Raw genomic sequence first — 872,061 nt, forward strand, 5'->3', positions numbered from 1 at the left:
TGTAGTTCCAGTTCTTGATAATAGAGGACACATCAATCACTAAAATTAGTATAGTTTCAATTTTTTGTATACAAATGTGATTAATTTATTGCAAATGTTACTACTGATTCATAATTTAATAAAAAATTGTTTTGTTGTAGAACCATCTATAATACTCGGTATTATACTTTTATTCATTTTTTAATATTTTTTATGTACTTAATTGGGCAATATAATGCATGACTATATAACACGTAGGAATGTGACGATATATTAAAGTGTAACAATATGTGGCGACATAAAATGATAATATATTAAGGTTCAAGTACTCATAATAACCATCTACGCTATGATATACATGAAAATAATAAGTGAATCACTTTGATATATCCCACAATATTTATTTAACATAGTAGCCTATAAGAGTATGATCCTACGAAGAATAAGATCATCAAAACGATGAGTGGTCGCAAATCCGTGCACGCTTGCGACAAGTTAATGTAACTTGATGTTTCTCCTTCTCTTCGTTCTTCTCCGGGCTGACTCTCCAGAGAATCCAGCAGCACAATACTAAACGCTACACCTATGAATATGAATTAGCGTCTCGTCGAGGGGGTTGGATGCGAACCATTTACCGTTTCCGTCAGCTTAACCGCGTACCGCAGTGGCTCTCAATGCGCCACCCATTTAAGCCGCAAATGTGCAAATCGTGTTATCACGTAATTTATACGAATCGCTATATCAAATATACGTTGATCAAATTTGATACAAATCTCTACAATAACCATGCTAAACAGCAATCACAACCGTTTCTTTCAATCTCATCTGACTGTTCAATACAAATTTGAACCTAATAATGATAATACCAACATCACAACGAATATAAATGGAAGTCGTACAAATATTGTAATATTTGAAAAGTGATCAAGTCAGCAAAATAACAAGGAAAATAAAATTATGGACGCTTGCAAAAATTGTCACATAAAGCATAAACTCACATAGGTGTTAATATTAACCCCGAAGATTTTAAAAAATTTAATCAAGAATTTAACTGAAAAATTACTATCCTGGAAGATTGATATTCCTTCAGGGAACAAATGTTCGGGCGATATCTTTCTGAAGATAGGTTACATAAAAGGGAGACACGGTTAAAAGCCGCGAGTGCCGCTTTATTTTAATGATCGCTGCTCGCAACCCCCTTCAACGCAACTCTTGTCGCGGAAAGTGGTGACCCGAGAGAGCTGTCATATTTTGACGTCCGCAGCGGGCGTTCTGGCCGGGAAGGGGAGACGAGAAGAAAAGAGATTATTTTTCGTCGCGCTGGGAGAAGTCAGAAATCAGTACGAAAGCGAACAACGATAGGGGGAAGCCCCTAATGGCTGGCAACCATCAATTCCACTTTTTCTTATCCGTGATCATCAACAAATTTTTACCACGTGATTTGGCTGCAATTTTGAAACTTTGGGATTTTAGAATTTTGCGATTGTTTTGGGACTTACGATTAGAGATATTGAAAGGGGAACATAGGTATTAAGGGGTGTAGAGAATGAGGATGTAGGAATATGAGGATATGGAAATAAGGGGATGTAAAGGGATTTGGGCATATAATAATTTAGGGACATGAAGATTTAGGCATATAATAATTTAGGGACATAGGAATTTGGGCATATAATAATTTAGGGACATAGGAATTTGGGCATGTAATAATTTTGAGGCATAGGAATTTGGGCATGTAATAATTTATAGACATTGAAATTTGGATACTTGACAATTTCAGAGATATAGAGATTTTAATGTGTAACAATTTGAAAATATAGGGATTTGAGAAAATATTAATTTGGGGATGTAGAGATTTGAGCATATTTCGATTTCAAAATGTAGGGATTTGGCCATATACCAATTTGGGCATATGACAATTTGGGGATATAGGAATTAGGTACATGACGATTTGGACTCTTAGATTTTGAATACCTGAGTATTTCATAATCTAAGATATCAAGGGTTTGAGAACTTTAATAGCAATTTAGAAATTTAGAAATTTGAGAATTTAGAAATCTTGAAACCTAGAATTTTGAGATCTTAGAGTACCAAAGTTTAAAACTGAATTGACTGAATTTAAAAATTCGATTACACCATAATTAACATTAAATTTGTCACAATATAAAAACAGGCCAATATCATTCATACAATATTATTCATACAAATATTATTCATGTCCACAAGTACTCCACAGTCAGCTACCTATCTCGAAAATAAAACCAGACGAGTAAATCCACTTCATTTCCCAATTTTCGTTAGTTTCGAAAGTCACAAATAGCGACGGCGGAAAATGCGGATCAAATTAAATCGCGCGATTACGTGCACGTCAGAGATCTCGAAACGGTTATAGTTTAACGATCGTCGGTCTCCGGGGGTTGGTATCTCGATGATCGGCCGTCCATCAACGACGTAAACGCGATCGTCAACAGTTGCGTTGAGTAACACTCTCCCTCGCTTTTAGAATCGCGACTCAAATTGACGTCCGCAGACACGGGCACCGCTTTGTCGAGTGGCAAACGAGAGTGACGAGCGTTGCGAATCTCGCTTAACGTTTCCATTGTGAACCAAGGCGAGGGAGAAAAATGTCATATACGTCGGCGGGACCCTGCGTTGAATTAATTCGATATCGCCGCGGTCTGACAGAGATTTGGTAATTACTGGAGAAACACTGATTTCCGGCGAATTATCGCGATATGCAGAATTCTCGTGGATTGTGAACGGCTTCAACACGTTTATGGAACTCTCTGCTCCGTTATCTGGCGACGAATAATTAAATGGAGGGTTCCGCCATTTTGTGCGCAGCTAATGATACAGTCAATTGGAGGTTTTTAGCAGCACTGAACTCTTTGGGAGTTCTGAGAGTTCTGAACTCTTGGTAGATATTTAAATATATGTAGAACGTGTGGAAATATTGGTGGTACGTATATTTAGCAAGATATGAGTTTAACTTTTTGGAAATTTTCAATATTATTTTTTGGAGTAATGAAACTTGTATGTTTTTAAAGTAAATATTTTTACTTTTGACAACTGAAGATGCTGAAGACAGAAGCTTATATTTCTAGTAGCTCAAGGTTTCTTTAGAAGTTTAGATTCTAAACTTGCTTCCAAAAGCAACAAGTCCTCAAATGCTCACAAATTTCAAGAAGGTCAAATTGTCAAATCCTCAAACTCCCATATTTCCAAATTCTCAAATTCTCAAAGTGCTCAGATAAGAACATTCCTAAACTCCCAAAACCTCAAATCACCATAACCCAAAATATTCAAAAGGTCAAATTTTCACAATCCCAACATAAAGCCACCAAATCCTAAAAATTCCAAACCACCAAAATCCTAAATATTCCAAACCACCAAATTCCCAAATCCTAAAAAGTCCAAACCACCAAATTCCCAAATCTTCAAAGTGCTCAAATAAAAACATACCCAAACTCTCAAAACCTCGAATCAGCATAACCCAAAATACTTAAAAGACCAAATTTTCACAATCCCAACTTGAAGTCACTGAATCTCAAAAAGTCCAAACCACAAAATTCCCAAATTGTCAAATAAACAAATATTCTTAAATATTCAGATCTCCAAATCCTCAGGAGCTGAAATTCTCAAATATCCAATACATAACATGTCACTGCACATGTATACTTGTATAACCTATACAAGTGTATGATCACAAAAGACCTGAGATGGCCGATTATCGAGTAACCAGCGATTTATCTCGAGTTAGCGAGATGCTTGTCAATCTTGCGTATACAGTGTCATCGAGGAGGATCTCTGGCCATGAGAATAGCGATAGAGATAAACGATTCAATACGCGACAATGAATAATACTGGAGCAACGGTTAAACGTAGCAACGGATCGGGTCCGCCCACGAGGCTGTCCGAAGGGAAACCACCCGTAAAATCCAAAAGGGGTGCAGTGAAGCGGGAGCGGCGCAGGGGGCGCCAGGCGACTCTGTGACGCGATTATGCTAACGAAGTTATTCCATTGTAACGCTGTTTACAACGGCGCGCATTAAGGCTACACCGGAACAATGGCACCCCCTCTGGACCCCCACACCCCCCTGCGTACACAAGTCGGTGAATCCTCGAGGATCGCGCGGCCATTGTATGCTCTTTTCCGAAAGGAAATACACGCTTGACGATGGTGAACCGGAAAAATCTACCGAACGATATTAATGGAGAAATATACAGGATGTGTTTACTTGTTTGCGACTTCTGAAGATTTTCTTTTGTTAGGCCTTTAGGCGTGGAGAGGCTTTGAGGTTTGTTTGTAAAGTGGGTTGTGAGGAAATAGAGATTTCATGAGAAAAATGAATGGTGCACTTGAAAATCATTAAATATGTGTGTTCTTGAATTTTTTAATTAAAATATTTCTTGTATTATGTCTTTGAGTGTTCGAACTTGTGAATTATGAAATATTCAAATTTCTGAATTATTGGTTTTCCAATTCTTTAGGTTTGAGTTTGGAAATTTCCGAATTTGATGTCGCTAAAATTACACATTTTTGAATTTCTAAATTTCAGACTTGAAAATTGTGAAATTCTCAAATCTTGAAATTTATGATTTCTATGAGTATAATTTCGCGAATTTTCAAATTTCCAGATTCCTAATTAGGCAAATTTTTAAATTTTCAGATTCCTAACTTCCCACAACCCTAAATTCTCAAATCCCTAAGTTCCTAAAGCCCTAAATTCTAAAATCCCTAATTTTCTCAAACTCTAAATTCTTAAATCCTTAATTTCCCAAACCCTTGAATTCCTAAATCTCTAAATTACGAAATCACTAAATTTTGAAATCAATAAATATCCAAATTCCTAAATTACAAAATCCCTAAATTGTCAAACCCCTAAATTTCCAAATCCCTAAATTACCAAATCTCTAAATTCTTAAATTCCTAAATTCCCAGATCCCTAAATTGCCAAACCTCTAAATTTCCAGATCTCTAAATTGCCAAATCTGTAAATTCTGAAATCCCTAAAGTGCAAAATCTCTAAATTGCCAAATTCCTAAAGTGCAAAATCCCTAAACGCCAAATCCCTAAATTCTCAAACCCCTATATTCCCAAGTCCCTAAGTTCCCAAATCCTTAAATTCCCAAATTCCCTAAATACCGCAAATTCTCCAAATTCCCCTAATTTCCCAAATTCCCCAAATTTCCCACATTCTTAAATTCCTCAAATTCCCAAATTCTCAAATCAATATACCTCAACACAATTTTACAGAAAAGTTAAATTAATATAGTTGTTAAATCAATTTTAATGTTACCAGAGATCATTTATCCAATTGTTCATGATAAATTTATTACCCTAAATATCAATAAGGCGTTTCTGTCACCAAAACCATCTAAACACAACGAATACAAGAAGGGTGGAAGGAGCCCCGACTACTTCGCGTCTGGTTACACCCCACCGGGGCGCCACTTGACTCGTATTTAACTTTCAAATATATTTTATGCCCTTCGCATCTTAATACTTTCATGGATTCGCGATTTCTACTCCCTTCTTTGGATTCGCCTGACGCGCGTGTATTTTCGTTCCACTGAAACGTGCATGATTTTATATTACTCTGCCACCCTTGCGAACCATTTCTATAAAACACCAGTAACAGTATCGCAACCTTACTTCGCGTTTAACTTTATCGCAGAACAAATGTATTTAATAATCTCTATATTTATTTCGAATATTAACAAATTTCGAAGAGCCTTCAACTTTAACTATTGTTATTTGAACTCTTAATAATTTTCTAATATTTAGTATTAACAGATAATATTTAGTATTAATGAATATTTAGAGTAATCAAATGCAAATTTTCTTCGAAGCAATGTTTCAGTCGGTTACACTTTTTCGTTTATCAATTTTCTTCGTAAGATGTAACGACTCGTAGTTCCTCGACGACATCCTTCTGTCAAATTTCGTCAAAATTCGATTTCTTTCTGATAACAACGAGATCAACGTGGGCGATTCGAGACACAAGAAACTCATGCTCGAACGATCGCAGCATTTTACGTGTTCATCGAAGCGTGGCAGCGCTTCGACGGGATTATTTGTAGGATTCAGTCGTATACTCGACATTTCCGCCGAATCCTTTGTACCATTCGCCCGTTACCACATCGAATATTTTCGAGACGTATTTAGGCTCGTTTTGGACAGCCGGATATTCGTCGTAATATTTTCACTCTTTGCTTCTCGAAGGAAAGTAGACAAAAATTTAGTGGGCAAATAAAACTATTACAACACTGAAATTATAAAGCAGCACTGTATTATATATAATAAAACAAGATAATGTTATAACAAGACAAAGGATTTGGACTATTATAATCGAGTATATACGTGAACAATTTTATGCAATCATCTGTTCACACTGAATGTCACTTGGAGCTACCTCCGAAGATGTTATCTGGTAGCTACAGAGTTTGTCTCCTCATCAATCTTGACGTTTAGCTCCTCGAGTTGTCTTCTGCATCCGAATGTGGCTACTGATCGCTTTGAAGTACGCCGACGACAGTGTTCACGTAGTTTCTTGTTAATGTGATAACCTTTGATGGGTGAAAAGTTAATTAGCCGACTAGAACAGCTGTGGATGTAAACACTGTTATCAACAATGCCTCTGTAATTTCCGTTTCTCGATTTATTAACATGTAGAGAGTCGTTGGTTTAAAGGTACCAACGTCCTCTCCTTATATTGCCAGACACTTCTAAATCCCTTTCAGATTTTTATAACCAGAGATCATGTATGGATGTTATCACTGTTTCCGTACATTTTATATTCAGGATTTATTTATATCACCGATGCAAATTTAAAATAAAATTGCAATAAAGCATGAAATTAGAAAGGACATTCTTGATGAAGTTATTCCTCAAGGTATTATACAATTATCATATTTGCGAATGGAACAATAGCAGTAACAATTCATTATCTGTCCACGTCTATTCGTTAAAGCGAACATTAAAGCCCAGTTTCTTCTCTGTCGACGCGTCAAGCACGTTAATTTCGCCGGACAGTTACATAAAGCAAAAAAAGAGAAACGAGAAGAAATAGAACTTTCACAAATGTTCTTTCCTGCAAAACGTTGTCACGCATCACGGCAGACAGAGGAACGCCTACGTGGACGAAGAAGACGTCACCGTACATACACACGTGGAATCAGATAATCTTGCCACTTGGTCGATGAACAGAAGCGGGTATGCATATGTGGTTTGACGATGGGGGAGCCAAGTAGGAACGTATATGGCATTCCTCTAATTTGTCGGCTCGACTTTGTCGGCTAATCAATCGGTTTCGTGATTACCATGCGTCGTGAGCGTTAACCATCACGAGGTTCCATGATTTTCATGCCGTCTATCATTTCTTGCGGGGAGGTGTATGTGTGTCGTCCACACACGTGTGCTCGTTAGAGCGGCACCATCAATCGGTTTGTGGCTAATTTCATTCCGTGGACATTTATCGAGCAGCGAACCTTCATTTTTAAAGATTAATCACCGGGTGGGAATAATCGCAATTGCGAAATCGCAGAGAATAAATTGGCCGGCTACAAAGTACCGCGACAATTAAGGATAGATTAAATTCATTTTGACGGCTATTCGGAGCGAAGCGTTTTAAGTGTTGTAGCACACGTACAAACGATGTGTTGTACGTGCATTCACGCGGTCTGTCGGCAAGCAGATGCACGCATCGCCGCCTTCATTTCACGCATAATTGAAAACACGTCCCATTTAGCGCCGAGGACGTTCGCCACTTCACCATCGCGGGCTTCCTCCCAAGATAGCACCCGTTTAAGTCGTGTCCCGTACGATTAACGTGATTTAGAAGTTGGCCGCCCGTTTAACGTCTCAACGACGACGACACTGCCTACAATAATTTAAGCGACATATTTTCGCGCATTCTGCAGCTTGCTTTACTGGTATGCTTACGATCTTCAGTCATATTTGTGCAAAGCGCTATTCGACCAATGTTGATTTTCGAATGTGGACAGGCGGGTGTTCAATGTCATGTAATGAATATCATACATTGAACATCAAACATTGAACATCAAACATTGAGCATCAAACATTGCACATCAAACATTGCACATCAAACATTGCACATCAAACATTGCACATCAAACATTGCACATCAAACATTGCGCATCAAACATTGAACATCAAACATTGCGCATCAAACATTGAACATCAAACATTCAACATCAAACATTGAACATCAGACGTTGAATATCAAACATTAAATATTAGACATTGAACATCAGACACTGAATAGCAAACGTTGAACATCAAACATTGAACATCAGACATTGAACGTCAGACATTGAATATCAGACGTTGAATATCAAACATTAAATATTAGACATTGAACATCAGACAATGAACATCAGACATTGAATATCAGACGTTGAATATCAAACATTAAATATTAGACATTGAACATCAGACATTGAACATCAAACATTGAACATCAAACATTGAACATCAGACGTTGAACATCAAACATTGAACATCAGACGTTGAATATCAAACATTAAATATTAGACACTGAACATCAGACACTGAATAGCAGACGTTGAACATCAAAGACTGAACATCAGACAATGAACGTCAGACATTGAACGTCAGACATTGAATATCAGACGTTGAATATCAAACATTAAATATTAGACATTGAACATCAGATATTGAATAGCAGACGTTGAACATCAGATATTGAATAGCAGACGTTGAACATCAAACATTGAACATCAGACAATGAACGTCAGACATTGAACATCAGACAGTGAACCGCAGACATTGAACATAAGACAGGAAACAACAAACACTGAGTAGCAAACATTGAACATTAGACTTTCCATATCAGATGTTGAACATCAAATACCAGATATATCAAAATATGAGATACTGAACATCAAATATTCAACATCAGATGTTGAACATCAGATATTGAGAGGATATATGAATTACTACGAATTGACTATCATATCTTGAGTCCTAAAAATCAAATGCCTAATGTCAAGTTTATAAAAATCTAACTCTCGAACTGCGCACCTCTGTCCTAAAATGTGTCATACGTGGCAGTAGCCTGCTAATGTACCGTGTCGTGATGCACGCCACGAAAACCCCAACGATTACGAGACTACCAGTTCGGCGTGTACATAATTCCTAATGTCCGTCTCTGGTAGGCACACGAAGGTGGGATTAAGTTTGGCGACAGGTAACGTCTCCCTATATTCACCATGAACAATTTGTCCTCCCGGAGGGCAACGCGCACAGCCCCGTGGTTAATCCATTACAGAGGGCACGGATGTGCGCCGCCGTCTACGGGTTTCACGACGCCCACCAATTTGCTAACCATCGATTTCTTCCTGTACACCCTTTCGCACGCAACCCTACTCGCTTCCGTGGCGGACGCAAATAATACTATACCGCCAATCGCGAATTCTAGACCCTTTCCATCCGCGTTTTTCCCCCATTTACGAGCTACCGCTATCTTTAGAAACGCACGCGCACCACCGTGTCCCTTTTGACGGGAGCACAAACTCGTCCGCTAGCGTTTCGCTTCTACCTTTGATGGATTCGAGTGTCTCGTGCTTGCCCGCGATGAAAAAAGCTCCTCTTCGTGGAACTGGGTTTGAAGGGATTATGGATCCGAGGACGCCGCAAGCTGAGATGGGAATATGAATGGGATGAAATTGTGTATGACGGAGCGGGTCGGATGTTAATTTTGGTTTCTTTTAGATATTTCATGTGGGTATTCCTTTTTGCACGTTTTGAAGTTTTGTAGGCAAAAGTGTAGAAAATCAAATCGAATCTTTTGAAGTTCTTAATTTCTAACTTCAAAAATTTTCAAATCTTCAAATCTTCAAACTTTGACATCACCACATCTCCATATTTCCACGTCTTCAAACCTCTAATTCACTAAATTTTCAAGTCCCGAAATCTCCAAATTACCAAATCTACAAATCCCCAAATCTCCAAATCTTCAAATCTTCAAATCTTCAAATCTTCAAATCTTCAAATCTTCAAATCTTCAAATCTTCAAATCTTCAAATCTTCAAATCTTCAAATCTTCAAATCTTCAAATCTTCAAATCTTCAAATCTTCAAATCTCCAAATCTCCAAATCTCCAAATCTTCAAATCTTCATATCTCCATATCTCCATATCTCCAAATCTCCAAATCTCCAAATCTCCATATCTCCATATCTCCAAATCTCCATATCTCCAAACCTTTAAACTTCCAAATCTCCAAATTCTCAAATCTTCAAACCTGAAAATTCCTAAATTCCTAAACTACCAAATCACTAAATCGCTAAATTCCTAAATCTCCAAATCCATAATTTCCTAAATCTCCAAACCCTTAAATCCACAATTTCCCAAACTCTCGAATCACCATATTTTTTTCCTAAGTCTTTTAGACCTGATACAACGCTTCCCTTGTAAATCATCGCAAACAGCAATCACCCAGTTCGATCGTAAATCAAAAGAACGAGCCCTATAATGGAGACCTACAAACGCAAGAAGGGAAAGAAGTGCAAGAAAACAGGGAGGCGGAAGAGGAACGCAAGGAAGGACAAATTGTCCGGAGAAAGTAAAAAGAAGAAGTCGTGGAGAAAATAAATCGTCGAACACACACAGTTTCATTCATAATTATTACATCTGATCTTTAACCTAAAAATACATGAAAACATGTACAATTATATAAATATTTAATATTAACAATTCTCATTGATTACCTTAATAATTGTTATCATATATATGTTAGAAAACGTCACATTAAATTTTTCAATAATCGATGTTTTCAATGATTCCTTTTTTGGAATTATATCATAATAATCTCTTAAATAATTCTCATAAAAATATGTCAAATAAATGTCTCTCATAATTTATTTAATTTATTAAATAATTTCGTATTAATATCCTTATTGACATTGATTAAAATATACTACACTAGTTATCTTAATAATTCTGATTAATTTAAATCATATTAGCATTCTTAATAATTTTTATTAAAATATATCATATCAATACTCTCAACAGCTTGCAATATTTTTATAAGTTTCATGATGTACTCGTGACCCACAACTGTGATCAATTTTACTCGAATTTTTAATAATCTTCAATTTGGAGTTCAAGCCCAATTATTAGCATTGTCAAACTTTCTTTATTTCTTTCGACCCCTTACAGTATGATTAATTTGTCAGGTGCCTCAGTATGAAGTAACTATTACAATAGTATTAAAATCTTTAAAGAAAGTCAAAATGTGACTATTTTGTATCCATCAGTCTTTGACTAAACAAATTTTAATTAGACTTGAACTTCAAATTGAAATGTATTAAATATCCAAGCAAGATATGTGCCATTTAAACAACAAGTGCGTCATGGGTCTACCTCGTTAAAATACTGCAAGAGTTTAATATTATAGCTGTGAGTTAATTTTGACAGAACCTGACAAATAAATTATAGTGCAAGTCTTAATAATCCGTATTAATAATCCCTTAATAATCCATCACATCAATATTCTTCCACAAGACAAATTGAGTCAACCTTGCAGACCACCCTTAGCATACAAAGAATAAGTCGATTGTGAAGGAACGAGAACGATTCTTGTGTAAGAACAAATCGCGAAAGCAACGATTGTTCTTGTCAAGAGAGTTTCTTCGACCGAAATTCACGGAACGTTCGTTCTCGTTTTCCCCCCATTTCGCGCGTCGACTTTACAAGGTGCGGATTTTCTCGAGCAGAATATCGCTGCTCTGTACAGAGATAGTGGAAGACGCGCAAGGAGATTCAGACACGAATGCTCAGACGGCCCTAAATCTTGTCTCGCGAACCGAACCGTTCTTCTCTTTATTTTGCTGCGTGAAGGCGTCGTTCCGCAACCCGCAAGCTTTCGTTACGCACGTGTGAACGGAATCGTCGACTCTTAAACGCTTCGCTTCTTAAGCGTGCTTCGAAGCACTTCCTTCACAACTTTTAATTACTGGTTCGTGGGTGAACGAGAACAATGAGTATCTGTTATACATATTATCTAACGAATACTAAATGAAAGAGAATTATTGGGTAGTTGAAAATGGAGAATTAGGTGATAGTTGTAGATAAGAGTAGATAGATGAGGATGGTACTTTTAATTTAGTATATTTGAGTAAATTGTTAAATTTATAAGGTTTAAGTTTTGGAATTTTTTAAATGGCAAATTTTAATAGCGAATTTTGAATTGGCGAATTTTTTAGTTGGAAAAGTGAATTTTTTAATATTCAAGCTTCCCTGTTGATGAAACTAAATTTGTGAATTAAAAGATTTTTGAAATTTTAAATTGCAAAATTTATTTTATTTATTTTCCAAACTTTAGAAGTTTGAAAATTTAAAAGTTCCTAATTATCGAACTCTCAAATTCCCTAATTTTTCAAATTTCCACATTTCCACATTTCAAAGATTCCAACCCCTCAAATTCTCAACTCTCAATTTTCCAAATTGTCCAAATCCTCAAATTTCTATATTTCCACGTTTCTATAATTCGAAATTTTCAAATTCCCAGTTCCCCAGCTTCTCGAATCCTCAAATCCCCAAATTCCCACGTTTCTACTCTTCCAAGATTCCAACCCCTCAAATTTCTAAATTGTCCAAATCCCCAAATTTCCATATGTCCACGTTTCTATAATTCCAAATTCTCAAATTCTCAGTTCCCCAACTTCTCAAATCCTCAAATCCCCAAATATCCACATTTCTGCACTTCAAAGACTCCAACCCCTTAAATTTTCAACTCTCAAATTTCCAAATTGTCCAAATCCCCAAATTTCCATATTTCCACATTTCTATAATTCCAAATCCTCAAATTCCCAGCTCTGCATCTTCCTAAATCCTCAAACCTCCAAATTTTCACATTTCCACATTTCAAACCTTCCAACCCCTCAAATTCTCAACTCTCAAATTGTCCACTTGCCCAAATTCCCAAATTTCCATAATTCCACCTTTCCGTAATTCCAAATCCTCAAATTTCCATCTCTCCATCACTCCACCTTCTCAAATTCCCATCACCACATCTCCACGTCTCCAAACCTCTAAGTCTCCAAATTTTCATATTTCCAAATCTTCAAATCTCCACGTCTCCATATCCCTAAATCTCCAAATCTTCAAACTTTCAAATCTCCAAATGTCCAAATCCTCAAATCTTCAAATCTTCAAATCCCTAAATCCCAAACTCCCATCTTTCCATCTCTCCATTCCTCCACCTCCCCAAATTCCCAAACTTGCAACTCCATCTCCAAACCCAAACTTTCCTAACATACCTCCAAGCTCAACCACTAAATTTAAAATTTGAAAGCACTGAACCTTAATTACGTTTTCCACTGAAAGATCATTTCGCAATTTTTGTAGTGCTCCGCTTTCATGTATCTTTACAACCCGTTAAGTGGCACTTTGTCAGCCTCCGTGTGCTTCGGTACTTCCGGTCGATACTCGTTTTCGTTTCGTCGTTACACTCGCAACTTTTGTCAAGGCTGTTTCCTCGCACGATAAACTTCTGCTGACAACCGCTCATAAAGAAGCTCGTTCGCGGTGTTTGAAAGCTATTAGAATATCCTAGTATAAAATGGTAGCTTTCGTACATTGTTGCACGAAAAAGACGGGAAACTTCGCGATAGAATGTCCTGTTTTATTTTTTGAACTTTGTTAAAGGGTTTTGCTTGCAACGAGCTCGAAGATATATGGCCTTGCGCTTTATATAACGACCAGCCGTTTAACTTTAGATCCTGTAAGGCTCAATTAGACCCGTGTCGCGTTAACGAGTGCCGAAATAGCGTCACTATTAGCGTGATGTACCGATTAGCCAACTTGGAAACGCCTACAAAGAGAAGACACTGGTTAATCTGCTGCGAGGTTCTTTATGATGAAAGAGAAATTATAGTTGTATTAATTCTTCCTCTTTCTGGTATTAAACACTAATGGTATAGGTAGTATTATTATTTCTTCTTTGGACATTGACTTATTTGTACTCATTAAATTGTCATAATAGTTTGAAAAGGCAGACTGCAATATTATGTTTAAATTCCGAGTATATTCAAGTTTCATACATCCATCTTTCGTATCACAAATTTACCATAAATCTAATAAGTAAATTCTAGGAAAATTTAGAGAAGACCTAAGGATTTTTATGCTGGCACGAGAATTTTTCAATTTTATTAAGATTTACCTAGGATCTGTTTAGATTCTTCCTAGGATCTTTCTAAAATCGCTTTCTGGGTTCTTAGAATTTCTCTAGAACTTCCATAGGATTTCTAGTATTTCTCCCAGGAATCCTAGGTTCTTCCTAGAATTTCAGAATTATCCAATTTTTATTTAGAATCCTAGAATCTTTATGTAGAATCCTGAAACCTCTTCCTGGAATCTCTGTAAATTCTATTTATGATTTCTTGAAATTCTACTCAAAACCTTATATTCTTAATTTCCCTAGAATCTCCTTAAGTTCTATCTTAAATCCCTTAGGATTCCTTCAAGTTTTATCTTAAGTCCGTAGGATTCCTTTACGATTTGTTTCAAATTCCCTAGGACTCCCTTAAGTTTTATTTCAAATCCCCTAGGACTTCCTTAAGTTTTATTTTAAATCTTCTAGGACTCCCTTTAAGTTATAACTTAAATCCCTTAGGACTCTCCTAAGTTTCACCTTAAATCCCTAGGACTCCCCTAAATTTTATTTTACATCCCTAGGACTCCCTTAAGTTTTACTTTAAATGCCCTAGGACTCCCATAAATTTTAACTTAAATCCCCTAGGACTCCCCTAAGTTTTACCTTAAATCCCCTAGAACCACCCTAAGTTCTATCTTAAATCTCCTAGAACTCTCTAAATTTTTATTTTACATTCTTAGATCTCCCCTAAGTTTTATGTTAAATCCCTAGAACCCCTCTAAATTTCATCTTAAATCTCCTAGGATCCACCTTACAATCTTCTCAGAATTTATTAAAACTCCCTCCAGAATTTCCTTAGACTCTCCCCATCCAACCCTTTCTCAAGTTCTCCCTAAAATCGTCCAAGAACTTGACAAACTTCCCTCAACCTATAACCTATCTAACCTATTCCTAACCTAACCAGTATATCCTATTCGTAATCTAAACAAACACTATTATTCGCCATAAAACTATCCAGTCCTAATATCAATTTATTTAGCATCAATTTTAACATATAAGCACCGAAATAACCCTATCGCCCATCAAGTAGCTGATCGACGCCGAAGAAAGGCGAAGAAAAGGTTCGAAAGTGCGCGACGGATGTAGCTTGTTAAGCGAGCGCAATCTCGATGACGCCGAGCGGATTGACACCGAGAAGGATACATCATTATCCTGCAAGTGGATTGGCTCGCGCCAAGATCGAGCGGATAAACGCGCTCGTTAAAGAACCGTGATGCGGGGGTGTCGCACGGCGAGGCTACCTAATGGGAAACACGTTCATCGCCGGCGTTCGCGAGCAGAGAACGATAAAAATACACGGGACACGGTTGGTGGGCTTATGGTAAACGTACGCAGCGCGATGAAAGCGAGCTGGCTCGTTAACGCCGATCGCTTTGCATACTCGTTATGACGTAAATACACCCACGTGACCGATGCTGCACACCGGTCTAATAACGACGTCGATTATAAGCACAGGTTAATGCTCGATGGGGATCTTATTGGACGGAACTTTTCCAGGAACAACGATTTCGAAGTTTATAAATAGTCGCTGGTAAAATTACTGCTGTTGAATATTCAAGACGGGCTTCTGGAAAATCGGAGTGATGATTAGTTAGTTGATTGTGTAATTTTGTTTCAAGAATTCCTCGTGTGAAATTAAGTAATGATATTTTCATCGAAAGCAAGTTTTCTTATTGTAAGTTTTATGGAAGAAGTCAAGGAAAGTGAGGAAGGATTACATTTTAATAGAGCTTTGAATTGGTGTGTATGCACGGCTAACCGATTCAATTGTTTGGATTGTATGAAATCTTCACATTGTCAATTTATCATCGAGTTATAAAGTTGGAGCAGTACAACTTGAATCATCATCCTGAATCCGTATATCTGTATATTTACACTTGAATGATCAGGTGTGTCCATTAGTGACTCGCTATTTTTGTTAACAAGTTAACAATGCAATGAGTTATCATTTTTAAAAGAATTGTAAGTTCAAAATCTTCTATTATTCACTCTTTTATAAAATATGTATAAGTGTCGTAGAATAATACTCATGTTTAAGGCATGATAGAAATTTGATTTGGTTAAAAGTAAATGGTTAATTTAACCAAAGGAGGTGCATTAATTAAGACATTTAATAAAGAAAATTGAAATTATAGGTCACGCGTTCTGTGAATTTACTGTACCCAGTGTTGGAACGTTGTCTGACCACCTGAGAGTTATCCTTATCTACTTCGTCTTTACCTACATAAGGATACTGTTTAAATTTATTTTACTCACAGTTTTATCGTTCAATTATCAATCAAAACTATGATATTTTTTTCCACTTAATAACATTAACTTAACCCAGTTTTTATTTTATATACGACTATAGTCTTCCAGAAACCATCATCAACCGCAAAACACAATAATCAACGTCTTATCAATTAAAGTTATACAGCAATTAACGCAATATAGCCATTATTTTATCTCCACCTATAACCCATTCTTTAAAAACTACCCCATTACCAACCACCTAATTCAACAATAGTGTTCTCATCAATTGAAACTTTGCAACAATGTCAACCTAGTCAAAATTTTACTTTACCTCTAACTGTAAATCATCCTTTAGGAATCCCATAATCAACCACCAAATTCAGCATCCGCATCTCTTTCACTAATCGAAAACCTGCAATCGACAGTTTTTATCAAGTTATGATCTACCCTCTGAGTCCGCTACACCATCAACCACCAAACTTAGCCTTCACATCCGCTCTCCAATTGACTCGCAATACCCTTGCGCAATCGTCACTTTATCTCGAATTATAACCTATTCTATAAAAACCACCCTGTAGTGAACCATCAAACTCAGCACAAATATCTCTTTCTCACTAATTGAAATTTCGCAATAATCCTAGGGTAACCGTCACCTCATCTCAACTTAATCGTCACCTAGAATACACCCTCTAAAAATCACCCCAAAGTCAACCAAGCTCAGCACAAATATGTTTTTCCCGGTAACTGAAAATCCGTAAGAGTTCTAGCACAAGCGTCACCTCATCTCAAACTAGAACCCACCCTCTAAAAACCACCCTATAGTCAACCAAACTCAGCACAAATATCTCCTTCTCACCAACTGAAACTCTGCAATAGTCCTAGGATAGCCATCACCTCATCTCAAACTAGAACCCACCGTCTAAAAACCATCCCACAGTGAACCATCAACTCAGCACAAATATCTCTTTCTTATTAACTGAAATTCCGCAATAGTTTTAGCACAACCATCACTTAATCTCAAACTAAAATCCCACCCTTTAGAAACCACCCCATAATCAACCAAGTTCAGCACAAGTATCTCTCTCTCACCAACTGAAACTCCGCAATAGTCCTAGCGCAACCATCCTCCCAAACTAGACCTCTAAAACCCCATAGTCAACCAAACTCCGCAACCCACCCAAAACCCGTTAACCCATCGCAACAATCCGGCATCCGACAAAAACCGCACAGTGGGACTAAAACAGAAGGGGTAGTAAAAAGTAGTACGGTTAGCGATACAATTGCAGCAGGCCAGCTATAGAACGAGTAATTAACCGGAGATCGACGCCATGGGGACTGGACATGTATGTAAGCCCTGAAATTTGACCCTTGGTCCGAGGTGGATTGTGGCTGGCGGTGGATCGCGAACACGGAAGGACAAAAGCGGCCAAAGCAGCAAGATGGCGGTCCATGGATCGGTAGGCGCGTCCGACCACGCAGTTGGCTCTCGCGACGACCAATCATCGGTGCGGTATAACCGCGTCTGTGCGGTTATGCGACCACGCCAGCTGCCACACCGCAGCGAGTCGGCGCGGCCCAGCAATTGAAATGCGGCTCGCCGACCGCCGACAGTTTCCCGTCGACTCGTGCCAGCTACGGTCCTCTCCACGTGCTTTTTTCTCGTGCATCTCGCATCGTGTCTCTCTCTAGCCAACCCGCGTGTTGCAACACGCAGTTTGTCGGCATGGCAACGATCGGGTCTGATGTCACGCGTGTGGTGCTTCGTTCCGCGATTTGAACCTGAGGATTTCTGATCAGCCGAGCTGATCGACACGACCAATTCCACATTTAACGTTGCTGGATATTTGCATCGGATGGAAAACTATTTAGAAGAGACATATCGGACTCTGCTGTTTGGAGCTGGGTGAATGTGACTTCTGAAGGAAGCTGAAGAGTGGATTTCAAAAAAGTTTGCAAGTGTGAGATTCAATCGAAGTTGTTGGTGGACTGTGTTAAGCCGGCAACATCTATCTGAAAGAGAAATACGAGTTTGGACTATTTGGAGCTGGAAGAAGAATGTGACTTATGAAGGAAGTTGGAACTAGACTTCAGAATAATTCATAGTTGATTGTATGTTATATATACGTAAAAGATATAAGTTTGAACTAGTTGGAGCTGGAAGAAAAATGTGACTTCAGACAAGTTCTGAAAAGTTGGGAAGTTTGAGATTTGGTACGTGAAGTCAATAACCGTCTACCTGAGAAATACAGATCCAGATTATGTGCAGCTGTGAAGAAAATTGTGATTTTTAATTGAATCTACAGATTGAAGTTCAGAAAAATTCGAAATTGAATGAAAAGTAGATTGCGATCTCTGCATTGAAAGTACTATGATTAATAAGAAATTGTAACTCCAAGCTGTTTGAAACTGTGAGACTTCAGATTAAAAATGGAGATTAGCTAAAAAAGCGATGCTTGGTGGTTTGATGCTTTTCTTGGTGTTCGAAGAAATTTCAGACTGGGGTAGTTTGTTGTGAGTTATGTTACATTGAAGAAGCTACAATTGAGGGAACTTTGGGATTGTAGAGTATGGAAGTTCGGACTGTGCTCAAGAAATAAGTAGTTTGGAACATTGATTAATGTTGAAGTTTGAAACCTGGATAATTGATTTACTGTGGACTATACTGAATTAAAACGACTCTTTGAAGGAAATGTGATCTTGTGTTGGAGAAGAGAATTGTGACATTTAGATTAGAATTAAGTTTGCACAAGCTGCATTGAGTTGCAGTAAAGCTGCGTTTGAGGACTATGAAAGATATCTTACATTGGGAAGAAATGACTTCTAGGGATTTCTCTTAGACGTAACGTGATCTACTAAAATTAAAAACTGTTATCGTAAACTAAGTTTGAGCAATACTAGTATTATAAAAAATAGTTAAAGTAAATGGAACATATATTCTCGGTAAAAATCGTACATTGCTAAAACTAGTGTTTTTGTATCTTACCCTCACAGTTCGCAAGACTTCACATCAAACTACATAGTCATAAAATCACCCCAAATCAATCACCGTGGTTAAATAATAATTGCAAAGCATTGTACTTTCTAAAACAACAATTAAACTGAAGATTTAAAAAGAACAGGCTTTTTTTTGAAGACCGAAGGATCTTTGCGCAAAAATCTCTTACGAATCATGGTGAAGATTATACTTCATTGAAGATATCAATCATCGTTTAAGAATCGACAAAAATGGATTCTAACGTAGAGGAAACGGAACTTGATGTTGGATCAGCGAGCGACGAACTCGAGTCATCGATAGCGGAATCGAAATTGACACGTCGACCAACTCCAAAACCGTTTACCATCGAAAGTTTGATAGGAAATTGCGGTGCACAGAAAGGAAATTGTGATGCAACGTCTCAAGGAGAAAGAACGAATGAAAACGAAGAGGATTCCGATAGAGATAGAGAATATCTATATCAGAGACACTACCTGGCGACTGCGGCGGCAAGCGCTCTACCACCTGGTTGGTTTATGTTTAAAAATGCATGAAATGTTTTCTTACTTTCCATTTTGTACTCTCTTTCCATTCCTACTGTTTCTTTTCTCTGGTTCTTTCTGTTTCACGATTTTAATAACACTTGCGATTTTTTAAATTTTAAATTAAATTTAAGATTAACTTTTATATTTTTATAATTGAGTTTTGGTACATTTTTGTTAATTAAGGTATATTTTTATATTTGATACATTTTGGTATATTTTATGTTTAGTACATTTTTATATTTTGGTATATTTCCACGATCAAGTTTATTGTTAATTTTTACAACTTTGCAGTTGGATTTAAAATTCATTTTCATAACTTTTCATAACGAAATTTAATATTAATTGTATAATAAAGTGTGATCATAATTACAGTTTTATCCTGAAGTTTACAATTTTTACAATTAGTTTGCTACTAATTAAATTACTTTATATCTCCATTTGATAATTGCAAGTGAAATATGTCAGTGATAGTCATATTTCAACCCCTCGAAAAAATGAACAAAAGTCCAGCTTTGTCGAAATTTTATCTACAAATATAATAACAGAACTAACATGTAATTACAAAAAATTTAAAACAATCTATTGGCAATTGTACCTAAATAAACTCTAAATTATTTCAATTAAATTTAAAGGGATAATTTTACCCTTAGGACTCGAAGACTTTATTTTACCACCCAAAGTGTTTCCTCGGAGGAAATAAATACAAATAATACTTAATTCTAATAATTTTTATATGAACAAAATTACAACTAAAAATCAGCTGAAAAACATTACAATCCACTTATCAATTCCCACGATTTAAAAATCATAATTCGTGTCTCAATTCTATATCCGCAGACTGCAATATGTCGCATCAATCTCGTTAATGTCAAAAAGCGACTGACTGCACTTTTTCAATAGTTAATCTCAGTTACATATTTTACAATCGTCTTTTCGTTCTCGGATATTGCAGGTGCCGGATGTACCTTGCATAATTTAATTCCTACACGTCCTACTTTCGTCGCGGGATGAAATCTTCTTCTTAAAATAAGTCTCGTTCTAAACGTCATCCTAAAAGTTACATCATCTTACGATCATCCGAATTCGTGTTAATCTAATTGAAATATTATATATACTTAATTTGATCATTCATTCATTTACAATATCCAGTTTATATTATATGTACAGTCGTTTCGATTTAGCACCGGAAGATTATGAGAAACTTGAATGAAACTCTTGATCGAAATAGTAGTCGTTTCATTCACAGAAATAGAGGGATATTTGAATCGTAGACAGGAAGTGTTTCCCGATTTATTCGATAAAATATCGCTATAGTGATATTTCTAGCGCAGGATCAAAGGATAGTAAGATGAATTAAATATCGATTACCTTGGTTATTAATAGTCTTTTCATTTGTACTAACTTTTCATTTGTACTATCAAATATTTCATTTTTACTGTTAGTCAATTTTTTAAACTTTATGATGACTGTTGGACAAGATTTTTTAAACCGCCTACTGGTTGCTGTTACTAAACACTTATTATTTGTAAATTAATTTCAGTATATGTATTATATCGTTTACTCGCACATCTGCGCTTTCACGTAAATTTTAACACCTTGATACTGTTACCTAATCTTGATTTACCTAATTATTAATACAATTGCGGCATAAAGCATAACACATTGATTATCATGTACTGTTATCTAATCTTGAGATGTATAATTTTTATCGCCATCTCCTAACGTATTGAACAAATACTGTCAGCTAATCTTGATATCATTTAATTTTTAATACCCTCGTCATATTTTTAACAAGTCTATTTTTATCCATTCTATAACACAATCACTATTTACTAATTTGAAAATTAATCTCCGTTAAGTACGAAAGAAGATAAGCTTGCAAGGGTCATAGATTCCTCGAATATCAAAATGTTAAATGTTATTTTAACAAGTCACATTCCCAAATGCAATTATAATTAATTCCCACTGTCAAGTTAAAATTACGAGCGAACAACGTAAACCAATTTACGAAACATTAATTAACGCTCGATTCTCCAGGTTTTGGTATGCCACTCGGTTTATACGGTGCATGGCTACCAATGCGGATGTACGGTAGCGGCGGGACTTCCGGTGTTCCGATGTTACCAGCGCATACCTCTGCCAGTTATCCGTCGCACCAGGATCTCTACCAAAGTCGATTATCGCAGCATCTGGGTACGGGAACTAATCATCTTCAGGGTGCAGCTTATCCGGTTGCTTGTCAGCGTGCTACGAACCATCGTGGTTCAACCAGCTTCACGGATAGCGAAGATGATGGCAGCATCGATTCTCCAGCATCTCCTGCTCATGATCTCTCCAAGTCCAGACAAGGTGACATTCTTCTTCTTATCTTCTTTATTTCTTTCTGTTTTATTTGAACAAATTTTTATTTTAGTTTTCAAGAAAAATATTCTTGTGATTAGGTTGTAATTTGCTGGATTTTGTGAGTCAAACTTGGTGTACATTTTAGTTTTATTTTTTGAGTAAATTACTCTTGTAATTAGATAGTAATTTGCTGGATTTTGTGAATCAAACTTGGTGTACATTTTAGTTTTATTTTTTGAGTAAATTACTCTTGTGAATAGATAGTAATTTGCTGGATTTTGTGAATCAAACTTGGTGTACATTTTTCTTTTATTTTTTGAGTAAATTATTCTTGTGATTAGGTCTTTGTGAGTCAAACACTTGATGTATCTTAGTTGTATTTAAATACAACTTGCAACAGGAGACCTAATTTATAACTAACAGATACATGTATACACATTCTGAATAAATTCCTGATTAAATACATACATACATTTTTGATTAAATACGTACATACATACATGCATTTTTCATTGAATACATACATACATATATTTTTTATTAAATACACACGTACATACATTCTTAATTAAGTATATACATATATTCTTTAATAAATACACACGTACATACATTCTTAATTAAGTACATACATATATTCTTTAATAAATACATACATACATACATTTTTTATTAAATACCAACATACATGCATTTTTGATTAAATACATACATGTACACATTTTTTTTTTAATACATACGTACAGACATTCTTAATTAGGTACATACATATATACACTTTTTATTAAATACATACATAGACACATTTTTTACTAAATACATGCATATATGCATTTTTTATTAAATGCATACATACATTCTTAACTAGACACATAGATGCGAGTACTACCTTGTGCGGGCGCAGCATCCGCTGTTCCTATTTTAAATTCACAATGACACTACCTCACGAAAAAAAAGCTCATTAGAAAAATTTCTCCGTTCGTCCTATCGAGCATCGATTCACCGGAAAAGTATAATCGACGAATTATCAGGGAGATCGAAGAAATTTCCCGTGCGACGTTCCTGCGTTCGAGGAACAAGGGTTCTTCGTCGAATGGTCCGTTCGTCGAGCGTTTGAAATTCGGCCAGGAATCGACGTGTACCGTATCCACGCACGTAAACCGTGCGTGTGCTCACGGAATGTCACAGGTGTGCGTGGACGCGTGTGTGCGACCGTGCGAGATTCGACTTTGGGGCGACTCTAATTTATGCACGCTACTGTGTATCTCTCGGGTCCTTTGCCGGCTTCGTTCGTGGCTTCTGCGACCGTAGCGGAGGATACGCTCCTGGAATCTTTAAGTGTCCATTGCGATTTTTTTCGATTCGCGTACCTTGGATAGCACAGCTGTAGATTGCTCCTTTATTTTCTTTTCTTACCCTTATGGGGAAAGCGTGAAAAAGGTTTGAATTTAGTCATCTCTTTGAAGGCGATAAAAATTCGCTTCGAATTTTCAACTCGAAGTGGTGAGGCTTTTTGGTAAGGTTTTTCAAGTGGTGAGGCTTTTATGATATCACATGTTGTTTCAGCTATATTAGGTGAACTACTATGATGGTTGAATTAACTGTGATAGTTGAACTAGATCACGTGGTTTATGTTCATTATGTAAGGTATAATCACATTTTTTAATTATTTCGTGATGAAAAGATACCCTAATATAGGTATTGAACGTAAAAATCTTGCATAATGAAGTATTTATGCTACCAAATATTTGTTTGGTAATTAATGTAGTTGGGTGTAGTTAGGTTATGTAGTCAGGTTATGTGGTTAGGTTATGTAGTCAGATCATGTAGTTAGGTTATGTAGCCAGGTTATGTAGTTGGGTTATGTAGTTAGGTTATGTAGTCAGGTTATGTAGTCAAATTATGTAGTTAGGTTATGTAGTCAGGTTATGTAGTTAGGTTATGTAGTCAGGTTATGTGGTTAGGTTATGTAGTCAGATCATGTAGTTAGGTTATGTAGTCAGGTTATGTAGTCAGGTTATGAAGTTAGGTTATGTAGTCAGGTTATGTAGTTATGTTATGTAGTCAGGTTATGTAGTTATGTTATGTAGTCAGGTTATGTGGTTAGGTTATGTAGTCAGATCATGTAGTTAAGTTATGTAGTCAGGTTATGTAGTTAGGTTATGTAGTTAGGTTATGTAGTCAGGTTATATAGTTAGGTTATATAGTCAGGTTATGTAATTAGGTTATGTAGTCAGGTTATATAGTCAGGTTGTGTAGTTAGGTTATGTAGTTAGGTTATGCAGTCAGGTTATGTAGTTAAGTTATGTAGTTAGGTTATGTAGTTAGGTTATGTAAAGTCATGTAGTTCAAGTAAACCAAATAAATTTAACATACTCAATTTGATATATCATTTTATATTGATTATCTGAAACACAAATAATTATCTTCTGCAAGTACTCTCAATCATATTCTCCCACCATGTTATAACGAAATGATATTGCAAGTATGAGAAAGTTTTCCAAAAGTTCCGCGTTTGGAACCGATGAGATAAAACAGAGAACATGACGAGGCTTGTAAATTTTGTATTATCTGTCGCTGAAAATTATAATTATAATTGCTCGCAACAATATTCAACTTAATGAACGCTGATCACGAATCTACCAAGTCACGCGATACGCTGCTTGCTTACTAATCATTTTTCGTTCTCATTTCGTACAATTTATTGTTCCTCTCTTCTTCGAAAGTATACCACACAGTAATTGACGATTGGTTCGTACTAATAATGTTGTTCATCAAACGTGATTATAGAGTCAAGTTTATTCTTGTGCGAATATTTATTTCTTGTGCTTTTGAAAAATTTATGAATACTACTATTAAAATACAGAGTTAAAATACACATTTTGCATTAAAAAAACATTTTAATATACAAAATATACAATTTAATATACAATTTAATATACAAAACACAGTGAGGATGATTTCACATTATTTTGCATATTCAGTATATTTACATATCAACAGTAAAGTTACTTAATATTTTTGCCTGGTTTTTTTTTTGTTAATATTGATGTATAAGTTTATTGGCACATTCTGTATATTTCGTTACATTCAATATTTTGTGCAGATTTTGAATCATTGCATTTTCAAGTCTACTCTTATGCGACGCACCTAGTGCGTCCTACAGTACAGTAGGTGATCATATTATTGGAGCCACCTAATTAAAGATTTTCTTTTGAAACAATTTCTGCTAAACAACAGTGTACGTTGAACTTCCACAACAACACCACCAACATTACATTTTCTATGAAATATGATAATAATGATGTTTGCAAAATATTAGGAAATATAGACATCATCACGATACAACACCCATACATGTAGATCTAAATAAAATATACTCTAATCTAAATAAATATAAAAATATAGATCTAATCCAAACTGTATATTAGAGCAGAATGAAAATAATCTACAGAGAATTGTCTCGTGAGAACAGAATGATTTCCATGTTTCACCCCTCGTTCCGACCCCAGATGACGAGCCTGGTTATTGACCCCTAATTGTGTTGTGTAATATAAATAGAGGCAATGATAGTTATGATGGAAATATCGAGAATGGTAGGAGGTGGTCTATCGAAGATGGAAAGTCGAAACTCGCCGATCACGTATTTCCGAAGGCGGCGGGGGCGAACGGACGATCGACGAAGTCGCGCGCATTTATTCGTAGCCGATCACTTTTTATTGATGTACCGCCGACCGAGGCGATTTCGTATGCGCAACGAAATGGCTTCGAGGAATCTGTCATCGGTCATTTATGACGCACCATGCCGAACCGGTGTGCCGATCGTTACGACGAATCACACCGATCGAGACCCCTGCCCTCTCTATTCTTGGCCCACGATTGTCAAAACGTTCCATCCAAATCTGATCCTAGTAGCTTATGCTTCGGAAGTTCTTCAGTGTTTTATGTTCATAATTAGGTGAACGTGATGGACTCATTGCAAGACAACCATCCCTGTTGTTGCATAGGAAATAATAAAAATACAAGAACTCTGAAATATCTTACATGAAACATATTCTTGATCTGCAATCTGATCTTGAGATCTGAAATTTTAGAAAAAATATTGAGCACAATTTTAAGAGTTTCCTTGATTTAAGAAGACAATTGCCTTGTTATTAAAATTATGAACAATTGATTCTTTGAGTGAAGCTAGCTTTGATCTTTCTGAAATAAAAATTCTACAATAATCCTATTTTACTGTAGTAAACAGTATAGGGCTTACAGAGAAATATAGTAACCTTTTAATTAATAAAGGTAACCTGAAATATTTTCCTCCAGTTTGTATTAGATTAGAAAGTCTTTTGAGCCGAATACAGAAACATTTTTCATTTATCTTGAGTTGCGAGTTTTTAATGGGTAAAACCACCCCCTTAAGAATTAACAGTCAATGAAAAAGATAAATAAATCATTTTAAATACGACTAATAAATGAACACGTTTATTTGTAACCCATGATCTTAAGAATTAACAAGTTTGAGAAATTAACAAGATTAAAAATCTACTAACTAACAATTTCGTTCATGAATCAAATAAAATACCGTTTGACATTTTAATTAATGTATGTCCTCGATTATAGTTACTCATAAAATTGACCACTCCCAATCTTCAAACCATTATTATTAATTATGTTGTTATTATTATAACATGATTTTTGCGAATTTATTATAAAGAAACTCTTAAAATATTCATTATGAATTTTCGTTCTAAATAGCGGTACCTGATCTTGAATAAAAGAAATACTTGTTTGAAGCTATAAAAATTTGATATGAAGTATTGAACACATAATGATTTATTTAATAATAGTTTGTAATAAATTCATGAAGATCACCTTTATTTTCAGAATTCTAAATTTGATTCCATTAGTTAAGTAAATGTATTGATTTCATAATAATCCATTGAGGAAATTGCCGTGTGAATCTTAAAACGAACTCTATCCCGCTAATGAAATTCTAATCGTGATTCTTCGTTTACGGAAAAGTGAATTCATGAATGAATCACGTTAAATTGATGGTTTTACTTGATAGAAGCTCGCAGATAATGTTTCAGATGTCAGACAAACAGCATAGTAATTAACTCTGGAAGACTGTCATGAATGAAATTTCATGGAATGAAATTTTCCTTTTAATATGGCTGATGAATGCATTAACTGATCGAAATTTTCGTGTTCTTTATCTGTTGCATTTTTGAGCTTCTATTTTTTACAATTTCTAACTTTTCTGTTCTTAAACTTACAAATTTCTAACTTTTCTGTTCTTAAACTTACAAATTTCTAATTTTTCTGTTCTTAAATTTTCAAATTTTTAACTTTTAGGTTTCTTCAATAAGTTTAAATATCTAAATTGATAAATCTACGAATTTGCAAAGTTTCTACGTTTTCAAATTTTCAAAATTTCCTATGATTTTAGATATCAAATTTCTACGTTTCTGCTTAGGTTTCCAAATTTCGAATTTCTAAACTTTTAACGTTTAGCATTCCGAAAACCCTAATTTTCGAATTTTCGAATTTCCCAAACACTCAATTTCTCAATTTGTCAATTTGTCAATTTCCCAATTTCCCAATTTCCCAATATCCTAATTTCCCAAATTTCGAAATTCCAAAATTTCCAATTTCTCAAATTCCCAAATTCCCAATTTCCAGAAATTTACAAATTCTCCAATTCCCAAATCCTCAAATCCCTATATCCCCAAATTTCCAAATCCCCAAATCCCCAAATCCCCAAATCCCCAAATCCCCAAATCCCCAAATCCCCAAATCCCCAAATCCCCAAATCCCCAAGTCCCTAAATCTCCAAATCTCCAACCCTTCAAATCTTCAAATCTCCAAACCCTTCAAATCTTCAAATCTCCAAACCCACAAATTTCCAAATTCCCAAATTCTTAAGTTCCTAAATTCCCAAAACCCCAAATCCCCAAATCCCCAAATCTCCAAATTTTCACACTCCAAATCCCCAAATCCCCAAATCCCTAAATCTCCAAATTCTTAAAACCCCAAAACCCCAACCTTCCTAATCTCAATCGCACAACTCCACCACGCTATTATTACAATCCCTTAATTCAATTTTTTTCCACCAATATGAAATTACCCATTAACGAATTTAAGAATGAAGAGTTTCCTTTCATTAAGACCCGGCAGCCACAGCTGATGAATTAGTTAATGACGCTAATCAAATGTTAAACGGGTCGAATCTTACGAATATAAATAAAATTGAACATGACGAATCGATCGCGGGTTAAATGAAATTATTCAGTGAAAAGGTTTTCGCGGAGCACTCAATGAGAACTTCGTCACAGACGTCGTTCCAATTGTCGTCCAGAGAATTTATAGCACCTCGAAGAACTCCGTGCACATTGGCGTGTTTAAAGGAAACCACGTAATGATACGTTGACGGTGATTGATGTATGATTTAAATACAACGTCACGTTTGATAAAGATCGAAAATCAATTGAAAACCTGCCATCTCTTATATGGAGTTCAATTGACAAATGTATTATGCTTCTTTCCACCTACTTTCTTCTTTTTGACGATTTAAAGTATTTTTATAAATAATTGTTTGGTATTCTAATGTTGCATACGTCGCCATATTGTATAGGATCTTCTTTGAGGTTAAGTAGAAAGATCGTTTTCTGTGTGTGAAACGTTATACAGTTTTTATTTATTTTTATTTATATGAAGTTGGCATTTAATAATACAGTACTGTTTAATAATAGGAAAACCAAAATCGTTATCGATATTAATATATACATGAGTACTGATACCTATTCCAATATTAATGTCAGAATGTTTGAAAATTGATAATGCAAATATTTGTATTAATACAAGTATCAATTTCAATAGTAATACTAGTGTTTTGTAATATATTAGTACTAATACTAGTAATATACTAGTACTACTAAATAATAGTATTAAATACTAGTACTAGTACTAAATCATACTAATACTAAAAATACAAATAATACTAGTACTAATACTAAGTACTAGTACTAATATCGATACTAATATTAAGTACCAGTACTAGTATCAATACTAATACTAAATGCTAGTACTAATACAAAATACAACATCAGTACTTAATACTAGTACCAATATCAATCTCAATATTAGTACCAATTCCAATATCAATATGAATAATATTAAATACTAGGACTAATACAAAGTACCAGCATCAGCACTCAGTACCAGTACCAACCTCAATCTCAATACTAGTACCAATATCAATATCAATGCCAATACCAATTCTAATATCAGCATCAATACGAATACTAATATAACACCAATACCAATGTCAATACCAATATTTAGTACTATTACCACCTCCAATAATATTTCGAAAAAGATCGTCGATAAGGGTTAATACCCTCCCGACGATAAACTATAAAAGATAATTCGATTCCGTATTTTTTTCGCAATTTCAGCAGATTTTTTCTCATTCATTGCCCATCGAACCCTGTGGCGATCGACACGACAAGGGAGGATCTCTTCGAGTTGTTATACCTAAAGAGATCCGAAATTCTGTAAAAAAAAACTGTCCCCTCGCAACAACATGACCAGAAGCGGACCCTTCTTAATCGATACGGTTAATAGACTACTAAAAAATACCCTTGCAATAAATAAAATGCATTAATTCATTTAACAAATTTTTGGTGGTAAGATAGTACAACTGACAGCGTCATTAATTTCACCACTTTAACAGTTTATGGACTACTAAAAAAATACCCTTGCTTTAACAAATAAGTTGTTCTAATTCATTTACCCAATTTTTTATGGTAAGATAATACAACTGACAGCGTTATTAATTTTACCACTTTAACAGTTTGCGGACCACTAAAAAATACCCTTGCAACAAATAAATTGCACTAATTCATGTACCAAATTTTTGATACCAATATTAAAAATAACATCGTCATTAATTTCACCACTTTAACGATTAATAAACTACTAAAGAGAATATCCTTGCTTTAACAAATAAGTTACTCTAATTCATTTACCAAATTTTTGATATGCACATTGAAACTGACATCTTCATCTAATTTGATCACTTCATCTGTAAATATTTAGTTACAGTTCAACGGTTAACTGTTTTCCCAAAATGAAAAGATCATAAATAAAAAGATTCGAAACAGTTTTCGGGGGTGACTTTTCTTGGCTTATATTGATTTACTGCCGGTTTAAGAGTTCATCTAATTTCTATCGAAGACCGACTTAATCGGATTCTTAAAATTAGATCACCGATAGTTGACTGATGAATAACTGATCCGCATTAAATATGTCGTCCTACATAAAATTGGTTATAGTTCGGTGACAACATTATCGATAACAGGTGAAATGAGATTTCCTGACGAATTATTGATTCAATTTTTAACGAGTGGCCTACATACAGAAATATTTTCCATTTTGAGTTATTTTAGCGGTGTATAGCTCTTGTGTCTTAAAATCTTGATGTTCTACTCGTGTTTCCCTCTAAACGTATGAAATAGTAATTCATTAAATAATTTTATAAGAATAAATATTTATCTCACAAACCATAAGAAGAAAATTTCTTTTACAAAGAAAAAATATGAACAAATGAGTGAATCAATATATGAAAAGAAAACGAAAATATTTATACTTTCATTCACGTGGCAATTTTTTAATTTTTATTTTAACATTTTTTTCAAGTTTTCTCGATTAAATTTTGTCCAGAAGATTTCAACTTACAATATAAATTTTAATAATAAATTATAAAATTTTGTTGAATAGATTGAAAATTCTTTTATTTGGACTTTTTGTCTGTCATTAAAATTCATACGACTTTTAGTTGAGCCGATATAAAGTAGAAGAAATTTCTCATACAGGACGGTTAACTATGACAAACTATTTCCACGTAGGGTCGTAAAAAGACCAACTTGCCAAGGAAGTGCATCTGTTTCTATTTTTCAAGACGTCCGTCGGACAGGGATATATCATGAAGATGTATAGTTTCGCCTGCATCGCGGTCGTTCCGACGGTTGCAGAAACCGTATCGAACCTCGATTTGGCAAATGGCCAACATCTTACTGAACAGTAGCCTGGAAATTGTATCGACAATCCCGCATATTTTTGTAATAATTGTGAAAACAATGCATTTCAAGGTTTAGGCATTTGGAGAGGTATTTTTGAGATTTAGAGATTTGGAGAATTCAGAATTATGGAACGTTGAAAAAGAGTGTAGGTATTTGGGGATTTAGGTGTATGGAAATATTGGTAGATGGAGATTAGAGGTTAGGGGTTTAAATAGATAGGTATTTGGGGATTCAGGTATTTGGCAATCTTGGTATTTGGGAAGTTAGGTATTTGGAGATATTGGTATACAGGAATATGCGAATTTGGGGGTTTAGAGATTTGGAGAGCTAGGTATTTAATGTCTTAGGTATTTACCAATCCTGCTATTTAAAGATTTAGCTATTCGACAATGTAGGTATTTGATGATTTATATAACCGTAGACCTAGGTTCAGATTTGAAGATCTAGGAATTCAGGAACATAGAAATTTAAGAATCTAGGTATTTGGAGATCTATTGATTTTAGGTTTCAAGAATTTGGAGATCTAGAAATTACGAAAGACAACATAAATTTAGGAAATAAGAAATGAAATACTTGTCATAACATACTTGTGTATAACAACCACTTGTCCATTTAAAAATGACCAAATACGTATCCTCATCCAAAAGAAGCCTACATCATACCCGAGTACTCGACACCCTTTTAAACAGCGATATCAAACAATTTCGATGACTACCTTAAATAACAGAGCAGAATAGAGATGTAACGATTCACGGAATCGATCAGTTGGTTTTCTTGCAGAAAGTGTAAAGACTAAGAGGGGACAACGCCCGAACGTTTGTCCGTGGGATTCTCGTGGAACGTCGCGAAGTCCATTTCGCTCGCGGAAACGTTATGGACGATTTGATCGAAACTCCCTGAATTAATAAACACACGAGTGCATCAAACTCCCTCGTGGTAACTTCGTCGTGGAATTCTAACGTGCCTTCGCTACACTCGAACAGCCGGGAGGAATACAGAGCTTCTGTAATTTCCGGGAAGTTAGATGCGATTGTTAAGAGGGAGTTACGTTTACGGTGAATCGTTTTATTTATCGTGATATTACCGCAAGGTGAACTATCACCTTGCTGTTTCAACGGTATCGATACTGTTGATCATTTTACAATTACCCGGACTCTACAGTAATCTAGGTTCTGAAGAAGGAAATTTTCGATTAAAATTGCTCTATGCTGCTTTCGATTGATCGTCCAGCTTCGTTTTCTATATTTGGCCTCTTCGCGTCATGTTCTTTTTGCAATATTCATTTATTGCTTCTTTAACATTTAACTGTCGAAGGAATGAAAATAACTTCACTGCCTTCGATGTCCTAAATTTCAGCTTTTTGAGGTTATGTTATAGAAATATGTATCGATTTTTGCTGGGACAGTACTATTTTATGTTTCACTCTTTATTCATTATTTTTGTTTTATTTATGGACACTGCTAGTTTTGGTGTCAACGCATGAATAATTAATTCTTGCTGTGAGATCATGGGTGGAAGATGTACTATAATTGCAATTATTCGTTATTAATTCTGCATGATATAATGATGTACAATTATGTAGAAATACTATATAAATAATATTAAAATAATACACAAATAATGTACACATATTATATGCATAATAAATAACATGCAAATAATGCACAAATAATATATAAATAATATACAGACAATATACAAATAATGTACAAATACTATATACATAATAAATAACATGCAAATAATGCACAAATAATAATAATATTATGCAGATAAAATTTGACAATGACATTAATAATGTCTTTAATACGATAAAGTATCAGAAATACTTTCTCAACATCACGAAAGAAGAGAAAATAAAAGAAATTTTCGGAAAACTACGTAAATACCGCAACGTGTAAATAAACCACTCATTCTCGAAACAGCAGGGTACGTTCCAAAGGGGTTGAGTTCTTTTTATATCTCTGTCAAGCAGTATAATCAATATTTTCTTTCATAAACAATGCCAGCAACTGACGTGATCTTACAGTGCTGAATTATCAATAATATTCAGTCGCAGTTACATTCTGTTACCGTATTCCTTGTAGAAAGTTTTCATTTCCCTGTAACTGGACGCCATTTCGTTGAAATTCCTGTAATATTTCATCCGGCCGGTAGTTAAAATATACAACAAACGACGAAGTTGGAGTATGGTGTAAGTAAACGTACGATGAATAGGTAGATCGTAAATAAGGAAAAGAAAAGCACGGAACACCTGGAAAATTGTAGATCGTGAAGTTTCGAACTTAAAGCATACGTTTTATGATTGAGTCATTCCACTTGGCATATTAAATGGTTTCATTCTTTAACTGTAATCGTTAATTGATTTTTGTAGCATGTAAGTTTTTAAGAAGACCACAGACATCACTCGAATATAAATCTGAATGCTTTCGTAATTTAGCTGATATTGTATTTAAAAAAGTAATGATACTTTTATTATTTACTCTTCTAATTATACAGAACGGTAGTTGTGCCAGTAAATCTCAATAAATCTCGGGTATACTTGACTTAGTTTTCCTCTTTAATTTCAAGACTTCCACTCTCGTATTCCCTTTGATAGTTTCTTTCTGAATAGAGTCGACAGGTGTTCTGAAACTCTCGCGTTACCAACATTAACGTAACAAAATCCATAAAGAAACGTTTACCAAACACGTGAGATGCTTCGAGTAAAAATTTTTTGAATGAATTAACGTATTGATAAGATTTTTCAAGATAGCAATTTTTTGGAGGAACCAATTTTTTTGAGAAAAATTTCAAACTGGATTATGAATAAAGAAATAATTTTTATCTAACGAAGATATTCATTTTTCTGTGAATATTTAATTTCTTAAAAAGAGGTTAATTTTATTGAAAAATGGAAAACTTTCCACAAAGGAAAATTGGATATTAAAAACTAGGGTATTGTAATTATAGTTTTGTAATTATTGTAATTATTGTAATTATATATTATAAATATAATTAACCTAGTGAATCTTCAATTGACAACCCTACATGCTGAACAATACAATTTTTGTATTTTTATACAATTCTATATGAAAAAGATTAAAAATTTGATTTCTGAAACTTTCAAATATACATCTGGTGAACTATTCTGATTGAAATTAACACAAATACAAATATTAATAATTCTATAAAAAATTATAGGTACGCAAATGACACGACAGTCAACCTGTTAAATTTAACAAACTTTGCATGCAAGTGTATATTGTAATTCTATTCTGAAGATCTCATTTCAATTCATCCACTTTGCATATTTCACGAAATCTGAATAACGTATTTCCTCATACATGCCACAGAGTTTACATATTTTCTCTATAAATTTTCATGATATAATTCTACACGCTTCCACAATAAATAAAAACTTGACAATTCTTCGAAGTCGACGTTCGATTGAAGGTATGAATTACCTAAAGAATTATCTGAAAATAATTCGTATCGACCAGACTAAACCCAACAGTCTAAAAATTCCGCAAAATCGAATTCTTCACGTGCATTTTTGGCCAATGATCATAGCAGTCGAGGCCCTTATAAAATCAATCAATCAATTAATCACGTGCATTTCTTTTTAGGTTCCGAAAATGGCCGCGCCTCCGCGGACAGCGAGGACGAGGGTGGAGGACTGAGCGCGGTAGGGGACGGTCACGACCCCACGGACACCATGTCCAGCAACGCATCCAGCAACGTGAGTCCCGGAGGATCTCTCGAGAACGGTCAAGGCACGTCCACAAGTGGATCGAACAACAAAGCTCGACGCAGACGGACCGCCTTCACCTCAGAGCAATTATTAGAACTCGAACGCGAATTCCACGCAAAAAAGTATCTCAGTTTGACCGAAAGATCGCACATCGCGCACGCGTTGAAGCTATCGGAGGTCCAGGTGAAAATCTGGTTCCAAAACCGGAGGGCCAAATGGAAGAGGGTGAAGGCAGGTTTGAGCGGAGGAGGTGTCGGTACCGGTGCAACCAGCATGGCGGCAGCTGGTGCTTCCAGCAGACACAACGGAACTGCCGGACAACATTCCGGAAGTGGAACCAGAATCGTGGTCCCTATTCCAGTGCACGTCAGTCGACTCGCCGTGAGATCTCATCATCACCATCTGGAGAAGTGTGCCAGGCCACCGAGAGTCAGGCCAAATAGCGAGAGTCCGGCGTCCAGCACGTCATCCTCGGTTCTGGGCGATGCTCTGGGACTGGTCAACTCGTCGATCAACCTAAGTGGACAGGTGCAAAGCCCTCTGAACAGCGGGGTCGGAATTGGAGTCGGAGTTGGCCTAAGGGCCTTTACCGTGCCCTCTCATCGAGGTGGACTCAGCTCTTCCGGCAGGTAGTGAACGGTATATGGTGAACCGTGGACTCGAACTTGAAGGATCATGATGATTCGTGATTCTTTGAACGGTTTCGGAGACTAGTGTGGGTAGACATGGTGTATCTTTGATTAGGGTGAGGGAAGCGATCATGTTGGGTGAAGATTGGTAGGTGATTCGAGCAATTAGTGTTTTGTTACTCGAGTGCTCTTGCGAATGTTTAAATATTTGTGAAGTGATATTGCGGGTTCGGAAACAAAATTGGAGCACAAGTTTAAATTACAGATATATGAAAATTGCAGCTAGCGTTTAAATTGTAGATAAGTGAAAATTGGAGCAAAGGTTCACAGTTAAATGGAAATTGGAGCAGTAAATTGCAGTTAAATAAAATTTGGGGCAAATATTCAAATTGGGTTTACATAAAAATTGGATGAAGATCCAAATTCATGTTAAACCATTTCGCATTTTGATTCGTGTACAAGGTTGGCATTCGTGTACAATCGAGTTAGGCAAACTTAAAATCGGAATTCAATTTTAATTCTGTCTTGTAACATTGATATATAGGTCGCATTTGTCGAACTTGAATGACATGTCCAATACAATTAAATTTCAAGTCTGACGACACAAATGTAAGGCCACAATCTAACTAAATGTTCGATCAGAAAAATTTAGTTATGGAAAGATAAAATTATTTCAATCAAACCATGTGTAGTTGCATGGACAATTATATGAAAAACAGACTTCTGTTGAAGCTTGTCATCCAACATAAAACTTGTCGTCCAATAGTATCATAAGCTGCAAATGATCATAATGCAAGGAAACCCAAACTAGTTTTTAAATCATAAAATTAATTACTGAGACTGATTCTTAAAGATGGGATAACTCAGATAGAGCCTGAAACTATAAAGCAAATATTTAAACATTCAGATATGACCTTAAGTGATTAATTGTCCCTTAAGTCCAAGGTCTTAAAAGATGTAATTGTAACTAATGATCGGATCACCCACCAACCCCTCTCTACTCATTCCGATCAAGTAATTCCGGAATCGCCTGATTTTCTATCGCAATCGAGATCAATCGATGTAAATAAGCGTCTCGATCGTAGGTAGAACTCTGTAAATAGCTTTCGCATACAGCGTACCTAGACAGTTTCGTTCGTCATAGGTCGTGTACTTGTAGATAATTTGCCTGCGTTAAGCGAGACTCCGCTCTATCCAACGAGTGCTATGTTACGGCGATATATTCTATCGATCGAGCGTGCGATTATTGCAGCTGCATCAAAGCAGCGATGAAGCGGAAGACCGGCTGAAGTGTATATCGAGAGGGCAATAAAACGTGCGAGTATCATGTGGAATACAGTGAGTGTATCTGAATTACACACCATGCCATATAGACTCCTAGCCCTATTTCCCGCGACTTCGATATTACAAAGCAGAAAACGTTCGCAATTCCCGGAGTTGAGAGTTATGGATCAAACGACTCGAGGCTCTCAGCTTCATTATTCATCCGCGGGTTAAGGCGAATTAAACGCGTTCTCTATGTCCTATGCTTGTCGACGTCTATTTCAGGTCGTCACTCTGCCAGGAGTGTGCTTTAATTCCCAGCGGTTCGAAGGTAAGTGATCCGACTTTGAGGTTACGTTGATTTATTGGACGATTGAGTTGATACCTATTCTTTTCTGGAATGTTGACATTATTAAATACTAGAACGGGCTCGGACAGAAGAGGGTGGATTGCACTTATTGGGGTGCGTTAATAGAAAGATAGTAGAAGAGGCATATTTAAATTTTCAAGTTTTCGAGAGCTAACTAAACAAAACTCTGAAATTTCTACATTTCCGATTTTCTCCGAATTTCTACATTACCACTTATGATTTCTACAAATCATTGAATTTCTAAATTTCTAAGATCTGTTTCTGAATTAAGATCATAAATTTCGATCCCCTAATTCTGTATTCACCCAATTTCTAAATTTTTGAATATCTAAATTCCTGAAACCCTAAATCTCCAAATCTCTACAATACACAATTGCTAAATCTGTAAACCCTTAAACGTATTAACTCCTAAATCACTGAATCTCTAAATCACCGAATCCCTAAACCTTCAAACACCTAAATTACAGAATCCCTAAATCCTCAAACACCTAAATTACAGAATCCCTAAATCTCCAAATTTCCCAATTTCCCAATATCCTAATTTCCCAAATTTCCCAATTTCCCAATGTCCTAATTTCCCAAATTTCTAAATTCCAAAATTCCTAATTTCCAGAAATTTACAAATTCTCCAATCCCCAAATCCCTAAATCCCTAAATCCCCAAATACCCAAATCCTCAAATCTCCAAATCCCCAAATCTCCAAATCCCCAACCCTTCAAACACCTAAATTACAGAATCCCTAAATCTCCAAATCTCCAAATTTCCCAATTTCCCAATGTCCTAATTTCCCAAATTTCGAAATTCCAAAATTCCCAATTTCCAGAAATTTACAAATTCTCCAATCCCCAAATCCCTAAATCCCTAAATCCCCAACAAATCCCCAAATCCCCAAATCTCCAAATCCCCAACCTTTCAAACACCTAAATTACAGAATCTCAAAATCTCAAAATTTCCAACTCTCCAAATTCCCAAATTCTCCAACCACCAATTCCCCAAAAACTCGACGTTCACATATCAAAATTAAAACCTATTCTTCAAAATGCTAAAAAAATATTGATAAAAAAGTGCAACCTGCTAATCGATTTTCAAGTTGTTTTGACAATTACGAGCGAGTGACTTCGAAGGGTAGCTTTTGTCAATCAGGGTTTGGACTCCCGCGATCATGGTCTCCCATGGGATCACCTTGACGCGGAAAATTGCACTCTGCACACCACGGGCGTGGCTGGACGCGCGTATTTTCGCAGGCTGCGGCGCGTGCTGGCCCCGTCTTTCAAGGGGACCCATAGAAAAAGCAGACCCCGTGTTCACCTCCCTTGAACGCCTCCGTAGGCGTGACCCCATATGCCACTTTCGACTATGCAACCTAACCGCCTCGTAGATATGCATTTGTGCATTTTGTACAGTCGGCTAATTTGTCTGCTGAATGCAACAAAACCTAGAATTTTTGGGATTTCTTGAAAAGAATCTTATTGAGGGTTTGACAGATGCTCTGGGTAGACGCTCTTTTATTGGTCCTTTTATTGGTGAATGGTAACGTGACTTTGTATATTGTTTTTGGATGTTATTGAAAGTTTATGTTTATGTTGAATGAATGCAGGTTTACAGGAGTAGTTTATGTTGAGGAGAAATTCAGGTAAGATGAGGGTGTTTAGAAAATCAAAGAAAATTTAATTATTTTTTTGTTACTCTATTTAGTATATTAAATAATAAGTTTATTGAAAGTATATTATGATTATGTAATTATAAGTTTGAGATAATTAAGGATTTGATTGAGATAGAATCAGATTTGTGGAACAAGTCAATTTTCAAAATTCTTACAGTAACAATTTAAAGGTTTCAGTATGAATATTGGAATACTGTATAATACTAGTTACAATATAGTGTCACATTATTCAGTATTACTCTAATAATAACCTACTGAAATTATTTACAGTAATTGCAGTGTTTACTGTACTGCATAATTTATGCAATAATTTAATACAACAGAATCTTGTGAAAACTATTTCCTTAATTATCATTAAATTTCAATTCAAATACAACATAGCTTTCCTTAGAGCAAGGAAATAATTTTTATTTGACGTCTACCTGTATGAATAAATCTTTGTATTGATTCACTTTCACCTACTTAAAGAGTGCGTTTGGAATTTAATTTTGAAATTAATTTGCGGTAACATTACTACTTTGCCAAATTAAAGCATCCCTTAGTTCTCAAATCGATTAACTTCAACGTTCATTTTGTCACAAGCTAACGAGACACAATTTACACGACGCCTAATCGATCAAAATTTACGACTACACGAATATCAATACGTTGATGCATCTCACGCGCATTAAAGCAGGAAGTGGATCGGGTAGAATCATACAGTGACTTCGACCCGGGGCGTTGCAACAGGGGAAGGAAATTATGGGGGCACAATAGAACGGGGTTCACAAAGTGCACGAGGCATTTAGTTTGGTGTATCATCGGTGTAATTTTCTGTACCCGTATTTGCATGATGACAATTTCAATTTCAATATTTAAGCGACTATTATCTAGCGATGAAAGGAAGCTTCATACACAAGTAAACTGTAACATTGATTTGCAAAATTAAGTTACAAAAATGGTATGTTGGAAAATAATTAAAATTTAGTTGCATGTAAGACAACCATTTATTTTTACTTCAGAATAATTATGGCAAAGGGGTTTTAGGTTATAAGACTAACTAAATGTTTGACGTACAACCATTTAATGGGGTTGCAAATAAAAACAACAATTCGAAGATGTGTTACTGATATTTTATGACAAAATATTTTAAATTATGATGAGAGTCATTTTAAACAAAAACGACTAACAATTCTTACAAAATAAATTATGAAATTGTGCATATATCTTAATTTTCGAATATTCCAAGTTCTAACAATTAAATTTAACAAATTTCTAAATACCAAATTCTCTCAGAGAATTTCCAAAAATATCAATGTATTGAATAAGCAAATAAAATGCCTATTTAACCTATTTCAAAGTAGGTGAATAATTCTTCATCATGACACTATGGTGAATAATTCTTGAAAAAAAATAATGCTTGATCAACATACCCTCTTTAATTCCTAACAATTTCATTGACAAACTATGAATAAACTATATCGAGTTGAATCTCTAACAAGTCTGAAGATTCGTGCAAAGCTGAAACGTGATCGAGGAACTAACGAACGAAGAAGCCAGAGAGACGCGAGGGGTTGCAAAAGCGAAGAGGGTAGGTATAGTTATATACAGTGGGCACAATGGCAACGGCAGAGTGCATTACGGTTAATACACGAAGGACCGCGGTCGTTTAGCCGAGGATCTCGGCAGTTACCGCTTCGCAAAGGATAAATCATCTCGTGATTTCAACCACGCCTACCGGAGGACAGAAGCGGCTCCCCCAGAGCGTAACGTACGGCCTAGACGGTACTGTTGTCGCTCGATGAAAACCCCGGAGCCGTTCTGAAAGCGGAAAACTAATAATCCTGGCCGCGGATATCCGTTCTGGAACAGTCACTGGCACAGAACCGGAATTGTATATTGATAGCCCAATCGCGAATCGTTCTCGATGGAGACCGCAGTTATTGCGACACGTTTATCCAGTAATTTCGACTTCTTCGATCAGGAACGATACCAATGCGATTTTGGAATAATGATTTATGGTTTCTGTTTGTATTAGGAAGCTTCTGGCAAATTAGCTTCACTGCGAGAATATGATAATCTCTGAATGGAAGAACGAGAATAATGCTACTATTCTGAGTAACATTAACATTCTGAGTAATACGCTAGAAATGAACGTTTTAGGTCTAAAAGAAGGTGATTCAATTTTGATATATTATTTGTTATGAACAATAGAGTAATACAAGTTTTTTGTAAAAATTTGCAAAGATATTTGACTGCATTTTTTTCCATCCCTTTGAGGATGAAGCAAATTTTTAATTACATGTTATATTATGTTATTATTGTGAAAATTTTACATTAGTCTTGTGTTTTGTAATTATTATAAATTTTCTTAATAAATGCTAACTATGGTCGAACATCCACTAGGTTATTTTATTAAATGTCGCGCTGTGACAGAGAGTTGCAATACATATTTGCACCATTAGTTCTGAGATGTCCTACAGAAATGATCGAACAAATTATGTATACATTGTAATCGTGTATCATGCATACAACACCAGTGAGACATAAAATTTGAAATATCATTGCTATTCATGCATAGAAGATAAAAAGATTTAGAAAAGCATCCATTAACGTTACCGATAATAACAGTATAAATTTATAACTCTGTAAGAATTATTTATTAATGAACAGAGTGGGTATAAAATAAAAATAGATTGTACATAAAACTTGCAGTTAAAACTTCAAATCGACTTTGCTCATATGTCATGTGTCATGACATATTCAACCAGCTATAATTTAAAGTTGAAATAAATAATTTTGTAATTCGTGAATCTCAAGGAACTGAAATAACTTTTCATATTATATAATGTATTAATATGAGGATTAAAAATTACAGGGTATGTTATTCACTTTTTGTGTTCATTGAATGATAAGGGATGAAAGCTTATTCGAAAGGATAATTGGAGATTCTCACAGCCACGTGTAAGAGCAACTATAAACGGTGGACTAACGCAGTCTATTTCCCACAGTCGGTACTGCGTTCGAGAGCCGGGAGATTTTCCCATTTTCCCCAAAAGGCCGTGAAATTGGGCAGACAAATCGCAGCTCGAGAGACCGAGACGAATTTCACCAGACCGTGCCCTCTGCTACTGCATCCAACGTCTGTCACCTTCTATCTGCAGTTTTCCCCCTTTTTTCTCACTATTACAACATATTAATCTGTTGAAAAATTTTACGTATATATTTTATGGAGAATAGTTTGCAAGATTGCATTATCGAACATTTTGATAAATTAAAATGGCTCTTCTGATGAAGAAACTTTTGATAAATAAAGTATTTTGATGAAGGAGTTTTTGATAACTAAAGCTTTCTTTCATGAAGCAATTATTAATAAATAAAAAGTCTTTTTTCAAGACGAAATTTTATTTTGGAACAATAATTTTTGACAACCTTATATTCTTTCTGAACATAGGTAAAAATGTAGTTTCAAACAAAATAACTTTACAAGATTTAATTAGAGCAAATTAAAATATTCAATAATACCAAATATGCACTTAATATATTTTGTAACTACATTTTAAGTGTGAAATCTTATTTTTAAGTTTTAAGCTAAAACTAATTTTTGATAAAAGTTATTGCAATCCCGATGCATATGCTGCACCTCTCCGATTCTCCCAACTACGCACTCCTCACCGAAAATAAAATATAATTGTCCCCATCATCAAAATCTTAATTTTCTGTTCAGTCATCCAGCATTCAATACAACTCCAAATCCACCCCAAACGAGACAACAAATCTCAAAACAGCGAACAGACCGTCAAAGCAGAGGTGTTCCATGAAACACAGTTTCTATCCGGTTAATTGCTCTCATTACCACGGTAGCTCGTAAAGCGTCGAATCGGCCAAGGGTGGTTTTGTTGGAATAGGGTGGAAAAAAGGAGCACGATGGAGGATCGTTTCGCGACGGACTCGTAGTCGAGCGTGCAAGCTGTCTGCCTCGGGCCAGAGGAGGAGAAACGTGGTCGTGGAACGAGCGAATGAAACCCGTAGAGACGGTGTCCAGGAGGGGGAGGGAAACGGAGTTTAATGTTCCCCTCCAGTGGGTGACTCGAGGGTGTAATTGCCGTTGTGGGCGGAACGGAGCGAGTATAGCGGTGATGGGCGTGGTTCGCTGATTACACCGCGTTGATACTGATATCTCGGCTACCACCGACGAGTTTCCACCCCTCCCGCAACCCTAACCGCTCACCCAGCTCCTGGCTTTTCCAATCCACATTCCTGAAAATCCCGGGATCCATCGACGCCGGATCCAGTTCGAGTCGAATTGCCTTAACGGTTCCTCGTTTCCTCCATGGATCTCGGTTACGCGGATCGTTTGCTACTGTGCTCTAACCTTACGAGCGGGAGTGACATACTTTCAACTTGAAGACTTGATTAGGCTAGCTGAGTTTCGAAATGGAAGTGCTGCAGGAAGGTTGCGAAGATTTTGACTTTGACGGTGCCGGATGGGTTTGGTAAAAGATTCTGGAAGAGAACTTTTACGGTTGAGATAATTGGTAGAGGAGTAATTAAGTAGTTTTAGCTTGGGGTACATTTTTGAATCGGTTGGAAGAAGTAAATGAAGATAATTGATCTATCTTATTCCCAGATCTTTATATGTCTAAACCTCACATTTTTAGATCATCAGATTACTAGGACCTGTAGATCCTTATATTCGTACACTCCTTTATTCCTAAACAAATCCCTATATCCTTAGATTTCTGCAGTCTGAGATTTCTGTGCTTGTAAATCCCTATATCATAGGATCTCTATGCCTCGAATCCTCTCCATCTTTAGATACAGATCTAATCTGTATACTTATTTCCTTGTACTACCATATTTCTATATCTCTACATCCTTAGATCTCTAGAATCCTATATTGACACATCTCCACATCCCTATGATATATGTAGAAACCTCGTATTACTAATTTAGTTTAACACGTCAATCGTGACAATAGCTGTAGAAACCTTATATTACTAATTTAGTTTAACACGACAATCGTCACAATAACTATTAAACATCAATGCTACAAATCGAATAAATTTAAAATAACTAAAAACTAATTAACACACCAATAGTTTGAAATAGTAAATTATATATTAATAATTTTGATTATCTCTCATATCTGACATTATTGTATCCCACATATGGCAATGTACTGTTGAATTTTTCAACAGTCACATTATGTCAACTAATGTAACCTAAACAAGATAATTCATGTATGTTCATAACACGAAGCTAACGTCCACATAAAAGATCGAAAATAGTTTAATGCAGTTTTCGTTTCCTCATTCTATTCCGTTTACCTTTGTGCGATTTCTGACTTTACAATTCTTCGTCGAACTTTGAATAAGAATTTACGATATCGAGGACATGGAAACACCGAATCAAAGCTCGCCAGGGAACCTCCTCTTTCTGATATCGCGTGGACAACTGCCAGGAGTGCAGGAATTTGAAATTCATCGCCTCGATTTCCTTTCTGGCGCAATATTATTAAAACTATATCGATTTTGTCTGGTGCAACCGAGCGTTCGGTGATTCCCGAGTATGCTTTATAAGCGTGCTATGATTCCGGAAACTGTCGATACGATTTCTACTTCACTTTGTCTGTTCTTCGTATACATACACCTCTTCCGATTTATCTCGTGAAATAAATATTCTTGCATTCGATTTGATGTATGAATCATGCTCATTGGTTTGAAAATGTAACGCGTCAACAGTTCAGTTAATTGACAAGTACTTATGTCATATATAGGGTAATCAAACTTATTTAGTAATCAAAGTTTATTGATTAATTACAATTTTAACTAAAGACTTATCCATGTAAGATCTATATTTTCAGAGCTCTATGTTTCTAAATTTCTATACAGATGCTTATATTATCAAGGTAGTACTGTTCCTGTTTGTTGGATCCCAAAGATCCTTATATTCCCTGGTTCCCTACATATACAGTAGGGAATATATACCTACATGTACAGTAGGTATACATATACACCATACATATATAGATTTGCATGTGCATCAATCCACATATCTCCGCATACCAGATTCTTAGATTGCCAGATCCCTACATCACTATCTTCTTATATCTACATGTCTCTGCACCTTTACATCTCCAGGTTCCTTCATCTCCAGGTACATCTCCTGATTACTATATCACCAGATCATGATGTCCTCAGATCCCTATATTCGGTGGTCTTCATATCTTCAGATTCTCACATCAACACCTATCTGCATCCTCAACTTCCTACCTTTCCAAGTCCTTGCATCTCAAAATCTTTGTACCACAAGATTCCTATATCTCCAGCTTCCTGCACCCTCAACTTCCTACATCCTCCGTCCTTCACATCTCAAAATCTCTATGTCTTCCTCTATCATCCCTGCACCCTCAAATCTCTACCCACGTCTACATCCCAAAATCTCCCCATCTCCCCAAAGTATCCCCAGCCCCCTACACCTCCGACTTAATTAAAAAAGCGCTAGACGTTGGATTAAAACTCCCTAGAACAGCAGGAAAACGCGAGGATCGTGAAAGGGGGACGCGCAAAGTGATTGGCAACAAAATGAACGAAACCCGCGGTGAAACCGGTGCCGTGCCATCGGCGATCCACGCCCCGCTGACTGGACTGTTTTTTATTGCCACCGCGCCCGAAAGATCGACCCGAGCCAGAGGACGATTCTCCGTCTTCCTAGCAGAGGACACGTGGAACGAGCGACGGGAAAAAGGAAGCGGTCGTTGAGAAAAAGCGGGGCAACACGGGGCCGAGGGAGGATCGGGAAAAATCGAGAGTCCAGTACGCCCGCAGCTGTAAGCAGGGACAAAGTGGGTGGAGACACTGGCTACGAGCAAACGACAGAGTCAGCGTAGCGGATTTTTGTAAACGTATGGGGGTATACTTTTATCTGGTTGTCCTCGATTTCGTACGATTTTTAAAATACGGACTCGCGGTGAATACGCGAGCAACCGGATTACGATGAAATCGGTGACTTTGAATCGTGACCGGCGTTCGCAAATTTTTACCCCTTATGATATTTGAAAATGTACCTGCGTTCTTAATGTACATAAGAAAATATTTTTGCTGTATTATTACTTATTTTTTGGTGTGTCATTTATTATCTAATGTATAATACGATGTGTAATACATTCAGTGTTGGTTTTCTGTTTATGCACATAAGTGGTGATCAATTATGAAAGACAGCAGAGTGTACATTCAATTTGCCGTACATTTATTATTTATAATAACAAATGTATGAGTGTCTTAAGTACTCAATTTAGAAGTGTCCAAAAGTCTCAATTTAGAATTCTTTATGAAAATATAAGTGTAAAATGTCAATAGAGTTTCATTTGAAAATTCGATACGTCACAGTCAATATATAATTAATATATCTTGCTTTTTTATGGATGCACAAAGTGACTAATTAAATTATCAGATCCACCCGCATACAGTGTTGTGATGTGTACAACTCATAATTTGCAAACATCAATTCTTCACGAAAGAAATAACAGTTAGACATAATTGAGTATTCATGCAAGTGGTTCTAATAATTTGGTCAGCCACTATTATCAAATTATTATGTCAAGTAAAATAGAATCAGTTGAGGGTACTTTAGCTATAATATCATTTGTAATAGTAAACGCTAATAATTGTAACAATTTCAACAATCACAATCACATTAAAAATTGTAATAATGGCAAGAGCTTTTCAACATCAAGATACTCGTCAAAGAAATACCAGACCATCAGAACCCGCTAGAATCGACGGAACACTTTTAAACAAAACACTTGGTAATGAAGTATTCAAGAACGGGAACAAGTGAAGAGAAATCGTGTATTCATTTCACACCAACTTGCGAGTACCGCTAGCAAGAAAACAGCGAATCAGATCGATTCGACTTCGGGGATTTGTTCGTCGATCAGATCGCGGTATCGAGTGGGCGTACCGCACGAGGGTCAACCAGTCGAGATCTTGGTTTTGCCGTTTAACGAGGATCGGCCCTTCTGTAAATGAGACTCGATGACCTGGCAGAAAATCGAGGAACGAGTCCGCCTTGGTTCTTGCATAGAGGAATGATATCGTAAGAAAACGAGCCGGGCTATCTCGCTATGCGAACGAAAGTGCAGTCGCAGCACTCGTTCTTTTCAACGGGGTGTCGTCGATGACTTTCTTTACGTTGCGCAAGGATACCGATTGTTGCGTGGAAATCAAATCTTTTTATATTTTCTGCGTGGGAATCGTTGACTGTTTAGCGGTGGAACGGTGGAATGTTAATAATTTCGGACGTAGGAAGTTTGGAATATTGGGAAATGTGGGACACTGAAAAATTTGGTACATAGAGAATTTTGGGACGCAGAATAATTTGGGACGTGGAGAAATTTGGGACATTAAAACTTTAGTACATGTGGATAACACACATGTGCATACATATACACATATACACATATACACATACACACATGTACACATATACACATATGCATATACACATATACACATACACACATGTACACATATACACATATGCATATACACATATACACATACACACATGTACACATATACACATATGCATATACACATATACACATACATACATGTACACATATACACATATGCACATATACACATATGCACATATACACATATACACATATGCACATATACACATATGCACATATACACATATACACATATGCACATATACACATGTAGATATCATATACTACATATAGCACCATATAGAAATATATATGATGGTACCATACAATATTACTGTAAATTATCAGTTATTAATACAATTATTATAATACAACTTCTTTAGACCACCTGAACCTATAATTTAGATTTAGCTAATTTCGTATAGATACCATCTTCGCCTAAATCTCAAGTGTAAAACAGTAATTATCAGAGATTCAAAGTAAAACAAAGAAGCTCTCCAACTATCAAGCAGCTCCAAAAATTCCAATAATTCAAACGATAGAATCGATAGTTCTAGCTAGAAACAGTCAAAGGGCACCGCTACCTCCAAGCTTAGTGAAGCACGATCGTAAAGATTGAAAAAGCAATCGGTAAGAGACGGGCTACTGGTATTCCTCTATCCGATCCCGTATTTCGAGAATCGTTTCGTAACCGAAGTCCGATGGTCTTTGCTCGGCAATGCCGCCGCGACGTACGCCGTCTGCATATCAAGGCGTCCCCGGTAGCGCCGTGCCTTCTCTCTCCTCGCGGCACGTACGTCGTTCATTGTCAGTCTGTTACCTTTTTGTACTTATTTAATACCGTCCTCTGCCGTTTTCCACGTACAGTGAATGCGTAAATGCTCAGGGTGGACGTGGATCGCGCGAAATCCAAGGGAGAAATCGCGCGCGACTCGTCGCTTTTAATTGCATCCTCGTTCGCCGTGCCTTTTCTTCCAGGAAAATCATCGCAATCCGTATCTTGATACGTAGATGACCGATGATCGACTCCCTGTCCGAACATTTTACGGAATGTACAATTGAAGCGCTTAAGGATTTATCGGAACGACGTTTCAAGGAATTCTTGTGTGATCTTTTATAGACAGTTTCACGAGGGACACTAAATCATTTAAGATTAATTATGAAGAATAATTTATTCAAATCAACTTGCAGCTTCAAAGTATACTTTCCAAGTATATATTGGTCCATTGGTCCACCTCAAAGTACATCAATTTGTCCATTTAATCTTGCGTGATCTCTTATAGACAGTTTCACAAGGAACGTGGAACACCAAATTGTTTATGATTAGTTATGAAGAATAATTTATTAAAATAGGCTTGCAAGCTTCAAAGTATACTTTCCAAGTATATCAATTGATCCATTGGTTCATATCAAAGAATCAATTTGTCCATTTAATTTTGAGAAGCTGTTACCATCAAACAGTTACTATCTGTTACTATCATCATGCTGCTGAAAATGAGCAACCTGTCGAGGAAGATTCGTGACCATACAACGAACTCCAATATCCCTAGTATAACTCCAGTATCCCATAATCGCAAAACTGATCGGTAGGCTTCGAGTTGAATTAGCGTGCAGAAAATAATACATAAATTATCGAGTGAACGCTACACAACAATGATTACGATTACACAGCAGTGGTCGTCAGGCACGCCGACTCGGTTAAGAGCCAAATAAGGGTGTCGAGAACTCGCATTGCCGGCTCTTTTATTATTCATATGCGAGAGAGTAAGGCGCGTGTAATGCTCGCCATGTAAGCGCACGAGACATTTCATTTCGACGCGTGCACGCGCGACCGAGGGACCTACCCCTCTGCCAGGGGGTGGTTTCTCAACACGCGTGCGTTGCTTTAGTCGCAAATTGTACCTCTAATTCCCTCTGCATTCGAGATATGGTTAAATTACGATCTTTAACGGCAGAATTACCGGGGAGGTCAAAACGACTTGCTTTGGCTCTCACATTTTAAACTATGGAACTTGGGTTCTTCTTATCGAAATACATAGACTTTGTAAAGATAGGTACACGATACGTGTTTCACCTATTTAATCAATTTTCTACTTTATTTGAGATTTAAATTTATAGTGACGGTTCTGGTGTTATAGATCTAAATGCATATACATAATTAGGACTTCTTACATCCAACCTACATCTGTCAATTAAAGGCTTCTTCCTAAGCCTTACCTAGTTACACCAATGTCTAATATATCTATACGTATGATATCTATTAAAACATATGATATCTGTAAAAAGTATGATTAAACATTTACAGTTTATCAAATGAAGGTTACAGTCGAAGGAAGAATTGCTCATTGTCTCTAATTCAATAGAATGTACTTACTTGCATAACCTTAGCAATTTAAGATTTATACAATTGAAATCTCCTGAATGTGACACAAAATCGATTTACCTAATTTAACCTTGCAGTCTCAATTCGAATGCTAAACTAACTGAATCGCACCTATTAGTCGTAATCGGTTTTTCATTATTTTAAATATACCTTACATAAATATTTCATATTTAACCCATTAAACTTTTCTGTTTAATGCAGCATTCATTAAACTTTTCTGGGCTGCGACATTGGAAAGACGTCTCTTTAATTATTCAAGTTTGGAAGTATCGAAATATTATTTACAAATTGCCCATTATTTGATAACGAATTTGCAATGCTCGATATTGGTGATCTTGTCAGATAAAAAGGGGAAGTGAATTTTGTTTTGTACCAGATCTCTAGTCTCGAAAATACCTTACTGCCTGTCTCGCTAAGATGGGTGTGACCACAGTCCGCGATCGTATCGTACAGGTTTGTTTAAATAATCGGACGTTTCGGGAACGTGGCGCGTATCTCCGTGTCGGCATCTGGCCAGCCAATATGTATGATAATTTTGACATGCCTACACCTCATAATGGATCCTGAGTATGTACACTCGGGTGCAATGTAGGCTTCCTTTGGTTAGGGACTAGTGTGGGGAAGAGCCCTTCACTTTCCTTAAATTTTAACTCGAAATTTTCAAGTCTCTGTATTTAAAAATTTTTAGATCTTCAAATTCTAAATCTTCAAGAGCTCAAATTTCCAAATTTTTAACTTTCTACTTTTTTAAATTATTAAATGTACTTTTTAAGTTTCTGAGTCTCACACAATTTATACAGAAAGGTGATTTTTCTAAGCTACAATTACTTTAAAAATATTGCAGCAATTAGCGAAGGGAATTATAAAAACAGTTTACTGTAAAGAAGTTGACTTAATTTTGAGAGCTCCTTAGATATTTTTTAAAACACATATCTGCGCGCTCTCTCTAAAAATGGCACCACTAGCATCATCTAATGGTGAACAGTGGTAATATTCAAACAGAAAATAGAATTTTTCCTGAAAATCTGCGACTTTTACATTTTTTCCAGATGAATCAACTATTTGTTAATTTCCATGAAACTAAATGCATGCAATAATAATTCTTCAAAACAGTTAAAAATAAAAATGAGAAATATTTCATTTTATGGCCACCAAAATGTTCAGCCATCTAACGGTACAGAAAGGAAACTAATTTAAGTTAGAATAAGAGTACAACGCTAAAAGACAGGAAAGTTATGTATATCGATAAAAACGAAAGGACGCTTCAACGGCAATAAATTTGCAAGGCGCTCCATGTCGAAGGTAGAAGCAGTGCTTTCAGGTAGTAACAACGGAAAGCTGTCAGAGTGATTTTGGGATTTTATTAAACGTGGTTATAATAACAATAATATAGTTTGTGATGTGTTTATGAGATCACTGAAAACAGTTGTGATTGCAAACAGTATTATTATTAAGAGCAAGGAAAGAAACTTGTTAATATTAACATGTCTTCCCTCCAAAAGTCGATTTTAAAATCAAAATTACCACCATCAGGTGTGAACTTTGGAGTCAGCTCTGGGTTGGTTTTTTGTGCATTATTCTTGGATGTTGAATGAAACTTTGCAACATTTAAGCTATTTATAAGTGTGATTTAACAATGACTATATTTTTAATATATGTTTAACACTAAATATTTTAGTAGGGTTACTAAGTCTAAAGGGTTTCAACGTAAGAGAGATTATGATCCAGTGCAGTGGATGCCATATTTTGATCAGTCTGAGGATGTAGAAATAGGAAATAATACATTTCATATTTATACTAAAGGTTCTGAAGAACCGACATTAGTATTACTACATGGAGGTGGATATAGTGCGTTGACATGGGCAGAATTCACTGTAGGTATTGGTTTTTTAATGTAGCAAATGTATTGCAACTGACATATTTTGTATGTTTTAGAAATCTATCATGACTATGATAATCTGTAAAGTTATGGCAATTGATCTTAGAGGACATGGAGATACACATACAACAAACGAGGAAGACCTATCTGGAGATACTCTAGCAGAGTACGTGAAGCTTTCATGGCTTAACAAAACCATATGTATATTATATTATTATATTCTAATGTTACTGTTTGATCTAGGGATGTTGCAGCAGTTGTACAAGCAACATTAGGCAACAGTCCTGTAATTCTAGTAGGACATAGTATGGGTGGTGCAGTAGCTGTTAGGGCTGCACCTTTAATCTCAAACTTATCTGGATTAGGTGTTATTGATGTTGTTGAAGGAACTGCAATGGATGCTTTAGCATCTATGCAAAGCTTCCTCAGATCTCGGCCATCTAGTTTTAGTTCTATTTCACAGGCAATAGAATGGTGGTTAGTACCCTTATTCCCTGTACAATATAAGGATACTGCTTCTTCTTTATCATTTTCATCTAGTTTTTATTGATTAACAAGCTTTGCTATTCTAAGCACATTTTTCAGAAGGAAGGCATATTTTTGGCTGATCCTGTACAAACTAAAATGCTCTTTATGTTCTTAGTATCTTACATATTTGTGTTATATTATCAAAACAAGATTACAGAAGAATTTCTAATTATCCACATTTTAGTGTACGAAGTGGCCAAATCCGTAATGTACAATCAGCTAAGGTGTCAGTTCCTGGACAAATCAAAAAGTTAGTATACTAATGCAGTGCATGAATTTCATACATTATTTTTATATCATTTTCATATGCTATAATTTTACTGTAGCATCGAAACAAACAAATTAGCGACTCACGATATCGATTCTCTGTCACAATCAACGTGTCAGTGTAATTCTGAAACTTCGATTCCGCGAGAGGATATTATCCAAGAAGAAGAACCTGTCAATATGCCACCGCCACCTCCACCTAGCACTGCCACTACTACCAGAAAATATGTTTGGAGAATAGATTTATCCAAAACTGAGCAGCATTGGTTTGGGTGGTTTAAGGGTTTGTCAACAGCGTTCTTGAATGTACCCGTTCCGAAGGTACTATTACTAGCCGGAGTCGATAGATTAGATCGAGAACTTACCGTTGGTCAGATGCAAGGTAATAATAATGTCATATACATACATTAAAATTAGTGATAAATATTTATGAGCTGCATCAAAGTTATATTTTTGTATTAGGTAAATTTCAGATGCAAGTATTACCAGCATGTGGACACGCGGTGCACGAGGATGTTCCAGATAAAGTAGCAGAGGCAATTGCTACTTTTATGGTTAGACATAAATTTGCCGAGCCAGCATCGGACTTTCCACGGTAAATTTAAATTACAAAAATTTTGATATATATATTTTAACATATATTAACTTGTATCTCTGGATATATTACAGAACTTTTCCTGCATGTTAGGTTGATATGGAAGGATATTATAAGCAATTTTATTAACAATATAATTATGAAAAATTTAATGAATTAGTTAAAATGAGCATTTTATTTATTTAAAAAAGATATATTCGCAAAATATATATAGGAATACATATGTAAATAAAAACATTATTTCGACAAGAAAAATAAACTTGTTCTTACATACATCGGTTTTTTTTATCATCTCCATGCACACACATTGTTATGTTTGTGTAATTGTATATTTATAATGACATATTGCTATGTGTACAAAAATATTAATAAAAAGTGTAATAAAAAAGATTCTATTAAAAAATTCTTATGTTTGTTATACTATTCTAGTTATTCCGCTTCCAATTTTATAATACTTCAATACGTTTATACAAAAAAATTGTAGATATAAATATATACAAATTCACGATAATGCACAAACATATACCAAATTATAATACAGACATAACCATGTCCATATTAAAATTAGCGAAGTTTATGAACATATGTTTACAGTTGAAAATAATGTTCCTTCCGTAATACCGTGATATCGATAAATGCATCTTTCGATTTAAGACACTGAATTAAAACATTTGATTTTATGTTTGAAATTCTATGCTTGAGCATGTGCAGATTGCACCGTTAATTGTCAAATCCGAAATCTGTTAAATTTTTTATAACAACACATGGAGATCCCGCTCGACCAGCTTTCAAAGGGGCAACCTTAAAATATATTACCTCATAATTTATTTATAAAATTTATTTCTGAACAGTTGAAGACACTCATTCTTACCGGTTCCCATTCATTCAGATGAGGATCGTATGCTTCGACTAGCGTAAGGTATTGCTGGCCATCGTAGCCACCTACTGCCATAAGTCTATCACCGAGCACACAGACACCAACAACATCCCGTGGGGCACTCATCGGGGCAACCATTGTCCACGTATCTGTTTTAGGGTCGTACCTTAAAATTTTTAAGCATGAAACATATTAATTCAGTATCGTGACTTACATATTTTTGAACATGTATACCTTTCAACACAATCGAATCTGCTGGCGTTGGGATTAGTAGAAGGTGCATCATGACCACCTAATGCATAAAGGCATCCATTTACTACACCTACACCTACTCCACCTCGTCGTTTTGACATGGGTGCACATGGAGTCCATTTATTAGTATGTGGATCATAACACTCCACTGTATTTAAACATGAACTTATATCCCTTCCACCTACAGCATATAATCTAGAAATACGCGCACATGATACACATAACTATACAACTGAGCATTGATCAGCCTATTTGAAAACTTACTTATCATTTAATACAGCAACACCAACTGTAGATCTTTGTATTGACATAGGAGAAACTGAACTCCATTGACGCGTTGCCGGATCCCATCTTTCTACCGTATCAAGAAAACTCCAACCATCATGACCTCCAACAGCATACAAAGGTCCACCTAACACAGCTACACCTAATCCATGACGATGCACATTCATGGGAGATAATGTACTCCAATTAAAAGTTGTGAAATCAAAACATTCTACAGTATTCAATGTCTTTAATCCATCTCTTCCACCAGCAACTATTAATTTTTTGTCAACAATAGCAGCACCAAACTGAAGTCTTCTACCACTCATAGTGGCTATTGGTTTCCAAATATTATCTCTAAGAGAGAATGCATCTATAGAAGTAGCACCTAACAAAACAGTATCAAATAATTAAATATCCATTTTGTCATTCATTTTCAATTGAATTACCCTTATTGGCATCCATTCCTCCAACAGCTAACATATGACCCACGGTAGCTTTTCTGGGTTTTGTACGTCCTGACTGTAGCAATGGCCTACGTTCAGGTAGAAGGTGATATTTTAATGCTTCCATAACTAACTCCTGTGCCATTCTTTGATCTTTGAACATTTCATTGCTTTCGATATTATCCGCTATAAACTGTATGAATTCAATAAACTCTATTCGAATCAGTTGAAACTTTCATAAATATAGAAAAGTATATGACTCACCGCAGGAGATAATAGAGGTAATTTTACTAGACTTAATAGCCTGCTTGCATCTTTTCGTCTATTTTCTGGATCATACTCCAGCCAAGTCATAAGTGCCTATAGTTAATAGTAACAGTAATAGTTCTTCTATCACTTCAAGCCTTGAGTTTAATCAGACATAATTATTGAACTTGAGAATGAAATTATCTAGACAATTTTTTGTTCAATCTTTCAACATTAAAATAATGTAACTTCTTACATGAAAAATAGTTTCTTCTGAAGGTACATTAAGATCTTCAGATTCTAACAGTTTGGCAACTTCGCTAGCAGACAGTAGTAAAAATTCTTGATTTTTTGTAACTTCCATAAAATGCTTTGTTGTATATGCGTGAGCATGATCTAATAAATCTGTACAACCCTGTGTATCCGCAAACATTCTTATCCCTAAACAATTGCTCGGATGGAGTTGTTTCCTAAGAAATTGGCAACAAGCTTTAACGACTGGATTCAACTGCAGCAACCGTGCTGTTGCTAAAAGAGTTTCTACGCTGTCCTCCCTCAACTCTATACAACCTGATGCAGAAAAATTTTATGAATTCCTATTTTCACAATGTCTATCACAACATATCTTTGTTTCCAGTTATACCTGTATAACAATAACAGACTAAAGCCCACAATGCATCCCCATCTATCTCTTTTAATTCAACTTCATTTTGTGCAGATTCCCTTAAAGAACTAGTAAACATGGCAGCAAAATATTCTGAACCTGCGCTAAGTACTAGACGATGTGCTGGAAAACGTCTGTTTCCTGATCAAGTGATAAAATATTAAATATATATTTTACAACAATCAAATAGCTATAAATTTCACCTTATATTAATGTAAATTAAGATGATGTATCATCAAGCCATATATATAACTACAAGACAAAGGAACTTATTCATAACTCTACTTACCAGCAATTAATATAACATCTGTCAATTGTTGCTTATGAAGATACTTCTCCATAACTCTAAGACTATTCTCTGCATGCTTTAACACGCGAAAATTTTCATCCTGAGATGTAGATATGCTAGAAACCATTCTTAAAATATTATGTTCACTGCCAGACGCTTCTTTGTTCGAGAACAAAAATTCTTGCTCGCCTTTGTTCATTCCTGTTCCGGTATGGCTTACTTTCGACATTTTCGCGCGATCAAAAATTTTGACAGTTACACACGCAATAATGCTATGTTTGATTTCTCCAATGCACTTTACTACGTGAAAGTACTTTATTTTCACACGGCCAACAGTCTGTGGTGCACTGAAGCTTAACGGCGATGGAGTGTTGATGCCGTGCTTCACCTTGACAGTTCGAGATGTAAAACTGGATGTAAACAGTGAATCGCGCTTAGGTACGGTCAGTGACCATCTCTTTTCATTTCTTGGGTCAGTGCACTCTGCTAACTGCATTCACTCATCAATCGAATATAAACAGAAGAACTAATGTTATGTTCAATATTAAAGTAAATGGCATACTGATGTTTAAAATTACAACAAACAGTGGTTTTATGCAATTTACAGAAAAATACGATCCCAATTCCCGTCTTTCTTTGTTAAAGCCATCAGAGAACTATATAGCTACATTCTTTTCGTACCAAACAAAGGTATGTAAACGAATTCAAATATTTTGTTAGTAAAAACTTAATTCATTTCCAAATTTACTGTTAATATTAGACAATAAATAGATTACAGTTAGATTAGGTGAATGACAACGAAAAGTAAATTCTAGGTTATACTATTTGTCTTTGTATAGAGTGATACATGTATTGTGTACAACAGGGATTCTCAAATATTGGGTTGGGACCTATTTTCTGAAACTGGTCATAATTTGTGATTCATTACTTTTTCAAATATCAGAGTACCAATGTTTTTAAGTTCTACAATTTCAAAATACCAAAGTCTTGTTTTTGAATGACTCATCCAAAATCAATTCCCGATTTAGGATCCTCACTTTGGGAACCTCTGGTGTACAGAATTTGAAAGTGCATGTTTCATAGGTATGACTCACCGAGAGTTGTAAAAACCTCACAAAATAACAATTACAAATAAAGAATCTTACTCCGGGGAAACTGCACAAAGAAAAGATATTGATTATGAGTTGAAAAAATCACAATTTTATTGTACTCCACTGTAAATATATTATAAATATACTTCTTTGGATAACACGCGAATTTTACTGTGTTCATTTATATTAATTAAAACATGTTAAATAATGTACATGGTTTATCATATACAATTTATATTCATTAAAATGACAAGATACATAAAGTATTCTGTATGTTAAACTGTATGACTCACATTAATACCTAACAATTTAGTAATTACTCCTATAAGTCACTATTCTACATTTCAAATTAATTTCGTCCAAATTTTTATGGAAAATAACAATTAATATTTATATAAATTCGTGTATATACAAAACTGTGCATGATACATTTTTTTCAACGACTTTGGCATAATACAGTTTTGCTTATACATGTAAATATTCCCTGACGAGAAAAGATACATATTTTTTTTACATACATTTTGCATCATTAAATCTTTTCGGCAGAAAGATTCAGTTTTTTACGTCTATTTTTATTACATTAATACTTTATAAATGATACTGTATACGAACGACATTACAGCCGTTATCATTACGTACACTCGTACACTTTCTGCAGAAATATTTTCAGCAAGATTCCGTTTGACGCTAAGTAAAGTAAACGGAATCGTCTATTATAATATTTATATAAAATATAAAAATGGCAGCCAACCGCAGCATTCAAAACAAAAGAAATGCAACATAACAATTTCATTAAAAAAATACTTTATATGACAAAATTGTCATTGTAATACCCAATATCTGCCATTGAACCATAAGATTTATCTAATACATTATTGTCGATCAACGAACTATATACAGATTGCCCCCTCGCACCTGTGTTCCGTTTTCGTTGAGAATTCTGTATTTGACTCTGTGAATGACCCGTAAAAGGGTCTTTTCCGACAACAACATAGTCGATCGAACAGTTCGGATAAATCGCTCCTTTCAGAATCATCTCTATAAAGACCACTGGATGCTTCGTCTGTACAAGCTGCGATAAAAGTTTGCAAATCATTTTTCGGGAAACCGTCTCGATAATAAAGTTTAATCGTATCGTAAGCATCCATTATCACAGAAATGAATAAACTTAAGACCACGTATATGTACAATGAAATGAACGTGTATAAATAGATCCTAGAGTACCACCATAGCATAGGCGATTTAAAAGATGTTATAGAAAACGTGGCGTACATGTCGTCACCATTTATCAACGCGAACAGGCATTCAGATGTCGTAGCGAGCGACCTGAATTTCATATGATATGGACCTAATATTAACCAGCCGCAGAAAGTAAAACCAGCGTAAATAAGAATAGCGCATATTAAAAATCGTGCCACCTTCGGGGCAGCTTTTTTCAGTGTTAAAATAACAACGTTGTACGTCTTGAAGAAGCCGAGGTATCGTAGCACGCCGAACCAAACCAGCAGGTTTCCAGTGCCAAGGAATATACTACACACGTTCCAGTGATCGCTACCAAACTGTTTCCGTTCAATTTGCTCCTTCACAGCCGAGCCAATAATAATTAAGAGATCATTTACAATAATCATCACATACCACAAATTCAAGAATTCTAATCTTCCCTCGAAACTTAAAGTTTTGCCATAAGTTTTCTTGAAGAAATTCATAGTTTCGAATTTTAGCAATTGTGCCCTGTATATAGCTCTTGAACATAAACCAAGAGATACAGTACAAATTAGGATTACGAGTAAGTTTAATAATGTTCTTAAAGCAGATTCAATGCGGTTATCGACAATGTAACGTGTGTCGCCTTTACATTGCAATCGTTTCGGTTCAGCGTCTAACGAAAGTAACATTTGTCCATCGAAATCACGGTTATCGAAAAGAATTTTTATGTTAAATTGGTAACAATCGGGTGGTGCCATAGGTCCGGCAGCTTTTAAGTTAACTGTCTTTAAGGCAAATTTTAAATCGGCTCTAACGAGAGCCGAGAAATTTACGTTAATGTTTTGTGTGTACAGTAAGTTCTTGGAGGTGGTAAATTGCTGGTAAAATTGATGAGTTATATTTATACAAGTTTTTACGATTTCTTTATCGAAAACGTAACTTTCATTAAAACCGAATATGATACCTTCCTTGTATTGATACAAGCATAAGACAACTGGACCTATCGCATTATTTTCCGCGGTATATGAATATGAGCCAATAGCATTACTGAGATTATAATACCCATCTAAAGCATAATCGATTGTCATAAAGAAATCGTCTCGTTTATAAATTGCCAAAGGACCAGTTGCTGGAGGATACATTGGTACCTGCAAATAAAAAGTTATAACATTTTTATGTTAATCATTATATTGTAATATCAATTTAAATAAGTGATTAAATAATACATTACCTCTTGAGTAGCATCCCAGCCTCTAAGAAATAGATGCGAAAAAGCTATTCGATTATCCCAAGCATAATTTACATGCATGTAGTTGTTATGAGCAAATAGGCACAATTGTATGGTGACTAACACAATTTTGACAACTTGTACAGTGAATTTATAAGGGAAACGACGTTTTGCTTGCCATTTTTCAATTGGATTCATAAAGAAGAATTTCAACTTTCTACGCATTTTTTCCTCTGCAAACAGTGTCATATCGCAGATAGGTTGGTCTGTTAAAGTTGACTGATGATGACTATAAAAAAAAAATTTCCAATAACAATTATGTGTGCAGCTTACTTAGCCAAAATATTCTATGAGTATTTTAGTGTTGATATCTACTTTCAACAATTGTAAACTGAATTCTAACAATGCTTGAACATTGCACGGAAATACATTTATAACTTTAGCGATACTAAACATTTTGATATCATGTGTAATATAGATACGCTGTTAATTACAAACTTTTAATTTACATTTATCTAAAGTAATTTTAAGAATTTTTTTATATCGTGACAATGAACAGCCTTGAAAGAAAATGCAGATTTAGTTACAAATATTAAGATTAACATTTTGAAAAATATTTACTATGATTTACATATGGGAGCGTAACAACAAGTGTAATATCCTACTGTGAATAGTACAACAGTTAACAAAAAAAGCTAACTAGATAAAAATTGTAACACCTGTTATTGACCAAAGATCATACGTGACAATATACTAAAATCACATAACTAATAATATCACAGATTAATCAAGGACGGATTTACAAGTAATGCGATAAACTTACGAACCTTGGACTTATATTTTCGTTGAGCAGTCCATTCTCTCCAGCTATTTCGTCTTCGCTATCAGGTCCATTACTCCACGAATGGTTCTTGAGGATATTACCTCTGGATTCTTCTCCCTTTCTTCGTGATGCTGACATTTTGTACGAATTGTAATCTCAAAAAACGATAGAATAAACTGAAATTGATGACCGAAGATGTTTTATCCCGCGGAATTGTCCCAATTTCCGACGGACGATAGGAGTCCCAGTTGTTCACATGCGTTGATCTGCTGAGCAACACAATAAAGATTATTCGATGACATCAGTCACTGCCGCGTGATCGTGTATTGTTTCGTGGAGGAAAAATAGCGTTTGCAACCTACTGGATTGTAATACGCAATGAAAGGCGATCGCAATGATTTCACGTTGTTAGCACCGGCCATCGCAGGCCACCCAATTCACATACGTAGTTCGACTGATCGGCGCGCTCCTTCGGCCGTTCTGTGAAACCAGCTGATCAGAATAGTGGGGGTGAGTGGTAGGGACGGAGTTAATTGTTGATCGAACAGATGATCAAATAAAGCCGAAAATAATCTAGGCTTTTATCAAAGAAAATAGCTGTACGTGAATGACACAACGAATTATCGAATACGGTAAACGTTTTTTAAGAAAATGGCGAGAAGGATTACCGCTCCTACAAATTAAGTTCTGGAAATTTCTTAACTCCCACATCTTGAAATTTCCAAATGTCAAACATCCAAAGGTATAAAGCTTCAAAGTACCACATTCAAAGTACCAAATCCTCAAATATTCAAATTTCTAAATTTCTGAATTTTTAAGTCTTTAAATACTCAAATCAGCAAATAATCAAATATTCCAATTTTCGAACTATAGGTGGGAAGAGCACTCGTGTAAAGTTTTGGCGCGAAGCCTACCGTACTTGGTTCTGTACATAACCAATTATTATCACAAGCATTTGACGTCATGTTTCTAGATATGTTTTTCGCAAGTTGTGATTGTTATCGTGAGCAAGTTAAGTACCGTTTGAAAGCAATAAATAAGTGCGAAGCCGTAAAACACTTGAGGTTAGTAAACTTTTATTGATAATTTCATATAATCCTAGCAAAACATCAAATCCTTATGTACATTACCATCCTAAAGTATGACTCGTGTAGATTTTAGATAATCAAACATCAAGATTTATCATTATTTTTTAATCATTAATTCTCATATAATTAAATATCGATATAGTAATAATGTATCTATAATTCTGACATACATTGAATTCAGATTTATGAGAGAAAAATTGAAAATGCAATTTCCCGCACATTTGACGACTACTGCAAGTGGCGCTGCCTTTAAAACTTCGCGGGAAGGAATGAAGTGACCGATTATAAAAGGTTGATTATACGAAGTGAAAAATTAGTCAAGGTGCTCAAAGGTAAGTAAACAAAAGTATTTTCGTACGTATTATGCCGCTTGTTTGCTCGTTAGCAAACAAAAAGCATAATATTCGTTGAAAAAAATTCGAAAGCACTGAAACATGGTCGCGAAGTGGGATCTTGAGCGAATTCGATGAAATTAACTGCTGAGAGGTCGAATTGAAAAGGCGATATGTATATTAATTGAATCTGTATATTAATCGAATTTTTATATCAAATTTGTAAAATTTTGTATCTACATTTTTTTACATTTTTTAAGTTCTTGCCATATTTCTATATTGATAGATTTCTACATTATCAAATTTTTATGTTCACAAATTTCTACATTTTAAAATTTCTAAATCTCTACTTTTCTACATTTCAACATCTCACATTCCTATATTTGCATATCTCTACATTCCCAACTTCTCTTATTAATAAATCACTAACTCCACAAATTTAGTTCCTACATCCCCAAATCCCTGAATCTCAAAACTTCTAAATTTGTAAATCGCTACATTCATAAATTTCTGTACTTCAAAATTCCTGTATCTCCAAATCCCTCAATTTCCAAACTTCTACATCCTCAAATTTAAAAATCCCAAAATTTCCAAATTAAAAAATTTTCAAATTCTTCTATTACAAAATTTGAAAACTTTTAACCTCACGAATTAAAGTGAACAAACGATAGAGCCTCTTTCTGCCGTAGTTTATTGCTTACAATAATTCTTGCAATAATGTCTAATTTAATGCAATTAACCCATCTCAGATTTTGTTAGTATTTACATATCGCTGTTACCCTTCAGTCTAATTTCAAAAAAGTTTCGTGTTGAAGTGTCCTTGTGATACAACCACCTCAGGAAAGAAAATAATGCCAAAAACCGACATTCACAAGAATGTCACGACAGAAAGTTAAAATCTGAAGATCAGAATGAATATAGAACGTGACAGAATCCTATACCTTACATAGTATTTTAGAGTACCTAGTCGTTAAAAAAAGTTGCTTTCCTCCGCACGATATTTTACTTACCCATCACTGATGACAAGAGGGTGGGTGCGCGCGTTTCGTCATTTGAGGATCGGCGCGCGTTGTCGATGCACCTTCTGCGCCAGCGTATCGGGCTTCGCAACACACACGAACGGTGTGTCCTGCCGCGCGCGCCAAGTGCCTAGGAGAGGAAGCGCAGCGACGGAGCCGAGCTAAGCTCGGCCTTCCTCGACCGACCGTAGGCGCAGTCTCTCATCGTCAGTCTATCTCGTTCCCAGCCCCGTGAGAGCACGCTTTCGGGGTCAGATCTATCCTCCGAGTGTGTCCACCTCGACGCAATCCTCAGCTGTCCGCGGTCACCGACCTGACGGCCCGTCGGTTCTGTTCACGCGATATTCCCCACGGTGTGCAGTGTCTCCGAGTGTCGATCTGCGGTGTGCAGTCATCGGTATCGTCACCAGTAAACAGAGCAGCATCGCGCGTTCTCTCGTCCTTTTTCCCCTACACATTCTCCCATACGTTTGTACACAAAATCGTTGTTTCCCCCGATCCCTTCGAGTGGCACCGCGCGGAGTTCACGGAACGAGCCTCCAGGAAGCATGGTGGATCAACAGCAGTCGGAGCAGCAACAGGAAGCTGTGCCGAGCGTGGTGGAGCTGAACGTGGGCGGTGTGTTCTACACGACCGCTCTAACCACCCTCACCCGGGAGAGCGATTCTCATCTGGCCGCTTTGTTTTCGGGGAAAACGCCGGTCGAGAAGGACGCCAAGGGAAAGTATTTCCTGGACCGGGACGGGGTACTTTTCCGTTACGTGCTCGATTTCCTGCGCAATCAGGCGCTCGTTCTGCCCGAGGGCTTCCGGGAGAAGGAACGGTTGAAGCAGGAGGCGAACTTTTACGGTTTACCCGGGCTGGAACGTGCCATTCTGGAGAACAAGACTTCCGGTTCCTTGACCTCGTCGGGGAAGAGACCGCCCGGTCACATAACCGTCGGTTATCGCGGCAGTTTCGCGTTCGGTCGCGAAGGTCTGGCGGATGTTAAGTTCCGGAAATTGTCCAGGATCCTCGTATGTGGTCGCGTCACTCTCTGCAGGGACGTCTTCGGGGAGACGCTGAACGAGAGCCGTGATCCGGATCATGGCGCTTCCGATCGCTACACCTCTAGGTTCTTCCTGAAGCACAGCTCCATCGAGCAGGCTTTCGATATGCTTCAAGAACAGGGATTCAAGCTGGCAGGTAGCTGCGGTTCCGGCACAGCTGGCAGCAACACGGAACAGCTGAAGCCCGGAGTGGACTCCGAGGAGAATCGTTGGAATCATTACAACGAGTTCGTCTTTGTCCGCGATTAAGCAGCATTTCTTGTTCCTCCTTGGTTCGAATTAGCTGAACGAGCCGGTCGCTGGGAATAGTCGGTGTCTTTTATTTCGACCGGCCCGGCGGGATTCAATTCCAACCTCAACATTTGGAATTCTCGGATTACCTCGTCCGTCGAAGACGATACGGAGCTGCGATTGGCTACCCCGAAGACTTTCCTTCTCGAACTGATCGTAACCGGTAGGGTAAACACAGTAGCGATGAACATTGTGCATGTAACTATTGAAACTCATCGAGCTACTAAAACGACGATGACATGTATTCCTCTTTCAAATATTCCTTGTTCGTCTCTTCCACGCGGCCGGACTCGAAAGGATCGTAACGTTGTTGTATTTGGATGAAGTTAGCGAACGAGTCTTTGTTAAAATTAGCAGACTCGTCTCGTACACGTGCACTTCGGCGCGGTGTTGAATAACGAAGGTCGAAGCACTCTCGTTGATGGAACAAAGCCGGGTTCATCTTGCTTGATTCCGCGGTAATTGGCGGCGTTGAGAAGACCCAGAGACAACGGGAAGTTTGAAGAAGAAGAAAACGATACTGGGATCCTCTCCGAGCAGTTGTTTTAACGTTCAACTAGTCGACGAATCACGCGTGAAAAATTGTACTCTATAAAATAGAAACGCTTTAAGGAGAACGAGAGATTGGATAACGAGGAAAATCAATGTTTGATCGTCCGATTTCGAGAAAGTTTAAACGAAAGATCATCATTCCCTTTTTTCAATTCAAATGTATTCATTGCGCACCTACGTTGTTCGTGTTTAACCGTTCGCTCGCTGAATATCGTATCACTCCAGTTTGAACCGAGAAAGTTTCTCCGCGTAAATATGATCCGAAAGTTCGGCATCGAGAATCAAAGACTCGTTAGGAATACTGTCTGCATTATTCGAATCGACTGGCGCGTCGTCTTGAAAGGATATAAATTCGAACGAAGCCCATCGACAGGCACTTTTCAATTTTTCACCGGTAGCCGTAAATACAAGGAAGAACCATTAGAGGGCAAAACGAGACCAAGTAGCGTTAAATCAATCGACGGTTCAACGTTTGACCCAGAGGTCATTTTAACAAAAAACATATTTAAAAAACGGGTATAAAAGACGATCAAAGGATTTAGAATCGAAGAACAGGCTGTCTACCTGACGTTTCCGATTCGTCTCTATCAATACTATCGTAACGACCAGCTGCAAGGAACGAGAGAAGGACAGATTCAAGATTCAGCTTCAAACAACGCTGGCCGACTGTACGAGGTTGAACTTGATATTGGACAGTTTGATCGTGTGCCACTGAAACGAGCCTCCTATGTGTACGTATCGTGTAACGAGCTGCTTGTGCATACGTACAAGCCAACACCGTGTTAAACACATGTCGAATAACGCGTATACGTCGAACGCCTCTCGTAACACGATTCTTTGATTCCGAGACGTAATGCCCTTTGTTTTCGCGCGCTTTCGATTTTTCGCTTTGCCGTGTCACGAGTCAGCGCGTTTTTCGCGTTTGCCGGAAATAATTGCATTTTGAACGCACACACGCTTTGATTCTTTTCGATTGAACATCGATGGATGCTCTGAAATGATAGACTGTTGCGAACTTTTTCGTATAAAACATTTTAACGTGTTGAATTTGTAAATTTTAGGTATTTGAGTTTCATACTGTTAGTGAGGTGTTTTGTTTCATTTTATTTGGGTCGGTGTTCACTGCGGAGGCTGCACATTTGTCCCACATAATTTTTTTCATTATTACTTTTGAATATTTGTAGTATTAATATTAGTATTGATATTGATATTACCAATATTTGTAATCTTGTATTTTGTATCGCTAAATAATTTGGATTTTTATATTTTAACTTTGCAAGATCCTACATACCTTTCCTATATCTTCAAGTACCTATATCTCTAAATTCTTAAATTCTCAAATCTTTAAACCCTCGGATCTCATCCCCAAACCCCAAATCCCAAAATTCTTATATCTTCTATATCCTTATGTTTCTATATTCTGAAACGTCTATCTGTAAATTTCCATCACTACATTCCCCAATCTCTACACCCTGAAATCTCTATGTCTCCAAATCCCTTATTAGATCCCCACATCCCTAAATTCCTATATTCCCAGATTCTTATATCTGCAGCTTCCAGTATCAGATCCTTATATTTTCAAATCTCGTTACCGCCATATCTCTGCACCCCTAGGTCTCTATATCATAACTCGTATCTATATTCCGGTATCCTATTATCCCTACATCCGTACATTTCAATGTCCTTACATCCCCGTATCTGTATATCTCCATATCTCTATACCCTGAGATTCTGATACATTAATTGAATGCAACGTGAATGCACGTCCTAGTGAACAGCCAGTAATTTCCTCCCTAATTATTATTAACGTCAATACTATATAAATTATTAAATAATAATTTTACTTTTCTATAATTCTTCAACACGAGTACAAAGGATCAAAAATAGAAGGCGTTCGATTAACCGTTTATCGCGAAACGATTATCACGTTGTTAAGGTTTGAAAAGATGCGTACGATATAGATTTCCTATTAAGTAGAAACATATCGTTGTTCGAAGGAGTAAGATTGTATGTTCGAGTGTTCCAAGTTCCGACGATAAAGATAATTGCAGATAAACGGCGTTATACAATAAGCGAGTCTGAAGAGCAGCAGACAGAACGATCTACTAAATCGTAGAGATAGTATCTATTCAAATTGTTCTGAAATGCTGACAATTTCTCCAGGATGAGTGAGCACGATTGCGTGAAAACCAGACGTATGGTTCCTTTCAAGAAACATTCGTGTTTGCGCGAAAACCTTCGTATAAATTTCATTCGAAAACCCCTTGGCCTGTTTTTTATTCGCTGATATAAACTTATGGCTCGCACGGTCCAATTGATAAAGTTTCCACGTGACTGTTTTCCTCGCAATGCGAAACAACCTTGTCGGTGTCTTATCCGAACGTAAAATTCTTTTTTCCGGCACACTAGTTTTTATTAGATCCGGACGGAATTATTTATCGGGCGACGCTATGGCTCTTGGAATGTAATTTCTGAGGCGGGGAAATTCGGAGTAAATAAATTTTTCGATTGACAGATTTTCGAAATTGGGATTATTATTTTCATTCATTTTCAAATTTTTAAGTACTCAAATTTCCAGATACCTAAATTTCTGAATTTAAATAAAATTTATGCGTTTTCAGACTCCTTCAAGTTCCAATAGTCAGAGTTTCTAAATCGTTAATTTCTACATTTGCAAATCTGTGAACTCACAACTTTCCAAATCGCCAAATATCTGCTTTCACACACACCTAATATTTTTTATTTTGCTAACAAAAATCAACTTGTAAAATATTTGAGCAGTAAATCACAGAAGCGAAACCGTGATGCAACCAACGCAGCAAGATATTGAAAATTTTTCAATTTGAGATTCCATTTTTCGTCCATCCCTCTGCGCTAGATTCCTGCAGATAGTGTCCTTTTTTTGGAGGGAATATTTCCGCCTCCTGGACGCGCATGCATAAAACAAGGGGACGGAAGCGAGCCTGTATAATCTCTGTTCGGTTCAAGGCGAGATCTTTTCGTCCGGAACAGTTGAAATTTGGCAAGAGGAAAACCGACCTTTCGTGCTCTGACGGTTGTACGGTTCATTGATAACATGCCCGACGTGTCAAAGGACCCAGAGGTATGGGCAATCGAGCCAGGAATCGCTGGAATTCGCTGACAAAGCCGCGATACGAGGACACGCCTCGTTATACTGTGAAGGTCATTCGCGTCAATTCGCATATATGCAAAATACCAGTTACACCCATGGTACAGGCCATGAATGTTTTCGAGATCGATCGAACGATACGTGTGCATCGAAGGTTACGTAGGTGTCCCGGGAATCGTTTCCTTAAGACGACCTCCTGGAATCGCGAATTCCTGTTTTGCGACACGGCAACGTCCAGGTACACCGATATAACCGATTATTACTTATTTAAAATCTTCTTTAACTTGCTTCTTCATCGATGGTAATTTATATTTAACTCTTTCGTTGTGAATTATCAATCTGCATATACACGTATGTAGACTACACATATGTAGCTACATATCGTATGTAGACTATGTATTTTATGTGACTAGCTACATATATTATGTGTTGACTAGTTTTCTATATCATATGTAGACTAGTCACTTGTATGTCATATGTAGATTATCCACATATGTCAAATGTAGACTAGCTATGTATATCATATGTGTACTAGCTACATATGTTATATATTGACTAGTTTTCTATATCATATGTAGACTAGCCACCTGTATATCATACGTAGATTATCCACATATGTTATATGTAGACTAGCTATGTATATCATATGTGAACTAGCTACACATGTTATACGTCGACTAGTTTTCTACATCATATGTAGACTAACCAACTGTATATCATATGAAAATTATCCACATATGTCATATGTAGCCTAGCTACCTGTATACCATATGTAGACTATCCACACATGTCATACGTAGACTAGTTACATATGTTACATGTAGATTAGCTACGTATATCATATGACCTGCTATATCATATGTAGACTATCTGCATATAACACATGTAGACCAGCCATGTATATCAGCTATATCATATGTGAACTATGGTTTATGCGTTTAGGAAATGTCGAGGTTTGCGAGGTATGTGTAAAGATATATAAACATACATGTGTAGACATAAATACAAAGAAAATATAAAATGTGTACATAAATATAATGAAAATGTACACGTTATCTATGAAATTTGCAGTCTAAAGATTATACGAGTTATATTTATTTTGCAGACTTTGATATGATAGATCTAATCGCAAGAAATTCTTGTAATTTGTGATGTACATCTGACCACTGATATAGAACCACGTACAGTTGCTTCGATTAACTAGTTATTGCAACTATAACGCTTGACATGGCAAATTGTCCTTGACTGATCAGATTATTAATGAATACATAGGTGACCATGTGTACATACCAATTGGTTTATTATAATGATATCTTATTATTCATCTATTGATTTGCTACGCGAGCAATAGAGGTTATTCTAGAGCTAACTAGATTGAAAATATCTGGAGTCTATTCAAACTATTTGTCAGAAAAACTGTAGATATTTGATAAAATAAGGAAGACACAAGGGATACACGCATTTTCAATCAGTGCAAAAGAAACATAAATTATGTACTGTGTGCGTCTGGTGAGTTGGCAGGTGAATCAAGATCCTCCGACTACCAACTTATTAGACATGCGTAGTATAAAACACTTTCATAGTTAATAAACTTCATTATCAAAGGTTGACTATAAAAGATTTAAGAATTTATTATAAAGAATTTATTATAAAGGATTTATGATAAAGAGTTTATTATAAAGGGACATTTTATCGCAATTTGATAAAAGTAGTAACTTCTAGAGTCCGCAAATGAGTTCTCTTTTACATAAGATTTTTAAAACTGAAGAGATAGTCTTATGCAAGTGAACCTTATACAAAAGACGATATACCACAATATCACTTCAATTTTTCCTTGAAAAAAGCTCCATTCTATATATCACTCTGTACCTGAGAATCAAAATAATTCAATTTCTCTTTTCCATTCCATCGATTTTTCTATGAAAGTACCATTCTCCTTTTTAAAAGAAACATCTCATAGATTTCTATTCGATACAAAATCTATATTTTAGTTGACAATTTTTTAAAATCTGTTATCTCTTCTAAATCTGTAATTACAAGATAATCTCTAACTACAAGATATAGTTTTGACCTATTCTGAAAGAAGGTCTATGCTGCGGATAATCCATTCTGAAGTAGAGACACTTCGACAGATGCAAATCCTTTGGTTCTGTTCAGTGTAAATTGTCAGGAATAGAGATCAATGTATTGCACAATTAGCATGACGAACAGAGTTCGACAATGCACCGGGTGGAATTCAAACAGGTTGATGGCCAAGTTACTTGCCACGAAATTCCACGAATCATGCAAATCCACTTGGCCACATTCCTAAGCTCGGTGTACCTGGCGTCTCGAGCCGGATCAGACTCGGAAGGATCTTCGGTTTCTGAAGTGGCCCCGATATTGTCGGCTACTCCGGATGTCTTGTGCGAACACAACCCCTCCATTCCAGAAGTCGTTGCGATCGGAAACGAACGATCCAGGATATCGAGACGCGATCCTTGGGTCGATCAGGGGCTCACGATAATTCGCGGGATAGAGCGGTCCTAATTCGTAGATTAGGTACATCGCGATTACATTTGCCATAAAAGGAAACGAGTTTCGCACTTTTCGAACAATTTCGGGCAATGATTTTTGTGGGGTATTTGATGAAAATCGGTTTTGACGTAATGGGGATAATGAGGTGTATACTTTTCAAAAGTAAAAACTAGAAAATGGGAAAATTGGAAAATGAAAAATTGGTAATTTGGAAGAATTAAAAAATGGAAACTAGAGAACTAAAAAATTAGGAAACTGGAAAGTGAAAAATTTCAATGGGGATGATGAGGTAAACACTCTTTAGAAAACTGGAAAATGGAAAAATTGGAAAGTGAAAAATTGGTAATTTGGAAGAATTAAAAAATGGAAACTAGAGAACTAAAAAATTAGGAAACTGGAAAGTGAAAAATTCCAATGGGGATGATGAGGTATACACTCTTAAAAAATAAAAACTAGAAAATGGGAAAATTGGGAAATGAAAAATTGGTAATTTTGAAGAATTAAAAAATAGAAGGTGAAAGTGAAAAATTTTAATATACCTAAGTTTCTACCTTTTCTCACCCCCACAAAAATGTGCAAATTCAGGTCATTTTCGAGCTAAAAGTTAATGATAGCAACCTTGACTAAAGGGATGAACAATGTAGCAAGAGTGATTGTTCGAGATGCTCTTTTCCTTCTTTGTCGAAATGGGATAGCGAGTAGAAAAGCGACAAGTTGCGTGCACGTTCGGCGAGCGCGTTAAAACGCTAACCCTTGTGCCGGGCACATTGCCAAGATTTCATTCGAGCCCTTCAAGCGTAACCTAAGCGAATCGGTTTTTCGCGTAGATTTTCCTGCTGTGAAATCTACCGAGTAAACTTCGTGCGGGGAATCTATTTGGTAAGCTATCAAATCGGAAAGCTATTTGTTACTTCGCCTCGTGTGTTTTTTCATGAGTTAAAAGATCGGGAATTTGAAAATTGAACAACGACCTCGTACAGTTTCATCAGCGAGACACTGTTCATCGATCTTCTGTTTCCATTTTCTCGGGACGTTTACACGAAATGAATTGAAATACTGACAAAAGGGCTCCCTGCCAGTTTATTCTTGCTGCCGCGTTTCATTCGGCGAACGTGCACGCGACTTTTTAAAAAAGTGTTAGATAGTGTGTAAGGTAAGACGCTACATCATGGCGATACTGAATCATTGTACATGTATATACATAAATCGAGAGAGGAAAATAAAAGGATGATACAAGAGGCTAGAATTATTTTTCCTTCGGGTTTGCCCTCCTTTTACCCCTTTTTTCTTTCTTTGTTACTCGGATTGAATGTAAGCTGCTTCGTAAAATGGAATGGCATCGTGTGTTATTCCTTTTTCTACTGAAAAGTAATTTTAAGAGAGCTCGTGGTTTATTTTTATTAATAAACGGATAATCAATTTTATAATCGTTTTTACGTGGCAAGTGAAGCTTCTTTTGCGATATTCTGTATGAAAATATTCGTTAAAATGAATAATTTATTTATTGATTGAACGCGGATTGATTTCAACTCCAATTTAATTTAATCCTCGGTTACAGTAGGAATATAAATATAAATGACAAATGTTTTAACTTCGAATATGTGCTTTATTTCGATCAAATGAGTTTATAAAATTTGTATAAAAAACTTTTGTTCTTTTAAATTTTTCCGATAGGTTTGAAATGTTTTATTTCGGCGAATCGTTTATTTCGGAGAAATTTCTGGTATACTCTAAAGCGTAAAAATGCGCTGTGCAACAAAAACAGGTATTTGTTCTTCGATATTCGATTTGCAAATTGGGAGCAGTACATTTTTATTTTGATCCGTGTTTAAGAACCGATACATGAAAATATTGGCTATTATCGCCATTGAGAGGCGCTGATATATCTCTCCGATGCAATATTTACACCGATAAAACGGTGGACGGAAAATAGAAAATTATCTCTCCGCTGAACGCGAAATATTTATAAATTGTTATGTAATCACCAAAGGTTCAACAGCGTTTTATCTAGGTGTAAAAGCAACGATAAAGTCCAGTGTGTCACAAAATTATTTACATAGTCGAGAATTTGATAAAAATCTGTACTGTTAACAGATTTTATTTCGAAAACATCACTTCGGATTTAAATATTGACTAGTTTTATTAGAACAGTGGTCAGAAATACAGAACAACGCAGAAACGGTTATTGTACATACACTTGTATTGAAATGAATACTTTTCAATCATCGGTTTTAAATCCGCGAAACGAAATATGCCTGTTAAAATACGTTTGACATTCTACCACCAATAAAACTGATTTTCAACGTCGATTAAAAGAGAAATGGCGGAATTATTCGGAAACCGTAATAGAATCTATGGAAACAATTCGAGTTTGTGGCATTAATCTGAGGATATCATAAAAGTTGTCAGTTATATAGCAATTTAAAATTTATCATTAATCATGTTACTTAAAAATCATTTAACATAAGGATCACCTTGACAAAAAATGAAGATGGTAAGACAATATTGCTTCTATAAATCAGTATAAAGTATATTATGTACATTATACTGAGCCAATAATAAAAAATAATTTTTATTAAAAAAGAAGGTTAAAAAGTATTAAAAAGTTTATTATTTGAGCTGATGGAATTCTGTGACATTGTCATTTGAGTATATTATATAAATTACCCTGAGTCAATAACAAAAAATAATATTTAACAAAAATATAATAAAAAGTATTAGAAAGTTTATTATTTCAGCTGATAGAATTCTGTAACATAGTCACTTGACTATATTATATACATTACCTTGAGCCAATAATAAAAAAAATTTAACAAAAAAATAATAAAGTATTAGAAAGTTTATTATCTTAGCTGATGGAATTCTCTGACATAGTCACTTGAGTAAATAATCTTGTGACCCATTTAAAATGCAGTCATCAGCAACCGTTCGCGGCGTTCGTTTCTAGCTCTCGAAGAATCGATGAATTTTCCATCAAGTAGGACTGTTATCGCGGACAGACAGTCGAAAACGATAATTTGTCTTGGGAGCGGTGGATACGACAGCGGGATAATGATGATACGTATCCTCGTGTTCCACCGGTGGGTCAGGGGGTGTAGAATGTTTCCCCATGGCGGAGCAGCATCCTCTCGAAAGAGGAGATTGCACGTTAACGAACGTCACCCGAAGATGTCGGATGCAAACTCGATTGGCCGCTTGAATGAAACGCGCCAAGCCACGGATAGATTTTCTGAAACCGTTGCTTCGAATTACGGGAAGCAATCTGTTGCTTAGTCCTCCATTCACGTCTCTGCCAATCGGGAAATAAATATTATCGACACAAATCACACGGAAGCTACGATCCTTTACAACGATCATTAACAGCGCATTGTTACTCCCCGTGCTATCATTTCCGTTTTACAGTCGGAACGCTGGATAGGTTAAACAAAAGCTCCTTCACGTGCTCAATGAACTAGATAATAAGATGGCGCTTCGAGAAGTACTCTTACTAGGAACTTCATTTGCAAAACTTTGTCAGGAGCAAAATCTTCTTATCTGTACATGTTTCAGAAAATCTTGAAGATAAATATAATAAAACTCATACTGTATATTAAATTCATTTTTATAGGACTGGTATAATAAAAATGATACGTACTAAAACCGTAGACTTAATGCAAATTGAAATTGTCTGTACATTGAAAATTGTGAGAGACCCAGCTGATTTTAAGCGGCACCATCAGCGATTCAGTCACGATCGCCATGAACCATCTGCCTATCAGATTTATGGCTATAATATCCCAAACTCGTTTCAAGGTAGATTTTATGCTGATACAACACGTCTCCAAAATTAAGAACTTAGTAAAGTTCTATGGTATAAGTATAAACTGTAGTGAACTTAAGCGTCAAACTTTGAAGCGTTGAAAGACATGAAGTACATAGAAAATTTGATCCAGTTGTAGAAAAATAGAGATCCAAGAAATGCACGGAGGTTGAACAAAAATGACAGTACAGTCGGTTAATAAAGTGCCACTCCTAAGCGCCACTCCTCCGGGAGAAATAAAACTACGTACCCATGTAAAAGAAAGAAAATCAATTGTTCTGGCCTGTCGATTGCAGTTCCTGTATCGTGAATGTTTACTGTACAAAATGGTCCGTAAATATTTTATTAACCATTAATTGGCCGAGATCTTATCGATGATTCGCTGCACATTCGTTTTCGCAATTACGCAAATCGTCGAACGGCGCCACCCCCGCCACCCCCTCTCGGTGGAAGTGGAATATTCAGAATTCCATTTCTGCCGGCATCCCACGATTCATTACCTCGAATTTCCTTGGTCGACTCGATATTATCCCCCGGCATCTCCAATGCCATCCTCGCTGTTTCTCCAGCTGCGCTCATCGATCGAATCGGATAATTATAACGGCGTGGTTACCGGTTGCGGTTCAGGCGACGATTACACGAACGAGAATTTCTATGGGGTGTATACGACTGTACCTATGGTTGCCTGTAACACCCCGACCATTGTCCTTCGAGCAGGCGCACGTGCGTCAAGTACGTGTATTATACAGCCTTCGATGCTCGAATCAGTCAATCAAACGGTATACACCGTTAATTACTTGCTTGTGGCGCCAAACACTAAGTTCAACAGTTTTGTATACTTGATTGCGATTTAAACGTCTATTCATCTGTGAGATCCTCCTCTCGTTGACACACATTTTGGAATAAATTCATGGTCGCTCTTGAAATGATTTTAAATGGGATGAACAATTGTATTCTAATACCGCATTCAGGTTGGAGTACCTTTTTTGTAGAATAATAAACTTGTACGTTCTACTATTTTTTAGAGAACAGTGAAATATCTCGGTCAGTTGCATTTTAGGTTCCGCCTGAAACATTGCAAATGTTCGTTTGCATAAAAATGGTGCTCAAGTTTATGGTAATAAGTTTAGTAATCCCTATTCTGTGAGGAATTATGTTTTACATGTTGTACTATCAGGTATAACATTTTTAATATATCTATCGAGTTACATAAAAAAATGTTGTATTTCCTGTTACATTTATTCTGTTCCTGTTACATTAATTTAATATTGGCTGACTTTAAAAAAATGTTACACATATTACATATATAAATGTTACACTTTGATATTTATTACTGCATATGAATGTCATATTCATTGCTCTCAACAATTTCACATTTATTTTGTTTCACGAAAATATTACATTCATAAATTTTGTATTAGCTACAACCTTACATTAACGAATGCAATAAAAATATCCTGATTTTGGGAATATTTTCTCACCGAAAATTTGTAAATAAGACTCAAAATTGAACAGTTTGTAAAATATGCCACGTGCCCTTGCAATAAAAAAATTCAATAAACCTTGTTTCTCAATTAAGCATCTCCAACAATCAGTCAGTTCAAATAATATCACGAACAAATTGGCTCTCCACCGGCGAGTGCCCGCCGGTAAATTACTCTCGTGATAATTGCTCGCACTCCGGACTACCACTCGAGGCATCGTTAACAAGGTGGAAATAAAAAAATCAGTTCCATACAGTTAGCTTTTCGAGAGATCGTTCGTCGAAAGTTCAGATTATCTTCGAGGAAAACAGAGTACGAATCTAAAAGAGAACAGTGGTTTGACGCGTATTGTCGCCAAGGTAATTGTATTTCGGTTTGCTGGATCCGTCTGGTTCGATGGTTCGAATCAGACTGAATGTTCGTTCAGTTTGATCAATAAAAGTAACGCGCAGGCGTCCTCGACGACTGGTACAAGCCTCCTAGTCCTTGCCCCTGTATCTGCGTCTGATCAGGAGCGGATGGATGATAAAAGATAGGGTGAATCACGAAGGATGATATGTATCCACTGACATTCCCGAAATGCTGAAGAAAGTGCGAACTGTCTTGCAACTTCGAATGGCTCCAGATAAGAAATGCTGTTCGATTTTCTGGATACACACGGCAAATTGTTCTCGTTTCTTTTTCTTCCACTTTCTTTGCGTTTTTCTTCTGGAACCTTGTACCAGAAACAATTTGTTCCGGATCAAAAACATCATACTTCTTTTCCTTGCCTCCTGTGGTTTATGGCTTGGACTATTTTGGCGAACCCATCTTGATTTCTTTTTACTATCGACTTGCTAATTTACGGAATAGAAGAAATGGCTCAGGCAATGTACGACAAGGAGTATGTGACAAATATATTTATCTTTTATAAATGATAATATACATATTCAATTACTTTGTTTATTTGAATTATTTATAAGGTTCAAGGAAAGTGTGATGTCAAGTATATAGGAGACAGGTGAAAGGTTAAATGATGGGTAGCTGATTTTGGGTGAGGTTGGTTAGGATTATAAGGGTTAATTTTAAAGTTCTAAAGTCACACTCACAAATTCTCAAATGTCAAACCACTTGATGTCTAAATTACTATATATCCAAATTTCAACATGTGTTAATTCATATCTCCTAATTCTCTGCTCTTTAAATTCTTGGATCCTCGAGTTCCTGAAGATCTAAAATTCTACGCTTCTTATAGTTAGTTCTCACATTTCTAAATCTTCCTCTCCAACTTCAAGTTTCTACATTTCAGATCCTCAAATTCTCAGATCCTTAAATTCTTAGATCCCCGAGTGCTCAATTCCCCAAATTCCCAAAAGTTCAAAATTGCATAGCTTCGAAACTCAAATTCCCAAATTCACAAGTTCTCAAGATCTTAAATCCCGAAACTCACACCCCCAATTTCTCAGATACCCAAAGTCCTAAATATTCTTCTAACCTTTCAAAGTTCCCAAAACCTCGAAAACTTCTAAAAGTTCCAAATCTCATAGAATCGTAACGACCAATCACCGAAATTTAAAAAAATGACAAAATCCCGCAAGAATTTAAAAATGGAAGTATTTAGATCTCCACGAGTGTCTTAATGCCTATTGTGATACGCCTTTCTGACTTTTCATTAATTTCCGTAATGGGAATTCAATTTTCTCGGTTTCCTCGTTACCCGCGGGAAGGGTTATCGTGCTTTTTGTTTTCTACCAACGAGGATATCGTTCCGTGATTGCCAGACATTTCCGTTCCCCTTAACGACTCCTAAGGATTCGTTTTATTACCGCTGGCATTCTGGTCGTGAAAATTCTCGGAAAAATATTCGAGCTGTAACGCAGCCACCTTAAGGTTACTTTGTCACTGTAAATACTTCCTGGTTTCGACTATTTTCTTCTCTTCCTGTATTTCATCTAACCGACACGTTTCGTGAAATTTGTAACGGTAATCGTTAAACGGAGAACTTTCGACCGTTTTGTCAAGGGGGATGCGATAAATTCCGTTCCGGTTTAATGGTATTTAGAGCATCAAATCCTGCCGCAAGATAGCAATTTTCCTTCTCGACCGTCCTTCCAGCCGATTTCAATTTTACCCCGTCCTATTTTCTCTTCCCCTGACTCGTGTAAATATTTCATTCCCTTACTGTTGGATAGCGGAATCATTAAAACCGTATCTATCTTTTCGTATGGAAAGATCTGCAATTTTCTACAATCACGTACTCTTACGTTACTAAAAGAGGTAATAAAAGTTTCTTGTCTCGCAAGATGAAAATGGACGGTCTCGCTATATGGCACTGAACGGTGCTACAAGAGCAACTCTATAATGGAACCACATAAAAACGACTTTCACGCAAAGTTTAATTAGTGAAGCTGTATTGGTCTTCTGTAAAATGTTTGAAATTTTTTAATTCATTTTTTAATTAATTTATTTGAAATTTCTGTATTGCTAAATTTGAAAATATGGCAATTTGGAATTTTATTGTATGAATTTATCTGGTACACAAGTATAATGTATAATAATTATATATTCATGTATAATTGTATATATGAGTATATTTATAATATATTATTATAACATTACATATTTATTATTACATATTACAGTACTTTATAATATAACGATAGATATTTATACATAATAATTTATAATGCAACATCTACGTATGTGTATAATAATTTATAATGTAGTGTTACTATTTATTCGTATATTATAATTTATGGCATCTGTATATGTATATTTATACCTTATAAATTCTTGTAAAATAATTTACAAGAGATACATCTACAACTTAAAAAGTTAGAAGTCGATAAATAAAAACTTGGAAGTCTCTAAGCTCCAAAAATGATCAAAGTGAAAAATTCGAAAATTGAAAAAGCAAAAGCCAGAAAGTCTTAAAGCATCATTTTCTAACGTAAACTTTTAATTAAGGTTACCGTACCTCGAATGACAAATTCTTTTTCGATAATCCCCTAATTACTTCTAACAGCGTCCTACAAATTAATTAATTTCCGCGGTCGATATCGAAGGCGCCAAGTTGCACGTAAACGGAATTTGTATTAAGGATGTCGAAGAAAGGCGTAGCAAGCGCATCCTGGACAATGGGTGTAATTTATTTTATAGCGGTTACCTAACGTTTTATGGCGGCCACGAGATACGATCAGTTGGGGAAGGTTGTGTCGTGATAGGGGTAATGGCGACGCAACAGTGGCACGCTAACACAATGGAACAACAAAACGTGTGATCTATCTCCACACGTTTCGAATAAACATATTTAACCGTTTAAAAGCGTCGAGCCCTTCGGCACGATCGAGTATGCGGCTCAATCTCCTGTTATTTACCCTGTTCCCGGAATGTTGACTTTTTCCGTGACCCCTGCGCTCCGGTGAACCGCGATTGAAACCAGCCTTTTCGATCGGCATCCGAGTTCCACGGGATTTCCTGACCCGGAAAAAGCGTCGTCTTCACGAATATCCAAGTTTTATTAAAAATTCTAACTCTACGATCCACGCGAATAATTTGAATCCACGTGCAGCTTTATGCGTTTGTAACAGTGGAACTTTGTGTGGGAAGAACAATTGTTGCAGATTTTTTTATTGTTGCTTTCGTTGCGAATTTTATGTTGATGATTTTTGTTAGTTATATTGTACTTTGTTTTCACATTTTTCACTTTTTAAGGGATATGAAATTTTGAGGTCTCACATTTACAAATCCTTGAGTTTTCAATTTTGTATATTTTTAAATTTTTGGAAATTCTATATTCTGAAGTTTTAATATCTTACCTTTCTAAATTTTCAAGTTTCTGATTTTGAACATTCTCAAATTTTTGTAATAATTAAAAATTTCCAAATAATTCTATCAATACCAGCCTATTAATTTCTCACCAACAATGCACCGAATTAAATCTACATTATAAAAATAACCTGTATCTATTAACATAAGACATGCATACTTCTGCAAATCATCGCATGTTATGCATAGGAACGAGATATTCCGAGAGGTTAAATATGTGTTCCGCATCGGTTTCACTAGAACGCTCCTCTATTTATTACCCTAAAGGCGCAGGTAAGATGCCACGGAAAAGGAAGAAAATGTTTTATGCAAGGAACTCGTGTAGCTGCGAGGCAATGGCGGGTTCAGCGCGTTAAAACGATGAAGTCTGGTAGGTTAGAAAATTTATTTCTCTCTCGCAAAGCTTTTTTAAATTAATCCTCCGGTGGATATCGGGAAACGTGAAGAATAATTCCCACTAAAAACATTCGTCTCGTAATCAGTACAAGTATTGCAGTTCGACTTTATCTCACAGCATTCGTTCAAATCGGGCTTCAAATTTCTTTCTCTCATCGGTTCATCTTGATCAAATTTAATTAATCCTTGCCAAGATAGATGTGGAAAACGTGGACGAACAGAAGTTCTTTTATCTTCGAAGAATTTCTTATCGATCGAACGTTATCGTGTAAAAACAGGAAGAACGCGATTGAACGAGATTGTATTATTAAGAAGTTACGGACGTGCATTATTTTAATTAAAACTTCCCGTTTCAATGTTGCTAGAAAGGTAGAAGGACACCATTAAATATAGCTCGATGTTCTATGCATGACGGGATAGAAAAAGGTTAGAAATTTTAACAAAATGGTGGATGTTTAGAATCAATCGATCATATACAGTTTGTTCTTTTAGATGCACTTCGGATATGTCGGAAACGTGGCTGTGTAAATTAATTTCGGTAAACATTTTCGACGATAAAACGTTTATGATTCATTTCAGAGAACATAGCCATTTACGCGAAACTATCTCACTTCGGGGGTAAACCAAACACCTAACTTTCCCTGATCAGGGTGATTCGACGCGGTTCGTTTAATTCGACGCAAAATTCGGGCCACAGTTTCCAAAGTTACACCCTGATAGGTGTTAATGTGCGGGTTGCGAGCATACATAGATACAGGGTATTATTTTACGAAATTATTTAAAGGGTTGGTTAGCTTGTTGTTTGAGAAGAGAGTTAGTTTCAGAAAATTTGACAATTTGGAAATTTTTGAAATTTGGAATACATGGATATCATTTTAGGAACTTTTGAATTGCAAAGTTTGAAAACATGGGGATCTGAAGATATTTAAATTTGAAAATTTAGAAAGGATTTTAAAATTTGTAATTGTAGAATGTGACTCTCTGAGGTTAAGAACTGAATATTTAGAAATATGAGGAATTTATGAATTTTGTAATTTGAGGTTTGTAATTTTGAAACTTGGGAATATGGGATTTTGAAAATAATTTTCAAGTTCACATATTTAATTCTCTAAAATGAAATATCAGTAAGAGTAGGATTTGTAAATAAAAGTTCTAATAATTCGATCATCTTTCTATTTCAATTTCCTCAACAACCCTTGTACAAATATTTTATTTTATATTTTCCACCTATTTATTCACATAAAACCTCTAACTGAACTACCAGATATCAAACGCTCAGAACGTCTTCCAAGAACAGCGCAAATTATCGGCAACTTTAAAAGGCGCCATTTTCTCCCTCAATACTTCCTCGAATAATAAAATCCTAAGCAGCAAAGACTACTCGGCATAAAGGCTCGCTTTCATTCACAGTTAAACTCGGTTAAAAAAAGATGACGCTTGACCCCTTTTTTTATCGACCCCCGCGTTTGTTAAATATAGGGGTGACATTCACCATGAAATATCCTCATGCAATAACCACCCAGCTGGTCGTTTATTTACATTGTCGCGCGTCTACCAAGAAACTGCGTGCGTCGCATGGTTCACCGTCAACAGCTGAATTAATTTTCTTGATTATAGTCGACAAAATATCACGATGTGCAGCTTCGTCGGGGAATCTCGTTGCCGGGTCGTGTCGCGTTAACTGATGTTCGAATAATTAAACGGGCGGATACGTAGTCGGGCTTAATCGTGTGCATCATTGAAACGTAATCAGTTATAACGCGAAATCGTAACGGAAAGAGGGGCTCTGTTGCTTGTTAATTTTGTGGAACTTGTGATAAGAGGCTGGGAGAGACACTCTTAATCCGTCGTGATTAAAATCGCACTGGAATTTAATTAGAAATGTATTTAAAAGATGGAAGTAATACTTGAGGGTATAGCAAATTTTTGTGGAGTAAAGATCTAACTTGGAAAGGGTTCATTTTTATATATTTTGAAGTGCATCATTTCGAGAACTTTTAATTCTTTGATATTCTTCAGATGCTGCATAGGTGGAAAGTTTCAAATTTTTCAAATATCCGATTCTGAAATTTAATTTAACTAAGTTCCTGAAAATCCCTCAAACTCTCCTTGAAAATTATTTTTAAAATTATTTAGGGACTTAAGTTCTTAAGTTCCAATATTCCCAAAAAATCTTAAATCTGAAAATTCTAAACAAGCATCCCTAAAAATCCCGACTTCAAAAAATTCATCTCCATCATGCGACCAAATGCCGGCGCGGAATGAAACTGTCGAGTAACTTCCCCTTGCGAGGGTTAATGAAATTCTGCAGTAAAGTCATAAAAAAATAAGTCTTCTTTAACGACGCCGAGTAAAGCATCGTTGACAAAGTAAAAGTTGCAACTTTCTCGACAATGACGTTCGTCTCGTTAAATAGGGGTTGCAAAATTGTTGCACGAAATCGACGAATAACGGGTCATAACCTTGTATTATTCGTTGTTGTCATGTGTCCCCGAGAAAATGGAGAAAGAGAGAAACAAGATAATGGCGGGGGAGGGTGCTTTTATACACCGGTAGCAAAGATTTACAGTTTTTACGCGTTCGACGAATAAAATCGAAACAGCATACAATTTTACGGCTATCGGAGTGTCGTACACATTAAGGTGACCCATATTGTACGATTCGAGGGGGATCGTAAATGTGACGCAATTTTCGATGGTCATTTGGGACGTATTCTTCGAGTGGCTAAATGGCCATTTCTAATGAATATTATCGGAAACGAATCGCCGTTAAAAATGTTTCGTTCGATTTCGTAGATTTTATCTGACATTCCTGAATCGACTGATTTAAGATAGCTTGATAAGTTTCTGGCGCGTCTGGAAAGTTCTTTGACTGTGTAGAGCGATGCTTGCGATTCGGTTGATTAAAAAATATTAAGTCATGGTTGATGGATCGGGAAAAAAATGAAGATATTATATATAGGGTGTCGTGTTTCAAGTGGACTTTTGAATTATTTTTTATGGGGAAATTGTATTTAGGGTTTGAGATTTATGGGGTGTGGTAGATTCAAAGTTTCAGAATTTTGAAAGCTGGGAAATTGGGGAGATGGGAGTATTTGAAGATTTGGGACTTTAGAATTTTGGATCTTTGAAAATTTGAGGATTTCAAAATTTGATAATCTAGAAACTAGAAAATGTGAGAGTTTGAGGAATCTGGGGATTTGAGAGTTTGGATATGTAAGAGTTTGAGACTTTGGAATCTTGAAAATTTCGGGATTTTGAAATTTGAGAATCTGGAAATTGAAAAACGTAGGATATTGGGAACGTTGGAATTTGAGAATGTTGGAATTCGAGTCCATGAAAATTTGGGGATCTGACAATTTGCTCATGTCAAAATTTGAATTAGAATTGTTGATCTCTCTAAATAAGTTTAGAATTCAGAGATTAGAAAATTACAAAATTTTCAATCTGAAAATTTGAAGATCTAGCAAATTTAAAAATTAAAAAATTTGATAACTTAAGAATTTAGAAATGGTATATTTTCCTTGCTCCTCTAGCATCCATTAAGTTTTGTATAAGCTATAATCTTAATTAATGCGACACTTGACCTGAATTTTTTAAATACCTGCAAGGACCTTCTGTTTACGTGTTGCTACAATATAACACCTTCGGTAATTACCATAAAGTGCTCCAACCAACATAAAATTATAAATGGCTGAACTACTCGTTGTTGAAATGCTCGCTGTTGAGAACATTTTAGACTCACCATTAAAAGTAAGGGTGACATTAGGAAAGGGTTTAACCCTATTGAATTCAACCCCCGTCGTTTATCTTAAATTTAACTGCAACAGAAATCCAATATTTAATTGTAATCTCTTTTATCCTTTAATAACACATGAAGAATGAATCAAGTAAGACTCCTTGTATATTCCTTTTTATTTTTATTAAAATATCACCGAACAGATTCCTCCCTACATTTCACATTTAAGCTTGCAATAAAATACATGGAAAAACTTTCTACATATTAAACCATGCATGAATTTTTTCTCTTTATTCTTATTCGTGCATGAATTTTTTCACTGTGTACTCACTCGTGCATTAATTTTTTGGTCGCTTTACATCCGTCGTTTAAAATCATTTTTCAGTAGATCTCTCGGACATCGCTGCTCTCTGACTGTTAAATTTTAATTTCATGCTTTTATACTCGGATGTCACGAATGAGAGTTACATTTAATAAATAACGATTGATAAATGTCGTTTTACGTAAATGTCGCCGAACATTGTAACCTTATCGTTGACATTATATATTTACAGTGTTATTCGTGTTACATGTCGATATACGGTCATTTATGAAAGGGTTAAAAGTTTTTTCAAGGTTAAATAAAAATTCAATATTTACAGGGTAAATTGTCGTTCAAGCAAAAATTGTTTCGGGTCGTTTAAAAATGATAGAGTTTCACTTTAAAAATGATAAAGTTTCATTTTAAATATAATAAACTTTTATTTCAAAAATGATAAAGTTTCACTTTAAAAATGATAAAGTTTCATTTAAAAAATTATAAAGTTCCACTTTAAAAATGATAAAGTTTCATTTTAAAAATTATGAAGTTTTACTTTAAAACATATAAAGTTATATTTCAATTTCAAAATGGCTGACTCGTATTGACAAGTTGCACTCAGCGAAGAGACATTTCACGCGTCACAAAATGGATGATCGCAGCATTATAAACCCAACGAATATTAGTCGCATTCTCCTTTGAGTTCAGCGACCACGCGTCGGTTCGATGATGAACACGATTTAAAGAGTGTTCGATTAACAGTATCAGTTAATATTGTGACCAGTGGCCGACAGATATACAGAGTTCATTAATCTTGATACGAAGCTGTCACGTGCGGATAAAAAGGGGGTGGAGAACACGTGGGAGATCTTTTGTAAACATGTAGGTAAGAACACGATACTATAAATTTGCTTCTTCGTACAAACAGCCATATTTATGTCCACGTATGAAACGACTAATCCGACGACATACGTTTACCATATATTTTTTTGTTTATTTAACGAACGCTATTTATACTGCGAATTTTAACGCGTATGTTTTAATCTTTTGGATAGAGAAATTTTATATAATTTTTTGCAGACTTCTTTCTATGTAATTTTTAACCTACAAGTGTGTGTGTTGTGAGACACCCTGTAAGTATCTTATAAGATATAATAATATAATCTTACATTGTTAATAATATTATAATCTTACAATGTATATTTTATAATCGGTATATATGTTGCTTATAATGTTTGTTATAATTCAAAATTTATGTGTACGTATGTAACTTATTTATGTATGTATGTTATGACCTATGTATACAAATCCATTTATCTAGTTTATAAAATCCATTTACAATCTACATGCAATTCTTTTATAAATCATGTCCATATAAATTAATATATCTAAACGACGTTTTAATTAGGCGATGAATATTATACCGAGATAAGAAAGAATGATCGAAGTGAATCGCAAAATTTTGCCTTTTAAAAAGAAAAGAAAGATATCCGTTGAAATGTGGTCAAATGAAAAATGATACTTCTGAGTTTCATTGTTAACTGTAATTGAGAAAGACCATTAAGCGGCCATACTTGCAAGAAGTGCACCGTTAAAAGTTTCGCGTGCCTAAAAACGCTTGAACTTCCAGCGCGTCTGGCCTCAACGTTCTGAAAACATTTGTCTTTCATTAATCAAGATCCCGTCGCATGCTAAACGCTCAAACAATTTAAATAATTTTCAAACAAACTCCGTCGGAATGAGTACTCGTTCAAGATTAAAATTGAAACGGTCTAGTTCATTCTCTTATTCGCTGCTCGACGAGATGAAGTCTTTGACTTCTATTTGCTTTTCGAAGGGTTTTGTTGATTTTGGCCCTCGTTGTTATTTTGCATGCACTGAGTGCTGTGCGGAATTTGGATCAGTGGGAACATCCGACGTTGCGCAACAAACTTTCAAATTTTCAGGAGTTAAATTCTGAAATTTTTCGACATCTTTCAACCCATAATTTTTCACATTTCATAAGTTCAAAATTAAGTTCTTCAGATTTTAAGATTCTTCAGTTTTTCAAATTTTTACCCCTGTACATTAAATTTCCAAATTTTTAAATTCTCTGATCTTGAAATTGTCCTTTTTCAAATTTCTGAAAAAACTTTTCAAACGAACGGTAGAATCCTATTTCGATATCAAGTCAAAAGCTCCTCGGAAAGGCAGTAAAAGACTTTTGCATATCCAATACGAAAAAGACAGAAGAAGTTAGATCGAATCGGAAAAAGACAGGGATGAAACTTGCGGCCCAGTTATCCGATTGCCCTTACCTTTTACGATCGTCAAAGGCGGCCAATAATTTCCCATATCCATGGACCCAATCGATCTTCGAGGATCGGAAATCGATGAGAGCTCGTTTACTCGTTCCATCTACTTCAACTTCAAGGTATGCACGCATTCGGATACTTTCATCGATGCGTTTCACGGGAAATTGGCTCACGTCAGAGACTACCGCAGCCTCGTCGAAGGAATTATGACGCGTTATTGGAAATAATGGATGGAGAGTAATCCATCATCGTATTACGTATCCGAAATAGCATAGGCTCGTTGATAGCCAACGAATCATTGCTGAGCGTTCGATTTTACATTCGAAAGAGCCCGATTTACGACGTAGAAGCGGCCATCGATTTCAGGATTTTAAAACGGTAATGGCGTGTTAACTGATTGTTAGTTAATTACGGGAGATTTGAGAGGAATAATGCGTTGAGAATTTGAGATGTCCGAGTTATATCAGTTGGGGTAATTTTAGATATTTTGGGAATTTTTTATTTAGGATTTTTGGAGGAATTTGTGGATTCAGATTTGTGGATTTGAAGATTCAGGGGTTTGTGAATTCCAGGAGTTTTCTGCCACTTGGAAGTGAAATTTGGATATCTACAAATTTAATTTGGGGATGTTTCAGTATTTAGATTTGAGTGTTTCGACACTATGGGAATTCTAAGCTTGAAAATTTAGAAATTAACGAAAGCTATTTGAGCCCATTTCCTTACCAACAGATACTTCTGAATATCCCAAACTTCAAAGAGTGTTATCACTTGAAACAACAAATCCGAATATTCATAAGCTAAAATTGATAATGTCTTATCACACGAAAATGATAGAACGTTTCAATCTTAATCTGCATCAGGCTCTCAATCAAAAGAGTGTAATACTCATACGTGGTTGGAAAAGAACCATTTACTTTCGTTTTAATACATTTTACCGATTTCGCCAAGTATCATTAAACATTTATCCGGAACATATTTGATTTTACCGGTCTATCGTAATTTTCCGGCAGCGAATTATTAATTGAATCGAAACGTACGGTGCTTCGCTCGCATCCGGCTGCTGAAGTTTATTGGAAGCACGTGCTGAGAAATGTATGAAATTTTCAGTAATTTGGATCACGGCGTAACTCGATGAAATTTCACGTGGCTAATTGGTTTCCGAGCACCGTGATCGATATTTCTCTTTTTCTCGCGTTTCCTTCATTAACACGGCAGATTTCAATCGTATAGATTCTGCGTAGCGAGGATTTCTAATAAAAGAGACAGACGGGACCAAGATAAAGCTTGAAAAGCGCGGGAACGAACAATTGGATTGTCGGATCCCTTTCATGAATTTTCAGCTTCATTATTATAGCAAAATCCTGTACATAACGAGAGATTTTACCCTCTATTTTTGCACGAGTTCGTTAAATATTAAAGGTGGTCTGCTCTCAAAGCGATTCGTTTCATTCCCGGCTGAGTCTTACGCTCGATTGCGTATTTATTGCTTATTCCTTTTGTTGCAGTTTTTTCCATTTCGCTCTTTTTCATCCGTGAACCGAAGAAAGATTTGTGCTTTTGAGCCACGGCTCGATTCGCCATGAGCCATTTATAGAATCTTTCACGATTAATGTTTGTCGATCGTTGCACGGGCCACCGGGATTCGTTTGTTATCGCGATGAAAAAGTTCGAACTTGTTCGGAATTTCAAATTGAATAATGCAGCATCCGAATTTCTGCCGGACACGCAGCTTCCCATGACGTTTCCGTTAAACGTATCGGCCAGTTATACGACTACATAAATTCCTCCGAATTTATGGAAGCTGACCGTACTCGACTAAACATTCCAACGTTTACGGAAATTCCGGGAGACCTAAGATAGAAGATTCACCGTTTCGCGCCGTGTATCTGAATATCTGAATAGTTTCATCGGTCGTACAAATGTTGTCGACTACCATGATGCAGTTAGCTTTCGGTTGTGTACTAACTGAACCGTTTGCTATTTGGTTCGATGAATTCTGTAAATTTGCAGGTTGTTGATAAGTTGAGCTATCTGGAGTTGTATGACACCAAACATATAGGTAGATCGAATAGATTCATATGCATATAACTAGGTGACTGTATACTTGGAAACGTAAAGTTGTAGATATTTGCATTAGCAAATAGCTGGAATCATAGATATCGAGATACTCTGGTGTATTAGTAATTAGATCCATAGATACTTGGATCAGTAGGATATGCAGATTCATAGGTACCTAGATCTATAGATATCTGGATGCGTAAGATATGTGGAGCTCGGACACCACATGATCACATGACAGCTAGATCTATAGGTACCCAGAAACATAGATACTCAGGTCCATAGATAATTAGATTCATAGAGTCGTAGATTCATATGATACATGGATCCATTGATACCTAGGTTCACAGATATTTGGATCCATATGATACCTAGGTTCACAGATATTTGGATCCATATGCTACCTAGAACCGTAGATACTCATGTGCGTATAATACCTCATAGACACCTACAACCATAGATACTCAGGTCCATAGATAACTAGATGCATAGTGCCCTAGATTCATATGATATATGAATCCATATATACCTAGGTTCATAGATATTTAAATCCATATGATACCTAGAACCGTAGATATTCATGTGCATATGATACCTAATAGACACCTAGAACCATAGATACTCAGGTCCATTGATAACTAGGTACATGGATTCTAAAATCCAATCGATTAATAGCTGAATACCCAATTTATAAATACCTACATTCATAAACCTAAGTCTCTACATCCACATCCACACATGTAGATATCGACTGCAGATATGTTTCTAGATCCTCTCATCCTCTAAACTCAAATCCCAAGTTCGTGTAGTAGTAAACTCAAACTACTTCTTCATCTTCCTTATTGTTCGACGACATAAAACCTTGCTATACTCAAACAATTTCTCCATTTTCCTTTTGCTTATTGTAAGACGACATAAAACCTTGCTATATTCAAACTACTTCTACATCTTTCTCTTCCTTATTGTTCAACGACATAAAACCTTGCTATACTCAAACAATTTCTCCATCCTTTACTTATTATTCGTCCCTATAAAACTTTACTATAACAAATAAAGTGTTAATCAGATATAACACTAAATAGAAAGTTGCAATACGAAATGTATATATATTATCTAAAATATTAATTTAAGCGTAATAATGCAATCACGTGTCTTACCACATATGACCGTTTTCACTTCTGCCAATCACTATATTAAAGAATATGAGAAATTCGCAACGCGAATAGACTACCTTTCATCAATCATTTTCGAGAAACTATGCTTACAACATTGAGTATGAGTAACTGTTACATTACGATGAAGAATTCGCGAGTCTTCAAGTAAACATAATACAGTACGTTTGATATAATGTCCGAAGGTATTTTTCACTAGTATTATCTGGACAACAAAAGCCTTGAAAGAAAAGAGTGGGCGTGGTTAGGGCTTGATTGATCGTTCGAATTTGAAGCCCTGAGATGAGGTTAGGTCACTGTTGGATTGGATACCATTTGTGTCCTTTTAACGATCATTCGGTCAAGGATTTCGGACATGCTTAGCCTTACAGGGACTTTTTATCGTGCTGGACTGTGCTTCTGATCTTTTTAGTTGAATCAGACACTGGTTCTTTAAATTAGAGCTTTCGAGTTTACTGATTTGTACATTTATTGATTTACTGATTTACTGATTTACTGATTTACTGATTTACTGATTTACTGATTTACTGATTTACTGATTCACTGATTCACTGATTCACTGATTCACTGATTCACTGATTCACTGATTCACTGATTCACTGATTCATTGATTCACTGATTCACTGATTCACTGATTCACTGATTCACTGATTCACTGATTCACTGATTCATTGATTCATTGATTCATTGATTCATTGATTCATTGATTCACTGATTCACTGATTCACTGATTCACTGATTCACTGATTCACTGATTCACTGATTCACTGATTCACTGATTCACTGATTCACTGATTCACTGATTCACTGATTCACTGATTCACTGATTCACTGATTCACTGATTCACTGATTCACTGATTCACTGATTCACTGATTCACTGATTCACTGATTCATTGATTCATTGATTCATTGATTCATTGATTCATTGATTCATTGATTCATTGATTCATTGATTCATTAATTCATTGATTCATTGATTTACTCATTTACTGATTTACTCATTTACTGATTCACTCATTTACTGAGTTACTCATTTACTGATTCACTCATTTACTGAGTTACTCATTTACTCATTTACTCATTTACACATTTCTTCATTTGCAAATTTACAAATCTTCAAATTCATAAAATTGGATCACAAATTCCTTAATTCAGTAATTTAAAAATTTCGGACGCAATTCAAAAATTCGTAAACTTTCATGAACTTCTTTTTGCGTTACCAACTGATATAATCTCGTGGACAGAGACGTTCAATTCGGACTTTCTGTTTTATTCATCCACGAACCACCTTACCAATTGGTCACGAAGACTCTCCATACGTCCCAGGGTTATTGATGCAATTTAACTCGTGGTCAGTCCGTTTAGCCACAGAACCACGATGGAATAAGTATTTCATCGTGTATACCGTGTGTTACACTGCTGAATACAGTGCAATATAGAGGGCAAACACGGTATGGTACAGTCAAGATAAAATCTGTCTTCCCCAGGGAAAATACAATATTCTAAATTTTCGTATGTGACGCGATGTCATATGAATTTTAAGATCTGGGAATTCGGGAATTCACTGAAATAGTATTATAGAAATTTGGTAACATAGGTGTTTGGGAGTCGTGGGATTCGGGGATTTACGGATTTATGGGCTGTGGAATTTGGGAACATGGGTATTTTAGGATGATGGATCTCGAGATTTTAAGAATTTAGGATTCTGGGGATTTGGGGATTTACGGATTTATGAACTGAGAAATTTGGGGAGGTGGGTATTTTAGGATGATAAATTTTGGGATTTTAGGATTTTTAGGATTTGGAGAGTTTGGGATGTAGAGAAGAATCTGGAGAGTTAGAGACATTGGTGTTTAGGGATCTATTGATTTATGAGTTAAAAAGTTTGTGGATTTCAAAATTTAAGAATTTTCAAAAATTTAGGAATCTCGAGGTATTTTCAAAATTTGGAGATACAGAGAGAAGTTCAAGAACTTGAAAATATAACAATTTCCTGTCAAAATTAGAAAACTTGCAAATGTACGAAAATACCTGGAAACCTGAGTACTTACAAATTCCCAGACATGAAAATCGAAAAATTAACAAATGAAAAAATTTCTCAATTAAAAAATCTCAAAGTTTTCGTACGTGTCCTAATCGGCCTATGCCTCCGAGTGTACCAGAACACAGAAACGTGGTTTTGGTGCAGAGACTCGAGGGACCAAGAGTTACGCGAAATAATGCAAAACACGACTTTCTTTACATTTTACATAGGCGAACAGAACCACCTGCATGCTCGTGCATCGTGTGCACTTGCACCCAAGAGGCCACAAAATGAATGGCGGCGTGACAGAGGTCACAAAGCGTGGTAGCACATTTTTCTAACCGTGGATCGATAGAATTCGGACGAGTTAACGAGAGGTACGATAAAGGAAAGGCGGGACGATAGCTACGAATCGCGAATACATTTACTGTGTAACAAAGAACCCTATTGGGGAGTTGACCACATAATTTATCAGACGCAAAGCGTATTTTTCCTTTCGGGATTTTGCGGTTAAGGCAGGCTGGAGAGTTTGAGTAATTATACTGTTTCGTCGTGTACCCTGTTAAGAATGTATCGTGTTTGTTTTTATGCTGCACCCTAACGTTTTTGAGATACTTATTGCTGGATTAACCTCGGGGATAATAATGGTGTGTATTCTTTCGGTGGAACTTTTTATTCGAACTTCTTTTGTTCGAGTATGTAAGAGAGGAGAAGATGGTGTATAAAAGAGTTATATGTAAATAATTAATTGCTATGATACTTTGAGTTGAGTTCGAGAAAATTATTAATCTAATAGGAGTAGATTTGTTTGAACATTTAATTTAATTAATGAATTTAATATTTTACTCTATGTACAATTCAAACTAATCATAATCTGATTAGTTGTTAACATATACCTAGATTACCTACCTAAATTAGCCTAACCTAGTTTACTCTAAGGTAACCTGATTTAATCATAATGTAACCTAACCTCTTTAATCATAATCCATCTAATGTTATAAATCTTAATCATATCTCAACTGAAACTAACCTAGACTATTATTATCTACATGAATTAGCCTAATCTAATTTACTCTGAAGTAATTTTATTTAATCATAATTTAATCTAACCTCTCTTAATCGTAATTTAACCTACCCTCTCTTGATCATAATTCAACCCACCTAATGTTACAAGTCCTATTCATATTCCAACTGAAACTAACCTAGACTATTATTATTTACCTAAATTAACCTAATCTAATTTACTCTGAAGTAATTTTATTTAATCATAATTTAATCTAACCTCTCTTAATCGTAATTTAACCTACCCTCTCTTGATCATAATTCAACCCACCTGATGTTACAAGTCCTATTCATATCCCAACTGAAACTAACCTAGACTATTATTATTTACCTAAATTAACCTAAGCTAATTTACTCTAAGGTAATTTAATTCAATCATAATTTAACCTAACCACTTTTATTCGTAATTTAACCTAACTTCTCTTGATCATAATTCAAACCATCTAATGTTATAAGTCTAATTATTATTTACCTGAATTAGCTTAATATAATTTACTCTAAGGTAATTTAATTTAATCATAATTTAACCTAACCAGTTTTAATCGTAATTTAACCTAACCTCTCTAATCATAATTCATCTAATGTTATAAGCCTTAATCATATCCCAACTGAAACTAACCTAGTCTAATTATTCACAATTTACTCCAGTTGTGTTCAATGTAAATTGTATTACTACAAATCCTACTCTAGTCATAATTCAAGCTTAGCTCCAAAGTCATTAGTCCTAATCTACCCTAACCAAACTCAGATTTACTCATAATATAGCCAAATATAGTTCGACTATTATCTCTGCACAAACTCCTCTCAGATAAGATTGCATCCATACAAATCTGAATCACTATATATTTTCTCCTTTGACCTATGCCGAAATAAACTCAAGGATGATAATCGCGTGAACATCAGCGTTAAAACGTTAACGCGTACCAGAACACCCTTTCCGTTGATTATCTGCCACGTTTCCGCTTTAAGCAACGAGAGTATAGCCAGCCTCGTATCACGCGGTCTCGTATCCTTGAACTTTGCTTGTTCCGAGTGTTTCAGGTGAGCTTCAGCAAGGGCCATTTGCGTGCCTCGCGCTAATTGCCGGAGCAAGGTGACGTATTTTAAGGAACGTAAACGTACAGGGTAGCTGGAAACCCGGCCATACAGTCTCGAGGACTCGAGGGCCCCGTTACGAGGACGAGTTCCTCGCGTTCCACGCGTTCCTCGCTTTTCCTTCGACCCTCCGCTCCACACCCTGCTTTCATGTCCCTGGAGCAGTCGCTTCCGGCATCCCTTGTCCTCCTTTTCTCACCGTCCTCGCACCCGGGGTATCTCCTTTCTTTCCAGTTCCATTATCGTCAGCCGTCTACACGCCGGCGAGAAGGAGCTTCGTTTTCGAACTTGTCACGGAATTATTGGCAAGATGAGACGGACGTGAAATTTTAGCTGACCCCCTTTAGAATATCCTTTAGCGTTTCCCTTCTATTTCTTACGACCCTTCTAGTTCTCTTTCTACCGATGCTATTAGACTTCCGTGATTCGTCGCCGTTACGGTGTTTGCTTTTAATCGAAGATCCATTGGCGTAGCTTGATGTTTCTTCTGATAATAGTGCTCTGTTTCGGAGATGGAACGAGTACGTATTTGGGGATTTTGGATTTAGGGATTTAGGTATTTTGGAATTTAGGAGAAGGGAGTTGGGATATGGAGATTTGGAACTGTAGAGAGTTGATGAGTTAGGGATTTTGAAGTTTTGTGATTTGGGATTTGAGGATTTGGTTATTTAGGGAGTTGGGCATATACCAATTTGGAAATTTGGAAATTTGGGAATTTGCAAGTGTGGAGAATTTGGAATACATATAAGGATTTGGGAGTGTAGGGATTGGGGTAAGTAGAGGTTTGGAACTATAGTGATTTGGGACTGTAGGGGTTTTGGAAATTGGGGATTTGGGAATATGTGGATTTGGGCATATGTGGATTTGGAAATATGTGGATTTGGGCATATGTGGATTCGGGCATATGTGGATTTGGGCATATGTGGATTTGGGCATATGTGGATTTGGGCATATGTGGATTTGGGCATATGTGGATTTGGAAATATGTGGATTTGGGCATATGTGGATTCGGGCATATGTGGATTTGGGCATATGTGGATTTGGGCATATGTGGATTTGGGCATATGTGGATTTGGGCATATGTGGATTTGGGCATATGTGGATTTGGGCATATGTGGATTTGGGCATATGTGGATTTGGAAATATGTGAATTTGGGCATATGTGGATTTAGGAGTGTAGGGATTTGGGAATGTGTAAATTTGAAAATATGTAGACTTGGGAATGTAGGAATTTATTGATGTAACAATTTGAGAAAGTATAATTTTGGGAATTTATGAATTCAGAAATTTCATATTCAAGAACTTGAGAACTTTTAACCTGAAAACTTGGAACCATACTTCACTAACTAAAGAACTTAACTATTTAAGAACTTTTTAACATTTTGTCAAAACTTCAAATCTCAACGATCTATAACTCAAAACTTCGGTGCTCCTAAAACTACAAAATTTCAAAGCTTGTCCCAAGAAATATTCTAAATCCACCATACCATAAATATCAAACCTACAAAATAATTTTTCAGACTCACTCCCCGCGCATTACGCCAATGCGAAGTTCATCTTGAACAAAATCCTTGGCTAATCAACCCGATCGATAAAAGCAATGTTAAACGTAATTAGACTCGATTTTCTTACCTGTTCTATTATCGTAATTAGATGGTCGATTGGAGCCGGACTAATACTATAATGGATCCGAACAAATTGATCCCCTCTTTAACAATTACATAATTAAGTATCATTAAAGGATCGAAGGATAAGTTTGAAGTATTCCTATTCATTCGCGTTCGATGTTAATATTTTTTTTTTGATGGGTAAAACTTTGTTGGATAGTTTTCTAGCAGCTTTGTCAAAGTTTCATGAGAGCGGTGGGCCAGCAACTTGTGAACATTGTTCAGCGAACGTCAGCGATCAAACTAGCGAACGATTTTAGCTGCGTTTCGTGCACGAGCATAAAGTAGGCTCGAAAATATACGTCGTAAACACTTAAGCTTCTTCGTGGATGAATGCAGAGGTACTTCGTCTTAGCTACTTTCAATTTTTCAGGCAAGAAATTGCATAGTTGTTTACAGAACATTACACAAAAATGAATAACATTTATTTGACAACTTGTAATTTTGATTAAATCTGTAGTTAATCTGTCTTCTATTAATAGGAGTTTTTAATTAGTGAAGAGTTAAAATATATAATTCAATGTCCCTATGGATAATTGTGTAATCTGCAATGCAATAAGGGGTGGATTTTGTAGTTGAATATGTGAAGGGAATGAATTTTGCCTATTAATATGATGTATTAATAATAATTCGAGAATTTGTAGTATCTTGTAATTTACTCGCACATTCTAATAATTTATAAACATTTTTTTTATGTAAAATACCATCGACTAATCTTTGTATCTTGAACACTCATATTTCAGAAAAAAATTAAGTATATATAAAGTTAAAACAATCAATAAATCTCAATTCCTTCAAGCAATAAATGTTATCTCAAATTGAACATATAAAAACTATGACATCGATTACGACAAGAATGAAACGAGCTCCAATAGAAATCCACATTTCAACCGAAGCTGAATGAACTATTTAATAACCTCCATAAAGATTCAATTAATGCATGTAGAGCTTGATTGGCCGCGAATCGAATGAGATATAAATGAATCAGAAATATCGAATCAGCGTGAACCATGAAACAGCGATGACCTAAATCGAAGAACATTATCGTGTCGATGTGTGACGTAAAAATCATCAATTATCACGTAGACGTATCACTTGTCGATGCACCATACGTTCGCATAGAACACTGCGCACGTGTTGTATCGACATGTTTGCGAAATGACAACGAGGTAGAGAATATGAAGCTTGTCCCCCGAGTAATTTCATACAGATACCATCATGTGAAACGACAATCTCGAAGGCATCGTGCAAAGGCGCCCGATAAAAGACCATTGCACATTTATTCGCCGTTTCAAAACACGAAAGCTTTTATCGGAGCTGGTAACGAAAGGTACGACATCTTAACGAGCATCTTGTTTCAAGTATTACACGCGTCTGCTAACTTTTACTAGAAAATGTTTCCTGTACTTCCACTAACACGCAATCTACTTGCTTCTCGTTCCAGCAACTTTTTCCTTACTTATGTAAGTGGCACAATTTGTTTCTTTTTACGTTGATTCTTCGTTTCATTGAATTGCAAATGTGCTGAGATATGGTTAGAATTTCTTTGTTACTAATTGTGCAATCAGTACGTTGCAGTAATTTGCATTCTTTATATATTAATTTGTCGTTGCTTTGAGTTGCAAATTTTGAGCCCTTTGGCGACGTAACGCGTGGGGATCCTATGTGCAGCAATATAATGCGTTGTGATTTAATGTGAGGCCATATAACGCGTGGCAATACAAAACGTGACGGTTGAATGCGTGGTGATTTAACGCGTGACGTTATAACGTGTGGCGATATAACTCATGACGATATAACACGTGGCGATATAACGCGTGGCGATGCAAAACATGACGGTCGAATGGTGATTTAACGCCTGGCGATATAATGTGTGGCAATCCACCGCGTGGCTATCGATTGCGTGGCGATATAACGTGTGGTGATATAACGCGTGGCGATTCAAAACGTGACGGTCGAATACGTGGTGATTTAACGCGTGGCGATATAACGCGTGGCGATATAATGCGTGGCTATCGATTGTGTGGCGATATAACAACGAGTGGTGATATAACGCGTGGCTGTATAATGCGTGACGATATAACGCGTGGCAATGTAACGCGTGGCGATATAACGCGTGGCAATGTAACACATGGCGATATAACGCGTGGCGATATAACGCGTGGCAATATAACACGTGGCGATTCAAAACGTGACGGTCGAATACGTGGTGATTTAACGCGTGGCGATATAACGCGTGGCAATATAACACGTGGCGATTCAAAACGTGACGGTCGAATACGTGGTGATTTAACGCGTGGCGATATAACGCGTGGTGATATAATGCGTGGCTATCGATTGCGTGGCGATATAACAACGAGTGGTCATATAACGCGTGGCGATATAATGCGTGACGATATAACGCGTGGCAATATAACGCGTGATAATGTAACGCGTGACAATGTAACACATGGCGATATAACGCGTGGTGATATAATGCGTGGCTATCGATTGCGTGGCGATATAACAACGAGTGGTCATATAACGCGTGGCGATATAATGCGTGACGATATAACGCGTGGCAATATAACGCGTGATAATGTAACGCGTGACAATGTAACACATGGCGATATAACGTGTGGCGATATAACGCGTGGCAATATAACACGTAGCACTATAACGTGCAACAATCCACCGCGTGACTATCGAATGCGTGGTGACATAACGCGTGGCAATATAACCCAGGATGCAATATAACGCATGATTGAAACAATATAACGCATGTCAATTTAAAATATGACCACGAAGCTATTTGTCACGACAAAAACCAATACAAAATAACAGAGATATAATCGAAAATTTAGTGTCGTACGAGTATGTACCCTGAATAATTGATAATATGTAAAACGTTATAAATTGCCTTTAAAGGAATAAAATTTGATCTCGTCATCGTACCGCATATAGATAATTCAGTACGCTTCGATAGCTGTATCGCATTATACCCATATCGACACGACAGCGTCACGTGAAAAGAGCTCGGAACATTATTCAAAAGATTTCGAAGCTCTTTCCCTATGGGCCATTTTTAAATTAGTTTTCCGTCAATGGCGTCGCAGATTTCGACGCAGAAATGCGTCTCTGTCGAGAGGAGATAAAACGAAAAATAGTCGATAAATGTATAGAAAGCGTTATACAAAAGAGATAACCTGTTCCCCGGTTTTATTTAATGAAATTTCCTGATATCGTCTGTGCGCGTTTTTTTCGCTCGCGCGGCATCGTTCCGGGAACATTTCTATGCAAAATGTCGACGATAGTTTGTATCGATTTCATTCTAGGCGGTAACGAAAACTTTTGGTCGGTTTTTTGTCATTAGCCGTGCTATTAAAGCGACGGTTTTCACGTGCTACGGGGAGAAATATGAACGAAAAGCTTGGGCAAAAAAGAGCCAGCTCGAAGGAAGATGATGAAAAGCTGGAAACTGGGATGCAAGATGAAAGGTTTTAATTATTTTAAGATCCTTGTCTTGTAATTCCGTACACAAGATGTTCTTTGTAGCGATTAACGCTTCTTCAACAAATTGCTATTCTGAGGAACGGACAATATTATTTCTACATTAAAATATCATAGTCACTTTTATTTCTTGAAACTTAAAATATCACTTTCATTCTTCAAATACTATATCAATTACTTGCATTTTTAATATGTCACTCGCTTTAAATTTTAAAATAATTATTGCAGCATAGTCAATTTTTTAGTACTATGTGAATTTAACTAAATATGAAAAATTTGATAAATAAACGAAGGAACAAATACCAGATATTTCGATGCAGTTAGTGTTTAACACGTTAATCTGTTGCTTAACATTAATTTTCTGCGTTTGCCAGTACAAAATTACAGTTCGGAACGATGAGAAATAATATGCTATTCATAACACAACATTTCTACCAAGAAGTAGTGTCATACAAGTGGCTCTGGCAGAATCCAATTTTCAACTATAGCAGCCACATCTGGCGTTACAATATATGCTTTCAGAAGCACTATTCACGTATAATCAGCACGCGTACTTCCACAAACAATGCATGAACAAATATCTGGCTATATTTTATTTCACTTCAACGTATTAGAACAACGATGAGCTACATTTCAGCATCAAAACTGTAAATTCAACTGCGAAAGTACAGAAGGAGGTTAGTGATCGTTCAAACAGTAATTGTAGTAATATGAAAATCTTTTATAAGCATGAACTTTTGAATAATATGATGGGTATTTTTGTATTTATTTTTTTATTTGGAGAAGTTAGAAATTGGCTATTTGGTGGTTTGAAGATTTGAGGATTTAGGGGCTTGAGGTTTCAAGGGTCTGCAAATTGGAGAGTTCGGGGATTTGTGGGGTTGAGGTTTTAAGGGTTTGGCAATTGGGGAATTTGGGAATTTGCTGATTCAAGGATTTGGGGATTGGGGGATTTGAGGAGCAAGAATTTGGGGCTTTGGAAAGTTAAAAAGTTGTAATTGTGGGATTTGGAGATTTTGGGGTTTGAAGACTTGAGGATTTGAAGATTTGAGAATATTAGGATTTACGAATTTGAAAATTTGGGAATTTTGGGGCGTGAGAATTTAGGTATGTGATAATTAGGAGATTTGAAAATTTGGGAGTGTGCAAAATTAGGGATTTGAGGACTTCGGGACATGGGAATTTAGAAATTTGAGAATTCAGCTACGTGAGAATTTGGAGATTTGAGAATTTTGGGACATGGAAATTTAGGAATTTGAGAATTTTATGTTTTAACAATTTAGGGGTTTGAGAATTCAGGTACATGAGAATTTGGATATTTGAAAATTTTGGAACATTGAAATTTAGAAACTTGAGAATTTTGGGGGTCGAGAATTTAGGCACATGAGAATTTGTGGATTTGAAAATTTTAAGACATTGAAATTTAGAAATTTGAGAATTCAGGTACGTGAGAATTTGGATATTTGAAAATTTTAAGACATGGGAATTTTGAAATTTGAGAATTTTGAGGCTTGAGAATTTAGGTACATGAGAATTTGTGGATTTGAGAATTTTAAGACATTGAAATTTAGAAATTTGAGAATTCAGGTACGTGAGAATTTGGATATTTGAAAATTTTAAGACATGGGAATTTTGAAATTTGAGAATTTTGAGGCTTGAGAATTTAGGTACATGAGAATTTGGGGATTTGAGAATTTTGGGACTTGACAATTTAGGGATTTGAGAATTCAGGTATGTGAGAATTAGTGGATTTTAAAAATTTGAAGGCGTCACACACTTCATGAATTTGCAAATCATGAATTTATTGTGAACTTGATGATTTAAGGGAATTTTGGATCTTTAGAGGTTTGACTATCTAATGGAAGGGCTATGAAAAATGAAAGGGAGAGAGAGTGCACTTCGTCCGGGACCTACTAGACTCGTCAAGTAAGGCATCTTAGCAGGTTCTTGCTTTAGACGCGGGAATGTATGGAAGGGATGGATAGGAAGTATTTGTATGAATAGAAAGGCTCGTTGAGTACTAGCGAGAAAGTCAAGTCTCTTATGCGCCGTCTAGTGGCAATGAACGTAGAAATAAAACCGTCGCAGATCATAGAAATTCATGAATTTGAGGAACCCGTTGATTTAGAAAATCATTGATTTAAAAATTGGGGATCCGCAAACTTGCAGATTAGATAACTTCAAAGATTTGTAAATTTTTGAACTCAAAGGTACCGTCACAACGATAACAATATCCAAGAATAGAACACAGATTTCTAACTGCAAATATTGAAAGAACGAAGTGTACATCGATAGAGTATCAAACACTATTAAACGATGTAAGCGTGAACGCTCTAACTGTGGTCGTACAGTGACTGTTCATTCATCGAAGAAAACAGTGGCTTGCAACGATAATGCAAGCTCGTCGGCGTGGCTTTAATTCCGCAAGATTTTCAGCTAGCTGAGTGCACGTTGGACGTGTACGTCGCGGCACAAAGCGACGTTGGCTGCATGCAGGAATAGTTACATTCCTCTTTGCAAAATATTTCTGACGGATGCTGGAGTATGCTCGTTATTTTGTTCGTTTTCTCGTGACACGGGAAACAACTGGACAACGAGGTGAAAATCACGGTTTAGCCGGCAAGCGACTCGAAATTGGGACGAGACACAATTCTGGATTTTAAAAAGGAAATATCATATACTGGTAGAAATCCTCTGAGAACTAGGTTAGGTTATTTTCATCTGGTTACTTCGACTGAAAGTGTTATTATATTATTATAATTTTTTAATTTAGGTTTGGTTATTTTTTAGGTTATTTTCAACTGGTTACTTCAACTGAAATTATTGTTATATTATTATTATAATGTTTTGATGTAGGTCAAGTTATTTTTTAGGTTGGAAGTAGGTTAGGTTATTTTCTAGGTTAGAACTAGGTTTGGTTATTTTCAACTGGTTATTTCAACTAAAATTGTTAGTATATTATTATAATTATTATTTGATTTAGGTTAGGTTATTTTCTAGGTTAAAACTAGATTTGGTCATTTTCAATTGGTTACTTCAATTGAAATTGTTATTCTATTATTATTATAATTTTTTATTTAAGTTTTGTTATTTTCTAGGTTAAAACTAGGTTAGGTTATTTTCAACTGGTTACTTCAACTGATCACTTGAAATTGTTATTATACTATTATTATAATTTTTTATTTAGGTTAGGTTATTTTCTAGGTTAAAACTAGGTTGGGTTATTTTCAACTGGTTACTTGAAATTGTTATTATATTATTATTATAATTTTTTATTTAGGTTAGGTCAGTTTCTAGGTTAAAACTAGGTTAGGTTACTTTCAACTGGTTACTTCAACTGATTACTTGAAATTGTTATTATATTTTTGTTATAATCTTTTTATTTTTTATCTTGGTGACCATGAGGTTAGATGGAATTATGTAAGAACACTAGTATTTTTTATTATAGTCACTTTACTGTACAATTATATTAATACATATATTCTTTGCTATTTTACTGTACCTTTTTTCTGTCATCATTTTACTGCCACTTTACTGTACAATTATATTAATATATTTTTTTACTATTTTACTATTTTGATGTTGTATTATATGCACATTTTTTTCATTTTCTTTATTTTTCCATTATATAATACTTTTTTTACTATACTTGATATGTAAATAATTTTTATGTCTCGATAAGTTAAAAGCACCATGAAACGAATCTGCCGCCAAAAGTCCGACAACGAAAGCAACTTATTAAATTCCCTGCAATGCCGCGTTATAGCGAACTTTGGTAGATTAGTTAATGCCACGTAATGCACGAGATTCCCCTTTCATTTCCTGGTGGTTTCAGGCACATTAACAACACCCTATAGTTCGCAGTCCATAAATTTTGCCGGCATAATTGAGCAGGAGTCTTGGAATGTACACTCGTTGATACAGAAATTCGAGTAACAACGCCGTGGATAGATAATTACTTTTGGGGTCCGAGTACAAAAGCGATTTTCGCTATATAATTAAAATGCAAATGTTGTTGTTGCGGTTAGAAAGTTAGTTTTTCCTCCGCCACGGGTGGAAATTAGCATTGCAAAAGAGGCCATTACGAAACGAATTGAAGAAGATGTTTATTTCAACGTCTGACGGAAGTTTAATCAAACAACAGCCGGGAAAAATTTTGCTGCCCTTAGAAATGCCAACGAGCCTCTATCCGCTCGTATATTTTATTTACAAGTCGAAACTTCTCTCGTGCAGAAGTACGAGCCGTTGCTTTCGGAAACGGAAGGAAATAGTTGAGGATACTTAGACTTGGTAATTTCCTGCTTAAAACGTACGGCGCCATGAAACTGCTAAATTTAATATGCATCAAAATATCCAAGCTGCTGAACTTTCCAACGAAAAACGATAAAATTCTACATACTCCGTCAACTTTGTTTCAATTACCGTCCAACGGAAGCATATTCGCTCAATTAAAAACTACTTAAACTTCACAGAGTCTGGCTACGTTCATTCCTACCATAGTTTTATTAAATGTAATCTGATTTTATGGCCTCTTCTTGCGCTACTTGTCACGTGGACTATGAAACAGTGCTTTGGGCAAAATTGAAATTTTCAAGTTTCACGTCATTTTCTAAAGAAATTTCACTTATGTTCATTTTTCACATTTTTTTATAGAAAATTATGTCATTTTAAAATATGTCATTTTTTAAATTATTGTTATATTGAATCATGTCGGTCAGCATATTTATAATATCGAAAGTTCAATATTCGATTTTAGGTTCCTTAGCTTACACGATTTTGTAGAGTTGTAGACATTGCAATGTATAAATTTAATTAGTAAACCAAGGTATATGTTACGTACATATGTAGGTTATCGAACTAGCAATTAGTATCAGAGCACATGATTGCCACAGTGGAAATGGTCGTATATAGTAAGACATTCCTTGATGCATCTCTTAGGGTAAACTTTGGAAATGAAGTAAAATTACATTTCATGTATTTTCTATGGTAATCATACTTACTTAAATTTTTAGATACATAAACAATCAAAATGTTCTTAAATTTTCAAATTCTCAAACTCCCTAAATTCTGAATTTCTCAAATTATTAAACTCTGAAATTCTCGAAGCTCTCTTAAAAGATCGTTAAGTCATCCCCAAAAGAAGCTTACGTTACTTCGAAATGTACTTGTAAAATTCTTCCATTAAGGTTTCCTAAAGAACTCTATTTTCTTGTTTCCCACGGACATATGTTCCGGCGGACTTTCGGCTGCTGGCAGAAACTATTACTCTCGCGGAACACAACTCGGAACCAGCCTCCGTTCGTTCCTGTGTGCATGCGGCAGAGTTTACTGTCGAGTTCTCGCACATATTGCTCGCGTTACGAGTTACTTGAGTGTCGTTGAAATTTCCTAAGCACCCGGAGTAAAGAACTTCAATGAAAGCGTCGAATTACTCTCACGAATTCACCAGTTGCAACTGTGATAAAATGAAGCGGGTCCATCTATCCAAGAACATTCAATCGACGTGTTTTTCCTTCAGAAACTTTTTATCCTTCTTTCAACGCTCGTTCAACGTTTGTTTTGGGATTAACAACTTTTATGAATGCGTTGAATGAGTTCACTTGAATTCTGTTCGAGCTTAATTGTTTATTACGTTTCTGAGTGTGTCATTGAAATTATTTATATTTGTATTTTTTATATTACTTGTCATTTACAATTGTCAAATATTCAGTTGTCAAATCGTTGACTCATCAAATATTTCCACGCGCCGAAATTTATACGCGCCATAATACCACACACCATAATTTTTACGCGCTATAATTCCACGCTCCGTAATTTTCACGCGTCATAATTCCACGCTCTGTAATTTCCACGCGCTGTATTTCCACGCGCCGTAATTCCTACGCGCCGAAATTTCTACGCGCCATAATTCCACACGCCATAATACCACACACCGTAATTTTCACGCGCCATAATTCCACGCTCTGCAACTTCCACGCGCCGAAATTTCTACACGCCATAATTCCACACGCCATAATACCACACACCGTAATTTTCACGCGCCATAATTCCACGCTCTGTAATTTTCACGCGTCATAATTCCACGTTCTGTAATTTCCACGCGCTGTATTTCCACGCGCCGTAATTCCTACGCGCCGAAATTTCTACGCGCCATAATTCCACACGCCATAATACCACACACCGTAATTTTCACGCGCCATAATTCCACGCTCTGCAACTTCCACGCGCCGAAATTTCTACACGCCATAATTTCACACGCCATAATACCACACACCGTAATTTTCACGCGCCATAATTCCACGCTCTGTAATTTTCACGCGTCATAATTCCACGTTCTGTAATTTCCACGCGCTGTATTTCCACGCGCCGTAATTCCTACGCGCCGAAATTTCTACGCGCCATAACTCCACACGCCATAACACCACACACCGTAATTTTCACGCGCCATAATTCCACGCTCTGCAACTTTCACGCGCCGAAATTTCTACACGCCATAATTTCACACGCCATAATACCACACACCGTAATTTTCACGCGCCATAATTCCACGCTCTGTAATTTTCACGCGTCATAATTCCACGTTCTGTAATTTCCACGCGCTGTATTTCCACGCGCCGTAATTCCTACGCGCCGAAATTTCTACGCGCCATAACTCCACACGCCATAACACCACACACCGTAATTTTCACGCGCCATAATTTCACGCTCTGCAACTTCCACGCGCCGAAATTTCTACACGCCATAATACCACACACCGTAATTTTCACGCGCCATAATTCCACGCTCTGTAATTTCCACGCGCTGTATTTCCACGCGCCGTAATTCCCACGCGCCGAAATTTCTACGCGCTATAATTTCACACGCCATAATACCTCACACCGTAATTTTCACGCGCCATAATTCCACGCTCCGTAATTACCACGCGCTGTATTTCCACGCGCCAATTGTGACATCGTCAAATCATCGACCCATCAAATTATTAAATTGTGACATTTTCAAATCGTCAAACCATAAAATTATCAAATTGTTCCATCGTGAAATCCTCAAACCATCAAATTATAAAATTGTGACATCAACTCGTCAAATCATGAAATTTTCGTCAAACCATAACATTATCATTATCCAATTTTCAAATTGCTTCTCCCCATATCAACGAGTGCCCGTCACATGCCCGTCCGCGGGCAAAATGAGCTATTATTGCTGCAAAGCTAAAGAGTAAGCTCCAGCACGTTTTACGCGCAACTTCCCTGTAAACGAGAAACAAAACATGGTTGCTCGATTAAACGGCAACCGCATCAAACATCAAAGTGTTCGCTTCAAATATTTCCCCACCGTCAATTTCCCTTGTTGATCAAGTCGAAAAGCCGGGCGTGCTCGTTTTCCTCTTCAAACGTGATTCCTGGGGGAAATAACTGCTCGCACTTCGCTCTTCGATTTCGAATAATGCAACGAGCAAACGGACAGACGTGTTCCCGTTGCAAACATCGTGCAAATGGGAAAATTACTAGTCTGTCGCCATCGCGTAGGTGAATTTTAAACAGGAAAGTATGGTCGTTTAGAGACAGAGATTTCTCACTTGTTGATTTTTTAGGATTCTTTTAATATTTAGGGTGGGTTGAGAATTTGGGGATAGGTCAGGATTTTGTGATTTGGGGACTTTGGATTTAGGGATGTATGGATATTGGAATTTAGGGATTCAGGGATTTAATGGTTTATGGATTTGGAAATTTAGGGACTTGAGGAATTGAGAATTTTAGGATACAAATATAGGAATTTGGAGACACGAACTTTGGGAAAATGGAATTTAGGGACTTTGGGATTTGGGGATCTAGGGATTTGAGATTTAGAAGTGAGAAGACCTAGAGATTTTTTTATTTGGGGATTTCTATATTTAGGAATTTTGGGATAATCTAAATGTCACAATTTTTTAATTTTTAAATTTCATGCTTCTAAATTTACTAATTTTCTAATTATCAAATTTCCATATTTCTAAATTTAAAATTTGAAAATATTGAAAATTAGATAATTTGTGGCTCAAATTTTTACTTTTCTACGTGCTATAAATTTGCAACTCCCGAATATCCAAATTAGAAAATTTAAAAATTTCTAAATTCTTAAATTCCTCAGTTTCTAGATTCCTAAATTTCCAAGTGTGAATATATAGGTTTAAAAATGTAAAAATTTGATATTTTACATCACTGAATTTTTGTACATTTGAATCTCTAATTTCCTAATTTAAAGTCTAATAGCAATATCAACCTAAATAATATTTCGTCAAAGTACTGTTTCATATAAAAATAAGAAAACATTTCCAGAAATGACAGGAATTTTCCAGAGAAAAGTGTGATGTACTCTGGGAACATCACGTGTTCTGGTATACTCCAAAAAATCGATATTCCCGAAGCTGCGGATTTAAAAACTTTTCGTGACGTGTGCAGAAAAGTCCGATAAACTATGATCACATTCGATAGAAAAATAAGTTACTCTGCATATTAATTGCCTTCCATAAAAGCATACTCCATTCATAATATTTTGCGTACTCCATGATTCTTTCTCTAGTAAACATTACACCTAGGATGAAAAATGACTAAAAAAAATGTACGATACAAAATTGTTAAACTTGATATGAAAAGAATAGAAATCTATACCATTTTATTATGTGTCTAATAATAATTTGATAGACGAAGATATATCTAATAGAAAAATAAACAAATTTCTTAATGAAATGAACAAATAATAAGCTAATGAAATTTAGTGAAATTGACATGATGTTCAGAAAATGTTTTATTGGAGGAATAAATAGAACACCAACAAAGCTAATAAATAAACTAATAAAATTTAATAAAATGAATATGAAGATCAGAAAATAATTTGCTGCAGGAATAAACAGATAAACCAACAAAGTCAAAGAATAACAAACTAATAAATCTGTGAAACTAACACGAAGATCAGAAAATAATTTGCTGGAGAAATAAACAGATAACCCAACAAAGCCAAAGAATAACAAACTAATAAAATTTAGTAAAGCTAACATGAAGATCAGGAAATAATTTACTGGAGAAATAAACAGATAACCCAACAAAGCCAAAGAATAACAAACTAATAAAATTTAGTAAAGCTAACATGAAGATCAGGAAATAATTTGCTGGAGAAATAAACAGATAACCCAACAAAGCCAAAGAATAACAAACTAATAAATCTGTGAAACTAACACGAAGATCAGAAAATAATTTGCTGGAGGAATAAACAGATAACCCAATAAAGCCAAAGAATAACAAACTAATAAAATTTAGTAAAGCTAACATGAAGATCAGAAAATAATTTATTGGAAGAATAAACAGCATAATGAATAATAAACTAAAATTAAACGAAACCAATAAGAAGATCAGAATTAAAGAGTTTCATTTCGCCGGCAGGAAAAAGTGATGTAAAAGTAAGGGTCTTGAAACGAGACAATTTGCAGTCCCGATGTCTATCATCAAAGGCAGAGAAAACACGAAGAGCCGCTTTCGCGAGCAAAGTTGCCTGTCTTTCATTCTCTGTCGTTTGGTCCCGTTTACAAATAAACAAAAGAGTCGTTGAAAGCTTTTCGCGAATCGTCACGTCTTTGAGGCGGAAAGGATCTTGACGTCGATCTCGGCAAAAGTGAGACTCGTACCGTGTAATCCTAAAACCAGATACCACGTAGCGAAAGATATTATTTGCCAAAGGCTTCCTTGGTCAGCACAAAGAAATAAAACCGTGGCTCTTGACACGATTCAAACGGCAACGAGGTGAAGTTTAGTAGGCCACGAAGCATTGTTGCGGGAAATAATCATAAATTCACAAAGGTGTTTAGAACAGGTCGTTTATGAAAGACTGTATCGTTCACAAAGGGAACGTTCATGTTTTTAATTAGGCAAAGAAACGTCCCCGTGGAATATTTATTCAAACGTTATCTGGAAACTGTGACGAGGTAACCATGTACCACCGAGATATTTCAACTTTGATATGACGAGGATGAAAATACGGTTTTTTGTTAGTAAGGGTTTGATGACAAACTCGGGACTTTTTATTGCTTAGGTCATGTTTGCGTTCCAATTATGTTCAAAATTCGATTTCGCAATTCTAATTTGAAGTCAAAGCTTTATTTTGTCATACTTTTTTTCTTTTATTTATTTATACTTTTATTCTTTAGAATTGTGAGAATTGCAGCTGGTTACAAAATAACGTAAGTAATTTTTCTCCCGAGTTTGTTATCAGATTTCACTTTTTTGATATTATTTTAACTTCAACCCCTTGCATTATGTTTTGCCAGAACTAATAACAGAATATTAAAAAAAGAAGGTTGAAATGTCATATTAATTCGGTATTATTCGTTCACTATGCAAATTATAATTGAACTTGGATTCCAAGGTTGAAGCGTATTAAAATTGATCACAGCTGAAGGAGTCACTAGAAGTCAAGGTAGTGCAAGAGGTTAAGGTGCTCATTGACATAGTCAATAGGATAAATTGGCAAAAGGTAGCTACCGAGTATATTAGACCTTTCCACAAGTTATTTACATATTGCGTATAAAATATTTGATACTGATGCGTGGGTTACCATAACTACCTCATTACAGAGTGTCTCACAACTGGTGTAGGTCCCCGAAATGGGAGGTAGCTGACGTGATTCTGAATAAGATTTCCCTTTGCAAAAATGGGGTTTGAAGCTTCGTTTTTGAATTATTAAGAAATATATATTTTTGCTCCGTAATTTTCACGCACCGTATTTCCAAGCATTGTATTTCTACGCATCGAAATTTCTACGCGCCATAATACCACACACTGTAATTTTCACGCTCCGTAATTTCCACGCACTGTATTTCCACGCGTCGTTATTCTCACGCGCCGAAATTTCAACGCGCCATAATTCCACGCGTTGAAATGTCTACGCACCATAATTCCACGCGCCATAATACCACATACTGTAATTTTCACGCGCCATAATTCCACGCTTCGTAATTTCCACGCGCTGTATTTCCATGCGTCGTAATTTCCAAGCGCCAAAATTTCTACGCGCCATAATACCACACATCGTAATTTTCAAGCGTCATAATTCCACGCTCTGTAATTTCCACGCGCTGTATTTCTACGCCCCGTAATTCCCACGCCCCGTAATTCCCACGCCCCGTAATTCCCACGCGCCGAAATTTCTACGCGCCATAATATCACACATCGTAATTTTCACGCGTGAAATTTCGGCGCGTGGGAATTTCGGCGCGTGGGAATTACGACGCGTGGAAATACAGCGCATGGAAATTACGGAACGTGGAATTATGACGCGTGAAAATTACGGTATGTGGTATTATGGCGCATAGAAATTTCGACGCGTAGAAATACAATGCTTGGAAATACGGCGTGTGGAAATTACGGAGCGTGGAAATACAGCGCGTGGAAATTACGGAGCATAAAATTATATTTATTAATAATTCAAAAACGAAGCTTCAAACCCCATTTTTGCAAAAGGAAATCTTATTCTGAATCACGTCAGCTACCTCCCATTTCGGGGACCTACATTAATTGTGAAACACCCTGTGTACTAAACCTCATACAATAACTGCCTCAATCACATTCTTATTTCTTCCTTACCTCTGAAATTTCGTCTAACCCAATCAATGCAAAATAAATTTTCCCATTTTCTTCTACAACCAACGAAACACTCTACAAGAGATGAAAATCACATTTGCAATGCTTCCTATAATTTAAATAAAAATTGTAAAAATGCAAAAAATTGAAAGACTACAAAATATGACCTTCACACAAGTCCTGCAAAAAATGACCAAATTATTCGATCCCTCTGGAAATTTTGTTCTTTTATTACCTCGAAGGTTGGAAGTTAACCGACGAGCGTCGAAAATGGGGTTGCAGCAGAAACACTCGAGCACTCTAAATCGCGGATCCTCGAGTTCGAGAAATGCCTTCTGGCGATTTCGCCGTCGTGATTTATCAAAAAGGCACCGATTCGGTTTTACTCTCGCCGTGGGTATATTTCAGAATTACACGGATAATGGTTGGTGACCGGTCTCCGTCGTAAAGACGGGTTCTTAGGCGACGGCTACGTAAAAATGAAGCGAACGGTTCGATTTAAACGATTGATATTCCACGGGGACACCAGCCGAAAGAGTATTATCTGTTCTGATATAGCGGCGCGCAATAAATAGCCGACTAGATGGCAATATCGTCGGGTTATGGATGACCCCAGCCGTTGCTAGGACCAATATCCACCGCGAAATGAAGCGACTCGCGACGTGAACTTCGTAAACCGCTCGAAAGCGTCGTAAAGCTTCGAAACGGAAAGCTTCGTTCGCGGTGCCGATTCTCTTGAATATATTCAGAGTGTGTTACTGGGAGAAGCGTTGAAAATTTCAACGTGGCTGCGACGAATATCGCAAACCTTCGAAATGATGTTTCAAATTTTCATAATTTCGGGCATCTGAATTTTTCAAGTCTAGAACTTCGGGGATTTATAAAGGGCTGGATATTTGGGATGTTTAGGAAGTTTAGAAATTTGGAGATGTGCGAATCTAGGAATTTAGGAATTAGGGGTTTTGAAGGGATATTGAAATTTGGGAATTTGTGAAGTGCAGATTTGGGTATTTAGGAATTTATTGGTTGCAGATTTGGGAATTTGATAATTTAGAAATATTGTAATTTGGAGAGTTGGAAATTTGTGAAATTTGGGAATTTGGTGTACTTGGAAATCTGTAAATTTGGAAATCTGAAAATTTGAAAATCTGGAAATTAAAAAATTTGAAAAATCTGAAAATTTGGAAATCTGAAAACTTGGAAATCTGGAAATTTGAAAAATATGGAAATTTGAAAAATCTAAAAATTTGGAAATTTGGAAATCAGGAAGTTTAAAAATCTGAAATTTGAAAAATCTGTAAGTTTGAAAATTTGAAAAACTTTAAAATTAAACAAAAATTTTAAACTTGTACAATTGAGTGACACGAAAATCCGAATATTTGGAACTCGAGCAAAATGGGTATTTGATAAGTTGAAAATTAGGGATACGTTTTCATTTCGCTTTTTGCATATTGAAAGTGTGTTCCATCTGCGGATCATTGAAAATTCCAACGTGGACTGACCCGTCATGAATATGAAACGTTTTCATCTGCGAACAAGTCGAACGTGATCGAATAAAACTTTTCAGTTGCGCTCGAAACTTTGATCTTCCGTTGGTTGGTCATGGGGTTTTGATTAAACTCTCGTATCAGTTAAATCCACTCGTCGAGAAAATCGATTGGTCCTGATACAAGCTAAATGCACCTAACAATGTCTACCACATTTCAGATAACTCTCATTCGGTAGTTAAAAGGAAAAAACATTTTTATGTCGAATTTACCTTGGTCGATAGAAACATTATCCTATTTATTTCTGCATAGTGTGTTGAAACGATTAAAGTGTAAAAATTTGTAGTGTTGGTTAAGAAAATAAGGTTTGAACAAACATCGACTTCTTTTTACATAATTGGGTTTGATTCTATTGATTTGATTAATTTGGTTAATTTGATGAATTTGATGAATTTGATGAATTTGATGAATTTGATGAATTTGATGAATTTGATGAATTTGATGAATTTGATGAATTTGATGAATTTGATGAATTTGATGAATTTGATGAATTTGATGAATTTGATGAATTTGATGAATTTGATGAATTTGATGAATTTGATGAATTTGATGAATTTGATGAATTTGATGAATTTGATGAATTTGATGAATTTGATGAATTTGATGAATTTGATGAATTTGATGAATTTGATGAATTTGATGAATTTGATGAATTTGATGAATTTGATGAATTTGATGAATTTGATGAATTTGATGAATTTGATGAATTTGATGAATTTGATGAATTTGATGAATTTGATGAATTTGATGAATTTGAAGAATTTGAAGAATTTTATGAATTTTATGAATTTTATGAATTTTATGAATTTTATGAATTTTATGAATTTTATGAATTTTATGAATTTTATGAATTTTATGAATTTTATGAATTTTATGAATTTTATGAATTTTTGTGAATTTTGTTAATTTTGTTAATTTTATTAACTAGATTAATTGGATTAAATAGATCAACAGTATCAACTTGATCAATTTAATTAATTTGACGATCTCGATTAATCTAATTAACTTGATTATCATGATTAATACATAAATATCCATATTTTCATTAAACAATCACTAGTACTATATTTCAAAAATACTTTCATCTAGAAACTCAGCGAAATGTAACAATTTTATTTTTCCAATCGATTTTGCTTGAATTTTGGTCAAATAAAATTCATCTCCATATCTGCATGAATTTTATATCTGCACCCGGTATCAGATGCTGCATTGAAACTTGAAACTACCACTCTTCAATTCCTCTCTTTTTGACAGCTTTTACCGCCTACACCATTTTTCTGTACCATTTTTTTTATTTTCATTTATTTCCATCTATGAATTTCATAGATTGATTGATTGTATCAATACTAAAACCAGAGCATCATATCCTTGAATTCTGATTAAATAACAAGGAGCAAGTCTAGGTGACATTTTGTTCACTAAATGATTGATAAATGACGTTTACTTCGTATCTGTCATATATCATGATTTCTGATGATGAGACCATTAATGAAGACTGTAAAATTAAATTATTCGTATATGTTACTTATAATATAATACGTTGAATGTTACATATTGACTGAAACAGTTCATTCAATAGAACATCTAATTCAACAATACCCAAGGTGATATTTTCATTAAAAGAAAATCTTCCAAAATATTTTCACAATACTCTATTGCTCTTAAAGTTTCAAATAGTCAATACTAATATTTCTGATTAGGTTACCGAACAACATTTTAATAATACAGGTAATAAATTTGAGTGGAATTTTCTTACCTCTGCGTATGTGACGTGAAAAAGTGTTAACAACGTTACGAATTACATTCAGTAAATATCCCTGAATTACTTACCTTCTCTAATCTAAAATTTGTCTCACTCTACAGAATCACCTACTCTATTTCCCTGCTCCAAATTTATTGCAATATGTCTCCTAGGTTAAATCCCGCTAAAGCACCGCTATCAATAAAATCCGCCCCTCTGCATACACTTTAAGCCCAAACCATAGTCCGTCGATTTTTGCCAACATTTTCATCAAATGTTTCTTGCAGGCGATATTACATGCCGGCGATATTACGGACACTTACTTTATTTACAACGTTAGCCTTGTTCTCGTTAACTCGGGAGCATCGTTGATTATTCGAGGTGGATTATCTGTCAGGTGTTGGCGAAAATTAATGATCTCGAGGATAACGGATGCGAGTTACGAAGCGGCGTGATGTTATACGAAGACACGGATCGATGGTGCTCTAGGAATCCGAGGAATGTGTATATACGCGAAAACGTTCGGAACCTAGAGCCGTGCTCCATTATCTCGTGCGATAAGCGTAAACCATCGATCGATACTGCTCTCTCTCACCCTCTATGCGTCCGGATTGCCATATGCCAATTGCGTATTGTACTTTTACTTCCTCAGATAATTCTACTGGTTTTAGGTTATTTTTCGATTTTTCTTTTCTTCAAATTATGACACTTTGGTTCGAAATAGTTAGGTATAGAGTTTTGTAGGAGCGAATGGACTATAGTCGAAATTGGTTTAGGGTCACCATTAAGGAGTCTCTCAGAGCGTTTCAGGACGATGATAGAATTGGCGAACATAGAAATTTTGCAATTCAGGTATGAATTTGTAAATTTAAAATTATATTTGATGACTTTTGAATGTAAAGATTGGAATTTTGAAGAAATGAATTCAGGAAAATACCTTGAAAATAGTACTTAAAATTCATGTATAATAAGTACTTGAAATTCATCTATCTATAAATACAAACTGTGTCAAACCTAACAAAACTCCAAAAACTTCTAAATGTCAAAAGCATGTTTGTAAAAAAATTCCTCAATTCAGAAGCACGAGTCCGCCAAAACTTCTTAATCTCAATTAAAAAGTACCCTGAAAAAACTTGAGAATTTACATAATGCGAGCCGTAACAAACGAGGTTTTCGAACAGAATTCGAAAAGTTGGCGCGTTCGGTAACGAAGTTTATCGAAACGAATTCAAGAGCTGCGCCAAGAAGTTGTCTCTGATAATTTGTACGCGAGTGAAATTAATTGACCGAATTTGTGCTGACAGAGGATACAGGAAGGGATGAAGTGATAAGCATAATCAATTCCAACGTGTTTCTAAGCGTTTCCCACCACTTCGTTTTTCTTTATTATCTATTTCTTTTTTTTTTGTCATTTCTTCATGTTCTCGTCACCCAGCAACTGTTACACTTTGAAAAAAGAGGCTTACGATAGATAAGACATGAGTAGCGTTAAATCGTTAGTTTAAAGTTTAATCAATTAGACAAATATGTTCTGCATCCCGCGTACTATCGACACGCGACGAGTTTAGGCACTTTTGAACGTACGCACGCGATGCTGTACCACCGTGCATGATTAGCCCGTACTTTGTTCCATCGATAATATATCTCACACATTCTTCTTCCTATTTATCGTGCACTATCAGTTTCACACACCGTGTGTCATCGTTTCTGGCAATATGTATCCGTCTAGCGATCCGTAAACACCTTTTGGAAGCTCAGGTTTCAAACTTCTGTTCGATTTCCTCCGCAGCGCGAACTTTCCTCCCCTATAACGCGAATTGTAATGTAGCACCTTTTAATAGAATCCCTTCGACAAGAGTCTCTTACTATATTAATCACTCGAGCGTAACGACCGTTGTAACCGAATGCTCTCCTTTAAACGTTAATCCTCTTTAACCATTTCGTATTGGAAGCGTACACTGTAGAAACGTAATTGTGGACATTGGCGTAACTGGACTTTTTATCTGGGTTGAGCTTGGCGCCTGCTTTATTCCTGTTAGTTTTTAACGGACTTTTTAGAAGAGGTGTTTTGAAGATTTCGGGACTTTAGATATTGAAGAATCGGCGAGTATTACAATTTGGGAATTTTGAAGGTGGATGCTTGTAAATTTTTGGGTTTTCAAATTTGGGAGGCTGAGGATTTGAAAATTTAGAGCTTGGGACGTTTGAAATTGAGGAGTTCGCAGAATGGGAAATTAAGGGGGTGGGCGACTAGGGAATTTGGGGATTAGAGAGTTTGGGCAGTAGGAACTTTCGAAATTGGGATATTGGACATTAGGGAATTGGGTGAATAAAGAATTACGGAATTTGGGGTCCAGGGAATTTGGGAATTGGCCAAATTCGGGGTCTAGGGACTTTTGGAATTGGGGAGGTCGGAGAATACAGAATTGAGGAATTTGGAGTCTAGGGAATTTTCTAAATTCAGGGTCTAGGGACTTTTGAAACTACGGAATTTGGTGAATAGAGAATTAAGGAATTTGGGAATTGGCCAAATTCGGGGTCTAGGGACTTTTGAAACTAGGGAATTTGGTGAATAGGAAATTGAGGAATTTGGGGGCTAGAGAATTTGGGAATTAGTCAAGTTTGGGATCTAGGGACTTTTGAAATTGGGGAGTTTGGGAATAGGAGATTGAGGAGTTTTAAAACTAGGGGAAATTAGAAGGTGGTACCAGACAAATAAAGGATTTGGGAACTTGAGATTAGAAAAATAGGGAAATTGGGAACTTGGAGCTAGGCAAATGGGAAATTTGGGAAATTGAGAATTGAAACCTTTGGAATTAAAGAAATATGGAATTTCGGAACTTGAAACTAGGGAAATAGGAAATTGGGAACTTGGAACTAAGAACATAGGAAATTTAAGAACTTGGAACTAGGAAACTTGAAAATAGAAAAATAAAAATTTGGGAAATTTCAGAACCAGAAAACATAAGTTTAGGGAATTTTGGCATTTGGAATGTGATCAATTGGAAAATTGAGAAATTTAAGAACAGTGAAATCGGGAAAATAGAAAACTTCGAAATTTTCTATTTGAAAAAAATACTAAAGTACATCTTAATTTCCCTCGCGTAGAAATCATGCCAAATATTTGTCCACCAAGAAAATACAAAAACTTCTAAATTCCAAATTTCTAACCTCAATAATTTCAAAACAGTTAACGTCAGACATTCTACAGTGTAGAATCTACAGAAATAATCCTCATAATTACGTAACGGATCTTAAACGTCTTTCGTACAACGCGGAAAAAGAATATCAATCCATATTACAGCGTGGGACCAGTCTCACCCTACTTTCCGTCTAATTACGCCAATAATTATGGATCGTAAGCATAGCATTTATCACAGACATCAGCTGCAGCTTCTGGACGTTTATGTTTGCAAATGATAAGTTTCATCATAGTCGGAATTAGTCTGAATTAGGATGGTCTTTTACACACGCGATTCCCGTTATCAGGTTAACAGATGTTCCATAAAGGCGACCTCGTCAAACGCGAATCCAACGACGCATCTCAGTACTTAATCGTTAATTAGAAGAAAACTGTACACGAAACACCTATGGTAGAAGTTTAGAAGTTTCGGGTGAACATCATAGGTGACATGGATTACGTTTAACACGCATTACGAGTAATTTGAACGATTGATGATAAAGTTGAACAACGTTCTCTAACTCTTTGTACGATGTCCTAGATATACTAGCATCTACTATGATCTCAGTCAACTCAGATTTACTGCAACGTTAATCACATTCAAGACTGTGGGTCTAAGTTTCTAACATCGACAAGGTTCGTTGGCTTATCGTCGAATCGAACGTGGTCACCTTGATGGACAATTTAGACCCGTTTTATGTAATCGACGAAGACTTGTTTAAGCTGTTCATTTTCAGAAGCTAACGGTTGTCCTCATATTTTCAAACCGAGCTTGCAACTTCGGACATTAATGAATTTTATAAAATTTTGATCTGATGTTCTAATTCATGAACTTCCAAATCTTCAAATTTAGAAGTTTGTTGGAAATGAGATGGAAGTATGAAGATTTGAAAATGTGGGAATTAGCGAATACTTGTGCTTATGGAAAACGTAAGAATTCAGGGATCATAAGTAGGAACTTGTGAGTTTGAAATTTGAAAATTTGGAAATACAGGTATCAATATTCCACAATTTCGAATCCTCAGAACAATTTGAAAATTTGAGGATCCACGAAATCCCAAGTCACCGTATCAAAAGTGGATACAAATATCCAACATTCTTAAAGAAGTCCTCAATCATATCAAACGTGTCCAAAAATCCTGGCCCTAACAGGAAGTATCAACGAAGTCATACAAACAGGAATAGGACGAAAAATAATTATATTTAGTGCCATCTAACTTAGTCATTCATACGCGATATTTTGTCGTGGACGCTACTGAATTTCCATGGGACGCCCCCATGGTGTTTTATTGCAATAGGCCGCTCCTGTCGTAGCTGACAGACCTGAATGCGTCTTCCACCAGGTCTGTCAGACACCTGACAGCTTGCAATAAAGCCGCGAGGAGAAGGGACAGCGACAGGGAGATCAGTTTGCTAGGCACTAACGCGTTCTCAGAAGAGCTTTGACTTCGACTCGATATCTTCTTCCTCTTCCTTTTGTCGAAACTCTTGCCTCCGGACTCCTTGTCCTTATCCTGTAGCTTGTCCGTCGAACCTGTACCGCGTGATTTCTCACGAGGACGCGTCACATTCGTCGTCACCTCTTTCGAAAGTTTCGTCCTCTTTTGTTCGTTGGCTGCTGACACGGCGAAACATCGATTCGAAGAAATGGACTCGAGTTTCCTTCGAAAGTCCTCCGTTTTTGCCTCCATGATGGTCCATTGTTTCTGTCTCGTACCTTTCTTGTTCGTTTTCGACCTGTTCTGCAACATCTCCTCGGACCTAGCTTTCCCGGTAAAGTCTAGAAAGTTGTTGTTCGTGGATTCGAACAGCAAGTTCTGCAAGGAGCTCTTGCCAGTCTCCCGTTTATCCGAAGAGTCCAGATTGGAAAACTTGGAGTTCTCGTCCAGGGAGTTTGTTCTACTGTGACATTTGTCGCGCCAGAACGGTTTCTTGTCTGCGCAGCTGGTGTTCAAGTTGTAATCGATGATCATCGGCTCCTCGGGTTCCGAAGAACAGAGTCTGATGTTCTCCTTGGCTCCGTCCAGAACGATCCTCCTAGGCAGCGTTTTGTTTAGACTGTTCGGTATGAAGTTCATGGGTTTCTCCGTGTAATTCGAGTCGGTGGTTGTTTCCCGGAAAACCGTCGACCCGTTCACACAGTCCGTGTTTGATCGATCATCCATCGATCCCGATTGGTTGTTCTCTTCAGCGTTAGCAGTGTCGGAGGACTCCTCGTTGGACGCGTCGAAAGCACCAGCGCCAGCATCGTCATCCTCGTTGTCGTTGTCCTTCACGGTGATATTACGATCCGTCCAAACTTCTTCTTCTTCTTCTTCCTCCTCTTCGTCCTCGTCCTCATCGTCTTCGTCTTCGGACTCGAGGGTCGACGACTTCCTCTTAGTTATTACAGGAACAATACCGTCGGCGTAGAGAAGGTCCTGCACCTCGTACAAGCTCTTCTCGATGCTCGGACTTTTGTACAAAAGATTCCTCAACTCCGGAATGTCAAGGTCTTGTACGTGAAGTAGGTTTTGTTCGATGTTCAAGAGGCTCTCCTCGATCTGCACCAGACACTGCTCGATGTCGCAGGTCGGCTCGATAGGATCGCTTTTCGCCTCCGATTTGGTTCTCGTTTCGTCACCCACGCTTTCAACGTTTTCCGACTTCTGCAGCTTCTCTTCCGTTACGCAAGTATTCCCGAAGAGCTGCTCCCGCCACGACTCTATCGGCCAGACAGTCGTTTGCAGCAAGTCCCTCTGCTGCGTCTGGCTGTCGTAGAAAACCCTGTAGTTGCTATGGCTGTTGGCTACTTCGTAATTGGTGTGCTGTCTGGTGTCCCAAGTCAGCTGATCAGTCTCCGCGTTCTCTCTGAAGCTCCGTTCCCTGTTTTCCGACGATATACTATGATCGCCGTGGCTGTTCGCCACGGAGTAATTCGCCACATCGTCTCGATTGGTCTCCAGGTAGTTCCTGACAGCTAGCTCCGAGTACAATTCGCTGTACCTAGCGTGACTACTCGACTCAAGATAAGCGTTGCCGTGACTATTAGCTAGTGGATAGGTGGTAGACAGATCGAAGTCTTCTCTGGTTCTTCTCGAAGCTGCCCTCTTCGTTCTACTGTAGATGGAACACTCTTTACCGTGACTGTCAGCGTCGTCTTCGTCATCGTCCATAGGTCCCTCAGGGTAGGGAATCTCCTGCGTTTCATCGGGTACCACACCACGTTCCAGACACGTGTCGTCTATGAGGATATAACCATCCAGAACGTTCTCGTCCAGATCTATCCACCTTTTCGAATGATCCTCGCACCATTTACGATCGTACTCAACGTCTTCCTGTTCGCCGGTCAGTCGTCGTCGTTCGCGTATCGCCGGGTCTTGCACGTGTATTTGCACCGGGCAGAGGACGTCGGTTCTCCCCTCAAGGTCGCAGATGGCTGGCGGTGTCGATGCCACCAAAGGTTCGATTTCGTCCAATAAAGCTTCGCGGGACTCACGGTACCTGTAACCGGGACACGGGGTGTTCACTGGAGAGTGTGAGAGGAGGTTCACGTAACCACCGGCGCCTCTGCCTATGAGCGATCAGGTGATCCTGGCCGTGTGATCGTGAGCCATCACGGAGTTTTGGCTCTCGTTCAACGCCTCGTTGCTGAGCCTTGTACGATTACGGGTGCACACGACCTGAAGACGGAGAAATAGCTTGTAGTTGGGAGAGAATAGAGACTTGGCGATAATAGTAGAAATTTGGAGATTTGAAGATTCTGAATTTGGGGTCTAAGATGACTTAGGGTTTAGGATCTGAGGATTTAGGATTTGTGGAGGTTTCGGGATATGTGCATCTGTAGATCTGTGTATTTGGAACTTGCAGATATGGGACTAGAAGCTCTGAAATTTTGAGACTCACTGATGTGGATTTGGTGGTTTGAGATTTATGGATTTGGTACTTAGGCATTTGAGAGTTAGTAATTTAGCAATTTGCAAATTTGATAATTTTAGAATGTCGCAATTTGGATTACTAAATTTGAAACCCCTCTAAAGTGACCTATATCCAATTAACCCATAAACGCCTCATAATTTTCCAAATCCATATCCCAAAAGAATTCTCATAAAAAGCTTCCATCTACCTTCGGATGCGTGACCTTGACATTCTTAAATTCATCACTGAACGTCAGAATATAGATGCAGAACGCGATAGCGCACAGCCATTCCGTTATCGTGCTAGCGACATGCAATTCCCAACCACCGTCCTCCTTGTACCACTTCTTCGGATTCGTACCTACAAAAAAGTACCAAAACACTTGATTAAATCACCAGCAAGAGACATATAACGATAATGAAAGGAAACACAACGAACCAACCCTTATAAGCCGCATACGCCAGCGGACCTGTAATGATGGTGATGATGAAACACACAGTGCAAAAAGTAGACAGTGCTGTACGAAGATGCGCTAATCTCAAGGAACTTCCTATTGGATGCAGGTAGAACGTACACACAGCCTGAAAACAGAATACGTCCATCAAAACGACAGTCTCTTGTTTTATAACATGTATGCAATCTAGTGCCGTGGGTGAATCAGCTTTCCAGGAAATTACGCAAACCTACAGAAACAAATCAGACTTCGTTTGGCTTGATCCAATTAGACGGCATTGATGTTTCATCCACGGCTTTTCATTCAATTTTAATTCCCGTTCCTTTGTTCGGACGAATGAAAGTTTCATCGGGAACTTTTTTACGAGTTAAGTGGGCGTTTTTATGATCGAGTTTTGGGAACTCGGAATTTAGGTGCAAATTAATGACCCAGATTACTGAATTTGGCGGAGAGGTACGATATAAAATTGACTGATGATACGACACATGGCGATGCAACGCGTGGTGATCCAACGTATAGAGAATTGGTGAATTGTGATATAACGCGAGGCAATTTAACACATAATAATATAATACGTAGCGATTCGTGGTGATATAATTCGTAATAATATGGCGCATGCTGATCTGACGAATAGTAATACAACGCGTTGCAATATAATGCGAGGCAACATAACGCGTGGCAATCTAACCCGTTGAAATACAGCTCGCCGTGATTCAATTCGTTTTAATGTAATGTGTGGCAATCTAACGCATAGAAATATAATATGTGGCAATATAACGCGTGGCAATATAGCACGAGGCAATGTAACGCGTAAAAATACAACCCGCAGTGATTCAATTCGTTGTGACATAACGTGTGGCAATCTAACGCGTAGAAATATAATATGTGACAATATAACGCGTGGCAATATAGCACGAGGCAATGTAATGCGTAGAAATAGAACCCGCAGTGATGCAATTCGTTGTGACATAATGTGTGGCAGTCTAACGCATAGAAATATAATATGTGACAATATAACGTGTGGCAATATAGCATGAGGCAATGTAACGCGTAGAAATACAACCCGCAGTGATTCAATTCATTGTGACATAACGTGTGGCAATCTAACGCGTAGAAATATAATATGTGGCAATATAGCGCAAGGCAATATAACGCGTGGCAATATAATGCGTAGAATTATAACGTATAGTGATTCAATACGTTGTAATATAACGTGTGGTAATCTAACGCGTAGAAATATAATATATGGCAATATAACGCGAGGCAATATAATGCATGGCAATATAGTGCGAGGGAATATAACGCGTGGAAATACTGCCCGCAGTGATTCAATTCGTTGTAAAATAACGTGTGATAATCCAACGCGTAGAAATATAATACGTGGCAATATAACGCGAGACAATATAACACGTGGTAATATAATGCGTAGAAATTCAGCGTATAGTGATTTAATACGTGGTAACATAACGCGTGGTGATTAATTGCGTTGAAATACAACGCATGGCAATATAGCGCGTGGCGATGTAACTCGTGATAGTCAAACACATAGCAATCTATCGCGTAAAAATATATGCGTGGCAAATTTATGCGTAGGAAGCTACAGCATAGACTACAACATTTCTAAAATATTTACAAAAGCTACATCTGAAAATCCTACCTGTGTCCAAAAATACGCAGTGCTGAAACCGAAACAAAGAAAAGCACCGATGAAGTGCACGATCTTGACGGACGATTCTTGAAAATTAGCTACAATGGAGAGGCCAAGTGTGCCCACCAGGCCAAAAATTAAAGACCAGTAATTCCATTTCGACAGAGATTCTTGCAGGCTGAACGTACTCGAGCATTCTTTCACCTGCGAATACCTAATATAGACGAGGAACGACACTGAAACAGACAAAGAATAAATCAACGATAGCGGGGTTGTTTCGTATTTTCTGGGATCTGAAGTTTTATATCGGATTGTCCTTTGCGAACGAGAATCGAGGTTACTGTACCGCGTGCAAAGGGTCAATCGATTTTCTCGCCTCGTCAGCGTCGAAAATTTAAATGTCGACACGCTATACTCACTGAGCATCGCTAACATGTTGATAAACTGTGCGAATATGCAGCTTTCGGGTGCATACGAAGCTGCATCCGAGATGTAAGGGAATCCAGCTTCCACGTGACCCAATACGACCGCTATTATGTAACTGGAAAACACAAACAGATACATATGTATTCGAAAGCTCGCGATAGAGTTCGCAAAGGAATAACTTAACTCTGATGTATGTAACCTTTTCGCAGTAAATGTACGGATTGAAATATTCGTGATAAAGTGAAATTCTTTGTCACATGATTTTTTTCAGTTTGACAATATTTTTAGATACTCACAAATATATGTATTGTAATATTAATTTAGTGTAAATATAGTGTGATGAAGTATTAATACCTAACAATAATGAAATATTATCTATTACTAAACTTTACGTAATTTATATTTTACTACTTGAAAATTAATAGTTTTGCGAGCTACATTGAAACCTCCAAAAATAATATCAACAATGATCTCATATTAGAAAAAAAGCATCTTAAATGTAAACAAATAAGAAATGAAAAATGAGGCACTAAAGCGTATATCTAAAAGAATGCAAATTAAGCGGATACAGATTATGCACGAGCAAATTTCAATTCATCGTCTTATTTGCAAAGGGGATTTTAATAACGTTGAATATTAATTAATGAAAAATAAAGCAGCTATATTTTAGCGAAATCAAACTTGTAACAGCTTTTGACGTGGATTACTGACAACATCGCACGTTTAAATCTAGCTTTGACGTTCATTATGCAAAATTACTGAAAATTTGCATTTCAAATTTTCAATGAAGAATGTTTTAAGCAGCGTTCTGCATATAATTATGCATTGTGCATTTTTGCGAGCTTAGCCGGTAGCATATCTAATCATAGGTGTCCATACTCAAAGACTTAAGCGATTTAAAGAAAAATTACTAAATATACATGTTGATTATCATGTGGGTTATCGATGATTAATGACGTGAACAAAATACTGAACAGTTGGAAAAAATTCTAAAGCAAACTTTATAAAGCACTTAATTAATCAAATTTGCTTTACTTAATACATAAAGTTGATAAAATCTTCAATTATACAATTTCTTAGTAATACAGATTTTTGTTAGTTTAATTTGATCATACAAAACTTGATAAAATCTTCAATTAATTATACAATTTTTTGATAGCACATTAATTCAAGTTTTTCTGAAAATAAAGAATTAAAAAATAAAGAATAGTTTCAGAATAAAGAATGGCTTTGTTTACGTTCCATTTCTTTACTTCATCTTCAACCTGCCTGAATCTACCTTTTAAATTATAAATCAAATACGAAGCAGGAAAATAAAAAATACCTCTGCCCTGCGCAGTTAAATGGTCGACACAAAAAATACGGAATAACTGATGAAGGTGCATAAAGAAGTAAATTCGATATCAGAATGCTACTCACGTCAGAATAAAAACGGAAGGCAACGAAACAAACAATATAATCGGAAGATAGTGTAGGTTGACTAGGTAATCCCCTTTGTCCATGTTTCGGCTGTGCGTATTTGGTTACGTTTAGCTTTCCCGCCGGAACCGATGACGTCACACGACGACGTCCGGGAACGACGTCGCTATCGAGGAGACGTCCGCGTCGATGCACGCGTCGACGAGCCACGAACACTCATGCTCGTCTCTTTCTCTCGTTTCCCAAACCTTTTATTCCCCTGGGAATCAATCGCTGCAACGCGTACGAGCGCACTGCGGCTCTACTCTCATCCGACCTCTCTTCTACACACCTTCGAACAGAAAACACATTGTCACGTGGCGAGGACGTACCTCTATTGTCACGGGCTAACTGTAATTACTATTGCACTCCCACCGAGAGAAAGTACGCCTTTTATCTCGTGACCACTTAATCTTATCTCCCTTGCGAAAGCTCGCAAGAATGTTTCTCGAATACCTTGTAATGCCGTAATCGAGCCAGGTCCACGAACTCGCGCCAGAAATGTATGCAATACTGTAATCCACGATGATTCACTGAATTCGTCGACGATCGACGCGTGCGAGTTCTCACGCGGGCGTTGTCTAGAGGGATGGGTCCCTTGGCACGCGAGCTTCGACAAACCCGGTTGTCGAAAGCACTAAAATTCGGAACAAGATCTGCCTGTACCTTCGTAATTTCCACACTGACGTACACGTACGGTCACGTTACACCGAAACTGCAAACTCTCTCCGAAAGGGGTTGCACACAGTTGAAGGTCTTCCGGAGCGAACAACACCCTGTTTGTTTTAGAATGACAGCACCCAGAATGTAATTAATTGTCGACGTTGTTTCCGGTGATTCGTTGCTTTTTATCGCAAGCTTCGGGGTTTTTATCGAAGAGGCCAGGGTGAAGACAGTGGAAATTGCAGAGGTTATGGCCGACAGTGCGCGATCGATGGGCCAACGAGAACGGCGCTCTCGGCAGCTGCGCCACGAGACTGACGCCGACGTCGTCGCTAACCGACGTTCACCAAGGAACGTACGTCGCGACGCTGCTCGTGTCACGATACGTGCGTACGATACGCTTATCGACGCTGCCGCACCTGACAGCTTCGATGCAGGGGTTTGAAAAATTCGCTGGCAAACGAAAGTAGCGCTCGCACAGGTACTGCGACCTATATTCAATTCGGTAAATCAGGGTTTTCTGAGCTGAATGTGCAGCAGGAGAGTGGATGTTTGGTAAAAGTATATTAGGGTGTTACGCAGATAGAGACAATGTCCGTCACCAATTCCTAGATTTTCATATTTGTACATTTTCAAATTTCAAGATATCCAAATATGTCTTTAAATTTCTAGGTTCTTTTCCAAATTCTTATTTTTCGAAATTCTTAACTTCCCAAATTGCTAGATTTCCATATTCATTTGTATCCAAATCTCAAGATTTCCAAACACTTACGTCCCTAAATTCCTTAGCCCTCAAATTTCTAAATTTTCCTTCAAATCCATATTTTCTCTAAATCTCCAAATCTCAGTAAATTTTGTAACTTCTAAACTTCCATATCTCCAAATTACTACATCTTAAAATTCCTAAATTCCTACATCCCAAATCCTAAAGTTTCCAAGTTCAAAATCCAACCAAATATCCCTAAGAGTTAGAGTAGCGAGTCATTCCCTTTTTTGGTTCCCTAGGGAAGATTTGCAGTTGACTGTACCTTATCAAAAATACCGCATCTGAACTGGTTGCAAGATAATAACACGCTGCAACATCTGCAATGGACTTCCACGAAGGTGTTCATCTGCGGATTATTCTTATTTTTTAGCTGCAATAATTTTATGCAATGTAAAATGAATTGCAGCGCCAGTTCTTGGACACGTTTGCCAAGCGTGACTGAACAACGGGCTTCGTTTCTCGATAAACTTGAAGCACGTTTCGTTTTATTTTGTTGGCTGCGGACTTCTTCAAGGACCATTCGAATTTGGTTAAAGACGGCGTTGTTAATTGACATTTGCCAACGTTGGTATCGTTTTAATCGTTCTGAACGGGGAATGGCTTCAGGGTATTCTTTAGATGAGAGTTTTGAGATCAGGGAGTGATAGGACACGTTTGTAGAAGTTATTCAGGTACATTCCTGTTCATAAATTATTTGATAACTTTTGTTTGATTGAATTATGTGGAGTATTTAGAATTAAGGAGTTCCAGTAATTAGGAGTTGGGAGACTCGAAAAATGTGGATTGATTTTAATCGAGGATTGGTTCTCACATTTTCAAATTTTCTATATTTCAAAATTGTCAAACTTTTGCGGGTCAAAATCTCCAAATTCTCAAATTTCTAAATTCTCAGTTCATCAAATTATCAAATTACAAAATCCCTTAACCTTCAAATTTCCAAATTTTGAATTTTTTAAATTGTCAAACAATCAAATCCCTAAACCCTCAAATTTTTATAATCTGCAATACCCATGTTCTGTGTTCAAAAATCCCCAAATCGAATGTGTTGGAAAAATGAAATAAACAATATGTACAATCGATTCCAATAATCTCTTAAAGAAATATAATTTATCATAAATCTTAGTTTTGATGTAGCTTAATAGATTCATCATTCCTGGGCCTGTAAATCTAATTTGTGGGTTATTTTGATTCCTGGTTCCTTATCCAAGTATATGAGCTGAAATCAGAAAATACAGATATGTCTGAAATTTCAACCAATAATTTCTCCGGTCAAATTCAACTTGTACTTCTAGTTTATGAAACAAAATAAAAACTGCTGTTAATTTAAGAAATACAGAAAGCTTGAACTCCGTCCAATTAATTTTATAAATAAAGTTATAAGCACAAAGAAAAATGCAGCTTCAAATTGCATTTCAATTTGTACTCTTAATTAAAAATTTTCTTAAACATAAATATTGTAAATAACCAGAGTTACAAAAAAAATGTATACCGTGACCACAGGATCCTCGAAATTAATTAATCGAAACTCAGGAACAAACGTGAGAAGAAAAGCACAGTATACAATCGCTAAAACCCATTCGGAAACTGCGCTAGTAACGTGCCAACCCCAGCCACCGTCCGTTGGCAGCCATTTTTTGTAGTCGTTGCCTGCAAATCGTCGTCATCAAATAACCGGTGTCCGTGCATCTGGACTTCAAACAAGAAAATGAGAAACTGTTACCTTGAAATTGCAGCATTGAAATGTAGCCAGGCACGATCGTGATAATTGTTAAAATTAAGGTTAAAATTGATAGGCTTACACGAACGTACACGACAATTCTGCCGTTCACTGCCGGCACCATTTTGTGACTTATGTATGTCTGGAGAAATGAAATAATTATAATTTGAGAGGACGTACACAGGACGCATAGGACGTATAATATCTTAGAATTTCTTAATTCTTAGTTGGGAAGTTTGTAGCTAATTTAAGCTATTTTAATCTAAATTTAATTGCAGACTTCTTGCACTTTTATTTGGAGGTTGAACTGTTCTTTCAGGTATTGATTTTTAATATCTGTTATATTAATTTTTTGAGACAGATTGAAGAAAAGAAAAATAACATTTGATGCAATGATCTAATCATGAAAGAAAGAAATGTAGATGTGTCCAAAATTGAAATCTCTGTGTCTCAATGTACTAATTGTTTTCCAAATGTCCAACCTAAAATTTACGGTGTCATGTTCAAAGATTAATTTGACGTTACTTGAAGACAGAAGTAAAAAGTTCCAGCAGTAAAGCAGGTCATAGCTCCGATCATGTGAGCCGCGACAACCCGAGCTTCTTGAAAATTGGCCAGAATATCGAGTCCGAAACAAGCTAGGGCACCACACCAGGCCGCCACAACAACGATTTTCTTGCTAACGAGATTTTTGCCCCTTTCCAATCGCCATTGAGAAACTTGTCGGTGTCTGATATACACGCAACAGGCGACTGAAATGCACAAATTATAGCGTTCTCCGTCGTTACGATAGAAATGGCCATAGTCGATGAGTTAACTGTAGCGAAAACTTAGTGAAATTTACGGAGCAACGCTGCTATATTCAGAAATTGAGCGAATATACATGATTCCGGTGACAGGGTGCCTGTTTCCGATATGTAGGGGAATCCTGGTAGCACATGGTCCCAATGCACCGATATGGTGTACCTGAAATATTCGTTTTCAAACTGTATCGTTTATTCTGATATTTTAATATTATTTTTTAATATTCACCTTTTTTAAATTAAAATTTCTGATTATCGATATATATCATATATAGTAATACTTTTAGATAAATAACAAATAATGACATTACGTGTTTTCATATTTTATCACGTTTCACTATTTAATGATTAGTGACATTGATTAATTTTTTAAACGATGAACAATGTTTCGTCTAAGTACAAATAATTAATAACAAATTCTACAAAGAATCTTTTAAAGACATACAATCTCAATTAACAACAGAATTTCTGAAAGAAAAGTTATAAAAAATGCAGTGAATTCAATGCTGCATCCACTATGGAGGCAGCCATATTTACAGAACAATATTCCTCGCGAAGTGTATACAACAAAGTGTAATGAATCGAACTGATCACGATGTACATTGCAGTGTCGGAAATAAAACGCATGACTGTTGTTTCCAATACTGCGACCTTGATCGACTATAAACCAGCTGGTGAACATCGATGTCGATGTTCCGATTACGGTTTCATTTTCATCGCATCGTGAAACAGTGGTCATTGTTTCGGTAAATGCTTCCAGTTATTTATCAAACCAATTAATCGACATCGTTCGAATTTTGATGAAAATTTAATCAACTAAAAGGTGACGTGTGTCATTTATATTCGAGCTGTAACATTTAATCAATCTCTAATTATTGCTGAATAATCAAGTTAATTTGAGTAAAGTATTTAGTCAAAATTGTGATATACAATATGTATGTATGCACATACTGAAACAGCTGAACCATAGTGTGAAATAATAATAAATTATGAAGGTAAACGTTGAAAATCTGCAGTATGAGATGTATCGCACACGAAGTTAACCACGAATGATGTTACGAGTCCAAGTTTTATTTGAAATCCATCTACGTATGAACGGACTTACGTAATCAAAAATGTCACCGGGATCAGAATAAATAGGCTCAGTGGTAGGACATGCAACTTTCCATAGGGCATCCTCCACTCGTATATTTCGGAGTGCTGAAACAAGCGTTTCCCTTATCACAAGTTATTATCGCGTTGTCGACTAAGCTTCCATTGTTGGTTACAGTTCGCAGTATTTTACGGACAAAGCGAAATGGAAGAAGGATTAAATTATATTCAAAGTTAGATAACTGGAGAAGCTTTATACCGAAGGAATGTCGCGTTGCACATTGATAGACATCTCAATTTGCTTACTGCGACTTTTGATATTACTTTAAGAATATGTAATCAGTCACACCGTAATAAGTTTCGGATATTAATCGAATTTTTAATTATTCGGGGCTTTAATAATTATTTGGACTATTTTACTGATTTGTGACTGATTCTACAATGAATTTCAGATATGTTAAATAATGGAACTTTCTATTACAGCAATAATAATTTGAATGAAGCAAATTTTAGTACATGACAATACAGTCTAAATATTTATTTATTCAGAGTATGTAACATACATAAAAGTATTCTTAAATGTAAAAAGTATGCAGTCCTATGTCATCAAGCTTTCAAAACCACTACTTTAAATTAAACCTACCAATTTAATAAAGTAGTAAATCGTTAACCTAATGTGCCCAAAAAAATCCACAGAAAATCAAATAAAATTGCAACAAAAATAAAAAGAAGATTGCAGACAGTAAATAATAAAGCAGACAAATATCCTCAACCTTGTCGAACAAACAGAAGAAATTAATTTATGAGTCTCTGTTCTGGAACAGTCCAAGGTTATTCCAAGAAGCAACGAACGATCAAAAGCCCGGTGTTCCACGAACGTAAATCATCTTGGTTGTTAGCCTTTTCAAAGAAACCTGACATCTTACCTGGAGGATTCGATCGGATGACTGCAATCGTTTTTTTATCAAATAACGTGATAGAGGCTACACCAGGGGGGCACTTCTTCATGGGGCGTCTTCAAGCAACTGTCGGTCAGAGCTCTTAACATACTTGTTGTCCTACGTAATATGTCGATCACTGATTAACGCGCACAATCGTGCCGCCTGGTAATTAACGAACTATCTGATTGCGTTCTGAAAGGGGTTTATTTCTTTAGGGTATGAAGGGAGATTTTTTGTTTTAATTTGGTGATAATGATTGGTGGCATTGGTGATATGTTACGAATATGTTACTGTAAATGGGGAACGTATGTGAATTAGTGGATTTTGGAATTTCGAGATTTGTGGACTGCTGTATTTTGGGATTTGTAGATTTCTGGATTTTTCGAGTTCTAAATTTAAAGATTCTAAAATTGCAAAATTCCCGAATTCTTAGATTACTGAATTACTAGATTACTAGATTACTAGATTACTAGATTACTAGATTACTAGATTAGTAGGTTACTAGATTACTAGATTACTAGATTACTAGATTACTAGATTACTAGATTACTAGATTACTAGATTACTAGAGTAATAGATTACTAGATTACTAGAGTAATAGATTACTAGATTAGTAGATTACTAGATTACTAGATTAGTAGATTACTAGATTACTAGATTATTAGATTATTAGATTACTAGATTACTAGATTACTAGATTACTAGATTACTAGATTACTAGATTACTAGATTACTAGAGTAATAGATTACTAGATTACTAGAGTAATAGATTACTAGATTAGTAGATTACTAGATTACTAAATTACTAGATTACTAGATTACTAGATTACTTGATTACTTGATTACTTGATTACTTGATTACTTGATTACTTGATTACTAGATTACTAGATTACTGCATTACTAGATTTCCGAATTTCTAGACACTTAAATTCCTAGGTTCCAAAATTCCCAAATTCCAGAAATTTAAAAAATTCCAAAACTTAAAAAATTCTGTAATTCCAAAATCCCAAATTCCAAAATGCCAAAATGCCAAAATGCCTGAATTCCAGAATTCCAGAATTTCAGAATTCCAGAATTCCAAAATTGCGAAATTCAAAAATTCAAAAAAATTCCAGAAATTCAAAAAATTCCAAACTTCCAAACCCCCAAAATTCTAAAATTCCCGAATTCCAAAAATTCCAAATAAAATTATCTCAAAACTTCCACATCCCTATACATATAAAAAAGTCCTTAAAAATTGCAATTCTCTACATTTGAGTAAACTTGTCAATACGTATCTGACGTTTCGCAATACTACACGATATCAAAATGATCCACTCGAACGTTACAGCATTCGGAACGTAAATTATTCATTTTATCGTCGATCGTATTTTGGGATTTCAATTACGAATATGTTTGTTGAACATGAGAACTTATGGTCGGCCAGAGAACAGTATCCGCTCAAATGCAAATCGCAGAATTGGAGAACGTGTGGTTTACGCCTGCGGTACAAATAGATCGCGACCAAAGCAAATTAGAATTTATCGATAAAGTGTTACTGGTGTACAACGAACCGCGTTCGATAATTCTCGCATACCAACGCGCGTAACAAACGTTCGACCACCAGTTACCAAGAATTCGTAATTAACGTCGAATTATCGGTACGTACATGTATCGATGGCGTAATGGAACATTCGGTAAATCTATGTTTTGTTCTAGTAACAGTTTTAACACAACGTTATTCTAGTAACAGTTCTAACACAACGTTGTTCGTTACTGGAGAAGTGAAAAAGAGGTAGAAACAACGAGCTGGTTGGTAAAATCACATTTTTGTATTAACAACGTTACAATATTACAATATAGGCAGTTTTGTTCGGTGTTGCTGTGTTGTACAATAATAAACGGTAGTTCGCAACTTATTGTTCTTTGCGTTGTATATGCAACACGATCGACTAGCAGCTTTACGTTATCGCTAACAGTAACGATAATACGAATACCATGATATAAAAATGCTCAACAAAATCACTGTCGCTGAATTTTTCTTGTCCTATTTTTATATTTAATCGAAGAAAGATTTTTTATCCAATCGCATCGAATATTTTCGAGTATAAAACCGAAGTTATGATCAGTTGATAGCATCTTAAATAATCTATCTCGGAGTACACGCTTATTATCGCGTACATGAGTATGTGTGTATATATACGTGTCCGTGCGTGTATGTACATGACATGCGTATGGTATAATCCTAATATAAATAGTTTGATAAATAAATAGTATCGTAATCTCTTTGCGTTTTGTACCGTTCGCGACTCGCTCGATCACAAAAAGAGAAACGATTGCTCGACGAAAAATTCTCAAAATGTCTCGAACGACGGTACAAAGATATACTCTCGTTTTTGACTACGCACAGTTTCTATCGTTACAGTATCGTTTGCTTAATCGCTGCGTACGAGTTTTTGGACTAGTTTCAATACCTTTAGCTAGCATTGCCTACGTGGAAGCATCGGCCCATAAACAAATCCCGTTCGGAGAAGACTAGCTATCGACATGAATTAAACGATCCTGTTTTTTAAATTATTACTAGACAAATTTGGAGATTTTTTGGTTACTGTAATCACTAGTGTATGTTTTTAGGAAGGAAAATTTTTGAATGGGGGATTAGGGTATTTGGGAATTTAGTTATTTGGGGATTTGAGGATTGGAGATTTGAGAATTTGGAAATTTTGGAAAATAGGCATCTAAAGATTTTGAGATTTGGATGTTTGGGAATTTGGGGATTTAAGAATTTTGGAAAATAGGAATCTAGGGATTTTGAGATTTGGATGTTTGAAAATTTGGGGATTTTGGAATTATGGAATTTTGGAATATAGGAAACTAGGGATTTTGGAATTTGGAAGTTTGAGAATTTAGGGATTTTGGAATTTTGAAATTTTGGAATATAGGAATCTAGGGATTTTGGGATTTGGAAGTTTGAGAATTTGGGGATTTAAGAATTTTGGAAAATAGGAATCTAGGGACTTTGAGATTTGGAAGTTTGAGAATTTGGGGGTTTAGGAATTTTGGAAAATAGGAATCTAGGGACTTTGAGATTTGGAAGTTTGAGAATTTGGGGATTTAAGAATTTTGGGAAATAAGGACCTAGGGACTTTGAAATTTGGAAGTTTGAGAATTTGGGGGTTTAGGAATTTTGGAATGCAGGAATTTAGGGATTTTGAGATTTGGAAATTTGAGAATTTGGGGATTTAGGAATTTTGGAAAATAAGAATCGAGGAATTTTTAGATTTGGAAGTTTGGGAATTCGGGAATTTGAAGATTTGGAGATTTCAGATTTGGGGGATTTAGGTATTTTGGAATGTAGGAATCTAGGGATTTTGAATTTGAAAATGTGAGATTTTTGGGATTTAGGGATTTGGAATTTAGGAATTATGAAATATAGAAATCTGGAGATTTTGGGATTTGGCAGTTTCACAATTTATGAATTTAGGAATTATGAAATATAGGAATTTGCTAGTTTGTGAATTTTGGAATTCTGAAAATTAAATATTTTTTAACATTAAAAAATATCAAAAAACAATATTGAAACTTTCATGTTTCACTCTTAAAATATGAAAATTTGAAAAATTACGAACTCCACATTCCAAAACTTCAAATTTGGAAATATACCAACCAATTCCAAGATTAAAAACAAAATTTGCACATAATCCTACTAACTTTCTCTCTTCCCAATTTTTTCAATAATTAATCAGAGCCATAGCACGAGTAACCATTATTCAGAATGCAATCATCATCCTACAGTCATATAGAATTGTCAATTTCATTTTATAAAATTGTCAATTATAAATTGTGTTCAATTTCCTAATAAAATGAATACAAATCTAGGATCGTTTAATTCGTGCATCTACGCGTGGCAGTGAACTAGCACGAAGCTTAAACAAATACGTCGACGCGAGTCGAGGTTATCTCCATTGTGGACGGAACGTTTCCGTGGTTCCTCTCGTCGAAAGCCGACGTTATTGTCCTTAATTGCACCGCGAGCAATTGCACCGCTGCTTCAAACCAGCAGCGTGTCACTGTTCGCTAAAACTATAGTTAATACGATTCTTAATTTTACGTACTTATTTTTAATCAAAACAGAGGAACAAACCAGACAAACGATCGAAGGCAGCGCGATAGTTGGAACTTAATTAGTCCCTTAGATTCTTTCATTCTCTTTAATTTAAATTTGGGATTCAAGTTTTAGTTACTATTGTTATATGTGGTATAATTAGTTGGGAGTTTGGGGAATTTGGGGATTTGAGAATTTGGAAATTTGAGGATTTGATCATTTGGAAATTTTAGGATTTGAGGATTTGAGAATTTGGGGATTTGGGGATTTGGGGATTTGGGGATTTGGGGATTTGGGGATTTGGGGATTTGAATATTTGATAATTTACGAGTTGAATGATTTGTTAATTTGGAAATTTAGGGATCTAGAGATTCATAGACTGTTGGCAATTTAGATTTTTAAGAATCTGAGACTTCGGAGATTAATAGATTTGAAGATTTGAGGATTTTAAGAGTTAGAAGTTTAATGTTTCAAGGATTTGAGAATTCAAAGATCGATAGATTTGAAGATTCGACGACTTGAAAACTTAAGCAGACTTGGGTATTTAAGAATCTGGAACTTTAAGAATTTGGGGATTTAAAATTTATGTATATGAAAGAGAATTCAAGAATTAGAAAATGTGTAGATCAAGTTTTACACCATTCAGTTTTGTACTATTGCAATCATTCCAAAATTCCGAACACTCCAAATGTACACAATACAATTACAAGATAATTACCAAACTTCGACTGTAAATTTTGCGAAATTAAAATATAAGAAAGATCACATCTCGTATATACACAGTCGGTGCAGAAAGAAAGGCGCGCTGATAGCACAATCTCAGAGTGTCTTTCCTTCTGAGTTCGCACCAAATTGCACCATAACGAATCGTTATGCAAAAGGGTCCATCGAGCTACGCGCTAGCTTCGTCGATTACTGTGATCACCCTATTATTAGGAGGCACATTAGTCACATGCCACTTCGTCTTCGAATCGGTTTCCTCGTTTGCCGATTGAAGAGTAGCAGGTCGTTCGATAGCTGGTTGACCACCTTTCGATCGCGCGATGGACCACCTTCGACCTCGGCGATCCATGATGATCGGCATCTCGGCGATCAAGTTATTCTCGAACTCCGACAGCATCAAATAGTTCTCGACTTTGTTGCACGAGGTTATGCAGTCGCCGATATAATCGAGATCCTCGAGCATGTTGTCAGGCAGATCCATATCTGCGATACCCTCTTCGGAGATGCATGTTAGCTCGGGCTTCTCTGGCGCTAGAGCGTCGATCATCTCACCTGAAATTAAATCAGATGAGTATTTAGGTATGTCTTAACATTACTGTTACGTATCTTGTGCGTTCGTAGCTTTACTTATACAGTTTGTGTAACTTTGTTTCAAGGACACAGAAAGATAACTTTTGATCTTGCTATTCTACGTAACTTTCAGTTAGGGTAACTTTGTTTTAAGGTGTGAAGATATCTTACTGTTCTATTTATACATCTTACTATTCCATTCGAGATGACTTTGGTTTAGTTAGTTTAACTCTCTTTCAAGACCAGAAGATCATTATTGTCGATCTTGCTGGTCTATTTGAAATAACTTTGGTTCAGTTAGTATAATACTGTTTTAGGACCAAAAGATCATCATTGGCTATTTTACTGTTCGATTGGAAATAACTTTGCTTCAGTTAATATAACTCTATTTCAAGACCATCAAAAGATCATCATTGTCCATCATACTGTTTTATTTAAGATAACTTTGCTTCAGTTAGTGTAACTTTGTTTCAAAACTAAAAGATCACCATTGTCCATCTGGCTGATCTGTTCAGAACAATTTTGATTGAGTCAATGCAAAAGTAGGGTTAACATAGTTTAATGTTGTTCAAAAGATGATCATTATTCATCCAGTACTACTTAAACTAATTTTAATTCAGTTAGCGTAACATTGTCTGTAAGTCAGAAAAAGATCATTGTCCATCATACTGTTCTATTTGGAATAATTTTAGTTCAGTTACTATAATTTGCAAATCAGATATTTTTTATTTGTCCACCCTGTTATTTGTTTACCCTGTTCATATGTCCATTCCATGACGTTTGTTTTAGTTACCTTTGTAGCATCTTTAGTGTGCGTTTATATTTTGTACCTGGAGTTGGAGATATTTCAGTGCCCAGAACAAGTGCAGCTGCAGCAGCCCCAGCAGTAGCCACATGTGGACCATCGTTTTCCGGTTCCTGACTGAACGATAGTTTCCGGCGTTGTGGACAATTGTCCGAGACGCAGAGGTGCTTGGTCCCGTTAGACCTGGTGTGTTTGTGTCTAGACAAATTTCTTCTGTGGAGGTCTATGAAGAAGAGTGTGAAGCCACCCACTAGAACGCAGGTTGAGCTGAAATAATAACCAGCCTTTCCTCCGCAACTTACGTTCATGTAACCTAAAACAATCGTGGTTGAGTTGTTCAATAATTTGCATACATTTTTATCGTACTCGTATCGTGATTTATTCCATCAAGTATGATACTTTATGAACATTCTTCATCAAATATGATGTCACTTTATGAACACTCTTCATTAATGTCACTTTATGAACATTCATCATCAATGTCAACATCTTAGACAAATCATAATACAACTTTGCAAAAATTCTATATCAGATACGATATAACTTTATAAAGATTCGATATCAAATATGATGTAGCTTTGTGACCATTCTTCACCCAATATGATATTTTATGAATTTTCTATACAAATCATAAGTTTATAATTCTACATTAAATATAATGTAACTTTATGAAAATTCTATATCAACTATGATGTAGCATTATGAACATCAGACATGATGTAATTGTAAGGAAATTCTTAATTACCTGAAATTGGGACTCCAATAGCTATGGGTATGGCTTGAGAACATTGCACGAAGCCCCACGTTCTGGCAAAGTTCCTAGCTCTGACTCTTTCGTAGGTGTACATTTTGAGACTGTAGTGGTAACCACCGCAAAAGATACCTATAGAACCGACCAAATAAACCACAAGAAACTTACAGTTTATAAATAACTTAATGTTTGAATATGTAATGAACCATTGTGATCAAGAAATGTTACTTCACTTGGTCTATCTTTGCATTTCTAGTGACTCAACTTTATCAGCAAGAATTTTAATCTCTTATTAACTCTTTCGATGTTAAATACCTGTTGCAAGTAAATCATTTACATAAGTAGACCTGAATATCAGTCATTTTTGATATGTTCGAAAATTGTAGTGATTGAAAATTGCATACCATCATTTGTTTAAAAAATATATTAAATACATCAAAAATGTATCTTCTGCAAATTGTTAGCACTTCCTTAATTTTTGCTCAACTTCGACAAATGAATGTGCCAAAACAATAAATTGTTAACACAATTTACACATATGTATCACAACAATTTCCAGGTTAACAACTTATGTTACAATAATGTTCACATTGAACGAAGTATAAAGTGCAAATAAGGACCGCTAGTGCAAGAGAAGAGGCGTTTTTTACGAGAAAAAATGTCGTACCGTAAATCCAGGCGAACATGACGTATCCATGATAATTTCCTTGCACGGCAGTGAGGGCCAGAATACACAGTCCGCATACAAATATCGCAGCTTGCGTAAGATACTGACGTGCGATCCTGCATTCGACGCTGCGATGCACGACTAACAAACCAAAGGCCACGCAACCGAGGGTCCAGGCCAAGCCGAGATAAGCTTGAAGTAGAACTACGGTGTCACCGAGTCCTTCTTCCTCGGCCTGATGTGCCTAACACCAAATAAAAGAGTCAGGACAATGTACCTACGTCATAAATTGAACTCTTCACATTTTTCGGTTTCATTGATAGATGTGGATAGACATTGATAGAAGGTGACAAACGGAGATTTAGTATTGGAGGTCCAATTGGATAGTTGGGAACATGGGTTTGTGTGGACATATTTGTGAATTTGGAGAGTGGTGCATTTGGGAATTTGGGGATTTGGGGATTTGGAAATTTGTGGATTTGGAAATTGGTGAATTTGGGGATTTGGAAACTGGTGAATTTGGGGATTTGCAAGCTTGTGAATTTGGGGATTTGGAAATTGGTGAATTTGGGGATTTGGAAACTGGTGAATTTGGGGATTTGCAAGCTTGTGAATTTGGGGATTTGGAAATTGGTGAATTTGGGAATTCGGGGATTTGGGGATTTGGAAATTTGTGGATTTGGAAATTGGTGAATTTGGGGATTTGGAAACTGGCGAATTTGGGGATTTGCAAGCTTGTGAATTTGGGGATTTAGAAATTGGTGAATTTGGGAATTTGGGGATTTGGTAGCTTGTGAATTTGGGGATTTGGAAATTTGGGAATTTGGAAATTGGCGAATTTGGGGATTTGGAAGCTTGCGAATTTAGGGATTTGGAAACTAGTGAATTTGGAGATTTCGGGGTTTGGAAACTGGCGAATTTGGGGATTTGCAAGCTTGTGAATTTGGGGATTTAGAAATTGGTGAATTTGGGAATTTGGGGATTTGGAAATTGGTGAATTTGGGAATTCGGGGATTTGGGGATTTGGAAATTTGTGGATTTGGAAATTGGTGAATTTGGGGATTTGGAAACTGGCGAATTTGGGGATTTGCAAGCTTGTGAATTTGGGGATTTAGAAATTGGTGAATTTGGGAATTTGGGGATTTGGTAGCTTGTGAATTTGGGGATTTGGAAATTTGGGAATTTGGAAATTGGCGAATTTGGGGATTTGGAAGCTTGCGAATTTAGGGATTTGGAAACTAGTGAATTTGGAGATTTCGGGGTTTGGAAACTGGCGAATTTGGGGATTTGCAAGCTTGTGAATTTGGGGATTTAGAAATTGGTGAATTTGGGAATTTGGGGATTTGGAAATTGGTGAATTTGGAAATTGGCGAATTTGGGGATTTGGAAGCTTGCGAATTTAGGGATTTGGAAACTAGTGAATTTGGAGATTTGGGGGTTTGGAAACTGGTGATTTTGGGAATTTGGGAGCTTGTGAATTTGGGGATTTGGAAACTGGTGCATTTGGGTATTTGGGGATTTGGGGATTTGGAAATTGGTGAATTTGGGAATTTGGGGATTTGGTAGCTTGCGAATTTAGGGATTTGGAAACTGGTGCATTTGGGTATTTGGGGATTTGGGGATTTGGAAATTGGTGAATTTGGAGATTTGGGAGCTTGTGAATTTGGGGATTTGGAAACTAGTTAATTTGGGGATTTGGGGATTTGGGGTTTGGAAACTGGTGAATTTCGAGATTTGGAGATTGGTGAATTTGGAGATTTGGGAGCTTGTGAATTTGGGGATTTGGAAACTAGTTAATTTGGGGATTTGGAAACTGCTGAATTTGGAGATTTGAAAATTGGTGAATTTGGAGATTTGGGGGTTTGGAAACTGGTGAATTTGGGGATTTGGGGATTTGGGGATTTGGGAATTTGGATATTTGGAAACTGGTGAATTTGGGGATTTGGAAATTGGTGAATTTGGGGATTTGGAAACTGGTGAGTTTGGGGATTTGGCTTATGAATTTAAGGATTTTTATATTTGAAGGTTTGGGAGATTGGGGTTTCGAAAATTTGGATTTTTGTTGGTGTGGGAATTTGAGATTTGGGGTTCTGAGAATTTGGGGTTCGTGAACTTGAGGATTTGACAAATTCTCAAATTTGAGGATTTTAGAAGTTAAAAGATGTGTATAGATTTTAAGATTCTTGTGGAGTTTAGATTTGAAGTTTGAGAATTTAGAAATTTAGGGGTTTGAAAGTTCAACCACTTGCAAACTTAAGCATTCTGGAATTTGGATTTTTGCAAATATTTGTGACTTAGTGTCTGAAGATTTTGGAACGTAGAAGTTGATTTGTAACTTTAGGAATTTAATGAATCAGAAGTTTGAGAGATTAACTTGACACAATTATCATATCTGTGAATCTACGAGTTCGAGAACTTATAATTTACATGAAACTGTTTACCAAGTAAAATATTGGTGTATTGATCCCAAAGGCAGATATCCCAGTCGATACTAGAAGTATCCTTACGGTTTTGCTCTTCAAGGTACTAAAATCGAAGAAGGGAGGTCTGTCGTCCGTCTTGTTCTTGTCTTTAATCTTGCGTTTATGGTTCTTCAGATGCAAAATCGCTCGACGTTGTGGATGATAGAGAGACGCGCTTCGATAAAAGGTACCTAAGATGAAAGTTAGAAAAACTACACCGGTCACTGCTTGAAGACCCAAACGCCATCCAATTTTGCTGAAATTAAAGCAATAATTTTTTCATTTTTATGTGATTTTTTATCGATAATGTATTTTACTTCATAATTGAATTTATCTTACAATTTAATTAATTTTGTTGATTGCAAAGTTAATTAAATTTAAAATTGCATTTCTGTGCTAGATATTTTATTCATGTTATATTTGATTATGACAATATTTCATTAATTTTGGATATTATACAATTTAATTAACGTTAATGATTTATTTCTAAATGTTTAAATTTAAATTGAATTTAAATGTTAAATCTAATATTTAATCTTGGGTGTTATAATTTAATTGTTGCGAACAATTATTATATAAAATTACCTGATCATTCCTTTTATAAAAGCAGACATAACAGCAATACCAAGGCCACTTCCGGATACGATGAAAATCTCGACAAGTTCTCTTCTTCTCTTAAAATATTGCGCCACCATAAGAGTGCTGCAGTCCCTCGTCATGCCAACCCCTATGCCTACGTAAAATAATTAATGTCACAAGATAAACTTCTCGTTACCCTAATCTTTGTTATCCTCCTAAAGTAATTGTTTACTATAGAAATCGCCCGGAAGGATCTTTTAAAGCTCTTAGGGGTGAAAATAATGGGGAAGGAATTTGCAAAAGTTCTACTGTAATTATTCAGAAAGACACATATTACAATTTTATTGTTAATATTTTAATTCCGAAAATCTGAACAATAAATGTATTCATTAATACATGTAAATAATTCTACAGATATAATACATAAAATTAGACAAGTGCATTGTGAATAAAATATATGAAATTAGACAGGTGTATTGTAAATAAAATACATCAAATCAGATAAGTATATTGTGAATAAAATACACGAAGTCAGACAAATGTATTGTATTATAAATTAAATACACAAAGTCAGACAAGTGTATCATAAATAAAATACACGAAGTCAGACAAATGTATTATATTATAAATTAAATACACAAAGTCAGACAAGTGTATCATAAATAAAGTAGATGAAGTCAGATAGATATATTATAAATAAAATATACAAAGTCAGACAAATGCATTATAAATAAAATAGATAAAATCAGCATGTATAATAAATAAGATACATAAAATCAGATAAATGTACCCCAAACAAAATACACTAAATCAGATAATTGTATCTCACACAAAATATATTAAGTCAGATAAATGTCCCCCAAACAAAATCAGATAAAAATATTGTAAATAAACTACATAAAACACATTGTATAAAAAACACATAAAATCAGAAATAAATATATATATATACCAAATAAAGTACATAAAATAATCACATCATGTAAAAAATACGTAAAATCAAAAACAAATATATTCCAAATAAAGTACATAAAATACATTGTGTAAACAATACATAAAGCCAAAAATAAATATTTGACAAATAAAATACATAAACTTCATTTAGGTTTCCCTCACAAACCAGTAAAAAAAGAATCGATAGCCCAAAATAATTTGAACTACCAAATTTCCAAATTTCCAAATTCCTAAATTTCCAAATACCTAAATTCTCAAACCTCCAAATCTCAAAATTCCCAAATTCCTAAACTTCGAAATACTTAGTTTACCAAATCTCTAATTTTCAAAATCCCAAATTTTCCAAATCCTAAAACTCCCAAATTCTAAATCTTCTAAATCCCAAAATTCCCTAATTTCGCAAACTTCCCAAATCCCAAAATTCCCAAATCCTCCAATCCCCAAATTCCCAAATTCTCAAATCCAACATCCCTCGATTCCTACATTCTAAAATTTCTAAAACCCCAAATTCTCAAACCTTCAAATCTCAAAATTCCCAGATTCCTATATTTCGCGATTCCAAAATTCGCAAATCCTCTAATCCCTAAATTCTCAAATTTACAAATCTCAAAATCCCTAGATTCCTACATTCCAAAATCCCCAAAATTCACAAAATAATTTAAATCCAAAAGGGCTAGAAAGAGTTAGGGGTAACTTTCACTTACTAGATTAACTATTTTGCAAAGTGAAAGTACACGAAATTTTATGTTATTTTTTCAATGACTCACCCACAACGGTGCCATAGCTGAAGAACAACTGGTGGAATTGCGAGGCGAAAGAAGTGAAGAGGCAACCGAGTGCTGTAACGAGGCCACCCAACACCGCGGTAAGCCTTGTGCTTTTTCGTCGACAAAATGCTATTGTCACGGGCGAAACTAGCAAAGCCACTCCCGTCGACATTGCTCCTAGCCATCCTGCAACAAAGTTAATAAAGGTTTCAAAATTGATTCGAATAAATTGCGCATGAAGAACAGCGTATAAAAGTTTGCGAACTACGACCCCCGATTCAACTGGCGCCTCTCATTCGCCATATTTTCTTCAATTTTATTGTCTATTCGTTTTCTTATGTATAGATGCCTTATCTGATTTATCACGTCTCCATTTTAAAGTTTCACTGCTATCTCGATGCATTCGTAATCTGAGAAGATATTCCTGCTGCGTCTGCGAAACCTTTGCACGGCAAAAATCTGTCTTCTTTATCGGTCGACTTCATCTTGGAAATTAATTGATGGAAGCAAGTGGTTTTTATTACAGATACTTCGAGATTCACGGGTGTTTTATATTTAGGTTATGAAAGTTAGGTTAGAATTCTTATAGGTTATTTTAATGAGTGTTCTTGTTTGAATAACGACTCTCTTAAATACTTAAGTTAGTAAATCCCAAAATTCTCAAACTTCCAAATTCACAAATTACCAAATTCCTAAATTTTCAAATCTCCAAATTCTCAAACTTCCAAATTCACAAATTACCAAATTCCCAAATTTTCAAATCTCCAAGTTCTCAAACTTCCAAATCCCAAAATCCCCAAATTTCTATATGTCATAATTCCAAAATTCCCAAATCCTCCAATCTCCAAATCTTCAAATCCCCAAATTTTCAAATCTCCAAATTCTCAAACTTTCAAATCCCAAAATCCCCAAATTTCTATATGTCATAATTCCAAAATTCCCAAATCCTCCAATCCCCAAATTTTCAAATCCCCAAATTCTCAAATCCCCGAATTCTCAAACTTCCAAATTCAAAAATCCCCAAATTTCTATATGTCATAATTCCAAAATTCCCAAATCCTCCAATCCCCAAATCTTCAAATCCCCAAATTCTCAAATCCCCGAATTCTCAAACTTCCAAATCCCAAAATCCCCAAATTTCTATATGTCATAATTCCAAAATTCTCAAATCCTCCAATCCCCAAATCTTCAAATCCCCAAATTCTCAAATCCCCGAATTCTCAAACTTCCAAATCCCAAAATCCCCAAATTTCTATATGTCATAATTCCAAAATTCCCAAATCCTCCAATCCCCAAATCTTCAAATCCCCAAATTCTCAAATCCCCGAATTCTCAAACTTCCAAATCCCAAAATCCCCAAATTTCTATATGTCATAATTCCAAAATTCCCAAATCCTCCAATCCCCAAATCTTCAAATCCCCAAATTCTCAAATCCCCGAATTCTCAAACTTCCAAATTCAAAAATCCCCAAATTTCTATATGTCGTAATTCCAAAATTCCCAAATCCTCCAATCCCCAAATCTTCAAATCCCCAAATTCTCAAATCCCCGTATTCTCAAACTTCCAAATAATTAATGGTACAATATACTTCATACGCCCACAATTTCCTCTCAACAAAAAATAGAATAAATTTCGATAAAAAAAGATCTTTCCAAGGAAAGCACAAGATGATTTATTTAACTGGTGCTTTCACACAGATTGCTTTCCTAGAAATGGCAGATGAACCTCCAGATATAAGAATCAGAAATAAAAATGAAATAAAGTAGAAATAGGAAGTTGAAAGAATCAGCATATTCGTGAAATAAATTCTACCCGATTTCGGTTCCAAAATATTGGTCAAAGCATTCTGGGATTTCATGACCACATTCGAGGACTCTCGAGGTTCGTTCTCATCGGTTCGATATACGATTAATGCGTTTCATGCGCCGTTCATTCCAAAGCAGTCATATTTCAGACTAGCGGTTTGCAATCATAATAAACGCTACACGTTCCCGAGGTACTCTTCAATTAGGACCGAATCGCGGCATGAGCGATATATCAAAGCTAATTCATGCTAGTCGCCGTTTCCATGACGATCTTCTCGATTCGTTTCAACGTCGTTCAAGCGAATCACTGTTAAGAAATCCGAATGATAAATCGATTCCATTTCGAGATAGCAACCGTGTTGCTTTTACTTTCGAAGCTGTTTGCGAACGATCTATTAGGTCACCGTAAAAATCGATGCGTTTTTCGCTGGAGGTTTAATTAATCTTTTAATGGGGAACATGACGATTGACACGTTCAATGTTGCGGAGGCTGATTGTGACTTTGTGTGATACAAATTGACTGCAATCTATGTTGATTGTACTTTCAATCGACTATGTGTATGATTTGATGCAATCAGTTATATTAATTACACATTTAATATTAGCAACTATATTAGATCTATTTTTAATGCAACAACTATGTGTAGGACTTAACACTGCAGCTAGTAACCAGTCAAAATGACTGATTTCAAGTTTCATATTTTATACTGCAAAATTTTGTTGGCGTGTTTTTGTTGAAATGTCTGTCATATGTTGACAAAAATTTGTACATGTTGTTTGATGTCTCAATACTTATTTAATTTTTCACTTCATTTTTAATTTAGAAGTGTACACTTAACACTAGTAGTTCTAATGTTAATATAGTCAAGTTACAAGAACTTTTAGTGAGGTTGCAATATAATGAATTAAAGAATTTGAAAATATGCTTTTTCATAAATTTTTCAATTTCAAAATATAAACATCTGAACACCTGAACATTTGAAAATTTATAAATGAAAAAATTCAGAAGTAAATATGAAAATTTGAATATTTAAACCTTCAAACACTTGAAAATTTGAAAATTCAAAAATTCCAAAATTTAAACCTTTATAAAATTTAAAAATTGTTTAATCTCAACTTTGAAATGTCAAGATATGAAAACTTGAATATTGAAAGTAAATGTAATTTTAATTTTAAAATAAAAAATTTGGAAACCAGAAAAGTAGCAACTTGTAACAAAGTTGTTTTACCGTTGTAAGAGTAACGACATCGGTTGAAGACGAAACCATCAAGACTTTTGCAATCATTCCGTACCTAATCCGGAGTTTTCTACGACAACCACGAATGATCAGTCTTCCTAAGACGCCTATTAATATAGGCAGACTAACTAAATAGAAGTTGACTCTCGATCCAGGTTAAAACCGTTTTAATTACAACCGCGACGTGTAGGCTAAGCGATTAACGACTCTCGACTTGTTCCAGTCATTCAATTAATTTTCATCGTTTCTTTGCAATCTGAATCGTGGATGTCGAGTGGATTATCGATCAGCGAGTAATTCTTTCCTTTTCTAATTTACCAATTACGATTGAGTTTTGTCGTTAGACAGCATTTGTACAATAAAAGGGAAGATTATTTATTTTGAAAAGAATTTTAGGTGATTGGGAGGCTTTTGGAATATTTAGGGACTTTTGTGTGTTTTCAAGTTTTTAAATTTTTTATTTGCGTTTTGTAATTGCAAATTACAAAATATTGGAATAGTGAAATTTTGTGAGTTTCAGATGAGTAAGGTTATAAATTTTCAAGTAACTAAAGTTCCAAATTTCTAAATTTCTGAATTTCTGCATTTCTAAATTTCTAAATTTCTAAATTTCTAAATTTCTAAATTTCTAAACTTCTAAATTTCTAAATTTCTAAATTTCTAAATTTCTAAATCTCTAAATTTTTAAATTTCTAAGTTTCTAAATTACTAAATTATTAAATTATCAAATTACCAAATTACCAAATTACCAAATTACCAAATTACCAAATTACCAAATTACCAAATTACCAAATTACCAAATTACCAAATTACCAAATTACCAAATTACCAAATTACCAAATTACCAAATTACCAAATTACTAAATTACCAAATTACCGAATTTCCAAATTTCCAAATTTCCAAATTTCTAAATTTCCAAATCCCTAAATTCTCAAACCTCCAAATCTCAACATTCCCAAATTCCTAAACTTCGAAATCCTTAGTTTACCGAATCCCTTATTTTCCAAATCCCAAAACTTCCAAATCCTAAAACTCCCAAATTCTAAATCTTCTAAATCCTAAAATTCTCTAAATTCGCAAACTTCCCAAATCCCAAAATTCCCAAATTCTCCAATCCCCAAATTCCCAAATTCTCAAATCCAAAATCCGTCGATTCCTACATTCCAAAATTTCTAAAACCCCAAATTCTCAAACCTCCAAATCTCAAAATTCCCAGATTCCTATATTTGACGATTCCAAAATTCGCAAATCCTCCAATCCCCAAATTCTCAAATTTCCAAATCTCAAAATCCCTAGACTCCTACATTCCAAAATTCCCGAAATTCCCTAAGTTCCCAAAATTCCCAAATTCCCAAATTCCCAAATTCTCAAACTATCACAAAAATAAATATCTTAAAACAATTTTCACCTACTCACAGATGCCTCCTCGAATTTCCCTTAATCCCCGAATTACAAATCACTGTTCACCACCAAGATTTATCACGCCTCAGGGAAAATAGAATCTGTCACAGGAAGAATCGGTTTTTCGATTGATAGATACGTGCGACAGAAACTAATCAACGTTTCACAAGAAACAACCGTTGGATAAGAATTTATCGATCACCTGTCCATGTGATTTTCCATGCGACTGTTAGTCACACATACACTATATTATCCGGGTGACAAAAAGGGACGGTTATTAATCTCACAGGAACAGTTGAAACATGATAGAGCCACGTGCTAAATGTTCCACGTTCGTCGGAAATAACTTATTCTTCAGGCATGCTCGCTCTCATTTAACCTCATACTCTTTTTTTGCTCTTGCGAGCACAATTTTGTTGCTGATAAATCTTTGGATGGAATAAGCTACCATTTTGTTACTGATAAATTTTCGGACGAAGCGAGAAAGAACCTTGTTACTGATTAATCTTCAGGTGAAATGGGATACAACCTTGTTGTTGATTAATCTTCAGGTGAAATGAGATACAACCTTGTTGTTGATTAATCTTCAGGTGAAATGAAATACAACTTTGTTATTGACTAATTTTTGGGTGAAATAAGATACAATTTTGTTACTAATAAATCTTCAGGTGAAATGAGATATAATTTTGTTTTTTATAAATTTTCAGGTGAAATGAGATACAATTTTGTTATTGATAAACCTTCAGGTTAGGTAAAATACAATTTAGTTATTGATAAACCTTCAGATGAAAGAAAATACAATTTTGTTATCGATAAATCTTCAGATAAAATAGAATTTTTGTTACTGATAAATATTCATGTGAAACAGGTTACAATTTTGGTACTGATAAATTTTCAGGTGAAATGAGACATAATTTTGTTCTTCATAAATTTTCAGGTGAAACGAGATATAATTTTGTTACTGATAAATCTTCAGGTGTGGTAAAATACAATTTTGTCATTGATAAATCTTCAGATACAATAAAAAACATTTTTGTTACTGATAAATATTCAGATACAATAAAATACATTTTTGTTACTGATAAATGTTCATATGACACAAGTTATAATTTTATTGCTGATAAATCTTTAGATGAAATGAGCTACAATTTTGTTCTTCATAAATTTTCAGGTGAAACGAGATATAATTTTGTTTCTAATAAACCTTCAGGTGAGGTTAAATAGAATTTTGTTATTGATAAACCCTCAGATGAAATAAAATACAATTTTGTCATTGATAAATCTTCAGATACAATAAAATACATTTTTGTTACTGATAAATATTCATATGACACAAGTTATAATTTTATTGCTGATAAATCTTTAGATGAAATGAGCTACAATTTTGTTCTTCATAAATTTTCAGGTGAAACGAGATATAATTTTGTTTCTAATAAACCTTCAGGTGAGGTTAAATAGAATTTTGTTATTGATAAACCCTCAGATGAAATAAACTACAATTTTGTCATTGATAAATCTTTAGATACAATAAAATACATTTTTGTTACTGATAAATGTTCATATGACACAAGTTACAATTTTATTACTGATAAATCTTCAGGTGAGGTAAAATACAATATTGTTATTGATAAATTTTCACACAAAATGAGCTACAATCTTGTATCTAATAATAATCTTCACACAAAATAAGCCTCCACTATATCACTGATAAATGTTCCCTGAAAATAAGCTACAATCCTGTCACCACTAAATCTTCGCACAAAATAACATTCAGTACTATTATTAATAAATCTTTAAACAAAATAAGGTAGGATTTTTCATAAAAATAGACTTTGACAATCTACGTATCAAATATAGATTCATCCAAGATAAGATTCATCTAAGTGATGTAACTTTAAGGAAAACACAGCGGCCATTTTGTATCGATCCTAAGGCTCCATGGCTTGTCATCGGTCAAGATGAGACTTCGTGATCAAAAATCTCGGGGGTTGATAGCGTTACCATCCTTAAATCTTGATCTCCGAAGCTGAAAAGCGAACGAGAGGGAAAGTGAATTGATGAGGGACAAGTTCAATGACCCTCAGGATCGTAATCTCATTTTCATGGTAATTTTATCCTGCCTTTCAGAATCTCCGAAGTCCAAGTATAATCGAACGCCCACCAAGGAGCTATTTATTCTGCGAAACTTTGCACTTTTCTTGAGGGACAGGTTTCGATAATGTTTTTATGAAGTCACTCAACTGTTATGGCGTTTCTCACAAATTGGGTGTGACAAAGTTACTGCTGAATAATTAAGAAGTATGCAAATTGTGAAAATTCATAACACCAACAAAATTATTTAAATAAAATACTTCAAATAATTTATATGAAACGAAATTTGATGTTAAAAATACTATATACCATACGATGTTAAATATAATCGTAAATAACTAAGGTCTCAATTTTTAAAAGGTTCAACATCTGCAATCAGCCATATAATGTTTTATTACATGCCTGTTTTTACCCCATCGAAACGTCAACAAGCTTTCCATTTTTACGTCCATTTTATCTTTATTACCACCATTTAGCCTGTTCCCTTTATTTTATTATGAAGCATTAAACGAAACGAGTGTTCAGAAGCTACTTTTCATCCTCTTATACCATTTTAAGGAACCTCTCAATTCTTCACAAGTAAATTCACCGCACTGTTTTCAAACGACCACAAACAAGTGGAGCTCGTTAAGAAATGAGCACAGGATCTCCGAGGATAAAGAATTCTTCGAGGTGGGAAATGAAGAGAAAACGGAAACGAGTGAAACTGGACAAAATCGTTTTCATCCATTTCGACGACAATAACGCTGTTGCGCTACCAGTTTTAGCGATCGCTCTTCGTGAATAATAATAATGAGTCGGCCGAGCACTTAACCTAATAGCTTCTGATTCCGCGAAACGTTTCAGAAACGGTTATAGTTATCGTCTTGAGCGCTCAGACCGTGGCCGATTGTTTCTTTCCTTTTTGCGGCATGAAATATTCAAACGTTATATTACTCGGGAGCTTCTTTCTGTTCCTTAGGTCTGGATTTCGAGAATTTCTTGTCATTTCTTGTTTATACCGTGAGGGAATTATTCAGGAGTCTCCGGTACGTGGGTTGTAGGAAAACTTCGTTTGTGACAGTGGAATTGTCTTTCTTTTGATGAAGGTTTGTAGGTCTTACAATATTGTTTTTTATAGGAAATTTTGTATTAAAATATTCTTTTTTATAGAAAGCTGTGTATGTTTTACATTATTTTTTTTATAAAAAGTTTTGTATTAAAATATTCTCTTTTATAAGAAGCTATGTATGTCTTCCAATATTTTTTTTATAAAAAGTTCTGCATTAAAATATTCTTTTTCATATGTTCACATTGATGAATAAGTTGACACAATGACACAAAAATTTCAAACTAAAAAATTTACAAATATAGTCACTTGAAGTTTAAAAAATTTCCAGTTCCAAATTTATAAAATTCATAAATCAATAAATTTATGAAGCTGAACATGTACAAACTTGAAAATCCAGTAAGTTAGAAGAACTCTGCAAACTTTAAAAAAATTTACAAATGAAGAACCTATTTTCACAATAAAAATTCAGGAACAAAAATATAAAAATGTAATAACATAACAATTTCCCTTCAAATAATCTCCACAACATAAAATTACAAGTTTCCAATAAGAAATTACAAATTCCAATCAGAAATTACTATTTGCCTACAAACGTTACCTACAGACGCAACATAAAATTTCAAGAATTTATTAATAAATGTAAATGAAGTTACTAATTATTAATTATTAAATAGAGTAGTTCATCTGTCGTACCTACGTTGCAAATAGATTGTCGATATCGTTTAGTTCCTTCCAACAGCAGCCATGCTCCCGCAGCCCCGTGAATTCCAGTGGAAAGAATTTGCACCATAACGCCTGTTACTACGACCACCCACCCCCAACCACTTTCCGGGTAATAATGTTGTCTTATGGTGCATCGTGCGACGTATCTACAGCACGTAAAAAACAGCTACAATACAAAAACCGACGACAGACTTCATTTTATGATCGTTGTTCACTGTGCCGTAACGTTTCCTGCGTTTCGTTAAACTTTACGTTTATTTGAGTGTCGCGTTGTGAATACGGGTCGTGACTCACAAAAGTAAGGTTAGAATTAAAATAGAGGTAAATGGAGGTTTAAAATTATATTTCTTGGCAAATTTAATATTTTGGCGATTATTGAAAACACAATAACATATAATATGTATAATAATATGAGATGTTCGGATTGGATATGTATTTTCAAATTAAATATTCAAATAATAATTGAATTTGTAGCAGAAATATTTTTATGTGTTCTATAATTTGTAGTAAGAAAATTGAAATTCTTTAAACTAATGCTAATAAGAATGAAGAGAACTTAAAATCACGTTATAAAATGAAGATAAAAAATTTAACTCCTTGAGATTAAAAAATGTAGATGTTAATTTAATTTTTGGTAAGTCAGGCAAAACGAAAATTTTAAAGTACAATATAGTGGTCACAGCAAATTAAGCTTGCCTCAAATTTATATTACAGTAAATTAAACTTGTCTCAAATTTATATTGCAACAAATTAAACTTGCACAAAATTTATATTACAGCAAATTAAACTTGCCTCAAATTTATATTACAGCAAATTAAACTTCCCTCAAATTTATTTTACAGCAAATTAAACTTGCCTCAAATTTATATTACAGTAAATTAAACTTGCCTCAAATTTATTTTACAGCAAATTAAACTTGCCTCAAATTTATTTTACAGCAAATTAAACTTGCCTCAAATTTATATTACAGTAAATTAAACTTGCTTCAAATTTATATTACAGCAAATTAAACTTGCCTCAAATTTAAACTTGTATAAAAATACATCAAATTACAACCTGCTCTCAAATTTATATTATACCAAATTACAAGTAGCTATTGCCTATTAAAATAAATTACAAAAAGGGTGTGAAATTTGCAGAGGTATAATAAGAAAGAAAATATAGATCGCCAGTTTTCGATTGGGAGCTGTTTTAAACGAGCCGTCAGATCTGACCTAGCATCCTTTTCTTCCTCTTCGATTTCCTTCGGTCTTGGTTTCCCAAGACAAACAATTCCTTCACACTCGCCAGAAAACGAGTGTTCGCCTAATTCGCCGGAAGTTGCAACCCCACTGTCGTAAGCGGGACTGTGAATGGCATCCCTTTCGCTGCAGTCTCGAGTCTTCATCCCTCGATCATGCACCGTTCATACTTATCGTTTATTTCTTATTACGAACATCTTTCGAGTGTCTTTAGTGGCACTGTCGCTGTCATTTATTTCTATTTTAATGTTTCTATGTTTTGCATTTTGATGATCGATATTTTTCAAGATGTCTAATTTTAAATATTAAGTTGGGACAATTATAGAAAATTTTTTAAAAGTTTGGAGAATTAATGGGAGATTTAAAAGTTGGGACAATTATAGAAAATTTTAAAAGTAATTTTATAAAATAATAAGTCATTTACTGATAATAATTAATGATGGGATGTACCTCTCTCAAATAATATATATTGACTATAACATATAAGTAACGTGTAAATAATAATAAATGTTGCTTAATAGTACTTAATTAATAAGAGAGAAAACGTGATGCCAGGGTTTGAATATTTATGAAACATCAAGGTATAAAATTTGATAAAATTTCAGATTTGCAAATAGATCTATTTCTAACAAATTTTGCTTTTTAACAATTATAATATTATAATTAAACCCGAAATAAAAATTCTGTAGTCTTACAAAAAAAAATAGAAAAATATAATAAAAAGAATAAAAATAACATTGCCATAAGCATTGCCATTATAATTTACTAAAAAATTCGTATATGTCTGACTTTAGGGTAAATTCGTGCAGCATCGCGAGTGTACTCATATTAGCAAGAAACTACGTCGAAAATTTTATTCCAGTCACGTTGAAAATTACATTTCATACTTTCTGGCAGATGGAAGCCACACGAATAAAGTTGGCAAACCAACTCTCTTTTCTATTCTCTTATCCGAAGTTTCTTGGAAGGAGTTTCTTTAAACCAAGTTGCAGTTTCAAACAAGACAGAATTTCAGACTAATGCCTAGCTCGCTTCGTACCTCGTTTCTTCCTGACTTCTTCTAGTTCATCAGACGAAGCAACATAATTTTGAGAAAATAAGATAAAAGGTCAAAGAAATAGGTGCTAATATATAGCAATGCTGTATCTTGCTCGTTAGAGCAAGAACCGTGCGTATCGAGGTCAACTAAAGCACTGTTCCGGGTTGTATTAAAGTAAAAGCTCGGCAAACAAAGAGCAAAGAACAGGGGCTGCGTTAAGTAAAGCACAATGTGTAAACATATTCGTCCGCTGAAATTGACTCGAAAGGAATGTGCTATTGGACGAAAGTAAAAGTTTGAGAATTTATCAGAGAAAAAGGTTTCTCAGCAATTTTCCAGAGGAAATGATCTGTGATAATCAAATTACTCGAATAGTTTGAAACTATCGGTGACTTTGTTTGCGTTTTGTTTTCAATTTAAATAAGTATTGCAATTGTACTGAATGGAAGAATTTTAGAATTTGGGAATTTTGGGAGATTTGGGATTTGGGAGATTTGGGATTTGGGAGATTTGGGATTTGGGAGATTTGGGATTTGGGAGATTTGGGATTTGGGAGATTTGGGATTTGGGAGATTTGGGATTTGGGAGATTTGGGATTTGGGAGATTTGGGATTTGGGAGATTTGGGATTTGGGAGATTTGGGATTTGGGAGATTTGGGATTTGGGAGATTTGGGATTTGGGAGATTTGGGATTTGGGAGATTTGGGATTTGGGAGATTTGGGATTTGGGAGATTTGGGATTTGGGAGATTTGGGATTTGGGAGATTTGGGATTTGGGAGATTTGGGATTTGGGAGATTTGGGATTTGGGAGATTTGGGATTTGGGAGATTTGGGATTTGGGAGATTTGGGATTTGGGAGATTTGGGATTTGGGAGATTTGGGATTTGGGAGATTTGGGATTTGGGAGATTTGGGATTTGGGAGATTTGGGATTTGGGAGATTTGGGATTTGGGAGATTTGGGATTTGGGAGATTTGGGATTTGGGAGATTTGGGATTTGGGAGATTTGGGATTTGGGAGATTTGGGATTTGGGAGATTTGGGATTTGGGAGATTTGGGATTTGGGAGATTTGGGATTTGGGAGATTTGGGATTTGGGAGATTTGGGATTTGGGAGATTTGGGATTTGGGAGATTTGGGATTTGGGAGATTTGGGATTTGGGAGATTTGGGATTTGGGAGATTTGGGATTTGGGAGATTTGGGATTTGGGAGATTTGGGATTTGGGAGATTTGGGATTTGGGAGATTTGGGATTTGGGAGATTTGGGATTTGGGAGATTTGGGATTTGGGAGATTTGGGATTTGGGAGATTTGGGATTTGGGAGATTTGGGATTTGGGAGATTTGGGATTTGGGAGATTTGGGATTTGGGAGATTTGGGATTTGGGAGATTTGGGATTTGGGAGATTTGGGATTTGGGAGATTTGGGATCTGGGAGATTTGGGATCTGGGAGATTTGGGATCTGGGAGATTTGGGATCTGGGAGATTTGGGATCTGGGAGATTTGGGATCTGGGAGATTTGGGATCTGGAAGATTTGATATTTGGGAGATTTGGGATTTGGGAGATTTGGGATTTGGGAGATTTGGGATTTGGGAGATTTGGGATTTGGGAGATTTGGGATTTGGGAGATTTGGGATTTGGGAGATTTGGGATTTGGGAGATTTGGGATCTGGGAGATTTGGGATCTGGGAGATTTGGGATCTGGGAGATTTGGGATCTGGGAGATTTGGGATCTGGGAGATTTGGGATCTGGGAGATTTGGGATCTGGAAGATTTGATATTTGGGAGATTTGGGATTTGGGAGATTTGGGATTTGGGAGATTTGGGATTTGGGAGATTTGGGATTTGGGAGATTTGGGATTTGGGAGATTTGGGATCTGGAAGATTTGATATTTGGGAGATTTGGGATTTGGGAGATTTGGGATTTGGGAGATTTGGGATTTGGGAGATTTGGGATTTGGGAGATTTGGGATTTGGGAGATTTGGGATTTGGGAGATTTGGGATTTGGGAGATTTGGGATTTGGGAGATTTGGGATTTGGGAGATTTGGGATTTGGGAGATTTGGGATTTGGGAGATTTGGGATTTGGGAGATTTGGGATTTGGGAGATTTGGGAGATTTGGAATTCTGGAGATTTGGGATTTGGGAGATTTGGAAATTTTGAGAATTTTGGAATTTGGGAATTTTAGATTAGATTTGGAAATTGTGGCCTTTGAGAATTTTGGGATTTGGAAAATTGGTGATTCGGTACATTAAAAATTAGGGAGTTTAGAAATTTGGGAATTTTTGTATTTGCTAATTTTTGTATTTAGAAATTTTGAGTATCAGACAACTAAGTAGACGGAAATTTACACATTTGAAAATATATCAAAGTCAAAAGTAAAAGTACAAAATTTTTATTTTATCTCTCGAATCTCCACTTTATTTGTATAAAAGCTAGTCAGTTAACTCTCTTCATTAATTGTTAAAGAAAAATCTCATTCACCAAGATATTCTTTGCCACAACTGCAACTTTACTTATGAAACAATGAAGTTATATTGAATAATAATTAATCAAGTTATATTTCATTTAAATATGTTTCTAAAATGTAAAACTGTATATGAGACGATTAAACAAAATAATTTTTATACCATATATTGTATATTTTCTTTATATATAGTTTTTTTTTAGTGTATATTAGGGTTGGAAATGAAATCAGAATACAAAGAGTCAAGAACTACTGTATTTCAATTCACTACAACTTTTAACTCAAAAGTTTTCTAAATTCGACGAAGAAGATCTATGCGAACATATTTTTGTTCTAGAAGTTCAATAAAAGTTTTCGTAGAGATGTATCTCGATTGCAGGACAAAAACGCTACGAAGTAGTCAATTTCGAAACGAAAGAGGTCAGCTACGTGTTATTCAACCGAAATAAGAATACCCGAAACGATATTCTGTACTGAACTGTCACATCATGCTCTCTTTTTCTTCTTTCATTTTGTTGTTCCATATGCTTCCGGCATTTTACCGCGCTTCGAATGTTCACGATTTCCATTCCATTATTCATAATTCTACCTTTCATTAATAAAAATTTCTCGCTCACATTTTATCACATTTTATAGATATTTTACAGGACAGAAATTTCAAAAATATTTTACAGAAATTACAATTCATAATTATTGTTAATGAACGTATGCAACTTCTGATTTTCACGATTATATAATAATTAAAATTGTCACAAGTTATGCATTAGGGGGTGCATTTATTTTATGTGTCACTATAGGATTATCTAATGAATTAAACAATGAAAACCTATTTCAGAATTTCTGTTTTCGTTAGAACTTTCAAGGTTCACAGATATTTTAGGCGACGGGGTTCCATAAGCCTCGAAACCGTTTTAGCAACTAGTGTTGAGCCAAAGAGATTAACCCCTCGTTGCATAATTCAGCGAAAGAAAATACATTTCAAATCACGATGATTCCACAAATCATAGTATGCAATAACTCATAACTCATATGTTCTGTATATTCCAAATTTATCCTAATCAATACCATGTAACACTACAACTTTTCTACCTCCAACAATATACCATTTTGCCAACTACTTCAACAAACAATAAAATCCAAATCATATAAGAGTACAAACACTTCCAATAATTTTTTCAAAAACAAAATATACTTATGTTCATCAAAATGCAAAAATTAGTACATTTGCAAAAGAACGAAGAATCAACTCACAGTGTATCAAATTTTGTGTAATAACTTAGAGAAATAACGACAGCAACAGTTTTTCAACCCCTATAGCGTTGCGCCACCACAGTTACCACGTGCACAGTTCAGCTGGAGTAATTTGTTTTAATTCCACGATATCGATCGTCGTTCAACTCCAAAGCTTGTTGGAGATTTTTAGAGGAGGATCTTTGACGTTCCGTGAGAAGAATCAGTGAATTCGGGTTGAAAGGGTCGCGACACGGTGGACGAGGGGCGCGATGTCGAACGCGAACTGGACCCGGTTAGGTTCACAGAAGAAGACTGTCGCAAGCTGAGCTTGCGTAGGGGAATCCACTGGGCCAATCCCCCTCGTTCTCCGATCTCGCCACGTGCTTTCGTGATCATACATTTTTTATGGGAAGCGTCAATTGTTAACGCGGAGAAATTGTAAGGGTTTGTGTTGTGAGAGTTGAATTGAAAAATTGAGAGTGTGGAAATTTGGGAATTCAAGATGGGGAATTTGGGGAATTAAATATTTGGGTGGGTGAGAAGTCAAGGGAAGTGGAAAGTTAGACTTTTAGGAGGATGGAAGTTTGAGAAAATTGGAAATTTCGGGATTTTTGGAATTTGGGGAATTTGGAATTTAGAGAATTAGAATTTTAGGGATTTAGGGATTTGGGGATTTAGGGATTTAGGAATTTTGGGATTTAGAGATTTTGGGATTTAGAGATTTAGGGATTTAGAGATTTAGGGATTTAGGGATTTAGGGATTTATGGATTTAGGGATTTAGGGATTCAGGGATTTAAGGATCTAGGGATTTACTAATTTAAGGATTTTGGAATTTAGGAATTTAGAAATCTAAGAAATTAGGAAATTAGGAAATTAGGAAATTAGGAAATTAGGGAATTAGGAAATTAGGGAATTAGGAAATTAGGAAATTAGGGAATTAGGAAATTAGGAAATTAAGAAATTAGGAAAATAGGAAATTAGGAAATTAGAAAATTAGAAATTTAGGAAATTTGGGAATTAGGTAGTTAGAAAATTAGGGAATTAGGGAATTAGGGAATTAGGGTATTGGGGAATTAAAGAATTAGGAAATTAGGAAGTTAGGAAATTAGGGAATTGGGAAATTAGAAAATTAGAAATTTAGGAAATTTGGGAATTAGGTAGTTAGAAAATTAGGGAATTAGGGAATTAGGGAATTAGGGTATTGGGGAATTAAGGAATTAGGAAATTAGGAAGTTAGGAAATTAGGGAATTGGGAAATTAGGAAATTAGGAAGTTTGGAAATTTGGAAGTTAGGAAATCAGGAAATTAAGAATTTAGGAATTTACAAATTTGAAAACTTGAGAAAATGAAAACTTGAACTTTTTTATTAATTTGAAAATAAAGAATTTGCAAATTTGAGAGTTTGAAAAATGTACAAATTTTAATTTGAATATTTAGGAATTGAAGAATTTGGGAATTTGAGGATTTGTAGAATTCAGATTTGTAAATTCGTGAATATATAAAATTAAATATTTCAATATTTGCGAATTTGCAAATTTACAAATTCTGAAATTAAGTAATTTTGATACCTACAAACGTAGAAAATTATGAATTGTAGAATTCATAAATTATAACATCTCCTGATCTAGAAATTTCGACAAAAATTAAGAATATATAAATTTGAAAATTTCAAAAATTACAGCATTAAAAATTTTTTAATTTAATTTAGTAGTTCTGCAATTTTGAAATAAAAAATACCAATTTATAAACTTTGTAAAATTAAAAATTAATGGGAATACAATGATAGAAATTTAGAAATTAATTATCTTGTATGAAGTACCAATTTCGAAATTTTCACAATAATTATTAACGAAATATATTGTATCAGTCAAAGTGTTGATTGCTAATTGCCCCTCGATTAATTGTACACACTTTTTGCACTCCGTCGTTTCGCTCCACCGAACCGATCGATAACGCGTTCCGATTGATTTCTCGCCCGACAATCAATCAGCGTCGAGCCCAGACCATTCACCATTGTAACACTCAATCGATCGAAACAAAATCAAACAAACCTCCGGTATGAAGCTTAAAATCTCGAAAGGGTATTAATAATTACTCCATTATGAACTCGAGTGCATTCCACGTTTCTGTCCAAATAAATCATTATCGTTAAAGACGGCTCGGTAATTTCGCTCTTCATTTAATTGCTTTCTAATAATTTGCATATTCGATTGCGTGTTACGAACGATACGTTATCTCCCGCGTGATTAATATTCACGGTAAATTAATCTCGGCGAAAAGAATCGGTATTAAAAAATCGAAACGATGCAACAGAAGTCATAATTACATTTTTGACGCGACAGCTGGTTTACGATAGAAGATTAACAAAAAGATGGGAGGAGGAAGAGGATGAGTTTACGATCAATAATTAGAACCTGTTTCATGAGAACGAATAAAAATAACACAGTTTTACAGACGAACGATCGATAGCGCAATTAATCGGTTACTGAGCTTCGATTTTGCTCTAGGCAATTAATTCGAGTTGATCGCTGAAAAAATACTTTCCCTTGGTTTGCTATTAATTGAGCCATACATTCTTCAATGATAGCTTTACAAATAACTTGGTACTTTGCTAAGTCTCAATTAACTTAACTTTTAATATGATATTTTTAAATGAAGCGTTTTTTGCGCCATTTTTCTTATTGAGCAATGGGTACAAATTGTTAGGTTAGTTTACATGCGAAATGGAAAGAGAAAATGTCGAGAATAATTCAGAGAAAGAAAATAAGTTGATGTGGTATAAAAGTAACGTAGTATTTATGCTACATCAATTTAAAGTTTTATGAAAAAGATTATACAGATACATTAATATTTATGGTATAAAATTGATGATTGTCAATACAGAACACCATGATGAGGCTATACAATATTTTAATTAAACTTGCTAAAATTAGAAATAATGATGATAATATTATGAGTGATATTAAAACCTATAATATTTAAAAGTCAAAGTCAAGAAATAATGTACTACGTATCTAATGTAAAATTTAATGTAAGTGAAAAATTAAAAAGTGTACTATTTAAGAGTATCATTTGATGAAATCTAAGAACATAATTGAACGAAGTTTCAGGTTTTATACCAAACTGGAAATAGAAGGTAAGACGTTGTTCGAGTCATAAACATTTTATGATGCAGTCATGAATTCACCCAAAATACGAGAAAGGTTTAAGAATACCGAAATTCTTTCGTGAATTATGGAAACAGGGAGTTTAAGGCGACCTAAAGCTTCGCGAGGGAACGGCGTGCGAACTGCTTTCAAATCGTCGACTGAATGCATAAGTAGACATTCGAAATAAATTCCACAAACAAAGTAGACTCCATGAACAAAGTGTTGCCAGCAAATATTCTTCCCTCTTGATCTTGCACGAAATTCTCAATTCGTATAAGAAGAATAGATATCTTTGAAATCAAATTTAATTGAAAATGAAAAACTATTTTAAAATGAGAAGATTTTAGGTGTTTTTCAATTTGAGACTTTGCAAAGTTGATGTTTTAGCAATTTTCTCGTCCAAATATAAATTCTTAACTTGACTTATCGAACTCGTGGCGCACAGTTCAAGTACATAATAAAAATAAATTTTATTCAGAGTTCAATACCGATTACAATTTGTACAATTAAAGATTGTTAAATTCAAAACATATTCAACATTTCACTTTGTGTTATTTCTTTTTAATATTAAAACAGTGATTCGTCAGCTCTGACATCTGTCAAATAAATCATAATTTAAGGGGTTAACTTAACAAAATTCTTACTGTTACAGAAATTACACAAACCACATCTAACCATCGTCTGATAAAATATTTTAAACAGAATTAAATTTTCCAATTTCATAATAATTATACTTACATTAACTACTAAATTGTAATAATTTCTACATAGCTAATTCTAGATTTCTAGATTTCTAAATGCTGTTAAAATGTGGAACAATGATTGAAATCATTCGTAAGTTTGACGTCAAAGTTTGAAAATAACAGAATACAATGTCGAGCAAAATGGGTTGAAAGTATTTTTAAAACACTTATGGGATTAATCACATCCGTGTGCGCAAATATCCCCGTGAATTTCGCAGAACACACGACGTATCGTTAATTTAACACTCCTGTTGGCGTCTATTTTTATCATGGACCCCACGTTGCAGCTGTCGAATCTTCAGATGATATAAATCTTCTACGCCACATCCACCATCTTTATGGGGACGCTTCTTTAAATTCTCTTTGATCGGATTGGTCCGTGATCAATTGCTACACCGTTGTTTTGTGTTTACTACTTTGTGAACACGGAGAACATGGTTACAAAACTTAGAGATTATTAAGAAAATAGAGTTTCGTCGATAAATTTTATTTAGAACACAAGACATTTTGTAATAAAACTATATTTTTGCGATAGAACGTATTGAGGTTAGGTTTTACAGAAAGGTCAAGGCTTTTAGGTTAGGTTAGGATTTTTGCAGAATCTATTGCGATTAAATTTTACAGCAAAATATGTTATATTTTCAATTTGCAATGGATTGTATTTAAATCGTGTAAAAACTATTTAAATTTTATAGTAATATAAGTTGTATTTAAATTTTAAAATATGACATACTATATTAAAATTTTTAAATAGAACGTATTGTGTTAAAATTTTACATTAAAATGTAACACATATTATATTTTATAAAACACATTATATTTTCAATCTTGCAATAGCACATACAGTATTCAAATTTTACAGAAATATTTTATAGAACATATTGCAAATTTCACAAAAAATATTGTACTTAAATTTTATAGACCACATTTAAATAGTCCAAAACAACAGATTTCATCAAAGTGTTGCAATAAAAATAACTCAAATATTTAACAGTAAATTGAATATACGTATTTAACCCCATTTCTCTCCCGACATTTGAATCGCATTTAATCGACAGAAAATAATGAATCTGAATGAAATGCTGTAGTAGGTCGTAGACGACGCCAGGAATGAGATATATAAATGGCGGATGGGTTGTCAGTGAAATTGCCCGAAGACGCTGGCCCTTCCGGCAAACGACCTTAGTTATTGGCCGTTCTTCTATTTCGTCTAACCAATCTCGTCGAATTCTTGAAGTAGCCGGTACTAACGGTGATCTACGACGAAGAACACCAGTCGACAATTGGTGTAACGGTAAATCGGAAAAGTCGCAATGTCAAGGTCCTACATCGTGGTAGACGATAGATTCATCAGTCTGCCCTGTTCTCAGACTATGATGAACGGAAACTACGGGACAATCTAGTTTCTACGTTCACAAGGTGAACTAGGAAGGGGTTTGAACAACTTTCGATCTTTGATGTTTTGTTCAAATCTTTGAAAATTGATCTTTGACGACGATTTGTGAGGTTAAGTTTCAGAATTAAGTATTTATTTTAATTATATTATGGCTGTGATATTCATTATTATTTATTAATATTGAAAATTGTAATGTTTATTGTAATAATTAGTGAGATAAGGTTTATTTCAATTATGTTATATGAGGAAATTGTTACAATTATTAACAAAGTTGTAGAACAGAAAAAATAGTTGCAATAGCAAGTAACATGAACATAACAGTGAAAAATTGAATAAATAATTTTGTTGTAATGTGTGAGAAAATTATAGCAATATAAATTGTATCAATAGGAAAGGAAAATAGGAAAGAAAAAACATAGGAAAATTGTATCAAAGGAAATTAACGGTATTGAGTTTAAAAAATTTGTTAAATAATATAATTTTGACATGTAAATACTTGAAGTAGATGTACCATGCGTAGATATTTGAATGGTCTTCTACATCATCAAACAGTGAGCTTGCAAGTTTTCAGAGCCGGTAAGGAAGGTTCCTTGCATTTCACTCCTGATCAAATTATCTCAACCAGATAAGCTTACTGTTAGAGTACTAGTACTTTGCCACAAGCTGGCACTTTGTTCTCTTCGAAATATTTCTACGTTTGCAATTTTAAATATTCCCAAATTACAATATTTCTAAATACAAATTCTCAAATTTCCAAATTATAATATTTCCACATTTCTCAATTTTCATATCTTCGAATTGCCAAATTTTAACATTCCAAAATTTCGATATAACCAAATTGTCAAACTTCCAGATTTTTAAATTTGCACATTCTTACATTCTCGAATTGCAACCCTCCAAATTAATTTTGGAAGTTGTAAGAATTTCCAATTCTTAAACTTCTACGTTTAATTACTTTCTAAATTTTGGTGATCGAAATCCTCAAATTTTTGTATTTTCAAATTTCACACTTCCAAAGTCTCATACTACAAATCATCAAATTTCCAAACCACCAAATTCCCAAATTCCAAAATTCAACAATCCTCACCTTTGCACCCCAAAAAAATGTGTTCGGTAGATTCCCTGCAGCTCGTAAAATCCAATGCACCTCGATGGAAACTCGACTGATTCGAACCGCTATTTCCATGAAGCAATCGATTTTCCCAGAAGGGAAGTTCCAAAGATGAAACCCGTCCATTCCATGCCTGGAAGATCGCGTTCGAATCTTTCTCGAAAGCGAAACGGCTCGAAAACAGTTCTCTTTCGTGTGTACACACAAGGTGGTCAGCCTGATTGAGCGTTTCTTGTAGATAAGAACAGTTACGATCCCTGTCAGTGACAGCCATGGAAAGGATCTTTGCCCGTTTTTACGTCGAATATCTTTCCGGCCAGCAGGTTAGTCCTTTTTTTGCCCGGGGTTACTCTGACCCTTCGCGAAGGGATGCGTTGCTTTTGACAGAAGGCGTCGGTTATGTACATTCGATGACGAAGTGGACGAAGGGAGCTTTTGCGAGATACCAGCATCCCCTTCGATCTGTTCTCGAAGGATGGTATTCGATATCTCGATGTTAACGGAAAAAGTTTCTCTAGAATTGTTACATTTGTCACAGATGACACCATGTGTTTGCTACTTTCATATGTAGCTTCTACTTTTTTATTGCATACGAAATTTTGTTCGACTGGTAATAATAATAATAATATTAATTTACAAACTATTATTTAGATATATTCTATTTAGTATTTGGTTTGAACATGTGTTTATTTCAAACTAATAGCTCTTATAACAAAAGTGAACTGAGTTGTGAGACTCTGTATATTTTTTTAAATGTGTATGGTGACAGTAAAGACAATAGATGTACTCTTTTGAAAAAGTCATCCTTCTAAGTTGACTAACTTAATAAATATCTAAAAATAATTAATAAAGTATCTTTGAAATTAAACTAAAATTTTATTTAACCTTAACCTCTTTCCAATACTTTACTTTCAAAGGACGTGTAAATTAAATTAAACCTTGAATCTCAAAATATTATTTCTGTGACTTACTACATACATGTATGTTTACAAATGCTACAACAAATGAAGTAAAGGTTTTCTAAAAATATAAAACAGAAAGTGTTATAGTAACACAAGTATCATCGTTAAAACTTTCAGATCAATTGAATTTAATACAAAGAGTTTGACGTTGATGGATGGACGCCGTGAGTCCGAGCACAAAATAGTTCGCCATCAACTATTTCTTCCTTTATACGCCATTGTTCGAAACGAAACTCGCGTTCACTTTCGTTGATTCGAGGATACGATACAACGAAACACGGAGACAGTCGTACCGTTCAGATTTGGATCAGCTGTACGAGTAGCTATTAACTTGTAAGAGTATCGTCCGACACAGGATTGCTTCTTAACGCTGACACTAAATCTTTTTTTAAGAGAGCACTGGATACTCTCGGTGGAATTAATCCCGTTGCACGAACTACTAGTCTGAGATTGTTCGGTGGATCGAAATGTCAGTAGAGGCAATTTCATGATTGGAATTTCAGTGTCGGTTTTATTTTTGAAGCGAGGTTTTCAGAATTTTGGGATTTTTTATTTATATTATTAAATTTGTAAATTTCTGAATTTCTGAATTTCTGAATTTCTGAATTTCTGAATTTCTTTTTCTGTATTCTACAAATTGCAAGCAGTGTCGGCAAACTACACGATATAAGTGGAAGCACCGCTTACATCAAAATTTTGTTGTGTTTTCACGAACTTAACAAATTAAAATTCAATTCGTAAATTTACTATGATATTTTATAACATTCTAATAATATTTAAAGAGCATGTCAATTACACAGAAATTTTCAATTTATATTATCAAATTTGTAAATTTATAAATTTGTGAATTTGTGAATTTGTAGATTTCTGAAATTCTGTAATTTCTTTTCCTATAGGTATTCCATAAACTACAATCAACATCAGCAAACTACACGATATAAGTGAAAGTACCGCTCAAAACAACAATTTACATTTTCTTCACAAACTTAACAAATGAAAATTGAATTCCTAAATTTACTACAACATTTTGTAACATTCAAATAATATTGAAAGAGTCCATGATCAAAAAATCATACTTCTCTTAAAATAATAAAATGTTACGGGAGACTCGTATGAGAGCATAAAGTTTGAGAATATCACGGCACATCCTGTCCAGATGCGTTCAGTTTTAAGGCGCATTCGTAAATCCTTCGGATTTCGACGAATGGAACTGCTTGCAGGTTGCTAAAGAAATTTATTTCTTTTTTCCTCGGGCACCATATTCATTCGCGAAATTTCTTAGCGGTTCGTTCGTCAAAACGTCGCTTCCTTTTTCACTTTCTCCTTCATTATTTAAAAAATTACGTAAAACCAGGAACGTGTGTTTAGTAACAACCACGTTTAACCGCGTTCTAATTTGATAATAGAAATGCACCTGCTAATTGCGATTGTGCTTCCACTTTTCGTGGTACTTCTGAGTAAATGACTAGAATATTGTGTTACTATTTAATTACTAGAATTAATAACTAGAACATGGCGCTACTATATGTAGAATTACTATTTGAGGATATTAAAATGTATAGCTTGTGAGAGGTACAAGACTAAAATTTTTTAAAATTACACCATTGTAAATTTCCGCATTTAAATCTTCGCTAACATACAAGCGTAAAATCTTTGAAAAGATGGTTCCTCCCTGATTCCCGAAATCGAAGCAATGGCACGTTCGAGCACTTGGTGATGTTCTGCCGGCTTAAAAAGCGGAACATCGCCGTTCTTTATTTCCCGCCGAACGACACGCTTACGGTCGTTGATTTACATCGAACAAGAATAAAACTGGACCAAAAATCTGGCAGAAATACAAAACGAAAAACGGACGTGACGTTGCAGTGGTACTGATGTCAACCCACGAGCTGTAGCTTCCACTTCCACTGGAAGTAGAAGAAGCTCTATCCCCACCATGAGCACTTCCAGCGTGATATTTCGGCAAATAATAATAATAATAATAATAATAATAATAACAACTACATTACGTAATTCGTATTATCTCACTTTGGGGATGTTTGACGACTGTCATTGTTTTTAACTTAATTGATGTGCGTGACTGCTCGAGTCAATTGTTCCCGCCAAAAATATTAAAAATGCTAGGTACATATAACTACATTTGTATTAATGCGAAAATACATTTGTTTACTCTAACCAATTTAAGCCGTAGCTTTTCTGAATACCTGTCAACTTCTTAATACGTTGATTGCCACACAGAAGCAGTTGAAAATTATATCAGATAGTATTTTTGTTTCTAACAAATCTTACCAAATATTCTCACAATATTTAATTATATTTATTATTCATAGTTTCAAATAGTTAATACGAACATTTCCAATTAAGTTAGTTGACACATTTTTAATAATATAGATGATACATTCGTATGGAAGGTTAAGCGTGATCCATATGTGGGTGACATGGCAGTCAAAATGTTAATGTGAAAATACATTTGTCTACTCTGATCAATTAAAGCCGTATCTCTTATAAACACCTCTTAGCTTCTTCACGCGCCAACTCGTGGGTTGACACCGGTACGTGTCTACACCAGCACTACACATAACATCGCGACTGCTACTCGTTTTTAAACGTCATAAAAATGATCGTCAACACTCGTGATAAAACGATCCGTTCTCGTGACAGTTATATTTTTTAGCCGTAGTCCTGGCCAATTTACTTTCGTTGATTATACCGGTTTACGTGGGTCGTAAATAATTTTTAATATAGTTTCCCTCGGTATGTATATTATATCTGTCCTCTTGGGCGCAGTTAAGTTCATTCCGGTGAAATACTGAAATTTCCCTCTCGATGCGCCCAGGTGCTCGTATCTTTAAATAAATTGAAATGCATTACGAAGATTACGCCACCTTCATCTATTATTTCCGGTTACCTTACTCTATTTACTTCTGTGTTGAGAATGCTCGTTTGGATACGTTGAAACTTAAGGTAATATGTGTGAAGTAATTCTACGGTGATATTCTGTACGTGAAAATTTATTTGTTGATTTATTGACTTTTGGGGGATTCTGAGTTTGGGGTTGTGGGATCAGTGCGTTTGAGGATTTAGGAATTTAAGAATTTGGAGATTTGGGAATTTTAGAGTTTGAGGAAATGGAGATTGTAGAGTTGGGCAATTTGAGGAATTGGGAATTTTGGGATTTGGGGATTTGGGGATTTGGGGATTTGGGGATTTGGGGATTTGGGGATTTGGGGATTTGGGGATTTGGGGATTTGGGGATTTGGGGATTTGGGGATTTGGGGATTTGGGGATTTGGGGATTTGAAGATTTCAGGATTCCAGGGTTTGGATATTGTGAGATTGGTCCGTTAGAGAATTTGGGATCTTAGGAATTTGGGGAGTTGATAATTTGGAGATTTGAAAATTTGGGAATTCGAGGATTTGGGGATTTAAGGACTTAGGAATTTGAAGATTTGCAGATTATGGGATCAGCGCATTTGAGGATTTGGGAACTCGATAATTTGGGGATTTGTGCAAGTAGGGTAGTTTAACCTGAGAATTTGAAACTTTGAAGAACTACAAATTAGATTTGAGAATGAAGAATGTAAAACTTATAAATTCATAAATTCACAAATTCAAGTATTTGTGAAATGTGGAAACTCAAAAACATACAACTTTGTAAGTTGAAGATAGTTTTCATCAATTTAATATTTTGAAAACTTGATAATGTGCATATTTTAAAAAACGAATGCAAAAGAAAGTATCCAATTTCCAGACCAATTTGCATTAACTGCACAAGAACTTGAAAATCAGTACACAGTATCAATTTAAACAGAAATTTCTCCCGCCTCCTGCCATCTCAACTATCCTCACAAATGCCAAATTCCCATTTTCCAGACAAATTCAAATAATCGCGCGGTCGTCTCTTGTTTCATGCGGTTTCCTCGTCCTAGCAACTTTCTCGCAATCTTCACGCCCGTTACCCGATAAATCTGCCTTCCGTTTCTTTTCCTCCTCTCCTCTCGCGGCTCTGTTGCACGCTTCCTCACCCTCGAGTATTTTTGCACCAGTCGTATCTCTCGTTACTTTATTGCGGGCAATTTGCGGCGCGAAGAAAAAAAATGGCGGTGCATCGCCGCCTTTTAAACCGCCTGGCTGTTTAGCGACGCGTGTAACGACTGACTTGCGAACCGCGAGTCTAACAAAAGCGAATTCGAGCGACCATTTTCGTCACCGTCGATATTTACGGTTGACAGTAACGTGGCTATTGTACACCGTACATGGCAGCCCGCCGTTGTCGGGCAAATGGGGATAAAATGGGGCAATCATTTCGACCGTGAAAGTAGCTCGGAATGAAAATAAGTTCAACCGGTCGAGGAGACTCGTTTGACGTTTACTATGCTGTTGTTCAACGTTTGTGGGAGTTGGTCGTCGTGTTTCGTTGTTCTTTTAAGTCTTTGATGCTTTCTTTTAGATTCGCTGTATTGTGGAGTTGAAATTTTTTATTTGCTTAGGATTTGTTGGGATTTTTTAAATTTAGGGACTTTGAGACAAAAGACAAGTATTTATTCTTCTACAGTTTCTTTCATTTACTTTAACTAACTTGTTCAATTTTGCTAAAATTTATATTCACTCCAATTTAACAAAATAGAAGAGTCTTCGAAAAATTCACTGATCGAACGGAAATATAGCGGCGTCCGCGGCGAACAAAATGGCGGTACGCGTTAGAAGACGAATCGCGATAAACATTTTGTCCCCCCAGTCGTGAGAACTATATTTTTTCCTACCCTGTTCTTTTTCGGCGTCAAAATCTGCGCTTGTTAAGGAGGCGAGTCGTTTCGTCGTCCAGACGCCTCTTGGGGAAGTTTCTGTTCGGAGCGAGGATTATTGTAACAATGTAGATAAAGAAAGGTGGGCCTTCGCAGGAGAAAAGAGAATCCTGGGTAACAGGATTCTGGTATCAGCAACGATGGAAGCAAGCTCGTTCCACGAACGTTAACAATCAGACGGGAATACGTTGGATCCCACGGAATCCATCCCCCTCCGTTATTTGCCAATTTTTTCCCTTTTTTCAAAGGGAATTCGCTCCACGATACGGTTCCGATACTGCACCTTGTTACTGCGCCATCTTGCTCGCTGATAATTATGTTTTCCTTTGTTTCGAATGAATTGGACTTTTGTTACGGTTTACTGTTGGACTTTATTATACTATCTTGAGTTTAAATGGTATGATTACTAAATTATATAATTGTTTAATTATTATTAGTTGTTGTTTCACGTAACTTTGGAATATTTTCGATATTTATTTAAGATAAGTTTCTTTTTATTATAATAGGTTGACTAGTAGATTAGGTTGGTCATTTAGTGAATTTATAATAGAAGTATACATTTATTGTAAGAAACATTTAATTAATATTTGCATAACTAGGTCTTTAATTGAAAAGCTATGCTATATCAAGTTTACAATATTTATATCTTACTGAAAATAATTATTGATGAAAATAAGGAAAAATCAAGTCAATTTAAATAGACAGAACTAATGTTAGAAATCATTAAAAATAAAAATAAAAATAAAAGCTAAAAGTTTAACACCTGATGTTAGTGCATTCTTTGAACATTTTTATGTATTTCAAACTATTATTTTACATTTTATTTTAACAATTTATTGCATTTTAAATGTACAACATTTTGTACAAGTACAAGGTTAATGATAAAAACTACATTAGTATCGTTTACAATATTGTGCACAATTATTTTTCTTTTTCTAAACGAATGACTTCAAATAAATTTCAATGCAACAACCTGACTTGTTTCTAAATTCCAGCTGTAAACTCTTCGAGATACGTCGTCGATCGTTTCTTTAGAAGTTTCGTTTAATTGACCATTTTCTCGAAAACTTCCCTCTATTCTTGGTTAAGAACACTCAACCCCCACGCGTACAAATACAAACCCACATATACTTCTAGTTGCGAATGAACTCCTCTGACGCACGTTTTCCTCGAATACTAACTTTCTAAATAACGTAATCGCATTTATTTCTTGAAAAAATAACTCTCTCGAGAACAATCCTGTTCTGTTTGTTAATTTAAATACAAAATCGCCATATTGTTTTTAGGTAAACCCCTTCTGTGTTTCTTTAATACTTTTTGACAAAATTATTCTTGTTTCTTTCTTCTTTGACAGAATTATAAAAACTCTTTCTTTCTAATAAAATTACAGAAACTTTTCTTCTGACAAAATTATACAAATTTTTGTTTTTAATGAAATTGCAGAAACTCTTCTTCTGACAAAATTGTAAAAACTTTTGTTTTTAATAAAATTACAGAAACTCTTCTTCTGACAAAATTATACAAATTTTTGTTTTTAATGAAATTACAGAAACTCTTCTTCTGACAAAATTGTAAAAACTTTTGTTTTTAATAAAATTACAAAAACTCTTCTTCTGAGAAAATTGTAAAAATTTTTGTTTTTAACAAAATTAAATCAAGATTTTAATTTTCACACCATTTTTCAACATTCCCCAATTTTCGTGGCATAAAGCAGAAATGACGCGGGTGTTCACACATTCCTATTCATAACCAAATTAATTCGGCAGAATAATTCTCCCATACTGATGCTGTCGAGAACTTTCACGTGAGAAGACAGATCGCCACCCACGCTTCGTCCACGGTGCAAAACCATCTATCAAATTACGGCGAAGCTGAAAGTCGACGCTCTGATTCTATAATCGGTGCTCCTATGGATTCCAGTTAACAAGAACTTCCATAGAAAAAGAACATGGAACAAATGTGTGCAGATTTAAAGCAGTAGTCAGACTTTAACGAGGTTGTCGCATTCCTAATCATGTTGTTAGCGGTACACAGACGGAGTAAGCAAGTTTGATTCGCTTCAGGTGGGCCAGACGATCGGCACAAGAACTTTAATCGAGAATTCGATTAATTAGTGATACGCGAAAATGTTAATCGTCGATTCGAGATCGGATAATTAAAAACTTGGGTATTAAATAATTTATGGCAGTGCTTAATATTTTCTTTGTATTTAGACGATACGAGTTTATAAATTATTTTAAGATATAATGATTATTTGTAAGATGTAGTATTTAAAAATTAATTGTGACAAGAATTTTTTAGGAATTAGTCCTAGGGGAGATTACACGTTAACCTAACCTAACGTATGGAATATGCAATGTATGAAATATACAATGTATAAAAGATGCAATACGTCACTGTTACCACCCGTATCAGATGCAACACATAAAAGGTGTCAACATGTAATGATACAACGCATAAGAAATGCAACACATAAGAGATACAATCTATACGTGATGCAACGTTGAAGATGCAACACGCGTGCCAAGACACCAAAGCAAATATTCAATAATAAAATATGATTCTCCTATCAATGTAAAAGTGATCCAAGTGTGTTTGGTATCGTCGTAAGATTTAAAAGTCCGCTTTATGATAATTGAATAGTCGTCCGCTTTCCAATTCGATTTAGCTGTCCGTGTTCCGATAAGGAAACGCGTGTTTCCGTTTCGAGAGATAACTGGGCCACGTGTGAGAAACATCAGGGGACAACACACCATCTCCTTAGAATTGCGAATATTTCCTTGGGAATATTAGACCGGGCAAAACACCATCGTAAACCTGAATAGATTTTCCCAACGATTTCATTCAAATGCCTCTTATGTCCATGAAAGTGTGCTCGGAAATTTCTTAAAGACGGTCTACAATTGCTTTCAATTTGTATATTTTCACGATTTCAAATGAAATTTTGGGAATTAGGGATTTGGGGATTTGTGGTTTTAGGAATTTGGGGTTTGAGATTTGGTGGTTTAGGGATTTAGGAGTTGGGGGCTTAGGTGTTGGGCATTTAAAAGTTTGGAGGATTTAGGAGTTTGGAGGATTTAGGTGTTGGAGATTTAGAAGTTTGGAGGATTTAGGAGTTGGGGATTTAGGTGTTGGGGATTTAGAAGTTTGGAGGATTTAGGAGTTGGGAATTTAAGAGTTGGGGATTTAGGTGTCGGGGATTTAGGAGTTAGGGATTTAGGTGTCGGGGATTTAGGAGTTGGGGATTTAGGTGTTGGGGATTCAGAAGTTTGGAGGATTTAGGAGTTGGGGATTTAGGTGTTAGTAATTTCGGATTTGGTGATTTAGAATTTAGGGATTTAGGTATTGGGAATTTAGGATTTAGTGATTTAGAATTTGGAAATTTAGGAGTTGGAGATTTAGGAGATGGGGACTTAAGAGATGGGGATTTACGATTTGAGGATTTAGGAGATTCAGATTTAGTGTTTGGGAAATTTCATAATTTGAAAATTTGGTACTTCAATAATTTCAGAATGTTTCAATTTGATAATTTACAAATTAGGAATTTTACTCATTTGAAATTTACATATCCAAAACATAAATTTGAAGATTCTTAAACATAAAAATTTAAAAATCTAAAAAATTGCAAAATTAAATTTGAAAAAATCAAATTAATATATAAATTGTACTTTCCGTATCAGAGAATGACTAAATTATAAAACCTTGATATGTAATAATTTTAGAAGAACCGAGCTCGTTGGTCAAACTAATCGTGCAGAATGTTCTCCCACAAAGAGGAACTGTTCTCTCACTTTTACGTCACACTCCAAGAGGGTCTGCTCGTTCGATTCTCGATATGTCGGTGAAACGATTCGAGGATTTAGTGGCTATGACTGACGTCACGATAGAGCGCCGATCCTGTTCCCATTCGAGAAAGCGTCGTTTAATCTGAACCAGTGCGTACACACATGAGATCAGGTGGTCATTTAAAGGACGTAAATCGATTCTCTCTTCAGTTAATCCGACTTCTGATTTCGGTTGATTAGATTGCTCCAAATCAAGGTCTAAAAATGACGGTCAGTTAGCTAGTTCAGTTTTCTGCATGAAACTTTTAAAAATATCCACTTATTACACAGAAAATAAATTGTGGGATGTCAAATTATATCAACGAAGAGGTAATTCAAAATTAATTTCTTTTTCAAATTTTAAATTGTTCAATTTTATTTTAGTAAGAAGCAATTATAAAGCAATTATGTAATAATATAATATATTTCACCTAATTTCCATGGGATTCTTAACTTATTTTTCTCTTGTTATTTTTTTCGGTTGTCGAAAATCTGATCGAAATTTTAATAAATTAAGTGAGTTATTTTAAAGGTGACACATACAGTATTATATTCAAATATTTATATATTTATAAGCATTATAATATGTATTATTTATTATAATATTTATAAGCTATGTTTTATAACATCATAAGGTTTCATGGAAGTTTTTTTTGTTATTAGATTACTATAGTTGTTAGATGTCGTACTGTACATGGTACAAAGAATAAATACTTCTATATGTAACATATGTTCCCAACCTTATTTGTTGACTTTCAGTGTAAAGTCACGAAATACCACGAAAAACCGTCATATCGATTCAGTAAGCCATATGGAGGTCTAAAAAGTACAAACTTTACGACAAGAGCGGGAACACTTGCCAAAGGGTGTAATCGAGCGAGTCCTTTTCTTCACGCGTTCTCGCGAAGCGAAATGGATGGGCGGTGAGAAAGTGTCGCGTATAATTAGCGCGATTCATATCCCGTTTATTGGTCGGCAGATGCAGGAATACTTGGCGACACTCGGCTGCTTGGCCCGCGCCCAAATCGCGATGTACATGAGGGCAAACCCGTAGAAATCGGGGAAAGTGATGGAAAACGAAATGGAAGGTGCATCCTACAAGATTTCAACATTGTTTTCAAATTTTTTTCACAACTTTAAATTCTAAAAATTCCGAATTTAGAAATTTAACAATTTTTGGAATTTTTGGAACTTTTGGAATTTTTGGAATTTTTGGAATTTTCGGAATTTTTAGAATTTTTGGAATTTTTGGAATTTTTGGAATTTTTGGAATTTTTGGAATTTTTGGAATTTTTGGAATTTTGGGAATTTTGGAAATTTTTGGGAAATTTCAAATTTTCAAAATTCAAAGTATCGTAGGTCAAAAATTTCCAAATTCTCACATTCCCAAATTCCTAAGTTCCCAAATTCCCACATTCCCAAATTCCCAAGTTCCCAAATTCTAAATTTTCCAAATTCTGAAAGTCGCAAATTCTCAAGTTTCCAAAGTTCAAATTTTCCAAATTCTCAAAATCCCAAATTCTCAAGTTTCCATCTTACAAATTTCCCAAATTTTCAAAGTCTCAAATTTCAAATTTTCCAAATTCTCAAAGTCCCAAATTCCCAAATTCCAAATTTCCCAAATTTTCAAAGTCCAAAATTTCGAAATTCCCCACTTCTCAAAACCCCAAATTCTCAAGTTCTCTAAGTCCCAAAGTCCCAAAGTCCCAAAATCCCAAAAGCCCAAAACTTCAAACCTCCAAATAGCAAAGCCTCAAAATTCCTATATTTCAAACCCTAAAATTTCCAAATTCTCATCCTTCCAAACTTCCAAGTTCGCATAATCCCAAAATATCAAACTATCAAAACCTTAAAATCCCAAAATTCTAAGGTCTCAACCTTCCTATCCCAACCTTCCCAAAATTCCAATATCCCAAATCTTGAATCCCACATCCAACAATATTAAACATGGAAACGAATATAAATTCTCCTCAACGCTCCTCAAACAAGTAATATCACAGGTCGATATCGTCTCGAGGAAGGTCAAACGTGCACGTGGCTCAATTTTCTGTAGAACCGTCTGGAAATTGTTTCCCGCATGGGTGATTATGCACGCTTAGCACGCCCAAGGTAAATTGAGAGCCGTGAAAAATCGACGTTGTTGTTGTCGCTTCATCAATCGATTCGTTACGCAAACGCGTTGCTGATCAAACTTGAAGAGGACACGGATGCGACGTGCACACGAATGGATTTATTCGAGGGGTATCCATTCGGGAGTCGACGCGAAACGCTAATGCGTGTCGTGTTTGTGTCGCGAAGGGACGTTCCGCTTTTAGAACTATGTCCGGAATGCAAGAGGTGCGTGTTACATTCATGTAATTTGTGAATACGAGCGTTTCACTGACGTTGGCCTGTCAACTGATTCTTGTTTTAGCGGGGGACGTGTGATCACTTGGTTAGAAGTTAGGAGAGTAGCGGTAGGCTTAATGGATCTAGTGGTGTTGCTAGTTTGTTGGGTTCTTGTAACCTCGTTCGAACTTTTTCTGAGTCACTGATGCCTTTTAACGTCATTTATCTTTTGATATTGGTAATTGTTTATAATAGAAATAGTGATGTTAGTAATATTGCATAACAGTATGATGGTGTGCAGTAATAATAATACCACTATTATTATAGACCACTTATGAAGATGCATCTTTCTTGAACACATGTCTCAATAGTTGTCTAACTATTTTGATAATAGCATATGACAGTAAACACCATATGCAATCTAATCATCGAACATCATTTGATTGACCTGATTAACATTATCAAAGTATACTGATCATGTCATCATTTGACTAATTCGCTCATCTCATACCATTTGCCTGACTTGTTCATCTTATATCATCTGACTAACCTGACCATCTTAATATCGCTTGATTAACCTGATCATCCTGACATCAGTTGGTTAACTCGATTATCTGACATCATTTTACTAATCTCATCTAGCATCATGTTGACTTGATCATTTTAACGTTGTTTGGCTAAATTGATCATGTTAGCAGCATTCGATTAATCCGATCACCTGATATCGTCTGAGAAACCTGATCATATAACATCACATCTTGATCAGCTTAACATCACCTGTCTGATCTGATCAATTTCACATTATGTGTCTGACCTGATTCAACATCTGACTGACCTAATCATCTTAACCTCTAATTAAGGTTCGAATATTATCTGACTTGATGAAATGAATATCATATGACCTCATCACTTGATTAACCTGATCATTCAGCATCTAACAATCATTCAATAACAATCCGACTAACCTGATTCTAAGTACACATGGTTGCCAAATTTGTAAGCCACCTGCTGCAGGATGATCCCGTTAGATCCATGTATCCCATGGGACAGCACCTGGACCAGAACCCCCGTGAACACCACGATCCATCCCCAGCCTCCTTCAGGGTAGTAATGTTGTTTCAATGTATGTAACTGCTTCAGATCGGCTACCAGTTGTTTGGCGTGCGGTGCAGCGGCCGCGTGAACCTGTTCGTTTCCACTGCACGCGACACCGCTGTCGTGCATCGACAATCGCGGCAGAGACTTGCTGCGATACAGCAAGGACGCAACCGGAGTCTCCTGTCTGAATTCTATCCCCTTCTCGCCATCCTTAACGCCATATTCTAGCGCATCGCCGTCCAAATAGCTGGGGTATTTATGCAGATAAGGACGTTCGGTGTAAATAGGATGCGGTTCTCCACAATTCTCGCATTTTGTCTGTTTACGAACCGGCGTTGAGGATCTCGGGCCGCCCTGGCTGGCGGTCTCGTCCTTTATGGCCGTCGGAGAATCGGCCGGTTTACGAGGCACTTCCGTTCCGGACGTTGCACCCTCAGGCGAATCGTCCCTATCGACGATCAAATTCGCGTGAATCTGTGGCGAGGCTTCGCATTGATCCCCTCTCACCGTGTCTTCAGGGTGCTTGCCGGCTTCGACTAATTTATAGATAACCCTGGTGGAAATTGCTGTTTCGTTGCTCCCTCTCTTCGATTCCGTATTCTTAATCTGTATCGCTTTGACCCCAGGCTGCACGCGATCGATCGATTGAAAGTTGCGTGCTTCGTTTTGGGAACTTTTGGGATCTTTGATCTCCCTTGGAGAAGTTTCTCGTCGGTCAGCGAATTCCTCTTTATCTGGATCAAATAGCGACTTCTTTTGGTCGGAACAATCGTGAACCATACATTTGTAACGTCCTTCGTTATCTTCATCGGTCAGATAATTTGCTTCGTTCTCTTTGCTAATCGTTGCTTCCTCATCAGATGATCCTCGAAACTCTAGCTCCCTGGATCTATGATTACCCGGGATCGATAATCTGGTATCGCCGATTCGCGAATCGACGCGAGAGGCAGCCATTCTCCGAATCTCTCAGGCCTCGAAGTGATCCTCAACGTCGCGTCCTCGTCTGCGTCGTCTTCGCCGTCTTCGACCTCGGTTGTCTGCCTCCTCTGCCTCTTCCATTTCCTTTCCACCGGAAGATTCCTGCTTTCTTGCTGCTCTCCAAACGGAAACGAGGGATTAAGTCAGGTCGATCGTGTTACAAGTCGAGTGTCTCATAAGTCCTCAGACTTTGTAATCTTAAAAACTTTTCATCTTCCATGGCGTGTCATCTTTAACACCTTCATTGGATGTTTTAACACCTTGATTGGACTTCAAATAATACAATTTTATGCAACACTATGTTTTTAGGCATTTGAACATCAAACGTGCGTATTTTTGGTGTGTTTGAAAGTGAACAGAGTTAGTTTCGATTGATCAAGTCAATTTTTTTGAAATGTAGTAAACACTGGACCACTGTGTTTTTGGGGGCAAGACTACCTTTGGAGAAGGTTTAGAAAGGGGTTTCGCAAGGTTGAAACTTTAGTAGGAATTTAGTAGGGGATTTTGCAGTTTGGAGATTTAGGGATTTGGGAATTTGGGAGTGTGGAAATTTGGGAATTTGAATATTTTGGGTTTTGGGAATTTAGAGTTTGGTAATGTGGAGATGGTAAAGGTTTAAGGGTCTGCGAATGTGGGGTTTTGGAAATTTAGAAATTTATATATGTGGGATTCGGGGATGTAGAAATTTAGATTGGTGAGAATTTGGACATGTGTGAATTTGGACATGTGTGTATTTAGACATGTGTGAATTTTGGAATATTAAAAGTTTAACAATTTTACAATTTGAGGACGTGAGGATTTGGACATGTGTGAATTTGGACATGTGTGAATTTGGACATGTGTAAATTTGGACATGTGTGAATTTGAACATGTGTGTATTTGGACATGTGTGCAATTTGGAATATTAAAAGTTTGACAATTTTACAATTTGAGGACGTGAAGATTTGGAAGTTTGGAAATTGATGAGTTCGAGATTTGGGCATATGAGCATCAAGGCATATGGGAATTTGAGAGTGTTAGATTTTGGACATGTGGAGATTTTACAAACCGATTTGAGAATATGTGGATTTGCATATTTAGAAATTTGTGTAAGTGAGATTTAGACAAATAATTTTGAAATGCAGGAATTTAGGCATGTAAGGATTTGAAGATGGAACTTTGTGAATATAGGAATCCAAACACGTGAGTACATTCGAAGATATTCGATCATGTGGTTGGAAACACTCCAAAACTTTTCCAATTTACATCCATATTAAAATGTGAAGGTTCCGAAATACGAGGATGAGGAATATATAAAACCATCAAAAAGTTCCGTAATGATATTAAAAACAGAAGCTTACAGCTCTCCCCAAACGAAAAAGGGAGGCCCCTCTCTAAGCCGCTTATCCAAAGGAAAACGTTGCAACCGAGTGTATCCTGCAGGTGTTTGTGTGAAAGGACACTAGTCGCAGAAGGATGCGACCGATCGCGGCACGCTCAGCACGCAAACTGGCCGAGAGAAGCCGCGTCGAGCAAGAATCGTGCGGCTGTCTGCGGCTACGGTCGACAGCTGCGCTTCTGGAGTCGGATCAACCGTGGTCGAAGAAATCCCTCTCTCTTTTTCTAAACCCCCTCCCGCTATAAGTGTTGTTCCAACCACTTTGTGTGTTCACGGAATGTTCAGGTAGCTGTTGTGTTCCGACGTAACAACGAATGCGATCGCGTTCGAGTCTGTACTTTACGATTGTTGCGCAAGTACCGCGGCTCCGACGGTTGTTGCTCTCGAGGACTCCGTAATCTAATTGTTTCTCGGAAGACTTAACTGTACTGGGCTGTGAGGAGAATGCAAAAATCCTAACGGATTATTGTTTTTGTCGGCTACGTAATTGCCAGATTGCTCCGTTCTTAATTTGGATAATTTGGAGAGGTTATTTATAGTCTCGTTGATGGCCTGATATACGGTTGTTTGAACGTGAACATTATCAAGCTAATTTAAGGATGGTTTATTTAGACGAAGGTGTTTGTTTTAAATTTTTGGATATTTTTAGAGAAAATTTTTTGACAAAGTGTTTGATTAAAATACATCATATTATATGATTTATGTTTTGGGTAAATATTTAAAAATACTTAGAGTTGTTTGAAAAATTATTTATTACATTGAATTCAAAATTGAAAGGTATTTGATGAGTTTATTGCAATCATATTATTATTGATTTACTGTAAAAGTTTTTGAGAATATTCATTTATCTCCAATTATAAACATCATCATTTTTATATTTAATAAAATCTGGTTTCAATGAACAAAAACCTTGATGACTCAACTTTTAGCATGGAATACGTTTTCTTAGGAAACAGCATATAAAAATATGCATAAAGCTTGATTAAGGTATGGAAGTAAATTAGTTGGCCAACTTGGTACATTCATTTGACGTAATCCTTTTTATCCGATGAAACGAGTTACGTTTTAGTCGTGATTCGTGCAATTTCCAACAGTTCTTAAAAGATAAAGAAGTTTGCAAACATGTTTCGTTTCAGTCCGTTGTTCTTACCCAGTAACCTGAATTCTCTTTGATGTACAAATACTTCGAAAGCTTGTATTCAACATTGGTATACTAATTATTAGAATAAAGTTAATTTACCATTAATTTATACAGTTTCTTCGAGCATGTAACGAAATCTAGAAACAAACGAAATTCTAAACAGAAACTGTTTCGAAGTCTCGCAAAATGTTTCAAGTTTAATCTACCCTCGCCGTGTTTCATCCCTGTGCAGCTTTCCGCAGTGTCATATGGTATTATGCTTGTATTTCACGGGCATGCCGAGTAATTTTATCAGGCTGAAAATAAAAGGCTAAATCGCGGTGATGATACTAACTTTTTCATTTGTGTCGAAAAGCCTTCACGGTTCACGGAACGTTTTCACGCGACCCTTACACCCTAAATCCCGGCCTATTGTGGCCCTTCGTCTTCTTTTTGCCTTATTTTTTTTTCCTCCTTTCGTTCTTATGGAATTCGCGAATACTGTATACCGTATAAAAGTTAGTAAGCTGCTTATGATAATACGATCATACTTTTCTTCACTAGTGCTTTATATTCTGGAATTTGATACAGTGAAATTCGACTCAAAGTATTTGTGTAGTCACCGTTTGCAGTATATAAAAATATTCATTTTCTTTTTTCAAATTTTTCAAGTTCTCAATTGTTCGAGTTTTCAATTTTTCAATTTCTCAATTTCTCAATTTCTCAATTTCTCAATTTCTCAATTTTTTCAATTTCTCAATTTTTCGATTTCTCAATTTTTCAATTTTTCAATTTCTCAATTTCTCAATTTTTCAATTTCTCAATTTCTCAATTTCTCAATTTCTCAATTTCTCAATTTCTCAATTTCTCAATTTCTCAATTTCTCAATTTTTCAATTTCTCAATTTTTCGATTTCTCAATTTTTCGATTTCTCAATTTTTCAATTTCTCAATTTTTCAATTTCTCAATTTCTCAATTTCTCAATTTCTCAATTTCTCAATTTCTCAATTTCTCAATTTCTCAATTTCTCAATTTCTCAATTTCTCAATTTCTCGGTTTTTCAATTTCTCAATTTCTCAATTTCTCAATTTCTTAATTTCTCAATTTTTCAATTTTTCAATTTTTCAATTTTTCAAGTTTCCAATTTTTCAATTTTCCAGTTTCTCAATTCTTCGATTTTATAATTCTTCAGTTTTCCACTGTCTCACTTTTCAACTTTCCAATTCGACAAATTATCCAATTTTTCTTCAATTCCTCAATTTCCCAAATTTTCAGACACATAATTTTCAAGAAACCTAATTACTCAATTTCTCAATGTTTTAATTTTTCAATTATTTAATACTTAAATCTGAAAATTGATTTCTCAACGCAGCACACATTGTTTCTATAGAAATATGTGCAATGTACAGTTATTCCGAATGAAAATACAGTAATGCTTATCGTCGATCAAATATTAACGTAATATCAAGGTCAGGTAGGACCGAATCTTTCGATCAATGATGACCGATACCCTCTTGGAGGAGAAAAGAACTGGCTGACAGCTATTACACACCAACATGACGTGCCATGGTTCAAGAATCTAATAATGTCTGCAAGAAGTCACCTGGATTTCTACTTAGGGTTATATTACATTTGCCATAGAATGTAATTTTGCTCTGTTTCTTGTACATACCTTCGTTTAATGGTCGTCATAAAATGATAAATTCCTTAAAACGTATTAATATCAGATTTATAAATTAATTCATAGAGGAATATCAAATTTACAAATTAACTTGCAAAGGAATACTAAACTTTGGGATTTATGAAGTAAAAATTTATACATTCATTCATGGAAGGACAAAAAATTTGTAAATAATTTTACAAAGGAAAATGAAATTTATGAGTTAATATACAAATTCGTTTATAGTTTTGTAAATTTTTATAATTTGTAAATTCGTGACAATTTTATAATTTGCAATTTGTAAATTCATTTAGAGAGTAATATCAAATTTATAAGCGTCTTTATGAAGTAATATCAAATGCATGGATTAATATATAAAGACCACAAAAAGAATTAATTTGCTAAGAAATATCAAACTTATAAATTCGTTTATAAAGTAATATAAAATTTATAATTTATTTTGTAAAGGAATAAACTTCTCCTCTTAATTTATAAAGTAATATCAAATTTATAAAGCGTTGTATATTAACTTCATTCGTTTCGTTACAATTGGCGTTTGAATTAGCTACGTTGATGAGACACGTGCGTCACTGCAGCCAGGTTACAATTCATGAAAACGTTTTCTATTGAAGCGTTTTTCCAGCATTTTCCCTCGGTGATTCCCAGAGCTATCGTTATGTAACACTTCGAGATAATTGAATCGAGCATTCGTCGAGAGGCTTGAAATTCTTTTCTTTATTGCAACCGCTCTCCTGTCGACCTAGACGATGAGAGTTCATTTGAATTATTTAGGACATGTTCCCTGTCAGATGTTATCTAGATGCTCTAGATATCAAAAGATAGAACCAGAATCGAAAGAACTCACTTTATCGAATTTCTTCAATTTAAAAAGTGTCGGTCAACCTGTTAAACTTATGGAGATTTCTGCGAGAAATCATTTCTTCTTCGATTCATCGACCAATAATGAAACGTTGTGACAGGAGGAAGAAAGTTAGGTGCCTTAGGAACGGTATAATTTACTTATCGAATATAAATCATTTTCTTAATCTCTGACTAGAAAAAGTTTTTACGTTCTTTCTGCTTCTTGCAAACGCTGCAATAACAATTTTTCTTTGGAGCAAAGATAACTGCTGTTGAAGAAACAATTTTCGAATTTTGGAATTTTCAAAGTTTCAAAGATGAAAAATTTCAAAGTTCTGAAATTTCAAAGCCCTTATTTTCAGTATCAAGTTCCCAAATTTCCAAGCTTAAATTTTCTAAATTCTCAAACTCTCAGATTCCGAAGTTTGCAAAGTTTAAATTTTCCAAATTCTCAAAGTCCTACATTCCCAAATTTCCACGCTTCAAATTTTCCAAATTCTCAAAGCCCCAAATTCCCAACTTTCCAAGCTTCAAATTTCCCAAATTCTCAAAGTCCCAAAATCCCAAATTTCCAAGCTTCAAATTTCCCAAATTCTCAAAGTCCCAAAATCCCAAATTTCCCAAATTCTCAAAGTCCCAAAATCCCAAATTTCCAAGCTTCAAATTTTCCCAAATTCTCAAAGTCTCAAAATTCCAGGTTTCCAAGCTTCAAGTTTTCCAAATTCTCAAAGTCCCAAATTCCTAAATTCCCAAAGTTCAAATTTTCCAAATTCTCAATATCCCAAATTTCCAAGCTTTAAATTTTCCAAATTTTCAAAGTCCCAAATTCCTAAATTTCCAAGCTTCAAACTTCCCAAATTCGAAAATTTCCAAGCTTCAAATTTTCCAAATTCTCAAAGCCCCAAATTCCCAAATTTCCCAAATTCTCAAAGTCTCAAATTCCCAAGTTTGCAAAGTTCAAATTCTCAAAGTTTCAAATTTCCCAAGTTCTCGAAGTCCCAAATACCCAAATACTCTAAATCCCAAAGTCCCAAAGTCCTAAAACTTCAAACCGTCAAAGTACCTAAATTTCAAACCCTCAAACTCAAAAACCCAAGAAATTCATTTAAAACAAAAAGTTATTAAAAGTAGAAAACACTGATTAAATTATGCTGAGAATTGCAGTGTAATTTTCAAAATGAGTTTGATCAACCCTTAAACAGGTGGTGCAAGGACGTAAACGTAACCTAACATTAAATTCTTTTTTAATCCTATCAAAGTCATTTTTACTGAATACTGCTATTTTATAAATTTTTCTAGTACACAACAACAGTGATTTCAGTAATGTCTTCTATGTATATAATAATATACGATAATAATAAATAAAATATTATAACAATAAATCAGTGGAGCTACACTGTTGTGCACCTGAAATATTTGTACACCTGAAATTAAAAACTACACCACTTGTTACATATTTCTAATAAATGTCACCGTTCTCTATGGGGTCTTTGAGTACCCCTTACCTAAAAGTTATTCGATAAAAAAGAAAAAGAAAGTATCGACTGTTTCGGAACAAAGTTCTACTCGATTCAAAGGTAGAGCGCGCTATGATGTTAGCTCCGTTAGTCGGTAATTCAGATCGAAACCTGAAAAAATTCCCTAGAATTAGAACCTTTGGTTTGAAAGATGTCACTATGATATGCTCGGAAAGAGATCGGAGTAAATGTAACAGGATACGATCATCACCCCAGGCTACGAAACTTTGTATGAATACTCAGCGTTTATTTTTAGAGACAACAAACTAGTCTTTACTTTTATGATGCTTTAACGTTACACGTGTTTTGATTTGTTTTACTACTGGCAAGATTAACTGATGCTGTTTTAATCAAGTACTCATCGTAATTGAATCTTTATTCTTACGTTTCACAATCAATTTTGTAGTCGTTTCACAATTTATATTCATTTCTTTAGTTGTTTGTGTGTAATTTTATTTTAAAAAACAAATTGGAAGTTGCTGAACTGAATTTTCAGATTAAGTTTAGTCCATTAAAATATGAATGAATCAAGCAATAATTTGCTGTTCAACAGTTTATGTTTTAATAAGTTTTTCTGGCTTTAATTTTTAGGGTTCAATTTGAAAAGGAAATTTTCAAAACTTAAATTAGGAGTAAGTTTAAATTCTGAAAGTTCAAAGTTGTTACACCATGTAATAATTAGCTTTTGACAAACATGATCTATGTTTGTATTATACAATTGATAGAATTGTAGTTTTGTTATTTCAAACGAGGGTGTGTTTCGACGAGTATACCGATTGATATCGTGCTAATAAGAGCGATCGAATTCGAAAGCCATGATAAATGCTGTTCGCAACAGCCATCTCAACTTTTCCCATAAAGACTCTTGTTTCAGATGTTGTTTTTGGTATGGTGAAACACGAAGATAAAAGATAAATTAAATTAGAAATAGGGGGTTGAACACGGTCATCATATGTGATACATTTGAAATTTCTATACTTGGAAGCAGATTACTGAATGTGACTGCACATACGAAATAAATTACTGAACACATTACAATTTTCGAAATAAAATAATTTGTATATCAATCGCATAAAATATCAAAAGTTTAAGAATTGTAGTCAAGTTTCAATGTTTAATGTTTTTTAATGTTTATTTCTGCAATACATGGTTCAATTATTACGTAACTTCTGATCGATACAAATTATGAAATTATATCGAATCTCCAGATTTAAATTGCTCGCAATGATCAGTGTTGCAACCGCTAATTCTCCGTTTCACAATTTCGATACTCAATTTCTCAATGTTATCCAACGCGGTTTTAATACAACACTTGAATTTACTACATTTTCCGGTTGTCTATTAAATTCTAACGAAACTGAAACGTGTGCTTCGAGTTTGCCAATTAAAAGGCCGATTCGATAGGAAACAGTACTCGAAACTTGCTCCAACTTCCATTCTGTTGCATAACCAAACCATCTGCTTCTCGTAAATTTTAGGGTACACTATTAACACGAAACCGAACGCCTTCAAAAAGTTATCGCTTCCTTTTATCTTTTCTCATGAAACACTTCTTATGCTCGTATCGGATCAAGGTATATTTTTAATTAAATGTGTTGTGTTCAAATTTTGGTATTAATTTTTTTACTTGACAAGTTTATAATTTTTACATTGCAAATTTTTGAGTTATTAATTTTTACATTTTTTAATTTCTTGATGTTCGTGTTTTCAAACTTCTAACTTTCGAAGGTTCCAAATTTGCAATTTCAAATTTCAAATTTCAAATTTTTACATTGCAAATTTCTGGGTTATTAATTTCTAAATTTTTTAATTTCTCGATGTCCATGTTTTCAAGTTTCTAACTTTCGAAAGTCTCAAATGTGGAATTTTAAAATCTCTAAATTCCATCTTTTTTACAAAGGAATTTAATTCCAAATTTTTGAAGTTTGAAGTCTCTAAATCTTCAAAATCCAAATTTCATCTTCAAACTTCCAAATCTCTATAGTTACAATCCCAACTGATGTCCTAATTCTCAAATTTCTAAATGCTCACCCTTCAAAATTTCCCAATGACCAAATCCGCAATCTGTTAATTTTGGAACTTCCTCATCCCCAATGAAACTCTCAAATTTCCAAAATCTCAAGTAAATCTGCAAATCATCAAATCTCCAAAGTGTCTTAAATTTAAAATCGTCTAACCAAAGGTCCCCTGCTTATAAATCACCCTCTCCGAAGAGTCACCCTATCTCTTAAAAAGATCTACTAAACTCACACACTGAGAAACTCACCAGCCGTGTGCAGGGGATGATGATAAAACTTGACGGTGGCTGGAAGAGTGAGTGTGGCCGGCGCAGACAATTGCAAACCAGGTCCCAGAAGGTTAACCAAGGTGCTGACTACGGTGACGACCCATCCCCAACCTCCTTCGGGGTAATAATGTCTGGACAGAAATCGTCTGGCTTGTATCCTAGAACTGCCATTATTGGCACGGCAATTTTTCTCTTCCACTTTCTTCTCTCCTTTCTCCTCTTTCTTCTCGTTCTCGCAAGCGGGACTCGCTCGCGAATCCAAAAGCGGCCAGGACCGCGCTCGCGATATCGACATCACACTTCCGTTCACCTTCGGGCAAACTACGTGCCCGTGTCGTGCACGCTCGCTCGCGCAACCCTTGGAGCGTGCATTCGAGCTGTCTTTCGACACTCGTCTCGCTTCGTCAGAAGCATGCTGTCGATCGTTTTGAAGGCAGCGTACGTTGTTGTCGAGCGTTTCTTCCTGCCGACAACCGCAACAGCTTCACTCCTCCTCGAACACCCCTTTGCCCCACGCCGGGAATTCTATGCAGTACTTCGTCGAGATATCCCCACCCCACAAAAACGAGAAAAATCCCGGGAACTCGGCCGATTTATCTGCAGGGGGATTTAACGCCTCTTAAAAATCCTCCTCGCGGCTCTGCGACGCGTGCCCGCGAGATGATCCTCGCGCTGATTTAATGAATCACCTTTCAACGTGTACTGACTTTTTATTCGATTCTACTTACTTTATGGACAATTCGGTTCTATTTATTTTCATGATTTTTGAGGGATTTTTTTTGGGACATTTTTGAGGTGTACAATTTAAATGTTATTAATTGATTTAGGTAAATTTGGATATTTGGGAGACGAGATCGAATAGTCTCAAGTTTGAAATAGTACATTAATAGTATCAATAGTATCAAGTTTGAAATTTGGTGAGTTCAGTCACATTTTACATACGTCAAATACTTTAATGTATAGTAGTTTATAATAAGTACACTGTATAATTGCAGTGTATAAATTTTAATGTGTAATAATATTATATTCTGTTACTGTATTTTTGGAAATAGATGTTACTGTAAAATAAATTACATCTTTCAGCTTTCATGAACAATATTAATTTAAAAGCTAACTTCTTTATTTCAAAGCTAGATATCAGAATATTTATTTATTATTCTTTAGTGTATCAATTTTCACAAATGCATAATCAATAAAATTTTAATTTATAACGAGAGGCAGAAGAACACTCCATGGTATATCAAAATGGCGCTGAATTTAAAAATGTTAATAAAGCAATTTATAAATTACCTTATACTCAGAAAACATTATGTACTAAATACACAAATAATTAATAATAAATAAATGATTATTAATTGATTTAAATAATTGATATTTTATTTTATTCTTTACAATGTGTATGTATGACTTTGTTATATATATGCACTCTTTGTACAAAATTGATTTCCAATAATGATTCTAATCTTCATATTTAATATGTGTATATCAGTTGATAATTAAGGTATATTTATTTAATGATGTTTCAAGTATATAAGGTATAAATTAAATCATTAATGTATCCAATGTCAGTTCGACTTTGTCTTCCTCAGAATTTTATTACAAATTAAGACATCATTGTAATTTGTACATATGTTCAAATATTTTTATCAATAGATCCTACCATAAAATGAAATTACGAAATTGTTTCTTAAAATATGTTTATATCGGTCGAAGAATTTTGGCAAGATTTACGTAACGTTTCCGAGGAAATTTTTTGGGAAAGTCGCAAAGATGAATTAAGCGTGTGGTGGGCGTCCTCGCGAAATGAACCGTTATAAATTACACCACGGTGCGGCAAACCTTTTGTGTTGCGACATCGATTCACCGTCGTCGTTGCTATGCAAGCCGTGTAATGCACTGGAACATACCGGCCTAATGTTCAATTTTAATAAATTTTCGTCTCATTGTACCGCCCCACGATTTATCACCGTCGCAAACATTGACAACGAAACGTCGGTTTCAACGAAACGCAGGTGGTGTTTAGTTACACGCGCTAACAGATGGAACCGCTTCAAATTCGAATAATTTTCTTTCGATATTTTCGTGAGTGTAGGCGAGGTAATTGGGTTAAGTCTGTAACGAGTCCTTCTTTAGTCACTCGTTGTTTATGTGGAAAGGCGGTAATTGAATTTGAAGATTGGTTTCGGGCTCTGATTAAAGTCCGAGTTTCTCGGTTTCAAGTTCCTTTTGTATTAATTATATTGGAGGTCTTGAAATTGAGATTTCAGAACATAGTTGCTGTTAAACCTATATTAAAGCACTCATGATTGCCATTTTCCTTTTGAAATTGCAGCTATCTAATTTGATCATTGATCACAAATCGTACTTTGTCTAAATATGATGGATGATTTTGTCTATCTATGATCAATTCAAATTTGTATAACCTTGATTCAATTCTGAAGGATGAGTGCTTAGATTTTGGGAAACACCTGTATTTGAATTTGTATTGTATTTATATTGTACTTGAAGTTCATAGTATTTACGTGAAAGGTATTCAAGATCACGAGGATCGTCGTAATTATGTAAATAAATTCATTTAATCTCAGTTTAAAAATAATACGTTTAAGTTCTAACTGAAGTGCTTTCCAAATAATTCATTCTTTTAACCCCTTGCACTATTTTGACGAGTCTGACTCGTAACGCACTCATAGATGTGATTTTACCTAAATTCTTAATATGCTTCAATTTGGAGTTCAAATGCAATTATAATTTATGCCAAAGATAATACCGAATGAATATTGTAAATTAGTTCTGACTGACGCACCCGACACACCTCATAGTACAAGTGGTTAATCAAAGCTCCAATGTTACTAAATACTATCAACCCTAAAGCATAACAAACATCTAACTTCCCCAAAAAAGAACCCAAACCCTATCTGAAACCCTCACAAATGTCGACCCTATCAACCGAAAGTGTCTAACGATTAGCTGAACGGTTACTGTCTGCAACTTGTTGCTACAATACCTCGACTACGATTCGCGCTCCTTCGATTCCGCGAGACAAACCGCAAGCGTCGCAGAGCGCAAAGTCGGCCGAGAACCGCGGGTCAAAGTCGCATGTGTTCGGTGTTTGTGGTCGCAAAACGATCGTTCGATGAGAACAAAGCAAAAGACTGGTAGATCTCGAAAGCGTAGGGTATGGCGCGGAACCGACGACTGATGCTGCAGCGACGAAAGCCGTCCTCTCCTCCCTCTCTGTTTCCGCTTTGCCCCCTTCTTGTCTCGGCGTTGCTCGGGCATCGCCACCTCCACCCGCTCGTTGTCTCCGACAAGAGTGTATCCTTGCTTGCTCATAGGTACACTCGGTTGCAATGTATGCTACATTTCGATAAGGATGTTACTTGAACACATTTTCTGAAACTCCATGTTTTCAAGTTTTCTTCATTTTTGTTTTTCTGCTTAAATTCGCAAATTCGAATTTTTTCATTCTTTCAGGGTTCAAATTTTGGGGTTGTTGATCTCTTATATTCTTAAATTTCTACATCCCCTAATTTTACATTCTTAAATTTCTAAATGTTTAAGTCTCTATTGATTCTGGAATTTTTAGGTTCTCAAATTCTTGAACTACTAAACTACATTTATACGTCTTCATTTCATCTTCATATGTGCTCGTATCATCATTCATATTCACATATCTCATCTTAAAGTTTTCCATCTAAATCCTAAAGTCCACAAATTTTTTGACTCCTAAATGCGTTAGTCTCAAAGTTCTTTGTTCTTAATGTTCGTTCTTCAAACGTTGAAATTGTCAAAGATCTCCAAAAGTGAGTATGAAGCGAGTATGAGTGAGTATGAATCATCTTTATGATTGACTGTCATGGTTTAGAGAAGGCAGATTTGCTGTTGACTGTACGGGTTTGCCGGGTTTGCACCTGTGCTCGTGTCTCCAAGACGTATGGCCAACTATCAACCCACTGCTCGGTGCTTTTTGTGGGCGATTAATGGTTCGCGGGTACGCAGGTGTCCCACTGAGCTGCGTTTACACGCTACTTTTACGCCAGTTAACGTTCACTTATCGAGACGGATATGTGTTATGGTTTTATGTCTTAATAGGAACTGCAAGTTAGGGAATACACGTATGATGGTTATTTTGATTTGATGTATCTCTGAACTGAGTTTTATTTCTATTAACGATGGGTCACTTTGGCCATTTAAAAAACGTGAAAGATCATAGGATATGTATGAAATTTTCATGACTTCACGTGATGTCACATATATAGACATACATATGTGTAATACTAAGGTATATTACTTAGTTCCATAAAATGTGGTGCTAGGTTCTAGATAATCTCATGATATGTTATCTCATCGTAACATATGTGTACGACGAAAATATATACATGTGTACACATACACATACATATATACATATGTATATGCGCATATGTGTATAGTGTAGTGTATTAAACGTTGTTTTTATTAGGTAAGTGTGTGTACATATTGTCCATATTTTAAAGTTCTCAAGATTAATGTACCTGTTCAGAAACTCAAAAGATTGATACATGTACACTGTCACATATGGTATCGTCATTAAATATTGAACATATCTGAAAAATGCAGCTTATCAGTAAATATTGGCAACATATATTAATTAATCTTGACAAGCACATTGTGGAGACTTGTGAGAACTTCTGGACACAGAGGACTCTTTGAAAAGCACAACAATGTCTCCTACTCTGAAATATTTTTATCGATAACACTATTTCGCCAAAAAATATTAATCACCGAAATCAGTAAATTTTAATCTTGAAATACTGACACCGTGATCCATAACCACGATCCGAGTTTCCAAGAATCATCTTCTACAATAATTTACAGAAGAATTTCCGGCGGAATTTGGAATAATTCACAAGTAACAAGTAATAGAAAATTCCGTGACAGTAACACGAAAGCTTATATCGCCCTTCAATCTGAAAATACCTCGCATTCCCACCCGTGCGTTTCGCAACCGATACCGTACACATATTTCGGATTCTCAATAAAATTTCCTGTTGAATCCAAAATCACTTTCCGGCGTCCCAGTTTCGGTCGCGTCGGTGCAACGCGGTTCTGCGCCGTTTCAAAAAACACGAATCCATCATCAACAAAGTGAATTCCAGCGGCACGATTAATTGATCTCCGCGGTTGAGGTGAACGTACAAGCGGCCTGATTCCATTTTCTTTCTTTTCTCTTCTTTCTTCGTTTTGTTCACGGGCGTTGCGTGAATTCGAAAAATATCCTGGTGTAATCCTATTGGAGGACAGAAAACGCGTGTCGTCGAAAGAGCCGTGAGCAACGCGGCCGTATATTATATCTTTGGCGCCTTTCATCGCGAGGAATCGCGACGGGAAAAAACGGGGAAAACGAGCGGAATACATGCGAGTCGCTTTGCACAGTCAGAAACAAATCTGGTTTCTTTAGGGATATTTGCTAATTTGGAAATGGAGAAATTTTAAAGGTTGGGAGTTTGGAATGTTGGGAAATTTGTAGAATTCATGGAATCTAGGGAATTTGGGAGATGTGGAGAATTTGGGAGATTGGAAAATTTTTGGAGAGTTGAGGAATTTAGGGAATTTGGAAGATTTGAAGAGTTTAGAGAATTTAGGGCATTTGGGGAATTTGGGAGATGTGGAGATTGTAAGGGATTTGAGAAATTTAGGGATTTAAGGTATTTGTGGAATTTGGAAGATTTTGACAATTGATAAGAAAATGAATAGAAAATTTGAGGAATTAATAGAACTTATAGAATTTCTGTAATTTATGGAATTTGTAGAATTGATAGAATTGATAGAATTGGCGGAATTGATAGAATTGGCGGAATTGATAGAATTGGCAGAATTGATAGAATTGATTGAATTGATAGAATTGTTAGAATTTATAGAATTCATAGAATTCGCAGACTTGACAGAATTCATAGAATTGATAGAATTGAAAAAATTGAAAAAAATTGATAAAATTAATAAAATTTATAAAATTGATAAAATTGATAAAATTGATAAAATTAATAAAATTTATAGAATTGATGGAATTAATGGAATTGATGCAAATTCTAGATTTTGTAGAATTTATTGAAATTTGTCTAATTTCAAAAATAAAAAATTTCTAACTATAAAAACTTTTAACATTATGATCGAAATATGCCTACATGAAAGTTTCAGAACTTAAAAATATATAAATTTGTAAATTCTAAAAATTTATAAATCCTGAAATTCGAAGATTTACGAAGAAACGAGTGTACTGGTCAGTGACTTTAAGATTGTCCGATGCACTGATATCAGCATGGACTTAGATCTCGATCTTTATGGAACCGGCATCGATGAAACGCGTCGATTCCAGATAGTCAGACAGGTTTCATGATTTAACGCGTGTCGCGTGCTCTCCTTTCGACGGGTGTTTCCTTTTCGTCGCTTCAAACACGATCGGCGAGCGTGAGGCCCGTTAACTGCTCCTAAAATGGTCCACGCCGAGAAACAGGTTGCTCGATGCTGAAATAGTCCGGAAATTGTGTATCTGTTTGCTTCTGAAGTGAAAATGTACATATCAATCATTTTTAATTTGTAAATTTATACGGTAGATTTTTAAAGTTGGGATTTTTAGAATGTAGTTTTTTTGAGGTATATATTTTATAGCGATACATTTTAGGAATTATGTTTTTTAAACACAAAGAAAATATACTGTTAAGAAATTTTTGGGAAATTCGTTGATATGTGTTTTGCCTTTAGGAACTTATATGTTTATGTGTCTATAGTTTTACATTTTTAGATTTTTAGAGATCTATCATTTTTTATCTTAAAAATCCTATATTTTCGGATTTTTAGATTTATTAATTTTTAGATTTCTAATTTTCTGTATCTTTTGATCTTTAAGAGCACATATTGCTAGGTCCACATATGTCCATATCTCCGCACATATGAATGTCCATATCCCTACAAGTCCAAACTCGCCAAGTGATTCCTCAAGTCCCTATATTATATTCCAGATCATATCCCGAAGTCCCCTTATCCCTAGATCTCCTAAAAAATAGAATCCTCGAAGGTAGAAAATTTATTGCACACTTTGATTTATTTACGATGGCTACGATCCGAGATAATCGCATTTGTAAATTTGATAGCGTCATTATTTAATCACCTAGTGAAATACGAAGCGCAATTTTAAGTGTCCCTAGTAAATCACTTTTACATCCGGCGACGTCTTTATTTATCAAAGATCATCGCGTTCGTTTCGTTTCCCGAAAATATGTCCATAAATATTCCGCTACCGTTTTTAAGGTGTCCTTTATAAATTAAACGACGGAATTTACGTCATTTATCGCCCGCAGTAAAAGTAAACGCGGCTGTTTTAAAATGCCATCGGGGCGCTTGGCTAACTTCGTTGCTCTGAATCATGCGCTGACGAAATCGTACGTGCAATCGCGTTTTCTCTGGATTAGGTAGACAACAGTGTTCTCTAGGTGAGAAAAGATGCCCGAACTTGTCTTCAGCTCGACGTAAACGAAGCGTCACGCTGAGAGGCGTGATTAAACGCAACGTTCGCTCGCAATCGCGTTGATTAAATTTTCCCGATGGTTCGTTTCTTACGTTATATTTTGGGAATATCTAATTTAAACATTTCTTTAACTCTTGCATTCTTCGAAGTATTTCTACTTTGTTTGCTCGAATAATATTCTGTGAATGTTACATCTGTTTCTTTGGTTAATATAAGTGTCAAACATGATTTACAACTTTGAAGGTGTTTGATGTTATGAACAACAAATAGTGACTTCGCTGATTTATTGACGCGGGTTCGTGTTTTAAACAGATCCACTTTCGTGAAACTGGGGTTTGATGAAGTCGTTTGTGAAACAGGGAATTTTTTATTAATTTTATCTGTACTGAATATTCCCTATTTTTAAATGTTTATTAAGTTGAATATTATAACGAGTAAAGTGTGTAGAGTATCAAGATATCTAAAATGTCATAAATCATGTTATTTTTTCATTTTTATGATGAGGTTCTGAAACACCCTTGTACGTCTTAGCACTAAATTATAAATAACATCAACAATAACCATCTTAGTACTTTTTTTATTAAATTTAGATTTACAATATACCAATCGACAATAGTCTATGAAAGCCAAAAAAAAAATAAGTTAATATTTCTCCACTCGTCGAAAGTCTACATTTACGAAGCTCTTGTTTATTTTTAGAATTTTGTGATTAGTCCGAACTATAATTAAAGACTAGATACACTTTCGAATACACTTCACAAATGTTACAAACTGTAACCCGTGTTTTTCTTAGTCATTCTAGACGTCGTTAGAACACCTGTTTCCCTCAAAATAGACCTTCATATTCTCAACAGTCCGACTCTTCTGCACTTCCGTTTCCGGTTCATATTTCTACTTCAAATTCATACGATTCTCTTTAACGACACAAAAGCGCCATACAACTTCAAAGGCGCGATGGCCACCCACGGAACTGTAAAAACAGTGTGAGTCAGTCTATCCATCGGGGGTTAATATTGTCCTCGAGAGCTTTGTAATTCAATCCTTTCGGAATCAAATCGATCAATAATTATACGTTCACCATAGAAAATGTCCGCCTTCTAATCAGACCTCATAAACATCACCCACGCAGAATCAGAGGAAAAGATTTTATTCAATCAAGTTTCTCGCACAACGAGCGAACATAAACTGTGAACCCACCGTGAAACTTTTTTCCAAGTTAGCGATAGTAAGTGACGTGTGTGGGCGAAGTGGAAGGCAGTTAGACGGTACGAAGTTCTCTTCTCGAGGGAATTCGTCGAGCTAGCTCCATCTAAAATCAAATGAGCCTCGGATTAAGCCCGGTGTTGCGTTGTACGCGTCGGTTTACGTTCCTTACTCGCTCGTAGCGGTTCCAGAGGCTTCTTCTTAGCAGAATTGGTCCTGATTAGGCGAGTGGAAAGCTTTCGTTTATTGAGTGCACGATTAAGATTAAGTGGTCCTTGCTGTGTGCGAAATTTAGGCATTTGATCGTAGGTTTCGGATTTTAGGGTATTATGATATACTTGTATTGCGAAGTTCGTTCAGATATTCGATGTTTTAAATTCTGGGTGCTGTGAAATTATCGCAATTTTTAGTCATTTTATTTTCAATATTTATTGTAAACAATTATACTTAAGTGCCACTTTTTACATAAACTTTCATGTACTTCATCAAATGATTTGTAGTTATATTAATAGACATGGTTGTATTAGGTTAGGTTATGTTAAGTCGACACTCTGTCTAGGTGACATCCACAGGCTATTAAAGTACAAGAAATATTTGGTTAACTTAACGTTGCTTGACAAAATGGCTGAATGTATAAAAGTTGACAAAAAATTACATATACAAGTAGCACTATTTGTAAAAATATTGAGGATATTAAGAATGTTGACATTTAATTTTTGAATTCCATTTTTTAATTTCTTACTCAACATTACTCAGAAGTGTATACATTTAAAATGTTCAATTTAATTGTCAGTTTATGTCAGCTGCACAGTTAATGTCATTTTTCAATTACTACAATCAAACTCTCCAGTGTCGAAAATGATGGACCAAACAATTCTTCCAATATTTTTCCAGACCCACTCCAAAAACCGTTTCCGCATAGCAATCTCGCATCACGGTTTCTCAACATTTGCCCAACGTCGATTTTCGCCAATACCATTCCATATTAACAATCCCCTAAGGATTGTCCGTTCCCGTATTGAAACGAGTAAACCAGTTTGCAGTTCCGTTAATTCGTTCCTCGTTTTCCTCTTTCCGGCCATACCAATTTTCTTGGAGCCACGGTGGTTGGTTCGATGGGACCAATTTAACCCCCAATCGCGACCTAATCCCCCGTTAACGTTCGAACTCGAAGCTCGCAGCGTTTACGACGCTCGTGGTACACGCATGAATTTATACACGCGTTGCTTGATAACGAACGCGATAAAAAGTCAAGTTTTATTACGCGCGCATCCTCTGGCCAGTTGATAAACAGGCCGGTTCACTCGTAAACCGGGGTTGGGGAAAACGAAGAACCGGGAAGAAGAAAAAGAAAACGGGAATTCTACTGCGTGCAGTCTGCTTGGTCGGTGAACCAATAAGGAAACGCGGGAGGGGGAGGAAGAGACGAATCTCGAGCATTGGCGTAACTAGGAATTTTGTGCAGGGACAGGTAGGGTTGTAGGGGGTAGAAGGGGATTTGGGGGGAGGAAGTCATGGAAACTATGAAATATTGTGGTTGTTGTTTCGAAACATAATGTAACAAAAGGGGTTATTCCTAGGGCAAATTAGAACGCTATATAGAGATTAAAACTCATGTTGAAAAGACTAGCTTACATTTTGGAGGGATCATTCATGTTGGAGGCATCATTTATTTTGGAAGGATCATTCATTTTCGAGGGATCATTCATTTCCAAGGGATCATTCATTTTGCAGAGATCATTCATTTTGGAAGGATCATTCATTTTGAAGAGATCTCTCCACATATTGCAAGGATCAGTTCACATTTTGAAGGGATTAATCCACTTGCTGGGGTTAGTTTACATTTTGGAGGTGCCATACACATTTTGCAGAGGTTAATTTGTACTTTGGAGACGTCAGTTCATATCTTGCATAGATACACACATTTGGAAGTGATCAGTACACATGTTGAAGGAACTACTCCACATTCTGAAGTGACCAATCCACGTCAGTCTACATTTTGGAGGGCCTAGTCCATATTTTCAAATGATCAATTCATATGTTGGAGGGACTAGCCCATATTGTGAAGTGATCAATCTACATGTCGAAGGAATTAGTCCACATTTTCAAGCCATGAATCCACATATTAGAGAGTCAGCCTACATTTTAGAGATGTCATCAACATTTTCAAGTTAATTTATAACTTCAATATATCAGTTCACATTTTGCAGAGATCAATCCACATCTTGGAGGAGCTAATCCACATTTTGAAATGATCAATTCACATCTTAAAGAGTCTAGTCTACATCTGGAAGGACCTAGTCCATATTTTGATGGTATCAGCTTACGTCTTACAGATATTAATCCATATTTTGAAGACGTCAATCCACATTTCAGAGGTACTAGTCCAGATCTTGGAGCAATTAGACTTAATCTTGAAGAACCTAGTCCACATTCTGGTGATATCAGCTCACATCTTACAGAGATTAGTCCACATTTCGCAGGGACCAGTCCACATTTTAATGGTGCCAGCTCACATGTTACAGATATAAATTCGCATTTTGAAGACGTTAATCCACATTTCAAAGGGACTAGTTCCCATTCTGGAACAATCAATCTACCTATTAGGGGGTCAGTTCACATCTTGGATAACCTAGTCCACATTTTAATGGCGTCAGCTCATATTTTACAGATATCAATTCACATTTTGAAGACGTTAATGTAAATGTGAAAAGGACCAGTCCACATTTCGATGGGTGCAGTACCCCAGGCTCCAGGAAGTTACGCCAATGTTTTCAAGACAAGAGTTCTTCCCAACAGAACGAAACTGTTCAGTGGAAACGACGTCGTCGTGGAAAGGGGGTCGAATAAGAATAAGAAAAACGGCGTACGTCTGATAAGCTTGGTACGGCGGCGTCGTCGGGCGGCGTCCAGGGAGAGAACCGGGGCCACCACTTTCACCGAATGAAAGTAAAACTCGATTCGGAGTGCAAGTCCGCCGGCGTGCAACGTAAACTCTCTCGCGAGCGCGGCGCGTGCCCCAGGAATGTCATTAACCGACCTCGCCTCCTCCGCTTCCATTTCATCTTCCGAGCCCGCTCGCAATAAACCTTTTTCGCTTTGCCTAACGTACGACCCACCATGCTCCTCCCCATACTCTTTGCCCAGCTTGCTCCTCTCTCCTAATAAAGTTTTACGATTCGCGGATTCGACGAACTCGATGCGTCGCGAATTCAGGACTGTTTCCACTGCGTTGGACGATTGATGCGGCGGGAAATTACCGGGATAATTAATTTATTGGGGATGCAGCTAGGACTTTTCACTCATTTGTCAGGTTTTATGAGTTTGAAGATGTCGGAAATTTTCTTGAGGAGAATCATTCTAATTAATCATTGGTACCTTGGATTGTGAATGTGTTTGTGATTATTGCTTTTCTTTAGTTATGTATAATCTTGTGTACTTTTAACTTAATTTATATGGTTAATGCAATATTATGTGTTTGCTCTTTTTAGTTATGTATCTTGTGTACTCTTGTATATTTATTTGAAAGATATGACACGTAAAGATGGTGGTTCATTAATGAGAATGACCTTCGTTTGAAGGTCAAACATTCTTATTTCAGATTAGAAGAAATTCTTATTAGAGAAACTATATCTGCTCTCAAATCTCAGTCAGATGAATAAACAAACGAGGTAGATATTCGACAGTGCAAAGGAAAGGAACGTTTGGACCACACAAGCACACTGTATACTAACAATCGGCGGATGCATGTTATTTCCAGTCGTATCGTTTCCGAGGGTTTGGGAAATTTACGAGAAGTCTTGCCATGAGATCTCCTAACCACGGAAGTTGCCCATTTCGCGTAGGTCGATCGCCTTACAGCCTTATCCTGTATCGATTTCCTTAGAAATATTTTGCATAATAGCGTAAATTGACTGAGAGGCGGTACGTTTGAATTTTAGGTGCAGTTTGAAATTGTCATGTTAAGGTCTTTTGTTGTTCTGAGGAATCATTGTCACTTGTCGTCAACAATTTAATTCACAACCTTCAAATTAAAGTTAATTTAAAACTTGAACATTGATCATGCATCTTGAGTGTTCATCTGCAAAATTTATGATCAATGATGTCATATTGAAATAACCGTACAATTGTGAAGCACTGGAGTTTGAATTATAATAAACATTTAATGACATAAAAATTGATATCCTCAGGGAAGATATTTTTAAAAAATCCTTGATTTTTACAGTAAACTCCAACAGTAAATTCCAAAAGAATTTCACATTAATGAAGACAGAATTTACTTAAGGAAGTAAGAATACACTCAATTTAATTGTAAGCACTAAAATACCCCATTAATGTATCACTATATAAATATCCTAAGAAACGATAACAGTCCGTAAAGAAGTATTTTAAAATCCTAGAAAAAATGTGGAAACAATTCATAACGTAACCTTGAAGAAAACTGACCAAGTGCTGACAAGGCGAGGGTTAATCTAAATTTAACATGGAACAAATTTTTTTACCGAAAGGTTTGAAACTAGTTCAAGGAGAGGCTCGATGCCACGTGAACAGAACTCTTTTACGCTGTGCATCCAAGGTGTAAACCATAAAAAAAGATTTTACGGTCCTCGCGCGACCGTGCATCATGGGACATCTGAGACATCAGCACATGTCCTCGTGCGAGTTAGAAGCTGCAACTTGAATCGTGTAGTTATTTTGCAGCGGTAGTCAGAAGGTTGGAAAATAATTTGATGGTAGCTGGAGGTGAGGACCATAACCGAGGTGCAGCTATAACCCTCGAGAGGGTAGTTCTATTTTTTATAGGGTCTATAGAGGAGTAATATACAGCACACGTGTGTGGAGAACTAGACTTTCAATTTCGGAATCTTGAAACTTTCAATTTTTAAGATTTAGTCATTGTTATATCTTTTAGGATCGAGTTACAACCTTCTCGTAAAATAAATATTTTATTTATACCGAGTAATGTCTACGAACTGCAATGCAGTTGTACGAAGACAAACAAGATAACAATAGCTACTCGGAAAAGTTCAGCTTGCAGCAGAATTTACAGGGATCTTATTGCACACGTGACTAATGTCCCCGCGTGTAAAACATTTGTTGAACAGATCGATAGGTCGTTCGACTTCACCGAATCACGGGTCTGAGAAATGTCTTCTGGCCGCCTTGAATGCAAAGCAGCGACGCTGAAGAAATAAACCTAGTTTACTATAGTCGGTGAAACGCCTCCTCGCAATCATGGCGACTACAGAACTAGCATGAAAAGTCGATGAAAACGGTAAACGAGATCTCATTGGTGTTTTGCACCAGCAAAATGTGCGGGGCTGAGATGGAGTTCTAGCTCGAAAATGAAAATTGTACAGCTGGAGATAAAATTTAGTTTCGAGACTTCCGATAAAAAATCTTTCATGTTAGTATTTGACAAAGTCATTTTAACTTTTTGATAAAAGAGTTTTTAAGGAGACTTTTGATAGAACACTTTGAGATTTTTAATGGAACTTTACGAAATTTGTTTTAGTTGAAGAAAAGTTTTTTAGGAAATTTGAAACTTGATTGTTGAGTAAAAATTTTTGGCAAAATTTGATGAAGATTTTTTATGAAGTTTCATGTTGATTGATTTCTGAATTAAGATTCTTGATAAAATTTGATGAAATTTCATATTGATTGACTCTGAATTAAGATTCTTGATAAAATTTGATGAAATTTCATGTTGATTGATCTTTAAATCAAGGTTTCCCCACAAAATTGATATTTTATTACTCACTGTTGAGTAAAAATTTCTAACAAAAATTTGATGCAGATTTTTAACAAAATTTCATGTTGACTAACCTTTGAATCAAGATTCTTGATAAAATTTGATGAAATTTCATGTTGATTGATCTTTGAATCAAAGTTCCTCCCAAAACTTGAAATTTGATTACTCATTGTTAAATAAAAATTTCTGCCAAAATTTGAAAAAAAATTTCTGACAAAATTTCATGTTGATTGACCTTTGAATCAAAATTCTTAACAAAGTTTCACAAAATTACATGTTGATAACTTTTGAGACAATATTGTTGACAAAATTTGATATAATTTCATGCAGACTAATCTCTGATTCGATTTTTGACAAAATTTCATGAAATATTATAACAGTCAGAGAACTGCAGCTCAGTTGGGTAGCTTCAAGTACCAGCACAATGTAACGGCCCGAAAAAGATAGAAGAAAAACATTTCGGTGGCCTGAGGATTTTATTTCTGCCTGGAATTAACCTTTTCTCTGATATAACAGCGGTCTCTTGTCCCTGCTCGAAATCACTTCTTACGAATTTCGTCGCAGGCAGCATTGCACCGAAATAATTCGTATTTTTCTGTCTGATGGGAGTTGCGGCTGTGATGTCGCTGAGATAAAAATCCCCATTTCAATAATTTCTCCCTTGGACTTTTGATGGAGAACTTTGTTTTTGTACCATCGATATTGTTTGGAGAGATCGGTACGATAGTTCTAAATAATTTTTGTGTTTGTGCGTTGATTCAGGTAATGTGTGAACGCGAAAGTCTGAAGTTTGTTTGATATTTCCTTGGTGGTAGTTTTTGGAGAATTTTGACATTTTTTTGGGATTATTTTATTAAATTTTGGAATTTTTAAAACGATTTGTTTCTGGATTACTGGATTTGTAAGTTAGTAACTTATTAGATTTATAGGTTCTAGGTTTCTAAAATTCTGGATGACTGGATTTCTGAATTTCTGAATGGCTGAATTGCTGAGTTTCTGAGTTTCTGTGTTTCTGAGTTTCTGAATTTCTGAATTTCTGAATTTCTGAATTTCTAAATTTCTAAATTTCTGAATTTCTGAGTTTCTGAGTTTCTGAGTTTCTGAGTTTCTGAGTTTCTGAGTTTCTGAGTTTCTGAGTTTCTGAGTTTTTGAGTTTCTGAATTTCTGAATTTTTAGATTTTTGGATTTTTAGATTTTGAGATTTTTAGATTTTTAGATTTTTAGATTTTTAGATTTTTAGATTTTTAGATTTTTAGATTTTTAGATTTTTAGATTTTTAGATTTTTAGATTTTTAGATTTTTAGATTTTTAGATTTTTAGATTTTTAGATTTTTAGATTTTTAGATTCTTAGATTTCTAGATTTTAGACTTTAATTTGACCATAAAACATGAAGTGAATTAATACAAGATACCATCTTTACACAAACACTCAAATGAACGTTCAATTATTATTACATTCCATTACTACTATCATCCCTTTCAGTAGGTGATAACCATACAACAATGCTATAAGAGTTCTTCCTCTCTACAATCTTATTTAATCGAATACATTTTGGCAATCCTTTCAAGCTATTGTCAAAGATCCTGTATAATTAAATGGAAGGAATGTAGAAAGAAGGGAAGATCTTCTCCCAGTATTCACCTCATTAGCCATATTATTGTGCGGAGGATTTCATTAAATCTTTGAGAAAGGAGTGTTTTATATTAAGATTATATTGTCCGAAAATATTCTGATATTGTAAGCAATGAAAATTTAATGAATGCAGAAATCTTTTCTTAGGGGTTAGTTTCTGATAATCTCAACGTAGAAATGAAATCGTGAAATAATGCTTGATTATTCGACTCATAAATCTTGTTATATAAAAATATTTTTCAGGTATTTATTTTCTTGTATTTTAACATTATTGTAACATTTTTACAGTATATATTATTGTAACATTGTTACACTATATATTATTGTAACATTATTACACTATATATTATTGTAACCTTGTTACAGTAATTTGACTACGTATTGTACGAAATGAAAAATAAGGGATGATAAATGAATTGTGTCATTCCAATTTACCAAAAAACTAAAAATCAAAAGGATAAACTTACTCTTACATTCTTCACGAAAATTATACCTAATTATTAGTTATTTCGTGTAAGAATAATGTTACAAAATTATAAGCATAACACTTACAATGATACTTGCAAGAGGACATGTATAATAACTTCTACTAAAAATACTCTCACATTTTTAAGAAAGTTCTTTCTAATTATTAGCTACTTCGTTCAAGAATAATTTAAAAAAAAAATATATGCATAACACTTGCAATGATGCGTTATTTAAAACAAGGAATTCGTAGACCTCTAGGAATTTCAAGTATTGCAGTTGCTTGACAGAATCGATAACACACCGATGGTGGGTAAAGTAGAAAAGTTACGAGTCCTTAAAAGAACGTGCAACTGAATTTATTATTAACTACAAAAAAGCTTGTGAAGCAAATACCATCTTAAACATACAATATAAATGAATTTTTTAAAAGTTTTTCTGTTAAATATACACAAACGAATCTTTTAACAAGGCTCTTCTTACTTGCGTTCTCCTTTCTTTCTCGACCGTAATATCTTTATTACTAGTTAATCGATGTTCGCTGTTCTAAATTTCATACTTTCTCGCAGTAATAAAAGAAACTCGTTAATTCCTTTCGGGGAATGTCCTCATTTGCAAGGTAGAGTGCGCTATGTTACAAACACAATATTGTTCGTGTCGGTATTTCAGTCTGAACGCGGTTAATTGAGTTCGGTTTTATGCAAAACATTTAGAACGCATTACCCTGCGAATTTTCCCTGGAACGTATCGGAAAGTCCTCCGCAAAATTCCTTTTGAATTAACAGAAAGAAATTAGAGAAGATTTTATATACACAAGATATGCCTTCATTTTTACCTAATTTAAATTTAGATTGCGGTTTCTTTAATTCCTTTCTTAAATTCAGCAAAAACCGATGTGTTGTTTTCAGAAAATCTGGAACGTATCATTCTAGGTTCTGGAGAATATTAAGTTTCTTTATGTCAATTTAGTTTTTTTGATTCAGTTATTTCAGGTAAGAAGATTTTATGAAATTTGAAAAAAAAAAGAATTGGAATTTTATAGATATTTTTCTTGATTTTTAATAAATGAAGCAAATTTATATTTTACAGTTGATATAAGTTAGATGAATTTTCCAACATTTACTATGTCACAAAACACTCTTCAATTCAAGTCATCTATCAAACTAATTATTATCTAAAAAGATTACATGGAAAGATTGCATACGAAATTCTCATACGAACTATCTAAATCAAAACCAGTATAACATATCCTTCAAAACAATTTACTAATCAACTAAGTCATCCCACAGCACATTTCAATTAATTTTATCTATCAAACTGCGGTCGGAATGCAAAAATCGTTAGATAACTCAACAGAGATCATTAACGAGTAAAATAACTGAATATATATAGAACGATCGTAAATACCCGCTAATGTTCTCCGCCCGAAGAAAAGTTTCTTCCAATCCAAAAAGAAAGAAGCTCAATAATTATCCAGTTAGGTAAGTTCGCTCTCGTTGATCCACAACAAGCTTTTCTGCAGCTCGCGGTAATCGATAGAACGATCCAAGCGAGACCGTAGTTCTCTCGTTCGTGATTGCACGTGTATCTCGTCTGCCGCAGACCCATGTAGGTTAAGAGTGCACAGTCGTGTGCAATATAGAACAGAACTCGTACAAGTCGCGGGTGCAAGTTACGGTAGGTAAGTACCGTTTGCCGGGACGACAGTTGCCGTGCAGGTGTATGGAATCGCTTACACGTTGCGCGTATCTCGCCTCTGAACATCTTTGCTCCCGTGAAAAGTTTCCTTTCTTATCGGGGTACGGCTCGAACATTGGCACAATGTGAAACCCCCGGCGATTTTCAGGTTTTAAGTAATTCTTCTTCGAATTCTTCTCATGGAAAACACTGTTTGGCAATATAACGCGTGGGCGATGTAGCGTGTAGCGATGTGCGAGTATGATTATGCGTTGATGCGTGGGTATGTAATGTGAAGATACGGGCAGTGTAATATGTTGAAGGTACAAGGGGTAGGTATGTTGACGATATAATATGTGAGTACAGAATAGGGGATACGTATGGGTAGACAATATGTGTGAGATGCAACATGTGTACATGGATGTATAATACGTTTGTAACGAGTTACAGTAGCGATGTAACATGTAAGTACAATAGATTGCTGATATAAGGAACGTGTAGGTATGTAATACGCTGGGGAATATGTGTGGTGAAGCAAGATATAGTGACGATTCAATGTGTGATAATATAACGCGTGGAAATACAACGTATAACGAAATTAACACATGGCGGTTAATATGTGTGGTGATCCAAACATGTGATAATTTAATGTGCAGTAATCTAATACGTGGTGATCCAACGCGTGGTAATCTAATACGTGGCGATCCAACGCGTGGTAATTTGATATATGGTCATCCAACGCGTGATAATCTAATACGTGGTAATCCAACGCGTGGTAATCTAATGCGTTGTAGTCCAACGCGTGGTAATATAATACGTGGCGATCCAACGCGTGGTAACCTAATACGTGACGATCCAGCGTGTGATAATCTAATACGTGGTAATCCAACGCGTGGTAATCTAATACGTGGTAATCCAACGCGTGGTAACCTAATCCGTGACGATCCAGCGCGTGATAATCTAATACGTGGTAATCCAACGCGTGATAATCTAATACGTGGTAATCCAACGCGTGGTAATCTAATACGTGGTAATCCAACGCGTGGTAATCTAATACATGGTGATCCAACGCGTGGTAATCTAATACGTGGTAGTCCAACGCATGGTAATCTAATATGTGGCGATCCAACGCATGGTAATCTAATACATGATGATTGCGTATGGTAACTTAATAACCAAATATGATGACCCAAAACATGAGAATACTACGCATGGCGATATATCGCGTAATAATCTATCGCATCTACATAGCAACACTTCCAGCAACACACGACATTATAACATCCGACATTCACGAAGATACTACTAGAACTCTATTTATATATTAAAATCTCAACGACCAACATAACCAACAGCAATATAACAAGATGCATATCTCAACAAATTGAATCAATTCATATCCAACAAAATTTCTATTAACCTCCTAAACCATTTAATCAAATGATTTATATCTTCAATTATAGAATTATAAAAATGTGTGTAGCAATAAAGTTATGTTGCAAACTTGAAAGATACATAAGAATGTAATACATACAACTGCAACACGTGAAGGTAACATATGAATCAATTTACGAAAACCGGTATTGTAGGAACACGTAAACAGATTTCGGTCTGGAATGTTTCAACTCGTTTTCAAGCATCTCATCGTGGTGTACGTGATATACAACACGATCCCAAGTTCCCTGCAATAAAGAAGAAATTGCTAACTATAGCGGGAAACATCACACGCGTCTTGCTACCTGTAAGAACCTGCTCCTTGTAAGCTTATTAGACACTGATGACCATGATTGCAAACTAAAAAGACATAATCCGATAGATCGAGGTAACGGATGCATCAACAGAAGTACATGTCTTTTATAAATGTTAATACTGTACGTGTTTCAATCCATAATGAAAGTATTCAGATAACGATGTCTGATTTGCAAACGCTCGTGTCATCATCGTTCTTCGTTCGCGTTTCTTAAAACCCGGTTGACAGTAAATCAATTAATTAAATCGTGAAAGAGAATGTTGTCTTTGCGCGAGGGAACCCGTCAGGAACCTGTTCAAAATATTTTTACTTTTAATTCGTATAATTGTTGCAGTTAATGTATTAATTATATTAATGTATGCGGATGCTATTATTTAATTCATTCATTTTTTAATCTACTTTAAGGATTTTATTAAGGTACTTTTACTTTAGTATATTTTGTTGCTAAAATTATTTAAAATTCCAACTCTTCAAAAATCAAAAGTCTTTCTGTTTAGATCATCAAATGCAATTTTATAGCTCAAATGCAATTTTATATTTTCCTACTCTATGCACACATTGACATTTTTATGTGACACATCACATATTAAGTTTTGAAATATTACGTACAGTTATTACTTAAATGACCCGGTTATGACTTCTTCATCAATTCAAAATTCATCCAGATATAATATGACATAACTAATACCACAAGTCATCAATTATGACCTGATTTAATATGACATAACTGACATAGACTACAACAACCAAAATCTTCTATCATCGTCAGAAGTTCCATTTCTTTACAATACGCCCAAATGTGCATACCTGCATGTTCGATCCTCCAATGAAACGTCTGCACCGCCGGAACGAGGAGGACTCCCGCGCCAAGTTGTAGTCCATGACAGATTACTTGCACGAGAACCGCGACCAATACGATCACATGTCCCCATCCGCCCTCGGGATAATAATGCTTTTTGAGGGTAATCCTCTTACGGGCATTTATCGCGGTGAGAGACTCTTCTTCCGCGCCTTCTTCAGGTTCCTCTACGAGGTCCTCGCAATCGTTAACGCTGCCTAAGCCACCTTCGAGGATCAGCTGCTCCGAGAATCGTCTCCTCATCATCTTGGGCGTGATGGTCGTACTGCTCCTTCGTCGTTCGCTCAAACAATCCTCCTCTTTCCTCGCCTTTTTCTGCCTCTGAGTGAGACGTTTGTCCATCAGGGGTTCCTTCGACGGGTCCGTCTCGTGACTTTCGTTATGCGAAGCCCACTGTTCCTTCGGTCTGATCATCTTCTCGGGCGACACACGGGGACTTCTCGCGACCACTGTTTTCGCATCGTTGCTGCTTCTTCTAGGATCGTTTGCTTCCCCAACGAGCGTTTGTTCGGAGAATCGCCGGTTATCTTGCTGGCCGATCTTGCAACCGCGTGGCGACTGCGTTTGATCCGAGTGCCGACGTTGGATCACCTGGACGATCGACTCCGGACCGTCCACGCGATCCTCCTTGATCTCGTGGAACAGGCTGGCGACCGAGTTCCTGCCGGAAGACGGTGGCAGGATACTCTGGCAGGTTGACACCGAGTAGCTCGAGTCCTTCCTCTTGAAACCGAATAGGAACGCGTGATCTCTGCTCGAGCAGGTCGAGATCTTGCGACGATAATACTGACACTGACTGCAACGACACTGACACAGACACTGACACTCGCTCGAGGCCGACCATTTTGCGGCTAAAAAGCAACGACACTTGGCCAATCTGGTCAACAGTTCCGGATGTGACAGGAACATCTCCGGTATTTCGCTTTCGGTCCAGGACCGACTGGTATCCGTGGACGGAGTTCTGGTCAGGTCACGTTTCGCCGAACTCTCCGTGGACCAACTTTCCGATTCCAGGCTCGAATTGTCCGGCAGCTTGGACTTCTTCTGGACCACCAGCTGCTGGGATTTTATTGGAACTTCCTGATGAACGTATTCTGACCCGTCCGTTATCACAGGCTCGTTAATCATCGCCGCGCTGTATGAATTGCGACGTTTTCGGTATGCGTCTCCGTTTCCTGCGTTTGATGAGTCGCGTGCGGAGTCCATTTTGAGGGCGAATTTTTTATTACAAAATAGCTGGTCAAATTTTTTTTCTGTAATAATAGTAGACTTTTTTGATTGCTTGAACACTTTGAAATTTGTCTTAAAGGCTTGGCATTTTGAAATTTTAAGTATGTAAGTTTTTAAATTTTGATCGACTTTTTGTGATCAAAAGTCACCATCACTGTCAGTTACATCCCAAACAAATTGCACGAAAATTAACAAATAACGAACACAGAGCGCACTGTCACTGAAAAGCTTGAATGAAAGAATTAGATTTGGGCTCGTAGGAAAGAAAGCGAGAGTGACTCGACCGCGTACTATTCCGAACTGACCCACGTGCATCAAAAGTCGCGGTCTAACTGTGGACAAACAAATTAATGGTCGACCCTCGTAAGAAGGTTTACCGGTCCTTCGTAGATGCATCACGATGCCTTGCACGCGTGTAATCGTACGTGATCTTCAGCGGACGACGCGTACGGACTGTCGAACACAATGTCCCGATTTTTCTCGCCACGCACTTTCATGCGAGTTTCAATGAAATAATTCGTGCTTGCGAAACGTGGTAATCGAGACACCCACTTGGTTCCCGCTGCTCTTTTACAAGTGTTCGATAACGACCACGCGTTGTTTTTATTCCCCAGAAAACGCAACAGTTCACATTTTTTGCTCGCTTTTCTTCGAGCCGTTTCAACAGCTCGGAGACGCATAATTTCTCCGTCTAAAATATTCCCGTTACCGTCGTTAACGAAGCGAAACGTTTCATTTGCATGCCACGAGGATTCTCTTTGGAAGAAACCTGAACTCGGGCTTACCATATTTTTTCACGCGATACGAGGATCACCTTGATACCGTGTCTCGTATCTTCGGTTTCGCTCGCAGATAAGTTGATTACCTTTCGAAATATTGACCATTTGCGGCAATTCGTATTAACGGGACGAGCAACGCTGAGTCAGCGAGATATTTAAACGAAGCGAGAATGCACGAAAACGAGCGTCTGTTGGGGCGAACTAATGGATTTTGCAACGATAAGTGTCCACCACTGGATATTACGTTCTTGTTTGTGTAAACACCTTCATCTCGGTGCAGTTATTATCGCGATATCAAACGGTTTTTTACGTACTTCTGAAGATCTGACAGAAAATGTTATTATCTTAAATTTATCCGTGCTCGATTGACAACAAATGGTGACAGCTGAAATTGCCGAAATATTTTTTCTTCGAGAAATATGGAGTGTTATATGTTTTAAACGGTACATTTGCATTCTTAAATGTTGATATACAGGTTTCTTCGCTGCGTATTACGAATGAAGTCATTTAAAAATAAAAAATTCTCATTGGTATTAAATATGCAAATTATGAAGAAATAGTTATATTTCCTTTTTCCTTGTTTTATTTTTATATAATCTTTTTTTTATAAAAACTACAAACCTGTTATATGCCCCATTATATTTTGAATGGAACTAAATCTTGAAACATTCTAATTAAGCTAAAATTTTACAACACTTTCCAATACCTTGAATGTATTATAATTTATTTTATCTGAAATGAATTAAACGGGCAATGTATATACTGTATGAATATTTGTTTCTACCTATGATTCAAAAAATGAATTATTATAATGGATAAAAGGTACCATCATGTAGTAACGTAGTAAGGTTAAATAATGAAATAAAATAGTAGAACAGTAGAAAATAAAATGGCAACAGAATAACACAAAACTATACAAAATGTATAAAAATGAACAAATAAGCGATAAAACCTAAATTAATATCCACATCAATTCTTTATTTCCCAAGAAAAATCACCACAGATTTCAAGAAAAGCGGCATAATAAATTATCTTCATTTTCCAGAAGAAACTTGTGAACCGGTTGTTTAACCGGTTCAGTAGCTTCTTAGTTAGACATACAAAAAAAATTGTGGCAGAGTTCCCCATAATCCCCGGTAATCATCTCCATCGCCAGAAACAAATCCGTCAGCTCCGAAAATCGATTACCTTCCTCAAACTTACAACCCTCATTGATAACCAGCATATCCGATGAAGCGTGGTCAACGTCGACTTCTTATCGTTAAGCTTACCCGGGTAATTTCGTATTCATACTCCATCCTACCCGCGTAACGATCAAGCGGAAAGAGAGGCAAGGAAAAAAAGCATACGCGTAAAAACCGTCTGATTTATGAACGCCGTTCGATCCTATCTGCGGACAAGGTTTTCACTTAGCGCCAATCAGTCGATTGCACGGTTCCGAAATTCTCTTCGGTCCAGAAATCGCGTGGACGGGGGGACTAAAGATAGTCCCCGATCGATTCGACACCACACCGAGTAACTGTACTTCCGATTAAGATAAACGACGACGTCTGGCCGGGCCAATTAGGCGTCAAGGACGTTCTTACCTGCACTGTGAAGAGCAGGCTGATGGAACTTCAATTCGGCGGTCAGATGCCAGCTGCCTGGCGCCGCTAACTGCAAACCGATCCCGAGGAGATGAACGAGCGCCGAACAGGTGACAATCACGTATCCCCATCCTCCTTCCGGATAGTAGTGCCTCCTCAGGGTGGCCTCTTTCCTCGCATCGTTCATCGGCCGGCACAGCGGGCTACCGTTCCTCTTCCGACCATATTTTTCCCTCTCCTTGCTTCTGGCACCTCCAATTAGACTGCTCGCTCCTATTCTGCGCCAGCTGCTCCTCATTTTAGCCTCCGTCGCGGAATATTTACGGAACGTTTCCGGCTTACCCTGACACCGGCCTCCCCTAACCACGTTGCTCTTCTTGCTAGACACCGGTGATCGAAAAGGGTCCACCCGTTGCCGAAGAAGACCCTCGGACGTGCACTTAGGACACGCGTGTTGCATGTTCTCCGCCGCTGTTATGTAATCGTAATCCACTATTTGGATGTACGGGGTGCCTCTCTTCGGGGTCAACGTTCCTGCCGCGTCCTTTTCTGTCTCTTCGCCCGCATTCCGACATTCGATCTTCACGATGGTTTCTAAGGGAAGAGGATCTTCTTGTACCTCGACATTAGTCTTCGGAGGATCTTGTACCTCGACATTAGTCTTCGGATGATCTTGTTCAATGTTTATCTCCGGTGCAGCTTCTTCGGGTAAGTTCTTTTCCACCGATTTCGAATCCGTGATTTGGTGTTCATCGACCCTGAAGTTCGACTCCGACAAATCGATCTGATCTTTCTCGTCCTTCCTGTTCTCGTGATTATCGTTCCTGCTAAAATGCTGGTTCATAACGTCGGGTACTAAAGGTCGCAGTTCAAAAGTTTCCCCTAGCTCGGCGGTTTGTTGTGTAAACCTGGTCTCGTCGGCAAATCGTCGCTTGGTTCCGAGCGACGTTGGATCGCCATGATCTAGGAGGACGATCTCGTTGATCCAATCGGTGTTTGAAGCGAGTAGCGGATGGAGGGTTTCCCGAATGGTCGGGATGATAGTGAAGGCGCGCGACAACGGGTCCACGCGCACTTTCACCGTCTGGGGCGCCCGGTCCGGCCAGGAGCTGCTGTGTCTCATGCTCTTCCGGTCTTCCTGTCGCACTGTCATCTCTCGATCGCTTCATCGGGATCCAGTGCTCGAGATCAGTCGTTGAACGCGCGTGCGAAACCCTGCGACCGCGAAATATCGAACTATCCTTCGAACGACTTTGATCCACTGGCCGGATGAGAGGATTTGCTCGATGAGTATAAATTTTGCCCGCGAGCCGCTATTATCTTCCCGGCCGAATGAACACTGCTGGCTCTCGCGGGACGACTGCATTTTTCAGCGACTCGCCGCGACTTTATGGCTCACTGGAAACTCGCGCGATGACGTTCGAGTCGGGGTCGTCAAGCTCGCATTTCGAAGATGCTTTAATCGAAACGGAGGATTACAGAAGAACGATTGTTTGAAAAAGAGGAAGCGGTCCTGGCGAGTGCGCCAGGATGACTGCTACGCACGTGCTGCTCACTCGCGAGCAACCCTCTCCTCTCTCTCCCTCTCCTTTTGCTCGCTGTCTCCCTCTTCCCAATGGCGGGCGCATGCCTGTGATACTCGACGAATCGCGAAGCCACCGTCCCGAGGGTTCTTTCCCGTGCATTCGACGAATTTCCAGCGATCGCGTGCTAATGAAAATCGACGAAAAAGTTCACATCCGCGGGCTCTGATAACAGAAAGTTCTTCCAGGGTGAAATGTGTCACCGTGGAGAACGCGGTGAACCGAGTCGGAAAACGATCTTTTCTCGCCAGCGAATATATTCTTCGGATATTCAAACGAGCGAAATCGCGATCGTAAAATGACCGTGTCCATAAAATTTGTTTCCTCCAATGGGGCCTTGTTGCACGCGACGACGTTTGTCAGACTTTCGGTGATCGTTATCCCGAATCTTTATATCCCACTATGGAAACCGTTGCTACCTTCCGTCTTTGATAAACTTCGGTAGAAGTCTTTGCGAATATCGAACGTGTTCGGTGATTGCCTGATTTTTACGATTCGAAAGGTACTTGAAGAAACTTGTTTGAAGAGGATTGATCGGGTGGGATTTACAGAGGGGAAAGTTTGGAAGTTTCTGAAGAACGGTGTAAGAATTAATTTATAGCCTTTTTTAGGATGCTATGTTTAGATTAAGGATTATTTTTCATTTTAAATAACTTTTCATCTTGTAAATCTTGTGTCATGCGAGCTATACAGCGAAACGAGCAGGGAATGTTCTAAAATCAATCTAAAGGCTGGGACGAACAATCAATCTTGCGGTCCAAGCGGTACACTCGGATGCAACATACGGTCCTTTGAATAAGGATACATATATGAACTAGAAAATTTCTAAATTCCCATATTTTTACATTTGTTTATTTCTTAATATCTGTACAAATTTTTGTTCTTCCAAATTCCCAAATATTGAAATGTCAAAACTCGGTCCCCAAATCATCTTGTATCAACATTTGCAGGTTTTACACATTTTTGCACCTAGATAGTCATGTAGATCGTCAAATTTGATGGTCACCAAATAGCAATTTCGTAAAATTCTAAGTTCCTGGATCCCCAAATTCGAAAGTTCTTAAATTCTTAACTCCTCAACCTCTTAGGCCCCAAATTCTCAAGTGTCCACATCTCTACATCCCCCTAAGTGCATCTATTAATTTCTAAGTAGTCAAATTCCTGAATACCCAAATTCGTAGGTCTCCAAATTTCTAAACCCTCAAGTCTCAACATTCCTGAGTAACTATGTCCTAAAATCTCTATGTCTTCAAATCTCCAGGTCGCCAAATCTCTATGTTTCCAAATCTATAGGTCTCCAAGTCTCTATGTCTCCAAATCTCTATGTCTCAAATTCCTTTATCTCCAAATTCACAACCCTCAAAATGTTCAAATCCATAAAAATCCTTAAAACTCAAGAAGTGGCTTTAGCTCCTTGTCTATACTTTTCGTGCGAGATTTGTTCGTGACTGTACATCACTGACCCATCCCAAAGAACGTAGTCCGTTCAAGGTGGCCGTTTCGCATCAATTGGTGGTGGACGTAGCGCAACGAGGACAATGAATTATGAGGAAAGGGCGTACGTTGGGTAAATGAGGCGAAAGAGGGTGAAGGCGTCGGGAAGACACACTGCTCCACCTCCGTCGACATCGAGCGACCTGGATTTTAGGAAAGGGAAAAGAGGGTCGTAAAAATGCGCTCGCCCGAGAAGATTGGCCGCGATGATGTTATCGGCGACGGAGTCAGCTGTACAGTTATTCAACGCTTCGCGTACCGATATGTGTCCCTTGTGTTTTCGATTCCGACGAAACGACTGATCCAAGGCGGTTATCGTAAAATCCAGCGACATCAAGGTGCGTGGGTTACGAGAGTCCGGTTTGAGTGCTCCTTTTCTTACTCAGGTCATGAACGATCATTATTCATCGTTGTACGTTTCATTGTTCGCGATCTATGTTGCCTTTGCTTTGTTGCTTTCAGTCGTCAAGAGTGCTCTTCTATTAAAGTTTTACGACAGGAACGTTCTGATTTCAGTTCGTGTTATGGTTCTATAGCTACTGGAAGTTTAAGCATGTTGAGGTACTTGAAGTGATTAAAACTTTCGACAGTTTTGACTTTGCCATGTGACAGGGTGACATCTGATAGACTCCAGCAATTTTTAGTTTCTTGAAAGCGCGATACCATCTACTTGATTCTTATTTTTAAATTTTTAAATATTTTTTAATATCTAGCAGAATGTTTAACGTATCAATTATAGATTATTGCAGAAGGTTTCATGTGATAGTTACATTTAAAAGTTATTGTTATTGCTATGAAATAGTACTACAAGATATCAGTAGAAAAGATAGAACAAGACAGAGAGTGGAAGACTGTCAAAACAATTCTCATCCTCTTACTTATAGTTCGTACGCCATGAGTGTAACTTCTTCTGGCAGGATTATTTCTTCAAAAAGGGATTTCATCCATTGTACATGGAAAAATAAAGAAATTTTCCGCTTCTTTTATAGATTTTTGATTAAGACTTTCGTATAAGTGAACAGGAGTAAAGCATCAAATCAAAATGTGTCACTTAAGAATTCTTTTTTGATGCTCTTAATACCAATTATATTACTTTGTTATAATTATATGCCTTAGAGATGCGTCACAAGTGCATCATGGCTGCATCATGGATGCGTCATAACTGCATGGGGTGCGTCATGGTTGCGTCATGAATGCATTATTAATGCGTCACAATTATGTTTCAAACATGTCGTTTATGCATCATGAGTATGTTATAAGGGTTTTGGGGTGCGTCATGACTGTGTCATGCATCATTGTTGCATCACAATTATGTTTCAAGTGTGTCACTGATGCGTCATGGATGTATTACAAGTGTTTGGTAGTGCGTCATGGATGCATGAGCGATGCATAACGTTCATACGTGCATCACAACACAGGACATATCACAAATATGTCATACGTGCGTCAAAATGATCACACACGTTTTAATACGTCATAGATGCATCAGTAATACGTCATAACTATATTTCTAATTCGTCAGTGGTGCGTCATAGGTGTGTCACATATGCGTCACAAGTGTTTCTGAATGTGTCATGACTGCGTAATGAGTGTACCGGTGGTGCATAACGTCAGGATTGTCACACACGTTGTAATACGTCACGGATGCAACAGTGATACGTCACAAATGTATTTCTAATACGACACTACTGCGTCATAGGTGTGTCACATATGCGTCACAAGTGTCTCTGTATGTGTCATGACTACCTCATGAATGCATCGGTGGTGCATTACTGCTGCTGTGCATACGTCACAAATATTCTGAAGTGCGTCATAGATGCACCAGTTGTTCTCACAGCTACATTTCGTGTGTCATGCCTTATAGATGCATCAAAAATGTACCCGAACGCATCACCGAGTTAGGGGATGCGTTACGATATTAAAAGTCAAGGGGTTAATTCGTAAAAGAAAAAAATGGCATGATGCATGCGAATTCCTTGCGGACGGTTACGAGCGAGGAAATGAAGAGGCCTGGAATCGTTGCGACGCTTCGCAGGAGGAAGTAGAACAGAGACGCATCTGTCGTCGATGTTGCTCGTCGTAAATTCTATCACGAGACGTCCTCTAAATGCTCGTAACTAACGCGTTTCCCGCTTTCCTTTTTCCGCGAGCCGATGATTTATCCGCGTTATTAATTTAAGACGGTCCGCGACGAAAACGCGTATCTCAAAGGAATTCCGGTTAAATTGAAAGTGATTCATCGCGCGCGTTGCCCTCTCGTTCTTTCGCCGGTTAAATGGCTCCGTTTGAAGCGGGACGCACGAAACAGAGAGTTCGCGCTTATCTGGCGGCGAGCAAAAATTAAGAAGGAGATTTAAGAGGGCACCAAATCGCGTGCAACGACGTAGTATTTGGCCGCGTGTTATACGCGCAACGTAGGTATCGGTCGTTGTTTTTACGAGGACCTCGTTTCACCGATACGTTATCCAACCGATCCGTTCCACTTGCCGCGACTTATTATTATCCGCATCTGGGTCGATCTTGATGCGTACCGTTCGCTTAGACACGATTACTTCGTTAACCTTTTCAGGCTCACTGGTTTCTCTACGGCTAGTCGAGAAAAAGCACGCGCGCGTGTATGTTGTTTGACGAGCGTGAAATCAACCAGACGCTAAGTAGGTTCGAATTGTAGGCTGTCCGCTTGTCCAAATTTATTTTACTCGAATTAGTAGAAAGTGGTTTGCCCACATTGCGTTCTTTTTTTATACCCATGCGATAGAAATAAATTGGACCGAATGTCGAAACATTTCCGTCGAACAACTCCTGAATTTACAAAATCGCTCAACAGATTAACATAATTAGAGCCATGTATCACCGCACAAATAACATGGTAAAAATATAAATTTGAACATCGATTTAGAATCTGCCCCTGGCCTAATTTTTTCTTTCAGTAAACACGCCTAAATAGATTCACTATTTCCCGAAAGTATGTATATGTGAACATGTGGTAGACGTAGGCTGGATTAAAGCATCAAAGTTTAGTCAAGTAGCATGACGGATCGTATGCATCTTCCTCGTAGCTCATACTAACACACTGTACATAAAATTGAAGCACCGATATAACGTATAGTTAAACTGTAATGCAATGCGTGAGATGCTATTTGCTTCGACGATCAGTTATGGACGTTGCAGAGATCATATATTCAGTATCGGCCGATACATTTTTCATAGCAAGTTTCTGTAACACTCGTAACGTGTGGTCACGATAAATTTCTCGTTAGAATATGTATGAAGTTCCTCCTATTTTCCAAGAGACATCTAGACCTTAAATTGTGTCATGATACTTGTTACGTTCCGTGTTACGGATTATTTATGAAACCGGTGTTATTTATGATCGAGACAAATAAACTGGATGTTCACCCTGCGCACACACTGTTCGAGGTAATTAGTGTATAATCTGTTCTAGTGATCTTGTTTTCTGATACTTTAAGCAGTTGATTAATGAGTGTATTATTATGTTAATAATTTTCGTATCTGGTTAGAGAGTAGTTACGTCCATCACCCCTTTCCTTGCGATATAATGATATAAAGCAATCTAACCTGTGACCATGTTTATACATTACACTGTCGTTTATTTATGACACTATATTTTGAGATATGTAACGAGCTCGAAACTATCGTTATTATAAGCTCATGGTCGTCGCTTATGCGTGGTGGCTGTTTCTTGTAATAAATCAGGCAAGGAATGTCTTAATATCCCATCTGGGAGATTTTCTTCCTACCTTTTCTTGCACTTTGCTCGATATTTCTGATTACGACATCAACCACTTCATAATTAAACTGCAATTAAAATTGCGATTAAATTGTAATTAAAATTACAAGCAAATTTTAATTAAAATTATAGATCAATTATAATTAAAACTGCAATTACAATTAAATGATAACTGAACAATGTTTGAGAGTCAGAATGCAATCATTAATCGAATTATTTTACAAAATTTATTTTGGAAATTTTTATGTAATTTTTTATACATATGTTTGCTGAATCGAAGGTTTAATATTATAAGAGAACTTTTTCGATTAACGAATTAATATTATTAATCAACATATTTTAATTAACAAGTGAAGTGTATTTTGAAGAAAAGATTTTCGCAGTAGCGATTATCTATCTCGCTCTTGGACAGAAGCGAAATTCAAGAGAGCAAAAATATACCCAATCTAACCGAAACAGAGTCACGTTGGAAATTAATCTTCCCCCCGAGTCGTTTCGATTTCCAATTGCTTCGAATCCGCTGAATCAACAGCGATTCCGCTTGTGTTGAGAGCCAATCCATTTACCCGTCACAAAGCTTAATTTCACCCGAAAAGCTTTAAAAGCGGCTATAATCACTGCTCTTATAGTATCATTTCTTCTGACGTGTTGACAGCCAACGAAACTTCTGCACAGTTACTTACTGACCCTGAAAACGTCAAAGGATCATCATCCTCGAATGTGTGTCTGAGGAGTGAAATAATCTGCAGGAAGTTACTTATCTCTTGTCAAAATAACATTTCTCCTTATCCTGTCGTCGTACGACAACCTCGGGACATGCTTTACTTACGAGCTATTAAACCCTGTTATGACCTTGGCGGTAGTTCCACGTCGTTTTATGGTGGTCGTAAAATTTATCTAGGACCGTAGCTTATGTGGATTTCGAATTGCGGCCGATTCGACCCTTGTTTACCGCTGCAAACGCTATCTGAGCGTCGTGAGAAGCACCTCGTTCCGTTTCCACGGGTCCAGTTTCCGTTATTTTCTTTGTTGCAACTCGTTCGGTGCTCCATCGGTGTCTTAGGAAAATGGAATCATAAAAGGAGGACGATCAGAGAGGGACTTCCGTCTAGTCTCGATAAGGACTTTAGCCCGAACGCAGATATACAATATTGTCAGCTACTCTCGGACATACGGCGATAAAACGCATCGGGAATTAGTAAGATGTACACTTTGTAGAGGGACCGGCGTATCGTAAACGAGAATACGAGGCAATAAAGTGAGATTAGCAAGGTGAACGGTTTACCGAAGTGTCTCTCCGAGTTTCAAATGGTTCTTTATACGTGCAAACGAAGTGAGAATAAATTTGCTCGTTTTGGTAGCGAGAGAGTCGTTGTAATTGAAGAGCATCGTGCCCGTAGGAGAAACAATGTAACGAGCAGAGAATATTCCCACCAGTACGACTCGCATTATCATATCGTTTCAGACGTAAAAGTCGCTGCAGACAACTCGACGCACGTTTTTATTCTAATTGAGATCCAGGTGCATATCAAAGGGCGGTCGTGCCCGCTGCCTTAGTCATCACAAGAAACTTCAAAGATCTTTGAATATTTTATGAAGCACGAATGTCGGCACTCCTCGACTCAACACGCTACATTGTCTCGAATGTTATCTTATTTCCCACAGGTAAAATCGGAATTTATCTAGGGATTTTTACATAAACAAAGGTATTTGTTCCCTTCCTCGATCGCTAAATATGCCATAACTTTCAATTTTGATCGCTCACTGTGTTAATGTTCTTAGAATACATCATGTTCTTTCGTGGAGAACTAGAAGGATTTTTGAAGAAGATTACCTAATTTTAGACTTACAAATTCTTTATGGCACAACAGTAGATAATTATATAACATGATACGAATCTACTTTCATAAATGTATGGTAACGAGCAGACCTAATCTAACCTAATCTTAACCCGCCCTTACATAACTTTGCTTAATCTTAATCCAACCTGATCTACCCCAATTTAACATTAGTTTGCCTAATCTACCTAAATCTTACCCAGTCTAACCTCTAATTTTCCAGTAGTATGCGTTGGCAGGAGAACCACATGCAAACTTGCATACTCAGTTCAAATCATTGAATCTAAAAAATGGTATCAGTGTGGATCTTAATGCCCGTAATCCAGCCCAGGATACTTGGTCAGATAGGAATAAGAATGAACCAAAGCATAATCAATTATCTGAACGTTTATTATTTACAAAATCGACTGTTGCGCTAGGAGAATGCCTTGAGGTCTCCGAAGAACAGCCTCATTCTCTCCTTGAGTTCATCCGCGTACCTAAGCGCGGACTCGTCGACAGTGACGTCCTCCATGAGTAGTTCGCAGTCCAAGTGTCTATCATCGCATGCCCTATGGTGATGCTTAAGGACGTCTTCCGGGTCGAAGTGATGGGCTCTCCTGGTGGACGGATTCAACGTGGCTAGCGCGTAATGATTATGCACCGTTAAAGCTCGTCTCGTCGATACGAAGCTTTTCACGGAATCACCTTCCGGCGAGATACACGCGGTCCTCAGCGTGTCCAGATAATCTAGATCGTCTAGGGAATTCGGTGAATCCGTGTCAGGCGTCGGGTGGTCGCTCTGATTCTTAGCCTGCAGTTCCGGAAAGAAATAAGCGTTCCTGACTGCGTACGAGGCGAAGTCCTTGAAGCTTCGGCCGAGTTTGATCCTCTCGTCCAGCAGAAGCTCGTACCAGTTCCTCCTCCTGGCAGGGACAATCGTCTCGTCGATGTCGATGGGCAGCACGAACTCGGATCGATGGAGGTTGTCGTAAAAGCAATGGTTGTACGGTATCAGCTCCATTCGCCTCTTGATCCAAATGTTCTCGGCCAGGAACCGCCTCCTGGCGTGCTTCTCGTTCGGCAGGTCACCAGGTAGCGTCAGATTGAACCATCTGATCACGTTCGACTGCTCGTACAGCCTCAACACCTCCAGCACGTTCTCGTGCACGCTGAACACGTAGAAGTAGAAGAGCTGAGCACCCAGGATACGATGGAGCTCCACGAACGCGACCAGCTTCGACGAGATGTCCTCGTCGAAGTCCAACCCTTTGATGCACACGGTGAACTGCCGTCGACGTTCGTCCACCTCGTTCCTCTCCCTCCCGTTTATCGCTAAACTATGACTAGCATTCTGCTGGCAGGGTTCAGGGCCCACGTACACCTTGGACGGCTCCAGAGCCCCGTCTACGGGCAATTGACAACCGACCAGAATACCCGCGTAGCTGTCCAACGTCTCGCCCCACTCGTCCAACCAAATTGTGGAGACCAACGCCTCCACGCTTATGGCTCTACCTCGATCCTCTTCTTCGTACCTGACGAACAAAGCAAACATCTGAATCCGCGTTCAACCGGGTCAAGTGGGATTTTGTAACGGGATCTTGGACTTGATTTGCATAATCGCTCGAATTATGAAACAGACGCTCCTGCTGTATGGGGAAAGTTTGCCTTCGAAGTTAGATTAGAATGGCTGTTCGTGAACGATTTTAGGATGTTCTTTAGAAACGGTGTGATTAACCTGTTAACCAAGGGCGATGTGTTAGCTCGGTATTGGACAATTTTTTTATGATGCACGTATCAATTTCTCATATAATCTTAAGCATCAGAACATCAACCATATTAATTATTATTTATTATCATATAGATGTAGTGCAATTGTAGCTATGACTATATATTTCCTAACTGTAAATCTTAGAAAATTTTCATGAAAACTTGAGAGTGGTTTTATAGTTTGAGGACATGGAAATTTGAACAGTTATGTATCGAAAATTGAGACGGAAAGAAGACGAGGAATCGAAGAAAGTGTCTCACCAAACGGTGCAGAAAAGGTTGGAGGTCGGCAGAGGTCCACGTTTAACGCCAATCACCCTGAGGCTCGGATACCCGGCCACTCTCAGGTCCAAGTGGGCGCTGTACAGGAAGAGCTGTCCAGGGATTGTCTCGAGCCACTTCGCGTCGGCTAACTTGAACGTATTTAACGTCGTTCCGTACGTTCCATTACCGTCGCACTCCTTGGAGGGTCTGTAATCGAGTGCCAATCTCCTCGCCCACGAGTAAGCCACGATGCTTCTTGTGCCTGGAGGTTCACCACCTGGAAAATGTGTCAAGGAGATTGAGACCGTGATAGTTGCGTGACGCACGGTATATGCCTCGCTCATTAACGCGGAAGTGGCCGCGTGTGCTTTCGGGGTAATTAATTCGAAACGATCATCACGCGATGCGGTGTTATTAAATGAAAAGCTCAGTCGCGTGAAAGGTGAACTTTAATTCTTCGTTTTTTGTAACTATTATGGGAACTTGGGATGACTAAGGGAATCATGCTTGTTTCATGACGTTTATTTCAAGGAAGTTGCCTGATATGTTGTTCAAGATCTGCCTGTTTTTTAATAAGCTTTGTGTCACTTTTTCTGTTCTAGTTGTTTGGAATTTAATGTGAGAATTTTTGTTGTGACGAGTGTTTATAATGATATAAGTGATGTACGAGGAGATATGTGGATGATGGACAATGTATTAATACAGTAAATTCTGTGGGGTTAATAGATCACGTGCAGTTACATGTTCTATTGAATACCTGTATCTCTATGTGTAAACCTAGATTTCTAGATCTTTGCATATCTACTTTCCTACTTGTCTGTATTTCCAAATAAATTTAACTGAATAATTAATTTTTGATGGTAAACACATAAAATTTCCCGCAGTGGATGAGTACTAAAAACTGGAGTAAATCGAAATTTACATTTGTACATTACATCACACAATGCATGTACATCGTAGCCAACTACTGCAATTCAACTTGTAATTCGTAACGAGGCACTAACTATCTGGCAATCTCCGCGGAGGATTCACAAGCGGAATCATCAATTTGACCAATACCTCCCACACAGCCAGTTTCAAGGAACTAGCATGCAACATTAACGTCGCCAGTTTATAGTCTCATACAAATTCGTTTCTCGCTCCCGATGTCGCTACGACTGGCGACGCATCCCACGACTAGAAAAGCTAGACATCCATCTAGAAGAGACGTCCAGGATGTCGAAGTGAGCGGAAACGTTGCGTCACCGTCTCGAAACCGGACGTAGCGTATCGTGAATACGTTTGCGTGCCAGCGGACGATCAATGTCGTATCGAAATTGTCCTCCGCCATAATTCTATCGGCGATATCCTCTAATTCCTGTCTCGAGCCACGTCGATCCGCGTCACTGACCTCGGACGAGCGCCGATCGGTTATATACACAGAATTTCAATTGCACCGTTCGTTAATTGGCCTCTAATAGCGAATACGCTTGGTCTGCGTAGCCGAGGGAAAACTTGTTTCGCGCGGAGTCACGAACGGCCGCGAGTCACGACCACTTGCCGTAGCCTGGCCATATTTTAATTTCTTTTACCGGCCATCGATTCGTTTAATGAATTCAACGGTGAAATACGCGATTTATGCACGCACGATAATACGCAGACGGAATCGCGGGAGCTGACAATCAACCGCGCTATATGGCGCTAGGTTTCAGCTGCACTGTTTCAGAAATTAGAAATCTTTTAATTTTGAATTTTGGGACTTGCGGATTTTTGGATACTTTCTCGTGTTATGGCAATTTGAGAATTCATGGACTTGGAAATAAAAGATTTACCAAAATAATTTAATTCAAGTTTGGAACTTTAGTGAGGCTTTAAGTGACGAGTGTACATTATCTGAAAAATGAACATAAAACTATTTCAAATTTGTTCACATTTGTTAATAATATTGAAAACATTCTGAGCGCTGAAACGTAGAGAACCGTGAAACGATCGTGTGTGGTTTCCTTAACATAACTCGATATAAGGCAGCTCCGCGCAACCCAATTAAATCTCACGGTTGAGTTGCGTATACAAGCTTTGATCGCATCGATCCCGCGCTCCGGCGTGTTAAACAATTTGTTCCGAACGAACGGAACGTCGATCCCGAACGATTCGTTCGTTGTAGATACGGTTGTAGCGTCGTTAAAAGTTGTGTCTACGTTTGACCCAACAACCGCGTATTACGCTGATGCGTACTATCTGTAAGCCTCTCTCGGTGCCCTTTACCGGCGCCGCTTCCTCCTTTCCCTCTTAGGCTGCACGGTTCGCCAGCTTTACGAGAAAGTAAATGCTCTTACGAGATCCACGTTCGAGTGGGGGCCCGATAGAAATACGCGGATAAACGCATGCAGGCAGAAAAATTTATAGAACGTTCAACGTTTCTGGGCCAGCCACCCATTATTGCAATCTGTAGATCTGGAGTTTTAACTCTTCAAATAGCTCTTTTGTGAAGATTATTATATAGAATATACTCCTCGTCGAATATAAGGAAATACACGGAGCAAGTTGAAATTTGTGGGGCATGTTCTTATAATTTATATTTTTATTTTCTGATACTTTATATTTTCACGTATTATATTTTTATATATTTTATATATTATATGTATTTCGTGTATTTTTAATTTTTATATTTTTATGTTTTTGTGTTTTTATATTTTTATGTTCTAATATTTTATATTTCCACGTATTGTATTTTTACATATTTTATATATTTTATGTATTTCATGTATTTTAATTTTTATATTTTTATATTTTTGTGTTCTGATATCTTTATATTCTAATATTTTATATTTTTGTATCTTGTATTTTTATACTTGATACTTGTGTATTTGATATATTTGATATACTTGATATACTTGATATACTTGATATACTTGATATACTTGATATACTTGATGTATTTGATATACTTGATATACTTGATGTATTTGATATACTTGATATATTTGATATACTTGATATACTTGATATACTTGATATACTTGATATACTTGATGTACTTGATATACTTGATATAGTTGATATATTTGATGTATTTGATATATTTGATATATTTGATATATTTGATATATTTGATATATTTGATATATTTGATATATTTGATATATTTAATATGCATGATATACATGATATACTTGATATACATGATATACTTGATATACATGATATACTTGATATACTTGATATATTTGACATATTTGATATATATTTAACATATTTGATATATTTGATATATTTAACATATTTGATATATTTGATAGATTTAATAGATTTGATAGATTTGATATACTTTGTATATTTTGTACATTTGATATACTTCGTGTTATATTCTAATATCTTCCAAGAAAACATTTCCTGTTTTTTATTCCAACGTCGTACTTTCCAGTATTACAGACTTAAGATATATATCCACAAATAAATTTTTTACACCATAAAACATCTATTCACCGTTACATCCCATAAAAGTTCATAAACGCAGTTTTTTCGTGCCCGAAGCAATCATGCACTGCAGGGTTGAATCCCAGTCTTAACTCGATCTCTGACAACTTCCTTCTCCACCTGCTCTAATCCCTAATCCCTCGATTCTGCCCATAAGAACTTATAAATACCTATGACCATACATCACACGTGCAGCACAAACAGTAATCATTAAGCAACGACCGGTCGAACATTGAGGCAGCATCAAAAAGTTGTACAATGATTACCGAGCCCGTGACGCAGAGAATGGAGACAATGAAGTTCCAGCAAAAGCGAAAGATAATCGACCACAGTCGTCGATTTACAACTTAACTCCTTTGAAGCGAGACGAAATGACGCGTACAATAATCGCGTTCATCGGTCACGTTAATGCGAGCGGGGCAAACGCAAACGTATTTGTTCGCTGGGTTTTTATCATCGCTGAACGTACGTACTCGTGTCCTTACGTGGAAATCGAGTGGCCGCGGTCGATCGTCGGTTCAATCGGGCTGTAAATTACGTCACCTAATGAAGTTGCTACCGCCAAGGAACCGTGTAAAGATTTGTATCCACGATAAGCCGGTGTCACTGCGTCGCGGTTGATTTACGGTGTACGAGGCGCGCTTTTTGCACGCGATTCGATTTGCACGATTTTCTGGCCGAACTCTTTCGATCCCGATTATCCCCCCACCTCGATAACGGGATTTATTGCGGTTTAAATCGCAGGACGATTCGTGGGCGAAATGTGTTTATGCTAATGGTGGATTGTTATCGATTAACTAGGTACACGGTTATCGAGGGGAAAGAAAATCGTCGGAAGAGCCTCGGATCTACACGATCATCGTTGTTCGCCGAGTTTATGACTTGCAAGTCCTCGCGCGGGCTTCGTGCCGGCCAAGAAACAACGGTGTTCTAAGTTGTTCAACGGTTGATTGGCATTTTAACCCGCTGCAGTCGGATTTAATCGATCGGACCGATATAGTGTGCATCATCGTTTAACTTCATTTTCAATTACAATATGAGGTACATTCTAATTACTCTCCTATAGAAGTTGATAAGATTGAGTGACTTGCAAGGAGTAAGAGAATGAATAATTATCCATGCTGAATCTAATCGGGAATAAATCATCTCCTCGATAATGAAGTAACACGTTTAAAAAGTTTGCGAAGAATTTCACTGAAAGGCGGTTGTTTTCCTCTTGGATATTAAGTTAAAATGTAAGATGTTCATTAATTTTAAGTTTATGTTCATCATGTTTTATGAGATTTCAAGGCAGATCATTTTAATTTCCCTTTACTTTTATTTTATGAACATGCAGTTTAAGGTAATACAGAACAAATTTTGCAAGTAGTTAAATAATTAAATGAATCTTGTTGTACAAGAAGTTTGTAACTGTTTGCAATTAGTAGTTTAATTTTCTACTAATAAAAAATATATCTTATAAATAAGAGTACCTACTTGTAAACTTAAAGAATTATATAAATAAATAATAATCTATTACAAGAAGTTTTCAATGTATCTTATATGTAACAATACTTACATGTAGTATTAAATAGATATTAAATTAAATGAATAATAAATATTAATTTTTATTACAAAAAGCTTCAAATGTATTTCAAAAATGAAAATACCTTCACAAGTTATTTAAATAAATAATTTGCTACATGCATTCTACATACAAAAATGTCTGCTAGTAAGTTCACAGCAGCAGTACATAATTTTCTACAACAAAAAGCTTTAAACATATCCCAGGAATTCCTCCCTTTTTGCAGGTATTTCCATGGAAGCTGAATGTACCATAAGTCCCTAATAACCACTAGAATGTAACTGCAAGAAGTTGCAAGTGAAAAATAATGAAAATGAACAACCAGAAATTTAATAACACTTTCGTAGTGCATAATGATCTGCATTGATAGTCGGTTTTAAAGTAGAGGAAGTTCGAGTATACATCGTTTAGGTAATTATTTGTTTAAGTACTTGTTTAAAGAGAAGCTCATTTGCCAATTAGAATCAAAAGCGGTATTAAGCGTAATCGCTCGAACTGTGAATTAATGGCGGGTTAAAAAGTTGCGGGGAATTTTCCTTTTCTTTGGCGGCCAGGCTTAATGCTGGGAAAGTATTCGTTGGTAGGAAATAGTACGAGTAGTACGGCACAAATCTCTAGTAGCCTCGGAACAGAGCTATGGTTCTACGTGGGAATTACCGGTCGTGTAACTACAGACCTGCGTGTCGTATATCAATCGCTTTGTCAGCGAAAATGTTTTAACTATCTCATCACTTTTACTCTCCTTGCAGACTCTTTTTCTGGGGGACCCTCTGCCGGTTTCGTTTTCCGTCGAACTTGCGATTTCGACGAAGATTTTATATTCTTATAAGTATTTAGTATATGAAAATAGAGACACCTGAAATAGAAGCTGATAACAGCGTTGTTTCGATATTTGATTTAGGGATTTAGGAGATATAGGAGATTTAGGGATTTGGGAATTTAGATGGTTGGAAGTTTAGAGATTTTAAGTTTTAGATATTTTTGGTTGTAGAGATTTGGGGGTCTGGGAATTTAGGGATGTGTAAATTTGGAATTATAGGAATTTGCAACGTTAGGGAGCTGGGAATATAGGGATTTTTAACTTTACTAATTTTGGGATATAGTGATTCACAACTTTAGATATTTAACACTAGAAAGACTGAAACTTTGATTCATTTTGACTGCTTTGGGGCAATATAGGTAAAACACATATATATATACCGGAAATGAAGGAGGGGGGAGGTAACTACAATTATTAATAAACGCATTTATATGTTATACAAAAAGTCACAAAATTCTAAGAAGCTGTGTCATTCTATACACAATTGTTTTTCTAATTGAAATTGAAAAGCAGTCAAAATGACTGCCTTAGGCAATCTAGTGTTAAAAATTTGTGAATTCAAGGATCTTGGAATTTCAGGTATTTTGAAATCTAGGGATTTGGGGTCTAGAAGTTTGGAACCCTAGGGATTTTATGATTTAGAGATATGGGAATCTAGGGATTTTTAATTTTACGAGTTTTGGGATATAGCGATTTTTAACTTTAGATATTTAGAAATCTGTGAATGGGATTTGGAGTTTTAGGTATTTTGAAATTTAGAGATTTGAAGGTCTACGATTTTGGAACCCTAGGGATTTTATACTTTATAAATACGGGAATCTAGGGATTTTTAATTTAACGAATTTTGAGATATAGTGATTTTTAACTTTAGATATTTAAAAATCTATGAATTTAAGGATCCTGGGATTTAGAATTTTAGGTATTTTGAAATCTAGACATTTGAAGGTCTAGGACTTTGGAACCTTAGGGATTTTATATTTTAGAGATCTTGAAGAAATCTGGGGATTTTTTACTTTACGAATTTTGGGACATAGTGATTCATAACTTTAAATATTTAGTAATTTGTGAATTTCGAAATCTTGGCATTTTATAGATATATTTAATATGGAACTACAGATATTGAGAAATGGTTTAGAGATGTAAAGATTTCATACTTTATGTATATAGAATTCTAGATATTTCAGAATCTAGAGAATTTTAAACTATATTTGAAAATCTACGGATTCAGTGATCTAAAAATTGTGAACTTCAAAAATTTCGAATTTCAGATATTTCGCAATCCAGAGATTCGATACCACAGATATTTAAAACTTCATCGAAAGTCTTGAAATTTTACTATGCAGGAATTTGCGGTTCAAAACATCCAGGTATATAAATACACCTTGCCATACCTCTCGAACACCATTTTGTTTTATAACGTAAATTGAATTCAAACGAATTATGCTATAAAAGATTTAGTGCCTCTAAATGAAATTTTGAAATTGAATTATTTCATTCACGTTATAAAATTCGTAATATTCCCTGAAAATCCTGAATGATTTACGTAATTCGAAACTTGTCCATAAATTCCACATTCACGATGCCAAATCGTGATATCGGGATCGCTCTGAGCTGATTTTATATGCAAATATAAATTTGCATGTTTAAAGCTGTGACTATCGATGACCCATGATGCTTCAGGCTTTTATATAGGAATAGTGAAGTTAAGACTCAGCCGGGGAAATCTAACAGGTGGTAGGAAAACATTATTCACGCGTTAACCCTTTGCGAACGATTAACCCATATATGGATTCTTGCAGAATTATTCTTTCACAGGAACAAAAACCATGCATATACACACGATAGAGATTTATTATACACGCTTCGCGGAAGTGAATTATTGCTTATTTTATTTCTAACATTTGTCCATCGGAGATTAAGAAAACTTATTTCGAGTAATTTATGTTCTGATTCTTCGATCAAATCTTTTTTAAATTGTACTTGTTCGTGGTCGTTGATCATCGAGTCACAATTCCATTATCTGAACGTTTATCATTAATTATGAATATTATATCGAACAGACGGTGAATAATTTTGCAGTTATAGGTAAATTATGATATTAATTATTTTTATTCCAGTGGAGTTAATATTGAAGGTGAAGAGAGTTTCTGGAAAATTTTTGTAGGTTTTGTTTAACGATTTTTGTCATAAAAATGAAGGTCAGCCAGATGCTTGCAGATGTTATTTGAGATACGATGATACATTATTCATTATACGATGATGTTATTTATGTTACTTATTATATGATGATGATGGTATTTGAAGGTACTGATTTTCAACCTTGAAGATATAATTAGAAATAAACTTATGGATAGTTTTAGGTCAGACTAACTCAGTCTCGTTGACTAAATAGATCAACAAAAATTTCACTTCAAATTGACCTGTCTGATGGTTCCAACGTTATACTTCTTTCTAAATATATGCTACAAATACTCATGTTAAAGGTTACGTATCATCATTGTTTTTTAATTGACATCAAGTCATCTAACATTAGATCAGTTTGGTCAAGTTAGATCAGGTGTCAACTACTTTAAAAAACATCTCCAACTCTAAATTCACAAAATCCGCACCAAAAATACACCACTTTAAAAAATATATTAAACGATGATCGTGAATCAGCTGTCGGGTGCAAAGGGTTAATAGCAGAGCTCCGAACGAAGGGGGGAGTTCTTAGATACAGAATCGGTTGGTCGAAAACGAAGAGGGCATTGTTAGGTGGCATAGGCGCGTCGGCTAGTGGCGTCGTACTGTTCGGCGATAACGAAAGGGCAAAGGTTACGCGCTGCTGGAGGCAAAGGAGCGTGTCTACGAAGAAAATTGCTTACCCGGCGTGGGAGGAGGATCCGCTGGAGGATCCGGGAGTTGTGGCGGCGAATCCAGCAGGGTCAACACGCACAACGCGGTGACCAACACGGCGACCAGACCCACTCTGCATAGCCTCCTGGTGCCGGCGACCGACATATTTGTCCTCGTGCCTTCGTCCCCGATCACCGTGCGATCCTCGATATCCTTTCGGCTGTATCCATGTTCCCACGCGATTTGCAATTCAATTTTTACCGACTCCAAATCGGATGATTTCTACCAAACTTGATTCGCACACCAACACTAACAATCGGCGAAAATCATTGTCTGCTTTTAATGGAGACCCGATGCGATTCAGATACAATTTCTGTTTTCTCGAAACGAGGAGAATCGTATCAAGTCTTTGAGTTTTGCAGAATACAGGAACCACATTTTGGGACTTTGAAATATTTTTTCAAGGTTGATATTCAAGGTCATCGTATTTTTTCAAGGTTATCATACACTTTTGTATGCAGTGATGAGACTCTTAGTTCCTTAGATGTTCGCAATAAATATATCTTTAAATTTTTTAAATTATGTAATTCCTAAATTTCCATTACTGTAACCTTTAGATGTATTGGGGATGGACTACATACACTACCGTCCATAAGTATCCGGACACTTGGTTTCGTTACATAAAACATAGTTGAACTTTGTACGAAAATTAGGATTATCATACTATTTGTAATAATTATTATTATTTTTTTTGAGGTGTCATAACGTAATAGAATTAATTTTTAAGTACAAATTATACAATGAAAGTGTGAAAGTAAAATTCATGTCCAGAAGTACAAAGTCCAAATTTGTGAATCTAATGAAACGCTTTCGATTCTAAAAAGAATTTTAATTTCTACTGTGTCTCATTTCTATGGTGCAGAATGTATTCAGAGGGTTCTTCGATATGTTTCAAGTGTTTGTAAACTGTTGGTAGATGTTTAGGTTCCCTCAATGGAGATAAAAATGGAGGTAACGCTACGCATTCGACAGTTTCGGTTTAGTTCGTCTGTAGCTTCTTTTCCATCGAGACATGAGTTCCAAACGAGAATTATCAATGGAAAAACGTTCCAGTATTCTGACCTTCGCAGAAAAAAAATCGATTTTAGTTACTGCTGTAGATACTTGAATAACTTTCATGCAACGCGAATACATATTTCGCTGATGTTCGGATATTTATGGACGGTAGTGTACATATGTCATGTGGCTCCTTTATTCTGTATACTTATCAAGTTTTTAAAAGTGTAACACTACTGCTCGAATGTATCTGATCAGTTATTGCAAGTTGTGTCATTATTTCAATATTTCATTATAAATTTTTAATTTACACATATGTAATGTGAAATTATCAGCAGTTAAAATTTTACAACTACATAGGAAGCTAAAATCTTCAGTTCAAAAAATGCAGCAAGGACCTTATTTTGTATCAAACTATAGTTGACTAATGAAATGTACTTTACTTCTGAAACAGCTAAAAAATGTGTAGCAGTTATAATTATATTAAAGGAACGAAACAACTGAAAATTAGTACTAGAATAATTCTACGACCCAGAAGTGTGTGCCTTTTTAGAACATTTCCACAGCAGAATTCCACCATTAAGAAATATTATACTCTGCACAAAAACCAGATCAGAAATGACTAACATACGTTGTCGACGGTTTAATTGATCCAAGGAAGTCTAACATATTTATTCCACACGACGTATGATCAGATACTTTCGAGCAGCACATAACCCCCCATTGGAATGTACCTTCAATTACTCAAGTTCGATCAACGTTTGGCGCCGAAGCAGGAAGATCCGGTCAATCGAAAGCGATCGACTGGTCGCGCGTATCGAATCGACCCGTGAATGACGCACTGTGAACGATCAAGCTCGAATTGGCGACGGTGCAATGTGGATCGATCAGACGATCAGGCTTTTCTGGTTCTCCCGTCACGCTGCTTTGCATAACACGCTCCGCTACACTTTCATCGTTCTTAACGCTTCGGCCCGCGGAGTTGTACCAGCGATCTGTTATATGCCTCGTTCGACATATATACGCGGTCAGCCGCGGACTGGTTCAGTGAAATCGCGGAAATCTGGATTTATAGGATGCCGGTGCGGCTATAAACGCGATCCTGGCGTGCTCGCTGTGCATTCAGCCACGAGACTGAAAGTTGGCACGCGATTCCGCGTTAATGATGCCTGGGCCCGTTGATAGACGTTCTCGTATCGAAATCGAGTTTGTTTCGAAATCGTTCGATATCGGGCCGAGCGCCTGCGATCATTCAAGCTTCTTCTTTTTCGCGAAAATTGAGAGCCTATAACGAAGTCGCCACCGAATCTGTCTTCTGCCGCGTAAAAAGCAGCGTGGAAGCTGCGCGACCTCCCACGCGACGATCCGCTTCCTCCGGCTCCGTAGGCAGCTGGACCATGTATGGTCGTCCTGCGAGCCTTCGACAACTCTCGAGACCGTCGATAATCTAATTAACCCGGTATCTCTGTCCCTTTCAAAGTTTTTTCTCTACGTCCCGTCAATCCTGTTAACCAACTCTGTTTTTCCCCCCTTTCGTTCCGCCGATTGTTCCACGGATTGGTGATTGACCCCCGACGAAAAGTTCAGCAACGGTATCGATTTGGTGCCGTTTCTAATTCATTCGTCACCCGTTTTTGGTCTCGCCTCGCTATCGAACGAACATGAGAGCCTGTTCACGGCCAGATCGCGTTTCTTTGTCACGCTGTCCGTTCAATTCGAGCCGTGAGAACCGAACGATCGACTCTATTTACGAACAACGAATCGAACGTTTGCATTCACAACGCGATGCACGGCCGTGCTCGTATCTGGAGCGGCTCTCGCTAGTTAGCCGAGCATTAGGCTCTTAAGAGGCTCGTAATATTCGCGTTTCTTTTTGCTCGCTGAACGAGAATGGTCTCTCTTCTTGTTTTTGTTAATCTTCTCCTTTCTGGATTGCTACTGGCTACGGGTGCGTAACCAGTGTCTCCTTTGCTCCTCGTTGCTTAACGACCTAGCCAGATGGATGCGCGACACGTTCCCGCGATGGAACTGCTCGGACATTATGGAAATTTCTCTTGGTGCTCTATGGAACTCTTTTTCGTTCATATTATTGATGCTTTACTCGTTCGCTCGTTATAAACTCATGAGTGCTATTCATTTCATCAAGTATGTCTGTCAACGATTTTAGATCTAGTCCTTAGCAATCACATTGGTACCATTAGCATTCCAGTCTCCAAATTTATCACCTAGTTTCAGACCTACTTGTGTAAATTGTACAAAGATTTGTTGTACAAACTTGTGCAAAATTGTACACACTTGAATTTGGATACAAGTTTGAACACTTAATGGTCAAATCGCGAATTCATCTCCTTGAAGTCTGAATTCGATTACCGAGCGATACACATTCCTCTAGTAATAATACGTGATTCTATCACATTTTCCTAGAACATTTTCCTGGTAATACCACATGCTCCCAGTAATACCACAGCCTGAAATCTCGTCTTCTAGCAATGCCACATCCCTACATCGATAGCATCAACGTATCAATTTAACGTCATAGACCTTGACATCTAAAGTCTGAGTATTCAACAATCAAAGGGAAATCACCGGTAAAGTCTCAGTTCGATTACATCGATTCACATTCCTGCGCATCCACCTAAGTATAGCACATGGTCCTACCACATCCACCTAACAATAGCACGTCTCTATCGATACACATTCCTCCATACCGCATCCACCTAAGTATAGCACATGGTCCTACCACATCCACCTAAGTATAGCACATGGTCTACCACATCCAGCTAACAATAGCACATCGATACACATCCTTCCATACCACATCTGACTGTATCACATGCTACCACAAGCTAGCAGCACATCCAGTAATCTGTGTGTCGATCACATTGCTGTGAAGGTGTGAAGGAAAGAGGTACCTGGTCGGACACCGGAACAGCGTGTTCACAGCAGGACGCTTCCGTCCGGTTCGTAAGTCACCGAAAACACGTGGTCGGATCCCGTGGCCGAAACAGCCGGATCCCGAAGAACGTTGCGCACGTGGTCGCCGGATCGACCGAGCGGATTGGTGCAATCTCGCCTGCGCGAGAGTCCGAAGCGTACTGCGTTCGGCGGGAGGTGAACGCGCCAGCAGAGCCTCGCTGAGTCTCGACAACTTTGGACCCGTTGCTTCAGCGTGGCTCGCCAATGCGCTTTGCCTTGCCTCATCCCTGCTCTGCTCGCTTTTACTCGCCTCGTCTCGCCTCCTCTCGCCGGCCAACTAGCGACTCCTTCCTCCGCGACTTGCCTTGCTTAGCTACTCTGTTCTGCTCCTCCGGATAGTTAGTTTACCTTGTCGCAACCTTGCGAACCACACCGCGTTTACCTCGCTTCTGTTTTCTTCTCTTATCCTCACGATGCACTGCTACCCCCTTTCTATCTGCTACTCGAGGTGTTTTCAGGAGACTTCAGGGTGGTCAAACTGTTTGTTTTGGAGATGTCGGAGGATACATGTTGCGGAGACCTTTTCTGGACGGGTGGATGGCATCTGCGGCTCGAGTTTTGCAACATTTGATTTTGGGATAGCTAAGAAGTTGAGTCACCTGGGATTTGAGGATTCCTGAATTTTTGAATCAGTAAATCTGAATATTTGAATTTTAAGGTGTCTGAACATAAAATTTCTCAAACCTTGAAATCTTAATGGCTAAACTTCTAAATTCTTAAATTTCTGAATTTCTAAATTCCTAAATCCCTAAACTTCTAGATCACTAAAATTCTGAATCCTTAAACTTTTATGTCCCCTACCTCTTAAATTCCTAAATTCTTAAATGTCAGAATTTCTAACTCCCTATGTCCTTAAATCGCTAAACTGCTAAATCCTTAAGCTTTTAGCTTCCTAAGCTTCTGAACCCCTAAAGTTGCAAACTTCCAAACTCCTAAATCCCCAAACTCTTAAATCCCTAAATTCTTAAACCTCCAAAGTCCTAAGTCAAATTTTTAACTCCCCAAACCCTAAAGTTCTAAATCCTTAAATTCCTAAATATTAGAATCCTTAAATTCCCATACCGCAAAGTCCTTAAACCCTCAAATACCCTAATTGCCGGATTTCTAAAACTCCAAATCTGGAGTGACGATCATTAGCACGCCGGATGAACAAACAGTCTGTGAAAGAGCTCTAAAATGAAGTTATTCATTACCCAAGGCCTAGAGAGGTTCAAAATAAATTACTATGATGAATAACTACGATTCTCAACGCTCAAAATGCCTGGTGGCGTCTGTATGCCGCTTTAATAGACACCCTTAAGGTTCTCCTCGTATAACTTTATTATTTGAAGCGTCCAAACACTACATTAACATTATTAATAACTTATTATAATTACAGTGTTATTTTAGTACGATAATTTGAAAAAGAATCTGAAATTTTATTCGTTTTTACGAATTGATTAACATTGAATTACCAAATTATTTTAAATTATTATAATTGACCCATAATTTCTATTGTCCATATTAAAAAAAGAAATACAACGATTAAGAACATAGAATAAACGTTACGGAACAAACGTAATACATGAGCGTGATGGCATAAGTTGCATGACCGTACGCGATATGTTCCGCGGATTTTATTACCCCTTGTACATACGTACACGTGTACACCTTTTGATTGAACATTGCCGTTGTAATGAACGGATTAAAGTGCTCGATATTTCCTATAATTATGATTATAATTATTATAGCGTCACATAAAAACGAGTATTGGCTACGCAAGGTGGAAATGCTAATGAAGGCAGAGTATATTAATAAAATTGTGGAACTAATTAATCAGGATACTGGAGGCGATATATGTTGCATTTGCATAAGTTTAATGGTCTTGGGGGAAGAATTGGTTATCACGGAGAGTTATGGCTGCGATACGCCCGGAGAATGTGATTATGTACCATATTTAGAAATTTAGAATTTCCGGATATCAGACATACGGAAATTTAAAAATTTGTAGATAAATTTTGTGAATTTACGATTTGGAGAATTTTGGATATAGGAATTTAGTAGGTGGACATGTGGAATTGGGGAATTTAGAAATTGGGGATTTTAGGGATTGGAAGTACAGGTTGTAGGAAATTTGCAATTTGGGGAATTTGGAAGATGAGAAATGTGGGAGTGGGGAAATTTGGAAGTTGGGAAATTTAGAATTTGGGGAATTTAGAATTTGGGAAATTTAGAAGTTGGGAAATTTAAAATTTGGGAAATTTAGAATTCGGGGAATTTAGAATTTGGGAAAGTTAGAATTTGGAAAATTTAGGATTTGGGAAATTTAGAATTTGGGAAAGTTAGAAATTGGGAAATTTAGGATTTGTGAAATTTAGAATTTAGGAAATTTAGAATTTAGGGAATTTGGAAATTGGGAAATTTAGAAATTGGAAAATTTAGGGTTCAAAAATATAAGTACTTGGAAATTTGAAATTTGTGAAATATAGGAATCGGACATTTAGAAATTAGGAAATGTAAAATCTGGGGAATTCAGAGTTATCTTTAGAAATTCGGATATTTTTGAATTTTTAACTCTGGATACCAAGAAATGCCATAAACCAAAAAATCAAAGAATTTCAAAATCTGTAACTTCTAAAATCTAGCAACTTTCAAACTTAGAATTATAGAAACTTGAAAATTTGCTTTCGTAACTCAACAATAAACCCTAAATCAACCATTTGAAAATTGCTTCATTAATTAGAATCTATCTAAAAATAATTCTTATCTACACCGCGGCCGAAGGTCACATAACCTTAAGAAATGCATCCGAGTCGACAGTGTACCGATCACATCGATTCAATGTTTCCCTTTTTCACGTGTTTTCTAATTCAGAATGTGGTTGGAAATTTCACGACACCCTTCTGAACTCGCCGTGTACGTCTAATCGTTTCAACTTTTTCCCATGGACGTAGGGAACTTGCAGCTTTTTCCCGAGGCGTTCCCCGTGATCGACGATACCTTTCAGATTGCGGCACGTTCTTTCCCCTCCTCGACTCGATGGCTTAACGTCTCTTTTTTCCCCTGGCTCGTCGACCACCGTGAAGCATCTACCACTTGTTGTACTTGTCAAAGCGTATTGCGCGTTGACCGATGGCGACGAGAAATGCGGCGAGTTCATTTAAAGCATCCTGACGCGACTCGTTCGGGTGATAGCGGCACGCAACTTCCTCTGCAAATTGCTTTCAACTGTATCTCACAAAGATGGAGGGTAGAACGGTTTACTTTAGTCCAATAACGGGATGGATAACAGATATCAACCCATAGTCACTTCCACCACTTGAGTGAAATATATTTACTTTACTCACTCAAAATACAAATCCATTATTGGAGAGTTCTTTAAAAATTTTGTATAAATATTCATTTTCTTTAGAAATATATTTACTTTGCTCCAAATACAACTCCATTATTGTAAAATTCTTGAAAAATCCAATATTTATTTTCGTATAAATTGTTCATTTTTTTTCTTTTAAATATCTTTACTCCAAATACAACTTCATTATTGAAGACTTCTTGAAAAATCCAATATTTATTTTCGTATAAATTGTTCATTTTTTTTCTTTTAAATATCTTTACTCCAAATACAACTTCATTATTGAAGACTTCTTGAAAAATCCAATATTTATTTTCGTATAAATTGTTCATTTTTTTTCTTTTAAATATCTTTACTGCAAATACAACTTCATTATTGAAGACTTCTTGAAAAATCCAATATTTATTTTCATACAAATATTCATTTTTTTTATATTCGTCAGGACTTTAAGGGTTGTAAAGTTTTACGAGGTTTATTAGAACCCTTAATAAAATTTAAAGGTCAATGGAAATTATAGATAAGTGAAGTGTTATAGAAATGATTTGACGTACATTTAGTACGAGATTATTCTACGGCTGAATTGGTGCAAAAAATACGTTGGTATTTTATAGTTTTTCATATGTAGCATGGACATTAAGTTTTTGTCGAGTTGTAGGACTTTATGTACATTACTTAGAGGATCTAGCTTGATGTGGTATCATTAAAAGCATCTAGTTCGTAGTATTATCATTGGTTATTGCAGGCGGAAGAAAGGATCTATCATAATTAAATGGTTGAATGATCGCGAGAATTATCAGTAGGGCGATTAATTTTATAGTTTCATGTGTCATTATGTGCATTCTTTATTTTTCGCTGACACCTGCAGTCATTTTTTCTTGTAACTTCGTTATTTCCTTGTGGAATTTTTCAGATATTTTTGATAGCAAAATTATGCTCGTATGTGGAAAATGTAATTTTGTTATTCGATTTCAAATTGACAGAACGATAATTTAATATAATTCTGATAAAATTGTGCCAATTATAGGTAATGTCGAATTATAGGTTATGTTAGATCGAACTATAATTATTTGCAGCTACTCAATTTAGTATAATTGCATCACCAAAATAAAATAATTAAAGCAGATTTTAAATACCACTAGCATTATATTTAATTAATATTGAACTTACATTACACTTTTAATATCAGCTTTAATATTTAATTATTAGTATTATTAAACATAGTAGTATTAAGTTACAATTTTTAAACGAAAAATTTTTAAGTGAAAGATTAGATGAAAAGGAGAATTTTTTAGTGGAAAATAAACTTCAATATGACAGTGTAAATTTTATAGAAGAAAATATAAATTCTCATTGTCTCAGTGAATATAACCTAACCTCACCACACTTGGTAATCGTATTCACCACAATTCAAGTTAACTCAGTGCCAACAAAATTAAGATTAATTTCCCGCTTACAAAGGAAAAAAATGGGTAATTTCTCCTTTTGCAGTACATACCTGAGCTCGTCCATAATCATGATTCGCACGGCTGGAGATTATAGGGCTGGCGTTGCAGGAAACAGACCAGGAATTACATTCCGGAAACTCGTATCGGAAAATGAGCGTGCACGATGCATAACTCAGTGAAAATGCGAACGAGTAAAATCAATCAGTAGCACAGAATCGATTTCCCTGTCCGCAATTACACGTTTGCCAGTAGATAACGCCTGCAAAGGTCAGACGGTGTCAGGCACGATCGAATCGCGACCTAAGTTAGATGAAAGCTTATACCTTCGATTACTTTACCTGTAAAGGTTCACGACACTGTATTTTTCCGTCGTCGAATTTATTCCCCGCTATTAGTACGTGCTTAGTCACTGTTGCTTTTACGAAATATAACACTTCGTTACTGTCCTACTCGGTAGCACGAAATAAACTGCTATAAATTCAGTGATTCCCAGGAATCATAGAAATTAGCGGTAATGTAGTCAGGGAACTGGTCTCGGAAGAAAACTCCGTGCTGCTTTTAACCCTTCAATGGATAGTGCTGTCGATTAGCAACATTTCTTGATTTTTTTCATTCCGCGGACGTATGCTTATGGTCTGAAGCTTACGTAATGGCGAGGATGGTATCGATGAAAGGTGAATAGGTGAGGTTTTCGTTCGTAAATAGATACTAATTCATGTGCGTGGTAAATGAGGTGTAAACTTTACAGGTACCTTCATGCATATCAAGTGGAGTCTGAAGAAAATTAATAACTGCCTCGTAAAATTTATTGATGAATTATCTGTGTGACAGTTTATGATTGTCTAGGTATAAGTACTTTGGAAAAATGTGTTCCAGACGTGAAATACCTGTCTGAGTAATTGACTGTCTACTGGGAATTTTTAATTCCACAAAATTATTTACAAAAGATTTATACCATCATTATATTATATTAACTTAAATATTATTACAGTAAAAATTGTGCAGAAGAAATGTCTTTCATTGACGTCCAAATCAAAAATAATATAATTGTCCCAATTTCACATATGTTATAGTTGTTTCAATTCTGGGTACATTATATTATTATGTAAGATATAATGTCATAATTACATGTGATATTAATAACAATATTAAATAGAATATTTACACAGACTATTCTGTCATTAAGCTTCAAATTGATATACTGCTACTTTGTGGTACTCAAGTCGAACATAACCTATTTTGCATGTCCGACATTTCGTACGGTTTAACCTCTCAGCAAAATATATAATAAAGTACAATATATAGAACAATTTTATGTTAACATAACTTCATGTCGAAATCTAATTAGAAATATTTGGCTAAAAATATTTTTTGATTCCTCTTTTAGTTTTGAAGTACCATGAAACTTTTGAACTTAAAGCATCTTCCTGAAACGATGGTCTTTCGTGAACGGTTGAAACTTTGTTGCAAATAATCTTGAAATAATTTTGTTGCAAATCGATGACTATACACCGTAACGAATTAATAGAAAAAGTGAATAATCCAGTCATCCTCCCTTTTGTAATAAAGTTACAACTTCTGAAAAGAAATGTATCAAAATGTGATGAAGTTGAAGAGTATATAATATAGTGAAAATTAAAAGTGGAAGCGATGACTAGCACGTCCTGCGAAGACGTGCGAAGAAGAATCGGTGGCGGGACACTTCTTTTTGTCCATCAGCGATGCATCGAGAAAAGAAACCGCTTGGTCCGCGTCGCGTAAGAAATTGTCCGCGAGCATTGGCAGAATACAAACGGCAATCACTCGAAACTTATTATCGCGTGTAAGAAACTCATAAATGCTTATGACTCGGCTGCTACTTTTTATCGTAACCTTCGAGCGATCCAGTTAAAGGACCGTTCTCTCGAACTGACCACAGCTGGAGCAGCTGAGTCAAGAATAAGAAGAGAGATGTGATCACGTACGAAGTCGAAGGGAGATGGAAGTACGAGGGAAAGCGTAGAAAAATACGCAAAAAGGAACGGATGAATCGGACGAAGAAAGAGGAACATTCGAAACGAGGTAGAAAACGTACGAAGATGGCAGGTGAAGCAGAAAGATAGTGGGTTTACATGCTCCTGCGATTTATACAAGTTGAAATAATTGAACACGGTTTTTTAATTTGGTGGTCAGTTTTGTTGGACTATTAATGTGATTTATGGGGGGAAAAAGGGATTGTGGTATTATTGATAGCGGAACTTTTGTTCTGGATATAATTGGGGAAGTTTACTTCAAGGATGTTGTTTTATATTTTTTGTTTAATAAGTGCAATGTAGTAGAGTCACAGAAATTACAAAGATTCAAAGTTCGAGGTCCCATAATTCTCTGTTTCCAAGGTCCTACAATATTAAATTTCTGTCACCAATTCTTCAAAGTATCAAAATTCTTATTTTATAGGGCATCAAGATTCCAAATTTCCAAGGTCCTACTATCTCAAATTTCCAAAATCACATAATCCGAAATTTCCAGGGTCCCACCACCTCAAATCTCCAAAGTCACAAAATCCCATATTTCCAAGATCCCATTACCTCAAATTTCCAAAGTCACAAAATCCCATATTTCCAAGGTCCCATTACCTCAAATTTCCAAAGTCGCAAAATTCCAAATTTCTAAGGTCCCATTACCTCAAATTTCCAAAGTCACAAAATCCCAAATTTCCAAGGTCCCATTATCTCAAATTTCCAAAGTCACAAAATCCCAAATTTCTAAGGTCCCATTACCTCAAATTTCCAAAGTCACAAAATCCCATATTTCCAAGATCCCATTACCTCAAATTTCCAAAGTCACAAAATTCCATATTTCCAAGGTCCCATTACCTCAAATTTCCAAAGTCGCAAAATTCCAAATTTCTAAGGTCCCATTACCTCAAATTTCCAAAGTCACAAAATCCCAAATTTCCAAGGTCCCATTATCTCAAATTTCCAAAGTCGCAAAATCCCAAATTTGCAAGGTCTCATTACCACAAATTTTCAAAGTCACAAATCTCGAAAATCCCCAAAGTCTCACTGTTCCAATTTTCAAAGTCATCAAATCCAATTTTTCAAAATATCAAAATCCCAAATTTCCGGGGTCCCATTACCTCAAATTTCCAAAGACACATATCTCCAAAATTCCAAAAGTCGTACCGTTTCAAATTTCCAAAGTCACCAAATCCATTTTTCCAAAATATCAAAATCTCAAATTTCCAAAGTTCTAATCTCTGAATTATCCAAAATCCCATCATCCTTAAAAACCAAAGCCCCAACGATGCACTCCAAAATGGCGATAAACGAAGAGACAAAAGAAACAGTAGCACACGTGGTCTCGTCATTCGTAACAGCAAATGGCGTAACGATGGTCGCGCGTATAAAAATCTTGCTATTGCCAAGATTCACCGTCGTTTCATAGAAGTTCGCAACAGTCGACCCTACAAGCTCGTTCGAACTGGCTCGATTATTATTAAGAATCCACTCTCGCGAAATACTTTCCGGCACGTAATGGTGATTTGCTCGATCGCAGAAATTGAACCACTTTTGCGACCCCGTCCAAGTGATTTTTCTATCCGGTGAATGCTAGTTATTACCGTGGGGAAATCGTGGTCGAGGGACAATCTCGCTGTAATATCATTTGTTCGAGCACTCGATGGTTTTTTAACGCGACGAACGGAATGTCATCTCGCAGCAACCACAGACAACCGTGTTTGCTTGCCGTCCGAACTTTTTTGTTCGCCTCTTTTCTTCTCCTCTGAAATTACCTCTGAGTATGGTAATTTGGCAGCATGGACTCTTCACTGATAATTTCGCTGATTTTAACAATTGCTCAATTATGCCGCCTTCGTTCGGCTTATATCATTATTTTGTGATTTGGTCAAATGGGAAGTTTTTTTCAATTTTTTTAGGGGACAATTTTGAGTTAATGCCTTTTGTATGTTGGTTTTAGTTAATTAGGTATTGGATAATTAATTCTTTTCTGTAAATTGAGGATTAAATATTTAGGGTAAATTGAGGATTAAATATTTTCTAGTAAATGCAGTTGCAATAGTTGATATGTGCGATACTAATTTATGATGTGAGTAATAGAAAAAGTTTGATCACTTGAAAGACTAGATGTATTATGTTAAAAATATTAATGGAACTCTTGTGTAGTTATGTGTTCTATGTTACTGTATCATATATAATTAATTTTTATATTTTGTGCCTTTTTAATATTCTGTATCTTGAATTTTATATTTGATATGATGTATGTATTACATACTTTGTATATTGTATAGTGTACACATAATGTACAATATTTTTGTATTTCTCACTGTGAATTTTGCATGTATATAAACATTGCAAGGATTCAATTAATATTTGCCAATTAAATTAATTTTTGTGTTTTGTATTTTTTTAAATATTTTGTATCTTGAATTTTATATTTTATATGATGTATGTATTACATACTTCATATTTTATATAGTGCATATATTGTGTACAACATTTTTGTATTTCTCACTGTGAATTTTGTATGTATATAAACATTGCAAGTATTCAATTAACATTTGCCAATTAAATTAATTTTTGTGTTTTGTATTTTTTTTTAATATTTTGTATCTTGAATTTTATATTTTATATAATGTATGTATTACATACTTCATATTTTATATAATGCATATATTGTGTACAACATTTTTGTATATCTCACTGTGAATTTTGCTTGTATATAAACATTGCAAGTATTCAATTAATATTTACCAATTCAATTAATTTTTGTATCCTGTATTTTTTAAAATATTTTTTATCTTGAATTTTATATTCTGCATGATGTATGTATTACATAATTTGTATTTTATATAGTGTATACATTATGTACAACATTTTTGTATATCTCACTGTGAATTTTGCTTGTATATAAACATTGCAAGTATTCAATTAATATTTACCAATTCAATTAATTTTTGTATCCTGTATTTTTTAAAATATTTTTTATCTTGAATTTTATATTCTGCATGATGTATGTATTACATACTTCATGTTTCATATAGTGTATACATTATGTACAACATTTTTGTATATCTCACTGTGAATTTTGCTTGTATATAAACCTTGCAAGGATTCAATTAATATTACCCTTAATATTTACAAACTATTTCCCAAAATATTAATTAGACTAATGTTAACACGCATACCACAAAATACCCCATTAATAACAGTAAGTAAGCCCCGCATTAATCAGTGTAAACAACGTTCACCGCTTATCGATGCATCAGGATTACCCGTCGGGAAAACAGAGAAAGAAGAAGGTGCATACGAGCGTGTAAAGTCATGGCGATTTCAAGCACCGAAACCCAACGTTACAATGGCGTTCAAGGTGCCCCATGAATCACGTGGCGAGTACCGATTAAGAATTTCAATTCGCGCGACACGGCGGGAGATCTGTGTCGCGTAAATCTCAGGCAAACTACTCGGCGAGTAGAAAAAGGACGAGATCGTGGATAGAGGGACATTACTCACGTGTAATCGGGCCTCCGCGCTTTAAAACGCAAGGATTTATTTCTACAAGAGTCCGCGTGTCAAAGAAAAGAAAAGAGGTTGCCCACACAGGTAGTATCGAAAGATACGGGTGCTCGGAGAGGGAGACTTTGCCCGGTATGTTTTACCGTGTCACAGCGTGAAATTATACGGGCTTCAAAGAGAAGGCATCATCGGTGCGTTCCCAATCGGCGACGTCCCGTAAAAAACACCCCCCGTACCAAATGTGGAACGAATCCATGGGATATATTTTTCTCTGGTGTTAAAGTTTAGTTTACACTGAATAGTAGAAAATTGTACGTGCGTTACGAAGTTTCGAGTTTTTTCTATTTATCTAATATTGTTCTTTACCTTCGATTTTCAGGAAAAAACATCCTTTGTCATCCAGTAGTAACTGACAGTGGCTGTCTGCTTCTACTGTGACTTTTAATTCTGTTGTTACTGTCAAAGTCCACTTTTTAAAGCTAAACAAGCAAATCTGGTATTAAGATTTACACTTCAGCTCTGCTATAGAGTTCTATTTACTTGACAAAGTTACAAGTCTTTTTCATTTATTTAGTATTGTTCTTCACTTTCGATTTTCACCAAAAAACGTACAAGGCCTCAGGCATCCAGTAGTAACTCACATTATTAGTGTCTGTCTGCTCAGCTACTGTGACTTGCTTTTAATTCTGACGTCATTGTCAATGTCCACATTTTAATGCTAAACAAGCAATTCTGGTGTTAAGATTTACACTTCAGCTTTACTGTAAAATTGCACATATGTTACGAAGTTACAAGTGTTTTCTATTTATTTAATATTGTTCTTCACTTTCATTTTTATCAAAAAATGTACAAGTCCTTAGACATATAGTGATAACTGACATTATTAGTGTCTGTTTGCTTCAGCTACTGTGACTTGTTTTTAATTCTGTCGTTACTCTGAATGTTCACTTTTTAATTCTAAACAAGTAAGTATAGTGTTAAGATTTACACTTCAGCTCTGCTACAAATTTGCACTTACCTTACGAAGTTTCAAGTGTTTTATTTAATATCATCCTTTAGAGTTCCAACAGATTTTTATAAGAAAATATACAAGTCCTTAATTATTAGCAGGTAATGACATTACTAGTTACTGTCTAGTAACAAGCTTATCACCCAGTTGTCGTTTACGTTCTAACACTAAACGTACATTATGAAAAACGTATAGTACGTTTAACAGAAAATTAAAAGCAAAAGTGAAAGCTAAATAAGCAACCAATAATTTCAAGTAAAATACAAGGTAATTTTCGTGTTAATCTCTCTCTCCATAAAAGTCGACTTCAAGAATAGCGTCCTTTGTAATTTAAGATAAGAAACTCGCGGACATTTCGACCGGTTTGATATTTGTGTTCAGACCGGTGCGTCGGACGTTTACGCCCAAAAGGCCAGCCATTAGTTCAACGATTTTACTCCACGAAAGTGTAGAGAAATCCGATAAGAATTCCGTCCGCAGCGAGGCGCATACCTTCCCATCCTATTTCACGATCTTCGAACATTACTAAACGCTAACTGCTAAAAGCATTAAGACTCGCAGCTGTAAAGCATCCTGGCAATTGAATTCTGTAACCGGCCATCATCCCTCATCGCGTGGCGGCGAAAAACCGAGGAACCCCAGCGACGGCTAATAAGTTACGATGACTCGGACGTTTTAGCAAATGCGGCGCTGGCGACAAGCCGTAAATTAGACCGGAAGAGCGATTTAAATGCGACCATGCGATCGTCCATTCATCAGCGGTTGTCCTGTGGAGACCCACCCCTCGCGACCACCCGTTGATTTACTATTTCGTCGACTCGTCGATAGATCGGACAAGATCTATGCCATCGGCGCGATGTATCCAGCCGCCGGAGCATATTACCGCTGTTAGAATCGTGGCTGGTTACGTGCTCGCGACTGTGAGTAATGCGTTCCATCTAGCCGAGGACGAGCACCGGGAGAAACGAAGAAAAGAGGAAGGAGCGAAGGTCGTTGCGATTTTCTTTACAGACGCTAGCGAACGCCTACGTATCGATCCATCGCGAGAACGCTCGCGAGTAGACGCTCGATCAACGCGGCCCGTGAAATTGCGCCGACGAACGAGAAGATCGATCGCGTGCCGTTCTTTATTCTCGCGGGTCCTTGTAATGGCCGGGCGGTATTGCGGTGGCCAGGTTCAGGGTCTGGGAGCATTGGGGTAGGTTCAGAACGAGGCTTGGAAGATCTCAGGAGTTTGGAAATTTTTTTTTCTTTTTTCTTTTGTTTACAGTTTAAAGTCGCATCAACATCAAGATCATTAGCGACTATCGACTATTTTAGATACTTATTGTCTTTAATTGATTAATTTAGGAGAAGGTTGCATGTTCTATAGGGTTTTATATCATGTTAAGAACTCCGATCGTCTTGCAGAATGTAATTAGGGAATCTTGATATGATGTAGAGGTGATTGCTTCTGAGAGGTCGTCCTTGATGTTAAATTTTCTATGTTCTTCGTTATATTTCCTGCAATCTAGTATAATATGGTTGATACTTATGAGTTCATTACATGATTCGTATAGAATGGGGGGACTGTTGTTTAGGATATACGAATGTGTCAGTTTAGTATGACCAATTCTGATTCTAATTATTGCTGTTTGCTGTCTTCTGTTGAAATTGGAGTTTGTTTTGAGGTTGTAGAAACTGGTTGTTGATTTGTGTGGAAATTTTAGAATGTGGACATTTGGGAATTAATTTGTACTGATTGTGTAAAAATTTGAAAATTTATGTATATTCTGTCGAATATTTCTAATGGGTCTTATGGTACCCTCGTAAATAGATGAAAATGTAAGAAATTGGTTACGGAATTAGTATTAACAATATACATTTTAAAAAACAATTGTATACCGTGTTTTTGTTCGAAGTTATACATGAACTGACTTTCCTACGTTTTTTTTGTTCAGCCTTCTTGCTGTTGATCGTACATTGTTGTAATTTTGATCTGTGTCACATATATCGCTCACTTCATACTCCACATTTATGTACTTGAGAGTGTAGAAGTTGGGAACATGAGAATTTGGAGAATTAGAAATTTGAAAAATTTGAATACGCAAATGAGAATTTGAGGATTTAGAAATTTGAAAAGTTTGAATTTGCAAATGTGATAATTTGGAAATTTGAGAATTTGGAGAATTAGAAATTTGAAAATTTTGAATATGCAAATGAGAATTTGGCAATTTGAAAATTTGGGAATTTAGAAATTTGAAAAGTTTGAATTTGCAAATGTGATAATTTGGAAATTTGAGAATTTGGAGAATTAGAAATTTGAAAAATTTGAATATGCAAGTGAGAATTTGGCAATTTGAAAATTTGGGGATTTAGAAATTTGAAAAGTTTGAATTTGCAAATGTGATAATTTGGAAATTAAAAAATTTGGAAATTTTTGAATTTGGGAAATTAGACATTTGAAGACATTGAATTTGCCAATATAAAAATTTGAAACTTCACAATTTGCAGATCTTAGAATTTTTGAACATGGAAATTTGAGAACTTCAGACTTTGTGTGCATAAAAATTTGAGAGCATTGAATTTGTAAATAAATGAATTAAAAAAGTTCAAAACACGAGAGCTCAACTCATTCAAAAAAAAATTCCCAATAACCAAATTACAGAAATCCATATTTAATACTATTAAATTTCTAAATATCTCAAAATTTGTAACTCTACAATTTAAAAAATAATCAATCACATCCAATAACCAATAATTATACTGAGCTTTCATAAATCGTTAATTATAAATAACTTTTACAAAACCACTTCAAGTTCTCCCTAATCCGCCTCGATTTTTATCAAATTCTAAAAAAGAAAAATGACGGAACATAACGATCATCTTATCGATAGGATATATTTAGATCTCCTTGCATCCTTTTAAGATTTTGATTAGGCTGAGATTGATCGTCGTGAAAGTTTATGGACCGTGAAGAGGAAGCCGAATATAAATCATTCTTGATTGATCGAATATTGGCGGATAGTTATTGTTGATTTATGTTAAATCCTGATTATACGATAGGGAGTGCCATTAAATGATGCTAGAGATTTAAAGCCATTTAATTGCACCTCTGTATTTAGATATTTTATGTTCTTGACGTGCTTTATTGCCGAATGTGAGATGATCGTAATTCAAGTGTACCCTTTCACTTTGCCCATAAAACAGATCGTGTTTGTAGAATTTATGGTTATTCAAGATTCCTTGTATGAGTTATTGCCTATAGAAAATCAACTGACAATAATAGACTGAGAGGATATTGTCTTTCATGTTTATTTTCAATTTTTCTCGACGTTACTGCACTAACTCGTTTCTTGTGATTTTTAATTATTGATGTGTTTGTTTGTACTTTTCACGTATATTATACTCATCCATGATTAATATTTTCTATTGAAAGAAAAATATAAGTTCATATCTTATTACTTTTTATCACACTTATAACAGTTCTTTGTTTCAACTCATTCTTTACTGTAATGTAAATTATACTAAAGCTATTATGCTGTCACTTCATTAGCACACTGTGTACTATTATCTTTTAAATTGTTCAAATTGGCTTGTCAAATTTATTTTACGATCTAAGACATTCGTATACATATGTGTATATGTTATGTGTATATGTCATGTGTATAACATATGTATATATGTTATGTGTATATGTTATGTGTATAGCATATGTGTATAGCATATGTGTATAGCATATGTGTATATGTTATGTGTATAGCATATGTGTATATGTTATGTGAATATGTTATGTGAATATATTATATGTGTAACATATGTGTATATGTTATGTGAATATGTTACGTGTATAACATATGTGTATACGTTATGTGTATATGTTATGTGTATATGTTATGTTTATATGTTATGTGAATATGTTACGTGTATAACATATGTGAATATGTTACGTGTATAACATATGTGTATACGTTATGCGTATATGTTATGTGTATAACATATGTAGACACATAACTATTTCATACCTACGTATAATATAAAATATATACTTCACAATACCACATTAAATAAAAAAAATACTAAATAAGAGAAGACAAGCGATTTAAAGACTTCAAAGCTTCAAGACTCTTAACTCGACTTGAAGCTCAATAAAATCCCAAGATTTACAGTGACATTCAAAAATAAAAGACAAGTCCATTTTTAAACCGAGTACAATAACACAGCAGAAAGTGCATGGTCGAAAGGTGGACGGTTAAAAAAAAAATTCAGTTCCCCTGTCGACGAAGATTTAACACCGACAGAAGACACGAGTCGACCCAGCTCGACGAGAACACCATATCCGTCGTCCACGTGTGCACAACCGTTAATCCTCCCCACCTGGATCAAGCACGATGTAAGTGCCTTATAAAGCGTGTGCTCGTTCTCGAACCGTTCGATATCACGGTTTATATTGCTAATTAAGTAATTGAAGTTTAAGCGGGGAGGAGACGTCCGAGGATAACCGCTTGTCGAGTAACATCGCGATAATCCCTCGAACGTTTCCTGGTTCCGCGATCAATGTCAGATGCGCGAAATGTCTGGTACACTCGGGTGCAATATTGGCTTCCGTTTGCGTGTGGAATATTTGATGATTTTAATATTTTCGGTAATTTTGTTAAGTGAACACTTTTACCGAATTTTTGTTATTTCGATGTTCGAAATTTTGAAGTTATAGAATTTTTCTTAGTTATTGAATTTTCAAGTTTTCTAATTATTCAATTTTAGAATTTTCAAGTAATTGAATTTTCAAGTTATCTAATTCTCAAGTAATTGAATTTTCAAGTTATCGAATTTTCAAGTCATCGAATTTTCAAGTTATTTAATTTTTAAAGTTTCAAATTATTAAAATTTTCAACTTCGACATATTCGAATATCTTAAATTCCCAAATTTCTAAATTTCTAAATTTCTAGATTTTTAAATTTCTAATCATGAGGTCCGAAATTCCCTAGATTCTCAAACTCCAAAGTGTTCGAATATCAAGATTCTGAAACACCTGCATTTTTAAATTTCTAGTCATTCAATTTCCTAGATTGCAAAATTCCTATGATCTAAGATTTCTATTCCCTAAATCCCTAGATTTCCATATCACTAGATATCGAAATCTCTGGATTTCTATATTACTAAATACCGAAATCCCTAGACTCCCATTTCATTAGATACCCGTTTCTAGATTTCTACATTACTAATTGCCAAAATTCCTAGACTCCCATATCGCTAGATACCCAACTCTCTAGATTCCTATATAATTAAATACCGAAATCCCTAGACTCCCATATCGCTAGATACCCGTCTCTAGATTTCTACATGATTAAATACCAAAATCTCTAGATTCCTATATCGTTAAATACCCAAATCTCTAGATTCCTATATTACCAAGTATCGAAATCCCTATATTCCCATATCGCTATGTATAAAAATTCCTAGATTCCAATATCCACTCTCTGAAATCTCTAAATTTCGACAATTTCCCTTAATTTCCACATCTATCCCAAAATTTGAATAATAAAAAATTCAAGTGTTTCCGAATATCTGTATTCACATATTCCTACTTCCCAATTTCCCTAGACTCCTTCATCTACATATCTCGAAATGAATCCTCCAAAAATCTTACAAGTCAATTAGCACCAATTTCCCTAGACTCCATCTACATATCTCAAAACGAATCCTCGAGAAACCTTACAAGTCAATTAGCAGCCTCTTCGTCCGGTCATCGCGCATTCCCTAGGGAACGCAATTTTGCGTCCGACTGTACACGAAGAGAGGGCACGATCGTAACAGGCATCGCTGTTACGAAACACTCGAGCCAGATACGTGACATCGACTTACGCTTCGCGAGTTACGAGCGGAATTCTTGATGTCAGCCACTCCGTGGCGCGGCAAAATGCTCTCCACTCGGTGGATTTATGCATCGGTAATTACTTTCCTATCACAGCCCGGCTAATAGACGAGCGCACGGATGAAGAACGAACGATCGTCCCGTATCGAACTCGTTTTGGATGGCAGCTGTTCAATGTCGATCAACCGGCCAGAGACCGCCCGTGGCGTGAATCTATCCGTGTATTGAATGATAAAATGATCGGCGCACCTGATAATCATGGCCACGATTAATCGACCAAGATATCTGCAGCTTCTCGGTATCGAACAACTATTTCGATACTCGAGGGATGCCGCGGATGTAATCAGTCCGATCGTGTCCTCGATACACGGACCCCCTGCAACCCCCTCTCACCGCCCTTGCTACGATGATAGCAACATTAATAAGACAGATGCCTCTGTTCATCGTCATTAATCGAACGGATTATTCTTTTTTAACGTGTCATCGTTCGCTGTTGTAAAAGGTAGATGCGAGATTTATGGCATTTCTGCGAGTCGTCTTTTTTAGAATTCCAGACAACTGTGGAGAGGAAGGGTAGATGGTGGAGATAGGGGTAGAAGTCTGGATAGAACAGGTACCTGTTTATCTGTGCAATAGCATCAAGTATAATATTATTATACAACGGATACAGTACAATTTTTCACTATAATAGACTACCTATAATAGATTTCAAAACTTGTAGACAATTTCTAATCCAAATACACGAAGTTCTTTCTACAAGCCATTAAATTCATATGAATAAATAAAAGAACACTTAAAAATCCATCGTGAGAAATTAACTATATTGAGATACACAGAAGTGAATTTACCTAATATGTATTTAATTGCACCATCAAGCTTTAAGGTTCACCTCATTAACGTGTCATATGTTAAGCATGAATCATACCTGGAGATTAATCATGTATCACACATGGACTAATGTGTGCATACATGTAACTAAAAGATTATTCTACCAGAAAAATGATTTACTTAACAAGTTAAAAGTTGTAAATATCGATCATAAGATAACTTCTTATAGCGTATTAATTTTAGTTAAACGATCGTATACCTCTGTATTCTAACCGATCATGATTTCACCCGATTCGATGTTACTTTTATCTCGATCGAAAGCTTGTTGCGGCGAGCAAATTGATTTTAAAGGACTCGATTGCTTAATAACTTTCTCCCGGCGAACAAAGAAGAGGCGGAGAAGAAAAACGACGCGCGCGAATAACGTAGCCGGCTAACAAAAAGCTATTTCGCTTTAATGCCGTGGCGAGATTTTTACCGTGCTGTCCCCGACACATTAAAACACGGGGAAAAAGGTAGCAGGTTCAGAAACAGCTCTCCCCGGTCTGTTTATGCACACCTGTTTTCAATTAACTGAACCTTCGCGAGGACTCGTTCGTTATCAGCGGGCCCTTGCAAAAAACGATGTGCATACGCGATGAAATTGAATAAAAAGCGTGTCGCTCGATGAAGGTTAAAGCTAACCGGTGATTTCGCGTGAAAAACTGAATGGAGTTCTCTGGTCGATATAAATTTCAAGTGCAGAAACCTAACTTAAATGTTACGAAGTCAGGTTATTGCGCGGTTTATCCTTTCAAGCAATTTGTGTAGGCGTTCCAGAGATTTACTTCTTTTTATATTTTGTTTACCTCTTTATTTCGTATTCTAACATGATAAAGTGAAGTATTAAAAAATCATCTGTATCTATATTTACCAGTATATTCTTGAACGCATGTATGTTTAATACATCAGATTATTAGGTTAGTAGCCATTTCCTTTCAAGCAACTCGTGTTCCATTTACCTCTTTTTATATAGACACCCTTTTATATTTTGTTTACCTCTTCATTTCGTATTCTAACATGATAATGTGAAGTATTAAAAAATCATCTGTATCTATATTTACCAGTATATTCTTGAACGCATGTATGCTTAATACATCAGATTATTAGGTTAGTAGCCATTTCCTTTCAAGCAACTCGTGTTCCATTTACCTCTTTTTATATAGACGTCCTTTTATTTCGTATCTGAACATGTTAAAGTGAAGTATTAAAAAATTATATGTATCTACATTTACCATTATATTTTTCAACACACAGCATGTATACTTAATACGTCACATTATTGAACTATTAGTAGTCATTTCCTTTCAAGCAACTCGTGTTCCATTTACCTCTTTTTATATGGACGCCCTTTTATTTCGTATCTAAACATGTTAAAGTGAAGTATTACAAAATTATATATATCTACATTTACCATTATATTTTTCAACACACAACATGTGTACTTAATACGTCACATTATTGGGCGGTTAGTAGCCATTTTCTTTCAAGCAACATATATTCCAGAGATTTACCTCTTTGTACATACACGCTCTTTATTTTGTAACTTAACATATGTGATTAAAAAGATATCTGCAATACTCGTATATGCTCTGTATACACCGCGTGAAGATTTACGCAAACATTTCATTATATCACTCTCTTCCTTTTTCTGTCTTTTTATTTCACTATTTTCTTTGCCACCAAATGAATCAAGAAACGATAATTTTTGAATCCGATAATGAGCCATACTCATTAAAATATTCTCAATCCTTATTAACGCGTAGATAACGATCTGGAATAATATACGGTTTAATTACGTGAAAAACGAACATGCGAGACGACGTGCAATAAAACATAAAAGAAAAGTTACCTCGTTTATGAGATGGCCAACGGCAAAATTAAATTGATAGAGTTTGAAAAGTGTAAAGGTTGAACACGTTATTATTCTAAGCCATAAACGGTACTCGTTCCATCGCGTTAAGTCGGATGAAATATGGATATCGCGTGGGAGACGCGTGGGACAGGACGCAAACACGGAAGGAACAATACGCGTAACACTTACGAGAGACAAGATCGAACCGTGAGGACGACTAACGGTGCCGTTTACAATTTTTTTCAGCAAATTCAGCTCTTGGCGAAGTAACTGTCTAGAGCTAATGTACGCGCTATCTGCAGCCCGGATGATGCTGATAATTATTCTAACGTCAGGTGCAAGTATCTAAGGGAACCAGTCTTGCTACTTATCAACCCGTGTAAATGTACCATTAGCTTCAATAATATCTGCATTTATTTCATCATTCTTGGACGTGTATGTGATTCAACTTTGTTGACGGGGAAAGTGGTAATTGTTGTTTGGAGAGGAATTAGTAGAGACTTGAAGATGTGGAGATGGTAGAAATTTATGGATTTGGAGATTTTGGGATTTGGGGATTGGAGGATTTTGGGTTTTAGGGATTGGAGCATTTTGGGATTTGGTAATATAGGAATTTGGAGATTTGGGGATTTGGGGAATTGGGGATTTGGGGATTTGGGGATTTGGGGATTTAGGGATTGAGAGATTTAGGGTTTAGTGATTTGGGGTTTGGAGATTTGAGGTTTAAGGATTTGAGGTTTAGGGAGTTGGGGTTTAGGGATTTGGGGTTTAGGGATTTGGGGTTTAGGGACTTGGGGTTTAGGGATTTGGGGTTTAGGGATTTGGCGATCTAGGGATTTGGAGACTTAGGAATTTGGAGATTCCAAAATTTGGAGATTTAGGAATTGGAGGACTTATTGATTTGGAAGCATCAGAATTTGGGAAAGTAAGGATTTGGCGATCTATGGATTTGGAGACTTAGGAATTTGGGAATATATGGATTTGGCAATTTAGGGATTTGGAGACTTAGGAATTTGGAGATTCCAGAATTTGGAGATTTAGGAATTAGAGGATTTATTGATTTAGAAGCATCAGAATTTGGGAAAGTAGAGATTTGGCGATCTATGGATTTAGAGACTTAGGGATTTGGGAATATATGGATTGTGCCATTTGGGGATTGGGACACTTAGAAATTTGAGCATACAGGAATTTGGGGATTTTGGAATTTGTACAGTTTAGAATTTGGAAAATTATGAGAAACTGGGAGTTTAGAAAATTGGAAATTAAAGGATTCGGGAATTCGGAGATTTAGGGATGTAGAAATCTGTAGAATTGAAAAATTATGGACATGATAATTTCAGAACTTGAAAATCAAAAATGTATACAAGTTGTGAAATTGAGAGGTTTTTGGGACAATGTAATCTGATAATATCGTAATTTAGCAATCTATAAACTTTCAGAATTACATATTTGAAACTTCAGTACTTCAGTACTTTTGTAATTGTGAATTTCAGAATTTCACAAGCAAATTTAAAAAACCGTATATTACAATTATGAAATTAGGACATTTCCGTGTCGAATCACACCCGAAACTCCCATTTTGTTTCTAAAAGAACGCAAGTGTGTGAAACAATCTCTATCCTTGCAACAGTAAAATCTCAACGTAGCTCCGTTACTTGTATTCTGTACTCTTCCACGATGACGCGAGATCATTGGGCATTGTGTGTTTAAAGCAACACTGCACGTTCAATATCCGGATCGTTCGACAACCGAGACAAATCGCCCGAAAAGCAGAACGAAGCGGAATATCATGTTCCCTGATTTCTCGTATCGTTTATTTTCTCCCGGTATCCATTAAGGTTTACGTTAATGCACGACTCGCGAAGGAAACACGCTTTCTTTCTCGTTTCAGCATCAATTTCACACGTCACGTACAAGCGTCAAAGTTGCAATTCTAATCGAGCTGCAATAATACCAGCGTTGCTTAGCCGTTACTTAATATTCGTTGATTTAACATCGAATAAAATACACGTCGTCGTTCGCGGTAACTCGTCGTTCCATTCAACAAACTCAGCAAAAAATGGAGGATGATAATGGTCTATTGAAATTAAAAACATATTGCTTACACGTTCATCGTCGTTAGCTGTCGGTACGTTCGCATGAAATAAACGACTGCTACACGACTAGCATTAATTCGCGGTAACACGATCATCAGGCAAGTACAAATCTGCGTATGGTCGTTAGAATGCTTCAACCTATCGACGATAGTTTCCAGTTTTTAATTAATAATCACCGTATGAAATGTTTATTACGATGCTGAATCGTTGCTTGAACGCTCTTCGTTCATATGTGGTCATTAGTTTCAAGGCTGGACAAGACTTTATTATACAAAGATAATTTTAGACAAGATTATGCTGTACTGTTTTTGAATTTATTATATATGCACTCTGATTTTAAACAAGACTTTATTTTACAACCACTCTGATTTTAGATAACACTTTACATGAACATGGATTTTAGACAAGACTTTATTATATTAGAATACTGATTTTAGTCAAGACTTTATTACAGAATGCTGATTGCAGACAAGGCCTTATACATATTTTAAAATGTGGTACTACTTGATAAGATTTTTGGTAGAAGTTGCTTATTTACGTGAAGGTCCAATTCATAGATTATAAACATAAAAATTTATATTCTTCGACTTCACATTCGTCAAAGTGCAAAATTATCATTGATTCTGAATGTTTAATTTACTAAAACTTATAAATACTTCTTCTTCCATAAACAGATGTAAAAAGATCATTATAACAATATATAATAAGAGCTTCCACAATAAAATTATTAACAGCCATTACAAAATTGCACGAACCATGTCCTGAGATTTCTGCAGACAATTGAGCAGTCACAATCGTCGGTACCGGCATAAATAACTAGCATCGTGTGCTTAATTACTCCATCCATAAATGTCACCGCAGTGCATCTCCATTGTTCCGGAATAAAAGCTCAGGACGCGGTTAAAAATGTTCCCACCGCGTCAGAAGTACCTGATTCGAACGGTCCAGTTGAAATCACGAAGCAGTTCGTATACTGCTTTGAAAAGTGGCGTCGTTTAAGCGTCGTGTCGCGCTTCCGGTGCAAAAAGCGACGCGCTTGATTTATTGCCGCGTCGTCGACGAGGCGGAGCACGTCGAGGCGCATCTGCATCGCGTGGCACCGTGCACCTTTTTATCCCGTGACTCGAATTGGCCAAGGTCGCGTCGGTCGTAACCTTTGTGGTTGAAAATTTATGGCCAGGAATGGCCTTGTCAGCTGGTAATCATCCTGAACAGCGAGGCTCGCTCGTAACGTTCGACGGTTCCTCGAGGAACGAGCAGAAACTCACCACACGGCCGGCGATCGCGGCATCCTTCGAATCAATTTCGCTCACCCTTTGTTCCGTGGAACGAACCAGCCCTCTCTCTTGCTCCCGTTTCTCATTTCCCTCGTTTCTGCCCCCCTTTTTTCCTTCTTTTACTCGACAGACTGAACGCAACGCACATAAAACGGGACCGGGAGCAACGCTAACGAGCGCAATGGCGTACATCGTTTGGCTCTGTTGATCGTAAACCTTCAACCTCGGCCTCTCGTAACTCGATCCTGTTCTGTTTGCAAAGTTTGAGTAGACTGCTGTCTCGTCCTTGCTAATTGATTCCCACAATCGGTCGTTAATTATACCGGGGATGTGTCATGGTCGACGTCAGACATCGCGGTCTGATCACTAACTATCAAACTATTTGTACGATGACACAGTGGCTTTAGACTGAAGCACGCTCATTTGGATTTCAATAGGTTAATTGATGTATGAGGTCAGTACGTTTTTTGTGCCATGTCCTTTTTTTGTGATGCTAAGGTACACATCTACCACAGCTAACTAAGGTAGTTTAGCTAAGGCGAATTTAATTATGGAGGTGGAAAAAACATATTAATAATAAATATTTAGTTACTTTCGTAAGTAGCTTGTTACAGCTGTTAACTATGGCTCTAAGTACTCAGTGCTGATACTATAAAAATACATGTCACAGTATGAGACTTCTCATACAAATTTAAGTAAAATTTATAAAAAATTCATATTTCTTCCTGATCATTCCCATGTCAAACTCTTTGAATAAAATGATTCATTCATTGAAACACAGTTGTATGAAAAACACACCCTTCAAGTAAATACAGAAATTAGTTACATAGTTTCATCTTACCACATATTTTGATTAGTCAAAAGTCTTCGATGTTCAAATATTTTAACACGAACATTATACTTATACATATTGTATTTAAAGAAATCTGAGGAGTCATTTAGACTAATCTGATCATTGCTTAAATGTTTCATATTTCTTCCACCGTTTTTCAATTATCTCAACATGACGAACATATGAAAAAACATTACTATGCTAATGTTATTATGGAAAGAAATGAGAACAGTAGGTTGTCGATCGTGTGATAGGAATTCGCTAGGTCCCAGTTGTTAGAGAGCAATTTCCCAGGTTACCTAAGCAAAGTGTATCTACCGCATGTTTCAGTGCACGTTTCGACCGGCATTCTCTACGATCTAAAATCACGATAACGATTCAGCAGGGCAGGCCGTTCGCGGTTCACGATCCGCGATTCATCGTCGTCCTCCTTTCTTTGAGCGATCTACCGATGCAACGGTATTCGCCTATGGCGCCCCATTCGCGCTGCAAACGATCAAACGATACTGAGTTTCCGTTCCGCTTTTTCCGCTGTACCGCATCCACGGAATCTCTTTCGTCTTTCGTTTGATCTTGGCGAAAATCGGTACGTTGCACGATTTCAATCGATCTCCGCTAGTTATATCGACGGTTATTTATCGCATGTGATCGGGAGATTTTGTACGAGATCTGTTGATGTTAATGGTCTCGAAGCGTGTTTCGAGCAAAAAGCACGATTACGAAGGTTAGATGTTATAACGTTGAATTAATGCAGGACTTTTTTTAATTATGCACGATGAAAACAGGTAGTTCTACTAGGTTTACTTTTTTAGTTTTAGTTAGATAGCTAACAATTTGCATATACTAAATTATCTACGGCTTCTACTAAGTCATATACCATGGCTTCTACGATGACTTCATTAAATTATGTAGACTTATACAGTTATTTAGTAAAATAATAGTGAATGGTTGTGTGGGAATCGCATAAGGGTAAACACAATAATTAAGTCTATGTTGCGTTCCACACAGATTTATTAAAATGCATACGAGCAGTGAAAACGATGATAACTATAAGAATGACTCTGACGGACTGTCCCGTCGCTGGTTAAAACCTCTCCTCGAAAACTCACCAGTAAAAGAAGAAAGAAACAGTTTAGAAAGAGAGAAAATATAGAAAGTGGGAAAATCCAGAAAAACCGTTGCAAGTTCGGAAAAGGAGAGGTACAGCGGAAGAGAATCATAAAACAGAAAGCGAAGAGGTTCGCAAGGGCCTGAGCGTTGACACTGACCAGGCCCCGGCGAGACCCTATAGAAAGTGAAAACAATTAGAGAACGTAAAGCTAAAGAAGATAGAAAACAGGAAACAGAATTTTAGAAAACAGAAAGAATATAGAAAACAGAAAAGGCAATGGCGTATGTGGTGCCAAGGGCGCCACAGTACCCCCCTACCAGTAATTGGAACAATTACGAAATACAAATGTTACATCAAAACACAATAAGAAACTCGCAATACAATAACGTATGTCCGTACCTGATTAAAAATACACCATAAAGATATTAACAAATTACAATAAGAATATCAAAGTGCTCACGCTAAAATATACATGAGCTTACAAGACACAAAGTCAGTCTAATGGAACGCAGAAAAAAAAAACGTATAAAATGCAATACAACACACAATATATAATAAGAAAAACACACCATAATAATATACAATATATAATAATAAAACGCTATATAATAGAAGAAAACACATACATACTAATGCATTATTTGTAAACGATCGGGAAATCGAACTCGACGACCCGAACGTGTGACGCGCGTTTGCACATTTGGTGCATTATTACAATTATTTTTCTGAATGGCCGGTTCATCGTGCGGTGTTACTAACGAATGAGGTCTTTCCTCTGCCAACAAATACGCAGGTTTTAACCTCTCAATGGACACCACTACTTCTTTACCCTTAATATTTAGAGTAAAAGTTTTATCACCCCGGCGCACTACGGCAAACGGTCCTTCATAGGCTGGTTGTAAAATGGTCTTTGCAGCGTCGGTTCGAACAAAAACATGTGTTGTGGTATTTAGATCTTTAAAAATGAAAGGACGGTTAACGGAATGATGCGCTGCGTTAATTGGATTTAATTTGGAAAAATGACTGCGTAAATTATTAACAAAATCGGAAACATCTTCTCTGGCTTCAGCACCGTGTGATATTAAAAATTCACCGGGTAATCTTAATGATTCCCCGTAAACTAATTCGGCTGATGTTGCGCCGAGATCCTCTTTCCAAGCAGAGCGTATGCCGAGCAAAACCGATGGTAAAATTTCGGTCCATCTAGCTGATTCGTAACATCTTATAGCAGCCTTAAGCTGACGGTGAAAACGCTCCACCATACCGTTAGCTGCAGGGTGATATGCCGTAGTGCGCAGGTGTTTACAACCAATTAAACAATTAAGTGCGTAAAACAATTTGGATTCAAACTGCCTTCCCTGATCGGTAGTAATGCGCAAAGGGGTCCCAAACCGCGCTACCCAACCGTCATAAAAGGTTCGAGCCACGGTTTGGGCCTCTTGATCGACCATAGGGAAAGCTTCCGGCCACCGAGTGTACCTGTCTACGCAAGTTAAACAATATCTATAACCTTCCGACACCGGCATAATCACTATATCTAAATGAACATGCTCAAAACGAGCGGAAGGTTTAACAAAAGTAGTTAAAGGCGCGGTTACATGCCGAGAAATTTTCGCCTTTTGACACGGTATACAACTACGTGTCCATTCACGGACATCCTTTTTAATCGACGGCCATACATATCGCTGCGATATGAGCTTGACCGTCGCGTTAATACCTGGATGCGATAATCCGTGTAACAAATTAAAAATAGGTCGCCGGAAAGAAACGGTCAGGAATGGTCTCACCGTGTTAGTAGAGACGTCACAAAACACATCGGAAGACGTGCCAGGCAATATGATCTTACGAAGTCGTAAATTAGATTCGCCCTTCAACGACTGTTGAAGTTCCTCATCCTGAGCCTGCGATTCCGCTAATTCTTCGAAATTAATCGGGTGGTCGATCGACTCCACCCGAGACAGCGCATCGGCAACAACATTATCCTTGCCCGAAACATGCTTAATATCGGTAGAAAATTGTGAAATAAAATCGAGATATCTGAATTGACGTGGTGAACATTTATCTAATTTCTGTTTGAATGCAAAAGTTATTGGTTTGTGGTCGGTAAAAATAGTAAAGTGCCTGCCTTCTATCATGTGCTTAAAATGTTTGATGGACAAATAAATGGAAAGTAATTCCCGGTCATAAGCGGAGTACTTTCTCTCGGCAGACCCTAACTTTTTCGAGAAGAATGCAAGGGGTTGCCAATCATTACCGATGCGCTGCTGCAAAACAGCCCCCACAGTAAAATCGGAGGCATCGCAGGTAACCGCTAACGGAGCATTGACCTCAGGATGGGCGAGCAAGGTTGATTTGGCTAAGCTATTCTTACAATTTTCAAATGCCTGACCCGCTTCCGACGTCCAAGTTATCGGTGCTTTGCCTTTTAAATTACCTGCTAATAGCTCGTTTAAAGGGGCTTGAAAATCCGCGGCATTGGGAATAAAACGGCGATAAAAATTTAACATCCCCAAAAATTGTCTCAAATCTTTTGCTGTTTTGGGAAGGGGGTACGATTTAATAACCTCTACCTTCTCAGGTAGTGGCTGAGTACCATTCCTGTCCACACGGTAACCCAGAAATTTTACCGATTCTTTCCCGAAATTGCACTTACGCGGATTAATTACTATACCGTAGTCTCTTAACCGATTAAACAAAATTTCTAAATGGCGACGATGTTCTTCCTGAGACTCTGAGGCGACTAGAATATCGTCGATATATGCATAACAAAAATCGAGGCCGCGCAAAACCTCGTCGATAAAGCGTTGGAATGTTTGCGCAGCATTCCTCAATCCAAACGACATAAAATTAAATTCAAACAGACCGAAAGGGGTTGTAATAGCAGTTTTGTCTATGTCTTCTGGCGCTACCGGAATCTGATTATACGCGCGAACTAAGTCTATTGTCGAGAATACCTTTTTTCCACTTAACTGTTGCGCAAAATCTTCGATGTGACGTACTGGATATCGGTCGGGGATCGTTCGTGCGTTCAACGCCCTATAATCGCCACAGGGTCTCCAAGCTTCGTTGTCCTTCTTCTGGACCATATGAAGGGGCGATGACCACGAGCTCTTCGAGGGACGCGCAATTCCCATCTTCAAGAGGGTGTCGAACTCGTCCTTAGCCGCCTTGAGCCGATCCGGTGCAAGCCTCCGTGGCTTACTTGAAACGGGTGGTCCAGGGGTCGTTTTGATGTAATGCACCGTTTGGTGCTTCGTCGTAGTCGGTGTTCCGCTGGGTCGCGTTAATTCCGGCATCTGGGACAGGAGCTGATGATAGGTGGATTCTCCTACCACAGTCTTCACCGACGGCATATCATCGTCGGCCTGGCTCCCGCGGACAGTTAACGTGGTCGTCCGATCGACAAGGCGACGGTTACGGATGTCTACCATAAGATCGAAGTGTTCCAAAAAATCCACCCCGATTATGGGCTTCGATACATCCGCAACCACAAACCGCCAGACAAAATCCCGTCGGAGACCAATGTTTAAATTTAGTGTCACCGAGCCATACGTGTTGATAACGCTCCCATTTGCCGCCGTCAATTGATAATCTGACTTATCTCGTGGTCCACGCAGCAATTGACGTGGAAAAACACACAAGTCAGCACCAGTGTCCACAAGAAACTGCATCTTAGACACTTTATCTGTAATGAATAGACGGCGGGATGCAAGATTATGGTCGTTGGCCGTCATCAACGACTCCCTTGCTCGTTTCCCTGAGCCGGAGTCCAATTGCAGGGCGATACACACCTATGTGCATTCGACCCATATCGCCAATGATACCAGCATTTCCCTTGGTAATCTGGCTGTTCTCCGCGATCCCGCGAGCGCGATGCAGATCGTCCACGATACCGCGAATTCGACCGACGACGTTGCAACCATCTACCACGTCGGAAAGATGCCCCCTCATTATACAAGGAATCGCGCACCGCGGAGATCTCCTGTCTTAAAGACAGGGCTAATTGTGCCATCTTTACATTCAGCAACGACTCCAAACTTTGATCGACGGTGGGCGCTGGTCGGGGCGAATGGATTACGGCTGCGGCTTCCGCTACCTGCACACACGGCGTCATTGTCTCCGCTATGGCATCGGCTAGTTCTGCCACTTTTTCCAAGTCCGTATCTCTTTGCGTGGCTAAAATCACCTGCATATTTGCCGGCAATCGACCCATCCACAGGGTCCGCAATACCCCGTCGGACATAGACGTACCTGCCAACATACGCAGGTGTCTCAAAAACTGGGACGGCTTTCTGTCCCCAATCTCTTCCTGCTCCAGCAATCGACGGGTCTTTTGCTCCTGCGAGGCACTGAGACGACGAATAAACTCTGTCTTTAACACCTTATATGGTTCGGTTGCTGGCGGATTCATAATTATATCGCGCACTTCCGCGGCGTATCGGGCACTCAACGCACCGAGTACATATCCGAACTTTGTGGTTTCAACTGTCACTCCGGCCGCGTCAAAACTTCTTTCGACCATCGAGAACCACATCTCTGGGTCGCTCGGACAAAACTCAGGTATACGAACCGCGACGCGATCAACAGCCGCCGATGCACTAATTGAGGCACTTGCATTTACGTTGCTGTCCGTCATATTTTAGCCGATTATTCGTTTATAAAAATGAAACTAAAGTTTGCTAACTCGCGATAATGTCCTAAATACTACACCTATTTCTATCACAATAACTTACACTACCTGCACACCAACAATGTCAAAAGTTTGCTTATTAATAAGTACACACACCGAACCGATCACGTCGGGGTCACCAATTGTGGGAATCGCATAAGGGTAAACACAATAATTAAGTCTATGTTGCGTTCCACACAGATTTATTAAAATGCATACGAGCAGTGAAAACGATGATAACTATAAGAATGACTCTGACGGACTGTCCCGTCGCTGGTTAAAACCTCTCCTCGAAAACTCACCAGTAAAAGAAGAAAGAAACAGTTTAGAAAGAGAGAAAATATAGAAAGTGGGAAAATCCAGAAAAACCGTTGCAAGTTCGGAAAAGGAGAGGTACAGCGGAAGAGAATCATAAAACAGAAAGCGAAGAGGTTCGCAAGGGCCTGAGCGTTGACACTGACCAGGCCCCGGCGAGACCCTATAGAAAGTGAAAACAATTAGAGAACGTAAAGCTAAAGAAGATAGAAAACAGGAAACAGAATTTTAGAAAACAGAAAGAATATAGAAAACAGAAAAGGCAATGGCGTATGTGGTGCCAAGGGCGCCACAGTTGATTTAATAGAACATATGTATTCTGGCATTTTGTCACTGTGCCAATATACTGCTATTTTAGTAATTTTACAAGTACATATTGTCTGTATTTGCTAGAATTTTGTTATGTTAATTTTATAAAAATAAATTTGTTAAAATTTTATTCTACATTTTAAAGTAATTATATATCCTTAATTTTAATTTTAAGTTAATTTTAATCATTTTATTATTATATTATTTCCCAATTTCGTTGAGGCTGAAGATGATGTTACCTAAGAATTTTTAACACATGCAATTGGGGAGCCCTCTCTAAGTTTATACGATCAACCAAATATAAATATGCAGATGCAATTGCAAAAGTTAACTGTTGTTAAAGTTTCCTACTCGGTACCAAGTAATTAAGGTCCAAGTTAGCAAAACTTTGAAGCCAGCCTATAAATATATCCTCTAAAATTCAAGAAAAATTTTCCACTGTTATCAGCAACCATAGTGTCAATTGATAGATCAAATGTCATCTATATGATTTTGAAAAATGTTGCTTCACAATTAAATTTTCGTTAAAGAACTCGTGCATATTGCACTAACAAGACTTACCCTCACAAACACTAATATACTAAAACCAAGTAAATAATAAAAATAAAGCAAAATGAACACGCTTCTTCTCAAATAATTTTGCATACATATACGCAACATAATGTACAAAAATGTCCACGTCAGTGCGCATCATTTGAATGAAATGACGTGAGGAAAGGGTTAAAAAAGAAACGTCATGGACATCTCAGCACAGGAAACTCTCACGAGCCTATTTTCGTTCAACGAGACCTCCCACGCGGTAGGTACGCGTTCCGTACCCAAGCAACTCTTTTTCCGCCCCGGGGCAAGAGAATCTCGAAGATATACGGGTGCCGTAGAGAAAGGGCTAACTAATAATTAACCCGATCGTGCCGTGGCGCGGTAGTATGCTTCTTGCGCCTGTTCTTCGTTCCAGTTCTTCGTCCGTGGCTCGAAAGGCCAGGCTACCGATCCTCGACGATCTCTCTTTGGACGGTTGCATAGGCGATCGAGCGGAGACCAACACCGCCATTGGCCTCGCTCTTGTACACTCGAGTGCAATGTAGACTTTCTATCGAGAACTGGATATATCTGAAAACTTCTTCTCCCTTGAATTTCTGTGTTCCCGAATTTTTAGATTATCGAACTCTAAATCTTCCATATTTTTAAAACCCTAAATTCCTATATCTGTGGATCACATAATCTTCAAATTCTCAAACCTGACGCTTATCAGACACCTATGTCTCCAAACTTCTGGAAATGTAGTCATCTCTAGATTTTTAAAATATTCGATTCCCAAATCTCAAAGACTACAAATATGCAAGTCCTCAAATCGCAAGGTCCAGAAATCTCAAAGCTTACAAATTTGCAAGTCCCCAAATCACAAAGTCCTCAAATCTCAAAGTTCACAAATCTGAAAGTCCCCAAATCCCAAAACCTTCAGGTCTTAAAATTCACAAATCTCAAAAATCCATAATATCAAAAGTACGCAAATCCCCAATTTTAAATTCCTCAAATCGCCAAATCCTAAATCCATAAAGCCTTCAAACACTCAAGTCCTTAAATCCCAAATCCCTAAGTCCTAAGTCGCCAAATTCCTTAATTTTCAGATTCATGAATATTCAAGTCCCAAAGTGTCCAACTCCCAAATTGTCCAAATTAAAAATTTCCAAATACCCACGTCCTTAAATTACTAGTTCCTTAAATCCCTATGTCCCTAAACAATAATGTTCCTAAATATCAAAATTCTACTTAAGCCGTCAAATCCTTAAATTTGCAAGTCCATAGCCTTTCAAATCGCATCCTTCCTCGATTTCCATCTCTGTAAAGTCCAATTTTTAAAAATCCCTAAAAATCTTGTATCGAGTAGTGTCGTTTCCCTAGGTAGTCCAGATTTGCACTAGACTGTACATTATACAAAGAAACACGCCTTCGGCTCGGGTAATCGTCGTGCTTTCGGTCGAACTCGTAAATCGCGGTTCGTTGAATACCGCTCGCGAGGGCAGCACGGTTGAATAATACTCGAGAGACGGTTCAAAGAAGCGTAGAAATCGAAACTACGTTCTAGCTGAATCCGCTCTACGGCCACGAAGATTGCGGTGCCCACGATCGAAGCGTTACACCACGAGAAACCGAGATACAAAGATGGCGAACGTTGAAAAAGGACGGGCCGATAAAACTGGTGGATCGTTGCGCACAGTGGCTTTGATTTTACACGCTGGTACAATTTGCGGAAACTGACTTGCACATTCGAATTTGTACGAGTAAATTGTTATTTGATATTTAAGATTTCTAGGTTGTTTTGGGTTAAAAGTTTGTTCTCAGTGAAATTTGGATTATTTGTATGGAGTTGATGGTAGTGAGGATAGCGAGAGTTGCGGTATATGGTCAAGTACTCGATTGCTATGTGTTGTTATACTACGGGTGGAATTTTCACGCGTTGTACTACTATGCATTGAGTTGCCACGCGTTATATTGCCACATATCGAATTTTCGTCGCGTTTTATCGCCATGCGCCGAATTTCCATGCGTTATATCACCACGTGTCAAATTTCCACGCGTTGTGTCGCCACGTGTCGATTTCCCACGCGTTATATCGCCGCATACCGAATTTCCACGCGTTGTATCACCACGCGTCGACTTCCCACGCGTTATATCGCCACATATCGAATTTCCACGCGTTGTATCGCCACGCGTCGATTTCCCACGCGCCGATTTCCTAAGCGTTATATCGCCACATACGGAATTTCCACGCATTGCATCGCCACGCGTCGATTTCCCACGCGTTATATCGCCACATACGGAATTTCCATGCATTGTATCGCCACGCGTCGATTTCCCACGCGTTATATCCCCACGTACCAAATTTCCACGCGTTGTATCGCCACGCGTCGACTTCCCACGCGTTATATCGCCACATATCGAATTTCTACGCGTTGTATCGCCACGCGTCGAATTCCCCACGCGTTATATTGCCACGAATCGAATTGCCACGCATTGTATCACCACGCGTTGCGTTACTACGCGTCGAATTTTAACGTACCAAGTTACCACGCGTTATATCACCATGCATCGAATTCCTTTGCGTTGTATCTACATGCGCCAATTTTTGACACGTCTATTACTTGTCAAATTTGCATACATTGAGTTACCTCACGTTATATCGCCACTTGCGGAATACTCATGCGGTGTATCCTCTTGTATCGAATTTCCTCGCATTATAGCATCACACAACAAATTTTCAGATACAATATCCCTACGCATCGAATTTCCTCGTCTCATATTGCCGTCTATAGAATATCCGCCATTATATAAACTTGCGATATTAGTTCCAAGAATTTGCACCCTCTAGTCCCTATCCACGTCAACATAACGAGACACCCCTGCAATTACCATAATTCCGTACACTGTCAAAAGTATTTTTCTTACAATACGAAGTCCATCTAGTGTTTACGGTCCCCATACATTGAACGCGTTAAAACGCAAAGCACTTTACGTCAAGTGTGATACAGCAACAAGCAGGTAACAAAGCAGCAAAATTATCGGTTTGTCCTGTTTCCTCCATAAGCAACGGTGCCAAGGGCTATCCGGCCGCTTCGAGAACGGAATATGGATAAGACAAAGTTGCCTTAACAATGTCGGAGTTTCCAGATATCCTGTAATTACTGAACATGGCAGGGGAACGAAGAAGGTTTCATAGGGTGGCAAACGAGAGATATGTTCAATTGCTTTCAACAAGTTTCTCTATTACCTGTCGTTGCTTCGAGCAACGTTTCTTTAAACCGAAATTACACGTTTCGTGATAGTGGACGTGACGCAGAGAGATTGCGAACGGTTGATCGTGTTTTGTAGATTGATTTGTTTGCTGAAGATCGAGCCTGGTGTTATCCTTCGTATTGTTGTAATTACAATCGCCCTGCTCTGCCGCCTCGCTGTTTCTTGTTCGTTGGATGATTGCTTCGCTGCTTGCGGTTCTTTTTATTCCTCCTCCAACATGGTACATGTTATGTTCAATTCCGATTATTGCCCGAAGAATTCTTGTTTAACGTATTTGATAGTTAAATACGTGATGCGATTAAATAGTGTGTATGTCCAGGTCTGGTGTAGATTCTGGGTTTGTAAATTGCAGGATGATGATGTGGGGATGTGGAGATTTGGAGATGTGGAGATTTGGGGATGTGAGGATTTGGGGATGTGGGAATTTGGGGATGTGGAGATTTGGATATGTAGAGATTTCGGGATATGAGGATTTGGGGATGTGAAGATTTGGAAGTGTGGAGATTTGGAGATGTGAAGATTTGGAAGTGTGGAGATTTGGGGATGTGAGGATTTGGGGATGTGGTGATTTGGATATGTAGAGATTTCGGGATGTGAGGATTTGGGGATGTGGGAATTTGGGGATGTGGAGATTTGGAGGTGTGGAGATTTGGGGATGTGAGGATTTGGGGATGTGGGAATTTGGGGATATGTGGATTTCAGGATGTGAGGATTTGGAGATGTGGAGTTTTGGGTATGTGAAGATTTGGAGATGTGAGGATTTAGGGATATGTGGTATTGCAGGACGTGGGGATTTGTGGAAATTTGATGATATCAAGAATTGAAGATATAGAGACATAGATCTCTAGAAATTTACAATTGTATTGAACTTGAAATTTTGAAATTCAGAAGCTACAGAAATCTATAAACATAGGAACCCAGAAGTGATATAGCGATATTCACAATTACGAACATGAGAATCTAAGAATACATACACCTTACAAACCAGTTGCAATGACCATTAAAGTTTCAAACTGTGCATGCAATATCCCCATAATTGATAAAAAAATCCCCTCCCAAATTTATTACAGTGTTAATCAACCTTTTAATACCTATATACGTCCCATAAATGTCTTCGAGTAATTTTAGCACATAGTATCTAACGCAGCTGCCTTTAATCAGTAAAATTCGTCGTTTGACGAGTGAAATAGGACTCGTCTCACGCTGCGCGCGATTACGACAGATCGTTTTACTCCAACTGGCTGAACATCCACCGTGATATCGGCCATCTACGAAAGCACGGTCATTTATAGAAGCGTGTAACTGCGAGCTACGATGCCGATGCTTCTTGCCGGTATATCCGAGCTACAGCGTATCGTCAAACGTGTCCGACAATTTTCAACCGTGGCTCCCTATTGCGTTTCATCGTAAGTCGGAACGTGCGACCCTGCAGTCCCAGTAATTCTCAAGGGAGTGCTTAAGTAGGCGCATCCATGACGGGGTTCGCGAAGAATCGTGATGCTCGTCGCGTGAGCTTCAACCGAGTCACGACGTAATCTTTGATTCCTTAGGGACGTGACTTCTGACCGAGGTGACGCTGGAGACATCGCATCCGATCGAAAACAACGCTGTTTCCGCATTGCATGCCTTTGACAGACTGTTTTATGGCTCCTTAGACGTACGGCCATAATTGTGCAGATTGCGGTTATGGAGGTTAAGAGAGATGGTGCTTATGGAGGTTAAGAGGACTCTGAGGGAGGTTTCGGTAATTTGTGTTTCAATGATAGGTATTTTGTATAATTGCAATGTCATAATGGCATAATAATCTAATATTGAGATCATCAGCTGGGAGTGGCCGTTGGTGATGTCAGAACGGTTGACGTCATAGCTAGAGAGATAATCTATCACTCCTTTTTTGTCTCTGTTTCTAAAGATGTGATTATTTAGGATCAGTTCATGGGCACATGCTGTGTCAGATTTATTTTGGTAAAGTTTTTGAGACTTTTGAAGATTTGGAGTACAAGAAGTTTGTTACAAACTGTGCACAAAAGATGCACAGATATGATAATGTAGGAATTTGATGGCCTAGGAGGACCTGGAAAATAGGAGTATGAATGTACACCTAGTAATTACGAATCTAGACCTAAGCATAAAGAGTCATATGAATGTACACCTAGTAATTACGAATCTAGACCTAAGCATAAAGAGTCATATGAATGTATACACCTACAATTAGTTGTCAAATGAACATGTAGACCTTGAAACTAGAAATGAATATGTAGACCTAATAATTACGAATGTAGACCTAAAAATTAAGAGCCAGGTGAATATGTAGACCCACAATTATGTGTCATATGAATATGTAGATCTAGAAATGAAGAATAATATAAATATGTAGACCTTGATATTAGGAGTCATATGAACATGCAGACCTTGAAATTAGGAGACATGTGAACATGTAGACCTAGACATTAGAAGTTATATGAATTAGACCTTGAAATTAGTGATTAAGTTTACAGATTCAAGGGTTGGTTGTCATAGGAATTTGAAAATCAACAAACTAAGGGCCAGGGAACTCTAAAATTATTTTTGATTTTGATTGAATGCTTAAGATCACATGCACCCTCTTACATCATTCATGACCAAAGGAGCTATTTCATAAACCTGTAGGTACATTTGAAAATAGAGAGCAATATCTTTTAGGAACGATAGAATTAACTTTCACGAATTTTGTAGTGTACTTATTACCTTTGAAGGTAACAATGGAGGTAATTTTGAAAGTATGTTGTAATATTTGGGACAATTAATATGTGATCAGCAGAGTTGTCTAACATTCAAAATATCTCAAAATCTCAGGTATTGAGAATGAAAGAATCCGTACCGTTATATAAATCGTCAAGGTGTAAATTGACACCGTAAGCAGGAGCTAAAGAATCTAATTGTGCAACGATGCAAATGACATTGACCGCCATGAAGGAGGTTATCCTCCAATTAATCGAGTGCCGCCGTGTTGCCCGTCAGCCCGTGCCCTTCGTCGCACGTACAGGCGCGAGATATTCCGAGAGCATCCTCGTTCGTCGGTTATTAACGTGAAACTCGTATGCGTGTACACTCAAGGCACGACCTTCTTGCTCTAATTATATTCATTTCGAGGAACCTTGAGATCGAACGATCGCTCAAGCGGTCAAAAGAAATCGTAGCGGACGATGCGAGACGGTTTGTCTTTCTCTTTGCAAATCCATTTATTTCTCGCCTCTGCCCGTGGGATAGAACTCTTGAAACCTTTCAGCGAGTAAATTCTGTTTCTGACGTTGCTTGAATATCGCCTCGAGATGCAAAGAAACATAATTGGGGTGTGCGTTTCGCAATTAGGTACACTTCGATGCAATGCGGGATTTTGCGTAGATGAAATGAATAGAAATTTGGATTTTTGTAATTTTTCGGGGGAGAAAGTTCAAATTTGCAAAGGAATTGGAATTGGAATTTTTAAAGTGATATTTGATAGTTTTTACCATGATGGTTGGTAATTTTCAAGTTTTTCATTTTTCATGTATTTGCAAATTTTAATATGTGTAATACTTCATATGAAATTGGCAAATTCTGCCTTTAAATTCTAAACTAGCATATGTTCAAATTGAAAACTACCCTAAGCTCAAGTTCTTAAATTACCAAATTCTCAAATTCACATGTTTCTCAATTCTGAAATTTCCACATTTCCAAATTCACTAATCTCCAAATCTCCAAATCGTCAAATTTCCTAACCCTCAAATTTCCAAATCCCCAAATTCCCTAACCTCCAAATCTCTAAATTCCCAAATCTCCAAACCCCAAAATTTTCTAGCCCTCAAATTTCCAAATTCCCAAATTCCCTAACCCCCAAATCTCTAAATCCCCAAATTCCCCAACCTCCAAATCTCTAAATCCCCAAATCTCCAAATCCCAAAAATTTCTAGCCCTCAAATTTCCAAATTCCCAAATTCCCTAACCCTCAAATCTCTAAATCCCCAAATTCCTTAACCATCAAATCTCCAAATCCTCAAATTCTGTAACCCTCAAATTTCCAAATCCCCAAATTCCCTAACCTCCAAATCTCTAAATCCCCAAATTCCTTAACCTTCAAATCCCCAAATCCCCAAATTCTGTAACCCTCAAATTTCCAAATCCCCAAATTCCCTAACCTCCAAATCTCTAAATCCCCAAATTCCCTAATCCTCAAATTTCCAAATCCCAAAATTTCCTAACCCTCAAATTTCCAAATTCCCTAAGATCTCAAATTCCTAAACTCATAAATTTTTAAATCCACAAATTTTGCAATTCTAAATCTCCAAATCTAAACCTACAAGTCCCCATGTTTTTAAACCCTCTACCCCTAAAATCACTAAATTTCCAAACTATCAAATCTCTAAATCCTCAAACACCCATTCCTCATTCCTCAAATGCCTAACCCTCTATTCCCCAAGTTCCCAAATCTTGAAATTTTCAAAAACACCACAACTCAAAAATTAACAAATAGAAAAATTTTAATATTTCAAATTTAAAAAATGGAAAAGTCGATGATAGTAAAAGTTTTCGTCACAACCTAATAATTCAAATAAAATTAATGGAATCAATATATGGGATAATTGTTCGTTAAATATTTAGTAGCTATAATTTCATTACATACAACTGTGTCTGGTGCGACGCGCGACGTCTTAATTATGTAAAGGAATTCGATGAAACCAAAAAGTAATGAAAAACAAAGAATATCGCACAAAGAAATCCCATAACCTTCTCCGTTTCTCGCTTTCTCCGACGCAGCAGTAATTCATTGCTGGCGAATTATAATGGTGTACATCGGTATAAATTGATCCGATAAAGTCAGAAACTTAATTGAATTTAACCTGGCCAGTTTCGTACTACCGAGTCACTGGTTAATGATGATTACTATTCTTGTTTAATGGCACTGTTCTAAGGGGTTACATTTATTAACTCATAAAAAGCCTTGCCTTATAAAAGTTTTAACGCATTTCTATCGGTACATAATTGCTTGGTTGGACCTTGTTATTTCATGAAATATTCGTACGTCGATTAAAGTTATCGTAGATTTCTTTTTAACAACACCCTTCCGAACTGTCTCATCATCGTTTTATACGTCAGATTGTTTCGAGAAAATATTATTCTTGTACCAGTAATGAAGCAGTCATTTCTGCTTCCTATGCTCGCGTTACACCCCATAATATAAGTTTCAATCGCATTCCATACTTGTTTTTCAGACACATTCTTCTTCCACGAAGAACAATTTCTACATGGAATGTAGATCGTACGATTTGTATAAGAACGCTCGTTCTGACAACTGTCGCTTTGCATTCCGCTCGAACTCGAAGCATTCTGTCTATGCAAATCGGCAATAAAACAAGTCCCGTTCAAAAAACCTGGTCATTCTTCAGTTTTGCATTTAACGACCCTGGAACGCCTATGCAAAGACGACCTTGCCTTGCAATTGTTCGTAGAACAATGTTCGCCGACCTTGTTCTGCACCGCATCTTTTTATACCGCCATTGTAACCCGGAGAACTACATTGTGAACCGTCCTGTATGCAAGTGCGCTGTCGATTGCAATGGAAATATCAGATCAGATGTATAGATTGGGGAAATTTCAAGGTTTTAGGCATTCAGTGATAGTGAGGGTTGGTGGGAAATTGGGGGGCTGGGGATTTTAGGGGACGGACATTTAGAGAATTTGGGGATTTGGGGAATTTGGGATATGGGGAATTTTGGATTTGGGGAACTTGGAATTTGGGGAATTTGGTTGAATTTGGGGAATTTGAGGAACTTGGAATTGGGGGAATTTGGGAAATTTTGGAAATTTGGAAAATGTGGAAAATTCGTAGAAATTGGGGAATTCTGGAATTAGTGGAATCTGAGGATATGGAGAATTTGGGATCTGGGGAATTTTGGATTTGGGGAACTTGGAATCTGGGAATTTGGGATTTGGGGAATTTGGGGAATTTGGGGAATTGGGGGAATTTGGAAAATTTGGAGATTTGTGAATTTGTGAATTTGTGGACTTGTGGATTTGAGTATTCGAGTATTTGAGTATTTGGGGAGTTGAAGATTTGAAACTTAGGAATTTAGGAAATTATGAATTTGGAGACTTAAAAATTTTGAGATTTAGGGATCTAGAGATTCAACTCTAGAGATTCTCTAGAGATTCTAGAGAACTTAAAAATTTGATAATTTGGTAATTTAGAAAGTTGATTATTTAAGAATTTAGAAATCTGAAAACTTGGGAATTTAAAAATTGCACAATTATAAAATTCGAAAATGTAAAAATTTTAATGTCAGACTATTAGTAAATTTGAGAGTTTAGAGATTTGTAGATTACTGAATTTGAGGACCAATATGAAATTTTGACAAATCCAAACCTAATACTAAACTTTGAACCTTGTTCATGAAAAATTTGATTGTTGCACCAATTCGATACATACATATAAGTTCGATACATATAAATGATTCACATGTACCTGTACTACACATGAATACACATGACCAAAGCCGAGAAACATAACGAACAGATATCCCGATGTCTTAAGATCTCATTTAAGATGGACATTCACGCCACTTTGTTCGGCATTTCTCGCGCGGGAACGCCACGAAACGAAGCTCGTCGGCCCCGAGACGACTGGCGATTTTTATTTCCTGTCGAAGGACGCTTCGTAAGAAAGTCCTGAAGATCGTTCGACAAGAAACGAAGGAATCGCGTCCGCAGCAGAAAATACGCGGAATCGACGCGCAACCAGACGCATCGCGCCACGATCGATCGATTCCATTGATCGACTCTTTCATTCGAGCATAACGGGCCCGAATGCACGTCGACGCGACGGACCACGACGCGACGCGACGCGACGCGACGCGACGCGACGCGACGTCTTGAAAACCGTTCCGTTCCTCGACTCGACTGACTTTGAGTGACATTTTGCGATCGCTCGATCGGTCGGCTGGCCTGTTTGCATACAGGGAGCGGCGTAATAACGACAAGATTAATTAAACTCGTTAAGGGAATATCGAAAGGATACATGCGCGCAGATAGCATGATCGAGAGTGCTGCCTTTAACGGGCTGCAAACGTAAAAGTTGCATGAACGGGACTGACATGATTTCGACTGCAATTCACAGGAATTTATTCTGCAATTTTTTTATGATGTGAATATGTTACTGTCGGTATGTGAGTGGTCAGATTATCTGATACTAATTTTTGTAGTTTGAGATTTCAGATGATTATATGCTGATTTGTACAGTTTGGTTAATTTGTATAATTTCGGCATATTCGTACAATTTTATATGATATGTGCAAGTTGACTAATTTAGACTATTTCATCTAATTCATAGAATTTTATCTAAATTGTAGAATTTCACTAATTCGTACAATTCGATCTAATTTGTACTACTTGATGTAATCCATACAATTTGACTCGTACAACTTGATCTAATTGTTACAATTTCATCTGGTTTGTACAACTTGGCTACCTCAGACAGTTCAGTCCAACTCACACAATTTTAATAATTCTAATGATCTAATTATTACAATTTGATCTGACTTGTATTTGACTACTTCAGACAGTTTGATCTAATTCACACAATTTTAATAATTCATACAATTTGATCTCACTCATGCAACTTAATCTAATTATTACAGTTTGATCTTATATAACTTGACTACGTCAGATAGCTTGATCTAACACACATAATTTTACTAATTTATACAATTTGATATAACTTATACAACTTGATCTAACTATTACAATTTGACCTGACTCGTACTTGACTACTTCAGACAGTTTGACCTAACTCACACAATTTTACTAATTCATACAATTTGACACAATTCGAACAGGTTTGTATTTCATACAATTACTGAGAAGATACAGCAATAAATTGTAATTATAAAATTGAAGAAATATTTTCGAAAAAAATAGAGTCATAAGTTTGTAAGTCACGTGGTACATATTATAAAATAGCACCTTAAGTAGATTGTATCTTCATAGTCATGTACACAACGATGGTCCTAATCACTGCATGAAAATGGCGGTCCTCGTGTCAAATAAAATTTCAAAACCAAATATACAAAGTGTGTTCGCAAGTTCACAAGTTTCTCATCTGTCATTGTCAAGATGCCTTTATTCAAACAAAACTATCTATTTAATAATATGTATGCATATATTAGTATTGGTCTGAATGTATGTATCAACAATAGGTATTGATAGTATGTATCGAATTGAATGTATGTATTCAGTGACATGTATGTACTGATAGTTGGTATACTGAATATAAGTGTTCAGTAACATCTATATGAAATAGAAAAGTTTGTATCAATCTTGATCAAGTCATTTGATCAACGAGCAAGATTCATTCTTCGTCGACTATTTAACCTCCCCTTAATTTGAAGTTTAAGAATGAGTATGCATAATATTTGGTATATTCAGTGCGAAAAAAGAAGCGAACATCGTGGCAGGTAGAAAAATTGTCGCGGACACAGTAGCCGCTGGTCGAAAGACATCCACCAGGTTGTTCTTGTACATGTTCGATCCCATAACACGGTTAGACGTTGAAATATCGATACACGCGTGTTGGCCGACCCCCTGTTCGGTACTGAAAATAACTCGGCTGGCCAGACACAAAGGCGGCGCAAGAATTTCCACGGCGGCGCCGGTGCCCGTAGAAATTCTGTACGCGAGCCACACCACCTTGAAATTACTCGGCCGGTACGGCAAATTGATTTATCAAAACGGCTAATAGGTATAAATCGCGGGCTGATTAATGCGTCCGCGCGAGGAACGCGGCGTAACCGTGTAAACTCGCGATGCACACCGGCTCCACTCCATATCTTAGGTCGAAACCGAGCATTTATTTATCCCACCGCGAAGATACGAATCTGTACTCGACGGAACGACAAGAATGATCCGCATAATTGACGAACGCGGCCTAATAGCGAGACCAGCCTAGAAAACTCGGCTGTATCGTAACATAAATCCCGACAATAATGAGATGGGTAAATATCGGTTGCCACGCACGTTTAACCGGAATACCTTGGAACTCTCCCTGGTTCGAGCGCAAACTCGATCGGAGAGTTATTGAATCCGTCCGGTTGCGTTTAAATCGATCCTGAGTCATTTTTTTCTCTACATTCTCCTTTACCTACACTGTCTGCCTTCTTTCCTGTTCTCTGCTCGTTTCCGCTCGATTTGCTCCTTTTCATTTTGCTACTTCGTCTCTTTTTTTCCCTTTCTTCGGGTAATGCTAGTTATGAATGATCCGTTTTTGCGCTATCTCCTGTGATTATTTGCGTGTTTCGCAAAGTACGTGGATCTCACTCGATGGGTTTATAGCTTCTTTTCCATACTCTATGTTGATTGTCTGAGATGCAAGGTTGGTGGATGTTGGTGGTGGTTTGGCAGATGATGTTGGGTTGGTAGTATATAATGTTGGTGGTTGGAAATTCTGATGTTAAAGGATTGCAAATTCTAGGTATTTCAGGGTTTGGAAATTTTGATATTTTAGAATTTGGAAATTTTTTAATTTTGACCTCTGAGAAGGTTAGAAATTGGGAACTTGAGAATTTTGGGATTTGGAAGTTTGAAGATTTAGTTATTTAGCAAGGTAAGAATTTGGGGGTTCGGTTATTTGACAAGTTGAGAATTTAAGGATTTAGTTAGTTGATACGTTCAGAATTGTAAGATTTGGATATTTGATTACTTGGGAATTGAGGTACTTAATTTCACTTAATAAACACGATTATTTCGTAACTTGGTAGTTTAAGTACTTGGTTATTTCATAAACTAGAAATTTTAAGATTTGATTATTTCATAACTTGACAGTTTAGAAAGATGTTGAATTTGACAATTTAATAATACAACCTTAGCAACATAGAAATCACACAGGAATAGGTGCACAAATATAGGTATAAGTCTAGAAATAAATATAGAAATATAGGAAGTTACACCTTCTATAATAATCTAAATTTCTATCTCCCGCAATATATGACCATGAATTTTATCTACCTTCCTCATGTGCCTTTCTCTATTTCCAAATAAACGCATGATAGTTGAAACTGGACGATCTAGCCCACATTCCGTAAACGGTTACATCATACACGTAGGCGTTTCATTACTCAATTAACGGCCCACGCGTACGCTATAGCGAATCGTATAGCACACCGTGATGTCGTCGTTCGTACTGATCAGGCAAATCGAACACGAGTGTCGAACATGGTACTTCGTAAATATGGACGATCCTGTCCAGAGATCGGGTGTGCACGGCCGGCAATCGACGAGCTACACGTGCATCAGATTGTGTACAGTCAACGACAAATATAGGTAAAGAACATGTGTCAAGTTGGTTCAGAATTTAGGGATTTGAAGATTCGGAGATGTCGAAATTGGAGAATTTTGGGATTTAGGGACGTGAAATTTGGTTGATTTAATAATTTGGAGAATTCGGTGTTTTGGCAAAGATTGGAACTTGCGTATTTGGATACGTGGATGTTTGAGAATTTAGCAGTTTTGGAATTTAGGTATTGGGAAATCTTGCTATTTGGGGACATAATTTATTTGTGGGCGTAATGATTTGGGGATATAGAAATTTGGAGACCTTGGAATTTGCGGACCTAGAGGTTTACAGACTTATGGATACGGAATGAAGAGAAAATTGGGGGTTCAGGGATATGGAGGTTTGGGAATTTGGGAGAGTAGCAATTTAGAAACGTAGAAATTTGGAGGAATAGCAATTTAGGAACATAGGAATTTAGGAATATAGGAATTTAGGAACATAGGAATTTGGGAATATAAGAATTAAGGAACATAGGAATGTGAGGAAACATGGGATTTGGGGATTGACATATATGGGATTATAAGAATTTGGTCATTCTAGAATTTGGGAATTTAGAAATACAGGAATATAAAGATTTGGTGTCGTAGGATTTGGAGACATTAAAATACTAGACTAAGGGGATTTGGCGATTTAGAAATTTAGGAACTTAGAAATCTGAAATGTAGAAAATTAGAGAACTAAAAACTTGAAAACTTTGAAACTATGATAACTCGGTACTTGAAACTTGAAACTTGAAACCTGACACTTGAACTTGAAACTTGAAACCTGACACTTGATACTTGAAATTTGACACTTGACACTGATAGTTGACACTTGAAACTTGATACTTGATACTTGAAACTTGAAACCTGACACTTGACCCTTGACCCTTGAACCTTGAAACCTGAGACTTGAAACTTGAAACCTGACACTTGATACTTGAAATTTGACACTTGACACTGATAGTTGACACTTGAAACTTGATACTTGATACTTGAAACTTGAAACTTGAAACTTGAAACTTGAAATTTAGAACTTGAAACTCAAAAACTTGAAAAACCCTAAAATAAAATATTTAGAAAATTCTCAACTTTCCATACGAGTCATGCGAAGGAATCCGCTGCACCCGAGTGTACGCGTCGATGCTCGGATGACGAGTTGGTAAAAGACCCGAGGCTCCTCCCGATCGTAAAGGGGACGATTTCTTGTTGCTGCAGCTCTTATTGTTCGCTGCCATTACGAGCACATCGATCTCGGCGATGATCTAGATTCTACGAGGTTCTTTCATCGACAGCGATCTGCATTCCGATACAACAGATTTTTGACAAGAGAGACATTATCGTGGTTCAAACGTAGCCGTGGGCGTCTGATTATGGCTACACCGATATCTTGCAACGTTCATACAGGAAAAATTCGACGAGTTTGCGTTGCCTGATGTTGCCTCGATGATACGGACTTTATATATGTTCTTGTTTAAGAACTTCTATTCCGTTTGCGTGCACACTTTGTTGTACGTTGATAATCTATGGTGGTCGAGCTAATCTCTGTGAAAGTTCGCTTGAAATGGGGTTAAAGACTGTTTCATGTGGGAAACAAAATTACTTTCTGAACGAGTTCGTGTGGCTCATTTTGAAACTGATCTGCGAGAAACTGCTATGTTGAACAATGGACTTCGGATTGATTGAACGAGATGTTACAAATTAATTGTCATGCAATTTTTTATTTTTTTTTCTGGGAAATCAACTTTATTCTTTATTAATCTATGTGCTACAGAGACAAGGAGTTAATAGTTTTACTTCTTATAAATATAACTTATAGTTAAAAATTTGCTGTGTCAAGAATGAACTTCCTTAATCGATCTCGAACGATCTCATCGATCATCGTTTGATTTGAATCATTTCTTACATGTGTTAAACGTTCAGCTCTCTATCCACGATTTTGCGATTTCTAGTTAATTAACGCGTTCGAGGGAACACTTTTTCCCGTAAGCGTCTGTTTAATTTCCCCAAGTGAAACCAGTTCCCTGTCACGAGCCGCGCTGCGACTTCATTCGAGACGATTACTCTGCAAAATAGACACCGACCTCGTTACCCGACTCGTTAACTCGCCTCATGTAAATCACGATTATTATTTACAGGTGGACGTCTATCCGCCGCGACCGATTTTATTTCGGACAGGTGTATCATTAAACGAAACGCATCCTTGCATGTCTGTCTCGCGGAATGCCTCGATTTCAACGTGACACCGGTGATTAAATGTAATGAAGGCTGGTGATATTAAACGCGATCCGGCTTTGAATTGCTATCGAACGTGTTGCAAACTGGTTTCGAACTGGCGGCAGAATTGGAGGAGCGTTTAAGAGCATTCTAGATATCGTCTACGCGAGCTGGCCATGAAAATACAGTCCCACGTAAAATATTTTACAGTCGCGTTCGGATTTCTCGGCTTGATGTGAAATTCTCGTAACACCTTTTGATGGCTTCGTTGAAAATTTATTGGCTTTTCGAAATGTCCGATCAGTGCTTTCCTGCTTTCTGTTATGGTACAGACAACTGTTTTATGCTTTTCAGAAAACGTCTCAAGTATTTAAATCAATATCTTATACCATTGAGGTGTAGAATCTTCTTAACTGATTTTTTGATGGTCTCAAATAAAAATTTTATTAACGTACTGATGTACAAAATGATATACAGAGATCAATAGGATTTTAGATGAATTTGAATATTAAGAACTTTATGTTGCTTACAAAAATTGTATACAAAAAGGAAAATTTAAAATGAAACTTGCAAATTTGTCGTAGAAAGTTTGAGATTTTAGAAACGTCTTTTAACATCACAATTTTTAACATCATAATTTTGAATATGATTTCATAATGAAAAGAATCGTCTTTATCTAAAGAATTTCTATCCTTATGATCGATCGTGACGAGGAAATTTCCATAAGTGAATATATGATTACTTCGTGTGAAATTACGTGACGTCATAATTGACCTGCATGATCCAAGAATATACCCGATAATTTTCCATGATAATCGAGCCACCGAGAAGACCGTTAACCCTGAAGTTGTGTCGCCCGTCCTCTGCAACTTAACGCGGTCATGACTCTCCTCCAGCGTGAAAGTCATTCCGTGAATTTGCTCGTCGGATCTCTTCCGTTCGTGACGATAAACGAGAATGGTCTGCAATCTCTCGACGTGACCACTTCCGCCGGTTCGAACCGTTAATTGTCGTTTGGTGGCTACCGCGGATACACGGGGATAACTCGCTGTCCCATCACCCGTGGAGTTTACGGGGAGAAATGATTACTGCGCCTTGCGTGATAAATTAGTTTTCATTTGCAAACTTATGTATTAAATTATTTAGTATTGTTATTAAATTTACGAAATGGCAGATTGGCAAATTTGCAAAATATGGCGGAAATTTTTACATTTGTGAAAATGCAGGATTTCTGAATCTTGAAGTTTTGAAAGTTATAGGTTGTATAACAGATTGTTGTGTTTATAAATTTAGAGACATTGAATTCTAGGCTTTATTAGTTTGCAGAGTTTGAATTTTTTAATTTACACATTTTTATAGGGAGAAATTTGTCAATTTTTATATTTTTACACTCTGAATTCTCAAATTGCCACGCCCTGACTTCTAAAATTCATAAAATTCCACATCTGGAATTCTCAAGGTTGTACATTGACAAATTTGCAAATTGAAAAATAGCCAAATTCTCAAATTTACAAAGCAACACTTCAAATTCTCAAATTTTCTAATATCCACCCCCCAAATTGTAAACTTACCCAACTTCCACTTTCCAAATTCTCAAATTTACAAGGCAACAGTTTCCATAACATCAAACTTCCACATGTCGACCCTACAAATCCTCAGGTTTCCAAATATCCACCTTCCAAATTCTAAAATTTCTTAATTTTCACATTTGAAATTTTTTAATTTATAAATAGTCTTATCCCAAATACCCAAATATCTAAATTAAAATATTTCCAAATACAAAAATTCCTAAATTCTCAAATTTACAAGACAACAGTTTCCATAACCTCAAACTTTCACATATCCACCCTACAAATCCTCAAGTTTCCAAATATCTACCTTCAAAATTCTAAAATTTCTTAATTTTCACATTTGAAATTTTTTAATTTATAAATAGCCTTATCCCAAATACCCAAATATCTAAATTAAAATATTTTCAAATACAAAAATTCCTAAATTCTCAAATTTACAAGGCAACAGTTTCCATAACATCAAACTTCCACATATCTACCCTAAAAATCCTCAAGTTTCCAAATATCCACCTTGCAAATTCTCAAATTTTCCAATTTTCCGCAAATAATTATTTCCCTCCGCAAATAAAAAAGTTCCACACCCAAACCCTGAAATTGTTTCAATTCCCAGTAAAGCAGCCACCATCCATTTTCCCATTGCGCTAAGAAAACCAAATGATTTGCAATTTCCGTATGTGACCACTTCCACCTATCTGAACGGTTAATTGTCGCTCGGTGGCTGACGCGGGATAACTCGCTGTCCCATCAAGGATGGACAGTAATTTACGGCTAGAAACGATTACCACGAGTCGCGTGAAAGGTAAATTAGACTGGCTGACCTAAGGGAAACGAAGCGAAACGTCTTGATTACGGGCGATCTTAGCCGTGGTACGCTCCTCTAGGAAGCCCTGGTGTTTTTCGACAAAAAATCTCAGCCGCGGGCTGTTTCCGTTCATTCGTGCATCCGCGTGTGACGTAATTTGCGATTGGTTCTTCGGCTTCTTGCGTGGCTGTGTTTTTAAACACAGTTAGGTCGAGAGTTTAACGCGCGCGAAGGAGTGGATAAAATGGCGGTCGCGGTTAATGCAGGGGATCAGAATTAATACGTTAGTGGAATTAATCCGCTAATTATTATGCGGTCGCTGAAGTAAGGTAATGAACGTAAGGAGATAATTCTGTACTCGAGAAGTAGACCAATCAACGTTCATTTTCACTATTTTTCGAAGAAGACGGAATAGTTTGAACACTTGCGCGTTTCTTGTGTGGAAACCGATTAAGTGGAGAGAACAAATGGTCTGTAGTTTCACTTCCAGCTATGAAATTAAATGGTGAAGAAAAAGAGAATTTGTACCTGGGATATTAATTTGATAGGCGACGATGAAATAATAAAAATGTCTGATGCACGAGTGTTTTTAGTATTGCAAACTACCCTACTCGTTTGCAATAATGAAAGAAGCAGAACATTATAGAACAGCAATATGAATGATACAAAATTTTTAACTGTTCTTTACAAGCTTTGCTATTTTCTTTGTGAAAAATACAGGACAATGATTTGATTTATTTATCAGCTGATATTCTAACATAATTATAGATATAAGTTTGTCTTATTTATCCACAGTTGAAGTCTTCGTTTCATACTATACATATACATAAACATACTTACTGAAAATATTCTATACTCAATACACTACATAAAAATCAATATGATATAAAAATGAATTTCAGTTTAATCTAAACTTTTCATTATCACATACTCAATGTTTAAATGGACAAATAAATCATAAAATAATATAGTCAATCAATATGTGAAATTCAGTTATAACTGAAGAATTGTTTCGTATATATTTAACGAACGTTTTAGGAGATGTACTCAAAGATGTGACTGTATTTCACTGTTTTGTAATGAAGAAGCTTCATTCCATTCTCGCAAACACGATCATCCATTCAAACAAATAGATCGTTTGTTCTCCCATCGTGCTTGCCTCTAAGCCAAGAATCTCCATGGTACCCTTGCTAACGAGCACACTGGTAAACGAAACGCCCTGCTACCATTTCTCATCCTTTCTTTCCTTCATTTCTCTAGCTCTAGTAACTACACCTTAATATCTAAATCCAATATGGCCGATGGAGCTGGAGGTTTTATTCAGTTCGTATCTCGTTTCATCGAACAGGTTCTGACAGAGGAGACGAAGGACTTTGGGATTTTTGCTCGATAAAATGTACAAATTTTGAAATTCTGGAATTTTGGGATTTTCGGATGATGGGATTTTGGAATTTTGGAAATTTTGGATTTTGCGATTTTAGCATCGTGGGACTTGGAATTTTCGAACTTTGGAGTTTTGGAATTTTGGGATCGTGGGATTTGAAATTTTGGAACTTTGGGGTTGTGGAGTTTTGGAGTTTTGGAATTCTAGAATTTTGGAATTTTCGGATCGTGGGATTTGGAATTTTGGAATTTTAGGATCGTGGGATTTGGAATTTTGGAATTTTAGGATCGTGGGATTTGGAATTTTGGGGTTTTGGGGTTTTGGAGTTTTGGAGTTTTGGTGTTTTGGAGTTTTGGAATTCTGGAATTTTGGAATTTTAGGATCGTGGGAATTTGAAATTTTGGAACTTTGGAGTTGTAGAGTTTTGGAGTTTTGGAATACTGGAATTTTGGAATTTTCGGATCGTGGGATATAGAATTTTGGAACTTTGGGGTTTTGGAGTTTTGGAGTTTTGGAGTTTTGGAATTTTGGAGTTTTGGAATTCTGGAATTTTAGGATCGTGGGATTTGAAATTTTGGAACTTTGGGGTTGTAGAGTTTTGGAGTTTTGGAATACTGGAATTTTGGAATTTTCGGATCGTGGGATATAGAATTTTGGAACTTTGGGGTTTTGGAGTTTTGGAATTTTCGGATCGTAGGATTTTTGAATCTTGGAGTTTTGCAATTTTGGAATTTTGAGAAATTGGAAGAATTATGAAACTTTCTGAAATTGCTCTTTTCATACTTTATGACTCTAAAATCTTTCATTCTACAATTTTAGAAAGAAACTTTAATACTCCACAAAGTAAATCAAAGGAATGAATAACTTTCTAAAAAACATATCCAAAACATCTTGAAACTCATATACGTTAAAAACAAACAAAAAATATTGAAACTCATATCCCCAAGCTAATTATAACCGCAGCTACCGTAAACCCAAACAGACTAATAAATCAGCAAAAACCAGGGCCATAAAATAATCAAAATAAAAACAAAACGACACGAAGGACAAAGGAACATGCATGGTTCGCTAGCCACACGTTGAGTAACCGTCGACGATTATGTCGGCTCGACAACAAAAGGAAGATCGTAAATAGGTAATAGCTGTGTACCCAGAGCAGAATAGCGGCAAGAAGACAGTGACATGCCTAATGTCGTTGTCCATGTTCATCAGACATAATGCTCGGAAAGAGGTTAGCTTGCGGTTGTGCGTCTATCTTGAACACCTAACAGCTTTCGTCATCACGCGAAGTTACATTTCTGTCCAACATTTTTCAACTTTTGTTTCTCTGATGGTTACGGAAATATGACCGTGTTGAATCTGCGGGATGCTTGAACGTTTTGTGGTAAATAGGTGTCACTTAAGGGATCTTAGGTTTTTGCACGTTGCTTTCGAGAAGTTTTTGTGGCGAGGTTATTGAGGATATTGAAATCAAGCTTTAAAGATTTTGAACTCTTCTAATATATTAATTTTGACTTTTTAAGATACAATATTGAAGTACACTTTATGATTGAAGACTATTGGATGACAGTAAAATGGCGGTGAATTTGTGACTCAACTTTTGGATCAAAACTGTGATAAAATGTGACTCAACTTTTCAAAAATATGCTGCAATATCTATGTTAAAAATATGATAGTACTTCAAATTTAAACATCATGTATAGAAAATTAATATATTAATTTTGATCTTTAGCAATAAAATACAATATTGAAGAGCACTTTGTGATTGAAGACTATTGAATGCCAATAAAATGGCGGTGAATTTATGACTCAACTTTCTGGTCAAAACTGTGTTAAAATATGTATTAAAATATCTACGTTAAAAATATCCATGTTTAAATTTAAAAATTATATGTATAGAAAATTTGTAAGAAATCGTCCTCAATATTTATGAAAATTTCCATTTGTCCTTGCAGAGTTAGAATACAAATTAATTCACAAAACTGACAAGCTTCATTATACAAAATTCCTTCAAGTCAGTTTTAAACAAAATATAGTAAAAATGTATAAATGTACTAAATGGGTTATATAAATCTTCTGAACTAAAGTTTGACGTAACGATGAAGACAAAAAACCAAGACGTGAAAGTGCAACTGACCATCCCATATATTTTCACGACTCCTCCACGTACAGACAAGAATACCAAAATTTACAATGCCATGAATTCAAAGAAACAAGATACATGTTGGAATACCGAAAAGCTTCTGACCAATACTCGACCAAAGTTAATGCGTTTCCGATGTACATCCGTTTTCTAATCGACACGCGGAACTTCCATTTGGCCGAGATTCTGGTGAAACTGATCACTGTGTTCCTACCAGCAAAATCTTCTCGCCAAAGAGCTACTCTCCCTGGAGCCGTGTAACTTACGGTAACGGTATCGATTTTGAGGGCAGACTTACGTGCAACTTTAAATGAATTGGAATTTGAAAAATACATTGATACATTTCTAATTTTTTGAACTTCTGATTTGGAGATTTTCAAATTAGCTAACTTGTAAATTTTTTAATTTTAGTGTTAAAAAAATTGTTTATTGATTGCCAAATTTCGAAGTTGAAATTAGTAAAAATTTTTTTTTTATGTTCCTAATTTTCTAGATTTTTAAATTTTCAAATTTTTGTATACACGAATTCTTAAATTTCCAAATTTTCACAAACCAAGTTTACAAATTTTTGAATTAGTAAGGTAATAAAATTTCTAAATGTGTAAATTATTAAATTTCCAAACTAGTATATCGTCAAAGTCTCCAATTTTTAAAATTTCGCAATTCAGTTCTTAAATTTTTTATATCTCAAGTTTTCAAATTTCTAAATCATCAAATTCTCCAGTTCTCAAATTTTCACGCCCCAAATTCACATATTAAACTTCCACGCCACAAATTCTCAAAATTCCAAATTTTTATATCATAAATACTTAAATTTCCTAATGTTCACACCCCTAATTCACAAGTTTCCAAATTTTCACACTCCCAATTCATAAATGTTCAAATTTCCACATACCATCCCCTACTTCACAAATTCTCAAATTCTTACATTCTAAACTTTTGAATTCTCAAATTTCCATGCCCAAATGTTCCCAATTTCTTCATCCTCTTTCCAATTTTCCCAAATTATTCTTGAATATGTTTAACTTTCTAAAATACCACTATCAAACATTCCAAAACCTCACACTCTTTACAGAAAAACCTATAAACTTGAAATCCCCATCAAGAACCAACAACACATCTGTTTCCATAATCAACAAATAACGTCCCCCATAAATACCCCCCTATAACATTTCCCATGCACACCACTATACTTAAAAATCACCTTACATATGATTATCCTTAATTTTATCAAACTCTCATTCAATTACCGATAACACAAAACTGCACAACTAATCAAGGGTGACGTCGCCGCATAAGTTCAACGATAACAAAATGAAGGCGGGGAGGAAAGATCAAACGAAGGCGGAACTAGCACGTTACCCAGGTGTATCGCGAAACGAGCTGGCAAGAAGAATAGAAAACACGGTATTCCACTTATTCGAGGTGTTATCGGCCGCACTTTCCTCCGAGAAATAATAAAGATAAGAGAAACCAACCCGCGAATTTTTTGTCACATTCGGTAAACACGAAGATTCCTGGGGAAAAAGGGAGGGTTAAGGGAAGGAAGATAGGAGGAAGAGATGCACGTACCTCGATGCACCCATGACACGATGGTCCCGTGGTTATGGTGGTGGTTAGCGAAGCAGAAGGGAAGAAAAATAAGGAACACGATATTCCACTTGGCAGCGAGATTCGTGGCGCGGCGAGTTAAGAAATTGGAATCGATTTAGTGGATCTCGGGGGCTGATCGGTGCCGCGGTTGCAGACCGATTTGCCGCTAATTGAGATTAATGCAACCTTCCTGGATCCTCAAGGTAAACTGAAAGTTTCGCGTGGACGGAATAATTACGGAGATAGAAATCGGATACAACGAGCCACGTTGTAGTCGCTGTGTACAGTGGAGTGGAATGTGGGATTCGATTGCCTTTGCGTGAGAACGGGACAGTCATCATTTATTAACCATTTTGGGGACTACATATTTATACTCCAATTTTATCATTTAAACATTTTTTAACTCCCAAAGTACATTTATAAATTTCACCATTCATAATATTTGTAATTTAGGGATTTTTAAGGTTATGAATTTTGGGAGTTTTGATCTTTAGAATTTTTCAGATTTGGAACTTTGGGAATTTTGAGAGGTTTGATCAAATACCCAAACTAAAATTTCTAAATTGTTCCGTCAATTCGTAAATTTGCATTATAAATTGTATACATTAGAAAGTTGAATTGTACACCATTTTCTCTACCCTATGGTTTTTGCTAGTAACTCTCCGAGACGAGACGAGTAACTGATAACCGCCTTGAACTCGTATTTGCCCACTGTGTATCTGCCTACTTGCATTTTCAACGGAGTCTCTGCTGGAATCTCGTATCCTTCTTCTGATCCCTTCACGAAGGAACAGTCGCCTTTTGTTGTCCACGAACCATCCTCCCTTGATGCTATTTTCGTCTTTCTCCTCTGGTCGAGGCCGGTGCAGGTCATCTAGACATCAGGACTTTTGATAGACTGCTTTAAAAAGGACACCATTGCGAGATTAGCAAAGGGTACTTGGCTGCTGTATGAATCACGATAATCTCTTTTCAGATAAGTGGATGCTCGTCTTCGATTGATTTGCTGATTATGGACTTGGAACATGAAACCGCATTTTTAGCTTCAAAGCGGTTTCAGCGTTTACGGCTATCTTATATGCATCGTCGAGGATTAACGTTGTAAACGGATGTTAATAAATGGTTTTCGTATAAGTCGTTCGTTCTTGTCGACTTTATTGTGGAATTTATTAAATGTACGTGATGTGAAAGTAAAGGATCTTTTCATTTTTATAACTGATATTTGCGTTTTAAGACTTGTGAGTCTTGTATTACAGAAATTTTTGCAGAACGTTCAAGCTTTGAATTAACATGTTTTCAAATTTGTCTTCAAGTCTCCAAATATGTTCAGGCGGTAATTACAGCGAAAAATATAGCATTAATTCTGAATCGTATAGGAGGTTCATTTAACAATTTGTCACACCATAATGTCAAATTGCCAGTGCATGTCTGATAGAAAAATAAGCAATTCTACATGATCTGTCTTCCTGATCTATCTTTTTATTTTAGTGAAGGTGAAAATTTTCACTTAACAACGAATAAGTCAAGCAAAACTTGGTATATTCCTAATTTCACCAACAGGACCAACAGGAATGTACAATGCTCGCCTACGGCCATATAACGAGACTCCATCAAATATCAAACTTACCAGTTATCAGCCCAGTATATTCTCCCTTCAGGATATCCGTTAAAACACGTTATTGGGCGCTGAATTTCTGCGTCTTCGATCAGCATAAGATGACTATGCCATAGATGTTTGCGCACGTGCGACCAACAAAATGAACATAAATCATGTGATCCGTGGATCTCGCAGATTACACGTTTTATTTCTACCCAGATATATCGTAAACACATAAACATCCAGTATCCAAAGACATTTCATACCAACAATTCCGTCATTTTCTCGGTCGCCCAAGGTGACGGTTGAATTCCTCTCGAGTTAGATTTGGTTAGGTCAATCGTGACTGAAAACCGTGCCTCATGGTGCGCTCGTTTTTAAAGCTAGCGTGTCTTTCTCGCGGGGCAAAAACTCGCTAAGTCGAGGCGATTACTATTAATCACAGCGATTAAACTATTTTCCCGCGGTGCACCGGGGCGGACGCGTTGCTCGCAGCTGGGAAGCTGCCAGAAGAAGGAGGAGCTCGGTTAAAGGCTGACCGGAGAATCGTGACCTAAGGCTGGCTTTCCTAGCCTGGCTGCGATTACCGATTAAATCGCGGACGCGCTGGATCTCCTTCGTTCGTGTGCAAACATACGAGAAACCGGCGAGGGGTCGTGGCGGGTGTAGCTACACGATGTTGCCGGCGCAACGGTAAATTCTTTGGGAACGACTGCTCATGTTCAGTCAAGACCGACTGGTTATTTATGAGCAGGATAACGCCGGGTCACGGATCATCAGTGACCGTTTTCGACTGGTGAGAATGGCGGATTGATAGTACTTCGTTCGACCAACATCCCTCTAGGATGCAATGTAGGCCTCCTATAACTATGGAGAGACGCTGACTTTAAAATCTCTAAATTCATGAATTTTTGTATTTTATAATGTCCGCTTCATACATTCAATTTGTTGGAATCATTCATATATTGGAATTTTCATGTATTTAATTTTCGGGGTGATTTTTCGAGTGTTCAAGAGGATAACAATGCGTAGTGATATGTGATGGTTTAACGCGTAGCAATATGACCGCATAGTAATTGCATACGTGGCGATTTAACGCGTAGCTGCATCAACGTATGGTATTTTAATGCTCAGTGATTTAATGCGTAGTTATGTCAACGTATGGTAATCTAATGCGTGGTGATTCAACTAGTAGTTATATCAATGCATGGCGATGTAACGTGTGGTAATTTAACGCGCAGCTAACTCAACGCGTGGTAATCTAATGCGTGATAATGTAACGCGTGGTAATCTAATGCGTGATGATTTAACGCGTAGCAATATCAACGCGTAATAATTTAATGCGTGGTGATTTATCGGATAGTTAAATCAACGCGTCGTGATTTAATGCACGGTCGTCGCTACACCCACTCATGGCAATATACCGCGTGTAGCACATGTGACTATACATGCACACGTGTGTGACGTATAGAAAGTGCTGCATACCTACACTGCGACTAAATTATCATACAATGATCTAATAATTAGCAACTAAATCAACATTCAGTGACCTAATTAGGTTTGTCATAATTATTACAAATTGTACCCCTAACTGATCAGCCAAAAAGATACAAAAAATTCTTTCTAGGCAATATAACGTCTGTTGCATACATCAATTCCACTCAGTTAATTAAAGCGAACTCCGAGTGCACAAGTTGAAATACCTGAAATTCCTGCAGCAGTCGATTTCATGAAGAATGTTACAGTGATCGGTATTTGAACGTTCATTAAAGTATTGTAGGCGCGTGTCGTTCGTTAACGAAGCTGATCTGACAGTCGAAGTTCTGCGAGCGGATTTGAATATCGCATGTGGGAGTGCGGTAATACGGAACTGGGTAAATTGTTCGCGTGTCTGGAGTTTATTACGGGAATCGACCTATTGGTTGTCTTGATTAATTCGCAATGCATTGAATCGATCGGGAGATCTTGTTTTATGGAGATTGGTTCGCTAGAGAAAAACGTTTCGTCGTGTATTATAACGAGATCGACGGTTTAAACTTGTTGATTTCCCTTTTTGCAAATTGCCTCGATTTTATATTTAGGAAACGATAATCGTATTCTGTACGATATGATTAATCTCGTTTTCAATTACTTCTGCATTTTTGCTCGAATTATTTAAGAAGAGTTTATTTAGATTAAATAGGAAAATGGTTACTGCTCGTTTTAATTAACCAGTACCTGTAATTTTCTGTCATTTCACAAAATGTCTCATTTATTTCAACTAATATTTGTAAACTTTTCTATACTTGTTTATACAAAAGTGTCTTAATTAAACAGTATCTGTAATTTTCTATTATTTCACAAAATGTCTCATTTATTTCAACAAATGTTTTTAAACTGTTCTACCTGTTTATAGAAAGGTATCTTAGCTTGTTTATAAAAAGTACATCATTGGAATATACTCTAGAAACTTTTTATCATATTAAACCACATGTGCATCAAATTTCCTTACAGGTTTTATTCGCTTGTGGAATAAGGACTTTGTTCAAATTTTCCAAGTTTGGTTGCAATATCGCGTTACTATTTACACCGCAACGTCACCAATCGCGATCGCCGGTTTCACGCGCGTACCGATCACCGAGGCATTAGTAGATAATACGTGTTCCATCACTGATAAGAATCTTAAAAGCTAGCCAAGAGAGAGACTCGTAAATGTAAGCAGCTTACGAGACGATGTTATCGCGACCGGATATCAAAAGCGGAGGAAATGCGACCGCTTTCCAAACAAACTTGTTCCGTCTTTACCCGGGGGACTATCTCGAACAACTTATTCTCCTAATCGCGTGCAACGTCGTATTAACGAGCCTGAAACCGATTACATGCTGTCCTCGGTTTCCGCCGCGGATTACGCGGCAATTAATCATCGTTGAAGAAACAGCTGCGAAAAATAACGATTTATATTCATTAGCAACAGAAACGCAACAGGCGATGTGTGGTAATACTGATCATTCTAAAAAGAATTGCAAATTTGAATAATCTATATTTACTTTATGGTATCATTGTACAGGGTGGTTCAGTTGATACGTACTTTATTTTATATAACTTAAGAGTATACTTTTGTGATTAATATTATTTTATGAAGTGGTGCGAGGGTCATTTAGAGGTTCATATTCTGGCTGGTTTAGACACATGTGTGTGAAATGATTGGCTGTTCATATCAGTGATGTTTAATATTTTTATTGTCACCTTTGTTGAATATTACAAACTTATTAATTTCAAAATTTTCAATTGGAAATTTGGAGGCCTAAAAATATCAAATTTTCCACATTTCTAATCTGGAAGTTTGTAAACCTTGAATTTTCAGTCTGAAACTTCAGAAATTCTCAAGCATAAATTTCCAAATTTTCCACCCAGAAATTTAGCAATCGAGGAACATACAAATTTTCAAACCTAAAAATTCGTAAATTCTGCAAAAAAATTTATAAATCGAAAAGTGTGGAAATTTTCAAATTTTCATCCTCAGAATCCTTCGTCCAATAATTCCTAAATCGACGCATCAAATTTCTAAAAATCGAAAACGATTTCGAAAGTAGCTTTGTCGCGCATTTTCCATTTCATCAGCAACGAACTGAAAGAGTTCTCACGCCAATAATCGGTTTAACAGCGAAGCGTGAACCAGCGAGAATCCGAATCGTTTTCCAACGAGCGAACCTCCTCTTTTTTGCCATCTGAAACAGCGTTAAGGCGAAACTGGCATTCACCGCGATCGCATTCTTGGATTTCTTCGAAGAAAAGGAGCGGCACACACGAGCGAAGAAACATCTATGCGAGTCGCATTTTACGCGAATCCATGAACTCTGAGATATCTGCAAACCTAATTCGTTTACGCACAAATCCGTGCACCCTGTGTGATTCTCTTTTTCGTTCGCAATTGTGCTGGTCACGTTCCACTACTCGTACGAATCCAAACGTTCTTGCACGGATTTTCTTCTTTCCATCGTAATTGGTGATTGATGGTCTTCGATGGAGGATTTCAATCGTGAAAGTGGATCATCGCTTAAATCGTATAGTTGATCATCGCTTCAATCTGCAATTTTTCGGTTACTTTTTCTGTATTTTTAATTTAATCAATAGTAGTATTCTGTAGGGTTTATATTTTTGTGGAATTCATATAGAGGGCAAAAAATAAAATTTTGAGTGTTGTTAACATGTTAAATATTTTGTTAGCAAATTCTTTATTAATCGTCAGATTCTTTTTGTGCGAATTCATCAGGTCGTACATTTTGGGGAAATAAGCACTCATGTAATTTTATGTGTGTTACTCTTGACATATATGTATATACAAAAATAAGTAAAATATTTTAGGATGACGAATAATAACAAATATTATGGACAGGGCAAAGTTATTAGACTATCTTGCCTGTTTTATTAGTTTCAACCCTTATTTGGTTAAGGTGAGTTCCTTGCCATAGATAATTTTTATTAATGTTTAGTTATAATAATGATATAATGTTTATTTATACATATAACATAATAGATAATTTGTCAAATAATACTACAAATAAATAGAGTGCCCTACATAAATTTGTTTCAAAAAATAAATTATATTTATCCTACATCAAAAATACATATTACAATTATTTCAATTACGTATCTGTGTTAAATGTTAATCCATTCAGATTGAGATAAAAATCGCAGAAAATCAATCTGTACTTCAAGATCCCCCAGTAATTTAATCTCAGATGCCCGCTAAAAAAGCCGCGGGAACGCAATAAAATCATTAATCAGCGTTCACACGATACCCTTGATTACGTTTCAGGAAGCGTGCACGTTATATCGCGTACGTCGAAATATGCGATGGTTTCGTGTCCGTGATAGTTTTTAATCAGCGTATCTCTGAACAGTTATTCCAAGTTTGCAGGAAATTGCGGTTCTATACCCCGCTATGAGTCACAACCTCGTCGATGCTTCTTCGTTTCAGAAACGCGAGGATAATCTCGAACATCAAACATTGTGTTCGTTAATTATACCGTGCGTGATTATCGTCTCGCACGAAGCCACTTTAAAACCGTTCTCTTTTTCGTCGTGTACCTGTCGATCGTTTCCTTTTCGATCGCCGTGGAAATTTCGCGAATTAAATGATCAGTTACTTAATCACTCCTCCCCTCGCAACTTTTTACACGGATTCCGTCGATCGAGGTACGAATTAAACACACCTTCCTGTTCGTGATCGGCTCACACCCGATAAGATCGGCACACCGCAATCTTCCAAGCAAAAAAATGTGATGAGTGACGGGTGGAATCACGGAGCAGCGGGTGGTCTATCGGCCGTTATAATCTTTAGATATTCAAGCTGAAATATTCTTATCGGCACGAATGCACGTGCATCGGAAACGCTTTATTGCCCGACGCCAACTGCCTTTTCTGACCCTAATGAAACTAACTTCAAGCGCTGCCAGGATGATGTTCTCGAACGTGACTTACATCCGCAGATCGGTGCGCGGGATTTCGAGCCTGCGGCCAGACAATATTGCGAAACTATCAGATTTTATTGCTTTCGTATCCGATGCAATTGCTGCAAACCGTGGGTGTTGTGCGTGGTTCGTCTGAAAATGATGGGGCACATGGACATCGTAATTCATTAGCTCTTCTTTAACATTCATATGTCTCGTTCCTTTTGTGAAACAGATTCGATGGTTGCCTATTACAGTAATAAGCAACTCGTTCGGGTCTGGTCAATTGCTTGTTACGAATCTATACTGTACAAACCCTTTATATTTAATACAAGTTTTAGTTTCGAAGAATTTCAAGGTGAACTTCAAATATCTTCAGGGTCCACAATTTCAAGGTTCCGTTCGAAAGTCTACAAATTCAGAAGTTTTGAAACACAAAGTTCCAGTGTTCTGAAGTTCTACAGAATAGTGAAATATCTTCATTACATTATTTCAATTTTAACATACAGATCTAAGTTTAACATATCATTGAAAATATTTCAATTAAACGTACCAAATTAACAAATTAAGATCACATACACGGTTTCAATATTCCGAAAGCCAAGACACGTTTGATTTACCCGCAGAATGTCTCAAACTTACGACGCAACGAACACGTGCGTCCACTCGCATAAGTTATAGCGCAGACGACTCAATTCAGGACACAGCCACAACTCGTTCAAATGTCCCCGCTATTTCCCGTGGTCGGACACCCATTGGCGATTCCCTGGGGGAAAATCTGGCCAGTTTACGCGAGCAGAATTTACGTCGTCCGCGAGGCAGGACAGACGGGATCGCGTAAATCATTCTAGGAAACTGCGTTGAGTATTTTACGCAGAACCTAAGCCGCACGCTCAAATTTACGATTCTACTCTGGCTAAGATAACTGAAGATATAGTGTACCGGCGCGAAAGAAGCTTCGAACGTATATTACAGCTGCATACACTGGGAATATCTTAGCTTGCGTTCATATGGTGCGTAGTGAGATGTTCAGGTTATAATTATGTAACGATGTATGCTTCTCAATGTGCAGAGCTGGGTCGAGATCCTAAAATTAGTGCCTTTATCTCTAACCCTAGAAAGTTATATTTTAGAGGGGTACATTTTAGAATATACAGTGTGCATATGGAGAAATGTGCAAATGTTAGGAATATTTTGGATGTGGCAGCCATTGATGGATCGATTGGCATTAAAGTTAAACTCGAACTTTGGACGTGGTGAAAATATGAAGATTTGTCATATTTCAAGAATTACATATGTGCATCACACATGGAACATGATATAATATGACAAGAGGTTAATTCAACGAAATTGAACAAGCAAGTTCAACAGTAAGTTAGAGTAACACTTATTGTCAATTAGCATAATCTGTTCCAAACTCATGAATTAATCATCTTGCTACTCTAAAGATCATTTCCTCCTGTTCTTCACCTGATCATGTCAACCCATCTACGTATTCACTTTTTCAAAATTAGCAACAAAATCCAAATTGACCCATTTCTTCATAACAAACCTACTCTAAAATTACCCTAAGATATCTTGCTTTCTTATCAAACGCCAAAACAAAAAACCTGAACCAAACGCAAGAACAGTTACAAAGTCAATCCCAACGTAAACAACCGTGTCACAGTCGTTAAGTTTATGTATCCATAGCAAAGATTGCTAGTAAAACCAAAGTTTCGCGAAGGATAATATAGACAGTGATAAAGTAGTAGCTGTCGATCGATCGTCGAATGCAGATTTCCGTATTGGCGTGTATGATTGTAAGTTCGTGCGGACGATGATTCGTTGCATGCTGCATTCTTGTGAGTCAGATCGAGTCGAAAGGTCGTCAACGTTTAACGTACAGAGGATAGTTGCCTTTCGAATTACATGTTCCGTGCTCGACTCTCTTCCGTGTACATTTGCTTCTTTATGTCTTAATACGTTCTGCACCGTGATCATTGGTTGCAAGCTACTGAGCAAGAATGCACTTTCGCTTCTCTTGTATGTTTACTTGTTTATGTCTCAATAGCTTATCTAGTCTTTGTCCACTACATAATACGCCTCTTATATATTATTATAAACCATTACGGAGAAATACGCTTTAATTGAACCTTCAGCTTTAACCGTCACGTATGTGAACGTGCCAGTGGTCTTTCAGAACCATTATGGTGTATCATAACTTATTGATGTCGATATACATCATACGGTATGTATACTGTAATTCTTCAGTGTTATTCTTGAAATTATATATTCAATAACATCGTTGGATTAATAGTAATGTCTAATGCGAAATTTAGTGTTTCATTTTATTATGCAGACACTTTAAAATGACTGAAATATAGTGTTAGAGTGTATGCTAAACTTATAATAAATTATATTGATTTACACTGTAATAATGATGCTATACCTGTTGCAATGTAACTTCTCAAAAACTTGGTACTATAAGTCTACTTACTAGATAAACACCATGAATTAAAATATGATACTAAAGTATAATATACTATAATATATTATAAAGTATGCATTATAATTTACTATTTATTATACGACAGTATAAACCTCTCCAAAATTTAATCTCTCTAAAATCCTCCTGATCCTCTCTAAAATTTAACCTTTCCAGAAACCTCCTGATGCCTCTCCAACCTAACCTAACCTCTCCAAAATTTGATATGATTAATCTACGTATCATGCAAGCTTAAAGTATTTCTCTAATCGCAGAGAAAGAGTATTTCAAAAATGAGGTATGAAGAGAAAATGGCGTAAACTTCCCTCACATAAATAACGAATTTTTGTCAGCAGCCACAATGTACAAGCGTTTTGCGTTGGCCGGTAAACAGTTGGTCGTAAATAAATTTCTAATTGGAGGCATGTAAGATGATATCTAATCTTACTTGTTCCATGTTGCCACGTTATTGCAACGATCTGTTCCTGTTGCAAGAAGGTTCACCATTGCTGGAATTCGAATCGTGACCATTCTTCATCGTAGACGAGCCAACCACCAGTCCACCAGAGGTTGTCGACCTGTCCTACAATTTTTTGTGCCGTTTCTTTTATGTGAACTTGTGGCTTTCCCTGCAGGACGCGCCTTCCACGTCGCGGTGTTCCATTTACACGCGACGACGTTCGTGTTGCCCGACCTGACAGGTTAGTCTTTTCTGTAATTTCATTTTCGTTTATTCTATCACTCTGCAATCATTAAATCTTGTGAGTAAAGTATGAGAAAAATTGTTCAAGGTTTGAAAATTTTAAATGGGAGAAAAGTGCTTGAAGTAATATTCAAGATCTCAAGATGTCGAGTACGAGAAAAATTCCTTGAGGTAGTATTTAAGATTTCAACATTTCATGTACGAGGAAAATTTATTGAAATACTATTCAAGACTTCAAGATTTCAAACACGAAAAAAGTCATTGAAATATTATTTAAGTTTTTGAATATTTCAAATGTTTTTCTAGTATGGAAATGTTTTGAATCTAAAGTTATTTTAGAATTATTTATTTACAGAAGGAATTAATTTTGTGAATGTTTGTTTTGTCATTCTGAAAAATGAGAAATATGTATTAATATAAATATTTCTGTAAGAAGTACAAATATGTCTAAAAAGTATAAATATCTTATTATTGAATTATTTCTGAATTAAGTTGAATAGAAACGTATTCACGCTTTACGAGCCTTACATTACAAGTACAATTCGATACTTCTACGGTACGAATGGAACATTTAATATTCCAGTGATACAATCAATATTTCAAACTCCGTTGTACAGTTATTTCATCTGTCGAAACGAAAGTAACAAATATTGATCTCACGATCTGTGTGGTAATTGATATCGTTACGCGATTAGAGTAAATGACACGGTAGATTATTGGGTAAAGCAATGGGCCGTGAGGAATTCCTGCGAACCGGCATTCATGCATTATTGCCATCTCTCTATCGTATCGTATTGAATCCGAGTAATAGAGAGCCTTCTATAGACTCACTCAGGATCACGACTTACGAATAATAGCTGAGCACTGCTCATCTATCCGTGGAGATGTATCGATCCTGTATGTATACAGGTTGCATCATAACGTTTGGCCGTGAACGATGCAAAAAATTGTTGAGAAACTTTTGAACTTATACAGGGTTAATCAATTTTTATATTTCTTTCTACTTTTTATAGGAACTTTACAGTAACTTTCTGTTGAAACGAAAATCAGATGTGTCTGATATCACCTGACAATTAAATTAACTTCGATATTCAAAGTAACTTAATGCTTTACAAGTTCTTCAATATAATTTATTGGTAACCTTTAATATTCGATTTGTTGTCAAAGTATATCATGTTTATTATTATATCATGTTATCAACGTTTATTATTATGTCAAGTATACCATGTTACATCTTGTAAACAAGACATAACCTCAAAAATGAAAGTGCAACTTATGAATCAAGTTACATGATCACAGGTAACTACAGTAACTAAATGATCGAGGTAACCTTCTTCAATCAGTTTATTCAGACTGTACGATAAAATGTGACTCACAGAGACAGTTAATATCAGTTTACATATCTTCTACTTCCATTATATTTTGAGGTGATAATTACATTTTGAGGATGCAGCAAATTTCGGGATCAAACGAAGAAAAGAATATCAAAACAGAAATCAACAGAGACACAAAAATAAACAGAACTCAGAAACAAACTCAGATAAAGCATTTTATCTGATCTTCCATATTTGTCACGTGACCTTCCACATTCGTTACATGGTCTTGTATGAACACGTGATCGCGTGTTTATTTATGTATTAAAAATGAAACAATTATGAAAGTTTTGGCCATACACTATGATATGTCCTGTATACATACATATATACATATACATATATGCAAGTCCCTGACTGATCGGTGAATCCTTATAAGTCGCGTACAACATCCTGCGGTTCAGGAACTCATTATCCTCCGCCTAACTTAAATCGCCAACATTCGATACGTGTTACATGGTGCGAGAAGGTCGAAGGTCGGCAACAAAGTTACTATCAACGTCCAGCAATTGACTCCTTTTCCACGTCTCAGTGTTTTGTTCCACACCTTCTTTTGCACATACGCACGATTTTCTGTACTCTATGTCTAACGGTTCTCCGCGTTCGTGGCACATGTTTAAGAGAATTTCGCGGAATTTTGTAAGTCTATACTAGAATTTTCGTATTACTACGAGTCGTTGCTTAGCGGAAGTGCGAGTTTCTGTGAAATCGTGTTTATCGTCGCGAAGGTTTGATTGGTAGCCGCTGTAGAGGAGATTAGGTTGGGTTCGAAAATAGTTGAAAGATGGTAGGGTCTTTGGATTTTGGTAATTTGGATTTTTTAATTTTTTTGGGTATTCTGTGGATTTATAGAAGTTTGGCACTTGGGGAATTTTTGGATTTTAGGATGTTAGAGTTTGGGGATTTTGGAAGTTGAGAATTTGGGGGTTTAGGAAATTTCCTATTAGGGGATTTGGGGATTTAGGAAGTTGGGAATTGGGGAATTTGGGGATTTAAGAAGTTGAGAAGGGGGATTAGGAAATTAAGGATTTGGGGATTTAGGAAGCTGGAAATTAGAGAATTGGGGAATTAGCGAATTTAGGAATTTGAGGATTAGGGATTTGGCAAATTTTGGGGAATTAAGAAATGGAGAATTTGGGATTTAGGAAATTAGGCATTTGGGGATTTAGGAAGCTGGGAATTGGAGAATTGGGGAATTTAGAAATCAGGGAATTGGGGAATCGGGGAATTGGGGAATTGGGGAATTGGGGAATTGGGGAATTGGGGAATTTGGGAATTTGGGAATTTGGAATTTTGGGGTTAAGGAAGGTGGAAATGGGAGAATTGGAGAATTGGAAAATTGGGGAATTAGGAAATGTGGGGATTTAGAAAGTTAAGAATTTAGGGATTAAGAAAAAGTGAATAACCTTCAAATTTAAACAATTTAAACAACTTAAATGAAATTTATTAAAATTTATTCTCCAATTCACAACTCCTAAATCTACATAAAAAGTTATTCTTCTCGTCTTCTCTTTCAAACTGCATTCTCCGCGTTCTTGAAGAATTTACGACCATATCTGAATTGGCTATAAAAGGCGATACTAGATGACCCATATCGAAGTTAAGAATAGAAAATCACAGGTTGAAATTGAAATGCAGCATTCAGTGATATGTAACAGTGATCTGATTGAAGATTGCATTACGAAGAAATCATCAGATGGAAAGAAGATATATAGAATTACTACAGTTTCAGCAGACTAACGTTGGATTTTAACTCTCAATCGTACCATTTTCATTCAATTTCACGATTCGACCACGCCGTTGCATTCCAACACGAAACGCCTTCTGATTTCTTATTCTTGTATTGAAATTGCTATCAATTCATGATGTGTGTCTTAAGGATATGTTGTTCAGTCGGTAAATTGAATCATTTCTGATCTTTACATTCAATTTCAGTCGTCGTTGATATCCATTGATTGATACAAAAAGGTAATTATGTAAACAGATGTACAGAATAAGGTACTTATTTGTTTTTATGAAACAATAGTGGTAAAACATAGTAACTGCTTTTTAAACAAGTGGTATGAAATAATCATTTTTTCTTCTTTGGGTTAAATTGTTAAATGGTTGTTGCACTGGTAGGGAGCATACTGTACAAACACTTTATTATTGATTTAAATATAAAGCATATGTCTGATAGAAAATCATTTAGTACAGTTGGTAAAATAATTTATAAAGATGGAATAAGTAATAATGATTAGTTAATATAACTGGAAGGTAGCCATTTTCTATTGAGACCATTAACAATTTGTATTTGATAACTTGGGTAACTTATTATTTAGTACAACATGCATTAAGTAACCATTAGTAAAATAATTTATCCAAATAGAATAAGTTATAATCATTTTTTTGAATTACCTAGAAGGTAGCCATTTTGAAACCATTGACAACTTCTATATTTATACTTAAATATTTTAATCAAACTTAAAGTCTGAACTTGATATGAATATTTTGTGTCGTCAATTGTTTCATACTAATTTTTAATGCAAACATATCTTTAATATAACTTCTCAGCAATTTTATATTCAGAATTATAAAATATGTATACAGTAATTTTTGATAGTGTCATGTCATCAAACTGTGTCAGTCTATAGAAGCTCTGAAATGGATCATATCTGCTATAACTGTCAAACAGCCATTTTATATTCGAACAGCTAATAAAATATTTATACAGCCACTTGTATCGAAATGTAGCTTCTAATTGACGTAATACAAGTATTTCATAATAATCTTAAGACATCATCAAATTGTGTCACATTTTAGAGATACTGAAATGGGTCATAGTCAGCCATAACTGTCAATCAGCCATTTTTAATTCGAACAACTAATAAAATATTTATGCAGTCATTTATATCGAAATGTAGCTTAAAATTGACGTAATACAAGTACTTCGTAATCTTAAATCATCATCAAACTATGTCACATTTTAAAGATACCGAAATGGATCATAGTCACCCATAACCGCTAATCAGCCATTTTGTATTCAAACATTTAATAAAACGTGAAAGCAGGCATTCTTATCGAACCTTAAGCTTCTCACTGATTTAACGCACCCGTCACTTTACGACAGCACGTCGTTAAGAAAGTATCTCAGATGAATGCCAGTTCCAAAAACATCCATTCCAGAAACAGGTTAGTTTCAATAAAACTGGACGATAGTCGAGCGAATCGAAATTTCACGAGCGTTTCCACTCACGATATTGCAAACAAAGCAGCCGTTCGATGAAACTGAAAAATCGATCGGAGCTCGTTAGAGGCAATGGAAGAAACTTCGTTTCCGTGTCAAGGAGAGCGTACAGTCAACAGCAAATCTGGACATCGATTCTTTCGTTTCTTGGGATTTTTCAGAACTACAAAATCTACGAATTGCTTGACGATTTCGGAATTTTTTAATTTTGGTAGTAAGTTATATTGAAGTCTAAGGATTTAGGGTCTGTGCATTTGGGTGTTTGCATTAGGGGTTATACTTTGAGGACTTACAAGCTTGAGGATCTAGAGATTTAGGGATTTTGAGGATCTAGAATTTTGGGGATATAGAAATTAGTAGTTGTAAGAGGTTAAGAATTTAGAAGATTGGAAGATAAACATAGACATCTTTGGATCTGAGAGGAATAGAGATCTGGAGGTTTAGAAATTTATAGAGATTTGGGGGTTCAGAGATTTAGGGACTACAGAATTTACAGGCGTAGGTATTTGGAGATCTTGAGATTTGGGAATGTAGGAAATTAAGAGTCTAGAAATGTGGGTATTGAGAATTTGGGGACATAGGTATTTGAGGATCTTGGGATTTGGAAATTTTAGAATTGGGAGATCTTTGGATTTGGAGATCTTGGAATTGGAGGCTCTAGACTTTGGACATCTTGAAATTTGGGAATTTTAGTACTTGGGGTCTCAATATTTAGAAATATTGGAATTTAAGAATCTTAGAATTTGGGGTTCTTGAGAATTGAGGATCTTGGGACTTGGGAATCTTGGAATTAGGTGGTCTTGGTATTAAGGAACCTTGGTATTTGGGGATTTTATGATTTCAGCAATCTAAGGATTTGAAGATTTTGAGGTTTGATAATCATGGAATTTTGCAGTCTCAAAATTTAAAAATGTTAGGACTTGATAATCTTAGAATCTATGATCCTTAAGATTTCAAGATCTCAGTATTTGCAAATCTTGGTATTTAGACATCTTAGTACTTGATAAATTAACAACATAGGAATCCAGCAATTTGATATTCACAAATATACAGCCTATAATATTCAGAAGCATCGAAAGTCTAATCTAAAAAGCTTGTTACTCTTCAAAATCAAAAAACACAAAATATTACAATATCTCGAACCCAAAAAATTTGAAGATCAAAAAGTTTTGAAATGTACGTGTGCTGTGGCCATGTTGCAGCCGAGTGTACACACAACGGGCGCATCTGCAGCGATCGGTAGAAAGACGAGTGTAAGTACGATAACTGGATATATTTCATCTCTGTTCTCGACATTCATTGCACGTAACTATGCTCCTTTATTCGGCATGGCCGGTAACCGTACCGAGAACGATACCAGCCCGTGGATATTATTCAGACTTGGACGCGTAACGACCACGATTCCGCAACGGAGCGTAAAATCGTGAAATTCCATTCGACCGCATAACACTGCTCACCGTCTTTCCACGAAGGTGACGATCAATTTGTGGATTGGTGATCGGATCTGAATCGTTGCGACCGCAAAATAAGTCGGGGCAGGCGTTGCTCTTCGATAATCAGCCTTATGAAACCTCTTTTGTTAGCGGAATGCCACCTTTACGTCCCGTGGCCGTTCGATTGCGTAACTAAAGAAACCACCGAAATTATTCGGAATACCGTTCGAGTTGACGTAACAAGATCATTCATTGTAGTAGAAAATTAATTTTTAATATGTTCATTCATGTTAAATGATTGGGTATGACTGTTTTTATTGTGACGGTCAAAGTAGTGAGATGTTAGATCATTAGGTATAGATATTTATTTTATTAATTGCTAGATATAATTGTTACTAATGTGACAGTCAAAATGTTATTATTATATTATTTTATTTTCTTATATTATATTATTAAGATTTGCAATCATCAAGTATAGAAATTAATTTGATATGTTTCGAAATCGATCAACAGTTGCTTGTAACTTTCGGCCATTTTGTAGTAACTCTACTAGTGTTGAATACACTTAGCTTTCGTACTGAAGGTAGAATAAAGAAAATAAGTAATTAATGAAATAGGCAAAGTAAATAAGTGAAGAATATTTAACTGAACAAAGTAAATGAGTAAAGATTTAATAAAACAAGTAAAATAAACGAAGGATATCTAATAAAACTGGTAAAGTAAATAAGTGAAAAATGTCTAACAAAGTAAGTAAAGTAAATGAGTGAAAAATGTCTAACAAAGTAAGTAAAGTAAATAAGTGAAAAATGTCTAACGAAACTAAAGAAAGAATACACACCAAAATAAATAAAAATCATCAGCTAAAAGTTCACCAATATTCCTCCCACACAAATTCGGCATTAACTTTCATGGCAATCACGTTCCGTTGAAACATGGCGACTTAGAATGCGTGTGGACAAAATAATTTACGAGTTAGGCGAACAGTTCAGGCAATACTGACAGTCTAACTCCTCTGAACTTTACAGTAGGATTTCGTACGTGTTCAGCGAGCTGAAATCTCGTTGTTGAAATGGAACACCATGTAGCTTCGTGTATGACCTTCGCCATCCAGCAATCGCGCTAGTGCTTCCTGGACTCTTTTCAACGCTAGGACAACTTTTGCCTTGTGAATCTATCTTAACACGTCTTAAGGCACGTGTTCCTTCGAGGGAGATGCGACTGAATCGTAAATGATGTGCTTGAATAAATTTTCCATCCAGGAAGGCTTCGAATAGCGAACGGAAATTCGGCGAGTTTACTCAGCCGAGGGGACGATGTTCTTTCTTAGTTTTCTTTTTTCGTGTGACGTGGTTTTTGAGACGCGGGGAAGTTTTATGATCGATTGGAGAAGTTTTGGATGAATAGTTTGTATGACTGGAATTGGGGGATATGGAGTGATGTGAAATGTGAGAAATAAACTTTTTTTGAAGGGGACAATTTTAAGTTTCAAATTTACGAAGTATTATGAGTTTTTTGAAATTAATCAAATTTGCAAATTTTAAGATTCTTCAGTGTTTAAGTTTTCAAATCTACAGATATACAAATGCTCACATGCTTAGAGTTTGAAATCTTCAAATTCCTAAATTACGAATCTGTAAATCCTCAAATTCTTGAACCTCAAATTCCCAGAGTCCTAAATTTGGAAATAGCTAAATCGCAAAACCTCAAATATCCAAATCCCTATATCCTTAAATACCAAAATACCAAAATACCAAAATAACAAAGTCCCAAAATCTCTAAACCTTCAAATTTCTAAATTCTTAAATTCCTAAATCTCTAATACCCCAAATTTCAAAACCCCAGAATCTCCAAATCCCTAAATCCTTAAATGCCCAAAATACTAAAACAACAAAATCCCTTTTCCAAATCTCTAAATCCTTAAATGCCAAAATACCAAAACAACAAAATCTCTAAATCTCCAGATCTCCAAATTTGAAAATCTCCAAATTCCTAAATCCCCAAATTCCCAAATCCCTAATTCCCCAAATCTTAAAATCCACAAATACTTAAACACCAAAATACCAAAATAAAAAAATCCCAAAATCTCCAAATTCCTAAATCCCTAATTCCCCAAATCTCAAAATCTTAAAATTCCAAAATCTCCAAATCTCTAAATTTGCAAATCTCCAAGTTCCTAAATCCCTAAATTCCCAAATCCCTAATTCCCCAAATCTCAAAATCCCAAAATCTCCAAATCTCCAAATCCCTAAATTCCTCAATCCCTAATTCCCTAATTCCCTAATTCCCTATTTCCCTAATTCTCCAAATCTCCAAATCTCTAAACCTGAAAATTCCCAAATCCATAATTTCCCAAATCTCAAAATCCCAAAATCTCCAAATCTCCAAATCCCTAAATTCCTCAATCCCTAATTCCCTAATTCCCTAATTCCCTAATTCCCTAATTCTCCAAATCTCCAAATCTCTAAACCTGAAAATTCCCAAATCCATAATTTCCCAAATCTCAAAATCCCAAAATCTCCAAATCTCCAAATCCTCAAATGCCAAAATCCCAAAATCTCTACCTCTCCAAATTCCCAAATCCCTAAAATTCCACCTAAAACCACAAGCAAATAAATTTAAAATAAATTCTGCATCAACCAAAGTATTGTCACATGCATGCATCCATACACAGTTCTCGCATTCGCAAGAAGCATTTCAATGCTCCTTTAATTCTCGAAACAATCCCGGTAGCTGACAAAATAACCACGCTCGATAAGAAATCTTCGAAGCGATCGGATTTACAGAGAGCAGGAAAACTTATTGCCGACGTTCATGAGTTACAACAGCCAGCTTACACAGATTACACACGGGTTACACGTTCGTGGAAGCTCAGAGGCTTGATTCCTGCAAACTTTATCCTCTTCTTAAAGTCGACCCACACTTTCATGCTCGATAGACTTATCGTCACTCGAAAACTTTTCATATTATCGTCATACATCTTCCGGTCGTCGAAATCAAATCTACATTTTCTAACATTTTAGCCGTTTTCTTGTCTTCAAACGCAGATGCGTATTATTAAACGTCTCAGATAGAAAATTTATGCAAGTGTTATTTTGGGATTGAACATGTTACTTCAATTGTTACTTAAATGTTACTTTAATTTATTTTTTAATTGTCAAAATTCTTATCTTACAACTACTAATCACTATTGTGAATTTGTTTCTATTATAAAGACTATAATCTTGAAAAATTAAGATTTTCAATTCAAGGTTCGAAAATTATAAATTTATTTATTACACATTAATATAATTTGTGCAAGTTTGAAATCTAAGTACGTCGACACTTAATCGACACACCCTCGAATGGTTACAATTTTAGACAAATAGGTTGATCATAAAATCGAAAGTTAGATCAAACTGTTGTTCAACACTTACAAGGAAACATATCGAACCGCGACACACCGATTTTAATGAAACTTATGTGAATAAAGTTTATTGAAATTTTTTACGCACAAAAATTCCGTATTTAAAGACCAACAATTTACAAAAAAAAGAATTCAATTATCTTCTTTAATTCCGAAGATATTCCCAAAAATATGATTTCAACCCCCAACTTCCAGGGCTATTTTCACCCCTTCAAAGTGAACGGTGGCCGATAGAAAAAAATACGTGTCAAATATTTTCTTGAGAACTATCTTTCACATAAGTTTCATTAAAATCGGTGTGTCGCGGTTCGATATGGTTCCTTGTTAGTAATGGGGATATACTTGTTCAATAAACGCAATGTTATCATGATAAAAAGACGAATTTTTGTTACACCCGTATCGTCGACAGTTTCGTTATCTGGTAATGACCAGACGTGGCGATAATCACGTCGTCGTTAGTCTAGTTTTCATTGAGTCGATATCGCCGCTCGATAATTTTGTTCGGCCGTGTGGAAAATTTGCATCGCTAATCCGCTCGCCGGGAATCCGTGTCAGTGATGGCTCCGATTAGCAAGCAGACGTCTTGCATCCGTAACTCGAAGGTTGGATTAAAACTCGAAAGAATTATGAGGATTCGGGAAATTGAAGAGTAAGAAATTTTGGTGACTCGAGTTTGGGAAGTTAAAAAGTAAGATATTTGATAATTAGAAATTAAAAAAATTTTTAATTTATGGAATTGAAAATGTTGAAACTTGAGAATTTAAGAAATCAAAAATATAAAAGCGTAAAAATTTGCAAACTTGAAATTTTCGAAATTTGGTACCCAGTGCCTTAGGATCTCCGAGAGTTGATAATATGTTCATTTGAATACTCAGAAATTTCGCAAGCATATCAATCTTTCTCACCATAACAGCTAAACAACCTACATTAACTAACATTTCTACTAAAAATCTGTTAACATTTCAACCCTATAAAGTCCCTCTCACAACTTTCAATGTCAAAACGCTTCTCAAAGAAAGACAAAAGCAGATGTTTCTTCTCCATCCCCTAGTAATCGTACTAATCCAAAACACCGGTACAAAAAGTTTGCGACATCCTCATAAATAAGTCGCCGGTGTCCCTTCCATCGTGAGCAACCGAACACACGCCATAAATTTACGGCAACAATGGCGGAACGACTGGCAAGGTCCCCGTAAATTGGCATCAAGTTCTCAACTCTTAATTCAACGTAACATTCTTACGGTGTTCCACCCTGGCAATCGTATGGTGTGCGCTCGGAGCACAGGGTGTCCTTGAGACGAGTCGCCGTCGCTCGAGACGCCATTTAACAAAATTGAAACGTGAGCAAAATGGTCGAAGGTGTCACCGACAGCACGCTAAATCACTGGAACAGGTAGTCGGTTGACCACCTACAAGACACCATCTATTTGTCTTACATTAAGGGAACAACAAAAATTTTGTTGATGCCAGCCTCCGAGTTGTCGCGGTCTCCATGTCGAAACTGGACACGTTATTAAAGCAAAATCACTAGGTGCACAGGTGTGTGAGGCCGCAACCGGTGACTCACGGCAGTCATTAACATGCTTTTTTGCGGCTGTCCCCGACGATCGTGCTGATCCTTTTGCAACACTGACAAGCTAATAATACAGTGCTAAGTACGCGAATTTATTTGGAAAAATCGGGAATTATTAATGGCTGACAGGTGTCTGTATTCAACTGAGACATTAGCAAAATTTTTGTAATAAACTTTAATAAAATATTCGACATGTATATCATAATTTTAAGTATATTCAATATGGAAGAATGGTATATTTAATATGAAAGAAAGAAAGGTCTACAAAAATTAAATCTTAAGAATTAGCTTTCGAAATTTTTGATACATCGAATATTTCAATGTTTTATTAATGTAAGAAGTAAAGTAATAATAATTGTTTTAAAGTTGTTATAATTATTAAGGTTTTCTGTACAAGTATAATTGGGATAATTTTGTGTTATTTTTCGAGCAAATCAAAGAGGATGTTTAACTATAGTTAGTGCAATTGTGTTGGTCCGTTTTCATAAATGGATTTTGTATGGCTTTGTAAAAGCACCGTTTATGATGGCTGTGAATAGAATTCCTCCTTTTGTAAGAGAAATAAAGAAGTGTCTCCTTTTTGTTTCGTTCCTTTGAACAGCAGTCGTAAAGGACGTTAGTCCTTGAAACGCGAGACTGAGAGCACGAAATTACTGTTAATATCAAACATCCTGGACGGTGCGAAGCTTAATTGGCTTTAGTATCAATTTACCATCGTTATGGTACTTGCAAGTTGAAAGATTTATAATACTAGAGTTTTGTGATTTGCATTTTTGGAAATTTCATGATTTGAGGATGACTTGTGGATGTGGATTTGTTGGTGGAGACTTGGAAATTCAGGAGTTTACAAATTTCGAGTTTGAGGATTTTGTGGACTTTGTGGATTTAGGGATTTGGAAACTTGGGAAGTTGGGGATTTCGGTTTGTGGGAAGTTTAGAAGTGGCAAAACTGAGGATTCGAGGATTTGGGGAGCTAGAAAGCTGAGAATCCGACAATTTCAGTTCGTGGGAATTTAGGATGTAGGGATCTGGGATTTGGGGATCTGGGGATCTGGGATTTGGGGATCTGGGGATCTGGAGATCTGGGGATCTGGGGATTTGGGGATCTGGGGATTTGGGGATCTGGAATTTGGGGATCTGGGATTTGGGGAGCTGGAATTTGTGGATCTGGGATTTGAGGAGCTGGGATTTGGAGAGCTGGAATTTGTGGATTTGGGATTTGTGGATCTGGGATTTGAGGATCTGGGATTTGGGGATCTGGGATTTGGGGATCTGGGATTTGGGGACCTGGGATTTGGGGATCTGGGATTTGGGGATCTGAGATTTAGGGATTTGGGATTTGGGGATCTGGGATTTGTGGATCTGGGATTTGAGAATCTGGGATTTGGGAATCTGAGATTTAGGGATTTGGGATTTGGGGATCTGGGATCTGGGATCTGGGATTTAGGGATTTGGGATTTGGGATTTGGGATTTGGGATTTGGGATTTGGGGATCTGGGGATCTGGGGATCTGAGATTTAGGGATTTGGGGATCTGAGGATCTGAGGATCTGAGGATCTGGGGATCTAGGGATCTGGGGATCTGAGGATCTGGGGATCTGGGGATTTGGGGATCTGGGATTTGGGGAGCTGGAATTTGAGATATGAGGATTTGTGTATTCAGGGATTTAAAAATTTGGGATTTTCGATTTCTGGAAGGTTGTAAACTTGAAAATTTGTGGATTTGAGGATTCAGAAAACTGGAAGTTTGCAGATTCAAAATTTTGAGAATTTTAGGATTTAGAAAATTGGAAGTTTGACAATTTCACTCTGCTAAGTTTTGAAATTTGGAGATTTAGTAATTAGGCACCATCATCATCATTAATAGTCAGGCACCATCTAACAAAACAGAGAAATAAAATTTCAAAATAATTTTGAACGAAGATTCCCATGTCTTCCCCAAGTACCCCGTCTTCTCTCCATCAGTTTTCATAATCTCGATCGGGAAGAAATGCTCGGAACACTTCCAGCCGTACAGATTGCGATTGCACGTAGCCGTGTACGCGTCCACAAGCGAATGCTTCGAAAACTATCATCCCGATAGTTGGTTCTCGAATGGAAAGACGGCAGAACGCCGTTGGAATACAAATGGAATTGGTATTCAACGGATACGAGTATCGAGCACCGAATGTCTTCGGATGTTCGAGGGAGAACGCTTCACGATACGCATATACCATGTACGGATTTGCGTTATTGTTTTCCTGTAAACGTGCTACGAGAGACCGGTGTATCAACATGTGGACGTACAAACGAGTACGTCGATTCTTCGTTTGAACGGAGAAAAAAAACAAACTACAACGATGCCGTCGCCTACTCTGACTACATACGTGTTCTCCTGGCGCGGATGCACTAGCTACGATACCGCATTGTATCCCGCTGCTTTATGGGACTGCTGCCTGCTTGTTCCATGGTGTTGCAGATCCATGGTCAGATAAGCTCCAGCCGGTGTCTCGATTGTTTGCATTAATTTCAAGCCTATTGTACAGTTTTTTCACTAGAGGGATAATTAAATCTTTCGATATGACTGATCTTGAGTTTTTACTAGAGTTGATGATGGATGATTTTATGGGATTACAACGGATTTTTTTATAGATAGGGAATATATAAGGGAAGTCATAGATTTCTATGTTTTTAAATGTGAGTATTTGAAGTTAGGTTGATTATTTTTTAAGATATCGAATTTGTAAGTGGAATGCGAATTTTAAACTTATACTTTTATCTTCAAATCGCAAAATTTCATAATTTTCAAATTTCCAGGTACCTAAATTTAATTTGTAGATATTGAAATACCATAAATACCAAATTCCAGAATTCTACAATTTCATAGGTTTCAAAATTTTAAATTCCATAATTCAAAAATTTCCAAATACCTAAATTACTTAATTTCTAAATACTAAAATTACAATCCCAAAATTTCGTAATTTTCAAACTCCAAAAATGTACAATTTCCAAATCGCAAAATTCCGAATTTTCCTAATTTCCATATTCCATAGTTTTCAAATCTCAAAATCCCAAAATTCCCTAATTTCCAAACCCCAAAATTTCCAAATTCCTAAGTCCCTAAATTTTCAAATTTCAAAATTTCCACACAAATTTTACCTAAAATTTTCGCACCCCTTTGCACTGATAATAAATACAGAATAAACTCGCAACGCGTTTAATTCTAACTTCATACTTTAAAGTATAATTCATTGATTTTGTATGAAGAAAGTAAGTAGGTAGCTGATAAATTGTCTGTATCTGAAAAAGACACGAGCCTTTAAGACCACCCTCCCATTTAACACGTTGAACGTCATATCGGCAAAGAAATTGGTGACACCTACTTTCCTCCAAAGATAAATGACCCTAGAGGTGCATCGATTAAGGGAAATTTTTAGATGGCCTCATTCTACCCAGGAAATTCAATATCATCACTTCAGAATACTGAATTAAACATCATTTAATCGAACAAAATTTAAGTTTTTGTAAGAACTTCGTTGTAATGCGATGCTGTTAAAAAGTAACAAGATATGTGTGGAAAGTAAATATATAAACTATTGAATGAATTGTCTTTAGCATTTTGAATATGATAAGCTATATGACACTTCTGTTTTAAGTTTCAGTTACATTTTTTAGAAAATGTATAATTATATTGGACAATATCTTCAATTAAGAACTGGCATTAGTATATTATAATGTGGACAGCACGAATTTCACTGCTGTTAATCTGACAATAAGTTTCTTAATTTTAAATTGTACAAATCTTCAAGTGTCCAAACTTTTAAATTTGCAAATTTTTTATTTTCTAAATTTCTAAGTTTTCAAACTTTTAATTCCTCTAATTTTCAAGTTTTTAAATTCTTTATATTCATGTTTGAGATTCGCCAATTTTCAAATTTGCAAATTGCAATTATGCACGTTCTGCATTATCCAAATTATGGAATTGCAAATTCTCAAGTTTTCTAAATCCCAGGTCCGCGAATCCTAGGTCCCAAAGTTCCAGATCCCCAAAATCCCAGATCCCTAAATCCAAGGTCTCCAATTCTCAGATCCCCAAATCCCAGATTCTTGAACCCTAGGACCCAAAATTACAGAGCCCCGAATCCCAGGTCCCCAATTCTCAGATCCCCAAATTCTAGTTTTCCAAATCCCACGTCGCCAAGTCCCACATTCCCAAATCCCACATTCTCAAATCCCACATTCCCAAATCCCACATTCCCAAATCCCACATTCCCAAATTCTCACATCCCCAAATCTCCACATCTTCAAATCTCCACATCCTCAAATCTCCACATCCTCAAATCTCCACATCCCCAAATCCCACAACTCCAAATCTTACATCCCCCAATCCCACATTCCCAAATCCCACATTCCCAAATCTCACATTCCCAAATTCTCACATCCCCAAATCTCCACATCCCTGAATCCCACAACCCCAAATCTCACATTCCCAAATTCTCACATCCCCAAATCTCCACATCCTGAAATCACCACATCCCTAAATTCCCACATGCTGAAATCCACATATCCCCAAATTCTCACATTTCCAAATTCGCGCATCCCCAAATCTCCGCATCCCCAAATCCCACAACCCCAAATCTCACAACCCCAAATCTCACAACCCCAAATCTCACATCCCCAAATCTCTCATTTCCAAATCCCAAATCCCCAAATTCTTCATTTTCCTTAAACATCCTACATTCCCCAAGTTCCAAAAGTTTGCCAAATGCATCCCTCAGACTCTTCACATTCTCCAAAATCTAAAAACCCTCAAAATTCCTCACATTTCCCAAATTCCCAAAGTTCCTCGAACCCCACAATTCCCTACAAAATCAATCTCCACAACACTAATCAAATACTTCCCAACAAAAACTCGTGTCCTCCAACCACATCCTGCAGAAACCAGCGAGACGCATCTTCAAACGTCATCACTTCATGCATTACCAAATCCACATCCACTCAATAACAATCTCCCGTAACATTACAAGTGGAACACGACAGCCTAGCCTGTTCACTCGTAAGTAAATGGAATTGGACTCTCCAGGGGTGCCAGCAAGAAATTGTACGTTTCACGAACTCGTAATTCAGTCGCGAATAAGATTTCAGTGCGACACACTGTAAACTAGACTCTCCTCCCTAGAGATATCCAGAAGAATAATCGATAGAGGTGCGAAAATTGATAGCTAGGAGCGGTATCGCGGAACAAATCTGCGGAATCTCGATCGTGGCACATCGGCGGACTCATAAATTCGCTATGCCGATCCTAGACACCGATCGGCACCATCCAACGCGTGCACAAGATCTACGTCTACCTCCTCGAAGCGTTTTGTTCACCCTTTGGCGACTATTACGAAACGCGTCCAACATCAATGTTATCGAATTATACGTATCTGTTCGCTGGATATATTATACGCAATCGGGGTTTGTCGTACTCCGTTTCGATGGGGTCACTTTGTCGATGTAATCAGGGATGCTCGATCGAGCATGAAAATCGATTATCAGGGTTGTTTGCGTGTAGGTAATCTTCTTTATCGAGAGTTTTTCAAACAGTTTTGCACGAGGTGTTAATGTTTCATACCTGGTGGTACGTTTAGTAAGTATATTTTAGGTGGAAATTAAGGTTCACATATAAGTGGGGTCTTGGAAAATTGAAAATTTCTGATATTTTTGTTATTATGTGATTTTTTTGTATTAGGTTCGTATGTGGAAGAAGAAAAATTTGAATTTCTGTGCCTTCAAGTTTCTGAATTTCGTGATACTTTCATTTTTTGATTGATATTTTGAAACTTGAAAATTTGGAAATTTCAAACATCCATACTTCTAAATTCTTAAATTTCTATCTACGAGAGTGAATAAATTTTAAACTTGGGAAATAAGAAAGTAGGAATAGGAGAGTAAATAAATATTGAAATAGGAAAATTAGAAATTTAAACAGTAGGAAACGTGATAAATTAGAAAATGATAAATGGAGGAGGGGGACCTGAAAATTGGAAAATTGAAAAATTAGAGTATTGTAGAATTGAAGAATTGAAGAATTGAGGAATTGAAGAATTGAAGAATTGAAGAATTGAAGAATTGAAGAATTGAAGAATGGAAGAATTGAAGAATTGGAGAATTGAGGAATTGAGGAATTGAGGAATTGAAGAATTGAAGAATTGAGGAATTGAGGAATTGAAGAATTGAAGAATTGAAGAATTGAAGAATTAAAGAATTAAAGAATTGAGGTATTGAAGAATTGACGAATTGAAGAATTGAGGAATTAAAGAATGCAAGAATTGAAAAATTGAGAAATTGAAAAGTTAAGAAATAGGAATGTTGAGAAATTGAAAAGTTGAGGAATTGAAAAATTGAGAAATTGAAAAGTTAAGAAATAGGAATGTTGAGAAATTGAAAAGTTGAGGAATTGAAAAATTGAGAAATTGGAGAATTGAAAAATTGAGAAATTGGGAAATTGGAAATTTGGAAATTTGGGAATTTGGAAAGCTAATAAACAAGAAAACCAGGAAAATAGAAAACTAGAGCGCTAGACGACTATAAAACTAAAATTCTAGAAAACTAATAAAAAATCTAGAAAACTAAAAAACTTCCAAATTACAGTTAATCCCAAATTACCACCCATCACGTCACACATCAAGCGCCTGCATCTCCATCATCATACATTATACCCTTCATAAAAAACTTATTTTCCGTCTTCCTACTTAATCCACTCTTTATCGTCGATTTACATATCACAACATCTGCCCGTTTAATTTCCCAAAACAAAAATCCGCTCACCTACATCCAGAAGCTCGACGGTCGGAAATAGATTTTTGTATGAAAATATTAGCGCCAGTGGTGCTCTTCGAAGTTATTTATGAGGATACAGCATCCCTCTGTAGTATTCAGTAACGGGCCACGTTTATTTCCACTCTGTGCATCTCATATTTCTTACTTTATTCAGATTTCATATTTTTTCGTCCGGCGATAAAAATGAAATCATGAATATCTTGCGTCCGGTCTAAATTATTGCTCGACCAAACGACTAAACGCACAAAGCAACTTCTTATTCTATATTTTTACTCGTTGTAAATCAGTGGCCAACTGTAAAACACGTTATAGCTGTGAGCGGTACTTCTCGATAATCCTTCGAAAAAAAGGACAATATCAAGTACTGTACAATGTAGCTGTAACTCGACATTATCTTTGCAGATAATTTCCGATACAGGCTCTTCAAGATACACCATCGCCAGTCCAACGAGAGCGAAAGGACTCGGAACGTGCTTCGAGCTTTTATTATTCCTGTCACGGCCATTTTTCCCATCGTTCGCCACGCTGCGATACCATGCGGACATTTATCACCCGGCTCGGCGATATTATAATCCTCCCATAAATTTCTGCGATCCGTTAAACGCTTAAAAAACACACAAACACGTAACCAACCTACGAGAATGATCTTTCATTTGGCGGTGCGTTTTGTTCGAACGAAACTTGTACCAGTGGGTATGATTTGATGGGGGAGCATTATGATCGATGGCAGATTCAAGCGTTACGAAAGAGCAGCCTTCTTGCTTTTAAATTGCTCTTCTACATTGTTTAATGTGCTGGTTTGTAAACTTTAAGATTTCTATTTTGTGCGGATTTCCCTAAATTTTTGTTAATTATTTTTTATAGTTCTAATAAATGTGAGAGGCCCTCACACAATATTTTCTTTATAATTCTCTCTTCCTTATACCCTTGATATCCCTCCACTACATGATAATCCTCCCCGAGTCGTTACACAATTAACGCGATTACCCAACAAAAAAGCTTAGCACGAATTAACCTTGTTAAGTTATCTGTCACTTGGTGAGACGGCCACAAACAGGTGGCAGCTTCCATGTACCTATAATTCTCGTTTCTCTATGGTGGCAGAACGCTAGGGGGGGTCCATGATATTCGCTCGCTTATTCCGTAGATCCTTATCCAACGCTTTTTCCCGGCAAGTGGACGAGCCGGCACAGTATTAGTTACAATAGCACCGCGGTCTACCATGCTATAAATTTTCATTATAATGCCGGGCTGACTCACGAGGATGACGACGATCCTTCATGGCTGTCAGAACCAAGTCCGAGGAACGAAATCGGCGTCCAGTTGACGTCGATTTCTTGCACGATTCGACCATACACCGTTTCCTTTTTCTGACGTCTCTTTCCGTTGTATCGTTTTCTAATATCGCAATACTTGCTCTTACGTTTCTCATCGTGCTGAGTGCTCTTCTGGGCGACCTGGAAAACCACGAGTTCCAACTTTCTCGATTACGGAGGTGCGAACCACTTGTTTCTTTGCTCGAACGTTATTTCTTCCGCTTCGGAATTTATTGTTTGATTAACTGCTTCTTGCGATGGAACCCTCGTTTGTAGCTTCGTTAATTTCAGTTGTCGACTACTGTTGTCATAAAATGGCGACCTAAACTTTCAAACTAATATCTTGTGAAACATTCATTTGTGAACCTGATCTCATTTATTTATACTTATATACATTTATACTAGCCAAAAGAAAAATTATGCAATAGGAGACAGTACAAGAAGAAGAAATAAATGATAAAAATAAAAATTGAAACAAAACAACGCGGTCTTAGGAAGAAAAACGCAAAACCTGGCTCGCCCAAGCTGGCACGAAAGGATAAACGAGAAACTTTTTCCACCCACACAAGCCCATCGTTAAACATAATTTACGCTTGGATATTCTATCTTCGAATGAGCCAGCACAAATGAGAAATCGCCTCTTCAGGCACGACAATGTTGCCCCGTTGGCAACCTAAACGTGGCCGCAAAATAGCTGCGATTCAAATGTCAACGCAATCATCGCGTCACTTCCTCGGTCCCTTCCCCCTGCCCGCTGATTAGCACACCCTTGTAGTCAGATTGTTAATGAAACTATCGTTAGTACAGCAGCGTGGCCGGTTTTCATCGCGGCGACTCCTTATAGAACCATCAAGCGTCGAAAGCACGCGAGGAATCTGTCTGTGCCTTCTTCTCGGAGGACAGGCCAGAGCCGATGACAAAGCGGGTTTAAACATAATTGCTCGGCATTGTGGAATCAATGCGAAAGAGCAACGCGTGTTCGCGTGGTGAACAACAGGATATCGGGATCTGCTTTTCGCTGGTGAAAAAACGTTCGTATGCATCGTACGTCGGTGCCGGAGACGTGATTAGTTGGTATTGTGCACCGGGACAAAGGAGGAGTCCCGTACACACGCACGTGGCGTGGACAATCATTAGCGAGATCGTTAAATCATTGCTGAGGGAGACACGCGACAGACTTGCATGAACTTCTTCGTTTCGCTAGGGTTCTTTCTCTTGCTTGAAATAATTGTACTAGGTTATGTTCAAATTCTTAGAAGTTAACTTGGTTGACTGGAGATTCACTTCCCAAGCTTGAAGGTTCACTCTGCTGTGAACACCTTGCTATTTTGAATCTCGTGAGGCACTCGTACTTCATGATCAATTTTACTCGTATGTTTAGTAGTCTTTAATTTGAAGTTCAATTATTTTTCTTTATAGTTAACGATTGATACCAATGATTCTTTGTCTGTTTTAATATTGTAGCTATGAGTTAGTTCTGACTGACAACTGACAAATAAATCATAGTACAAGGGATTAATTTTATATTCTAAGGGTTGATTTTCAAACAGCTACTCATACTAGATGTATGGATCTTCTTAACACTAAATCTATGAACTTTTACATTAAAATTAGGTACAGCGATAAATATGTAAGGGAAGCATATGTAGTATAGAGTTATACATATCATAAAAATAATGTCATACAGTATTAATAATATAACAGTAACATCATAATGTAATTTACAGTAAATTCAAAGTCAGTCGAATCCAAAATAATTAAGTAAAAATAACGTCAAGTTAAAGAGCATATATAGATATGTAAATATATACATAAAAATTGAATAACAGTCTTCGGACAGACTAACTGGATATTCACAAGATGATTAAAGTGGTACAAGAATAGGGAGGAATGAATTATTAATTTCTCTGTATTACATCATCAGTAGAGTTTAGACGAGAGGTACAACTCAGATAATCCCTGAAGTGCTAACGGACAGTGAGCAAATAATTACTTACCATAAGTATTTTCAATCGCTTTTATGTTAATTAGTTTAGTGTTTTACTAACGCTGGCAGGTGTACAAGAAACACCTGGCAGGAATACCAATTAAGTTCAAAAGCATTACTGTTTATATTTTATTTAAAATATATAGTGAGAGTGTTAGTACTTGTACTTTATTTAAAAGTTGTAGTGAGAGCATTTGTATCTGTGTTTTGTTCTAAGAATATTGTGAAAGTATTATTACTTGTATTTTATTTAAAAAATACAATGAGTACATCATTACTTGGATTTTATTTAAAAAATGTGGTGAAAGTATCACTACTTGTATTTTATCTTTAAAAAATCTGGTGAAAGCATCAGTACCTGTATTTTATTTTAAAAATACAGTATAAAGATTACTACTTGCATTTTAGTTTAAAAATATAGTGGAAGTGTCTCATCTACATTATATAATGAGAGTATCTTTAAAAATAACATAAACGTATAACAACTTGTATTTTATCACAAAACAAAAATTAATTTTAAAAGTAACCAAGATTGCAGATTTCCTCGTAAAACGAAAATTAAAATTCTGAACGTGCAACTAAAACCTTAGATCTCCAAGTGAAACTAAAATAAAAATTTTGGAAATAAAACTAAAATTTATCGAAAAGAATTACAATGGTAAGAACCACAAGTTAGTAATGCATACCGCGTACAAAATGGAATACACCTGGCATTAAAGAATCGAAACGAAGAGCACATCCATTGTTTCTCTGAGAAACCCCACAAATAAAAGGTGGAATTAATAAAAGGAGCAAAAACACGCATTTCCATTTGTATCCAGCACAATATTTCTCGTGCAGGAATGCAATTTTAATTTTCACGGTGTCGGTAACGCACGGTATTCAATTCGTCCGGCGATTTCGGTGAACGAATCGCAGCCATTATAAAATCGAGAAACCAATAAACGCCTCGATTCGTCGTCGGTAACCTTCCATTTACCGTTTAATTTCCAACGGTGTGCATCGAACGCAGCCGCTGGAACCGTGGCTCGTAATTTCATTCTAGCACGATCATTGACACCTGGTTACCTCGCGTCACGCCGGACACCTACCGCAGATAATGACACTCATCCGCGTGCGGTGTCACACACTCTGATATGTCTTCGTGCATACACGTCCTCATGGTGTGATCGTTAGAACGGTACCAGGACATTTTTTCCCCAGACCTGATCTTTGTACCGCGATACCGATACTCGACTTCAACGTCTACCACGCGGTCATAAATATCCACACGTAAGACTGCTTCTCATTATTAAACGAGAACTCTTCTCAACGCTCAAAATTATCCGCTATCTGTAATAACAAATTAAAAACTTCGATTATATTCAAAACACCATCTAATTGAATTAAAAATTGATTGATATAAATTAGAGGTTTAAATTTAATTAGATTGAAAATTGGATCTAATTGGATTAACTTTGCTAGGCTATAAATTAGAGCTAATTGAATTACAAATGTAGGATAAAAATTAGACGTGTTAATTTATTCGATTCAGTTTTAATTAGATGGAAGATTTTTTAGGATAAAGTTAGGTTAGGTTAGTGAAATTTACATGTACTTCTATAATACCCCTATTATTATAATTGATGAATTGTTTATTATGATTTATTATTATGTTCGTAGAATAAATAAATTTGTAGTAAGTATCTTTTGAGGCACCTTGTATAACACTATATCATACTAGATACGACTGTTTCGACTACAGCACTCATCGTGTTAATACATCTTATTAAAATATGGCTTACCAAGAGTTTACTACGTACATCTGTTGCCATTGCAACAGTTAATGTGTTAATCAAGGTTTCCTTATGAATATCCTAACTTAGAGATTCGTCGAACAGAGTCATAATAACTATCCGAAGGCTATTTCCCGTACAATTTAATGCTTAAGCTTAATTACTGCCATCGTATTAAAAACTGTAATCTATCTACAAAGTCGTAAGACCGGCAGCGAACATCCTTGATCAATAAAAAACCAGACACAACCGTTACAAGAAACGCACTCGGCTACCTGATCGATAATTTATTCGACACCGTATACGAGTCGAATCTTCATCATAATTTATTATTTTTTCAACGGCGATTTACTTGACGAAGGCTGTAATTAACCGCTGGCATGCGTTATTATTATTTAATTATAAGTCGGTTTAATTTTTAGTTGAATTTTTAGCTTTTTATAGATTGCGATATAGATGTTTTCACAGATAGGCTTTTTATGGGTACCTGTAAGGGGAGGAGCTTGCTACATTTTATTTTTTGATGGAGCATATCGATATGATAAATTTTAAATATCGGTTTGTGGATTTTTTATTTTGAAATTATTAAAGTTATTAAGGTTATTTTTGAAAATTCTTAGGTTTAAAAGTTTCCAAGTTCTTAAATTCGAGAATTAAAATTTTTCTACATTTCTAATTTTTTAGGTGAAAATGACCAAATTTCTAGATTCCTAAATTTTCAACTTTTCGCATTCCTAAACTTCCAACTTTCAAAATCCACAAATTTAAAAATGTGTAAAAAATCTCTCACGATTGACCTAACCTATCCTCCCGCTATATTGCCGTTTTCTCTAAGAAGCTTTCCACGCTCCCATGTTCTCCCGTTTACAACAGATAAAAGCCCATGTAACGTCATGTATCATGCATTTACACAGACACCGAGTGTGTAACATCGGTCGGCGAATTCCGTGGACAGCGATTAGATGTAGCGGTAAATCTTGAATCGGCGAACGCGATGTTCGTCGTCAGGAGATTATTGGCTAATAAAACTCGAGAAAGTCGTTAATCGTCCAGCAAAAGTCAATTAACCGGGCGGCCGTTCATTATGATAATAACTCTCGACTCTCGGATAGGTTGATTGTATCGTTAGTAGGCGAACACCATAGAACCACCCGTGGAAGTCACGGTGTCAACCGATAGGCCAACACTATTATACCCGACGGATTTTCTTGTCCGCGTGGCGAGCTCCTGGTATTCGAAGCTGCGACAGAAAAACGACGAGCGTCCGTGCACTCGCGAGTGCACTCAATCAACGCCTACGGTTCTCCCATGGTTTCCTTGGTATCGATCACGAAAAGATAGCGAGCATTGTCGTTACTATATCGCTTTCGGTAATCTCTTTCGTTGCGGCTCGCTGGCTACCACTGACATACTTGCCGCCATGTTTGATGCATGGCTTTCTTCATCGGACCCTGCTTTTTGACCCCGTTTATGGTCATTATCATTTACGGTCATTTAGAATAAAAAATTAATTATAAGCATTGTATTAAATTGTTTGAGAAATTCACGATGAAATGTAATGGTAACTTTCTTTTGGGACATTTTTTGATTGTTAGTGAAGTATTTTATAAAACAATTAGAGTTACATGTCTAGTATGTGAAGATATAATGACCTCAACATGATGTATCCAACTACTGTTCACTATACTATAAGTCTTTTTAGTAAAAAATTCAAATTTAAGTATAGTGTTCGAATGTGTAATATGTATTTAAGCATATACTCTAGTACATTGAATGTACATATACTTCACATATGTTCCAATGCATAATATGTATTTAATCATATACTCTAGTACATTGAATGTACATATGCTCCACATATGTTCCAATGCATAATATGTATTTAATCATATACTCTAATAGATTGAATGTACATATGCTCCACATATGTTTCAATGTATAATATGAATTTAAGCATATACTCCAGTATATTTAATGTACATATACTTCACATATGTTTCAATGCATAATATGTATTTAAGAATATACTCCAGTGCATTTAATATACATATACTCCACATATGTACACTTAAATATGTGATACGTAAAATTCATGAAGGAGGATAACCTAAAAAATTGATAACTATAATTTAAATATTATCCGTAGTATACTTTCTCTTTAAAAACGTTGTTTTCCCGTAGAGAACGTGAACCGTAAAAGTTAGGTACAACACCTAAACGTAACGGTCGGATGGCCAGACAAGATGTAGCGTAGGATGTTGGAAGTTTATGTCCACCGTTATGTGTCACCGTTAGACGATTAGACTATTTCTCCCTGTTGATTTTCTAACTTAACAGTATCACTCGGGAACGTTTCAGGATCGCGACTTCCGTCTTCCACGTCACGTTCAACATCGTTAAATTGTTATGATGCCTGAGAACGATCACTCTTCCTGATGTAAACTTGATGGGTTAAACCCTGCAGTCGATCAACGGTGGTTTAACACTTTTATCGTGTATGTAACATTTCTGCCACTTCATTGTGCTTAATTGATCTTCCGTTGCAGAATTTCCGCTCGATCCCGTTCAGTTTCGAGAAAGCGGTTCATCGTCGAAGAATCGGTTGGATCTAGTGGCGATAAGAACGGTAGCAAATTTACGACGTTGTTTAGTCTAGCTTGTACACGTTTTGCATGTGTTTTGTCCCTTGATGTATCTTCCCTGCTAATGAGTACTAGTATACTGGTTCTTCGAAGCAAGTTCTTACCGATGGTTCGAAAAGTCGTTCATAGACCTTTTCTATTTGCGAGCGCGCGTGTTTTCTTGTCGTTGGAATTAAATTACTCTGGTAATTTTCATTTTAATTACTGATACCTTGATTAAGTGAAATTGGACAGATTAAATAATCGGCCAAAGTTGATACTTTTTTTGCCGCGTGCTGTTAACAGGTTATCAAATATAATATTATGGTCTGCACCTATAATTATAATTAATTGGCTGAATCGAGTGATAAATAAGAGTACACCTGCGAGTGAAGGAGATATGCTTAATAAGCTACAAATATGACTAATGAACCTGTATGAGTTGTATATTATAAACTCATGAAATATGAGACTGTATTCATCATTTTTAACTTTTACACTAATTAAGATGATGTTAATGTTGATAGTGAAACAGAAAAGGAATATGATGTTCTTCGAGACATCATCATGAGATAAATAGACTATTTTACCTTTTTAAAATAAAACTGAAGTGTTGTTTACGACTGGTTAAGATTAAACAGTCGTTGCTTGCAATGGAACTCATCGTTTAGAGTGATTATACAATCACGTTGGGATTTTTAATAAAAGTAATAAAATTTTGCAATTGAAGTTTAAATGCACTGTGTATATTTGATCAAACAATTTCATTTATTTTATATAATTATCAAATGCATTTAAAAATTATTGATGGTACTTGATGAAGAAGTACTATAATATACTAACATACTAATATACTAATAACCTAACCTAACAATCATTGTTATGAACCGACCACATATAATTAACAAAAAATTCCATATCTAACATTTCACAAGTATTTAATTAAAAAGTTCCATCCGCATTATCTCATAAAAATATAAAACTAGTTCAGTGTTCTCAAATGAACTTGATCAAGAAATTCCATCCTGAATATTTCATACAGTCATAAAATTCACTCAAAGATCGTTCACAAGAGTAATCAAAAAATACCATCTCGGATATTCCATAAAACCATAAAATTTAGCTGAAGTTTCCTTCTGGCCGTTCACGAAGTTAACCAAGATGTTCCTTAATATTCCATACAATTACAAAATTCCGCTTAAACATCGTTCGGAATAAGCAGGTACTGGTCGAACAAGCTGCTCAATTACCCTTTTCACCCCAAAAAAAGGTCTCGTCTTGTACCTCCATCAGCGCCGATGTTCGTCCATTTACGAGGGATCTCGATGCACGGGTCGTGTGACAGAAACAACGAGATAACAACAGCTTCAAAAGATATCGTAGACAGCCGCAGGAGTTAGGTTCTCGTTACCGGAAGTCATAGCTATCGTTCTTGCGACTAGGTCGATGGATCTTCGCGTTCCTTATCACGTGGCTAGTCGACAAATGAACAGTTACCATCGTTCGAGATCCACGGATAAGAAGCGACGGTGTCCCGGTCACTTCCGGCGTAGTTTTACTCGTGTATCCATCGACCAAGATTTTGCTCGTCCAGGTGACGTTTAACGGCACATAAACGGCTGTTTCTGCTGCTCGCCAAGGCGCGAAACGTCTCGCCACGCGATTTACCGACTCGCGCGTTGCTCGCACGCTTCAAACCGGAGAGATAGGCATCTCACCGAGAATTCCGTTTGTAATCGTAAATTGTATTCGAGGAAAGAGGCGGATAAATGCTGGTCTACGATAATGCTAGGGTTGCTATTTCGAACATGTTGATTGCAGAGAAAAATCAACTACCGAGCTCGCTGAACGTGCGCTATCCGAGCGCTAATTCTTGAGATATACTTGGATCTTCTCTTTTGATTCTCTAACATTTCTACATACTTGTTACAATCTTTGAGTTGATACAGATTTTTTAAAATAAAGTATAAAAGCATTTTTAATAAAGTATCTTGTTTCATTTTTGGAAGGAATATAAATTGGAAGATCGAGTATTAACAAAACTCAGTTTACGTCAAGTAAATTTCTGCAGAGTTGAACGACCACTAACGATCGGTAATGAATGTCCAATTAACATAGGGGAACGAAAAGACAACAGAACACTTAAATAATAGACTAATTGGATAATAAAAGGCCAGGTAATAAAGGTTGGCCGATTCCCGAGCAATTAGAGAAATTCAAACGGTGATCAACCATCGACGATTACCTCTTTCGATTCGACCGCTCGAAGCGATAAACCGTTCACCGAACCACCGTGTGCCGTCGTTGCTGACAACGTTTACGTCCAACCTACAAACGGCGAAATTAACACACAATCAGTACGCGTACGCTTCGAACACGCTTACTGTCCAATTAAACGCAACATCGTCGTCGGCCGAGTGCAGCTCGCATGAATCGATTTTCCCGTTTCGAAACAAGCCGATTGATACAGCTATCGAATAGAACCCGCGTAATTAGTAGCCAGCGGTGATGGTAGAACAAGCGGGAAAAAAGCGTAATTTAATATGTCGACCAACCTGGCTAGAATCGTTTAGGTATCTCCCGGCGATCGTAACCGCCGTTCTAATTGGTTATTAATCCTTTGCTTCGTCATGGATTGCCTCACTTACCGATTGATTTACATCGTGCACTCTTAACGAGGCTAAAACGTAGGTCGACAAAGCGTACCAGTTTCTACGGAGAAACAACGTCGCGATCTGAATACCACGCATCGAATCAGCCATTCCAGGCCATTATCATGAGTGAATTGCGCGTACGATGATGCCCGTGAAGCTTCCAAGTATCTATTACTTGTGCCTTCAATGTAACGTTAATCGCCAGCGACCAACATCGTTGGGATACTTTTATTTGCGTCACGTCGAAGGTTTCCCCTTTCGGAATTGCTTGATAAAGATACCTTTGAACGTACCAAGAAGCTTACACGGCTACATCGTGGATCATGTCCTGATGGGTTTATGAATGGATTTAATGGGTGATGATGTTTATTGATTGCGAAGAAACGTGCGGTTCAATGAGGCTCTTCGTGGTACGGGGACCTTGGGCTTATATTGTGTTGGGGCTCTTAAAACGTATATTGGTTTGTTACTCTCGGACGTCGCTAGATGACTCGGGGGCCATTGTACTGCACCTTTATCGAAGATTTAGAAATTACAGGTTTTCATGTTTGAAACGTTTCTCAGCTTTTACGGGTGTTCAAGGGTGAGGATTTATACATTGTCACATTGAAAATTTAGGTGTTTAATGTTCAAATTTAGGGAGAGTGATTTGGAAATTTTCGGGTTGGGAGAATTGAGACTTTCGATACTTTAGAAATTTGAGGAATTTTAGGAATTTTAGGAATATTAGGAACTTTAGAAATTTTAGAAATTTTAGGAATTTTAGGAATTTTAGGAATATTAGGAACTTTGGAAATTTTAGGAATTATAGGAATTATAGGAATTTTAGAAATTTAGAAATTTAGAAATTTTAGGAATTTTAGGAATTTTAGGAATTTTAGGAATTTTAGAAATTTTAGAAATTTAGAAGTTTTGGAGATTTTAGAAATTTTAGAAATTTCAGAAATTTTCAAATTAGGACATTCATTGGGAAATTTTCAAATGCACTTTGAGATTCTAAGAACAAATATTTCAAAGTGGATAACTTAAAAATATAGGAACTTTTAAGTTGAGAGATTACGAAATTTGTAAACTTTGAAATGTTCAAATCACAAAATTTACAAATATCAAATTGAAGAATTTAGTTTTCAAATTAGAATATTTAGAAGTTCGAAAGTTTTCAAATTAGAATATTTAGAAGTTCGAAAGTTTTCAAATTAGAATATTTAGAATTTCAGTAGTTTTCAAGTTAAAGTATTTAGGAATGTAGAATTTATTTGTTGCACTATTTTGACAACTAACTCCATCCACTTCCCTTTAACTCTTTCCACTCCTATCCGGTTTAGGGCCATATAGCGAGAGTCCCACATATTTTTCGAATTTAAAGCGCTCTACTTAAGATATTCAAATATACCATGAACATAAAATAAAATGCACAAGCTTAGAACTCAACTCTGAATAAAGTAGAGTCGCAAATATTTCGGATTAAACCCTTAAATATCTTAATTATTTCATTAAAGCTCCTTACGTATGAAAGTTTATTATCATACACTTTATTTATCTGCACATAATTTCTTATCAAATTTCAAATTCCACGTTTTCCACGTATCAGCTAAAAAGAAACTAGAAGTTACTTCTCGTCCAGTATTCAACTGGAGCTCAGAGCCTCGGTTTCTTCGTTAATTTACATTTGCCAACCTCGAGCCGCGGTAATGAGCGCTACGTAACGCAAATACTGTTCTCTTTAAACAACGAATGTGGCTTTGCTGAAGAAAAAGGTGCGCCAGGAAATGTTCCACCTTCGACTGAGGTCTTTAGTCTCGTTTTAAACGATCGACGTTAATAATTATAAACAGTGAAAAATTTTTATTTTAACATTCTCGTTCTTAACGTTGTCCGTCTGACAAGATCTTATTTTAAAAAATAAATACGTATAATTTTGTTATGTCAGCTGATGGCTGATATAAATATTAATTATTTTTAAATTTTTATATAATTCACTATTTGTATTACTATTTTCGTAGGTACATCTTATTTTTTCATGTAGGTTAATTTATTTATAATTTTGCCATTTTGCAATTTTACAAATTTAAAATTATATGAAAGCATATTTATGTGATTATATTTATACAAGTACCTAAATATTGTAATCACTTTATGAATCATATTGTCTTTATTAATCTTCATAATGACACTCATATGATCAATAAATTTCATCACATAAGATTTAACTTTAAGATTTAAAGTTCAGCGACAAAATTGCTCGACAAAAATGAGTCTCTCCAATCCTGTACGAATTAATTTAATAAAATATATAACATATTATCGTGAAACAAATGAAAATGCACGATTATCAAGAAAAAGTAACGAGGACCGAAAAGTGCAGCGTCGGTGGAAAACGATTTGTTGTAAGCTCGTGCCGCACCCGTGAGAATACTCGACGGGATGTCCGATTGAGCAAAACATCGCATTTAATTTTCTAGGAAAGATTGCCGGTCGCCATATATACGAGGGGACCTCACAGCCTAATATTTTATTGCCGTCCCGCAAACGTGTTCTTTCACGCGCGAACCGGCGCGCCGGTTTCGAGAACCGGAACGACGTTATCGCGTGGAATCGCTCGACGACACGCTCCTTCGGCCTTCTTGCCGCTCTTCTTCCCATCGTCGTCCTCGAGAAGATTCTTTCTCGCATCGCCACCAAGACCAACGAGGTTCGAGGGGCAAGGACACTTTTAATCCTTCTATCTTCTGGGTTACCTTCGCGGGTCCCTCAGATTGTCGTCGACGAGACGGCTGGCCGATGAGCTGAAAATTGCTGCTGCGTCCCGTGTGCTGCCTTCTTATGGGACGCTCACATCTCGATCCTCCTTATTGGGTACAACGTTGGTTTCCGGTGAGTGCTGCAGAAATAATTAGAGACAATTAAAAAGACATTTGAAGTATTTGAACTCAAATGTTTATTTTGGACTCTATCATCAAATTTTGTTATTTTTTTATATTTTCTGAGGGGCATTTTATTACTTTACTGTATTACTGTTTTATTGATTTGCTATTTTATTATTTTGTTAGTTTATTAATTTGCTGTTTTACTATTCTAGCATATATCACTGTTTTATTATTCCTTCACCGTTTTATTAGTTTACTATTTTACAACTTATACTACTGTCTCATTTTACTATTTCATCAGTTTATTATTTTACAACTTATACTACTGTCGCATTGTCTATTTCATTAGTTTATTTGATTACACTAGTATACTTAATGTTCTGCCAAAAATAATTGAATAATAAAAGTGTTGAAATATCTTTAACTTAAAATACGTTATCAGAAACAATATTATGTAATTCCAATTGTATTTTATAATTTTGTAAAGTATCTTTATCAACCCTTAAGAGGCGTTTTCAACGCGAACATCAGTAAAATAAAACAAGCATTAAATATTTCTTCCAGTTCCGCAATTCTCCCAAAAACACATTAAAATCGATGGTGTCGTAAAAATTTGGTATTTATTTCATAAAACGTGTATTTTAACTTGATCATACTCGAATGCAATTGTTAATACGTACGTAAAAGCAATTACGGAGCTCTTTCCACTGCATCGATGATTTATCCCCCGACACTTGGCTCGTAAATTTAGCAACATTTCCGTCGCCTGAAATTCCATGCAAAATAGAGCGCCAGCGAGTCCGTTTAATAAAAACACTCCATTCAAATCTTCCATGTCGCTAATAATTGCATCCACCGATTCATTTATTATCTTGGTAACGAATGAGTCTGTCCTTTTGCCACGAAAATATTATACATGTTTGTTTCTCGTTTAACTAACTTATATTGCAGTTCTTAAGTGTTATATCTTTGCGGGTGTAGTTGAAGGGATATAAGTTTTGGAATTTGCAGTTTCTGGGATTTGGTAAGTTGGGGATTTGGGGATTTGGGGATTTGGGGATTTGGGGATTTGGAGATTTGAAGATTTGGAGATTTGGGGATTTGGAGATTTGGAGATTTGGTGAGTTGGGGATTTGCGGATTTGGGGATTTGGGGATTTGGGGATTTGGGGATTTGGGGATTTGGGGATTTGGGGATTTGGGGATTTGGAGATTTGGAGATTTGGGGATTTGGAGATTTGGTGATTTCGGGATTTGGGGATTTTGGGATTTGAAGATTTGGGGATTTGGGGATTTGGGGATTTGGGAATTTGGGGATTTGGAGATTTGGAGATTTGGAGATTTGGAGATTTGGAGATTTGGAGATTTGGGGATTTGGAGATTTGGTGATTTCGGGATTTGGGGATTTTGGGATTTGAGGATTTGGGGATTTAAGAATTGAAGGATTTGAGGTTTTGAAGTAATGGAGATTTGGCAATTTTGAGATTTGGGGACTTGGAGATTTGAAGATTTGGAGATTTGGAGATGTGGGGATATAGGGACTTTTGAATTTGAAGATTTAGAGATTTGATGATTTGAGGATTTGAAAATTTGGGAGTGTATAATAGGAATTTGGAAGTTTAGAAATTTTTAAATTTCAAAATTTATGTACAATAATTTACGAATTCGAGAATTTGGGGATCTGGAATTGAGAACATAGAAAATTGAGAATTTGGTGTTGTTGCAATATGAAAATTTGGGGGTAGATAATAGAAATTTTTCAATGTTTGAATTTTCCTATTTTAAAATTCGTGTACGTAATAAGATCTGATTGAAAATTCAAAAGCCTACAAATTTAGAAAATTAGGTATTAGGTTTAAGATTTTTTTAACATATGAATGAAGCTTGAGAATTTATAAATTTGGGGTTTGAAAATTTTAGAACATATGAATATGAGAATCTGAAAACTTAGTATATCCTAAAGTATTTTTGTAAAGCATCTTAGTATATCTTAAAGTAAAACTTTGACATAATTCCCTATAAAATTCGTAATGAGCTCACGGTTTCCCGATAACGCAAACAACACACAGTGTACGCATGGAAGCAGAGGATCAATGAGAAATGATCATGATGCTCAAGTTAACCGTTGGTTCACCGAACGTTCCTCGCACAGCGAAAACATGGGAAATATTATATTGTAACGGTCGATTTATCGGATGGTCTCTGATTTACGATAATTCCCGCGATAAATATCGTGCCATTAATCGCGCAGATTTAATTTTTCAATTATCCGGAGCGTACGCTCGAAAGGACGCGATCGCGAGAACGCACGAGCTCGCCATTACGTATCTTCGCCCTCGTCCAGGGCTACAATGCCCATCCCGCTACGGCTTTCGCCGCAAATTTCCCTGGATACCAAGCCCGTCGTAATAATATACAATTAACCGAAATTAGGTACCGCGTTACAATAAGCTTGCCTTTTCATTTACGAGTGCCGCTACCGCGCCGCTAGAAAAGAATCAAAGTGGCCGCACTTTTAGACGGTTTCGTTGAAACACGAATTCGCTCGTTGCGGAGAAATTCTTTCTACCAGAAAGATCCCAAATTCTTGTTTTACAAGTACAACATATATTTGCAGTGGTTTCTTTTTAATACGTTAACAACCACGTAACACATATATGGGTTAAGTTTATATGGGTTAAGTAATGGGGTAAGTTTTTATTAAGTTTCTATATTGATGTGGTGTATACATGTTTCTATATATGTGTATTATTAAAAGTTAGTTCACTTTCCAAATCTCCAAATATCCAAAACCCCAAATCTTCAAATCTCAAATTTCTCAAATCCATAAATCCTCAAATATTACTATTTGCAAATTTCCAAAACCTTGACTCCCCAAATGTCACAATTTCTAAATCTCAAAATTCCCAAACTCCACATTTGACCAATCTCAGCACTTCCAAATTCCTAAATTCCTAAAATCTCAAGTTTCTAAATCTGTAAATCCCCAATTTCTCATATCCACAAATTCTCAAATATCACTATCAACAGACTTCCAAACCCTTAACTTCCCAAACGTCACAATCTCCAAATTTCCATTTCCCTTATCTCCAAATCTCCAAATCTCCAAATCTCCAAATCTCCAAATTTCCATTTCCCTTATCTCCAAATCTCCAAATCTCCAAATCTCCAAATCTCCAAATCTCCAAATCTCCCAATCTCCAAATCTCCAAATCTCCAAATCTCCAAATCTCCAAATCTCCAAATCTCCAAATCTATAAATCTCTAAATCTCCAAATCTCCAAATCTCCAAATCTCCAAATCTCCAAATCTCCAAATCTCCAAATCTCCAAATCTCCAAATCTCCAAATCTCCAAATCTCCAAATTTCCAAATCTCCAAATCTCCAAATCTCCAAATCTCCAAATCTCCAAATCTCCAAATCTCCAAATCTCTAAATCTCTAAATCTTCAAATTTCCAAATCTCCAAATCTCCAAATCTCCAAATCTCCAAATCTCCAAATCTCCAAATCTCCAAATCTCCAAATCTCCAAATCTCCAAATCTCCAAATCTCCAAATCTCTAAATCTCCAAATCTCCAAATCCCTAAGTCTCCAAATCTCTAAATCTCCAAATCTCCAAATCTATAAATCTCCAAATCTCCAAATCTCTAAATCTCTAAATCTTCAAATTTCCAAATCTCCAAATCTCCAAATCTCCAAATCTCCAAATTTCCAAATCCCCAAATATTACTATGTACAAATTTCCAAATCCTTGCCACCCCAAACGTCACAATTTCCAAATCCCAAAACTCCCACCTTCCAATCCAACACACCCTGTATAGACCGTAATTACATAAACCATAATAGCTGGAATTTTAAAAGCAATGAAAACGCGATTATCGGTAACAGGTGTAATATTAGTCCCTGTTTTTAGGATTATACAAAGCCAGTTTTGTTTGATAAAGGCTCGCGATCATTTATTTTCATAGCAGATGCTTATATACTGACCACCTCGCATCTCGATACATGGGTGTAAGCGTCTTATCGTCGATCTTGTCGTTTCGATACACGCAGGTGTTAATCGGATTTGCGGATCGGAAGCCTTCTTCGATTCCATGCTGAATTAATGAAACATTAAACTCGCTATAACTTGGAAACAGAGTTGGATCGTACATGTGTTGGTCGGGGCATTTTATTTCTTATTGTTTTTAAGCGTATCCCGTGTATTATCCTAGCACTCGAGATTTCATATACATATATTATGTTACCTCTGGTGCATTCATGTACTGGGTGACCCACAGACTGCAATGAGATCGATTTTATTACAATAATTGTATTTATAAATTCAAGTTTGAGATTGAGATATAATGATTAAATTAACTTTATAAAGATATTCATTTCACGACTCCAGATGTTCATTCGTTTGCATGATATTCGTGACATCCATGAAACAGCTTCTCGTACAAAAATGAGAAACAAACTTCTTTTCAATCAGTTTCATTTATTTATATAAATGATAGTATTAAATATGCATATATATATAAATGTTTACATAATCATACATATATGAGTTTACACACCCATACATATATGACTACAAAAATGAGGAACAAACTTCTTTTCAATCAGTTTTATTTATTCATATAAACGATACATTAGTGTTAAATATACATATATATAAATATTTACACATTCATACATATATGAGTTTTCACACATATGAATGTATACACACTCATACACGTATGAACCACTTGGACATCAATCCTTGAGTGTTTAGATACTCAGATTTCTATTTATAAAAACAATAAAAAGAACCATGCTAAGAGCAGACATGTTATAATATAAAAATAATGAATATTTTATAAAAATAATTAACAAATTCATAAAAATGAAAATGGTAAGACAAACTGTTACAATCGATAAAATACAGCTGTACAATAAATATCAACACAAATAACATAAATAAATAATATAAATTCGCTCGTCATTGAGAAAAGCAAGTAACAAATAAGGACAAAGAGCTTTTACCTGAATAGAGTCTAATTGTACCCGCAGACCGCTAAATATAAATACGGCGCAGACCACGCGTCGCCTACTGCCATACTCTCGCATCATGCAAGAAGTGCAGAGGTACAAAAATTTCGCTCGAGTCACTAATAACAGAATAATTGAAGCCGATCATGTTAATTCATTTGTGTGTACATCGGTCCGGCTTAATAAACGGTCGGCTGATTATAAAATCACTATCGATCGATTCTTGGCGATCACGCTCTGTTCGATCACGTCTCGTCGTGGCATACTCTCCTCTTTCGTCCAGCCGATCGGGTCGCAAAAAGTGTAATTACAAGCGCGATCGGTTCAGGGAAACGTATCGGAGCCACATCACCGTGCAGGCCACCGTCCTAGGAATCAATTTAACATTTTTCCCCGTTAATCTTGCAGAGATGGCTCGATCCTGGTTGCCGGCCGACAGCCGCGCAAGACGACTTGATAATCTGACCGAGATAACATCGACGGTACTCGCAAGATGGTACAGTCAACAACAAATCTGCCGCCCCTGGGGAAATATGGCAATCGAGGGCGCATAGACTGTTCACTCCGTGATTTTTACCGATTTTTTGGTTGTTCTGTCGGAAGGATTTGAGAACTTGGAATCATTGAGGTTTCAGGACTTTGGGAATTCAAATCTAACAAGATAAAAAGTTCTAAAATACAAAATCTACCTAAATGAAAGATTCTAGAATACAAAACCTAGTCAAATAAAAAATTCTAAAATACAAAATCTAACTAAATAAAAAATCCTAATCTATAAAACTTAACTAAATAAAAAAATCCTAAACTGCAAAACTCAATGAAATTTGAAAATCTTGAGAATAAAAAGTTGTCAAGTCTTCGTAAGGTGATCCAAAGGGAGGCAACGTTGTACCCGAGTGTACTCGCGGTGATTACGAAGCAAGCGAATCGTACGCGAGCAGAGGTGAACGTTTCCCACGACCTGCGAATCCAACGATCCTAGTCGGATTTTTAAGTCCGTTCCGCTATGAAAGCCGAACGTACTATATAGCTGGTATACCATAGAAACTGACCAAACCTCCGGGCTCCAATTCGCTTTGCTGCATTGGAAACGCAGTCGCGTTTTGCAATTAGCGTGGAATGCGTGGATGCACTTCTCTGCCGAAGAGGGGGTAGAAACGATCGAAGTCGTAAAACCGCGAGACGAGCTGAGGAACAGACGCTTCTTCGAATCTCCTACGCGCTGATGATTCCCAATTTGGATTCTCGGTTTCCCGTTAATCGTGATCTCTATCGGATCCGCCATTATTTTGCATCTGCATGAAAATTAATATGCACAGTACAGTAGCTGACCTTTCGAAACGAGGCTTGAAAAAGTCGAAGTCATGCTGGTTAATCATTCATGTTCTTAGGAAATACTTGTTGATGTTTTGAATTTATGTAGATTGATATTTAAATATGAGATGATTTATATTTTGACTGGATTGATTCTATCATCTTGTATTTATGGTATTTAATGATATTTGAGTCACTGTTACTTTTATTCAATAAGTTATCTTATGTTTACGTTTAACAATATTTGGGTCACTTTCATAAATTATCATTTTATGTTTATCGTGTTTGGGTCACAGTTGTGATTCATTCGATAAATTGAGTATCATCCTACATGATGTTTAACAATATCTGGGTCACACCTGTCACTTTCATTCGGATAATTGAGTAACAATTGTTAAAGCATCATTCTTAAGATACAACTGCTCAACATGTGTGTAGATTATGTTTCAAACTTGGTAAACATAATTTTCTAGAATTGTAATTATACATTTATAATAGTTAATAATGTTTATACTGTTGTCATTTGCATTTCATAAGTTATCATTTTTATTATGTAATATATTTATGAAAGTGTCCTCTTTAAGAGATGTAGTTCCCGAAATAAATGTAGGTTATGTATCGAACTTTGTACGTGAAATATTCTTTCATGACATACAATTTTGTATTTGTGATATTTGACAATTTTCGTAGTAATTCCATTTAAGAAATTACAGAAAAACACTCGAAAAAGTAACGTCACCAAAAAGTATAACTGCCTAAAATAAATCTAGGTTATGTTTTCAACTTGATGTCCAAAAAATATGTCCCTTCAAGAAAAATGTGTTACATACACGTTATGTGTATGTATATTTATGTATATGCTTATATCTGTGGTATTTAGCATAATTTACAATAATAACCTAAATAACAATAATTAAGTAATGAATTAAATATTTCCTTAACTACTAATCATTCAACACCCACTTTTCTGAAATCTAACAATAACCATATTAAAGCTACGTCAAACATTCCTGAGTTACAGTCAATTAAATTATTCTCCACTTGTTAAATCCAACGGAATCGACAAATGGATGAGAAATCAAAATAAAAGGAAGTGGTTCAATTTTCATTAATATCGGTCCAAAATAACCCTGTTCTGGCTTCGAACCATAAACTGTTCGCGATAAAAAACCTGGAACAAGTTGGCTGCATAATGACCCAGACCTGTAAGCAATAAAATCACACGTTCGACCGTGAAACTGGGCCAAATTAATGCCGTGATAAATTACACGGTTCTTTGAGCTTCATTTCGCGCCACGGCATTTTTATCTGTACATGTTTATTTGTGCACAGTGTGACTTCGCGAAATACCAACTCAATTAACGCGTTAACTGTCATGGACAGGTACGACAAACGAGTGTATGAATTATTGGGAACTAGTATTCATTTCTTTTTTTAGTATTAGTGTAATTGTATTAAGTAACACATTTTTAAATATTTAGTTTGTGGTATAAAAGAGGATGTGTGTACGTGTATGGTATATTGAGACATATGTGTATTTCTGGATTCTTAGATTTTGATGTCTGCAGATTTTCATAGTTTATTGCTAGATACATAGATACCTATATTCCTAGGTTTCTAAAAATTTTAGCATTCAATAGATTTATCTCTAAATTCTTTCTGGGCGCCTAGATACCTAGGTACCTATATTCTTATACCTCTAAAAATTGCAGCATTCAATAGGTTCATACATCTGTAAATTCCTTCTAGATAGCTAGATACCTAGATATCTATATCCCTATATCTCTAAAAATTTCAGCATGCAATAGGTTCATCTCTAAATTCCTACATCCCTCGATCCCCATATGCCTAAATCTCTATACCCCCAGATAAATTCACCTTGAGGTCCATGTACTCTCAGATTTCCACGCATCTAGGTCTCCACACTCCTAAATCACAATATTCCCAAATTTTTATATACCTAGATACCTACATCTCTACATTTCTCGATCTCTAAATCTCCACATGCCTGTATCGTTAGATTCGTATACCCTTGCATCTCTACATCATTACATCTCTATCCATAGACTTATAACTCCAAATCTGTATATCCCTAGATGCCTATACACCTGGTTCCTCATAACCCTAAATTCCTATATCCATAAATTTACATACAGTTCCTTTTCACATCGTCCCACATGAAAATACAAATATTCCCAAGCTGTCCATTCTCCAAATTTCTAGGTGTCAAAATATTTTTACTAACATCACTACAATTAAAATCAATCCTATTGTACCTATATTCACATAAATATTATTTGAATCTACAACGTTTCCCTCTTTCTACCAAACCGTTGATCAAAGTTCTATAATCTAATCGCGCAGGTGCTCGTACTCACGAAACTGGTTGATTAGTCGTCTACAATTAAATCGAGGTCTAATAATATCGATCGGCGTCGTTAGCGGCTCGTACCGACCGGATGCAGTGCATAACCTGGAATCGCATAATAAATGTAGATATTTCCTATTACAAATTGAAACATCCGGCGACAGGTAGAGCGAAGTAGGTCCTGCCAGGCCGCGTTCTCGAACCAGACGAGATTGATTTATCGAATACAGCAACCATCCCGGATGAAGTAAACCGGTTTCCTAGACGAATCATGCGGAGCTGCATTAACTTTTGTATGTAAAAGCTGTGCATTCGAGGTGATGAGTAAGTATCTAGATATCGTGATATTATAGAAGTATTCGCGGTGAGTAGTGCTGTGAAAATGGCCGACTGCCGTGGTGCACATGTACACATCAATTATAAAGTCGGTTAATTTTATTTTTTGTCAGTTATTTGCGTTTCTATTCCGCCAATTATTTGTAAAATAATTTTTTATTAATTGTAACTGAAATTTATTAACGTATGAGTATTCTTATTTCATTGAAGTACTGTATACATCTTGGTACATGTATGTATTGATGCCAACCCACGAATTGACGCTTGAAGAGCTTCATCCAGGTGTTTATATTTATTGTCATTATTCTTATTTGCCGAAATGTATCGCTAGAAGACGCTGAATGACTATCCCTTTGACAATGGGGGATAAGTGTAGCTCCTTTTACTTTGAGTCCACCTCACGCGCCATCTTGTAGATTGACATCTGTACGTATGTATACATGCATATATGTATATGGCGACATAACGAGTGTCTATTAAGAATAAATGTCTATTAATCTCCAATACGATTTCTATCGCTTAACTTGTACACAACACAATCATTCTTCCGACTGGATTTGAACAAGATTGCAACGTGATCCGATGGCTTCAATTTCGTTCAAGGTATTCGAGAAATCGAGCTTTCGTGTCTGCCAGCCGTTCGAAGACGCGCTTTCGTGTCGCCCCGACATAATGAACGGCCGTTCACCAAGTTTTCCCTCGAGAAACTTTGTTTATTGGGAATTACATTAAGGAAATGATGCCGACAGATCCAACGTCGCACCGGAGTTTGATCGACGAACGTTCGGCTTAGATCTTGCTGAGTCGCTCGAAACTTTGTCAAAGCAGGATTACGCGTGGCACCGATTTGCGAAGAGCAAGCGTCACGGATATTTGATCCACGAAACTAGATCTAGTCCTCCATATTACTGTTTATTCCTTTACTCACTTTGCTCACAATCTCTACTCACAAATCTCTATTTGAGATTTTATGTATTTACAATCTATCTCTCTTTGCAATGTGCAAATTCAATTATTTTGCTGGGAATGTGGAGTTAAAACAGTTGAACAGTTAGAACACTGTGTCGGAAATTATACAAGCTCTTCGTGAAGCAAAATTTTAAAGAAAGGAATCGATAAATCCTCGAAAACTGCGTATCGCCCCGTACTTTAACCGCCCAAGATCGCTTTCCATAGTTCAAGCATCAAATTTGCATAATTTGATGTAATGGTACGTTTTTAAGCACTACGAAATATACTGTCCACTGCTGCAGATGTGCGATGTTAAACCCTGCATAATTTTACGTCACTCGTAAAAACTCTAAGTAGCGAATATGTTAATGGCATCTGGAAGCTGAAAACCGTAATATCGAGACTGCTCCAGAATTGCCCCGAAGGAATCGTGATTAAACCGGTAGCAGGATTAAAGGGTTAAATCCGACGGTGCTCGCGGATATTTCTATCCCAGGCATGAAACTTCAAGGCAATACCAGGCGAAAGTTCTTGCGGTAGAAAAGGGACCGCGATTGAATCGAATGCTTGCGAAAGGTACGAGTTATCTTTTCAATCGATGGTATGGAAATGTGGGGACTAGAATTTCAGATTTTGAGGATTTACTAATCTGCGGATTTCAGAGGATTTAAGACATCACGATTTGAAAATACATATATCACATATGTAAGTATAGCATACACATGTACATATACTATGTGGATGCATAGAACATCGCATATATATACATATATGTGTAGGTACATGCACATGTACATGTGTAGGTACATGCATATGTACATGTATATGTTATTCATATGTGATGTCCTATAATGTGTAGGTACATGCACATGTACATGTGTAGGTACATGTATATGTACATGTATATGCTATCCATATGGGATGTCCTATAATGTGTAGGTACATGCACATGTACATGTGTAGGTACATGCATATGTACATGTATATGCTATTCATGTGTGATGTCCTGTAATGTGTAGGTACATGTACATGTACATGCATATGCTATACATATGTGATATCCTACATGTGTAGGTACATGTACATGTACATGTATATGCTATACGTATGTGATGTTCCACATATGTAGGTACATGTACATGTACATGTATATTCTACACATATGTGATGTCCTACGCATCCACATAGTGGCACAACATCACCATGTGCCGTTTGAGTATGGTTTATGTTACGATCTCGTTCTAGCCACCGTGTTGGCTACACGTTAGTGAATTCGAAGGAAGAAATCGTGATCGTAGTCCGTGTACGGAGCGGGGTTCTTGAAAAGCCCGAGCATCCGTGGAGATATCGCGAGTCCGAGCGGATTTTGCATCGAGGTCGGTGCATTCAGGCCGAAGGTTAACTCGCTTAACGTTCGAGCAACGACGGAATATAGATGCTGGGTACCGTTCGCCGCTTCATTTCCTTGAGTTATGGTCAATTACGGGTGCCTTATCTTGCCGGTCTGGGTCCATGACTACCGTCCCTCGGCTGCCACGGACAGGGATAATCTACTGGCTTGTACCTTCCGAGAAAACATTCGATTCGATCGCGGTCCCTTTTCCACTATCTCCTGTGTCCAACTTTCGCCGTTCTGTGTTCGTTCACTGTTAACTTTCCTATCATCATTTTTCATTCGTCTGCGATGCATACTCTGGGTGCAAATTCTTAAGTTCTCCGATTTACGAATTATTAAATTTTTAGATTTCAATGTTTCTCAGTTGACAAAGTTAAACTTCTACATCCAGGAGTTCTCAGATGTTCTCAGATTTCTAATTTGAAAATTCTCTAAATCCCCCAAATTCCCTAATTTTCCCAAATTCTTCAAATTCCCTAAATTTCCCAAATTTTCCAAATTGCCAAATTCCCAAATTCTCAAGTTCCCAATTTTCCAAATTCCCAAATTCTCAAGTTCCCAGTTTTCCAAATTCCCAAATTCTTAAGCTCCCAATTTTCTAAATTCCCAAATTCTCAAGTTCCCAGTTTTCCAAATTCCCAATTTCTCAAATTCCCAAATTTCCAAATTGCAACTTTTCCAAATTCCGAAATTCCCAATTTCTCAAATAGTCCAAATTATCTAAAAATCTAGAATTGTCCAACTCTTCAAATCCCCAAATTCCCTAATTCTCAAATACATAAAATTCCTTTCCGAAACCTGCCGACCCAACACCTGGTACAAACGTGTGGCAATGCAACGCAGATCGATCTCACGCGTGGCAATCCAGCGCGTAACGATATAACGCGAAGATGACAGCCACATTTCACGCTTTAAATCTCAGTTACTTAACGGTAACCACCCACGCGAAGATTAAACGCGAGAACTGGCGGCGATCCGAGGAACATTGGAGCATGACGGATCACGTAAGTCGTGTAAGAAACGTTTGCAAAACAGAACGTATGCAAATTCTGCCCGTCGGGTATCGGGTCGATCGTGGCCGATCCGATGCTAGGCCTGGTAACAAGTTGCGAAAACTAGCGTTACTGCGGGCACTGTTTCGTTTCGTTCGTTTATATCCCGCTGGACGTGCTGGCAAAGAGATAAATATATTGTAGTATTTCGCTCGATTCCCAACGGTTGTTGCAAGCGTTGAAAAAGTGCGAACCCACGTCCGCATCTTCTGGGATTAGGTATACAACACCTGAGGCGACCGACACGAAACCTGTAATGTACCGAGGACGATGATTATGTCGACGAGTATTTCTTCGTTTTTACGGACACTGCCCAAAGCAGTGCTATGTTGGGCTTCGATGATAGCCTTTTGATAAAAATTCAGAAATATTTACATTACTGATGTTACTCTTGAAAGACACTTTTATGTGATATTCAAATACTTATTTTTAGAAGAACTCAAAAAGTTTGATGTATACTTATAATCAGTTACATACATAATACATACATACATACATACATATATACATACATAGATACATACATATATACCTACATATATACATACATATATACATACATATATACATGCATATGCACATACATATACATATACATATATACATACATATGCACATACATATACACATACATATACATATACATACATATGCACATACATATACACATACATATATACATACATATGCACATACATATACACATACATATATACATACATATGCACATACATATGTATATACAATACATATGTATAAACTTCCCTATGTGAAATGTATGTTTCATTTCTCAACCTAAATATCATACATCACTAAATTCAAACCACTGATAAAAATTACATTGTATTGATGTCTGCACAAAATTTTGCACACAAGCTTAATATTAAATAAGTCATAGACAAGTCATAATGAACTAAACAGTCAGTTAATTGAGCAGTCTAAGTACTTAAAGAATATGTAAAGTAAGTGACAAAGTAAGCATTTGAATACACAAAACAAGTGACAAATGGCATTTTAAGAATACGCAAAGTTACAAGTAAGCAAATAGACTGTGTAGAATATGCAAAGTACCTCATGAGTAAGTAAATAGAAGAGTATGCAATTTCGTTGGAATAATTTAAAAAGAGGATAACTGGCTCCGTTTGGTCGAGCTGCGTTGATGGATACACGAGAAAATGAATAATCGTTTTTCTATACCGTCGATGCATCATGTTCGGAATGTGGAGTACAGCGTGGACTGTCACGCACGAGTTATAGATGAATTCCGGTACGGTGATGGTGCAAGAGGAAATCTCGTCGGACTTATTTTTCACGCGATCAATTTATACAGTTGAGCGGCGCAGCGCAACATTCGCGACAACGCAACGTGACAGGATACGCTTGTGGCCATGCGACGAATGAACATCGTATTGTTCATATTGCACGCCACTTAATCTTCTTTCAGGTTTCCAGATTTATCCTGCTTCTCTGCTCGGTCAAATGTGATGCTCGTCATATCGTTTAACTCTTCTAACCACGAGAACAGGGCTTGTCAGGAAGCTTATGTTAAATTGTTTTCCTGTTACCGTTAGTCGTTGTTGCTCTCTCATTTTCTGTATACTTCACGTTTTCTTATTAAATTTCGAAATGACACGCTTTCAAATTTTTCAGTTCTACAGTTTGTATATTATTGGATTGTACATTGTTGAATTTGTGTCTTCAAATTTTTAAATTAGCAGTTTTTGGCTATTTTGGGTATCCAAATCAGTAGATCTCAATGAACAAAGACATTTATGTTTTTAAATATTCAGAATATTAGACATGTTTCTGAAGAAGATTTTCAACATCTGAATTGTTCAATTTGACCAGGCAAAAATTCTTAAACATACAGTTTATAAAATATGTCCATTTAAAAATGTTTACAAATTTCTCCACTTTAAAAAATGTTGAATACACAAATTAACAAGTATAATGTTAAAAAATGGTTAGATATAAAAATTCTTTAATTTGCTCCCTTAAAAACCTCTTAAATTTCCAATTTATCAAACATGTCCATTACAAAATGTTGAAATATCTAAATTACCGAATTTCTTCGTTTAAAAAATTTTGTACATACAAATTAACACGCATGACGTTAAAAAATGGTTAGATATAGAAATTATCAAATTTGTCCACTTAAAAGCCTCTTAAATTTCCGATTTATTAAATATGTCCATTACAAAATGATTAAATATCTAAATTATCAAATTTCTTCACTTAAAAAATTTTGAATATATACATTAACAAGTATGACGTTAAAAAATGGTTAGATAATTAAATTGTCAAATTTGCTCACTTAAAAACTTCTTAAGTTTCCAATTTATTAAACACGTCCATTACAAAATATTTAAATGACTGTCTTACTAAATTTGTCCACTCAAGAAGATTTAAACATTGAATATAAAGAAAATTTAAACATTAAACGTGTCCACTAAAAAATGACTAAATATTCCAAAATCTGTACTCCTAAAAATACCTCAAAAATTTCAAAAAAATTTTGTCAAAAAGTATAAAATAAACAGTACCCAAAAATTTGTATATTTCTGTAATCTGTTTGCACGTGATCCGCGCATGACTAGTGAAGATCACACTCAAGGAGGGTCCGTAACGAACGCGTTAACCCGTTAAAGAACCTTGAATACAAGAAAAAAAGCGTATTAATAAAAGAAACTTAAGAATGTGGTTACGGAGCGAGCACGTAACGTTGTTAACTGGATGAAATATAATGTGTATTAATTTTTGTATCGTGCTTTAACGGGGACAGTAAAGAAAAAAGACTGGTTCCGCTCGCGCGATTCTGCGTGCGTGAATAAATTGAAGTCACGGCTTGCGAGAGATAAGATTTAAATTCATTACGGACGCTTTGTGCGCATATAAATCAACTGTGAATCGCGGTGTCCAGGACAGTCAGATTTTTCAGTCGCTTGTTATTGCGCTCATCTCAACCTTGGATTATCCTTTCCTATGTTTGCCGCTCGTTGTAATTGGCCGAGATTACAATTTCAGTAAGATTTCTACACGAAGAATTACGCTGGTGGATAGTCTTGATATTAAATTACTCGTGTATTCAGATTCATATTTTAGTTTATGGTTATTTATCGTATTTACATTGAAAATGTAGGCAGTGTATGTTATATTGCGTGGTTTTATAGGTTGTATTGTGGCTAATGACCAATTTTGAAAGATGGGAAGCTTGATATGATTTCATAACTTGAGATGAGATTTACAAGTTGTTGTTGAGGCAGAATTTTTTGATAAAATTCACCTAATTTGTTGGAACAGACGCTTACTTGCACAGAACAGAATTATTTGAATATTTTACGTGTGTATATGCTTTTGTGCGAGATAGCTTAATTTAGCGTGCAATAACTTGTTTCCTATTTTAAATAAAAGTATATGCTTGTACAATATTTTTTATTACACGTTTTCTGAAATATTGGTTATTTCTTACAGAGATAATTTATTGAATAATTTATTCTTTACAGTACACCGAAGTGAAGAGTACATCTGTAATAATCACTGTAGTCAGTTTATAGAAACAGTTTTCACCAATTATATCATTTTTATTTGATTCTTTTTTCAGTTCATGTTTTATAATCAGAACGAAATAATTTTTGCATTATTATTACAATAACTGTTTCCATATTTGTTTCAGAATTGCATATGTAGACATGAAGACAAATGTGAAGATTGCTTGAAATATGAAGACATGGAAAAGACATGTGAAGACATTAAAACATGTAATGAACATATTTTCTGAACTTTAATAAATTGTGCTACTAATTAGCTAAGAAAATTGCAAAACTACTACAGCCTTTGTGAAAGTGTCTTAAACAGTTCACCGGTTCATACATAGATGGCTACAGCGTTTTAAGGTCCAGATCGATCAGCAATTAAAAATAAAAAGAAGATTTTTAACTAATTAAAGCTTTTCCGAATGGAACTCTTTTTTTGATGCTTACTGATTAAAAACCAATGAATGACTCCTTGATTAGTTACGAATTATTCATTTAATTGTAGCAATGAAGTTTAATTGCAATAAATGGTTACGAGATCAGAATTACAAATACAAGCAGACTCAACGAATGAAAATACATTATAAATAATTACAAATAACTATAAATAAAATATGATGTATACAAATATGGATACGAACGTATAAACGAATGTGAATTTATAAATTTACAAGAGAGATGTTCATTAATTCCTTGTACATAGTAAAAATTAAGAACTATTTCTTGCGTACTATAAAAGCTCACATTTCATAAAAGGTGAACATACAGTAGCCACAAATAAGGGCAAAACGAATATTAGCAAGCTATAATGCCTAAACTTTAACATCTGAAATAAAAAATCCATCGGTAAGGCTGATCATAGTCATCGTCCGCTGTAAAATCGTCGTAAGCAGTAAACCCTAAGGGCATCATCGAGATATACGATTTCTAGCATTCGCGAGGTTTCATGTTCTCGCAGTATGCTCCCTGGTAAGGTTCTCCTGTATCATAGACGATATTATGATTTTATGACACAATCGTCCTCGCTTGTAACAACCTTGCCGTCAGAAAAATATCGAACGCAGTAAAACGCGACGGCTAAAGATCGTCTTTCGCGGCGTCGTCGGCTGCCATTAGGCTAATAAAGCTCTAATATTCAATTCTATCGGGTAGCTTTACAACCACGTTAATTCTCCTTTTATTACGTCCTCCTTTCTTCCCGATTGCCGTCGTCGAACTTTCCACGAAACAGGACAAGACCCCGTAAATCGGGACGCTTAACGCGATGAGTTTTCGAGAAACGATGATGTTCGTCCCGAATGGCCGGCATTCCACGCGCGGTAACACGCCGAGACGATCTAAAATAAGCGGACAATAAAGAATCGGATAATCTGAATATACCCGCGGCGTCCTCGATGCGAACGAGATACGCGCTTGCTAAAAGGAGACGAAGCGGATATCTGCATCTCGGCTTGTGACATTCCAACTTCGCGTGCCTGCGACGTAGCAAACGTGCTGCCGACTGCAACGCGTAAATCTTCCTTAATTTTGTCCCTCGACGAACCCACGATTTCGCTAATTTCACTTACGGTGCTCGACATAAATGAGGGATGAATCCGCTCGTTTACGAGTCAATCGTTTTGACTCGTTCGGACGCGCGGTTCAAGTGGCGGACATTTAGCGAGCGGCCATTTTGTAGTACGTTTAAGGTTACGTGCGTGACTATGAAGTCGCAAGGATATTTTATTTATATAATCATATACACAATTGTTTATGTACATTGTTATTTATTTTCACATTTCTATACACAGTCATTTATGTACATTTATATAGACAACCATTTATGTACACAATCATATACATATGTGTACTGCTTTATACTGTTACATATACTGTTCTCATACACTGCCATTTTTTATAATACTGTTCATCGCAAATCTCTGATTCATTCAATATTCATTTTGAATCATTTTATGTTCAAGTTATAGAATTCTCTGACTATGTAACACTAGACCTACCGGGTTTACACACTTTCATGATATATTAAAAAAATACTGAACGATCAACTGACATATGCAAATGTAATGTAAAATATGAAACTTGAAACCAGTTGTTTTGACAGGTTCGAGTGGTAAAAACTGGCCTAAGCCAATGGCGATTTCTCACATCGCTTTACACTTTCTTTTATCCGCCATTGTATCTCTCGCACCTCCTAAAGCTATCGTATACTCTTATCGCTAATTCTGCATTACCCGGTACTCCAATCTCCCTTTTCTCTCGTTTTAACAGAACATAGTATAATAGATCCGTGGTCAAGATGCGTTGAAACGAACGGAATCAGCTGTTTCGTTCTCAAGATTTCACCTCGATACGTAACAAGTTCCTAGGAGGAAGTTATAAAAGAAAGACAATCTATCAAAACACCTATAGAACTGAAGGCTTCATGTATGGAAGAAGAGAAAAAAGAGCAGCAAAGAATTTGATCAATCGCGAGAAAACATTAATGCCTGGAATAATTAGAGCAGCAAAAAAGTGAACCTGCGAACCGCGAGTCCAGTTATCTGATATCGATTCACCGGTATACGGAGATGAGAATTCAGGTCTTCGAGCCATTAACCTGATCGAACGTTCGATGACTCATCGAACTTGTGTTTCTTCTTTTGCCTTCTGTTTAACGCTTCGCAGACGAATCCGCGTAATCGTATGCTACGGATGTTGAGAAAGATCCGGTAACTATGATGCAAGTACTTTCTACCGTTATACGATAGAGTTATAGTCATATAAGTCATAGTGTCATGTTTCTGATGTGGAAAGAGTCTTCAAGATTTTTAACTTAACCGAGGTTAAGATCAAGAGCACGATCAAGGTCAAAGCTGAGGTCAAAGATGAGATCGAAGTTAAGGTGAAGATCATAGTTGACATTAGGGTCAAGGTTAAGTTTAAGATCAAGATTAAGGTGAAGATCGAGATTAAGATCAAGATGTTCGCCAAAGGCAAAAGATCAAGGTCCAGGTTAAGATTTATTTCAAGATTAAGATTCAAAAGGATTAGGTTAAAGCTAAGATCATAATTTAGATCCAGGCTAAGATAAAGATCTAGGTTCAATTAAGATACATGTCCAGGTTGGGTTAAGTTAAGATTAGGATCAATGTTAAAGGCAAGATCAAGGTTAAGGTTAAGAGGTGAAGACAAGATCGAGGTCTGCATCAAAATCAAAGTCAAGGTCTAGGCTAAGATTCAAACCCAAATTATGATTCAAAAGGATTAGATAAAAGCTAAGATCATAATTAAGATCCAAGCTACAATCAAGGTCTAGGCTCAATTAAGATCAATGTCCAGGTTGGGTTAAGATTAGGATCAATGTTAAAGGCAAGATCAAGGTTAAGGTTAAGAGGTGAAGACAAGATCATGGTCTGGATCAAAATCAAAGTCAAGGTCCACATTCAGACCCAGATTAAGATTCAAAAGAATGAAATTCAGCTGCAAGTCATCATTAAGATCCAAAAGAATTAGATTGAAACTAATGTCATAATTAAGATCGGATCAAGAGATTGGAAATTGAGGTCGAAACTAAGGTCAAGGTCTAGGTGATGAAGTGCAAAATCAAAGTTAAAGTCACTGTTCTATTCTCTAAACCTCGAATTTAATAACTTATGGATGATGGGTACTGCTGATTAATATCCATTTTTATAAAAAAACTCAATCTCACATCTGCCACATCCAGTACAAAATACATCAAACTCTTCGCACATATCTCCGGAACTAAGTGACAATACCGCTGAAAGTTGTTCGAGCTGACCTTGGCAAGAGATAGCAACGTGACCAAACGTATGTAGAGTAAATAATAACCGTTATAGAATATAACCAGGTTATATCGGGAGGAGACAAGCAAGGAGCATGGTAGGCAAGTAGTTTGGTTTGCCGGCGAACCAAGGGTCGCGGGTATACGCACAAAGCCATATGTCATGTCGTGCCGTTTAATGGCCTTTTAATACTACCTCGGGACCAGCACGCAGTATCCCCACCCGCAAGGTGGATCTCGAATGGTGGCTTTGAATAGGCGCCTCGAAGGTGCGTCTATAAAGGTGGGCCGACACGACCGAGTGGTACCAAGAGTCGCCGTCCCTCGCCGACTCAGGATTCCTGAGCGTCTGTGTCATCGGTTCGGCTGCAACCTCGTAAACTGAGGGCATTAAATGCACCCAGAGCACCGACCAAGGAATGTAGACCGATCGGGAATACGTTCGGTAAGGAATCGTGAACGATGCACCGATTTTTACGGACCGATGTCGTCGCGGCTGACCTTTCGCCGCTTCTTGAATACTCTCTGCATGTGTATCAAGGTATTCTGGCCTTGATAACTTCTCGTGGGGGTACTTGCCGCTGTTCAAACGTCCCTTCTTGTCGTGGAAGGGTGTCTTTTTCTTCTAGGCAGGCTTGAATTATTCAGTGCCGGGGGACAAACGTACGGATTGAAAGATTGAACTCCTGAGGTTGGACGGACGATTTTGTCTTGGCTGGACAGTTTGGGAACGGTGGTACTTGAAGGTGCGCTGCTTGAGATTCGAGGTCGATAGGACAGTAATGCATAGTACTTCGAATTTTTGTTGAACTGAATTTTTATATTTTTAATTCTCGAATTCCTAAATCTCCAAATTTCTAAATTTCTAAATTTCTAAATTCTTAAATCCTCAAATTGCTAAATTTCCAAATTCCCAAATTCTCAAATTCCTATATTTCCATATTTCTAAATCTCCAAATTCCTAAATTCCCAAATTTCTAAATTTTCAAATCCTAAAATTTCCATATTCTTAAACCTCCAAATTCCTAAATCTCCAAATTCCTAGACTCTCAACTACCTAAATTCTCTTACTCCTAAATCTCTCCAGTATCCCAAATCTCCAAACTGTTCAAAACCCCATATTCTCAACTCGCCAAATCTCCACTAAGCCCCAGAAACCGCCGACGTCACGCGGCAACGTTGATCGATTAAGAGGAACATCAAGCATTAATCTCCTTCTTCATTGAAATTCCAATGAAAGCGAAATGTTAGGCAGGAAATGGTTGGTATGCTTGCTCATCAACAATCTCGGTTAGCCACTTCAGAACACTTCCGACATCAATGAAGGGAGTATGTTTCATTGTAAACCGTGCCTCGAGGACTCCATCGTGAGCTCCTTAATGCGAAGGTTAGGCTTTGAACGTTACAGGATACATGTTCTTCCAATTAAGAAAAAGATCCCCAGACTCGAGGATGTGTACGTTGATTAAACACGCCTAAGTGTCCTCTTAAAAAGCAAACTTTTGAGAAACAGTTTAAGATACAAGGAGAACTTGCAAGTTTCATTTAGAAATTTTGAAGAGACTCGCGAAGTTAAGGTTGATATTGTGGAGAAGGCAATTGTTAGAGACGTGGAGAACTTCTTCAAACTTTTCTGGTTTGGCCGAATTCTTGAGTACTCTTTTAGGGATGTTCTACTTTTTTTTTTATAATTCTAGTATTGCGCGGAGTTTTGTAACAAACTGCTTATCACTGCTGAAGTTTATTCTGTTAATTAGTTTTGGTATGACGTGGATTTCGTTTGAGTTCGACTGCAGTTTAATCGATAATTTCAGTGCTATAGACACACCAGATTTTGGGGGAAATGATGATTAAATTATATTTTCACTTCTCGTTATTTAAAGCATTCAAGTATAAAATATTTTTTAAGTATAAAATACAAAATTGAATAAGTACTGTGATGTTGTGTGAGTTGATAATAATTGTACGATCTTCATTATTTGCTGTTTATGATACTAATAGATATATTTGGTAATAGTTCAAATAGTAGGAGTTGTAACCTGATATTATTAGTCATAATTTGTCATAATAATTTACAATAGTACAAACAAGATTACTTAAGTGAAAATAGAATCATCTAGACAACCCGTCCACTAATTATTTTAATCATTTATCGTTTAAATATTACTTAAAAATAAATGCAAATGAATATTAAGTCAAATATGAATATAAATCAATATCAAGTCAAATATAAATATAAATCAATATCAACTCAAATATGAATAAATCAATATAAAGTCAAATATAAATACAAATCAATACAAGAAGATAAACCAGTACCAAGCAAATTACAAAAATATCCAAGCAAATCTAAATAAAAATCGATAGCAAGCTCCGTTACTCGCATAAATTAATGCGATAAAGTTGTAAAACGCGTAAACGTCGAGATCAGGCTTCAGTTAAAATAATAAATTACACACGGACTGATCGATGATGCCTAATTGGCGGTGTTTATCGTAAGAGTATCATCGAGATGATTCGTATCGTCGATTGAGAACAAGATTGGGCCGCTACCTTACCGATCAAACTCGCAGACGCTTCAGCTCATCTTAGGAGATAGCAGCACCCTGCTTATATCTCTACCAGTAATTATCGAACATATTTTCACGTTGATCATCGACACCGAAAAAGGAAGATGCTCCAAGTGTACCGATCGCGTGACGACGAGACAAAAATGGCGGGGTGTTGCTACACCGACGTCCACGTGTAATAATAATTTTACCTCCCCGTTCACATATTCTATTATCCTTTTTTCACGTCGATGATTGGAGAAAACTGACGATAGACGGTGGAGATAACGTAAACCGGAAAAACCAGAATACGATCGTGACATTCCTTTTACGAGCGTGTATCACGCGAGAATAAAGGCGAAGTTTTTTGTCATTTAATTTCAAATATCGAATTTTATGCGACTCATTTGTTCCCCGTTTTTTAGCATCGGTTTCAACCGCTGATCTAATAAAGTATTGCTATTTAACGCGACTAACGTATTTAACCGATTTAACGATCGATACGTGCATCCTGTTATTCGATATTTATGACCGTTTGCTAGATCATGCTTGCGTTTATTATACGATATCCGAGGCTGAAGTTTCTGTCGCTGGTTTAATGTATTTAATTTAATCCTCGTTTGCCAAGGGACTCCGTGCATTTTATATCTCTGCAATGATACTCGAATCAAACAGCTAATTATTCTACCTTTCCGATCGAATGAGCTATATTTGTAACAGATACTTCTGTGTTTATCTGTAACGTCGTAAATTGTACTTTTTAGTATGCTGATATTGATGTATCCTTTCGGTGTTTATGTGTGAAGACATTTTATGCGAAATTATTTGGTTTTATGTAGGTGAATGATTAGGTTTTTTTGCTATTTTTAGGGGAAATATTTTTGTGTAAAATGTGGTGGAAATTAGGTATATTGGATAGATATTTTGGGAGTTGGGGATTTGGGGATTTAGACATGTAGGAGTTTGGGGATGTGGAAATATTGGGACACAAGAATTTGGGAATGTAGAAAGGGGATATAGGAATTTAGGGATGTAGAAATTTGAGGTCATAAGAATTTGGGGATGTGGAAATTTGGGAACTTGAGAATTAGGGGATGTAAAAATTTGGGGATGTGGAAATTTGGGCACGTGGGAATTGGAGAACGTAGAAATTTGGGGACATGGGAATTGGGACACGTGGGAATTGGGGGACGTAGAAATTTGGAGACATGGGAATTTGGGGATGTGGAAATTTGGGGACTTGGGAATTAGGAGATGTAGAAATTTGGGGACAGGGGAATTTGGGGATGTAGAAATTTGGGGTCTTGGGAATTAGGGGATGTAGAAATTTGGGGACAGGGGAATTTGGGGATGTGGAAATTTGGGGACGTGGGAATTGGGGGAAGTAGAAATTTAGGGACATGGGAATTTGGAAATGTAGAAATTTGTGAACATGGGAATTTGGAAATGTAGAAATTTGGGGACATGGGAATTTGGGAATGTGGGAATTGGGGAATGTAGAAATTTGGAAATACAGAAATTTGAAAATATAGAAATTTGACAACACAGAAATTTCCAAATTTCCAAATTAAGAAACCTACTAACATGAAAACCCAGAAATATAAAAATTTAAGAATGCAAGAATTTCATAATTCATCACCAGCGAACGTATCGAACAAATATTGATCGACATATCAAGAATAATGTCCCAAGAACATAGTTTCACTTTCCAGCATAAAAAGTGACCACTAATACATAAGCAATTTCGACTAATGGAACATTAATGTAGAATGTCGTGTGTGACTTGTGAATTTAATGCATAGCGTGACCTCATAATAGGCTGCATCCAACTTTATGCTTCACGCTTTTATATTTCATAATTCGCATCTCACACTTCATCTTACACTTCACGCCCTTCATATTTCACATTTCAGTCGTCACACTTAATCCACGCTGCTGATATGTTATTTCGTGGCCATGAAACGAACGGAAAAGCAATATTTGAAACAGCATTTATGAATTTAAACAAACTTTTTTTATTCATTTATTTGGCTATAGTTTAGAGGATGTGTTTAAATGCAATTGTCTATTTCTCTTCGGAGTTGGGTATTCTGATTTGTGGGATGAAACCGTAGGGAGGTGTACAATCTCGGGTACTATCTTCTCGGCTTCGGTTCGACGAACCTTTTCTTCTTCGTACTGGTTTCGATGAGCTACTGCATTTTACGATGAACTTTAATTCGGCTATTAATTCTTCTGTGAAGGAAACCTAAAATAAAAATGAATTATGTTAGTATGTGTGCTTAAGTAATGTTGAAGCGTGGAGGATAGTATTAAAATTTTTTTATTTCTAAACTTTTTAATTTTGATATTTTCGAATCTTTAAGTGTTCGAATCCCTAAATTCCTGAATTCCTGAATTTTCAAGCTCCTACCTCTCAAAATTTCAAAATTTTTAAATTCCTAGATTCCCAAATTTCTGAACCTGCAAATTCCTACATCTTCAAATTCTGACGTTCCCCAAATTACTACGTCTGTAAATTCCGACATTTCCCAATTTTCACATTCCAAAATTTCCACGTTCCCAAACTCACATATCTCCAATTTCCACGTTCCCAAATCCACACGTCCCCAAATTTCTATGTTTCCTAATTCTTACATTTCCAAATTGCTACATTCCCAAATTTCTGCATTCTTGAGTTCTCACATCCCCAAATTCCTACATCCCTAAATTTCCACGTTCTCAAATTTCCACATCCTCAAATTCTAACACTCCCAAAATTTCCATATCCCCAAATTCTCACATCCCCAAATTCTCATAGCCCCAAATTCTCACTTCCCCAAATTCCCACATCCCCAAATTCTCATAGTCCCAAATTCTCACTTCTCCAAATTCCCACATCTTAAAATTTCCATCTCCCCAAATTCCGACATCCCAAAATTTCCAAGTCCCCAAATTCCTGCGTTCCCAAATTTCCACATCCCCAAATTTCTAGTTTCTAAGTCCCTGATTTCCTAAATGTAAAAATTCCGAAATTGATCCATCTTAAATGGACTGTTATAATTAAACCCACTACTTCTCCACACTATAATTGATTGAAGTTGAAGTTGTCCAGTAATTCTTACGTTTTCACGCGCAGACGTGCAACCAATCTCCCATAGAAATTCGTATATGGTGTAGAAGAATGACAAGGCAACACCTACAGTTAATACTAGAAACACTCCACCCACATTGTCGATACCCAGTTCTTCCGCTGCGCTTTGACCACCATCTTCCTACAAATCATTTAAAAACAACAAATTTATTATACGAGTCGTACATTCTCTTTATTGATAACAATTCAGAATGTTAATTTCATTAAAATTGAAATTAAACAAGGTTAAGAAAATATATATGCATATTTGCATTTGTATTTTGGACTGTTTTCTTCATTTATGTGTACTGTTCGTTACAAATTTTACTGTGTTAATATTATAATTTATAGGTGATTTGTCGACTGTGTTACATAAATCGATTGTTTTAGATGGGAGAAGAAATGCTTATATTGTGAAATATACAATTATCAGACTGTTAAAATTACAATTAAATTACAGTGAACTAAAATTATCAGGTTTTTTTTTTATTATTTATATTAGTACGTACTCGACATTTCCCTCCTCCACGTTTCTGCGTCCACCATTTTGTTTTCAACTCTGTGATCAAGCCACTTTGTTGCAGCTTCAGTACGGCAGTGTTCAAAGCGTGACGATACGGCGCATCTGAAATTGTTAATTACATTCGTACATTATGTATTTATATTCGTCTTATATTAACATACGTAACGAAAAATTGATTGCTGTTTAATTTAATAATTTTATAATTCTATCAAAGAAGTAAACCTGGTAAAAGCAGTGCAACATTAATAAACAACAAAGTGATTTACTCCATTGCAAATTGAAATTCTCTGCTGTTCAAAATTTCAAGAATTCAATCTGTTCATATGTTACAAGCAATCATGATTTATCCAAATATTGAAAGCAAATATTATTTGCTTGAATAATACAAGAAATTATAATTCATTTAAATAATACATGAAATTATAATTCATCTAAATAATATATGAAATTATAATTCATCTAAATAATACAAGAAATTATAATTCATTTAAATAATACATGAAATTATAATTCATCTAAATAATACAAGAAATTATAATTCATTTAAATAATATATGAAATTATAATGCATCTAGATAATACAAGAAATTATAATTCATTTAAATAATACATGGAATTATAATTCATCTAAATAATACATGAAATTATAATTCATTTAAATAATAAATGAAATTATAATGCATCTAGATAATACAAGAAATTATAATTCATTTAAATAATATATGGAATTATAATTCATCTAAATAATACATGAAATTATAATTCATCTAAATAATACAAGAAATTAAAATACATTTAAGTAATACATGAAATTATAATTTATCTAAATAATACATGAAATTATAATTTATTTACTACATGAAATAACTTGTTCATTTATAAAAAGAAAACTTTCCACAGGGATTAGAGAACAGTTCGTACCTTTCTTCATAGCGATGCCATAACCCTTCGCATCAAGAAGACCACCAATTTGTGTTACGTTGCAATATCTTTCGGTGATGTACTCAATCGAACTGGACTCCATCAGGAACGCATAGTCCTCCCTCAGAACCTTCTTCAATCCCGAATCGTTATCCGGAGTTAGGACGTCTGCAGCGTTCGCCGTCATGTATTCGAACATCTCCTTGTACGTCGAGTAGTTGGAATCCTTGGAATGTGCATAAGTCTTTGAAAAAACTGTATTAAAACGAGTGACTACAAGTTTTCTTTGCCTAATGTTAGTAAGCAAGATTCAATGGGAACTAGTGAATTTCTGTGGAAATTCTGCAAATTTAATTGTAATGGCTATTATATATTAATAATGGGTTCACAAGTGAGTAAAATTCAATGGGGACAAGTAAATTTTTATAAAGAGATATTGTGCAAATTTATTTATTATGATATATGAATAATGGGTCCACAAGTAAACAAGATGCAATGAGGATTAGTAAATTCTTGCAGATACTAAATATTGTACAAATTTAATTACTATGGCTGTTATATCAATGATGGGTCAGAAATTAAATATTATTTAATTAAATAATCAAATTAAATATTAACTATTATAAACTAATTCTAGGGATGATGAAGCTTCGCATATAAACTATTATCAACAAGCTTATTAAAATATTTACATAATTAATTTTTCGTAAACAAAGTTTAATTATTTTAACACTGTTAACTACAAGGTACACTATTTTGACGGAGGTTGTGAAATATTTTCTAAGCAAATGGAAGAACTGTTTTTGAAAATGGTGTTCAATATAAAACAAAGGAGATTATGCAAACATTACTTACTAGCGATGTAGATTATTAATCTCAATTTCACAACTGATGAGTTGTGCTCAATTTTCAATTTTTGGTATGTATTGATTATTATGTTAACAAATATTGTTCATCAGATATAATGGATCGGGTACTGAGTTTAATATAATGCAAATTAATTATGCATCGTTTGATAGATTTAAATCGCTATCAAATGAATATTCAACTCGAATAATTGAATGTGGTGGATTGAATTCAAATAATGATTATAGAAATTATTGTTAGAATGAAAAGTAAAATGATTTGAAGTGCAAAATACATCCTGATCTGAAATTTAATAATTTAGTTCAAAGTTTGATCTTAATATTTTTCAACATATTCAACATTTCAGATTTATAATTACAATTTACTTCAATTAAAATAAAATTTTCTAAAGCACAACCCTTCTAATAAAGATTGTATGTTAATAATTTAGAGTCCAAAGTATGACCTTAATATTATTCAACATATTTAACATTTCAGCTTCATAATTACAATTTAGTCGAAAGAAAATAAAATTTTATAAAATACGACCCTTTTAATAAAATCTAAATATTAATAATTTAGAGTCCAAAATTTGACCTTAATATTTTTCAACATATTCAACATTTCAGCTTCATAATTACAATTTAGTCGAAAGAAAATAAAATTTTATAAAATACGACCCTTTTAATAAAATCTAAATATTAATAATTTAGAGTCCAAAATTTGACCTTAATATTTTTCAACATATTCAACATTTCAGCTTAATAATTACAATTTAGTTATATAAAATTAAAGTTTTATAAAATACGATCCTTCTAATAAAATCTGAATGTCACAAAATATAAATTTAAATTTTATAAAATATACATTCACTCATTTGTATATGAAAATTTTAATAATTATAGTTATAATAAAATGTCCAAGAATAAGTACACCAATTCTAAATTCACTACTAGTTAATAACAATGAACAAAGCAATTTTCCTCTTCCGACAACGACAAATTTTACCGACACCTTCCGTATTTCATATGAACTTTGTCTCATAAAACTGTCTGGATCCTACGAAACTCAAATATTGATAACTGTTCCAACTACGATCAGGAAAACCACAGTTCGGTATTGTACCTCAGAAGTTAGGGTAATTGAAGCGTAGATTCAGAGAGGTTAATGGTCCGAAGTTAAACGAAAGCTGTTCGTATTATAGTTCGTTCGATTTGGAAAATTAGAATGGAAAGCATTGCTACGAGATTGAAAAGTAAATATTTCTTACACGTAAAACAAAGTACATCAGATGCTGTAAGGATCCTGCAAAATTCGTTACTGTCTAATACACTAACGATTCACGGCAGATTCATATTTAAAATACGGCATATATTTTAAGGAATTGTTTTCATTTATTATTCGTGGAGTAGTGTACTTACTTTGAAGAACATGAACGTGGAGCCTCCAGTTTTTGCTCCGTATTTGATAGTCTTCTTCTTTGCTAGTTCTTCAACGTTCGAGAAAGGCGATACTAAAGTTTCGACGGTCAAAAACGCCGCCAAATTCGCGGTGTAGGAGGACACCATTATGAGACAGAAGAACCACCATGACGACGCCATCATTCGCGTTGATAATCCTCTGGTCACAGAAAATCAAATTAGTGCATAAAATAAATTATACAATTTATTATAATTCAATTATGAGAAAGAATGCAAAGATTAACAAAGTTTAAAATTTCGAAATCTTGAGAGTTTAGAATTTTTAAAACTTGAAAGATTAAAGAATAACCTTGAAACTTAAAAGTTTCTCTTTGATTTTCTAATTTTCTAATTTTCAATTTCGAATACTTGTATAATCGAACGAAACAGAAGATTCAACTTACATCGGCGCAATTTCGGAACCTTGCTGCATAATACTACCGATGGTGAACCATAAAGCATTCTTAAAGGTAAACTGGTTCTCCAGCTCCTCGGGCTCCTCGATGCAAGGATACGGATTGTTCCACTCTGCAGGGCACATTCTACCAATCACGAATAATGCCACAGATACGAGTATGTAAGCTCCAATTAGATACCACCAAACACCAGCTGAGAATGGTGATAAGAACGAAAACAGACTGGGTGGCGTTTTCTTCGGTTTTCGGTACAGGATACTTATTCCTACAAACATAAATCCAAATATATAATTCAACACTTTAATACTTTAAAAAATGATCAAGTTGGTCAAATGATGAATTCTGAGGTTTCTTATTTTTATTAAATTACAAAATTTGTTTTGGTGACTTTTTTTAAACGTATGTTATTCATGTATTTACTAGTGCACATCTTATTCTTTTATCTTATTGATGTACATATGTATTAGTGCATACACTAATACATATTTGATTAATTAATGATTTCATCCTTTCATTACATTGATGTATGTATTGTTTTATGCTCCTACTTTATATCCCTGTGTAGACTGTAGTGTGTATTTCATTCGTCAATTCTATTTATGTGTGTCCCAGTGTATCTTTATCCTTATATTTTCTTCATATATATACCAACATATGCTCTCTTCTTTTGCTCCAAAATAAATGTGTGCCAAAAATGTTCTATCCTCTAGTTTTATTTAAATGTACTCATACTAGTCTACATCTTATGAACCACATTTTCAATTAAAAAGTAAGAGTACATTACATCCATAATAATTTAAGCTTGCATTCCTACATTCAATGACTCAAAAAGAATTAGTTTCCACAAAAAGATTCAAATATCAAGTAACATATGTTCTATTTTATCCTACATGCTCCCAAAACAATTCTGAACACCCTATACACTCGTTACAAGAAATAAAACATCAACATAGCTTGATACGAAAGAGCCATACCTAAATTCATAAACGGCATCGTAAAATCCACAGCAGCTTCCCGTTCGGACGTGATAGTTAAGTCCGTGATCGCCAGATGTGCCTCCTGCAATAAAGTTTAATCTGAAGTTGTATCTCAAAATGTGTCGCTTTATTTGAGCAGCCGGTATGATGTAGTAACTACTAACACCAGCGATTATTTTTCCGAGCATTCCAGACCATTTCTTGGTCTTAGGAGAACGCGAGCCGTAGACATTGTCAGCCTGCACTTCAAAAGTATAATTGAAACCGAGCATTTTACTCAGTTCTTGAATAATATCGATACCGAATCCTTCGTATCGATCGTTTCCCACCATCGTTTCCGCTGACTGCTTTAACATACCGTACGGATGACTCTGGAAATATGCGAAAAGAACGAGTGGATGAGTACTGTAGAAAAGTGCTGATCAGACACATTCATCAGACGCAGATGTTTGATAGTTGTGGTGTCGTGATTAGATGTGGATGTGGAAAGTGTGTAAATGGAGAATGTGGTGATTTGAGGAATTTGGGATTTGAGTAGTTGGGATTTGGCTTGGGGAGGTACGGATTTGGTGGTTTGGGAATTTTTAAAGCAGCGAATTTATGTGAGAATTTTGGAATGTGAGAATTCGGGGACGTGGAAATTTGGGGATATGAGAATTTGGGGACGTGAGAATTTGGATGCGTGAGAATTTGCATGCGTGAGAGTTTGGATGCGTGAGAATTTGGATGCGTGAGAATTTGGGGACGTGGAAATTTTGGGATGTGGGAATGTCGGTATGTGAGAATTTGGGGATGTGGAAGTTTGGGGATGTGGGAATTTGGGGGTGTGAGAATTTTGGAATGTGAGAATTCGGGGACATGGAAATTTGGGAATATGAGAATTTTGGGACGTGAGAATTTGGATGCGTGAGAATTTGGATGCATGAGAATTTGGATGCGTGAGAGTTTGGGTGCGTGAGAATTTGCATGCGTGAGAATTTGGATGCATAAGAATTTGGATGCGTGAGTATTTGGGGACGTGGGAATTTTGGGATGTGGGAATGTGGGGATGTGAGAATTCAGGAATGTGTAAATTTGGGGATGTGGGAATTTGGGGGTGTGAGAATTTGGGAATGTGAGAATTCGAGGACGTGGAAATTTGGGAATATGAGAATTTGGGGACGTGAGAATTTGGATGCATGAGAATTTGGATGCGTGAGAGTTTGGGTGCGTGAGAATTTGAATGCGTGAGAGTTTGCATGCGTGAGAATTTGGATGCGTGAGAATTTGGGGACGTGGAAATTTTGGGATGTGGGAATGTCGGGATGTGAGAATTCGGGAATGTGGAAATTTGGGGGTGTGAGAATTTGAGAATGTGAGAATTGGGGGACGTGGGAATTTGGAAACGTGAGAATGTGGGAACGTGGAAATTTGAGATTGTGGGAATTCAAAGACGTGGGAATTTGGACATGTAGAAATTTGATAATGTGAGTATGTAGAGATTTGAAAACCTAAAAATTTGCCTAATACATAAATCCCTAATTATAAAAATCTAAAAATTTAATAATCCCTGAAACTGAAAATTTGAACTTCCATTAACTCAGAAATAGAAAAGAGTGTTATAACCTAAAAAAATGAATAAATCTTAAAATCTAAAAATTTCAAAATTTCAAAATCTGAATTTCAAAATTCACCCTATATAAATCAGACAATCTTCGACATCAAAATGCAATACGTATAAAGCATGAAGCTCCTCACGTACAATAGCAATGAGCACAATGAACGTTTTATTCTGCAGACTGAATTCAATGTCCGAGCTAGGGGTATGAGCTTTCGGTAGCCATTGGATGGAATTTGTGCTGTTCCATATTCCAATTTTCTCCAAACCTGTTTCCGTCACATGTACGATATCCAACTGGAAATCGCTTCGAAACCCAGCTGTGTCGAATTTGATTAATCCAGTCAATCCCTCCATTTCGGTCTGAAAAAGCAATCAATTTTTAATTGCACAGAAACACAACGATAGAGACCGATGTTTTACTCCAGAGAGACTTACTAGACGAATGAAATTGCTTAAACTAGAACCGTGTTCCCAGTTCGAGGTATCGTTGCATGTTAACTGTTTAACGTCGCCTTTGACGGCGTCTTTCAGTTGTTTGAAGCCTCTGGCGAAAAGTTGTACAGCATCGTACATGAGGGCGGATTCAACTCTGAGCTGAGAGGCGTCATCGAAGCCCCATTCATTTTTGTGCATTTCTACTACGTTTGTTACTACGGGATTCTCTGGGTCGATCAGACGAACTCCTGTGAAATTCACTCCTGAAAATTGGTATGGTTCGAGGTCTATGGTCTGCAGGTCCTGTAAAAGGGAATGAGTAGTTAAATTTTGTTGTGAAGGTGGGATTTGGGGGTTTGAGAGCTTAGGAATTTGGGAGACTGGGGATTTGGGAGTTTAGAGATTGGAAACTTTAAAGATTTAGGGATTTTAGGGATTTGGAATTTTAGAGATTTATTAATTTAGGGATTTGGAAATTTAGGGACTAGAGAGTATGGAGAATTGGGAGTTTAAATATTTGAAAATTTAAAGGTTTGGAAATTGTGGGATTAGGGAGTTTAGGGATGGGAATTTTAGAGATTTAGAACTTTAGGGATTTGGGAGTTTAGGGATTTGGGAGTTTAGGGATTCGGGAGTTTAGGGATTCGGGAGTTTAAGGATTGCGGAGTTTAGAGATTTGGAATTTTAGGGATTTGGGAGTTTAGAGATTCGGAACTTTGGGGATTTGGGAGTTTAGGGATTTGGGAGTTTAGAGATTCAGAACTTTAGAGATTTGGGAGTTTAAGGATTGGGAAGTTTAGAGATTTGGAATTTTAGGGATTTGGGAGTTTAGAGATTTGGAACTTTAGGGATTTGGGAGTTTAGAGATTTGGAACTTTTAGGATTTGAAACTTTAGGGATTTGGGAGTTTAGAGATTTGGAACTTTAGAGATTTGAAACTTTAGGGATTTGGGAGTTTAGAGATTTGGAACTTTAGAGATTTGGGAGTTTAGAGATTTTGAACTTTAGGGATTTGGGAGTTTAGAGATTTGGAACTTTGGGGATTTGGAAGTATACGAATTTAGAAGTATGGTGGTTTGGGAGTTTAGAGATGTGGAACTATAGAGATGTGAGACTTTAGAGGACTCTGAAGGCTTCAAGAATTTTAGGTATTTTGAAATTTGGAACTTTTGGAATTCAGAACTTCAGAGACTTGACACATCATAGATTTGAGAATTTAGTACTTTAAAACTTCAGGGACTTTGAACTTTAGGAATTTGTCATTTAATAAATTTGAAAATTTCAGGATTTATAAATATAGTAATCTATGAATATATGAATTTGAAAATCTACACAATTCAAACTTCTTGAAACCACACTTTACAGACTTAACTATTTGCGAATATAAAAGTGTATGTTCAAAATATATTAATTATTTAGAATTTTCAATATCTTACTTTTTGCTGATTGCAAATATAAATCGACTTGCAAGTACTTTATAAAAAATAATTTTTGGTCCGCAATAATAATAAAAATATTTTCTATAGTATATTCAAGTAAATTTACCAAAGAAGTAACTATGATTTTATTTTTTTCCGACAAGACTCCAACTTGCTGCGCTTGCTTTAGCACCTCTTCGAGACGATTAATGGAACAATCGATAATGATGTTCTCAATTTCTGCGTCCTTAATCTCTCGTATTACTTTTCTGGAAAAATTGAACACCGCGACGTTATAATTAACGTGTAATATAAACATTGATTATCTCTCGTGATTTATTTCCCAATTAATTTATTTTGTCTCAGTGTTAAATCTTAATCCAAGTAAATCGAGATAGTCTTAATTAGATATTTTATCTTCGTACCTGTAACTGGGACCTGGTCCTAAATGGTACAAGAAGATGGCGTGACTTTTTGCATCCCAACGTTCCAGCAAACGATGAGTTCGAATTAAACTGTCCGTACTTTCATATAATATTGCAAATGTTTTCCATTCGTAATCGGTTATCATATGATCGAACACCTGATGACATTTCAAATATTTCGTTGACAAATATTCTGACAACTATTTTATCGATTAGTAATTTTACTAACTATTTCATTAATACGTATTTTTGATCAAAACTAGTATGAACTAGTATGAATATTTTATGAACTTTATGGAAATTATTTCGATTTTAGAATTTAAGCGATGTTTAGATTTAGCAAAAGCTCCAGCTTTCGCTTTTAAGTGCATCTACTATATCATACTGTATTATATGTCAGAAGGTTTTGAATTAATTTTTGAAATTTTCATACACAAAAGTATACTAACGTTGTTTCAATAAATGAACTTTTACTACTACTAATCATAATAATTATTCTATTAATTATCATCACACATATTTCCTAGTTCTGCTTAAGGGTTTAAGGGGTAAACTGACCAACACCTTGATCAGCTCCGAAAGTCTTTATTTTTGCAAAAGAAATAAATCCTAAAACTTCAATAAAACGTTACATTTTACATACCAACGACAGGGTTTCTGCATGGGGAAATAAATTAATCCCTTTGCCCCGAGGTTGCGAGGCCTCCCATCTGCCATAAATATGTGGCATTTCCTTGGTGTCGCACATGCTTTGCACGTGTTCCGAGGTCATCTTATTCTGGGGCCCGAAAATCGCCGCGATTTTCATGTCCAACAATTCGCATACTGAACGTGTACCACGTGGTCGATCGAATCGAAAACATAGAACGAATGACGTACGCAGAACTGTGTTCGAAATAGAGCGGCTTTGAACGCGGATCGTCGATTAAACTGTACCTGTTTGCGACACCTCAAAGGGGTCTGTTCCAACTTCTTTCGATTCAGCCACGAGAAACACGTTCGAGAACTCCTCGTTCTTGTGTCGTTCTCGGTTCACCGTTCTCGCAGACATTTCGAAGGTGCGCTGAATTCCTTCGTCATCGTCGAATAATCCTCCTAAAAGACATGGTTGCAACTTTGTGCGTCAATGCACTGCCGATAGGACTCGTTACCCACATGTTTTTTAGTATTTTTTATTTTTTAAGGTAGGGCTTCTGGAATTTTGGGGATTCAAGGTATTCTTGGGAAATTTGGGAAGTTTCTGGGATTTTGGGGATTCTTGGAAAATTTGGAATTTGCGAAATTTTTGGAATTTCGAGAATTTCTGGGATTTTGGAGATTATAGGGGTTTTGAAAATTCTTGGAAGATTGGGACTTTCGGAAATTTTTGCAATCCTGAGGATTCTGGAATTTTGGGAATTTTTAGGTTTTGCAAATTCTTGGAATATTTGGAATTTGGAAAATTTTTTTGAATTTTGAGGATTTCTGGAATTTTTAGGATTTTTTAAATATTTAGAACTTGAGTGATATTAGGAATTTTGGAAATTTTTTGGATTTTTAGAATGAAATTTTTGAATATTAGAAATTAATATTATACTTCAATATTCGAAATAAAATTTTGAATATATTTGAAACTTTGAGTATTTTGCTTCTTTACAAAATTGTAGTAGACTTATAACTCTTAGCAGCAAGCTCAATCCTCTATTCAGAAAGGATAAAATTTTATACAAAACCAAATAACTTACGAAATATATGTATAAGTAATGAAATATAATTTCAAACTAACTTTTTACAAAATCAAATAGTAACCCACCAAATAAATAATCGATAGAATTATCACAAACCTAATTGAACTTTTCTATTCCAAAAATAGCAGTGCCCAAAAAAGAATCTATATAACCCTTACCTATATGAACCCTTTTGGGAAACGCCAGAACGCAGGAAAAGAAGATCACCGGAAGACACTTGACCAGCATCTTACAGTCATTCTGTGCACAGAGAGCGAAGATAAACACGCATTAAAACGAAACAGCTGGAGTTGAAAACAACTGCATTCGTTGATGCTCACAGCATGGCGGACGTCCGCATAAAGCCTCCCAGAGAGACTCGATTAGCATCAAAGACAGCCAGACTCGGAGGATTGACGCGAATTTATTTGCAATATGATCACACGTTGCTAAAATCGATTGCTGGGATTTGAACGAGCACTTAACCGCGCTAGACGTTGTATAAACGAAACGGAAAGCATTACGCGTTCGAATTCTTGGCCCGCGTAAATATTTAGCCGTCCAAAATCAATCCTCCAATATTGAGTTCGGTTATTTATTTGTAGGCGGTTCCTTTCAGCAACGTCAAATTCTAGTCGACGTCGGTTTATCCTCCCCTAGGATTTCTGTTTTTCTACCCTTCGGTGACGAATCTTTACTTTCTATTTTACTTTGCTGCTTTTTACCTCGTTTAAAATTTTACTTCAAGTTTTACTTCAGGAACGTATTTTACTTCGGAACTGAATTTTTTTACAAAGTTTACGAAAATAAATTTTACTTTGAAATTATACTTACAGTGCATTTTATTTTACTCACTGTTTTTTAATCTGGGTTCAATTTTATTCGATCAAGACACTAAACTTGATTTTAACATTCTGGACTTTTTGTGTTTTCGAAATTCTGAACTTTTTCAATTTTTGTACTGTTTTATTGGATTACATTTTGTAAATAAATTTTACTTTTATAATTTAATATTTTGTCAGGCATCGATGCTTTTTAGGTTAAGTGTCTTTCAACGTAGGTACACGACTTCGTACATATTCTGTACCTAAAATATATGTGTAATATATGTTAATTTTACATTATGTATAACTACAAATGTGTACACTTTTATGACTTTTATGTGTACACTTTTATGACACAGTACTCAATAAATTTTATCAAATAGGAGTATCAATTCAATGCTAATACAAAGATTTTTTATTGTGTATTTTTTACTCGAAATCTCTCCTGAATATCAGCAGGCATACTGTTAGAATCAACATCGTTCATTTAACTACTAGACGAAAGTTTATTGACTCAAGATTTCGCCACTCCAAACGTTGAACGTTTTGAGCATCGATAAACATTGATCGTCGATAAAAATGAAGACAATACTGTTAGCACAGATTAATTTTAGACGTAGTGATTTTTACCGATGTCGTGATGAAGAAACACGAGACGAATGGCAAAGAGTGACCAGTCGCATCGCGAAACCACACGCGGTCTGTCGCGTTCTTTTTCATTCATTCGACCGCGATCCGTTGTTCTAGTAACGTCGACTAAAATCCTGCTCCGTGTCAACGTGCCATAATTAGCTTGGAAAAAATTGAGAAAAATTTTTGAAAGCACGCGTTACGACGTCCGATATATATTTAGACGCAGAACGTAAGCGTCGCGACGCCGTCGTTGGCGATAAACTCTGTGACACAGTTTTCATCGAATTGCATACAATTAATCGTGGTTTCGTACCGAGAATCGAACGCGTGTTCTAATATAATCCAAGTGTTTCCACGAATTGTCGTGCAGTGTGTTTTCGAAATACGCTGTTCTGGTAAAAGCTTTATGGTTGGTTTAATCAGTCTTACAGCGGCCATTATTCTGAAGTCCATTTCGAGTATTCGGTGAACGAACACTGTTGGTGATTTTATACTGTTGCTATTTAACAATAGTTGATACTATTTAATAGTAAACGGGGAAATAGAGTGTTATTGTGCTGTCTATGTATTGTTGGAAATTGAACGTTTGAGGACCATATCTGTTATTGTATCAAATGATATAAAATAGAAAATTTAGTAAATTTATTATATTAATAATACAAGATAAAAATACCTGCAGTTAGTTAGTGTATTATTGTGCTTATAATACAAAGTAGTAATTTGAGTTTGATTTTTAAAAATAAAATTATTATATTTATAGCGTGAAGTAGAAAAATGTATGATTGAATATGAGAATTATTTAATACACTAATGATATGGTATTACATTGTAAGAATAAATTTGCAAATTATTTATTATATCTATAACGTGGGGGAGAAAAATAAATGCATGAATTTGAAAAACTGTGATGCCTTACTATATTAAAATTCTGTATGTACGATATTAAAATACATATTATTTACTGTAATATGTACTGTGTTAAAATTGTAAAGTTAGACTGAATTTGGGACTTAATTATTTTACCTATCACAATTACATTATTCATGTTGTGAAGTGCAATTTTAATGCTCGAATTTTGGAATCAATAATCATGTTACTACACTAAGAATCTAAAGTACTGAACTTAAAGTTATTTTCCAAATGTCATAATTATTACTAATATACCATTGTACCTATCACTATTATATTTCAATAATAAAATAAAAAACTGAAAGCTAAAATTAAAAATTCATTATTCGCATCCCCAATGTGTCTTACAGTAAAACTTGACACAGTCAACGCACTGAAAAGTGCAGAAAACTAAGCGCAAGAATAAAAATTTGAACAAAAATTTTTCCTACAAACAAATAACGAGAAATATCAATGATTGCGAATTAAGGGAAGATCGAGTCGGAAGTCCGAGAGTAAACTGTAACACGGAGGGTCGTAAGGAGAAAGGTACGAAGGGTCGAAACGACCATCCAACGTACATTGAAGGAAAAAGAACTTACCTAAAATTACGATTACGTGCGGTTGGTTACCTGGAACGGAAGTTTGCCAAATGTGCTTTTCAGAACCTCGCGGCTAGCACTCGAATTCCGAACACCGTTGCCCTCGAGTGCTTTTTCACTGCGCACACGCGGACTCCCTTCCAAACCTCTTCTCATTTCCACACCGTAACATGGCGAAGCATCTAACTCGAACTTAACTTATTATTAGACTCTGTCGGCGACTCTTTCTTTTCTTGTTAGATGGTACTAAGTCGGGGACGTTTGGTGAACGAGAATTCTTTGCGAAAAAATAAACTGTTGACATTGAGTTGCCTTGACGTCTATAAAGTGAAACACATAAACTCTTCTTTAGAACTTGTTGCTTTTTAAAAAGTACCTAGGAAAGTGCGCAATGTGTAGGGCGAACATGAATGAAATTTTGAGCGTAACGATAAGTAGACTCTATTTATAACATGTCTTCTTGTTAATTTGTAGAATGCTGATTTCCTGGAAATGTTTGTAGTCTAAAATAATCATTTTCAATGTCGAGTATTAGTGTTATTTTATGTCTGAAACATCTTTGGCACATTTGTAACATTGACCTCTATTTTTGTCGGTCTTCTACTTGAAATGACTTTCATTTAATGGAATGTATCATTTATTTTTATATTTCACTGCTTATGATGGAGATGTCAGATTAACATCAACATTTTCAGATTTACACAATCAATGTACATTTTATGTTATATTGTCTGTTATATCATCAACATATAATTATTATACATTAAATGTTTTTTATCTTATCAAAATATGTGTGTTATATATTAATTGTCTATTATATTAGCACATAGTTGTTATTTATTATATATATTATTTATTTATTATTTACTATATACATATATTATATATATTTATTATATATTATACATTATATTAATTATTGTATTAAAAGTGTACATTGACAGTATTCTAAATTTACATCCACAAGACTTTCAATGGGGTATTGCTAATATTTCTGTCAATGCTATAAATCCATGTGCTAGATTGTAAATAAATTGAAAAAATTCTAGATAAACTTTGAAAATCATTGCCAATACTCATAAGATTTTACCACATTCCCTTCTTCATCCCTTATTCATATTTTCTCCCGTGACAATTAAACGAAACGAGTAAATCGGCAGTCGGTAAACTCGTAAGAGATCAAGACAGATCGACAGAGTAAGACACGAACGATGAAGAAGTAAAATGGAGGAAGCAGTTTGAGACCCGGTAGCAAAGTAAATGAAGTATCCACGTCATGGCAAAGGGAGGTAACAACCGTGGAAGTTGGATACATTAGTGAATTAGTTATGTTAGCGGTTTGGGATTTGGTTCTCTAATCAAGAGAACGAAGAGTGAAGGCTGCGGCAATTGATGTAAAAGTAGAATTTCCTGGGGACCAATTACGTGGCCGTAGTTAAGGCAGAAACTTCTCTCGCTCTTTCTCTGTCTATAGTAATCAACGAGGGAATTACGGCATGGGTTAAGTGTATTACGCGTGGAATAATTTTCTGTGGTAACGAAAAAACGCTGACACGTGATGATCGATCAAAGAGCAAAACAAACCGTTGCACATCGGAACCTTTGAACTACCGAGATTCTACGAATTAAATATTATCACAGTTCAAATTGAATTGAAAAAGATATTAAAATTTTTTTAAAATAATATTTAACTTCCGACCATTGAAATGGAGTTGTAATACGTTTCAAAAAGCTGAATTTTTTTATGGAACTTGGCTACTTTTAGAATGAAGATGAATTTTCGTGGTATTTGAAGGATGTTGAAAGTTTTAAATAATCATAAAATAAATGTGTCTATTTATAATTAGACTCGAGCGTTTTAGGTTCATGAATTTACAAGTGCACAAATCTACGTAACATACAAGATCTGAAAATTGGTAAATTTGTATCTCTGCAGGCAGGGAGTAGTAAAACGGGTAAATTGAGAATTTACAGACGATGAGTTTATTTCACGTATAATATGATGCTCGGCAGTAGTACACTTTACGTAAGAAGTATAATCAATAGGCTCTTAACAAACTCGTTACGACGTGAACGCAGTACGCGTTACAGACAGTATATTTACAGGTGCGTCCGATACGCGGGTGGTGTCATTTATACGGGTCATTCGCGTTTGTACGTTTACGATTTGATTTACTGTACACGAACACGCACGCATACATACACGCACACATACACAATTGGCAGGTGATTCGAGAGTAAAAAAATCGTTCGTAATATTGGCAAACGAACAACGATTTAAACGTCTTGTATACACGGTGTCCTGAGAATCGTGTACGGCAGTCACGATCAATTCGGAATATGGAACACTTTGAATCTCGTCTCGAGGATAATTTCATTGCGACGATCAATCTGCATCCGGAAATCGATCGTTCTGGACGAGCATCTGCGATACTCGATCGTGTTTGCACCTTAGGAAGACGAAAATTAATCATGGTATTCGCGAACGGTAACGCAACACCTGCAAACAGTCTCCTTATTGATTCTATTAATCAGTTCATTCCTTCGAACGCTCGGAAACTGGGAGACTCGATATATTGCGTAGAGATAATGAAATTTGATTCAAAATTAATTTTGAGATTCTAAGTTGTTCTCTTATTAAAATGATAGTAATATGGAGTGTTACAATTTTTGTTATTGTTACGCTGATAGCTGTGGAAAATTCTGCAAAATGTTTTAAAATAGTCTAAAATGGTTTATGAATTCAATGGTAGTTTCTATATAATAATTTATTCTGCGATTTTTGAAGAAATGAAAAGAGTAAATTGTTTTATAATTTTGCGATTAAGATATCAGATCGAGTTGAAAGATGTGGTTGTACATATTTAAATTAAAATATTTAATAAGCAATAAATGAAATTCATTGCACTGATTGTTGAATAAAATACACGATTATTATAAAAGTAACTAAATAAATTTCAATATTAACAATTCCTAACCTCTCTTAGAAAAGATAAAATTCATGAGGACCAAAACAAAATGAAATTCGTAAGTTTCGAAGTTCATAACCTAGAAAATTGTAGTTCATGTAATACGCGTTATACGAAATTTTCTATAATTTTCATTTCTTCTTTGAACACTTGAAATATTTCAGAATTGAAAGTCCTTCATATTACTATCATTTCTCTAACTCAAAAATATTATTAACCGAAAATGAAATGAATTTAATAGCAGAAAATATCTGTACTTACAACAAATACATACAACAACGAAACTTTACTGTTTACAGCAATATAATTCCAGATTATAACAAAGTAAAAATATTTTAAATATTTCATTCGGAATAGAATAAAAATGAAATGAAAGTTGAAATCAAAGTTAAATGAGAACAAAATGAAAATCCAAATTAAAATTGAATGAGAACAAAATGAAAGTTCAAATTAAAATTGAATGAGAACAAAATGAAAGTTTAAATAATAATTTAATGATAGCGAAATTAAAAAATTGTTTTATGAGCAGTTTCAATGTACCTGACAAAACGTTTGAACGAGAACGTTTCTGCAATATTCGCACGCTTTGGACATATCTTAAATTAAAACATGTTTCTGTAAATCGAATGAATGAACTCTCGCGATTAAATGGCCCTTCTGTAAACGTACTATATTACAATGCACAGACGCGATCGTTTAATTCGTATTCTTAACGATTATGCTGATTATTTACACTAAGTGGGTGTACCTGAACGCCATCGAACAGAGACGGAGACGTTTGTACAGCGTTGATTATTTTCCATCTCATTCCTCGAATGTTACTTTCTTTCGAAATGAATGGCGTGAAATCGTGAATGAAATTTTATTCACTGTTCGAGTAGCGTTTTACATTCCTTGTGATTGTTTCCGTTCATCGACATAATTGTTTGCGATATATCGTACGGGAGATATCGACGTTGCTGTGTTTTCCATTCTTACGAGAATTTGAATGTAATTTTATTCCTATTTATTTCTTTAATTTTTTTTAGAATTTTGACAAATGTGTGAAATTATTTTTTTTTGGAAAATGACTTTAGTAAGTTTTATTAGCTTGCATCACAACTGACACCGATTTTATTACTTAATGGTTGATAAATAAAATAAAAGTACACGTGTTGAAAACAAACTAGTAAATAAATCGTATTAAAACAAATTAATAATCCAAAAACATATATAAAATAAATTAGTAACTAAACATGTATTAAAATCAATTTAATAAGTAATCTGCCCTAATATCGAATTAACAACTAAACACATGCTAAAATGAAATTCAGTAGCGTTTCATAAAATAGACACGCAATAGGCAACCTAGTAAATGACGTCCATAACTCAAAATAATTCGCAATTAAATTAATTGATCGAACAGGAACAAAGGACATGGAACGTCAAGCTCGTGCGTTTTAAATTAATGTTAGAATAAATGATAATTTATAACTATTAATTTATCGTTAATATTAGATTGAATAAAATAATTATTGGAGCACCTGCGTATGACGTTCTGAATAATTTGCAACATCCATGTGACACTATTTCAACCCATGAATCTCAATCAGTTTCAAATTAACTCAAATTTGAAAGCTATTCAAATTGTACAATCATTGAATTTATGTCATACACAAATTTTTATAAAATTTCTTTCGGATGTAGATTTCTTGGTATTAATATTGTGTGTTGCAAAAGTGACTAAGCATCTTTTTTTAAAGGTTTAAACATTTCATTAATTAATAATTATCAGTATTGTTTTAGACAGAGAGCAGACTTTGCAAGAAAATCAGAATATTGAATGAACGAAACATATGTATAAGATTAATTAATTCTTTAACCTAATTTTTTAAATTGCAGATGTATTGAGCAATAATTGAATGCAGAAAATGAGAAATTAAGTATTTAACGAGATTCCCAATATCAAGACTTTCACTATTTAAAACGCAGAAACTCCAAATATAATTTCAGTGATATCAAGTAATCTAGATAATGACTTAACCGCATTCAAACTACTTACAATGTCTCGTTTTCATAAATAAATCAGGTACCTGGGTGGTCACCTATCACCAGACCGTACACCAGATATCCCAAAGACGAATTACACTCAAATAAGCAGAAAGAGTATAAATATAAAAAATATCATCTTAAACCGAAGATTATGGTTGTCGCAACAGGCTGTGTAGAGCAGAGTCTCGTGGAAAATGAAACTCGCAAGGGTTAACAGTTTTTGATCCTCTTAGTTTGAGCCGGCTTTCGAGATTTTTCTGAGCCGCGGTCTAGAACGATCCGGGGACAGTTCACGATCTTCTCTTTCCATAAAAGACGCTCTTCCGGCACGAGTGGCTGAACGAAAGACAAAGGATCTCGAGGTCGCTCGTTAATCTTTCCGCTCAAACAGCGCGCGCCGTTGTCTCCCGCACGGTACAATAAATTCCAACGAGCTCCAATTAACGGTTAAACGACTGTAGACCCTACAAAGTGCTAGTCGAAGAACTACCTTGCTCGTGTCGCTCGTGAAAAATGAGACGAAAAAAATCATAAGAACAGACGTGTACACGCACACCGAGAAACATATGTGAGATGGCAGCGACATGTATGTGGAGGAGGGCTCCCGAGTTTCGTTCGGTCCAGGAAGTCTGATTCGCGCCTCGTTGCTTTTATCGATCGATGAACCGACCTTGTACGGGCTTAAACGTGTTCACCATAGGTCCATGGCGTACAACGATCCACTTGCGAGCTTCATGTCAAGGGAGCTTTGCCGACGAAGTGTCTGTACTTGTTGCACTCCGGGTACCTGCCCTCCTCGGACACGATCGACAGATTCGATTGCTGCCTCTCCCGACGACACAATGTCTTCTTCACCGGCTTTTTCGTCCCGTTCCCGCAGTCCAACGCGTAACGCAGCTCGCTTGCCATCTCCGAACACACGGACTTCTGCAAGTTCGACGAAACGACCAAGCTGCTGCACGGTCTTAATTCGGTGGCATTTATATGGCCCGCGGCTTAGTCAGTCGAATGCTATGACGCGTACTATGACAATTCACAATGAATGTTATGGCAATTCACAAGTTGGCGTTAAGAGATCCAGGTAGCTAGAAGAGCTACGGTTCTTGTTGATCAGGTCAGAAAAATGCCTCACTTGTATTTTCGGTGATATTAACTCAAGCAGTCGCAGTTGGGCAAAAAACAATAACAGTCGACAAATGTTTATAAAGTGAGATAGTGCAAAAGCAATTATTGTCATTATTATTCTTTTTTGTAACGAAAGTGTTCACAGTGGAAAGCTTATTTTGCTTCGGATCCTCATGCGGCAGCTTGTGGGTTGACATACTCATGTGATTTAGTTGCGTGAACTATGTTCGATCGACGAGAGTCAATTTGTAGTGACATCTAGGCGAAGGTGGGAGCATCCCTTTGCACTCGAACGCTGACGCACAGTATTTGTACACTCACCATTTGGTTTAACTCGTAAATAGTTTACTCTTCACTAGTAAATTTGGTTTAACCATTTGCTGATGTATAAAGGGACACCAGTGGAAACTAGTAGCAAAGGAATAACTTCAAAAGAGTTTGTTAAGTGTGTTAACCAAAAATTTTAGGGTATCTACCAATATTATTCGAGTGCAAAGGGTTAAAAATATTCTGGGAAAACTTAAAGAGAGTGTAAATGAAAGTTAAAGGATGTAGAGAGATCTGGTTAGAACTCTGAGAATTCTGGAGAAAATTGAGGGTGAATCTAGGAAGATTAAGGAATGCTTCTAAGGAATTAATTTTGTAGAGAAATTTGAAAATTTGTAGCTTGGAAATTTTTGAATTCTAAATCTTGGAATTTTTGTAATTTGAAATTTTGTAAATTTGAATATTTCTAAATCGTTTAATTTTAGAATTTTAAATATTGTCAATACGTAGATTAGTAAATGTAAACATTTTTTAACAGAGTTTTATTACGACACGTCATAACTTTGAGCTGACTTAGCTGACATTTGAACAATTAATCGAACATATGCATGCATTTGAAATTAACAATATTTTACATAAACTGTGAACAAGTGAAAATATCGATGAAAAATCAGCCAGAATAAGCATTCACTGTAACAATTGTCGATGTGACTTTTAATGAGCATTCTGTTATAACATATTCTTAAGTTCTATTGCAAAAATGATATTAAAGCCAGGCACAATGAAACTTTAATAAAAACTTCATTTTTAATTATCTATCATTCACTATTGTATAAAATTATAAACTGCTTCACATACATTAACTAATATAAAAATAAATATTTCTTTTATATTTTCTAAGAAAGTAGTATATAATATATTGAATTGACAATTAAATTCACGAATCTCAAATTTGATGACCTATTTATTTATTTCAATTTAATAAGAATGAATTTTGATACACATGAATTATTATTATACATAATTGTTATCACTTTTTTTCGTGATAAAACTTGATTGGTTTCGAAGGAAAATAGGTGGGAAGATTGTAAATTGAATTGCCAAGTGCATGGAGATCTTGGACGAGACGAATAATTTTAAGTTTGCAAATTTTTATATTCTCAAATTCTTAAATTTTCAAATTTCCTGATTTCCTATTTCTGAAATTTTCTGCTTCCCTAATTACAGTAGTTTCCTAGTTGTTTAGTTCCCTGATTTTTAGCTTTCCCAATTCCCAAATTCCCTAATTTCCTAATTCTCAAATTTCCAAATTTCTAAATTCTTAAATTCTCAAATTCCCAAATTCCCAGATTCCCTGATTCCCTAATTCCCTAATTCCCCGATTCCCGAATTCTCTGATTCCCAAATTCCCTGAATCCCTAATTCCCTAATTCCCTAATTCCCTAATTCCCTAATTTCCTAATTCCCTAATTCCCTGGTTGCTTAATTCCCTAATTCCCTAATTCCCTGCTACCCTAATTCCCTGCTTCCCTAATTCCCTGCTTCCCTAATTCTCTGCTTCCCTAATTCTCTGCTTCCCTAATTCCCTTGTTCCCTAATTCCCCTGTTCTCTAATTCCCTGATTCCCCAATTCCCTAATTTTCTTAATACCCAAATTCCCAAAGTCTCAAATACTCAAATCCCCAAATTTTCAAATTCCCAAACTTATAAATCCTGAAATTCTCAAATTCTTCAAACCTCAAATCAGCTATCATAGTCGATACCATACTATCAACAAATACTAAAAATCTGTACACCCATTCATCATCCAAGATCTCCATAATACAAGCAACATGCTCCACAATCAACGATCGTGTTAAGGGCTTCAAAATAAAAACAAAACACTTGCAATCGTACTATTCTATATTTCCAAATCACGTCGAAGAACAATGGAAATGTATTAAAATGGACAATAAAACCAGTCTTTCCATTTTCACCCGAAACGAAATTAACATTCTGCATTAACAATTCTCCAATTTCCGCACAGATCTACCAGATACGAATTCTTTCACAATTCCATTTTTCCAGCATTGCGCGGGTTTCGAACGCAAAACGAAACGAAAGAAACACACCGCGACGGAATAGCTCGTTCGAAAAAATCCATGCTTTACGACCATGTCAATCAACCAGCGAACAACATAGACAAAATGGAAAACTTGCTCACCTCCTGCGTATCCATGGCGGGAGAGAAAGAGAGGCAAGAAACATTGCGACACAACTAACAATGTCATACTAAACTGTCACACATCGTGCGCGTGTCCTTTCGAACCTTCACGTAAAAGATTCGCCCTTTACTCTCGTTTTCTTTGTTTTTTTTTTTTGTTCGTTTCATTTTTTTCCCCATTAATTCCGTATAATACAAGGTTTATACGAGACACACAGAATGGTCTATGAACGAAGTTCTTTCGTTTGCTCGAAGTCCCAGGCCGAAGTTCGCAAGTTTCGTGGACCTGAAACTTTCCCGGGCAATATCTTTCTCGAATTCAATTATTCCCTCTTGCCTTTTTCGCTCGCTTTATCGAGAAACTCGCCAACTTCGGGCCTCGAGCGACGCGGTGCAATATGTACATACAAGTAAAACGTTCGCAATCCGACGCTATACATTAATAATTATCTAATCGGTATAAAATCGTGATTGTTCGTTAACAGTTCCCGTTTATCTGCAGCACGGTAGTCAGTCACGATCACGGCGTGTCCGTCGTGAATGTCACGCCGTGTCTTTTATCAACAATCGACCGAGACACTGTCCCTTCTCGTTGCGAGGCTTCAAGTCGTCGTCGATTAATCTAAGATTTGATATGAGCAAATTGGCGAACGCCATTGACCTTTCCAATTTCATCGAATTTCCGGGACTGAGGTTAGATCACTTTGACATTTCTGAAAATTTATTTGTGACATACGATTACAATTTATAAACGAACACATATTTTTAATTTTTTACTGGTATGATGGTTAAAAACATTATGATTTAATATAGCATTTTTGATACCACTTTTTTTAAACAATATTTGGAATATTAAATAAATTTAAATTTTCGTTAGCTTCGTTTCTTTCATTATTTTCTTTCGAGAAATAAATTGACAACGAAGAGTTCATTCCGACAGTATTTGTGCATAAACTATATAAAAATTGAAATGTAGAAACGTGTCGAACAATGGACAATTTATTCAATATTCCTCTTTTTAAATTATGTATCACATTCATCTCTGTCATACAATTTTGTGTATATTTTCAGAAATGACTGATATTTATAAATTTCTTCGTTTATTTATCTTCAGAAATAAATAGCAATCCTACATATACACGTTGTTTCGATCGAATTATTTGAAAATGAATTTTCAAAAATGAAGCACTTATCTAACCTCGACTCTTCAATGAAATTTGAACGACACCCAGCTATGATCTTTACATCCACGATACAACGAAAAAGAAAAAACTGGAAAGGTCGAGGATCGTTGCTCCTTCTTTTGATTATACGTTTCGTTTGAACTTTCTACAGTTAGTGTGTCTGTCAAGATGGCACACGGTTCTTGATCAATGGTGGAGTTCCTCCTTACGTCCATCGGGTCAGATACGCTTTTCTCGGGCTTAGGAATCGATAGTTTTCGTTTCGCAAGAGGATCGGTATATCGTCCGTTAGTGTAGATCGGTAAAAGCTTCGCAGATCGGTTTCCCCGAGGATTTCTGCTTCTAAAACAGAACACGAAAATGCTCGGGTAAGATTGCGTTTAATGGAAAGAGATCGATGAATCGGATTCGGGGGACACGAGAAGCATTTTTGTTCTTGAACCGCGAAAAATCAAATCGCTCGATCGACATTTCGAACGTTCGTTTCGTATTCACTTAGGGGTAGAAAGATCATGGAAATTTGAGGCAAAGAATCAAGGACAAGAGATGAAGATATAAATAAAAGAAAGTGGAGATGAGGGGTTTAAATATTTTTATTAAATCTAGAGTTTAACGTATAAGTAACGTAAATCCATCTAAAACCGTTTAACTTAAAAATTGTTAATAACAATTTTAATGGACAGTAATTACCAATCAATACACTGCGTTCACAGTAACCTTATACTTAACTCTAAAGGAATTATTTCGCAAAACCTACATAATTACCCAATAATTACTCTAAATATAATTGTTTCTAATTTCTTCTTCAAAACAAAACACTTGATCTTTATCAAAGTTCCAAAGTTACCCCCAAATTAACCCGTTAATTGCCACACTCCAACTTCAAATACCGCCGAGAATCTGTATTCATAGTTTCGGCGCATTCTGTCCACCATAATCCTTTGATCCCGCCTGTCAAGTACGAATTAACGAAGATCCGAAGTTTGAAACTAATTTCCAGCTTGATCGAAGCACCTCGCCGAAGAAAACACGATTTACAAGGAATGCGTCGAAAGTAGGGTCTCGATTTTGTATAACGATCTCCGATCCCGTAGAAAGCTGAAACGATTAACAGTTTCAGATTCAAGGGTGTATCGCGGCTACTTCGTTGCGGTTTCAAGTAGTGCGGTCTAAAGAGGAACAGCAATACCCTGACGTTTGTTAGCTCGTGGAATTGTTTGCCCTCAGGAAGGCGGGGTCACCGTTGCAAAGCTGCATATCCGTATTTGTGGACGAGCCCTTCTCAAATACTTGCCTGTTTGCTTTCCGCTTCAATGTACGCAAACGGCAGCTCGAATACATATTGTAGGCACGCGGGGCTGTTTCGAGCTTCCCGCTCGCGTTTCTGCGCGAGAAACAACTTAATATAGGCTCGTTGTTTCCGGTGTTCCTTATATTGCGGCTCACAGCGTGAGGGTGAAAAGAAATTATTCTTCGGAGGTGGGACTTTTGGAATTTGACGTTTTTAGAGTTTCATAGGGAGGGACTGTCGGGTTTATATGTTTAGGGATTTTGGGAATTTGGGGATGGGGATTTTGGAGGTGTTGGATTTTGGGAATAGATTTTGGACTTGTGGAATTTTGGGAGTAGGGAGTTTGGAGACGTAGAAATTTTTAGATTAGGGGTTTTGGAGGTTTGAGATTTTGGGACTAGGGACTTTGGAGGTGTGGCATTTTGTGATTAGGGACTTTTGAGGTTTTGGATTTTGAGATTAGGGACTTTACAGAAGTCGGATTTTAAGAGTAGAGAATTTGAAGTTGTGGAATTTTAAGATTAGGGACTTTGGAGGTGCGGGATTTTGAGACTAGGGACTTTGGAGGTTTTGAACTTTTAGACTAGGGACTTTTGAGGTTTTGGATTTTGAAACTAGGGAATTTCGAGCTAGGAATTTTGGAGGTATTAAATTTTACAACTAAGGATCTTAAAGTTTTGGGAGCTTCACATTATGAGTAATTTGAATAGTTTGTACAAATTTTAATTTTCGAACACTTTAATTTGAGGACGTTGGAACTTTAAAATACTGGGACTTTTCGAAAGTCTCTATTTTGATACTTTCCAATTTTGAAAAATTTGTGACTTTGGAACTTTGAAAATTTGGTACCTTCGAATTTATAAATTTTAGGATTATGGGACTCTGAGACTTACCACGTTGGAATTATGCAATTTTTTAATTTTGGAAAATTACAACCTCGAAACTTCTCAATTTTTAAACTTAACAGCTTTGAAACTTTTTAAATTTTAAACTTAACAACCTTGAGACTTTGTAATTATTGAACTTAACAGCTCTGGAATTTTTTAATTCTTGAACTTAACAACTTTGAAACTTTTTAATTCTTGAACTTAACAACTTTGAAACTTTTCATGTTTGAACTTAACAACATTGAAACCTTTTAATTTAGAAATTCAACAGCTTTGAAACTTTACAACATTGAAACTTAACAAGATTAATTTTAGTTTTGAAATTCAACAACTTTGAAACTGTTTAAAACTTAACAACTCTGTAAGTCTTTAACTGTGAAACTTAACAGCATAGAAATTTGTTAATTTTGAAACTTCTTAACTTTGTGACTTAACAACGTTAAAATTGATAAATCTAAAATTCTAAAGAAGACTTTCCTTCATTTACACAACCAACGATAAAATACAAATACACGTTTATACAACAGATCCGTACATTTTCATCTTTTAATTACGATGCCATATGAAATTATTGTACTGTCGCATATGATTCACTTTTCTGTGTTCTCTTGCAGGTAATAATTTTACTACCTACTGATATCTGTATAATCGAAACAAAAAGCCCCATGAAGCACATTTCATTATCAAGCATATTAGCTCCAATTTTTCTCGTGTTAACAAATGCACTCTTTTTTGCGAACAGTTTCGAGCCATAGTTTATCCACGCCTTTTCAAGCCCATATATTTCCGTTCCGATGTAATTCATTTAACCGCGTTGAGCGCGCGGATTGGTTGTACAATATTGCGGCGACCCGTCGTTGTAATTGAATTCTTCGCGTCTATTTATCAAGCGAAATTGTATTTCCATTTCCAGAGAACAAAATACACTCCGACGTTGCTCCATTTTTCAGTTTCCATTTGTTCCGATGATCGATCCGTTTCGAGGTCGAACTCCCCCTACGATCCACCATCGAACACTCGAATTTCGATTTACCGTTCGAAATCGTAAAGTGTACCGCGATGAGCAACGTTTCTTTTCAACGAAAACGAATGAAAGAGGTCGACAGACAAGTAAAAACCATGAATACCGAATTAGCGTCGTATCCACTTAAGGCCACGAGTAATTACTCTCCCACGGACAAAGACACTTTACGCTCCAATATCTTCTCGCTTATCCCGCGTTCTAAATTCTTTCGACTTGAATCAAATAGGGAAGAGGAACAAGGTGAATACGAATTAACGCAGAGATTCAATCGAACGAAATCCTGCTGAGAATAAAGCAACGCTGTTATGCCTGCTATTCTTTGTATAATTAATGTTCAGACCTTTTACTTATTCTTTTCATAATTGATACTCAGTTTTACTTATTTTCTGCATAATTAATACTTGAACGATATGTTAATTGGATGAGATTTGAATTAGTTTGATTAGATGGGACTCTGTGTTTTCGATGGTGCTTAATTCAGTATTAGATACAGTTCAATTCGACGTGCTTCTGTTCGAACTTTATTTGGTGTGATTAGGTTTGATGTGTTTCAATTGGATGGAAATTTGGTATTAAAAAGTGTCTTCACCTTCGAAAATTTTTTAACGAAGCTGATTTTCATTTTTATTTTTAATAGAGTCTTAGCTTTTATTTCTGAGTGTCATCCTCATTTTTAAAATTTCTTAATGAAGCTGCTTTTTATTTTTATTTTTTTACAGAATCGTAGTTTTTATTTCTAAAAGTGTCACCTTTATTTTTGACAATTTTTTAGCAAAGCTGCTTTTTATTTTTATTTTTAATAGAGTCTTAGCTTTTATTTCTGAGTGTCATCTTCATTTTTAAAATTTCTTAACGAAGCTGCTTTTTATTTTTATTTTTAACAGAATCTTAGTTTTTATTTCTAAAAGTGTCATCTTTATTTTTGACAATTTTTTTAGCGAAGCTGCTTTTTATTTTTATTTTTAACAGACTCTTAGTTTTTATTTCCAAAAATGTCATTTCCATTTTTGACAATTTTTTAATGAAGCTCCTTTTATTTTTATTTTTAACAGACTCTTTTTGACAATTTTTTAACGAAGCTGGTTTTCATTTTTATTTTTAACAGACTCTCAGTTTTTATTTCTAAAAGTGTCATCTTCATTTTTGACAATTTTTTAATGAAACTGTTTTTTATTTTTATTTTTAACAGACTTTTTTTGCCAATTTTTTAATGAAACTGTTTTTTATTTTTATTTTTAGACTCTTTTTGACAATTTTTTAATGAAGTTGGTTTTCATTTTTATTTTTAACAGACTCTTAGTTTTCATTTCTAAAAGTATCATCTTCATTTCTAATTATTTTTTAACGTAGCTTTTTTTTTTATTTTTAACAGACTCAGTTTTAATTTCTAAACGTCTTACCCTTTGAAGAACCGCATCTTCTCAAAATTTCACTATGAAAATTCAGCCTCGTGTGTCGAAGTGAACGGCATAACAGCGCGAAAACATTGTTTATCCCCGAGTGTCTCTCGTGGTTCATCGATCAGAGAGAACGGGAGGACGATCAGACCCGAGTGGTTTTGTACTTGCACCGCGACCATTAAAGAGGAACTCCACCGTCGTGCGAACATCAACTGATGTATTCGCGCGGTATATCGGGATAGATCGCGTCAGGATCGAGATGCGTATTGGACGACGTTACTTCAGGCGCGATCACGCCTTCTTCGACGTGCTATCTGACCTCACTCACCCGTTCTTCGATGGCGACCTTCCGGCTCTTCCACACGAACTCGCATACCGCTATCACGCAAGCGATGCCCATCCCGCCCATCAGAACCACGAACACACCGCCGACGTTCGCCAGACCTAGCTCGTTTGCTGTTGAACTGCTCTTCGATGTGTCGTCCTGTCGAGGCACAATAGTCTTTGATTAAAACACTGTTATCGTGGGGAAATTTAAATGGAACGGTTGGGGCTAGTTGGTTGGGGATTTGAGGCGATAATTGGAGGAATACTTTGGGGTGGTCTTTCATGGGTAGTTGCGGTCCTCATAGCTGTTGAGGAGGATTCAAACGATTGCTAATAGCTGGATACAAGGAGACCTCATCTCTAGGTCTAGGCACTTAGATACAGCACGATCCCTAATTTCCTAAATTCCCAAATTACTAAATATATTAATAGCGTTCTATTTGAGCTATATCCTATATTTCATCCAACCATAAAGAATCTCGCAACCACCCAAGAAGTAACAAATGCCTCATCTACTGTTCTGCCAACAGGTATACTATGAAGCTACAGCCCACAAATTTCGAGGACGAACAATCGCGCGAATTCGTTCTGGCAGAATAATATAGGCGAGCGAAAGCAGCATAATAGCGGTGGCCATGATTTCACGAATTTATGAAACTGTCTCCTACCATCCTCATCCCTCCCGATCATTCTTATCTTTACACTGTCTACCCAGGGTGGATGGGAGAGTCTGGAACCAACGGGAGTCCTCGGTGGGGGATAAGAATTTCTGGAGCGCATTTATAGACTGCAGGCGTCGTTGTTGGAACGTATTCGAGGGAAAATAAGGAAAGCTAGGCCGCGTGTTTGCATGCTCACCCTGCAAGATCCTCCGCCTCGTTTCTCCTTCCACCAGCGCGTCTTCAGCAAGTGTAGCTTCCCCTCTTCCTGCAGCTTCAGGATGGCTCCGCTTATGGCGGTTCTGTACGGCGAATCTGAAGTTCCAAGATCGTTTTCAACGACTCCCTCTCATTTCCCGGCTTAGCTTTTATCGGGCATAGAACTTTTCGAAAAGCACCGCCGGGACTACCATTTCGCGCGATCGCTTTCCGTTCGGCACGAAACGTGACTCCGGCTTAATATCGGCTCGTGAGCTTCCGCTATATTTGATCAGCGTAGTTTGTTTTTTTTACGGTCATCCGAACAATTTAATTTATTTTCTTACACGCTGGAATTTTTTTTAATACGTGGAAGAATTTATTTTTCAATGTGTTCGTTCGAAGGATTCAATTAACGTTCATAGAAACATTCTAATATGTTTTTTCGAGGAATTTATTTTTTAACCCGTTCATGTGTACTTTTTCATGTGTTCATGGAAGTAATTTGCTTTGTTATACGTTTCGAGGAATTTATTTTTTGACACGTTCATTGGAACAATTTAATTGGTAGAACGTTCAAAGAATTCATTTGTCAATGTTTATGGAAACGGTTTACTTTTCGATACTTTCATCCGACGAATTTATTTTTTAATATGTCCGTAATAACAGTTTAATGCGTTTATATAAACAGCATTCTTTCGTACGTTCCTGGAAATACTTTTTAATATATTCATTCGAAGAATTTATCTTGTTACACATTCATGGAAAAATTAATTTCTTAATACGTTCATGAAAAGAATTTATTTTTTAATAAAGTTGATGTAAAGAATTCATGTTTTAATATGTTCATTCAAAGAGCTTATTTTTGAAGAAAATTATTTTTTAATAAATTTTATAATTCTGGATACCGTAAATCAATTAATAATTTTAAATAATTAGCAACAAAAGTTAACATCGAATTTTTTAAAATTGTAGCAAATGATTATAGAGACTATATGATTATAAAATATGAAAAATTGAAGTTCAAATTTTAACACTCAATTTTATACTATAAATGTAATAATGCTATTAATAATTTCTCTTTCTAAATAAATTATTTAATTGCAAAATATTTGGTCCGTAAATAATTCGTGTTATTTTGTTCTGAATTTTTCCTATAAATTTACGAGGATGAAAAATTTATCCGATTCGACCATAAATCAAAGATGCGTCGATCTGTCGAAACAGTCCGTGTCTATCTCGGATGAAGAGCCATTGGGCTGAGTGTAATAGGCTAACGGTGTATTTGGGTGACGAGTTTATACGTCAGGTAACCATATAGGTGACAGTACGTGTCCCGATTAGTGTACTTACTTGGTGGCATGGCTATGCCATAACCCTTCGAGTCCAACAGACCGCCAACTTGAGTCAGATCGCAGTTTCTCTCGATTACGTATTCGATAGAAGTGGATTCCATTAGGAACGCGTAACTGCCTTTACCCTTGATCACCCGATCTACACCCTCGACGTTGCTCGTTGTAAATACCGACGGCTTTGCTGAATCCATGAAGGACCACATGCGCTGGTACGTCGAGAAATTGGAATCCTAGATCACGCCAGGAATTTCATGGTCGAGCACACGGCGCAGTTAAACGATGGAACGCCGATCGAAATTGGTTAATCTTCAAGCTTAGGCCTATTACGTGTCTGCGGCTACGTGAAAATTACTCGTTCCGACAGAAATCGATAAACACGTCCCTTTGCCTGTTCGATTCTTGGTAGAATCGTTGCTGCTCGGAGATTAATCGTTTATCGACTCGTGCGTTTATGGAGATATTTAATGGCGGAGATATGTGGATGCTGCTGACCATGTGCGGACACAGTAATGTAGGCACAGGACACAGTAATATGATCAGATAGACATATGTTTAAATTTGTACTGCAACTTTAAATATTTGGTCTCTGCACATTTATTTAATTTTTGAACTTGTTAAAAATTTAGTGAAAATGAGGAATTAGCAAATTTGATCAAAATTAGTTGTATACTCAAACCTCAAGCAATCCTCAAGAATAAATGAAAATTGTCCTTAAATAAAATTATAATGATATATCTTTAAAATAAGTATTGACTCTGTATCACATTTGAGGATTCTTGCAAAGCACTTGTAGTGCAATTTCCATTTCGGCAAGATATTGTATGTAGATTGAAGAGAAATTCGTCAATAAAGGAAAACATGGTATACAGCAAGGTGAAACGATTACGCGAATGTTTGTACAGTGGGTATAAGATATTCATGCGATCTTACTCGGAAAAAGGCCGCGGTACTTCCACCTTTGAGAGCCCCATATTTGATTTTCGTCTGCTTTGCGAGATCCTCAGCGCTCTCGATCGGTGAATCCATCCTCTCGACGGTGAGGAACGCAGCCAAGTTGGCAGTGTATGAAGAAATCATGATCAAAGTGAAGAACCACCACATACCCGCCACTATGCGTGTTGACACGGCCCTGGAAGAAAAATTTGAACCGGTGCAGAGAAACCCTTGTAACGCGTCCACGAAAAAGCTGTTTCTCCTGTATGAATTTCAAGAAAGATCAACCTTACTGTGTTTTAGAACTGACGCGGCTATATCTGAGTTGCTAGTTTAAGAAGATTGATCGAGAAATAAAAGTATGCTGCTATATCATCTAAACGCGAAAATTGCGCGGGTACACTTATTTTCAATGAAAATACCGTGAAGAGGTGTCTCGAGGGAAAAATAATATACTATGATATTTTAATATTTTATTCTCTCACAATTCGTGCAAGAGAAACTTTAGATTGTATATCGAATGAAACATAGAAAACTCGATAACACAATTGGTACTTCAAAATAAGGTTACGGTTATTTCAAATGAAACGGTACTTAAAATATGGTAGAGTTTGAACGGTGCAGTTTGATGAACATATAAGTGGATAATTCAAGTATCAAATTGATAAAAATTAATGTTACAAAATATTTATGTCACCAAATCATGTCAAGCTTTCTATGTTTCGAGTAACTTGGAGGCTCGATATTTTCCTGCGCCAGGGGCTCTAGGGGCAGGTAGTTACGAAAGGTCGATGTTGAGGGTTTTATGACACTAACTTACAATACGCGTATGTATTAGTACGAGTAAAAGAATCTCCTAAGGGTTTATCTAGTAGGAAAATATCAAGACTTCTGTAACTCTACAAGGTACTACTAAATGCTACTCTAGTATCTACGTTTCCATGCACTCATTCGCTTTCTACGCACAACGACAACGAAACAGTACTAGAAAAAATAATAAATGACGAAAAACCGGACGAGGATGGGGGCCGTATCGCAGGAAGTACTGGAGAACGAAAGCTCAACTTCCGAACAGGTGAAAGCGCTTTAATTGTCTCCATCTACGAAGAAGTTGTTGCTGTATCCACAACTTTTGAACGTCTGACGAAACGTTTTCGAACGACGTACTCGATAGCAGATTTTCAAGTTCGCTTCACCGAGAATCGTGCCGGTGAAATTGAATCGAGGTTCACGTTGGCGTTTCGGCCACTTAGGGGAATCCCGTGGGAGCAGCAACAACTAACTTCCATCGAGCGAAACATCGTCGCCGTGACTGGCAACGGTGGCTACAGCGATGGCAAAGCACGTCGACGAGTTTCGATACGTGAACATTCGATTGCAGCAAGCCTACGATATAGCATATCCAGGCTATCGTTAAAAAACGTGGCACCACCTACGGCCCCGAATCTCGCCCATTCCTTTCCACTTTCTACGAACTCTATCGCGTACACCCAGGTTACCCGACCGTGACTAATTGTGGCTAGCCAAAAGTTATTCTCGCTTTCGAATACTCTCTCTCGAACTAGAGGGGTAACAAGATTCACACCCACACGTCGCTGTTGTGTCTCGTCGCTTTTCACACTTACTTCGGCGCTATATCAGAGCCTTGCTGCATGAGCGAGCCTATGGTGAACCAGAGCGAGTTCATCAGGGTGAACTCGTTCTTGAGGACCTCGGACTGTCCGTTGCACGGATGGGGATTCTCCCACTCGTAGGGGCTGAACCTGCAGACACGTGAAAGGAGAAGGGGAAGGATTAGACCTCAGAGTCGCAACCTGACTGTTATCCATAAGTACAGGATGTACTAATGATAAGAACACTGTTATCCAGAAGTACAGAATGTACTAATGATAAGAACACTGTTGTCCATAAGTATAGGATGTTTGTTATATGTCACGATTATCATTTTCTATATCAATAGTCAGTAAAGAATTATTAAAGAAGATCGCAAGAATTAATCTTAATTTTGACCTTGATCTTAAAAGTCAAATAATAGTATTGTCATTTAGTGTAGTACTCGTGGAGAGTACCAAAGAAACCATGAGCTATCGAATTGTTTCATTTCTGTTATTTTATATTGGATTAAGTATGCTTTTGTATTTAGGCGATCACTTGTATTGTGAGTGGTTAGATTAACAGTTTAAGGGATTGACCTGCTTTTATTTGTGATCGGATTCAGAGAACGAAGACGAGTGTGTTAAGCTTCTTAGGGAAAGTGACGATATAGGAGAAGATTCTGTCACTTTTGAGGGTTGTAAATTGTCAAATTTGTAGACTTTTAAATTGAGAAACTCAGGAATCCGAATGGTTAATAATCTTATAATATTTTCTGTTGTAAATATAGATCTTCCGGAATTTTAAGAATTTTAAGAATGTAGAACTATAGGAATATAATGATTTAAATATTCGAGCTTGAAGTTGAAAATTTGGAAATCAAAGGAATTGAAAAATTGAGAAATTAGAAAGTTGCAAAATTGCAAAACTGAAACATTGAAGAATTGCCAAATTGAAAAATTGGATTGAATTGAAGAATTAAAAAATCAAAAAATTGAAAAATTGTAAAATTGGCAAATTGAAAAATTGAAAAATTGTAAAATTGCCAAATCGAAATAATTCCAAATTGTAAAATTGCCAAATTGAAATATTTCCAAATTGTAAAATTGGCAAATTGAAAAATTGAAAAATTGAAAAATTGAAAAATTGTAAAATTGTAAAATTGTAAAATTGTAAAATTGTAAAATTGGCAAAGTGAAAAATTGAAAAATTGAAAAATTGAAAAATTGAAAAATTGTAAAATTGTAAAATTGTAAAATTGCCAAATTGCCAAATTGCCAAATTAAAAAATTCCCAAACTGTAAAATTGCCAAATTGAAAAATTTCCAAACTATAAAATTGCCAAATAGAAAAATTGTCAATTAAAATCGACAAACAATGATAATTAGAAACCTAAAACAATATGCCTATGTAGACAAAAATAAATAAAAATTTGCAATATTTTCAGTATCACAAATAATCCTCCAAACGTCCTAATACTTATGGACGTCAGTGCAGGTACTCGTTTCGAGGCTGCTGAAATATCGATACAGCGACGCTAGAACTGGTAGTGTTTGTTCACAAGCGGTGTCCCAACGTGTCGACGACGAACTGTGAAACGTTTGAAATGTTTCCTCTGTTTCAGGAATTACAGGGAAACGTTTCCCGTGGACGTTGTACGGCTTTGCGGCGGGATTCTGGGTGATTTAGGTGCGGGTGTTAAGGAGACATTAAGGTACACTCGAGTTGTTGTCTTCTATGTGTGCTTGTAACTTCTGAGTGTTAGTGCTTCGATACCGCATTATACCAAATCTTTTATACCATTTTTAAAATTAACGTAATTACCATTGCAATCAAAATTCAATTACATGTGACCATATATTAGATATGTTAGTTGTTATGATTTTTACAAGCATTTATGTTAGTTCTAAGTTAGTTAGTTCTAAAATTAGAAGAATATTCTGTGTAGTGAAATTAAATATAGATACAAAACAATTCTTACCATTTACCTCATTAATCGATAGTAATATCATATTGTAATATTTGGTTTATCATTTTGATTTATCATCTGAACATTTGTGGAGGAATTCATTCATATCATAATTCATATCGCTTTGCGGACACACGAAGTATATCTCAATTTTATGAAATATCTTTGACAAAATATATATCATATGACTTGTTTAAAGTCTCGAAACACAGCTACGACTCTGAGAATTGTCGCACAGTAGTTAATCGATATTCTAGTTCTACAAACACCAGATGTAAGGAGAGACTGCCAGGTAACCCACATGCTCTCACCAGAGGATATTATCCCTCGCCGTATGCTTTTTTCCACGTAATAAATTGTGCGAATATCGTGGAACGTTTTTATAGTTCGTGATCTATATACCCCTTTTTTGCTATAAAATGTTCCAGGAACCAAAGAAATACAGGAATGCTTTTGAAAGAAAAATTAAGCTTGGAAATTCCAGAACTTGGGAAGACGGAATTCTGTGAGTTAAGATTTGAGAATTCAGAGACTTAGGGAATTAGGGGTTGGAAGATTTCGGGATTTGAGGTCATGGGTTTTAGAGATTTTTTAATTTACGGATTTGGAGATTTGGCTATTTAAGGATTTGAGATCTTAGGGGTTTGGGGATATAGGGATTTGAGGACATAGAGCTTTTGGGGATATAGGGATTTGAGGAATTAGGAATTGGGAGAGCTAGTATTTTAGAAGTTTGGGATGTCTGAGATTTAGGAATTGGCAGATTCTGAGATTTAAGGATTTAGAGAATTGTAAATTTGAAAATTTAAAAATTCCAACAATTTGAGGATTCGGGGTTTCATTACTAAATCTAGAATCTGAAGAATTTATGGAATTAAAAACTTTATTCTGTAAAAACTTAATTTAATGGAATTCCATTAAACACTTAAAAATTTCGAGATGTGGAAGTTTGGATAACTAGAAAATCAACCCGCCCATAGTACATGCCTAGACGCCTTGGAGCCCCAGTTATGGCAATTTCCAATCTCCCAATCGCACTATTCGGGCATGATTCAGTAGACGCAGCTGCAACACATTCAAAGTATCCGATATCCCGTCGGGACTGTTGAAAGCGGTTTCACGAATTCGTTTCGCTGAATTATTCATCTATTCCGACGTTCGAGTGAACTTGGCCCGTAAAGTGGCTGTGCGTTCGAGCAAATCGCGGCGAAAGTGGATCCGTTGTTAGTTACCGATCGTCGACGTCGATTTACATGCGTTCTCGATCGTCGTCAACGGTGCCCGATCGCGGTGTAATTTTTTTTTTTCATTTATCAGCTAAGAGAAACACGAGCTTGGAGGGAAACAAAGACATAGAAGGGGGATGAAAAAAGAGGAGAAAAGAAACGAGCAAAAGAAACGCTCGAGCCAATGACCGTGAGATGCCAATCTAACGGCTTACTTGGGCAGAATGTTACAGCCCTGCCGCATTAACGATCCAATGGTGAACCACATGCAGTTGAGCAGCTTGAAGCGATTCTCCAGATGGTCCGGGTTTTTGTTGCACGGATGAGGATTGTACCACTCGTACGGGGTGAATCTAAACTGATCAACTCTAGACAACGTCTGATCTTTTCAAGATGGACGTCTTCCGCGTTCGTCGATTGCCATTTACGTATGAAGATTAACCGCGTCGACGGTCGGAAAAAGAAGTCCAACGGAATGTTACTAGTTTGTTGCGTTCCGATAGATACTTTGTGCTAGACACACGGTTGCTAAGATATTTTCAGATCGGTCTTTCGATCATTATTTGAATATCTGATGCATTGATTAAAAATATATTTAAGTTCGACACACTGACTGCCTCAAATTACTGAAAATTTCAGTAAGATTATATCAGTCAAAATGACTGGTTTTGAGTTGCATATTCTATATTACAAAACTTTGATGTCGTGCTTTTATAAAAATATTTCATATCTCGTTGAAGTAATATTAGTATATGTTAGTTGATGCTATATTTATAAATCTCTTATACAGTATTGTGTTGTTACTGTTTTCTGAGTATTTACTATGAATGTATGTAGTTAAATTGAAGATTAGTATTGATGTGATCGACAAATTTCGTGTCGACGTTAAAGAAATATCTTACAACTGAAAAATCACTATAGAGGTAAAATTGAAGTTAAGGTCATTACAGGATACAGTTCCTATTCCACATCTGCAAAGTACGATAAAATTAACAAACAAAGTGCAGGAAGATTATTTTCAAAGTCATATATTACATCTTTCATTTTATTCCTGTAACTTTTTGTTTCACTGTCACAGAAGAGGTACGCTAAAAATATCTCGAGTTTTTGACACGTTGAAAGTTTATTCGAGCGGTAAAGCATATTAGATGAAGGGATCCGTTCGGATACGAAATTTCGTCGTTGCCGTACAATATTTTTATCAGGTGTTGGCAGAATGGATTCACTTGCCTGGCGAGTATGAAGAGCAGCAACGAGACACCCAGATAAGCTGTCACCATATAAATCCAAACGTCCAGACTCAGGGGGCTGAGGAACGAGAACAGATTTGGTGGTTGCTTTATAGGCTTACGGTACAGTATGCTGATACCTGAAAACGTAAAATTTATATCTCGCAGTTTATCCGTTTAAAATCTACAAAATATTGTTTGTAAACTGTCGTGTAAACAATTTCTGGGGTGTAAATTCCCATTTCGATAAAAGACTCATCGTTTATTTTATTGATTTTTTTTTATAAGGATACGTCTATTACACACTATTTGGAGTTGTTTTTATAACTGGATAAAACTTCGGATATTAAATTTCCCTGTAGAGTGTGCAAATATTTATAGCAGAAAGTGTGCCTATGTTTTTATTTTGGATATTGAAATATTTGAAACTATTCAGGATTTCGAATGTATATTATTGAATTACTTTCAAATTTCTAAATTATTTCTGAACTCTAATATTTCCAAATTCTGAAATTTTTCAATTCCTAATTTCCAAATTTTCTATTTTATAAATTTCAAAAATTTTGTGTTTCGAAATCAACAAATTTCTAAGTCCCTAAGATTCAAAACATTCAAATTTTCAGATAAAAAACTTCCTTAATTTACCCAAATTAACTTCTCAAATTCTCAAGCCTCGAATTTAGACAGCCTTGAATTTAGATAGCCTTGAAATGTGGACAATTAAATCTTCTTAAATATCCAAAATAAAAATGTCCAAATTAAGAAAGGAGAAATATGAGTAACATTACAAAAAAAGAAGTCTTTTCAATCCTTATTAACATTCTGACTTTACGTTAATAAAGATTGAAAAGGTTGGTGGCTAGCCCCGAATTGGTGCACGGTTAGCAGTTTGCCGGTCGTTAAATCGATTTCCGTGTCCAATTAGCGCATTCGGAACGGCCCTCTTGATTAAACAGATCGCTCACCTAGGTTCATGAACGGCATAGTGAAGTCGACCGCTTGCTCCCGATCGTATGTGATGGTCAAATCAGCGATCGCTAGATCGGCCTTCTGATCGAGCAGTTCTTTCATCATACCGTCCCACTCTTTGGTCTGCTTGTTGTAGGAACCATATCGTCCATCTGGCACCAGATGGAACGTATAATTGAAGCCCAGTATTCTCGATATCTCGTAAATCAAATCGATGCTGTAGCCCTCGAATTGCGCGTTTCCGGTGAGCTTCTCGCTCGAGTCCTTCCTCATGCAATACGGTGCGCTCTGTGGGTTAATGAGATGACGTCACGGCTCAATTGCACGTATGTGTGCACGCGTGCCACGTACAGGATACGTAGGGCATAGTGCGAGCAGATTTGAATACGAGCATGCGAACACCCGGGTCGACGGGTTAACCAATGGAACACGCGCGATATGTGCGTGAACGTATGTGTACGTGTGCGAAACCACGGACTGCGTTACCTGGCCACGTTTCTACGAATATGAAAATTCAGGTGCCGTGGCTCCTTTCGCGCTCCAACGCTGCTTAATTAACGCAGCCGTGATTTGTACTGGGCGCTGGAGTAGACTGAAATATGCATCTCTATGCGCACGATTAAAAACGAACGACGAGATTTTCGGTCTGCTCGAGGGAGGAGAGAGGATATAATGTACCGAATATCAGATGTGTATACTTTGGTGTTATATACATAGACTTGCTAACTCACGAGTTGGTGATCGACACAAAGTAAAAGAAGCACCTTCGTGAACACTTCCAGACATACAGGTAAATAATGACAATAACTGCTAAACACAATTCGCACTATTCCACTCAATCTCGAGATGTTTGCCAGCTGTTATTGTTTTTGACCTAATTTGAGTATGTGACGAATCACACATGAAATACTTTACTTGCATAAAAATCATTTAGTAGTATTAATGATTCATTCGTTTTGGAAAGGCTATATCTTCACAAGTATTATACTACATATGTACATATATGAAAAATACATGAAAAGAACCACAAACTCACCAAGTTTGTACACCCTCTACAAATGTTTAATACGTGTCTCTGATGATATGACTCTGATTGGACGTAAAACATGATACCGTTTTATGTCCAAACGATAATCAAGCTCATTCCATACTGGGCTCGAATAAGGATTGTGGTTGTGGAGATACATAAACAAGATCTTTAACATACCCTCACAGAAAGAAGTTCATGGTTTATGTGTTGTGTCACCACATATTGAACATTTATACATGGTGTACAAACTTGATGAGTTTGTAATTCTTTTCATATATTTTTCATATGTGTACGTATGTAGTATAATACTTGTGAAGATGAATGAATCATTTATCCTAACCCTGTATTACGGCATCCTCGAAATAACCCCACGTGTCAAAGTTATAATTTCAGTTCATTTTGTCCGTGCAATGGTACACCATTTAATACGTCATGTAATACATGACGGTACTTGTAATAGTGGAGAGTTTCTCGAGTTTAGAATTCCACGTGTCACGAAGTGAAACACTGGCACGACATTTATTATGCTAAATGATCGGCAAGGAATTTCGTTAGAGGTTAGGGGAAGTTACGAGGTGTGCAATCGAGTTTTCGAAAAAAACGTGAGTGGAAGTTTGTATCGTGGAAAGTTTAGCTAAAATTTGATCATAGCAAAGGTCTTCGAGTACTTGAGAAATACGCTTTAAGTTTTGTGTAAGCTGTGATGGAAGTTAAGATACACTTAAGAATTGCTCTGTTCAAGAATATATTTGCTTCTTAGCTACTTGTTGAAATTATTTTATCTTCTTACTTATAATTATGTACTAAATTTTGATCGTCACTAATAATTCTGTTGAGCTGTTTTTTATGATCAACGAATGATTTTTGAATAACTTGTTTAAAATTAATTATAATTGTTATATTTTGAGTTTTGCGCCATTTTTGAAATATCTATACTAACCTAAATTACATGTACTAACTTAAACTATTCATACAAACATAAACTATATATACTAACCTAAACTACCTATACTACTTGTACTAATCTGAGGTTTATCACAACTTGTCAGAAAAATAACATGGACATTTTATTAATAACAATATTATTACTATGTAACAATGTAAGTACATACGTGTTTCAAAAGTGTACTAGCTATATGCAGAATAATATAATAAACATAAAAAATAGGAGAAAAGGTTAAAAAGCTTTTTAGAAATAACTAATAATCTTATCAAATCCTAAAATTTCAAGAAAAAGATAAAAATCTACGAAAGTCCATAAAAGTCTACCTATGAAAATCTTCGATGTAGAATCATGAATACCAAATTTGTAAGGTCGATATTTTTCAAGAGGCTTCGATAGTTGACCCGGTTTCATTGCTCAAAGGTTAATCTTATAAAATCCTAAAATTTCAATACCTATAAAAATCTTTAAAAATCTCTAAAAGTTGAAACCTACGAAGATGTTCGGTGTAGAAGCACGAATACAAAATTTGTCGCTATTTTTCAGAGGCTTCGATGATAATTGACCCTCCTCCGTAGTACAAAGGTTAATAATCTTATCAAGCCCTAAAATTTCGAGACGAGCTAATAACCCAAGAAGCTGTACAAACTCAGTGAACTAACCGAGGCCCTTATTCAGGCACGTCCAACGAAAATCCGATTAATATCGTCGTAAATACAGCGAACGCTTAAACCTTCAAAGAAGCGGCGTTAGATTGTTCAAGTTCTCAGACTCATCTCCTCGAGCACCCTTATCTCGCGACCACGAAACTCGACGCTCTCTGACGCTTCTCCAGCTGAACTTTCGAGCCAGTTAATATGCACGCGAGTGCATTGCATTACTTGTGGCCGCAATTAGCGCGAGAATAAGTAACGCGACGGCGAAAGCTTCAATTAAATACCGTATCCCCGGCCTCGGTTTTCTTTATTCCCCCGACGACGACCGCGGAGAGAAGGAAAAAAGAATACTTAACGAGATGGAGGTGACGGACGAAGAAGGAAAAGGAAATTTCTCGCTTCCGCACGAACCTCGTTCGGCTCCGCTTCTGTTTCCTTTTCATTTCGGAAAAACAAACAGTCGGGGCTTTAACGATACGCGAACGATTCACGTGGAAGGGAAGAAAATTTTTAAGACTCTGCGGATACTCGAGACGCGGAATGAGATTTCCAGGGGTTGATTCGCTACGGAGTACGAAGGGGACGTTATAGACACAACTAGTGGCTGCGGATTTTTATATCTGTTTGGTGCTGAAAAAATATTTCATACGTTTACTTTTCCATGGAATCTTAAGATACACACAAGGGTTGCAAATCGTATTTTTTCGAAACATGTACATTAGCTGATTTTGAATAACAAATTAAATTTTCCAATAGATTTATGAAAGAATTATATGCAGTTTTTTTTAAGGTATATTTATAGAAATTGCTCAAGGAAAATTGTAAATGATTTTTAGAAAATTTTGTATATAATAAATTATACATTGTATGCAGTACAGAGTATGTGAATGATGCTTTGAATACTGCAAATAATTTTACATGAATCTGAATATATAGCATTTTTTATTGTGAAAATTGTAATAATTACAGGAGTGGAGTAATATTGTCAATAACTATAATAATAATAATAAATATAATTTAATTTTATCCATCGCTTTGTGCGATGTGTTAGCAATGTAACAAAGAATACTTTTACTTTATGTAACACGATGTAACAAAGGATTAAAACAAACTCTCAGTATATTAATAATAATGTTGTTACACTCGTGTATAATCGACTATCTTTTTCGTACTACATTTGCAAAATTTAATTTAAGGTGATAATAAAATGGACACTCACCAATATTGTCGTAACGATGAAGGTTTTATTTTGAAGATTCTCGACGATCTGAGTGTACTCCTCTTTGTAGCTTCTCGTAAAATTTATACCCTTAGTGCTGTTCCACGTTCCAATCTTCTTCAAGCCCTCCTTGTTGTTGAGTTCGATAATATCCAGAATGAAGTCTGAGCGAAATCCTTGATGATCGAACTTTATGATCCCTGTCAGCCCCGTCATTTCCACCTGGGCACACCAAACAATTATCAACCTCGCAACTAAATGAATCCACGTTAAACATCTATGATTCGTCAAATTTTATATTCCACAAAACATTTTATTTTTTAGAATGTTAGAATATAAAGAATTTATCTTCTCTAAAACATTCAATTTGTTATTTTAGGAAAATAAAATTAAACAAAAATAAAATTTCGAATTGATTTACACATCAAAGGATTAAAGACCCGTTAAAATCGGAGAATTTAATAGACTTCCAGAGAGAATCCAATATTCAATAATTTTTTATTAAAACATTTCATTCATATGGGATATACCGTCTTTTAATAAAAATCCAGAAAAAACATATTCATGGAGTAAATACGACTTGATTGTGTTTGTTTAGCTATGCACGTACGAAGCGAGCGATACAAATGTAATGAAAAAGTATGAACAGTGCGCAAGTTAAAATAACTTTCATATTCTCATATATTTCGATTGGATTCACCATTCGAGATCTCATATTTTGTAGCTCGTTCAACCGTTCGTTATAAGTACATTTACCGGAAGCTTATCGAAAACTACATCTTTTCTGAACTCTTTGATCGGTCCATCTGTACGAACCCACAGGCATTGCACACTGAATCCACTCAATATTTACAAGCGATAAAACTCGAAACGTTAAAGCGAATCATTGACCGATTCCGAAGAAAGCAGAGCGAATTGGACGCGAGAGGAAGCGGATACACTCGAAAATGGTGGCTGCCTGTAACGGATAGTTCGCGTGATGAAACATGACTGGGAATCAGCGTGCAGAACGAGCGAATCGATTGTTGGCTGCCATTTTTCGTGATTACTGAATGAGCCGCCCGGAAATTTCGTGACCACTGAGCGGAAGACCTTGCTGTTCCGTTGGCTTCCACTTAATCACGGTTAAATGGCGTGGGTAGTTCAAGTATTTCAGCACTTTAGCACTTTCGGGTTCTTGAACTTTTGACTTGGAAGTTGGAGTTTTTGAATGGTTAAAGTTTGGAGTTTTGGAAATTTGAAAATTTGGAATTTTATTTTTAGAGTTTTGGAATTTAGGAATTTTAGAATTTAGGAATTTTGGAATTTTAGAATTTTGGAATTTTGGAATTTTGGAATTTTGGAGCTTTGGAATTTTGGAATTTTGGAATTTTGGAATTTTGGAATTTTGAAATTTTGGAATTTTGGAATTTTGGAATTTTGGAACTTGGGAATTTGGGAATTTGGGAATTTGGGAATTTGGGAATTTTGGAGCTTTGGAATTTTGGAATTTTGAAATTTTGGAATTTTGGAATTTGGGAATTTGGGAATTTTGGAGCTTTGGAATTTTGGAATTTTGAAATTTTGGAATTTTGGAATTTTGGAGCTTTGGAATTTTGGAATTTTGGAATTTTGGAGTTTTGGAGCTTTGGAATTTTGGAATTTTGGAATTTTGGAATTTTGGAGCTTTGGAATTTTGGAATTTTGGAATTTTGGAATTTTGGAATTTTGAAATTTTGGAATTTTGGAATTTTGGAATTTGGGAATTTGGGAATTTGGGAATTTGGGAATTTGGGAATTTGGGAATTTGGGAATTTTGGAGCTTTGGAATTTTGGAATTTTGAAATTTTGGAATTTTGGAATTTGGGAATTTGGGAATTTTGGAGCTTTGGAATTTTTGAATTTTTGAATTTTGGAATTTGGGAATTTTGGAGCTTTGGAATTTTGGAATTTTGGAATTTTGGTATTTTGAAAGTTCTACCTTTTGGATCCTGGGAATTTTTACATTTTTCTTGTGCTTTGGAATCTTAGAAATTTGGTGCTTGAGAATATCGAAAATTTAGAAATTTGCCACTTTGTAAGTTTGAGATCTTAGGACTAGGAGTTTAGGACTTTAGATCCTAGAAATTTAGAAGTTTGGGAAATTGGGAGTTTGGAACTTTAGAACTTTAATTTTGGAAAATTAGATCTTGGTGTAGGACCTTGGAAGTTTAGGATTTTGAAATTTTAGAATTTGGAAATTTTAGGACTTTGGTACTTTAAGATCTTGGAAAATTCGATACTGTAAGATCGTCGAGTCTAAGAGAAACCGTCAGGAAGCGGGCCGTTAGAGAACGTGTTCTTAATTGGCGGGCTGTTAGAGAACGTGTTCTTAATTGGCGAGCCGTTAATGAGCGGGGCGGACCAAGTGATACAACTGAAAACAATTTTACAATAAAATGTATACAACAATTTCCTAAAACTACCTATATTCAACTCTTCACTCTTAGCCACATTATCACAATTAGTAAAAATCCCGTTATCGACAAATACTTCAGCAAGCAAATAAAAATAATACCACAAAATCTTCAAAAAAAGTGAATTAAAACTGCAATATATTTTCCCAAAGATTATGGATTTTCCCGAAACTCTTTTTCCATAGCTGAAACAACATCTTCCACAAAATTGAGGATATTTTGACATGAAATGGCGATGCGGCAAGCAGTAGGAAAATTGGCGAATGCGACCATTACCGGCATAATTACCGGTCGAGCTTTGACACGAATTTTCGCCGGCAAATTACGAAGCGTACACCGTGTTCGTATATGCCGGTTGGTTCTCGGTTACCAGTGGCAATTAGTAAAATTGAAGGTAACATTGCTGTTCGACAGGCTCGCAACGCGTATTTTTATATTACGGCAAACATTATTAACGCTTTACGCGCGACATACGTGTTTGATCAGTAATAACAGTAACGGTACATCGTTAGCGGAGGCAAATATTAAACAGGGAAAAAAACACGGAGAACAAAACGGAACAGCCTGGAAGGAAAATAGCTGTCAGAGCAGCGGCTTGTTATCGGACAACCTGATTTTTTACGTAACTGAATTTCCATCCGTCAAACTACAGCTGTTTACGTTGCTGTTTGCTTCGATTTCCTGTATGCTTCATTTATAGTCGCCTGCTGTGTCCGCGTTTTGTTTCGTTTCGTGTAAACTCTGTTGGCTGTTGCTAATTTTGTTTACTGTCGAACTGCAATCTCGTATTTGTTTGTGGAAAAGTATTTTCGGATTTTGAGGATTAAAATTCTAGTGAATGAAAACTAATTTTGTACCGACACACAAATTTTCCTATACGAATAATTAATTTAAATCAAATGATACTAACAAAAATGTTAGCAGATATTAAATTAATAAAACGAGTTAAACAAATGAAATAATAGTTTAGAAATAATCAAGCAATAAATAATTTTGATGAATACAAAACCTTGAAAGGTTGAATTGTACTAAAAATTAGCTACGTTTTAAAATTATTAAAACGAGTTAAACAAATGAAATTATAGTTTAGAAATAATCAAACAGTAAATAACTTTGGTAAATACAAAACCTTGCAAGGTTGAATCATACTAAAAATTAGCTACGTTTTAAAATTAATAAAACGAGTTAAACAAATGAAATAATAGTTGAGAAATAATCAAACAGTAAATAATTTTGATAAATACAAAACCTTGCAAGGTTGAATTGTACTAAAAATTAGCTACGCTTTAAAATTAATAAAACGAGTTAAACAAATGAAATTATAGTTTAGAAATAATCAAAGAGTAAATAATTTTGATAAATACAAAACATTGAAAGGTTGAATCAAACTTAAAGTTAGCTACGTTGTAAAATGATCAGCCAGTAAGATTTTCTGCGATTTCGACGTGGCACTCAAACTTAATGATCCACGTTAGGATGTTAATAATCCACATAATCCACGTTAGCATCGTGCTAAATGCAGCTGTTTCAGCTCTGTCAGGCTGTTAACAGCTCCGATTCATTTCCCCGATAAGGATGCACCGAAATCTCGACTCCTAAGATCGATTTCGGTTCTATGCAGCCACGTAGCGTCGTGGCGAGCTCGGAATTCACGGTCGCAAAACCGCGAGCTATAATTTGTCAACGGGGCCGACGGGTTCGTTTAACCCGCCAGGTAACTTTCTATTGTTCGTCAGAACAATCGGAGAGCACAGGATGAAGCCATCCTGTACGTCTGCTGCTTTCAGCCAACGACGGCACAGTTTACGGGGTCCTGTATATCAAGGTCTGTGCGTTATAAATAAATCATGCAATCCACGAAGGCCATCCTCTATAGATTACAACACTTATTATATGTATATTGTACGGTGATAGATTGTAGAACCATAGATCACACGATGCATGATTTATTAAATGGAAGATTAATAATAGCAAAATTACCCGATTTATTATAGATTACATGATTCACTGAGGATTATGACGATAAATTATGTAATCCGTCACAGAATGATCAAATTTATAGCTTTTGACTAGAGTCCTTCAGTAACAAAGCTTCAACGTTAATTTTTTAGACAACCGTCAAGTTTCCACCTATAGTTCCTATGACACTTTTTCATCCTCTAAACGAGTACTACGCGATACCACCATAAACCGATTTGACCTTGAACCACCGTCCCAAGGTTAATTTTTTGCTCAAAACACCAATCTTTCTGTAACGGATCATCGATTCACAGACGTGTAGCAATGGTGGATTTACACATATCATGAACCTAAATCAGTAATGTTTCAGCGATAGCAACGGTCGCACATGGCTGCACTCGTGGCGCTCGTTAATAAGCACGAACCCCGTGGTAGGGACAGTCAGATTAAGCATATCGTTATAATGGCTTATTACGTTGCACTGACGGCTCGATCGATGCCCGTAATTCCGCAAAATTAATTCCCCTCCCTGGCGACCTTTGCGTGATACATTCCCGATAAACCATCAGCCATCGTTGCTCCTCTGGCCGCAGAGATACGAGAACCGCAACCGGATGGAAGATGGCTATCGATAACGGGCCAGGGGATCATTGTCGCGTCGGTTGCCCGACGTTTTTGCCCTCTCACGATGCTCCCTTTACGGCCATTTACGCCCGCCAGACATCCAATTACGCAGACCTGCAATTAGGCTACTTGCACGCGGCACTACTACCCTGCTTTATATGCCGCGCTTTTTACGTTTTGGTAAACCGTTTTAGAGGAGTGAATTACAAGCATTGGGAACATGGCGATTCGATGTGAAGTATAGGGTAGTTGGGAAATTAATGTGGAAAGGGCAAGGACGTCTAAAAGAGTAGAGAATGGGTGTACGGAATGATGAAGAGTTATTTAATTAATTATGGTTGGGTGACTATATTTTTATACGAGCAGTTATATAATTTTTTAGGAAGTTTTGATATGGAGATTATAGGTACAGAGATATTATGAGGATGGGACATTTAATGCAGGATTGAGGATTCGGGAAATTTGGGAATTTGGGAATTAGGGAGTTGGGAATTGGGGAATTAGGGAATGGGGGCATTGGGTAAGTGGCAAAGTTGGGGAAATAGGGAATGGGGGCATTGGGTAAGTGGCAAAGTTGGGAAAATAGGGAATTGGAGAATTGGGAAACAGGGAAATTGGGGAAATAGGGAATTGGGGAAATGGGGAATTGGAGAATAGGGGAATTGGGGAATTGTGGAATAGGGGAATCGGGAAATTGGGGAATACGAGATTCGATGAATTTGGGATTTGGGGAATATGACATTTGGAGAATTTGGGATTTGGAGAATTTGGGATTTAGGGAATTGGGGATTCGAGGCATTTAGGATTTGAGAATTTGGGATTTGGGGAATTTGGAATTTGAAGAATTCGGGATTTGGGATTTGGGAAATTTGGTACTTGGGAAATTTGGGAGTTGGGGAATTTAGAATTTAGGGAATTTGGGAGTTGGGGAATTTGGGAGTTGAGGAATTTGAGAGTTGGGGAATTTGGGATTTGGGAAATTTATAATCCAGGGAGTTTGATATTTGGGAAATTTGGGAGTTGGGAATTTAGAATCTAGGAAATTTGGTATTTGGGGAATTTGGGGGTTGGGAATTTAGAATCTAGGGAATTTGGTATTTGGAGAATTTGGGAATTTGGGATTTGGAAAATGTAGAATCTAGGGAATTGGGGAATTGGGAATTGAGAAACTAAAATTTGAAAATTTTTGAATTTTGAAAATTAAAAAATGACGGTATCGGGGAATTAGGAAATTTAAACATTTAGGAACTTACGGGCTGAAAACTTCAGAAACTTGATTTTTATCAACTTAAGAAACAAAAACTTCGCAAATTTGAAAATTCGAAAATTCGAAAACATAATGTGAAATTCATCGCGTCCCTTATACTACAATATCAAAAATACTAACGATGCAAGCTAATATCGCTATTAAAACAAGAGACATTTTAAAGACATAAGTTTCGACCTCGAAATTGAATTTTCCTTCCATGCAAAGTTAACCTAACCTTAAACGCATTCCCATTTCCTCGCCCCGGCGCTGTAAACCTGTCTTTCCGCACATTTCACGAGGTCGTAACTCAGAGAAGTATGTATACTCACGATTTTCATGTAGTTTATGAGTGAATATCCATGAGGCCAGGTGTCGGTGGACTCGCAGGACAACGGTTTGATGTCGATCTGCTGGGACGTGTCCAAATCGTGAAGTGCTTTGGCGAACAGGTGCACGGCGTCGTACATCAACGACGTTTCAGTCTGAAACGATCAAAGGACGGAGCCATAACGTTTTAGTTTCGCGTTAAAATACAGAAACACGTGGCACCCACGGTGAAATTTGTGTGAAACGAATTCGCAAGAAATTCGCGAGCGGCGGTCACGAACGAGTTCAGACGAATCGATTTCAGCGAAATCACCCGTTTAGAAAGGGAGAGAATGGCTGAAATTCTCGGCCGTAAAAGGGAATCGTATCGGGCGATTTGATCGAACGATTTTTGCTACGGTCGAGCTTGTTCCGATCGTCCAAAGGAAAGACCCCCCACACTTACACCGTTTCATGGCAAATTGACGCCTCCTGTTGGAGAGGAATTTGTATTTCGCGAGTCGCCTGCAACGATCGCCTTCTGTCGACGCCATTCACTACGATATCCTACGATGTACCGTAGTTGGGATACCCAATATCCTTACAGGATTTTACGGGACTTTAGCATATTTATACTGAAATGTATGGGCTTTTGAAACGATTCTGAACGAGGGGAAATTGCTCGGGCGATTTTTATTTGGTAATTAGCACGCGATGTTTTGGGGCTGGAAGGTGTTTAGCGAGTTTGAGAATTTTTAGATTTTTAAGGTTTGAGTTTAAGAATTGAGAATTTTACAAATTTAACCCCTTGCACTATTTTGACGAGTCGTGACGCACTCGTACTTCGGCCGTCATCAATTTTACTCAAACTTTTAATGCGCTTCAATTTGGAGTTCAAGTCCAATTACAATTTGCATAGTCCACTATTGAATAATAACATATTGACATAACATTTCAATTTTTTTGTCTATTTTAATATTGTAGCTGTAATTAGTCAGTTCTGACTGACGCACCTGATAAATAAGTCATAGTGCAAGGGGTTACAAATTTATAAATATCTAAATTATTAAATTACCTAATTTCCAAACTAAGTTTGATAAATTTCTAAGTTACCAAACTGCTAAATTCACAAACTTGCTTACTTTGAAATGCTAAGTTATTAAGTCCCATAATCCCTAAATTCTGAAACCTTAAAATTTTGTTCAAATTATTAAATTACTGAATGTTTACTATTCTATATACCCAAAATCCTACATTTTTAGACCCCCAAATTTTCAAATCTCTAAATTTCCAAATCCTTAAACTTTCGAATTCCCTAAATTCTAAATCCCTCATTTTAAAAATTCCAAATGCCAAAATCGTCAAATTCCCAAATCTCTAAATCTCCAAGTCTCTAAATTCCCAAATCACTAAACCTCCAAAACTCCAGATGTCCTAATTCCAAGATCCTTAATTTTACAAAATTTCAAATGCCAAAATCATCAAATCTTCAAATCTCCAAATCCCCAAATCCCTAAATCCCTAAATCCGCAAATCCCCAAATTCCTAAATCCCTAAATCCCTAAATCCCTAAATCTCCAAATCTCCAAATTTCCAAATCACTAAATCTCCAAATCTCAAAAATTCCAAATATCTAAAATTTTTTATTTTGAAATCCCCTAATTCCTAAATCCCTAATTTTAAAAAATTCTAAATGCCAAAATTATCAAATCCACAAATCCCCAAACCCCAAATTTCTAAATTCCCAAATCCCTAAATAACCAATTCCCTACATCCTCCAATGCCAAAACCTCTAAATTTCCAAAAATACCAAATCCCAAAATTTGCAAACCTTAAACCTCCAAAATTCTCAAACCGGCAAATTACTCATACATTGAAATTTTGCAGGAATTCATCCAAAAGTATTTAATTATAACGCATCGCCATGAAATTATACATCTCTCTTTTTCAGTACCCTCGTTATTTCCTCCTTATTAATAGTTTATAAACGACGAATTTCAAAGCCTTCTGATTAATTATGTAGCCCCCCGTAAACGTTGCGAGATTGCTCGACTAAATCTTCCGGCGGGATTAAAAGAGCTAGTTAAAGTGCAAATCTTCTGCTGAGACTCCTGCAGATTCGTTTGAATTTATTTCATTTAACGAGCTTCGGTACAATCTGATTTTCAAGTTGTTATTCATTTTTGCGTTGCCCCGTTTGTTTCGTGTTAAGAAGTTTCATACAAAATGTACCAGTATTACAGAAAAATTAACTGTGATTAATTATTAATTACAAAATTTTTGCATTGTAGGTTCGCTTTTTTGTTTAATTCCATGTCGAGGAATTTCAATAAAACAGTTGTTACAAAACAATTGTGACAAAAGACTTAATTAACATATAAAACTAATTAATTATTTATGTTGAATCATTACTAAAAAATTTGGATGTCAACTAAAACATTAAATGGCAAAAAGTGATGATCTGTCTGAATAAAATTGATGAATATATAATTAATACATAAAACTAATTAATTATTGATGATCAATCGTTATTAAAAAAATTGCATGTCAAATAAAAAATTAAATGATAAAAAGCGATGATCGGTCTGAGTAAGATTCATGAATATATAATTAATATATAAAAGTAATTAATTATTAATGTTCCATCATAACTAAAAATATTTTATGTCGAATAAAAAATTAAATGGTAAAAAGTGGTGATCTTTCTGTGTAAGATTGACGAATATATTTAACCCGATGTTTAACGAACAAATCATTAATTTCGTTAAACAGAAAGATAACACCGCACAAGCGTTCTGTGGATTTCCAAAATTGAATGCAATTTTGAGGATTCCTGTTAATTACTCGGAAAATTGTAAAATTTTCCACAGGGTAAACTAGATTGAGTTGTAATAAGGTTTCTAGGAACAAACTCTCGGTATTACGTGCGATGTTCAATAATGTTACATAAAGCCTTACCTTTATGCAGGTGAGGTTGTTCTACTCAGCGCGTGCATGAAACAAACAACAGTTATTATTTAATAAAGGTAATCTTGATTCCACCGGGAATGTTTATGACGTTCAAATTTCGCAAACGTTAAATTATTAAACACAGTAATTCACCTTAAGCTGAAATGGTTAAGATTTCAAGGCTTTGACACTTTGAGAAAATCATTAGGGAATAAATTTGATCCGAAAACCGTGCAAGAAATTAATTAATTCATTGAACTCATAAACGAAGATGCTGCATAAGCATTTCGAATATTCTATCAGCTTAATTGAGATTATAAGATTTCTTGTTTATGCAGGCTTTCAGATAAACTTTCGATAAGATAAACTATGTCTGATTTCAGTAGAACTTCAAGTATCTTCAGTAGAACCTTTAGTCGATCAAGGATTTCCTGGTGAAAATATGGCGAATAAGAAAATTATTCATTGATTTTTATGGATTTTTAGGAATTTGATAATTGGAGGATGAGGTCAAAATTTGAGAAGTGTTGAGTTTTGGAGAAATAGAGATGTGAAGATCTAGGGATATGGAGGTATACAAATTATGGACCAAAGAATTTGGGGTTGTAGGTCCAAATCTAGGAATTTGATAATGTGAATACTTGGGAGTTTTGGAATTCGAGGATCTATAAATATGAGAATATGGCAATTTGGAGATGTAGAGATTTGGACATCTAGGGATTTGGGGATGTAGGAATTTGGGGATCTACAGGTATAGGAATCTAGAAATTTGAAGAGCTAGAAATTTGGGGTCCTTGGAATTTTGGGGCTTGAGAATTTGGGGATTTAGGAATTTGGAGACTTAGAAGTTTGGGGTCCTAGGAATTTTGGGGCTTGAGAATTTGAGGATCTAGAAATTTGGAGACTTGGAAATTTGGGGACATAGGAATTTTGGGGCTTAAGAATTTGGGGAGCTAGAAAATTAGGATCCTTGGAATTTTGGAACTTGAGAATTTGGGAATTTAGGAATTTGGAGACTTAGAAGTTTGGGGTCCTAGGAATTTTGGGGCTTGAGAATTTGAGGATCTAGAAATTTGGAGACTTGGAAATTTGAGGACATAGGAATTTTGGGGCTTGAGAATTTGGGGAGCTAGAAAATTAGGATCCTTGGAATTTTGGAACTTGACAATTTGGAAATTTAGGAATTTGGAGACTTAGAAGTTTGGGGTCCTAGGAATTTTGGGGCTTGAGAATTTGAGGATCTAGAAATTTGGAGACTTGGAAATTTGAGGACATAGGAATTTTGGGGCTTGAGAATTTGGGGAGCTAGAAAATTAGGATCCTTGGAATTTGGAAATTTAGGAATTTGGAGACTTAGAAGTTTGGGGTCGTAGAAATTTTGGGGCTTGAGAATTTGAGGATTTAGGAATTTGAAGACTTGCAAGTTTGGGGTCTTAGGAATTCTGGAGCTTGAGATTTTGGGTACCTAGAAATTTGGGGACTTAGCAATTCGGGGACCTAGGAATTTTGAGGCTTGGGAATTTGTAGATCTACCAATTTGTCAACCTAGAAATTTGAAGACTTAGAAATTTAAGGACCTAGAAATTTTTGAACTTAAGAGTTAGGTAACCTAGAAATTGGAGGATTTAGAAATTTGGAAGCTTATGAACTTGAGAACCTAGGAACTTAGAAATATAGAAATTTGTCAGTGTGGAAATCTGAAAACCAGAAAACTTGAACACATACCTAAAACGACATATCTCAATCATAACCCAAACCTTCCAAATATCTGCATAACACTTCATTCCCAACAAAAAACATCAACTACTGAACAAAATCCTCACAAACTAACACATAAACTAATAACCACATTCTAGAATTAAAAATGTCATCCCTCACTCCTAACAAAAATACTCGTATGTTATCCCTCACTCTAAACTTCAGAAATCTCCATTCTATCAGTTGCTATACAAAGCCATCAATCTGAGTTTCGTCGACGAGCAACGATAGCCGGAAAGTCAACTTTCATTTCGATTTCATCGAGAAAATTCACGGAATACGTTGCGCGTCCCCGAGGTCCCCGTCCGAGCGATGTTCCCGGATAATTTTCCAGCGAATACGGTGTCTATCTCGAGGTATAGCTTTCCATCGATCGCACGCCGTTAAAAGGATCAAGTTGATCGAAGGACGATGTTCCTGTTGTCGGAAAGTGATCAGTACCACGTTCAGAAAATCGTCGTTTCTTCGTTCAGCTTTCTTCGCCGGTTGCCAAGCAAGGTCCGCCTCGTTTCTAGCCGTTTTACAGGATCTCTCCTCTTTGGACATCCCTAAGATCGGTCACGTACCATCATTTACTCACATCCGCTCAATTTTCCAGCATCCATGTGCACGCGTATTTACATACTCGTTGCTGCTCGCCTAGCTGGCGACTCGTATGGAATCGCTAATGCTCGTACACTCGGGTGCAACGTGGATTTCCTTTCGATCGTGACACGTACACTCGACAATTTTTTAATATTCGGGCTTTTGAATTTTTACAAATTTTTAATTTACAAATTTTGCAATTTTGGAGTTTTGAAATTTTCGAACTTTCAGATTTTCAAATTTTCTAGATACTTGCATTCTATAGATTCCTAAATCTCCAATTCCCCAAGTTTCCCAAATTCTGCAAATTTCTTAGATTTTCCAAATTTCTCGAATTCCTTGAATCTCAAACTCCCTAGATTTTCGAAATTCCAAATTCTACAAATCTCAACTTCACCAAATTCCAAATTCCACAAACTATAAATTCCCTAAATCTAAATTCCCTAGATCCCAAATTCCACGGACCCCAAATTCCCTAGATTCCACATTTCCCAAATTCCAAATTCCCCAGATCTCAAATTCCCCAAATCCCAAAATCCCTAGATCCCAAATTCCCCAAATAGCAAATTCCCTAGATTCCATATTTTCCAAATCCCAAATTCCCTAGATTCCAAATTTTCTAAATCCCGAAATTTCCTAGATCCCAGATTCACCAGATCCCAAATTCCCCAAATTTCACATTCTCCAAATTCCAAATTTCCCAAATCCCAAATTTGCTAAATACCAAATTCCCTAGATCCCCAATTCCCCAAATCCCAAGATCCCAAAATCCCAAATTCTACAAATACCAAATTTCCTAGATTGCATATTCTCCAAATCCCATATTCCCTAGATCTCAAACTCCCCAAATCCCAAATTCCCTAGATCTCAAAATTTCCTAGATCCCATATTCACCACATCCCAAATTTCCCAAATCCCAAAATTGCTAGATCCTGTATTCACCACATCCCGAATTCCCCAAAACCCAAATTCTCCAAATTCCGAATTTCTCAAATCCCGAATTCCCCAAATCCCAAATTCCCCCAATACCAAATTTCCTAGATTCCAAATTCCCCAAATTCCCAAATTCCCTAGAACCCAAAATTCTTCAAATCCCAAATTTCTGAAATTCCGCACAAAAATCCTTAAATTCACCCATCCGTGCATGCCTAAATTCCGAATACCACAAATGCCTGATCCAACTCATTCTCAAGTCCTCGAATACCCAAAAGTAGCGAAAAATCAACGAGCGAAAAGTCTCTTTCGTTCTGGTTGGCACATTTCCCCTAGGGATACCAGATTTGCTCTTGACTGTACGGTAGCCATCGTTGCCTGCATCGTGAATACCTCTTTACCTCTTTTTCCTCTTTTTTCCTTCCACGACTAACGACTTTCTGTTGCCGTGTAATTGAGTAGAGTTACGCGGCACTGACAACAAATGTGATTTCGTATTCGTCGAACTATCTTTCTGTCGCGTTCGTTACGAATTGGAACACTTTTTGGAACGGAACGCACAAATTCCTTCGCCCGGGGTGCTTTAAAACAAATCGGATTAATTGCACGACGGAGAGAATACAAATTTACCGGGGTAATTTCGCCCTGTCTGTTTCTTTGTTAACGAGAAGTGTACCGTCCTTTTTAACTTCGCGAGTTCAATGAATAAATCAGCGAGGGGTCATTGCTGCTGCGTTCAATTTTTCCTTTTAGTTTTGTGTTTTACGTACTCCGACGAATTCCGTGTGTTTTGTTTGCAAATGTCGGGAAAACGATACAGATTGCTGTATTAATTTATTCATGGAACTCTCGAGAGCTATGATTTCACTGCTGATTATAGGTTATGTAACAAGACACGTGACTATTTGGTCGTTAACTTTGCGCAACACGATACTAAAGCTAAGTAATTAATCATAAATAATTACATAGCTTTAACAATTTGAAACTTGTGTACATATACCAATATTTCTTCATACTTGTAATTACTTGAACTGCTCTAAGCTGACTATTTAAAACGTATACACGCGTATCAATATTTCTTTATGCTCGTAATTGTTTAAATAGCATGAAATTGAAACCGGCATATTTATTACCTTAACACGTTAAAAATATATTATAATGCATATCCACTACTATTTAATAATATTCAGATAAATTAATGATAAATGATACATGAATTAACAAAATCGAATTATGTCTGTAAATGTTCAATAATAATCCAATCGTAAATTCTGTGTTTTATTACAGATTAAACGAAACGCAATTGCAGATGTATCAAAATATAATTAAATTATTAATAGCAGGATAAAGGAACAAAATATGCCACTTACCCATGTGTCCGTAATTTTAGCGATTAAAACCGTAATTATAAAGACCGAAGGGGATTACAAAATGGAGGAACATGTCTGAGGAAATGGCGAGACAAAAATTGTTTGTACGAACAAACGAAACATGAATTAATTATAAAATAATGAACATCTCGTTGAGATTTTAAATGAACGTCGCTGGAATTTCGCCGCCAAAAAATCTAAATGACCAGAGGGCGAAGACCGAATTTAACGAAGTCCCGAAGGAAAAGCGCATCTCCAAGCGCATCGAGCGTCGACCGGCTTCCGCAGAGTCGTTTCCTTCGCGTTATGAACGGGTCAGGGATCAAACAAGCGTGCCTTCTTCGGGAAAAGAAATGAATGGAGGTATAGGAAAGGTAGAGAGGCCGAAGGTAAAGAGATATAAAGCTCGGCAACCTTAGAATGCCTTGGGGTGCCTTCCACCACGCTGAGCCTCCATTATTTAACCTCTCTCGGTTGATCTGGTTCAATTGTTTGCGTTTTCATAGGTGAGCCTATGATCTTATTTTCTGCCATTCTCTATCGACCTCTGCTCGTCTATTTCGCACCTTTCGAAAATTTATCGCAAATTTTTATAGTTTTACTTTTATAGTTTTATTTTGTTCTTTCGATTTAGTTAATAAAATATTTTGGGTTACAATTAATGTATGCGGTTGATAGGATATGAACTTTCATATAAAGTTATTCGATACATATAACTCACAGTACATAATAAACATATCACTCGTAACACTCATGTGTGTACTGCATATGAACTGTAACATAAGATGGCGCATAACGTAACATGGAAGGTATTTGGCGTTGTATTAATTCGAGAATTACCGAGAATGTTAAAATGATTTATTTCAAACTATAAAATTTGTTCAATCAAACCTTGCAAATTTACAAATAATTATTTATAACAAATCAGTGTACCTTCAACAGAGAAGCCATCGATGTACATACATGTACATACATTTAGCTAGGAAAATGTTGAACGTCAAGTTGAGTACATCTATCATTTTTGAACTAATATACCTATTGTAACAATTGAATATACCTATCAAAATTAAATATACCTATTACAATAATTGTATACACCTAATATTAAAATTGAATGTATCTATTATTAAAATTGAATATACCTAACTGACCGAGTTACCACCGGAAGTATATTTCACCAATGGAAACAAGATATTTCCAATATTGGAAAAAATGAAAGTTACAGTAACCTAAAGCGTTTCCCCGAACAAATTAGTAAAATGGCCGAAGGTTTCGTACATCTCGAGCGTGGATGAAGCACTTAGGTTTGTCTATATCGTCAGACATCACGTGGAGTGTAGAGCACTTTCCGGTAAAAAGTATCCAAGAAGTTTACGCGTACGTGCGAGATGGCCGATGCAATTTGAGCTTTTTAAGAGCCGAAAGCTGGCGTCGGATGCGGCAGATGTTTCTTCCCACGGGATGGCCGAACGTCCAGATTCGCTACTCAACTTTTCCGCGGTGTATACCCAGCCAGATGTTCGCAACGATATAATTTGTTCACGCTATGCCGCTCCAAGAACTACCAATCAGTTAACCCCAGCTGTGAACTTGTTTGAATTGCGGCGAAATTGTTGATACTTGAATCAAGTTGGACAAAAATTTGATATCTGAGACATGTAATGATCTAGGTGGAACAGCAATTTCTGACAATAAAGATGTGATGGTTCATCGGATGCTGTTTCAAGGATTTTATATGATGTAATTATATACATTTTCTTCTCGGAAACATATTATTCAGTGGTGAATGTGATCTTTGAATAAATGCAACAAGGTTTCAACAATACGATATTAAAGATATCTAAGTTACCTATTGTTTAAGAAGAAACGTGGATAATTTTCATTTTACCCATGAGCACAGAATAATTTCATTAAAAAGAAAAAACAATATTCCACAATATATGTATAGTCGGTATGTTATTTTTCTGTCAATAATAAAATATTAATTTGTTCAATTTCTGTTTCGTAGCCGTCGATCAGAAACGTCCACAAATCATTATCGTATTTATTCAAACACAAAGAAAGAAAAATGAGAAAAATAGTTCAATAAATATTCTTGCGTGTCCTTATTGAAGGATCGAAAAAAATGTCGTTTGTATTGCGTAGATAAAGTCCTCAATATGTGATACATTTTTTTTAAACTGATCAAGCTGGTCAACCTTTTAATCCTCTATCAACAGGCTATGTTTCGATGACAGATTCTCGATAGAGTAGTAAATACGGTAAAATTGAGAGATTAAATTGAATCGAATTTCTAACAGCCGGTGTAGAGTTCGATTGATCGCGAGAATTTCATCAGGGTAACTACCCACGCAATTCGACCTACTTCCACATCGTGTTTCTCATTCCAGCACGTATAAACTCACCAATGAAACGACACCGTATTACGTGATACGTGCTATCTCTGTGTACGCACTTGTATTTCCATTGGATATCCTCATCTACGACTGATTTTCATTAACGTTAATATCAAAATTAGAACATTTGGAATTTTGTTTAATTCGAATCTGAGAATTGTCGAACTTTGGATATTTATGATTTGGACACTACTTTGGTAATGTTTTGGGACAGAAATTTTGGAGATATTGAAATTTTCATATCTTGAGAATTTGGAAAATTTTATAGATGGGAAGTTGAGGATTTGAGTATTTGAAGACTTTGCACTTTGGAAACTTGGAGATTTGGAAGAGTAAACATTGGGGGCAGTAGGTATTTTGATGCTCTAGGATTTGGGGATTTAGGGATTTAGGGATTTGGAATTACAGAGTCTTGGAATTCTAGGAATTTGGGAATTAAAGGTTTTGGAGAGATAGGTATGGAGATATAGGATTTTGAGATTAGGAATTTCGTGAATTTGGAGATTTGAATATTTAGGGATTTGGATATGTGGATCCGAGGATATATGATACAGAATAACGAATGATGGGGATATCAAGCATATATTATCAAGCATATATGATGAAGATATAGATATTCGGGAATACAGAGATTCATGAATGCAGAAATTCGAGAATATAGAGATTTGGTGATATAGAACTTGAGAAGTATTAAGATTCGCAGATATAGAGATTCAGACATGTGACATTCTGAGATACAGTAATTCGAGAACCTGAGGATTTGGAAATCTGCCGATACCTATAGTTATTTGATGATCTAGGTGTCTTCATACCTAGACATTTGTAGACATAGATATCCTCAAATCTAGACATATGCAGACATAGCTATTCACAGACCCAGAGATTGCAGTCCTAGAGTACATATTTCAGAATCTACTTTAACTTTTAGAAATCTAATAAAATGAAGATTCCCAAACCTGTGAATTTCATACATCAGTAGTTTAATGACTTTAAGTATTAAAATTACAGCGATTCCTGTTATGTGACGAAGCAAACATCTGATTACAATCTGATTACAATCATCTGACTACATCTGAATACAAACATCTAAAACTCACAATTCTAAATCTCCACGTAACATTCCCATTCTGTTACGAACCAAATCGTCCCCAATTTTGTTCACCTCGCAATACACACAGCTTCATCGCCTCCAAATACCAAAGTCAACAACCCAGTTTCCCCAACTACCCATTATCAAAAATTGCAGCTGCAATAGCTCATTTTTCGTCCCTCCGCTGTCATAGAAAATTCAGTTTTCGTTATTCGACTTTTGAATAGATAATACCTAATTATTTCTCGATCTTGAGAAACGATTAGACAGGTCGACCGTAACTCGAAGATCGACGTAGCTGTCGGACAGGTTTCACACGAAGAATGTAAAATTAGAACGATATTACAGAACGGTGCCTTTAAACGGTCTGACTGTTCTGTTTCAACAAACTTCGCATTTGCATGCACGCTGGCTAACCCGATGTGTTCGAGCATGCTCGTCCAACGAGAAAATTACATCGACACCGCAAGACTGTAACTGTTAAAATCCTTCGCCGTGCTAATTAAGTTCGCACGCGTGCACGATGAAACGAGCGAGTTTCAACCGCGGTTTCGTTCTGCGAACACGCCCGCGAAAACAAACAATCGCTTCCCAGCTGTTCACCGAGCGAAATTTAATTGCTCGTGGGCAACGAACGCGGGCATTGTACTGCGGTTGTTCCTTTAGGACTGTTAATTAATATCGTCTTGTAGGGGCGATGTATAGCGGGAAAATATCTGACGATATTTTGGAGCTTTTGAGAATTATTCGTAATGGGAGATATTGGTTGTATATGTTGGATGTACATGTTGGATGTGTGGGTATAGGTTGGATGCGTGGATGTAGGTTACTTGTGCATATAGGTTATATTGAAAGGTATGGCAAAGGGGATTTAAAATTTTAGGATTTGTGAAGCTTAAGGGTTGTTGAGAAGCGTAAGGGATTAAGGGTTGTTAGGTACAAAAATTGAGAAATTGGAGTTTGAAAATTTCTAAATATAGAATATTGGAATATGTTTCTATATATGGGAAGTTTCTATATATGGGAAGTTGAGATTTGGTAATTTTTAAATATAGGAAATTGAGATTTTGTAAATTTCTAAATATAGGAAATAGAGATTTTGTAAATTTCTAAATATAGAAAACTGAGAGAAGAAAATTCTTCTTTGACGATCCATAAGTATATTTAATATAGTTTACATTCATTTAGGTATAATACTAATATTAAATACTTTTTATGATGCTAATGAATTTTCTCCCTAACTGAATTAATTTCAATTTCGTCCTAAACAAATCTACTCTAGTCTCCTAATAAAAGAAAAAAATATTTATTCCACAAAAAATTTCTAAACACAAGTGAACAGAAAAGAAAGAAATGGAAAAGGTAATATCAATTTCAGCTTTCGGTGTAAAGTTTATCTAAGCATTCCGATAAAATAATAACAGATATCGAATCCAATTAGCGCGTGATATTAAAGGTTATATATTTTCTCATACCTTGTTGGAGCTTTGTCCCATATCGAGCTCACGGTTATAACGTTTCTCGCCGTAGATCCAATCTTGCACGACCTTTTGAATTTCCGGCTTCTCCGGGTCCACTAATCGAAAGGCAGTGATATTGGTCCCTCCGTGCTTGAATTCCTCCAAATCGACGCTGTGCAGGTCCTGCAAGGAATTTGGTTCGCTTTATGAATTCCTTGAACCCCGATAGCTTGCCTTTTTGTATGCTGCCAAGCCACGAGAGAATTTTATTGCGTGCACGCCAGAAACGTTTAATATCGGTTCGGTAACATTTACCGTGGATCGTGAGATTTATAGAACCGTTCCGCTTGTGGCCGGAAAAAATTGTCACATTTCCAATATCGCGAATTATCGACGACAATCGGACAGACTTGAATATAACATGATTGTCCTTCAATAGCATATTGTTACTCAGCAATACGAATACCGATGACGTATTATATACCGTTGTATTATAATATATGTTATGTTATGTATGTATGTTATGTTACGTCACGTACTGGTTTACATTACTGGTTTGTGAGATTAGGCGTTAGTAAAGCATAAAAAATTCATTTTTGCGATCGATTTGTGAGATCGTCTAGCACGCAGAAATTTCCAGTTTAAAAATTTAAATATTCAGGTTTCAAAATGTTCAACTTTAAGAAGCTGACCAATGACTATTCTATGATATGAACAGTGTGAAAGTAAGGGGGAAGCTATGATGTGAAGGAGTGATAATCAGAATGTGTGACGTTGCACATATGACTTCAGACAATGTGATACTTTGAAACTGTGATGTTGTAAAAATGGCATCAACAAATGTGATCATTTAAAGATCTGATATTGTAAATATGACATCAGCAAATGTGACCATTTAAAAATCTGATATTGTAAATATGACATCAGCAAATGTGACCATTTAAAAATCTGATATTGTAAATATGACGTCAGCAAATGTGACCATTTAAAAATCTGACGTGAATATGACATCAGCAAATGTGATCACATAAACCGATATAAATATGACATCAGCAAATGTGATCATATGACCCGATATAAATATGACATCAAATGTCATAAGACTATATCATAAATATAACATCAGAAAATAATTTGAAGCATCATAAAACGCAATAAATAAACTAACAAAAATGCAAATAAAAAGAGAGGTAGTGAGTTGACCCCGAAGAACCGTACGACAAAAACAAGAAACCGGTTAACTTCCTGAAACATCGTCTAACAGTTGAAAGCTGAAACTCGACGTATTTAAAACGTTAATCCATAAAAGCGAACGGCGTGTCGTTTCCACGCTTCATGGACAGATATTAGCCGTCTAGTCACGCGGTGGCTATCAGCAGAAATAGAGATATCTCTGGAATAGAATGGAGCAGCTTCTCTAGCAGGCTATCTACATCATGGTGGCAGCCGGCGTGATTTAAAGTCAGCTAGCTTCAAAGCGCAACTCCGTCCACCTTTTCGAATGCTCAAGCAGCTCGTCGTGGCCATTTATTATCCTTTGTCCTGTGTTCTGGCCAGGATAGATAAGTTAGCCATTCTCGATCTACCGTCCCCGCGAGTTGTCCGATCCACGGGCACCGCGATACAACACGGGGCCAGATCGATCGACTCGATGGTGATCGATCATCGCATCGCCTCAGGACGTTCGTTCATCCTCTACCCCTTACACGATATTCCTTTCTAGTGACGTTCGCCAACTTTAGTCGATAAAATTCCACGAATCTGAATAATTTCTCCGATGGAACATGGGAAAGCTTCTCGCGGTAAAAGTTTCTGATGCGCAGATTGATTTGTTATGTGGATTTTTAGGGTGGCGGTCATTTTTGGGTGTTTGTGGGATTGAGTAGGTTTTATTTTAGGTATTATTCTCAATTAGCTAATTCTCCGATTCCACAATCCCCTCATTCACCCATTCCCTAATACCCAATTCCCTAATTTTCTAATGTCGAAATTTTCTAATTTTCTAACTTTCTAATTTCCTAATTCCCCAATTCCCTAATTCCCTAATTCCCTAATTCCCTAATTCCCCAATTCCATAATGCCCCAATTCCACAGTCCCCCAATTCCACAATCCCCCAATTCCACAGTCCCCCAATTCCACAATCCCCCAATTCCACAACTCCCCAATTCCATAATCCCCCAATTCTGTAATCTTCTAATTCCACAATCCCCCAATTCCACAACTCCCCAATTCCATAACTCCCGAATTCCACAACTCCCTAATTCCATAATCCCCCAATTCCATAATCTTCCAATTCCACAATCCCCCAATTCCACAACTCCCCAATTCCACATCCCCCAATTTCACAACTTCCCAATTTCAAAATCCCCCAATTCCACAATCCTCCAATTCCACAATTCCCCAATTCCACAATTCCCCAATTCCACAATCCCCCAATTTCACAACTCCCCAATTCCATAATCCCCCAATTCCACAATCCCTTAATTCCACAATCCTCCAATTCCACAATCCCCTAATTTCACAATCTCCCAATTCATCCAGTCCCTAATCCTCAATTTCCTAATTTTCTAATTACGTAATTTTCTAATTTTCTAATTTCCCAATTCCCTAATTCCCTAATTCCACAATCCCTCAATCCACCCATTTTCTAATCCTCAATTCCCTAATTCCCTAATTTCTTAAATCCCCGAATTCTTCAATTTCCAAATTTCCAAATCCCAAATTACCCAACCCTTTAACCTTCCAGCTCCTTCATTCCTAAATTTCCAAATTTCCAAATTTCAAATTCTCTAATATTCCCATCACCCTAAATCCCTAATACGCGAACGTCGAAACTCCGCCCTAATCATACGCATTATATCACCCCGATATCATCAAATAACACAAACGTCCCGTGTTCCGATAGCCAAAACTCCTAGTTACTCGAACGTGCGCATAATATATTAAAGGATGATTGTTGACCCGACTGTAGCATCGACGAATTACCTTCTCGTTGAATTAGCTTCGCTCCATGAAACACTGATTCAGAGACGCGGAATTATGGCCGCACGCGGACACACTCGTATTTCGACTCCACAAATTTCGACGCGTCCCCGGATTCTGCGACACCGACGTATTATCGCATCCTGCTGGTCATTACGGTTATTATGCTCGCTACGGTTATGATGATTGTTATCGTCATACCCAACGTTGCCATTAAGCTTCTTATTACCAGCGTTTAGTAGGCGTAACGTTATGCTACGAGCTCAGGCTTCTTGCAGCCACTCGAGTTTATGTGGTTGTTTGCGGTGTTTCTTTCTGTTTCTGTCTTTTACTCGAATCAACACAGTTCATCAGGATAAATTGGCTACTTTCCGTTAGATCGGTTTCATTTGATTAGTAGTTGACGAATGAAAGGTTTACCGTGTAATAAAAGTGTGGTGTTAAATTTTAGTTTATTTTCATAACCTTGCTTTATTATTTGTTAGGACGTTATGTTTTATCGTTAGCAATACGTTTGCAATAAATTTGTATAATATTCTGTATCGTGTTATTAATAGTCGTGCTGGAAGTGAGGCATCTTTTATAACGTCACGCTTTAGAGCTGATAATAATTTATAGTTTTCTTCTACATATGATAATCGTATAACTTGATGGATAATGTAACTGTTAATGTATGCATCACGAAAGATTTTATTCAATGTAAAAGTTTGAATATTATATTTAATATCCTATAATCTTATTGTCGTTTTTTGGTAGGCATAATCTAACATTGATATAGACATGTATTGTGTAAACGAAGCTTATGGATTTGTCTTTTCACATTTTTACTGTTCTTGGTTATCTTTATTAATGTCTGGTTAAAAATGTTTCCTATATAAATTACAATCAGTTTGTTAGACTGATAATTTTCTAGACTAAATAATTTTTCATAAAACAAATGTAAATAAAAACGTTGCTGATACGTACAAAAATATTAGGATTTTGATTAAACGAAAATTAAGATGAATTAATATTATAAGAACGAAAGATACAAAATTATGTAACAAAATGTAAAAAATTATGAATATTAATTGTTATAAATCAGTGTTCCTATAATATACATGATCAGTACTGCATTAAGACACATGATCGAGTAGAATTAATAATTCAAAAGAAACAAAAAACGTACAAAGTAGCAGCTTCGAATGAAATTATCAAAAGTCTAATTCAAGATTAAGTGAAGGTTTACACAAATGATTTCGGTTGATCGATTTTATTGGCCAATCAAAAATTGCCTAATGTAAACGCCCTTCTTCCGCCATCGTAATTGTCGAGCGGCTGAGAAAGTAGCTGCAGACACGAGAAGAAATGAGGGAATTAAATTGAAATGCAAATAAAATGAATAAATTCATAGTCCTCTGCCACAGGGACGAATACTTGTGGAACATTGAAAGTGCAAGCGTTTGTAATTTCGAACAAAAATAATGTTGAAATGTTTGAAGAAACAAAATTTTCAAACAGTTTTGTAATTCACTTATTTTATTAGGGTAAACGTAATTGGCACATGGTTGAGTGAGATCCTTATAGAAATTATTTTTTTATCAACAAATTATTTTATTCAGTGATAAATTATTATGTGATTATAATAGTATTTAGTTTTATCATTGTAATTATAAGTTCAGATACTTTTAAATAAATTGAAGTCACTCGATATAGCGTTCTGACATGTTCTTGTAAGAGAATACGACAAGGTTCTACTTGAAAAGATAATATTGATCATGCGAAAAGATAGACGCAAATTTAAAAATCAAAATAGAATCAAATTTTGTTGAAATTCAGACGTGACTGATTCAACCAGTAACACCAAAACATATACCTGAAATTTCCAAATTTCCAAGTGCCTAATTCCTCAAAATCCCATTTTCCTAAATTACTTAATTCACAAATTTAAAAATTCACAAATTCACAAATCCCCAAATTCACAAATTCACAAATCCCCAAATTCACAAATCCCCAAATTCACAAATCCCCAAATTCACAAATCCCCAAATTCACAAATCCCCAAATTCACAAATCCCCAAATTCACAAATCCCCAAATTCACAAATCCCCAAATTCACAAATCCCCAAATTCACAAATCCCCAAATTCACAAATCCCCAAATTCACAAATCCCCAAATTCACAAATCCCCAAATTCTCAAATACCCAAATTGTCAAACTCGCAAATCCTCAAATCTCTAAATTCTCACACTTTCAAAGCTTCAAATCCCCAAATTCTTAAATACCCAAATTGTCAAACCCCAAATTCTCAAACTCTCAAATCTTCAAATCTCCAAATTCTCACACTCTCAAACTCTCAAATCCCCAAATTCTCACACTCTCAAACCTTCAAATCCCCAAATTCTTAAATACCCAAATTTTCAAACCCCAAATCCTTAACTCCTCAAATCTCCAAATTCTCACATTCTCAAACCCTAAAATCCCCAAATTCTCAAACACTCCAATCTTCAAATTCTCGAATCCCCAAATTCTCACACTCTCAAACCTTCAAATCCCCAAATTCTTAAATACCCAAATTTTCAAACCCCAAATCCTTAACTCCTCAAATCTCCAAATTCTCACATTCTCAAACCCTAAAATCCCCAAATTCTCAAACACTCCAATTTTCAAATTCTCGAATCCCCAAATTCTCAACTTCTGAAACCCTCAAATCCCCCAATTCCCAACTTTCCAAATCTTCAAACTCTAAAATTCTAAATTACGCAAGTTCCTAAACCTTGAAAACAGAACTTGTGGATATCAACATCACGATACAGAATAATCTACAAAAAATTGTACTAATTTGTCTACTACATTCTTATACTAAAATGCATTACTTATCGAACCATCTCTGTAACATTGAACGAGGCTAATATCTAGGTTGCAAGTGACAAAACGACACATTCTAAATCCACCACTTTCCTTCAGACGTCACAAACTCCCCCGCTGATGGGTGTGTTCCGTATTCAAAACGCGTTCGCGATATTTTTATCCAAGAAGATGTCCTGTCGCGGTAAGACAAGTGGGAATTACGTATGTGGAACGTGTAGAAGCACGTAAATCACGAAAAATGATAGCTATCGATCGGTGGTTGACTCGCTGTCCAAGTACTATTCCTACGAAAGTTCTCCCAAAAGGGACGCTCCCTTTCATGTATCAAACTTTTAAAGCATTTTCTGTCCCCTGTTTGACATTCGAGATTAATGAAATGATTGTGAAAACATGGCTTGAGAAAAAGCACGATTTTTCATGGACAAAATGGTCAATTTCTTGTAAATGTGTTCTTGTTGATGTTTTGATATTTGATCACGAAAGAGAAGGTGTTTATGACAATTGTAAATGCGATGGAACCTGGGAATTTTTAAATTTGGGAATTGAGTAATTTAGGAAGGTGGGGTTTTAAGAAATTTGGCACATGGGAATTTGGGAATGTGGAAATATAAGGATGTGATAATTTGGGGATGTGGAAATTTGGAAACGTGGAAACTTTGGGATGTGGGAATTTGGAGATGTACGAATTTTGGAACGTGGGAATTTGGGGATGTGGGAATTTGGAGACGTAGAAACTTCGGGATATGGAAATTTGGAGATGTGGGAATTTGGAAATGTGGGAATTTGGCGATGTGGGAATTTGAGTATGTGGGAATTTTGGGACGTGGGAATTTGGGGATGTGGGAATTTGAAGATGTGGGAATTTGGAGATGTGGGAATTTGGGGATGTGGGAATTTAAGAATGTGAGAATTTTGGGATGTGGAAATTTGGAAACGTGGAAACTTTGGGATGTGGGAATTTGGAGATGTGCGAATTTTGGAACGTGAGAATTTGGGGATGTGGGAATTTGGAGACGTAGAAACTTCGGGATATGGAAATTTGGAGATGTGGGAATTTGGAAATGTGGGAACTTGGCGATGTGGGAATTTTGAGACGTGGGAATTTGGGGATGTGGGAATTTGAAGATGTGGGAATTTGGAGATGTGGGAATTTGGGGATGTGGGAATTTTGGGACGTAGGAATTTGGGGATGTGGGAATTTGGAGATGTGGGAATTTGGAGATGTGGGAATTTGGGGAAACTTCCTTTGGGGAAAAATAACACCTCCTTATATCTGCTGAAATCCTTCCTTATATTTTACAAAATCCTTATATTTTCAATCTCAAACATGTATTAAACCCATCTCAGTCGTCATCTTTAACAGAAAATATCTATCGAGCGACTTTCGAATCATGTTGAATGGCTGCCAACAAAACATTCGACGTAATTCGTTCCAACCGACGTTCAAGTTTCATATCCATCGAAACGTGTTCACGAAAATATTGTGTTGGCACCGGGAGAAAAATTGCGTTAATAAATTCAGAAAATGGTGGAATCGGACGTTGTTTTTTCATGGTCGAGAATCCTCTGTACGAATTAACGGCCGCGTAAATCTTTGTGCGAATTTTATTTGATCGATGGGAACGGAAGCGGTAAAATTCTGTGGTTGCAGAGATGATATCGTAATAAGTTCGCTATCGATCAGTTGTGATGCTCTGTATTCTACATAGAAATATGGTAAGTGGCGATAAGTGGATTATCTGATGATGAGAATTCAAAGTATTCAGTGGTGTGAAGAATTATAACTATGTGGTCGTTTATGCAGATTCAGTATGATTTATTTGAGAGTTGCGTGCTTGAGGAGAGTGAAAGTAAATGGATGAGTAATTTAGAAATTCATGAATTGTAAGTGGAGTCAATTTGTAAATTGTTAAATTAGATGTGCAAGTTTTGCAGTTTTCCAGTTTTGAAATTCTTGTTTCTCTGAATATTTAGAATGTCAAATTATATAGTCTAGTCTTGAAATTTTCGAAATTTAAAAGATACAATTTGCAAATTTTCTAATTTTCAATGTCCGAATACCCAAATCCATAATTTCTCAAATTTCTCAAGTTTTCCAAATTTCTCAAATTTCTCAAATTTCACAAATTTCTCATATTTCTCAAACCTCTCAAATTTCCTAATTTCAAATTCTTCAAAATCTCAAATTCAATAAATTTCTAAATGCCCAAACCCTCAAATTCCCAAAGCTCTAAATCCCCGAATCTCTGTATCTCCAAATCTCCTCGTCCTCAAATTCTCAATTCCCCAATTTTTCAAATTTCTAAATCTCAAATTTTGCAGATTCTCAAATTTTTAAATTTCTAAATGCCCAAACTCTCAAATCCCCAAATCCCTAAATCCCCAAATTCTCAAATATCCAAATCTTCATTCATCTAATTTCTCAAATTTCCAAATTTCAACTTTTCCAAATTTTCTAATTTCTAAATTTTCAAATCCCCGAATCTCTAAATCGCTAAATTCCTAAATTCCCAAATCCTCATTCCCCAAATTTCTCTAATTTCCAAATTTCAAATTTTCCAAATTTTCAAATTCCTAAATTCTCGTATCCCCGAATCCCCAAATCCCTAAATCCCTAAATCCCTAAATCTCTAAATTCCTAACTTCCTAAATCTCCAATTCCGCAAATCCCTAAATCGCCCAAAAAAAACCATTCAAATGTACTCATTAAACATAAGCTACACTGCTCGATTAATTAACATTTTTCCGGCTGAATTGACAGGGAAAATTAACGAGATCCGATCGCATCATTTCTCTTGATCGATCGGTCTCTGAGCCGGCAATTAAATTCTTAACAATTAGAATCCCATTAATTTCGTTTGTCGTTAAGCGAACGTCAGCGAACTTTTCTGATCGCCTTCTTAATGAGATCAGCTTGATGGATGAAGGGAGATTCCCTAGCCAGCTGGCTGGATAAACGATATAAATGAAAATAAATAGCTTTCAAACACGTCGTCCACACGGTGTAGACAATATTCCATTCGGACTGTGTTTAAGTGCCGCAGAAATCACGCGATATTCGTCATAATTAATTCCTTTCGCCGTTCATTCTTCTTTGATGTCACGGAATATCCTGCTCTTAATATCGCCGAGATTCTTCGCGAGGCATTAAATCATCCGCCACGTTCGTTCTTTGGAAGAACATAATATATCGCCTTGGCAATTATCTTCCAGATTCGGCGCATTTTATTCAAACGATTTAACTCGTTACAGTCCGTTACACTATCGAACGATTAGAACTCTGTAAACGACGGGGTTTGAGTTTCGATTTATGTTGGATCAAGCAGACCGAGTTGGATTAGGTTTGGATTATTGACAATGTCTGGACAATTATAATCAGTCAAGCATGTTATACATTAATTCGTTTTAAAATTCTGATTTTTATAGAACTCGTTCGATCTAGAGTACATATGTAAGGCTAATAAATACTTAGAAATATGTAAAATGATGTACAATTGTATCTGCGAATTATATGTACATTTATTGTATTTCGTTTTATTCGTAAAATAATTGTATATAAAAAGGAAGAAGTGTTATGAATTTTGTTTTTGACCTATTACAGTATTTAATATAATAGGTATTATCTAACTATTATTTTAAGTTGGATTCAAGTATATTAATTTAATAGATTATTTTTTAATACTTCAAGAATTTTGAACACTTTAATTTAATGGAAACCTCTGTTCTTTGTTACATTGTTCAGTATAAGACGCATCAATATATTTTTTAATAACAGACACGAAAGAAATGAAATCACATGAAATGAGTATATAAAAAATTATAGCGAATGGAACTGTAACGCGGGGAATAATAAGTCTTGTAGTTACCACGAGTGAAATTATAACGGGTGGATTTGTTACGCGTCAAACTACAACGCATGAAATTATGATGCGCGGACTTCCTACGCGTCAAACTGCAACCCATGAAAATATGATGCCTGGACTTACTACGTGTCAAACTACAACGCGTGAAATTATGATTCGTAGACTTACGTCGCCTGGGATTATAACACATGACAATATCTACGATGCGTGGGATTACAACGTATGTAATTCTAATGTGCGAAATTATAACGTATGGAATTACGGCACGCGGAATTCCAACGCGTGGAATTCTAATTTGTGGAACTATAGCGCATAGAATTACGACAGAAGGAGTTAGAGCGTGTGGATTTTCAACGCATGGAATTATAACGTGTGCAATTTCGTCGCGTGAAATTCCAACGCGAAGAATTAAAGCGCGTAGAATTATAATGTGTAGGATTTCGATGCGTGGAATTACGATGCGTGAAATTATAAACCGTGAAATTACGGCACGTGAGATTACGACGCGTGGAATTGCGGCGCGTGGAATTCTAATGGGTGGAACTATAGCGTTTGGAAACATGACACATGGAATTATAGTGTGTGGATCTTCGACGCGTGGAGTTATAACGTGTGGGATTTCGACGCATGGAATTACAACGCGTGAAATTATAGCGCGTAGAATTACGGCACGTGACATTAGGACGCGTAGAATTGCGGCGCATGGAATTCTAATGGGTGGAACTATAGCGTTTGGTATCATGACACGTAGAATTATAGCGTGTGGATTTTCGACGCGTGGAGTTATAACGTGTGGGATTTCGACGTATGGAATTACAATGCGTGAAATTATAGCGCGTGGAATTGCGGCGTGTGGAATTCTAACGTGTAAAACTATAGCGTATTGAATTATGACACATGGAATTATAGTGTATGGATCTTCGACGCGTGGAATTATAACGTGTAGGATTTCGACGCATGGAATTACAACGCGTGAAATTATAGCGCGTGGAATTGCGGCGCATGGAATTCTAATGTCTGAAACTATAGCGCATGGAATTACGATATATGGAATTATAACATGTGGAACTTCGACATATGGAATTCGAATGCGTAAAATTACAGTCCATATAATTGCGACATGTGGAATTCCAGCACGTTGAATTTCAATATGTAAAATTCCACCACATGAAATTCTGACGCGTAGAATTACACCGTATAAAATTACGATTTACACGTGCAAATACACCAGTATAATATAACAGATTACACAAATTGCTATAATTTATCAAACGTATCACTTACGATTTCCTATACACTTTCACCACACAAAATCGACTTATATCATACAAAGTCTAAGAGTGAATATCACATGCAAATTATAATCCACCAGCGAACAGCAAAAGATATAAAAACTAAAAATGCATGATTAAAGGGTCATCGCTGAAACAACAAATCTTCATCCCTGTCCAATAGCAAACTAGCCCGTAGGATACAAATGACTAGAAAGAACGCACAGCTTTGAATGGCTGGACAAATACCGTCGGTAATTTACATTTTAATGGATCTAAATTGAAATCTGGTAAACGCAACCGAGATAAATCGCGTCAGGGTTACATAGGCTATTTACCTTTTATCACTTATTGCCGACTGGCGAGGCATGTACTGCTGTGTAAATTGTAAATTGCTAATTTCCTTTGAGATTGCTTTGAGGATTTACCTTGAAAAGATAAGCTGATGGAGAAGCGTTTGAACATGATTTAGCGTGTAATTGTCCGTGTTTCTACGGCATGCTCTTGACAGATAAATCGAAACGGTGTTATTGTCATCGTAACAAACTGCGAATCGATAATATCAAAATATTAGATATCAAGCATAATTTATAACATTCCTTAAGAACCATTATAGGTGGTTGTCAATTCTGATAACGTTCTAAAAAATTTTTAATGTATTCTATTTTTCAATTCTGTAATATGTCTGAATTCTAAATACGTTTAATCTACATACAGAATTATTATAGAGTACAATAAGGTTTTAATTACTTTAATTGTAAAAATGGTTGTAGCTTTGTATGAATAATGGGAAAAATTAAAAATAATCGAAAGTACTGATTTTTATAAAAAACTGTATTTAACGTTTTCGGTAACTATATCCATTAATTATCAATAAAAGTGCACAAAAAATACAAATATCCACATGTTACACACGGAACTATAGCGCGTGGAATTACGACACGAGGAATTATAGCGTGTGTGCAACTATAGCGCAAAGAATTATAACGTGTTCAATTTCATCGGATGGAATTCCAACGTGAAGAATTACAACGCGTAAAATTATAACGTGTGGGTTTTCGACGCGTAAAATTACAATGCGTGAAACTATAGCGCGTGGAATTACGGCACGTGACATTATGACGCGTAGAATTCCAACGTGTGGAATTCTAATGTGTGCAACTATAGTGCAAAGAATTATAACGTGTTCAATTTCGTCGCATGGAATTTCAACGTGAAGAATTACAGCGCGTAGAATTATAACGTGCGAGATTTCGACGCATGGAATTACAATGCGAGAAATTATAGGGCGTGGAATTACGGCACGTGACATTATGACGCGTAGAATTCCAACGTGTGGAATTCTAATGTGTGGAACTGTAGCGCATGGAAGTATGACACGTGGAATTACAATGCGTGGAATTGCAGCGCATGGAATTACGACACGAGGAATTCTAATATGTGAAACTATAACGCATGGAATTACGACGCGTGGAATTCTAATGTGTGAAACTATAGCGCATGGAAGTACGACACGTGGAATTACAATGCGAGGAATTGCAGCGCATGGAATTACAACGCGTGGAATTCTAATATGTGAAACTATAACGCATGGAATTACGACGCGTGGAATTCTAATGTATGAAACTATAGCGCATGGAAGTACGACACGTGGAATTACAATGCGTGGAATTGCAGGGCATGGAATTACAACGCATGGAATTGTAATGTGTGAAACTATAGCGCATGGAATTACGACGCGTGGAATTACAATGCGTGGAATTATGATGTGTAGAATTTTAATATATGAAACTATAGCGCATGGAATTATGGCGCGTGGAATTCTAATGTGTGAAGCTATAGCGCATGGAATTACGACGCGTGGAATTCCAATGTGTGAAATTATAGCGCATGGAATTACGGCACATAAAAAAATTGAAGAATTCCTACTAGAAACAATTTCTGGTGATACTTTAAAGCAGACATTTTACGGAAGAATCTAATAAGTCCAAAACGAAACTCCCCCTATTTCCGTGCGTTTCTCTTTAGTGGCACAAGCATCCTATTTCTTAAAATTAACAGTGACGAAGTGGAATTAAACGAGGCGAGATATTTGCGCGACGTTAATTGCAATTAAAGCCATAAAACCGGCGACAACTCGAGTAAACACAACTTTCCGATTCCTTTGGCTCCGCGATTCGCTAGCAACCTATGTACATCACGATTACCCAGCCGGGTCAACGATGCTTCGAAGAAGGCTAAACCGTGGACAACGATAAATTGCTAATTATCCCGAGACACCTTTCCCGGTGAACTACCGTGAAAGTATAGAGAATCTCTTCTCTCCTGCTTTTCACGGGGATAAAGTAGAAGTAAGCGAGACGATTTTCTCTCGCTTGGAAAATATTTGATATTTTAAATGATACTTGCAGATCATGTCACAATTAATATTAACTTTCTTGTCTGTTTCTTTCTTCAATTTTAGATTTTTACTTTAGATTTAGATTTTAAGTTTGAGACATTCTTTAGATTTTGGACATAGGAGTATTTTGTATTTTTGAACTTTTATATTTTTGACTTTTTATTCTGTGAGTTTATACATTTTTATTATCTGAATTTCGAAATTTTTATATTTCTGAATATTTCAATTATCCAATTTCCTTATTTGTAAACCTGTGAATCACTAAATCCATAACTTTGTAAATACCAAACTAGCTAAATCCCCATATTCTCTAATTACCAACTTCCTAAATTCCCAAATTATCCAATTCCCCAATTCCCAACTTCCTATATTCCTAAATTCCCCAATTTTCCAATTCCAAACTTCTTAAATCCCCACATTCGCTAATTACCAACTTCCTAAATTCCCAAATTATCCAATTCCCAAATTCCCCAATTTTCCAATTCCAAACTTCTCAAATCCTCAAATTCCACAAATCCCCAATTTCCAACTTCCTAAATTCCCATTTTCCTAAATCCCCAAATTCTTAACTCCCTCAGTCCCCTAATTTCCATCTTCTTAAATCCCTAAATTCGCACCTTCCTGAATCCCTAAATTCTCGACTTTCTAAATCCCCTAATACCCATCTTCCTAAATCCCCGAATTCCCGCCTTTGTAAATTCCCAAATGCACACCTTCCTAAATCCCTAACTTCCCTAATTTCCCAATTCCAAACTTCCTAAATCCCCAAATTTCACAAATCCCCAATTCCTAATTTTCTAAATTTCTTATTTCCCCTTTTTCCTAAATCTCCAAATTCTCAACTTCTTAAATCCTCTACTTCCCATCTTCCTAAATCCCCAAATTCCTACCCTCCTAAACTTCCAAATTTCCAACTTCCTAAATCCCCAAATTTCCACGATCCTAAACCCCAAATGCCCAACCTTCTAAGCCTCCCAAATCCCCGTACTTCCAACTATTCCAATAACCCAATAACCGCAATCCAAACAATCCAAACACATCTCTGAATCCACCCAAATACAAGAATGAAAGTGAAGTCCAATAAACGTCGATGCTGAAAGTGAAAAATTAATATCCCAATTAAGATGATTGAATAATAATCGAATGAGCAAGCTCGCAGCGCTAAACCGGGAACAATTTTCGTCGAGTCGCCACGGCACCCTTTCACCCGTCATTTTTGATCGTGGCGCGAATTATTTTCCAACAGGCACCGTTCACCGAATAATTGCAAGGCAGCCCGCTGAACGAGGGAACTACAAATTGCTGGCGTATTACGAATAATTTATAATTACAAGCCAGAGAACAATCTGCGCCACCGTTTTTCCCTTCGTGTAACCTGTGATTTCCCGCTCGACTAAGTGCGGCCACGACGACGATGCCGCGGAACAGGAAATCGTTGCCTGAAAGGTTCCTCTCTTCTTCTTGCCCTTAGCAAGCCATGCGAATACTCGATTTCGATCATCGGACCGTTTCAGCCGAGTTTATTCGGTTTAATGGAGGTTAATGCTGCTCGATAACTGGACGGTTAAGGGAAGATGGGATACAATTAGATAAGCGAGCCAGCTCGTTGCTGTCGATTAATCACCGTAATAGCTCTGCTCACGACACCGATATCGTCGATGTTTTTACGATTTTGGTGCAACTGCCAGAGCGATTAAAACCGGAGAACTTCGGACACGGTTATGTTTCACGAGATTAATGACTTCATTATGGTAAGGCGGTTCGTTGATCTTTATCTGGTCGGTCTTCAAGTTTTTGCGAAATGATGAGTTTAGATCGGTTGGACGATTAAGCTGAATCTATCGAATCTATTCGATACGAATCGATTAGGTATGATTTAGTATGGGAGAATTTCATTTGGAACTGGTTGATTGTACTATTTCATTTGACATGATTTAATTTAGTGTCATTTGATTCGACACGATTTAATTTGGTACGATTTGATTTGGGGCGATTTGAATCGAGTTGATTTTATTTAGCACGATTTGATTCAATGCGAATTAATTCGGTACGATTTGATTTGCGATTAAATTTTATACATTTTCATTTGACATGGTAGTTCGACATTATACTTAACGCATTTCAATTCAACCTCATCTCAACGCATTTTAATTTTATGCGATTCAGTTTCTCATTCAATTCTTCATAAACTGATTCATTTTTCAGGTCGGTACAATTCGCTTGAATACGGTTCAACTCATCGCAATTCAATTTGACACAAATTTATTGATACGATTTCAATCAACAAGTTTTAATTCGGCTCGTTTCAAGTTAACGCGCTTCGAATCAACGCAATCGAATTCGACGTGATTCAATTCAATGCGACTTCATTCAACATGATTAATTCCCACGCAAGAATAGAGATTTAAGAGGATCAAATCTGACCCATCTTAACCTCCTTAGAAACGATTTTACTTTAGAGTGAAAGAAGGAATGATTTAATCTTTTGATACAATTATAATTTCACTCGCGTTAAATTTATATAAATAAGTCTTAAAAAAACATTTATAATTCAAAAATGAAAATGAAGAAAAGGAAAACAATGACACATGTAACCTGAGATTAATAAACGTGAAACCAAACGTCCACATATTAATGTGCTACATAACCTAAAAGTGTTTACGTAATTTTCTAAGCAGAAGACTTTCATGTTCTAGAAAAATATTTGAGGAAATAACATGACTTAAAATATTTAGAAAATAATATTTGCAAAATTTCGTAAGAATAGAAAATAATAGAGAAAAAACGAACCCTTTGCGAAATTAAAAAAAGCAAAGATTTTTTAACTAATTCGTTAAAAAAGTTACGTATGTGATAAACATAGTTAAACTTATAATAGTGAAAATTATTAGTAAAAAAAATGAACAACCTCATTTAAGTGTTTAACAAGTAAATTAAAAAATTGCTGTTTGCAAACCATAAAAATACCATCAAGTACAAAAGGTTGAACCTCGATTTAAATTCCGAGTCACACGACGGGTCAGCAAAGACCGATCGGAAAAGGATTAATTCAGAACTGCAGAGAAAAAAGGTTAAGTGAACTTCGTAACGATACAGATTCGAAAACTGAAAACGTAGAGACATCGAAGATACGCGATTGTATTTACTCGAAGCGGAGTTCCTCGTTTCCTCATCGATTTCCTCGATCACGTTCCTGCATTAATGTACGTAAGAGACCCGTTCCCTTTGTAGTTGTTCGCGCAAAGAGAATATCCTGGAGCTTCGAGCAGTCTGCACGGATTTCTGTGATTCGAATCTAGAGAAAAGGACGGTTAGGTGGTAGAGGAACGGGGTGAAATCGTCGTACGTGTTGTTCCAGAATGGCCGAAGGCGCGATCGTTGTAATATCGTCGATCGTCTCCCGGTATTCTTTCTTTTTCAACTTTTCTCCTCGCGGCGCGTAAAAGAGTCGGCGTATAAAGTTCTCGAAAGATGCATCGAACGTATCATATCGCAGCGATGATACGAGAAAAAATAATTCACGTTTTTTATTTCTGACTTAAAACATTATTCATTATTCAAGAATTTATTACTTCTTAATTTGACTACATCAACGAATAACAAAAATAATGTGTAAATATTAAAGCAAGATAAACGGAACACATCCTATACCCTGAAGCCAAAGTTTATGATCATAGCCTCCGGTTTTAAAGGGTGGAGACTACTAAATTACGGAAAGAAATGTTTTATCATTGCTCTGACACTATAATTTTAATGTAAATAATACAAGTCTTTCTTCCCATGAACTGTTCGACTATCAATTTATCACAAAAAGAAGAGTTTTTACATTTCCGTGTATAATGCAGATAAAACGGGATGAGGTACCGTTAAGTAAGAGGTCTGTGATTACGTTAATGACTCCCAGGTATTGGTTAGTTTTTAGTAAAATTAAAACGCAGACCCTATGCGAAATAGTATCATCGATAAAAAGATATCAATACCGTTACGGTGATGGTAATCATTATAATGGCTGCGAGCACTTTTCTTCGAAACCGTTCGCTAACGCGATCACATATGAATACAGCAATATGTGTGAATATGTATATAGCAAAATTGCTAATAAATTTGTTGAAAATGTTGGTAGTTAATTATGACGGATCAAAAAGAGCATTCATGGTGTTTATAAAAAGAAACCCGATAACCGGTGAACGACGATCCAATGATAAAAGACGTGATCGACGTACGAGCATTAATTGCGTTCGAGTTTAATTAAAGGACTCACCAGAGAGGTGATGAGGTAACTGTGATAGTCGCTCATCATCCCTATTTGCTGTGCCTGCTTCAACACGTCGAAAATCCTCTCGGTGGAGCAATCCAGTACAATGTGCGACTCGGCCGAGTTCTTTATCTGCTTCAGCAACGGCCTGAAACAGTGGAAGCAAAGCGTATATTCATGAACGCGATACACTTTTCTCCCGCGAGTATTTCGCGCGTACCAGCCATCCTATCTGATTTCTGATGTTAAAAGCTGCGCGAAATCTCGACAAAAGCGTTTCCCCGAGTCAAGAACTACTTTTCCGTTAGGTAGAAGTGAACGTGTCATTGTTTTGTACAATTTGAGACAAAATGTGATATAACATATGGTATGGAGTTTGGATGTGTAATGAAATTGTAATAAATGTATGATGGGTATAAAATCAGTATACAGTTCATATGAAATCGATGTACAATCCATATACAATCAATATGGAATTGATGTATAGTCGATATACAATTGACATAGAATCGATATGAGATCGATATACTATTCTAGTAACATAGCCCGTGACACTATAACGTGAAGATAAAATATGACATGTGAACAATATAACATGTGGTAATATAACATATGAATGATATAACCTGTGGTAATATAACATATGAATGATATAACATGTGGTAATATAACATATGAATAATATAACATGTGGTAATATAACATATGAATGATATAACATGTGGTAATATAACATATGAATGATATAATCTGTGGTAATATAACATATGAATGATATAACATGTGGTAATATAACATATGAATGACATAACCTGTGGTAATATAACATATGAATGATATAACATGTGGTAATATAACATATGAATAATATAAGATGTGGTAACATAACATATGAATAATATAACATATGAGTAATATAACATATATGTATTACAACGTATGAACGATAGAACCTTTCGTATTATCATCATACACTTGGTAAAATTGCTCATGACATGATAAATTTACACAAAAATTCAAACGTCACAAGCATCATAGTATGCCAAAAAATAAATTCCGCCGCTAATCACAAAGTGGAAAATTTGGTAATATAGAAGAATAGAGAAACAAAAAGTAGAATGGAAAAATCAGATCAGAGGGTTGATTATGAAGCAGGGATCTGACGTTTCCGCGAGGCTGTTCGCGCGCGTTTATTCACGACTCTCCCACGGGAGACGAGGAATAGCTTCCGATTCCGGACCTACACTCAGCTGCCGTGTATTTCTGATCAAAATTTCATATCACAAGCAGCTTCTTGCTCGCTTCCTCTCATCCAACATGCACGATAATGCGAATCACCTTATGCGCCCCCTGGAAGCCGGACTGCCGCTCATTGCGGGAATTTTTCATGTCGGCTTGCATAATTTAACGGAAAGTCTCTTTTATGCTGGTCGTTCCGACTGCCTAGCTGCCATCTTCAGAGACTCACGACGATCGCGTTCGCCATATGGAACAATGAAACGAAGTAGTACACCGGTAACAACGAAATACGTTGTCCCACATTACTTGTATGAAAGTAACGTTGTTTGGGAAATCTTTGGGAGAGATTATTTTTTGATTGGTCCGTTATCTCCACGTTGGAACATGAATGGGTTAGATTAGGTTAGAGATTGGTCTGATTACTGTGAGGTAGCAAAATACGTCTTTTTGTTGTGTGTCCACATCCCCTAATACATAAAGACATCAATCTCCATTTTTCTTTAAATAATGGAGGTATATAAATCTGAGAAGTTCACACTCATATGTGATAATGTCTTCGGCATAGAAACAGCAACCCCACATTTGTCTACTAAATTCGAAACACAAGTTGTTAATAGAATTGTGGGTTAATAATAACCCTAGTCTTTGCATCTCTCGTCAAATCATAAGTCCAAGTAATACCCAGAATGTGCAGCGACGGATAAGAAACTGAATCCCTAAAACGCCTCTCGAATACGCCACAAAACCGTAAGGAATACTTTGCATCCCTCAAAAGACCACATCGCGCAGCCACAGCATCTTGTCACCCAAACACGCCTCGTTACCCCGTAAATCCAGCCTTTGCAGACCCACGAACCATTGTGTTTCTACGATCACACCCGTCGAAACCACACAGTGGACTAGCCAAAGCGCGTTTAACACACAATAGCAATCTTCTCTGTCTGGCGACTTGTTTCTTGCGGCGATAACGAACCGTTGAACAATCCCGGACTCTCGTCTGGCGAGCCTCGCTCGACGGTTACAGGAATTTCGTGGTTCGGCACGTTTGGTCTAGCCTCTTATTTCACCAGCCCCGAAGCGATGACACGCTTGCTACCCGCTTCAAGCTATTCCCTTTGTACGGGTAACACCGGTCCGCGTTACAACGCCGTGGCGTCGCGCTTCTTTAAAAATGTACGTCCACTTTGCGACACGGTTCTCCTAAGCACCATTCACGACGTGTGCTCGTGCAGACTGCTTGAAAATTGTATATGACAACCGCCGCGGTGTTTCTGCACATGTCGGAATCGGTTGGAGTGAAAGATACCGCAAAATTGATCGTGACCTTGAGTTCGAAGTTCAAGGTCAGATCTTTTTGCGGTTGTGTCTTGTAGTACTTATTGAGAGGATGAAAGTTTCTGGGAGAAATATTGACTAGAATTCTTGGTCATGATTCCTTGAAAAAAGAGGGTAGTTTTATTGTTGATAGAATGAATTAGTAATCGAGGTGTGATGGGGACTCTATGTGAACATATCAGTAAATTTTCTGGATCAAAGCTTCATACTTAAAACAGTTGCTTTTGAAGATTTATAAAATACATACACTAATGTTTTATACATACTCTGAGCAGACAATAAAAATTATTGACCTTGAACTCCAAAGTCAAACGTAATTCTGCAATAGCCTTCATTTTCATTGATTTATAAATGCACAATAACGCTATATATAATGCAAATTTAAAAGCAGCATTTCTTTATTCAACAGCGGTTTTCGCGTTTCGGAAGTTGGAAGTGGAAGATGAGATTCGCCACTTTTCCGGCGCTTTTATGCACGATTAATCTGAGGTCTCGAGCCGACAAACAGGAAGCTAGACAGACTAAGCAGCACGCAACGAATCATCCGCTTTACGGCGTTCTCGTAAACCTGCGTACACCTGGGAACGTGACTCGAGGATTCCCGAGGGCAATCGAAGCTTTCCTCGCGCCTGTGAACTTTTACGTACTCGCCGGATACGGAATGGGTAATCCAACATTGTAAGCTGCGAGCTTATTTCGCGCGATACCTCAGAAACGAGGAGTATAAAGTTTGTATTGCGAATGATAAGGATTCGATTCGACTTTGTTAAACGAACCTGTTCCATAGTTGCTATGCACATTGGCGTAACCAAGATTTTTGTTCGAACGGTTGCTGTAAGATTAGTGGGTATTATATTGACAGTAGTTAAATTGTACACTCGGAGCATTGAATGTATCTTAGGTTACATTATATCAAATTTGGAAATGTGGAGATTTTACAGTTTTGATGTTTGACAATACCTTGATACATTGATACCTACGTATCTAAATATACATATAAATACCTAGATACCTAGACAATTAGATACCTAGGCAGTTGGATACCTACATACCTAGATACCTAAGCACTTAGACCTCTAAATCTCAAGACTACCTAAATTTCAATATACCCAAACAGCAACATCAATTGACTCTCGGATCCCTACACACTCAAATTTCCAGATTCCCAAATTCTCCAATGCCTGTATACCTCTTGTATACCCATCTCCATATACCACTTAAAAATTTGAAGTTCATCAACCTTAAAAATTGAAATACTTTAAAATCTGAAATTCCAAAATTCCCAAGCATGAAAATTGAAAAATACGAGAATTGTTACCCCTAAATTGAATCAACGTATCATATGATTGCGCAATGTATTATACATGCGTAGTACACGTCAGGCACCCTTCACGCAATATATCAATATCTTGTCACGCCATATATCGCTACGAGTTAAATCCCCAAATTCATGGTGTAACTAAGCCCACCTTGGCCCCCGCCGAATTACGCCACTGTTTCAGCACCTGCCCCGTCTCGTCGTTTTCATTTTCCTCCGATCTAGATTTCGTCTTCAGCTTCAACTTAATACCATCATCGGTTCTCTATTCTCAACAGGCTCGATGCAGCCAACGGTGAGCCGAGCAACGTCTCTTATTTCTTTTCAGTTGCCTTTATCTCCCCAGTTCCTTCTCGCGCCACTTCACTTGCCTCGTCACCGTTCTAGATGGCTCTTCAAGATATACCCTGCGCGATAGTCGCTCCGCAGAGAGCATGGGCTACGACCGGAAGACACTGTCAACGACGGACATGTTTAATCCGACGGAATTTTTGAATCCTGACTGGTGATCGACGCGAGCGCGAAGTCCAAACGAGTTACTGGGTAACTCTGGTCGAGATACGAACCAGATAAAAGATGGATGAGTGTCGGAGCAATGGTTACATGGGTAATCAACGCGTCTGTTACAATGTGAGTAATGAGATCCTCGGGGTCCTGTATTAAGATTGATGATCGTCCACGGGAAAATAATAGCCACGCCTGCTGGATACGTTTTCGTATACGTTTCAACACGATGCGTGTATCTGCTTGTCAACGAGGGGAGAATGATCCAATTTGTCCACCGCATCATTCAGCTGACCAAACGGATAGCCTACCCATGAAAATTCTCCTGTTTCGACGAATTGGTCCCAGGTTTTCGATTTGTTAGAGGGTTCTTTAGTGTCAGCATTTCGACAACTTTTATTCGATGTAAATCATATGTTCACTTCTTTGTTGCAATTTATATTTGTGTTGAAATTTATTTTTAATTTAAACATATGCATTCAGTGTTTGGTTTAATATGTCTGACTTTTTTAACAGTTTATTTTTAATTCAAGGGAATATAATAAGTTCACTTTTAATTTAAAGAACACATGCATTCAGCAGTTGGTTTAATCTGACTGTTTTAACAATTTTTAATTTAGAGTAATTTAATTAGTTCATTTTTAATTTAAAGTACATACACATTAAGTGCTTGGTTTAATGTGTCTGACTGTTTCAACAGTTTTAAAAGTAGAATTTCAAGGAAAATATTAATCTGGAATCTGACTTGTTCATTCTCCATTTTACCGAGCACTTGAACTGCTTTGCCAACAAGCAGTCGATAAAACTGTAAAAATTATTCGCCTATCACGGGTCATTTCCAAAAATTCATGGTTATTTGATACCGAATGAGGTTAATATGGCCGGTATCGAGCAAAATCCAGATAGCGTACAACGGCTGAAACTCGGTCGCGTATCTCCGATAGTTTGGAATTCATTTTGTAGCGCCGGTAAACTTCCGTCGTTACGGAAGGAAGTTAAATTCCAAGCACAATTGTCCTAGAAATTTCAGCCGTTGAAAAACAATCGGCCGTCGTGAATAGCGCGACTTCCTGTTCCTTTTCTCGTGTTTCCGCGCGAGAAAGATGATTCCCATAGCGAACGCTTCGTCAACGGTCAAATGCGTCAAATCGATGTTCGTTAACGGAATGCAAAATGTTCGCGAAAACATTTTGTTTGCCCCAGAAAATGGATAGAGCAATTTTACGTAATGGAAGACGCTTGGAGTCGGAACAACATTTAATCGTTTTCGATTGTCGACCGTTCGTGATATACGACTCATTGCGGCCACGTTTAGATTTCTCTTCCTCTATTTTTTCACTTCTTTCTGCTTTTTTCTGGACCCTCGACGCCGTTGGAGCTCCGCCATAAGCATGTACGTATCGCACAATTTATGGAACAATGAAAACTAAAAGAATCGTTTAGGACAAATATTGACAGCCTCGGCTTTCTTAATGCTTATTGAGGTAATTTTCATTTGGCTTATAATAAAGTGCAGTTTGATTAATTTCGATTTTAGTAAATTAAAATAAATTTCATTAATGAGGTTTATACTTGATTTTGATTTAACTCTTTGTTCTATGTTTTCAGTTTTGCAAATATGTACAACACACAGAAATAATAAGAAACTAATAATGCAATAATAAAATTAATAATAGTAACGAAACTAATAAAACTTGTATGTACGAGTTTTATTTGCAATCATTTTAAATTATAATATAAATAAATAATACAATTTTAATTTATACAATAAGAATTTAGTTGTAGGAAAATTGTATAAACTTGCAACAGTCTAAATGAATCTAAATAAATCAATCTGTTTGATAATCTTTTTATAACAATGAAATATGAACATCATTTATATAAAAATATAAACCTATATAATTAACACAACGCAGGAAATCAGAATTAAACGAATGAAAAAAGATCGGAATAAATAACTGAACAAAGTTTCATCGTGGCGAAAGGAAACTTTGATCGTGCATTCTTTCAGGAAATATTTCCCTGGTAAATGAAGTCGATCCGATAAAACTTTTCTTTGAGATATTCACGTGAAAACGCAGCGACGCTTGCGTCATTGACTGGTTAATAAATAAAGCCATCTCGGTGATCAGGAATTTTTCGAATTAACGCGAAACGAGCACGGATATCGAATGAAACGATAACGAGTAATGGCGCAGCATGGGGTCGACTTTTCTTTCCACTCGAATCGTTTAATTCCGACCGATCGAGCGTCAAACAGTTCCGCGGTTTGGCATCGATCTGACGAGTTCGAGCACTTCGATGTCCTCTCGAGACGAGCATCGAGATCGACGGAACCGGGTGTTCGATCGAAGGAGAAAGATCCCCGTAAAATAACCGAACTTAATTATCGGCCGATGAAAACTCGCGGAGAAGAGCTTCGATATTTAGCGAACTTTTCCTCGAGTGTTCCATCAAAAAAGACGCCGGAGAAAAAAAGTGGAACACTTCGAAATGTGCCGCTACGTGAGACAAACTGAACCGAACTCTTTAGAAACCGATTCGTACGGTTCTCTCTTGAGGATATCTATCGACGAAACGCGATAGGATCGTTTTAAGAAACTTTCTTTTCATCATAGATTCCGTCGAAGTTGCATTCCGCGTTAAGTATCTCGGTACGCTCTTGGTTTTACTCGACCGATCGATTCGTTTATTTTAAATTCAATTTAGAGTTTATGTTTATTTGGTAGTTCGTGATTTTCTATGCAGATTCTGGTTCTGGGAGCGAATATGGGGTTATTTTGACCTAGATGGAGAAATAAAATGAGTCGCTCTGTTAAATCTGTTTTACAAGAGAGGAACATATTTCTATTTACATCTTTAGATTTTTAGATATCTACATTCTCAAGTTCCTAAATTTTTTAATTTAGAGATACTTAGATATCTAGGTGAGAAAAATTTGGAATCTTAAACTTAGAAATGTAGGTCTCTACATGTTTAGATATATGGATTAGGGTAGGTATCTAGATGTTCAGATATTGTTAGATACCTAAGTCATCAGATGTGTATCGCCAGATAGGTAAGACATCAGATATTTTAATTCCCAGGTACCTATAATAGTAGATATCTAAATTCCCAGATACCTAAGTAGTTAGATATCTAAATTTCCAGATACCTATGTCATCAAAATTCTAAATTCCCAAATATCTAAAACCCCAGATAGGTAAGATATCAAATATCCTAATTCCAAGGTACCCAGGTTAGTAGATATCTAAATTCCCAGATGCCTAAGTAGTTAGATATCTAAATTTCCAGATACCTATGTCATCAAAATTCTAAATTCCTAAATATCTAAAACCCCAGATAGGTAAGATATCAAATATCCTAATTCCAAGGTACCTATGTTAGCAGATATCTAAATTCCCATATACCTAAGTCATCTAGTTATCTAAATGCCCAGATACCTATGTCATCTACTATCCAAATCCCCAGATACCTATGTCATCAGATATCTAAATCCCCAAACACCTACGTAATTATATATCCAAATTCTCAGACACCTAGATGCCCAGATAGGCATACCCAGATTCTTATATTGTCGAATTCCCAAATCTCAGATTTCTAGATTCTGAGATACTTAAATCTCCATATACCTAGATCTTCAAATTTCTATACTACACATAGACTTTTCAATACCTAATTATCTAAACTGTCAATATATCCAAATCCCTAAATCTACCAAACCCTTATCACTTACTAAATTCAAAATCACATCCATTTCATCCAAACCTCACATACATTTCATTCAAACCTCACATCCAGATCACTATCCACTGAGACACTCAGATCCTCTCACATCCTCTCACATGAACAGCCTTATATAAAATAATCGCACAGAAAATAGTTAACAAAAACCTGTGAAATTAAAGCTTGCATGTAACAATATCCCAGTTGTACCTTAGAATAATCCTGCATTCGTTAGGAAAATTTGAAGCGTAGCAATTATAAAATTGTGGATGAATTTCATCAAAATTAATACTCGTATGTACATATTATGCGGGCAGTTTGCATGGAAACGTATGCAAATTCTAGGGAACCGTCTAAAAATCCCTACTGGCCACTTTACATCCACGTCCACATTCACAGTTCTCCAGGACTAAGCCCGAGGAAGACATTTCACCGTGCTTCGCGGGTGAAATTAGTTTCAGAGCTAGAAGAAATTAGGATCACGAGAAAGGAAATGTCCTGGCCACTTCATATCCCCATTTAACCCCGCAGTTCTTTAAGGTCGACTTGCAAGAGGACACTTCGCTAGCTTTCATGGATGAAATTAGTTTCGGGACTGAGAAAAATTAAAATCCAGGAAAGAGATATGTTTGAGATGCTTTGGAACATACTTGATGGCTCAAATTCAATCTTTGCGATGATAACTGAATTATATGGAATTTTTAGTATTTTTAGTATGTTTTTTAGTATAATCATGTTGGAGCTATGATGTCTGTGATTTATGTGTATTCTCTATTCATTTGTCACATGATATGTTGAGGTTTTGTACTTTTGTAATGTCAATAAGAAAACAATACAAAAATATTTTCTATTGAAAGAATTAGAGGATGTATGATTTGCAAGGTTTGGAAAATTAATAAAGGAAATTATTGTAATAAATATATCTTCGAATAAATCTTTCAGTAACATGCACATTATTTTCGTATCAGTGTCATAAAATTAAAGAATTTTAAAAATGGCTTTTTAAGATTAAAAAATGATTTAAAGTCGTTCAAGGTAGAATTAAGTACAAAGTCTGACTAAAATGATTGAACCAATTAATACAAATGACTGATACCGATAATTGTTCGAAGGAAATTTTGATTGCATTTGCAGTTTGGTAGTCGATCAGAGAGCTTTGGCAATAAATAGTCAATTAAGGCACGAAAGTTCAGGAATCAGCGAAAAGTGCGAAAACAAGCTTTTACTTTTTCCGTCGGTTTCCATGATCAAAGCAGCAGCAGCAGCCGGCGCGAAATGAAATTTATTTATCATCAAAAATGCACGCGCGCCGTTCGTTTATTTTCAATTAACCTGTCCGGCAGGTATTACCGCCACGTATCATTAACGATACGAGCTGCGTTCCCTTTTTCCTCTGCTTTCAGTTAAATTTATGCGAAACCCGCTGCCTGTTAAATGAGCCATACACGATATAAAAGATCATCGACTGGCACGAAAGAGCACTGACCAAAGAAAAGTGTCGCTAATCTCGTCTGGATTCTTCGATGCATGTCGCTAGAAATTTAATCTCCGGTTTGTTGCGGGCTTGAAACGGACGTAGGCGTCGATTTACATGGAAACCGTATTAAACATGATCGAGACTGACGACACTATGTGTTCTCGGCTATCTACATCGCGATGCATCAGTTTCTTGTAAAGAAATTGATGCTATCGATCAGTACTGCTACGGCTACTGAATACGTAAGGTAAATGACACAATTTACCTTTTAATATGCTTGATTTAGTTATTTACCACGGATGAACCAATTTATGGTGTTACTGATCGATGGAGGGAGTGACAATGATATGTTCGGAGCGTGTTGAAGAGAAAGAGTTATGGTGATGTTGATGGAACTAGATATTTTATGGAGAACTCTGATATTGAATCTTAGTATACGATAGTGGTACGATGCTTGAGAGGTTTTGTTAATGTTCCATGCAAAGTATCTTATAGATTTTTGAAAGTTGGAGCTTTGAAATTTATAGAAACGAAATTTTCAAAATAGGTAATTTTAATTATTCTCAAATTTGTCTACTTTCTCAAATTACTCAAATTTTTCTAATTACTCAAATTTCTCAAATTACTCAAATTGCTCTAAGTACGCAAATTTTTCTACTTTCCCAAATTTCTCAATTTTCTCAAATTTCTCAAACTTCTCAAATTTCTCAAATTACTTAAATTTTTCTAATTACTCGAATTTTCCTAATTCCTCAAATTTCTCAAATTACTCCAATTTTTCTACTTTCCCAAATTTCTTAAACTTCTCAAATTTCCCAAACTTCTCAATTTTTTCAAATTTCTCAGTTCTCAAATTTTTCAAATTTCTCCAATTTCTTAAATTTCTTAAATTTCCAAATTTCAAATTCTTCAAATTCTCAAATACCTAATATGTCAAATCCCTAAATCCTTAAATCCTCAAATGCTCAAATCACTAACACGTCAAATCTCCAAATTCTCAAATTTCCAAATCCATAAAATTCTGAAATGGTGAGAACTCCAAATTTTCAAATTCCGAAGTTTCTAAATTGTTAAATTCTCAACTCCCAAATTTCCATATTCTCAAATTTCCAAATCCCCAATTTTCCAATTCTCCAAATCCCCAAATCCCCAAATCCCCCAATTCCCAAATCCCCAAATCCCCAAATCCCCAAATCCCCAAATCCCCAAATCCCCAAATCCCCAAATCCCCAAATCCCCCAATTCCCAATCCCCAAATCCCCAAATCCCCAAATCCCCAAAATCCTGAAATCCTGAAGTCTCCAAATCCCCACACCTCCACATTTCTAATTTTCAAAATTTCCACACTCCCAAATTCTCAAATCACTAAAATCCTCGAATCTCCAAAACTTCAAATTTCCAAAATGTCAAATTCCCAAATTCCCAAACTCCCAAAGCCCCAACTTTTAATTTTCCAAATGCTAAAATTTAATTTTATTTCAACCACTCCAAAATTCAACACAATCAACGTATTACCCCACTTACTTCCGCAGTAGAAATAACAGTGTATAGTCAGCCACGACCCTATGAAATTTGAAACGCCCAAGGAGAATTACATGAAACTTAAACTTGATATCCAATTAAAATTGAAATATAACAAACGACTACTACATAGCAACATTTCCAAGAAATCCATTATTCTGTCATTTGACGATCATTAAAAGTTAAACAATAAAATAAACTCGGTGCTGCGTTGTCAAGATCGTCGATTGGATATCGATTCTTCTCGGGCGGAAGCGTTCTCGGATGAAAATCGTCACGGAAATGAATCGGTCGAAAGAAGGTTGCATCGATCGCGACCTCCATTAAATTGCTTCCGCATTCAGCGACCCTCGGGTACGCCTTTTAATTAATTATCACAACCGAAGCGTCGCTTGCATCCACGAAAGCACGACAGTTCCATCTTGCTTGACGTAAATTCATTTTAAATGGATGAACTGAAACTCTGTTGATTTCGTAATCGTGCTATAATGAAGCACAACGTGAGAATAGTAGGAAGTTAAACGTAACAGTAGGTTAAAATTTAATTTGTAAACGCGCTATATTGTTACGTGAACGTACGGCGTAATATCGTACAGATAATTAGAGAGTGAAGTATTCGCATAATTTGTACTGTTGGTTCAAGTTTCAAGTAGCTGGATGTGTCTAATATTTCCAGCAACACCAGTAAGCTAATTAGTCACATATTAATTCCGTTTGTTTAGCGAATGTGAAACTTAGTCAATGAGATCGGTTGAAAATTCGTTAATTAGTTCTCGGAAAAATACGTACAATGGTTACGCAGAAGCACGTATGAATTTTACGTGAAGATATGTGATACTTATGCAAAGGTTCAAAATACTAAACGCTAAATTCTTCGTCTGTTACAGACAGTAACATGAAATACAATTATAAAGATAAAATTCATACTATAATAGTTAGTAGATTTAATTACACTATTGCAGAAGAAAATTATCATCGAAAGTGTTGTTAGTTCTCTAAAACAAACATGACGGATGCTAGGTTATGTTCATCAGCACATTGATTAAAAAAGTTTATAAAGAAATTAAGATGTTACATAAAGTACATATTCTCACTGATATTATTCACATTTTATTATAAAAAAATTTTCTATAAAAATTTGTACCGAAAGGAGTTACAATGCCGCAATGCGAGAATTCTGCTCGCGTGGAGTAGGGACGTCGCCATAAATAGCAAGATGGTGACAATGCGGTGGTAATCCGATTCATCGTTCGAGGAACAAACCGTCGAACAAGCGACGAGAGAAGTCGTTTGGATCCGTCACGGACAAGGAAACGGTATCCCTGTTGTTAGTAGGGATCGTACGCGTTTATCCGTCGGGCATTAATTGTCCGTTAGCTCGTTCCATCGGTTTCGCCTTGTTTCACCTTTCATCGGTGTGTCCGCTCGGTGAACAACGACCCTACGTGGGGAAATCGCGATCAAACCAGATGGGGGATGCACGGAAACAGTGGAACAAAGAGACACGTAGGGTAGCTAACGCTTCGTTCTCGCGTTAGTCACACTTGCCTCTTACCCCCAGGGAGAATTGGTATGTCAGTTACAGGGAAGTCGTGGCTTTCTTTCCGCAAATCCCCTCAGAGATCCGCGACGGTAAATCGCTGGAATTTTTCTAAGCACCCTAAGAATTGTACGAACCTCTTCGAGTCTGTAGATGGAACACAGGACACGGGATAAAGTCACTTTTTGACGATTATCCGACTCAACAATCTCTCGGAAAATTCTGCAGACTTTCAATGTTTTACTAGAGGATAACTGAGAAATTTGAGAACAGAGCTGGGAAATTTGGCGAGGGCGGATGGAAACTTTGAGGGGTTCAAGGTTTTAGCCTTTTCGATGCTAAATACTTGGCTCAGCTGGCTCATGTTAGAGCTGTAGTTTCGTGTGTTTAAATTAGGCGGATAATGTGCGAAACTTGAAATGTGGATTCTGGGTAAATATTAAGTATTATTGCGAACTTTTGAGATATACAGACATCGTTACCTTTTGATAACTTAAAATTCTAATAATTTAAGAAAATAAAAATGTCAGAACATTTTGTGTTATTATGACAACATATATTGTGTTATATGGTGTTATTGTACAGAACAATACATTTGTGGAAAAGTTACTTGACGTCTTCATTTATTTCTGCTTTCAATTACATTCGTTATCAAGCTTGAAGAAAAATAATAAATAAAAATAAACGAAGCAAATAAAATTTTAATGATCAAAATAAAAATTTAATAATCAAAATTTTTATAAAATCTGTATTGAGAATTATAAAACTTTTATTGATCTACCTCCTCAATTACAGGGTGTCTCACAACTCGTGTAGCTCCTGGAAAGGGGTGGTAGAGGATGTGATTCTAAGCAAGATTTCCCTTTGCAAAAATGGGGTTTGAAGTTTCGTTTTTGAATTATTAAGCAAAAACACGGACCAATCAGAGCGCGAGAATTTCGGTGCGCAGACGCGAAAGCGACGCCTTCGAGCACAATGGCCGACTGGGCGTAATCCTCACGCTCTGATTGGTCCGTGATTTTGCTTAATAATTCAAAAACGAAGCTTCAAACCCCATTTTTGCAAAGGAAAATCTTATTCAGAATTACGTCCTCTACCACCCTTTTCCGGGAGTTACACGAGTTGTAAGACACCCTGTATACCTAAATTGAGTAAACATGAAATGATTGATATTCGATCGAATGAAACATGTACACCCGCAAAACGATTCTGAAAATCTGTATTATATTGCAAATCAACTGAACACTGTGACTAATTAGCGTCAGTTCCGATACCATAACTTTACCATAGAAATGTGTACATGACGATATCAATTGCCTTGTACGATTAATTTGCAAAGAACGTTTGACTCGTTCAAACGGGATAGTCCAGATAGTTTCGCAGCCATTCGATACATTTGAAAACGTAATTTGTAAAGTAATTAGAGAACTTCCGAACAGAATATATTGAATTTTCATTTGTCGATTAGCAGAGTTCGATATCTTCTATCAAAATGACAAGTTCGTTTTCCATTGCGATACGTTATCGTGCACCAATTAAGTTAAAACGATGGAATCTTCATTAATACTTCAAAGCACCTGAAATGAGCTTAAATCAATACATCAGAGAACTTAAAAATAAGAAAAAATAAATCATAAATAAATCGAGAACTTCATAAATATGAAAAGCGTTTTAAAATAAAAAACGAGGAAATATGAAAATTTTCAATACAAAATCAGTATGCTTGAATGAAACATAGAAGAGTTTTCCAAAGGTAACAAGAAACAGTAACGAAAAATGCAGAGAATGGAACGATTTGTGAGTTAAATCCGAGTAATGGCATTCAAAAGGGATCTTGCTCGAATTAAAGCCCGGCAGAACGTGGTGAAACTGTTTTTCTAAGAACGTTGGCGAGTTAGAAATTACAATCCCTCGAGAGGTGTGCAGACCAACGAAAGCGGATTACCATTCGTAATCGTGTAAGAAAAATATGAACCGTCGTGAATGTTGGGCCATGACAGTCATTTGCACGAAACTTCTGTTATTATTCTGCAATCGTCGAAATTCCTGCTTCCATCGCGATACACGGGGTGGTTCGAAAGTACGTACATTAAAAGACAATTTTTCATTTGCAAATTTTACTTAAAAAAAAATACTAAGTATTGAAAATTGATCAGATAGGGCAGCTATATTTATTGTATACAATAATAATAGCCGAATAGGTGTTTAATTAATAGGCGTTTAATTTATCTACAAAATAGAACAAAATAAAATTCCAATGGTCAATTTCACCATTAATGATTAATATCAACAATTGAAAAATATTTAATATATAAGTAACATTTAATATTTAATTCTAAATCAGTTATTATAATTTAATTTAGCGCTCCGTCAGAAAAGCTCCAATGTATAATTTGTTAATAGGCACAGCAGCACGGCAACGTATTATTAGATCAATTTCAGGTTTTTTGAGTTAAAAGTGTCCGCGTCGTTCTCGACGAGATGTGATTTGTGGTCCAATTGAACCGGATCCTTCGTCCGCATCCCATCCTGTTTGTGGTACAAGTTGCAGAGCAACTGTTGGAATGCACCGTCTAAAACGGGGTGAATAATTTTTCCCGTTACGTGTGGCATGCACCGTTTTAATCTAATCAAAACAACTCGACCGACGCAACATGGGGAAAAAAGTGAAACGACGGAAACGGGTTCTCCGTCCTGTTACGCGGAAAACGTTTTTGCGGCTGACCATAACGTCGACGAGCTTTGATTGTACAGAAATTTTAAGAGAATTTTCAGAGAGACGCGTGAAATTGTTTGGAGTTTAATTGTGGGTCATTTCGTTGAAGTGTTAACTGACTTTGGTTATACTTCTATTATAATAACTTAAAATTTTATAGAATGATGGTTGCTTAAATATTTTCTCTTTAAACTGATTTATAGGTATTTTCACAGTAACATTTATAACATTTCAAACTTTTCGATTATTCATATGATATACCATTTTATTTCTTTAAGACGTGTCCACCATTTTGTGATACCTATTAGGCAAATTATAAATCTTTTAAATTTTTCTACTATATACAATTGAACAATACACGAATTGACCGATAATAAATGAATGATAATTTAATAAATGAAAAATGAAAATTTATAAATATATTATCGAAAGACACTTCTGTCATTATTTAATGAAGCGCAAGTTCATAAACGATGTAGTCTCCTTACACGAGACAACGTTTAATAGTATATCGAAGAATAAACTAAGGATGTATAGCATATAAAATTTGATTTATTGTCTCTCTCATAATACAAACCGTTTACGAGATAAATAGCTTCGACTAATAGCACGAAAGCTTTGTGTGCATTTGCTCTGTAGCTCGTTTCTAAACGTATCAACCGACGTATTCAGAAGTTTGCTGCACGAGCGTGTACCAAACAGAGACCATAAATTATTGGGAAGTTTAAGTTGCGAGCGTCGGTTGCAATTTCAACGAAATTGATTTCGCTGGTGTATCAGTGGCCCCGCGGCAATGCACCGTCCGATATTTGTCAGAGTTCCTTGTGTCCCTGCATCTCGTGATAAACGATAGGAACCGGTGTCCTCGCGTCGTCTTTATGCGCGTGCACGTGCTTCTACTTAACTAAGGTATAACTACTGTTGCCTTGAGGAGTTGCTGATAAAATTTGGTTTATAAATTCATCATGTAACGGTATCCATCTTCTATCTGATCTCAAATAGTCAGTCTCAAAAAGTCTCAAAAAGTTTCAGAAATTTCAAATAGTCTCAAAAAGTTTCAAATGTCTAAAAATGTCAAAGTCTCAATGTTTCAATGTTTCAGTGCCTAAATGTCTCAATGTCTCAATGTCTTAATGTCTCAAAGTTGCAATGTCTTAATGTCTCAAGGTCTCAATGTCTCAATGGCTCAAAATTTGGATATCTCCATGTCTCAAAGTTACAATGTCTCAATGTCTCAAAGTTGCAATGTCTTAATGTCTCAAGGTCTCAGTGTCTCAATGGCTCAAAATTTGAATGTTTCCATGTCTCAAAGTTACAATGTCTCAATGTCTCGAAGTTACAATGTCTAATGTCTCAAGGTCTCAAAGTTGCAATGTCTTTATCTCTGAATGTCTAAATGTCTAAATGTTTAAATGTTTAAATGTTTAAATGTTTAAATGTCTCAAAGTCTCAGTATCCAAATGTCTAAATGTCTCAAAGTCTCAGTATCCAAATGTCTAAATGTCTCAAAGTCTCAGTATCCAAATGTCTAAATGTCTCAAAGTCTCAGTATCTAAATGTCTAAATGTCTCAAAGTCTCAGTATCTAAATGTCTAAATGTCTAAATGTCCCAATGTCTAAATGTCTAAATGTCTAAATGTCTAAATGTCTAAATCTCTAAATGTCTAAATGTCTAAATGTCTAAATGTCTAAATGTCTCAATGCCTCAACGCCTCAATGTCTCAATGTCTCAATGTCTCAAAGTCTCAGTGTTTTAAATTCTCAAAATGTCAAAAAGTCACAAAACGTAAAACTCAAACTTTCAGTCTCAAATATTTTAACACTCGTTTACTGAATTTTTCAAATAGTCCATTTCTTAAACACTCAAACTTATAAATACTCAAATGCTCAACCACTAATATTTTTCAGATACACAATTTCCTAATTAGCAAATATTCGAACTATCGTACAAATAATAATGCGATTAAATGTTATGTTCCGAAAGCAAGGAAGGCAGAGAACTGTTATCAGAATTATGATCAAAACTTTCCAAGTTAACCTGAATTTCCCGCGTCCATAAATCACAATTTATAGATTCACACGTCACGTATTAAGCTCTCCCGTCAGAAAGTAAAAAAGTTGTTAAATTGCCGCGGGTTTCGTTAATAACAGTTTTCGAAGAAATTTATGAACGACGTGCCTAAGAAGAGATCAGTGTCCACAGAAAGTAATGTCGGCAAACTGATCGAAGATCCTATTACGTCGTTTTTGGAGCCGACACTGTTCTCTGCATGTTGTTAAAATATTTCCTGTCACGAAATAATGCGGGACACACGGAACACGTAACAGGTAAACGAAGGGAAAAGTTGGCGAAATTGCGACGGAAACCACGTTTCAGAACGAGGAAAGCAATTTATTCTGGTTGTCTACTTTGCTCGGGCACGTTTTATTCGTTCACGTTAGCGGGTTATCTTTGTGAAAGTTTCAACAATAGTTAACTGGCGAAAAGAAAATAAGATATTCGACAAACTTCTGTGTGGTGGGTTTGCTCGTTGTTATGTCTCGATATTCCTCGTTTGCCATCGTTTATGATTTTATGTCGAGCTAAAGTGTCTCTTTCGTGTCTATTATTTACATTTTGTTGTCAACTTCTATTTTCATATCATAATTTTGTAGAAACTCATAAAGGTTTTTACATAACATAACGATCAGGTCAATAAAAATAAATTTCTTATATTTAATTGTTATAAAATACACTACATCAATTTAAAATAAATTGAAATGGATATGCGTTAATAAATCAACTAATTAATGAAATATACGTATAACTGTATTTGTTTTTGCTTAATTACTGATATGTTATTGGGGTGTGGCTGTGTTATTAGCGTGATAATCATTTATTACCGCGGCAATCAACGTATGTTATCAAAACGGGTAATTAACAGAGTGGTCGTTGGGATCTGCTTTTGATTAATTGAGAATGAATTATTGAAGCTACACTTTTATTAACTGTTATTATAAGGTGATTATATTACGACCATTTTTACTGTTAACGGGTTCACTGTGTGTCTGTCCACATATTTCCGGATCTACTGGCTCGTCCTCTCCAGAATTTCTTGCTCCATAAACGGTAGAAATTATGTAATTAAACCGACCTAATTATCAGAATAAAATACAGTTTAAAAAGAATGAACGGATTTTACGGTCAATTTATAGCCTGAAATAAGTTTCAGTTTTTACTCTGTTTTAACGGATTCGGTTGAAATTAACCTAACATAATTTGTGCATTTTATGTTGCGTTATGAAATGTTCAAATCACATGAACATGAGCAGCATACTTTCTGCTCGATTTTAATATGTTAAATTTAAACTAACCTTATATAAATCATCCAACTTCTACTTCATTTTGATATGTTCAATTGTAACTAACCTAACATAATTCGTCCATTTTATATTGCCTCATGAAATGTTCTATTTATATATTTAAGTCAGATGAACCTGAGCTGTCTACTTTCTGCTCCATTTTAATATGTTAAATTTAAACTAACCTTATATGAATCATCCAACTTCCACTTCATTTTGATATGTTCAATTGTAACTAACCTAACATAATTCGTCCATTTTATATTGCCTTATGAAACGTTCTATTTATATATTTAAGTCAGATGAACCTGAGCTGTCTACTTTCTGCTCCATTTTAATATGTGCAATTTAAACTAACCTTATATAAATCATCCAACTTCTACTTCATTTTGACATGTTCAATTATAACTAATCTAACCTAATTCATTCATTTTTCATTCCACAAGAAAATGTACAATTTCATATATTGATTTCAAAGTAACATAAATAACTTCTTCGTTTAAAAATGGCCAATGTCAGACGTAACTAAAATTTTCTATTCCATTTAAAAACGTTCAAAAAAAGAAAGTTCAATTTACAATAACTCGGGGCATTAACGCTTCACCGTAAAATGTTTGATTTAAACTATACAGAATCGTGCGATCGAGCAACAAAATACCGAATAAACACCGTCTTCAAACATCCTCCCTTTTCGTCCTGCCTTTCCGTTGACCAACCGATATCATTCTCGTGTCACACATGCATAGGGAAGCAAGGTTTGGATCGGAATAAGCGAACAGTTCCCAATGGAGCATGAGTGCCGAGGCTACAGGAAAGGATAACTGGTTGCAGTATGCCGAGCGTTTCGTCGAATATATCGCACATGCCATCGAGCCGGCTATTGCACAATAAATATCGGCCCTTTCGATGAAAACGGCAAAAAATTGATGCGACTTCCGCATCGACGCGGTCTCTGATTTTAACGACTTTCCGATAACGTGTGTTCCGTTCGTATATACCGGCAAGTTTAATGAAGCGAGAGCTGCTTGATGATTTAACGAAGCCAGCGCGGCGTGTAGCAAAGCATCATGCTATTTTATATCGTTACCATTATCGGTATAATTCACTGCTTCCTAAAATTAATTCAACGATTAATAGATATTATATATTAGTACGAGTGAATTAACATCGTATACATTGCTAAAATTATTAGGTCTTTCTGTGATAACGTCACTTATCTATGCATTTATCACATTTCATGCTGCATTATATCAAAAGTGTGGATCACTAAATACCTGAGTACATTTTAGGGATTATTACATTTATTTATAACATTCAGTACTAAATTATTTCAGCGACTCTAAAATAATTTGAAGAATTTGGAGAATTTGGAGAATTTGGAGAATTTGGAGAATTTGGAGAATTTGGAGAATTTGGAGAATTTGGAGAATTTTGAGAATTTTGAGAATTTTGAGAATTTGAATAATAAAGAATAATAGAGAATTGAATTTGAAGAATTGGGATTTGAAGATCAAATTGAATTTTTTCAAAAAATTATTAAATTCAAAATTTCAATGTGACTTCATTTCACATAGAACTACCTCGCGTGCAATAATATTAATACAACCGCATTCTGTATAAATAATGAATTAATTCTTGTATTAACTATTCAGTTGTTCGTACTATGTTAAACATTTCATATCTAAATTACTGTAATGCTGCATAATAACTTTGCTGTATATAGCGAATTTGCAACGAATTACGTGCACATATAGTTCAAAGCATGCCACAGTAAGCTCACGCTATAATGAACATGGTTTTAGAACCAATCAAGTTTGTTTTAGCATACTCCCCTACACTCGTTGACGTGAACTATAACTAAACTTGACCGACATGAGTTCAAGCGCAATTTCAATTTCTGCTTCGATATACGATAGCTTCGTAGAATACAAATGAAGTACAAGTATTATTCTACTTGTTCATTTATTTTGTTAAAAATTGAAAATGAATGAAATATAAAATGAATTAATATTGTCACAGAAAATGTTCTAATAAAATTAATCATGAAATAAATATTCGAATAATGAAACATAGTCACAATGGTATTATATTAGATAAATAAAGGGTTAATATTAAAAATTGTCACAACATTCGTTCTGTATATATGAAATTGTATAGCCACATAGGTGTGTATACACCGTAATGCTTTTTTCCATCAAGTTTCGTTCTCGTGCAATCTTAGCAGAGGAAATCCCAGAGTTCGTCAACGTGGTGCACAGAGCTCATTCCAGTTCTACATCGAGCACAAGTATGTGATCAAGAAGTCATGTTTCAACTGTGAGAGTAAGGACGAGGTATTAGGCAAAGGAATCTGTTAAGGGAATTTAGTGAAAGATAGCCGGGAATGGGAAGATTTAATATTTCTCGGGGATATTTGTGAATTTTGTGAAATTTATGGAATTTTTGAAATTCATGAAATTTGCAAATTTTGCGAATTCTGTGAGTTTTGTGAATTTTGTGATTTTTGTGAATTTTGTGAATTTTGTGAATTTTGTGAATTTTGTGAATTTTGTGAATTTTGTGAATTTTGTGAATTTTGTGAATTTTGTGAATTTTGTGAATTTTCTAAAAATGAGCTTTATGGAATTTACGAGACTTAAAATTTTTTTGAAATTTACCAAATTTGTGAAATTTGAAAAATGTACAAAATGTATGGAATTTATAAAATTCACAGAATCTATAGAATTTACGAAATTTATCAAATTTATAGTATTTATGAAATTTATGAAATATCTCTGAAACATGTACATCTTCAAAAGCCTATCAATCAGCAAACATCGATCATTTCCAAACCATAGTACGCTAAATATCTAACCTAAAATGAAAGCATCTTTCCACCTTACTACCTCCATAAATTAAAAGAAACATTTCTCTACAGGATGAGCGATTCGCCCTCATTCCCGTTTGACATTTGGTGTTGTAGCATCTGCGCGGACAACATTTGCCGTCGGAAACGGCGCGTTCAAGATGGCTCACGAAATGAGGTTTCCATCAGTTAGTTTGCAAATTTCCAAAAGTTACTTCCGGCCGAGTTTCGTCCCGGCCGGATGGCAGGGCTCAAACTCCCATTAACGCGATCGGGGGTTGTGCAGAGGGGTAAACTTTTCCACGCGGACTCGTTCCTCATCTTCCAAGTGGCACGACAAAGACATTCCTCCGAGAGTAAGACTAAAAGGCATTCTTCCCTTGGTTACCTCGTGAAAGGAGCACGTGTGCCGCCATTGCTGCCACTACGGAAACTACCTACATATGTATGTACTACACTTGGCTCTGTCTTCTCTTATCGTTCCGTGACAACGTTCCTTGGATACACACATCCTTTACCTTTATGTGTTCTGATCTGCACTCGTCGTTTAGCACTCCCGAGAGGGTTTCCTTTGAATTGGAACTTGCAATCGCATTCGCATAGTCACTCGGTGACGCCATTGATTGCGATGACGTTTCATCCCTTTGCGAGTGGATGCAAGGTTCAGATACCGCAAGTTCGAATTCTACTTAAATAAATCAAGAGTGGATTTTATAATCAATATTTTATTATTTGTTGTTCGTACCTCTGAAATAACACCAGTATAACAAATATAGAAAACTTAATTGTAAATACAAAATAGTATACCTGAATACATACTACATATGGCGAGATCAGAAGTCTCGTGTGTTCTAATAAGAAATTATGATTTACAAAATTTTTGAATATATCCTAAAGTAATATTGAATATAAGATATATAATGAAAAATTGAAACTGTCGAATAATTATAAGTGTTCAATGTTGAACCAAGAGGTATGTGGTATAATTAGACATGAGAGCAAAATCCATCCACCTATTCGAGGCGTTGAAGGCACACATGTTACACATACGAACACCGTTAGAATAATTAAAGGCATCGCTGGAACAATAGTCGTTTAAGTACTTAGCGGTCGACTGTATTTTCTGTCTGGCGTCGCTTTCCTTTGATTTGTTCACACAGGATTAAACGTAATGTTCTTAACTGCGCCGGTTGCCTTCACTTTGTTAGCTTTCACGATCGCGAAATAAGATTACGTACGCGTGCGTAGCGTGGCACCATTTTCAGAGATCCGAATAGACTCGAACACGGTTATTCAGGGCCGAGATAATTGAAAGGGTGTTGCTTTGAAGTTTTTTATTCTCAATACGACGGAATTGTAGTTACTGTAAAGCCGAGAGAAAAGCGACCTCGTCTATTTTCCCATTGACGCCGTCGACTTTTTTCAGACATTGTTTCGCCTTCCCTTTGATAACTCCAAAATGCGATTGTTTCGCGAACTGGCACGGAAACATGGCGACGAGCTGTGCGTTGGGAACTATCGTTACGGTTTTGTATTTATTCGGAGATTTATACTTTTAAGGGCAATTTTGGTATTTGATTGTTTTGAAGTTTGGGAAGAGGAGTTTGGGGTTTTTAAGGTTTTGGATGGGGAAAATTGTGGAATGGGTGATTTAGGGAGTTGAGAAATTAGGAACTGGCGATTGGGGATTTGGAAATTTCAGAATTTTGGGAAATTTGGAAAATTTGGGACATTTGGGATATTTGGGATATTTGGGAAATTGAGAAATTAGAAAATGGGGAAGTTGAGAGATGGGGTATGGGGTAATTGAGAAATAGGAAATGGGAAATGGGGAATAGGGAGATAAGGAAATTGAGAAAATGGGAATAGATAGACTGGAAATTTGGGAAATTGAGAATTTGGAAAATTAAGAAATTGAGTAATTGGGAACTTGGAAAATTGGGAAATAAGGAAACTGAGAATTTAAGAAATTTGGAAATTGGAAATTAGGAGATTACAAATGTGGGAAATTGGAAAATTGGGAAATAAGAAAATTGAGAATTAGGGAAATTAGGAAACTGAGAATTTAGTAAATTGGGAAATTGTGAGATTGGAAGTTAGGAGATTAGAAATTTGGGAAATTGGAAAATTTAAAATTGAGAATTTGGAAAATTAGGAAATTGAGCAATTGGGAAATTTAGAAATTGGGAAACTGTGGATTTGGGAAATTGGGCAATTGAGAATTTGGCAAATTTAAATTTGAGAAATTGGAAAATTGGAAAATGTGGAAATTGAGAATTTGGGAAATTGGGAAATTGGGAAATTAGAGATTTTGAGATTTTGAGATTTTGGGAAATTGGGAAATTAGACAATTTGGGAATTTGTAAAGTAGAAACTTTAAAACTTAAAAATTTTTAATTTCAAATTTTTAAATCTGCAATTTTAAATATTTAGAATTATAAAAATGTGAAATTTTCAAAGTTCGAACTTCTTCAAACTTGAGAATTTAGAAGTTTCTCCTTCTAAAATATAAAAGAATAAAATTTTCGAAAGAAATATGAAATCCACAAATTTTAAAATAAACATGTATGGCCACATTTACAAATCTGTACAAGATAAGAAACGTATTACATTTCATGACTCTTGTCTTACAGAACCGTAAACCTTGACAACGAAAAGTGTCCCATCAAATATGACAAGATCTGCAAGTCAAAGTGGCCAAATTTGTCTAGCAGACACTTTTATCCGATAAACTTGTACCCTAAATTCCCAGGAAAAGGGACAAAGTAGTCGCAGAAAAAAGAAATGAAGAACGACGTACTATTTGGGTAGATGTAGATTAATCGATGAAAATTCTGGGTACAGGTGATGAATGCAAGCAATATACAGCCGGTTAATGGTACGTGACCGTGGAATTTCGGGGTTTGAGCGAACGTGAGAATATCGTGTTCACAATATTTCATTCAACGAGCGGTGTTCGATGTAAAAGCCACGTAGAAAGCTTTTTCCAATAAGTCATGCAGCCGCCGTGTATTTCGATGACCGTTAACGCGCGAACAAACCAGGGGTTTAACGGGGATTAAGAGTGAATTTGTAGCTGTTGTAAATATATTTATATTCATAATTCGTTTGGTAATTTAATTGTCGTATGGGATAGCGTTTTGAAAAATTACGTTCGTGTTTTTGGTTACGAATTTTATTACCGAAATTTATAATATATATTATGTCATGTAATAAGGACCGAAATATAAATTGACATTATCAATATAAATATAAAAATTGACCTCCAAAAGTGCATATTGATCTTTGAAAGAGTGAAGAAGTTCCTAAAAGTGTGAATTCGTCTGTGAAAATGACGATCAGTATTTAAAATTGAAAAGTAAAATCTTGGAATGTAAGATGGTGTCTAAAAATCTTGACTGGACTACAAAAATATTAAATGAACTTGCAGAAACGTTGATTAAACGTTTAGAAATGTTAACTTACCTCCACATGTGATGATTTCACATTCGACGATTTTTGTCTTCAAAAATATTGACTGCACCTTCAGAAATATCATTTGACCTTCACAAACATCAATTCGTCTGCATAAATATTAACTAAGCCTTCAAAAACATTGACTGACTTCTAGGAATGTTAATTGGCATCTAAAATTGTTAACTGTTCTCTACAAATGTCAGTTTGGTTCCAAAAATATCAAAAGACTTCCAAAAAAATAAATAAACTAAACCGTTACTTATAATGAAACTTAACCTAACTTTTTATTATGCCACAGATTTCAGCTCCGCCCCTAGAGCCCCTGGCGCGGGCAAATATCAAGATTCAAACGTAACTAACTTTAGCAAGTAAAAATTTATAGCAAACAATTTTTACTCTAAATATGGGATCAACCGTAACTAACTTCAATTATGAATTGTTGACTATAAATTTTTACTTGCTAAAGTGAGTTACGTTTGAACCCTGATATTTGCCTGCGCTAGGGGCTCTAGAGGTGAAGCTGAAAACTGTACCATAAGAAGTTAGGTTTGGTTTTGGTTTCATTATTATTATTTTTATTTTAGGAAGTCAAAATTCTTTACCATAAATTTTTACGTTTGAACCCTGATATTTGCCTGCGCTAGGGGCTCTAGAGGTGAAACTGAAAACTGTACCATAAGAAAAAGTTAGTTTTGCTTTCATTATAATTTCATAAAAATATGTATTTCAATAAGAAATACAAGAAATAAGTACTTGCATTTTTATTTTTATGAAATTCGTGAATTAAATGTAGTGATCGAAAGAAATTTTGTTAAAATTCATCAGAATATTAAATGGTAGATATTTTTGACGAAACAAGGATACTTGGGTCATTCTAAATAAAAATTCTAGTTACGCGAATGTTACCAACTGTCGACGTTATTTTTACTCAGCTTTCAAGATATTTTTGTTGGCACATCCTGAAAACCAATATTTCGGCGTCTCTTCACTAGAGTTAGATTTCAAATATACATAGGAAAAATCAATATTTTTCTTGTCAATGGTGACACGTTCTGTCCGTTAGTTTTGCGTATGTCATAGAAATTTATTTTACAAAAGCTTCGCAGTTTTAGACTTTGAAAATTATTCTTCGAGGGAATTATAGGAGAGCAATTTTTGTTCCTATTTTTATAAATTTTTTAATTTCTATAACAAATTCAAAAAATTTTTAATTGTGCGATAGGAAAATCACAAATTTCCTATTTCTATAATTCCAAATTCTCAGATTTCCAATTTTTATAATTTTAAATTCCCAAGTTCCTAAATTTCCAAATTTCTAAATTTCTAAATTTCCAAATTTCCAAATTTCCAATTTCTATAATTCCAAATTCCCAAATTTCCAATTTCTATCATTTTAAATTCCCAAATTTTCAATTTCTATAATTTTAAATTCCCAAGTTTCCAAATTTCCGAATTCCCCGAAATCCCATATTTCCCAAAATTCCAAATTCCCCAAAATCCCAAATTTCCCAAAATTCCAAATTCTGCAAAATCCCAAAATTCCCAAAATTACATATTCCCCAAAATCCCAAATTCCCCGTGATCCCAAATTCCCCAAAATTCCAAATTCCCCAAAATCCCAAATTTCCCAAAATTCCAAATTCCGCAAAATCCCAAAATTCCCAAAATTACATATTCCCCAAAATCCCAAATTCCCCGAGATCCCAAATTCCCCCAAATTCCAAATTTTCCAAAATTTCAAATTTCCCAAAATCCCAAATTCCTAAATTCCAAAATTCCCAAATTCCCAAATTCCAAAATTCTAAAACCCCAAAGCCCAAAAGCTCCAAAATCCTTGCGAACTACAAAATCGCAGACATCGAAAATTTCCCCGACAGATCCCGTTTTCGAGAAGATTGAGCACCGCCAAAGGGGTTGTTGTTCCATTTGTACCGATGTAATCGAAAATACTAGCGATCAGAAGACAAACGGTCGCTTCGACTTAGGTTCTTGGGTATTTACCAACTGACATACAGCACACACGAGCACCATACCGATGATGCATTGCCGTGTGACGCTTCCACTGCATTGCATCCCCTTTCTCGACGACCTGAGCGCCGATATTCTGGCCAATGTTCCCGTTGCTTACCACACAACAACGATTTATTATCACAACTGACGCTTTCTTGGGGTTTCTAGAACAGCAATGCGAACACTCGGTGCTTAAAGGGGTTTACGATGTTATTGGTTCGTGCACTTGCTTAAACGCGAGACCAAAGGGTTCTTGCTATACTTTTCTTTTATACATTTCTTGTGTGTTAAAAATAATTTTGAGTAGTCACATTCGGTGATTAATGAATTTTATGCAAGTTTTTGGTCGTGAAATTTGAATGGATAATTTTAAGGTCTGTCTAAATAATTTTCTTATAATAATAATTAAGGTCTGTCTAGCAAATTTTTATACCTCATATTTTATGCCTCTTAAAATAAAGAAATAATTTTAATTCGATAAACAAAGCAATCACTTTCAAAATGTGGCTATTCAAATACTTAAACGACGTTGATCAACGAAACCGAAATTTTTGAAGGATTATTTGAAATTAATTATTTTTTGGGATGGTTTCTCACAACCCTTATGTTAATCATTATAAAAGATTTCTACTATTGAATTAAATAGTAATTCCATAAAAATATCAGTGATCAAGAGTATCAATTTCAGTTCTCATTTCTTTGTTCCTTGATGTAGAGGTGTTTTGTGGGCTTCATATAAATATTTTATTAAAATGAACCTACCATATCGAAACAGTATTAACAGAGTTAAGGATAACCTTCACAAAGATTCATAGTACGCAAGAATAAAACAACTAAGATGTAACTTATTTTGGTAGAAAATCACGCGATTTGCAAACTCGTAGAAATCAGCCCTCTACAAGAAATTTCAGCGTCGCAAAATTAAGCAAGTCTCCTTTGTTCATTTTCTCACGAAAAGCGTTGTAACGTACCTAACGACCTAGATGAAAAAGAAGTTACCATCATGCATAAACCATGCGGGGGGTCGTTATGATCCGGGTTCCGTCTGAAAGTAGCGATAAGTTCATTCAACAAAAAAGAAACTAATAATAAACCAAGAATATTTACAAAATAAAATGTCTCTCACAATATTCTAAAGCAAAGTCTACCTTCATGTTTAATACAACTTTTTGTTCAGAATATCATTGTTCTACAGCAACGAAATTAAATTGATTTTACTTGTTTTTCGAACTTTCTGCTACGCAACAATTGACTGTGTCGAATTAACCTTTTAGTTGGAGTTTTTAAAATATGAAAATGTGTGTCATTGTTATTTTGTGGAGTGTATTGTTGTTTTATTCAGTTTATTAATTTTGTAACAATATGAATACAGTGTTTGAAGTATAGCACAGAATGTTACAGGCAAAAATTTTTGGTCAGGTGAAAGTGATCTCTTATAAAGATGCTTCTGTAGGTAATTAACCCCTTACACCATGATCTATTTGTCAGAATAATAATCACAACTAACTAATCATAGCTGCAATATTAAAACAGTAAAGAAAGTTGAAACATTCTGTCAGTTTGGTATCAATCGTTCATTATCATTGAAATAATTGAACTTGAACTGCAAATTAAAGTCAATTAATTCCAGTAAAATCGACCAAGAAGTGTAAGTGCGTCACGAGACAAAATAGTGCATCAAAATAGTGCAAGGAATGAAATACTGGATACAGATAAATCGATATCGTTTAGAAACTTCTATCCACAACCATGAAAAGCCGATTGCGCCCAAGAAAAATGGTGTTCTAAATTTTCAACAATTTTCAAATAATTTTACATTTTGATGAAAATTGTCTTCTATCGAATAACCTAGACATTTGCGAGAAGAGCGTACACACAACAAAACAGCGACACGAGAACATCCAGTAAGCAAGTAAAAAATTAGTAAGCCTGCTCGTATCGAAGCATTCATCGAGCGCAATTTAAAGTTCGTGTAGAAAGAGTCAAGCGAATCAATTTGAAACTTTTCTAATTAATCGAACGAACCGTCAAGAAACGGGAGAGCTTCGATGAAAAATTCTATCGTTACACCTTTCGTACCGTTGGAAAATCCGATGTTGATCGAGATAACCGTTCGATAGGAGATTACAGGCTATATGGCCGTGAGGGCAAAAGGGGGGTCGTTTCCTTCTAAATCGTACAGTTTCTCGCGTTAAATCAGACCAGCCCTCTTCTTGCACCTAGGTAGCGTCCTTCCGAGACGCTATCGAAAGCTCGTTAAAAAGGAATTGCCCTATAATCGATACTCTCCGAACCTTGAATCAACTGTTCGACGGAAGGAGAGAGAAAAGCTGCTACCCGTGGAAGGCTACGGAAGACACATATAAATTAAGACGATCACAGTGTTGAGTGCAGTTGAGAACAAAGAACTTACTGGAGAAGATACGGGGAAATGTTGTTCGTCAGTTTTTAGGGAATTTATGGATTTCGAAGGGGTGGAGATAGGCTGAGGATATGAGAGAATAGGAATTTGCAGATGTAGTTATTTTTAGAAAATTTTAGAAAATTACTATGTAGTAATTTTGGGATTTGGGGAACTAGGAGTGTGGAAATTTAGAAATTTGGATTTATTTGTTGGAAATGTTGGGGTGTGGGAAGCTAAAGAATCTAAAGATCTAGCAATTTGGAGACGTAACAATTTAGGGACATTGGGATTTGGGGACGTTGGGAATTGGGGACATTGAAATTTGGGGACATTAGGTCTTGGAGACGTTGGGAATTGGGGACATTGGAACTTAGGGATATTGGAATTTGAATACATTAAGATTTGGAAATATTGGAATTTGAGGGCATTGAAACTTGGAGACATTGAGAATTGTGGGCATTGGGACTTGGGGACATTGAGACTTGAAGGCGTTGAGAATTGTGAACATTGGGACTTGAGTACATTGGAACTCAGAGACTTTAGAATACGAAAATATAGAGAATTTAATGACATTGGAAGTCGGGAATGCTAGTATTTGAGGATCTTACTACACAGGAATCTAGAAATACAAGAACCTAGGACTCTGAAGTCACAGCAATTTGTCAAATCTAAAAATTTGAAAATTCCCAGAATTAGAGGTTTTCTAATGAGAAAACTTGAAGATTTCAAAATTCAAATCTTCAAAACATCAAAATTGAAACATATAGGAACTACAAAATCGAAAACTTGTAAAGTTCCCATACATGTCTCCATGAGAAGTCAACGTTGCATACGAGTCTACACATGAAAGAGTATGATACCAGAATCGTTGCAACTCTTGTCTGAACAGGAACGAAATGGGAATTAGATGAGAAGCAGGGTGAATTAGCTGAAAAGGAGAAGGAGTCTATCTGTCGACGACAGCTGCTTTATCGAGGAAGATGTTCTTCATCATGCGATGTGATCTATGTAAGCAATCGCGGCGGAAATTCTAGCGCGTGAAACAGCGGTTTCTGGAATTATTAATCTCCATGTTGTGATTCCGCGCGATTCCATTTTCCGTAAACATTTCGCTTAGTTTCCATGAATCCGACGAGTCTGAATAAACCGCTTTTCGAATTTGTAAGTATTAAATTAATAATTACATTCATTCGTCTGCAAAATTTGTCGTTAAATTAACTTGAAATCATTTTTCTTGCTGTTTTCTACACATTTTTCAGATTTTTATAAATATTTTGCGGAACTTATCCCATTGAATTTTATTGAAAACCAAGTTTTATATGAACAAATTTTATATTTCATATATTTATCTCTTTCTGGTTATATCAAGGATATAATTCTGCACAACATAATATTACATGAAATTTTTCAAAATAGATTTTTTTTTAGAAACATACCTTACGAAAGTATTGAAAATATAGAAAAGTGTACTCTTAGAAAAAAATGGTTGGACGATGATTTTTTTGTATAGCAAATATGCTATGCTATGATCATATCATATAATTGGTGCTGCAAACTTGGGTTAATTATATATAATGAAAATAAATGAAAGAACTTGTAATGAATCTTAATGTTGAGACAATTATGTATTATATATAGATTACAAGACAAAATTGGAAGATATACCCCTCTTTCTAATAATCTGTATTGTAGTCTAACTACGGATATCACTGTTTTATGGCGATCGATATGATACCCTTGTTCTTAATAATTTGTACATATAGGATTGAGAGCGAAATTACAAACATGAGGTTTTGAAAACAACTACTTACAAAAGAAGAAAGAATTTATTTGCAAAAAGAAATAAAATACGATAACCGATGCTTAAACACCTTCTAACTCGTTTAACAGTAATGCGACTCCCTCCCTAAAAAACGCAATGAACACGACAACCATAAAAAGACTCATCAACGCACTGCCATACCACAAACCCACTTCATCTCATCACAAACGTCAAGCCACCAACGTGTCAAAATTTATCGAAATTCCAGCCTCATCCCAGACCGCAATCGTCATTCCTGAGTCCGCCATTTCTCACTTCGACCAGCTAACGACGCGAGGGTAAGTCGGTGTAGAATTGTAAAGGGGTGGGCCATGACCCGCAATGCCGTGGGAACGGAGAAGAATTTGTTCGACGTAGGTAACGGATGGGGGCGAGAAAGTTTGCTCGGCAATAACTCATCGTTCACACCTTATTTACCTAGTCTCCGTTACGGCGAACTCGATCGTTCTACGTTCTACGCCTCGTCGAATCCTGCAGGATTGAATTTTAACGCGCGACCCCGTTGAAAGGGGAAGCTAGCTGCTTTCGGAGGACGCGCTGCATTACGGATAAAGCCCGTGTAAGGGGTGTCGAAAAGGGGGATGAGGATACGAAAATAAGCAGGAAATAAATGACGTCGCGACGCGGCACGCCGGCTCCGTTTTCCAGCGAAACGACGAGCACGTGATTGTTATTTATGCCGTTTTGAAGGGAAGGGAACAACGACGTTCTTTCCGCTCGAAATGCGATACTACCGGGACGGAATGTCATTATTCTTGCATAGATCGTTTGCGGGAACTCGAGGCTCGATGACGTTATCGCTGACGCTGTTGGAAATTGAGAAACCTTCCGGGTGAAACGTTACGACGTCCAGGATCTGTATTTTTTAACGTTTAAACCCCGGGGACCGTGTCCCGAAAAGGTGGATTTTTAATATCAAATATTTATGAGCAATTCACCGGTGAATTTGCTTGGGACAACGTTTCATAAATTTTCACTTGACACCGTTTCGAGCCACGTACTGCCTTTGTTTAGTTTGCACGGTTAAGTGGAGTCTGCTTTTGATGGTTAGATGGTAATTGTATAGTTTTAGTCTTATTAGTGCTGGAAGCTTTTATCAAACATCACGCTAATATTTTAGGCTTGCATGCAGTCGAGAAACTAGGTAATGTCACATACACCTAATGCAATGTATCATGACATTAATTTTAATCGCGTAAGTTTTAATCTTTAGCACACACACTTTATACGCTTCATATTTAAATTATTTATTGTAACACTTCAAAATACATAGATTTATTACAAAATTACATATTGAAGTCCAAGTCAAAGTGTCGGAGTTCTAAAGTTCCAAAATTTCAGTTCCAAAGTCTAACATTTGAGGAGGTTGAACGGAATATACGATGGGATGTAGTTGTCCGTCGAGACCTATCAGTGGTTCGTTTAGCATCGCATAGCGACCTTAGACTCAATTACGAATAGCGTTCCTTATTTTACCCTGGTGTGAAGACAGGGTCGTAATAGATTCATGGGTCCTTTGGTATTTGGTCTTTGTGGTGTACAAGTTGAACTTGTTGAGCGATGTTCAGTAATTAATTTACACGAAACATTAGTTGTACTGTTTGATTACAGTAAGAGTTAGCAAATTTAATAAACAGAAACTTACAGGTGAATAAATATGATTTACATAGTGTAACTGTGTATACGTCATAGCTATTATATTAACCTTATTGTGAATCGTACTTAAAGTTATACTATTGTGTTTGATATAATTGTATAATAAAAAAGAACAGGGTAGAAACTTTTCAAGAGTTGATATATTCAATATATTCAATAACATAACTTATAGTAGTGCAACCATAAATGAAAGAGTCGGATAATTACACCCTTAAATGGATTCAAATTATAAAATTAGAAAAAGAGGAATATATTAACTTTCATGACAAAGAAGCTCAGTTATCAAATAATAAATATAATTTATTTTGAAAAATTAATTGAAACTACTGATATTATAAAAATACTGAGACCACATGTTCAGCGTGCTTCATTGAAAAGATATAGAAACAGGGTTACCAAATTCTAGCACACACGTTCATACCAAGCTAACACCATATTACCATGCTAATATACTAGTTAATTAAAAGCTTGAATTAGGTGAAATAACTGAAAATTGAAATGCAATCACAACTTTCCCAAAATGAAACACCCTGTGTCTGAAGTTTGACGTGGCACGAGGCGTGTCAAACCCGTTGACATTCGAAAATGAGGTTCGACTATGCACGCGAACCGGTCTCCTAATGAATTAAAATTAACTACATTTCGCTACGGGCGAGTGTTTGGCACGTTCAATATTATTCTTTATCGTCCATCTCCTCGATTGCGGTCTGCAGAAGTTCGTCCCTGTTATTCGAGCGTCGAGAAGAAGGAAAGCACATTCAACGACTTATTTGCCCAGGGATAATTAGTTCGGAACTTCGACATCGCGAGATTGAAAATCCTTCTAGGCGCGTTGCCACTGTTTTCTGCGATAACGTTCCCATTCCGGACGACTAATTTGTCGCGATCAAATTTAATTATCCAAATTGCAGTTTCGCCGAGATGTTCTTACACCAATTTCACTCTCGACTTGATTAAAGTCACCCACATTGTTCCACGATCGAACGGTGGATGTGTCGAGAGGAGAATATAATGGTTCTCGGAACAGAATACTCGTTTATTGACGGAGAATCAATTTTACGAATAAAGCGATTGACAGTACTATCTGCGAGCATTACACGTTACAAGTCTTATTATCGGTAAGGAAATTTACGGTGAGAGTTTAATTTGTACCAGTAAAGTTTCTTGAATTACTTGCTTAAATTTTCGTGAGAGAGTTTCTGAGAAGCATGATATTTGATATCTTATGAGAAACTACACTTCCTTTTGTATAATTCTATTTAAAGATAAGTTTTTGGTAGAAACGTAGAGTAAGAAATGTTTAATAAAAGTTTTTTGTACTTTATAATTGTCCTTGTAAGAATAAATTAATAAAGACTTGACGTACTTATGAGTCGGCCATCATTAATCATACAGCACATCGCGTGAGGTTATAGCGCGCGAAATTTAAACTTCAGATCTATAATGTACATTTTCTATCATTTAAAGTACAATATATAAATTGACAATTAATAATTTAAGTACCGCAAAATAACTTATAGAAGTTTGAAGTTTAAGGTTAAATAAGTGTATAAATGTTTTGAATATAAGATTGTTCTTCATGGTAAAAACTAATAGAAGAATAATGAATCCATTTGCAGCTTAGCTCGTCCATTAACGAATATCCCATTTTCCGCTTATATATCAGCCGGTAAAAGAATTTCTATATCATGGAGATCCACAGTTTTTAGGTTAAGCAAACCTTTTTGCAATATTGTGTACGAAAAATGTAAGATATTTCTTTACATTCTGAAATCTGCCATTTGAAATCCGTTCGTAATTCCATATAGAATTTATTTCGTTGCTACGAGTGATCATTCATTTTAGTATTAAAGCGAATTTAATACAAAAATAGATCGGTTATAAAAAGCTTTTAGCCGGTGTGCTTTTTAGCGCAGTGAAAACCATTAATTTAAACCTGCATTTTTTCATAAAAATAAGCTATAAACAAACTGTTTCATATCTAAGTTTCAGATTAACTCATTTCTCGTATATTTTTTGCTCAATCAATTCCAATACGAGAAACATGTTAATTTCCCATTAAATAAATTGCTTCCCTTTGAACGTTCATCTCGAAGCGTTAATTAATTCTCACGCAGCAGATGAAACGAACAGTTTTATCACACGGTGACAATTCGAGAAAACATTTCCGTTCGCTAATTCATCTCCGACAAAGAATATAACGATATTCGTGAAAACGATAAAGCTCTCAGCATTACAGGACACAATCCCGACTTTCCAGTCACGAAACAATGTTAGCGACGTTCATTCGCAGTCGTCTTAACTCGATTTCTGTTGAATGCAGCCTAAAATCCTGCCGGCACAATTACGCTCACCGAAACCGGTGGCTTTCAGCCACGAATTTTCACGAGGAAACATAAACACGTGTGTTCGTGTGTCGTCCCGTTACACCTTCAAAGAAAACCGGGATACTCGCTACTTATTGTCCCGAGATTGTAAGTAAATCTCGTGCTAGCACTTTGGGCTTTTGGGTTTAGTGAAACGCCAGCTGACAACGGAATTATTCCGACGAAAGGGTTGTTTCGCGACTGCGACGCTGCTCGACAGACTAATTCGAATAAAACAGCTAACGAAACCTGCTTTAAAAGACTGACTGTTACGTTTAATCGTCCTCTTTTCTAGCCTTGTTTTCTACAGCGTTGACGCGCTTTTTGTTGGCCAGGGAGACAGTTATATTGGGGTGCGACGTCGATCGAACTGGGACAATGCGGATATTTAATTCTTTTTCAAGCTTTTTCCTTTATTTTCTTGAAGCACAATTAAACTGTAGAATAAATTGCACGGTTAATATGTGCAATTATTATGCACAATTTTAAAGCACAAATTTTAAACCACAGTTTCAAGGTACTTGCAAATTGGGCACCCTTAACGTCTTCTGACTATTTCTTTAAATGTAGATATTTATTACTTGATTGATAAATAATGAACAATACAAAAATATCAGTATTAATAAAAATAATAACTGTTTTAAAAAATGAAGTACAAATTTAAAGTACATACAAATTGGGCACCCTTAACGTCTCCCTGACTATTTCTCTAAATTTAGATATTTATCACTTCTTTGATGAGTAATGAACAATACAGAAATATCAGTATTCATAAAAATAATAACTATTTTAAAAATCGAATTTTATTATGATTTTGAAAAATAAATTAAAAAAAACAATACCAATATATTTAACAAATAAAGTATAATATACTCATCACAAACAAAGGATAATTTTCGAAATTTAATTACACAAAAATTTACTGAGTATTTCATTACACGAGTCATAATATCTTAAATCATTGAAAGTTATTTGCATTTTTCAGCTATTCTATTACGAGCACAATTTCACCTCTAAAACTTTAATACCGCCTAACAAAAAATATTCACTCGTGAAAAGAATCAATCGATGCCTCAATGGATTCTTTTCACGCGAAATTTTCGCTTAGAAAACGAACGAACATTTTATACTTTGACGAGAGCCTACCATTTCTTGCTTTTCCTTGTTCGCCTGAAAAAAGGGGAACGTTTCAAGAATTTGCATGCTATGAATAGGTATGAAGCACTCGAGCACCGTGGAAGCTGACTCTAAATCTTTTTCATGGAAATTGTGACTTAGATCCGGAGAATATTCGTGCGAGAAAAAGGGCACCGCTGAAATCCCGATACTAACAGCTAAAAGGCGAAACATTAATCAATCCGATTGTTATTCTTTGATTTTTCGTGTTTATTCGCATTTTAAATCCGTATATCATACATTTTTATTCCCTATATAATTTGGTACTTTTATGAGCTGTTCGATTTCTTTTTTAAACATTTCGCAAAATTGAAATGATTTCAATTATTTGACGAATTATTTACGCGAGTATTAGAATTTAAATATTACTTCAAAACATCTGCATAATTTTATTTACAAGCATCTACATAATTTTATTTACAAGCATCTACATAATTCTATATTATACACATTTACATAATTCTACATAATTCTACATCCACAGCATCCCATATAATTTATAATGAACGTAACGACATCCGTAAGATAAAACGACTGTAATATAAAAATGTGAATGTCGTAATTTCACTCATCTTCAAATCCCAGAAGAACCGACAAAAAAGAAGAACAGTCCGACAAAATAATTCAAATTATCTCGAAAAGTGTGTCAGTCTCGAAAGTAGTTGAAAGGTTAATCTTCATCCTCCAATCGGAGTTTTATTTCGTCGTTCCGCAACTTCGACACCGATAAGCCGCGATATTAGTAAGCCTTTCTCGATACTTTCTCCGAGCATGATAAAAAGACATATTGCCGAAGTTCGCAAGAAACGTTCAAGTTTCGAGCGTCCCTGGTGCCTGGAGAATTTCAACGCGTTTCCGAGATTCACGGATACACACAACAGCGTAAATACTTTTACTTTCTCCGATACCGCTTTTAGTACCACTGGGAGAAATTACTGGCAAACCCACCGAGATAGTGTGGTATCTCCAACAACCGTCATTTGCGACTTCGAGATATCGCGTGGTCGCTGCAATCGAAATCTCCCTCGAAGTGTCGACGTCTACGATCACTCTCGATCTTTACGAGGTTTTAGCACTCGTAAATATTGCGCTGTATTTGCGAACATTTTGCTCGGAAAATAGTATCTTTGTTTTATAGAGCGAATCTCACTTGCAAATTTATAGTGGCTAACTGGGGAATAGAATCATGAAGTTTTGGTTATAGAGACATACAGAGTGGTAATTTGAGAAATTTCGAGGTTTGGAAGTGAGTATTAAAATTTGGGGATCGAAGAGTTTGAGCAGTTGAGTCCATAATAATTTTGAGAATGGATGATGAGAATTTGAGTAATTATTTAAATCTCCAAATCCGTAAATATTCGTAAACCTTCAATCTTTACATTCCCAAATCTTCATGTTTCCAAAAACCCTTAAAAATTTCAACCTCCATCCCAGTACTTTTTCTAGCAGAAATCTGTACTTGATTCTCTACATAATACTTGAAGCTTCCTTATTTTAATCTGCACAATACGAACAACCGCTATCATTAACAAACTACCGCCTGTAAGAGACATTTATTACAACCGCGTTCATTTTCCCATGGCAGAATTACACGGCAAATGAAAGTTACAAGAAACGGGAAGGAAAACCCGCGCAGTTCATTCGCTCCCGTAATCATGCCCTTCTCTTGAATGACCGCACGCTCGTTTAATATTCAACATCATCCGGCAGCAAAAAAAGGCTTGCCAAGGTAGCTTTCCTAGCGATTTTTCAATAATTCACCAGACCGAGTAAAACGAAAACAAAATCAACGTGGGATTTCACGGTACGGCGGTCCGTGAAAGGGGTGGAGAAAGATCTTGGCCGTTAATGGAGAGAAACGAAAAGGGAGAAGAAGACGCCAGGAACGGCATAAGTAATTGAAATGTTTCGAAACCGAAGAGGTAGCGTTCGATTCTGGGTATGCGGTTAGCACGATAAGAAGAAGCAAGGAAGCAAAGACATGAAACGTGCACCGAGCAACTTTAGCTGAACTCCGAAACGAACAAAATGGCGGGTCTTCATCCACCGCAGATGCGTCACGTTCACGAAACGGTGCTCTGATTGATCAAAGGAAATACTCTGGACTAGTATCCAGGTTAGGATACCTTCGTTCTGTTTTCCTACGGGTTTTCAAGCGGTTCCTGACGTCGATTACGCTCATCGCTACCACTCGTTCGAGTTTTTTCTCACAGGTTTCGACAAATTGCTAGCTTGTTTTGTTCAAGGTTTATTGCGTAATTGGGAAAACAGTTCAGGTAATGTTTGGGTGAGGTGAAAGAGTAATCTTTCTCTAATATAATTCTGAAAGGAAAATTACAAATGTAAAAACTTACGAGTACTCTAAACTAATCCTCGATTGATAAATCGTGTTTCTGAGCAATTAAGCTAAACTGACTGAAGAAAATTCGAAATCCGTTCTATCATACTTAAGGAACCCCTCCAGCACTCCACAGAAACTAACGCAAGTGTTTACAGCTCGTAATAGCACTAGTATCTCAAAGTTAGGGCAAAGTACCCTCGATTTCGCAACACTTAGCCGAGTCCTCAGCGATGAATGACTCATTGCAAGGAAGAAGATCGACACCCGAGAGCAACTGTTTTGGGGAACTCTCTCAGGAACCATTTTGAAGGATCAAGCTCGTTGTCGCCTACGCTTCACACAGCTTCGCTCTGTCGCTCCTGTAGAACACAGAGCCCGTATGGTCACCCATCAAGAATATCCATGCCCAGTTTCCATTCGGTTAGGGTGCTTTGATTTGATGGACGACAGTGTCGATTCAACGATACCAATTGCTCCCCGAATACCATCCACGTCGCTCCACCACTTTCGATAGTCTATTCGCCTTGAAACCACAAACGTTCCCAGAACTACCGTTTCCACGTGAGCTACAGTATTTTCTCGCGCGAACGACGACCACGAATTCAAGCTTCGCCGTCACTGTAAACTAACGTGACCGTGTGTTCCCCTAGGGAACCGAGTTTCATCCAATTTACCCTCACCTATGTCTTTACGTGCTTCTTTTTGCTGAAAAGAATGAGCTCCACGTTTGTATACCTCGCGGTTACGTTTCTTTCTGCTGCTGCAACATGCAGCTAATTTCTAAATAAGAATTTTTTGCGGAAAAAGAAATGCGAGGGTGTACGAACGGAATATTTTTGTCATTTTCAAGAATGTTGCTTTTAAATGTTCGATTTGGTACTCTCACATTAATGTACCTGGTTACATGTCAAAAAATTGTCTACCAGTATACATACATGTATATTTGATCATTGTTCAAACATATTCTATCGTGATGCATTATAATTTATCATAATTGTTTATAGTATGTACAATAAAAAAAATTGTATGTCACAAAGAATGTACATGAACACGAATATCTTGATTAACTATTTATATCAATCTATGTTAAACCAACTCACTAATTTATTCTATGTAAAATATAAAACAAACATAACCTAAAAGGAACATCAAATGACAAACATTTATATTGAACAAGTAAAACTGTATATTTTAAACAACATGCCTGAACATAAATTACTTAATTAACCATTTTAATGGATTTGCAGTAAACTTAATCATCAAGTCAGTCGAGATAAGACATAAAATAAAGAATCATAACCTAAGAGGAGTATCAATTACACGACTGATATTTAAGGTATATTAAAAGTGCATATTTTAAAGAATATATCCAAACATGTAGGTCACAAATAATTATTTAAATGGATCCATGATAAAGCAACTTGAATAAATAAATAGTGCACAAGTATCAAATGAGTCCATCAAAATAAAACAATCATAACCTAAAGAAACATCTAAGGCCACTATTTATCTTAAACGATAAAATTGTTTGTCTCAAGGAACCTCCCTAAACAAGAATGCCAGAATTAACTATTTAAATAAATAATAAACTAAGTTAAATTTGTAGCGAACTAATCCAGTCCATCAAAATAAAATATAAAATAAAGTATCATAACCTAAGGAAGCATCTAAGGCTACTATTTATCTTAAACGGTAAAATTGTCTGTCCCAAGGAACCTCCCCAAACAAGAACGCCAAATTAACTATTTAAATGAATACCAAACTAACTTAAATCTGTAGTAAACTAACCAAGTCAATCAAGACGAAATATGAAATAAGCAATCATAAGCTAAGAGGAGTATGAAATGCAGTATTCAGAAGAAAAGAGATCCTCGTAGGAGCAGACAGCCTGCAGCATCCAATTCAGATGGTCAACAGAAGAGACATCCGCTGTCAGAATACGAAAGGAGCATAGGCGGGCATAAACAATTTCCTGGCAATGCATGGTATATTAGCGAGGACAGAAAGAATCGTACATAGAAGGAACGATGAATTTGAAGGAAGAACGAGTGGTACATCGTTGCAGGCCGAAAATCTAACTGAATTTATTCAAATCCCTATCGTTCCGGGTTTCGTGGCTCGGGATAGCAGCAATAAGTCAGCATCGCGGTTACCAGCAGCAGTTTATGAATAATGCAACGGACGACGGGGACTTCTTTTTCGCGTGGATACGGACAAGAGAAACGAGAAACGCCGACACAGAAGAAGAAGACCAGACAAGTTCTGTGTACTCTTAAGAGGCGAGCAAGCTCGTATCGGTGGCACGAACGAAAAGAGAGACGAAGATTCACTCCATTCGACCGCGTGAAGCACAGTTGACACACTTTCAGCACGATCGATATGTCACCCACACCATGCTCTCATAAGAAGATCATTGTGGTCTGCATCAGCGTACGGTTTAATTCGTAATGGTGTATTCTAACAGCGTGATATCGACCAGCGTTGATGCAACGCCTGTGTCGATCACCGGGGTTACTGAATTTCCACTGCGGGTACGCTTGTTACGATTCGATTCGCTTTTAGGGATGTATAGTCATAAGGATGTTGTGGATACTTCGGATCTTTAAATTTTTAGACACATCAGTTTTCATATTTTTAATCTTAAATTTCAAAATTTTCAAGTTTCGAGATTTTCAAATTCCTAAATTCTCAAGTTTCTGAATTTTCAAAACCCTAAATTCCCAAATTCCAAAATTCCCAAATCCCTATATTCCCAATTTTAGATTAGACAATTTTTAAATCTCGAAACTTCCAATTTCTCAAATTTCCAAATCCTCAAATTCTCAAATCCTTAAATTTCCAAATTTCTAAATCTCCACATCCCTAAATTTCCAAATTCCTTAATTCCTTAATTCCTTAATTCCTTAATTCCTTAATTCCTTAATTCCCAAATCCTTAAATTCCCAAATCCCTAAATTCCCAAATCCCTAAATTCCCAAATCCCTAAATTTCCAAATCCCTAAATTCCCAAATCCCTAAATTCCCAAATCCCTAAATTCCCAAATTCCTAAATTCTCAAATCCCTAAGTCCCCACATCTCATTTCCGAACTACCATCTTCCTAAATTACAAAAATTACAATTTAAAAAAATGAACAATGAAAGAACATCAAACCTTCAAGAAATAAAAAGCAAAGTAATTAGGTAAACTTCATTGTACAATAAATCACTAACTTCCTCGTGAAATTACAATTTTTCTAACAGCTTTACACACAAAAGCACATACCGTAAAGTTCATCTTTTGTAAATGAAGTGACTAATTATGCTTTGTGGAAATAAATCACCGCTATTGAAAACAACAGAGTTTCCTATGGTTTATCCATAAATAACAGCCGGCTTCAAAGAGTTAAACGATTTCGTCACGCTGCTATTGAACTTTTGATGAAGCTACTTTACCCAGGTGTTTTTGCGGCGCGAAAATGCGCAACAGGCAATTCTGTGTCCGACATTGCAAAAATACGATATTTCTATGTAAAATGTATCATTGCATCGGAACATACGTGTCCACAGCGCGAACTAAATCGATCGAAATTGCAAAACTTTGATTTAAAATTCAGAGGTATCATAAACAATGCAAAATATATGCTAAACCTATGTTAGACATATCAAGGTAGAATAAAATGTTTGGTAGATGCAAAATGTATTGTATAATATTTGCATGATAAAATAATACTTTTCAGCATCTTTGCGGGAAAGTATACCGTGAAAAGGTGGATATGCTTTCATAAAAATTCATAGACTAGAAATATAGGTACGAGACTTTCATTTTCGGTAGGAAGCAGAGATTGTAGAATCTTTGGGGAAACAGAAAGCCAAGGTTCTACGATCAGGTTTACAAGCTCCGTGATACCATCATAGCATGGTTACTTTATGAGTGTAGCATAATAGATCGGCGCTTCTAATCCTCCCTTCGAGCCAGATTTAGATACTGCATATGATAACAGTCTGAATAATATATTCCTAAATGGAACATGCATGTACGCGATAGATAGGATCTATTCATCAAACGCATTTCGAAATTTCATGCTAAGAGTTTAACCGTGTTTCGACACTTTGTGACACATTTTATATCACAATTTAACCACTAACCTATTTAACGCGGGTTAATTTGAGTACGTTCATTGACTTTCATAAAAGATGAAATGTACATATATGTTACAGTGTACTCATATGAGTATAGCACTAAAGTTTGTAATATGAAGAGATGTATTATTAGTTTTATTATAACAAGGTTTATTATATGAATGTTTTATTTGCTACATAAAGTGTATTGAATACTTTTACAAGCATCATTTCCCCCTTTTCGAAAAAGATGCTCGTAGGGTTAACCTAAAAATTATTCGACATTTGCACACAGAGCTAAGTAATCATTATTGCAATAAATAAATAAAAAAACTTGAAATGTCAGACATAGTTTGAATTTAGTAATCTTTAATTGTACAAACTGGTATTGAATTCAAAAGTTCTAAGGAAAATACAATTTATTTTTGTCACATATAAATTGTGGACTGCGTCAAGAATGTGACTCGATGTCATAAGCCAAGCGATTAAATCGTGTGAATATTATTATTAAATATATTAGTTAAAAATTACTAAGGAATATTATTATCGAAGAGTTAGTGTTGAATAATTAAGAAGCATTAGAGAAGATGGCGTACGAGCATTTCTATCGAAATTGATCACACAAGAGCAAAATACTGTACGAGCTTGTTGAAGTCTGCATTTACAGCGGCAGTTATGTTGCATGACGTATGATAGATTGACTGTATTTTATGTGCGATTTTGATGGATCGTCAGCCATGCTAGGTTTTATCGTCAGGTTTTCTCTATTGAAGCACCCGTCTGACATTTATCTTTCGGCAGCGCGTAACAACATTTTTAGGTGTAGAACTTAATAGTTTCTTCGAAGTTTATAGCACAAATAAATGTATCAAAGTATTAATATACAATATTGTAATTATTATCGTATACGACAAACAGGTAAATGACACGGTTAAATAATCCACCCAGGACATAATTATATTTCAATCTTTCATTTAACGCTAATTACCTGTACTAAATAATTAAATCGATAATTGATACGTATTACTAAATGATTAACCCATTTGTTTCCGCGAGAATTTTTTTTTTAAAAGCAGTGACGCTTGTACGGATATTCAATTACTTTATTCAGCAAATAAAACCTTTTGTTATAATAAAAATAATATCTCTTCATATTACAAATTTTAATCCTGTACATTGAGAACATATTTGTACATTTTATATTTTATGAAAGTCAACGAATGCACTGTACCCAAATCAATTGGGACAAAATGTTGAGACAAAATTGACACAAATATACCCTTGATATTGTAAAGAAGAATAAGCTAAACAATGCAGTTTACTAAAAAAAGTTGCAAATACGATGATCGAATATTTGAAATTGGCGCGTAAAATCTAACGATCTTGAAGTAAGAGTCTCGAGCGATTTAACTAAGAGGAAAGAAATGAAGACAAAAGCGATCGGTAAATCTCGAAGAGAATCACGGATTTCTTAAGCACCGACATTTCGTTGAAACGACGAGGCGGAATTACCGGTGGACGCGCATGCGTCGACAGCACGAAATATCGAGCAATCGAAATGGACCGGTAATTCGATTAACCCCGGGAACACCGTTCAAATCGCTCTCGTTTATCACGGTTGGCTCGGTTTAAAATGGGCGAAGTAATCGGCGATAATGGACTCGCGACATAAAGAACCGGGATGCTGATACGCCTCGCGGAAAACAAACAGGCGTCGTCGTTGCGAGCGACGGCAAACTTTATTAACGCGATTCGTAATGAGATTAAACGAAAGCTTATCGTTTACCCGCGAAATCCCTTTACGTTTAAATAGCCTTAGAATTCGCGGTTGTCTAATCGCGACGCTGAATCATCCCATCAACTTAACCTTTATTTCGTAGTGAAACGCGGTTGTATCTTGCGTTTCCGCTCGAATAAAAAAGCTGAATCGTTGAAGCATCATTTATGAAAGAAACTTCTATCGATGAACTGAAAATGAACTTTTCAAACATTTACTTAGGATAAGGATTTTTATTGCGATACTGTATAAATATTCATTTTTATGAGAAGTACACTTTAAAAAGTAAAAATATTATTAAGTATTTATTATTCAATTTTAATGATCACAATATGTGCAGTCTTATGTTTTAGCGTTGGGAAATGGATCAATTTTAAATTTTCAAATCTTCAAGTTTAAAAGTTAAGGTATATCGAAATTTCAAATTTAAATTTACAAGTTTTAGAATTAAGAAATGTAGCAATTTTTAATTTTCTGAACATTCAAATTTTACAATCCAAGAGTTTGGAAGTTCCAAATTTTTAGGTTAGAAATTTACGTTCAAACGTGAATTAGAGGTTAGGAATTTATTTTCAATGTTACTGCTTTTAAAATTTGAACAAACTATCCTTTTGCTGCTTACAATTAATTACTAAAATATTAGTAATCACAAATTAATCACAGAGTTCTAAAATATCATATTTAACCCTTTGCACTCGAAGATAATTTTATTATTTACAAACAGCAACTTTAAAATATTAATTAAAATGTTAAATGAATTTTTTTGAGGTTATTACTTCTCTACTAATAATTTCCACTATTGTCTATTTCGCTATGTCTACACATCACATGAGCACTATTATAGAATTCATTAAATAATGCTTCTTTTAAATTATTGTATTAAATCGAATGGCGCCTGAAAGGCACCTCTCGAGCGCAAAGGGCTAAAAATTTTCTGTAATTTACCAACTGCATATAAAAAGACTCAGATCCGATTGGTTCCAGGATTTGTCGTTAAAACTAAAACTGTCCACCGCATTCAAAAGGAAAAAGCAATAAACTAAAAACAGTAATTTGAATGCAAATTTAGTACGCAGCCACGGTGACTTCGTGCAGTATCGTGTACGATGAAACGAAAAATATTATAATATTTCAAATCAAAGCTAAATAAATATTTATCGTGTTTAATGAGCTCGTTTCTGCCGGCAATTCGTTACCTTTGAGTTGCAAAAGCCGAGAAAACTCACCGATATTCGGAGCCCTCGTTGAGTTGCCTAACCGTAATAGGAAATTCGCTGGGTCCGTGTGCCTTTAGGAGCTCTTGCAATCGTACTAAACCTTCGTTGTTCTCGTAGATGATGGTGAAACTCTTCCACCCCCAGGCTTTCACCAAATCAACGTACGCCTGGAACAGAGACATTTTATTAACCACGATTGCCACCCAACTCGTCATACAACGTTCCTAGTACTTGAAATTAAACCCGAAAGTATTACAAATTTATTGGGGACAATTTTCAAAGGGGTGCAATTTTCAAAATACACAAAGAGATAATAGGCAAAGAATCTTCTTCTGAATAAGTACTTTAATACTATTGCTATTAAAAATCAAATTTTCGATTTTTGTATGAAAACGAAAATTGTTACTTGTTTCACTTTGTGTTGAAACTCGATGATTTTATCAACTTCTAACTAATTTTTGAAAGTGTAGTTTTTAATTATATTAATTGTGGTTATAAGTAGAGAATGCAAATACGTGTTTAATACATATACATATACATGTATACATACACATATGCATATGCATATGCACATACATACATATACATATACGTATACACATACATAGACATATACACATTGTACATATACATATACGTATACACATATATATACATATACATATACATATACATATACATATGCATATACACATACATACACATGTACACATATGTATATTTGTATATACATATACACATACATATATGTATATTTGTATATGCATAAAAATATTTGGTTACGAATAGTTTGTGAAGAAAAATTGAAATATTCGAGACATAAGAAAAACGAGATATAACAATTATGAATGTAAATATCTTGTGTGTAATGTTGATATGTGAGATTTTTGAGAATATGTGGAGCTCGCTGGTGAGAAGAGGAGGAATCAAGAAAAATCGTCGGTCGTTATCGGCGTTATCAGCAGTTCGGTAATGGAGAAAACGAAGCCCGCGTGAAAATATGACTAAAAGTAATAGTAACGCGAAGATAGAACGTATGACCGTGATATTTTATAAGATTTCATGGACGCAATAATGGTGTCTATAGAACATTCGTGATGGCTTTCAATTTATAGGTAACGTGGCAGATATTTCAAAGTAGCAGATTGCAATTTAACATTCTAATGGAATCCGAAGTGAAAATTGTAAACGGGAATGTTCTCCCGTTCCACGATTCCGAAATTAATTTCCGTGGACGATTTAAGTTTATGGGGAAACGACACAGGAGAGTTGTAGTTCAATTAAAATTAATAATATCTATTTGTGAGACGACTGTGCAGACGTTTATGCAAATACGTGTCATTATAAAATATGTTAACCGTTGAAGAAATATTAGGTGATACAGTAACGATATTTTATTTAAATCGCTCAAATTAAATTTATTTTATCGTTTAATTGAAACAAAAATAATTCAGTTTTGCTGAAAATTTGCATTGCTGTTTGAAACGTGAACCGGTCTTAATTTCTTTAATAGACTTATAATAAATAGTTATCTAGTCAGTCAAGTAACATAAATCGGATAGTTAAATGAGTTATAAATAAATCATAATTTAAGATGAACACTCTTCTTACATCTTCCACATCAATAAATTATCTGATCTGAAAACACGTATCAGGCAATTGTTTATTTGGTTATTTTAATCAATTTACTATGGACTAAATTACGTAGACTCTATAGAAAACAAAATAAACAATAATTCAATATGGAACAATCCAGAATACTTAGATTAAACGATAAAACTATCCGTTTTGAAAAATACCTAAGCACGAATTTAACTCATTATCAAAATCGATCTACAATTAACTAAATTACCGAGGCATGTCAGAAAGTGAAATAAAGAACCATAATTCATCATGAAACTCAAACCAGAACTGCACTTCTATCTGATTTCAAAGATACCCGAACAATCATATTCTGATGACCAAAATCAATTTATAATTAACTAAATTACTGAGCAGACACGTTAGAACGTGAAATCAACAAACATAATTCAACATGAAACGCAATTAAGAACAGTATTTAAATTAAATGATGGTACTCTGCGATTTTAAAGACACCTAACTACCAGTAATTCAACTGATTATGAAACTGAATCTATAATTAACTAGATTACTAACAACACAAGCTAGAATGTTAAATAAATGGTCATATCCTGAAACAAGAATTCCAGATGTAGTTGCAGGAAAGAAATTTTCTGCCGAACATCTTATATAGATGCATAGTAACATCTTGTATAGTAACTTCTATATACATAGCAAAAATGTCCATTTGACAATGATCACATTTGTAAAAAAAATAAAAGAAGATGTAGTAGTCAATTCACGAGTGGGTGCGTCTAGAGGTTGACCCAATGGGTTCAACAATTGTTATTGTCATTATTATTCTTATTTGGCCCATTCTTATTTGTATTGGGAAGTGAGGAATAGAAAGATTGGGAATTTAGGAATTACAAAATTAGAAAATCGACAAATGGGAAATTGGGAAATGAGAAAATTAAAAAATTGGGAAATGGGGAATAGGGAAATTGGGAAATAGGGAACAGGGAACAGGGAAATTGGAGAATTAGGAACTTGGGAAATTGGAAAATTAGAAAATTGGGAAGTAGGGAACAGGGAAATTGGAGAATTAGGAACTTGGGAAATTGGGGAACTGGGAAATTGGAAAATTAGAAAATTGGGAAATGAGGAATGGAGAAATTGGAGAATTGGAAATTGGGAAATTGGGAAATTGAGAATTCATGAATTTGAGAATTTGAGGTTTTGAGAAACTGGGGAATGAGGAAAGGAGAAATGAGGAGATTGGAAATTGTGGAATTACAAAATTAGAAAATTGGCAAAGGACGAATAGGAAGATTGGAAGTTAGAAAATTAGGAAATTGGGAAATTGGGAAATTGGAAACTTGGAAATTGGGAAATTGGAAACTTGGAAATGGGGATATTGGAAAATTGGGAAACTTGAAAACTTGGAAATTGGGACATTGGGAAATTGAGGAATTGGGGAATTGGGGAACTGGGGAATTGGAAACTTAGAAATTGGAAAATTGGAAAATTTGGAAATTTAGAAATTGGGAAACTGGGAAATTGGAAAATTTGGAAATTGGAAAACTGCGAAAGTGGGAAACTGGGAAACTGGAAAACTTGGAAATTGGGAAATTGAGGAAGTGGGAAAGTGGGAAATTGGGTAACTGAGATATTGAGAAATTTAAAAAATGAGAAATTGAGAAATTGTATAGAAATAAATATCTCGCGATGCATTCAAGAACCTAAATTAGTCCTCCACGTTAATATCACAAAAGTTGTGATCGCATAACCGAGAGCAGGATATGTTCAACCCCCGACATACCTTTTCTATACCCTAACCTTTTACCGAGTAACTATAGCCTCTCCCATTGGCTGATTCAAGGGGCAACTTCGCGGCTGAGTTTTCACGAGGATCAGCCTTGGAAGTAACTCGCATTTCGAAGCCGCTTGCCCGATAATCCCAACTTCCTAAAAGCGCCGCTGTATATTTTCCAGCGAGTAACTTTCTTCGTAACCTCTTTCTCTCCCCGCGATATTTCTCTTCCTTTTATGCGAAAACCGGGCGCAAGCTCATTTCCAGATTTTCCTTTAGCGTGTTGCACGGACGAAGCACTAGAAGGTTAGTATCGTCGATAAATCGACGTTGCCTTGTTTACTATCCCATTGATCGCTAATACCATGCATCGTGCTGCATCAATCTCTTCATGGTTTCTGGCTTGTTTGACAATGAAACGAGTGACCCCGTTTTCCAGGAAAAATGTGTAAAGACTCTCGAACCATGCTCGCCTGATTTTCTAAGATCGAGTGTATAATCTGTGGTCTCGTTTCTTCTTTTTTATTAGAAAGCTTTCAAGCTCCTCTTTGTTGTCGAATATTTTGGGTCATGAAACTGATTCATGTATTAACACTTTAATGGCCGCTCATGTGTGTGGTTGATTAACTGGTTGCTTTAATAATTATCACATAGAGGAAAATATTAAATTTGTTATTTTCATATGTTTTATGTTGTTGTATATAATTGTTGTTGTTTTCATTTGTTTTATGTTCACACAGTTTTCTAAAACTAATTCTTCAAAAATATTGCTCGCCCCTGGCGACGCTTGGCGGCCATTAAAGTGTTAACACAAGTTTTCCAGATTTTATAGATAAATAAATAGAAATTGATATTATAATAGAACAGTTATTATAATATTTATCATACTCATATTTATCCACTTTCATTCAATAAATAAAATTATTAAAACTGCATAAAGGGTCTTGAAAATTATCTGTATTATATAAAAGTATAAATTATTTATACGAAATCAGATTAAACCTGTAATGAAAGTAAATGAACATTTGAACAATGTAAAAATCGAGCGGTACATCGAATACAAAAATCGATAGCGGGAGAACAAAGTGACGTAATAATGTTACAACGGGAGATTAGTATAATGTTTCATAGTTATCAGAATTTTGATCATGCTGCGTATTGTCAGAAAACCGAGAGAAGCGAAGGGGATAAATTATAAATCCCACCGTTGATTGAACGGGCTACTGAATGCAACGAATATTGAATTCCCTGGTCTCCATTTCGTTCGTTTATTTTAATTATTACTATTTCGGAAGTAATAACCGGCAAATAAATTAATTCAATACCATTTGCATTCGAGTGATATCAATATACTCGCAGAGGTTTATGAAATGAATTAAATATTAAAGTCGATGTTGTCATTTATCGTGGAATATTCGTATTCAATAAATTGGTATTACTGATGTTTCGTCAATAAGAGGATTTCATGAGGCTTTACGAAGAACTTTGATGAATAATCTAGGGGAAATTTAATCTCCGTTGAGTTTTATTTTTGATAAGATATGTTTTCGATTATTATAATTCTTGTCACGACTTTTCTTTTTGTTTCAAGTTTGTTACTTTCCAATTACCTAGGTTTAGAAGTTGTCATGTCCTAAATTTTGAAATTATCAAATTATCAAGTTTTCAAAATTGTATGTCACCAAATTCTTAATTTCTGAGTTTAACAAATCCCCCAAATCATCAACTTCTTAAATTCTTTAATTTCCAAGTTTCCAAATTTTTGAATCCCTAAACTCCCAAATTCACTGATTCTCCATCTCCTAAATTTCCAAATCTCAAAATTCTGAAATACTCAAATCTGCAAATTTTGAAATTTCTCAACCTCCAAATGAAAAATTTTTTGAATTCCCAAGTTCACAAACTCCCCCATATCCCCAAATTCTCGTAATCCTAGATCCAACTCTTCTAATTCCTTCCTAAAAGTTCAAATGGTAAAATTTCCAAAAACTTAAATATCCATATCCCCAAATCCCCGAACTGAAGAATTCCCATATTCCTAAGCGCCTATGGCAAATTCTAAAATTAACATATCTAAGTATTTAGCTCCCCAAATTCCTAAACTCAACAATCTCCACATCTCTAAATATCCATGTCCCCAAATCCCAAAATTAAATATTCCCCTAACTACATCCCCAAATCCAAAGAACCTCTCAACATAAACCACCTACACAAAAAATAAACACGTCCCCAACCAACGATACGAGTTGCCCAACGTAAATCAAACGTACTTCTGTAAAAGCACGTGTTTCGCCGAAACCAGAGCTCTGCTAAATTTCGTAGAACGTGGTTAGTATCGAGTAGAAAAGGGAAATCGTTGGTGGTGCACAGAATTCGCGATACCGAATGACAAACGAGACCATCGCGTCCTTTGTAAACGTATGCAAATAGGACTGGCTTCGTGGCAGGTTCACGGTGGCGTATAGCGAATCTCATCCGGTTCGAACGAGAAAAAAACAGACTAGAAACGTAAAGAGGACGAAGGATAAATCGGTGAACACAGGGATTGTTCAAGGACGTGCATATCGTGCGTCTTCCATAATCGCAGAAAATACACAGTGAGTCTAACCACAACTGCGCCGTGACGGGTATTTTGTGCACGATGCAGTTTCGCTCTTACGTTTCGTGTTGGCGCGTAAATCGCTGGGTATGTGCAAATCGTGGCGCACTTATTATGCTCGCAACATTATATTTCCGCTAGTTACTTAGTAGACCGACGTCGAGACCGATCTGGCTAATTTACCTCTTCCCGCCTTAAACGCTACCGGTACAACCATTATCGATGGTGGCGGCCTCATGCAAGTCTAATGGCGGAATTGCAGTCGGAAATCGGATGCTGCTTGACGACACATAAGCAGCTAAAAATAGCGCTTTCGATTTGAACTTCGATCAAAATTACGATGGATTTTTAAACCTTTCGTTCTTTTTTTACTGGCACTTGGAAGGTGACTCACGCGACTCAATGTAATGATTTATTCCATTTATATCAAGTCAGACATATATGATTATGTTACACGTAAACATAGACATATCTCATATAGTCACATATGTCATATAGGCACAGATGTTATATAGTCACATATGTCATAGAGGCACATATGTTATATAGTCACATATGTCATAGAGGCACATATGTTATATAGTCACATATGTCGTATGTCATATATCTTATATATGTCACATAAGTCACATATGTCACATATGTCATATATGTCATATAGTCACATATGTCATATAGTCTAATATGTCATGTAGTCACATATGTCATGTAGTCACATATGTCACATATGTCACATATGTCACATATGTCACATATGCCATATATGTCATATATGTCATGTAGTCACATATGTCATATAGTCTAATATGTCACATATAGACATAGTCACATATGTTTGATTTCTAGTCTTCGATCATATATGCATAAGCATTATTTGATTATTCTTGAAAAATATTAAGCTTCAAATAAACATGTTTGAATAAATGTTTGAGTCCGCTTTATCATAATTTATCGTACATAAAATGATTTCGATTAAAATTTTAATGAGTATAATATATTCCGAGACGTAACGTTTATCTCGCGGATGTTTCATCAAATTATAATTTCACGAGATTCTCATCTGAACGTAAGTCGACGTTCGTAATTTATTCCGCACGATTTTAGAAACGTCTAACCGGTACAAATTTAAAGCGGATGAAATTTTTCGAAAATCCGATTATCCGTGGATACGATAAGAGGGTCGTACGTCTTGAAGACTTATCGCAAAGTAATCCATTTGACGTGTCAGTCTCATCGCTGCACGCGAAGCTTAGGTTAATTGTTAGGTGCATAAATTTAAGTCGCGGTCGGGATGTGAGTCTTTCGAATATTTCACCAGGGTAATCTGAATAATCCTTCCGACCCGCAATCTCGGTAATCCCTGTAACACTCATTCCGTTTCTATATTTTCCCACTCGTTCTTTCGAAAATAATTCAACGACTGCAGTTTCGATTAATTTCCACCAGAAATTAGCGTATTCGTTAAAAGATTAATGAGTTCGCAAACGGGGTCATTTGGATGAGCGTCTTTGATTTGACTAGTAATCTTACAGAAGTTACCATGATTGCGGTAGAAGATTCATCGTTGAATTACGTTTTATAAAGAAATAAAAGTGCACTCTACCTTTCGCATTAAGAAAATGTTTTTTTTATTGAGGTAATGTTTTCTACTAAGAAATTGTTTCGTATTAAAAAAAAACGTTAACAGACTGATCATATAAAATGTAATAATATACGAACATTTTTGAGCATTCTAAAAATTGCTACAAAAATTATGACAACCATACATGACTACAATAATGATCCAAATACAGCAATAATTCTAAAAAAAAAAACAATAATTTACAAAAAGTAAATTCGAATACAAAAAGTAACTCTCTGAATACAAAAGAAATAATTCTCCCAAAACAAAAATAATTTTCTAAATCCAAAAATATAATTTTCCACAAGTAGCAATAATTTATCGCAAGCGGAAGAGTTGACACAAAGTATCACTTACAAACGTCCGATTTACAATCGAAAAAAAAACTGAGAAAACTTTGATCAAAGAGAAATATGGGAAGAATAGGGAGAAATGTATCAGCGAGGTGAGTACATATATCAAAGTATAAGGTAGCCGGTCACAAACGTGCCTGAAATGGTAACGTAATAGCGATGATAAATTTCGTTTCTGCGTTGCGACGGCCCTGGACTTGAATTTCACCGATACCGTGATAAAGGCAGCCCTGCGGCTTCGTCGCCGGAGTGCCAGTGAAATATTTCCACGCAATTTACATCGTCTGCGAAGTCCGCGGGCTTCCCTTGCACGCCCACGGGCAACACGGAGAATACGTAATGTCCGAGCTGGTAGCAGCACGCTTCGACCTTCTATTTTACAAATTACCCGACTGATCGTATCGCGGTACTCATGAACAGGGGGACTTTTACATTGAGAGTCAACGCACGGGACTCTGACAATATCACCGGTGCATGCTTTGATTCGTGACGACTTTTTTATTTGGAGGTAACTGCACATAGATTTTTTGCCGATGGGCTGGGAATGTGTACTTGAAAATAGTTTAAGTCGAGGTATGATTTATGTGGAAACGCAGAAAATCGATTTTTAGATGTCAAGTTCAGAGGTTTCTTAATTCTCAAATTTACAGATTGACAAACGTCATATTGGGAAATTGGAAATTTTGGAATTTGAGGAAATTGGGAATTTATAGATTTGGGAATTTGAGGTTTTGAGAAATTGGGAAATTGGGAAATGGGGAATAAGGAAATTGGAAACTTGGAAATTACAAATTTAGAAAATTGGGAAGTTGGGAAATTGGGAAATTGGGAAATTGGGAAATTGGGAAACTGGGAAATTAAGGAATTGGGAAATTAGGCAACAGCGAAATTGGGAATTTAGAAAATTGGGAAATTAGGAAAGTGGGAAATTGGAAACTCCAAAAGTGGGAAATTAGAAAATTGGGAAACTTGGAAATTGGGAAATTGGGAAATTGGGAATTTGGGAATTTGGGAATCTGGGAATTTGGGAATTTGGGAATTTGGGAAATTAGGAAATTACAAAATTAAAAAGTTGGAAACTCCAAAACTGCGAAATTAGAAAATTGGGAAATTGGGAATTTGGGAATTTGGGAATTTGGGAAATTAGGAAATTGAGAAATTGGGAAATTGAAAAAGTGGAGAATTGGCAAATTGAGAAATTGAGAAATTGAAAATATAGAAATTGGAAAATTAAGAAGCTGGAAATTTTTAAATTCTCAAATTCTTAACTTTTTAAGCCACAAAATTCTAAATCATTAAACTCTCTATTTCCCAAATTTCCAAACGTTAAATTTTCAAATTCTTAAGCCAGGAAAATTCAAACAACAATAACTTCAAATTTTCTGAAAGAAACAGTGCAAAGAAAAATAACGTGAGATGAAAAATGAAAATAGCGTTTGTTCATTTATGTAGAGGGTAATTATCTCGTATACTGTTATTAGCATTAGAGGCAAGAAATCTTCCCCTTTAAAACACATTTCATTTTCACTTAGCGACGGCCAGTGGTTCTCGAGATATCGCGGTTTAAAGTGAGCCATAATTTTGCATGCGTCACTGTGTTTATCCTACTCGTGCATTCTCATCTTTCGCTCGCACTCCATTCACTGACCTAACCTAACTACGGTAGACACGTGGTAGTCCAGCAACAGACATTGAATCAGCGTCTTTTCCACTGCTATTACTAGTACTCATAGGCATTTCTGACAAAAAGAATTGGGGTCACTGTATTTTGAGGAATTTGTGTCATTCATGTGTTTCGATAAGCTTTGCGAAGATTGAGAGATAAATAATACTGGAATTTGTGAGTTTGTTAGTTATTAAACTTTCAAATTTGCGTATTTCTGTAGTTGTTAGTTTTCAGATGTTAATTTAAGAAATTTTGAAATTTAGTAACTTTCAAATTTCAGGTAAAAAAATTGCTTCATTCCCAATTCTCCAATTGTTCAATTTTTCAATTTTTCAACTTTTCAATTTTTCAATATTTCAATTTTTCAATTTTTCAATTTTTCAATTTTTCAATTTTTCAATTGTTCAATTGTTCAATTGTTCAATTTTTCCATCTTTAAGTTTTCAATTTTTCAACTTTTCAACTTTTCAACTTTTCAACTTTTCAATTTTTCAATTTTTCAATTTTTCAACTTTTCAATTTTTCAATCTTTCAATTTTTCAATTTTGCAACTTTTCAACTTTTCAACTTTTTAACTTTTCAATTTTCCAATTTTTCAATTGTTCAGTTGTTCAGTTGTTCAATTCTTCAATTCTTCCCTTCTTCAATTCTTCAATTCTTCAATTCTTTAATTCTTCCATTTTTCAATTTTTCAATTATTCAATTATTCATTTCTTCAATTCCTCAATCCTTCAACTCTTCAATCCTTCAATTTTTCAATTTTTCAATTTTCCAATTTCCCAAATTCCTATTTCCTATTGTCCATTTCCCCATTACTCACTTCTTAATTTCCCAATTTCCTAAATTCCCAAATCGTCAATTTCCTATTTCCCACTTTACCATTTCCCAAATTCCCAAATCGCCAATTTCCTAAATTCCCAAATTTCCAAGGTGAGTAAATTCGAAGCCGCACCACTGAAACCTGAACCAACAGAAAATTCTCATTTCCCCACAGTCCCATTTTCCCTAGAGAAGCCTACGATGTTCTCCAATGTACCTATGTACATAAGTACATATACTTCCAAGTATCTCGTGAAAATGCATATGCTTTTATCTTTCGAAACCAGCGCCGACCCGACGCGACTTTTCATAATGAAACTCCCGTCAATCTTTCTCCTCTCGGTTATTCGACGCGATTTCTTTTTTTCTTCCAGCTTCCTGTAATTTCTGCCGCGTATTTGTGACGCAACATGATGAAAGTGTACCCTGTATTTTCAGGAAACGCGCGTCATCGTCGAAGAAACGGTGCCGGTGACCCGCAATAACTGGACGAATTGTGAGCACTGATATAAAAAAAGAAGAAAGAAGAATGTAAATTCTACTACAACCGCTGAAATGCATGCTGCCGCACCAGTATAAGTTAACCGGTTGAATGCAATTTCTTGTTGCTACGTTATGAACGTGTAAGGATGGTGAAATCTCGTACGAATTTTTGTTTTGCTACGTGGGAGAAATGGGAAATTGTATGAACCGTTTGCTTGAAGAATAGTGATGCTTTATTGTGTAATTTATTATAGAACTCTTTTAACTTATTATGGAATTTTTAAATTATTGTAGAATTATATTTTGGAGTTAGACGTGTATCTGGCATTTATTTATCTAGTCTGACCAATTCGAGCAGTAACTCCAAACATCTGTATTCATGCGCCAACTCATGGGTTGAGTACGGTAGATCTTTCACTTTTTTCACGAACGTCATCGTTGACAAACGGTTTATAATTTTTCGACAATTTTTTACTATAGAATTTACTTTATATGAAGATATTTTCGTAAGATGTTAGAGGGAAGACTAAATTATGAAAATAAAAAAACTTGTAACATTTCTTTCCTACTTTAAATAATAATATAATAGAACGATAACAGTTGTATGAAATAGCCTGTACATTTTCTTTGCAAGTAAACACACCATAAAATTGGAAGTCAAAGTGGAGCTAAGTGGAAAGTAAAAAAATAATCTTGGAAATATAATTAGCTGACAATCTAAGGAAGAGAGTTTCTGGCTTTTAATACTGAAAGATAATTATCATAATACGTATTCTGCTGTATCGCTGATGCGGTAAATGACAAACTTATGATAAAAACAGAACTAAAACAGCTTAAACTTTCCAAGTACTTTGCAATACAATGTTTTTACCTTTCAACGGAACGAAGCAGTTTTATCCTCGTTCTAGGTTGAACTACTTGTCTCGGTAAACATGCTAGTTAAAAATCTTACGGAAAAGAAAGCGGGCTACTTTAATTAACAACGCATTTACGTAAAAGAGTTTCTTTTAAGAAAGGTTGCTTCTTCTCGTTAATGTGGATATACGTCTCGGTATGAAAACAGGGTTACGTGAATAAGAGATGGAGGGAGAAATTGACGGATGTTGGAAATTTATGGATGTGGGCGTTTGCGAGTTGAAAATTTGGGGAATTGAAAATTTCAGGCTTTGGATGGCGGTGTTTGGTAATTTGAGATTTTTGGTAGATGGAGGTTGGAAAATTTGGGATTTGCAAATTTGGGAATTGAAATTTTGGGTGTTTGGGACTTGGAATTTTGCCAATTTTAAATTTGACGATTTGGAAACTTCAGGGTTTAGGAATTTTCGCAATTTGCTTGGGAAATTTTCCAATTTTCCAATTTCCCACTTGCCCAATTTTCCAATTTCCAAAATTGTCCATTGTCCAATTTCTTAATTTCCCAAATTCACAATCTCCCTATTCCCTATTTCTCCAATTTCCAATCTCTCCATAAGGTTTTAGTAATTAAGGGTATTGGAAATTAGGGAACTGAAAATTTGGTGATTTGAAAATTTCAGGATTTCAGAATTTGATGTCCTGGCAATTAGGAGATTTGAAAATTTGAAAGTTTCAGATTTGCAAACTTGGGCCTTGGAAATTTGATTATCTTAGAATTGAGTACCTTCGAAACTTAAAAATCATAGAAAAGAAATTTGTAAAATCGTAAATTCGTAAATTCGTAAATTTACATCTCTGTAACTTTGTAACTTCGAAACCTTACTACATAAATTTCGAACTCACCTAACCTCTAAATACATAAATCTTGAATTTCAGAAATTGAAGAAAGTACAGAACCATCAACGACAACAAAATATTAACAACATAACACAAAATAATCGTATAAATTCCAAAATATTAAAAACACAAGTGAATCGTCTGAAGTCTCCATTGTATTAAAGGTCTGATTTCTCGGACGCTCGTCAGCAACGCGTTGTTTTCAAAACGAGCCACTAACTTAACATGCATTCTGCTCTTACACTCATGCATAAACCGTATGTAACAGCATCGTCGTGTTTCTCTGCTAACGAACCCTTGGCATCGTGCTCGCAACGAGGGCTCACAAAAAGAAAGCGCTCGTTTGTTTGCAGCTCGTATGATTCCCCTGTTCGTGGGCACTAGCCTGTATTCGCGGGCCCTTTATTCGTCTCACGATTTCTCGATGCACATATCATTGACCCCGATGATTACTATTGTTTGCCACAGATGAACGTTTAACAAAGTAACATCGATTTACACTCGTAAATAAAATTTAATATATGAAATTAGATACATGAAACTTGATACATGGAACTTGATACATGAAACTTGATACATGAAACTTGATACATGAAACTTGATACATGAAATTTGATACATGAAACTTGATACATGAATCTTGATACATGAATCTTGATACATGGAGCTTGATACATGAAACTTGATACATGAAACTTGATACATGAATCTTGATACATGGAGCTTGATATATGAAACTTGATACATGAAACTTGATACATGAATCTTGATACATGAAACTTGATACATGAAACTTGATACATGAAACTTGTTACATGAAACTTGTTACATGAAACTTGATACATGAATATTGATACATGAATATTGATACATGGAGCTTGATACATGAAACTTGATACATGAATCTTGATACATGAAACTTAATACATGAAACTTGATATAAGAAACTTGATACATGCAACTTAATACCTGAAATTTGATACATGAAATTTATTATATACACTTTATTATCTACGTTCTATACGTATCTTTATTATGCTTGATCGAAAAAGTGCTTTGATACATGATTATTATGATATGATATGATAGCTTATGTTGATAGATTATACATGTTGAAATGATTCATTCAGAGAACTCTTTATTTGACTGTTCGAGTCCCTTCGACGAGTTTTTACGTTTCACAAAAATTTGGAAAGGGTGCAATTTTTGTGACATAGGAAACAGGGAATTTGAAGTATAGAGAATTTACGACATAGGAAGAAGATACGTTCGTAGAAAAAGTTGGCAATTTATAGATTCGTTAGTTCGTAAATTTCAAACTCACCCAATAAGAAAATACGAAAATCGAAAACTACGTAAATTTAGAAAAATACATAACGTGAAAACGATCATAATCCTTGCATTAAATGCTCACCGAGATCACCAGCCCTAACAATATAATCAAATCAACCTACAGCTGGTTGTACCTTTGTCTAACAACAGGAATGCAAACGTATCATAATCCTGTATCTTAGAAAGCACGTTCACCCCCGTGCAATAAAATCAGCTAATTGAAATAACTAATTTCGCGAGCGACTAAATGGGTTATTAGCGTGCTACGCGTAGTCGGTGCAATTGAAATTCCAGCACGAAAGTTGAAAACGAATTCGAGGCCCACGGTACGTGTCGAATGAAAGCCGGGTAGATGGAAACGCGCATCCTCGAATAATGTAACACGCGAAGGGTGACGGAGGGTGAGCGAAGGATGGCGGTGGCTGCTGTCGTAGAAAGTGGATGTATCTCGATGCAAAGTTAACGCGACGTTCCCGAACACACGGTGTTCGGTTCATTATCCTGTCGTCTGCAATTTCGCCTCGTAAACCAGCTCCGTTGTCGCTTCAGCCGCATGCAATATTATTTCTTGCATTGTTCGTTTCCGGTACATGGCCGGGGCGTACGTTTATTGCTTTAGTGCCGCGTCGTTTGCCTCGTGATGCAATTGTCGAGCGAGTTCGAGCGTCTTCAACGCGATTTACCTTGGCTTCTTACTCGCGAATATGTCCCCGATGACGGAACTTAATATGTTCATGATGTTTCGAAATCATATTGGGGAAAGTGATGATGCTACAATGCTAATGGATTTTATAGCGACTGAGTTCGAAGCGTTCGCTTCTACTGTTTTGTAGTTTAGTCAAATATTGGAGGAACAGAGGGTGCTTGTTTTGGAATACATGTCACAGCGAGAGGATTAGATAGTAATATTTTTATTTCTTCACATTTGTAATTTCAAATGAGGAAATGAGGAGTGGGGAAATTGGATAATTCCGAATTACCGAAGTGGGAAATTGGGCATTGGAAATTTAGGAAATTGGGAAATGGGGCAAATAGAAAATGGGGTTTTCAGAAATTGGGAAATTGGAAATATTCACAAAATTCCCTATATCACAAATTTCCTATACCCCGAATTCCCTATATTCCAAATTCCTTATACCCCAAATTTCCAATTCCCCAAACTCCCTATTCCCCAAATCCCTTATTACTCAAATTTCCAATTTCCCAAATTTCTGATTTCCCAAATTTCCAATTTCCTAAATTTCTCATTTCTCAAATTTCCTATTTCCCAAATTTCCAATTTCCCAAATTTCCAATTCCCCAAATTTCCAATTCCCCAAATTTCCAATTTCCTAAATTTTCAATTTCTCAAATTTCCAATTTCCCAAATTCCCTACTCCCAAAATTTCCTACACACCAATTCCCTATTACCCAAATTCCCCACATCCCAAATTTGCCATTTCCATTATTCCCCATACAATTTTTCAAATCTCCCAATTCCCAAAATTTCCAAAACTCTCCAAACTTACAAATTCTCAAATTACCTAATGTCCAACGAAATCCTAATTTTCAGTAACCATTTTCTCGAACATGAAGCATGAAGCATTGAATGTATTATTAAAACCATACGATCTGTATTCATTCCAGATAGAAATTCAAGTTACTTTAAACGTTATTAAGGGAGGTTGTCGTTTACGAACGGAGGAGGGGAAAATTGTCCTGAGAAATACGGAGTACTATGGGGTCCTCGAAGCACGTTCTACTGACTGCATTTGAACTTTCGTTCCGCGATCTTTGAATTTCAACGAGAACATGCTCCGTTCTTTTCTGTACACGTATGGAACCATGTGAAACTTGAATTTTGATGTACTGTCTGGGAACACTGTTTTGTAATATCGAGATTAACGCGATGTAATTTTTCCTTGACGTCTGTGCGAACCGCGTACAGTTCACTCTTCATCTCCATACTTCGTATATTTAGACTCGGTAACATTTCGTTCTATTTTCATCAATTTTAGTGATTTCATTATATTTTTTTGTTAATCTATAATGTAGTTATGTCCTAATATTTGTAATTACGTATTATACAAAACATGAAAGTTTCTTATTCAATATTTGAAACGTGGTAAGTTTTCGTCGAAATAATTTCGTATGTCCACTTTAAAACTTGAACTACCAACCAGTCAAAATGGCTGATTCCAGATTTCTCATTTTATATTACAAAATTTTGTTGTCGTAATTTTATGGAAATGTCTGTCATAGTTTGTTGAGGTAAAAACTAGTTCTCCATGTTACTTGATATTTTAGTATTTATTTATTTCCCTTTCCATTTAATTTTTCATTCTTCGATAAGTGAGCATTTCATGTCGGTAGTTTTAGTGCTAAATTTTCATTTTATTTTAATACCAATTTCATTAATATTTCAAATATCTTTCTGAACAATGTTTTTCTGACACAAAACAAATTTGACATCTTCCTAAATTTGTTCGTATTTAAAGACTTCATACCTACAATAAATTTATCAGCGACGCAAAACTAGAAACTTGAATGCATCATCTATTTAAAGAAAATGAAAACAACGATAAAATATATTATCGTGTAGCAATATCTTAGAAATCTCGCAGTCTGTCAAAGTTTTCCCAATAAGGAAGTGTATTTTACATTCTAGTAGAAATAATATTGCCGAAGTCGTAGCGAAATCCTCTCTACCAGTTAATTACAAAATCAAGGTTCGCTAATATGTTTCGGCCGGGTCAAAGGCAAATTCGTTAGCGTCTGTATGCTTAAATCGAAGTTCCCCGAACAAACAAAGTTCGTCAGCATAGCACGTTGAAGTTGTTAGACAGAACGCCGACGAAAGTTCAAGGCCCTTATCGTCTCTTCCTGTGCGGGCTCACGTGCCTGAGTTTCTCGAATGTTTCCGGAAATGGCAAGTTACTGACGCTAGTGGTTGTCGATTAGAATTGTGTCCACGTCAACTGGGACACTGTAAGCTATGTCCTAATCGCTACTTCACTGACATTACTTTTTTTATTTACTAATATTACTTTCACTGATATTTCTTTGTAGGACGTTGCGATGAAACTTTCTTTCGTTGTGATGAAACTTGGGTATTATTGTTAAATAAAGTATCACTAGAAAATAGGGGACTATCGCTAGATATGGGGAATCACTGTTAAAGGGAGGAGTACCGGAAAAAGGAGTACCATCGTTACACTGGGAAACATTGCTAAATATGGCGAACCACCGTCAAATGTGGGATCATTATAAAATGGCGGATCAACATTAAATGGAGGACCATCACTAAATATGGCGGATCGCCGTCAAATGTGTGATCGTCATAAAATGGCGGACTACGGTTACTCTGGAAATCATTGATAAATATGGCGAACTACCGTCAAATGTGGGATCATTGTAATATGGCGGATCAACATTAAATGGAGGACCATCGCTAAATATGTCGGACCGCCGGCAATTGTGGGATCGTCGTAAAATGGCGGACTACGGTTAAACTGAAGGCCATCGCTAAATATGGTGGACCACCGTCAAATGTGGGATCATGGTAAAATGGCGGATCACCATTAAATTGAGGACCATCACTAAATATGACAGACCGCCGTCAATTGTGGGATCGTCGTAAAATGGCGGATCACCGTTAAACTGGGAACCATCGCTAAATATGACGGACCACCGTCAAATGTGTGATCATTGTAAAATGATAGAAACTAGAATTACAAAAATCGTATTCTAAACATCACCTCAAAAATTGTTTCCTATGCCACAAATAAAAGATAAAAATCTACAGTCGTTAAACGATAAATTAGGTATAACCCATTTGTACAAAAATATTAGAAATTATTCGATAGCTGGTAAAAGTGTCTAACGTATTGCATGGTGTAGATTTATATCGCATTAGGCGGTTAATTTATTTTCCAAGATAAAGTAGAATCGATTCGGTTCTCGGAGTTTATCGCATTAATTGGAATTTATCGACGAAATTGTACGTGGTTCAGAAGTTATTCGGCGTAAATCAAATCCTTTACAGAGGCGTCAGATGCAAAGGTCGTATTCTGAAACAATGCCTTCCAAGTAAAGTCCTTTCATCCAGTCTCTAATACCGCCACGGGAAAAAATGCACTCTGCATTTTCCTTCCATTGATCGATTCAGAATTTCGACCGCGTTTCTTTTCCTCCGCGATCCTCTTTCCGACACTTCTTTCGCACGACCCCGAATAAAATCGACGGAAGAATGGCAGCGTTTAATTCCGTTCGTAACACAATTGCGATTCTTCCAGCCAATGCAATCCGTAAATAATGCATTCGCCTAGCTACCTGGTGGAACGTCGTTCCTGTAAATCTGGCATGCATCGAGGCGCGACCGTGGGAATCGTGAACAGAAAAGGACGATAAAGTATGTTAAAATGTACGAGGAAATCAGTGAAACAATCGCTATATGGTTTATACTCTGTTATTTTGTTTTCTGCCATTAAATTCGAGAGCGCGTTAGAATTTATCGTACAATTATCTGCTGAAGCACAGTTCATTCGAGAGCTGTGTAAAATGCGTCATTAATGGAGTAGGTCTGAATGGTATTAAAATTGTTATATTGTAATAATTTAAATTATTATGTCAACAGTAACTTTGTATTAAAAGTAATTTTATTTGCAGTGTCATATTAAAACTTTAATAGCCGCAGTCAAATGTCGCCAGTGGTCGGCAATATTTTTGAAGAATTAATTTAAAAAAACTTTATGTATATTCACCAAATAATTTAACGTGTGTGAATATACACATAAAACAGACGAAAACAACAATAATTATGACACATTTTATATTTTTCTTTGTGTGATAATTATTAAAGCAACCACCTATGTTCATCAATCGTCACACACATGTGTGAGCGACCATTAAAGTGTTAACGCCACATTGAGATCCACCGACATTTAACACAGAGTTACTGTGTATTTAGTTTACATAAATAACAAAATACATGATTAAAGGTTGAAACATGAACTAACTATCTTCGTAATAATATATTTTAATTTCAGCCAATCTTATAAAATGAAGTTGCAAAAACTAGTCAGAATGAGTAACTAGAAAGCTTGATCCTAAAACAGTAAAATCAACAATAACTTAATATCTTTGATCACACATCATCTGATAGAGTACTAGAGTACTGTACATGTGAACGTGTTAAACATCTTGAATGAAGCTGTTCGAATATGCTCCACTTATGTCTGACCATATAACATACTCATACTACTTGTCGACTGACACTGAGCGATGATTGCCGGCAACGATCGATCCGAAGCATACAATATTTCGTGATAATATTCGTCGCAAATTTTAGAATCTGTGATTTGAGAACTTAGGAATTTTTAGCGTGGAGGGTTTGTATAATTTGAAAATTCGGACTTAAATATTTTGGAATTTGAGGATTTGGAAATTTAGGAATTTAGAGGTTTGGGAAGTTGAGAAACTGAGAATTTAGGGCATCTGTAACTTGACGCATGATGTACTAGGGAAATTGAAAATTTAGAGAAATTTTAACCTCTAAAAATTGAATAGTTTGCAAATCAAAAATTCTTAAAATTTGAGAATAAAATGATAAAAACGACAAAAACTTGGAAACTGTTTATAATTTTATTTATACTAAAATGCTTACATTAATGTGGTAACAGTATACACTAATTGCAGCCTTAATAATATTGCTATAAATTGCTATATTTAATCTTAATTATAACTCTAAAATTGTAACAAACTACCCTAAAATACAGTCCATATAATCCACATAAATATCCACATAAATTGTCCCCAAAAAATCCACCACCCAGAAATAATCCACAAAGTTTGTCTACCTCCACATTCCCCCAGCGAATACACACAAAATGTTCAAATTAAAATCTTGAATTCAAATCAAAGAAAACACGTCGATAACACGAGGAAAAGCTCATAACCGGATCCAATAAAGGGGGTTCATTCTTCCGTACGACGTACGTACGTCAATTACCTTATACCTGGCCCGTACGAATCGAACCAGCCAATGAGAGAAAGAAACCGACAAAATGGTCGGCAGTCGAATAAGCTTCGGCAAATAACTGGCTCGCAAACATTCCCAAAGGATAGCTGGTGCAATCGGCTTTCAATCGACCCGCTACTACGTGTGGTTCCTGTTTGGCTGGCGGTTCCTTCAATGGCGTTGATTAGTAACTACTTTCGGAAGTGGACCGACAGTAGCCGTGTTCTCGTGCACGCGTTCCTGAGCAACAAAATAAAAAAAAACACACAGAGAAACTAACAACGAGGAAAGACGTGGTCGAGGAAAACCGATGAAAAGAAAGTGGAAGATACTCGTCGACATGGTGGTCGGCACATTTCCTATCGTCTAGAAGTAACTGGATCGAACTGAAACTTCTTATCATTGCAGCTGCAACGTTTCGAGAGAACCTCGGGGAGGTGTAAGTTTTCGGATGAGCAAAAATTTGAAGAAAAGAGGGTTCAAATTTAGATATTTAGCAATTTACGGATTTGGGGATTTGTGGAGTTTGGTGAGATGGAGATGTGGGGATTTGCAGGATTTGAAATTTGAAGAATTATGGTTTTAGGGATTTGGGGACTCAGATAATTGGGAATTTGGAAGATTTGGGGAAGGAAGGAGTTTTTCAAATTTGCGGAATTTGGAGATTTAGGAATTTTGGAATTTGGAAGATTGTACATTTGGTGCTTAAAAATTTGGGAATATGGGAAATTTCAAACTTGAGAATTGGGGGTTAGGAAATTTAAGAATTTGGGAGATTTCAAACTTGAGAATTTGGGGATTAGGAAATCTAGGAATTTGGGGAGTTTGGAAATTCGAGAATTCGACAATTTGTAATTTGTAAATTTCGGGAATGTGTAACTTGAGAATTCAGAAACTCGAGAATTGAAAAACTTAGGAACACATATAAATTTCGAATTTTCAAACTTTACAAATTGACATCCTCCTAAATTAAAATACTCAAAAATAAAGACTCTAAAATCTAAAAATTCAAAAATTTCAAATTCAAGATAGACCGAATTTTCTCCAGAAAATGTATAGCACAACCCAATACCTATTTCCTCTAAAGCAATAAGAAGTCTTCATTGCAGCTGACTACACACTATCTTCGTGTGTGGCATATCTAGTAGATATATGTACATGGAAGACCGTAACGAGCAAAGGCTCGACTACGAAACGGTACAAATTGAATTTTAGCGGCATGATTCGAACGATCGCGTATCTGGAAAGAGGGAAGAAGAGAAGAGGAAGAGGTCGGTCCATTATCGGTCAGAAGGAGGATCGTTAAATCATTGGCACGGCGGTGGTGGCAATTCCGGTTCTCGCGGTTCATTAGAGCTGCACGGGATACATCGTTCGAAATGAACCAAATCGAACGGTTCGTTGTTAGCAGCCACGTCGTGCGACAATCAGATTATCGTAATGTCAGACTGCGAGAAGATTTTCTGCTTCCACCTGGTTGCTTTAATTCTTGGTCGATTCTTTTACCTTGCGAATCGTAAGCTTTTACTTCTGTATGTACGATGTAGGTACACTCTTTACGATAAAAGCATGCATAATTATTTATCATATTTAACATATTTATTTACGATATGTGTAATCATTTATTATGTAGTTATTTAGTATTATGATAAGAGTATGCATCGTAACGTAGACTTTTCCTTATCATTTTTATGGAAGCAAATGTGAAATACACGCGATTGCTAGTTGCCGCCATCTTGGTTTCTACGTCCATGGCGTACAGCTAGAGTTTATGTAATTAATCTAATTAATTAATATCATCGATTATTATTAGTCAGTGTTCTATATCGCTGTCCAGTCATGTCATCTAATTTTCAGTAACTAATATCACGAATATCACCCGAATTGTTATCGCTGTCCTCCACGATACTGTCCAGTGAGAATGTGAATCCCATTTCCGCCAGAAAATATCTAATTAATTAACGTCGTTCGAATTATTAGTAATGAGTGTCTTCAACGATATTAGTCCATCGAGACTGGATAACAAATATCGTCCAATTAATCAGTATCGTTAGAATGATTATCCGTAATCAGTCTGCGATGTTATTGCCAAGCGAGAACATAAACGTTATTATCAGTGAGCAATGGTTGGTCGTTATCTCTACGAAGCAGATGAAAGAGTGTCGTTAACGAGGCATGAGTACGTAACGAAATTGCAACGTTATCAAACCGATGATTACATTTCCCGTTTCCAACATGTCAGATGCTGCAGAACTATTTCCAATTATCCTAGATCGCTCGGGAATCGGGACGAACTCGACCGTCCACGGCCACGTTTTCCATAATCCCGAACCGTGGCCAAGGGACCGTACAGAATTCCATCCGGGAGAGGTCAAAGCGGGTCCCGACGACATCCAGAAATTCCCGCACAGATGAAATTTCGCCGCAGAATTTAAAATGGTTCGTTAGTATACCATCTGGCTTCCGGCGGATCTGCATGTGAACCGCGAATCTCGTGATGGCCGTCTCAACGACGTGAGTGTAGGTAGCCGTGTGGTCATCGTCTATAAACACGGCTCATGCAGCCGTGTAATATTCGATATCATGGCCGGATAGACAGCCACTCGTATCAAAGGAATTTTTCTGATCGAACGTTCTTTGTAAGAAGATCGAGTCCGCCCTTCGCTCATAAGCTTTCGAGAACCTGCTTGCGAACCGTACACGAGTCTCGTGGAAGACTATCGGCGAGTATTACGTGTAGAACCGACTCTAATAACCCCGTATGTCCGAAACGCAAACAGCTTTGTCCAAGGCACACAAGTTTGACCAAGATTTTAAGACCAGTTTCTCGGAGATTATGTATAGCTTCGTCGACGATTACGGTGACAGTTTAACGCAGTGATTGTCCTGTCACTCTTATGTGATTGATGCCTATGTTTACGCGGATCCTTGTTCACCATTTTGCGAGTGACAACCTTATGGCGTTTACTATGTACATGTTTAAGACTATTAGGGAATTATGAATTATTCAGGCAGGTTTGAATAATTGATTAACTTTATTATTCTTATTTTGAAAGTAACATAAAATGTAACCTTGTCACCTATATGTTTATGTAGAAGTTTGTGACAAATGATTTTATATTTTTTACTATGCATACGCTTAAGATTTTTTAAGAATTATGAGTTATTTAGACTGGGATAAGTAAGAAATTGTTTTAACTAATTCAATAATTTTATTTTGTATACGCTGTACAAAATTTTAAGCTTTTCTTGTATGTATGTAAATAATTTTTAAATAATTTCTTGAGTTATGGAAATTATTACACAAAATATCAAAGAGTAGTACTAGGTGAATTGTCTTCTACCTTACGTATTTTATCATTTCTTCCTATATTATTATAAACTATTTAGTTTTTATCCTTGTCAGAAATTATGACTTTCATCCCCGTAAAGTGAGGCTACGTTCTACCTTGCTGAATTCGTCAATGAACCTTTTCAGATAATTTTACAGAAAGCAACATAATTCAATTAATTGGCTAATAATTAATACTTCAAAAACTGAAGTATATTAACTAATGAAATACTTCAAAAACTGAAATTAGTTCAACTATAAATAATCACTAAAAGTATACTCAGAATAAAGTATTATATTATTAAATATTACAGTAAACCATTATGTATCATAAAACTATAATAGTTTACTAAGAATTAATTACTACCTGACAGTATGTTTTAATAAAAAGTACACAGTATATTGTTTCGAATATTCTGTAATACCAAAAGTGTTGACAGTCGGCGAATAACCCGGTTCACCGTTTCTGTAAACGTTTTCTGTATTTTGCTGAAATCGTATCAAGGATTGTTCGAATGTTTCCAAACAACGCTACTTCTCACTGTGAAACTTCTCGGTACACACTGCACCCGTAGAATCCCAGTAAAAACAGTACCAATACCTACAAGTAAAAACAACTAAAAGCTGTTTTATAAGTGTAACACCATAAATACTCTGGTAGAAAGTCAGAACAAAATTCCTCTTTCGATGGGCTTTAATGATATTAACTCGTTTCAGGGTGAATCGTGTATATCATACCTCATTATAAATTTACCATCGATATTGCAATAAATTTGCCAATATATTGCAATAAGTTTGCATAAGTTTGTATTGTTTTCATCACATCTTAACTGAATTTCAAATAATAATTTAAGAATGACAATTTTAAGATGTTCATAACAACTTGCTCATCGTATTCACTTAGTGAAAGAAGAAATTTAATAAACAGAATATCATGTATAATATTTTCAGAAATACCCAAACATATTTTAATTTCAATGTAAAATTCAAGAAACTTAACATTAATACGTATTTCAATAACCCGTCCCAGTTAACAGAAACATCGCCTCGAATCGTCACACTCGGAATAATCAATTTCTCGCAAAAACACGGCGATGGGGGAACAAAAAGGCTTTCTTGGAGGGTCTTCCTACGACTCCATTTTCATTCGCTCGCAATTCTCCGTCCGCCCCGTACAAGCAATTTTACGTAACGGTCTCCAAGCAACCCGTTTCTTCGCGCAGCGTAAGAAACGTGATTGAAATTACCCCTCGAAGACCGGGTTCCTTCTAATTAAAGCAAGCGTCCGTGGCTGCATTCAATGTTACACGTTCTCACGAGCGTCCTCCTCGATCATTTTAACTCTGACGACCCACGATTCAATGAACATACAATTTCTATCGCACGAAACGAGTCAGGACGGCCGCCATTTTCCCGCGCTAGCATCGACGCTTCGTTCTCCGCTGTAATCGCTTTTTCTCCGTTGAATCTTGCATTTCCGTTGTGAACACAAATGGCACGGCAACGGAAGCGCGGAAGAAAGCATCGGCTGAGAAAATTCAGTCAAAGGAATCACCTTCCCTGAAGGCGACTTGAAAGAACCGGCAATCTTGCCAGCCACTTCTCTTTTTCGTCGACCAGCACGCGAAAAATCTGGCCAAGACTCCGCTACAAATAAACTCTTCAATTCGCTTTTCTTTTTTTTCCGGGAGACATTCCGGACTTGAGGAACTGTGTTTCGCGAAACTCGCAGAATTGCCCGTTTACAGCGATACAATTTTCGAGAAACGTCTATTCAAACTCGCCAGCGAGCATTTACTCGAGATTTTAAGACGTAACCCTCCACTAATTGCATGGAAATGTGACCTTATTGTGGAAAAATGTTTGCTATAAGTAGGACAGACGGTTCTTCATTCTTTATTTACGCTTGAAGCAACTTACAGATTTGTATTTGGGAGAAAGTCTGGTATGTTAAGATTATATTCGAGGATTTTGAAATTTGGGAGAAGTTTAGCAAATTTGAGAATTTTACAAGTTAGGTTAGGATGTTTGAAGAATTAGATATATGAAGGCTTGGATTTAGGAATTTTTAAATTTGAAGACTTGTGAGTTTCGATATTTACGAATTCGAAAAATTTGATCTTAAGGAGCTTAAAAGTTTAAAAAATTGAAAATTGTAAGGTTCGAGAAGTTGGGAGTTGAGAGTTCCAGGGTTTGAAAATTTGATATGTATGAAATCTCGGAATATTGAAACTTGAAACTTTGAAAGTTCTGAATATTTTAAAATTTGGAAATTAGGAAATGAAAGTTTGGAAAATTAATGTACACTAGGAAACTGCAGTAGTAACTTTAACAAAGTTTTCCAAAACGTCACAACAGATTAAAAATTGAAAAGGCTAAAAATGAAGCAAGTCCAGGGTATAAATTCGTCAGTAGTTCAATCCGTTCGCAATAAACTTTTCACAAGCTCGCATGGATCTGATCAATTATTACGCTTCCGGTTAGCGAACCTGCTCTCCTATCTTGAGTACAGTTCCTGCATTCTCTAAGTTCCTCTTTTCCGCTTCAATTTTCCGTAAAAGATCAATAACCGGAAAATGCGATGCACGAATTTTCAGTATTTAATTAAAATGAAATTCAGTCGCTGGCTACTGTACATATACTTCTAATTACAGAGATTCTTTTATGCCCGTAGAGAAAATTCCCCACACGCTGTATGTTACCGTAACGCACAAAAGCAGGAATTTCAGGAATGTTCATGTTTCGTGATGGCTAACTGACAATACCAAATACAAGTACCTATGTGTATTCGTACGGAAACAAATACGTTCACAAAGGAACTCGTTACGGTGTAGTGGATATAGCGAATATGACCCGAGTTCAGTAAACTGGAAAAGGAGTAATGACCGGTCAATCGTGACCCACACCTATTAAATATACCGTATACGTAAACGGTGCATTGATTAAAAAGAACACTTAAATTTCCATATACGAGATTACTATATACTTTAGTTATACTTTAAAAATTCAACTTTTTATAATAATAGAAGTTCAGAAAATATGTGGTATCAAAGAGGTGTTGATCAATTTTTATATTATACATGCTCGTGTATGTGGATCCTCATATTACTAGATTTTCATAAAACACGATCTCCATGTTGTATACATATACACTTAGAAATATGAGGTATACATTAGAGGATATCTAGATCTCAAAATTTATGAACATCCATATTGTATACCCCTAGATTGGTACATCTTAAGACTTCTGGGCACTTGCTATTTCATATTCCTATATCTGCACATTTTCAGGTACTCACATCCCTAGATGTGATGTGCATAGAAACCTACGTATGTCTATAGAAACCTACTATATCTGTAAATCTTGAAGTACTTATACTCTCACCTCTATTCATCCCTACATTCGTAATATTCCTAACACCGTAAACCTTATAGTCTAAAACAGTATAAATGAACTCGTACATGCTTTGAAATAATAATAACGCTCGAATATGCAGCGATGGCACCTCCATTTCCTGTGTCATCTAAGAAGGACCAGAATATTGTAGAATGTTCGTTAAACAGTTATTAAAGTTCTGTTTCGGCAAACAGGATTGCTCTCTCTATCGGCTGCAGGCGAAAGCATTTCAACATGTGGCATTCTAGGAATTCGCAGTGTCGTTGCCGAGAAATGGGAGCTTGTGACGTCTAACGCATGGATGAAGTTCAATTTCGTCGCGCGTGTGCGTATATAGGTTATAATTGAAATTCTTACTGTGACACAGTAATTCGTGAGCTCTCTTTGTGCCATCGCTCTTTCATCGGTGTCCCTCAAAGTCGAACAACGCGACCGGAAATCATCATTTATTGCTTCGCGACGGTCCATCGAGAAGAGATTAGAAATTTTTTCCTCCTGTCTGACTCGAATCGACGAACGCTTTGTGACAGGGTCCGGTTAACCGTGGAACAATGGCACCGATCGGAGCTTCCGTCCTTTGCTCTTTTGTGCAAAGAGTCCTGTTTCGAGAAGGGTCGATCGTGGAGTTCGATCGAAACGAGTACATTTCGAAGATAGGGGATAAAGGCACAACGACCGATTAACGACGTGATTTCGTATCCTTTGTCCCCGCGCTTTCGATAATTTCGCCATCTATGACTGCGAGCCGGCGCGTTGCTCGTTCGTCAAACTTTTTATCGCGCGATCGAGTCCGCCTGTTTGCGCGAGAAAAGCTTTTGGCTTTTGAACTTTTAATCAAGTCAGCACAAAGACGCGCGAGATCGTCGGCCGCAATCGAGCGGAATAATATTTAACGGAGGGCAGAGTGTCTCTTATCCCTTCTCGTCTTTCTTTTGTATTCGGTACGCGTCGTTGGCGAGAAAATTTATCAGTCGGTTCGTGAAATCTTTAGGAAACTTATTCGACAGAACACTCTCTGGTGACTTCTTTTCATTATATTTTACGATTAACAATTTACTTCGCTCAATTGGGTTTTATACATCATAGCTAAATCATAAAATATTACATTGAAAAACATAACGTTGAACTTTAAAACTGACATTTTTATGAAACTATCTAGACCTATGTAGATGAACTCTTCTAACCTCTAACTTAACCTCCTCAGAAATAATTTTTATAAAGTTACAAAAAGCTTTACATACTTCTTTCATGTAATTACATTTCATTTATTTAAAATCAACAGCTGTTAAATAAAATACACGTGTAAAATGAAATTTCATTAACTTTGAATTTGAAACAAAATGGTGGTGCAAGAACTGAAATGGCGCTCGGTAAGAGTTCTGCAGTTATTGTAGACCTTTTATTCATACATGATTTACTTTTCTGTAAATGTGTTTTATTAAAACTTTTTATTTTATTAAAATTTACTGATCTACGTACATGAATGATACTGACCAATCACGTCAATACTGACCAGTCACCTATTTAACACAAATAATGTCCCTATTTCTCTCTTTAACATCCCACACGATATATTTTCCTCGATTGCGTGTCCAATTAATTAAAATCAACAATTTTCCAAAACAATCTCCCATTCAATTAAAGAGCAAACATTTATATTAACAAACATTTATTTTAATATAAAAGTGATCGATTCTGCACAACGTTTTATTGAAATAAACATACTGTTCGACAAACATTGTAAACGGGAATGAACATTTTTTGTTAGGTGCACTGTTTTATCGAAAAGAGTCAATTAATTTTCACCGTTATTGTACCAGAAGGCTACCGAACAGTTAACACACCAAGCTACCGATATTATTCCCACTAGGTTCGGCCAATGTTGTTTTCACTCGAGTTTCAAATTTAAAACATCCCGTTTCGGTTACGCTGTCCACCGGTGTCAGTGTCCAGTTTGTCCTGTTGGCGATCCGTGTTTCGCCGAGAGATTTATTTCAACGGCCGGAAGCATTTCTTGCTTCCGTTCGGTGGGGAAAAAACGCGCAGTCAAAAACAAAGGAACGTTGCACCTATCGTATTCGTGTGCTTTCAAACAGCGTACTTCAACTATCACGATAAATCCGTTTATCTTTCGCTTGCTTGCTCGCATCCAATAATACAGTTAGCAAATGTAGGAACAATGCGTAACCTTACAATAATAGAGAAAACAATTGCACAAATTTGTTACGGATTTCACAAGAATTCTGATAGTGACTTTTGTCTCAATCACAGTATAACAGTTACCGAAAGTTTTTAGATCCTTAAAATTAAATTCAATATACATGCTAAAAAATCATTATGTTCTCCTTTAGCATCAAATTGTAAAATACGTAGTTTTTCGTATAATATATCCTCACTGTCTGTTGTTAATGGTTTCCTTGCGCCTAGAAAATGAGAACTTCGACAGGTTCCATCACTGTCACCTCCCACGTGACGTGCGACCGCAGCGCCAAAGTAGTCACGTAAGAAGTGACTTACGACAAGGGTTAAAAGGTCAAACAAACATTTCAGTAATCAGCCCCAAAAGCAATTACAATTTAGAGCTTTTGATTTATGTAACCACAGACATTCTGCGACAAAGAAACCCGGAGGAAAGTCACGTTCGTGTCATAAACCGAGCTCTTCCTCGGAATACGCGTAAAAGACTCGTAGCTAGTAAAGCTCGAACGTCGTTCAATATTTCCCGTAGCTGAAGATGTTCCCCTAATATCTCTAACAGACTGTTGCAACTTTCCGAGACGATTCAGCGAGGCCTTCAGACTCGTGAACTTCATGAAGGCAGGGTAAAGAGATTTTCCGGCGCTTCGTTGCGTCCTCGACTAACAAATATTAATAGAGCAGAAGTCGAGGAGGAAAACACGTCGCTACAGGAATATTTCGTGAACGGCAAATATTAGGCGAGAAGGGGTTGCAAGATTTCGCACAACTCGAGACGAGACTTTCGTCTCGTTTAAGCCAAGCGAGCGGCCACCGGCATCGCTTTCAACCACTTTCCGGCTTAAACTTTCCGTTTATTAAGAGAAATTCGGAAACTTCCCCTTCTTTTGTTATAAGTTTTCTGACTTACGCTGGAACGCATGGCTGCAGAAAAATATAACTACGTTTTCTGTTGAGATAAAGGAGAAAGCCTTTTACACTGTTTTCTTTTTTTTATTCGTTTCTTACGATTTTCCTAACAGAACAGTTTCTGTATGTTGCAAAATGTGAGGGTCTAAGCATGCAAACTTTTGTGGAGGTTGTTACAAGACTGTTCGATATATTGTAACATGTTGTTACAACATATAACAATAAATAATAATATGTTTCGATATGTTATATTGTAACATGTTTTTATGATATTGATCTTGAATATTTTATAATAATATGAACAAAAAAGTATCTCAGTGAGAGAATTTATAATAAGTTTATTAACTGAAATTTAAAGTATAACTACATATGTGTACAGCAATCTAGAAATATGAGTGATTACTACGTTAAAATTAAAAATTACGTTAAACTGATTTCTTTAAAATAATGATAAACTGAATGGTTTAAAATTGCGATAATCTGATCCACGATATAAAAATCCGGTCAAACCCTGAATTTTTCTAACGGCACGCCGATACAAAAACTTACACGTAATACGCCACGAAGCTGCAATATCAAGTTTAAAAGAGAAAAGCCTTCATCAATGTTCAAAGTAACTTGATCCACCGTCCATGTGATCTTATTTGCTTCAGCTTAAATTACTTTTGGATAACTAACGTTATCAATCAATATCACGTATATGGTTATCGAATAAAACAGAAAACAATGAAATATTTATCCAAGTGAATTCCAGAAGATAGCTCGACATACGCGAAGATATTTTTGACATAACCTCAATCACCTTTCGATTCAGAAAATTTATACGTACCTTGGAGAGTGTGGTGGGATGAGGATAAAGATTGACGAGACAGCTCTGTCGTCTGAGTCTGTAGTCCCATCGTGTCTCTAAATGTGGAATTTCCATGGTGTCACATATGCTCTGCACATGGGAGGCGGTGTGCGCGCTTTGAGGCCCAAAAATCGCCGCCACTCCGCTCTTCAGCAAATGACACACTGAAATCAAACACGTAGCTTCATGCAAACACGATATTTATATTTTCAATTTGTCAGCAGACGTTTCGCGAGTTAAATCAGTCGAATCAGCATTTACTCTGCCAAAAGACTTACAGTCGAATGGCGACGTTTCTTAATTCGATTCGGCGAACTGGCACGAGCACTTTGAACGAAATTTTCGCTTGTAGCTCAAAAATTGAATTCTGTAATTTTTTGAAGCGTTGCATGGCAATCTGTTCGGCGAGATATTGTGGGATCGAGAGTTGCAATTTAACCGTTTGTACCTCTGATTTCCGCAACTTTGCGCTAAAGCAAATAGCGATTAAATTAAACGATTTGAAAATGCTTTTTGGTGCTGTGAGATTAAAGCTGCAAAATATTCTCCTCAGGTTTTTATGTATTTATTATGTATTTATTTAACTAATTTGTATAATAGTTTACATATCTATGTATTACTAACATTTAAATTACTCCGTGTACGATCTCTTTTAATACTTAACAGATCCGACAGATATTTATTTCATTTGCATATCTGCTTTATGTAGCAGCCACGAAAAACCAATATTTGCATATTTATGAAAGAAATAAAGGATTTAAGCTCGTGTTGTGTTTTTCATGAAGTTCAAAGATCGTTTTCCCTTTTTAGTATCATGTATCAACGCACGTAATTAACGAAGAAAACCGTAGCACGAATTCGTCTACCAAACAGTTCAGAATTCTGGAACACGTAACGCAACTGTCGCTGGAACGCCGTTATTGATCACCTAATATGATATCAATCACCTAAACTCCCAAAACTTTCGCCATGTAAACTTTCCACTATATCCTGTTTCCTATCTGCAGTAAACTTATGGCTGCATGGTAGACGAAGTATCTATCTACTGCACTCCTGTTTGCTATTAGGTCAACCCATCTTTGCTACTTCGTCAAACAAACCTCTCCTCTACCATCATTTTCTATTTAACTGCGGTAGAATAATTACTTCCTGCACAAAATTTAGTCTTCAAACGAATGAAGATTATAGTTTGCATGGAGATTGAAGTATTATTATTGATATTAATATTACCACTCTCGTTATATTGCCTCGATATTGATTAGTGCGGAAAGTTCTTGCAATTGATTATATAGGACGTATCGTGTAGTTTAATAAGTGGTGATAACGTGAATGGTTTAATGTGAGAAGATGCGTGGCGATATAACGCGTAGATAATGCAACGTGTGGCAATATAACGCGTAAATAATGCAATGTGTGGGAATATAACGCGTAGATAATACAATACGTAGATAATTCAACGTTTAGTGATACAATGCGTAATTAATTCAACGCAAAGACTATTCAGCGCGCAGTTATTTCAATGGGTGGCAATATAACGCATGGATAATTCAACACATGGTGATACAACACATAGGTAATATAACGCGTAGGTAATTCAACGCTTAGTAATACCATACGTGATTAATTCAACGCAAAGATTATTCAGCGCGTAGATAATTCAACGTCTGGCAATATAACGCATGGATAATTCAACACGTGGTGATACAACGCATAGGTAATTCAATCGATGGTGATACAACGCTTAAAAATTCAATGCGTAATAATACCATGCATAATTAATTCAACGCAAAGATTATTTAGCGCGTAGATAATTCAACGTCTGGCAATATAACGCATGGATAATTCAACATGTGGTGATACAACGCATAGGTAATTCAATCGATGGTGATACAACGCTTAGAAAATTCAATGCGTAATAATACCATGCATAATTAATTCAACGCAAAGATTATTTAGCGCGTAGATAATTCAACGTCTGGCAATATAACGCATGGATAATTCAACACGTGGTGATATAACGCATAGGTAATTCAATCGATGGTGATACAACGCTTAGAAAATTCAATGCGTAATAATACCATGCATAATTAATTCAACGCAAAGATTATTTAGCGCGTAGATAATTCAACGTCTGGCAATATAACGCATGGATAATTCAACATGTGGTGATACAACGCATAGGTAATTCAATCGATGGTGATACAACGCTTAGAAAATTCAATGCGTAATAATACCATGCATAATTAATTCAACGCAAAGATTATTTAGCGCGTAGATAATTCAACGTCTGGCAATATAACGCATGGATAATTCAACACGTGGTGATATAACGCATAGGTAATTCAATCGATGGTGATACAACGCTTAGAAAATTCAATGCGTAATAATACCATGCATAATTAATTCAACGCAAAGATTATTTAGCGCATAGATAATTCAACGTCTGGCAATATAACGCATGGATAATTCAACACGTGGTGATACAACGCATAGGTAATTCAATCGATGATGATACAACTCGTATTTAATTCCACATGTGGTGATACAACGCGTAGGTAATTCAGTCGGTGATGATACAACGCGTAGGTAATTCAGTCGGTGATGATACAACGCGTATTTAATTCCACATGTGGTGATACAACGCGTAGTTAATTCCACATGTGGTGGTACAATGCGTAGTTAACTGAACGCAAAGATTGTTCAGCATATAGACAATTCAACGTGTGGCTATATAACGCATAGATAATTCAACATATAGTGATACATCGCATAGATAATTCAACGCGTATTGGTAAAACGTATATTTAATTCAACGCAAAGTCTATTCAACGCGTATATAATCCCTCCTGCAGCCATAGAATGCGTAGATAATTTATCAACGCATAGCTGACGCACCACGTGGCGATACAACGCATAGGTTATTTAACGAGTTGCAACTTAACACATAAGTAATTCAATGTGTGGTGATACGTTGCATATGTAATTCAACGCATAACATCACATACGCACAGTTCAACAGGGCTGTCAATACTGTGGCGATATAACGCGTGTACTTCCGCGCATATCAATATGACACTTTCCGTAGTAATATAACGTATCAAATTACCATCTCAAAATTGAAAATATCAATTTAAACATAATATAAAATTGTATAAAATTACATGATTGTATGTTAATTAACGCGTTAAGGTATTAACACCTAAAAGAATTCTCGGTCACTTTCAGATATTATGGAAAAACTGTTACTCCGATTGTAATTGCCATTCTCCAAGTTTTATTCGAAACAGCCTGAAAGAGCATGCTACTCCCTGAGGGAAACAGGGATCGTTAATTAACAGGGTATTAAGGTAATCGTGTTAATGCGTCTCGTGTTTAATACATTTCATAACAACGCCAGGGCAACGTGAAAGTAGATTATTGAATGCCAGTCACTCGTAATTAGTCAGGACAGATAATATTTTGTAATTGGACGTGTCTCTTGTTAAAGGTGTCCATCCATGGTTGGCGTCAGTTTTCTCTCTTTTACTTATATAATTGAAGCCCGTAACGAGTCCGCCATTTTCCCCGAGAGCTTCCTCCTCGTTTTACAATCTCAACAGCAAGTTAGCGGATTTATTCGTCTTCTGATTAATTATTTCGTAGTAAGGTGAGCTGAATCCGTTTTGCCGCTGCGTCTCACGCTTCGCGATAGCACTCGGGTCCTTTGAAGGATTTAAGGAGCAGCACAGAGAAAATGGCGTAATCTGTGATTAAGGATGAAAACATCCTTTGCACTCGTTCTTTCGATGACGTTCGCGAATGCGATTTGGATCTCGTTTTAATTACGAAAAAAGCAAAACTGAATAGTACAAAGAACACGGGAACCGACACGGTGTTTCGCGAATGAAGGATTTTATTTAAAAAGGGAGCGTTGTAAACATGCGAAGCAGAATTTTTCATTTGCTGAAATTGTTCCGGCACTTAGATATGTTTTTCTTATTTTAATGAAAACGCATTTGAATTTAATTAACATACACGATATTTGCAGATTTACTGGAGCGTACTTGGAGATGCAAAATCTTTATCGTTTTTTGTAAGCGAAAATTTTTTGCTAATGAATGTAAACACAAATTAACTGCTTTCACGATTAACGTTATTATGTTAATTGTATGATATAATGAATTACGAAAGTATTTGTATTTTTTATTACTATACGGCATTGAGTGCACAAAACGAAGGAAAATTGGCTTGCAAATTAAGAGCGTTTTTCCATTTAAAATCGACTACATGGAGAAAAGAGAAAGAAATCGTGTAATATTGAAAGATTACAAAACTTTTAAAACAAGATTATTTTTAAAGAAAGATTACAAATTAAAATATTAAGCAATTGAAGAATTGAAGAATTGAAGAATTGAAGAATTGAAAAATTGAAGAACTGAAAAATTGAAGAACTGAAAAATTGAAGAACTGAAAAATTGGAGAACTAAAAAATTTAAGAACTGGAAAATAGATGAACTGAAAAATTTAAGAACTAAAACATTGAAGAACTGAAAAATTGAAAAATCGAAAAACCGAAAAATTGAGAAACTGAAAAATCAAAGAATCGAAAAATTGAAGAATTGAAAAATCAGGCTACTGGGATTTAAAAAATCCGATAGTAAATAAATTCAGAAGTCCATAAAATTGAGAAATAGCAGAACGAACAAACGAGAGAGTTGAAAGTTAGAAAAGTAAGATGTTAAAAAACGAAGAAAAAATCAATGAAAAGCGGAACAGTAAACTGCTATCGTAAACAAAGCTGTTTAATCGGTAGTTGATTTATCGTGCAGAGTACGAGAGAACCGGATTGAACGCTTTAAAAGGAGACCCAAAGAGTGAGAATCAACGCAGATTCCCTTTGAGAAGAGAAAACAGGAGTAAATTATTTAACCAGGCAACCACCGTTGATACATTACAAGTCCATAATCCCATTCCCTCTTAATGGTGATAGTATAACAAACAAATGCAAGAATACAAAGCTACGCTATCTCGCATTTCCTCTCTCGACATATTGTAAAAATGCATCTCGAGGTATCTCGTTTGCTTATCCGCGAGATAACCGATGATCTGGAAAAATTCACGAACGCATTACTCTCTCTGTTATCCTTCAAATATTTTGAAGAAGAAAGAATGTTCCGGGGGTAAAAGTAAGTTCTTGGAGAACCTTCTTTTCGGATTACTTTTACCGTAAGACATCCGGCTGCCTTCTCGCATAGACAGGTTTTCAAGCGGAGAGAGGGAGAGAAACCGTTCGTATGTTTGTCCCGGAAAGTAAGAGTTTGTAGGTTCACGTTGGATTTCCAATGAACGAGATAACTTTCCGGTGATTCGCCGAGCAAAAATCGTCGGTGCTTTTTCCATTAGTTTCACCGCGCTCGTCTCACTTTTGCCGGTAGCTAAATAAACAGCGACCCACGGTGTACCGACATCGAGAGCTTTTCCTTTTTCCTTTTTGTTGACACGCGAACACTGGTATTTCGATACGTTCTCGCTAGGCCCCGCGGGCGGTTCAATAAAATTGCATCTGGAATTTCAATATGGCGCATATCGCGCTTCAACCTTAAAACGCCGCCAGCGTTGTCCGCAATTACTTTGCGGTTTCAGCTTGGCCCGGCAAAGCTGACTTTGCGGACCGATTATAGAGACTCCGATTGAGAGGATGCAGGTAAGTACCAACCGTGGTATCACCGTGAAACTCACCCTAGATCCTTTTATACAGGATCGTACGTTCTGCCTGCAGGGGACATTAGGTGGGTTTCCATGGAATAAATGATCAAAAGACATCGGAACGGTCGAGCTTTTCCTGACGGTGACAGCATATGTTCGCAACGTTCTATTTCACCGTTCTCATAAAATTTGTTCGACCGTACGAAATGTTGCTATTATTTTATAGACTACATTCAGAGTATATATTTTGAAAAATTGACTGGATGTATAATTCCCTGGATCCCAAATTACAGTTCTCAGAATAATCTATTCTTTAAATCTGCGCGACTTTCATCTCTATAATTACAAATTCTTTGCCAAGAAACCATAACCTATTTCAGCGAATGAAACGTAACATAATTTGATTGCATTAATCTCAAATGAACGATACATAGTTATGTCGTTACTCGAGATACGCAGGTAAATATAATGCAGAGTAAAATATTCTGTTGATAACAGATCGTTATTCAAATCGTCGAAGAATGTTCTTAAATTTCTTAAGCTATCGATTATTCAAGATTCACACCTCTGCCAATGTACACAATCTTCTAAAAGTTATATGTACATCTTCCTAATTCGTATTCCTGCGGTGTCGAACGAAACTTTGTAAATCTCCGCTCCCCTTCGCGGCAGAATTTTCGCGTCGTTTTTGGCTCGACAGCCCGACCGAGATACGACACGACGCTTCCTTAGCTCGTTTCCCAGATTTCGATCGATCGATATTACACAGCGTCTTCGTAAAACCGGTCAAATATCCTTAACATAATAATCAACGATACGACCGCGGAAAAACCATCCCTTCCGGCCACTGGATATCGACGCGGTTAATAGGGTACTCTATTTTACGAGGGAGAGAAACCGTGGGTCGAGAAAGGGCGAGAAAATCACGGCTCGAGACGTTTATAGCTTCTGCTCTATTGAACCCCGATCAGCGATGCGGCTGAAAAAATCGTGTATCGCGCGATGGAAAACACGCGGACCGTATCGCGTTGTAAAACTCGACTCGGTGTTGACTCGGAACAATGTAAATCGCTGTGAAAAAGGACGACTCGCCAGGCTAGCAAAAATACCGGTATCGCATGCGTTGTTTGCTTTCCGGATACTTTTTTCCTTTTTTTCACGCGCTCTCTATCCGCTCTGCGTACAAAGAGATCGGTTACCAGAAATTCTCTATATGGCTCTTTGTTGAGCGCTGCACTGATTGGACGGGCGAATTAACGACTGCTGCAAATCGATGGTACATGATAGATCTTACGGGAAATCGAATGATTTTCAAATTTTTCAATATATTCGCTAAAATATTCACATATGTTTTAATGAAAAAATCATCAAGTTGTATGTAGACACATGTCAATAAAATATATTACGAAGGCAGACGTAAAACACACTTATTTCAATAAAATGTTTTATATAATAAAGCTTCGTATAAAGCATGTCTCTGAATCAAATAATCTCATATTCAAAAAGTATGTAAGTATACGTCTGTGAATAAAACAATATCTCATATTGCAAAAGTAAGTACAAAGGCCACATATCTTAATAAAATAACATCCCGTATCACGAAATTAAACGTGAAGCACATATACAATGATATGCACGTAGTACGAATGATATATGATATTATAAAACTACGTACAAAGCACGTATCTTAATAAAATATCTCGTACCATAAAATTAAACGAGGAAAGCATGCATCACAGGATAAAATAATATCTCATATTATAAAACTAAGCACAAAGTACATCTTAATAAAATAACATCTTGCAAAATTGAACGTAAAGCGCATACACATATCTTACAAAGCTAGAAGCACCTAAAATACACGTATCTAATGTAAATTCCCTCGTGGGCCAAAGGTAACCGGTTGTTGTCTCAGCGTGTCACTCTGCCACAGCATCTGTTTATAAATTCCAACATCAAGCAAACCTCGACGTAGAACAACTGCGTTAATATTAAACGATCGAGAAAAGCACGATGTTGTCGCGAGAAAGATCATGGCGGCTACTTCCTGGCTGCGACAATAGCGTCGTCGACGAAAATGCAAACGCAGCGTCGCGACGCAGGTGTGGTTCTTCGTGTACGCCGCAACATCCGTGGCCAGAAAGGTATGCACACGGTGTGGTTTATGGAAATTTACACGTAAAACCGCGATAATTTTGTAGCACGCCGGGGTGTCGCTAGACGAGGACTTCCGTTTATCGCCGTAAAGTTTCGGCCACCCCGTTGCCGCTGTTTCCCGCCGGCCATTTGCCGGCCGACGAGTAAATTCTGATTAAATAACAGCAATTAACAGTGGCGGGCCAGCGATTAGATCGCTTCAGATTTAATACCGCGCATAATTAATCGGACGGCGCGAAATTAAATTACGACCGATTCACCCCGTTACGACGCGTGTAACCCGGTTTCATCCGCCGCCCAGCGTCAAGGTTAATTTCTCTAATTTTATTAACCTGCTCGTAAATATCTCGTTCAAAATTTTCTGTTCAATTGCAACGTGGATGTTACGGATAGAACTGGCCAATTGAGGCATTTCAGAGCATGGAATGAAAATTTAAAGATAAACATAAGATTTAATGAATTTAGCGGGGTTTTCGGGGACGACTGGTCAAAAGCAGCAGGCATGGCGAGTTTCCATGCCTCGAAGCCCTACGTGCACGGGGAAACCTGTGGCCGTATTCGTCGAACACCATGAGTGTCTCGGCATGAAAAACACCATCGTAGCACCGGGGGTAACCAATCCGCCCGGGAGTGGTGGTGCTCACCAAAACACCGAGGGCCACTCCGCTCGGGAGAGGTGAGAACCCGGGCGAGGGCGAGCTTGCTTGCCCTGCGCTCCGGCTAGCTGTCTGCGGGATCGGTCGCACTCGAAGACGATAGATAATTAATTTTTCTAAGAAATGTACACGTGCGTGGTGCACGTGGCAATGGCACGTGGCAAAAGTGGCACGTGGCACATGCTCTGAAGTTCCGAGAAAAATGCCAATTAATAAGTATTTGATCCACCGCGAAATGCCGGCGAACCCAGGTGCGCACTTCGGCAGAAAAGAAAGGCACTCCTCGGCGACGTCTCCTGATGCGTAATTTTCGAGAAACGAGTACAAAGGCGCGGACCGCTCCGTTTGACGGCGGGTACCGGCAAGTGCCGGCGCGACATCGGTATCGGCGCGCGGCGTGGCGGCGCGGCGGCTCGGCCGCAAAGGGCGGGCGGCATCGCAAGGATCGGTCGTAGAGGGATGACCGCGAAGCCAAGGTCGACGGAGGGCACGTGGCAGATTTCGAAGAAATCGGGTGGTTGCTAGGAGACGTCGTAGGGGAGTGAAACGTATAAAATAAGCGAGGGCACCGGGCCCGCGCTTCACTTCGATTCATTCTCTTATATTTGTTGCTACGCGTTTCATTCTTTATATTTACGAGGCTTCACTTATAACTTGTCACTACGGGACATACTTGTTGTCATTACGGACTTTACTTATATTTTGCAAAGACTTTCGTTGCGGGATCAAGTATTTCGGCTTTGATTGTAATATTGATGTCACTCGCAGACTAAATTATAATACGTGTGTTATATAATAATTGAAATAAACTGTGCGTATTCACCGTCGGAAAAATTGAGTTGTTCTGATACAATTTTTGGTGCCAAAACCCGGGACACTTTGACCGGACAGACGGTGTTTGACGCGAAATCGTGATTTGTGTGGAAGTGCGAGTGACACACAAAGTGAACTTTACTCGAGACAATGGTACGAGGAAAACGAGCAGCAGCCCAACAGTCAGGAAAGCAGCCAGCGGCCAAGCGGGGCAGACCAGCGAAGGCGAGAGCATTGGCAGATCCAGGACCAGGACCGGCAACCATGGAGGACAACGATTCTGCGGGGCCTTCCAGGGCACCGTCTCCCATCCTACCTGTCATCCGACAGGGGCGTCGGGCAACAAGGACCACTGGGAACCAGCGGCAGCAGGAGCTGCCAGGAGGCAGCGGTCACGGAGCAGGATGGCAGCAGCGACCCACGGAGGCGAGCATCCCATCCGCAGCCGACGAGGACACGGACTTCTCCGACGAGGCGGAGGAAATCCAGGGCAGCGAGGACGACAGGGCAACGCATCAGCCATGGAGCAACAGCACCGCGTTACCAGTAAGGCGTCAGCGAAACGTGAGTGAGCAATCCTTTATTGACCCGGCTGATCGACTATCCGCGGCTATCGAACGTACGTTAGCGGCGGTACGTGAAGCGTCGCTCGCAGGGGAAGGAAGTTCGCGATTAGTAAATCGTCTCACAACCGCGAAAGCATTACCTAGCTTCTCCGGTGATCCCTTAGAGTGGCTACACTTTAAGGAGGCATATATATCGTCATCCGAATCGGGCGGATACTCGGACCGCGAAAACATTGCACGATTGTTCGATGCCCTAAAGGGCGAGGCGCGCGACGTGGTTAAAACTTTGCTCGCGAGTAGCCGCGACGCGGACACAATAATAAAGACCTTAGAATTACATTTCGGGAATAAACGGGCCGCTGCCGAGAAAATCGTCGCGGAATTAAAGACATTACCGGAGATAGATTCGGGGAGAATTTCGCTCGTACAATTCGCGACGAAGTTACGCAGTGCAGTGGTAGCGTTTAAAACGTTTAGGTTATTAGGGTACCTGCACAGCCCCGAACTAGTAAAATCCGTGGGACATAAGATACCGATAGCATTGCGATATGCATATAACCGGTACGCCGTAAGCGTTAGAGAAGAGAAATCGGAACTCGAGAAACTCGCGGATTTCATATACGCGGAAGCCGAATTAGCTACGGAAGCTGGGATTTTTGATATCGATTTCACGACGGAACGACCGACACAAAGGGTAGATCGCGGCGCGTTCGGTGGATCGCGGCGGCCGTCGACGAAAACGGCCGTGGTATGCGTAGCAGAACGGCGAGATAGGCGTGTAGAAACAAACGCGACGGAAACTCGTAAATGCGCGTTTTGCAAAAAGGATAATCACCCGTCGCCGAAATGCCTCTTCTTTGCCCGTGAGCCCGTGAGTAAGCGCTGGGACCTCGTGAAAAAGTACAACCTATGCTTCGGGTGCTTGAGGCCCGGTCATTCAAGAAACGATTGCAAGAGTGAGATGTGTAAGGTCTGCAAGAGGCAGCATCACATCCTGTTGCATAAATATGTCGACGCAAATAGTGCGGAAAATGAGGCTCAGCGCGGGGCGATATCCGGGGGAGAGAGTGCGTCGGGCAGGGCATACGTCGCGAGCGACAACAGGTCGGGGGAAAATCGCGGTTCCCTAGATAGTTGACTAGACGAGCAAAGCGTATTGCTGAAAATTATAGCGGTACGCGCGGGTGGGCCGAAGCGAACAATAGATACATTCGCGTTACTAGACGAGGGTTCCACGGTCACCCTGATAGACGATAGGCTGGCGCGAGACCTAGGGGTAAAGGGTTCGCGAATAGACATGTCTATAAAAGGAATAGGCGAAGGAGAAATTCGATTAGAGAACAGCAAAAAAGTAGATTTTGACGTAGAGGGGATCTTCGGCACGCACCGGATCCGCGGAGCGATAACCGTCAAAAATCTGAAGTTTCCCACACAGTCGATCAGCCGGGACATTATTGCGCGGGTACACGGTGCCGCCAAAGACGTGGAGATCCGACCGTACCACGGAGCACGAGTAGAATTATTAATCGGTCAGGACAATTGGGACCTAATCGTAACACGGGAACTGCGCGAGATAATAGGTACAGATTTGGCGGTTTCGCGCTCCCGTCTTGGCTGGACCGTACATGGGTCCGCGGAATGCTCCTCACGAGCGGTATACAAAATAGAGGTAAGCGAATACCAATGTACAGGGGAGGCTCTGACTTCTTTAGACGACTTAGTAAAGGGTTATTTCGCGCTAGAATATACCGGAATAAAGGATAGCGTCGCGTGTAAAGGCGAGCAGGATCGCGCGTTGCGGATACTAGAGGAAACTAGTTCGCGTAAGGGAAAAATCTGGGAAACGGGCCTCTTATGGAAGGACGATCACGCGCCGAGCACGAACGGTTTGTCTACTGCGCGGAAAAGGTTAGAATTATTAGAACGAAGGTTAGACCGCGATCCCGAATATGCACGTTTATATTACCAGGAAATGCAGCGCTTTCTAGACCAGGGTTACGCTCAAAGGGTTGAGAACACGTTAGAGAGGGCTAGGACGTGGTATCTACCGCACTTCGGAGTGCGAAACGTAAACAAGCCAAATAAAGTTCGATTAGTTTTCGATGCCGCGGCAAAAACCGGAGGAATAAGTTTGAACGACCAGCTGATGTCAGGTCCGGACCTATTAAAATCATTGCCGGGAATATTAATTCGGTTTAGACAATACGCGGTCGCGGTGAAGGCGGACATTTCAGATATGTTCCTACGCGTGCAAATTCGGGAAAGCGATCGTGGTGCGCAAAGATTCCTATGGCGAGGAAAAGATAGGAATAGAGAACCGGACATTTACGAGATGTCGACGTTAATCTTCGGCGCCAAATCATCCCCGTGTAGCGCGATCTACGTCAAAGATAAAAATGCGAAAGACTGTAATGAAGCTCACCCGGAGGCAGTTAGAAGTATTATTAATGATAGCTATATGGACGATTTCTTATCGAGTCGAAGAACCGTGCGCGAAGCGGCAGAGCTCGTTCGGGATGTAATCGCGATAAACGCGCGAGCGAATTTCGCCATGCATGGTTGGGCGAGCAACAAGGCGGAGGCCTTGCGAAATTCCGTCGATCACGGGCAACGGTTAGAGCAGGGCGACATGCGGTTAGGCGACCGAGGGGGAGAGAGGGTCCTCGGCCTTTTCTGGGACACACAGACTGACGAACTCAAATTCAATGTCGAGTTAAAGAACATACCAAAAGAAATCCTGCTAGGCGAAAAGAAGCCCACCAAACGAGAGTTCTTACGCGTTATCATGTCGGTTTTCGATCCGCTCGGTATCCTCGCGCCGTTCACGTTAAAGTCAAAAATCATCATGCAGGAAATATGGCGAAGCGGTATAAATTGGGACGACCCACTACGGGAGGAAGATTTTGTCCGTTGGCGCAAGTGGGTGTCCATGATAGACAGGGTAAAAGAATGCCGGATGCCGAGGTGTTACGGGGTAACGGAATCGCGGGAGTCAGAAGCGCAACTCCATGTGTTTTGCGACGCGAGCTTAACGGCTTACGCGGCGGTAGCCTATCTACGGTTCGAAAACGAAAATGAGACTGAATCCGCGCACGTTTCCTTGATCATGGCCAAAAGTAGAGTCGCGCCGTTAAAACCGTTGACGATACCGCGATTAGAGTTACAGGCGGCCCTGATGGGGACAAGACTCGCGACGTTCGTAGAAAAGGAGCTAGACATTAAAATTAGTAGACGAGTTTTTTGGTCAGATTCGACTACCGTGATTTCGTGGATCAGATCGGAGCCGCGGACGCGTCAAGTATTCGTAGCGAACCGTTTAGGAGAGATCGGGGAAAACACGCGGACGACGGAGTGGCGATGGGTTCCGACCGGTCAGAATCCCGCGGACGACGCGACGCGCTTCGAAAATAGCTCCGAATTTATAAGCCCGCGATGGTTTGAAGGCCCGGAATTTTTGCGACGTCCGGAATCCGAATGGCCGATAGAAAAAACGTTGACCGCAAAAGAGAAGGCGACAATCGACGGATTGGAGCAGCGGAAAGCGTGCGTCTACGTGGCGGCGACGGTAAAAGCAGAATTTTCGCTACCGATAAGATTGATGGGTTGGCGCGGTCTTCTCGTCATCGCGCGACGAGTACACGCGATCGTCGGTCGTTGGAAGGGGAAGAACACCGTGAAAGAACCGTTGGAAATAGTTCAGATAGGGGAACAATATTGGTACCGCGTTATCCAGGAAGAATATTTCGGAGCTGAGATAGTTGCGTTGAGAAACGGCCGTAATATCAACAAGGGAAGTAAAATCGCCGGTTTAAGTCCATACGTAGACGAACAGGGAATTTTGAGGGCAAACGGGCGCGTAACGGCAACGGGACTTGAGGGCTTTGACAACCGACCAATCATACTCGAGGGTCGACACCCCGCGACCAAATTACTAATTGCAGAATACCATCGGAAGTTCTATCATGCGAGTAGCGACGCGGTAGTCAACGAATTAAGGCAAAAATACCATATAATCGGTCTTCGACGCGTTTTACGTTCGCTCATAAGTAGGTGTATTGTATGTCGTATACGGCGAGGCAGGCCACAGAACCCGCTGATGTCCGCGCTACCGGTCGGGCGTGTAGCTTTTCGGCAAAGACCCTTTACACACTGTGGGGTCGACTATTTCGGACCATTGATGGTAAAGATCGGGCGGCGAAGAGAGAAACGTTGGGGAGTGTTGTTTACGTGTCTCACGACAAGGGCCATTCACTTAGAAATCGCGCATTCGTTAAGTGCCAGTTCGGCCATAATGGCATTACAAAGACTAGCGGCGCGGAGAGGCACACCGCAGGTAGTCTACAGCGACAATGGGACGAACTTTCGGGGCGCGGATAAGGAGCTGAAAGACGCGACCGCGAGTATGGACCGAGCTAAGATCGAGGAATACGCATGGTCGAAACGCGTGAAATGGGTTTTCAACCCCCCTGACGCACCGCATATGGGTGGGGCGTGGGAACGATTGATTAGGTCGGTAAAAACCGCGTTAAACGTGATCTTAAGGGAACAAGCACCCTCCGAAGAAGTTCTTTCTACGCTCTTTGCAGAAGCCGAACATTCGGTAAACTCGCGGCCGCTCACGCACGTGTCGTTGGACCCTCGCGATAAAGAGGCACTGACGCCAAATCATTTCCTGATAGGATCGTCCTCGGGTGAGGTCCAGCTAGGTAGATATGATTTTCAAAATGTATGTTTGCGAAAACAGTGGCGAACAGCGCAGAGTTTCGCGGAGGTGTTTTGGAAACGATGGTTGCGCGAATATTTACCTACGCTCGTACCGCGAAAGAAATGGACCGAAAAGGAAAATCCCTTAGAAGTAGGCGATATAGTGTTGATCGTAGATTTACAAGCACCGCGAAATAGTTGGCGAAAAGGGACCGTTACACGAGTATTTCCCGGTGTAGATAAAGAAGTCAGAGTGGCCGAGGTGCGCACACGAACGGGTGATTTTATACGTCCGGCACGAAAACTAATAAAACTACTAGGCATAAATGAGGTACAAAATTAAATGAATTTTGTACGAGGGGGAGGATTGTTACGGATAGAACTGGCCAATTGAGGCATTTCAGAGCATGGAATGAAAATTTAAAGATAAACATAAGATTTAATGAATTTAGCGGGGTTTTCGGGGACGACTGGTCAAAAGCAGCAGGCATGGCGAGTTTCCATGCCTCGAAGCCCTACGTGCACGGGGAAACCTGTGGCCGTATTCGTCGAACACCATGAGTGTCTCGGCATGAAAAACACCATCGTAGCACCGGGGGTAACCAATCCGCCCGGGAGTGGTGGTGCTCACCAAAACACCGAGGGCCACTCCGCTCGGGAGAGGTGAGAACCCGGGCGAGGGCGAGCTTGCTTGCCCTGCGCTCCGGCTAGCTGTCTGCGGGATCGGTCGCACTCGAAGACGATAGATAATTAATTTTTCTAAGAAATGTACACGTGCGTGGTGCACGTGGCAATGGCACGTGGCAAAAGTGGCACGTGGCACATGCTCTGAAGTTCCGAGAAAAATGCCAATTAATAAGTATTTGATCCACCGCGAAATGCCGGCGAACCCAGGTGCGCACTTCGGCAGAAAAGAAAGGCACTCCTCGGCGACGTCTCCTGATGCGTAATTTTCGAGAAACGAGTACAAAGGCGCGGACCGCTCCGTTTGACGGCGGGTACCGGCAAGTGCCGGCGCGACATCGGTATCGGCGCGCGGCGTGGCGGCGCGGCGGCTCGGCCGCAAAGGGCGGGCGGCATCGCAAGGATCGGTCGTAGAGGGATGACCGCGAAGCCAAGGTCGACGGAGGGCACGTGGCAGATTTCGAAGAAATCGGGTGGTTGCTAGGAGACGTCGTAGGGGAGTGAAACGTATAAAATAAGCGAGGGCACCGGGCCCGCGCTTCACTTCGATTCATTCTCTTATATTTGTTGCTACGCGTTTCATTCTTTATATTTACGAGGCTTCACTTATAACTTGTCACTACGGGACATACTTGTTGTCATTACGGACTTTACTTATATTTTGCAAAGACTTTCGTTGCGGGATCAAGTATTTCGGCTTTGATTGTAATATTGATGTCACTCGCAGACTAAATTATAATACGTGTGTTATATAATAATTGAAATAAACTGTGCGTATTCACCGTCGGAAAAATTGAGTTGTTCTGATACAGTGGAACTACTTCGTTTGTGGAATTACAAAATTCTTGTCACTTATATATAAATTTACATTTCATATTGTATTTTGTGTGATGCGAGTTGAATGACAAAATGTGGATTTTAGAACGTGTTACGTTGGATACAATTGTGTGATATCGTGAGCAATATGAATAAATGTATGAGTACTTTGATATACAGCACTGTTTACGTTTTATGAATGTCATGAAGTGAAAGTGTAAAAATCATATCATTTCGCGTGATGATCCTAGCGTGCTTTCGCAGTAGAAAATCTGATTTCCCTGGGGAAAAAATGTAAATCAAAAAAAAAATGCTCCATTTGTTCACTTTCAGATTTTCACTGATTAAATATTTGGATACGTGTAGCATTCTTCACGTTTGGGAATCGAGGGATTTTTAAATTTAGAGGCTATGTGAGCTAAGTATTTGAAAGTATTGGAATATCGAATTATTCCACAGCTATCAACATTTATTAATAATACTGAATTGACTATAATGTGTTAACAATGTACCAATGAAATGTTCACACATTGTAACCATATGGAATTTCTGAACAAATTAAAAATGCTGGATAAATGATTCAGCGTTTAGGGTGTATTAATTAAACAACCAAGCCTTCAATTGCAACATAAACTTAAGTTTCCGATAAGTTTCGATGAAAGTATGAAATATTTGTAACAAGTCGAACGAGTATCGGAATTTTTCAAGGATTAAGCGATTATATACGTCATTGCTGTCAGGAACGTGGTCCCGGTTCTGTGAAACGCGGAATCGTCGCAAGATACAGCCAGCATCAATACCTTATCGAGCGGGAGCTTCGCGCTGGAAAAATTACACGTAGATCCCTGAACGTTTGAACCTCCTCCGTTTCGAGGCAGAAACGATATCTTTCCGCACGCTCGAATAAACACACTAACCAGAATAAATTCAATTCTGTTTCCTCGGCTGTAACTGGGTCCATCCAATTCCCGCATCTCCGTATCTAAGACCCATTTACTAGGGGAAACCTACTGTTCCCTGACCTGAATCCAGCTGAAATCGATCACCGAAGCTAATGTCGACGAATCCAATCAGCGTGTCGCGTTTGTTTATCACGCGAAACGTCGGATTATGCTAATTTTCGCGATACCGGCTACGCAACGACCGACGTCCATGATATCCCACGCATTCCGTACAGATAACGCCGGATACCGAACAGGATGAAGAGTGCTTAATCCCTTCGCAATGAGGAACAAATTATCCTTTAATCTTCCTCGTACCGTGTTCCTCCAACTACTGAAATATCCTTCAACGAGACCAGTTATTTTCACGTTCATGGAACGCGTCAACCTCGACTTAACTTTCTCGACCGGTGAATTTCGAGCTCGCAAATTAGTTGAAATTACTCGGAACTGCTGAGTTATCGTACACGGATCATTCATTACGCGTTTTAAGTCGAATTCCGTGTTTCGACTCTGCTAAGGATAATTGTTGCCAACATTTTGGACGGATGAAGCCCTGGAGCCATGGATTATCAAGCTTAATTTGTTCGACTACGTGTTCATGCTTCGTGATGATAGCAGAAAATAAATCGTTGATAAATATTAATAGGTATTTTAATTGTCTTGAAACAATGTGTTAATAAGTTCACTTTAATATACATTTAATATACATATGTATACCGAAATTAATTTATGCTCGTAACAAACATTTTTCTGGAACGTGTTGCAATTTTTACATCTGGACAACTTCGGTGAAGATAAAAATAAGGATTTAAATTGAAAAATTTGGACATAACCTCAAATTGTATTTACTTTACTTTGAGATAAAATTCCATAGTAAAGAATTAATCATATATGAAAAAGAATGATAAAATGTGCATATGTGACTATTATTTTGTACATTAAAAAAAATTATACGTCCACACATGTTAACATACATATGTCCACACATGTTACAGTATCCCAGAAGTTAAAAAAATCTATCCAAAAATAGAAATAAAATAATAAAATATTGGAACAAAATAAATATAGGTTGAAAATAAAACAAAATAAAATTATTAATTAATCACATACGAAAAAGAATGATGAAGTGCACATATGTGACAATTATTTTATACACATATGTTAATTGTCCACACATGTTACAGTATCCAAATAAAAAATTCTATTCAAAAATATAATAATTATTCCACGCACTTGAAGCCAATTTTCGACTTTTCGAAAGCGAGAACAGTTAATCAAACGTGAAATCGACTTCGATTGCGAGCAATTTTTCTGTAAGCACATTTTACTCCGTCGCAAAAGGAAGGACGTCTTGAAAGATAATGACAGGCAGCTTGTACGAAGTTTCAAGCGCGTTTAGCAAACGAATGGCTTCGTTAAGCGGGATTTACGTTTAAACGTCGATTCGTCGAATATTCCGACGTGCCTCCCCAAGACCGAGAGATCGATACTCGAATGACGTATCCTTTTTTAAATGAAGCGGCCATTGTCGCGAGAAGACGTGCTTTATCTACTAGCGCGCGATTCTTTACGATAAGAAGTCGATGAAAACTCCGAGACGAGAACGAAGGGCATCTTCAAGATGAAACTAATTTTCTTCTGGATGCTGAGATGGTTCTTGTAAACATTTGCACTGTGTTCGTAAGGAAAAATGGATGACAATTTGCAGAACGGGATTTTTCAGGAAGTCGTAGATTTCAATTGTAGTCGCAGCGGTAGATTTTATGTTATTTGACTATTTTTATTTTAATAATTTTTGGTTTGGTACTTTTATGTTTACTGTTAAATATAAATTTTGTGATTGTTCGAGGATTGAAATAAAAAAGGTCAATGGTGAATTTACAATGAAAGGAGAGTTCTATTAAGTTTAAAAATTCCAACACTCAGAAATCCAAAATTTAAAAAATTTGAAGGTCCCATAGTTTCAATATCTCAGAGTCCTAAATTTCCAAATTTTCAAGGTTTCAAAGTCCTCAAGATTCGAAAGTTTCAAGGTTTCAAAGTCCTCAAGTTTCCAAATTCTCAAGGTTTCAAAGTCCTCAAGTTCCCAAATTTTCAAGGTTTCAAAGTCCTCAAGTTTCCAAATTTTCAAGGTTTCAAAGTCCTCAAGTTCCCAAATTTTCAAGGTTTCAAAGTCCTCAAGTTTCCAAATTTTCAAGGTTTCAAAGTCCTCAAGTTCCCAAATTTTCAAGGTTTCAAAATCCTCAAGTTTCGAAAATTTTAAGATTCTAAAATCTTATGTCAATATCCCAAATTTCGAAAAATCTAAAATTGTAAAATTCAAAACTCTTCAAACCCTATAGTTTCAAAAATCTTAAACTCCCAAACTGTCAAATTCCAAAATTTCATTTCTAAAATTTTCAAGTCCAAAATCCGTCAAAGAACCTTCATATAACAAAATACCAGTTATTCTACTTATGAAATTAGTTTTTTAAACTTCCATTGATAATTTCTTTTCTGGATTATTACACATTTTTTCAATAATACTCGTAGATCCTATTCGAACATCTCAATTCACAAAAATCACATACAAATCTTTCAATGCAATATAACGCGTGCAACCGAGCTTTCTAAAAAAAATGCATAATATGACTGTAAATATTCGTCAGCGTAAAAAGCAGTAACGTCGTTTTAAGAACGAAGCAACGTACCGAGAGCCTTTTATGCATATTGAACCATAATTCCGAGTATTTTCAAAAGCTCTCGTTGGTTTAAGCTCGAAAAGAGTAGTGCTTCGAAGAATCTGAATTTATCACTGTTGACGAACAATTTTCATTCGCGTGTTTTGCTGAATCAGAGTGGAAAACACATTCAACGAGGATTTACTAATTCACATGAGTTTCGGTAGCAAGAAAGCGCGCTCCGCGAACGGAAAATAGACTTTAATTTAAAAACCTAACGTGTACAAATGCAAATATGTACATAAATTCATTCTACTTTCGCGTCCATTCGTTCGTTATATCTTACACGTACAGTGCCGAGCGTTGTAGCTCGAAAGACCGAGATTATCTTTTATAACGATTATCAAACTTTTTATTCGTACTGGCCGCAATTTTTCCCAACATTATGCGGACAGCGAAGAATAAAAGTTGCCGCGAAATATGGCACAGTCATGTTTGCCGGAAGCTTCATCAGATTCTAATTAAAATTCAAAGCTACCGCTTTGAAAGAAAAAGATAAAATCACGTTTGTGTTAACTTTTGGACATTCTACCGTTTATAAATTTGCTGCCTCGTATAAAAGTGCATTATTTTAATCCTTGTTAAATTTTACTGAAATAATAAATCTCTTTGACATCATTTTTTCTTTAAAATCTGAATTTTTTGGGGAGTATCATTACTTTCTATTCATATATATTTTACATAATTAACTTCTTCGATGAGATTCTAATTACGTGTTGAAATTTTACTGTCGGAATCACATTGTTTCTGATATGCATCAACTTCAGACTTGCGGAAAGTAAAATGCATGGGAAGTTTGCCGTGCATTACTTTAAGTTTCAAATACACTCCCACTTTTTTCGTTTTAGAACGTTCTTCTTCTTCGTTCAAACTTGTGAACTCTTCTTTCGAATTTGTGATAAGAAATTAACTCAATTGTTTTCTTTCCTGGTGCGCTGCATTATTATACTTTAATTATTGAATAGTGTTGTTAAATTTTATTAAAATGTTACACTTGAATAATGTGAGAAGATTTCATAGTAATTTTGCATTGATTTTATAGCAATATAAAAAGATTTTATAGTGACTATAGTCAGACATAAGGATTTCATAGTGACATAAATACAAAATAATTTTATGGCGATTTTATAGTAATGCATAATAATTTCATAGTGACTTTATAGTAATACAAAATAATTTTATGATGATTTTATAGTAATACAAAATAATTTTATGATGACTTTATAGTAAAACAAAATACTAGACTTTATAGTAGTACAAAATAATTTTAAAATGATTTTATGGTAACACAAAATAATTTCATAGCGACTTTATAGTAATACAAAGTAATTTTATGATGATTTTATAGTAATACAAAATAATTTTATCATGACTTTATAGTAATACAAAATAATTTTATAGTGATTTTATAAGAATACAAAACGATCTTACAGTAATTGAAACTGCCTTATAATGATTTCACTCTAATTAAAATCAAGCTCCAAATTTCAATACAAAATTACATTGTTAGTAATTATTATGATGAAGATTTAATTTTCTAAACTTGACATAATTTTAAGAAATAATTTTCATACATTTATGCTGCATCATATGTAGATGTATACATCTACACATGTATGTATGCATCACATCATCTTGTTATCGTTATCGTAATTTATCCATATCAAAATCAGTACGATATCAATCGTGAACCTTCCTCTACGTATCAGTTGCATTACCAAAATTTTCCATAAACCTTAAAACAGAAAAACCACCCCAGTCTATCCATTCCTCGTGTATCTGTTTCCTCGTACAACTGACCAAAGTAGTTTGAAAATCGCATTAGTAGGAAAACAGTGCAGTTCACATACCCCAGTGTAATTTTCGCTCTACTTTAAATACCATGTCTCCGTGTATCATTAACCAAAGCAGCTTAGCAGTAACATCGAAACGCGGAATTCGTCGTTTCAGAGGAAGCTGCAGCACGATTCTCGATTCAGCCGGTGTCTCATCGTCTGAACATGTTCTCGTAATCCGACACGACGCGTACCGTACGCGCGCGTGTCTGGTGGATTTCGAGTAAGCGGGGAAAAGTGGCTAAGAAAATCAAGTTAAAGAGCGAGGGGAAAATTAAGGGAAACTCCGACAGCGACGACGTGGCTGGTCGCAGGGTTAATATCGGGTTATCTAAAGTCGAGCAAACTGATTCCGGAGGCATCCTGCAAAAGGCCCCGAAGAAGAGACATCGTCTACGTTCCCAGAATAACTCTGAAGCTTTGTAATAGAACGGCCAGATAAGAATTAAATTGTTTCCGCGATAAGGTAGCGTGGAAACGGTTTGGAAGTTGTCCGTAAGGCAATTCTGACGGAGCCAGCGATATGGAAACGGAATGAAGTTTAGTCATCGTAATATTATTTAGCCCAGGGCCGTGTTTTCTTTGTGCGAGAGGTAAACGCTTCTTGCACACGACGTTTCCTTCCTTTTACATACGTCGTCGTCGTTGTTGTCGTTGGTGAATTTAAACGGGAAACGGGGAATGTCGATGTACTTCCCTCTCTTCTTCCTCCTCTGCTCTTTCTCTGCTACCTCGGATCGCTTTTGAGAAAATCGCTGAACGTTTTCACGTAGCTACGATGCTCGAATTGCACGGGCAATGGAATTTGCTCGAGATTCTGATAACTAGAATCGCAAACCGCCGTCACCTTTCCTTGTAAATTCAGAAATCTTTCTGTTACTGTTGCAAACTGAAAACTTTAGCGAACGCTGCTGACACGGATGGTTTCCCTAAGGAAAATTGCGGAGCCGTGGAAAGGTGTATACAATATTCATTTCAACGCCGTTCGATGAGGAAAGGGAAGTGCGAGCGTTTGTCGAAGGGAATAAATTTTCTTACTTCTGAACTTGCAAATTTGCATTTACTTTTGGTTTCGGTTACCTTCGAAGCTTTCAGAATTTTTTAACCTAAAAATTTATAAACTTGGAACTTACGAATTTAGGTATTTAGGAAGTTTTAGAATTAAGTGTTTTCAAAGCTAATAGTTTACGAATTCAGTTTGGCAAGTTTTTAATTTAGACATTTTCAAATTTAGAAAATATGTACAAAGATTATCAGGTTTTTATGATATTTGTCATTTACATCTCTGCTGTCTAAAAATATACAGATTTGAAAGTTTATAGATATAGGGACCTAGTAATCTAGTAATTTAGTAAGTTTATTCAATTACGGTACATAACCTTAAATATATGTCATAACATCAATACTTAAAGATTAAACTCCCGAGTCCTAAAAGTTAATAATTTAACTACATAACAATTTCGATGCCATTAAAGTTAAGATTTCATAAACTCAGATTTAATCCTTATAATATAACATATCAAAATGAGATCTACTACAATATCGGATGTGGAGCGATACATACTGAAATACAGCATAAAGTATAATCCCCATAAAATCCATGGGTGTATTTCAATTTCTACGCAAATCCCGGTCAAAAAATTTCACTTTCAACCTCGTGCCCGAGCTAGAATTTAAATTTCGAGCAGAATAAACCCCCGAGGGTAAAAGAGGGTCGCTCCCAGTTCGACAACCGAAAGAAAAGTTGCATAACTCAAAAGAAAATCTGGTAATACGATGTCAGAATAACCCCGGAGCATCGAACCCGAAAGGTCTCGCGTTAACGCGTAAAAGCTAATTCGCGAAGTTCTAGGGGCAGGGTGAAAAAGTTGTGGGCATCGTACGAAAAGTTGGCATTCGCCGGGAAAAGAAGCGGAGCAGGTGCGAGAAGTTTGAAACGATAGAACGTGGAAATTCGATACGGGTTCGATCGAGCAGAAGTGGTTGGCTGCGAACGGTTCACCCTCTCGCTGAATTATGTACTCTCATATGTGGGTCGAGCTGATATACGTACGCTCTTCAGAAACGCTATTCTCTTTTCATTGCAGCTCGCCGAGAAAGTGGCACACCCTTACTGGCCGAGTGATTCTAAAGCGCACCGCGAATGATATACTGCGAATCCTCGTGTTGGAACATTTCTGTCTGCGAGTTAGAATGTTACTAGAGTGTTATATAACTCTATAGACTGTGTGATTGAAGGGGTGAAGAAAAATGGGGATTTGACGGCTTGGGTGTCAGAATACTTTTCTTAAAATCGACAAGTTTTATTTAATACTAAAATTAACAAATCGGTCAAATGACCGTTCCACAAGATCCTTATCATAAATGACACAATTTGTTGAATTGATTCTTCTGATATCTGCATTGATCTTTATCAAGATGAAGAATTAATGTGTGTACTAATTTATATTTTGTCGTTTGTTCATTTATTTTTTGACTTCATTTTTCATCTTAAATTAAGTACATATTATAAGCCGGTAGGTTTAGTGTTAAATATACAGAACGTATTTTGTTTTAAGGCTATTGTTCTACATAATTATTAACAATAGTTATTATAGTCGAAATCGTTAACAAATTTTGTTGTCTTATAGAGTGTTTCTGTAAGAAGGTTGAGTATATTCAACGATATTTCACAATTAGTACATATGAAGATTAATTATTGGAACGCCTTTTTAAACATTCACGACTTAATCGAGGTACCAAAAAAGAATTGCGGTAACGAGTACTAATTCCAGCTGAAACTTCACAGATATGTTCTCTTATATAGATGAAGAACTCGAACAGCATTATTTTTGCGGTGGAAAAATATGGGGATCAGAGGAATTAAGTCTTTAGAGGGTCAAACTAGAATTTATACCCACCCTTCTATAATCCTGGTTTTGCGTTTTACTCGAGTGGGATGAAAAAATAAATACCTTCTGAGATTAATTGCTCTTTTTTCGCTTGGCAGATTTTTAAATAATCATATTTCAGCGAGTTAATTAATATAATTCTATAATTGACAAACATATTTATTTCATGTTGAAACGTATAACATGGTGAAGTAATGTGGAGTATATTACTTTACTGTTTTATTAAATTGTTGGAGAATAAAGTATGAAATTTGTATATTTCTAGATTATATTTGCAAATTTAAATATTTTTATGTTCTTATATTTTTGGATACTTTTTGTCTTATTAAATTGTTAAATTTTCAAATTCCTGTATTTTCAAATTAGTATCTTTAGAAATTCTATATTTAGAAATTTCTATATCCACAAATTTCTATATTCCCTAATTCCTATATTTCCAAATTTCTATGTCCCCAAATTTCTGCATCCCCGAATTCCCATGTCCCCAAATTTTTACATCTCCAAATTCTTATGACCCCGAATTTCCATGTCCCCAAATTTCGACATCGCCGAATTCCCATGTTCCAAATTTCTATATTCCTAAATTTCTATATTTCCAAATTTCTATATTCCCTAATTTCTATATTTCCAAATTTCTATGTCCCCAAATTTCTGCATCCCCGAATTCCCATGTCCCCAGATTTCTACATCTCCAAATTCTTATGTCCCCGAATTTCTGCATCCCCGAATTTCCATGTCCCCAAATTTCGACATCTCCAAATTCCCATGATCCAAATTTCTATATTCCTAAATTTCTATATTTCCAAATTTCTAAATTCCCAAATTCCTATATTTCCAAATTTTTATATTCCTAAATTCCTACACCCCCAAATTCCTATATTCTGGATATAGGATCCCCAAATCTTCACATCTCTACATCCCTACATCTCCAGATCTATCAGTTCAAAATCACCATATTCCCAAATTCTTATATTTACAAGTCTTCACATCCTCAAAATCTCTATATTCCTCAACTCTACATCCTCAAACCACTGCATTTCCAAATGTCTACACCTCTAAATTCTTCCATCCCCAAATCCAATATCTCCAAACCCCCATATCCACACCCACATTCCCAAATTCATAAATCTCCACATTCTCATATCTCCAACATACTTCTATCGTAATAGTCCCAAAACAAATATTCAAATTAAAAACTCGAAGTGTTCTCGTGCAACATCCACTTATTTCACAAGTAGTCAATTTAAGCTTCACGTCAGCAAGAAAATAAATATCGCTCGGTGAATTTTGCTACGGGAAATTTCGAAGTTGCCGCCACGAGAGCGACAATTAGGCAGGCGGCAACTTTTAATATCATCGTCGTTAAACCGAAAGCTAGGTTTTCACGGTCTACACGAACGAAACTCGTCGCTGGCCGGATAGTGCGTTTATTTTTTCCGAAGGAACAACTTCGTGGAGGATTACGAGAGCCACAGGCTGCGGAATCTTTCCTTTTAATCCATTTGTGTTAGATGTCATGTTTTCCTTTTACGTTGGAGTGAGGTTTAGAAATTGGCTCCCTCTAAACGACCATCTTCTCTTTCTCGTTTTTTTTTATTAAATTAAATTTTCTTCCCTGGAATAGCGGTACTGTTTTTCCGCCTCCGTCAGTTTATTAATTTAAAATGTAAGGATACATTTTAACTTTGAGTTAACGAATTTCTCGCGTTTAATCGAGGATTTTTAACGCTCAACTCAGATCTGTATCGTGTAACGAACTTGTTATGGATTTTAATCGTTTCGAGGAAGAATATTTTACAAGTTCGCGTTCTTTTGAAACTATGTAGATCCCGCGAGAAGTTCAGTGAAGTTACAAATGTCTTTCGTTGGAACTTGCCAGACTGCGGTCATTTCTATTGAACAAAGTCTCGTAATCCTCTCTTGTAAAGTTTCATAATCCTGTTTTAACAAAACATGCAATACTGCTGGTGTAAATAATCATTGCAGGAAATAGAATCTTCTTTCAGATACCGCGACCCTCTATTTTCTAATTGTACACATTTCGTATACGTAGATGTACATTGGACATTATTTTAAAATTTAACAATTAATTACTCAATTATAAACAATAAATTTAATTTAATTTTTCCAGAATTCATTTCATGCCTAAATAATTTAATTTTTAAATAATTCTGCTTTCATATATCATTTACAACGTCCCACATTAATGGAGTAGTTAAAGCATATCTTCAAGAATCGTTAACAAAATACAACAATCAATTACTCAATTATAAAAAATAAATTTGATTTAAATTTTTCAAGAATTCATTTCATGCCTAAATAATTTAATTTTTAAATAATTCTGCTTTCATATATCATTTACAACGTCCCACATTAATGGAGTAGTTAAAGCATATCTTCAAAAATCGTTAACAAAATACAACAATCAATTACTCAATTATAAACAATAAATTTGATTTAAATTTTTCAAGAATTCATTTCATGCCTAAATAATTTAATTTTTAAATAATTCTGCTTTCATATATCATTTACAACGTCCCACATTAATGGAGTAGTTAAAGCATATCTTCAAGAATCGTTAACAAAATACAACAATCAATTACTCAATTATAAACAATAAATTTAATTTAATTTTTCAAGAGTTCATTTCATAATTAAACAATTTAATTTTTAAAGAATTCTGCTTTCATAAATTATTTTCAATGTTCATTAACGGAGTAGTTAAAGAATATCTTCAATAACCGTTAACAAAATACTTGAAGAAATATTTTACTGCCAAGAACACATTCGCTTAATAGAATTTTTCGCCATTATAAGCACGCTCCATTATTTGTAAACATGCTTCATTATTTTGTAACCATGCACCTCGAAGAAAAAACGTTTCAAAAGAAACAAAACGATAGACTTTCTTTTCTGCCTTTTAACAGACGTCCCGGAAATGTCGTGTGCTCCAAAATGCACCTCCAGTTCCATTTAATGAAAAAGAAAAATGGAGACGATATCCGTTGCGGTTTCAAAGAAAATAGTTCCAACGCATTGTTTGCCTCGAGCTGTATGTTAAAATGCTGAAAAACGTTCAGAAATGTTTGCGCAACAAAGTAACGAATAATACAAAATTAAAAACGTAATTCGTAAATAAAACGTTACTCGATCTCGTTAATTTTGTAACGATGTTGTACAAATTTTGAGCTCACTTTTTCGATTATTGAATAATGCATCGATCAACGTGTTGGCAAGCAAACACAAATCTGGTGCTTCACTCGTAAAAGCGAAACGAAACCCGATAAACGACTGGACATCGTCGAAGCAACGGAACATCGATGCAACAATTTAGTCGTTGTTTGCCACGAAGTTTACTCCGCAAGCATCCGTCGTTGGTAAACAAGCAAACGGTACGACTATGGACGGGTTCTGAGGGAATTCCTGGGATAAAGACGGGGTCACCGAATTCGCTATGACCGCACATGCCTCGTAGCTTCGATTCGCGGTCACAGTAATGGAGAATGATACGATTTTATTGCTTGAAAGAGCAACGAATCGTCTCGTCTAACGACATCCCCGGATCGTAACGCGTTATAGTGTATTCGTAGCCGTCTTGGGAATCGCTGGACACGATATTCGATATAAGCGGAATAAAATTCTCGTTTCGGTACGACGGATTCGATTGACTCGCTGAGTTTCGGTATGTGTGGAAATGTGGATACAGTGGTGACCAAACTGTCACGCTACTCGAGGTCATCCAATATTTTCTGAGACTCGAAGTACTTTCTGAAGTGTTTCCATACAGTTTTCGAAGGATTTCAAAGAATTTTGAGGAGGTGACCGAAGTATTTTATGAGAGAATTTTGAGTGCATTTTCTGCAAGGGCACCGAAATGTTTTATAAAGGGTTTCAAAGTATTTTATGAAGGGACTTTTCGAGGAGATCCGAAATATTTTTTAAGGGGTTTCAAAGTATTTTCGGATTTTGAGGTTAACTTTGAGATGAGCAAGACAAGTTATAGTAAGGAAAATATTTAAGAAGAAAGATATTTGAATCTTTCAACTTGCTGCATCCACAAATTTCTAGACCCACAAATCCCTGGATCCTGAAATCTGTAATTTCTACATTCGTACAGCCTCAATTCGCAAGGTTCCCAAATTCCTATATCTCCAAATAGATCACCAAGTCCCTAGATTCCTAGAGTCATGGATCTCTAAATATCAAGGTCCATAGATTTCTATGTCTTCAAATATCTAGACTACCAATCCTTAGATTTTTACGCTCATGGATCTCCAGATATCAAGAACCACAGATTTCTATGCCACTAATTATCTAGACTACCAATTCCTAAAATCCAAATACTCATAGATTACCAAATACCAAGGTCCATAAATGTCGACGTCCCCACTTATCTAGACCCTCAAATCTCAAAATTCTCATATTCATAGTTCGCCAAACTCTATCAGTTCCAAGCTGCTATGTCCCTAAATGTGCAGACCCCCAAATCTCTACATTCAATGTCGATCTCCCCATTTATCTAGACCCCCAAATCTCAAGATTCTCATATCCCTAGTCCACCAAACTCTATGGTTCCCAAATTGCATGTTTCCAAATTGCTATGTTCACAAATATCTAGCCCCCCAAATCGCTAAATTCCCATATCCATCAATCCCCAAATGCCAAGATCCATAAATTTCTATGTCCCCAATTATCTAGACAACCAATACCTAGATTTCTATACCCACAGACCTCCAAATTGTAAGGTTCTTAAATCAGTACATCCTCACACTCGTCCTACTCCAAACTTTCAAAAGCTCTAAATAATAAACGAACGTTGTTCCTCTCGATTATCGTCATTTTTCCTGTCAAAACGACAAATTTTCTCCAGCCTAGCGTTATAAACGAATTTCTTCTCCAAACATCGTTTCCTCTTCAGCCGATCAGGAGGGCACGCGACAGTCAGAAGCGAAGCTCGCAATTGTGGCACCTTTTCAACGCGAAGCCAGCACGTTGAAGAGTTCTGCTCGCAGAAACTGTTTACGACAGCGGTACGCGCGTTTAGGCGTCTTATTTGCAAAGAGCAAGGCGCAGCGAAGCGACGATAAACCCTATCCGAGACAGGCAGCAGCCGAGCGGAAATAAAGAGGCGGTCGGAGGCGAACTTTATCCTAAGAATAGCGGCGCGGTACAAGTGCTCGTTACTTCTACTTCCTACGAGCTTTACCTTTGTCTCTCTCTCTCCCTCTCTCTCTCTCTCGTTTCCTGTCTTTCTCTCTTGCTCTCTTTCTCCGTTTCTTTGCTCCGTTGCTATAGCCTTTGGACTACGTTTCACGGTGTACCGTTCAGCATCATGCAGTCTCCAGTTTCTCGTCCTCGAGGAGCTTAGCTTTCGCGAGCTAGCCAGCTGCGATTACAGACGAGTGCGAGAAGCGTTTCGTCGTAACGACGAGATATTGCTTTCGACGTTGCGTCGCTGCATTGGTCCTCTACACTGGGACAGTGATTCTCAAGTTTCTGAGGTGCGAACTTTCCGATTTTTGATATTTTAGATCGCATTTGGAAATTTTTAGTTTTTTCATTTTTAGTTTCTCCGACTTTTGGATTTTCATTAGCTTAGTTTGTCTTAATATATTTGCGAGTTTATTAAATTTTCATATGTAGAAATCTTTATGTTCTTGTATGTACAAGTCTACGAATCCTTAACGGTGAAATCTAATGACAAAAATCCCAGGTGTTAGTTAAATGATCTTATGCGGTGAATTCTCAGAATTCTAGTGAAGATCGACACGAAGATCGATTTTGCAATTTTGTTTTTAAAATTTTATGAGTTGGAAACTAAGGTTTCCTATAGAAGACAATTTTTCATAAAATTGTAAGAACAAAACTGCAAAATCGATGTTAGTTGCGACCTAGTCCAGAGTTCCCAGAATAATATGCAAAAGAAGTCGTGGCAAAATATTACCTTTTCGTAAAATGCCGCTGGCGTTACAAGAATTCGTGTTTTCCACATTTTTGAAAAATAGATGTTTACTATCCTTGTCTCTTTTAACAAAAAACACATAAAATAGATAAAGGTTGTCGAGCTTCTACAAGTCACCCGCATGAGGTCATTAAAGTCGCATTTGGGATTTTTTGATACTAGATTGCATTCTTAAATTCACCAACTTCGAAACATCTGAAGCCTCATGATCTTCACCGTCTACATCTCCGAATCTTCGAATCCCTAATTTCTACATGATCAATCGTCAAATTTCTGATTTCTATATCACCAAATCTTCCAATTTCCTAACTTAAAAATCTGATCCCCAAACTCTGAAACTTCTATACTACCAAATCTTCAAATTTCCTAATTTGTAAATTTCCAATCCTCAAATTCTCTGATTTGTATCTTCAAGTTCCCTAATTCTTACATTACCGAATTCTCCAATTTCTTAACCTCCAAATCTCCGAACTCTCGAATTTTCTAATTACGACACCCCTGAATCTTCAAATTCCCTAACCTCTAAATCGTCGAATCCTCAAATTCTTTAATTTGTATCTCCGAATCTTCAAGTTCTCTAATTTCTACATTACCGAATTCTCCAATTTCTTAACCTCCAAATCTCCGAACTCTCGAATTCTCTAATTTCGACACCCCTGAAACTTCAAATTCCCTAACCTCTAAATCGTCGAATCCTCAAATTCTTTAATTTGTATCTCCGAATTTTCAACTTGTCTAATTCCTACTCTACCGAATCCTCAAATTTCCTAACCTCTAAATCTCCGAATCTTCAAATCCCTAATTTCTACATACCCCAATCTTCAAATTCCCTAACTTGCAAATCTCCGCCTTCTCAATCCCCTAATCTCTACATCTCCAAATTTTCAAATTCCCCAACGTGCAAATCTCCAAATCCTCAAATCCCTAACTTCCAGCTTCCAAATTCTCAAATTGCCTTCCAAACCTTCAAATTCATAAATTCCATAATTCCCAATTTCCCAAATTCCAAACTTTCCATACCTTCAAATTCCCTAATTCCTTATATTCCCCAAATCGCCTAACCTCCAAATTTACGACAAAATTTTACGAAGCCTCCATTTACTTCAACACATACCATCATTAAAATAAGCACGTCTCTCACAAATCTACACAAATGAGCACGTGTCCGACGAATCTACACGAATGTGCGGTAAATAATAACTTTTAGCATAACCTAATTCTGGCATCGCCATGTTTCCCTCAAAGCTGTTATTTCAGCCGGTAATAGCCAGAAAATGAGATGAACCATCGAAGAAACTTGATACAGGACTATCCAAGGTATAACGTTTCGTATTATTGGAAGTTTAAAAGCATAACAGCGTGGAAAGTGCGCACGAAATGTTAAAATCGAAATGATAATAACTCGAAGATCGGCTTTTAGAGAAATAAGGAGTTTACGCGAACGAATACTCGAAATTAAGTTCCAAGCAACGCCAGGAAATTCTATCCGTGAAATGCGTTCTCGTGCTCCGGTTACATCGCTGAATTTCAATTTTCGCACGAGCTATATTGCGGTTTAATCCGTTCGTCGCGTATTCTCTCGGAAATTCTCTGTCCTATTCAGCTTTTACCGACGTGCAATATACACGATTCGCAGGAAATAATAAAAAGGAGTAATCATCGATGCTAACCCGTGACGTCATGATCGAATCACGTTTGACGATAAATAAAAGAGGCGGATCTTGTATATCGATTTCTTTTTTTCGTAAGTTCTGAATTTTTATTGCAGGTTCTCAGTTTGGATTGCAACGATGAATTCGGGATAGTATCGTAAAAAGAGCATTATTGATTTAAAGCGAAGCAACACGATGCAATCAAACTGTGCCATAAATAAATGAAGAGCATTCGAAGTGGGACGATGGGGATTTTGGGACATGAAGATTTTGATGTATAGAGACTTCAGGACAGAGGGATAGGGAGGCGTAGGTAATTCAGGAAATTAATACTTTGGGATGTAAATATTTTGGGACATATGTAATTGATGACATAGGTGATTCGGGACATATGTAATTGGGACATAGGGACTTCAGAACATATGTATGTGATTCGGGATATAAATACTTTGGGACATATGTAATTGATGGTATAGGTAATTTGGGACATGTGTACTTCAAGATATAGGTAATTCAGTACATATGTGATTCGACACATATGACTTCAGATCATAGGTGATTCGGGAAAGAAATAGTTTGGGACGTTTAGATTTTGGGACATATGCAACTGACGACATATGAAATTGGGCACATATGACATCAATTCATATGTGATTCGGGAAATAAATACTTTGGGACATAGAGACGTCGGGACATATGTAACCCTGGACATAGAAACTTCGGAAAATAAGTACTTCGAGACATAGACAACTCGGGACATGAGGACATCGAAGCATATGTAATTCGGCACATATGATTTCGGATCATAGGTGATTCGGGAAATAATTATTTTGGAACATAGAAACTTCGGGGTATATGCAATTCAGGAAATGAGTACATTGGGAAATGAGTACTTTGGATCACAGATTATTCATAAGGACTTCGAGGCACATGTAATATGTGACATAAAGGCTTTGGAACACATGTCATTAGAGCCATAGAGACCTCAGGGTATACGTACATCAGAACATAAGCTGTCTAAAAAACTTCACAACGTTCGCAAATCCCAAAATCCCTAAATCCACAAATTCTCAAATCCTCCTTCCACAAATTCCCAAATCTCCCAAATCTTCCACAAATCTCAAATTACTAAAACCTTGTAAAATGGCCAAATTATCAAACCAAACCATGCCATCAATGCAGCTGACAACGATTCTAAATAGAACGATCGCATCGATCGTTTTTCACAAATTTCAGCGTAGTAATGTACCCGAAACGTTTTCAGCTCACATTTCGGAGGCTCGTCATCGGTTAATAACGTATCGTTCATCGCGGTGTACACCGTTCGATAAATCAAGGAGCTCCGACCACCGAAATAGAGCTCTCGACGTGCAAAGAGCCCTTCGCATAACGTCGAAGGAAATTGCGACGGTCGAACCTTATTTTCGGCGAACTTATTTTACCCGGCCGGGGCTGCGAACGGTATACAAACGTTAACGTGATCGTGATTTATTATTATGTGCCGATAGAACGGTCGTTTTATGCCCGCCTCAGACGACGCTGCCTGGAATTTCTGTCGTTTTAGGTATCGAACGACCTATTTTTCTTGACTTCAATTCTATCAACTACCAGCAATATTGTCGTTAAGTTATTAAATGGTGTTTCCATTGTAATCATATTACTCTTTGTTGGGGATAGGAACTCGAAAATGAATTGCATTTGCTTTTATGAGGTAAAAGGTTCTGAGGTATCTTTTTTTTGACATTACTAGTTTATAGTATATTTTGAAGTTTTATGGTTTGGATGCATTGGGAATTTTGGGTACAGAAATATTTATGTCCTGAAGTTTCTAACATATGTTTTGAAGTACTTATGTTTCTAGGTCTTTATGTAGCGAAATTTCTATATCTCGAAGTAACTACATATATACACATATCTTCAAGTCCTTATGTACCAATATACGCCTGAAGGCTCCATGTTCATGTGATGTAGATATGTCTTCAAATCCCTATGTCCAAACTATCTATGTCCCAAACTACTTATGTCCCAAATTAGCTTTTGTCCCAAACTACCTATGTCCCAAAGGGTCTATGCTCAAAATGAACTATGTCCAAAACTACCTATGTCCCAAATTACGTATATCCCAAACTACCTCTGTCCCAAACTACCTCTGTCCCAAACCATCTATGTCCAAACTACCTATGTCCCAAACCACCTATGTCCAAACTACCTATGTCCCAAATTACCTATGTCCTAAACGGTCTATGTTCTAAATGATCTATGTCCCAAACTACTTATGTCCCAAACGGTCTATGTTCTAAATGATCTATGTCCCAAACGGTCTATGTTCCAAATGATCTATGTCCCAAACCTTGTCCCAAACCGTGTCCCAAACTACCTATGTCCCAAATTACCTATATCCCAAACTACCTCTGTCCCAAACTACCTCTGTCCCAAACCATCTATGTCCAAACCACCTATGTCCAAATTACCTATGTCCCAAACCACCTATGTCCAAATTACCTATGTCCCAAACCACCTATGTCCAAACTACCTATGTCCCAAACTACCTACGTCCCAAACTACCTATGTCCCAAATTACCTATGTCCCAAACGGTCTATGTTCCAAATGATCTATGTCCCAAACCTTGTCCCAAACCTTGTCCTAAACTACCTATGTCCCAAACTACCTATGTCCCAAACTACCTATATCCCAAACCTTGTCCCAAACTACCTATGTCCCAAACTATCTATGTCTCGAAGTTACCTACGTCCCAAAGTTTTTACATCCCGAACTCCCTATGCCCCTAAGATCCCATGTCTCGAAATCTCAATATCCTTACGTCCCTACGTCTTTAAATCTCCACGTTGTCATTTTACTATATCCCTAACACCTTACATTCCACCTTGCATTCCACACCTTATAATCTTGTATCGCTATGTCCCAAACTGCAAAAATTCCAAAATCGTAAAGTCTAAAATTCCAAACGTCAAAAATTGCAAAGTTCCAAAACTAATTCCGCATCACATAAATCAGCACATCTACAAATTCCCAATCACACACAACAACTAATAAAAATTCAACATTTTCAAGAATGTATTTAAATATCTCTCCCATAATATTTTATTTTTTCCAATTGTTACAAACGTGCTTACATATATGGAAGTGAAATGGTGGATCAAGTGCAGCTTGAAACCGGAATTGATTCACCCCGTGGTGAAAACTAAATGTTACATGTTTGATGTCTGTGTTGTACATGGTTTTACATTTGAATAACAGTGACTGGTGGTTTGGGATAATGGGCAGGGTACAAAAGTTAGTAACATTGAAACAACGCCATCGGTTTACCAGCAAATTACGACTTGTTGCTGAATGTTACGGTGTTCGAATTTCAAATAATACCGGCAATTTCGTTTTGGTACCTGTTTCGCGAATTAACTGAATTACTTTGTATTTAGGAGATCGAGGATGTTATCTGTGTTTGCTGTTGTTCCTTACATCCTTGTTGCTGATGATGGAAATGGGAATACGTATAGATTATTGGGTGAAATAATCAAATTTGTTTATGGATGGTATTGTTGAATTCGAATGTTCTTAAATGTGGTATTGTTTGCTAATTTTTATTTGTCTGGGTTTTTAGTAGGCATTTCAAGGTGAATAATATTTGAGATGAATTTAATTTGTAAAGATGAATTTAAGATGAATTTAATATGTAAATAAATTTTAAGATGAATTTAAAATAAAATTTACAAGATTGCACATTTCAAATCAAGGTTGCACAAAGTATTTCGGATTCTATTATTTATTTCAACCATCTGTTGCATGATCTTTTCAATCTTGAAAAAAATTGGTACAAATTATAATAGTCAAGATAAATAAACTTCCTATTTAAAAAATATATTAAAAGTAACATAATACCGTAAATCTGCAATATTTTGGCAATAATGGAAGTTTATAATTGCATAAAAAGTATAAGAAATATTTTCGGTAATTGTGAAGAAAGCTTGCACTCGTGTATGATGAAATACAAGGACTGTGATGTACCGAGGTTTTATTTAAAAAAAAAATAAAAGAATCGCAGGTGGTGCATTATCGAGCGACTAAGTTCATGCTATAAGAGAAAATTCAAGCTCATAGAATTTTCACGGTTGTGGTTCATGGATTTTACGAGCAGAATCTCGTATAACACTGGCCCCGTACGTCATAAGCAAAGTGCTTATTTATTCCACAGCTCGTTAATTCCCGTTCGAGTAAAATATAAGCGGCCACCATGCTGCCGTACTCCCATACTCGGCTATCTACGGGACTCCGTGGTGGTCGAGAATTATGAGCGTTTATGCACGTATCCGATAATTTTATGCGGCATTACGTAGATATCATTGCCGCGGTTTCTGATACACAACAACGATCTTCCTCCCACCAAACGATTCGAATTTATTTGCGGTTTAAGACGAGGCGATAAAATAAATTGCAACGTAACGGCGCCGTTAATCAAGACCAGTCGACGCTTTACGGTTTCCCATTACCGACCGAATTAATTCCAACCACTGAATCGTCCATTTTTGGCACCCCTTTAATCCCCGATTTATACGATTTGTACTGTCAATTGTTTTATAACGATTAAGCGTCTATGAGGTCGATACCTTATTAATGTCGAAGGATATTTTTTACTGCAAATTATATGATGATTACTGCATCATGATGGATTTTGTTTGTTATTCAAAGTCGTCTAATATAGGAATCTTATAAAATGCACCTTCATAAATACAATTTGTAAAAATAAAACAAATAAAATTGATGTATTAAAAATTGATGTAGACATGAATTTTATAACAGAAGGTAATTCATGTATATTTTAAAATAATTTAATACTTAAATCATTGTAGTTACGTTCTAATGATAATCATGATAAATAAAATTTTCTATGTTCGCAACAGTTGATTATAACAGTACTGCTGAAATAAAAAATTGCCTCAGATTTTTTTCTGTAAATTAATATTCTTTTGACAATGCCTTCTTATAAATATAATAGTTCTATACGATCATATCTTCTTTTTCATTTAAACCCTTTATGACACTTGTTGAAAAAAACGCAAAACGAGACTTTGTTAAAATTTTCCAACATTTTATAACAAATTGATGGAATTAAAAAAAATATTTTAAAATATTCCAATTCTTTATAAATAAAACAAAAAAAAAATTAGCTTAATCGATTGAGTAGTTTCTGAGAAAAAAATTCGTAAGTGAAACTTATTTTCGCAAAAATGGAAAAAAGTTGGAAAATTTGAAGGGTTGGTATTCCTGAAAAAATTCGAAACAGACAAAATGATGACTTAAACCCTCCTTAATTTAACATGGACTATAACATATTTTGATTAGAGCAAAATTGCAGATGGTGAACTCCAAAAGTGACCAAGAATATGTTTTATAAATATAACAGTTGTATATACCATTTCATCACTCCTTTATTAATCTTACTTTATTTTTAACAAAAAGTAGGTATACGAATATAAGAGTTTTTAGCAATAAGCTACATAACATTTTCAATAAAGCCTGCACAATATTTTTATGCTATTTTGCGATCTCGAACATTTATAATTAATTCCATTATAGCTTCTCAATGAACCGAGTAAAATACTCTTATCAGTACGAAGTACAGTTTGAACAGCAATTAGAGACGATCATGAAACGATCGTCAATCAGCTTAATGTAATCGGCTTAATATAATATTCGATATAACGAAGTTGATCTTCGAAATTGGTGCCTTGGAATATTTACACGACTCAGAAATTTGTCGCTTACGTATCAACTCAGTGTACCGTAAAAATCCCTGTGTCGATTCTCATAGAATAAAAACGATCGTAATCTGAAAACATAACCTACAAAGAGAGAACTCATCTTGAAAAAAGCACTGCGATTTAACTTTTGTTTTATCAATCTGATGGTATTGTGAATTAATAACGATTTTACTTCGTTTGTACCTGTTGCATGAAATTGATTAATTGTATATCATGCAAATATAATGGAGGGATAAAAGAATATTTCAATGTTTTGTTGCCTTTAAGCAGCGTTATTCATATTGTATTAAATATGCAGTATAGGTTTTATAAATATTCATATTTACAAGTTTTTTGTATAAACTTTCTTTTATTTTGGTGAAATGTATATGATGTAATATTCACGTTCTGGTATTTATTGTAGAATGAATTTTCGGGTTAAAATAATTATAGTCCAAATATGGAATAAAAATTGGAATAATCAAGAACATTGAGTTTAAATAATCTTGTAGATTAATTTTAAATAATTTTATATTTTGTCATTTTTTAGTTAATCTTATATATTACATTCTTATTTTTGGAATAATCTGATACTGTACAATGTTATGGTTTGGATAATTTTATATTTTACAAACAAGTTTTGAGTAACCTTATATTTCATAAGTTAATGAAGAAATTTATATTTGACAATCCTTTATTTTGAATCATCCTATACTTTATAACTTCACGAAGAACCTTATATTTCACAACCTTATATTTTGTAATAATTGAAATGTTCTATAATTTTATATCTTGAATAACCTTATACATTATCTCAAGTGTTGAACATTTTTGTTTCACAATCTTCTATTTTGAAACAACCTATACTTTATAACTTCATGTAGAACCTTATATTTCAGAGTCTTATACTTAGTAATAATTGAAATGTTTTATAATTTTATATCTTGAATAACCTTATACATTATCTCAAGTGTTGAACAATTTTGTTTCACAATCTTCTATTTTGAATCAACCTATACTTTATAACTTCACGTAGAACCTTATATTTCAGAGTCTTATACTTTGTAATAATTGAAATGTTTTATAATTTTATATCTTGAATAACCTTATACATTACCTCACGTGTCAAACAATTTAATATTTCATAATCTCCTATTCAGAATAATGTTATATTTCACCTTAATAGATCGTGAAGAGAAAGGATCACGTCATTCTGTCGGAATCAATTGTTCATTCTCAGCGATACTGCACCATGGAATTGATCTCAAAACGAGAAGTACTTTTGTCAGCATTGAAATTTATTCGTCATAGAAACTGTGACGCGTTCGCGAGAAGCAGAACGATAGGGAAGCACCGAACCGAGCCAGGATTTATCGCGTTTGCTTGGAGTTTTCGTTACAAACCGAGTCCGTTTTCCCGCGGGATCCGATTCCGTCAGCCGCGAAAGCGCTTTACCCGCATTAACCTCGCTTCTCGATTATTGATACCAGACCTCAAGCGACATCGCCTCGCCCGTATAAACCGGAATTAAAACGGATCGCGCGAAACCAATTTACCTGGTCGGATTTCAATTCTATCGTGACCGCCGTTCCCAGTACCATTTGTTGATACGGCTTGAATCCAGATTCGAACCTATCCCACCTCGATGTTTCCGTTGTTCTCGCGATAAATTAGTATCCCGATGACGTATTATTCACAGAAATTACCGCGGTTAATCTTCTTAAAAATATCTTATCTTTTCACGATGTCAGAATTCTAATTTTCAAATTTCGAGTTTATTTTTAGTCTGAATTTAATATTCATCTCGTGTTGAATATTCATTGACTTATCTTTATTTTCAACTTAACGTTAGTTTAGTTTTACACTAAATTTAACATTCGCTCAGTTCTAGTTCAAAGTTAAAGTTCGCTTATTCTAAAGTTAATATTTTTATGTAAATTTGGGATGAAATTGAATTACGTCTTTTTATTACCACAAATATTTCACTTGAAGTCTTTTTCAGAGATTTATAAATAAAATTTAGAAAAAAAACATTAGTTAAAAAATTAAAATTATGTACGTATGTCACATATGTATATAGGCCGTATATGTAATTATGTACATATGTAATTATGCACATATGACACATATATAATTATATGCATATGTACATATAACACATATGTAATTATGTGCATATGTACATATGCCACATATGACACATGTAATTATGTGCATATGTACATATGCCATATATGACACATATGTAGTTATGTACAAATGTACATATGCCGCATATGTAATTGTATACATATGTACATATGTCACATATGTAATTATGTACATATGTACATATGTCACAAACATATAACTAATACAAAAAATAAATAGTAAAAAGAACGACGAATAATATTAATTAAAACTATTCGATACGAAACTTATACAAAGGTATGCGTGTCAATGTCCCTAACTTACAAGGATAATCACCTATGAAAATTGACACATGAAAGGATAATTCACGTACGCAATTATCGAGAATCGCAAGATCGAATCGCACAAGGGTTTTCGCGATATACTGGATTATTGAAGGCATCGCCTCGGGCGAAATCATGCAATTTAAGTTTCTAAAAGATTTCAGTTTGTCCGGGGTAAACTTACTCGAAACCGTATCCCATGTTACATTAGAACTTTTGCTGAACTTGTAAAAAGGGGGCAAAAATTGCTTTTCTTTTCATTTCCCGAAGTTTTCGCATCAAAACGTACGGCATGGATTTCGCAAGAATTAACTTGACCCGTCTATTGAAAACTTACACATCCGTTTCAACACGGTGTGTAGAATTTTCCATGCAAACAGTAATCTCGATCCTGTTCATATACCGAATTGTTAAGCAAGATCCGTCGTGCGCCATTAAACCGATGCAGTCCGATCGGATATTTGTCGTCCGCATTTTCGGCAAAGAAAAAAATAGAATTCGTGTGTCATCGGACCGCAGTGTAAAAGATTTACCGGATATTACATATTCAAAACGGTTGGACGATTTTTGATCGCCATGACCGATCGAGGAACGGTTTTCCAGCGGAGGCCGCGGTATGCAAATAGAGCAACGCTCGGTTATATTTGCATACGCTGAAAGGTATGACCCGGCTCGAGCCCACGTACCGGCACACGGCCTTTCCCAGATGAATATATGTACGTATTTTCTCATCAGATTTCACCATCACTCTGCTAAACATGCATCGTTGACCAGCAGAAATTTCACGGTATTACGCGCCGCCGGATGAAACGATTTTTTGCCACTCGATTCGAACGATCACAACGTTTCGCGTTCGCAGACAATTTCACGTTTTCGTGACTCACGCAAATTACGAGGGTCAATCAAAAAGTTAATTTCATTCGTGCTGTTGGACCGCTTTTTATCTCCAAACAGGCAATTTCGTAAATAGAGGTGGACACCATTTGACGACATGAGGACACTCGGTTGTAAAGTAGGCTCGTAAAGCAAACTTAACCCTTAAACTTTCATGGGTGTATTTTAATTTGGAGCTACGAAATTTTCGAATTTATAGACTTTTAAATTTCGACATTTCTCAAGGGGGAGAATTCGCAAATTCTTATATTTCGAGTTTCTTTATTTGAAAATTTTGTAAGTTGATAAATTTCTGAATTTAAAGTTTCGACATCCGAAAAGGTACATTCTCAAAGTTTAGTGTTCAAGCAAACTAAAAATTTCAATTCTCTCAAAGTTCAAACAATTTCAGTCCCCAAAATCTTCAAAGTTTGAAAGTTCGAAGTCCCTAAATTATCTAAAATTCTCACTTTCGAGAATCCTAACATCTCTCTGTCGACACATATAATAGAAACACCTGAAGTTTCCACTCGGAGCGTTTTCTCCCCCGTCTGAAACATCGTCACCCTTCAACAGAACCCTCGAAGAAGTGTGTCCATTCGAAGGATTCAATCGTAAGCATAAAAGCCGTAAAGCATCGTTTGCCGGAGTATTCAAGCGTCGTTTGCGCGTACTTCCGACCATAAACGGCCACTACCACTTGTCGATGAACTGCAGTATGAATGTTCCTACGCAGCCATTGTTTCGCGCAAACGGCCGTGAACAATGTAAACCTTCGGTCAACGAATCGAACGTGACCGTCGTAAAACGACGAAATAGCGTGAGAAAAGTCATTCGAACGACAAAGAAACTCGGAATTGCGTAAATGTGCATTAAAACATTCCCGCGCAATCAGGAGTCATAAGACAGTTCTAATGGCCGGTATCGTTCTTTTAATGCGAACAAATTGCGTTCCGGTCGGACGAACGTCAAAGAATGCTCAGCTAAATTGATCAAGAGCAGTTTCGCCGTTTTAATTACAACCCCTTTTATAGGCGCACGCGTATCTGCCTTAATGCGAGCCCTCTCGTTCCTCGTTTATTAGCTTCCTGCGCTGTCACTTCGTCGAAAAGTAACCACTCACTTTGCCGACGACACTCCAGCAACAATTAGACGTCCCTTTAGGAAAATGGAATTGAACCTTTTCTAGTGTTCTGAGGTGTGCTTCGATATGCAGGCTATCTTGGATGAGACAATTTTTTTCATAGCTTTCAGATTTTGTAATTTTTTCATTTTCAAGTTTGCAAATTTTTAAGTTTATAAATTTTCAAGTTTTCGAATTTTTAAGTTTGTAAATTTTTAGGTCTGGAAGATTTGGATTTTCAAATTTCTAAAATGTTAAATTTTTAGATTTTCAAATTTCTGGAATTTTAGATTTTTTAATTTTTTAATTTCTAAAATTTTAGATTCTTCAATTTTCAAATCTTCATATTTATGAATCCTCGAATTCATAGATTCGCAAGTTACAATATCTCTGGATGTTCGTAGATTTCTAAATCACGTAATCCCTAACTAGCCAGATTACCAGATTCCTATATCCCAAATTTTGCAATCCTTAAATTCATAGATTCTCACGTTCGTAGAATTCTAAATCATATAATCTCCAAATACCCAAATCCTGAAATTCATGGATTTCAGTTCCAAGTTCCAGTATCCTTAGATTCTCATATTTGTAGATTTCTAAACCACATAATCCCCAAATGTCTATATCTCCAAATCTCTGAACTATCAAATGTCCACTCTTATCTTTCTACACCGAACCTCAAGATCATCAATTACCTATTTCCCCAAGACCCAAACTGATTAATTACGGTTTTAATAAAAACTCCAATGAAATTACCCCCCAACACGGTACGTAAATCATTGTAACAAAATGATATGATATATTAAAGAGAATGCAACGCCAATTGTGTATTATAAATTGCAGTTTAATGTGAGCTAGCGTTAATCTGACGTTAAACCACCTGGGCGCTGAAATTCCTGGCGAATCTCGTGCTGAGACCACGAGCAAGTTTTGAATTAATACGGACGCTGGAAACCGTTAACTGATTCTGAACTGATCAACTGCGTGTAATTTTATCAACGCTCAGATTTTCTAATTGATCTCTACGTAAATTGCAGCCTGTCATGTCACTTTTAATTACTTTCCCAGATATTGTTAAAACTGTGTTCAATTTTCATTTTACAAATTTCTCTTTTCAAACTGTCAGAGTTCGTTGAAATTTTGTTAGAAACTTAGTGTTCTCTTAAAATTCTTTCAGATACATATATTTTTTTATTCGTTTAATCTTTTTGTTTCACTTTGTAAGAATAATTTAAACGTAGATGGAGAGAGCTAAAGCAAATGGAGGACTTAAACCAAAAATTTTATAATATATCAAAGTTTATTTATATTAAACTTGCAGTAATATTATAATTGTTATTTAATAACGAACTGCAACTTGTTGTAGCATGTAATATGAACGTGACACATATGACAAAAAAATAAATGAAAATTTCATTTATAACATGTGTGATATTATTCGATAACGTATCATACATTAATTACATATGTATCTATTAGTTTTCATATTGCATTAAGCCATACATATTAATTTGCATACTACATAAAGACGCAATATGAAGTGACACATATGACAACAAAATAAATGAAAATTTCATTTGTCACATATGTGATACTATTCGATAACCATATGTACATGAACGACGTATCTATTAGCTTTCATACTACATCCAGATATACCTTTTAATTTCTATGCTACATAAAGATATACCTATTAATTTCATACTACATAAAGACATACCTGTTAATTTCACACTATATAAAGATGTACCTACTAATTTTCAAGCAACATAGGTACATATCAAAAATGTTCATACAACACTTATGTTATATCATAATATGTCCAAACATGTTCATATCAGAGATATCCAAAATGACAATACGATCATCTCCAAACCTCCACAAAACGCGAATCAAACCTGGTACCCTTGTGAAGACAAATTTCTGATAAAGTTCCAAAGTATTCAAAAGAACAGTCAAAAAAGAGCTTTTCCACCTAATAGCAAAGATAGTGAAACATTGTTAAACAGCAACAACATGTTCCATTGTCAGGGAACTTTCAGGTTTCGGCTGGTTTCGAGCAGGTTGGGCCGACAAGCGAATGAAGAGGTCACCGGTAATCGACAATTTTCGAGCACCGTCAGCCTATATACGCTGTTAACACGCGTTGTAATTAAACTGCAGTCTATATAAGCCGAGCATGGTAGGTGGCGAGTAAGTGAAGTGGGTCGGCCGATGAACGCGGTCCACTGCAGACACCATGGATTATTATGTGCAGCCCACGTAGTGGTTCCGGGACCATTCTAGGCATATTGTAAGACAACGTCCACACCATCTAGTACACAGTCTCGGTTAAGCACACTTCTGCTGTGGTTATCGAAAACGATGCCCCGAGATGCGTGAGATAATATTCGCGCCACAATTTGCGGGAACACTTCCGGCCTCGAAAGAGGGAAATTTCGTCGGGTATCGTGGACCAACAGGAAATTTCGAATAATGAACCATCAAAATTCATGATACTACGAAATACCACTATTTTTCACGGTTACAGAAGTTTCGGTTGCTTATGGTATCGTTTATGGGCCGAATTAAGGTGAAATATGGATACGGGATTTGGAATTTGTGAATTTTACGGATTTAGGAAGGGGAGTTTGGGTGCTTGCGGTGTTGGGAGTTGAGAAACTAGGGAATTGGGGATTTGAGGAGTAGGGAAGCTAGGGAATTCGAGGATTTGAGAAATTGGGGACTAGGGAATTGGGGGATTTGGAAATTTGGAAACTAGGGAATTTAGGGATTTAGGAAATTGGGGACTAGGGAATTTAGTAATTTGAGAAATCGAAGACTAGGGAATTGGGGGATTTGGAAATTTGGAAACTAGGGAATTTGGGGATTAGGAAAATTGGAAACTAGGGAATTTGGGGATTATGAAAATTGGGAACTAGGGAATTTGAGTATTTGATAAATTAGAAACTAGGGAATTCGGGGATATGGAAATTTGGAAACTAGGGAATTTGGAAATTTGGAGACTAGGGAATTTGGGGATTTGAAAAATTGGGAACGAGGGAATTTGGGGATTTGAAGAATTGGGAACTAGGGAACTTGGGGATCTGGAAAATTGGGAACTAAGGAATTTGGGGATTTGGAAATATAGACACTAGGAAATTTGGGATTTGATGAATTGGGAAGCTAAGGAATTTGGGGTTTGAGGAATTTGGAAACTAGAGTATTTCGAAAACTTTCATTAGGATATTAGGAAAATTTGAAAACTAGAAAATTAGGATATTCTAACTTTTCAAAATTTAGCGATTTACAGATTCAAAGATTCAAAACTTCAGAAAATTAAACTATCTAAAACCAGTAAAATTCATTTCACTTTCTCACTTCAAAAGTATGAATACCCAAAAACTACATATTTTAGAAATATTATCAAAAATATACACGTTCGAACCTTTCACAGGATTCATCTAAAACTCTTTCTCCAAATCGCGTCTAAAAACGAGAGTCATATTGAGAAATCCCTCTAAAATTCTTTCAAAATCCCGATCTCAAACAGCGTATTTTCCGCATGAAAGTTCAGATGAAACGAAAGAAATCCGATGAAACGTCACGAATTTTTAATAAAGCATGCGAGAGCGATCTGACTCGTTCTAAAAAACGACGTGTAAATTATAGACGATCGTCCTCTCGAGTGTCTGGTGAATTCGTGGAATACGTATATCCCAAAGCATTGGGAGCTAGTTGAAAAATACGATAGGGGTCCTGGATACTTTCATAGCTATTCGTTCTCGGTGTAGCTCAAGTATTCATATTAAATCCGCAGTCTTCTTCTTCCTGTGAGCCGATGTCTCAGTTATATTACGTTCTCTCCGAGAAGGAGATGGTTCTTGTGCGACATTATCCGGGTATCAGGAGCTTGCACGTGTCCCCAGCTTGCCACGTATGGGGTGGAAGCCAGAAGGAATGCGTATATCCGAGTATGGGGCGAGCGAGAGATGTTGGTCTCGTCTTGATGTAGAATCGCATTACTGGCAGTCACCGCATCCCGTGATACGTATAAAACGCTGCCACGTGGAAACACAGATCTTCGGTATTCGCGATGGGAATCGATGCTTCGAAGTAGCCGACCGTGCAATTTTTCGAAACGCGTGGATAGAATCCTTGTTTTACTCGATTGTACTTCGGGTATTTACGATATTTAAGCTTGTACGGTCGAATTGACGCGGTATTTCGAAAGTATAGAGCACATATGTGAAGTAAAAAATTTCGGAATTTAGCATTTCATGAAAATTTTGAGTTTGGAATTATGGAGTTTATAAATTATCGGATTGATAGATTTTTAAAATGGGGAATTTGCGAATTTTTATATTTTTTGAATGTCGGATTTAAAATTTTCTCACTTTTTTATTTTTTCATTTGACCTATTGTCCACTTGACCAGCGTGTGTATTTCTCAATTTTGTAAATTTCTAACTTTACCATTTATCAATGTTTCAATTTTCCAATTTTACAACTTACCAATTCCCCAATTTGCCACTTCTCCAGTTCCCCAATTTCACAGTTTCTCAAATTGCCAATTTCCCAATTTCCCAGTTTCCCAATTTTCCCATTTCGCAGTTTCCCAATTTCCTAGTTTCCAAATTTCCCAATTTCCCAATTTCCCAGGTTCTCAATTTCCCAATTTTCCCATTTCTCATTTTCCCTATTTCACACTTCCCCATTTTCCATTTTCCCCATTTACCCAATTACCTAATCAATTCCCCAATTTTGCACGACTTCTACTAATTTCCAAATTTTTCACTTCACTAATATTCTATGTCTCTAATTCACTGACTTTACAATTTCTCGTTTCCCACTTTCTCAAATTTCATTTCCTTTCTCAATTATTCAATTTACTAATTGTCTAATATTGATACCTCTGAATCTCCCAACTATCAAAATATATATTTAAGAGCTTCATTACAAAATTTCACATAACTCGCTTACCTAACTCAAATAATTCTCCTCCACCCTACATCTCTCCTTATAACCGAAAAGCACCTGTCTCACACTTTCGTATCCATTAAATAATCAAAAAGACAATACCTACATTATCACTTGTATTAGAATCAAAATTACAACTCTGTAAAGTCCTCCTTATTACCACTTCAAGCATCCAGAAAGCAATTCTCAGAGAGCAGGAAACCTTGTATTTAACATAATCCTCTCACCGCACGCGTGGGTGGACTCCCAAGAAAAAAACAAGCAACGCATATCAACTTACACCTATAATTGTAACACACACAGTACAGAGCGTAGAGAATGCAAAACAGACGAGAGCATCCTTATAGTCTGTCGAACACGAATAGGGAATAATGCTCGAGAGGAGTGCCTTATCCGTGGGCGCAGCGTAGAATTACGAGGCGAAACATGGAAGCGGCAAAGTTGAGAATGGCGCGGATAATGCTGATTCGTTGTTTCAGCGTAACTTCGAAGAGAAGAACTCGAGTAAATTCCGTGGCGAGTACGAAAGGTTGTCGTCGAAGATCGAGACAGGAAAAGCAGGACGCTGCGACACGAACAAATTAGATCCGAGGGATAGTTCGTTGAAAAAGACGGCATCTCGCGAGACTCCGCGGTAAAAGGATTACGTTTGTCGAACGTCGACGCGAACGTAAATTGTATTAATTATCGAAGTTTCGGAGTGGCAGCCGAGCAACACGCCATTTCGTTAGGAAGGTAACATTTTAATTATCGGCTCGCTTCTTTCCGCTTGGCTCACGGTTCCGTGCTTCGTCTTCGATCTTCGCGAAAGTTTCCGCCGTTTCCCGAGGGACTCGACCGCCAAACTTTCCCCGGGAACTTTCCATCAAATTAATTCGAGAGCAACGACGCTCGCAACAACGCACACAAAAGTTGACAATCAGTCGTTTCGGACACAAACGCTCCTATCGATCTACGGTTAATTGTCGTTCGTTATATTATTTCCATGCTATTTGCAATTAGCGAGCTGATCGCTGCCAATTATCGAGCGTCTGGAATGTTTCATTTCGGAGTTAATTAACCCTGATCGTCGGCGGCGAAATCTCTTGGAACTTGTACCAGGCAACTGTTGCTTTTGCTACAACTAGGCTAGTGTTTGGAGGATATGCCGGCGTTGCTGACATGCACAGGACACATTAACCCTGACCCTGTCTCGAAACTTAGCTGCGTACACGCGATCCTCCAACTACGCGTTTATCAAACGCTGTAACGCTATTCCCTATGCAAATTAATTAGTATACGAGATGCTTCCGCGTATACACTGTCGATGAGGACTAAAATCTTGTCGAGATTAAAGACCACTCAAATTTTGCACTAGGAAATTTATGTCCATAGAATTACTTGCTGATGCTATTTTAAAACAGTAAAATTATTTCATTCAACCTTTTGGCTTTTCTATATTATTGATACATATAGGCAATTATAATGCGACTGATTTTCAATCTTTTTATACTTTGGATTGATTGAAATTTTCAAATTTTTTTATTACTATGTTTCTGTAGTTTGAAGTCACCAAAACACCTAAAATGTCAAAATGAATGTTAAAGTCGGTAAAATGTCTGGAGCTTATGACGCGTCGAAGAACCGGAGTTTTAAAGATACATTTAAGATATAATAGATCTTGAAGCGGCAAAATTGTGTCTGCTTCCTGCTACGTTGTCACAATTGCAGCAGCACTTCAAGTACACGAGACATCGTAGATTGTCGTCTGATGTTCGGCTGAACATTGCAGAAAGTAAGACGTGTAAATGTGTGTTATATACGGTGCGCACTGCAGCGTCCGCCATTTTGAGGGCGATGCTCCATTTTCCCGGGCGATGGAATGCCCTGACTCGAAAATGAGAATATAGACTATGATGCAGATTAGAAAGCCGTCGAATGAAAAATGCAACCACATTTTTCCATAAAATAATCGGATATCGAGTCTTCTAAGATTTTTCAAATTCAGCTTCTAAGATATTGAAGTATTATAAATATCGATAGTATCGCGTGCCCATAAACAGTTCATAATTTTATTTTCAACTTTGTAGAAAATTCGTGATTGAAAAGTTGAGTGCACTTTGTTGAGATTCGAAAATTTATGAAGCTTGAGCTACGGAACAAAGAATGGCGAAGATAAATTCAATGTAACTTGAAGGAGATTGTTATCGATAGAAGAGAAGACGATGGAATTTCTTTTATAATCTTACTTCGGGTTTTATAGAAAATTTTAAGTACTTCAAATAATTATCAGTTTCATTCTGTCGAGGTTCAGGAGTTTAATAGGAAAAGTTGTAACGCTAAAGCATTAATGTCAGTTGTTGCGAAGTTACGATGTCAATTGTTGTACAGTTATAATAATTACAGGGAAATTATTAAATATTGTCCCATAATGTTCTTCGTTCTTTTGTAAGAAATCCTGCTTACGTCGCTCCACCTAGTGTTATCGATTGCATTCCTGAAAGTTTCGCAATTTATGAAGCTACAAGGATAGCAAAGAAGGTCATTATAATTTTATTGCAACCTTAATGGAATAACTACGCGGAATCACCGGTGTATGCAAATTGTAATGGAACGTACTTTATAATTTTGTTTTTATTTCCTCGAGTGTGGAGGAAAAATTGCAAACACATTTCTTAGCTCGTTATTTCTTTACAAAATTATGATGTTATGAAGTTATTTCCTCGCTGGAATTTTGCTTGAATATTTATAAGGAAATTTTTATTAAAATCATTATCTTGATAAGTAATAATTTATAATATAATAATTTGTGATGTCTATAATATCCAAACTGATAGACGATTGTATTTAAAAAATAAGATATAATTCTTGTGACTAATAAAAATGAACAAAACTTCAATCTGTAAAGTAAATATTAATGTATGAACAAAATATTAATTTATGAACTAAAATATCAGTAGTGAGATTCATGAATGCATACAATCTTAATTAATGCAAACAGTGAATTTTTTAACATCTTACTGCTTTAAAATCTTGTTGAACTTTTAAGGTTAGGTGAGTTTGCTTATGAGTGGCTTGCATTTTAACCCACCTTAAGATTGAAGTTATTTTTACGTTAAATATTTGCAAGAGTCATTAACACAAATGGGAGTAAATATTTTTTAACTAAATCAATTAATAATAGAAAACATGAGAAAAATTTAAACTTTTTCTGCCACCACCACATTCGAGTGCAGAGGCCTAATTTCGTTCATTATATTAAAAGAAATACAATGCAATTTTCTATAAAATCACGTGTCTAATGTTTAGAATTGCGAAGTGACATCTTCATGACGTCTACGCACTTCAAAATGGAGTCTCACTCCGCTGTCTATTTCACGCTTCGTACGTTGCAAATCGTAGCAGCAATTTCCATGAAGCTTCGCAAAGCCATCCACAAGTTTGCGACAACCCCGCTATTACCGGGCGTGTCTGAAGGACCCGTATAGTAACTGGGACAAGCCTCGCGATTGAGAACGACTTCGTGCAGTCTGAACGGCGAGAAATCGTGTCGAAACTTTCCCGGGGAATTTCAATGGCTAGAATCGAATCGAATCGAAATTATTAATGCCAATAACGTCTTTGTCTGGATCATTGGTGAGAGGAAAATCGCCGGAAACGGAACTTACGTCGCGCCGTGCAATCGTGACGATAATACTTCCTCCTCAGGCAATGTTCTGTTCCGACCAGTTAAAACGAAATCGTAGTTAACTGAACCGTGAACTAATTGTAACTTTAATTCGTTTCAACTAATTCGATGTAAAGTTACGCTGCGTGATTTCATTAAACGGATTGGTAGAATAATAATCCTGTTTATTTAAATTTACTCGGTGGAAAATTAATGAGAACCTTGAAATTCGGGAAAGAAGCGTTTTGCTTACACTTGCTATGTTGCAATTAAATGAAGAGTCAATTAGTTTTGACTCTTCACCGAGAAGTTTTAAAAGCGCCAATGCAATTCAGACATAATATGCGAATTGTTACGTCTCACCTCTTATGCTAATTCATCCCTCTTACGCTTAATTTATGTCTCATAACTTCAGAGGTATGAAATCTAGAAATTTGAAAAGTTTAATCCTATACAGAGAATAATATCCAACCCCAATTTTCCTAATAATTCTTACTTCCAAATACTCCAACACACTCCAACGTACCAAAAATTGTTCAAAGTTCTGAGTCCTCGTAAACTTCGAACAGTCAAGAGCCTTGATCCAGGGACGAGAAGGGCATCGCTCAACCGTCTATGTGTTCAATCTACGAATCAACGGCTCGCTTGTTTATATATATTTCCAGTTTCGCGGGAACACGTTTCGCCGGAACAGTTTTTTATCATACAGTCGTAGAGAAGTTCGAAAGCTCCGGACCAGTTGTACCAGCAACGGACGGCGGTATTAAACTCACGAAAAGGGAAAAGTTTTTACAACTTGCCGCCGGTGCTCGTTATGATCCGTTCGCCGTGCCGCCAGATTCACGAGCGACTTTTCGACGCGACGCGTCGACCGCAGATCAAACCGAGAACTCGAAACTACGAGAATGAGAGAGAAAGAGAGGGAGAAAGTGAACTACGATGTAATGGAATTTCTTCCCTTCGAAAAATTCGCGATTCCTGCCTCAATTTCCTCTTTCTTCGCGAATCCTTCGAGGATACGTCGAGGCTGATAGCAACCTTTCGATACTCCTACCCCGTCGTAAATTTCCGACAAATTTCAAAGTTTCCCTGGCAACGGACTAGATAAAGGAGACATTAAAACGTTGCTCCGGTTCGAGAAGAGCTGCAACGGCGAACTATACGATCCTCGCCGTATTATAGTTTACAAGACCACCTTTCGTGTTATAACGTTCAGGCTTGTTTATAATATTCATAGAGTTGCAGAACTTTTGCCCGCGGATGGGGATGATTGGACCGAAACGTGTGTGGTGCAACGATAAAAAACATGGAGCTTAAATGCGGTCGAAATAAATACCGCACTCGAAATCTAATTCTGCATCGAATTCATGTTTCGAACGGTTTTGGATTCATATTTTAATTCGTCGCACAATCAAACCATGCATTTTATTAGTTTTTAAAAACGCGTTTCAAACTGAAATTTATTTCGGAATTGTGCGCTCTTGCAAATTTCACGAGCTCGGCTTTTTAATACGCAATTGCATATTTTTTTAGGATGCGGTCAATGGTTCGCGAGATATTTAAAATTGAAAATCACTGTAGTTTGTACAAGAAATTGAGGTCCCTCACAAATTGATTCTTTGCAAACAATTTTCCTGGAAAAATGCGAGTTCATTTTACAAAAAAATTCATGTTCTGGAATTTTTTTTTACGTTCATCTGGTATTAATTGGAATTTTATATTTTATGTTTGTCATAAATATTACTGTGCATGTTTTATATTTTTTTTTGCTTTTAATATACATTATATCATTATTACATTATACTATTTATGTTATTCAATGTTTTTTATATGCATTATATTATTTATATTTTATATTCTTGATCTGCATTATATTATTTGTTTTTCATGTTATTGATATACAGTATATTATTATATATTTTATGTGTATCTTCTTTGTTAATATTAATTTTTATTTTCATGCATTACACTATTCACACACTATTTACGAATGTTCGCAGAAAATATCGTTGTCAATAGAATTCATTAAATTTAAATTACAAATTCATATCAAGTGTCGCACCGAGTTTTCATTCTACTGATTTTCACACCAGCAAACGTCAAGGAAGATAAACAGTTTAAACCACCCAAAAAATTCGCAACCCCTTTCGCAGTCCTCCAAGCATAAACCGTCAAGCATAAAACACCAAGTACTCGGAAAGCTTACGTGCAAGCTCGTGGTTTTTACATTGTCCATAGAATCATCCAAAACGTGTGAATTAAATATTTGCTTATTTCAAGATTCATCCCTTGAAACTCGAGTTCTTAGGACCGTTTCATGGAAACGTATTTTCTGGAGCAGCGAATCTCTTACATCGTTGGCCGCGTTCCGTCGTTTTTGTTCAACATCCTTTCCGCTCCGTTTCCGCGCGGCACAAACGCGAGACACGCACAAACGAAGACGCACAGTCGGCCATACAGAGAGAGGCGAACGAAACACGAATAGAGGAACAGTTGGTGTTCTGTTAATCTTCCACGGGATTTCAACGGCATGGAATTTGCATAGCCGCGGGATTTTTATCGCGCTGAAGGCCATCTACCCTCCGTTTTAGTGTCGTTTCTACAACCCTGGCCTACAACCCCCTCGCCAAAGCGTCCATAGTGAACGGCACTCGCGAAGAACGCATTCACCGCGCCCTTGCTCGAGTTCCATGCAGTCGCAGCCAGGGTGCATCGATTTTTCATTAAGCTTCATCCCCATGGACCGTCGCCTGCTTTGCATACGCGGTTATTCGCGGTGTCCTCGCCGCAGTCGCATCACGGATTCCGCTTTGCCCGGCGTTCCTCGACTATCTCTTGCGGTTTTTTTCCAATATTTCGTACGTTCCTGCTCTATTATACGCTGCTCCTTTTTGGGGCTTGTTGTTTCGTTTGACTTCGATTCTGACAGCCCGGAAATTCCTCATGGCACGAGTCATTGGTTATACTAGGTGCAACACGTGCACGGGTTCAGAAAATTATTCTGAACTATAGAGCGAATATTTCAAATTTTTTGATTGTTTAAAGAAATTATTAAATTTCAGGATTCTCAGATTCACAAATTTTTATATCTCTAATGAGTCCTCGAATTTTGTAAATTACTTTGGTTTAACTCTTTGCATTCCGTTGTCTCCTCTGAGGGGACATTTTAAATGGCACAATAAACTTCCAGAGTGCAAAGGGTTAAACTGTCAAATCTTCCTGTGATCTCAGAAAATTCGAAATTTGTATAAATAAAAGAATTTTGCAAAAGATAAAAGAGTGTGCAAATCAGTAAATTTTTCATACAGCAACGCAAACAACGCAAACTGAAGACAGAAATTCTCTTCGTTAAGTATTGATCCAATCGACGCACGCGATTGGTATTAATATCAATTAGAAAAAAAAAAATGAATGTTTGTACGGTCGGAATAACGATACTCGGCTTTCACGTGGCTCGATGAGATACGGGAAATTCTTGCAGTGGCCCACAAATTAATGACGATATTTTATTTTGTATCGGAATGTACGCATAACGAATCGATGTGTGCATCGTTACCGAATAATCTGACATCGAAATATCGCAACGCGAGTGTTCTGTAAACAACGTTACTCGGAATCGTTAGATATAAAAATTACCATTGTGTATAATGAAACTGCGGGCAAACGATACGATGCGATTTACTCTTGAGGCATATTGGAATATTATTTCGATCCGAAAACCAACTCTCTAGAATTACGAATTAATTTCGATTTTCCGTGTAATTCTACCTTGCTACACAGACTTCGCGGACTTAATTAATCCGAGACTTTAGCGCTAATTACAATTTCCCTTTTGAGGATTCATTGAATTTTCGAGAAATTCAAAGCAACGTTTACGAGAGGTTATTTTAGAACCATTTATATTTACTGGTCGTGGACATTTTGGTTGTGGTATTCGTTCATTTTATATGTAGTCTTTTCAAAAATTCGCTTTTTGACGATATCGTATCTCTGCTAGGTAGATTCAGTATGAGATAAGCATTACATGTCTTTTTGTGCAGTTACCTTTAAATTTCACTTTGAGTGCCATATTTTTGGATAAATGAATCTTTATAGAAACGTGTGACTCATTTTATTATCGCATCTTTAACATTATAAATTAAAAACATATAAAGATTTGTACTAGAACAAATAGTGCAGCATACAACAATATAAAAATAAAATATAAACAGTTAAACTCTTCAAAAGAATTTTCAAAATAACATGAAGTATCAATAAGAAAAAATTGTTATTATTAACAAAAAATTTTCTACAAATATAATACATGTTTCAGTAAACCTTGAAAAGACCAGACACATTCGAATAAAATGATTCAAATCCCTAAAAGATCAAGTGTGTAATATCTTATTTAATTTCTTTCTGCATCTACTTCGCAACGCTGACACCACAACCGACGCCATTGATATCCACAAAAAGGCGGGAAAAGTTTGTCTTTATTCTGACTACATATCCCAGGGGAAAATGCCGCAGGGTTGGCTAGCATTTGCATCGGAAAATTGCGGATTAACGCTGCGTGCATTGCAAGCGACCCATTCCCGGGGTTTGCAACAACGTGTCGCCGAACGAACGAGATGACGAGGCGGCTTCCTTTTGTTCCTATCCTGCGTCGAAACAGTTTAACGAATTTTTGTCTACCTCATGCTCGACGATTTTTTATTATACTTGTCACGTATTTCACACGCAATCGCGTTCATGTTACTTGCGTTCTCTAAATGGACGATTTTTGTAAAATTATGGTACTGATCGATGCACTGATGAAATGTAAAACTAACCTTAACATTGTCAATTAATAAATACGTACAAAATTGTTTAGTTTAGTTGATGTTTTTATACTTTGTAATCTTTGTTATAGTAACCTGTGCACCTAACCTAAATTCCATGTAGGTCTAACTTATAATTTGTTAGGTTAAGTCAAATGATTGGATTATACAGAATCGAGTCAGTGGAATACTAATAAAGAATTATCAATTAATAAATACATACAAAATTACTTAGTTTAACAGGAGTTAATATACTTCGTAATCTTTGTTATAATAATCTGTAACTTGTAGACCTAACCTAAACTCGATGAAGGTCTAACCTAAAATTGCTATGGAACTCTTAATGTGGAAGTCCTAACCTAAAATGTATTATATAAAGTCCAGTCATTGAATTACTAAAGAATCTAAATTACCAATAATCACTGCAATATAAATAGAAAATAAAACAATGGTTTCATATTTAAATTGATAAAAATCAACGAAAAATTCTAGTAATTAAAATTATTCAATTTCTACATCTATTACATAAAATGTAATTGTTGCAGAGAAATATCTTGCAAACATGTGTTCCTAAAACTCAGTTTCACGTAAAAGGAGTTGAAAAAGAAGATTCCACGATTGGAATCTGCTCTCGTTAGACACGATAGCCTTTGCATTGGGTAAAGTATTCCAGACCATTGTCCAACACACGCTCTGGGATCTGGGTCAAAGCCCAAACCCGTTAGTTCTGTGCAGACCTCAAGTGGTCTCAGAATTAGTGTCGAATTCGAGCTAACCATCGATTCGATGACCGTGTGGAGTAAACGGTAAACTCGTTCGTTTTTGTGGTTACCCCATACAAACCTGAAAACCCTATTCACTGTGAACGAACAACAATTGCTCACCAATTACGACAGCCAAGCATTAGCGAAAGATTTCTATTCATTTAGATATTTGCTTTTCATTCGGTGAGGATTGTTTTTCTAAATTAATTTTTGTTTTGACTAGTTGGATTAAATAGGTTTATCAAATAAATATGTAATGGATTTGAATAGTTGGCTGGACAATTAGATTTCATTGTTCATGTGCAATGTTCATGTGTAATTCGGACAGATGACATAATTCGTTTTCAGAACGAATTTGCAATAATACTTGTAAAGACTACTCGAACAGTTATATGAACCTAACCTAACCAATGGATTTAAATAGTGTGGCTGGGCAATTAGATTTCATTGCAATCCTAATGTGTAATTTGGACAGATGACATAATTCGTTTTCAGAACGAATTTGCGATAATATTTGTAAAGACTACTCGAAGAGTTATATGAACCTAACCTAATCAATGCTTTTAAGTAGTGTGGCTGGACAATTAGACTTCATTGTAATATTCACGTGTAATTCTGACATATGACATAATTCGTTTTCAGAACGAATTTGAGATAATATTTGTAAAGACTACTCGAAGAGTTATATGAACCTAACCTAATCAATGAATTTAAATAGTGTGGCTGGACAATTAGATTTCATTGCAATATTCGTATGTAATTCTGATAGGTGATACAATTTGTTCTGAAGTATTTTACAAATATTTGTAAGCCTTACTCAAAGAATCAAATACAGATTGTATTCACATTTAAGCAAAGAATTGTATGTGCAAGTACCCTGAAGTACTCTCAACCAAATAATGTTAGCGACTCCAATAAAGAAGACTTATGTGGTATTTCGAAAGCTTGGCGGTACATAAAGTCGGATGGTATTTTCTCAAATTCCGGTACATGATTTTAACATTAAAGGAGCCGAAACGCTAATGCCGAAGACACGGAAACATCCGCGAAACGTAAAACCGTACGAAGCGTGCAGAAACTACTGAAACACGTAACCGACCTTATGGTCCATAAAGTTTAAAGCATGTCCCAAGAAACGACGCTGAAACAATTTCGAAATTTCCAGAGGTGCGATTGCTTACTTTTATTCAATTCTACAGCTGTATCCACGATTCTGTCTGTCCGAGAAACTCACAGAATACCAGCAGAGTCGAATCAACGATATACCCGATCGATACCGGCGAACAGTTCAATACAGTTCAGTCGACGAGGAAACTTCCTGACAAAAAGTCACTGTCCTTTCAGCGAATTCCCCGTGTATTCAGTCGACAAGACCCGTTGTCAAACTTCCCTTGCTTGACACTAATAATCCGATTAACGTCTTCCCCTTTGTGCTTTTGCCTTCCCTTTCTCTTTGTCTTCGCCACCCTCTACTTCTTTCCTCGTCAACGTTGCAATTGTAATTTATTATTCTTCTTAAGGAAACAGCCGGAGCTCTATCACGGCGAAACTTTCTTTCAGCCGTTTCAAGAACAAAGATCCTCGTGACTGGAAAACCAAGGGGCTTCAACGAGGGGGTGGTTATAACCATTGTACTGCGAGCAATTAATCAGCTTCTTTTCGACGAGGAGCTACCGTTTCACATAAACATTTCCCTTCAGGGAAGATAATTAGACGGATCACGAAGATCTTGATAAGAATATCCGTTGAAAATAACGAGCCGATAGTGCTTCTATATTAATTCGAAAGTTCACCGGTGACCCGGTCGCACTATCGGCGTTTCCTATTTGCAATTCCAACAACGGCTCGTGAATCGTTACGTTTTCAGACCGTTCCACTTTCAGCTGGTCAGTCGTTTCAAATGTACCGGAATAACGTCCCTTTTTTCTGATGCAAATTTGAGGACACGATCGGGGAGGATCATGGCTGACTCGAACTGCATTTAAAACAACGGACCACGCTTCCTTCTGCCGTTGTACGCGTTTATTTTATTAACCCTTTCGTCCCTGCACGCTATGGAAGTTATGAGTGCGTGACTTTGGGGATGCTGATTCAATCGGAACTTTTTATTTCGCTTTAGTTACGTAACTAAATTTTTTAATTTATAACTAAATTAATTGTCGAGTCTTCGGATCTTCACGCTTTTTAATTTTGCAAACTTTTTAGTTTTTAGGTTTTAGAGTCTTTGGGTTTTCAAGTTTTCCAATTTTTCAAACTGTGTACAATTTTCAGATGTTAAACATTCGGGTCTTCGAGCTTTTATATTTTTTAACTTCGAAATGTGTAAATTTTTTAATTTTCACATTTTATATTTTTCAGCTCTTCTGTAATTTTTCGAAAATTTTTTAAGTTTTACATTTACATATTTTTTCAAACTTTTCAATTTTCAAGACCTTTAAATTTTGTAATTTCCACATCTTCCATTTTTAAATTCTTCAATATTCAAATTTTTGTGTTTCTTCAATATGAAATTTGGTGATGAAAAGGTTGTTGCATGACTAAAAGCAATATAGAAAATTAAAAGAATGACCCACTTTTTCTATAAAGCTTGCAACTTCTTATTGTAGGATCCTTCTGTCGTACACGATTTTTGGAAAATGTTTTCCGAGGAAACAACCTCCGTACACATGTACGAACAAGAATTATGTGATACTTTGCTCCATAACGTTGTTAACTTCATGCACGGGTATAGTATGTTGTCGGTAGCTGTAAATCTTGAAAGGTTCCAGATACCATGATCATTTTTTCCCGACCAGAAAATATTGAGGCTGATTCTTCCGGTTCCTGGGAGTAAAATATTCCTGGGACCCAACGACGGTGGTTGAAGAATAGTTCTGTTAATTTATAGCTAGCGACATGTATAAAATATGAAGAACAGAAAAAGAAATTGGAATTACAATAATCTTTTATTTTCGGGTGCAAAATAATATTCTAGGTTTTTTCAAGAAAATCCAGTGAACCCAAGAAACTAAAACTGAAAAACTTAATCGATTCAGTACTGAATAAAAGATAATTTAGGGAAAAGGTTACTGAAAATAGAAAAAGAAATTAGAATTACAATAATTCTTTATTTTCCGGTACAAAATAATCTTCCGCGTTTTATCAAGAAAATTTACTGAACCCAAGAAACTAAAACTGAGAAACTTAATCGATTGAATAAAAGATTGAATAAAAGATAATTTATGGAAAAGTTTACTGAACATTGAAATTGTACAGTTTGTCGAAAGTAAATTTATTATGAGTGTCTCACAACGATCTACAAGAATCGCAAAGGGATATACGTTGATATTTGATCGAGAGTATTATTTTCTTTTTCTTTCGGTGAACCAATAATTGCGGGTTACGTCATAGACGATCGGTGGTAGTTTCCCCCGAGTATTTTTCAATCAGCCCGCGTTTTATTGGAGATAGTCGAGAAAGAGTATTACGAAGCGGGGAAGAAAACGAGGAAAAAGGGAGGAAACGTCGATTAGCTTCACGCACTATAAGCAATAAAAAAGAACATCAATACTATCGTCATAATATCGATGACAGGTCATCGTACGTGGTTTTTGTTCTTCGTGTTTTTATTCCGCTTCAGAAACTTTGTATTATTCTGTCGGTAATTAACTTTAATTATATTTAAAGTTAATTATAGATAAGTGAGAAGGTACTTTTTGTATAGGATAATACTTGAAGATTTTTTTAAGTAAATAATGGGTTGTATCTAGTTGTTATATTTTAGTTATGTTTGGTTAATTTTGTTTAATGCTGATTTATTTTGTTAGAACTTGTTTTAGTAATTATTAATAACTTGATTATTTTTGGTAAACTCCCAAATTTCTACATTGCCTTGAATTCTAAAATTGTAAAATTCTTAAATTCTCAAATTTCTGTGCTGCCAAATATTTAAATTGTAAAATTCTTAAATTCTTAAATTCTCAAATTTCTATGTAGTTGAATTCCTAAATTTCCAAATTTCTATGTAGTCAAATTCCTACATCCCCAAATTTCTATGCAGTCAAATTCCTAAATTTCCAAATTTCTATGCAGTCAAATTCCTAAATTTCCAAATTTCTATGCAGTCAAATTCCTACATTCCCAAGTTTCTACGCAGTCAAATTTCTACACTGCCAAATTTCTAAATTGTAAAATTTCTACGCTGCCAAATCCCTAAATTATAAAATTCTTAAATTCCCAAATTCCTACGCAGTCAAATTCCTAAACTCCCAAATTTCTATGCAATCAAATTCCTAAATTATTAACTTTCTAAATTTCCAAACCCTTAAATTCCTAAATCCTTATATTCTCAAATCCTTAAATTTCTGATTTCCTAATCTTCCAAATCCCTAAATTATCAAATTTCTAAATCTCTTATCTAAACCACTAAATCTTCAAATTCAAATAATGTCACAAATTCCAATAAAGTTTGAAATAAAAAAATTTGAACTTGGAAAATTTACAAATGGATAACCATCAAGTGAACTCTTTCCCCTCGCCATTTTCACAAGGATACCTTGTGTACGTCTACAAAGTACATCAGCAACAGTGCGTCATTCACGAGTTCCCCAAGGAAAAGAAAACGTAGAATATTTGTACGTTTGAATTTTTATTAAATTGTTGCTCTCTCCTATTAAAAATAAACCCGACTAAATTAAACGCACTAACTTTAATATTTTAATGTTTCATTAAAGCAAAAGAGAAAGAAAATATGCGCGTCTCGTGAATAATAATTTTAAGGTAGGTAATTTAAACATCGTAATTAAACCGGTACAGCATAGAAAAGAGTTTCCGCATAATTCTCGGAGTCATAGACAAATGGCTCGTAGAATATTCATAAAGACCGGTAGATGAACATTTCGCCCGTTCCGCGGGATTATTTGCGATGCGTTAATTCGAAAAATTTCCACGTTCCTTCGCATCGGGTGTATGCGCGCGCGAAATGGGTCAGCCACGCACACGGCCAACCAACGTTGAATGAAAAAATATGCCGTAATAGCTCGGAGATTATTCCATGTTCGGTAAACACGAAAGAGTACGTACGTGTGTATTGATCCACAATGAATTTACGAACTTGCTCGATGCAAACAACTTCGACGAGGAAAAAAACTGCCGTTTCAATGACGCAAGCTATTTGAATAACCACGTAATTAAACATGCACGATCGATCGAGGTATCTGACGGAATATTTCGCATCGAGGACAATAAAAGGGAGAAACGCGACCTATCGAAACAATCGGCGTTCGAGTTTTTAATAGTTTGTCTATAATTCGAAGCAAGTTGAATGAGTCGTGTAACGCGTTTTTAATTGAAACGCAACCTTTGTCCCGTTGGAAAAATATAAATAGATTCAAATACATCCTCTACCGATTATACCTTGATCGAACTTGCGGTAAATCTACTTGGTACTTCTTTCCGAGACGAGTGCATTCATTGGGTTCGTTGGATGGCCGGTCACGATTTATTAAGACACCATTCAAATATTCGAACCCCCTATTTCTCTGTTCCCTTTCGATCCGTCCGCGTTCGTGACGGGGAATAAATGATCAAGATGGAGGCCGCATTTACCTGCAGCCTTTTACAGCCTTGATAAACCTCTTCAACTGCAGTGTTCTTTAAAGTAATATTCAAGATTTGTTTAGCTGGATGTTCGAAGGATTATGTGTTCATTTATTTCTCCATTTTATTAGTAATTGTATAAACAATTTTTTGTAGCTACGTTTATAGAACAGTTTAGTTAATTTTACTTGTAACAAACTTCCTTAAAAAAAAATTATTGAAATGAACATATAAATCTAACTTACAAAGATTTTTACTAATCTACAAAGATGTTCATCAAATGTTGATCACTAAGTTTCTAAGTTTTCAGGTACAACATTGAATATTTAAAGAAAGTATCAGTGAGTGACTGATTTAAAACTGCTTTGACTTCTGTGGTCATTAGCCCAAATAAGAATGTCTTCAAAAAATAAATTTTCTCCAAGAAATAAATTTTTTGCATAACACCTCAATGGTATTTTCATATGTAGCTCACTGATATTCTGCATTAGTTAACCTATCTTGAACAATTTAATTATACCTGTAAACCTTCATAAAAGAATAGAAAGCTCAACCCTATAAAACAGCCCTAATGAAGAAATAAAATAGAACAAGATTCTTGCAACCTACAAAGATGTTAACCAAATGTCGATCCCTAAGTTTCTAAGTTTTCAGCTGCAACATTGAATACATACAAAAAGTATCGATGAGCGACTGATTTAAAACCACCTTGACTTCTGTGGTCATTAGCCCAAATAAGAATTTCTTCAAAAAAATTAACTTTCCCTAAGGAATAAATTTTTTACACTACACCTCACTGATATCTTCGTAGCTCACTGATATTCTCCATTAGTTAACCTATCTTGAACAATTTAATTATACCTGTAAACTTTCATAAAAGAATAAAAAGCTCAACCCTATAAAACAGCCCTAATAAAGAAATAAAATAGAAATCCTCGAAACAGAAGAACCTTAAAAATAGTAAATAAAATACATTTAGCAGATTTTAGTAAATTTTTCTACTAAATAAATGGTAATTGGTCATCATCGAGGTTGCAGTCATTAATAGGTTCATTTACCTTATTAGCGATAAAGCGTTGAATAATAAAAGACAGCAACAGCGGTTCGAATGAACAATTGTCGCACGCTTCATCGACTTCATTTACACGCACAAGCGAGTTAACAAACTCATACATACGCAACAACCGTCCTATAACTTCTATAATTTTCTCGTTGAATTGCAAATAAATAGTTACAGATCACAGAGTGCGCGACAATACCACTGGAAACAATGAATCGCGATATTAACCATCGCGTGGGTCAATTGCGGCTAGCGTTCTGATTCGACCACTCGATTTCGATTCGTCGATCGATCATTCGTTTCGGAATAGCGAGAATTCTTCGCGGAGAAATCAACCGTTGAGGCAATCTCGGGTCACATGGCGAAACCGTACAGTTCAACGCGTGAAATGTTTGCGGGTTGTTCAGCGAGTTTCCGATTTACACATTCGAAAGATCGAATAATCATACAATTTCAAACTTCTAGGATGCTGAAACGAGTTACGTAAGTAAAGCAACGGGCGACTATTGCGTAAGTTATTCCACTTGTGGCATTGGCGTAACTAGGTATAGTCCGCAAGATGGACGGTAGGGTGCTTAAAGTTGCGATTAAAGCGAAATTTTTAAGGGTTAAGGCGAACGAAAATCCTCGTTGGATTTTCTTAATTTTTGGATAATTAGGTACAGTTGGTATTGCAAGATTTAGGATTACAGTTAGAAATATAAGAAAGGTTGTTTTGCTTTTTTGGATTTATAGAACTCGTTCTGAGGGAGTAGAGAAGATGAAGACTAAGATGGATCTGTTCTCAAAGGACACTTAAATATCCAAATTCAAAGGCCTAAATTCTCCTATTCCCTGTTTAGATTTATCTAATTATCAGATGTGACATTTTCACATTTCTGAATTCTGAAATTATATTACTTTACATTACATATTTCAAGTTTCTAACTTTCCAAAGTCTATAGTGTTCAATCTAAAATTTGCAAATTTACCAAGTCCCAAACTGTGAAACACCAAGTCCCCAATTTCTAACTTTATAAACTCTGTAATACTAAGTTTCAAATTTCTAATTTTCCAAATTGTGAAATACCAAGTCCCAAATTCCCAAATATCATCTTCCAAACTATCTAAATGTGAAGAACCTACTCCACTTCAAATAAAAATTCCAGTTACCCAATGACAGAGTCATAAATCATCTAATATACCTTAATGGAAGAGTCATTCATCATAGATCATCTAATACACCCAAATGGAAAAGTCATACATCATAAATCACCGAAAACTAACTGACGATTCAACAGTGAACCACAACCCATATTTTACTAATTTCTAATCGAAACTCGATGCAACTCAAATATTTCTAATAGCAGCGTCAATAGCAAAATAGTCACTCAAACTGCAAACTGTTCAAATTGCAAAAAAATCGACATTGCCTATGAAAATCCCTAATAAATCAAATTTCATTCTACAAGCATCAAACCGTATATTGTAAGAGCGGACAATAGGTCTATGACGACGGCCAGAATCAGTTTAGGGACCGCTTACACTATGCCAGTAAACCTAGCCAGTGGTAAGAGTAAGTAGGTAGACGAATTTTTGCGTTTCTTACTTTGCCTGTACCAGGCATTTCCTACTTTCCCTGAATCTCCATATTTGTGTTAAAAGGGGGTGGTTAAGTCATGACGCAGGGCCTGGTGGAAGGAAGAGAAGAAAGGAAAGAAACCATTTTCCTAGGGCCAACGTGAAATAGGAAACCAGTCTAAGACCCTTAGCGTTTGAGACCCTTGATCTTCCCTTAGTTTGGGACCGAGTTGATGTAAGACCCGATCGCTCTCACACAGAGATGTTGTTCTTCCCAAAAAGTGGAGATGCGTTCCCCGTAAAACCTTGAGTAAAGCACAGGGACGGTGCATTATATTAACAAAATAGAATAACGAAGACAGAAGTCGAACGATAATATTCCTAAATTCTGTGTGAAGTATAAGCGTCTTTATAATATCAACCAAAAAGTGATCAAACCAGTAAAAAGAAATATGAACTAAAAATTATCGAACGAAAGACCAAGGTTCCCAAAGTTTCGAGCGACGGTTACAAAGCCGCTTACCAAGTAACCGAGACGAAACACTTCCATTACGACGTAAGGGTTGCAACGTTACTCGATGGACCACTTAAGTACGATACTGAACTCGATCGTACAGCATTAGATCGTGTTCGGCCGGTAGTTTAAAGCTCTCCGTCGTCGAGATCGCGTTAGTTCACAGCGAATGCGACGGGCAGAGCGGGCGGGCGTTTAGGTAAATTTTAACAAGATAAACCGATCCTCGACCGGCTTAGCGGTCCGTACGGGCGCTTCCGGCATCGCGAACAGCCTGGAAATTTTCCGGCGAATAAGGGATTTCATAATATTCCGCTTAAACGTGCAGTCCACGGAAATTCTCGTTGTAAATTCCGTGTCCCAGAAAAGCTTGTCTGTTAATTAACAGGCCGTTGAAGTATGCAGGGATGCTTTGTTGCAGCTTTTCGGCGAGTTTCAAGACTTCACCGGCAACGGACCTACTTTCTCGCACTCTTTTGTATTAATTCAGCTGGATAGCGAACCATGCTCGCGAAGCATCGTTCTTTCTTCTGCCATCCGGTTTACTTTCCTCTATGCGACCGGATTTCGGACGGAAATATACGGACTAACTTTTTTCTGACGTGGACTTGACGTGTCGATCATCAAATTTGATAATAGCTGTTTTGCAGTTCTTGTAAATTCATTAGATACTTTAGAGCTATCAATGAGGAGTGGAAATTAGATCTCAAAATTAAGGGTGAATGTATTTTATTGGATGTCTCGGAAACTGTCAAGGTGCGTCCTGAGCTGAGGATTTATGTTTCTGAACGGCGGAATTGATCGTACAAAGAGATTTATAGTTCCCTTTATTTATAAGACATATTAAATTTTCCTAGTTGAATGTTCACCATTTGTACGAAGAAACTGCACGTTCAAAAATATGACCAAATAAAAATTTTGATTTTTCACATAGAACAAGATTCTACATTCGACAGATAGCAATAAGGTAGCATACAATAAATACTATGGTTTAACGTGTTTTAATTACAGTATGCTTCGATCAGAAAAATAGAGGAGTGTACGTTCAAAAATATGGCCAAATTAGAATTTTGATTTTCCACATAGAATAAGATTCTACATTCGACAGATAGCAATAAGGTAGCATACAATAAATAGTTTAACGAGTTTTAATTATGGCATGTTTCGATCAGAAAAATAAAGGAATATACTGTTTGAAAATTCGAGAATATTAAAATTAAAATATTTGAAAGTTTAATATCCTTCACAAAGGGAGCTGACCTCAGTCTTTTATTTTTACTCCGCAGAAAGTCCCAGAGCTCCCTAAGAAATTAAAGTAAATTTACGATTCCGGGAAGTTCGGTTGGCCAACAGGGTCCTCGTTATTTAATAAATCTACTTGAAATTCTTGGATGCGGCTTTGACCTGGCAGACCGTATAGCAAACGGGTCGGGAGTGGAGCCATTTGCGGAGCTAAAATGACCCCGGCTGATGCTGCATTATGAAGTCGTATCGCTTTGTAATGGAAATAACAACGTAAACGCAGTTGTAGTTCGGTAATTAACAAGCTTAACGGTCGTACAAAATACCTGGCGTATCCACCTACGCGAACTTCGTTATTTATACGCTCATGGTGGAATACGTAAACCCACGTGGATGCTGTTCGTTAGATTCGCGAGACAAGCGAGATATAAACGCTTCGTTTACATTTTTCCCCGTGCCACTGGGAAACTTGTGCAATTTTCTTGATTAATACCCCAGGGGGAGCGGTTTCGCTGCTGTGTTTCTTGAACGAACTTGCTTGGCCGTCTCTGTAAATTATTCGATTTCCGGGGCCACGCTACACTCAACGCTATAATTTCGACATTTTCAACTCAATGTCCTTGTCTAAATTAACTCGCATAAAATTATTTCAATTGCTTTATCGTTCTGGCTCATTATTTTACTCAGGTGTGGAACTACTCTTTCCTCACTAAAATTTTTGTTTGTTTATGTATAATGTATTAATATTAAATGAAGTTGTAGAATGGTAATTTAGAGTGCATAGTTAAAGATGATTAAATGTAAGCTATAGTTTAGTTTCAAGGTTAGAAAAATTCAATAGATCAAAATATCACAATTCCAATGTTTCAAAGTTGCAATGTTTTGAATATTCAACGCTTTTAAATTTCAAATTACTAGTGTTTCAGAATTTCAAAAATTTCAAGGAATTAGAATGCAAAAATTCGAAAATCCCAAACTTCTGAAATTCCATCGTTTCAAATTACCAAAGTGCCAAAGTTAGAAACTTAAAAAGTTCCAACGCTTCAGAGTTTAAAAATTTCAAATTTTCAATGTCCCAAAGTTCCAAATTTTCAGTGTTTCAGAATTTCAAAATTTCAAATCATTAAAGTTCAAAAATTCCAAAATACCAAAATTCTAAAATTCCAAAGTCTCAGAGTTCAAAAATTCAAAAATTCCATCGTTTCAAATTTCCAAAGTGCCAAAGTTAGAAACTTAAAAAGTTCCAACGCTTCAGAGTATAAAAATTTCAAATTTTCAATGTCCCCAAGTCCCAATGTTCAGTGTTTCAGAATTTCAAAATTTCAAAGCATTAAAGTTCATAAATTCCAAAATCCCAAAATTCTAGAATTCTAAAATCTCAGAGTTCAAAAATTCCGTCGTTCCTAATTTCCAAAACCGCAAAGTTACAAACTAAAAATTTCCAATATTCCAAAGTTCCAAAATTCAAAATTCAAATTTCTACAATAATAAAATACAGAAATGCCAAATCCTAAAAACACCCAAATTCTATAATCCCAAAAATATCTAGCTCCTAAAGTTCGAAAAATTTCAAGTAGCGAGCAGCATCGATTTCGCGGTCAACTCGTTACTGATCAACGAATGGTTTCGACAATCCGGAAGCAAATCGAAGCGGTTGCTGTCAATTAAGAGGATAAACGTTTCGTTGTTAGCCGATTTAACTGAAAGACGCCTTTCCAGCTCGTTGCATCGGTTTAACCGAACCGAATTTCACGAGAAGAAGATACACCGTTAAGCTTTAACCTCTATTCGTTTTGGTAACCACGTTCGCGGCGATTGTTTCTTTTCGGATTTCAAGAAGCATTCCTCTTCTTCTCTCGTCTTCTTCTATACTTCTTGGGTACGCGGTGCCGTACAGACGAGTCCTTTAGGTGAATTCAATCCGAATTCATCCTACTAAACCACAGATCCAGATAAAGAAAACGAATCATTGTGAAAATGAATTTTGGAAGGATAGTATATGACAATTATGGTACGTATATTGTGTTGCGAAACCTTCATAGGATATTTCAGAATGGAACCGGGTTCTTGAAATATTTTAATTTTCAACTTCGTGGATCGTTGTTATTTGGGCACATAAATACTTTGTTGAAAATGTAAAATAGTTGTGGAAATAGAAGGTACTCGCTTCTAGATCTGATGGTCGTGAGATCAAATCCACTGAAATTTGATGATTCTTTCTCTGGTTTATTTTTTTCTTTAATTCATTTTTATTGTGAAAGTATACTTCTCATGTATTTATTCTATATGTATATTTACCAGAAATTCCTAAGCTAGAATTGAATTTATTAATCAGTGCAAATGTAATCGTTGAAAAATGGATATAACGTTCTACTTAAATTTCAGGGTTGGAAGTGCAACTGTTATTCTAAAAAAAATTGAAGGTTGAATATGTAATTATTTTAGTGTAAGTTTCAAGTCAAAACTGAATTTATTAATTTGTACAAATATCAAAGTTGAAAATGCAATTATTTTACACAAATATCAAAGTTAAAAATGTAATTATTTTAGACAAGTATCAAAATTGAAAATGCAATTAATTTACACAAATACCAAAGTTGAAAATGTAATTATTTTACACAAATATCAAAGTCGAAAATATAATTAATTTACACAAATACCAAAGTAGAAAATGTAATTAATTTACACAAATATCAAAGTTGAAAATGTAATTAATTTACACAAATATCAAAGTTGAAAATGCAATTATTTTACACAAATGTCAAAGATGCATTTATAAAATATTGATGCATTTTTATTCAATGTGAAAGATTCTTTGATTTCCAAGAAATGTCTTGCTTTTCGTTGCAGGAATCGATATTATTCGCAGCTAAATCGTTTTTCCCGGAGCAAACTAAGCATTCATGTACCGTCGGTTCCGCGAATCATACAACGGCGAATAGTATAATCTATCGAATCACCGCTGCGAGGATCGCACAAATATTTAAACGTCAAGAATTCAATTTGAAATTGTCAGAAAATGGAGGTATATCCTGCATCACGTTGCATTGTCGCTTGACAGAAAAATGACGGTTTCTTTGTGAAATTGCACATTCATGGCAACTTTAAAATCTAGAATACGAAAAAGCTTCTATCTACTTGCGGATAAAAATACAAATGGTTTTAATAAAATTTAAATAATCGATTAATCTTATTATATTTGAGAGGTGATCAAAGATAATGTGTAAGGACTGCAAATATTATACCAAAACAAAATTATAATAAAAATTACTGAGAGTGGATTTTGTCAGACAAGAAATTTATACATAAATTCTACTTCGTACATGTATGTGTATGTGTATAGATTATTTATAAATAAATGTGTAGAGTATCTATACATTCTAAATATATATATTTATATTTGTCAATGAATTCTAAATAATATGAATTCCAAAATCTCTAAATATATAGAACTATTATCTAATCCACATTAATGCCCCACAGAGTCATTTCAAAATTTCTAAATAAATTTTACACAACTTCACATGATTTCAAACAGAAATTTGTAAACATCACTAATTTTTAAATATAAATTAAAAAATAATGGAGAATTATTTTGAAACGAATCGACCCGAAATGGTAAATGAACCAACGGACAAGAACTCGATTCGGGATTTCGAGTAATTGAATATGTATGCGTGCGGGCGTAAGGACGATTTCAGGATTACAAGAAAAGCAGCCGTTTAATTATTTCTTGAATTGCGCGGCGCTGTGATGTTTTCGCGTTGGTCGCGTCGACGGTGTAATTGAAAAGCTCAAAACTGTAATTACTGTGGCACGTAACTGTAACCCGCTTTCACACGTCACGTAATCGCATGAAAAGCGAATTACGGAGGCTAAGAACCTAGCTTCCACGATGCACCTAAACTGAAAGTCACCCCTGTCGCGTTCACGGTGACATTTTAATAGGAGCCGCGTGTGTGACGATTAAATCGAATAACTTACACTTTCTGCCACTCCCTGCGTTATTTCTCTTCACTGCCACACTTAACATTTAGTAATGCTTTCTTCCAATTGTCGTTACTTTCGAAGTTTCCGATTGACGTTCGTCAAAATTTGAATTTTGAAAATTTAGGCATTTGGAGATTTTGAAAATTATGTACTCGAGGATTTGACAAATTTGAAAATGTAAAAATGTGGAAATGCTGAAATGTAGGAACGTGGAAATATACAGCTGGAACTGTAGAACTGCAAAATTGTGGAAACGTTGACATGCAGAACTGTGGAAATGTAGAGCTATGGAAATGCAGAAGTGCAGAAGTGTAGAGATGTAGAGATGTAGAGATGTAGAACTGCAGAAATGAAGAAATGTAGAACAGTAGGACTATAGAAATGTAGAAATGCAGGGATGTAGAGATGTAGAAATGTAGAAATGTAGAATTGTAGAAATAAGAAATATAGAAATATAGAAGTATAGACATATAAAAATTTAAAAATAAAGGAATATAGAAATGTAAAAATATAGCAATGTAGATATAAAAATATAAAAATAGAGAAGTATAAAAATACAAAAGCACAGAAATGTAATACAACTTACATCTAACATAACCTAACTCCACAACATACTTCCCCACAACTTAACAGTATTATCCCAAAAAAAAGAATATACCATTATCATAAATTTTTACAAAACAAAATACATTATCCTTAATATCCTCCTCGAAGTAAGATACCGGCAGTAACCTCGAAATTCATTGCCATCTAACTTTAAAAATTAGCCAAAAATGTTCCCTCTTCCCGGTGATCTTAACAGCTAACCCAGCAGATTTTTGTACCAAAAATTCGCGTATTTCGCTCGGATAACTTTATAAGACCATGTCCAGGAAGTTCTTTTCGAGTTCAGGCTAAGCAGTCTCTTCAAAGTTAGCTTATTAACCGTGTTCGCAGTCATCTAACATAATAGTGGCGTATTCAGAAGTAGCTGGTAGCCGACGTTGTTCTGCGAGAAAATCGAATCTCCGCCGGATGCCAGGTTATCCCGTGTGGCTGCGGCTGTAAGCGCTTCAAACAATTTCCGACAACAGCAGACTTCCTGTTACGCGCACCTTGTACCCGATAGAGAGACTTCTCCACCTTTTTCGCAACTTTTCCTTTCGCTTTTTCCTAGCCCTCGAACACATCGAGATATCCGGCCGGTGTCCGAGGGAATAAAAAGCGTTTCGCCATTGTGAAAACCGTTTACATTATTCATGTCCGCCTTTTCTGCCCTCTGTTCCCTATCTCTTATCGAACACTGAGGAAATCTCGATCGTCATTCGGTTTCGAACGAATGAAACACGGGTACTTTGCGTTATGGCGGATTTTGAATAGATGGCAATTTTTATGTTGGAGGAATCTTTGGGGAACTTAATACCTGAGATATGGTTTGCAAAGAATTGTTGCAAATAGATCACTGATTTTGCTGAAATATTTTTTGATACATCAAGAAGAAATAGACTGATCGATATGTGGACCCATTTCCTGGGGAGATATTTATAGTATATAATTCTTTGAAGGAAATATTTTTGAGTTCAAGAAATACTCAATTTTTCAGTGATAGAAAATTTAGATAGGGAACCACTCTTGCTGGAGTTCAACTTTCCAGATAAACTTTTCCTCTTTTTATTTTCTTACGAATATATTTATACTTGTTTCATTCTTAAATTATCCTGAACGAATGGTGATGATCCTAACTAAATTATTGTACTATACCGGGGGCTGGAATCTACTAGTGTTATCAACACATGCTGATGTTTGCAGATAATCGAATCTTCCAAGTGAACATTGGCATCAACCTAACCTTTTTTTCAATCTACCTAATCTATTTTTCATACCAAGCGACGTATTAATCGCAGCTCGCGTGCTGCTAACCCAATGTTCAAGGCGAAAAGTCAAGAGTCTCGATGCGAGTAAACTCCTCATAGAATTCGTCTCCGGATCCTCTCTTCGACGTTTTCATTCGGGCAACGAACCCTCTTTCGTTTCAGCCGGTATGGTCGTTCCAATGTTCTCTCTTTACTGCGTTTTTACGATATGACGGAGAAACATGACCGAATGTCGGCGCCTTTGTTCGACCCGCAGTTTTCTCTCGCGGTTCTGTGTAATTCGGTTTTACGAGGCTGGTTACCTTCGCCCCCGGAATATCTTCTCGTTGCTTCTTCTATCGAAATGCAGGGATACCCGGGGTGACACGCGTTACCAGAACACACGATTCGATTATTCAACACCTGACTCGCATATGGCTGATCATGGTGCATTATGCAATATCGTAAAAATTGTTGGATGAAATATGAAGGAGAGAAGTCTGCTGAATCTGAACTGTTTGGCTCTGATACTCGAAAACAAACTGGTTTATACATTCTCATATTAATTTTCGAATGAAAACATGTAACTGGCGTATGATAGTGACTGACATGTATGATAGTGTATTATACTATCAGTTAGTATTATCAGATGATAATATACTGTTAGATATTATTAACATTATATGTAATTATTTATTGATCATTTGACAAAGTTCGTTCCATGGAATGCTGTATAATTTTAATTTTTGACATGTGTCATTCGATGGCGCGCCTTTTAGATTCACATATGGTCCACATATGTATATAGAATAGTAAGTATTGAATTATAATTGTAAATAAATGAATTGGTAAGTGTTTTGTATAATATTTTATGTCTCTGTTCTATGTTTTTTAATTATTATTTTTTCAAATCATTATATTTGCACAACCATATTTTCCAATTCTCATATTCAAATATCTACACATCAAAATGGTTGATTTAACAAAATTATTTTCCCTGAGTTTACCCAATTCGTATCAAAATATATATCAATATGGACACGAAAAATATATTATTTCAGTTGATCTACAAATAGAATAACAATCGAAAGTTTATCTCGTGTTTCGCAAAAAATTATCGAAAATCACGAAGCATGATAGCACACGCGAAAGCAGAGAATCTAATTCCGTAACTTTTTCCGGTTTCTTTTCAAGCCATTCGCATAGTTGTCGAAGTTCGGGCAATGTATTGGCCCGTTGAAAAGTTGCCGGCGCTCAAGGCGATTTCGGTTAGCATAGTTCGGTCCTATCCGTTGAAATTGTGTACCGTCCAATTAAGCATAATGGAATGAAAACACCGTTTTCAAGCGAGGTCGTGCCGTAACGCAAGAAGCCGCGAGGACGATAACGCGAATCTTCCAACTTTTACGCCATTTTGTGTCCCGGAGAATGCTATCTTCTCCGCGAGACTGTTTCCTTCGTTAACTTTGCACAAAGGGTCGCCATTTTGTTCTCCGCGGTTACGTGTTCGATCGATATGGATATCGAATCGTGCAGCACGCATCGTTCCCGCGAAATTAATAAACGCTCGAAAGAAAAGGAAAATTATTCGATTTACAGGGTGAATCAGCGGACTATAACTTCGATGATCAGCTTTATCGAAACGTTCGGAATTATCTCGGTTCCCAGGCGAGTTTAATTAAAACATAACAAGCCCCGAACGATTTTCTCGTTGCGAATCAAGGCGCACGGTGTTCGCGGGTCCATCGATGGCCCGAGAAGGAAATTAACTGCGGTGATTAACAGCAAAAAAAGAAACGCGGGAAATGGGAACGCGACGAGTCCGATTCGAAATAACCGAGGAACGGTGATTCGCCGTTAATCGCGAAACGCGATCTTCGTAATCGTTCGAAAACGATAAATCGTCGCCGACGAAATCGGTCGCCGCGAAAGAATTATCGTTCGTCGACAAACGATAATCCGAATGTTTCGAGCGTGTACACAGCCGGGTCCGCGTGTAATTCCGTCGCGTACGAAATACCCCGATTCCAACATTTACTCCGTCGTTTATACTATTCTCCATTAACAGGTCGTCGATTTGTGGGCGACGATTAAACGCGGCCACGACCAATCCCGTGAGTAATTACACACCGGCCAGGTGGCACACGCCGTACTCATTAGCAAACGTGCAAACAGCACGAACATCGGCGCCGATTACGATTCGATTCGGGTGATTCGTTTTCGACAACCTTTCGATTTGCTCGCCGATAAAACACGATTGTTGGCCTGACTTAAGATAATTCCAAGAATTTAATGGGTTATGGACTTATTTGCCGGTTATGAAACACTCAGAGTGAAGAACAATTCTAGAAGAAATGTGGCTTTTTGAGAAGTTGAAATTTGGAGATGTAGTAGTTTGAGGATCTGGAAATTTGAGATAATGGAAGTTTAGGAATTTAGGGACATAGAAATTTGGGGCATAGGAATCTCAATATTTACGGATTTGATATTTCAAAATTTGGGGACGTAGAAATTGAGGGATTTAGGGATTTAAGGATGTATAGATTTGGAGATCTAGAAACTCGGAGGTCTAGAGATATAGGGATCTAGAAATGTGGGAATCCAGATGTCTTGGGGGTCTAGGAATTTTGGGGTTTAAAGATTTGCGGATCTAGGGATTTGGGAATTTGGGGATTTGGGGATCTAGGGATTTTCGGATCTATGGATTTTGGGATCTAGGAATTTGGGGATTTGGGGATCTAGGGATTTTTGGATCCAGGGATTTTGGGATCTAGAAATTTTGGTATCTAGAGATTTTGTGATCTAGGGAGTTTGGGATCTAGGTATTTGGCGCTATAGGGATTTTGGTATCTAGAGATTTTGTGATCTACGGATTTTGGTATTTTAGAATCTTGGAATCTTGAGATTTTGAGATTTGGGGTTTTGGAATCTAAGGATTTGGTAATCTAGTAATTTTGGGAACTAGATATCTAGGGATTTGCGAATCTAGGGATTTCGGGATCTAGGCATTTGAGGATCTAGCGATTTTGAGATCTAGTGATTTCAGAAACTAGTGATTTGACAGTCTAAGGATTTGCGAATCTAGAAGTCTGGAAAATCTAGAAAACAAGATTAGAAATTTAAAAACCTAGGAATTTGTTGATCTTATTCTTTAGGGTCTTAAATATTTGAAAATCAAATTTTGAAATTTCCAGATATTGTAATCTAAAAATTTGAAAACCTAAATACTCAATGAAATAGTTAAAAGAATATATTACTACAAAACTTACAGTATACTATACATGAAAATGAACTTGAACGTCTGTAGATAACTCAAAGAGCTCCGCTTTCTCCGTTCTATTACACAAGGAAATGCAGCGTCGTTTTTTCGCGGATGACAGAAGAATGTATTATCCGCGGGCCATATAAACTCGAAGAAAATCCCGTTCATAAATTAGGGAAGTTTACCAAGCCGCGTTAGATGTTCGTTCCATTTTTAAATCGAGATTCGTCAATGAGGTTGCCTTTAGCGGTGAACTCGTGGAACTCAGCCAACGTTCGATCCATCGAATTACAAACTATAAACGTGACTCGGTCATTTTACGGATTGCCAACGGCTACGGTTACACAGGGTATATGTTTGCCGCTAATAATTCGGCTTAATGAATTGGGAGCTTGATGCAATAATTAGTCCGCCGCTGATGATGCCGGGCGAAAATAATTATCGTACTCCGCAACGTTTCTGTAACCGATTAATAATTTCGGCCCATCATGTCCCGGCTGGTTCCCTCCTGTCATTGCAATAACTATTACTCCTAAACCACTTGATCGTGTAATTGTATTCGTTTCATTTGCTGCACTCGTAACAAACCGATCACAGTAATTAATACCGCAGGAGACAATTAACGATATCCTGCTTTCGTTAATTATTGTGTCTTTTGATCGTCGCTCGATTAGAAGTAATTGCTTCATTTTATTTGGTCCATGGTAATTTTAATTGCTGGCCTTTATGACGAAAATTTATTTAGCGAATTGACAAATTTAGTTAGAATCTGTAGAAAATATTTATACGCGAAAGAATGGTATGAAAATTGTGCGAATTTAAATGTTAAAAGCAGCTCGCAATAACAGTATTAAAAAAGTTCTCTCGAAGCATTGATGAAAGTAAAACACTGGCAAAACTGACATGGGAAATCTTTAGACGAGAAACTCTAAGTCTATTTTCTGTGTCGCGGAGACACGAACTTAGAAAATAGTTTCCACGAGGCGCAGACTCGAAATCTCGGAGAATCCGGTGCACACAGCAGAAAATTCTATGGAAGTTATATTACGTTCATGGTGTTTACTGTTACCTCGAAACGCGAAGAAACTTGCTACTGCTCTATACTCGTTCCAGAAAATTACTTTTTTATCCTTTAATCAAATATTTTACGCAAGGTGTCTTCGATTTGGAAATACTTTCATATAAATTAAAATATATACGAATCGGAATAATCGTAATAAACAATAATCGTAATACAACCTAGTAATCGTAGTAATTCAATAATTACACTAACTTCATAAATTCTGTACTTGCAAACTGGTATATTTAAACCGTTCATAAATTATCAAAAATTTAATCTAAAAGAACCATGTCATAATCATAAAAATACCGAGTTAAATAAATTCTCTCGAATCACGGTTTGAAGCAACCGGTTCAAGTAGGTAGAGTAAATAATTGCGGCGCAAAATGTATTCAGTAGAACGAAACAGGAATGATCAGACAGCCGGCAAAATAGCGCTTAAATAGTGAATGTTCGCGTTTGAAGCGAGTGCTTCCCGGAGGAAACGTTCGAGTTTAATTGCGAAATTAACAAACGTAAAAAGAACACTCACCCCGCTTGGAAGCGTGAAAACTATCCTGCGGCTTTATTTGCTCAATCTGGGCGCTGAGACGAGACTTGGGGAGGATGTCTCGGTTAGCGTTGATCTTTTCCACGGCATAACGAAAGGCCACTTCCTGCTTGTCGTCTGACGGATGAAACAGCCCACCTGGGAAATCACACATCCATATTAAAGGACCGCTTTGACGAGACTACGAGTATTTCTTACATTTTGTCGTCAAACCACGCATCCTTATATTTTTTATTTCCCCCTGCTACGCAAAGTTACTGGCTCGGAAACTTCACTTTTGATAGACATGATACGTTAAATATTAAACGCTTTATCTCTCTACAGAGAAAATTTTAACATAGATATATTATTACCACACCAAGAATATATATAATATATAAATTCAGTAAAAGATACAGTGTAATTGAAAGTAATTTTACCCCCTTCAAAAGGACAGTGTTAAAATAAAATCCATATCTGTAATAATTTACAAAAGAGCCATGCTCAACCCTTAACAGTGTTAACATTTACAGACAGTTAATAAATATTTAAAATTTCATTGAAGGAATGTTTTACGAAGAGGTTAATTAGAAGCACGTAAAAAAACAGAAATGGCAAGTCCGTTAATATGCAACGAACGAGATGTAATACAGAGGCAAAAAATTGTTCCCGAAAAAAGAAATAAAGGAGAAGTTAAAACTTTTGGGGCTACCATTACGTAGCCGCAATGAAACAGGGCGAGGAAAAGTTAAGAATTTAAGAACACGCTGATACGCCGCTTTGAAATTATGATTCGTTTGAGAGGCACGGAGGGTTGGAGAAAAGTTGCAACGTGGATTATTTAATAACACACGGTGCTTAGGTTCCCGCGGAAAAAGAAAATTTCCGATGAATAATTCACGCGACGGCAAACGTCCGACGAGCTAAGACCGCGTTCAAGCTCGGCCACGTAAACGTCGAAGAAGTTGGATGGTTCGAGAGGGTATCGAGCGTATCCCTCTGCTTTTCGAATTCTGTGCCGCTAGGAATTGGCGTCATAAATTGATTTTAATCTCGCACGCGTCATAAAGTAACCGAACGAACAGCTGCGCCAGCTTGGCTTAACAATTTATTGACCTTACACCCGATAGATTTATGTATCTCGCTAAGGGTGAGGTAAAACGGCCAGACAAATCAACCATGATCGTTATTATTTGACCGGAAAATGGAAATGCCGCGGTAAAAGAGCTGGCGAGTGGAAAAGGTACGTTATTGGCCAGACAAGTAAGGAAGGTTACAGCTCGGAGGAGATCAAGTGTGAAAGAATAATGATCGGACAAATTAAGTATGACCGGTATTATTTAGTTAGAAAAGGGGATAGGTACTGACCAAGAGCAGACAAGTGGAAGAAGCACATTATAGATCAGACAAGTGGACTGGGCAGTGTGACTAATCAGACAAGTGGAATATGTAGTGTTACAAGTCAGACTAGAAGAGTAGGAAACGTTGTAGGTCAGACAAGTAGAATAGGAGTGCGCGAATAGTCAGACGGAATAGGTAGACCTGTTGGTCAGACAAGTAGAATAGGCAACGAAATTAGTCAGACAAGTAGAATAGGGCACGCTACTAGTCAGACAAGTAGAATAAGGAATGCTACTAGTCAGACGACAAGAATAGACGCAGTTGCTAGTCAGACAAGTAGAGTAGGTAACGCTACTAGTTAGACAAGTAGAATAGGGCATGCTACTAGTCCGACAAGTAGAATAAGGAATGCTACTAGTCGGACGACAAGAATAGATGCAGTTGCGAGTCAGACAAGTAGAGTAGGTAATGCTACTTGTCCGACAAGTAGATTTGGGAACGTTACTAGTTAGACTAGCAGAATAGGGAACGCTACTAGTCAGACAAGTAGAGGAGGGATGTGTAACTAGTCTGACGATAAGAATAGGCGTAGCTGGTGGTCAGACAAATAGAATAGGGAGCGTTGCTAGTCAGACAAGTAGGACAGGAAGTACGACTAATCAGACAAGTAGAATAGGGAATACTACTAGTCAGACAAGTGGAATAGACCTATCTTCCAGACAAGTAGAATTACAGTATGGATGGTCACAAAAATTAAATATAAATTGCTCCTCAGAATCGAATAAGTGAAATAGATATTCTAAGTTGTCAGACAAGTAGAACTCGTAGCACTGCGAATCATACCCGTGAAATACACATCTATCAAAATCATGCACTGTAGTATGAATAGTTAGACAAATGAAATAGAAGTTGCGATGAGTTCATTGATTGGCATAAAAAGAACGATAATATCGATCTACACATGAAAAAGTCAAGTACGCGAACGAGTGGTGCTTGTAACTCTATTTCGTCGGTTGATCGAGTATGAAGATCGAGCGTGTATCCTCCCTCTTCCTCCAATCTTTCTTTTTTTAATAACTCCTTGTTATTTGGTCGAATTAATACAGCCTGAATATTCATCGATCGTTAACGAATTATTTCATGCTAGCTTGTCTCGTTCGACGACTCTCGACAGCGGCACAAAATCCGTAAATTAATACCGCCTCGATACGTCGGATGTGTATTCGGTTAACGTTGCACGCAAAACGTCACGTTTAATTATCAGCGTCAGAAATTTCCAGCCAATCGTGTGCTGAATAGCGTGAAACAAGACTGCCAAACGACGTAGAACTTCAGTTTCAATATTGTATCGCTAAACCATTCAGGAATTACTGATAATCGATACGCGTGCACACTCGTTCAACTTTTAATATCATTGTCGCGCGAAACTAAATGTTCTCCGGTCAGATGTAAAGAAAACCTTCAATCAAACAGCACCAGTTGCGAGGTAGTAACGTTACGAGACAGCGGTATCAAGCTACAAATAGTTACTATTGTTTGCTTGGTCCTTGACACGGTCGTGATGCATCGCTTTAACGCGAAGTTTACGCGTATAGCGTTACCTACGTTCTCGAGATTCCAAGAATAGACGTTCCTGGCTTTGTGATCCTACCTGTCTGACTATATGCGGCTGATACTACTTGCGTAGCGTCAGGGATATTAGACGCTGCATTTCGAGGAGTACGATGAAATTACGAGAACCCTACATGATCTTACTTCGATTTCAGTGTATCATACTTCGATCATGGTATAACCAGCATATACATATATATAGATAGAGGATATAATATTGATACCAGATAACACGATATTGACTGTAGCTTTGCATGGATTTGAATCGAATTGGACTTCCCGGAAACCTCTTATTCAATTTGAACCGATTTGGATCGATTTTAAATCAGTGCAATTTCATTTGAACTGATACGATTTGATTTGGACTAATTTGAAATGAATTCGAATTTGAACTGACTTGGAAAAATTTGAGACAAGTGTGATTCAATTTGGAAGTGTATAAACATAAGATTAACACTATTTGCCTTTCCAAATATTCTTCAAATTGACGAACAAGAAGATTAGTTATATAATACATTCAATATTGACAATAAACGTACATTAATTGCATTGAAAATAAAAGGATAGAAGTACCAGTGTAATAAATGAAATACATTTTAGAAAATTGATCCTGCAATTGCTTTAAATTCTCAGGTTTCAATTAAAGTGATACTCAGCGAGCTCTATTTGCTTGATTTCACTAAATTGCCTTCAGCTATTATCGAAGTTAATCAAAACGTATCCTTAGTGGACTACACGATCGCCGTTTTAATCGTTCTCCGTCTAATAATCGTTATCTTAAATCGTCCTCTAGTGACGTGTTCCAATAGCGTCGAAGGATGTATCGATTACAATTTCCTTTTTCACGACGTCATTTCCCGCTAAAGGTTAAAGGTTGCAACGGTATAAAAAGTGATATAAAGAGTGACGATCGTCGGGGAGGAAATATTACGTGTATGTGGTCTGATTTGATAAGCGAGAAATTTGGAAATTTGGGAATTTAGAAATTTAGAAGTATGGAAATTTAGGAATTTGCGAATTTGGAAATTTAGGAACTGGGAAATTTCTAAATTTGGAAATTTCGGAATTTTGAAATTTGGAAGCTTTGGAATTTGGAAGCTTTGGAATTTGGAAGCTTTGGAATTTGGAAGCCTTGGAATCTGAAAGCTTTGGAATTTTGAAGCTTTGGAATTTGGAAATTTTGGAATTTGGAAGTTTTGGAATTTGGAAGTTTTGGAATTTGGAAATTTGGGAATTTGGAAATTTTGGAATTTGGAAATTTTGGAATTTGGAAATTTTGGAATTTGGAAATTTTGGAATTTGGAAGTTTTGGAATTTGGAAATTTTGGAATTTGGAAATTTTGGAATTTGGAAATTTTGGAATTTGGAAATTTTGGAATTTTGGAATTTTGGAATTTTGGAATTTTGGAATTTTGAAATTTGGAATTTGGAAATTTTTGAATTTGGATATTTTGGAATTTTGGAATTTTGAAATTTGGAATTTGGAATTTGGAATTTGGAATTTGGAATTTGGAAATTTGGAAATGGGAAAATTGGAAATTTCAGAATTTACAAAGGTGCATCTGAAGATTCTTTAATTCATTTTAAACTATCTGGAAATTTAACCTTCCAAAATGTTCAAAACTCCAAAACCGACCACGAAAAACCTCAAAACCCTGCAAAATCCAAAAACCATCAAATTTGCATATATTTTAACATTAGAATTCGAAGGTCGACAGTCCGCCGAGTCGCAGCCATAGAAATTTCGCTTGAAAAGAAAGCAGAGAGGTCTTTTAACTGGAGAAGGTAGACTGTAAAGATACTCACCTATCCTAATGAGATCAGGAAGAGCCGCGGCGTGGGCGGCGAGGAGCGCCAGCAGGAGCCACCTCGCAGCCATTTCCGGTTCCGGTCCGCCACACCGGCTCCCCGAGCGCCCCCCGCGGGAGCCTGCGCCTCACGCCTCCCGTAGGGACTCGCACCGCTGAAAAACAAGATGAGAAGGTGAGTTCATTAAAATGCACCGCGCAAACCTTCGCGTCCGGCCTGAATATATCCCCTGGCTAAACCATGGGGTTCCGTTACCGACAGCGTAATGACCCGCGTACTACGGATTAGAAGTCGACCTACACCTCGACGACAGCGTCGTTTAACTCCTTGTCAAAGGGCGACGAGATAGTGATCTAATACTGCGATTCGAACTTACCCGAGGGATTTAAACTATCTTGGGATTTGTTAGAACAAGGGTTTGTAAGTAATTGATTTCTATTGATTGAATTCGAGGACTTTCGATAAAGGGTACTTTTAAGGATGTTCTAATTTTTAGGATGTGAAGTTGAATATTTCAGAGTTTTGTGGACCTTGGGTTATAGTTTTTATTTCATAGATTGAAGTTCGAAGTTTATTACATTCTGAAATTATATCTCAAGATTTCAAACTGTAGTTGTATGATTAAAAAATTACAAAATGCGAGAGTTCATATTTGGAGGTACTAATTTGGCGATGATTCAAATTCAGTTTCGTAGTACAGAAGTTCAACAAATTTTTAAGCACTGTAATTCCAAAGTTCTAGAATACAAAAGCTAGATACTGGGAGACTCCAAAGTTCCAAAATTCCAAAATTCCAAAATTCCAAAATTCCAAAATTCCAAATTTCCGAATTTCCGAATTTCCAAATTTCCAAATTTCCAAAATTCCAAAATTCCAAAATTCCAAATTTCGAAAATTTGAAAATTTGAAAATTCCAATATTCCAAATTCCAAAATTTCCAAATTCCAAAATTTCCAAATTCCAAAATTTCCAAATTCCAAAATTTCCAAATTCCAAAATTTCCAAATTTCAAACTTTCCAAATTCCAAACTTCCCAAATTCCAAACTTCCCAAATTCCAAAACTTCCAAATTCCAAAATTTCCAAATTCCAAAGCTTCCAAATTCCAAAGCTTCCAAATTCCAAAGCTTCCAAATTTCAAATTTCCAAAATTCCAAAATTCCAAAATTCCAAAATTCCAAAATTCCAAAATTTCAAAAATTCCAAATTTCCAATATTTCCAAAATTTCAAAAATTATGAAATCCCAAATATTCAATGTTTGTGTGTCCTCCAAATCTTTCATATTATCTGCCTACATCTTCCCCTAGATTCACTCTACGTTCCCTATATTCTCTCAAAATTCTCCCTAGATTTTTCAATTAACTTTCACCAGAAAAATTCTACTTAGCCTCATCCACATTTCTAACAAATACATTATTACTCAAACCTCGCAATCTCAATCTCCCATTTAAAACCGCCTTGAATCCCACATAAAACCATATCGCTAAATAATCAAGCATCTGTCCAAGTTAATCCCGTTTAGAAGCATCGTGAATAACGAAGCGTTCGTTGACACGCAGAAAACTCGTCCATTAAATTGCGCAACGTCGGAAGAATGAAATTCTTTCCAGGAGCTTTACCGCGGAAAGGCTTGCTTTCGTCGTTTCGTGCGACGTAACCCGTGAAAAAAAGAAAGAACGAAAAAAGGTGTCACGTAGCAACAGACCCGACGATACCGAAGAATAAGTAAGATAGCGAGAAATAAAGCCGACGGAAATAAAAGCAACGACAACCGTTTTTTTCTAAGCTGCCAGCTCGAGGGTGTTTTTACGCGTACACGCTCGTGAACGCACGCTTACAACCTCGTTGCTCGTACAATGCTCGCTCGTAGCCAGGGTCGGTTACGTACTACGAACCGAACGGAATGAAACTGCTGAATGCCATGAAAATGGCTACGCAGTCTGGGAATTTCAGGAAAAAAACTATTTCTTGTTCGTTCTACTCGTAGTCGGGTTTTAATGCGGGATTTCTGACAACTCTTTCAGATTTTAGAATATTGAGATCTGAAAATTTCGAAATTATCGTAGCTTCTGATTTTTTTAGAATGTTCAAAGGTTTTAATTATTAAGATGTGTTAGGGTCTTAAAATTTTTTAATTACCTTTTTGCACCTCTAAATTTTTAAATTAAGTACTTTCAAGGTTTTACTATTTCTAAGTCGACAAATTTCAGTTTTGTAGATTTTTAGAATCTGAAATATTTCAACTTTTTAAATTCCCGAATTTCTAAATCCCTAAATTATCAAATTGGTAAATTTCTGAATTACTAATTCCTGGATTTGCAAATTTTCCAGTTTTCAACTTTTCAAATTTTAATATTTCTAAGTCCTCAAATTCTTAAATTTCTAATTCCTCAAATTACTGCTGAATATTGTGTATATTAATAGTATTGATAATATTGACAATATTGATAATATCGATAATATCGATAATACTAATAATATTTATAATATTAATAATATTGATAATTTTGATAATATCGATAATACTGATAATACTGATAATATTGATAATATTGATATAAAATCTCAAAATTTTTAAATTCTTAAATTTCCCACTCTATGAATTTTCTTTAAATTTCCGAGTCTCCAAGTTTTCCACCCCCAAATTTCTAACCTACAAAATTTCATCAACCCCAAATCGTCAAATCACAATATTCCCATAATTTCAATATCACCAAGTCTAAAATCATGTTCTTTCTACCGCTTCTAACACATTTCGCACAGTTCCTATTTCGCGATATTCGTGCACAGAACAAACAAGAAAAATTTCATAAATTTTTACGGACGTCGCATTCGCGTACACGCGCGACTAAATACAGCTCTATTTGCCTGGTCCGTATCGTGAATTAATATCCCATTTTTTATTCGTTCAGAATTCAAAACAGAGCAGCGAAATGTGGTATTATTGCCTTTGTTCCGTTTTTTTTTGATTATGTATCGCCAGTCGTAATAGATTCCGAGAATCTCGCAAAAACAAAATTTATAGCGTATAATCTTTTGATTACTTTGCTGTATTTTGCAACTGATATCGTTTGACAAACTTTGACGTATGAATAAAATAACAGGAACGACGAGCGCATATAATCCTGCAGGATTTTAGTTTGCGATACAATAAATAGAAAGAATCTGTCGGATTTGATTCGAAAAAATGAGTGACACGGTACGGGTTGGCTAAATCATTTCGTTTTTAAAAGCGGGCTTACGAGATTTTGTTACGTTCGTCACAAATGGTGTTCAATTCGATATGGAGTATCGAATATCGGACATGGACAATTGATACACGTCGAGACAAACTAATCGGCGCGAAATCAACTATTCAACTGTAAATACCCCAAGACACTCATCTTCCAGCAATTTTCTCGTCTCGACAGCCAATTCTCTTTCTGCATAATTTATCATGCACTCTCCTGATTCTTTCCCTTTTCGAGTACCGTTGCAGTGAATGGCGTGGCTCGTTCACCGAAACACACTCGTAAATTTTCAATGCATAGACAAGCATCGAACGATCAATGATATACGTTCGTCCGGCAATCGTGCTCGAAGCCGACGCATCGTTATCGTAAATTTGAAAATTACTGTATCTGACGTCAGGGATCTGGCGCGGATACGCCGATTGAAAAATCCAATTACTTTAACGGACTCCTCCACGATTTTTACGTTCTTTTTCTATCCGAACTCGTACAGGACTCACCACTTTTAATTAATAAATAAATCAGAATGTACATGAAAATGGTAATGCATCGATCTTAATTATTAATGAACGTGCTACTTTATTTTTAGGTTATTAGGTCTTGGAATGCATGTTACGAGAGGATTAAACCTCAGCACAATATTGTTCGTTCCTTCACATTTGTTTTAATTCATAGCAGTAAGACCCAAAGTATCATTGCATTCCAGCGAGTATTTTTTGATTTGTTAGTCACATCTGGTTAGAACCCCAGCAGAGTATTTTTGCAGTTTTCTATTCATGTCAAGGTTTTATTATTTGCTGGGTCACTTTGGGGAAAAGACGTCACACTTGCATTTCCATCTCCCCCCGAATTTTAGCTAAACCAGTAGAAAATGGGAAACCGTTTTCTCTCAGCAATGTCACAAAAATTGTATCCACTCCCAGCTTTCGTAAAACGTAATAATTCTTCGAAGAGACTTTCATCACATAAGAAAGTAAACTCTAGTCGTTCGAAGTGAAACTTAGATACAGTCCACTTATATTCACTTGTTGGAATCCCGATTACGTCGTCAAATCGTCACTTATGCTAACGCTGCACATATAAATGTTTACCAAGATTGTCTCCATACAGAACACTGATTTTATTGCACACAAGCAAAACCTCTTCAAAAAGATTACAGAAGTGTCGGGTGTCACGATCGATCATTCTATCGCAAGTGTTTCGAACACCCTTTCAAAACGCCACGCTATGGACACTTGATGAACAGGTATAACAATAAAACGAAAATAAAAGAAAGCAGAAAATTTTGCACGAACGTGATTTCATTGAACAGTGCTCAGGAAATTTCACATATTTAGCGAAATCAGGGTACTTATGAATTAATCAGGCATTGTTGTATGTCTGTTTTGATCACAAATGATTACGTGGTTCAGCATTATTTCCGCAACAAAATCACAGCTGTCATCAGAATCCGGATCGCGAGCTAGTTTCGAACGAGCCATGACTTTAATCCACGCGTAACAAACGAGCCAATTATCAGCCAATTTCCCACGCTCATCGTGACCCATTCTCTTTCCGCATAATTTATCGATTTTCTATAGGCATTTCACGTGTTCTTCGCTCAGAATCAACGCGATCTGTTCATAGGCCACGTTGTTGCGCATTTGTGAAATTTCTACTGAACGCTGAAAGAATTTCAAATTTCCGATACTATCCTTTCTGACTGTATAGTCAATCTGGAGCTGCATTTATGATGCACAGAAATTTGATGATTCCATGCGAATACCAGATTTTTGAGTGGAAATGTTCGATTGCCAAGCACGTTCAATGCTATGATTCTGTATTACTTATGGGTGGGAAATTAGGGATGAAGTAGGTCTGGAATTGGGGAAATTCGATCAAAAATTTGGGATTTGGGGGATTTGGAGATTTGTGGATTTCAGGATTTGGAGATTTGAGAATTTACGAATGCGATAATTTGGAAATTTTAGAATTTGGGATTTGAAAGTTTAGGCGTTGAGAAATTTGGGACTTAAAAGTTTAGGGTTTGAGGAGATTGGGATTTGAAAATTTGGGGTTCGAGAAATTTGGGACTTGAGGATTTGGGGTTCGAGAAATTTGGGACTTGAGAATTTGGGGTTTGAGAAATTTCAGACTTTAGAATTTGGGGTTTGAAAAATTTGGGACTTGAGAATTTGGGGTTTGAGAAATTTCAGACTTTAGAATTTGGGGTTCGAGAAATTTGGGACTTGAGAATTTGGGGTTTGAGAAATTTCAGACTTTAGAGTTTGGGGTTCGAGAAATTTAGGACTTGAGAATTTGGGGTTTGAGAAATTTCAGACTTTAGAATTTGGGGTTCGAGAAATTTGGGACTTGAGAATTTGGGGTTTGAGAAATTTCAGACTTTAGAATTTGGGGTTTAAAAAATTTCAGACTTGAAAATTTGGTGTTTGAGAAATTTCATACTTGAAAATTTGGGGTTTGAGAAATTTCATACTTGAGAATTTAAGGTTTGAAAAATTTCATACTTGAGAATTTGGGGTTTGAGAAATTTCAGACTTGAGAATTTGGGGCTGGAGAAATTTCGGATTTGAAAATTTGGAGTTTGAGAATTTGGGGTTTGAGAATTTAGAGATTTCAGAAATTTGAGACTTGAGTATTTGGGGTTTGAGAAATTTGGGAATTCAATTATATGAGGGACGAAAAAAATTGGAGATTTAAGAGTTAAGAAAATTGGAATTTTAAGATTTGTGGATTTAGGTACTTGGGAATTTGGAGACTTGAAAATTTGAGGATTTTATGATTGAAAAATTCAACAGTTTAGGATTAGAGAATTTGCGGTTTGAGGTATTAGTTTCTAAGCATTTGGAAATTTGATTATTTAAAAGTTTAAGAACTTGGTAATTTAAGAGTTCAATTTAAAATTTGAGAGCTGTGAACTTTGAAAATTTAGGGATCTATGTCTTACAAAATTCAAAAATCAACAAATTCAGACTTTCCAAAACATAAAAATCCAAAACCCAATATCCTTGAAAACTTAAAAATAAGAAAACTTGCAACCTGCACTCACAACAGTATAACCTTCTCCCTATATCGCATCCGAAAGTTTGGAAAGCACGTTAACAGTTAACACGCATTCCCCATTGATTTCGGTCGTTAAAACGGAGATTAGCAACATGCACGCGCTAATATTTGCAGGTGGATAGCCGGTTGCACTTACGCGGATGCACCCTGGGAGCTAGTTACGCTTGGAACAACTTAACAGAGCTCGTTGCGAGGCGAAAGAAAGGAACTGGATGAAGTAAAGAGGGCAGTTCCGACACTGGAGTCGTTCGAAGGTGTGGACTGAATTTTAATGAATCTCCTTTGCCTTTGTACGCTAAGCTCCTCGCGAATCCTATCCCGTGGGGCGTGGGTGCATGAAATTTTTATGAAAACACGGATCGTTCGCCTCCACCCTACTTTTTTCCTACCCTCTTCTCTTCTCTCCTGGCGAAAGACACTGCGACTATTCGGCTTGACTACCCTTCACCTTACTGCGATCCTGCTTTACAATGTTTTCCTTTCTGCGTTTTCATTTCTTTTTCATTACTGGTTCATGACCTTTTTTTCTTCACGAAAGAAAATAGATTTGACTTTGAACGTATTTACATAGTATGCGATAATTAAGATTGGTACTTTATGATGTAGAGGTATGAAGAATAGTTGTGTAGCATAATTATTTCTGTTATATTTTATTCTTCATTATTCTTCATACTTTATAAAATTATTAAATACATCATATCGTTTACAATATTCAATTTGAATGTATCAGATTTAAATTTGATAGGAAATACTCGATTTAAAAAATTTTCAGTATATTCATCAAAAATTTCATTTCATTTCATTCGTGAAATTATATATCATACTTATTCATTGAACCAAACGCTTTAGGGGAAAGTATAATTTTCAGGGTTTCTAAATATGTATGTCACATTCAATGAATATTTTACTGTATTCATAAAATTTAATGATATATTTTGTTCGGTGAATTTAAACTTCATAGAAAATAAAGGTAATTTTAAAAATTTGTCACCGTATCATATTCACTGAATATTTCAATTGATTTATAAAATTAAATTGTATGTTTAATTTAACGAAGTTGAATTTTATGGGAAACAGTCAGCTGAAAAATTTGCATTAGCATATTTCGTTCGTGGAATTTAAACCCTTTAGAAGAGAAGTTAATTTTTGAAGTATTTTAACATATCACGTTCAATGAATATTCGATTTCGTTTATAAAATTTAAAATCAAATTTTATTTAATAAATTTACACTTTAAAATAAAAGAATTTTTCAATATATTATATTAATCAAATTTCATTCATAAAATTGAATATGTTTTGTTCATTCGAGTAATAATCAAAATATAAAAATATTCTGTGTTTGTAGTAGTATTTGATTTTCAGTTTGAAGCACCGTTCAAGACATTAACTTCATAATTTATAAAATGTTTCATAAATAGTTACGCAAGCAAAAGTTAACGTAACATGTGGTTTCGTTATTATTTCTGTTTCAACGTTCCTGTTTACGTACCACGTTTTCTTTTCTTTCGCTTTGGACGAGCAGTTTTCTTCCCCGTTCGAATAAAATCGATTTTACTTGGGGACAGAGGTTTCTCGCGCGCGTAAGTACTTCCCTTCTAAGAATAGACGTTCCCGTAGACTTCCCTTTCCTCGAAAAACGTATCGCCCTTCGCACGAATTTCCCTGCGTTTCCACTATCCTTCCATTCCCGTTTGCATCTCAACTCCCTGACGATGACGCTGAAATCGCTTTTCCTTCCGGCGACTTGCTTCTCACAATGAGTTACTCGGCGACGAACAGAGAATAAAAGCAACGCTCCGAACCTTTTCACTGTGACGTCACCAAATATCTCGTAACTTCAAGTTTCCAAGGATTCAAAACAATCGTCGTTTTACGACAAATATTAATAATTCAACGAATCGTTGGACCCGATATTTTCAAATATTCTCAAACATGAACTTTTCGGGATCTACTTCATCTGCACGTTTAACTCTTTGAGGCACAGGATTTCAGATCAAAAATAGACCCATGTTGCACAGGAATTTTATCGGGTTTTAAATGAAACAAAATTGGTATATTTTTATAAATAAAGGTATAACATTATGTAAAAATAGTACAAAATAGTAACAATTAATTAAATTTTTAAGAATATACAACATAAACAATAAAGAAAAATTGTTTTTTGTATTACTCCACAAGTTGTATGTTGGGGCAAATGAAACCCCCCCTATACTTTCATCATTTGCAAACAAATTTAACCATTGATTTATATTATTAAAATTGTTACTCGCTTATGAAGAACTAATTTTTATAGAAATTAACTTACCTCTGTGATTTTTAACATGAAACTAAGAAAAAAATGTGAGCGCAATAAACTTTCCGTTTATAACAATTGCATGTTAAATGTTGCCAACACAATGAATACATCTGTAACATTATTTGAAAACATTACCAACTGCTTTACGTAAATAAGGCGAAATATAAACCTATACACATGCAGTTACTGCAAGATTTATTGCAGTAGGGAGTAAAAATGGTGGGAATAAAAATGTCCCACCATGCCGCGAAATACATAAAAAAGGCGGGACACTTTTAATCCCACCGTGCCCCAAAGAGTTAAAACTATTGATTAACAAATATGGAAATAAAATGTTTCTGGAAGTATACTGAAGTTACATAGAGTGAATTGTTATAGTGTTAAAACTTTGGACAATGAAGACAACTGTTATATTGGAAATGGGAATAGTACGGGTGAAACGTGATCAAAACTTCCTTAATATCAGATCTCAATAATTTTGGATATCATTTTTCTCAGATATTCATATCTCAAATTTTGAACCTCCAAAATCATTCAAATCTTCCGTTCAAAACTTCCAAATCATTCAGATTTTCAAGTTGTTACATACTCAAAATTCTATAGATCTCTAGATATTTTATCTTGTAGATATTTAAGTATCTACATACTTAGACATCTAGTCATATAAACGTCTAGACACCTGGATACATAGATACCCAGTGACCTAGACACCCGGCCACCTAGACACCTAGATACTTACTTAGATACCTGAACATTCACATACTTTAATACTCAGATACCTAAATAGCTTGGTACTTAGATTACCTAAATACCTGGACAATTATTTAATCTTGTAGACATCGAAACACCTAGAGATTCAAATACAGATACATAGATACTCAGACACATACAGTAGATACTCAGATACATAGATATATAGATACATCGATACATAGATGCCAAGATACATAGATATTCAGATATATGGGTAGATTAGGTCTGAATCTCCAGACATCAAAATTTCTATAAACCCAAATTTCTAGATACTCATACTTATAAATGCCTAACCTACTTATCCATAAAAACATACCTCCACATTACCTATATAAATCTCTAAAAACCTACCTACCCCCATTTCTATACCTCTATCTTTAAATCCTTATATTTATCTTTACAGCTCCCACCTTTATATACACCAAAATTTCTCCATAAACCTTCTTATTACACCTTTCTTATATCGTGTTAACTATTTCCAAAGGAATCCCAAAGTTTAATCTTCTAAAATGAAATAATGTCGTAAGGGGACAAAAAAATATCTAGAGAACGCTCTTAACCGGGATGATCCCATCATCCAACTAACCACTTCTTTTTCACGATCCTTCAAATTTTATGCTTTCATTCGTTTAACGGGTTCGTGGGAAACAATTACCATTCGGGCTGCTCGGAGATTTACAGTTCGTGCGTCAACGGCAAATGGCGCGAGGATTTGCAGGATTCGTAATCTTGCATTTGCGTAATCCTCGAACGCTGCCTGCCCTGTCGCTTTGCTGATGAAAAAACCAAAAAAAAACTAGCCAACTATCGTGCAGTTTTTATCGTGTTTAAGTAATGATGTTGAAGTTACACTTTTTTTCGACAGTGACCATTAACTGTACTACTGTTGTAAATAATTGAGTTTGAACTGAATTTTGCAAGGTGCATCTGCTTAATTACTATTGTTGGTACACGGAGACATATTTCTTGATATTGGTATATTTATTAATATTATTTGGTATATTCATTGTTATGCTGATATTATTTTGTATATTTATTGCTATATTTGTTAATATTTATTGGTGCATTCGTTGATATTTATAAATATGTTCTACGATACAAAAATATGCCGTTTGGAATTTCATTGAAAATTTATATCAAAACTGTGCAGTATAAAAGGAGTAAATGCTTTTTTCTAAAAACTAAACAAATTCGCCGAAGATGCACATCCATAAAAACAAAGCCTTTCCATCTCAAAAACAAAACACTATCTATTGTAAACAAAGGTTAGTAAATGGATTTTACCGAGGTTTTCCAAAAAACAACTATAAACATTCAGTACTCTGGGCGATGCGCATCAATAATAGTGAAGCTTCTGCCCCAAAAACGAAATAGCATCGAGTGTAAATTGAGGTTAGAAACCGGGTATTTGCTGAATTTTCATGCGGACCTTCGATTATTCGCAACGATCGTTTACTGGAAACTTCGGAAATTATTTCCACCGATACAGGGCACGATATAGGGATTCATCGAGCACGCTCGCGTTCGCTCTAATTTACGTAACAGTTACGCAAGTCCGTAGCAACAGAGCGAAGTGGAAAACGTCGAATCGCGCTGGCCACCTGAATATGTATGAAGTCAAAAATCAGTCGCACAGAACGGAATTTACGAGTCGAATAAACCGCAAAGCTGCCCGGGCAGCTGAGGGCTCCTGACGGAGCCCTCCGACTAAAACGGATTCGTGATCCGCGTCGTTGTATCGATTTTCCTTCGATGCATCCTGCGGGGATTTCGCATGGACCTTTGCCAACAAAGCGTCCGGTTTAAAGTCGATAACGGGTAGCAAGTGATGCGAAATTTATTTCAATTCAATCGTTTCGATCATCTGCTTCGGTGTCCAGTTGTTGTGATGGACAAAGCTGTCAATTTAAATAGCATACCTATTCGATCGAAAAGAACAGAAGCTTAGATTTTAGCATTCGTGTACCTTTGAAGATTTATAATTTTAAAATGAAGTTGATCTACATTAGCAATGGAGGAGATGCAATTAAAAGATTGAATGGAAATAGGTTTATGCTGGTATCAAAATGAAGAAAAGCTTCGAATTAAGTTCAGCGTCGTTATGGGAATCTACACATACCACCAATAGGTCCCGGAGGACAAATATACGCTGTCGTTAATCAGTTGAAGTACCCCTAGCTCTGTATCCGTCGCAGCTTAGTATCTTTCTAATTTCTCCACTTTCATTAAAATTTTTCCGTTGACTTATTCACCTTTAAATTATCTTTAGACTTTTGGAATTTTGAGGAACTTTGGATCTCTGGAATTTTTCTTCAAAGTTTTGGTACAGAAAGTATCATGCAAGTACAACTAATAATTACCTATCGTATCAATTTAAAAGTCTAATACTTTGTTAGGTCGTAGCAATACTACGCGTCGAGTTATTACGCATGCAGTTACTATGCGTCGAGTTACTACGCGCCGAGTTATTACGCGTTGAATTACTACGAGTCGAATTACTACGCGCCGACTTTACTACGCGTCGAATTACTACGCATCGAATTACTACGCATCGAATTACTACGCGTCGAGTTATTACGCATCGGATTATTATGCGTCGAGTTATTACGCGTGAAGTTACTACGCGTCGAGTTATGCGTGAAGTTACTATGCCCGACTTACTACGCGTCGAATTACTACGCGTCGAATTACTACGCGTCGAATTACTACGCGTGGAGTTATTACGCATCGGATTAATATGCGTTGAGTTATTACGCGTGAAGTTATTATGCGTCGAGTTGTTATGCGTGAAGTTACTACGCCCGACTTACAACGCGTCGAATTACTACGCGTCGAATTACTACGCGTCGAGTTATTACGCATCGGATTACTACGCGTCGAGTTGTTACGCGTGAAGTTACTACGCCCGACTTACTACGCGTCGAATTATTACGCGTGGAGTTATTACGCATCGGATTAATATGCGTCGAGTTATTACGCGTGAAGTTATTATGCGTCGAGTTGTTACGCGTGAAGTTACTACGCCCGACTTACTACGCGCCGAATTACTACGCGTCGAGTTATTACGCATCGGATTACTACGCGTCGAGTTGTTACGCGTGAAGTTACTACGCCCGACTTACTACGCGTCGAATTACTACGCGACGAATTACTACGCGTCGAGTTATTACGCAACGGATTACTATGCGTCGAGTTATTACGCATCGAATTACTACGCGTCGAGTTATTACGCATTGAATTACTGTGCGTCGACGTTTACATCTCTCTTTTTCCTTCAATCTATATTTTTATCACGATTTGGTAGCGTGAAACCACTGCCAAGCATCGCAAAGTAGTAATATTTATCCAAAATCGTTGAAAGAGACGTAAAAGGGTAGAAACAACGCGTGTGCGCTGGTCTCGAAAAGGGATGCAATTAGGACACAGAGTTCGCAGCGAGACTGGCATTAAACGACCGCGTCCCTGTCTCTTATTGTATTCCATTTTACTGTAGTAGCCCAATTTTACTATTTTACGGACAGGCGAATGTGTACGTGTGCCGGTACACAACGGACCGAGAGGGAAATGCAATTTCAGGGAAATCGCTAAGGGGCCACACGGTGTACGCCGGTTGGTTACGGGTGTAGCTACATTTCGCGATGTGGGTCATCCGAGGTGTACGCACCATCGTCGACCGAACGAGAACGCGGCCATAAAAAAACATTTTATCGTTCGGTCGAATTTTTTGGCACCGGTCGAACTTGTCAAGCGACTGGCTGAACCCCGTCGATTCGTGGACAAAATTTTATTCACCCGCGATGTTTATCCGCCGCTGTCGCGATCATGATCGCGATCAAACTGCATGTTGACTTTCAGTTGATCGCGTTCGTGATATACATTTCGAGCGATTTTTTTGTGAAAATATCTCTATTCGGTCCGGTGCTTGTTACCAGGAAATTTATATTATTGTGCAGGATGCGGGGATCGAGAGTGCACAGTAGAATGCAAATCTAAATTCTCTAGGAAAAATGTGACGATTGGCACTCGTATTTTAGAGATTTCTTCAAGATTCAAATATCTGGGAACGGGTTAAGAATTTCGACATGGATTTAAGGATATGACATGGGAATGTGGTTCACTGATGTAGACATCTTTGGAAATAATTTTATACCTTCAGAAATCAATATTTTAAAATTCTCCACTCACAAAATTCATGAAACAAATTCGCAAATTTCTCTGACTTTAATGCAAATCCAGAACTTTTTAAAGACAAAAATGTCAGTAAATCAACGCAAGTAATTATTCGACAGATAAAAAGTAAATCACGGCAAAGGGGTAAAACTGTACAAAAGATGAATGAATAGAAACGAGAAATGTAATTAATTGGAGTTCACGGTTGAACTCGGTCGAAATACGTCCGGTAGAAAATTCGACCGCGAAATACCAAGATACAGAACACAATGCACGGTTACACGAGCACTCGACCGATAAAGTGCACTCACATAACTCTGATAAAAATTCTGCTGGCGTATACCAGTATTATGCGAGTGCTGTTTCGTCACAAAAATTCCCGTTGCGATATTCAAACCAGAAATGGACATCGATGTGTTATTATGTACACTTCATTAGACTGCTGTGCGTATAAAAAGTTAGGCTCGATTAATATTCAATAGTACATTAATGCTTCGCATTAAAATAGATACAACGATGAAACCGTATTCAAATGCATACACGGGAGAGAATTTTGATCAAATGCAAACGAGTTTTTCCGATGGGAATAAATTGATGTATTTTAGAGGTATCGGATATGTTTTTAAACCGAATATTTGCAAATTTTCAAAATATTAATACGATATTTGTGCAAATGAATGCAAAATTTACGATTTTTATATGTGTATTTGAAAGCTTGTAGAAAGTAATGTTTGCATTAATAGTAATTTATTATTTTGGATAATGGCCAGGTATTATATGGTGACAAGTTAGATTACTGCACGCTGTATAACCACACGGTTAATAGTCTCGCGCTGAATTTTTAAGTGTTGTATTATAGCGGTTTAAATTATTGCATGCTTTGTTATTAAGTGTCGTATTATCACGCTTTGAATTATTACGCGTCGAGTTACTGCGCATCGAATTATTACGCGTTGAATTACTACACGACGAGTTATTACGTATCGAGTTATTACGTTTCGAGATATTACGCGTCGAATTACTACGCACCGAGTTTCTACGCGTCGAATTACTACGCATCGAGTTATTACGCGTGAAGTTATTACGCGTCGAGTTATTACGCGTGAAGTTACTACACGTCTAGTTATTACGCGTGAAGTTACTACGCGGTGAACTATTACGCGACGAATTACTACGCGTCGAACTATTACGCGACGAATTACTACGCGTCGAATTATCACGCGTCGAATTACTACGCGCCAAGTTTCTACGCGTCGAATTATTACGCGCCAAGTTTCTACGCGTCGAATTACTACGCGTCGAGTTATTACGAGTGAAGTTATTTACGCGTCGAGTTATTACACGTGAAGTTACTAGGCGTCGAACTATTACGCGACGAATTACAACGCGTCGAACTATTGCGCGACGAATTACTACGCGTCGAATTATCGCGCGTCGAATTATCACGCGTCGAATTACTACGCGTGAAATTACTACGCATCGAGTTATTACGCGCCGAATTACTATGCGTCGAGTTATTACACGTCGAGTTATTACGCTCCGAATTACTATGCGTCGAATTACTACGCGTCGAGTTATTACGCGTGACGTTACTACGTATTCCCTTTGCAAAGGGAAATCTTATTCATAATCACGCCAACTATCCCCAATTTCAGGGATCTACACTAATTGTGACACACCTTGTATCTATAGTCACTTTCAATCTCATATTGCACCATACGTCTTGCGTCGCATCACCAGATACCACTTTATTTTAATAATGAACATAGCAATGAAAATACTTCATAAGCATGTTCGAAATTTCCCATATACTTTATTACAGTTATCGAACGCGTCGCAGCAATTTTGTAAAATTCATGCCGTAGGAACGACAAAGATAACATAATATGCAGAGAATGGTAGTAAAATTTTCGTTTAATGCACGTGTTACACTTTAGTGCGGGCTTACGAGAGGTAGAGAGGACAATTGGATGGTGTTATGCAACAAGAAGTTAGCCCGTAATATCGAACAGCATCTATGATTCAATAAAATTGCCGTTCCGAGGCGGTGCGAACCGAAATCGCTATTTACCTGGAAAATGTATCGCTGAAACTCGCATGGTCCAACTTTCATCCATTTCTGTTACAGTTCCATTGAATTATACCAATTGTTCGGCATTGTAGTTCGTTGTATAATGCCTTGCAATGCCGGCGCACTCGGTGCAAATAACTGCTATTTTATTAGGCCACAGTGAAGTCTGCTTTTATGTTCAATCGTGCCGTTATTTCGATTTCAAGCGAAAGACTGGCTATTCACATTTTGTTTTCATTTTAACTGATTTTCTAGCAAAAGCAATTACGTTATCAGCCTTTGTGACGACTCGATTGACTGCAGTCTCTTCAACCCGGATTACAGAGTTATACGCCTTCGTTTACTTTTATGTGCTTTGGTATATTTTTATTTTCTTTTATAGTGTATTCATTGTTGGAAAGGTAATATTTATTCAAAAAAGTACTTGATACTTTTGAAATATGGAACTAAAGGATTAGTTAATTAATAACAAAATTCTTGTTCAGTTAATGACTATATTTTGTTATTTTTCAGTGAACATTTTCCAGTATTCTGGTTTTAAATTATGCAATTATTTTCAGTTTTATTTTATAGCAATTGATTGTTCACAATATTTTAAGTAGCTAAAAATGAAAAGTAGAATATCAATAAATGTCTTACAAAATAAATCAACTTTCTATATGAAGTACCTCACCCCTTATTTTTTACAATATACCTCAATACTTTTCACATAAAATATTAAAAAAAAAAAGAATATAAAAGAAACAAAATTTCATTAAAGAAAATCGCTATAAAGTTTTTGGAAAGTATTTCACAAAGTCAGGACGTGTATCTACAATATGGCTTCTATTAAATACTAGACTGCTTACAGTGTAACTCCTTCTCTCCCCTAAAAAATATATACAATACTTCGTTCTCACGTGTCTGCCGCGATATTTTATCTTACACGGACGACGAATCGTTTTATCGACAAGCTTGCACAAAATCGCTGCACCGTTATCGGTGCAATCCATTTCTTCGGCCAATAAAGGAAAAGCACGTACTTACGCGGCGTCAACCATGACATATTTCTTCCCCCTTAACTTATTTTCGATCGCAACGTTGTTTAACCAACAAAACAAATGTCTGTCCTCGAATGATACTTCTTTTTCAATTATAATGTTGCGATTATAATATTAATATGCAGATTAATAGATAGATGGACAAATCACATGTCTATAATTTGTTCAGATGCTCCAGAATTATCAGATAATTTGTGAAATTAGAATTCGTCCCGTAATAACTCGTCACGCAGTAATTCAACGCATAGTAATTCAATGCGTAATAATTCGACGCATAGTAATTTCGCGCGTAATAACTTGACGCGTAGTAACTTGATGTGTAGTAATTTTACGCGTAATAACTCGACGCATAGTAATTCGATGCGTAATAACTCGACGCGTAATAATTCGACGCGTAGTAATTCGACGCGTAATAACTCGACGCGTAATAATTCGACGCGTAGTAATTCGATGCGTAACAACTTGACGTGCAGTGATTCAGCGCGTAATAACTCGACGCGTAGTAATTCGTCGCGTAATAACTCGACGCGTAGTAATTCGATGCGTAACAACTCGACGTGCAGTGATTCGGCGCTTAATAACTCGGCGCGTAATAACTCAGCGCGTAATAATTCGACGCGTAGTAATTCGATGCGTAACAACTCAACGTGCAGTGATTCGGCGCGTAATAACTTGACGCGTAGTAACTCACGCGCTCTGATTGGTCCGCGTTTTTCCTTAATAATTCAAAAATGGAGCTTTAAACCCCAATTTTGCAAAGGGAAATCTTATTCAGAATCATGTCAACTATCCCCCATTTCAAGAACTTACACTAATTGTGAGACACCCTGTATAAAGAATTTCAGGATTCGAGAACTTCGGAAGTTGCAAAGTTAGAAATTTAGAAATTAAAAAATTTGGAACTTGAGTGTCTTAGAAATGGAAAATGCGAGAATTCGAAAATTTAATAAATCTATAGAAACTACAAAGAGAATTTAGAAATTTCCAAACTTTAAACACTTGAAAATAAACTTGAGTTGAAAATTTCAAAGATTAGAAATCTGATGATTCTCAAATAAAAAAACTCGAAATTTTGCTCTTGCAAAATTTACTCTTCAATATCCGCGTTTACCTCAACTCACCTCCCGAACACAATCGCCCTGTTCAAGAAACACCAGAACATACCTCGTAACATTTTTCCTCAATCTCCCTGAAGCAACGTTCGAATCAAAGGATTTTTCGATTTGCATGCAAACTCGTCGATAATTAACAGGGAATTCGTCGTTTGGTTGGAAAAACCGTAGTACAATAGCCCGTGGCTAAACAATCGAACGCGACGCGTATCGCCAGCCAAACGAAATATTTTATAATCCCTGGCAAATCTCCGAGCAAGATTAAAGCAGCAAGGTCGACGAACCCTATCAATTGGCAGCCGCCGGCATTACCGTTAATTAACTCGTCGTGAATTTGTTTAACTTCGAACCGTCACCGCTTCGTTTTTCTTCCTTTTCACCGTCGACCGACGAGGAGAACTCTCCCGACGTCGGATTCGAGTGCTTCGTGATCAATTCGCAGTCGCGCTTCGACCACGACACGGCACTCGACGATTCGTGTGCTCGTGCAAACAACCACGCGTGGAAAGGCCACTTGTGATACATGCTGATACGATCATGTTCATCGCCGAGCTATGTTTTTTTGCGAAAAATGGAGAAACAGGATACCGTTCTCTTCAGTTGGTAAATTTACAAATATAATATTGTTAGAAAAGAAAGTTTGAAATAAAATTTTAGGCTTATTAAATATCTTCGACGTTTCAGTTTGACTTTCGTTTATTCAGTACAATCGTATATGAACAACTGTGTTTTCGTTTCAATCGCTCAACACAGAATGCCTCTTCACCACTACCTGCCTCGAAGGGTACTCTCTACCTCTCGTCGAGCTATGGCCGGTTATCTTGCTGTTAAATATACTCTACTGTCTACCGTCCTTATTCTAACAGTATGGAATATAGACATTTCAGAGTTTACGGATTGTTCGATTCATAAAACTTCTTGGAACTTCTTGGAACTTTGGAAAATTCGGAATGGGCTTTGAATATTTGAGGTATTGAAATTTTCTGAAACAATGAGGAATTTAGAGGTTTGAGGTGTTTGGACACTGTGGGAATAGAGGTTGGAAATTTGTAAAATTTGCGAAAATTGGGATTTGAAATTTTTAGGAGTCATGAGAATTTAAGGATTTGAAGTTCTTAAAAATGATAAGAATTAAAAAATTTGAAACTTTTCGAAATTCTGAGAAGAATGAGAAAATGCACTATTTAAAAATATGAAAACTTGAAAAATTTGAAAATTGTGCCACTTGAAATCCAAAATCATTTGAATTGTTCCCATCCAGAATAAACCCCCAAAGAGCGGTAATTACCATCATAACAATCTCATTTTTGATTCTTCATTAAATCATTTCAAACTTCATTCTACAAAGGTCCACTAAACTCTCGACCACCTCCACATTTCTTCCATAAATTCTCCCCGAAATGTTTCACCGATTCCAAACGAAAACGTGCAACGCGTGCACATAGAAGGATAACTTCTAATGCAATTGCTCGGAAAATAACCGAATAAAGGAATTACTTTGTTCGTTTTGACGTCGCATTAAAAGCAATCTCGCAGCAGCATCTTTTCGCTTTTTCGGGGTAAACTTCGAGAAAACATGTGCCGCAAGTATTCCATGTTTTCACTGGTGAATAGAAGCACTCAGATACCGCAACAACAAGTGCCTTGTATTCTCACATAAAGTGCACGTCCTCGAGCTTTTATGAGCCGACGTCGACGTGCGACGTTCCTTAAACTTTACAAGGTTAGTGATTTGACGTATAACAACACCCGGTGGCGTCACTGTACAGGGTTATTTACGAGCATCAAATTCCTAGTGGTTCATAGTTCCTTGTTCATTATGTCTTGGAGATAATCCAGCGTTTGCGAGCTTTGAGTATTCTGACGAAGTGAATACGTCGTCGTAAATGATAATAATTCATGTATGTGGAAGTGGGTGTTGACATTTTTTTGGATCTTCATATTCTACTTCTTTCAACTTGTTTATAATATTGAACGAATGTATAACTTGATATAACATATACAAACATATTACTACACCAACGCGTAGTAATCCAACGTGTAGTAACCCAACGAGTAGTAACCCAGCGTGTGGATATCCAACGCGTAGTAATCCAGCACGTGGATATTCAGCGCGTAATAATCCAGCGCGTGGATATTCAACACGTGGTAATCCAGCGCGTGGATTTTTAACGCGTAGTAATCCAGCGTGTGGATATTCAACGCGTAGTAATCCAGCGCGTAGTAATCCAGCGTGTGGATATTCAACACGTAATAATCCAGCGCGTGGATATTCAACGCGTGGTAATCCAGCGCGTGGATTTTTAACGCGTAGTAATCCAGCGCGTTGAAATCTAACGCGTAGTAATCCAGCACGTGGATATTCAACGCGTAGTAATCCAGCGCGTAGTAATCCAGCGCGTGAATATTCAACGCGTAGAAATCCAGCGCGTAGTAATCCAGCGCGTGGATATTCAACGCGTAGTAATCCAGCGCGTAAACATTCAACGCGTAGTAATCCAGCGCGTAGATATTCAACGCGTGGTAATCCAGCGCGTGGATTTTTAACGCGTAGGAATCCAGCGTGTTGATATCTAACGCGTAGTAATCCAGCACGTGGATATTCAACGCGTAGCAATCCAACGCGTAGTAATCCAGCGCGTGGATATTCAACGCGTAGTAATCCAGCGCGTAGATATTCAACGCGTGGTAATCCAGCGCGTGGATATTCAACGAGTAGTAATCCAGCGCGTGGATATTCAACGCGTGGTAATCCAGCACGTGGATATTCAACGCGTAGTAATCCAGCGCGTGAATATTCAACGCGTAGTAATCCAGCACGTAGTAATCCAGCGCACAGATATTCAACGCATAGTAATCCAACGCGCAGTAATGCAACGCGTAGTAATTCTACGCATAGTAATGCAACGTGTGATAATCTAACGCGTAGTAATCCAACGCGCAGTAATGCAATGCATAGTAACATACACATTTCATTGCCACATATGATTGCTGTATTAAATAAAAAATCACATATGCTGTGTTAAATCCAAGTTATAAAATTAAATAAAATAATCTTCCAACTCGATAAAACTAAAAATTCATGAAATAATTTTTGAGCTTGCGTAAATAATTTTCATAATATTTCCTCTTGTCATATAAAATAAAGCGTCCGATAATGACTGCCAAATTTGTAATCGTGCCAACATTTTCATTGACTTGCCATGAAATTAATTTCTCGTGGTATTCATACAGATTTCTCGTCGCACAGAAATTTATTAGCTCGATTCCTGGTAAATAATCGCCATTCCCATAGGACATATAGTATTTCACGATACCAGAAATAATCCATAGCACTACAGGTAAACAATTGACCTAATATCAACAAACGTTCTGTTTGAAACAGAAATTTACCGATATATTCCTGAAATAGAGGATATGTGAGATATTCAACAGAGTTTGCTCACGTGTTCCACTGGATAACTCGACAAAAAATGTATGTGGATTGTAGGCATAGATGTGAACCGTCACATCCATAAAATGGCGTCTTTGAAAAGACCACTTAAAATTATATTATTTTTTAATTTAAATAAATACTTTCCTTGCGGTTAAATAAAACAAATATTTATCGTGAAAATAAACCACGAACGTGAATTATTATTAAAAATATATAAACTGACCTCACTGGAACTGTGTGTATCAACGTAATCGAACGATAATCTCAAATTTCATTACATAAACTACCGATATTATGATAGTAAATATGATACCAATAACGTTACCTGTAAATTCGAACTGAAATCAAATAACATTGCAACAAGTATAAGTATTATATTTCTGCGTAATTCAAGTACAGTACACATATCCAAATTATTGTTTCATAGATATTAAATTTCCTACCTCTGATATTTAAAATTGTTTCACTTTGTTAAATTATCGATCAATTAAAAGCACTCCAGGTAAAAATTACTGTTAACGAATCGAAGCAATAACTTATTTCCTGTTTCGGTCGAACAGGTGTAAGTCGGAGTTTTAAACGGCTTCTCCGCGGAGCATTTTATTAGAAAACTTTGATGCCTTCGAAATTAAATTCCTACCACGTTTGGCCGTCTCACCTTCCGTTTTCGTTACTTCCTTAATTGCTCGTTAATTGCGAACGTTAGTTTCGCGTGTTCCTTTCGTTTGTACAGAGAAACTTTGGAGATCGCTGAGATACGTGTATTTAATATATTCGCGCAGACGTTTCCATTTGTTACCGAAAGCTAATGTACAGCCATAAACTGATATTTTTGTGTAAAAAAATCCACATTGTCACGCGTTATATGGCCACATGATGACTGCAGAAAATCGCCACATAATTTAAGATGATATAAAACTCTTTGTGTGATATAAAAGTCCATTTTTATTTGAAGAGAAAAATTTATCGACGAGAATTTAATTATGAAGCACCTTGCAAAATTGAGCAATATTACATAGGTGAAATTCATTCCAAACGAAACTTGATATCCAATTAAGAAAGTTAATGATCAATTTTAAAATTTAATAACTAAAAGGGAGTTTCATTTCTTTTCAAAATGATATATTAGTTCGAGTACACGTTGCAGCACGAATAAGTTGAACTTGACAAAGGCGTGGAAAATACAAATTAAAAGCTGTTAAAGAATATTCAGAGATGGTTGTACATTAACTTATTGAAATGAAAATTAGGAAAAAAGGAAAAAGTGTAAAATTTTCCTAGAAACGATCACAACTAAATGGTAAAAATGCGAAAGAGGTTCTCGCATAGAAAACACAAGACCTTTGCAACTTCGTACACATTTGCCCAAGAGTTCCGTCGACACTTTTCGTATTTTGCATGAAAAAAAATTCCACGCTTAAAATTTCAGTTTAATCTCAGGCCATGAATTAATTAAATATTTCGTAGCCATCGATGCGTGCAGGAAACCGAACGTTTGTTATTTGCGGAAATACACCGAACGTTACGCGAGAATGAAGATGACAAGTACAACGGTATTACACAAAAAAATAAAGTTATTCTTTGTAATTGAATGGCTGTGTCAAACGGAAACGGTATTTAAAGGATGAAGGATACTAGTGGGATTGAAATATAATTGGAAATGCTTTAACCAAAGTGAAACAAACGGCAAAGAATAAAAATCAAACCGAGTGCACTCAATGCTATAACAGAATTTCTTTTGGATTTCAAGCTAACTGGTACATTTCGCTTATCACAATCGTTCAATGGAAAAATTGTATTTCTACCTTTCAAACAAACCAATTACTGTTAGCTTTAGCGAGACAAAAATTTTACGTTCGCAGTGTTGTTCGCTATCTTAAAATCAAACTAATTAAACTGTCCTCGGAGAAACCGTCATATTGTGTGTGTTAATACGCACGTCCCATACTAGCTATTTGATAAACGTTCAATAGAGTTTGTGCACCTTGTTTTCGTATGAAAATTAAATATTAATCTTTGATATTTAACAGAGACGTAGATTTTGAGGAAAAATAAATTTTGAATTTATTTGTTAATTCTGAATTTCCAATTTCAATGGTCAGTCGGGTAATTTTCTTAAAATATCTGACTTTTTGTTTGTTAATATTTTTATATTTCGATACGTCGATAGATCGATACTTCCATATTTCGATTTATCGATATTGTGATATTGTGATATTTTGATATTTCGTTATATTGATATTTTGATATTTCAATATTTCGATATTTCGATATTTTGATATTTTGATATTTTGATATTTTGATATTTTGATATTTTGATATTTTGATATTTTGATATTTTGATATTTTGATATTTTGATATTTTGATATTTTGATATTTTGATATTTTGATATTTTGATATTTTGATATTTTGATATTTTGATATTTTGATATTTTGATATTTTGATATTTCAACATTTTGATATTTCAACATTTTGATATTTTGATATTTTGATATTTCAACATTTTGATATTTCAACATTTTGATATTTCGATATTTTGATATATCGATATTTAGATATTTCGATATATTCTTACTTCGATTTTTCGATATTTTGATACATCGATACATCTATGTATATCGACATTTCGAAGTCCCGATGTTTCAATATTTCAATACATCGTTATCTCAATGTTTCAATACCTTGAGTTTCGATATCTTGACATATCAATATTTCAATATTTTTATGCTACATTTGTAAATTTCTAAATTACCAAATCCATCTACCTGGAAATTTCAATATTTCCAAAAGCAGCAAACTTTTAACTTTCAACATTTTAAGATTTGCAAATTTATTAAGTATCGTAAAAGTACATTTCGGTGTTGAAATAGAGATCTGAAATTTCTTATTTTCTTAATTTCTAAACTTGAAATGCATTAGTTGGAAAGTTACATTTGAATCGAATTTCGTAAAAATTGTCTATGTTCGATGGTTGCGAGCACAAATATGAAAATTCCTCATGTTTGTATGTTCCAAACATAGGTTCCCTAAATAGTTCATCATTATCAGCGTGCTAATTGAAAGGAAAACAACTGGTGCATAATGTAGCGACAAACACGTAACACAGGTAACCTTTGTCAACTAACGCTAGCAGACTGGCTTTATTTCCGGCATTCGTGAAACGTACAGCCGCCGCACGAAATTCAGCGTTACGATAATTGTGCCTCTGGCGAAGCTACGTTGCAAACCTCGTTGAAACAACCTTCTGGAGCCTATGTTGCAATCCGTGTACACGTTATTGCCCTCCCCGACGGCGGGGCTCGTTGTTTCCAACAGCATCTTGTATTAGCTGCGTTTCGCGCCTTTTCTACGAACATTAATAACAGATCCGTCTACGTAACTCCGCGAGATTGTTCCATCAGCTTTTCCAGGCGCGAGTTTCGCAGTGATGGAGCGATGTAATTGGACCGGGTACAGGCCCTGGATCCCTCTGTAATCTTGTTGTTCCGTTTCGCATCCATCATGGACGATTAAAAGTACGTTTTCAATTTGAACGTCGAAACCCGTCGAAATATCGCGAACGGCCGAAGCATCGGATAATACGAAAGCTCATTTGCCAGTTCATCCGTGTGCAACAATTGACCGTTATAATTGAGCGTTCGACCGTGCTAACAGAAAGGTTTCAATTTACGTTCTTCCTGTGATATGATGTTCAACAATCGTTTATTGAATCTGTTCATATTCGAACTCTTCATAGCGACGGACTGTAAAATGCTAGGATGTCTTTGATGGAGTTAACACTTGCATGAAGATTGTACAATAAATTATATAAAAAACAAACTCGTAACGATTATTAAAATCTAGCATTGTTCACGAATTCCAAGATTCTTACTTATTTTATGTCTACACAGATAACTTCATTGATTAGTCCAGCATCAGTCCACAATTTCTGGTCGCCAATTTACAGCGACAATGAATATAAAATTGATTCGTTTGAAATTCAAGCCCCGTTCACACTAGACGGATTTGTCTGGTCGAATCAGCCCCTCGACGAAAGCAACTTTTCCATAATTCGTAGCACCGAACCGTCCGCGTTAATTGGAACTTTCAGCCACTCCAGAAACTTTCCCGACGCGAGATTTTATTCAATCTTCTTCGCGACTCGTTCCTGTTACGGTAATCGTATAAATTTCGCGTTCGATCCAGAACAGCAGTTGGCTGGGCAAAGTTTGTCTTCGGAAAAACATAATTTTTCCTTCGTTCGCGATACACCGAGGGAAAGCACAACAGCAGTGGATCATTGTCTTTCGTTGTTTGTTCACCGATACGTTTTCCCACGTTTGACCGGCCATCCGTTATACAGCAGATACCTATTGGCCACAAGTCTGGCCAAACAAGTCTGCTCTGCTGACGGATCGAACGCCATGTTCGCACGAAAATCACGTACCCGTGAATCGGCAAATATCCGGTGATCTAGTTTTATCGACGAAAACTAGACGATGGCTTCAATTATAAACAAATCGGGCTTGGTTTGCGTAGACACGGTATTGTTTGCTGTTGCTCGAACTCGCCACCGAATCAGTCACGTCATGTGCATTCTTGATATACGCTATCGTTATTGCGATCATGCGGTATGAACTTCGAAATTACTGCGACCGCGATTGAATAACGTTGCTTCAACTAATTGTGCTGAAATATTAAAATTAATGCCGATGCATTCGAGTTTGCTTCACATTATGAACGAGCGTATATTAGCCCAAGTAGATTACTTCAGCAGTATGATTATTTTTGATCACCTCACGTTCTTCATGGTGGAGTTAGTGGTACAGTAATTTAGACAAACCTTCTAATTTTCTGATCGGCGTTTGATAATCAAGTTTTACATTTGACAGTGTAGTTTCAAAACGTGAAATTTTCAAACTCAAAAGAAAACTTCACTGGATATCAATACGTACATTTTATGATTAAATCCGTAAATCTGACGATTAAAACCCGTAAAAGTAATGCAAACGTTTGTCTTTCATAGCCGAAATGGTAATTAAAATTTATCGGTAAATGAACGTCAAATATTTAGCAAAGACACGTAGGAAGTCCAGCCGATAAACATGCACTCTCGACGTACATAAATCGCCAATATACTCTGCGCCGTTAATGAACAAGAGAGAAAAGAAGGAAAAAATCATACGGCTGAAGTCACTAATTATCACGGCAATCGATCAATATTTCAGAATCACCTACAGGGACGCGCGTAATTTTCGAAGAGACGGTAAACTCGAGCGTCAAATCGATGACCCTTGTTTGTTCTATGGAAGGTGGATGTCAAATAAATTGATTGACGGTCAGGCGCGGACAGCCGTGCAACGGCGATGAAACGCGAGGGGAAAAATTGTTGACGAGGTGTCGTACAAAAAATGGGCTGCGTGCCTGCATGGAAATTCGCATTTCAACCAAGAAGGACGAGAGTCGTATGCTCGAAATTAAAATTTTCGAGCTCGACGTCGTTGAAACTCTTTTTATTAAAAAGAAAAAATCTTTTACGTGTATATACGAGGTGGAGTTAGAGATGAAATTGCGTGCTAATAACGCTGATATTAACTGTACTAAATTATTCACTTTACAATGCAATAGTGATACTTGTATCACTATTATATTCTGTATCTATCATTTTAAAACTGAACAATGTTAAAATTGAAATACATTGAGGAATATTTTATATTTTTCTTGAACAGACTGGTAATTTCATTATTTATTTATTTAACTATTTGATTTAAAGTTTGATATATTATTCAATTTGTTAATGCTTTGTGTATTTTATTCTTGGGAGTAAACTGCTATTAATTCGGTAACGTATTTTATCCTTAATCCATTATCTCGCTATAATGAAACCGCTTACAATAAACAAAAGAAAAATTACCAAAATGCAAATACGGCAAAGTACATATTCGAACGCGGAATGAAAAATATCCCCGTTTACTTTTTAAACAGCACGATAGAAGACAGCGATGTAAAACATTTACTGCGTTTATTTTCGCAATGAGTCCGTTTCAATCAAGAACAAATTTAAATATTGAACCGAGGGAAATAAAATACCTAGGCGACAGGGAGGCAAGAAAACAGGGTTGCAGTATATTTCAATAAGAGCGAGTTGTTTTGCTGGAAGAACAACCCCTTGGCCACAGAAGCGTCTCCGGACGAATTACCATGAAATCGATTAAATTCAATGCAAGCTAAACAAAAGCAATTCAGTGACTGGCAAAGACAAACAGCGTATCTTGGTGTTCGATAAAAACTGGATGTCCCGTTTCTGTTTGTCCGTAGCGAACGATTGAAGCGGACGCATAAGCGATCGAACGAGACGTTGGTAGCAGAAAAACGCTGACGAACCGTCGCCCATAACCGCGGGGTCATTCCCGGGGGAAACACATTGGCACTGCCAGATAGACAATACCTATATGGTAGGAAACATCGTACGAAAAGCTGTAACAGCGTCAATCGAGGATGGCATCGAGCGAGACGCGCGAGACCGGGATTCCGAGTCGTAGTTTATAAATAAAACCGGATACGGGATGCTGAAGACGACGGAAAAAGGTGGACAGCCGTATATCTTCCGTGAAAGTAAGTAATGGAACGTGCGACTTACGTGCCAACCGCAAAAACACGTAAGATGCAGCTTCAAGTTGATGCACGGTTGCTTTCTACTGGCAGCCAAGCGATTGCTTGAAAGATTACCGAAGGAGGACATCAGAGAAGACAGGAATAATAGCTGTGTAGGTGATTTTCGGTAAGTTTCAGGAATTTGGGAACGATGGGAATTTCAAAGTTTAATTGGGCATCTGCTGCTTCGTTTTTATGAAGTTGATATTGCTTTGATTTGGAACTGTGCAGGGAACTAATTAATATCTCTAGGGATCTGCAGGTTTCAATGTTAGTATGAATTTGAGGTACACAATGTTGAAGATCCATTTCAAATTTAGAAATTTGGATATTTGTTTTTTAACTTGAAAGTTTGGGAACATTGAAATAATGATGGTCGGATGAGTTTATTGTTTGATTATTCGATACTTCGATAACTTGATACTCTGATCATTTGATATGTTCATCATTTTATTATTTGATCATTTAACAATTTGATAATTTGATACTCTGGTAATCTAATACTTTGTTCATTTCATCATTTGGTAATTAAGCAATTTGATAGTTTGATACTTTGACAATCTGATACTTTGATCATTTTATAATTTGGAAATTTGGAAATGAAGGTTTAGAAATATAGAAATTCAATATTTTGATATTAGATAATCTAAAAAATTTTAACTGCTTATTTTACAAATTTTAACTATTTATTTTTAATCATTCACTATAATGAAATTTACTAATTCAGGAATTAAATTTTATTACAAAATAAAATCTAGGTTTATGATAAAATCTATGATCTCTAAATCTATGATTTAGTGTAAAACTAATGATAGCCATCCATGCAAGTCCCTAACCTAAAAGTCCAAAAGTCCTTAACCTAAAAATTCATTGCAAATAAAATATAAATGACAATTATTTGATTCTACCGATATCGAGTTAAATAATTCGATGCACGACAGTTGTCAACAGAGCTGTCCGCAACGAGCAGATTAACCAAACGTGAAACGCCATTTTGAAGTATATCAACCGATCCATTAATCTTCGAAATGTTCGCAGTCTACCTTTCGATCGTCATATCTGTTTTGCATTAATGATAGCATGTTACAGCACGAAATAAAATATAATAGGAATGATGCGTGAAACCGTGCGTGAAGGAACGTCGATAATCGCGAACGATCTTTCACCAGAGAAATAAATATCCCTGCGAATTATGTATTTACCGGATCGTGGCGCAATTTGTACGCACGAAAGTATCGAATATCGATGTCGTGAAGCACGATGGAGGCTATAGGAACACTAAAAGTCGAGCTGGTTCGTTTCCAGCGTTCCATGTCGCACGTGTCTGGGACGTTGAAGCAGCGGGAAAGAACGTGCTGCTCGCCCATATCCAGCTGCTTTTATTACCGCCACCTTCATGGCCCGTGACAAAATGTTATTTGTAATGAAATCGCTAATACTTTATCTACGAATTATCCCTTTATTTTATACGTATGATACCTAATTTACCTTTCGGTTTGATCTTAGGTAACAATATTTGTATTATTAAGTCTAGAAAATTTTATGAATTAGCTGGATTATAATTCTATAAGGTAACACTTGTATTAACTCTGTGAATTGAGGTTTTGGAATTAAAAGAAAGTCATATATTCTCAATGAAGTTGTCGATATATACAGTATGAATGTTACTAACTACGCGGAAATTTGTGGATGTCATTTCTGAAGAATCTTTAGAGAAGATCAAAACTCGTGACATTATTGGACTTTTCGGTAGATATTTATATAATAATATATTCGGTACCTTCATAATAACGTTTATGATCCATTTCAAAAATATCCCTGCTTAAAAATTGAAGAAATGCCTAGAAAGTTTGAAAACTTGCAAAACCTTCCTTTTTGGATTTTTACACTTTAAAAGTTTTGAATCTTGAACCTCCAAATCAGCGAGTGATTTTTCCCCAATAATTCTCTAGAAAACAATTCAATTTCATCCATACGATAAAATAACGTCGAGCCACAAACCGAATACGAAATTCAACGGCACAGCATCGAAAGTGGATCAACCAGTGAAATTGACGAATGTCTGCTATAATTGCGGCGGTATCTCTGCGTTCATTGTATTTGCTCCGTAAAATCTGTTCGCCGGTATGGCCAATTAAAAGTTTATCGAATACTGATAGCGGGATCAGAATGGGTTCAACGTCGTTAGCCGTATGGACGGAATAAAAGTAAGGGGCAACACTGGATACATCCAACAGAATCAAACTTTTAATGAATTTTCTCGGCTAAGAAAGTCATTTGCCGCTTGCGCGATCTTTTCACTTTACGGACACCGTGTACAAAATCTACGCTTATACTTTGTATTGGCCTTCTGATTCTGTATTAACGTTTTTTATTAAGCTTTTGCTTCGGCGGGATTCAATGAAATTTAAAGTTGAACACGAAACTTTCCGCTTTCCCCTTCGGGTGCCACTCTTACACGTTTCTGTTGAATTCAGTGAAGAGGAGAATTATTCGTAGCTTGTGCTAACTGTTCGTTATCGGGGATGTTGGTTTATGACGTGACAAATTTTTAGGAAATTTGAACCTCTAACGAAGGATGAAAGTTTCTTGGTAGACTTTGAAAGATGTCCGAATGCGGTGTTTGATTTTTGTGGAATGTTTGAGTATTTGGGGTATCTGTTCTGTCGGATGATAGTTATAATTCTATTATAATGTGGGATATTGTGAATGTCTCATATATAATTGTAAAAGAATGTTACATGCTCCACACGTTATATTACTACGCGTTGTATTACTACATGTTCCATTACTACCCATTATATTACTACACGTTCTACTACTACGCGTTATATTACTACACGTTCTACTACTACCCGTTATATTACTGACTGTTACATTACTACCCGTTATATATTACTACGCCTAGAATAATCCAGCTCGGTATATGACATATTAGATTACTACGAGTTACATTATAGTACTGTCTTGTCTTAATCATTCGTTGAGAATTTTAACATAAATTATAATATAATACAAGAAATATTCAACCTAGGGGTATTACTATTATAATTCTATTCTGCTAGTTACACACTTACAAAATTAAAAATCTGCAAATTTTGAAACTTACAAGTATGAAAATTTGGGAATTTGTAAATTCAAGAATTTAGAAATGTATAACTTTGAGAATTTGAAAATTTTAAGATCACAATTTTCCTTTAGCCACATTTTCCCTTGTATTGTGCAACACTCGTATAAAAGTCTAACCCCGTACTGTTTCTTGGTGCCATTAATATTACGGGACGCTTTCACACCACCTCACGCGTCGAAGTCACGAACCAAGTAACGACCCGTACGACCTACTTCACAAAAGGTTCGTTTCGAGCCCAAAATCATGGCAAACAGCCCAATGGTTCGATCGCAAAGGAGAAAGAAAAAAAGAGGTGTGGCCAATCTTGGAACAGAGCCTTTCTGTTACAAACTTTATATCCTTTTCGTTACACCCTCCATAGTCTGCCACTTTGTAGAAAAAGGATATTTCACTTCTCCCTAGCTACTTAATTTCCAATTTTCTTTGTATCCCCTTCAGGAATTGAATATAACCAGTTTATTTATAGGCTTACCGCGCATTTTGGGAGCTTCATCAATGTCAAGGAAAATGAAAATCCATGTCTGGAGATCGAAAGAGGAGTAATGTTCAGTGGGGAACAGATTTGGATGCCGAAGAGAAAGATTGTGATGTGAAGAAAGAGAATCTTGTCAATTTTTAGATGTCAATTGTTACATATCTGCAAATTCATATATGTTTAACTTTACAAAATATTAAATATTTCATTATGATTGACATATGTTCAAATTCACATATCTTGCACTTACACATCCCCAAAGCCACATATGTTTAAATTCACATATGTCCAAATTCACATATTCTGAAATTCACATGTCCCCAAACTCACATATGCCCAAATTCATATATGCCTAAATTCACATATGCCCAAATTCACATATTCCCAAATTTACATGTGCCCAAATCCACGTATGTCCAAATTCACATATGCTCAAATTTACATATTCCCAAATTCACATATTCTGAAGTTTACATGTTCCCAAACTCACATATGCCCAAATTCATATATGCCTAAATTCACATATGCCCAAATTCACATATTCCCAAATTCACATGTGCCCAAATTCACGTATGTCCAAATTCACATATGCTCAAATTTACATATTCCCAAATTCACACATGCTCAAATTCACATATCCCCAAATTTACACATGCTTAAATTCACATATCTCCAAATTCACATATTCTCAAATTTACATATTCCTAAATTCACATATGCCCAAATTCACACATGCTCAAATTCACATATCCCCAAATTTACACATGCTTAAATTCACATATCTCCAAATTCACATATCCTCAAATTTACATATTCTCAATTTTACATGTCCTCAAATTCACATATGTTCAAATTCACATATGACCAAATTCACACGTCCCGACATTTCTGAGCCCCTTAATACCCAAATTCCCTAAGTTCCCAAATATCCAAATCCCTAATTCCAAAATTCCAAAAATTCCAAATCCACGTTAAAAAAAATTTGATCCATCCACCTTGGCTTTCTAGAATTTCCCTAGTTTCTTCCTATATTATTCCTAGGCCTACATAGTATGAGCCTCTATCTTTATCTTAAGTCTATCACTGCAGGGGTTTTCTGTGAACGAACGGGGGTAATTCGAAGTGTATTTTAACCGAGTTAATGGAACCGTTCCAGAAGAGAATGGCTGAGCACTCAGTTTTTACGGTCAACACGCAACGGCCAGGCAACCGGCAAAATTAAACACGGAACGTAGCGAAAATGTACGCGGAACAGGAGGAATTGGACAGCTCGAAAGAATGGACTCAAATTACACCGCGCTCTATCTTGCAGAGGCTCGGAAATACCGGTGGTCCATTCTTTCCTTTTCGGCTTTCTCCACCGACCTGATTCTTTTCCATTCCTACGGGATATCTCCGGAACATCGTCCTCCTCCACCCTGGAAAAATTACCGGCACGTGAACGAAGAAGGATCGCGCGTCATACGTGAAGATCCTTTAACTCGGTCTCGCAGAAACGCGGATACCATGGTGTTAGTATTGTTACGGGTCTTATGAGACACCCTCGAGATATTGCGCCGATGTACGGAGTCATTCTCCACTCGTAGTTTATGACATGAAAAATAATCGATCAGTATCATAACAGCTTACGTGGCGAAGCTCTTTCTGGACATGTGTGATTTATGTACTGGGAAGATAGTGCGAGATAATTGAGTTTAATACACTTGGGACATGTAATCGAATATCGTACAGACATGTTGATTAATCATCTTAAATGAGATGGTAATTAATCTTGAATGAAGATTGTTATGAGTCGTTTTATTTTTGCTTATGTATCTTCAGCTCTAGTGTTACTTTTGAACGTATATCAGCTATCAAGAGGTGACGTGTGTCACTCCAATTTTTAATAGTAGCCTCATAACACTTGATTATGAGTTAAATATTTAATAGAAGAAATGTGAATACTTTATATGGTTTAAAGATTAATTATTAAACTTTCGCAGAAAGTTCAACAATTAAAGTTTCATTTTAAGGGAGATTGAAATGAAATAATTAGAAAAATTTGATTGTAGCCTGATAATAGGCCGATATCGACCACTAAAATTTTCGTTCCGTCTGAAAAGACCATTTATATAGAATTAGGAATTGGGTATTTCTGGAATGCTGGAAAAGCCAATTCAATAGAATCCCCGTAAATCGTAAATTTATCGCAAACCACCCATAAATATTGAAGTGGAATCGAATCAAGATGTGCAGTGAGCCGTATACAAGCATCCGAACTCTATCTCGGTACAAAACTCCACTCTTTTCGTTTCCTTTCGACGTAGATGGATAATACTTTCACCTTCTGTTACTTATACATTTTTGACTACATGCTTTCTCTCTTTTGTACATTTCATAAATACGCAATTAGTAAACGCGTATTTCTATGAATACCGTTCGTATTTTCTGAACAAATATTGATATTTACGTAGCAGAACTCACAAATTCAAATTCACTTTGCGTTGCGGCTACACGATACATATAAACACTATTGTATTTGCTGTTTAACGTTGTCAGTTTAGTAGGATTATTTTCGATGCAATTTACCGAAATAAAGTTCAAATTGTACTATAGAAACGAAATATGTGCATATGTTTATATATTTATTACATTTATTATATTTTTTAAGAATGAAGTTTACGCTCCAATTTCTCAAGCTCTATATTTTTATTATATTTTTAATTATATTTAACTAAAGCGACAATTATGAGGGATGCAGAAGGAGTAAATTGAAATTGAATGGAACTGTTGGTTTTTATGAATGAAAATTATTTACTGAATTTTCAATTTATATATTATTAAATGGCGTAGTGTATGAATGTACTTCTCTTCACAAATATTATTATTTTCTATGAACAGAGAATACAATCAAAGAATAAATGTTGAATAGTATAATCTATAAATATACTTCACTTCATGAATATTATTTTTCTTGAACATAGAAAGCAGTCAAAGAATGAAAGTTGAATAGTATAATCTATGAATATACTTCACTTCATGAATATTATTTTTCATGAACATAGAAAGCAGTCAAAGAATGAATGTTGAGTAGTATAATCTATGAATATACTTCACTTCATGAATATTATTTTTCATGAACATAGAATACAGTCAAAGAATGAATGTTGAATAGTATAATCTATGAATATACTTCACTTCATGAATATTATTTTCCATGAACATAGAATACAGTCAAAGAATGAATGTTGAATAGTATAATCTATAAATATACTTCACTTCATGAATATTATTTTTCATGAACATAGAATACAGTCAAAGAATAAATGTTGAATAGTATAATCTATGAATATACTTCACTTCATGAATATTATTTTTCATGAACATAGAATACAGTCAAAGAATGAATGTTGAATAGTATAATCTATGAATATACTTCACTTCATGAATATTATTTTTCATGAACATAGAATACAGTCAAAGAATGAATATTGAATAGTATAATCTATGAATATACTTCACTTCATGAATATTATTTTTCATGAACATAGAAAGCAGTCAAAGAATGAATGTTGAGTAGTATAATCTATGAATATACTTCACTTCATGAATATTATTTTCCATGAATACAGAAGATAGTCAAAGAATGTTGAATGATAAAATCTATAAATATACTTCATTTCACGAATATTATTTCCTGTGAACATAGCAAATAGTCAAAGAAGATAGACGAGCCCAAATGAAAAATATGAAACACATGGAATGAGGAAATGCATAGACTTGAGTAATTTGAAATGCGGTTGACCACAAATAAAATGCAGGATTATTCAGGTGGCGTTTCATGCAAATCGCTGAGGCACACGTTCCCAAGGTGCCCTTGTTAGCGAAATGGAAGAAATATTTGCTGACAGGACAGCGCAAAATATAGTGGCGAACAGAGCTGCCGTAATTAATAACACCCAGTTCCTGCTGGTACAAGGATTAATAGCCGTTGCTGATGGACATAACGGCTGACAGCCGGCTGCCAATTATCGTCCCGGAAAACGATACAATGCCGTTTGCGTTACAACCATTTATCCCATGTTGATTTCACGTGACTTTACTTAATTGATGAACTTTCGAGAAAGTTAATCTCATAATCCAAGCTATTTCCAGGCAGGATCGCATCGACTCACGATCGAGAATACGGCGACCGGGATGTTCCAATTAAAAGTTAAATAGTTCCAATCAGAATCGAATTAACGTCTGCATAGATAATCAATCGATGTATTACCGTTCACCAATTACTCCTCCAAGGAACCCTGACTTATCTATTTTTAATCCGGTTCCCTCGTTAATTCGGGATACGTTCCCGGCTAAAGGTTCAATTAAGGAGCAGATATTTCACTCCGGTTACCCAGAGAATTTCCTTGCTGAATCGCTGCCGGTTTCGAAATCACCGAGCTGCTTTAATTTCGCGGATCCGGTCAAGGTGCGCCATCATTTCCCGACATTATCGTGCGTAAACGCGAATCGCCTGGCATTAATTTTAGGCAGCCGAGAGTCAGCTCGATCGATGGTTCCTTAATCAAAGCGCAAGCAATTAGCGTAAACAGTGGAGATTGAGGGTACTAAATCAGATCAGATGTTGGGTAATGCATCATTTACCATCGCCCAGCCGCAGCAATTCTCTTTGACTGGCGTCCACGATTTCGCATTTCCACAGCAACGGACGATCATGGATACCAAATCTCTGGTTACATCGCCGAGTACATTTACCGACATACGCGTTTCCACATTTCCATTTTACCTATGTGAATTACAAGTGTCCTCGATTTCACCAATATGCTAGGAATTATAGAGTTGCATACGTTCGGATGCAAACCAGCTTAATTCAAATAAAGATACATACATGTACGTCGTGAGTGTATCTTTACTTCAATCTTTCGAGGAGGATTGTGAAAAGTTGATAATTGACAAATTCTTTAATTTTCAGGTTTGTGAATCGGTACGTACTGTACAGTACTGTACTTTTCAACTTGTGATGCTCCACATTTTTAGGTCAAGAACTGAATGTTCTTGAATTGAATGTTCAAATACATGAAATTTCTTGGCCCATAATAGTTAAGCCATTAAAGACAGCGATATATTTCGAACAAGGTCTCCAGGAGCGAAGCTTTTTTTTTCATTTTATATTATTCATATTTAATTAAAAAAACTAGTTTACTTAGAATGTTTTTATTGCGTGGAGCAGATTAAATACCATGTGTGTAATATAAGGTGATATAAGGTTTTACCTCGATGACAATTTTATTCAGAATAATTGATAATTACTCATTACTACTGTTGCACACCTGGTGTGCAACCGGTCCCGAATGGGTTAAGTACCACGATTTCAAAATTTGACAAATTTGAAGAGACTGAAACTATCAAATAACCAAATTTTCAAGTCCAGAAGGTTTTCAATCCTGAAATTCTCAAATCTGTAAATTTCCACATTCCCAAATCCTCGAAACTACAAATCGCAATACTGCTAAGTCGCCAGTCCTCAAATTGCCAAATCCACAAATCACCAAAATCTGAAACTCTTAAATCTCCAAATCCTTACATTCCTAATTAGACAAAACTCCAAATTCCTATATTCTCAAGTCCCAAAATTATCAAATCGCTAAATCCCCACATCCCCATATACTCAAAACCCTAAATTCCTATATTGCCAAGTCCCCAAGTCACATTAAATCCCCAAATCTCCAAACCCTAAGTCTCCAATTCCCCAAATTCTCAAATTCCCCACTCGTCAAATTCTTAAACTCCCAAATTCCCACATTCCCAAACACCCAGGACTCAAAATCTCTATATCGTCAAATCCCCAAATCCTCAAATCCCCACATTATCAAATCCCCAAATCTCCAAATTTCCAAATCCTCAAATCCCGATTCCTCAAATCCTCGATTCCCCAAATCTTCAAATCCCCAAATCCTCAAATCACCAAATCTCTAAATCCCCAAATCCCCAAATCCCCAAATCCCCAAATCCCCAAATCCCCAAATCCCAAATCCCAAATCTCCTAAATCCCAAATCTCTCAAATCCCAAATCTCTCAAATCCCAAATCTCCCAAATCTCCAAATCTCCCAAGTCTCCAAACCCTCAACTCTCCAAATCCCCAAATCCCCAAATCCCCAAATCACCAAATCCCCAAATCCCCAAATCCTCAATCCCCAAATCTCCAAATTCTCAAACTCTCACCACCTCAAATCTCCAAATCCCCAAGTTCCAAAATTATTACATCCTCCAATTTCCAACTTCCCCAACTCTCATTTCCCTAAATTCCTAAATCCCCAGGTTCGCAAATATCCAAATCTCTATGTTTCCATCTTCATCTCCACCTTACAAATTTAGCTACTTTGTTACCCCGAGAATGTGTAACTTCGGAAGTGAATAAATTTGCAAATTTGCCAAACACAAACCGGCAAGTAACGAGCCACTCTTTCACGTGAAGCTACCATTTTCCCTAGAGAATCCTTGTTCGTGACTGTACAAATAAGAACTCGTGATTGCGAATGTTACACTCGTTATGTTCCTGACAAGATGCCCTGAAGTTCCGGCAAACTTTACATCATCGTGCACGTTTTGCGCCGTAGGTATACGTGTACGAAAATCCTTGACAAAATTCCTCGTTTGCATTTTGCACGAATAACTTTGTCGACCTCAATCGTATTCAAAACACGCCTTCGTACAAATAAAGATTGCAAATACGAAAATAAGAATAACTGATTGCGTACATTTTGTGTACCTGTCAGAAAACTCCGAAGTTCCGTCCAACTGCAGCATACACTGTTTCATGTTCGTTACGAAAATGGTGGTATATGTTCAAAACAGGCGATCATTGGTTTAATGTTCTAAAGTTCTGTCAAACTTCGAAACTTTTACGAGGATCGGAATTTCTGCGGTGTTTGTCAGACCCTGTGACGCGGACCAAGTTCCTCCACTTCGGGAAAAAATGCTGGTAAGCGATGCCACTCTATTTATCACCAGACAATTAATGTAGCATTAGCTAGCGTCTGTATCGTGTAAAGTCCATCAAACTCGAAGAGCAAGTTCGTGAAACTTTCGGACGGTGATCACAGGGATAAAAGGTTAATTTTTCTTCCTGTCAGATGATATATCTTTTCCTTGCAAGGAGGATGCTCTGAATGTTTGATATTTTCGGAGTCAGAAATATAATGGTTAGATTACTAAGTTCGTCTTGAAATACATGAGAAGCTAACAATTTCATACGTTCGATAACAGCGATGACATCAACGCATTGGCAACATATATAAATTTTATAAAGTGATCTAAAATTTAATTATTTAGAATTATTAGTGTTTTAATATTTTTTAGAGATCACCTTTCTTGCGAAAAGAGCTAAATATATTTTTTCAATATTCATAGAAAGTGTCAGGATATAAAATCAAATAAATGAATAACTTCTAAGATACTTCAAATTCAAATAAATTTGATAAAAGAATTTGCAGTTCTACCTCATGAATAGTATCGATTTTTTTATATTGCACCTTTGTACTCTAATGTAAAATATTCAACAAAATTGACCTCTGGAAACAAGAGTGTAGTTTCATGCAGAAGAATAAATGCAAATGTACTTTCTTTTACATGCAACTGCATGTTCCTTTTGCATAGATGAATTTTTAACGCATTTTGATTAAAACTCGCTCTTGTGTAATACCCTGAGAAAGAACTTAGAACACGTTAAAAAAGACATTATGAAAAGGACACGTAAAGGTAGGTAAAAAAGGTTAAGTCTAAAAAAGATACATTAAAGGCATCTAAAAAAGGTAGGTTAAGGAAGACGTCTAAAAAGATAGGTTAAGGAAGACGTGTAAAAAAGATAGGTTAAGACATCTAAGAAACTCGTGTTAAAAAGACATTTTAAGAAAGTGTTAAATTACGGTCGCAAATTTTTGAGCGAGAGATATTGGTGGCATTGTCCGTAAAAAAACAATAGGAAGACTATGACACGAGGTTAAAAGGAAACGATCGAAGGAATTCGGCATCGTCCCACTTATTGTCTTTCGACGATGGCGGTCGAATTGCCGGCGTATTGCAACAATCCTTGCCTTTGTTCGGATTCGTGGAATTTCCTTCCAATACAGATTGAATCGTAGCCCTGGTCGTTTGAACTGAAAATCCCCCTCGAATGAAAAACTTTGAGAAACGCTATCGAGTAGAAGATCCAGTGAAACGGGTCATGTTCAGCCTTCCGCCGAGAAAATTGAAACTACAATCAAGATCGTCATACCCTCGTCTAATACACAGGATGTTTATATGCTGCTTTTTTTGTCATTTGAAACGTTTATTTGTCACAAGTTTTGTACGTGCATAAAAGAACAGTGTGGCTTTGTATAAAGGAACAATACATGTGAATTTGCACGCGCATAAAGGGATCGAACTTGTCAAAATGGCGGATAATGGTTCTAGGAAAATTATTGACGGATTTTTATTGAAATATGAGCGAAGTTATTTGATCTTCTGTTAGTAATTTGACAATTTGGAAAATCAAATAAAATACCCAACTCCCCGAATTCCTAACTTCCCAAATTCCTAACTCCCCAAATTCCCAACTCCCCAACTCCCCAAATTCCCAAGTCTCCAAATTCTCAAATTTCAAAATTCCCAACTCCCCAAATTTCCAAAATCCGAAGTCCCTTAATTCCTAAATCCCTGCATAAAATACACATAAATTAAAATTTATATTTCAGAAGTTTGAAACTGAAGAAATTTTTGTAAGCTAAAATTTAGATATTTATGCAAAATGATTGCAGGAATATTATGTACATATTATCTTCCAATCAAGTATTAATGTGTATGTAAATTGCACATATGTTTGATGATGCTGCAGTCGATACGAATTGTTCACAATGTACATTATTTGCATGTTTCCATTTAAAGATTATTATTTATTCCCACATAAAATAATCAATTTATTAAAATAATAATTTGGTCACCTACTACATATTCCTTTTTATCAAATACATTTATTAATACATTTTTGATACAATAACACATTATTGATATAGTTTAAATTGTATAAATAATCAATGAACATACCAACTTATTCTCCATTTCTCGTTTATCATTCTCAACCAAATGAAAATGATATATTAAATTTAATAAAAGCAAATATGACCAGATTATTCTATCAAAACCTAATAACTTTAAATGACAAGAGGTTATTCAATTTTTTAAGAATCGTAAAAGATCTAGTAATTAACCTACTTGAAAACTGTAGAAAACATTGCTCGTTGCTTTTAAGGTAGATAAAACCCACGAAACGAGGACAATTTGCTGCTTACAAAGCATGACATTTCTGAAAACTTATTATCTGTGTAATGACATAAGCAAAAAGGTGAAATATACTCGAAGAGAAGAAGAATAAAATAGTAAGATAAGAAATGTCTAGCGTTGAAATTTTGTAGGAACTTCTTACACGGGCGTTTACTACAACTGAAAACCTACGTTCGTTCTGAAGAAACTATGATGTCTAACATAAGTACCGTACGTCGCCGACATTCCGTCGAATTTTTTGTATATGTAGATTCAATTTTGGAAGGGTCTTATAAAGTGAATTTTTTAGTCTCCAGAACAAACAAAGAGAAGAAAGTCTAAATGAAGAGTCTAAGTGAAAGTTAAAAGTTAAGAAGTAAGGCAACAGTTAATCACCGTACGTCGCTGATTTTTCAAACAAATCTTAGGTGTTTATAGGAATATATGCATGTTTGAAAACATAATGGTGATAGATCAAACAATTTCGGTATTGGAATATATAGAAATTTTGATGTATTGATTTTGTCCTACTTTCATGATAATATAACTTAAATTGTCAAATGTCAGTTTTGTAAATTCTCAAATTCGTAAATATAAATATACTCGAATTTAAGTTCCTATAGTTTGCAATATAGAAAGCCAAAATTTCCAAATTCCCAAACTTCCAAGTATAAAAATCCTAAGTTTCCAAATTCCCCAACTCTCAACTGTAAAAATCCCCAAATTCCAAAACTCCAAATTCCTGAATACAGAAATACTTCAAATTCTAAAATTCCAAAATTTCCAACTCCTCAAATTCCCAACTCCCTAAATTCCCAATTACCCAAATTCCCAACACCCCAAATTCCCAACTTCTCAAATTCCCAACTCCCCAAATTCCCAACTCCCCAAATTCCCAACTCCCCAAATTCACAACTCCCCAAATTCACAACTCCCCAAATTCCCAACTCCCCAAATTCTTAACTCTCCAAATTCCCAACTTCGCAAATTCCCAACTCCCCAAATTCCCAACTCCAAATCCTAAAATTCCAAAATTCCCAACTCGCCAAATTCCCAACTCCCCAAATTCCCAATTCGCCAAATTCCCAACTCCCCAAATTCTCAACTCTCCAAATTCCCAACTTCGCAAATTCCCAACTCCCCAAATTCCCAACTCCCCAAATTCCCAACTCCCCAAATTCCCAACTCCAAATCCTAAAATTCCAAAATTCCCAACTCCCTAAATTCCCAACTCGCCAAATTCCCAACTTCGCAAATTCCGAACTCCCCAAATTCCCAACTCCCCAAATTCTCAAATTCCCAAATTCCCAACTCCCCGAATTTCCAAAATCCGAAGTCCCTTAATTCCTAAATCCCTGCATCCTCAAATTCCAAAATTTCAAAATTCCAAAATTCCAAAATTCCAAAATTCCAAAATTCCAAAAGTCCAAAATTCCAAAATTCCAAAATTCCAAAACTCCAAAATTCCAAAATTCCAAAATTCCAAAATTCCAAAACTCCAAAAATTCAAAATTCCAAATCCCAAGACCCCAAATATAAAAATCCCAGTCCCCTAAATTCCCAAACTCCCAACCACAAAAATCCCCAAACTCCAAACCCCAAATCTCCAAATTCTCTCCACCAATCAGAAATTTATCGGCGACCAGACGTCGCACATAGAGGTGCTCCCTGTCCAGAAAAAGTAATCAGTTAGACAAGCAATGCGAGAACTACGAGAAAACTTAACCACGTAATTTAGGGCGAGTCAACGTAGGAAAGGTTTTGTACTTTTTTGTCGGTGCCGCGAGCTCCTAGGATAGAGTTGAAAATAAAGTGATGTTGAGGTAAAATTGCAGCGGCTTTGAGGCAACGAAACAAGGCAGAGTCGAAGCACGAAAGGAAAAGAGATAGGAAGAAGGAGAAAAGGGTCAGTTTATTAAAAGAACGAATGAGCTGGAGGAATGTGACGGTGGAGGAAAGGGAAAGGGTCAAAGTGCAAAGCAAGTTGCCTCGTGGGCTTTACTATCTCGTGACCCGCTTCGAAATTGCATTTGCGTCTCCGGCAATAATTACTCGCACCGTTTACCTGGCGGTATAACTCGGCTTTACCGGCAGGTAATGGAATCGTTGGACCTCTGCGGCCACCATTCTATCGTATTATTCCTATATATCCTATGATCACGTCCGAATCCCATGATTGTTGATTCTTACTCTATTGACAAACATGGAGGTTGTTGACGTCACCTCATCGAGAACGTATGCATGTGAATCGAAATGATGGAGGGCAAACCGAATACATTTGATGTATGGCTTAGGTAGATTTTTTTGTGGGAAAATGGTGATTTGAAGATTGGGATAAATTGGTAGGAAGTAGGGACGTAAAGACACGGGACATATCATATTTCAAGGGAAGTATCGTAATAGATATTTAGAAATTTTGACATCGACCTTCAAATTATCAAATTGTGAAATTTTATCATTTTCAAATTTTCAAGTTTCCAAATCTTCAAACTTTTCAATCGTTTCTTAATTTCTAAATTTCTAAATTAAGATGAAACCATAATTTGAACAAAAATGATTTGATTAATTTCATCAGAATCAATTAAACAGTTTATAGACTGAAATGTACAATTAATTTAATGTCAATCAAGTATAAATTTAATATGAATTGAACATGCACTCATAGCAAGAAAAACAACAACAGTATTTATTTTCTGAATTTCTAAATTTCGTAATTTCAACAAACTTATTTAATTAATTTCGTCAAAAACAATTAAACATTTTATAGACTGAAGTGTACAATTAATTTAATGTCAATCAAGTATAAATTTAATATGAATTGAACATGCACTCATAGCAAGAAAAACAACAACTGTATTTATTTTCTGAATTTCTAAATTTCGTAATTTCAACAAACTTATTTAATTAATTTCGTCAAAAACAATTAAACATTTTATAGACTGAAGTGTACAATTAATTTAATGTCAATCAAGTACTAATTTAATACGAATTAAATATGCACTCATAGCAAGAAGAAAGGCAATTGTATTTATTTTCTAAATTTCCAAATTTCGTAATTTCAACAAACTTATTTAATTAATTTCGTCCAAAACAACTAAACAATTTATAGACTGAAGTGTACAATTAATTTAATGTCAATCAAGTACTAATTTAATGCGAATTAAATATGCACTCATAGCAGGAAAAAGGACAATTATATTTATTTTCTAAATTCCTAAATTTCTAAATTAAGATCAAACCGTAATGTCAATAAGCTTACTTAATTAATTTCATTAAAGCAGTTAAGCAATTTATCAACTGAAATCTAGAATTAATTTAATATTAATCAAGTACTAATCTAATGTGCACTTATATCAAGTAAAAAAATCAATAATATTTAACTTTTAAATAATTCAATCTCAATCGTCTTGACGATAGGATAAAACGAGGAGCGTTAAAAAATGAAACAACGATTAAACCGTCGAGAAGTAAATCTTCGAGCAAGCAGCATGCAACAACAATGCAGTCGATGAAGTTTACTTTCGCGGAGAGCTGTTTTATCGCGTCCTAAAGTTACACATAAAGAAAAGAACCCGGCCTACAGTGTTCTTTTCAACAATAGTCCCGCGAAAGTAAGAGGCAAGCGTCACAATTCGAAGAAATTTATTGCTTCACCTTCCGTTGCTACGACCCGCCATTCTAGTGAACCTCCATGGCCCGTTTCCTCCGCTGCGACTTACTATCAAGTAAACCGTACCCGAGAAACGGGCTTGCATTCGATATAACGCCGCTACCTGTGCAATCCACCGTGACAAAAGATTTTCCAACGAACCGAACCGATTGTACGATCGACTTTGTTGGATCGTAGCGATTTTTTCCCAAGAGGACGATGTTTACTTCGACCTCTTGATCCTGGAATTATTTTGACATTATCGATTCTTTATTGAGGTTTTGTTGATATTTGAGGATGCTAAGAGTGGACTGTTGAGATGTTGTTAACGATGCGTGTGGAATTTGGGAAATTTTTAATTTGGGAATATGGGGTTTGGGAAGTAGGGAATTAAGGGATAAAGGGAGTTAGCGGCGTGGGAATTTGGGTTGTTGGAATTTAGGGATATAGAGATCTAAGCCATAGGAATCGGGGATTTAGAAATTTGGGAGTATAGGAATTTCAGCGAATGGAAATTCGGAAACATAGGAATTTCAGCTCATAGAAATTTGGGAGTATAGGAATTTCAGCGAATGGAAATTCGGAAATATAGGAATTTCAACTCATAGAAATTTGGGAATATAGGAATTTCAGCGCATGGAAATTCGGAAATATAGGAATTTCAGCTCATAGAAATTTGGGAGTATAGGAATTTCAGCGAATGGAAATTTGGGAGTATAGGAATTTCAGCGAATGGAAATTCGGAAATATAGGAATTTCAGCTCATAGAAATTTGGGAGTATAGGAATTTCAACGAATGGAAATTCGGAAATATAGGAATTTCAGCTCATAGAAATTTGGGAATATAGGAATTTCAGCGCATGGAAATTTGGAAATATAGGAATTTCAGCGCATGGAAATTTGAAAATATAGGAATTTCAGCGCATGGAAATTCGGAAATATAGGAATTTCAGCTCACAGAAATTTGAGAATATAGGAATTTCAGCTTATAGAAATTTAAGAATGTTGGAATTTGGGTATATGAAAATCTTGACATTAAGAAATTTGTGAATTTAACAATTATTGAATAATTGCCACAAATACACACTCCACCTAATTGATCAATCACTCTTATAATACTTTAGAGTTTACCTTAACGACACTTTACCAATATCATCGGTGTATCGAATTATCGACACAATTTCAATAATAATCGTCTTAACAACAATACCAATAATCACACTTCTACTCAAGCCTGCTGTAAGCAGACTACGAGAATATAATAAAGTTGTTTTTGTGTAACGCCTCGAATGGCTGCCAGAAGTCCCAGAGAATTTTCTCCTCGGTGTTTGTCGAGCGTTTCTTATGACGGAAGCGGAAAATGACGGGAAAAAAGAGGACACGTTGACGAGACGGAGGGTATATGAAAGAAACAGATAAGCGAAGAATAATGCATGATAAGGGAAGCGGTAAAAAGAATGGGAGAAAAATGTCCGCAGTTTATGATGACTTTTCTGAATGCTAGACTGCGCTATTGTGCCGATCACAATTGTTAATGCGGGTAGAAATGGACAAATTATTTATTATCTGTATATGACTTGGTAGAAAATTATGATATAAAACAGATTCTGTTTGATTTGTTACATTAACTCAAATGTATGTTTAATTTCTATATCGGCAAAATTACGTTTCCAAAGCTGTAGATTCAAATCTCTGAATTTCTGTATTTTTAAATTTGTAGGTCTTCAAATTGTATTCTCAAATTTTTAGGTCACTCAATTGGTGTATTCTTGTATTTCTATGTTTCCAGGTACCTATACTTTCAGGTACATATGTTCTCAAATGCCTACACCCTCAAATTTCTACACTCATATTTGGATATCTACATATGCAAATCCCCACATATCTAAATATTCACATATAAAAATTTCGAAGTGTCCAAATATCCACATATCCAAATATTCACATGTCCAAGTCCCCACATATCTAAATATCTACATACCAAAATCTCCACATGCCCAAATATCCACATATCTAAATATCTACATATCAAAATCTCCAAGTGTCCAAATATCCACATATCCAAATCTCTATATCCCGAAATCCCTACATTCCCAAATCTCCACATCCCCAAATCTCCGCACTCACAAATCTCTACATCCCTTAATCTCCATACCCCCAAATTTCTACATCCTCATATCCCTACATTCTCAAATCTCCGCGCCCCCAAATCTCCACACCCCCAAATCCCTACATTCCCAAATATCCACACCCCCAAATCTCTACATCTCCAAATCCCTACATTCCCAAATCTCCACATCCCCAAATCTGTACATCCCCAAATCTCCGCACCCCCAAATCTCTACATCCCCAAATCTCCACACCCCCAAATCTCTACATCTCTAAATCCCTACAACCCCAAATCCCTACATCCCCAAATTCCTACATCCCCAAATCTCTACATCCCCAAATCTCTACATCCCCAAATCCCTGCATCCCCAAATCCAAAAACCTTCAAATACCATCCCCAAGACTCAACTATCCAGTCACTAAAGCCCAGATGCACCAAGAGAAATGAAAATTACAGAATTCAATTAGGAAGCACATAAGACTCATCGCGAACGCGTGACGGTAATTACATTGGCTCTCGCATACGACGGTCGGCGTAATTCGAGGGCCGGATTATAGGAGAGCGGGCGGAAGCATAACGCAATCAAAGCAGCGATAGTGATACGGGGAAAGAAGTAGGTAAAGTGTCAGCTGATTAATTAGAAGCGCCGACATAAATGACAGGGAACGCGGTTAGACGGCAGAATGAAAAGAGGATCCCGATGCCGGTGACACGATTTCAAAGTTGATGAAAGCCGGAGTGAACGCGCCCCGACAAGATGATGGAACGCCATGAGTAAATTTGTTGAAGCGGCATATTGAAAATCAGATCGATATCGAGGAAGGAACACTCGTCGCGTTAATTTCAAAGATGCCTTTTCAAAGTGCTGCGTACGTGCTTTTCATTGCTGGTTCAATCCCGCCACTCGATTCAGCCCATTAATTCGTCGCCTCCAACTAAATTTCATTCTTTTTCGTCGGGATTTTCGGCAATACGTCTTCTCCCACTATTTCTCTATAGCACAATTTTTTACTTTCACGTTTTTATTTTTTTTTAGTTGTACACTGCAGATGTTTTCCCTTTGTCTCTATGGATTTTTCGTGTTTTTTTCTTCTTCGTATTTTTGACTCGGTCCAACACTATGCTTTAAATTCCCTTCAGTCCTATTTCCTCCGTGTACTTTTCACGAGCCCCGACTGAATCGCGTCTACGAGGACCAATATATTTTGAGTCTCGTTGTTATCGTACACACCAGCCCACTACACACATATTGCTTGGAAGGACAATGGGTAGACTCGACCTATTTTATGCGCACGACTGTTCGTTATCTACCATTGTCAACGTCTTCGTTCCAGATTCTCGATCTGGCCTAAACGCTCTTCTTAACTGGGCGGCTGAACTTGTATTTTTATTAATGTTAACAGTTTTATGTATTAACACATTTTTGAATTTATATGATTACGAATTCGTGTGTTAGCAATTTTCTAAATTATCAAATTATTGAACCATTGAATTTCTGAAATTTCGAAGGTTCTTTAAACATTTGGAAATTTTTAGATTTTCAAATGTGGCAACAGATTTTTAAGTTTTTACATTTTTCAAATGTTTAAATTCACAAATTTGTGATTTCCAAAATCTTCTAATCTACAAATTTTAAAAACTCGAAATCCAAAAATCTACACATACACAAATGTCCAAATATATAAATTTCCAAATCTCCAAATCTCCAAATCTTCAAATCTCCAAATCTCCAAATCTCCAAATCTCCAAATCTCCAAATCTCCAAATCTACAAATCTACAAATCTACAAATCTCCATATTCCCATATTCCCATATTCCCATATTCCTATATCTCCAAGTTACCAAATCTCCAAATCTCCAAATCTCCAAATCTCCAAATCTCCAAATCTACAAATTTCCATATTCCCATATTTCCATATCCCTATATCTCCAAGTTACCAAATCTCCAAATCTCCAAATCTCCAAATCTACAAATCCCCATATTCCCATATTCCCATATTTCCATATCCTCAAATCTCCAAATTACCAAATCTCCAAATCTCCAAATCTCCAAATCTCCAAATTCCAAACTTCCAAAATCATAAATTCCAAACTCCCAACTCTCCGTAATTCAAAATTTCAGACTTCCACATATGAGAATCCCCAAACTTCTAAACTTGAAAATTTCCAAATCAGCAAAGGTCTAAATTAAAAAATCCCTAAATATTCAAATCCTAAATTTAAATATTCAAACTCTAAATTTCGTAACGACCGCAGATTTTTCATCCTCATTATCTAATTATAAATATTAGATAGATCAGAGTTAAGCAAGTAGTTTACTAAACGTTTATAATAAATGAAAATCTCCACAAACTTCGCTCAGTATAACTAAGCTTTTAATGTGTCCATTAAAACGTTGAGTTAATCCAGGTATGAATAATAAACCGCATCTAGAAGAACGTGCTACATTTAACGCGAAGCAGTAATAATTTGCTCATTAGCAATTTTCTATTGAATCAAATTACATTTGACCCAGTAATTGTTAGCTGAGCAGTTATTAGAAGCGAACGTGAAAGTTCGCGGTTTTCCAAAGCTCCCAACATTCCCGTAATATTTATATTAATTTCGAGTTAAGTAACCACGAGGATTATCGATCCATATGCGCCGCTCAATTTTCTACGTCCCAGTTATAAATTCTTGTGGTTTACACAATACGAAGTTACTGATTTTAACTGATTACCTTCTACATAGAAAAATATTAAACCGAGTCAGAAAATAATTCATTAATTGAAACAGTAAAATTTATTAGTATAATAATGTATTAACAATGACTTATTTGTTCAAAGATTTTGCATTTAGAATTCACTCATTTTGTATTTTCTATTAAAATTATAATTTAGAATTATTTTAGAGAAGTTTACTGTAAAACAAAAATAGAAAAATGATTCTTCATTTGGTGATCACTTATTGAACGGTCATTTATCGAACGTTCAAACACACCGTTTGGTATAATCGATAGATTAGATTGCAACTATTCATTGTTTTCCTCGAAATTGTCGTCATTAAGTTTTAAGTCCAAGAAGTTTACAGTAAAAGAAATTCAGAAACTGACTTTTGATCCGCCGTGTTTACGAAAAGTTTCAGAAATTGATTCTGGAGTGATCATTTATCGGACGTTCAAATATATCGTTCGGCATAATCCATGGATTCAAGAACGACTATTCTAAACTACCATCATCAAGCTTTATTTTCAAGAAGTTTACAAAAAATGAAAGTCGGAAAATGACTTTTAAACCACCGTGTTTACGACAGGCGTTCATTTATCGGACGTTCAAACACATCGTCCGGTATAATCGATGAATTCTGATAACAGGCATTCATTGAAAATTTACTTTAAGGTAAATACCTAAGTTGGTATCCACTTCACTGTTCCATTAATTTATTAACGCGACGAGACCGAATTTCGCTGAACACGTAAATCGATGATTACAGCAACCCGAGAACTCGTGTACTCTATCATTCTCCCTCCCTCTGCAACTTTGCTTCCTTCCTTCGTCCTACCATGCTGTTCAAGTAGATTCGTCTGGTAATTCTCAGACACGCCTATGTCAGCACGAACAACATCTACTGTTACGGTATCTACTAGAGAACTAACAAATACGTACTCTCGTGTGTTGCATAACAATCTTGCTTCTTGCACCTATTACAGGAGCGTATTTATTTAACACGTCTACGATCTTCCGATCTACATGCGCACAAACTGTGTTACGGAAATGAGTGATGTATCGTACCGTATGTATATTGCTGTACGTTACAAAGCCACGCTTTATTGTACATACATTGAGATCAGTACATTTCGAATTAATTACATTGACTGCCATAATGAAGCAATTGAAAATCCTGTGATGTTTCAATTTTAATAAATTTGACCAGATATTGTCAGACTATATTGTTGCATTTATTTTCTACAGATTCATGTAATTAATGCGAGAACTTTTGATTAAGAAAGTCAACAAATTTTTAGTAAGACACATGTTAAATTAGCAGAGAATCGTAAGTGCTTCATATGTAGATGACATTGCTGTCAACGTGTTAGTATGTGATTCATAAGTGTCAACAAAGTAATTAAATTTTAGAATTTGGAATTTTGGAATTTTGGAATTTTGGAATTTTGGAATTTTGGAATTTTGGTATTTTGGAATTTAGGAATTTTGGAATTTTGGAATTTTGGAATTTTGGAATTCTGGAATTCTGGGATTTTAGAATTTTGAAATTTTGGAATTTTGGAATTTTAGAATTTTGGAATTTTGGAATTTTGGAATTTTGGAATTTTGGTATTTTGGAATTTAGGAATTTTGGAATTTTGGAATTTTGGAATTTTGGAATTCTGGAATTTTGGAATTCTGGAATTCTAGAATCCAGGAGTTTTTGAATTATGGAATTCTAGAATTCAGGAGTTTTTGAATTATGGAATTCTAGAATTCTAGAACTTTGCAATTTTGGTATTCTGCAATTCTGGAATTCTGGAATTCTAGAACTCTGAAATTTTGGTATTTTGGAATTCTGAAATTCTGAAGTTCTGGAATTCTGGAATTTTGGAATTATAAAATTATGAAATTTTTGAATTCTGGAATTCTGAAGTTCTGGAATTCTGGAGTTCTGGAATTCTGGAATTTTGAAATTCTGAAATTCTAAAATTCTGAAATTCTGAAATTCTGAAATTCTGAAATTCTGAAATTCTGGAATTCTGGAATTCTGAAATTCTGAAATTCTGAAATTCTGAAATTCTGAAATTCTGAAATTCTGAAATTCTGAAATTCTGAAATTCTGAAATTCTGAAATTCTGAAATTCTGGAATTCTGGAATTTGAGAATCTAGGATTTGAGAAATCTAGTAATTTAGGAAGCTGGAAATCCAAAAACCTAAAACCACAAATTAAATAGTATGCAAATTTCGAATCCCAAAAATCCAAAAATCTCGAAGTTAAAAAATATAAAAACCAAAATTCCCAATGTTCAACTCTCCATACTCAAGAATTGTTTAGTCATCAGATCCCATTACCGTCCCAAGTAATTCCAGCAGCCACGAATTCGCCTCTCTGCGACGGCATTTAATCAATTTAATTCGTGTCCGATTTTCCGATCGTGGTCGAAGCAATTCAAAGTCAACGAAGCAACCAATTAATTCAAGTTGGTCGTTCGTTTCGTTAAGCGGCAAACCGGCGGTTCGCTGCGAGTCAGCGAGCAATATTATTTTGCGCTGTCGCGAAAGATCTATTTGAATTTCTATCAGATTGCGCGTTGCCGCGGTGCTCGGGATCTAATTGCGGAAAACCAGAACGCTGCCAAAATGAAAGCTGTCTATAGAACGGCCGCGTATCGGAGGGCCGGAATTTTACGCGAAACACGCCGAGCACATCGTTTTGGATAGACGACCAATTTTCCTTTTGTTATTTAGCCCGGCCGGTTTTTGTCAGCTTACTGAATTACCTGACACGTTCGGAATTAACTGTCCACCGCATGGCATCCCAGCGATTTACTAATTTCAATTGCAGAACACCGAGAATCGTTGTGTATAAATTTGCCGGCTCTAAATTGAGGAGAACGCGTGGACGCTCGCTCGCGCTGGAATAAATTATTCCATCGAATTACCGGGAAAAAAGACTGTTGCGCCCCGGGATTCATTATTAATACATCGATCGGAACAGTCGCGGGAAATTCTCGAATCGAAATTTCGCCGAATTCTTTTCAAACGTAAATAATTGTTCCGTGACGGCAGTCGAATACGGCGCGTTTCGCGGAATTCAGAATTCGCAAAAAACACAGAAGCGAAATAAAAATCGATGCGTTGCCGCGTCGGCATTAATTAAAACTTCGCGATAACCAAGTGGCACGAAACGTTCTAATTGAAGAGCGGATTCCGAAACAGACTGAACAGCGCGGTCAAAATTTCGCGAATTTTGGCGGACAGGTTAAAAACTTCCACGTCCGCGATAATTGTATCGGTGCACGAGTATCGCGCAACAATTCACGCCTGAATTCGAAATTAATTAAAATAACATCGCGTCGCGGATGAGTTGGTAATTAAACTTTTCCACCGACCTTTGCCGACGACCAACGATCAAAATTTTCATTTCGGTAATTGCCGCTTCGATCGATCGTTACATGCCTCACTGTGGATTTCGCGAATTCGAGATTTCGCATTTCACGGATATTGAGTTGCTCCAATAAAATTTTACCTGTAACAGAAAAAAAATGTAACGAGCTTGCGAAACTTTCGCATTTGTTGAATTAATTTTGAATATCGAGCATTTTGGTTTATCGGGCACGCAGATTTAATGCTAAAATTACCAAATGTTTGATGAATTCATAAGTTCTTTTAAACTACAAATTTTAGTAAGATACTTTTCTTAAAACCTATATTGCTTTTGATAGAGAAAGTATTAATTTTTGTATCTATTTTATTTTTAATTTCAAATTACGTGCATTATATTTTAGTAGGTTTGATGTTGAAAATTAGCCAACGTTTATTTATGGTCATTTATAAACATCATGTGGATTCAAATACTTTTATATGTGGGTAGGTTTGATGCTAAAAATAAACCAACGTATATTTATGATTATTCATAAACATCACGTAATCCAAATTTGTTAATAATATCACAAATATATGTGGGTATTTATGGTTATTCATCAACATCACGTGATCCAAATTTTTTAACAATATCATGAATATATGTGGATAAGTTTGGTGTTAGAAATAAACTAATATATATTCAAGATTATTCATAAACATCAAGTGGATCCAAATTTTATAACAATGAAATAATTGCACATATATTTAAAACCGTTTAATCTTAGAGATCCAGAAATTTGGAAATTAAAAGATCTGGAAACTTAAATATTAAAAAATTACAAAGTTTTTACATGTAAAAAGTTGAAATACTTTAAAAAATTTGAGAATTCAAAAATGTAAAAATTTGTGAATTCAATCCGTAAATCGAAAAACTTACTAAGAATCTAAAAAGCTTGAAATTTCGAAAATGTCTCAATAATTCTAGTGGCGAAAAAAGGGGACGAAGTTTTATGGAAAAGAAGGAATCACGTTGGCTCATACGGTTAGTTTATTCGGAATCGTATTTTATTCGCAGTTTTTTCTCAAGATGGCTGCATCGGTAACCCCGGTAAAACCAAGATGAATCGGTGGTGCTTGAGCTCGCGACTTAAATGGGGTGGCTCTTAGCGGACCGCGGATATAGAAACGCGGTTTCTATTATCCGGTCGCGACGAGATCTCAAGCCGCGAAGGCGACGTCATTCGGAAATTGGAAAATTTATCTTGGCGGGTAAAAAAGGGCCAACTCGATATATAGCCGGCTGCGACCGGGTGCAGCGAGATTTTTCCAGGAAGCTGCTTACCACCGTTACATTTGATTTATCGCTGATGGCACGTTGCGCGACCGTGCAACCGGAATTAAGTAACCCGCGATAATTTACCCTGTCTGCTTCGTTCTGGAATATTTACTGGGACTCGATTAATTTCTGCGGTACGACTAGTTGGCTTGTTTATATTTTTCGCGGAATATTCAGGTGGAAAATTTGAAATATTGCTATCGAAGATTATAGAAGGTAATACTAATTATTACGACTGTTATCTTTGCTTTATGTCACAATTTTAATACGTTCATGTTAATCACTTTGGCTGCTAGCCTAACCACTTTTGGATGGTTCAGGAAGTTTTAGTCAATCATCCATTTTATGAGACACGTTGTCACATATCTCGTAATTGATTATTGTGGTGGATACTTGAAGATATAGTAATAAAAATAGCTGAGTTCAGACAGAATTCTAGGTTTCTTCAAAATAGGTACTGCAATATTGAAATTGTAGATAGAATTATAGAAGTTAATACATATGTCAGCAAATTTGATTTACATATTAAATGATTTATACATCAAAAACATGTTCAAGTTTAACGCGTCATATATCAAATTTAATACATTGTATTTGAGTTAATCATCCATTTTATGACATGTTTTCACGTACCTCATTCTGATAAATACTTGATATAATAAAAATATCTGAATGTCAGAATAATTGGTCAAATTCGTTGAAGATATAATTAGATAACACATTTAACATACTCAAAGTGTTATAGGTGGAAGTTTAATACAAATTGGTAAAATAAAGCAGCAGAATATTTTTTAGGCAGCAATGTGAAATTTGAAGCTTGAAAAGTAACTACATATACAAACCTTTTAATTAACAGAAAAATACTTGTCGATTGAGATAAACAGTATGTTAGAGAGAAATTTAATTAGGACACTCCACAGTGATGGCGATCGATGCTGATAATTACACCCTCTGTTTAAAGACCTCTCAATTAATGAAACTACAGTACAATATTATAGTTTCAAAGTTACAGTACAGTACAATATATAGTTTCAAAGAAAAATTTAAGTTAATTTCCTACATTTGTGAAATAAAAATATAGTCCAAACCTCCATCTTTAAAATTACTGAGACTTTCTCCGGAACCTCCGTTTTTAAAATTCCAGATTTTCTGGAACCTCCATGTAAAAATAACTTTATAAAAATTTATTCTTACTTATTTTAAATGTACCTTATATTTAATTTTATCTTTCCAACCAGACCATTTGAGTTCACAGTACCGAAAGTACACGACCGACAGTCACATAACCTTCCTGTAATCCTAAACACTTTTCACTGGCTCCCATATTCATTTGTCACGTGTTCTCGAAATATGTTGCAAACAAAGCCAGAAACATAAAGTCAGAAGCGAGGCTTACATTCACGCTCCAGTTACACTGTTATGAAGGCTCAGTTTTAATATTCAAGATATACGAGTGGATAAATCGTGATAAGCGGTAAGGATATGAAGGTTGCCGTTGGCTACAGCCTGTTTTCAATCCGTACATCCTTCCTGCAGTTTCACGGTTTACTCTCTCCCGGTTTCTCCGATGTTTTCGTTTACTTTTCCAACCGGCCGCCATTTCCTCCGTCGTAACTGCCCCGCTTCGTCGCCTATCCAATCGCGTCGGATAACCGCGCGTAAAATCTCCGATGTGTGCCCTGTTTTACAAGCAGCCGGAAAACATCTTACTACGTGGCTTTTTATTTATTCTGCCATCGTAACGTTGCCATGGGGAAATTGAAATCCAAAGGCAGATGAATCACGATCGAAATGAATTTCTTTATTTATCGAACGCACTACCTCCACTTCTTTTTGAGGACATGATTCTTCATTTATGTATTGAACTTTATATGACTTTTGCGATGTCTAATTTGGGAGAACTTGTAGAGAGGTATGTTCTAATCAATATGTACATTGGATACGTGTATTAGATATGCACGTTAGGTGTGTACATTGAATAATATGATTGAAGTGTACTAATGGAGATGCTTGTATATTCGAAGACAATGTAGGTTATCTTTAAATAACAATATAACATAATATTTAGATAATAATAATAGTGAGTCAAGTATTTATTTTTGAGTGAAATTATTTTAAATTCTGAACTGAAAAATTTATGTACTCTTTTAAGGTTAATTTGACCGAATTTCTGAAGAAAATGGAATTTGAAATGTGAGCTTGATTTTAGCAATACATGTGTTTAAAATTGACTTTTGTAAATAGAATCAAGATTGTAGTGAATAAAATCAGTTAAAGAATAAACATTCTTCTTAATACCATAAATCGACCTTTCATTTCAAACAAACCACTTCTATAATAAATAACAAATATTGCAACAATGTGATTAAAGTAAATACAACACAATACGATACAATAGATTAAATAAATACACATTTATTTTAGCAAGCATCTTCATTAAAATAAATATATATATATATATATCAGGAAAAATAATGGTACAATTTATTAGATAACACAGATAGAAATCTTCAATTATATAACACCACCATTTTCTTGTAATTCTTAGACTTCATATTGAACTACTTTTTTAATTAAAGAACGAAATACAAATAGTTCGCAGGAGATGCAGCGCAATTAATTTACTTTATCGTAATATTGACTTAGCAGATTAAATCAGGAAAGTATCAAATGGTATAGCGAGGTAATCCAGAATAACGCGTTCAAAGAAACAGAAGAAAAACACGAAGAATTTAAGAAACGAGTTGAAAGTTCTCTGGTAACGATGTGTATATCCAATTTAGCCGTCCTCTCGTAACAATATTCTACCTCATTCCTTCACGTTTTATTCGTATTATTGCCATCGTGAAGTAGCCGTTTCAAACGTTACAACGATTTCCGGCTGCTATCGTTTTAACTATATCCGACATTTTTATTGCGCCCTGGTAATCCCTGATACTTTAGGAAAATGGAGGAAACGTTTAAGAAATTTTTTGTAATATTTTGTGGTCACATATAGGATTTTGCTCATGTGGGCATTTGAGGAATTTGAGGATTTCTGTATTTTAGAATTTAGGGATTTGGAAACTTAATAAGTTGCAAAATTTAAGATTTTGAGAATTTAGGGATTTAGGTATTTTACATTTACATATGGGATTTTGCTCATGTGGACATTTGAGGAATTTGAGGATTTCTGTATTTTAGAATTTAGGGATATGGAAGCTTGATAAGTTGCAAAATTTAAGATTTTGAGAATTTAGGGATTTAGGTATTTTACATTCACATATGGGATTTTGCTCATGTGGACATTTGAGGAATTTGAGGATTTCTGTATTTTAGAATTTAGGGATTTGGAAACTTAATAAGTTGCAAAATTTAAGATTTTGAGAATTTAGGGATTCAGGTATTTTACATTCACATATGGGATTTTGCTCATGTGGACATTTGAGGAATTTGAGAATTTCTGTATTTTAGAATTTAGGGATGTGAAAGCTTGATAAGTTGCAAAATTTAAGATTTTGAGAATTTAGGGATTCAGGTATTTTACATTCACATATGGGATTTTGCTCATGTGGACATTTGAGGAATTTGAGAATTTCTGTATTTTAGAATTTAGGGATGTGAAAGCTTGATAAGTTGGAAAATTTGAGATTTTGAGAATTTAGGAATTCAGATATTTGAAACATTAGTAATTATAGAATTAAACAATTCAAGAATTCAAAGATTATATTCAGGTAACTTAAAATCTTTACATTTTTGAAATTTTGAAATATAGCAAATTCGGAGTCTAAGAATTTAGAAACTCAAAAACGAAAAAACGCGACAAACTATCAAAAAGTTTGAAAGCTGAAAATTTTCATCTCTAAGAATAGAACTCGCAAAGTTCACATGTTTGTTATTCCAAAATCGAAATCGATATATCCAACCATTTCCCAGTAAATATTATATGCATATCATGTGCATATGTACATACGTGCAAACGTTAGTAACTGTCAAAATAGATGTAAATTGCTTCACGAGGGCAGAATCGATATTCCAGTAGCAACCATCTACTCTACATGGTATGCTATATTCATGGATGATCGTTCATTAACTGGCAATATCCTTAAATTGCCAAGATCGATTTAGGTCGCGAATTTGGCACGCTGCTCGCGAGCGTGTCGCTTCATCAAGCGAATAAAGTGCGAGCGTGTAAACCTCAACTGTATCACCCGACCGTTTCGACTCACACCCCTTTTCTCGCGAAACCTACATTTCCCTTGTGCCACTGGAAAACCGTTTCGCTACGTCCTCAAATACATACATATACATATATAGGTACATATATATACTTGCACACATAAATGAACACACTATTGCAACTTTGTTTCAACGAAACGGTCATATTGTTGTAATAAGTCGGTTGATAAAAAATTAACTGGTTAAATGCGGTATTCTGTTAATTTTTGAAGAGTGAGAGGTTCTCAAATTTTACTTATAAATTTACGGATTGATGAATATACATTATTTTGTTATTTTAGAAGTTTAACAGATTGAGGGATTACGATTTTATCAAATGACACATTTATAACAAAATTTCTAAATTTCAAAAATTTTTCAGATTTTGAAATCTATAAAATATTACATTTTAGATTTTTTCCAAATTTCCACATTTCCACATTTCCACATTTCCAAATTCCCAACTCCTCAAATTTCCAACTCCACAAATTCCCAGCTCCCCAAATTCCCAACTCCCCAAATTTCCAACTCCCCAATTTCCCAACTCCTCAAATTCCCAACTCCCCAAATTTCCAACTCCCCAAATTCCCAACTCCTCTATTTCCAGCTTCCCAAATTCCCAACTCCCTAAATTCCCAACTCCTCAAATTTCCAACTCCCCAAATTTCCATCTCCCCAAATTCCCAGCTCCCCAAATTCCCAACTCCCTAAATTCCCAACTCCCCCAATTCCCAACTCCTCAAATTCCCAACTCCCCAAATTTCCAACTCCCCAAATTCCCAACTCCTCAAATTTCCAACTCCTCAAATTTCCAACTCCCCAAATTCCCAACTCCTCAGATTTCCAGCTTCCCAAATTCCCAACTCCCCAAATTTCCAACTCCCCAATTTCCCAACTCCTCAAATTTCCAACTCCCCAAATTCCCAACTCCTCAGATTTCCAGCTTCCCAAATTCCCAACTCCCCAAATTTCCAACTCCCCAATTTCCCAACTCCTCAAATTCCCAACTCCCCAAATTTCCAACTCCCCAAATTCCCAACTACTCTATTTCCAGCTTCCCAAATTCCCAACTCCCTAAATTCCCAAATCCTCAAATTTCCAACTCCCCAAATTTCCATCTCCCCAAATTCCCAACTCTCCAAATTCCCAACTCCCCAAATTCCCAACTCCCCAAATTCCCAACTCCTCAAATTTCCAGCTTCCCAAATTCCCAACTCCTCAAATTCCCAACTCCCTAAGTTCCCAACTCTTAAATTCCCAACTCCCCAAATTCCCAACTCCTCAAATTTCCAACTCCTCAAATTCCCAGCTCCCCAAATTCCCAACTCCCTAAATTCCCAACTCCCCAAATTCCCAACTCCCCAAATTCCCAACTCCCTAAATTCCCAACTCCCCAAATTCCCAACTCCCCAAATTCCCAACTCCCCAAGTTCTCAACTCTCCAAATTCCCAGCTCCCTAAATTCCCAACTCCTAAAATTTCCAACTCTCCAATTTCCCAACTCCCCAAATTCCCAAATTCCCAAAATTCCCAACTCTCCAAATTTCCAAATTCTCAAGTTCCCACACTTCCAAATTTCCAATTTCCCTAGTCCCCAAAATGCTAAGTTCCCAAATTCTAAAAATCCCAAATTTCTTCCCTACTCTTAAACTCCTTAACTAATTACGTCATCAAATTAACTCGACCTTCTCTCAAGTTAATAACCTTCCCTCCCTGCCTTAACAAAAACAATTTTTTTCGACAGCAAATACTCTGTAAAATGCACCGTCGTGAAGTAAATGCACCTGATGAAGCTCTCGAGTGTAACGAGCCCGGAAGATTAATACTGCCGGACACGGTGGCTCGTTGGTATTCTTGGTAGGCACGTAATCAACACTGTTGAAAGGAAGGAAGCAACTAGGCGACAGTCGTCGAGAAAATCACTGACGGAACAAAGCTCGCAATTTTCGCCGTTTGTCCTTCAGGGCAATTTGAGTGGCTTCTTTCTATGTTGCGTGAACCTCTTGCTTTCACCTTTGTCCCGGTTTACGTAGCCGGAAACGCTGGCTCAAATACGCTACGACCCTTGAGAAAATGGCGCGGCACAATATTTGGAAAAGGAGCACGAAGATGAATGGCGGAGGCCACTGGGAATTAAATGTAACCGTAGTTCGCTAACAAAAGACGTCCTAATTATCAGCACAGTCAATGAACTTCCGTGCTCAGACATGGAGAACAATTGTACAACAAGGAATTTTCAGATTTATTTGAAACGTGCAGTTTATTCATTTTGATTTTGCGATTTTTTGCTGCATTTTTTGTGTATCTTTTTTGGTTATTACGTGGAGTGTACTTAAGTGGAGCGTTTTAATTTTAGTGACGTTGAAAATGAAGATTGCTAATGGGAAATTGCGTGTTTTCATAACATTTAATGAAGCTGGAAAGGTTTACTCTAAGGTCACTGTCAATATTTTAATGTCATTGTTATTTCATAATAAAAATGATTTAATGTCTAAATTAAGCGGGAGTTGTCTTGATATTATGTTCGTTATTCAATGTCAATCGCTAATCGATGAAGTTCACGATTAAAGTTAATTTGTGTTGGAAATTAAAGTCAGAATTAAAAATTAAACATTTATTTTCAGTTAGGAAGTCATTCAATTAACTGTTGCAATATATAGAATTCTTAAATAAAGAAGTTATGAGACAAACATTTAATGTCAAATTCAATTGAAAATTTGGTTAATTAAATTTAAAACTTGATTAACTAATTTAAGACCTGATAGCAAACGTCATACACATTACAAAATTCTAAAACATAATAAAAAATAAAATTTGCAATTTAAACGCAACTTTTTCCGAAAATTCGATAAAAGATTCAGATTCGTTCGAACATAGAAAATCGCCGCATCGTCGGCGAAGAGCATGACACGAGAAACGCGCGTGGAATATCTCGACGAACGTGTGGAATCGTGGATGAAAATGGGGGAAGGAGGACATGGCACAACAACGGCTCCTCCTACCGGAAGTAATGCCATAAAATATTCATGGACGATTTTCCACATTGGACGACAGAAATTACCACGAGCCAGAGGCACGGTTTGCGCGGGAACCGCGGCATTTTATTTATACCCGCTTTTCACCGGTTAATTCGTAGCCCCCGCGCGTGTGTGTCTGCCCTGACCTGGTCCACCCTTTATCCCCATTCACCCCAACCCCATGTGGTCCCTCATTGAATCTTGCTGGTGCTTTATTTCCACGGGATAGAGTGAGTTCACGCGGGACATATTCGGTTGCGTGTACACTCCACTGCAATGTACGCTTTCATTCACGCGGAGAAATATGTAAACTATGTTTTTAAATTTACTAATATTCACATTTTTTCATTTTAGAGAAATTTTCAGAGATTTCTACGTTTGCAAAGGTTCAAAATTGCAAATTTTCTAGATCACAAATTTTTGAATTTCTGATTGTTCAAATTCTTTAAGTATGCTGTTCTTGAAGTTGTCGAACACCTTTTCAGATATCTAGGACCAGAAATACTTAGATCATTGACCCTCTAGGACCATAAATCGTCGAATATCTAGATATCTAGATTCCTAGATTTTGAAACTCTTTGATCATGAAATCGCTATATCTCCCAATTTCTGAATTACCTAATTACTGTTGTAATTGATCCCCATAATCCTAGAATCCTTCAGTTCTAAATGATTATGGTTTAGATCCTTATATTTCCAATTTTCAATACTCTAAATAACTACTCTCTAGATTCCTATGCCACCAAATTCCTATTCTCCAAATGACTATTGTCCAAATTCCAATAGCCCCAAATCTCTATACCTCAAATCACTCTTGTTTAGATCTCTACATCCCGCAATTCTGAGATCTTCAGATCACTACAGCCTAGGTCTGCATTTTTCAATTTCTGAATCCTTAAAATTCCTGTCACTCAGACTCTTTCCACATCCTCAGACTTCTCACATCCTCAAATCGCTATAATCCAAATCCCAAGCTAAAAAATTCTTAAATTATCAAATCCTAGATCCTCCGATCCTAACATTCCTAATTCCTATTATCCTAACCGTATAGTCTCACATCCTCGAACTTTCAAAACCACAAAAGTCCTTGTAAGTCCTAATCTAACTACGTAAACCACACCCACAACACCTCCATCACCTTCCTGCATATTTTCTCCAGGGAAAATAAATTTGCACCGCGTACGTTAGGTAGAAAAACGCTCCTCGCGTAATTTATGTCCGCATCGTTATCGGAGCCTGACTACCACTTCTCGTATCTTTATCCTTGGTCCGCGACACTGACACGGTTAGTTAAACCCGGCTACCTTGTTCTAACAAACGACCAAGCGAACGGTACACTGTTTGCGAATGTTAATTACCGAAATTGATGACATTAACATGAAGCAACGACGTCATACCCGTGCAAATATGCCAACGAACGAGGCGTACTTTGATAAGAAGAAGCCGACGCGACGGAATTTTCAACGAACGGATAACACAAGCGATTTACCACCCGGAGTTTAACCGGAATTCATTATTACATGGCCGAAAATTAATATTGACAGAAGTTTTTACACCGATGTACATATTCGAGAGAAATAATTGGTAAACAGGAGAGCAAAAGGGTATGGCACGCGGACCGGTTGAAATGCTTCAAATATTTCGTTCAGGAATTGCTGGTGGAACATAAATTACCAGACGAGTGAATTGTTTATGTTAATCGTACAGAAATGCAGGAAAACACCGTTTAAATAAATTATTCTTGATTTAATTGGAAATTTGTACGTTATACGTTAATAGGACAAAATGCTTCTGAAATGAATTCCCGTGAGGAATATGGAGGTTTTCAAATATAAAATTCAAGATGTGGCAATGAAATGTATACTTTATTGTTATATAATTCGCTCGATAAAACGAACATAGCTTCGGTTTTATGCTGGCTATTTTGAAGCTATAAATCTTTGAAATGACCATCAACGATGTCAAAGTTATGCCACAGTTTTTATGTTCGATGTTCACATTCGTGTTTTATACCTGTCGTTTATGTCACAAAAATCTTGACAATAACGTGCCAGTTGGATAAAACATTTTAGCGATAAAATGTATGAAGGTTTGATGCGTACGGAGATTAAAAATCTATGCATAATAAGATTAAAAAATATTTACCATTACGCGATACCGAAATGCCATTTTTATTACGGAAATGTCATTGTCGAAGAGTTCGACGATATCGGAATAAAATATTTTTCAGATAAATCCATGTAATGGTACGGAGAACACGAAATATTTATTATCCGGATAAAAAATATTTACCATTATGCGGGACCGAAATACCGGTTTTATGTTAAGGTATTATAAATATGGAAGCGAATTTCGTGAAAGTAAATCTTTCGAAACTCCAACAACGATTGTGCATCTAGACATAAATTATTATCCGAGACTGTGTTGTTCGGTGAAATAGTGTGTTGTGTATGTATGGGGAGTATTATAGCGTCGCTGATATTCGCAGCGTCTTGAAATAAAGCCATGAGTGGAGTCGATAAACGTATAGTCAGACATGGCGAAGTAGAAACTAAATATATGCAACATTTGATATACATGTTTCGAAATAAACCTTTTCATACTTTCTGTAGAAACAATTTTTCATTTGGAAATGTTAAGGACCTCAATTTTCAATTTTTATTCAAGGGAAATATTTATACATGTGATATTGACATTGATTCCTCTGATATTATATTCTACAAACTTTTTAATTTTCAAATTCTCATATCTTCATGATGACCCTTTCAATTTTTTATTTCAATTTTTGAAATTCAACTAAATTTTGAAATATTGGTTTAGCAGTTTTTGAACAAAATGGACACCTCTGTTTTTATCAGTTACTAATAATAAAAGTCTAAGTGAAATTAATATTTTATTTTTTCTGATAAAAGTCATCCTTATGCAATTATTCTGCAAGAACGGTATCAACATTTAGCATTTAATTTTACCATTTAATTAAATTAAACTACATATACATGAAGCATAAAAGTTAAACACGAAACAGTATTAATTCACCAAAATAAGATTTGCGGTAGCTGAAAGTTTAATCGTAGTCAATATTTCCCACAAGTATCGCAAGAAGTTGACGTGGAGCAACTTCAACTTTTTCCTCAGCACAATTTATTTCCATAATAATAATGAAAAGACATTTAATAGCAGGACAGTAATATATCTCTGTCAAGTGAGCCAGTGGCAAGCCTATCCCGGAAACGTATGAAAAAGGCGTGAAACGTTTTTGCTGCCCTGTAACAGCCTCTGGTCATAGAAATGGACTTGCATCCGCTGCCAAGCTCGTATCGGAAAGGCATTTGACTAAAGCTTAAAGGATTCACGGCATTGTTAAACCGTTTTCTGCGCGCTCCGGGTAGCAAAGAGAGCTGTCACAAAGAGGAAATGCCATGAATATTTGTCCTGTGTCGCGACGCAGCACGTGAACTTGCACGTTTTCATATACTCGAAAGCGATACATGTGCGTCACAGCTTTACGATAAAACGACGCGAATCATTTCAATAAGAGAATTTAAGTGAACTGTATCTAAAGAAATGTTCGAAACACTCGTAATAGAATGATAGATCGTGACACTCGACACTTCTGTAATCTTTTTGAAGAGGTTTTTCTTGTGTGCAATAAAATCGGTCTTCTGTATGGAGACAACCTTGCTAAACATTTGTATGTACAGCGTCAGCATAAGTGACGATTTAACGACGGAATCGGGATTCCAACAAGTGAATATAAGTGGACCGTATCTAATGTAAGTTTCACTTCGAACGGCTAGAGTTTTTTCTATGTAATAAGAGAGTCTCTTCGAAGAATTTTTACGTTTTACGAAAGCTGGGAGTTGGTACAATTTTTGTGACATTGCTGAGGGAAAACGGTTTCCGATTTTCTATTGGTTTAGCTAAAATTCGGGTAGAGATGGAAATGCAAGTATGACGTCTTTTCCCCAAAGCGACCCTGCAAGTAATAAAACCTTGACACGAATAGAAAACTGCAAAAATACTCTGCTGAGGTTAAAGGTTCTAACGAGATGTGACTGACAAATCAAAAAATACTCGCTAGAATGACTTCTTGAATTTTGCTGTTACGTGTAAATTATTGATTTCAAATTACAAATGAAGGATAATCGGCAAACAACCGCTGGAAACCCCGTATCCCTAAATCCCTGTATCTCTAAATCTCTGTATTGCTAAATCCCCGAATTCCTATATTACCGTATCCCTAAATCCCCGAATTTCTATATTAGCGAACTCCTAAATTTCCATATTCCCAATTTTTTATATTTCCAAATTTCCATATCCCTAAATCTTCGTATCTCTAAATCCTCGTTCCCTAAATCCCGTATCCCTAAATCCCCGTACTGAAACCTAATCCTCTCACTGTACTATTCTAAGATATAACACGTATCAGAACACAGTTTTCATCGCAAAATTTTCATCGTCAAATGATTGCCAATTAAATTCTTGAACTTCGAATCAATGGTTTCATACGAACAATCATACAAAAGGAGAACGAGATCCCCGCAACGTTTAGAACTCGGGGATGAAATGAAACGGACCGCCATTGGATCAAAGAACAGATAATCAAATGTCGAGCAGGGATAAAGGAAACAGCGAGTCAAGCTCTCTATTATAAATCCTTATTGCGATGAACAGCGAAATTCGATCTCCCCGGAAAAGGAATAAAGAAAATGAAAAAGACTGCGGTAAAGAGAAACTTTTTGTTCGATGATGTTTCGGTGAGAAGCATCTTAGGGGATCACGGTATGACGGTGACCGAACATCGATTATTCGTTGAATGACAGTCCAACTGACCTCTGGTTATTTCCCCACGGGGAATTCCTGACACTCTGCACCCCCATATATCTCAATCTTCCCTTGGGGTTGAACATAATCGAGGAGAATTAGCGTGTAAACCTTTCAGCGTTTATCGGTTGAATATTGATTCGGATATTTGAGTGATGCGCATCAGATTTTGGGGAGCATATTGTTCAAATGAAAGTTGTACGATCATGATTGCTTTAGCAATTTTAATCGATGTAATAGACTTAGGTGATATTGGAATATTAATAAATTAATAGTTTATACTTGTCATGTTTAAATCAGAGGTCCACAATAATATTCCTATAGGTTTTTAGAATCTTAATTTAGAAATCTTCCATTTCTTTAAACCTCACATCAATATTCATATGTAAGTAGATATCTACATTTTTAGATTTTCATGCCCCTAGATTGCCGAATCTCTATATCACCGTATTTGCAAATCCCCGTGTCAGTAACTTCTCGAATTCTTATATTACCGCACTCCTAAATTCCCATATCCCTAATTCTCATATTCCCAATTTTCTATATCTGAAAATTTCCATATCCCTGAATCCCCGTATCCCTAAAACCCCGCATCCCTAAGTCCCGTATCTCTAAATCCCGTATCCCTAAATCCCCTATTCCTAAATCCTCATACCCCTAAATCCCCGTATCCCTAAATCCCCTATTACTACATCCTCATACCCCTAAATCCCCGTATCCCTAAATCCCCGTATCCCTAAATTCCCGTATCTCTAAATCCCCGTATCCCTAAATCCCCGCATTCCTAAATCCCGTATCCCTCAATCCCGTAACCCTAAATCCCGTATCCCTAAATTCCGTATTCCTAAATCCCCGTATCCCGAAATCCCGTATCCCTAAATTCCGTATCCCTAAATCTCCATATCCCTAAATCCCGTATCCCTAAATCCCGTATCCCTAAATCTCGTAACCCTAAATCCCGTATCCCTAAATCCCATATCCCTAAATCCCGTATCCCTAAATCCCGTATCCCTAAATCCCGTATCCCTAAATCCCATATCCCTAAATCCTGTATCCCTAAATCCCGTATCCCTAAATCCCGTATCCCTAAATCCCGTATCCCTAAATCCCGTATCCCTAAATCCCGTATCCCTAAATCCCGTATCCCTAAATCCCTACCCCCAAAATCCCATATCTTTTACTTCCACATTAACCAACACAATACATTTAATTATCCACTTAATTCGCCCACAACAGAATCTTCTCTAATTTCAACGAAAATCCGAGACCAAATTTCTACAATTTTACGAGTTTAATTATCCAACTACTATTTCAATGAAACCACACTCGGCCATTTATCAGATCCATTCACAAAAGGCAGCATTATCACAGAATTACAACGATAACAGCAAACAAGATTATAGTTCCTCGTAATCTTTCATCGCATTTTAAGTACGACATCACAATGAACATTCAAGACCGGTAGATCGGAACGTAATCGTGTATACACCCGCCGCATTAGTATTCCCGTCGTTTTGATAAAGCAGTCGTTACGACCAACATGAGAGAACATTGGCTGTTAAATCGGAAACGGGTGTCCAACTTTCCCACTGTAAATTGAAGATCACCTGAGCTTCTATTTCCGGATTTCGCCGGAGGTAAAGGCGTCGGATTTTACGGGCGCAGCAACCCCATAAGCTGCTTTCGTTGTAACATCAATGTACAAGCTAGCCCATACCGTTGTATTTGTCAGCGTCATGGTTTACGAAGCCAGACTCGCGCGAAACAGATACATATTTACAACCGTTGTGTACCAGCACGCCACCGGTATATCCTCTTTTCTTTTTCGACCATTGTTTCGTTCTCCACGTGCGCAATTTCCCATTCGACGCGTTATATATTTTCCAGGCTTTGATCTCTTCGAGCTACCAGCATAATCTTCTGACGATTCTCTACCGCATAATTTACTTGTTCGCGGCCGTCGTTATTGTTTAAGACAAGCTTTTAAAGTTATCAGTTCGCGAGACAAGTTCGTGAAGTTTCCAAGTTCTTGAGACAAGTTTTTATAATCTTGAAACATGTTTTTAAAGATGTGGTTATAATACTAAACCGTAGAATGCACACTTAACTTGAAATTGAAAAATAAATGATAAAGTATAAATTATAGTTATATATAGCAATAACTAGCAGCGTATAATACACATTTAACTTGAAATTGAAAATAAAATATAAATTATGTGCAATATTAATTCCGTATCCTAACAAAAATTGATAGAGATCTCAATGTAAAGTATAAATTATAGTTCTATCTAGGAATAACCACCAACGTATGATACACACTTCACTTGAAATTGAAAATAAAATATAAATTATGTTTTATGTTTTTACACATTAATTCTGTATCCTAATAAAAATCGGTAGAAATCTCCAGAAACATCTTTGCAAATTTTATAATTTAAAATATGAATATTGTGAACTGTTCAACCGGATTGATATTCATTTATTCGTAAATTAATTTATAAATGTACAATTTTAATAATGGGTATGAAAAACAAAAGTCCTGTCATTATTAACAACAACTTGCAACTTTAACATCTAAAATGTTTTAATGTTTTGAATCGAAAGTGTGTGATTACGAGTTGCCATCAGTAACAGAAATTTAATTGTACAAAAACCACCAATGTTCCCACAGATTTGTTACTAAATGAAGCAATAAAACGTAAGCAGTATAAATTCAGAATTTCGAACAATCAAAAATAAATTAGAGAACCTACGTGGCCCTATTAGAGATTTCACACAAATGAGGCAGAAAAAAAGTTCCAGCAATGTCAAGTAACTTCGCAGGGAAATAAATTGAGAGAACGAACGGAATATAGGTTGTGAAGAAAAAGAATGGTTCTTCAGATATTTCTTTCTGAAGAGTGTTGTCGTCAATTTGGCCCTTTATTAAAAAGTTTTCGACCATTCTAAAGAACGGTGAGAGACTAGCAACTTTGTAATAACAAGAATTTTTGTCTGTGTGATGTTTTCGATCTGGGGACATTTAATTGGCGAAAAATATTTTTCTTCAAACGTTTTAATGTGTTTTCGCTGTTCAACCGGAATTTTGCTTTCAAGGAAATGGAAGGGTTGATTGAATTTGTTAGTTATCGAGTGATGTTATGGGGATTTGGGGATTTTAGGATTTTTTGTAATTTTAAAATTTAAGGACTTTGTAGAATTTTAGAATTTTAGGATTTTTTTTAATTTTAGAATTTTAGGATTTTTTGTAATTTTAGAATTTTAGGATTTTTTGTAGTTTTAGAATTTTAGGATTTTTTGTCATTTTAGAATTTTAGAATTTTAGGATTTTTGTAATTTTAGAATTTTAGGATTTTTTATAGTTTTATAATTTTGGGATTTTAGGATTGTTTGTAATTTTAGAATTTTAGAATTCCTATTTCCCAAATTCCCGAATTTCCACCTTCTTAAATCCCCAAGGAAAAATTTTGCAATTTTACAATTTTACAATTTTACAATTTTACAATTTTACAATTTTACAATTTTACAATTTTACAATTTTACAATTTTACAATTTTGCAATTTTACAATTTTGCAATTTTGCAATTTTACAATTTTACAATTTTACAATTTTACAATTTTACAATTTTACAATTTTACAATTTTACAATTTTACAATTTTACAATTTTACAATTTTACAATAAAGTACATCAGAAACAGACGAATAATAATAAATGACCATTCCAAAAATGTGTGTTCATCCATAAACCCAAAATTCCTCTCGAAACACAAACGTGCCATAAAAAGCTTAATTGCGGCATTGAAGATTTAAAAGCAGAAATGGATTGAAAAATGGTCACTTACTACCACAAAGTACAGGACTACAGCAAAAACCTCTATGAATATAATTACACTTCGTACTACATTTTTACTCTTATGAATATTCAAACGAATCGATCAGATATTAAGCCCGATTCAATTTCATTCAATTTTCAGGTTACAAGAACTTTTCCAATTTATTCGATCCTCAATATCGTCGCGTGAAATTTCTATCCGGATTCGTTTATTTATTCGCACGGCCATTTATCCGTTTCACAAGAGTGAAGCGTAAATGAGGGATCGAAGTACGAAACTTTTCGTTCCGGTTGCGAGAAGAAACTGGGAAAAGAATTTTCGTAATGTTCCAGGAAGAATGATCCTCCGACGGAAGGATACCAATATCGTGGCTGACTATGCAAGTCGAAATCCTCTTACGAATTCTTTTGCTGAATAATTCACCGACGGATTAATGAAATCCTTCTAGTCACTTATTCGAGAAAAGCTATTCTTTGGCTGAGCCTAGTTTACATCCGTGGAGTAAGTGAAGGTGGTAGGGTACTAGTGTAAGATTATTATGCATCTTAATAACTTGTAGTTATTAGTTTTAATACTTCATGATATTTAATCCTGTGTGAGAGGATGATTTATTAGTAAAGTTATTAGTAGAGATGTTAAAGTGAAGAAGTGTAATTATAGTCACTTTGTATGTAATTTTCAAAAGTCCTAAATTTCTACTTTCTTGTATTCCAACTTCTTAAATCCCCAAATTCCTAAATTTTCACCTTCTTAGACTCCAACTTCTTAAATCGCCAAATTTCTCAATTTTCACCTTCTTAAATCCCCAATTTCCTAAATTTCCACCTTCTTAAATCCCCAAATTTCTAAATTTCCACCTTCTTAAATCCCCAATTTCCTAAATTTCCACCTTCTTAGACTCAAACTTCTTAAATCCCCAAATTTCTCAATTTTCACCTTCTTAAATCCCCAATTTCCTAAATTTCCACCTTCTGTGATCCTAACATCTTAAATCCCCAAATTCCTAAGTTTTCATCTTCTTAAATCCCAACTTCTTAAATCCCCAAATTCCTAAATTTCCACCTTCTTAAATCCCCAAATTTCTAAATTTCCACCTTCTTAAATTCCCAATTTCCTAAATTTCCACCTTCTTAGACTCAAACTTCGTAAATCCCCAAATTTCTAAATTTTCACCTTTTTAAATCCCAACTTCTTAAATCCCCAAATTTCTAAATTTCCACCTTCTTAAATCTCCAATTTCCTAAATTTCCACCTTCTTAAATCTCCAATTTCCTAAATTTCCACCTGCTTTGATCCCAACTTCTTAAATCCTCAAATTCCTAAGTTTCCACCTTCTTAAACCCCCAAATTCCTAAATTTCCACCTTTTTAAATTTCCAAATTTCTAAATTTCCACGTACTTTGATCCCAACTTCTTAAATCCCCAAATTCCTAAATTTCCACCTTCTTAAATCCCCAATTCTTAAATCCAACTGCTTAAATCTCCAAATTCCTACATCTCCAACTTCTTAAACTCCAAAATTCCTAAATCTCCAAATCCCGAAATGCCTAACTACTCAAATCCTCAAATTCTAAGATTCTAAAGTTCCATATGCATATGTCTATTATATCCTTCTTTTCATCGCAACATTCCAGTCCATATTTCCCAGAACTCACCTCCCACGTCACAATATAACTTCAACAGCTGCAGAACGGCAAAAATAATTTTCACCCGCTTTTTGCTCTTTCTAATTAATGCATAGCTGTACTCGAGGTACGAAGTTTGCACACAAAATTGCAAATAATATTTCGAAATCGTAGCACGCGATGAAGCTAACTAAAGGATTTACGAACGCTTCTATCTGTTCCCGGCCATTTTTTCCACTTACCGCTTAATGATCGCCGCAGCTAAAGCTGAAAGCAGCGTAAAATACGAATTTTTCGTTGTCTGCCTTTTTCCGTGGAACTGGGAAAAAGGGAGGTAGCTCGCGGAAATGGGGAAATTATAGTGAACGGGCATGACGTGCCTATTTATGATTCATATAAATCGTATCGCACGTAGCGTAGGTGGTTATACTCGGGCCCGGTCCATTATCTCCCTTGTAACGCCCATACGTAGCTTCCGTTATAACCGACACGGACGTGAGGATAAACCGTGCCGTGAATATTTATCTACGACTATTGCAAAATAAACGCGTTGCTCCTCGAACGTTATACTCTCTCGAAAATGTAATTCGGATCGTACCATAATTTCTGCTCTTCTCGAACTAACTGTCCCTAAGTTCCCGCAATCTGACAATTTCTTTTTGTAGGACACTCTTTGTAAGTTCAATTCAATTATATTAGATTGTTTGAATGACTTGAGGAACTTTGATGAAAAATTGTTGGCAGATTTAATTCAATTTTGGAGTAAAAAATTTGTTTGTTTTGAGAGAAATTAGTGAAAATTGAGTTCAGGTTGCTTTTTATTCTAGCTCAAAGAGGATGGCTATGTGAGGTTGTATTATACTATACACCATATACATATGCACACACATGTGTATGATATGATATGATCATATTATATGTATACATATGTTATATATTATATGTGTACTATACTGTACATGAACATATATGTACACGTGTATATACATGTATATGAGGTTGTATTATACTATGCATCATATACATATGAACATATATGTGCATACATATGTATACATATGCATATGTATGATGTATAGTATAGTCCAACCTCATATGCATATGTATATGTATACATATATGATACATGATATGTGATATGTAATCATATCATATATACATGCATATGTCATATACACACGTATATCGTATAGGGCAAGACGTGTTGTATATGTCATAGCATTATATCACCAAGTTCCCATCTAACATGTTAGTCATTTATGTTAAACTCATAGGAAACCTTACTATGTACCTCATAGTATTTAACAGACTTATTTGTCCTCACATGTATGAACATTATTCAATAAAATTTATCATCGTATATTATCCAATAAAATTATGTATCAATGTATACATGTCTACTATTCAATAACGTTATCTGTATATACAACTATTATTTACTCAGATAATTCATCATCATTCGTCAAAAGAACGAATGATTAGCTCAGGTGATAAATCCGTGCGTCACTCACATGTTGTATCACGGAATTACCGCGGACCAACCTCATCCTCCTAACAGAAGTATCCCTAAGATTCGATTGGATATTAAGCCGATGAAATTTCAGCGTGTAATGCAGCATGGACGCACGTATGCACAAGCGTGAACTAGGTTTAAGGTAACGTCGATACAGTGAATCTCGAAATTCATCGCTGGAAGCATTAACGTCGAAACATTAGGTTTCCGTAACAGAAGCCCGTTACGCAGAAACCGGTGTTGGACGCTCCTCGCGTTACATGGGAATACGACAACAGTTTGCAGCGTTTGACGCCCGCAAAATTCTAACCGGTATCTCAGGCAATGCCACGGGTTATAACGGAAACCCCTAATCGCTGATATCCCGTGAAAGGAAAAGCTGGCACGAAGCGCGAAAACGAGAGAAGGGTCGACCGTATCTAATATCCAGGCTCATAAACTTCTTTTTCTTTACTTCTTTCGTTTTCTTTTTTTTTCGCCCGGAAAACAAAAAGAAAGAGAATTGCGAGGGGTTGAAAAAGGAGGGAAGCTTTCCTATCACGGAGATGATATATGATCGCTACGAGTTAAGCTTTCAACGGTGGCCAGGATCTCGCCTGTAACGCAAATAAACCATTTTCGGCTCCCCACGACCCTAAAATAAATCGGCCAACCGTGGAGGTAAAATTGTATATTACGGTTTCGCTTTTCGTTCCCGGTGCAATCTCCGTCGATGTTATCCGTAATTGAGGAAATCTCCATAAGCTGGATCGAAACTCGTCGGTACTTCCGGCTTGGATAATGCGCACTTTGAGCAGCTACCTAACAGGAAGACGTACCGGTATTGCAGGTGTTATCGCTCGCGATGGAGGATTTCTTAGATTAGGTCTCTTGATGCTTAGTCTGATTTATCTCATTACAGGCATTTTACGGATCGTAACATTTATTGCTTTAACCTTGTACATTACAAACTACGATATTTATAATTGAGTTAAAAATGTGGTACGTTGAGGAGTTAGAAATTTGTCATTTATGAAGAATTAAAGAATGTACATAATTTGGAAATTTGGAAATTTTTCATTTGAAAATTCTATTCAAATCTGTGGTTGTCAAACTATTAAACTTACAAGTATACAAAACGAGTGTACAAAATTTGTAAATTTGAAAATCTCTAAATTACTGAATTTGTAAATTTGAAAGCATGTAAGTTCAATTTCTAAATACGTAAACTTACAAATTTAAAAATTAACTTGTCTTGAAGTATTATGAGTTTAGAATAAAGTCTTAAAATTTAGGCATATAAAATTAAGAGCTCGAAACGATAATAATTTGACTCCATCAAATTCTTTGTTCCATCATAAAACAATTCATTAAAAACCTTATTCTCTTATGGATCCTAAGATTTTTCCTATGAAACCTAATCACCCTAATTAACCTTCCTATCAAACGTTACCTATTCCTTCGATCAAGTACAATACCCAACAAGTCATCCAGAATATCTAGCACACAATTGAACAATACCCCAGCAGTGTGAGTTAAGATAAACGTTTTGGAACGTCAAAGAAGGTCGAACAATGAGAAATCAGCTGAGACCTGAATCGGAGATAAATCACACTCGGGGGCAACGTCGGGTGCTTTAATCATTGATAAGTACACGGTAACCGTTGAACTCGATGCTTTCTAACTCCTCCTCGGTAAACTTCCCTTGTAAACAGCCAGTGAGAAAGCTTGGGGGTATTGTTCGTACAGACGGCGCAGGAATTTGCCAAACAAGCAGTTGGAGGTACGGATGAAATTTCAAGTTGACAGCCGACTGATCGACGAGGTTAGGTTAATAGCGAAAGCGTGCATAGCTACTCGAATAGATTCACTCGCTTTGTCCTATCGATAAACAGCCTCTCGCCTCAGAAACGGACATTTCCGTCCAAATTTCCTGTCCACGTGACGGGGTCACCATTGTACTCGCTACCAGAATCGATGACAAAGATCGATGCATCGATGACAGTGATTTACGAACCTCGGATGCGACGTGATCAGTACCTACCGCAATTATTACCAGTTTTCAATGCAATGCCTACTTTGAGATACGAGAAATTAATTATAACGACAGATCTGGCGGAGTCTCGCTATATTGCCCTTTGGAACAATGATCGCTGAGTTTATTTGGTGATTCGTGCATTCTGACATTGTGAGGTGGAAATTCATATTGACACAGTAAATTTTACGATTTAGAGTTGGAAGTTTAAAAGCTTGAAGTTTCGTAAATTTCCAAAATCACTTAAACCTAAGATCACAGAAAATTAAAAATCTCAAAGACAAGACAAAATGTCAAAAGCCTACAAATTTTTAGGTTTCAAGTTCCCTAAATCAAACTGTGTCCTCCTTATCTAACCAACAGAAGAATAATGAAATAAAAATAGGTCGACAGGAAGTCGTTTTGCTCAATCAAGCAATTTGTCCAGAAAGTAGGACCGCGCGACGGTTGCCAAGAAAGAATGTAGCCAATCTCGAGAGTATAAACAAATAAAGCTGTGTAAGGTTTTTGAGAAATGCATGGAGGAATAGAATCATGGATGGCCGGCGAAATGATGATGTACTTCGCAAAAACGTCTCGAAATATTTGTCGCCGTCGTCGACGTTACAGGATGCGAATATGGTTCAATGTTAGCTGGCGTTAGAGCTCTTGTATGCTCGTACAACACCAACCCATCCGGAAAATACAACCGACGCTATACTGCAAGTTAGACCGTCTGTTCCAAAACGTGTTCGCAAACTGGTACTTCGTTTCGATTATAACGACAAAACATGCAAATTATTACTTCGCTGTAACTATGACGCAGTGCATATTATGTAACGCTTCATACACGTTTAAATTACAAGTGTCTGTGTTTTCGTGAGTTTTATTACTGCACTTTTGAAGCTTCTTGTATGTTTTTATTCAGTATGTGACATTTCATACGTACAATTAAAATAAAATTGTTTGCAATTAATTTCATAATTTTTTACTTGTGAAGTTTTGAGATACTCATATTACTCTATAGATGAAATAAATAACGAAATATTATAATAATAAAACAAGCTATTTTTTGTTTCATTTGTAACAATACCATCTAACGTTTTTCACTGATTTTAATAGTTTTAATAATATACATATGAAAATCATATTAATGTCATTCAAGTAGCAAAAATTTAAAACTTTATGTCCTTTGGCTAGAAGTTAATTGTACGTTTCGCTTGGAAATTCAAAATGGAAATATAACTTCATTTCCTTTGCAACATAACCTCACATAACCTCTCTTATAAAATTCAGCTTATTATTCGACATGACAATTAAACGAATAATGTTATTATACTTTCAACATGGAATGTAAAGGTAAAGAATATATTTGAGAGTGTATTTCGCGATGAAACAACGGTAAAGTATGGATAAAAAAGCTTTGGAGCACACTGTACTCGTTCTCACGTTCCTTCCATTTGTACATAAACGCACGGTGCAAAGAACAGGTGGAAAAAGGGAAGTTCGTGAAGCATGACAATGACATTTCGCAGGAATTTTCCAGGATAGACGGAACAACATGAGCAGAGAAACAGTTGATTTAAGGAAGATGAAAGGATAAGAAATGGAAGAGATAAAAAGGCCCGGAGACATTTCAGTAGCGTCTAGAATAGACTTCAGCTTTTTAATATCATCACGTTCAAGTAAAGAGTCAAGTCGAAGGTTATTTCGCAACTTTCGAGATAACAAGTGCGAGAGAAGGAAGTTCAAGAAAGGATTTTCAATATCTCGAAGTTCTGAACATTCGAAGATTTCGAAGTCACAAAATTTTTCATTAGTAGTCTCTTAAAGAATCTAAACATTATTTTCCAAAATTTTAAAGTTTCAAGAGTTTCAAATTCCACAAGTCAAAAATTTTAAAATTACAAAAATTGAATGAACTTCAATGAGGTTAAAAATGAATGAGGTTAATGAAATTGAATGACAAAATTTCATTAACCTCTCAATAAATACAACAGTATCGACAAACATCGTTCCAACAAATAGAACTACCGATTACGCTTCTGTTATGATAACGTGAATTGAATATATCGAAATAAACATCGAAATTGAATAAACATCGAAATAACCATAACATCAACACGATGGAAACCAGAGAAGACACAACAACTGAAAATTAATCTAACAATCGATTTGCTTGTTGCTAGCAATCACTTTCAATAATTATAAATTTGTAACTCCAGTTTCAAGAAAAATTTGATATCCGTTCGTTTTATTAAACAAAAAATATATTACTTTATTTAGGAAATTGAATATGATATTCTTTTTAAACTTGATTAGTATCCGAGCTGTGAGTACAAGTAAGTTCTTCAAAACACATGGGTCAGCGTCTTCACGCGCCAACTCAAGGATTGACGACAGTAGATGTTTAAAGATTTATAAGCGTAGTTCTGAGATTTACAAGTGTAATAAATAATTTATAATTCTTAAGTACAAGTATAACAAGTCTCTAATAATAAATGTTTGGAACTAATAAAAACCTTATTAGTTTTAAATATAAACCTAACCTAACCATAATAAATGTTTCGAGGCTTATAAGTATAATAAATATGTCGAAACTAAATGTAATAAACGTTTTGGAATTAAAAAGCGTAATAGATGTTCTGAGACCTAATGGATGCTCTAAGAGGATAACTATAATGAATGCTTGATTTCAAATTGATCACAGCACGCGGTTATGGAAATCGATATGTAAATATTGAACGGAAGATGTGCATCCGTTAGAGACGATAGCAATTCGAATAAAAAGTTTCGGTTATTAAAGTTTAAAGCAGATAATGACTATTGATCGAGTCATCGATCAGCGCCTATCAACCGCAAAAGTTCGAGGAGAAGACCAGCGTATGCAGAATGGACCTGTGAGCGATATGGGTCGCGTCAAAACCGACTAGTATTATTCTCACATCCATTCAAGCTACGAAACGATACTATCAGACATCTCCATTCGTTGTGCTGAACCGTGAGAATGACAGTGACAGATGATGGTTATTAGCATTCGTTATTCCCGATAGTTGTCAGCGAGAAGGTGCCAACTTGTGGGAAATAGTTTGTTGATGAACCTGTCGCGCGTTACCGTCCTTACTTTTTATACCCTTCGTCGAGAAAATCCATTTATCATTCGTTCACCGATAGATTGACAGAGACTAGTTCGTTCAATAATACCTCTTTGATAGTTACGTTTTACTGGGCCAACAGATATCGAAATTTATTGTTGCGATTAAATTAACATGTAATGGAGCTGATTTAATTATTTAAAGTGCACGTGGATGTGTGTGTATGAACTTCATTTTCGTTATAAAATTCGGGGAATTAAATCCACATGCTCAGTTTCCTAAATTCCAAATTTCTAATTTCGAAAACGTGTATCGCCAAATATTGTATTGTTTGTATTGTTAAACAATACAATAAATATTGTATTGTATTGTTAAACAATACAATAAATATTGTATTGTTTGAAATTTCAATGCATTTTCGTTATAAAATTCGGGGAATTAAATCCACATGCTCAGTTTCCTAAATTCCAAATTTTTAATTCTTCGAATACGTGTATCGCCAAATATTAAATTTCGAAATTTAATCTCTGAATTCTAAAGTCCTCAAAATCTACAGTTTCTCAAATCCTGCAATCATATTCCCATATTTCTCAATTTCCAGACTTCCAAACTTTAATCCCTAAATTTTCAAAGTTCTAAATTACTCCAAATCCCATAATTTCCAAAATTACGAAATCCTTAAATTCTACATGAGGACAAACATTTCTCTTATTCCTCAAACTTCTTTTAATTACACCAGAAACATCAAACTTCCCTTAGACTTTCCCTCACCCAGACTTTCCCCAGATTCTCCTTCAGTTCACCTAATAACCGCAAATCACCTGTTTCAATCATTCACACATTAGTCCTCGCAAATATAATGAAATTAATCTACACCAAAGGTCCTAGTTAAATGAAATGACTGTTGAATAATGCAGTATCCTGTTCATTGAAACGACCAGTAATTCTATCACAGGAACCAGAACAGGAGATCCTTCATAGTCGAAACGATAATTCTCCTTTCCGGGTCATTAATATTTAGCCTTGTTTGACTATCTGTTTTCCTGTAACCTGGTATCGAACCTATCAACGCGTGCATCCTCAATGAATTTCGTATTAATGCAATATGTCAATGGCTCTCCATAACCGATACCAAACAGCCTCAGAAATACTCTGTTCAGCTAACAAGTGGACATCGATTGTGGGATCAATAATAGATCCACTCGCTGTGCGCACATTCAAGAACTAAACTCTCATTGTTGGGCTGTTACCAATAAAATTATATGCAGCTCTAACACAATAGAGTGCTTCAAATAACCAGAATCATTCGTGTCGATACAATCGCAGTATCGAAACACAACTTTTATTGAGGATAATTACTACAAGTCGAAAGCAAATTAATTAGTAGAGTTTAGGGAAAATGTTTTCGCATTTAATTGGATTTTTTTAGAGTTTGAGGTGTATTTATATTTTATTATTATATTTCTATAATTATAAATAGAAAATTGTAATTATAAGGAACATTTACGATACATTTAAATTTTGCAAGAATTAGCAATGTTGCAGTAAACTATTCTGACAAATCCAGTTTTGCTCATTTATTTGAAAGTCGGAATAAAGCGTTATGTCACAGATATGAAATTTTAGAAAAGAGCAAATCAACGGTGCAAAATTCTTGGAAGATATGAACGTCATTTTCAAACTGTCACACTGCAATAAATATTAAACGACGCAGAAGTAATTTATATCGGAGTGAAAAAGTCGATATGGGAAACAAAATATTCCACGAACAAGATGGATTGAATGCGCTCTAGACTGCAGATATGTTCATTGTACAATTTTTATTGGATGTAATATTTCATCGCGATGCTAATCGTGCCGTATCGATAATCGATATTCCGTTGTTCTCAATTTAATACCCGATAATTTCGTCGCATATTTTGTGTACAATATTAAAATTAATAGATTTTCCTTCAAAACAATTGATAGGATTTCTACGAACATTCGAAGCATATAAACATTTAGAAAAGTCTTTTAGTAACTTTTTAAAGTACGAGATTTTTAAGAAAATAGAAACTCAAGTAACATAGAATGTTTGTAGTAACATAAAATATTTAAAGTAACATAAAATATTTGGAGATTAAAATATTTTATGAGAAAAAGTTAATCAAAAGGTGGAACAGTTTTTAATCCAAAGTTAAAAAATAAATGTTCTCGATACATATTAAAATATCGCGATGAAGCATTGTTTCGTTAAATAACACATTTATGGAGTGTATAAACAAGCGTGCAAATTTTTCGACACTGCTGGCGACACGGAAACTTTCTCACGAAGAATTTACTAAGTGGTTGGAAACGGCCACTACATCAAGGAAAGATAAGCCGCTTAATTTCGAACGAGATTAGTTTGGACGTTCAATCCCCTATATCGCCTTCTCTTTGGCACGTAACGGCGCCAGTATTCCTGGCTGAAGTTAATCTCGGGATTAATCCAGCAACGAACTTTCGTACCACCAATTTTTCTCCTTTTTTTGGTCGTTCATATTTCCGATTTATATCGACGATTACACAGATTCTTCCTTGTGCAGCAAATTTTTGTTTCCTCTCCAAAGGTCGACATTTCTGTGTAAAACGCAGTCAAATATTTATTCTTTACGATGAATTTATTATCTAACTTAAGGAATTAAATTGTAGATACTATGGGAATTAAATAATAGATAAAAAATTGTTCTTTTCGTGAAGAAAAATACAAATTTTATTAGATGTGACAATTTTATCAGATTTTCTTGTATATGTTACCGTGAAAGACCGAAATCTGAAGAATGTCGACTTTCACTGGTGAATGTCAACATTCACGTAGTTACTTGGTGTATGTCCGAAATATTTGCTAAATACCCTTATTTCTGACTTTCACCGGCAAATGTCGACATTCATCATGCACTAATGGTGAATGTTGAACATGGTGGAGATTTATATTTTCTTCTCCGTAATTCAGTCGCTATAAAACGTCACAAGGGTGACGTAACTTTTTCACCTCTTTTTCTGAGAGGAGTAACCAAGAATTTAAAACACATAGTACATTCTAAGCATACGTGTCCTTCTTCCGTGGCCTATTCTGGCGCGAGTTTCATATAGTATACTGAACAATTCTTCATTGGTAACATAATACTGTATATTCGTTTCCCTTGATTTTAATGGTACAATTAATTTCCTTTCATCATTAATTTTTAAAACGTCAAAACGTTTTAATCGTCTGTAATCCAAAGGTGTGTTGCACTTAGTTTTAGCAGGGACCACTTCAGGAAGTACTTTAGAATGCTTTTCTTGAGAAAAATAAAAACAATTGTCTTCTCGTTTATCCGCAATTAATGCATTTAACTTTTCAAGAAAAAGATCACGATTTACTGCAGTATCCATTCAGTACAAATTACGGTATTGGAAAAAAAATTAAGAAAACGTTGCTCACATCATCAAAGCTTGCATAAGATTGACAAAGCTGACTGACTCCCAGCAGAACACAGGATTTGGCGGGAGAGAGCCAGTCGCTTCTTTGTCGGCTCCTCTCTTTTGGATCTTCACCAGAGCATATCTGTGATTGTCGACATATACCGGTGAAGGTCCGAATATACAAGAATGTAATGAAATATTCGATCTTTCACCGACGTATTTGGTATGTGTTGACATTCACCGGTGAAAGTCGACATTCTCCAATTTCGATCTTTCACGGTAACATATATACGTTTATTTAAAAAATTAGCTTATCTGAAATGTATTTTTTTATATGCTTTATCGAGTTATGAAAGTTTAGATTATTTCAAATGTTTTGTATGTGCATATTTTATCTTGTAACAAACATTTAGGTTATCTGTACAGATACAGAGGTCGCTACGATACATTTGTAGGTTATGACGTTATATAAAAAAAGTATGTCCTATCTTGTTATGAAACAAAAATTAAGTTTATTCGCGAAAGATTAGTAAAAGATTTTTATTCCTTTTCTATTATGATACGATGGTTATACTAAATCATTATAAAAGATTATAAACACTAATTATTTCCTTAAGTAAATGTGTATTTTATTAAAGTTCAGAGTACAATCTCAAACAAATAAGTTTGATACATCGATACATAAATTTGTTTGTACATTTACAAAATTTTTACACAATATATTTTCGTCATTATCAATACCTTGTTACCTTTCAATTTGTTTTATATTAAAGGACTCTGATTTGTAAAAGTGAAGTTATATCCCCTTATAAATGAATATGTAGACTAAATTAACAGTATACGATGTAGACTAAATTTGCAATATACGATGAAACAAATAATAATTGTAATTTAATAATATTAATCGATTTGATGCAAACTATGCAATTCGAGTTATTTAATATAGAAGCTGTAGTAAATTACGTGCATTGAGCTCGAGTGTGAACGAAATTTTGTATCGTTGTCCGAATGTTCGAAACACCATGGCACCATAATGGAAACACAAGAGCCAAAGATCAACGGCAACGGTAGCCAGCGATAATGAGAAATATTCCAAAGGAATCAGCGAATATTGAAACGGCTATGATAACGATTTCCCGTTTGCACAATGCAATTTGATCCTTCATACTTGAATAATTTCCCGTGCAATTTCATAGCGCCTTCGGTAAGCCGATATCTGTACAGTTTGCAGAGTCCATAAATTAGGCAACGAGTTCGATTTGTGCTCTTTGGTAATAACCTGCTGCTATGCGAGAGACTCGTTCATTATAACTTTTCGGTACATTTGCGTATCCTATCGAACACAATAAATATCGTATATATCGAAACAAAAGTACGTATTACGATTTTCAATATGTTTACTGTGCCGGCATACATTTTCGTAATACTCTGTTTCCTTGTTGCCAATTATTTATTATTATGTATTTTAGATTCCGAACGGATTTATGGATTTATAACACATCGAACATGTACATATTATATGCATGTGAAGCATATTTCTTGTCGAAAATACCTTTGATAAATGTATGGAGTGTACTTATTTCCATATCAAATTAAAAATTCTGGTAACTGAATGAATAATTTCATTTTCTTATTATCTAGCGATTTTATTCAATACAATTTATTCCTGTAAAATTATTTGTGCAAATCAAAAAAGCAGTATATGTACAATAATTTAATATTTTTTGTTTTATTTTAAGAATGTTATATTTTACGTATTATTTTTAGCTTGCATTTATTTTATTCGATTAAAATATTAAACTTGAACATACGTATGATCATTATTATTTTATTATATTTATTTTATTGGACTTTATTTTATGAAGCAATTTATGTAATTATCTATAGACATCTTCAAATAAGTCTTTCATTATAACAAACTTAATCTGTAAATTTATAATAAATATTTCACCGAATGAAAAATGCAAGGTATTTGTAGAATAATGCATAGAGTAAAATAATATCTATAAACATGTAACAAAGGAAGAGTAAAAATATTTAATAAATTTTTATAATGTTTTATAAAAGTAGGTTTTTATAAACATCTACGATATTTTACAAAAACGTACAATTTCATAAACACCTACAACATCACAACCGACTACAAATCAATTAAATCGTGTCTACAGTTTTTCATCACTCCGTTTACCCAGCTAGAACAAGTTAATCTTGTCGAATCGATTTACTGTCAACAGTAAAAATCAATTTCTCATTCAATACAAAACTGCGAGTATATTTCTGTAGAAGTTCACGGAATGACAAATGTCTTCTGAAGCTAAGTGAAGTTAGCAAATCTAGTCCCTGTGTCAGTGCGAGTAAGCAAAATCCATTTGCGAACAGCGAAAGAGAAGTTGACTGGGTGTCACGGATCCACAGGAGCGAATTCCTGACACTTTTTCATTCGTAAAGCAAAGGGAACGATAGAACGAGATCCTTTTATTGCCCCTTTACGACCCGTATAAATTTCTCACTCCGGATCGAACGAGACCCTTCGTCCCTATTGAATACAGGAGGGCGTGATATAATGCATTGATTTAACCTTCGCCCTTAACCAGAAGGGAAATGCAGCATAAACCTCCCGCGACGTCATAAACATAATGTGGATTGGAACACTGGAATTTGGATGAAATCGTTAAAGTGTAAAAAACGTGGAAAATATGCGAGCTTCGTGAATACTTCTCGGATAAAATATTTAATCTATTCGGACAAAAGGCTGCATCAGAATTGATTTTTAACCTCCTCTGGGACGAATGTTTAATTTCAGTTATACCAAAGTATTTTATTTTCGTTTATTTCTGTTTCATGGAAGAATGTTCACAATTTAGAACTTTAACAAATAAATGAAAACAAAATGTAGATGCTATTTATGTAAAATTGTAAATTTAATTTTAAACCTTATAATTATTTGTAGATCCTAGCAATCACACTTCCATAAAATTACAACTTACTTCGCCAGAGGAGAAAACAGCGCCACGAACTTTTGAATATTGTCCATACATGTGTCCATACGTACACCACATGTAAGCACATATGTGTACACATATGTATACAAACACGTTTTACTTCTAATTGGAACTTATCAACTTATTGTTATCAAATTTAGAAAAGATTGCACATTTACTTCTGTAACAATCTCAAAAACGAAGATAGCGTCATATACCACGTAAACTAACCCACATTAAAATGGCGGACCAAGAACCTGAAGAGATTAACGCTCCACAGCATCTTCTCTCCAAGTCACAATAAAATTTGTATCTACTAAACGTTGAATATAAAATTCCACACGCATTTTGTATAAATAGCCCCGTTTTGAATAAACGTCCTCTTAATTCTTTTAGGTAAACGCTTTTCAGGGAATGAAACACGCATTAACCGAGGAAAATTGCAATCGCTTATATTTCGTTCGCGAGTGTAACGAAAGCAATTTTAACGAGGCCGCTCGAAAATCACGGTGGTTCTCTTCTCAGAGAATTTCAACGAATATTTCTTTTCCGTCTTCATTGAAATATGCGATTCAAAAGAGCATAACAAACGAGCCCCTTCAAAACGTTACTATTTCCCTGGTGCGTGCTGCTTAACGGATTGCGTGCAATTTTTACCGTGATTTTCTGCGTATTTACATGGAGCAGAGTTTCTGGGAATCGTACAATGTTCGTATAAAAATTCTACTTTCTGGGAATAGAACGAACGGGAAAAAAGGATTTTGTAGTTACGAGAATCGTTGATCAAAACATTTTTCTTTAATTTTCAATGTTTGCGGTAATTCATTCGTGAATGCAGGAATTTAGAAATATTTGAATTTTCTGGTTCACAGAACTTGTAGGTTCATAGATTTTCCGCTGAATTTATAAAATTGCAATTTTTATGTTTGCAGATTTAAAAATTTCTAAGCTTTGAAATTTTAGTAACGCTTCAATTGACCAAAATAACTAAAGTTTCCAAATCTTTGAATCCCCGAAATTAAATTCTTAAATTCTTAAATTCTCAACTTTCAGATTCCTCAAGATCTTAAGTATTTAAGAGCAAATTTTGCAAATATCTGAACTCGCAAATTCTGAAGTTCGCTAATTCTCAAGTCATTAAATCCACAAGTCCCCAAATTTCAAAATCTCCAAATTCCTAAATCCCCAACTTTCCAAATTCCCAAATTCCCAAATTCCCAAATTCCCAAATTCCCAAATTCCCAAATTCCCAAATTCTCACATTCCCAAATTCCCAAATTCTCAAATTCCTAAATTCCCAATTTCCCAAATTTCCAAATTCCTAAATTCTCAAATTCCCAAATTCCCAAACTCACAAATTCTTAAATTACCAAATTCCGAAATTTCCAAGTTTCAAAATTCCTAAATTTCCAAGTTTCCAAATACCTAAATTCCCAAATTCCCAAATTCCCAAATTCCCAAATTCCCAAATTCCCAAATTCCCAAATTCCCAAATTCCCAAATTCCCAAATTCCCAAATTCTCAAGTCCCTAAATTCTCAAGCCCCCAAGTTCCCAAGTCTCCAAATTCCCAAATTCTCGAATCCCTAAATTCTCAAGCCCCCAAGTTCCCAAATCTCCAAATTTCCAAATTACCAAATTCCCAAATTTCCCAATCCCCAAATTCCCAAATTCCCAAACTCCCAAATTACCAAATTCCCAACTTTTCAAGTCCCTAAATTCTCTAGCTCCCAAGTTCCCATGTCCCCAAATTCCCAAATTCCCAAATTCTCAAGTCCCTAAATTCTCAAGCCACCAAGTTCCCAAGTCTCCAAATTCCTAAGTCTCCAAATTTCCAAATTCTCAAGTCCCTAAATGCTCAAGCCCTCAAGTTCCCAAGTCTCCAAAATCCAAAGTTACCAAATTTCCAAATTCCAAAATTCCAAAATTCCAAAATTACCAAATTTCCAAATTGCAAAATCACCCATAAATACCCAAATCCCCAAAATTCGCCATTCATTTCACTTTCAAATTTCCCAACTCGTTCAAGAATTTCCAAATTACTAAACTTGAAGATCTAAATACATCACACACCATCCATCCCAATAATAATCGAATATAACACCAAAGCAATATATAAAAAAAGATGAAAAACGAAATCGTTTAAAACCCGAGACTCAGAGGTGTTTCAAGCATAGAATAGGACAATTTCGATAAATTCACGACAAACTATCGACCGCAATTGTCCCGGAGCCGTTCGCAATTTCCCGAAACTGCCGGCTGTATTTTCGAGAGTGTCCGTACTCTTTCTACAGGAATTGCAAAGCAGACGTAAAACCGTCGCCGACGGGTTATGGCTTAATAGGGCCGCTTTGTACTTGTCGGTAGGGGAAGAAAAAAGGGGCTAAAAAGGGAAAACAGAGTTGTTTCAGTCGGGGTGAAACCGTTGACGAGCAAAAAATACAAATGAATCGTGAAAGTTTATGGCTGGTTATCTTATCACAGACAACGTTGAGCAAGAAATGTTTAATGATACCAATCGACATGTTGGTTAGTGATCAAACTTCGATACCAGATGTACAAAACTAATGTATCTTTTAAACTTCCTACTTAAATTATTTTTAGCTGTATGAGAATGTTTTTTAATTTCTGTTCAAATTCTTTTAAACTGATTTTCTATATTTTTCTTTACTGAAAATTTCGAATGAAATAGTTGATGAATTTCTCTTGAATGAATTTATAAATTTACATTATTTTTACGATTTATATTAATTGTATGAGCTATATGAAATTTACTTTGTACATTATTATAGACAATTATAAATAAAAACTATAATTTATTGGTTTTATAAAGTTGTACGTTATTATGGGGCATATGAATTGTACCAACTACATGAAACATAAATTGTGCTCTATTATGTACAATTATAAATATGTGTAACATATTCTAATATAGTGGATGACTTTAATAAATTTAGTATTATGAAATATTTATATAAATTCTACCAAATACATGAATCATAAATTGTACATTATTATGTACAAATTATAACTTCAAATGATTTATAATTATAAGTACAAATTATACATTATGACTAATTATAAAACATACTTAATATGCTATCGCTAGTTATAAAACATGACTGATAAATTGTATCAAGTATATAAATTACATCAACCATACAATATGTATCAAAGTATCTAAATTTCATCAACTATACAAATTCTATCAAGTACGTAAATTGTATCAACTAAATTACACGAAAATCTTTTATCATCTACACAAATTGTATCAAGTAAAAAAAAATTGTATCAAATAAAAAAAGCTGTTATAAATAACGAAAAGGTCGTCAGCTAAAAAAATTTGCAAGATGAATACATCGTTGAAGAAACGCGCCATTGGGCAACGTTGGCAAGAAACTTTTACTCTTAGGCTATTTTTCCACCTTCTCATCCGAACGAAAAGTTTCCACGAGGAAACAGAAAAGCGAAATGAGATTTGAAATAGCTAAGTTCGCGTAAACACGGGTCTCCGTCGACGAGAAGTAATCGATGAAGACTCGCCAATCAGCTATCGTTGGATACGAGTCCGGGTTACTAGGGCATGGCGTAACATTATGACCAGAGAGAAGCCAAAAAAACTTACGTTTGCGATCACGAAGCTCACGAACGTTTCTTACGTTTGCGATGCCTATTCTCGTTGCAATACGAATCACGAAAACATTCGAGCTACGATTTATATGCAAAACAAGTACTCTAATTTGCGTTTCATCTTGTGGACTCGTGTATACCCTTCACTGTGGCGACTGTGTAAATATTGACATACGACTACTGTATATACTACGCTGTTTTGAGTAAAATTGTGTGTTTTAATTTTGAAAGGAGACTGTGTATTAGAAACACAAGATGTGGGATAGTAGAAAATTTGAGGTTTTGATTGGGGTTGTAAAGATGCAAGGGTTCAATTTTAACTTCTGAGCTTTATTTGCAGAGATTATGTGATTTAAATTCATAGTATACGTCGTTAGAATAGAAACAACTTGTGATAAAAAATTGTGGGATACTCAGATGATTTTTGTGAAGTTAGAAAAACAAGGTTTAATCTCATTATGCAAATGAGTAAAATAAAATCAGATTATAGAAAAAGAAACATGCACATCTGTATAAATATACATGAAAGTTGGTCGAATGAAAAGAGGGTCGAATATCATAAAAATTGATTGAACTCACACAAAATAAAGTTACTAACTGAAATTATTAACTTTACAGTGGCATTGAATGATGTTAAAACCTTAGATAAATTATTATAAATATTTATTATGTGAAATACGAAATGAACATCTTTAATTTAAATAGTAAACATTTAGTTTTTAGGAAAATTTATAAAATTTTAACAGATGCCAGATTAATATTACCTGCGAAAGTTAAAGGCGGTATTTTATTAAGCTTCAGCAATCGATTTATAATTATTACATAACTGACAGCATTATAAAAGGTTAAGGGTGGTTCAACTGGACGTTGATCATAATACCTCCCAGACAGGCATAAATAGATTAACTCTCCGACTTATCATATAACCCGTCACTTTTAAAAATAACCTTATTTTCTTACTAAACGATTTTTCTATAATACACTTTCACCCCTGCGATTATTATTAATATAAATTCACTGAGATTAAACCGTGTATGTTTTAAAATTACAGATACTTCAAATGATTTCATCGTTTATTTTATTCTATTGTTTTATATTTAAATAATGAGAGTAAAAGTACATTTATATTTTATTGGAATATTGTATGTTTTTTAAATGTATGACTAGGTATAAGTTATAGATGTATTACATATGCACAGAATATTTATTTATTACATTTATTAATATAACTTTGTAAAAGAAAATAAATACCGTCGATATTTGCTAATACATTTGCAATTATTTCAGTGAATTTATGTTTGTTCATTTATTGTATATTGTCTATAAAAAAATTATAAACAAAAAGATTTGATATCATATTAAATACACAGCATATCCAGTTTTTATTCGAAACAAAGAATTTCGCAGCAAATCACGTTACATTTTCCCGGCGACAAAGTCAATTTAATAACGACCATAAAGCAACCCTAAAGGACATTTTCAAAGTAACTAGAACAAGCTTACCTTTCAGCCGAAAATTCGCGGTAAACACGCTACAGCAACGCCCTCTCCGTTGTCACTTTTTAAAATCACGTTTTTAAAATCAGCAACTTCACCGCACAAAATCATTTAACCCGTTCAATTAAATCAGACAAAGTAACACGAACAAAGTAACGTGAACAAACGAAGAGCATTGACATCACACGGTAAAATTCGCACGACAGAAGTCGAACAACGGCACGATAGACCGCGAGACGACATACTGACCGTTGTGAAACGAGATACTACCGATAACCTCCGATTCGCGACGACGCTCTACCGATACGACCCGATTTGTTACGAAACTCGACGATTGTTTCATCGTGTAACTTTAAGACTAGAAAAATTCGCGTTACACAAGTCTTCTATTAGGTTATCGTCGACGAATTCGCGTCGCGAATTGTGCGTGACTGCTTCAAACTTGACGGTATTATTTACTGACGCGACATCTGGTGGCCGCTACCGGTAACAGAGCTGCCATTAAACAGCGGAAGTTGCGAACGAATTATTTGAAATCATTCCTATTTCGGTTTTCTTTTATACGTAAACACGAATGTTTTTACAAGTTTTTTTATTTATTTAACGCTTTTACAATTTTATTTATTTAACGCGTTTACAATTTTATTTATTGTAACATTTAAGTGAATACTTCATTTTTGGAGTGTCTCATGAAAATGGAGGTTGAAGGTGGCTGAGAGATTCACACATTGATGTCCAATTTTCCGGCTATTTTAACAAAGGTAAGTGTAGTATAATAGATTTGTAATTTTGTTAGTTGTTTTGTTAGTAGCAATCGAGGTATTGTCGATTCCTAACAGTTTTCATTACAGAAAAATATTTAACAATATTTAACAATTTTTAACAATCTTTTGTACAGACTAGAATATTAATATACAACCTGTTGTTTCATTGTGTTTATACATTGTGATTATTTTTGACACATGTGTTTCTTCCTAATTTTGTAAAATACACATATATCCATACGTATTACGTATGTGCATATGTACTTCGCTCGCTCAGTGGTTCTCCAAACTCATTAGCCATATTTCGGCACTTTTGATAATATTTCTCGGAGTTTTTACCCATTTTATGAACATTTGATTCGCTGGTAAAAAGTCGTATGTGACACGGTTTTGTCTATACATTTATATATGTGAGTGAGTGGTTTTATAATATTTTGATTTAATAAAGTTTATTCAGTGGCATATATTACTATATTGAACTAACACACATTTATTGCAAGATTCGTATTCTTATCCTATTATTATAAACACTATTTGATGCTTAAAATTATATTCCATTATACTACATAAAGTAGAAAGGTTTGAGAAGATCAAAAGTAAAGTCAGAATTTAAAAAATACATAACGAGAATAAGTGAACATTTCTGTCCCAACTGAGTAAAAAATAGACAGAAACACTAGAGTTGTTTAAATCTCGAGGGACTTTGTATCGATAGCCTGGGTTACACGAGATCTGATCGCAACGATCCTATATTCCTCGAACCTAACACACGCGGTCCGAAATCTATGCGACACGGAACAGACTCTCCGAAACAAACAGGACACGATACAGTAAGCTCTAGTCTCGGTACAACAGAAGCAGATATCAAGGACTCACGAAACACGATGCAATTGATTCTGCACTTCTGCAGTACGATACAATCGACGAAGCACTTAAATTTCGAGGATTTTACATCAGGGAGTTGTAAGACTTTTAATGACAGATTATTTTGTATTACAAGTAAAATTAATGAACAAGTATTTAGAACGAACATTTAGTGATGAAGTATCTTAATAATATAGTTTCTATCTCAACATAACTTAAATTGGAAACACGTAAAATTGACCTTCTGAAGATATGAAAAGAATAGAAAATTTGAGATATTAATATAAAATTTATTTCAACAGGAAACGTTTATAGTTAACTCTCAGAGGATAACTGCAAATAAAATTTTAAATAAGTCGTCGCTATTATAATCCTGTGTTAAAATTACGCGGAACAAATGAAAAGATCGAATTGAAAACTGAAACGATCAGTGGTCACATTAATTATTTTTTTAAATATTCTGTTAATTTCAGCATTGTACGTTACCTCGGTAGCTCTGATTCGTTTCGGTTAATAATCGCATAAAGTGAAATTACGATGTTCGCGAAAATGAAATACATTGACACGGATACGCCTTTGTAACACGGATCACAGAAATTTCACGACGTTAAATACTCGCTTTTCATTGACGAAGCAACGAACATCGATTCGATATTAAATTCCAAATTAATTGACATCGATACTGTTTGCTTTCGCGTTAAACGATCGCGCGGCTAAATTAAATTTCTGTTACAATTTTCGCAAATAAAATATGGTTCATAATGTTACATAATTATTAAGAAAATGTTGCCACGAGGAATTGAATTGGAGGAACGCGTTGAATACTTGTCCGTGCATAAATATTCATACGTGTATGTATGACTTTGCTGTACCTGTAGCCATCGCGGGTACAATGATGAATACGTATACAACCATACATAGGTATTCCCTTGCATGGCATTTACCTAATTTACTCACGTCACTGCTAACAACATTATTTGAATGAACGATCTAAATTATAGCGTGTATGCAACAGGGAATAAGACCTATCGAAAGTGCACTTGTATCTAATAAATGTTTCATTGATTATAATTCGAAATGTCGAAGGAATTCTACGGTCGGAGCTTTGATCCCCGGAGGAATCAATGTCTCCATCCATGCTGGTTAATATACATTCCCGATAAATGTACACACGACTCGCGTACATGCTGGATGTAATAAGGTAGATGAGAAACAGAGACGCTGTGTGTATAGACACGTGCATTATTATTAGACCACTTATAAAATTTTTGATATGTAGGATAAGAATTGGCTCATTATTGTAGTAAATCAAGTTTATTTTTATTGATGCTGTTTAATGTGAAAATTACGTGTTGCTGTTGTACAATTATTATTATTATTATTATTCGTCGTTTATAAAATTTGCAAATTTGCAAGTTCTTAAATTTTGATCTTGCTATGTTCACAAATTTCTTTCCAAATTTATAAACACATAAGCTTCTACATTTTTTAATTCTTGACACTCGAAGTTCTGGAATTTCAAAATTTCTATATTTCTAAGTTTTTCTTATAATTCCACAAATTTGTGAATTTCCAAATTATCAAATTTCCAAATTTCTAGACCTGAAGAACTAAATTTCTAAATTCCTCAATTTAAAAATCCCTACTTTTCAAAATCCTTAAACCCCCAAAGTCCTAAATTTCCAAATGTTCAAATCATCAAATTTCCAAATTCCCATGTGTCCAAATTTCCAAACCACTAAATTCCTAAATTTCCAAATCTTCAAATCACTAAATTCTCAAATCCCCAAATTCCCAACTCCCCAACTCCCCAAATTCCCAACTCCCCAAATTCCCAACTCCCCAAATTCCCAACTTCCCAAATTCCCAACTCCCCAAATTCCCAACTCCCCAAATTCCCAACTCCCCAAATTTCCAACTCCCCAATTTCCCAACTCCTCAAATTCCCAACTCCCCAAATTTCCAACTCCCCAAATTCCCAACTCCCTAAATTCCCAACTCCTCAAATTCCCAACTCCTTAACTTTCCAACTCCTAAATTCCCAAATCACTGAATTTCCAAATCACTAAATTCCTAAATTTCCAAACTTCTAAACTTTGTAATCTCAAATTTTCCAAATCCCTAAATTTCCTAATCTCCAAATTCCCATACAACCAAATTTCAAAATTACCAAATTCCTAAATTTTCAAATCCCTAATCTTCGTAATCCCAATTTTTCCAAATCCCAACCCCTCCAAACCAAACTCCCCAAATCCCCAAATCACCAAATTCCCAAATGCTCAATCCAAATAAATTCCCTCATAATTAACAAAGATTCCAAAGTATTCTAACACTGACACACAACAATATATCGTAACATCATGAATCGATAACCACGCAGTTACAGTTCATTGACATCCAAGAAGCCCGAAGTAAAACGTATGTAAATATGCCGGGAAGCAGAGTGACAATCGAATAAGAACAAAATTGTAGTTGCTAAGTGACTTGTAAGCGAATTACCGTGTTGTCTGCCGCAGTAGAAACAGCTATACGCAGTCAGCCACGTGTTAGGTTAATTGGAATATGAATTATACTAATCACTTATTTATTATAGTCATTAATATATAATTTCATTTTAATCAAATTCAATTACACTTCCAGCTACAATTGATTATACATGCTATAATAACATAGTTGGTTCGTAAATTTTAGCAAACACGAGAGATGAACTTTGATGGAATACTTTTTTTTGATTCTTTGGGCTGGTAGCATAAGTTTCCATATCTTATTTTTCGATTAAAAAGTTAAATTGAATTTGAAGTTCCTCATTACTTTTTTTGACTAACTTTTGTTGACTAACATCATAAATTCAATTAAATTATTTAAGGACATAACAAGATAAGCAGTAATGAATTTAAGGAAGAAATAGAAAAATGAGCCACCACTTTTACTATCATATATCACGATTACATACGATCACATACGTCTGATTTCACGCTGGTAATAAACATGTTAAATGATATAAACTGATAGGAAAAACTAAATAGTACAGTACCTCATATACTAATTGAAAATAACATTTATCATAACTTACAAGCTTTAAAGTGCCATAATTTTGTTACACAAAAATATTGAAACACATCTTCAAACAACAACCTTGTCTCAAACCTTAATTTCTGCTCACCTCGTAATTCAAACCAGAGAACAATTCCCAAGCAGTAGAGTCTACTGAGTAGACGGTATCCAGAAAACGAACATCAGAAGGTATCAAACATCGCAGGAGTAGTTTCGAACAAGGGAACACTTTCAAGAAAATACTACATACTATCGTTCTCCGTTTTCTCATTGATACGATCCTTAGGGTACCGAAGAGAATCAAACTGACCTGAATGTTGCACTCGAGATGCATTTTGCTGTGTGTCAAGCTCTCCTTCCCTGATCAACAACAACGACGATAGCTACCGTCTATAGAACTACTTGGAGGTACTCGATGAAACGTACACAGGGATTCGGCTGCGGATACATATGTGGATACAGGGTAAACCGAGTGAATGCACTGCACAGGTGGTGAACAGTAAGTGCACGCGCTACGTTGCACGCCTATAAACATGGAAGCCCGATCTACCGATCCGTTTCGGCTACGTGCAGAACACCGGTGTGAGACTACGTCGATGAGAATCCTCGTGGGAACGCTTAAATGCGCTTAACGATTACATTGCTTGTCTGACTGCCTCCTACGAGATCAGAGAGGATCTCACCAACTATGGTTGGAAAACCCTGGCGTTTGTTGTTCACTCATCCGAGTCGATTATCGTAGATCTGACTTATTCATATCGGTCCAAGAGTCAATCGTATGTAACTGGAGATAACAAGAGATTAAGGCATCGATAGGCTAATCGAAGTTAGAAGGCATAGCATGAGGATGAACTTGTTGCAGCGTAAAGCTGAATTGTTGTAACATATGGTAGTTTTGTGTATGATCGTCAGATCGTTATCACCTTTCTGTGTAATGTAATTTGCATGAAAATATAATAATGATAATGTGATGCATTGTAATCAAATTCGGTGTGATGAAATGAATAGGAATGTGGAGTGTCGAAATATCACATGTAGATTGACAACGCGTCGGAGTGTGCAAATATAGCATGCGTGGAAATACTACATATGGAAATACATGTGGAGATATGACGTGTGAAAGAACTTCACATGAAGTACTAACTTGTTGAAGTATCACGTATGGAAATATAACGTGCGCAGATACCACGTGTAGAACCGTAACACGATACAGTATATGTAGAATGCACCGGAATACCACATATGAAATCACAGTGCGTGGAAATATGTATCGTATGTGGAAATACAACATGTGAAAATATCACATATGAATGTTCATAATATTTAATCGTCGCATATGGATGTACAGAGCGTTGAATCATCACGTGTGAAAATACGGAGCGTTGAACCATGACATATGGAGGTACAGAGCGTTGAATCATCACGTGTGAAAATACGGAGCGTTGAACCATCACATATGGAAGTACAGAGCGTTGAATCATCACGTGTGAAAATACGGAGCGTTGAACCATCACATATGGAAGTACAGAGCGTTGAACGATCACATATGGAAGTACAGAACATTGATGCGTCTCATATGGAAATACTAAGCTTTCAACCATCACATATGAAATTACAGTGCGTTGTACAATCACGTATGCTAATACACAGCGTTGAACCGTCACATATGGAAACACAGAGCGTTGAACCATCACATATGGGAATAGAAAGTGTTGAACCATCACATATGAAATTACAGAATGTTGTACAATCATGTATGGAAATACAGAGCATTGAGCCATCATACATGGAAGTACAGAGCATTCTATAATCACATGTGGAAATACGCAGCGTCACATGTGGAAACACAGAGCGTTGAGCCATCACATATTGAAATAGAGAGCGTAGCATCATCACATATACAAATACAACATGTCGAAGTACCACATACGAAACTACATATCATTGAATATAACGATTAGCATCCTTCCTTATAAAAATATCAAACGCACAGTTATACAAAGATACCAAAACCAATAACAAAACACACACTTCCAACTATTTCCCAAAAACCAAAGCAAACTTTCAAGACCATCAAATGACCAATTAATGTCCCCACATAAAATGAACATTTCCAACATCCAAGACAAAGGCAAAACTTCGAAGAAATAATCTAGTTATCGAAAGTCAATGAGGACGGAGGTTAAGAAGATGCAAAGAGGCTGAAGCGCAGTTTAATCCTGGAGGAAAGTTGAACGCGTTCGTCAAAAGAGGCTGGTATCGATGAATATTTAAAGCATCAGCGGTTAAGCCATGCCATCGGCAAAGATAGCTCAGACCCGCGAATATAGATAGGTGCGGCAAAACGATGAACAACCCTGCGAAAATCCTCTTTCTATGCCTGGCACGTTCGTCCACTTGTTTGCAGCTTTATCGCTCTCTCGAAACGAACAGCGGCCGATGCGATACGGTTTCGAGTTTTCCTGACTTCCCGTTCGAGGACAGAGCCAGGTCGAGCTGGATGGAGAAAGGATTTGAATAAATTATTTGCCGGCGTAAATCTAAGTCCTCGCTGACCTCTTTCTCGACGTTAAACTCGTGTCATAGGACACGTTCGACGGCTGTGGAACATTCTGCTCGATTTTGAGCGAAATCCTCGGTTTGATGGACAACGACGCGTTTTTGCGACGCAGATACATCATTTCTAATCGACGAGAGTGTTAGATCGACGTGGCGATGACGCTTCGGTGTTAAACTGTGATTTACGTGGCTGAAACGGACAGGGTGGTAAATACGGACATTTGACAGTTTCTAAATAATGAGCACGTTAGAAAATGGTTGAAGTCTGAACTAATTGATGCGTGTAAAACAGCACCGTTTTGTATACCTAAAAGAACGAAGACCTGTATATTAAAAGAATACACAGAGGTTCATGGTAAAATTGATAAATGAAGCAAATGAAATAGGTGTACAAGGTGAAAATTTATGCTTCAAGGTATAACTTTGCAACTAATGTAGACAACACATTCCAAGATCGTTAGTAAATCTCAGAATTTTCTGCCACCCGTTACTCGACACTTTGTGCAAAGAAAAATACTTAAAAAGGGTATCGAGTTAGATTTTGGAAAGGTTCGTATTACGGAAGATTCCTCGATGTGGCAAGGTATAATTTATTCCGCGGAAAATATCTGCCGCGGCTAAACGCTCGAAGTTATAGAATATTCGGGTGGAAATTAATTTGCAAGACCGCGCACCGATACCGGGGAGCTTGATTAATGAACCTTCCGGCTAGTCAGAAATTCCGGAAGGCGCGTTACGGTGTCTGAAGGGTTGCAGTCTTCGGAGGAGCAGGTCCATGAACGTAATGTACTTCGCCTCGTGCCAGGATATGCTTATAGCCGGCTTAAACAGGATTACGACTCTATTGAGGGCCAAGCAGGGCGGTCATGCGAGCTAAGACAGCCATGGACGGAGGGCACCGAGCAGGAAGTAGCATGATTACGTATTGAATTGAGCAATTATTCAGAGGATTGCCCGGGTTCCTGGATTGTACATACAATCGTCTGGGTGGCCTGCATACGGTGCCCGCACTTGAACGCGGCCTACATACCTTTGTGCGCCTCGATATAGCCGTTTAAGTGTCCCCAGCGACCAGTGATTCACGGCTGCCGTTGCCATGAAATTACTCTGCCAGATACCTCCTCCTCTAATGCACCCTAAATCACCTCTTTATTTCTACCCTGTTTATCTTGTTCTCTGATGAACTCATGTGCTGATATGTATCTTGCACTCACTGTTTCTGATTGTCAGGTATTTTCTGAAGCGTCTTTGAGATTATTTTTATACACATATATGTTGATGTGCATTCTTGAATTTACTATGTACAAATAGTGAAGTATCTTTTGAAGGACCTTTGAGGCCATGACTGGTTACAAATTTGATTTTATAAATATTATATGAATTTGAGATTTAAAAGTGGCCACAAGAGGTGTATAAACTCTAATCACTCATTTCACAAAGAACATTGTATCCAATGATAAACAATCTTATTATTGTACTTTAATGTATATAGTAAAAGTATCATACCTTCAGCCCAATCCTCAGATTCATCAAAAATGAAGCTCCAATTTTTTTTAGAAAGATGTGGACATGCAACGTGTTAAGCTGCTATTATAAAATAAGATGGCGGTTTGAAAAAGAGGGTTGCAAAACAGTGTTTAACCCCGCACGACAGCCAGGGAATTAAATTTAAGCCACTCGGACGTTTCGCTCGACTGGATTCGGTTAGAGAAGGAATATATTGCAGAACAATTAATTGCAGAAGGCTTTTCTCCGGGGCGAGGTTACATTGTTTATAGCGATGAAAGTGGTCGGACAGAAAGGTCCAAGGTGGGTTAAGAACGAGACGATCCGAGGAAGGAACTCGATTCACCCTATCTTCGTCTTTATGTTCGGAGCTTTCCTCTGTGCTGCGAAAGAGGAAAGCGCTTTCGACCGACCGAGAAATCGATAAATCGAGACTAGCAGAGCTATTCACTGTATATAGATATATTTCGATTGGCTCGAGCCATTTCGGAGCCGAATATACGATTTACTTAAGAACGAACGTTTATTTTTGCAAAACTTGTCCTTTCGAATTTTCTTATTTTTACTGCAGAATGTTCGAGCAACGGACTTCCGAGCGTGTGTGATATTTACTCAGAATATTTTAACGTACTCGTTCGGATTCTTTTATCGAATTTTCTACAGTAAAATGCAATTGACATAAAATCGACATGTTTTTTTATTGATTACTGATGGGTACAACAGGGAAAAGACAATTGTTTTTTAGATTGACTGAAGTTCATTTGGAGGTTAGAATTTGGGTAGTAATAGGTTATATTTAGTTTAGAGTAACTCAATTTGTACCTAAAATTTTCATTAATTCTTCATAAAATTGTATAAAAGCCAATCAGTATTTCAATCATAAATCTTAATATAATCTTTGATTAAAAGATACGTTTTAGAATTATATGTGTAATAGATAGTTTACGTGTAGATGGAACCCATGATTAGGTTAACTTTTGATAGCGCGCGATGATACGTTATTTTACGGGCGTCCGATCAAAGAAGGGTCATTATATAGAGCAGCTTGCTCAGTTCAATTATCGATCGCTGCTTTTCCGTCACTTTCGCGTATATATCGAATAATATGAACGCTTGAGCCCGATAAACGTGTCTCGCAGCATTGTTCCTAAAGCACTTTATCGCCTACTCGTCAGGACATCAAACACATTGCGTTAACGACTAATACAATCGCCCTTCAACCATAAGAGCTTAATGATTACCCAATAAAAAAAATAAAATCTGCGCCATGATTTATTTAGCTTTCTTTGAAATTCATAATACTTGAATCAAACTTGTCAAATTGATGGGTTTCAACTTTCGAGCCATTTCTCTTTCAACGTATTGTCAGGCTGATGGATGCGTCATGCAATGAATTTCACGTTGATTATAGCAATATCAGGAGATTAGAGTAACCTCTTGAATATATAGATCATAATCACATGATGACCATCGTTTAATTAGTTTTCTATCGGTGCTTTTAGATCAATAGCCGAAGAAATAATTAGCGTTCTAATTCCGATAGAGGTAGCTGTAAGAGCTGCTTTGAAGCAAAAGAGCGTAAAGAAGTCAAAGTTCAAATTCCTGCAGAATATCCAGCTTTTCCCTTTCATAATTTCAACTGGTTCAAAAGGAAACTCTCTCTAAAACCCTCGCTTTTATTCAAAAGCTGTCGATTTGACAAACCCTGTTCGACCATCAAATATCGGTCACAATCTTATTAAAACGCAAGTTCAATCATTTGAGAAAATTTTAGCGTCCTAGAAATTGATCTCGTTAACAATTTTATCCTTTCCGGGATCAAAAAGTTTGCATTATCATATTACCATTTTCAAGATTACATTTGCATGTACATACCATTTCCGAAATGAAATTTCTATGTAATTACAACTTTCAGAATTACATTTGCATCTTGAACTGTTTGTACAGCAGTCGATAAATCTGTTCGCACAAAAAGATTCGTAGAAAAATACGAAACTGTGTTTCGTCGAAGAAGCTCTCTACGCGAAATATGAAGGTGTCGTGGCGCGACTACTTTCAGCAAGAAGGTCGAAACTGCGATCATTTACAACTTTGAGAAACGATACTTTCCTCGAAAGGGAAGCAAACTGCGACCAGCCAGATATTTGTACGTCCTGTCGCGAAATATGTAACCTGTGCAGAAAGTGGGTGACTGTCGTCGCAAAAGTAACGATATCGTTCTATTACCGAGAAGGAAAGCGTTGTCAACCGGTCGCACGCTGCAGCAATTTATTGGCCTCGCGACCGCGAACGGTCGTTCCGATTCGAATCGTAAGTCAGAGGAAAATTATACAATGAACCGTGCTCGTCGAACAACACAGGTCAACGGAACGTTATTCCAAGGGGAAAGTTCGTCCGAGTGAAATTGCAACTCGAACAGCTACATTTCGTGCTCGCCCCAATATCACAACGGAGCTACGAAGTTCTCTGACGAATTTCGAACTTGCGTTTCCAGTCGAACTTGGGTTGTCCTCCGCTTTGGAAGCGATTTGAGTATCGTTTTATCGTTTATCTTTCGCTTCAAATGTTTGAATATTATTGTTGCAAATTGACAAATCCAAAATTTGTAAGGTCTCGTTGTGTAACATAAGCGAAATGTAACTATATTTACAATAAAGGTGATTCATAAATATAACTATGATTTATAACCATAGATTTATGATATAACTATGGAACCTCGCAAATTTGGAATTTACATGTATGACCATACATGTTTACATATATGAATATACATGTATGACTTATACCATATATGTTATATATTTTACAGATGATTCTCAAATTTCTAAATTCCCCAAAATCCCCCAAAATCTCTGGACCAGGCAAGTTGAGATTCGATTGTTAGGATATAACACCCGTTTCGGCAAAAAGTTTCCAGTGTAATTGAAAGTTGCTCACAGGTCAAGTGATTAGTAGTTCTTGCTTCGTTAGTACCGCGGGCTATAATACAACGTTTTGTTAACAAAGTTACGGGAAAAAGCGCCTCAGATGAAACTGTTAAAGCACGCACGTAGCTAGGCGTGAGTGAAATTCCGAGGTTCAAACAAAGTATAAGTTTCGTAGAGTGTAATATCGCGAGCGTCCGACGACAACGTTTCAGCATTTTCCTAGCAAACACCGGGTTAATTGGTTTTTAATTAGTCGCAGTTAACCGACTCGCGTTGGTTCAGTTAAGCTTTCGGCTTGACCAGCATATTATTTACCGTTGAAATTCGAGTGAATACGGCTTAAATTTGATAGTGCACGGGTGTAATATAACCTTCATTTTGACACATATGTGTCACATGTGAGATGACACATATGTAAAGATTTGTAAATTTTGGAATTTTTAAGATTTTAAGTCTTTGTACTTTCACATTTTTCAAGTTTGATACTTCTGAATTTCATCAATTTCCTAAATCTTTATTCTGCGTATTTTCAAATGTTCAAATCACTGTTCACATTTCCAAATCCCAAGTTCCACAAGTTTCTATCACCCGTCCCAAAATTTACAAATGCTCAAAGGTCTTCAAAAGTCGCTATGTCCGAGACACGTTTCCCCCATCAGTGTCATATGTTGCCAGAGAAGTCAAATCTGTTGTCGAGTGTTACAGGCAGCATTTCCTACGAGAAGACACGCGAGCGAGTACAGCTATCTCACGCAAACAGAAGTTTACGGTGCTCCGTTTTACGGTCTTGTTCGCTTAACTTAGCAAGCCCGTCAACGCTTCCGTGCAACGATCGAACATCCCTTTAGGCGGTTACGGTTAACAACCGATGCATTCGATTTACAAACAGGCACAACGTACCGTGTTATTGGACACGTTCCTATCTGTATCCATTATTCGTCACGCGCGCACTCCCCGCCCCGGTCACGTTGTAAATTATACCGGCCCCGTATAATGTCAGCTTGAATCCCTAAATCGAATCAAAATCTCACGTACCGACGATTGCTGGATAGCCTCTATAAATATTTGTCTATGCCGGCAACGACAATGCTATCGCACACCGTCGACACTTATCTCGATTGCCTAATTCGTATACCACCGATATTTCCAATGAATGTTCTATCGGTCTTCTATAAATCTCTTTGCCAGAGTTTGCGTTATCAAATGATCCAATGAAACTTGTGGAAGATATGGAAAATTTTGATAAAGGATAACCCATATTGGGGATATCAGGATATATCTGGGCAGGGTTTTGGAAAGGTGGATTCAACAATTTGAAATAGGGAAATGGGGGTGTAGATAGGTAGAATAGGTGTTTACGTATCTGGGTATGTGTATATGTATGTATCTAAATATTTAGACACTTAAGGATGTACATAGGTTCATAGGTATCTAGGTATCTAGCTCTCTAGCTATCTGTCTACCTATCTAGCTCTCTAGCTATCTAGCTGTCTAGCTATCTAGGTATCTGGGTACTTGAGTATGTGGATATCTAACTATCTAGTTATCTAGCTACCTAGCTCCTTAGCTATGTGGCTATCTAGCTATTTAGCTATTTAGCTATCTAGCTAACTGGGTGCCTGGGTACTTGGGTATCTGGATATCTAGCTATCTAACTATCTAGCTACCTAGCTACTTAGCTATGTGGCTATTTAGCTATTTAGCTATCTAGCTAATTAGGTGTCTGGGTACTTGGGTATCTGGATATCTAACTATCTAGCTATCCAGCTACATAGCTACTTAGCTATGTGGCTATCTAGCTATTTAGCTATCTAACTATCTAGTTATCTGCTTACCTGGGTATCTGAGGATCTCTATATCTACCTATCTAGGAATCTAGGTGCCTAGGAATCTGGGTGTCTAGGCATCTGCTTATCTGGGGTATCTGGGGATCTCTATATCTACCTATCTAGGTATCCAGCTATCTAGGAATCTAGGTGTTTAGGTATCTAGATGTCCAGGTATTTAAATACTAAATATTTGTAACCAACATTTAAAATGAATAGAGTCAATCAGAAGTTAGGTTACGTAAAAGCAAACTTTTAGACTGGAAGTCATTATGATACCATAAGAAATGGCGAACGAGTAGGAGAGAAGAAAATGTAATTTATATATTCATGGCCAGCCACGCAATTTACGCCTCGGTGTCCCCTTCCTCTATTGACGCAACTTTTTCATTCGAGCCAGCCACAAGGCCTGATTGTCCTCATCTACTTGCAACTATGGAGGTCCCTCGTGCCCTCGTTCCGTCGAATAAAAGAATAATAAGCGTCGTCGCATCGACGCGGATTACCGGTCGGTTGCAACGAAAGTTTCTGGCCTCCGGTCCTTCTTTTTCCCCCGTTGCTTTTCTTCGTTCGAGCTTCGGAATCGACGGAAGACGAAGAATTGCCGGGCGAAATAAGAGGTGGAAACACCTGTGCAGAGGTGGCGCGGATAGAGGGGCAAGGAGAGAGCCAGAGGTCACGGAGCTCGGAAAGGAAAATTGCATTTTAACTTAATCGCGAGGCGGAACTTGAAACTTTCACGGTGGAAAACGATGGAAAAGTCTCGACGCTCTGTAATCGAATGATCGAACATTAAGTCAACTATTGGCTAATGGAGCTAGAGTGCTCCGTAGGAAAAGGGCACACGATTTCCTGCGCCACCCGTTTATTGCGATGCCCTGTTTCGCCCGGAAATTGTCTCGGATCGAAAGAATATCTATTAAACGACAGTACAATAAGTCATTAATACTGCACCATTACCTACTCTACTGCCTTTGTGAAAATATAGCTTCAATTTTATATTCTTTAAATTTATTTACTTCCACAATCTATTTATTATAAATATGATACCATATGTGATACCATATACTGCCCCATTACCTACTTTAGTGTCTTTGTGAAAATATAGCTTCAATTTTATATTCTTTAAATTTATTTACTTCCACAATCTATTTATTATAAATATGATACCATATGTGATACCATATATGATACTATATACTGCCCCATTATTTACTTTACTGTCTTTGTGAAAATATAGCTTCAATTTTATATTCTTTAAATTTATTTACTTCCACAATCTTTGTATTATAAATATGATGTAATATACAATATAATACAAAAATGAAGTATATGACCATTTATTCGAGAACATATGAATACTTTAAAAAAATCTGACACATAAAAAAATTTATTTGAAAAGTATTGTTTGCAATAATTATTTAAAGTCATTTTAACGAGACTGTTAATACAATTTTAAAAATTTGAGTCATAACCGTTATGAATCCTTAAAAGCATGGCAGGTACTAAAGCGCTTTCTGGCGTACAATAACGCACCCCAATAACGAGAAATAAGAGCCGCCGTGAAAAGAACCGACGAAATTTAATGAAAAGCTATTCCGGAGGTTAGAAAGACGAAATGATTTTAAAGAACAAGAAGAAGGGAGATTCACCGTCGCAGCATTAATATGAGCAGTCCGTGTTGTCTCTCGGGCCAAAAATGTAGCGGAGCGGTAATAAAGACGATCGAATAAAGAAGGGAGGCGAAGAATATCCGCCAAGAGAGAACGTTTCGACTCGGTCACCTGAAATAAAATAATGAACTGGCAAGAAAAAAAAACGAAAGCTCCACGAAAGAATGACGGGCTTTCAAGTTCAGCCACGCACCGCGGGACGCATTATCTTATTATTACCTTGAGATAACAGTCTGGTGGACTGCATCATTGTTATTTCCCGGCAACGTCGATGCTTGGGTCACGGTTAAATACTCGCTAAAGAGATTTTCAGATTACCCCGGAGGTTAGTCGGACGCGAAAGCGGTAAATAACGCGGGCACGGTGTCTCCTACAATTATTTACACTCGTCCCGGTCGCAAACAATGAATATTCAACGTGACTCGGCGCGAATTAGCGAGGCTCTCTCCCGATAGGTAACGTTAATGAGAGCACGTAGACGACACAGTGCCGGAAAAAAGATGGGGGACAAAGTGACTAGACGGCGAATTGGATGGGTGCACGGGTCGACTGACAAATAGCTTCCACACGGTTCAGTGAAACACGAAGCCAGCTCCGAAAGCAATGTTCGACAAAATTTGGCAGGTACCGCTAGAGACGGAGAAACCTATTGCAGTTGCTCCAGACTTCAATTTGTTCCACATTCGCTACCCTTTCTCTGTAGTTCCGTTGCATTTAACTTCAGGGTCTGATTGTGTCCTCCACACGAGGGAACTTTCAAAGATAAAACAGCGTTCCTCCTTTACTGCCTTGCTACCTGATTAATCAAGGCTAATAGCAGCGTTTCAACTTCTACGTTAAATTAAACAAGCTCAAGATAAATTCGTGCTCATTAGGATATTTATTTTAAGCCACTGATTGTGGTATATTTTCTTAAACTGTTAGAAAACTACATAATGTGCTACGACTGTATTTAGAAGAAATTTCGTATGAACTTGTAATATGATTCAGCATTTCTTCATGTAAGAAATTAATTCTCAATATTGTTAATTTAAAAGTATAGCTAAAATTACTTAACAAAAAATTACGTTCTTAAATGTCCTGATATAATGTTGTAGAAATCAGAGTATATGTATGAGTATATGTATGATGTCTAAATTTGTTTGATACAGGAGTATTTGTACAGGCATTTGGAGATACAAGATGTAGATCTTCAAAGGGTCATTTTATCATTCGTCTGCCTATAAATCCCTTCGAGTAGAGATACCGTTGGTTATTAATCGTGAACCGCAACGGCAATTAACATCGATAGGTAGCGTTGGTTTTTTCCATCGATCACGTTCGATACGATCGAAATAAGCGAGTGAGCAGAAACGAAAGACCAGTAGATTCGTGGTCCAAGTGAAAATTCAATATATCGAACGTTTCGCTTCTGTTCAATCCGTACCCTCCTCATCCCCCGCCTCGACCCTTTTTACCCCTTTTTCCAGGTCCACTTCTATCGGGATGAGTGCCCTATGTACGTTGTGTGTACGGTATCTACGCATCGGTATTGTGCAAAAGTCACACTTCGCTTTATTGAAAAGCCTCCTTCTCTCTCGCAAATGGGTCGTGCCACAACGGAAATTGCAGGTGAATTCTTTGTGAACGGTTGCCCGGCTCCAGCATTCGAACGAGAACCTTTTGAGGTACACGTGAAAGGGTAAATAAATGGACGTGGAGGCGTGTACGTTGATTGAAACAGGTGTGTTTCGTTATATCGGGACGTGTTTTATGCGGAAGAATTTGTTCGAGAACGGAAAGAAATTTCGGATAGAAACCTGTCGAAATGCAGAATAGTTTTGAGGATCTTGGGAACGTAGAACGAGAAATTTCAACCTTTTAATGCTCGATCTTTTTACTGAGACATTTAACTGTTTTGAGGCATTTTACTTATTTGGGTCTCTGTTTCGTCATTCAGGTTAGCTTACCGTCCGCCATTTTCCTTAGTCTATTACACATCGGTACGCTAACTCTAATATGAACTCTAGTATGCATTACTATACATGTATATTTATACACATTACTATATGTATGTGAAACGTACATAATTTATTATTATGTATCATTCAAATATTGATGTTATTTAAAAATACAATAATATTAAAATATCCAGCAACGTGTTTCCACTGCACGTATTCATAAATTAACAACAAAATGAGTACCTGTCCAATAAATTAAAATGTGACACAGTAAAAAAAAATAGAATTAAATTGAAATTTGAACGAGTAAAATGATCATCCGCAAATGCAAAGTTAAATGGTCAAGAGAAACGAAAAAGAGAATAGAATGAAAAATGAAAAAATTCAGTAGCAAAAAATATGAAACGCGCGGTAACCAAGGACAGCAATGTTTTCAAGATTAAAGAAAATATGGTGGAAATAATGTTGGATCGCGTTAGTAGGAGAAAAAAATAGATGTGAAATAAAAAGAGCATACTTTCAGAGATACTGGTTGTCTTTGTCCAACCACCCGACTGAAATGTGCAACCTTGGTTGCTGGATTCGGTTCATTTTACTGGCAAAACGCTTTAATTAATTCGTGAAATATGCAGTTTGGAGCGTGGATGTCGCTTCAGACGAGCGTTGCGACGCTTTATCGGGGTTCGTTTTAATGAAAATGGAATTCCAATTGCATTTTTTATACGAGACTGTGGAAATGGACGAGACGGTATATCATTCCGGTCACCAAAGAGAAACTATGGCAATGGCATTTAATTAATTTCACGCCTGCTAAAGATTCCGTTACAAAAACTATCGGCTTGTTGTATCTGTAAATGCTTGAAAGGAAATGAATTTGTTGTTTGCAGAAGAATGGTGAACTTTGTGTAGTTGAAATTCTTTGGAGGTAGAAATTTTAGGGATTTGAGGATTTTGAGATTTGATAATTTGAGGATTTAGGCATATGTAAATTGGGATAATGCGAAATTAGGGATATGTGAATTTGGACATATGTGAATTTAGGAATATGTTAATTTGGAGATATGTGAAATTGGGTATATGTGAGTTAGAGAATATGTGAAATTAGGGATATGTGAATTTAGGAGTATGTGAATTTGGATATATGTGAATTTGGACATATGTGAAATTGGGTATATGTGAATTTGGACATATGCGAATTGGAGAATATGTGAAATTAGGGATATGTGAATTTGGACATATGTGAAATTAGGAATATGTGAATTTGGACATATGTGAATTTGGACATGTGTGAATGTGGACATATGTGAACTGGGAATATGTGAATTTGGGTATACATAAATTTGGGCATATGTGAATTTGGCCATATGTAAATTTGGGCAAATGTGAATTTGGACATATATGAATTTGGACATATGTAAATTGGAGAATATGTGAAATTGTGGATATGTGAGTTTGGACATATGTAAATTGGGAATATGTGAATATGGACATATATGAATTGGGGAATATATGAATTTGGGTATTTCTAAACTTAGAAAATTGAAGATTTACGAATTTGAGAATTTGAAAAAATGAGTATTTGAAATTCTAGAACTGAAGTTGAGATTTCAAAAATTTGAGGATTTGAACACTCGAAGCTTTGAGAATTTGAAAACCTAATATAATTTCAATGATATTCTGAAACAATAAGGGATTTGATAGAGATGTAAGATTTCCTCCCCTATGAGAGATTAATTAGTCATACAATCATCGCCAGCAACAATTGAACATGACATTCACTAACATTCCATTATATACGAAACGCAAAATGTCAATCATTACATATCAGTAATATGAAAATTCTTCAAATTTCAATAATCAGCCAATAATCCAACACCGGTACGAATGTGTTATTCGTTTAATTATCCCATGCCTGACACGCGAATTACGTTCGACGGAGATTAAATAATTACCTCTATCAGCCTTTCATTAACTGGTCTTTGGAACGTCACAGTCGTAATTATAATGCTGCAGAGGCAATTTGATCAGGGAAGCCACCGCATGATTATTATTCAATTATAAAAATACAATTTCCTCGGAAATGCAAATTAAGTATCGTTGCTTATTTCGATTTGTTTGTTTCTGGTCTGAATATCTCAAACTCTCAAATTCCTAAATTCTTATTTTATTATTATCTTACTTAAATTTTTAATTCTGAAATTCTTCTAAGAATTCTTTTCAGAATTTTAATTCTGAAATTCTCTAATTCGCTGCATCTTAAATTCTTTAATTTGTTAATTTGTTAATTTGTTAATTCTGAAAACCTTACAATTGTAGAGTATCAAAAGTTCCAACTTCAAAGTTCATAACCCCCAAATCTTAAACCTCAAACTTTTACAGTCCCAAATTCTCATATTTTCACATTTTTGACCCCCAAAATCTTACATTTCAAATTTCGAAATTCCTAAATCCTCAAATTTTAAAATTCTCAAATGCCTAAACTCTCAAATCTCCAAATTCTCAAACTCCATATTCTTACATTTCAAATTTCTAAATTCCAAATCTTCAAATCCACAAATCTCCAAATCCCCAAATCTCAAAATCCCCGAATCCTCAAATCTCCAAATCCACAAATTTTCAAATCCACAAATCTCCAAATCCTCAAATCTCCAAATCCCCAAATCCCCAAATCCCCAAATCCCCAAATCCCCAAATCCCCAAATCCTCAAATCCTCAAATCCTCAAATCCTCAAATCTCCAAATCCACAAATCTCTAAATCCATAAATCTCCAAATCCACAAATCTCCAAATCCACGAATCTCCAAATCCACAAATCTACAAATCCACAAATCTCCAAATCCACAAATCTCCAAATCCACAAATCTCCAAATCCACAAATCTCCAAATCCACAAATCTCCAAATCCTCAAATCTCCAAATATATAAATCTCCAAATCCATAAATCTCCAAATCCATAAATCTCCAAATCCACAAATCTCCAAATCCACAAATCTCCAAATCCCAAATTCTTACACTTCAAATCCTCAAATCCCAAAAATTTGAACCTCCAAATTCAAATACCATCAAAGTCTCCAAATCTTTAAATACTTTTCAAATTCTCAACTACTTAAATCTCCAAATCCCCAACTATCTAAATTCTCAAAGCTCAATTTTAGTTCTATTTATTATTACCACATACCTTTCCGTTTCATATATCGCATAATAATATACATGCATTCCATTTTATCGTCGTCACGCGACTGCACGTATGCAGCTCAAAATATGCACCCCAGCAGCACAACGCATTTTCACGTTTTCGTAAAATTCCCGTTGGATTCGGCATTGTAATAAATATGCAGCAAGAGAATAGTCCGTTTCGTCGACGGAAATATTTATGATGATGAACGTCGTGTATTCGAAAGATTAGCTTAGGAAAAATTCGGTCGGTCGCGAAGTAGGAAAAGCGTCGATGACAGTGAATGACAAATTGAAATTGCAGCTCGAAAGAACGCGTTTTCACGCGAGAACGTTTATACCCACTGGTAGCTTGCTTACGAATTCCATATCCATCCGTTACTTTGAATTCATACGCTTTTTAACGTATCTCGTGTGCCAACTTGTACGTGATCGTTTTCCGTCTACATATTAAACATTGTGTTACCATACATACCTTTTTGTTTACGTAAGAAATGTGAACGTGTCGCGGGTCCGTGCGGAGAAGTTTTAATTCATAATGTCATTAGGTATAGTTAATAGGAAGCTTTTTTTAAATATTTTTCAGAACAGCTTTATATGAATTCAAATTTGAGTGTATTCAAATTGACAAATTATGTTCTGAAGTTTTCAAATTATTTCAGAAATTTTTCTTAGACCTGTAATTTCTTAAGTACTTAAATTTTCAGATTGCTGACTTTCCAGGTATTGTGATCTTTGGATTCCCAAATATTGTAGATTTTTAAACCCCCAAATCTTCAAATCCTCAAGTTCGCAATTAATTTTATCAATTTTATTAATTTTATTAATTTTATTAATTTTATTAATTTTATTAATTTTATTAATTTTATTAATTTTATTAATTTTATTAATTTTATTAATTTTATTAATTTTATTAATTTTATTAATTTTATTAATTTTATTAATTTTATTAATTTTATTAATTTTATTAATTTTATTAATTTTATTAATTTTATCAATTTTATCAATTTTATCAATTTTATCAATTCTATCAATTTTATCAATTTTATCAATTCTATCAATTCTATCAATTTTATCAATTTTATCAATTCTATCAATTCTATCAATTCTATCAATTCTATCAATTTTATCAATATTATCAGTATTATCAGTATTATCAGTATTATCAGTATTATCAATATAACCAATATTATCAATATTATGAATAATCTCTAAATCATCAACTCCTCAAATTTCCCAGTCCTCAAATCTTCAAATCCCTAGATTTCCAAACCTCAATTTTCAAATAAAATTCTAAGTATACCCGAAGTCTCAGATCCCCGAATTCTCAGGACCTTCAAATCTTCAGATCCCCAATCCTCAGATTCCCAAATCTGTAAAGATCCAAATTGTCAAGTTTCGAAATCCCCAAATTTCTAAATCTCCAAATTCTCCAAATCCCCACATCTCCAAATTTCCAAATCTCCATATTTCCAAAACTCCAAATCTCCAAATTTCCAAATCTCCACATCTCCACATCTTCAAATCTCCAAATCTCCAAATCTCCAAATCTCCAAATCTCCAAATTTCCAAATCTCCAAATCTCTAAATCTCCAAATCTCCACATCTCCACATCTCCACATCTCCACATCTCCACATCTCCACATCTCCACATTTCCAATCTCCACATCTCCAAATCTCCAAATCCCCAAATCCCCAAATCGCATCACTAAAAACTCCGAATCCCCAAGTTTCTAAATTCCCAAATACCCAACTTGCTATATCAATTCTCTCAAGTTCCAAATCCCAAAACTCCTAAATCCCGAAATGCCAAAATTTTCAAATCCTCACAAAGCCAAATTCCCAACCTTCCACATCCCCAAATCTCTCCACACCCCCTCCAAGTTCCCATTGCACTCACCAACAATAAACGCAATGCATCCGCAATCGACAGCAGCAAATCAAAACGATCGTAATTAATCCATCAACCCGTTCACGACTTTATTTTCCTTTCGATCGCTCCGATTTTTTCAAAGGTTTAATCGTACAAAAATACTGAACAACACGATCGTTGTACGTTCGGATAGATCACGCTTCACTGCACTATACAATCGCGAAACAAAACAGTCACCCGAAAAGTTACCTTTCAGCACGATCACCCTGATGCTTTGACGAAAAAAATTAATTCGCCTATCGGACCGTTCGAAACATTTGCGACAATGAAAATAAATCTATTCGAATGGGGAAACGAAAAAGAGGATGAGGGTGGAAATATTTCAGGGATTCGATTAATCGTTTGATCGTTTCGCGTTTGAGCAATTAAAATGATTGCCAGATTTATTTCACACGTCTGCTTAGTACGTACTTTGATTTTGCAAAAATTCAAAGGATGGAAACGGTTTGACCGGGGTTGAAATTTGCAGGAAGAGACGTTGCTCTTAATTAGTCGAGGTACTCGATGAAGCAGACAGAGCGGTCTTAGTCCGATTTAAACAGTCAAACGAATTCCATTTGTTTGATGCTGATTATTTTCGAGGCAGCGATACGAAACGAGTTTAACAACGCTTGTACGGTCCAGCGACGCGTTGATTGCCTCTCTGTATATAACAATGTCGTTCGCACTTGCCTCGCAATTTCCATACGGGCAAATAATTTGTGAATAGACGCTTTGAAAAACGATTTTCACCACCATTTCATTTTTATTTCGTTTTATTTGGGAAATTAGCATATGTTATTTTTGACGAGTACACTCGTTGTGAGGAAATGACAACTGAAATGGTTAGTTAGTTAACAGAATTATTTATATCAAATGACGTCTTAAATTAATTATATCAATATAAGGTTAATAATAAAATTAATAATAATAAAATAATCGATCTGGAGGTCTGGAAAAGTGTACGAATGTCTAGACACAATTAATGAATTATTCTATTAGTATTAATAAATCAACAATAATCTACATTCTTATAATATACTCTTTATTCCAGAAGTTCACTGATATGTCTAACGTAACGCAGTAATAATATTTATTATTCGTTTTCAAATTTAAAACAAAGTAAAATATCATGTAAATTAAAATCCAAGGGTTGAAAATGTCAAGTAAATATCCATGTCCTAAACTAGTGACCATTCATTTTAGTTCGTTAAAAATGACAAACACAAATGACCTCGTCACCAGAAGTTAAAAATATTACAGTTGTAAGAATTTTATTTATTATTTCATAAATTGTTATTTAAGTAAGGATCTCATTAAGAACTATAACTACAGATTTTAGCCTAACAATTTAAATACATACGTGTTTATATTTAATTTCATTAATAAACATATTCAAATCTGCTATGCGCTCTTTATAATTTTTTAACCCAAAATTATCAATCTAACAGCAAATAAGAGCAAAAGATAAATTTTCGTTTACATAATAGAAAAAAATGATGATGTTAAGTAAAGTACATCAAACATAATTTTCCCGAGTAATTAAAATGTGAGAACTCCCTAGTACAATTAAAATATATACGAGAGAATGAAGCTCTTAAAACCTAACAATTCATAACTGTCGATGAGAATGAAAGCCAAACCAGCTGTCACAGCGACGTGATTACGAATAACCCCGATAAAGATTAACCCCGATGTGAAATCGTTTCGGATCCGCAATCATGTGTTCCCGTACATCGTTCAAGTCATTAACGACACGTTTTAACGATTGTTTCGACCGATCGACGAGCTTGATTGACGTAAATGAAAAGGGGATTCCAGCCAATGAGGGACCATTATCTCGTCGATTTTTTTGCGACCGCCGTCGAATTCGCGTTCCACTACAATCGCGATGACTCTGATATTGATTAGCTTAATGTTGACAATGCTTTTTTCCTGGTTACGTTTCTTCAGACACTGATCTGCGATGAATGGTAAAAGGGAAATGAAAAATGATCATTAAGAGAAAAACTGTATTATCGTTTTTTGGTCGTGATGCTTTTATTATCGAGATTAACTATTTTGGGAGGTGTGTGGATGTAGAACTTTTCAATGGAAATTTGGGAGTTTGAGATTTGGGATTTGGGATTTGGAAATTGGAGAATTTGGATGTATAAGAATTTTGGTGATATGGGAAAGTAAGAGTTTGGAGAGATTGAGGATTTGGAAATTTGAAATTTGGGGAATTTGGAAAAATGGAGATCTGGGATTGGGATCTAGGGTGATTTAGGGATTTGGAAATGTAGGAATCGGAGTTTGGGATTTGGGTTCCTTGGAATTGCAAGCTTGGGAATTAGGTGATATGGAATTGCAAGTTTGGGATTTGGGTATTTTGAAATTGGAAGTTTGGGATTTGGGCGTGTTGGAATTGGAAATTTAGAATTTGAATGTTTTGGAATTGGAAGCTTGGAATTTGGATGTTTTGGAATTGGAAGTTTGGGATTTGGGTTCTTTGGAATTACAAGTTTGAGATTTGGGTGTTTTGGAATTGGAAGTTTGAGATTTGGGTGTTTTGGAATTGCAATTTTGGGATTTGGTGTGTTAGAATTGGAAATTTAGGATTTGGGTGTTTTGGAATTGGGAGCTTGGAATTTGGATGTTTTGGAATTGGAAGTTTGGGATTTGGGTGGTTTGGAATTGGAAGCTTGGAATTTGGGTGTTTTGCAATTGGAAGTTTAGGATTTGGGTTCTTTGGAATTGCAAGTTTGAGATTTGGGTTTTTTGGAATTGCAAGTTTGTGATTTGGGTTTTTTGGAATTGCAAGTTTAGGATTTGGGTGTGTTGGAATTGGAAGTTTGGGATTTTGGTGATTTGGAATTGGAAATTTGGGATCTGGATGATTTGGAATTGGAAGTGCGGGATATGGGTGATTTGAAACTGAAAGTTTGGAATTTGGGAAATTCGAGAATTTGGATAACCAATAATTTTGCTGATTTAAGGACTTGTATAGATAGAAGTTTGGAGAATTTAAGAATTTGGAAATTTGAGATTTGGGAAACTCGAAAATATGGAAATCTAAAAATTTCTATAATTTAGGAATTTGAAAATGTAGAAATTTGAAGAACATAAGAATTTGGAAATTTAGGGATTTGAAACGTAAAAATTTGTAAAATTTGAAACTATTAAGTTTTCCATATTATATCATATTGTAACTGTATCACTATATGACAAAAGTGTCTCCACACAAAACAGTATAAAAACATTGTTGCGCCACACCCAATATACTTAAATTTTACAAGTCATTTAATATACCACGCCATATATCTTAGTGACCCTTTTGAACAACCTTTGTAATAACGAAGAAGCGCGAAAGATGCGACAGACAGATAGGTCTGTTAATTAATGATCGTATCTGTTATTCGGACGAAGGGAACAGTAAAAAGATGAAATATATCGTGACACGTAAACAGCTTTATCACCAGTGCACAGTGACTGCTTCCTTTACACCGACGAAAAAAGTTCGATCATATATTTCGAAGGTTGGGCTGAAACTCGAAAGGAAGAAACGCAAAGCTGCACGATATACTTTCACGGGAGAACGAATAGAGGAACCGTCGTTCGACGAGAGTCTAGTACGAAATGGACGATTACACCAAATGCTGTATAGTCGGCATGGAACGTAAGATTTATGGTACCGCAGGAATTGTGCGCCACGTAACTGGAACGAAAAAAAAATATCAAACTATTCTCACACCGTGGTGTGGCTTTGCTTATTCCTCGGAACTCTGACAAAGTGGTTGCGCATGCCTGTTATCTGATAACTGTCGACTGAACTTACGTAAGTGGTGTTATATTACTCGCTGATGGACAGGTCTGGACAATTCTTATGATTTTTAATTATTTTTTATTCAAATCCACTGATATTTTAGTTATTGGTTATTCAAGTTTATACAGTTTTTAATTATGACATTTTTTACATTTCTTAATTATCAATTTTTGGGTTTCTAAAATTTCAACATTTGCCAGTATTTAAATTTATGATAAGTGTAATATGCGTTGAGATATAGTTTTCAAACATTTGAGGTATAGTCATGATACAGTCACAAAATAGTTGAGCTGTACTGGAAATAGAATTGAGATATAGTTTCTAAACTGTTGAGGAATAGTCATGATTCAGTCCCCAAATAGTCGAGTTACAGTTGAGGTAGAATTGAGATGTAGTTTTTAAACAGTTGAGGTATAGTCATGATATAGTCCCAAAATAATTGAGCTACACTTGAGACACAATTGAGATATATTTTGTTGAGGTATAGTCATGATACAGTTCCCAAATAGTTGAGCTGCACTTGAGATACAATTGAGACATAGTTTCTAAACTGTTGAGGTATAGTCATGATACAGTCCTCAAATAGTTGAGCTACAATTGAGGTTGAATTGAGATATGGTTTCTAGACTGTTGAGGAATAGTCATGATACAGTTCCCAAATAGTTGAGCTGCACTTGAGATACAATTGAGACATAGTTTCTAAACTGTTGAGGTATAGTCATGATACAGTCCTCAAACAGTTGAGCTACAGTTGAGGTTGAATTGAGATATGGTTTCTAGACTGTTGAGGAATAGTCATAACACAGTTCCCAAATAGTTGAGCTGAACTTGAGATACAATTGAGACATAGTTTCTAAACTATTGAGGTATAGTCATGATACAGTCTTACAGTATTTGAGCTGCACTTGAGTTAGAGTTGAGATATAATTTCTAAACTGTTAAAGAATAGTCATGATACAGCCCCCAAATAGTTAAGTTACAGTTGAGGTAGAATTGAGATATAGTTTGTAAACTGTTTAAATATAGTCAGGACACATTCCCCAAATAGTTGAGCTACAGTTGAGACAAAGTTGAGATATAGTTTCCAAACAGTTGGGGTATAGTTATAATACAGTTTTAATACGAGGTGCGATCATTAAGTTCCGGGATTGTGTCTGCTGTGACCAAACGGATCACACGCTCGCAGGACATATGAATAACTATCCTCGAGACGTATGACACGAAGTTTGGAAGCGATATCTTCATTGAATCCTGTGTTATACAAGTTTATGGTAGCATACGCGCGCATTCCTTTGCGAAATCACGATGAACTCTAAATTTGAACAAATGGACATAAAAAAAAAAATGGAACATAATCGTCCTTTCTCACCCTCCGTATTCACCATATTTGGAACCCTGTGATTTCTTTTTGTTTCCCAAAGTCAAATTAAAGCTCAAGAGTCGTCGGTTTGACACGATGGACGAGATTCAACGCGAATCGCAGCAGGTGCTTGATACGCTTCGACAAAAAGACTTCTAGGAAGCTTTCCAAAAATGGCAGAAGCACTGGGGTCGGTGCATAGCTGCCCAAGGGGTGTATTTTGAAGGGGATAGTAGCCAAATTTGAAACAGGTGACTTTATCTTCATATACGGGACCAGTTCCGGAACTTAATGATCGCACCGCGTATAATTAACTGCAATTGAGTTAGAATTGAGAGATGGTTTCTAAACAATTCAGACATAGTAATAATACTGTCCGCAAATTATTGAGCTATAATTGAAACAGGGAACGGTTTACTTCAACTTGGTACATTCAATCGATAAAATATATCAATTTAAAAGAAACTACATAAATTATTTAAGAACCCCTATTACAAAAATAAGTACTTATACATGAGATTCCTGTAAACGCTTTAAACAGCCCATATTTCCTCATCCCATAAATTTCCATATTCTACAAAATCCTTGACCTTGAAATTGAAAAGCCTTAACGCACCCAAGGTTGCACCAAAAGCTTTGTCAGTAAGTTTCGTGAAAAATTTAATCAGCTTGGTCGTCTAGCGGCTAAGTCAGCGTACAACAGCAGGACTACATTAATTAGACCCACAATTACGGTAATGGGAGAGTTCGTGCGTTGCAATTATCGTAGCGCCGCGAAGGCAGTTAATTAAGAGAAATTCAATTAAGCTCTTTCAGCGGGTAGCACGGTCTACGAGCGTAAAGGACGTCCACAGTCGGATTGCACGCACAAGGCCGATTTTCCTAATCGAGGAAATTCACTTTCGCGACATTTTCCTTCTAACGTTCCTCCGAATAAGAAACGTCGGGACGTATAATCGTTATAAATCTCGGTGCACAATATCTACAAATGCACTCGGGTGCCTCGAAACACTTTCGAGCAGATCCGGGGATCCTCCAAAGCTTTACGTAATTGAAACTGTCTGCTCGCGGACCACGTAACAACGCGTCGTGAGATAATTTCCTGGGAACGAGAGAGGGGATCATGGATCGTTGGAACTCTGGACGAAAAATCAATATATTGCACCGAATTATGGGATCGGATGCCGGTTAAACTACTCTACGGAGCGGTTAATTATCGAGGGATTTGGCGCCGAGACGCTTGTTTCGCAGATCGATACAAATTTCGACGCGATTGCGGGAAGTCTGGTCTTGTATCTGCGTTGCTGAGGTTTTTTCTTCCAACCAATTTTCAATGATATTTCACATTATTGTGATACTTCAAGAATCGCTAAACAACTGTAACAGTTGTTCATATTGAATAGAAACTTTGCACCAGAAATTTGCAACAAAGTTTGCAAGCTTGTAGCTGAGGATACTGTAACAAGTTTCTGGTATCAACGTTGCTGAACTTTTTGGATGAAATTATAATACTGCAAGCATACTAATTATTCTCAACTATAATAGCACTATATTGTAATTCATATTGAAGAGATTTTGTAAGCGATATTTGAAACACGATTTGCGATACTCTGAAGAGGAGATTAACAAGTTTCTGGTGTTATTTCATAATTACACAACAATTTGTGAACAATTAATTGCTACACTTATTGGTCTTCACACAGTGAGTTTCTTTAAACTTATTTATACAAAAAAGAATTAAACTATTGTATTCTTAAATAACAGAATTAATTTTATTCGTGTACCATTCTTGACTAACTTTCCCTCTACAAAATATTAAATTATCAATTTTTTATTTGAGAGCAAATATTGACTTGCCTGTTAAAAAAGTGTAAAAATTTTATCTAAAAAGAGAAGTAAATATCTAACCCAATTTATTGATCACAATAAAAAAATGAAACATATTTGTATAAAAAGAATTTTTAATTTTAACTCTTTATCGAATATCACGAAAAAACCTTGAAACTAGAAAACTGTTGACGAATTCACTCTACGCTCTGCTTCCAATTATAAAAACGCAGAGGACATCGAAAACAAGAAGGAGTGATTGCAATCTATCGAAAAATATCCTCTCAAAGTCCCACGATCTCATAGAAGAAGAAAAAACAATATCCGTCCAGTATATCGATGGAACAACGGTAGAAACGTCAGGTCGAACCTGAAATTGCCGGTCAGAGGCGATGAAATCGAGGGGAGCCACAAATGGCTTGTTAATATCGCGGCTGACACCGAATAAATAGAACGCTCGGAGATGGGTGTCGGTTCTCTACAATCACTACGTTCGATGTGGGTGGCCTTGCCTATGGGGGACCACCGAATTAAACACCACAATAGAATACTAATTATGTTCACGTGTATAGTCAAGTGCAATGTTCCCTTACGAACTAGGAAGAATATATAGATCTATAGATTTGGGATTTTAGAAATTTGGAGACTTGGGAATTTGGGGAATTGGGGTGGCCTTGCCTATAGGGGACCACTGAATTAAACACCACAATAGAATACTAATTATGTTCGCGTGCACAGTCAAGTGCAATGTTCTTTTATGAACTTGGAAGAATCTATGGATCTATAGATTTGGGATTTTAGAAATTTGGAGACTTGGGAATTTGGGAATTTGAGGATTTGGACACTTGGGAATTTGGGGAATTGGGATGGCCTTGTCTATGGGGGATCACTGAATTAAACACCACAATAGAATAGTAATTATGTTCACGTGCACAGTCAAGTGCGATGTTCTCTCATGAACTTGGAAGAATCTATAGATCTTAGAAGAATTTGTATGTGAACTTGAAGATTTGTGGCGCCCAACTGTGTTAATTTGATGATTTTAGACAATTAAATATGTTGAATGGAGGATTTGAAATGATCATGCGTGTTAGTTTGGACATTTGAGATAACCAAGTGTGTTACTTCAAGATTTTTGAAGAATTAGTAACGAAACTTGAAGATTTTAAGAGGATAAGTGTGTGAATTTGATTTTGGGAAGGTAGGTATGTTAAGTTGATGATTTTGGACAATTAAATGTGTTGACTGGTGGATTTCAAATGATCAAATATATTAATTTAAAGATGTGAAGCGACTAAGTATGTTAATTTAAAGATTTTAAGTAATCAAGTATATTAACTTGAAAGTTTGAAGTAATTAAGTATGTTGACTTGTGGTGATCAAATAGAAGACTACTTGAAGACTTTCACACTTTTAAATTTACAAATTTTCAAATTCTTAAATCACGAAATCCTGAATTTTTAAATTCTACAAATACAAATTCTCAACTCTTCGAATCTTCAAATCTCCAAATTGTCAAACCCCTCAATTTTCAACTCCTCAAATTCTCAAGTCTCCAAATTCTCAAATTTCCAAATTTTCATATTCCTAAATTCCCAAGTCTCCAAATTCTCAAATTCCTAAATTCCCAAGTGTCCAAATTCTCAAATTCCCAAATTCCCAAGTCTCAAATTCTCACATTCCCAACTTTCCAGATTCCTGAATTCCAAAAATCCCTAAATCCCTACGTCCCGAAATCCATAAATTCCCAAGTCTCCAAATTCCCAAGTCTCCAAATTCCCAAAATCCCAATTCCCCAAATTCCTAAGTGTCCAAATCCACAAATTCCCAAATTCGCAAGTGTCCAAATCCTCAAATTCCCAAATTCCCAAATTCCCAAATTCCCAAATTCCCAAGTCTCCAAATTCCCAAATCCCCAAATCCCCAACTCTCCAAATTTCCCAAATCCCAAGTCCTCAAATTTTCCAAATCCCAAGTCCTCAAACCCCAAATCTCAAAATTCCGAAATTCTCAAGCCCCTAAATTCCCAAGTCTCCAATTCTCAAAATTTCAACTGCGCCAATTCTCAAATTCTTAAATCACCCATCTTCAATGTCTCAAATTTCTAAAATTCCAAACTCAAACCTGTATAAATCTCGAACCATACAAATCAGAAACCACTGGAGCGTACATTTTCTCCTGTAACAGTCTACTGTTATCTACTATTATACCTATAATTTCCGATATTTGATCTATACCTCTTCTCGCGCAATAATGGTCTCTTATTGTCTCCCCGCACGCTACTCGCGCCTGTAGCCATCGACACTTTTGCAATACGTACCAAACCCGGCAATTTCCAATTCGACTCGAAATTACTTCGGTCAGAACCGATAGCGGTCTGCTACCGAGGAAAACTATCGTCGGCACAATACCGCGCGAAATTCATTAAAGGGACAGCGCGAATCACGTTTGATTCGCGTGTTTCTGTGTTCTCGAATCGGCTGCGGTTCTATTCGAGGCTGGTCAGCGAGATTGAAAGTTTAACGCCGTTTAATTCGATATATGGCAGGTTTCTATTCAATTTCCATTCAATGGAATTTGACTCTTTCGGGTTTGTAACATTGAATCCGTTGTATGTGGAACATATGTGGTACATCGATGATGCTCGTTCAATAAACGTGTCAATCTCTTCAGATTCCATTCTGTTCGGTAATTAACGGAAGATGTTAAACTAATCGTGTGACTAATTGTGTGCTAATAATAACACTGAATTTTAGAGCGAGATTATTGTAGCATATCAGTGTCATTTTTTAAATAAATTAACCTTGAAATATATTAAATCGAGTTTCAAAATGTAATGGCAAGGCAAACAGGATTTGATGATATGCAGAAAGTACTGATATATCAATTTAAAGCTGGAAGCTCGAATTTAAGGTACAGAGCTTGAAAAATGCTAACATAAACCTTTTATTGATATTCTTAATATGAAATGGCTGGTAGCCAGTTGCAGTAAATATCGACGAATTCCAAAACCTACAAAGTACGAGAGAAATTTATGACATGAAAGAATTATCAAAAAGCTGTTATACCAATTGAAATCTTAAAAGTCGAAAGTGACTGAATTATCATTTCATTACTGTTCTTGGCAAAACATGACTTACAGCAAATAATGACAGATTTTGAAACATCAAGTCTAATAACATTTGGACATTGCAGTACTATAAATAGTACTTATATCAATTTAAAGCTTGAAGTTTATATCTTTACGTATTTTCGCATGTATATTTTTACATAAACATTTCATTACTTTTCAGTTTATTTTATTATTTTCAACGATTATAATTTTATACACAAGTTATTACTAATTTTTGATTTTTGAGTTACTATTACTAATTAATAAGTATACCGAGTAAAGGGTTGTATTAACCTTTTTGAATTCACGAGCAAGATATCTCGCAATTTTTACCTATCTGATTCTTTAAACAAGATATCCCACGGTTCTGTGTCTTTGAAATGAAAAAACACGCAAGATATCTGATCCAAAGAGTAAAATAAACGACCAGGAGGTAGGTATCTCGTGAAAAGAATCGGATGGGTGAAAATCAGTTGGCAAGTTATCTTGTTCTCCAGTGCAAAGGGTTAATTGAATCTTTGGATCAAGTCCTATAATATTTGCACCTTTTTCAAACTGTATTTTACATTTTAAGCACTATTTAATCTTTATCCAGTTAAACACTTTTAAATATACTACTAACATTTCATCGGTTAAAATAACCTTATACAATAAAATAATCTACATTCGTTAAGAATTCGATTTTAATCTACGAGTTGGTGAAGAGGCTGACATGTTTAGAAGAGCTATAGCTGCAATTGGTCAGAGTGGAAAAATGGACGCTAGTCACGTATTTTTGGCGGGAACGATTGTTGAGCAGTCACGCACGCCAATTAGAGAAAAAATAATAACAGTCTCGAAATAGTGTGAATTGCGTTCAGCAGTTGTTATTGTCACTATTATTCTCATTTACCTAAATGTAACGAAAGTGTTCACAGTGAAGCTTCTTTTACTTCGAGTGATCACGCGCCAACTCATGGGTTGCCATCGGTACGGTTGTACCTAACCATCCTTATAATTAACGATCGTTTCAACTGAATTCATTCACACTCGCACGAAATTTATACAGTGTTAATATCCCGGTACTTATTTTAGTTATTCGATTACTTTAAGCTCGAACTGGTCACTGGCCCCCCGTCGTTCAACGTGTTAATAACGAACGGAATATTAATTAAGAGTAAGTCTACTTAAGTAAGAGTATTATACTATCAGGTAATGGAAAGCGGGGTATTATGAAATTTCAAAACTTTGCCGGATTAGTTGGTCGTAATTACTTACTTCAATGCACCTGTCGATAATACTGGGTACGGCTAAAGGAAATTACTTAAAAGTATCAAGGTTTATTTTCAATTTATTGAACATCAGTTTCCACTCTGGACTTAATACTTTGAAAATACCGCTCGATTCTTCGCACCTGTTTATTTCTACCGCAGCCGCACTCGAAAGTCAATGGCTAATAATTTCCATATTTCAATAGCTTATCCGGCCAATCGATATCGATATTGGTAATAAAAATATTCTGAACAATGTCGGTAATTTTAAGTGTCTTATACGTGGTGATGTGTATTATTCACATATTTTATATACGTACTTACACGTACATTCTTTGTACATATATTACATATGATATACGTACATATGTACATACATATGATATACACATATGCTTATATTATATTTTCATTAAATGTCTTATACGTGGTGATGTGTATATTTACATATTTTATATACGTACTTACACGTACATTCTTTGTACATATATTACATATGATATACGTACATATGTACATACATATGATATACGCATATGCTTATATTATATTTTCAAACGAGCCATTTATAATAAAAGTGCGCTAACTATATTTTCAACAAAAAAAAATACACGAAATGGATAAATTCACTGTCGTGTTAAATATCTTAAAGTTCTTAAAGAATATTCAAAATGTATACGTATTTTATTAGATAATGATTTACTAATAAATTTTCCGTATTTTGTATACTTTATCTCCAACGCAGGGTTAAAATAACCACGTACACGAGCGAGGGTTAATAAGCACTTTCATTTTGAACTGAAATGCATTAAAACGAAAGTCACGAATTATCGATCGACACTTGTTGATGAGAAAACAGACTGCCAACCAAAATATTTCAACTCACGCATTTTGAATATTATATATTAATCTCTCATAAATGAAGTGGATAAGCAGTGCTTAACAACTTAATGATAAGTAAAGATTAAAACAATTATTTTTAATTTTTGTTGAGCTATGGTTCTACTGTTTTAAATGATTTATAGATTTAGTGATAATCAAAGGTTAATCAGTAACTTTTTAAATATAGTCTCAATATTTTTGTTTGATATATTTGAGTTACTATATAGTAATTAAAAAATATGATTAACACATTGAATACCGTGTAAATAAACCAACTTTTAAATTAAACCTTATTCATCAAAAACAGTAAAGTAAATAACGAACAAAGTGTAAACTTCAACGTACAATATAAAAATGTAAGTTCAAACTTCAATCTCAAACATAAAAGGTAAATTTAAGCTTCAATCTAAAATATAAAAAGTGAGTTTAAACGGTGTTTAATTAAAAAATCGGTCGTACGTTTCTACATGAAGTCAAACGCGGTAACAGTACAGTGATGTGTTTTTATTACTACCATGCTTCAAAGGGTTGCAAACAATCAAGAGAATCAAAGAGAATTTGAAATCTCCATTTTGACATTCGAGAGACAGATAAAACTGAGGTGTGAAGAATAGCATAAAGGTGTTTTCATAGGCGGTATCTCGGTATTCGATCTAGAAGACGATGGTGCTCGCGGAGCGTTCAGTGAAGCGTGCTAGCGGATTTCCAAAGCGATTTTGCGCCCGGAAATGAAGGTATACGAATGAGCAGACAGAGGCTCGACGAGGCAATTCCGTGAAAGCTACGAGCAGAGAAACGATGGGACGCTGAAACGGCAGTTGTTTGAGTTCCAATTTGCGTTTAATAATTGCATTCGATTAATATTCATTGGAATGCAAAACGCCGCTGTAAAACGGTAAATCCAACATCACCGCGGTGGTCCACGCGTACGTGTATGCTTCCGCATCCACTTCGAGGAAGAAAATGGAGATTTTTTTGTCGATTCCGTACCAACCGAAACGCAGTTTTTTATCGTCGGTAGAGGAATCTCTGCCCCAGAATGGATAATATATCCTGATTCTTCCCGTTTCCGCTTACTTTTTACGCGAAGACTAATGGGTTTCGAGCATCGGGATACTCCACGTGATTTATTCATACGGGCGAATCGTGAAACCAACAGGAAGACGTCGATTCCCGGCCACCGTTTCTTTCATTCTCAATCGACGATTAACGAAACTTTATCCTTCCATCAATTCGTCCCTTCAACAATGTCAACTTCCTTCATAAACGTTCGATTAATAAAACTCTACCATTTATCATCCCACGTTCGCCGCTGCCTTTTGTCCGTGGTATAAATGTTTGTCCTTGACAGCTTTCATCGACGAACGGTAATAAAGGCCAGTTGCCGATCGAATACGTAAGAAGTTTGCAAAAGAATACAAAAGCGGCGACAAAAAGTTTGACATTTACCTCGACCGCGGTTTAATACCGCGGCTTTCTGTCGCGGACCCTGACGTTTCATCGGAACAGTCGAACCCGGCGCATAAATACGCTGCGACAGAATACGATGACAACGCGGAAACTTCGAACGTTCCATGCAAGCACACTTCCGGGAGTTTCGGAAAAATCACGGGAAATGCAACGCGAGCTACCGTGAAACAAAACAGAACTCCGCGAATTCATATCCACACAGAAACATCGTCAATACGTTTGCACGACTGCTCTTGAAACCTCGCGTGGTGTTTCCAATCGACGACGCGCAAACAATACGTGAGAGAAACAGAGAAAAAAGAACCACGTTTGCATATCTATGAAGCGATTAAATCCTGTACCTTTTTGGATCGCGAAGATCGCGATACTCCGCGGTGTTCCTCAAGGATTATTCCTGTTGTTGGGAATTTCTTCGAGAACAGTTCAACAACAATCACCCAGACTTTTTTCACACGAATTAATCACCAACGCGAGATCGCGTTCGAACCGTACGCGGATTATCCATTTGACAGTGCGCGGATAGCGAGGGAACGGTACACGCGTGACGGTGCTCGGCGTCGAGAGGAGCGCGATGACGCCTGGTCGCCGCGACACTATGCCAAACGGGAGCGGAAGGCAAACTGGACCGAGCGGCGGAGTCTGGCTTTGGCAGCTGCGTGTTCGCTTTAGTGCCGTTTTCGCCGGCAACGAGGACGTCCACGACGCCGACGCCGACGCCAACGCCGACGCCGTTGGTAGCAACGATGGCGCGACGTAGGAACCGTCGGTTGAAGCGCCCTCATCTAGCCCGATTCTGCAACCCGCTCCGGATTCCCTCCCGACCGGGTTTCCTCTCTTCCTCTCGGTTTATCCAGCTGTTTCTCCCTGTCTCTCTTGATCGTTCTTTCCCTCTTTCAGCCCTCTTCCAGTAATCGCTCTCGCTCCCCTGTATCGTCCTCTTTCTCCCACCTTCGCTGCTCCCCACTACCATATCGATCCTACGGGAAAGCCTCTGTACGCCGCGTTCCATTTGCCTCGACCGAGCGCAGGCTACGAATCGCTCTCTCGTATCGCTCTACTGTCTATCGGTGAAAAGAGTCGACCTGTCGGCATCCAACGGGTTTCTTTCTATTTCAATGGCTACCGCACTCGTTCCCCAGTGACCCACCACCCATTTCCCGTGTTTCGGACACGGAATTTTCATTATTCAAGGGATATCCGGAGGAGCACGATGTCCTCGTGACGGATTATTCTGCGTTAAATCTATCTATTGGGCCGGCGAGATTCGTAGTTGTGATGACACATGTTCCGAGTGTTGAAATTGTTATACTGTTCTGTTTACCCAAGTTCGAGGTCTTCATGATAAAAACTATTTTGCAGTAAATATTGAGACAACTAAATTATTTAACTTCTGATGACACATGTTTCGAGTGTTCAAATTGTTACACTGTTCTGTTTACCCAAGTTCGAGATCTTCATGATAAAAACTATTTTGCAGTAAATATTAAGTTATTCAACTTCTGATGACACATGTTGAAGTGTTCCAATCATATGTAGCTGCTTAGTATAATTTCTTTGAGGGTGATAATTGGGATTATTTTGCGTTAACCTATGACAGTTTCGTAGTTGTGATGATGCATGTTTCAAGTGTCGTTATTGCTACCATGCTGTTTTGCTGTAGCTAAGTTCGAGGTCTTGATGATGGACATTATTTTGCATCAAAGGCAGTTTCTCAACTTCTGACACATGTTTGAAGTGTTTCAAAATGATTAATCAGATATAATTATATCTTCTTATGTCCTTCTACTCCTTTCTATACATTTTATCTTACAAATATGATCCTCGTATTGAAAAATAAGTACTAATAATCTTCGAATAAAGAAAATACAAATTTGACAATGGATACAAAATACCTAAAAAATAATACCTTAATCATCTAATTTGCATCTAAAATATCATCTAAATGATACATTCTAAGAGAAGTGGTTAATAGGTGGAAGATCAAAGGGTTACCGGCACGGATCAATGAGTCTGCGGGAAAAAAAGAAATTGAGACCGCGTGGGAGCAAAAGTGGAAGTATCTCAGGGAGAATTGGTGCCGGGAGAGGGAGGATTGCAGGATAGGATGACATTAATTCCGAGTACGATCTAGTTTCAGTAGTTCTCAGCTCCCGGTTGGCCACGAAACTACTCCGTCGAATCGACATCTGAATCTTAATCGAAGTTCGCTTCGAGACGTGTCCTCGTGACAACCGGTGGACTCGTTTTCTCGCGATCGTTCGCCGGCTGGAAATACTGTCTCCCGACGAGACTCTGGCACGAAACTTCCCCGAAGAAAACGATGTAAACGAGTACCGGAAGTGAAGTCCAAACGTACTCGGTACACGTATTTGCTTTCACGCGGCGTACGAACGCGAATGGTACGCGCTTTTCGTTTTATCTCTTTCGTGGCCGAATTCAGCTATTTTTCTCTTTTTTTTTTAGCAATTTGTAGTTGACCCGTTTGTTGTCACGTCTTTAGTGAATGCTATATACGGGACAACTTTTTGTTTATACGGTTCCCGTATCTGTTACCTTTATCAAAAAGGTAACGTTAAGTGGGCCACGTGTGTACCGTGTGACTTTGTGTACCGTAAATGCACGAACATTTTGGCGTAGACACAATTTCAGATTCTCTGCGGGAAATATTTTTTTACGGCTCTTAAATTATTCTCTCCCTTTCGGGTATACTTTGTGCTTAGTTACATGAAGATTGAAATAATTTGTTTCTCGTTTCTGATTAGAGAACGCTGATTGTTTATTTTGATGTAGGGATTTTAATAAAATGCAGATTATTTGGAAATTGAGTTGGAAGTACAAGTTTAGGAATTGGTAATTTGAGAACTTTGAGCAAAGATCAATATTAGGTATTTCGCCTCTCCAGTATCTATTTCTATCAACGTTTTGCAAATATTCTAGTGTTGCGCTCAATATTGACACAAACGTTCAAATATCTACACTACGTCACATGCGAAACTTCCAAAACTCTCTGTCATTATAGATTATTTATCATATGTCTTTATCGCAACTCTTATCTTCATCAGGCATGAGATTAAACCAAACACAAACAGAAGAATTATATATTTTGACCCGGACTCGTGTTAGAAAGTTGCAAATGCTATTAGAAAAAATGGTGCAAATTACCGTGATAAAAAAGGATCAGTAGGTCGTAAGTTGATCAGAGAATAATATCTTTTGAGGAGAGGCAAAGTGCGCGCGCTCGGGATGGCTCTTGGTCCGGATGAAAGGGTTTCGAGCAGAAATTTGAGTGCAGCGAATGAATCTGTTCTGTGTGGAGTGGCGGCGTGCGCTTGGAAATGGACGAAGGATTCGCAGCATTCCGGTTGCCGCGTGGAAATGAGAAAAATAATCTGGCCGGATGAACGCAGACTACGAATCGGTCTGGCGCCGTTGCACAAAACCGAAGCGAGCGAGTAGTCGAGGCCGAAACTCGATGCAGTTTGTGCACGCCTCTATCCTCTCGAGTGCAACGCATCATCGCTCGCACAGTAAAAAGAGGAAAAGTTATTTCCGAGGGAAAGTTAAGTCTACCCTCTTGTATCAGCCGCGATGCACTCGACGAGTTACTCCTTTCGGGCTATTCGAAATTAATAGCTGTCGCATTTATCATCGTTCTGAACACTTCTCGAGAGAATTTTGTTCGACTCTTGTACACCCGCCTCCAATGTACACTTTTCTATCGTTTCAGTATAAATCCTCAAATTTTTCAATTTCTGATACTTCGCTAATTCTTGATTCTCAAGGGGCAGAAATCTTCAAATTCTTAAAAGGTATGGAGATGTGGGGATATTGAGAATATAGGGATGTATTGGGGATATAGGGATATTGGCTATATAGAGATATTTGGGATATAGGGATATTGGGTATATAGAGATATTTGGGATCTAGAGATTTTGAGGATCGAGGGATATCAGGTGTCTAAGGGTATTTGAGATCTATGGACATTAAATCCGAAAAATACAAGAAGAGATATTTTAACTGAAGATACAAATGAGCTAGAAATAATGATTTGAGAATATGTATAGGTTTCCGACATTCAAATTTTCAAGTACGAGTACAAATTTACATATTATTGCCTTCATAAAATTTTTCAAAAATTATTACCCCAAATACTTAAAAACGTGAATGAATATTTTGGAAGTAAAATAGCAGTGGATCATCTTAGTTGATGAATTTGAATCATGAAATATATTTATCGGATGCGAGAACGGCAGTAGTAATCCGAGTAAAAAAATCCTGCGAAAGTGATCATAGAGGACGTGCGAAGTTATCCTCTCAGAGCATAAGCCAACTTCCGAGTAAATTCAGAAAGTTACTAGGACAGATTCATTAATTCCCAGAGTGGCACTCGAACAAACGGTAGAATTCTCGCGGAACTGCAACAAAATCTACGCGTCCGTGTAAAAACGACGAGGACCTATTTCAATTCTAATTAAAATCGAGCGATCGTGAAGGATACTCGTGGAGAATACGACTCGTTAGAGTTTCAACGATTCCTCGAATTAAAGCCACGCGATAGGAATCGCGTGGTTCGAATCGATCTAAATTTTTTATACGATCAGCCGATAAAAATTCGAACATTACCGTAAGAGGTGGAGAAGTTCTCGCGGAGCTGTTCGCATATCCGATCAATTTTCGACGTTAAATAGTCGCCAGGCATCGACGTCAGATTCCCAGGGCGTCGCGGTGCAATCACCCCGACACCAGAGTACTCCACCTAGAAGTGTCTCTTCCGGAATCAAATTGTCGAGAATAGGCCGAAGCTCTTGACGATCTTACGGTAGTTCTCGAGCCACGATCATCGAACTTTCCACTCTCGCGAAACTTCCACCCTTCTCCAACCCCCATCAAGTCCTCCTTTCGTTAACCCTCTTCTCCGTCCCCTCTCGTACTCTCTCTCTTCCGTACACATCGCCCTATCTACGATCGTTCTACCAACGGTGCGTCGTACATTTCGAACTTTCTTTTGGGAAAATTGAATCGCCACCAAATCGGTTTCTCCTCGAAAGTATCAGAAATTTTCGGATTCTTTCGGCGAACTTCCGTTGTCGCGACGGAATCGAATTTCTAAGAAAAACGCGCGGTTTTTGAACGTAGGATGGGCTGTTGAAGTTCTTGGAGCCAGTTGAAAGACGGTGCGATAGTGAGGACCTGTGATACGGTTTTGATATAGATTTAAAAGATTTGATGTTGATTAAAGTGATTTAGAAATTGAAAACTATGTAAGTTTTTAATTATACACCTTTACAAATCTGTATACTTATAAATTTGACAATTTCTGAAACTGGAAGCTAATAATAAATATAAAAATTTAGAGATCTGATAATTCAAAAATTTCACTTAATATTTTAGAAATTTAGTAATATTGAAATATAGAAACTTCGAAACTTGCTAATTAAGAATTTAGTAGTTTACAAATTTACTAACTGCGAAAATTTACAAACTTATTATCATAGAAATTCAAAAACTTTGAATCGTGTTAAAAATTCTAAAAATGTATTATATTCGAATAATTTCAAACTTATAACGCCTTTATAACGTGATTTTTACTTGTTTTAAAAATGAGAGCCCTTGACTCCATATCCCTTTTCCCTTTCAAGGATTATTCGCCTCTTTCCAGTTCTTTTTCCCGCGCGTCACCGAGCTTCAAAAAAACCGATTGATAGCAGGGGTCAGTTAATATAAGGGTAATAATTAGAGCGTGCATCCAGTTTGATTAATGATCGAACGATATAAGTAATTCAAGACGTTTTGCGCATGCAGAAGCAAACGATTCATCAAAAGTACTTTTTATCATCGTTTCGTGTGCAGACCATTAAACATACAAATATTTTTTGCTTTCACTGTTATACATTTTACTTTTATTCTTTACTTTTACATGAAATCATTTCAATGGAAAAATAAGAACATTCTTGAAGTTGCTTTCTTTGGATTTAACCTTCTCCTGAAATTTTACGAAATAGTCGAATTTCGTTGATCGTTGTTTACCGAAAAATCCGATTCCACTTTTAGGAGAAACAGATCCTCTTTACGTGGATCCTTTTCCTCCAATGAGTCCCTTTCTACCATCTCCACTTTACGATGTGCGATCAACCGGAAGCTTCAAATAATTCTGTTGCAATTTCCACCATTTTTTCCGCGATCTTTTTATGGAAATTCGTTATCCACGTAATGATTTCTCTTCCCTTGAAAAATTTGACAGCCATTCAATCTTGTCCTCTTTCTTCTTACTTTTCACTTATGGATTATATCTCAAATGTATTCCGTGGAAAAATTCTGTAATTTGTCAAATTTAACAAAACATGTGTTATTTTATACATACGTTGATCGTATCAGTCATACGATGCTACAAATTCAGTTAAATTCATTATTTAAGAAAAATAAAACTTTTCAGAGCGTAATATTGAGACTTTGATACATTAAGAGATTAAAAAATGAAATTAAAAGAACGCTCTCGTAATTTATATTACATCTTGTACTTTACAGTCTATCTGAACATCAGTCTTCACTGTGACAGTCAATTGTTCGTAGACCTTGAAGTGCCACTAAAAACTTGATAGTCGAAAATGTATCGAGCAGTATTTCCATTAAAAAAAAAATCGGTTATTGTCATTTTTATTGAAAAATATGCAAATCTTTTAAATTTCCAACTCTTATCTTGAATCAAAAGACAGCTGTCTTGCAGCGGACACACACGGATGGAAGCATGTCCGAGAAGATCAAGATCTTGTTATTTAACGGAGAATCGAAAGGACGTTGGCTCTTTCCGAAGCCACGATAAACACCGATGTTATCGTACGCGGGCGAAGATTCCCGAGGAAAATTGTGTTGCGACAAAGTCCACGAGCTGGTAACAGGCTGACCCTAAGGACACTCGTCTACCAACTCCTGCGGAGTTTCGTTCAGATCGAAGAACTTCGGTGGTCCTTTAGAAGTTGCCCTAGCCCTGAGAATACGACCACTTGCTGCTCCACTGTGGCTTCCCTGCCCGAGAACTTTTGCTTTTCTGCCAGCGGTGTCGTCTTATCTTCCGTTCACTGTCCTTCATTTATCTCTACTTTTCTCACCGTGCTAACTCCCTCGAACCTAATCTTAATTACGCGGCTAACGGGGATACAAAGTTACTCTCGGGTTTCGAGTAACTTTAATATACAGACTGCTAATACACTTAACATCTAGATTATACACAACCATATGTACTACCTTTTCGAAATAAATGACTTAAATTATTTTTCTGTATACTACATTTAACATCTAGATTATACACAACCATATGTACTACCTTTTCAAAATAAATGACTTAAATTATTCTTCTGTATAATACACTTAACATCCCGATTATACATAACCATATGTCCTACCTCGCTTTTCAAAATAAATGACATAATTTATTTTTCTGTATAGTACACTTAACATCTAGATTATATACAACCATATGTCCTACCTCGCTTTTCAAAATAAATGATATAATTTATTTTTCTGTATACCTTCGATAAATCCTTGCAATATTACAAGACCTTTGTCGATACATGTGCACCTCTAGCGCGACGTGACACGATTTTTCACGACTTTTCACTTGCATCTGACAAAAACAAGTCTGTGATGAAAGTTCGGTGTACAATAAATATATATCGCTAAACGGAGTTTCAAACACAATTAGTTTTCATGGCGATAGATCTTGCGTTTTACAAATGGGTACATATTTTCTTTTATTATTGGAGATGTAATATACATAATATTTTAGTGTATATTTGATAGTTATATGATAGTATATAATAGTTACACAATAGTTCTTGCTAACATGCTCGATTTAAGGTAGTGCGATATACTTACATTACCACTTGCAACATTCTCTCCAACGGCAATATAACGGGAATCTGCTGTAGCTTGCTAGAGAGACGTTTAGAGTCTAATTACGTGAGGAGCATTCTTCACCGGTTGAGAAGAGGAAGAAGCAGAGAAATAGAGGTGTTACATTACGTTAATGAGCAATTTCCTCCGGCTATTTCACGGTGTTGTGTTTGATTAGAAAATTCCTGCAGTCGATTAACTAGCTCGTCTGTTGCAGCCTCATTAATAGTTAAAGCGAGGCGATTGGACCTGAGGCGCAGACATCAAACGTAGTTTGAATTCTACCCCCTTGTAACGGATTCGTTGAACAGTTAACGTATTTGTTGATGAACTTCGCCGGAAATCCTTGATTTCGTGGTACGTACGTACATATAGCATCTATATGCATATGTATATATTAGAGTAACCACTCGAGCTGTCGGCTGCAGACGGTATCTTTGATGTCGAAAAGGTAAATGCAAGATTTAGTGAATGTACTTGCATCGTTAAAAGCGTAGATGATGCAGAACTATTTCACTGTTTTGATGAAGTAGTAAAAGTATTGTGCGCTTGGCCACCGTCTGCATTATAAATGCAAATTTTATATTCACTATGGCGATTTGGAAATTTTGAAATTTCGGATTGAAGAAGTTTGGGACGTGCAATTCAGGAACTGGGGAATCACGGGATTTAGATATCTGGGGATCTAAGGATTTTGGGGATCTAGGGATCTAGGGATTCTGGGAATCTAGGGATTTAGGGATTTAGGGATTTAGGAATTTAGGGATCTATGGATTTAGGGATTTGGGGATTTGGGGATTTAGGGATTTGGGGATTTAGGGATTTGGGGATCTATGGATTTAGGGATTTAGGAATTTAGGGATTTAGGGATTTAGCGATTTAGGGATTTTTGGATTTGGGAATCTATAGATTTAGGGATTTGGGAATTTGGGGATTTGGGGATCTATGGATTTAGGGATTTGGGGATTTAGAGATTTGGGGATTTGGGGATTTGGGGATCCATGAATTTAGGGATTTGGGGATTTGGGGATTTAGGGATCTATTAATTTTGGGATTTGGGGATCTATGGATTTAGGGATTTGGGGATCTATGAATTTAGGAACTTGGGGATCTAGAGATTCCAGGGATCTCGGAATTTTTGGATTTAGGGATCTATGGATTTAGGGATTTGGGGATCTAGGGATTCCAGCTATCTAGGGATTTCGGGATTTCGGGATCTATGGATTTATGGGTTGGGGATCTGGGGGTTCCAGGGATCTAGGGATTTTGATATTTGGAGATCCCGTATTTTTGGGGATCTAGGCATCTAGGGATTTTAGGGATCTGGGATTCTATGAATCTAGGGCTTTTGGAGATCTAGGGATCTGAGGATTTTGGGGATGTAGGAAACTGGGGATCTAGGGATCTAGGGATTTTCTAATCTATATATTGGTCTAAAGATATGTGGATCTAGGAATCTGAATATTTATAGATTTACATATTTAAAATATTGGAATTCGCAAATTTGTAAATTTTCAAAATTTGAAAATTTGAAACTAAAAAATTGAGAATTTTGAAGTTTGTAAGTTTGAAAATATAAACTTCTAGAAACATAGACTGTGGATCGTGCCAAATGTTAAAAACTTAAAAATTTGTAGAATTATAGGAACCGTTTATTTTGAAAATGGTGTAAATCCATTTGCATGAATATACATTATTTTAGTTAAAGCACTTAAAACAAATTTATATAATCTGATTACATATTGATCTATCAGTAAAAAAATTGCTGAATTGCCAGTCTTGATATAATTAACCCATATTTTTTCATTGACATATATACTAACATTTGATTTTCTCAAAATAAATGAAAATGGACTTACACCACTTTCAAAATAAACGATCCATTTTGTGAATTCGTCGATACTTTCCGTGAGTAGATCAACCATGATCTCGCAGCGAATTGCCCCTTGAAACGATAAACAATAATATACTATCGGTACGGCTATTAAAATCTGAATTTCCATTACACTTGTCCTCTTTCGCGTTTAATCGTTGCTCAGGGCGCCTCGTTTCCTGTATTTACGTCGAACTTTTAACGATACATTGTACGATGTAATGACACGCGTTAACGAGCATGAAGTTGAATATCGTAGGAAATGTAACTTGAGAAATACCCGGAGGGAAACGGTGTCCTTAGAAGGTGTATAAAAATAGAGAATGAAAAGGAACAATCGGACGAGCAACGTTTCCTTTTTGACGAACTCACGACGTTCAGAAGAATACGTCGTTAGACAAGAATCTCGTTCGCGATTCAAGGAATCGATCGTCGGTTCGTTATCGAGGAAACGAAACGCCTTGACGTGCATCAGCAACGACCTCTCGCAATTTCGCTGAAAACTTTTCAACGACGTTTGCGCTAAATACGCCCCGATGAAGCTCAATCACGCTAATTGAGGACTTCTTCGAGTATCCTCCGAAGCAAAATCGGCCGACAATCCACCGCTTTGCTCTGCTTTTCACGCGTCAAATTGTCAAGGCTGATTACTAAAGACGCGACACGACGCTGTCGGCGTGTCTGCCTAAGTGAAAATTAAAACTTTGTTAGTGAGCGTCGATTAAGTCTCCGATACCGTAGGGAAACTGGTCTCAGGAAACATAACGAGCGATAATTGAACGAATAAAGTGATTTCTCTTCTGACAATTTTCTGTTCTTAATTTCATATGCGATAAATATTCTAGCACGTGAACGTTCAGATAGGAAATATTTAAGTATTACAAAACTCAAGTATTTAAAATTCAATTCTTAGCACATTCTTTCCCACAATTTTTACAATTTTTTAATAATAAATTTTGTATTACTCAAATATTTTAACATTGAAATCTAACCTAACCAATGTTCACGACTCGGTATTAAAAATATTGTTCATTCGTCTCGAGCACAATACGGCAACTGAATATCACAAACAAGAGCTGGTATCCTACTTTTCTTATTTTTCCCGTGTTCTCTAATATTCATACTTTTTCCATAGCTATTTCGTTCACGTTAAAGTCTAAACTTATCTCTACCATTCTTACAGGTTTCAGAACTTCGAGCAGTTCCGGAACCATCGAAAGTTTCGAGACTGAAAGAACTCCAGGACTTTCAAGGTTTCGAATGGTACGCGGCTTGCCTGAAATTTCTTGTAAGTATGAAATATTTGCAAAATATACCAACGATTTTTCCTGTTTTTCCTTACGTTCGTTCATTAATTACGTTACCGAATTTAATTGACTAATTGCGTTATTATACAATATTATAATATCATTACATAATTATTTTGTTACTGTATTATTATATCGTTATTGTATTATGTTTAATAATAAATTACAGTTTGCTGTAATACATACTGTGTGGAATAAAATTTCTCTAAAAATATTTCATTAATTTTCCACCGCTATTATTGATTTCTCTTTCAACTCGTTATACAATGAAAAAGTAAGACATGTAAAAGTAAGAATACATCGCCTTTGTAACAGAAAATCACGCGTTCTAACGCTAATGTTGAATCGAGTTCTCAGTAACTAAGGTACGAGGTTTGAGATGGAGAAAAGAGATCGTTTCTCTCAACAACCCTTAAATCTTCTTCACTGATTTCCCCGATCTGAAACAAACGATCCTGTAATTACGTTTCTTGTTCTAGCTTTCAAGCGTGATGCAACAGTGGCTACATTTAGCGTTAAAGCTTTCCTAAAAAGCCGTTTTACAGCTTCCATTTCGTTTCTTCCTGCAGTGGAACTCATTTAATTAACGCTAATTAAAATTCAATTAACACAATTAATATCCAATACCTGCTAAAAGTGCAATAAATATGGTAGAATGGAGGTCTCTGTAACAAGTCGTGCTATATAACACGCAATTCTGTGATTCTAGTATAATAATGGCATTTGATGTTCTGTTATATGCGAGGATATCACGCGTTATATTGCCATTGTTCTGAGTTGCCTCACGTCATATTGCCATATTCGGAATTACTATTTATTACACCGCCACGGGCCCCAAATTACTACGCGTTGTATCGCCATGCGTCCCAAATTACTACGCGGTGCATCGCCACGCATTCTGAGTTGCTTCGCGTTATATCGCCATATTCAGAATTACTACTTATTAAACCGTCACGCGTTCCTTATTTCTACGCGTTGTATCGCCACGCATCCCAAATTACTACCCGGTGCAACGCACACGCATTCAGAGTTGCCTCGCGTTATATCGCCATATCCTGAATTACCACTTGTTATATCATCACGCGTTCCAAATTACTACGCGTTGTATCGCCATGCGTCCCAAATTACTACGCGGTGCATTGCCACGCGTTATGAGTTGCCTCGCGTTATATTGCCATGTCCAGAATTACTATTTATTATATCGCCACACGTCCCGAATTGCTTTGCGTTGTATCGCTACGCGTTTTGAATTGCTTCGCGTTATATTACCATGCACCAAATTACCTCGCGTTATATTGCCACGAGTCGAATGACCAAGCTTTGAATCGCCATTCGTTCACTGTTACACATTAAATCCTCACCTTACACATTAAAACTTACGCCCCAGTAGAACATTATTCGTCAAACCAACCTGTTAGATCTTCATAAGTGAGAGCATCAAGTGCTACAGCATCACACGTAAATTACCACTCGTATCGCTTTGTCAATAATTACACTGTTATTAGAATATAAAGGCAAGTTTCGCCGCTTTCTGAAAGTTCTTTCATTCTATCTCATTTTATTACAAAGTTGCACATCGCTTTCAAGCGGTGACGTTTAGACTCTCGCTTGCTTTATCTCCGCTTTCACTTGACCGACCACAAGAGGGAGCAAAACGTTTTAACAGTTTGAAGACACTCGACTTTCTGTCGATACGAGCCGTTTAAGCGAGAGACGAAGTGTTCGTACGCCTACGGGATTCGCTTAGCGGATGAGTATGTGTTTTATGACACGATAAGCCCTCTAGGGATGTACGATACTAAGAGTACAACTTTTCTCCGCTAACGAAATTAACGATATGAAACTTAATATTTTGTACTGCGTTTCATATCGACTTCTTCGTAGAAGATTGAAAAGTTAAATACTGGGTGTTTAATATTCTAAAAATTTAAAAGTTTGCTAATTTAGAAACTTTGTGACTAGTTTACAAATCTACACGCTGTAGTTCCACGCGTGGTAATTCCACACATCGTAGTTCCACGCGTGGTAATACTATGCGTCATAGTTTCAAGCGTGATAATTCCACGCACCCTATTTCCACGCGTGGTAGTTCTACACGTCGTAATTCTACGCGTGGTAGTTCTACGCGCCGTAATTCCACGCGTGGTAATTCTACGCGCGGTAGTTCCATGCATGGTAATTCCACGCACTGTAATTCCACGCGTGGTAATTCTACGCGCCGTATTTCCACGCGTGGTAGTTTTACGCGCCGTTATTCCACGCGTGGTAATTCTACGCGCCGTAATTCTACGTGTGATAGTTCCACGCACCGTAGTTCCAAGCGTAATAATTCTGCTCTCCGTATTTTCACGCATGCTAATTCTACACGCTGTAATCCTACACGTGGTAGTTCTACGCGCCGTAATTCCACGCGTGGTGATTCTACGCGCGGTAGTTCCATGCATGGTAATTCCACGCACTGTAATTCCACGCGTGGTAATTCTACGCGCCGTATTTCCACGCGTGGTAGTTTTACGCGCCGTTATTCCACGCGTGGTAATTCTACGCGCCGTAATTCTACGTGTAATAGTTCCACGCACCGTAGTTCCAAGCGTAATAATTCTGCTCTCCGTATTTTCACGCATGCTAATTCTACACGCTGTAATCCTACACGTGGTAGTTCTACGCGCCGTAATTCCACGCGTGGTGATTCTACGCGCGGTAGTTCCATGCATGGTAATTCCACGCACTGTAATTCCACGCGTGGTAACTCTACGCGCCGTATTTCCACGCGTGGTAGTTTTACGCGCCGTTATTCCACGCGTGGTAATTCTACGCGCCGTAATTCTACGTGTGATAGTTCCACGCACCGTAGTTCCAAGCGTAATAATTCTGCTCTCCGTATTTTCACGCATGCTAATTCTACACGCTGTAATCCTACACGTGGTAGTTCTACGCGCCGTAATTCCACGCGTGGTGATTCTACGCGCGGTAGTTCCATGCATGGTAATTCCACGCACTGTAATTCCACGCGTGGTAATTCTACGCGCCGTATTTCCACGCGTGGTAGTTTTACGCGCCGTTATTCCACGCGTGGTAATTCTACGCGCCGTAATTCTACGTGTAATAGTTCCACGCACCGTAGTTCCAAGCGTAATAATTCTGCTCTCCGTATTTTCACGCATGCTAATTCTACACGCTGTAATCCTACACGTGGTAGTTCTACGCGCCGTAATTCCACGCGTGGTGATTCTACGCGCGGTAGTTCCATGCATGGTAATTCCACGCACTGTAATTCCACGCGTGGTAACTCTACGCGCCGTATTTCCACGCGTGGTAGTTTTACGCGTCGTTATTCCACGCGTGGTAATTCTACGCGCCGTAATTCTACGTGTGATAGTTCCACGCACCGTAGTTCCAAGCGTGATAATTCTACGCGCCGTATTTTCACGCATGGTAATTCTACGCGCCGTAATTTCACGTGTAGTACTTCCACGCGTTATATTTCCACAAGTAGTAGTAGTGCTACAGGGTTCTAAATTTAAAACCCTAATTATTGGCAAGATAATTGTTTCTCCACCAAAGTATTTTACAAAAATTACGATCACACTAAAAAACGAAGGAGTTACATTAAATCGTAGAAGAGGAAATGAAAGGTGTCAGCATCATTAGTTGTAAACTCGTTTGACGAATACTTCTGTCTATCTCACGAGACACGTGAATAAGGTACAGTAATGTACGATATATTTCGCGATATTGTTCCGCGGATGAATTCAGCGAATACAATCGCGGGCATTGATCGAGAAGCATTTTCAGTGTGTTCCCGTGAAAAATATTCCTACCACTTTCCGTTCGAAGGATTTACGACCCATACGCGGTCTCTCGCGTCCTCCTAGCAAGAAACCGCTCGATAAGTATATTAAACTTCTCGTTTATTGCCTTATTTGCACCTATCGAAAGACTAGTAAATTTACGGAGAAAAGTAGAGAAACCATATATACGATGCACCAGGAATACACTTCGTAATAAAATCGAGAGATCGGTGCAACGTTTACAGAGACTCGTATCGAAGGACATTTCCCGAGGGAAAAACAAACGGTGCGGCGATATTCGAAGAAGTTTTCATGGTACAGTCACCAGCAAATCCTATGGAAAATTTCACCATCGAGGGGTATCATTAATTTGAAAATCCATTTGTACAAATTTTGGAGAATTTGAAAATTTGGGAATAAATTGAAGTTATAGGGGATTAGAGACTTCAGATTTGAAGATCTGTGATGGATTTAGGAACTTAGGAATTTAGGTCTAGGATTTTGGGGGGGGGGGGGGGGGGGGTAGAAATTTGAAGGGATAGGGATTTGGGAGACTGGAGATTGAAGGACAAACGAAGCTAAGAACGTAGAAATCTGAAGGGTTCGAAAATACACAACTTTTGAAACCTCTCCATTTTTGAATTTGGAAATTGAAAATGTATGAGTTTACGTGTGCGCAAATATCTATCTAAAAGAAGCCAAAACATCGAAGCCGAGTGTACAAGCAAGAAGTACCGTGACAAGTATTCCCAAAGAAGTCGCTTGAAACGTTGTATCGTTGCCCCGAACCGGTTGCACTTTCGGAACGTAAGAAAACGCTGAGGCGAGAAGACGAGGTTGCAAAAGTTGGTCGATTGACGAAGAGGATCGTATCCGAGAGGGAGAAGAAACGGTAAAGGATTCTATCGCGGGAATCCAGTGTTCCAGGATCTCTTCTCTCGGCTGGGATGTCGTTCGGGTTATCACGCTTCATAAATCTTGCCGAAGCGTGGAACCGATGGCGAAGGCTCCGGTGTCGAGCACCGCATTCCGAGAGACTCCATCGTTGGCTAAAGGCCTCGAACTTCGGCCGATTCTCAACGAGCACATTGCTGACGCGAATAACTTTCGAAATGCGAGCTTGAGTCATTCTTCTGCCTCGACTTATCTTTGTGGCTGTAAATCCGACTCGTTACGCGACCGATATCCAAATGGCGACGCTATGAACATGAAAATGAAAGAACGAGAAAGATGTCGGCTGTCAGCTATGTGTTACACCTAATTTACTAGGCCTAGGTACTCTGATAAGTTAGTAAAGAATGTATAATTTTATTTACATAGAGAAATTGTGTGACAGGTTTTGTTAGAGATCACTTTTGAGGTTAATTATAGTAAACTACCCTTCTATTCTCTTATGGATACCTTCAATTTCTTTTTTTTATTATTCGGGTAAAAATATCATTTAATTTTTAGTACAAGTTAATACTGGTTTAATACATTAAGAACGGAATTTTTAAATGTTGAATATTTGATGATTTGATTGTGAAGAAGTGAAGTAGTGAAGTAGTGAAGTAGTGAAGTAGTGAAGTAGTGAAGTAGTGAAGTAGTGAAGTAGTGAAGTAGTGAAGTAGTGAAGTAGTGAAGTAGTGAAGTAGTGAAGTAGTGAAGTAGTGAAGTAGTGAAGTAGTGAAGTAGTAAAGTAGTGAAGTAATGAAGTAGATTTGGTACACACAGATTCGTACCATTAAGTTGCAACTGAATGCACGCTTTTTTTAGAAATAAACAACGCCTATCAAGTTATATAAAAACATTACCAAAAAAGTTGATTCAAATAAACCACTTCACATTTTCATAATTTATTATTTCAGAAAGAGGTTAGCTGCCTAAAGTGTATAACGCAATAAATAGTGAAGTAACAGTTTAAATAATCATAAGTAATTACAAATACAGTAACTACATTTTTTGTAAGTGACACGAGTAAACTGCAACTGTATTACAGGAAATGTTTTTGTTACGAGTAGCTTCCGTTGTGAGGTACGTTGTGCATCTTCGAGGAGCATCATCGATAACAAGATCGAATCGCACGATGTGTAGGACGCATTACGCGGTTCGATTACCGCGTCGTATCGAAAATTTCTCTGTTAAATTTTCATCGTCATTCTGAAGGGGAAACGTAGAGAGGGATATGGCGACAGCAACGCATTCGGTGGAAGAAACGAAGGTAGATATTTGAAGCGGGACACGAGAGATCCGCGTACGCTTTAGATACGTGGCTGGCGAATATCGAGTGTCGCGGATAACGAGATCCGCTATACAATTTAGACGTACGCTTATTGCCCTGCAGATATTACCACGATCTGCCATAGAATTCTTTGATGATGTGCATAGCATGTCTCATTTTGAAATTGGATATGGTAAATGCACTCAATAGTGCATTAATGTTGTCTACCAGATTAATGTTGTTTATTAGAATATCATTCTTAAATAAAGACTAAAATGTCAATTAATTTCAAATGAAAGAGGTGTCAAGAAAAACTTTGACGCAGTCAATTTTAGTGAAAATTTATAAATTCTGCAGGTATTAATAAAATAATAAATTTTTCACAATTATATTGAATACTATTTCTTCAAATATAAATTTATTTTTTAATACAAAATTTTAAAAATTAATTTCAATGATTAATATGACTGGAAGGATATCAATACAAAATTTGACGTAACCTTCTGTAGTAAAATTTTAGTACTAGTTTATTTCTCAAAATAAGCTTATGGAAAGAGAAAACAAAATGCTTAATTGGCAAAACCGACAGTAGGTGCGTTATATTCATCAGTTATTAAAATACATAAGTATAACAATGCACACAATGTACAGAAGTATAACAATGTATTTATTACAAACAAATTAGAAAAATAACATACAATTCTGAACAAAGTTGACCATAGAAAGTAAATTAAAAGTGTAGTTATAACAGAAAAAAGGAGAAATATCCATTAAACTTGCTTCACTACAATTTCGTCCCACTTGTCCGAAATTAAAATGTATAATAAAAAGCTTAGTACCGCTTGGAAATAAAATTTTTAATTTCAATTTCAAACATCGTAACACCTGACTTTAGTAAACAAAAATTACAAAGAATCACTGACAATGTTGCATGAAACCGTAATGCAAATAAACACTTTTTAGAAAGCTTGTAATCTTTCTTCGGGCACAGTTGGGTCGTAAAAGGACCCCAACTCGTAATACTTCGTGAAAACGTAAAGGCGCTAATAAGTGACGAAAATGTAGCAATTGATCCATAATTTCGAGTCAGCTTCGTTGCTTGAAAATTTATCACGGTCTAAAGGCAACGCCGCGCGATTTTCCGCGAAACGGAATTAACGTTTGCCCGCAGGGTTTTTATCGCAGAACAGCGTTCTCGCGGAGAACGGCAGGCAATCTTAACGGGCAGGTAAAATTTTTATCGCCATGTGAAACAGCTGGTCAACCTTTGCACCTCGCACGATTGCTCGTGACGCGATTTATGGAAGTTATAAATGTTGCGCTGCCACGAAAACACGGAAAGCCTATATGCTTCTAAGTGAGGACTTACGTTTTAACAAAACGCTATACTGTGACTCGTAAAGTATCACCGACACGATATCGCGTACACTTCTTTTATCTGCCCTCCCAACTGTGATCCCGCGCGTCGTTTATATACATTTCCCTTTTCCAACCGTACAAAATGTTGTTTGTTACTGTTGTTGCACGGTCAGCTTGTTTTCATTCTCTCTGTTTGGATTTCGAGTCAGCAGATTCGCGAAATTAGAAAAAATGCGGGATCTCCCTTGTCCCGTGTCCTCACGTAACTCTTCAATTTAAGGTTATGTGCTTCTGATATATTGGTACAATTGTCTCTAATATTTGCAAAATGTTGATTGATATTTACGTTGGATTTTAATAAAGACTTGTTTTGTTTTGATACTAATATATATAGTCTGATAAATATACCCAGCATGTTCCAATTAGTGACCAACTGTTTCAGTTTATTAAAAATGACAACTGTTGGCCATAACCTTAAAGATTGAAATTATCTTGAACATTGAATTGATTTCATTTACTATCTCCATGATTATTCATATATTAAGCTATCCATTTATTAATATAATATAGAGTTGAAGATGGTAAGTTGTTAAATAAAAAAAAAATGTATACATTCACAGCTGTTGGTCATAACCTTAAAGATAGAAATTATCTTGAACATTGAAAGTATTTCATTTACTATCTCAATGATTATTCATATATTAAGCTATCCATTTATTAATATAATATAGAGTTGAAGATGGTAAGTTGTTAAATAAAAAAAAATGTATACATCCACAGCTGTTAGCCATAACCTTAAAGATTGAAATTAACTTGAACATTAAAAGTATTTCATTTACTATCTCAATTATTCTTATATTAAGTTGTATTTATTGATATAATATAGAGTTAAGGATGGTAAGTTATTAAATGAAAAAAAGATTTGACACTATTACCAATTAAACCAGATCCTCCATACAAGTATCCACTATTTTTATCCTCAAATATTTGACAAGAAATTAACAATACAGAAGAAAGCGAAGCTTGTACACTCTTTGTACCGTAATAGAAAATCGTAGTAGCCGAGTCTTGCTGTGCAAAGATTCTTAACCGTGCCTTAAAGGACCCAAAAGAAAAATATATTATTGCTGTGAAGAGATGAGCTTCTTCAAAGGAGCTACGTCCACAAAAGGATCCGTGCGGCCGCACGGTAGGCTCCTTAGTGTCCTGTAACCTTTATTAAATAAAAAAACGACGTTTCAAAGATATTAAATCGCTTACGGACCACTCGGGGTGTTTTGTTACGATATTTCTCCGTCGAAACGTTGATGAAACGCAGTCGCGTATAAAACTGTTAACGCAACGATGCTTCCACGATTCGCTATGGAAGTACGGTGCGCAAGATCCGCCATTGTTCGCGGATCACAGCCACGCTGAACGTAAATATACGTCCTGGCCAGGAAGATTAACCGCGTTAAAACGATTTCCACACTGCACGTGCCACTCTGCAACCTGACTGACAATGAGTGCGCCACAACCGTATCGTTTGCACCTCGAAAACTCGAGACTGGACATACGTGGACGCTTTAGGATAATGAAAACAAACATTTCCATCATTTTCTCGTATTTTCATCGCGTTCGGTCTTTAGATAAGCATACCTGATTGTAATCGTGCTCCTACGTGCTGAATTATTTCTAATTTTTATTTCGAGCAAAATTTCCTCAAGGTATCTTGCTCAAGATAGCTTTAGTTGCATAATCCTACATGATGAAGAACCTGATCGTTCATTTTTGTTTTCTTATAATCTTGATCCTTACAATGCCGAACAGTTTGCCTGACCAACGATTATATCGGTTGATTGATTTTTAATCCCTGCGATAGGGATCTGGGAATTAATCTGCAAGGTTTAAGAATATCTCGATATTATACACACAAACGTTTGTATATTCTTCGACATTGTCAAAACAAGCTGAAAAATTGTCTGAGTAATGTGCTCGATTCATTAGCATGCAAGGAAAAGAAATGTGACGTTTTGTTTGTGGAAAAGAGGAGAAATTGCTTTGGAGTTAAAGACAGGTCGTTCTTTCTCTGATTGCAAGCATCCTGTTTGCTTACATTGTCTCATGGTTGTTAACCTCAGAGCTCTCTGATGTAACTGAGAATAATTCAAGAAATATACCGGAAAATACAAGTTGATAATTTTAAGTAGCAATGAAAAATTGTTATGAATTATTATTAATGTAGTTGTAGAACAGATTGAAAATGACTTGAATATCAAATTGTGTAATTTAATGAAATATGTATGCAATGAAAAACAGGATGAAAATTAGTCATTAAAGCATGAGAATCAAATTTGCGGTGTTTGAATCACTTTTGCGAAATGAACGTTATTTCAAACGAATCTAGGGTATTAAGTATTTATTAGTATACAAATTTCAGGCTGAAAATTTAATCGGTGATTACGCGTTAACATTAATCGCAGTTTGATTTAAGGTTTCCTTGCAACATCGAATTAACCTGTCGGAATTGATCGGTAATTAGATTTGCAGCAGGTTAATTACCCCGACTAGTGAAATCACGTAATTTGTTCGTTATCGACACATGGATGGGTAAATTTAATTAACCCTTCGATGTTGGGCTCCAAAGGCTTATTAATTTCGATACGAATTATTCAAATTCCTCGATTTAGTAGCCTTCTGAAATCGCAGGATTGGAATCGCTAAGCAACACAGCTACAGTTTATTACCCCGACGTCCTGCTTTATTGCATTCCTCTGTAGCAGAAAGAATCTGCCAGACAATTATCTATTTCTGGATTGTCTGCGAGTCATCTTGCAAATTCATGCGAAAAACGAAATAATTCATCTTTGATACGTAATTGTATTAAATTATTGTAGATTGACAATGATTTGATATTTCAATAATTTAATGAAAGTTAATACATCACAATTTGATTAGTGATTTCAACATGAAATGGATGCTGATTGATTGCAATAAGCAATAACTGATTTGAAAACATAGAAAGTCGAATGAAACTCGATGACATGGAAGCATTACAAATTGGCACATATTGCATGTGAATTGAAGCTTGATATATAACGAAATTGTCAATATAAAAATTTCGTTGATGTCAGTATTATAAAAATGGCTATTTGTGGATTGCATCAAAAACACATATGTATACGTGTTCGATAGGATTTGATGACATGTAGGATCGAAAAATGACAATTACAATATATCACTTTCAAGGTTAATATTTATAGAAATTAATCACATTAACCATTAACCTAACCAATAGCATTTTCAATACGAAATTGTTGATTTCCATTGGAACGAATTATCAACCATTTTGTATCATACTCAGACTGTCCCAAAAAGTTATACAAATCAAAGATTATATATTTCGACGACATATCCGCCATTTTCTACCGTATTATATTAACGAAAATTGCAGCTATTTGTGTCTTCGATAAAGTTTTCAAACGAGCTAATAAAACCTATCGTTTATTCCAGTTCTTAACACTAAATATTTTCATGTTCGAATCATACGCTTTTTAATCCTGGAAACATTTCCTCTCGTGACATAATGAAATCACTCTTGCTATCTCTATGGCTGATTCGTGGCACTTCCGAGGACGTGTTTCATGGCGAACAGAACGTACCGGAACGGAAGTCGTATTTTTGATCGCTTTCGTGCTCCACTTTCGGCGAATTTATTGCACCTTCCGTCACTATCGTAGCCGCGTAACTTTGTCAAGATTGTACCAAGCTATCTAGTTTAACTGCTCGACGATGCACAGGCGTATCATCAACACCGTCCCGTATCATCCACATCCTATTTCAGCGTTAAATAACCTAAACCAATAGCTGAGATTATCTCGTAACTCTCGTTGACAGAAATATCTTCTAATTCTCAGAAATAAAAATATCTCTGAACTCAATTAAATAGAAATTCATATAAATATACTTTTGCAAATATTAAAAAAACGTATTGTAACAAACTGGAATTTTTATAACCTTCTAAACTTCAGCCTCCTAACATTTAAATTAGTTATTAGTTCAAAAGCAAAATATTCTCTAACTTCAAACAGTAGAGTAAAATATTCAATCAAAACATTCAATAAGCAATAACTGTTTTTAATACGAATTTTAAATTTAACTTAACAACAATTAAATATCTTTCACGCCCATAATCTAACTTCAACTTAACCCAACCATGTGAACCTTGATTTAAACTTCAACTTCTCACACCCTCCACTCCATTAATTACTCCATTCATGCAAACTCAAACATCCCCTGCAAAAGAAGAAACTCTCATAAGCTGCAATATAAATTACCCTCTCAGCTACATCAAACACTAGTTCGCAGTATTTGCTGAAGTCGGAATATGCACATGTACATGACACGTGTAAATGGCGATTGAACAAAGGATTCGTTGACTGCTAACGAAGTCCAGAGAAACGGAGCCTTTAATATCGGAGCCCACCTCCGGTTAGTTACAGTAAATTCGGATAGTTTGGTTACCGAAGGTAGGAATTTATCGTTCGTACGTCGAGAAACTACCCGGAGCTGGATACTGTTGATGATGGATTTGGAGAGTTCTTCCGACTCGACTATGATCGTCGATTATTACGTTTCATATCTCCGGCAAGCACTCGAAGATATTGGCTTTCAATTTACCGGCCAGGGTTGTTCGTTTTCGCGACCGCGGTAATCCTTGCGCGGAACCGCATTCCTCGACTTCCTGGAGAGCGAAATAGACTGGAATCCGAGATGGAATGTGGGCGGATATTTTAAAGATAGACACGCGGCTCCTTCGAACATCAACAGACCTTCGATGGATACTTCGGTTGCTGAGATTAATCGAAACATGCGAAACTTGTTCCTCTTAGCAAGTATCTTCAGTTCCATAGCAGGTTGGGTGCGGCCATTATGTTCTTGCTTTTCAAGCACTCGATTCTGGGAATCCTCTCTATGTAAATCGGTATGATGTATATTAGCAACTTTCTGAATTTACATCTCTAAATTTTTAAATCCATAAAGTTCATAAGCTCGCCAATTTTACGCGACGGGATTCGACACACCGTCATTCTGTACGTGGCAATTTCATGCGTCGTAAGTTCACGCGTGGTAGTTCCACGCACTGTATCTCCACGCGTGGTAGTTCCACACGCCGTAATTCCACGCGTGGTAATTCTACGCGCGGTAGTTCCATGCATGGTTATTCCACGTACCGTATTTCCTCGCGTGGTAGTTCCACGCACTGTATCTCCACGCGTGGTAATTCCACACGCCGTAATTCCACGCGTGGTAATTCTACGCGCTGTAATTCTACGCGTGGTAATTCTACGCGCGGTAGTTCCATGCATAGTAATTCCACGCACCGTATTTCCACGCGTGGTAGCTCCACGCACCGTATTTCCACGGGTGGTAGTTCCACACGCCGTAATTCAACGCGTGGTAATTCTACACGCGGTAGTTCCATGCATGGTAATTCCACGCACTGTATTTCCACGCACGGTATTTCCACGCGTGGTATTTCCGCACGCCGTATTTCCACGCACCGTATTTCCACGCGTGGTATTTCCGCACGCCGTAATTCCACGCGTGGCAATTCTACGCTCCGTATTTCCACGCGTGGTCATTTTACGCGCGGTAGTTCCACGCACTGTATCTACACGCGTGGTAGCTCCACGCACCGTATTTCCACGCGTGGTAGTTCCACACGCCGTAATTCAACGCGTGGTAATTCTACACGCGGTAGTTCCATGCATGGTAATTCCACGCGTGGTATTTCCGCACGCCGTATTTCCACGCACCGTATTTCCACGCGTGGTATTTCCGCACGCCGTAATTCCACGCGTGGTAATTCTACGCGCCGTAATTCCACGCGTGGTAATTCTACGCGCGATAGTTCCATGCATGGTAATTCCACGCACCGTATTTCCAAGCTTGATAATTCTACGCGCCGTATTTTCACGCGTGGTAATTCTACGCGGCGTAATTCCACGCGTGGTAATTCTACGCGCCATAATTCCACGTGTGGTGCTGCTATGCGCCGTAATTCCACGTGTGGTAACTCCACACGCTGTAACTTCACTCACCGTAGTTCTACGCGCCGTAATTCTTCGTATAGTAATTTTACGCGCTGTAATTCCTTCCGCTGTAATTTAACGTGCCATAATTCCAGTCGTAATACGCGTCTGTGCATAAATACTACTTACTACCACCCGATCATATGTAACATATATTCCACAGTACATACAATACATGGATTGTGAAATAAAAAACCGCAATTTACTCAGCTCAAGTAGAAAGATACAACTACTAGATAATCCTACAAAATCGACAGCTATCAAACTTCCACCTCGTCTCAAATACCGATGGCAAAACAAAATGATTAATTCATAAATTTCAAGAAATCTGCAGTCCCCAAATATTTGTCAAATTATGATCATAAATTTGAACTAAAGCTCTCGGTACGAACAGTCAACAAAATGGTTGAGAGAACGATATTATCCGAATTTATTAACGTCCAAGACTGTTGATGTTGAGTCTTGGAACCGCATCAACGTTCGTTGACAATGCTTTCCGGGCAACTGTAGTCCAACTGAGTGCAGCATTAATATTTGCCGGCAAACGAAACTTTGTTGAAGTATTTCAGCGATTTCGCCGGAAGCTGGATGGCACGCAGGCTTTTATTCGGCGTTGCAGCAGCCGTTCTGCAATAACTCGTTGCACGGCCACTCGAAGGTTAAAAACGTTGAAAAATAATGGCAGTCTCGTCTAGCGTGCTTCAGACACGGAACGTAACCCAGAAAACCGTCGAACAGAACGAAAAGGAACAACGTATGTTACATACGAGCGCGGCTAGGATGTCGAAAGCTGTCGTTACTCACGCGTTCTATTCAATTTCGGCATTCGATGCGGTGCATGTTGCGCAAATTTCCTTTTCTCGCTGAAATTTCTGCCGAAGCCGAATACGCGATGTTGCGACATTATCGGATAAGATGGCGGAACGGGGGAATTTTTACTGGCCCGGTAAAACCGGGATTAACCACGGCGTAGAATTTAATCTGCATATCAAACTTCCAGCGAACTTGCGGAACCAACTTACTTTTACCTTGTCCGTTGTCTTCGGGGACTTTTGTGCACCGCGCGATAAAGAAGCCGCGTATGGCTCGTCCGAAAGTTTGTAACGTTTGCGGCGAGACACTCGCTCTACATTTTCTCGTTAATGTCCCAGGATACTGTTGCAATTAACTCGGTAGCGAACTGTTAACTGGAAAAGAGATAGCAGCTATCGTTGTTTAACGTTCGAAATCTGTGTCTGATAACGCTGGAATTTTCTAGTTCGGATAACTTGTTCAATCTTCGCTCGTCGAATGATCCTCTGTTTTACAAGTTTTCCAGGTTGGAATATTACGATTTTAAATTTTTGATATTCCAGGAATTTTAGAATTCTAGAACTTTGTAACTCTTTGATTTTAAAACTTTTGAATGTTGTACCTTTTGAAAAGATACCTTCAACATTTTTGTACTTTAACATCTTTTAATTTCGAAGTTAAGTTCCATATTTTGATCTGTATATCACATTTAAATTCTAAAAAAATTAAGACCATGTAATTCAGAAACATTCCAGAATAGTGAACATATATAATAATTAAATAATAAATATAACACATCAATTTAGAACTAGCAACGATAAAAAATTACCACCGAGCGTAAAACGTCTCCATGTGACTACATAGTTCATCTCGCAGTTTCAAAGAGTAATAAGAAGTAAACATCGTATCAAGCTTGTTAAAAAAGAAGGTGACTAGAGGGGAGAAATGTTGTACAGTCATCCATCTTAAATTCGACACTTATATAAAGACAAACTGTAGAAGGGTGTAGGGTGCAAAGATAAATCGCTAGAGCTTGTCCGCGAGGAACATGTTCCGAGTTGCTCGGAATATAATTAACGTAATATTTATGGGTATTTTGTCAAGCCCAAAAACGTTTCACCTTTGCAATTTTAAACTGATATTTAAGACCATATGAACGTCTCCACAACTTGACGTTCTTAACAATTGACAATAGCCTTCTAACAGGCCAGAAAAGCACGTTTTCCTAGCGCCAATATACCTTTTCTTAAAGAAGTTTATTTCCATGGTCCTAAACTGTGCACCCCACTAAAGTGGGCCTACGCGCTCAAACTCCGATGATAAACACATGGTGCCCATTTATTGCTTCCTTTGAAGGACCCAAATCACTTAACTGTTTGGGTCGCCTTATTAACGACACCTTATTTGCAACCCTGGAGTGAAGGCTAAAAGTCTTGCAATCCCATTCACTGAACCATCTCACCAATCAGTACTTTTCACAAATAACTATCTGTCCTGATTGGCCCTTTTTTGGTAACGCCTTCACGTCCTGAACTTCCTTCGTTGCTTTCTTTTCTGGCTGTTTAGAGTCGACTAGGGAGTCTTAATTCAGCTTCCTTAGAATATACTTACTTCGGTCAGTCTTACATTAACTTTGTCACTATCAACGACTTTAACACACAACAATCATTACAACTAGTGGGATGATGAACTACATCCTTCATTGACCTGGGCACACCAGTGTGGAGGACTCTGAGCCACTCTATCAATTCTACTCTATAACACTAATTTTACATATAATTCCACTACCGTAACAAGTTGTGGAAACGCCATGGGTCGACGAAGATTTACAACCTTCGAAATTAACTATAAATAATTAATATTTTACCCAGCGCGTGAACATTGGTCCTTCGAGCCGGATACAACGAACTTGCTCAGTGCATAAACTCAGTTTACAGTGCAATAATCAGGATTAAGTGTTACAATGTGTATCGCAAAGTGTTTGAAAATCGTAGTGAATGACCACACTGGTGTGTTTCCATGCACGTCAAACGGACTATTAAGTGAAATTAACTCGAAAACATATCAAACAACGGACAATCTGAGGATTTTCCAAAGGCTTCATCAAGATAAGTCAACAATCAGTATACAATTTCGCTTCTCTAAAGTAGGCTCGTTTAATCGTTTCGCCAATTTCTTTGATATTCTTGTTACACGATTTCATGACATCAGACAGTCATGTCAAATCCGTCAAACTCTAACATAACACAATTCTTAATACAAGAATTTAACATTAATAACTTGCGACACAAATGAAGTAATAACATCAGGCAGATTTCTTGACACATGACCAGTTTTCAATTACAGAAATTCATATCATCACAATGTATCATATTTCTCATGCAAATACAACTACCTGATTTAAGTACTCAATCTTTTCAACAAAAGTTAATGTTAATTGTTCCATGGATCTAAACGGACACATAGTTTCAGAATTCAAGATAATTATTACCCCGTCGTAGCCAAGATTATATTATTACTCTAAGACAGTGTCCGACGGGTCCATCGACCCACTGTTTTAACACACTACCTGACTCGCGCATACCTACCCTAATGGTCGTAAACCATTTCAAATGCGTTTGCACGTATTCTTTAGTAAAACAGGCTTATTATCCATTCATCTTTTTACATTTATTCAAAATCGTACAAATTGCATATAATAAGAATCTTCAAAAACATTTCTTACATCTGGTCGTACAAATAGATGATCATCAATTAATCTGCGGATTTTAACCTCCTTGGTCAAAATTACGGGTTTCTGTTGCAAAATATGACTCCCATCAATTTCATCAGAATGTTAAAACGAAAAACTTCATCTCAAAATATATCTCATTGATGTTATTTTATTCCTAATAAGAGGTTGCCGTATTCGCAATTGTAAGAATTCTTCTCAGGTCACTTCTTAAATAAACAACGAACATTATAACGTACTTCTTATACCTAAAAATTTAATATAATTGAATTGCTATCATATCAATTATTCAGTGAGGTCATAGCTGTTACTCGATAAAGGTCAGGTTCAAATCCACATAAGATCTAATTTCATTATTAACTTTTTCTATTTTATCACAAATGCATGTTAATAAATGCATTTCTGTCAATTGTCACATAATTAGGATATGTTGACAATTCAAGAGAATAGGAAATTAGTGTATTCATCATTTATGTAATAACAGATAAATCTGTTATGATTATTCGAAATATATATTACTAGCAAAATCAACAGCTCTTCTCTTTTTTAGACGTTGAATGATAATTGTACTTCAATAGATATTACAATAAAAGTCTCATGTCAAAAGATCTTAGCATCTGGCCAGACAAGTGTTCTATTTCAATTGCATTTAATAAAATTTCAGCCTAACAATATTTCAATTTTATTAGAATCTTCAAATTCAATTTACATGACGTCAACATATTCAATTGTTATGTACTATCAAGCAAACTTTAGGGAACATCAGCAAACATTGAACTTCATGACCATTCTAAAGCGTTATAATCATTAAAATCAACGTATATGCATTCAATTCTTGTTATTCTTAAATATCTAAGGTTAACAAAATCTAAATTTTATCTTACGTTGATCTAGATTCATACTTTCAAACATGTAACCTGGATTGGTTCATCGGGGGGAGCAAGTCAATTTCCCAATTCATTCAAAATATGTCATACCATGTGTAATTCAATTTACTTTATTCTGCAAGCAATCACACTTCACTTCGAAAAGTGAAAGTCGAACTACAAGTTTAGCATTTTCTAAACGGTTTTGGTCTGTCCACCACGTCAAAGACGCCACGAATTCCCATTGAGATCATATTTCAAAAGATCGTAATTCAATTCAAAATGAATCTTAGTCATTAAACTGTTTCTCAGACTATTAGGGATTCTCAATAATACGAGATCGATTGTAAAATTCATTTACAATTTTCTTTAAAAAAAAAAAAAAATCCAATAACTTTCTTCACAACACGTGGAACAACCGTCCGTGCTTGTAAAAAAGAATACCGACTCTAGGTCAGCGTATGGTCATAAACAAAATCCTTACTCAATAAAAATACAGTGTCGACCTTTTGTCAGCTGAAATCAAGTGCAAAGGACAGTCGTCTATGGCATATTATTGTCATCAGGTTTCGACCCTCGTTTTAGAATACTACCTGATGAGACCCTGGCTATCCTCATGGTCGCAGAGTCCTATTCTTCATATATCTTACATTCTTTTGTCAAGAAAGTTACTTTCGTTTAGTTTCATGGAACAACATATCAGAACCACCATTAAAATATTATTATTGGAATCTATACTACAGATTAACTTTAGATCATTGTTTATGTTCAAAGCGTCATAGAATATTTCAGTTCTGAAGATTTACGACCTTCTTGAGCTGGAAATTCTATGTAACGTGAAAACAATGTACAAATACATGAGACTCAATTCAAAGATATCAAAACACCACAAATTCGTGTTATTTAAGCATTTCGAACATGAGGATTATCCTTCCTCTATTTCTTTATGGCAGTTTTGAGGTAACTCGTTCAGTCTTGGTTTACTATGACAATCAGACCGATTCATAGTGCACTCATTATGCACACCATTTATGCACCGTTTTTTACCAAAATCCTTGTCTTTCCCAACGGGCCAATGCACTCAGACTTATTCAAACTGCAGTCGCGAAGTGTGCTTCCTACAAGGAATGCCAAGGCACTCGGACTCAGTCATACTGCAGTCGCGAAGTGTGCTTCCTGTAAGGAATGCCATGGCACTCGGACTCAGTCATTCAACAGTCGCGAAGTGTGCTTTCCTTACAAGGAAATGCCATGGCACTCGGACTCAATCAATTACCGGTCGCGCAGTGTGCCTATTCTCTAATTCCTTACTTCCTATGGAAATCCAAATCATTCAACTATTTGGATCACCTTTATAACCATCACCATGGGCAATAACTGAATTCCTTTTGGTGACGCACACTCACCTTTGCGAATCATCGCAACAATAACATACTTAACCAAGACACGAGGGTACACTAAAATACGAAGTGAGACGGAAAACCAACTTCCGTTGATCTAATCAACCTCAAAACAATGTATAAATCATACAAGCCACAACATAACAATGTTTCAAACTGCCTTTCATATAAACTAACAACTTTAATATCCGTTGAGGATCTATCAGCCACGTCGAATGCATGTAACTGATTCAACTACCAATTCTTCATCAACCTGTTTTATCACGAATTCACAACTAACTGACAAACACAACCGAAATTCAGCCTCAAATGTGTCGCAAGAACTAAATTATTTACTTTACAAATTACAACATTTTAATTATTCGAACAAAATCATTTTGAAATCACGTTCATTCATGTTTATCACATCAGACGCACTGATTTATCACTATTTTGCATTTCGAACAATTTATCATTGGCGATTCGTTAACGAATTCTACGCAAGCGGAAGTCAAATCATCAAACAAATCATCAAGATTCAGTGTTCAAATGAAAAAAAAAAAAAAAACATCATTCAGAAAATAATGCGCTATCACTGCAATGGCTTCTTGGTGCAATCATGCATCCAGAATCAGACAACCCCATCCAGATGGCCAACATTCAAGATGCCGCAACAATTCTTTCATGAAATCAAGCAAGTACCACTTTCTACCAATCAAGCAGAACAGGTACACCTGGTGACATCAAGGTAATCGTAGGTGATACCACATGACATTCTACAGTTCAAAGATAAGTACCCAGACTTTCTTTATTGATCGGTACCCTCTCAACGGGGGGAGTATGTTCCGAGTTGCTCGGAATATAATTAACGTAATATTTATGGGTATTTTGTCAAGCCCAAAAACGTTTCACCTTTGCAATTTTAAACTGATATTTAAGACCATATGAACGTCTCCACAACTTGACGTTCTTAACAATTGACAATAGCCTTCTAACAGGCCAGAAAAGCACGTTTTCCTAGCGCCAATATACCTTTTCTTAAAGAAGTTTATTTCCATGGTCCTAAACTGTGCACCCCACTAAAGTGGGCCTACGCGCTCAAACTCCGATGATAAACACATGGTGCCCATTTATTGCTTCCTTTGAAGGACCCAAATCACTTAACTGTTTGGGTCGCCTTATTAACGACACCTTATTTGCAACCCTGGAGTGAAGGCTAAAAGTCTTGCAATCCCATTCACTGAACCATCTCACCAATCAGTACTTTTCACAAATAACTATCTGTCCTGATTGGCCCTTTTTTGGTAACGCCTTCACGTCCTGAACTTCCTTCGTTGCTTTCTTTTCTGGCTGTTTAGAGTCGACTAGGGAGTCTTAATTCAGCTTCCTTAGAATATACTTACTTCGGTCAGTCTTACATTAACTTTGTCACTATCAACGACTTTAACACACAACAATCATTACAACTAGTGGGATGATGAACTACATCCTTCATTGACCTGGGCACACCAGTGTGGAGGACTCTGAGCCACTCTATCAATTCTACTCTATAACACTAATTTTACATATAATTCCACTACCGTAACAAGTTGTGGAAACGCCATGGGTCGACGAAGATTTACAACCTTCGAAATTAACTATAAATAATTAATATTTTACCCAGCGCGTGAACAGAACACATATTTCAAAAGGTGCAATTTACTTCCAGCTGTAATCTTTCAGTTCGTAACACTTTATTCGGGTAGCAGGAACGAAGCAGAAACGTCGTAATTTATTTCGAGCAAATAAAACAGCCAGCCAGAACATTGTTCTATTGTAGAGTTTCAAAAAGAAACGCAAAGTTGCATGATTGAGGATCCTTTAAAATTCGTTCCTCGTCGCTCAACGGTTTTTTCTGTTCGTAACATTAGAACAGATTCGTACAAAAGTCGATTAATGGTTCGGCAAAATTGTGCGAAAATATATCTCGTTCACGGACAAATTTTTAGAAAGCTTTTGTATAAATCGCTGTTGCAAGGTTCATAGGGAATCACAGGTAAAAGCGAATAGCCTTTTGTACATATCTCGTTATCTGTTATTTCTATGACGGAAATGGTTATTAGGAAATTTGTAGCTTAGGAAATTCTCTATAAAAAAGGTTATATTGATTATTTTTGTAGGAGTAAGCGTTTTTCGAATTGACTCCAAAATGTCATTCTTATCCACATATTCATGTATAATATAAATGATGAGTACAAATATGATGTTAACTCAAAAATGGTTGCTCCTATGAAAAAGATCAATAGAGTCATTTTTGTAGAGAATTTCCTTCTCTATAAATCTTATGTGAACCATTATTATCGTAAAACTGACAGATAATGAGATACATGCAAAAAACTGACTCTTTCCACCTCCAACCCTTCATAAAACATTCAACAAAGTTCACATTAAGTACTTTAAAATATACACTGCTGAAAAAGTTAAAACGTACAGTTTGCTGGAAATTATTCCATAAAAACGTTGCAGTATATTTGGACTGTGTTTCTACTGCTGGTTGACAGAAACGATACATTTGGGTGGTTTCACGTTACGTTTAACCGATAACGTGTCGTCTCGTTATCGAACGATCTATATTCACGCAAACAAGAGGAACGTCTGGTGAGTTTAAAATGCCACCTGCGAAAATTTTAATTGTTCGCGAAATTATCGGTGGCTCGAATTTTATGCGCGTCGACGAACTCGTAACGAACGAGAGTAACGGGAGTTTAATTCGAAAATGGAGGTTGGCTCGGTTTTATCTGTTGCCATCCTTTCTCTTGCACGGCAAACTTACACAGTTCGTGATAACGTATAATCGTATCAAGTGTTACGAGCTCGTGCCATGCTACGTGTCATCCTTCAGTCTCAGTTTTCGTAATTTAACCCTTTCACTACGGCCGTCTCCGCCAGCAAATGCTTCCCTACGTTTCTGTAGTAAATTGTCTAACTTAATATACGAGGTGTCGTTTGACTGTTGGTACAACTGGAGAACTTCAGATGTTATATGAAAAATCAAATAAAATTCGTCCTCAAGAAAATTTTAATATTCCTGTACTACTTATAGTCTTTGCAGAATTTGATATAAGTTAAAGAATTTGATGTAAGTTAAAGAATTTAATATAAGTTAAAGAATTTGATGTAAGTTAAAAAATTTGATATAAATTATTTTTATAGCGAATTATATATTTTATTATTAATTATTTGAGATTATAAACGTTGGATACAATGGTGTGAAGATTTACACAATGAAATTTTGCAGTATTAAATTTTTTTTTAAATTGTAATTCTACGTTGTGCATAAACCGCTTGAAATTATATTTTCTATATCTCTAAACTTTTAAATTATTCGAAATTGCTAGTGATTGAAAACCGATCCAAATCTCTGCGTTCTAGGTTTAATCCATAAACAATTTTCACTATCAAAATATGAACGTCCTTTTATTCCACGCATCGGTGGATATTGAAATTAGTGTTTTGATAACGCGAACGTGATCAATCAAGTATTCTCCAGGATTATTCATGGAAAAGTGAACCGGTACGGTAAAAGGAAACAGAAATGGCGTATTCGATTACCATACCAGTAGTCTCGTAAACAAGATTAATCGCGAAGCTTTCAAACGCCCGGTTACAAATTTAATCGATGATCCGGCCATGTTCGCGGAAGTACTAATTCATTGGTCGTTCCTACTGCACCTCTGAAATTTACTTGTATTGATGATGAATAATTCCTGGCTAATGAATTCATATCGAGTTCGTAGAAAAAAGTGGAGAACGTTTTCGGATGAACACGATCGTTCGACACTTTTTATCGCGTCGGTATTCGCGGTTCGATCGAAACTCTTCAAAACATCAAACCAGAAATTTTTCTTCAGATTTTCATTCGCTAGTTGTTTTCATCGTTACACCGCTCTTTCTCGCGAAATAATTTCGAACGTCTGGCGAAAAATGCTCGCATATTGAACCTAACGTCTTATTGATGGCCGAACCTGTCCTTTTTATTTTGTCGTAGAACAGGCATGCCCGTTAAAGTGCTTGCCCTAATGGCTTTACCACGTGCGAGCACGTCCGCATTTTTGACTATCAATCATCGTCCCACGCTTGTTCTTTTCTACCGTGCGTTGCGATCGATCAATGATTCTACTCCTGAACCTTTTCAATGCAAAAGACGTGTGTGTACGTCCTGACATGTCCATTAATATGTACAAAAGACGGATATGTACGCTTGATAAATATAAATATCTCACCGAACTTGAAACCGACATCCACTTTTATTTTTTAACATAAGGGATGAATTATCTACGATACTCTTATTAATCTTATGAATCTTGTACTTTTTTTATATTTACATATTTGTTGTAATACTGAAATTGACACAGAGTGTGGAAAGACATTGAAATTAGATGCACTGTGAGATGCAGCAATGCGAAGCTTTATGCAGCTTGTGAAATTACGGGGCGTGGAATCATGGCGCGTGAAACTGCGATGCGTGGAATTACGGGGCGTGAAACTATGACGCGTAGAATAACGGCGCGTGAAATTATGACGGATGGAATTGCTGAGCGTAGAACCATAGTGCGTTGAATTAGGACGCGTAGAATTACGGGTCATGGAGTTGCAGCGAGTAGTACGACGCATGAAATTACCACGCATGGAATTACGGCGCGAGGCACTATGGTGCGTGGAATGACCACGCTTGGAACTACGATGCGTGGAATCACCACGCGTGGAATTACGACGCCTAAAATTACAACGCGTGGAATTACCGTGCGTGGAATTACCATGCTTGGAACTACGATGCGTGGAATTACCACGCGTAGAACTCCGGCGCACAGAATTACCACGCGTGGAATTATGACGCATAGAATTTCCTCGCGTGGAACTACGACGCGTAGAGTTACAATGCGTGGAATTACGACGCGTAGAATTACCACGCGTAGAATTACGACGCTTAGAATTACCATGCGTGGAATAACGGATCGTGGCACTATGTTGCGTGGAATTACTACGCGTAGAACTACGGCGCACAGAATTACCACGCGTGGAATTACGACGTATAGAATTTCCTCCCGTGGAACTACGACGCGTAGAGTTACAACGCGTGGAATTACGACGCGTAGAATTACCACGCGTCGAATTACGACGCTTAGAATTACCACGCGTGGAATAACAGAGCGTGGCACTACGTTGCGTGGGATTACCACGCGTAGAACTACGGTGCACAGAATTACCACGCGTGGAATTACGACGCTTAGAATTACCGCGCGTGGAATTACAACATATGAAAAAACAACACGTGATAATACAAACATTGCAATATAAAATCTAATAACATATAGTAATTAAAAACATCCATCTCCGATATTAAATACTCTGTATAATTTGTTACTCCCTAATATTTTTCAAAACCAAAAATGCATCTCTAAAATTCTGAAAATTCTCTTAAAATCCCCTCTAAAAATACCAATTCAAGCTTTCTATTCCCCAAAATAAAAAGTAAAATATAAACCTTGAAATGTGATTCTAAACACAGAAAAAACCAGAGTGATTAGATCAAAAAAGGAAAGTTAGAATGCCAACAGGAATTACCACCGTCAAATTCCCTAAAACAACACTTTCCAACGAAGCACGATTTAAGGACTTGTAAATTCTAGGTAAGGGCTAACCACTTCAACGGGTAAACTTTCAAGTTTAAGATCCTTACTTTCGCCCCTGGCCTTCCCTCTATCCCGTAGAAACGAGTTAAAGAAGGGGAATATGAAATTCCCGTGGCCAGACTTTATAGCTTCTCTTTCTCTATCCGTGACTCTCTCGCGCTTCTATTTTATCACCGTCCCACTGTTTCCCACCGCAACCAATGTTTTACCTCCCACTTGCCCTCACTATATGCGGAGTAAACCCGCACAAAATCGTATACCATATTCACTTCTGCAACTAATTCGACAAATTCCGCCGGAAGTTTGGTGATAATTGTTTTTCGAGTGTTTGTTAACGTGATGTGGTCGTTGCAAAAGGTTTCGTTGCTTTATTGCCGACATGTTTTGCGTTTGCTAGATTAAATTCAATGTTTGACAATAATAATCGGATTAAATGTGCGCAGTGGTTTGGAGAGTAATGGGGGTTGGCGATCTGAAAGTTTCAAATTCGTGTATATAGAAATTTAGTGGACTGAAAATTCGGGAATTTCGGGAATATGAAAGTTTCAAGATTTGAGAATATAAGAATTTTAGTGATAGAGAGTGCAGTGCGTAGAATTATGATACATGAAATTACGACGCGTGGAATTATGGAGCGTGGCACTACGCTGCGTGGAATTTTATCACGTTTGGATCTACGATGCGTGGAATTACCACGCGTGGAACTACGGCGCATAGAATTACCACGCGTAGAATTACCGTGCGTGGAATTACCACGTTTGGATCTACGATGCGTGGAATTACCACGCGTGGAACTACGGCGCATAGAATTGCCACGCGTGGAATTACAATCCATAGAATTACCGTGGGTCGAATTACCACGCTTGGAACTACGATGCGTGGAATTACTACGTATGGAACTACGGTGCATAGAATTACCACGCGTGGAATTACGACGCGTAGAATTACCGTGCGTGGAATTACCACGCTTGTAACTACGGTGCGTGGAATTAGTACGCGTGAAACTACGGCGCGTAAAATTACCACGCGTGGAATTACGATGCGTAGAATTACCGTGCGTGGAATTACCACGTTTGGATCTACGATGCGTGGAATTACCACGCGTGGAACTACGGCGCATAGAATTGCCACGCGTGGAATTACGAAGCGTGGCACTACGCTGCGTGGAATTACCACGCATGGAACTACGATGCATAGAATTACCACACGTGGAATTACGAAGCGTGGCACTACGCTGTGTGGAATTACCACGCTTGGAACTACGATGCGTGGATGGGTATAGGACTTTTTTATTGGACCTTTTGGATATTTGTAACTTGGGATTTCCGAATATTTGGAAATTTAGAAATTTGAGAATTTGCAAATCTGCCAATTTGGAGATTTGGAAATTTAAAAATTGAATTTGAGAATTTAGTAATGTAAAAATTTAGAAATTTGGAAACCTTATTCTCCAGTTTCCCCGTATTCTGTGCTCTAACCACCCCGACGTTTTTATCCACTTTCCTCCCGTTCTTTTTTCGTTATTCTCCCAACGATCTCTGTCTTTTGGTGTATTTTACATTATCACCCCGGCTCCACGATCCTCTCGCGTCTCTATCAACTTTTCAACGTGGCACGCTCTTCGCAGTTCCATTTAATATTTATTTCTTATCCTTCTCTACCCGCGTGTTTCTCTCATTTTCTTCTCTCTAACAATGACTTTCTTTCCCCGTTTCTTCATTTTCCAGCGTCACCCCAACTCCTGCGCCCTATTCCTCCTCTCCATATTTCTGAGTGTACTTCGCCCTCCCTTCTTCGTCCAACCCCTTTCTTCTTTGTTCCTTAATAGTCGTAGCTTCGGATGTACGTGCCTGACGCGACTTAAGCGAAAGAGCAGCGAAATTTTTCCGTGTCGTCGGGCAAAAGTCTGGCAGGAAAAGATTGACTCACGCTTCGCGCTTTTGCGACTTTTAATAGCGATCGTTTCTTTTCCCGTCCCCCTCCCCGCGTACCCCCTTGTTTAATCGCGTCGCACGCGCTTAAAAACTATTTTCCCTCGTCTCCGACCAACAAATTCCACGCGAAACGGATCGCGTCGCGTCTTAAGCGTCTCGCGAGTTGTCTTGTGGGAAAAATTGCACGTTAATGGCGTAATTTTTCGTCACGGATGACGGGGGTTGGGCAAAAGCGCGTGCTTGATGCACGGATCTCAATTGCAACGGAAAAAGAAACGAACGATCCGGTGAATCAGCCAGAAATTGGACTTGAAACGAGTCTCGACAAATTTTATCAAAGATCTCTTCTCGACACGAGAATTTTATGGAAAAGGATTTTTCGTTGTAAAATTAGCACGGATAATGGATGCCATTTGCGCGTTTATAAACTGATCAGACATTTCGTTTGTGAATTCATCGCTCGATTGATCAGTTACATTTTCGGTTATCGTATTTTAGTGATAGTGGCCAAATAGGTCTGTATTTCCAGGCGGATAAATTTTCACAGAAGTTATTTTGTTGTTTTGAACAGCATATGAAATGTTCACGTTAATAAGACAGTTTTTCACGTATATCTCGTTATTTATTAATTTTACAACAAAAGTTATAAGAAAAGAATTTGTAGCCTGTAAAATTCTCTATAAAAAAGGTTATGTCAGTTTTTCTCGTATGGTTAATCATTTTTGAGATAATATTGTGTAAAGTTACAAATGGTGATACTTATGCTTATTAGAACGGGGTTGGGTAAGGAGGAATGATATTTTGAAGCTGATTCGAAAAGCGGGTCTCTTACGCGGAAAACTGTAAGAACCTTTTTTGTAGAGAATTTTGCAAGCTATTAATTTGGTGATATCGACTTTTGTGGTGGAACTAGTAGGTAATGAGATATACACGGAAATCTACGAAGTGTTGTGACTTTCTGTAACACAAGTACACTTAACAAGATTTATAGATAAGAATCTTTGATATATTGCTTAAATTTATAATATAAAAGTTTATAAATTAATATAGCTTGCTAAAAATTCTACAAAATCAACATCGAAGAATACAGTCCAATACTTTGCTGTTATTTTCAATGTCGTATGTTAAAACTCCGTGCATGGTAAAATCAAATTAAAATAAAAAGAAAGGTCAACGAACTTCCATACAGAGAGGAAGTTTATTTAAATTCAATTACACATTCTCAATGAACATTTTCCTATTCAATCCGTACATCAGCGAAAATAATATCTCGCATTTATCCGTTTACTATCCCACATAATGAATTGTTGCGGTATTAATAAAAAGAAGAATAACGAAACGATAAGGCCAACGGCATACGGAACGATTGTACAAATTATAAAGGCGATAAATTCAAACGGAACGCAATGGTACTTTTACCATTCAAAATTTATGGAAGACAGAAGTTGCAGGCATGAACGGTTTGCAGTTCGTTCGTTAACGATCGCTCAATGGAAACCGTATTATTGCACCGGCAACAATTGCGTCGATATTTTATTGCTGGAATAATTATGTAAAGCGAATTAAACCATGAAGCAATTAATGTACGCGTTTGCAGTTGCAACTGAACGTCTCCTACACTACCGTTCTATGTTTACCGGGACGTAAATTTATTAGATAATTACAGGGGGAACGGTGTTTATCGAATTCCATTTCATTGCCTATTTACGTAATTCACTGCCGTTTAATTAAAAGCCCGCACCAATTAACTTTTATATTCATTTTAGCCAACTTTTAAGCGACACTCCTTTCTGACCGTGAACTTTTACAAATTGCAAATCGCAAATTGAGTAAATTGAACTAGATAAGAATAGAACAGTTGTAATTAGTATTAGGCATTTGTAACTTTATCCTTTTGTAATCCGAACTTCATTAATTAAAACATGCAAAGCATATGAATAACAGAGTATCATACTTCAGTTGAGTATTGATTGTCGATATATTTTACATAGAAACACACAGTAATTCCAGATTATATTCGTATTTTAGCTTATTAATATTCACGTATATTTATTTTAGGGACTTAGGGATTTGAGGATTTGGGCGTTTGAGGATTTGAGGATGTGGGAACTCGGGATTTTGGGAATTAAGAAATCTGGAAATTTGGGGATGTGGGAATTTAAGGATTTGAGAGTTTGAGGACTTGGGAATTTGAGGATTTGAGAGTTTCATGACTTGGGAATTTAGGGATTTTACAGTTTGGTGACTTGGGAATTTGTGTCCTTGAGAAATTGAGAATTTATGGATTTGTGGACTTGGGAATGTGGGAATTGGGATATGGGGGAACTTGGATGTGTGAGAATTTGGGAATGTGGAAATTTGGAAATTTGAGAATTTGAGAATGTGGGAATTTGAATATGTGAGAATTTGGATATGTGGGAATTTGGATATGTGGGAATTTTGATGTGTGGGAATTTGGATATGTGGGAATTTGGATATGTGGGGATTTGGTTATGTGGGAATTTGGATATGTGGGAATTTGGATATGTGGGAATTTGAATGTGTGGGAATTTGGATATGTGGGAATTTGGATATGTGGGAATTTGGATATGTGGGAATTTGAATGTGTGGGAATTTGGATATGTGCGAATTTTGATATGTGGGAATTTGGATATGTGGGAATTTGAATGTGTGGGAATTTGGATGTGTGGGGATTTGGGGATTTGGGAATTTGGGGGTTTGGGAATGTGGGGATGTGGGAATTTCGATATGTGGGAATTTGCATATGTGGGAATTTGGGTATGTAGGAATTTTGATGTGTGGGAATTTGGATATGTGGGAATTTGGATATGTGGGGATTTTGTTATGTGGGAATTTGGATATGTGGGAATTTGGATATGTGGGAATTTGAATGTGTGGGAATTTGGATATGTGGGAATTTGAATATGTGGGAATTTGAATGTGTGGGAATTTGGATATGTAGGAATTTGAATATCTGGAAATTTGGGGATTTGGAAATTTGGCAATAACAGAGTATCTTACATCACTTGAGTATTGATTATCGATAAAGTTATTTTACCTAGAAACACACAGTAATTCCAGATTACACTGGTATTTTAGCTTGTTAATATTCACGTATGTTTGTTCATCACAGTACACTACTTCTCCGTAAATAAATACAAACTTTTCATTACATTAATACATTAATACTAATCTCTTGACGAATCACGCTTAAGTTGCACAACACAAAGCAATATATTCATATAAACAGTTCAGCTTTATAAAATTCGATACAATCATTCTCCCACGTTCATGTTAATCTTCCGAAGCGAAATTTCAATAAATTGGATAGGTCGTGATGCGATGATTTTCGGTCCATATCCCCTTAATTTGCAATCATATTTTTCTATCAAAATTCAATCGCGGCAACTCCGCGGATAAAAACACAAAGCAACTGGCGGTGCTCCATTGTGCTTTGCAATTCAACTGCGTGGAGTGTTTTTTTTCGTGATAACTAAATGGGAAAAAAGAGGAGTATGAAAAACGATATCGATGCCATAAAGTTTTCTGTTTGAATCTATGAAAACCCCTAACAGTCGGTGCTTTCTGGTAACGTGGAAATTTTAATAGCCCGTACGGTGTTACAGTTTGTACATGTCAATTAAATGTCGGGGACAGGTTGGCCAGAGGGAAGACAGATGAAATAGAAAAAAAAAATATACAGAGGAAAAATCGAAAGTGAAAATATTTTTCTCGTTTCATACCGCGCGGGACAATGCAAATATTTCCTTTATTTTCCGTAACTTTATACATACATTGTCATTGTTTCTTGTGACATTTTTTTTCTATCTCGCCGTCTCTCGTTTAAAAAATACACGCAATCTTGCACCCGTGTGCGCCACCATTCGTTCCCGTCGTTATATCTGTTCCGGATGAAACGAATTTACCGTGGATTCGACTGCAGGAACGGAAAATCGTTCCATTTTCGACTTCTCGCTCAAACGAATACGCTGGATTTATAGGCGTCGATCGCGGCGAACGTGCCTCATCAGAAAACGATCGAGTTTATTTTTCCGTTCAACATTGACGTAATAGGATCTTTGGGATCGATCAGGTCCGATAGAGTCGATGGTCTACACAGATCGTCACGGAATGGCTTTTCGAAATTTGCTGGTTTGGAGGTTTGGGGTAAACGGAATTTTGAATATTTGGGAAATTTGGGAATTTGGGATTTTTGGGTGTGGGGGAATTTGGAAATTTAGGTATTTGAGATATTTGGGATGTTTGAGAAAATTTAGGAAATTTAGAAAATTTTGGAATTAAAAATTTTTGAATATTTAGGAAATTTAGGTATTTATATATTTGGAATATTTGAGATTTTTTGAAAATTTAGGAAATTTAGAAATATTTGGGAAATTTAGGAAATTTAGATTTGGGGGCATTGGGAAATTTAGGAATTTGAAGATTAGGGGATTTGAGGAAATAGGAAATTAAAAATGTAGGGAATTTGTAAACTAATTTTACGAAGATGAAGAATTTGGGAATTATAGAATTTGGAAAATACAAAATTTGCAAACTTGCAAACTAAGAAATTTGAAAAGCAGAAATTTTGCAAACTAGAAAACTACAAAATATCAAATTTGGAAACTCAAAAATTCGGGAGCTAGAAAATTTGAAAAGTAGAAAAGTTGCGAACTACAAAATTTGAAAAGAGAATTTGAGTCCCAAGGAACTCGAAAGCAAAAGAATTTACAAATTAAAGAATTTAAAACTAGGAATGTAGAAAATTTAGAAACTATAAGACTTCAATAGCAAACGAAAAAGAAAGTGTAAAGTAACAAAAATCTACGATAAATAAATTTGCGCATCGAAAACGATAAATATCATCAAAAGTAAAAATCTGACTGCGCATCAATTATTCAATTTCCCTCGCGAACTTCGACAAAATTCCGCTTAATGGATTAAACGCGATGCAAATGAAACATTAGTTGCTTCAGTCTTTGAATTTAAACAGCACGCCGGTTGTCTTGAATACTTAAGTACGTGTTATTATAATAAATTCTGTTTTACTTCGGCGAAACTTCAGCGATAGATAAGGGATGAAGCGCAGGAAGTTTCGAGTAAACGGCTAGCACAACCAACGAGATAGGACATTTTCCGAAACAATGTGTGTTATCTTGACACGCGTATCAGTCGCGAAAAACTTGGCGATAAATAATGAGAGATGTCTAACGATGTCAAAGAAAAGATACGAGTTCATTCGAAGAACTTCGTTCACATGCTACTCCATGCTACATCGTCCATCATTGCTCCGGTGCTATTTCTACCTTTATTTACGAAAATTTATCATCTATCTTGGTCGCGAAATTCCTTCTGCATTATAATTTACTGGCATTATGGTGGGTGCACACCGTAACGTGTGGATTCGAGACACGAAACCGTTGAAAACAGCGTACCTTCTTTTAAATTTTATTTTTCGAGCTACAACCATCGTTTCAGTTGTTTTCTATATGGTGGGATTCTTTTGAGAAATGACCGTTTCCTTGCTTTCATTTTATCGCCCGGGAAGGAACTTTCTTTCACCAGATTACGTTTCCAACACGAACCACCTGTAATATTTATAGGTACATTTAAATCCTAGATATCAGAAACATCCACGCAACACGATGCTACTCTTAACGTAGACTGGGATAGCAACGACTACGAGAATGGAATTATATTACAAGTTAAGTTAAGTTGGAATTTGGGAATATGGACATCAGGAAATGTGGTAGTTTGAGTAAGTGGGAATTGAGAATGTTGGATTTTGGGGGTTAGAGAGTTTGGGGCTTGAAAATTTAAGTATTTGAGAATTTAAGAGTTTGTCAATTTGAGAATTTGAGAACTTGAGAATTTGACAATTTGAAAATTTGACAATTTGACAATTTGACAATTGGACAATTTGACAATTGGACAATTGGACAATTGGACAATTTGATAATTTGACAATTTGAGAATTGGAGAATATGAGAATTTAAGAATTTTGAATTTGAGAATTTGGGGATTTGAAAATTTGGAATTTTCAGGAATTGGGAACTTGGGGATTTGAGAACTAGTGACTTCAGGAACTTGGGAATTTAAGGATTTGGAAATTTGAGTACATAGCAATTTAAGAATGTTGGAATTTGGGGATTAGAGCGGCTGGAGACTTGAGAATTTGAATATTTCAGAATTTCAGAATTTCAGAATTTCAGAATTTCAGAGTTTCAGAATTTCATAATTTGGAGATTTGGGAATTTGAGAATTGGAGAATGTGGGAGTGTGGAGATTTATTAATGTGCACATTTGGGAATGTGGGAAATTGAAAATGTGGAAATTTGGGAATGTGAGAATTTGGGAATGCGGGAAATTGGGAATGTGGGAAATTGGGAATGTTGGAAATTGATAATGTTGGAAATTGAGAATGTGGGAAATTAAGAATGTGGGAAATTGGGAATGTGGGAAATTGGGAATGTGCAAAATTGAGAATGTGGGAAGTTAAGAATGTGAAAAATTGGGAATGTGGGAAATTGGAAATGTGGAATTTGAAAATGTGGAAATTTGGTAATGTGAGAATTTGGAAATGCGGGAAATTGGGAATGTGGGAAATTTTGATTGTGGGAAATTGGGAATGTGGAATTTGGAAATGTGGGAAATTGGGAATGTGAGAAATTGGGTATGCAGAAATTGGAGAATATTGGAATTTGTGGATTATAGAGTTTGCAATTTGGAAATTCGGGTAATTGAGAATTTGGAGATTTGGGAATCAGGGAATATGGAAATTTTTAAATGTGAGAATTTAGAAGTATAGGAATTTGCAAATGTGAGAATATAGAAATATGGCAATTTAGGAACTTTGAAATTTCAGAACCTAGAAATTATAAGAATCCCAAAACATGACCAGTAAGAATTTTATATTAACATTAAATAACGACGTTTTCTTAACAAATTGTCATGAATGAATAGTTCCTATTTTTCCCACTATCTAAACATTTCTCTTTGTTCCGAAAAAATGCTCTGCTACTGAACCAATACATAATATCTCATCACGTGTCATTCTATTTTTTATACAAACAGAAATTAATACTACACCATTATTAAAAGTCCATAATTCCCAAGCAAAGTTATCTTACTTGCCCTATACAATTGTAGAATCAATTTATATTTCCCAGCTTTCCTTTAACCCCATCAAAGAATACAACTTTAATTTCGAATTCAGTTAAAGTTGAAGAAACAACTCAAAATGTAGTTCAAATCGAGTTAAAAGCTACAGGGAAGAATTAATAAGTAGATTGTTGACTCGTCAGGTAATTCCGACGACCAGCAGAAATTAAAGGAAACTTTACAATTTAATGTTCGCCATCTACAAACTAATTCTCCCAACTTCCTCGGGCAATATTGCCGCTCAACTGGAACGCTCGGTCATGAATCTCTTAAACGTAATCACGCGTGATCCGTACCGCGTTGTCGCGTGGCCATATCGTACAATTTACAACGGGAACATCCTCTTCCCTCGTCCTTTTTCACCGTCGCCTTCGAAACTTTCTTTACCAACGTAATTTCCTCGGTTCTGATGGATAGTCGCTAACTTCTCAATTGTTTCACCATGATTCGCATCGGTCGAACAGCTTCGTTGAATTGTAAAACTTGGATGGCAATTTGGAGGGTGGCCGTAGAAAAATTAAGGGCCATAGTCGCTCTACTGTGTCATCGGACGACTTGCAATTTCTGCGTCCAAGTTTGAGAGGCTATGCGAGTTTGGAGAAGATTGCGTGAGAAGTTTCCGTTGCGTCGTGAAATAAGGGGGGGAAGAATTTGTGTTTGTTAAGGGTAGGTAATTAGGTCTTTTGGAGGTACTGATTTGGGGATTTAGGGATATAGGGATTTCAATGTTTGGGAATTTAGGGATTTGAGGATTTGGGGATTTGGGCATTTGGACATTTAGGGATCTGAAGATATGAGAATAAGGGAATTCGGGATTTCGGGAATTAAGGAATATAGAAATTCGGGGATGAGGGAATTTAGGAATTTGAGAGTTTCGCGACTTGGGAATTTGGGGAGTTGAAAGTTTGGGGACTTGGGAATTTGTGTATTTGAGAATTTGAAAGTTTGGTGACTTGGAAACTCGTGTATTTGAGAATTTGAGAATTTGGAAACTTAGGGAATGTGAATTTGTGGATTTGGGAATGTGGGAATTTGGGTATGTAGGAATTCGGATGTGTGGGAATTTGGATGTGTAGGAATTTGAGTATGTGGGAATTTGGGGATATGGAAATTTGAATGTGTGGGAATTTGGATATGTGGGAATTTGAGGATTTGAGAATTTGGGAATGTGGGAATTTGAGAATGTGAAAATTTAGGAATGTGGGAATTGGGGAATGTGGGAATTTAGGAATGTGGGAATTTAGGAATGTGGGAATTGGGGAATGTAGGAATTTAGGAATGTGGGAATTTAGGAATGTGGGAATTTAGGAATGTGGGAATTTAGGAATGTGGGAAGTTGGGAATGTGAGAGTTTGGGAATATTGGAAGTTGGAAATGTGAGAATTTGAAAATTTAGGAATTTGAGAATGTGGAAAATTGAAAATTTGAAAATTTGAGAATTTAAGAATTTGAAAATATGGTAATTCAGGGAGTTTAAAATTTCATAATTTATAAATTGTAAAAATCCTAAAAAATGACCACTAATATGTACTTCCAAAATATTTCCCATTGTCTCTCCTCATAAACCATATTAAATCGCCGCGTCGTATATCACCATTCTAATCCTCAACTTACGTCACTGTTTATCGGTCGAATCGTAAAGCATGATTATAAATTGTTGACAGTTTTGTTTCCAATTATGAAACTATTATGCGGTCGAAAGTGCTTTAAGCTGTTGAGTGAGAAACTATGAAGTCATTGAATTATAAATTTACTGTAGAAAACGAAGATAACCGACAGAAGCGCTCGTTTCACGTGGACGTCTTAAACGAGAGGCTGTTTATTTTTGTCAGTGCCTCTCGTGGTCGGTGAAAAATGTAAAAATAAAATCGGTTATGAAATCGTCGTGCTATGAATGAATGGAGATTAACAAACATATTCTCATGAATCGTGGATGAATGGATTATATTTGATGTACGAATTTATTTAGTGCCTTGATTTAGCTGTGCAATTTTAATTATTTTTTTTTTATTTTAATATTTTTTGTATGGATTGAAAATGATGAATGGTACAAAATTATCAGTTGTAGCGTCGATTGTTTTATTAACTGAAGTTACTATTATTTTTTGTAAATAAATTTTTAAGTAAAATTGAAAAAAGACACAGAGTTAATGTATATTTAAAAATTTTAATAATTTACGATGAAGATTGTGTATTTTGAAACTTGAGTAATATTTATGTAGGTGGTTGATTTATCACAATTTTATTTTTTTTATTTATTTGTAATCATTGACATTTTCATATGTGGGTGAAAGTTGAACTTCCATATGAATGCATCGTTCGTATAACTAGGTTCAGCCGTTTATTTAGTGCATATTATTAATAATAAACTTTCAGTAACTTCAGCATGTGCATCAGGCAAAATGGAGAAAGTTACATATGTGTCTAACATTCTCATACATCATCCACACGAGTATACATACTTGAACTTGTGGATGACAAATATAACAAACTACCTTGAAAATAATATTGTTCGAAATAGAGGATATTAACTAATGAACCATTCAGTAACTTCAGCATGTTCATCAGTCAAAGTGTATCAAGTTACATGTGTGGCTAAAATTCTCATACATTATCCATATGAGTGTACACACTTGAACTTGTAGATGACAAATATAACGAAGTACCATGAAAATAATATTGTTCGAAATAGAGAATACTAACTAATGAATCCTTCAGCAACTTCAACATGTTCATCAGGCAAAGTGTATCAAATTACATATGTGGCTAAAATTTTCATACATCATCCATATGAGTATACACACTTGAACTTGTAGATGACAAATATAACGAAGTACCATGAAAATAATATTGTTCGAAATAGAGGATACTAACTAATGAATCCTTCAGCAACTTCAACATGTTCATCAAACAAACTCTACAAAATTACATATGTGTCTAAAATTCTCATACATCATCCACATGAGTATATACTTGATCTTGTGGACGACAAATATAACAAATTACCTTGCACATAACATTGTTCGAAATAAAGGATACTAACTAATGAATCTCTCAGTATCTTCAGCATGATCATCAGACAAATTGTACAAAATTACATATGTGTCTAAAATTCTCATACATCATCCACATGAGTATACACACCTGAACACTCCTATCCAATAAAAGTAGTAAAATACCACAAAAATAATATGGTTCCGAGAATGACTAAAAAATGCGACGTCCAATGGTTTCGGCGTTAATTGGTTAATCGGCAGCGGAACGTGTTAATTGGGCAATTGCTAAAGCAAAACGCGTCATCGCCTAATTGCAGGCCCGACTTTTCTGTAATCGAGCAAGCCAACTGGCTCTGTTACCGCGTCCATGTCAAAGTTAAAGCAACTCTGGCCCTTTAATAGGGCGGTGCGAACCTGTGCAGGATGTAATTTAATGAGGATTACGTTTTTTTAAAAGCGACTCTGGGAAATTCAAATCCACCCAGCTGCGGAGGACAGAAGACCGCTGAATTGCACGCGACAAAGGTTTGCCCGGCTGCCTGTTGGTTTTAAGCAGAAACTTTTATAATAGCTGTAAAGGGGACGGAATATTCTCAAAGACGTTCAACCGTTACAACAACGTGAATTATTTTATGTTCTTGGAGAACTTATTTTGTTAAGTATCTCTGTCTTTTATGATACAATCCGTTGCAAAATTTTAAGAAACTCTAGCAGCGTAGAATTAAGTTTACAGCGTGGAAGTAGAAACTTCTGTAAAATCTGAGTCACTAAATTTTTAGATTCTTGGATTTTTAAGTTGGATTGTTAGATTCGTAGATAACTGGATCGATGGATTACTGGATTAGTACGTTAGGATATTACTAAGTTACTAGGTTCTTAGATTACTGGATTGAGAGATTAATAGATTATTATATTACTGAACTATTGAATTACTAGATTCCTAGATTGCTAGATTTCCAAACCCCTAGATTTCCAAATCCCTAGTTTTCCAAATCCCTAGTTTTCCAAATCCCTAGTTTTCCAAATCCCTAGATTTCCAAATCCCTAGATTTTTAGATCTCTAGATTTCCAGAACCCTAGATTTCCAGATCCCTAGATTTAAACATCTCTAGGTTTCCAGATTCCTAAATTTAAAAGTCTCTAGATTTCTAGATTCCCAGATTTAAAAACCCCTAGATTTGCATATCCTTAGATTTCTAGATTACCAGATTCTTAGATTTCTAAATCGTAGATTTCTAGATTCCTACATTCATAGATTTCTAGATCCTTAAATTCGCAAATTTTCAGATTCACAAATTTCTACATTTTCAAGTTTCTAAATTTCCAAACTCCCACGTCCCCAATATTCCAGATTTCTAAACTCCTACATTCCTGTATGTCTAAATTACTTTCTTTCCACATTTTCAAATTCTTATAATACAATGTCCCTAGATTTCCATATTCCTACATTTTTAAATTTGTATGTTTCCCAATTTCTAGATTTCTTGATTTCTATAATACCAGATTCATAAATTCGTTGGCTACCGAAGTTCGAAAATTTGAACAAAAACACTCCACTCACGGTATTAATAAACCAATTTGCTGTTTTCTATAAATATCCCTAATCATATCAAAGCGAAAACATGTCGCGAAAATGACGTATTACGCAGAAATTTCCTCGGATCGTTAAGGATATTATTATAACGACATCACGTCGTCGCAAAAGTTGTCCGTATCGAACTCCTGTCTGTCTTGTTCGCCGATATTACATTACACAATTTATTTCCGCGAGATACACGGCGTCAAAAATCCTGACGAAATTTAATCATCGAGCGGCAACAACTTTTTGATGCCGCTAAATGCGAGACAGTTAATTGGCAATTGGATTAACGTGGCGTAGAATTCAATATTCATACGCGTGCCCAAATTCGCTCGTTTTCCACGTGGCGGTTATTAAACAATTATTTTTTACGCTGTACGACTTTTGCCCTGCTTAATTGCCTGTTCGTGCTCGACGTGCGTTCAATTCAACTTGTATTTCTTTCCTCTTTTTTTCCGAGGTTAACTTCTGTCGACGCCATTTGTTCGCAATTTACGGATTTATATATTTGTGGACTCCCGAATGTTCTTGTTTCAAATTTTGCAGTAGATCAATTTCTCAAATTCTAAAATTTTGAAAAGGATCAAGTTATGAAATTCTCAAGTTTAGGGAGCGTTGAGTTATCGACGTTTGAAATCTTCAAATTTTCAAGTTATCAAGTCTTCAAATTTTTGAATTTTCAAGTTTTCAAGGCTCCAAGCTTTTAAGATTTCAAGTTTTTAAGTATTCAAATTTTCAAGTTTTTAATTATTCAATTACTCAGTTAATCAATTATTCAAGTATTCAAGTAGTCAAGTAGTCAAGTATTCAAGTATTCAAGTATTCAAGTATTCAAGTATTCAAGTATTCAAGTATTCAAGTATTGAAGCATTGGAGTATTCAAGTATTCGAGTATTCAAGCAGTCGAGTATTCAAGCATTCGAGTGTTTAAGCATTCGAGTATTCAAGTATTCAAGCACTCAAGCATTAGAGTATTCGAGCATTCGAATATTCAAACACGTGAGTATTCAAGCATTCGAGTATTCATGTATTCGAGTATTCAAGCAGTCGAGTATTCAAGCATTCGAGTGTTTAAGCATTCAAACACTCAAGCATTAGAGTATTAAAGCATTCGAGTATTCAAGTATTCAAGCACTCAAGCATTAGAGTATTCAAGCATTCGAGTATTCAAACACGTGAGTATTCAAGCATTCGAGTATTCAAACATTCGAGTATTCAATAATTCAATTATTCAATTATTCAACAATTCAATAATTCAATAATTCAATAATCCAAGTATTCAAATATTAAATTGGTCAAGTATTCAAGTATTCAAATATTAAATTAGTCAAGTATTCAAGTATTCAATTATTCAAGTCCTGAATTAATAAAGTACTCAAGTGTTCAAATTACTCATATTTCAATTTACTATATAGTCAAGCATGTACCAACATATAATAAGCATGTATAAGCTCGTGGCAACTCATCGCGTAACTGCACAACACAATTTAAACTATACAAATCACTTTAATTCATAACTGTACAGCTAGTACCGATTTAACGCACAACTATACAACTCGTACCAATTTAACATACAACTATACAACACATGGCGATCTAAAATGTGTGACTTGCGAGTTTTCCTCGAGGAGGATTGAACTCATAGCGGCGCGTATTTAGGCTGATCCGTTGCTAAATTTAAATCAGTTGGTGTCGGAGCGACCGAACGACGTCTGCCACGACGCTCCCATCGACTCTGACGTTCTTTTAATCGTCTCGGTGTTCGAGAAAATTCTCAGGGTCAGAGTTTTCCATTCCGTTCGAATTAAACGCGGTGTGGCTCGGTAAATAGCGACGTGAATCGGTACGCGCGATCGCCGTTTCAATACTGCACCTTCCGGTTGCTGTGAAACCTTCGGATTTCGGCAACGCGGAACGTGACGCCAAATTCTGGAATGTTTAGAATGTTTTGTCGCGAAGAAACGTCGCTGTAACGAAAGTACGAGATTCTCTTCAAATATTTTCTTTCGCAAAGGTACTTCTGAATATTTCACTCAATTTATTTTTGCTTGGAAGATGCACACAAATCCGAAAAATGACGTCGATTTGAATTCTTGAAACGTGTAATGCATGTGGGATCAGCGAAGTACATTTTAGTGTATTCGACGGAAATTTTTGTCCTATATTTTGATGTATTTGATGTAAATTTTTGCTGTATATTTTAATGCAGTCGATGTAAATTTTAATGCACTCGATGTAAATTTTTGTCGTACCTTTTAATGTATTTGATGGAAATTATGAAGTCTGAAGTGGGACTGAAAATGCAATCGAAATTAATTCTTTATGCCGGAGGCATTTTTGCTATTGGACATATTTGAAATATTTTAGTTGAAAAATTGATAAATTCTTTACACATATGTATGACGCTACTTAGTTAGAAAATACCGATTTTAAATTGTTGTTTAAACGAAATGGTGAGTGTGAGTTACATTTCGAATGCAGAGGGTTAATTTAAAAAAAAGCAATTTTCATTTAAATTTACGTTATAATAATTTTTGTGAAATTGTTTAACAGTTGAAGCTATTTAGACGGAATTTCCGTTAGACAATAATGTAAATAATAAATGTGAACTGTCAAAGTTTATCACGTTCAATCCCGAGGCAACGTGTGCAGAGGTCGCCACCTCTCTGCAATGTGTAATATTACACAACTCGTTTTAAAAGTGTTTACTGCTTTCTATACGCCTCAAAAACCATTTCAGAATTAAAATTCGTTTTTTCATTTGTTGTATCTTTTCTGTTATTTCTTTAGTATTTGTCAATTTGGTGTTATGAATTAATTACTCGTTAAATAGTTTCACAAAATTAAAAAATTGGAGGAAAACTGCACTTTCTTGCTTGAATACATTTTATTAAGCTCGCGTTAAAAATATTTCTATACATTCAAGTCAGTTTTCTGAAAGATGAAATTCTGTATTCACCATTATTTAATTGTTATTAAATTATATTAAATTAAAATGACATGTTTGTTGAAATATCAAAAAAATTATTGAAACATGAACAATTGTCTAAGATACTGAAACATGAAAAATAATGAAAATGAAAAACTACAGTGTTAAAATATGAAAATTTATCTAAAATGATAAAATATGAAAGATTAACTACAATGTTAAAATGCGAAGAAGTAGAACAGTAAAATACGAAAAATTCATTAGAATATTAAAATATGAAAAATTAAGTTTAAAATTAATATATGAAAAATACACTAAAATATTCAAATATGAAAAATTAATTAGAATGTTGCAGTACGAAGAATTAACTAGCATATCGAAAGAGTGAAAAGTGAGCTGAAATATTAAAATTTGAAGGCAGAGATAAAATTTCAATTTAAATAAAATAGATTTGGAACAGAAACGAGAATTGTGCCTGCATATTGTGACATGTCACGTTGCACACATTGAAATGCAGAAAGCAAACAAAACTTCGAAATCATGCTTTTTTAATGTTAATCATTTATCGGACGTATCAGCCCTCAGACGGATACAGATCTCACGAAAACAAATCTCTATCTGCGAAAACGATCGGAATTTGGTTAAACAAAAATAGCGCATCCGTTGAAAAGTTGAAACCCGAAAAAAAGCAGACTGCATCGATTGTCTGATCGTGGGTAGGTGTAAAATTTCATACGTACGACAAAAGCACCGTACAAATTTAAATCGACGACAATTTACGAAAACCACGCTCGCCGTCAATCAAGCAGAAAAATTGTCACGTTCTTTCTTCCGCGATAAAAGCGGCGAATATTCGGTGGTTTCTGAAAGCTCTCGACGCTGGCGTGAAAATTAGAAAAGAAATCAAAAAAAAAAGGTGAACGGAAGAGGGACATAAAGAGAGAGGGAGAGAAAAAAGAGGGTGAAAATTTAGCAGGGAAATTGTGCTGGAAACTTGTCTGCATTCGAAGAGCATCAGGACACCAAACTGTCGATAGCTTCGAATTTTTACTTGTATGTCTGTCGACGAAAACGAGAACACCGGTATGTTTTTAACAACGCCAACGCTCGAGTTCTGCTTTTTAACGAACGTGATCCACGCAATTCTCTGGGAATAACCGAGCCCGTTCATCGTATTCGTTCAACGGAGCTTCTCCGTTCATTCGACTCGGCAATTATGTCGGGTTCAGATGCAATTAAGCTCCGGTTCAGACCCGTGAGTAGCGCATCCAGAAAGATACTATTACCGATAAATTTATGGCCTATCGATAGCTTCGAAGGGAGCCAGTTAAGGATCAGATAAATGTAAATTGGCGACGAAGGGACTTCGATCTCCTAATAACGTATATATTGATCAAAGAACCGACGCGACCCGTCGACTCGATAATAAGGAAAGCTCGATGCAGGTCTTCCAGCTATTTCCAGATTTAATCGTCCTTGGCGTGCACTGTAGCGGCTCGCTTTTGTATGGAAAATCGGAATGAAATTGCAGGAAACAGTCAATTGAGTTTACAGAATTTTTTAATTTAACTTTGGAAGTTTAGACATTTAAAAGTCCAAGATTTTGGGACTTTAGGATTTTAGGATTTTAGGATTTTAGGATTTTAGGATTTTAGGATTTTAGGATTTTAGGATTTTAGGATTTTAGGATTTTAGGATTTTAGGATTTTAGGATTTTAGGATTTTAGGATTTTAGGATTTTAGGATTTTAGGATTTTAGGATTTTGGGATTTTAGGATTTTGGGATTTTAGGATTTTGGGATTTTGGGATTTTAGGATTTTAGGATTTTAGGATTTTAGGATTTTAGGATTTTAGGATTTTAGGATTTTAGGATTTTAGGATTTTAGGATTTTAGGATTTTAGGATTTTAGGATTTTAGGATTTTAGGATTTTAGGATTTTAGGATTTTAGGATTTTAGGATTTTAGGATTGAGATTTTCGCAGCTTGGAATTTTGAGGGTATATACAACTTAGGATGTTTGGAATATTGAAACTGTAGAATTATAAAAGTATAGGATTACAGGGCTTCAGAACTTTGGAACTTAAGGATTTAAGGACGTTAGAACTTAGTGATCTCAAAGTTCTGTACTGTTGACACTTTTAGAAATTTCATTCTTCATTTTGGAATATTTTAATTTGACTTTAATTCTTCCAAACTAACATTTTTGTATTTGTATTCAAACTCTAAAAACCTCAAACTTTTTGAACCCATTTTGAAACTTCCACTCAATTTGTATCAAATCCAAAAAATATCCTAATCCAATGTGCCTATAAAATTTGAACAAATATTCAGAACTTCACCGCAAATGAATTTTTAAAAAAATTCCCAAAAATCGTTAAAATTGGTAAAATAGCCAAATCTGCCAACGCTCTAAAAATAACTCTCGTCGTAAAAAATGATCATTTTCAAACATGACCCCAAAAAATGAAGGTAGCACAGCCTTTTCAAGTTGAAGAGTGCAGGCTCTCCTGCAGTGGCCATACATTGCTCCTTTTTATACCATCCATTTCGTTTTTCTATATTTACGATACAGGAAATATTACGATATTCATAATCCGAAGCACGAATTGAAAATTGTAGGAAGTTGCTCGACGGACCGATATTCAATTTCTATAGGGTAGCCTCACGAGAGTGGTTAGAGTGGCGTTTCTCGAATCGAGACCAATGGCCGAATTCGTTTCCACCGTGTTTAAATCGAGTCCAATCCAGCTCGCAAGCATTTCGCGGTGGGTGAACCGAGGGTGCGCGCAAAAAGGAGAGTCGATTTTAGAATGGTGCTTGGATCGGCCACCTGTTCTCCATCGGGCTTGTTCCCATGACTCGAACCGCTTTCGCCTTCTTTTTTCTTCGCAATCTACTCGGGATCTTGATTTTTCCAGGCTCTTTCAGTTTGTGTACCGGGTGAACCACATAACCTGCAATTATTCCGTTACCAACGCACCAATGGTTTCTGTTCGAGAATGATGGAAATAGTCGAGAAGGGTAATGAATTTTCGGTGTGCAATGTTTTCAATGAAATATCGACGGGAAATAATATTGCTTTATTAATTAGTACAATTCGTTGCAACAGGTAATTTTAGGATCCTTTAAAGTTAAGGAGGTTAGATCCTTTGAAGTTGAGGAGGTTAGAGGTGATCCATTCTTCGTTAAATGATTTCATTTGTTTCGGATGGTTTGTTATTTTATATAGAAATTGTAGAACAGAGTATTTTGTTTGAATTAGTTTATGCAAGTATTTTGCTAAATTAAAAAGAAAATTAGGCACAATGATCTAAATATACAAAATACTTTGGCTGTGTGCTCATGATTTTGATGTTCAAATTCTTATATCACTTAATTATTTTCTATTTAATGTACCAAATTCTTGCAGTATTTTTATATGCGAGGAAACTATTTTATTAGCAGTTAAAACTGTTTTATTAATCATTAATATTATTAATCATTTCTATTGCTATCTTTTTCTAGTTTTCATCTTTAATTTTACCAAGGTACATATGCTTTTGATATTAAATATATTTAATGCACCTAGACCCGTAATTAAATATGCTTGGACCCGTATTCATAAACTGCGTAATTAGCATGCTAGAACAAAGAAGAAAAAACTAAAGGACGAATGCAAAATTTAATTAGGGTGATGCGGCAAGATTAAAATTTAATGCTCTTAAAATCTTCAGCAAACATCGAAAGGAAATACTTCATAACGTGAATAATGTTAAAAATGAATAATTCGTAATATGAAAATGAATGAAATACAGATTAATTCGTAAAATGAAGGAAAAATAAAATAATTCATAATACGAAATTAAAGAAAAAATAAAATATTTGGTAACACGAAAATGAAGAAAAAGTAAAATAATTCATAATACGAAAATGAAGAAGAAATAAAATAATTCAGAATACGAAAATGAAGAGAAGGTAAAATAATTCAGAATACGAAAATGAAGAAAAATAAAATAATTCATAATACGAAGATGAAGAAAAACTAAAATAATTCGTAACACAAAAATGAAGAAAAAATAAAATAATTCATAATACGAAAATGAAGAAGAAATAAAATAATTCATAATACAAAAATGAAGGAAAAATAAAATAGTTCATAATACGAAAGTGAAGAAAAACTAAAATAATTCGTAACACAAAAATGAAGAAAAAATAAAATAATTCATAATACGAAAATGAAGAAGAAATAGAATAATTCATAATACGAAAATGAAGAAGAAATAAAATAATTCCTAACACGAAAATGAAGAAAAAATAAAATAATTCATAGTACAAAAATTAAAAGAAAGTAGAATAATTAATGAAACGAAAATTGAGAACAAATACAATAATTCATAAAACGAAAATTAAAAAAGCAATATAAAAATTAATAATTCAAAGAAATGAAACTCGAAGTATCTGTCCACATCGATATTTTATCTCCGTGAAAGAACATTCGACGCAAACGCTTTTATTGAACATTGCGAGGATAACGTTGCAAAATGCGTGGCTCAACAATGTGCTACACAAACTCGCGATAGAGAGTAACTTTCACGATATATCGATGATCACCGCCATAAAATTGTTTCACAGGTTTTAACATCGCAAATTGCAACTTCTACGATCATTCTGCATTGTTCAAAAGAGTCGTTTGTTCCAGGAACAGTGCGTAACAGCGGATATCGATTACAAAATTCCATGCACAAGGCACATAGTGTTCTTGAAATCTGATTCCGCGCACGTTGTCAATATGTTATTGAAAAAACTGCAGTGTCAAAGGTTCGAGAGGAGCTTTCGTAACGTCGACAAAAAATGGCTGACTGAACTTCCTAGAAAATTCATATGAAATGCAGAATGTTTTTATCCTCGTGCATTGTTGATGACATAGGTTTCATATCGCAGTTTCACTTCAAACACATTTTCTTTTATTTAGAATTGATATGTGCAACTTTATGAATATTTTGAAACTCTGTAAATAGTTTAGTCCAACATAACCTACAAATAATAGTTTATTACCAACATAACCTATAAATTATTTGTTTCAAGTCTTATAGTTCTTGTTTTTATTCGAAACAAAATTATTTTAGGAGGTAATTTATTTCGATTATTGAAATTATATCGTGGTAAAATATGATTGAATAACAGGTTAATTAAATTGTAATTCTCTTCTGTTATTTAATATCGCAAGAAACCTTACTATTTCTGTATATGAATTTTAAAATTAAATAGCTGACGATCAAATTAATTTAACAAAAGTAGGATCAAAGTGGAATAAAATTGGCGTCAGTTTCTCAGAAATGAACAGCAAACAACGGAAAATGGACACAAAGCATCCGGATGGAAGCACAGTTTATAAAGGGCGTCAATTTTCAAAAGTTTTCAGTCATCCTCCATTTCTCGACAACCCTTTTGCCACAAAATACAAAGCAAAAGAACGTAAAAATAGTTCTTTGATGCCAATTACAGACAGGCTTCTAAAATGGACCTTTCAGATTTGTTTACAATCAAAATTTACCGCGCATTCTTCGACTCACATCGAACGATTTTCTTTCGCGCAAATAAACGTGTACAAACACGTACCTCGTTAAACCATAACGAGGAAATAAAATGGCGAGCATTATTTCTGGTTATTCCACGTTTTGGTTGCAATAAAACCCATGCCCGAGTTATTTAACTCGTTAATACGCAAAATCGTGCAAACGCATTTTACTGCACCTTACGTGTCACGGATAAATTTTTATTACTTTCATATTTGTTTTCATATTACAATATTTCGTGATGTCTATGGCATATTTGTGTTTATAACTTTAATCTTATAAAGTACAGATGGAGTTCGATTAATGTCTATTACGTTTACTCTGAAATTTGTCATATTTTTGTTTATAACTTTATATCTTATAAGGTTCAGATTGAGTTTGATTATTGTCTATTATGTTTACTTTGAAATTTGTTACATTTCTTTATTTATAACTTTTTATCTTATAAAATACATATTTAGTTCGATTAATGTCCCTTATCTTCACTCTGAAATTCATATCAAAATTTTGTAATACGCAATCAACCGATAATTTCCGTAACGTCTATTTTTAACGAAATAAATTTGCAATCGAGTTTGTTCAATAAGTTACTACAATCAGGTAGAAGAACAGTGGGTAATATATTTAATTAATGTTTGATTTCGATAACGTTCCCAGAACGAAAATACGCTGCAACAAATGCATCCAACTGCAAACTGCGATTTCTACGATGCTGTTACACAAATAGCCACTCTGTTACGCTTCGATTCACATGTACTGTATTTATTACCCTGATCTTGGGTATTATAATCGTAGCTACCATTATGATGACAGTTATTATTGTTGATTCTCTAATCTGAGACTGCTAGACGCCCTTCTGGACAATGATGACAGTGTTTGCCTGTCTACAAAGTGCATTATGATATATTGGTGTGATTTCATTATAACGCAAGCTTTTTATTGGTAGATTTATGTATGTTGATAAATGGTAGAAATTTTTTCTTTTGATTTAGGGGATGTTTGAATTTGAAGAGTTTTATTAGGAAATTTATAGAATATTATATTTCTAAATTGTTAGGTTTGGAAGTTTGAAATTTCTGAATTTTTGAAGTTTTAAAGTTCCAAATTTCCAAATTTCCAAATTTCTAAATTTCTAAATTTCTAAATTTCCAAATTTCTCACGTTCCAAATTCCTAAATTTTCAAATTTCTCACATTCCAAATTTCTCATGTTTCAAATTTTTCATGTTCCAAATTTCTCATGTTTCAAATTTTACATGTTCCAAATTTCTAAATTTCCAAATTTCTCACGTTTCAAATTCATAAATTTCCAAATTTCTCACGTTCCAAATTCCTAAATTTTCAAATTTCTCACGTTCCAAATTTCTCATGTTTCAAATTTCTCATCTCCCAAATTTCTAAATTTCCAAATTTCTCACGTTCCAAATTTCTAAATTTCCAAATTTCTCACGTTCCAAATTCCTAAATTTTCAAATTTCTCATGTTTCAAATTTCTCATCTCCCAAATTTCTAAATTTCCAAATTTCTCACGTTCCAAATTTCTAAATTTTCAAATTTCTCATCTCCCAAATTCCTAAATTTTCAAATTTCTCACGTTCCAAATTTCTCATGTTTCAAATTTCTCATCTCCCAAATTTCTAAATTTCCAAATTTCTCACGTTCCAAATTTCTAAATTTTCAAATTTCTCATCTCCCAAATTCCTAAATTTTCAAATTTCTCACGTTCCAAATTTCTCATGTTTCAAATTTCTCATCTCCCAAATTTCTAAATTTCCAAATTTCTCACGTTCCAAATTTCTAAATTTTCAAATTTCTCATCTCCCAAATTCCTAAATTTTCAAATTTCTTACGTCCTAAATTTCTCACGTTCCAAATTCCTAAATTTCCAAATTTCTCACCTTCCGAATTCCTAAATTTTCAAATTCCTCGTATCCTAAATTTCATAATTTTCCAATTTCTCATGCCCTAAATTTCTCAATTCTCAATTTTCTAAACTTCCTAACCTATAAACTCCCAACTTCCCAAACTCGCAAATTTAAAATCGTAAAACTCAATAAATTTGAAAATTAAACTAACTAAACTGATCTTAAAATCTTCCAATTTCTCCTACCACCATTTTCTCAACCAATATTTCTCAATATTACCATCAACATTACTCTTCCTATATTACCTATATTCTTCCTATATTCTTCCCATACCTATTTCATCCTAACAACACCCCAAATTAATACTTTCCCTACCGACACCAAGGTATACGAAAGTGACGAAGAAAATAAAAGATTCATGCATTTTGCGGATTTGAAAACTCGGTCGACAGCTTATTAAATCTGTGTACATCCAATATGGAGCGTTAAAGCAACCACGAAGGATAGTACGTGTTCAGGCGATAAAAGCGTGGATTTCTTGGCCTTACCCTTTATCAGAAGTGCTTTTTCCCTGGATAAACAGCCAGGATAGATCGTTGACTAAAATTTCCCTGGGTTTTGTTGACCCTGCTACTCGCGCCATTAAACTAATATCAAACCGGGTGTTCTACGTTGGGAATTCGAAAATCATGTCTGGTAACGAATGTCCCGTCGAAAAGTTTCTTCTCTTGGCATTCGCACTGTTTGTAGTTTGTTTTGTGTGATGTACGATCAAAATTGTCGTTTAAATAACGGAAAGTGCTTTTACTCTTTCTTATAAGGCTATAATTTTTGCTGAGAGGTTCATGTGGCAATAAACATGGTGGATGCGCTAGAACGTTCTTGATTCAAAGCTGGTGTTTTTAGGAAAGAACTATGTGTGGTAGGTTAGGTTAGGTTAGCAGTTAGCTTTGGTAAATGTGTGTAATTACGTGGATTTTATAAGTGTATTTAATAACGACTGAATTATTGATTTTTTTTTGTAGTAGTAATGCTATGAATATTTTAAATTATTTTGTATACACATTTTTTCATAGTTATGACATTATGAATATTTTAAATTATTTTAAATATATATATTTTTTTATAGTTATGACACTATGAATATTTTAAATTATTTTAAATATATATATTTTTTTATAGTTATGACACTATGAATATTTTAAATTATTTTAAATATGAATATTTTTTTATAGTAATGATATTTAAGGTTATTTCAGATATTCATTCTTGTATAGTAACGATACTAAAAATATATATTAATTAAATATAAAAAATGAAGAAAAATGTGGAAACAATTTACCTGTTGATTTGAAGCACATAACAATTGTGATTTTGATGTACAAGTACGTATTAAATGATTTTATATTAATGATGTATTCGAATTACACAAATGCATTTCTGTCAACAATGATCCTAAGTAATCACACAATGATTAAAAGTCCGAATTTCGTGTGAAACTTGCAAAATGATACGATAATATCCTTATCAGTTATCACAATGTACTCGACAGAGTCATTTTCGCCTCGGCGATCGAAAGTTTTAATTAATTGAGTCTGGTAAACTTAGAAATAGTAGTAGTCGAAGAAAAAATTAAACGGTGGCGGAGGTTCAAGTAAACGAGATTGAATCTGGAAATCGTTCCGCGAACGTTCAAACTTTAACAAGGGGGAAGAAGCGTATAGACATTTCCGGCAATAACGTCTCAATTAAGTTCAACCTCTCGAACATGTCGGCGAAGTATAAAGAACAAGTTATGAGCACAACGCGAAAGCAATCATTGACTACCAATTTAAACTTTCATGGATTCTTTAGAACAAGCTCTTACGAAATCGAAAAAAAAAACATTTTGACTTTGAAAATTTGCAAAGAAATTATTATATGTTTGGTGAATTTTAGGATCCTTAGATTGTTTTCACATAAAATACATACTTAGATTTATTTTTTTTTTTGTATATGTTCTCTAAATTTCAGTGAAGTATCTTGAATTTTTTAAATTTTATTATTTATGCTAGTGAGTCAAACATAAATTAAAGGTTACATTGTGTCGACTGTAGTTAATTTTATTATAGTGATATACATATATTGAGTTATATGTATAATGTATAGTATAATATGTATGTACACATATGTACACATATGTAGTATGTTATACATATGACATACATAATAGGTTGTATATTAAGTATTTTGTATCAAGTGTTTGTAGATGCAAAAATAATACCAAAATCATTATTTCTTCGTCTCATAAAAAATCTTAATCAAACATTGAATATAACACAGAGACATTAATTTATTATTGAACAACATACAAGAATACACACATAGTCAACAAAATACACATTCAAAATAAGAATACAACATGTGTCAAAATCTATTTAAAAATATTATGCAAATACAATATATCCCATTTTGTGCAAATATTGATTACGCCATCAGCGTCACATAAATACACACGCGCGGTTCAGATTCTCAGCATCAGATTAAGCATTTATAATTCGCTAAGCTCTAATCCATTGAATTCGTGATTACGATTGATTTCATGCAAATTTATGATTATATAACACAAAAAGTATTTTTCAAACGTATTACTGAGTCATTGTGAACAGTTTCCAGAATTAATTATTGCCAATGAAATTACCGCATATTTCAACAAATATATCGAAATGAATACCGTTTATTTGCCCCAAATCCGACAAATTTGACTTGCAGTATAATCTGACAACGTTATTGCCTCGTTCCTGGAAAATCGTAACTAAATTAATAACGTTTAGCATAATTTAAATTCGAAGAATGAAAAATACGAACTAAAAGAATTATGCACGAAATGGACACTTATCCTCATATTCTTTCATTATTGTAATAATTGTAATTAATTAGCTGGGGTATTATGAAAGAGGGATAAAAACAATTATCATGTGAATTTGTGATACTTTAATTTGTTTAATACTCTGATTCGCATATAGGTTGTTATAAGATCTGAAGCAAAAATTCTTTTAAGATTTAAGGGTACATTAGGATTGAAGAGGTTTACTGAATCCTTTCAACCCTCAAAGGGAGAATAAAATGATTTTCACTGCACTGTATCAAGAAAAAAAAATGGAGTATAAACGCTTGCAGTTTTCCCCCTAAAATTTGAATAAGCTTCCAGTTTCCCCTATAATTTGAATATCCACTCGAATATCTTTTCCAAATTTTTCAGCAGCTTTGAATTTTCGAACGAAAACACGCATTAGTCTTCGAGCACTGATCATATCCGTTCCAGATGAACGCGATTGGCTGTCTTCATCGAATATCGATGAGGATAATTACGATAAGATACGAAAGTCCATCGACACACTTAATATGGCCGCTGGCGTTGCAATGACCCGAGGAAGGAAGAAACTCGGGGATGAAAGAGTCAATTGAATGAATTTTCACCGGTCGCTCGGATCATTACGGTTTCCGGTCCCTTCTTCACCCTTTCCCCTCGTGAGAACGACGCCTTTAATGAAGGTTGACACAGATTTTGAAGAAGCCAAAGAGCATTGCGTGGTGGGGGCTGTTTCTGTATCCGATAAAAATTGCACCCCATTCAAATGGCTGTCGGCCTTCCGACATCTTGACCTTCTTTCTTCGGTTCAAATCAATTTTCTAGTGTTTTTAGGATCTAGGTAATTCCCGAATGGCCAACTTTTTGCCGCACACTTCGTTCATCGAAACTTGGCTGAAGTTCAATTCGAAATTTTTCATAGATATTTCGGTAAAAGAAAATTAAATTGTACATCATAAAACTCGTCGTCAATATAAACTAATTAGGAGGCAATCAAAATGATTGATTCAAATTTTTATATATTATCTTTTAACAAGTGACACTGTATAGAAACAAAATAATTCTTTGGAAATATTTTGAGGATCATAAAATTGATCATCAATATATTAGTTCAAAAGTAATCAAATGAATTACTAATTCAAATTTTTATTTGATAAGTTTTAATAAACGACTCTATAGAGAAACAAAATAATTATTTTTAAACAAATTTGTCTATAAATATAAATTACTCCAAAAGCAATCAAACAAATTATTAATTCATACTTTTATTTATTAAATTTTAATAAGGTCCCTGTTAAAAAAAACAAAGATTTCGAAATTGGTCATCAGTGCAGTTTAATTATTAGTTCGAAATAAATTTTTTACCACGACACAATAAAACGTATATTGAAGTCGCCAGCATTATAGGAAGTTGAATAAGAGAAATATAAAATAATCATGTTTCCATTAGTCGAGTAAATTAATTCTTGAACATCTCGTAACAACAAAGCATAAAACAGCTAATTTACCGAGGAAAAAACAAGAGAAGCATGGTTCAGAAGTATGGTTTATTTAACTTCTGTTTCTAAGGAACTCCCGATAATTAACAATGCAAGCCCTAACATTATCTGCGTGTTATATGATCATCATTAACGTTTGAGACTCGGAACGATCGAAGTTTCGAACAGCCCTTCATTTCTCGCTCGTTTCATTCGCAGGAAAGTTTGTTTCCAACGCGCTTTGAATGCGGTGTAGTCTAAAATTCGTGCAATTTGTTTAGTTTGAAGTTTAGCGGAAGGAACATTTTCCGAAATTGTTTTAGATTTCGGACGGAAATTCTCGATACTTAACTTATTCGAAAGCTGCAATTTTTACCTAATTTATGAGCTAAATATCTCGATAGATTTTTTAGTTCTAAAGTTGCTAATACTGCTAAAAATATTTGAAGTAGCAAATTCGTTAAAATTATCATTATTAACTGCAAATATTTGAAATAGCAAGTACTATAATTATTAAGGACGTTATATCATGGTCCCAAGATTTATCAAACTATTTTTTGAAATGGAGTCATTAATCTCTGTATCTCGTTTCACAAACGCCACGCGTGTTCTCCAGGGACTAATACGATCTCTTTTTCCCGGAAGCTTTTATCCGTAAATTTCATTAGTTAATTAAAAACCACGTTGAGTGCTCGCTGTGTTTCTGTTCTTTGTTCAAGTACAAATATGAATGGCTAGTTTCATTTAAAGTCACGTGGAACATCTCTAACTTTTTCATATCATCATCACAAAGCTATCAGACCTTCCGTGAGTATTACACTCTTTTCAACAGAAAAAAATTCTAATTCATTGATATAACAATTCCTTTTACATTCATAAGTTGCTAAGTTACCAATTTTTTTCGCTTATTTTTGCAAATGAACATTGAACATTCTATATATAGATATTTTGCAATTATTATTCTGTAAATATTACTTTGAAGCAGCATTAACCTTCGGTGTATAATATTCTAACCGAAATTCACAAACAACTTGTTTACTGCAATTAATGTAATTATAATCATTTTGCTGTGATGACATGTTTACGTAGCTGCATCAAACATTAATCCTCAACTTCATATTGTATAAATGTTATCAATAGCTTTTATTGCACTAAGTAATACCCTTTGATTACATTTGGAAGTTAGTGGTTTACATTATAATTTTTGTCTAGCTTTTCGAATAATTATTAAAAGTATGCTGTAAAATACAGCGAAATAGCTGAAAATATAATAGTAAAATGTTTTCTTTATAACCATATTAAACATCGTTACAATGTCACCAAACAATAATAAAAAACATAGAAAATAAAGTAAAAGAATAACCATTGTTGCGATACGAACAGACCCATTACCTTAAAAGAAGGAAAATATTGAACGATAAAAGAAAAGTTAGCAAAGAAAATCAAAACGTATGATTTCTCGTAAGAAACATATCAAAGTCGAAGGCAAACAGCTGACAAACGAGGGCAACGTGTGGTCACGTATTTACCCGAGATACTTTTCGACCATTTTCAACGATCAAAGAGTTCTTTTACACTCCGATTGATACCAGTAAAATCTCACAGACGCACAAGTGCGATCGTAAAGCGAACGTGACAAGTACTTGTCCCCTGTCTCTTAAATTTGAACGTCAGAAAAATCCCCGTCGCATAAAATCGTACGTTCTTTTCCTCGAGAGTTCTGAATCATTTTACCTGAACGTTACGACTCGAATGGCGATAAAAGCATTGATTCTCACAAATTAATTTTAAATTCTTTAGTTTCAAATTGTAGTAGTCATTCTTTGGAGATGAATTTTCTTGTAGAAAGATTTAGAAACCTGAGGGGTTGATGTATTCAAAATTTGTAAATTTATGAATAAATATCACAAAATTTGCAAATTTATGAATTTGAACGTTCGTGGGCTTGAAAATATGGAAGTATGTAAATTCAAGAATGTGTACACTTAAAAATTTTTTAATTTGATCTTCTGAATACTAATAAGTTAAAAAATTTGAAGGTTTGTAAGTTTTTAAAATTGGAGGGTTAGAATGGTTTATTATGTATCTGAAATCGAGTTTTATATATTTCTATCATTGTAATACGAGTTCTTTTATTATCTGCTTCAGGATTATCTTTGTTCATCATGGACCAACGATGGATGATCTTGATCACCATAATCGGACTATTGGCGACTGTGCCCGAGAATCATGGCGCCCCACGAGTTATAAAAATTGGTAAGTAACAAAACTAAAACTATTAACAGCGATTCCATTTCAATGAATTTAGTTCAACAAAATAAAGAACTTATAACCACAGCAATTCTTAATAATTATAAATAATCATCAAACACAATAAAAAATGAAATACCAATAATCGTTCAACATAACCTAAATTCACGACAGTAAAAATGCTTGAACTCCAATATCCATCAAATATAATAAAAAAGTAAATACCAATAACTGCACAACATAACCTAAGTTCGTGACAACAAAAATGCTCGTACTCTAATGTCGTTGTAAGTAAATTTCCATAACGATCATTACCAGAACGTTTGCAGCCGTCGAAGCAGCTCGCTTTTCACGAATTTCGGTTTCAAGCGAACAGCGTTTGAAATTTCTCCCGAGGTGCCTGAAGAAAAAAGAGCCTGTCGAGTTTGTGCAAATTAAATTTCCAGCAGTTTCGGCACAGAACCCGGTACAATCGCGGAAAAAAAGAAACGAGTCGACCTTTCGTTTTCTCCTTTTTTTTTTACCAACAACGAAAAAATGCGACTTACCTTTCACGCTGACTCGACCAGACGCGAAAATGTTTTTACAATAACTGCATTGCATCAAGTTGTACGTGTGTACCGAGCAAAAGGAAGCTACCGTTCGTTACCCGTCGCTGGGTTGAAACGTTTTTTTGTTCGTTTTTTCGTCGAATTCGCGTAATTCGTCAGTCGAACTGCGTCCGATAACCGTGTCCCGTAAATTGCTCGTATCTCGACGCAGTGCACTCGTTGGCCGGAAACAGGGTGATGGTGTTTGCACTTTATAGGCGTATTACACGACTGCTCTTCTCACCAAGTCACGTACGTCTACGGGGTGTCCAAAAAGTGGGGTAATAATCCAGTATTCTGTAACTAGTCGGTTTATAATATATCATGGACTTTAACTATTTTTACTTAATAATACGTAAAGGATTTTTGATAGGAAAACCTCTGTTAGATAAGATAATCTTATTACTTCGTTATATTGTTATATTACTGTCTTGTTATTTTACTATTTTATTCTCTTTGTTTTATTGTTATATTATTGTCTTACTAGCTTAATATCTTGATATCTTATTATCTTACTATCTACTATCTTCGTAATTTATTTTATTTTCTCAATAGCTCAATGTCTCACTAACTTGTTATCTTCATATTTTATTACTTGATCATTTCATTGTTACCTTGTCATCTTATTATTTTGTCATCATACTCATTGGTATTATCTCTTACCTTATATGTTCTATTTTATCATCGTACTATTACTCTTTTCACTATGTTACATCTACCTTATCTCATTGTCTACATTAAAAATATAGAAGCCCAGTTACTTCCCTAATCTCTCGCAAAATAACTTACAAGATGTCCCATCATTGTCAGACATTTAAGACACCCAGTGCACAAAGCTACGCAGCGGTGGGTTACTAAAGAAAGCGTTTGTCATAGCGGCGGCTTAGTAGAAATTTCCCTTATGAAAATGCCCAAATATTTAGAGAAGAACGGATGGTTTTCATAAGGGCTCTGTTCTGGCGTATGCAGTAGCTGCATTTACCATGATATGCATACACGGTTACACACATTCGTACGCAAGGCTCGTGAATACCCAGGCTGAATATTTCGTTGAGTAGCCCGAAAATCCTACGGAATTCGTCTACATACGCACACGAGAAAATTTTGTTTCACAGCGAGAAATTATTTCGAGCTTAATTCGAACGAAGGAAAGAATTCGCACGCGCCTACGTTTTCGACGACCTTAACTCCACTCGGAGAAAATATGTGTTTAATTAAAGCTTAACGGAAGGTGAACCTAGACCTCTGTAACGAACTGCAGCGAGTTCGTTAAGCTTTGCACGGACAGTGTTTGAGGAACTTGGAGAAATACGTTTGACGTTCATTTTATTATTGATACTATTAGAAAATATTGTGTTAATATCGGAAAAAATCGTGAGAACATTTATATAATATATTTATGTTAATTTGTATATAACGTATGCATGTAAAGGTACAAAGCGATTTTGATTATGTTTGATTAAATCCACAAGTTTCCAAATCCCAAGAAATGTTTCTACATATTCGACTGATCTACAGGAAATTTGTCGTACCTGAAAAATTGTAAGAGTTATTGGTGCAGTTTCCCTTAACCAACTCACCCCGTGTATTTCCATCCTCGATCACTCTGTCTTGCTCTCACCCTATCCCTTGCATCTATCCCTAGATTTACTCGGTCACGTTCACATCACGATCATCGCTCTTGTCAACACGGTTCTTATCGTTTACCAGCAAATACTCCACGTTCATAGCTCACCATCTCCGCTTCCATCGCATTTTACAGTCGCTCTGAACATCTTCAACCATACATTTAATCCATCGATGCGATGCTGCAATATACGAAGAAAGAACGTGTAGAAATTTCCTAGTTTTTTTCGAGGCCACGAAACACGTACGATCAAACGTAAACTTCAAATATTTGAAACTTTGCTGCCGTTTTACATTCAAAGCACAAATATCGAGCATTTGTATGCCAGGGAATAAGTTTCGAATCGATCTTGTATCCTTCGTAATCGGACGGATACCGCGAAAGTGTGCCGTGGATTCTTTCACACGTTTCACTTCGCTGTGCTCGTAATCTTCAGTTCGCGGGAACATCGTTCTCGTGATGTAATAAGCGCGTCAAACGTAATTACAGTTTGAAGAATGTTTCGTGATACGAGATAATGAAAAGTTGTACGCTCGTTAATCACTGTCCCGCTAAAATTGCACAGGAGTCTGCTCGACGTCACGAACGTTTTATATTATCATACCTCGTTCGATAATTAATTCGAATGTTTTGTTGCGAATATTTTATTGTGACGCGACGATAAGACAAATAGGTCCTGACCGAGTTGTCGGTATGAACCGTTTCGCTCTACTTGCCGCGAACGAGACTGCATTCCGTGTGGCTGACTATGAATCGACTATTCTACTGGCTCAAGTCGGATCCCATTCATCAGCCGCGATCAAACAACTTCGCTGCAAATAACGAGATATTCCTCGATAATCTATCGCCATCTCGGATGCTCTGTGATAACAGTTTATATTGGAGTTGAAGCTTTGGATTAAAATTACAGGCATTCGAAGTGAACTTCGAATGCGTTAACGACCGACGTAAGATTTAGTAAAATTTATTATTTATAAGAAAATGAGAACATTTTTCAGAGTTATCAATATTCAATTAATGATATACACTGACAGATTTAGAGATGAAATTAAAAAATTGTTCGCAGTTATCTGAATTGTGTGTCTGACTACACACATCAGTTTTCACTGTGGTCACATGTGATGTTGCAAAAATTGAATTAATTTATATGTAAACTATACAAGAGACACTTTTGAAGGATGCTAATAATAAGATAATGTACACTCACAGATTAAAAGATAAACTACCCTTATTCCCATAACCTGTGTTATAGCATGTCTGACCTTTAACATCAGTTTCTACTGCAACGGTCAATGTGTCAAAGTTCAAAGATACTTACTGTATGTATGCACACTCTAAACGCAAATTGCAAACACAAATAATAATACAAATTTTAAAAATATGAAATTAATTTTATAACACTTTGGGCTTTAAAATAATCTACCAGAGATACATTTTAATTCGTCAAATAATACCAGACATTACACAAATGAAAATTGTCGAACGGGATTAAGAGCACACTGCAATTAAACATTTTTATGTTACAAAAAATATCACTCTGTTTCTGATGATAAATGCAGATTTCAAACTCCTCTAAATTATTTATTATAAAATTCTTACACATATATTTATCACTATTTCATCATATCCTTTATATTTGCAATCGTTGGAATACGTCTCCACACATTTTCGAGATATATTTCTAGCGTGTGCCGTGATGGAACAAATAAATTTTCAAAAACGCACGAATAAATCTTTAACAAGTCACATTGTTGTAGCCGAACTGCGGCAGCAGAAAACATACTGTTACCTTGACCAAAAAAATACAGCTCCGAGCTCTTTTAAATAATGATGCGCAAAAAATATCAATAAATAAATGTTTTCTATTTAAAAAATCTGTTTCACGAAACGATAAATTCCCTACCTTTCATGAAACAGTACGACAGAATAAAAAAAAAATATTTTTCTTCGTTCTCACAATTTTGTGTTTCATTTGGCAAGACATAAAAATTTCATATTTTATTTCATGTACATTTATAGTGCAATGACGAAGGGTTAATCCTAATCGTTTCATGCAAAAGTAATTATATAATTAATTAGTAAATGTGAAATGTACTCGTAATTAATTGGCGTTCATTTGCAACCAGGCAAAATCGATAACAGACGCGATGACAATTTTGAAATTTATCCGAAGATGGTGTATAAAGCAGATTAAAGAGGAAGCGGAAGTAAACAAGCTCCTATAAGATTTGTTTCCGCTGTTTTACGAGCTTTAACAGATAACACCAGTCCCGAGTTGTTCGCTGCCATTGTCCCGAAGAATTACTGGTCATTCGAAGGGTACAAGGAACTGTCGCGTCGTCGGTCGATTCGCTAAAATTTCCAACATGCTGGCACGATGCGACTGTAAATAAGGATTATATTCGCGTACGTGTCGCGCGTGTAAAATTATACGCTGTGAGTGCCGTTCGATCGGAATGCTTTATGACTCCACCCATAATTTCCATAGAACGCAACAAACAAGCAACATGCTTCAAAATAGAAGTCATTGAATTCATCTTAGATCTTTCAATTTTTCAATTTTTCAATTTTTCAATTTTTCAATTTGTCAATTTCTCAATTTTTCAATTTCTCAATTTTTCAATTTCTCAATTTTTCAATTTTTCAATTTTTCAATTTTTCCATTTTTCCATTTTTCCATTTTTCCATTTTTCAATTTCTCAATTTTTCAATTTCTCAATTTCTCAATTTCTCAATTTCTCAATTTACCAATTTTTCAAATTTTCAAATTTTCAATTTTTTAATTTTTCAATTTTTCAATTTTTCAATTTTTCAATTTTCCAAATTCTTAAATCTCTTGCTTGTCCAATTCTAAAACACCCAAATATCCATATTTCTAACTTATTATTCCCTCAATGTTCAACCAACTCCTCGAACATCTCAAACTAAATTCTCAAATTTGCAAATTTGCCTACAAACGTATCAACAACGGTACCAACCCCCAAACATCCTCAGCTCAAGACTCGTGAAATCCATAAATTTGAAGATTATTAAATTTTCGAAATCTGAAACTTCAATACGAAGAGTCTGCTTGTAACATGATTTACCCCAGGTGATCATACTGCACAGTAGACATAGGTTGGTGGACAAGTTCTAATAACGTTATCAAATGTTGGCAAGAGTAGTGGAGTTTTGTAGGGGAAACGCCAATGAAAAGGAGCGTCGTCTCTTTGGTGGCATTGAATGAAGGTGCACGCATACCCGATCCGGTTACACGTTTGAAAAGGAAGTAATCACTTACTACTAGATAGGAGAGGTATTTTCACGATGGCACGTCGCGATTGAAAAGAGTGGCTACCGTCGAGGGAGGGCAAAGGAAGTAGCTACTTGGTACACTCTTCCGGTACGAGGGCGCCCGCGAAGCTGTTCGAGCGCAGGAAATCGACGATCCTTCAAACGATGCCTCGCGTATTTTCTTTTCAATCGATTCTTCTCTTTTCTTCTGTTTTCATCGCGCTATTCGCATTCGCATCGATAAATATGGACCACGTTCCAGCTTCCACGGGGATGAATGAAAGTACCGACGATTCAAAGCGCCCAGCTTGATTTCTGACTGAAAGACTTTATTCAGGACAACAGCGTAATACTTGATGCGGGAGTTTCAGAACTTGCGAGGTTCAGAATTTAGATATATATGTATATCGAAATTTCCGAATTTCCACGTTTTAGAATTTAAATGTATCAGGATAGCGAAAGTCGAGAAATTTTTGAAATTGGACATTTGACAATGTGGAAGTCTAAAGGAAACAAAATTTGAAGATATTGAAAGTTCGTGGACTTGGAATTTGACAACTTGGAAGTTCAAGAAGTTAGAAGTCTGAGAATTTGCTGATTGAATCCTTAAAAGTCTGAAAATTTAAAAATATCAGAATATTTATAAATTTAGATAATTTAGAAGTTTGAGAAATTTGAAAATTTGAGAATTTAACAATTTAAAAAATTAACAAATTAAATTAAATTTGACAATTTAACAAATTCACGAAATTAAATTAAATTTGACAATTTAACAATTTAACGATGTTTTTAAAATTTAACAATTTAGCAAATATAACAAATAATATAAAAATTTGAAAACTCACCCACCCCCAAATTTATAAAATTACCAAATAAATTAAAGAAGCTCAGAAAATTCCTAAAATCGTGAAAATTACAAGAATTCCAAAAAATGACTAAACTGAAAAAATTTAAAGATCCTCTAGTGACACAAAATGCAGACATGTGCACATAATTTAGTAACATAACGTATCAGAAGGGAAAGACAGGGTAAGAAGTCTCGATCAATATTCAGTGTATGTGGATAAAGGTCTGATGTACCGTTGCGGGAAATGTGGGAGTGGCAAGGATGTTGCTGGCATCGTTGACGGATGCCGACGTTGCTGGAACTGATCTGTGGTCCACGCTGAAGAAAATACTGGCTCTGGAAATAGATATCCTGGCGAGAACGTCTGGATCGTCGTCGTCGCCGTCGTTCTGCATATTGCTGCGGATTTTCTTCTTTCGCTATACGTGGCGATGGATATTCGAAACTATCGCCTGCAACTTTTCGAACAATTCGAACATTCCTGGACTTTGAACTTGTACTCTGCAAGTTTTAGGAATGTTAAAGTTTTGGGGGTCTTCGAGACTTTCAGGATCTAACGACAATTCGTAGAGTCAAGCAGTAATAAGACTTAAGGTTTCTCGAGATTAAGGGACTTATTAAGGAGTTTCAAGTGATTTAAATTTTAGCTTTGAACAATTTTTCATTCCTGTATAATTAAATATTTTTGAATTTTTGTATCATTGAATTCATTGAATTGTATCTTTAATTGTTTGTATTATTAGACAACTCTGAAATGTTTCAAAATTTAAATTCAAATGTGAAGTCTCCAAATAGATTCTTGAAGATCAAACAGAAGTATGAAATTTTCAAGTCTAAAATAAAACTGTAAATGATTTGTAGGTTGTAAAATTTTGTAATTGATAATAAAGTAACAAATTGTGGACTCAGGATGTATGTGATAAAAATGTACAAATTTAAGAAAATTAAAAAATTGAGTGATTTAATGAATAAAATTTTAGTACGATTTCATTTACAAATTGTAAAACAAGTTTTCAGTTATAGAACAAGTGTCTGAAGATACGCAACCGGTCTTTCTCAAGAAACCAAAATTTCACCTTTCTCGAATTTGACAACCCACTAGAGACAATAGAAATTGTTTAAGAACAAAACACTCGGAATACCTGTGACTGTATCAAATTGTACAAGCAGCTTACCTTCGGGGACCAAAGTTCCCTAATAACAGTTTGGTTCGCTTCTGCCTGTCTTGGGAATTGTAATTATGTACTTTGTAGATTAATTTACAGGTATTCCGGGTACACGCCAGTTGATCGCAGTTCTCTTAATGAAAGATAATAATTAGCCCAATCACCGTCTATTCATACCGATATGCGAGAAAAGGGCAACGAGTGGGCTATCGATTAAAATTATTATGTCAACGTTGAATGTACTGTGTAAAAATTAAATTTAAATTGTATGTATTTACATTTTAATGGGGGTGATAGAAATTTGTTGTCATTCATGTGACATTATAGATTAGGTAGATGTTTAGGGATTTGAAAATATAAGGATGAGTGTAAGATAAGAGTATAAATAATTAAATATAAATATGTAATATAGTTCCTAGATAAATTAGATATAATTTTTAGATAAATCAGGTAGTATGTTTGGATTTAGGAATCTAGGAATGCAATACAAATTGTTAAAATTTAAAAATGACGAATAGTGAAATATTCAAGTAGCAGAGACACAAAATAATGAATTAGTGAACGATTGTGTCAGAAGAAAATAAAATAGTAATACAGTGAAATAGTGAAATGGTGAAATGGTGAAATGGTGAAATGGTGAAATGGTGAAATGGTGAAATGGTGAAATGGTGAAATGGTAAAATGGTGAAATAGCAAAATAGTAAAATAGTAAAATAGTAAAATAGCAAAATAGTGAAATAGCAATATAGTGAAATCGCAAAACAGTGAAATAGCAAAACAGTGAAATAGCAAAACAGTGAAATAGCAAAACAGTGAAATAGCAAAATAGTGAAATAGCAAAACAGTGTAATAACAAAACAGTGAAATAGCAAAACAGTGAAATAGCAAAATAGTGAAATAGCAAAACAGTGTAATAACAAAACAGTGAAATAGCAAAACAGTGAAATAGCAAAATAGTGAAATAGCAAAACAGTGTAATAACAAAACAGTGAAATAGCAAAACAGTGAAATAGCAAAATAGTGAAATAGCAAAACAGTGTAATAACAAAACAGTGAAATAGCAAAACAGTGAAATAGCAAAATAGTGAAATAGCAAAACAGTGTAATAACAAAACAGTGAAATAGCAAAACAGTCAAATTGCAAAACAGTGTAATAACAAAACAGTGAAATAGCAAAACAGTGAAATAGCAAAATAGTGAAATACTGAAATAGTAAAATAGTGAATTAGTAAAATAGTAAAATAGTAAAATAATAGAATAGTACAAAATAAAATAATAAAACAGTAAAACAGCAAAATGATAACAGGACAATGCTATAAAACTATGAGATAGGAGAACAGAATAGCAAAATATTACAACAGTCCTACTTTACCTAAATCCTCCTAAAATAATTTGCACCATAAAGTACATACTTAAACACAGACATAGATGCCTTCATTGAATGTAAATCATTGGACCCCCGCAAATGTTTACATGTTTAACAAAACTTTGCCAAGGAAGCAAAGTGTTCGTAGCAATTTCTTTTGATGTTCAGTCAGTGTAGTAAAAAAATTTGAACCACGTTGAAAGGTAATATCGTTACCGGTCTTTATTCTTTTTCATTATAATTCTTTCGCCGATATTATCGTCGAAGAAGATACCGAAGTTTCCTGTTTCGTCTTATATTCCTCGCCGCGCTTTGCTCCCTTTGCGTCACTCTATTGCAGCCTCGATAATAGCACGGCTAAGCTCGACTTTGTGGATAATAGTTATAAGTTTAATTAAACCAGTTCTTCGTAGCGCAACCCTCCATTCTTCCTTTGGGATATCGTGCCGTGAGAAGCGCGGATGATTCTCGTATCAAAGAAGAAAAATTACGAGACGCCGAGCATCCTCTCTTCCCGTTGCCGGAGAAGTTCGTCTGAAAATTGAGAGAGGCAATACGACTGCATCTGCAAGCGAATTTTAATTGCCCCTTGAAACAAAGGGAACGTGCCAGGAACTTGTATAAATCTCGACGTTTTGCTCCGGAATTATGACATTATTGAAAAGATTACCGTTTAATTCGGTGCTGCGAGTGTAATACTCAGTTTCGTCCTTTGACTTTACTTTAACGTTCCTTCGTTCTTTGACTTTATGCTGAACTGTAAATTCTTGTTGCCTCGTAAATCTTCTACGGCTTCATAAATCATATGCCATCTTGGAATTTTTCTTTTATTGCAGTTGATTTGTTATTTCTGTCTCCGATGTTGATATTCCCCCTTTTCTTTCATGTATATTTGTCCAGTACATTTTCTTATGCATTCTTTATGTACTTTCTTTGATGAACTCTTCATGTACTCTCTTCGATGTTTCATTTTGTGTTAATTTTTATTGTTTATACCTGTTGTTAATTTTAGTCACTTTGTTATGATACATTGTGGTCAAGACTTTTTTAAATTGCTTAAAATGGAAAATTGTTATGTTCTTCATTAATAATGTCCAACATTATAATAGTAAATAAAAATAGAACTATTGCACTGCAGAGCAGAATTAAAAATGACCTTCATTAACAACGTCCCCCAAAATTATAAAATTAAGTAAAAATGAAAATACTACAATATGAAACAGAAGTAAAATCCTCCATTAAAAAGAAGGTCTTCCAAAATTATGATATTAAATAAAAATAGAACTATTGCACTATAGAGCAGAATTAAAAATGTCCTTCATTAACAGCGTCCCCTAAAATTATAAAATTAAGTAAAAATGAAAATACTACAATATGAAGTAGAAGTAAAATCCTCCATTAAAAAGATCTTCCAAAATTATGATATTAAATGAAAATAGAACTATTGCAATATGGAACAGAATGAAAAATGTCTTCCATTAACAACGTCCTCCAAAATTATAAAATTAAATAAAAATGAAAATACTACAGTATGAAGTAAAAGTAAAATCCTCCATTAAAAAGGTCTTCCAAACTTATGATATTAAATGAAAATAGAACTATTGCAATATGGAACAGAATGAAAAATGTCCTCCATTAACAACGTCCCCCAAAATTATAAAATTAAATAAAAATGAAAATCCTGCAGTATGAAGTAAAATTCTCCATTAAAAAAGGTTTCCCAAAATTACAAAATTAAATAAAAATCAAAACATTATATCGTAAAGTAAAATTAAAAGTGACGTTGAAAGCATAAAAGAAAAGTTTCATTGGAGGTAACAGCGAAGTTGTGCAATGTTCGTGGAAAAAAGGTGCAGAAACATATTCGTTGGTTTTATTCAGGGCACGGTGACGCCATTTCGACGACGTTGGCTACTTCGCAAATGCAATAATAATCGAGACTACGACCGCTTTAAAAGTTTATGTTTAGAGAACGTTGTTCGGTTCCCCTCTTCGCTTCGTGGATATCGTGACGCCGCCATTTTAACGCCTCCCCGTTCGCGACGTATTCGCTAATGAGACACCACAGGGGATTACTAGATTAGCTTAATTTTTCTTCGTTTAGTCGTGAAAATACTTAAACGCGACCATTTCATTGTGTAAATTTGAAAGTTTCATCGTAACCCGAACGTTCCGGTTTCCTTCGAGAAAGGAAATTCTTTTAAAGGGTCGTCGTAAAAATTCACGAGAAATTTTTACTAACGCACGGACTATCCCTTTGTTCCGGTTTTTATTGGACGTTCGAGATGGACGCGATCGGTGCTATTATGGAGATGTCGGTCGATCGACAAATATTGCCATTTCTTAGGGTTCTTCGCGTTTATGGCACTTTGTAGGAATTTCCTGATTCGAGAATATGGAAATTTAGTAATTTAGTGACTCAGAAATTTAGGAACCTAAATTCGAGGATTTGGAGACGTGGAAAAGGAAATCTTAGAATTTGGAAATTTAGGGACTCTAAACATAAGAATTTGAAGGATGTTGGGATTTGACAATGTGGAGCTTTGAAGAACTGCAGAAAATTTAAGAAATTGAAAATTTAAAACGGGTAGTTTGAAAATTTTGAGGTTTAAGAATTTTGATAATTTAATCGTGAAAATTTGGTAATTGGGTACTTTGGAAACTTGGAAATCTAAAGAGTTGCAAATTTGGAAATTTAGGAATTTGCGAATATGAAAATTTAAAAATATGAATATTTAGGAATTTAGAAATTTAACATTTCAAAATTTAGAAATTTAAAATTCAGAAAATTGAAGATTAAGAATTAGAAAATCTGGAAATTCAGCCACTGAATATTTTTTGTGTCCATCGTCTGTCAACAACACTCAGACATTGACAATATTATATAAATATATGTATACCGATCGTGAAATTCAGAAAATTTGGGAATATATTGATCTGAAGTTTCTATTGGATTATGCGGCCACGCATTGGATCGGTCGATTATCGTTGAATTTTAATGAAGTTATGAATAAAACGAGATAATTACTGTAGGTAACCGCAACCACCAAGCGACAATTTCAGATAATAACCAGTCATGTTTTACAATTTGTGCTATTGTAATGTCGCTTTTAATTGATGAAATATTAAATGACCCAGTGCACAAGGGCCAAACAGTATTATGTGAATACGGTTTCCAGCGTAGAGATAATGTTCCATGTCTTTTTTCTTTGTATATCCCAATCGTGTCGTTTCATAAAGAAACCATGTTGAACGCTCTGTATTATTGAAATGTACAATGATGTTTCAGTCAGATTGGTCAGTGAGAAATTTTGATTCCAGTTTCAATTCTACATGCAATATTTCCTTGGTACAGTAATTTGATAATAGCAACATTAGCTTAAAAATTTGTTTTGGGATTGAATGTAGATAAATAAGGGTTCTTGAAAACTTTTACAGTATGCGCTATTATTATAGTTTTAATTATTTTAATTTTAGTGTTGAAATGTAATGAACTACAAGAACAGCAATAAAATATTTAGATATTAAATGTTAACTTTGAAATCGATGAACCATAAATACTATTGTAAGCTGATTTCATACTATTAAGTTATGTCATGCTTAATTTGAGTTAACTCTTCTGAAGAAGTTTTTGTATACTCTGCAGCGATTTTGTATACTCGGTAGCCATTTTGTATACTTGGCAGCCATTTTGTATACTTGGCACCTATTTTGTATGCTCGGTAGCCATTTTGTATACTCGGTAGCCATTTTGCATACTCGGTAGCCATTTTGCATACTCGGTAGCCATTTTGTATACTCAGCAACCATTTTGTATACTCGGTAGCCATTTTGTATACTTAGCAGCCATTTTGTACACTCGGTAGCCATTTTGTATACTTGGCAGCCATTTTGTATACCCGACAGCCATTTTGTATAACAAAAAATAAAGTATTCGCTCAATCAAATTTAATCGAAACCTCAGTAAACGAGTTTCTAATCACAACTATAGTTAATTGCAAACCATAATTAAATTACAAATACGTTTCGCAAAAATATCTCTCAAAATGACGCGACTCAGCAAAACTTCATGCAGCTCGTATAAACTTTTGTTCGGTTTTCGTATATTGCTTTCAATCAAAAGTTTGAAAGAGAGATTGGAGATATTTCAATGTTAAATAAAGACGTTACCACGGTTAATCCGTCCCGCGCAGCGAACCGAATTCAATCTACGAAATGGCTGTACAGGTTCCATCGAATTATACAAGCCAGTGCTCTCGGCTAGCCTCTTTTCATTCACGAACAGTACGAAAGGTTCCGGTCGATTGCGTGTTATCGATTCGACGATCTGATGCCTCGATATTTTTGTTTTTTATCCGGGGTTGAAAGGCAACTTGAAAAACTCGGTAAGACCTTAAAGTGGCGCTTTCTCGACGCAACTCTTAATGCACCCCGACGATACCGGCTAACCAGGTACCACTTGACTGGCCCGTTCAACCCTTTGCGGACCATTCTAACCCATTATCCCGGTACTATTAACAGTCTTATGTAAATTTTGTTTGCCACCGACCGACAATGCGCTCGAGTGGCGAACTTGTCGGTGCCGCACGAGCACTCGCGACACTACGAGTGCCATTCAACCAACGACATTTTCAGGGAACTCGAGGACTTCGTGTTTTTCTTACGGCACGAACGATTCGCTCGTTACTTCGACCGACTTTCGGGTCTCCAGAATCTGTCGAAGAATTATTTCTTTGAGGATTATTCGAAACAGATTTTACAAGGGGTTGAGTCAAATCTGATTGGGAGAGCAGTTATTTCTTTTTCGGAAGAAAATCAGAATCTGACACTTTGGAATTTTGAAGGTTTGTAGTTTTTGAATGACACCTTGGAATTTTAGAATTTTTGAATTTGGTGAATTTGGAACTTTTGAACTTTAGGACGAAAGATTGAAACCTTTTAATTTTGGAATTTTAGAATTTTCCAACATTGGAACTTGAAATTTTAGAATTTTGAATTGTTTGAATTTGAAGAATTCAAGATTTTGAAATTTTCTAATATTAGTATCTTCAATTTGAATTTCAGAATTTTTAAACAAAACCTTCAACTTATATGCTCTAGGACTTTCTGCAATATCAAAGCTTTCAAAGATTAAAATTTGTTCAATTTAACAATTATTTCCTCTCTGAATTTTCGCACTTTCCTATTACAAAATGTATGAACTTTTTTATTCCATAATTTTGCAACGTACTCTCGTTCAAACCACCAAAATCGCTAACATTAATCTTGAATCGTGTACTAAAATACATAACCTTATTTATAACTGACAATTTTGCATTTAACAAATCGATACCAACATCAATTACCGATAACAAGCGCCATAAATTTAATATCGATAAAAAACCAATAAGAGAAACAAGATGAAAATAAATGTTCCTAATAAAGATGAAATCCGCTCTGAATGAATTTAAACATCCGGCGAAAGGGAATTCATCTTCAGAAGGGAACACGGTGTTCGATAAACTTTTATCAAATGCTTTTTGTATGCAACAAGCGTTCTGTTGTCTATTACCGGCGATTTATTTGTTTTCCGATGCACACGAAACAATTCACTTTTTGTCTGAATGGATTCCAATAAAATTTATACCGCTTCTACCAATATTTATTGACCTGTCCAGGTAATTGTTAAAAAACTTCGATTGAAACACAGCACGGAAACAGCTACCATCTTTTTCCTCGTTATTTATTTAGTTCATTCGGCTGGAAACAGGGATATTTAAAAATTACCTTTTATGGTTTTGCAGAGGAAAGAAACTGTGGAGATGCTTTAAAAATATTTGAAATAATATTAAGAATTTTAGTCGTTCAAATATTTTTCTGTCAAACTTGTAAAATTTTAAACTTAAACAGATAAACTTGTATATGTATATACAAATTTGTAAATTTCAAACTTGAAATTAATTAATATACTTTTACTTATTTACAAAAAGAATACTTGAGCTAAAAAAAACTTGAACTAAAAAATAGATAAAAATAAACCAAAATATTTCAACACATTTTCTTCGCAAAGAAAGAAGCAATCGAAAGCAATTAATTATAAACTCGTTTTCTAACATCCCAATAATTTCTCATCGCTCTCATAGATCGCTGACAACGCGCGCTATTGTCACGCAATTGTAGAAACATGCCAGAGAATGTTTTGCACAAACTGAAGCTGCAGATCCGAGCAGAGACGAGCTGAAATCCATGGGGGAACGATATCAACAGCTCTGAACTCGTAAAATCCGATACGGGCAATCCACAGACTCACGGGACCTGATACAAATGATCCGCGATTCGCAGGATTCGATGTAGACGATTTACAGCTTGCGAGGCATGGCGGAAACGATTCAAAATTTCTGGGACACAATGTACCGAAATCGCGAAACCCGGCTACAAACGAGATGCTCTGCGGGGATTTAACGCAGACAGATCTGTAGAACTCGGATCGGATACGATATCTGTGTGTGATCCAATACAGATGATTTTATCGTGTTACATCCTCTACTGTCTTGCTTTCTGCAAAATTTTCTGTCCCAGTACGTAAAGCTTCCACTCTGCTGAGCTAATTCTCCAAAGTTTTTGGAGGAAATTAGGTAGAAGTTTACGCTCTAAGACTTTCTACGTAATTCACTGCTTAAATTGAGAAGAAAGAAATATACACTCTTTTATACTTGTACTCTGGGTGGTATGTCTAGATTAGGTTAATTAAATGCAGTGTAAATTAGATATACCTGTATGTATAGCACTATCAGTTCATTTTTAATTTTTCTTTTAAGAAAGCAATTTAAATTTGCAAGAAAGTAAAGAATGTTTCGTTGAAGCTAGCTATTTTCCATCTACCCTTCAAATTATTGAACGCTTCCCAAAGAACTCACATTTTGAGAAAAATCAATAATCCAGTCATTTTGTGATTTTAGAATTTTAAGATCTTGAGACATCAACAAAAATGAAGTTTCAGAACTCCAAGAGCAAAACTTAAAAAACCTAAAATTTCTTAATTTCGTGACCTTAAAATATTGCAATCATTAAAGGTTTAATATTACGAAAATGTTTGAGAATCACTGAGGTACAGAATGAGGGTGCCATATTCCTATAGACACAAATCACAAGGCAATCATCTTAATGAAATAATTAGATAACATCTTCTCATTTCACGCAGGCAGTGTCTGATGAATAGAAATCAGGTTCCAGTAAACGGTAGCCATTCTTCGGTCTATTTGCCCCTATCTGTTTCACCCTTTGTCAGTGCCTCATCCCGCAGCTAAACGAGAGTCAGCTCGGTGTTCGTCAAACCATCGCGATTGATCCTCTCGTCTCGTGTTAGCTTGCTTTAGTTTCGATTAGCTTCCTTCGTGACAGAAGGAGAACCTCGACTTGGAAACTTGCTAATCTATGCTCGGATACGGACTTCGCGAAACAGAGGACTGAAGTTCAAAGGGGTAGACGGAAGAAGATGGCGACTTCCTCTGACGAGTAATGAAGCTACTGTGATTAGTCTTGTTATCAATTATGGCAGTAATATTATGGAAATAACAATTATATTCTCGTTCAAGTTTGATGGACTGTTTTACGCAATGGGTTCAACCCTTATGGGTTATTTATGTAATGTATTCTTATGATAAAAATTCTTTGCAATATTTCTGGTTTTGTAAATTTCACCGTACGTAATTTTGTAAAAGTAGTACACAATGTACTAATTTTATTAATCATTAATTTTATTAATGTAGGTTGCATTTAATAAGTACACTTAAATTTGTCAGTTCTGTAATTCTACGATAAAGGTTGAACTGTTTGCTGAGTGTTACTAATACAGCAGTTAATTTTAATAATGCAAACAAATTTTCATTACATTCTTTCATGTACTATTGAAATAAAACTGTGATATGTGTTTCCAACTAATTCGTGAATTTTCAAATAAAAATTGCAGTGCTATTAAATTCGGATTTAATGAAAATATTCCAGTAATCCTCCGCTCTTTTAAATTTGTGAAATTATTGCGTTTGTTTCATTATGTGCGGTAATTAAATAAGAAACACGCTGTTAATCATAAATTTTAATAATGGTACATCCGAAATGGACGAAAATAATGATGAATTTTGTTGCAGTAATTAACGCGGCCTGCAGAAACGCCTGTTATAAAGTAATTACAAATATCGATCGTCAAAACGCGAAGAATAATTTATTTGTTACACAGTGTGATGACGCAAAAGAAGATCCCTATTGTGCCTGAAGGATTATTCAACGTCTCACTTTCTGTCATTAATTTTCGGTTTGTGACAGTCTTTTTTGCCCAGGGAAATTCACTAGGGGAATTGATCGAATTAAAAGAGAATGGTTTCACGTTTGGCTGAGTTGTTTAATCCTGATTAATTGCAGTTTTTATTACGCGAAAGGAAGAATATATTGTGCCTTTACGGTTGTGTGATTTGACGAAGAGCTTTTTCGTCGTCCCTTATCGTTAGGAGGTCGGATTAAAACGACACTCTGTATTGTTACAAATGTCTATGATATATTTATATAATTTCACATGAAGGATTTGTATTTTAAATTTGAAAGTGAAATATGAGGGAGATTTCGTGCACGAAAATTTCAAACTGCAACGTCTTTAACATCGCATAACTTAACAGGAGAACATTTTCTCTATTTTCTTTGCTTTGAAAACAAAAACAGAAGTATGCTTTGTTTAAAAATAGGGAATGCTTTAATTTACCATACTAACGGCATAATTTAGCATAAAAACGGCATACGTTTTGTTAATTTCATATGAATTTGCGCAGGAACAAATTCACGTAAATAAAAATTCACTTCATGGAAATTTTTAATTAATAAGACATTTGATAACGGAACAATTAAATAACATTTAATGAAATTACAAAGAAAATTGCGCACGTTCTTTTCAATGAAATAGTAATATAAAACTGACTGAAAATTAATTAAAATTTAGAACGATGCGTTTCTCAATGAAACATGAAACTTGCAACCCCAATTTCTTCACACTACGCAATGACCATAATCATTAACGAGTCACTCAAGTAATATTTTACCTACAACTTCATCCATAAGAACTTGTATTTTAATTTCATAACGATGTCGCATAACAACGTAAATGCTCGTAATTTCCCGAACAATTACGCGGCAATTATGAAAAGTGCACGAAGTCGGAAGCGCAGAGCTATGCGGAATAATATCGTTAGCATTCGAGGCTTTGTTGTTTGCACAGTTTTCCATCTAACAGAAAGTGCTATTCACCAACACGCGAACGAGCATGGAGTTTAAACCGGTGTCCCGTAGAAACTAACTTTACTACGATTTGGACGAGTTGAATCGGAGAAACGTCATAACCATGAACAAGTATAATTACGTGATGACTGTTGCACTTGAGCTCAATATTCATAAATTCCTTGAATATCAAACGTCATAAAATATGCGACCTTTGATAGGTAATATTTCGTTGGATTAACACCTATGATTTCAAATTCCAATGTTCGTAAAATGTTCATAGGAACACTTTTATAAAAAAAACATAACCTAGAAATAATCTTCCCATACGTAACTATTGGTCAATTTTCTTTTCAAATGTCATAAAGTATGCAACCTTTGATAGGTAATATTTTGTTGGATTAACACCTATGATTTCAAATTCTAATGTTCATAAAATGTTCACTGGAAAAATTTTATAAAGAAGACATAACCTAGAAATAATCTTCCCATACGTAACTATTGGTCAATCTCCTTTTGTCAAAGAATAAAAACAAGTAGTATAATATATATAAGTAGTATAATAGTTTAGTTGAATTATCATTAATAATTTAATAGTTAAAAATACAAAAATGGTTCTATAAAAAGAAGATATATGTACACATATGTATTAACCTAGAAATAACCTTCTCCCCATATGTAGCTACTATAAAGACTTTCATTAATAAAGAAAAATCGTAACTCATATATTTAATTAAAATATCATTAATAATTAAGTATTCCAACTTTCCAGAAATAAAATATATTAACCTAGAGAACATCTCCTTTTCTTTCTTTAAAGCCCAAGCATAAAAGATTCGTCGACAATGAATAGAAAAATAAAGCAAGATCGAATAAAATATGTAGAAGGTCCAGAAAATTGAATTCGAATTTTTCGATCGATCTTTATTATTCTCTCAGAGCAGATTATTCAACGAGGTATCAAAGTGTCGCGAAATGATCCCTTTTCAGGCCATGAAAAGCTGCCGAGACACGGAAAGCTGCCAGGCCTTTGTGCCTTCGATAAACAATTTACAACGGTGTTTAATAATTCGCAGGTCCGAGAGACTCGCAGGGCCATTAAATTGCAGAAGTGTATCGTCGACCGTGAACGGAAAGAGTTAAGGGCCGCTTTTACGACAACTGCGAGGGCAGCTCTTTCTTTTGAACTGCACTTACTGCCCCCTGGTGACAGCATGAATTAAACGAAACTTTCTCAGAAAATTGTCTCACGTTCTTCGTATATACGAAACTAGTCGATGCTGGACAGAGAAATTGAAAATAAGTGAGATACCTTGCTACGTTGGGTTTGATCTCGACTTCTTTAACATCGTTGATGAAACTCTGTTGCTACCTCGTCTCTGTTTGCCAGCGACGATAATTAAAGCTTCATGTAAACGTCAGAATCCCGAGAAGCTTAATCATGAACTGCGTCGTTTTCCTGTAACCTTTGCGACGTTTTCAAACACCGTTAAATGTAATTGTTCGCTAAGTTAAAATCCGGAACACGAAACTGCTTATTTTCCCCTTGCTTGAACAGCTTTTTAATATCCTCTTTGTCGCTATGACTCTGTTGTTCTTTTACTTAACTGCGTATGACGCATACTTGATTCGAAAGTAAAAATTAAATTGACATATGAAATTAATATACTCATCTGATGATGAAAATCTTTTAAATTTTTGTAATCTAACACGAGGAACTGAACGTTTGACTATTTGGTAATTTTTAGGTTAAATATCTGTGAATTAGGATTTTGTAAATTAAATTCAAGTACAATAATTTATCAAGAATCTTTCACCTTAGATTTTTATGAAACTTGGAAATTTGAGAATTCGAGAAATTTGTTGTTTTAAAATTACAAACTGCAAAATTTAGAGATTCGGATATTTGAGAATTAAAAAATTGGGAATTAAAAAATTTAAAAATGAGAAAATTTAAGAATAAAAGTGCCTAATTCCACATGTATGGAAGTAGTCTATAATATTACAGTAATCTGTAATCCCCTTTTTTAGTTTCGCGAATGGGAACACGACAGATGTGTTCAATTTCCGTAACAAAGACATCGTACAGCGTTATAGATATTGATTATTCGATTTTTCGAGTCGCTCCGTTCCGGATGGAATAATATTGTTCCACGGATGAAAAAACAACAGCAGAACCGAGAGCTGTGTCAACGACGACACCGAGAATCAACTTCGAAACCGCGTTTAAAGATCGTATCGAGGATAAGGGTGAGAAAGCGAGCGAGCGCGGGATTTCATTTCACGGCTCATTGGTATTTATTATACACCAACGCGTTTTTATCATTATTTAGGAGGAATATTCCGCTTTAATTAACGCGACGGACGTGACTCGGTGAGGGTCGAAGGAACTGCGAGGGCGGTGGGAAGTAGAAAGATGAAAAATACGTTTGGAATGTTTAATTACTGAATAACATTTTAATGAAGGGCCGCTGAGCTACCAGCTTAGCAAACTTGGTACAATAAGTTGCTCGCGACTCTGCCTCCCGATGAAAGAGAATCAGAAAGTTTTGTCGATCTAAAATTCTGCGGAGGACACATTGTTTTGTTTCGCTGTTGTTTCAGACGATTGTTGTTGAATTCAGATTTGGAAATTGGAGAGAGAGGACAAAATGGTGGATGGCGAAATGAAGTTTACGCTTGAGGTATTAAGCTTTTATTTTGGACGTTTTATTTGGGAATTTGAGACTGTGAATACATGGATCGGGGAATTTTTTGGTGGTAGAAAAGTTTTTATTTTGGAAATTTGGGAACTTAGAGAGTGGGGATTAGAAGTTATGAAATTTGGTAATTAGGGGATTAGGAGAGTAGGGAATTAGGGACTTAGGAAATTAGGGGATTAGGGAATTAGGAGAATAAGGAATTAGCGAATTAAGGAATTAGGAAATAAAGGAATTAGGAAATTAAGGAACTAGAAAATTAAGGAATTAGGAAATTAAGATATTTGGGAATTTAAGAATTGGACAAATTGGGAATATGGGAACTTGGGACTTTGAGGATTAGGGAATTAAGGAAATAGAGTATTGGGGAACTGGAGAATAAGGGAATGAAGGAATTAGGGAATTAGGGAATCAGGAATTACGAAATTAGGAAATTAGGGGATTACAGAATAAGAGAATTAGGGAATTAAGAAATTAGAGTATTAAGGGAATGGGGAGTTAGGGAATTAGGGGAGTAGAGTATTAGCGAATTGTGGAATTGAGGAATAAGGGAATTAGGGAATTATGGAATTAGAGTATTAGGCAGATACAGAATTTAAGAATATCAGAATTCGAAAATTGGGATTTGGGAATTTAGGAATTTTGGAATTTAGGAATTTAGGAATTTAGGAATTTAGGAATTTAGGAATTTAGGAACTTAGGAATTTGCAAATTTAGGAACTTAGGAATTTGCAAATTTGGGAATACAGAAATTAGAAATTGAGAATTTAACAATTGAATATTTGAGAATTTGTAATTTGGGAAATCGGGAATTCGCGAATTTAAAAATTTGAATATTCAGAAATTAATATTTCAAATTTTTGTACACAAAAATTAAAAAACTTAGAATTTTGGAAATTTAGAAACTTGAAAATCTGACCATCCACATCTGTACCATACATAACACCCTTAAAAATTCTCCCATATTTCAATAAAATTTAAATCTCCCAAAAAATGATTACTAAAACTGTTATTTGCGACTTACACCCCATTGCACGGACGTAACCCCTTAACAGTAGTTTTCAATTAAACGTAAAACTCGTTTCGTTTGAATAGAAGGACTATCGCTGTTCTTAGAGTGAACCTATCCAGAACAACGCCTATAATTGCGAAGAAACGAGGCTGAACGGAAGTTCTCTATAGACGAAACTCTCGCAAGACCTGTTGAACACATTGCAGTTGCCCCGACAGGTGCATCGTCCGGAGTTCCTCGTCGATTTCCCAGCCGAATACGCGTCACGTTCGCAGCATCGATTTTCCATATCGCTCGCCGTTGCCCTCAACTTTTATCACGCGATGGGGGATGAAAGTTTCGCCGGCAAAAGTGAAGCGAAGACAAAGGAGGCAAATCGATCAGGCATCCCTTCGTTTTTCGATTACGCTACCACCTGTAAACTCGCGACCCTCGAATGAAAAAGTTTCGAATGATTGTTGCTCGTTCTTTCTCTACGGACAACGTCACCTAAAAACCTTCGAATATTTAGGATATTTAGGACAGAATAATTAAAAACAAATACGACTGAAAATATGTAGGAAGTTCGTATTATTATATAAAATTTTACTTGTTACTCTTATTATTTATTTTGAAGTAGCATTGAATATTATTTACGAAGGAGATGAACAGCGCATAGCTCTGTTGTTCCACCGTATCATCGCAAATTATTCCACATAATTTGTATTTTGTTATCATGATATATTTGTAACGAATATTTCATACCGGATTAAATATGCTGAAGTTTTATTCGTATTTCACCGAGCGATGTACGATCGGATTTATTGTTATCCGATGCCGTTTTAATATTTTAATACAGCGTAACATACGATTGTTCCATTTCATTATTTGCTACTTGATTGCAGTATGATGATTTATATTAAGGTTTAGTTGTCAAAATATTTTATAATTTCCCTGATGTACATGTTCGAATCGATTTAAATACGATCTTGAATTTCCTATCTGCTTATGAAGGTTCCATATGACATCGCAGATATTTTGACATTCTTTCTCGTCCATTGAGGTATAACGTTCGGAAGATTTATCGAAAGCTTTATCGGCCGACTCATTACGCGAATATCCGAACGCCTTATCGAGCTGCGGCCGCTCGATTGATCCAGCGTCGAAATTAATCGACGCCAATGCTATTCGAAATTCTAATCGATCGTAATGGAATTAAAGCGAGCCGGCGGAGAAACCGAGCAAAAAGCGTGAATGATCGATCACGGACCGATACGTTCGAGCGGTATCCGGAGCGTCGAGCACGCGTAGAATTTAATGCGAATCCGTAAAAAATGGTTTGTCCGTGGGAGAAAGGTGGGAGGAAGTGGTACAATTTTCCTAGAAAGATAGACTTGGTGGAAATTCAATTTACTATCAAACGGCAGCCGTCGTAAATCAGTCGAATCGATCTTCGAAGGACGCGAAGGATCTTATCGGAAGAAACGCGAAATAAATGATAAAAGAGATTCTAGCACTCCGGCAACGTGATTACGATCCAGAGAATCGTTGGTTAATGGAAAATATCGTTTTTGCTTCGAGACTGCTTCCTACAATTGGCCGTAGTGCGGACAGCTTTGATATATGGCTCGACTTCCAATTATCAAATGCAATTATTCGATTGTTTGAATTGAACAAAATTTTTATATAATTCGTGTTAACAATTCACGAAAGGGCCGTGTAAATTCACGTTTACTGTTCTGAATTCCTAAGAAACCTAAGAACCTTGGTTCAGGTTCCAAGGAATTGGCGCACGAGGTCGACTCAAGTCTTTCTTTTATATCAAGATGTTGAGGAAGGAATTCGAATTTGGAAGATATGCATAATTGTCAATGAAAATTGCAATAACAACAGATACGACTTTTTAAGAATGGAAATGCTCGACAAATTTTCAATGACTGTCAAATTTCCAGTGATACTTCCATGATAGCGAACGTTTAATGCGTACACATTGATCGCCATCAGTGAAAGCTGAGGTTTGTAGTCAGACGCATTACATTATGTATAAAGATGTCAACCCACGAGTTGGTACATGGAGATCGACTCTCATGCGCCAACTGGTGGGTTGACATCAATAGATATTTCACTTTAATTTTTGATAAGTTGCATTACTTTTTCATTTTCATTTTTCCTTAATATAAGTTTTATCTGAACCTTCCTCATTCTATCAATATCTATGTAACCCTACATTTAGGGTAATTTAACAATGTAGGTAATATATTAGGTAATGTATTAGGTAAATCTCGATGAAGGTTAACACTTCAACAAAACTTAATAATTCTCATTCCTAAAAACAAAACGTCTAAGACCCGCAATTTTCACACATTCCATTGTTAGTATATTAATTCTAAATACGTGTCGATCAAATATTTGATATTTCTCAAAAAGTTCATCGATAATCGACTTCATGAGCATAATAACTTCTTCAGAAATCTTCAACATGTTCATATCGTGAATTTAGACTTAAAATTGCATGTAAAACCAACTGCAAGATCCAACAGAAAGTTTTCTATTAATAAAACAGTTTCCGGTGCAGTTCCCCGTAGAAGATTCAAGTATTTCGTTGGCTCCGTTTACCTTCCCTTACGTACACGCCACGAGTACAATTACGATTCGCCTTCAACGTCGTACGTTTCGTCGTCGACGAGGCAAAGAATAATTCCTTACAAGGACAGCGAGACGTGACGGTAACTTCACGTTTGTCGTTTCGCGGTTAAGCGGCTTCCTAGATGCGATTCGCTCGTGGACAGTTCCGAATTTACGGCAATCTGGATTTATCCTTGAGGTCGGACTTTAGCTCTCCTGCGAGAACGTTTTAGAACTGCTATTTTCAAAACAATTTTTATTTAAAACTACGGAGATGTAATATACGAGAGGTACTGCTAAAGTAAAATGGATGTCACGTATATTCGTAAATCCTATTGGATCCCGAGATACTTTTTTTCAATTTTCTGTATTTACGGTTTTCTGGATTTTTAAGCTATGTTCGCGATTTTGTAGATCTTCAATTTCTTTGATACGAAATTCCTTAGATTGAAAATTTTCAGTTATAAAAGATTCCTATGTTCTACATCCCCAAATCCCTAGAACCCATTTACATAGATTTCCAACTCCTTAGGTACCTAATTTTGTAAGATAAGTATTATAAGATACTTCCCTAGATACCAAATTTAATTCCTTAGATTATAAAATTGCTACGTACCCAACTCCCTAGATTTTTACACTCTTAAGTCCCATTTCCCCAAGTTCCTAACTCTCTAAAGCTAAAAGTTCATAGGATACATCGACTCTAGATCCCTAACTCCACAAATCTAAAAATTCATACACAAAATCCCAAAATACATCTCTCATTCCTTGGATCGCACGTCCCTAGATTCCAAATTCCCTAGACAGAAAAATTCATATAACTCTTCATATCCTACAACCCATCTTCATTTCGCCAAAACCCAAAAATACTATTTACCCAAAGTGAATCCTCAATTTCCTAGAACCGAGTTTCTACGTCCTAGATCTCCAAATCTTGATATACTATATATCCCCAAATCTTGATTTCCATATTTTGAAATCCTTGCTCCCACAAATTCCTATATCTCTATCCTAAATAAAATAAAAATAGTACCTCAAAAATACTTTTCAATAACCAAAAATGATGACTATTGCAAACATGGATATTATAAAAGAAATAAATTTCGTATAAAGAAAAAAATATATATATCGTAAAAAATTGCCAGAATTTATATCAACTTCGATTGTGGCAGAAATATGGCAAAAGTACGAATGGTTTGCAGGCTCGCTTTATGGACGCACATCCGATTTGCCACCTTTTGCGTGGCAGAGTATGGCGGATCAAAATGGACCGTTTTAACGACGTTCTGTTATTTTTCGTCGGTATTGTCCCTATGGTTATCGGTGTTTCGGATATCCACAGGCAAAAGTTCTGTTTTCTCTGGAGAAGCATCAACAAGATTGTAGGCAGCCTTCTGGAGTGATAAATGACAATTCAAATTTGCGTACTTTGCTATTGCATATAATTATACCTTGTCATATGTTTTGATAATTCTACGTACTAGATAACTGTACGTATCAAGAACTACAGCAGTTATAAATATGAAAATTTAAATTCTAAAATATACGAAACAAGAACTATAGCAGTTGTAAATATGAAAATTTAAATTCTAAAATATACGAAACAAAAACTATAACAGTTGTAAATATGAAAATTTAAATTCTAAAATATACGAAAATTTGGTACAGGAATTCAGAAGATAAATCAGCGTCGATGTAATCTGATTTGTATGTATAACACATGTACGTGTAACAACACATATGAATCGTTTCACGAGCGCGTTGTTGATGTGTTAATTACGAACGAGAGATTAGTGCAATTGGCAGTTGAATTTGAGATGATACTTGAACTCCAATTGAAGGAGATATTCCAACGTAGCGAGTTTAGTATGATACGTTAATATGAAGCTAATTGATGAGGGTGATGTAGTAGTCGGCAAGCTAGGCATGATACGTTATTGTCAAGTTAATTAAATCCAGTCGGTACTCAATTTATTAAATAAACGAACACCATGTTCCATTAGCCTCACACGAGCACATTCAAGTGCGTTCATCTCTCGTACGACACCATACATTATCTTAAAAATTGAAGACTACGATATTAATTTGTCACGCGCTAGGGAACAATCTACGGCAGATTTCTCTAGAACTAGAAAGTTGCCTGTTTTGAATATCAGTATTCATCGGGGAAAATTTCTATGCATGTTAAGTGTATCTACGAAGCATATGGTTGAAGCTGGTGGAAAACTGGGAAATTGCTTCGAAATATTCTTATTAAACTCACTTACCGTGAAGTTATATGTGTACTTCCATTCAGTTATAAGATTACTATGACACTTAAGATGATGTTACACGTTGAGTATTAATTACATTTTGTATGGAGATATTGTTATTTATGATATAATATCAATGTAACATAATAAGCGTACTAATAATAGAAGAATCGATAAATTCGTGAATAGCATTTGTAGAAACTAGCGAAGATTCCATCAGAAGTATTGGCTAAAATCAATCCAGAGTCAGCAAAGAGCATCATTAGACATAAATGGAGGACAGGGAAATCGAAGCGTTAACCGACTTTCTCGACTTCTTAATAGCTCTTGATAAAACCATAGCCCCGATCCTCAGTCTCTTATTGATTTCACGACAGCCAGGAGCCATTATTGTCATCGTAATCCCGGCGTAGGCGTCGGATCACCACGGTTGACATCGGATTATGTCTCGACGTCTAAGTATCGATATGAAACACGACGTACGCTGGCCTACCAGTCAGTCAGATTTGACCACTGGTCAATGGTTGCATCGTCTAATCCCATGACTGCTGTCCCGAATGATTGAAATTATCTTCATGACCGAGGCCGGTGATCCCGTTTATCAAATCTGTATTCTGCCAACCCACGGAAACGCGTATTGCCCGGTTGCTCGCGTGTCGAATGCATAATTAACATCTGAAAATATGCATTAAACATTCGCTCGATTATTAACGTTCGCGAGTTTTCGGCTGACACGGGACACGCTGTCAATTTCAATTTAATGATTCGTGTATCGAGTGATTTTATTTGTGCTTCTCTGTAAAAGAACACTTTGATGATCGATTTTGTTTTGATGATCAATTTTAGGTTTTGCTATTTTGGATTCTATTTTTGTGCTGGACAGTTGGAGAAATACGTCAGGATGACGCATTTTAAGTGGACTTGGCAAGTTTGAAAGTTGGAGATTTAGGGACTTGATGACTTGGCAATTGAGAAATTTGGGAATTTGGAGATTTAGGGACTTGACAACTTAGCAATTGGGAAATTTGAGAATTTGGAGGTTTGGAGACTTGACAAATTAACAATTGGGAAATTTGGGAACTTGGCAATTTAGCAATTGGAAAATTTGGGAACTTGGCAATTTAGCAATTGGAAAATTTGGGAATTTGAAGATTTGGAAATTTGAAGACTTGGCAACTCGGTAATTTGGAAATTTGGGAATTTCGGGATTTGGGGACTTGGCAATTTAACAATTGAGAAATTTGGGAATTTGGAGATTTGGGAACTTGATAACTTAGCAATTGGGAAATTTGGGAATTTGATGATTTGGGGACTTAGCAATTCGATAATTTGGAAATTTGGGAATTTGAAAATTTGGAGATTTGGAGACTTGGCAACTTGGTAATTTGGAAATTTGGAAATTTCGGGATTTGGAGACTTGGCAATTTAACAATTGGGAAATTTGAAAATTTGAGAATTTGGAGGTTTGGAGACTTGACAAATTAACAATTGGGAAATTTGGGAACTTGGCAATTTAGCAATTGGAAAATTTGGGAACTTGGCAATTTAGCAATTGGAAAATTTGGGAATTTGAAGATTTGGAAATTTGAAGACTTGGCAACTCGGTAATTTGGAAATTTGGGAATTTCGGGATTTGGGGACTTGGCAATTTAACAATTGAGAAATTTGGGAATTTGGAGATTTGGGAACTTGATAACTTAGCAATTGGGAAATTTGGGAATTTGATGATTTGGGGACTTAGCAATTCGATAATTTGGAAATTTGGGAATTTGAAAATTTGAAGATTAGGAAACTTGACAACTTGGTAATTTGGAAATTTGGGAATTTAGGGATATCGGGACTTGGCACTTTAGCAATTGCAAAATTTGGGAATTTGAAGATTTGGAGACTTGGCAACTTGGTAATTTGGAAATTTGGAAATTTCGGGATTTGGTGACTTGGCAATTTAACAATTGGGAAATTTGAAAATTTGGAGATTTGAGAACTTGGCAACTTATAAATTGGGAAATTTGGGAATTTGGAGATTTGAAGATTAGGAAACTTGACAACTTGGTAATTTGGAAATTTGGGAATTTAGGGATATCGGGACTTGGCACTTTAGCAATTGCAAAATTTGGGAATTTGAAGATTTGGAGACTTAGCAACTCGGTAATTTGGAAATTTAGATATTTGAAGATTTGAGATATCGAAAATTTAATAATTTACAAATTCCAGGATTTGTGAATTCTTGAAAACTTGTAAAATCTACAAAAACGAAAGAGAATGTACTTTTTGTAAGAAAATTTACAAAAACGAGAATGTACGACTGACTATTTTTCGAGAGGTTCAATTTCAGAATCGTTTCGTTTGTCAAATATTTTGGAGGTCGAATTTTTCCCAATAACGGTATTTTAATACGAGCGTGCCAGGAATACAAACACGTTTTGCAACACGATATTAACACAATCGCGTCGAGTTTTTGAAGAATTTTTTAATCGCTACGCGCGATGGGTTCGGTTAATACTGTTATCTGCAGGCTGCGACAATTTCAATCAGTTCCGTGACAAGCATACGAAGCAAACAAACACTGAAACAAAGGACGAGCTTTAATAAACTCGTTTCAAATGGAACTGTTTAATGAAACGGAATTTGTCGAGTACGATGCACAAATTTATTCAAAGCGATGTTACAATGGTAATCCTTGTATTCCTTGTAAATCTGCGTATCCTTTGTACACCCGTTTTCTCTTGTAACTCTCGTGCTGTTTTTATTTTATTTTTCATTTAAATTGTCGTCATAAATATAAGACCGTCTAATTATTGTACACACACTTTTGGTACTGTCAACGAAAAAGTAATTGGATAATTTAATTGTACTTTGTGTTATATTAAATGAATATCTTTTGCATTGTTTTTATATGTAATATAATATAACATATGCAATGATATAATTTTATTTGAGGGTTTAATCAGATTTGATTAATTAGTACATTATATTAGAATAAAAATAATACAAAAAATAGAAACAGTATCAAAGTAAAAATTATACTAAAGTGAGACTTTTCGATCTCATCAAACTAACATCGGTTAGGTTCTTATACGATTTTCAGTAGGTTGTAACTGATTTCGGTAAATACGCAAAAAATCTTCAGTATTATAAGAATAATATTTTTATTTCAAAGGTATGTTACAAATATATGAGTTTCATATAATTATATTAAATAAGTTTTTAATGTATATTTTTTGAAGCAATCTCCAACATGAAGGTGGCACGTTTCACAGAAGTATTGTTCTTCTTCCTCCAGGCAACTTATAATTAGAACATACTAAGCAATCCTTATGTTTTCCTTTAATATCAAGTTGCAAGATATGTATTTTTCCATCTAATCTATCCTTATTATCTGTTAATGGCGTTCCATATCGCACAGTTTCTCGAAAATTAGGATTTCGACAGGTTCCATCTCACGTGACGTGCGACCGCAGCGCCAAAGTAGTGTAACATGAGAGGTGACTTACGATTAATAAGGGTTAATAAAGTTGTAGAGTAATATATGTGATTTATGCAATATTTATGCAATAAGAACACTGCATAAATTTAAATTGAATTAATTTTAAATTGCAGTACGAACATTGCATAAATATCATTATAGGGATATAAGAATATTTACAAGCTTTTTCACAATTTTATGGCAGTAGATGATTCTTTGTATCGAGTTAAATTCTATTACTACAATTTCGAATTTCTAATAGGATTTAACTATAGAATTGACAATAAAATCTGAATTAATACTAATTGTGATTAATCAACAGCTAAATACTACTCATTCAAAATTACTCTTACCACCTCGATAAAACAAATAACGAATTATAAGTAAATAAATTACCCAATAAACGAAAATCGCAGTAAAGGAAAATATCTACAGAGTGAACTGTTGGGTGGCTTATATTATTTCAAAAACGTTAGTTGCCCAAACAGATTTGCGCAGCTTAAATTCCATCGCAAAAGACGAGTTTTATCCACTATCGAAAAATACAAACTAATCTGATTCTCGTCTCTTTTGTATCAGGATTTCGTTTGTTCACAATGATTCCGTTCTGGTCGATAAACGGATTGCCTCGAAATTCCGTAATTGGAAGTTTAATATAATTAAAATCTCGTTTTAAAACGGAATGCATGTAATTGAACACCATTTCAATTATTCCATAAAAACAGTGCTATTTTAGCCGGGAAAATTCGCAACGATACAGGTTTCACCTTCCCCATGTAAAATTTTTAATGCAATTCATTCGCAAACGCAATTGAAACCACGTACTAGGTTTCGGGCCAATGGAATTCTATAGCCGCCGGATTTTCCATTTACGCAATTTTCAAGCAATATTGTTATATCAATATTAATATCGAAGCAGGGTTTGAAAAATATTCGATATTTAAAATCATTTACCGCTAACGGACGGTTCTTTATACAAAAAAAAAAAAAACAATTATGCTATGTGGCGGGGTTTAATAAAATTTTCGGCTGCCCAATTTTAAACAAGCGCTGCTTTTTCTACACAGCATTGGTTTCTCAAATGCAAAAAAATGAGAAAATTAATTTAACAACATTGGTTTCGTTATAGAATTGTTTTTAACGAAAAAATTAATTAATGGTTCATAACACAATGTTGTAGACATTTTATAAAATTTTAACAGCAATATTAAGCTTTGAATAGTAACGAACATTTAAGTGCAATAAGTTGCACACTCATGCAGTAAGTTTATGGTAATACACAGATATAAATAAATATTGTACGATATGACAAAATTATGTAATTAGTAAAAATTGTCGAGTTAGGATAAATCAGTTAGCTGATATAAATTCTTGTTAATAAATATCTACAAATAAAGAACGTACAATACGGTAAAGCTATGTGTATAAAATTACACATTTAAAATTAATATAAATTAGAGTAAATTATAATTATAATAAATTAATATTAACAAACACAAGGAAGAAATACCAATTAATTAACAAACTACCAGAAATATATAACACACTTAACTTATGTATAAACAAAAAAGTGAGGTTAGGTCATGTCAAAATGAATTCCTACTACTAACCAAGTTCATACCAATAATCAAACTAGCACTCAAAAACTTCGTTTACTAAAACAATCTCAATCCAAAGTTAACATAAAAATTTGTGAAATATAAATATTGCCTCATGCACAACGTTAATTAATGAAATACGATAAACTTTTCGAATGACCGAATAAAAGAATGCATAAAACATCCAGCGTGCAAAATTAAAATATTAAATCGACGACATAAAAATGTACGTGCGCGTATCAAGTAAAAAATATCCCGTGTTTTTACGCTCCGGAGCTCGTTTAATTAAATTGGCGTATGAAAATACGAACGTGAACCGATTTCCTCGGAACGTTCGAAATACTCGATTCGCACGTTCGAATCTCGCGGCACGGCGTCGATAAGATGGCCGAGTACAATACATCACGTATCTCCTTGTTGTCAGGCGCAATCTTCCATGCCGGCGACGAAGAGCATAAGGCTGCATTTCTAAAGGCGGCATACGATACGAGATTCCAGGACGTCGCGCCCACATTCGAGCTGGAGGCCGTCACAAAGCTGGTGGATAGTAATACCGACAGCTTCAAGACCGCAGCCGCTGGTTTGTATGAATACCCCACACCGGTAGTTTTAGTCGATGACAACGTTCGCTGAAATGAACCAGATCGTGATATTAAAACGAACTAATGAACCAATTAACGAGTGAATGGACCGTTGACATTCTGGTGAGACTTTGACAACTTGTCTCGATTAATCCTGGGATGGCGAAGGTTTATGTTAGACGTTTTAGAGATTCGGTTTAATTTTACATTCTCTTGATATGTGATTTGGAAATTATTTAGGGGATCGAGGGATATGGAAATTGACGATGTAGAGATGTAGATCTAGCTGTTTATGAATTCTATGTGGAGACATAGAAATCTAGCTGCTTATGAATGTGGAAATATACAGGTTTAGGTGTGGAAGCTAGATGTCTAGATAGAGATACAGATATATAAGTGTTTATGTATGTAAAGATATATGAATCCAGCTGTTTATGTATGTGGAATTATGTAGGTCTAGGTGTGGAAGTATAGATGTCCAGATAGAGATACAGGAATATAAGTGTTCATACATGTAAAGATATATGAATCTAGCTGTTTATGAATGTGAAGATAGAGAGGTCTAGGGGTGGACATATGTATAGAGATCTAGGCAGTGATACAGAAATATAAGTATTATGTATGCAAAGATATATGAATCCAGCTGTTTATGTATGTGGAATTATATAGGTCCAAGTGTGAAAATATAAATGTCTAGACGGAGATACAGAAATGTAAGTGTTTATATATGCAAAGATATACGTGTATGAATCTAGCTGTTTATGAATGTGGAAATATAGAGGTCTAGGTGTGGACATATAGAAGTCTAGGCACAGATACAGACTTATAATTGTTCATCTATGTACAAACATATGAATATAGCTGTCTATGAATGTAGAGTGTAAGGATTAAGAAACATGCAAATATAGACACATGAGGATTAAGACACGTATGGACATAGAGATCTAGGTATACATAAGTTTAAACATATAAGATCCGCATAAGCCTGTATAAATATAGAAACTTGGAGATGTAGAGATGTATGAATATGAGAACCTAATATAGACATTTAGCAATACAGTCCTGTAGTATTGATTATACTTGTATTATAGGAAGATAAAAATATAAGACAGTATGCTTGATCGTTGCAGCTTGCGAGCTGATCGAGGAAGATGTGGTAATCTGTATAAATATAGAAACTTGAAAATGTAGAGATGTATGAATATGAGAACCTGATATAGACATTTAGTAGTACAGGTCCTGTAGTATTGATTATACTTGTATTATAGGAAGATAAAAAGGTAAGACAATATACTTGAACTTTGCAGCTTGCGAGCTGATCCAGGAAGGCGTGGTAGCCATCTTTGGTCCCTCGAGTCCCCACACTTATGCAGTTGTCGCGAGTATCGCAGCAAAATTCGATATTCCTCATATAGATTATGTTTGGAGGCTAAACGAGGAGGTGGAGGCTGATAAAGAACCGAAGAACCCTATGCCGATGACCATCAATATATATCCAGACAGTGATATGGTTGGCAAAGTAAGTAAAAGGTTGCAAATCTTGAACCTTGCAATGAATGTAAAATTTATAAAATACAAATTGTTTTGTCGGAAATAAAAATTAAATTTAAATTCTAACTAACTGAATAATCCACCGTCTGAAAATTATTACAAAATAATATTGAAACAAATTTTAATAAGGAATATCATTTTTGAGAACAGAGTGTCAGAAGATTTAGTTAAATGAAATTGAAATGGAAACAGAATACTTTGATATCTCAGACGAAGACGAGACAGATTTAGCAGGAAAAAAACACAACTAGGTCGGAATTTCGCGATGCATTTTAAATTACGCATTTAACGAGGCAAATCGAACGAGTTTGAAGTAGCTGGCGCATTAAACCAGCAAGCCGAGGCTAATGAGCCCGATCAAAGACCAAACTTCGGCTAACGACGCTGGATCGGCTTTTATTCTTGCGCCCTTTACGGGCCAGCTGAAAAAACAAACGAAATACGTTGATACGACTTAAACGAGCGCCGATTGGGTCTAATTAAAATCCTCGACTCGCGACGCTGCCGCGCGCAAAGAGTTATCGACCGTTTCGATTTTATCCTGTGATTAAACGCCTCGTATTTTTACGTTGCGCGAAATTAATGGTAATAATGGCGTCGGGATTATGCGATCGCGAAAATAACCTTGGCTAAGTACAGATTTTGATTTAAATACGTACTTGGAGATTTTCAACTTCATAAATTTCAGTTTTTCATCATTTCTTTTTGGAAGTTACTTAATTTCCATACTCACAGATTTGTTAATTGTCAAATTTGAAAAGTGGAAAATTTTGAAGGTCGCAAGGTGGAAATTTGCTAATTTGAAAATTAATAGAAGTTGCACTCGTAGATTTGGAATTTGCCAAATTTTGGAATTTTCCAAATTTTCATAATGTCAAGATCGAAATTTGCAAATTTTCTCCTTTTAAGTATTTTTAAGTTTTCGAACTTGCAAATTCCCTCATTTTTAAGTTCAACAAATTGTAAGTTGTAAAACCCCAAAATTCATTTCCAATTTTCCAAAATATTTCTAAATTTAAAAACTTTCCAAACTCCTAAAATCCCAATTTTTCACATTACCAAATTACTATTCTCGCTACTGTAAAATTTTCAAATTTTCTAAGCTTCCACCTCCATCTTACCAAATCCCTAATCTCACATTTCTATATTTTCTAAATCCCTAAATTTCCAATTTTCTACATTACTAAATTACCGCATTCTCCAGTACAAAAATTCCCAAATTTCTAAATTTTCGAACTTCCAACGTTCCTAACTCCCTGAATTTCCAATATTCCCAAATTACCAAATTACCTCACACCCAAATATAAAAATTCCTAAATCCCTAAATCCCTAAATCCCCAAACTTCCAATATTCCCAAATTACCAAATTACCTCACACCAAAATATAAAAATTCCTAAATCCCTAAATCCCTAAATCCCTAAATCCCTAAATCCCTAAATCCCTAAATCCCTAAATACCTAAATCTCTAAATCCCTAAATCCCTAAAACCCTAAATCCTCAAATCCCTGAATTCTCAAGTCCCTAAATCGTCAAATTCCTAAATCCTCAAATCCCCAAATTCCCAAATCCTCAAATCCCTAAATCTCTAAATCCCTAAATCCCTAAAACCCTAAATCCTCAAATCCCTGAATTCTCAAGTCCCTAAATCGTCAAATCCCTAAATCCTCAAATCCCCAAATTCCCAAATCCTCAAATCCCCAAATCCCCAAAGTCCCTAAATCCATAAATTTTTAAATCCCCAAATTCCGGAATCCCAAAATCCCAAAATCCCAAAATCCCAAAATCCCAAAATTCCAAAATTCCAAAATTCCAAAATCCTAAATTTCCAAAATCCCAAAATCCCAAAATTCCAAAATCCTAAATTTCCAACTTCCTATATTACCAAATGATCTCACTTCCAAATATAAAAATCCGAAACTTCCAAATTTCCCAAGCTTCCACCTTCCCAAATCCTCAAATTCCAAATCCCAAACCCCAGCTTCCCAAACTACCTAATAACCCTACATTCTCACACCGAAACAACACTAAACCGCCAATAAAAACCAGAAACGGTACCATTCCGACAGGTCGAACGTTGACCAAAGGTATAAAACTTTTTTCCAGGCGATCGCTGACGTGGTCGAGTCTATGAAGTGGAACACTTTCGTGGCTATCTACCAGACGAACGATGGTCTGTCGCGGATCCAAAAGTCCTTGTCGTTGAGACGAAAGAAGGATGGCGTGATCACGATAAGAAAGCTGAATGGTGCAGGGGATTATCGACCTATCCTGAAGGAGATTCGCGCTCTGTCCATCTGCGACGTGATCATCGATGTCGAGCCGAATAACATCGTCGACGTGCTCTATCAAGCCAAGGAGGTCAAGCTGTTGGCGGACTACTGTAATTTCTTAATTACTTATCTGGTATTACGCTACATTATACTTTGTTTGCGTAGATTTTATCTGGATCCGTTACCTCCTTCAACGATATTTTCCTTTATCAGATCTGTCGGGTCAAAATCAAAGCTATCGGGTCAGATACTTGACAAACTTTGATCTGATGTTTGTTACCGCGTCTCGATATTTAGGTTAGATTAGTTCAGGGATTACTGCCTCAGTGTTTTTAGTCTTGGTTTGTGTATGAACTTTAAAGCTCTATCTAATAATTTCACTATTTGAGTCACTAAGATAATGGAGTCCACAAATTATCACAGACTATTCTATAAATATTAAGTGTACTAAAAATTTTTTTCGATCAGAACTTTTGTGGATTGTAGGTTGTCTATAACTCGAACCTCAAGTAGTCTACACGTGGTTATGGAAGTTAACTGGAGTTGGTGAGGTTCCCAGCTAACAGAGTTACACAAACAGTTTACAATGCAATTTTGAAATTATTCAATCTCTTTAATTTTCAATCTGAACACTTCTAAATCTTCTAATACTCTCTATTTGATTGTGTAACCGATATGTCTGGTGAAATTCGAATTACAAAGGTATGTCAGACAAATGGGAGTGAATGGCCCAATGTTTTCCACTTCGTTTTCCTCCGTCTTTCTGCGCCCATTAATCCGTTTTTCCATGATGGTGGTTTGGTTCCCAGCGATTCAGTCATCCGCATTTAACGCCGCATAGATTCCTCATTAAAAGCAACAAAGTTCTCCGGGGCTATTTAGGAGATTGAAACTCGAGCATTTTACGAGACTAACTTCGTATCCTTGCTCAAGTGAATTTCACGGTGGGTACAACTTTTCCGTGCAATTTTACAGCAGCCGTTACAGCGTCGAGCATGTTTATTAATAACGCCGCGTTGCGATTCTATTCGACGCACAACGAGTGTCATATAGCGCGATACTCGAAAGTGCGGCGTTTAAAATCGTGCTTGAAATTCAGTATTTTAGAAGACTTATCTACGGAAATACGCTACCGTGTAAATATTAATGCTTAACAGCGACAATTAACTGGATATTGAACAAAAACTGTGGTATGCAGGAAATGTGTGGTACAAAGATTTCACGTTTAAAATATACTGAAAATATTCCATAATTTAAATATCATTTTCTTTGGGAACTCGCGGTGATGTAAGCGTTTACATATGTATTCGCGTGGAAAATGAGGGCTGCAGTACGTACGCATGCAGATGAGGAACACGAAAAATGGAACAGAACTCTCAGGGACGATTAATTCTATACTCATTTTATGAGGTGAAGGGAGGTTTTAGTAGCAGGAATACGTGGAATTTTGCGACTTTGAGGTTTTTGAGGTTTGAGATGTTTGGGACTTCTGAAGTTAACTGCATTCTCAAATTCTAGGTTTCCTCAAATTCAAATTATTAAATTTCCCAAGATACAAATTCTTACACTGTCAAATTTAATAAATATCAAATCCCTAAATTTCTAAATTTTCCAAGTCTTTAAGATCATAAATATCTATTTTTATACTTGGTAAGATGAGAGTACCAAGTTTCCACATTCTCATATGTGAAAAGCCTCAAGTCCTAAATTCCACATGTCTCACGTTCCCAAATTTACAAATTTCTAAAAGCCTTAAATTCTTAAAATTACAAGGTTCCACATTACCAAGTTTCCATACTCTCAAATTTAAAAATTCTCAAGACCTACATTCCACATGTCTCACATTCCCAAATTTACAAATGCTAAAATCCCTAAATTCTTAAAATTACAAGGTTCCACATTACTAAGTTTCCATACTCTCAAATGTAAAAATTCTCAAGTCCTAAATTTCCCAGTCCAAAATTTCCAAGCCCCAACTTCCTAAATCCCAAATTTCAAAACTTCAAAATTTCCTAAATTTCTAAAATCCCACGGTTCCATATTACTAAGTTTCCACACTCTCAAATGTAAAAATTCCCAAGCCCTAAATTCCAAGTCTCAAATTCGAACTCCATATTCTGAAGCCTTCAGCCCCTAAATACCAACTCCTACATCCTCCAATTCCTAAATCCCAAAATCCCTAAATTCCCAAACTTTCAAACACTACAATTCTCTAACTCTTCCATCTCCCAAATATCTAAACCCCCAACTAAATTCTCAAACCCCTCAAATCCCTCAAACCCCAAAAATCCACATTCCACATAACCCAAATCCCCAAACCCCAAAAACAAAATTCCTTAACTCTCCACATTTCCAAAGATCGAAACCCCCAACTCTCCAAGTCCCCACATTCCCACAAAATACCCCAAAAATATCTGAAATAGTTGAAACGTTTAAGAGTCTCCACAGCACAGTGCCAGTGTCTTCCACTCGGAGCGCATTGTCTTCTCGCGGAGACGGTCCGGCGTGTCACGCGTACATTCAGCACATTGTTCCGCTTCGGAAAAACGCGATACGCCTGGTGAACGCGCGCGAAAACCCTCTGCGTACCGCGAACGTCGTTATTTATGGAGGTATTGTTACGTGCTAGCCGGTAATGCGTCATAAAAAGTGGATTCCGGGGGCGGTGGCGAACGAAGGAATGCTCAGTCCGCACGCCATTACCGGCGTCTCGCTGAAAACAATTACTCGCGGCAATTTATGGGACCGTTTAATAGAAAAAAAAAATGTCTGACAATTGTAACCGGCTAATGCAGTTACTACGCCTGGCTGAACGTGACCACGACACGTTCCATGGATTTATTAATGAAATTCCGCTGGGAAAACCGCGACTCTCATCTCCGGTAACTATCTGCCACAGGAAGAATGTTCTTCGTGCTGGTATTCGATGCGGGATCTTGAAAATGTGTTTGAAAACGCTTTCGTGGCTGAATATGTGGGTTCTGGTTTTTGGAATATCGATTTAATTTGGATTTGGTTATGGTGGGTTGTAATTTGATTTTAGGAATAAGTTTTACTTGTGTTGGGGAGGTGAAGGTTTATTGAAGACGATTGAAGTGTGAGAATACAATTGTAAGGCATTGGCGGTAATTTAAAAAATTGGTAATTTGTAGTTTATGATTTTGAAGAAGTTAAGATGTCACTGAGAAGTCAATTGCAATGTGAGAGTAACTTATACTGCATCATAATTTAATTTTAAAATATAAAAGAAAATGCAAAGTACATTACAAAAGAAACATAAAATAGAAAGACACAAGGTATCAGTTATTTCAGGAAACTACAAATTTTGTTACCTAACTTCCACGTCTGCAAATTCATTCTATAAATAATATTCTTGCAGCAAGAAGTTTGTAAAATATAATAAATATAATTTTTAATTTGAATATATTACATGTAAAATGTATCATAATGAATTTCTCTTGAATGTACACCATGTAACTTTGCTTGAACATGAAGTGCAAAATATGATTACATTAAAAAAAGAGAACTAATCAAGAGGCATGAAATGAATAAATTCAAATAAATTACAGGAAGTAACAACATTCGCAGGGAGAAGACAAATCGAGGAACGAATGTTGAAATCAGTGCACAGCAAATTCATCCGCTCCTCAGTCGAAGAGATAAATCTCGTCGGGCAAAAGAAAGAAACGAAGTGGGTTCTTCCGGGAAATAAGCAGAAATTCGTTTCTCCCTCTCACGGTTGTTTCTCGAAGAGTGTTTTTTTCTACGCTTCTCTTTGGAATTGCCACGTTGTAACGTCGGAGCTGAAGAAGCCCTTTGATCGTGGCGACGGTAGCTTGCCGGATGATGTTTGAACGCTCCTCCCGTTCGCAAATAACGAAATTTGTCTGTGTACACACAGGGAGAGACGAGAAAAAGGCGCACCGTGGCACGTATGAATTCGTGAGAAATTTCACGAAATTCATATTTGTCCTGACTGTCCCGTGAAATTCGTGGAAGGCGCCATGTTGAATGCTGTCACCGGAGAGTCGAAACACAGGCTGAACCTACGTCAACGTCACCGTTTCTAGACCCGCGATGCCGTGATTTCGATAACCCTGGGAAAAAGCACACGAGAAAAAAGTTGTCGATAGAGACTATATAACGTTATTGGATGATTAGACATATTTCTGAAACTTTCAAAGGTTGCGCCGAACTTTTTATTTGTTATTTTTAGGACTAGTAGATTTGATGAATAGGTTTCGACCATTTGCAACTGGGTATTTTTTGTAATCTTTTTTAAGAATATTTTTATTTTCAGATTTTAGGAGCGTATTTAAAATCCAATATTTTTAAGTTTGTTGATGTTCAATCTGCTATATTATACATATAATTTAGGTTACTGAATTATCAAATCTTCAAGTTTCTTTATCCTTAAATCTCTGAATTGGCAAGTTTCCAAATCTACAAATCTTCAAATATCTGAACTTTCATGTTTCCAAATCACTGAATCTCCAAATTTCAAAAACCTCAAATAACCTTATCCTCAAATCTTAAAATTGTCAAATTTCCAAATCTTCAAGCTTGAAGATCTCTAAAAATCCAAATCCCCAAATGTCCAAATCTCCAAATCTCCAAATCTCCAAATCTCCAAATCTCCAAATCTCCAAATCTCCAAATCTCCAAATCTTCAAATCTCCAAATCTCCAAATCCCCAAATGTCCGAATCTCCAAATCTCCAAATCTCCAAATCTCCAAATCTCCAAATCCCCAAATCTCCAAATCCCCAAATCCCCCAAATCCCCCAAATCCCCAAATTTCCAAATCCTCAGACCAAAATTACCAAATTTCTTCCACCGCCACAAGGTTCGAAAGCTACAACCCTTCATATACTTAAGATGCATATAAGACCCCACCTTCTAGGATGTGTCAGTTTGTACGTGGTTTAAGCCCTCGAATAAAGTCGATTCTGTCGACCGTCTGCAAAATGACGGATCGTTTTTTGGGAGGTCAACGTAGGATTCGAGAAACCATCCAAATAGATGACGCATGGCTTGGCTCTACTGCCAGATGGAATCTAAGTGCACCTGGCAATCGACAGTCTTTAAAATTATGTCTCGTTAGAAATTCCAGTATTTTTCCCTAAACCACGTTCGAAAAGTACCACTTTCCGTAGAACCAAGTTGCTGTAACTCAATTTTCTACTTTATTTGACGCGTGTGGATGTGGTTTCAGCGGATATTGCAATATTTGTCGTATTATTTCACATGTGGTATGATATGTGTGCTTGGGTTTCTTGATAGAACAGGTAGTTGAAGATGTGGATTATTTTTTTTTTCAAAAATTGGAATGTGTACATTGGGATCAAATAATTATTGTGTTTTTAGGAGAATATGTATTCATCAAGTTTATATTTATATTTTTTAGTATGTGTACACATGTATACAGTAATATACATAGTCATGTATGTAGCATACTTTACTGTTGATGTACAGTATCATATGATTTGTATATGTAACATATAATATATGTTACATGTTATACATATGTATGTATGTTATACATACATTATATGATAATACAAGTATGTACAGGGTATTTAATATTTACACACCCTTATCATATAATATAATAAATGAAAGTGAGAAAAGTTAAATTAACCCTTTGCGCTCGAGAGGTGACTCTCAGTCACCATTTTATTTAATACAACAATTTGAAATAACTATTTTTTAACTGAGTCTTTAATATGAGACGTGTGATGTATAAACACAGTGAAACGAACAAATAGTGGAAATTATTAGTAGAGAAATAATAACCTCAAAAGAATTCATTTAACTTTTTAACTAAGTTTTAAAGTTGCTGTTTGCAAACAGTCAAATTACCTTCGAGTGCAAAGGGTTAACATTATATGAGCTATATTAAAAATGTCATCTTGCTGTCATCTTCAAGTTGACAGTAATATAAGTATGTCACTATTATATCAGTGATATAAATATCCATGTGTATAAATTTTGTTAAAACCTGCATTTGCATAAAATATTTTCTCTCGTTTTAAAATATTAAAGGATACCAAAGAAATTGTCTTGACTAGCGTTATAAAGAGAAACTTAAAAATATACATCTTTTGTAACATAAATAAACCCGTACATTTTATATTTTAAGCAATTTACCTAAGTATAGAATCAACGTACAGTGTTTCAATATTCTGGAAACCCACACATATTTGCACAGTTATGGATTGAGTAAGGCGGACTTAACGAGGTTACTGCTGCAGTCAGGTAATAAATATTTGTTTTTCTAACAATTATCTTCGTGGAATTGCAGGATTCGACGAAACTACCTGTTTCGGATATACGAAATGAAACGGGTGCCAACATCACCGGACTGAGTTTACGCGAGAACGATATGGAAGGCATTAATTGGGTAATTATGAAGCGCAGCTGCATTTTAATCGAATCGTTTCTCTCTAACCAATTAAACGTCCATTTTGTTTGCACGTAATTTGAATATTCCTTGTCGCGGAATGGAACATTGAATAAACACGAATTGAACTTTTGTAATTATAAAATCGTGCTACCATAACCGTTGTAGCTTCTGAATGATAATGATTCGACATACTACAAATGGACTGCTATTAACAATTCTACCACCATACTAAATCCGCTGAAAATATACGCAATTAGTAATATATAGTAATTGGACAGAAAGATAAACGTTTGTACCTAATCTGAAACATTGCATTTAACTGAACACTACATTAACATTAAATGAGTAAATAAAATACATTGAAATTAAATAAATAAATGAAATAAATTAAAATTAAATGGATATGTGTATAAATTAAATAAGTCAAAATTGAATGGACATGTATATAAATTAAATAAATTAAAATTAAATAAATAAACAAGTAAATAAAATGAATTATTGCTAAGCAGATAAATAAATCAATGAAATAAATTAAAATTGAATGGACATGTATATAAATTAAATAAATTAAAATTAAATAAATAAACAAGTAAATAAAATGAATTACTGCTAAGTAGATAAATAAATCAATGAAATAAATTAAAATTGAATGGACATGTATATAAATTAAATAAATTAAAATTAAATAAATAAACAAATTAATAAAATGAATTAGAGTTAAATGCAAAAATGAATGAATAAAATAAATAAAAATTGAATAGAGAAATAAACGAAATAAATTACAACCTAACCTAATAACAATCTAACCTAACTAAATCAAATAAATAAAAATGAAATAAATGACGAAATAAAATAAAGAAAAATGAAATTAAAAAAACGAAATTAAAATAAATCGAAATTAATGAAACAAGTAGATACAATAAATAGACATGAAATAAAACTAAATTCTGATTACATTACGAATATTTTGTGGTTAAAAATAAATACGAAGTGCATTTAAAATAAAGTCTTTTAAAAGTATCTTCACAATGTGTTTCCATATACGTGTTTTTAATATTGCACATATCGTAATCAAAATATTAAATGTAACATTCCGGAACGTGGTTGTTGGACAGAAATTTTTCAATTTCCACTCAGAAAAGAATTAATTCTTTGTACAAGAAGGGCAGCAGTATTTAGCGCCAAAAAGGGCCGTCGCAAATCTTCCGGCGTATACATTCGTGGTAATTTCTTCATTAACCCAGGCGGCATAATGAAGCTACGTTCACCGTCTCTAGAATGCAACGAGGGTAAAACACGTTTTCCTGAAAATCCAGCCGCGACAAGGCACTTACGAACAGCTGACGGGTTTGCCTTAATTCTCGTTTCATTAGCCTCCGTCGATTCGCTTTTGTATCCACGATAGAGAGCACCCCTTCTGCCGACCCACACTTATTTCCCTTTCTACTCTATGCAAATCAGAACACCCTGCAACGATTACACCGCTGTTCTTTTTTATAATTTCGCGAGATTGGATGGCTTAATGTTTCATCTCCCGTTACAACGCTCTGCAAAGAAGGCTGAGAAACGGCTGGTTTACAAAGTGAATTGGCTGGCTACTCTTTGTTCGCGAGACGCCCTTGTAATGTTCTCGTTATCACGAAAGAACTCGGTGTAGTTGCCGGTTATGACTGTTTCTTTCTTTTTCTTTTCTTTTTTGGAATGGCGAAGTGAGACTGTAACGCTTGTTTCGTCGAAAACGGGCTTCTGGTATTTCTGGTGCTAACTCTTCTCGGAAATGTGAAGTAATTTTGCTGGCCACGGTTGTTAACTCGGTTAGCGACGTGTAGTACTTAATTTCTGGACAAAATTCGACATTGCGATACTAACGACCCTTTTCTACTTCCGAGTACCATCCGTTCTATATTTTTTATATTTGAAGTACTGGTTATTCAAAAAACCAGTTCTTTAATCCCTCGACGCACTTTTACGAGTCTGACTTGTACTGTCATCAATTTTACTCGAATTTTTAATCACTTCGATCAAGACAATTTGCATAGTCAACGACTGATATCAGAGTGACATAACGTTTCAACTTTCTTTGTCTGTTTTAATATTGTAGTCGTTATGACTGGCATTGGACAAATATATCATAGGACAAAGGGTTAATACAGGTCGTCAAATAAATACGGAAAATGTAAATGATAAAACTAATCATACATTAACTAATACAAATTATATAAAATATATGTAGTAGTATAAAGTATAAGTATATTAGAATATGATGATTAAGGATTACTATAAAGATACATTTGATTTCATATGAGTGGATGCACGAGAAGAATATCTAACGGCTTCAATAAAATATGAAATTAAATATTTATTTCAAGGTTCAATTTATAAGCAACACTGTTAAATTATATGAGTAACAAGATGTTTATTTTTTCAGTAGAATCTTTACTATCTAAATCTTTATAAAATTAACCTTCATAACATGAAAATCAATAATTATTATTTTAAGAATTTTTTTTTAAGAGTGTTTATTGGAATGTTTGGAATTTTTTTAATGGTTTAAATGGGTTGTCTTGATATATTGCATTAAAGACGTCTATCAAGTATAAATATTTTATTTTACCTAAGAATAGAAGTAACCTAAAAGAATTTAAGAATAGAACTTTTTAAAATTCTTTTATTTTTTTTATGAATACAGGTGGAGTCAGCTGTTTTGTACGATTCTGTGTTTCTGCTATATAACGCGATGAATGCATTGAATGCGAGGAACAAGGACAACGAGGATTCTGTAACTATTGACCCAGTACCGCTCTCTTGTGAAGAAGCAGAGAAATACGCCGCAGGTCCCAACATTACCAGCCTTATACGAGAGGTAAAAGCTTGAATCTCTAATTTATGTTTCAAACATGAAATTTCCCACGTGTTACATTTTGCAAAAGTTGTTTTCGAGTAAAATATCAAAGCGTTAATTAACACTGAAATAGTAAAGCATCGATTTTGATATTTTGCATGAATCAAAGGATTATCGTTATGTACAATATATGCGCAAAGTTTGAAAATCCCAAAGTTCGAGAGTTTCGAACTATCGACGTATCGACGTCTCAAAGGTTTAAGATTTCAGAAGTTTTAAAATTCTGGGATTTAAAGCTTCGAAGTTCTAAGATCTTGAAGTCCAAGTGTTCCTGACTCTCAATGTATCAAAACAGTTCAGAATTCTAAAATAACAACATTCTGAACTGCTTTTATTTTAGTAATTCAATTCTAAAAATCCAAAGTTTGAAAATTTCAAAAACTCGTCCTGATATTTTAAAATCATACAATTTCCATATTATGTTATTCTAAAATCTTCAAATCTTCAAATTTCACAGATCCAATGTTCAATAATTTCCAAATTTCAATATTTAATATTTTACTGTATCAAAATTTCAATATTTAAAAATTCCAAAGGTACAAAATTTTAAGATCTCAAAAATTCAATGTATCCATAGTTTCAAATCCCACTGTTCCTCAATTTCAATATCTCTAAAATTTAAGATATTCAGCAATATCCAGAATATCTAGAATATCTAGAGATAGATCATTTTCTAAATAATAGATAAGATAATAGATAAAATGATAGATAAAATAATGGATAAAATAATTGATAAAATAATACATAAAATAATACATAAAAAAATGCATAAAATAATAGATAAGATAATATCTAAGAGCTAATTTTGTAAATAATAAATATAAGATAATTTTCTATATAAAAATTTACTATCTTTTATTTTATCTCTCATCTTTTATCACAATTTTCCGTATCTCAATTACCCCAACCTACCAAATCCGTATATATCAACGTCCAGACATATTTCACATATCTCATACGTCGTTAAACGTCTGTTCTTCCAGCTAGCCAAAGAGGGTAAAATCACGGGGCCGATGGCAATCGACGAAAATGGTCGACGTCAGTATTTCAATATACGAATCATGGACTTGAGGCCGGATGGTAGCGTGCAGACATCCTACTGGGATCCCGATGGACTTCATTTGATCGAGAACGAACAGGAACGGGAAAGCTACTTGTACAAATCCATCGAATTGAAGAAATTCAAAATCACCACGAAACTGGTGTGTATTTCGCTGTACATCTACGTTCTCGATTGCAATTTTTTTTGTAAATATTCAAAGCTTTTTGCACTAGGAAATATTTCTGTTCTCTCGTAACTCTACAATTTTCCTGTTGAAAAGTTTATGAATTCTTGTGAATTCTTTTTAAATTATTCTTTCTCTATTATTAATTTCCACTGTTCAGTAACAGTTACAGAACGTTTATGTCACATGTATAATGCTGCAAACATAATTCGAAAATACTTCATTCGGATTGTTGCATTAAACCGAGCGAAGTCACCTTTCGAGTGCAAATAATTAATCCGTCGATCGAGTACCAATGTCTGTTTGAGAATTGATTCCGATGCTTCGCTAACAGCGTTGCTAATTAGTCAACCTACATACTCTGGGGAGCCTGATGAACCTAGTTACAATGTTTGCGAATCATCGACTCTGCACATACGGAAACATAGCTTGATACAGTTTCTTCCTTTACTTGAAGATGTTGGGACACGATGGAAAATTAAGTGAGCTCGTTAATAGTTAGCTATTTGGTAATTTAACCGTTCAATTAGGGCCCACCTTACGTGATGGAGGTGACTGACAGCGCAACTCGAGGCATACTGATCGAGCAAAAGCGATACGAGGGCTTCTGCATCGATCTTATCGAGGAAATTTCCAAGCTGCTGAAATTTAAATATGAATTCGAATTAGTTCCGGACGGTAATTACGGCTCGTACGTTAAAGAGACGAAACAGTGGAACGGACTGATTAGACGTCTTCTTGACAGGGTGAGTCAAATATCGATACTTCGCAATTTAACTTTAACGTAACACTAACTAGTTATGAGTACTAACTAGTTGTTAACTAGGTTTATATCAGATATCATTAACTTGAAATTTATTTTATTTCGGTAAATTGTGTATAAAGTTACATCGTATTCCTAAAATTAAAGGAAAGGTGAATTAATTGCAGGACGCAGATCTGGCAATTTGTGATCTAACGATCACCTACGAACGAGAGAGCGCAGTTGATTTCACGATGCCATTTATGAATCTAGGTACGGTATATTTCAGTTACCACAAGATATTTCGTTAAACTGGTATTTCATTCGGTGTGCCAGGTATCAGCATTTTATACAGAAAACCGGAGGAGAAGGAGCCGGATCTATTCTCCTTCCTGTCACCATTGTCAACTCATGTCTGGATTTACATGGCGACTGCTTTCTTAGTAGTTTCAGTAATGCTGTTTCTGCAGGCTCGGTAAGGACAGGGAAGATAATAGGAACGGTAGAATTTGTTGACGGGAAGCTTCAGCCGATAGCTTGATTCAAGAATTGGTTTGCTAACTTCACAATTTTTCTTCTACTTCACTAAATTTCACAATTTACATTAAATGAAAAGTTCATGATTAGTAATTCGTGATTGAGAAATTATTTAAAATAAACAATTGTACAAATATTTGTGACGCTATTTTTCAACTTAGTCGATGAAATTTTCGCCTAATTGAACAGTGACATTTTTCAAAAGATTCTGAATGCAAGTTGATCTAGTTCCTCCTTAGTATCTTGAAATTCGTGTAAATGAAACTTTGTTCAAAGTGAAGATCGTTTAAAAATTTTTTCTTGCAACAAGTTGATATACATACAAGGTGATATACAAGTTGATATTGTATGATTTATTGCTAATTTTCGATATTTTTAGAATTGCACCCGGCGAATGGAACAATCCACACCCGTGCAATCCAGACCCCGAGGAACTGGAGAACAATTTCACTTTGAAGAACTCTATGTGGCTCACTTCCGGCTCTATCATGCAACAGGGTTCCGATATACTTCCAGCGTAAGTCTAAACCGGTGAACTTAACAAAGCACCTATGCCACCGCAGCCCACCTTACATGCATGCAAACCCGTAATAATCGTGAAACAGAAACCGCAGCACTGCCGCAAAGAGATGCAACTGCACCTGCTTTGCTTGTGCAGTTGCGATTCCCTAATTACTTGTTTAAAATAGTTCTCATAAACTGAAAACTATTAGTACACCCTTGAATAATAATTACAAATTGAATATCAAACATTATTATAGTAGGTGAATTTCTTTCAATTTCAAGAGTGTAACAAAATAGATGGAAGATTAAAGTATATTTATTGTGAAAATTGTAACATGGAAACACTTTATTACTATGAAGTAGTTTGAATTGTCATTAGAGAATAATTTCATTATAAAACATTAGAGAAAGATGCTTAAAATTGTTTTAAAACATAACCTTATTCTGAGTTTAACCGTCGATGTCTGTTTACAAAATGGCTGCCAATTCTACCAATCTACTCGAGTAACAATATTTTCAAGGATTACTATAATTTATATCATTAAATCTACTGATGAATAATAAACAATAATCTACATTTTACAATAATCTACATTTCCTTAGAGAAACGTAAAAATGTTAAAACGTAACCAAGACAAAAACAAAACACATTGAAAATGAAATGAAATAAAATATGTTCTTCATAAAGTTCGAAAAATCCTTACAATCCTTGTCAGCAAACGAGTGAGATACAATAGAATCCTTGTTTAACAGTCACGATCTTCCATTCTGGTATAAGTGGAAGAAAAATCCGTTCCAGCACGATCCCGTTATTCTGCTTAAGGAATAACTGAAATGTCGCGGAATCTATAGAAAAGCATACAGAGACGGTGCCAAAAGCAGCGTACCGCTCTGTCCTCGACTATCCTCTTTTTTTCACGACAATTAAGCTTAACGAGCCGGTGTTTGCCGGACATATTTGAGGCGGCTTCCCACTTATTAGCGCCGTGGCGGCGCTAACTCTCCTCCTTTGCTCGTAACGTCGTCGCGCGTGTTTGCTCGCTACATACTGACGAAGAACCGACTAAAGACGGCGACGAACAACACCTAACCCTCCTAACTGCTTTCTAGCCGCTTGTTTATGCCCGGACTCGTAACTGCGTTATTTACATTTAATATTCGGAAACTCTCGAACGCCCCGTTTTGGTATTTCAGTATCAATTTCATATTACGTATCGGTTATTGATATTTTATCGATTACGACGTTGCTTGATGTTAATATCGTTAATACAGCGTTTCTTTTATTTTTTGCATTCGTGATTTATTCATTTTTGTCATTCTTTATCATCGAGACTGTTTCGCAAACCCAGATTTCAATTTTAAAATAAAAATATAAAAATATTTTGTTAACTTAATATTTTCCTATAACTCATTTCTTTGATAAACAATACACGTACGGAAATGTTGAAGAGTCTAAACCTAAAGAGAACTGTAGTAATAGCTACACTATTGTAGTGGTTAGGGTAAAAATACGTCATAAAATGTGAACACATTAAGAAATTAAATCGAGGTTCATAAAAACTCGAACTGATCTATAAACTTATACTTTACTTGTAGTTTAGTTTTTACATATTTTAACATAAAAGACTTGAACATACAAAAAAATTGTAAACTCGGTTTACGAAAAAATGAAAATATTTTGCGATCCTCGTAGAACTTGCATCGTCGAAGGAATATAGTTTATCGAGGCCCAGGCAGAATATTGCAGCGGCAATTTAATCGCGATCCATTTGTCGTAGGCGAGGTCTCGCGAGGAAACAATGTGTCCTTTGTTTCTGTTTGCTCGGCTTCATGCGCACGCTCGCGCTACAGAGAATGTCCTCGTGTACGTAGACTATACTCGGCAAACAGGCGTCATTTGCATACACGGCCCTTTCGCTTGTGCTTAATTAGGAAAACGCGATGCGTGCTTCTCGCGACGCGTTGTCTCCGCCGGCTTTTCCGGCCGAGTATCGCGTTAAGATGCTACTTCGGCTCGCCTGCGGCACCAGACGATTAAACTGCGGTGGGATTGAATATTTTGGACAATAGGAAAATTTCAGAATGAGAATCTTGGAAATTACTGAATGTAAATTGTAAATTGCAAAAGTTATTATTAAATTAAATAGTTAAGTTAAATTGTAAGAAAAAATTATTAAGAATTTGAGATTTGTTAAGTATTTGAGAATTTGAGAATTAGAAGATTGACCATTTGGATACATAAAGGTAGAATTAGAAATGATAATATTCCCGATTTCCCACATTCCCAAATTCTCACATTCCCAATTCTCCACATTCCCAAATTCTCATATTACCAATTACCCACAGTCCCAAATTCCCACATTCCTAAATTCTCACATTCCCAATTTTCCATATTTTCAATTTCCCATATTCCCAATTTCTCAATTTCTCAATTTCCCACATTCCCAATTTCTTACAGTCCCCAATTCCCACATTCCTATATTCTCACATTCCCAATTTCCCACAATCTCAATTTCTCAATTTTCCAATTTCCCAAAATCCCAAATTCCCAGTTTCCCACATTCCCAATTTCCCGCATTCCTAATTTCCCAATTTCCCAATTTCCCAATTTCCTAAAACCCAAATCCCAAATTTCCAAATTTCCAAATTTCCCAATTTCCCACATTCCCAATTTCCCGCATTCCTAATTTCCCAATTTCCCAATTTCCCAATTTCCCAATTTCCCAATTTCCTAAAACCCAAATCCCAAATTTCCAAATTCCCAAATTCCCAAATTTCCCAATTTCCCACATTCCCAATTTCCTACAGTCCCAAATTCCCACATTCCTAAATTCTCACATTCCCAATTTCCCACATTCCCAATTTCCCACATTCCCAATTTCCCATATTCCCAATTTCTCAATTTCCCAATTTCCCACATTCCCAAATTCCTACATTCCCAATTTCCCACATTCCCAATTTCCCATATTCCCAATTTCTCAATTTCCCAATTTCCCAAATTCCATATTATTAAGAATTAATAAATTATTAAGAATTTGATATTTGTTAATATTTAAGAATTTGAGAATCAGAAGATTGAACATTTGGATTCACAAAAATTTGTACAATAAAAAATGTTAACAAAGTGTTTGTGTCCTTAAAGAGCACCATCGATTCGAATGGTGGCCGGAATGTGGTGGTTCTTCACATTGATCATGGTTTCTTCGTACACTGCCAATTTGGCAGCGTTTTTGACGGTGGACAAGATGGATACCCCAATCAAGGGTGTGGAGGACCTCGCCAAGCAGACAAAAATTAAGTACGGAGCCGTAGACGGCGGATCCACGTCCGCCTTCTTCAGGGTATCGACCGACATCAAAAAACGATTCACTTAGCCACAAGCCTGCTAACAATCTTCCTTTGCTAACAATCTTCCTTACAGGACTCGAATTACTCGACTTATCAACGCATGTGGGCCGCAATGATGGAGGCAAGACCAAGCGTGTTCACAAAATCCAACGACGAGGGCGTCGAACGAGTGTTGAAGAAATACGATTACGCCTTCCTCATGGAATCAACCACGATCGAGTACAGGATGGAAAGGAACTGCGACCTCGATAAAGTCGGTGGTCTTATCGATAACAAGGGATATGGAATTGCCTTGCCACGGAGTATGACAGAATTTTTTTCAGAAAGAGTTTTATCGATGAAATTGCGGGGATAAAGGCTTTGAACGTGAATTCTTTTATAGATTCGCCGTACAGGACGCCTATAAGCGGCGCAATATTGATGCTGCAAGAGAAAGGGGTGCTGCAAGATTTGAAGAAAAAGTGGTGGGTGGAACGCGGGGGTGGATTGTGTTCAAGTAGTGACGCTGAACCCGCGAATTCGAGCGAACTGGGTCTTGCCAATGTCGGTGGTGTGTTCCTGGTACTCTTAATTGGATGCTGCGGATCTATATTTATCGCCATCTGCGAATTCTTGTGGAATGTCAGAAAGGTCGCTGTTAACGAAAAGGTAAGTCGGGTTTTTAAAGGAACTTTGGGACTCGGATTTTGGGGATTAAGGTTGTAGAATTTTGGGAGTTTGATGCTTTGGAATTTTGGGAATTTGAGAGTTTAGAATTTGGGAATTTTGGGGCGTTGAGAATTTGGGGGTTTTCGAATTCTGCCATTTGGAAATTTGGAAATTTGGGGATTTTGGTATTATTGAACTTTGGAATTCTGGAATTTGGGAATTTAGGATTATGGAAATTTGAGATTTGGGAATTTGGGAATTTGGGAAATTGGGAAATTGGGAAATTGGGAAATTGGGAAATTGGGAATGTGGAAATTTGGGAAATTGGGAATGTGGAAATTTAGGAAATTGGAAAATTGGGAAATTGGGAATGTGGGAATTCGGGAATTTAGGATTTTGGAAATTTGAGATTTGGGAATTTGGGAAATTGGGAATGTGGAAATTTAGGAAATTGGAAAATTGGGAAATTGGGAATGTGGGAATGTGGGAATTTGGGAATTTGGGAATTTGGGAATTTGGGGATTTAGGAATTTGAAAATTTGGGAATTTAGGATTTTGGAAATTTGAGATTTGGGAATTTGGGAATTTGAGAAATTGGGAAATTGGGAATTTGAGAAATTGGGAAATTGGGAAATTGGGATTGTGGAAATTTAGGAAATTTAGGAAATTGGAAAATTGGAAAATTGGAAAATTGGAAAATTGGAAAATTGGAAAATTGGAAAATTGGGAAATTGGGAATGTGGGAATTTGAGAAATTGGGAAATTGGGAATTTGAGAAATTGGGAAATTGGGAAATTGGGAAATTGGGATTGTGGAAATTTAGGAAATTTAGGAAATTGGAAAATTGGAAAATTGGAAAATTGGAAAATTGGAAAATTGGGAAATTGGGAATGTGGGAATTTGAGAATTTGGGAATTTGGGGATTTAGGAATTTGGGAATTTTTTGAATTTTAGAACTTTAAACCCTTGGTAGACCTAACCCTAAAATCTCCCCAGATCTTCCCAAAACTAGTCACCAAAAAGTCCACATTTTCCTCTTCTTTTACTCTCTTAATACCACAATTTATAAGAGTTCAACAACATACCTCCCTCGATCCCAAAAACTTATGCAACAAGGTTAAACCGTAACCCTACAGCCCACTAATATAACATATAAAAGTACATTATAACCTCCCATTATTACTAACTCCACCTGAATATTCCCGGAAGAAACGGTATCCACTCATTAAAAGAATCTTTACTTAACATGGATCGCACATTGTGGGTCAGTTAATGTCCAGCATGAATAACCGCGAAGTAACAGTAAAGCAAATCGCTGAAATTCTTTTATACAGCTACAATGTTAAGAAGCAAAATCCAATAAACGTAAATCGAGGAAAGAAATAAAGAATACAAACGAAATGTTGCAAACGTGACATTGGTCCTTAATGGGTAAAGTACCAGACCACTTTTCGTTGGCATTCTTACAGGTTACACCATGGGAGGCACTGGTAGCAGAATTGAGATTCGCCGTGAACATTTGGGCGGAGACGAAACCCGTTAAAATCTCGAAAAGCAGCGGCACGAGTTCGATGGAAGGCGGTATCGGCAGGGCGGCTTCAACGGCTCGTTCCATCGTTGGATCCTTCCTCCGACTCGACATCCTCGACAAATTCGATAAAGATAACAACAGCAATGATCGCAGCAACGATCGGAAGATTAATTGAAACCCTCACGCGTACTCTACTGCACACGACAATTAGTGAGGCTCTAAATTAAACACTTTGTCTGCCACATGATTTAATTTTCACACAGATTACATACAAACAATTTGTCCATTCTAAATATTCGTAGTACTTGAAGCTATAATTGATTAATGTAATATTGTGAAAATATTTTGTGAGACGTGGTAAAAATAAAAGAATGATGAAATTAATTGCTTCAATGTGGCAGTCAACGTGAAATAGCCTGTATTGCTACAAAATGTGTGTGAATTATAACAAAAACAATTTACTGTTCCAACATTGCACTAATCTTGTGTTGATAACAGTTACTACTTGTAGTCATTCTTTTTCTTGAATTTAAAAAAGAGTTTTTTTTAACTTGTAGGAAAAGTAACACTTATTAAGGGTGACTATAACACTGTCTCGTTAGATATTATTTTTGCGATATTTAAAAGTGCTCCATTCGAGTGTGTAATTTTAATTAATTCTGTGTATATGTCTCATGGACTTGTGTCACTATTGACGTTGAGATTTGAATAAATTAAAATTTATATCGATACAAAAATATAACCTACAAATCCTCTCCCTTACGCTTTATACTCTTACATAACCTATATTATACAGATTTTATGTTTTAGATCTGACATCGATCATGAACAAAATAGAATACCATATTCAAAACGAAGAAATGAATCGTTCTTCTTTTGATATCAAGGTAAACGTTCTTTTAAAAAACATTAAACCAAATGTTCTCTTAAAAAAAATCAAATTAAATGATCCTTCAAAAAACGTTAAATCAAATGTCCTTCTAAACAATTTAAACACTTTTTTTCTCACCATTAGCCATCAAATTAAATTTCTAAAAATCACCAAAATATTCGTATAAAAATCATGAAATAAAAAAATTAAGTTAAACATTCAAACATTTTCAAACAAAATTAAGTTAAATATTCCTTATACAAGAAAACGAACGAAAAGCAGATTTACGAAGAAAATTCGAGGAAGCAGGTCGAAGATGAAAGAGACGTGTCAGGTCGGCTTGTGCCTCCGCGCATAAAGTCGTCATTCTCGAAAATAGTCGCACAATAGCGACGTCATGGAAGGCAGAAATCTTCGCTGTAGGTCCGTAAAGGAATCCAACAATATTTGGACTCGACCACAATGGCGCTAACGAACCGTGCCCTTGGTTTAGAAGATTTTCGTCCCGAGAAGTCCCCTGATACCAGTACCCCCTAAGAGCGAGCCGGCATCTTTGTGTCATTATTACCCGGAGACTTTTCTATGTGTAAGCACAGATCACTGGAGAAAGGACACTTTCAACTTTACCGACTAGACACGGCTTATGTCAGAAGCCGATGAACTGGTACCATAATTAATGACAAACATCTTTAAGACTCTACATTTTACGTTCTACTGGTTCGAGTTATACTTCTTGTTTCGTACTTTTGTTGTGTTGGGTAATCATTAATATTGTCAACTTTTTCTTGTTATTTCTTTGTAATCTCGAGTTAAATGATGTGAAAGATTTCTTTAAAATTATTTATTGAATAATTAGTGTGAACTTCAAAATCCTGTTACCTGTTAATCTTTATTTAAAAATTCATGTTTGTATTCCTCCACAATTCTTGCTATAGAAGTTTCCTTACAAAAATGAAGAGCTTGTTAATAAAACAAAAAAATCTATAATATCTTAAGCTACCGAGAAATGTACATAATGTAAAAGAGTAACCAGAGTAGCAAACAAGAGTTAATTTCAACAAAATTTTTCTCGAAAGAAAGGACCTCGTGGTATGAAGTAGTCGCCTGTCCTGCGAGCAGTTCAGTGATAAAGGTGTAAGGACATCAATTAATAGCCGTTTTCATAGCGGTTGTAAAGACCGCGTAACGCGATTAGCGATAACATTTACGGCTACCGAACGACCTGTTAACTGTACGGTATTTTTTGCAACAGGACGTTCATAATCACGAACGTTTCACGAAGCGGAGCTTTCGTTCCCTTTACGGCTACGCTGACGCGTCTTTTACGAGGTGGCGTTACTGCCGCGCGTTTAGAAGCTGACATGGTAAGCCGGCTGTATTATTGACTGAAATCTTGGATATTGCGTTCCGTTGGATGTCGTGAACGGTTTGGGGATTTTATTCCCGTCCCGTCGCGCTCGTAATCTTTAACCCCCGCGTGGCGAGGTGGAAAGACGTTTTAACGCGGTTGCTGAAAAAATTATTAAATCAGAGCACAGCTATGTGGGATAATGTAAGCTTTATAAATGTAGGAAAACAGGTGAACAGATTATGTAAAATTTTGTAGGGATTTTAAATTGACAATATGCATTTTGTTAATTTTTTGGGAGTCTTGGTATGAGTGTAGGGATGAAGGGAGTCTGGGGTAATTATACAAGATGCTCGTAGTAATATGTATACACGCTTTATTATTATTTTATTTTATTACTATTAAATCATTATATAAAAATGATGATGGTTAGGTTAGGTTAGGTTTATGATGATGGTTAAGTTAACTACTGTTTGTCTGAAAATTACTAATGTTCAAAAGGGCAATCATCAACGTCAATTCTGTATTATAATTGTTTCTGTGTTTGGTAATAATATGTTCATTAACCATGTACATATCTATATATCTACGTTTTTGAAACATTCTGTAGATTTTCAATGTGTTTTGTATTAATATGTTCATTGATCATGGACATATCTATATGTATACATTTTTGAAACATTCTGTAAATTATCAATGTGTTTAGTATTAATATGATCATTGATCATGCACATATCTATATGTATACATTTTTGAAACATTCTGCAATTTATTAATGTGTTTGGTATTAATATGTCCATTTCATGATGCACATATCTATATGTAAACATTTTTGGGACATTCTGTAGATTGTCAATACGTTTGGTATTAATATGTCCATTTGATCATGCACGTATTTATATGTAAACATTTTTGGGACATTCTGTAGATTGTCAATACGTTTGGTATTAATATGTTCATTGATCATGCACGTATTTATATGTACACATTCTTGGGACATTCTGTAAATCATCAATGTATTTCATATTAATATGTTCATTAATCGTGTACATATCTATATGCATACTTTTTTGTTTCATTTCATAGATTATCAATATTGCCAGTACTATAAATATTGTCCATATTATTAGTATATATGTATAATATGGATAATATGGTCCATATTATCAGTAGAATATTGCATATTGTCCATATATAATCGCAAATCGCAATAAACAAAAATATCAACGATAAGCTTGAAATTGAAGAAATTACGATAACGGTAGACGTACTAGCAGCCACAAAAAATCGCAATTCCAGGATTTATCTGACAGCGAAATCCCAATCTCGAGCGGCTTAAAAAACGATGCTTTACGCTCGAGAAAAGTATACTTTGTTGTAGAATTTTCTTCGCGTGTAAAATGAACAAATCCTGTTACCCATTCCCAATCTATCTCGATGTTTGCTCTTATTGTCCGCGTATTACATCGTATATCAGCCAATCCTATACGAATCGCCTTTAAAATCGAGCTCCGCTTCGTTTTATTATTACTCTTTTAAACGTAACGTGCAACACTTTCGTGCAATAAAGCAGGGAACATGAAATAAACACATACGGGGTGTACAATAAAATTCCTGCAGTTTTACATATATGTAAATTTCTGTATTTACTTTGTTCAAATAATTAGTTCTTCAAATTTTGATGTTAATCTCAAGATTTGATGTTTGTCTCAAGATTCCCAAATATACAGGACATATCTTAGATTGTGTATCACTAGATTTAGACATGTTACTAAATTTTTAGATGCGTGAGTCTGTAGATACCCAAGTTCAAAAACCTCGAAGTATGTGATTCAATTTTTGAATCTCCAAATCTCTAAATTGCAATGTTCTATTTACAGAGTCAAAAATCTCAAATTTCATAAGTATCTACTCACTAAATTCCTGGGTTTCTAAATTCCTAGATTTCCAAGTCCCTAGATTGCTTAATTACAATGTTCCTTAAGACCTACGTTCTCAAGTTCTTTAATCCCCAAATCTCAAGGTTTTTGAGTTCATACGTCCTCAAATCCCCAAATCCCTAGATTTTCAAATTCCAAAGATTTCAAATCACCACGTCCCCGAATTACAAGGCCTCCAAATTCCGAAGACTTCAAATACCCACATCCCCAAATTCCTATGTCCCAAAACTCTTACATCCCCACATTACTATGTCCCGAAACTCGTACATCCCCAAATTCCTTCTGCGCAAATCTCTACGTCCTCAAATTTCTAAATCCCCAAATTCCTGGATCTCCAAATTCCAAAGACCTCAAATAACAACGTCCCCTAATTACAAGGCCCCGAAATCCCAAAGTCTCCAAATCCACGGATCTCAAATTTCCTATCTCCCTAAACACCTATATCAAAAATCCCCAAAACTCGCGAAATTCCTATGCCACTGTCTTAACCCATCAATTATAAATTGATTTCAGCTGAAACCTGAAATAATTACAACACCTAAAAACAAACCAGTACGACTCTTCTCTCCTCAACCGCCATATTTTCCCTAGGGTAACCATCGTTGCCCCCGATTGTACCTCCTCTATACCGCATAAATATTGAATAGCTTTTTTTCTCCCAGCTGCAGTGTATAGCCGAGGCGAGTCCGTTCGTGATTAGCAAAACCGTGGTCGATGGTGATTTAAACGGGTTGAGGATTTAAGCGGCTAGCGGATTCAGATTATCGAGGAATCCTCTTAATCGACGCCGGAATAAATCGTCGTGCAAGGGGTTAATTAAGTTTTATGGTCGGTGAGTCGGGGCCGGTGTTATGCAGGTGTACACCAGCTGGGTTATCTACGATACATCTTCATCTTGGCAAGGCTGACTTGGCCAATTGAAGCCTCTTCTTCTATCGACGTTACACTCGCTCGCTCGCTCGCGCGCGCGTTCGCGATCTTATCGCGGCTTGGCGAAAACAACAGGTGCACGAAATCACGGCCTTCGCTTTCATGTCCTTTACGACCGCGCCGAATTTCAAATAGCGTCGTAAAATTGTATCCTTGTTCGTTCGCCGGTGTGTCTTCCTCCGGTAGACCTTGTCGGCCATCCCGATTCGACGGGGCGGGATACAGGCAAACGTAACATCGATCTGGTTAGAAAGTCGGACGTATTCTTCGTGTTTTCGGAACCACGAAAGATTTCCGATGATATTCCCGATGGTGTTTTTAGATTAGATGCAGATATCACGACTGATGATTTATGGAAGTGGTACGGGGAAGAGCGTACTTGGTGTGTATTAATTCTGTACTCGGAATATACTTTTTGCATCATGAAGTCTAATATGCTTCGGTGTACAATTCGCGATAAATCGAACTAGATTTAGGGGTATGGGGAAATAGAGATATAGAAAGGGAAGTATATTGACCTAGAGATTAGGGATATTGGGATCTAGGAATATTGAAATCTAGGAATTTTGGGATCGAGGGATATTAGAATCTAGGGATTTTGGGATCGAGGGATATGGGGATCTAAGGATATTAAGATCTAGGGATATTGGGATCTAGGGATACTGGGATCTAGAGATATTGGGATTTAAGGATACTGAGATTTAGGGATATTGAGATCTAGGAATTTTGGGATCGAGGGATATTAGGATCGTGGGATATTAAGATCTAGGAATATTGGGATCTAGGAATATTGGGATCTAAGGATATTGGGATCTAAAGATACTGGGATCTAGGGATATTGGGATTTAAGGATACTGAGATTTAGGGATATTGAGATCTAGAAATATTGAGATCTGGGAATTTTAGGATCGAGGGATATTAGGATCGAGGGATATTGGGATCTAAGGATATTAAGATCTAGGAATTTTGGGATCGAGGAATATTGGAATCTAAAGATATTAAGATCTAGGAATATTTGGATCTAGGGATATTGGGATCTAAGGATACTGGGATCTAAGGATATTGGGATTTAGGGATATTGAGATCTAGGAATTTTGGGATCGAGGGATATTATATCTGAGGGATATTGGGATCTAGAGATATTAGGATCTAAGAGTATTGGGATCTAGGGATATTAAGATCTAGGAGTATTGGGATCTAGAGGTGTTGGGATTTGGTAATATTGGGATCTAGGGATATTGGAATCTAGGAATCTAAAAACCTAGAGATACAGATATCTACCAATCTAGGATCTAGAGATCTAACAAATTGCTGTGTAAAGAATTATGGATGTAACGATCTGGGGTCTAAAAATATAGGAATGTAAGTAAATGGGGGATATAGGCCCATAGCTATGTAGGGGTATAGTGATACAAGAATATAAGAATATAGAACTCCAGGAACTAAAAAATATAGAGATACGGAGATGTAGAAATGTGTTAGTATATACCTCAATATAATATTCACAATATCAATCAATAAATCAGTATAAATCAATCACTTTATTGACCAATATAATTGTATTTATGTTTCCATTATATCCGATAGAAAAGTCACGCATATTTTTGTTACAAAAAACAAATTCTTCACTCGCCCGTCCCGACAGTTTAACGTTGTAGACATGATTGATAGGTTCTGTTTCAGAAAAATCAAGATATGAAATATTCATGACCAATTCAGAACGCATTCAATCTCCTATTTGGCAAGCAATATGTCATTGTATATCGATTTTCCATATAACAGTTACTTTCTTTTCATGAAGTACAATAATACAGTAACCGGATGCAGTTTCCAGATCTGCGACATTAACTGTAACTCAATTGACTGATATCATTCATCACTCCATTTTTTATTACTCTTTATTACTCATGTTCTTTATTACAAATTATGATCGATCATAAAAATTAACAAATATAAAAGCATATTAAAACTGTAATACGTATTCATCGATAAAACTCCTCCATTTCGTTTATAACTTCTTAATTTTTATAATTGCTATCACTCAGCATATCTGTAGAAGTAATCAAGCTACATGCACCCATAATAAAAAATATTCCATTTACTACATCGCCGAGACATACTGATTCCTTATCAACTAATTTGCCCGACAATAATGAACTTGTCACCTAATTTTCCTCTACAATAATCTCAAGACATCAGACGTTCCGCAATTACCAAATCTTCAATTTTTTCCCAAAAAAGGCAGTCATCAAAGTTCCCATACAAGATCAAGGTGACCCATTAAATTGCACCACCATAGCAAGAAAACTATTCGTCCTACATCTGTAGGTCACCTCATCCCCTCGATCCACCCTCTGCAACGTTCCAAAACAAATCGCAGCCGTATTTCGGTGAAATCCGAGCCGGGTGTCTGCACCATTCCAGAACTAGATATCACCGGCTAGATCGTGGGGCCGCGGTATCAGTTGGTTCCGTTCCGAGTGACATTCGCGAAATGGCCGGCATACCATCGGCCAAAGGTAGGAGGACGGTCGTCCATATAAAATCCGAAGGTGTTAAGCAAAGGGAGGCGTGCGTGGAAGCTGAAACGTAGCCTTCCTCTCAAAGAGGGAACCGCGGCCGGCCAGCGAGCGCCGGCTCGTAGGAATTGAAATTGATTTCGGTCGACTTCCATTACTCAAAGAGGACCAGAGAACGCGCACCGACAAAAGTCACAGACCGATCCTACGTGGATAAGAGGCTTGCCCCCGTAGCCCAAGACCCGGTCGAACCAAAGGAAAGGTTCCAGCCGACCATGGCCCAGGAATTCCTGGCGAGTTTTACCAGCGGGAGAGAACAGAGTCCACAGGATTTTCTCTGTGTCTTTCTCTCCTTCGACTCTCCCCTTCCGTTCAATGCCGAACGGTGGTGCGGAATCAATTTTTAGCCGGCCGTGCCTTGTTGCTTGCTCGGGGATGAATGGGGAGGATCGCGGGGAAGATTCCTACGGGATGATTGCAAGTTTTTGCGCGGGGAGGGCGATGAACAGCCACGATGTTTGAATAGCGGTGTCGATTGTTTGCTTGTTTTGGGAACTAAGTGGAATTAATGGGAAACGTGGTTTGGAGGGTGGGTTCACTCGACTTTATTTCCAGCTGCGTCAGATTTAGAAGTTTTGCCGATGGAATTGACAGCTACGATGTGGATATAATGTTTAGTCTCTAGGATAAAAGAAAAATTATACTGCATTTTATTTCGGTTATTTCTCGATGGTTTATTTTGGTCCAAACTATTTTAGCAGATGATTTATTTCATTTGGATAATTTATTGACGGTTTGCATGATTTTCAGAATTATACTTCATAGGTGATGCACTTTATTTGAATAATTTACTGAAGGTTTGTCGTTTAGATTATTGGTAAAAGAGTTTGATAATTCTTTGCAGCTATATCATTCACATTTTTATTAAAAATTAATTAGTTGATAATTCAACTGGTGATATCAACAGTAACGGTTCAATTAATGATATCAATTGTGATGGTTCACTTCATAAGATCAATCATGATTATTCATGTAATGATATCAATTATGATAATTCAGTTGATGACATCACTAATGACATATCAACTGATAATATCAGTTATGATAATTCAATGTATAATATTAATTGTGCTCATTCAACTGATAACAGCAATTACAATAATTCAGCTAAGAAAGTCATTTATGATTATTCAGTGGATAACATCAATTATGATAATTGAATGGATAAAACCAATTGTGATAATTCATCAGCAAAATATCATTTGTAATAATTCAATTAATAACAACAGTTGTGATCATTCAATTAATGACATCAATTATGATAATTCAATGGATAAAATCAATTCTGATAATTCATCAGAAAATATCAATTGTAATAATTGAATTAATAACAACAATTGTGATCATTCAATTAATAACATCAATTGTGATAATTCAATAAATAAAATCAATTGTGACAATTTATTTGAAAATATGAATTGCAGTAATTCAATTAATAACAACAATTGTGACAATTCAATAAATAAAATCAATTTTAACAATTCATTTGAAAATATGAGTTGTAGTAATTCAATTAATAACAACAATTGTGACAATTCAATTAATAACATCAATTGTGATAATTCAATTAAGAAAGACAATTATGATAATTCAATTGATAAAACTAATGTTGACAATTCGTCAGAAAATATCGATTGTAAAAATTCAATTAATAAAAACAATTGTAATAATTCATTAAAAAATATCAATTATAATAATTCAGTTAATAACAACAATTGTGATAATTCGTTTAAAAAGTCAGCTATAATAACTGAATGAAATTTCTAACAATGTCCAAATGAACATTCAGCCGAACATGTCGGCACGATTAAAGAATATTCGACCGTTTCTTGCATTTCATGTTCTGACGTAACCCAAGAAACTTCCACTCCTCGAAACCTCTTGAAGATCAGCCTCATCTCATTTTGAAGACGTCGGCGTGTCGTTTGACGGTCCCGGAATTCCCGATGGACTCGTCAGATTTTTCCATTGTGTCACCCGTCGTGCCCTTTATGACTGACGGTAATCACGAGAAAAGCGGGACCACCCTGCTAGGTAGCACTCCAGAACTTCCGGAATCTTTCTATACTTGATCTTCCCGGTAAAGGAGCCGGACTCTGCTTCGGGGAACCTTACCTGCGGGAAACGTCGAGGGATTCAAGAAACTTTCGCTTGAATTCGTTAGTACACGAACGGGATATTAGTACGACAACCTTTCGACGAAAGGAACAATGAGTTGCCTCGAGATTACGAGCGAAACTGGAGGAGTTCAACTAAAATCGATGTGGGAACTGCTTCTATGCAGCGAGAAACGTTTACTTCTTGCACGTAAATGATTTTATAAAATGTACGAGCATAATTTTCGTTATAATTAATTTTCAAGTATTCGCTTTAAATTACTTATTATACGAAATATTCTTTGTTTTACTTTCAGTAAACTTTTGAGTAATTTTGTATGTAGAAATTGAGGAAAAGTAAGTTATGAATATAATTGTTGTTCTGAGGTATTTTTATGAGAGAAGTATTTATAAATAACGTAATAATCGTTTTGGCGATTTGAAATGCGCGGCAATATACGTGACATGCGCAGTACGCACCACTGACGCCATATTACTTTAGCCTTACGCCACAAGGCTTAACTCGGTCCTCTTCCACAGGTTAACGGTGGTAATTCGCATACGATGATTCACGAATCGAAAAAACTGGAGAGCTATCGAAAACAAGGATGAAAAGATGATCTGTCGTATAATTTTCGCCGGTGATCGAGATAAATAAGAGCTTCCCCGCGGTTCGTTTCGGCCGGCATCAGAAAATTGTTACACGAGGGCCGATCGGTAACCCGTGACGCCACTTTCGGCATAGGGCCATTACTTCTCTTACTTTTTTAACGATCCGTCTGGATGCGCGGTGTTTCCGAGGGCCGAGGAGGAGCTCGCGTTCTCTTGGAGGTTCGCCGACGAGAGAAGCACCCCGCTGCGATAGTCTGGAGTCCCCTTAACAAGCGGCGATACCATCGTGATCCTGCTTCCCGAGAGTTGGCTTCGGCTTTGCATACCGCGGCGACCGCGTCGGGACGCCTTCTACGTCATCCTTGAATTCCGACGGCACGCGATCAACTATGAATGAACTTCGCTCTCTTGCAAATTTTCTCGCCTACGTCGCGCGATCCACCTACCTATTTACTCTAAAAAAGTTTCTTGCAGCTTTCTGGAAGAGTGCTTCTCTTGAAACATCTAACAGTTATGAACTTGATAATTGAACTTGTTTTAAATGAATGTTACGTAAGGATTGTTATTTTTAACAATTCTAGGAATCATTGTATGACAATGCAAATTATTGTATTGTATGATTATTGATAATGTTTAGAAATAAACAAATATTGTTTGTATATTCGTGAATAATCATTGATATTATTATTAAAATATATCTACTATTATGAATAATATGTGTTATTAGTAATTATGTCTGCTACTATCAATCATATCTATCATTATCAATTATATCTGACATTATCCAATATATTCATCATTATCAGTTCTATCACCAACAATCATATTAGTTTAATAATTTTAACTGTACCTCATCAAATAAGTAAAATTGAAAAAACAAGTGTACATTTTACATTACAATATATGAATGTCATACATACATACATGCATACTTAAATATATTAATAATTATACTCAATAAAGTTACAATCTACTATAATATTGTATAACATATGTATTATGTCATATACGTATTATATCATATGTAACATATGATATAATATATCATATACATATTATATCATATGTAACATATGATATAATATCTAAATTGAACAACTTTCTTCGTTTCAATTAATTACAATCCCCTGTGAGTTAGAACGGACCATTTCACTAGTATAATATAATCCTCAGCGCCCCGCAATCAGTTTTCAATACCTCAGAGACTATTCTTCATTCCTGAAAACTTTCTCTACTTCGCCAATTCCTATTAGCTGGACGTAGAGAAACTTTTCACCGTAATTGAAAATCTAAATTGACCCGAATATTTATACCCGAGAATCGAGGACAAAATTTACTCGGCTAGCTCGCGTGCAATCGTTAAGAGTCGACCGATAAGCAACCACCAATTAGCAACCCCTCAATGTTTCCGTTGTTATTTTCCCGCCTCGTTTTTTAGTTACGTTTTTCTCGTTCATTTAATGTCCTTTCGATATAGCCGTTTCGGTGGTGCTGAATTTCGGTGCTTTGGAATCTTTCGGTATTATATTTTGCCTAGGTGTTTGCAAGGAAAGGGAACTGGGAGATTGGGGAGTTTGGGGTTTAGATTTTTGGAAATTTGACAATTTAGCGATTTTGATTTTGGGGAATTTGAGTACTTGGAAAGTGGAGAATTTGGAAATTTGGAAATGTTGAAATTTGGAGGGGTGGGAATTTATGGACTTTGAAATTTGGGAATTGAGGTATTACAAAATTTGGAAATTTGGAGAGTTAGGAGTTTGACAGTGTAGAAATTTGGGGATTTGGAAGTTTGGAGATTTGGGAGTTTGAGAGTATAGGAATTTGGGGATTTGGAAATTTGGAGATTTAGGAGTTTGAGAGTGTAGGAATTTGGGGATTTGGAAATTTAGAAATTTGGGAGTTTGAGAGTGTAGGAATTTAGGGATTTGGAAATTTGGGAGTTTGAGAGTGTAGGAATTTGGGGATTTGGAAATTTGGAAATTTGGGAGTTTGAGAGTGTAGGAATTTAGGGATTTGGAGATTTAGAAGTTTGAGAGCGTAGAAATTTGGGGATTTGGAAATTTGAAGATTTAGAAGTTTGAGAGCGTAGAAATTTGGAAATTTAGAAGATTGAGAGCGTAGGAATTTAGGGATTTGGAAATTTGGAGATTTAGAAGTTTGAGAGTGTAGAAATTTGGGGATTTTGCAGTTTGAGAAGGTAGAAATTGGGAAATTTGGAAATTATGAGATTTAGGAATTTAAAAGTGTAGAAATTTGGGAATTTGGAAATTTTCGAATTTAAAAGCACCACCAATAATTTCGAAAATTCCCTAAAACCAAAAACCCGCAACAGAAAATTGCAAGAACTGAGTCCACATAAAACTTCCAAAACCTAACAACCCTCTAACTCTCTAAGTACTTATTTCGCTTATTGTTTAATCCAAGTGCGTTTAGAGCAGTCTGGTAACCTTTCTCTGTCTCAGTCTCCGAACAAGAAAAAAAGAAGTGAAATATCGTTTTATGGTAATCCACGATCCGCCGTATATCAGAGGCCGGCGTGTTCCTTTCTTTTTTTCGGACGTCCGCTTTTGGATACACCGGCCCACTAGGCATATATTATATATCAGTTGTGTTTATTAGGGAGCGAAAACGTGTCTACTGTACGCGGTCGGGATAAAGGCGGTGACTACAAAGGAAAGCAAGACAAGGTAGTTTGCTGGAGAGCAGCAGCTTACGGTGAACCAACACCAGCTACTTGTTTGCACGAACGGGGCCCGGTCACCTACTACGCAAGTTTACACGAGCCAACAGACCTCGCTTATCGTCCACCATCCTGTTTATCGTTATTAAAATACGCTTGACTGTTCTTTGCTGGTAATCCAGCCTGTTAAAGGTTTCGGGATTAACACTTGCTCGACACTTGCTCTGTACCTTGTTTCAGAAGACCCACTGATAATCGCCCTCGCATTGGGTTTCTTTGTAATCAAATTAAAATCTTAAAATTATTGATAAGCTCGATTTATTGACGGTTTTGTACATTTTAACTGTTTCGAAAATACTGGCAATTTTTTTTCATAAATTAATGTGGTGATGTAGTCATTTTTTAATCGAGCTTTATTTATTAAATTAGTAGACTGACATAGACATTTTCGTCGGTGTATTAATATCGATTGGAAGGATAACAATTTTTGTAATTAATAATATACTGGTTTGTACTGATTAATTTTTGATTAGTATATTAACATATCAATTTTGTTCCATATATTAATAGCTACTTGAAGGATAAAGATTTTTGTAATTAATAATATATTAGTTTGTACTGATTAATTTTTTAATTAGTATATTAACATATCAATTTTGTTCAATATATTAATAGCAACTTGAAGGATAAAGATTTTTGTGATTAATAGTATACTGGTTTGTACTGATTAATTTTTTATTAGTATATTAACATATCAATTTTGTTCAATATATTAATAGCAACTTGAAGGATAAAGATTTTTGTAATTAATAATATACTGGTTTGTATTGATTAATTTTTTAATTAGTGTATCAATGTATCAATTTCTTTCAATATATTGATAGCAACTTGGAGGATAAAGATTATTATAATAAAAAATATATTATGTACGTATTGGTTAATTAAGTTTTAATCATTGTATTGATTAATTTTTTAAATTAGTACATGAATACATTAATTTCTTTCAATATATTAATATGAACTAGAATAAAGATTTTTATAATCAGAACTATATTAAGCTTGAACTGGTTACTTTTATTAACTTGAAGAACAAAGAATTTTATAATAAAAAGCATATTATATTGTACCAGTGAATCTGTTAAATTAATACATCAACATATCAATTTCTTACAATATAAATCAACTTAGCAACTGATATTTATAATCTAAAGTAACTGTTTGAATTAGTATATCAACATACTAATTTTCAGCAACATAACCTAAAAAAAATGCTTCAATTATCAATCTTCTAAAAACTTCATATTTTTCATCAAATCGAAAATAGCAAAAGAACTGAAAGTGGGTTTATTTTATCGACATTCGTGCAATCAAATATTATTGGCATTTAAATTTAATAGCCTATAGTCGAGGCGTGACCGCATGCAATCGTACAAAATCGATATAATTGGCTTCCACGATGATGTAACCTCATTAGCTCACGATTTGCACGAGATCACGATAAACATTGAACAATGCGAAACGTTCCATTTCGTTGCATTACGTTGCACCGAATTGTTTAGTTTAAAGTTCACCGAGGATATTCATCATTCATGACAAATATTATTCTGGAAATTTCAAACAGTCACGAATGTCGCAGATCAATAAACTTTACGCGAATTCGAAACTCTATTTGATGACGGCTATTGATACGCTTATATTTGGTACTTGTTGCACGCTGCTGCAAAAACTGTGCCACCGACGCGAATTTAACTCGATACAATATGAAGTTATGCCATTAGCACGTCAACCGTTTCTTCCACCATTTTATTGCTATTCTGTTATCGATCGTTTTATGCGTGTTATTTTGTTTAAAATAAGTGCATTTAAGGATATTACTTTTAAGTACATTTTGGTATTTTTAATAAGTACATTTTTTGTTATATTGTTATGTAAAAATGTTATGTGTTACGTAGTTTAATAGGAATTTCGAGTCAGGGTCTTTCGGTGCAAAATTCCAAAGTACAATTCCAATATTTCAAAGTTTTAAGATTGCAGGATAGGAACTGAAAATTGTGTAATTCAAAGATTCTTTTGAGGGAGTTTGAGTCTTAAAATATCAAACTTTTATAACATTTTAGTTCTTGAAGTCATTAAGCTTCTTGCTCCTGAAGTTTCTATGTCCCTACATGCTAAAATTGACTAAAATTCGAAATCTTCCGAAATTTGCAAATTCATAAAAGTCTAAAATTCTCAAGTTCCAAAATTTCTTAACCCAAAACTTCTAAGTCCCAAAATTTCAAGTCCCAAAATTCCTAAGTCCCAAAATTATCAAGTTCCAAAATTCCTAAGTCCTAAAATTCCCAGGTCCCAAAATTCCCAAGTCCCAAAATTCTCAAGTCCCATAACTTGCAAATAGCGAAACTTTCATGTCCCAAAATTCTCAAGTTCCAGAACTTCTAAGTCCCAAAATTATCAAGTTCCAAAATTCCTAAGTCCCAAAATTCCCAAGTCCCAAAATTCACAAGTCCCAAAATTCCCAAGTCCCAAAATTCCTAAGTTCCAAAATTCTCAAGTCCCATAATTTGCAAATAGCGAAACTTTCATGTCCCAAAATTCTCAAGTTCCAAAACTTCTAAGTCCCAAAATTATCAAGTCCCAAAATTCCCAAGTCCCAAAATTCTCAAGTCCCATAACTTGCAAATAGCGAAACTTTCATGTCTCAAAATTCTCAAGTTCCAAAAATTCATAAATCCCTAAACTCTCAAGTTTCAAAGTTTGAGGTTCCAAAATTCTCTAATTCTCCATAAAATCTACAATTCTCAAATCCCTAAGTCCCTGAGTTCCAAACTTCCTAAGTCCCTATATCTTACAATATCCCAAAATTCTAAAACCTCGAGATCTAAAAATCTTAAATTCCCAAAAATCCGAAAGACCTAAACTCCCAGAACATTAAAGCCCAAAATCTTCCCCAAAGATCCAAAATTCCTAAAATACCAAAAAATCCTACATCCCCTTTTCAATTCCCAAAACTTCAAAATCCAAATGTCACATGAAAAATGTCAAGCTTTCCAAGAAAAGTGCACGAATAAAAGTATGCATTTTTCTATGAAAAACAAGTAAAAATAAAAATGATTCAAAGGAGAATACGAACGATGAAGAATGATAGGAAACTCCGGGGCCTTAATTACAAGGTCGCGCAGGCATTTGGCCGTAAGGTGGATGCCGTTGAACGTGCAATGCATCCCGAGGGACAAAAACCGGCAGACGTGTGCAAAGCATCGAGAGATAATCACTGCCACGTGACTGCCGCCACGCCGACCCGTTTTTGCGAGCATTACGTATCCCTAATCCGGCCCAACAGGCGCCATAATTGTTTCGCCCCTGTCCGAACTTCGCCACCGGGCGTAATCCGGTAGGGACTCGTTGCCAACGAATTTTTAACCAAGATTTAAGCCGATCCTTAAGCTCCCTTTCCTTTTTTTTTAAACCTTATGCTCGATACACTTCTTGTTTTCTCATCTTTATTGTCTCCTGTATTCACTTTATGGGATCTTCGTTTTTGAACGGAGGATGAAGATATTTTTACGATGGGTGAAGTACTTTAAGGTTTTAGAGAATAGTTGGGTGTAAATTGATTAATTTTCTTTTATGATGTTTTTGATAATATTGTGCTGTTTATTGGAATTGTTATTTTATAGATGGCTTCATTTTTAGATTCTGAGAAACTCTGATCTGAGGGTGATGATCTGTTGTAGGTCTTTTTTGAATTCTCGTTGGTTAGTACCTTTTGATATTAAAATTTGATGTCTGAAGAAATTATTCTTCGCACATTGTTATTTCCTTTATAATATACAGGGTGTTTCGTAACTAGGGTTATTCCCTACAAGGGGTGGTAGAGGATGTCATTCTGAACAAGATTTTCCTTTGCAAAAGTAAGGTTTGAAGTACAAATCTTTATGCAAAAATATGAAGTATGAAATTTGCTATATTTCTGAAAAATATTTCTTACTAAAGTTGAACCCATTTTTCATTAACACATAATTTCATCACACAATATTTGAAATTCTGTTATTTACATAAAATCACCTAATTCTATTAATAAATAATAAGCATCCGATTTAAAATAATCCTTCAGGTCCTTTGACAAATACTGAGAATTCAGTGAATCAAAAATTCTCCAATTCGAGTAAATAATTAAAATTCAAAGAAAAACAATTTTACTAAAAATTAGTCACGAAAAAATTTCATTAAAATTCCATTAAAAGACAATAAAAATTTGATAAGTCTCCCCAATTGTATTAATAAAAAATTCCAATCAGAATCCTTTGAACTAAACCTTGCAACTCTAATAAATCCATAATTGTGGTCACATAACTTTTTAATGGAGACCGTTCGGTAGCTTTTGTAATCGGTCTCGCTTTTGTTTTTGGAACGGGCAGCCAACGTGGTCTCCCGCTATCGTCTGATCTCTCGGTCTTTAAATCTCCTTCATTTATAAGCGCCTCTTAACGATCTCTTCTCCGCAGGATCCGCCGATTTAGTGCACTCGAATGCAAATGCCTTCAGACGAATTTGTCGGCTGGATCTGACGAACCGACAAATACCGATCACGGCGACCTGGACGTTTCCTTATCGTAATGGCTTCTTAGAACGAGCCCTTATCAATTTTACAAACCGGTCCGGTAATCTTTATTAATTGGATGTTGCTCGCGAGTCATTCTACCTTTCCGTTTAGTTATTGCATCGATGTCTCTGCTACCGCGCTTGTATAAGTCCATTTTAACAAAGATTTCATTGATTTAACTAGCCATTTTGGTGCGATAAACCAGAATCGTCATTACCTCGTTTCTAATTCATATTTTATCTCAAATTGCAGAATGATGTCGAACATTGGCGTAACTCGGACATTTTTATATTTAGGGATTTGGAAATTTGAGATTTGGGGGTTTGGATGTGTGGGAATTTGGGAAGTGAGGGTTTGAAAATTTTTATTTGGGATTTGAGAATTTTAGGTTTTCGGAATTCGGAGATTTGAGAATTTGGGAGTATTGAATGTTGGGGTATGAGAATTCGGGAAGGTAGGAATTTGGTGGTGTGGAAATTTTGGGATGTGAAAATTTGGGAATATGAGAATTTGGGATTGTGAGAATTTGGGGATTTGGAAATTTGGGGATGTGGGAATTTGGGGGTGTGGGAATTTGGATATGTGGGAATTTGAATATGTGGGAACTTGGGGATATGAGAATTTGGGGACATTTGAATTTGGGGGTGTGAGAATTTGGTAATGTGAGAATTTTGAGATGTGAAAATTTGGGAATGTGAAAATTTGAGGATATGAGAATTTGGAGACGTGAGAATTTGGAGATGTGAGAATTTAGGAATGTGAGGATTTGGGGGTGTGGGAATTTGGGGGTGTGGGAATTTGGATATGTGGGAATTTGAACATGTGGGAACTTGGGGATGTGAGAATTTGGGGACATGAGAATTTGAGGATGTGAGAATTTTGAGATATGAGAATTTGGTAATGTGAGAATTTTGAAATGTGAGAATTTGAAACGTGGGAATTTGAGGCTATAACAATTTTGGAATATGAGAATTTGGGGGTGCGAGAAATTTGAGGATTTATAAACTTACTGTGCCAATACAGAAGTGTGCAAACCTGCAAATTTATATACCTACTAATTCAAAATCAAAATTAATAACCTCAACGGAATATTCTACCTACCTAACCTATAAAGGGAGTATCATACCACATTTTCGGGGGAGATGTTGGCAACCATACGCGAATGTCGCATGTTTCTTAGGGGGTTTGGTAACGCGTTAAGCTTGAAGGTGCTTTTTATTTGGTACATTCGAGGTGGATTGCTGTTTCTTCGAATTTCGTACTAATGTTCCTTGTTCCACGATTTATTCGCGCGTAAATGTTTTCTCGCGGTTACTCTGGTCGTGCAAAAAGCACCGTTTCTCGCCTAATCACCGAAGCTAAATTGCGTTGAACACCGTTAGTGCTTAGACGAATGACCATGTAGGAACTCTGTGTACTGTTAGCGCTGGTGTTTCAGAGTCAAACTTAAAACTGTACATCGTCGACTAATGATCGGCAATGTACAGTACTGGTGAACATAAAAAGGAAATACGAGTTATAAAATTTTAATTATGGTTTGGTGTAGCTGTATCGTTGGTTCTCCGGTTTCGCTAGAATTTTGAAAAAATATTTTGCTAACATAAAAATCGACTTTGAGTGCCATGTACAAATTTAAAATTATAATTTACATTATAGTTAGATAAAATCAATTATAGTTTGAATTATTAGGGGCTGATTTATATACAAATTATAGACTTATAATTTGTTTAAAATAGAGTATTTAATTCGTTGATAACAACTTGGTCAGAATTAAGTAACATGCACATTTGAGTTGTGAAGGTTATGTTAGACTGATGAACGTTTTAATGTTATTAGATTTGATAGAAAAATATGCAGTAATATGTTTTTATTGACTGGAACTACAATTTAAGTTTTCTGTGGAACATACCAAATTTGACATAACATTGGTTTGTCATGGTATAACAATTACATTTTAGTGAAATATTAGGTTATGTCATACAAAGTGACTGATTTGGAAACATTAATATGTAATCTAACTTGATGACATAAAAGTAGCAATATTTATATCTCAAAATAATAAAGGAATTTTCAGTATATTATATCAGGAACAACATATAATCTTTTAGTTATGGAAACTTCTTTTAAACTCTATGTATATCAAAGAGAAGTATGAGCCAATATATGCTAACCTATAAATTAATTCATTGTCTGATAATAGATATTACATACTCAATATATCTTAAAAGTAGCAATGAAATTTTATTATTGCATACGGTATTGACAATATGTTTTACTATCGTTTACACCAACATATAATTTATTATACCGCTTAAAATCTGAGTACCAAATAAATTTCAAGCGTTATCTGAAAATGTTCCACTTCAGAAACGTGTCCAGCATCGGTTCAAAGCATCCGTTCATACATCACGAGATTCCAGAAACTTTAAAGACCGCTAAAGCTCTTTCAATCCATTCTCGATCCCCGGAGCTGTCGTTTGACACGGTGAATTCTCGATCCTCCGAGCGATCCATCATTTTAACAGTGAAAGAGTAAAAGGAAGTCGCGTAACACGTGTCGGCCAAGAACATCAACGAAACGAGCGGAATCGTCGAGGCTTCGACGAATTAGAGGCGCTTATTTTCACGTGGCAAAACAGTCATTAAAAAAAAAAAAAGAAATACACGGAAAAAGAAGCAGACATTCGCCGATGGAATAATCCAATGGCTGATCAAAGCACGGATTCGAGCAGCCGACGATGCCGACGGCTAATTAAGCACCGGTGGATTTCTCGATGCGGCTGCTGGGACTCGCGAAAACATTACATGATCGGTCGTCGTATACGATTACGTCGTTTTTATTCGTAATAAAAAAATAAAAAGAGACAACGACGCAGCGTGGAAGCCCGTACTGGTGCCTGTTTCCATAGCACGTCCATGGCCATGCCGGGACATCACAGAACTTCCGATCTTTTGAATATTCCCACTCGCCACGGAAGATGTTTCTCCTTATATGACTGACGCTTTTTAGCGCTTGTCCCCTGCTCGACAGCTTCGCGCCAATGATTTTTAATTAGATTTTTGCTCAACGCAGCTACGGGAAGTTTTTAGGTTATGGTTAGATTTCAGTGACATATACAGGTGTACATTCTCCATTTTTTTTTTTAAGGAAATTTAAATTTAAGACAAAGGAAAAAATACTGTATTTAAAGTATGGTTAGCTATGCATTTTCTGTACTTCAAATTGTAAGTCCCCGAAAAATTGTGCACATTTTGAACCCAGTCATCGAAATGTTTCTGGAGAAGTACGTGAGCCATTGATGAAAATGTCTATTAGTCTAAAAGGAAGTCTGGTTCCCAAACAAGCGCAGAAATTATGCCTTTAATTGAAGAAAGCGTAAAGAACATACAGATCCAAAATGAAGGGAACGTAGAATCGAGCCATTGATGAAAATACAATGAGCCATTGATGAAAATATCTATTAGTCTAAAAGGAAGTCTGGTTCCCAAAAAAGTGCAGAAATTATGCCTTTAATTGAAGAAAGTGTAAAGAACATACAGATTCAAAATAAAAGAAACGTAGAACCGAGCCATTGATGAAAATACAATGAGCCATTGATGAAAATATCTATTAATCTAAAAGGAAGTCTGGTTCCCAAACAAGTGCAGAAATTATGCCTTTAATTGAAGAAACCGTAAAGAACATACAGATCCAAACTGAAGTAGAATCGATATGAAAACCTGCAATCCAAAACCTTTCAAGACAATTGTCACAAATCTGAGTATTGTTAACCTCATCCACAAAGCGATTCCTAATACACAGTGCCGTTGTATCAAAGTGCACTTTGAGCAATCGCGAAAGTAACCAGGTTTGTAGCACGGTGAATGGCGCACGTAGCTTTAAGGGATGCGAATCGGTTTTCAGGGTTGCTGCCGAGGAGGAGACGTCGGCGAGTCGGCCATCAAAGCGAGAGACCGTTTCGTCGCAATAGAAAAGCGCATAACCACACCGCATAGAGAGGCTCCGCGGTTCACAATGCCGGTCACATGTCACCATCCCTTTGAACCGTGCCGACGGCCTCTTTCTTCTAGCATCGGCCACTACACATCCCCCCACTGTTCACCCTGCGACCTGTCACGGCCAATGAGCACCTCGTATGCTCGATTTCGGATCCAATCGGTTATGCTCGCTCAATGGCTGAGGTAAGAGAGAGAGATTCAGGTTCTTGTTCGGGAGAATCCATCCGGGGTCGGCTGCGTACTTTCCTAACGCAACACGGGACTGACGGACTAGATAGATCCTATTTTCAAAGTGTGGGGCTGTGATTATTGGTTTTTGAACTGGGTTTTTTAGATTGTGGAATTTGGGGCTAGGTTGTGGGATCTTGGAGTTTTTGAGATAATGGCAATTTTGCACTTTGGAGTTTCCGTAATTTTAGAGTTTTGGATCCTAGAATTTTTTCAGAACCCTAGAGTTTTTCCAGATCCTAGGTGTTTTTTAATTTTGACAATTAGGATTAACTTGACAATTTCTGAAGTTTGGGATTTAAGAAATTTTTAACTCTGAGGTTCAACAATTTTTAAACTTTGACTGGAGAATTTTTGTATCCTTGAACTTTGAATCTTTTGGAACTTTTTGATATTGAGACTAGAATCTTGTAACTCTTAGTATTTTGGAATTTTTTAATTTGAGAACAGTGGAAACTTTTAATTTGAAAACACTGGAATTTTCAAATTTCAGGTACAAATTCTGAGTTGCTTCCTTAAATTAGAACGAATTTTTAATTCTACAGAATTTTTAAGACATTTATGAATAGTTTCACTAATTGGCAATAGAATTAAAGGAAGTTAGATATTGAATTTAACATACAATACACACATCAATACATCTAAGTAACATCCTAAAAATATGTCAATTACAAATAATTGCACTTCAATAAACAATACTCCAAAATTTGTTTACAAAGGGTGCTAAAAATAATAAAAACAATACAACAGATTTTCCAGTTCAATGCAGTACTATATGTGTAAACGAAAATGGAACTACCAGCCAGAAAATTCATCATTATTCGAATAGTTCGAATAATTTCGACAAAGGCACAGCAGGTCGTGCAATTTTCCGAGAGTATAGATTGCATTATTCGCACGCGTCGAGTCACAAAAGAGTACGCCTTAAAACGACACACGCTTTTGTTTCTGCAAATGAATAAAAGCCGATTTAATTATGTATAGGTATGAAACGCAAATCCCTTTTGAACAACAGAAAGAAGCAAAGGTATCGCGGCTCGCTTTGATGTCCAAATGCATTAACTCGAATCTAGGCTGAATTAGCCTATTAGCAAAATTATCGCTTGCTTAGGGTACCGAGATGTCACTGAAATTTTAGAACGTGTAGAATTTATCATATTTCAATTTGGGATAAGTTGATATCTTTTCGAGGGTTTCAAGTTTTTAAATTTTCAAATTTTTATCCATTTTTGAGGTTTCCAAATCTCTAAATTTTCAAATACACAAATTTCCAAATTCTCAAATTTTCTGATTTTTAAGTTCGCAACTTTGCAAATTTACAGATCACCAATTATTTAAATTCGGAGGTTCCCTATTTTCCAAATTTTCAAGCTCCCAAATTCTCAAATCACTGAAACCTCGAATTCCCAAATTTTCAAGCCCCCAAATTCTCAAATCATCAAATCCTCAAATTTCCAAATTTTCAAATCACCAAATCCTCAAATTTCCAAATTTTCAAGCTCCCAAATTCTCAAATCACCGAATTCTCAAATTCCCAAATTTTCAAGCTCCCAAATTCTCAAATCACCAAATCCTCAAATTTCCAAATTTTCAAGCTCCCAAATTCTCAGCCTACCGAATCCCTAAATTTCCAAATTTCCAATAACCCAAATTTCCACCTAATTCCCTACATCTCAAAATTTCCATCATTTCTATAAGAATACCCTAAAATATGTCAAATGCTTGAATCCCTAAATTGTCTTAATCTGTCACCGGTCACTGCGGTTTACACCAACGCACAAAATTGGCTGCATCGTTACACGTCGAAGCACAGAGTGCGTCATTATGCTTCGTTTTGATCCACGGACCGTGTTAATTTGAAATGCAAACCCATCCCGATACCGCACGATCCCACAGAACCGTGCAGCAACGCCGCCATCGTTCGTCGGCCATCTTACGCTTCTCTCTCGAGCTGTTTATGCAAAATGAAACCAACTATCAACAAGTTAAATGCGCGGAGAAATGTGTTTAACATTAGATACTGGCGCATAAAATTCAAATAAGCAGAGACACACCGTACGAATCCTGTAAATTATGTATAACTGCTTTTAAATGGTTCATTTCATTCATGAATGTAACATTTCGAACCTCGATTTCAAGTTCTGTTAACTTTCTGATTTGATGTAGATTGTCGAGTATTATAGTTGAGGAGATATAGGGAAAGCGTTTGGTAGAAATTTATTATGCATTATCATTGAGTTTAAGTTAGTGTTGGTATAACGGTTAGGTAAAGTGAACGTTTCGAGATGTGGCTAATTATTTATCAAGATAACCTTGGGTTCAACGACTTTGAAATGTGTTGTCAAGGTTAATATGCTGAATGTAGTATTTTTTGGGGATGTACATAGTGTTCAAATAATCAGAAGACAAGCAAAGTGCTTTTACAAAAAAAAATATTGATGAAAAATATGAAATAAAATTTGTTCATGTGTTTATATTCGAGAAGAGCTGAATTGAAACATCCTTCAAAATATTTTTTGTGGGTATACAAGGTGTTCAAATAATCAAAAGACAAGCGGAGTGCTTTTACAAAAAAAAATATTGATGAAAAATATGAAATAAAATTTGTTCATGTGTTTATATTCGAGAAGAGCTGAATTGAAACATCCTTTAAAATATTTTTTGTGGATGTACAAGGTGTTCAAATAACCAGAAGACAAGCAAACTAATTCTATACAAAGAAATATTGATGAAAAATATGAAATAAAATTTGTTCATGTGTTTGTACTCGAGAAGAGCTGAATTGAGTGATCCTTCAAAATATTAGTCAGAAAACTTTTTCCAAGATATATGAATACCTCAATTTAAAACATCACTAGACTTGATTTTATCTCATTTGATCCTATTATCAATTGTTCTTCATAATAGTGTATAATCGTTGAAATGTATACTTCAAGATCATGTGTACAAGAAAGAGAATCTATTGACACATGAGTTTGACAAACATCTACCGTCAAAAACGAAAACCTTGTGGCAAGTCCAAATAAAGTTCCAAGTAATGGAAGTCTTATACAAGTGAATCTCGTGTTTTTGCAAATAGAGGTGCATTATAAAACCAAGTTCTAAGTCCCAGTTCTAACAGTAAATGTCCCGAAGTTGGGTAATAAGAATTTGAGCAAAGATCAACGAAACAACGGCTACGATTGCGGGTAGCTAGAACAACCCCACAACCGGTCGTCCCAGCAAAGGATCTTCGATCGTGGCCGCGCGGTCCAATTCGTGGAACACAGAAGACACGTATCGCGGCGATCTAAAGACGAGGCAACGATATTACGGTGGGACCACGAAAAGGACACGTGTTCCGGACACGTGTGTCCTCCTCTTGCACTTATCTAGTGGCCTATCTAACCGCATTGTATCCTGGTCCATTGTAGCTACGAGGCCAGCTTCCTATGCGTTGTCGGCCACCACCAAAGCTCCTATAAATTCAAACGCAGTTTAATGAAGCGACCTTCACTTTCGGATTTTCCGAAAATCTCACTTTTGCGAAAATTGAAAACTTTCCTGAAAACCACTCATACTATGATTTATTTGTCAGGTGCGTCAGTCAGGACTGAACAATCACAGCTGCAAGGTTAAGGACGAAGAAAGTTCTAATGTTATTTTAATATAGTATCATGCAATCGTTGACTATGCAATTGGACTTGAACTATAAATAGAAGTGTATTCAAGATTCGAGTAAAATTGATCACAGCTGAAGTACGTCATCAGACGTCTGATACTATGATTTATTTGTCAGGCGCGTCAGTCAGGACTGAACAATCACAGCTGCAAGATTAAGGACGAAGAAAGTTGAAATGTTATTTCAATGTAGTATCATGCAATCGTTGACTATGCAATTGGACTTGAACTACAAATTGAAGTGTATTCAAGATTCGAGTAAAATCACAGCTGAAGTGCGTCATCAGACGTCAAAATACTGCAAAGAGTTAAAATCGTTCTTCGTTAACTCTGAACTTCATTAACCCTCGTTAACTCTTTTGATTTCACGTGTTTACTGAAGAGAAACAATTCAATCAGAAATATTTTTGAAGTTGTTTAATTTTTTGTGTATATCACTCGACTTGAAATACAATAATCAAAGAACATCATGACGAGATGAAGAGGTTAAATCGTAGAGAATAAATAAAGAGATCTTCTGAAGAGACAGCTTTTAAATCTAACGGAAAGTTTCGAAGCGGTTTGATTTTTCGAACTTAAAAATTTTCCAGAAGACGACATTCGAACGTTCGACATAAAGTCCCTTTAAAGTTTTGCCAATACCATCCCCGTTAGACCGGTATGGTTTGCAATCACGGAATTGCAAGTTCAGAACTTGGAAGATTATCGTGTTATTTAGTGAATCCGGGGAAACCGCTGCAACCCTTACAAACTGTAAGTTATTTCCCTCGCCACCAGTCAGTAGCTTCCGTAACCGGTAATTGAAAAAGCAAGGCGTTCCCGCCGAAACTTTGAGAACTTGCCGCTTCTCGAAAACCCGATAGAATCGCTCCAACGAAAGATCCAATATCGTGTTTCGTTGAATTTAATTTCTACTTGCTGGAACATTCCCCAAATGCATGAAATCTGAGTCAAAGCAACCCCTTTGCAACGCTACATATATTAATTTATTTAATAATAATTATTAACATATTTGTCTTTCTATTTATATTTAGGTATATTTGAAGTATAAGTTAATTACTTCTATTTAAAATTTAGTTAGTAATTGCAAATTTTTAAAGAATCTTCTCTGTTTGGTGTACTTGCAATGCTTGCTTCAATTGCAAAGGTATAAATTCAGAAAATGACTGTCTTTCACCTCAGAAAGACTGTTTACTTCTAAAACGAAGTTGAAGAAAAATTTCGAACAAATCGAAAGTAAAAAGATGTAACAAACTTTGTTGTTTTAATTTTAGGTAATTCAGATATAAATGTGTTTTGAAAATTCTTACAACATCAGTAATTCTATGAATTTCCAATAAGTACATTTCTACAAATCCTCGTTAAGCTTCCACTAAATAAATTTGCAAAAGTTCATCTGTAAACACGTATTCGACCAAGAATTTCAAAAGAGCGAAGCATAACTTGACATTAATTTTCATGCTTCGTTTCCCGAATGTTGCTGTTAATATTTGCTAAATTTCCGATCGATTACACAGACGATTAAAAAGAAACATCCAGTGGATTACAGGATTGCGTGAATAGCTCGCAAACATCAACACGCATTACATTTACCGGCATGAAGTCGGTGCAGTGGCGCGTAGTACATAGTAATAACAGTAAAATAAAGGCTTATGGGATCCCAGTAGGGATCGTTTTCGCGAAAAGGTACCGAAACGACATTACCGATATTTATTCAACCACGCTCCCTGTAATATTCGGAACGATTGCCGGCATTTGGAAACGTTCGACGCCACTGTGGAGCTCCGCCCACTTGGCGAAAGAGATATTAGTACGCATGCGCGGACGCGAGCGAGTCGAGTAATAATTACAGGACCCATCGGCGCCGGTGGTCGCGCTTTTACCATAATTCACCCTGTCCCCCCGTGACGTCTTAAAAATGCTTTATTCGTAAATTAGGGATCATGGGGACTCAGGATTAGAACAAAAATTGCTGTTTTATAATTGTTCGAACAGAAACAAAAATCGGACGAAAATAAACCAGTGACAATATCTCTACAGTCAAACCTGGGACAGGAATTCATCTTTTATTGCAATTTGAATGTTCTTTTATTTTGAACAGTTGAATATTATAGGAAGAGGTATAAAGTGTTATGGAAAGATGTCTTCTGTTGGGTACAATGTTTGCAAATTACAAATGTTGGGAACTGAACTTCCCAACTTAGAAATCGGCTTTGTAAATTCTAGAATTTCTACAGATCTAAAAATCTGTAAATTTATAAATTAAAAATTTAAAAATTTGAAGAATGTTAATTTCGAAAATTTGTAAAGATAAAAACACAACAAGAAGCAGCAAAATTACCATATGATGGTAATAAAGTTACTTGTGAAAATTCCTTAATTAAGGTCACTAACGCCATAATTTCGTAACAGAAGGGACGATAAATAATAAATCACACCGCAGACCCGTTGTTTTATGCAAATCCCACAAATTGCCAGCTTCGACGGCTTTTTGATTCAAGAACAGAGTCAGTTAGCTTTGGCCGCTCCATCGAGATGAAAGCTACCCTGATGTTTACATAATGGTGGTTCACCATGATTCCAGTTCTCTTGACTGCGTAATCCAGTCCGTATCCCTTCGATTTCCCGGCCAGCATCAACTCTGAACAACTTTCCTCCTGTTACTGATTTCAATTTCTACGGATTTTCTCGACCTTCTTCCTACCTGTCCGATTTCATTATCTTTTCGTGTTTTAGTTCTCGGAACAACCCCTTGATGATCGTCCAGCTACTGGTTTTTCCTTATCGATGTGTTCCGGCGCCAGGTTAGATCCTATCACTCTTTTTCTCATTAAGACTACCTACCTCTTGTTCTTCGAGCTAAACGTTTTTCAGCTGCATTCTTCGCGTCACTTTTACAATTTATTTCTTTTTACTGGATTTATGAATAACAGCTTTAAGTGCTGCAACTATGGAGCGATGGCAACGCTTGAAATTACTTCGAATTGCTTTAAATTGCTTTCAATTGCTTCAAATTGCTTCGAATATAAATATATGGAAAAATATTTCAAATTACTTAAATCTCTTTGCCAACCGTAAGGACACGGACACATTTACTTTGAATTTGACTACCAACAGCCATATATGCGGACACCGTCGTACTTTCGTATATTATTAACATTGCAACCATTTTTCTATTTAACCATTATCGATTTAACACAAGTGAAATTTTTATGCAAAATTTTTTATATAAATATACTGTTTTGTATACACGTTACTTTTATATCATTTAATGTGCTATAAGTGCATAAGTCAAGGTTTAAGTGCAATTTCAGGTATAGTAATCTGGTGCTTATCTTCACTATCATTTTGCAATAAATAAAGTATAGAAAAGATCGAAATAATACAATGATTGAATTCTTAACTCCTGAATGTTTTTACCACCCTCACTCGACGGTTCACCCTTTGGTCACAGTTTCCCCTTTTCTTCCCCATAATTGTTACTTCCGGCTGGTGTTCTTTTTCCCCGTTTTCTTCTTGCTCCGTCTACCCTTTCTCCAGCAGGAGGCGTCTTGGTTTATCCTTGGTCCTTCGTTCGAACGCGACATACGCACCGTTCCCGCTGGCGAGCTGGCGAACATCAAACGTGCCGACAACCAGGACGTGCACCTGCCTCCGTCACGCGTTCAGGTAAACGGCTCGTTCTGTCCTACTCTGGCCCTTTACGAGCATTCTCATTACTCCCACTCTTCGGCGCCGTGTTCGAGCCAGGGCCGTATGCTTCTGTTTTGAAATTTTGCATTTTTCAAGCTTCTGATGATGCTGTTTCCAATTTTTTATACTTGCGAATTTGGAATTTTTATATTGGGAGTTTGGGTTTTGTAGTATTGGGAGTTTGGGATCTTTAGTATTTGGGGTTTGGGAGTTTTGGTATTTGGGGTTTGGAAGTTTTGGTATTTGGGGTTTGGGATTTTTGGTACTTGGGGTTTGGAATTTTTAGTATTTGGGGTTTGGGAGTTTTAGTATTTGGTGTTTGGAATTTTTAGTATTTGGAGTTTGGAATTTTTAGTATTTGAGGTTTGCAATTTTTAGTATTTGGAGTTTGGAATTTTTAGTACTTGCAACTTCAGGATTTTAAAAATTTGGGGATTTGAAATTTTCAATATTTCAGGTTTTGCGATCCTTAATATTTGGAACTTTGCAATTTTTCATATTTGAGAATGTGGAATTTTAATATTTGGGATTTTGGAATTTTTAGTATTTGAGGTTTGGAATTTTTAGTATTTGAGGTTTGCAATTTTTAGTATTTGGAGTTTGGAATTTTTAGTACTTGCAACTTCAGGATTTTAAAACTTTGGGGATTTGAAATTTTCAATATTTCAGGTTTTGCGATCCTTAATATTTGGAACTTTGCAATTTTTCATATTTGGGAATGTGGAATTTTAATATTTGGGGTTTTGGAATTTTTAGTATTTGAGGTTTGCAATTTGTAATATTTGGGTCTTTGGGTTTAATATTTGTGGGTTTGAAATTTTAAATATTTGAGATTTTGAGACTCTTAATATTTGGGGCTTGGAGTTTTTAGATTTTTAATATTAGGGGTTTGGAATATTCAAATTTTTGATGTCAGTAATAGAATTTCGTGGACTTCTATATTATGCTATCTTAAGATTTTGGTCCTTAGAGTTTTTTAATTACTTTCAAACTTGAGACTCTAGAATTGTCACTTCAGAACTTGAAGACTCTGGTATTGTAAACTTGTAAAATTTCAAGGCTCTGAAATTGTTAAATTTCTGAATTTAAAATTCTTGAATTTTTATGAATTTTCTTATGAGACCTTGCAGCCTTCAGAAATGAAACTTACTAAACTTCTAATTTTTGAAACTTCATAATTCTACAATCTCAAAATTTTGAAAACCAATACATGTACATATACCTTTTATCTAAAAAAAATAATAATAGTAATTTACTTGTACTTTACCCCGATATTAATATTCGCATTATAGAAAGTCAATATTTAATTTAAACCAACAGTCCGAGGCCAGTATTATCTCTAATTCTCACTGGTATGATGGCTATTCCGCCATCGTGGAAATTAATGATAATAACGCTTTTACAATCGCATTGTAAACGTAGCTGGCGAACCTTAACTGCCAGAGAAATTGTGATAGCGGAAATGTGCTTTGTTGGTGGTCTTCGTGCGAGAATCTTTTGATTTCTTCAACGTCTACCGGGTAACTGGAATAATAAAGAACGGTTTGTTAACGATTGCTCCTTGTTCACGCGCTTGTAACCGGTGCGACCGTTAATTAACAAGGTACCTGGAGCTCGTTATGCTTTTCGCTTCACGATAACATTACCAGTTATCACATATTCGTAACACCTTTTGCATTCTGTTGATTATAATATTATCTTTTATGTTTCCAAACTTTTTATAAATTGTAGGTGAAGAGGTTAGGTTAGGATTCTTTTATAGGAGATGAGTGTTTGGACCTTGTTAACTTTTTTGGGACACTTGTTTGGATTTTATTATTTTTGTAATTTATAATTTGCAGTAATAGTCCACATTTATAATAATCCACAATCTTAAACTTCAAAAATTCCTAAGTCTCAAACTAGCTCCATAATTCAACCCAAAACTTCAATGACACAAAATAACAACTGTAACTTAAACAATTGCCAAAGAGAAATTTCATAAAAAATCCCAAAGTACCATAATTTCAAAATTCCTAAAGCAATCTACTTCCGAAGTGCCTAAATTAAAAAAATGAAGGTCGCAATATATAATAATCCACAATCCCAAACTTCAAAAATTCCTAAGTCCCAAACTAGCTCCAATACCATAATTCAACCCAAAACTTCAATGACACAAAATAACAACTGTAACTTAAACAATTGCCAAAGAGAAATTTCATAAAAAATCCCAAAGTACCATAATTTCAAAATTCCTAAAGCAATCTACTTCCAAAGTGTCTAAATTCGAAAAATGAAAGTCGCCCAGTTCCAAAATTCTCGAATGCCAAAAGCGTAAAGTAGAGGTTATAGAGTTCCCTCCGTAACCATAGTCATCCACCGTTGAACCGGTACGTGTCCTCCCTTTTCGAACGATGAGTTTTTCCCTTATTTCCCCGAATCTCTTTCAGTGGACTCCGTGAGCAGGTCCGATATCAGTTTTCTTCGAAACGACGATTCGGGCTGCACCGTGAGCAGCATCGAGAAAGAGAGCATTACCGAACAACCAAAGGGGGAGGATAAGCGAGAAAAAAGAGAGATAAACGAGAGAATGAAGTGGGCAGAGGAAGGGATGAAAGGTGCCGACTGCCCTCTCGGGATGATCCCCTCTTGCGGCTCCCTTTTCTCTCGATTACACCTGGTCACGACGCCATTCCCGTATCCAGCTCCTGTTAGTGTCAAATCACCGTGTTACGTGTCCTACTGCGAAGTCAACGCTCTTCCCTTCGACAACGATCGACCACTTGCTTAAATTCTGCTTTTACACTTTTGCACACGGTGCAATACTCCCCTTTCTACGATTACCGATATAGGAAAGAAGTGCTTGTACGTTTTTAAATATTCAAATAGATTTTATTCAAATATTGTGAGTTTAACACTGAAAGCTATCAAGTGGTTGAATGATCAATTTTACAAATTTCAAGTTACAAAATTTAAGATGGTCCTTTTGAAATTTGTGTTCATTCTCATCAAGGTTATATGTATATTTAAAACTTCACTTTTAACTTCAAAGTAAACATTATATGTAGGTTTAGTATAAAACCCTACACCCCTTATCATATCACATATGTCGATATTAACTATGCGTTACGATATTTAAACAGACGAAGAAATCTGAAATGTTACATCCATTTTGTATTCAGTGATCTTTGACTATAAAAATAATAATGTCTTACACTTTCGACTGAAACAAAATTAAAAGTTTGAGCAAGATTTATTAAATTTAAACTGTGAGTGCGTCAGACACGAATTCAGGGGTTAAATGTTTTAAGTCACTCATTCTTCCGGAACCATGATATAATTCCCCACATAATTACCAACCGAGCAACATAGAAACTCCAATGATAAATAATTTTTAAAAAATTGAGTTTTCATAGCAAATACATTCTTATGAAGTCTAATTAAAACAAAAATGCATTTGATCCGATAAACTGATGTTAAATTAAATTTCAGTAGAATAAATTTAAATTAACGCTACAGTCAAAATATCCAATTGCAGATTTTCAACATAAATATATTAATTCACTGCAATATATCAATTCATCGAGGTAAAATTCAAATTACGAGATAAATATGAAATGAAGTGAAAAATAATATTAAAAATGATAAACTAGAATTTAAAACAGTTACTAGAATTGAAAATATAAATAAAATACTTGTATATTCAGCTAGAAAAATTATAAAACAATTTGTGATAAAATATTGTACTAAATTATTTAATTTCAAACCCTCTAATTTAAGTTCCAACCCTCTTAAGCTCAAAATGCTCTTCAGATCCTAAATGTTCAAATTTCGAATTCTCCGTGAAAACGTTTTCTCCAGAAACTTTCAAATGTTCCTCGAAGAGGCGAGATCCCATTCGATTCCAAATCTCAAGATCTCGTTTCCATATTTGTTCCGAGCATCTTTTTCACCGCGCCGGGCACAGATTGTAATCGTCGCGTCGTTTTTCTTGTCGATT

General features: G+C 36.1%; 14 protein-coding genes and 1 long non-coding RNA gene across 45 annotated transcripts; 6 read left to right on the forward strand and 9 right to left on the reverse strand.

Moving 5' to 3' along the window:
- The first annotated feature begins 5,866 nt into the window (after positions 1-5,866).
- On the forward strand, positions 5,867-10,757 carry LOC143265154 (uncharacterized). Its single transcript, XR_013039348.1, has 3 exons — positions 5,867-6,872; positions 6,951-7,192; positions 10,404-10,757. It is a non-coding gene; the product is annotated as an uncharacterized LOC143265154 (long non-coding RNA).
- Positions 10,758-17,992: 7,235 nt separating this feature from the next.
- Positions 17,993-37,045, forward strand: unpg (homeobox protein unplugged). The gene is made up of 3 exons (XM_003706318.3): positions 17,993-19,912; positions 21,967-22,278; positions 34,958-37,045. Exons 1-3 carry the CDS (start codon positions 19,636-19,638, stop codon positions 35,713-35,715), a joined length of 1,347 nt encoding a protein of 448 aa, XP_003706366.1. The 5' UTR covers positions 17,993-19,635; the 3' UTR covers positions 35,716-37,045.
- Positions 37,046-51,081: 14,036 nt separating this feature from the next.
- LOC100878794 (protein phosphatase methylesterase 1) lies at positions 51,082-54,387 on the forward strand. Of its 4 annotated transcripts, none has more exons than XM_076535676.1 (8): positions 51,082-51,388; positions 51,509-51,704; positions 51,766-51,875; positions 51,953-52,186; positions 52,422-52,487; positions 52,564-52,886; positions 52,967-53,099; positions 53,951-54,387. In XM_076535676.1, the coding sequence occupies exons 1-8, from the start codon at positions 51,315-51,317 to the stop codon at positions 53,952-53,954; spliced, it is 1,140 nt and encodes a 379-aa protein (XP_076391791.1). In that variant the 5' UTR covers positions 51,082-51,314; the 3' UTR covers positions 53,955-54,387. The 4 variants fall into 4 exon arrangements, with proteins under 4 accessions (XP_076391791.1, XP_012147922.2, XP_003706368.2 ...); XM_012292532.2 differs by having other exon boundaries at positions 53,989-54,387; XM_003706320.3 differs by lacking the exon at positions 53,951-54,387 and adding an exon at positions 53,174-53,372 and having other exon boundaries at positions 51,512-51,704.
- LOC100874672 (kelch-like protein 5) lies at positions 53,256-56,633 on the reverse strand. Of its 2 annotated transcripts, XM_003706365.3 has the most exons (9): positions 56,138-56,633; positions 55,828-55,989; positions 55,441-55,754; positions 55,203-55,298; positions 54,942-55,131; positions 54,493-54,880; positions 54,211-54,423; positions 53,971-54,142; positions 53,256-53,900 (listed from the first exon to the last, which is right to left on the reverse strand). In XM_003706365.3, exons 1-9 carry the CDS (start codon positions 56,631-56,633, stop codon positions 53,820-53,822), a joined length of 2,112 nt encoding a protein of 703 aa, XP_003706413.2. In that variant the 3' UTR covers positions 53,256-53,819. The 2 variants fall into 2 exon arrangements, with proteins under 2 accessions (XP_003706413.2, XP_076391790.1); XM_076535675.1 differs by lacking the exons at positions 53,256-53,900; positions 53,971-54,142 and having other exon boundaries at positions 54,272-54,409.
- A 681-nt stretch (positions 56,634-57,314) lies between these two features.
- On the reverse strand, positions 57,315-60,970 carry LOC100878904 (mucolipin-3). Its single transcript, XM_003706321.3, has 4 exons — positions 60,848-60,970; positions 60,490-60,751; positions 59,666-59,951; positions 57,315-59,582 (listed from the first exon to the last, which is right to left on the reverse strand). The coding sequence occupies exons 2-4, from the start codon at positions 60,621-60,623 to the stop codon at positions 58,119-58,121; spliced, it is 1,884 nt and encodes a 627-aa protein (XP_003706369.2). The 5' UTR covers positions 60,624-60,751; positions 60,848-60,970; the 3' UTR covers positions 57,315-58,118.
- A 4-nt stretch (positions 60,971-60,974) lies between these two features.
- LOC143265178 (uncharacterized) lies at positions 60,975-491,558 on the forward strand. Of its 4 annotated transcripts, none has more exons than XR_013039372.1 (4): positions 60,975-61,227; positions 61,359-61,549; positions 61,755-61,905; positions 346,132-346,634. XR_013039372.1 is itself a non-coding variant. In XM_076535679.1 (3 exons), exons 1-3 carry the CDS (start codon positions 279,003-279,005, stop codon positions 346,143-346,145), a joined length of 312 nt encoding a protein of 103 aa, XP_076391794.1. In that variant the 5' UTR covers positions 278,981-279,002; the 3' UTR covers positions 346,146-346,634. The 4 variants fall into 4 exon arrangements, 2 of the variants coding, with proteins under 2 accessions (XP_076391794.1, XP_076391793.1); XR_013039373.1 differs by lacking the exon at positions 346,132-346,634 and adding an exon at positions 491,288-491,558 and having other exon boundaries at positions 61,088-61,227; XM_076535679.1 differs by lacking the exons at positions 60,975-61,227; positions 61,359-61,549; positions 61,755-61,905 and adding exons at positions 278,981-279,094; positions 298,787-298,992.
- Ktl (BTB/POZ domain-containing protein Ktl) lies at positions 62,592-71,702 on the forward strand. Its single transcript, XM_076535677.1, has one exon. It carries the CDS (start codon positions 63,473-63,475, stop codon positions 64,220-64,222), a length of 750 nt encoding a protein of 249 aa, XP_076391792.1. The 5' UTR covers positions 62,592-63,472; the 3' UTR covers positions 64,223-71,702.
- LOC143265124 (uncharacterized) lies at positions 115,096-120,080 on the reverse strand. Its single transcript, XM_076535258.1, has 2 exons — positions 118,282-120,080; positions 115,096-118,239 (listed from the first exon to the last, which is right to left on the reverse strand). Exons 1-2 carry the CDS (start codon positions 120,078-120,080, stop codon positions 118,212-118,214), a joined length of 1,827 nt encoding a protein of 608 aa, XP_076391373.1. The 3' UTR covers positions 115,096-118,211.
- Positions 120,447-126,892, reverse strand: LOC100879241 (DNA damage-regulated autophagy modulator protein 1-like). 5 transcript variants are annotated; one of them, XM_076535263.1, is made up of 7 exons: positions 126,500-126,892; positions 124,770-125,100; positions 123,344-123,465; positions 122,934-123,160; positions 121,265-121,403; positions 121,031-121,182; positions 120,447-120,587 (listed from the first exon to the last, which is right to left on the reverse strand). In XM_076535263.1, the coding sequence occupies exons 2-7, from the start codon at positions 124,850-124,852 to the stop codon at positions 120,489-120,491; spliced, it is 822 nt and encodes a 273-aa protein (XP_076391378.1). In that variant the 5' UTR covers positions 124,853-125,100; positions 126,500-126,892; the 3' UTR covers positions 120,447-120,488. The 5 variants fall into 5 exon arrangements, with proteins under 5 accessions (XP_076391378.1, XP_076391377.1, XP_076391374.1 ...); XM_076535262.1 differs by lacking the exon at positions 126,500-126,892 and adding an exon at positions 125,475-126,434; XM_076535259.1 differs by lacking the exon at positions 126,500-126,892 and adding an exon at positions 125,265-126,434.
- LOC100874789 (DNA damage-regulated autophagy modulator protein 1-like) lies at positions 127,038-130,957 on the reverse strand. Its single transcript, XM_003706366.2, has 7 exons — positions 130,776-130,957; positions 129,863-129,957; positions 128,799-128,920; positions 128,480-128,706; positions 127,958-128,096; positions 127,727-127,884; positions 127,038-127,453 (listed from the first exon to the last, which is right to left on the reverse strand). The coding sequence occupies exons 2-7, from the start codon at positions 129,931-129,933 to the stop codon at positions 127,385-127,387; spliced, it is 786 nt and encodes a 261-aa protein (XP_003706414.1). The 5' UTR covers positions 129,934-129,957; positions 130,776-130,957; the 3' UTR covers positions 127,038-127,384.
- LOC100879352 (uncharacterized) lies at positions 132,581-212,617 on the reverse strand. 3 transcript variants are annotated; one of them, XM_012292537.2, is made up of 9 exons: positions 179,180-179,526; positions 176,729-178,277; positions 143,154-143,339; positions 141,439-141,586; positions 140,833-141,109; positions 138,392-138,635; positions 137,719-137,856; positions 136,999-137,286; positions 132,581-136,150 (listed from the first exon to the last, which is right to left on the reverse strand). In XM_012292537.2, the coding sequence occupies exons 2-9, from the start codon at positions 177,813-177,815 to the stop codon at positions 135,768-135,770; spliced, it is 2,751 nt and encodes a 916-aa protein (XP_012147927.2). In that variant the 5' UTR covers positions 177,816-178,277; positions 179,180-179,526; the 3' UTR covers positions 132,581-135,767. The 3 variants fall into 3 exon arrangements, with proteins under 3 accessions (XP_012147927.2, XP_012147926.2, XP_076391379.1); XM_012292536.2 differs by lacking the exons at positions 176,729-178,277; positions 179,180-179,526 and adding an exon at positions 211,101-212,617; XM_076535264.1 differs by lacking the exons at positions 176,729-178,277; positions 179,180-179,526 and adding an exon at positions 207,454-209,867.
- On the reverse strand, positions 220,138-234,699 carry LOC100879465 (uncharacterized). Of its 2 annotated transcripts, XM_076535252.1 has the most exons (5): positions 234,228-234,699; positions 232,245-234,177; positions 230,484-230,763; positions 221,777-222,056; positions 220,138-221,280 (listed from the first exon to the last, which is right to left on the reverse strand). In XM_076535252.1, exons 3-5 carry the CDS (start codon positions 230,617-230,619, stop codon positions 220,182-220,184), a joined length of 1,515 nt encoding a protein of 504 aa, XP_076391367.1. In that variant the 5' UTR covers positions 230,620-230,763; positions 232,245-234,177; positions 234,228-234,699; the 3' UTR covers positions 220,138-220,181. The 2 variants fall into 2 exon arrangements, with proteins under 2 accessions (XP_076391367.1, XP_076391366.1); XM_076535251.1 differs by having other exon boundaries at positions 232,245-234,699.
- Positions 354,313-369,278, reverse strand: LOC100874902 (glutamate receptor ionotropic, kainate 2). 4 transcript variants are annotated; one of them, XM_076535663.1, is made up of 17 exons: positions 369,108-369,252; positions 366,502-367,247; positions 366,340-366,421; positions 365,391-365,549; positions 365,098-365,279; positions 364,455-364,612; positions 364,157-364,298; positions 362,612-362,914; positions 362,318-362,536; positions 360,741-360,947; positions 360,574-360,658; positions 359,588-359,864; positions 359,145-359,343; positions 356,878-357,121; positions 355,943-356,058; positions 355,426-355,575; positions 354,313-354,569 (listed from the first exon to the last, which is right to left on the reverse strand). In XM_076535663.1, exons 3-17 carry the CDS (start codon positions 366,407-366,409, stop codon positions 354,387-354,389), a joined length of 2,694 nt encoding a protein of 897 aa, XP_076391778.1. In that variant the 5' UTR covers positions 366,410-366,421; positions 366,502-367,247; positions 369,108-369,252; the 3' UTR covers positions 354,313-354,386. The 4 variants fall into 4 exon arrangements, with proteins under 4 accessions (XP_076391778.1, XP_076391777.1, XP_076391776.1 ...); XM_076535662.1 differs by lacking the exon at positions 366,502-367,247 and having other exon boundaries at positions 356,878-357,103; positions 369,138-369,278; XM_076535661.1 differs by lacking the exon at positions 366,502-367,247 and having other exon boundaries at positions 369,138-369,278.
- On the reverse strand, positions 369,309-718,956 carry KaiR1D (Kainate-type ionotropic glutamate receptor subunit 1D). Of its 11 annotated transcripts, XM_076535668.1 has the most exons (19): positions 680,919-681,043; positions 645,479-645,615; positions 592,940-593,096; positions 588,185-588,340; positions 511,077-511,261; positions 480,428-480,585; positions 434,538-434,679; positions 416,924-417,091; positions 407,326-407,346; positions 404,391-404,543; positions 397,795-398,016; positions 393,943-394,234; positions 392,979-393,117; positions 388,586-388,723; positions 386,958-387,156; positions 386,026-386,257; positions 384,674-384,789; positions 383,817-383,972; positions 377,384-378,324 (listed from the first exon to the last, which is right to left on the reverse strand). In XM_076535668.1, the coding sequence occupies exons 3-19, from the start codon at positions 593,010-593,012 to the stop codon at positions 378,223-378,225; spliced, it is 2,652 nt and encodes an 883-aa protein (XP_076391783.1). In that variant the 5' UTR covers positions 593,013-593,096; positions 645,479-645,615; positions 680,919-681,043; the 3' UTR covers positions 377,384-378,222. The 11 variants fall into 11 exon arrangements, with proteins under 11 accessions (XP_076391786.1, XP_076391783.1, XP_076391782.1 ...); XM_076535671.1 differs by lacking the exons at positions 377,384-378,324; positions 645,479-645,615; positions 680,919-681,043 and adding exons at positions 369,309-369,427; positions 682,427-682,887; XM_076535667.1 differs by lacking the exons at positions 645,479-645,615; positions 680,919-681,043 and adding an exon at positions 718,666-718,956.
- Positions 683,048-839,589, forward strand: LOC100875126 (glutamate receptor ionotropic, kainate 2). 4 transcript variants are annotated; one of them, XM_012292557.2, is made up of 17 exons: positions 683,048-683,181; positions 729,271-729,375; positions 784,756-784,863; positions 817,022-817,177; positions 818,486-818,697; positions 820,834-821,133; positions 827,304-827,402; positions 830,095-830,268; positions 831,291-831,509; positions 832,064-832,279; positions 832,464-832,548; positions 832,612-832,750; positions 833,192-833,329; positions 836,459-836,657; positions 836,738-836,966; positions 837,047-837,312; positions 838,782-839,588. In XM_012292557.2, exons 3-17 carry the CDS (start codon positions 784,773-784,775, stop codon positions 839,016-839,018), a joined length of 2,760 nt encoding a protein of 919 aa, XP_012147947.1. In that variant the 5' UTR covers positions 683,048-683,181; positions 729,271-729,375; positions 784,756-784,772; the 3' UTR covers positions 839,019-839,588. The 4 variants fall into 4 exon arrangements, with proteins under 4 accessions (XP_012147947.1, XP_003706416.2, XP_076391780.1 ...); XM_076535665.1 differs by lacking the exons at positions 683,048-683,181; positions 729,271-729,375 and adding exons at positions 769,898-769,942; positions 783,327-783,414 and having other exon boundaries at positions 838,782-839,589; XM_003706368.3 differs by lacking the exons at positions 683,048-683,181; positions 729,271-729,375 and adding an exon at positions 769,599-769,942.
- The last annotated feature ends 32,472 nt before the right edge of the window (positions 839,590-872,061 follow it).

The sequence above is a fragment of the Megachile rotundata genome, chromosome 9 (genome assembly GCF_050947335.1).
Source record: "Megachile rotundata isolate GNS110a chromosome 9, iyMegRotu1, whole genome shotgun sequence".
In the NCBI taxonomy this organism is placed as follows: domain Eukaryota; kingdom Metazoa; phylum Arthropoda; class Insecta; order Hymenoptera; family Megachilidae; genus Megachile; species Megachile rotundata.

Excerpts from the sequence above, each read along its gene's own strand:
- unpg (XM_003706318.3), top strand. The coding sequence starts at position 19,636 with ATGGATTCTAACGTAGAGGAAACGGAACTTGATGTTGGATCAGCGAGC. Across the intron at positions 19,913-21,966 it reads GGCAAGCGCTCTACCACCTG|GTTTTGGTATGCCACTCGGT; the intron begins GTTGGTTTATGT and ends TCGATTCTCCAG. Across the intron at positions 22,279-34,957 it reads TCTCTCCAAGTCCAGACAAG|GTTCCGAAAATGGCCGCGCC; the intron begins GTGACATTCTTC and ends ATTTCTTTTTAG.
- LOC100878794 (XM_012292530.2), top strand. The coding sequence starts at position 51,315 with ATGTCTTCCCTCCAAAAGTCGATTTTAAAATCAAAATTACCACCATCA. Across the intron at positions 51,876-51,952 it reads TCTGGAGATACTCTAGCAGA|GGATGTTGCAGCAGTTGTAC; the intron begins GTACGTGAAGCT and ends TGTTTGATCTAG. Across the intron at positions 52,887-52,966 it reads TACCGTTGGTCAGATGCAAG|GTAAATTTCAGATGCAAGTA; the intron begins GTAATAATAATG and ends TTTTTGTATTAG.
- LOC100874672 (XM_003706365.3), bottom strand. The coding sequence starts at position 56,633 with ATGCAGTTAGCAGAGTGCACTGACCCAAGAAATGAAAAGAGATGGTCA. Across the intron at positions 55,755-55,827 it reads AGTCTGTTATTGTTATACAG|GTTGTATAGAGTTGAGGGAG; the intron begins GTATAACTGGAA and ends TTTCTGCATCAG. Across the intron at positions 54,143-54,210 it reads AGATTCGATTGTGTTGAAAG|GTACGACCCTAAAACAGATA; the intron begins GTATACATGTTC and ends AAAAATTTTAAG.
- LOC100878904 (XM_003706321.3), bottom strand. The coding sequence starts at position 60,623 with ATGTCAGCATCACGAAGAAAGGGAGAAGAATCCAGAGGTAATATCCTC. Across the intron at positions 59,952-60,489 it reads AACGAAAATATAAGTCCAAG|TCATCATCAGTCAACTTTAA; the intron begins GTTCGTAAGTTT and ends TTTTTTTTATAG. Across the intron at positions 59,583-59,665 it reads GCTGGGATGCTACTCAAGAG|GTACCAATGTATCCTCCAGC; the intron begins GTAATGTATTAT and ends TTTTATTTGCAG.
- Ktl (XM_076535677.1), top strand. The coding sequence starts at position 63,473 with ATGGTGGATCAACAGCAGTCGGAGCAGCAACAGGAAGCTGTGCCGAGC.
- LOC143265124 (XM_076535258.1), bottom strand. The coding sequence starts at position 120,080 with ATGGACGATGACGAAGACGACGCTGACAGTCACGGTAAAGAGTGTTCC. Across the intron at positions 118,240-118,281 it reads GCTTTATTGCAAGCTGTCAG|CTACGACAGGAGCGGCCTAT; the intron begins GTGTCTGACAGA and ends CAGGTCTGTCAG.
- LOC100879241 (XM_076535263.1), bottom strand. The coding sequence starts at position 124,852 with ATGGACAAAGGGGATTACCTAGTCAACCTACACTATCTTCCGATTATA. Across the intron at positions 121,404-122,933 it reads CTGCGTATTTTTGGACACAG|GCTGTGTGTACGTTCTACCT; the intron begins GTAGGATTTTCA and ends TTCTGTTTTCAG. Across the intron at positions 121,183-121,264 it reads GGCGTATGCGGCTTATAAGG|GTACGAATCCGAAGAAGTGG; the intron begins GTTGGTTCGTTG and ends ACTTTTTTGTAG.
- LOC100874789 (XM_003706366.2), bottom strand. The coding sequence starts at position 129,933 with ATGCCCTATGGAAAGTTGCATGTCCTACCACTGAGCCTATTTATTCTG. Across the intron at positions 128,097-128,479 it reads CTTTTTACTTCTGTCTTCAA|ACATACATAAGTCACAAAAT; the intron begins GTAACGTCAAAT and ends TCATTTCTCCAG. Across the intron at positions 127,454-127,726 it reads TCGAGGATCCTGTGGTCACG|CTCATATACTTGGATAAGGA; the intron begins GTATACATTTTT and ends TTCTGATTTCAG.
- LOC100879352 (XM_076535264.1), bottom strand. The coding sequence starts at position 208,711 with ATGGACTCCGCACGCGACTCATCAAACGCAGGAAACGGAGACGCATAC. Across the intron at positions 141,110-141,438 it reads TTTATAAAAGGAATGATCAG|CAAAATTGGATGGCGTTTGG; the intron begins GTAATTTTATAT and ends CTTTAATTTCAG. Across the intron at positions 137,287-137,718 it reads TATTGGAGTCCCAATTTCAG|GTTACATGAACGTAAGTTGC; the intron begins GTAATTAAGAAT and ends CGATTGTTTTAG.
- LOC100879465 (XM_076535252.1), bottom strand. The coding sequence starts at position 230,619 with ATGTCGGTCGCCGGCACCAGGAGGCTATGCAGAGTGGGTCTGGTCGCC. Across the intron at positions 222,057-230,483 it reads GGATCCTCCTCCCACGCCGG|GTGGTGAACCTCCAGGCACA; the intron begins GTAAGCAATTTT and ends CACATTTTCCAG. Across the intron at positions 221,281-221,776 it reads AACCTTTTCTGCACCGTTTG|GTACGAAGAAGAGGATCGAG; the intron begins GTGAGACACTTT and ends TTTGTTCGTCAG.
- LOC143265178 (XM_076535678.1), top strand. The coding sequence starts at position 279,003 with ATGGACGATCCTGTCCAGAGATCGGGTGTGCACGGCCGGCAATCGACG. Across the intron at positions 279,095-298,786 it reads ACAGTCAACGACAAATATAG|AAGGTTCACCATTGCTGGAA; the intron begins GTAAAGAACATG and ends TCCTGTTGCAAG. Across the intron at positions 298,993-335,449 it reads CGTGTTGCCCGACCTGACAG|AGATGGCTCGATCCTGGTTG; the intron begins GTTAGTCTTTTC and ends TTAATCTTGCAG.
- LOC100874902 (XM_076535661.1), bottom strand. The coding sequence starts at position 369,263 with ATGAGAAGAGGTTTGGAAGGGAGTCCGCGTGTGCGCAGTGAAAAAGCA. Across the intron at positions 364,613-365,097 it reads ATGCAGAAACCCTGTCGTTG|GTGTTCGATCATATGATAAC; the intron begins GTATGTAAAATG and ends AAATGTCATCAG. Across the intron at positions 360,948-362,317 it reads TCATTGTGCTCATTGCTATT|AGTCATCCGTACGGTATGTT; the intron begins GTACGTGAGGAG and ends GCATATTTCCAG.
- KaiR1D (XM_076535667.1), bottom strand. The coding sequence starts at position 593,012 with ATGGCTGCGAGGTGGCTCCTGCTGGCGCTCCTCGCCGCCCACGCCGCG. Across the intron at positions 417,092-434,537 it reads GTTACCTCATCACCTCTCTG|GACCTGCACAGCGTCGATTT; the intron begins GTGAGTCCTTTA and ends AATTCCTTGCAG. Across the intron at positions 378,325-383,816 it reads AGGTCGCCATCGAAGAACGG|ATTAATCGACGACGACTTGA; the intron begins GTGAGTGAGGTC and ends ATCAAATCTTAG.
- LOC100875126 (XM_076535664.1), top strand. The coding sequence starts at position 771,913 with ATGTCTGTCGACGAAAACGAGAACACCG. Across the intron at positions 818,698-820,833 it reads ACAGTGATATGGTTGGCAAA|GCGATCGCTGACGTGGTCGA; the intron begins GTAAGTAAAAGG and ends ACTTTTTTCCAG. Across the intron at positions 831,510-832,063 it reads TCAAAATCACCACGAAACTG|GGCCCACCTTACGTGATGGA; the intron begins GTGTGTATTTCG and ends CCGTTCAATTAG.